Source organism: Hemicordylus capensis, chromosome 2 (assembly GCF_027244095.1).
Source record: "Hemicordylus capensis ecotype Gifberg chromosome 2, rHemCap1.1.pri, whole genome shotgun sequence".
NCBI classification, from domain to species: Eukaryota; Metazoa; Chordata; class Lepidosauria; order Squamata; family Cordylidae; genus Hemicordylus; species Hemicordylus capensis.
Window position 1 is genome coordinate 277,404,290 of NC_069658.1, and position 1,064,200 is coordinate 278,468,489.

Genomic DNA, 1,064,200 nt, shown 5'->3' on the forward strand with positions numbered 1-1,064,200 from the left:
AGGTGGTGTGGTGGCGGCGCAGCTGGGGAGATGGGGAAATGGGGCAATGTTTCCCTTCCCGGCCTGGGAAATGCGGTGCTGGGTAGTTGGACGGCGGTGGGAGGCACAGCAGAGACCGTGCACACCAGAAACGGCTGCATGGGGACCCGGGGGTTGTTATGCGCGCGCACGGGTGCACCTTAGAGGGAAGCCTGCCACCCGCTACTTCCACAGTGAGTGGAGGCCGCAGTGGTGAGGTGGATGGGTGAGCGAGCAAGTGTTCCCCATTGTCTGCTTGCCCGCTAGGGATGTGTGAACCCACTCGATTCGAACTGCAGTTTGAATCAAACAGGCCCACTGGTCCAAGGTCTAAATGGACCAGCTCCCAAAAGGGGGGTGCCAGTCCAAGTTTGAACCAGACTGGCCCCGGTTCTAAGAACTAGTTTGCCGGACAGTTCGGGGATATACTTGTAAAGGGGAATCCAGTGAAATTTCCCTTCACAAGTAAAGGGGGCATTCCCTAGCCTAAAGGCTGGAGGGGGCAAGAGAAAGGGTATTTCATACGTTAGTGGAGGCTGCTGCGGAGGCGGCGGAGATATCAGCGGTGGAGGATCCTCCAAGCCACCTTTCAGCCTCCTGAAGGACAGCCTGGACAAACCCTGGCTACAGCCGGCAGGAGGGTGGGCACTGGTGAGTGATGCGGAGCATCCTCCCCACCACCTCCACCTGACACATCTTGGGGGTGGGCAATGGGGAACATCTGCCCACTAGCCCACCCGCCCTCCTTGCTGCTGTCACCTCTTCCACCACCCACCACTTCCGCAGTGAGTGGAGGCCACAGTGGCGAGGTGGGTTGGTGAGCGGGCGAGTGTTCCCCATTGCCTGCCTGCCCACTAGGGATGTGCGAGCTGACTCAATTTGAACTACAGTTCAAATTGAGCCAGCCCAATTTGGCCAGCCCGTTTGAACCAGACTGGCCCCAGTTCTAAGAACCAGTTCACTGGCCGGTCACATGTGCCATCATTCTGCACTCAATCATACTTGTAAAGGGGGATCTGATGAGGATTCCCGTTTACAAATAAAGAAGGCATTTTCTTCTTTTCTTTTCTCTTGTCTTCCTGGTGGACAAGAGAAAGGGCCTTAGTGGAGGCCGTTGCAGTGGAGACATGGGCGGCAGTGGGGGCTCCTCCTAGCCCCAGCCTCCATATCAACCTCATCAAGAAATGGCATATCTTCCCTAAATGGCTGCCTGGAGGTGGTAATGGCCTGGATGAGGGATAACAGGCTGAAGTTGAATCAGCCAAACAAAACAAAAGTACTGTCTGTAGAGGGTTGGCATCCAAGAGATGGTTTAGATCTGCCTGTTCTGGATGGGGTTATACCTCCCCAAAAAGAACAAGTATGTAGCTTAGGAGTGCTCCTGGATCCCAAACTCTCTCTGGTTTTTCAATTTGAGGCACTGGCCAGGAGCACTTGCTAGTCAGCTATGCCCATTTCTGGAGCTAAATGACCTTAACACAGTGGTGCATATGCTGGCAACTTCCAGACTTAACTACTGTAATGCACTCTACAGGCGGCTGCCTTTGTATTTAGTCCAGAAACTACAATTAGTACAGAATGCAGCAGCCAGATTGGTCTCTGGGACTACCCAAAGGGACCATATAACACTGAATTTAAAAGTATTGCTCTGGCTGCTGCGATGTTTCTGAGCGAAATACAAAGTGCTTGGGTCCAGGGTACTTACAGTAAGAGAGCGCCTTTTTTATCATGAACTCTGCTGCCTATTAGGATCATCTGCACTTCGCAGAAGGCAGGGAAGGGGGCGGGCGGACGGACGGACATCTCCCCGCCGCCCGCCCGAGCGCTTTAGCACTCGGTCCGGGGCGAGATTTAAAGCGCTCAAATGGCTTGAGGGGGCTTTGGGGGCGGCAGGGAAGTATCCTGCCGCCCGATTTTGCAGTCAAGAAGGAGCCCCGGAGCGGCAAATGATACTGCGGCGCATTTTTTAAAGTAATTATGGCGCCGAAGCAGCAAAGCGCGGGAGGGGTGAGTAAAGCCCCCCCCGCCCTTAATGGACCCCCCCACCCTAACCCTCCCGAACTAAAACCACCCCTTGTCCGGACCGGTTCGGAGGCCAGTAGAATGGCCTCCGAACCGATCCGTGCACACTACTAATGTATTTACTAACGTTAGCTATGTAGCAATGTAACTGCAGGCATCTGCAGAGACTTGTAAATCCGGATAAGGATGTACATCCCAAAGCCTGATCCTATTCATGTTTTCTGAAAAACAAGTCCTCTTCTAAAAATTGAGTTTTGTTGTATTCTGTCCAGTAATCTTTTGCAGTGTTTGTTTGGACATTTGTCCCAGGGGGAGATCCTATAGAAAGTGTGGGAGAAGAGTCAGAAAGAAAAAGGGATAGAAAGGAGAAATAGAAAATTGAGTTGTGGCTAAATAAACCTTTAGTTAAATTTACTTAAGATTTTCTTGTGTGTATGAGGGAAGCATCTATAGGAACATAGGAAGCTGCCATATACTGAGTCAGACCATTGGTCTATCTAGCTCAGCATTGTCTTTACAGACTGGCAGTGGCTTCTCCAAGGTTGCAGGCAGGAATCGCTCTCAGCCCTATCCTGGAGAAGCCAGCGAGAGAAACCTTCTGCTCTTCCCAGAGCGGCTCCATCCCGAGGGGAATATCTTCCAGTGCTCACACATCAAGTCTCCCATTCATATGCAACCAGGGCAGACCCTGCTTAGCTAAGGGGACAAGTCATGCTTGTTAACACAAGACCAGCTCTAAAACATGAAACGATTTTGCTGCAGAGTAAGGCTGCATAGGAATGCAACCTCAAGCATGGGACTGGGCTGAACATTTTTTGTTCCAGTGGACAGTTAGGGTTGTGTGTGCATTGAGTGTATCTCCATGCTCATTTAAAAGCCCCATGAGGCACCCTCTGAAGTTGGTTTAGCAAAGGCATAGCAACACTAGGAAAAGGGGAAGGACCATGACATGGCATGTTTGGATGTTTCTGCACTGGGAGTTCTAAAGAGCAGCTTGATGGAAGAAGAGTGTTGCCGTTACTGAGTGGAATCTTACTTTCAAACGGATATCCTTGGATTTATCTGTTGCCTAAATCCTGAAATAGGATTAGATCTTGCAGAATAACAATCAATATATTGGATGATAGAACAATCTTAAGCCTAAATTCCTTCATTTCAAATTAACTTGTTGATATGGTTACTTTGGCCACATTCGCATGTAACAAGAGGAACCGCAGTTGAATATGCCTGTGGTTCTGCGGACATTACGTCCGAATGCGGGGAACTACTGTTGAGTGCGGCGATAAAATTGAGGGTTCAGGATTGGATCTCCAGTCTGAATCCTTATGTTGTAGTGAGTTTTGTTGCTGCAACCTGAAGTTCCAGACAGCCTGTGGTACATCCGTATTTGGAACAGCAGGCTGCTGGCCCTGGAACAGGAGTTGAGGGATTAAGCTCCTTCCTAAACTACAGCATGATTGGCTGTGTGGGCTGTCCTTCAGTCAAGAAGGAAGCCTGCACAGCCAGCTTCCCCTGTTCTCTTCAGTCTTGCTGACTGCAGAAAGGCAGCTCCCCTGTACATCCAAATTAGGATGAAAGAGTGGATGGAGGGGGTGCAGAGCCATGGGTCCATTGGACCCATGGTTCCACATTACATGCGAATGTAGCCTTCCTGTGTTTATATGTATAAACTGTTCTCACATTCCATCGTGTCTTTTTATTCTGGTCAGTACATGTTAATTCTGAAATTGCATGCTCATTTTCATATCTTTTGTATGAATTATTTTATAAACTCTGATTTGTTCCAGATGAATGTCATAACCAGCATTTGGGTAGTGTGCCCAGCAGTTCAAGAAATGTTGTTTATCATTAACCTTTTATTTAAGCTCAGAAACTATATGACAAATACAAATTCATTATGACCAGCAGGGCTGCATGGAGCTTTCAAAGGAAATAAATAAATAAATTTTCTGAATGCCATCTGAGCTCCTGCTGATACATGTCAAGAATAAAACAGCTATTACAGCACTGAAGCAAAGAGCATTTATGGTGGGGTTTTCTTATGGATAACAGTATTCTAATTTAGAATGAAATAAACTGAGAGCAAATTCGGCTTCACTTGATTCACAACATTATTGATCCCATTTGCTTAAATGAGAATTCTTCCAGCAAAAATGGATAAGACTGTCCTTCAGATTTCCTCACTTGGTAACATGACTGATTTGTGTTGAGGGCAGCTTATTTGTAAAACCTTTGACCTGCCAGTTGAAGAAGAACTCAGTGGAATTTAAAAGCCAGCACGCTTTTGCCAGTACCTGTTGGTCATATGTAACGGTTCCAGTAATATAGGAATTACAATGAAACATTTCCACTGAAATTAGACTATTTCAACAAGTTATGGCTACATCTCTATTTTCCCATACTGGGAGCACATCTACGCATGAATGCCCATGGAAGATTTAGCAGTAATGTTTTTTCATTGCAACATTTCAGTGTAAAAACTCATCCTTAGCTGCTCAGAGATACTTCAGCATGCTCACAGCCCCACTTCATCTCTCACTGCATTTCTTAAAAAATCACTTTTTAACAACCAACAGTTCTGAGTGGTTTATATAGCAAATCAGAAATAACATGTCCCCCAGAAGCTCATGAACTAAAAAGAGATACAAGCAAACAAACCCTGGAGAGCTGCTATGCCAAACTGTCTAGGAACAGTTGCTCTCTCCCTCCACTTTGAAAGGGACCTCTTTGTCCAATTAGCAGGGGATTCTGCAGCTTCCTTATTTTAGGGGCTCTGCTTTACCCGGCCTACATTTATGTCCCAGCACAGCACAGCCTCCCTATCCCACTCCCTATCCTTCAGCCACTAGTTTTCAGTAAACTCCAGGCTATGATGGCTTTGGGGCCTCTATTCAGCTTCCCAACCACCCATATTTCATTCTCCCCTGGAAGCATAACCAATAACCATCATCAGCAACTTTTTTCCCCCCATCCAGTTGTTGAGCTGCTATCCCTAAAATAGCTCCATCTATCGGACTGCTGACTTGGGCTGACCTTGTGAAATCTGAATGTGGCCTCTCATTCCGGAAGCCAGACAACATGTGATGCGGAAATGGAAGTACAGTGAATGGAACATGTGATGTGTTTTTATTTCCAAAAAAGCATGATGAGGGGCCCCAATTTCGATCAGGGCAGCAGTGCACAGGGCGTGACTCTAAACTTTTACCACAGTTGGGCAGAAATTATGCATATGCGTTGTCCCTTCAGTGGCCAAACAGCAGCTTTAGGAGGTGGTCTAGGAAATATATGCTAAGGGTATCAAGCAAAATTGTACAAAATTGTAATAGAAGTTTCTGAACATGTTTGGTACTCAGAAATAATAGCTGATTGATATGTCAAAAATCAGATTAAATCTGATCTCTGTGTTAATTAGCACAGCTATTTTAATTAGCTATCCAAGGAAACTTTTTATGAAAAATTTTCCCCGAATTTGACAATATAACAACAACTACTATACTACTACTACTTTGTTAGCCGCCCCATAACAAATTGTCCTCTGGGGGGGTCACAACAGAGGGTTAATACATACAATTAAAACACATAGCACATTAAATGATAACAGACAAAAATGGGTAAAAATAAAATACAAAATACAATATAAAGCAGCATTAAAAATTCAATTCTAAAAAAATTAGTTAAAAATCAGATAAAATCTAAACAGCCGAATTTTAAAAAACCCCAAATTTAAAAGGCCTGGGTGAACAGAAAGGTCTTTACCTGACATCTAAAAGAACAAAGTGATAAGTGATGAAGCCAGGTGAATCTCACTGTGGAGGCTATTCGATAAACAGGGTGCAACCACTGAACATGTCCTCTCCCTAGTAGCCCCCCCGCCTCGTGTTTGGCAAGAGCACCTGGACCAGGGCCTCTGAAGAAGATCTTAAGGTACAGGTAGGGACATATGAGGCAAGGCGCTCTCCCAAGTAACCCAGTTCCAAGCCTTTTAGGGCTTTAAAGATTAAAACCATAACTTTGAATTGAGCCTGGAAATTGACAGGGAGCCAGTGCAGCTGATGAAGTACTGGAGTAATATGATCAAAACGCCCAGTCTCAGTTCATCATCTTGCAGCCCTATTTTGTACCAGCTGCAGTTTTCAGACCGTTTTCAAAGGAAGCCCCACATACAATGCACTGCAGCAGTAATCTAAGTGAGAGGTTACCAGAGTGTGAGTAACTGTGGCCAAGCTATCTCTGTCCAGGTAAGGTCACACTTGGCATATCACCTGAAGTTGATAAAAGGCACTCCAAGCCACAGAGGCCACTTGAGCCTCTAGTGACAGTGCTGGATCTATGAGCACCCCCAAGCTGCAAACCTGTTCCTTCAGGGGGAGTGCAACCCCATCTAGAACAGGCTGAACATCATTCACACGGTCAGAGGAACCACCGGCCAACAGTACTTCTGTCTTGTCTGGATTGAGCCTCAGCTTATTTACCCTCATCCAGTCCATTACTGCATCCAAGCACCGATTCAGAACAGTCACTGCCTCATCTGTGGCTGATGAAAAAAAGTGATACAGCTGAGTGTCATCTGCATATTGATGACACCTCAAGCCAAATCTCCAGATGACCTGGGCAACGACGGGGGCAGGGGCAGCAGGGAGGAACGCTGCCGCCCCAAAAACTTCGATCTAAAATGCAGCACTGGAGGGGGAAGAGCGGCAGGAGGGGTAAGTTCTACCCCCCACACACACCCTTAAAGGTAGACCCCCACTCAGTGCCGGACCACGCCGCGTGGTTCCGTGCACACCACTAAATTCCAGCTTTGTGTTGGCCGCTGGAGACCCAGGCGTTCGTGACTGAATCTTGTTTCCTAATCAAGACCAGACAGCTGTGCCCAGCCGCATTACCTCCCTTGCACCTTTTGGGGCTCTGGACACGTGGAGTCTGGTGAGCGACCCAGGTTGCGGGGGAGGCAGTTTGAACTTGATACTTGTAGTAAATTGCTCTCTTGTGTTTCTTTGAAGACCAGAGAGGACTCCTGAACTTCCAGCGACCCTGACAGAAACCTTGACCAAGATTTGAAAACCTTGAGCAAGCTCCTGACAGTAGGGAGCCTTGCCCCACATTTTATGCAATGTAGCATGTGGTGGTGTGGATGGGGTATTTTCCCCCGTGAATGAAATAATGCTTATTTGACTGCTTCTCCCCTTGAGTGGTGGGGTAGGAAAGCAAGGGGACATGGCCATTGCTTACTGTGGGGAGGGAGAGAGGTTCCCTTCCCCTGTCTCCTTGCCAAAAAACACATTGCAAGCAAGGTGCAGTGAGGGGGCTCTGCTGGCCAGTATTGTTTGCTTTCAATCAGAGAACTTTTAATTTGGGGGTTCTTGAAGCATTGCCTTTCAATTTCATATTAATTTGCCTTAATTCGGTAATGCCACCCATTCAGTGGCACTTTTACTAAAGAAGCCCATTGAACTGAAGCATTTACTTCCATGCAATCCCATTTGCTTACCTTGATTCAATAGCATTGTGACAATTGGTTGATTTTACAGCCCCTCTCCGACCTGTCCATGAAATACCCTACTTCACTAGCCAGGGTGGCGAAGCAGCCACTGCCAGAGCAGTAGCCATGGAGAGCTTGTTCCTGCAAGGTAGCCATGGGGAGCAGAAGCGACACAGGCTGGGCTTTTCCAGTAAACAAGCTCCCCATCTGAGATGCCTCCTAGCTCGCTCTGGCATTCTCAGCAAACCAGGTTCTCCCCGCTCTCTCTTTCCCCCCCTTCCACCTCCACCTCCCCCATAAAAATCTCTTCAGCCAAAAACAATTCACTGCAAAGGATCTCCTAACACACCACACTCCCCCTCCTTCCTCATACAGTGAAGTCTCACCCCCACCCCCTGGCTGCGCAAATGGCGGTTAAAAATCCAAAGATCTCTGCTCCGTCCTCTGGCCCACTCTCCGGCATTGGATTATATTAAAAAAATATTTTTATTGTCATTACTTGCACAAGGGTGCAATTATGCAAACAAAACAAAGCTTTTTGTTTTGGAATGGTGCTTCCCCCTGCTGGCAGATATGTACAAGTCAGCCAAGAATTTTCTTTCCAAAAACTGTCATGTCACACACACACACACACACACACACACACACACACACACACCGTGATTCCATTGGCCCAAATGGAGCAGGGAGGAGGGGAAGATAAATTCATTTCAAGGAGAATATTGACAATTCCTGCCTTGAAAACACATTGCAGTGGACAGAAAATATGACTGGCCAGCAGCCTACAAGGAAGCATTGAACAGCTCTTTACTCCCGGTTTGAAAACATTGCACTATTTCGACATACTTTGCAATGCTTCAACCATCGCCAATCTCATTGTCTGGAAAACGCCCAGCAAAACTACACCAGGTTTTACTCCGGGCATCTCTCCCAATGATCCTACATCAGCCATAGTGTCCAACTCATGGTGCATACAAGTGACTTTATCCTCAAAGTGCTGTGCAAATGCATCACAGTGTACCACCAAGGGTTCTAATGTATCCCCCCCAGGGCCAGATTTCAAAAGACCCTGAACCACTCAGAAGAGCCCTGCTGGGCAACATTGAGAAGATGCATTCAAGAGGAAGCTGCATTCCCGAGAGGCAGCTGCTTGCTGGTCTTGAGGAGGGAGGAAGCAACAAGCTTGTAGCAACATTTCCACAGCAAGGATATAAAATAAATAAATAAATCACCAAGAAAACAAGAGGGGAAGGAGAAGCTAGGTCTGCTAGGGCTGGAAATCTCCTAGCAATCTCCTAGGGTTGGATTGCTGGCTGGCAGTGTTTGTGTTTTTGCCAGAGGAGAAGCCTGAGTGGAGGATCCATTCATTCCAAGCTGTGGCATGACACACAAGGAAAGAAAAAGGTGAATACTACCCAACCTTTGTAATTTTTTCAGAAGACAAAGCTAAAAACCATTAATTAGCTGTCAACTGTGCCCAGTATCTGGCTTCAAACCCCATATACTTTAAATACCCAATAAAACTAGTTATGAAGGTAGAATGCCAGCAGGGAAGGGGCTGTTTCCCAGTGTATTGCACAGAATGTTGCATGTATGACTATCTGCCTGAGGGGCAGAAGTCGTGGGTGTGTATTCGGTGCAAAGAACTCTTGGCTCTCAGGGAACAAGTTTGTTCCCTTGAAGCCAAGGTGGCTGACCTGGAGAAGCTCAGGAAGGGAGAGAGGTGTGTGGATGAGACCCTCAGGGATGTGGTAGAGGCATGCCACTCCCATGCTGACTGAGCTTCTGCTCTCATGGAGAATGAGGATCTCAGGGAAGGAGGACATCAGTCTGAGGATGAGGGAAAAGCTTGTGTTGGACAGATGTGTTGGACTTCAGAAGAGGAAACTTCTCAAAAATGAGGGGACTGGTAAGAAAGAAGTTGAAAGGGAAAGTCAGGAAGGTCAAATCACTCCAGAAAGCATAGAACTTATTTAATACCACAGTACTAGAAGCACAGTTGGAATGTATAGCAAGAAGGAGGAAAGGTACCACCAAGTTCAGGAGGATGCCAGCATGGCTAACAAGTAGAGTCAGGGAAGCTATAAAAGGGAAGAAGACTTCCTTCAGAAAATGGAAGTCTTGCCCAAATGAGGAGAACAGGAATGAACATAAACTCTGGCAAAAGAAATGCAAAGACACAATAAGGGATGCAAAGAGAGGGTTTGAGGAGCATATAGCTAGAAGTGACAAGGGAAATAAACAAAAACCTATTTAAATATATCAGAAGTAGAAAACCTGCCAAGGAGGTGGTTGGACCCTTAGATGATGAGAGTGTGAAAGGGATTATTAAGGAGGATAGGGAGATTGCAGAGAAGCTGAATGGGTTCTTTGCATCTGTCTTCACGTCAGAAGATACTGACCATATACCCTCTCCAGAACTGAGTTTTTCAGGTTTAGTGGGTGAAGAACTGGGTCAATTTGAGGTGACAAGGGAAGATGTTCTAAACTGTCTTGGAAAGCTAAAAATTAACAAATTGGCAGGGCCACATGGCATCCACCAAGAGTTCTGAAGGAACTCAAATGTGAAATTGCCGATCTCCTAGCAAAAATATGTAACTTGTCCTTACCATCAGGCTCTGTACCAGAGGACTGGAGAGTAGCCAATGTAACTCCAATTCTCAAGAAGGGATTGAGGGGGGATCCAGGAAATTACAGGCCGGTCAGCTTAACTTCGGTGCCAGCTAAAAGGATGGAAAGCATAATTAAGGACAAAATTATAAACATAGCATAGCAAAGAACAGGCCTTGTTGAAGGAGAACCAGCATGGCTTCTGCAAGGGCAAGTCTTGCCTCACTAACCTTTTGGAGTTCTTTGAGAGTGTCAAAGGTGATCTTGTTGAGATAGTATTATTGGACTTCCAAAAAGCTTTTGATAAAGTTCCCCACCAAAGGCTCTTAAGTAAACCTAGCAGTCATGGAATAAGGGGACAAGTTCATGTGTGGATTGGTAACTGGTTGAAGGACAGGAAACAGAGAGTAGGAATAAATGGACAGTTTTCACAATAAAGGGAGGTAGGAAGTGGGGTCCCCCAGGTATCGGTACTGGGACCAGTGCTCTTTAACTTGTTCATAACCCATCTAGAAATTGGGGTGACCAGCAAAGTGGCCAAATTTGCAGAGGACACTAAACTATTTAGGGTAGTGAAATCCACAATGGAGTGTGAGGAACTCCAAAAAGATCTCTCCAAACTGGGGGACTGGGCGACCCAATGGCAAATGTGGTTCCATGTAAGCAAGTATAAAGTGATGCACATTGGGGTAAAAAACACCCACTTCACATATACGCTGATGGGATCTGAGCTGTCAGTGACTGACCAGAAGAGAGATCTTGTGGTCGTGGTGGACAGCTCATTGAAAGTGTCATCTCAGTGTGCAGCAGCTGTGAAAAAAGCTAACTCCATGCTAAGAATCATTAGGAAGGAGATTGAAAATAAAACTGTTAATATTATAATGCCCTTATACAAATCTATGGTGCGGCCACATCTGGAGTACTGCATACAGCTTTGGTCACTGTATCTTAAGAAGGATATTGTAGAACTGGAAAAGGTGAAGAAAAGGGCAACCAAAATGATCAGGGGCCTGGAGCACCTTCTTTATGAGGCTAGGCTACAGCATCTGGGGCTCTTTACCTTGGAAAAGAGGCAACTAAGGGGAGACATGGTCAAAGTGCATAAAATTATGCATGGCGTGGAGAGTGTAGACAGAGAGAAATCTTTCTCCCTCTCTCACAACACTAGAACCAGGGGTCACCCCATGAAATTGAAGGTTGGGAAATTTAGGACCCACAAGTGGAAGTACTTTTTCACACCATGCATTATCTATGGAATTCCTTGCCCTGGGATGTGGTGATGGCCACCAGCTTGGATGGTTTTAAAAGGGGGTTAGACAAATTCATGGTGGACAGGTCTATCAATGGCTACTACTCTGGTGGCCATCTCTCGCCTCAGAGGCATGATGCCTTTCAATACCAGTTGCAGGGGAGCAACAGCAGGAGAGAGGGCATGCACATACCTCTTGCCTGTAGGCTCCCCAGAGGCATCTGGTGGGCCACTGTGTGAAACAGGATGCTGGACTAGATGGGCCTTGCAGGGCTGTTCTTATGATCTTATATTCTTATGCAATGGAGGATGAAAAAAAGTGTTTCTTTTGTTCCATCACTACCATAGAGTAGGTTCAATAATGAGCTTTAACCTATGCTCACTCAGACTCACCCTGTTTTCCTCCACTTATGTTCCAGCTGTCTCCCAGCTTGCTTCACCGCCCTCAGCTCAGGTGTATACCAAGGAGCTGCACAGGCTCTGCTTTGTGGGAGAGGGCACTTTGGAGCAATCATGTTGACTTCTCTAGCCACCTCTCCATTGCAGAGAGCAACTAGAGCTTTGACAGGAGTGCCTGCCATATCAGCTGGAAAACTGCCCCAGAACCCTCTGATCAGAGTCCATCAGTCTCTGGGGATGGACCATTCCTATAGGTCCCCCACCCCTGCAGAGAGCCACTAAGACTCTAAACCTCAGAATGAAGGTTTTAATAGATGTTAATAGATGTTTACAACTAGTTACTAAGGACATAAGAAAAGCCCTGCTGGATCAGGCCAAGGCCCATCTAGTCCAGCATCCTGCCTCATAAAGCGGCCAATCAGGTCCAAGAAAAAACCATTGCAAGCCCAGCCTCGGAGCACCATACCGCATTTATTGCACATAACAAACATGTTATAACTAATTATAGCTAATAAGAAGAATAGGCAATACCTTAGTCTTGTCTTAAGAGGTGTTGTTTTGTTGTGGACTGAAATCCTGACTAAAACCAGGATTTCAATCCTGACCAACAAAGTGCTGGCCCAGCAGCGTTGTGTTCCAAACTAAGGCTGCAGCAGTGCACATCATGGGGGAGGATACAGTCTCCTCTTCATTCCACAATTGCCTGTGCCACCCAAAAATATGTCCCTGGGTGACACAGGCAAGGTGCAGAAGGAAAAGGAGATAGTCTCCCCTCTCACTATGCACGTGCCACCACATTTTCAGTCTGGAACTTAGCACTGCGGCACCGGTGCATCGTTACTCAGGCTATCAGCCATTATTCTTTATTAGGAATATTTATATATTACTTTTCAACAAAAAGTTCACAAAGGAATTAAAAAACAAAGGAAAGATGATTCCTTCTCTAAAAGGGACACAGAGTCTAAAATAGAAAAGCACAAAGGAGACAACAGCACGGAAAGGGATGCTGTGCTAGGGTTGGATAGGGACAGTCAATAGTGTATCAGAGTCTTGTTCTAAGAAAGGTAATGCTTGTTCTCTTATATATTTTTTGTGAGACAATTTATCAAGCTTGCAGGTGTCGCGATGTGGGTTCTCTTCCCTCCCTCTCCTCCCCTCCCTTTCTAACTGTCAGTAGGTCAATATATAAGCAATGTGGTAAGCAGGATTGTGAAACCTCCTTCCAGGGGACAGGAAGGAGGGAGGCTATTAAGAAAAAAGTTTGGGTAAGCATATCTCCGTGTTTTGAGTTTTGATTGATTGGAAGTGGACAGTAGGTTGGACTGAGGAATCTATTCCCTGCCTTTCTATGAAAGTGGCCTTTGATCACTCTCCGAGGAGCCCTGCAGTTAAATCCTATCTTCACAGAAGTCAATGGCTAAAACTTCCACACACCTCAAGAGAGCCAAGATTTCATCCAGAGTAGAACACTTAATAACACTCAAGAGAAAATAACAAGCTGAGAAGGAACAAGAGCAAAAGAAATGCTTTGTTATTTTTTTTTAAAAGGAGATTTACAACTGGAGTGGATAGAGCAGAGAGAGTAATAATAATCCCTCATTCTTTTGGTATCAGACTGTGCGAACTCACAAAAATAATGGGGGTGGGGAGGAAACAAGCACAGTAATTATGATTGAAATGAATTGGCTGAAAACAGTATGAGTGGCACATCAATTTACAAAAGAGATGTATTATCTTTAGCAAAGGGATTTCTCTATAATGAAGCAGGAAGGGAGCACCAGTCTATTGAGAGAGATTTGCTGTAAGTCTCTCCGACACTTGGTTCCAGAAAGGTAGAGCACTCTATATTGTGAGGAGAGAGAAAATTTTATTGAATTTCTGTCAGAGACAATAGAGGACCATGGAGGTAAAAAGTGTTAAGATCTGAGCTGTGAGATCTATGGAGGAAAATGACTTCTCAGAGTATGGACCACTGATAAAATGTGACTATATCCTTTCAAAGACTTGTTAAGAAGCTACTTTTAAAATATTATAGATGACTATGAAAGGAAAGGTCGTCTAACAAAGACAAAATGAAGAGTTTTTCGAGGATAGCATAGGGATCAAAACTGCCACATGTTGATGCTAAAGGAAAGAATGATTTCTGTGATATGTGTATGTTGGAAGTCCTAGGGCTTCTGTTAAGGACCAAATTAGATCTTACACAGCAGATGCTTGAACAGTTGTCTGATGGTTGGTGTCTTTATTTACTTATTTATTTACATACTGAAAAGCAGCCTCACAGGCTCCAAGTGGGACTGGGAGATAACCTCCCTCTCTTCTGCAAGGACTGCCTTATGCTTTCACTTCCTGCTATTTAGCTGCTCAAAACTTCACCCCAATATCCTTACAAGCCACAGGAAGAAAGATATGGGGGTGCTGTTTATTTTACCCTGTAGGAGAGAAAGCAGTTTTGGAAAGCATATCCTCCAACATTTCACCTATGAGAATAGGGACATGTATCTGAATGTGTAGGGGTGTGGCCAAGCAATCTGGGAGGTGTGGCATACAATTGTGACCTCAGGTAATGCTACAAATGAAAAGCAGGTTATAAAATGCAATGCAGAGCACATTATTCCACCAAATCAGGGAAGCCAATCCCATCCTTTCCCAACCTTTCACAGATTCAAAAAGGGATACACTTGTAACAACCAATTCTCATACCAAGGATTACTGCCCAAGCCACTCACCCATTATTACACATTGCTGAAGTCTGAATTCTACCCACTATATGCTGCGCTGTGCATGGTGTCTTAACATGTGCACCTAGATGGATGCAGGTGTACTAGAGGCTCTGCGGAGGGAGCTGAATCCTGACAAATGAAGTTGCTAGAATCTTCTGGCAACTCAAATGCGGGGTGGGGGGGAGATGAACAAGGCATCCCCAAGAGCAAATAAGGATAGTTGGAGCCTATGGGAAGGGTGACTCTGAGTAGTCAAATAATGCAAGAAGAAAGAGTTAACCAGCCCATCCCCATCCCCACATACTTCCATTTAAACTGCCTGACTCTCACATGTGCATTTGGTTAAATAAAATCATTGGGAAACATTTCATGTGTGTCCTTTGTCATGTCTAGCTCTGTGCTAAATTACAATCAAGGAGAGTGGTTGGCTCCTAGTTTTTCCAGAAACTATTTTATTGTTAATATACATTTATACATTAATCCATTTTTTAAAAAAAGAAAGAAAGAAAGAAATGGCTATGGCTTCCAGAGTAAGATCTATGAACGTCAACTACTTCCAAGTGTTTTGAAGTTCACAGGTCTGGCTGGGAGTCGCAATGTGCATCCATTCAGCAAAATAGTTATACACTTTTTCCCTCATGGAAGTTATTCAACTGCCTTTAAAATACAAGTTGACATGCCTCTCTCATGTTCAGCAAAGCAATGAAGATGAGAATGCATTTCAAAATAAATCAAAATGATTAATAAAGAAATAAAATGCACTAACACAACCAAACTAAAGTGCAACTTTCCATTTATCATATGCTCCCTGCTTTGGAATATGCTTCTTGCTGATATAAGAGAATCTCCTTCTCTGTTTGTTTTCAGGAAAACCCTCAAGATGTTCCTGTTCTCTCAGGCTTTAAATTAGAATAAATTTTAATAATTTTAATAATTTGTTTTTATAACTATTTTAAGCTATTTTTATTCTGTCATGTATTTTAATCTGTGTTGACTTTTAAATATTTTAAATTTTGTACACAGCCTAGAGATGTACATATCAGGCAGTATAAAAATATGATAGATAAATATAAATAAATAATCATATAGTCAGCACAAAACAAACAGGTCAACATCTGAAAGCCTGTACAGTGACTTTGTGAGTCTAAACTAGGACTCTGGTAGAATCTCATCAGGTTCATAATTTAGCTCAAGATCAAAACTTGAACATTTTGAAGGTCAGGTGACTGATTTGGCACAATTGTTTAGCACATGATTTGGCGCATGGATAGTCTTCCTATTCTTGCTTTTGCTAGATCTTCCAGCACCACCATCTTGTAACAACCACCATGTAAAGAAAAAAGTCTCACATTAAAACCAGTTGTTCTAGTATGAACTAATTAGCCTACTTTCTTTTCACTATCCCTAGAACTGGACTAAATTTGGTTCAAATCGAGGTCCACAAGTTAGATCTCTTGCGCCTCAAATATTCATGTGTCCATCATCTTGAATCAGGGTGGATGACATCATCACAAACTATGCCATTGAGGTGTCCCTGTGTGTCAGTCACTACAACTGTACCAAATTTGATTCAAATTGGTTAGACAGTCCACAAGTTAGTGCACTTGTGCCTCAGATGTTCACATGTCTGCCATCTTGCATCAGAGTAGATGACATCATCACAAACTACACCATTAGGGTATCCCTGTGTGTCCCTATAGCTTTAACAAATTTAGTTCAAATCGGTTAGGCGGCTTACAAGTTAGCCCTCTTGCACATCAAAAATTTATGAATCCGTCATCTTGAATTGGGGTGGATGACATAATCAGAAACTACACCACTGAAGTGTCCCTGTGTGTCACTGCAACTGTACCTAATTTGGTTCAAATCGTTTAGATGTTCCACAAGTTAGCCCACTTGTGCCTCAGACATTCATGCATCTGCCATCTTGAACTGGGGTGGAATACATAATCACAAACGACGCCATTGGGGCATCCCTATGTGCCTCTACAGTGTAGCAAATTCGGTTCAAATCAGTTAGGCAGCTCACAGGTTAGCCCACTTGTGCCTCAAATATTTACGTACCCGCCATCTTGAACTGGAGTGGATGACATCATCACAAACGATGTCGTTGAGGTATCACTATGTGTCCCAACAACTGTACCCAATTTGGTTCTCATTGGTCCAGGCATTGCGAAGTTGATGGGGCGGGGACACACACACACATGGACGCACGAAATGCTGGGTGATCTTATAAGCCTACTGGAAAGTAGGCTAAAAAAGAAAGAACTAGATCTTATGTTATGTTTTGTAACAGCCATTAGCAATTTGTTGTGATGTTTTCTCTCACATGTAACATGAATGCAGGATAGGAGTAGCGGACGATGTAATCGTGGCAAATTATCTATAACCTCTGTGTAATCTTGGCATGCATACTGTCCATTGCTGACTCAAATGGAGAGTATAGCTGAAGAGTAAAAGTAAGTAGGGAAACTTTCAGGAATTCCAAAACTGAACAAAGCGTAGAAAGAAACCACATTCCTATGATCAGATTGCTATAACTGCTACAGCAGTTGGTGTAAGGTTAAGTTTGAGCAATGCCACAAGGAGCACAGTGTGAAAGTACAGAGGCTCTTAGGGTCAGGGCTGATACCAGCCTAGTCAGGCACAACAGCATGTGGCCTCAGACAGAAATGACACCCCAGTCCATATGCAAACAAGTATGTCGCTAGTTTAGCATGGCCTAGAGCAGGCCTGCACAACTCAAATGACCTGGCGGGCCGAAACCAACCGTGACTTGGTTCATGGGGGCCTAGGTCAATTCCTAGGATGCTGATTATTAGAGTAACACTTAATATCAATCAGTCAACCAATCAACTGAATTAAAGTGAAATGAATTAAAAATGAATTAAAATGAATTTAATCAATATTTAACTTTTGATGTTATGGCAGGCCAAGATTGATTTAAATTAATATGAAATAAGTTGAATTAAAATTCATTCTTATAATATAAATATTATACAATCTGTACAAAGTACATAATAAAATGCATTGTTCTTCCTTTCCACCTCGGTCAAATCATCACACAAAACATGGAACACTTTTAAGGGGGGGTGGGAAATGAGAACCTCTTCTCATAATTTTGGAAAAGAAGGGAGAAGGGGAAAGAAAGATGGAAAGGATGCAGCAGGAGGCTTGGCCTGAGAGAGAGAGAGAATGGAGCAGTCTTGGAGAGAGAGAGAGAGAGAGAGAGAGAGAGAGAGAGAGAGAGAGAGAGAATGGAGCAGTCTTGGCGAGAGAGAGAGGGAGGAAGAGAGAGAGAGAAAGAGAGAGAATGAGAGAGAGAATGGAGCAGTCTTGGGGAGAGAGAGAGAGAATGGAGCAGTCTTGGCGAGAGAGAGAGAATGGAGCAGTCTTGGAGAGAGAGAGAATGGAGCAGTCTTGGGGAGAGAGAGAGAGAGAGAGAGCGAGAGAGAGAGAGAGAGAATGGACCAGTCTTGGCGAGAGAGAGGGAGGGAGAGAGAGAGAGAAAGAGAGAGAATGAGAGAGAGAATGGAGCAGTCTTGGGGGGAGAGAGAGAGAATGGAGCAGTCTTGGAGAGAGAGAGAGAGAATGGAGCAGTCTTGGAGAGAGAGAGAATGGAGCAGTCTTGGGGAGAGAGAGAGAGAGAGGAGCAGTCTTGGTGGGGGGAGAGAGAGAGAATGGAGCAGTCTTGGTGGGTGAGAGAGGGAGAGAGAGAATGGTGCAGTCTTGGTGGGGGAGGAGAGAGAGAGAGAGAGAGAGAGAGAGAGAGAGAGAGAGAGAGAGAGAGAGAGACTTAACTGCGCAGGTGCACCTCGCAGTTGGGAAGCAACACCGGGCCAAATGGCAGACCCGAGTGTCGCTCTGGTTTCTGCCGCTGTGCGCCACTGCTGCCATGGGGGAGGGTAAGGAAGAACACCCTCAGCCATCTCCTTGGCCGTGCAGCGGCTGGAATATTTTTTTGGGGGGGGGGTTAAGCAGCAGGGGGAGGAAGAGGAAATAGCCCTGGAGGCCAGGAAAAAAGGCCTCGCGGGCCGTATCCGGTCCCCGGGCCTCATGTTGTGTAGGCCTGGCCTAGAGGATGAACATTGTGATGCAGGTATGCACTTCCATCAGCATCCTCTGTGAGTGCTGAAGCCTAGTCATGTGCAGAAATCTTCCATCCTGGATTGCAGCAATAGCATCAGCCTGTTATGTGTCTCATAAAAGATGCCCACAGTTTAAAAACCAGAACTCGTGAATTTTATAGGTGCCATAGGTCAAATATATAAAAAGGCAAAATGTGTTAAATCACCATGCAGCTCCTTAACAGATTAAATATCTCATGCCACCACTCTGACTGTAATAAAAGCATGGAAAATTCTATCCTGACATTCTACGTGAAAGAACATATTTAAGTTAAAAATTGCTTTAGGCTACCCATGGTTTCTGCTATCAGTCTGAGTTAGTAAAGGATCAGAGCATTTGTGACTTTAACCTTGTTAAAAGGTTTACCCTATAATCAGCATATGGTTTAGAAAGATTTTAATGCATAAAATCATACGTGCACTCCCCCAGAAGGAATAGGTACGCAGCTTGGGAGTGCTCTTGGATCCAGGCCTCACCCTGGTATCTCAGGTGAAGGCTCTGGCCAGCAGCACTTTCTATCAGCTTCAGCTGATTCGACAGCTGCATCCATTCCTTGAAGAGAGCGACCTCAAAACAGTGGTGAATCAGGTGGTAACCTCCAGGCTCGCCTACTGGAATGCTCTCTATGTGGTGCTGCCTTTGTACATAGTTTGGAAACTTCAGTTAGTTCAAAATGCGGCAGCCAGATTGGTCTCTGGGGTAACTCGGAGAGACCATATTATGCTTGTCTTAAAACAGCTGCCAATATGTTTCCGGGCGAAATACAAAGTGCTGGTTATTACCTTTAAAGCTCTGAATGGCTTGGGTCCGGGCTACCTTAGAGAGCACCTTCTTTGGTATGATCCCCATCGCTCATTGAGATCATCTGGAGAGGTCCGTCTCCAGTTACCACCAGTACATCTGGTGGCAACTCGGAACTGGGCCTTTTCTGTAGCTGCTCCTGGTCTATGGAATGCACTCCCGGCAGATATCTGCAATTTAGGCTTGCTGTCAGCCTTTAAGAGAGCCCTAAAAACTTATTTGTTTGGCCTGGCCTTCCAACGCTTGTAAAGTGGTGTTGTTTTTTTAAAGTATTTTAATTGGTTTTAAATGGTTTAAATTGTTTTGGAATTGTTTTTATATTGTTTTTAGCACTGTGTTTTGTGTTTTTATGTTGTTGTTTTTAAAGTTGTTGTACACAGCCCAGAGCCTCTGGATGGAGTGGTTTATAAATGTAATAAATAAATAATAAATAAATAAAAGGAAGTCCATGCTCAGAATACTTCTCTATTGTTTTGTTTTTAATATTATCACTCTATACTTCAGGAAAAGTTTATGTGTATTTTTATTCTTCTATGGAAAACCAAGGAAGATTAAAAACAAATGCCATATGAAGAACATGCTTTTATTTAAGAAACACACACAGTGAATTCATATTCTACTAAACATTCCCAAAAAAGAATGAAAGGTATAAATGAGAAGCTTGAAAAGCCAGTGGAGATTTAACATATAAAATGTAGATAATGTGTACCTAACATACCCTCTATTGTGGAAGCTACCCACTGTTTTATTCACCTATTTTAAATGCTCCTTATTTTAGATTTCCCATTTATTTTGACTGAATTTCCATATATAAAGCTTCTCAGTGAAATCTGCTTATCACCAGAGGGACTATGCAGCTTTGATTATAGTTAGCACTTCACAGTTTCAAAGATTGGTGATTTTAAACATATTCTAATTATATTTAGGCTCAATTGTCTTTGCAAGGACAACAAAGCCCTTGTCTAAACATGCAGCCAAATGAGGTAGTTGAGTGGATTGTACCACTTCAGACTGCAGGTGGTAACTGTTTCTAATGTTTCCCCACGTTCCAAACATCCTGTAAGTAAAAACAACAATAGCAACCTCAGGGAGGAAGGTTCTGTTCCATTACTTTCACTGCTGCCCAAGTCTTCAGACTGCAGAGAATGTTTTGCATTAAAATGTAACCACACCCACGCATATTCTGAAATGATATGATCCGCCTATCACCTCATTTTTCTGCGTCTGTTGTCAAAGCCCCACATTCATGGTAGAAAGAACCAGCTAGAGCCATTGAGGTCGTTCAGATAACCAGGCGGGCGGGGCAGCAAGCAGGCGGTTGAGGGGGAGGACTGGTTGAACTCACTTTCCCCCAGACAAGCACTCTGAATCCTTTTGGCATGCAAGCCGCGTGTCCACACAACCTGCGCTTCCCGGAGCAGTTCGGATCACTATCCATGCTGTTCTCAGCAGCGCGGAGCAACAGAGGCCGGGACTCATTTTCCCAGCCTCTGCATATCCCACAAGGCACCGCATGACAAATGCGATTCCTTGGGGGATTTCCCCATCAGATGGGCACTTGAGGCACCTGTCTCTGAGTCTCCTCGGCTCCGTGGAGCCAAAGAGATACATGAGCCTGTCAGACAGGTTAAGGGTGTGCTTGCTCCCTAAATTTCAGCTAAGAGCCGGCTTGGGAGTGGGGATAGGCTGGACAGGAGGACCAGGATCTGCATGGATCCCGGTTGTCCACATGAGCAGCCAAGTCCAGGCTAGGCTGCTTATGAGAACAGCCTCGTTGTGTTCATGGCAGATCCATTTCATGATGGTTCTGCTCAATATTAAGGAAGTAATGACATGACTGTCACTATGATCAGTGGGGTTTTCATGGAGAAAGAGACACCTTGCAGCCACCCATGTGGTCCTGCCCCTGTCAGTGATTGGGTCAGCATCAAGACTGAAGGGCAAGTTTTGCAACTTTGTCTGTAACTGCAACACCTTATTTTCCCCTCTGAATGTCAACTATTCATTTGAATCAGAGAAAGTAAAAGGGTGTAATTCAGGGACACCATTGGGTGGTTCTGATTTTCAGTTTTGCCCTGTCCCAGACTGAAGTCTGTTTACTTTAAAGCTGAGCTCTACTTGCCATCTAATGGTGCAGTGGGGCAGTAACTTTCCTAGAGAACAAGAGGTTGCTGGTTCAAATCCCCGCTGGTATGTTTCCCAGATTATGGAAAACACCTATATTGGGCAGCAGCGATATAAGAAGATGCTGAAAGGCATCATCTCATGCTGCCCGGGAGGAGGCAATGGTAAACCCCTCCTGTATTCGACCAAAGAAAACCTCATGGCTCTGTGGTCACCAGGAGTCGACACCAACTCGATGACACAGCTGCAAAGTTCTGCAAGTTCTGCAGTTCTCTCCTGACATCACACTTGCTCAGAACTTTTCCATTTAGGACTGTCACCCCTTCTGATCTTGATTTGCCCTGTGGTGGAACGGAGGCGGGCGGGCAGTAGGCATGTGCACAAAACTGGTTTGGCCTGTTTGGTTCACATTTGAACCCAATTTGAACCAGGGTCGGTAGGTTTGGTTTTGCTTGAACCCCCTCCCTTGGTTCAGTTTGAATTCGAACCCAACTTGAACTGGTTCTAAAACGTTCTACATAGGGTATAATAGGGACTCAAACTGACCCATTATTCCCTATGCAGATCACCTAGGGACACAAAACTTGGGTGGGTGATAGGCACCAGGGGTGGTAGGCACCCACCAAACTCCAAAGCAATCAGACACTCCTCCAATTTTTAATGATTTTTTTTGAAGATTTTTCAATATTTTGCATTTTCCCCATAGTGAATAATGGGGATTTGAGGATGCCCCAACTGCCCCACTGGGGATGCTGGGAACCAAAGTGGGTTTGGGTGCAAGGCAGGTATGGCCATAACTCCCCCAGTGAGCCCCAAGCCAGTGGGGTTCATGGTTTATTTTTTATAATTTTAAAAAACATTTTAACCTGTTTCAGTGCAATGAACATTGTGTGACCTTAATTGTTGTGAACTCTGAACTCAGATTTCACAGCAATTAAGATGACACACTATTTTACTTATGAATGGGGGATGGACTCCTATTCATTACTCACCACCCACCCCAGGTTTGCGCCCCTAGGTGCTCTGCATAGGGAATAATGGGCCTGTTCATGTCCCCATTATACCCTATGGGAAAAATGCATTTCCCCCCCCGCCAATAAATCATTAAATATCGCAGGAGTGTCCGACTGCTTTGAGGTTTGGGTGGTATTTGGCACCCATGAGTGCCTACCACCTTAACCCAGTTTTGGAGGCTCAAACCTTCAAACTGGTTAAATTAGAACCAGGCTCTGTTTGGTTCGAACTCAGACTGGCATTGCCAATTCAATGCCCTGTTTGAGTTCGATTCTTTGAACTGAACCGGTTCGAATTTGAACCAGTTTGAATTCGAATCTGTTTGCACATTCCTAGCGGGCAGTCTGTTGAACAAATTAAGAGATATCAGAATTCCGGAGGTTTTGAGGCATATTTTGTATCAGTGTTATTCAATGTACATAAAATACACACACACACACACACACACACACACACACGTATTAAACTACGCTAGATTTTTTTAAAGGCCTACTAAATGCAACATTTTTTAAAAAAAGAAATCCCCAGTGAATCCCCTGTACCAGCTGAGTAGAGGCACCGAAAATTCCTTTATGGTTTTTAAATCATATCTGTTTAAATGTTGCTGATTAAGAAATCACTAGAAGTAACTCACAGTATACACACAGATGTTCCAGGAAACTTTGTTTGGACTATTATTCATTGTGACTTATTCTTGTGCTCCTTGTCACCTAGTGGTACGCCACATGCATAGATCCTCTGATTGATAAACACTGACATTAAACAGTTGGAACTGCTGAGGTGGTGGCATTAGCTTCAGTCTGAGGTTTTTCAGGGATAAATTTTGTTCTTCAGCATCTTCCTTTGAGTATGGGAACTACTGCATCTGGGTAGGTACAGCCTTACATCAAAAGACACAGACCTGTTCACACAGCAAAGCATGCAGCAATAATAGCTTTCAGCACTTGCCCCTTCAAAAGCTTGCAAAAATTCTGAGAAATCATGGATCTTTGAAAGCAAAGCATGGAAACAAAATAGAGAAGAGATTACACAATCATTTCCTGAGAAACACATCCAAAATGTGGATATACGTTTGAACTGGCATGGAATTCTTACGATAAGGATAGGAATTGACATAGGTTGGCTTCTCCAGCATTTCTAGAGTTAGGCTATGTATATATAATAATTTTTCAGAGACTTGAAGGTAGTATTGTCGTGCTGCCATTGTCAGTGGTGCAATGTTCATTTCCATGACCCAATATGATCACAATGGCCCCGTTTCAGACGTAGCATCAAACCTCGTGTAGACTAAACTGTAATTAATCTGTGAAGCCGGGAATTATGCTGCAGATGATTGATCAACTGCAGTTTGGCAACCTCCAGCTTCTGGACAGAGGCACCCTAGTCCACCCAAGCTGCATCCCAGCAAGCTCTGTTCCGCTCACATTGCCAGACTGTGGGCAAGGCATCTGCATGTCAGTAAAGCGGCACCCATCAGCTGCGATGTTAGAGGGGGCGTACTTCATGCGGTCGTGCCTTTTCAGCATTGATCACCCGCAGGCAAAGACATTTTATCCCTTTCCTCACACCAGTTGCACCACTGGGATTGCAAGAAGTCTCAAACTACATGGTCTTGCACAAGCACAACTATTGACACACACACACACACACCCCAGATGGCAAGGGACACTTCCAGATTGTAATGGGGTCTTGTGGGAGGGATGCTGAACAGCAATAGAGAAATTGGGGTGAAGAGGCAGTGGGTTGTTGGCCGAGTGGATGGGAGAAGGGGCAATCCCGTGGAAAACGCGATGCCATGTCATTTCTGTGCAGTTAATCTCGTAGCCTAGGGCAGGTCTGATGCAAATTAAATGCAGCTGGTGTTTCTGGGAACTGTTACCTGCCTGGAAAGGTGGTGCCTGGCTAAGTCATGTGACCGCCACCTTCAGTCAGGAAGAGTGACCTGCATTTTATGAATAAAAAAGGGGGGGGGGGTGTTTCTGCATTCAGTTTGCGGCCATTGCATTTAAAAGGGCTATCATGGGTGCTCCCCTTGATAGCAATTGCAGTTCTAACCTTGCCATTCGATGGGAGCCTACAACCAGCAAGTGGATTCTCCCTAGGGGGAATCTGCTTGCTGTGTTGGGTTTAAACATCAAGAAAAATGGCTCACTTCTGGCCATGAGGATCCCTGCGTCCCCCTTGTGGGGGTACTCTTTTAATCTTCCTGGGGAAAGACAATCTGTTGTCCCCAGTTGGGGAGGAAGGGACTTGGGCCCCCCTCCCTCCCCTGGAAAGAGAAGAACTGGGCCCCTCTCTTCCCATTATTACTGGTTAACAATAGACTGCACAAGCGTTTTCTCTACTTTTCTTGAAATGTGCACAGAATGAGTTTTGCTCTGAGTGTCAGTATTTTCAAAGTGTGCGCACATGTTCTTTCCCGAACAGGATCCAAAATTAACTAAGTGGACGGGGGGGAAGCTGTTGCATGTGCACATGCACACACTGTGACAGGAACACAGTCAGTTGTTGCATTTAAGGGACAAATGCACATGCCGGGGACTCTGGGGAAGAACGTGTTGCACCTGGCAATTCTACCCCTGCCTATTGCGGACTCCCCCCCCCCCCCAAGCACCCATTTTATCTTGGATTTATAATGTGACGGGTTTCTTGGGGAAGGGAAGGGGCTGAAGGGAGTATTGTGCACACCACTCCAAATTGTGGTTATCCAATTAATGGTTGATGCTCCTTTGCAGGAATGCATTCTACTGCACCAGTCTTGGATACCTCCTAGAAAGGGGGCCAGGCTATACATTTTGAATACATTGAAATAGATTCCCACTTGCAAGTTGTGGCACCCCAAGCAGTCAATTGTTACCTGTTTAGGAGTGTTCCCTCTCAGGTGTGGGCATGTGTGCATGCCCACTGGCTTTCTGATCTGCACACAGTTAATTTTATATCTTCTTCATTGCAAATCAGGCTTGGCATGTCAAACCCCTGAGAACCCTTGCCGTTCAAATTCCAACATGAGAGGAGTACCACAAAGAGCACCTGACTTCCTAGCCTCCTACCAAATGCTAGCACACAAGGCCTGCTGTTAATGAACAGGTTCAATGGACAGAGACAGACATCGCATTTGTGGGTTTTAAAAAATTAATTAATTAATTAACCTACTTATTTGTTTATTTGTTGAATTTATATACCACCTAATACAGAAACTTCTAGGTGGAATACAGATTAACACATAATATAAAAAATGAAACATTTAAAAGTCATAAAACAGATAAAAATCACAAAAATAAAAACACATTAAAATTTAAAAATTAGATAAATAGGTACATCTTCAGGGTCCTCCTAAAAACAAACAGTGAAGGAGATACTCTTATTTCAGCAGGGAGCATATTCCAAAGCCCTGGGGCAGCCACAGAGGACCGTGTCCCGAGTTGCCACCAAACGAGTTGGTAGCAACCATAACCAGACCTCTCCAGATGATCTTAATAGACAACAGAGTTCACAATAGAGAAGGCGCTCTCTTAAGTACCCTGGACCTAAGCCATTAAGGGCTTTATAGGTAATAACCAGCACTTTGTATTTCGTTCGGAAACCTATCAGCAGCCAGTGCAGTTCTTTTAGAATTGGTGTTATATGGTCCTTTGGGGTAAACCCGGAGACCAATCTGGCTGCCGCATTCTGTACCAATTGTAGTTTGTAGTCCTGATGATATCTGCCAGCGATTTCATGTAGAGATTAAAAAGCATTGGAGACAGTATGGAGCCTTGTGGAACCCCACACTTTAGATCTCGCTTTTCAGAACAACAGTCTCCAAGTCTCCCTACATTTGTAGGGAGGAATGCTATCTCTTTAATTTGAGAAATGTGCCAGTTTGGCTAGGATATGTGTGAGCAAATTTAGATTGAGCTAACACAGGAACATAGGAAACTGCCATATACTGAGTCAGACCATTGGTCTATCTAGCTCATTGTTGTCTTCACAGACTGGTAGCGGCTTCTCCAAGGTTGCAGGCAGGAATCTCTCTCAGCCCTATCTTGGAGAAGCCAGGGAGGGAACTTGAAACCTTCTGCTCTTCCCAGAGCGGCTTCATCCCCTGAGGGGAATATCTTGCCACACTCACACATCCAGTCTCCCATTCATATGCAACCAGGGAAGCCCCTGCTTAGCTAAGGGGACAAGTCATGCTTGCTACCACAAGACCAGCTCTCCTCTCTACAAGACCAGCTCTCCTCTCCACAAGACCAGCTCTCCTCTCCGCTAACATTTGGAAAATGTATAAAATGTGATGAGCACAACCTCCGAGTAAATCTGTGCCAGGTCCATAAATGCAATTTTCTTTTCCTATCTCTTTCTGCCTAATCCCTAACTTCTTTTTAAATGCCCCAACAACCCATTTATGACGGGGGCATTCCGCTAACCTTCTTTAAGGGGAGGCAATTAAGCGGGCTAACCTCCAGGAGGTTCACACACATGGGGGAAACTGGGCTGGGCTCCCTTAGCTCGGTTTCCTCCCCGCATATGAATAGCCTCAGAATGTGGGTATATTTTGCACAGCCCCATGTTGTCTTTTAGATGATTTTATACACCAGACATTTAAGCAGTTTCCTGACAAGAGAGGAAGTCTTCATGAATAATGTTGTTTCCACCCAAATGTTGCAGAATTTGATTCTTTGTTGAACTTAGATCTTTCAAAGTGGGTGGACAGTATATCATTCTGTTGAATTACCAAGTGTTCCTACTCAGTCACTCAAATGTCACAGTAAGGTAGATAGATATAAGTTCTATTTTGAGGAGTTTTTATCGATTAGCTAAGATGACATTTTTAGCAGGAAGCTAATTTTCATTTGTAGAAAGCCAGCGATTCCAATAATAATCCAGAAAGCCTCATTAATTACAACCTATGAGAAAGAAAAAAGTGAGTCCAAAGAAGCTAAGCAGCTGGTGCAGTATACACAGAGTTAATAATTGTAACCTTCAAGGTAGGAACGATGAGAATTAACAAGGACAACGTAACTTCATTAGAGCATTTTTAATATGGCTGTTAGCCTGACTATTTCTGTTATTTGTCTTGCAAAAGGTAAATGGGGTTTTTATAATCAGTTTAGTAATGAGTTTCAGAGAATATTATTCATCTATGATATTTGTGTAAAAACTAGCCATTTTGGTGGAGTATTTCACCACCAAGTATACTTCAAAGTGTCCAATGCCATTGTTTCTTGTAGTCATCCCATATTTTTTCTGAGCTGCTGCCTCTTCCCCTTTTCTGGATTAGTTACATGAGTGATCTCATCCAAACAGGTATCACACAGTGAATAGAACCATGCCACAATGGTATATAGCTAATGGAATGTAGCTATATGGGATATCACTTGGGCAATGTAAATGAATAAGCCAACATTTTAACAGGAATTGCTGGAAAATTCTCAAAAGTGGAGACATTTTCTTGGCACTACCAAGGACGGTGAATAGTTTTTGTTCAGATCTAGTTGAAAGATTTTCCATCTTTACTTGTCATTTGAATTCAGACGACTTCCAAGTCTGAAAGCTTGGGACAGGTAGTGAGAAATGTTAAAATGTAGTGAAGGTTATTGGGTGACTTAGAGTCCGTCACATTCTCTAAGCTTAAACTACCTCACAAGGTTATACATTTCCCTAAGCTCCCCGGAAGCAGGGTAGGAGAAAATTGATCTCAACTTGATCTGAATTTAAACACACAAACACACCTGCACCTCAGGTGAAGTCACTGGTTTTGAATATTCTAAAATATTGTGGGCAAACATTTTTGTTTTTCTTGGATTTTTCTTCAGATGTGTTTATGCTGCTTCTCCATTTCAGCTGCAGACAGCCACCTTTAGCATGAACTCTTCCAGATGATGACTTTCCACATGAGTGATCATTATGGTTTAACTTGATTGTTAATGAAAATCCAAGATTCACAGTTCATATGTTTATGTCAAGATACAGTACTATATTCATGGTCAGTAGCAAATTATGTAGTTTATTTTGAGATTGCAACATTTTATTGTTGAAAAAATCATGATCAAAATTACACACACACACACACACACACACACACTTTCCACTCTTGAGCATGTTAAGATTCAAGATTCATTAACCAATATCCTGACGCTTCACTTGTGCAAGCAGGTTGTGCTAGCTGCTTATGCTAATCTGAAGCTTGTGCTCCGGAATAGTGTTGTGCTAAGCTTGCACGACCAGGGAGTGCAAGGGATTCCCCATTTTGCAGGAAACCTTCCCACAAGAGCACAGTTTTCAGCATCCCTGAGATTTTATGCAGCTACAGTACATGAGCTTCTTGCCCTTGTGAAGCTTTGTCCATTGCACAAGCATGGCATTAGCTGGGGTGTCGGCTATTGTCTTTAAATCTCCCCTTCAGAGTCCCAACCTGAAGCCAGATGAGGTAAGAAACAACTAGCGTGGGAAGAATCCCTACCTGCTCTGCTCTGCTAGATAAAGTAGCGCTCCCTGTGACCAGTGGAAGCTTTTTATTGAACAACCTCAGAGACGGATGAGCTTCTGAAAGAAAAGCACAGAAGTGGCGTTGACAACCGTGCTATGCCTTTGCAAGTGACATGACAGACAGCAGAGTAGCAGGTGGTGTTGGTGCCTGGCTGAGCCTGTTGCAGAACTGTCAGTCATGCAGCTTGCAAAGCTATGAGGGTCTGTCTGGAACAAGTAGGCTGGAGCGCAGAGAGGTGGCCTTGTGGTAGCAAGCAAGACCTGTCCCCTTAGATAAGCAAGTTCTGCCCTGGCTGCATATGAATGGGAGACTAGAAGTGTGAGCACTGCAAGATATTCCCCTCAGGGGATGGAGCCGCTCTGGGAAGAGCAGAAGGTTCCAAATTCCCTCCCTGGCTTCTCCAGGATAGGGCTGAGAGAGATTCCTGCCTGCAACCTTGGAGAAGCCACTGCAAGTCTGTGAAGACAATACTGAGCTAGATGGACCAATGGTCTGACTCAGTATATGGCAGCTTCCTATGTTCCTATGTTCTTAACCCCACAGAACTTCAGCTAGAATCCCAATGGGTGCTGTTGCTGTTGGTGGTGGTCATGCTGCTGCTCTTCCTTGAAGGGCAACAGGCTAGTTGGGCAAAGTGCTCCCTTCTTGTGTGCAAAGTGCCCTTTCTCTGTAGTTGTTCTCCCAAAGCTGCCCTTTGTGTGCTCTAAGTGTCTACAACATGGGTATATCTATCTATCTATCTATCTATCTATCTATCTATCTATCTATCTATCTATCTATCTCCATGCTGTGCACCCTATCCCACCCATCTTTGCACTCAGGGCAGCTTACAACAGATGAAATTCTAAACACACGTTACTAGCCCTATACAATGACCATTTGCTGTAGATATAAAGGCTCACTAATACAACCAATATTATATACTGCTTTTCAACAAAAGTTCTCAAAGCAGTTTACACAGAAAGAGAAATAACGAGCCCTTTCTGAGGATCAGGAGAAAGGGCTCAAAAGGGGCGAGGGGAGGAAGCCTCAAAATGCTTTCGTCCCCCACAGACAATCTCCCTGCCTTTGCTGGGCAGAGGATTGCCCACCCAAACGAATGTGGGCTACACTCAGCAGCATGGAAGTTTGGGGCCTGGGAGGTCTCCGGACCTCCATTAATGCACTGTGTGTGGTGCATTATGGAGAATGTTTTGACTCCGGCTGGAAGACTGCTGGTGTGTGGGTGCCACGTGGAATGGCACAGCACCAACACATGATCAGTTAGCCCGGGTAAAGGGCATCCTTGCACCCTTAACCATGACTAAGTGGCAGGCTCCCTAAACGGGCCCACTGCTGCACTGCCACCGGAAGCTTTGCAGCTCTTGGAAGTTTACACGTGCAGCAAAGACTGGGCTTAGCCAACCAAGCCTGGTCTTTGCTGCATGTGTGAACAGCCTCAACAAATAAGATGGTCATGTATAAGAAGGAGAGATTCTATATGTGATTTAAATGAATATGGTGTGAATTCAATGCCATCTAACAAAATCCGGTATTGTGCACTTTTGCGGCAGAAGCAAAATGAAACGTCAGTGAAAATGACTGATCGAGGTTTGCAAAATGCTCAGGGAACCTTGGACGGTTGTGCTTAGAGTGTCTGCAGAACTGGACAGGTTGACCGCTGTCAGCTGAAACAGTGCTGATTATTTGTTTGAACCAACTAGTAGGTGTCAGCCCAGCAACTACTATACATACTTACTCAGAACTAAATCTCAATTAAAGGACTTATTCTAAATAAGCGAGCACAGGATTGCAGGATTGCATCCTGAGTTCAGTTATCTGTCGTCTTCTCTCTTTGTATAAAGAACCGACCAATCTGTGGTGGGAAAGCTGAAAATGTTGATCACCTGTTTGCATTGGCAGAAGGCAGTGGGCACAGGATTTTTTCTGCCATTTTATTTACTTATTTATTTAATTTAACATATTTTTACACCGTCCAAAACTCACATCTCTGGGCCATGACAACTGCAGCTGGTGCATGAGAAAATGAAAAGCAGTACTTTTGCAGTTATGATGATCTTTCCTACATTATTTATGAACATGCTTTAGGGCCACTTCATACAATCAAAATAACCCCCTCTTACCAGCAAATCCTTGATCCTCGAGCTGTGTGTACTCCCATGGAGCATGAAATGTGAACTCAGAATTTCTTTCCAATCCCAGATCTGCACTGTAACTGACTGACATTCAACCAGAATCATTAACCTTAGACTATAACTTGACTGGTTGATCCTGGTTGAATGCTGGTCAATTATGGTGCAGATCTGGGATTGGCACAAATGTCTGGGTTCACATGTTAAACTCCACAGGAATGCACACAGCTCAGGAATCGGAGATTTGCTAGTAAGCAGAGATTCTTTTGATTGTATGGTTGGATTATATTCCAGCTGTGGCCTAGAACTGGTGTTATGTGGTCCCTTCGTGTTGTCCCTGAGACCAATCTAGCTGTAGCTTCCGGATTACATACAAAGGCAGCCCCATGTAGAATGCATGCCAGTAGTCAAGTCTGGAGGTTACCAGCATAATAGCACTGTTTTAAGGTTTACCTCTAGAAATAGATGTAGCTGACATATCAGCCAAGAGGGGGGGAAATGCAAGACCCATGAACAAAAAAACTATATAACACAAAAAATAATTAATGGATAAATAACCAGCTCTTAACACACGTGAAAATGATCAAACACATCTGTATAACAAATAACAAATTACATATAAAAATACAATGACAAAATACCAAGTGGAATTACAAAATACAATGAAAGCATGAGAAACAAAATACAATGAAAGCATGAGAAACCAGAATATACAGGTGTCCATACACAGTCCGAGATGTCTTCAAAATGAGAAATTGAAGAGTGCATATAGTACGCGTGATAAGTCCTCAAATCCAAAGGGAGAAGACAAGTGTACTCAGTAGAATGTTGTAAATGCGTGTAGTTCAAATCATAAATCCTTCATACGAAGAAAGCAAGCAACCTGCTTTGTAATGATTGATAATAATTAACGATGAGAGACAGGATACACCAGGGAAAAATCATGACAGCCACCCCGGGATAAGAAGCTGTTTGGCCAAAGGCTTCATCAGGGGCTGGCTCCCATTAGCACAGGACAACAGTAGAAAAACATTTATTATACGGTCAGTTTCCTCCAAGCATGTTAAAGCCTCAGGGTTCACTGGTGAAAGCTGATAAAAAGCACTGCTGCCCACTGCCTCACCTGAGAAACCCGGGAGAGCTTTGGGTCCAGGAGCACTCCCAAGCTACATACCTGATCTTTCAGGGGGAGTGTAGCCCCATCCAGAATAGGCAGATAGCAATAGCAATAGCAATAGCACTTACATTTATATACCGCTCTATAGCTGGAAGCTCTCTAAGCGGTTTACAATGATTTAGCATATTGCCCCCCAACATTCTGGGTACTCATTTTACTGACCTCGGAAGGATGGAAGGCTGAGTCAACCTTGAGCCCCTTGGTCAGGATCGAACTTGCAACCTCCTGGTTACAGGGCGGCAGTTTTTACCACTGTGCCACCAGATCTAAACCATCTCTCGAGTCATGACCCCCACTCCCAGTTAGTACCTCCATCTTATTTGGATCCAACTTCAGTTTGTTATCCCTCATCCAGCCCATTACCGCCTCCAGGCAGGCATCAAGGGAAAATATGCCATTTCTTGATGAGGTTGACATGGAGAAGTAGATCTGGGTGTCATCAGCATATTGATAATACTCTGCACCAAACCTTCTAATGATCTCTCCCAGCGGTTTCATGTAGATGTTAAAAGAGCATTGGAGACAGTATGGAGCCTTGTGGAACTCCACACTTCAGTTCTTGCTTTGCAGAACAACGGTCTTCAAGTAACTCCTTCTGGAATCTACCAGAGAAGAAAGAGCTGTACTAGTGTAAAACAATGCCACCCAATCTCACCTCCCTCAGGTGGTCCAGAAGGATACCATGGTCGACAGTATTGAAAGCCACAGAGAGATCCAAAAGGATTAGCAGAGTCACATTCCCTCTGTTGATAGCCAGTTGGAGATCACCCATCAGGCCCACCAAGGCAGTCTCAACCCCACAGTCCACATGAATGTCAGTTTGAAATGGGTCTAGATAATCTGCATCATCCAAACTGCCTGAAGCTGAGAGGCCACCACCCGCTCAGTCTCCTTGCCCAAACATAGAAGGTTAGAAACAGGTCTGTAATTAGCTACTCCAAGAGATCCAGTGCAGCTTTCTTCAAAAGTGATCTTAATAATAGCCTCCTTGAGACAAGGAGGCATCCTGTTCTCCCTCAGAGAAGCATTTATAATATTTACCAGACCCTTTCTGATAATATGATCATCAGATGAGATAAGCCAAATTGGGCAACAGTCAAGAAAACAGGTTGTAGGGTGGACAGTCCGAAGCAGTTTGTCTACCTCTTCAGGAGTCACAAACTCTGCAGTAACTATGGAATCCACCTTGACCCAAATATGTTATCCTTTTAAAAAGTCATTAAAAACATCACAGCAAGTGCCCGATGGTTCCAAGTTTAAATTCAAAGGGGATTAAATCCTTCCCCACCCCACATACAGTTTAGATATCATCTGAGGCTCTACTGTGGTTCCTCTGTCAGTATCCACAAGAAACAGCACCTTTTCAGTGATGACAAGCTTCTGGAATGCTCTCCCATTGGGCTATCTGAACTGCTCACTTTGCTCTTTCAGGTACCAGTTTAAAATCTGGATTTTCCAAAAGCCTTTTGGGGCTGCCTGATATTTTTCTGATAGTTTGGGACTAGCTATTGCTATTTGGCCTTTTCTGACTTTTGCTGTCCCTCTGTTCTATCTTGATTATGGCCATGTTTTTAATTAATCTGCCTTGTTTGGCATTTACAGAAAAAGCAGGTTGTTTGCATGTATGCATGTGTGTACAATAACCTTTGTGGAGTTATACGTCCTAAGTAAGCCCCCCTTGCACAATGAACAAAGTTGCACTAGTGCAAGATCGTGTAGCTGCACTAAAGCATGAGGATGTTTGGAACTGTACTCTTGCACAAATATCCATTGCAAAGCATGAGGCATGTCACAGGTTGCACACCTTGTGCAAGCACACACATTTGCACTAGTACAACAGTAGTCTGGATGGAATGCAAGCTCTGGTCTTAGTGCAAATAGCTAGTGTGACAGCCTTGCACTAGCATGATGTCCAAGTGCCTTTTTAGGATATGAGCCAGTGAGACTTCTGAGTGTTTCAACCATGTGTCTAAGCATCATCATAGTATCAGTGAGGCTTAACAAGTAAAGAAGAAAGAATCATTACAAAGATTTATTTATTCCATTCAATGAGACTCTATTAAATATCATTTAGTATATCCTCTATGCTTATGTGATTCTGTGAAATCATAACTAAAATGCCCCCCGCCGCCCACAAATCTTTTCATGCCTCTATTCCTAAAGGAGGCCAAGAAGTCACAGTTAACTCCAAAGGACTATTATTCTGCTTTGGTTTTCTGCGTAATTTATTTATCTTTTTGTTTGTTGGAATTATATGAGTTTTTCTAGACACATCTGTACGATTTATGCATTAATATCAGGCCCCAGATGGAGGAGCTTTTATCGGATAAACAATCTTGGTAGGGAGACGTGAATGTTAACATTGTGGATGAAGAGTGGAACTCTATTCACCCTTTGACTAAATCCGATTCCATTTGGATGACTTATAGGATAGAATATTTTTATTTTATTCACTGGTTCTATTACTCCCTCAATAAACTACATAAATTCAGTTTGAGGAAAAAAGAAAGGTCTATGATGGGTGGAAAATCCAATAGCGACGCACAGTAGGAACCAATGAAAATATATTTCAGTTTACCACTGTTTGGTGCTCAGATAGCTGATTGTCTTGTGTGTACTTTCAGAAGCCTGGGATCAATATTCCACAAGACTCTTAAAGCACAGCTGATATAACTTCCATTAATCCATCACAGGACAGAAATGGCTAATACCTGGGGGATCTCAGAATCTGTAGGGTTTCAATCATACCTTACCCCTTGGAAGGAGATTTATAGATAGACTGAGTGGATGGATTTTGGCTCTATGTTCAGGAGGTATTCACACCATTTTTGACATCCCAAAGTCAAGCCTGAGTTGGTATTTCCATTTATCTGGGCATGCTGAACCCAGGCTCAGCAATGCATCAACATGTGCCCTGATTGTGCTTTGGGTGTGAGATCAAGATGCACATGTTTAGGGATCTGAGTGTACACACAGCAGACTTTCGATTGCTAGAGGACATGTTACTACACAACACCACAGTTTCTGAAACTCCCTGAATTTCAGTGTGTTCCTATGACAGCTTGGTTGTAGACTTGGTTAGAAAAATGCCTCTGATGTCTAATCTATACTACAATATACTGACACCGCACTGGAGGGTGGAGAACTGCTGCTCAGGCTGACAGAGCTCCTCTGCCTGCAAAAGGTATCCTGTTCACTTTGGCAAAGGAGAAAGCTCCATAAACATGTCCCTTTATATGTGTAGCTGTCCCTTTATGGAAGGGAATCAAGTGGCCTGTACATTCAGGAATGCTTGGAATGTCCAGGATGGAAGAATTTAGCAGCAGGCTGTTACTCACCACCCATGGTTTAAGCTGGGATTATACAATAAGGTCTCATGCTCAGCCTTGGATCGAAGAGAATCTAAATGAGAGAGGCATTGTTCCCCAAGTAGGGATGGAGTCAACACTCAGTGATAGAGCATCTTCGTTGCATGCACAAGTACCCTGGTTCAATTCCTGGTATCTCCGGGTGGGACTGGGGAAGACTTCTGCCTGAAACCTGGGAGAAGCCACTACTAATCAGTGCCAACCTGTGGTACCCCAGATGTTGCTGAACTGCAACTCCCATCATCCCCAGCCACAAGACAATACTGAGCTAGATAGACCAATGGTCTGAATAAGTGTTCCTATGTAAGTGTACACACAGATTGTTCTTTCCCCCCACTGTCATCTCTTTTCGAACAGGTTCTGCAGGTTTTTAAAAGCATAGCAAACCTGCCAAACATGTTTACCAGAGGTAAAAGTGAGTTGAGAGTACACACAACAAGCAATGCTCTTTCTTTCAATCCCTAACGAATAAGAACCTGTTGCTGTCACCAGACTCCGCCCCCCCGCCCCCTGCATTATGACTTACAATTCTTGCGTTATGATGATTGCAATGGAATGCTCAACATCACTTTTCACTTTCTGGTTGCCACAGCATTTGAAAGACATTTGTGATCCATTTTCTTTGCAAGTGACCATGTTGTCAGAGCCATTTGTCACTGTCATAAGATGCATGGACTGTAAACCTTTCTCTTCTGACTGAGTGGGGTGATTGCTGTTCCCAGACATGCTCCAACCTAGGCAGCTTCATCTCTTGATTTATTTTCATCTGGTTTCCATTTGACCTGCATGCACACAGTCTGTTACTTGTTCAATAATGCTCTTATCTGTACAGATCTACGTTTTCCACCACCCCACCCCCACCCCTGTTGAGTCAGATCTGGACTTTTATCCTTTTCTCCAGCATGGATTTCACCATGGCTGAGAACTTTCCAAATTCAGTTTTCCTGAGCTCGATTTGAATGAAATGTCCTCTGGAATTATTCCATTAAGCAGGTAATTAGACAATACCTGTCACAAATAGCTCAGCAATGTATATTATTTGATTCTGAATACATTTCAAATTAAAAAAAATCACCATGGCTGACTAAATAATCCCATGTGTTAGCACAATAATTGGTTACTTCAAAGAAGATGCAAATCAGGTTGAAGGCAAAATTGTACTTTGACAATATGCACATCACAGAATGTTTATCTATCTACATTTTTAGCGTGCCAATCCTGATATTTCTGGGCATGCAGCAACAGAGAGCTTCTTTAAAATAGTGGTTCACACAATGATCCCATCTTTAAGTTATGCCACTGGACAGGACAGAATCACTAGACAGGATAGAAATAGAATCACCGAAATGCCTTGTGCCAGTAGAGCACAGTATCACAGCAGCAGAAAATGATTACATGAGTGAACAATATCCTTCTGCAGGTGGGAATGCACTGCCAGCGTTAAGTCCTAAGCCAGTGAGAATCTGCCAGTGCTAGGAGGAACAGTGAAATTCTGTGTTCACTCAGTCATCCCTACCCATAATAATAATAATGTATACAACTGTGCTGAAATGGCTGCTCTATTTGCAGATGGTGAAACTGGAGGGGCCTTTGGGCAGTTGTGAGTCCCTCTAACAGGGATTCCCAGATGTTGTTGACTACAATTCCCATAATCCCCTGCCAAAGACCATTGCAACTGGGGATGCTGGGAGTTGTAGTGAACAACACCTGGGAATTCCTGTTAGAGGGAACACTGGTGGGGAGAGTGTTGTTTTTTTATTAATGACACTTTGAGAGGCCAATGACTTCTGGCTGCAACCCTCCCCCCACCAGAATGCCTCTCCTTTGGAATAATGCTACAGGATGTAGTGTCATTCGCAGGAGGCATTTGTGTGTGGCGGGGTGGTGGTGCGGGGGTTGGTAGTCCTGAGCCACTAACTGCCAGGAGGAATTATGCTGCCACTGCAAAACTGGTGAAGGCACTGGAAAAGAAAAGAAAAGAAAAGAAAAGAAAAGGTAAGCCAGAAAAAAGAAAAGAAGCCAGTCTTGCATCTGATCCCCGAAAAATTTGAGCTGAAATTGCTCACAGGAGAATTATCTCAAGCGTTCACTCACCAATCCCTGGTGAGGACCTAGAAGCTGGTCCAATTTGTTGCAGCTGCTACACTATTTACTCCCAGGTGTCTCTTGCTTCCACACAGGCAACCAGGCACCCTTCCACACGCAGAGATGCAAGGATATTCTCCATGTCCTGTACCATGCAGACCGTAAAATGCACCACACAGCAGCACTAATCAGTGGGAAACTAGCTGTGCCTGTCTGAGGTCCCCACCTTTTTATTCTAACAAAAGTACCTTTCCAGAGCCTGTGATGGAGAGCATGGACCGGTGCAGTTCCATCAGATGCAGTGATGAGGAAATCTGCATCTCTTTCTCTGCCACTAGGCACAAGGGTCCTGCAAGAAAAGGCCAAAAGGTGCATTCCTCTGTGATGCCCTCTGAACTTGCTCCACAATGGATGCTTTTCAAATAGAGTACACAGAGTACATAAACAGAGAAAATAAAACTTGTTACAGCTGCCTCTCTGCTCTTAGTCAGAAGATAGCAAAGTTCAGCCTGCTCTGAATATCTTCATGGGAGAATGGACTCTCCACCATAACACCCCACTGAGATTGAGGTCTTGCCTCTGGAGCACCAATGGGAGGTCCAGACAGCTCAATGTCCTTCTGACACCTCCCATACCCAGTAACTCCAGCTTCTACTACTACTGTTGCTTCCATAACCTTTAGGAGTACTCATTATAGAGGCCACCACCAATGAACTGAGCATCCTCACCTCCCTTGCTCCAGATTCCTGGAAGATGGTACACCCACATTTTAATGGTAATGTTTGTTGGCTTTTGTTTTTACATTTATATCCTGCTCTTTCTCCATGGAGCCTAGAGTGATGTATATGGTTATGTTTCTCCTCACAACAAAGAGGAGAGCTTGACTAACGAAGCAAGGACACACCCAGAGGCTCCCCCACTGCTGCAGCACAAGTGCAGGGGTGAGCGGGGAGTGATTTTCACTGATCTTTCCTGCTTCCAGAAGTGCTTTGTGTCTTCTGAAAATATGTCCCCGAGGACTGTCCAACCCTACAGAGCTCTTTTGGAGGTAGGGAAGATTGGTGAAAATCACTTCTCTCATGCACTCGCTGCACTATTGGGGAAGCCTCTGGCTTCTGTAGCTTCTCAGCTCCTACTGTGTCTGCACCTCACTAGGATGCTAGCCAGTCCCTTAACTTTTCCTTTTCATTTCAATGGGACTTCTCTGAGTAAACTTAGTCAGGACAGTATCCTTTGTTTTAAAAACCTGTTCCCTGATTGATAATGTTTTAAATAGATGACAAGTGTATTTTACTTTATTAATCTACCCAATTTATGATCAGCCCAAACCTGCAGCCCTAATTCACATGAACACAGTATATAAAACATATATTATTGTAATTTGTATAGGCCAATGATTTATGGAATTTGGCGAGGGTGCAGTTGCTTCATCTTCCACATTTGGCTTAAATATAGTTGCTGCTGTGCCCTGTAGTAGTCTGGATATCTTAAAAGGTTGCAGACTATGTTTTCAAGAGCTAGAAAATCTCACTGCTTCCCCAGTGAATACAGGCAACAAGCTTGTGGGAAAAGGTCTGACAGATTGCCAGCCCCATGCTGAGGTCCTGTCATTTACGCCAAGTATGTATGTATGACAATAGAAACCTTTTAGAATGTGAAAAGAAGAAGTCTAAAGAAAGCAGTTTTACAAGCTGCCAAAGCTTGTAAAATAGGTGGTGTTTGCTACAAACAGAAAGTTTTATTAACTATTATATTCTCCCCAGTGTAACCTTCCTACAGAGTAAGGAAGTCAAACTTACTGATCACTGTTGACCCTGTGTTGGTCCCAGACCTGAAGAAAACATTGAGGAGGCCAGAAGATGTTGATATATACCACATACAAAACACCCAGTTGGCATATAATTAGGCATGAGTGATCTTGACTTGGTGTTATGTAAACATAACTAGAGCCTGTCTAGTGTAATTAGATGGTCAGTAAAATAACCAGTCTATTACTAACTGATGTTATTTGGAATATTTACCCATTTTTCTACTGGAAGGTTAAATTGATTATCTTACCTTTCAAAGAAATAAATCCTGAAGATAATAGGAATTGTATCTCTTACATATGGAGCTGTCTTGTGCTCGATTGGGCCACTGATCCATCTGGTTCAGTGCTACTTCCTCTGGTGGATGGTGGTTCTTGGATTTTTTTCCCCTAGATGTGCAACCTGATGACCTTTTATGGTGGTGTAGATGCTGGGGAATGGGCCTGGAGACATGTGCTCAGCCTTTTGGGGTGTGTGCTCAGCCACAGAGCTATACTACTCTCTCCTTCTCCACGTAACGTTTGTATACTGACCTTCTTTCAAGGAGTTCAGGATGGTCTTGTACGTGCGTGTTTCCTATTCTATCGTTTCAACAACCCTAGGGTGTCAAAGTCAGGCTTGGACTGTGGGAAGCCAGGGCAGACCCAGAGAATGCACCCTCTTGTTTAGAGTTATGAGGTCTGTAGCCTGAACTGAAGATCAGCAAGCAGAAGATATTACCCTTCTTCTGATCAGGTAAAAGACAGATGGCAGGCCCCTGATATTTATATAGGTTTCATACTATCTGTTAATCACAGGGATCAACATGTCATCCACAGTAGCTTAGGCCAAGTACAGACCCAGAGGTTCCTGGGTCTTAGAGGTTCCTGGGCATTAGAATCCCAATACATAGGCTCAGCATGCACATCAACTCTCTCTTAGTATGGCATCTGTTCAGATGATATTTTATTTATTTATTTATTTATTTAACACATTTGTATACTGCCCAAACACAACTCTGGGTGGTTAACAACAAAAAAATAAAAAGAACAATTAAAAAGGTTAAAAAATTACAATTTAAAATTTAAAACTATTTTAAACACAATTATAACAGTGAAGCTCTTCTCACGATCGGTGAAAAGAGCTTTTTTCGGGTCTGTGGAGAGAGTGAGCTTAGCCTGCTCTCCCCACAGATGATCAAAGTGCAGTCCTGGGCGGCCGTATCGGCTGCCCACATGATGCCAGCTCCATCACGGAGCTGGTGGGGGCTGTGGGGATCGGGAGCCACATGGCACCCGCAACTCCAAGGATGCCCCACATGAGCATGTGGGGCATCATGAAGAGACCCCCAAGTCTGGGAGGCTGTCTGCAGCCTCCTGGTGGGGGGTCTACTCATGTGTCGCCGCACGCCGCAGCAACACACAAGCAAAAAATGGAGGCTAAGGGAGTGCTTGTTCTGTTAACCTCATTTAAGGGGAGGGTACCTCATTAAGGGGATCTCATTTAAGGGGAGGGGGACTTAGGTGGGCTAGCCACCTTGGGAGCACCAAACTTGCCTGTGAGCCTGGTGGTTCCCACAGTTTCTGGGAAGTGGGCTAAGCTCCCTTAGCCCATTACCCAGTGATCGTGGGAATAGCCTAGTATCTAATTAAAAGCCTGGGTGAACAAATGTGTCTTGACTGCCTTTTAAAAAGTTGTAAGAGATGGGGAGGCTCAGCAGGAAGTGTGTTCCAAAGCCTCAGGGCAGCAATGGAGAAGGGCCATCCTTGAGTAACCACCAGACGAGCCCGTGGCAACTGCAGATGAACCTCTCATGATGATCTCAATGGGCGATATGGTTCATAGTGAAGAAAATATTCTCTTAAATACCCAGGGCCCAAGCTGCTTAGGACTTTATAGGTTATAATCTATAAATACTTTAATGAATACATTAAAGTATTCATGACGTGGCACCTGTAATAGATCTGCAAGTTCGATGGCTTTCAAAACATTTTTCTTTGCAGTCTCCTGAACTTTCCCTCCCAAAAGAAATTCATCCTGACACCCAGATTTACCCAGAATGACACCCAGATTTACTTTCCCATGTCAACCTCATCAGGACATGGCATATCTTCCCTAAATGCCTGCTTGGAGGCAGTAATAGGCTGGATGAGGGATAACCAACGGCAGCTGAATCTAAATAAGACGGAAGTACTGACTGTGTGGGGTCTGGAACCAAGAGATGGTTTAGATCTGCCTGTTCTGGATGGGATTACACTCCCCCTGAAAGAACTCCCCCTGGGAGTGCTCCTGGACCCAAAGCTCTCCCTGGTTTCTCAGGTTGAGGCGGTGGCCAGGAGCGCTTTTTATCAGCTTCAGCTGATTCATCAGCTACATCCATTTCTAGAGGTGAATGACCTTAAAACAGTTGTACATATGCTGGTAACCTCCAGGCTTGACTACTGTAATGAGCTGTACGTGGGGTTGACTTTGCACGTAGTCCGGAAACTACAATTGGTACAGAAGGGGCAGCCAGATTGGTCTCTGGGACAACACAAAGGGACCATATAACACAAGTTTTGAAAGAACTGCAATGGTTTCTGAGTGAAATACAAAGTGCTGGTTCTTACCTATAAAGCTCTTAATGGCTTGGGACCAGGCTATTTAAGAGAGAACCTCCTCTGTCATGAAGCTGCCCGCCTTTTACGATCTTCTGGAGAAGTCTGGTTGCGGTTGCCATCAGCTCGTCTGGTGGTGACTCAGGACTGGGCTTTCTCTGTAGCTGCCCCAGAGCTTTGGAATATGCTCCTTGCATATGCCCCTAGCATCTCCTTCTCTGTTTGTTTTAAGGAAGACCCCCCAGACTTTTCTGTTCTTGCAAGCTTTTAATTAGAATTTTAATAATTTTAATAATTTGTTTTATATTGTTTTTATTGGGTTTTATGTATTTTAACCTGTGATTTTAATGTTGGGATTTGTACACCGCCTAGAGATTTACAGATCAGGTGGTATTAAAATATGATAAATAACTAAATAAATAATAAATAAACAAATGCAAAAGTGGCACATGTGATTAAGAAGACTCTGTGCCAGGAATGTGTCCATCCTAATGTCCTCCCAACATATTCCTTTATCAGGGGGTGAGGGGGTGGGCAGTTCATCCAAACTGCCACTTTATATGCAACCCTTATATTAGTTTAAACTAATATTTGGATCACGTGTGCAGTGGAAGGATAGACAACCCTTCCTCCCCTCCACCCCACACATGATAAAGGAATGTACCAGAAGGATGCCAGGACAGCTGGGGAAAACATCAGGATGGGTGCACTCTTGGCATGTCCCCCTTCTTGAATGCATGGAGTTTGGTCTAGATAAGTGTGCCGTATTAATAATGAACAGAGGAAAAATTAAAAAAAAACCAGAAGGAATAGAACTGCCCAATGGAAACAACATCAAGAACTTGGATGAGAAAGAACATTACAAATACTTGGGCATTCTTCATGCTGATAACATTGCACACACTGAAGTTAAAAGAAAAATTGGAAGTGAATACATCAGGAGAGTTAGAAAAATTCTAAAGTCCAAACTCAATGGTGGGAACACCATACAATCCATAAACACCTTGGCTATACTCATCATTAGATACACTGCAGGAATAATAGACTGGACCCAGGCAGAGCTAGAGACACTAGATCATAAGACCAGGAAAATAATGACTATCAATCATGCTCTGCACCCCTGCAGTGATGTCGACAGTGACGTCTATACTTCCCTCACCGCTCAGGTGGAAGAGGAATGCTGCAAGTCCATCAAATGGTAGAAGAGGAGAAAAGAGGCCTTGAAGAACATATAAAGGACAGTGAAGAAGATGCACTTAAAATGGTCAATAACGAGAAACTATTCAACACCAATGAAACAAAGCAGGCCTACAAGAAAGAACATGTCAAGAACCGAGCAGAAAAATGGTAGCAGGGATGATACACTGGAACATCTGCAAAAAATACAAGCTACCTGTAGCCAAAGATTGGTGGGACCATAAAATGGAAAAAGTTGTAGAAAATGAAGATGCAAAGATATTATGGACTTCCGACTACAAACAGACAAATATCTGCCACACAATACACCAGATATAACTGTAGTTGAGAAGAAAGAAAAGCAAATTAAAATAATCGACATAGCAATACCAGGGGACAGCAGAACAGAAGAAAAAGAAATAGAAAAAAATCACAAAATACAAAGATTTACAAATTGAAATTGAAAGGCTGTGGCAGAAGAAGACCAAAATAATCCCAGTGGTAATTGGCGCCCTAGGTGCAATTCCAAAACATCTTGAAGAGCACGTCAACACGATAGGAGCCACAGAAATCACCATCAGCCAACTACAAAAAACAACTTTTCTGGGAACAGCCGACATTTTGCAGCGATACCTATAACAACAACAATATTGATAACAAAATTCTGGCATCCCAGGTCCTTGGGAAGGACTTGATGTCTGGATAAAACAAACCAGTCAATAACACCTGTCTGACTGTGTAAACAATAATAATAATAAATTAGGCCTACTGGGGAACACCAGATGGTATCTTGCTGCTCCCCTAACCTGGAGCTGGCTTAGTTATGAAGTCATCATGGTGTATGTGTGTATCTGCCCCTACTGATTATAGTGAGGAAATACATAATGTGATGATGTCATGACAGGTGGTAAGTGATGCTACATATTCTGGAGAAGAAGTCCACATAGCAAAACTGTTTTCAGGGAAGCGCTGCAATGGACACAAGATGGAATTTCACCCTCGGTCACCAGTCACGTTGTATTTTGTGCTCACAGTTCTGAAACACACCATGGGAGTTACCTTGCCCACCATTCAAAGAGCGGTGGGGTGCCCATTGTAAGTCAGAGAATGTTGTTAAGAAACATTGAAGTCAAAGTGCGGTTTTGCTGATATAGTATAACCAGCTTCACAGCCTCTACCCTTCAGAGCATAATACAGAATAATTTATAATCAGACTTCACAGAATACTTTAAATTAGATTCTAGCAGTGGCATAAGTTACTGTAAGCTGAAGGGAAACTTGTGAAGCCTGTAGGCTGGAATGTGGGGCAGTTCATCAGCTAACTAACCGAACCAAATTCAGTCTGCATCATAAAGCAAGTCAAAAACAATATGAAGAAGAAGAATGGCTATACAACAGACCTACTAATGCCCCCATAAAGCTACTAATGCACAAATGTTTCCTGTGCTTATATTGGATGAAGTGGGGAGAGAGATGAAGAAAAGGTTGTAAAACTGAGCCCCGTCGGCCATTTGGGTCATAGAGTTAAGCAAAGAGATGAATGCTGAGGTTAAAATTTTACACACAAACAAGACTCTCTTCAAAAAGGAGGCATGCCTTTATCTGTATCCCAGCCCCTCTTCCATGGAGCAATGGTTCCACGAGGCAGTTTAGGCTAAGTGAGAGTGATAACTAATGGCCTCCTCCCAAGAGTTTCATGGCTTAGCTGGGGTTTGAACCTGGTTCTTCCTAGCCAAACCAGTCCTGTTTTTATTATATCACAATGAATATTTGCTGCTATTAAAGGAAATACTCCCTACTTCCATGAGTGTTTGGTTTCCTTTGGATAAGATAACACTGGAGATCTATGTTGTTGTCATGTTTATTGTCATCAATTATTGCTTTCCAGCTACATCTCTCTCTCTGTAAGAATATAGATATTCTTGTGTCATTTTCCTGTTATCTGAGATAAAGTCCTAAAAAACAAAAAAAGTCAGCTAATCTTGTCTTATGTCAAAGAAATGTCTCTGTCTTTATGCCTCTGTGTGTTTGCTCTTCAGCATTGTACTGTCTACACAGTCCTACACCTTACACTAAAATACCCTATGAGGTCATTCACACATCAAAAACTGTGTTCTATCTGGGTTTGGGTGCGGTGTGTGCTCCCAATTTTCAGTCGTGTGGAAGCAAGGTAGGAGAAAAACCTGGGTAGCTTTTCCTCCTACCTTGCTTCCACACAATCACTTCTACCTAGTTTTTCTCTCTACTTTGCTTCCACACAACTGAAAATTGGGAGCACACACACCTCCCAAACCCAGGTAGAACACAGTTTTTGATTGTGTGAATGACCTCTATGTTTTCCAAAACATTTGGGGAGCATTTGCCTCCTGGAGTCATTCAGAGTAACAGAAAGTAAATCTCTAGGGATGGCCACTCTGGGGAACCATTCCACAGCAAATTAGAAAAACACCCCGATGGGTTTTCTAAATTTGTTGCTAGCTGGATTGCTCACCAGGTGGTCATTCTGATGCTTGGCAGAAAGTAACACCAGCAGCAGAAGACATAAGATAAGATAAGATAAGATAAGATAAGATAAGATAAGATAAGATAAGATAAGATAAGATAGAACAGGACTTTTCAGCTTTTGTGTTTGGTGCTGAAAAGGTAAAGGCAATTTTGCAGGAGAAGGAAGCTTCAGCAGATTTCCTATGGCACAGAGAGAAGGAAAAGCTTTATCTGTAGGAGCAGAACAGAGTGCTTGCACAGGGAGTCAGCCAGACTGACATGGAATTAAGAAGTCAGTCAAAAGAAGTGGTAGATAGAAATACAGTGTTTAAAATGACAGTTGATTCCCTCCAGGATCAGTTAGCAGAAAAGTCTTGCATTGAGAGAAAAACCGGAGCTGTGAAAATGGCGGACCTTTCAAGACAAGAGGAGGAAATAGTTGTTTCCTCAAAGTACTGCACTTTAGTTCAAGACTATTCCCTTCCCAAGAGTGACAAAGTTGAAAACAGAGAAATACATGATGGGAAGATAGAGAGTGATTGCCCAAGTTGTGGAAATGGTGACTATTTGGAGATGACAACAGATGAGGAAAGGAAGGAGACAGTTGTTTCTTCAGCAAATTCTGATGTTTTAGCTCAAGATCATTTTGAAAAGATTGCTTTTCTAATACTGATGGAATGGAGGAGCCTTAACAGAAATTCGTGTTAGTAGGAGAGTTGGCCAAGGGTATTGTGGGAATAGTTGTGGATCTGGAAGGAGTACATAATGATTTTCTACAGGAGAATTTTAGCTTGCTATCAAAATAAGTGTTATGATGCAATGACAAGCATGATCACCATCAGATTGTGTCTTGTGTATGGGGCAGTATAAAAATGTGTTAAATAAATAAATAATGAGCAAACTGCAGATACCTTTTCAGTTATAGGGGGACTGAGAATGAGAAAGAGGAGATAACACTGCCTAAGAAATATGGATATCCAGAGAAGCTGTTTGAGTGTTTGCCCATGGAGGCTTCAACAGCAATGGCCTTCATGTGAAATGAGTAGACAGGGTTTGAAGTGAAACAGATAGAAATAGGGAGACAAATCTTGCCTTGGGGGCATGTCTTGTCAATAGTTAGAAAATAGTTTCTGGTATAAAAACCAGGAAAGGGGGATTTGGCAAGCTGAACCAGGAGGAATTGGACAAGCAATTAAAATAGGACCTTTCCGCAACTGAGAAGGAAAAGGTTAAAAAAAAAATCTTAGGCAATTAGAAAGATTTGAATGTTTAGACTCTTGTGTCCAGATGACATTAGTCAATGAAGGAATCTTTAGTTTAGAAATCATGGCTCAGGGTCAAGTTGCATATTATTTTAAGTATATTATTGACTCTTACACACTTCACTTCCTTCCTTCCTTCCTTCCTTCCTTCCTTCCTTCTTTCCTTTTAAAAAATTAATCGCAGTGATTTGAAGTCCTATTCCATACTGAGAGCACAGTATGCAAGGCGTGGCACTTTAATCCTTTCCCAGCATATTCCTGATCAGTGTTCCTTCTAGCAGGGATTCCCAGATGTTGTTCACTCAGCATCTCCAGGTGCAATGGCCTTTGGCTGGGGATTATGGGAGTTGTAGTCCACAACATCTGGGAATTCCTGTTAGAGGGACTACTGGCCCTGTTCCAAATCAGCCACCTGCCTCATGGTTGCCTTTTGCCCTAGGCAGAGAGTTCCTATTGGCACAGATGAGATGAGCTCTCCATCCAAATAGGAGACCCCCCCCCAACACACAAGGGCTAATTGTGTGCTTAAAATGACATACTGCTGTTTGATCTAGGGAGAAAAACTGGAAGCCGGTCAATTGCACCACAAAGCTCCTTCCAACCTCAAACCAAAAAGAGAGACTAGGATAGAATGGAGGTACTGACTGAGAGATGGTTCAGATCTGCCTGTTCAGGATGGGGTTACACTCCCCCTGAAAAATCAGGTACATAGCTTGGGAGTGCTCCTGGACCCAAAGCTCTCCCTGGTTTCTCAGGTTAAGGCGGTGGCCAGGAGTGCTTTTGATCAGCTTTGGCTGATATATGAGCTACATCCATTTCTAGAGCTGAATGACCTTATAACGGTGGTACTGTGCTGGTAACTTTCAGGCTTGGCTAAAGTAATGTGCTCTTTGTGGGGCTGCCTTTGTACGCCATCCAGAAACTACAGTTGGTACAGAATGCAGCAACCAGATTGGTCTCAGGGACAACACAAAGGGACCACAAAACACTGGTTTTAAAAGAACTGCACTGGTTGCCTATATGTTTCAGTGTGAAATACAAAGTGCTGGTTATTACCTATAAAGCTCTTAATGGCTTGGGTCCAGGCTATTTAAGAGAGCACCCACCTTTGTCATGAACTCTGCCGCCTGTTACAATCTTCTGGAGAGGTCTGGTTAGGGTTGCCACCAGTTCATTTGGTAGCAACCCAGGACTGGGCTTTCTCTGTGGCTGCCCCAGGGCTTTGGAATATGATCCCGGCTGAAATCAGAGTGTCTCCTTCTCTGTTTGTTTTCAGGAAGAACCTCAAGTCTCTCCTATTTTTGCAGGATTTTAAATAGAATTAATTTTTAATAAATTTTATTCTATTTTTATTGTGTCATGTATTTTAATCTGTGACTTTTAATGTTTTAAATTTTGTATGCCACCTAGAGATGTACATATTGGGTGGTATGAAAATGTGACCAATAAATAAAAAATAAATGTCGGGATTATAGGAAGAGAGTCTTTCTCAGAAGAGTGGGGGGAGGGAGGAGAGTCACTTGCTATTGAAGAGAGAAAGAGAAAAGAGGAGGGAAATGAAGCCAGAGTGGTAAGCCTTCGTTAAATTGGCTATTTTCTTACTAAATAGGGGTTCCATAAAGAAACAGAAAAAACAAAACTTTTCTAAAACCATTTTTGTTAATAGTTGAGAAGAATCAGCACAATGTTGGGTAGAGACAATATAATTCAGGACTCTTTTGACAGGGCCAGTATGCTTGAGCTTAGTAGCATATGCTCCAAGTGGCCATTTGGGGGAGGGGGAGGGAAGAGGCAAGATTAGACCTATTGGAGTCCTGTCTTTCCAAAATGGATCAACTCTGTGTTATGCTTTGAAGTCAAAGTAAACAGGGAAGATCACAACCAGGCTGTAAAGTTATGTAAAATAAAAAGGAATAAATAAATACAGGGCAGTCTGTAGCTTGTAACAGACACCTAGAGCTGGGAAAAGACAGAGATTCTTGGGAAGATTGCATACTTTCCCTCTGTTCTAGAAAGTGTCAAATTTGTCCTATCAGTACTGTGAAATGCAACACAATGGGGGCTATTCTCATGACCAGGAGAAGTCGGGCTAAGGGAGCCTCGCCTGATTGCTCCTGGTTGTATTCTGCCATGGGAGCTGCATGGCTCCTGGCAGCAAACTACCCCTCCCCTTAAATGAGGTTAGCGGAGCGAGGTGGCTCCGCACCATGGCAACATATGAGGAGACCCCCACCACGAGGCTAAAACAAGCCTCCTAGTCTTGGGGGTCTCTCCAGGATGCCCCACGCACTCCTGTGGGGCATCCTAGAACTTCTGGGTGCCAGGTGGCCCCTGATCCCCATTCCCCACAGCCCCCACTGGCTCCGTGACAGAGCTGGTAGTCATGTGGGTGGCGGATTAGGCCGCCCAGGGCTTGGAGGCTACTCGTGTGTGGGGCTGCTCCCTGCACAAACCCTCCTGGTGCTTCACACAGGCCATGTGAAGCACCTCGATTTCTTTTTATTTTAACATGAAGCCCAATCCTATGCATGTTTACTCAGAGGTGAGAGCCACTTAATTCAATGAAGCTTACTCCCAGGTAAGTACGCACAGGCCTGCAGCTTAGCTTATTTTTCAATAGTTTAGCCATTGGTAAACAAATACTTGTATAGAGCAAGTGTTAGAAAAGGAGACTGTTCTCACGAGCAGCCAAGACCAGACTAGGGCAGCTAAGCCTGGCCGGTGATACTTCGGTGGCAGCTAAGAAGCCAGCTAAGAAGCCAGGCTGATAAATGAGATTAACCCAATTTAATAGACCATGTTTCAGCGCCAGTTGCTTTCAGCCAGTGCTGAAACACTGACGGGCGGGTGCCCATCGCTGGTGGGGTGGTCCTCACAAAGCAGACATATGGTGCCTTGTAGGATTTCCAGGAGTCAGGATGACGCACCACGACCCCTGCACCTCCGTGCTGCCTGGGGCAGCAGTGGAATGTCTGGGTGCATGATCTGCACACTCAGCAACTAGGACCTGGTCATCTGCAGGGAAGGCCAGGTTCTGCAGCCTTCCCTGCCACCCACCAACAAGCCTGCTCACATGATTATAAGAAAGGGTTCAAAAAGTCAGAAAAACGTCAGTCATTTACCACGTAAACAGCTGAAGGTGGTTTTTCAGCTGAGGAATGCAGCACACTGTCTTATACTGAGTCCGACCATTGCTCCAGCTAGTGCAGTGGCTGCTATCCCAATTAATGCTGCACTAGTGCTCTAGTTAGTTCCACTAATCTGGGAGTCTGTGTCCCCAACTTGTGTCGTGCCAGTACAACAGGGCATTCTTGTGGTACCCGTGGTACACCTGCTGCTGTGAAGCATTTCCTCAGCCCCTAGATGTCGCTGGGATTGATGCAAAGCTACCCCCTACCTTTGTCGTGCAAGCACAATGCTTGGGCAAGCAAACCAAGACCACAAGAGATTGTTCAACTTTCAGCATCCACTCAGCTATGTGACCTTTTTGCGAGTGTGCAGCATCTTTGTTGGTTGCACTAGTGCAGGGCTAGTGTGGATGTTGGTCACTGACTGGCAGCAGCTCTTCAGGGGTCTTTCCCAGCCCTGCTTGGAGAATCCAGGGGCTGGTCGATGTCTACAGGGCCAGGGCCAATAGAAACAGCTGGCAACCCTAAGTGGAAATCTCAGAGCTTGGTCGAGGCTGAACCCATCCAAGTTTCTTACTTTCTCCATGAAACCTCATTGACTGGGAATACTGAATTTGCTTCAGCTGTAGGGATGACACATGCTAAAACCCTTCTGTGGGGGAAGCATGTTTCTTCTTGCTGCAGAGAATGGGTCAACTGATTATTCATCATAGGCAGAATCTGACATTTTCCACTCTGCTGCTCAGCCCACATTGAGGGAGTTTACAGCAGCATGCAGAATTCTGTTCTGCTCACAGTGAATGAACCAGACAACCTGCTTGCCATGAGCAAGGAACTGCCACAGGTAAAAATAAGCTACTCTGCAAGCTAGGTAGCTGGGGGTACTGTTTGCTAGTCTTGACTGATTCTGTGGTTATAGCGGCTTGCCTTTTGCAATGCATTCCTGATACACTGCAGACAATCATTTGCCTTTCTGTTGGTAAGAAAGTGAGGCATCTATTTTCCTCTTTTGCACATTATGTGAGTCTGTTTCATGCAGAGTTTCTGATTGACTAACAAGCCTCTCCAGTAACAAGGTTCTCCCAACAGCACCGGAGGCAGCATCTCCAAATTGCTTGGATTTTGATCATGAACTCAAGTTAGGAGCTTCCATCAAATACAAACAGGGTACCGCTGAAATAGCAAATCTGCCGCATCGTTTGAAGGTACCTAAAGCAGCCACTTCATATTAACATCAAATATGAAGTCAATGGCTTGCCAGTGGTTTTAAGCAAGGAAAATATGTGTCGATTTCTCAGGTGCAACAGTGGGGAAGCAAAAGCTCATCATGTGCTGTGTTTTGCCCCTATTCCTGGATGGCTGGAAAAGAGTCAGGGGTGCAGCTATAATTGAACGGGCATGGGAAGGACTGTCCCTGGTGGGTGACAAATGTCCCTGGTGCCTTGAAGGAGAGGGGTCCTGCCAGCTGTGCAACAGCTTGCTATTCACTCTACAAAGAAGGAGGCAGGTGGAGCAGGCTGCACCAAACTTGATAGGAGAGGAGAGCTGGTCTTGTGGTGGCAAGCATGACTTGTCCCCTTAGCTAAGCAGGGTCTACCCTGGTTGCGTATGAGTGGGAGACTAGAAGTGTGAGCACTGCAAGATATTCCCCTCAGGGGATCGGAAAAGCAGAAGATTTCAAGTTCCCTCCCTGGCGTCTCCAAGATAGGGCTGAGAGAGATTCCTGCCTGAAACCTTGGAGAAGCCGCAGTCAGTCTGTGAAGACAATACTGAGCTTGATAGACCAGTGGTCTGACTCAGTATATGGCAGCTTCCTATGTTCCTATGATATGCTACTGCTCAAGGCATTGGGCATATCAGCAGCAAATGGGTCAAATAAACAGGATGAGATGTTATAGGGCAGGGGTTCCTGACCTGTGGTACTCCAGGTGCTTTCTCACCCAGGGACTTTACCCCAAATTTTCTCCGGAAGGGAGGGTGTTTGTTATATTATAGCTGGATTCCCACTGAGGACAGTTTGATGTCTTTGGATGCACCCCACACACAAATTGGGCTTTTTCTGCTGGATGTTGCCTCATCCCGGTTTATATCCGATTTTTTTTAGAATGCTGTTTTTCTGCAAGTTTTCCTGGAAAATCCATTGCAAGGCACTGACATCAGTCTTTACAGTTACATCACAAGAGCAAGTCACATCTATAGCTGGCTTGCCTTCAACCAAGAGGCAAGTTGAAAACCTAGTTTTGGAGTGGGGAGATCTGGGAGAAGGATTTGCAGTATTTTGCAGAAAATGAGCATTTCCTTGCATGCACTCCAAGGTGGAATGGGGCTGCAAAAGCAGAGGCAATGCTGCAGAAGGGCTGACACATGCTGTGTGTGTGTGTGTGTTGGGGTCATGTCAGGAAGGACAGAAAGCCAAGGCAGATGGCTAACAGATAGTCTGATCCAGGGGCCTAGCTAGGGAGGAGGGGCCCGTGTTCATCCCTCTCTCTGGCAGCCCCCCAGATTGAGGGAGATAATGAAGAAAATAGGGAGGGGTAGAGCTGGAGGGCCCTCAGGAGCTGGGGACCCATATTCTTTGAACCCTTTCGTGCAATTATAGCTAAACCCCTGGTCTGGTCCACAAACCAATTAAGGAGAAGTGTGTGGACTTCAACAGAGCCAGATCACACAGGGTGCTTTTAATTACTAAAAGCTTGGGGGAAAGGAAGGTGTGGCATCCCGCCTCCTCTAGGAAACCATTGGCCACAAGGAAAACATGAAAGTGAGCTGTGTTTGAACCTAAAAAAGAAAAAGAAAACTCACAGTAGAGAAGGGAGTTGCTGTTTCCCTAATGCTGCGAGTTTCATTCAAAGTGACTTCCCTCATCAGATACTCTGAGAGCTGGAAGTCCTGTGTGGGAAAGCTCCAGATGTTGTTGAACTACAACTATCACCATCCCCTGTCACAATTTACAAATGACCTCCAACCGCCCTCCCCCTCTCAGATTACAGGGGAGGGAGAGTTGCTTCATTCACTGCCTCCTCCTTCTCTTGGTCTGGCCTCCCATCGGAGGATGCAGAGCCTGCCTCAGCACTGTGCAGTGGGCCAGTAATAGACTGTTGAAGACCAACTTTTGTCATTTCTGCTTCTTTTACAACCCATTGTCTTGGTACCTTCAGTGGTAGGTGAGTGGAGTTCAGCAAACTGTTCAGTGCCACACATCCCGCCGCTACATCTTCTCACTCTCTCCAAGTGGAACCAAGCTCCAACACCTCCATTTTGAGCTGTATCCCAGTAGAAGAAATGGGAAAAGACCAGAGATGTATTGCAGATGGTTGAGTCACTGAGGCTGGGCTTACTGAAGCGGACATGTTATGATTGCTGCTGTTGTGATCCTTTTGGCTTTGTTCTGTGGTCTAAAATGCCTGCTTCTGTGAAGTCAGATGTTCTGAATGCTTTACTTGTTCCAAACACTAGCTCTGCCATTGTGGGAGGACCAGTTTCATCTGCCCTAATGCAGGAGCATAGAATTATACAGTGCCTCTGACTAGTTCTGAGATACGATCATCATCTTTCAAGGTCAAGATCACCTGGGCAAACAAAACTGAAGTTTCCAAAGAAAAACAGGGTGTTCTCCCCCATCCCAAATGGCTTAACATGGGCATGGGATAGAAACTACCCCACCATAGAAAGCCCATTCATTCCTAGGGCTGTTTTTCTCCCAGTTGATTTACAATGGGAATGCCCCATCACAGGCATTCCATTAATTTCTGGGGTAATGTTGTACTCTGTGTGATATTTCTATTAATGACATAAATATCATAACTGGTGAGGGGCTATACTTGTGTCTGGGAGTGTAGTGGTTAGCTTGTTTACGCACCTTTATGCAGCTGGAGGTGGAAATCCACCCCAAAATCTGGTTGTTAATGAGCCTTTCAGCTAGAGAAAGGCTTTGTGTGGAGTGTGCAGAGATTGCTGAGTTGTCAGGTTGGAAGGTTCAGTTCTGCTAATCCAGCTTCTTCTGTTTCTATATACTGTAAATCAATGGAATGCAACTGCTTTCACACGAGTGCCTGGCTGACATTCAGACTAAACTACTCATGAGTAGTCCCAGTGAAATTAATGGGATGAGTTTGTCATGACTAACTTGTCCCATTAACTTCAGTGCAACTACCCTTGAGTTCTGGATGTCAGCCCTTCTGGTCTGAGGATGTTGTAGAACCTTTTGATCTGCTTCACAATGTGTCTCCCAAATGTACAATTTTGAGAATGCATTATTCCCAAGAATCTTCCTCTGTGTACTTAGCAATGACAGAAAGCAGGTCATGAACAGCAGCCATGGCTCATACTACCTCAAAAAAGAGAAGAAAAAGAAATGAAAGTGGGTCATGGAATGAAATGCATTGATTTGAAGCAGACATTTACATCTGTAAATTTTCTTATTGCTTTCACCTTTGAAGAATTGATTTCAGCTAAGACAGAGAATAGCAGAACTAGATTGGCTGTATTGAATTCACATTGGCATGATTAGGAAACATGGTAGTTATGAGAAGAATACACATTTCCTTTTTTATTACATATTTTCTCTGCACCAATTTTATTGGTTTAATATAAAGTCTAAGCAAAGAGACATAACATTATTAAATATAACTGGAGAAATGGTTTAAGTAGCCTGTAGATTTTTCAGTATAATTTTATACCCAAAATATACTTTTCTACAGTATTTTTATTATGATAATAATGACATGAGTATATTTTATTATATGTACTAAAGCCATGCCTTTTAAAGGGCAGACCCATTAGGATTCTCCGGAGCATGGGTGTTCTTGAGATCTAGGCATTTGTTGAACATTTTATTTGTCTTGGGGAGAGCTGTGTTGATGGAGGAAGAAAGTCTTTTTAAGGGAGGTGAAAGTGGCTAGTAGGAGGTATCACTTCACAGCACTCCCCACCCCACCCCTTCCACGGTTGGGAGGAATGGAGAACAGAAACATAAGGCAGGACTCCTCCTACATGCACTCCTATGCTGCATGAAAGGAATAGATGTCATAGGAACATAGGAAGTTGCTTTATACCAAGTGAGATTATTGGTCCATCTAGCTCATTATTTTCTACATGAGCTGGCAGCGGCTTCTCCAAGGCTGCAGGAAGGACTCTCTCTCAGCCCTATCTTGGAGGTGCCAGGGAGGGAACTTAGAGCTTTCTCCTCTTCCCAGAGTGGCCCCATCCCCTAAAGCAGTGGTTTTCAACCTGGGAGCCTCCAGATTTGCTGAACTACAACTCCCATCATCCCCAGCTACAATTTTTTATTTTATTTTATTTTATTTTATTTTATTTATTTATTAAATTTGTATGCCGCCCCAAACTTTCATCTCTGGGTGGTTTACAATAACATAAAACCAGTTAAAAACACATACAAAAATTTAAAAACAATTTAACAATTTAAAAATAACCAGAAATTAAAACCCAAAAATATTAGGAAGCTGAGAAAGCTTGAGCGAAAAGATGGGTTTTCAGATGCTTTTTGAAAATTGCCAGAGATGGAGAGGATCGTATTTCAGCAGGGAGCGCATTCCACAATCTCAGGGCAGCGACCGAGAAGGCCTGTCTCTGTGTAGCCACTATACGAGTTGGTGGTAACTGGAGACGGACCTCCTCAGATGACCTCAATGGGCGGTGGGGCTTGTAATGAAGAAGATGCTCTCTTAAATTGTAGCTGGGGTTGATGAGAGTTGTAGTTCAGAAACATCTGGAGGCCCCCAGGTTGAGAACCACTGCTCTAAAGGAAATATCTTACAGAGCTCACTCATGTGGTCTCCTATTTAAATGCAAACCAGGGCAGATTCTGCCAGGGCTTTCCTTAGGGCAAGGCAAGCAGGGCAATTGCCCCACGCCCCACTCTTTAACCCCCATTAGAATTAATTGGAGGGGGGGACCACACTGGCTGATTTGCCCTGGGCCCTGTACCCCGCCAGGGCTCTCTAAGGACAGCCCTGGATCCTGCTTGGCAAAGGGGACAAGTCATGCTTGCTACCACAAGACTAGCTCTCCTCTCACAAAGGAGGGCCATTGCCTATGTTATATGTGAATACGGCACATACATGTTTGACACATCTAGTTTGCCCCTGAGAATGTCTTCACCGTCCATTTACCTAAAACAACGATGGCAGAGGCAGGCAGCAATCTTTCCATTAAACAGCTTTCATCTCTGAAGAACTAGACTTTCCTCAGCCACACTGAAATAGTACAAGGTTACCAAATGAGGGAAAAACACACCTCAGGAATGGATCAAAATATGTGTAATGTAACAGAACCAACCACATTTATTATATTGAAGGGTAAATGAGACTAAGAACTTGAACAATGATATCAATAAATAATTATAATGTGGCTCAACCATAAGGCCCAGGTGGATAGTTCATATGCTTGGATAGCAGTGATTAGATTGAATTTGTAACATACAAATGAATATTCATAGTTCATTTCACTGTTGCACCGAATGGAGGTCTATAAGACATGATTGCAGTTGCTGCATTAAATCTATAATTGTACCAATATTTAACAGTTTTCTTATTCTGGCATTCAACTGGACACGTATTTTAACAGCATGCCACTTTTGGCAACTGTCATAACCAGCCCTGTGAACTTAAGCTTCACTGCTGCCACCAAGTAGACTTTTATATTTTCACTGCCTGTGTCTGCTGAAACAGCCTTCCAAACTTCTGTTTCATTCAAAGCTAGGTAGTGTAGAAAGGCTCCTAAGCGTGAGGTGGGGAAAACAGTTGGAGACTACAGTTTGTTAAATGCAAAGTAAATTTCTGTTTTATTTAAATTAGTTCAATGTAAAACAGTAGTTCTTTTTGAAAATTTAGTACAATACAGCAACCATATGAGCACAAGCGACAAATAAAATATGAGGAAAAAACACATCCAGTCTAACCTGCACCTAATACTGTGCCTTAACCTATGGTCCTTACCAAGAGTTTTCTTATAAGCACCTTCAATCATCTTCTGAAGAGAGCCTGGCTTTTTTGCATTCTCAGATTCAGGTCATGTTCTTCCTTTTCGATACTGGAGATTCAATTCCAGATTGGTCCTTCAGCTGCTTTGAGGGTGATTCAGGTTTCAAGAATATTTTCAACTTAAATCTCCCAGTGATTTTTCAGCTCTAATTTCAGCAGCTCTTCTCAGCTCTTCTTTTCTGGCTCTCCCAGACTTCAACTTGAACTTCACCTTACAACTAACTCTCTGCTGCAGACAAGCCTCCTTTTAATCTCTCACCCGCTCCAAATTTCTCTAAACCAGAGAATCAGGACAACTCAAATTCCCTCCATTATTTTAAAATATATCCAATCAAATCAAACCCTCTCTTCCCTCCAAAGGTTAACCAGTAAAACCCTTTCCCCTCCCAAACCAACTGTAGAACAGGACCTGTGAACTCCTGATCTCTTGAATGAGGTTCAGGCCTCATTCCTTCATAGCAACATACTTTATTCATGATCTTTGCAGTGGCACATTAGGATGGAATCAGGGCCGGCTTTTTCTATGAAGCAAGAGATGCGTAGCATCGGAGCACCACCCACTGGAGTCTGGGAAGGTGCCAATGGAACTTGAAGAAAAGCAACAGGCTTTTCTGTCTCTTTCAGGACAGGGAATCCTCTGCAGGCAGCTAAATGGATTCCGAAGTGGATTGCAATGCAAAGACAGACAGACTCACAGAGGTGGGGGTGGGTGGGGTGGCTTCCCTTTGTTCTCCCAGCTGCCCCCTCTGGGCTCTGGCTCAGTCTGAGTCAACAAGTCATCAAGTCAAAACAAAGGGACTCTCTTTGTTTTGCAAAGGGACTCTCAAACTTGACCAGAGGCTCTCCTCCTCCCCTTGCTTGCTCTGGGCTAGGAGAAAGGAGACATGGGGAGCGAGCAAGACCACAGGCACAGTCTCATTTCAAAGAAGAAGCATCCTTTATCATTCCTATTTCAAAAACAGTAAGCAGAAATGGAGGGGGTGCTTATGGGGGATGTATGTTTTATGAAATGGGGAGATACCAGGCATGGAATCACTCTGTGTCTGTGATTCTGGGGATGGCAGAGTATTGAATGCAAAACATGCAGTGCCTGTAAAATCCAGGGCAAAAATGCAAAAAATGCAGTATGTTTTAGTTGCTTAATGCAGTATAATGTTCAATTTAATTTTCAGTATGATTATTTTGAGTTAATTGAGTAGAATTTAAAGGCATAGGTAGGGACTATTTGAGCCAGCGTGGTGTAGTGGTTAGAGTGCTGGACTAGGACTGGGGAGACCCGAGTTCAAATCCCCATTCCATCATAAAACTAGCTGGGCGACTCTGGGCCAGTCACTTCTCTCTCAGCCTAACCTACTTCACAGGGTTGTTGTGAAAGAGAAACTTAAGTATGTAGTACAGCGCTCTGGGCTCCTTGGAGGAAGAGCAGGATATAAATGTCAAAATAATCTGTAAGGGACAGAGGAGCCATGAGATTTCATAACCCCATGAGAAATGAACCTGTTCTTCTATATGCCATACATAATATAGCTTGAGAGGCAGATACTTGTCTCTTCTCAGCTGTCCTGGAGACCTTACTTCTTGTAAAGTCAGAGCCAGAGGTGAGGGGCTGGAGGTGAGATATAACGTTTTTGTGTGCCACACTGTGCATGGCACATTATTTGCGTGTAGGAACATAGGAAGATAGGAAGCTGCCATATATTGAGTCAGACCATTGGTCTATCTAGCTCAGAATTGTCTTCACAGACTGGCAGCAGCTTCTCTAAGGTTGCAGGCAGGAATCTCTCTCAGCCCTATCTTTGGAGAAGCCAGGGAGGAAACTTGAAACCTTCTGCTTTTCCCAGAGCAGCTTGATGCCCTGAGGGGAATCTCTTCCAGTGCTCACACATCAAGTGTCCCATTCATATGCAACCAGAGCAGAGCTAGCTAAGGGGACAAGTCATGCTTGCCAGCACAAAACCAGCTCTCCTCCTATAATATCAGTTTGAATCTGTAACTGACATTTCCACCAGTTCCCCCTAATTGTCCTTTCAAGTGGCAATCACTGAAGCTGATGACAAAGGTGTGCCATCCCTTTAAATGCCACAGGCCTTGGACGGTTCTGAGCCAGGCCTGCTTTCTGACAGCTGGGATGGATTCTTCAGCCTTGAATTTTTCAAACAGGCTTGGCTGCTGTTCCCTGATGGCTTGCTTGAATTCTTGCAGTCCTCAATCTGGTCTCTCTTTATTTTATTTTATTTATTTATTAGATTTATATACCACCCTTCCAAAATGGCTCAGGGTGGTTCACAACATGATAAACAATTAAACAAATTAACTATTAAAACTGAGTAGCCATTCCCCAGGTCATCAGTATCTAGCCAGCAATGACTCTCTTCCCTGGTAAACTGACTTCCTGAAAGGGAACAGGCACCTTAGCTCTTTGCCTGCCCTTCCTCCTTCAGCTCTGACTCCATCTTCAGCCTTCTTCCTAAGACTTCCGTCCCATACAGTATCTTCCACCCAATCTGCCTGAAACCCACTAGGACCTGGGAGACCCGAGTTCAAATCCCCATTCAGCCATGAGACTTGCTGGGTGACTCTGGGCCAGTCACTTCTCTCTCAGCCTAACCTACTTCACAGGGTTGTTGTGAGGAGAAACCTAAGTATGTAGTATACCTCTCTGGGCTCCTTGGACAAAGAGCGGGATATAAATGCAAAATAATACAAAAATAAAAATAATAATACATAATTATATTATATACAATATTATGTATATAATTACATAAAATCTTTGTGTATTAAATTTTGAATACACACTAATTGTATTCCAAATTTTTATTTTTCACGATAACGAAGGGCGCTCAACAGAGTGTTGCATCTGGGCGCCAGATCCCCTAGAGCCGGCCCTGGATGGAATGAACGCCATTGATCCCCTTTTTCCAGTTTAGGGTTGCAAGCTTGCAACCTGGAGATCTGTTCTGTGCCTTTAAGCAGCCAATAAGACATCGTTTGCTTCCTGACTTACTTTAAAGAGCACAACTCCAGCTGTGCTGCACAGGGTGAGGGAGTCAAAAACTGTATTGCAGGGGAGTGGGATAAGCTCCAGTGGCCTCTAGGTTGAAATCTATGTGACTTTTGGTGCTTATTTGACAGATCTTTCAGCTTATGCAACCTAAAGTTGGTAGGGGAGGAGAACTGGTCTTGTAGTAACAAGCATGAATTGTCTTCTTTGCAAAGCAAGGTCCTCCATGATTTGCATTTGGATGGGAGACTACATGTGGGAGACTAAATGTGGGATGGGAGACCATGAGGCTATTCCCATGATCGTCCCAAAGCAGGCTAAGGGAGCCTAGCCCACTTTTGGGTGATTGTGTGCTGCAACGGGAGCTGCACGGCTCCCGGCAGCTAGCCCTGTTAAATCCCCTCCCCTTAAATGAGATTAATGGAGTGATCGCCCCGTTAACCTTGTTTTTGTGCTTGTGTGTTGCCACAGAGCATGGCGACACATGAGTAGACCCCCGATCAGGAGGTGAGCTCAAGGGTATCTCCAGGATGCACCATGCATTCACGTGGAGCACCCTGGAACTTCTGGGGGCCACACGGCCCCCAATCCCAGCAGCCCCCATTGGCTCCGTGATGGATCCAGAAGCTGTGTGGGTGGCTGATCTGGCCACCCAGCTACGAGTGGCTGCTCAGCTGCAGGGAGAGCGGGCTAAGCCCACTCTCCCCACAGAACCCCGTCAGGTACTTTGCACGTGTTGTGTGAAGCATGTCTATATTTATTTCATTAAATAAATAAAATAAAATTAAATAAATAAATAAAGCAAGAAAGAGAACATGTAAGATATTCCCCTTAAGGGATGGGGCCATAGGTCAGTAGAAGAGAATTTACTTGCATGCAGAAGGTCCCAGGTTCACTCCCTGGCAGGGGCGTATCTAGGGTGAGGCAGGCAGGGCACGTGCCCCGGGTGCAACTTGAAGGGGGGAGCCATTTTGTAAAATTAATTTTTTTTAAAAAAAAATGGCTGCCAAAAATAAAATGCCACCGTGCATGCTCAAATGGCCTCTGTGAGGCCCTAGGTCATGCCAGGCCTTGCAGAGGCCATTTGAGCATGCGCAGTGGCCATTTTGTTTTCAGTGGCCTTTTTAAAAAGATTATTTTTAAAAATGGCCACCGCAAATGCTCAAATGGAAGGCCCTAGAGGCCAGAGGGGGGAGGGGGAACATTTGCAACCCCTCCACAGACTTTAGGAAGCCCCCAAAGGGGCTACAGGTTAAAAAAATTAATATAATATAAGACACTGTACACATATTCAGATTGGCACTATGTACAGAGAATCAGGGCTTGTGAATACTGAACTGAAGCGTATGATCTAGGATTGTATTCATTTGCTCTTACTTTGCTTCTTGTGATAAGTGAGTTAAATGTGATGTCTTGCTTATATGACTATTAATGGTGAGTTTGTCTTTGAATCAATGTGAAATCCTTAATATTAAGGCCCACTGGGAGTTTCTTGCTCTCTTTCTCTCATTTTAACTGTCTTTCTGAAAGACTAGAATATATTCCAAGCAGTGACACAGTTTACTCTGCATATCCTTTAATTATTTACAGAGTATCTGGGAAAAGTCAAATTCTCCATTGATTTTTAAAACTTATGTAATGGTGATGCTACAATGCATAGTAGAGAATTAGACAGGCACTTCTAGTTTTCCAAGTACACCTCTACATAGTCTTTGGGTATTTCATAAGCCCCAGCATACTAAAATTTGTAGTTTTCCAGCATTTTTTGGTCTGGCTATGTCCACTGCTAAATAGTTTTTGAAATATTAAAAGATTAACAAGCCTGACTTTTATTTTTCAGCTGATATTATGGTAAAGTTATCTGAAAGATGGGTGTCAGATGCTTCGACAGGGGGCACAATTTCAGTGCTTGCCCTAGGAGCTATTTTCCCTAGATACGCCTCTGCTCCCTGGCATTTCCAGGTAGGGCTGGAAGAGACCCCTGCCAGTAATCCTGGAGAGCCACTGCCAGTCAGTGTATAAGACAGCTTCCTATGTTCCTGGGACATGGTACTTGGAAGTTGCCACCTGTGCAGTTGACCTTTGCCCATCCTGCCTAATTTAAAACCACCTATCAAGACACAATGATGGGTGATGGAGTGATGCCTGCTGATGAATGTTTTAAAATAAATACATAAATTTCAAAAGCAATCATTGCCTCACCTCTTACTCCACTGGCAATTTAAAAGTATAGTGAAAATCTGAGTTGCAGCTTCCAGTTTGTTACTGTCCTATTACCAAAGCAATCTTCTTTTGTGTCATTTTGGACAAGAGGGACTGTCATGTCAGGCAAGTGTTTATGCTGTGAGAATTAACAACTTGGGAAGGTGGTGATCACACCTGTGGTTTACATTTTAATAGAGAACTGTCCGGGGCAGCTAAAACTCCCAGACAATAGAGGTCAGATGGAAGGACTGACCTGACCAAACCCTAATGCAGTCAACTCAAACCTTGTCCCTAATTGATTGGCTCAAGTACCCCATTTATTTTCTTTTCTTTCCAATTATTACTTGTTTAAACAGTCAGACAGGTGTTATTGACATGTTTGTTTTATCCAGACATCGAGTCCTTCCCAAGGACCTGGGATGGCTGAATTTTATTGTCAATTGTTATAGATATCATCGCAGAATATAGGCTGTTCCCAGTAAAGCTGCTTTTTGTAATTGGCTGATGGTGATTTCTGTGGCCCCTATGGTGTTGAGGTGCTCTTCAAGGTCTTTTGGAACTGCACCCAGGGCGCCAATTACCACTAGGATTATTTTGGTCTTTTTCTGCCACAGCCTTTCAATTTCAATTTGTAGATCTTTGTATTTGGTGATTTTTTCTATTTCTTTTTCTTCTATTCTGCTATCCCCTGGTATTGCCATGTCGATTATTTTGACTTGTTTTTCTTTCTTCTCGACTACAGTTATAGCTGGTGTATTGTGTGGCAGATGTTTGTCTGTTTGTAGTCGGAAGTCCCATAATATTTTTACATCTTCATTTTCGACAACTTTTTCAATTTGATGGTCCCACCAATGTTTGGCTACAGGTAGCTTGTATTTTTTGCACATGTTCCAGTGTATCGTCCCTGCTACCTTGTCATGCCTTTGTTTGTAGTCAGTCTGTGCGATCTTTTTACAACAGCTGATTAGGTGGTCCACTGTCTCATCTGCTTCTTTACAAAGGCAGCACTTGCTGTTTGTTGTGGATTTTTTGACTTTTGCTCTGATTGCATTTGTTCTTAGTGCCTGTTCTTGCGCAGCCAGCATTAAACCCTCTGTTTCTTTCTTCAAGCAACCATTCTTAAGCCATTGCCAGGTCTTGGTGATGTCTGATTTTCCCCTTATATTGTGCAAATATTGACCATGCAGGGGCTTCTTATTCCATTTTTCTGCTCGGTTCTTGACTTGTTCTTTCTTGTAGGCCTGCTTTCTTTCATTGGTGTTGAATAGATTTGCGTTATTGACCATTTGAAGTGCATCTTCTTCACTGTCCTTGATATATTCTTCAAGGCCTCTTTTCTCCTCCTCTACTGTTTGATGGACTTGCAGCATTCCTCTTCCACCTGAGCTGCGAGGGAGGTATAGCCTATCGACATCACTGCGGGGGTGCAGAGCATGTTTGATGGTCATGATTTTCCTGGTCTTACGATCCAGCGTCTCTAGCTCTGCTTGGGTCCAGTCTATTATTCCTGCAGTGTATCTGATAACAGGTATAGCCCAGGTGTTTATGTCTTGTATGGTGTTCCCACCATTGAGTTTGGATTTGAGGATTTTTCTAACTCTCCTGATGTATTCACTTCCAATTTTTCTTTTAACTTCAGTGTGTGCGATGTTATCAGCCTGGAGAATGCCCAAGTATTTGTAATGTTCTTTCTCTTCCAGGTCCTTGATCTAGCTTCCATTGGGCAGTTCTATTCCTTCTGTTTTTGTTATTTTCCCTCTGTTCATTATTAATGCAGCACACTTGTCTAGTCCAAACTCCATTGCTACTGAATAACTGAAAAACTGTCCGGGGCAGCTAAAACCCCCAGACAATAGAGGTCCGATGGAAGGACTGACCTGACCAAACCCTAATGCAGTCAACTCAAACCTTGTCCCTAATTGATTGGCTCAAGTACCCCATCTGCTATCCCCTGGTATTGCTATGTCGATGATTTTGAATTGTTTTTCTTTCTTCTTGACTATAGTTATATCTGTTATATGTTCTTTCTCTTCCAGGTTCTTGATCTTGCTTCCATTGGGCAGTTCTATTCCTTCTGTTTTTGTTATTTCCCCTCTGTTCATTATTAATGCAGCACACTTGTCTAGTCCAAACTCCATTGCTATATCGCTACTGAATATACGGACAGTGTTTAGCAGTGATTCAATTTCTGACTGGGACTTTCCATACAACTTCAGATTGTCCATGTACAGCAGATGGTTGATTTGACTTGATGTTTTAGATGTTTGGTATCCGAGGCCTGTTTTCTTTAGTATTTATGAAAGTGGGGTCATGGCGATTACAAACAACAGAGGGGATAGTGAGTCCCCTTGGGAAATGCCTCTTCTATTGCTAACCTGTCCAAGTGTCTCACCATTGATTGTTAACTGTGTACTCCACATGCTCATTGCTTTTTTAAAAATAAATATCTGAATGTTTTTGCTGACACCAGTTGTTTCTAAACATTTTAGTATCCATGTGTGTGGCAATGAATCGAAGGCTTTCTTGTAGTCAATCCATGCAACACTTAGATTGGTTTTTCTTCTCTTGCAGTTTTCTAAAATCATTTTGTCAATCAGCAGCTGGTCTTTTGTGCCTCTGATGTTAGGGGGGGCTCCTTTAGTGTGTGATTCGATCATTCAAGGTATAGAGAGATGGGTTTGTGACCCGCGTATTGACCGCACGGTGACTTGCCTGCCTGGTGCGAAGGTTGCGGACATCACGCAGCATCTAGATAGGTCTTAGGCAGTGCTGGGGAGGAGAAAGCTGTCATGATGCGCATCGGCACCAATGATGTTGGGAAATGTAGTCGGGAGGCCCTGGAAGCCAAATTTAGGCTGATAGGTAGCATATTGAAGTCCAGGACCCCCAAGGTAGCATTCTCAGAAATGCTACCTGTTCCACACGCAGGTACAGTGAGACAGGCAGAGCTGAGGGGTTTCAATGCGTGGATGAGACATTGGTGCTGGGAGGAGGGCTTTAGATTTGTTAGGCACTGGGATACATTTTGAGGCAAGCAAGGCCTGTACAAAAGGGACAGGCTGCACTTGAACCAAGATGGAACCAGACTGCTGGCACTTAAAATCAAAAAGGTTGCAGAGCAGCTTTTAAAATGATGCCTGGGGAACAGCCGACAGGAGCTGGGCAGTATCCCGTTTGGCAAAAGCCATCCTTTAACGTGAGAGGGTGCAAACGATTCAGATGAAACAGAAGGAGACAGAGCAGAACCACATAAAGAGCAGGCAGAAGGCTGTGTCAGCTGGTCAAAGAGTCCAAAGAAATATAGCATATATCAGGTTAGAGATTCAGCGTATAGGTGCTTATATGCCAATGCCAGAGGCCTCTGAGCAAAGATGGGTGAGCTGGAGTACTTGGTTGCTAACACAGAAATAGATATAGTGGGCATAACAGAAACATGGTGAAACAGTGAGAACCAGTGAGACACTGTAATCCATGGATAGAAACTCTATAGAAAGGACAGAGAGGGGCGCCTTGGAGGTGGAGTAGCACTGTACGTTAAAGAAGGGATAGAATCTAACAAGCTATAAAACCTAGGTGGACTGGAGTCCTCCACAAAAACCCTGTGGGTGACAATACAAGGCCTGAAAGGAAATGTGCTACTGGGGATGTCCTATCGTCCTTCGGATCAAAACGCTGATGGTGACTGAGAGTTGCAGCAGGAAATCAGGGAGGTGTCAAGGAGAGGCAGGGCTGTAACTATGGGTGACTTCAATTACCCACACATAGACTGGGTAAATTCACAGTCAGGTCATGACAGAGAGTTCAAATTTCTATATACGCTGAATGGCTGTGACCTAGAACAGTTGGTCTTGGAACCAACCAGAGAGAAGGTGACCTTGGACCTTATTCTGAGTGGCACCCAGGACCTGGTGCGTGATGTCAGTGTCATCGACCCTTTAGGGAACAGTAACCATAGTGTCATCAAATTCAGCATATATGCAGGGAGAGAATCACCGAGGAAGTCTAACACAGAAACATTGAATTTCAGAAGAGGAGACTTCTCCACAGAGGCGTATCCAGGGAAAATAGCACCTAGGGCAAACACTGAAATTGCGCCCCTCTGTCCAAGCATCTGACACCCATCTTTCAGATAACTTTACCATAATATCAGCGGAAAAATAAAAGTCAGGCTCGTTAATCTTTTAATATTTCAAAAACTATTTAGCAGTGGACATAGCCAGACCAAAAAATGCTGGAAAACTACAAATTTCAGTATGCTGGGGCTCATGAAATACCCAAAGGTGTACTTGGAAAACTAAACAGAAGTGTCTGTCTAATTCTCTGCTATGCATTGTAGCATCACCATTACATAAGTTTTAAAAATCAATGGAGAATTTGACTTTTCCCAGATACTCTGTAAATAATTAAAGGATATGCAGAGTAAACTGTGTCACTGCTTGGAATATATTCTAGTATTTCAAAAAGACAGTTAAAATGAGAGAAAGAGAGCAAGAAACTCCCAGTGGGCCTTAATACTAAGGATTCACACTGATTCAAAGACAAACTCACCATTAATAGCCATATTATTAAGACATCACCTTTAACTCACTTATCACAAGAAGCAAAGTAAGAGCAAATGAATACAATCCTAGCTCTTAAGCGTCAGCTCAGTATTCACAAGCCCTGATTCTCTGTACATAGTGCCAACCTGAATATGTGTACAGTGTCTTATATTATATTAATTTTTTAATTTTTTTAACCTGTAGTCCCTTTGGGGGGGGCTTCCAAAAGGCTGTGGGGGGCGGTTGCAAAGGTTCCCCCTCCCACCACTGGCCTCTAGGATCTCGCAGGTACCATTTGAGCATGTGCGGTGGCCATTTTTAAAAATAATCTTCTTTTTTTTTAAAGGCCACTGAAAACAAAATGGCCACCGTGCATGCTCAAATGGCCTCTGCAATGCCTGGCATGACCTAGGGCCTTACAGAGGCCATTTGAGCATGCACGGTGGCCATTTAGTTTTCGGCAGCCATTTTTAAATTTTCTTTTTATTTTACAAAATGGCTCCCCCCTTCTAGTGGCACCCAGGGCACTTGGCCAGCCTGCCCTACTCTAGATATGCCCCTGCTTCTCCAAAATGAGGAGTATGGTGAAAAGAAAGCTGAAAGGGAAAATCAGGAGAGTCACTTTGCTCCGGAATGCATGGAGTTTACTCAAAACCATAGTACTAGAAGCCCAGTTAGATTGTATACCCAAAAGGAGGAAAGGTATCACTAAGTCTAGGAGGATGCCAGCATGGCTAACAGGTAATGTCAAGGAAGCCATAAAAAGGAAAGAAGACTTCCTTCCAAAATTGGAGGGCCTGTCCAAATGAAGAGAACAGAAAGGAACACAAACTCTGGCAAAAGAAATGCAAGGTGACAATAAGTGAGGTGAAATGAGAGTTTGAGGAACATTTAGCTAAAAGTATCAAGGGGGAATAACAAAAACTTCTTTAAATACATCAGAAGCAGGAAAACTGCCAGGGAGGCGGTTGGACCATTAGACAATGAGGGAGTCAAAGGGATTATTAAGGGGGATATGGAGTTTGCAGAGAAGCTAAATGTGTTCTTTGCGTCCGTCTTCACAGCAGAGGATACTGAGCATGTATCTGTTCCTGAACCAGGCTCTTTAGGGATGGAGGCTAAAGAACTGAGTCAGATAGAAGTGACAAGAGATTATGTTCTAAACTGTCTGGAAAAACTGAAAACTAACAAATCACCAGGGCTGGATGGCATCCATCCAAGAGTCCTTAAAGAACTCAAATGTGAAATTGCCAAACTCCTTGCTAAAATATATAACTTATCCCTGCGATCAGGCTCTGTACCAGAGGACTGGAAAGTAGCAAATGTAACACTGATTTTCAAAAAGGGATGCAGGGGTGATTACAGGAAATTACAGGCCGGTTAGCTTAACGTCCGTTCCAGGCAAACTGATGGAAAGCATCCTCAAGGATAAAATTGGAAAGCACCTAGGAGAAAGCACTCCGTTCCAGGCAAACTGATGGAAAGCATCCTCAAGGATAAAATTGGAAAGCACCTAGAAGAACAGGCCCTGCAGGGACAGAACCAGCATGGCTTCTGCAAAGGGAAATCTTGCCTCACAAACCTTTTAGAGTTCTTTGAGAGTGTCAACAAGTGTGTGGATCAAGGTGTACCAGTATAGCTGGACTTCCAAAAAGCTGTCAACAAAGTTCCTCATCAAAGATTCCTGAGGAAACTTAGCAGTCATGGGATAAGGGGACAAGTTCATGTGTGGATTGCTAACTGGTTGAAAGACAGGAAACAGAGGGTAGGTATAAATGGCAACTGGCTAATGGCAACTGGCTAAAAAGGCTAATTCCATGCTAGGAATAATTAGGAAGGGAATTGAAAGTAAAACTGCTATAATATTATAATGCCCTTATACAAAACTATGGTGCGGCCACACCTGCATACAATTCTGGTCACTACATCTAAAAAAGGACATTGTATAACTGGAAAAGGTGCAGAAGAGGACAACCAAGATGATCAGAGGCCTAGGGCACCTTTCTTACGGGGCAAGGCTACAACACCTGGGGCTATTTAGTTTAGAAAAAAGATGACTGCGGGGAGACATGATAGAGGTCTATAAAATCATGCATGGTGTAGAGAAAGTGGACAGAGAAAAAATCACTAGAACCAGGGGTCATCCCATGAAATTGATTTCCAGGAAATCTAGGACCAGCAAACGGAAGTACTTTTTCACACAACACATAATCAATTTGTGGAATTCTCTGCCACAAGATGTGGTGACAGCCAACAACCTGGATGGCTTTAAGAAGGGCTTGGATACCTTAATGGAGGAGAGGTCTATCATCGGCTACTAGTCAGAGGGCTATAGGCCACCTTCAGCCTTAAAGTCAGGTTGCCTCTGAGTAGCAGTTGCAGGGGAGTAACAGCAGGCGGGAGGGCACGCCCTCAACTCCTGCCTGTAGGCCTCCAGCGGCATCTGGAGGGCCACTATGTGATGCAGGATGCTGGACTAGATGGGCCTTGGGCCTGATCCAGCAGGGCTGTTCTTATGTCTTCCAGGAAAGCATACCAAGTCATGACATGGCCAATAGGTGTGAGAGTTGCTTGGGTCCAGTGCTAGCGTGCAGAGCAGACAGGTGTCAAAAAGACATACTGGTTTGCCGATAGAAATAGACAGAAGTAGTCCCAGCTTTCTTGCCCCACAGCAGAAGCTGAGAACAGTCTTTCGTCTATCAGGAAGAGCTTCTGCCTTTGGCTATGCAGCCAGGCAGCAAGCTCTTAGGATGAGCAAAGGTTGCCCCAGCCATGTCCAAAAAGCTAAGTTTTTATAGTCATTTCCCCTTAGATCTGGACATGAAGTTCTTTTATAATAGCAATGTCAGTCATGCATCTAAAAAGTTTACTTGTGTCAGAAAACTTGCTCACTCATGACAATTGTTTGTCAGCACTGGGTTTCAGGAGATTAAGGGCCATGTCCTATGTGCTGCAGTCTGTTATCAGGAATGAATTGTTCCTTCTTGTGTTCTCAAGTCAATCTGCATTTCTGAACTTTGCAGATTTGTTTCTTGAAGTGCCTCTACCCCAAAGAGGTGTTAGAAAGTCAAAAATGTCAAGGGAAAAACACTAATCATATATGTGAGAAATACCAATCTAAGTAACTGGGGTGTGCGTATAAATATACTTAATGTGCATTTCTAAAAACATTTCAAAGTGATTGCATGTAAATATATGTGAAGCAAGAAATCAATGGTGACAACTGTAGCAAAACATGGCAAGCTGCATGAAAGACAGGATTACGCCTACTTCTCCCAAGGCAATTCACAGTTGTAACATACGACAGGCAATCTTGCCTGTTTCTCAAGAACTGACCAGCTCACTCAGAGTTCACCAATGCCTGGCTTCAGGGAATCTCTCAATGGAATGCTGATTTCCGACACAGGCCTGAGCCTGGCCTTTTGGGCCCTCAATTGGGGTGACCACGGCCATAACAGTGTACATCCTAAGAGAATATATTCACTACCTATGAAGTGTATTCACATGACCATAGGCGTGGTGGCCGGGCGGGGGCGGGGACTTACCTTTCCCCAAGATGATGTCCATGCTCTTCCGGCCAGTTCCTGGCCATGTGGCTCAGCTGTGCATATGAGCAGCTGACCTGGGAGAAGTGTGGCTTGCCAGAGGCCAAAACTATGCATCCTGGCTTCCCAGAATCCCACAATGTACAGTGCAATGTGTGCGGTGCTTTGGGGGCACCCATCTCAGTGACCGCTCAGGCTGTAAGTGGACATCTCTGTGACTGTGGGACCAGCGTTAAGGGCATGCTTAACCAGAGTTAAGGGCCTGGGCTTGGCTGCTCATGAGAACAGCTATATTATGTTGTTCAGTCTTAATTTTTAAAAAATTCATTCTTTGGAGAAGTCCCCACCTCCTGACTCTGTCTTCTGTGACACTCCACTATCTAGACCTATGGTCATAAAATTATTTATGCTTGTCTTGTTGATTTGGGGGAGTACCTGCTCTACTGGATGCATGGCTGACCATTTTCTTGGTCAATCAGACTTGACTGCAGAAGGGAAGGTTTTTCCCCTAGCACCCAAGAAATTATTACAGTTTCTAGAGTAATCCTCCCCAGAATGGATTTGGTATTCCTGCCCCGCACACAGTCCTGGATACACATATGTATAAAGGACACAGGTTTGAGCAAGCATGGTAATAATTCCAATTTGATGAAGTACTCACAAAACATCCTATTTCTATGCATCTTAGGTTATGAGCCCTTCAGAGATTTATTGTGGAATTAACCTTTTTAATTCCACCACGATCTGATCATAATTCTGATCATGATTGATTTGATCATGATCAGTATAATAACTGTTATCCATGCTTACAAACTCTCCATCCCTTTCCTATCACTCGTGTTCTTCCCATCCTTTACATATTTATAAATGATTAGCATATCTCCCTTGCAATGGTCTTTTCTTTAGGCAAAATATATCCAGTTCCTTTAACCTTTCCTCATGCAATTTGTGTCCTAGGCCCTTTTATCATCTTTTAGCTCTCCTGTAAAGGAGGGAAACTGGAAATGAATTTTACAACAGAACTTTTACTCTTCTGATAAATTCTCACATTATTCCCTGAAGTGATCATCTACTGTTTGAGGGAATGCACATTTTGGGAAGCCAATTGCAAATTGACACCGTTCCTATTTTCACTTCAAGGAAATGTCTTTGCTGGTTTGAGGCAAGTGTGACTGTCCTTTTCAACTCCAAATGTCACCTGAGTTTCAAAAAAGATATCACATTTGGGTAAGAAGTAGTACTATAGAATAGTTCTAGGATGCAATCTGGAAAAACCTAAGCATGCTTAATGTCATTTCATTACTTATTCCCCTAGGCTTCAGCCCTGAATCTGGTTAGGAGGATTATAGCCATAGGGAACCTCTAGGCCCCATCTATGAATTTCTAGTTTTCATTGAAAAGGGTTAAGCTCTATTCATATACTATGGTCAATGCATGTAAATCAGTATACAGTAAATACACATACAGATCTGAAAGCAAGTACAGTTTTCCCACAACTTATATTCAACTCCATCTTTGAGTGTGGACACCTGATTTTAGGTGTCCCTGTGTCTGTCCAAAATGGACTGAGATCTTCAAGTTGCCAATGGGATCATCCTTTGTCCTCTTCATGCTGCTTAGTCAAAGTGTGGTGGGAAAGACTCTGATCACAGTATGAAGGCACAATATCCCAGGCCCTGGATTTGGGGATTTTTTAGATTTAAATGAAAGGCAACTGAGGGGAGACATAACAGAGATTCATAAAATTATGGATGGTTTGGAGAATATGGATAGGGAGTCATCCCAAGAACCAAGGGTCATCCCACTGCCAGAAAATTAGGACCAACAAAAGGAAGTACTTTTTCACTTAGACAAATTTATGGAGGACAAGTCTATCAACGGCTAGTAATCCTAATGTCTATAGGCCAACTTCATGTTCACAGGCAGGATGCCCCTGAATACCAGTTGCAGGGGAGCAGAGGCATGAGAGGAGCCATGCCTTCATCTCTTGGTTGTATGGCTTCCCAAGGCATCTGGTGGGCCATAGTGTGAAACAGGGTGCTGGACTAGATAGGCCTTGGGCCTGATCCAGCAGGGCTGTTCTTCTGTTCTTATGGATACTCCTGAACATGTATAGTCTAGCAAGGGTTGCTAGCACCATGGGAGATGCAATTCTCATAATGTCTAGATGCCCAGGTGTCATGGCTCAGACTTCTGACTCAGAAGAGTCAGAGCAGGAATGGGAGGATTCACCTGCTAGTGAAGGCTCAGAGGCACAGCAACAGGATTTGGCAGGGAGACCAGACTCTGGAGCTGAGGATTCGCAACAGCTGCCAGACATGATTTCTGATGGGGAGGAGCCTGGGATTTCACCTCTCTTGAGAAGACAGCTCAAGAGGGAGGCTCAGTGGAAGTCACGCAGGTGCAGGAGATCACTAGAGAGGAAGTCGAAGTGCTGACTCAGGGAAGCCTGATTGGCTGCTGGTTCTCTTGAGCGTAATATATTTGAGAGTGCTGAAGGGGGTTGTAAATCCTGTTAGCCGAGCTAACAGATTTACGTCACCAGGACACACCATATATGAGAATATCCAAAGTACTGACCAAGCCAACAGATTATACTCACCAGTGCAAGTTTGTATACTAATATGTCCAAAGGGACCATAGAAAACTCAAATGATTAAAGATAGTAGCATATTTCCAAAAATCAGAGATGTGATTGCTTGAGGGTGTATACTAGCTGACACTCAGAGCAAGGATGCACTGATGAAGCAAGAGAACAGCCTAAGAGAACTTCCTAATTAATATTTTCCTATTTTCCTCACATATTTCCTCACATATTCCTCAAATATTTCCTATTTTCCTCACAGCCCTCAGGATCATATTTTCATGTCTCACAGAGAGTTTCCTGGGGAATGAGAGGGTGTCAAAAAATGCTGTTTCCCCACTGCATTGGTGCAGTTACTTAGAAAGTTCTGTTAGGCTGCTCTCTGTTATGTCAATCAGTGGCTGAAATACTGTACAATTATATGTTCATCTTGTAATGTTGTGTTTTCACAATCACACAAATTGTGCAACCAGAGTTGCACAATGATATGATGATTGGAAATATTGACTGTATTATTACATAATTCTGGTTGCACAATTCTTGTAGTTGCACAAATTGAGCTTGTGTGCAATTGTGCAAATGCAGCACTACAAAGTGATCATACAGTTGTATGGTATGTCATTCAATATCCCTAGGCATGCTACTGCAAATGAATCCTCTTTGGACTTTGATTCATATGTGTGGCCAAGGACACCAAACATACAGAAAGGTCACATTAGTTGCATTGGATGAGAAAGTGAATCAACCATAAGTTCCATTGCACTTCAACTGCATTTTTAAAGTGCAATATCATAGACTGCTTCCTTAGTAGAAGCGGTGACTTTCGCTTCCCTTCAGTGGAGAAACAAGTCCCAGAATTCTTCGAGCCTCTTTTGCATGGGAGTTTCTGAGGTTTAACATATTTGTGCCTATAAAACTCTTTGTGATCCTTGGACAATAAGTGCTATATTTCTCCCATTACACTGTCAGCATGGAACAGATTGTGAGGGGCTGCAATTAGGTGCACACAGGTGGCATCACCTTATGCATATTATTTATTTCAAGCTGAAGCCAAACAGCTCATGATGTTATTTTTGCACATTTTTTTTTGTAGAAATACATAAACAAAACTAAGCAAGAAGATACTTTGCCACAGCCACAATCCCTATTGTTAGGAGTCCAGAGTTGGGCCCCTGAATACCCCTTAGAGAGGCTTGCCCACCCCTAGGAGAGACTTGACTGCCCCCAGGACAGTCCAGAAGTTAGAAGGCATTCACTACTGCGGCCATAAGCAGCATGGGGAGTCTAGCTGAAGAAGGAGCACAGCTGCAGTTCCCCACTTTAGAAACCTGAACTGGCACTCTAATATCTGAAAACAGTTTTTCCCCTGTGGAAGCTTTGGTACTCCCAAGACTCCAGGGCAAGGCAGCCATGACTCTCCCTTCACCCACTCATGTAGCTGCACTCCTGACCTTGGCACTAGAATCACCAAGCCTTGCCTCTTGGATCACTGCAATCCCCAGAACCAACAAGCCATATATCCCTAAAGTCAACACTTCAGCTTCATCTAAAAAGAAAACCCCATCTTCCTGTCTCACTACCCCAAAACCCATTGGTCTCCACTGGAGTCATTCTCAGTAGCTGGCTCTCCCTCCATAGTAAAGAAGCCATTTCTCCCTGTTCTTGCCAAACTCTGAAAACCAGCTCCTCCTTTCTTTGCCCAAACACTTTTGGGTCCCTCTTCTTGCTTCTCTTGGTCCTCAGCCAGCTCTCCTAACTGGCCCTTTCTTCTTTTTCTACCTGAACTCTTTCAACCTCTGCTCTCCTTGTTCTCTGACTGGCTTCACCTTTCTCTTCACCTGAATTTGTTCCAGGTATCTTTCCTTCCCTCTTTCGATCTTCTTGCTGGGTCTCTGTCCGGCCCTGCCTTCCTTCTCTCCCAGAACTTGCTCAAGTCCTTCTCCTTGCCAAGCTCGGCCTCCTGTTGGTTCTCCTGACTGGCTCTTTCTTCCTTTTCTACCCAAGCTCTTTTGAACTCATCTCCTCTTTGTCTTCAACCCCCTACTGGTTCTCTAACCAACCTCTTTCTCTTGCCCTTTCCAATTCTCCCTGGGTCCATTTACTGGATTCGTCTACTGCACATACCACTCAGCACTGCTTCCCTTCCTCCATCCCCCTCAGTCATAGCAGAGGTAAAGCAATTAGCCCAAACACATGTACATCTTGTGTGTCTGTGTAATGTGGGAATCCCCTTGCTAACATCATAATCAAACTTCTTACTTAGTATTTGTTGGGCTTCCCCACCCTCCTCCATGAAACAGGGTTGTTTACCTGGTCAAACTGTTATGTGCCGAGAGAGGCAGGAGGCTCCGGTTGCTAGGACAACCCCAGCAATCCCCTCCCAGAAGATAGGAAGGGCTCGGAGAGGTAGACAACAGCTACTAGGGGATGGGCTGGTGCAGCCTGAGAGGCAGCAGAGTGGTGGAGACAGAATAATGATGACATCTGCCTCACAGCTGCAGCCCTGTGTGGAAATGCTAGCCAGGGGGTGGAGTTGGAGGAAAAGGCGCCTTGGGAGGCCAGAGATTGGGTGGCTAATCCAGTTGCCTGGCCAAGGAAAAAGGAGCAAGCTGGAAGGGGGTGGGGAAAGGAACATCCTAAATGTAGGGCTTTATTTAAGGCAAGGGCTGCTGAAGATGAGACAATCAGCAGGGACAGGGGTTGTTGGTCCAGTGGGCTCCCAGGGAGGAGCACATATATTTATTCCCACTGATAGGTGAAGGAGTGGAGTGAATATACTTCCCTCCTCCCCAATGTGCAATGCCCATGCCTGCAATTTAGTATGAGAAGATGTGAAGGTTAATTGGGGAATTCCTCTTCCCTAAACATGGACAGCACTCAATAAAATAGACTTTTATTTGGAATTTTAAACCTGTGGTTGTGAAACTGAAGTTTTAAACACAAGTGGTTGTGAAGTTGCTTGGGAAACTGCCTATTTTATAACTGTGCTTACAAGGTCCTGCAAGAGGATACAAATTTCCCCTCATAACACTACCAGTGTTATGTGTTAGGTATTTGTCCTTACAGTTACAGTGAATAAGCTCTTTTCCTTGAATCAGAAATATATCCCAGAATTCCTGACCTATGCAAGAGTCTGAAGATGGGAGGTTAATCAGAAATGACAAAATTAGGGAGTTTTCTCCCAAGGATGGTCCCAAGTTATTTTCTTTTAGCTTCAGCATCCATGAAAATAAATGGATTGACTAATCTTTTTTGAAAATGGGGTGCACACAACAGAATGAAATCTACTTAAGAGGGATGCACAATAAGAAAATGATGCTCTGCTTCAAGGAAGCTCACAGTCTGAAAAGAAACATAATATGCAGGAGAAACCTGCAACAGTCACTGACAGGGATACTATACTAAGCTGAATAGGGATTGTTGCTTTTCTGCTGATAAACAGAAGAGAGCCATAACTCTGAAAGGTGCCTTTTTGTCCATTTAGCAGGGGAGTGTATAGGGCTATTCACACAATTATGAAAATGAAGGTTGGAGGCATGCAGCCCAGGTTTGCAGGCTTGTGAGCACACACACAAATTCTTCCAACCCAGCTCACTCAAATGTGGGGAGCCCAGATTCTGTACCCTGTTCTTTACTGAGGTAGGACAAAAATAGGAACCATCCTACCTCTGTGTGTGGACTGTATGGGTGCATTTGTTGTTTCTAGGAGTTCTTGGGAGGACATGGCCATGTTTGTAATAGAGAGGTGTGGCTACAGGGGTTGACATCTGTAAATGTGCTGCTCTGCATACCAAAACACAGTCTATGGTCCTTTTGAAGATGCAATGAGGGTTGCCAGTCTCCTGGTAGCACAAAGCATGATGGAAAGGTTTTGCCACTCTTCTGAGGACTTTCCTCATGTCCCAGCTTCCATTTGCATGATCTCTGGGTGCTGTATTTGCAGACCCAAACAGAGGATTTGCTCATGGAAACAGGGTAGGAGTTCTTTCTCCCATCAAATCACCCCCATTTGATCATGTGCAAGGTTCTATGGGCTAGAGCTAAGCAAGTACAGGATAAAAGACGTGGGTCCAGGACAAAGTTTCCAGATAAATAGGTGCTGGTTTTATTTTGTCCCATTTGTTTGTTTCTTTGATACATATTTACTTGCGTTTCCCAAGTAAAAGGCAGCACCAAAGTAGCAAAAATGCAAACAGTATTAAAACAGCGACATGAATACTTCAATAAGACAATGTAAATGTTACATGAGATCCAACAGCCTCATCTTTCATCTGCACGGGGAAGGAGGTGAAAAAACAGCCAGAACGCCTTATTCAAAAGAGAGATCTGTGTTGGTGGAACCCCTGCAGGAAAGGGGTTCTTTGTGAAAAATTAATGAAACAAATATAAATGTATTTGTGTGGGGAGAAGATAACCTTTAATTTGAACAAATCTGTTTTTTTCACTGCAAAAATAGTCTCATGAGTAATGATTTACCATCTGTGCAGTTGTGGTCCACATAATCATAACCCACATCAGGTGAGGGGGGCACATCATTGCTGGTATGAAGAATGACTCATATTCAGCCACAGAGCACATGATCGGTTGCCCCCCCACAGTCATAGGAACATAGGAAGCTGCCATATACTGAGTCAGACCATTGGTCTATCTAGCTCAGTATTGTCTTCACAGACTGGCAGAGGCTTCTCCAAGGTGTCAGGCAGGAATCTCTCTCAGCCCTATCTTGGAGAAGCCAGGGAGGGAACTTGGAACCTTCTGCTCTTCCCAGAGTGGCTTCATCCCCTGAGGGGAATATCTTGCAGTGCTCACACATCAAGTCTCCCATTCATATGCAACCAGGGCAGCCCCTGCTTAGCTATGGGGACAAGTCATGCTTGCTACCACAAGACCAGTCATAATTGCATTTTTTCTCATGGCAAATGGGAAGATTATCTCATGGACCCAGACTGCAATTTAGTGTACTTCCATACACCTTCCAGTGTGCTAAGGAGTTCTTGAGCATGGGTGTCCAGAAAAGATCACAGTAGTGCCATTTGGCCAGCCGCAGAGTATGCTTAAGAACATAAGAGGACCCTACTGCATCAGACCAAAGGTTCATCTAGTCCAGCATTCTGTTTCCAAAACTGACAGCTCCAGGAAACCCCTTCCTGTACAGCCTCCAGGAAGCCCCCAAGCAGTCCATAAAGGCAATAGGGATGTGCACAGAACCGTGGCAGGGCGGTTCAAAGGCACAAACATGCCAGGGACTTCCGGCCATAGCCGGCCAATGAGGGAAACGGGGCGGCAGGAAGGTACACTGCCACCCCGATCAGCTTTCTTAACAAATGATGTTGGCGGGGGGAAAGTGGCGGGAGGGGTAAGTGCACCCTCCCCCACTCTTAAAGCGGCACCCAGCCACATTCAAACCGGTTTGAAGGCTCATAAAGGGCCTCCAAACTGGTTCTGTGCACATCCCTAGAAGACAACAGCCCTGCCCCATTGTTTGTTCATCAGCATCAGATATATTCATTAATGTATTGCCTCTGCATATATTAGCTACCATCAATGGATCTTTCCTCCTTTAATATGTCCAGTCCCAGGTTTCTTAAGCCATCTTTGCCAGTCGACACCACCACATGGTTTGGTAGTGAGCGCAACACATTAATTGTGGATTGTGAGAATGAATCCTGAAATTACTGCCAATCACTTTTGGGGGGTGATCTCTTTGGGTGAACCCGAGTGAGCTCAGTTCCCCACCTCCAGTTTCTGAAATGATCTAGAGATGGCAACCACAGGGATAGCCAGCAGAAATGGTCAATCAGTATTCCCATGACAGCAGTAAAGGTGACCTGGATCCCAAGTCAGAAGAGCACCGTGGGTCAGTAAGCAAGTGCAATGTGTACAAGCAAGTGTCCTTCCTTGAATAAACCAGGTGAGACATGATAGTCTGACCAATTAGTCTCACCAATCAACATAATTCCTCATTTTCCTATTAATAAGCAGATTAATATTTCTTTCTGTTAAAAAGCCAATGAGAAATACCAGACAGGTGGATCAAGCAGACTCTTTCATCCATACTAAGTCCTTCATATCCAGGGCTGTCATCTGATTAAGGAAATTAAAGAATCAAAAAATACGACAGCCCTAGACACAGGGGAATTTTAATCAATTATTGATTGTATATGAACAAAATAATGTTTTGAACAGAAAATTATACTTTGGATACCCATGTTTACATTGCAGCCACTGTTCCCTCTAAGGTGCATGCATGCATGCACGCGCACAGATCCCAAGGCTCTCGCGCAGCAGTTTCTGGCGGGCACGCAATCTCTGCTGTGCCAGCCACCGCCTCCCAACTGCCCAGCATCCTGTTTCCCCCTCTCCCTGGCCAGGCCGCCGCCACCACCTCCTTCTCCTCCTCCTCCCTCTCTCCCCTGGCCGGGCACAGTGGGCTTTGCTCCCTTTTTTTAACTCTGAAAGCCCGCCGCTGTGCAGTGTGGTGGGATGGGGGGCGGGGCAGCGAACTCCTTCCCCCTCCCTTCCTCTCAAGTGACTGCAAGGGCTCTGCTGTCTGAAGCATGTTTCTGGCTTTCCTCCACATGGAAGAGAAGCCAGAAATGGGCTGCAGACAGCAGAGCCCTTGCAATCATTTGAGAGGAAGGGAGGGGGAAGGAGCTCCCCGCCCCCCATCCCACCACACTGCACAGCGGCGGGCTTTCAGAGTTAAAAAAAGAGCGCACTCTCCCCTCCTCTCCCCCCCATCCTCCATGCAGCCAGCTTCCACCGCGCCCCATCCCGCTGCTGGCAGTGGCTACCTTTAGGGGGCAAAAGGGTGGAACATAGGAACATAGGAATCTGCCATATACTGAGTCAGACCATTGGTCTATCTAGCTCAGTATTGTCTTCACAGACTAGCAGCGGCTTCTCCAAGGTTGCAGGCAAGAATCTCTCTCAGCCCTATCTTGGAGAAGCCAGGGAGGGAACTTGAAACCTTCTGCTCTTCCCAGAGCGGCTTCATCCCCTGAGGGGAATATCTTGCAGTGCTCACACATCAAGTCTCCCGTTCAGATGCAACCAGGGCAGCCCCTGCTTAGCTATGGGGACAAGTCATGCTTGCTACTACAAGACCAGCTCTCCACTCCGCTGGGGTGGGGAAGGAGAAGGAGAAAATGGAGTTGTTGCTAAATAAACTTAGTTAAATTGATATAAGATTACTTTTTGTTTGTGAAGGAAGCAACTATAAAACAACGTTCTACTGTTTTCCCTTTCTGCTGTCTCTATTTCATGGTTGTTATTTGCTGTGACTGTTTCTTCCTTTTGCTTTTTGAACAGATCTCTAAAAAATGGCATGCATGCGCACATACACGCACATGCACACACGCACACGCTTGTACTTCTAAATCACACAAAGTCAGGGTTGGACCAGAATAGGTATTTACTATGTTTATACACACACTTTCTATCAATGAGCAATTCATGCTGCTATTATTGTCACCCTTATCAACAACAATGGTAAAGAAGGGTACAGAAATGCTTTTGGAAATGGTTAATAAAGGTTGTAGTGAATGCTCTTCTGGCTCTCCTTTTAATTAACGTTGGAGCATGCTCAGTAAGCTTTCAGAAATTTATGGGAGCTTGCACCAGTGGAAAGTAAGAGAGGGCGCTGCCCCACACCAAAAGCAGAGGAGGCCTACAGATTCTATTTCATGAGCCTGCCTTCGTTTATTTGCAGTATCTGCAATCAAGTTTGCATCTCTGCTGCCAAAGAATTTGTTACACTGGACTACAGGACTGGGGTCAAGGGGAAGAAGACTTTTGAGCAATAATACATGCTTATCTCTGTGTGTACACTGCAGTGCGTACCCTGTGGGTGTTGTAGAAGACTAAATTTTCTTAAATTACATAAGATGTGTTTAAAACTTGTTTGCTATGAAGTAATAGCAGCAAGACTGCTGATCTCTGTTGGGAATCAAGCTAACTGATTCTATGTCTTGGTTGTTATTATTACATTATTTTCATAGGTTTGGTTCAGAGGGGTTGATGCAAACACAGGTGGGAGTTTCACTGTCCAATCAAGACTGAAACCACCCACTCAAGTTGCAGTGGGTTACACATGGATTCTAAGTGATTTATAATTTTAAATAATGGTATACAATCTAATAGACATGTTGCAAAAGGAAAAAAGGAAGTGGGAGGGAAAGGGAACAATAAGTATTTGGGTAGCAGTTCTTACATAATGTTCCCCTCATTTCTTTCTATTTTCTCATTCTTTGTTCTATGCAAATGGTTTTGATATTTTGTTGTTGTTGAAAAGCAGTATATGCATATTCTTAATAATAATTCTTACCAATAATACTTAATGTTCCATAATGGTTATGTGTGGACTGACTATTGATGGAGCACAAAATAACTCAAATCTATATATCCAATATATAAAAATCAAATACCTATAACATTCTCATAATTTAATAAAGTGTATAAGAAATTGTTAATTCAAAATAAAACCGGTATCACCAGAAAGTAAAAAGTGTAAATACGTATACTCCACAGTTCCAGCAATAGCTAGTCCATGCCTAGGACATAATTATCAGTTCATTCCATAAATGATCCTTGCATGAAAAGTAACATTCCTATGCTCTGTGCAGTAGAGCATAAGAATTTTACTTTTGATACAAGGATCATTGGTGGCTTCCTTGATCTGGTGAACACAATGAAGTTAGTACTAACAAGCCTGTATTTTGAAGCAGTGCCACTGAAGAAGGTCTCGTTTTGGCTGAAATGCATCTGGCAATTCAAGACAGCAAGGGTGTTTTTTTTAGCATTTGGGCTTCTTCAACTCCAGAATTTACATCTAGGATGCACTACTGGATTCTTTATGGAATGGACTAATACCAGGATATCTGATTATGTCCTAGGCATATTGGTTGAACTGTGGAGCATATATATTTCCGCTTTTTACTTCATGGTGATCCTGGTTTTATTTTTGAATTAACAATTTCTCATACACTTTATTATATTATGGGTATGTTATAGGTACTGTAATTCTAAATAATAGATTTTTATACATTAGATATCTGATATATACATTTGGGTTCTCTTTTGTTTTGTCTTGGTATATGTGAACCTACTCACAGGTTGGTTTTTGTTTTTTGTTTTGGCTTCTGACTATTGATGGAGGCATTTCTGAGAGGGGAAGAACCAAGATATGGTTGAATCCTGGGTAGGTCCAATTCTTTGTGCACTCTCCAGTCTATATCCCCAGGTCCAGCACCATCTTGCACTAACTTTATTATCCTTCCATAACTTGATTGTTTGATTAAGTGCCGTCAAGTTGGTGTTGACTCTTAGCGACCACATAGATAGATTCTCTCCAGGATGATCTGTCTTCAGCTTGGCCTTTAAGATCTCTTATTGTGCATTCATTGCTGTCATCATCGAGTCCAACCACCTTGCTGCTGGCCGTCCTCTTCTTTCTTTTCCTTCAACTTTCCCCAGCATTATTGGCTTCTCAAGGGAGCTGGGTTTTCATATAGTATGTTTGAAGTATGATAGTTTGAGCCTGGTCATTTGTGCCTCGAGTGAAAATTCTGGATTGATTTGTTCTAGGATCCATTTGTTTGTTTTCCTGGCTGTCCATAGTATCCTCAAAAGTCTTCTCCAGCACCAGACTATCCCCTTCAATGCTTCATGACTGCAGCACAGCAATTTAAAAGTGCAAATAGGATCATGGCAGGACATACTGAGAGCAGGAGTGAAGGCACCATTTTGGCACCATGTAGCCACCAAGGTCAGCACAACTATTTGATCCTGGTATAATAAACTATATAATAAATAAACTGGCATAATGAATAAGCTATAATGAGCTTGCACCTGACCAGGAGGATAAGCATACAGTTTTGCTTTGCTCTGGATGTTTGTATAACTAGATTAATCTAAGCTGTTCTTTGATGCATGCTATGGAGACATCTCTATGGTATAAGGGTATTTGACATGCTCATACTGTCAAAGGTAGAGGACCTGTGCAGTACAGGATACTCAGTTGAGTTCCTTTTCATTTTCTGGATGGCTGCTTTTAGAGTTCTTGATAGTAAATCAGAAGAGAGGGGAGACTATTAGTAGAACACATACATAAGGTCTATAGCTCCAGTTAAAGAAGTCCTAGAGAAGTCCCTCTCTAGGCCCTGGAGAGTTCCTATCAAACAATACTAGACCAGATGGCTGAATGGTCTGACTTGGTGTAAGTCAACTTCAAAAACTCAACTGACACAAGATGATGGGTAGTTTAGATATTGCATGATTTGCAGTGCAATACTCTTTGATGTGCCATACATACAAGATACTAGTGGATACTTTTATCCAGGCTTTTGGCCAATGAGCTGTCCTTTGCTCTTTTTAAACGTTTAGCTGTATTTCTTATGCTATGTTTTTATTGGAATGTTTTTATCTTGTTGTTAACTGCCCTGGAGTCTTAGGATGAATGGTGATACAGTATATATATATGAGGCCTTTTTTATTTGAAAGGTGGGATATTTTGCGGGATTGTAATTGTAAATTAAATCTTTGCATACTAGAAGTCATTGATTTGCAATCATACATAGGCACAGAAGGTACAGAAATTACAAAGGTAATTATTTGAAAGGTGGGGTAGGAACAGTAATGGCCGAAATCCTAACTAATGAAGTGGTGGTGCTCCGTAAAATGCGCTGGTGCTGCGAATGGGATAGGCCAACTCAGTTCTAGCACTTTTTTGGGTGTGTGTATGTGTGAGAATTCCAGCTGCCTTCCCTTGTGTTTCACATTGCCCTTAAGGATATATTTTTTGATGACACTGAGGACTTCTGGAGAAAGGAGAGCTCATTGAAATTTGCCTCTGCAAACTCTGGTGCTGTGTTAGTTGGGAATTCATCTGCAGTATCAGTACAACTCACAGAGCACTCATACTTAGGATGTTGGCTAATAATAATGATGGTGCTGAAGTGCTGGGGGTGGGCTTTTTGGAAGGTAAAGGTGTTCAAACTGAAACTGAAGTTAACTTTCAAGAAGGTTTATTTCTTATAGACAACCAACAAATTATACCATGGATTTAATTAAAAACAACAGAGATAACTACTCTACTGTACAATGGAGTAATGTTTGCTGTAGAAATTGATTGCTATCCATAGAGAATGTATTCCCTCTTCTCTTTGAAGAAAACAATACAGCAGGATGATAAGGTATTGTACTTTCTTTTAATTAAAATGTGCTTAGAAAATACTGAGAACATATTTAAGAACAATTAGAAATATTAGGTAAGAACCTGAATGGATGCAAATGCACTCCATTCTGATGATGATGTGCTGAGGAATGACTGATGTATGCACATCAGTTGTAAGTATTTTATCCCCGATGCTGAAACTTTGCCAGAGGCAGTGGCTGGGTAGGGGGGAGAGAGAGAGAGAGAGAGAGAGAGAGAGAGAGAGAGAGAGAAGGAACTGCTGTTTGTCCAGTCAGAGCAATGGACAACTAAACCAGTACCAGGGGCGTAGCATGGTTGGAGTTGGCCCAGAGACAAGACTTTAAAATCTCCCCACCCACCCTCGCTCACTGAAGCTTAGCTCATGAAGTAAAGGAATCTCAAATGAGGCTGAATAGTGGTAATGAATAGTGGTAACAAAAAGCATAGTAAAATTTCTCTCTCTCTCTCTCTCTCTCTCTCTATATATATATATATATATATATGTGTGTGTGTGTGTGTGTATGTGTGTGTATGTATGTATATATATATGTGTGTATATATATATATGTGTGTGTGTGTGTGTGTGTGTGTGTGTATATATATATATATATATATATATATATATATATATATATATATATATATATAATCTCCTATGTGCCACAATAGAACATCATCCTTAACACTCACATCAGTTTTGGAGGATGAATCCAGTGTGGTTCACACAATTGCCCTGGGCGGACAGGGAGGGCTCAGGGGCAAGGCTGCTTTTACTTTATCTCCCCCCCGCAGATGATGAAGCAGGCCCTTTTCGGTGCACCTCCCGCACACGCACACAGGCAGGGGTTCTGCCACACAGGCAGAACCTGCCCCCCCACAGTTCCTGAGGGCCCCCTAGCTCCACACCTCCCTATTTTCCTATTTCTTCATTATTTCCCTCACTCCAAGGGGCCGTTGGAAAGAGGGGTGAACATAGGTCTCCTCTCCCCTAGCTATGCCCCTGCACACAGGTAGCCCTGCACCATGCAGCTCCATGAAGCACAGAGCAGGGTGGAGGGATCCGGGGCCAGAACTTGTTGTTCCAGCTTCCAGGCATCCATCAATGCAACATGCAGGACATGCATTGCATTGGGTATTCTCCGCTTAGACAGACAGTCTATGCGCCTGCTCTGTGACTCCTTGGGCTGCACACAACCCGAGGAGCTACACAGTACCCAGTAGCCAGGTTAAGGGTGCGAGACCACATTCATTAAGGAAGTTATGCGGGCAAGGAGTTAAGTGATCCATGAGGATTGCACTGCTTCTCACGACCAGCCTAAACCTGCCTAGAGCAGCCCAGGCAGTGTTAGGCTGGTCATGAGAACAAGCTCTCAGGGTGCATAGATGCCTCTGCTTAGATGCCTCTAGATCCTAGTGTGTGCCAGTGACATTTGTTTGTGGGTTGTTCAGGAGCATGTGTCCACTGGGAAGGAAGCATTCTTTCCAGCTCCCAGTATTTTGAACCCAAAACTTGGGGCACTCCGTCTGAACCTAGGTCTATCCCCTTCATGCAGAACCCCACACATGATCTCATCTATGACATCCAGAGAGCAAAATATATCTCTGTCTTTGCTATGTGCTGTGTTTTCTAGGCTACATATTCTAAAACCCAATCCCTCCAGTTATGTACATTTGTGTTGTAATTCTTTCCTAGATATGATCTGCCTCTGTGAGATTCCTCCGTGTAGAAGAAATTTTTTAATGTGTACATCACCCAAGTCCAAAAGATAGAATATTCCCAGCTGTACAAAACAGCCCCTGGCAAGTAAGTTAAGAGCTGTCAGTTGTACACATGGGGTGCCTGACAAACATATTATACATACAATTCAAGGCTGACCTTATACTGCACCGGAATTTAAATCTGTGTACAGCATTTTGCTTTATAACTCCTACCAGCAGCTTCTCCCCCCCCCCCCCCGCCGCCCACACTTTGATGATACACTATAATGGCTGATAGAAATGGGAACCAGAAGGTAGGTAGACCCATAAAATTAGTTCATTTTACAATAAAGATGCCAACTAATTGCTGGGCACATTTGGGAAACTATATCTTTTAAAAAAACAGTTTCGTACTCACAGATAACAAGACTGTCCCTGAAAATGTATCATTCGTAATTACCTAGCATTTTAAAATCTATGTTATATCACAGGAATATACAGAACTAAAAGCAGGTAACTTCAGGGCTGTGAATTTTATGGTGATGCAAATTGAATGGTACAGAAGGTACCAATAAGGAAGGTTCTATTTAAAATGATCTTGTAGCTGGGCACAAATGATTTGTATTAAGTTTAAATGCTGGTGGCAGAGAGAGAAGGGGAGACACTCATTTTTTTTTACAGCTTGGTATAACTACCAAGTTCAAATGATGTCAGAAACCAAGAAAGAACAATGCAAAAGCTGCAGTAACTGTGAATGGATCAGAAGGGCTCAAAGCATCACTGTCGTCCAACACATCTAGACCGGTCTTTCACCTCCTTATAGAATTTCCCCACATCCCACTGGTGCTCTGGCCTTTTTCTGTATTGTATACTTTGGATACCTCTCTGCTTGGCCTTTTTGTTTTGATTCTCTCTGGGAATTTGGAGCAAGATAACAAGGAAAAAAAGGTGAACAAAGGCCATTGGGCTGATCCTCAGCTGAGAGGGAATGAACTTGGACTATCAGAAGACACCTAGTTCTAGCCACTGTGCACTATCCTGCAACATTGCTCAAGGGTTTCTCTGACTCTGAAACACAATTGCCAGCTTCCTTTGGAATCCTTATATTTTTGCAAGAGTTAGGTAAAACCCAAATGGAACTAGACATAGAAATAGAGAAATACCTGAATTTAAAGACGTATTTTTACTTAGTACATATTGGGATGTGAAAGGCTTACTGTAATCTGGGCCATTTCTGAACAAGGCATGCTCATCATCATGCATGTTAAGTTTGATCCAAAATCAGTAGTGGTCTTTGGGGTGGGGGGTGGGGTCAAGTCATGTATGTATGTATGTATGTACTGTATATATAAAAGGTTATGTGCTGGTTCTCAGCCAATTAGGCCCCAAAGCAGCTCACAGACAATAACTGAAGGCAATGAGGTCATTCACACAATCAAAAACTGTGTTCTACCTGGGTTTGGGAGCTGTGTGTGCTCCCAGCTTTTGGTTGTGTGGAAGCAAGGTAAGAGGAAAACTTGGGTAGCTTTTCCTCCTACCTTGCTTCCACACTGTCACTTCTTCCCAGCTTCTCCTCCTACCTTGCTTCCACACAACCAAAAATTGGGAGCACACACAGCTCCCAAACCCAGGTAGAACCCAGTTTTTGATTGGGTGAATAACCTTAATGGCTGACATCCAGACTAGTGCTGGGCTAGTAAAAACCATGTTGCACTAGTACAAGAATGTTGTGCTAGATTGTCCTACTAAGTTGGGAGCAAGAATGTGCAAACCAGTTTGACATCGAACAGGTTCGATGTTGAACTGGTTTGGTTCAAAGGTTTGGGGTTGAGCCGGTTTGGCTCAACCTTGGACTGCACCACCACCCCCAGCCCATTTTTATAATGTTTTTTAAAACTTACCCCTTCCAGGGGGCTTCTCCAAGGTTGTGGTGGGGGCCGCGGAGCCCCCCCCGCCAGCCTTCCTATACGCAAAAAATGGCGCCGTTTGGGCATCCTTTGGCCTGTTCAGGCCTTTCCCCCAGTTCAGTGGTCATTTGGGAGTCTGCAATGCCTGCGCAATGGGCCTCTGCATGGCCTAGGTCATGATCCAGCCATGCTGGGTCCCAATTTAGGTCCTTTAGGGTCCCACACAGGGTCCTTGCATGGACTTTAGAGTCCCTGTGTGGGACTTTAGGGAACTGGGCCTGCCGGTTCTGTGCACACCCCTAGCTGGGAGCTTGCATTCCAGACTAGTGCTGTACCGATGCAACAGGGGGCGCTTGTGCAAACTGTAGTATGTGTCCTGCTGCCTACCTTCATGGCTCCCCATTGCTGCTCATCCACACCAACCATGCCTCTTGCATCGGCATAAGACCTATGAATGGGGTACAGTCCTATGAATGAGCTGCAGCCAGCACAGGGAGCAGGGAATGTGCAGGCCTTTGGTCTTTCCCTGCTGGTACCAGGGCTTTGTTTGCTGGCCAGTTATTCTTTCTCTCCCTTGCTCAGACCAAGGGAAAGAAAGAAAACACTCAGCCAGTGAACGAAGTGCTCATTGCTGAGAGTGGGTGAGGGGCTACATGTCTTGCTCCCAGATGCTGGTGAGCGCTTTGACTGCTAGCTGGATGGAGGAGAGGGGGTGCCCCCGGGGAGGGGTACCGTGGCAGATCCTGGACCCTAAGAACATTGTCCCCCTGCTACGGGCCCATCCCGAAGCATTTCCTAAAAGCAAGCAACCTCTGCTTGTGCAAATATGTAAGATCTTTTCTTTTCTTTTTTTAGTGGAGATTTTAGAGTTAATGAAATGATTTCATGAACTAGATATGTTTGCCTTAGTGTAAACAAGGTGAACATGTTGTTGATTGTGTTAGCTTTCTGAAAATAGTTACCTCCTTTGGAAAAAAAAAAGTACTTCTCAGATATGGTAAGTGAAAGGCTCTTCTCTCTGGGGATTTGCAGCTTCTGTTCATTATGAAATGGGCATAGCCTAATCAGGCATTCTCTCCTGTTTCGATATGACAGATATTCTCCAAGGAGCTAAGCTCATTTCTGCTCAGTATACTACACAACCTGTAGAAGCAAACGACCATTTATCTCCTCTGCATAGTAGTCCCCAGCTTACCACCTGAGCTAGATAACCTTAAACTGAACTTTGTTTATGGATGTTAATCTACAGCTTTGATATAACAATAAAAGTTTATATTCCTGAGTGGGCTGTGTGTGTGTTTCCCCATTTTTGCAAATTACACATAACTGAGATGTAAATGAGAAACTCTTATCCACTGAGGAGGGGGAGAGAGAGGTTGATTAGTTACACAGATTTTATTATGATCTGAATGTATTGACTTTTAATTATGTACTGTTTAACAATACAAATAGGGCTGTCATTCTCATCAAGAACTAGTTACTGTGACCCCTCCCAGTTGTGATTTACTTTTTAAAATTTCCTTTTTATTTCCTTCCTTGCAATGTTACTAGGCTGATGTGAGATGTATAAAAACATAAAAGTTTTCAGTTTGCTATGCTATTAATTTTAATTTACTGGCTGACATACTGCACAAGGGAACACCAGCCTAGTAACATTGCATAGACACAAGTTGTGCAATGATGTAACCCCATTACGTCCAATGGGTGTACTCTTCCATAACATCATTTGTGCAACTTGCATGCATGAAATGTTGCTGGGCTCACAGGCTTACCTTTGTGTGGGGTGCCAACCTCTAGATTCAGTGACCTATGGCTACCCAACTCCCTACTACTCTCTATCTGGCACAGGGAAGATCCCTATTTATTATTTCATTGATTTATTATATGAGTTTATATCCCTCTTTTTCCAACACAGCACCCCAAGATATCCAACAAATCAGTAGCACACAACAAAATACATCTAAAAATTACTATCAATCAATAAATTTTTTATTAAGGCCATTGGCCAGCCAAAAGATAAAATCCAGAACAACAAATATAACTAATATTCACAAATAGTGGCTGATAGTTACACACAATAAAACAGTATACAAGCATCCAGGATAAATTACTTTAAAAACAGTAAAACAACTCCTAACATTGAGACCTTAATCTCATAGCAATATAAAAAAATTTGGCCACCACTTTTGTGATCTCACAGCTTGTGTCCGCAAGGGAATATTGTATATAAAAAAGCTCACACCTCCCAGGAAATCTAACTAACAGGGGGCTAAAATGGTTAAAACCAACCAACAAACAAAAACACCCATTCATAATTTAGCTGATTAAAGCACACCTTTTTAAAAGACTAGGTGGAATAAGAAACTTTACAGTTTTTATTTAAAAATAGGTAGGAAGGGAGCAAGGCAAAACTCTTTGGAGAGGGAAGTCCAAAGCTGTGGTCCTGTCACCAGAAAGCCCCCAATACACATGAAGCAGATCTGACTGAGAGGTGGACCCAAAAGCAAGGTCTCCGAGGCCAAGCTCAAGGATTGGCAGCCAAGCCTTGAAATAACCCTGTTCCAGACATATTAGAGATTTAAAGGCCAAAGCCAGGACTTTAATGTGAGCCCAGAAGCAAAGTGACAGACAGTGCAATTGATGCCATATTGGTATTCTATATTCTCCTTACCTCTACCAGTTCTACCAGTTCTCTGGCAGCTGTATTCTGCACCAGCTGAAGCTTCTGGACTGTTTTCAAAGGCAGCCCCAAACAGGCAGCACCACTGAGGTGGTCTATAATGGATATAACTCATTCAGGGGTTCTCAGCATTGGTTCTAACAATATCTGGAGACCGATGGTTGAGAACCACTGAACTAGAGCACGATTCATTAAAGTCAGGTACCAAAGACAACCACAGGGCTCTCTGGTCACCAGGAGTCGACACTGACTTGATGGCACACTTTACCTTTACTTCCTTTCCATGTAGGGCTGATGTGGGTACACCAGCCTTAACTGGGCATATGCATTCCTAGCCACACCCACGTCTAGGTATCCTGGGACAATTCTGGATCCAATAGGAACTGAAAAATTTCATATTGGATCTTATTGGATCCAGGAGAACTCCCAGACTGTATGCTTTTTCTTTCAACTGGACTGCAACCCCATCCAGGACAAGTCTAACACCAGCAACCAAATCAGCGCTTTCATCTGGCAAACAGTTGTCTTTTCTGTATCTGACTGCACACACACACACACACACACGCTCTCTCTCTCTTCCTACATTCCAGTACAAATCCATCTTCCTTCATAAGGTTGTGGGAGCTTGACCTATTAGATCACTGAGTATTCACCTCTGCCTGAGCAAGATCTAAATTCCCAGGTAGGTGAATTGCTGCTTGTAGGTATTCTTTGTGTTACATGAACCATAAGCACAGCTCCCTTAGAGAGAGCATCTTTATCCATGGCTCCTTCCCAGCTTCTGCTAGAGTGCCAACCCTTCCCTAATTTCCGCTCGTGTGTATTATGATGGCAGTTGCTGAATAACAGAGCCCTTAGGTCCTCCCCAAGAATATTTTAGGAACATATGCAGCATAAATGCATAATGATGAGGTTATTCACATACAAAACCACAGGCTGAGCTTCTTACCACTTGTTTTATTTGCTAATTAATCTGTGGCATCTTCCCAGAGTTTATTTTTAAAAGTCTAATTTACACACACACACACACACACACACACACACACACACACACACACAGAGCTGAGAAGCTCTGATTGTATGGCACATGTTTACAGTGAAGGCATGGTATTACTTTCCATTAATTTCAGTGCACAAATGCAGTCTGTACAAATGCTATCTCTCTAGTGGCTGTTGCTGGTGTCTATCTTTTTAGATTGTGAGCCCTTTGGGGACAGGGAGCCATCTTTATTTTTATTTCTCTATGTCAACCATTTTGGGAACTTCTGTTGAAAAGCACATATAAATATTTGTCAGCAGCAGCAGCCTGGGCTAATGGTGCATTTGCACCCTTAACCCTGGCTAACAGCCGGGTCTCGCTTGTGGATCTGCTGCTTTGCAGCGGCCAGGAGCTGCATGGCTCCCGGTGGTTCTCATGAGCAGGCAAAACTGGGCTGGGCTTCTCTAGCTCGGTTTGGCCTACATGTGAGAACAGCCTCAGAGTCTTTTGGCAGTTATTTATTGGTTTTCAATACCAGAGGACGGAGAGAGTTAGTGCAAGCCATTCTCAGGGCTGCTGCAGCCCCCTGAGTCTGCCCAAAAGGGACATTTGGGTGTTTTTCTCCTTCTGCCCACCATCCACCTGGGGAATTGATGCTACTCCTTTGACTCTCATAACATATCTATGGTGACAGGGTACAGGGCTCCTGTTCCTTTAACAGAAAGGGGGAATTTCAGAAAGTGGAACTTTCTGACTCCTCCTGCATTAAAAGCTGCATATAAAAATCATGTATCTCTTAAAGAAAGAGTGCTCTCCTTGCATCTGGGCACCCTAAGCACATCTACCCCAGTATTCTGAACTGCATCTTGTGCATCAATAACCTGTGCTATGCTGATGACACCATTCTGATAGCTGAGAATGCGGATGATCTGCAAGCTCTAGTAATGAAAGTCAAGGAGCTCAGTGAAAAAATGAGACTACAATTCAATGTAAAGAAGACTAAACTAATGACAACGGGTACAGCAACCAGCCTCAGAATTGATAATGAAGACATTGAAGAGGTAGATAGCTTCTGCCTTTTAGTATCAACCATCAACAGTAAAGGATCCAGCAGTCAAGAAATATGCCGCAGACTAGCACTTGGTAGGATTGCAATGAAGGCCTTGGAAAGGATATTTAGATGCCGTGACGTGTCTACACCGACAAAGATTAGAATTGTTCAGACAATGGTTTTCCCCATGACACTCTACAGATGCGAAAGCTGGACTTTAAAGAAGCAAGACAGAAAAAGTATTGATGCTTTGAACTTTGGTGCTGGAGAAGACTTTTGAGGATACCATGGACAGCTAGGAAAACAAACAAATGGATCATGGAACAAATCAATCCAGAATTCTCACTCGAGGCACAAATGACACATTATACAAGAAACCAGCTCCTTGAGAAGTCCATAATGTTGGGGAAAGTTGAAGGAAACAGAAGAAGAGGACAACCAGCAGAAAGGTGGATGGACTCGATTACGACAGCAATGAATGCACCACTGAGAGAGCTTAAAGGCCAAGTTGAAGACAGATCATCCTGGAGAGAATCTATCCATACGGTCGATAAGAGTCAACACTGACTTGATGGTGCTTAATCAATCATTCAAATAGTAATAATCATTATTTATTTTACTAATATTTTCTACTAATAATAATCCCACCTTTCTTCCACCATGGAACTCATGGCAAGAACATGGGGTTTCCAAGCAGTCACCCATCCAGGCACTAACCAGGTGTAGACCTGCTTAGTTTTAGCAAGGTGGCTGTATCATGTGCCCTTAGACCAGGGTTTCTCAACGTGTGGGTCCCCAGATGTTATTGGACTTCAACTCCCATAATCCCCAGCCCCAGTGGCCTTTGGTTGGGAATTATGGGAGTTGAAGTCCAGTTACATCTGGGGACCCACACGTTGAGAATCCCTGCCTTAGACCATGCTCCAGCATTAGCATATCTATAGTACTTTGGACTTTCAAATGTCTTCATATACATTATGGATTGCAATCTTTGCTACAGCCCTGCAAGCTGGTACAGTATTATTATCTTTGTATTACAGATACATGGAGGGGTGCTGATGCTGAGAGGAAGTGGCCTGTCTAAGACAAGTTGATGGAAAAGGCAAGATTCAGGCTTGACACTTGTAGCTCAGTTGCTTCACCACTATTCTACACAAGCAGCAAATGGTAACAGTGGTTACCTGGGGTGGGGGCACTGCCAGGGTGCCGTGTTACCTGGTTGCTTGGGTGGCCCTGTGGAGTCTGGGAAAGGGTGTGGCATCCCTCCTCTGAGGCTTTTGTTCCCTTCAGGGTACAGTAGGGATGAGAGAGGCCCAGGCTGGTGGGATCCCAGTGGGGTTGAGAAGGCAAGGCAAGGAGAGCTGCAGGAAACAGCTCTAGGGAGAAAGCTAGGTTTGGTGGGGCAGAAAACAGGAAGCAAAGTCAGGAAGGGGGCAGGGCTGGAAGTAGGCTTTAAATCAGGCCTGCACAACATACGGCCCGGGGGCCGCATGCAGCCCGCGAGGCCTTTTTTCTTGGCCCCCAGGGCTACACCTCCTCCCCCAGCTACGAACCTCCTTTAACCCCCCCCATACTTTTCAGCCGCTGCGCGGCCGAGGAAATAGCTACAGGTGTGTCCTTCTACCCCCTCCCCTCCCCTCCCCTCTTCTCCCTGGCGGTGGCAGTGGCAAATAGCAGAGCGATGCTGGAGCCTGGTGTTTGGCCCCACATCACTTCCCAACTGCGTCTGCGAGCGAGGCGCGCGAGCGAGACTTAACTGCGCAGGCACGCCTCGCATTTGGGAAGTGATGCGGGGCCAAACACCAGGCTCCAGCATCGCTCTGCTATCTGCTGCTGTGTGCCGCCGCTGAGGGGTTGAGGAGAAGGACATACATGCATCCCATAGCCATCCAAATCAGCGGCGAGAAAATTGGTGCTGGTAATGAGGTGGGAGGAGGATGCGGGAGGTGGCAGCCGGTGGCCATATCCTACGAGGGAGCCTGGAGGTGGAGGGCCCTGGCAGAGGGGGCGAGCACAAATGGTAGGCAGGGAGGGAGCCCAGCAGGGAAGAGAAAGCATTTCCAGGACAGGAGGAGGACGAGGACCTCCGGAATGACGGTGAATGGACTCTCTCTCTCGCCAAGACTGCTCCATTCTCTCTCTCCCTCTCCAAGACTGCCCCATTTTGGGAGAGATGGAAAGGAAGAACAATGCATTTTATATATTTTGTACAGATTGCATTGTATTTATTTTATTAGAATTTTTAATTCAATTTATTTTATTTTAATTTGAATTAATTCTTGCCCGGCCAGAACTTCAAAAGTTAAATTTTAATTAAATTCATTTTAATTAATTTCAGTTTAATTTGATTTAATTAATTGATTGATATTGGTGTTAATTTAATAATCAGTACCCTAAAAAATGACTTTGGCCCCCATGAGCCATGTCACGGTCAGTTTCGGCCCACCAGGTCATTTGAGTTGTGCAGGCCTGCTTTAAATCCTATCAGCTCTGCACTGGGGTATTTAAAGACAAGGCAGCTGATAATGAGGGGTTGTTTGAGTATGGGAGCCAGGAGTTCTCCAGGAGATGGAACTAGCTGGATGCAGCAAGCCAGGAGGAGGACTCAGGTGACAAGCTAACCTCTTCCCCTGGCTGACCTTTTTGGGGTTGGTCTAGTCATTCTGGAATTCAAGAAGGGCTAGGAACTCACCTCGTCCCCTGGGAGTCTGACAGGCACATTGAAATCAGGGTAGGATCGTTTTGTTCAGGGCCATGGAGAGGTAAACCAAGGCAAAACAAAGCCCTGGAGTTGCAAATCCCAATGTTAGGAGCATAGGAAGCTTCCTTATACCAAATCAGGCCATTGGTTGATCTAGCTCAGTATTGACTGATACGGAATTGTTTAATCCAGGTCTACAAATAAGTATATAAGAGTTTGATTCAAAGTTTGGGCTGCTGAACAGCACAAAGGGCCACTAGGCTTGAAATAAAGAAAATGAGTCAGGAAAAGTGTTCAAACCAGGAATGTGGGGCCCCTCTCAAGAATGTGAGATAGGAGGCCAGAAATAACAAATGCCAGAACCTGCTGGGAGATAGAAAACATAGGTATGTAACTAGTTCATTAGCTAAATCCCTCACTCAAGCAAAAATAGACATCCCTGGCACCAGTTAGGGAATAAGGTTATCAGAAAGTCCAAGTAGTAACTCATCTTCCCAGGCTCTAAATAGCACCTCTGGAATGTGTATGCTTAATTATCAATGATATGTATTAATTGCTTTACTGATATACTTATTTGCTGAAACCTGTATAAACTGGCCAACTGTACAGCTTCAATGTGCAGTACCAGCCAGACTCTTACTGACTGTACTCTGCCTTTCTTGATCAAGAAATAAAAAGCTTATTTTGAGCACGCATCCTTGCTGCATTTGACTTCATTCAGTTAGGCAACAAGTATAATTGCGGGAACTCTGTCAATCCTCTTTGGTTCTGGCAAGACGCCAGAAGGTTGAACACAAGTGGCTGAATCAAACAGGAGGGCAAGGTTCCAGAGGACCTTTTCCCTGCAACAGTCTACATTGATTGGCTGCAGCTCTCCAAGGTTTCAGGCAGGAGTCTCTCCCAGCCCTACCCAGAGATGCCAGGAAGTGAACCTGGGATCTTCTGCATGCAAAGCAGATGCTCTGTCACTGAGCTATGGCCCCATCCTCAACTTCGGTCCTCCTGCAGATGTTGGCCTGCAACTCCCATAATCCCTGGCTATTCGCCACTATGGCTGTGGGTTATGGGAGTTGTTGTCCAAAAACAGCTGGCGAGGGCAAAGTTGAGCAGGCCTGCTCCACAGGGATATCTTACAGCAGACAGTGCTCACACATAGTCATCCATCCAAATACAACCAGTGCACACCCTTTTTAGCAATGCGGTCAATTCATGCTTGTGACTGCATGAGCAACTCTCCCCTAATGTTGCCAATCTCAACCAATACGTTGGGGGCCCCTCAGCTTTGTTGGGTTGCAGGGCAGCTTGTCTACCACCTCGCTGCCTTGTGCCATATCATTGAGAGGAGAGCTGGTCTTGTGGTAGCAAGCATGACTTGTCCCCATAGCTAAGCAGGGTTGGCCCTGGTTGCATCTGAATGGGAGATTTGATGTGTGAGCACTGCAAGATATTCCCCTCAGGGGTTGGAGCCGCTCTGGGAAGAGCAGAAGGTTTCAAGTTCCCTCCCTGGCTTCCCAAAGATAGGGCTGAGAGAGATTCCTGCCTGCAACCTTGGAGAAGCCACTGCCAATCTGTGAAGACAATACTGAGCTAGATAGACCAATGGTCTGACTCAGTATATGGCAGTTTCCTATGTTCCTATCATTCCTGCTTGGTATTGTTTCTCATGATCTCTCATCTAGCCCTTCAAGCTGTAGCAGGAGTGTGGACAAAGCACTTGGCCAGAAGCATCACAGCAGAACCCCCTAGACTTGTTCATCTGGACTTCGCTGATGCTTCTAATGCCAAACATAGGATAGAAGAGCATTTCCATTGCATGCCTGGGCCAGCTAAAAGCAGATTGCCTTTTGTCTTCTGGAATGTGAACAGATCTACCTATGCCAATGCTTATAATATAAAGCAATGCAACACCCTGTACACAGACACAGAAGCTGAATGAGCCAAGAGAGGGACACTGCCATTTTTCCATATTGACCTTTTAGATATTCATTTTAAGTTGCATTCTGCAATCCATGTGATCTCGTCACTGCCATCAATACAGCCATTATGCTGCTGCAAGGAGCGGAAACAAGATCAAATTAGAAGAACAACAAAGATTTCTTAATTTTCTGTATGGATTTTTTCCTCAGCTCTTTTCTGTACATTAACTCCCTCCACCTCTCTGCTCTAAGATCCATGCTTATAGTGAAACAAGCAGTCCACCCTGATTAATATCACAGACATATTCTTTGGCACTGCCAAAAGCAAAGTATTAGTTAGGGAGAAAACATAAATGCAGAATAAATAGATCTGTACAATCATTACGGAACTAAAATAGCAGTTCTGAAAGTACTTTTATTGTGAAAAATGACCCAGTTGTACTCACTGGCTATTTGTAGCAATATAATGTAAGTCAGATAAATTGGTGCCCAGGAGTATGACATTTCAAAAGCAGGAAAGCACACTGCACTCCCCCCACCCTGATAACACCATTTTTATTTTTTGGTAATTCTGCCAGCCATTTCCCTTTAGCACAAAGCAATTCCTCTATGTTTGGGCAGCTCAATTAGAACGCTGCAATTGACGTCAAAAAGGCTGAGATGTAAGTGGCCCCTAGTAGCCAGCAAAATTTAATAAATGACAGCACACACACCCCACCCCGCCACATTCTCAGGGTTCTGATCAGCTGTCTGTGAGCCAATTAACCATTTTGTTTCTTTAAAAAAATGATAATTACTCTATTTGCATCTCTTTTGGTAATGTCGCTGCAATAAAACCATGGTGCTAGAAGAAGCATGTTTCCTTGATGTAAAATGTTTTACAGAAATGCGCGTAAAAATAAAAAATATATAATAAAAGGGCTTCTTGGTCCATTAAGCAGCTCTACAGGCATTGGCAAAATGATCATATCTACTGACAAAAGTTTGCTCATTTCTGAAGACAGATAGAGGGGCATATTTGTAACGTTCTCCATGATTGCTTAGCCACTGTTACCCATAATACAGAACAATCCTGCTTATGTCAAGTGTCTAGAGGATGTTGCAAATCTTTAGAAAGGCAGTTCTCAAACTATGAAAGGCATGTGCTGATGTCAGGCTACTCTGTGACAGCAGTTAATAAAGGAGGCTAGAGAGCAAACAAGGCTGGTCGAGGGGTTATTTCCACTTCACAGCTTCTTTTGCTTGAAATCTTATACTGGTTTAATTTTAAAAAGAATGTAAAAAAGATGTATACGCTTGTATGAATAGCAAGTGCATTCTCCCCAAAAGAGCACTATATCACCAGCATAGCCTGGTACAGCAACTGGACAAAAAGAGTGTGACGCCCCACTACTCACCTCTTGGCAGCATCTAGATTACACAAACTCTAATATGCTTTTTCATGGGGCTGCCTTTGAAAACTGTTTGAAAACTACAGTCAACAGGTCTGGAATATTGCCGCAAGAGTGTTAACTGGGGAGTGCCACATGGAACATCTTGCTCCAGTTGTATGTAAGCTTCTTGGGTTTCCATTTGTTTTCAGACCAGTTCAAAGATGTTTAAAGTTGTTAATGGGAGGGTACCAGACTATAATAAGGATCTCCTCCTTCTCTTTCTCCTCCTCTTCTCTTTCTCCTCTGTGCAGCACCCTACTGATCCAAGAACCTTCTTCTAGTAGCTCTGTGATTTCAGCCACAAACCAGGAAGAGGCTCCACAGGCTCACTAATATCTCCACCCACTTTCCTCCCAGTATTAGACGTACTTTAGCAAGGCTAACATCAGGGGTTGGTATGGCTGGACAGCTGCTCAGAGCCCTCCTGCTAATCTCTGACATCAACTCAAGGCCCCTAGTCTTCATGTGATGGTGGCAGACCAACTCTTGCAGGCCCCATGCTGACAGGAGGGGCCCATGGAGAGCAGTTTGCTACAGGCTCCTTGAAATCTGTAGCCAGCCCTCAGGCAGACCCCTCCCAGTATGCTGAAGCTCATTAAAACACCCCAGATATAGGTTTCTACAGCAGAGCTTCCAAACCACTCTTAAACAGGCTAAAATACCCTTTAACACAGCTTCCATCAGGCAGAAGCTACAACTGAGCAAGGAGGCAAAATCTCCCTGGGGCCACACCAGTTTCTCCCCCTCGTGCCTGAAGACAATGGTTGGCCCATCTTCACTTTTGGTGTGTGTCCCAGGGCCTACTCCAACCTTGCTATGTCCTTGCTCCCACGGTTCTTTTGTCATCCCTCTTAGTATGCAACATGAGTCCTGCAGAGGCTGACTCGCACACAATAACAGTGCTTCTTCCTCTAGATGGCTGCTACTCAAGCTTACACATATTCTAGGCCACAATTTCCCAGCCAGGTGTTTTTCTTCTAATCCTGAATTTGATTCGGATTTGGGGGGCTTTTTACTTAAGGAAAGGCTAGCAGACAGTTAGACCAACTATAAGTTCTGGAATGAAAGAATAACTGTGCCACTCAATAAGAGGCAAGTATGATGTAGCATGAACAATGATATCCTCTGCTTCCCAGATGCCAGAGCCGTCCCATGATCCATTTCAAAATCGACTGGCACAAAGCATCAGGAACCTCACTCATGCTAGTCTAACAGCAGTTGTCTTACATCACTACATTCCGTGCTATCTGGACGAAAAGGAAAATTTGAAACTAGTGACCCTCTTATCTTTAGTTGGGGGAAAATAAGTGTCCCTATGCAACTCAGCACAGTATCCCTCCCAGTGGATGTTTGCTGGTGTCTCCCTTGTGTTTCTTTGCAGATTATGAACTTGTTTAGGGACAGGGAACCACCATCTTTGGAATGATGATGATGATAAATGGAATAACAACAACACCCAGTGAGGCACTACCTTGGTGTGGTTGTGGGGCTTGCATGCTGAAGAAGGTGAGAGCTATGCCAGAGGTCCAACCATACTGGACAGGTCTCACCAAAGGAGCCAGACGAAGAGTGCCTCTCCCAGCAACAATATGGTGAGACGTAACTTTAATAAATCTATACCGGATCGGTCGTCGCCCGGGTCAACAAGGACCGCGCCAGGTGCTGGAGTCCCTGGACATCTGGTGGCAAGTGGGCAACAGGACTCAGCATCTTCAGTTGAGCAACCAGGGCTGGAGACAGAAAGGTTACTGGAAGAAACGTCGCTTAGCCAAAAAATATATACAAAAAATGCCAACAAGGAAATAATGATCTGCTATTACAAGTCTAGTCCAACTAGAAGAGGTTATTTAAAAAGAATGTACCAAATTTGGAAAGAGAAGCATCCAGATACAGAAATAGCAGAACAAAGGCTAGCAGACCAGAGAAGATTCATAATAAGAAATAAAGTATTCACAGAAGTTGAGCTGGAAGAACTGCAAAGAGCAACACAGGCTCAAGATATGGAAGAAGAATTACCACCAACTGAAGAAGCTGCTTAAGCGCAGGTGGAGGAGGTGTTGGAAATAGAGGATGCCACTGCTGCTGAACTGTTTCAAAATCAAAACCAGGCAACCTCCCCTTGGCCTTCACCTCAAAAACCCAAATGCCATTTAACAGAAAAGCAACAAGAACTAAAGCAAAAAATAACTGAGCACATGAACCAAACAACCACCAGGGTTCGACTTCCTGCTCTAAAAACAGTTGCCAAAGAACAACTTGCTCAGGCATTAAAAGATGTCAATGCTGCACTTGAAGAAATAACAACCAATAATTTGCAAGAAACAAACCAACTAATGTACAGTGCAGCAACAATAACAACACAAGAGCTCGGATACACGATCAGTGGACCTGTCAAAAAAGAAAGTAGTACATCACCTAAATAGAAGATTAGATTAGAAAATAAAATCTCCAGGCTTAGATCAGATGCTAGTAAATTGAAAGATATGAAAGACAAGAAGCTGAAGAATGAAAACACCAAACAGTATCTGATCCAAAAATACCACCTAGATTCAAGGAGAATTAGAGAAGTCCAGGAAATAATAAAGCAGCAAATAACAGCAGTGTCAACGAAGATTAGCAGATACGAAGCCAGAATTACACAACACAGGCAGAATCTTCAATTCCCATCGAATCAGAGACGTTTCTACCAAAGCATAGAAGGAGAAATTGCAAGAAACCTAGAAACACCAAATAAAGAAGAAACAGTGCGATTCTGGGGAAAATAATGGGACAATCCAATAGATTATAATAAAAAAGCAGGCTGGATGAAAGAGGTCAAAAAATGTAACCAACAAATGCAAGATCTAATAATAACACCAGAATTAATAAGTGAAAGGACAAAGAAAATTAAAAATTGGACTGCACCAGGCGACGATGAACTGCATGACTTTCGGCTTAAACACCTAACCAGCCTTCATAAACAACTATCAAAACAGTTCAACCACATTTTGCAAGGAGGTGATATTGAACAATGGCTAATAACTGGGAAAACTCATCTCATAATGAAAGACCCAGCAAAAGGTGCAGTTCCAAGTAATTATAGATGGATAACCTGCCTACCAACCATGTTCAAATAATTAACTGGGATAATAGCAGATGAAGTCATGCAACACTTATTACCGTAACTAAGAAACAGCTTCCAGTTGAACAGAAAGGAAATTGCCCGAACACCAGAGGCACAAAAGACCAGCTGCTGATTGACAAAATGATTTTAGAAAATTGCAAGAGAAGAAAAACAAATCTAAGTGTTGCATGGATTGACTGCAAGAAGGCCTTCGATTCATTGCCTCATACATGGATACTAAAATGTTTAGAAACAACTCGTGTCAGCAAAAACATTCAGATATTTATTTTAAAAAGCAATGAGCATGTGGAGTACACAGTTAACAATCAATGGTGAAACACTTGGACGGGTTAGCATCAGAAGAGGTATTTCCCAAGACGACTCACTATCCCCTCTGTTGTTTGTAATCACCATGACTCCACTTTCACAAATACTAAACAAAACAGGCCTCGGATACCAAACATCTAAAACATCAAGTCAAATCAACCATCTGTTGTACATGGACAATCTGAAGTTGTATGGAAAGTCCCAGTCAGAAATCGAATCACTGCTAAACACTGTCCGTATATTCAGTAGCGATATAGCAATGGAGTTTGGACTAGACAATTGTGCTGCATTAATAATGAACAGAGGGAAAATAACAAAAACAGAAGGACTAGAACTGCCCAATGGAAGCAAGATCAAGAACCTGGAAGAGAAAGAACATTACAAATACTTGGGCATTCTTCATGCTGATAACATTGCACACACTGAAGTTAAAAGAAAAATTGGAAGTGAATACATCAGGAGAGTTAGAAAAAACCTAAAGTCCAAATTCAATGGCGGGAACACCATACAAGCCATAAACACCTGGGCTATACCTGTTATCAGATACAGTGCAGGAACAATAGACTGGACCCAGGCAGAGCTAGAGATGCTAGATTGTACGAGCAGGAAAATAATGACCATCAATCATGCTCTGCACCTCCGCAGTGATGTAGATAGGCTATACCTCCCTCGCAGCTCAGGTGGAAGAGGAATGCTGCAAGTCCATCAAACAGTAGAGGAGGAGAAAAGAGGCATTGCAGAATATATAAAGGACAGTGAAGAAGATGCACTTCAAATGGTCAATAACAAGAAACTATTCAACACCAATGAAACAAAGCAGGCCTACAAGAAAGAACAAGTCAAGAACCGAGCAGAAAAATGGAAAAATAAGCCACTGCATGGTCAATATTTGCACAATATAAGTGGAAAATCAGACATCACCAAGACTTGGCAATGGCTTAAGAATGGCAATTTGAAGAATCAAACAGAGGGCTTAATACTGGCTGCACAAGAACAAGCACTAAGAACAAATGCAATAAGAGCAAAAGTATAAAACTCAACAACAAACAGCAAGTGCCGCCTTTGTAAAGAAGCAGATGAAACAGTGGACCACCTAATCAGCTGTTGTAAAAAGATTGCACAGACTGACTACAAACAAAGGTATGGCAAGGTAGCAGGGATGATACACTGGAACATCTGCAAACAATGCAAGCTACCTGTAGCCAAAAATTGGTGACACCATACAACTGAAAATGTTGTAGAAAATGAAGATGCAAAAATATTATGGTATTTCTGACTACAAACAGACAAATATCTGCCACACAATACACCAGTTATAACTGTAGTCGAGAAGAAAGAAAAACAAGTTAAAATAATCGACATAGCAATACCAGGGGATAGCAGAATAGAAGAAAAAGAAATAGAGAAAATCCCAAAATACAAAGATATACAAATTGAAATTGAAAGGCTGTGGCAGAAAAAGACCAAAATAATCCCAGTGGTAATTGGCGCCCTGGGTGCCATTCCAAAAGACCTTGAAGAGCACCTGAACACCATAGGGGCCACAGAAATCACCATCAGCCAATTACAAAAAGCAACTTTACTGGGAACAGCCTATATTCTGCGACGATATCTATAACAACAGCAACAACATTGACAATAAAATTCAGCCATCCCAGGTCCTTGGGAAGGACTCGGTGTCTAGATAAAACAAACAGGTCAATGACACCTGTCTGACTATGTAAATAATAATAATTATAATTATAATTATTATTATTATTAAATTAATAATTAATGGCAACATTCCTTTAAATGTGGCTTGTAGAGACAGAGATTAAATTGGATCTTGCCCTCAACATTAGGATTGTTTTAATGAAACGCGGTATATAAATTTAAAAATAAAATACATAAACAAACAAACAAACATTACTATCAGAATAGGGGATAATGGCTGCCTCTACTAGTGCTATTCAGAGACTGTTCCTTATTTAGATGGTTCCTTTTCTCAAAATCTAAAAAGAAACACAAAGTAGACATCAGCAACGGCCACCAGAAAGACGCTGTGCTGGAGCTGAATAAGGCCAGTTGCTCTCCCACTGCTAAATATGAAGAGAATTCACTACTTTGAAAGATGCCTCTTTGCCCAGTTAGCTCGGCCTGCTGGAAATTCTATACCCTGGTCATATTTTCATTGCACGTGGCTCTCCCAGAAAATTAGATTTCCAAGACTGATAACCTAGGAAGCAATACAGCGGAATATACACAGCTGTATCTGACTTTGTCCACAATGATATACACCCCAAAGTTAGATTTCTATTTTTTTCTAAGCCTTTAATTTACATTTTCAATGTAACTCATTACACAAAAACAAAAAGTACAATGAAATTATCAACAGCAAATTTTAAAATGCCTCTTATATCAATATAAACACCTCATATTATATAATAACTTAACAAATACAAATCAAATTAAAAAATATTTTAACCTACAATTCTGTATAAATATTATAGATGAAAATTACTTCTAGTCTTTTTGGTCTAGTCCAGGCCTGCACAACATAAGGCCCGGGGGCTGGATTTGGCCCACAGGGACTATTTTACTCACCCCCAGGTATCCTGCAGCAACACAGGAGCTGGAAACTGCCTTATAGCACCATTCTGTGTATGCTTTCTCAGAAATGTGCTCCATGGTGTGCCCAGTGAGGCTTACTCCCATGTAAGCATGCCTAGGACTGCAGCTGAAAGCACTAACAATTTAGAGAGAGGAGAGGACTTGGCATTCGTTTGGGGCTGGCATGCACTCTAGGGGCCCCACTGATTGAGCAGGGACAGGACCTATTTTCTGGCCACTATCCTTGGTTGAAACTATGGGTCCATTGACAGGGGCAATAGATCCACAAGTAACTAATAATATTTTTAATTTTAATATGCTAAAAATTGACCTCAGCCCATGTACGCCAAGTTGTGGATGGTTCTGGCCCACCAGGGCATTTGAGTTGTGCAGCCCTGGTCTAGTCTAATTATTCTTACATTGATCTATATAAAGATAGATCTGAAAGTTGCTACTGACTATCAGTGCTGCAGCAGTGTTCCCTCTAACAGGGATTCCCAGATGTTGTTGACTACAACTTCCATAATCTCCAAGCAAAAGCCATTGCAGCTGGGGATTCTGGGAGTTGTAGTCAATGACATCTGAGAATCCTTGTAAATCAATTTAAAATTCATTACTTAATCTTTGGGCGTGTTTGCATGCTTTGGAATAATGTTGACATAGACCCTTTCTGTAAATTATCTAGAGTTAGTTGGGAGTGGTTTTGGGCATACCACTTTACAGTGCAAGAGAGGGAGTTCAGTTTTGAATGCTTCTCCACATCAAAATCCTCCTGCATGTTGATAAGTAACTGGCACATGACAATGAAAGGTTTGGTATGCCTCTGTCTTGGGTGTACTAAATTACTACACACAGGAAGCACTTTTACATTGTGGTGCATTCAAGAACATGAACTTCCTTTCATTAGCAGTCACTAATGATAAGATCCAGAAGTCTGAAATGTGCACATGACTGAGTAATTCATGGGTGAGTAAACTAATTGGTAGGGATGTGGATGGAACAGATTTGCATTTTGTTTCAAGCTTAAAACGAAATGCAAAATGGCCAACATGCTCCATCGAAACAGTGGTTGAGCTGGCTGTTTCAGCGGAACAACTTGAAACATTCAGAGTGCTTCGGCCATAGGAAACAATGGGGAATTTGAAACACCCCATTGTTCCCCATGGAAAGCTCTTAGGGACAGCAACGTGAGTTGGGTGGTAGGGCATGAGGAGTGCTACAGTACCTACCATCCAGCCCACAAAAGAAATGGGCAAGCGGGTGATTTTTCTTTAAAAAATCCCCCCCCCCAAAACTCCTATAGGATCCTATGGGGTTTTGAGGGAAAGGTAAAAAAATAAATGCCAATTTAAATAGCTCAGCTGCCCTAGTTATGAACCCTTGGCAGACACATGTGGAGGCCATTTGAAGATAAAGCCCAGTGTAGGGGTGTGCACGGAACCGCCGAACTGTGGTCCGGCACTGCGGTGGGGGGTTGCTTTAAGAGCGGGGGAGGGTTTACTTACCCCTCCTGCTGCTTTCTCCCTCCGTCGCCCGTAGTTCTGGTAGTAATTGGGGCAGCAGGATACCTCCCTGCCGCCCCTTCCCCGGTTTCACTTGAAAAGGCAACCAGAAGTCTTCTGCGCGCACACATCACAGAGACTCCCAGACCCAGAGGCTCCCAGACCCAGAAGTCTTCTGCGCGCACGCACATTGTGCGCGCACTTCACGTCTCTGTGAAGTGATAAGATAAGGTATCCTGCTGCCCCAATTACTTGAAAAACTACGGGTGACGTGTGTGCGCGCATGCAGAAGACTTCTGGGTCTGGGAGCCTTTTCAAGTGAAACCGGGGAAGGGGTGGCAGGGAGGTATCCTGCCGCCCCAATTGCTACCAGAACTACGGGCGACGAAGGGGGAAAGTGGCAGGAGGGGTAAGTAAACCCTCCCCCCACTCTTAAAGCAACCACCCCGAATCTCCCGAACCCCGAACTGCCCAGGTCTGGACCATTCCGGAGGCCTTTAGAATGGCCTCCGGACTGGTCTGGGCACATCACTAGCCCGGTGTTTGCACAAAAGCACCTTTGTGCAAACAAAGAAATGCTGGGCTATTCCTTCAAATGGCCTCCACATGCATGTGTCACCAGTGCCCCACCACTGCCACGTCTGCTACAGAAGTAGTACCACTCCCACCAGGAGTGGTTCAAAGGTGCCTCTGTGCCTCTTCCTTTTGGAATATGTGACTGGTGATTGAAAGGGGGATCAGAAGGATTGTTGGGTTGCTGCCTCCCTCCTGCTGCGGGCTCTGCAAAAAAGGTAATTTCAAGATGCCCCAGTACCACTTTGTTTTTAAAAACAATGATGAAAGGACTAGGAGGCCCCCTCGCTCTCCATCCCTCATCCTCCCTCAACTTAAAATATAGTTGAATAGATTCAGATTGACTCATATCAGAACCAATCTGAATAGAACCAGGTCTGTTTGTCTGTTTGGCGGGGGTGGTTTGAATTCAAGGTCAAATCAAAACCCTTGTGTTTCAATTTAACTCAGTAGAATCCCAATTTTCAATTCGTGCACATCCCTAGTTCTGCACATCCCTACTAATTGGTACTTAACTGTGGAACTGTCCATGGTAGCTACTTAATGCATTTAATGAGGGAGGGGTGTGTGTTTGTGTGTGTAGGCTTGACGGAGAGAGGGACATCTTATTTGGAAGACCAGTCAATATTTAGAACTCTTATTCATGGTTATATCTGGAATGAAATACAGTATCAGCTGATACCGAGGCTAATGCATGTAATGCATACTGCATTACTAATGTAATGCACATGTGCAAGAAATTTGCATTGCTAAGTGGATACAAAGAGTTGCACAATCTTTTGTGGTACTGAGCCTTCCGCAGAAGTCTTGTATTGTGTTAAAAGGATGGCAAATAGTTTGGCATCATTCCCTGCAACATATATGGACTGAGGAAGGGGTTTCCCTGGGTATTGCCATCCTGCCATATGTTGCCATCCCAGTGCTCTAATGGGGTTACCATGCTTATGTTGCCACCTTGAGTACATGTGCTTGTGAACACACATCTTTGTCACTTCATTTTTGGGGAGCAAAGCACATAGTACCCATCTGGCCGTCCCATCCCCTTTCTTTCCTGATTGCCAGGAGGGGGGGGGAAGCAAGGGAGAGGGTGGAAAGTGGGCATGCCCCTATGTGACTTTGCCATTTGACTGGCTGACAAGCTTGGGTTGAGATGTGGAAGTGCCCCTGTTGTCTGGCAACTGCTTTGTTGGATTGGAGAGAGGGGACAGGACGGGTGCTCAGATAGGCGGGCAGCAAGAAGCACTGCCGGCATTGAGTGGGCGTGATCCCCGGTGAGTCTGCACTGCCGTCTCTATAATTACAGTTCCAGAAACTGAATGAAAGCACGATTATGGTGCCATCCACATTCAGACATAACATTGCCACTGAAAAACCTCAAGTTACAGCAGCGAAACTCACTAAAAACCTCAGGTTGCTTTCCCCACAAAACAGTGGCACAGTTGAACACATTTGGACGTTCACAATTTCAAACCTCTGCCCTGATTAACGGCAGTTTGCATTATGTGCAAATGCAGCCTAAGTCCACTGTAGCTTGCAAGGAAAGGCCACTAAATTCACAGCCATTCCTCTAAACTCGAAAAGCCAAGCAATAAATATTAGAAGTGGCAATAGAGTTCTTAAGATAAAGTAATTCCAAAGCTAATCGTACTACCGAGAGCAGTTATTTTTATTGTTGTTATAATCACTGTTTCTGCTGCCTGTCAAAGTCCTGACAGGTGCCTCTTTATCTGTATAAAATGAAAAACAAAATGATCAGATTGCAAAACTCGTAGACTTTGATATCTGATCATGTCTAGACAGCTCATGTTCCTACGTCTTAAAGACAATCACTAAAATGCTTTGCATTGATAATTTGACATGTTGCTGGTGTGAGATTGAACATTCAAGACACCACCTTAGCTGCCCTTTCTACATTTGTCACACTCCTATACTGAGTGTTATTTGTTTTTGTTTAGCTAAATAACCAACACCTCCCCACCGCAAATATCACTTGCTCTCTATGTCTGAATTGTGTTGTCTGTTCACACATGCATGCAGATCACTTGATTTCTCATCATTTAAGTATTCAGGGCTATTTCACACCTGCATGGTTAACAACTGATGATTAAAGCATACAGTACAATAACTTGATAACATGACAAAGCTGTCACATATATAGAACCACAAACAGAATTCACAGTAATTTCACTTCAGACATAATGCCTTTAGAATCAATCCACACATTCAGCCACTAGTCATTAAGTGATATGTGTGTATGTGTGAATGACACATGAATGGCTTACAACTGGATGTCCATGAACAGAATGGCCATTGCACTAACTCTTAGAAAATGAGGTTTTGGAAATTGCTGGTTGGGTGAAATGGAATGGGTTTGAGGACTGAGTGGACAGATAAACTGGGAATTTTCCCCTGGCACAGAGTTTAATCCAAGTCAGGGGAAAAAAAAATCTAAATCCTGTTCGAACGTCACCCAGTTCAGCCATCGACATTTTTTCTATTATTAATCTTGTAGCCAAGCTGCTACAACAAGAATCCTGTTGTTTGTAAGTTCTGGCTACAATAAGACTTACAGTGTCACCAAAGAGATGTCTGAGCTCACTCTTCAGGGCCTCACTGACTGTTCTTGTAAGCAGACACAACTTAGGTTATGCTGTTTCCCCACTGTTTTCAGCTTCCCAGAAGGGTTTGCAAAAAAGCAGCAGGGACAGGGAGATGTATTTGGCAGACTGTTCAAGAAGTCATCCCTGGCTCTGCGGGCTAGGCCTTGCAGAATGATCTACACTTCGGGAGATGGCAAAAACAGTAAAGGAAGGGGAGCTTTCACATTCAAAAGCTGGACAGAAGGCAGATTTTCAAGACGGATTGGTTTTCTTACCCATACTATGCCATGACAAATAATATCTGTCAGATTTCTCTCATTTATCTTTATCCTCAGTTCCTATCTCTTAGTCTGCTTATTGGATCTCTGAATCTGCCTGTCCGAAAAACTTCATGAAAACACACTGGCTGACATCTTGAATAAGGAAGTACTGGTGCAGCAAGGGGATTACTATAAATGCACTGGTGCACTGGAGAAAAGGCAATTTTTGACAAAATCCTCTGTGCCACTCATAATTGTGTCCCTGAGGTCTGTTCGTGTTCTCTCTCTCCCTCCCTCCCTCCCTCCCTCTCTCTCTCTCTCTCTCTCTCACACACACACACACACACACACACACCTTGGTGCAGTTAATCTGGAAGTGCTGTTCTTCTAATCCTCTCACTGCATTCATTCATTCATTCATTATGTCAGGCAGTAGGTTCAACCTTGTGCTACCACTGCCTGGACTCTATTCTTCCTGTTGGGCCCATTTTTGCTCTTAGCCCGATCCAATAATTTGCCCCTGCCAAGCCTTTTGCCTGAACTTGATCTTAAAAGTACCCAGGGATTTTTACACACAACAGGCTTTACCGAAAGTTTGCTGGGAGGCTTCACTACGAACTTGAAGTTGCCCCCCAAAAACGATGCAAATAGTTGATTATCTGCCCTGGATATAAATCAGGCTACACTCTAACATGCAGTGAAAAACCCGAATTGTGTGTGAGCTGCTCCCCGATAACTCACAGGGACTTCAGGGTAAATCTGGCCAAGATGTGTGAACGCACACCCTCCATTCTAGAGGAGACGAGGATTGGGCTTTAAAAGCCCCATGTGAAAAACTTACAGGCCAGCTTCCATAAAGTTTTCCATGTGTCAGGCTAACTGTTGCTGACAATAGTATCAGTGGAAAGGGGGATTTATTTTTTCCTTTGAAAACAATATAAACGTCTGTGCAGTGCATAAATCCCACATAATCTGGCTGTCCCATTTAGGAAGATGATACCAATTTTCTTGCAGAGATGTGGAACAACCATTCAATAACAATTCCTGAAGAAACATATGAACTGATTCTAAATTTATTTAGCAGTTCTAAATAGCCTTTTCCTTCAGGTGACTGATCAGTCATATAATAATGGATAGTTGAGACAACCCAATTTCAACCTTTTCTCTTTCTCCATTCATGGAAGGAACTTTCAATGGTGGCAGTGTTTGTCTGGATGATAATCATAATATCAAATCCTTGTAATCTTCCTTCTTACTTGCAATTACTTCTGTTCATGATTGCTTGCCGGAAGATGGGGGAGTTCATATTACTTGGACTTGAAGTCGGCTTCTGCTAAATTCATGATAATATTCAAAGCAAATAATAGTATCATCACCAATCTTCTTAGCTGAACTCACTAATACTCCATACAATTCTATGAAGCTATTCTCACAATCAGCTAAAATCGGGCTAGAGGAGCCTAGCATGATTTTAGCAGACCATGAGAACCACCGGGCTCACAGGCTAAAAAGCAGCCTCCCGGCTCAGGGGTCTCTCTAGCATGCTCTGCACACTCGTGCAGGGCATGCTGGAACTTCCGGGGGCCGTGCAACCCCCAATTCCCACAGCCCCTGATTCCCACTATTATGGTGAGGAGAAGAAGAGAGCCCAGCCCACATGCTGCATTGCTCACAAGGAAAAAGAGACGCAGGCAGCCTACCCCAGTTGCTTCCCTTCCTTCCATGGAAAAAGGGAGAAAGCCAGAAAGAGACTGAGAATGAAATAGGTGGCAAGGGTGAGCAACATCCATTCATCTCAACATGCAAAGAAATAAAAAAGAGGAGAGCGATCAAATGAACATGAGGAGAGGAATCTGGAGATTTCTATTTGGGTAGTCAGACATTGAGGCAGGTCTCACGATTGGTGAGACTCACCTCCAGAGGGTTTGTGGGGAGAGCGGGCTAAGCCCTCTCCCCCGGCAAATGATCATTAAGCCCTTCCCAGGCAGCCAGATTGGCTGCCCACACGACTGCTGGCTCTGTGACGGCATGCCCTTCCTCCTCCTGTTACTCCCCTGCAACTGGTACTCAGAGGCATTCTGCCTTCAGACGCTGCTTAGCAGGGGCGTATCTAGGGTGCGGCAGGCAGGGCACATGCCCTGGGCGCCACTTGAAGGGGGGGCACCATTCTTAAAAATTAAAAAAAAATTAAAAAATGGCTGCTGAAAACAAAATGGCCACCATGCATGCTCAAATGGGCTCTGTGAGGCCCTAGGCCATGCCAGGCCTTGCAGAGGCCATTTGAGCATGTGCAGTGGCCATTTTGTTTTCAGTGGCCATTTAAAAAAAATTTAAAAAACGGCCACCGCACATACTCAAATGGTCCCTGCGAGGCCCTCGAGGCCAGCAGGGGGAGGGGGGACATTTGCAGACCCCCTACACATGGCCTTTAGGAAGCCCCCCTGAAGGGGCTGCAGGTAATTTCTTTAAAAAATATATAATATGTCACTGTACACATATTTAGTTGGGCACTAAGTACAGAGAATCAGGGCTTGTGAATACTGAGCTGAAGCTTATGAGCTAGGATTGTATTCATTTGCTCTTACTTTGCTTCTTGTGATAAGTGAGTTAAAGGTGATGTCTTAATAATATGGCTATTAATGGTGAGTTTGTCTTTGAATCAGTGTGAATCCTTAGTATTAAGGCCCACTGGGAGTTTCTTGCTCTCTTTCTCTCATTTTAACTGTCTTTCTGAAATACTAGAATATATTCCAAGCAGCGACACAGTTTACTTTAATTATTTTCAAAGTATCTGGGAAAAGTCAAATTCTCTATTTATTCTTAAAACTTATGTAATAGTGATGCTACAATGCATAGCAGAGAATTAGACAGGCACTTCTGTTTAGTTTTCCAAGTACACCTCCACAGAGTATTTGGGTATTTCATGAGCCCCAGCATACTAAAATTTGTAGTTTTCCAGCCTTTTTTGGTCTGGCTGCGTCCACTGCTAAATAGTTTTTGAAATATTAAAAGATTAACAAGCTTGACTTGTATTTTTGAGCTGATATTATAGTAAAGTTATCTGAAAGATGGGTGTCAGATGCTTGGACAGGGGGCGCAATTTCAGTGCTTGCCCTAGGCGCTATTTTCCCTAGATATGCCTCTGCTGCTTAGCAAAGGTCAGACCTGCTTAGCATGTTTGCTACTGCAAGACTAGTTCATGTCTCATAACCATACCTATATGCATAGACCGGAAGCATGGGAAACTACTAGGGTAGGTAGTTTGCTGGACAACTTGTCCAATGATGTGCTTCTCCAATGCTGAATGACTTGTCCATTATGCAGAGCTCTGAAGTTTTGTTTGTTTGTTGCAATAAAGCACCAATGAAAAATTCTTCTAAGATATTTTTTCATAGGTAAAAGAAATTATGCATTTATCTTTTCTAACTTATTTGCATGAACAATAATAACAACAACCCCGTGTAAAAATAAAAATTAAAAATCCCAGGTCAGTTCTATTTGGGTATGAGAGTCATGGGTAAAACACAGATGGCAAGTTTAGAATGTGTGTTACAGCTACTTGGCTGACTTTGCTTGAATTATCTGGGGAACGATTAGCAAATAAGCAAGATACACAATGTGTTGACAAGTGAAGCAGAAAGGTGGCCTTGATATTTGCAGAGAGCCACTTTCTAGGGTTCTCCTTGGAATAGTCCTAGAGAGATGAGCATAAGAGAAGATCCCAAATCCAGTCTTAATATTTTACTACATATTTTACATTTAAAGGCACACATTTAATATGGGCCCTTCAGATTCAAAATGAAACCAAATCAAACAGTGTTTCACTGAAATTATAATAAGAATCCCAGCCTCTGTACATATGACCTTTGGGACATCATCACTCATATTTAATTTAGATATTCAGTTCAGTGTCTCGAACTTCCTCAAGTGTAATGGAATGTTGGGAACTGGCTTGTTATATACAGGTGTGTACATTTGTGGCCCCTGCAACGTGTACAGTGGAATGAATCTCTTTGTGGGAAAGGGGTTTTAAAACTTCCTGGCCTGGAGTCTCCAGGAATCAGCATCAATCTCCAGGTGACTATTGAAAACCATTGTGATAATTATGAATGGCTTAATATCAAGCAATTAATATCAGTCACTCTATGTGAGGTGTGAAAAAATGACAGCTCTGCTTAATGGAATGACTCAGAATACTGGTGTGGACAGGAAAATGTGCAGTAAAAACAAAAAGTTAATTTCTATGTTTCAAGCAATAATTGTACAATCCTCACAGAGTGGGCTGATTCAGATGTCAGCAGAACCTTGGTTAAAGCTGGGCTACACATGACATCTGAGCCGCATTTCTCATCTAGGTTAAAATAAACTAATATTGGTTGTAATGTCCAAATTTACCAGTCTCAGTTTATTCTAGCTAACTTGCACATTCTTTACACAAAATTTTTACACAAGCCACAGTTTTAACCCAAGGTTTGAAGTAAGCTACAAACTTTTTTGAAGTAAGATGGCTAGAATAAAATGAGATCAGTGGGTTCAGACACCATCACAGATTTTGGTTTAGACCTAGATGGAAGGTAGGGACTTGTACAGGGATGGGAGGGGGAAATGAATAATCCCAAGACTCAGAGATATCACACAAAGAAGCTTTTCTCATGAACAGCAGGAACTGGACTAAGGAAGCCCAGTCTGGTTCCTGCTACTCGTGTGCACCAACGGGAGCTGCGTGACTCCCGGCGGCAGCGCAGTCGCAGGCCCTCTTACAGAGCCACCCCTTTAAATGAGATTCACAGAGTGAGTGCTCCATTAATCTTATTTTTTCAGTTGTGGGTCAGGCAGCCATGGCAGCCACACTCGGTGGGGAGGGAAGGGGCAGGGGATCTCAGGAATGCTCTGCACAGTTGCGCGGTGCATTACTGGTGCTCCAGGGGGCATGTGGCAGTGCTTCCTTTTGCCTGACCCCCGGAGCTGCCGGGTAAGGCACAGCGAGGCATGGTGAGGCATGGGAGCACCAGAGTTCTGCCACTGCTCATCTGGGTGAGTGATCTGCCCTCCCAGGGAGGGGTAAGCGATCGCCTGTGGGGAGAGTGGGTCAAAGCCACTCTCACCTCAGTACCCAGGGGCGGATTAAGCTTTTTGCTGCCCATAGGCAAAAAGGCTTTTGCCATCCTTTTACCTTAAACAAAAAAGGTTTGCCTTAAAAAAAAATAAGATAAAAAGGGATACTTTCTCCTTGCTCACTCCACCCTTGCTGCTGCAGCCACTGATGCTCACAGAAAGGGGTTGCAAAATTTGAGGAGGGGCAAAATTTGCTGCTCCTCAAATTTTTCTGCTGATGGCAAATGCCTACTCGGCCTCTCCGTTAATCCACCACTGGCAGAACCCCTTTTGGCTCTGCACACAGATAATGTGTAGAGCCTTAATGCCTAGCTTTAACCAAGGCTATGTGTGACATCTGAAGCAGTTCAAAGAGGAGCATAGGGAGCTCTTTCTCATGATCACAGAGAAATGGCTCCACACTGCAGGGGAGAAAGACTTAAAATGCTTACCTCCCCCGCAGATGACGCTGGTCTTGCTAGGCGAGTGGATCACTCACCCAGATTTTTGCCGGTTGCTGTCGGCAACTGGGAAGTTTGGGGGCTGGGAGGCCCCTGAAACTATCATAATGCACCACATGACTGCATGGTGCATTATGGGGAGCCTTCCAATGCAGGCCAGGAGCCCCGGTTGGCAGATGATCAGCCAAACAGGGATAAGAGTGCTCGCTCTGTTAACCCTGTTTAAGAGGGTGGATGGCTTGGTGGGTTTGCAGCCAAGGCACCGCCAGGATCGTGCATGATCCCGGCAGTTCACACATGTGGGCAAGACCGGGCTTGGCTTCATTAGCCCGGTTGTGCCTGTGTGTGAGAACAGCCTCAGGATGTTCATGTTCATGGTGATCATGGGATGCGGCCCTTTGAGGCCAAAAGGTTCCTCCACTGCCCTCCTTGAATCCTGACTCTGGAGGCTCCTGCATTTGTCTCAGCCTAATCACTGCTTCTTTGGCATTTTCAGTTCTTCTGGTCAGAGAAGAGCAAATCTCTGTTTTTATTGAATCCTGGTTCTTTTGCTGATCTACAAAATGCTTTGAGGCGCTTCACACAATCGGTGTGAAGCACCTGAGAGGGTTCTGCAGGGAGAGTGGGCTTAGCTCGTAGCTGGGCGGTCAGATTGGCTGCCCACATGACTGCTGGCTCCATCACGGAGCCGACGGGGCAGCAGGGATTAGGGACCATGTGGCCCCCAGAATTTCCAGGATGAGAGTGCGCTGGGCATCCTGGAGAGACCCCCAAACCTGGGAGAGACCCCCAAGCCTGCTTGCAGCCTCCCGACAGGGGTCTCCTTGTGTGTCGCTGTGGTGCAGAGCTGCACCGTGGCAGCACATGATCTGAAAACCCGGGCTAGCAGAGCATTCGCTCTGATAACCTGGGCTAAGGGAAGGGCTACTTTGACAGGCTAGCTGCCAGAGAACCACCGGGCTTGCCCGCGAGCCCCCTGGTTCTCACGATGGGGAAAGACCAGGCTGGGCTTCTTTAGCCCAGTTTTTCTCCATTGTGAGAATAATGCCATTGTATAGTTCATCAAGCATTTTTTTAAAAGTTGGTTTAAAGTGGCTGCCGTCCATAGAGTTGCTATTTTTTGTTGTTGTGGTTTTTGTTTCTTCTTGACCAGCATTGCTTTATTTTTCTAATCCCCCTATCTATCAGGCCCATTAATTACACCAGGCCTGTGTTACAATTATAGAAGCCAGTGCTTTTAAGAAGCCCCTGAAATAAAGAGAGGCTTACACTCTAAGTATCAATTACACACTAAGTATCTATTACAATGAGATTTATATTATTTTATCCTTTTGCTGTTTATAGGCAGCTGGCTATGGATTTTAGAGGAGGAAAGACACATCGCCTGGATACTGAGGCAGACCTGCCAACTCTGATATCATGAATGATCTACTTTTATATTACTTTGAGTCTTATCTGTGCCTTGCCGTATCTATTTTTGCTCTGGTTAGTTTTATCTAAAGTACTACAAGATGTTCATTTTCACAATGCACTGTTCCTCAGGCAATTCATTGGCAATTAAGATAAGCAGAGCTGTGTTTTGCAAGAGCTGAACTACTAGGCCAGACCAAAGCTCACTGCAAAAGCTTAGCTCCTCTGACAGTTAATTAGGATGAGTAAATTAGAGCTGGTGTAGTGTAGTGATTATGAGACTGAACGACAAATCAGGAATTCCCCAGTTCAAATCATGCTTCTGCAAGCCACTTTAGACCTATTCACAAGGACGTGATAGGCCTTGGGCCTGATCCAGCAGGGCTGTACTTATGTTCTTAGGTTCTCAAGACCTATGCAATGCTGGTTGACTGAGAAATGGGAGATTTGCTAGGCATACCTACTCATAATTTACGCCGCCCAGAGACATAAGTTTGGGCAGGGTATAAATTTGATAGATAGATAGATAGATAGATAGATAGATAGATAGATAGATAGATTCCAACCCAGAAATTTTCAGCGATGCTGGATTAGTACCATGCCAACCTGACATTTAACAAGGTTTGGCAACTGTAGATCAAAACCTAAATTTCCAATCTTGTTTAAAAGTTGGGTAGGCGCACTGCCAACCTGATGTCACATCACCAAAAATGTCTAAGTCCTTATGAATGGCAATTGGGAGTACACATGCCTCAGGAATATCTCATTTCTCATTCAGTCAGCCTTGTGAGAGTCATGAGAACCTGTTCCTTATGTTCCACACTCATATGAGTGTACAGTGTCCATAGGTACAGCTCTGTATCTACAGGCACAGCTATTCACACATGTTGAACCCAGGTACAGCAGGACACTTCCTATCTGAAACATGTATTAGAGGGACCTCTACCCAGGTTCACTTTTAAAATGAATGCAGGTATGATCATTCACACAAAAACATGTACAAGTGTACAGACATCTCTTCTTAACAATTGAGGCATGAAATGTTACAGCACAAAAAGGAGTATAAATCTCTCTTAAGATTCAAGCAAAACTCTGCCATGAAAGAACATTGGGCAGCTGTTATAAACACTGTAAATAATAATGATTTGGCTGGCTTCTGGTGGCTAACCCCAGCCTCTATACGCCCCAATATACACACTCCAATCTCGGATGCACAATGGGAGACCTATTTTATGGCACTTTATAATGAACCACCATCACTCCCATTGCTAGAGATTTCACTGACGTCCTTACCTCTCTGGCCCCCGGTCACAATCAATGAAATAAAACATTTAATTGCACAGCTGAAGAGAGGGAAATTGCCTGGCTATGATTATATCCCCCCTGATCTCTTGCTGTCTAATACAGACTGGTGGGCCCCTATTCTGGCAGAACAATTTACATATAGAGATCGAACGGCTCACATCCCTGAAGATTGGGGTCTTGCCATTGTTGTACCAATACCCAAAAAAGGAACGCGGGATGACCCGGGCAATTATAGACCGATAAGTTTGCTCAGCGTAATAAGTAAATTGTATGCAAAGCACTTATGTATCAAGCTGTGTGAGTGGATGGATCAGGAGGGCATTATAGAACTGGAACAGGCAGGGTTTACTGCTGGTAGGTCAGTAATGGATCACTGCATCGTATTACAACACTTAATAGAAAGATACATGAATAAGAGGGAAACACCCCTCTATGCAGCCTTCATTGACTTCCGAATGGCTTTTGACTCTATATCTAGAGGAATTCTCTGGGCCAAGTTATCTAAAACTTCAATTGACAAAAGACTATTGTTACTAATTTACAAACTATATGAGAACTCAACCCTCTGTATACGGCTTAACTCTACAGGTCAACTTTCAAGGAAGATACCCATAAATAGGGGAGTTAGACAGGGTTGCATCTTAGCTCCCTTCCTATTCAACTTTTACGTGAACAGTTTAATCCAGCAGCTGCAAGGTTCGGACATACATGCACCTAAACTGGTAGACAAACGTCTGCCTATACTCATGTATGCCGATGATGCTGTAATTTTATCACAAACTAGAATAGGTTTAAAAGAGCTTTGGGTGTTTTGGTAAGCCATTGCAAGAAGGAAAAATTAGTAATAAACTATTCTAAGACAAAAATTCTTCGTTTCAGTTCTAAACATCGGAATTTTAACTGGTCAATTGAAAATCACAAAGTAGACCAAGTAAAGCAAATCAAATACCTTGGGATAGTGTTTCAATTCAACGGCTATAAAACGAGCCATATTAGATCGGTAGTTGATACGGCCAAACGTAGTATTATAGCCATTCTGTAATTCTTCTGATCCCAGGGAGGGAACGACATTCCTGCTGCCATTAAACTTTATAAGGCCAAAGTGATTCCCCAACTCCTTTATAGGACACAACTGGGACTGTATACCAATTTTAAAGATTTGGAAAAAATTCAAACCAGTTTTTTAAGAACTATATTTGGTGTACCCAACTGCATTTCCAATTCGGTGATACGCATGGAGGTGGGCATACTGAAACTGGAAACCACAGCCTGGCTCCTAAGGATATTTTATTGGCTTAAATTTCATCTGAATCTGTTAGGGTTAATTCCAAAGCTGAGCCTCAGGCATCTTGGTCTAACAAAACGACAGATAAACTTTGCCAATGCGGCCTATCACCCATTCTATTATTAGAGAGCGGTGAGAACACAGCCCGCAGTCTAGTACGACAGAGATTGGTCGATATAGACATTCAGGAAGAGAAGGCTTGTTTACCATCTTTTTATAAACAAGTATATGCTAAGACGGCTCTTGCCCCAGCAATTTATTTATTTACGATCACTTTGAGTAAATTCAGATGGGCCTTCTCCAGGGCTAGGTTCAATGCTTTCCCATCTGCAATGCTATATGGGAAATATCTGAAGCTATTGTATGAAGAATGGAAATGCCCCTGTGGAGAGGCGACCGAAACCATGGCCCACATACTTTTAAAGTGTTCAATATACCAAAACTTGAGATCTCAATTAATCAGCCCACTGTTAAATGATATGAGGGGACAACCAGAGGATCTTGTTGTAGCATATTTATTAGCAGATAAAGATGCAGCTATTTCATATGTTGTGGCTAAATTCTGTTATGTGGTCACCAGATTAAGAACTTCAAAAGAATAGAATACAGCTTTGGGTTCCTTACTGTTAATTTTAAATTATGCCTATACACTTACGCCTTTCCAATGCTGTTACTTTTACATGCAATTATTACTAATCAAAAGCTGCTAGTCATTTATGTGTAATTGACTTTCTATTAATATTTTCCCTTTTCACTATGCAAAGATTTTTATTTCTTTTTTGGTCAAAGACCGTAAATAAAGTAAGATGATGACATCTGTATATTTGTGCAATATATAGTTTGGAAAGAGCTTCTGTCTTAGGTTTAGGCCTCCAACAACAGTATATTGGATAATACATAATGCTTACTTACCTGTTCTTGTAAGAATTATGAATTATGAATAGATAACTACCCAAGTGTTATTAAACCCTTGTCTAATGAACAAGAGGTTGCTGGTTCAAATCCCCACTGGTGTGTTTCCCAGAATATGGGCATCTCCTATATTGGGCAGCAGCAATACAGGAAGGTGCTGAAAAGCGTCATCTCTTCCTGCATGGGAGACGGCAATGGTCAACCCCTCCTGTATTCTACCAAAGAAAACCACAGGGCTCTGTGGTCGCCAGGAGTCAACTCCGACTCGACGGCACAACAGCAACTACTATATAAGGATAAGATGGTTTTACCCCAGATGGTTGCAAGTTAGTGGCTTGGGAATGCTGCCCCTTTAAGACAACAGCTTATATTTCCCACAATATAACATTGTTCCTGCCAGACCCACCTGTGCCATGTGGGGCTCTAACACATAGAGCAGCACAGCTGCACAAAAGGGCAGTACCAGTACAGCTGACTCCTGCGCAGTCGCATGTCTCACACGACTTCCATTATTCCCAATAGAAGTAGTGCACAAAGAGCAATTGTCTAAGAGTCAGCAGAACCAGCATTGCCCTCTTGCACAGCAGTGTTTGCTGTATGTGTCAGAACCCTGCAGCAGTGCAGGTGAGTCTGGACTGTCCACATCACGCTGAGGGACATGTAAGCCACAGTCACCAGCACTTTGCTATGCAGCATATCCAAAGTAGAGTCAGGTATCAAGTGCCATTTCTTTACTGTGAATAAAAATACACTCTGGGGTAGAAATATATCCCCCAAAATAGAATGGGCACATTTGTCTCCTGGTCAATGCAAGTAATTGGGGTACAAAAGCACCTTGGCTAATTTTCAATGGTTTTTGCAAACTGAAGTATCTCTGAGAGGTTAACTGCTTAAAGTTCCCTCTTGAACACTGATCACATTAGGTTGGGGAGAGGTCTTTTAATGCTGAGAGATAGTGACTGCCTGAAGGTTACCCAGTAAAGTGGCTGAACAAGTGGAACGCAGGTCTTCCTGGTCCTAGGCCAGGGGTCTATCCACGAAATCACATGAGGGAACAGGAAAATATCTGACGGGCTGCCTGCCTTTCAAGATGTGTGGATTTTGTTTGTGCAGTACCTGGGGCAGGAAATATCTACATTGGCAAGCAACAAGAAAAGGCAGCTAGGCAGGCAGGGCTTTGCCCCAGGATGCCGAACAACATGGTGCCACCTCTGCTTTGTGACATCACCCCATTCACTGCAAGGGTAGGATGGTACATGAAGTCCTTTTCCATGCAGAACTGGAAAAGGGGCGGAAGAGGGCAACCAAGACGATCCCTGATAAGACAAGGGGGTGGGCATTGATGGTGGTTGATCTCCCCCTTATCCTACCACTTGCAGCTGACAATCTATCTCATGTTTGTTTTCTGAGATCCATGGGTGATTCTGGAGAAGGAAAGATGACACACACACTCACAACTGTGAGTTTTAATGGGCTTTATTAAGGCAAATGATTACAAGTGTAGGTGATTAGCCATATAGGCAAGTAGTTATCCATTTCATTTTTCTATTATTGTAGTGCAGTGTTCAGTAACAGCTAAAAGAATTCCTAAAATCATTTTCCCCCTTTTGTCAAAATGCAGAGCTGCTAACTAGGAATCAGTTTAGCCTTACCAAAAGCAGGCAGCTTAGGAATTCAGTTCTGTGTGAGAAATATCTTATCTGTCTTGTTGCCTGGGCTACAAACCACAACAATTTTCCCCAACTCAGTTCTGACTGCAAAGCACACAGTTCAATCAGTGTTTCCCCTTTAATTTGGTCTAATAATTTCTATGACAGTTAACTCATACCACTAATAAATGCAAGGCATCTTTGACTCTTAACAGAAAAAGCACTTTTTCCTAACCCTTCTACTAAATGCTGAATAGTTTAAAACAGTTTCATTTCATTAGGAGCACGTAGCTGAAGGCCTTTTGCTATCTCCTGACTGTTCCCAAAACAATCCTAGAAGCTGTGCTGGCAGAGAGGGGGAAAAAAGCTAAAGTACAGTTTTCAAGGAGGGAGGAAGACCGACAAGAGGAATGTCCATTAAAGCAGCTTAGGAAGTGGGGAGGCGGAGGGACCGGAAGGAGGGGAGAGAGACAGATGCTGTTTCCTGCCACCTGGCAAATAATGGCTGTAGCAGGGGCTTCACTGGAGCTCAGGATAGGTAAGAGAGAAATCCAGGGACAGAGGGGCAGGGGGAGGGAAGATGTGTGAGTCAGAAGTGGCTGGTTCATGAAGGCATGGCTCTGGGCAATATTACCAGTTTCCAGGTGAGCTGGAACGAGATCTTCGCTGGCTTCTCCAGTGGGAGGGTGACTGGCTCTAAAGATGCAGGGAGGGGCTACATGGTGCCTCTTCCATGAAGAAGCCCATGCCTACCCTTCCCATGAATGGCTGTCTGCATCTTTTTATACCTTTTTGGCCACCTCTCCAAGTCAAAATAATCACCTCATCTACTCAGAGTGTCTCTTCGTTGATAAACCAATTCCAGCATGGCTCCCCAGATTCCTCTCTCCCTTCAGGGAGCAGCCAGTCAGGAGCGTGGCCTGGCTCTTTGTCCGATCAAATTCAAGATAGAGACACTTTTCTTTGTTTTATCAAGCCGGCCCTGGCTTGCATTCATTTTGGTCTTGTTGATGTTCTTCAGCCCAGAGAAATATGTTATAAGGACAGAGAATGTTACATAAACAGTGTTATATGAATATAACGTCCCCCATAATACAGCGTAGGCATTATCATCTCTATGGGGTTTCTTATAATTTCCTAAATCAGCTAGATATGATTATGCTTGACATGACAAACTAGTTCTCATGACTGGTTTTTATCAAGTCACGAGCTGCCCAAGGCTTTTTGCTAAGCAGTAAACAGCTTCAAGGCTGGGAATGATTGTAAGTGAGAATTCCCCTTATTTCCCAGACTCTCAAGAATAGCATTTCTGTTCACTGGCTTGGATTAGAGGGGGGGAAAAACCAAAGTCAGGCCAAAACGGCAATTCAGACACATGCCTCAATCTAGCCTTTTGGTTTTTGGGGGGTCTCAGAGAAGACCCTGGTTCTAAAAAGGGGTCCACCCACCTGTTCATATCATCCCCTGATGATCCCCTGACCTGGAGCACCTTTCTTATGAGGCAAGGCTACAGCATCTGGGGCTTTTTCGTTTGGATAAGAGGTGTCTATGGGGAGAGATTATAGAAATGTGTACAATTATGCATGGAGTAGAGAGAGCTGACAGAGATAATTTTTTCTCCTATGGCTGGGGCTGCCCTTCCTAGCTGACCTAATGTCAGGCAACTGCACAAGGTATCATCACCTGCCCACCCCAAGCTGTATATTCCTTTCAGATTGGTGAAGCCACAGCAGTTTAGAGAAAGCCCAAGCCAGAGTTCCCTGAGCCATAAAGCATCTAGACCAGGGATTCTCAAACTTGGGTCCTCAGGTGTTATTGGACTTCAACTCCCATAATCCCCAGCCTCAGTGGCCTTTGGTTGGGGATTATGGGAGTTGAAGTCCAATAACACCTGAGGACCCAAGTTTGAGAATCACTGATCTAGACTGGCCTGGGCTACTCTATATGCCAAACACGGGCCTAAAGTGCTAACACTATTAAATATCTTTGTCACAGTATGGGGCAAGCCTTGCTTGGTCCCCTAGACCCCTACATCATCCACCAATCACTCAGAACAGTGACCAACCGCCTTTGCAAGTCAGTCAAGTACATATCTGAAACAAGAGGGGATAAATGAACCCTGTTGCTCCTATAAAACTCGGGCTGTGAAAATGAAATGTTGGGTTGGGGGATAAATCCCCCACCCTGAGGGGACACATATCTTCCTACAACCCAATTACGTTGCTTTACGGGCCCACTCAGCTCTGCTTGGATTCAGAGCATTCCTCCAAACCCTGTGCTAAAGCAGATTGGACCAAATGGGCTGAAGCAGATTGGACCAAATTAATATAACACACAACAACCATTGAAGAATGGTCTCAAAATCATGAACCTCATTTGCGGAAATGGTGTTCCCTGCACAGTCTACCAGATCATTCTTTCCCAGTTGTAACACCAAAATATAAAGAGACTGGGGAAAGAAAGGTGGGCATAACACCTAATGGTGAAATGTGCAAATTGGGCAGAGGAAGGGGCAGAAAGCGTCCCAGCGCCCTACCCAATTTCACTTCCTTCTGAATCTTTCTATGAACAACATCCTCCATCTCCTGAACTGACTTCAAATTATGTGCTTCCACATGGACCTGGGGCAATCCACATCCACAAGGGATCCTGAACCCATGTGTAGAGCTGTGCAACAGATATTCAGTTTCATCACATAGTGGGTAATCCACCAACAAGCACTCAATAACTAATAAATTAATTAGATTGGGCCCCTTTTCCAGAAGAGGAAGAGGCAGATCTTCTGCCACCCTTCTTTGCACTGAAATGTGGTCCCTATTGTCTCCTCTAAAGCTCCCACTTCTGGGACAATTGTTGCTTGGGTGCTTAACCCTGCAGAACCAACAATTGTAGCAAAATTTGCACGGATTGCAGGTGCATCTACCTCATAGGAAACATAGGAAACTGCCATATACTGAGTCAGACCATTGGTCTATCTAGCTCAGTATTGTCTTCACAGACTAGCAGCAGCTTCTCCAAGGTTGCAGGCAGGAATCTCTCTCAGCCCTATCTTGGAGAAGCCAGGGAGGGAACTTGAAACCTTCTGCTCTTCCCAGAGCAGCTTCATCCCCTGAGGGGAATATCTTGCAGTGCTCACACATCAAGTCTCCCATTCATATGCAACCAGGGCAGACCCTGCTTAGCTATGGGGACAAATCTTGCTTGCTACCACAAGACCAGCTCTCCTGTCCTGACCAGCTCTCCTCTCCTAACCTCCACAACTGAACAATTATAATGCCCTTATACAAAACTATGCTGCTACCACACTTGGAGTACTGCGTACAATTCTGGTCACCACATCTTAAAAAGGACATTGTTGAACTGGAGAAGGTACAGAAGAGGGCAACCAAGATGATTGGGGCCTAGAGCACCTTTCTTACGAGGCAAGACTACAACACCTGCGGCTTTTTAGTTTAGAAAAAAGACGACTGCGGGGAGACATGATAGAGGTCTATAAAATCATGCATGGTGTGGAGAAAGTGGAGAGAGAGAGATTCTTTTCCCTCTCACACAACACTAGAACCAGGGGTCACTCCATGAAATTGATTGCCAGGAGGTCTAGGACCAACAAACGGAAGTACTTTTTCACACAACACGTGATCCACTTGTGGAACTCTCTGCCACAGGATGTGGTAACGGCCAACAACCTGGGTGGCTTTAAGAGGGGTTTGGATGACTTCATGGAGGAGAGGTCTATCAATGGCTACTAGTCAGAGGGCTGTGGGCCACCTCCAGCCTCAAGGGTGTGCCTCTGAGTACCAGTTGCAGGGGAGCAATGGCAGGAGAGAGGGCACGCCCTCAACTCCTGTCTGTGGCTTCCAGCGGCATCTGGTGGGCCACTGTGCGAAACAGGATGCTGGACTAGATGGGCCTTGAGCCTGATCCAGCAGGGCTGTTCTTATGTTCTTATGCCAAAAGAGGAGCTGGGGTTGAACCCACTGCAGAGAAGCCCCAACCGGTGAATTCACCCCTGGGGCCTAAGAAATCACTTTGGATAGGTAAAGACAGTGCATGATCTGGAGTGAAAGCTCCTGGTGTTGCTTGTCCCATGGGATGGAAGGGTCAAGTGCTATACACAACCTGAATGACTAGTCGTACTGCTGCCGCGCATTACTGACAAAATCCACAAAACTTCTATGGATTATGTCAAAGAATTTGACTTGGGCTGGACCCTTAGCAGGTTTCCCCTGAAGAGCTACGCCCATGTAAACTGTGAAAGCCAAGAGCCGATTTTTCCAAAGACATTCAATGGGCTTCGTTTTAGCCTTTTCCCATTCTCTTCCATGTTCACCCTTCCTGGGAATGGTTTCAGGTTCCTGAAAAAGAAGTTAGAAGATGTCAACATATTCACCTCTCCAAATATGCTCCTTTACCGCTGGGAGTAGGTGATCACTAAGGGGTAATGACACCCCACCATACAGATATGTTTGCTAGGAATATTGAAAGCAGGTCCAGGTGCCCACCCTGGCTATCTGAAGCATGTGGCTTGATAGCCCCCTTCCAAATCTCGTTACAAGCCCCATATTGTGACATATGCTGACCAGAAAAAGAAGACGACCAACCCCAATGCCCATTGGCCAGTCAAACCTACCACTAGGAACATTGGAAGGGGTGGATGGACACAAGCCACAAGGGCCAGACTACCACAGCCAAAACCCCATAGGAGATTCACCAGCCCCTGTCCCAGATGGGGTGCTGATGTCTGGCACAGGCATGAGGTGTTCAGGCACCAAAGCATCCCTATCTGGAGTCAGATCCACCGGCAAAGGACTCAGCGAGTTGCTTTCCTGCTCCAGCTGTGCCAACCTATCAGATAAGGACTACATAAGTTTTGCCCTCTTAGCACCATTGGTATCATGCTTAGGGCACTGTGGGACACCAGAAAGACCCCCCTCATCAGGGCCAGTTGGAGGAGCACATTTAGCCTTCTCCAGAGATTCTAACCTGGCAATAAGCACTTCAATTTGGCCAAAAGCATGTTCATCTTCAGAGAGCTTAGAGGTGGGGGTTGGAGTTCCTTGGTGGGCAAACCAGCTTATTCCTAGTCTTGCCCTTGGCTTTCTTAGAGGGGATATTGAAGGCCTACCCAATAGTACAGAATAAAAGGCAAACTTCAAAACCAGACCAAAGTGGACTCCACTTAGCAAAGGGAACAAATTAAGCTTGCCTTCATAGGACCATTCCTGGTAGCAAGTGGAGCCAGACTCAACCTTCAAATCACAACAGAATAAAAAGGAAGAAAAAAAGAAGGAGCAAACCAATGTGCACTGCTACCACAGACTGGCATCCTTTAAAAGGAAAAAAGTGTTTGGGGGTGAAATCGAAGTGAGCCACCAAAGCCCAGGTCCATGCTAACGGGGCCCAAGCTGACCAAGCTAGCCCCACTGGTACCCACAACCAACACCTAGACAAGGAAGGCCTGCTGGACACTTATCCAAGCATCCCCACCGGGGTGTGTGCTCCAAAATGGCTCATGCCGAACCGCCACCAAGAAAGGGCAGTGAAAAGGCCTCATTGGCAGTGAAAAGGCCTCAACACGAAGCCTGCCACCTCTGTGTGCCTCTAGCCAGGGCATGCTCCTCATGCCCCTGACATGGCTCACTACAGCAAGAAGAACTGCAGAAGAACCGTGGCAAGCGGCAGGCTTTCTACCCAAAAAGCAAAACCAGAAAATATTCAGTGCAGTTGCCACCTTGGCATTTCACACCCCAAAATGGAGTTGGACTTCGTTTCCTTCTGCACCATGGAGCAAAGCACTAGCACATTGTATAGATCTCAAAGAAATACAAAGCAACATAAAAAGAATATAAATGCAATCATTTGTGAAACTCCAAATGCAATGCAATGATTCCTAGACTTTGATCTGCCTAGCTCCATATCATTATGCTTTTGTACTGACAATCAAGATGCTTAATTCCAGGCACCAAAATGTCTGAACTATTTAGGAACTGTCCCTTAGAATCAATTTTTGGTTTTGTCTCCTATGTCTTTATAGGCATTTATTCCCTTCTAATCAATTCTATTTTTCAACTAATTGTTTAAAAGCCATGACTTCACTTCCAGATTAGGAGAATATCTGTGACACACTGAATTAACAAGAAAGAAAGAAAAAATAAAACTACTGCTAACAACAAATAAAGGTAGACAGTTTACTGAAAATCATTCCAACCATCAAAAATATTTCCAAAAAGCTAATTGTTTATGTTTGTACATCCAAAATAGCATTCCAAAAGCTGTAAGGTCTCTGGGAAGAGGAAAAAAAAATCACACTGTATCTCCCTTAACAAGAGAATCAGGCTTCATATATAATTCATGCAAGTATATTGAAGTTCTTCTTTGCCATCGAAGAAAAATGGCTTCAAAGCAATGCGGTACAATTCTCCAGTATTCTGGGCAATGACTTCCTCATATGTTACTCAGGAGATTGTTTCCATTTAGATGGCTTCATGTGCACAAGGCAATGCTTTGAAGAACAGAATCCACATCTGTTTAGATGCTATATCAATATTACAACAATTTTGTTACAAAATATGCTTAACAGGAAGGTTTTCTTAATCTGACACCATGTCCTGAATCTGATAGAACTCAGCTGCTATGCTTTAGCAGCAATTTAGTGTACATTTGGTACACATAACCTAATTAAACAGGTGAGTGTCCACTGGAAACCTGTGCTCATAGCAAAAGTACAGCACATCGTGCTCCCAAAGCCCACATTCAGCACACAGAACATCAAGATGTGCCTGTTGTGATTTGAGAAATGTACTGTTTTCCCCAGGATTGGTTTGAATTCAGCAAACATAGGCTGAAACTCCTTTCTGCAGAGCAATATATTGAGATTTTAATTGTATCTCTATATTATTTTACTCTGAAGGTCTATGAGAAATAAAATAAATAAATATTAAATTGTTGCAAGCAGCCTCAAGCCTCCCATAGGAATACAAAAACAAAGACGCAAGTAAACAAATTCCATTGACTTTGGAACATAGATATGTAGGAAGCTGCCTTCTACTGAGCCAGACCATTGGTCCATCAGCTCAGGATTGTTTCCACTGGCTGGCAGTAGCTCTCCAAGATTTCAGGAAGGCATATTTCCCAATCCTACCTAGATTTGCCTGGGATTGAAACTAGGACATTCTTCTGCATGCAGAACAGATGCTCTGCCACCGAGCTATAACCCCATCTAACACAATTGATACACACTACCTGCATGCATCCAAAAATGGTGCTCTTCACAGGAGGTGATGTGCATTGCAAAATGTTTGGCCATTGTACCACCATATCCCCATTTCCTGCAAAAGGTTCAAATTAATGGTTAGTCTACGCTAGTAACTTATTTTTGATAACAAATAATTCCAGAAGGAAACGTAGAATAGCAGCACATACTAACAAAAAACATGGCCTCTCTTGATCATGTCCATTGCCTGACAGTCTGAGTTTTATGAACTGCCTCTTCAAATAATTCTGTTCTCCCTTGAAGAACATTCCCTTTGCTCATTCTCTTTGTGAGCTGTTTACCATGAACTGTACATATGAAAGGGCTTGAGCCAATGGTACTTACCTGTCCTGCTACCACACATTACATTCACATTAAGCATTGCAGACTGAAAGTGTTCAGCCTTGGAATGACCAATGCCACCATTCTTCAGAACACTTAATTCCCAGAGAGGATGGGCTTAAGAGATGGAGTGGGAAATAGCCATTTCATTCTGACTGACTACCCAATTTTTTTTTAAAGACATATTACCAGAACAGCAGGGGAGAAGCTCCCTCCCACCTGCATTGCAAAGGTAATTTTTGCAATGGCACTATTTGCAGATGTGAAAGCTAGTGATAGTTTAAACACTATGTTAAGTCTAGTGATATTCAAAAATAGGGATGTGCAGAACCGGTGTGAGCACGAACTGGTCTGCCACGAACTGGGCCGGTTTGAATGGTTCAATTACGAACCACTTCAAACTGGTTCACTGACCGGCCCATCCAGTCAGTTCAACTAAACTGGTTTGGGGACCTGAGGTTCAGTCCAAATTCTGTTTGAATTGGGACTGAACCACAGCAAATGGTCTGTACACACCCCTACTCAAAAACTATTTTTCTTCATTAGCATTCCTGTTTTCCAGAGCTGGGACCTTGACTGAACTCTACTAAAGTCTGCATAGATTATAAACACATTGATTGACATTCTGCACAGTGTGGAATGTCAGCATTATGGACCCATCAGCGCTACAGTGCAACTTGAAAGGCAGCTCTGATGGTGTAGCTCAATGGGGCATCAGCAGAACAACTTAAAACAGCTTCTGGGCAGGCATGCAGTGCTACTTGCATTGTTTCCAATGAATATAGCACTGTGCCCAGAGGGAATTGCAATAACCTCCCCTTTCCTTTTCCTTTCCTTCTGTGACACCTGAAAATATGTCCCTGAGGGACACACAGCCCCCAGGGACATATTTTCAGGTGACACAGAGGGCCCCAGGGGAAGGTGAGCTCATCAGGATCTGCTCCCATGCAAATACCAGTGCTGGTATTAATCTGGAACTTGTTCTCAGCCCTGGTACATCTCATGTTGCACCAGCATTTTGTAGTTATGATGTCAGCCATTATTTAATATTCCTCAAGAGAGAGAGATCACTATACCCCTGCTAACTCAGAAGTACCCCTGCTAACTCAGCAAAGATACACCTTTTAAACTGGCGAGTCTCTTATATTAAGCAGGGGAAGAGAAACTGGCCCTATCCAACCCCAGCACAGCATCCCTCCAGTGGCTATTGCTGGCATCTGCCTTATGTTTCCTTTTTGTTTGTGAGCCCTTTGGGGACAGGGGATGATATTATTTATGTATTATTTATTTCTCTGTGTAAACCACTTTGAGAACTAAGAACTTTGGTTGAAGAGTGGTATATAAATATTGGTCATGGTGGCGGTGTAGTGAATAGAAGTTAGTGGTTGACATGATGTGCAGCTTTATGGCGCCACTGAGAACTCTACAGGGAATGTTGTGGCCCCATCAGGCAGCCCCAACACTGTTGAGAATGTGAAGTTTCAAAACAGTGCTGCCACAGTGAATTCTAACATGTTGAGTGGGAGTAACTGGGGCACTGCTGCTTGCACAACCATGGGTTCTCAGCAGTGTCGGCTGCCTGATGGGTCCACAACAGTCCTGATGCCATTTGCAGCTGCACCATACTGCTACGCATGATGTCAGATACTGCACTTTTAATTTTGAAGATTATTTACAACCAAGTAAAAGAGAATATATGTTGAAGGCACTATATTTCCCTTGTATTTAAGCACAGGAATTGCAGGGTATATCCCTCATGCTTGCTCTTTTACATCTGCAAATGACTCTATTGCTTTTCCCATTAAGTACTTTCTGCCATCCTTCTGTTTCCCCCCCCAAAAGCACACAGACTAAGTCTAATTCTAAGTAAATTTCTATAGCACTGCTTATACAAAGGATCTCAGAGGGCTTCACATAAAATAATATCCAGCAGCTTGAAAATTTAGCTGCATTTAAGGCTTGCAAAGACAGACTCAAAAGATAAGTTTTCAATTTTGCATTAAATGAATTCCCTGAATCTGCATTTCTGATGTCAAGTGGATATGAATTCTATGGCTGTTGTTGTGCATAGCTAGCAAAAGCCCTACAGCCATGAAAATTTAATCTGAATGTCTTTTTATTTTCTGTGCCTGTGATTATTTTGGAAAGGAGAGGGGAGAGAAAATCTATTTTTCCTTTTCACATGTGAAATTCCAGCGGAGTTTTCTGTCTTTTGTCTTGTTCTGCTTTTATTTCTGATTATTGTCCTTATATCCCCCTCCTCAAAAATCGCTTAATGAAAATGTCCTTTGGGACAATATTGTTAGCGTAATAAGTGGGCTTCACAGTGACAACTGTGATTCAAATAAACAGAATGCTTTTAAGAGGAAAAGGTTGTCTGCTCGGCTACATTCTGTTTGGAACAGACAGGCAATTAACATAAAGTGCTGAAATAACAGTATGATGAAATACATATATAATATTCTCTCAGACAGAAATAGAAGGTAAAAGAGATAAGGGCAAGGGAGACAAGAAATCAAATAAAGAGAAAATAAAATGCAAAGTAGAAAAAAAAACAAGCTCTGGTATCATTACCTCAATCACCACTTAACTGATGTTGAATGCATAAACTCCAAAGTGTTGTTCATGTCTGCCTGCCTTTCTTCTGACTTGGAATCCACGATGCAGCCACATTTGGAATACTCTGTAGAGTTCTGTCCGCCACATCCCTAAAAGGATATTGCAGAGCTGGAAAAGGTGCAGATGACCAAAATCATCAAGGGGCTGGAACACCTTCCTTATGTGGGAAGGCTACAGCATTTGGGGCTTTTTAGTCTAGAAAAATGTTGACTATGGCTGGCTTCACATGTCATGGAGAACCAGTAGCTTGGCTGAACCATCAGTTCCTGGAACGCACATGGAAGCCTGACTTCCAGTGTCAGGAAGGATATGCCAGGACTAGGTGTGTTGCCCAAACTCGCCCATGTCAGCACATTCAACCCTACTTGTGGTCCTGAAATTTGACATTTGTAACCTAGAACTGAAATAGGTTACAGAATAGTTGTTGGATTTGGAACTGCAAGCAGGGTAGAATATGCCAACATAGGTGGTTTCATATGCCCAGTACTGGTATATCCTTCCCAGCAAAGGAAATCAAGGTTCCACGTGCACTCTGGGAACCAGTGCAGGTTTTCTGTGATGTGTGATACTGGTGAGGAGGACACGATTTATTTAGTTATATCTTTATTGTTACATTTTTATACCACCTTTCATTAGAACAATCTCAAGGCAGTTTACAAAATATTTAAAACAATGTGATTGATTTATATCTGATTGATGCTTAGAAAGTTATGCATGGAAAAATTGGACAGAGAGATGCTTTTCTTATAACCAGGGATCTGGGCTGGACAAAAGGCTTTACTTCTCCAGACAGAGCATGTTCAGAAGCTCTATACCTATGAATACCACATGCTAGGGCCAAACAACCATGAGATGCTGTAACATTTTGTGGTTGTATATCCTGGTTTGTTGAGATTGCTCAAACCACAGCTTTCCTGTTCAGATATCATGGGAAACTGTGTTTTAACAAACCAAGAAGCTTTGCACTTAGGCATATAATGGAAGAAAGTGTGTGCTGGCTCATCAGCACATATACAATCCAACAAACGATGGCTTGTTGGATAATCTGAACTGGGCCAGTGACAAACATCTCTTGCAACATGTGGGCATACAGAATCCATAACTTGTAAGAAAATAACAAAAATATACATACACAGGTGCATATTTAGCTGCTTTCAAAGTATGGAGCTGACGTATAGACTATTGAAATCAATATAAATATTTCCCTTCTGTGGAAGAGTCTTGGATCTGAAGAAATGATTAGCCAACTTTGCCATCTAGAAATGAAAACAGAAGCCAAGTTCTACTTGATGTCTGCTCACACACAGCAAGCCTTATATTTTGATTTTTGCCTTTGGCAAGGCTCTTTATTAAAGACGTTATGAAATTAGAATACTCATGTTCAAAACCTGGTAATATCTTGATTTAAATTGCCCACAATTGCTTGGTTATTCGCCCCCCCCTTTGCTGAAACATAAGAGTGCCTTTTTGAAATTTTTCCTTTGAGTTATGGCAGGAATCCTTGCTCTTGTATTCTTTGAACTCCTTTATAAGCTTTAGATATATATGTATTACAGTTAATTGGCACACAAAGAAAAGTGTGTTCCAAAGAAGCAATAATCTTTGGAAGGAATTTTCTTCCAGACACTTCTGGACAGATCCTCTGTAGCATTTAGCTTTACTTTCTTGTGTAGTTCATCTGGATCCTTTTGCTTGGAAGCACCTTTCTGGAATACCTTTCCTCTATGATCCAGCAGGAAGTGGTTCATATTATGACATTTGTTAATTTGAAGGTTAGTGCATTGATTGTCCAAGCTTGGAGCAGATCATCCTTCCTACTCCAGCTGTTTTCAGACATTCCCTTCATGCACAGACTGAATGCTCTGATGTGAAAAGGATTCCTATGTGTGTACACAAATACACATGTAGACTCCTCAATGTGATTAGGAGGCCTGGGCAATTAGGACTTCTGATTACTTTGATAATAGTACACACACAATGCTCCCTGCTGAATGCATGGAGGTTAGGGATTGGGCCAGTGGGCACAATACCATTTCCCCTTCTGCTCATGAGGAAATATTTGAATGGGCCATGATTCTATGAGGTGGGTGTGCAGAGGAAGCTTAAAGTTTACAGCCCAACTAATTTTTTAGCTGAGCTGTATTAAATTCTAATTGGACTGAATGAGGAAAAATATGTGAAGTGGGGTGGGAAATGTGTGATAATTACATCCACATAAAGAAAATGGAGGTTGGAATCCAGCTAGCTCAGCACTGTAGAATCTTACTGAAGAGTTAAGCACATATTCCTGCTATTTTCAGTTCATTTCTCCCAGCCCAAATGATGCATTTCTGCAGAAATTGGCTACATTCAGACATAATGGCTAATGGCAGTTAAACGTGGCTGTGGTTCCAATTAGAAACTCCAGATCACACCACAGACCTTTGCCAAACCGTGGCCCACCAAACTCCAGGTGTGAGAGGGGGTAGCTCCTCCCTGCTGCTCAGCTTCCAAGACTGATCCCAGCCAGCTCCACAGCCCGACTGTGGACAAAGCATCACCATGTCAGTGGCCTAGTAAAGCAGTCCAGGCAGACCCCAGCGAGTTACCTCAGGCACTTGCTACTACGTAGGCTGGCAATGTCATGAGAGGGCCAGTCTACTGGGAATATAGACTGATCTTGCCTGTAAAAGGGCAAATCCCCACCTACAGATTGCGAGCTCATGACTATAGCCAACCACCAGGGAATCCAAGGGCCCCCCCGGCTTTAGTGAGGACCCACAAAATCTTTGTTAAAAATAGAAATGCTTCTCCACTACCTCCCTCCCCTCAAATCTCTCTGAAGCCTTGTACACACCCCTGAGAAATCCTGACACCTCATGTGCCTAACCACATGCACATCCGCAGAGTGTGCCAATGAGACTGTGCATTTGAACAAATTTAAAAATCCTGGGTCCGCTCCGCCTATGCACTGTATGCAGAGAGCTGGGTGTGAGAAATTGCAGGAGAGGGCACTTTCCTCTTGTCCCTCAGTCCTGGGGCAGAGGGGTCAACTGCATGGGCTGCAAGTGAGGGCACACCTGTGGACGGCCAGGCAGGGGGCTTGTTTCTGTAGCACTTTGGCTGCCATCCCCAGGATCAGGAAAGCACTCTTTGGGATACCCCACCCACTGCTTTCCAACACATAGCAGCACAGCGCAGCTCTACAGCACCCATGGCCTGACACTCTCGTGAGCAGGTGTAGTCCATGTGGTCTACAGGAAGAATTGCTCCAAAAACTGGAATGATACTTATCCCACTGGCCTTGCTCAGGGTTGTAAAATCCCCACCCCCAGGGGAAGTCGCTGGGCCCCACTTCCCCACCCTAACTTTGGAAAGAAAGAAAGAAAGAAAGAAAGAAAGAAAGAAAGAAAGAAAGAAAGAAAGAAAAGATCTCTAAACCTCCCCCACCCTCTTTCCCTCTGCAGACTTTTGTGCACTGGGATGGACCTATAACTTACTCAAAATTCCCGGGTCCTGATCTATTGTCTCACCATATGCAGATATCTCAGCATGGGGATTCCTGGGAGAGGAGGGCCCACATGCCCTGACCACCATGGGACAGTGGGGTGGCCATTCTGGGGTGCTGGAAGAGGTGCACATGTACACATGGAAGGGTACAGAAGACACAGCTTTGCAGCCACTTGCCCACAATCCCCAAGGCAAGGAAAGCATTCTCTGGGGTAGTCCTCCCTGCGGCTCACTTGCACACAGCAACCTGACTTTTTCCAAAGCCCCAGTGGCCTGACACTCTTGTGAGGGAGATGTTGTTGAGAAAGGAGGATATATTGCCCTCTCGAATCAGTTATGCTTTGTCTGGGTATTTCCTCCCCTCCCACCATAATGGTCCTTCTTGTGAGCTGTCTGGATGTGTCCCCATGGCCTTGGCCTGGGGGACCCCAGGTTGGGTGGCTGGATCCTTGAAGAAGTATTTCAGTTGACCCAAGACTGACCCTGATGACTGGCCTTGATCATGAGTAAGCCTTGAGGCACACACACACCCTCCCAGGAGAAGGGGCTCGCCGCCCCTTCCCCAACCTCTCTGTGAACTTGGCTGCTAGGGAATCCCTGCCAGGGGGCTGCCTTTCAAAGCCCACCAATAGCACCCTCAGCTGAAGCATCTGCATGGATGGGGCAGACAAGGTTCTGTGGTACAGGCCCTTAAACACGTTCAAAATTCCCTGCTCTAGCCCGGTGTGCCACTGTATGCAGATCTCCAGGCACAGTGATTCCCGGGAGCAGAGAGCCCCATTTTCCAGCTTCCCCAGGATGGCTGTGTCACATGGGGGTGCACATCTCCACATGGGCTGTGGAGATGCAGGGAGCATGTTTCTGCAGCAGCTTGGTGGCAGTATGCAAGACATGGCAAGCTCTGGGGCACCACTCCTGACAGCACACCATCAAAAGAACAACCTTGCTCTATTTAGAGCCCCAGTGGCCTGACTCTCTCATTAGAGGACTGTCCGTGGGATAAGGGGATGTTTTGCCTTCATGTGTCAGTAGAGCTTTCGCTTGGCAATTCTCATGAGTTGTCTGGGAGTGTCAGCCTGGCACTCTCTTGAGCTGTATTTCAGTTGACCCAAGACTGACCCTGATGACTGCCCTTGATCATGAGTAAGCCTTGAGGCACACAGACCCCTCCCAGGAGAAGGGGCTGGGCCCCCCCTCCCCAACCTATATGTGGAAAAGTAGAACTTTGCTGCTCCTGAATTCCTGCTTGTGGCAGCCCCTCAAAGCCCTGCTAACTGGGCAAAGAAGCACCTTTTTAACGTGGTGATTCTCTTTATTTAGCAGGGGAAGCGTAACTGGCCCTATCCACCCCCAGTGCACTACCTCCAGTGACTGTTGCTGGTGTCAATCTTATGTTTCTTTTTTTATTGTGAGCCCTTTGGGGACAGAGATCCATCTCATTTATTTGTTATTTCTCTGTGTATACTGCCCTGAGCCATTTTTGAAAGGGCGGTATAGAAATCAAATAAATAAATAAATAAATAAGGACAGGAGCAACCCACCCACCTCCCCCCCAAAATTATTCTCCAGATGGAGAGGGGATGCACTGTGCATGTTGGCTATTTCTGCCGTGAAGGGGGGCCATTAGCCCACGGAACAGAACAGAACTCACCCGTGCCCATACCCACAGCTTTCCTGCACGAAGTATCCTCTCTCGCTCCCCTTAGTTTGCCACTCTTTTGAGAGAGTGTTCCGTGGAGTGATGGGCTAGTTCTCCAGTGTTATGATGTCCAAGATGGACAGCATGAGCAAAACTTAAGGAGCAAATCTTCCTACCTGGGGTAGGGGCTGGCCGTCCCTTCCCCAACCTATATGTGCAAAAAGTAGAATTTTGCTGCTCTACGTTTTGCACCGCATCCCGGGGATCCCCCCCCCCAGGCATTTGCTCTGCTCCTGGCACTGTGATGGGATGGTGTTGCTCATGTTGCCACTTGGAGTGTTTGTGCTTGTGAGCATTGATGACTGTTGCTCCCTTCTTGGGGAGCAAAGCACTTAGTACTCATCCTGTCATCCTGTGCCCTTTCCCTACCGCTTGCCAGGTGGGGGGAGTAAGGGGCAGAGTGGGAAGAGAGAATGCCCCTGAGTGATTGTGCAGCTTGAGAGGCTGACGAGTCCAGGATGGGGTGTGGTGGCATCCCTGTAACCTGGCATCTCTATAGTTGCATAGCTGACAGGACGGGCAGGGCTGATTTTTTGAGAGGCTTCCAGTGATAATCACCAAAAACATGAAGCAGCCACCTCCTCTGACAGGTCTGCACTGCTGCCTCTATGACTGGGGTATGGAAATCGGCACCAAACTGCAGTTATAGCTGCACAAGGAGTTGGACATAACGTCTTGGCAGCAAAACCTCAGTTGTCAGCAGTGACCCTTAGAGATAATCAAAGGTTCCAACTGGAGTTTGGTGAGGCAAACCAGAGTTAACTTTCTGACTGTAACCATGGTTTCATGCATTTGTGTGTAACAGAAAACCGCAGGCAGGTTTAGCTGCAGTTATCTGTTATGTCTGAATGTGGCCATCATCTATTTGGAATTTGGGTAAGTGGCTGACATCCAGATTAACCCTGCACTGATGCACCAGGGTTTTCCATTGAACAAGGAGTGATTTTTGGTGATTTTCATTTTCCCTTTCCTCTGCAGCTGCCCTTGGTTCCTAAAACTATGTCCCTGAAGGTTTCCCAACTCTCAGTTTCAGGAGGCACAGTTGTCTGCAGAGGGAAGGAGATATTGTAAAAATTACTGTAGTTTGAAAAACTGGGTTGAGACTAACAAAATGAAATTTAATTAATGCAAAGTTCTGCACTTGGCAAAAAAGAGAGCGTCAAATATAGAGGTATAGGATTGGGGTAGTGCTGGTCAAAGACCAAAATAAAGACTTTGACTGTGATTGGGGTTACCTGGCCTGGCAGTAGTACACATGAAAAGGATATTGGGATTTCAGTTGATGACGACCTGAAAAAGTCAGTAGGGCAATGCAGCTGTGAAAAAAGGCTAGTACAATTTTAGGCTGCATTAACAGAACCTCTGGCTGCCTTCGGACATCACACCAAACTTGAGATAACCATGCCAGAGGTTCGGGTTTGTGGTTGTCCGAATGTGGCAACCCTCGGTTGTGTTAGAAAAGCAACCCGAGGTTTCCAGCCCAAAACCTGAATTGGCACTCTTGGTTCCTCCTTGGTTTCTCCACAGAAACCTCCAGCCAGAAAGTGGTGTCATGTCGTCTGAAGACTGCTGCTGTTTCTAACTGGAGTTGAGGATAGGAAGCTCATTCCTCTCCCTATCTCTGGTTGGCTGCTGCGGCTGTCCTTCATTAGAAGGAGGAAGCCCATGCAGCCAGTTCCTCCTTACTTTCAGGCTCCCAGACTCCAGATCAGGATCGTCTGGGAGTGTGGCGGGGGGAATGGGGGCAAAATGGGGGGTCTGTTGGTTTCCTGTTATTTGCAACAGCTGCTATAGTTTCCAAGATACTGAGTAGTAGTTCAAACTACTCAGACTGCAACTCAAGTACTGTGTATAATTATACCTGACTACTTTTAGCCTGGAGAAGAAAAGCATGAAATGGGACAGACTAGCACTCTGTAAATACTGGAAGGGCTGCCTCCTATAAGATGTGTTCTCTGCAGATCCAGAGGGCAGGATTAGATCTAGTGGATTGAAATTACAGGAGGTTAGATTTTGGTCAAACAATTTGGAAAGACATCTTAATATCTAAGAGAGTGCCTTCTTCTCCATGATCCCCACCACACGTTAAGGTCATCTAAGGAGGTCCATCTCCAGTTGCCACCGATTCGTCTGGTGGCGACGCAGAGGTGGGCCTTCTCTGTAGCTGCTCCTGGGCTATGGAATGCACTCCGGGCAGAAATTCGTAATTTGAGATCATTGTTGTCCTTCAAGAGAGCCCTTAAAACCTACCTATTTGGCCTGGCCTTCCAGAGTTTTAAATGACTAACTGTTTTAAACTGTTGCCCTGATTTTCAGGGCTTTTAGCTGTTTTATTGGCATTATTGTGTTTTGATAGTTTGGTTTTAATTGTTAATTTGTTTTAATTGTTTTTATCATGTTGTGAACCGCCCTGAGCCATTTTGGAAGGGCAGTATATAAATCTAATAAATAAATAGTAAGAGCAATTCAACAATACAACCAGTTACCTAGTGGGGTGGTGGGTTTGCCCTTGCTAGAGGTCTTCAAGCAGAAGCTGGACAGTAATCTGAGGATCATCTAGCTTTTGATCTTCTGCATCAAGCAGGGAGTTGGATGAATGTCCTACAAGCTCCTCTTCAATTCTATAGTTCTAACATAGATGGCAACAGGGAGAGACAGCAGAAAGGAGGGTGCAGCCATCTACAAGAGATATAAAACAATTTATATCTCTTAAGCTTAAGTGCTTCACAAAGCCAGGTAACTCTGTGAAATTACAGAAAAGCACCCCACCCCCACCCCAAGTAGCCCATAGTTAAAGACTTCCTCCAGTAAACATCAGCATTTCCCATTTTCACCATAGCAGGTGTAAGGGCACTATCACGCCTGCTGCCAAAGAAAGACTATTTGGAGACTATTTAAGAAAACCCCTCTTGTACATTCCATTCCTGGACTCTCAAGCCATCTCCTTATCACTGTCATTCCACTGGAGTCTGAGTGCATACATCACAGCAGCATAACTCCCGCAAAGCCTCTTCTTTGCCCTAGGAAACTGACACTAGGGAAGCTATTCAGTCAAGCTACCCTGAGAACAAGAGCATGGCTGGATGTGATTGACTGCTTTGAGCTACCTCTGGATGCTCTGCATTCCCAGCCAACATCAAAGCAATTTAGTGAAGCTTTGAGGCCTTTAAAGTGTTAAGTCATACAGAACAATCTCCCAGGTGTCATCAACTCACAACCATATGACAAAAGCTGCACTGTAGGCTGCTTCTCCTACAGGTTCACAACATGCCCTTTGGAAATATAAGAGAAAGCAGTGTAAAGCCAGAGATTGCATCACCAATGAAAGACTCAACCTGAGAATTAAATATGATTATTTGTGTTCATTCTGATGGGGCAAAGACTTGCCAAAGTCTGTAGACTCAAATTGTGGACATCATTACAAGTCGTAGAATCAAGTGGTAAAGCTCCCCCTGCTTTCTTTCTACAATTGCTGGTTTGAATGAATGCTCCTGTAGTGACCAGGCTCTGCTCCCTCTAAAGAGTTATCCAGAAGTGAACCCTTGTCTTTACTGACAGGCTGGTGACCAGGGGTCCACCGGGGGCCAGGACCTAGAAAGCTGTTGCTGGTAATTCTGGGAACAAGAAAGGAAGTTCTCTGCTGGAAGAGCAAAGGGACATGTGGCAATGGAGTTTGCTGCAACAGGATGACTGCAGCTCTTGGAAGATAGAACTGCAGGGTGTCAGGGTCTCGACCGGACTTGGCTGCACACTGTCGACATATAGTGACGAATGTTGTTTTTCAGCAGGGAGTAGCCGACTGACAACGTGATATATAGTGCAAGCCATGAGAGCTCCCAGCTGGCAGGGATTTTAAGGCTTATCTGCCCTCTGCAATAGGCATTTGCTTTTCCTAAGAGTCTCTAATTGATCCCTGCGTCTCGTGACACGCCGCTGTTGGGGGGTCGGCGGGGGTTGGTTACATAACTCTTCTTCCGATTGGTCTTTCACGATTTCTGCTGCCTCAGGTTGTTGTGCCTGCTCAGAGTCATTATCCACAGCTGTTTCATGAATCCTGACAGCCGGGCTCTGCCCCTCAGACACTCCTGCATCGCCTGGAAAGCTGACAGCTTCCCCTTCCTCCTCGCTGTCGGAGATCGAGGGCGTGACACAGGGGCTTGATTTTCAACAGGAGTTTGGTGAGTTCAAGGAAAGGAAGCCTGGGCTTTGGCTTCGGGAAGATTAATTTAGAGAAAAGTTTGTTTAGTCATACTTTGCGTTAGAAACTTATATTTCTCTGTGCATGAGCTTTGTATATCCCTGATACTGTTTTAGTATTGTTTACACGCAACATAATTAAAATAAGCAACACTAGCCTACACCCAACCCTACTTAGGGCATTGCAAAATACTCTATAAACATTTACACATGCCTAAGACAATCTATTTTTCTAACCTACTAAGTATTTTTGAGTGTATCTAAGAAAGCTAGAATCCTCAGATGGCAGCAGTATGTAGTAATTGAATAAAACTGCCCCCTCTTTCTTTTTACAAGCCTCTAAGAGTTGGTTTTTAACTCAGGAAAAAGGTGGGTGGGGTGAAAGAAGGAGGATTTCTCAGTGCAAAAGTGTCCTCAAGTGCTTAGCAGCTATTGGTTTTCTCATCACGTTTAAGCCTACATGTGGAAGATTTTTTTGTATTTATCCAATAGCAAAATAAAGAGTTTTCCCTGGGATTCCATCCCAAGCCCAGGGAGGTTCAAGCTCTGTTGAAAAGAAGGATGGTGGCAGCAGTATTTTAAATCTACCAGAAATATAGAAAGGTTTTAGGAGAAGCCCTCCCAGGCAGCTCAGGCCGGATGACTCAGCATTTTCTTTCCCTCACGTGAGCTAGTTCTGAGACAAAGGCTTTAATCCCCTACAGCTCCTCATGGAAAAAATCTTTTTGCACACAGAAGGATTTGATCACTGACAAGCTGTTTTTCTGGGTGCAGGGCATAAACTGGTGTTACATAGCTGAGTCTTCAGTCTTTGCAATGAGATTGCCAGGATCCTGACTTTGCACTCAACAGGCTATATATAGGATACACTAAGCTTGGTCCCAGCCACAAACCAGAAGATCAAGCCGCAGCTCCCCTGATACTTTGTCAAGGCTCCTATGTCAGTTAATCCAGTTAATTGTCAGTTAAGTCAGTCATGTAAACAAATCATAGATGGAAGGATTGGACTGTTGATCCCAGGAACACGAAAGCAATAATGGCTAAAGTGGTGGGCTTCCATGGGAAACAGAAAACTGGACCTGATACTCCTTGAACCTGATCCAGTAGGATTGATCCAGTAGGGCTGATAGTCCTCAGACCTGATCCAGTAGGGCTGTTCTTCTGTTTTTATGAATGCTGAGCAGAATGATTCACATTATGTGGTAAGCCAGCAGATCCACTGGCCTGCTGGCTCTGCAGCCACTATTGCTTTTATGCTGCTCTGCACTCAGCTTCCAGGTTTCATTATGATGCTTGTATGTGCTGTTCAAGGCCAATGAAGGAGCTACCTCTGTGATAGGGCTGTGGAAAGTACCTTTAGTACCATGAATAGATGGATCCAGATATAGGCTTCCAAGAAGCTGCCTAAGAAAAGAACAAGTAAGGAATCTGGACTAGCAGGCAAGGCATCAGGACGCCGGACAGCTCACAGAGGATGCAGGCTGGATGTAGGGTTAAAAAGGTAAAGTGTGCCGTCAAATCGATTTTGACTCCAGGCACCCACAGAGCCCTGTGGTTTTCTTTGGTAGAATACAGGAGGGGTTTACCATTGCCTCCTCCCACACAGTATGAGATGATGCCGCCTTCCAGCATCTCCCTATATCACTGCTGCCCGTGATATATAGTACCAGTGGGGATTCAAACCGGCAACCTTCTTCTTGTTAGTCAAGCATTTCCCCGCTGCACCATTAGGTGGCTCCTTGGATGTAGGGTTAAGGCCAGCAAATAGGTAGCCTTTGGTTTTGCCCTAGAATTAATTGGAAGTCTACTAAGATCTGAAATACAGCTGCAAGGAGATAGGTAGCTCAAGCCCACACCTTTGGGAAAGGTTTGTTCTGCATTAAAGTGATATCACTATAGCCCTATAGGGATGTGAGAACCAGCTCGAAGTAGGCTGATTAGATTTGGTTTGGCTCGACTTCAAGAAGAACCCCCTGGGCTGGCTCAAAGGTTCTAAAATAATAATTATTTTTTTAAGGAAACTTACCGCCTAGTTTGGCAGGGGTTGCTGCTGCAGCCGTGGGTGTGTGTCTTCAACAGTTCCCGCTCCCCTCCGTTGACCTCCCCCTGGTATTTTTAGGGCTGGTTTGGTTCATTTATGGGCCCTTTTTGGCCCTCGTATTGGCCATTTTGAAGGCTGTAGCCCATGTGCACTGGCCATTTGCTTGCCCAGGTTGGGACCAGTGGACTGGGTGGTAGGTTTTCTTTAAAAGAAGAAGAAGAAGAAGAAGAACCTGCCCTCAAGCTGGGCCCGAACTGGTTTGGCCTCAAGCTAAACTGGGGCCTGGCTCAATGTATATGGAACTGAACCAGGCCCAGTTGGGTTTGAGTCCAGTTCAATTCAAATGAACCAGGCTTCCCGGTTCCATGAACACCCCTATAGTCATGTTTTCTGGTGATTCTGATGCCTAGGTGAGTCTGTTGACACTCCTGGTATAGTGATAAAGGTGTGTTAAAGGTGAGTTATTGAGACTGTAGCAGGTTCTGGAAATGAGTATACAGTGTCTGAGAATGCCTGAAAGGAATCTGTCTTAAGGTTTGGTGATGGCCCAGTGGATTTTTGTCTTCTCTTCAACAGAGAAGGTCAGGCATGTGTTGCCTCCTGGGATAGCCCAAGTGGGGGCAGTCCTCATGACCTTCAATCCTGTGACACCTTCCTCTGAAGAGGAACTTCCCAAATCTGATCTGGGTCCCCATCTATCCATATATTTTATTTATGTATTTATGTATGCATGTATTTATTGAAACTTCTTATATACCGCCTCCTCCAAGGACTCTAGGCGGTGAAGAGAAATACCAACAACAATAATTTAAAAAAAAATTTAAAGGGCAAATGCCTGGTGAAACAGGTGGGTCTTAAGAAAGGCCTTAAAAGCAGCCCGGGAGGGGGCTGAACGAGTCTGTGGGGGAAGAGTGGTCCAAAGAAGAGGGGTGGCCACAGAGAAGGCCCTATTTTATAGTGTGACACTCATATAGTGTGACACTCACTCTACCGCCAACCATGAGGAGGTGGGCCGCTGCATTCTGGACTAGTTGAAGTTTCCAAATCGTTTTCAAAGGCAACCCTAGGTAGAGCACATTACAGTAATCCAAATGAGAGGTAAACAGAGGAATGAGTTACTGTTGCCAGGGCCTGCCGGTCGAGGAAAGGCCATAGCTGGCAAACAGCCGAAGCTTGGCAAAGGCACCCCTGACCAGAGCCTCCACCTGCTGTTCAAGCAGGAGCTGCGAGTCCAGGAGGACCCCCAGATCACAAACCATCTCTCTCAAGGGAAGCACAACCCCATCAAGAGATAAACTCACACACGGCAAAGATCGCAACCTGAACAAGAGCAACTCAGTCTTGGAAGGATTGAGCCTGAGCTTGTTTTGGCCCAACCAGGTCCTGACAGTCTCTAAGCACTGAGCCAGCACATGAATGGCTGTTTTGTCCAGGGGTAGAGATATAAAGCTAAGTATCATCAGCATATTGAAAACTTACCCCAAACTGATAGATGACCAAGCCCAGTGGCTTCATGTAGATGTTAAAGAGAATGGGAGCAAGAACCGAGCCCTGTGGAACCCCACAAGAAAGGGGCCAGGGCACAGAACACTCAACCCCAATCGACACCGACTGGAATTGCCCAGTGAGGTAGGACCGGAACCACTGAAGAACAGTGCCCCCAAGACCCAGCCCACTTAAGCACTCCAGAAGGATAGCATGCTCAATGGTATCAAAGGCCACTGAGAAATCAAGAAGAACCAAGAGAGTTGTGCTTCCCCCATCAAGGTTACGATACAGGCCATCCAACAGGGCGACCATTGCCATTTCAGTGCTGTGCCGCGGCCTAAAACCTGACTGTCAAGGATCCAGGAATTCAGTCTCCTCCAGGACTCTCATCAACTGAGCACAAACCACCTTCTCCAAAATCTTACCAAGAAAAGGAAGATTGGAGATCATAAGGTAGTTATCCAGATTGTTAGGATTGAGAGAAGGCTTCTTCAGGAGAGGGTAGACCACTGCCTCTTTAAGGGCTGATGGAACAAACGCCTCCCAAAGAGAGGAATGAACCATCTCCCCAGGACAGGAAAGGACTTCCCCCTCAAGACAGGAGGGACAAGGGTCCAGGCTAGAGGTTACTGGGCCCACATTATATATCATAATGTAATGAAACATTAAGCATTGGTGGAATACACAACTGCCAAAAGCATCAGTGAAAGTTGCAGGGCAATGGTTGAGGGAGAGGAGGGCCATAGATGTTAAGGATTTGGAAGAATAAGATTGTTTTTTTTAACAGCAGTTGAAACACGGAATAAAAGATCCCAGAAGGTTCCCCCCCCCCGCTCCAAATGTAGCTTTTGAAGGTGAATTATTCCAGTTATGTTATGAAGGTAGGTTCCATTCAGCAATCCTCTTTGCAGTTCTTCTGTTACTGGCTCTTTTACAAACTTCTGCTGCAGTACAGAAAGCAACCTCACTTGTCAGGGCTACCCACTGTTCTTGTCTGTGCATGCAGCAATGTGACACTATATACTAGATGAGCACAACACAGCCAAGCCTATACTTTCCCCTTCCTCTTGTGGTTTTTTTTGTTTTTTCTCTTTAGGACACAGCCAAAATACATATTTAATCAAAGCTGAGGCATCACAATAATGAATTCGGCCGCCCTTTCCTAGCAGGTAACGTTTCAGCAGGGAAAATTCATGGCCACCTTTACTGCCATCTTCTTTTTAAATCCCACTGTGGTCATTCACAGGAGTTCTGGGTTATTAAGTATGCCAGCTTGATGCATCCAAGCTAATAATATTTATATGGCGGAGAATTTTGCTGCCAGGAAGACAGAGGTTTGTCGTAAAATGATCCTGGACAAATGGTTATAGAGATGCACAGTGCCAGCCATTCCCCCACTCATAATTCATCATCCTTTTAGGGCCTAGGGAAGTTACTGTACTGTGTTCTTCAGTGCCTTTAGCACTGATAACTTATTTCTTTTTTTTAAAAGAAGCTCAGCACAGCTCACTTCTTACTCTTTCCTGTGAAATCTCAAAATCATGCATGCCCCTACACCAGGGCTGCACAACTTCAGTCTTTCCTGTTGTTGTTGGACTACAGCTCTCATCATCCTCAGCCACTGTGGCCAATCGTCAGGCATGATGGAAGTTGTAGTCCAACATCTGCAAGAGGGCTAAATTGTGCAGCCCTGCCCCAAACTATAGGGTGAGAGCCACCCGCTCCATTATCTGATGGCTATGTCATTATAGGCACCATCGCTGACTGAAATAAAGAGAAGAGAGATTATAGGCACGACATCACCGAATCTCGGACAGCTTTCTTTGTGTCAGTGACCTGCCATATGTGTTCTGTGTTTGTTTTCTTGCCTGACAGGCCACTTAACACTTGTAAGTGTTAAGCTGCTTGCTCTATTAGAAGAGAAGTGAAGAGACCTGATTTCTACACTTCATCTCATTAGAAGTTTCTACTGGGGATGTGCATGAAATGTTTCGGCGCCTCATTAGATGAAATTATTTGGATTGCCGCAGCCTAAACATTTTGGTGGTAGATTTAAGAAGCAGGTACACAGGTCCTTACCTGTTCCTCTGCCATTCCAGTAGGGGCACTGTGCTGCTTAAAAGGTGTGTGGCTGCTTTCCTGTTCCCTGCACATGGCATCAGCAGGTAAATGGCACCATTTGCGTGGTCAGCAACACCATACTGACTATGCAAATGGCGCTCGTGCATGTGCGAACACCATGTGCATGCTGCTGACACCGCGCATGGCCTACTGGGAAAGGGAAGCAGGCACGCGTGGCCTTTTGAGTAGCACAGAACGGCGGTGGGGCAGCAGAGGAGCAGGACCTGTGAGCCTCCCCTTAAAGCAACTGCTCTCTGCCCGCCTGCTCCCCGCCTGCCCAAAACATTTTGTGCACATCCCTCGTTCCTACATTTCTCTCATTAGAGAGGACGAGGAGTTATTGGACAGGATCCAGGGGACACTGCAACGAGGCCAACAGAAGGAAGACTGCGAAGGAGGAGGATGCAATCTGTAATGGAGAAAAACTGCATTGAAGAGAGTGACTGTCACGAGCAGAAGAATCAGTAGGCATCAGAAGCTGGTCACAAAGGTGAAAGTGCACAAAGGGGGAGAAAAGGGGGAGAGAAAGATTAAAGCAACTTAATATCTTCCCTGAAATCAGCGTTTTTCAGAGTCACACCAAGGGATGAATCTCATCAGCATGTCCAATGTTCCTCACCACAGCTATGTCCTTCATTGTGGTAGAAGCGGGTCCCCACCTTGGCTGTCCTTTGCCCTGGGGGAAATGAGGGAACTCTAAGGCTGCCTGGGCAGTCGCCTTACTCTATAGGCTCCAAACAGCAGCTATATCCTTCACTGTGGAAGAAGCCAGAGCGGGTAGGGCAGACTGCATGCCAATAGCAGTACAAAGGAAACACTGGGGTTTAAACCCACAACCAGCCCACATTGGAAAGGGGTCATCTTGCAGATGCCAGGGAGGGAACTTGGAACCTTCTGCTCTTCCCAGAGTGGCTCCATCCTCTAAGGGGATGTTTGGTCCCCAGATTGGACTCCCACAATCCCCAACCAAAGGCCAGTGGGGCTGGGGATTATGGGAGTTGAAGTCCAATAACATCTGGGGACCCAATGTTGAGAATCCCTGGTCTACACAATTGGCAGTGGCTTATCCAAGGTTGCAGGCAGGAATCTCTCTCAGCCCTATCTTGGAGAAGCCAGCGAGGGAAACCTTCTGCTCTTCCCAGAGCGGCTCCATCCCCTGAGGGAAATATCTCCCAGTGCTCAAACTTCTAGTCTCCCATTCAAATGCAAACAGAGCAGACCCTGCTTAGCTAAGGGGACAAGTCATACTTGCTACCACAAGATCAGCTCTCCTCTCTTTCTGATAGATAGATAGATAGATAGATAGATAGATAGATAGATAGATAGATAGATAGATAGATAGATGTTTGAAATTATCCATTTGAGAAGTACAGGACAATGTTTTGTAATTAAAAAAATACTTAGGAGTTTTAACTGCAAGTTTCTGTCTCTTTTAGTTGCACATTTCATTCTGAATTTGATGTATTGTGAATACTGTATATGAAACTCTCTAAATTACAGTTTCAGACACAAAATTGATGCTAACTGCTAAAACCTAAGGTTTGCTTGATTCAGAATTAGTCACCTATGTTTGATTTGCCAGTTTCAAATATATGTTTTTTTTCCTCTTTTAGCACTGAAAAGAAATTAAGAAAAACCTTAGCAGGCCTCTTGCAGCATCATATATTCATATATATAGATGCTCATATAAATCTGCTTCATATATTTGCTTTACTTCTCCTTTAGTGACAGCAAACTACCATTCACTGTATTAAGAATGCAAAACAGATGGAAGTGTGAAGACAAGTCTCTCCATATGCCACAAGAAAAGATCCAGAAAGCAATAAAGAAAGCCATGACAGGAAGGAAAAATGTCTAAAGTTATGTTACGACAAGCTAAAATATATAGTTGCAGATATGAAAGCAAACTAAAGAGAGGAAAGGCAGATAAAACACTCACTGTACGCTCCAGAGCCTTGAGCATTGGTGAAATGGTTAGGCTTTTCTATGCCAACCACCTGAGTTTGTTACTGGCATTTAAAAAAAAATCCTATGAAACATTCATGTTGCTACTGTTTGAACTTCATTATGTGGATCTCTGAAAATATGCACTAGCTTATCAGAATTTTCATGAGGAAATAACACACCTATGCACCATTCTGTCTTTCACACTCCCCTAGGTATTATTATATGGACAATACATAGATGTCACCTGTTCTTTAATCACATTCAAATACACAAGAACCATTTCACTCACTCAAGTTCGACTCGTCTTAGGCCAATTATTGTTCTGAAATGGATCATTCTGCAATTATATTTCATGTTTGTCTGTTATTTTGGTTAACATGGAGAGCTTCTCCATTAGACAGCCTTTCTGTTTTGCTTGCTGTTGACATTCTAGCAGGATTCTGGGGTGAGAGAAGCGGTGTGATAGAGTTATCTACATTTAGGAAATATGATAACGAAGTTTAGGGAAAGCGACTATGTTTTATAACAGCTTCTCGCGTAAACACAAGAGAATCTTATGTAGATTTAACTAAGACTTTATTCCAGAAACAACTCAATTTTTGCATTCTGTGTCCCCTCCCTTTTTGTTATGACTCCAACCCCCACACTGGGACGAACTTCTACACAACACAACACAACAGATTCCTAGATAGAATACCACAGACCAGCAGAGGTGCACCTAGGTAATTTTGGAGCCTGGAGCTAAAGGCTTTTGGAGCCCCCCACTTGCTGGAGCCCGCCCCCCCCCCAACTGCAAGTTAAGCATCATCTCCCTATTCCCATCCCACATATTTCTTTCCCCACTCCGCCCTCTGTCTCTAAAGCACCAGCACAGGTCACAATCACACTCGGCTGCCCGGCTCAGTGTGGGCCAGCAGTGACCACACCACCCAGGACAGTCCAAAGAAGATTTGGAGGCCCCCAGGGGATGTGGATGCCCTGGACTTTGGCCTCAAAGTCCAGGGGTAAGAGCACCATTGCAGATTAGTCCACCAATACTTTGGGGAGAAGGAAACAAAAGAGACGATGTGAGAATTCACTGGGTTTGCAAATTTTGCTTCATTGTAAGCAAGGGACTTTCATCAGCCACAAACCTTTTCAGGAATTTCAGATGGTTTTGATATGGTCCATATGATGTTTCACCTTGTTTTTTCTGCTTCCCCCCCACACCCGCAACCAGGATATACAGTATTCACAATAACCCCTTCCCTCCGCTCAGTCATTCTACAAAAGACCTGCAGAACAATCTTACAGGATGCAGTACAAGCTGGGAAGATCCACCCCTGGTGCATCTCTGGCACGTCAATTACCCTCCCACTGACACTCTTCACACTTAGGGTGTTCGTCTGAAGAGGTGAAAACCTTAAGTATGATTGCTGCCAACTGCAGAATTCGCTCCTGAACACACAGCCTCGCTCCATTGACTACAAGGTGAACACCCAATGATGCTCTTCTCACAGTCCGTGAGAAGAGCTTTTGTCAGGTCTGCGGCAAGAGCGGGCTTAGTGTGCTCTCCCCGCAGATGATTAGTGTGCTCTCCCCACCCTGGGGCGGCCGGATTGACCACCCATACGACTGTCAGCTCCATCACGGAGCCGACAGGGGCTGCAGGGACCGGGGGCTGTGTGGGGGCAGAAGTCCCAGGATGCCCCGCGCAAGTGCATGGGGCATTCTGGAGAATCCAAGCCCAGAAGGCTGGTTGCAGCCTCCCGGTTGGGGGTCTACTCATGTGTTGCTGTGCGCCACAGAGACACACAAGCAAAGTAATGAGGTTAACGGAGCGCTTGCTCTGTTAACCTCATATAAGGGGAGGGGGAATTAGGTGGGCTAGCCACCTTGGGAGCACCATGCTCACCCGTGAGCCCAGTGGTTCCATGACTGACAGAAAGCGGGCTATGCTCCCTTAGCCCACTTTCTATCAATTCTGGGAATAGCCTCTAAGTGTTATTGCTGTCATTTCAGTGACTTGACTGTAGAACTCATTCATGAGCACAGAGTCATTCCCCTTGACTACAAGGTAAACACCCTAAGTATGACTGCTGCTGTCATTGACTGTGGAACTCGCTCCTGAGCACACAGCTGCACCTCCTTGACTACAAGGTGAACACACCCTAAGTGACTTGACTGTAGAACTCACTCCCAAGCACATAGCCTCGCCCCCTTGACACAAGGCTCACCGAGCAAGCAACCTTTGCTTCACTGCATCTTCACAACGTGCAAATCACTTTCCCCTATAGAATACATTCAAATGCTCAAGTGGGGGACAGAGGTCAGAAAGGCGGACGGCTAGTTGTTTAGAGAAAGAGAGAGGATGGTGGGTAGGCTCTTGGGCCTTAACTTTCCCTTTTTGCCAGCCCTATTAAATCATCCATTTTCTGTTGGTCATGTGGCAATATGATTCTTGGAAGCCATGACACAGAGGTTAGAAGCAGTGGAGTGGGGCTGTTGCCGTATGGAAATGAGGAAGTACCTTTGAGAGATGCCCAGAAGAGAGAATTTCAGCAGGTGCAGCTTGTCATCCCCTCTTCCGTGCATCTCTCAAAGATACAGGAAACCTGTCCTCTTTTCCATATAGCAGCTGTACCCTGGCACACCTGGAGCATTTAGCTCTCCCTCAATCCTGTTGCACAGGCATGCTGGAATGTGTCACTGTTGCTTTAAGGCCAACTCCCAGAGAATCTCAGAAAAGTCACATGGGAGAAACTTAGTAGAAAATTCAGTGCAGCCTGAATCTTGATGAGACCGCGCTACCTATTAACATTGGCTGGCTAGTGGCTGCATTTCAGTTAATAAATGCAGTTTTTTCTATCTCCATTACTCTTTTCTGACCTAAACGAATGCAGTTGTATCTGTCTCCACTATGACTGGAGACTACTGTTTCCTGACCTAAGCAAATATTACGATGCAACTGATTTATATTCTCATACATTACAGTATTTCCTAGACTACCGAAAATTTTTACAAAATGACTTATGCCTGAATGTTTCTTAAATCTTCAAGTAGAGGGTTGGTGCTTCATCAATCCAAAAGTTTTGGTCGATATAGCAGTTGCATTGCACTGTATAAATGTACAATATAGCTGCAAATACTGTATGTTTTGATAAAATTGAACAATTACCATTATACGTTTTTTGTAAAAGTCACTTTATTACAAGAGCATATCTGCAACATTTACAATACATATTCAGGAAATGCTGTATACTGCAGTCATGATAAATAATGTAAACTCCTAAACAATTTAGGATCTATCTTAAATATTACATACGATTCCCAGGTCTTTCTTGTAATGGGTTTAGAAAATCTCCATAATCTTGTCACTTTGACAGCACAACTTTCCTGCCCTTTTTCATCATTCTCAATGTATTAGGAATGGAAAAAAGCAGCTAACCAAAACAGCATAAAAATTGTGTTTTCCACGATTACTGCTGTTGATGTTGTACAAGTAACAATTTATTTTATTTGGGATGAACAAAATGAATTAAGAAAGGAAAGTTCTGCAGCACAACTGAAAAGCCCCAAGAACTAGCTGTGTTGTGGTCTGCTGAATACTGCAAGGCTTAAACATATGACAGCTATTACATAAGAACATAAGAACAGCCCTGCTGGATCAGGCTCAAGGCCCATCTAGTCCAGCATCCTGTTTCGCACAGGGGCCCACCAGATGCCGCTGGAAGCCACAGGCAGGAGTTGAGGGCATGCCCTCTCTCCTGCCATTGCTCCCCTGCAACTGGTACTCAGAGGCACACCCTTGAGGCTGGAGGTAGCCCACAGCCCTCTGACTAGTAGCCATTGATAGACCTCTCCTCCATGAAGTCATCCAAACCCCTCTTAAAGCCATCCAGGTTGTTGGCTGTCACCACATCCTGTGGCAGAGAGTTCCACAAGTGGATCACGCGTTGTGTGAAAAAGTACTTCCGTTTGTTGGTCCTAGACCTCCTGGCAATCAATTTCATGGAGTGACCCCTGGTTCTAGTGTTGTGTGAGAGGGTAAAGAATCTCTCTCTCTCCACTTTCTCCACGCCATGCATGATTTTATAGACCTCTATCATGTCTCCCCGCAGTCGTCTTTTTCCTAAACTAAAAAGCCCCAGGTGTTGTAGTCTTGCCTCGTAAGAAAGGTGCTCTAGGCCCCTGATCATCTTGGTTGCCCTCTTCTGTACCTTCTCCAGTTCAACAATGTCCTTTTTAAGATGTGGTGACCAGAATTGTATGCAGTACTCCAAGTGTGGTCACACAATAGTTTTGTATAAGGGCTTTATAATGTTAGCCGTTTTATTTTCAATCCCCTTCCTAATGATCCCTAGCATGGAATTTGCCTTTTTCACAGCTGCCGCACATTGAATAGACACTTTCAACGAGCTGTCAACCACAACCCCAAGATCCCTTTCCTGTTCCGTCACCGACAGCTCAGATCCCATCAGCATATACTTGAAGTTGGGGTTTTTCGTCCCAATGTGCATCACTTTACACTTGCTAACATTGAACCGCATTTGCCATTTTGTCGCCCACTCCCCCAGTTTGGAGAGATCCTTTTGGAGCTGCTCACAATCCGTTTGGGATTTCACTACCCGGAAGAGTTTGGTATCATCTGCAAATTTGGCCACATCGCTGCTTACCCCTGCTTCTAGATCATTTATGAATAAATTAAAAAGCACCGGTCCCAGTACAGATCCCCGGGGGACCCCACTTCTTACTTCCCTCCATTGTGAAAACTCTCCATTTATACCTACCCTCTGTTTTCTGTCTTTCAACCAGTTAGCAATCCACACATGTACTTGTCCCCTTATCCCATGACAGCTAAGTTTCCTCAGGAGTCTTTGATGAGGAACTTTGTCAAAAGCTTTTTGGAAGTCCAGGTAGACTATGTCAACTGGATCACCTTTATCCACATACTTGTTGACACTCTCAAAGAACGCCAAAAGGTTGGTGAGGCAAGATAACTTTGCGGAAGCCATGCTGGCTCACTCCCAGCAGGGCCTGTTCTGCTAGGTGCTTTACAATTTTATCCTTGATGATGCTTTCCATCAATTTGCCTGGAACGGACGTTAGGCTTACCGGCCTGTAATTTCCCGGATCACCCCTGGATCCCTTTTTGAAAATCGGTGTTACATTTGCTACTCTCCAGTCCTCTGGTACAGAGCCCGATTTCAGGGATAAGTTAAATATTTTAGCAAGGAGGTCGGCAATTTCACATTTGAGTTCCTTGAGGACTCTTGGATGGATGCCATCCGGCCCTGGTAATTTGTTAGCGTTCAGTTTTTCCAGACAGTTTAGAACATCATCCCTTGTCACTTCTATCAGACTCAGCTCTCTAGCCTCCATCCCTAAAAAGCCTGGTTCAGGAACAGGTATATGCTCAGTATCCTCTGCCGTGAAGACAGACGCAAAGAACTCATTCAGTTTCTCTGCAGCCTCCATATCCTCCTTAATAATCCCTTTCACTCCCTCATTGTCTAATGGCCCAACCGCCTCCCTGGCAGGTTTCCTGCTTCTGATGTACTTAAAGAAGTTTTTGTTATTCCCCTTGATACTTTTGGCTAAATGTTCCTCAAACTCTCTTTTTGCCTCCCTTATTGTCACCTTGCATTTCTTTTGCCAGAGTTTGTGTTCCTTTCTGTTCTTTTCGTTTGGACAGGCCTTCCAATTTCGGAAGGAAGTCTTCTTCCCTTTTATGGCTTCCTTGACGGTACCCGTTAGCCATGCTGGCATCCTCCTGGACTTAGTGATACCTTTCCTCCTTTTGGGTATACAATCTAACTGGGCTTCTAGTATTGTGGTTTTGAGTAAATGCCATGCACTCTGGAGCGAAGTGACTCTCCTGATTTTCCCTTTCAGCTTTCTTTTCACCATACTCCTCATTTGGGAGAAGTTTCCTCTTTTGAAATTTAAAATGTCTGTGTTCGACATCCTTGGTGATTCTTTCCCCGCATGTATGCTGAATTTGATGGCACTGTGGTCACTGTTCCCTAAAGGGTCAATGACACTGACATCATGCACCAGGTCCTGGGTGTCACTCAGAATTAGGTCCAAGGTTGCCTTCTCTCTGGTCAGTTCCATGACCAACTGTTCTAAGGCACAGTCATTTAGCGTATCTAGAAATTTGACCTCTTTGTCCTGACTTGAATGTGAATTTACCCTGTCTATGTGTGGTTAGTTGAAATCACCCATAATTACAGCCCTGCCTCTCCTTGATGCCTCCCTGATTTCCTCCTGCAACTCCCAGTCACTGTCGGCATTTTGATCCGGAGGACGATACAAGCACCTATACACTGAATCTTTCCCCTGATGTATGCTATTCCTTTGACTCTTTGACCTGCTGGCACAGCCTCCAGTCTGCTCTTTATGCAGTTCTGCTCTGTCCCCATCTGTTTTATTTGAATTCTTTGCAGCCTCACACTTTAAAGGATGGCTTTTGCCAAACGGGATACTGCCCAGCTCCCATCAGCTGTTCCCCAGGTGTCATTTTAAAAGCTGCTCTGCAACCTTTTTGATTTTAAGCGCCAGCAGTCTGGTTCCATCTTGGTTCAAGTGCAGCCTGTCCCTTTTGTACAGGCCTTGCTTGCCCCAAAATGTGTCCCAGTGCCTAACAAATCTAAAGTCCTCCTCCCGGCACCAACGTCTCATCCACGCATTGAAACCCCTCAGCTCTGCCTGTCTCACTGTACTTGCGCGTGGAACAGGTAGCATTTCTGAGAATGCTACCTTGGGGGTCCTGGATTTCAAAATGCTACCTATCAGCCTAAATTTGGCTTCCAGGACCTCCCGACTGCATTTCCCCACATCGTTGGTGCCGACGTGCACCACGACAGCTGTCTCCTCCCCAGCACTGCCTAGGAGCCTGTCTAGACGCTGCGTAATGTCCGCAACCTTCGCACCAGGCAGGCAAGTCACCGTGCGGTCAACACGCGGGTCACAAACCCATCTCTCTATCTCCCTAATGATCGAATCACCAACTACAAGGAGGCCCCCACCCCCCAGAGGAATATCCCCTGTGCGAGAGGATATGGGCTCATCATCCACGGAAGGGTTCCCTTCTAAAGGAGCAATTCCCTCTTCCTCAGACCGATGTCCTCCTCGCCCAAGACCTTCATTCTCCCTGACAGCAGAGGAGCTACCAGCCCTGGAGTGGGATGCCTCTATCACATCCCTGAATGTCTCATCCACATGCCTCTCTGTCTCCCTGAGCTTCTCCAGATCCGCCACCTTGGTCTCGAGGGAACGGATTTGTTCCCTGAGAGCCAGGAGCTCCTTGCACTGAGCACACACCCATGACTTCTGCCCATGGGTCAAATAGTCATACACGTGGCACTCTGTGCAATACACTGGGAAGTGCCCCTTCCCCTGCTGACCTTCTATCTTCATACTGTTTTAGTTGGCTGTTTACAGTATTTAGGGAGCTTATTGTCCGTTTATTAGATAGTTTATTAGGATAGGTCTCAGCTGTAATCGTCAGCTATTTAACTGTCCAAACAGCCTTTCCCAAGAATATGAGGGATACGAGGGAGGGATATGTACTTACGTTCTCTTCTCCACCAGGCTCCTTGTGATCCTTGTGATCACGGGGGCTTGTTCCAGGCTCCCCCGCACACTTCCCACTAAACTCCTGCAAAACTCCTATGTCCTGTTTGCTATCCCTGTTCGCTATGCTCTGTTCGCTATGCTCTCGGGCCTACACCTCATATGTAGAGTTGCCTTCCAACTGTCACACTGGATGGGAGTCAAAGGAAGGAATGTGGGGCCCCTCCCAGCCCTAGCTGACTCCACCCCCACTACTAAGTAACACTGCCTTTAGGTAACCCTAAGAACTCTTAGCCCTGTTATATGTTAACCCTAACAAGTAACCCTAACAAGTAACACACACAGAGATAGAGAGACTAAGACCTACCCCTTAGAGAGAAACAGCCCCTGCTAAACTCCTCTCTTGGTTTGTTTGAAGTGAAAAAGCATAGATGTTTAGAAGGGCTTGCTCAGCCTCTCAGCTGTGTCTGCTCTTCCCAGAGTTGCCTTCCAACTGTGAGGCTCTATCTAGTCTATCTAGTCTATCTATTACCAGGCTCTATCTAGTTCCCGTGCATGTAAGCAGAGATCCAACAACTCTGGTTCAGCAGTGCTGAATGCAGTATGTAGTACATATTATGAATGCCTTTCATAATATGTACAGTAGTTAAAATGGATGTTAGATCTCAGATCTTTAAACAATAGTTGAGACATACTGTATATGAAACAAATCCTTTGTTCTCAGGGCCTTGACGTAAGCGGGCCAAGGCCAGAGCGACCAAGTCCCAACATAACTGCAAGGCCAGGCAGAGAAAATCGCTTGAATCAAGTCACTTCTTTATGACAGTACTTTTGACACTGTGGCAAAGCCTATATCATGGCTATAGATTGAGCACTGGTAGCTTTAGAAATCAGATGGGACATCAGGACCTGCTGCCACCTAGGACAGGAAGATTTGGATAATTTGATGGAGAGGTTCCAAACATCCTTTCCAATGGTTAGTGGATATAGTTTTTAAAAATTGTTTATATATATTTATTTTAAAATGTTATCAACAAGATAAGTATAACCCACTAGTATGTGATGCCCAATGTTGAGCAGGCAAAGTCATTTTGCATAGCTTATACTGCTAGGAAAGTTCAAGAAATGAAAGCCAGGAGGCCCTCTGATATTGCAGGGGTAACGTTTGTGGAAAGTGCAATATTGGAGTGCTTGACCTAAGACCCCCAATGGGGTTAGGGTTCCTTAACTAAACAATCTACTCTTGTGGTGAGAGTGGATGGGGAAGCTTGTGTTGGGAGACTGGCTGTTTAAACTTTAAATCTCCCCACATATCAGCTGAGAGGTGGGGAGAGTGGCAATTTAAACTTTAAGCTGCTGCTCATCAGCTGAGAAGTGAGGGCAGGCGTTTAAATAGCCACTCTCCCTGCTTCTCAGCTGATGTGCAGGGAGCTTTAAAGAAGCAGTGCAAGAGGCAAGAGTGGGTGGAGCAGCCTGTGCTTCTCATGCTGCTTCTTTAAAGCTCCCATGCACCTGCTGAGAAACAGGGAGATTGGCTATTGAAATGGTATTTGTTTATTATTTCTTTATATTTATATATTTATACTCCGCCCCTCCAGTACACTGCTGCTCAGGGCGGCTCACAACAATAAGATAAGCACAAGATACAATAAAAGTAATAAAATTAACTAAATTAAACAAAACAAAAAAGTTGACAGATTAAAAACCACAATCATTATTAGGTTCAAATTAAAACTGAAAATTATAAAAAGCTAAAGAACCTACCAGATACAACAAAGTAAATAAATAAATAAATAAATAAATAAATAAATAAATAAATAATGGAGCATTTAAAAGCCTCCTTAAAAAGGTGCGTTTTAAGATTTTTTTAAAAAACACTGAGGGAGAGAGCATGGCCAAGCTCTTCAGGGAGGGCATTCCAAAGCCGAGGGGCCACAACCGAAACGGCCCTGTCTCTAGTCCCCACCAACCGGATCTCTGTTAGTGGCGGGGTCGTGAGCAGGGCCTGAGATGATGAGCGGAGAGCCCTGGCAGATTCATATGGGCGAATGTAGTCCGACAGGTCTGCCAATTGGTATGCCAATTTAGTTAAGGGTGGGGTAGAAAACCACGAATTACTGAAACTACCCTGCATGATAACTACATTGGTATACAGGGAGGTGGCCCACAAATGGGCAAAACTACGATTTGAGGGTCACCTGTATATTGCATCGAATTTTTAATTAATGCGCTTGCAAAAGGCAAGTAAAAGAGCAAATTGAAATATGCAGAATTTCGATTTAAAACATTATTCATTTTATTGAACTATTACCATATATACAATTAATTTGAATCATAGTAAATCATAGTAATTTGAATCATAGTAAAGATCTGCTTCTCTTGGCCATTATGTCATTTTGGAATTAATAATCTGATTACTAAGTGTTAAAGGTCTGTTGAGAACAATAACAGTAAAATATGATGATTATATTCAGCATTTCTTCTGAAAAATATAAACACATGTTTAGATCTTTCATCCCATATATTTCAGTGTAAATTAGCTGCATTCAGCTAATTTCAGTGGCAGGATTGTGTTTGCAAAATATGGTATCTCTATAGGTCATCGGGAAGTATGAATTTATTTTGTGCAAACAGACAAATAAATTCTTCCAAATATATACTAGATCTTTGCTTAGGTTTATCTACCCAGCATAGTTCAAGAGAAGAAGTAGTTATAAAATTTATACTTTGAAGATAAAGAAGATGAATTCCAAGAGGAGATCTTAATTTAATACTCATGCCCAAGCCACCCCCACTGACATAGGGCTCCTCAAATTGGATTGAGCACAGGGGGAGTAGGGGTCAATCTCTTATCCAGTGCCAACATGGCCCTAGTACATCTAGCCCCAGAAGATGCTATTAGGTGCAGAAAGGAAACATACACCTTCAGAAACTTCACATACATAAGTTTTCCTCTCCATGAGTAATAGCAGCTCCAGAGGATAATGCAATTGATTTGCTATAGAACTCCCTCCCTCTGTGCCAAGGTTCCAATCCAAACTGGACTGTCTCCCCGACACCCTGTGGCTGTTTTTACAATAAGAAAATTAGATTGGGAATTCCCATCATGGTACTCCCACATCATATGTAGTTTGGCTATAAGACAGTAATGGGCCTATTTTTTGCTTTCCCCTGATTTGGCTCACTGCATGCGTCTTCTCGAACTGTTTGTCCTGTAAGTAGCCAACAATATTGTAGAGCAATAGCCTGACATCATGATGATGATGATGATGATGATGATATTTTGCATTTACCTGACACTATATAAATAGTGTCCAAAGTACTTCACGTGTTTATCATGGTAACCCTTGAAATGAACCTGTAAGGTGGGTTAGTATTATTATCCCCTTATGCTGGATGGGAGGGGGGGCTGAACTGAAAAAGTGGCTTATCTACAGCAGGCAACTTCATGACAGGGGAGTTTTGAACAGGGATTTCCTGGCTGATGACTCAGTCTGAAGAACGGTTGTGCAGCCTCAATAGTAACAACAACAGTTTCTTGTCACAATTCATTTCATTTCCAAAAGTCTTATTCATATTTGTGTTCAATCATTAGAATCAGGTTTGTATCATCATGAAATTCTCCTGATGTTTGCTCACTTGTCCATTCATTCACTGCTGGTTCCTATGGTGGAACCAGCTCCATTTCTGCTGCCAAAATTTTGCCATTTTAAAGCCAATTGCTAACTAATTTGAAGGCATTCTAGAACCTTTAAAGGGATCACACCTGCCAATTGTAGCAAACAGATAACACTAACAGGACCTATTTTAGAAGATATTTAAAAAGGCACACATGCTATAAGTTTTCCCAGTAGATTTCAGCTGGGGAAACAGCTCCACTTTCCCCTAACTTTGCTGTCTTCAAGTCAATTGGCATGAAGTTTTCAGGCATTTGTGGCTCTCTCCAGGAGATTGCACCTGTCAGGCATAATATGACATATAGTACCAAAGGAGCCAATTTTAGATGTAATTTTTAAAGATACACATATACATAGTCCAACCAGTATCAAAATGAATAGTAAACAGAAATAAAATTAGGAGTACATCAGCCTAACAACAACATCAATAACAATAATAATATATAATAAATAATACAAAGAGGGCCAAAAATGGAATTGTGGAACATGGTAACACTAAGAACTGTATTGCTTCAAATAAAGTTGCTTATTCATAAACATAGCTGCTTTTTTATGACAGAACTTAATTTCTTATTTCTTAAATAAAGCTGCTTAGTAAAGGAATACATCCCCAAACAGTAACTACACCACCTGCCTTACCAGGAAAGAGCAGGCCTCTCTGGCTACCAACCAACCACACAACCAAGGAAGGCAGAATCAGCCTTTGCATAATCATTCATAACAATCATTAAAAATAAAATGCAGAGAGGATAGCAAGTGGAATAATAACAATAACAACAACAACAATAATAATAGAGAAGAAAGAAAAACAAGTTAAAATAATCGACATAGCAATACCAGGGGATAGCAGAATAGAAGAAAAAGAAATAGAAAAAATCACCAAATACAAAGATCTACAAATTGAAACTGAAAGGCTGTGGCAGAAAAAGACCAAAATAATCCATGGTAATTGGCGCCCTAGGTGCCAATTAGGAGCACCTCAACACCATAGGGGCCACAGAAATCACCATCGGCCAATTACAAAAAGCAACTTTACTGGGAACAGCCTATATTTTGCGACGATATCTATAATAACAGCAACAACATTGACAATAAAATTCAGCCATCCCAGGTCCTTGGGAAGGACTCGATGTCTGGATAAAACAAACCAGTCAATAACACCTGTCTGACTGTATAAACAAGAAATAATAATAATAGACCCAATTCAAAGTGGCTTCCAGGTAGGCTGTGGGCTGGAGACTGCCTTGGTCAACCTGATGGATGATCTCCAATTGGGAATTGACAGAAGAAGTGTGACTGTTGATCTTTTTGGACCTCTCAGCGGCCTTCAGTACTATTGGCCATGTATCCTTCTGGAACATCTGCAGGGATTGGAGCGGGGAAATGCTTTGCAGTAGTTCCTCTTGGGCAGATTCAAGATGGTGTTTCTTGGAGACTGTTGTTCTTCAAAATCTAAACTTTCTCTGAGGGCTCCATATTGTCCATATTGTGTCTCTCAGGGCTCCGTATTGTCTCTGATGTTTAACATCTACATGAAGCCACTGGTAGAGATCATCAGGAGATTTGGAATGGGGTGCTATAAGTATGCTGATAATATTTGTATCTATTTCTCCATGTCAACCTCATTGGGAGAAGGCATAACCTCCCTAAATGCCTGTCTGGAGGTGGTGATGGGCTTGATGAGTGAGCTGAGGCTGAATCCAGATAAGGCAGAGGTACTTATTGTATGGGGTTAGAACCTGGAGGATGGTTTTGATTTGCCAGTTCTGGATGGGGTCACATTTCCCCAGAAGAAACAGGTACGCAGTCTGGGGTTGATACGCTTTGACTGATACGCCAGCTGCATCTGTTACTTGAGATGAACAACGTCAGCATGGTGGTACATCTGCTGATCACCTCCAGATTGGACTACTGCAATGCACTCTATGTAGCGCTGCCTTTGTATGTAGTCCAGAAACTGAATTTTATACAGAATGCAGCAGCCAGGTTGGTCTCTGGGTCATCTCGGAGAGACCATATTACTCCTGTGTTGAAAGAGCTTCACTGGCTGCTGACAATTTTCTGGGCAAAATACACGGTGCTGATTATAACTTACAAAGCCCTAAACATCTTAGGCCCTGGGTATTTAAGAGAACGTCTTCTTCACTATGATCCCCATCGCTCGTTGAGATAATCTTGATGGGTTCATCTATGGTTGCCACCAGCTCGTCTGGTGCCTACTCAGGGACGGGGTTTTTCTGTTGCTGCCCCTGGGCTTTTGCTCTCCTTGTTGAAATAAGAGCCCACCCAACCCACAAATCTCTGGCAACTTTTAAAAAGGCACTGAAGACACATTTGTTCACTCAGACTTTTAATTAGAATTATAGTTTTAATAGTTTTTAATGTTGGGTTTTGAATTATTTTAATGTTTTAATCATTTTTAATTTTGATTAATTTGTATTGTTTTTGTTGTACCAGAGATGCAGGTTCGGGGAAGCATGCATGCATGCATGCATGCATGAATATAATGCTGTACCTTTGCAAGATAAATATTTTTTCTAACTGGTTCAGAATAAGCCAAGTGCATCCCAATAAACTGAATCCTAGCCCACAGTCTCTTGGGGCTGTGTGTGTGTGTGTGTGTGTGTGTGTGTGTGTGTGTGTGTGTGTGTGATAGATAGATAGACAGATTTACTATCTGAACAAGATATTTCAAATGAACTGATCCAGCTAAACCAAAGGCAAGCCTCAAATATATTGAAACTAATGCAATCACATGTGGCAATGCATCAGCACTGGAAACCGTTTCAATTAAACAGCTTCAGCAAAAGCCAAGAAAAGCTGCCCCCAACTCAAGCAACCCAAGAAAAACACAATATCATAAACACAAAAAAAGTCAGGGCATAATGAAAACATGGTGCAGTCAGCTACAATTAAAATTAAATGATATAGCAAAGCAAATCCCAAACAAGCTCAGAGAAATATAGTGCTAGATTGTTATTTGTTTTTGCACAAAGCAGCAAAATCAAAACAACCTGAATGCGATAATCCAAATCCTTAATGGAACGAAATATATACGGATCCTGCCTCTCAATTAAGATCTTCACCAGAGGCCCTTCTCCTCATGGCTCTGCCTTGGCTATTGTAAAAAGGGCCTTTACAGTGGTAGCACCTAAATTTGGAATTCCTAGTCTAGTCATGTTTATTTGGCACCTTCTTTCCTGTCTTCCAGGTGCCAGGCATTATATATCTGGGCACTGTAATGATGCTTTAGTATTCTAGCCCCTTTTACATTGACTGGTTTCAGTTTTATCTTTGATTTTTAATTGTCATCTCATTCTTCTTTGCTTCTCTTTGATCAAGTTGTTTTATAATTTTACTTTGTTTTTATTGTACATTTTATGTGTTTGTAAGCTGATTGGAGGCAAAAGATCATATAGACATATCTAAAATAATAAACTCCATATACACCTGCCGCTCCCCTTACACCTCCAGTTCTCTTCTTTGGAGGAAGCTTACCTTATAAAAGCTGTACTGAATTTTACACTGATAAGGAAAAGGGTGAACATGAAACAATGTCTTAGATCAGGGTAATCCAGTCTGCTGTTGGACTACAGTGCCCATCATCCAGCTGCAATAAATTGCAGCCTGGACAGCCTCAGGCTGGCTTAAATCCAAAACTGTCCTCTTGCTCGAGGAAAGCTTCTTCCTCATACAGGGCTTGTTTCAAACTAAGCAGAAGAGGGTAAAGTTCTCCCGATCTACAGGTGTTCTTAGATTTGTTCAAGTGATTTTGCACAAGCCCTTTTAAAAATCTTTCAGTGGGCCATCAGAGTTATATGCCACTATTTCCTTATTCACCATGCCTCTCTTACTGTAATGCAGTGGTTCCTAAACTTTAATAGGTAGTATACTCCTCCCCAAATCTCAGACAATTGTACAACAAGAAGAAAAGGACTTGGTGCAATAATGATTTTCTGTTTTCCTTACATTTTGAGTAAGATGTATTGTCAGGGGCTATGATTTTCCACATTGATGTAGAAATTTGCCCAATTCATAACAGTGATGGAGAAACAAATCCACTTACCAAAACTAGTGATTGGCTGGAAATTTAGGACAGAAAATGAAATACTTTTCACAAAGTGTCAGCGGTGGAACTGAGGCAGGCACAGAAGGGGCAAAGTGCATTTATGGGTGGGTGAGCTGTGCTTCATGTGTTAGATTTCTGAAACAGAAATGGGGGCAAGTGGAGGGGGACTGCTTGTGTGAGAAGGCACTTGCCCCCCTGCCTCCTTCTAGAGCTACTTTTGCACAATGCATAATTGACCTATGGAATTCACTGCCACGGGATGTGGTGATGGCCACTAGCTTAGATCAGAGGTACAACTGGGTAAATTTGGACCCTGGACCTAATGAGCTTATGTCCCCACCCCCACCTCCACAAAATGAGCATCTCTCTGCATATACACATGTAACAATCAGCCTCTGATCAGCCTCTCCCCTCCCCTAAAGAGTGATCCGGAAGTGAACCCTGTCCTGACTGACAGGCTAGTGACCTCCAGCAATCAGCCAATCAACACCAGGTGGGTGGAACCTAGAGGGCCATGAGGCAAGAAGAAGGGTTTATTTGTTCAGTGGAAGCTAGGATAGGCTTACAGCAGGATGTTTAGCCATGGAGATGGCTGCAGAGAGGAGGACTGCAGGTCTTGGAAGATAAGACTGCAAGGGCTTAAATTTTCAATCCCGGAGTTTGGGGTGAGTTCAAGGGAGAAGGAAGCAGGGCTTTTGGCTTCTGGAAGTTTAGTCCAGGAAACAGTTTGTTAGTCAGTTTGTGTTAGACTTTTATTTTCATTTCATGTGCTCTGTATATCTTTGCAACTGGTCTAATACTCTGTACCTGTAACGTAACTAAGCTAAGAAACAATAGCCTGTGCCATCCATCCAGGGTGCTGCAACAGTCTCTGTAAACTTTTAAAAGATGCTTTTGTATGTTCCTACATCCCTGTTCCTTGCAACTGGGTGCTTTTTGAAGTTGTCTTTTACATGTAACTAAAAGCTGAGAGAGCATCAGATGGAAGCTGTCTGTAGTATTTTGAATAAAGTTTATTTTCCTTTTTTTGTTCTTTACAACCTCAATAAGCCTCTTGAGTGGATTTTTAACTCAGGAAAGGGGGGATGAAAAGGGGTTTACTCTGGTACAAATACGTCTCAATTTGATCATTCAGCTATCATTCAGGTTTTCTCTCCACCTGTAAGTGTGCACGTGGAAGGTTTTTGTTCTTTTCCAATAGTAAGAGAAGGAGAGTTTCCCTGGAAATTCACCCAAGCCAGTGAGGAAATAAACTCTGTTAATAGGATGTGTTGGCAGTGAATAAACTACTTAGGAAAGTTTGGGGGGAGAAGCCTTTGTTCAGAAAACTCAGGGGGGAGATGATTTAGCATTTTGCTTCCTCTCACATGGGTTTGCTCTCAGACAAAGGCTGGCTAATTCCGCTACAATACATTTCACTACAAACCCACAGGTATGGGCCAGACTGCATTTGGGGAGAAAGGACTACACAACCCTTAAAGGATCCATACACCTTCTTGATCATTCATCACAAACCCACAGATCTGCGCCAGAGTGCATGAGAAGGAGAAGGAGAAGGAGACTATGCAAGCCCCAGTGGATTCACATAGCTTCTTGACTGTTCACAAACTAACTGGGACACAACACATGTCCCTTGCTCCAAACACAAAACCAACTTGGACATATAGTGCATTTGTAAGGAAGATAAATTAAAACTACATCACATGTCCCTTGATTCACAATTCTCATGCTGACCCCTTGGACCACAAAACAATGTTAACATAGTACATTTGTTTAAATACATGTCATTTGTTTATTCAGATGTAGCAGTTCTGCTTTCATTAGGTGTGAAGTACTCTATGGATAGCGATAACTCTTTCTAGCAGCTTTACTGCAGCAGGGGAAAGTTCATTAAAAATCATAGGATTGACTGATTTCCTTGAAATAAAAATAAACAGAGTCCTGCTATCTTGGGCTACATGTGTGCCCAATTTCAGAACTCTAAGCCCAGCCATTCTGGAAATGTAAAAGCTTGGGCAAAGGCTGGGGGCATGCTGCACTTATTTATGAAGACAAAGGGCAGATTCCTTAAAATGGGGGTGGGATGATTGTCCAAGTAGGGCTTCAGTTCCAGACATTTTTGTAATTTTCTGCCATCAAACAAGCCTCTTACAGGACTTTAAAATCATTAAAAATCAATTGATTGATCGATCCATTTCAAAATCAACACACCATGTCCTGACAACCTGTCCTACATCTGAGTTCAGTTTTAAAACTCTAGGCTAAGCCATCACAGAAATATAAAAGAGATCTTCTTTTAGCAATAGCACTTACATTTATATACCGCTCTATAGCCGGAGCTCTCTAAGCGGTTTACAATGATTTAGCATATTGCCCCCAACATTCTGGGTACTATGGGAAAATCCCTATGGGATTTTCCATAGGGATTTTTTCCCTATGGGAAAATCATGGGATACTCTAGGAGAGTGGGCACATGGCCTAACGGCTAGGGATGTGCACAAAAGCGGTTTGCCTAGTTTGGAACCAAACTAGAACTGGACTGGGCGTGTTTGGTTTTATCATCCCAAATGCTCAGCTCAAATTCGAGCCAGTTCAGGCCTAGTTAGGGTGTGCTATTGGCTTTTTTAAAAAGGCAGACTTACCAAAGCTGCTGGCTTCTGTGGCCTTGGGGGTGCTGCTGCAGCCACTGGGGGAGCCTCTGGCAGTTCCCATTCCCCCTGCCGGCCTCCCCCACCCATTTTGGGCCTGTTCCAGGGCTCTGTGAGTGCATGGTGGCCATTTTGTTGGCCGCTGCGCATGTGAATGGACCATTAAAAAAAACCATCAATAGCATCCCAAACCAGGCCCGAACTGGTCTGAACTGGCCTGGGGTTGGGGGGTTGGCTCGACTTGGAGCTGAACCAGGCCCGGTTTGGTTCGAGGTTGAGCCCTCGAACTGGGCAAGTTCAATATCAAACCAGCTTGAGGTCGAGCCAGTTTGCACATCCCTACTAATGGCACCCCTGGCTTAGATTGATTTAAAGGGGAATTAGAAAAATCTTTCCAGAACAAGTCTGTCAATGACTATATGCTATATCCAGCTTCAGAAGCAGTTCGTATGAATACCAGTTGCAGGAGACGGGGTATACCTTTATTTCATGCTTGGGGTCTTCCTAAAGGCATCTGGTGGGCCACTGTCGGAAACAGGATGCTGGACTAGATAGGCCTTAGGCCTGATCCAGCAAAGCTCTTCCTATGGTCTTACGTTCTAGTGGTGGGATGCAGTGTTCTCTCTAAGGCGAACATGTGTGCATGCGCTCACACAGTTTTTAATGTCTGCTCAGTTAATTTTAGATCCCGCTCAGGTTGAATCATCAAGGTCCCACTCTGAATGCACGTGTGCACACTGCTTTGATACAGAACAAAACTCATTCTGCACACAGATGAAAAAAGTCATAGAGAACACTATTGGGATGGTAGTGTTTTTGCTATGTAACCATTTAAGCAGTTGATGTTTTATCCGAACAGTTGAGCAGCAGACAAAAGCAAGACCTGCAACAGATAGAGGCTGGCCTACAGGGAACTACAATATACCCGGTGGACCTCAAGTACTCCAGGGATACAGTTTGGGAATCACTGCTGTAATGCAACCCCTAAAACTCTGTGGCTTTGCACTGTGAGAAGCCTTCACTAGCACGTTTGCAAGAATTTGCAGAACAGCACCAAGGCATTTTCTCCTTCCACTCACTGTTTTGTGAATCCAAGCCAGTACTGAAATACGAGCAGAAGTATCAGTCCCATTGTAGTGTGAGTTGGAGAATAGCTGTCCTTTAGATCTGTAATTCTTAAACATTATAGAGAGCTAGTTAATTGAAAAATCATGCCAGAAATGACAATCTTTTTCTTGGTCTGAATCAGGCAAGAAATCTCTTTACTAACAGCCATTCCCAGGGGGATTGGGGACAAGAGTTTATAGGAGCCTGGAACTGCTCAAATATAGTCTGTTTATTTAATAAAGTGGTGAACCTGGTTATAGCTCTCTTTTAAGATTATTAATAGAAAAGGTAGGAGTGTGTTCTGAAAAACTAAAGGGAAAGAAAAGAACGTGTAAAAAGGGGGTGGAAAAAATTGGAATTAAAAAAGTCCTTCAGCTTTTAATCACATCCCTATGTTGATAAAATATTTATGAGATCGCCTTCAATTAATTAGAATAAACTATGTAACACTGCGGGAAACAAATTGAAAATTTAATAAAGTAAGTTGGCTTCTGATTTCTTTGAAGAAAGGAGCTAATTATATTTAGTTCTGTAATTATAACTTTAATTAAAATATAATGCAAAAGTATTCAGGCAAAGTGAAAACAGCTACCAAGTTCTGAAATAGATCCTTTAAAATCCGTTCACTTTTCTGATAAAAAAAAATTCAGAATAATTTCAAATAAGTATTTTAATATCCTTTTTAAAAAGTCATCTTGCAGAGCACTTTGAATTTCAATCTGTTTTACAAATGTATATAGCATTTTGCTTAAAAAAATCATATCTTTTATTCAGGTCACTTAATTATCCTGATCAGTATGTTTTACTGAGAATGCATACTTTTCTTTACACATGCATGCTGCTTCTGACACAGGCTCCCTTTCATGCTGAAGGTTATTTGCAATTTGCCAACACATCAAGGATTTCCATACAGCAACACAATCCACCTTGAGCAGCCAGGAACCAGGCTGCCTCAGGCAGAGCTGTGCGGGCGTGCAGCAATAGCAAATTTGGATACAGTAATAAAAAGAGGAATGGTAACGAAGTGACCTTCTACTGGTGTGTTCAATGAGCATTGCTCACCAGCTCTGCCTGCTAGGCAGAAAATGGATGCATATAATTATTCTCAATTAAAGGAGGCTACAAATGGTTTCTGATGCATGACTCACAAAAGCTTCAGGGACCTTCTTGGGATGTTATTGTTTACACAGTATTCATATGCCTCTCTCACCCATGTTTGAAGTCGGTCCTTGATATCTGGGGCCTCAGTTCAGCTCAGAACAGCAATTTTTAACAGATTCACAGTCCAATCCAACTAAGTGAAAGAAGCTTCCATGTGAATAGCCTTAGCTGGATGGCAGGAATATGTGCTTCAGGCAGCTTATATGATTTAGTGTAGTGGGTTATTTTATTATTTTTGTAAAAAAAATATATCTGAAGGACCATCTCTCCCCCCGTGAATTACTCCACCTGCTACAATTAATATCTCGGGCCCTGCTCTGCATCCCTCAGCCATCCAGTTAGCAGACTTGACCAGATGGTGGGGACTTTTGACAGGGACTTTTCTGTTATGGCACCCTCCCTTTGATACTCTCTGTCCTGTGAGGCCCACATGGTCCCTCTAGTAATGCTGCTGTTTGGTTTGCTGTTTTGTTTTTCCAGGCATTCAGTGTTAGCTGATTGGATTTCTTGCCCATCATGCATTTGTTTTTGGAAGCTGTTCCAGTTTATTGTTGGTGGTTGTTAATTGATTAATTTTTTCCTGTTTTAATATGATTGGTGGTTTTGTGTGTGTGTGTTTTTTTTACTTTCACAATCAGACTTCAACTGATTGTGAGGAACAATTGTGGGCTTTGTGTGGGCTGAAAGGCAGGATACAAAAACTAGATTAGATTGGACTGGATTAGATAGATGTAAGAATGACATGCAAAATATACTTAAAGAAATAATGTCAATATTGTAATGATGAGCTGGTTTTCGAATACAGGATTCAGAGACATTATGGAGCAGCTCTTTAATTCACTGAAATGGTTCTGAAAGACCTTTGTGATGCTATAGAGCTTGTACGTTCTCACCATTTGCCAATCTTATTCAGCACTTGCCCTCTCCCTCAAGCACAGTTGTTTCCTCTTTTGCATGTCGCAGTTTTAAAACTGTTTAGCCATAGATCTTAGCGTTATACAGCAACACATTCCCAAAGCTGATAAGAGATGTGTCACAAATGAATCAGGTGTGGCAAGGATGTCTCAACAAACTGAAAACTAGATATAGAACCGTTGGGAAAGAAGGTTGGATTGACATCTGGTGTTTTCCTACATGTGTCAAACGTTACCATGCATTTTAGCAGTGTAACTGGGAAGTAGGAAAATAGCTAGGGATGTTTATTTTCTGGAGTTTACATTACACAGCCTGCCATACAACTACAGCAGATCTTTGCAGTAGGAAAAGTGCTTTGCATTCCTTCAAAATGATGACATAGAGAATCTTTCCTTGTAGCTCCACTACATTTGCTAAACAATCACTTGTCGTAGTTTGCTGCATTTCTGGCACTGATGTACCTTTAAGTGGCTTGGTTTAAACTCTGAAATGTTAGCAAAATCACCATATTTGAAGTTTGCCTGCTGCATCTTACATTTCCCCCTCTAGTTAAAAGCTGAGAGGGGTAGGGTCTGAATATCATCTGGTCTTTGCCTAAGACCTTAGGGCAAACTCAAGATTCTGTGCTTCGCTGTTTGTAACAGGGTAGGGTCATCCGAGGAAAATTGGAGCAATCCTTTACATTGCCACTGCATGGTCCATGCATGGTATAAGTAGGGCAAAAGCCCAGAAACACGTTGCTTCTTGGATCAGAAGAATCCCTTAAATAGTGTCACCCCAGATGCCTGCCTTGTATGCTTGTAGAGTTGAGTCAACCCTGATCTAGTATAACTCCCCATGTCAAGAAAGCAGAATGCTCCATACATAAATAGTACCAACAAATTAATTCATGTCATTCAGGACATGATGATATGAACAGCTACCCCACATTACCATCTGTTGTGGTTTTTTTCTTTCACTGAGGGTGAATTGAAATAATTAAAGTCTCTCATGCACCATGGTGGATGGTTCCTCTTCTCTGTATTTCACATGGCTAGTTGTTGTTTTAAAAAAAACCCTCCTTGCCCACACTGAAGTATTATTTTATAGTGAAGGTCCTCTCATATGATAAATGTATTCTGGCTCTCCTGAAGACCTGCCTGATGGAATAAATATAGCACAAGCTCCTCCAGTGGAATGATTCCTCCTCCCTCCTTACCATAGACAATGCATGATGGAAGGGCTGTTTTCAGGGGACTGCTCCTTGTTTCTTGCATGAGTTAAAGCTTTAATTTTTCAGGTGTTACTACAGTGCTATTAGCTACACCTAGTGGCAAATTCTTAATGTTGCAAATATTATAATATTTAAGTAACAGCCAGAGAGGAACCAAAACAGCCATATGTTCCATTCCAAAGAGGATGCTCATTTCAATATTGCCACATATTCTGTGGCAGCAAATGTGAGTTTCCTATTGAGGGCAAGCTTGACAGGGAGGTAGAGTCACCCTGGATCTCTAAGAAGCATACGTATATGATGTGCATGACTCTAAATGCATTGACATACAAAGCTTGCCACCCAGAGCTTTTCCAGACTGTGAATATTACTGTAGTGGGCAGGGGATGGCTTAGGTTAACACGAGTTAAGTTGAGAGTATATACAACACCAGGGGCGTAACTATAATAGGGCAAGGAGAGACAGTTGTCTGGGAGCTCACTGCCTTGGGAGGGCCCCCAGAGGCAAGTCACATGACTGACTCCCCCAGCTGCGCACCCACCCGGGCTTCCTTCAGTTGTATTCATCCTCCGAAATTGATGTGAGTGTTAAGACCTGGAGCTACCAGAACAGCATGTCTTTCTCTAGTACCATTAAATGACTTGCGTCATCCACAATTTACAAAACCTTAAAAAAAATAATTTAGGATGATGTTCTATTGTGGCACATAGGTTGTATATATATATAAATTTTACTATGCTTTTTGTTACCACTATTCAGCCTCATATAAGATTTCTTTACTTCATGAGCTGAAATTCAGTGAGGGGGCACCCATTTTAAAATCTTGTCTCTTGGCCCACTCCAACCTTGCTACGCCCCTGTGCAACACCTTATGTGCATCTGTTCACATCGATGCCGCCACCCCCACTGCCTTCTGCTTCCCCCTTCCCCCTCTCACTTCCACTCCAACACCTGCCCAGCCAAGCTGGACCAAGTGGCTTCTTTTGCACACGAGCAGGAGGAGCCCCATGCAGCCTCCCCAGGAAGCCAGGCAGCAGAGTGGAGCACAGCCTCTTTCTCAAGGGAGAGGAAAGGGAATCCTTGCAATCTCCTGTCTCAGTGGCCTGCCAGCAAGTGGGGCGGAGAGCAGATCCTTTCTCTCTTGCGAAGCTCTGCCCCCAAGCTGAGAAAGCCAGAGTATCCCATGGAACTGTTTTCAAAAGTCCAACCTTTAAAAGACACACATACTGAAGTCATTCTCATGGCCAGATCTTCCCGGGCTAGTGCAGCTCTACCTGGGTAGACCCGGTTGTGAGAAGTGCCGGGATTGGTCCCAATCCTAGTGCTCCTCAACTGGGTACCAGCACCACACTTCTTGCACTGAAAGTAAATCCCCCAGTGCACCATGCTCCTTGCACGGTGCATTGTGGGATGCAGGAGGGCCGCCTTGGGATTGTTTTAATGAAAGGTGGTATATAAATTTAACCATTTAAAAAAATAATAAAATTTTCCCCGTGCCTCTCCTGGAGTGTTCATGCACCAGTCATGTAGGCATGTGGCAAAAGTATGTGGAGCCCAGGAGCAGCGTCGATTGTGTGGGGTAAGGCAGGAGCACACATACACATTTTTTAGGACTAATACACATTTTTAGGACCCCTGCTAACTTGGCAAAGAGGCACCTTTTACCGTGGTGATTCTCTTTATTGAGCAGGAGGAGAGTAACTGGCCCTATCCACCCCCAGCACAGTACCTTCAGTGACTGTTGCTGGTGTGTATCTTATGTTTCTTTTTAGATTGTGAGCCCTTTTGGAGACAGGATCCATCTTATTTATTTATTATTTCTCTGTGTAAACCGACCTGAGCCATTTTTGAAAGGGCGGTATAGAAATCGGATAAATAAACAAACAAATCTAAACTGAAGTCGTTCTCATGACCAGGTCTACCTGGGCTAGCACAGCCTGGGGAGGTCTACTGGGTAGGTAGCCAGGAGAACTGCCTGGGAGGACCCAGCCTGCATTTCTCCCTCATCCTCTCTGCTCCTAACCCAAACCCTTACCGGTCATATGGGTGTATGGCACTTGCGAGCACAGGAGCAGCACCGGTCGTGTAGGGGAAGGCAGGAAGGCTCCTGCCTTCCCCCCAGCCCTCTTTTACCCCAGGGATTTTGGTCATGTAAATGACCTTAGTGTTAAGGGCAAATACTTTTTTAAAAAGTTTTTTTTAAAATATCCCCCCCCCCAAAAAAAATAAGCTGAATAATGCCGCTGGCTTTATGAATGGCACTATATTGAAGTCACTGCAAATCCCTCCCATGTATGAATGCCACCCCCACCATCCTACGGGTAGTGAAGGAGGAGTATATCACCATTTGGAAAAGCTTCTGAAGAGCTTCAAAATAAGGAAAACATTGTAAGACCTTAATAAAATAACATATTGCATATATCAGAACATTAACAATACTTTTATGAGCCCCAAGGCCAAAGTGCTTTACTTATTAACCTGAAAAGGAACACCACATTTTAACCCTAAATAAGGAGCATTTTCTTGAAATAAGGAACACGTGGCAAGCCTACATATCACATGTTTAGGTGGACACATCTACAATCACATACACTTATATTGTAAGGTGCTTAGGCATTCTTCCTGCCATGGCAGCCACTGCTTTGTGACTGCATTTAATACACAGTTGGGAGAGCATTTAAATCACCCAATGATGTGAGTAAGGCTTATCGTGTAGTTTTTTCTATGAAAAGCTGTGTTGCTCCCAGGGATGCGGATTCTGTGGGAATGACCCCTGTGACTGGCCTCACTCACTGATGTGATGGAGTCATTGAAACATATTCCAAGCCATGCAGGAGTTGCTCATGGACAAGCAGTATTATTCAGCTGGGACAACATCGGGGAGCCATGGGCACCAAGAAAAAGGCGTTAAAATAAAGGAAGAGAAAGAAAACATGCTGCACAAAAAATAAATAAATTCCCTGCTCCTATATTATTGATTAATTACATGGTTATCATGGTATAGTTGTCTACACCCTTCTTTGGTATTATGAACTTTCTCTTTTAAATTCAGAGTGTGGGAAAAACCCTTAATATGCTTGCCTGACTTCAATGAGTCTAATAGGAGAAAAAGCAGTGAACATGTTTGTATACAGGAAGTAATGCAGAGGAGTACAGGAGTAAGACATTTGCATACTCCATAATACCTAATGTGGGTTGCCTCTGCTTAGGTGAACACACGATCAGAAGAAAATGTGGGTACACACACTGCAGGGACCAAGCTGATCATTGTCTCTAACGTGAGAGGTTATGAATTAAAGGGGAAGCAATTCACATGCATAAAGCATTTATTTATTTACATCTTACGCTTTTCTTTTGTTTGTTTGTTTGTTTGTTTGTCACATTTATATACCGCCCAAACTTTCATCATTGGGCGGTTAACATAAAACAATTAAAACACATATAAAAAGTTAAAACAATTCAACAATTTAAAATCCAACATGGATCCATACAGAGGGACCATTTGCAGGACCAATGTGCAGTGGCTAGGAAGATGGCTTCTTAGTTCAGGAGTTTCACTTATTTTTTCTTTGATTGGGAAGGTACATTCTCACTAGGATTGTACAATGACTCCAAGAATGTCTAGTGGCTCAACCTTGGAATCTGTTATCATCTAAAGTGGTAGATAGGGGAATGAAGGCCCCTATACCATCTGCTGCCAACTTCCATGATGGCTCTAGAATAGTCTCCAGGTTCACACATAGCACACAACCTGAGGTTCCCCCAGCCCCAAATATGAAGAGAATCTGAAGTTGGTGCTGCAGTAGATCATATCTCAGTTTGTTGGAAGTAGCCAAGTTGAGTCGAGGTACACTCCCTGGTCGGGCCTCTCAAAGAGGCCCTGGATGCTATCCCAGCCTGCCTTGTGTAACCCTTTGACTGGCAAGCCTTCCCTGTGTGAGCAATCTCACAACCGTTCCAATTGTGTTTTTTAAAAAAGATTTTTTATAAGTTTATTAAAATAATAAAAAGCAGAGTAAAACATAGTTACATCTCTTGAAACATAAGACAAAATAAAAACTTTAAAGCAAATCAGAGATCAAAGAGAATGAAGAAAAAAAAATTTTTTACACTCTCCATTGACCGAGGTTCAAGAATAATTACAGTAGATGTACTAAACAAACTACAAATAAAACCCTAATCTTGGATATAAATGATGACCTTGTTGAATATTAAAGTTAATAAAAGGTTCCTAAACTAGCATAAATGACTCTATAAAGGTATTATTCATATAAGCAGTGACTTTAGAAATAGAGGTATGGTCCCATAGTTTAAGAAACCAATCATCTAGAGATGGGATATTCGAAATACGGCAGTTAGTAGCATAGCGAATCCTAGCGGCAGTAATCATATATAAAGATAACTCATTAAACTTGGTAGGAATATAGGGCCTAGTCATATTTAAAAGGGAAAGTTCTAGCAGAAAGGGGGATTTAATTTCCAAAATTTGCTCCATTTTTGAATGAATTTGCTTCCCAAACAATTGGGCTTTATTGCAAGTCCACCACATATAATAAAATGTCCCCACTTGGTGGTTGCATTTCCAACATTCCTTTGGGAAACGGTTGTCAATCTTGTTAATAGTCAATGGGGTTATGTACCACCTAAAAAACATCTTATACCAGTTTTCTCATAAGTTATTAATTGTAAAGGGGCTGAGCTTGGCTGAAATGAACTAGGGGTTCAGGAAGAGTATGGGTTCGGACATAATGCACACCTCAGTGAGAGCAGCACTTAGTTTGCTAAAACAACTTTAAATCATGTTTACAGATCTTGGTTTGAGGTCCTAAGTGAACTTCAGTTTCCTGCCTTGGTATGGGTTTAGACAGTCAGTTACTTTGGCAAGTAGATTCCATGTTACATGTGAAACCGCCTAGTGTTGCAAGTGGCAACAATTAATCTAAGGGATGCTGATCATTACCCTGCCCAACTTTTGTTTAACGTCTAAAAATTGGTGACTGTAAAAAAAGTTAAATGAAAATATCAGTATTTGACATTCATCACTCTGCAAGGTTTTGTCACCTTGACAACATGAATAAAATATATTCTTCTTAGTCATTAGTCACTCACTCAGAGAAATAGAGAAAAATTGGATGTTTAAGAGCATTTTTCCTTTCTGTCATTTGTGAGTAAATGAGGCAGAATCTGTTAGTAACTTGATAATAAGTAGGAAGGGATGCCCAAACCCAGATTAATTTTAAAGAGCATTTATCAGGAATGCCACATTATCGCTACTAGTAATATAAACATTTTTGTTTTATGCTGCAGTGTCTAGTAAAAATAACAATTTTGCACTAGAGATAGAAATGATATCACTAGATTCATCACTGTGCTTGATATGAAACAGCCTAAAAGCACTTGAAATGCGCTTTTGTATTCCACCCCTCTAATCTTGCTACCAATTCATTGGGCAGGAAAAGCTTTCAAATGATCAAATGAAAGCCACAACTGTTTTTCTATTTACAAAACCCATCGTGGTAATATTATTGTGAAATTTGTGCTTAGTGGATTTTTTGCATGTGTACTTAGATTCCAATAAAACCACCACATTGTTCTTACAGCTCAGTCCTGCACAACATAAGGACCAGAGTCAGGCTGCAGGCTGCTTACTGGGGAGATGGGAACATAGCTCCGTGGCAGAGCATTTGCTTTGCATATAGAAGGTCCCAGGTTGAGTTCCCGGCATCTCCAAGTAGGGCTGTGCAAGTCAGGAGAGAGAGAGAAAGAGAGCGAGCGAGCGCTATAGCTCAGTGATAGAGCTCATGCTTTGCATGTAGAAGGTTCCATTTTTCATTCCTGGTAGGGATGTACCAAAATGTTATTCGTTGTCTGAATTGTAGGCACATCTCTTTAAAAAGGAGGGCTTACATAGCCCCTTTAAAGCAGAGGAGAGTAGGTCCATAGCAATAGCAATAGCACTTACATTTATATACCGCTCTATAGCCGAAGCTCTCTAAGCGGTTTACAATGATTTAGCATATTGCCCCCAACATTCTGGGTACTCATTTTACCGACCTCAGAAGGATGGAAGGCTGAGTCAACCTTGAGCCCCTGGTCAGGATTGAACTTGTAACCTTCTGGTTACAGGGCGGCAGTTTTACCACTGCGCCACCAGGGGCTCATACCTGCTCTTCCTTTGATCGCCACCATTGTCATAATCCTGGCACGCCCCTCAGCTATGCTGCCTCCCAGCTGCCCCTGCGTGAGGGCAATGGCAGCAATCGGAGGAGGAGCAGGTTTGGACCTCCTCTGCTTCAAAGGGGCTGTGTAAGCTCTCGTTTTTAAAGGGATGTGCCCATAATCCGGACACTGAATTGTGTTTTGAGCACATCCCTAATTCTTGGCCTCTGTCTCCAGGTAAACTGGGAAAGACCTGTAGGCTGACATTTTGACGAAGGAATTGCTTGTGCTATGTGAGAAGCAGTGGCACTCCTGATAGCTTTGACTAACTCATAAGATTGGGGGAAGGGGAGTGAGTTTTGTTGATCTCCCCTTTGCCTTGACGAGTTATGTGCCAGAGGAGCCCAAGATGGCAGCAAGTTAGCAGCTCCACTCATGAGAACCTACCCTTAATCTAGCCTTGTTCCCTTCTGGGCTGAAACTCTCAGACAAACCATGATGAACAAAGGCAAAAAAAGAGCCTCAGCAGCGACTACCATGGTGACCATCACTCAGCCAAAGCAGGGCAGCAGATAAGAATTGACTCCGATATCTCTCCCACTGAGCCAAAAGGAGACATGAGTACTGTCTCCACTATCCCCACTAAGAACAGATTTATGGTTCTGGGCAGGGAGAGCCCTCCCTCCTCCCCTAAGGAGCTTGCATTAAGGGAGTCAACATTAAATCAGTCTCCTTCCTTGGCATCCAAGAACTCTGGTCTGAGGAACCCCCCAGAACAGTGAAATGGGATCCAAAACTCCCAGACGTTACCCCCCCGATCTTCTCACTCAACACCTGAGTGGTGCATGTCTTCTTACAGCAGAAACGACGGTCCAAATTCTCGGACATTTAAATACCCCAAACACAGAAGTTTTACCCTGGCTTGATGCAGTGCCCTCCCCTCAGCTGTGCTAGAAGGCAGATACAGGAAGACTCCCCTCTCAGAACGCCTGGGCCCCTGTGACAAGTTGAAATAACAGCACATATTATCCTCCATTGCCCATTCTACAGAGACATTCACATCACCCTCATCCTCCCATTATTACTCAAGTCCCCAAGTCACTCAAGCCAATTCTATGCCTCTCTCCTGCTCTCTGACTCCAATCTTGCTACCATGCATAATGTTGCCAAGTTCTGCATGTTAGCATTCAAAATGCATCGGGTCCTGATCAACACCAAGATCTAAGCAGGAGTGCAAGTTTTACAGTCCTGCTTTAGTGTTTTCAACAGCATTTTATAATTAATGTTTTATGGTTTTTCAGCCCTACAGTTTTACAGATTTTAGGATTTGGAGATTTTAAGATTTGCTGATTTTAGGATTTGGAGATTTAAATATTTTAATCACCATTTTAATGCCATTTTAATGTATGTAATACATATGCAATTCAATGTAGTCTAATGTAACCTAATTTATGCTGGTCAAAGACCATGAAAAAGAAAAAGAGAGAGAAAGAGAGAAAGAAAAAGAAAGAAAGAAAAAGATTGAGTTCTGTGCTACATGAAAGTATATTCCTGAATGTTGTGCAGCCCTCAGATAGTTTTTTTATGGTACAGAGTGCTTCTGGAGGAAGGAGAGGTCATCAAAATTCACTTCCCCACTGAGCGCCACAGCTGCATACAATGGGAAGCATCACAGCACCTCCACTTTTCATGTAGAAACAGCAATTCCTTTGTCTGGATGCCTGCCATAGTTTTTCATCCTGGCTCAATTTATTAAAACAAGATGATTAAAAACTACAATCTCTGCCAGTTTTGAAGCCTGCAGCTATTCCTGTGTCCACAGGAAAGTTTTCCCAAGTGTCTGTGTAAAAGAAAGGTTGTGCTGTTGAGTCGGTGTCGACTCCTGGTGACCACTGAGCCATGTGGTTTTCTTGGTAGAATACAGGACGGGTTTACCATTGCCATCTCCTGTGCAGTGTGAGATGATGCCTTTTAGTACCTTTTTTATATCACTGCCGCCTGATATAGGAACTTGCCATATTCTAGGAAACACACCAGCAGGGATTCGAACCAACAGCCTCCTGCTCTCTAGGCAGGTTGCTTCCCTACTGCACCATTAGGAGGCCGGTTTCTGTGTACCTGGAAGAAAATAAGCACCATTTGTTGCTGTGAGCTGGCCACAGTGACCTACATATTCCCCAAGTCTATCAGCAAGTCTTTGTTGAAATTCTTCCGTTAGTGTGGACAGGAGTTGTTCGCTTTGGTTAGATTGCAGAACAGCATCTTTGAGATGATAACCTCTGTATCTTGTTTGTGAAACAAGCCTTAAGTATTATCAATCCTAATTGAGTGATCTCATGAATGCTTTGAACACCACAGAGTATGAGCATGCACCCCTAGTTCTCCCTGATCAAAATCATTAGATGTGCGCAAAAGAAAGAGCTCTCTCCTGAACTGAAATAAAGAAGATTGGGCTGCTTCCTTTGTTTGACAAGTGGCTCCACAGCAGCATTATGGTTTGTGTCCACTCTGAAGCTGCTGTGATTTGCATGGCAAAGCACGTGCAATTTTCTTTGGAAATACACGCTTAGGATGGGCAAACTGCATCACAGGGGTTCACTTAATAGCAAATAAACAGCCAAGCACATGCATCATATTGAATTCTTTCCCACTGACATCCATCATTTGCTTGGGAGAAAAAAAGCCTTCTGATTTTTTTCTCTCTCTATCACAAACCCTTTGTGATCATTTTTTCCTGTTGTCATATTAAGCCTCTCTGCACTTTTCAAAAAGTCAACCTTGGGAGGGAAAAAAAAACCACTTCTACAATTTCAAAATGAAAAAAGAGAGAGATAAATACAGACTAATGAAATTAAAATAGCCCTCTGTAGAGACGGTGTCTCCTGCAGCATACATTTTAGAACCAGATAGCGCTGTTCTTTATTTGTGTGGCATGTTTTTTTAAGCTCAGTTCAGTTCCAACCATTTTATCACAGCACAGTTGTCATATTGATTGACTCCTGGAAGATCCGGGATGTCTTATTAGCAGTCTCTTCAGGAAGATGGTCTGCTCTTTAGGTGCAAATTACAGTGGGGCCAGACAGCTTGAATAGCCAAAGCTGACCTTTGAACTTCAAAGGAGCTTGCAAATGCCAGCCTTCCAAATGAACCGGTGCTCCTCCTTCGCATTAATCTTCTTTTTTCTTCATAAAGTCTCCACAGTACCTGTTGGCTATGTGGCATGTTACCTCCAGAAACAATGTGCAGTGCTGTGACAATTTAATACCTGTTTTGAATTGCCAGGTAGCCAACTGATGGACAGAGCACTTTTTAACAACATTTTATTCTTCATTTCAAAACACCCTAATTCAGACAATAACAGAACAAACAATTCAAAATAAATGGCGTTATAATACTTAACATATTTTATTCAACATTTTGAATAAATATTAAACAATAGATACTGCACAGCACATTGAAATTTCCCTTTTTGTCAAAATTGGCAATATAGAATTTACTAGCTGACCCCGCACAGAGCATCTGTGCAGGTGTGCACTGAGCCGGTGGCATCCCCCCGCAGCTCTCTCACTCGCTCTCTCCTACCGCAGCTCGCTCGCTTGCTCTCTCCCCCCGCAGCTCTCTCCCCCCGCAGCTCTCCCCATTGGGCAGGCCAGGGCCAGGCCATCCTGCCACCTCCTCTCACCTCCTCCTCCCGGCTGGTAGGGCTTTGCCCGCCGTCTACCCACCTCATCACCGCCGCCATTATTTCTCCCCCCCACCTCTTCCTGGTCAGCGGGGCTTTGCTCGTCATCCACCCACCTCTTCTGGCCAGAGGGGCTTCGCCTGCTAGCCCTCCACCTCTGCATCCTGACCGCCACCATTATTTCTCTCTGCTTCAATGCTGGAACTCTTGCACGCTCTAGAGCATCTGTGCATTTTTACTTGATTGCTCCCCTCACCTCAGAGATCTCCCCACCCTCACCTGAGCTGTACTCCTGCTGCTCCTCCATCCCATTGCTTCCATCCCGCTCAGCCTTCTTGGTTGTGGCTGCAGCATTGCTGCCGCCTATTGGCCAGGCTGCAGCCCCCTATCCCCAGAGACCTCCTCACCCTCACTGGAGCACTCCTGCTCCTCCCTCCAGGAGCAGCAGCAGTGGTTGACCGGGCCGTTCCTCGCTGCTGCCACCACCATGGCTGCTCATTCCCCTCAGGCTGCTGACAGGCTCAGGCCCGTCCCTTGTCCTTCCTTCTGTCTATCTTCCCCCTCCCTTCTTTTTCTCTTTCTCTCTCCTCCACTCGCTCTTCTCCACTCTTTCTTCCCCCTCCCTTCATTTTCTCTCTCTCTCCCTTCCTCCCTGAGTTATTTAATTCACACAACGGTATCCTCCTTCTCCTGAAGGGGCTCTTTCCTCCCTCACGGCCCGTCTTTTTGCAGACCCCTGCCTGCTATCCTTTTATATAGAGAGATTCCTCTCCTCTACAATCAGCAACGTCTTCCGACCAGTAACAGTTGCATTCCAACTGACCTTAACCATCACAGGCTTCTCCTCCTTATCTGTATAGGGAATCCCCACTGCCCAATCACCGTGGTGCTTCTGCTCTCACAGGCTCCTTCCTATCTGCATATGGAATCCCCACTGCCCAATCAGGTGCTTTTGCTTGCAAACTCTGTCAGCCAATCACCTCCTTTCTACCACATCCCCACGCATGGCCCATCTTGGAGAATTAACAATATAGATATTTTAAAATACAGAGGGCAGCTTGTAGGGAAATATTTCATTTTGAACTTGAAATGACAAGCAAAATGCTCAAAATGTTTCATCAGAACAGCAGCCAAGTCGGCTGTTTTGAAGAAACAAATTCAAAACATTCCAAGTGTTTTGAGCACCATTTTGGAGGGCTTTTTCCTGGGAGAGCTGGTCTACCACTTAGGGTCAGCAGGTAGACCAGGCCTCCACTCCAGTTAGTGCATTGGCCCATCTTGAGGACTGGTCTACCTGCCATGTGAGGCAGGTAGACCAGGCCTCTGCTGCAGACCCAGCACATCAGCCTGCCTCGGAGGACCGGACTACCTGATCCTGTGCATGTTGACTCATCCTGTTCAGTGGGACTTACTCCCAGGTATCCTATAAAAAGACTTTAAAGGAAATGAAAAATTTCCTTTTTGGAGAAATAAAATAAAGCATTATTTCAAATGGATAGAACTTGCCTTTGGTCAGGGGCGGAGCTACCAATGTTCATCCATGTTCCTTGAACACAAACCACATGGAATGGGGCCATGGAGGAATCCCCAGGAGTCACCTGCCACTCTCCTTTCCTTCCCCCACTTGTCAAAGCAGCTCGTGCTGCCCCTGCTGCCCATCACTCACTAATCCCCCTTCCTCCCCCCCTTCCCCACACATCAAGTTGGGGGAGGGCTGCTGGGAAGGAGGGAGGTGCCATACATCTGTATGTTTTCTAATGACATATGAATTTTGCTGCCAAATAATATAATTTTCAGAATTTCATATTTCAGCATCTATTAACAAAACTATGGGGTCTGGTACAAAATCAGGAATTTTACAAACAATTCTATCAATCAAGTAAGTATCATTTGATGATATGTTCTAGGTTAGGTTAAGGTGAAAAATTAGTCTTCAGCACTTATGCATAGTTAAGAAGATAAGAACATAACAACAGCCCTGCTGGATCAGGCCCAAGGCCCATCTACACCAACATCCTGTTTTGCACAGTGGCCCACCAGATGCCACTGGAAGACAAAGGCAGGAGTTGAGGGCATGCCCTCCCTCCTGCTGTTACTCATCTGCAACTGGTACTCAGAGGCATCCTGCCTTTGAGGCTGGAGGTGGCCTTTAGCCCTCCAGCTAGTAGCCGTTGATAGACCTCTCCTCCATGAAGCTATTCAAACCCCTCTTAAAGCCATCCTGGTTGTTGGCTGTCAGCACATCTTGTGGCAGAGAATTCCACAAGTCGATTATGTGTTGTGTGAAAAAGTACTCCCGTTTGTTGGTCCTACATTTCCTGGCAATCAATTTCATGGGATGACCCCTGGTTCTAGTGTTGTGTGAGAGGGAGAAGAATTTCTCTCTATTCACTTTATCCACACTATGCATGATTTTATAGTCCTCTGTCATGTCTCCCCACAGTTGTCTTTTTTTCTAAACTAAAATGTCTCAGGTGTTGTAGCCTTGTCTCATGAGGAAGGTGCTCTAGGCCCCTGATCATCTTGGTTGCCCTCTTCTGCACCTTTTCCAGTTCAACAATGTCCGTTTTTAGATGTGGTGACCAAAATTGCACGCAGTACTCCAGGTGTGGCTGCACCATAGTTTTGTATAAGGGCATTATAATATTATTTATTTATTTGATTTGTATACCGCCCTTCCAAAATGGCTCAGGGTGGTTTACAATTAAAACACACCACTAAAACAGTAGAGAGCTAAAACAAATTAAAAAACAATATAACAATTAACAATTTAAAAACATTTTTAAACAACAATTAAAAAATTACAGTGATTCAAAACCCCCAAATCGGGTTTTGAATTTTAAAATAAACCAGAAATTAAAACCCCCACAATTTAGGAAGCTGAGAAAGCTTGGGTGAAAAGAAGGGTTTTCAGGTGTTTTTTGAAAATTGCCAGAGATGGGGAGGATCGTATCTCAGCAGGGAGCGCATTCCACAATCTTGGGGCAGCAACCGAGAAGGCCCATCTCTGTGTAGCCACCAAACAAGTTGGCGGCAACCAGAGACGGATCTCCTCAAGTGACCTCAACGGCTGGTGGGGCTCATAATGAAGACGCTCTCATAGGTACCCAGGGCCTAAGCCGTTTAGGGCTTTGTAAGTTATAACTAGCACTTTGTATTTTACAAAGTGAAATACAATATCAGCCATTTTATAATGATCCCTAGCATGGAATTGGCCTTTTTCACAGCTGCCGCACATCGAGTCGGCACTTTCAACAAGCTGTCCACCACGACCCCCAGATCCCTTTCCTCGTCAGTCACCGACAGCTCAGATCCCATCCGCATATACTTGAAGTCAGGTTTTTTTTGTCCCAATGTGCATCACTTTACACTTGCCAATATTGAATCAAATTTGCCACTTTGTCGCCCACTCACCCAGTTTGGAGAGATCCTTTTGGAGCTCCTCAATTTTGGATTGGACTACCCAAAAGAGTTTGGTATCATATGCAAATTTGGCCACCTCGCTGCTTACCCCTACTTCTAGATCATTTATGAATAAATTAAAAAGCACCGGTCCCAGTACAGATCCCTGTGGGACCCCACTTCTTACTTCCTTCCATTGCAAAAACTCTCCATTTATACCTACTCTCATCTGGAATCTGTGAATGTTGCATCTGGAAGCTGTGGTACAGTTAAAATTAATTAAAGTACAAATGAATCAAAGAAGGTCAGATTAGATATTACATCGAGGTTCCAAGATCAGATCTCCCCATGTTTTCATGGGGCAGGGGGAGATTTGTTTTGTCAAAAAGCAGTCATTGGTGGCAGGGGTGTGTGCAATTTGGATCAGAATTATGGAACATCAGGAAGAGATTTATAAACAAACAACACCCCCCCCAAAAAAAACCCAAAAATCTTTGCCCTCAATTTCCTAATTCAAACCACACTCCTGAAGATCCTATTAGTGCAAAGGGGAAAACATGCAGGCATAATATTATATACCTATAAGTTTTCTTCTCCCAGGCAAGAAGCTTTGGTGGGAGATTTGTATTGGGGAATCAACACAGGGGTAAAGGATTAAATTCCTCCTGTGATGTGAGGAAAATTGAGGCACTCCAAACACAAAATGTACAGATAATGGCCACCTTCAAACATGACATGGAACCACAGGTCCAATGGAGCTGCGGTTCTGCTCCCCCTTCCCCCACTCTCCCATCCGCAGTCAGACGTTCTAGAGAGTGTCCTCCATGCAGTCAGCAAGACTGCAGAGATGCGGAGGATCTGGCTGTGCGGGCTTCCTTCTTTCCTGAATGACAGTCCGCATAGCCAATAGCAACCGGTTTGAGGGAGGAGCTTCCTCCCTTAATTCCATCTGCAGAGAAAGCTAACAACAGTGCCAACAATCAGATGTAATGCTGGTGCCACAACCAGAGGTTGGGACAATAAAATCAAGAGATAATCAAAGGTGACAAATGGGGTTTGGGGAGGGAAACCATGAGGCTATTCATATGGTCCACCGAAATCGGGCTAGGGGAGCTTAGCCCAATTTCGGTGGACCATGAGAACCACTCAGCTTGCAGGCGAGCTCAGTGACCTCCAGGCGGTTAACCTGCCAAACTACCCCTCCCCTTAAACCAGGTTTGTGGAGTGAGCACTTTTTAAAAAATTTACGATTTTTTAAAATCGTAAGTTGCCATGTTGCGGCTCCATGCCGACCGGGTCTCCTCGTCTTCTTTTCTGGGTCTTTTCAGGAGGCTGAAAAGCTGCCTCCTGGCTTGGGGGTCTTTCCAGCATGTCCTGTATGCTCGCGCAGGGCATGCTGGAGCTTCTGGGGGCCGTGTGGCCTCTGAACTCCTCAGCCTCCGCCAGCTCTGTGACAGAACTGGCAGCCGTATGGGCAGCCGCTGTGGCCACCCAGAGCAGACTGACTGCTCATCTGCGGGGAAAGCGGGCTTAGTCCGCTCTCCTCACAAACCCCCTCATGGCTGTTCTCACCAATCGTGAGAAGAGCCTCCTTGTGTCCTTTCCCACCTTTAATTGTAGTTTGCTGCATTCAGATGTTCGGTTAGTGAAAACGGAGGTGAAGGGACCTCTGGTTCCGTGTTACACATTTGGGAGCTGTGAGTGCTCCTTTTTTCTGCTTGTGCATGAAATAACACGGTTGTGCTTACCAGCAGTGATCATGTGGTAAGCAGCAGCTGGGTCAGAAGGAGCACTCTGACCCAGTTGCTGCCTAGCACAGAGTCATTGCTGGTTCTCTCTCCCTCTCCCTCCCTCCCCCTCTCTCTCTTTTTGTCTTGAGCAGAAAATTGGAGTGCACACAGATCTCAAACCAGGGTTGGAGGCTTCTGCCCTTTCCATAATTGTGAGAATGACCTTAATGTCTAGCTTGGCCCTTAAACATATGATTTTGAAGTTACCTAACATCAATTTGAGACACAGTTCTGTTAATTTTAATACTATTTTTAATGGTTACCAGTTTGATACCTCGTGCTTGGCTATGTATTGTTTAAAAAAAAAATTTGTTTCTTTTTAGTTATGTTATCTATGTTGTAACTAACCGCCAACATTAGGTAAGCATGAATAACTTTCTTTAACTCTGCATAAAAGTGCAGCAGTTGAAATTAGTTATGTGTTCTGACTTTGTGTAATTCACTTAAGATCCTTATTTGAACACTATCAAAGACTGACTTCAATTAAATTGATTTTAAATATGCTAATTGTAATTCTAGCAAACTAATCAAGCTAATAGAAGAAACAGAATTTAGTTTCGTTAAGCAAACAAACTGATTTGCTGGAAATCAGAACCACTGTATTTGCAGTACATTGATGCTTTACTAATTAAAAGGAAAAAATGTTAAACCCTCAATAGCATTAGTGTTTCCTAGATTATGCTATAGTGAACCTTCCCAGAATAGTGTACTCTATAAATATATCACTCTAGAATTATTTTAAAATACATTTGCAAACATAGATTTGTAGATCTCTTTGCAAATATCTGTAAATCACCATATATGTGCATAATCCCTTAGTTCTTGCCCTTATTACCTCAGAGGGCATATTAACAATCTGGCCACAGCTACTGGTTGTTTGGTTGGTTGGTTGTGCCATTGAGTCGGCATTGACTCTTCTCGACCACAGAGCCATGTGGTTTTCTTGGTAGTATACAGGAGGGGTTTACCATTAGTACCCAATACTTACTGTATCTAAGACCTAATTCTTATTGGGAAGGTAAACCTGGACTTTTCTACTTTCTATATGCAGAAATTTGTTTTATGGAGAAGCATTCAGTCGTGTGAGCCCTTTCCTATAGTCTGAAATGTTGCAATCTAGACACAGCCCAGTAAGAATTAGAGTGGGGCATCCACTGCTCTGCTTCCTGACAGCAGACCAGCGGAGATGGAATCAGGTGACCAGAAGAAAGGCATATGAGGAAGGGCAGACACATCCTGGTGACTTTAGCTTTGGCTAAGGCAGCTCTGCTGTTTGCTGCTGACTGGGGGTGGAGATGCACATATAACCCAGAAAGGGGAACAGAGGGAAAGGAGACTATTCTGGCTACAGAGATGAGTGGTGGAAGGCAGGGCAGAGCCCGCCAGATTGGGGGTCAGGTTCATTTTGGGCAGGGGGCCAACTTCTCCCAAAACCTGCAGGGACTGTGGCCAGGCATTTAGGGCCAGGGCTGCAGATGAGGCTGAGGGAAGCAGTGGAGGGCAGAAAAGACCTCCAGGGAGTAGCAAAGGGTAGCAGGTGCTCTGCCAAAATGATTTTTCTCTCCCTCTTTCACTCCTATCCACCAGACCAGAGCTTTACAGCAGTGTTGGACACTGTAATTTAAGTATATTATGGCCCTATGGCTTGAATGGGTTATTTTTAAAGGCCTTCCTTGTTTATAGAAGCCTCATTCACTCACTCCTCTATCCCAAAACAAGCAGCAGAAGCCAGTTCAGCCAGGTAGTTGGAGACTCCTCTAGCCTCTCAGGAGCTAGGCCGTCTTAACTTCCTTCCTGGCCAGTAACTAGGCTGGAAGCGAGCATGTGCCTCATGGGGTGCAGGGTCATCTCCCCTGCAATCTGCAGCTGACCTGGTAACTGATCTCTTTCCCCACCCCAGTCTTTTCTGCCACATGATCACAGACAGGAAGAGAAAACTAACCTGGAAAGTGATTTGAAGTTTTGACCTAATCAAAGAAGATCATATTTGCTAAGAGAATCTGACCCATTTTTAAATTAGTTTGAAAATGTCAAGCAAGCTTCATTAATTAAGTAATTAAGAAGGTGAATTACCATATCTATATACGTATTTAATGTTTAGCAAAATCTTTGCTTCCCTAAATGCAGGTGAACACCAATATCTGCAGGTGTTCTATTCTGCGGGGGAACTGCGGATAACAGAACCACAGACAAAGTCAGTGGGATTGGGGGTTTTAGATTCCTGGAGGTTCCTGGAGGCATTTACTCCCTCACACTAGTTCTTTTTAGAGTTGCCCCTCATTCCTGAGGGATCTCCAGGCAAGGAGTCAGTAATGGGCTCAATAAAGAGGTGGTACTAAAGAGGTGGTTAACAAACCTTCTCACCTCTATAAAGCTTCAACTGCACCTGAGGCCCAGAGCCAGAGATGGCAGCCTGTGTTCTCCCTCTCTTTCAGCTCAGTGAGAGATTACAACTAGGCCAAAGAATCAAGCACTCCTTCTAACACAAGTCAGCAGTATCTAATCAACACTCCATCTTGCCTTTGCTGAAGAGGCCAACAATTAGCTCTTCTCCTGGAGTGCTAATGGATGGGGCTGAAGCTGTGAAAGATGGGTTTCTATGCACTCGAATTTGTATCTGAGATTCAGTTGGGTTAGGGGAAAGTGAGACATACTAAGCTTTAGTAAGCCTCATTTTCCCCTAACTCAACTGAACCTGAGATACAAATTAAAATGAATAGAAACCCATCTTTCTCGCTTCTTCCCAGGGAGAAATGTTTGAGAAATTTCAAGAGAAGCCAAGCATGTTTCTTTAAGGGAAGTGAAAATTCCCAGGGGATTTCTGCACATCCCATGGGCTGGGACTGAAATGTCAAAGAACTGAAATTGGAAGCAGATTTCAAGGGGAAGCCAAAGAAATTTCAATAAGACAAGTGAAATTTGTCTGGAGAGTGATAAATTTTATTTGTCTTTCTTTTGTCTTCCCTTGAAACTTCTCAGCTTTTTCTCCTTGGGGGGAGTCTTTGTTTCAAATTCTATTCTTTGAACTGTCTTGTGGTAGCAAGCATGACTAAGCAGGATCTGCCCTGGTCGCATATGAATGGGAGAACAGAAGTGTGAGCACTGGAAGATATTCTCCTCAGGAGATGGAGCCACTCTGGGAAAAGCATCTAGGTCCCAAGTTCCCTCCCTGGCTTCTCCAAGATAGGACAAGATTTTTATTTTATTTTATTTTTTTATCAGACAAGATTTTTTTATTGAACCAACAAACTACCAAAGCATACAGTACGTTGCCAAAGCACAATTATATACAAAATGGTTGTTTGTACATGATATATCTACAAAGATTTACACACAAGGATTTGGAAACCCACAAGGTTATGAAGTATATGCAGGTAGTACTGTAACTCAGGGGTGGGGGATTACAAGATAGGGCTGAAAGAGACTTCTGCCTGCAACCCATCGCTCGTTGAAGTCATCTGGAGAGGTCCGTCTCCACTTACCACTGGTACGTCTGGTGGCAACTTGGAACCGGGCCTTCTCTGTAGCTGCTCCTGGTCTATGGTATGCACTCCCGGCAGATATCCGCAGTTTAGGCTTGCTGTCGGCCTTTAAGAGAGCCCTGAAAACTTATTTGTTTGGCCTGGCCTTCCAAGGCTTGTAAAGTGTTTTTTTTAATTAAGTATTTTAATTGGTTTTAAATGGTTTTAATCGTTTTTGAATTGTTTTTATATGGGTTTTAGCATTGTGTTTGAATTGTGGGTTTTATGTCTTTTTAAAAAGTTGTTGTACACCACCCAGAGCCTCTGGATTATAAATGTGATAAATACATACATACAGTACATATATACATACATATATACCTTGGAAGTCAGGCTGCCATTCCTGGGCTCCATCTCTATGCCCTCAGAGTAGAGGCCTTAAAGAGGAAGTCTTCTGACCTGGAGCCTGGCACTTCTGCTGCTTTATCAGATGCCACCTAGGCTGTTGCTGGTGCTGGTGCTGTGCCAATTCTGAGGAGCACAAAAGGGTGGGCAGGGCTGGTTGCTTGGGGAGCTCAGGGTGCCATTTCTGGGGACTCCAGTTCTGGCCTGGTGCTGAGTCTAATTCTAGTCCCACCTCCTCGGAAGCAGAGTCCCACTTGTGTGGACTACATGAATATAGTCCCCTTTTCATGAAAGCCGGATGCTCATGCATTGGGAAAGGGCATGGCATGTGGGAGCATCAAAGGTGTGGCCTGCAGGTGGCCAGCTCTACTCCCCCTTCCCCACATTTACTGGTAAAGTGGTAAAGAACCCCTGACCAGAGTAGTCCCAAGACCCTCTAAAACCCAGAGGAGAACCTATTTCTCCTTGCAATTTCCCAGAGTCTTCACCAATGAATATCATAGTCTTCTGGAACAGTGCTGTCAAATTCCCAGTTCTGAGGATTTTCTCCCACTCTGTGTAGGCTTCTAAATGTTATGGAATGCGACTCTAGGCAACAAAGTATATGTACATAGAGAAGGGAAATGCAGAGATGTGGGTTGTAGTGGCACGTCACATTCCACTGTGTAGTTCTGAATTTTCCTTTGACAAAGCCCTGGCCAGCAGCATTTCTTGAGAAGGGTGCTACATACATCTCTCCTCCATGTGTGTTCACTCACCCTGGATATGTTGTAAGAAGAGGGCACATGCAGGTCTCTGCCATTCTGCATGAATACATCTGTGGAGGGCTGTGGAGTTGAAAAGGTGGTTCTGCCTTGTAGCTGGTTATTAACCTGTGGGCACTCCCTGTTCCAGGGTGCTAGATTGCAGGCTAAATTTACAATTAAACTTTCATTTTAGCCGTGCATTTGTATTAGGGCAACACCTAAAGAAGCAACAAAAAATACTGATGTATTCATTCATTCTGAGGAATGTAGCAACATCATCATTATGAGAAGGAAAGAAAATCACTGGGCCAGGTAAAACAAGGGCAGGTTAAAATCAGTGTGTCGTTTCAGAGGCAGATGTCTTGCATGCTCGTTTGAGCAGAATCAAAAGCTGTCACAAAATGCCTGGAAAGCAGCCAACTAGCCTTGCTGTACCCAAGGTATTCGGAATCTTATTCTTCAGTGCATCCTTGAACACAGAAACACAGTACCTGGTTTGAAGGTAGTTTGAAGTTGGAAGCTTTCTAAATTTGCCAGAGGCCTTTGCTATCACTTCCTTTGTTGTCAGTCAGCCTATTGTAGAGAATTTTGCTTCCTATTGGAGGTCTAAGACCTGTTAGCCATGGTCAGAGGTTAACACTGAAAAGACTCATTGTATAATCGGAGTGAGTGGAAAATTAATGGCTCGGTTGCATGTTAACCAGAAGTCCATTTAATCACAACCGGGCATCTCAGATGTAACTGATATCACCTGGACCTCATTACCTGGGCTTTTAAAAGCTGGAACTGCACTGGTTTGAAAATGGTCTTGACTTCTTCTTTTTTTGGAGTGGGGTGAAGGTTAGGAAGGCTGTAGGGTTAATATCAGAAATCTGCCCTCTTCCAAGGAAGAAATATATTGGCAATGGGGAGGCACATTCTTTATTTCTTGCACTGTTTCCTGGGGTTGTGGAAAAGGGCTTCTGAAAGTGACCAAATACAAAGAAGAGGGCATATCAACAGGTATCCTTCATATGCAGAAATTCCTTCTTCTACTCAATTATTAAAGCAAAAGGAGCCTTGTCTTCCTTTGCATCTGCTTAGCCTCCTCACCAGGTTTATTCCTTGTGTCAGACCTTACTTCCTCCTTTGGAAGATGTGGCCTGCAGAAATGGGACTAATCAAATGCAAAAATTTTTTTCCAAATTATAAAATCCAAATGAGTCAGAAGAGGCAAAAAGGGAGGATTGTGTTTATATTATTTATCTATCTGTCATATTTATATACCACCTGATATGTATATCTCTAGGTGGTATACACATTTTAAAACAAGATGTTCTGGTAAGAACCAATCTGCCTACTTACCGTCCACTCTAATCTTAATTGATAATTACCATCCTCACAAGTTAGCCCACTTCAGCCTTAGTTTACATGTCCACCATCTTGAGTTCGGGTGGATGACATCATCACAAACTATGCAGCTGAGGTGTCTTTATGTGTCACGCACTACACCTGTACCCAGTTTGGTTCAAATCTGTTAGGTGGTTCACAAGTTAGCCCACTTGCACCTCAAATGTACATGTGTCTGCCATCTTGAATTGGGGTGGATGACATCATCACAACCTACGCAGTTGAGGTGTCCCTAGGGACCTACAGCTGTAGCAAATTGGTTCAAATCGGTTAGGCAGTTCACAAGTTAGCCTACTTGCGCCTCAAATGTTTATGCATCTTGAACTGAAGTGGATGACATCATCATAAACTATGCGGTTGAGGTGTGCCTGTGTGTCATGCTCTACACCAGTACCCAGTTTGGTTCAAATCAGTTTGGTGGTTCACAAAAGTTTATGTGTCTGCCATCTTGAATTGAGGTGGATGACATCATCATCATTGAGGTATCCATAGGTGTCCCTACAGCTGAACCTAATTTGGTTCATATTGGTTCAGGCATTGCCATGTTGATCGGGGAGACTGGACACATGGATGGGGACACAGACACACACACACATTGCTGGGTGATATTATAAGCTTACTTTTCTTAAGAAAAGTATGCTAGCAAAATATCATGGAGGTGGCCAGACTGGGACATAGATCAATAGAGGCCATACTAGGACTGGCCAAAGTCATCCCTATGAGCTTCATAGCTGAGTGAGGTTTGAATGCTAGTTGAATTCACCATACCACAGTGGTTCTTAGCACTGATTCATTAGGTAGATGACTATCTGATTCCATCTAGTCACCTTATACTATGATTTTGTTTGCAGTTGTTTGATCCAGGAAAACATATAATCAAGTGATCAGGCTTGATCTTGATAAGAGTGTTAAAATATTGACGGCTTATAGGTATGCACTTAATCCCAGTAAATTATATATTTGCTTTTCCCATAGTGTTTGCTGCAATTTCACATTATATATAGATCTTGAATTGTGGCACTATTGGGACAGCATGATGATAGAAGTGAATCAGCAGTTCCATTTTCCATGAGAAGTACATCCAGCAGTGACATTAAAAAAGAGAGAGTGAGAAACCAAGAAGTTGGCCTTAAGGGAGTTATTAATAGTGCAGGCATCAGATCTTCCTTTCTGACTGTAACTGTGCCCTCTTCCATCTTTTAAGCTGCCTAGATCTCCACAGGAGCACTGCTAAGACTCTCAGTGTAACTTTACATTAGGCAGGAGTATGTGCGTCTCAATGAAAGTTGATGAAAGTGAAGAAAACAGAAGACGACAGCAACAGGTAGGGGAAGGGCAGCAAGAAGTGGAGAAGCGTTCACTATCACCAAGACAGACAAATTGCAGTAGGAGAAGATGACCTGGACCATGAAACTGGAGGCCTAGAATAGAAATGACTTTCTAAGGAACAGGTGCTAACTGAGCAAAGAGGCATATTTTTAAAGTGGCGATTCTCTTTATTTAGCAGGAGGAGAGCGACTGACCCTATTCAACCCCAGCACAGCATCCCTCCAGTGGCTGTTGCTGGCGTCAACCTTATGTTTCTTTTTAGATTGTGAGCCCTTTGGGGACAGAAACACATCTTATTTATATATTATTTATCTTTTCTATGTAAACCTGTAATTTTGAATGCCTTTGTAATTCCAAGCCTGAATATACACAAGTTGCCAATTTTTGCTCTGAGGATCCGCAAAGCAGTTGGGTAATGACATGATAGGAAAGTGCTAAAATGCAGGATTAGGTGAACTGCATTTCAGTGAAGTGTTATGCAGAAAGTGATAGATCCCATCACTTTCTTGAGGTCAATAACTCATTCTATATCATAGTCATGCAGAGATGTAGAGGTGGATTAGTAGGTTATTTTACTAGGAATTGTCTCAAGACAATAATTACAAGTATGAATTACAATTTACAAAACCCCTGCTAACTTGGCAAAGAGGAACCTTTTAACGTGGTATTCTCTTTTATTTAGCAGGGGGAGAGTAACTGGCCCTATCCACCCCCAGCAAAGTACCTCCAGTGATTGTTGCTAGTGTTCTTTTTAGATTGTGAGTCCTTTGAGGACAGGGAGTCATCTTATTTATTTATTATTTCTCTGTGTAAACTGCCATGAGCCATTTTTGGAAGGGTGGTATAGAAATTGAATAAACAAATACATAATAAATAACGAATGCTAAACCGCTATCATGTCCCCGCCCCCTTCAGTTCTAGCTTCTACTGCTATCAGTGGATATCATCACTGTCTCTGTGTTCCCTTACTAGTGTGTAGGATATTTGATTGAGTCCTTGTGGAGTGTGTTGTGGTATAGTGTTGTGTAGTGCAGTTACAAAGAGTGTCAGCTGGGACACCCTGGATTCAAATATCATCTTATCCATGAAGGCACTAGTTGGTCATAGGCAAGCTACTCTCTCTCAGCCCACCATCTGCAATATTGCTACTAAACGAAGACACAGGGGGCGGAGGGGGGGCGGGCAGACACATCCAGGTAAACCTGAGGAGACTGTCTGACCAACCTGGCCATTTTTATGTTATTTAGGTTCCAGCAGGGTTTAGGGAGCAGCCTTGGACTGATGGTTAGCTTTCACTTTGGATGACCCCAGATTTGGGACCTCCCCCACTAGGGGACAAAGTAGACTGTTCCGATGATGAGACAGGGTGGCCTGGGCAACCCTGCACCTGGGGAGCTAGGGGGCCTAGAGCCAATACCCCTCCCACTATCTGAGGATCCTGCCTTCTCTTCATCCTCAGAGGAGTCCCATGAAGATCTGCCAATCCAAGCACTGGAACAGATGCTTACAAAACTGGGCAAGATCCTTCCGAAGTGCAAAGTACAAAGCCTTTCCCAAGGAAGGAATGGGGCCAATCTACTCTACTTGGCAGCAACCATATAAATCAGCAGTCGGCTCCAAGCATTCACTGGAGCAACATCCCTCTTACCTTGTACCCCATTTCCCTCTAACAGGGATTCCCAGATGTTGTTCACTACAGCTCCCAGCATCCCCAGCTACAATGGCCTTTGGCTGGGGATTCTGGGAGTTGTGGTCAACAACATCTGGGAATAACTGTTAGCGGGAACATTGCTTGTACCCAGCTCCTGCTCAGAACTAGCTGAGGTACTGACCCCCCCCCCCCCCCTTTAGTGCCATGCTACCCTGGGAGCTATCTAAGGCCTCTGTCGCTCCCCAACCCCTATCATCATCCAGATTCCTGCCTTGACAGAGACCCTGGCTTGGCCACTGGCCCCCATCTGGAACAGGATATCACTGAAGAACTGATGGCTTTCCCATTTGTTAGATCATTGTTAGATCAAATGTATTAGTTGAGGTGAATGTAGCAGATTACACCAGGAGATACTTTGTTCCTTTAGTAATACAAGCATAAACATTTTCAGATATGTTCTTCTAGACATTAAGAAGGATCCCAGACATGAAGTCACAATCCATACTGATTATTTCCAATCATTTGAAAACCATCCGCCAAATTAGTGAAGGAGAAATGAACCAATTTGTAGCAGGACCAAGTCAGGCGAAGGGTCAATGCATCTATAACAGAATTCAGAGTGCCTTTGACTTTTCAAGACCAGAGTGCTGGCCTGGCAGTCTTGTGGGCAATCTGCTCAAATAACTGATACCGCTCAACTGTCTCTGTGAGATTGTTTATAGTGCTGTCACGGGCACAAGTTTTACCTAGTCTCCTGCTTGTACTACAAAAGCAGCAATGCAGGTGCAAACTGGGACTTTAATTTGGCTGCCATTTTAAAAATGAAAGAAAACAGTACTGAGCATGGCTTCATGTATGCGTGTTCATAAAACCCCGAAGAACATGCTTGCCAATGTTTATGCTTTTATCAGTAAAGGAATGATTCTTGCACATATCCTGGGCGCTGTACTCACTGCCTCTGTTGTTCCAAGACATAACTTCAGACAATTAGCATGCAGATATTTGAACTACATTTGTCAAGGTTCTCCTTTAGCTGAATATCAGATCTAGTTGTTTTAAGTACTGCTTCTTATTGAAATTAATCCCTGAGGAATGGCTCCAGTGGATTTAGATTTATGACCTGCCCATTTCCACCATGCATCTAAATGAACAATAAAGATTGGGGGAAAGTCCTTGAAGGTTAGGGCTGATTCCACAGCTTTTGATGCATTATTTTCCTTATTTATAAATAAATTATAGAACTCACTATAGGAAAGCTGATAAGCTAGTATAGGTTGATAGAGTGGTTAATAACAGTGACTTTATTTTTTACCAATATTACTTTATTGTGCTGTATTTTCATCTTCTCGTTCTTTGATAGTTTTTCTATATTTATTCTTAATTGCAGTTTGCCTGGGGATCTTTTCCCTCACCTCATACTTTGATAGTCTCCTTTGGCGGGGTGTTAGTGGAAGGAAGGCTTCCCATACCTTTAACAGGTACCTGCCTGGTAGAAATTCAACAGGTGCAGTGATGTTTCTCAGCATACATGGCACAAAGGACCCTGTCAGAAAGACGTTGCAGCAGCACTCTGCCTTGACTATTGTCATTGCCATTGTGTTCATCAATATAAGGTTGTGGCAAGTATCAATCTTAATTAGAAACCATTGATACTAATTAGAAACCACTGGCGCTATCTTTAGGTTTCCAGATACAACTCTGCTCTTTCTGAAGGCTGTGCAAAGTATTATTTTGTTGCATAGGAACATAGGAAGCTGCCTTATATCGAGTCAGACCATTGGTTCATTTAACCCCGTATTGTCAGTTGCCAGTGTTAAGGAACAACATTTCAGCAGCAACAGCCTCCCCCACCACAATTCATTAAATAGCATTTAAAGGTTTGGCCTGGCAGCCGCTCTCACAGGTTTCAGGCAGCGGTGTCGCCCAGCTCTACCTGGAGATGCCAGGGAGTGCACCTGCAAGCATGCAGATGCTCTCCCCTGAGCTATGGCGCCATCCCCGAAGGGGAATGTCTTACAGTGTTCGCATGTAGTCAGCCATCCAAATGCAAACCAGGGTGGACCCCGCCTGTGAAAGGGGACAATTCATACTTGCTCCTACAAGACCAGCTTTCCACTCCTGCTTGTTTTTAATAATGAAAATGCATGTTTGCATGCAGAACCAGTTTAAGGCAGTTTCCTAGGTTTATGAATAACCTCATTCTTTTAGTTATTCATTCTTATGTACTGTATTCATTTTGTAGCAAATTTGTTGTCCATTGGTTCTATCCCCAACTATTGTCAGTGCTAAGGAACCGAATGTCAGCAGTGACAGCCTCCCCCCTCCCCGCATTCATTAAATAGCATTTAAAGGTTTAAAAGAATGGCCAAGCTCCTCTTGGTCACTTTCTGCCACAATACCCCAGAAGTGGTATCATTTGGGGGCGTTGTGGGGGAAATGGTAGATACCACAAACACATGGTGGTCCCACTGGTGGCCAGGCCAACATTTTTTGCCTATTTTCCTTAAGGAAAATAAGCTTATGAGATCACATTGCATTCTGTGTATGTCGGTGCCCATGTCCATGTCCATGTGAGTATGTTCCCCACCCACAACGCCACCACATCAATTTTGAAATGCCTGGCATCATTAGTAATGATGCTATCCACCCCAATTCAAGATGGTGGATGCATGAACATTTGAGGTGCAAGTGGGCTAACTTGTGAACTTACTAACTGATTTGGACCACATTTAGTCCAGATGTAGGGATAGTGAAAGAAAAGTAGAAAGATTAGTTCTTACCATAACTACTTGTTTTCTCTCAGAATACCCTGTAATGGCACTGTGACTAGGGAATGATGCTGTTATATCTGTGGAGTAAAAATGGCAGCTAGCAGGAGGTGGCCGCCAAACAAACCTTTGCCACTCCTTTTAAACCTGAAATAGTTAAAGAAGGAAACAAGACTGCCATTGTGCTACACTACAGGTAAATCCTTTCAAAGAAAACAAATAAGTTCCTAAATGAACTAGATAATATATATGCCATTTGGCTCACTGGGGAACCTTTTTCATTCATTATAAAAAGAATGCATACCAATACGCTTTCCTCGCTATAATGATCCAATAATGAAACCAAGACATGTGTGATATTGAAAACAAAGAAGATCTTTACTGAAGCCATGGCAGCTCTGTAATTGGCTTCAATTATGACAAGATTTTGCTTTGGGGATGGAGCTTTCAACCAACGTATCCTGGAGTAGTATTACTAACTTGGGCACAATCCACCTGCACAAGCCAAATTAAAATGAACAGTAGCTGTGTAAGAACACAGTGGAGGACTGTGGCACTATGCCACGACATTCATTTTCTTTTAAACATTTACTTAGCTTCAAAACTATCCTAGGTACTGTACAAAATCCAGAAAAGGCATAGTTCCCGCTCTTTGAAATGAAAGGATTAAAATTCATTTCTTCATAAACATTTTTCACCTTGTTGCTGCTGCTACTTGATTATATTGCTAGAGTGACTTCTTGACTTGACAATGACGACTACTTGAGGTCCAGTCTCAAGGTGGTGGTGGTGGGGAAGCAAAACAGGATGTTAATTTCTTGTGACATCAGGGATACAAACTGCAGCCAAATGCTTGAGGGTGGGAGGAAGCACAAGCATTCAAGCTTTTTAAAATAAATGATGAACATGGAAGGATTTTACCTTTAACTAACTGCAGTAACCCATCAAACCATGGCTTATTAAGCTTTCTAAAATACATACACTGTTGGGGATTTATGCATTTAAAGACAGAGAGATAACAGTCCTCTTCAAATTGAATTTGAAAGAGAACGAGGAGGGATTTCATACAATAAAAATATAATTTTGCTAGTAAATGAATATTTTTATCCCTTGCATTTTCCAGAATGCCTTTGGTGTTTTGTGGAGACTGCAAAATCACCATCTGCTCAAGAAGAAACAGAATAAAGAAGCAACTTGGATGCTTTGGTGAGCCGGAAGCCCAGTTATGCTCAGAAATCTAATTTGATGCAATCTATTCAGTTATATTTTATGTCCTTCTCCATTTATTGTTTCTGTACATCCCAAGTTAAGAGCCCAGTCATAACACCTGAAATTAAGATCCATCTTCTGAGACTGAATACTTAAGGGATTCCCTATTATCTACATCCCATCATGATTCTGAATACTAAGAGAGAGAACCCATTTAAGAATATCATCCATGAATCAGATTCAAAAAACAAGAACAAATAGAAAGGTGTCTGTTGTGGCTCTATAGTTATGGACCTCTGTTCCTCTGGAGAGATATCAAGAGCAGCCTGTGTTAGCTTGTTGCCGCAAAGAACATTTATGTATGCATGTATGTACATACGTACGTATGTATGTATTTAAACTATTTATGCCCCACCCCTCCAGTACAATACTGCTTGGGGTGGCTTACAACAGTAAAAGTAACATAATGTTTAAAACAATAAAACACAGCTTAGACTAAAATCAAATGAATATAAAATAAAAGAAATAGTCCAGACATTCATCATTAAAAGATTTCAAAAACCTCTCTAAACAGATGGGGTTTGAGACCTTTTAAAAAAAATTTTAAACCCTAAGTGAGATAGCATGGCCAAATTCTTCTGGGAGGGCATAGCCGAGGGGCCACAACTGAGAAAGCCATCTCTTGTCCCTGCCAACCAAATTTCAGTCAATGGCAGGGCCACGATCAGGGTTCAAGATGATGAATGAAGAGCCCTGGTAGATTCATATGGGCAAATGTGGTCCAACAGATACCCCAGCACTAAGCTGTGTAGGGCTTTAAAGGTCAAGACCAGGGGCCAGGAAGCAAACTAGTCACTAGTGAATCTGCTGCAGAATAGGTGTGATCCTTGAGGAGTGACCACAAACATCTTTGCAGCATCATTCTGGACCAGCAGAAGCTTTCAAACTGTCTTCAAGGGCATCCCCATGAAGACCACATTCAGTATTACAATCTAGATGTTACCAGTGCAGGAGTGACTGAGGCCAGGTGCTACTTCTCCAAGTAGGGTTGCAGCTGGCATACCAGCTGTAGCTGGTAAAAGTCACTCCTGCATACTGCTATTACTTGTGCCTCCAAGGAGAGTGTTGGATCAGGAAGCTCCTCAAGGCTGTGGACTTGGTCTTTCAGGGGGAGTGTGACCCCATCCTGGAACAGGTTTGCTTCACCACTCAGATAATCAGCTTTACCAACTCAGAGCACTTCCATCTTATCTGGATTAAGTTTCAAATTTTTTGCCCCCATCCAATCCAGGACAGCCTGAAGAAACCAGTTAAGGATATCCACTGTCTCACTTTTGTTAGCTGACTTGCCCATACCTATGGATGACCTCTCCAAGTGATTTCATGTAGATGTTAAATAGCATGGGGGACAAAATAGAACCCTGCAGCACCCCATATGCCATCTCCTTAAATAGGTTATACACCAGGGTGAACAAGACAGTTTCCATCTCATATCCAGACCAGAAGCCAAACTGGAAAGGATCTAAGTAATCTGTTTCATCCAGGACTGCCTGGAGCTGAGATGCCACCATGCACTCCAATACCTTGCCCAAGAATGTAAGATTAGAAATCAGCCGGAAGTTATTTAAGATGGTTGGGTCCAAAGAAGGCTTTTTCAGGAGTGGTCTAATTACTGCCCCCTTTAACATGGAGGGCACCACCCCCTGACCCATGGACCCAGCCCCTCTCTGGCCATGAAGGGCAAGGATCAAGCATACATGTGGTAGGTCTCAGACTTCCAAGCAGCCTGTCCACTTCCTCAGGCAACACAATCTGAAAGGTATCCAATCTAATAGGACCAGATGGTACACCGGCAACTTTCAGTTCTGGTCATGCAAAAATTTTAAACACCCAAGTCAGCCCAGATACGAGAAATTTTATCTGCAAAATGTAATGCAAATTAGTCACAGTGGGCTGACGAAGGTTCAATTTGATGGTCTTTGGGGCCCTCACAGAGTAGTCCCTGTACCACTTGCAAAAGGTCTGCTGAACAACATTGAACGGACGTCATGGTGGTAGATGAGGAAGATTTCTTCTCCACCATCACGGCCACAAAATAGGGACCTGTTTTAGAGGTCTAAGATAGATTCTAGCCTATGTTTGATCATGTTTGTTCTGAGTTTTTTGCCGAATGGCACTAAACCTGTCTACTGGCCTACTTCATCACCCGTAACTCTCTTGTATACCCAGGGGCTGCTTGGGCTTGGTGGGTCAGGAGAGGGTGTCTAGTTGCAACTGCATCAATCGCCCAACTGATCTCATCATACAAAATTCCCTAGAGCCATCAGGAATAGGCCCGTGCCATCTTATTTGATTTGTTTGTTAAATGCTTCTACCCTGCCTTCTATATGAATAGACCTCCCACCCCCGACCTCCCTTCACTTGGGTGACTACCAATATAAAACTATAACTAAAACAATGAGGGGAAACCCAAACTAATAGCAAACAAATCAAGAAAAAAAACAAAAAAACATGTAAAACCTGCAGCATTTAGATAGTCAATTATCACATTATAAGGCAGTATTATATGATTAAGCCCCAAATCTTGTTGAAGGAATCAGGTCCCAATCCTGTCTATTGCTGCCCATAGAAGACTGAGTAATAAAGAAGTCAAACAAAACTTCTGAGGGAAAGCAATCTGAAGTTTAGGTGCTGTTAACCCCTGCTAACTGGGCAAAGAGGCACCTTTTTAACATGGTGATTCTCTTAGCAGGGGGAGAGTAACTGGCCCTATCCACCCCCAGCACAGTACTTCCAGTGACTGTTGCTGGCGTCTGTCTTATGTTTTTTTTTTTTAGATTGTGAGCCCTGTGGGGACAGGGAGCCATCTTATTTATTTATTATTTCTCTATGTAAACCGCTTTGGAAACTTTTGTTGAAAAGCGGTATATAAATATTTGTTGTTTGTTTTGTTTGTTTGTATGTGAGGAGAAGGCCTTGCCTTGTGTGCCCATCTGCCACAGCTCTGACAGGGGTCCTCTGACAGAGTGCCCAGGCAGGTTCATATGGAGGAAGTAGTCCTTAAGCTATCTTGGTTCCAAACCATTTAGGGCCTTAAAGGTCACATCCTTCAAGACCAATGAAGCATTAAGTGCCTAGATGTGTGTGACTGCCATTAAGAGGGCTATATGTCTACAGCCCCAGCTCTTGAGTGCACACAAATTTGGACTGGGACAATATTTATTTTAAAAAAAAACAAACCTGTTAAGTATTTTGTTGAAAATCTGACAATTTCTCCATGTTTAGAGGAGTTTTTCCTGCTGTTGCACCAAACAGGGGGGTAGCAAGGCTGGAGTGGGCCCAGAGACAAGATTTTAAAATGCCCCCCCCCCCCGACACTGAAGCTCAGCTCATGAAGCAAAGAAATCTTAATTGAGGCTGAATAGTGGTAACAAAAAGCATAGTAATATCTATATCTATTATCTATATGTCTATATATATATATATATATATATATATATATATATATATATATATATATATAACACCTATGTGCCACAACAGAACATCCTCCTAAATTATTTTTTTAAAGGCTGTGTAAATTGTGGACAATGCTGCAAGTCATTTAATGGCACTAGAGAAAGACATGGTGTTCTGGTAGCTCCAGGTCTTAACACTCACATCAATTTCGGGGGATGAATACAACTGAAGAAAGCCCGGGCAGGTGCGTGGCTGGGGGAGTCAGTCATGTGACTTACCTCTGGGGACCCCCAAAGGCAGTGGGCCCCCAGACAACTGTCTCCCCTTGCCCTATTATAGTTACGCCCCTGGCACCAAACGAACAAGGGCCTCCTACATATATATCTATTCACTTAGTTGACCACTAAGTGAATCTGTTTAGTGAATCTGTTGAAATGGCAGGAGAGGAAGATAACATTTGCCATCCTCAAAGTCAAAGCAAAATATCTCTGGGTGTTCATTTGCTTCTTAGCATGTCTGGCAGAGTTGCCTGGGAGCTTGGAAGAGTTTAAATATATAAGTTCCACTTCCATAAATAAGCAACTACTTGCATATGATATTCTGTTTGTTGGAAGGGCCTAAGAGAAGTTTATTGTCAAATATATCTGCATTATGATAAATATGTCAAAGAAAAGTGTTGTATCTTTTTATTCCTCAAAGAAGTCGAACTATCTAGGCATTGGTTGCAGCCAGAAAAGAAACTAGGTGGAATAATTTGAGCACCAATAGCTGCTCTTCCCTTCTGATGATTAGAAGCCCCTATTACACAAGCTGTCAAGCAACTGAATAAATTCCCTCACTATGTTTTCCAGAGAGCGAGAGAGTGTCATATTCCAAATCACAGGTAGAAATGAATTAGGCTTAACCTTACATTTGTGTCAAGAAGCCGAGCACTCCAGTCTCTGTTCCCAGGAGAAGTACTCCATGAATCCACAAGAGCTGTGACTCTATGACCTTATTAGAGTCTGTGAGATCCTTCACATATGTAAAAATTCAGCTCTTTATTTTCTGAGTTAATGCTAGCTCCACAGCCAGCCCAGCTGCTGTCTTGAGTGTTCAGAAGCAGTAAGTAGGAAGCCAAATGGGAGGCAGCAGGGGAAGAGACAGATATGACTAAAGAATATTAAGATGCTAAGCAGGACCTTGTGGGAAAGCTCAGGAATCTCTGGCTTGTAAATATGGATAGGCGAGAATCATGTTATTATTCACTTATATTTTTAAACATCCATTACCAATAGTACACACATTGAAAAATTAGGGGCACCACAGCTATAAGGTGCCAGCAGATGAGTTGCCTTTGTCCTTGTACATTTCAAGGTCATGACCATAGCAATGTTTGCTGGCACATGAATTCAGCTGGATGGCTGGAGCAGCTTGTAAGTAGACATTCTTTCAAAGGTTCTTGAACAGAAAAATCTCAGCCTCTAGTAACACTCCAAACCATGTTCTCTGAGTGTGTGGTGGGAAGAGCTGGATCCCACCATGTCCCCCATGCTTGCAAAGGGTGGACTTCCATATCTATAGAACTATGTGTTTACACCAGGGCTGCTCAACTTCAGCCCTCCTGCAGATGTTGGCCTACAACTCCCATAATTCCTGGCTATTGTCCTCTGTGACTGGGGATTATGGGAGTTGTAGTCCAAAAACAGCTGGGGGGCGTAAGTTGAGCAGGCCTGGTTCACACTATTCGACACAATCAGGAACCCATCTGTACAGTATTAAATACTAGTTTCACAGAATCATAGAGTTGGGGTGGGAGCCGGCTTGGGAGCCATCTATAGTCCGACTCCTACCCAGTGCAGGAAAATCTAGAGCATTCCCAGCAGATGGCTGTCCAGCCTCTGCCCGAAGCAAGGAAGAGCTCTCTCTAGGCATATAGTTAGTTGTTTTCATTGTTGAATTGTTCTTCCCACAAATAAGTTTCTCCTAAAGTTCAGTTGAAATCTGCCCTCCTGCAGCTTAAGCTCTAGCCCTGCCCTTTGGGGCTGCAGAGAACAAGGCTTTGCCCTCTTCTATGTTACAGCCCTTCAGATATATAAATAATCATATTATGTCCACCCCCCACACCCCCCACTCTTGGCTTTCTTTTCTCAAGGCTAAACATGCCTATTTCCTTCAGTCTTTCCTCATGGGATCCCCAACCATCTTCACTGCCCTCCTCTGAACTGTTTCTAGCTGGTCTCCATACTTCTGAAATGGCAGCATAGAACTGATTGGCTAGGATCCAGTTTAGTCCATTAAACCATTTGCACAGCCTATGCAATATAAATGTGTTTTGATACTCTCCTTTTCTTCTTTCAGTTCTGAATTATTCTGTAATATGGTCCCAAGTATTTTGGGACCAAATATTCCATAACTAAGAAGAATGGTGGCTCTCCCCCGCCCCCTTTAAACAATATTAACAATAACAACCACAGTTCTCTTGAGTACTTCTGATAGAAATATAGGACACAAATGCTAGTTACTAACATTGGCTGACATCCTGATGAAGTGCATGCGCTTTGAGCCAAGGGCATAGCTAGGGGAGAGGGGGCCCATGTTCATCCCTCTCTCTGGCGGCCCTCCAAAGTGAGGGAGATAATGAAGAAAATAAGGAGGGATAGATCTGGAGGGCCCTCAGGAGCTGGGGGCCCATGTTCTTTGAACCCTTTCGCTCAATTATAGCTATGCCCCTGCTTTGAGCTTCTACACAGTTCCCCAGTCCTCTTGTGCTCATGCTGTTGCACAAGAGCACTAATACTTCTGAGCACTGCCCGTGCTCCAGAAACACTGTAAGAGCAGAAACCCATCACAGAGGATCTTCCAGAGCACATGCCCACTGCCAGTGCTCAGAAATAGTAGCAATCTTGCACAACAGTGTGAGTGCAAAAGGACTGGGGGCGGGGTTTGAGGCCGCTGTGCCCCAACCAGACCCTACTAACACACACTATTCATTTGTCAGGATACCAGCCAGTGTTCTCACCTTGGTTGAGGCACCTAGAAATAATAAGGGGGAAATCCTCTAATTTAGTCTAAATGATCTGTTTTTTGCTCATTACAGAGTTGATGTGGAACAGCCTGGAAAAGTTCAAAGAGCAAGAGGCATCCTAAGGGATGTCATTTTGTAAAAAAGAAATCAGTGCAGAAAATTGTGTATATAGCTATAGCCTAGTGGAACTATTTTTGAGTCACCATATTTAAGTACCATTTATAACAGGAAACAGAACCATATGGTTTTGCAGTCTCTCACTAGCAGACAGTAGCACCAAAGCTTTGACATTAAAAAACAGCTGATGGTTAGAGACAACAATTTCTGTCATCTCCAAAACTAATTACAAGATAGAGTCAAAGTCTAGAACTGTAAAAGGGCGAAAGGAAGAAATATTACAAAAGGTAAGGTGCATAGTGCGAGTTTGATCCCCCGCTGCCCACTCTGTTTCTGTATATACAACTTCCAGATGAGATTGGGAAAACTGCTCACATTCTGTGCAGCTCCTCGCTGATCCAAGAGCAGGGCATGAGAAGTGGTTCCGTTCTACTCCAAAGCCTGTCCATGCTGCTAGCCAGCACAGAGAGGCTTTGTGGTGAACTCCATCACTGCTGCACGATACTCTCTCATTCGGAATGATGAGAAAATTGTCTCGACAGTGACGACACCATTATTACTCCCCTGCTAACTGAGCAAAGAGGTTCCATTTAAAGTGGTGGTTCACTTATATTTCGCAGGGGAAGACCAACTGACCCTACCAACCCCAGCACAGCATCCCTCCAGTAGCTGTTTCTGATGTCTACCTTATGTTTATTTTTAGAGTGTGAGCCCTTTTGGGGGAGAGAATCAATTTACTTATATATTATTTATGTCTCTGTGTAAACTGCATTGAGAACTTTTTTTTTAAAAAAAGGGATATATAAATATTTGTAGTAGTAGTAGTAGTACCAGGGAATGTCATGGAGTCTCTTGGCACTCACTAGCAGTGTGGACAGACTTTGGAGTAGAAAGGAAAGCACATGTGCCCTGCTCTTTGATCGGTAGGGAGCTGCAAAGAATGTGAGCTGTTGTTTGGACTTGCTGGCCTTCAATATGGTTTTACCAGCATCCTGGAGTTCTACTTTCACGGAGGAAATTTCAAACCCCCCACCCAATAACATTTTCCTATTAATTTCTGTTCTTTTTTTGATGTGCACAAACAGTGGCTGACATCCAAACCAAATTACTCAATGGAAGTTGTATTGAAATTAAGTAATCCTATAGAGTAACTCCTGAATAGTTACTCATTGAGTAACTTGATTTGGATATCATCCAGTAAGTTTGGATATATCTGTGTAAGATTTATCTTCCATCTTCCAGTTCAAGATAGAATTCACAAGGCAGGTTCAAAAGAAAAACAAAGAATAAAATGCAAGATAACACTTATAAAACCAGCAGAAAGCATTATAACACCTAGATCAAATAATCAAATAATAAAACCCTACAGAACTTCAACATATAACCCCCTATAAAACTTCAACAGCAGCAGTAAAAGCAACATCACTGTACAATTAAAGTTCAGGCTAAAATAATTGTGTCAGCTTGATGCCTAAAATTACACAGAGGTGTCTCCAGACAAATGTATCTGAGAATGACATTCCATAAATGTGGTGCCACCACAGAAAAGGCCTTGTCCCAGTTGGCACCCTGCTCACCTGACAGAAGCACCTGGAGAAAGGCTTCCATAAAACATTCAAGCAAGTTTCTATGGGAGCAGGTGCCAGGTGGTCTCTTAGATACCTGGGTCTCAGTCATATAGGATTTGTATGTTATGCTTATCTACCTTCGCCTAGTAATTAAATATCATAGAGTTGCCTCTTTCAGTCACAAATGCCATGAGCTGCCTTGCCCAGACAGTCTTTTAGCATTCTCTCTTCCTCAAATGAAGTGAAGCATGCATTTAGACAAGAAAGATGTTTAACTTCAAGCCACATTGGCTTATGTCTTAGAACTATCTTTCAGAATGCTGCTGTGGTGATCTGAGAAGAGTTAATGAAAATTAATTACATGTAGCATGCAAAGCACACAGCCGCATTCCCCATAGTTGACTGGTGTATTAACTAGTATCATGTTACTGTTCTTATCTAGCACAGTGCATCCATTAATTATCGTGGATCAATTATTCAATTCTTTTTAGGAATTCAGGAGGTGCCTGGACTACTGAGTTGTGAAATTAAAGCAATGCCACGGTGAACAAGGAGAAAAGCACGCTTTTACACTTGTAATGTGAAGATCAGATGTGTTGTTTGCATTGTATATGGGTGGGAAATATGAATAATGAAATAAATCCACACTTCTACCAGTACTTTTTGCACGTCATTTATTTTTTATTCTTTTAAACAACTTGGGAGGTTCCCAAGGCTAGCAAAGTCACAAAGGAAAGTATTTAAGCATGTTAATGAATTGAAGTGAGAAGTCAAAGTTCCATCCTGAGCCAGAGCCAGCACCAGGTTTCCCTGCACCTTAGGGTGAGGCTCGGCCTTCGGCCCACATAGGTGTCCTGGTGACCCCCCCTGCCCCAGGCATCCTGGCAAACTTGCCTCTCCCCAGTGGCCTACCAGATGGGTGGGCAACAGCAGCTCCAGGACCTCTCCCCACATCCTCAAAGGATGGGAACAAAGAGAACCCACTTCCAGAGCTTGTTAGTGATGACTCCTTCTCACTCCCACCAGCCAATGGGTTTTCTTGCAGCTCCTGGAATGACCCAGGGGTCTGGAAGAAAGCTCACCAGCTGGTGGGAAGGGCAGGATAAGGAGAAGTTGCTTTGTTAGTCAAGATTCATGTGGCATCTTTTTCTTTTCGGCCCTTCCCACTGGCAAATCTCCTTTTCTTGAGTCCTGTTGACCAATGGGGCTGCTCAGTGGTGAGGAGAGTTAACTTGTGCCCTGCTTCCACAAGCTGCAAAGTTGTTGGCCAGTCCTCACATGGGCATAGGTAGGCACGGGTCTTGATGAGTGGACACTCATCAAACAATTTAAAAGAAGCAGTGGCACAATTCTTAGGACCCCCATTGTATGAATAACCATCACAATTCAGTGAGAGGGATTTGTGAACAAACCTAGGTTTTATTCATTTCTGATTTCTAGATGCTAAACAAGTTGTTACTCTTTTACACCTGGATATTCTATAGACAGTCATTGCCCTTTCTTCACCGGAGTTTTTTGAGAATTTACTTTTGTGGCTTTGGTGACTTGCAACACAAGATACATGTTTGACTCAATTCCCTGAATGACTTGTAGATTGAGCTACAAACCCCAGATGTCTTCCCTCTCCTTTGTGCAAGAGATGAGCAGACTGTTGGCAACAACGGTCTCATCAAGAATGGCAGGTGCCACTGGGGAGCAGAAGATCAGATAACCACTCAATCAAACAACTGAAAGAGAGTAAAAGAAATGGGGATCCGAATAATGTATTATTTTGTGGCTATCCCAGAAGAGTGCACACATGCTCCACAGAGAGGTGAATGTTGGGTGTGCTCTATAGCAATAGTTTAAAGAAAAGAAAGGGGCCTGCACACTTAGACTTGGCATACATATTTGCCTTATACTGACAGTTGGTCCATCCAGTATTGCGTACACTGCCTGGAAGCAGAGGGTATTTCTCAGTCCTACTTAGATATGCCAGGGATTGAACCTGGGCCTTTCTTCATGCAAAGCAGATGCTCTTCTACTGAGCTGTGGTGCTTTTCCAAAGCTGTGGCCCTTCCTTCCCTCACTGCACAGGCTAGCCTGGGACCTAGGACCTCTTGTACCAAAATCATGCCCCTCCAGCATCCACAATTTGTGACCACCCACAAGCTGAAGGTAGCAACCAGGTGTGCACCACAGACTTCCAAGAGAAGGCTGTTCACACAAGCAGCACTACCCAGGCTTGCACAGCCCTATGGGTTAGGGCTGCTCATGTGAAGTGCTGGGATTGGGGATGATCCATTACTGCCCCAGTAGGTAGCCTGGATCCCCCACCATCACTGGGCTTTTATTGAGCTAAGAGGGTCCTCTTATTTCAATCCACAGTCATGTGTCTGCTTGGGCTGCAGGTGCCTAGAGCACCCAAATGTGCTGTGCTCCTTGTGCAGTGTATTGAGGGATGTGGGAGGCCACAGTCTGCTTTCCCCCCACTCCCTCGCCACTCTTTGAGCCACCGCATGCTGATCGTGTGGGTTTGCAGTGCTGCTAAGCCCAAGAGTGGATTACATTGTGCGGGGGGAGGCAGGATGGCTCCTGCCTCCCCCCACCACAGCCCTCCCCGGGCCAGGTGAGCTGCAATCATGTGAACAACCTGGAGGTCTATCAAGCCCCTTGTGGGCCTCTCAACATGACTGAACACATGCTGTTGGGCTACAATTGCCGTAGGCTGGACTTACTCCCAAAGTCATAATCACAGGCACAGGTTCTCAGGGCCTGTGATGCAGGCAACAATCTGGGGTAACAAGTTATTCTTAAAAATAAAATGCTTCTATTAGATTAGAGGGAAATTGGTTTTATTTGCTTATATACAGCATGAATAAATACAGATTTACAGGTCAATGCAATACAGATTTGCAGGCAAATGTGTCATCTTATATGACAGGATAAATCATGCATGCAGGTGGTACATCAAAGTTATGAAAGGAGCTACTAATGCAATAAAAAGTGGTATTCAAAAGTTGAACAAAAAGGGTTTGATATAAAAATGAAGCAAACATGTCCCCATTCTATAGTGTGCGGCTTATTTATTCAAGGAGGAAAACACTAAGCTGGCTGCAAAATAGACTGCACACCTGGGGTACTGCAGAGATGTGTCAAAAGAGCTTGTCTCATGCATAGGAAGCTGCTTGTATACCGATGTAGGTACAGACTTGGAACAGCATACCAGCAGCAGTGTTAATTTAATTGCTTTCCTGTCACTGAGTTTATGCCTATATTATTTAGGGAACAACAGTTTCCCTTTTTGTTTTGTTTTGTTTATGAACACCGGATGGTTTTTCAAAAGCAACATTCAGGCTATAGTTCTCAGACCACTTACTCCAGGGAACTCCTACTGAGTATTCAACAGTTCTGAATTATTTGTATTACTGGCTGACATAATGCACAGCCTACTGTGGCCCTAACTCTCTGCCCTGGGGCTGCTGCAGCCTTGTAAGCAACTCCAATGCTGCTCAGAATCCCCCTTTGCTGCAATGGGGGAAAGTGCAGTAGTGCTGTTTGTGCAGCTGCATGTGAGTTCTCAGCAGCCCTGGGGCAGAGCGTTACTGCAATGATAATGTTATCTACCACCACCATCATCACCATCACCACATCGTTTTTTAAATAGATAATAGGGTTGTTTACCGATGTAAACCCAAATGGACCTGCTGGCAGCCGATGTGCCCACACAACTGTTAGCGCCCACAACTGCACCCACAACTGTTAGGAGGGAGTATGTGTGCTCTCCTGCCTCACTTTTTGCCTGGGTACAAAACCTGGGCTACCGGTAGAATTCCAGCAGTTCTTATGACCAGTCCAACCTGGGCTAGCACTGCCCCAGGGGTGTAGCAACCGTAGAGCAATGGGGGACGGTTGTACCCAGGTTGCAAGGGTTTGGAGGAGCCACCAAAGCTCCCGTTCACCCTCAACCAGGCTGCCCCCATGCCCGCTCCCACACGCATCCAATGAACAAAGTGTTGGGAATTCTCTCTGGTAAGAGAAGCCCTTTTTAATTATAGCAGAGTGCACAGAGGCACAACACAGCGGAATTTAGTTAGGCAAGTGTGTATGCTGAGAGTAAAGTAACTTGGAGCCAGTTCATAGTTTCAAATCAATATAAGTAGTATTTATTAGAGAACTCCATTCTAGATAGGAAAGTGAGGAGATAGAATCTCTATGTCTGGGTCTGGCCAACTGCCAGGGAAGATCACGAGACAAAACGGAGCTGCTGAAACTGGATACGGCTCAGGAAGTTCGTCTTGACCAGACTTGGCTGCACACTGTCGACACAGAGGTTGACGAATGTTGCTTTTCAGCAGTGAGTAGAAGGCTGGTGACGTGATTTATAGTACAAGCCGAGATCTCCCAGCTGGCAGGAATTCAAGGCTTATCAGCCCTCTGCAAGAGGCATTAGCTTCTCCTAATAGTCTCCAGTTGAGCCCTGCGTCTCGTGACACGCCACTGTTGTGGGGTCAGTGGGGGTTGGTTGCATAGCTCCTCTTGGGATTGGTCCTGCACGATTTCTGCTGCCTCAGGTTGTTGTGCCTGCTCTGATTCACTAGCCACAGCTGTTTCATGAACACTGACAGCTGGGCTCTGCCCCTCAGACACTCCTGCATCACCTGGAAAGTTGACAGCTTCCCCTTCCTCCTCACTGTCTGAGATCGAGGGCGTGACACTCTAATCTATCTAGCTGGATGCAGATGGATTCTGCATCTCTGCACACATGGTGCAGGGGAGAGGAGTTTGCATGTTACAAGGTAGAAGGAAGGGAAGAAGAAGGGAAGAGGAAGTGGCAGGAAGGAAGGAAGGAAGTCAGTCCCTGAGATTAGCAATCTACACATCAAAGGGATAGAGCAGTAGAGAAGGGATGACCAATGTCTTGACCCTCTACCCCTCTGACTCACTAGTCTGTCCTCCTATGTCATTGAGACAAGAGACAGCGCATAATCCTTCACTTCCAACACAAAGTGCTCGCTGGCTGGGAGTCCAAAGCACATCCCTCTTCTCCCCAGCTGGGGGAAAAAGCCCAGCCAGCATTTCAATGAAATGCTGACTAGAGAGGGATGGGAGAGGGTCTGAATGGATCCTCTCCTGAGTATTGGCCCCTCCTTTCCCTGCCTCAAGGATGGAATCCCTTTCAGCGAGTCCACAAACCACTGACAGGAGAAGGGAAGTCCTGCTGGGGTTTCCAGCCCCTTCCCGGTATTGGCCCCACCCCTTGCATCTGACATCAGATGCAAGTGGTGGGGCTTGGGTGGGGGGGGTGCATGTGCTTCACATGCACAGTGATAAAACCTAGGGGGCAGGGGAGGCACAGGAGTTTTTTGTCCTCAGGACCCGGAAAAACTCCCTATGCCAGGGTTTCTTACCCTTGGGCCCCCAGATGTTGTTGAACTACAACTCCCAGAATGCCCAGACATGGCCTTTGTGGCTGAGGATTCTGGGAGTTGTAGTTCAACAACATCTGGGGGGCTAAGGTTAAGAAACCCTGCCCTATGCTACTGCATTGCCCTGAACAGGTCAGGCTGTGTAGTTTTTCTGGCTAATCCATTCCTTGATCCAGGGCAGCTCTTGAATGGTGCTTTAGTTACTATTTAGTCCAGTCCTAGACTGGAGACAGGACAGACAAGCAACAAGCAGCAAGAGCATAGAAAGCAGTCTTGACTGGCCTTTCTGTAAAACTCATTTTATTAAACTATCAATATTCTTAATTCCACTCCACTGCCTGGTCATTGTGTGCCACAACTCTTTCCTCTGGATTCTACAGGCTGGTTGTGAGAATGACCTCAATATTTATAAACCATTTTCCAACAAGAGAAGATCTTAAAGTAGTTACATAGAAGAAAGAACAAGACCCTGGTTCCCTGTCCTAAAAGGGCTCACATTGAAGAACAAAATACCAGGGAACACCAACAAAATCCATTGGGGTGGATGGTATGCTGAGTTGAATAAGGATAGTTGCTCTCCTCTGATAGGAGAACCACCACTTTCAAAAGGGCCTGTTTGTATTGTTAGCAGGGATTTCTGAGGTAAGCACTATGAGAATTCCAGGCATGAAGTCCTTTGGCTGCTCACTCATAGACACACAGAATGTGAAACATCTTGTTTCTGTTTAGGAAGATTGTAACATGTAAGGCAGATTACTTCCTGCCCTACTTTACCAGTTCTACCTTACCTCATCTTTCTCCGCCCTATTCTCCTCTAATTCTACATCCAGTGACCTATGCATCCTCCCACAGGTGCAATGCTCCCCCTTCTCCCTGCAGATTCCCACATAATACTCTTGGACCTGTCTTCCATCTGTCCATGCTGAAACATTACTTTTCAACTCAGCTCTAATTCCATAGACAGAGGAAGTGAGAAAGCAAGACCAATCGAGGGAAGGGGGTGGGGGACTAATTCTTGTGATCAGAATGCATTCACCTTTCATATGGTCAGTGGTGAGGCAAATGTATTGGTTTGTTCTGCTCGACTGCAAGCAAAGTATCCCAATGAATCTCTCATGGCCTAGGCTTCGAATTTGTCAGTGCGCTTTGAGTCAGCTGGGGCAGGTATCTGTTGCCCGTAGAACAGTACATATTGTAATCATTCAATGTGAACCTATGGGCAAGGAGGCAACTTATTACTTTTCAGACTGGGGAATTGTGTTTTCATCATATTTTTGTCACTCCAAACCCATTTTTCATGGCCCTTCTTATGTGCAAGAGACATATAGTTCCAAAGAGGACTTTACTGCACAGATTAGCTACATGAAAGCTAGAGATTTAGGAGTTAGGGGGAGGACACATGAAGGCAAGTCTGTTTCAAAACAATTACTGGAAGCAATGCCAACGATGTTGCAAATTCTATTTTATGTGCTGCTTTGCATAAGTCACTGAGGTCATTCATAGGACTTCATGTCGCTGCTCAGGAGGTCTGCGTTGAAGGCAGGAGCTGGCTTGCCTTCCTTGGCAGATAAGCAATGGCCATCTTTGCCTCGGCTGCACCATGTGCCCACCATGTGTGGTGGTGTGGTAAAGGCCAAAGCTGGGACTGGGAGGAGGAAGTCCTCTCACATCCCAGAGAGACCTGTGCCAGCAGCGCAGCAGCTGCTCTCAAAAGAGCAGCCGCTGTGCTCAGCATGGCCATTCCTTCTCCCTGGCTCACTGCCCAAAATTGCATTGGGCCAGGGGGAACCCTTTTATCCATTGGCGATCGCCCAGGTGATTGCCTGTTGAAGTAGAACAAACCCACAGTTTGTTCTACCTGGGTAAAACATCAGGTAGAAGAACAAGGCTACCTCGGCTGGAGCAGCAGGCTCCCGGCACTCCAGATGACACGAGCTACCTGGGTTAACCGAGGCAGCTCGTGTTGTGAGATCAGCCTTACTCACTGCTAGCAAACTGTGACAGCTCCTCTAACTTAAATATATATTCCTTTCATCGGTCTCTGCCCCCTTCTCTTTAACTCTGTGTCATTGGTTGGACAAACCAGGCAACCACTTGTACTCCTCATGCTTTGGAAAGCATGATACAGCCCAGGCCTTTCCAGAGGGTTTCCCCCCCGCCCCCAAAGTCTTGGAGCAAAAATAATGCATATGGTGCTTGGATTAGCTGAACTCCACATATGAAAAAAATCAAGATACTGCAGTTTTCACCACATATATTTGTCAGGCATGAATGGTAAGAAACTATTGATGACAAGCCTAGTGGGCATTCAAGTACATAAAAACAATTACCTAACTCACCCAACCTTGTTTTTTTAATAATCACACTCCCACTTTTCAAGAGACGATCACGTAGCTGAGATCAGGGGGTGGGGAGAGAGAGTGACATGTCAGCATATACTGGGTGGGGGAAGGAGGGGGTTGGGAAGGGAAAGGGTCACAAACAAGTGCAGGAGTCAGGGCTGAGGAGCAAAAACAGCTGAGCAGTGTGTGAATATAATATATGTAGACATATCTTGTGTCAGCTTCAGTCTAAGGCAGATTCTCTCTCTCTCCCTCCCTCTGCCCTTCTGGCAACCACCTGAACAACAGAGAGAGAGAGAGAGGGAGAGAGAGAGAGAGAGAGATGTGTAGAGTTATACAACTACTATTTTTATATACCACTTTTTGACAAACGTGCTCAAAGCAGTTTACATTTTTTTAAAATGGTAGTTTGCTAGAGGCACCTTTTAACGTGGTGATTCTCTTTATTTAGCAGGGGGAGAGTGACTGGCCCTATCAACCCCCAGCACAGTACTTCCAGTGACTGTTGCTGGTGTCTATCTTAGGTTTCTTTTTAGATTGTGAGCCCTTTGCGGATTGGGATCCATCTTATTTATTAGTTATTTCTCTGTGTAAATCACCCTGAACCATTTTTGGAAGGGCGGTACAGAAATCAAATGGATGGATGGATGGATGAATGAAAAGGGCACACAATCGAAAGGTGTATGAGAAGTAGGGTGGATGGGGATGCAGCCACACAGAGCTGTAACAGCAGCAGCAGAACCTAGGCTGAGGAACACTCTACCAAAAGAAGTCCATCTCTCCAGCTCACTGTTCACTTTTTAGCTTTTTCAGAAAGAGAATGTGGACCATGTAACTATATTGTTAATGCACTCCCCTGTTCCCCAAGCAGAGAGACATTTCAGGGGCAGCACTTCTCGGATTTTGCCTTCCTTGGGAGAAAAGATTGTGGGAGGCCTATGGTCTCTTTGTACTACTTAATTGTAAATGTACAACAACCGATTACATTGGTCAGCAACATGTTGCAGAAGCCTTGGAACCTGCCAACTGGCCATCTTGGTTAAAGGGACCTAGCATACCACACTTCAGAGATAAAGGACTCATTATCTAGAATCCTGCTACAAGGACTGTGTGTACCTCCTCTTTGAGTGTTTGATTGTTGACTTTCTTGTAAAGGACAGTGGAGAGTGAGGTGTTTTCTGATTGTTGCCTGAGAGCCTAAGAGCTAAAGTGAGCCCTGCCTCCCTGGCCATGGATGACAGGTTTCCATGGCAATGTCGCTGGGAGGGCCAAGGGGACAGGAGAGAGCTCTCACATTCTGTGTACATATTTATGCTACTGAATTAATTTGAATAATATTCTCTTTTGAATATTATCTGTTAGGCTAGTGAGATATCAGTTTTCTTGCCTTGTTATCACAACACTTGTACTGCTGTATGCTGAGATTCAAAACTGTGATATGGAATATCAGCACTTCCTGAAGAAAAAGGCTATGCACATGAGCAGCCCTACCTAAATTAGGGAAGCACTACCTGGGTAGAGCTGCTTGTGTAGAATGCTGGGATTGATCCTGATCCCAGCACTGCCTCCCCCGCAAGCCCGGGTTTTGTTCCCAGGCTTTTACATGGGTTAAAGGCACAAGCCTTTACCCCAGGCATGGGGTTGTATATGCTTGGGCTGCACGCTACCCAAGCATACACAGAGTTGGGTGTCTAGGGTGCCCAACTCCTGGGAGATTCACCATGCAGTGCATTGTGGGATATCCAGAGGCCGGGACACATTGTCCTGGCCTCCAGAGATCCACACTGCTCCAAGCAGTGCAGATTGTGTGGGTGTGCAGTCCACGCATCCATGGTTATTGGATCCAATAGGATTTCAAGAAGCCTTGGAGGAATTTAGTGTTGGCTCTCCTGGAGATCCTGTTGATGCCCTGGTGGAGAATTGGAAAAGCAAACTCACTGGGGGAGTAGACATGATTGCTCCTAAGCGTCCTCTCCGACCTGCTTCAAAATTGGCCCCTTGGTATACGGAAGAACTACGGGGGCTGAAGTGGTGAGGTAGACGACTGGAGCGCAAGTGGAGAAAGACTCAGCTTGAATCCGACAGATTGCAACAGAGAGCTCATTTGAAGTCCTATGCTCAGGCAATACTTGCGGCAAAGAAGCAATTTTTTTCTGCCCGTATTGCATCTGCAAGTTCACGTCTAGCGGAGTTGTTCAGGGTTGTGAGAAGGCTAGTGAGTGCCCCTCCTCCCTTGAATCAGAATCTGGAACCATCGATGTGTTTAGTGAATTCTTTGTGGAAAAAATCTCTCGTATTCAGGCCAACTTAGACTCCATCTCCACAATTACCTCAGTGTCTGATGTGGAGGTGTCCAGTGACTCCTCTTGTGTGATTAGGTTGGATCAGTTCCAGTTTGTGACTCCTGAGGATGTGGACAAGCTGATTGGAATGGTGCGGCGTACCACCTGTTCTCTTGACTCTTGTCCGACATGGCTTATATTATCTGGCAGGGGGGTTGTTGTAGAAGGCCTGGTAGAGATTATAAATGTGTCTCTGAGGGAAGGTAGGATGCCTCCTTGTCTTAAGGAGGCAATTATTAGACCGCTTCTGAAGAAGCCTACGCTGGATCCCTCGGACTTGAACAACTACAGGCCTGTCTCCAACCTTCCGTGGCTGGGCAAGGTAATTGAGAGGGTGGTGGCCTCACAGCTCCAGACAGTCTTAGATGAAACTGATTATCTTGACCCATTTCAAACTGGCTTTCAGGCTGACTATGGGGTGGAGACTGCCTTGGTCAGCCTGATGGATGACCTCCAATAGGCAATTGAGAGAGGAAGTGTGACTCTGTTGGTCCTTCTGGACCTCTCGGCGGCTTTTGATACTATCGACCATAGTATCCTTCTGGAGCATCTGAGGGGGTTGGGAATTGGAGGCACTGCTTTGCAGTGGTTCTGCTCCTACCTCTTGGGCAGGTTCCAGATGGTGTCCCTTGGAAACTGCTGTTCTTCAAAATCTGAACTTTTGTATGGTGTTCCCCAGGGCTCCATATTGTCTCCAATGTTGTTTAATATCTACATGAAACCACTGGGAGAGATCATCAGGAGATTTGGTGCAGGGTGCTAGCAGTATGCTGATGACACCCAAATCTATTTCTCCATGTCAGCCTCATTGGGAGAGGGCATAACCTCCCTAAATGCCTGCCTGGAGTCGGTGATGGGCTGGATGAGGGATAACAAACTGATTCCAGCTAGGTTTCTGGATTCAGCTAAGATGGAGGTACTCATTGTGTGGGGTTGAAACTGTCAGCAATCTGGCCACCCAGAAGGGAAGTCCAGGAAGATAGTCCACCATACAAACTGGGCTGCAGAAACGAAACACGGCTCAGAATAGTTCTTTATATCAGGCTCGGGCTTAAAGCTGTAGACACGAGGGTTGACAGATGTCTTCTAGCAGCTAACAGAAAGCTGCTGATGTGCTTTATAGTCCAAGCTGATAACTCTCAGCTGGCAGGGATTCAAGGCTTATCAGCCCTCTTCTAGAGGCATTTACTCCTCCTGATAGTTTCCAGCTGTGCTCTGTGCCTTGTGACACGCCGTTGCTGTGGAGTCAGTGGGGGTTGCCTGCACAGCTCATCTTCTAGTCTGTCCGTCGCTGTCTCTGCTGCCTCAGACTGCTGTGCCTTCTCTGACTGTTGTGCCTGCTCTGAAACATCAGCCGTACCTTCCTCAGCCGTCTCTTGGGAACTGACAGCTGGGCTCTGCCCCTTAGGCACCCCTGCATCGGCTGAAAGGCTGTCAGCTTCCCCTTCCTCCTCGTTATCTGAGATCGAGGGTGTGACAGAAACTCGAGAGATGATTTTGATCTGCCTGTTCTGGATGGAGTCACACTTCCCCAGAAGGAACAGGTACACAGTTTAGGGGTGCTTCTGGATCCGAGCCTCTCCCTGGTGTCCCAGATTGAGGCGGTGGCCAGAAATGCCTTCTATCAGCTTCGGCTGATACGCCATCTGGGTCCGTTTCTTGAGGTGAATGACCTCAAAACAGTGGTACATCTGCTGGTAACCTCCAGACTGGATTACTGTAATGCACTCTATGTGGGGCTGCCCTTGTACGTAGTCCAGAAACTACAGCTGGTCCAGAATGTGGCAGCCAGGCTGGTCTCTGGGTCATCTCGGAGAGACCATATCACTCCTCTATTGAAGGAGCTACACTGGCTGCTGATATGTTTCTGGGCAAAATACAAGGTGCTGGTTATAACCTATAAAGCCCTAAACAGTTTGGGCCCTGGGTATTTAAGAGAACGTCTTCTTTGCTATGAACCACCGCCCACTGAGATCTGCTGGAGAGGTCTGTCTGCAGCTGCTACCGGCTCGTCTGGTGGCCACTCAGGGACAGACCTTCTCTGCTGCTGCCCCGAGGCTTTGGAATGCGCTCCCTAGTGAAATAAGAGCCTCCCCATCTCTGACAGCTTTTAAAAAGTCTTTAAAAACAAATTTCTTCACCCAGGCTTTTAATTAATGTTGTTTTAATAGTTTTAATGCTATTTTAAAATTGTTGTAATGTGTCCCCCCCCCCACATTTTTGTCTTAACGAATGTTTTACTTTGTTTTTATTCTGTTGTAAACCACCCAGAGACGTAAGTTTTGGGCAGTATAAAAATGTTTTAATAATAGATAGATAGATAGATAGATAGATAGATAGATAGATAGATAGATCCCACCAATGGGACTGGATCATCTGGGGAGAAGGTAAGTTTGGCACAGCCTTCCCCCACACCCACCCATCTACCTGCCCAGCAGCCATGTGAGTAGCTTTAGTGTGTGTCAGTTCTGTAGATGAAATGGAAGTTAATATTACCACCGACAGGCAAATGCAGAGAAGCTGGTGTTCATGTAAAGCAGGCATCCCCAATCTGCGGCCCTCCAGATGTTGCTGAACTACAACTTCCAGCATACCCAGCCACAAAAATTTGTTTCTAGGGATGCTGGGAGTTGTAGTTCAGCAACATCTGGAGGGCCGCAGTTTGAGGATGCCTGATGTAAAGGCTAGTTGTCATCACTGGGTTATTATGGGCAGTCACTGAAGGGCAGGTCAAAGTGTAAAGACAGGAACAAGAGGGACCAACAGAGGACCAGGAGTGAGAGAGTCTGTCAGGAACAGGGGCCAGGAAGCAAGTAGGGCATCAGTGTTGAAGCCAAGGATCAAAGCCAAGTGGACAACCAGAACAGAAGACAAAGACAAAAGTCAGAACCAAAACCAGGGGCCAAGCTGAGCAGGAACCAGCATCAGAAAACACAACATACCAAGACCATGAAGAAACTGAATTTGAGGCAAAGCCTGGGCCCAGACTGTGCAGCCCCCGTTCCCCGCCACCCCTGCTGGCTCCATGATGGATCTGGCAGTCCTGTGGGCAGCTGATCTGGCTGCCCAGCTATGAGCCGCTGCTCGTCTGTGGGGAGAGCAGGCTAAGCCCGCTCTCCCTGCAGTTAGCCCCAAAGCTCTTCTAATTGATCGTGAGAAGAGCTTCAAAGTCTGCCAAGCTTAAGCGAACCTGAGGTTAACTCTGGTTAAGCACGGTTAACAGCCTGGGCAGAAAGTTGGGCTAGTGGGGGCAGGAGTGCTGGGATTGGGACTGATCCTGGACCTCCACACAAGCAGCCTAGCCCAGGCTGGGCTGGGCTGGGCTGGGCTGCTCATGAGGATAGCCTTAAGACTATCACGCCTTCTACCTGCTTACAGCCACATGGCATATGTCCAAATGAGCCTCTTTTCTCACCATCAGGTTGCAGATATGTATTCAGATCTGTTGCTAACCTGCCAGCCAGAGCCACCTGGCTGGGGAAAGATCAGCTGTTTTAGCAAATGGTCTCAAAACTTTGGTATTGCAATCTGCATTTTGAGAATCGGAATAGTTTAGGGAGTGAAATGTTATACGACAACAGGTCTGTGCAAGTATATGGCATCTAAATATTCTTTCTGTGTGGTAGGTGAGGTAGGGAAATATTTACAAGCGACTATTTTAAGAATGTGTGGAGTATGGCATATCACCAGACACCATGGGAGCAGCTCACTCATTTGGCTTGCTTGCTATCATAACTGTGAATCCCTTGTTCAGTCAACATGAAAAGTACACCTCTTTTTCCCATCAAATACCAAAGAGCATGATAAAGCATCCCTCCCCTTGCAGCTTTCTCTCTCTAGTTCCCAGGTACTGCTGCTTCTAAATAGTTTCCCCCAGGACAGAATATACTACTTGAAAGTGTCTGCTAGCACTTTCATATTGTTTCAACAGTGACCGAAAGCTCTCTGTGGGTGAAGGAGGACATGGCAACCAATGCTTCCAGACTGGGCCTCAGGAAAGGAAAGCAGCTAACCCTAGCCAAATGCAAAAGCCGCAGAAGAAAGCAGAACTGGCTCAACACAAGCATTTCCTTCCGTCTTAAACCCAAATCTGGTCCTTCTGGGAAATGGGAATGAGTTAAAATGTTGCTTTGGGTCCTGAAGCTGTCACCTACATGTCATGGTTTTGACAGTGATGAACACTATATCACATAGGTTTGTGGAAACACATTTTATGACATTCTTGTTCTAGGATTATTAACTCCAAGTGCATTAAAAAAAGCACCCTCAAAACAAAATATTTAACTAATCCTATTAGCAACCCAGTCCTTTGCACAAATTCCATTGTGTGCAATGGAGCTTACTGTCTGGTAAGCATGCATAGAACGGCAGCTGAAATGAATTTTTAAAAGATTACAAACTGTACCATCTCTATGCTATCACGAAGAATGAGCATTCTCTTTATTAACAGAGGGGAATCCACACTGTATATCCACACAGCTGCTGCCTCACCACCAGTGAGCATATGGCCAGCACCAGAAGAGATCGTATCACTATCACTCTCTTCTAACCATATTCTAAGCTGGGTTGGATTGCTAATCCCTTTCCAGGCTGGTGTGGCCTGACCACCATCTCTCCTAGACCTAATTCACACCAATAGTAATATGGTCATGCCCTTGTGCCTCTGAAATGAGATTATCTTTATGTATGTGGTCCATTTCATATGTTACAGGAGCAGTGTGTAACATAAAATGAACTTCAGCTCATTTTTACACAGTTGTCGTCCAGATTTTATGTTTGGGTTTGGAGCTTTATTTGGCCCGCTGGGGCTAATGAGCTGCAGGTCTCGGGGACAGGCCTTGTGCGTTTTCCCTTTAACCTATGTGCCTAGGTCCTTATCCACCCCTGCCCTGGCAGTGCAGTTGCTGGCACTGCCGAGGAGGGTGTCCTCCCCATCTAGTGGGCTTGTTAACCTCTGCTTTCCAGCTTCCTTTGGCATATCAGATGACCCTGTGGTTGATTGTAATGTCCTTCCATAAACCAGGTCAGTTTTGCATGTGCCCCTTGTCATCCATAACTGTGTCTGACTCTTCACTGTCTCTGCGCAATCAAATGTCTCCCAAATGTCAGAGGGAAACAGCAATTTTTGCATTCTCATAAGGTAAAAAAGGCATGTTATTTTTGTGGCTGACAGAGATGCAGAGTGTGTGGTTCATAGCGAACAAGATGTTCCTTTAAATACCTAGGGCCCAAGCTGTTTAGGGCTTTATAGGTTACTAGTGTTTTTAAGCCCGTTAAAATAACGGGCGCTAGAAGAGGAGACTCTCTCTACTCCATTCATAATTTCATACAGCTCTATCTATCATGTATCCCCATAGTCGCCTCTTTTCCAAACTAAAAAGCCACAGATGCTGTAGCCTTGCCTGCCTCCTATAAGGAAGATGCTCCTGGCCCCTGATTATCTTGGCCCCCCCCCAACACCCCTTAAATCCATGCCCGTGTCGTGCCGTTCTTACACACCTTTTTCTTGCCCTGTGACCGCAGTCGTCAAGCCTGATGCAGCACTGGGGGAAGGGACACCCAGGACTAAAGAGAGCCGCCAGGAGAGACCCCCAGCCCCTCTGTTAATGAAGCGGTCAGTCCCTTCAGACAGGGTCTCATTGCGCAGTAGGGTCCGACTGAGCAATGCGACTCTCGCCCCTTCCTGCTCCGTCCAGCGTGACCCTCGAGCAAGGCAAAGTGCTGCAATGGGGCGGGGGAAAGGGGAGAAGAGCAGCGCAATTCAAGGGGTGACCCTCGCTGTGAATCACTCTCCGGGGAGGGTATACAGGCAGCTACGGGCCCCTGGAGAGGGTAGCCAATGGGGGGCCTCTGTGGGTCGGGGAAGCGAAGGGGCGGCCAGGCAGGCTGCTCTGGCGATGCTGACCGAGCGGGCAGCCCGGACCGTTGCCGATCGCGGGGCGGGAGTGCCGAGGGAAGGTGGAGTGGGGCTGGAGTGGCTGAGGAAGTAAACAACTTGTCAGCGCGCAGCCGACCATTGGAGGGGAGTGGTGTGCAATAGGGAGGCATTTCAACGTCCGCCAGTTGCTTGAAGAGTTTTGTACCACAACGACACTGCTGCCTCCTGCTGCTGCTTCGCCGCCGCCGCTTCCGCTTGCCTGGCCCTGCTTCGCCGCCTGCCCGCCCGCCTGCTGGCCACACCCGCCAGCCTCGGCCCCCAGCAGGGCACACTTCCCCAGAGCTCCGGCTTCCCACGGGGCCGCCATCCTCTCTGGGCTCCCCCGCCGCCTCCTCCCGGCCGGGCCCACCGCGCCGAGGCGGCGGCTCTGCCCTCCCCGCCTCTACCCTCCTGCCTCTACCCTCCCCGCGACATGGCCAGTCCTCTTGCCGCCGCCTCTACCCTCCCCCCTGCTTGTCCGGTCACGTTGTGGCCACCAACATGGCCGCCTGGTGTCAGCGGTCGTGTCTCCCTCGGCATGTTCTGGGCATGCGCTCCGCACATGCCCAGAACAGCCAAGAGAGACACGGATGCAGACACCAGCCTTCTAAGACACGGACGCACGCCAGGGACTTTATTATAGAGGATAACCAAGACCTTGTATTTTGCCCTGAAAATTATTGGCAACCAGTGTAGATCTTTTGAGATAGGAGTGATGTGGTCCCTTCGAGGTGACCCAGAGACCAACCTGGCTGCTGCATTCTGGACCAACTTCAGTTTCTGGACTACGTACAAAGGCAGCCCCACATAGAGTGCACTGCAGAAATCTGGAGGTGAGGTGACCAGCAGATGTACTACTGTTATGAGGTCATTTATCTCAAGAAATGGATGCAGCTGGCATATCAGCTGAAGCTGATATAAGGCACCTCTGCCACTGCTTCAGCCTGGGACACCAGGGAGAAGTTTGTGTCCAGAAGCACCCCCAGACTGCGTACCTGTTCCTTCTGGGGAATCGGTACATTGATATAGCCATCAATGCACATGGCACATTAAAATAGAACATGGTAGATCCCTGCCCCCTGGGACTTACAGTCTACAATTCAGCAGAGGGAAGGTGATGGAGGAAGAGGGGGAATATGGAGGCAAGAAAAGATAGGGGAGGAATATGTATTTATTTCAGTTACATATCCTGAGGTTTGGTTACTGTAGGATAGGGATTTCCAACCCTGAGGGTCCATATGTTGGACTCTGAGGTATTCCAGAAAGAGCACACTATGCCTGTTCTTAAACAGTTGCACTGGCTGCCGATATATTTCCAGGCAAAGTACAAAGTGCTGGTTATTACCTTTAAAGCAGCTATCCGGGTTAGGTCCTGGTTAACTGAGAGAACACCTTTCTGTGCAAAATCCCCACCACTCATTAAGATCACCAGAAGGGGTCTGTCTTCGGATGCTACCCGTTCAGCTGGTCGTTCACCTAGGACCTGAGATCGGGTCCTAGAATGCGTGCCCAATGGATAGAAGAGCCTTAAAGACCCATCTTTTTAGCCTGGTTTTTAGTGATATCTAGTTTTAATTTTAATTTGAATGAGTTTTAATCTGGATTAAATGTTTCTGGGGTTTTAACTGTTTTATTATGTGTTTTTGATTTTAATGTAAACCACCCTGAGCCACTTTTGGATGGGCAGTAAATAAACCAAATCAACAAACAAATAAATATATTTTAAAAATTCTAATCAGAAAGTGGGCCTGAGTTAGAGCACTGGTCTATTGAGGTCAATACCTTTGGTCTATACTGACTGGTGGCAGCTCTTCTTCATTTCAGACGGGGTCCTTTCCAAGCTGTAACTGGAATGCCAGGGATAGAACCTGGGATCTTCTCCTTGCAAAGCATGTGCTCTACCACTAAGCTATGGTCTTTTCTTCTTCTGGAGCACAACCTTGACCTAACTGGGGTCCTCTAACATGCAATTGTCTAAGGAAGCCTCTTTATATTTGGTGTTCCCAGAGTCCATTGCTCATTTAAAATCTCTTGCAGGTTTACAGCATAGTAGCTATTCTTCCATAGGGAGAAGCAGTCACATTGTGGATGAAGCTGTAAACTGAAGCTGTAAACTATTATTCATTATGGCAGAACAAAATGACCATATTCTCTTTAGTGTGGCAGATTTCAGTTTTAAGGCTGGGGAAAGGCAACAACAATGCAGCCGTAGCTCTGTGAATGTGCAGGCAAAAGAAGAAGGCAGATGACAAATTAGAAATACTTGGATCCTCGAATTCGTCTTTAGTTTAAGGGTTGCCATGGCTTCTGATCCAATACAAGAAAGACTTCTTCAAAGAGTTACACAGCCTTGACAAACTTTGACTGAATACACAGTATTGATTTCTTTTTAAAAGTATAATTTGATAAATGGCTTCATGTATACCCTTGTTTTTGTATAGACTTTCTAAATGTGACAGAGTTAGTGACAGGAAAACAGAGCATGGCTGAAATAATTTGTTGTCTGAAGTAAGTTGCTTCATGCCACGGATAGTCGTGGCAGCAATGATTGTGGAGGTCTGTGCTGTGCTCAGCTGTAAGTGTGCTGAACTGATATGCAAAATATAAAATCCACACATCTGAAAGTATGTCAGTCTCTTCTTTAAATGCATAGGTAAATAAAAAAAGTGTTAACATTCAGGATTTTAAAATCCCTTATTGAAAACTGTTCAGTCATCTGAAAGTGCTAGACTCCAATAGGCTTTCTATATGTATAAGATTTGTAGAGAAACCTGAAGGGAATCAATGCTTATGTATTCATCACACATCACATTTGTAACCCAGCCTTCCTACACAGAGCTCAGGCTTGCATACATGGGGTTAATTCAGGCTGAGCAAAATGCTATCAAATGTTTGTGGTTATGGTAAGTTCTGGACAGTCACCAAAAAAACTTATGACTGATCTCAGTTGAGGGGCAATTCCTACAACCAAATGGAGTGAGAATATAAATTAAATAGATCTACCGCCCACTGAGATCTGTTGGAGAGGTGTGTCTGCGGCTGCCACCGGCTCGTCTGGCGGCCACTCAGGGACGGGCCTTCTCCGCTGCTGCCCCAAGGATTTGGAATGCACTCCCTAGTGAAATAAGAGCCTCCCCATCACTGACAGCTTTTAAAAAGTCTTTAAAAACACATTTCTTCACCCAGGCTTTTAATTAAAGTTGTTTTAATAGTTTTAATGCTGTTTTAAAATATATATATTTTAAATTTTTAAATTGTTGTAATGTGTGTCCCCCCCCCACATTTTTGTCTTAACAAATGTTTTACTTTGTTTTTGTTCTGTTGTAAACTGCCTAGTGACGTGGGTTTTGGGCGGTATGAAAATGTTTTGATGATGATGATGATGATAATAATAATACCCCCAGTGAGGCACTACCTTGGCGTGGTTGTGGGGTTTGTGCGCTTTGAGGAAGGTGAGAGCTATGCCAGAGGTCCAACCATACTGGACAGGTCTCACCAGAGGAGCCAGACAAAGAGTGCCTCTCCCATCAACAATACGGTGAGACGTAACTTAATAAATCTATACCGGATCGGTCATCGCCCAGGTCAACAAGGACCGCACCAGGTGCTGGAGTCCCTGGACATCTGGTGGCAAGTGGGCTACAGGACTCAGGATCTTCAGTTGAGCAACCAGGGCTGAAGACAGCAAAGTTACTGGGAGAAACGTCGCTTAACCGAAAAAAAATATACGAAAAATGCCAACAAGGAAATAATGATCTGCTATTACAAGTCTAGTCCAACTAGAAGAGGTTATTTAAAAAGAATGTACCAAATTTGGAAAGAGAAGCATCCAGACACAGAAAGAACAGAACAAAGGCTAGCAGACCAGAGAAGATTTATAATAAGAAATAAAGTATTCACAGGAGTTGAGCTGGAAGAACTGCAAAGAGCAACACAGGCTCAAGATATGGAAGAAGAATTACTACCAACTGAAGAAGTTGCTCAGGCACAGGTGGAGGAGGTGTTGGAAACAGAGGATGCCACTGTTGCTGAACTGTTTCAAAATCAAAACCAGGCAACCTCCCCTTTGCCTTCACCTCAAAAACCCAAATGCCGTTTAACAGAAAAGCAACAAGAACTAAAGCAAAAAATAACTGAGCACATGAACCAAACAACCACCAGGGTTCGACTTCCAGCTCTAAAAACAGTTGCCAAAAAACAACTTGCTCATGTCAAAGCTGTCAAAGCTGCACTTGTAGAAATTGAGATGTCAAAGATGTCAAAGCTTGAGATGTCAAAGATGTCAAAGCTGCACTTGTAGAAATGACAACCAATAATTTGCAAGAAACAAACCAACTAATGTACAGTGCAGCAACAATAACAATGCAAGAGCTTGGATGTAAGATCAATGGACCTGTAAAAAAAGAAAGTAGTACATCAAATGGAAGATTAGATTAGAAAATAAAATCTCCAGGCTTAGATCAGATGCTAGTAAATTGAAAGATATGAAAGACAAGAAGCTGAAGAATGAAAACACCAAACAGTACCTGCTCCAAAAATACCACCTAGATTCAAGGAGAATTAGAGAAGTCCTGGAAATAATAAAGCAGCAAATAACAGCAGTGTCAAAGAAGATTAGCAGATATGAAGCCAGAACTACACAACACAGGCAGAATCTCCAATTCCAGTTGAATGAGAGACGTTCTACCAAAGCATAGAAGGAGAAACTGCAAGAAACATAGAAACACCAAATAAAGAAGAAACAGTGCAATTCTGGGGGAAATTATGGGACAATCCAATAGATTATAAAAAAAAAAGCAGGCTGGATGAAAGAGGTCAAAAAATGTAACCAACAAATGCAAGATCTAATAATAATGCCAGAATTAATAAGTGAAAGGACAAAGAAAATTAAAAATTGGACTGCGCCAGGCGATTATGAACTGCATGGCTTTTGGCTTAAACACCTAACAAGCCTTCATAAACAACTATCAAAACAGTTCAATCCCATTTTGCAAGGAGGTGATATTGAACAACGTCTAACAACTGGGAAAACTCATCTCATCATGAAAGACCCAGCAAAAGGTGCAGTTCCAAGTAATTATAGACCGATAACCTGTCTGCCAACCATGTTCAAATTATTAACTGGAATAATAGCAGATGAAGTGTTGCAACACTTATTAACTAACAAACAGCTTCCAGTTGAACAGAAAGGAAATTGCCCGAACACCAGAGGCACAAAAGACCAGCTGCTGATTGACAAAATGATTTTAGAAAATTGCAAGAGAAAAAAAACAAATCTAAGTGTTGCATGGATTGACTACAAGAAAGCCTTCGATTCATTGCCTCACACATGGATACTAAAATGTTTAGAAACAACTGGTGTCAGCAAAAATATTCAGATATTTATAAAAAAGCAATGAGCATGTGGAGTACACAGTTAACAATCAATGGCGAGACACTTGGACAGGTTAGCATTAGAAAAGGCCTTTTCCAAGGGGACTCACTATCCCCTCTGTTGTTTGTAATCGCCATGACCCCACTTTCACAAATACTAAACAAAGCAGGCCTCGGATACCAAACATCTAAAACATCAAGTAAAATCAACCATCTGCTGTACATGGACGATCTGAAGTTGTATGGAAAGTCCCAGTCAGAAATCGAATCACTGCTAAACACTGTCCGTATATTCAGTAGTGATATAGCACTGGAGTTTGGACTAGACAAGTGTGCTGCATTAATAATGAACAGAGGGAAAATAAGAAAAACAGAAGAAATAGAACTGCCCAATGGAAGCAAGATCAAGAACCTGGAAGAGAAAGAACCTTACAAATACTTGGGCATTCTCCAGGCTGATAACATCGCACACACTGAAGTTAAAAGAAAAATTGGAAGTGAATACATCAGGAGAGTTAGAAAAATCCTCAAGTCCAAACTCAATGGCGGGAATACCATACAAGCCATAAACACCTGGGCTATACCTGTTATCAGATACACTGCAGGAATAATAGACTGGACCCAGGTAGAGCTAGAGACGCTAGATTGTAAAACCAGGAAAATCATGACCATCAATCATGCTCTGCACCCCCGCAGTGATGTCGATAGGCTATACCTCCCTCACAGCTCAGGTGGAAGAGGAATGCTGCAAGTCTATCAAACAGTAGAGGAGGAGAAAAGAGGCCTTGAAGAATATATCAAGGACAGTGAAGAAGATGCACTTCAAACCAGTCAATAACACCTGTCTGTGTAAATAAATAGTAATAATAATAATATTAATAATCTATTGGCATGTGATGTTGAGAACTGATTATCACTTTACCATCATAATTTAGAAGTGAAGGACCATAGTTTGGTGCTAGAGCACATGTTGCCCACACAGAAGACCCCAGGTTTAATTGGCATCACCAATGAAAGGATCAGGTGGTAAGCAATGGGAGAGAAATCTGCTTGGAGACACACAGCCAGTCAGAGCAGACAATATTGAGCCAGATGGATCAAAGGTCTGACTCAGTATAAGGTGGCTTCATGTGCATCCAGGTTGCTGGTTAACCCATATTTATATAGCCGCAATCCATGGTGTTCAGACCACACTCAGTTGCTTTGAAATAGTTTAGTTTGTAAATGCTGACTGTGTTATAAGCTGTTTTGGCACAGCTGAAACAACCACAAGATCACTTTACCTTAAGTCGAACACTGCACAAAGGGCTGAACAGGGTCTTCCACTATGGTAAGGATCTGGATGCTGGTAGGATCCTGGGGACACAGACCTCACACAGCTCTAAGAGAAAGCACAGTCAGTAAAGGGGTAGGGGCCTCAGATAGCTCCAAACAGGGATGAAAGAGAGCTAGTGGGTACAACAAGGAAAGTTGAATGAAAGCTTGGACCTGACTGCTAGGGATGTGCAAATCGTTTCAAGGTCAAGTTGATTTGACTCAAATCTGGTCAATTCAAGTAATTTGACCTCAAAACGAATCTGCCCTGGCACCCCTGGGCAAAATAGAACACAAATCATGTCATCATGTCCCCTGAGCTTCTCTGGTGGGGGACAGGTGATTTTTAAAGGGAATAATGGGGATTCAAAGCGGCCCCATTATTTATTTATTAATTAAAATTTTCTTATATACCGCCTCCTCCAAAGACTCTAGGCCATTCCCCATGAGTAGTGCCTAGTACTCCAGAATGGGTATGGGGTATGGTGATGGGTATGGTGATGTGGGTGCAAACTACCACCTAAGCTACAAGGCAGTGGCGGGTAATTTTGGGGGGAATATAACACCAGATTCTCTGGTGTTAACTAATTTTTTTCTCATAATGAATCCATATGCAGAAGTAATGTGACATCCGAGAGTCTAAACACATTAGATTCCTTGATGCTACATTGTTTCTTTATAGGGATTCATTATGAGAAAAAGTTAGCTAATGCCAGAGATCCTAAAATAGATTTTAAAAATCCCTAAAAATCACCAGGGTAACTCTGTCTTGTGGCTTGGGTTGTAGTGGGCACCCATTGTGCTCTACCTTCAACCTGCTTCTGAGCACCTAGGCATACCCATGGGAAATATCGGGGCCATTTTGAATCCGCATTATTCTCTATGGCAGAAAAATACAAAATCACTTAAAACTAAAAATTCCTTAAAAATCAACAGTTTGCCCGATTGCCTTGCAGTTTGGGTGGTAGGCATCACCCATGGTGCCCTGCCACCCAACCCACCTGCCACCCAACCCACCCAACCCACCTAACCCATTAAAATTGAATTTGAATCAATTTGAATTCAAATTGAATCAAATTTGAATCAACCCTGATTCTAGGGCAGCAGATTTGAGTTTGAATCTAATAGGCTAAATTGATTTGAACTTGAATTGAATCACAAAAATCATTTCATTCACATCCCTATAGAGTGCTATATAACTCCTATCCAGTTAGTGTGGTTTGGCCCCACCCCTTCCCTGGGGAGGTCCCTGTAGTTTTAAAGGGGACCTGCCTGATTTTGTAGGCACTTGAGCAGGCAGAGAGTTTTCCGAGTGAGAGGATGATGTCAAGGCCATGCCTTTGGGTTGTGGTGTGGATGCTGGATCTGGATTCCCCTAGTTCCCCTGGTGTGGGGTTGTCTGGAGTTTGAGTTGTAAGATCTTCCCAGCCTGCTTAATTCCCTCAACTGTCTGGCTAGTCCCTTGGCCGGGGTTCTAGATCTGGGGTCATAGCACTGTTTCACAATTAAAGTAGAAGCTGTGAAAGAACAGCCTTTCCCACTTTTCTGTAGTGTGGAAAGCTGCTCTAAGAGCCTGTTTAAAACAAAACAAAACAAGACAAGAAAAAAAAAAGCCTCCAGTAGGTTTCTGCAGGTGAAATCAGATTTTTCAGGGGGGAAATCTATGCATCTCAGCTGGCTGGCAATCACTGCAGCCCTCTCAGTGTTGCTTATGGCCACCAAATAGAGATCTACCATGCTGAGGAGTCAGGCATCTCTTCCACATTTTTCAGAACAGAATAGAATGGTCATTATAATGGGCATTATCTATCTCTGTCAAATCAATTAGCAAGAGGAAAATATATACCCAGCCCCCATGTCAGCCAGTTCTTTAAAAATTGGGGCACATGGCTTAAAGCACATTTCTGTGCAGTTCCACTGGATCAATGCCATGCATTTAAGCACTCTGACAAATGTGAACAAGGTTACTCACGTCTTTTCAGGGCTGAAATGTTTAAATGATTAATTGGTTGGATGGCTTGATTAAAACCCTTTCAATTAATTAAGGAGCTTCCCCAGACCATCTTGATCAATGAGTTTTTAAAATGAGTTTTCATACTTTTTTTTAGAGGCAGAAGGCATCATCTTAGAAGAGGCACCCCTCATTTCTCTAAAACAAGAGAATACCTCCTTTAGGGATGTGTAAACCAGCTTGACCTCGAGCCAGTTTACCAAGTCCAGCTTGAGGGCTCACCTTCATGCCAGAATGGGCCTGGTTTGGCTTGAGGTTGTTTGAGCCAATCCCTCACCCACCGTCTGGCTTGGGGCTGGTTCAGGGGTTCTACAGTTTAAAAAACCTTTTTTAAACAATTCACCGCCTCCAGGGGGTGCTGCTGCAGCCACAGGGGTGGAGGTCTCTGGCAGTTCCCCCTCCCTGCACCGGCCTCCCCACCTGCTCTATGAAGGGCCGCACGGAAATGGCCAGGGCTCATGCATAGCTGCTTCCAAAATGGCTGCCAACATATCAGAAAAGGCTGGAATGACCTGAAAAATGGGCTGAAACGGCCCTTTGGAGAGCAGGAGCAGGCTGGGGACTCCCCCGTGGTCATGGCAGCACCACCTGGAGGCAGTGAGTTGTTAAAAAAATATTTTTACTGTGGAACCCCCGAACCAGCTCGATGCTGAGCTGGTGAGTGTCTGTTTGGGGGGCAAAACTGAACACTCCCGGTTCAGTCTGAGTCCAGTTTGGACTTGAACTGGACTGTGCAAACAGGTTTTGTGTATATCCCTACCCTCCTTCCTTAATGTTAAGTATGCTCCTGAATCTTTGCACCAAACTATGCCGTGCTTTATTGTAGCTAAAGGACACTGCAAATGAAATTATATTATTGGATTACTTTATCACACTGTTGTTAAATGTTCACCAAATTAATATGTAAGGCTACTGCTATCTCAAGCCATACCATCAATATGTTTAGAACACAATAATCTTACTACATAGTCCCGGTTATCATCCAAGAAATACCTTGGTAGTTAGCAGTCAGACTGAACACATAAAACACAGTGAGCTGATAAAAGGCACAATGAAACGTGTTTATTTGGCACAGTCATATAGCTTAGCGGAACAAAATGTTCAAAGGTTCTGTCTTCATTCTGGGCCTTTTGGCCAGGTTTTCTTTCTGAGTCTTCTTGAAGCATGTCTTCTGAATACAGTCTTTGCTTTGGGATAAAGGATAGTGAGTTGTTGCCCATAAAAACCAGCAGGAAGTTCTAAGATTGCTACCTGAACAGTTTTTATTTGGTATAACTGGTTTTGCTGGGGCACAGAAGTGATTTGCTTCCCTGCCAGGATGATCTGAAACAGAGCCCAAGACAGAATAAATATCTATTACTTTTACTTACATACCACTTTTCAACAAAAAAGTTATCAAAACAGTTTGCATCATCATCATCATCAACAACAACAACAACAAGTCAAAATAATCAACATAGCAATACCAGGGGATAGCAGAATAGAAGAAAAAGAAATAGAAAAAAATCACAAAATACAAAGATCTACAAATTGAAATTGAAAGGCTGTGGCAGAAAAAGACCAAAATAATCCCAGTGGTAATTGGTGCCCTGGGTGCAGTTCCAAAAGACCTTGAAGTGCACCTCAACACCATAGGGGCCACAGAACTCACCATCGGCCAATTACAAAAAGCAACTTTACTGGGAACAGCCTATATTCTGCGACGATATCTATAATAACAGCAACAACATTGACAATAAAATTCAGCCATCCCAGGTCCTTGGGAAGGACTCAATGTCTGGATAAAACAAACCAGTCAATAACACCTGTCTGACTGTGTAAATAAATAAATAAATAAATAAATAACATAATATAATAAATATAATATATATTTCCTGCCCCAAAGGCACAGTAATATAAAAAATAATGTAAGGAAGTAGTATTAAAAAATTAAAGAAGTAATATAAGAATATAGTAATATAAGGAAGACACCAACAACATCCACAGGAAAACTCTGTGTTGGAACTGAACAGGGCCAGTTGCTCTCCTGCCTCTAAATATAAAACAATCACTGTTTTGAAAGGTGTAGCTTCTTCTTCAACACATCTCCACATTGATCTTCAGAAGTCTCTGAGATGACAGTTTTCCAAGCTGAAAGTCATCTTTTTGCTGAGATGTTAATAGATTAGATAAATACCATAGATATAGAATGCTGATTTTTGGACTGGGCAAGACCATTAGCACAGCTGCTTGGAAAGCAGTATGGTATTTCAGCTTAATCGTGTCTATGCCTTATCATAATGATGTTATATTGTTGTGAGGATAACCGCTGCTTTAATCCAACCTTTTCCAAGGGTATATTTATCATACTACTTTACCAAAAAGTCCTACAGACTGTACTATAAGGAATTTATATTACTGAGCACGCTAGATCTCTCCTTAGAATGTCAAACAAGGATGCAGAAAGTCAGTATATGTATATTATGCTCTGTGTATTCTGGATGCAGTTGACAAAATGCAGGGGATCAAAATAACTGCAGTGGCATTCCTCAAAAATGCTGCGAGAAATAAAAAGGCAACTCCCCACTTTCCAGCTGTAGAACATAACGACATGCATATGGCAAACTCCAAACATCGGCTGCAACCCACAGCCTGCTTATTTCAGAGCTGTCCTAATGAAATAGAACTACTCTGGAGTAAATGGACTGTAATGAAAAAGACAAACACCTTGGATATGAGAAATATTGAATGCCAAGCTAATTCCCCAATTCCCCAATGTATTTTGAAGATATACATTCTTATTCCGTGGAAACTGAAAAAAAAAAGAAATTAAAAAGATATAGTTGTCACCAATGGCGATTCCTTCCCAGGCAAAAAGCAGCTGTGGGGGTGTCAGATCCCCAACACCGCAGTCCCAGTCTGGAGTTGGGAGGGCATGGCTGGTATTGAGGTTAAAAACCACAACAAATTATACAATAAATATCACACTGGAGACCTATTCAGACATGTTGAAAGTGTGGACACATCTGTACACACGTACATGTTTTTGTCTGAATGACTGTACATGTGTTCATAGTCAAAGTGAATGTAGGTACAGCCCTCTCAAATGCAGGGTGCAGATAGAAAAGTGCGCGTGTTGAACATAAGATCTGTATATGCATCGTTGAGGGAGGGGAGGGTACCCTCTTGTGTGAAGGAGGCAATGGTTAGACCACTCCTTAAGAAGCCTTCCTTGGATCCCTTAGTGATGGGTAGTTACAGATCTCCCTGCTAGATAGAAGCAGCTAAGTCAAGCAAGGATCCAGAGAGCAAATGATAGGCTGCAGTGCCCCAAGCAGCTCGTCCACATCCTTAGGAATGGATCAGAAATGCATCAGGAAGAAATTCATTAGGGGCATCTCTAGGAAGTGAATGTAGGTACAGTAGGTGCAGCACCCAGTATGGAGCCTCATTTCTAAAGCCATGAACATATACCAGACAATGCAAAGTCTTTACAGCTTATATGACATGGAAGTCAAGATGGACACCTTAACGTGCCATTTCCATTCTTTTTAGGGCACGGGTAAAAATGTAAAGCATCTTAACCCAAAGGTTTTTGGATCACGGAGTATCCAGGCATTTTTAAAAGGTGCTCACATGTAGTCTCCCATTCCAGTGCATAACAGAGTGGATCCTGCTTAGCAAAGGGGACTTGCCAGCAACAAGACCAGCTCTCCTCCTGTCTCTGGGAACCTCACAAGTAGGAAACTATGGAGATGAGCACTCCCGGGTAATCTCCAGCATTTTGCAAATGGGCATGAAACGCTGAATAAGGAAGCTGCAGTTTGGGAGTTATAACTAATAGCCATCAACAGATCCACTGTAAGTATTAATATTTTAAAAAATCATAAAAGCTAGTGGCCATCACACTACTCAATCAAATGCATAAGTTAATTATTTGTTCCATGAAGAAATGCTTCCTTATGTTTATCCTGAACTTTCTGCTGGTAGATTTTAGTAGATGATCTAAAGTTCTAGGATTAATTGAGAGAGAGAGACAGAACAGCTCCATTTTATTCACATTATCTGCATCATTTCTATTCTATACACTTCCATTATATCCTCTATAAGGGTAACTCCACAGTTTACGCAGCAAACATTGTTTATTGTGTGCTCACCAGTGATGCACAAGTGTCCACACACATTGCAGATACACACACACACACACACACACACACACACACACACACCAGACACAGAGATACATTGCAGACACACACATTGGTGCTGAAACACTGATGGGTGCCCACCCATCTCTGGGGGGATCCCCACAATGGTGCAGTGCATTGTGGGGGTTTTATGGGGGCCAGGACAATGCATCCTGGCCCCCATATGCCTGCGCTGCCAGGGGCAGTGGGGGAGTGTCTGGGTTCTTGATCCACGCACCCAGCACCACCACCATCTATGGAGAAGTACAGGTGAAACTCGGAAAATTAGAATATTGTGCAAAAGTCCATTAATTTCAGTAATGCAAATTAAAAGGTGAAACTGATATATGAGACAGACGCATTACATGCAAAGCGAGATAAGTCAAGCCTTAATTTGTTATAATTGTGATGATCATGGCGTACAGCTCATGAAAACCCCAAATCCACAATCCCAGAAAATTAGAATATTACATGGAACCAAGAAGACAAGGATTGTAGAATAGAACAATATCAGACCTCTGAGAAGTATAAGCATGCATATGTATTCAGTACTTGGTTTGGGCCCCTTTTGCAGCAATTACTGCCTCAATGCGGCGTGGCATGGATGCTATCAGCCTGTGGCACTGATGAGGTGCTATGGAAGACCAGGATGCTTCATTAGCGGCCTTCAGCAATTCTGCATTGTTTGGTCTCATGTCTCTCATCCTTCTCTTGGCAATGCCCCATAGATTCTCTATGGGGTCAGGTCAGGCGAGTTTGCTGGCCAGTCAAGCACAGTACACTGTATACTTTTCAGGGCCCTAAGTCATACCAGGCCCTGCAGAGGTCATTTGAGCATGCACGGTGGCCATTTTGTTTTCAGCGGCCATTTTTTTAAAAAAGATTATTTTTATTTGCTCTTACTTTGCTTCTGGTGATAAGTGAGTTAAACGTGATATGGCTATTAATGGTGAGTTTGTCTTTGAATCAGTGTGAAATCCTTAGTATTAAGGCCAACAGGGAGTTTCTTGCTCTTTCTCTCATTTTAACTGTCCTTCTGAAAGACTAGAATATATTCTAAGCAATGACACAGTTTACTCTGCATATCCTTTAATTATTTACAGAGTATCTGGGAAAAGTACAATTCTCCATTTATTTTTAAAACTTATGTAATAGTGATGCTACAATGCATAGTAGAGAATTAGGCAGGCACTTCTGTTTAGTTTTCCAAGTACACCTCCACAGAGTATTTGGGTATTTCATGAGCCCCAGCATACTGAAATTTTAGTTTTCCAGCCTTTTTTGGTCTGGCTAAGTCCACTGATAAATAGTTTTTGAAATATTAAAAGATTAACGAGCTTGACTTGTATTTTTCAGCGGATATTATGGTAAAGTTATCTGAAAGATGGGTGTCAGATGTTTGGACAGGGGGCGCAATTTCAGTGCTTGCCCTAGGCGCTATTTTCCTTAGATACGCCTCTCACTCCATCTAGCAAAAGTAAGCTCCCAAGCTTTACAGGCTATGGAGAAAGACCCAGATTCCAAGCATAGAACAGAGTAAGACATGCACCTCGGCACTGCAAAGATTGCTCTTAAAAAAATAGACTGTTCTCTCTCCAATTCAGCTGTTACTGTTACTGAGTGGGCATGTTCCGCTTTCGTATCAGTTATTACCAGATTGGATTCAGTCTCCTCAGGTAGTTGACGGTGCCAGCCAACCAACCAAGGAAAGTGCACACAGGGATCTAAGAACTACACAGAGAAAATCTTTTGAATATTCAGTTTGCAAATCCAAACGACGATTCATGTCCAGAAAACCTGGTTCTGAATGTGGATCATTATTTGTGCATTGCAGTAATCACTGCATGCCTGTATTGTTGTGATGGAGGGTTTAAAGGGCCAGGCTGTCCCATGGCTCTTCTTGATTGTCATACGAAAATTATGGTCATGTGAAATATCCCAAGATATTTGGTATAATTGGACACCAAATAATATGGAAACATTAAATTTCAATAATATACATTAGTAGATTATTCTCCTCCCCACCTTTTTCCTAGTCATAATCTGATGAAGTACCAAGATTGTGGCATTTGCCCACCTACCAGAAGTCTATTGTTGTAGACTGGCTAATCAAAATTTCCATAAATGTTTAGTTTTCTTTAAAGTTTTTATTTGTATTTATATTTGACAAACAAGAACTTTTCTATTGGATCTAGGATTTCTGCAGAGAAAGGGTTTTGTTTTGTTCTTACATTTTATGTCAAGCTGGAAGTGTAGGAGCTGTGCATGAGTTGAAAATAGCTCTCAGGTTAACATCAATACAAATATGAACACAACAGACAAGCATTGAACAAATGTCAGTTACGGTACATTGGCCAATATTTTAAGCAATTATTTTTTCCATATTTTAACACAAAATAAAGATGCAGAATTCTGTACTCCAAACTTTGAAGGAAGAATAGCAGTTTAGGCAAGAAGAGTGTAGTTAACCAAAATAGTGGTGTAGTCAGAGTCACTCAAGAACAGAAGAACACATCCCATTAATTTCAGTTCAGCTTACATGTGTGTAATTAAATTCAGGATTGGATTCTTGAAGCCACTTTCTCCAGATGACTCCTGAACTAGTCCCATTGATTTCATTAGACTGCAGAGACAGAGGCTGAAGGATCATAGCACTGCATTTTAACCTTGTGTGCACATGTGCTAGAAAGATTTGCTGCAGCACTTGTGGTGTTTTTGGTGAACCCATTCCTTGATCCAGGCCAGCTTTTGAATGGTGCTTTAGTTAATTTTATCCTAGTGCTGGAGTAGAGGCAGGACTAACAAACAGCAGCAAAAACACTGAAGGCAGCCTGCACTAGGAATGTGCCAGGAACCAGTTCAGTGCTCCATTCCTGGAGTGCCAAACTTGTTTGGTGCAACAGTGTTCGAGGATGGGCATGGGTGGTGATGGTGGAGTTGCACGCATGTCAGCCATGAGTGTGGCAACAATTTGGGGCAGAAGCAGGAACACTACAGCCCAGCGCACCTGCTTTTTTGGAGAGTGCCAGTAGGGATAAAGCGGTGAGGCAGGGGCTCACAGGTAGGCAGTGCCTTCCCTGTCCCTTAAAGCAACCCTCCCAGGAGTGCACGAACTAGGTTGTGCACATCCCCAACCTATACTTGCCTCTCTGTAAATAATATCTGTCTCATTAACATTCCTGTTAACAGTCCGGATTCAGCTCCACTGTCTTGTCCTTGCATTCCACAACTCTTGCCTCTGGATTCTACAGCACTCATAAGGGAACCCTCATTTTCCGCTGCCTTCTCCTTTGTACTCCTGGGGCAAGAAGGCCGCTCCCATAACATGGCAGGCAATGGTGGAAGAAGAAAGAGAAGGACCCATAAAATTCCACTGCAAGTGGACATTCCTGATCAGTTGGTGTTGCTGTACACATGGAAGCCAGGCAGTGTTGTTCAAGAGTGCAGCTGTTCAAGTACTTAAAACATCACGCCCACACTTGCACAGTGCTACTTATAACACATTGGAAACAACACAAGTAGTGCTGCACAAACTGCAGGTGCACTGCAGGTGCACTATTTTAAGTTTGTTGTGCAACTGCTCTCTTGTGTAATACCATCAGGGCTGACATCCATGTGTACAGAAGTGCCAGCAGCTTGGGAACGCTGGCATTGCCTTGCACATCATGTGAGTTAGTTACCATAAGTATAAACATACCTTGATATCTGAAGACTTATCAATATTGTCAAAAATATCTGAGGTTGATTCATACAAATCAGCACCTTTGTCAGGGGCGTAACGATGGGGGGGGCAGGCAGGGCACGTGCCCTGGGCGCCACTCTGGTGGGCCATGTGGGGGGGGCGCAAAAAAGTGGCATGCCCCCCGACCCCCCCTGGATCGTGCGTCAGTGGCGCGGGTGGTGGCGGGAGTGAGCGCGGCGGTGGCGGCGGGTGGCGGTGGATTGCCGAGTGCGGCGGCGGAAGGCAGCGGCGGATTGCCGAGTGCAGCAAAGTGACGCCGATGCCTGCCGTCTGGCCCGGCGTCGCTTCCCAACTGCACAGGCACGCCTGCACAGTTCATAGAAGTTCACAGGTGCAATTTCAGGGGCAGAGCTTGCCCTGGGTGCCGTTTCCCCCCGTTATGCCTCTGTCCTTTGTTCACATGTGCAGAGAGTTGTAACAATAATAGCATCATTTTTGCTCCCTCATGGGGCCCCCTCGTCACTAGCTTTCACTGCTGTTTGAGCTCTGTAGAATCCAGAGGCAAGAGTTGTGGTTTGCAAAGACAGGTGTAGAAAGGTACAAAACCCCCATACTGGAACTCAAAGACACTCTCTCATACATACACACTCACTCTCTCTCACACACGGACGCACACTCTCTGACAGTGAAGTTGAATCAGGGATTCAACTGATTCAACTGATATTATTTACAGAGAGGCAAGTGCAGTCTGCCCCCAGTGCTCTTGCTGCTGGATTTTTTATTTTTTTTAGCTCCGCCTCTACTCCAGGACTGGAATAAAAGTAACTAAAGCCCCATTCAAAAGCTGGCCTGGATCAGTGAATGGATTCACCCAAAACACAAGTTCCACTCGCCTTTGACCATGCAATTTGTTATATTGTTGGGAGGAGTGACAACCCCATGAGCTGAAACTGAATGCCTTACTCTGGGTTCTGAATGTACCCCCCTCCCCCCCAGAATTGCAACTACTACCCACTTTCTGCCAGGTAGAGGGTGGCGAGGAATGCATCCACCTTGTTTGTACTGGCCAGTCGAGTTGTACATCCCGCCTAGGTCTCTCAGGCCAAATGGCCTGCCTCCACTTGCCATTCTCTAGGGTTTGGCACCTACCCATCCATACAGCAGGAGTGGGAGACTGCAGACTAGCTTCTGGGATCAAGCAGGATTTTCCCTCTCTATGCCTGATTGACCATGGCTACATGGTGGTGTTGGCTTTTTTGCCTTTGTGAATAGGTTGCTCACTGAAGCTATTTTGGTAGATTCCCCTCCCCCTGCCCACTACAATATTTTTCACAATATCAAGCCATTAAAATATCCCAGCTTGCTTTCAACAGTCACCAGGAGACTGATGCCTATTCCAAGAAACTCCAGGCTACTGCAGGAGGGGTTGCCAATTCTATTTGTTTAAGCCAATAGTGTCATGTCTCTTTATTACAGTGCTTGTGTCACTTATTCCTGGAACCCTGTGACAGCACAATACTTGTACATGTTCAGAAATAAATCCCAGTGTGTTAAATGGGCTTACTTCTAGGAAAATGTCCGTAGGATTGTGCCTTGAGTTATAAATCAAACCACGTAGAACGTTTCCAATGCTCTACTATTTATATATGAAAAGATTATAGAAATGCAGTGCTTGAAAATGGTTGGTTAAAATAAAGAGAGCATATACATCATGATGACGAAGCAATCTTATGAACAAATCTTAAGGTAACAGTCAAAAGGAAAAGAAGTATGGCTAGATAAAATAAGAATTGCCCTTTGAACCATGAAGACTTATTGACATCCTAACTTAATCTAACAATAATTGACAAAGGTTCTTTCTAGATTAGCAGTCTGTCAATTCTTTAGCAGTCTATTAATTTCAGATCAGTTTGGCTGAGGTAGTTTTATAGTTACCAACACATAGCTCTGTTTATGTACCCCAGACTGATTACCTTATGATTGTGTCAGAAGTAGGGAATGGGATGTGCAAAAAGCTGGTTTGCCTGGTTATGGCACCCCTGAATGAGGGGCCTGGTTTGGTTCTAATTTGAAATGGTTTGGGACCGGTTTGGGGTTGCCATCCACATTACAATTTGTTTTTAAAAAAGCTCCGATGGCCTTGGCAGCATCAGTAGGTGCTTCTGTGGCTTCAGGGGTGTCTTTAATGATTTCTCCTCCCTCACTGGCCTCCCCCCGGTCTCCTATGGGTCATGACCTGGCCACACAAATGGCCCGCATGTGCAGCAGCCTAAAAAATTGCCGTGGCGCACTCACAGAGGGCCAAAATGGCCCTGAAAAATGCCAAACTGGCCTGAAGGAGACCAGGGGAGGTTGGTGGGGGAGGGGGAACTGCCAGAGACCCACTCTGTGACCACAGCAGCACCCCCTGCAGCTGACAAAGTCCTCAGCGACAGTAGCTCCTCCTTTTATTTTTACCAATTTGAACATGGATGGCATCCCCAAACCAGTTCCAAAACAGTCTTGGCAGGGAGTGGTGTGGGTGGTTAGGCTTGACGTTGAGCCAAACTGGGCCTGGTTCAGCTCGAGACTGAGCCCTTGAACCAAGCCAGTTCAAGCCTGAACCAGCTCCAGCCCAGGCTGCCTCACACACCCCTAGTCAGAAGCAACGACTTGAGTACTTCCTGGATCTTTCTTTTAATAGATGATACCACAGATTAAAGATTTGATCATTTGAATATGGGTTCATTTTTGTTACATCTGCATCTGTAAGCACCTTTCTCTACAAGATCCCAACCACTCATTCAGCCCATTAGGTGGGGTCTTTCTTCGGGTACCACCAGTCCATATGGTGGCAGTCTGTGATCAGGCCTTCTCAGTTGCTACTCCTAGGTTGCGGAACACACTCCCTGTGCATAGAAGAGGATTATCTTCCTTGGAAGCTTTCAGGAGAGCCTTAAAGACCCATCTTTTTAGCCTGGCTTTTAATGATATCGATAGTTTTAATTTTAATTTATTATTATTTAACATATTTATATACCACCCAAAACGTATGTCTCTGGGTGGTTTACAATAAAACGATTAAATGAGTTTACAATAAAAAGATAAAATGAGTTTTCAGAGGAGGGTTCCTATATACATTTATGGTGGACTTGTAAAAAGTCTAAAGGCTATTGGAATTTAATTTATAATGAGCTCAAAAAGTGTTTAAAATGACTTTTCACAAGAGCCCAGAAACAATACTATTAGGTATTGACAACAATGCTTTGCCGAGGAAATACTGGATCCTCTTTATGTATCTGACAGCAGCAGCAAGACTGACATTTGCTCGCAAATGGAAAGAGAGTCATTGCCCGAGTAAAGAGGATTGGATACTTAAAGTATTAGAATTGGCAGAAATGGCAAAATTAACAGCATTATTAAGAAATAAACTTGAAGTATTTAAAAGGGATTGGGACCCTCTTCTTGTTTATCTAAAAACACATTATAAAATGGATTTTTATCAGGCCTTCTAGGGGTAATAACAAATGTTTAAAAAATGTCCCAGAGTTGATTTCTGTATGATTTATCGGCCGGGGGGGGGCGGGGGGTGGATGATGTAACTACAAGCAAGACCTGGGTATTGTTACTGATACTTGTTTCAATGATGAGATGGAAGTCCTTATGTGCTCTTTCTCCTTTTTCTGTTTGTATGTTTGTTCGTTTGTTTTGTGCTTTTCTTTTTGTGTTGTGGAAAAACTGAATAAAAATATTTTTTAAAAAAGATTAAATGAGTTTTAATCTGGTTTAAATGTTTTTATTTTATTTTAATGGTTTAATTATGTGTTTTTGATTTTAATGTTGTCCTGAGCCACTTTAAGAAGGGTGGGATATAAATTGAATGAATAAATATAGAAATAGACTTGTTTGTTTATTTATTTCAACTTTTGTTCTGAGGCCCATACCTTTTCTCACAGGAACAATAATATATAAAATGGTACCATAGCTTTCTTTAAAGTGGCTAATATGGGTACCCCAACCTACAAGATGAACAGTTAATGAAACAATGAGTCAAAAGCTTTTTATTAGTCAAGAGATTATTTTCCTTACTTTTAGAAGCAGTCTGATTAACAAGGCAAAGAAATCATAACACATTAAGATGGTAAATATCTCAGGATAACTGACCATACAACCAAATCATGGGAGAGAAATCTATACTGCATCATCACAAAAACTCTAGTAGGCCAATTCATATCTGAAAAGTATTCCAGCCTTGCAGATTCAAAGAATGAAGCAAAATGTGGAGATAACAGAACAGTATACTGTCTTTATAGATAGAGGTCTATATCTATAGAGGTCTGCATGACAGAGGTCTATACAATCATGCATGGTATGGAGAAAGTGGATAGAGAGAAATTCTTCTCCCTCTCACATAACATTGGAACCAGTGGTCATCCCATGAAATTGATTGTCGGGAAATTTAGGACCAGCAAATGGAAGTATTTTTTTCAAATAACACATAATCAACTTGTGGAATTCTCTGCCAAAAGATGTGGTAACAGCCAACAACCTGGATGGCTTAAGAGGGATTTGGATAACTTCATGGAGGAGAGGTCTATCATCGGCTACTAGTCAGAGGGCTATAGGCCACCTCCAGCCTCAAAGGCAGGATGCCTCTGAGTACCAGTTGCAGAGGAATAATAGCAGGAGAGAGGGCATGCCCTCAGCTCCTGCCTATATGCTTCCAGTGGCATCTGGTGGGCCACTCTGTGAAACAGGATGCTGGACTAGATGGGTCTTGTGCCTGATCCAGCAGGGCTGTTCTTATGTTCTTATTTATCGGAATCCAAGACTATGGAGTCTTAAATTCAGAGTCCTTTTCCGTTCAAGTAAATACAATATAACCAGTATTTATTCTGTATTTGTAAGCATCTTAAATTCAGAGTCATCTTCTATTTGGGTAAATATGGGTATCTTATTTAGGAATATATTGGGTAGGTTTGCATGATGAAAGGGATACACCAAGAGTGTGCCCACTGGAAAGTCCTCCATTGACATTCAAACTCTACTGCTGCATCCTCTATTCACAGAGTGGGGTGCTGTTCATCTGAATGGTCCATTTGCACACATTGTAGATACTCTTTCATGCATTCCAATATGAAAACAAATACTGAAGTTTTTCTCACAACCAGCCCTACCCAGGAAGGGCAGTGTTAGCCTGGGTAGGGCTGGTCATGAAAACTGCTCCCGATCCCAGCGCACCTCTGCCAGGTAGCCAGGGTTTGAAAACCAGGTTAAAAGGGAGGTAGGAAGATGCATACTTATCTCCTACCTCACTGCCTCCTTCCTCCCTGCATCTTCTACCTCACTACCTCACTGCCTCACTGCCTGGGGCTCTAAAAACGGCTGCCAGGAGCAGTGGCCATAGAGTCCCGACTGCAGCACAGCCATGGAGCAGACTCCTGATGCACTGCAGCAGGGTGCCTCTCCACTGCCTGTGTTGTGCACTGTGGGATGTGGGAGGACTAATCCCATGTCTGGCGACCACCACTGCACTGGTCATGTGGGTGAGCAATGGGCGGTGCCCTGAAGAGGGGAAAACTGTGAGGTGGGTGGGGGAGTAGATAAGATTCTGTCTCCTCCCCAGCCCTCCCTCACTGGGTGACCTCACTGTATCTGGAGTGCATGTAAAGGGGCCATTCAGATTAAGAGTCCCCTCCCCACATGTTAAAACGACATGCCAAAAGAACATCAGGACATCCACTGAGGAGATTGTGACAGGCATGCTGTCAGCATATCCCCTACATAATCATGTGTGCTGGGCTCTGTATTTCCTGTACCAGCCCTCTGTTGACCAATAAAGCTTAATTGGCTGTGTTTGTTTGTTCCAGCCTCCCACACATTATTTAAAATTATATGTCCCCCACCCCCAATCTCTCCCATTCCCTTTTTCTCATGGCCTATTATCCCAGACAACAATTGTGCACAAAGGCCTTGTCTTTTTCTCTCTTAACCTTTGTACAGCACCCAGTAATTGTATGGGGTTTAAAAGCAAATAATAATAATAGTAACAACAACAACAACAACAACAACTGACTACAAACAAGACTGACTACAAACAAAGGCATGACAAGGTAGCAGGGATGATACACTGGAACAACTGCAAAAAATACAAGCTACCTGTAGCCAAAAATTGGTGGGACCATAACACTGAAAAAGTTGAAGAAAATGAAGATGTAAAAATATTATGGGACTTCCGACTACAAACAGACAAACATCTGCCACACTATACACCAGATATAACTGTAGTCGAGAAGAAAGAAAAACAAGTTAAAATAATCGACATAGCAATACCAGGGGATAGCAAAACAGAAGAAAAAGAAATAGAAAAAAATCACCAAATACAAAGATCTACAAATTGAAATTGAAAGGCTGTGGCAGAAAAAGACCCAAATAATCCCAGTGGTCATTGGCACCCTGGGTGCAGTTCCAAAAGACCTTGAAGAGCACCTCAACACCATAGGGGCTACAGAAATCACCATCAGCCAGTTACAAAAAGCAACTTTACTGGGAACAGCCTATATTCTGTGACGATATCTATAACAATTCACAATAAAAATTCTGGCATCCCAGGTCCTTGGGAAGGACTCGATGTCTGGATAAAACAAACCAGTCAATAACACCTGTCTGACTGTGTAAACAAGAAATAATAATAATAATAATAATAACAACACCAACACCAAATAAAGAAGAAACAGTGCAATTCTGGGGGAAATTATGGGACAATCCAATAGATTATAATAAAAAAGCAGGCTGGATGAAAGAGGTCAAAAAATGTAACCAACAAATGCAAGCTCTAATAATAATGCCAGAATTAATAAGTGAAAGAGCAAAGAAAATTAAAAATTGGACTGCTCCAGGCGACGATGAACTGCACGGCTTTTGGCTTAAACACCTAACAAGCCTTCATGAACAACTATCAAAACAGTTCAATCACATTTTGCAAGGAGGTGATATTGAACAATGGCTAACAACTGGGAAAACTCATCTCATCATGAAAGACCCAGCAAAAGGTGAAGTTCCAAGTAATTATAGACCGATAACCTGCCTGCCAACCATGTCCAAATTATTAACTGGAATAATAGCAGATGAAGTGATGCAACACTTATTAACTAACCAACAGCTTCTAGTTGAACAGAAAGGAAATTGGCCGAACACCAGAGGCACAAAAGACCAGCTGCTGATTGACAAAATGATTTTAGAAAATTGCAAGAGAAGAAAAACAAATCTAAGTGTTGCATGGATTGACTACAAGAAAGTCTTCAATTCATTGCCTCACACATGGATACTAAAATGTTTAGAAACAACTGGTGTCAGCAAAAACATTCAGATATTTATAAAAAAGCAATGAGCATGTGGAGTACACAGTTAACAATCAATGGCGAGACACTTGGACAGGTTAGCATTAGAAGAGGCATTTTCAAAGGGGGTTCACTATTCCCTCTGTTGTTTGTAATCGCCATGACCCCACTTTCACAAATACTAAAGAAAACAGGCCTCAGATACTAAACATCTAAAACATCAAGTAAAATCAACCATCTGCTGTACATGGACAATCTGAAGTTGTATGGAAAGTCCCAGTCAGAAATCGAATCACTGCTAAACACTGTCCATCTATTCAGTAGCAATATAGCACTGGAGTTTGGACTAGACAAGTGTGCTGCATTAATAATGAACAGAGGGAAAATAAGAAAAACAGAAGGAATAGAACTGCCCAATGGAAGCAAGATCAAGAACCTGGAAGAGAAAGAACCTTACAAATACTTGGGCATTCTCCAGGCTGATAACATTGTACACACTGAAGTTAAAAGAAAAATTGGAAGTGAATACATCAGGAGAGTTAGAAAAATCCCAAAGTCCAAGCTCAATGGCGGGAACATCATACAAGCCATAAACACCTGGGCTATACCTGTTATCAGATACACTGAAGGAATAATAGGCTGGACCCAGGCAGAGCTAGAGATGCTAGATCATAAGACCAAGAAAATAATGACCATCAATCATGCTCTGCACCCCCACAGTGATGTCGATAGGCTATACCTCCCTCGCAGCTCAGGTGGAAGAGGAATGCTGCAAGTCCATCAAACAGTAGACGAGAAAAGAGGCCTTGAAGAATATATCAAGGACAGTGAAGAAGATGCACTTCAAATGGTCAATAACGCGAAACTATTCAACACCAATGAAACAAAGCAGGACTACAAGAAAGAACAAGTCAAGAACCGAGCAGAAAAATGGAAAAATAAGCCACTGCATGGTCAATATTTGCACAATATAAGTGGGAAATCAGACATCACCAAGACCTGGCAATGGCTTAAGAATGGCAACTTGAAGAAAGAAACTGAGGGTTTAATACTGGCTGCACAAGAACAGGCAATAAGAGCAAAAGTTGAAAAATCAACAACAAACAGCAAGTGCCTGCCGCCTTTGTAAAGAATCAGATGAAACCGTGGACCACCTAATCAGCTGTTGTCAAAAGATCGCACAGACTGACTACAAACAAACGCATGACAAGGTAGCAGGGATGATACACTGGAACATCTGCAAAAAATACAAGCTACCTGTAGCCAAAAATTGGTGGGACCATCAAATTGAAAAAGTTGAAGAAAATGAAGATGTAAAAATATTATAGGACTTCCGACTACAAACAAACATCTGCCACACTATACACCAGATATAACTGTAGTTGAGAAGAAAGAAAAGCAAGTCAAAATAATCGACATAGCAATACCAGGGGATAGCAGAATAGAAGAAAAAGAAATAGAAAAAATCACCAAATACAAAGATCTACAAATTGAAATTGAAAGGCTGTGGAAGAAAAAGACCAAAGTAATCCCAGTGGTAATTGACACCCTAGGTGCAATTCCAAAACAATTTGAAGAGCACCTCAACACCATAGGGGCCACAGAAATCACCATCAGCCAATTACAAAAAGCAACTTTACTGGGAACAGCCTATATTCTGCGACGATATCTATAATAACAGCAACAACATTGACAATAAAATTCAGCCATCCCAGGTCCTTGGGAAGGACTCAATGTCTGTAAAAAAACAACCAGTCAATAACACTTGTCTGACTGTGTAAATAAATAAATAAACAAATAAACAAATAAACATTTCTTTCAAAAGGTCATTCCTCAAAACTGTTAGGAAGAACCAGCAAGCTGAGTATGCCACCTTTTCGTGTGGTAATTTTTATTAGACTGAAAGTGCATTTCATTCCCCCACCCCCACCCTGTGTTTACTGGCCATTATTTCCAGGAGAGGAGGTGGGTGCCCCAAGCTGAGCTTCTGTAAGGAAACATTAACCAATCGATCATCTGGAATAACTTGTGGCTAAATTGCTTGAGAAGTTCACTTTTACATCTTTATACATTACTTTAAAAAAGCGAGTGATACAGCCAGCTTCAGCTGTCTAAGCAAGAGACTGATAAATAAAATGGAAAAGGAACATTATTCATTTTAAATGGTCTGCACTCTTCTCAATGTCTGTATAGGTAGCAAGCAGCAGTTGGACTTTCTTTCCAAAGTTTTGATCAAACAACGCCACAAATACATATTCGACACTGACAACTACTTCATGCATTCTGTATCCATATACTTTGAAATCTTTTCCTTCTGGAATTGCTTGAAAACAGTTTCCTTTATCGTTTCCCATCAAGAGATGGAAATGTTTTGGAAGTGACAACACCTTTGTCAAAGTTCTTGGCCTCAGCGCTTTAAGAGCTCTGATTCTAGACTGTATTTGTAATGCAAGGTACACTTGGTTATGATGACACTGCAATATACGAAAGGCACTGAGACAATTCTTATGTATCTTTTAATCTTGTCTAGACGAGTGTTATTTTTGCCTGCAGGGAAGGATTTAACCATCATATTAAGTACTCTACAGTATACAGTCTCAGCTGTGGTTTAATTATCAAGGATCTGTAAATGTTTCTCTGATCTGCTTTGTGATGCCCTACAAATCAAAGATATTATTTCACTGCCCCCGCTCATACCATCCAGAGAAGCATACATGGATTTCTCTCTCTTTCATGTTCTGCTTACAATAATGCTGTGAGGTAGGTCAAGCTAAGTGGTACTGACTGGTCACCAGTGAGCTTCATGCCCAATGTCCAATACTACACCATACTGGCTCCTGCCCTGTCCTGCAATGACAAACAGGCAGGGCACAGAAATCAGAGTTGCACTGATGAGCTCCAAGTGGGCAACTTACTCAAAGTCCAGAGGTGAAATGAAGTCCAGACCAACCCTTTCAGGCTGTATGCCCCTGTCTGGAGAACAGAGAGTTTTAAAGAGGCAGTCCTCTGGACAGGAATCTAGCTCTTCTCCTCTGCCCCTTCAAGTCTCTCCTGGCCTGCTACTGGCACTGTTGTGCAAGCTTGGGAGGAGTGCCAGTACTTGGTGTGTGGAAGAGGTTGGTTCATTGGGCTCAGGCTGAGTGAGTGCTGTTTGTGAGGGTTTGGGTTCTGGGGTCTCCCAGCTGGCAGGTTGAGGCTCCAGTCTGGTGTCAGGGCTTGGGACTGGAATTGGACCCTGGGCTGGCTTCTTCAGCCAGGCTCCTTCCCCCTCTTCAGAGCTGCACTCTGCACTACTGTTCAGGACAGGGATCATGGTATGACTCTTCTTTGGTCCCTGTTTATAGACTCGATGCAAATAGCAGCTTCAAGAGAGATTTTCAGTGGGAAACCTGGGAAACCAGAGAAAGGATTTCCCCCCCAATGTGCTATGGTCCCATTCTGGATCAGCGCCCCCACCCTGGCCTGCGCTCCCTGGTGACTACTTTTTGTTAAGAAAGAGACCTGGCCAATCTACTTTGCCTTGCATCCATTTATTTAGGCCAGCTGCATGGCTCCATCTTTTCCATTATAACAAAGACTGCTCAGATGTGTCCCAGGCATACATGACATCCAGTCATAATTGCCCATGGAAACTGGCACAGTCATACCAATGGAAATGTAAACAGGAGTTGGGAAACTTGCTTAAATAGATTACAGTGGTTTCTTTGTAACATTGTAGCCCGGTTGGCCTATGCACAAAACCCATTCTTTACCCCAAACATGGTCAGAACATGACACACCAACTTGCTAAAGCTATGCAGGTCTGGGTCTGGTCAATGTCTGGATGGGAGCTCTCCCAGTTACCCTATGAATGTGCCATTGAGATCCGTTATGGAAAAAAGGCAGGATTCTTCCTGGCCTATAGAAAAGAGAAATACACCATGCAATTCCACCAATGTGTATACATGAGCTAATCTGCATTTCTCTAATACCGATGCCAGAACTATGAAAGGTTCCTGTGCTTTGGACAGTTAGGGGTTGCTGTATTTTCTACAGTGTTCAAAAAAGCTCCATTTCAGCATCCTCGCTTTGTGCATGTTGTGATGTTCTTTGTGACACTGAAGCAGATGGGGGCAGCTGCTTTCTACTTGACCAGAAATCCATGTGTATTAGAAGTTCTGTATCACAGTTCTGGAGCTCCAGTCCTTTTTCATATGAGGAGTAAAGCTAGCTACTTTGTGATGATGAGATTTCTTTTTGTCTTTGGGATGGAACTGGAATTACTCTATCTGCAGTTTGTCTTCAAAAGGAGAAAATGGTATTAAAAGTGCATTTCCCAGTCTCTTTAAAAGCTCAACAAGCAACCAAGGCTCTTTAATGGCTTTTGTTCAAATCCATGCCATTGCTGTATTTCTTCTGATTAGCAATTGTCAGCCTCATTGTTTAAGAAATCCTTACATTTGTTCTGCTGGATCTTAAGAAGGCAATTTCCTCCTAGTGGCAAAAAAGAATTCCCTACACCCATTTGCTCCTCCTCTCTTCCCACTATGGTGTGGAAAGAATAAGGCCAAGCAATTTTACATTTAACCACCTAGTGACAGTTTTTTACATTTGGAAGTGTTAACAAAGGAGTCATGTGTTTTCACATGTTGAAAGCTCTGATTAAGCAAAGACATATATATATATATATATATATATATATATATATATATATACGCATGCAGAGCATGGTGCATTAGGGATACATGATTCATTATTTAACTACTGACGCTGTACTGCAAATAAAGTGGTTCCAGTGAAAATAGAAAGCTCTTTAACAACAACAACAACAACAACAACAACAACTCACTTTGAAATGGAGGAAAATTGATGAAATATTTTTATTTTCCCAGCTATTTTTATTTTGGAAGCTTTGCTGTTTATAATTGCATTTCACTTGCTTTGCAACATCCCTGTATCTGGATCTTACCCAGAAATAAGGAGGGACATACAAATATTGTGATACAATTGAATGCCATGAAATTAATTGTTTGCCAATCATATATGACTCCCACATCATCATTATACAGGTACACACAGTTATCCTTGGTGATTCCATTCTCCATCACAACTGTGGAAAACGGAAACATGGATAATGGGTTAGGTATGAAAAGAGAGACATGAAAAATAGCATTAAATGGCCCTAAATATGGGGTGGGGGTAGTGCCCTGCCATGCTCCACAGGTCTCCAGCAGTTCAGCAATGCCTCTCCAAAGTCCCAACTGTGCCAGTTTTCTGTGAATTATTTTTTATTTTTAAAAACCAAATGAGCTACAAAATGGCTCCTTTCCTCAAAATGGTGGCCAGAAATGACCTTTTATGTCATTTCCAGCCACCCTGAAACCACATATATGCAGAAATTAACTCTCTCCTGCACCATGTATACTGAGGTTGGGAACTGCGGATATTGGGGGCCATGTATAGCAAGTTCTATCTGTAATACATATACAGAACATTGCGCTGTATATCAGCTGCTTGTACTTAGATCAGAATGCTAAAGTGGCCAAGGCTACAATCCTTCCCATTGGTTGGAAATGAAATTTCTCCAAAATGAAATTCAAAAGGAATGTCAGGGTTCCTCCAAGGAGAAATCTCACTAAATCTGACTCAATTAAATCATTCCCAGGTAGGTGTCATGGGGATGAGCAGAAACTTTCTAAAAAAAATATCTGAGCTTTTCTTTTATGAGGAAACTTGACATTCTATTTCTCCCTGGGAGGAACTTAGAATTCCTCCTGGAATTCCAATGAGAAATTTCAGGGTTCTTTCCAAGGGGAAACTGAAATTTGAACAGAATTTCAGAGCTCCTCCAAGGAGAAATACCAGAGGAATTTCTTAGAAGGTTTCTCCACATCCCTGCGACACCTGCCTTGGAGTAAATTTGTTCAGTGAGATTTAAGTAAGCATGTAACTGTGTTCTACCGAGGTTTGGGATCTGTGTGTACTCCCAATTTTCTGTTGTGTGGAAGCAAGGTAAGAAGAAAACCTGGGTAGTTTTTCCTCCTACCTTACTTCCATACAATCACTTCTACCCAGGTTTTCCTCTTACCTTGCTTCCACACAGCTGAAACTTGGCAGCATACACAGCTCCCAAACCTGGGTAGAACAGAGTTTTGGATTGTGTGAATGACCTCTCTGAGGCTGCTCTCATGCACAGCCTAACCCAGGCTAGGGTTAGGCTGTCTGTTATAACAGCTGGGATCGGGCTTGATCCTGGTGGGGCAGTGCCACCTAGCCCAACCTTTAAACCCAGCTTTTAGCTGGGATTAAAGGCACGAGCACACCCTTAACCCTGGCTCCAGGGTCATGTGTTCGTTGCAGGTGCCTAGAGCGCCCATCTCTTCGGGGAATCCCCCAATGCACTGCACACATTGCATGGTGCATTGTGGGATATCCAGAGGCTGGGATGCGTGGTCCCAGCCTCTGGAGCTCCGCACTGGGTGACACAGAGCAAATAATCTGGGAGCGCAGTCAGTGCTCCCAGGACTATTTGATTGCTTATCAAGGGGGAAAGGGAGTTGGCCCAGCCTTCTCACCTGCCCACCCACCCACATGGTCATGTGAATAGCCCCACTGTTTACCATCTTCTAAATATGACAAGAGAGCTAGCCAGGTGGGCTTACTTGGGCAAAGGATTCTGTAGCTGTGGCACCACTACTGGGAATGCCTCCATCTTGTGACCACTCATCATGCCTCTGACAGGGGAGGGGGGTCATTCACAATAATGCTTCCTCAGAAGATCTTAATGTATGTATGGGAAGGAGGAACGTTCCTTCCCATTCAGTTTTCTCTCATCAAAAGGATGCAGGGTTCGTCTGAGTTTGTGCAGCATCGGATGAGCATTCTGAGACATGGCTTCAGATACACATGGATGTCTTGCTTGCTTGATTTATTTAAAATATTTATACCCCGCCCCTCCAGTCCACTATGCTCGGGACGACTCACAACAACAAAACAGAAACAATATGAACTGCAAAGTTTTAGATTAGAACTGTGAAGGATTGAATGCTACGCACTCCTTTCATGAAGGAGCAGCTTTCAGAATTACTGATTTGGATTTCAGTTTTCTTTTCGACTATTAAAGAAGAATGGAAAGAAAATCAACAATGAAAAACAAGCTTCATGTGTTGAGCAAGTGCATTAGGATCAGTACTAAATCAAAATGGAGTGGGGAGGGGCAGAGTTTCAGAACTTGCTTTCCCCTATGAAATGCACCCCACTATTTTGCTGCATGATTGGTGGGAATACAAAATCCAGAGGAAATGTTAACGGGGACACTGTGGTTATGCACACATAACTTAGGTTCAGTGCTCCCTGCTGCAGCTGCACAGCTCCTCTAGCCTTCACTTTCCCAGTACTTTAAAAAAACCTGTTTGCAGGCTCAGTTGCTTGCTGCTTCAGTACAATGCCCTCACTTCACCCTAAAAGCTTTGTCTGCCTTTAGTGACAACAGCCAAATGTTATTGGCTATGTGATGACCTCACTGGCCACATTCGTACACAACACCTGTCACCTCCTCCATCACCTCCATCCCATCACCTCCGGTTTTGCTAACCATACCTCCGAATGTGGGCAACCACAGTTTCAGCAAAAAATGGACCTGCAATTTCCTTTCCCAAGCTCTATTTATCACCTTTGGTTATCTCTAGGTTTCATGGCCTCTACCTCCGGTTTGGCAGTGCGAGCATTAGGTCCAAACACTGGCACCACTGTTAGCCTTCTCCCAAGCTGGAGCTGAGGCCTTGCTCTGGCTGCTATTGGCTGTGTGGGCTGTCCTTCATGAAATAAGGAAGCCCACACAGCCAGCTCCCACACTTGTCCCCAGCCCCCAGCCCAAGAAGACACATAGACTTATTATGGGTTAAAAAGGGCCACAACTTTATTAACTGGAACAAAAGACATGGTGGACTGGAACACCAGGTGATTAATCACCCTTAGAGAACAGTGCGGGCCACTAGGACCAGGTTAGGACTCTGAGGTCCTACCCAGCGCCTTATTGGGCGACACACCCCGGCTCAGGAAATGGGCAGGTACACCCCACCCAATTCCTTCAAAGCCAACCCCTCCTTTAGTAAGAGAGGATCTGGATACTTCAAGGTCTTCACCCACCCCGGACCGCTCAGCCCAAAGGTTGGTGAAGTCCTGAAGCAGGTTTCATGGCAATCCATTCTCCCCGTGCCGCACAGGCCACAAAGGAGTGATTGACCAATCCACCTTTTAAATATCCAAGGGTGCTCACCGATGTTCTATGCCTCAAATTACCACCCCGCCCGCACTGTTACTGCCATTGTGACCGGCCTAACTCTAACTACACACCTGGAACACAGAACGGAGTAGGCGGGAAAAAACCCAACAGTGGCCAATGTGTTGGGAGCAAAAAATTCCTACTCGGCCCCCTTGGGCAACCAATCACTAGACCCGCTCTGCACTAGGGAAGGGAGGGAGGGGAATGCCTGGCCCAGACTGAGGAGGACGGAGCGGAGATCGGCCGACCACGGCTGAAACCCCGCCCCCAGACCCAAAGGGCCAATCGGCCCGCTTCTTGGGCCTCATGCAGAGCAGGGCTGGGACAAACTCCCTCCCCTCTGCACGAGGTCAAGGGGAGGGGGATTCTCTGCAGTCTCATTGACTGCAGAGAGGATGCTCTTCAGTATGTCCAAATATGGATGGCAGAGCAGGGAGAGGGGTTACAGCCACGTTGCATCCAAAGGTGGCCTCTGTTTCTAGGAGGAGGAACTCAATTTTAAAAAAATAGTTCCAAAGCAGCAGCTAATTGGGGCTGTGAACAGCCATGAAGCTGCATGAAAAAGGAAAGTGAGGGTTTTTGAGACCCCCTCCCCACCATTTAATTATCTGTGCTGACACTGAAACCCTGAGAAAATTCAACACAGGACTATTTAGGATGTCCAAGTTAGAGATATTCTGCTCATCAAGATGTTACTGTTGTATTCTATCTAGTAATGTTTTGTATTGTGTTGTGTTGTTGAGATTTCTCCCAGTGGAGATCCTGTAGAGAGTGTGGGGGTGGAGTCAGTAGGGGGGAAGGAGAAAGAGAAAATAGCTATTTCTGAATAAACCTTTAGTTAAATCAAATAAGATTTCTTTGTGTCTATGAGGGAAGCAGCTATAAACAGTTATATATATAACATGATGAAGTGAAGAAATTTGCCCCTCTTCAAAGTTGTCCATTTTCCAGCCTTGCACCTACATCAATTTCCATATGTTATCGGTGGAAACTCTGCAGGCAAAGCAGGTCAGATGCATGCATGCTTCAGGCAAGGCAGCTTAGATGTACACTACAGATGCATCAATTTGGCACTAATTAAGAGTGAACAAGTTGTGCAAAGATGCCTTCAGTTTACACAAAACCAGAAAACGGAGAGCTGCAGATTAGGTGGACAAAAGGGTATCTGTGGCGTACACTACCAAATCAGCTACAGTGGCTTGGAAATACATGACAGCAGGATTTATCATTCCTCACACCCTTTTCTTTAATCTTTAGTTTGATGTGATTTTTGCTCTGGGCTAGTAAACCACATGCTACATTTTTGATGACAGAAGCACAGAGCAGAAGTAACAGAAATACAGTGAACTATTTGTTGCACATGATTTAACATCCCCATGATAAAAACACTGTTTCATCAGGACCAAAGCAAAAATCTTGAACTGGAGATTTCTATCACACAGGAGATTTCTATCACACAGGGAAAACCAAAGTGGGGAAAGGATCTGGTTCTTAATTCTTACACATGGCCAGATGATTTGGGAACTTAGGAACACCTTAAGAAAAAGTGTGGCTCTTTCAAATACATGGCTCAGTTCATCACGTAAATGATTGGACAAATTATGGACTCAGGACTGATATTGTACATAGTTTCCACGTGGCAAGCACACGACAAGGTGGCTGCTCTTTATGTACTTTGTCACAAGTGCTCTTATCCTGTACAAGTAGCCCAAATTCTGAGAGTAGCTAGGGAGAAAGAGGACTTTCATATTTTGCATTTTTTCCTAGCAAAGCTATCTTTTTGCTCAAGTCTTTGGCACAACTCTTACCCTACGGTAATTATGATTGTAATTTCAGATGATGCAGCACTGTAGCAAAAATTTATTTATTTATTTATTTATGTTACATTTTTTAATATCTTGCTTTTCCTCCAAGGAGCCCAGAGCGGTGTACTACATACTTAAGTTTCTCCTTACAACAACCCTGTGAAGTAGGTTAGGCTGAGAGAGAAGTGACTGGCCCAGAGTCACCCAGCAAGTATCATGGCTGAATGGGGATTTGAACTCAGTTCTTCCCAGTCCTAATCCAGCACTCTAACCACTGCACCATGCTGGCTTTCTTTAGAGAGGTCTCTATGAGAGGAAACCATGTTGTGAGAACAAATAGGAACATAGGAGGCTGCCTTATACTGAATCAGACCATTGGTCTGTCTAGCTCGATATTGTCTACATTGACCGTCAGCAACTCCCCAGGATTTCAGGCAGTCTTTCCCAGCCCTACTGGAGATGCCAGAGTCTGAACCAGGAATCTCCTGCATGCAGAGCAGATAGTTACTCCACCACACAGCTACACCCTGTTCCCCCAAAGATACATTTCTAAAATTTGAGAGGGACTTGAAAATGTACTCACCATGGGTTTTACATTCTCTTGCCATCTTTTTTACATTCTGTGGCAGAGAAGAGTGGTGGAGTTCACCATACTTTGATTCATGCTCAGTTCATAAGACCCCTGAGCATTATGAGCTAGACAAATTTGCATTATGAACCATGTAATTGGCATCATAACTGACAATCTTTTTTCTATTGCAACGTAGAGGTGAGTTCTTCTAATAAACCCTTGTCTTGACCATTGTCTTAAAATGTAAAGGTAACAAGTCTGATAGTATCCATAAACCATCTGAAGGAATTGGTGGGAAGAAAATAAAAGGTTGGTTTATTAGTGGAGTGAGGCAACTGGGGAATCCTTCTTCTCCAAATTCTTGCTACCAGCTTTACCTAAAGTGCACTTTTAGGTGAATTTGGAGAGGCCAGCTCAGAATAACAATTCTGAGGGAAGTTAAAACACATGTGTAAGATTAACGTTTCTCAGAGGGTTTAATTTTTGCACATCCCTATTCACATCTGATCAATGCCTTAAATATACTTAAACTCATTTGTTTTGGGAAATCTTGTAACTTAAAAATAAAATATTGGAGGAGGATGTTGCAATCAACTTTGATATCAAGCTGCTAAGCTCAGTGGGCATCAGTTCATTTATCTAGATTTAGATGTCTCTATTGATAGACTGCAGTGAAATGAAAGACAAAAACGACTGGTATATCATCCTCAAATGTATTAATGTGGAATCAGTGATAAAGGGGTTGCTATGGAGCTTATTCACAGGTAATAAGAGGAACAATATGTCAAGGAATAAGAACTTGCAAAGAGAATTGAGCAGAAATAAGAGCCACTTCATATGTTTTTAATGAGTGGACTGGCATTTATAGAAGAATTAATGTTTTCCTTTCTTGAGTAAATAGTCTGTAGAACCTAAAGTTTAGATGATGTCCTGAATTATTTGAATTAACCCAAATATACGACCAGAGACAAAAAATGACCATTCCTTCTCAAGGGGAAAAAGACAATGGGTTACTAAAGGCTATTTAATCTGCCATGATAAGGACATCAAAATCTAATGGCTGGAAGTTAAAACTGAGCATGGTTCAATTAACAATGAGGCACATTTTAGTGGAGAGGATTACTGCTTTCTAGAGGAGTGATGGATTGTCTTTCACTTTTAAAATTAAGACTGGACAGTTTCTTCATCAAAGTAACTTTTATCTAATTACAGTTAAATGGTATTAGTAAATAGTGTACTCAAACTTGGCAGCAATTTCAAAATAGAAAAAATAAAACAATATAGAGCCGGGATAATAGTGAAATGGGAGATCTGGTCTGTAAAGATATATGGACTTGGGCTTCATTTTACGGAATACTTCATTTCATGTTCATGAATTCAGGTGAAACACATAGAGGGCATGCACACAAGCAGCCCGACACAGGCTTTCCTGAATCTGATTATTTGCAAGTTATATAAATTGTGGAAGTGCCAACCTTAGATTGAAGCAAAGTATTTCACATCAATGCAAGTCAGCTCCTGTGCAAGCTAATTACAACAAGCATTACAGAACCTTAGCTGCTAAATCACATTAGAGCTTTTCACAACCTTGCCTCAGCCTCCTTTACAAGTTAAGGTGAACTTTGCTAAATCTGAGCTACCAGTTTTGTTGTCTTTACTTCACAACCAAGTTCCAAGCAAAAGGGATTAGAGCTTGGAAGCTTTGGTGTCACCACACAGGTATGTTGCTGAGCTCTGTGCTGGGTGCTTTAAAGGACAAGGGGGAAAAAGAGGAGGAGAAATATTAATGGCACCAATATCAACAGAGGGGCCCTTTCTCCTTTCATTGGTATATATTTCTCCTGGGAATGACATATGAACCAGAAAGGTTAGAAGTTAAGGAGAAGGCGACCATGGCAATCAATGCACTTTCTCCGAAATGTTATAGGCTCCACACCAATGCTGTATTAGGTCTCAGCAACTTTTGTTTCGAAACCAAACAAGAACAAACAAGAAGCCCATGATGAGCAAGGGATTCATACAGCTACAGCAACCTATTACACAAACTGTTCAATACACCACAATGAGGCTGTTCACACAAGCAGCCCTACCCAGGCATGGGCAACCCTACCTACCCTCCCAAGGTAGCCCAGTATTTTAACCTGACCTTTTACTCCAGTACGGGGTCATGTGTATACTCAGGTTGCATGGAGCCCAAGCAGACACAGAGCTGGGCACCTAGCTGGGTGCTCACTGCTTTTCACACAGTGCATTGTGGGATTTCCCAGCCTCCAGAATGATGCATAGCTCATGGCAGTGCCAGTTGTGTGGGCATGCAAGCCTCACAGCTGGGATCACCCTAGAATCGTCTTGGGGGAAGGTAGGTACTGGGCCGCCCTCCCTGACCCAGTAAAAGGCCGTGTGAACAACCTTAATATCTCTGTGCATGACTTTTTTTCATCATAATTTTGTAGATAGTGAGGTAAGCTGTGATGAGAGGGTTTCTTCCTTGAACACAGATGCTGAGGACAGTTTTGAGGGATCTCTAGTGCAGTTGTGCAAAGGGCATCCTTCTCTTTTTCTATATTTTGAAAGAACCATACAGCTTTGTGGACAGAATGGCATTGGTTAATCTTATAAAGACATGAGAAATTCAATTGACCTGTTAAGTCATTCCTTGGGAAGATCTCTGACCTTGGTCAAGAGATCTCTGACCTTGGATCTCTGACCTTGGAGATGTTAATCTGCTACAGACATGCTGGTAGGTGAACGAGACCGAACTAATATGTTCATTAAGTCAGAAGCACATCTCTGAACAACATATTTTCCATTTCGTAAATTTCCACTGACTGGGTTTTAACTCACTGAAATGTTGGCTGAATGTATCATGTTAATCCTATGTTCTTTTCATTATTTTTACTTTCGTTTCTTGATTGGTTGCAAACTATCAATGTGTGATCTGTTGCTTATTTGAGACTGATGTGATAAACCAGATGGCATTAATTCCATCTGTGGCCTGCTTAGGGACTTATCATTCAGTTTTGATACATGCCTTTACAAAGAACCATGCCAGAAAATACTAAACGTTATTGTGAACACAAACCTCAGCCAGGCACTTTCCCTAGCAACCACATCTTTAGCATCCAGCAGCATGAAATATTCTGAAGCTGAAGATACAGACTCTGTTCCATCCACTAAAACAGAACATCTCCTAGTTTCATCCAGCACCCTGCAAGTTCTGCCTCAAAGAGACCTAAGACCACTGTCATCAGAAACATGAGTCAAACCATGGCAATTATAGGGCAGATTCACACAATCTCGGGAATTGTGGTTAAATGCTGGCTACTCACATTAGCATGACTGTGTGAACCCATGCAACACCTGGAAACACAGTTCTGTCCCCAGGCAAAAACTAGCATTGGTCATCTTGGATGTGAAGTAGGGTGCCAAAGCTCAGGACACCCCCAACCAAGATCCACTGATCGTGTGAACCCACGCCTCTCGCCTATTCTCTCGCCTATCCTCTCACATGCCACACACCCTCACTTTGGCATCCACCATAGACATAACCGGATAGAGCAGACAACACATGCAAGCACTCTAACATCCTGACCCTACTCCATGACTCCCAAGCCCCAACACCTGGGACAGGACCAAGGTTCTTCCATTTCACGCTCTGCCTCCATGTAACTCAGTGAGGCCGTGCTGAGCACAGCGACTGCTCTAATTAGAGCAGCTGCCGTGCTCATAGCACACAACAATCTGGAATGCGGGAGGGGGAAGTCCTCCCAGCTCTATCCTTTGCTGTCCTGCCACTCGTGTTGGTGCATGGCGTGGCAGAGGAACAGACAGACAGTCACTGCTCATCTCCTGGGGAAGGCAGGAGAGCTCCTGCCTTCCCCGCAGCCCCTCCAAACAGCAACTGGAGGACGTGTGCCCAACCTCAGTGTCTTCTCTCATTGCTCCAGAGGCTGTGCATCTTCCCCTTTCACCTCCTATTCCTTCCTGCCATCACTACTACTTCCATTTTTATTTTTATTTTGCATTTTAAAATTGTATTAGTTTTTACAATATCTTAACAGTCCAATTACATTTAATTAAGTAAATATTGACTTCCCGCTTACCAGTCTGCACGGTTCATATTAGCTATACAAATCTACCATTGCTATAATAATTCAAAACACATATACTCCACATTGCAAACTCGATTTTACCTTACCCAACCTGCTGTTACTAAATTTCAAACCCTGCTGAAAGGTCCATATTGGAAAAATAGTTCTTTAAGTAAAGTAGGAATGGCTCCCAATCTTCTTTGAAACATTCCAAGTTTTCATCCCTTATGAGTGCTGTAAGTTTTGCCATCTCAGCGTATTCCAAAATTTTTATCAACCAATCTGCTTTTGAGGGCATTTTATTATCTTTCCATTTCTGCACATATACTATTCTGGCCGCCATGGTTTGCATACATAAAAAATGTTAAAAAAAATTCTGGAGAACTCTCCTTGCGTTATTCCCAGCAGGAAGGATTCTGACCTCTTAGGAAATAGCACTTAGCACTTACATTTATATACCGCTCTATAGCTGGAAGCTGGAAGCTCTCTAAGCGGTTTACAATGATTTAGCATATTGCCCCCCAACATTCTGGGTACTCATTTTACCGACCTCGGAAGGATGGAAGGCTGAGTCAACCTTGAGCCCCTGGTCAGGATCGAACTTGTAACCTTCTGGTTACAGGGCGGCAGTTTTACCACTGCGCCACCAGGGGCTCATTTAAAAAATTTAAATTTTTTTAAAAATGTCATTTAAAATTTTTTCTTCAACTCATTATATATCATATCCCAAAAGGCCTTTGCCTTCCCGCATGACCACCACATATGAAAAAAGGTTCCTTCACATTGTCCACATTTCCAACATTTGTTTGGAACATTTTTATACAGTAATGCTAATTTTTTCGGTGTCAAATACCACCTGAACATCATCTTATAATAATTTTCTTTTAAAGTATAACATGCAGTGAACTTAAAATCAGTTTTCCATAATTTTCCCCAAGCTGCCATATCTATTAGGCATGTGCCCGAAACGTTCCAGAGGCCATTGTAAAGGCCTCCAAAACGTTTCTGCACTGGGGCAGTATTCGGTGCTTCGGCACCGGTGGGGGTAGTACTTTAAGGGCGGGGGAGGGTGTACTCACCTCCCCGCCGCATTTCCCCCGCCGGTGTTCTGTAAATTTCAAGCCCTTCAGGGCAGCAGCGTTCCTCCCTGCTGCCCCATTCCCCCCGTCGGCCAGAAGTGGCTGGAAGTTGCAAGCGCGCGTGCGCCCATCGTGCGTGCACGCGCCCGTCTGCCGTGCGCACGCATGCACTACGGGCGTACACGCGCTTGCAAGTTCCGGCCACTTCCGACCGACGGGGGGAAAGGGGGCAGCAGGGAGGAACACTACTGCCCCGAGGGGTTTGAAATATACAGAGCGCCGGCGGGGGAAACGTGGCAGGGGGGTGAGTACACCCTCCCCCGCCCTTAAAGTACTACCCCTGCCGGTGCCAAAGACCATTCATGCACATCCCTAATATCTATATTATGACCCACATCTTGAGCCCATTTTATCATAGTCGTTTTAACCACTTCATCTCTTGTCTCCTCCAAAAGCAACAACTTATACATCTTAGAGACTAATTTTTCATCATTTTCACACAATCCTTCTCGAATCTTGACATTTGATCCTCAAATCCAACTTTAAGATCCTTCTTGTAAATTTTGTTTAGCTGATGATACTGAAATCAATTACTAACCAAATTTTGTACTTTGATTAGGTTTTTTAATTTACAGCCCCTCTCCTGAGAAAACATAACAAGTCCCTATAGGTACCCCATTCAGATTGCATATTTATCTCTTTACGTGCCAAAGCTTCAATCAGGGATACCCATAATGGAGTTTTAGATTCCAGTCATTTTTTATATTTTACCCAAACTCCCATTAGACTCCTTCTTACATAGTGATTGAGAAAGTCTTTATGCACTTTACTTTTATCGTACCACAGATATGAATGCCAGCCAAACCTTCTATCAAATCCTTCCAGAGCAAGTATTCTGGGATTTCTTAATGTTATCCATTCGTTTAACCACATCAAACAAGCAGCATCAAAATACAACCTTAAATCCGGCAGGGTAAGACCACCTCTTTCTTTAGCATCAGTTAAATTTTTAAATTTAATTCTTGGCCTTTACCCTTGCCAAACAAATTTGGTTATGTCCTTTTGCCATTGCTTGAAACAGGTTAACGTATTAATTATAGGAATAGTCTGGAAAAGAAACAACATTTTAGGTAGAACATTCATCTTCACAACCAAAATTCTTCCCATTAAAGATAAGTTCATTCTAGTCCATCTTTGCAAATCAATTTTTACTGTATTCCATATTTGGATATAATTATTAGAAAACAACAAAGAATTTTTGTTTGTCAGCTTCCAGCCTCCTGACTAACCTAAAAGTTGTTAGAATAAATGTAGAATAAATGTTAGAATAAATAGAAGTGGTTAAAATAAACTACCAGATGCTTATCTCATTTGGGATGCACTCACACGATTGTTGGAAAGTAAGTTGGTAGGAAGTACTGGTCCCCAGCAAATGGGTATGCCCAGCAAAAGCAGCTACTTTTGCCCATTTCCATGTCACCATCACTGGGAGAGGAGAGCTGGTCTTGTGGTAGGAAATATGACTTGTCCCCTTAGCTAAGCAGGATCCACCCTGGTTGCATTTGAATGGGAGACCACATGTGAGCACTGTAAGATATTCCCCTTAGGGGATGGGGCCACTCTGGGGAGAGCAGAAGGTTTCAAGTTCCCTCCCTGGAATGTCCAAGATAGGGCTGAGAGAGATTTCTGCCTGAATCCTTGGAGAAGATGCTGCCAGGCTGGGTAGGCAATACTGAGCTAGATCAACCAATGGTCTGACTCCAGATTCCCAGATGGTATATGGCAGATTCCCACGTTCTATATCCTGCCACCCTCTGGTTCCTGAACCACACTTCCCTCTACCACCCGACATTCACCACACAACTTCAAATGTAGATTACAAATATTGGGTTTCAGGAGAACATGTAGCTTGGGAACCAGAGGTTGGTGGGTTCATACAACATGGAAATGGGCAGATATAGCTGTTTGCTCTGGGAGCACATGGTCACGAGACCCTGGCATAGCCTGCCAACTTATTTTCCAGCCGTTGTGTAAATCCACCATCAGTGTGTCTGGCCTTGCAAAATGACTATTTTGACACAGAATGGTGGAGACCCAGTCTGTGGGTGGAGAGGCCAGTCCAGCAGTAGCGAGCAAGAATTTCCCCTTTGTGAAGCAGAGTTCACCTTGTTTGGCATTTGGATGGGTGACTACATATGAACACCGTCTGCTGTAAGATATTCCCTTTAGGGCAAGGGGCTGAAACTCAGTGGCAGAGCATCTGCTTGCATGCAGAAGGTCACAGGATCCCTCCCTGGCATCTCCAGTCCAGTTAGGGCTGAGAGAGACTCCTGCTTGAAACCATGAAGAAGCCACTGCTGGTCAGTGTAGACAATACTGAGCTAGATGGACTAATGGTCTGACTTGGTGTAAGGCCACTTCCTATGTTCCTATGGCTACTCAACTGGAATTCACAAAACATTGGTGATAGCAGAATATTATCTATCACTCATGTTTAGCAACAATCATTCAACTGGGGAGAACAAGATACAGGTGAAACTCGGAAAATTAGAATATCGTGCAAAAGTCCATTAATTTCAGTAATGCAAATTAAAAGGTGAAACTGATATATGAGACAGACGCATTACATGCAAAGCGAGATAAGTCAAGCCTTAATTTGTTATAATTGTGATGATCATGGCGTACAGCTCATGAAAACCCCAAATCCACAATGCCAGAAAATTAGAATATTACATGGAACCAAGAAGACAAGGATTGTAGAATAGAACAATATCGGACCTCTGAAAAGTATACAGTGTACTCTGCTTGACTGGCCAGCAAACTCGCCTGACCTGACCCCATAGAGAATCTATGGGGCATTGCCAAGAGAAGGATGAGAGACATGAGACCAAACAATGCAGAATTGCTGAAGGCCGCTAATGAAGCATCCTGGTCTTCCATAATACCTCATCAGTGCCACAGGCTGATAGCATCCATGCCACGCCGCATTGAGGCAGTAATTGCTGCAAAAGGGGCCCAAACCAAGTACTGAATACATATGCATGCTTATACTTTTCAGAGGTCTGATATTGTTCTATTCTACAATCCTTGTCTTCTTGGTTCCATGTAATATTCTAATTTTCTGGGATTGTGGATTTGGGGTTCTCATGAGCTGTACGCCATGATCATCACAATTATAACAAATTAAGGCTTGGCTTATCTCACTTTGCATGTAATGCGTCTGTCTCATATATCAGTTTCACCTTTTAATTTGCATTACTGAAATTAATGGACTTTTGCACGATATTCTAATTTTCCGAGTTTCACCTGTAGATTCTCTGGTAGCATATGAGATTTTCAGTGAAAAACAAGAATCCACTCTCATATGCTACCAGAGAATCTACACTCACAACACCACAGAAACAGCAGAACCCAGCACCCCATGGGTTAGCAACCCTTCCCCTGGCCAATGTGGGGTCAGTAAAGAGTGGGAAGAAGCCAAAGAGCCAATGGGGAACAAGGAGGGAATTGTCAGCAGGTCAGCCCATGATTTAGGTCACCGATCAGAAGGCTGGAAGGGTGGGAAATTCAAAGAGATGTCAAACACAAAATGGAGACTGACTCAGAGATCACCACAAAATGGAGGTCCGAAACAACAAAATGTTTTGTAGCCGAAACAGGGCCGTTTTGTTTTGTATACAAAACTTTTGGATCTGGAAAATGGGTGTTTTGTTTTGTCTACAAAACACCCGAAACAGGCTGTTTTGGGTACAAAACGTTTTGTATCCGAAACGTTTCGCACATCCCTAATAATTAGGTCAAGAGGCAGGGTCAAAATATCTACACACACACACACACAAAACTAATGTACAAAAAATGCAAGAAGACCAAATCCGTCTGTCCACGTATTTGCAGCCAGTGAGAAGGAAACACAGGTAAATTTAGAATCAACCTTCATGAGCAACAACATTCCTAGCTGTCTGAAGAAGCCTGGGACACAGGAATCTCACGGTCTATAATGCAATACAAGCAGGTGGCTTGGCACATTTCTCTTACTGTAGCACAGAACCCTCCAGAAATTTGCTAACTTAATTACAGTTTCAGTTATACTTGGAATCAATGCTGTGTCTAAGTTAATTAAACATGTAAATAACTTTTGAATAAGTAGGATAGCATCTATCCAGAGAATATCATTTGCTTGCATGTTGAAGTGTGTTTCCCCCAACCTTTTGTGGTATGCCAAGTCTTACACAGCAGTAGAAAACCAGAGAGAGATCAGATGTCTTTTTCAGCTAACTGAGGAATTTGAATGCAGTCTTTCTTCCTTGATTATCTTCCCATACCCATAACCCCTTTCCTTTCCCTCATGTTTTGTTTTTTAAAAATAATTTAGACTACTGTAGTGAAGTATATGTACAGAACTGTGGGAATTGAAAAGGTTCATAGTTATAGGAAGGGCTTCTACCACCAGAGCGTCTCTGGGAAGAAGAAACTCCTAATTGGTAGTCTGGGTGAAACCTCAAGATGGCTGTTGGGTTTCTGAAGCTCCTGATGTATTTCTTTAGTTGTTAAAACAAAACTGTCATATATCTAAGAAGAAGTAGTTGGTTATCTGTGAAGAATAGAAGGGCTGATTACAACTACAAGCCTGTTCTATGTGTTTATTTGTTTAATTAAGGGTCCACTGTACATTTAGCTCTGCCTTTAAAATGTCTTCAGATGCACATTAGTAAAATGTGGCTATGATGTTAATATAGCTCGAAGCTGCAGTAACCAAGTCCTTGCTTGCAGTAAATAACCTGCTGCTAATGTATACATGAAGTTGTCTTTAAGATATAGGGTTAGATGTGAGGGGTTCAGACAGTTTTATGTACTTTTTAGCCATACATGTGGTAGCATGTTGTATGTAATGGAGTACCCCCAAATGGTATCCCAGTAAAAATTAAACTTGAGCAGCTGGGGAGATGGATATATTCTTGGAATAACCTGCCGTTATGTTTTCAGTGTATTTGCATTTTGAATTCTGTATTAGTTTATCACTTTGCTTGCTGAGAATCACTATTTAGGCTGTCAGTTTTTTCACAGTTATTTTCACCAGTTCTGTTTGGTGAGAAGATTCTTGTATTTCATGACTGGTTAGCTTGCTTTGCAGCATTCAGATCAAAACCCAAGTTAACTTCTTCACAAAGGACCCTGGGAATTGTAGTTTTAGGAAGGTGTTTAGAAATCTCACACTAAAGTACAATTTTCTAGGTTTCCTGGCAAAGGTTTTGTTTTAATTGTAAACCGCCCTGAGCCATTTTGGAAGGGCAGTATAAAATTGAATAAATAAATAAAGTATATCCCATTTTTCAATATAAAATGTTTTAGGGTAGCTTACATGGTAAAGCAATAAAAACAGCCTGATCAGTTAAATCCTCAGTAAAACAAAACAACTTATAACAGCAGATAAAATGGCAATATAAAAACAGGCAGTTAAAAAGTCAGGTGAAAGGAACTGGTCTTTGGTTGGCACCAAAAAGACATGGACGTGGGCACCAGGGTGCTTTGCAAATGGCAACTTAAAATTGCTTCGCTACATAGAGGCTTGGTGTGCATTCGTACAATCTGAGTTTTGACATCGGCTTGCATACGGGAACAGCAAGGTGCCGTTTGTGCAGCCACAGCCTGTATGCGGATCTTGACGTTTCAGGTTTAAAGTGTTATATGTGCATGAGAAAATAGTAGTAGCTGATTTTTACAGTTTTGAGAACAGTTTTCAGGCTTGCTAGCTTTACTCAGAAGTAAATGATTTGGTTCAATGGCTTTCTCCCAAGTAAGAGTGCATAGAATTGCAGCTGTAGAAGTGTGGCTTACATAGAGTCGGACTATTTTCCACTCTGTGCCTTCTAGAGTTGTGTGGGATTTTAGAGGTGTGTGGGATTATAATGGGATCACTCTGGTCCCACTGCTGGATGTGGGAGTGGTCAGTCTTTCAATTACCCAGAAAAGCACCAGTACAGCATCCTGTTTCACACCAGATGCCTCTGGGGAACCCACAGGCAAGAGGTATGTAGGCTCCCCTTTAAATGGGCCTTAGACAGATTCATGGTAGACAGGACAGGTCTATCAGTGGCTATTAGTCTGGTGTCTGTGGGCCATTTCCAGCCTCAGAGGCACGATGCCTCTCAATATCAGTTGCAGTGGGGCAACAGCAGGAAACAGGGCATGCACACTCCTCTTGCCTGTTGGCTCCCCAGAGGCATTTTGTGGACAACTTTGTGAAACAGGATGCTGGACTAGATGGGCCTTGTGCCTGATCCAGCAGGGCAGTTCTTATGTGCATATCCTCTCTCCTGCTGTTGCTCCCTTGCAACTGGTATTGAGAGGCACCATGCCTCTGAGGCTGGAGATGGCCCACAGCCACCAAACTAGTAGCCATTGTTAGACCTGTCCCCCATAAGTCTGTCAAAGCCCCTTTTAAGAACATCCAAGCTGGTGGCCATCACCACACCCCATGGCAAAGAATTCCATAGATGTGCTGTGTGGAAAAAATACTTCCTCTTGTTGGTCCTAAATTTCCCAACCTTCAGTTTCATGGGATGACCCCTGGTTCTAGTGTTGTGTGTGAGAGAAAAATTTCTCTCTGTCCACGCTCTCCACTCCATGCATAACTTGATACATCTCTATCATGTCTCCCTTTAGTTGCCTCTTTCCCAAGGTAAAAAGCCCGATGCTGTAGCCTTGGCTCACAAGGAAGGTACTCCAGGCCCCTGATCATCTTGGTTGCCCTCTTCTACACCTTTTCTAGTTCTACAGTATTCTTCCTAAGATACCGTGACCAAAGCTGTACCCAGTACTCCAGATGTGGCCGCACCACAAATTTGTATAAGGACATTATAATATTAGCAGTTTTATTCTCAGCCCCCTTCCTAATGACTCCTAGTGTGGAATTAGCCTTTTTCACAACTGTCACGTATTGAAGAGGGAATTTCAACAGGTGCAGCTTTTCTTTCTCCTGCATGACAAACTGCACCTGCTGAAATTCCCTCTTCTGTGCATTTCTTAAAGGTACAGGAGTCCTTTCCTCTTTTCCATATTGCAGCCCTAGCCATGTATTAGTAACTAGCCAGGTCAGTAGCAAATTTGTGTAGATTGTTGCAAGTGAGGTATAAAAGGCAAGTGAGGTATAAGAGGCAGCAGGGTAGGTGGCATTAAGTGAGAATTAGAACTCAGGTCCCTTATCCTCTAGGTCAGGGATTCCCAACCTGTGGTACTCCAGATGTTGCTGAACTACAACTCCTATCATCCTTAGCTAATTAACTGTAGCTGGGAATGATGGGAGTGCACTAAAAACATTTGGACTACCACAGGTTGGGAACTCCTGCATCTAGGTGAAATTTCCATCCAGCCATCATTGTTGCCACCATATTCTCTGAAAGCATGCTATTTTTCCAGTCTACACAGCTTTAACTGCAAGACATGCTTAGATTAAACACTAATATTATTTAGCAGCTTATTAATTACTTTTCTCTCTTCATCTATATTCTGGATTTGATTTCTGTCTTTGTGCAAGCAGGTATTTCAGCATCTTCTGACAGAAAAGTATACACCAGGAAAAGGTCAGATCGGCTTCACAAGAAACATTTTGTATGTGCCTCAGGTACGGACAAATAAACAACCATAGTCATCCATAATATCACTTCATGCAACTTTCTCTAACCGCTAGTTAGGCCTTAATATACTTAGAAGGTTGCTCTTCTAATTTGAACTGTGTGAGACTTTGGCTGGAGGCTACTTCTGTGTCCCAGTGATAAAAGCAGACATAAAACAACCCCCTGCCTGATCATTCTCCCTGGCTGTCAGTGAATCATGTTTAATAGCATCTCCATTGCAGTTTGGGCCAATTTGCTTGCAATGGCATCCTTTTCCATGGGCTTACTGCTCAGCAGGCCCTGAAGCAATCTATGAATAACTTCCCAACAGATGCTGTTTATGAATTGAAGCAAATGGCTTCCCTGTTTCTCTTTTTCTCACTTCAATAATTTTCAGTTACATTACGATGAATATTTATAGTCCTATAGCAGTGCATAAAAATGGGGAACAAGCAGACCTATGCATTGTTTCATACGTGAGAGATGTTCTAATGGGCTTTTGGCTCACTGGTTTTAATAATGTTCTGTTGATGGACTGAAAGGCGGATGCAAATTGTAGATCCGTCATATTCATTCACTGTTTTAGCAGAGTAGGCATTGATGGAAGACTACATTAGTGGCATCTATAGCTGGCCTTATCTCCTGGAAATAATACACCCCATAATATAAGCACACAATACCTTTCTCCTTGGCTGTGCCTCCTTTAAGTAATCTCAAACATTTTGTTAAACAAAGGTTCTAATGCTAACACAACCACGACGTGCTGGTTTTATTGTACTTGCAATAAAACACCATGCAATTTATGAGAAAATTGCTATCTGCTGCTAGGAGTAGCCATTTAGCTAATGTAACGTGTTCTAGGAATTAAAATGTAAAAATCTAAAGAAAAGATGTTGTTTCTGATTTGTGGGCTTGATGGCTTTTCTTCAGCAGCACAGCTCCGAGTTGTATTTCTGTGTTTAAATGGCTGTTTCAGAACGCTCTTTATAATTCTGTAGCAGCTCTCTTTAAGATATTCTGCCAGGAAAAGGGTTTAGATTTACAACCCAGCATGTTTATTGAATCTTATTTCAAGGGAAGTATTCTCAGGGCTCTTCAATTCATTTTCAAATGCCTGATCCACTTGCTATTACTTTATTCCCAAGATTAATATGTAGATAAACATGGTCATATAATCCTAATGCATACATAAATATACATATGCACAAGTATATACCTACATGCCTGCATTTTTATGCATGCCTTATATGTTACTATGCAAGGTTCTTGCCAGTGCATCTATTTCCTTTGCTACATTATGGACAAGTATAATTAAAAAATGATGGATTTTCAATACTTAATAAAAGTGGTAAGTTTATGGATAATATAGATATTAGTGGTGTTCATACAGCCCTAAAGCATGTACCACTCTTGCCTGCTTCTGCTTCTATTACCCAAAGCCTTTATAAAACAGGAGCAGAAAGCATGGATTAATATAATTATGGGATTACTATAATTATGTCCATGTTCATTGTGCTTCTCTACAACTCAACAGGAAATCACTATTAGCCAAGCTAAATAACATATTCTGTGCCCACGTAAACTCAGCCTAGTATAGTTTCATCCAGTTTTGCTCTTTGTTTAAATGTGCAAAAATCCTGTTATACTACCAGTTGCTTTCGGATAATGTAATTTTGAGAAATGTACCATGTGCTTTATTCTGGGAAATTGGCTTTTGAAACTAGGTTGTGGTGAACTGGTGATTTTCCCAAACCACTCACAGCACACTTGGGTTGGAGGCAGGGAAATTGAATGATATCAAGGTATCCCTCTGGAGGGTGAGCTTACTTAGGTTTGACAGCACAGATTATTATTCAGCCAAAACTGAATACTTTTGCCAACTTTCCCTAGCAACATGTCATGATGTTTTTAACATTTTGCATTAGTGTAGATGGCTCTTACTTATATCTTAATTCTGACTTTTAAGTAGTGGTGCAGCAAGGCAGAATTAGATGCTAAGAGTGAGATTTTGAATCTAGGTGTCTCAACCGTAATTCTAACGCTCTATCCTCTGACTCACAGTCTGATTTTCAGGCTCAGTTTTGATGTGGCCAGTTACTGTGACTTTAACCCACCATATTCACATGGGAAATGTTTCTTATGAATACACGGTGTGATCTGGATTTTGACACATCCTGAAGAACTTTAGCTTTTGAATAATCTCCAGGACAATGCCAGTGAGACCCCACCCTATATTTATGCAAAATGCCCCTCCCCTTGGCCTCGTGCAGAGGGGAGGGCGATTTGTGCCAGTCACCCCTGCACGAGGCCAAAAAAGGCCCGTGATTGGCCGGGCCGGGAGAAAGGGGCGGGGCTTGAGCCGTGCTATCCGCGGTGCCCGCCCCAAGCTAACAGTTCGGGCCAGTCTTTCCCCACCCTCCCTGCCCCAGGTTCAGAGCAGGTCTAGTGACCGGTCGCTTCGGGGCCGAGTAGGAATTTTTTACCCTCAACGCATTGGCCACTGTTGGGTTTTTTTTCGCCTACTCCGTTCTGTTCTCAGGTTTGTAGATTAGTTAGGCAGGTCACGACTGGGCAGGTACAGTGTGGGTACGGGGGTAATTTCAGGTATTAATTTGGTGAGCACCTTTGAATAACTAACTGGTAGATTGGTCAATCGCTCCCTTGTGGTTTGTGCGGCCCAGGGAGATTGATTACCATGAAACCAGCTTCGGGAATTCGCCTGCCCTTGGGCTGCGCGGTCCGGGATGGGTGAAGACCTAGAAGTATTCAGGCCCCCTCAGGTGAGGGGGTTGGCTTTGAAGGTGGGAGATAGGTTGTACCTGCTTCTTGCCTGAGCCAAGGTGTGTCGCCCTTAAAGGTTTGGGGAAGGATGAGGTAATCCTAACCCAACCTTAGTTTACCTGCACTGTTAAAGCAAGGTGATTAATCACCGATCTGGTTGTCAGTCCGCTATGCTTGTTAAATAAAGTCGTGGCCCTTTATCCCAAATAAAATATGTGTCCGTCTTTTTTGGGCTGGGGTCTGGGCACAATGTTGTTATTGCTACAAGTATTTTAATACTGCTTTTCTCAAAGTGGTTCACGCAGAAAAAGAAAAGAGATGATGCCCTCTCACTGAAGGTCTCACAATCTAAAAAGGAACACAAGGTAGACACCAGCAACAGCCAGGGGAAGGATGCTGTGCAGGGACTGAATAGTAACAAACAGTTGCTCTACCCCTTCTAAAGAGTCACCACTTTAAAAGGCACCTCTTTGCTCGGTTAGCAGGGTACTTTATGCTGACAGTAATGAAAAGAAGTAAATAAGATGAAGGAGAATTTCCTTGTCAAAAATGAGTTAGGCTATGCCCTCTTTGTAACCAAAAGAAGCAAAACCTTCATGTAGTCCTTAATTCAGAGCAACACTTCAGAGATGCTCTTCCCCATGTTCATTATCACCACCAGTGCACTTTATATTCACAGTACTGATTCTGGTGGCCTTTTGAAGAAGGAATGCATGGAATCGGTGCCCACTACTACTTGTCTGGACCAGTAGAATAATGCAAACCAAGAAGTTACAATGGCCGTGGTAGTTGCATTCTTCCATGCAGCAAAGCAAGTGTGAGGCCTACAGGTTGCCCTCATCTGTTTTAGCTGTAGAAAGAAGAACCTGTTGAGTTCTTTTTGCAGATAAGAAGTGGCCGTTGTGAGCAATTGGTTCCAGTTTTCAAGAATTCCTTTATGAATCTGACCTCAATTAATCTGTATGTTGTGCATACGCATTCAAGCCCCACACAAAACCAGGTCTCCTGTAATCTCCCATACATAGAGGGGCTGATCTTATGACCCTAAATCGGGTTGGAAGAGCACCCAGCCATGCATGCTCCTGATTGTCAGTCATGTGTTTGCAAAGATCAAAGTAGAGGAAGAGAGAGTAGTCATGTGGGAGCTGGGCAGCATGGGCTCAGCTAACCCACATTCTGTCCCTAGCAATTTATTAAGGGTGGATGAGAAGCCATCTTACCCAGCTCTCACATGATCATTCTCCCCTCCTTCTACCTTGATCTTTGCAAGCACATGATCAGGAGTGTGCACAGCTCTCCTATCCTGGCTGGATGTTCCTCTGACCATGTTTAGGGTTGTGGGAACAGCTCTAGAAAGGATCAATAAATGCATAACCCAGGCACAACTCAAGGAGCTGGTACTATATTATAAAGCTCTAAATGACCTGGGTATCTCAAAGCCCAAAGAAAGTATCCCCCCTGCCCAAATCTGCCTAGCAATAAAGAAAGAGGCACTTCACATGATTGCTGTGAAGCGCTGTTAGGGTTAGTGAAGGGAGAGTGGGCTTAGCCCACTCTCCCTGTGCAGGGGCAAGGAGCTGTCCCTGGGCGGCTGGATTGGCCGCCCACACGATTGCAGCTCCATCACGGAGATGGCAGGGGCGGCAGGGATTGGGGGCCAGCTGGCCCCTGGAAGTTCCAGGATGCCCTGTGCGAGCGCGCGGTTAATTCTGGAGAGACCCCCAGGGCTGAGAGGCTTGTTTTAGCCTCCCAGTGCGGGTCTCCTTGTGTGTTGCCGCAGTGTGGAGCTGTGCCGCAGCAGCACACGATCAACTAAACGGGGTTAGAGGAGTGCTCGCTCTGCTAATCTTGTTTAAGGGGAGGGGTAATTTTGGTAGTTTGCTGCCGGGCGCTGCATGGCTCTCGTGGCAGCAGACCACCAGGAGAAATGGAGCTAGACTCTCTTAGCCCGATCTCTCCTGGTCGTGGGAATAGCTTCATAGTCAGAAGAGGGGGTTTGTGATTATTTAGCAAAGTCCAAGGAAGCTACCACCCCAGTTACAGAGTGCAGAGTTTACTTGTGGCAGCTATTTAAGAAGGATGCATGGAGATCACTTTAGAGTCTAAACTAAATTGGTTTATTGGTGAAGTACATTTGAGATAGGAAAGACCTATCCTATCTATCAGCTACATAATTAATTGGTAGGGAGAGAAAGATGTTTCCATCTTCTCTCTAGGAGGAAAGGAAGAGGGCTGACTCACTACAGTAAGTACCTGAGGAGTCAAAAGCAGGAGTCATGGAGTAGAGGCAAGCAGGTACGGAGACCCTCACTCTACTCCCAATGCCACAAGTAGCCATTAGGCTTGTTGGTGCAAAAGGTCGATACACTGGAACTCCATATCCAACACTGAGGCCTTTCTCTGGATACCTCAGCTTCATGTGCAGTGGCTGATTACTGGATGGCATCCCAGCAGTCACCCACCAAAGGGAATGCCATAACCATTTAGATGCCAAACATGTGTTATTTCTTACATTTATTTCATGGAAAGTCCTCACAATCCAAGCCAAGAAGAAGATTGAGGTGCTCTTTTTTAAAAAAAAGGACTATATTCATCAGAAGACATAAGCCAGATGTTATGAGCAACCCAGGCATTCACAGTTACAATGGGCAAAAGCAGGGAGGAAGACCCACACGATCATGGTTATGGCATTGCTCATCTGATGGGATGGTGCTGTAAGCATGGGGTGGTGCTGTAAGGTGAATTTTTGAGCTGCAACCTGGTTGGATCTAAGCTCAAGAATTTGCTATGATTACATTTAGCACACCCCTTTCAGATGAACGGTGCCCTAACAATGATCGTTGGCTTGAGGGGGTGATTGACAGCCCAGTGGTGGGACTTGCTCCCCGCTTTTGCGTGCTGTAATCATGTGCACCCGAGGCACTCATAACATCTGAAGATGTTAATAGTGTAATGCATAAGTGCTAGTTTCCTATTCCATGTCTTGATCCAAATCCAAAATGTCCAAGAGATTTTCAGCAGTCTTTCCTCTGTAGTACTTCCTCTTTCACAGTCTCATGGTTCCTTCCATAATTCCTAGAAGTCAGCAAGAGTCAGGCAGTGCTGCCTTTTTTTACCCTTCTAAGAATTTTTTTGGCTCCGCCCCACCTCCACCCGAAGCTCTTGAAACCTGTGGAAGAAATTTTGAAACTGGTAATTCAGAGAGAGACTACAATTAATGTCAGTTTTCACACATTACATTTTATCAGAACACTCATTTTTTATTATGTGACAATGATATGCTAATTTTTAACTAGCTGTGATTGCCATAATGTCAAACATATAGACAGCATTGAATAAGACATTGGGCCTTAATTTTACAAGAGGTGGGGTGTGAGTTGACAAATGTAAGCGTTCGACAGAAGAAACAGAGCATGTAGCAGCCACCTAGATGAAGAAATGCTGTTTTATCATGCAAGCTAGCCTCATTTGGGTTTAGTTTGCACAGTGGGGTGGGGAAGGATTTAAAAATAGATGTTGGGTTCAGGGTTTTCAGTGTTTTTGGTTAACCCATTCCTTGATCCAGGCCAGCTTTCGAATGGGGCTTTCGTTACTTGTATTCTAGTCCTGAATAGAGGCTAGAATAACCCTAACAAACATCCAGCAGTAGGAGCACGGAAGAGCAGTCTGCACTTGCCTCTGTGTAATAATATCTATTTCATTAAACTGTTAATATCCCTGATTCCACTCCTCTGCCTTGCCTTCTCTTTCCTCTGAATTCTACAGGGTTAAAAGGGTATATATATGTATTCAATTCTCTTAAACGTACCTGTCGCTAATCCCATGCGTGGCAGCTCTCACGAGAGAGCTGCAGATTAGTGACGGGGATGGGAGGAGAAGCGGGCATGGAGGAGAAGTGGCAGCCACCAGTCCGGCTGGCCATGCAAGGGAAACGGCGGACACCAGGACGGCAGGCAGCTGCACAGGGGAAGCAGCCACCAGAAGGCATTTGGGAAGGAGAAGTGGCCACCACCAGGCCGGCAGATGGCCAGCTGAGGAGAAGCGGCGGCTGGCTGCTGAGGAAAAACCGCCTGGCTGCCGAGGGAAAATGGGCTGTGGGTGGAGAAAGAAATGGGGCTGAAGGTGAGGGGAGAAAGAAATGAAGATGGGGTTGGAGAGACAGGGAGAACTAGGGGCGCAGATGCTCCACGCCAGGTCAGCTAGTTTTGTTTATTTCATCTTATTTCATTTAGGCAAGCTGTATTTGGGATATTTTGAATATGGATCAGCTTCATAGAGAGGGAGATATCTGAAGAAGATCTAAAATTCTATGTCATAACTGTAACTAACCCTGGGAAGGAAGGAAGGAAGGAAGGAAGTGTGAGCCCTTTCTCATGACCAGTGAGAAAAGGCAAGAGGGTTAGCGGGGAGGAAGCCTCAATATGCTTACCTCCCCACAGATGAGCAGGTCCTTCTCTCTCGGTGAGTGGATCTCCTGCGCAGACGATTACCAGATGCTGCCAGTTGTTCTGAGGGTTGGGGTGTCAGACAATTCACCCCGTGTCCCCTGGTGGGATAGGGCCAGTTGCTCTCCCCATGATAAATATAAGAGATTCGCCACTTCAAAAGGTGCCTTTTTACTTACTTAGTGGGGTAGCTGCTAGTTGAGTAAAGTTAGTTAGCTAACTGCTAACTTCTCACTGCCACATGAAGGAAGCAAGCTGCACCTGCAGGACCCACCTATCCATGCTCGTGCATCACATGGCTTTGCAATCTGTCACTGAAACAGAACCTCTGTTATGGCTTCCCCATTGAACAGATGGTCAGTGGGAAGGGGAAAGAGTCAGAGAAAGAGAAGCTACTCATGGGAGCAAAGTGTTCTGAGCAAACAAAATGTTCTAGCTGCTCCCCAGAACTTTGGAGACGTCAACATATGTGGAAAAAATGGTTTGGTCCCCAAAATAGTCTCTATTGCTCCTAATGCAAAAAAGGTAATTAGGTCCCCAAAATAGTTGCATGTCCTCTATGAAAGGCCCTAGTTGACAACCCTAGATACGAGGCTTCTCTCTGGGATTTGAAGTGGGGTAGCATGTCTGTTATGTTCTAGCATAGGCCTCTTCACTTATGCTCTGTTGTATATTTGCAAATATTACAAAAGCACTGTAAGTACTCTTACACATCTAAAGGAAACTAAAACCAGGTAGCACTCCTCTGGAACCTTTCAGGGTTGAGGGAAGTGGGGAGTGTGTAATACTGTTGACTTAATATTCCCCTATCCAAGAGAATGTGCATTAGTGAAGTCACTTAGCTATGGTATGTGTGGAAAAAAAACCCCTAGACACTCTTTAGGCTGCTGCTCCCCCCACTCCTAGAGCCTCCTTGAGGTATGCAATTACATGGTGGATGAACCATGAAACACGACATGGATTAGCTCTCAGACGTAAGTCCCAGAGCCCATGGATTAGCTCTGAGACGTAAGTTTTGGGTGGTACAAAAATTTGTTAAATAAATAAATAAAAATAAAATAAAATGTCCATGTTTGCAGTAAATCCTAACAGTGCAACCCTGCAGCCCCGTACTCAGCAAGGATCACATAGGGGGAAATGTGGTCAACTTGCCACATTTTTTACTTGGCCCTTAGTCAATTAGCAGTGTCATACCTATCTGTTCATGACAAGAGTGGCCAACCTGAGGCTCTCCAGCTGTTGGACTACCACCACCATCCCCAGCTCATTATATTGTGGCAGGGGATGATGGGAGTTGTAGTCCAAGAACACCTGGAGATCCTCAGGTTGGCCACCCCAGGCCCTGTACATACTCATTAACTTGTGTACATTCCATCATTACTGCTACAGTCTGGCACAAATGCTTTTTCTGATATTACCCTTCATATATTGAATGAAAACCATGATGGTATTCATGTTGATGGTAAAGAAGTATTCTTGATCTCCAAGAATAATCTTGAAGATGATTCTTGGAGATCTCCAAGGGCATCCTTAGATCCACTAAAGTCCAAGCCTGGGCATTTTCCTGAAGCCATCCATTATGTGAATGCAATTAAGGAGAAGTGTGGGGATGTTTCAATATGTTTTTATCTGCATTTTAATATGTTTTTATTTTATGTTTTTTTAAATGGTTGTTACCAACATTGAGCCTAGGAGTAGGATGGAAATTTAAAATAACCAAATAAATATTCATATGTTAATTGATGTTTACTGGTATATGATAATTAATGTCACAATTACTGGTGGCTTTTATTCATATAAAATCCCCATGACTACAACCTTATTCGGGACTACAGCAGTGTAATAGTGATGATATCTAGCTTTTGAACAAGTTCATCTCTCTCCACTGCTGGCTGGTATGCGGTGATGCAGGTGATCTGTACAAATGTGGTACAACAGCATTGGTAGAGACCCCCAGATCCCATCTCCTGCACCATTTCTGCTTCGATAAGAGTCTCTAGAGGGCGAGAAGAAGAATAAAAAGGCAGAAGATTGGGAGCTAGCTGGCACTGCATTGCGTCTGCTGCTTATTTTAAGGATATGTGGTTGAGTAAGGAATTGGAGAGGAACACTTCATTCATTCATTCATTCATCCATTCGATTTGTATACCGCCCTTCCAAAATGGCTCAGGGCAGTTTACAACAGAATAAAGGCAATTAAAAGCAGTTAACAATTAAAATCAAAACTATAAAAACAGAATAAAACCAATTAAACATTCAACCAGATAAAAACCCTGGAAAACCAGGGCAAACATTTAAAACAATTTAAAACAGTTTACAGCAGTTTAAAAATCCTGGAAGGCCAGGCCAAACAGAGAGGTTTTAAGGGCTCTCCTGAAAGATCCCCTGAAATAGTTCCTAATTTTCCCCTCAACATCCAGACTGAAGAAGTTGCCCCTTTCCCTGTCACACTGCCATACATCAGATTTTACTATGGTTCAGTAGTATAGTAAAAAAAATTAAAAAATACCCTGCCTTAATCTCCCAACAATCCACTACATAATGCTGCCTGCCTCCAATATCTCTGCATTCTTAAAATCTATCAGAAAACTTAGGCTGTGTCCTTTACATAAAGTCATCTATTAATCTACTTAGTAATGATGAGCTGTGATTATAAAGGATTACTTAGCCTGCATCTGGACACAATTCTGCATAGGGTTTATAATTTAAAAAGCTCAACACCTTAGAATAATGATCATTTGCAATTTTTTAATTAAAATATTATTTTTCTCCTAGTTTGAACCCAATGGCTTAGTGCTCAGCCCCTCAGCCCATCCATCGTGCATAGCCTCTGAAGTAGGGATGTGTGAACTGGCTCAAGGTCGAGCCAGTTCACCATTGAATTGGACCAGCTCAAGGGCTTGCCCTCGAGCCAGGCTGGGCCTGGTTTGGCTTTGGCTTTGACCCAGCTCCTCCACACACACACACACACACACACCCAGGCCCAGTTCGGGGTTCTAAAGGTTTTTGTTTTTTAAAATCGTATTCGTATTTTAAGCTTACCAGCCGGCAGCCTCGGGTGGGGGGGTGTGCTGCTGTGGTCGTGGGCGTGTTTGTGTCTCTTGAGGTTCGCCCTCACCCCAGTCTTCTCTGGGCCAAATTGGCCTATTTTCCAGTCATTTTGGGCCCTCGCCATGGGCATTTTGGAGGCCGCCGTGCATATGCCCTGGCCATTTGCATGGCTGGGTCAGGAGTTCCACCACTACTCCAACCTAATTTGTGAGACTATGAAGCTATTCCCATGATCCGTAGAAAGCTGGCTAGGCTCCCTTAACCCGCTTTCTACTGATTGTGGGAACCACTGGGATAGCAGGCGAGCCCGGGGGTTCCAAGGCAGCTAGCCCACCTAATTCCCTCTCCCCTTAAACGAGGTTAACAGAACTAGTGCTCCTTTAACCTCATTTTTTGCTTGTATGCTGCCGCAGCACGCAACAACACATGATTAGACCCCTGACCGGGAGGCTGCAACCAGCCTCCCAGCCTTGGGGCTCTCTCCAGAATGACCCACATGCTCGCACAGGGCATCCTGGAATTTCCGGGGGCCACACAGCCCCTGATCCCCACAGCCCCCTCCAGCTCCGTGACAGAGCTGGTAGTTGTGTGGGCTGCCTATCTGGCCGCCCAGGGCTGCAGGCAAGATCATCTATGGGGACAGCAGGCTAAGCCTGCTCTCCCTGCAGATCCGCCAGAAGCTCTTCTCACTGATCGTGAGAAGAACTTTCATGTCTGCACCTTTTGGAAGGGCAGGAAACTGAAGGAATTCTTACAGAGGGTAGATTTATACAGGTATATACATCATTAGATTGTTCATTGCTTGGTTAAGTGACATTATGATTTGCAGCTGAATATTTGAACGGTGTCCACAGGCATATACTGTGTTTGAGGTGATCCATGGTATTTAATTTGTAACAGCAGCCCAAGTCACAATTTGACAGAGCGGCAATCAAGTGATAAACATGCAAGTCTGCAAACAGGACAAAAGCAGTTTGTGAAACCAAGATCACAGCTCGATTACTGTAACACGCTCTACGTGGGGCTGCCTTTGAAGAATATCCGGAATCTGCAACTAGTGCAAAATATAGCTGCTAGGGAGCTGCCCGGTGGGAGCACATCACACCAATTTTGAAAGAGCTGCACTGGCTACCAGTTTGTTTCCGGGTCCAATTCAAGGTGCGGGTTTTTACCTTTAAAGCCCTTAACGGTTTGGGCCCGGGATATCTGAGGGACCGCCTTCTCCTAAGGGTTGCTGCCCGCTTGACAAGGTCATCTGAGGGGGCTCTGCTCCAGGTGCCAACAATGAGGGAGGCTCGCTTGTCATGCACGCAGGACAGGGCCTTCTCTGTTGCTGCCCCAAGACTCTGGAACACTCTCCCAGAGGCTATTAAGTCCTCAGTCTCCATTCACAGCTTTTAGAAAGCATGTTAAATCCTGGCTTTTTACCAAGGCTTTTATATGATTGTCTCTGCTGCTGCTCTTTGTATTTTGAACTGTTTTTATGCTTATGTTTTTAAATTTTTAATCAGATTTGTTTTTATATTTTTAGCTTATATTTTAATTGTGTCATATTTATAATCTTGTTTTAAATTCTGCTGTAAACTGCCTTGGGATTAGTTTAATGAAAGGTGGTATATAAATTTAACAATAAATAATAATAAAAAAGATGTGAAATCAAGGATGTAAAATCTTTATGGATGAAAAGAGAGAGCTAGAGAGAGCTGATGCCACTTTGCTCATGCTGGGCTGCTTCCTGGAACCTGCAACTTGGTTATACATTGACGGGCAGCCAATTTGTGATCAAGCCATGATGTACTGCTTGGTTCTGTAAATCATTCCATATTTGTTTTATGACAGCCTTAGTTAGAGGCAGAATTGCAGTGCATTTCCTCCCCATTTTTAAAGTGGGGATGATGCTGTTGTGATCCTTCAAACTGATGTGCTGTCAGGTAGTGATGTGGACCATTGGCCATATAAATAGAATTGTAAAAAAATATTCTCCAATGCATGTAATAGAATGGGTAGAATAATTCTCTGAAATATTCTCTCCCATTCTAAATAATGCAGGAGAATGAATATTCTTTTCCAAGTTTACTTATAACCACAGTCTCCCCATCTTTCTTGAAATAGTAATAATAGCGGTCCACATCCTCTGCAGCTTTACAAGGATGGAGCAAGATATCCGCCCTCACAGGGAGCCAGGACACTAGCTGTACCGCAACACTGATCTACAGCCCTGTGCGAGGAAGGGGTTTGGGAAGCCATTTTTGCTGTGTGTCCCTCCCGAATATATTCCTGGAGGGACACACAGGCTTCTGTAGGGAGCAAAAATGGCTCTCTAATCCCGCTCCCCATGTGCTCCACTGGGCCATGGAGCAGTGCTGCCGTGCAGCTAATGTCCTGACTCCCTGCACAGGTGGAGCTCTTACTCCACCCTCATAAGGCTGTGGAGAATGTGGGCTAACAATAAGAAGAAAAATAGTATGAGGTTCAAATTTATGAAGTACCTACGTGCTGCAGGTCCCTCACGGGCACAATTTCAGGAGGCATAGGCTGTTGCAAGGTGAAGGGGAGATTGGCAAAAATCACCTTCCCTTGTTAGGCAGCAGAAAATGCTGACACATTGGTGCAGCATTAGTTTGGATGGCACTGTTATCATTATTATTAGTAGTAGTCGTCGTCATGTATCACTTTTCAGAAAAATATATTCATAAAAGGAACTGGTTCCCGTCTTTGTCCCTGGGACAGAGAAAATGGTCCCCTTCCCAAAGGGACGTACTATTTAAACTGAAACACAAAGGACATACCAGCAACAGCCACTGGGAGGGATGTATTGCTGGGTTAAAATAGAAATATTTCAGAAAGGTTTGCATACCATTTTCTTTATGTAGTAGGAGGGCTTGGCTTGACAACACTTATGGACCTATTGTTCTGTCTTAACATTTCTCAAAGTGTGAGGCACATTACAAGGAAGCACAGGTAGAATCTGTTGGAGGTTCAGTTCCAGGGGTGCGACAGGTACAGTCTGCAGATAATTGGGACCAGAACTCTGAATTGGTGCACATGTCCTTTTAGCAGGAGCAATGCATTCTTTTTTTTTTAAAAAAAAGTTTGCTTAATGGCCTACATACTGTTTGCACACAATTAACTGTAAATTTAAACTCTTTACAATTCCATGGCTTCTAATGATTTGTTTATTGTTGTGGACCTTCACTATGCCTGCTTACTGGGCAGGCTATAAATAACACTCCATTGTAAATTATTAATAAAAATGGCTTCTTTTATCACTTTCTCATCTGATCCAAACTATGAAAAGCCATAAGTCTTACAATTGCTTTTTAAAGCCTCTTAATATACACAAAGTAAAAAACAAATATTTGCTTTTATGCAACAGAACTAATGCCTTTTTGTGGCTAGAATGAATTTGCTTTTTTTAAGATTGAATGCTAATACCAAAGTGCCTTCTTTAGTACGTTACAACAAAAAAAACCCTCACATGCATTCCTTTAATAAATAAGTATACAAATACAAGATTTTTTTTCTTCATTTGGGTATTGTCCTTTTCAATATCTGCCTTGTTTAGGCAGACTTTTTGGCTATTGTTCACTGTTCTTTTCATAGACACAAAAAGCCTGCTAGTACAAATGAGAAGCTTCAGATTAATGGCTTAAAATGAGTAGGATCTTAATGTTAACATTATTGTGTGTGCAGGACTTTATCAGCTGAGGATTAAAAATTAATCACCAAACATGTTTGAGAAGCAGGCTTCATTGCGAAACTTGGGAAACAAGACTTTACTTTGCTTTTCTAAAGAAGAAAGATTCTATTAACTATTAACTCTCAAATAGCCTGATCCTATGACAGCAGTCCACTATGCAATGAAATTGAAGGGTTATCATTCACATTGAGCAGGACCAGAGATTGCCTTGGGCCCATGTAATCGGCGCAAAAGAAAAACACTTGCACCACACTGTTCAGGTAGAGAGGCAACAGGAAGAAGCTGAAGATTTTAGGGAACCCTACATTGCAATATCTTCAGGGCTTCCAGTCCCATAGCAATAGCATGCATAATAGCTATGGTGCAATTTTAGAATGAGTGTGTGTTATCTTTCTCCCTGTGTCAGGATGTAATACCGGCTGTACATCTGAGATATGCACCAATTCTATATGTTGAACTATGTCGAATGTTATCCCACTATCCCTCTGAAATCCTTGGGGAGACATGTGAAAATGACCCTAGGTAGTGTTAATCTAAGGCCAGAGTTGGGAACACACCAACATACTTCTGCAGATACGTCAGTGATCCACTGAAGTTGTGGATCAGCTCAAACAACTTGTTTTCACCCTGCCTTGTGTTATTTCTAGAGTTATCCTAACATACACACACACACCCCACTTTCTGTGCCTGGCCAGCCAAAAAGGTTGAAGAGCAACTTGAGTCAGTGAAACGGCCACTTAATTAGCTTAAAGAGCTGCCATTAATCAGTGGTTCCCTCTCTGATTATTTATAGATTCAAGCTTCTCTGCACTATTCATGACTGATGTAGTTTGGCCATTATTGTGTATTGTATAGCAGTGACCAAATCTATGACCAGAGCAATGCTGGACAATCTCTAGTTTAAATCAGTTCTCCATCCTTTCAAACCTCACAATGTCCTCTACTGGGCAAAGACCCCAAATGAGACAAAATGAGTGTTTAGGTACTTTTCAGCTTGTGCTTTAGTCGCACTGAGAACAAAAGATCAGCTCAAATAATCAGTCACAAGAGTGCAAGGGGCCCACTTCAACATCCTGATCGAGAACGATACATAATGTTTAATGTAAGGGGAAAAAATCCCTTGCATCTTTTCATTTATTGTTTAGTGTATCACCTCTGCATGACAAAGTCCCTTATACACACTTTCCAAGCCATAGGCCAACACAATACCAGCCCCTTAGACCAGTGAAATGTACCAGAGCTTCCTCATAGAAAAGCAATTGCATAGTGGACATCTTTCCATATTAAAAAGCTTGCCCATCACTATCACACTTGCCCAGGTAATTCTGGGGGCATTCTAGGTCACACTTGCAGTTTGCTCACAGTCCCATGTGAACTTGTGGCTCACATGGGACCATAGTGAGGCCCAGTAAGAAGGGCTAAAAGCACCTTGCATGAACGGAGTCCTTTGCAGCACACAGGAATATTCTACAGCATCCACAAAGTTCACACAGGGTGCTAACCTTCTTGGGCCTCACCATAGTCCTATATGAATGGACACTGTGCTCCAGAATACACCTAGAAATCCTTGGGTTCCTTGGGAAATCGGAGGTGGCAAGGGCTCCCGGAAGGTAGAAAGTTTGAAAATCGCTGCCATAAGCAGAGCTGTCTTTAGACACAACAGGAAGCTCATGTTGCAGTTGCAGATGTTCTTCTGCGCTGATTGGTGGGTTATTGCTATTCTGAATGATGCTTTTATGCCAGCATACAACCACTCTGCCCGTGCAATTGCTCTCCAAATTGTGTTTCCTATTTAACAAGCAAACAGCGAGGAACAGATGCGCTGTTGACAGCGTGCTTTCTTCACCATGCCTCAAAGCCGGTTAAATGTTTTAAGAAGGTTGTTAGTCACATCTGCAGTCTTACAGTATTTAATTTTATACCTCCTCCAACCAGTCTGTCAGCTCTAATGACCACTGCGCAACAGCCCCCCAGTGGTAAGGCACATTTATGATGCAACTGTGCCAAACATAACACCATTGGCAAGACTGGCACTGTATGTTAGTTCATTTTAAGGGGTAGCTTATGGTCTCCCTGGAGAGCTCTGAATAAACTTACTCATCTTTGCACAGATGTTTCCTGAAAACCTTATCAATCAAGGCATTTTATTCTGAGATTTATATGTTTAAGCAGTTCAGTCACTTACACAATATACCGCTGCACTTAACTGCAGCACTGCTCTGCATCAGATGTTTCTCTGGCAAATATCCAGCAGCAGCAGCATTCAGATCAGGAGCAATGACTGCTTGAACCTCTTGGGAGGGAAGATGACTTCTAGTGGTGGGAAAAGCCTTGTCAAGGGGAACTCTCCTGGGAGCTAGTGTGTGATATCAGAATGTCGACGCTTCAGGCAGTTAGCAGGCAGGTAACATGGGTTCCATCAACATCATGATTTGCTGTGCTGAGGAGTTATGAGTTCTAGGAAGAGATGAAGCAGGCAGACAGAAATCCCAAGGAAGAAATTGTCTTAACACGATAGCTGAAACCATAAAATAAAGAGGGATACAAAGATTTTATTTATAAACCAGCTTCCAGCTGATTTATATCTTTAATTTATCTAAATCTCTGACCCATAGAGCTTTGACGGAAAACCTCAAATTCAGCAAAAGCTTAAATCACTGCAGCAAAAAAACCCTGAATTTCCATTAATTAGCTTCATTCTGTTGCTTCCTTATATCACATTTCTCCCAAAGTGTAGGACTGATCTTTGCCAATGTATTCCTGACTGGTGGTTTTGGCAAGAGATTTCTCTTTACACTGCAGAAATGAAACATGACTTTAGAAAGAGAAGAGTTTTAAAAAACTATTCTTTAGGGTTTTCTCTCTCTCCCCCGAAAGTGCAATGCCTTAAATTCAAAATGGCTATCTTGAGCAAAATGGTTCATCTAACTTAATTTCTTTTCAGGAAGGGGATTCTGCATCAGAATTAAAAGGAATCATCAATACTATATATTTTCATTGTTATTTTTATCCAGGAATTATGCTAAATTTCAGAATCAATTAGTTTCTAGATTATTCCAGTCATCTGTCAGAATCTTTAAGGAACAATATGTTGGGTCACATGGAAACTCTGCCCCACACCATGAATGTAAGGACTTGGTAGAACTGATGGGGCATTTATTATCTGTATCACTATGATAAGTACTTTTGTATATTGAAGGAAATAGGCTTCCTCCTGACCCCCATGTCCAGTTCCTACACAGAGATGTCTGCATTTACAGCATATGGCCTGCAGCTAGGTTATGTGACTTGGAGAAGCCTGGAATGGAGCTTCTTCAAGAATGGAGAAGCCTAGAGAGAGGAAACTTCTCTTGAGAAAGTTGTGGTGCAGCAACCACCTGTTACTATGGGGTGTGTTTCCATGATCCTGACTTCTGTAGGGCTGAAGAGCAAATGGCCTTCATCCTTCCATTGCTAGCAGATGACCCATTCATCCAATTAAAAAGGATAGACTGCTATTTACAAGGGCATCTTTGACCACTCTCAAGTATTTGATGGTCAATTAACATTATTTTACTGGTTATAAAACTGTAAAATTTTACTGGTTATAAAACTGTAAGAACTGTTTGATGGCGATCAATAAATGGCGATCATTGAATGGCAATCCAATCCTATTGATTTTTCGGTACAGTTCACCTGTGGTGGTGAGCCTTCTCAGTAGCCACGATTTGGAGCTCCTTTCCCCAAGAGACCTCATCCCTCCTGATTTTCCAGGAGCTGGTCAGGACATGTTTGCTCCATCACATGCCTAAGGCTAGGAGTTTTTAGACCAATCTGTTCTACTGTGCTTGCTTTTTGTACTTTCATTGCTGAATTTATTCTGTTATGTTGTACACTGCATGGCTTGGGTGAAAAGTGGCCTAAACATGCGATCAGTCAATAAGCAAACACCAGACTGTAGTGAAGCAAACAAGCACTTCCGGGCTATGAGGGAGGACTAGGCCTCACTAGAGCGACTGCTGGGAGGGCGGGCCTTTCCTAATAAGGTAAAAATTCCAGGAAATTCAAAGCAGAAGCATCAATCCAGAGGGCTGGGTGGGAACTATACACACAACCACCTCCTGGAGCGGAGGTGTTCTGTTCTGCTAGTCAGTCTGTCCCAGGAGGGCCCTGAGAAAGCAGCTGGATGAGCTGCTGGAGGTTTGGGAAGGCCGCAGCCTGTGAGTAGTAAGGACCAGTATAGCGAGATGCGTTAGGAAAGTTATTTTTCTTTTCTGTATTGTGTTGCCCAAGTTAAGGAACACTCTCTAATTGTTCATATTGCATACCTTTTATTGAAATCTAATAATAAACCCTTGTTTGAGTGTGCTATTTTTCATTTGGTTTTGCCTTAGTCACACGCCTCCGAAGGCCTAGGAGTGCTCAGCCCCTTTGGGGAGGGTTTTGCCATTTTACACACACACACACACACACCCAGGAACCTTATGTGGAGAGTGGGTTTCCCCACATCAGAATAAAGTGGATGGTGACAGCCTGCTTTGAACCCCTTAGCTCAAGGATTCAACCCAGTGAACTCCCCCCTCCTCCTCTGGCTTGGGGATGAGTCATGACACAGGCCTTTACTGGTACAGCACAAGCTGCTGCTGCTTCTGAATTTCTTTCTCTTCCTTGCTTCACCCCCCCACCCCTCCTAACCTGTTACTAAAACCCTCCTCCAGGCTTTGGTCATCTCTCCTATTGATGACTATAACCTCCTCCACACTGGTTTTTCCTCCTGTTATTTCTTTTCTCTCCAGTCAATTCATCATGCCTCTGTTAAAACTGTCTTTCTCTGCTACATTCTGTGTTTCAGCTCTCGGCTCTGATCCCTTCTAGGGTTTTTTTGCATTCATTTATCATAGTGCTTACCATTAAGGCAGCACTCCACTGCTTTCTTAATTATCTTACTTCTCTCCCTCACTGTGCTGAAGCTGATCTGCTACTGATCTGCACAGGGGTCATCTAATGAAATTGAAAGGTCAAGGTTCTCCTCCCTCTCAATTCCCCAAAGAAACGATTTTCTTGTAGTACATAGTAGTACATACAGTACATAGTACTATGTAGAACAGTACCAGAAAACTAACAACCAGAAGCCCTGCAGGAGAGGAAGAGACCATCTACTTCCCAGACATCTCAGGGTGAGAGCCTTCAGAGCTGTCTGTCTGCTGTTGCCTGCTGCCTGTCTCGAGAGTGACCTGTGGGAGGGACTGTGGCTGCTGCTGCTGCTTTGTAGGGAGTTTGTGCAGGACTATAGTTTGGGGTGAGTCAGCAGTTCCTAAATACCACCTGCCCAGACTAGCCAACTCTGGGCCTATATAGGAACACTGCCTGTGGCCTCAGCTTGCCAGAAGCCCTGCAGGAGAGGAAGCGACCACCTACTTCCCAGATGGCTCAGGGTGAGAGCCTGCATTGCCGTCTGCCTGCCTGCCTGCCTGCCATCTGTCTGTCTTGGGGGTGACTTGTGGGATGGTGGCTGCTGCTGCTTTGTGGGGAGTTTGTGCAGGACAGGCCCGTGGTGTGTAGGCATTGGCAGTTCCTAAATAACACCTGCCCAGACTAGCCAATTTTGGGCCTACACAGGAATGCTGCCTGTGGTGGTGGGGCCACCACCAGTGGGGGCAACCAAAAAGGGGGTTGCGAGGGTCAGTCCCCCTTGCCCAAGAATTTACATGGGTGTGTGTTCTGATTGTGTGGTAGTGGTGAGTGGGTATTTTATGTTTTGTTTTATGCTACAGTGTTATGGCTGATTTAAAAGTTGGGGCAGCTGTTTAGAAAGCTTCTGTTTTAAGTCTTAGGTGAGATTGGTTCATAATGTGTCTAGGCTTTCATTACTAGAGCTTGCAGATCATCCGCATTCTCAGCTATCAGAGTGGTGTCATCAGCGTAGTACAGGTTATTGATGTTTCTTCCACATGGATAGGCTGTTTAAGGGGAAGGGAAATCAGAAATCGACTAGCTATTTTCCCTTCCATCTTGTCTGGAAATGGGGAGAAAGGGGGCGTGTCCACTGATTATGGGGTGGCTATTCTGGTGGTTACAGGCAAAAGAAGAAGTACTGTAACATTGGCAGGTCAGCAGGCTGTTATTGATTGATTGATTGACTGATTGATTGATTAAGTGCTGTCAAGTCGGTATCAATTCCTAGCAACCACATAGATAGATTTTCTCCAGGAAGATCTGTCTTCAACTTGGCCTTTAAGGTCTGTCAGTGGTGCATTCATTGCTGTTGTAATCGAGTCCATCCACTTTACTGTTGGTCGTCCTCTTCTTCTCTTTCCTTCATCCTTTTCCAGCGTTATGGATTTCTCAAGGGTGCTGGGTTTTCGCATAATGTGTCCAAAGTATGATAGTTTGAGCCTGGTCATTTGTGGCTCAAGTGAAAATTCTGGATTGATTTGTTCTATGAGCCATTGGTTTGTTTTCCTGGCTTTCCATGGTATCCTCAAAAGTCATCTCTAGCACCAAAGTTCAAAAGCGTCAATGCTTTTTCTGTCTTGCTTATTCAAAGTCCAGCTTTCGCATCTATAGAGTGTCGTATTGACTAGCTGTTTCCCCTTCCGGCTGTCCTACCAGCTCTTTGACCTTTGGGAGCAGTGCCAATCACCTAGAGAGCCTCCCCTTGCCCCATTGTAATGACAGGTTGGTCCAGAATATATCAGAAATCATCCGTGATCTGATTATGGAAGAAAGGGCCAACATGGTATGTATCACAGAAACTTGGTTGTGGGAGGCTGGTAGTCCACTCTAGTTCCAGCTTCTCCCTCCAGGTTACTCTATTGAGGAGCAGGTGAGAGGATGTGGGTGGGGAGGTAGAGTGACTGTGGTCTATAAGAACAACATCTCCCTTGCAAGGATCTCTGTCCAAATATATGACCATATTGAATGTGTGTTCTTAAGATTGGGGACCAGAGATAGACTAGGACTTTTGTTGGTGGACCAATAACCCTGCTGTCCAACAGTGTCCCTAACTGAGCTGCGAGACTTTGTCTCAGGCTTGACATTGGAGTCTCCCAGGCTTGTGGTGGTGGGGAACTTGAGTGTTCACTTTGGGACCAATTTATCCAAGATGGATCAGAAGTTATATGGCTATGACAACTATGGGCCTATCCCTAGCAGTCTCAGAAATGATGCACTTTGCTGGTCACATGCTTGATCTGGTCTCTTACTCTGATCAGGGTGGTGTTCCGTGAGTGGGGACTCCTGTGATTTCCCCATTGTCATCTATGGACCACAATCTGGTTAAGGTTGGACTCACAACCACATCCCACCTCTGCAAGTGTGAGGAGCCTATTAGGATGGTCCACTCAAGGTTATTGGATCCAACTGGATTCCAAGAAGCCTTGGAAGGATTTAGTGTTGGCGGTACTGGTGATTCTGTTGATGCCCTGGTGGAGAACTGGAACAGCAAACTCACCAGAGCAGTAGACATTATTGTTCTTAAGCGTCCTCTCCAACCTACTTCAAAACTGGCCCCTTGCTATATGGAAGAACTACAGGAGTTGAAGCGGCAAGGTAGACAAATAGAGCTCAAGTGAAGAAAGACCCTACTTGAATTTGACAGATTACAACATAGAGTGCATTTGAAGATCTATGCTCAGGCGATATGTGCAGCAAATAAATGATTCTTTGCTGCCCATATTGCATCCGTAAGCTTATATCCAGTGGACTTGTTCAGGTTTGTGAGAGGGCTAGTACATGCCCTCCTCCCTTTGGAATTTGGAACCATCAGTTACCTGCTGTGATGTTTTAAATGAGTTTTTGTGTGTGGATAAAATATCTCGTATTTGGACTAACTTAGACTCAGATCCCACAATTACTACAGTGTCGGATGCAGAGATGTCCAGCAACTCCTCTTATGTGGTTAAGCAGGTTCAGTTTCAGTTTGTGATTCATAAAGATGTGGACAAGCTGCTTAGAATAGTGTAGCCTACCATCTGTTCTCTTGACCCTTGTCTGACATGGCTTATACTATCTGGCATGGAAGGCCTGTTATTATAACAGTTATTATAAACCTCTGAGAGAGGCAGGAGGCGTCTTCAGGAGGCAATCATTAGACTTCTTCTGAAGAAGCCTGCCTTGGATCCCTCAGAGGTTTATAATAACTATCAGGCCTTCCACAACAACCTCATGAGTCACAAACTGAAACTGATCCTGCTTAACCACATAAGAGGAGTTGCTGGACACCTCCACATTCGACACTGTAGTAATTGTGGGATCTGAGCCTAAGTTAATCAACCCAAGAATTTAGCACAACTGCAGCTGCTACACAAGCAAGGTCTAGATACCTTTAATGGGTGCCAGCTTGTGAATCACTCATCTGTCTTGTCATGTATGTTATCATCAAACCTTAAATTACTTGTGATGTCCTCAGATCATCTCAGCTGCATCATTGCATGCAGTAGGAGGACCCAGATGTTCTGCCCACAGTCCCTACAGAGCTTCGTGACTGGCATGAAACACACCAGTCAGGACTAGCAGGCTAAGATTCTCTTTCCATTCCGTTAGGTCAAGGGGCTTACACAGGAAGGAAGCTGCTATCAACTAAGTCAGACTATTAGTCCATCTAGCTCAATATTGTCTACTCACTGCCCATTGAAGACAGTGGCGGCTTTCGGACATCACGCCGAACCAGAGGCAACCATATCAGAGGTTCGGGTTTGTAGTTGTCCAAATGTGGGAACCCATGGTTTCATTCCAAAAGCAACCCAAAGTTAATGACCACAAACCTTAATTTGAACCCTCAGTTGCGTCTTGGGTTGAGCAATGAAAACTCCAGTTAGGAAGCGGCACTGTGTCATCAGAAGACTGCTGCTGCTTGGAACTGGAGTTGAGGGTAGGAAGCTCCTCCATCTCTCTATCCCTGATTGGCTGCTACTGCTGTCCTTCATGACAAGGTGGAAGCCCGCACAGCCAGTCCCCTGCTCCTCAGTCTCACATACTCCAGATCAGGTTGTCTGGGAGTGGGGCAGGGGCAAATGGGGGCAGACCCCAGGTCCATTGGGCCCATGGTTTCCTGTTATGTGCGAAGGTGGCCAGTGAGAATTACTTCTGAGCAATCCTTCCAAGGGTTGCCTTGCACATGTATTTTAGTGACTTAACAAAAGGTTCTAGAAGCAATCATTCCATTTTATTCTGCATTGGTCAGACCACACTTTAAATCCTTGTCCAGTCCTGGGCCCTGCATTTTAAGTAGGACATTGTTAAACTGGAACGGGTTCAGAGAAGGGAAGCAAAGATGGCAAGGGATCTGGAAACCAAGTCCGATGAAGAATGGTTTAATGGTTTATGTTCAGCTGGAGAAGAGAATAAGAAGGGATATGATAGCCCTCTTCAAATATCTGAAGGGCTTCCACATAGAAGAAGGAGCAGACTTGTTCTTTGTTGCTCCTGAGGGCTGGAATAGAATCAATGGGCTGAAATTAGAAGGAAGCAGATTCAGGCTAGGCATTAGGAAGAATATCCTAACTGTAAGAACTGTTTGACATTGGAACAGACTGCTTCATGCAGTGGTGATCTTCTTCACTAAGAAGAGCCCACCAAACAACAGCTGGACAGCCACTGGACAGCCATCTATTGGGGATGCCTGGACTAGAAGTCTTCCAAGGTCCCTTCCAGCTTCAAAATTCTATAATCTGTGATTATGTTTTATAGCTTCCCTCCCATATGATTTATTATTAGCATAATAATTAGCATAAGTACAGCAAAGCAACTGATGTGGAAAAAAGTGGCTAAAACCAGAGTGATAAAGTTAAAAGAATGTATTTATTATTAACAAATCAGAGACTACATGGCATTTCAACATAAAAGGAGACAAATATTTCTAAACTGTTTACAAAATCATCATGGTCTTGAGCAAGTAAAAAGAAAAGGTTCATATTTTGATAGCTGTAGGATTACATTAGATAACAATCAGTGCCCAGAGTGCCTTGGACCCACTCAGTCCATTGCATTTGCTGTGTCGAAGAGGGGTTTCCATGCAATCTGGCCTGCTTCTCCCCAATGCTTCTAGGAAATACTGAATTCTGGAGTCTTCTAGAAGACAGCTGTTGAATTAGCATAATTCCTGTGCAACAATAATAATTGTAATACAGTATACAGTGCTGGTGGTATATAATGCTGCTGGTTAATAGTTACATCTGATTATTCTCTTTGAGTTCATTGTTTCTCTAGGAATTTAAAACATACAGTATGTTTTGAATACTTGATTTAAAAAACTCTTGCAAAACAAAACAATGCCAGCCCTAGAATGTGTATAAGTCCGTTACTGGCCTCTTATATGGAATATTTGAACTGATGTTAAATGCATGGTCCTCTTCCTTCTGATGTTATCCTTGCAATATTCCTATGAGATAGCTTAGGCTAACAAATACCCTGGTTGGCTCAAAGTCACCCAATGAGCTTCAAAGCTAAGTGAAGGATTTGAACCTAGGTGTGGTCTGACACTAACCATTATTTTACACTGGCTCTCTATGTACAAATGTATGTATGGTGAGTGGGCTGAGAATACGGTTGTCTAAACTGGGGGGAATTTTCAGAAGAAAGAGAGATAAAATCAGGAAAATGGAGGCAAAAGGAAAGAGGGAGAAAAAGCCTCCTCAGGTGTGAAGAAAACTGTGGATGCTGTACGGAAGTACAGTGCCTACCAAAGTCTGCTGGCAAGCCCTATTGCCCACATTGATATGCTCCCTCACCCTGGCCCCATGCTGCCTGTGAGCCGATTCAGACGAACAGGAAAACCACAGTTAATTGGGACAGAGGTTGGAACTCCATTATGTACAAATGCATGAAACTGCAATTAAGCGTAAAAGGTTACCTCCAGTTTGCCTCGCCAAACTCCTACTGTAACCTTAGGTCACACCTAAGGTTTGCTGCCAACGACTGAGGTTTTGCCACCAAAGCGTTACGCCCGACTGCTGACTTGACACAACCACAGTTTTGTGCCTATTCCAGCAGCGACCATAGAGGTGGCACTGCGGCCACCCTTTGGAGATTCAGCCCGCCCTACTCTCCCACATTCTTCCCTCTCTTCCCTGTTCTGCTGTGAAATTTAAAGAGAAAAAACCTCCTACTAATTCCTGCTGCCAGACACTGTGAAGTGTTTTGTTTCCCAGTAAAGTAAAATCATTCTTTGTATATCCGTTGTGTTTCTTTCAATTAGAAGTGCGGAGCTCCTGCTCACTCACCTAGGCATTGCAGTGGCAGGGAGGGAGGTGAGGGTGGGGAGCGTGACCGTCTGGGCTCTCTCTCTCTCTCCCTGCCCTGCCTCTTGCTTGCTCTCTCTTGCTGCTGCTACCACTACTCAGGGAATGAGAGGAAGCACCATGTGTGTTTCCTGCACTTCATGCAGTGTTGGGGCTGTCACCCCCCACTTCTCCCCGCACCCAGACTGAGCTCCGAGGGAAGGGATGAGTGACCATGCATGGAAGTACAGAGGCACTGAGAAAAGTAATAAGAGCAAATGAGGAAAAGAGGAGAGAAGTTTACTGCCTTGCAGTAAACAAAGGGGAGAACACGAAGGGGGTGGGGGAAAGGGCAGCACTGAACAGCTCTGTCAGTGTGTGCTCTGCTGTTATCGCCTTAAAAAACAAAACCAAATAGCCAGAAGAACATGAGGAAGAGAGAGAGGAAAAGTTAACTGCTTTGCAGAGAATCAGGAGGGGACCTTGCATGTTGTGTTCATCACCACCCCCTTCCCTCTCCTCTGCACTTCATGGAGGCAGGAAAGCAACAGCCCTGGACTCGTGTGATTTGCTCCCAGCCCTGCACCCCCCTAGGGATGGCCCTGCTGGAGGATGTCCTCCTCTGCTGCCAAGCATTAGTCCTGTGATCCATTGCTCTGCAGAAAATTAATTAGGATAACATACTGTAGCTAGGAGCAGAGTGAGAAAAGGGTTAAGCTGACATCTTTCCATGGAAGCTAGCAGAGAGAGGACACGCCCCCTTCAAGATCATGGCCAATCACAGCTACTTCGCTGATGTAGTGACACTTTGCCCACAGCTGGGCAGCGGAGCTTCCTGGGACATCCTGGAACTGGAGTTTTGTGGGCCACAATTAGGTGAACTTGTGACCAGCATGGGGGTACTTGTGACCAGCATGGGGGTGGAGCTATGGAGTGCAGGACTTGCTGGCCTGCTGCTATTACACCTGCACCTAGGTACAGTCAACAAATGAAGAGGGCTATCATAGCATCCCTTTCCAAGCATATGTAAACTGGCTCTTGAAATGAATGCTTGCTGTCAGTGAAAATTTACCAAACGGTGCTACTACTTACTGAACATTTACCAAATTTAATAATTTAAAGGACTTATTTTGTCTTATTTGAAATCAGCGAGGCTCAAATTATTTTATTATTGGTTAGAGAGGCATGTTTTGAGAACCACTAGTTTAAAGGAAACGATTTAATTATGAATGTACTACAAATAAAAGAAATAATCCACTCCCGTTTCCTGAGACAGTTGCTGAGATACTTATGTGATCTGGGACCTGCTTTTTTGTTGTTGTTGCTTGTAATGACAGCGTGGATGAAGGGAAGTACTGTTAAGTGGCAAATGATATATGGTTCATAATTAAGTATCTGTGGTTAAACTGATATGCACACACACACACACACACACACACACACAAGACCAAAAAACACACACACAACCCACCAGATTTACAAGAGCAAGCTTGTGAGTTGATGTAGCAAAACTTGATTGTAATGACAGATTCATGATGTTAACAATAACTGTGATAAGCACTTGGAGACATTCCATCAATAACCAAGTAAATACAGAAAATGATCTGCAAGTGTTTGTTAAAAAACAACAACAACACTGAAGAGAGCTTATAAAATGAGCATTAGATATGCTGTTCAATCCATGATGCTGCTTTTGAACTTTAAAGCCCTACATGGCCTAGAATCTTCCTGCTTGAGAATTCTGCTCACTTTAGCCACTCCCCTTTTGACTGCCCACCAGGGGATATATGGCAGGCGGGTGCCTGAGAGAGGGCCTTTTTAATGGTGGCAACCTGGTCTGAAGAGCTTCCCAAAGAGAAGCATGCACAGCCCGTTCACTGCCTGGTTTTAGTCAGGTAGTGAAGGCAGTTTTATTTCAATGGGCCTTTTCAGAATTGTGTCATTAATCAGGATTTCTTTTGCTGCTGTTTTGATGTTTTCATCTGCACTTATAATCCATTTTTGTATTGGTATTGGCAGGCGTGGAGCCAGCCGAACAGTGGCCTGTGTCCGGCCCCACCCAGCGGCCCCTCTAGTGATGCCCTGTGCGCATGACATCATGAGCATGGGGGTGTGGCCTGGGCTCTGGAGAGCCCAAGCGAGCTCTTCCCCCATCCATTTCAACAACAACAACAACAAATACAACAACAAATATTTATATACTGCTTTTCAACAAAAGTTTCCAAAGCGGTTTACACAGAGAAATAATGAATTAATAAGATGGATCCCTGTCCCCAAAGGGCTCACAATCTAAAACAAAACAAAACACATAAGATAGACACCAGCAACAATCACTGGAGGTACTGTGCTGGGGGTGGATAGGGCCAGTTACTCTCTCACTGCTAAATAAAGAGAATCGCCATGTTAAAAAGGTGCCTCTGCCAAGTTAGCAGGGTGTTAGCTGCCAGACAGCCTTTATTTCCCTTTCTCTTCCACCAGTGAGGGAGGGGAAGAGAAAAAAATGCTGCCAGGCAACAAGCGCTGTCTGAAATGGATGGGGGAGAGCTCACTCGGGGATCTCTGGAACCTGGGCCATCACGCGCAAAGGAGAGCCGTAATATCTTTTTAAAAGGTGAATTTAATGAATAACTAAACAAATATTTTTTTAAATAACAGAAATAAAACAATGCAGGGGGGAAACTTTCTTGCACACCGTTGTTGAGACATTGGAGAGCTGCTACTGGTCAGAGTAGACAAAATGGAGCTAAATAGACCAGTGGTCTGACACAGCATAAGACACTAGCATATGTTTACACGAAAGCTATGTATTAAACAGAGGTACCTAGGCTATCAGGACAACTGAACATGTTGCTGATTATTAAATTTTCAACTCTGTATGGATAAACATGGTTATATTTTGCCCACAGAAACCTGTCTGAGGAGAATGAAGATGCAACTAAGTGTGGAGGACTCCTGCAGCTGTTGAAGCAAACGTTCTGCTCATTTGTGTCATGGAGGATTTCAGGTGTACTCTGTATACAGAACATCTTGATATGTGCAAGCTGCTGAAGGAAATCAAGAGGTTAAAATGCCTTCAGCTGTTATGGTCTGCTTTGTACCATGCTGCAAAATAGTAGTTTTAAGAGTACATGTATTTTAAATAGTAGTGGCTTACATACCGCACAGTTTGCACACCGAAGAGGGATTAGAGATGTGCAAAACATTTCAACATTGAAATGTTTCGACCGGAAACGGGCCATTTTGACTTGTTTCAAGCTTGAAACAAAACACCCTTTAAATAAAGGGCCTGTTTTGAGCATGGAACAAAATAATCCTGTTTCTATTAGAAACATTTTGATGTTTCAAGCAGTATTTTGGAAGCCTGTTTTCCCCTGGCTGATTGGTTTTCTGGCACTGGCTTCCAATACTATGGAGGTTTGGGGGAAAGGATTATAATTTGTTAAATATCACCTGCTTCCCCAGTTCTTTTGGGGGTTGGGTGGTAGGTAGCACCCATCATGCCTTACCACCTAACCTACTTCAGTTTCCCTAGGTGTTTCAAGTTTCCCCATTGTTCTCTATGGCGAAAACACTCAAAACATTTTGTGGTTCGTTTCATTGAAACAACCAGGTCGACCTCTTTTTTAACGAAACGTTTTGGCTGTCTGCATTTTGTTTTGAGCTCAAAACAAAATGCAAAATCAGTTCCGTGTACATCCCTAAGAGCGATGTGTTCTTGCTGGCTATTTAGGATTCTACAGCACATGGTGAACATTCCTACCAATGGCAGGGAAGGCTCTCATATCCTTATATCAGAGTAACTGTGTATGACTTCCATGATGGGAATTAATCACAGCTGCTCTGGCACAGTGCTAGGATGCATGGAGCCTCCCTAACTGCTGGTTGAAGTGTCCATGTGCAGGTGACTCCCATGAAGCCAGTAAGATTGCATCCCTCTTAGGTGCATGGCTAGCTGTGCAGCATGTAAGCAGTATGTGTTTGGAATGTGACAGTTTTCAGCACGTTAATAATATGTGCCTAGGTATGGGTTAAAGGTATGGATTACTGGGTTATTCTAAATGTATGAGTGGTGGTGACTTATACAGTTTTCTGACTTCTGCTAATGATACTTTTACATTACCAGTGAGATACAGATGGTTTTAAAATACTAATTTAAAGCCAGAGTAGTTAGTTATGGCTAAGCTCCACTGAAATGAAAGAGAGGTCATGCACAAGTCCCATTAAATTCAATGGGACTGATCTATCTATCTATCTATCTATCTATCTATCTATCTATCTATCTATCTATCTAACTTTTATATTGCCCCACATGTCTGAGATTTAGTCTGGATGCTGCCCATTGTTCCAGAATAGAAAGTGAGAGCTGGTCATACTTTTGCCAAAGGTAAAATCTAGATTCTAGATTCTTAGATTCAGCCTACTGTTAGTGAATTTAGCATACCCCTAGCCACTTCCTGTCTGTTGCATTATGCCGCTGAGGCCCCCACACAGTGATTTTCCCCAGCCTCACAAGAAGCTACCATTGGTTTAGATCACAGGTTCTTCAACTGGTCTGTGGAATTGCTTCCAGTCATCTGCAGAACGGTTGGAGAACAGTTGAGAATATCAGTAAACTGCCTTGCATTTGATTTGCAGAACAAAAACAAGTTTATTAAACAGCCCACTGAGATCCCAAACAAGTGGTCCATGAGGTGGGGAAATGCTTGAGACTCTCTGGTGTAGATTATAGATAGGGAAACCTACAGTGCAATATTGTTTCAAACAATGAATTCTATTTCATGATATGAAATATCATGAAATAACTCACCACCAATCCATGCCAAATGTAAAGTCAGGACTGGTCTGACATTCAGAAAAGGACTGGTTCTTTTGCAAGAAATAATCACCTGTGCACATTCACTGGAATTCAGTATATAGGTAACACTGTGGTATCTGGTTCATTGTATTAGATAAACCTCATATCATGATAGCCAAGTGAAGTTTATACTCTGAATTGGTTCATATCAGGAGTGTTGACAATCACTGATGGAGACATGCCATCAAGGCTTGTAACTACATTGTTGGCAGGACCTACTCCCATTGCTTCGCAGCCAACAGTATGTTTCATGTTCTATGATGAGTGTGCTCTTAAGCTTTAGTTTGGATACGATAAGGGTTTTTCTGAAAGCCAGGGAAGTGGAGAGAAGAGGGGCTGGGAAAAGCTTGCAGCCTCTGGTCCAAATCTCTAGGAAATACAGAGTGACACAGCTCCTGTTCTCCTTGCTGCTAAACTACTTATCCCTTTAGCAATGTGGCTGGATGGATGTGCTGTGCTGGCCTCCTTTCAGTTATATCTGCTACTATGAAGTCAATGGTGTGATGCAAACTGGAAAAGGCTTCTGGAATGGCAGCTGGTGAGTAAATAGTAGGAACATGCTGTGAACTGAACCTCATGGTGACACAATTTTAGTACCTTAAGCAAAGCATGCTCTCCTTTCCAGCAAAGTTGCATTTGATAGCTTCCCTGACTCCAGCAGAGCCTTTAACAAATTCATGTTTCCCCCCCATCGCTATCACATGGGAGTCTTCCTTGGCCCAACTCACCGACAGCATGTTTGACAAGTAAACGAAGGGCAGTGGAGGAGGCAGCATACCAGATTGTATCGAGGCACTTTACCCTATGTAAAGACAGAAGAGTAATTGGGAAGTCTGCTGCATCTTTTTGTTATAACCTTTCTTAGCTAATGTACATTGTTTTTAATTTTTGTTGGAAGTGCCAAAACACCTCCAGTTTTGGCCTTGACCATTTTTATACTTCCATATTATTTATGCTTATTAAACATCAGCAGTTATGGGTAAAAGAAGCATTTCCAGTTTGCTTTCCTGGTCCTGAGAGGTGGATTATAGAAAATCTTTATGCCAAGTTGAGTTTAAGGTGAGTATAACTGCATATCATATTTAATATTACTTTAGTAATGTGCCTCTGATCTTTTTGATCCATGTATCTTTCACTCATGGTTTCTCTGCATAATGTATGATTGTGTTTTACTAATGAGAGAATAACTATTGTCTAGTGTTCTTGTTATGTTCCTCTTAGCTCTGAGTTGAACAGGATTGAGTGTTTACTAATGCTCTCAAGCCATTCGTTTTTATTCCTCACTCAAGTTTGTGGATTGATCTCCTGGCCTATGTTTTTCCCCCCTAAGACAGTAAATTCTATACATAAACTATATCCATGGATTTATTTATTTAGCACAGTTATTTAGAATCACTCTTCAATCCAATGACTTCCATCAGGTAGGGGTGTACACAAAACTGGCTGGCCTGGTTTGGTTCAAGGCAGAAACGGACCTGAACAGGACTGGCCAGTTTGGTTTTGTTCCCCATTGAACACCCACCCCCTCCCGTGTTGAGTTTGGTTCAAGGGGCTTCGTGTCATTTTTTTAAAAAAAGTACTTACCCCCTCGGCGGGCTTCTCCAAGGCTGCAGGGGGTGTGTGTCTGCTGATGTCCCCCCTCCCCCTGCTGGCCTTCCTCATGCCAAAAAACTGTCCAGTTTGGGCATTCTTCAGGCCTTTCTGAGCCGTTCCCCCCTGGTGTTGTCTATTTTGGAGGCTGCTACACATGCACAGTGAGCCTCTGTGTGGCCTGGATCATGGCCCAGCCACGCAGTGGCCCATTGCGCATGTGCAGCAGCCTCCAAAATGACCGCCGCAATGAGGGCAAGGCCTGGAAAGGGCCAAATAACACCCAAACCAGGCAAGTTTTGACACGAGGAAGGCCAGCAGGGGGAGGGGGAACCTCAGTGGACCCCTCAACTGCCTCAGAGAAGCCCCCAGGGTGGGTAAGTACATATATATATATAATTACTTGCAAACCCCCCAAATGGCCAGGAGGGTTCAGTTGGGCTCGGACCAAACGGGGTGGTTTGGTTGAATCCAGAACTGTTGAACTGAACCAGTTTGAAATCGAACATGTTCGATGTTGAATCTGTTTGCATGTCCCTACCATCAGGGCATACAACAATAACAAGAACAATAATCAAATCAGTTCAATAATTGTTACACTTTGGAAAGCAGCCAAACATCTCAGCATCAAAAGCAACAAATCTGACTAAAAAGGTCTGCAATGATGCTGAAAAGTTAACAGTCTTCAGATAGTGCCAGAAAGCCCTGCTAGATGCCATCTAGTCTCCAGCTGGAATTGGAAGTATTCTCTAGAAGTAGCACATACAACAAAAGTGAAAATAGTTGGTATGGGTGTGTGTGTGTTTTAAAGAAAACACCATTTGTACCACATTTGCCTACACTTATTGAAACTAGCAAAGTTTGTTTGCCAGTTTTGCTTCTGCAGCTTGACATTTTTCTTTGTGAGGCTTTAGGAGTCTTTGGCTGAATGGAGTGTGTTAAGTAGTAATAGCTCATGTTTACAATCCAGTTTATTAATTTTACTTGGCTTCACATTACCCTAACACCACTCTGTTGCTTGATATATAAGGCATTTTTTGGCACAAATAAGCCTTTTCATTCAAAGTTGCTATTAACTTTTGTGACTGAAATTCTGTAAACAATTTCATAAATCTCCTAGAAAAATCCAGCAGAATTCTGAACAAATCAGCCCACACTCTGTTAAGCACTGGCTATAAATCCTTGCTTGAGCACCACAGACCGTTTACATTTGCCTCAGGGCCCAAAACATTATGAGAAGAAATGATTTTCCTGTTCCTTGGTGTCTAGCTGTCACAGAATTAAAGTGTTGCATGAATTTAATTGTAAAGATAGCAGTTTAACATTCTCCATCTTCCTCTAGGCAAATGTTGGGATGTAGGGTTGTCAACTAGGGACTTTTATAGAGGACGTGTGACTATTTGGGGGACCAAACAACTTTTGTTGCATGTGTTGTGTCCGAAGTTCTGGGAAGCAGCTAGAACATTTTGTTTGCTCAGCACACTTTGCTCTCATGAGCAGCTTCTCTTTCTCTGACTCTTTCCCCTTCCCACTGACCCATCCAGTGGGGAAGCCAGAGTGGAGGTTCTGCTTCAGTGGCAGGTTTCAGAGCCATGTGATGCAGGAGCATGGATAGGTGGGCCCAACAGGTGCAGCTTGCTTCCTTCATGTGGTGACAGTGGTGCTGGCAGCAGTGCGAAGTTAGTAGTTAGTTAACTAACTTACTCCAGTTCCAAGGAGTACACAGACACAGTAGGCTTGGGTAAAAGGGCCAAATTTTATTGACGTGGTACAATCAGCAAACTGTGTGAAGCAGATTCCACCCTCCTACATTGCGAGCCTAACCAGGTCGGTTTTGGACATTGCTGTCCTTGCCCGTGCCCCCAAAATGGGCAACAAACCCTGACTCAGGATAGAAGTGGGATAAGTCCGCTTCATCCTCCTCCTTGTCAACCCGTCAGGGTCAGGGCAACTCCTAGCGCTTCACATCCCCCAAGCCTCGCAACCTTTGAGGTATATGAAGCCCTGAAGCAGGTTTCCTGGCAAATCTATGTCCCTGAGCCGCCAAACCTCTAGGGACCGATTGTCCAATCCACTTTTTACAAACTGCCCAAGGGTGCTCACCGACCTCAAACCCCTTGTGCACCTCCACCCATCCTGCACTGTACTTGCCACAAAGGGAGGTCAGCCTAGCTTGGCCTTCCTACCCCATCTCCCTCCAAGATCGCAGCAAGCCCACTCCACAGGTTCACCAGGTAGAAATCACACCCCACCGTGCACAAATGCACCCTGTTGGGATGAAAAGGTTGAGGCAATAACTGCACAATACCCGGCTGTGGGATGTAATTGCCCCCCTGAGCGACGACATACCTGCTCATGGCTGTGTTCAACTTCTTTTGAGCCCTTTCGACACCCGCAGGGCTCAAGACCCCCCTTCAAACCCTACGTTGAAGTCAGTCAGCCCATACAATGTGCATCCTGGAGGCCCACTGGCAAATGGTTGCAAAGTTGGAGGTGGCTTGCTGAATAAAGGAGAGCCTGGTTCGCTTCCCCACGTCATTCTCACCCAATGAATCACTAAAATATCTGGAGGTGGCCTGCTAGCTAGCTCTTCCCACAGCCTCGGAAGCAGCTGGCCCCACAGCATTCCCCCCATCCCAAGCCATTGCATAGTGGCGTGCTTCCCCAAACCAAGTTGGGTGCCGATCGGCGAAGTGCAGGCTCGCTTGTGGGCCCAAAAGACCAGGGAATGGCCACAGATTCACACACACACAGGAGCTGCTGCTCTGCCAGCACCTGCCTAGAAATAACAGTACAAGTTGATTAGTGAATATACCGCAGAAAAACCTTGGACTTCCAATGACCAATGCACTTAATCTCACCTTCTTCTAGGCCCAGCTGGCAGGTGGTGGCGGCAGCACCAATCCAGAAGGAGACCAGGCTAAAAAGGTGAACTGGTTCGTCCAGGGTTCGTCCATTCCTGTTCTTTCCCTGCCTCCTCATCTTTCTGCTTTACCTCTGGTTCATGGAACAGCAACTGAAAATGTCCACATATTCATCCTTGAGGATTTTTTCCCTCATGGTGGGCAAAATGTGATCCCCCAGAGGGAGACCCATGGCCCCATAGGAAGAGTGCTGGGGAGAGGGGACCACCCCATGGGATAGCAACACCCCCCCCAAAAGCCACCCTGACACCCACTGGTGGTGCTGACCCCCTCCAGACTTATTCTGACACTCTGGGAGCTGACGGTGGTTCCCCCAGAGCACCCGGCCCCACTGCATTGGCCCACGGTTGTGTGTGCATGGCCCAATAGGGGTTGTAACCCCATCCCCCAAAAGGAGGCAACAGCCAGGGGTACATGGGCCACTGTCCATTGCCCTCCATCGCAGTCTCCAAGTCATCCTCACCTGTTGTGATAGGGGCTGGCTGTCCTGCCGGTGCAGGTTCAGCTGGAACTGGTACCACAGGCACTGGGCTACAGACCTCAGTAGGTGATGGTGCAGCAGGCCACTGGACATCGGGGCCACTGGGTGGCAAAGGAACCAGTGCTGACGCAGTCTCCCCCTTCTCCAAAGAAGCCAACCTGCCGACAAAGATTTTAATAATTCTGCCCGAGAAGCACCCCTGGTTCTCTTCCTGTGTTTAGGGGACAGACCTGACGGGCCCATCCCTTTCTGCAGTGGGGCCTTCTTAGTGCACTCCAGAGCTTCCATCCTGTGCAGCAGGGCCCTAATTTGCCCCATACCACCTTCATCCTCCGATGAGGAAGACTGCAGAGGCGATCTCCTGGGTTGCTTTGCTGGGCACCCCCCTTGTTTCCCTTGCACCTTCTTGGGGGGCATGGTGATGCGAGGGCCCCTGGGTGGACCAGGGTGGACCACCCTGGGTGGACCCTGTGTGAACCAGGGTGGAACCTGCTCAGCAAGGGACACAACTCCACCAGTGCAGACCCTACTTAGCAAAGGATACACTTCCCTCAGCCTCACCAGGCAAATGTGGCGAAATGCCCACCCTAGAGTGCCCACTCAGTGAAATGGGGGGGGCTTTGATGCAAGACTGAGGTGGCAAACTGCCTGCCAGCAAGGGCTATACCAGCCCAAACCGGTGTGTGTGTGTGTGTGTGTGTGTGTGTGTGTGTGTGTATCCAGTGGAATTTCTGCTGAAGTGGGGTAATTTGACCCAAATTGAAGGAGTGGGAGATGTTATATGGTAGTAGCTATGGGGGGGGGGGTGGATCCCAGGATGCCTATACCCAAAGTCTCCCATGGGGACCTACCGCCCTGGTCCCAGCACCAAAACTCAAAATCCTGGGGCCCTTAAAGAGAGCCCACCAAGCCCAAATTAAAGAGAGCCTGCCAAGCCCAAATGGCCAGCCACCCAGCCCAGCTGCCCCCCCTGGCATCCCCCAAACCTGTTGGCCCCCAAAGGGCCTGGCCTGTTACCTCTTCCTCCTGCCGAGCGCTCCTGCTGCAATTGCTTGCCGGGCCTATCCGGCATCCCGGCCAGCGTTTTCGGAGGCCTTAAAAGGCTCCTCCAGCAACAGGCTGCAGAGGCTGAGCTCCCCGCCAGAACCGGCCTGACCTTTCGAGGGCTTTCCAGAGGCCTTAGAAGGTTCCTCCAGCCATGGGTCTCATCTCCCCCAGCCATGGGTCACCCCCCCCGGCCAGCATTTTGGGAGGCCTTAAAAGGCTCCTCTGGACACGGGCTGTGTCAGCTCAGCTCCCTGCTGGAACCGGCCTGGCCTTTTCAGATTTCTCCAGAGGCCTTAAGAAGCTCCTCTGGCTGCCGCCCACTGCCGTGCCACCTTCCAACGGGACCGGCCTGGCCTTTCAAGGTCTCTCCAGGGGCCTTAATAGGCTCCTCCGGCTCTAGCCTGCTGCTGCGCCCCCTCCCAACAGGACTGGCTCAGCCTTTCCAGGTCTCTCCAGAGGACTTAAGAGGTTCCTCCGTCTCTAGCCTGCTGCTGTGCTGCCTCCTGCCGGGACCAGCCTGCCCAACCATTGGCCATGTGGCTTGGAGGAACCGAGTGGCGAGTGAGCTCCTTTCTCCAAGCCAGCCACGCTGGAAAGGGCAGAGGGAGCTAGGGAGCCACTCAAACAGCACACGGTCCCCACCCTCTGCCCGGCCCCAACCAATCGGAGCCCTCCTAGGGACTGAACTGGGGGGTGGGACAAAGGCCCATCCCCAGCATGAGGCTGTAGTCTGGGGTCATTCTTTTTACCATGGAGAGAGCAACTGGCCCAATCCAAACCCAGCACAGCATTCCTTCAATAGCTGATGCTGGTGTTACCTTTCATTTCCTTTTTAGTAGGGATGTGCACGGACCGGTTCGGAGGCCATTCTACTGGCCTCCGGACCAGTCCGGACACGGGGCGGTTCAATTCGGAAGGGTTGGGGTGGGGGGTTCCATTAAGGGCAGGGGGGCTTTACTTACCTCTCCCGCCGCTTTCCACCTTTGGTGCCGTATTTAGTGTAGAAATCCGGCGGCAGGTTACCTCCTTGCCGCCCGCTTCAATATTCGAATGACTCCTCCGTGGTTAACATTCGGGTGGCAGGATACCTCCCTGCTGCCCCCTTCAAGCCCCCTACTGCTCCCTTCAAGCTCTCTCCGCTTGCTCTTTAGAAATGGGCGGGAGGGCACCTCCCTGCCGCCCCTTTCCCTGCTGGGCTGCAAAAGTCTTTAAGAAGCTTGAAGGGGGCGGCAGGGAGGTATCCTGCTGCCCGAATGTTAACCACGGAGGAGTCATTCGGATATTGAACCGGGCGGCAAGGAGGTAACCTGCCGCCGGATTTCTACACTAAATACGGCACCAAAGGTGGAAAGCAGCGGGAGGGGTAAGTAAAGCCCCCCCGCCCTTAATGGAACCCCCCACCCCAGTGCCGGACCGCAGCTCCGCGGTTCCATTCACACTCCTACTTTTTAGATTGTTAGCCTTTGGGGGACAAAGTAGCATTATTTTTCTTTGAAAATCACTGTGAACCGGGGCGGATTAAGCTTTTTGCTACCCATAGGGGAAAAGGTTTTGACGCCTTTTTACCTTTAAAAAAAAAAAGTGCGGAGGAAGACCAAAAGTTGGCTGCACAGCAGACAATCACTTAGGAGGAGGGGAGCTGGAAGGAGCTTGCTGCCCCCCCCCATCCTTCCACACAGTGGCATTTTCAAAAGTAAAGGGGGGAACTCTCCCCTCCTCACCCTCCCTCCCTGCAGCCGGTGCCACGCCCCATCCCACTCCTGGCAGTGGCGTTCTTTACATGGCAAAAGGGGAAACCTTCCCCTCACCCCCCTCCCTGCAGTTACTGCTGCAGTGATGCAGCAGTGGTTTTCTTAAGGTAAAAGGGAAGACTTTCTCCTCGCCCCCTCCACTCTCACTGCAGCCTGCCCTGCCCCCAGAGACAGGTGGCAAAATCTGAGGAGCATGCAAAGAGGCTGGCTCAGTAGCTAGCTGGCTATTCTACCTTGAGCCAAGAAGTGAAGTTGCTGGCCTGGCTGGGGAGAGCAGGCTGGCCAGCCCCTGGAGGAGGAGGACGGTGTATGTAGTAAACCTAGCCAGGAGTTGAAGTTACAGTTAATAAGCAGGGACTGCACCTAGGCAGCTGACTGAGCAGACATACAGCTCACCTGGTCATAAGCTTCACAGTGGTGAAAAAAACATCACTTTTAATCAAAATATGCATATATAATACCAATGAACATATGCATATTTTATGCAAAGTGGAGACTTTTTGGAGACCTTTGTTTTGTTTTTGTCATTAAAAGCATCCTCTACTTCGTGTGTGTGTGTGTGTGTGTGTGTGTGTGTGTGTGTGAGAGAGAGAGAGAGAGAGAGAGATCAACTTTTTTTTTTACCATCTGGCTCTGGCAACCCTATTGGGATGTGGAGCCTCTTTATCATTATGAGGCCCTACAAACATACTATACAAAAGCAATGCTCTTGAAATGTGCCAATATGCAAAAATCTTAAAGGAAAACTAATCTGTACAAGATAAGTGGGATGTATAAGTGGCCTGCCGGCCATCTGTTGGCCCTCGACAAAAAAGGCTCATCTCCATCTTGATTATCACAGACAAATGCCATCTCCTAGTTGGCCTTTCCTTCTGTCAACTCAGGTCATCTTTGCTAAATGTTCTTCTCCCGTTTCCATGATCATTCTCTTTCCCCTAAGACTGCAATTCTATGCAAACTTACTTGGAAGTAAGTTCTATTGAATATGTATTTGTTTATTATATGTAATATTTTTCTATTACACCTTCAGTGGCACAGTGCGGAAATGCTTGACTAACAAGGAGAAGGTTACCAGATTGAATCCCTGCTGCTACTATATGGGGCAGCAGCGATATAGGAAGATGCTGAAAGGCATCATCTCATGCATTGCGGGGGGAGGCAATGGTAAACCCCTCCTGTATTCTACAAAAGACAATCACAGGGCTCTGTGGGCTCCAGGAGTTGAAATGGACTTGATGGCACACTTTACCTTTACACCTCCAATAGTGAGTCACATCCAGTTGCAGGGGAGTAACAGCAAGAGAGAGGGCATGCCCTCAACTCCTGCCTGTAGGCTCCCAGTGACATTTGGTGGGCCACTGTGTGAAACAGGATAGGAACACAGGAAGCTGCCATATACCAAGTTAGACCATTGATCTATCTAGCTTTGTATTGTTTTCACAGACTGGCAGTGGCTTCTCCAAGGTTGCAGGCAGAAATCTCTCTCAGTCCTATCTTGGAGAAGCCAGGGAGGGAACTTGGAACCTTCTGCTCTTCCCAGAGTGGCTCCATCACCTGAGGGGAATATCTTTTAGTGCTCACACATTAAGTCTCCCATTCATATGCAACCAGGGCAGACCCTGCTTAGCTAAGGGGACAAGTCATGCTTGCTTTGCTAGATGGGCCTTGGGTCTGATCCAGCAGGGCTGTTCTTATGTTCTGTACTTCACCTTCCCCTGCATTCTAGGCTGAGCTACAAAAATATTATAAAAACACAAGCTTCAAATGCAAGAATTAAAACATCAGTAAAGTCAGCATCTAAACCCCATAAAAGATCTGATGTGGGCAGCGGGGGTGGGGGAGACAGTCTTCACCTGGCACTAATGGTGTAGGGGTGTGCATAGACCAGTTTGTGGTCAAACCGATCCACCACAAACTGGACAGTTCAAGTGACTCAATTGCAAACCAGTTTGAGCTGGTTCGTTGGTTCGAACAGCCCAGCTGATTGGTCTGATTAACTGGTTCACGGTCCACACACAGTCCATGCTCAATATGAATACAATGAATATTTAATTTATATACCACTTTTCAACAAAAGTTTCCAAGTGGTTTACATAGATATAAATGAATCAATAAAATGGCTCCCTGTTCCCAAAGGGCTAACAATCTAAAAAAGAAATATAAGATAGACACCAGCAACAGCCACTGGAGGGATGCTGTGCTGGAGGTAGATAGGGCCATTTGCTCTCCCCTGCTAAAGAAAGAGAACCACCACTTAAAAGGTGCCTCTTTGCTCTGTTAGCAGGGGACTAACCCTATAAGGATTTCCATTCATTTCATGATAAACGGAAAAATGAATGGAATCAGGTCCCTTTCAGCCAATTCTCCCCCACCCCATCCCACAGACCAGTGTTCCCCCTAAGAGGGATTCCCAGATGTTGTTGACTACAACTCCTATAATCCCCAAGCAAAAGCCATTGCAGCTGGGGATTCTGGGAATTGTAGTCAACAACATCTGGGAATCCCTGTTAGAGGGAACACTGCCACAGACTACTAGGCTTAGTTTGAAGATTAAGTGGTTTTGTTTTTGTTAATCTTTTACATCATTGTGTCAAAATCTAGCTGAAATTTACACCTAACAGATCTTAACTACCTATATGTTGGTAATACTTGGAATAACACAAGTGTTCATTCCCATGCACTTCTGACAGACAATACTTCTTTGAACATTTGCATAGGTGTCAGAATGTTTCCTTCTTAACTTCAGTGCTTTTCAACACATTGTCTTTCTCAGCTGCCATCTGCTAACACACACTGCCACCCAAAGAAAAATGGTGAAGTGCTACATAACTCATTCTGGTTTTTAGCTTTTTGATTAGTTTTCTTTTGTCTTCTATCCCAAGACTCTGCTTTAGATTTGCTTAAGTTCTTAGCAGAAAGGGGCCATAAACAGGGACGTGTAATACCCCTCACCCTCCCTCCCAAAATACTGTGTTATAACTGTTGGACAGACGTTAAGCCTTCCTTTAAATCCTACAAATTTTTGCCCAAACAAGAACATCCACATTTGCCTCGAAATTTTGTTTTAGATGAAATTTGGTGGTATTTCTAGCTCTAAATTATTTCTGTTGTTGATTTTCACTTGGGGAAAAAATTCAGTGAAATTTTAATTCCACCTGGCCTATCTAAGGGCTGGTTTAAATGACATAGGGCCCTAAAATGAAGCATAGCATATAGTGACCATATTCTAAAAAGAAAGAGCTTGCCTCTTTAAGAGAGGGAGAATGGATACCATTGATTCAACGGGAGCAGGTCCCCAAACCCCCATCAACACTAAGATGGGGGCAGTGCCCCCTGTAGAGTTTTGTCTTTCTTGGGGCTCTTATAGGGATAGACATGGCGATGAAAAGATAAGGAGCCGGGTCTCACGCTCAGTGAGACCTGATCTGTGCAGCAGAGCGGGGAGAGCAGGCTGAGCCCGCTCTCCCCACAGATGATCAGGGAGGGAACCCTGGGTGGCCGGATCGGCCGCCCACACGATTGCTGGCTCCATGACGGAGCCAGCGGGGGCTGGGGGGAGAGGGGGCCGATTGGCCCCTGGAAGCTCCAGCATGTGCAGGGCATGCTGGCGAAACCCCCGGAGCTGGGAGGCGGCTTTTCGCCTCCCTTCCGGGGGTCTCCTTGTGTGCAGCCACGGTGCGGAGCCACGCCACGGCTACTCACAATTAAAAAAACGGGTTTGCGGAGTGCTCACTCTGCAAACCCGGTTTTAGGGGAGGGGTACTTAGGCGGGTTAACTGCCTGGAAGTCACCGGGCTCACCTACGAGCCCAGTGGCTCCCATGATGAAGTAAAACCCCCTAGCCCGATTTTGCCTGATCGTGGGAATAGCTCCAAGCACTTCTAAATACCATTTGTTTCAGTCAGAGGGGCTTCAGCAAGTGCTTAACATTCCAGTTGAAAAAGGAACTTTTTCATAACTAAATGGCTAGATGGCACCCATCTTTCAGGTTTCTAGTACTCAGCAACAAATGTTAATTTTTATTCCCCATTCATGGCAATGAGGAAACCTGAAGAATTTCTGCTTGCACTCCTTCCAATTCTTATCTGGACTGGGGTTACATTGTAACTCCACAGCAGGCTGAGGCACAGTGTTATGAAGCCATAATGCTGTGCGTCATGTGGGCCAATAAAAATTAATGACTAAGCTATTCCCATTCTTGACATTTCTCTCATTGTGAATATAGCATTATAAAGCAAAACATTTACAGCTGTGGAGGAAAGGGGGCTTCTGTTTTCTCAGGTTTGGGGGCAAAAAGAGACAAATGATACGTTCTTTTCATGATATGGAATATCCTTGCATTTTAATATTTTGATCGGCTAAGAGGATTCTTAACCCCTCAAGATGGCAGCTGTTGAGATGCAGCTACTCAAGATACTAGGTATTATTTAATGAAGTGAACTATTTTCTGAGTGATGATGGGCAACTTTCCCACCTCCATTGAAATTATATTTGGCCCACTAATTATGAGCTTTCTTTCTGAATGATTAAAAGATGCCCCCCACCCACCCAGAAGTTAGCATTGCCTTGTAAGGTGTTGGGACTTGGGCATTCTCACAATGCCACTCAGAGCTGTAGTGGACAGGACAGCAGAATGTTGGCTAAGCTCCTGTTCAACATTAGTCAAGTATTCTGACTGGCTGCTAGAACATGGAGGAGGAAGCTGCTCAATGTTGGCAGTAGCGGCTTCACCCACCAGATGGTGGACAGCTCCCATCTTACAGCAGGCACTTGTTCCAGCAGTGTGCATCCTCCATTCCCTAGTCCTCTTCTCCATGTATTGTAGCAGTGGCGCCTGATGGTGTTAAGTGATAGCATAGTCTCCTGTTAGAAAGAGAAATTATGGGAGCAAGCAGCTGGACTTGCTGATTCAAAGTCTGAAGCTGGGAAGCTCCTACCTCCCACCTCCACCCTAGGGACTAAAATGCAGCTGCCAGGAAAGAAAGAAGACAATTTCTCATTCTCAAGGAAGGGACATAAGTGATCACATACTAAGCATGCACTAACAGTGACTACTGTCCCCTTTGGCTTGGTGTGATGAATGCCCAAAATATGCTTTCATATTAATGTTGAATGGAGCAAGAGTTGCAGAATAAGGGCACCTGATTCACAATGAGTCTGGTGAGCAGTGCAAATTCATATTACAAGCCTGTTATTTGCAAACATCGTCCGCATCTTTCGTTTTCTCTGGTAGCACTTCAATTCATGAGCAAACATTTTAATTGCTGAACCATAACAAGTATGACTTGAAGTCTCAATTGATGTCTGCTCATCCCAAAACATCCTTTGAACAGCCACTTCTCATCATGGAAATTGCACACAAGGCAATATACCCATCAACTATGGCTGGCATCCACCATGCTCATGCAACTTTTATGTTGATTATATAAATTATGTGCTAATGAAATGCAAATTGGCTGTCGAAATCCAGTTCATTATGGTATGTTTCCAGTACGGCCTTCGGCAAGAACAGGCTGCCACCCTGTTTTAGAGAACCATTGAGAGGAGCATGAAGCCACGCAGAGGAGTAGACTATGCAACATCTGATTATTGAGGTCTGAAGGGCTCAGTGTGCTTTGAGTGCGGCAAATGAACAAGATTTATATCAAAGGCCAAAACACGGTTAGTGTTTTGTGCAAACCAACTGTCAGGCCCAGCCTGATATATAAAATATAGGGATCCAATTACCACAGTAAATATGGAATGATACACATTATCATTAACTCATTGAGCCTTTTGCTAGAATTTTCAGCTCAGCCTCCTGCCAATTCTGTTTCAGTACCTTGTACATATTTGGCATATGAATGAGGCCATACTGATTTGATTCTGTTTTTGTTTGGAAGCAGTTTTGCAGGGGATAATTTCAGTTAAGATAAGCATACTCTACCACAATGAGCCTATTCACAAAACACGAGTCACCTGAGGTAACCAGGCAGCTGGTGTCATCTGGAGCGCCGGGAGCCCTCTGCTTCTGGCTGCACCAGAACGTGTTAGCCCGATTTTTGTAACTGGGCATTTAGCAGAGGTTAAACAAACCTTCAGTCCATTTATCCTTGGCAGGTGATTATGAGCATGATCACCGCAAGGTTAAAAGGCTTTCCCCTGGTCTGCCGCCATTTCCGTCAGCTGGAGGGAAGGTGTGGCTAAGCCAGGAGCGGTGGCCGCCCTAATGTGAACAGCCACCATGATCATGGCACAGGGCTTTCTGGCATGAAAGAAGGGGAAGTTCTTTGCCTTTGCCATGCTGCCACTCATGTGGGTGCGTGGCAAGGCAGAGGCAAGGACAGTTGCCGAGCATCTGCTGGGGAAGGCAGCTGAACTCCTGCCTTCCCTGCAGCCCTCCTGAGCAGCAGCCAGAGGTCGTTGCATGGCCTTGTTGTTGTCAGATCTAACTCCAAGAAACCAGTGCAATATATTTACTGGTTTACTTGCCCATAGAAATATTGGTCTTATTTTTAAAAAGAGACTTGCGTTTTGGGCGGTATACAAATATGTTAAAATAAATAAAAAATATACACCTGTCTTTCTGTTTACACAAATATTTGCTTTTATTCTTGTTTCCCACCCCTCAACATCCAGTTTCTTCCCAGAAAGCTCATTTATAAGTAATATGTTCTTGCTAGGCATGGAGATGGAGTATGCCAACCTATTGTGGATAATGATGTCACATTCTCCCACTGCTTTCCCCTCTCTAAAGAAGAGTTCTGGGGAATTAAGGCCCTACTTTATTCTATTTTACTTGTATTAGTTCCAGGCAAAGAAGTCAGAAAAGCCAATACACAAGGTTTCCCCCATATTACTTGCACAATATTACAGGGAATATAATAAGAGCAAGGGAAAATAATTGAATCTGATAAAATGTGAACGGGGGGGGGGAAAGCTGTGGCTACGATCTCATTGATTTCAGTAGAAAGCATTTGCTGTGCAGAATTGCATGCTACTTGATTAAAGGCAGTTGCGATATTCTTGTATTCCAGATTGTGCAATACCTTAAGCCTTTTGCAGATATGCCCTACTTGTGTTGACTATCCGCTCCAACATCGCCAGGTTCCACTAATCTCAACCCTGATCACCATGCATTGGCTGGAAAGTCTGAAAAGTGGCACCTTAACATTTGAGATGTGCGAAATGATTTGGGTACAAAATTATTTGTACCCAAATCTGGACAATTCGGGTGATTTGTAGACAAAACAAATCTCCCCTGTCCTCAGTTGCCCAAATTCGGGTACAAAACAAATCACCCCAGATTCGGACTCTAAAAATTTGGAGATTTGGACCTCCATTTTGTGGCCAAAGTGGGTTGGGTGGTAGTGTCCAATGGGTGGAAGCTACCACCCAATTTTCAAAAAAAAAAAAAAAAAATTGGGCAAAGGGGTGATTTTTAAAGAATTCTTGAAGTTGGCGCTTCTTTAAGCTTTCCCCCATAGGGAATAATGGGGATTTTAGCAGCCTTATAGCTCCACTTGGGGGGCACTGGGGTGACCCAGAGCAGGTTTTGGTGGATGGTAGTGCCCAATGGGTGCAAGGAAGCTACCACCCAGATTTCAAAGGAATTGGTGAAAGGGGTAATTTTTAACGAATTTGTGAAGTGTGAGCATCTTTAAGCTTTTACCCCATAGGGAATAATGGGGATTTCAGCAGCCCCATAACTTCACTTGGGGGCACTAAGGTGGCCCAGAGTGAGTGGTGGTGTGGTGCACATAGGTTGCCAACCACCCCCAAGCCCACAACCCCATGGGGCACTGGGTTTTGTTGTTTCTGAGGTGTTCTGAGAGTAGATTCTCTGGTAGGAAATGAGTGGATTCAATGACAAACCACTCACCCCTCTCTTTTGCCCCTGTGACCCCTTTTTTGCCCCAAATTGATTCAGGTTCAGAAAATTCGGATACAAATAAAATCTGGGGTGATTTGTGGGGGCGGGGGACAGATTCGGACCCAAAACAAATTGGAGGTGATTCAATTTGGGTACAAATCGAAATGAAAAAATCAATTCATTCACATCCCTACTTAACATATGCAGGTCAGAGTAGGGCAGAGAGACAGGTTGATATTTGGGTTGGTCCAGTAGATGGAGTTCCACTCTCTCCTCCACACATTTAATCTGCACGTGGAAGGAATGTTTTCAAAGGCTCTACTGAATGATATATATTATATACCTGTGCTTGTGGCTGCATGTTCTCCCCATGCAAGTTTGAATCTTGGCAACTATGAAAAAGGCTTTTTGGGGAAAGACCATACCTCAGTGGAAAAGCATTTGCTTTGCATGTAAAAGGGTCCAGGTTCAACCCCTGGCATGTCTAGGTAGGGCTGGGAAACACCTATCTGGAACTCTGGATAGCCACTGTCAAATATACAAATATATATATATATATATATATATATATATATATATATATGAATTTTGTTCAGCAAATCAGTTTTTTGGGGGTTTTTTTAGATTAAACTATAGTAAATATTACTAAATATTGGGTACCAAATACTGAATTTTCTGTAACTTGTGAATTGACCCATTAAGGGCACCAAGAAACATCTCTTGGTACCATTTTTCCCAGGGCCCCTGGAATAGAATGGTCACTTTAGTTAATGTTTGTTTCTAGTTTCTGTCAGGACATGGCTGTACATCATTGCTGGCTCAATGTAAGTTATTGATGGCTTTTTGCAGTATACTCTATTTATTGTTTAAAAATAAACTTTAAGTATAAACTTCCTTGACAAATATATCAAGGATTTGTTTGTTACACTTTTTTTCTCAAGGTTCTCAAAAAAGAATAACATTTTTGTATCTGGATTATATGACTCATGGTTGGATTTTAAGTTTTTAAAAATAACGTTAAAGCTAGATCAAGGAGAAGAAGTTTTGATGCCTTTCTACCCAAACCATTCTATAGGGCTAAGAGAAAGAAAAGTTACAGCAGAAATGTGAAAGCTTTTAGTGATAGGATTTACAGTAATATGGATAAGATGCAACCCTACTGACCCGTCCCACTCCCACTTTGATTTAAGTGGGAGAGTTAAGCAGCTGTTTGAATTGGTGAGACTTAACTATAACTTGGACAGTCATTTGCACTATTTTTGTTTCTAAATGTTGTCCAAAGTTTGATAATTGTACAATCTAAGCAAGTAGTCAAAGGTAACATTTCATACAACATAGGAAGCATTTGCTGTTGAATATACAGATGTGGTGATGGTGGGATGGGATATACCTGCCTGTTCAACAATCTCCTTCAATATACCTTGGGAGAAATTTCTACCCACGTGTTTTAATGCAGAAGTTGTATCTAAAGAAGGCTGAATTATAGCAGAAAGTAAAGCTATCATTTGCTTATGTAATACTGCCTACTCAGTATCTATCTATCTATCTATCTATCTATCTATCTATCTATCTATCTATCTATCTATCTATCTAACACAGGCAGGCTTTAGAGTGGGCCATTCCACTCTTGACCACTATATGATTCTGAACTGTCTAGCATGTAAATATTCTAGTGCTGAATAGTAGTAACAAAAAGTGCACACACACACACACACACACACACACACACACACACACACACACACATAAACCTATGTGCCACAATAGAACATCATCCTAAATTATTTTTAAAAAGATTTTGTACATTGTGGACAATGCAAGTCATTTAATGGTACTAGAGAAAGACATGCTGTTCTGGTAGCTCCAGGTCTTAACACTCACATCAATTTCGGAGGATGAATACAACTGAAGGAAGCCCGGGCGGGTGCACGGCTGGGGGAGTCAGTCATGTGACTTGCCTCTGGAGGACCCCCCAAGGCAGTGGGCCCTCAGACAACTGTCTCCCCTTGCCCTTTTATAGTTACACTCCTGGCTCCCAAAGGTAGACTGTTTGCTGCTTTTATGGAGTTAAAAGCTGCGTTTGATCTTATTCCTAGGGAATTATTGTGGTCCATACTTGGGAAATCCTCGATGGACAAAAGATTGTTGTGCCTGATTATGTAGCTCCATGCCAATTCTTCCATCCAAGTCAGATATGCTCCTAATGGGGCATTAACTGTTTTAAACTGTTTAAAACTGTTGCCCTGATTTTCAGGGCTTTTAGCTGTTTTATTGGTTTTATTGTGTTTTAATAGTTTGATTTTAATTGTTAATTTGTTTTAATTGTTTTTATCATGTTCTGAACTGCCCTGAGCCATTTTGGAAGGGCGGTATATAACTCTAATAAATAAATAAATAACTGATTTAATTCCTGCCACTCATGGGGTCAGGCAGGGTTGTGTTCTGGCTCCTTCTTTGTTCAATCTCCTTATTAACGATTAGTGCAGTGTTTAGGATCGGTGGATTCGCATGCCCCCAAACTGGCCAATATTCGTGTGCCAGTGTTGCTATCTGTGGATAATGCGGTGATTTTGTCCCAGACCCATCTTGGTCTCCTTAGATTGCTGGGAGCCTTTGCCCACTATTGTAATGATAATAACTTATCTTTTATTCATTCATTCATTCATTCATTCATTCATTCATTTAATCAAATTTGTATACCGCCCCAAACTTTCGTCTCTGGGTAGTTTACAAGAACATAAAACCAGTTAAAAACAAAATCTTAAAAACAAAATCTTAAAAACAATTTAACAATTTAACAATTTAAAAACAATTTAACAATTTAAAAATAACCAGAAATTAAAACCCCAAAATATTAGGAAGCTGAGAAAGCTTGGGCAAAAAGATGGGTTTTCAGGTGTTTTTTGAAAATTGCCAGAGATGGTGAGGATCATATCTCAGCAGGGAGTGCATTCCACAATCTCGGGGCAGCGACCAAGAAGGCCCGTCTCTGTGTAGCCACCAAACGAGTTGGCAGTAACCGGAGACGGACCTCTTCAGATGACCTCAATGGGCGGTGGGGCTTGTAATGAAGAAGATGCTCTCCTAAATACCCAGGGCCTAAGCTGTTTAGGGCTTTGTAAGGTATAACTAGAACTTTGTATTTGGCCGGAAACCGATTGGCAGCCAGTGTAACTCCATCAATAAAGGAGTAACATGGTCTAGGGATGTGCGAAACATTTCGGATACAAAACGTTTTGTACCCAAAACAGCCTGTTTCGTGTGTTTTGTAGACAAAACAAAACACCCATTTTCCAGATCCAAAAGTTTTGTATACAAAACAAAACGTCCCTGTTTCGGCTACAAAACGTTTTGTTGTTTCGGACCTCCATTTTGTGGTGATCTCTGAGTCAGTTTTTGTGTTTGACATCTCTTCGAATTTCCCACGCTTCCAGCCTTCTGATCAGTGACCTAAATCATGGGCTGACCTGCTGACAATTCCCTCCTTGTTCCGCATTGGCTCTTTTGCTTCTTACCACGCTTTACTGACCCCACATTGGCCAGGGGAAGGGTTGCTAACCCATGGGGTGCTGGGTTCTGCTGTTTCTGTGGTGTTCTGGGTGTAGATTTTCTGGTAGCATATGAGAGTGGATTCTTGTTTTTCACTGAAAATCTCATATGCTACCAGAGAATCTACAATGAACACCTCAGAAACAACAAAACCCAGTACCCCACAGGCTTGTGGGTATGGGGGTGGTTGGCATCCTCTGTGCACTACACAACCCCTCACTCTGGGCAACCCCAGTGCCCCCCAAGTGGAATTATGGGGCTACTGAAACCTAAACCTCCATTATTCCCTATGGGAGAAATCTTAGACACGTAAACTTCATCAAATCACAAAAGATCAGCCCTTTGCCCAATTTCTTTGAAATAATTCTGGAAGTTTCCTTGCCCCCATTGGGCACTACCACCCACCACACTCCGCTCTGGGTCATCCCTTTCCCCTTGATTTGAAATGATACATTTTCTGGAATCTCCATTATTTCCTATGGGAAAATTCTTAAAAATGTGTAAACTTTAAAAATTCACAAAAAATCAGCCCTTTGCCTAATTCCTTTGAAATTTGGCTGCTAGCTTCAAACCATTGGACGCTACAACCACCACCCACTCTTTTTGCCCTGGGACCCTTTTTAAAAATCCAAATCGATTCGGATTCGGAAAATTTGGCTACAAAACAAAACAGGGCTGATTCGGATTCAGAAAATTTGGGTACAAAATAAAACGGGGGTGTTTCAATTCGGATACAAATCAAAACAAGAAAATTCCAAAATGCACACCCATAACATGGTCTCTCCGAGTTGACCCAGAGACCAATCTTGCTGCCGGGTTCTGAACCAACTGAAGTTTTCGGACTATGTACAGAGGCAGCCCCACATAGAGTGCATTACAAAAGTCAAGTCTGGAGGTTACCAACATATGTACTACTGTTTTGAGGTCGTTGATCTCAAGAAACGGGCTCACCTGGCGTATCAGCGGGAGCTGATAGAAAGCACCCCTGGCCATCATCTCAACCTGAGAAACCAGGGAGAGGTGTGAATCCAGAAGTACTCCCAGACTGAGAACTTGTTCCTTTTGGGGAAATGTGACCCCATCTAATTATGAGAAATCTAAGGTCCTGGTTTTTACCAAAGCTAGGAAACTTTACAAGTGGGTGGTAAACAAGGAAAATATCGAGCAGGTTTATACATTTAAATATCTTGGTATACATTTTCAATATAATCTTGATTGGAAATCTCAAAGATTGTATTCTATCTTGATTGCACGTAAAACCCTCAATGCTCTCTTGCAATTTTATTATTCCAAAGGAGACCAGTATATACCTATGGCTCTCCAGTTTTTCGAGCAACGATTGTAGCTCAGTTATTTTATGGGGTTCCACTCTGGATTCAGGGAGTAACATCTGAGATGGAAAGGGTTCAATCAATCTTACTTAGGGCTATTTTGGGGATACCCATATGTGTACCTTATTCAGCATTATGTTTAGTGTCTGGATCCCTTACTATTTCCTCTAAAGCATGGGAGCTTACCTTTATTAAATGGATCAAACTTTGCTTGGTATTTCGGGAGCCGTCCAATTTTTGGTTTTTATGGAGGGACTCTTTCTCTAGCACTTGGCTGTCATACGTCAACAATAAAATACTGCAAATGGGTCTATCTCCTTCTGAAATTCTACTTATGGGAATTGAGAAGGCAAAGGATATACTTTTACAATGTCTCCATGACACTGAGCATCAGAATCTTGTTTCTTGGGGAAACAGGATCTGTTCTTCTTTATTCTTTGGGATCGTGCCCCCTTCAGGGAATAGTGGTGCTAATAATCTAGCTTCCCTACACTTTTTAAAGTTTAGGATAGCATTTACTAGGGCCCGTATGAATGTGCTGCCCTCAGCCCTTTTGGAAAAAATATTTGATAAGGGATTGCCAGACTCTGGCTTATGCCCTTGTGGTGCAGGCCTTCCTGAAACGGTTTCGTATGTGTTGTTATATTGCTCTCTTTACTGTGATACCAGGAAAGAACTTATATTCCCTTTGTTAGAGAAATTTCCAGGAAGAGCTGACCCTTTCTATTTGAACTTCTGTCTTGAGGACCAAAATAATGAGGTCACTAAAGTGGTGGCGAAATTCTTTTATATTGCTATCAGATTAAGATCTTGTTTAAGGTCTAATTCATAGGAACCTACTATTTTATTCTGTTTTATTATGTTTACTATGTATAATATTTTGTTTTAATGCTTTTTTTGTCTTTTGTATGGCCTATGGCTGTAATAAAATTGATCGATTGAACATATTTTTATACCACCCCAAACTTGCGTCTCTGGGCGGTTTACAACAAAATAAAAACAGAAAGTAAAACATTAGTTAAAACAAAAACAAAAAGTTTAAAACAACACAACAATTAAAAAATTTCAAAACAATATTTTAAAACAGCATTAAAGCCATTAAAACAATATTAATTAAAAGCCTGGGTGAACAGATGCATCTTTAAAAACTTTTAAAGCTGTCAGAGATGGGGAGGCTCTTATTTCACTAGGGAGCGCATTCCAAAGCCTCGGGGCAGCAGCGGATAATGCCCGTCTGGCGAGTTCCTCTGCCATCTCTGGCTCATTTGTTTGTGTTTTGAAAAAGGGCCTTCTCTCTTGTGGCACCCATCCTGTAAAATTCCATTCTATCAGAGGTGAGATTACTGAAGATCCATCTTTTCCAGCTGGCATTTGCTGATTTTATCTCCAAATAAGCCTTTGTGCCCTTCGCTTTGTCTTCTTGATGCTCATAATGTTCTCGTTCTTGTTTTTCTGGTTTTAGTCCATTTTAATGAATTGCCATAAACCACTTTGGAAATGTTTTGCAGTGAAATCAAGATATCTTCCACAAAAAATGTCAGGGGTGCATCTTTGCAGTTACTTAGCTTATCCTGTCAACTGCTCCATGCAGGACACGGGCCCCTTTGCTCCCTGCCTTGGCCTCCTAGGACTCAGATGATAGCCCAGCACAGACAAATGATTATAATTTTGGCCATTAGGAATGTAGGATTTAGACTTTCTTGGATATTTTCCCCCTCCCCCTCCCAGAAACTCAGGTTACTATACTTCTCCCTGTTTTTTGTTTTGTTTTTAAGACCAGGCTAAAATCACATTTAAAATTACTACTACTATGAATATTTATATACCTCTTCAACAAAATTCTCAAAGCAGTTTACATAGACACATAAATAATACATAAATTAGATGGTCTGCTGTCCCCAAAGGGCTCACAATCTAAAAAGAAACATAAGGTAGACATCAGCAACAGCCACTGGAGGGATGTTGTGCTGGGCATGGATAGGGCCAGTTGGTCTCCCCCTGCTAAATATAAAAGAATCACCACTTTAAAAGATGTCTCTTTGCTCAGTTAGCAGGGGTTAACTGACTAACAAATTACAAATCCTTTAAAAGTTTCAAATTAAAAGTTATTAATAAAAAGCTAAAAACTGAAAACTATAAAAACTAAAGAACCTACCAAATATAAGTAAAAGCCTCTTTTAAAAGTTGTCTTTTAAATCAGTTTTTAAAAACATTGAGAGAGGGAGCATGGCAAAACTCTTTGGGGAGAGCGTTCCAAAGCTGAGGGGCCACCACTGGAAAGGCCCTGCCAACTGCATCTCTGTTAGTGGCAGGGCCATGAGCAGAGCCTGAGATGCCAGCAGAGGGCCCTGACAGGTTCATATGGGCAAATGTGCTCTGACAGGTAGCCTGGCCCCAAGCCTTGTTGAGCTTTAAAGGTCAAGACCAGCACCTTGAATCTAGCCCAGAAGCAACTTGATGACTAACGAAGCTGCCGTGAGATGAGTGTGAAATTAATGAAGTGAATTGCACTCACGAGCTTCCTTGCAGCAATGTTCTGCACTAGCTGTAGCTTCCAAACTGTCTTCAAGGGCAGCCCCACATAGAGTGCATTTGGTAGTCGAATCTGGCCATTACGAAAGCACCAGTGACTGAGGTCAGGTCTGACTTTTCCAAGTAGGGTCACAGTTGGCGTACCAGCCATAGCTGGTAAAAAGCACCTCTTCATACTTCCGCCGCTGGTACCTCCAAGGACAGCATCGGGTTCAAAAACACCCTCAAGCTGCGGACTTTGTCTTTCAGAGGGAGAGTGACCCCATCCAAGACCAGATTTACCTCACTACTCAGATGATCAGTTTTACCAATTGTAGTAATGTAGTGACATTATCAACGGTAGTGACATAGGCAGCTGGCAAGGGGCAAGGGAAAGGCAACTTTTCTGGTGATCCATTGTTTTCTGGCTGGGTTTGCAGGGCAGAGTGCACCCATCCATCAGTTGACGTCTCTCTCTCTGCTCCCAAAAATGCATTTGAGCACACATCACTGGTGGTATGTTCAGTGTCTGAATTTGATGAGTTCAGTTTTTGGAAGGAGGCTTTAGCCTTGGGTTTCCTTGTTGAAAAATATAACAGAAATGTAGGAGGCACCCTTAGCCGAGAGGGAAGCAGGAGCTACCTGTCAAACACATCCAAGCCCAAACTCTCCTTGGTGGCAAGTAGCACAAGCACACATCCCCCACATCCACCCTACCCCACGCCCTCTGGACAAGCAGCATTCCACACCACTGGTCCTGCAGGCAGTAGACTTCACCACTGGGCAGTCAGGTCTGCCTGCTGACATCTGTCAGTGGAATGTGTGGCTGCTGTCCATGCATTGTGTGCTTTGGCATGCTGTGCCATACCTTTCAGAGGAGGGAGTTTGGGTGGTGAGGCAGGTGTAGGTGGGCATTGCAGGGGTGTGTCATGTGTGTAGTTGCCAGGCAGAGTGAAGGTGGAGAGGAGAGCTGGTCTTGTGGTAGCAAGCATGACTTGTACCCATAGCTAAGCAGGGTCTGCCCTGGTAGCATCTGAATGGAAGACTTGATGTGTGAGCACTGCAAGATATTCCCCTCAGGGGATGAAGCCACTCTGGGAAGAGCAGAAGGTTCCAAGTTCCCTCCCTGGCTTCTCCAAGATAGGGCTGAGAGAGATTCCTGCCTGCAGCCTTGGAGAAGCCGCTGCCAGTCTGTGAAGACAATACGGAGCTAGATAGACCAATGGTCTGACTCAGTATATGGCAGGTTCCTATGATCATGGAGTGTGATTCGGAGGCCAGTATGTCAGTTGCCATCATCCACTCTAAACACACATTCCATGGCTGACACACAGGTGGGGCAGTGGTCCACACAAGTAACTGAGATCAGTGAGGGGCATGGGTTTTCATGATTATTGAATGTGAGTTGGGGAGCCCTGCCCTCCTCCAGCCAAGGTCACATCTTAGATTACTGACATTAGTTTGCACCCCTCAAACAATGTGGGAGTCCTGCCTTTGTGTGGGTTCTCACAATCATGCCAATGTCAGTGACCAGCAATCATGAGAACCTGGCCAATTCTAAAACTTAAAGCTGTCATGGATTGTTTTGAAGTATATGACCAGACCACTCAATCAAATAGACTTTTTGGGGTGGAGTATCTTTTGTATTTCTGTCAACCCTCTCAGTTATTTCTTGCAAACATTTAATGTGGTTGTTGTCCCCTGTCTATATCGAAACCCTATCTTCTTCCTGACTCAATTTACCTTGGAAGGTAGGGAAGTTGTTAAATCCCAAGACAATTCTTGAAAATGTTGGGAATATTTTGGGAGAGTGGTATGCAGCTGAATAGGACTGAATGTCCCAGTGGATTTCAGAAATGGCTGACATGACTATTCCCAGAGAACACTAGTGGTGTGCCGAAAACTGGGTTGCCCAGTTTGGTTCTCTGGACAACACCCCACCCCCACCCCCGCCAGCAGCCTCGGAGAAGCCCCCGGAGCAGGAGGAGGTGAGTTTTATAACTTTTAAAAATTTTTTACACGAACTCCCAAAACTGAACGTGTGTGTGTGTGTGTGTGTGTGTGTGTGTGTGTGTGTGTGTGTTCGGAGTGAGATTGGGCCAAACAGGCTGGTTCAGTTCGGGGGTGGTTCGCCATCAAACCACTGAACTGGTCATGTTAGATGTTGAAAGGGTTCAAATTCAAACCTGTTCGCTCATCCCTAGTGCACGTGCATGGCAGCATCAGTACCAACTTTATGGGCTGAGAGACAATACTTGGAAGATTGACATGTTTCCAGCAGCTCACTGCAAACACAAATACGAAGCTTATTCAGAATTAAGCTGAATGGTGTTCACCTATCATTAGAATGAAATGGCCATTTTATAGCTTTGTTGCCTTTACTGTGCCCTGTAAGCTTTAAGTCACTCACATTTTTTCAGTATTTTTCCTTCTCCCTGCTGTCCTGAGTCTGTGGCATAGATCTAAAACTAGAGAGAAACTTGCCCTGACATGCCTGCCAGCATGAAGGCAGCCTGGGGATATCCCTAGAGAACAATAGAGCCAGCTGCACTTCGATACTGAAGAAGCGTTTGACACTATCATGCAGACATACAAACACGCAGCAGGCAGCAGGGGACATGATGTGTTCTTCCCTGTTCCCTTTGGAGCCTCTGCTCAGCCTCTGCCACCTCTCTCCTCCATCCCCCAGCCCTGCTCCACTGGCCTGACTTTACTCCTGGCGTGATTCCTGAGTCTCCTTCCAGAAAGCTTTCTCTGCATTTTGGAAATCAGATAATTGTTATCCACCCCACCCTATTCAGTCTCTGTCTTGTGACAAAGGATTTGTACAGCTTGCAGCCAGTTGCACTGAAGAGATTCTCCCCTACAAATTCTTCCTTATTCTTCAAATTCATTGCAGTTTCCAGAGCCCAGAATCTGACACAAGGGCTCAATCTGCCACATACAGCCCTGCCTTTACTATTTTCAGAAACTGCTGACTACAGAAGCCAGGTGGGCAAAGGGAGCCCATCAAGGTGCTACTCTGGGCCAGTTTGCAGCTGCAGAGACACGTCAGGCATACAGCTAATGGAATCCAGGGAAGACAGAGTTTTTCCCTGCTTCGTAGTCTCCACTGGAATTTAAAATTGGTAGAAGCAACATCAAAGCAGGCGTGAGAACAAGCACTAAGGCTAGAGTACTAGCCAAGGACTCTTCTGTTCATCTCAATGAGGTCAAGAGCCAGAGCAATGAAGAGATAAAAAGCAAGCTGTTTATTAAACATTCTCTCCCCCTTACTCAAAGTGACAAGTCCTTGAGTTTCTGCAGGACTTGCATTGCACAATGGCCGCATCTGTCTAGGGTTAAAGTTAGGGATGTGCACAAATCAATTTTTTAAATCTGATTTGTGCCCAAAACAAATCACCCCTGATTTGTTTTGTATCCAAATCTACCCCCTCTAAATCACCTCAGATTCGATTTGTATTTGCTTTGCTTTGATTTGGATTCAGACCAATTTGGACCACTTAACAAGGTCCTAGGGGCACCATATTTGGGTGATGGGTAGGCCTCAATGGGTGCCACCTACCACCCAAATTCCAAGGCAGTGGGACACTTGGTTGATTTTTAATTATTTTTGTTTTAGTTTTTATGGATTTTGAACATTTCCACCATAGGAAACAATGGGGATTCAAAGTTGCCATATCGTAACCCTAACATGGACCCCCAGCTTTCTTTTTCTTTTTAAAGCTAAGCTCTAGCCCTTGTAGAAGTGGAGTTACGGAGCAAAATTTGCAGTCATTATTCTTCAAGTGTTTGGATTCTTTGGTGTCTAATAACTTTCCCTCATAATGAATCCCTATGAGGATTCATTGCACACTTTATTTCATCTGTTCATTTTGACTATCATTGGACAGTGCCAACTGTAAACTCCCATGTGTCAACTGCGCGTGCGCGCGCGCACACACACACACACACACACAGGGGTACTCAGTTTATTTTTTAAGGTATTTTTGAGGTGTTTAGATTCTTTGGGGTCTTCATTACACACCTTCATTTCTTCTGTTCATTTTGACCCCACTGCCTTGCAGGTGGTGGTGGGGAATTAGTGGCATCCCATGTTCCAACTACCCCGCAACCCACAAGCCACTGGGTACTCAGTTTATATTTTAGGAATTTTAGAGGTGTTTAGACTATTTGGTGTGTAATGAATCCTCATAGGGATTCATTATGAGGAAAGGTCATTAGACACCAAAGAGCCTAACACTTGAAAAAAATCCTAGAACATAAACTGAGTTGTAGCCCACTGCCTTGTGGGTAGGAGTGGGGTGTAGTTGGCACATGGCGGTTGACAGTCAAAATGAATTGAAGCAATGAAGGTGTGTAATCAATCTTTGTAGGGATTCATTGAGGGAAAGTTATTATACACCAAAGAATCCAAACACTTGAAAAATAGTGACCACACATTTTGCTCCATAACTCCACTTCTACAAGGGCTAGAGCTTAGCTTTTAAAAAAATGAAATCTGGGAATCTGGGGGAATTAATAGGATGGATCCAAATCTCAAATCGATTTGAATCGAATCAGGTGTGATTAGATTTGTACCCGGATCTAGCCAATGGATCACAGGGGTGATTTGTTTTGTCTCCAAATCACCCAAATCAGCTAGCTTTGGGTACAAATCGATTTGTACCCGAATCAATTTGCACATCCCTAGTTATAGTGGCATTAGCGTCATTGCATCTTGTTCAGCTGTACTTGGCTGAACAAGAGCTATGCTGCATATTGTAGGAATCTACAAGTGAGATAAATCTAGCAATGCCTACACTGCCAAAGAGTATTGGACCACCAATATTAGCCTTTTTGAGTTTTTCCACCACCACAAGCATTGCCATGTATTCCCCATCCATTAAAAATCCCTTAACAGATCCATCAAGCCTTCTCCTATAGCACCCCATTTTGCTCTCCAAAGAATGACAGCTTTTAAGTCACAACATTTGCTTAATGTTGGGGTAGGGTGTGAGAACTTTCTCATCCTGTCCTGAAACTTGTATTGGAGAAGTGCTGTCTTGGTTGCAGGTGCCAGTACAGTATATACCGGTAAAAGGTTTGAATGCAAGAATGAATGCATGGTCTACTCCCTGATGTTGAAGAAAATGGATGATGCTACTCTGAGGGTATTTAGGAGCTGGAGTTTACACAAATGCTGTTTGGCTGGAGTCGTATATGTTCACTGAATACCATGGTTGAATCTGTGGCTGTACTATTGAACTTGCATGCAGTACTGTGTGAAAGATCAGTCAGTCTTGGGGAAAAAAGACTCAACCATTTTATATATATTACACAATAAAACATAATGGTGCCAAAGGAGACATTAAGAGTCATTCAAGAGACTGCACTACATCCTCTTTATACTCTTTGTGCTAGTTGACATCTCAGAAACATAGCAAAGGAGGATACAGGCACAAAGGTAATTACTACTGTTGTGTATTTTTTGATCTGGTAAGCATAGTAAATTGTATTTTTTAACAAATACAAAGACTGCTAACATCTGCCATTCATAAACCAACTATTCTAGAATAGCTCTACTGATTAAGTAAGATTACTCCAGGGCTCTCGTTGGGATCTTAAGGAGATCCCTGCAGCAGTCTCACAGAATGGGATTCATTGAGTTAAGGAACTGCAATTCAAATAAGCATCACTAGAATTATAATGGTGTGGCCTGATCCTGTGCATGCTTATTGGGGTGATATCTTAAATGTAATGGGCCTTCTTCCATAGGATAAGATTACAGTCTTAAGGTTGCTATTTTCTGGATGGGGAGGGGATGAGTACATTGTTGTAAATAACCAGTTAAGTTGCTGGCATAAAATAAAGCCTGCAATGAATTGTCTCTTCATGTCAAGCTCTCATGGTAGTTTAGGATGTCAAGGAAGGGCAAGACAATTTATCCCTTCCTATCACTTCTTATACTTTTTTGTGAAACCTCTCCCAGTGCTGTCTTCTTTTTCTGAACAGTCTTTCATTCCAGTTTAGTGTTTGTCTTAAAGAGTCCTCATTTTGTCAGAAACATTGTAGCTACTCATCTCTCTGGAAGATAGAATATGAAATGAATGGGCTTCCATAAATTCCTTTGGGCCTATTGCTGACTTTCAACATAGGAAGCTGCCTTATCTCAAGTCAGACCACTGGTCAATCAATCATTCATTCCAGTTTTAGTATATATGCTGCCAAAGCAAGCACATTGGTTCATCTAGCTCAGTATTGGCTACACTGACTGGCTGCAGCTCTCTAAGGTTTCAGGCAGGGGGCTTTCCCAGCCCTATCTGGAAATGCCAATGATTGAACCTGAGGCCTTCTGCATGGAAAGCAGATAGTCTACCATTGAGCTATGGCCCCACCCCTAAAGGTGGCATACATGGGTCTCCCATCGAGGCACTGCCTACAGCAAGATCTGTTTAGTTTCAACAAGGAAGCTGTATCATGTGCCCTTAGACCATGCTCTGGAACCATGCTTCTGAATATTGACAATCCAAGATGACTTTTGAATTTCCAAAAACTCAAGCGACTCAGCACTCAATGCTGACAGTTACCTAAATGTGATAGTCAGCATTCACTTATGCTCATCAAGTGGCAAAATACATATCTGTTTCTGGGTATTCCCATCTGAATGCTGGAGAGGTTCGCCCTCGGTTGCCACCAACACGTCTGGCGCCTACTCGGAAATGGGCCTTCTCCCTTGCAGCCCCTGGAATTTGGAATGCGCTCCATGTTGAAATAAAAGCCTCCCCATATCTGGCAACTTTTTAAAAGGCACTGAAGACACATTTATTCACCCAGGCCTTTAATTAGATTTATAGTTTTAAATTTTAATACTGGGTTTTAAATGTTTTTAATCTTTTAAATGATTTTAATTGTTAATTGACTTAATGTTTTAAATGATTTTAATAGTAAACCACCCAGAGATGCAAGTTTGGGGCGGTATAGAAATATTAAAAAAAAAAAATGCTGGCACTCAAATTGCAGACATTCACTGTAGCAGTTATCTGGGGGCATTCACAACATTCATCTGGATCTGGGTAGCCACAACAGTCTGGGACTGACAGCATTCACATATGAAAGCCAAGAGAATATAGAAAAAACACCAGAGTATACCAATACTTTAAAATATTGATTTAGTGTTGTGTATATATGATCTTCTTAGCTTCCTTGAACATAGGAGGGGAAAGGTGGGATATACATTTTATAGAATAAATAAACAGTCAGGTTTTGGACAAGCATTGTAACAGAGATCTATTTGGGGGCTTCCATAAAATTCATCTGAGATCGTCAGCATTCCCGAGTGAATACTGGTTGTATTTTTAATACCACATTGTGTGTGTATTGTGTGTGTGTATATCATGTGTGTGTGTGTATATATATATATAGAGAGAGAGAGAGAGAGTGTGTGTGTATAAATCATCTGGCCACCCCCAGTTTCTCTGCTGACTAATTTGGTGCCTGTGCTGCTGGAAAAGTTGGCTTCCCACATTTGCCTCCAGTTGTTCCTTCCCTGCCCATTCTGAAGCCGATTCAAGAGTGCTCCCTCCTCCCCCTCCCTACCCTAGTGCGGGGAGGAGGAGGAAGAGCGCGCGAGAGCCAGGTTTACTTGCACACAGAAATGTGTTGCATCAAGGCTTAGACCTGCTGCTGGTATTTAAGAGCAGCCTCCGTTGGCTTAGGGAGACTGGGCAGGTGAGGCAATTCGGTGCTGCTTGCGAGAAGAGGGTAATGTCACTTTAAGGCATGTGATACTTTTGCCGAGCCTGGGATGTATTGAAATAGACTATCGGTACTTACAACACTGTATAGCCGATCTGTGCTTTTCTACGTACATCTGCTTTTTACTCCGCACCGAGTGCGCTGTGGAGAGGCTGGTCTGTCATTAAACATCCACTGAGCCTCCTCTTTAGGTGCCCTGGAAGCTGCACATTATCTCAAGATCACTTCAAAGGTCTCATCAAGCAGAAGGGGACGCTCAGAGATGATTTAAAGGTGAAAATGACAGGGCTCCCACCCCTCAAAGCTTGGCTACTTTTCTGACAGCCTAAGAAAAACGGAGAGCAAGAGAGAGCTTGGATGTCTTCCTTACTCTTGGAATAGGATTGTCAACGGGAGAGAAACAGACAGACAGACAGACAGAGGGGGGGAATATATACATATATATATATATTTCCATCCCAAATAAAAGAAATCCTGATAAAGAAGATTACTGGCGAAGCTGCTTTTATTTAATCCCCTATTATGGTGCAGATGGATTTTAAAAAGTGTTAAAGCTTTCCAATGAACGCTAATAGAGCACTCTGCTTTGGGTTGGATTACTCAGGTAAGGAGCTTCTTGGGGACTTGAGATGCCGAAAGCGTCATCTGATAACGACGGACGGGGATTTGCACGGTTGCATTTCTTGTTGTTCAGGGGGAGACGACGAGGCGGCGTGGTCGGAGAGCCGGGGAGTGGGCAGGCGGACAAGACCCGGTAGAAATGCTCGCCTGGCATGTTGAGCTTCTCCAAAAGTTGATTTCAAAGAATACGGCTCGGAGATGGGTGTTGGGTGTCCGAGGCTGGAAACAGGGCGCGGGGGGTGGTGGTAAAAGTCCTCTCTCCTAAAGAGAAAATCGTGCCCGGAAGCAGGAGAGCTAATGAGAGAGATCGGCACGAGCGAAGTTTCTGCTTTGGACTCCCAGTGTTTGGTTGGGGTTTTCCAAAGTCCCGGTCAAATCAAAACACGTCTCCGCTTGAGATACCTCAGTTATTTCAATTATTACCTCAGTTAAGGTATTATTATTACCTCAGGTGAGAGAGTCACCTTTCCCCCTTCTGCGCCTGGCTGATTGCATGCGAATGCCAGAAAGGAGGCGCGCGCGCACACACACACACAGGTCTCCGTTTGAAAATCTACCGGGGCTTGCATTGTGTGAGGTGCCTGAAAGGAGGGAGAGCTGCCTGGGTCATGTTTTCTTGGTGGGCTTGGGGAAACAAAAGGAGAGGGGAGGAGAGAGGGAGAGAGCAAGAAAGAGGTACACCAAAAGTAAACAGCAGGGAGAAGAACTATTTATATACTGGGTAAGTACATCAGATACACAGAGCAGGGAATTAAAGAGCATCCTGGTGACCAAAATTATGTTTTCCTATTTTGCAGTTAATTATGTCTTTCCTTTGAGTTGAAAAGTTGTGCATGATCTATATTCAGCACCCCCCCCCCACATGAGTCATTTACAAAGAGCATGCCTAAAATAAAAATGTGGCTCTTGTCTGCATTTGACACCCACTGCCATTGATCTGATAATGATGATTATTTCAAATTAACACTGACAATGGGTCACTTCGGAATTGTGGTTTTTTAAAATTAAAAAATCTCCCCCTACCCCAGATGAGTGAGTTTTTCAGTACAAGGAAGAAAAGAGGTTTATTTGAGCTTGAAAGTCTTTTCTCCCTTCCTCGGAGAAAAATGATGTACAGCTGATTGGATTATTAGATCGAAAATGCCATCCTGTCATTGGCTGACTAAAGTGTGTGCCTGAAGTTTGATTAATTTGGCAATGTGAAATGCAGCAGAAGGTGTTGTTAAAAGAACTGGACAGTGTGTGGCATAGCCAAGCCCTGGCAACCTGGCAATCCTTTGAAGGCTATGAAGAGAGCTTGTTAAACATATAAAGTGTGATGAGGAAAACAATATTGATAAGCAATTTGAACAATAATAAATACAAGAAATTTACACCTCCAGAGAGACATTATGTCATCTCCGGCAAAACAGATCTCTTGCTTTTGTAATGAGGATCCCTTTCAATTTTTGATACAATCTGCCTTCCAGAAAAAATCAGCCTCCCCCACCACCCACTTTCTCTAATACCTATGAAATTCAATCTAGTCTTGCAAGTGTACTATAAGATGAGCTTGGGTCGAAGAAAAGGAAGCTGATTTTTTTTTTAATCTGGGGGATTGGAAGAACATGATTCTGAGAAACAATTACTTTGCTTCGCAGACAACATTGCCATTAAAAATTAATGGCCTCAGAAGTTAAAAACAATGCTGTCCCTACCAAAGAGGTATTAGACTGGCTGTATTGTGAAATGAGAGTGTGTTTAAAATGCATCTTGGTGCTTAATGTCAAGTTACTATTTGCAGTGTGCTTTGTGAAGTGCTGATATTGCCCATCTATATCTGTCTCTCTGCACATGGAAGTAGGCACCTTAAGGTTGGGAGATGGGAATCCATTGAAAGCAAAGGACAAGTCACAGTCACTATGCTTGTGTTTCTGGACAGTAGAAATGGTCTGAGCTATGATGCCCACTATGCCCCATGTTGTCATGTTTTAGCATGGATTAACCTTTGAAAATAAATGTCACCCTTTAAAATGTGTGCCATATCATATCCTTATCTCCATAGCCAGTCAAGCCAAAGAAAACAAAGCTCTACCTGAAAGATAGACTTGACTACAAAGTTTCTGATTCCCACTCAAAACAGTGCACTAACAGCAAAATGGAATACAGAATTCTTCTTTTTGTATTGGGTCTTGTGCCATTTTAAAGTCTAACATGTGTATTGTGACATGAACTTTTGTAGGCTTAGACCTACTTCATTAGATGCATCTTGGTTTCTTTGGTTAATATTGGGCTTCTTTTAGCAACAGTTTCATTTGTGCCCCTGAATTATTAAAAGTCAGTCTAGAACCAGACATCTTCCATAGGTTCCTTTAGACATGCTCTTTGTCATATGACAACTGCAGTCTGAAGAAAGGGGTGAGGAGAAAAACAAACTCACAGACTTGTTCCTGTGTGGTTGAAATGTCAAAAGTAGAATGTGGACTTGCATGTTGTGGATGTTAATTGTTGTCTAAAATTTTGTTTAGAGAATGGCCATGGTCTCTGCAATGTCCTGGGTCCTGTATTTGTGGATAAGTGCCTGTGCCATGCTGCTCTGTCAGGGCTCCCTTCACCATACTTTCCAGCAGCATCACCTGCACAGACCAGGTAGGATCAACCACATGGTGGATACAGTTAGATGCAGCCGCTTTGTAACCTTGCCTATTTTGCATAGCTTATGTACATGGATGTATATAGATTCTGTTCTACATCTAAAATTCTGTGAGTTGTGTGCATGTATGACAGCACTATGAACTTAACATCTGCTGTTCTGATATGGAAATACACTGCATATTGAGGGGTTGGGGTTTTCTCAAATGACTCAGGAAGCTCACCATGGGAAACCCATTTTAGAATATAGCTTAGTGTTTCTCTTGTTGATCTCTTATGTTTGTGTGGATGCTAATGGAATGAAACTGTTCTGTGGAGAAATCATGATGTTATAAAGGTTAGGCCATTTTTATTTGCTGAACATTTACCAATTGAGGCCCAAGTTCCACACACAAAGCATAAAGGACCCCAGGCTGGGTGACTAGCGCTTGCGTTATGGGAACTGAGGAAGAAATGCAGACAACAGTATGCTTTTCGCCAGCATATTATCTATTAACATCTTTGAAGGAAAAATAAATATTCAGGATTCATTCACAAATTTGGTGAAAAGGCCCCTGTACAAAATAATAATCTGGTCTGCAATGAGGCCTTTAATCCAAACCTTTGATAGCTATTTATTAGTCTCACAGTTATTATGCTGAGCATAAACAATGATGAGATGTTGCCTGTAATTTGTCAGAAACTGCTGTTTGTAGCCATTGAAACTGATAAATGGAACAATCTTTTCAATAAGGCATACAGTATTTTCAATGATGCTCAATAGTTGAAGGCGCAAAAAAGGATTTTTGTGTCGGTAATAGAAATTGATTAAGGTAAGACTGAGTCTTCGACATTTCATTACATTGCCATTCCTCAAGTGGAAATCAACAATGTATTATTTTAGATCTTTCAATGGAATTTGCTTCATGGATTCACTATCAAGGAAGTGATCGATTTGTATATAGTGCTTTTAAAAGCGAGAGAAAGCTGCTGTGCTGGCCATTTCTTTCAGGGAAGAAGTGTTTGTGTGCTTTTTTCTTAGAGTTTCCAAACTGTAAAGCAGTGATTATACATTTTAATTTAATCTCTAAAAATATATGTTTAATAAGTGACACTGAATGGGTCAGATCATGGAACCATGCACTGAAAACTGTGAGAACACCACTCTGGTTCCAATAGGTGCAAATCCAATACATGAATCCAATAGATTCAGTCATGTCCTTATTGGATTTGATGTGGATGATGAAATGGTTCCTATTCTTCTTAGTTGTTTTCTAGGCCAGGAGCTTGAATTATAACAGCACAGCTGTTCTTGTATAGGTGTACTTATATATTTGTAATGCTAGTGAAAGAGAAGATCCCAGTGGATTGTATTCTATGTCCCATATTTTGAGTCTCCAGCCTTGATTGATTGTGTGCATCTTATTGCTTCAATAACTGTCATCTTAATTGTTAGAAGATAGAACAACTAGGTTGAATGTCTTCCTTTGGGAGTCATCAAGATAAGTTTAAAAAGTGATTATAAGGAATTGAAAGGTACTCAAATAGGTGATACGATACCAGTGACGACACAATGAATATACAAGTAACTAAATAAATAAATAGTCAAAAGGAAAATATAATCTCATTTTTGCACGATCAGTTGAAACAGGTGACATGATGAAAAAAAATGAGGGATAGACATTCTGGTACTTTGCAGCATTTGCCTAAGCTTGAAAAATCACCTCCGTTATGAAGCTAGAAGAGTACGACACAGGCCGCATACAAAGTATTGAGGAAATGGGAAATATGACAGATCTTTCTCAGGGCTGTGATACAGACAGAGTGAAGGTTTTACAGCTGCCTCATCACCTGTTTAGGAACAGCAGAGCTTTTCCTCTGGTGAGACTTTAAGAGGCAGCCAGCCTGCACCCTACATGAGTAAGATTGATGGTGTCCTGATCCTAGGCAGCCAATTTTAGTCTCTCAAGAAATAATCCACTGCATTGACAGATGAGTGGAATTTGATGGGAATGCTCACCATGATTCACGTTGTTCCACATCTGGATAGGAGAAGACACCGGGGGTCCTGTAGGAAGACACAGTTGAAATGTTTTAGATTTATTTCATCATAACATGCAAAATATGCTGTGTGTGTGTGTTCTTGAATTTGTGATCTGACTAAGAATGCAAGTGGGGGTTGCACATAAAAGTAATGAAAATGTGTTAATGATGAAAATGAACAGATTTAAATATATTCAGCTGCAGTCCCCAAGTGATTGCTGTTTTTCATATTTATATTATTAGGAATGCATCATTTACTTTGAGTTAGCCACTTTGAGTTAGCCACTGTTTAAGGAAGATTAAAACACTGTGTCAAGGAAAAAAGTGAATAGAACATTGCAGAAGATGAATCGATGCATAATTTCATCATTTACCACTGTTGTATTAGAAGGGTTTTTTCTTTATAATAAGGTAAAAATAGCTGTAATTAATAGTCTATCTGGCATACTTCCACCCCAATCATCATAATCTCCCACTCCTAGCATTTTACGGCAGTCCATAATAATTGTTGGGGTCCCTAATTTGTATGAGATAAGAGGCTTTCCAAACTATTAAAAAGCTCACTAGTGAAACTACTGGAGTGCAGGATAATTAAAGAGGACAGGTTCCACTCTGTCTTCTGCCTCCTTGACTTGACAAATGAAAGACCATCTTTAAAGACCAGCACACAGCATTTTAAATATCACATGATTTAGTGAGTTTATTGCTCTTTGATTTAACTTTAAATAGAGCTGTGTGGTGATACAATCTAATTAGCTATGCAATTAGCGTGATTTTGGAACTAAGGACCTGGCAGATATGGTAAGTCTTCAGTGTTTTTCATTAGGTTTATATGGAAAATTACATTCACACCTGCATGAACAATTGTTAGAAGATGATCTCCACTACTTTATATAAAACAACATATAAACAACACTACCTTCAATAAAACACTATGTATACAAATGAGAGTACCTAGGAAGAGACCCCATGAATTACTGGTTGTTGTTGTTTTAATATTATCTGAATTATATAGGATTTGATCGCCCATTAGGAGTTAGTGGCAAACATGGGCAAATTCATCAAAGACCATGGTAGAACTTGCTGCAGCATGTAACTGTTGAATTGGCCTAAGGATTAGGCCAATCACAGATTGTGATTTGCCAAGTTAGCTGTTGCTACTGATATTCTATTGATGACTTGTTTGATGGTATTGACTTGTTTTTGTGGAGGCAAAAAAACTTGTGGAAAGTTACTGTGACTTGAAAGTATGGTAGAATCCATAGAATCTGAAGCATTACAATATTCTAAATATGTATCCTATCAGTGGTGTCATTATTTTGTCTTATATAAAGGTCTTGGCAGCTTTTACTGTGTGGAAGATCATAAGATTTGTGTTGTTCAGGAAGGACCTATAGTTACCTTTGTTTACAGCATTTTCAAGATCTCTGGGATAGCTTGCAGTCCATATGATAACTTGAAAAAAGGCTGATAAATGTACTCAGATGTACCTATGCATGAGCAGCCATGGCACCAAGCCTTCATGCAGAAACATAAGTGAGTTGCAAATGTATGTTAATAGCCTGACTCACATGTGTGCATGTTCATAGTCAAAGAGAAGCTACGACTGCTCATGTGTTCAGGGAAGTTGACTGTGTGAAATTGCCCAAAGTGTTACCATGAACACAGAAAATAGCCACAGGAAGCTGCATTTGCATCCAGGGAAATTCTGGGTGATGAACTGCTCATTTCATCTTCATGCAGATGAAGACAACTTAGGCACACGGCTGAAGACAACCTAGACCATGTTGCATAGAAATGTTCTGAATATGTGAATTGGCCCTTATAATGAGAAACAATATGAATTGATCAAAATATTTGCAAATGAAGTTGCAATCAAATATATTTTATCATATCAAGATTTTATCATACCTTTCCCTGTCCCTGTTTTGGCTTTAGGGCAGGATCTGGGAATTCAATTTAAAATATATTGTTATCGTGAATGTCAAGTTGTCATTCTTCCTGCATGTTTCTAGAAGTGAGTAGGATGGATGCTAGACAATACTATGATGTAAAACTGCAACAGCCTGTAATGCCAAAAAAGAAAAAAGAAAGAAAAAGAAAGACCAGTGTAGCTGAACAAAGACCTCTGGATATATTAAAAAATATAGAGGCAATGGAAATGAGAATGATGTCACTGAAGATCTATGTAAAGCAACAGAACAAGCATGTAAAGCCTGCTTCAGAAAGGCAAAGTAAAATCTACAAAGGCATGACAACCACCAAGGGATGTTAGAAATAAAAGCAAGGAACATGAAGGAAAATATGAGCCTAGTACCCACTAGGATGGATAAACTGGGAGGACAAATTGATATAACATATCTGCTTTAGTCCTAAACAGAACAAGAAGACAACTTTTCAAAAACAATTGCTAAGCATCATAGTTGCTTCATTTCAGAATTCAAATTATTATACCTTTAAATCCAACTTCTACCTAAGGGTATCATCTTTGAATTTCAGCATTCCTGGTTCCTTGGCAGAGCCGGAAGGCAGAGCCAGGCCAAAATCTAGCAAATATGGGTGTGTGGAGTAATTGTCTGAGAAAATTCTCTGAACTTTCTTCTTGGAAGGAATCCTGAAACTGAATCGAAAGTATAATCTGGTAACTAGATTGGTGAAGCCTGCAAAAATCTGGATTTACTTGCTATGCATACTTAATAGTGGTTACTTAACAGAACATGTTTTTATTGGTTGCTCCAATAACATACTGACAAACCTATTTTCACCTTCAATTCTGAGTTTAGATTTTGCGTACGAGGAAAAACTGAAACTACACATCATGAGAAAGAGGTTCACAATGGTACCTTCACCAAGTGAGGCTCTACTTGGATCAGGGCCTTTTTAGTGGTGATGTAAACTCTTTGGAATTCCCTCCCCATAGAGACTAGATAGGCCTCTACTCTGAATGCATTTAGATGAGAAAGCTTTGAATGTTGATTGAACTAATTTTAGACTACTCAGCTGAATCCTGAAGCTTTGATTAAATTTGGAAGGTGTTTTTTTTTTTTTTAAATGTTGATTTCACCCCACATCTTTAAACATTTTAATATTGTGATTTTGATTTTATTGATAACTGCTTCAGAAATCAGGTAGCAGCATGTATGTTAAAAAACAAACTAAAAATAGAGCCTAGGTTTTGCTGCCCAAAGCCTGAAATAACAGAATTTATACCTCTTTGTTTTCATTCAAATTAGAATATCACAAATGCTGGAGATTTGTGCAGCTTGAAGCCATATGGGCTTTTGTTTGTCTTTTTTTAAAATCTAATGTAACAGTGCCTGAAGGGAGGCCTGCATAAATATGTGGCCCACCCAGTGAAATGCAACCCACCAGCTATGTATTCTGCCCTGCCAAGTGCTTGACAACTCCTGGTTCTTGCAGTCTCTGGCAGGAACAAAAAACCAGAAGTTGCATCAAGGTGTGTGGGCTGCCTTTGCATTGATGGCTCACAAGTTCTGTGAGCCTGCTCAGAAGAGATCAGTATGAAATGCCTGACCTGCTTTAGCATTGCCTCTCATTAGCCAAGTTAGTTGAAATCTGCAGTGGTAAACCTCTCCCACACTTACATATCAGGCCTTGCTTTGTACAAGTTAATATCTGGAAATCTGGGTGAGTCAACTAGGACCTTTTAATACTCTGAGCTGTTTGTATAATGCTGTCATAGTGCTGCAGAATGCATACTTTGATGGTTAAGGCCTTAGGAAAATTAGGCACCTACAAAATCATTTCCTAAAGGCAAGACATATATTTAGTGTCCCAGTTGTTTCCAATGCTTGCCTTGAATTATTACCAGCCTACTTAAGGATAAAGATTCATTGCATGGCAGCATGAAAGAAGTTGCTGTACACCCCTTCTTAAGATGTACATCCTCCCTTTCCTCCTCCTGCAGTCTTAGTGTTGGAGTTGTGTTGTTGTTTCATTTTTAATGTTTCCTTCCTTTTCCATTCTGTCATTAAACTGAGATCTGCTAAGAGCAAGGTTTTGCCTCCTTCTGGGATTTCACATTTCTCATCAGCTTCAGATGCTATAAACAGAGTCATTCTCTGGAGCGAAACTTTTTTTAGCATTAAAATAGTTCAGGGGATGCCTTTCTATTTTTCTCAGAACAGGTGATTGCTTGGGCTGCAGTGCACCTTTGATCAAAGTGAATTAGTCTTGGCCAAAGTGACTTGGGATAGGAAAGACAGAAAATGAAGCAGTGTTCCCTCTAACAGGGATTCCCAGATGTTGTTGCAGAGTATGGAATACCCGTTTAGGATTAACAATGCACAGGGGAATGTTCCTTCCAAAACTGAGGTGGTAATTGCTTGTGTGGACCAAATGGACTACCCAGACTCTCGTCATGGCCCAGCAGGGTCCAAGGCAAACACTGTTGTCAAAAAGGCTGGAGGTGAGGTTCTAGTCAGGGCTGATGGGTATTAAGTGAGCATGAGGCAGAGGACCTGGCCAAAGACGGGCTGGTGATCAAGGTCCAGAGTGGACAATTAACAGGGTAAAGTGAGCAAGATGAGGCATGGATATGTTTAGTTCCTTTTCCCAAGGGCAAGTTACCCAGACATGGGAGCCGAACTCAGGAGATGTCATATATAAAGTCCACAGGGACCCTGGTGGCTCCTCAATCACGTGAATCTTCTTGACTGGCTGCAGTTTCATGTCCTGCTAAGGTGGTAATTGAGGGGCTATGGATCCGCAAAACACAGGTCAGGAAGCTTTAAAGGTATCTTAGTGGCTGAAGGAGTAAGGCACTGGGTGTCTGATTGGAGTCTGCTGGCGCCTTACACCCCTACAGAAAAACTCTGGATATGTAGAAAACACACAGCTCTTAGCCTCTTTTCCTAATTTTCAACCTATTGCATCTCTACTACTACTGTTACTACTATATGAATATTTACATACCGCTTTTCAGCAAAAAGTCCCGAGTCGTTCTAAGTGTCACCTCTTTCCTCCTGCTGGCACTTCTGCTGAGAAGGAAAGGCAGCCTTGTAATGGTTTCTACTTGCTAAACTACAACTTACAAGTGCTTGTACCCCTCACTTCCTCTGTACTCTCTGCAGAGCTGCGATCTCAGCATGACTTCTAATTGCATGTAAGGGGTGATCATTTGAATTGGAGGACATGTAGAGGGGTGATTCTGATGAACACCCCTCACACACACTTAGAGGACATGCCAAGATTGCATTGACACATCTTTTAGTGATAATTGAGGTGGGTTCATTCACATTGCAGCCCCATCTTCCCCATGTGTAGAGGAGGTTGTTCATCTGAACCAGCTCAGGGAGTTGGTGCAGAAACACCTTTCTTAAATGATTTCCAAGTCTTTGGGACTGAATGAAATCTATCCTAGAGTACTAAAGGTGATGTGCTCTCAAAAGTACTCAGATAGGCCTCTGTTTGACATCTTGGAAAAACTGGAGAAAGGGAAAGTGCCGAAAGACTGGAGGTTAATGATATCTCAAACTTCAAAAAGAGAAAAATGGAAAAGCTGCAAAACTACAGACCAACAAGTCTGACATCAATACCAGGAAAGACATTAGAACAAATTATAAAGCAGTTGGTCTGCAAAAATCTTGAGGATACTTCAGTGATTAGTAGTAGAAGCTACCATGGATTTTTCAAGATTAAATTCAGCCAGAATAGTTTATCTCTTTTTGTTTTGATCAAGTTACTAGCTTATTGGACTGTGGGAATTATGTGGACATAAATTTGTATATCAGCAAATCATTGACAGAGTTGCCCATTATGTTTTGGTTAGCAAACTTATCAAATGTTGGCTATATGATAATATTGTTGGGTGAATTCGCAAATCGTTGGAAGACTACTCAGCAATGGCTTCTCATCAGTCTGAAGGGACTCTTTGAGTGGGATCCTGCAGGGCTCTGTTCTGGGCCCTTCTGATTGTCAATGAAGCAATGGAGAGGAATAGTCATCAGATCTGCAGATGACACAAAACTAGGATGGAAGACTAACACCTCAAAAGACAGGAATCAAATTCATAATTACCTTGACAGATGGCAACTGGGCTGAAAAATATTTGGATTGTGCAAGACATTCATCTCTTTAGCAACATTCTTTCCCTAGGTGGTTTCTGCTATGGCTGAATTTTTCCTCCTTGCCAGACTGATCAATTGAGTGATCTCACCAACTGAGGGGTCACACAGTTTAAAGGCAGGGATGGCTTCCCCATGAGGCAATGTCAGATTATCGCCTCAGGTGGTGAGTCTGCCATGAGGTGGCAAGTGAAGGCATCCCGTTCCCCATGCCATAGCACCAGCCCACTTATGTGCTGCTGGTACCCCATGTCTTTCTATTTCCCCCTCCTTGCTGCCCATGCCCATCCCTCCCTCCCTGGCTGTGCCTCCACATTTCTGGCATTGATGTTGCTCCTCATCCCACTCACTGGCAGCTTCACTTTCTGGGGTGCACCACTGCTTGGTGTTGCAGGCTGGCCAGGCAGTGTTCACACAGCAGCAGCTTGCCCACTGGCCTCTCCTCACTTTCTCCCACATCGACCCACTGCAGCTCAGCCTCTATCTTCTTCCCAACTGGTCCCCCCACATTCCTTTGCTGCTTTCCCTTCTACCCCACTCTTTCCTCCCAGAGCTTTCTTTCTCTCCTCTTCTGAACCAAGAGCCAATGTACTTTGTCTCCTCCATTTCAGATGCTGGAGCGGCCAGACAGCGGATGACTTTTTAATTGTTTTTTAAAATTATTTTCTGCTGGAGCACTGAAGTCCTATAGAATTCCCCCAGAAAGACAAATGCAAGAGAAAACAAAGGGCAGCAGCAAAGAGTCTGGAATCCAAAGGGAAAAAGGAAGTATCTCAAAAATATACTTGAGAAAGGAGAAGTTCATTTGAAAAATACTGTTTCCAGTGAGCTGCAGCCTTCTTCAGGGGCAAAAAGTCCCCCCAAAAAACATTTGGTTATCCACTCAAAGCATGTGATTTCACTCTCAAATTTAAGGATTGAAATTAATAGGCAGGTAAAGTGTGTGATTGTAAATGTCATGTCTAGGAGCATAGCTAGGGGAAAGGGGGCCTGTGTTTGCCCTTCTCCCTGCTGACCCCTTGGAGTGAGGGAGATAATGAAGAAAATAAGGAGGGGTGGAGTTGGGAGGCCATCAGGCTGGGATGGCCTGGGTTCTTTGGACCCATCCACTCAATTATAGCTACACCCCTGGTCATGTCTTTAGAACTAGGGATGTGCATAACGTTAAAAAGTTGGAACGTTTCACCATGCAATGGGCCATTTTGAGTGTCCCAAGCTTGGAACAGAACACCCTTCAAATGAAGGGCCTGTTCTGAGCTTGGAAAGGAACAAGCCCATTCTGACTCAGAACATTCTGAGTGTTCAGAGCACCATTTTGGGATCCAAAATGGTGCTCTTCTGGCATCTGCACATGTGCAGTCCACGCAAATGGCCACCGTGCATGCACAGAGTCCAGAAGAGTGCCATTTTGGCTGCACCATAGGTTTCTATAAGGGCATTATAATATTAGCAGTTTCATTTTCAGTCCCTTTCCTAATGATCCCTAGAATGGAATTTGCCTTTATCATAGGTGCTGTACACTGAGTTGACACTTTCAATGAGCTGTCCACCACAACCCCAAGATATCTTTCCTGGTTAGTCACTGACCGCTCAGACCCCATCAATGCATATGTGAAGTTGGGGTTTTTTGCCCCAATATGCATCACTTAACACTTGCTTACATTAAACTGCATTTGCCATTTTGTCACCCAGTGCCCCAGTTTGGAGAGATTCTTTTGGAGCTCCTCACAATCTGTTCTGGATTTCACTTCCCTAAATGCTTTAGTGTCATCCACAAATTTGGCCACTCCATTGCTTACCCCAGCTTCTATAAAATTTATGAACAAGTTAAAGAGCACTAGTCCCAGTACCGATCCCTGGGGGATCCCCTTCTTACTTGCCTCCATTTAGAGAACTGTCAATTTATTCTTACCCTCTGTTTCCTGTCATTCAACCAGTTACCAATCCACACATGAACCTGTCCCCTTATCCCATGACTGCTAAGTTTACTCAAGAGACTTTGGTGGGGAACTTTATCAAAAGCTTTTTGGAAGTCCAAGTATACTATGTCAACTGGATCACCTTTATCCACATGCCTGTTGACACTTCCAAAGAACTTCAAAATATGCAAAAGGTTAGTGAGGCAAGACTTTCCCTTGCAGAAGCCATGCTGGTTCTCCTTCAGAAACATAATCCCCAAGATTTGGGAGAGTTGGTCACATGGATGGGCACACCTAGGTAATTTTGGTGCCCGGACTTGAAGGGCTTCAGTGCCCCCCCCGAGTTAAAATTAAAACGTTATTATTATTATTATTATTATTATTATTATTATTTTAAAAAAGTTAAACCAGCATTTTTCAAACCACAGTGCCAAAAGGTCCAGGGGGTCCTCCAATGGCCCAGGGGGTCCTGCTGCTGCCATCCCACCCTGCCGCTGCCCCACAGTGCTGAACTGCAGTGCAGAAAACTTCAAGGATTCTAGTCGTGCCACGTGCGCGGCCGGGGTGTGGGGGGTGAGCTGACCAGGCCTCTCCCACCAGTGTTCTCTCTAATTTTTCTCATCTTTGTGCGAAATGAGTTTTGTTCTGGGTGGCAGGATCAAGGCAGTGTGTCTGCACATGCATTCAGAGTGGGGCCTTCCTGATCCACACCTGCGCAATTAGAATAGAGTGTCAGTGTCAGCTAACTGCACAGGCATGCTGGAGCTTCCTCGCAGTTCTCAAGGGCCACTGGGCCAAACGGTCAAGCCCAATGGCTACTCCCGCTCTGCCCACTGATGCTGACACCACCACCACCACAGGGGTGGGGGAGGCCTGCTTGGCTCACCCCACCACCACCACCCCAGCCACACACATGGTGCAGTTAGAATACTTGAAGCTTTTGGCCCTGTGGTTCAGCGCTGTGGGGCAGCGGAAGGGTGGGGTGGCAGTAGGAGGCCCTCCTGGGCCTTTGGAGGCCCCCCTGGATGTAGGAGGCCACAGACCAGGTCCCCAGGGTCCAGGGGTAGGAGCGCCTCTGGTCACATGTAAACACATTTTAGAATCCATGCATATAGCCCCACATGTTTAATCTGTAGAGCCTACACATGTATAATTGCATAGAGCCTATGCATGCGCAGGAGCCCTGCTTTTTTATGGTTTCTGATCAGGCAGAGAGAGCCCCACATGCATTCAGTTGTATGCAGACCTTCCTCTGAGTGAATGGAGGTTGGGGAACAAAGTACATATTGCCTAATAAGTCCCTGATTATTCCAATCCATACCCATTTGAAACTATGGTCAGTGTCTTCCTCCTTCCTAGTTACTTGGGCTGGTTTGGCCATCACCCAGAACCTTGGTTAAGGCAGCCTCTGTGTGATGTCCCAGAGTCTTGGGACCACATGCTCCCTACTCCCATGCCCACCTGAGCATCTACTTCTGATTTAGGTTAAAATAAACCAAGGTTGGTTGTGATGTTCAAACTGACCAGTCTTCATTCTAATCTACTTTCTTGCAGTATACTGTAATCGGTAACTCATTTCAAACCTTGGGTTCATATCACATTTATTTCAAGCACATTGGTTAGAATAAACCAAGCTCCGTTGGCTCAGTCTGTAGGTTTGTTTTAGCCTAAATCAGAAATAGATGTTTGCATGGCCACAAGAGGGGGAAAGCATGTCCTCCTGAGGTTGGGGGTGTTGAGCAGAGCCAGGCTTTAGTTGAGGTTGTATATGACCAGCTCATAGTTGGGGTATTGACATTGTTGAATGTTGAGCATTAAGAAAAGGACATAACTGGCCCTATCCTTCCTCAGCACCCCACCCCACCAGTGGCTGTTGCTGGTGTTTACCTTATGTTTATGTTTTTGAAACTGTGAACCCTTTGGGGACAAGGAACCATCTTATTTATTTTTCTATGTAAACAGCTTTGAAAACTTTGGTTAAAAAGCGGTATATAAATATGCATAGTAGTAGTACTAATATATGTAGACAGACAGACAGATAGATATAGATATAGTGCATATATAGATATAGATATCCACATGATCATCGCAGTGTTATTTAGATGTTAACCAGCTATTCTGGCAACACACACAAATACATCTCCATGTCAGGTTGGCAAATGCCAACCTGACATGGAGCTGAGATCAACAAGCCCACTTCAGATCTTAGACTGGGAATCTCGGCTCCATATTGGGTTGGAGATCACTGGAAAATGTCTATGTTCATATGACACATTCCATAGGAGCACGTGTGCTACTGGAATCTCTGTTTTTTGTCTAACTGACATTGTATTGATCATGAGAAGAGTCTTCCTTCCTTCCTTCCTCCCTCCCTCGCTCCCTCCCTCCTTCCTTCCTGGAACAATATAAAAGCAGTGATGGAAGATTTACCCCTTCTGAGTGAAACATCTTGTGCAGTAGCACATACATAGACATGGTAGCAGGCTTATCCTCCCCAAGAGATAATCAGGCAGTGTAAAGGAGGTGGATGGTTGCAGTGTCCTTTGGCGTTTGAAAAATGCTTAAAGCTTCTGTACAGATCTGGAGCAACTGCTTGGGCTATGTAATCATGTAGACAGCTATGTTCATTCTGGGTTTGTCTTCTTTGCCCTTCCTCTCAAAATTATGGACCCCCACTCCCTTGAGATTTCTGAGCACAATATTCCACTGAGGTTTTGCCTTAGTGTTCCTCCTCTGGTTGTCTCCCTCACTGTCAAAATTGATACTGTAATCTCTGGGGACAGAGGCCTGTCTTTTTTGTTTTTCTTCCTCTATAAAGCCTCATGTGCATTGATGTTGCTATAGAAATAATTATAAATAATAATCATATCTTGCAAAACTCTGGTGAGCATGATGGTGATGTCATAGTGGGAGCAGCAGATTTTTCCTCTCTGTGGGTCATGGTCCCTGGGTCCTCATAATCTGACAATTTTTGTAGTTCTTTGGCTCTGCAGATTGCTTTTTATGGCAGATTTTATGCTATTTAAAACGGGGAAGCTTGAGGGTTGTTTCCGACATTAGCTTTTCGAAATGCACACCTCAAGGCTTGTGTCTTAAGACAGATTCCTTCTATTTAACTGTCATGCTGTGTGTTCAGTAAGGCTCCAGATAACATAATCTGGAAAAGCTCTCGATAGCATACCCAATCCATTTTGTAAGCTATGGTGGGACAACACAGAAGCCACAGGAGTAATTCTTGCAATGGAATGTAAACAAGTTCTTTTTACCCACGTTCAGCAAAATAATAATTTTATTACAGTAGGACCAAGCAACATTCAGTGTGTGGAATGTGAGCTTTTCATATAATTCTGAAGAAAGATGCAGGCCAGAGCTCTGTCTAAAATAGTGGCCACGATTTATTCAGCAGAATAATAAATAGGTGTGCCCAGGGGTGTAGCTATAATTGAGCAAATGGGCTCAAAGAACCTGGGCCCCTAAGCTCCTGAGGGCCCCCCAGCTCTATTCCTCCCTATTTTCTTCATTATCTCCCTCAGGGACCTCCAGGGAGAGGGGGGAACATGGGTCCCCTCTCCCCTAGCTATGCCCCTGTGTGTGCTTAGTTAATTATAAGTGACAGTTAGATGGTTCTCAAAGCTCATGAGTAAAAATAATACCAGGAACCCTAAATCTCAACATGAACCATTCAAACATTACCGTAATTGAATCCTTACTTTAATCAGAGTTCTTGCACATGCGTCCAAATTGAATGGCAGTGTGAGGATTTCCACCCTGCTCACTGCAAACAGTTTTTAAAACCTGAGTCAGATAGTATAATCTGATAGTAATTTGTGGTGGCGGCGGCAATTATTTTCATTATTATTATTTTAATTTTTTGCCCACCTTTTAACCCAAATAGAACTCTCAGTATGGTTTACCCTAATAAAATACAGTCAGATGCCATTTAAAATCACAGTAAACATAAAAACAAATGTTATAGTTATTAGTGTTTCAATAGCATTTTTTAAATGCACATTATTTATATTATTCTTTATGACATTTTTCAGTCCCCTTATTCAGCCTCAATAACTGGACTCTTAACTCGACAACACAATAAAACCATCAAATTACAATTATGTCATCTAGCCTCACAACAACTTTGCCATTTCAGTTAGGCTATCATAAAGTGAGTTTCATAGATCAGAAGAGATTTGTCCTCTGATTATGTGAATCAGGACTTGAAGTCATGGAATGCATTTAGCGCTGCTGATGGATCTGCACTGCAAGGCAGCAGTGCTTGGCATCAGTGCTCTATGAATGCAGTTGCATAATGCAACACTTATTCGAAATAATGGGCGCCATATTGTGCAACTGCATTCACTGAGTGCTTGTTACGTTAATGCTATTGCCCTGCAGCACAGCCCCATTGATTGTGCTTACATGCACTCAGGGGCACAGTCAGTGCTCCTGTCCGTGTTCCCTAGCACAGTGTGTCAGCTGGTCATTGCATGTGCAATGTAGCATGTGTGAAATAAGGATTATGACTTGAATCCAAAGGACCATAAGTGCAAGAAAGCTCATGGAAAACAACTTCATTATCCCCTTCTTCCCACAGCAGCCCTCCATGTCTGTCACAAGCTTGTCTGTCTGCTGACTGGTCCAAGGTCTCTCTATCGGATAAGCCGGTAGCTCCGGAGTCATTCCGCGTCTGCAAAGAAGCACAAGCGAACTAATCACTGCCGAGTACCCAGTCCACACCGTCCCCCTGATACCCAGGCTGCTCACCAGATTCCAAATGTTCTGAGCTCAGAGTCCAAGGTGACTCAGAGGGAGATGTAAAGGCTGTTGATGAGTCTCCTTCAGCAGCCCATCTGTGGGGGAAGCTATCCGAAGCCTAGTTCAGGAATCAGGTTACAAGCAGGAGTGGCCGGGAACTTAGTAGTCCAATCACAAAGCTGGGGGGGGGGTCCATGTAACCAAAGGCTGGAGATGCAGCAAGCGCAAATGACGCATTGCTTCCAGCAACTTGTTCCTTGCCTGCCAGCTGATTTATAGACTAATTGCTCTCCTCCTCTGGCCAGCTGTTAGAGATTCAGTGTTTATCTTGCCTGTTAAGGAGGCTCTGACTCCTTCTGAGTTTCTGCACCTGCTGTTGGTGTTTTGCACATCTCCACTCTTGTGGGGGTTAATGGTTGATCGTCCTCCGGCTCAGAGTTTGGCTTTTCGTCCCCCGTCTCCTCTGCTCCCAATGGGCTTTCTTGTCCTGAACTTTTGCCCTGGCCCGTCTCAGCTACCTCCTGCGGCCCGACACCTGAGCTCCCCCCCTCAGCCTCTTGAACTGCTGGAGGGTTGCCAGCCTCCGACTCCTCTTCGCTATCTATGGGTGAGGGCATGACAATGTCTCCCCACTCTCCTGAGGTTTGATGGACCCTTGGGAAGGGATGGGATGGTACTGGGGCCTGAATCTAATTTTCAGAAATTCCCCCCTGCCCTTACAAACAGAAATTCCCTCCTGCCCACAAAGCTCAGAAGAGGCTTTTTTTGGAGGGAGTGCAGGGAGCAGCTGTGAGAAGGAAGAGGTGAGAAAGTTGCCTTCATAAGCGTCCTTGCTTTTGCGGCTCTGAAAACAAGCCAGTGTGTCAATATCTTGTCATAAAGCAGTTTTAGGGATGAATAGGGTAGGATATAAGATGGGCACAATCACTATCTTAGTAGATGTTGAGATAACTGAAGAATAGCTGGAGCCAAAGGATTGCAAGGACCTACTCCCAGAGGCGTATCTAGGGAAAATAGCGCCTAGGGCAAGCACTGAAATTGTGCCCCCTGTCCAAGCATCTGACACCCTTCTTTCAGATAACTTTACCATAATATCAGCTGAAAAATACAAGTCAGGCTCGTTAATCTTTTGATATTTCAAAAAATATTTAGCAGTGGACTTAGCCAGATCAAAAAATGCTGGAAAACTACAAATTTCAGTATGCTGGGGCTCATGAAATACACAAATACTATGTGGAGGTGTACTTGGAAAACTAGAAGTGCCTATCTAATTCTCTACTATGCATTGTAGCATCACTATTACATAAGTTTTAAAAATAAATGGAGAATTTGACTTTTCCCAGAGACTCTGAAAATAATTAAAGGATATGCAGAGTAAACTGTGTCACTGCTTGGAATATATTCTAGTCTTTCAGAAAGACAGTTAAAATGAGAGAAAGAGGGCAAGAAACTCCCAGTGGGCTTTAATACTAAGGATTTCATACTGATTCAAAGACAAACTCACCATTAATAGCCATATTCTTAAGACATCACATTTAACTCACTTATCACAAGAAGCAAAGTAAGAGCAAATGAATACAATCCTAGCTCATAAGCGTCAGCTCAGTATTCACAAGCCCTTATTCTCTGTACATAGTGCCAATCTGAATATGTGTACAGTGTCTTATATTATATTATTTTTTAAATTTTTTTAACCTTAGCCCCTTTGGGGGGCTTCCTAAAGTCTGGGGGGGGGTTGCAAAGGTTCCCCCTCACCCCACTGGCCTCTAGGGCCTCACAGGTACCATTTGAGCATATGCGGTGGCCAATTTTTTAAAAAATCTTTTTTTTTTAAAAAAAAAGGCCACTGAAAACAAAATGGCCACCGCGCATGCTCAAATGGCCTCTGCAAGGCCTGGCATGACCTAGGGCCTCACAGAGGCCATTTGAGCATGCATGGTGGCCATTTTGTTTTCGGCAGCCAGTTTTTAATTTTTTAAAAAAATTTACAAAATGGCGCCCCGCTTCAAGTGGCGCCCGGGGCACGTGCCCTGCTTGCCCCACCCTAGATACGCCCCTGCCTACTCCACAGAGTCCATAGCAAAAAAAAAAAAAAATGAACCCAGTCTTGAATCTCGCAAAATTCTTAATTGAAAGCTCTGATTCCCAGCAACCCAATGATACATTTCACAGGATGTGGCACTTTACACATAGCATTTGCATAGCACCTTTTGAGTTTTCAAAGCAGGGCTGGATTTGGGGCATTGAGAGGTGGAATATATGTGGGGAGGGCACCGGGCTTTGAGCAAAATGGGTGGGAGTATTTTTCAGTTTCATTTAATAATTTTTTCTCTCTGTTAACTTTTGATATATAACCTCTATGTTTTCTGTTACTTAAAGATTACTATAAATATTTCAAATGAAGTATCACTTATAACTATTAAGAAAGCACAATTAAGAAATTAACTAACTATTAACTATTATTAATTAATTATTAAGAAAGCACAATTAACTATTAAGAAGGCACCAGTAGTAGTTCTTTTATTGCAGCCATAGGCCAAACAAAAAAGCGCCAGTATAGTCCCAATTTAGCTGAACAGAGGCAAATCTTGGGTGCTAACCAAACACCCCTCAATTACCAGACCCCAGTTCTAATTTGGATCACGTTTTCTTTCTGCACAGTTGCCCTGCTTACATGGAACTCCAGTTTTAAAACTCTGAATTAGACTTTCTCTCCCTCCACGGAGTGTTTTTAAAAAATCACCTCTTCATAAAACAAAACAAAACATATTGTCAGAGAAGTTTTTTTAAAAAAAACCTCTTACCAAGTTATCCAGTTCAGGATGAGAAGAAGATAAGGGTTTCTATGCTCAGATCTAAACATAAGATGGGAATTGGGGGTGGGGTGAGGCGAACAGAAATAAAAGAGATGATTGGAATATGGAAGCAGAAAATGCAAAGGCGTTATTATCTCTTCTTGCTTCATTACACTGTAGGGTACAGTATGGAACCTTCCGTGCAAAGCCCTTGACTGCCAGATTTAGTAGGAACACTTAAAGCAGCGAATCAGAGGTGCTGACAATACTTTTGGAGGGCCTCAGCTAGTTTCATCGAGCCAAAGATAGGCTCCCAAGTGTCCGTTGCACCTCCCTCAAAGCCAGATTTCTACCCACATTGGAAGACAGCTAGTCAGAAGCGGGTGCAGGCACGGAAGCAGGAACCTTGCTCAACCGGCTTTTCGAGGTCCGCATGCCATAGGCTAGTGGCTTAGGAAAAGGTGAATCCACCCCTCCTTGCCCACTCCCTCCAAGCTTTTCAAGGAGCCAAATTCTTATTCGCAGGTGGAGGGCAGGAGCTACCTTTTGTTGGCTAAGACTCTGCTGAAGACCTGTAGGGCCAAGTAAAGGTGACAAAACTCAGTAAGCTCTAGAGACAAAGGGGTTAATTAGCTTACTAGGCACTGCAGCTTGCATAATGCCTGAAGGGGATCTGCATTTGTTGTCAGCAGCATAGCCTCAAAGAGACAACACAACACAGTTGTAAACTGGTTGGGCCACTTTCAGAACAAAACAAGAGGATTTCAGAGTGTGTGTGTGTGTGTGTGTGTGTGTGTGTGTGTGTGTGTGTGTGTGTGTGCGTGTACCTACACACACAGCACTTCTGGACAGCCAGTACCAGTTCAAATCAGTCATAGGGTGTACCAGAATTGTCCCAGTAGCCCAGTCCGGCCCTGGTTGAAAGGCAGAGGTGAGTTTCAAACCCATATCAGGAAAGTCCTGATTTCAGTTTCAATCTCTTAGCCACTACACTGTGTTCCAGGCGGTGGGACATACATTCCATAATCTATGGTCTCAGTTGTACAATTGTCTCAGACATGTAGGGTTTGGTAGAAGAATTGCAGAGTGGAAATCTTTTTTAAAAAATCATCATTTATATAAAGAACTGGGATGCTCTGAGTTCTGGAAGGGCTTGTTTTAAATTTGATATTCAGGTGCTGAGTAGAGGTCTGACTCTGGAATAATGTCGGTTACATCACACTTTCCCCTTTGTAATACTCAAGTCTCTTTAGTCAGCTCATGTGAATAGTGCTGGATTTTGGAATGTGGTTTGTCTCCCTGGTGTACTAGAAATTGCCTTCTCTTGGGTTAAAAGTCATCACTTTGTCTGAGAAATCATCCAAACAGATATTGTTCCTGTGAAGGTTTATACTATTTTCCTTGTTTCTTTTTAATTTCCAATAAACAGATAATCCTTTTTGTTCTTCCCTTCTTTTCTTCCCTTCTGTTTTCCGTTTCCAGTTGGCAGGCAGAAACATCAGTTATGGATCAAATGAAACCATTTGTCATGGATTAAGGCATTTAAATGCCTTGATGACAGCAGGAGACAAAAGTTATGTAAGAAGCGGGATGCTTATTTGGAAATAAAAGAGAAGTTAATGAATTTCAGTGATGGGAGGAAGCCTTCCACCAATCTTAGTTTTGCTATAAAGAGCAGTATCCCATGTAAGAGAGGTCCTTTAAAAAACTACTCTCTCTTTTTTCTTTAATTAAATCATACCATAATGAAGAGTGACCTCTGCTTAGGGAGGAGAGATGTTTATTTCAGCATCAGGCATTTGTCATCAGGCATCCTCTGAACTGATAAAATCTCTCTCTTCTTAGATCCCATCTGTACAGCAACAAATAGGGAGAGGTACTACATCATGACATGCTGAAGACACCATTAATAATGTTCACTCTACAAGTGCTGCTGTAGGTACATATCCCAGTTTGCCATATGTGCTTCTGTAGTCAGTTTTCGACAAATAACTTGGTAAAGATTAGGGAAGACTGCATCAAACAAAAATGGCTGCTGCGTGAAACACTTAAAACAAACAAACACCACAGCCTGATTCTCAATAGCTTCTGAGAATCCAGGGAGCCTAGAATTCTATGCTACTTCAGCTCTTCAGTTCTGCTGCTGGACTGAATTAAGAAAGATAGAATAGATTTGCATGAATCTAATCAAATTATTTTGTCCCAAGGCACGTCATGCATAGCAATATTTCTCATTGTTTTTATTACATTTGTAACTTTCACTTCCTCCAGAAAGCTTGAGGTGTGTCATATTTGTGGATATCTCCATTTATTCTCAGCAGAGAGGTGGGTTAAGCTGAGAGATTTGCCCGCAATGGCCATCCTTGAGCATACTGTAACTCGGAATCCCCTGGTCCAGGTCCAGCAGGGTACACTACATCAGCTCTCAGAGCAAGTTGTAAAATCCACATATATCTAAATGAGCATTCAATTTTTTTTAAGCCTCATATGCATTTCCTTCTGATTTATCTCCTGCCAGCTCCATTAAATCTTAAAATGCATCCAGGGAATGTCCCGACATACATTATAGAGGCTCCATACAATATGGAGGCTCAGATCATGGAGGTTGCTTGAAAGGCCTTCTTTCAATTATGCCAAATAAGGCGGCTGGCCACCTATCTGTCCCCTCCGGACTTGGCCACTGTGATCCATGCAATGGTCACTTCCAGGTTAGATTATTGCAACTCGCTTTATGTGGAGCTGCCACTGCGCTTAACTCGGAGATTGCAACTAGTGCAGAATGCAGCGGCCAGGGTCCTTACTAAGGTGCCTTGGCGAGCACCTGTGACACCTTTGCTCGTTCAGTTGCACTGGCTGCCAGTTGAGTCCTGGGTTAAGTTTAAGGTATTAACCTTAACATTTAAAGCCCTACACAGTATGGGCCCTCCATACTAGGGGTGTGCATTTTGGAATTTTCTTGTTTCGATTTGTATCCGAATTGAAACATCCCTGTTTTGTTTTGTACCCAAATTTTCCGAATCCGAATCAGCCCTGTTTTGTTTTGTAGCCAAATTTTCCGTATCCGAATCCAAATCATTTTGGATTTTTTAAAAGGGTCCCAGGGCAAAAAGAGTGGGTGGTGGTGGTAGTGTCCAATGGTTTGAAGCTAGCAGCCAAATTTCAAAGGAATTAGGCAAAGGGCTGATTTTTTTGTGTGATTTTTAAAAAAAGTTTACACATCTTTAAGAATTTTCCCATAGGGAATAATGGGGATTCCAGCAAATGTATCGCTTCAAATCAAGGGGAAAGGGATGACCCAGAGCAGAGTGTGGTGGGTGGTAGTGCCCAATGGGGGCAAGGAAACTTCCAGAATTATTTCAAAGGAATTGGGCAAAGGGCTGATCTTTTGTGATTTGTTGAAGTTTACGTGTTTTTAAGATTTCTCCCATAGGGAATAATGGAGGATTCAGCAGCCCCATAATTCAACTTGGGGGGGGGAGGGGTTGTGTAGTGCACATAGGGTGCCAACCACCCCCATACCCACAAGCCTGTGGGGTACTGGGTTTTGTTGTTTCTGAGGTGTTCATTGTAGATTCTCTGGTAGCATATGAGATTTTCAGTGAAAAACAAGAATCCACTCTCATATGCTACCAGAGAATCTACACTCAGAACACCACAGAAACACCAGAACCCAGCACCCCATGGGTTAGCAACCCTTCCCCTGGCCAATGTGGGGTCAGTAAAGAGTGGGAAGAAGCAAAAGAGCCAATGCGGAACAAGGAGGGAATTGTCAGCAGGTCAGCCCATGATTTAGGTCACCGATCAGAAGGCTGGAAGGGTGGGAAATTCAAAGAGATGTCAAACACAAAATGGAGACTGACTCAGAGATCACCACAAAATGGAGGTCCGAAACAACAAAACGTTTTGTAGCCGAAACAGGGACGTTTTGTTTTGTATACAAAACTTTTGGATCTGGAAAATGGGTGTTTTGTTTTGTCTACAAAACACCCGAAACAGGCTGTTTTGGGTACAAAACGTTTTGTATCCGAAACGTTTCGCACATCCCTACTCCATACCTCCAAGACCACCTGATTCGATATGTCCCTTGCCGGGTCCTGAGATCAGCCACAAGTAATGCCTTGGTGATCCCAGGCCCTAGGTATATTAAATTGCAATCAATGAGAGCCAGAGCCTTCTCAGTGGTGGTCCCAACTCTATGGAGTGGTCTCCCGGATAATATCAGAGCTCTCAATGATCTGTTGGCCTTTCGTAAGGCATGTAAGACTGAAATGTTCTGCCGGGTGTTTGGTCGCTGAGATAGCTGGTCAAAGAGTAATCTTGTAATCCATGGTTATTATGTCATGTGGAATTTATGAGGCTATGTAAGATATATGTTTATGATTGTAAGCCACTCTGAGTCCTATGGGAGTAAGGCGACATATGCATCTAACTAACTAACTAACTAACTAACTAAATAGTTGAGGACCTTTCCTCACATTTGAGAAGGGAGATATGCAGCTGTGAAACAGATCTGGGAAGTCCTTCCACTCTGCCTTGACTGCAGCATGACAGGGAATGTCTTTTGAAGAACTGGTCTTTGTATGTACATGGTTTTGTAAATGGTTGAAGAGGAAGAATTTGGACTCCTCAGAAATGACTATGTGAAGGAGCAAAAGCAAGCAAGTAATCTGGATGTTGGGACCAGATGCCAGTCTTCATGCTAAGCCAGAACCAGCCATTTCCTGGTGTATGCAGGGATAGGATGAACTCTAGGGGATAAGAAGACAGAAACACCATGTATCCATTTTGCCCTGGGAATAGATGCTCAGTGAATGAGCAAGATCTTTGCATGTAACATTTGGAGGAGCTGATGGAGCCAGCTGCTCAAATGCTTACTGGAGTTGGCAGAGCAAGTACATACCTCCAAAATTGTATCATCTGCATTGACTTCCTATTCATTTCCAGGCTCAGTTCAAAGTATTTGTTTTGATCTTTAAAGGCCTATATAATCTTGACCAGAATGTCTTTAGAATCACTCATATTCACATGATATTGTTGTCTGAGCCCCTTCCTGCTGTCTGAAACATGGCAGGTGGGTACAAGTACAGGGCCTTATCTGAGGTGCTACCAAGACCGTGGAACACTCTACCAGAAGAAGTCCACATGGTCCCTTTTAGCCAGCAGCCTTTTAGTGACTGGTGCTGGTTAATGTAGTATTGTTTTTGGTGTGGTTTTATGTAGATGTTATTTTATGTTTTTGTCCTTTGTTAGTTGCCTTAAGTGTTTTTTCAGGAAGGTAGGATAGAAATGCTGAAAATAAATAACTATATGGGAAAGTGCTGACTGGGTTTAATCCTCTCTAATAAAACGCTTGGTGGACGGACACCAAGCGTGCGTTCGTGCCTCGACTGTTCTGCGCGTGCGCGGAGCGCACGCTCAGAACAGTCCAAGGGAGACACGACCGCCAGCACCCGGCGGCCATCTTGGGCGGCCAGAAGTGGCCGCCCGAAGAAGATGGATAAGCGGCGGCAGGGGACACTGGCCGAGGCGGCAGCAAAGCTGCCGCCTCGGCCAGAGGACGCGGCGCGGCCAAGGCGGCGGCGGAGCCATGGCCGCGCCGCCGAAGCCGGGCTGGGGGAGGAGGCAGCGGGGGAAGCCGGCTGAGGTGGTGGCCGAGCCGCCGCCGAGGCCTGGCGCCGCCGCCGCAGCCGGGTGGCTTGGGGCCCTTGCCTGGCCGGGGAGACCGGCCGCGGCATAGAGGCTGGCGGCGGCGCCGCCACAGCCGATATCCACCTTCCCGCCCTCCCAGCTGCCCGACTTACCCTTCCCCGCACCCCCCCCAAAGGAATAAGGGCCTCCGCGGCCGCCGGAACTGCCCTCCTGCCCTCCCAGCTGCCCGAGTCCTACTCACCCGAGTCAGCCCGCAAGAGCCGGGCGAAGTGCAAGCATGTTTTCAAAAGGTCCAGAGAGGAGCTCGCAAACAGAGCTCCTCTCTGTGCTAAGTCTCTTCCCGTGTCGGGAGGGCAGGAGGGCAGTTCCGGCGGCCGCGGAGGCCCTTATTCCTTTGGGGGTGTGTGTGGGGAAGGGTAAGTCGGGCAGCTGGGAGGGCGGGAGGACGGTTATCGGCCCCTTCCCTTCCTAGCGCCCGTTATTCAACGGGCTAAATTTTACTTGTCTGCTATAAATTGGATGTGATTTCAGCTGCCCCAAACAAATGACTGTTCATCATGCAGAGGACGTTGTAGCTATGTGAAATAAAGGAATCTTATTTCCTAACTATTAGAAGTATAGGTCAATAGATCCTTCAGGTTTTTAAACGTTCATTAGAAGCAGCTTGCATGTTCTTAGTTTATTTATTGACCCCCCCCCGCCCCTACACAAGACTCAATAGGCCAATCAGATGTCACACAGAACCACAGTTAAAGACTGGTTCTGTGTAATGTCCCCAAACCCTGGAAGCACATGCTCCCTCCTCTCCTGTTCACTTTAGGCTTAGAAGAATTCTGCTTCTGATTTAACTAAGAAAACAAACAAACCAAGATTGGTCTAAACTGACCGACTTCAGTTTATTCTGGCCAACTTGTTTGAAATAAAGTGAGAGCCCAGGTGTGAAGTGGTTTTTAGATCTTGATTTATTCAAGGGAGTTAGATCAAACCGTGTTTGGTCAGTTCAGATGTCACAACTGATCTTGGTTTCTCTTTAACCTAAATTGGGAATAGAATTTGCTGACACTTACTTGGGTGGGTGGGGATCACATGCTTCCAATGATCAGGGATGTTGTGTGGTACCAGGTTTTAATGGTAGTTCTCCATGATCTTTGAAGTGACTTAATGGCCCAGTTCAGTTGTATTACAGATCTGTGAGACTGTAGAGAGGAGGGGGGAACTGGCTGCTGGCCTTCCTCCTTTGATTGATGGATGGTAGCCAATTAGGATAGAGCCACGGTAGCCAATTAGGATAGAGAGAGGGAGGAGCTTCCTTCCCTCAACTCCGGTCCCAGGGAGCCTGATTAGGGAAGGCTGCCACCATTACTGAATTCATACGTAATGGAAGCAGCCACAGACTGGAGGCCCAAGTAGCAAACCTCACTTCAACCCAAGGGTTAAAACTGGAATTTGGTGAGTGAACCCTTGGGTTGAGTTAGGTCCAAACTGTGGTTTCCTTTATTTGGACATTCAGGTTTGGGGACTTCTGGCTGTTCTGCCTCCAATTCCCCATTACGTCTAAACCTGGCAAATATTTCCCATTGTGAACATGATCATTTGGATTGTTCGACTGCTATCAGGAGCTGCTGTGTAGTAATTCAATAGCTTCGTAATAGCCCTGAATAGTTTACCAAGTAAAGAGCACATTGCATTAGGCCATATTTTCAAAGACATCAAGCAGCTGTGTTTTTTCAGTGATGTTAATAGACCCATGTTTATTGCAAAAGCCACATGCCTTTTGAAAAGACCACGGTATGCTTAGGTTAAATTAGTGCCTTGGCATATCCTGCATAATCTCACAAGCTTTAACCAGAAGGAAGTTGAAAAGAAGCCACAGGCAAGTGATCTATTCCTTTTCCATTGTGGCATTGCAGCAACTTCCATTCTTTACATTCAACTTTATTAAAAGGACAATTTAAAGCCAGTGGACGTTGCCTCTGAATTCAGTTGGAGTCCAAAATTTGGACAGAAGTGTGTGAACTCCAAACGCACTATTGCACTCTTATATTCTGGAGTGATTGACAGTAGAGTGGGGACAAATATTTTAAAAGACCTCTGCTGCTATTTAGGTAGCAAAAAGACAAATTTCAAACACAGAGAGCATCCAACAGTTCCTATTATATGTAACTGCATTTTGCAAGGTGACAGCACCTTTGGATAAATCAGAGATGAACCCCATTTGAGAATTCTTACTGTATACAAAAGTAATTATCCTTCTATCATTATTGGATTAACCTTTGCAATTATCTAGTTGTGCTTGAATAAGTATGGTCTTTCAGCATCTTTTCCACTTTGATCCTGCTGTGAGATTATAATGATGTAAGTATAACATTATTACATCCACAGAAGTAGATTTGTCCTGAGCAAGGAAGGACGATTCAGCGTTCCTTCTTCACTGCAGAACAAATATAAAGAGATGGCTGAAGAAAACACATATATTTGAATACAGGGTTTTCTTCAACATGTACTTTTAATGTAAGGACATGTGGAAATCAAGTGGTCAGTAGATGGATTCTTGCAGGCCTGCACAGTGCACAATGTTTGACCAACAAAGTCAAAGGCAACTTGTCAGCTAGGTGTGGTGGCCCAACAATCAACTTTCTGTATCTGCTGCCAAAATAGGAGGGTTTCTGTCGCTAAAATAGAAGGGTTTCTCAAGCACTTGGCAGTGACAAGACATGACTGGTGGGCAGCATTTGGCTTGTTGAATCTCAAGTTGTGCAGGCCTTGATTGGTGCTTTCTCTGGCTGGCATTCTGTGCATTGTTAGAACTGTGTAACAGGACAGGAGCATAGCAAGGGGACAGTGAGCCCATTTTCACATAGTGAACACTGGCGGCCTTCCCTCTCACAGTGGCACCTCCTGTGACTGTGCATGTGTTGCCCCCCACTCAATCCCCATTTTAAGGAGGGGATGTTGAGCTTCCCCTTCACCTAGGCCGGGGCTCCTGCTACTGTTGCCACGGGCCGCCATTAGCTGCTGATACGAGTTGCCTCCTTCGGTGGCTCGCCCAGCTCTGTACATCCTCCTTCCATCAACCAGGCTCCCAGACACAGGGCACATTGGGTTCTATGAGCCCATCCACTCTACTATAGCTCTGCCCCTATAACAGGAGCTGCATCAGTGGAAGAGAGCATTGCAGAACCTCACAGACCTCAGACCTCAGGTACATATTCCTGAAGTTAAAAAAGTCCTTCTGGAGGGAGAAGAGAGTAGGGATGTGCACGAATTGATTTTTTTCTGGTTCCAGCCCATGTAGAAGTGGAGTTATGGAGCAAAATGTGTAGTCACTATTTTTCAAGTGTTTGGATTCTTTGGTATATAATAACTTTCCCTCATAATGAATCCCTATGAGGATTCATTGCACACCTTATTTCATCTGTTCATTTTGACTATCATTGGACAGTGCCAACTGTCAACTGCCATGTGTCAGCTACACCTTCCCCCCAACACACACACACACACTGGGGTACTCTTTCTTTTTTAAAAAAAAAAAATTGTAGCTTTTAGATTCTTTGGTGTCTTTATCATACACCTTCATTTCTTCTTCTGTTCATTTTGACCCTGCTGTTTTGTGAGACAGGATGGGGTAATTAGTGGCATCCCATGTGCCAACTACCCCCTCAACCTGCAAGCCACTGGGTACTCTTGTATTCTTGCCCCTCCTTCTGTTGTTTTCATTAGTGGTTACCACTCTTCCTGTCCCTACTGTCTTCCATTCCTCTGACTGGAAAGCTAACCAAGTGCCCTGTAGCTGAGTGCCCGAACTTTCTCCAGACAGAGGTGGGAGAGGAACAGAAAAAGGCAATGCGAGCAAACAAAGGGTTCTGCTGGGAGGGGCAGGACTCCAAGGTTCCTAGGTTTTCTAGCTTGTTGGATTGTTTCTCTTCTTTTACATACAATGCCACGCCACCCCCAATTCATCCCTCTCTGTCCTTTCTATAGAGTTTGTATCCAGGAATAACCGTGTTCCACTGGTTCCTTGTTTCCATTACATCCACTATATCTATGTTTTGTGCACCCTCCCCCTCCCTTAAACCCTCACCACCTTTGAACTTCCCCCACCCAATTCCGTGCACATCCCTAGTTCCGACCACCCACAGTCAGTACCATCTTATTTGGATTCAACTTCAGTTTGTTATCCCTCATCCAGCCCATTACTGCCTTCAGGCAGGCATTTAAGGAAGATATGCCATTTCTTGATGAGGTTGACATGGATAAATAGATCTGGGTATCAGCATATTGCTAACACCCAGCACCAAACCTCCTGATAATCTCTCCCAGCGGTTTCATGTAGATGTCAAAGAGAAGGGGGGCAGCAATTGTCCCTATTGTCCCCAGCACAGTGTCCCTCCAAGTAGGTGTTGCTGGTCTCAACCTTGTGTTTCTTTCTGGATTGAGAGTCTCTTTGGGACAGGAAGCTGTCTTCTTTTTTTAAAAAAAAAAATTGCTATGTAAACTGCTTTAAAAACTTTTAATGTTGAAAAGTAAATTAATAATAATAACAATAATAATAATAAATAATAATAATAAAATAAATAAATAATGTTGCTTTCCAGTTACCAAAACATTCCTTGACTCATGCCTAGATGAAAAATATGAGTTGTGGGACCATAAATTAACCATAAAGTACCATATAATACATACAAGTATTATACACCAGTAGCTTTAAGAGAAGACCTATGAAGTAGGGGTGTGCACAAATTGATTTTTTCAATTCAATTTGTACCCAAATAGAATCACCTCCAATTTGTTTTGAATCCAAATCTGGCCAGCTAGCACAGGGGTGATTTGTTTTGTCCACAAACCTCCCCAAACAGGTAGATTCGGGTACAAATCATTTTGTCCCCAAATCGATTCGCACAGACAGCAGGTGCAGGCAATGATTCTCTCAGCAGCAAGAAGGGGGTGAAAAAATTATCTTCTCTTTTCCTCAAACAGAAAAGCAGGAACAAAAGGCAGAGAATCTACTCCAGGCAGCAGGCAGGCACAGCAAAGCTCCTTTGGCTCTCTCTCTCTCTCTCTCTTCTCCCATGAGCCCAAAAGGCAGAATGGTGGCTGCCTGCCTCCTTAAGTACATCTGAGAATCCCTCTTTCGAACTCCCTCCACACTTGTCCCTTTTTTGACCCTTCCCCTAGCCAATGTGGGGTCAGTCACCCCTGGCAACACAAGATTTGAATGGACATGAGCCAATCTGGAACCATGGGGGAATCGCCAGCCAATCGTTGCACACTGAAAGTCACCAATCTGAAGCTTGGGAGGGCAGGATTTTCAAAAAAATTTCCTGACACAAAATGGAGACAGCAAGAGAGATCACCACAAAATGGAGGTCTGAATCTACAAATATTTCAGGTCCAAAATCTGGACAATTTGTTTTGTACTCGAATCTGGCCAGCTAGCACAGGAGTTTTGTCCACAAATCGCCCCAAACAGGTAGATATGGGTACAAATCATCTTGTACCCGAATCGATCCGCACATCCCTACTGTTAACTACCATGATTCAGCAAATGTGCCACAGTTCACAGCCCTTTTATCTGCTTGCATTGTCAAGTCAAGTTTTATTTACGGTCCTAGACCAAACAACTGCTTGCATTGTCATTCAGACATGAGTGATTTGTAAGAATGCTCTCTTGTGTCTGCAAAACTGCTATGTGAAGGTGTAGCACTATTTCTGTCTTGCCCTGTCTCCATGTTGTATTCATATGATTCCACTTCTTCCCCATTTTCACATTGTCAGTTTATTCTTTGGGGGATAAAATCAGCTTTCCATATACAGAGATTGCTCCAAGGGGTGGTGAGGCGTATGTACTCCTTCCAGAATATTTTCTATATCGCATACAATTTCGCAGCTTTCAGGCACAGTATATTAAGTATATTACCACTTTGCTCCCCCAAAATAATTCTTCTGGAGTTAGTATAGCGGTTGAATTGAAAGACAGCAAAAGACTATCCAGTCCTTGCCTCTGACCCAAGACAAGATTCTACATCTATTAGCCCTACAGGTCAATCAGTGCCACAAGCAGAGGTCAGGGCCTCCTGCACACATCCTCTGCAGCTGATATAAATATGCATAACTGGTTTAAGCATGCTAACCACAGGTTACTGGAGAACAAAACAACAAGGGCCACTAGACAAAAGAGCTGTCTGTGATCTGCAGCGGATATTTAGATGTTATGAAGCTGGACCTTCTAATTCCTAGCAATGCTGCCATTTTTCATGAAAAGTTCCAACACCGGAGATGTTCTATTCCATGTAAATATACTTGGATAGCAATGTATGTAATAATGAGGTGGCATGCTGAATTTAAATGAATCCAGTCTGGTTACTTGTGGGTCATTAGGCTTACACAAACAGCCTTTATCTGGCTAATTGCTTTTTTTCTAGAGGCAAACTAGGATAAAGCCCTTGCTCCTTAGGATAAGGCCCTTTCTTTATAAGCCTGCTCTCCGCACTCTGAAGGCTGCATGATCTGCCTGTATTCCTAATCCACATATGCTTTGATAGACAGCAGAGCTGTGGTTTCTGCATAACTCAACACAGTTTAATAATGTGTCTGACTTGCAGATCTTGTTAGCAGGATGCTGTTATCTCAAATATGCTTTAAGGCTAGTTTCAGCCACTTACAATCATGTGTTATAAATTGTGACCTTTATAAATCAAGAGAGGGGAAAAAAATCAAACAATATGATTTCTTCTCTTCCTTTAAAACATTCTGCTGACTGCCTGATCTATTGCCGTTGCACTTCCAATTAGGATAAGACGATGCAGCTTCCCTGCACTGTTAGGAAATGCATATCGTCACTGGCTACAAGGGAATGACCCCCATTTTTGCAGCAGCTCCCTCTCACACTGGAATTGGTTTATGTTCTATATGTTTGTAAAAAGCAAAAATTTGCCTTGTTGGCCCAACCATCCATCAAATTGGTTGGCACCTCCTCTACCTGACTCTTCCAGATTGCATTCAGTAGGAGTGTGTGCAGAACCAATTGCAGATCAGTCTGAATTTGAATAAATTTCAGACTGGACCATGGTCCATGAACTGGTTCATCGGACTGACCAGCTCGTCCAGCCCATACGACCAAACCCACTGGAACTGGTTCACTGGTTCTAGCAGCTGTAAATGGGAATCTGGTGAGGATTTCCCTTTGCCTCTGAAGTTTAAAAAAGTTTTTGTAAAGGGTGGCAGGGGAGCGGTGAGTGTGAGTTGCCTTTAACAGTCAGACCTGCAGTGCTTCCCCACATCTTTGCAGCAGCAACAGCAATATCTGACCTCCGCCTATGCGCAAAGGCTATTTGCATGGTCGGCATTGTTTTTTTTTTTGCTTCAGAAGCAAAGAGGAATCATCACTGGATTCCCCTTTACAGCTGTTTGAACTGGCAAATTGGTCCGTGGGCAAACCAGGCTTGGTTCGATCACAGACCCCTTTTGCAAGGGCCAGTCCAGTCCGTGGTCAAACCAGTTGAATTGGCCTGGTTCATGGCAGACTGGTACAAATGCAGACTGGTTCAGCACATACAGTGCAAGGATTTAGATTATCATATCCTCACACCTACTAAAGTGGAATTAATATAAAAATACAAAAGGAGTTAAATGCTCAATATTGGGAAATTCCTTGAACTGTCAATTTAAAATATGAACAAAGTACAGTAATTTGTAAAAGTAGCTTTACAAATAACTCCCATGATATTTCTTCATTTAAAAAAATGCCTGATTAGAAAATTGGGGAACACTTGATACAGCAGCAGTAACAGCAGCAACAAAATATTTATACACCGCTTTTCAACAAAAGTTTCCAAAGTGGATTTACAGAGAGAAATACTCATCCAGTTAATAGATACTAGTTAAATGTTATTTTGGTGAAGGAACTGCAGGAGGCAATAGCGGTGTCTAGGTGATAACTAGCATTGATGTGCTGTGTGTTTGGCTTTTTGTGGTTTACAAGGCAATGCGTGGACACAGGATCCAAATGCTCATAGGATGAGGTATTGGCATTGGGATCTTACCCTAGGGATGACTGTGTGTCTGCAAATAATAATACTGATTTATTTTTTTTAAAGAACCCAAATATCCAATCTACTCCACAGTTGCATAATAATCAGATAACTTATGTAAAGGAGATAATAGATCAAACAAATGATCAGCAATCTGACTATACTAAACAAAGAAATATATTACATGCAATCATAAATACATCACAAATACTCCATTCACAAATATTCCATATAAGACCAACTTCTGAGTAGAGGTGTGCACAAAATGGATTTTGCATTTCATTTTAAGCTTGAAATGAAACGCAAAATGCTCTAATTGTTGCACTGAAATAGTGACTAAGCCTGCTGTTTGAACAAAATATTCAAAACATTTTGAGTGTTTCAAGTATCATTTTTCTGGTAAGAGGTGGACTACCAATTGGCGTAGGCGGGTAGACCAGTCTGTGCTGTCTGGAGCAGAGGCCTGGTCTACCTGCCAATTGGTAGACTAGCTGTCCCTGGAAAAATGGTGCTCAAAACACACAAAGTGATTTGAGGTTGAAATGGGGTAGTATTGTTTCAAGCTCCAAATAGGCCCTTTATTTTAAGAAAGATTCATTTCAAGCTTGAAACACTTGAAATAGCCGCTTCAAACTCAAATATTTTCAAGCTTGAACCAATTTGCAAATCTCTACTTCTGAGATCTGGTCACAATCATGAATATCAAAGCCATACATTGGAATATATGAGTAAATGAGAGTCTTTTTGTTGCAAAGTCCGAGAAGAGCCCCGAAGGATGTTTCTTATAGAATGCCATCTTTTCCAAGAGAATTCTTCCCAATCTTATAGCATAAACCAGCAAATTGATGGTCCTCACAAAGTTTGAATTACAGTAATATCATATAGTACAAGGAGATTCTTTGTAATCCTTTATTGCAAACCAGATGCATTTCGACTATGGTGTAGTCTTCATCAGTGGCATTAATCAGAAAGATCAAACTCCTTGTACTCTGACTAGGGAGACTAGCCAGTATTTTCCCTGTTCGTGCCCTGTGTTAGCCAGGGGTCTAGCAAGGTTGGGGTGGGTCCTGGGACAAGAAGTGAAGATGGATCCCTGCCCCCCGCTGCGGACCCCCCCCCCCACTTCAGACGTCACTCCCTGGGCCTTTGCTGCAAATAATTGTAAGGGCATGATAAACTACAAAACATTCTTGGCAAATAATATCACACACACAACACTGAGAAGAGCAAAGAGTGAGCTATTGCCCAACCAGCAGCACCCACTCCCTGTCAGTGGCGTGCATTCCTGCACTAAATTAAAGCAGCTGTAAGAGTGTGGAGGAGTGAAGCCATTGTTTAGCAGCAGCCAAAATGCAGTAAGTACACGGGGGATGGAAGCAAGGGAAATTACCCCTTCTAGAATTGCCAGTTCATAAAATGTAGTCAATGCCAAGTCCAATCAGGGTTGTCACCAGGAGAAGGGTCAAGTTGCTGGTTATGTGGTCTAAGGGTTCCAGAGAAAGTTACACGTTGATATCCAGGCCAAGGTCGGGGGTTGGGGGAAAACAGCACAAAGTTTCTGGGAGCTGGAAACTGAATCTGAAGGCCAGAGCGATCAGTTGAAATCAGCACAATGCAGAAGGAGTGATCTGGCTTTATAGTTCTTCAAGGTCCCACACCAGGTGAAACCAATTAAGGCCCCCACCTGCCTTTGGGCTTCAAGTTCAGACGGCACCCTTGTCAGACTTTGTAGGCAACCAGTTGCTTCTATGTTGCCCAACATGCTGCTCCTTTCTGCATTCTCTTTGGTGTTTCATGTGGCTTACCAGTCGACTGCTTGGTCCTGGCTCCTCCCTATCTGAAGAAAGCAACGGCTCCCCAGCAACCTCCTGCTTTTCTGCAGTAGGTGAGTGCTCCGTCTGAGGGGCTTCTTGCTCAGCCTCCTGCAGAGGGTCCCCTCAGGGGGCTGTGAATCAGACAATTCTTCCTCAGAGTCCTCTGAATCCGACCACTGCCTGGCACTCCCTCGGGGCTCAGGGACATTTTTGCCCCACCTTGTTCAATTATAGATATATTGTTGTGGTCCAGGCTTGATTTATATACTAAATATGCTTATTAGGGATGTGCAAGGCTCCGAACCGGTCCGGTCTGGCACGGGGGGGTTGTAGCTTTAAGGGCCCCCCACCGCTCTTCCCCGTCCGGCGCTGTGTTTTTTGATAACGTTTCTGGGGCGGCAGCGTTCCTCCCTGCTGCCCCTGGCCCCGTCGTTAGCCTGCCAGAGCCTAAGTACGTAACACGCATGTGCCCATTCCGGCGCACGTGCGCACTCGTCGCCGCCACGCGCGCACTCCGCATACGTCACACGTCGACATGTGACGCATCCGGAGCGCGTGGCGACGACGGGTGCGCACGTGCGCTGGAACGGGCGCATGCGTGTTACATACTTAGGCTCTGGCAGGCTAATGACGGGGGCAGGGGTGGCAGAGAGGAACGCTGCCGCCCCAGAAACTTTATCAAAAAACACAGCGCCGGAGGGGGAAGAGTGGCGGGGGGGGAGGACTACCCCCCGCCCTTAAAGTTACAACCCCCCTCTGTGCCGAACCTCCGGACCGGCTCAGAATCGAACCGGTTCGGAGGCCTCCAGCATGGCCTCCGAACTGGTTCAGGCACATCCCTAATGCTCATTAGCTAGCATACAAAATTAGGCCCGTCTCATAGTGTCACCAAGTGACCAAGTTCTTTTAGACCATCTAGGATCTGGGCGCAAGGAAGAAAGGAGATCAAACCAATCCTAAATGATTCAATGGGCTTTATTGAGTATAAAAGAATCAACAACATCAATCTAGCTGAGCAGAAAGCAGAACATTCTATCAATATTACTAACAGTATTTCAACCTTAGCCAGCACCAATATTCACCCAGTGTTCCTAACTAACATGTGTGTGTGTATTAAATCTTCCTAGAGCCTAAAAGAATTCATATATAGATGGAAAGGGGGGGGGGTAAGGAAGGCTGAGGGCTTGCATGGTTTGGGGAGATCAGGAATTAGTAGAGGGAAAGGGCGGGGAGGAGGAGGAGGGGAAAGGATGGAGGGATCCAAGGCTTGTGGAGGCAGCATATTACCAGGATCAGAGGCTTGAGAGCAGTAGATCTTTCAGCTGAAGGAGTGAGGCTTCTGGCTGGAGACAGGAGCTTTTGGATCAAGCATGCAGTTTGCTCAGAGCACGGCTGAGAGTCAGAGCACCATGGCTGGGGAAGTCTTGACTTCCCACTGCGCAGTGGAAGTCACAGACAGTTCCTGTCCATGGACAGAGTTCCTGCCTCTAGCCCCGCAGCTTGGGCAGCAAACTCTTGGATTACTCATGAGCAAGTCTTGCTTGTAGGCAGAAGATTGCGTGTAGGCACAAGACTGCTTGTAGGCAAAAGCCTGCTATCTCTCTGTCCAGTAAGCTTAATTCTTTATAGTTGTATTTTCCTTTGATCTCTCATAGAGTCTGTTCAAATCTCCTCATCTTTTCCTGGGTCTCCAAAAAGGTGACAACTTGCTGTTACCTTCTGGATATCATCTTTTAATTATTCAGCCAGTCCAGAGAGATCTCAATCTCATCTTCTGTTAGCTGCTATCTTGAGGAGGGGACATTGCCCAAAGCAAATCTGCATCTCTGAGTTGCAAATGGGCCCCTTTCCAAAAGGTGTTAAAAGTCAGGAGTTAGTGAAAGAATTAGTTCTATTTGTGTGAGACAGCAATTACATTATTTCTTGTGTACCTCTATCTAGTGTGTAATTATAACAAGAGAATATTTAAAGTAACATAAAAAGGGGTACATGTGTGAGATGAGTTAATCAATACATTTGACTGAGGTAGAAGCATCCTGTCAGTGAGGAAAAAGGATAATTTCAGCAGTGTGAGACTGGTAATTAAGCCTGACCCATTGAATCTCTTGTGAGTTCCACAAACACTGATAAACAATGCTAGATTCCCCTGCCTTTACAAATCATTTACCAAGCATTACCCAGGCAGATCTGGGTGTCAATTCACCCTGAGTCCAGGCATTAATTCCTGTCTTAATAAAATGGAACCAGACACAGGCCTGAATTCCACATACTTCTGGGTTGGTACCTTTAAGTCTAAGGTTGGGGTACATGTGACCGTACATGTGCACCAACATACCCCCTCTTCTTATACATTTTGCCCCAGGCAAAAATGTATAAGACAGACAATACTTAGGCCAAACTCGTAGTAATGATTGTTTTCCCTGATTGCATGTTCACAAGACAGCAGGAGACAGTCTCAATAGCTGTCCCTGCTTCTTGTCAGTAGCTGACCCAGTAGGGCTTTTCAAAAATTCACCAGCAGATGCATCTTTTTAAACCAGCTTGTGTTAAGCAGGAGCACAGTTGGAGTAACAGTTTGAAGATAAACATATCCTCAATATTGCTGTTGTGATCTAGACTAGAGTGTGGATCAGAAGGGCGTACTCCCTCTTGTCCAATTTCTTTTGAGTACATCTCCCAGTTACATTTGCTGGAGTCACACAAGCACGTGTCTGAGAGAGCATTTTATATGGCCAAATAGTTTGCCAAGCATTTGCCTTCAAATGTGGCAGAGTTTACAACCTCACAGATCCCACAGCAACAGAGGTCTGTCAATTGCTCTTTGTCCTTGGCTTTCCCAGCTCACAGGGATCCATGCAGAGTGGAGTCCTGCAATCCAAGAGGCCAAGTGTTTTAATATATTTAAATCTATATACCCTCCATCAAATATACACCCAATCAATTATACACTCCTATAAACCCCATCTAGGAACTCTAGCATGTAGGCTAAACCCATAGGTACAACATAAGTAAATATGTGCAGACAGATAGATTTTGCAATGACTGAGTGTACAACATAGGGGGCTGTGAATCAGACAATTCTTCCCCAGAGTCCTTGGAGTCGGACCACTGCCTGGCACTCCCTCGGGGCTCAGGGACATTTTTGCCCCACCATGTTCAATTATAGCTATACCCCGGTGGAAATGGTTGTAGTACACATCAGACTGAAGCTGTGGGACCTGTTTTACTTCATACAACAACAATCTCAGTCATGATTGCATCTGTAGTTTCACCTGATGCTCAGTTTGCATACAATGGTGGTTTCCTTCCAGGGCACAACTCATACTGCTGTGGATTTATTTGAAAAATATCTGTCCTGCTCTTCAACAATAAAATTACAAGTTAAATACAGGCAAAACATTGAAAACAATAACTTACATAAGAACATAAGAACAGCCCGGCTGGATCAGGCCCAAGGCCCATCTAGTCTAGCATCCTGTTTCACACAGTGGCCTACCAGATGCCGCTGGAAGCCACAGGCAGAAGTTGAGGAAATGCCCTCTCTCCTGCTGTTACTCCTCTGCTACTGGTACTCAGAATCATCCTGCCTTTGAGGCATTTAAACTTACATTTAAAACAAAAGAAAACAGTAGCAAAGAGCACCAAAACGATCATAACAATTCAAAACATATCACAACAAAACTATTAAAACAAGTCTGGAAAATAAAACAGGATTTGCCTGTCAGGATGTGTGAATCAATTCGGGTAGAAAATGATTTGTACTCAAATCTGGCTAATTTGGGTGATTTGTAGACAGAACAAATCACCTCTGTGCTCAATTGCCCAGATTCAGGTTCCAAAACAAATCACAAAACTGATTCAGACCTGAAAAAATTCAGAGATTTGGACCTCCATTTTAGGCAAAGGGGTGATTTATTATTATTATTATTTTGAAGTTGGCATGTCTTTAAGCTTTCCCCCATAGGGAATAATGGGGATTTCAACAGCCTTATAGCTCCATGTGGGGGGCACCAGGGTGACCCAGAGCGGGTTGTGGTGGGTGGTAGTGTCCAACGGGTGCGAGGAAGCTACCACCCATATTTCAAAGAAATTGGGCAAAGGGGTGATTTTTAAAATATTTTTGAAGTTCACTTCAAAACTTCAAACTACTTAAACTTCAAAAATTTAAGATTTTCCCCATAGGGAATAATGGGAATTTCATCAGCCTTAGTTATAAATTGGTGAAAGGGGTGATTTTTAATTTTTCTCTGAAGTTTGCACATCTTTAAGCTTTCCGCCCCAGGAAAAAATGGGGAATTGCAGCAGCCCCATAACTCCATGTGGGGGGCACCAGGGTGGCCCAGAGTGGGTTGTGGTGTAGTGCACATAGGGTGACAACCACCCCGCAAGCGACAAGCCCATGAGGCACTGGGTTTTGTTGTTTTCAGTGTCTGAGGTGTTCTGAGAGTAGATTCTCTGGTAGAGAATCCACTCTCATTTCCTACCACAACCCGCTCTGGGTCACACTGGTGCACCCCAAGTGGAGTTATGGGGCTACTGAAATTCCCCATTATTCACTATGGGGGGAAGCTTAAAACACGCAAACTTCAGGAAAAAAATTAAAAACCACCCCTTTCACCAATTTATTTGAAATCTGGGTGATAGCAGGCACCCATTGGGGCACTACCACCTGACCCACTCTTCTTCCCCCCAAACCCCTTATCTGCCCTGAAGCTTCCTTGCACCCATTGGGTACTACCACCCACCACAATCCGCTCTGGGCCAGCCTGGTGCCCCCCCCGGGGGTGTGTGTTATAACTAAGGCTGCTGAACTCCCCATTATTCCCTATGGGGAAAAGCTAAAAGACACGCCAACTTCAATTTTTTTTAAAAATCACCCCTTTGCCAAATTTCTTTGAGATGGTGGTAGCTTTCATTCCTTAGCCACTACCACCCACCCCACTCTTTTGGCCCCAGAACCCTTTTTTTTGCCCCAATCAATTTGGATTTGGAAAATTCAGGTACAAATCGAATCTGGGGTGTTGCCGGGGGGGGGATTCGGACCCAAATAAAATTGGGTCTGATTCAATTTGGGTACAAATTGAATAGAAAAAATTGATTTGTGCACATCCCTATTTGCCTGGCACCAAATTAGCATCAGAGGAGTCACCAAGTAAGCCTCCTTAGAGAAAGCATTTCACAGATATGGTGCTACCAGGGGGCACCTGGAGAAGGGCCTCTCAGTTCACAAGCATGTTCAAGTTAGGTTTGGTTCCTTCAGCTACTAGGAATAAAATAAGTGCAAATGGCTTCTTCCCAAGATGCTCTGTACACCTAAGGATCTTCCTGGGAGCTCAGAATGCTCTTGCAGCAATAGTGTTAGACTGGGCTGGTGATAGTAATTAACAAATAAAAATAGAATGAACAGAGCACAAGTCTTAGACCGACAAACCTAAAAGATACAGAACAAACATGCATTTTTATAAAGGTCTTTACAGCTCTGTAAAAAAACATGAGGTGTGTAATATTTTGAAAGAGTTTTTATCCTTTGGAAAAAAATCTTTTGATGTTTTCTCTCTTGCTTCAGAAGAAACAGCTGAACCATTGCATGAAAAATATAAAACAGTGTACATTATGCATTGAATTTTCTATCAATTCTTTTTGGCCTTTTTTTGAAAGTTGGAATAGTTTTCTTCACGATGACATTTTTTCGGTGTATTTAAAAGGAGGAAGAAGGGTACATGTGAGCTTTAGTAGTTCAAGTGTGAATTTCATTAACAGTGTTCAACATTTTATGCATTCCCTCTCTCTCCCCCCACTCTGCCAGGTGGTTGTCCTTTTGTACTTGTTCATTCTGAAAGCATTTACACCCCTTTTGGTAATGTGCGAAACGAGGCTCAAGTAAATAGAGGTTTGGTTTGGAGGAGAATAGATATTGTGGTATTTAGCTATCTTTACAGTCGTCTTAACATCTTCTCCAATTTAGTGAGGCAATTTCACTCTTCAAAGGAATGTAGTTACCAATGTCAGAAAACCAATATGACATGTAGAGATTCTCCTCTCATTTAGTTTGTCTGAAGTATGTAGAGTAGAATGACTCTAGCCTTATTCTCAGAACATAATAGGATTTTCATAACTCTTTCGCACTTAGGTTTACAGATGCTCAGTCAGAAGCTCTTCTCATAAGCAGCAAAAACTGGACTAGGGAAGCCCAGCCTGGTTTTCGCTGTGCATGGGAACCACCGGGAGCCACATGTCTCTCGGCAGCAGCAAGCCCTCTTAAGTAGCCCACCGCATAACCCAGGCTTTGGGTGTGAGCATGCCCCAAAACCAGGCTAAGTGATTGTGTATCTGCCACGGCTGCAGTGATTGTGTGTCTGCCACTTGGGAGGGGGGCTTGTGCAGTGCATTACTGGGGCTCCGGGGGTGGGGTGCCGCGCAGTGGCGCTTCCCTGCTCCTGACCCCCATAGCTGCCAGGCGAGCTGCAGGCGGCCCACAGGAGAGCTGCTGCTCATCTTGGTGGGCGATCCTTCTGCCCAGGGATAGGTAAGAGATCGTTTGAAGGGAGGGTTGGGAAAACCCGCTCTCCCCGCAGACCCACCCCAAGCTCTTCACACTGATCGTGTGAAGAGCTTCTCAGACTAAAACTACAACTTAAAACTGACTGATTGTTGACATAGAATGAGTTCAATTATTCAGTCATTACTGATTTCATCTTCAATAGTACCTAACTAGCCGACCCTGCACAGAGCAACTGTGTGCTCTTTGGGGCCGGCAGTTACCTCTCCCCCCACCTTCTGCCCCAGTTTCCACTTCCAGGCCCAGCCGCCTCTCCTCCCCACCGCCACTTCTGCCCCCCCCCCCACTTTCTCCCCCCACTCCTGGGCCTTGCCTCCGCAGCTGGGCTGGGCCCGCAGCTGCTTCTGGCCTCTGTGGCCAGGCCTCCTGCTGCCGTGGCGACCAATCCTCCTGGGTGCGCCTCAGCCAGTCAGGCCTGTCCGCTGCAGCTGGGCGCTGGGACGCACATTCCAAGGCACACCCAGGATAATTAATATAATAGATTGCTAGCTTCTAGCACTTATGTTATTTTATATTATATCTACAATAAAAGCCAGCAAGAGTTCAATAATTCGATTAGAACTAAAGAGAACTGAGTTTATATGGTTATGTTTATCCTCACAAAACCCTGTGAGGTAGGTTAGGCTGAGTCACCTGGCCCAGAGTCACCCAGTGAGTTTCATGGTTGAATGGGGATTTGAACTTGCGTCTCCCCGATCTTAGTACAACACTCTAACCACTATACCACACTGCCTCTAGATAGCTAGAATAGATAGCATTATTCCTTCTTGTGAAGATGTCACTTTTCTTGTCAAAGCTGGGTATCTTCATTGGAGCCCACCAGTACCAGGCAGGGAGACTGTTAGGCAGCAGCGTGGACAGCATATCTACAGAATTTCTGTTCTGATGGTTCAACACCAGGAATGCATAACCTAAATGGACCATATGCTGGAATGTAAACTTGGTAAGGAAGATAATATCCTTATGATCCACAACCATTGCAACTTTCCATCAGTTGACCTTTTTTTTGTTCCTACAAGGAACACCTGGCTGGAAGAAAGCCACTTCCAGATACAGGCCCACACTCAAGCCCTGTTCATCGTTATTTTGTATGTGTGTACAGGTGTCTGTACACATGTATATGTTTTGTGTGCATATGTTCATTTAAAAAATGAACCGGGGTACAGGCCATCTCAAATGGAGCATATAGACAAGAAGATGGGTACAAATGAGACTCTGCATCCATTTAACATAATAAGGCTGTTCACATGAGCAGCCCTACGTGGGCTTGCACAGTCCTACCCAGTTGGCTGCTCATGTGAGTGCCGGGATTGGTCCCAATCCTGGCTCTCTGCACCAGGGTAGCTCAGGTTTTGTACTCAGGCTTATAGTAAGGTAGAAGGGCACAAGCGCACCCTTCTACCCCACTCCCTAGTTGTGTGAATGCTCAGGTTGCATGTAGGAACCTGCCTCCCCGCCAACCCTCCCCAATGCGGTCATGTGAATGAACTTAATGTGTAAACAGGGCTTCAGATACAGGTGCATATGGACTTCATGGAATGGTTGCACTGGGTGAGCATCTTGGATCCTGAAACAAAGTTATACCGGGTAAAAATTAACCTGTTTTTGTTTGCTACCAAAAATTGATGTGCATAGTCAGAGGCATACCTAGGTAATAATGGAGCCTGGACCTAAAGAAGCCAGCGTCCGCCCCCCCCCCACTAATTAAGCATCATCATGCTCAGCCAGGCGACCACAGCACCCAGGACAGACTAAAGAGGATGGGGGGGGGACACCCAGGGGCTGTGGAGGCCCTGGACTTCGGTCTGGAAGTCCAGGGGTAAGAGCGCCTCTGTGCATAGTAATATAATTCAAGGAGAGAACTACTTTAGCTTTTTATTTCATTTTGAAATGGCATTTCCTATTTATTTCTGAATTGTATATATCTTGTAGAGCTTAAAAGAGTAGCACTAGGATCTTCTCTATGATTTAATGACTGAATTTAGAATAGTTTTGCCTTATTTCCGGGGGGGTGGGGGGTGGGTGGGAATTCATTACTAAAAACCACATGTTTAAGCTGCATGCTAGGCACAGTTCAGAACCGAGAGGAAACAGAGTCTCTACCCTATGGGCCTAAAATCAGAGTTGAGACAAAATTAATCCCAAATTTGCTACCCAGCTTTCAGGTGGCAAATTTCAGGGCGGGGGCAGGACCCCTTCTGCAATCATATTGAAGTGTGTAAAACTGCTTGAAACACTGAATGCAACAGGAAAGTGACTCAGAGCCTTATACAAAATTCAGTTCTGGTCCTCCTAACAGAGAATCCATCTGCCAGTATAGTTAGAACAGTCCAACAGAGAACAACAGAGACTGGCAGCAGCTTCTCCCTGGCAGTAAGCTTCAAGAAGCTGCAGCCAGTCTGTGTAGACAATACTGAGCTAGATGGACCAATGGTTTGACTCAGTATATGGCCGCTTCCTATGTTCCTATGTTCCATGCAAGGTTCTTACTTGTTTTCTTCCCACTTGTTGTAATTGTACTACCAGTTTCCCTACCCTTTACAATTGAATAGACCTTGTTCCTTCAGAGATGAAGCTAACAGAGTTTATTTAACATATTTGAGAATTAACTTATTCAGCACTGGGAGCTTCTGATATCTCAAAGTTAATACAAGAAGAACAAGGAGGTCCTTCTTCCTAATCACTGCTTGTGGTAAAAGCCCCACCTACAACTATTAACCTTTCACTTCAAAGAGGTAAATGGTATCAAATTTATGAAATTTGATAAAAAGTTTCAGGAGGCTTACCAAGATGGTGACAATGGCTGTCAAATTTAAGCTTGTTCTTCATCACCAAATACAGTGGTAGCAGCAGCAGAGCTTCTCTTGGTGGTGGTCACTCCCCACCCACCCCGAATGCCCTGGGTGTCATAACATTCTGAGGAAAGAACAGAATCTGGCAGCTGGTGGCTGGCCACTAAGAGGACTTTGTTGCCACCACTACCACTGCAGGTGGCAGTTAAAACTCATTTTTTAAAAGAAAGTAAAAGATTGCATGTAATCTTTGGGCTGTAGCAGATTCATACGTTTAATGAACATAGGACTGATTATGAATTATTACCCAAACAGAAACATCACAAAACCACTTCTACTGCCACCTAGGGATGTGCAAATTGATTCAGATACAGATTGATTTGTACTCGAATCTAGCTGATTCGGGTGATTCGGAGACAAAACAAATCACCCCTATAGTCCATTGGCTAGATTCTGGTACAAATCAAATCACGGATGATTCGATTTGAATCGATTCGGGTTTCGGATATGTCCTATTAATTCCCCCAGATTCCCAGCTTTCATTTTTAAAAAAAAGCTAAGTTCTAGCCCTGGAATTATGGAGCAAAATGTGTGGTCACTATTTTTCAAGTGTTTGGATTCTTTGGTGTATAATAACTTTCACTCAATGAATCCTTATGAGGATTCATTACACACCTTCATTTCTTCTATTCATTTTGACTGTCTTTTCGACAGCGCCAATTGTCAACTGCCATGTGCCAACTATACCCCACTCACACCCGCAAGTCAGTGGGGTACTACTCAGTTTAAGTTAAGTGCCTAATGGGTAGAGGCTTCCACCCAAATTTCAGAGGAATTGGGCAAAGGGCTGATTTTTGGTGAATTGTTGAAGTTTACATGTCTTTAAGGTTTTTCCCCATGAGGTATAATGGAGGTGTATTGCTTCACATCGGGGGGGAGGGGTGGCCTAGAGTGGTGTGGGGTTGGAAGTAGTGCCCAAGGGGGGCAAGGAAGCTACTAGAATTTTTCCAAAGGATTTGGGTACAGGGCTGATTTTTGGTGATTTGTTGAAGTTTACGCATCTTTAAGATTTTTCTCCATAGGAATCATGTAGGTTTCAGCAGCCCCATAACTGCACTTGGGGGGTGCTGGGGTGGCCCAGAGCGAGTGGTGGTGTAGTGAACAGAGGGTGCCAGCCACCCCCAAGGCTTTCTAACCCATGGAGCTCAGGGTTCTGTTGTTTCTGAAGTGTTCTGAGTGCAGATTGTCTGGTAGCAAATGAGATTTTCAATACAAACCATGAATCCACTCTCATTTGCTACCATGGAATCTACACTCAGGCCAGCTCAGAAACAACAGAACCCTGCACCCCATGAACCCATGGGAGTGGCTGGCACCCTATGTGCACTCACCATCACTTACTCTGGCCCCCCCCCAGCCCCCCCCAGTGCACTTATGGGGCTGCTGAAACCTCCATCATACCTTATAGGGAAAAACCTTAAAGATGCGTAAACTCAACAATTCACAAAAAATCAGCCCTTTGCCAAATCCCTCTGCAATTTGGGTGGTAGCCTCCACCCATTAGGCACTAACACCTCACCACACTCTTCCACCCCAGATCTCGCTTTATGCCCCAAATCTGCCCCAAAGACACTAAATCTTCAACAATTCACCCAAAATCAGCCCTTTGCTCAATTCCTCTGAAATTTGGGTGGTAGCCTCTACCCATTAGGCAGTAAACTTAAACTGAGTAGTACCCCACTGCCTTGTGGGTGGGAGTGGGGTGTAGTTGGCACATGGCAGTTGACAGTTGGCACTGTAGAAAAGACATTCAAAATGAATAGAAGAAATGAAGGTGTGTAATTAATCTTCATAAGGATTCATTGAGTGAAAGTTATTATACACCAAAGAATCCGAACACTTGAAAAACAGTGACCACACATTTTGCTCCATAACTCCACATCTATAAGGGTTAGAGCTTAACTTTTTAAAAAAGTGACAGCTGGGAATCTGGGGGAAATTATAGGACATATCTGAAACCCGAATCAATTCAAATCGAATCAGCCGCTATTCAGATCCGAATCGAATCTGGGGATATTCGGATGGATTAGATTCAGATCCAAATTGAATCAGGGCTGTTTTGATTCGGTTACAACTCAAAACACAGAAAATCCGAATTGCACACCCCTACAGTGCCACCAGCCCTGTTGAATAATTTGCTGTCCCTTAGAAAATATATCTAGCATATATTATATAAACAACTTCCTTCTGTGGTTTGTGGGCATGTCTATATGTGAAAGAGAGAATGTGCACACACTAAATACTATGCACGTTCTTTACAGTATAAGTGACTGTTGCTGTGTTTTCATATCTTACCATGTCAAATCTAAATTATGGATTCTCCACATTTTCCCTGAAAGCAAGCATTTGGGAGGTGGGGCATGATTTTGCCCAGGGATTTTCCCATAAATAACAGAGGCTGTTGCTTGATACTGTGAATCAAACCTCCATAAATGTGACAGAGTATTTAAACACACCTACATAAACAGCTCCCAAGTGTAATAAAACTATGCTGGTGATGAGACTAAAACTCTTCAAATGCTACTTTTCTTTTGGGTAGGCAGAATCTGTGTTAATGTTGTGTATTTAAGTGTGTTTTAAGATTTATTGTAAGACCTTCAATTCTGATGATGCTTATGAAATTTGCATTTGCCTTTTAACCAGACTTAATGATTGAAGTGAGGAGGAAATCAAGCATACTGTAACTATGATGGAGATGCTATATTCTGCTTAACCTGGAACGAGCCTGGTCAGCTGCAGATCCAGAATATCTAGTGCAATGGGGGCTTCCTCATACTGACCTCATCTGCAGTTGCTTTCCCTGATTCCCTCATGGGAATGTATTCTAAAGACGTGCCTGTATTCCTGGTGTGGGATTTGAGTGTTAAATTGGAAGTGTGGGAAGTAATGTCTCAAAGGAAGAAATAATGTGGTAAAGGATTTTCTGTGCTGGCTTTGCTGCCTCATCTGTATGGGATGTGCCACCCCTGAACAGCTCACAATTCATTCTGTCTGCACAGTACAAATAGTGGAGACTAACTGAGTGCTTTGGATATTTGAGGCATAATATTCAATACTTCCTGATCTCATGTTATAAAGGGATTTCAGTCAAAGTAGACTGATTCAGGTTAGGGCAGAGCTGGTATAAAGCAGTTCCGTGTCTGGGAATGCCCCAAGGTCATGCTAAGCATGTCCAAGAAAAAGGTGGACCCATGGTTGGATGGATAATGTTGATGGAAAGATGGCTTCCAGTACAATCTGGAATTGGAATGGTTCAAAAGGCACCATCTGATAACACTTTTGTTAGGACCAGCGGCAGTTACCCAGAGTCTTGAGCAGCAAGCTTCTGGGGTCTTCAGAACTGCTCTAAGAGTTCTGGAAAACTTTTTTAAAAATTGCTCATGAGTGGTGAAGACAAAAGCTTGCTCCTTGAGACTTTGTGTTATTTTGGTTGGTTCTAATAAAGGCATTGCTAGATTTTGGCTTTTAGATTTCCCCCCAATAGACCAACATGGCTTCCTATTACTTTTGTCATAGGAGAGGGGAGATAATGCTAGAATGCAAAGGAGGAAAGGGGAAAGTGTAAACTAAGGAGTAAAGTTAGATTACTTTCTGTGTTCCCATTTATCAGATGCTTTAATTCCAGTATTGGTAGTGATTGAGTATTTATGTCATGTAAGGATGGATTGTGCTAAATGAATACATCCTACCAGCCTCTAAAAGCCCCCAGAGGCATTCTTGTGTTTTCTCTGCACAAAAGGCACACACTTATATTTTCCTCCATGATGAAGACAGGAGACTACATTTGGGTCACACAATCAAACCTTTCTCTCATTTGGCAGCAGTGGATGTGTTAGTCTTTACTTACTCTTGTGAATTCAAAGTGATTAACAACATTTATTTGTAGAAAGGAGGTGAGGATTCGCCTAATAGGTTACCAATAAGTAGCAAACATTTCCTGCTAAATGACCAGCTGCTGCAGCATTGTTAAAAGAGTCACAAGCTTTATTGGGCTGTCCATAATGCTGTTAGGTCTTGATGGAAGGTGAAATGCTCAGAGTGTTGCTACTGCTAAGGATGTCTCCTCTTGTTGCACTGATTGCCACTCTGGAAAGAGGGGCTGTGTCTGTCGTGCTTGCTGACATTTGTCACATAAAGAAGTGACAGAAAATGGCCCAGGAACAGATGTCCAAAGAGGCCATGAGCTAGATTACATTTCCCTGCCTGTATGCCGCTTGATGTTAAGGATGCTGTGAACCTTCACCCCTTCTCAGGTTATTTTTGCTTTTTGTTTTGTTTTGGGGTTTTTGTTTTGTTTTGTTTGCTGTAATAGGAGATCTCATAGACCTGAGGCAGAATCTATTCTGAAACAAGGTGGTGTGCAGTGAAAACAGAATTGTCATCCATTGCTCCATGAAAGTGAAGGATATTTTGCTGATCCTATACAAAGGAAGCAGCAAGGATGGGAAAAGATTCCCTATTGCTGCTGCTCCTTCCTTGACTAAGATAGGATGGTATTGTTCTCCCATTTGCACTTTTTTTTTAGTTACTGCACATGACTAAAAGCCCATCTTTATTTTCAGCTTCTCCTGCTTCATCACAACAGGGAACCAAAAGAACAGTGGCTGACATCCTGATTAAATTACTCAATGGAAGTCCCATTGAAATTAATAGGACAAGTTAGTCATGACCATCTTGTGCTATTAATTCCAATGTGACTTCCACTGAGTAGGAACATAGGAACATAGGAAGTTGCCATATACTGAGTCAGACCATTGGTCTATCCAGCTCAGTATTGTCTTCTAGGGGTGTGCATTTTGGAATTTTCTTGTTTCGATTTGTATCCGAATTGAAACATCCCCGTTTTGTTTTGTACCCAAATTTTCCGAATCCGAATCAGCCGTGTTTTGTTTTGTAGCCAAATTTTCCGAATCCGAATCCAAATCATTTTGGATTTTTTAAAAGGGTCCCAGGGCAAAAAGAGTGGGTGGTGGTGGTAGTGTCCAATGGGTGGAAGCTACCACCCAAATTTCAAAGGAATTAGGCAAAGGGCTGATTTTTTTGTGTGATTTTTAAAAAAAGTTTACACATCCTTAAGAATTTTCCCATAGGGAATAATGGGGATTCCAGCAAATGTATCGCTTCAAATCAAGGGGAAAGGGATGACCCAGAGCAGAGTGTGGTGGGTGGTAGTACCCAATGGGGGCAAGGAAACATCCAGAATTATTTCAAAGGAATTGGGCAAAGGGCTGATCTTTTGTGATTTGTTGAAGTTTACGTGTTTTTAAGATTTCTCCCATAGGGAATAATGGAGGATTCAGCAGCCCCATAATTCCACATGGGGGGGCGAGGGGTTGTGTAGTGCACATAGGGTGCCAACCACCCCCATACCCACAAGTCTGTGGGGTACTGGGTTTTGTTGTTTCTGAGGTGTTCATTGTAGATTCTCTGGTAGCATATGAGATTTGCAGTGGAAAAAAAGAATCCACTCTCATATGCTACCAGAGAATCTACACTCACAACACCACAGAAACAGCAGAACCCAGCACCCCATGGGTTAGCAACCCTTCCCCTGGCCAATGTGGGGTCAGTAAAGAGTGGGAAGAAGCAAAAGAGCCAATGCGGAACAAGGAGGGAATTGTCAGCAGATCAGCCCATGATTTAGGTCACCGATCAGAAGGCTGGAAGGGTGGGAAATTCAAAGAAATGTCAAACAAAAAATGGAGACTGACTCAGAGATCACCACAAAATGGAGGTCCGAAACAACAAAACGTTCTGTAGCCGAAACAGCGGCGTTTTGTTTTGTATACAAAACTTTTGGATCTGGAAAATGGGTGTTTTGTTTAGTCTACAAAACACCCGAAACAGGCTGTTTTGGGTACAAAACATTTTGTATCCGAAACGTTTCGCACATCCCTATTGTCTTCACAGACTGGTAGGGGTTCTCCAAGTTTGCAGGCAGGAATCTCTCTCAGCCCTATCTTGGAGAAGCCAGGGAGGGAACTTGGAACCTTCTGCTCTTCCCAGAGTGGCTCCATCCCCTGAGGGGAATATCTTATAGAGCTCACACTTCTAGTCTCCCATTCATTTGCAACCGGGGTGGACCTTGCTTAGCTAAGGGGACAAGACATGCTTGCTACCACAAGACCAGCTCTCCTGTTTAGTAATTAGTCAGTAATTCATCAGTATGTCAGCCAGTGTGTTTGATGCTTCCCAGACAAGAAATGATGTAGTAGAAAATGTTTTCCCATTAATATCACTCTTGCAACTATCAAAGAAATTGGCCCAGCCTGTGTTGTGCCTGCTAGCAAAAAGTCACACACATCAGGGAGCAGCTTTGGTGGCCAACTGCTAAGTGCCCTGGGTCCCCACTGCCAGTCCACAAGAGCCCTCTGAGCCCCTAGGCCCTAACCTTTGTGCAGAGTGGGAGGACTGCTTCTCTCAGCCACCAAGATAAGCTCCATGATGAACCTGGGTGGGAGAGCATTAGGAGGGGGTCCATGGTGGGCAGTTTGTGTAGGGCCCGTTGAAACTGGAGTCGATGTACGGTGTAGATGGCATTGGGAAGTTAGAGCAAAGGCAATGGACAAACAAATCCCAAGAAAACTGACTATGCAGTCACAGCCTGAGATGTGAGATGTGAGACTACAATGACACCATATGACAATCTGTGCAGGTGTAGATACCATACAGAAAAGTGTATTATTCCAGTGTCCCCACTTAGCTGTGTTGGAGGGAGAGCCATTGAATCTGATATGAGGACTGTTGCTCGTGTAAAATAAGGTCCTGCTTTGTGTTGATGCAAAACAATGGTATATCTAGCCCAGTTTAGACATGGGCATTGGACAGTTATTTTCCTTAAAGAGGTAGTGATAGATCAACATTATCTATCAAGTGAAACTTTAATGAGTCTCTTGTTCTGTTTGCCCTTCTCATGCCCCTCCATAGTGTCAGCAGAAGTTGATGAACCCACTGTATCATAGGGGTGTGCATGGAACCATCTGGCCCAGTTATGTTTGAGACTGGACCGGCCTCGAATGGAACTGGGAATGTTCGGTCCGGCCCCCATCGAACACCCCGCTCCAGTCCAGTCCGGTCTGGCAGGTCCACAAACATTTTTTTTTTAATTTAAATGAAAAGTAACTACCTGTAGCCCCTTTGGGGGGCTTGCTGTAGCTGCGGGGGAGTCCACGAGGGTTCCCTCTCCACTTGCTGGCCTCCCTTATCACTGCCGCGCCCAGGTAAATGTAGTCTTATTGGCCCTTTCGGGCCTCCATAAAGGCGAGTGGCAACCATTTTGGCTGCCGCCGTGCACGCACAAATGCCTGCAGAGGGCATTTGTTCATGCAGAGCGGTGGCAAAAATGGACCTCGCTGACCCCCCCTCCCCATGGCTACAGCAAGCCCCCCGAAGGGGCTACAGGTAGTTACTTTTCATTTAAAATTTTTTAAAAAAAGTTTGCGGACCTGCCAGACAGGACCGCCAGTTCGGTTCCGGTCCGGTTCCGGTCCGGACGGGACCGGGGTGGTAGTTTGGTTCAATCACAAACCCACAACCCCCCGGACTAAACCATTGGACCGTGGACCGCCGGACTGGTTCTGCACATCCCTACTGTATCATCTGCAGGTTTCAGAGTCATCAAATTGCCTGGATTGAGTTAGATCTTGCAAACCTACATAGCATCACTGTTATAACCCTGCTAATCAAGACAAATGCACGTGCGTGTATACAAACACACACACACACAGAGAGCAGTATCGGTCATTATGGAAGACTGGATGTATACTTGGCTTGCAAACCTGCTTTTTGTGCTTCTTGTGCAAGAACCAATGGAAGAACTTACCCATCCACTCCTCAGTAAGATACCCAATAAATTCAGGCCTGGCATGAATGGCTGGTGTAGCCATTTACAAGCCTCCCAAGCTACCTACTCTGCTCTTCAGCAGCTGCTGCCTTGTTGTCCTAACAACTCCAGCCTCCTGCTACTCCAGCAAGTTGCTCACAGATCTCACAATAGTACCTGACCCAACAGCACCAGGGCCAAAGGCTCAGGCAAGTGGCACATGGGGGCAAGCTGGAACTTAGGCTGGTGATTGGGAACAGCAATATATGGCATGTTGTCATGCGAAAGATCAGGCTCAGAGACCTCACACCACCCTAAGTCCATTCTAGTTTTCCACAGCAGACTTGACCATACATAATTCTTTTGTGGTGACGAAAGGTGTTGGTCTGTTCTATCGCCCTTTCAGTCATGAGTTGCTATTCCTTTCTCTAAAAATCTCATGACATACTCAGAAAGCTTTTTGTGTTGCTTGTTCACTAAACAGCAAATGTAGTAAATAACTAGATACTTTTCTCATGGGTAGGATCAGGGCATGTACTGTGCAGACTACGTGGATGGCACCATCTTGATCCTGCACTTGTTGCCTGCTATGTGGATATGCTGAGACAGTTAGCAGACCACTGATAGTGGTTAGCAGACCTAATATAGTGGTGGCACTTGAAGATTGTGGCCAGGATTAGAGATTAATGAAGTGCTGGTGCAGCAATGTTTCATATGTGCTGGTGCTTCAGGGAAGGGACCATTTTGTAAATCTCCAATTCCCTGTGAAGCCCACCTTGACTCCTGAAAAATATATCCCTGAGGGCTGCACAATCCTTGGGGACATATATTTAGAAGTCACAGTCAGCTTCAGAGGGGAGGGGAGATGCACAAATATTGTTCTTCCCTGTAGCACCAGTACTTTATTAGTCTGGATCTTAGCTTGTGCAAGTAACATACATAGCATAGATATTTTGTTCCCTTCAGAAATTTCTGATACTTCAAACTATCAGATTCCTCCCCCACCTGGGATTGTGTGTGTGTGTACACACACATACAGTTTGGTTTTTCCCTCAAAATGAATTTTCTCCTTGTAAATTCCTCATTTTACGATGCTTTTGCATTGCTGAGCACAAATAAAGATTAAGCGGATAGTCCTCCACTTTTAGTAGGGTACTTATAATCACAAGAAATTGTGTCTAAACATATGAAAGATGGCAGGATTATAGGTGGCATTCTGTTTGCTGCTCCTGTTTTATAAACGATTCTCCTAATTGGATGATTTGGTCCTATATTTTAACTGCAAGTGCTGAACTAGAATTTAAGCAATCTATCAAAGTAAAGTGGCAAAAATAAGACCTATTCCAAAAATATTATACGGCTGCAGTGTGCTAGTTTATGGTGAAAATACTTAATTCCAATGGATGTGAAATTCCTGCTGTAAACAAAAATGATGCTTAGCTAGCAGATTGGATTTATATATGCTATATATAGCCATGTAAGCTATATGCATATTCATCAAAGGCCAAATTCTTGGTTAATTTACAGCTGCTGCAACCCTGTTAAACTAAGGGGAGGTGTGGGGTGCAAAAATGGTTGCTCACTATAGTTTGTTCTGCTGTAAAACTCGGAATGTTTTAAGTATTAGAGGAGTTGCTGAATAATTGACATCTCTAGCATGCAGGATAACCTACGAAATATACAGGAGGGAATGAAACTCATTTGTAGAGCCCATGCTTTGAATTGAGAAGGTCCCAGGTTCAATCCCCAGTCGGACTAGAAAAGTCTCTCACCTGAAACCCTGGAGAGTGGTTGTCAGTCAGCATAGACAATACTGACCTAGATTCACCAATGGTCTGATTCAATAAAAGGCAGCTTCCTATGTTCCAAACAGGCTGGAAGTTTCATTTCTTAAATAGAAATTATTACTAATTATAAACTACATCAGAATAAACTCTGCATAGATTATTTTGAAATGTTGTATTCCAATGCATGACGGAGACCAATTTCCCCCAAAGCTAATTTCCAATTGCATTCTCTTGAGTTTAAAAAATCAGCCAGTTTCACACAGTCACAATACTGCACTGTAAAACCATTCCTGCCAGGTGTTTGTGTATGTGTGTGTGTGTCCCACTAGTTGTTTGCAATGGCTGCAGTTGAAATGCTTGTAGTCAGCTCTTCATTGGAGTTGTCAGCCAATAGGTCCTGAAGTGTAATGTATCCAGTGATCTTTTCTACTGAAAGTTTTGCAGGGGTTCTGCTCGCAGCTGAAAGGCATGGTGCAACAGGCAAAGGTATGGTCCAACCAGGCAGGGTCATGGCTGGAACAAGCCAGTCTGGATCCAAGGAACTAAAGGAAGAAGCAGAGGCAAAGTCAGGGTGAGGCTGAAGTCTGAGTTGCAGAAAAGACAGGCAGCTGATAGGAGGGAAGATGAGGCAGGGGAAGATGATGCAATATGGCAAAAATGGCAGTAGCTGTTGCTGCAAGTGACACTGTACTGACCCTGATGGTCTAACTCTGAGGCCAAGGCTTGATAGGCCTAGGTGACCCAGGATTGACCTATGAGGCCTCCTGACAATGACTGTATATTAGGTGTGCTGCAACACCAGGTTTGTAGGAAGCAGAGTATTCATATTTTGTAGGAAAGTCAGACCATGGGCTCATTCTCATGACTATATTGGGGGGTAGGCTGAAGGGAAGGCATGCTCCTACCCTGTGTTTCCTCTAAGGTGTGCACGTGCAAGCATGCATACAACTGTAGCCCTCCGCGCAGCTGTTTTTAGGAAGTGCACAGTCTCCTACTCAACTCCTTCCACCTCACTCCTGTTCCCTGGAAGCCAGTGCCAAGGCAGCTCCCCTGCCATCCTTTCACCACAACCCACTCCCAACATCTCCCCCACCCCACCCCGCAGCTGCCTCTGGGACTGAAGAGGGAGGGCCGCAGACATCACAGGAAAATCAGCTCTCCCGTGTAAGCGAGAAAGCTGATTCTCCTTCTCTGGCCCTTAATGAAAATGATGACAGGTGCATGTGCACCTTGATAATGGCATCATAGTGCATGTGCATCCATCACCATTTCCAATAGGCTCTTGCCGCAGTAAAAGTGGGAGAATGGTCTTCCCTGCCTGAACCTGGTGGCAGTGAGAATGGTCAGGGAGATGGCTGTGGGGAGAAAAGCAGCTGCAGCGGGAAACAGTTGGGTGGAGAGCAGGCCTGTGGCCAGGGGGGCCTTCTCCCCCAACAGCCTGAGCCAACCTGTTCAGTGCTGTGCGCATCCCCCCCTTCAAATTGAAATGAGCGTGCACCAGCCAGCAGCCATTCAGAGCCTCTTGCGCAGAGCCCTGCTCCTTCCTCCTCAGGCCCACACCCAAATGGCAAAGACCCGGTGAGGGGCCTACACTGGCTCCTGCTCTCCCTCTCCCATTGCTTCAGTGTCCTCCCCATCCACACCACTAGTCCTTGCAAGGGAGGGAAGAGAGTATCCAAAATATAACAGACCATTCAATGGCTACTTCTGTCAAAGGTCCTTTAATGCTTTCCGATTTTTCAACCAAATTCCACATCTTCAATAGCATTTATTTCTTAGGGACATCTATTCAGCCTTTGCTTTTGTGTATGCAGATTTGGCGAGTGGTTCTAATGAAATTTTTATGTGCACACTCTCTGCAGAATATGAATTCTGAATCCCTTATGAATTTGCTTGTCTTCTAAATCATCCAGTAACACCCATTTGTGTCTCTGCCTTCAGATACCCGATTGGTGGTGAGATGGACCACCAACATGAGAGGTCCTTTTCCTGTAGTGACACCCCACTATGTGGAATTCCCTGCCACAGGAGGAGAGTCACTCCCTCCTTGCATTCTGCCAATGCCCAAAGACTTACTTACTTAGGCAGGCTTTTTGATCTTGGTATTACTCTGATGTTCTACAATTATTTAATTTGCTGCTTTTCTTTCTTAGTTGCTATTGATATTTTAATTTTATATTGTTTTGAGTGCTAGCTGCTCTGGGCATCCCAATTTTGGGTGGGGAAAGAACAGGATATAGTTCATTTTTAATGCATGGAAGTATGTATGGCCTCTGTTACTTAACGTTCAAAGACAACTCTTCCTCAAGATATCCTGAACCTATAGATATATGTCGCTTGCTATGTTGGTGTCCAGTGTTCTCTCTAAGGCGTGCACATCCGTGCATGCTCATAAGGTTTTTTGATATCTGCTCACTTAATTTTAGATCCTGCTCAGGTTGAGTAAGGAAGGCCCTACTCTGAATGCACATGTGAGCACACTGACGTGATGCTGCCACCCAGAAAAAAACTCATTCTGCACACAGATGGGGGGGGGGGGGGAAGGGAACACTGCTCCTACCTTGTGCCTCCCATGACCAGAGCTTCTTTTGGGCTCTGCAGCTCACGTGCTCACATGAACACTGCAGTGGCATGCTCCATTGCTGCAACTGGAATCTGGGGCCTCCACATATCCCACAATACATTATGGGAGCAGCAGAGAGGCAGCCCTCAGTACAGCAACAGTTTTCCTCTCCCTGGTACTACATTCCACAAAACTCTATGATAAACATGACTGCTGGTGGCCCAGAAACACCTTAAATTACACTGGTAGCACAGACAACCAAAATAAAAAGATAGGACAGCTCTTTTCTTTTCCTACTTCACTTTTAACCTGGGTAGCGGATCTGGGCTACCCAAATTTGGAACTGCTGGATTGGGAGGACTCCAGACAACCACAGATTCCTGGGTTAACCCTCCCTCATGAGAACAACCATAACGTTGTTCTTCAAAATCCAGCTACGATGTTCAGAATTCTGTGAGGCAGAATGTTTTGGGTCCGAAGCCTTAAATAACAACCACCACCTTTGTCATGAATACTGTCATGTGCACTCTTCACTCACTCACTACAGGAGAATCAGCAACACAAGGAAACAGTGTTAGTCTGTATGTTCTGTTGTTCTGCCTGCCAGCAATGGGGTGTTTAATCTTTTGCCTTTTTACAGTTTACTAAGATCAGGTGACTACTTTGCAGGAGCACAACTTTGTTTTCAATTCCACAGCTAGAATCAAACTGCCTTGCCAACTTATCTTCACTCGAGGAAAAGCAACATCTGGCTGGCTCCAGGACATCTCCACATTGCACAGAGAATAGGAAAGGCTATGATTTCAGTCTGGGAATTACTGTGGTGTCATTGGGTTATTGTGCCAATGTATTCCAAAGAGATACTTTGCTGACATATTGGTGTTTTGGGCATGCTACAGTAACAGCAAAAGATCAGTGAGTCAGATGAAGAGTCTGTCATGCCAATCCTCTGTTTCCAACTGTGGCCAGCACCAAATGTTCTAGAGGAATGAGTAAGGAGAGCCAAAGGACACTTTGTAGAGTGATGAGGATTCAAGCATGCATAACAAATGTGTACGAATATTTCTGTTCCACCAACTTTTAAAATGGCTTTATTCATGAATACGCAAAATATTGCTTCACTGAAGAAATCGGAAATGTTGTGTGATCTGCCAAGTATGATAAATGAATGCTTTTGCTGAATTCATGAAAGGTTTTGTTGTATTTGAGGATCCTATGAAACTTCAGACATGTGTTTACTCTGTCAAAATGTGGGCCAGTTCACACAATTTTTTTGCAGGCAAGAGGACTCTAGGGATATGTGAATCGATTCAAATTCAAATCGATTTGACTCAAATCTGTCTGATTTGAGCGATTAGAATTCAAATCCAACCTCTCCTAAAAGGTTAAAAAACACTGGGATATTTTTTTTTCCATTAGAACACCTTTGTTTTTGTGCAGGACAATGGCATTCTAGCAAAAAGAACACCAGGCTATCCCTTCAAATGGCCTCCCCGCGCATGCGGGGAGTGGAACAGGTCAATGGGACCACAGGAACAGGTCAATGGAGTGGTTCTCAGGAACCACTCCAAGGAACAGGTCAATGGGACCTCAGCTCCACTTGGTTTTTAAAATCAGTGGCTGGCAGGCTACAAAGGGATGGTAGGTCAGGTTGCCATCCCTCCCCCTGTGGGCTCTGCACATCAAAGATGATTTCCTGGCACCTCAGCACCTCTTTCTTTAAAAAAAAAATGCTAAAGGGGGTCTCTCCTCCTCCCTCCTTCCCCCATACAGGTTGAATTGATTCAGATTTGATTCAAGTGGAATCAAATCCAAATTGAATCGTCCTGTTTCGGGCTGATTCGATTCATGTTCAAATCAAAACAGCATGTTTGGATATGAACTCAAATTGAATCCAGCTTTTCAATTTGTGCACACCCCTAGAGTATTCCAGCCAAGATGTGATGTGAGGCATAACAGACAATCGCTATCGTGCCACTGCTCCAAAACGCAAGCCTGCCCTCATTCCACACACCTACCACCACCCCAGAAACATGATCCTGGGCCAAGTGGGGACTTTGTGCAGGCCCTGCCCCTGCCTACCTAGCCCTCCAAGGGTGTAGATGTCTTCGCAGCACCCCCTGCTCTCAGTCAGATAGGGCTTCATAACATCACTAACCCCAATCTTATTGGCCCCAAAGGCATAGTGGGCAACCACAGCAGCTCTGATAATTCTAGGATCCCTGCATGACCTTCCAGAGTGCTTCAAACTGCTAGATCACTGAGGGAGGCAGGGGAAGCATCTCAGCGAGTGGCAGGTACTATTACCCCTTCCGTGCTGCCCACTGCACAGCTGGGTCACAACCTGTCTGACCTGAGGATCACTTCAGCAGAGAGTAGGGAAAGCAGCTGGGCAGAAAGGTGCTGATCAGGACTGCACAGGCAGGTGAACTGTGCAGTCAACAAGGGGTCAGAGAAGTGGCACTCCTAAATTCCTGGATTGAAGTCATCACTGGGAGTTTAAGAGAGAGGAAAAGACCAGGAGGGGGACTAAACAAAGGAGCAATAAGAGGCTTCTGGTGCCCAGAATTGGAAAATTGCTGAGTAGAGGAAGAGGAGGTACTGGATGACAACCAACTTCTTCCCTCCCCCCTCCAGTCTGAAGCCACAAGTGATAAGCTAGCCCCCCTCCTTCTGCTTCCAGGTTTTTGGAATGTGTCTTCTGCATGGGATGTACACCTCCTCTTTTATCATGAGAGATTGCATTGATTCTTGCATTGATGAGTACACTCATAGACTTTTGTAAACTGGGTGCACATGAACACTGAATCTATACATTCAGAAATGTCCCCCCGCCCCCGAGAATGACTGATTGCATGCATTCATTTTTTAAATCAACATGGGGAGTGAGCCCCTTGACTAAGTTGAGTACAGATTGTGTGTGCCACTTCATGCACATTGAATGTAATGCGAGAAACTGCTATTTTCTTCAAGGGATATTAGTCTATATCCTGAATATGTCAAAATATTAACTACATTTGTAAAAGAGAAGTAACATGTGTGACATTAGTTCTTTTGATGTACTTTTCTGTTTGTTGTTTTACTTATCTGCATTATTAAATTGGTATGGATAGAGAAGGATGATGACTTATTTCCATGATTTGGTTTCATTTCACATCACAAATACATCAGTTACATTTTATTTGCTAGCATTCAAAATAATTTTATATAAAAATAGAAAATATATGGTTTGCTTACAGCAGAAAGATTCTTCCAACAAAAAGTTTGACATTACTCATATATTGAGGCTATAATCATGACTGACAGGGCACACAGGTGGGGAGGAATGCAGGGTTTCACCTACCTTTCCCCCCATGATCAAAAATTGATGCTGGGAGCATGGACTGTGCTCCCACATGATCAACACTGCTCCACACAGCACAGATCTCTGAAGGCTGGATCAATGTCCCCCAGGCTCCTCGTGGTATCCCACAATGCACCATGTGATGAGCATGGTACATTGGGGGATAATCCCCTGAGATGGAAGCTCTAGGCACTCATCTCTGTGTGTGCTTCGGCTGCAAGCAGTCCCGGCAGCCAGGTTAAAGGGCGTGCTCACGCCCTTAACATTGGCTAAAGGCCGGGCTTGGGAGTTGGGTTTGGTTGGGCGGGAGTGCCAGGATCCACATGGATCCCGGCACTCCACACAAGCAGCCTAGCCCTGGCTAGGCTGCCCTAACCTGAACTAGGCTGCTCATGAGAACAGGCTTATTAGCTATTTGTTTTTATGTCAAGTATTTACAAGTCACTTTTCTATAAAGAGTATTCAAAGCAGCATACAAATCAATGACAAAATAATAAGAGCAACATAAACATAAATAATTAAGATGTTCTAGGTCCAGGGTTCTCAAAACTTTTAAACAAGTGTACCCCTTCACTTGCAAACTTTTAGGTGTGGTACCCCATAGAGATTATGTGTGCACACGCGTGCATATGCATGTGCATGGGTGTAGGTACAAAGTAGCTCTTTGAACTTCAGCCATTGCATATGGCAACCACTAGCCATGTCATGGCAGCTAAGTGAGCAATTTGAAAAGCAGCATTAGTAAGTGGGAAGGAGGAACTTACTGACTCCAGCTATACTTCCCCAAACCAAACTACTTGTTATAGCCATTTTCTCTCTCTCGGTGAGAGAATTCCAGTTGCTGAGACACACTGAGGGATAAATGGCTACAAGAAGTGGTTTGGGGAATGGAGGAAGAATGGAGGAGAGGAAGGATCCACAGCTTCTTTCCTTCAAACTTCCACTTAAATTGCTCCAACCTGACCCTACCACTATTCAGCAGCAGTGTGCTGCTGAATAGGGGAGGAGAGCTGGTCTTGTGGTAGCAAGCACGAATTGTCTCTTTTGCTAAGCAGGGTCCACTCTGGTTGCATTTGAATGGAAGACTATATGCGTGAGCACTGTAAGATATTTCCCTAAGGGTTGGGGCCACTCTGGCAAGAGCACCGGCATGCTGGCATGCAGAAGGTTCCAAGTTCTCTCCCTGGCATCTTCAAGATAGGGCTGAGAGAGACCTTCCTACAACCTTGAAGAAGCTGCTGCCAGTCTGTGTAGACAATTTTGAGCTAGATGGACCTATGGTCTGACTCAGTATATGGCGGCTATGTTCCTATCAGTAGGTCCAATGCTACGGGTCTGCTTCCATGACATCTAATTTGGCCATACATAAGTTGTCTGTTCTATCATTTGAGGTGGAATAGAAAGATGTGAAGGATACGATGTAGTGCCCTAAGTGTATGGAGCAGTGGTCCTCACTAGCTTTACACCACATGGTTAAATCCAGAATTAGGTTGGGTAGTATTAAGGTTGCCTGGAGTCTATAGACGACTGCTTCACTTTGAGGTTCCAGTTATTACATTCATCTAATGAAGTAAGCTCTAGCTGGTGAAAGCTTAGGCCACATCTTTAATTTTAAACTGGATTTTGGGGTAGATTTCTACCCCCAGCTGTGTAAATCACAAGTGGACCACTGCACTCCCAGGTTGTAATACTCTTACCACTGCACTTGGGATGGTTTCTGTGCAATTCCCATATTAAGTCAATTGGGAGTTAAACCAACCCAGAAATGAATGGCCTTTCAGTAGTAGTTTATATCCCATATTAAGCCATTATGTCCTATGTTAAGCCATTCGGGACAGGAAAGAGCATCCTGCTTCTCTTTGGAAACTTCAGTTTTGTGTCTTCCTGCAAAATCAATTGATTTTGAAAGATTATAGTATCTGAAAAATAGTTTGAGGCTGCATAATTCTGTGCTCCCGAGTTAGGGGAGATAAAACCAGCCCCTCCCATAATGTCAGAGAGCGAGGCTATTCTCACGAGGGGAGGAAAACATGCTAAAGGAGCCCAGCCTGTTTTTCTCCCATCGTGAGAACCATTGGGCTTGCGGGTGAGCCCAGTGGTTCTCTGGCAGCTAGCCTGCCAAAGAAGTCTTCCCCTTAAACAGGTTTAGCAGAGAGAGCGCTCCGCTAAGCCTGTTTTCCTGATCATGAGTTGCCTAGGTGTGGCTCTGCACCGTGGCAAATCGTGAGGAGACCCCCACCGGGAGGCTAAAATGAGTCTCCTGGTGTTGGAGGTCTCCCCAGGATGCTCCGCACACTCGCAAGGGACATCCTGGGACTTCCGGGGAGCGGGCAGCCCCCGATCCCTGCAGCCCCTACCGGTTCCATGACAGAGATGGTAGTCATGTGGTGGCCAATCTGGCCACCCAGCAATGAGCGTCTGCTCGTCTGCAGGGAGAGTGGGCTAAGCCTGCGCTCCCCGCAGAACCCTCCCAGGCTCTGCACATGGATCATGTGTAGAGCCTCATAGTGTTGGGAATAGGTAAATCAAAAGGATCACAACAGCAGCAACCACAACATGTCAGCTTCAGTAAGGCTGGCATCAGTGGATCAACCAGCCACAGGACATCCCTGGTCTTTTTCCGTTTCTCCTAATGGGACATAGACTCCAAAAGGGGTTGCTGTGGCCCTGTGAGTGCAGGGCTGTTTTCATCTGAATATGCTCTCAGAGGATTGTGAGGTGATAACTATTTTCCCAGTGTACAGCTGGCAGAGGCTCTCCTGAGGAAGGAGTTGATCTATGAGACATAACAAGTCAGACCTACTCCTAGAAATGCAACTACATTCACAAAAGGGAGGAGAACGGTTCTTCTGGTAGCCAGCATGAATTGTCCCATTTGCTAAGCAGGGTCCACCCTGGTTTGTATTTGAATGGGAGACTACATGTGAGCATTGTAAGATATTCCCCTTAAGGAATGGGGCCTGTACCCTTGGAGACACTGCTGCCATTCTGTGTGCCTTTGTAGACCATGCTGAGCTATATGGACTAATGGTCTGACTCGGTATAAGGCAGCTTCCCTGGTGGCGCAGTGGTAAAACTGCTGCCCTGTAACCAGAAGGTTGCAAGTTCAATCCTGACCAAGGGCTCAAGGTTGACTCAGCCTTCCATCCTTCCGAGGTCGTTAAAATGAGTACCCAGAGTGTTGGGGGCAATATGCTAAAATCATTGTAAACTGCTTAGAGAGCTTCCAGCTATAGAGCGGTATATAAATGTAAGTGCTATTGCTATTGCTAAAGGGAACCATTGTCATCTGTGTTTGGCTTGGATGGACAGAAAACATTGGTTTGGTATGTATACAAGATATGTGTGCCCAAGAATAGCTGATGAGAGACCAAACAAAAGATGTGACAATTGTGGGAGACTGTCCTGTAGAATGCATGTGATCAGCTTCCAGATCTGAGATTTTTGCCTTTAGTTCAAGCACAGTGGGTCCTTTCAGCTGAAATGCTGAGAACTGAGATATTGAAGCATGAGTTCTCAGTAGTGTAGGGTTTAAAATGTTTGTTTTTCTTAGCTAACAATTCACATTCTCAGTGAGTTGTGCAGTCACACAGGCTGCCATGTTTGGCGTGGGGTGGGGTCACTACAGAAGTCCCCGGAAGCGATATATTAAATTATTATAGGTTCTGTGGTCTGGAAAAGTTGGGGAGCATTCCATGTAACCAATGAGACTACTTGAGATTAGGAAGTCCTACTTGTGAGTATAAAATCATGATTCAGAATGAGGGTTAAGGTACTAGAAGACTCTGTTATTTGCCTACACCTGACTCAAACGTCTGTCGAAGGTGGACAAATCATCTGAGAAAATTCTCCAACATTTCTACCTGGGAGGAACCCTGAAATGCAGAGAGAATTTCACTTTCTCCCTGGGCAATTCTGAAAACCCTGGAATTGGGAGAGAATTTCCGCTTTGGTGAATTTTCTCCACATTCTATTACACAGTAAGGCCTGGGATCAAAGTCCACAGAGTAAGCTGATTTCAAAACATCTGTGTCTTGACTTCCGCAAGACACAGATATGTCTGCCGCATGGAAGTTTCTTTTAATTTTTTATTTATTTATTTAAAAAGCTTCTTTATCACCATTCTTCCATAGGACCCAAAATGATTTACAGCCCAGATCCAGTAGGCCCTTCCTGCTATTGCACCCCATGCATGTGAAAAAATTGGTTCAAACTTTCTCTGCTAATCCTGGGGATTTATTTTCCTGGTATCTATTTTTGGTGTGGTCCTTGCTAATTAATTACTTATCTTCAGATCCTTTAATTTTTGTTTAAAAGTAATTGGTGCATATAGCTGATTGCATACTTTGTTATTTTCCCAAGAGAAACTGAAGTCATTTATGTACCACTTATCTGAATGTACAATCAGTTAAATTAAGACTAATTATCATTTCTTAGACTCTCATGTATTGTTCGCTTTGTGGATGAGGAGAATTTAAATTTTAAGAAAAGAGAGAAGATACTGTTAAATATCACATTCATCTTTGGTTATTTGATTACTAAAAACTGATACTTTACATCATACCCCCAAAAAGCAGTTTTGGTCCCCTGCCTTTATTTTTGTAATGCACCTGAAACCTGGAATTTTTTTGTTAAGTCATTTGCAACTTTTACTTTGTGAAATGCCCAGAGAACAATAGTTATGGGGCAGCTATATAAATAAAGTTGTTGCTGTTATACTGATCTTGTGATTGGGCTTGAGCTGTCTCAGTATGAATCCTGATTTCTGCCATAGTAGCTAAGGTGACAAAGGGGAGACATCAACCTCTGCTTGCCATTGGCTGGATCCAGGTAGCTGATAACACCATAGCTACTGAAAAGCTTACCATGATGGGGGGAGGGGGTTGGCTGCTTTACTGTATGTTATAGCAAGATATCACAAAGGGAATGGTGGGCAAAGGGCAATTTCCTTTCCATCCTAGAAATGATCTACCAACAAGTCCCATTGCACCTCCAGTCCCTCCTCTTGCTTCTCTTGCCAGTGGCTCCTAGGAGGGCCAACTGGTATACCTTAGGGGCTGAATCTGACCTCTACTTTGAGTAGACCTTGCTAAAGGAAGGCACCATTGTTCAGCTGGAAAGCACATGCTTTGTACTCAGAAAGTCTCTGGTTTTAATCCCTGGCATTTCAAGTTAAAGGATTTCAAGGAGCAAGTGCAGGGTCAGCCTAAGAAACGGACTCAGTGGCTTGGGTCCAGGGTACTTAAGAGAGCACCTCCTTTGTCATGAACCCTGCTGCCTATTAAGATCATCTGGAGAGGTCAGGTTACAGTTGCCGCCAGCTTGAGTGGTGGTGATTCCGGGCCGGGCCTTCTCTGAGGCTGCCCTGGGGCTCTGGAATATGACCCTGTTGAAATAATAGCATCTCCTTCTCTGTTTGCTTTTAGGAAGACCCTCCAGATGCAGCTGTTTTCTCAGACTTTTAACTGAAATTAATTTTAAAATGTTTAATTTGTGTTTATCTTATGATACTGTTTTTACTTTTTATTTTGTGAAATTTAAACTATTTTTACTCTGTTTTATATTTGTTGTGTTTTAAATTCTGTACACCACCTAGAGATGCACATATCAGGTGGTATAAAAATATAATAAATACAATACAATACAATACAATACAATACAATACAATACACAACAACTTAGAGAGCTGCCGTTGGTGGACAATACTGAGCTGGATGGATCAATGGTCTGACTCAGTATAGAGTAGTTCCATAGGATTCCTTATGGATACATGCAAAGCAGTGATGTTCTGCTTCAGCCATCTGCAGTAGTGTTCATATAGGTTTGTAGATTGTACTTAGTGTTCCTAACTATGTGAGCATGGGCATTGTAATGGGTAAGAAAAATCATATCCATTAGACTGCAATTTCCAGTAGCAGGTCTACACCACGCTTTGGCAGCAATCAGCTAGAATTTAATTAGCGCTGGGCCCCACACCCCTTCTGACAGATAAGGCCTCCAGGGTGACCTTCAAGAGAGAGAGAGAGAAACAGAGAAATCAGACACTTTTAATCTTCTAATTAGTGAGTTGGGGCTAATGGATGTATGGCGACACATCACTTCTACACAAACTATTCCAGTACTACTAGGGTTCCTCTCCAAATCCCTTTTGTGCATTGATTTTTTCTTTATCCTAAAGAACCAACCTGCAGTGTGTAACAGATCTATTTTGGCTGTGCGATCGCACCTGCTTGCTTATAATTATATAAGCAAAGTAGAGGTAGCATTACACATCTTGAGTTTATTATAACTCCCCTCTTCCATTTCAAAGACTTTTAATTCTAAAAACAAAATCTGTGTATAAGGGATGTGAAAAATAGTTGCACTCAGTAGAACTGTTCAGGTGTGTGTGGTGTTTTTGGTTAATCAATTCATTGATCCAGGCCAGCTTTTGAACGGTGCTTTAGTTACTTTTATTCCGGTCCTGGAATAGAGGCGGGGCTAACAAACAGCCAATAGCAAGAGAACTGAATGCAGACTGCACTTGCCTCTCTGTAAATAACACCTGTCTCATTAAACCATTAATATTCCTGATTCTGTTCCACTGCCTTGTCCTTGCATACCACAACTCTTTACTCTCAATTGTACTGTGTGCTTCAAATTGGGGATTGTGTACCTGGGTACAGCGTCCATTTGAGCTGGCTTGTAAGTCCCACCCCTGAGCCATTGAGCTCCTATCCTCGTGCTTTTTCTGAATACAGGATTTGTCTGAGGAGACAAACACTGTGATCAGGGAGAGATTCTCACCATGACTACAACTGTTGGGGCACCAGCATTTGCAATTATGGGGAGAATTTCACCTTGCATATAGTGTTTGTCTCTGGGGACAAAGGATATACATGTGGTGAGCAATGGGGTTTCAGCATTTCAGTGCATATCAGCATGGAAGTGTCACTTACAGCCATGCTTCTGTGAGTGCTGTATCTGGGTATAATGGCTGACATTCTGCACAGTGTCCTGCTGATCCAAGAGTGGGGCACACACGAGTGGCTACTAAGGGTTTTGTCACTACTGCAAAGTCATCACTCCCACTGTGAATAATGAGAGAATTGTCGCAGCAGTGGCGGCACAGTAGCCAAGGAGTCGCTCCAGGCTCACTAGCAGCATTGACAGGCTTTGCAGTCACATGGAACCAGCATGTATGCCCAAATCCTAGACTGATGATGAGGCATTGCACAGAATGTAATCAATGTTTACAAAAAAATATAACACCTGAAAATAAACTACTGGATAGGGCTACAGTGAAATGGGAAAACTTACGGTCTGCTTATGGCAAACTCTCTTGGTATGAGAGAGGATAATGTACTGCTTTAGTAAACAAGACACAATCTCAAACACACTTAGGTAGAATTGTTCATGTGAAGTACTGGGATCGAGGCGATCACAGTGCTGCCTCCACATATAGCCCAGGAATTTTCCCCACACTTTTACCCAGAACTGTGGCCATGTATATTTGGGATGTGTTAATTTGTGGCCAAATCAAATCTGGTTGATTTGAATGATTCAACCTCAAATCAAATAACCCTTGGGGGTACTGCCCAGATTTGAGGTCAAATCAAATCACTCTATTATTTTTGTTTACACAGTCAGACAAGTGTTATTGACTGGTTTGTTTTATCCAGACATCGAGTCCTTCCCAAGGACCTGGGATGGCTGAATTTTATTATCAATGTTGTTGCTGTTATTATTATAGATATTGTCGCAGAATATAGGCTGTTCCCAGTAAAGTTGCTTTTTGTAATTGGCTGATGGTGATTTCTGTGGCCCCTATGGTGGTGAGGTGCTCCTCAAGGTCTTTTGGAATTACACCTAGGGCACCAATTACCACTGGGATTATTTTGGTCTTCTTCTGCCACAGCCTTTCAATTTCAATTTGTAGATCTTTGTATTTTGTTATTTTTAAATTTCTTTTTCTTCTATTCTGCTGTCACCTGGTATTGCTATGTCGATTATTTTAACTTGTTTTTCTTTCTTCTCGACTACAGTTGAGAGTATTATTGATTGATTGATTTGATTTGATTTGATTTCTATACCGCCCTTCCAAAAATGGCTCAGGCTGGTTTACACAGAAAAATAACAAATAAATAAGATGGATCCCTGTCCCCAAAGGGCACACAATCTAAAAGAAATATAAGATAGACACCAGCAACAGTCACTGGAGGTACAGTGCTGGGGGTGAATAGGGCCACTTATTCTCCCCCTGCTAAATAAAGATTCGAGCTCGAATAGAAGACTCTAGATTCAAGCTCGAATCGATTCAGTGATTCAAGTAACCATTTTGTCCCTGCAATGCCAACCCTCTGAGCTTCTCTGCCATTCTGGTTGGTAGCAAATTAGAGTGGATTCATGGTGTTTCATTGAAAATCTCATTAGCTATAATAGAATCCACACGCAGAATACCTCTGAAACAACAGAACCCTGTACCCCATGGGTTAGAAACCCATGGGGGTGGTTGGCACCCTATGTGCACTACACTACCACTCGCTCTGGGCCACCCCAGCACCCCCCAAGTGCAGTTATGGGGCTGCTGAAAGCTCCATGTATACCCTATGAGGAAAAACCTTAAAGACGCGTAAACTTTAACAATTCCCCAAAAATCATCCCTCTGCCCAAATCCTTTGAAAAAATTCAGGTAGCTTCCTTGACCCTACCTGGCACTACGACCAACCCCACACTGCTCTAGGCCACCACTTTGCCCCCCGCGTGAAGCTATACATTTGCTGACACCTCAAAGCTTCTCTATGGGGAGAAACCTTAAAGACGCGTAAACTTCAACAATTCCCCAAAAATCAGCCCTTTGCCCAATTCCTCTGAAATTTGGGTGGTAGCCTCCAACCATTGGCACTACCACCCCACCCCACTAATTTGCCCCTTGGACCCGTTTTTCTTACCCGAATTGATTCAGATTCGGATTCAGATTTAATCCGAATCCGAACCGAATCAGGGGTGATTCGGGTAGCCCAGATTCGGGCACAGAACATAACTGGGGTGATTCGGTTTGGGTCCCGAACCGAATCACCAAAAATCCAAATTGCACACTCCTACTTCACACAATGCTCCTCAATCCTCATGCGGTGTTCCTCATACAGCTTCATTTTCCTGACCTCCAGAACTCAATGCTGCTCAGAGCAGCACAGATCATGTGGGTTTGCAAGCCATGTGCCACACAGAAGAGTGAAGATCATCTGAGGGAAGGTAGGTTCGACTATGCCTCCCTCCCTGCCCCAGTAATGGTTGTGTGAATGATGTTTAATTTTTATGTAAACATAAGGCTCTGTGCCTGATGAGGTACCATACTGTTGGTTCTATCCCATTAGGTGATGTATTGTTAGCATTGTATGCAGCTACAGAATTCACCCTAATCACATGTGTGGAAGTGTCAGAAATTACCAGGAGCTGTTTGGGAACAACCCTGGGATGACAGCAACCATGCTGCTATGGATAATATATTTTTATGATTATACAATTCTTATGCCCATAACTTTGTTAGGCAGATTATTAGTTAATAGCTTATAAGAGCTAGTGGTTAGGGGACAGTTGGGAGTTTAATCTGAGCCTGGACAAAGTGACTCCCTCAGGGGCAGTTCAAAGTATTGTGGTGCCTGAGGCAAGGCACCAAAAGTTGCTTTGCCCCACATCTCTGCTGCGTGCCAGCCCCCTTTCAAAAATGACCCTTGAAAGTATTGAAAGTGGCGTGGGGACAGCAAGCAGGGAAGGTTTCCACAGCCTCCTATTTTCTCCTTGTATTTCCTTGTACTCTGCAAGATGTGTGTGGAGAGGTGCTCCTTGCAAAACTTGCAAAGGTAAGATGGGTCCTGATTCAGAGCTGCACTGATGGCAGTGGTTTCCTGTCCTGCTAGTGCCTCCCCTCGCCACACCTTGCCCCATAAAAAGCAACCACCCCTGGACTCCATCTCACCCCCTGTTAAGGCAGGAACATATGTATGAACATGATTACTGTGTGTACTCTTTTTTTGGAAAAAGATGCATACATATTGATGGGATTATTATTATTATTAGTAGTAGTAGTAGTAGTAGTAGTAGTAAAAACAGTTTAGAGAATTTGGCTGTGGAGAGAGAGAGAGAGAGAGAGAGAGAGAGAGAGAGGGCTGAATATTGGGGGCACCATGGGGTGCAGGCAAAATGCCCCTCACTGAGGATCTGATGTGGGGTCTTGATTCTGTCGCCTTATAGAAAAGCATGATCTTTGCCTCCACTTATTCTCCACTTACAGGAAATACAGGAAATACAGGAAATACCAAATACAGGAAATAACATTGTGCAAACGGCCATTATTCTGTTGCTCTTCTACATCCAAAGGAAGCAAATTCAGCTAGTGTTGCCTCTTTAAGTTCTCACTGCTTAGGGGAGTGTGGAGCATGCAACCATGTAAATGAGGTCAGAGGGTAATGTTATGCTATATTCCCACCTCAGACTGCACATGGGTAATTACCTGAAATCGTCCCACGATCTTCCTTCATGTGCAGAAATTAGACATAAGTGAAAAGGTTTGAAAAGAGGTGAGAAGGCTTGAAAGGAAATCAGAGACTCCTTCTGACAGAGTAACCTGGTAGTTCTTAGAGTTCCAGTATATCAATCCTATCATGCATCTATGTTGTGGGAAAATCCTCTGGAACCTTGCCCTCCTGTTTCATCCAGCCCCTTGCAATCATCCTTCCATCAAATTGACCGAGAATGGGGCGTCTAACCGAACTAAAGAGGATTAGACTAGGTTCCTGCAATAGAGCTCGTTGCCTGACAGAGAAATTCCCTTTTTACAAGTCAACATAATGAGGATGCATGCTCAAATTAGCTTTTATTTATGATCATGAAGGCAGAGTACAAGTCAGAAGTCTGACAAGCACTGTGCCTTGGGGTACACAGTTGCCAGTTTATATAGGTTAAAAGCAAGTCAGTACATCCATCAACATATGTCATTTGTGGTTAAACATTTGTTTTCCTGTGGTGCCAATTAGAGCCTTGGACATGAGTTACTGTTTGGCCATTCTGCTGACCCTACTCCTTATCAGTATCTCCTAGTGCCAGCTGTCTCTTTCTGCTGAGTGGGGGATTTGTCTCATGACCCTGGTTACATACATTGTCTCCTGTCAGGCTCTTTTTTTTTTTTTTTTTAACTTCTTGGCCGATGAGCCTCACATCCTTGACTCGAACAATTTCATTCTGGCCTAGTGCCCTTACATTCTGTTTAGGAACCTGAACCAAACTTTTATACCCTTATTTGTGGGCCTGGATTAAACGTTTCTTTATCTACATGTTTCATTTAAGTATTAAATGTAATTATCACACAGAAGGCAGTGAGATCAAGAGTTCTTTCAGAATGAGGCAATACAATCACAATAGGAAAAATCCCTGATGCCCAGCTATGAGCCTTTCTAGTCTCTTGATCAGCAGATTTTCTCTCCCTATCATCATCATCATCATCTTGTTTATCATTTATCATATATCATATTTTATACCACCTGATATGTAAATCTCTAGCCTGATATGTACATTATAAACTCCACTCATGGATACAAATACTGTATATGTCCTTATGCTAGCAACCTATGAACAATCTCTAAATAGAGATTTAGAGTCATACATCAGTTTGGAATGTGATTGAATATAAAAATTGTCACTGGGCTAGTTCAAACAATATGGTCCTCAGCACAAGCAAACAGGTAGGGCATGTGTTGAGAGTACAGCCATTGGGATGTTCTCCACAGACATACCAATGCCCTTCCAGTGCATCGCTTTATCAATTGTGAGGGCTGTTGATCTGAATAGGCCCCTACACATGCTCCATGTATTTGTTTAAACATGTATCTGAAGTGCATGTGTAGGGGCAATTCAGATGAACAGCCTGGGAAGTGTTGTAAATCTGTTAGCTCGGCTAACCCAACAGGATTTACAACCCCCTTCAGCACTCCCTCCTGTGAGTTAACAGAAAGTAGCAGCGAAGCTACACGAAGGAAAATAAAAGGCTCACAAAGAAAATAGTAAATAAATTAAGTCCCCTGAACTGAACTAGGTACCCCCCTCTAACAATAACTAAGTAATAACTGAAAAGAAAACACAAAGCAAGGAATGAAAAGAGCGAAGGACACCAGAACCAGGAATTAACAGAACATAGCAGGAAAGCATAAACAAGGTCAAAATGGAACTTGGAAAAGTTTGGAATTCAAAATAGCACACAGTCTGCGGTCAGCGAAAGTTGCTAACAGCATCTGAGCAATTGACAGACTGCTATGGCTCAAGAGAACCAGCAGCCAATCAAGCTTCCCTGAGTCAGCACTTCTGCTTCCTCTCTTGTGATCTCCTGCACCTGTGTGACTCCCACTGAGCTTCCCTCTTGAGACATCTTCTCAAGACAGGTGAAATCCCAGCCTCTTCCACATCAGAAATCATGGCTGGCAGCTGGTGCAATCCTCAGCTCCAGATTCTGATCTCCTTGCCAAATCCTGTTGCTGTGCGTCTGAGCCCTCACTAGCAGGCAAATCCTCCCATTCCTGCTCTGACTTTTCTGAGTCAGAGGTCTGAGCCATGACAGGAAGGCAGGAGGCAAGACAAAAACGTATGCAACATAGTCAGGCCCCGGGCCCCCTTCTGGACTGCCAGGCCCTGGTAATTTGTATCGGCTTCCCCCCACCTCTTGTCAGCCCTGCCCATACCTTCCATTACTGGTTCTGAGGATCAGAGGCACAGGCTCTCAGCACAGCCCAGGGCTGCAGGGCAGGGATGGCAGAGGGTGTGCTCAGTGCTCTGGTGGGCAGAGAACACTGGCCACTCTCCCTCCAGTCCAGGGCCGGAGAGCTTCAGACTGGGGAATTGGGGAGAGCTTCAGGAAGGCCTCGGTATCTGCACTGATAGAGAGGCCTCCAGAAGTCCCACCCACCCACCCACCCACCCACCCAACAAACAAACAAACAAACAGCTGAGAGTCGGGGCAGAGAGGTTGCTGAAGCAGCATGGTTGCAGGGAGCCTTTCCATTAGCAGGCAAGCCTGTGCACAGTTCCTGCAGCTACAGGTTGATTGGTCAGTCAGTCGGCTGGGCAGAGGCGGGAAGGAAGGTAAATTTTAGAAGGCAGGCTACTCCAGCTCAGGGCCTGTCCCATTACAGGGCCTGGGGTTATCGCCCCAGTCACCCTACCCTAGGGACAGCCCTGCATGTGGGAATCCAAAGAGCTCCACCCTGACAGTGGGGGTGTTGGCGAATGGTTCTGACCTGTTGGCGGTTCCAACTGCTTTCATGATGGAACTCTTTCCAATAATGCCTGACAGAGGGAATGTTGTTCTGACACGTTGACCCAACAATGTACGGCCCTAGTAGCAACCTTGCCACTCCAATAACATAAGCACCAGCCCTAATAGTACTGGGGATGAATATGAAAAAAACTGGAGATAGGAAAACAGTTTAATCATTCTTGCATAAGGAAGGTTTAACTCCTTCCTCTAATATTATTCTTATTCAATAATTCAACAATGTGTTTAATCTCATTACATTTCCCTTCTTTTGTTGTTCTCAATAGGGATCCGAGATGTAGTACATGAAAACAAAACAAAAGATCCTGATAATAATTTATATGTAGTGAACTGGATATATACAAACAATAGAACAATAATATTGAAAACTATGAGACCACGACAGCTTGATCTATTTTCTAATTATTGATCTATTTTCAATATAATTTATATTCACATATTTAGTAGGTTTTTGTTGTTTTGGGATACATTATCAGGATCTGTTGTTTTGTTTCTATGTTCTCAATAGGGATGCCACTGAATTCCATTCCAGCTGGCATCTGGGCCAGAACCATATATGCCAGCTGGGAGTGGGGTGGGGAAAAGCTTTTAAAGAATGTAACCAAGAACTGCTACATTTGTGGTGGTCTTCAGGACTGTTCTGAAAATGAGAGTTTAGTTATCAGGCATCTTTACCTGATGAACCACCAGCATGTGAACCACCAGCGCGGCCACATTTATGGTGTGGCCACATCTGGAGTACTGCATACAGTCACCGTATCTTAAGAAGGATATTGTAGAACTGGAAAAGGTGCAGAAGAGGGCAACCAAAATGATCACGGGCCTGGAGCACCTTCCTTATGAGGCTAGGCTACAGCATCTGGGGCTCTTTACTTTGGAAATGAGGCAACTAAGGGGAGACATGATCGAAGTGTATAAAATTATACATGAGTGCAGAGGGTAGAGAGAAATTTTTCTCCCTCTCTCACAACACTAGAACCAGGAGTCACCCCATGAAACTGAAGGTTGAAAAATTTAGGGCCAACAAGCGAAAGTACTTTTTCACACAGTGCATAATTAATCTATGGAATTCCTTGCCATGGGATGTGGTGATGGCCACTAGCTTGGATGGCTTTAAAAGGGGTTTAGACAGATTCATGGAAGACAGGTCTATCAATGGCTACTAGTCAGAGGTCTATAGGCCACCTCCAGCCTCAAAGGCAGGATGTCTCTGAGTATCAGTTGCAGGGGAGTAACATCAGGAGAGAGGGCATGCCCTCAATTCCTGCCTGTAGGCTTCCAGCAGCATCTGGTGGGCCACTGTGTGAAACAGGATGCTGGACTAGATGGGTCTTGGGCCTGATCCAGCAGAGCTGTTCTTATGTTCTTATGTTCATGTAAGTCAGTATCTTAGCATGGCCCAGGGACATCCCAAGAATGTGATTTGCGATGAAACCATCCACAGTTTATTTTTTACTGTGATCTGTCATTCTGACATTACTGGTAGCCATATGACCAACATTTGATTTCAATGAAAACCACCTTAATTTGAATCAAAGAATGCGGGAACTGTTGGATCTGTCTGAGATTTGTTTACCTCAGAAATAAGGTTATTGTGTCTTAGCCTAGGAGCAATGGCTAGTTCAGATAATATGTCCAACTGGTCCACCCAAACATGCAATGAGGCACACCACCTCACTGCCACATAATTACAATTACGAATTACACAAGTAGCAGAATATCCAAACCACCTTGCCACATTAAAATATTTCTTTAAAGGAGATTTAATTCATGTGATTGGGCAGTCCAGCCATTTCCCTACCATATGATTATGTGGGGCAAATATGCTCCTCCCCTCATAATTTAGTGGGTAGGTCAGGCTGCATAATCTGAACTGGTCCTATGTAGCCTCTAAGATGACAAGAATATATGGCATCTGTGTGAAATACCTGCCAGTTCCTGTATCTCAGTTTTTTGAAGCATGTCACTGAATTAAGAAGAAACCACGTGTTGTGGTGTGTTGTTGTTTTTCCTTTAAAAAAATCTTACCTTCTGAAGTCTATATCACCTTCTCTTTATGCCTTTCATAAGGAAGAACTCTGAAAATCTGAAAGTTGGTAACTTGAGAAGAACCCTAGTCTGGGATAATGTCAAACACCAGTGATCTAAATCAGGAGTTCCCCATGTTGGGTCCCCAAATGTTGTTGTACTACAACATCCCATCATGATGGAAAATGTAGCCCAGCCACATCTGGGGACCCAAGGCTGAGAACCCTCTGGTCTGCATTATATGAGTAACAGAAATAAATGAAAGGCCAAAATCAAGCATTCATGTATAAAATGTGTGGCTGTTTATTCCCAAAGATAAGTATTTTTTAATACAGTTGCTGATATTTATTAACCTGTAGCAACTGTCAGTTTCAAACAGGAAAAAAGCCCTGTTACAAATAGAAATTATTTCCAAAGTTCAGCTGCTTCTAAATGAGATGTTGGACTCCTATGCTTAGAAATGCTTAACATAAATTATGACCTAATTAACATTTGCATGGCAATCTAGACTTCCTACAGCTTATTCTGCTAATTAACGCATGACAAATGATCGGGCATTAATATTTCATTGCGACATAACTTGTCCGGGAATGCCTATTAATGTAGTTGAGAACGTTTGCATTTCCTTATTTTTTTATATCTGAAAAGTGTTTTGTTATGATTAGAAACATTATGTAAATTTTAGTCATTAAAAGTATTTCCCATTATAAAAAAAATAGACTAATGGGCAGAAAGGCTGCAGGCATTTCAGAATGGCTTTTCTACCCCTCCCCCCTGCAGGCCTGTTTAATAATAAATTAATAAATGTCATGAAGTGATCTTCTTAGGTAATTAGAATTTGGATTCCTGGGTATCATTTAGAGTAATGGCTTACTGTGCTTTGAACAATGGAACACAGCACAGTTGCCTACAGTAGCAAGTTGACAGGGGGACAACCTATTTCTATATTGATCTTTTTTGTCTCTTGTTGGCCAGATTTAGCTTACGGCAGTAGCTCTATTTAGATGTTAGAGAAAGATCACTCTTCACAAGTAGAGCATCCAAAACGGGACCAGAAGTTCCGTCCCATCCCCGACACTCACCCCCAACAGTGAGCTGCTCGTGATTCCAGTGGTATTCGTCTGAAGAGTTGAACACTGTATCGGCAATGGTGGGCATTTCCATGATCAGGAGGCCCGCCCAACATCACAGATATAGCGTTCACCTCTTCAGACGAATGCCACTAGAACCATGAGCATCACACTGCCAGGGGTGAGTTACAGGACCGTGCTAGGACTAGGGATGAGCACAAATTGAATTTTTTATTTGATTTGGGTAAAATAGAATTATCCTGATTGGGGGGGTCCAAATCTGCCCCCTGAATCACCCCATATTCAATTTGTACCCAAATTTTCTGAATCCAAATGCAAATTGATTTGTGGTGAAAAAGGGGTTCTGAGGGCAAAAGAGTGTGATGGGTGGTAGTGCCCAATGGGTGGAAGCCACAACCCAAATTTCAATGAAATTGGGCAAAGGGATGATTTTTAAAGAATTCTTAAAGTTAGCTTTAAGCTTTTTCCCATAGGAAATAATGGAGATTTCTGTAGCCTTATAGCTCCACATAGGGAGCACCAGGGTGGCCCAGAGCAGGTTGGAGTGGGTGGTAGGGCCCAATGGGTGCAAGGAAGCTACCACCCAGCTTTCAAAGAAATTGGGCAAAGGGGTGGTGATTAAAAGAGGTGTTTTTAATTTTTTTTAATTGGCATGGCTTTGTGGCAGATTTGGGACAGAAAAGGGGTTGGGGGGCAGAAGAGTGGTTCAGGTGGTAGTGCCCCAATGGGTGCCTGCTACCATCCAGATTTCAAATAAATAGGTGAAAGGGGTGGTTTTTAATTCCCCCCCCCCTGAGGTTTGCTCATCTTTAAGCTTTTTCCCCATAGGGAATGCTGTCTTAGATAAGATGAACTGCCTCCTTTGAAGAATGTGTTTGTCCCCTGAATTTTTCATCAGTATTATTATTTCAATTTTCTTTTCACTTTTTCTTTTTTCTTTTAACAAATTATACATCTGTTGCTCAGTGAATCAGGAAGCAACCCTCAGCAATGTGTTTCCTGCTCTTGGGCAGAGCAAGACTTTTCTACTGCTTGCACAACAGCACACCTATAGAGGGAATGGGGGAATTATTAATTATTTACACAGTCAGATAGGTGTTATTGACTGGTTTGTTTTTTCATCGAGTCCTTACCAAGGACCGGGGATGGCTGAATTTTATTGTCAATGTTGTTGCTGCTGTTATAGATATCGTCGCAGAATATAGGCTGTTCCCAGTAAAATTGCTTTTTGTAATTGGCTGATGGTGATTTCTGTGGCCCCTATGGTGTTGAGGTGCTATTATTATTATTATTATTATTATTATTATTATTATTATTATTATTTTACATTTTATATCATTCTCATCCCCATCGTTCCTCTTTAGTCATGTGCTTTGGTAGTCAGGATGTCAGTCACTCTTTTTTGTTGATCAAAATGTGTTTTAATGAATTGATTAAATGTTGCAGTCTATAATCTATTGCACACCTACTTTTTCAAATTCTAATAGCTGGATTTCATATAGCATTGGGCAGTAAAGTGGGTTGAGTGTGTAAAGTAGGCATAATAGTTCAGTTGTCAAGCATTGTGTATAGCACTGATGCTTTGGTTTGGGACTGTTTTAATTGGTTTTACTTCAGTATCACTATAAAGTAAGCCACCTTGGGAGCCTTTAGGTGGAAAAGTGGGATGTAAATCTAGAAAAATAAACAACAATAGAGCGCATGTATAAGTCTCTGATTCAACTTTCAGCATCTCTGATTTCCAATAATTCTGGGATTTCCAAGCTTGGAGAGCTCTTGCCAGTCAAAGAAGGCTTCAGTGACTGAGCAGCATACTTTGAAGCTGCAATGATCAGCTTCATACTATATGCTCATAGACCTTCTTTCCTGTCGTCACTGCAGCTGCAGCCATATAACTGGGTTTTGGTTGAGTGTGAGGCAAGAGTAGTAATTTTCAGGCTTAAATTACAATTCTAGCCAGAGAAAAACGAAGAAAACCCAGGAAGAAAATGGCCTGGTTCAGGATACTTACACACTTCATGAGTGTGCCAAATTCAGACTCGAAACCAGGTCATTACAGAATTTGGCAACATCACTAGTTGACAATGGAGTGGTGAGCAGATTGAAGCAATTCTGACAGCTCTAGAAACTAGTATTATAAGCACATGACTCAGTTGGCCTCTGAAAGTGGCAGAGGAGTTATTCAAATATAATTACAGGCTTTGGTGTACTTCCGTATGAAGATAATTAACAATGGAATAATCATTAGAAGTAAACCAGGCGGCCAGGATAAGACGGTGTATATTACCGTGATCAATAAGGCACAAAGGACAGTTAAATTGCTTCTTGTGTATTGGAGCCAGCATAGTTCAATAAAAAGAAAGAAAATGAAAATATAGTATATCTAATTCACTTTCCAATAGTATGGACATGGGTAGTGTTGCCTTAAGCAGAAAGTGGAGAGTAGGGATGTGCACGGAACCAGTGGTTCCGCCGGTTTGAAGGCAGCAGGGGTGCCCCTTTAAGAGCGGGGGAAGGTGCACTTACCCCTCCCACCGCTTCCCCCCCTCCGGCATCTTTTGTTAAGAAAGCTGATCGAGGCGTCAGTGTACCTCCTGACACCCCATTGCCCCCATTGGCCAGATATGGCCGGAAGTCCCCGACACGCCTGCGCATGCTGGCACATCGGGGACTTCCGGCCATATCCGGCCAGCGGGGGCAACGGGGCAGCAGGGTGGTACGCTGATGCCCTGATCAGCTTTCTTAACAAAGGATGCCGGCAGGGGGAAAGCGGCAGCAGGGGTAAGTGCACCCTCCCCCGCTCTTAAAGCGGCACCCCTGCAGCCTTCGAACTACCCCGCCGCAGTTCCATGCACATCCCTAGTGAAGGGTTTGAATAGATAGATATGGCCTGCAAAGGTGCAGTATAAAACAAGAACGGGATTGGATAGACTGGTTCATCTGATTCCTGGTTCAGGAGAATGCCGCTCAGTAATGCTAGTATTGGCTCAAATGGCCTGTAGTTCCTTGTCCTGGTCACCAGCCCTGCTGATGACGGGAGCAGGGAACTAGTTCCCAGTGTATCCCCTTGGATGTTTGACAACACTGGTGCAGACTGTGGCAGCATATCTTTTGGCAGTCATAGTTGGGCACTGAGAGTTACATAACTGCTGCAGCACCTGCATTTGAGTAATAACGCCTTGACTAGTTTGATCTAGGATTTACCTAAAGTGCCACATTTTGGCAGCTAGGGTATTGTTGGTGAGTGGTCCATGTCATCTACCACAGCTTATATCCATAGTTCTCCAGTTGCAAAGCAAATCTCCCTGCTAAGATGCATATGTGCATGTAGAGCTTCATGACATCCCTGAATTGTGCATTCAGCTCAGTGTTGGTATTTGATGACTGAGACATGTCGAGGCTACATGCCCCTCTGATTGGTGTTGTGATGCAATAGGAGTCTTCCTTATGTGCTCCTCTTCCAATAAGATCATCAATTTTCCTTGAATAGCCTCTAAAAGAGCTGAGTTATTTCTAGATCTAGTGCATGGACAGCTTGTACAGGTGTGGGCAGGGAATGGTTCCCTTAAGGAGCAGTGGAGCAGTCCTTAACTGCTCCACTGCTGTCCCACTGCTTTTCCAGGCACGGCGCTGCTCTTGCAAAAGTTCTGGTGCTGTTCCCTGTAGACTGTGTGCAGTGTCGGCATGCACATGACTGGCGCACATGCACAGAGGCTATTTATGTGGTCAGAATGATGTTGCTAACCACACAGATGGCCTGCATGCATACGCTCAGGCCATGTGCGTGCCCATGCTGCGTGCAGCCTGAAGGGACCACTCCCCACTCCCTAACTTGCTCAGGTGCTCATAGCCGAACCTTAATTCCAACCGGCTGCACCATTCCAAGCAACTTGTCCACATCCTCAGGAGTCAGAAACTAAAAAACCGATCCAGGATCATCACATAAAAAGAACTGCTGGACACCTCGGCATCAGACTCTGTAACAATTGTAGAGTTTGAATCTAAGTTGGCCTGAGTAGCAGAGATTTTGTTCACAAAAAAACTCATTAAAAATGTCCCAGTGAGTAATTGTTCTTTCCAAGTACCAATTCAAGAGGAAAAGGTGCACATTAGCCCCTTCACGAACGTGAACAACTCTGTCGGATGTGGACTTGCAGACACGATATGGAAGGAAAAAAATAGCTTCTTTGCTGCACATATTGCCTGAGCATAGATCTTCAAATGTGCTCTATGTGTTCTATGTAATAATCTGTCAGATTTGGGGCCATTTACCAAGGGGCCAGTTTCGAAGTGGGTTGGAGCAGGTGTGGCCCGTGAATGAGCCTCCCGGGGGTGGGAGGCGGGCGTCTTCTGTAAGTGTAAACGGAACCAGTGTTCAGTGCCACCCAGCCGGCCCCGTGACAGAGAATCACCTCCGCCACTCACCTGGCTCCCATGGAGGCAAGCCCCCACCAGCAGCCAGGTGAGTGGTGGAGGCAATTCCCTACCACGGGGGCTGCTGGGCGGCATGGAGCCCCGGCTCCCTTTACAATTAAATATGCCACCCGCCACCCCCCGGAGGCGTGTTCACAGGCTGTGCCTGGGTCGGAGAGGATGCTTAGGAGCAATTGTGTCCATTGCCCTGATGATGAATTGATTATTCCAATTTTCTGTCAGAGTGTCAACAGGGTCACCAGCAGAGCCAACACTAAATCCCTCCAAGGCTTCTTGGAATCCTATTGGATCCAGTAACCTTCTCGGGTGGAAAATGCTAATGGGCCCTCTGCCCCTGCGGAGGTAGGACATCATCGTGAGTCCAAATTTAATCAGATGGTGGTCCGTCCATGACCTTGGAGAAATCACAGGAGTCCCCTCCCATGGAACACCACCCTGTTCAAAGTGAAAGACCAGATCAAGTGTGTGTCCAGCAATATGCATCAGTCCCAAGACCACCTGGGATAGGCCCATAGTTGTCATGGCCGCTATGAACTCCTGAGCCACCCCGGACAAATTGGTCCCAAAGTGAACACTGAAGTCCCCCAACACCACAAGCCCGGGAGACTCCAACGCCAAGCCCGAGACCAAGATCTGTTTTGCCTGACATGTCCTGTGGAATTCTATATTTCCCAGGTTTGCCAATTCTGTCTCACCAGGTACATCTGACAAGCCTCAGTCTTCCTGATCCTGACCTGTCACGGAAGTGCAAGATTTCATATCTTCACTTTATTTTTTTGACCTTGAAAGAAAGTTTTTCTTGGCTTTTTGTCTATCAAGATGAAGGCTAAGAATCTATGGATAATGTACTTAGTACGCTTTGTTGCTCTTGCATCTGGGTCATTATGGCTGTGAAGAGTTTCAGTTCACCTTAAACTATTCTGTGAGAACAAAATCTTCAGAATTGTTGAATCAAGCCTTTTTTTTTTTAAACTTGTACTAAGAATTTGAACTTAACAAAAAGTGAGCAAAGAAAATAGAGACTCTCCAGTTCATCCATCTATCTTTCCTCTTAATGGCAGATAATTCCAGTATAGCCTGAAAATGAACAGAACTTTAATTTATTGCAGAGTTTACTATAATCCATATCATCAATTTTAGTTTTTCTATGTAAATGTCCAAAGATAAATAAATAATTTAAATCAAATGGATTGCTTTCCCCAAGGACAAATGTGTGCATTTCTACAGAGTTGCTGCAGCCTCTGATAGGAATGAAATAAATTGCTCTCTACATTCTAAACTGTGATATGTGAAGTGGATGTGTGTGCTTACCCTGATTTTCATCTCTCTGCATATGAAGCATATTGATCTATCAATTGTGCCAATAAGAACATTGTCGCACCACTCCTGGGAACTGAAGGAGACAAGATCTGGCTGTAATTGTTGCTCTCATTTAATAATAAAACCTCCCTGTATTTTAGATCTGACAATCCTCTTATCATACAGAGTCCTTTATGCTGTGCTTTATGTCTGTCTTACTAATTTGCAGCTCTGTTCCTCACTGATTCATTGTTGCAGCCTATGGCTAGAACAAATAAATATTTGATTGACCTTCTGTAGTATGTGGGGTTTCAAACTGGAAAGAACAGCCAGGCCATTGCTCTTATCTGAGAAGTGTGACCTCCTAGGGAGGCTGTGATAGTTGCTAGGTCCAGAGAAAAGGCATCATCATCTCATGTTCCTTGCCTTATCATTGCTATATAGGAAGCTGCTGTATACTGAATCAGACCATTGGCCCATCTACAGTAGCTCAGCACTGTTGACACTAACAGGCAGTATTAGCTCTCCAAAGTTTCAGGTAGCTCATGGGCATACGAATCAGGTGAGGATTCCCCTTTACAAGTACATTCCCAGTAAATGTATTCCCAGTAAATGTGAGGTGGGGGAGGGGTGAAAGGCTTCCTTTTACCTTTAAAATACAGGTGGTGGGGTTGTCAGAGGCAGCCCTGGCAGAGACATCAGAGGAGGTGGCAGGGGCTCCTCCAACCTCCTCACCGGCCTCCCAAATGACAGCCTGGGTCAGCGGTAGGTCGGTTTGGATCTTTGCATACGGGCGGCGTTCATTTTTGTGACATTATTTGTGGTGACACAAATGGCCTGTGCATATGCACAGAGGTTACAAAAATGGCCTCCGTGTTTGCACAGAGGCCCAAACCAAGCCAGAGCCAGACCAGGCTGTCATTTGGGAGGCCAGAAGTTGTAGGCCTCCCAAATGGAGGGTTGTAGGAATTGGGGGAGTTGTAGGAGTCCCCACCACCACCTCCAATGTCTCTGCTGCTGTGGCTGCCTCCACCATTCCCACTGCCCCCAGTGCCTGCATTTTAAAGGTAAAAGGAAGCCTTTCTCCCACCCACACCCCAAATTTATTGGGAATGCCCTGTCCTTGTAAAGGGAAATCCACACCGGATTGGACCACCTAGACCAGGCCAGCTCGATAGCAAGCCCGGCTCAAAGCAAGCTGGCTTGCACATCCCTGCCAGCAGGCATTCTGTCTCTCTCTCTCTCTCTCTCTCCACTCACTGGACCAGCCAGGCAGGCAGGCATGCCCAGATCATCACCGCCAGTCTCTGCTCCCAGTGCTGCTGCCGTTTCTCTAACTGATTCTTCTATCCTGAGACCCAAAATGGCTCTCTGCCTCCAAGCAGTCCCTTAAATACATTTTGAAGACCCCTCCTTTTGGCTCCCCTCCCTCCTGCCTTGCCCCCAGCCAGTGGGGGCACAGTTGCCAATGACAACACTTGTTTTGAATGACAAAATGCCAATCCAAGAATCGAGGCGATCTCAGCCAATTGGAAGCCAGTGCAAGAAAACCAAACAGCAAATGAAAAACACGGAGACAAAATGGCGCTCAAATCACTCGAATTGATTTGAGTTCAAATAAGGGTCAATTCAATTCAACTGGAACTCAAATCAGGCCCTCTATTCTAAGCGTGATTCAATTTGAGTTTGAATCACTTGAATCATCCCAGTTTGAATTGAATCCATTTGCACGTGTCTAACAATAATCTGAAATGTATAACTGCTGTCTTAAAAGAAAAAAAATATATAAGCACATGAGAATTAGTAGTAGAGAATTACCTCTGCTGTATTTATGTTTCAGAGTGTGTAGTTTTTAAAATGCTTTTAAAAGATCTTATGTTTTATGGATTTAAAAGAAAGTCTCTCCAAAATGCAAGAAAACAATCTTAATTTTTTTAAAAGGGAGGGGGGAGAAATAATATACCAAGAAAAGAGGATGAATGCTTGGTAATTAATAATTTTTAAATAAAAATATCTATTATCAAAAAAGGATTGCAATATTTTCATAGAATAAATACAAGTTGAATATAAATGTTTGAAATCAATAGAAAGTTTTCTTGAATTCAGCCCAAAAATTATGGCAGGATGTAATCATAAAAAATGCTAAGAGCAAAATATAAAAGCTGCAATTTGTTTCATGGATTCATGCTTATATAGACATTATTTTCAATTGTCACATGATTTGTCTATAGTGAAGGGGCTAGAAAGACACATGTTTAAAATAGTTAACTTAGCCAAACTCCACTGCAGTGTTGAAGTTCATTGGTCAAGGGATTCACATAAAATAAAAATATTGGAGAATCTGCCTACTTTGAGCACAGAAGGAGGTGGGGCACAAAGGCCTACAAAGTTTCATTGAGGCCTTAAATGGAAAAGCATTCTATACAACATGAAAGCCCCCATGTTTCTGCTTTTACAAAATGTTCTACAAAAAGGCTTTATGCTAACAAGTGGTGTGAGGTGCAAAAAACCCATTTGCAAAAAGTGGTGGGGGGCACTTTTAACCATGACACCTGAGAAATACTAAGCACTGACCTGAATGAAAATGCATGCTTACAGTTTGGATGTCTCAGTGCAATTAAATGTGACTGGTTTTCTAACAACAAAATTGTTAAATTGTCAGTGTCACCACTGGGGTGAGGGTGGGGGAGGAAGACACCTCAGGTTATTGAGGGCATTGTTCATTTCCTCCTTTTAGATAAGAAATCTGTCCAATAGTCATGTGTCAGTAACTGTCAGGCAAATCAGAGATGTGCCTGGACTTCTGAGATGCAAAGTGTTTAATGCTTCAATAGCACTTTCCCCTTCTGCCCTTCTTTCCTTGAAGGCTACATTTTCCGTTAACCACAGAGTTGTTTCCTATTGTCATGGAGAATTGTCATATGGTCAGTGAAACAAGGAAGAGCAAAGATTGATTGCAATCCACATAAACTGAAGTGTTGAGAGGTTTTACACAAGCAGGGCTTGTCCTTTTTGCACTTCACTTTCCATGTAGGAACACGTCAATGTTCTTTTGGTGCTCAAGTAACTGGTGTCACAGCTGTGTTGCTCGGGTCAGCCTTGGAAGCCATCTGCAGTAAAAGCTAATCACTGTGATATTGAAGAAGTGGGCCTCTCTGAGCCTCAGGAGCTGCTTTCTGAATTTGCTGCTGTGATGTATAGCTGAAAGAAGATTTTTCACAAGTGTAGAATTTGGCTGGAGATTAAGGGTGGCATTCTTTTCCCGTGGCGGTGTATAAATGTAGAAGTAAGCAATCAAGGTCATCAGGATAGGAATGTTCTGCTCTATCCAACTCATCTATACAGGCAGTGTGGAACAGGATCAGGGGGGAAAGACTGAAATTTGTTGGGAGAATCAGGGTAATATGAATGTGTACAATTTTTTTATCACTAGCTGATAGAATCAGAATTCCCATCTGTGTCATGTCCTGTGGTTCATTTGTTTAAGTAAAGATGAACAAGCCTTCATTTCCCTATCCCCTAATCAGGGGTGTACCTCTCTGATTCTTCTTTACTTATTCTGGAACCAAATCCCTGTCTGTTTTGGACTATGTTCTTTGATGACTTGGAGATAATACAGAAGGCTGCTTTGCTTTATCGGTGCCCCAGAAAAAAAATTCCTGCTCAAAGATGTGTTTGGCCTAATAATAACAAAAACATTTCTAGTGTACCTTTGAGATTTCTTCTCCTAATTACCCTTTTGGACTAACAGCTAGTCTCCATTTTACTAACGGGTGTAGATCCTCATGTAATGTTAGCAGTTCCTCCCCATTTTACTGAATTATCCTCCCTACTAAACCTAGCAGCCACCTAATGGCACAGCAGGGAAGTAACTTGCTTAGGGAGCAAGAGGTTTCTGGTTCGAATCCACGCTGGTATGTTTCCCAGACTATGGGAAGCACCTATATCAGGCAGCAGCGATATAGGAAGATGCTGAAATGCATCATCTCATACTGTGCGGGAGATGGCAATGGTAAACCCCTCCTGTATTCTACCAAAGAAAACCACATGGCTCTGTAGTCACCAGGAGTTGACACCAACCCGACAGCACAACTTTACTACAAACACTTGATCTTAGCTGAATGACAACACAACTTTACTAAACCTAACAACTCATGTCTTCATAACCCCAAACAATTTTTAATCTCCTCAAAAGTGTCTTTCCTCCCCTCAAAATTTGTGATGAATTGCTCCTCAAGCTTTCCCTCTGTCTGCATCCCTGTCAGAACTTTAACCTAAAGCCTAGCCCCTGTGGTGGCCTTACAAACAAACACTAATTAACCTTCTATAATCAAGCACGTAGTGATAATTGAACAAGGGGAGACAAATCTTCCTGGAGCCCTTGCGGGGTGGGTACTAGGTGAGTGACAGCTTGCAGTTTGCTCCTGCCTTGTACCTTGGTGAAGAAGAACACAGGAAGCAGCGCCGATCTTCACTTTTTGTTCCAGGACTCATTCCAACCTTGCTATGCCCCTGTCTATATTAATGTCCCACAGCTCTGTGAACTTGTCTGTGTCTCCCACATCTACTCAGCTACAGGAGAAAGAAATCATGTATGAAACATACATGGGAAAGGAGGCCAGAGCCCCCTGTAGTGAATTTGAAGGAAGATGCATTGGGCAATCCCCTGATGTTTGGTGAATTTTTGGTTAAAATGGTAAAATCTGACATGTTTCAAGCCAGAAATTTACAAAAAGTTCTGTATCTGAAGTCCCTCCTTGGAATATAATTCCATCTTCATTAGGAGGGAAAAGGACATTCCTTTGATTTTATATTAATTATTTTCTTTCCCATTGCAGGAACAGGCAGACCTTTTAAAAGGATTAAAAGGACTTCACTCCTTTTAATTCCTTAATGCCTAGAAGGGAAAGCGAGAAACATTCAAAAACAGAAACTTTTACTATGTGCTTCTCCAATGGGGAACACAAAAATCAATAATAAATCAAAGGAATGTCTTTGTTTCTCCACAAAGGGGTGGAGTGTTGGCCCTAGGGAGGGCTTCAGATCCAGAACATTTTGTAAAGTTCTGGCTTGTACTTTACAAAATGTTCCATTTTGTAAAGTTCTATTTACAAAATATTCCATTTTGTAAAGTTAAATTTACAAACTCTTCCATTTTTAGTTTTTTAAAAATTCCCCAAAATCAGAGTTACCCACTGTCTTGAAAAAAAACCACTTGAAAAAAATAACACAGAGTCCTGCCCATGTGTACTTCATGTGTGACAGCTTTCATAACTGTATGTCAAGCCATACATGAGATATGGGGAGCGGGAGGCAAAGGGGACATTCCAGTAGCCCTTTCCATGAAGACAAAGGGCAGATTCCTCCAAATGCATGATGGCCCAAGGGGGATATTGAGTTTCAGATGTTTTTTGTAAAGTTCTGGCTTGAAACAAAGCCCGATTTCACAATTTTTAGCCATATTTTACAAACATATCCAAAATTCACCAAAAATCAGGGTGTTGAACAAATCTCTTCAAATTCACTACAGAGGGCCCTCACCTCCTTCTACACATATATTTATAGGCACTACCAACCAGTGATTTTTACTGATTTTCTTTCAATATCCCTATTCACATCTATAGGGGGGAATCCTATTCCATTTTGCTAATTCTGAAATTTCAGAATTTTTCTGAAATTAATTTTGATATTTCAGAATTAATTCCAACTTTACTGATCTAATTAAAAAAACACAGATTTGGATTTTACTGATTTTTATTAATTTGGGGCAATTTCAGATAAAATCTGAATGTTCAAAACTGAATTTGCACAGGACTAGAAAATACTTATGGTCAATGTTATATATGGCCAGTGGGCTAACTCTCTGTAGACAGGTTCATATCCTGCAAATGCACAGAGTTACAAGTGTATTAGAATGGGGTGAAATATTTAAATAGACTATGCCACTTGATCGAAGGAAAGATGCCATTTTTAATACTGTTGCATAAAAAGATATGTGCACATTTTCTTGTTTTTTGTTTTAAGGGCAGGGGATTACTAGCCTGATGTTACTCCCTGCTGTGCAAGTTGGGTAGTTGTTGTTTTGGTTTTTTTAAATGTACAGGAACATTTTTTTAAAAGTCTAAATTGTCAGTTGCTGAGCATGCAGGTACAACTGAAAACAAAATTCAAGAAAGAGCATCATTCCAAAATTTGATTTGAGTGGATGGAGGGTTACAAACAGACCATCCCTTATTGACATATTCAATAAATTGACACGGTATCCAGATACAGTGGTACAGGCCCTTTTAGTCTAGCCTCTACATTCTATTATATATTCTGCTGATACATTCTGCAGTATATCTCTACAGTCATTACTGTAACCAGGTACAATGTCCTTAGGAGCACACTGGCAAGCCTTCCCTCCACTACAAATGTGTTCCATACCCCTGCTTTCATGCTGTTAGTGAATACAGTATTTGTTTCTGCATAGGGATGGACCACAGCAATTTGCTGCCATTGGTGCTGTATCTGGGTACAGTATCCATTTAATGAATATGACAAAAAGGGATGGTTAGTTTGTAATCCTCCAATCAAATCAAATTTTAGAATGATGTTCTTTCTTGATCCCCCCCCCCCCCCCCCGTTGTCTCCCATCAAGTTGTATCTGCATGCATTTCATTCTCACCACATTCTGCTGGATAAGTAGACCAGGGGCTAAAAGCTGAACTAGCAGAAGTTTTTTACAGTTCAAAATCAGCTTAGAGTTCTAAACAGCTTAGGCCCTGGGTATTTATGAGAACGTCTTCTTTGCCATGAATCCCACCATCCATTGAGATAATCAGGAGAGGTTCATCTGCAGCTGCCACCAGCTCGTCTTGTGGCTACTCAAGAACAGGCCTTCTCTGTTGCTGCCCCGAAGCTTTGGAATGCGCTCCCTGCTGAAATAAGTGCCTCCCCATCTCTGACAACTTTTTAAAAAGGCAGTCAAGACACATTTGTTCATCCAGGCTTTTAATTAGATACTGTTTAAATAGTTTTAAATATTGTTTTAAATTTTAAATTATTGTAATATTCTAACCTTTTTATTTTATTGTAATTTTTATTACTAGTGGGCCCGGGCACAGAGCATCTGTGCCTCTAGATGGCCTGCTGCTGCGGCCTGGCCCGCCGCCGCCGCCTGCGCTGCGGCCGGGCCCGCCGCCTTGCCTCCGCAGCCGCCCAGCCAGGCAATTCTCCTGGGTGCGCCAGGACCAATCAGGCGCCCCCACAGCCCAGCCAATCAGCTGGGCTGCCAGGACGCATTTTTCCTGGGCACACCCAGGAGATATATATATATATATATATATATATAATTTATGTAATGCTTTTTCATGTTGATTGTCTCCTGGCATTACAACAGACATACCTGTGTCATAATAGGTCTTCGGATATGCTTTGGTATTGCAGCAGGATTGGTGATTGGAAGTGATGAAAATGATGCAGAACTACAAGACAAGAGCAAACAGAGAAGTGTGTGTGTGTGTGTGTGTGTGTGTGTGTGTGTGTGTGTGTGTATGATGTGCTTGCTTGGATCAATGATTTCTGTAGATAAGGGAGTACATGGAGGAATAGCATTCGTTTACTAGCAAAAATTGGCCTATGTTTTATTCAATAGCATAAAAATCAGCATAGGTTGTGGCATAAAATAGCATAAAAATCAGCATTTGTCCAACTAGTATTATACGAGGTCAGTTGTTCCAGTGTGTGTACATATGCATTTCCCCCCAGTACTTGGTTTAAACCTTTCTTTAAATAAAATGGATGTGAGATAAAAACAGTACCAATCCTTTCTAATCAGCAATATAGAGGCTAAGATGTGAAATGTTTGAATGCGATCCTTGTAGAATTGACAAGGATTCTATCACTAACATCCTGAATGAAAGAGGTGTTTTTTTCAACAAGATCTCCCCCCACCACCACCACAAATCCCAAGGCTACAATTTCATTCTAGGAGATGGAAGCCTTGGATGTTTTCACACACTTTAGAGTTTGGCATTTGTGGCTTTTAGAGCAGCATGAAATATTTATGTGTTGTTCAAATGGCACTGCTTAGTTACTATTGGATACCTACTGTGGTACAAGGATTGAATATGGAATTACACTCAGTCTGATTTGCAAAATACATAACCTGCTTTTGCACATATTAAAGAGGCTTGTCCTATAATCTGGTGACGTTAAGAGTTCTGTCCGTGCTTGGGTACACAAGATCAGCTTCAAGTGTGGATAGTGAATTGAGTGTGTGTGTGCGTGTGTGTGTGTGTGTGTGTGTGTGTGTGTAATATAATATTCTTAGCCTTTATTGTGATCTCATTTCCAGGCTGGGGGGCCTGAGTCTATCAATATTTTGGGGTGACTTAGCTGATGATCACATCAGGATGCCTTCAGTTCTGTGAAAGATCTAACTTTTACCAGCTATCCTTTACTTTACTTCCTTTACTGTGGTGGATTGGAAATGGAGTATTAGCATTGTGTGTGTGTCTGTGTGTCTGTGTGTGCATGCACGCGTACACGTACATGCGTAGTGTCTAACTATGTTTGTTAAAATATGAGTTGGAAATATAAGGTGGGAGACCAACATACATAATATCAGACCATTACCATTCACTAAAATGGGGTGTGTGTGTTTCTGTATATTTTTGTGCTGCTAAGTGATGCTTGTTCTGAATGAGGCAACTCCTTATTAATCCTACCATTTAGATTCCCCACCGTCCTCTGGGACTTTAATGCATGTGGCTGCCTAGAATCCTGCAGAGCCAGTCTTGCTTTGTTTCATAGCAGGGAAGCTCATTATGGCAAACTGAGAATCTCCAGGACTTCCAAATCATTTTAATAATCAAGAGTCACTGCAGGGCCTGTTTTCCATTCTGCTTGTGCAGGCATGGCTAGTGCTAGCATCCAGCAGAACTGTGCAGCGGTCAGGGCCCATAGATGGCTGAAGAGTCCTCAAGTGACTCTTAAACTTGTAAGTTAGTGACAGGCATGTAGGGAGCACCCACATCTCTAGATCTAGAGCTAAGAACCCAGAGGAGACAGAGATAGCACCCCCAAAGTGGTGACAGGCATCTGCATTGTGTTTCCACCTAGTGTCACTCCTAGAGTGCAGATGGAGGAAGCTGGCCCAGTACACAGGAACAGCAGTGGCCAGCTTACTTCTTTTGCTTTGGAAGATTAGGCTAAAGCTTCTCCTGCATCTCTTATTATTTCTTCTAGTTGTAGTTCTAATTTTATATACCGTTCTTCATCCTAAGACTCCAGGAAAGTTAACAAGATAAAAACAACCTTAAAGTTTCAATAAAAACAACCTAAAGATAAACACAGCTACAATTCAAAAAGAAGGCAGGGGGCAACCTACTGGCCAAAAGCCTGGATAAAAATGGCAGTCTTCAGTTTCCTCCTAAAGGCTGGGAGAGGGGAGCCATGAAATCTCAGCTACAAGTGAGTTCCACAGCCTGGGGGAAATCATTAGGGAGGTGCACAAATCAATTTTTTTGATTTGATTTGTGCATGAATCGAATCACCCTGATTTGTTTTGTGTCCGAATCTGTCCCCCCGAGTCACCCCAGATTCTATTTAGATTTGATCTGATCCAGATTTGGATCAATATGGACCAATTATAAAAGTCCCAGGGGCACCAAATTTGGGTGTTGGGTAGGTTGCCAGGGGTGCCAGCTACCACCCATATTTCAAGGCAGTGGACACTTGGTTGTTTTTAATGTTTTTATTTAGTTCTTACTGATTTTGTATATTTCCCCCATTGGAAATAATGGGGATTCAAAGTCACCCTATCCTAACTCTAACATGGACCCCCCAGCTTTAATTTAAAAAAAAAAAAAAAAAAGCTAAGCTCTTGTCCTTGTAAAAGTGGAGTTATGGAGCAAAATGTGCCGTCACTATTTTTCAAGTGTTTGGATTCTTTGGTGTCTAATAACCTTTCCTCATAATGAATCCGTATGAGGATACATTGCACACCTTCATTTCTTCTATTCATTTTGACTGTCATTGGACAGTGCTAACTGTCAACTCCCATATGTCAACTAGACCCTTCCCCCCTGAGTAACACTGGGGCTCATTTTAAAGGAATTTTTGAAGTGTTTAGATTCTTTGGTGTCTTCCTTCATTTCACACACCTTCATTTCTTCTGTTCATTTTGACCCCACTGCTTTGTTGGTGGGGGTGGGGAATTAGTGGCCTTTCATGTGCCCCCACCAACCTGCAAGCCACTGGATCTTCAGTGTATATTTTAGGAATTTTTGAGGTGTTTAGACTTTTTGATGTGTAATAAATCCTTGTAGGGATTCATTATGAGGTAAGATTATTAGACACCAAATAGTCAAAACACTTGAAAAAATTCCTTGAACATAAACTGAGTAGTACCCCACTGTCTTTTTGTGTGGGAGGGGGGTGTAGTTGGCACATGGCAGTTGACAGTTGGCATTTGTTCTGTCTCCAAATTGCCTGAATCAGTTAGATTTGTGTAAAAATCAATTTGAAGCTGAATCAATTTACACATCCCTAGAAATCATCAAGACATTCCTGTCCTGCGTGCTTGGCAAACGGGCCTCAGCAGGTTTAGGAGAGCTCTCCCAGCCGATCTGGCAAGCAGGGAGCAGGCAGTCCCTAAGGTATCTGGTCCCAAGCCATTTAGGGATTTAAAAGTAATAATCAGCACCTCGAATTGTACCTGAAAACAGATTGGCAGCCCAAGGGGTGCCTTCAAGATTAGAGTAATATGTGCACTGCGAGCGATCCCAGAAATCAGTCTGACCCAAGCACCTGCATTTACTTTGAGCCCAACTGCATCTATGAGCTCAACCAACTACTTTAATACAAACAAACAAACAAAAAGCCTTCCTTGTTTCCTTTTCAATAGTTTGGACACCAACAATGAGGCTAGATTAAGGGGAAAGGATTATGAAAGAGGTCCATCTTGGAAACTTGCTGGGTGGTGCCTATTCTTGGGAGGAAATGTACTGTATCTCTTGCCTAAGAGGCCAGTTGCAGTTATCACCCAGGATTTCTCTCTTCCAGATGCAGAGGAATAGTCAGACCATGGTTTTAGTGGCACTGAGATGAAGAGCAGTGGCAGTGTTGGGGTAGTATACAGCAGGGATGGAGCTACCAGTGTTCCAAAGTGTCCCTCCAATTGCACCTGATTTGGTTCATATTGGTCCCGGTGTTGCAAAGTTGATGGTGGGGGGAAACATGGACACACACACACAGAATGCCTGGTGATCTCATAAGCTTAATGGAAAGTAGGCTAAAAAACTATTGGTTGCAGGGGCGGAACCACCACTGGGCCAATGGGTTCAAAGAACCTGGGCCACCGACCAATCAGCGGCCACGTCTCGTGGCCCTGACATGCCCCCCATGTCTGATAGACGCGGGGAGGCTAGCTTAGCTCCCGAGTGGGGGCTGCATGGCCCCTTCGGGACCTAAACAAAGGCTGGTGCTGTGTTCGCAGTGCCAGCCAGGAGCGCCTCTTCCCTGCAAAGGCAGGGAAGAGCTACTCCTGGTTGCGCGCTGAGAATGCAGCGCCAGCCTAAGAAGCTCCTGAAGGGGCCGCGCAGCCCCTTCAGGAGTTAAAAGGCTGGCGCTGCGAACACAGTGCAGCCCAGGAGCAGCTCTTCCCTGCAAAAGGCAGGGAAGAGTCGCTCCTGGGCTATGCTGCGAAAGCAGCGCCAGCCTTTGTTTAGGTCCCAAAGGGGCCGTGCAGCCCCTTCGGGAGTTAAAGGGCTGGCACTGCTTTTGCAGCGCAGCCCAAGAGCAGCTCTTCTCTACAGGGAAGAGCCGCTCCTGGGCTATGCTGTGAAAGCAGCGCCAGCCTTCATTTAACTGTCGAAGGGGCCACGCGGCCCCTTCAGCAGTTAAAGGGCAACTCTCCTGTCCTGGGCCAAACGGAGCCTCAAGGCTCCATTCAGCCAGACCACACCCCCATGCCTGACATCAGATGCGGGGGCGTGGTCAGCCCCAGTGTCTGACGTCAGACGTGGGAGCAGGGTCAGTGGGGCCACCGTGGCGGCCACACACAGGCCACCGGTGGCCCTGCTGCACCATTGATGGGTTGTCAGAAAATATAAAAGCTAAGGTGGGGGTGGTATTCTGTGAGTGTGAAAATACATTCTATTCCCAGTTATTGAGGTCTGGAAGTTAATAATTAATTTATTAATCCGGAGAGGTATGGGTTGTACCTTTTATCAAATTAGGTTTAAGACACTATAGTGACACCTGCAAAAAAGTATTGATCAAAGTCGGAAAGGATATCTGCCCAATCTGCCTGATAGTTTAGAGATATCAACTAGGTGACACCATGCCTTCAGATCTGGTGTAGATCTGTGGTAAAGAGACTGTGATGCGGGCGGGAGGACACCTTAAACTTTAGAAAACAAGTGTTGGCTATTAGGGCTGTTCATTGGGAGCTCCAGTCTCGATGAATCTTCATCATCCCCTTGATGCTTCATGAGACGGCCGCTCCCATCATAGCTATCTCTGCATCTCTGCCCACTTTATCCCATTCCTGGTGCTGGGAGGGTCTTTTCGGCAGCCCCAGAGCCCATAGGGCTGACTGGGAAGGCAGTCAGAGCCATTAGGAAAGACATCTGGGAAGTGAACTTCCTCCCAGCGCTATACCCATGTTAGTGGCCGAGTGGTGCATCAACTTGTGAAGGGATGCATGGAGGTCATGAAAGACTTTGGAAAGGAACTGAAGTGGGGCACAAGGTTGCAGCAAGGTAATCGGGGCTCCTGTGAAGCTACATGAGGCAGCAGGAGTGGAGTGATGAAGGGACTTGTGAAGACATATATCCCTGTTGTAGAACACAGAGATTCTGATGTAGAACACATAGGTTCACTACCTATGAATATGAATGCTCCACTTAGCCAGCAAGGATAAGTGACATGTTCCACTTCTCTTCCCCACAGTGCCTAAACAGATTTTCCTTTTTTAAAAGACTGGAAATTAAGTCATTCAAAAACCTTCGGTTTAAGATGAGAATTAAGATGCTTTGCATTTTCATTCATGCTCTAAAAAGCACTGGAAATTCCAAGATAAGGTGGCCATTTTAACTTCCATGCTATATGAGCTGTAAAGACTTTGTACAGTCTAGTATATTATGCTGGCTTTAGAAATGAAGCTCCATGCATCCACACTTTGCTTTGGTTTTTCATCTGGACATTGGGCTACGGAGGGATGCATTCAGGCAGACACGCAACAAGTGCAGCTTCCCCAATCACTTGCTAGAGATGCCCCTGATGAATTTCTGCCTGACATCTCTTCAACACACAGTGCTTCCCTAAAATCTCACTTTTACAGCCGTAGTCCTCAAATAACCTGCACTGAATGCAGTAGGCAGTTTCAGTCCCAGAAGGTTTCCCAGGCTGACGCTAATTGCTCACACCTCAGCCAAAGCTGGTAACAACAGCTGGAGGAACTGAAGGCAGCTGGATCAAGTATGTGGATCCTTCAAGAATTTAAGAAGAATTTTATTCAAATTTGAAAAGTGATATATTAACAGCATGTCTGAAAATAGAAAAGATTGCATAGCCATTACCATTTATTATGCAAACAGATTTGTGAAACTCAATGACACTTGATACGGTAATGAAATTTAGTTTGGTTATATGCAAGAGCAAAGCAAATTGAGATGGCCTCTCTGACTACAAACTGAAGTCTAGGACAAAACATTGAGCAACTAGGGCATTCAGAGTTATGCCAAATAAAGGATGGAACAGAAGTTGCAAACTTATTAATCATCACCCCTAAAATAGATTTATTTATTTTTTGCTCTTTCAGGAGAGCAAATGTGTCAGCATGTTCTAAGGCAACCAGGCAATGTTCCCCATCTTTTGTTCTGAATTGGCATGCAGTAAAATGTCCTTAAACAGACTGCACAAAGTCAGGAAGAATCCCATTCTAGCAATTTTACTTCCCTCTCCATTCAGACCCCTGCTAATTGAGCAAAAAGGCACCTTTTAAAAAGTGATTCTCTTCTATTTAGCAGGGGGAGAGCAACTGCCCTGTCCAGCCCCAGCACAGCACCACTCCAGTGGCTATTGCTGGTGTCTACCTTACGTTTATTTTTAGATTGTGAAGGCTTTAGGGACAGGGGACAATCTCATTTATTCATTATTTATTTTTCTATGGAAACCGCTTTGGAAACTTCTGTTGAAAAGCGGTTGTTAGTAGTAGTAGTAGTAGTAGTAGTAGTAGATGATTGAGGGTCAAGCAAGCCCTTTTGCTAGCAGCAGGAAGGAAAAAGAAAGGCTTCCTGAGGGAATTATCTGTGAGACTGCTATATATCTTGAATTTCTGTCAGAACATTTACTTTAGTATATAGCATTAGGGGGAAGCACCTTGTAGAGATGCATCAGGCAGAAATTCACCAGGGACATCTCTAACAAGTGATTGGGGAAGCTAGATGCATCCCTCACTAGCCCAATGTCCAGATGAAAATCCAAGGCAAAGTGTGGGTGCATGGAGACATTTCTAAAGCCAGCATGATATACCATACTGTTCACAGTCTTTACAGTTCTAATGAGTAATCTACTGGAGTAATCTATTATACTAATATACTACTGTATATTTGTAAAGTTATTGTTGCTATATTACTGTATGGACCTGATTTTTGTGCTCCCCCCCACCACCACTTTTGCTGCTGTACTGGTCAAAGAATGTAATAAGGTTTATATATCTATCTACAGCTTATATGGTACGGAGGTAGATGGGCACCTTAACTTGGAATTTCCATTCTTTTTAGAACACGAGTGGATATGTAAAGCATCTCAACTCTCATCTTAAACCAAAGGTTTTTAAATAAAGATATGCACCCAAAGAGACAAGTCCAGAGAATGACAGTTAAAAACCATCTCAATTTTCTCTGTATATTGCTATATCATATCATGACAATGTAAGTGTATGAAGCACTCTGAACACTTCAAAGGACTATACAAATGCAAATGATTATTAATAGAATTTTATTTGGGAGAAATTTACTAATTCCTCTTGTCTAGGCCATCAGCACAGGGTGTGCTTGAATAAACATTTTCACCTTAAATGTTAAAATAATAGCTTTGCCCATTGCAGTGTTTGCTTTCCATTTCATATTTTCACTGGAACGTTGGTTAGGGAAATTTGTCTGAATATTGCTCAGTGGCATTCCTGGAGTGTTTGTTTTTGTTTTTCCAGAATTATGCAGGACCAGATAGATTCATTTTCTCCTTATGGATGGATGTAAGTGTCAGCATCATTAAAAGGAATTTGGTTTGCTCATCCAAGGGTGAAGGGACCCTAATAATGATAAACGGATGATAATGTCAGGTTTTAATGTTTAGCATACTAAATGAAGAGTTTCCTAAAAAGCTGCTCTATGCTTGTTAAATGGTGGTCATTTTAGCATTTTGTGCTGCCGGGTGCTTGAAATGTGGAGAGTGTCTCTTCACATCTGCTCTTTCAGATCCCCTGTTGTCAACCATCAAAGCCGTTATTTGGGAGAATGAAAAGCAAAGGCCATTAGTACATTTATGCAAGGTTTCCCCCCCTTATTATTATTAAAGTGAGTTATGTTTATGGCTATTACACTCTGATTGCAATTTTGGTTTAATTTACAGTTCCTGTGTGTGCAGCACAATATCAGGATGCAGAGTTTATTTCAGAGACAGAAAAGAGTAGGACTGTGCACGCATGAAATTATCTGACCCATTCCAATCTGATGCAAGTGATTATCAAATCATGCATGTAATAATTATACTAGCCCAAGTCATGTTAATGGTACAGCTCCTGGAGAATTGGCAAACACCCCTGACTACTTTTTGGGATTATGTGGGAAACTAACAAGCATGAATGGAGCAGCCCACCTCAGAATAAATTTGTGCAAAGCTTTGGTCTTGGAAAGAACTGACAGAGAGAGTATAGTTCAAAAACAGAATCAGGTTTATTTTAGGGTTTGTGGGTACAGGAAATGAAATATGACTAACAGGCAACACAATACTTAACTAGCAAAATTAACAAGACTAACAAATCAATAGGACTAAGTTATGACCCACAAAGATGCAATTTGGCTTGAGAGTCAAATTAAGTCCTCTCAAGGCTGACCAGAGAAACAGTCTTAGAGAACAGCTTTGGATTTTAGAGGGAGAGCAAGGGAGGAGAAGAGCAAGAGGTTTGGGAGTAGTTTTGGATACCTAAGTCCATCTGGTGGGATGTGTGGACCCTTGTAGCTCGACCGATTTTGAGGGACTTCTCTCCTCCAGGACAGGCAGGAAGGCAAGAGCAAGAGTGGGGACTCAAGCACCAAGCATGGATCTGGGAGCTAGGAAGAGGGAGTCTGATCTCAGGAAACCAGAATCTTGCAGCCAAGTATGCTGTGCAGGTTGGGCTTGAAAAAAGGCTGATCTGGAGGTGACAAGTGGAATGGGACAAGGCAAGATGGAGTGGCCAATGCCCAAACTTATGAACATGCAACTGGTGAATCCAAGGGAGAGACACACTGATTGATTGTGTCTTGATTAGAAATAGACAGCATCTTGCCCTGAGGAGACATGCTGACCACACTTTCTGTTGACAAAAGTGACAATAGATCTGGACAAAGGAGTTCATCCTTGTCCAGTTCAACTTCGCTGGGTGTGCTCTTCTGAGAACCTCTTGTGAAGTGGAATGAAATGGGCGCATCAGAGCTTATCTCATGTTTTCAGGAGACCTTGGGAGTGCCTAGGCATGTTTCAACAAGCTTGCTTCCCATGACCCAAGCCAGCCACTAGCATTTTGTTAGAGAAGGAGATGAGCTTGTTACCTCTTATCTATCTCTTTCTGGGGAAGGTGATAGGATTGAACTGATCCGATGTGCCAACATAGGGGGTGAGTATTTGGCTAGTTCTGTAGAAAAATAGCACTTAATTAACTCATGTCTACTCTTGCTTCCCCACTTGAAAGGCAATCAGAGAGGCGATCACAGGGATTGTCCTCCTGCAGTCATGGGTGAAATTGGACCTAGAGCCACCTTTGCCCAGGCTACGTGCCAGGTGAATACATGCCATGAGTTAGCTCATGTGAACCAAATGGTGAGCCCATGATCCCGTGAGTTCTGAAAAGGCAAATGTATAAACTACAAGCCTGTAGCTCCAAATCAAGTGTATGGGTACTCCTGAGAGCCAACAAACACGCTATTTCGGCAACAGTCAAATCATATGATGCATTGGGTTGATGCATCATCCCATAGGATACAATGACCCATAAGAAATAATGATAACACACAAGAATGTCTTTAAATATATTATTGTAAGTCAAAATGGGATAAAACTTTCAGACATGGTAGTCCTTCCTTAGAGATGATGGTGGACCATCTTAAGACTTGATACTATCACCCTTTTATGTAGAAGTGCCAGGGTTTCAGAGAAGCAGACAAACCTTCTCCTCTTCACCTTTCTACCCCTTTGCTTTGAATATATACATCCAGATGTGGTCAACAATATTCAGTTGCCAGAAGGGGTATAACTATAATTGAGCGGATGGCTTCAAAGAACCCGGTGCCTCCAGCTCCACCACGCCCTATTTTCTTCATTATCTCCCTCACTCTGAGGGGCCTCCAGGGAGAGGGGCAAACACGGGCCCCTGTTCCCCTAGCTACCCCCCTGGTTGCAACTTTCCTTGGCAAACACTGCCTTCCCAATGCACCTCTAAAGGTTCACTCACAGAAGGATGGAATTTTAAGTTTGACACACACTCTGTGGGGAGTGTGTGCAGGACTGGGGCTGGGGTGAGTGATTCAGCAGTTCCTGGTACCACCTGCCCAGCTCTGGGCCTTTATCGGAACACTGCCTGTGCCCTCAGTTTGCTGGAAGCCCAGTAGAAGAGAGGAAGAGCCTATCTGTTTCCCAGTCAGCGGTTGCGGTGAGTGACTTGGCAGTTCCTGGTACCACCTGCCCAGCTCTAGGGATGTGCATGGAACCACGGTGGGGTGGTTCGATGCCGGAGGGGGTGCCGCTTTAAGGGTGGGGGAGGGTGCGCTTACCTCTCCTGCCACTTTCCCCCTGCCGGCACCAGTAAAAACCTTTGGGGTGGCAGCATACCTCTCTGCTGCCCCTCCCCCCTCCTCGGTCAGAAGTGGCCAGAAGTACCAGGTGTGCATGAGCACATTACATGCATGCGCGTGCCCATCTGACATGCACCCATCTGACGAGCACCCATCTGACATCCCCATCTGATGTGTGCACGTGCACCTGGTACTTCTGACCACTTCTGGCTGAGGAGGGGGAAGGGGCAGCAGGGAGGTACGCTGTTGCCCCAAAGGTTTTTACTGACAATGAGCGCCGGTGGGGGGAAAGCGGTGGGAGGGGTAAGTGTACCATTCCCTGCCCTTAAAGCAGAACCCCCGCCGGTGTTGAACTTTGAACCAGCCCTGTGTTTGAACCTGTTCAGAGGCCCATAAAAGGGCCTCCGAACAGGTTCATGCACATCCCTACCCAGCTCTGAGCCTTTAGAGCAGGGCTTCTCAACCTGTGGGTCCCCAGATGTAATTAGACTTCAACTGCCATAATTCCCAACCAAAGGCCACTGGGGCTGGGGATTATGGGAGCTGAAGTCCAATAACATCTGGGGACCCACATGTTGAGAAGCCCTGCTTTATAGGAATGCTGCCTGTGGTGGCAGGCCTGCCACTGGTGGGGTCACCACCAAAGGGGTGACACCAAAAAGAGTCCCCCCTTTGGGGGAGCCATGTCAGGGGATAATGAGGGCAAGGGCTAGGCTGTCTGGCTCATGATTCTTTGTGGGTGTGTAAAGGTGGGTGGGTATTTTAATTTGGATTCTGTTTTAAATCCTGGGTGAGTTTAGTTTTAATGTGCCTGGGTCTGTCTGGAGATGGGGAGACAGGTCGTGTATCCACTGATTATGGGGCAGCTATTCGGTGGTGGTGGGGAATAAAAGAAGTAATGTTGCCAGGTCAGCAGGCTGTTGCAGGGGAACGGAAATCAGAAACCTAATTGCTGTTTCCCCTTCTGGCTGTCCTGCCAGCTATTTGACCTTGAGAAGCAGTGCCAACCACCTTGTGGGAAGCAGTGCCACAGAGCCTCACCTTGCTCCTTTATTATGCCAGGTTGGTCTGGAATAAACCTGAAATCATCCATGATCTGATTCTGGATGAAAGGGCAGATCTGGTATGTATCACAGAGGCTTGGTTGGGGGATTCTGGTGGCACAGTCTGGTCCCAGCTTCTCCTTCCTGGGTACTCTGTTGAGCAGCAGGTGAGGCGGGGAGGTGGAGTGGTTTGAACAACATCTCCCTTCCCAGATCCCTGTCGAAGTGTCTGACCATATTGAATGTGTGTAGTTTAGGGACCAGGGATAGACTGAGACTTCTGTCAGTGTACTAGTCACCCCACTGCCCAACAGAGTCCCTAACTGAGCTAACAGACTTGGTCTTTCACTTGGCGTTGAAGGCTCCCAGTCTTGTGGTGGTAGGGGACTTCAATGTTCACTTTGGGACCAGTTTGTCCAGGGTGGCTCAGGAGTTCATAGTGGCCATGACCACTATGGGCATTTCCCAAGTGGTCTCGAGACAGAACACATATTGTTGGTCACATGCTTGATCTGGTCTTTCACTCTGAACAGGTTGGTGTTCCGTGAGTGGGAACTTCTGTGATTTCCCCATTGCCATGGACAATGGTTAAGGTTGGACTCATGACCACGTCACACCTCCACAGGCGCAAGGGGCCTAGTAGGATGGTCTGCCCAGAAAGGTTATTGGATCCAATAGGATTCCAAGAAGCCTTGGAGTAATTTATTGCTGCCTCTGCTGGTGACCCTGTAAGCACTCTGGTGGAGAAGTGGAATAACCAACTCACTAGGGCAGTGGACATGATTGCTCCTACGCGTTCTCTCCGACTCACTTTGAAACTGGCCCCTTGGTATACGGAGAAACTATGGGGGCTGAAGCAGCAAGGTAGATGACTAGAGCGCAAGTGGAGAAAGACTCGACTAGAATCTGACATATTATTACACAGAGCACAGTTGAAAATCTGTGCTCAGGCAATACATGCGGTAAAGAAGTGATTCTTTTCTGCCTGTATCACATCCACAAGTTCATGTCCAGCACTGTTGTTCAGGGTTGTGAAGGGGCTAGTATGTGCCTCTTCCCCTTGAATCAGTACTTGGAACCAACAATTACTCACTGTGACAATTTTAATGAATTTTTTGTCTACAAAATCTCTCATATTCGGGCAGACTTAGATGCAAACTCCACAACTGTTACAGTGTCTGATGCCGAGGTGTCCAGCAGCTTCTCTTATGTGATGACCCTGGATCAGTTTCAGTTCGTGACTCCTGAGGATGTGGACAAGCTGCTTGGAATTGTGCGGACTACCACTTGCTCTCTTGATCCTTGCCCAACATGGCTTATACTATCTGGCAGGGAGGCTGTTGTAGAGGGCCTGTTAGAGATTATAAATGCTTCTCTGAGGGAGGGCAGGATGCCTCCTTGTCTTAAGGAGGCAATCATTAGACCACTTCTGAAGAAGCCTGCCTTGGATCACTCAGAGTTAAGCAGCTACAGGCCTGTCTCCAACCTTCCATTGCTGGGCAAGGTGATTGAGAAAGTGGTGGCCGCCCAGCTCCAGGTGGTCTTGGAGGAAAGTGATCATCTAGACCCATTTCAAACTGGCTTTGGAGCGGGCTATGTGGTGGAGACTGCTTTGGTCAGCCTGATGGATGATCTCCAATTGGGAATTGACAGAGGGACTGTGACTCTGTTGGTCCTTTTGGATCTCTCAGTGGCCTTCGATACTATTGACCATAGTATCCTTCTGGTATGTCTGCGGGGATTGCGGGTAGGAGGCACTGCTTTGCAGTGTTTCTGCTCCTACCTCACAGGCAGATTCCAGATGGTGTCTCTTGGAGACTGTTGTTCTTCCAAATCTGAACTTTCCTTTGGTATCCCTCAGGCTTTCCTTTGGTATCCCTCAATATTGTCTCCAATGTTGTTTAACATCTACATTAAACTACTGGGAGAGATCATCAGGAGATTTAGTGCAGGGTCTTAGCAATATGCTGATGACACCCAAATCTATTTCTCCATGTCAACATTATCAAAGAAATGCATAACCTCCCTAAATGCCTACCTGGAAGCAGTAATGGGCTGGAAGAGGGATAACAAACTGAGGCAGAATCCAGATTTGATAGAGGTACTTATTGTGCGAGGTTGGAACTCAGGAGACATAGGAACATAGGAAGCTGCCATATACTGAGTCAGACCATTGGTCTATCTAGCTCAGTATTGTCTTCACAGACTGGCAGACAATTTTGATCTGCCACATCTGGATGGGGTCACACTCCCCCAGAAGGAACAGATACGCAGTCTGGGGTTGTTTCTGGATCCAAACCTTTCCCTGGTGTTCCAGGTTGTGGCGGTTGCCAGGAGTGCTTTCTATCAGCTTCAGCTGATACGCCAGCTGCATCTGTTTCTTGATATGAACAACCTCAAAACGGTAGTACATATGCTGCTAACCTCCAGGGGCTGCCTTTGTACATAGTCCGGAAACTGCAGTTGGTACAGAATGTGGTGGCCAGGTTGGTCTCTGGGTTATCTTGGAGAAACCATATTACTTCTGTGTTGAAAGAGCTACACTGGCTGCTGATACGTTTCCTGGCAAAATACAAGGTGCTGGTTATTACCTATAAAGCCCTGAGCAGCTTAGGCCCTGGGTATTTAAGAGAACGCCTTCTTCACCATGAGCCTTACCGCCTGTTAAGATAATCTGGAGAGGTTTGTCTGTGATTGCCACCAACTCGTTTGGCAGCTACTCGGGAACGGGCCTTCTCCGTTGCTGCCCCTGGGCTTTGGAATGCGCTCCCTGTTGAAATAAGAGCCTCCCCATTTTTGGCTCTTATTTCTTAGTTGGCTCATCTCTGGCAATGTTTATGAAGGCACTGAAGACAGATTTATTCACCCAGGCTTTTAATTAGATGTATAGTTTTAATACTTTTAATTTTGGGTTTTAAATGATTTTAATTATTTTAATTGTTAACCACCCAGAGATGCATTTTTTGGGTGGTATAGAAATATGTTAAATATAAACAACAAACAAACAACTACATCCCTCCCCTCAAGCACTGTGATTAGAAAGGAGATGAACCAATTGCAGCAGCATGCTTAGAGCAGCTGCAAACCTGAGGCACTGAAGCAGAGATATCAATTGCATTGGTGCTCTCTTTCCCCCTTTGATGTTTTCTGCATATCACCAGATTCGATGACAAACAAGTATTGTGACATCAGCGACAGAGAAAAGCATGAAATCAGCCATCTGATCATCAGATTAAGTGTGACAGAGTCTGATATGATATGGGAATACCATATCGGGCAGTGTTGATCCTAGCAAATTTGCATTGAAACGATACGATGCAAAGTTCTGTTGATGGGGGTGTATGAAATCTGATCCAATGTTTCTGATTCAATGCACAGCCCTAGAAAAAAGAGGAAATTGTGTACCTGGGGATCTTGTATGGGAAGAGAAGAAGAATACATACCTGCACTTTCCTCTTGTTACTGAAAAAACTCATATATGAGGTGCATGCAGTCTGGGCAGTACACATGTACGTTTATATTTGCTGGTCAATGACCGAATAAACTTATAACTATGAAACTATGTACATTTATATGTGCCTTATGCCTGATGTGTGCCACATTGTTGTGATTTTCTTTGAGGGTAAAGGTTCATACAACTTAGGTATATATGTATTTTGTCTGTGTCACAAGTTACCTTGTAGAGGCAACCCCAGCCAGAAAAGTGTGCATTGGTTCATAATATCAGCATCCATGCATTTAGTACTGTGCAACTTCAGACCTGAAAGTGGAGAGATTTGTCTCATAGTCATCTGTCCTGATAATATTGCTAGAGTTATAATGCAGCAAAGAAAATGCTCTTGAAATACTTTGGCTTATGTTTTGTACAGATCCCTACCCATGTAAGAAAAAGCTGTGGGTGCTGCTTCGGAGCCACTATAAAGCAGGCATGTACTGCTTCCAAAGGTGGTGCTGCTATGTGCCTACTAAGCTTTGCAAAACTGCAGTCCTGACACAACTCTCCCTGAGAATGATGAGAGTAGCAATGGACCAGCAGTTTTGCAAAGCTTAGTAGGCATGCAGCAGCCCTGCCTTTGGAACCAGTGCAGGCCTGCTTTACAGCAGCTCAGAAGCAATGCCCACACCTCTCTTACATGGACGGAGGTCTGTGCAGAATGTAAACCACTGCTTTTTCCCCTTGCAATTTAAACATGAATATATTAATAAGCAAGGAAACACAAGGGAAATCTCGTACGTAGTCCCATGTTTTGCTACCACTTTACAGATTCCAAGTTTACTGGAAGTTAGAGAGTGAGCCCATCATCTAAATAACAGACTAGGTTATTTAAGTATTACATAGTACTTAAAGTGACTTTATATGGACATGAACATATGAAGCTGCCGTAAACTGAATGGGACTACTGGTTTGTTTACCTTATTTGTGTCTATTCTGAATAGACATATTCTGGAATAGGCAGATGTTTTGCTACAAATCAAACGTTCCCTCTATATTTTCCCCATCTACCAGTATTCCCTCTATATTTTTCCCATCTGTGTGTGGAGTGACTTTTGTGGTGGGCAGCAGTATCAAGGCAGTGTGTGCGCACATACATTCAGAGTGGGGCCTTCCTGATTCAACCTGAGTGGGACCTAAATTTACTGAGCAGTCATTAAAAAAAACCCTGTGTGCACATGTGCATGCCTTAGAAGGAACACTGCTTGCTACCTGCTGCAATCGTTTAAACTACAGATTTAATAGATTGAACCTGGACGATCTGCATGCTCTACCACTGAGCTATGGCCCCTCCACAAAAGTGGGGTTCAGCAAAGAATCCTTAACCTATAAATGCTAATAAATAAGCTGTACTTGGATCTCTCATAAAATTAGGAAGTGGAAAACATGATTGGCAACACAACCAAGTTACATTGCTTGCATTTAAATCTACAGGATTTGAGTTAAAATTAATTTCTAAAGCTTTTCTGTTAATGATATTGCTCCTGGGGGAATTGGCAAAGACCTCCTGACTACTTTTGGGCTTGTTTCTAAACCAGAAAGTTTAGATGGAACAGCTCATTTTCAAAATAAATTTGTGCAAAGCTTCGGCTGCAGAAATGACTGACAGAGAGTTTGAAGTTCAAATATAGGATCAGTTTTATTTAAGGGTTTTGGGGTACAGGAAATAAACCTTGATTAGCAAGCAACACCATATTAACTAATAAAACTAACAAGGCTTAAAACTAACAATCAATAGGACTAAATTGAAGCTCATGAAGAGGCATTTTGGCTTGAGATCTGAGTTAAATCCACTCACCGCTGATCAGAGAAATGGTCTTATTTCTCTTTAAAGCTTTGGATTTAAAGAAAGCAGAAGAAGAGGGATGCCAGAGGCTTCAGAGCAGATATTAGTATATCTAAATCAGGGATTCTCAAACTTGGGTCCTCGGGTGTTATTGGACTTCAACTCCCATAATCCCCAGCCTCAGTGGCCTTTGGTTGGGGATTATGGGAGTTGAAGTCCAATAACACCTGATGACCCAAGTTTGAGAATCACTGATCTAAATCCATCCGGTGGGGTGTGTGGACCCTTGTAGCTAGACCGATGTTGAGGGACCTCTTTCCTCCAGGACAGGCAGGAAAGCAGGAGTGGGGACCCAAGTACCTCAAGCGGGGGTCAAAGAACCAGGCAAGATCCCAAGAGGGTCTGATCTCAGGCTCCCAGTATCAGGAGGCAGCCAAGCGCACTGCACAGATTGGGCTTGGAAGCAGGGCCAATCTGGAGGCAACAAGCAGGATGGGCACAAGAGGCAAAGCAAGATGGTGTAGCTAATGCCCAAATGCATGAACACAGAGCAGTTGAATCTCAGGAAGAGACACATGGTTTAGTGGTCTCCAGGGCTGAAAAAGGCAGCATCTTGCCCTGAGGCAGAATGCTGACCACACCATTCTGTTGGAAAGGGTGGCAGTGGTGATGAACAAAATAAAAATATTACATTGTGTCCAATTCAAACTTTGCTGGGTGTGTTTCTACCAGCACAATGAGGTGAATAAATTAAGGAACCCATGTAGGGTGGAATGAAATGGGTGAATCAGAGCTTATCTTGAGGTCAGAAAGAACCCTGGGAGTGTCTAGGAATGTTTTAACAAGCTTGCTTTCTGCACCCTGAACCAGCCATTAACACTTGTGTTAGAGAAGGAGATGTGTCTCTTACCTCTTCTCTTATTCCTTCTTGCAAAGGTTCTAAGCTTGAACTGTTGCAATGTGCCAACATATGAGGAGAGCATTTGGACTTTAGAATAGTGCTTAATTAATTCATGTCTGCTCTGGCTTCCTTACCTAGATTGGAATTAGGGAGCCGAGCAGAGGGATAGACCTCCTACAGTCGTAGGTTAAACTTGATTTAGAGCTACCTTTCCCAAGCTATGTGCCAAGTGACATACCCCATGAGTTAGCTCATGTAAACCGAATGGTGAACTCACAATCCTGTGGTTCAGAGAAACAAAAGCAGAAATTACAAGCCTGTAGCTCCAAATCAGGTGTAGGGGTGCTACTGAAAGCCCCCAAACAGGCTATCTGGGCAAGAGTTTCATCAGGACTTAAAGAATGGATAGACAGATATTTATCTGGCAAATTTCTATACCGCTCCAGGTGGTTTACAATGTACAGAGATAAAGAAAAAGAAAATATCTGTAAAGAATTGGAGGAATGTGTGAGTAACACACACACACACACACACACACACACACACACACTTACATGGTTTTAACAAACAGAACACAACACAGAACTACTGAAAGACAAAAAGGCTTCATGTTAAGATAAGTAGCATGTCTTAAGCATTTTCTCATTTTTCTCACAAAAATCAAAGAGTTAAATGCAATTTACAGTTCAGTGCTTGTAAATGAAAATGATGTGTCTTTTAAGTTGCTGTAATTTTCTTGCTTAAAGAGTGCAGCTTAATACAGCACAGCTTCTCTCTGAAATGTCTCTTGTCAAAACTAAACACCTTGGAAACTTTCAAACAAATACCAGATTAATACACTGATAATTGGCAAGAGTGGATTGAATTCCAAGTATATAACCATTAAAAAGCAGTGTTTATCTTGAGGTCTTGGGGAGTGGGGCTCATTAAAAGATTTAAAAGTGGGCTGTAGCCAAGAACAAGCAGTTTGGACCCAAAGGTGCTTTCTTGTAGGTGACAGCCTGTGATAACATTACCCTTTCCCCCAGGACAGGCAGGAGGAACCCCTGGTGGCGCAGTGGTAAAACTGCTGCCCTGTAACCAGAAGGTTACAAGTTCGATCCTGACCAGGGGCTCAAGGTTGACTCAGCCTTCCATCCTTCCGAGGTCGGTAAAATGAGTACCCAGAATGTTGGGGGCAATATGCTAAAAATCATTGTAAACCGCTTAGAGAGCTCCGGCTATAGAGCGGTATATAAATGTAAGTGCTATTGCTTACTTCCTTTGACCAAGCTCTAATATAAAGCTTTCAGTCAGGAGATGCACAGCAGCCAAACAGCCTGGTGTTTCTGGGAAGGAAGTGCTATTACAACTGCTGTGGAGAAACTCAAGAGTTATACCATTGGTTTTTGCAGAAACTATAAACAGAATGGAAATAATGAAGCAAGTCTCACGATCAGTGAGACGATCAAGGCTGCAGCCCTGGGCGACTGGACTGGCTGCTCACACAACTGCTGGCTCCATCACGGAGCCTGCGGGGGCTGTGGGGATTGGGGTCTACGCGGCCCCCGAAAGTTCCAGGATGCCCCACGTGAGCACGTGGAGCATGCTGGAGAGACCCCCGAGCCCAGGAGGCTGCCTACAATACACGATCAAAAAATATTGCGCCGCAGCAATACACGATCGAAAAACCCAGGTTAGCGGAGCACTCGCTCTGCTAACCTGGGCTAAGGGGAGGGGTATTTAAGCGGGTTACCCGCTTTGGGAAAACTGGGCTCGCCTGCAAGCCCAGTGGTTCCCATGCTCCCTTAGCCCGCTTTCCACTGATCATGAGAATCGCCTCAAAGTATGCCTGTACTTATGTCTTTAAAATCCCAGGTACATGCATCATAGTAAGCTGACTATGAACTGTAATACATATAGTTCTTCCAGTATGTATGTATAACACTTTCTTTATACCTTGTATGGGTTATTTTACAATTGGCAGTGTAAACCTGCCTTATGGGATTTCTTTTCATATAAACAAAACAATTAAATGATAAATTTGCAGTTTAAAGTTTATCTTAAACAACAGAATTTGCAAAATAAGAGTGATAGAGACTAGCTCAGATTCATGTGTCCCAAACTGAGGTTTTGTTGTGATTGTTGCTGGCTTGTTTGTTTGAGAGTTCGTTCTTGTCTGTGAGGGTGAGATACCATCTGTTGTTGTGGGCCCCTCTTCTTTGAAGTCTGAAAGTAATAAATATCTATTGATTGATTAAGTCCCATCAAGTCAGTGTCGACTCTTAGTGACCACACAGATAGATTTAGGCTTAGCAAACAACCAGCCCAGTGTTGCTTTCTAGGTGGGGACCTTCTTCTACAGGGGCATTTACACAGCAGCCTTTACTGTGAGTTTACTGGGCGGCTTTAGTGCAAACTCAAAGTTGTCCCCAAAGAAGAACGCAAATAGTGGATTTTTTTAAAACCCCGGTTATAAACTGGGCTACACTCTAACGTGCAGTGAAAAACCCAAATTGTGTGTGAACTGCTCCTTGATAACTCACAGGGACTTCGGGGTAAATCTGGCCAATATGTGAAAGCACCCCCTCCATTCCAGAGGAGATGTGAGTTAAAGGGCTTTAAAAGCCCCGTGTGAAAAACCTCCGGCCTCTGGATCCTCTGAGGATTGCACCTTTTTAAACCATGTATGGTAGTCCCTATTCAACTTGCAGTCCCCTACTGGACAAGCCTATATCACCTAATGTTTTAACCCTTAAAGAGCAGGGGTTACATTTGCAGCTCTTTAAAGCTACACATATGTTACTTCCAGACCTTATGCATACATTTGCAGAAAACATTGGTATTTCTCACAGCAATTATCTATATATATATAATTCTCTAAGGCATACCCATGGTTAATCCAGTGCGTGGCAGCTCTCTCAAGTGTTTGTGAGCAGAAGCACCTAATTTGGCAGTGGGGATTCCATATGCAGATAGGGAGGTGGTTGGTTAAGTCAGAGAAAACGTGAAGAAAACAGAGAAAAGTATGTTCCACTAATGTTCTTGTCCACATAGTACCATGATGCTATTGGAATGGCCCTCTTTGATTTTGCCTATTGCTTTTGGTTAAAGCTGAACAATATATCCATAGGCATGAAAGGAGATGAGTGTTGTCTTTCATGTATATGTATTTGACTATTGGAGAATGACTGTCAGTACACACTGGTTCAGTTCAGTGGGGTTCTAGTTGAATTGCCAACCTGGTCCACCCCCGCTTTTGTGATCCCCCACCCCAAGACTTTTAGGCTGGCCTGAAAATCCCTTATGCACCAGAGGGATATGAGGCTGGAAGAGGAAGATAGAGAAAATAGAAATTGTGTGGCAACCTTGCCCCTCCCCCCCACAAAAAAGTATGCCTGAGCTGGTGTGTGCCCCAGATTTTTAAAATGAAAGTGTGCCTCAGTATGAAAAAGGTTGGGGAATCCTGCTGTAATGCACTCCTCAAGAACAGCACTAAATTATGTTTTTCCTTCCGCTTACGGTTTTTGGTCTCCAACCCTCAGGTGTTGGTACAGGCCCTCTGCTCTTGCAGAAAAATAATGTAAGCAACCCCCTCTACCCCCACATTCCAGTCACTAAATCCTAGCTAACGTATGCATAATAGCCACTTTGTGTATTTTTTATTAAGTGAACAGAATATAAATAGCTACAATCAGTAAAGTAAATATTAATGGGCTGGGTGATGATGAGGAATCAGGTAGGTTTGGGTGGTGAATGGCGAGAAAGCTAATGGGTCCTGTTAAGCCCTCATATTCCATTGGGCACAGAGGTGAACACACACCTCCAATCCAGCTATCACTGCTTGCCAGAACAAATGGGAGTGAGGTCCCCACTAACAATACTTCCAACAGCCCAAGGAAAGTCCTTCTTGACTGGTGTCACATACCCTTACTGTTCACAAGTGGCACATCATTTTCTGGAGGAACTGCAGAGCTTGATCTGGTGGGTGGCTGGTTTTGTGCTGTGAACTAGATAGCTTTTTAAAAAAAATTTCCATGTAAACTTTACACATAAGTGCTGCCAACGAGAATTCATATTTTGAAGATCAAGATTTGAGGGCCTCAGAATATGACTGACTATAGCCACCACCATCCTTCAGTTTGACCCTAGAGAGGTTTTAAATGAATGCATTCTTTGTTAATGTCTATTAATGTAGGAAAAAGAGCCACTTGCAGTAGAAAGGTAATTGTCTTTAAATTTTGTGGAGAGAACTGACAGATCATGACGGAGATTGGTTCCTCCTGTTTATTTGTATGTGAATTGCTTATATAATTGCAGTCTTTCCTACTGAACCTTTTCCTTTAGAAAAACACTCAAATGACACCCTATTCTAAACTGAGCAGGCATTATGGAGATTTCTCACAGGCTGCTGGGCCAAGCCCAGTGGCCTCTCCTGATTTGTCCGTTGACGCCGCAGCCACCACCACAGAGGTGAGGAAGGCCTGCTTGGCTCACCCCTACACACCCCACACCCCGGCCACGCACATGGCATGGCTAGAAGAACTTTTCAGTGCGGTGGTTCAGTGCTGCAGGGCAGTGGCTGGGTGGGGTGGCAGCAGGAGGCCGCCCCCCAGGGATTTTGGAGGTTCAAAAATGCAAGTTTATACACACACACACACACACACACACACACACATATACAGTAGTCCCTCGACCTACGAACTACTCGACAACCAACGTTTTCGACTTACAAACGACAAAAAAGACCGGAAGTAGTTGGCGTTTTAGATTTGGCTTCCTCGACTTACGAATTTTTAGATGCGGTTTCCTCGACTTAAGAATGTTTCCAGACCTCCGTGGGTGCGCTTTTCGACCTACGAAAATTTTGACTTACGAACGTCTGTTTGGAACAGATTAACTACGTAAGTTGAGGGACCACTGTATATAATTTTAACTCACGGGCGGGGGGGCAGGCTCTGAAGACCTTCCGGTCCAGGCACCAAAATAACCTCGGTGCGCCCATTACCAAGAGTAAGCTCCAGGATAGAGCATGCCAGAATAAAGAATTAGTTCACTGTGGAAGCTTTGATAAGCTTTAAACTGATAGTTTGAATCAGAAGCTCGCATCCGCATGGTAACATTTCAGTCTTGAGAGGATGCAAATAGCCACACTAATGCTTGCTGCCATTAATCTGTTAGGAAGCAATTAGATTTTGATTTAGCAATTAGATTTAGGAAGCAATTAGCAGTAGCACCAAACAGACTACAGGGTATGCACAGAACCTTTGGTGTATAAAAGGGCGAGTAAGGACTTGAATGCCTTGTTCTCCAAGCCAAGAGCTCCGTTCAGAGGCTGTGGTGCAATTGGCAAGAGGTTCTGCTCTGTTTGACCTGGCAAGTAGAGAAAAACAGACTCCTAGTAGGTAGACTGGCCAATTCAGACACTACATACTAGGGCGGTTCGCACAATTGGCATTAGAATAGAAGCAGTCTCTCAGACCAATTTGGGAGCTTTGCATGTTCCTGATTTTTGATTGTGTGTCAGTTACTAGGGATGTGCATGGAACCGGATTGCCTGGTTCGGTCCGAATCTGGACCAGATTCTAGCTGACCTGGGTGGTTAAGGCTTGATTGAGCTCAAGCTGCTTGACAGGCATCCTTGTGAAGGGGAATCAGGCAATGATTCCCCTGTACAAGTAAATGGCTAAAGATGGGGAGGGGGCGAGGGGAAAGCTAGAATTTGTGTAATGTACACTGCAGTACCTTCAAAATCAAGCTGCAGAGGGGATGGCGGAGGTGGCAGCAGGGGCTCCTTCCACTCCCTCCCCCTTCCGGCCTCTCAAATGACCGACCATGCTGCAGCCAATTTCGGGCCCCCGTGTATGCGTGTGAATGTTGCTTTTCAGTTGAGAAACCCCACTATGTGTGCCAGCAGAGCCGAGCAGATCCCTGCCTTGGAGTAGAAGGAAGGATGGCTGTGATCCAGGAGGAGCTTTCCCCCATCCCTGGTTTGGAGAAGCAGTTGAGCCAGGCAGGAACGACAACTGGCTAGCCACGCTGCAGCCCATTTAATCTCTTCTCTCTACTTCACAGCCCACTTCCTAAGGCAATATAGCATCTGGGTTTGCACAAGATTGAAGTAAGAATAAGGAAACAGAGTTGTAGCATTCAAAAACAGCAATGCTCCCTCTATCTGCAGTCAGAGTCAACCATTCTGCCACCTCCTTCTGCGATCTGGATAGCACAGGCCCTCTCATAGCCTCTGCTATAAGCTCCATCTCCTCTCAGTTCTGCAGGTGCCCACCCCTGCTCCAAAGTCACCCCATTCACCAAATGTCTAAGGCAATCAGGACAGGATCCCCCCCTCCCAGATCAACGACTAGCCCCCATGCCTCCCACCCTTCAAAGATGCAGATTCATTGAGCTGGCTCACGAGGCGGGGCTTGGATGGACTTGCCCCCTGGACTGGCTTGGCTCCCTTTCGAGCTGAGCTGTCTTGCACACCCCTATCAGTTACAAAACAAGGTCAGAGGCAGGGAGCTTGATCGTGAACTAAGCAGGATAAGTACGAATTCTGTCCCCTGCTTCAGAATGAGATAGGAATTAAAAGTGTGCTATCCAGCTGGGGCTTAGCTCACGATCAAGCTCCCTGCCTTCACCTCCGACCTTGTTCTTAACTGACACACGATCAAAAATTGGGAGCGTACAGAGCTCTCGAATTAGAGTTGGAGGCATCTCCTATCCTAATGTTGATTGCATTAACTGCCCTACTGTCTTCCACTCACAGGAGCTGATATCTCACATTCCTTTTTCCATCTGTTCCTAGGACATACTGTACAAGGTGTGAGTAAATTTTCCAGGAACTGGCAGCAATCTCCAGAACTCTAATCATACACTGAGGCCTTTCACACAATCATCTGGGAGTGGTTTTTTGCAGGGAGGGAAGAACTCCTACCTTGTTCCGAAAGATCAGCATACTCAGCACCCAAACAAGCACAATAGCCAGAGCCTCCATTGAAGAAATCAGGAGCTGGGTCCTCTGAGTATCAAGTCAGGCATTCCATTATGCATTGCGCTGGCTTGAAACTGGAAAACCCCAGCACTCATCAGCCATCCTCTGATTCCCCAATAAAGGGCTGGAGGCTGGCTCAACCCCACTGAAAGCATTGCCCACAAAGGACCATAAAGTGTGCTGTGCAGAGTAGCACATATACAGATAGCAGCCCCTCCAGTCACAGCTCTCTATCACAAACATGACTGTTCACTCCTGGAGACTCCTGGAAACAGCAAATAGACCCACACATTCAAAACACTGAGGTAGGACAGCTCCTCTTTCCCTCCTATCTTGGTAAAAATGAGATACAGAAGCTGGGCTACCCACACTTGAGCAAAAAGGGCTGGAGGGATTTATGTGGCTATCATGAGCGTTAGTAGGCTCCCACTTTCAAGATGGTGGTCATGTGAATATCTCCACTATGTTGTACGAGTGTACAGATGCCAGCACACCCATACATATTTTTGTATGAATGACTGGGTCTAGACCTCTCAAATGTATGGTAGAGATAGGAAGTGTGCTGCTGTACATGTGATCAACATAACATGTGAATAACTGTAGCTGTATACAGATCTGTACCTGTGCACACTGTACAGCCACAAAGGTGTTGAATATGATGTGGGAATAGGGCTTAGGTGTCTATTAAAATGAATCCTAGAGATTTTCACAGCTTGACATTTTGAAAAATACTGTTGGGGGTGTGTGGTTTCTAGGTGTGAACCACCTTCTTAAAAGGCTTGGGAACTCTTTAGGAAAGGTTTTCATTTTCAAAGACTTTCAGTCTAGTGGTTTTTATGTGTATTACAGTTTATGGAGAGGAAAGGAAGAAATAACAGCTCCTGGGTTTTCTTACAAGGCCAACTCAGGATATATAATTAGTCTTCCTCTTACACATTAAAGCAATCCTGATGGTGAAACATCTATTATGACTCTGAAGTCTTAATCTCAAAGCTGGGTAGGATCATGTATTTGGAAATTAGCATAGGCTTTCCTCCTCATTAGAGAAATGCCTAACTGCATGAATGCTGAGAAGATGTGACTTGCACAGAATCAGAACAAGTTGTTCTCCATCCTCTTAGTCTAGTGCCTCAGATATAAAATAAAGTTCAAGCTCTGATTAAAAAAACTCCCTGAGAGGACCAGTTTTTAATTGAACATGAGCTACTTTCAGTAACGGAGGGACAACTTTTCCGGCTTATATTAGCATGACAGGGTTTTTAGGGGGAAGAGTAAAATTCAATTTTCTAAAGGAAATCATACAGTATACTTCAGGGCATGCAACTGAAATCAGACAGATTTTCAAACCTCAATTTAAGCCTGTATGACTGGATCTGAGAGCCAAAAACACACTTATGCCAAGCCTATTATTGGTTTTAGTGTGTGTCTCTGTGTGTGTTTTCCTAACTAGCAGCTGCAAAAAGGCTGATTCCCCCCAAGATCTCTCTTAGGCAATTGAGGAGTTTCCTTCATTTTACTGAACTCTTTCCTAGCAAACCTAATGCCATCTCTCTCTCCCCTACCAGTGTTTTTCCTTCCCCTTCCCCCCAAATTTAAGTGAGTACTTATTCCTCAAACATTCCATCTGCTCAACCCTGGAACTGATCAGGATCAGGACCATGGTGTACAGGGGGAGCTTTACCTTTCTCCCCACTATGGATCATGCCCCTAAGTCCCCCTGAAAGGAAGCAGCTTTCACCAATGACAGTTTTTTCACCACTGACACCAATGGCAGCTTCCTTTCCAGGACAAATAGCAGCTATGTGGGGGAAGCTGTGACAGAGAGAAAGTGTTAAAGCCTCCCTGCATACTATGGTTCTAATCCAGGCCACCCCCAAGCAGGGGTGGAGCCATCAGCTTCGTGAATGTGTTCAAAGAACCCAGGCTGCCACAATTGGGGGCTGTAGCACCCCAGCCGCACCCCCTGTGTATGACGTCAGACACAGGGGGTGAGGTTTTGCTTGCAAACAGGGCTGCACACCCTGTTTCCAAGCAAATTCCGGCCAGCACTGTGTTCGCACCACGGCTAGGACTGTGTCTCCCTGCCTTTAAAGCAGGGAGAGCCACTTCTGGCCACACTGTGAATGCGGTGCTGGCTGGAATTTGCTTGCCAACGGGGTCTGCAGCCCTGTTTGAGAATGAAAGCAAACACCTGGCTGTCAGATGCAGGGAGTGTGGCTACGGGGGCTGCTGGCAGCGAGCTGAACTAGGGCAGCCACTGGCCTCCCTACTCTACTGCCCCCAAGGCTGCTATTTATGGGGGAAACGATTATGCAAGGGCCAGTAATGCTCCTGACATAACATGCACGTTGATCCTAAATCTAAACTCACTGGCCAACATCCTAAAACTGCACTTGCGTAAGGATATTGCACTTGTGTAGTTCTGTTGCACTAGCTAGTTGCACAAAGTCTAAAGTCTGCATTCCAGACTAGTTTAGTGCTAGTGTGGACATGTGCGTGCTTGCGCAGCAAGGTGTGCAACCGGTGGAATGTCTAGTATGTTTTGCAGGCAATTTTTGAGCAATAGCACAAGATTGCCATTCTAAAAGTCTCTGCTGCATCACACGGCTGAGCAATCTTCTTGCACCAATGTAACTTTGTTCATTGTGCAAGCGGAGCATTAGAATGTGAGTCAGCATTCTTAAGGAAAGGTAGGGAAAGGGAAGAGAGTATAATGCCCACCCCATGACTTCAAGTAGCTTTTTGTGTCGGAATCGGGGGCTGTTCCAAAGCCAGATTTTCCTTATGGCTAAGTTTCCTCTCTCTCTTCCTGGTCTCTTTTGGAGTTTTCCTCCAACTGTCAGATTGGTATAGACAGCTATGCAAATTCCTAGTATCGTTATTCTAGAGCTTGATTTCTACTGAAGTTGTTTTAATGAAACTGGACACTTTACCTTGAACACCTCTGTGCCTTTTGCAGGGTCCATGGAAAATCTTTCAGAGGTATTGTTAAGACCAGCTGTTTCAGCTTCTGCTTGAACTCAGAATCCCCCAGCTCCACCCCTCTCTATTTTCGTCATTATCTCTTTCACTCTTAGGGGCCGCAGGAGAGAGGGGCGGGCACAGGCCCCCTCTCCCCTAGCTACACCCCTGAAAACTTCCCATTGGGATAAGAACAGTTGGCCATCAGGTTCTGCTCCCTGAGTTAAAATCTAATTGTACATGTTCCTTGTGGTCAAATTCAAAAGTGTAGCAGACATCTAAAGGCTGCATGGGCATTGCCCCAAATAAAGTTCAGAACAAACTGATATCCCTTCTTACTACGGGTGAGCCCTAATAACAAAAACATTTCCCTCCAGACATTTTCAGCATTACTTACAACATGAAAATAAATGATATTCACTTGCATAGCCCTCACTCTCATGTGTCTTCAGTAATGTCATCATATAACCATATCTGATTAGCTGCATACGTTGGGCCTAGCCACAAATATTTATTTATTTATTAAATTTATACCCCCACCCAAACTTAAGTCTCTGGGCGGTGGATAGGAAAAGTGTTGCCTCCTGGGGTTGTGCTTGCTGCTGCTCCTCTCTGCCTGCCATTGGCCTGGAATGGTGGGGGGTGGAGGGGAATCAACCAAACTCTGATCTTCAACAAGTAGAAAGGAGAGGGAGATTTGATTATACAATGCCCTGATGGGTCATAGGTTTCCTTCCCACATACACCCTATACTCAGCTCAGAGCAGAAGCAAAACGGTGACAATGTCACCCTGCCTTCATTTAAAGCGTGAATTGGGGTCACAAAGAAAAAGCCCATTATTTAACCTGCTTTAATATCAGCAATTAAAAATGACATAATTCTCTTACTGATATAAAAAAGAATGAGAAGATCTTTTTAATACCGTAGATTCTGTACAAGGATCTTTTTAATACCGTAGATTCTGTACCAGCACATACAAAATATGTGCTGGTACAGTTATTGGTAGACTGGCATATCATCCAAATAATGAATGATTGATGCAGAAGCACCCCATGTTCCTAGCACTCTCAAATTCTCTCCATGCTTACAACTGGCATCCAAATTGAGAGGGTGGGGGGAATGGGATCTGTCAGAGCTTTTTTCAGCAGTTGTGCTGATTAATGGTTGGCTCTCTCCTCCATAAGAAACTTCTTCTTGGCTATTTAATTTGGCAGAAAAATAAAATTTTTGGATATCTGCACTTGGCAGATATCCAAGGGCATGATAAGGATTTCATTTGGTGATACCACTAATTAACAGAGCAAGATTTTGAAGCACAAATTAAAAAGGAAAGAAGAATTTCAAAGCACATCATTCAGTGCCTTTCCCCATTTGTTCATATATTTTCATTGATTTATCGTGGTGTTTGGACAGTTCAGCTGGTCTAATTAAGATTCTAATTCTCCTAAGTACTTATTAAGCACTGATTTCCTTGCTTGTGGCAGTACCCAATAATGCATTGTATTAGAATAAGGAAAACAAGTTTGAATAACGGCAAAGTGATCTGGCTTTCTTCCTCATGAAATGTCTACACTACACCCTGCCTCGATACTATTTACAATTTCAACTAACGACAGGAGCACACAAATTTTCACTGATTTTGTAGCCAATCAAAAATATGTGGTTGCCAGGACTCCTACTACTTTCCCTCTCTCCTCAGGGAGGTCTTGTCTCTGACCTCATGCTGCACCTCTAAAATGCAGCACAAGGTTATTGACAATACCCTGTTCCCATCCCGATCACCAAGCTTGGAGCATCTCAGAGCTGCAGTATGCAAAATGATAATCCTTCACCCTCCTCTATGGAGCTGGACAATCCATTTTTCCTTCCACAGCTAATAGCAGCTCTGGAGTGGGTACATTGATTGATTGATTAAGTGCCGTTGAGTTGGTGTCAACTCCTAGCGACCACATAGACAGATTCTCTCCAGGATGATCTGTCTTCAACATCTGGTCTTTAAGGTCTCTCACTGGTGCATTCACTGCTGTTGTAATTGAGCCCACCTTGCTGCTGGGTGGGCTCATATAAACTGAAGAAACATCACAAAACATCTTTCACCCAGCATCATGGTCCTGATCCAAACAGTGGGTCCTGTGGGCTGCTTATTGAAAATAATAGATATTGGAAATCCCGGTCAGGCTCTATCCTAGTCCAAATGATGCCCCAGGTGAGAAGTCTGCTCAGACACCCCCTCTCTCACCTGCTGTTTGTTTACCTTTTTAATACCTTTTGTGATGCTGCATGGTTTGCATGGATGACTATCTCTGTCACAGCATCAGATACAGTTAGATGAGTTAGAAATGACTGATGTGACACAGTGTAATACTGAAAAAGTAAAATCAAAAGTAAATTAAAAATATAAATTGATTTGTTAGCATTGGAGTTGTAATGAATATGGGCCTGTATATGTGTACATATGTATATACATATGTATAGTTTGGGTAAATATTGAATTGCTCTGCACACAGCTCTGCTTCTTATGTTCTTCAAATCCTAAAATGGATGTACCATACCTGCCAACACATCCCTTTTCCCCATTCACATGTTGGCAGGTATGGATGTACATTTCCCCTGTTCAATAGTCCGCAGTATTGCAGTGGGATTTCACTTTACTTCGCATCACTTTTATATCTCACTACAATGGCTGACTGGTGATATTTGGGGCTGCAGCCCATGCACAGCTCATCTTGCTTACATCTTGCAGTGTCAGGGGTGGGGGCTGCCAAGGCACCTCCTTGGCCTTTGCCAGGGCACCCCTTTGCCCCCTCCCACACCTAGCCAGCAAATGAAGTGCTCACTTGCTGGGAGTGTGAGGCACACCTCTCTCATCCCCAGCCAGTGTTTCATTAAAACACTGGCTGGGCTGGGGAAGTATGGAAGAGGGTATGAACAATGGGAGAGGGTATGAACAGACCCTCTCCTGGTCAATAGACATGCCCCCTGCGCCTGATGTAAGATGAAGGGGCATGGCCAATATTGCCCCTGCAGAATTTCCCCAGTCACTGGTTCATTGAATGGCTGATAGGGAGCTCCTTTCCCTGCCTCCTTTCCCTTCCATTGAACCTGGAACCTTCTGAATGCAAAGCAAATGTTCTTCCACTGAGCTACAGTCCTTCTCCTCCAAATACGTTAAGTGCAATATGTTTGTACTCAAAAACTTCAGTTAGTGGGCAGGATATAGGGGTATGCAAAAATGGTTCAAATCAAATTGGCCTGGTTTGAACTCAAACTGGACCAGCCTAAAAAAAAAGGTAGCTGATCCGAGTTCAAACTGGACCGGGCATCGTCCAAAGTGGACTGGTCTGACCTGGTTCAAGGGCTGAGTATTCCCCTTTACAAGCAAAGGGGTGGTAAAAGTCTTCTAAGGGCGGCCAGGCAGTGCCAGCAGCAGCTCCTCTAGCGCGGGCTGGTGACATACCAGTTCCCACCTCCGTGGATGCATGGAGGCCATTTGTGTGACCTCTGCACATGCACAGAGGCAGATCTGCATGTGCCGTGGTCACACAAATGGCCTCTGTGCATCTATGGAGGCTGGAAGTAGGCCACCACCAGCCCACGCTGCTGGGGGGGAGCATCAGCGGGGCTTAGGGGAGCCTCCACCACCACCACTGAAGCTGGTAAGCTGCTTTCTTGCCCTCTGCCCCCCAGCCACCTTTAGAGGACTTTTAAAGGATTCCCCCACCCCTTTTCTTGTAATCTCCTCACCAGATTTCCCCTTTACAAACATAGCCCTCGAAACAGGTCGAACTGTTCTGACCCGGATCGACCGAACGGACCGGCTTGCAAATGGAAAGAAAAGCAGACTGGCTCAACCAAACTGTCTCGTGGACCAGCAATTCAATTCGAATTTGGTTTTAATTTGAACCAAACTGCCAAACCCAGTTCTATGCACACCTAGTAGGATGTAAATATTATAAATATACATGCCAGAACTGTTCAATACCCTCTTTAGTGGTCTTGTAGACTAATATCTCTAAACCTAAAGACATTTGAATGAGATTAAAATTACAAACCACTATGTATATTGAAAAGATATTTATAAATGCTCATTAAAAAGGAGTATACTTACAAGTTCATTGAAATCAATGCTTGTTTGCCTTTAGATTAAAAAGCAAACTCTTAGGAATTGGGAATGTGCCCTCCAACAGCATTTCTGAAGCATAGACTCATTAGGTGGCCTTCAAAATTAATCATTAAATAACAGATTCCCTTGTCTCCCCTCAAGCTTTTTGTTTGCTGGAATTCACTCCTGTCTTTTTGATTAGCAGGTGTCCATTAATGTGTCAGGATGCCAGAGAAGAATAAATTATTTGGCATTTGTTTCAGTTTAGTACCTGTTTTCCATTGCAATTTTAATTGGTTCCACATTTATATTTCCGCTGAAGTGCTTCACTTTATATCAGCTAATGGCAAAGGCTTTAACAAACTACTTATTTACAAATCAGTGTAACAGATTTTCATTGCTCTGGATGGAAGGAAATGTATTATCATGTACACCTTTCCCTTTTTCTTTCTATTAATGGATATTTAATGCACCACTCTCTTTGGGGGAACTGTGGCTTTATAAGCAGTGCCTTTTTTTCTGAACAGAATTTGCAAAATACAAGCATTCTATTTGCTCAGCTGTCTAAAAGAAGGAAACAACCCCACTTGCAGATTTAACTATCTAATCTTACCAAGTCATGGCACAGTCCCTGTTTTCTGGAATCTGTCCTCGGTCATTCACTGTGCCTATTTTGTCCTGTTTTTGCCTCTTAGGGGATGCCTTATATTCCATTTTTAATGTGAGTTGGTAGAGTTGTCATTCTTCAGAATTCATCTCCCACCCCAGAGTCTCTAGAAATAAAATCTCCAAGGAGGTGGGTGGCTCTAGTGCTTCTGCATGTATGCAGTGGCTCTAGTGCTTCTGCACTAAGGCACTATGTAGTGCAAAGCATAAAGTGGGTGGAATCCAGATTTCAGAAATCTGTAATAGTGAGTGGGAAGGAGAGGGGTTTGGCTATGAAAAATGGCTGTTACTAGCATCTCCCGATTTCCATCTGCAAAATATTAGAGGGCATGTTTACAATTCTTGATGCATTTTAGGAAGCTCCACTTCTTGGAATCACGAAGATGCATGAGGGTCTCATTTCCAATATATAAAACTCTTACTGTTTGATATCTCCATTCTCTTGCTTTTCTCCAAACATCCTTTCCACTTTCATAAATATGTCCCTGAGGGCAACTCAGGAACACGTCCTTGCTTTTCCTGGCCAACACACTTGGAATGCAGTGAATCATCAGTCTATGGATTCAGTGCTGGTCCCAGAGAATTCATAGAGAACAGACAATAACAATAAATTGCTCTGACTGCTTGGTGCCTAATGGCAAGGCTACCTGAGACCCCAAATAAGCCAATCCAAGCTTTCCAAAGGAAATGAGGGATAGAAGTATATAAATGATCTGTTCTGAGTAATGTTCTGCTTAAAGAGATATATCTCACTGGAGAGATATAGAGTAATTGAAGCTCTTTAAGTGTATATATTTTATATGTGTGTATGTTTGTTTCTTTGTCAATAATCTGCTCTTTTTCTCTGTACCTCAGTACAGTTTGCTTATTGTTATTAAGCAGCCAGTCTCCCACCTAAGCAGCTAAAGGTCAGTAATTATTTCTACACAAAATGGCACATGCACTATATGATGTGAATCAGTTTTTGGGGTGCTTCTATTTTGTCGGGATGCCATGTTACCTGGTCACTTAGGTGGCCCTGGGGAGGCTGCAGAAGGGCGTGGCATCCTTTCCCTGAGGCTTTTGTTCCCTCTACGGGGTAGTGGGGATGAGGTGGACCCAGGCTGTTTGGATCCCAGTGGGGTTGAGAGGGCAAGGCAAGGAGAGCTGCAGGAAACAGCTCCAGGGAGACAGCTAGGTTGGGTGTGGCAGGAAACAGGAAGCAAGGTCAGGAAGGGGGCGGGGCTGGAAGTAGGCTTTAAGCCCTGGCAGCTCTGCACTGGGGCATTTAAAGACAAGGCAGCTGATGATGAGGGGCTGCTTCTAAGTATGGGAACCAGGAGTTCTCCAGGAGAAGGAACGGGATGAATGCAGCAAGCCAGGAGTAGGACTCAGGTGACAAGCTAATCTCTTCCCCTGGCTGTTCCTGAGGCTAACCTTTTTTGGGTTGCTCCAGTCATTCTGGAGTTCAAGAAGGGCTAGGAGCCCACCTCATCCCCTAGGAGGCTGACATATCTAAAGCCCATATAAAGGTTGTACGCACAACCATGAGAGGGGCAGGGAAGGCAGGGATGAACCTACCTTCCACCCTATATGATCACTGATATCCTCTTTGGCACACCATCGTGCACCCACATGATCCATGGTGCTCCAAGCAGTGCGGATCACTGGAGGCCAGGAAAATGAGTCCCAGCACCCACAAATCCCAAAATGAACTTATTGAGCAGCACAGTGCATTGTGGGATTCCCCCATGAGTCAGGCACTCTAGTGCCCTGACTGTGTGTTCTCCGGCTGTGTGCAGTCCGAGGACACAAAAAAACAACAAATATTTATATACTGCTTTTCAACAAAAGTTTCCAAAGCGGTTTACACAGAGAAATAATACATAAATAAGATGGCTCCCTGCCCCTAAAGGGCTCACAATCTAAGAAGAAACATAAGATAGACACCAGCAACAATCACTGTGCTGGGTGTGGATAGGGCCAGTTACTCTACCCCTGCTAAATAAAGACCTCATACCTGGAGTAAAGGGTGTGCTTGCACTCATTAACCCAGGCTAAAGTCTGGGTTAAATATTCAGGCTTGCAGGGCAGGCAGTGCTGGGATTGGCCCTGATCTCGGCACTTCACACAGGCGTCGGGCAGCTAAACCCAGGCAATGCTTCCCAAGACTGGATTTGACTGCTCATGTGAACATCCTCATTGTTTAATAAAATGTGTACAGAAACATAATGAGTGGAGCACATTTGAATAATCTTTGATGCAGCAAAGATTATCAATCATATTTGCCTAGGAATGCAGACCTTTTGCTACTTGAATGGTTATTACTTTGTTTAATAACTATTGGACAGAGTCGAGAATTGGTACATACAATACTTCAGTGCTGAAACTCTGGTTATATTTACTGCTTCACTGAGCTTCTCTACAGATCAGGAAGGCTTTTAAATAAGTTGCCTTCAGCTTAATTAATTAAATTTTGTAATTGTGCTGGCTCTCAGCTGCTGTATTAGGTAGAAACTGGTGTTTAATTTAAAAGCTTCAATAAGGTTGTGGTGGAGTGGGGGCTGGTGGTTGCTGTGCTTGGAAAGTTTGGGTTTAAGAAAAAACCCAAACACACCCATCTTTCTTATTTTCCCCAGAGTGCTCCTAGTCCTAGGTTTAATTCTTGTGGTAGCAATTATACTATTAGTATCCAACCAGAAACACAGTTGTCAGTCACTATGGTCGTTCACATGACCAGCCTTACCCGAGCTTGCACAGCTCTACCTGGCCTCAGTCCCAATCCTGGCACTGTGCATCGAGGTAGGCCCAGTTTTGTCCTGTGTCTAAGAGTGAGATGGAAGGGCGCGGGCGGGTGCACCCTTCTACTCCACTCCTGGTCATGTGGCTGCTTGGGCTACCTGCAGAGCCAGGCAGCAGGAGCGCCCAGCAGCGTGCTTCTTGCATGGTGCATTGTGGGATACTGGAGGACTTCATTCTCCGGATCCTGGCTCTGCCACTCGCCACTTGGTGCCTGTGTGGCAGAGGGATGGGAAGCAGCAGGATTATGTGCGGGGAGGCAGGTATGAGCCCAATGCCACATTTACTGATTGTGTGAATGGCCTTACTGTATTCAGTTAGCTTAACAATTTTTTGGCACACAATGAAATGGTCTGCAACAATGTTTGTGGAAAAGTTTGATGGGTGCCTGTGCTTACCTTAGCAACACCTTGCTGGGCATGCTTATTAAATAATTTACCACAGAATGCTATCCTCATAGAAGTTATACTGTAGCGTGGTCAGCCTTTTGTTGTCGCTGTTGCAGTTTTGTCTTGCAAGTTTGCAATTTTTGTGGTGGCAATAAGATTGATGTTACTCTCTAAGCAGAGATTTCAGCCTGTTATGAATCTTGGGCATACTGCACCCTCAGTTTATGCAGTACAGAAAAAGGAACAGGGAAGCAAGGTGGCACTGTGTTTACCTGTGGCAGTGGGTATATGTGTTTACCCACTGAAAATTATCCTAGGGTAATATAATTTCCTTTACCCTAGGATTTATCCCCAGAATTAAAGACAGCAGGGTCTAGTTTGGATAATACTTTGTCTGCTGGCTGCCCATACGCAATAAAGAAATGTGTGCCCCATAAATGTGAACATCCTGCTCCGCCCCAGTTTAAACTACTATTTGGGCCAGATGTAGAGGAGCAGTTTGGGTGAACTGCCCCTCCACCCCAATATGATTAAGGAAAGGTGCCCTGACATGCTGGGAGTGGGATGCATTACCAATCACGGCACTCAGATCTTAGCCCATGTTGGTGACTGGCAGATGAAGTACTGCCCGAACCAGCCCTAAACAAATGAAGACCAGAAAGATCCTATGTTTAAGTAAATGTAGTACAGCCCAGTTCACTTGTTGATCTTTCTGCATAGTAAGGGGAGAGCTAGGGGAAGAGGAAATATTCAAATACAAATGAAACTCATATCCCAGACTAGGGTGCCCAGGTCTCTCTGGGTTTCACCTGAAGTTCTAAGGTTTCAGATTTCTACTCAGGGTATCCAGGAATCACAATTTCATGGAAGGGCCAGATCAAGGTCCAATCTTGCTTGGTTAAAGATATTTTGTTATTAGCTACTACTACTATGAATATTTATGTACTGATTTCCAACAAAAGCTCTCAAAGCTTCTTACAGAATATTAATTCTGTAAACAAAACTGTTTACAGAGAAGGAAGGAGATGATTCCTTGTTCCAAAAGGGTTCACAATTTTTTTTTAAAGCAACAACCTCTGGAGAGATGCTGTGCTGGGGCTGGATAGGGATAGTTGCTCCTCCGCTACAGAACATAAGAAAATCGCCACTTTAAAAGATGTCTTTCTGCTCTGTTAGCACAGGTAACTGAGTTAGCTCCACTGCCTTGTTCATCAGGTTCTAGACCTGAGGCACTAGGCACAGTCAAGCTTTTTTCAGGTGCAGTTCTTTGCCCACTACCTCTACCTCTACCCCAGCAGACTACACCCACAACCTGTGGAGTCTTTAGCCATCACACTTTAGCCCGTTTCACTTTTGTGTCTCAGGGAATAAACCTCAGGAGACCTGGAATGTCTCTTCAGGGCATCAACCTTGTCAGTTCTCAATCTGAATGTCAATTTGAGTTCAGAATTTACCACATCCACTTCAAAAAAGCAATAGTGTTTGCCTTTAGAAATAGCTAGGACAGAGTGCTTCTCAAAAACCAGCTCGTGTTCTGTATTCTCCTTCCCCTGCCCGCCTGTAAACTGCAATTTAAGTAGGCATCTTTAGTTAACCATTATTATCTGAAGTTTCTGCTCTATTTTTGAATGTTTTAGCCTGTTTGGTACCTTACATTTTCAGTTCTTTCCGCCATGAGTTGTCAAAAATAATTTCTCTGGATTTGTAAATGTACCTTTGATTAAACAAATATAAAAGAGTGGACTCTGTTTTGTTGTATAACTCCATTTTGCAAGTGTTCCTGGCATCCATTAGTGATATATTCTCTCTAATATTTTTAATAATTATTGTTATTTTTCTAATTGCCAATTCACTCCTTTTGACCCTTTTAGCAAGAACAGCCACATTTGATGCAAGACAAGGTGAAGAAAACAAAATAATCTAATTTTAACTAGTTTTGTCACCCCCACCCGCCAAATTTTTAGTATATTTTGTATACTAAACCTATTCAGAATGTATCATGTTAATAGAGTTGTCCCTGGCCAGAGATATGAACACACATAACTCTCTTGAGCTCCCAAACTGTTCCATTCATTTCAATGGAGAGGTCCAATCCATGTGTTGCAGCAGGTTGCAGCCCAGCAAGGAAACATGGCTGGAACACTCTGGAATTCCTTGAATATGTTAGTTACGCTGAAGATGTCACAATTCCTTTAAGTAAGCTATTTCATTTTATTCCTGTGGTGTTTCTGGTTAATCCATTCATTGATCCAGGGCAGCTTTTGAATGGTGCTTTAGTTACTTGTATTCCAGTCCTGGAGTAGAGGCACTGCTAATACCTGTCTCATTAAATCATTAATATTTCTGATTCAACTCCACTCTCTTGTCATTGCCTACCACAACTCTTTCCTCTGGATTCTGCAATTCCCAATGTATAGCCCACAAATTCAATACAAATTAGTGGGGGGTGGGGTGGGTCTCATCTGAAGACACACACACACACACACACACACACACACACACACACACACACACTAATCTTGATCATTCCAAAATAAAATTTGGCATGTCTGCTCTTATGAATCACAGATGCTATAATCTGCCTAACAGTCTCTCATTTTCAGCAAATATGCTTTCCTTCAGGTGAACATAATCAAGGTCAAGCATGGTGAAGGTGCATTCCTCGTTTTGTATCTTCCATGCAATAAGGAGGCAGGTGAAGCATTCTTTTGCCAAGTCTTCTGCCTCTTTGGGAGTCATGTCACTCATTATTTGGAATACCCCTGGCATGAAGATAAAGCCACACATGCAGGTGGCACGCTGTTGATTACCACAATCCATGCAAACACATTTTGTAGCTATTCAATGCAATAGTCATGGGACAAAAACCAAAAACCATTTCATTTCAATTTACAGGGAGACCATTGTTTCACACCTAATCCTCCAGTTCATAGAGAATAGTTTACTCACACTTTTCCAGTCTTTACATTGTTTGGTTCTGCAGGAACAAAGACCCCTGTTTGGGACACAACACTTCTTGCTGGGGGGGAGATCTGGATTTTTTTTTGTCTGTTCACCAGCTAATTAATGCAGGACTAGAGCTGCTAAAGTATATCAGAATCACATATTAGCTATGCCATCAGATGGGTTGTGACCCATAAATGGGGTTTGGATAGGGTGGCCAGGTCTAGATGGCAATAAAATTTGATATCCATCACAAAAAAGTGGAAATAAGGGTTCTTTTCACACACAAAAAGTCTCCACTTCTATTTATTGGTATTATCTATATACGTATTTTGATTAAAAATATGGGTTAATTTGAGAATAAATACAGTTCACCACCACTGTGAAGCTGATAACCAGGTGAGCTATATGTCTGCTTTCTAGGTGCCGAGTTTTCAAGGGCCCTGCTTCTTAACCATAAATTCATCTCCTGGTTAGGTTCACCACATGCACAGTCCTCTGTCCTCTTCCCTTATGGGTCACCCAGTCTGCTCTCCTAGGGATGTGCACAAAACTGGTTTTGCCAATTTAGCTCAAATACAAATTGGATTTGAGCCAGCTCAGCCTGCTTTGCACCCAGTCAAGCCAGACATGGTTTGAGTTCCAAACGAGCTGGTTCAACTGGCTTGGAGCTATACTGGTAAAGGGGAATCCTGTGAGGATTCCCTTTTAACAGTACAGGGGCAGGGGGGCTGTCCTAAGTATAGAGGGGAGGGGAGGGGAGTTAATCTATACTCACAAGTACAAGCTGTGGCTGTGGCCATAGGGGAGAGGCGGGGCCAGTTCCCCTCCACCCCATTGGCTTCCCCCTTTGTACTGGCCCAGTACTTCCCTGCAACCATTACTGGGCCTTGGTACTGGCCCAGTCCCGCTTGGTACTGGCCTCTGTGCAGGTGTGGGGGCCATTTTAGTGACCTCTGCACATATACAGAGGCCATTTGTGTGACATGGTGACATATTTCTTTAATTAGGGGGTGTTAGAGGGGGGATTGCATGGACATGAGAAATTTCAAATTTTAATGAGTAAAATCTAATGTATGCCAAGATGTTTTCTGACACCTCTCCTGACTCTGTATGGCTTGAAGAAAGCTGTGGGAAAGACTCCGAATTATGAACTACGTTCCTTGAAATTATCTTTGATATAAAGCTCTTTGCAAACAATTCTGTGTTGATGTTTTATTCTTTGTCTGCATTGTATAATGCTTTACTAGAAGCTATAGAAGTAAACATGTATTTCCACAGAAACATTTTCTCTCAAGTCCTTATCTTTTAAAATTGCCAGTACAATACTCTATGTAAACTTGGACCCATATAGTGTATTCTCTGACAGGAAATTTTCACACTCTGCAAGGCCACTGAATAGTTACGACTAATCTAAATGCTGGAGGTGTGAAAATCTCTGGACAGAGGCAATCTGCGACACCTTATGTACTCATGTTCTATTGGCAGGGGAACATTCAAAGTAGGACCCCCCATCTCTAATCTGCAGTTCGGTCCTGCAGTTCACTCAACCACTTCAGCATTCTGCCACCTCATTCTGCTGCCTAACTGGCCAATGTCCAGATTAATGAAGCAAGCATGCAGCAAAAACACAGCATAGCTATGGAGCAGGGGTGATTTCTATTGACCTTCCCTTCCTTCTGTTGCTGACTATGATTACCAAAAATATGATCCTGAGGGTCAAATATATGACCCTCAGGGTCAAATATCTGAGAGTCATACTTGGCCACAGTGGGAAGGGGTAACAGACAAAAACCACCCCAACCCCCTGTAGCGGGTGCTGCAGGTTCACAAGTTGTGCTTTGTGAGTCTGGATATCTACCAATGTTAACAGCCTGACCTAGGATGGATTGCCCCAGCCGCACCATTATACAGAAGCAGAGTGAGGGAGGATGAGACAGAAAGTGAGGGGAAATGAATATAGGAGAAAAAGAAGGGGGGGGGATAGAGTGATATGTATGATCGTTTTATTTCAAAGTGCCCTGGGTGCTGTTATAGGTGGATCTAGGGTCCTGAAAATGTGGGTTTGAAAAGTGAGTTTCATGGAGCAACACATTGAAAAGAATTATGTAATATTCTTGATGATGATGATGATGATGATGATGATTAATAAATAAATATATGTCTCATGAAAAAGTAGAGAGACTTAAGCCAGTGTGAAACCAATACTCCCCAGCATGCTGATGTTGCATGACTCCATAAGAGCCCTGCTGGATCAGGCCTAAGGACCATCTACTCCAGCATCCTGTTTCACACAATGGCCCACCAGATGCCGCTGGAAGCCTACAGGCAAGAATTGAGGACATGCCCTCCATCCTGCTGGTACTCCCCTGCAACTGGTACTCAGAGGCATCCTGCCTTGTGGCTGGAGGTGGCCTATAGCCCTCCAACTTTTAGCCAATGATAGACCTCTCCTCCATGAAGTTATCCAAACCCTTCTTAAAGCCACCCAGGTTGTTAGCTGTCACCACATCTTGTGGCAGAGAATTCCACAAGTTGATTATGCGTTGTGTGAAAAAGTACTTTCATTTTTTGGTCCTAGATTGCCTGGCAATCAATTTCATGGGATGACCCATGATTCTAGTGTTATGTGAGAGGGAGAAGATTTTCTCCTTATCCACTTTCTCCACACTATGCATGATTTTATAGACCTCTATCATGTCTTCCCACAGTCATCTTTTTTCCAAACTAAATAGCCCCAGGTGTTGCAGCCTTGCCTCATAAGAAAGGTGCTCTAGGCCCCTGATCATCTTGGTTGCCCTCTTCTGTACCTTTTCCAGATCTACAATGTCCTTTTTTAGATTTGGTGGCTAGAATTGTATGCAGTACTCCAGGTGTGCCCACACCATCACATTATAATATTAGCAGTTTTATTTTCAGTCCCCTTCCTAAAGATCCCTATCATGGAATAGGGATCTTTTAGATCTTTTTAGAATAGGGAGCTTTTTCACAGCTGCCGCACATTGAGTCGACACTTTCAACGAGCTGTCCACCATTACCCCAAGATCCCTCTCCTGGTCAGTCACCGACAGCTCAGATCCCATCAGTGTATACTTGAAGTTGGGGGGTTTCATCCCAATAGGCATCACTTTACACTTACCAACATTGAACCTCATTTGCCATTTTGTCACCCACTCACCCAGTTTGGAGAGATCCTTTTGGAGCTTCTCACAATCCATTTTGGATTTCACTACCCGAAGGAGTTTGGTATCATCTGCAAATCTGGCCACCTCGCTGCTTCCCCCTGCTTCTAGATCATTTATGAATAAATTTAAAAACACCGGACCCAGTACAGATCCCTGAGGGACCCCATGTCTTACTTCTCTCCATTGTGTAAACTCTGCATTTATACCTACCCTCTGTTTCTTATCTTTCAACCAGTTAACAATCCACACATGTACTTGTCCCCTTATCCCATGACTGCTAAGTTTCCTCAGGAGTCTTTGATGAGGAACTTTGTCAAACAAAGTTTGACAAACTTTCTCATCAATAGCCATTTTGACTCCAAACAATACCCATCCCCCCCAACTTTACTTCTATGCCCCAACTTGCTTTCTGCAGCGTTTTTCAGTGGAAGACATTTTTCTTTATCTGCAGTCCTAGTTGGTAAATAGTTCCATAGGACATTTCCCACCAAGGCTCAGCAAGTACTGTAAGGCAAACTTGTTTTTATCAGCTGTTGTGTTTGGTATGATGGAATTAAACGGAGGGAGGACAACTTACATTGTATTTAGTTAACATTTTTAATACACAAATGTAAACAAGAATAATGGCTTGACATTTTTGTTCATTTACCCCCCCACAATTGGTTTCCAATGGTAGGCTGACAGTCATATCAATCCATATAATTCTAATTGCTGATACTCAAAGCTGTGAGTTAGATTCTTCTTTGTTCCCATTACTTCTCTGCTATGGTTTTATTGTCACTTACTTCTGTGCTCCATGGTAATTAATTCCAGAGTGCTATCTTGAAAGATAAATTTCCTCTGACCTCCTGCTGAATATGATTGAGGGCATTTGAAAGAGTAATTAAAAAAAAAAAAAGCAATAGCCCAGGGCGTGTACTAAAAAATCTTGGTAAAATTGAGCAAAATTAGCTAAGAATGCAATCACACGTTGCTGCCTTTCACTCTTTTTGGACTCACAGAGGTGCTAAAACTGTGCTGGCTTGGGCTGTACTATTTCAGACTGCAGTGCAGACTCATTAGATTCAATGCACCTCCAAAGTAAACCAGCATGTCAGGGAAAACACTGAGGCTATTCTGACGATCAGGTGAAATTGGGCTAGGAGAGCCTAGCCCGATTTTGCCTGACTGTGTGAGCCACTGGGCTCGCAGGCAAGCCCAGCGGCTTCCATGAGGTTAACCCGTCTAACTACCTCTCCCTTTAAACCGGGTTTGTGGAGCAAGTGCTCCGCAAACCCAGTTTTCAAAATCGTGAGTAGCCGTGCCGCGGCTCTGCGCCACGGCTACCCATGAGTAGATCCCCAGCCGGGAGGCTTAAAAGCAGCCTCCCGGCTCAGAGGTCTCTCCAGTATGCCCTGCGCGCTCACACAGGGCATACTGGAGCTTCCGTGGGCCGCACGGCCCATGATCCTCCCAGCCCCCACCAGCTCCATCACAGAGCCGGCAGTCATGTGGGCGGCCGCTGCGGCCACCCAGAGCAGACTGTCTGCTCATCTGTGATGAGAGCGAGCTTAGCCCGCTCTCTTCGCAAACCCCCTAGAGGCTCTTCTAACCGATTGTGAGAAGAGCTTCACTACCCTAGACCTGCCCCTGCCCACACCCTGGCATGCCAGTCCCCTCTGTTCAGAGACCATTTGGTAGAGGGGGAATTATATCCTGCAATCTCCTATATTGCGAAGCAGTATACACCCCAAAGTGCTATAGATTCATCCCTCACCAACCGCTAGGGTTCCATTCTGGCTAAAAAAAAAAAATCACAAAAAAACCCTGTAATATTGCCAAAAGTTACCAAAAAGAATGAGCAGATTGAAACTCTGGACATTGGTTTGAACCCCCTCAAATCACTCAACAGCGTTTCAAATTGGCAAAGGGCAGCAAATTCAGCAAAGGTTAGGAAGGGTCACCAAGAAGAACAAACAGATCAAACCTCTGAAACACCACCCCCCCAAATGTTTTTTGCTGAAAACCCTCCAAAATCACTTTTTTAAAAAACCCTCGCCAAATGCGAATACTCAGGTCACGGTTGGCAAGATTTGTCACCATTTCCGATTCACATATACTCAGAAACGCAGTTGGTAAAACCGTGGTTGGCAAGGACCTTTGTACATAATCCCTCACAACAACAATAGCCCCACAGGCCTCCTTCCATGAGGCAAAGATAATATTTTTATAGCTGCAAGGTGAGCCCATTGCTTTTTTTTCTACCCTACGGTAAACAATTGTCCTCTGTCAAGATATTTGAAAATTAATTATCTTATAATATAATGGACAGAAAATTTGAAATGAAGTCTGACTCAGTAGAATTTTACTATTTCTTACCATATCTTCCATACATTGCTTTGCGAGTGACGTTGCTTTGCACAAATCACACAGTCGATATTTAAATTGTGATCCAGCCCAGAGTTCTCAACCCAGTTACCATTTTCTGTTTAATCTTTTGGGAATACGTTCCTTATTTATTTATTTATTTATTTACACAGTCAGACAGGTGTTATTGACTGGTTTGTTTTATCCAGACATTGAGTCCTTCCCAAGGACCAGGGATGGCTGAATTTTATTGTCAATGTTGTTGCTGTTATAGATATCGTCGCAGAATATAGGCTGTTACCAGTAAAGTTGCTTTTTGTAATTGGCTGATGGTGATTTCTGTGGGCCCCTATGGTGTTTAGGTGCTCCTCAAGGTCTTTGGGGACTGCACCCAGGGCGCCAATTACCACTGAGATTATTTTGGTCTTTTTCTGCCACAGCCTTTCAATTTCAATTTGTAGATCTTTGTATATTGTGATTTTTTCTATTTCTTTTTCTTCTATTCTGCTATCCCCTGGTATTGCTATGTTGATGATTTTGACTTGTTTTTCTTTCTTCTCGACTACAGTTATATCTGGTGTATTGTGTAGCAGATGTTTGTCTGTTTGTAGTCGGAAGTCCCATAATATTTTTACATCTTCATTTTCTTCAACTTTTTCAATTTGATGGTCCCACCAATTTTTGGCTACAGGTAGCTTGTATTTTTTGCAGATGTTCCAGTATATCATCCCTGCTACCTTGTCATGCCTTTGTTTGTAGTCAGTCTGTGTGATCTTTTGACAACAGCTGATTAGGTGGTCCACGGTTTCACCTGTCTCTTTACAAAGGCAGCACTTGCTGTTTGTTTTTTACTTTTCTACTTTTGCTCCTATTGCACCTGTTCTTAGTGCCTGTTCTTGTGCAGCCAGTATTAAACCCTCAGTTTCTTTCTTGAAAAGAAGAAACTTCTTTTCTTTTTATTTTTCTTCTAAGTTGCCATTCTTAAGCCATTGCCAGGTCTTGGTGATGTCTGATTTTCCACTTATATTGTGCAAATATTGACCATGCAGTGGCTTATTTTTTCATTTTCCTGCTCGGTTCTTGACTTGTTCTTTCTTATAGGCCTGCTTTGTGTTCATTGGTGTTGAATAGTTTCGCATTATTGACCATTTGAAGTGCATCTTCTTCACTGTCCTTGATATATTCTTCAAGGCCTCTTTTCTCCTCCTCTACTGTTTGATGGACTTGCAGCGTTCCTCTTCCACCTGAGCTGTGAAGGAGGTATAGCCCATATACATCACTGCAGGGGTGCAGAGCATGATTGATGGTCATTATTTTCCTGGTCTTACGATCTAGCGTCTCTAGCTCTGCCTGGGTCCAGTCTATTATTCCTGCACTGTATCTGATAACAGGTATAGCCCAGGTGTTTATGGCTTGTATGGTGTTCCCGCCATTGAGTTTGGACATGAGGATTTTTCTAACTCTCCTGATGTATTCACTTCCAATTTTTCTTTTAACTTCAGTGTGTGCAATGTTATCAGCCTGGAGAATGCCCAAGTACTTGTAATGTTCTTTCTCTTCCAGGTTCTTGATCTTGCTTCCATTGGGCAGTTCTATTCCTTCTGTTTTTCTTATTTTCCCTCTGTTCATTATTAATGCAGCACACTTGTCTAGTCCAAACTCCATTGCTATATCGCTACTCAATATACGGAGAGTGTTTAGTAGTGATTCAATTTCTCACTGGGACTTTCCATACAACTTCAGATCGTCCATGTACAGCAGATGGTTTATTTGACTTGATGTTTTAGATGTTTGGTATCCGAGGCCTGTTTTGTTTAGTATTTGTGAAAGTGGGGTCATGGCAATTACAAACAGCAGAGGGGATAGTGAGTCCTCTTGGAAAATGCCTCTTCTAATGCTAACCTGTCCAAGTGTCTCACCATTGATTGTTAACTGTGTACTCCACATGCTCATTGCTTTTTTAAATAGAAATATCTGAATGTTTTTGCTGACACCAGTTGTTTCTAAACATTTTAGTATCCATGTGTGAGGCAATGAATCGAAGGCCTTCTTGTAGTCAATCCATGCAACACTTAGATTTGTTTTCCTTCTCTTGCAATTTTCTAAAATCATTTTGTCAATCAGCAGCTGGTCTTTTGTGCCTCTGGTGTTCGGGCAATTTCCTTTCTGTTCAACTGGAAGCTGTTTGTTAGTTAATAAGTGTTGCATGACTTCATCTGCTATTATTCCAGTTAATAATTTGAACATGGTTGGCAGGCAGGTTATTGTTCTATAATTACTTGGAACTGCACCTTTTGTTGGGTCTTTCATTATGAGATGGGTTTTCCCAGTTGTTAGCCATTGTTCAATATCACCTCCTTACAAAATGTGATTGAACTGTTTTGTTAGTTGTTTATGAAGGCTTGTTAGGTGTTTAAGCCAAAAGCCATGCAGTTCATCGTCGCCTGGTGCAATCCAATTTTTAATTTTCTTTGCTCTTTCACTTATTAATTCTGGTGTTATTATTAGATCTTGCATTTATTGGTTACATTTTTCGACCTCATTCATCCAGCCTGCTTTTTTATTATAATCTATTGGATTGTCTCATAATTTCCCCCAGAATTGCACAGTTTCTTCTTTATTTGGTGTTTCTAGTTTTCTTGCAGTTTCTCCTTCTATGCTTTGGTAGAAACATCTCTAATTCGACTGGAATTGGAGATTCTGCCTGTGTTGTGTAATTCTGGCTTCGTATCTGCTAATCTTCTTTGACACTGCTGTTATTTGCTGCTTTATTATTTCCAGGACTTCTCTCATTTTCCTTGAATCTAGTTGGTATTTTTGGATCAGATATTGTTAGGTGTTTTCATTCTGCAGCTTCTTGTCTTTCATATCTTTCAATTTACTAGCATCTGATCTAAGCCTGGCGATTTTATTTTCTAATCTAATCTTCCATTTAGGTGATGTACTACTTTCTTTTTTTACAGGTCCACTGATCTTATATCTGAGCTCTTGTGTTGTTGTTGTTGCTGCACTGTACATTAGTTGGTTTGTTTCTTGCAAATTATTGGCTGTTATTTCTGCAAGTGCAGCATTGACATCTTTTAATGCCTGAGCAAGTTGTTCTTTGGCAACTGTTTTTAGAGCTGGAAGTCGAACCCTGGTGGTTGTTTGGTTCATGTGCTCAGTTATTTTTTGCTTTAGTTCTTGTTGCTTTTCTGTTAAACGGCATTTGGGTTTTTGAGGTGAAGGCAAAGGGGAGGTTGCCTGGTTTTGATTTTGAAACAGTTCAACAACAGTGGCATCCTCTATTTCCAACACCTCCTCCACCTGTGCCTGAGCAACTTCTTCAGTTGGTGGTAATTCTTCTTCCATATCTTGAGCCTGTGTTGCTCTTTGCAGTTCTTCCAGCTCAACTCCCGTGAATACTATATTTCTTATTATGAATCTTCTCTGGTCTGCTAGCCTTTGTTCTGTTCTTTCTGTGTCTGGATGCTTCTCTTTCCAAATTTGGTACATTCTTTTTAAATAACCTCTTCTAGTTGGACTAGACTTGTAAAAGCAGATCATTATTTCCTTGTTAGCATTTTTCTTTTCTTTTTTCCGGTTAAGCGATGTTTCTTCCAGTAACTTTGCAGTCTCCAGCCCTGGCTGCTCAACTGAAGATTCTGAGTCCTGTAGCCCACTTGCCACCAGATGTCCAGGGACTCCAGCACCTGACACGGTCCTTGTTGACCCGGGCGACGACCAATCCGGTATAGATTTATTAAAGTTACATCTCACCATATTGTTGATGGGAGAGGCACTCTTTGTCTGGTTCCTCTGGTGAGACCTGTCCAGTATGGCTGGACCTCTGGCATAGCTCTCACCTTCTTCAGAGCACGCAAGCTCCACAACCACGCCAAGGTAGTGCCTCACTGGGGGATGATGATGATGATGATTACATTTATATCCCTCTCTTCCTCCAAGGAGCCCAGAGCGGTATACTACATACTTGAGTTTCTCTTTCACAACAACCCTGTTAAGTAGTATAGGCTGAGAGAGAAGTGACTGGCCCAGAGTCACCCATCTAGTTTCATGGCTGAATGGGGATTTGAACTTGGCTCTCCCTAGTCCTGGTCCAGCACTCTAACCACTACACCATGCTGGCTCATTCACGTCCTTTATTTATTTATTTATTTATTTATTTATTTATTTATTTATTTTCTGGTTATGTCATGTATTCGATTTCTCATTATGTCATTGCAGAAATCTTGTAACTGAAAAAAGAGGTTCTGGTGAGGAAAGCATACCATATCATTTTAAATTTAGGATGAAACAATTATGCAGCAGAATAACATGTTCAGTCAGGGCGTTTAAAATGTTACCTATGATGGAACCAACATTTGCAAGTCTCATTGAGCTAAGTACTGACGGTAACAAGGTGTCTTTCCCTCCCTTCTGAGACTACGTATCATTTTGAAGCAATGCACCTCCTCCTCGTATCTTTCTTCAGTATCATTCTATTCCATTCTAATTGTTTTCATTTTTTCCCCTCCGGACACCTGTCTCATTCTTTTCTGCTGGGTGGATAGCAAATGAGGCATTGGTGTGCAGCAAATGCAGCTGGGATGGAATTTTGGCTGCATGAAGACAATTCTGCAGGGTCGTTGAATTTTCAGAGTAGATGATATACAGTAATGCAGGGCATGAAAGATTGGTCTACACTTGGAATGCACAACATAAAGGCAAAACCAAATCAGCCTGCATTCTTCATTGATTCTGATGAGACCAACATAGTAAATTAGGCATGGGTGGGAAATGTAGCAGCGGCGGGGGGGGGGGGGGATAGCATTTGATAGCATACATAAATACAGTACTTAGGACTGACCTTTTTAAAAGCTATGCCTTTGCTTTATTATCACTTATACTTTGTTTTATTATCATTAACAGAGTTCCTTTGCATTGCCACCTCTAGCCGCTAGAAGAAAATGTCACCATATTTCTGATCCTTATATGTTCCATTTATTTTGTGCACTGTGCTGCAGTGATCTTTACTGTTTTTCAAGTGGGCACCACTTTTGGAAAAAAAGAAAGTTCACTATGAGAGCCATTTCCTACTGTGCTGACCTCTGCAAATTACTGCACTTTACTCAGTGCTGGGGGAGTCCTTTAAGAGAGACTAAACCCACTCTTAAGAGCTCTGTGGGGAAAGCACTAAGAAGGACTACACTTTCCAACAGTCTGCACACCTTCCAAGATGGTGCAGGGGCTCTAGAGCAAGGACTCTCAACAGGGAACCCAACGTTGAGAGTTGTAAGATCCTAGATTGCTTTAGAAAACTATTAGGCCCAGGGCTTAAACAGAATAATGACTGCATAGGCACATAATGGGAAACTAGCTTTGAAGGAGCCAGAGGTTGCTAAACCTGTATGCCCAAAAGCATGAATCCCAGGTCTGGTGCAAAAAGCAACCCGAGGTTTTCCTTGACAAACTCCAATTTGAAACCTCGGGTTGTAGTGAGTTTTGCTGCTCATACCTGAGGTTTCCAGCCACCTGCTATTTGTCCGAACGCAGAACTACAGGGTGGGCTGGCTGATTCTGGAGTTGAGGGAAGAAGCTCCTCCCTCTCTCCGGCAGTTATTGGCTTTATGAAGGAAGGAAGCCCGCATAGCCAGTTCTCCCTCCTCTCTGCAGTTTCTCTGACTGCAGTTCACCTTCTGTCCATTTCGTCTGAATGTGGACAGGTATGCATGCGGGGGAGGGGGAGCAGAGCGAACCGCGGGTCCATTGGACCCTCAGTTCTGCGTTACATGTGAATGAAGCATATGAGTTCTATTACAGTAAAACCAGTTAATGTCTGTAGTACATGCTGTTAGTTAGACTTCCTTTTTGAAAGGGTGAAATATGTTGTGGCAAAGTCTGAGAATCGCTGCCCTAGAATATTCCTGAAGTGATGGCCTCTAAACCTGATTTTTGATCTTCTGTAGCCCAATGTAGGAGGTCACAATTTAATGATAGGAAGATACTGAATGAAATGTAGAACAATATGTTGGGTCTTGAAACCTACATTAAAATTTTGAGCAGGGGAAAGTTATGAGTAAAGCTTATGGCTGTCAATATTCCTTAAACTTGAATATGTTTATTAAATATGATATGCTTAACACATGCTCCTGTCAGATTTTATTTTTGGATATGTGAAATATATGAACAGATTAGCTTCTCTCTCTCTCTCCCTCTCTCTCCTCCCTTGTTTTTCTTTAATTTCCATCGCAGTGTAATGACTCCGTTTGTTATCTACATACGTTTTGTGCTGCTTGTTAATGCAGCCTATAATTTTTGATAGTAAAGAGGTATGTTTATTTGTCAAAGAGGTAAATAGTAGCCTTGAGAGTTTAATTTGAATTGTTTTTGTGTGTTTTTTGTTAAAAATGCGACTTTATTAATCTTCCCCATATCTATGTCATAGGCTGACTGAATGCCCTCTTCCACTATCCAGCCAGGGGGTTGTAGACTACACATTTCATGCTGGCATTGAGACTACAGACCTATGCTGACTTTTTTTAAAAAAGCACTGTTGTAACCATATACTGCAGCGTAAAAAAGGTAGGAAATTCTTCCCCTGACCAGTCAGTCATCCTTGTGCCCTGACACTAATGCTTAAGTGGTGTTTGGGTGAACAGGGAAGCACCATATCTGTGATGGTGAACTCTTTTGTGATCGCAAGGCTGAATCGCCCCAGACTTGCAATCATGGAAGTGCCCACCATGATGGATAGGGTGCTTCTCTGTTCACACAAACACCACTCTAAGCATGAGCAGCTGATGACAGATGAGTGAGGGGTGGAACTTCTGACACCCTTGTGTTGCTGTACATAGTTACAGCAACACATTAAAAAAAGAGCTTTTTTAGAAACTGTGGGGAGAGCGGGCTAAGCCCGCTCTCCCCACAGACGAGTGGGCAGGGAGCCCTGGGCAGCCGGATCGGCTGCCCACACGGTTGCCGGCTCCATGACGGAACCGGTGGGGGGTGGGGGAGCAGGGGCCACACAGCCCCCACAAGCCCCAGTATGCCCTGCGTGAGCACGCAGGGCATACTAGGGAGACCCCCGGAGCTGGGAGGCAGCTTTTTGCCTCCCAGCCAGGGGTCTACTCATGAGTAGGCGCAGCACGAAGGTGCGCCGTGGCTACTCATGATTGTAAAAAGCAGGTTTGCGGAGCGCTTGCTCCACAAACCTGCTTTTTACCAGGGGTTCCAGAGCGGGTTACCTGCTCTAGAACCACCGGGCTCACAGCCACCTCTCCTTACACCTCTCCTAGCCTCATTTTTGTTAATCGTGAGAATAGCCCTTGTGTGTTTTAAGTGTTCATATTGAACCCTTTAAAACCTCTTGAGGATGTTTGGGGTGGTCAGTATGAATATTCAAAAAGCACAATATTTGTGGGTGGAGGAACCCACAATGGGATGCTCACACATCTGAACTGTAAACCACCAAATGATGACATTTGAGGGTGTTCCTCCATACTAGGGCAGTTCATATGGACATAATTAGGGTAGGAGAAGCCTCCCACCCCAGTTCAGGAGCTGTGCGTGATTCCGTTTGCTGATCACCTGCCAGTTACAACCAAGGTCAGAGAAACCCTTGTGTGCTTTCCTCCTGCCTCTTTCAGCACCTGGGAGTAGCAAGCATGAATTTCCCCCTTTGCTAAGCAGGGTCCACCCTGGTTGCATTTGAATGGGAGACTACATGTGTGGGCTTTGTAAGATATTCTCTTTAGGGGATGAGGTCATTCTGGGAAGAGCATCTGCATGCTTGCACGCAGAAGGTTCCAAGTTCCCTCCCTGGCATCTCCAAGATGGGGCTGAGAGAGACTCCTCCCTGAAACCTTGGAGACGCTGCTGCTAGTCTGTGTAGACAATACTGAGTTAGATGGACCAATGGTCTGACTCAGTATATGGCAGCTGCCTATGTTCCTATGTACAGCTGCTGGGTTGGAGGGAGCCCTCTGGCCCAGCTGCTGCTTAGAACATGAGCATGAAGGACATTGTGACCTTGATTTTAACTGACAGTTAAAATCCTCTTCCTACCCTAATCATGATCGTGTGAAATGCCCTATTATCCCAGTAAAGGTTGATCTTGCAAGGTGCCACAGAATCTACTCCTTCTTTCTGCTTTTCCCTTGTCTTCTCTTTCCTTTGTGCCTCCTGCATAGAGGCAAAGTGCTATTGTTTGGCCTAAAGAATAGAGAATCTCTTTGGAATGTCTTTAGAAATTACTAAATAATTTCTGAACAAATATGGCACAGCAAAATGAGATCCTGACTTAAGAGATTGGACATGTCTTTATCCTGGGTAAAACTGACATGAGGCAGCCAACTGTATGCAATAAATTCATTCCATTGTAACGTGTGTGTGTGTGTGTGTGTGTGTGTGTGTACATGGATGTGCATATATTTGTGTTAAACTCATCTAATCCATATAATTTGACTGCAAAAATAGTGATGTTGAACTCAGACTTGAAAAATGGCAGCAGTGAGCACACATTGCATCTTTCTCTTGCATAATCAAGACAAAGGTGCCCCTGAAGTTATAGCAAATGGGAGCCACTTACAAGCACGTTGATTGTCCTGCTATTAAAGATGATAATGGAAATGGAGAGAGAATTGAAGTTATCTTTATGGGGGTGGAGGGAGAGAATATTGACAATCTCTGTACAAATGTAAAAAATTGATTTTATTATTCACTGAGGACAGAATATTAGGATACATGAGTGTTTCTTTTAAAAACCGGGACGCTGGGCCTGTCAGTAGTGAAATATGACTGCAGGAGACTTTTCTTTTTATACACTGTGGTGAGGAACATGGCTTCCTTCCTCAGCGGTGCAGCCACAGCTGCCATCAGCTTCAGCCATCTGCATTGACAGATTTGTGTTCTGTCGTTTAGAGACTCTGCAAAGCTGGCAAAGCCTCACATCTACACGACATGTAAGAAGTTTTTGTTGAGGGCCAGCATATAGCTTCCCCACTCCTTTCCCCCTTTGATGGCTGTAGGAAGGGGCTAACTATTTTCAATCACCCTCCAACTGAATTGACAAACACAAGCCTGCATCGTGGTTCCTTCCCAAAGGATATGCAATAGCAGGGAATCCGCAGGATAGAAATTGAAACGAAAGTAAACCCTTCAGTGATCCTGTCGTTAAGGGAGAAAGGCTTAACCCTGCAATCAATAGTGGCTTAAGGCATTTTGGTGCCTGAAGCAGTAAACTGAACGCTGCCCACTCATTCCTCCCCACACATGCACACCCACACACATTCCTTTTTGCTTCACCTGGGTGCTCATTTAGGGCTGAACAACTGCTGAGCTCAAAGGATGAGCAGGCAAGGAACAGCAGCAGCTACACAGCTGCTCCTGACGCACCACTTCTGCTTTTGCCAACTGTTGCCAACAGCAGGGTCATAGGGAGCTTTGCGGTGGCTGGAAGACCAAGACTGACTGACTAGTGGAAAAGAAACTATGCCAGGACTGCAACGGCCCTGTGCTCTGCACTGGCCCCGCCCCCTTGCATCTGATGCTAGTGCCTGGGGGAAGAGGGGAGTCCTGGAGAGGAGAGGTGCATGCCTCATGTTCCCAGCCAGCAAGCACTCTGCTTCCCGGCTAGGTGTGGGAGGGGGCAAGGGGGTACCCTGGCTGTGAGCAAGCTTGGGGGCCTTGGGACAATTGTTGCCTTTGCTCAACGGTCACGACAGCCTTGACCAAAAGCCAGGACTCGAATCCTAAGGCAGAAAAGCCAAGCAAATCCTCAACACCAACACAGTTGCTGAGTTGCAAGACCCAGGCCCCAGCAGCAAAGATGCTCTGGGCAATGAGGAGCCCCAAGAACCCAACCCAGATCCTTCCCTCAGAGAGCTGAACTCATCTGAGTGTTCAGACTTGGAAGGACCAGTAACCTCTCGCCCCTCCATGCCCATTTGCCAGCACAGGGAAGATATCAGGTGAGAGGTGGCTGAGAGACAGTGGTGTGCTCAACCCCCAGGCCCCGGGGTTGCACCTTTAAGGATCCACACTCCACAACAGAGGGGTGAGCCTGAGGGAAGCAGTCAAGGCCAAGAGACACTTGGAGCTGGGACTCTTGTGTCAACATGCTCTCAGGGAGCTTTCAAGGGTCCTACAGACTGGCCTTGTCTTGCCCTGCCTCGCCTTGCCTTGCCTTCCTGGCCCCTGTGGCAGATGAGGACAGGAAAAATGGCCAGCACAAGTAAGAGTGCTGCTTTATCCAGCCGTGGAGGCCACAGGCAGCTTTTGCAACTGGCTGGTGGCATCACTTGCAGTAGTGATGGGCAGCCATTATGTACCTAGCCAGCAGAATGGTGAACAGCTACACCTCCTTCAATTCATACACTCAATTTTGAAAAGAGGAGGATAAAGAAGAAGTGGAGATGGGAACAGCAATAGGAGCACAGAATGCTGCCTATAAAATAACTTTCCTCTATGGGGCTGCTGGCCATGGAAGGAACCATTAGATAGGCAAGCAATCAGGTGAGTGGGAGGGAGGCATGGGTGCCTCCAGATCCACCACCTGCACCAGCTCTCTTCACCTTGCTGCATGGTAGAGCCAGCCCTGCCTGCAATGTGTGTGGAATTGAGGATTTCCTTAATTATTTGGTGTTTTCAACCTAATATGATGAGGGAGCACAGCATTTATGGGATTAGGATTTAACCAGTAAAGTAGACCCCTGTGGACCACCCGCCATGCCACCACTTGACCACTTCCACACACTTTATCGTATCAGTGACGTGGCAACCTGGAAATAACATCACTCAGCTGTGCTTTTCAATCACAGAGCAAACTGAACCTGGAAGTGGATGTTGAGGTGCTTGGGGGTGAGGTGGGAAGAGAGCAACAGGGGCAGGGAGAGCAACAACTTAAAAGAGGGAGAAGAAGTTGAGACAGAACAGCAGCCCTGGAGAAGAAGCCTGAGTGGCAAGCCTCTTTAAGGTCTGGGTGTGATTCCCCATTTTGTGAAGGTCTCAAGGTGAGCTGCTTGATGAGGCCTTCCTAGACATACATTGGGAGAGAAGCTGCCCAAGGAAGACTCCTGAAAGGGAGTCAAGACAGAGCATCAGACAAGGGTGGCCCAAGTCCTTTGAAGCCCTGATCTACCCCCACCCCACACACTGGGGTGCATTTTCACTGCCCTGCCCAACTCTGCCTCCCCATGAGGAGGCTTTTCTTTCTCCCCTACCCCTGTTCCACTGGGACATGCCTTGCCTGCCTCCCCTCCCCTCCCCCCTCCCCCCCAGGCCCATGTGGACATTGCCCATTAGCGATGCTGCAGCCAGCACCACTGCAGTGATGGTGCCCACAAAGAGTGCTCCAGAAGGACGGGAAGGGTGAAAAGTGAGAGGAGGAGGCTGCGGTAGAGAAGTAGATGAGTAGGCAGGCAATCCAAGGTGGGGAGGAGCACTCCCATTCATCCTGTTCCTGCCCCCTGAGGTGACCATCTCCCCACATCTCATGGAAGGATTGGCCTTGGCACCCAATAGACAGTTGTAAAATAGACTGAAATAATACACTTACTGAAGGACTGCGTCTAGTGTCCCCTGCTTTTTCTTGCAACTGATATGGAAAGAGAATGCAACATGCAACTGAAGCCAGCCCCAGCTGATGTCACAGACTCTCCTGACAAACTGGGTATCTTACTGATGTGCCTGGGTTCTGACATAACATACTATGTTATGCTTTCAGAAATAATGGTCGTTTTAATTTTTTTAGAGATCAGGTCTGTCCCTTCAGAGCATCCAGTTTCTGCAGACCATTATAAACCTATGCTGGGTTGCCTTTCCATCTGCATGGTGACCAGGAATGATAATGGAGTCAGTGTAGGTTAGGAATCTGCACAAGCTAAAATGTGATTTTGGTGCTGGATTGTACCACAGCAGATCTTCCTTCATTTTACAGAGAACTTCTTCCATGCCTCATTTTGATGCTAAATAAAGGGAGGGAAATTATTTTTTTAGGAAAGGTAGAAAAGAAACAATGTGGGAACAGAACAGAATTTGAAATCAGTTAATCAGGTATCTGTCATGTGTGTCTTGTGTATCAACACATATTTCCTTGAAAGGAATTTAGAAATGGATATGTGCACAAGAGGTTCAACACATTGGATTCTTGTGCCTGGAACAGATTACTAGATGCAAGCAGGTATACTCAAGTGCTGTCAGCCCATTTATGGGTCGGTGCAAACCATTACATAGGAATGAGATTATTTGGGTTCCTCTGAGAAATGGAGAAAGTGTGTGTGTGTGTGTGTGTGTGTGTGTGTGTGTGTGTGTGTGTGTGTGTTTCAGTGGTGCATTTGCTTTCACATCTATCTGAACCTGGAAGCCTGCAATTTGTTTCATTTATGGTGCTGCATAAGAAATGAATCTCTGCGTCTCCAGTGCTCAGAGGCAAATACAGTAATCATCTGCATGACTTGATTCCTTATTCCAGTAATATGAAAATTGTCAATTATGAATGAATTATGGGTGCCAGCGATACCTGTAATTTGGTTCTGTAGTTTTGTAAACATATGCAGCTGCATTTAATTGCATTTCGATAGTCATGTAATTCATTAACGTGCACCTGCAATCATCTACGGTACAGTGCTTAATGAATTTCTGCAAAGCTGGCTTGCATTCTTCATTCTTTTTATTGACGATTCTCACAAGTGTTAGCGTTTAATCAAAAATTGTGTGCGTCTTTCTGGGTGAGGGTGGTTAGAAAGGAAGGAAGGAAGAAGAGAAAATAATTCCCTCAAGATTCCCTCAGCCTAACAGTTCCAGTCTAAAATTCCAGTAGATGCCTGCTAAATCATTAATTTAAATAATTGCTTTGCAGTGTAAAGGACTTAGGGACTGTTATGATGGCTGAGATCAATCATTAGAAAACCAATTCCAATGTTATGAGCTGCTGAAACACACACACACACACACACACACACACACACACACACCGGCCTTCATCTTTGCTGTCCTTAAAAGCAACAAAGTCTGCTCCTCACTGCTCATCAAGTAATCACCTCACGCATGCCACTCGGCATCATGGAAAGGCTCAGACCGGAAATGTAAATTAATAGCGAGATTCCCTCTGCCTTACCACTAAGAAACAGTTTTATGTATTGGGAGATAGGTGTGGCTCTACTCTCTTCTGGAAAATGCATTTGGTAAGGGGAAGAGCCTAAGCTTTATAAAAGGGATTAGTCTGTAGAAGGGAAGAATTGCAAAAGCACAAAGTCAAGCATGAGCTCTCACATCAGCAATAGGACATGAGTGGTTTTTTGCTTTGCTATAGTTATGTTCATGACCAGTTTTCTAAACCCATAAAGCTTTTTTTCCTACAAGAAACACCATGCTGCCGTCCAGACCAATGCTGCGCTGGTGCTACAGAGGAGGGGCAATTTTCGCCAATCTTTCCTCACTCTGAAGCCCACATTGATTCCCGAAAATCTGTCCCTGGGGGTTGCATGACCTGCAGGGACATATTTTTGGGAGGCACGGTGGGCTTCAGAGAGAAGGTAAGATTGGCAAAAAATCACCTCTCCTCAGTAGCACCAGTGTACCATTAATGGTGGCGCAGTGGTAAAACTGCCGCCCTGTAACCAGAAGGTTACAAGTTCAATCCTGACCAGGGGCTCAAGGTTGACTCAGCCTTCCATCCTTCCGAGGTCGGTAAAATGAGTACCCAGAATGTTGGGGGCAATATGCTAAAAATCATTGTAAACCGCTTAGAGAGCTCCGGCTATAGAGCGGTATATAAATGTAAGTGCTATTGCTATTGCTATCTGGATGTTGGCCAACAAATCCAATTATTTAAATTTGTAATTGCTGCTTGATTTGATGTCCAGAATAACTGCAGACTATTTATCACAAGCCCTAACATGTCCATATCTGGGCTTAGAAGACAGGACAGTGAGGCCAGGGCATCAGCGCAGGACTGAACCATGGGACCTCTCTATTGGAAGCTTATCAATGGCCCATACCAGCCACTATAGGGATATAAAGTTTTGAAATCAGAAGGGTATCAGAAGGCTATATACAGCATATGATTTGCATAATTCTTCCTTTATCAACTATCCCTCTTATTCTGTTCATGTCTGTTTCGATTGCTTTGATGAAAAGAAACAGCTGTCCTTGTTATTTCCTAAGTCCATCATGGTTTGCAAAGCAGTCCATCATGGTTTGCAAAGGGGCTCTTTTTCATATAAGTTGGTTCATAAAAGTGATATTTTTCACAAAACTGGTGCACTGCTTATGATTAGGGCTATTTGTGCACTTTGCCTGCATCTAATGCTTGCCCATTTATGTGCAGGTTATATATCCTGGATGGCTGTATCATGCATGACTGCATGGATAAGGGCTGAACTCCTTCTTGCACACCATTAGTGATATTTCCTCCATCCCCTGCACTTGGTGGGGCCTGGGAAATATCTGTATGCACTGGTTTATAGGCTTCAGCTCTCCTTATTTTCCAGTGATACTCCCTCTCTATTTTCTATAATCAGTCCCTGGTAAACCACTGTCTTTCTCCTATCCCTATTGTTTCCTTTTCAAGACATCTTTTTAATTTTTTTGACGTGAGTTGTTAGAGTTTCCCAACATTTATCTTCCTCACCAAGAATCCAAGAAGTTATGACAACGGTGAGTGGATACATAACTTCTCATGCACACATGAGCACTAACAGTTTGGGACCAAGGTATTTAAAGGTCTGCCATCTCTCATGTGAACCTATCTGAATACTGAAATAATTAGGACAGTTTCTGCTCTGGGCCCCATAGAAAGGTGGTTTGCAGTGTCCCATGACATGATCTTCTTAGTCGTGGCACCCAGGTTATGGAAACACCCAGTGGCATAGGGCGACTGGTGGCGGCCCTGCTTCAGCCTGCTCCCAGCAGCCGCCCCCAACCAAGCGCTCTGCATCTGACATCAGACACAGAGTCTGACATCAAATGCAGGGTGTGTGGTTTTGCTCACAAACAGGGCCTTTCACCCCATTTGCAAGGAAATTCCAGCCGGTGCCGCATCCACAGTGCAGTCGGGAGTGGCTCTCCCTGCTTCAAAAGGCAGGGAGAAGCGATTCCGACCAGTCTGGGAAGCCGGTGCTGGCTAAGCTTCTGAAAAACAGAGCCATGGGGGGGAGCAGGAAGAGCTGCTCATGGCCATGCTGCAAATGTGGTGCTGGCTGGAATTTCCTTGCAAATGGGGCATGCAGCCCCATTTGCGAGTGAAACCACACCCGCTGCATCTGAGATCAGGCGCAGGGGGTATGGCTGGGGCACCAGGTGCGGTCCCTGAGTACGACAGCCAGGGTTCTTTGAATCCCCCTGCGCAATGGTGGCTCCGCGCCTGGAAACACCCTCACAGCAGGATATTTTGTTATATCTAGCTATTTTTTGGCACTAGCTAACGTATTCTAGGGAACTACAGTTTTGGAGACCAAACACCTTCTTGGCTTCTAAGTTGGGGCAGGACAGGCAATTGCAAACTAAATACACACAGCAGGCAGAGTAGAGCCTTCACAAAATGTAATAGGCGTGTGTGGTGTGTGTGTATGTTGGGGAGGGGGTCAGGCCGTGATCCTTAGTTTTTAAAAAATGTACTACATACTTAGGTTTCTCCTCACAACAGCCCTGTGAAGTAGGTTAGCCTGAGAGAGAAGTGACTGGCCCAGTGTCACCCAGCTATTTTCATGGCTGAATGGGGATTTGAACTAGGGTCTCCCCGTCCTATTCCAGCACTCTAGCCACTACACCACAAGACTGTCCCAATTTTCACTTGTGGGCTTTTGGAGTGGACGTGTCCTCTCCCAAAATCAGGAGCTGGCAAGGCAGCTGGGGTTGCAGGACCCTGGAAAGCTCCCAGTGAACAATTTGGTCGGATACGGGCAGAGGCGTATCTAGGGAAAATAGTGCCTAGGGCAAGCACTGAAATTGTGCCCCCTGTCCAAACATCTGACACCCATCTGATTCTCTGTACATAGCGCCAAACTGAATATGTGTACAGTGACTTATATTATATTAATTTTTTAAAAAAATTAAATTATTTTTTAAAAAATTAATTTTAAAAAATCACCTGTAGCCCCTTCGGGGGCTTCCTAAAGGCTGTGGGGGGTCTGCAAAGGTTTCCCCTCCCCTCTCTGGCCTCTAGGGCCTCTCAGGGAACATTTCAGCATGTGCGGTGGCCATTTTAAAAAAAATAAAAAATTTTAAATGGCCACTGAAAACAAAATGGCGACTGTGCATGCTCAAATGGCCTCTGCGAGGCCTGGCATGGCCTAGGGCCTCACAGAGGCTATTTGAGCATGCGCGGTGGCCATTTTGTTTTCAGCAACCATTTTAATTTTTTTTTTAATTTTAGAAAAATGACGCCCCCCTTCAAGTGGCGCCCGGGGCACGTGCCCTGCCTTCCCTACCCCTAGATACGCCCCTGGATATGGGCCAGAAGTGGAACAAGAAGCCTGGGGAGTCTTCAGGCTCCCCTTTCCAGGTTCTGCCTCCCAGGGAAATGAAATGGGTAGTACTTCCTTTCTGCTCCATGAAATCCCATTGTTATTGCTGTTGTGCAGGCTTGGGGGACAAGAGACTAATTCATTAGGTCCAATGAGTGTTGTTAATGGGGTTTCCAAGTCCATGGTCTCCCAGGTGGTAGTCAGGCCTGGTGTCAGGGTGTGTGGAAGAGAGCTGGTCTTGTGGTAGCAAGCATGACTTGTCCCCTTAGCTAAGCAGGGTCCACCCTGGTTGCTTATGAAAGGGAGACTAGAAATGTGAGCACTGTAAGATATTCCCCTCAGGGGATGGAGCCACTCTGGGAAGAGCAGAAGGTTTCAAGTTCCCTTCCTGGCTTCTCCAAGATAGGGCTGACAGACATTCTGCCTGCAACCTTGGAAAAGCCGCTGCCAGACTGTGAAGACCATAGTGAGCAAGATGGACCTATGGTCTGACATATGGCAGCTTCCTATGTGGGTCTGGCTGTTCTGGCCCAATTGCTGCCCCCACCCCTCCTCAAACCAATTCTACCACTACAGCTCAGGGCTGGATTCATGGCACTATGTAGCTGGTAGCATGGTTAAGATATAATCATTTTAATAGCCATTGGGTACAGTCTAAAGTCCTATATAATGTGCCATTGCACACATGCAGACATTAACTTTCCATGGCCAGCAATGCAGCATACTTGCTTCTATCTGGATAATTCCCACTGTATATAAAAATGCAGTGATCTGGGCTGCAGAGCATTTAATCATTTTAGATCACCCCAGGCCTAATGGAGCAAATAGCCATGTGGTTATATGTGAACAGGAAGCCACTGTTCAGTAGATGCAAGATTTGAATACACATCCTTCTGAAAGGGTGTTATTTGATGCCCAAAGACATGATGAAGTAAAGGTCAAACTTCCTTCTTTTCACTGTTTACTATGGAAAACTGTTTCTGATTTTGCTTTCACTATGGTGATCTGGTCCCAGCTCAGTTTAATAGTAGGATATTAAAGAATAACTAATGAAGAAAAATGATGGTAATTTTATGGGAACACTTTGAAATTATCCATCTTGAGCTGTTCACTGGAATATCGGTACTTCTGAAGGAAAAATGCAGGTGGCAGAGAAGCGGAGGCGGAGGAGAAATAAGTAGGAATAAAAAAACAGGAGACGGTGAGAGAATTCTATTAAACTGCTAAAGGAGCATATAATACTGTTTGTTTGTTCTGTAATTCTGAAGTTATTTTAGTAAAGCATTTCATAATAAAGCACTTCACCAGAGTGGATCTGTCAATATTTGTAGATTCTGATGACAAGTTGTCCTCAGTTAGGACATTATCCAGGGGTCCATTTTTTCATTTCAGTTTTTAAATGCTAACAGCCTACTAGCAGGGGCGAACAATATAGCTGATGGTTTTAAATCTCTGACACTCTGATTTTGGAATTTGCTGTGGAACATCTGCTGCCTCTTAGTCTCTTGTTGAAAGTGTTGGTGTTTTCTGTTTTGATGGTGTTTTGGGGAATGCTTGTAATATGCCTTGGTCAGTTTTTAAACTGAAATGTGGATGATAAGGCAAACATTGAAAAAGATATATTTTCCTTATTTTTGCAGCCATTTCTTGCTATATGACACCCTTAACAGGTGAGACTGGAACCTGTCACTATGTCCTTATGTGGGTGTGGTGCCTGCTGTGGATGGAGCATTTATGAGAGGGGCAAATAGAGGATTCCTGCCTGTGTGGAGGCCCAGGGATGTGGCCAGCAAGTATGTCAGCATGGGGAATAGCGACTAGTAAGCGTGTTCCCACTGTCCCTACCATTTCTTTGCTTTCAGCGACAGGCACAGAGCTTTTGAAATCACAGAAAAACATTTTTTTTAGGACTAGTTTATGGTGATGAACATAATAAGCATATGAGGAAAACATGTGGGAAACTATATCTGCTGTCTGGCCATATGCAGGGATCGGGACTTAGCAACCTGCAGTGTGGAAGCCATACAGATTTCTGAATGCCAAACTGCATCAGTGCAATGGGAGAGCATGAGCAAAATGTGTATAAGTGTGGCACATACTACATTGGACTAGTGGAAAACCAGGCAACCTTTTTCTAGGTCAGGAAATGGTAAGAAAACTCTTGCCACCCAAAGGTCGATTAACCACTCAATAATATTTCGGATAGCAAACAGAAATATTATATAGCAAGGTTAACTAATAGCTCAAAAACAAGATAACAGCATTTACACCATTATAGTAATGAGTTTTAGTTTAAAATCTTAACACCTCTGCAAGGGTATTTGGGTTTCTTTCCTTATTCTCTACATCAGAAACCTTACTCTGAGTGCTCTCTCTTATTTTTCATTGATTAGCTTCCCTTATAGGAACTTCCATGACTTTGATTTTATTTACTAAGCTTCAGAAGAGTTCAAATCAAGCTACTGGTAAGTCAGAGTTGGCCTCCTGCTGTACATATTGATGCTGGATATCCTAAACAATCTGAAGTAAGAACAAACCTATTATTGGACAAATTAGTAAACTGCCTTGACAAGAAGGTACTTGCATTGTTGTTGTTCTCCTGATGAGAGTTCCTTCTCAGGAAAGGAATCATTTAATTGCATGAAGAAGTGTGTACTAACCACATGCAATGCTTTCAGGGGTGGACTTTTTTTGAGGCCAGGTGAGGCAATCATCTCAGGTGACAAAGTTACTGAGATGCCGGCATGGTGGTAGCAAGATGGCCCCTGCTGCTGCCATCTGAGCAGCTTTTGTGGACTGAACTGACCCTTGAATACATGACAAGGAATGCTTCTCTTCATACGCCTTGCAAAGACTGCATGAAGCATGAGGGGAAAAGAAGAGACTGCTAGCAAGCTTTCCCCCTCCCTGCCCTCCCATGCACTTTCAACACTGGCAAGGGTTGGTTTTGAAAGGCAGCTGACCCCCCACCAGGAGCATGGGGCAAGGCAACATTTTGCACCTCACATCAGGCACTGTAACACCCACCTTGCGCCACCCCTGGATGCATTCACATCTGTATAGTTTCAAGAGATCACTGTATGGGCAAATCATCATGTAGGCCCCCTTTTCAACTTCCAATAAATGAGGCTGTTCACTTGTTTCCGCATCACACATTCAGGAAACCCTTCTAAGGATGCCCATGTATTCAATATTAGTTTGAATAGAATGTTCAGGGGTGGAGCTCCTTTGCAGTAACCTCCAATTCATGGAGATCAAGAGGCTCTGTTTGCTGAATGCATGAGTGGAAATGCATGAGCACCCCCATTATCCCATGCCAAAGCAATACTAATTAGAAGTGAAAGAATGCATAGCAATTCTTATTGCCTTATTCTTTTTTTGTTCTTCAGCAGCATCATTTTTATTTTCATCATTTTCATTGTACTTCATTGTCCCCCATCAGGGGGATAGCCCATTGTTCCTTTGCTAGAACATCGGTTTTCTAGCACAACCCCCCCCCCGCACACACAAACACACTATTCTAACTAAAAGAACACTGGGCTACTGCCTTAAAGGGCCTACCTGTGCCTGTTCAGAGGCTATTTAAAGGAGTCTTAGCCCAGCACTGGCTACAGTCAGTACTACGAGCAGCTGGCCAGGCCAGCCATAGAGCGGGACAGTGGGTCCAGTTGTTGCCTCCTTGCCACTGCTAACTCAGCATTACCACTGTCCAGTCCAGCCAGGAGTGGTTAAAAGGTGCCTCTTCTACATCAGTAGAAGTGACCAGATCAGCGACCAGCAGCTGCAGGGGAGTGGCAAGTTGGGTCACCACTCTGCAAGGAATAAAAGTAATGTTGGGTTGCCCCAGCACCTTGTTTTTAAAAGTACGTGAGGCTCTCCCCCCTCTCCTTCTCTCCTCAACCCATACATTGAAGGTAGAATTAATTTTGGATTAGATTTTTAAAAATCTAGTCCGAATTGAATCAACCTAGTTTCAAGCAGGCTAGATTCGTGTTCAAATCAAAACAGCTGGTTTGTATTTGAATATGAAACGCAACACAATTTTTGATTTGTGCCCATCTCTAATGTTAAGTAGTTCTGTAAGTGCAATAATTCATGACACTATACACAGGAAAGACAGTGAATCAAAGATTACCCTAGAAACTGAAAAACATGCCTGAAAACTATAAAATAAAGGCAAATAATATTCTGAATAGGAAAAAGAGCCAAGTACAAAATGAAAAAGATTGATGAACAGTCATCTAGGTGAGCTGCAGGTAATAGCACCCTGAAACTCATTTGGCCTAGATCTATAACCAACAAATATTCTTTTCAGGTCTAAATGTAGTATCTATTTCCTTCAAATTATGAGACAGTAGCTAGCCACTATTAAGCATCTTGACAATAAGGCCCTGATTAGTAGAAGCCAGGATGGATTTGTCAAGACTAAATCCTGCAAGATTAATCTTCTTAATTTTATTGATCAGGCTACTAGCTTAGTGGATTGTGGGAATCCTTTCAGGATAATTTAGCTTGATTATAGCAAAGCAATTGACAATGTGCAGACGCCTAAACTGGGCCCCCACCAGCTTGCGGGGGAGCACCAGCAGTGCCTTTGGGAACTGCTGCTGAGGAGCTGCCATGCCACTGGCACACTGCCACCAATAAGGTGCCCTCTCACACGCCCCCTAACCTTTCAATCCTTTTACCTTTGCTTGTAAAGGGGAATCCCTACTGGATTTCACTTTACAAGCATAGCCACCTGAAATGAGCCAAACCAGTTTGATCCAGTTTGACTGCACTGACTGAACTTCCCGCTGGTTCTAATGAACCGGTTTGTGGACCAGTGGTTTGGTTCAAATTTAGTTCTAATTTGAACGGAACCGTCCAGAACAATTCAGTGCACACCCCTAATGGAGGATACCTAATGGGGGATATCTGTAATACATGTAATACATGCGAAAATACATAGTATTCAATCACAATCTATGCATGAGTTAGCTGGCGGGGAAAGGCTAATGTAATTGTAGCCTGCTTGAACAGTGATTAAATTATTTATGTACTGCTTTTCAACATAAAGTTCACGAAGTTGTAAAAGTAAAGTTATGCTGTCGAGTCGGTGTCAACTCCTGGCGACCATAGAGCCATGTGGTTTTCTTTGGCAGAATACAGGAGGGGTTTACAATTGCCATCTCCCACGCAGTATGAGATGATGCCTTTCAGCATCTTCCTATATCGCTGCTGCCTGATATAGGTGTTTTCCATAGTCTGGGAAACAAACCAGCGGGGATTCGAACCAGCAACCTCTTGCTCCCTAGGCAAGTTACTTCCCTGCTGCACCATTAGGTGGCTAAAGTTCTTAAAGCAACATAGAAAAACAATATGAAAGAAGGAAATAGCTCCCTGCCCTCAAAGAGCTCACAGTCTTGTGTTAGCAAGCATGACTTGTCCGCCTAGCTAAGCAGGGTCCACCCTGGTTGCATTTGAATGGGAGACTACATGTGAGCACTGTAAGATATTCCCCTCAGGGGATGGAGCCACTCTGGGAAGAGCAGAAGGTTCCAAGTTCCTTCCCTGGCCTCTCCAAGATAGGGCTGAGAGAGATTCCTGCCTGCAACCTTGGAGAAGCCACTGCCAGTCTGTGTAGACAATAGTGAGCTAGATGGACCAATGGTCTGACTCAGTACATGGCAGCTTCCTATGTTCCTATGTAAACCCTGTTTTAAAAGGATGTGTCATAGGGATGTGCTAATTGATTTGGGTACAAAACGATTTGTACCCAAATCTACCTGCTTTGGGTAATTTGTGGACAAAACAAACTGCCCCTGTGCTAGCTGGCCAGATTCAGACCCAAAACAAATGGGTGTGTGTGATTCGTACACACATCCCTAGTGTGTAGTGTGCAACAGCGCAGCAGGACATCCTTTAGTGATGTCAGAACAGGTGTGTTCTCAGCATGTCCTGCCCTCATTGATCTTGTGAAGCAGCTCCATTTTTATCCTGCCTTTCTTCCATCACGGAACTCAAGGCATCATACAGGGGTTTCCCAGATGGTTATCCATCCAGGCACTGATCCATCCTGACCTAGACCTGCTTACCTTCACCAAGTAAGCTGTCTCACATATCTTCAGACCAAACCCTGGGACATAGTCATTCCATTTTTGGTTGGCAGCTGCTGCTTCACTGAGAAAGATACGTTGCTTCAGCATTATAGTAGGTTTCAATTTGTATGTAACTTTGGAGAACTGCTTTGCATTCAGAGAGACTCACAAAATTACTAAGTTCCATTGCAATTAATGAAACTTTAGTCATGACTAACATCTTCTTGATTTCAGTGGTGCTCAGTCATGACTAACTGGTCTGGATGCTGCCCCAAAATAACAGCAAAACATAAGAACATAAAATCAACATCAATAAACATTTCAACAATAATATATTGATAACATTTCAATATAAATTCATTTCAAAACATAATTCCAATGGCCCACATACCACACAGCAACCCACAGGCAGTTGCTTGCAAAAATAAAAAATAACAAGTTGTTCTAGTAAGAACTAATCTGCCTACTTTCACTACAACTGGACTAAATTTGGTTCAAATTGTGGTCCTCAGGTTAGTGCACTTGTGCCTCAAAAGTTCACAAGTCTGCCATCTTGGATCGGGGTGGATGACATCATCACAAACTACACCATTGGGGCATCCCTATGTGCCTACAACTATAGCAAATTTGGTTCAAATTGGTTAGGCAGTTCACAGGTTAGCCCACTTGCGCCTCAAAAGTTTATGTGTCCACCATCTTGAAGTGGGGTGGATGACATCATCACAAACTATGCCATTGAGGTGTCCCTGTGTGTCCCTACAACTGTACCCGATTTGGTTCATGTTGGTCTAGGAGTTGTGAAGTCACTACGGGGGGGCACAAACACACAGACACACAAAATGACAGGTGATCTCATAAGCCTACTGGAAAGTAAAGAGGCAAGGTGTGCCACTGAGTAGGTTTAGACTCCTGGCTACCACAGAGCCCTGTGGTTGTCTTTGGTGTCTTTGGTAGAATACAGGAAGGTTTTACCACTGCCATCTCACACACAGTTTGAGATGATGCCTTTCAGCATCTTCCTATATCGCTGCTGCCTAATATAGGTGTTTCCCATAATCTGGGAAACATACCAGCAGGGATTCAAACCGGCAATCTCTGCCTTGGTAGTCAAGTCATTTCCTGTAGGCTAAGAAATGACAAGAGTTGCACAAGAGCACTGTTCTGCAAATGCCTAAATGGCACAAATGCCATTGCACAGCACTACAGTCATTATTTCCAGTTGCTCATCCAATGTGTTACCTTCCATTCTCCACATGTCCTGCCTGCCAGCTCTCCTGAGGCTCAGATCCTGAGACTCAGGGCTGGTGCTTGATGGAGGCACAGATGGAGTCTGTTCTTTTTTGTTGATTTGTTTTTTAAAGCAGAGATCTCAGGTCTCTTCTTTGCAGTGATCTTCAGTGAAGGATTACCGCCCTTTCTCCCATGAATTTTCAAACAATAATTATTATGCCTATATCAGTAGTTCTCATTCACTCTCCCCCACATGTGAAAGAAGCTGAGACTGGAAGAACCTCCTAGGAAAAGGCAGTGGTTTAAAACTTTCAAATGCTAGAGAAGACTGGGCCTGACTGAGCTCTGTGGAAAACAGCTTGCTTCTGGTTTCTTTCTATGAGATTTAAGACCTTCCCCTTGAGACATGAGGCTGAAACGTCAGGTCAGTTCCTGAAAGCTGGCAATTCTTATGCACGACAAAGAAGAAAGGGTTGGTGAGTCCCAGAGCCCTTAGAGGCTGCCACCATGAAGTGGTAACAAAGGGGAAGAGGGTTTTTTCTTCCCCAGTCTCTGCTCAGCTATGGAAGCTGTAAGCACCCTAGCCTTACTCCCCTGTTCCTGTCTGCTTCTATAGGATGCATTAATCTTATGAAACAGAAAGCAGAGAAATCTTGCTATGTGCCACTGATAGCATTCAGATTTTCTAAAATACTCACAGCTAAAATAATCTGTGAGAAACAGTCTGCAGCTTTCCCCCCAATATTGAATTGATTTTTCATTTGGGCGGGGGCGTTAGCATTGTTTATTAGAGTATAGGTGGTCTGTGGGTAATGGAACTGCAGATAACAAGACCTTAAGCTAATGGCAAGGGTGGGGGAGTAGGTTCCTGGAGGGCAAAAAAAGGGCAAAAAAGCAATTAAAGGGCAGAAATTGGATAAATATTGTACTGTGCCATGCTCTGCAGGTCTCTAGCTGTCCAGCAATGCTGCCCCAAACCCCACAAATCGGCCCATGAAAAAATGAGGGATTATTATTATTTTTTATAAAAGAGCCACAAAATGGCTCCGTTTAACAGAATAGTGGCCGGAAATGACTTTGGAGGTCATTTCCAGCCACCCTGAAACTGTAGATAGGCTAATTCCTACAATTTAAAGAGCACATATACTAAGGTCAGGTCTGCATTGCCTGTCCACAGATACACGAAGCTGCGGGTGTTGGGACCGCGGGTGATGAATACTACCCATAATGATAGTTTGATGTCTGCCCCCCCCCTTCAGGTTTCATGGGACAATTTATTTCAGCCCTCATTACCATCATGTTGCAACAAACCACAAGTTGGTGTTTACCTACCCAAAGACTTCCCTGGTACCTTAAGCCCTCGCTAACGGATCTGATGCAGAGGTGAAGGGCACAACCTCCTTGTTTCAAAAATCAATACTGCTTCCCATTGCTGTTAAGCAACTCTGTCTGAAGCTGTAATATCTAGTATATTACCCTGCTGTCAAAGCCTAGAGCTTCAAAATTAATAGCTAACCAAAGTGGGGAAAATGCTGTGTCAGAAATAAAAGTGACCCTTTGCTTACCTAAATGATGAAATGGTGGCTGAGAGGCAGGTGAGTTTCCTCTGATCTGTTTTGTGATTCTCCTGGGGATTCACTCGGTCCTGCATTCTGCTCCTCTTGTTTTCTGAATTTGCATGAAGAATTTCTAAAATTATCTTAGGAATGGATGGGGCACACAAAGTTTGCTACTGTTTGCCGCACCTTTCTGTTCCTTTCATTTATGAGAGTCTTCTTTTCTGTTTAGATAAGTCATATCAGTGACCTTGTGCCTTAAAGCATGGGATGGCTGGGTGCCCCCCCCCCAGTATGTGATTTTGCTCACCAACATTCCTTTAGGTAATGAAAAAGTCCCTACTTGTTATTTCATGTTACTGAAGGCTTTACTGTGCATCCTTTCCCATTAATTCAAAGCAGCAAAGAAAACCCCTTCTCATTCTTATTGGCTCACATGCAGACTAAGGAAGCACCAGCACTTCTCACACTGCTGCCCCAGCCTCCCCATCACAGAAATGCCCGCCATCACAGAAACGGCATTTGTCTCTTCAGACGAATGCCGTTGTAACTGTGAGTGGTGTGCTGCCGGGGGTGAGTGGTGGCCTGGGGCAGAACCTGTGCCCCTGCTTTAGATGCTGTATGCAGGTACAGCATCTTTTGCAATTAAGTCTGAAGACGGCCAATGTATGCTTCATAAGTGGTAATAGGACATCCTTCTCTATATAAAGGTTTAGCTCTCTTCCAGTTAGTACTAGTGGGAAGTGACTAGTAGCATTCTTCCCCTCGTTCTCAAATGTCCTATGGAGATCTTTCCTCTACTGGTATACTGAATGTATGGAGGGTGAGTGGGATTGGCCCACTCCCTTTCCCCTTCTGATTCCACCCCCCACACTCTCTACAGGATCCCCACTAGGACAAACTTAAAAACAACAAAACATAAAATATACAGGATAGAATACAACAATACATGAATATTGAATGTGTAATCAGGGTCAGGAGTGATGGGTATGCCAATGTCAGGGTGTGGCCAGAGTGAGGGGTGGTTTTTGAAGACACCAACAGCCTTGTAGTCCTCCTCAGGCCTTTATTTCATGCTGAAAGTTCCCAAATATTTTATTCTCAGTCCTAGATCCTATCTGAAATGGCAGGGCCTAGCTCCGGAGTTCTGTAATGTAATTATGATGAGCGCCTCAGAGCATGTTCTTAGTGACTTTCTCATAATTAAGGGAAAACCTTAAAGGTAGGTGTGTGTGTGTGTGTGTGTGTGTGTAGGGGTGTGTGTGTGTGTGCTGTTGTGTCCACAAACCTCTCTTTAAAAACAAGTACTTTTCAAAAGAGAGAAATGGAATGCTGGGTTCTATCTGCTTGCCATGTGTATGCTTTTTTAAAAAAAATCCCCTATTTGGTTCAACTGAAAAATGAGTTAAGTAGGAGACAAGTAATAGTTAAGTGACACGTGCGTGTTAATGCCGTGTGGCTCATCAGGTGACAGCCTAATGCTTTGAAGCAAGAGCTGTGAGTTTGTGCCTCAGTCTGATCTTTTCTATTCTCTAAGCATGTTCACGGTTAACATTATCAATAAAAATTTAAAAGTAGCATTAATGGCTGGTGGCATACTTTCGTCATTAATTTTAATGGAAGCATTTGGAGAAAAATAGAAAACTTTGCAGCCAGAAGGATCCTGCCAAAACCTCAGAGCTTTTGCTGGCAGAGCAGTACCTTGAACAATGACCTCCAGCCTCTTGAAGCCAAGTGCAGGACTTAAATCTACCAAGGACTTTAATCTACCCAGGATTTAAATCTAGCAGGACTCAAATCTACCAAGACAAGGCAGAGAGTGCTGAGGCTAAGGCGGGGGGTGGGGGCTTAAGACAATCCTGCAAGGTAGTCCAGCTTCTTGTTATTTCTGTAATGTAGTTTGGAAAGCTGTCACTGTATCAGTACTAACGCCTGCGTAATGTGTTTGGCCTGTTATGATCATCACTCAGCAAAACTGAAAAGCACAAGAAAAGCAATAGTACCAAAGCAAATGTAGCAACCTTGGCATTGCTAAAGTGTCTGTCTGTCTTTTTGTTTGTTTATATATATATACATATTTATATACTTCCTGATCTATATCTAAGTAGTGTACATAACCTAAGTTACAACAATTAAAACACTTCCACAGAATTAAAAAACCAGAAACAATACACAGAATAAAACAAAACAGTTTCCAAGAGGAAAACAATTAAACAGTTTAAAATTGATTGACAGTAGTCAAGCCTGGAGGTTACCAATATATGTCATTTACCTCCTGAAATGGGCATAGTTGACATATCAGCCAAAGCTAATAAAAACGCTCCTGGTCACTGCCTCAACCTGAGAAACTCGAGAGGATTTGGTATCCAGGAGCACTCCTAAGCTACATACCTGTCCTTTCAGGGGGAGTGGAACCCTATTGAGAACAGGCAGATCTGAACCATCTCTCAGATCCCACCCCCCCCCCCCAGTCAGTACCTCCGTCTTATTTGGGTTCAACCTCAGTTTGTTATCCAGCCCATTACTGCCTCCATGCAGGCATTTAGGGAGTTGCAACATTCATTAGTATTGCAATGAAGTCTGCCCCTACATTAGTCATGAATGGAAAGCACCAATTAACACATGACAGTGCTTCTCCACATACACTAATGAAGATGTGATGACATCAGGAGCACCAAGATTATGTCAAAGAATCATTTTCACACCTCTCCACACACAATGCCCTGATAATTTTGAAAGCTCCACAGATGTGTGAATCACTAAGTAAAGCCAAGCATCTTTGTAGATGTATATTTGCCCAAACCCACTTTACTGTAACCCAGATCCTGGGTTCAATAACTGTCAGTCCTCCCATTGTCTTTATTATGCTCCCAGTGGTTGTCCCCCAACCTACAATCCTATGCTTCTCCTCTTTTTTCTTCTTGTCTGGCACTTAACTGCCTCAGTCTCCATCAGTCATAGATGCCCCTGTACACAGATGCACTCTGCAGAACCTCATAGCCTAAGCACTGCTGCACCAGCACATTTTTATATTTTCTCTGCAAATCCGTGGCAGTGGTTCCCACTAGAGTCAGTGGTCTGCTGATAAAACTGATTTAGCCCCTTTTACATCTGCTCAAAGTTGTGCTTTAGGTAGAAACATTCTGGCTCATGGTCCACCCTTTGGACTAGGCCAGCTCAGAGCTTGTGCATTTAATGCTGAACAATATGAGCTTGAACCACCAATATTCTTCTTCTAAAAGTGGTGCATGGCAAATGCATTCTATTTAGCTGTCATTCCTGTAACCTTGGAGTCTGATCCTGCTCCCTTAGAAGCTATTACCATTGTCTGAAATGTGAGAGGAGCTCAGCCATTTAAATACAGAGCGAAGCAACATTCATAATAGTGGACTGTGTGTTCTTGCTCCCCCCACCTTTTCTACCTAATACAGCTGAACCGTGTAACTTTTGGTTTTATTGGTATTTATCCTGCTTGACATCTTTAGCCCTCAAGGATGCTCCAAGCTCTAAAGACTCTTCATGGAAACTGCTGTGGTGGCAAAGTAGTTGGCATGTAATTGGCTGAGAGTTCACAGTGGTAAGAAGCTGAGGCAACGTCCAACTTCTGTCATTAAAAATTAACACTGTGCAGTAAGCAGTAAAATCCTGAAAGGTTCTGTTTTTAGGAAGCAAAGAATGGTGAAATATCCTATTCAGTGAAAGACTGAGGCTGGGGGATTGATTGGGTGCTACCTTCAGTGCCCCTCTATTCCTAGCCGAATTTCCAATTGGTTGTGAATGATATGTCAGGCTGAAAACATCTACTTGGATGGGATATGGAATGTTTGTGGGGTGGGCGGAAGAGTTTTGTGCATTTTGCTTGGCATGTATTGCTATTGAGAGATGGCATTTTATCTGCTCATTCCTGTCTTTTTTGAAATCATCTTCTGCACTCTCCTAACTCATCATGATTGTTCATTTCAGCAATGGCCCATTTCCCTGGAAAGTAATCACAGTGCTCCACCATTTTAAATGGATTTAAGTACTGGTTTTACCATTTCATTATTTTCTATTGTATTTCATCCTACCCTTTCCACATGGACCTCAGGGTCTGTGAGGAGTTTTCCAACTTTATCCCCTCAGCAATACTATGAGGTAGGTTAAGCTGAAAGACAATGGGGCTATTCACATGAGCGGGTGGGGGAGTGGGCAGGTGGAGGGAAGGTTGAGTGAATCTTATCTTCTCCCCAGATGATCCATTAAGTGTTGCTGGGAATGTGGACCAGGGTCCCAGACAATTTGCTGCTGCACCGGGCAGCGCAGAGCTCCAGAGGCCAGGATGATACATCCCAGATTCCAGTTATCTCACAATGCACCACAAACAGTGCATTGGGGGATTCTCTCAGGAGACAGGCACTCTAGGTGCTCATCTCTGTGTCTCCTCGAGCTGAGCGCAGCCCAAGGAGATACACGATCCCGGAGCCAGGGTTAATGTCACACCGATGCCATTAACCCAGCCTAAAAGCCAGGCTAAAAAGCTGGGCTAGGCAGCAATGTCTGATCCTGGTGGTTCTCATGCGCGGCCTAACCCAGGGTGGGCTTCCCTAGCCTGGGTTAGGCTGCACATGAGAACAGCCTCAGTAACTGGCACACTCACCCTAGAGATGGCCCGTAGAAGTGAACCCAGTTCACAGCATTTCAGGTGTCAGGCAGCAGGGTGCCAGTTAGAACCAGGCTATATAGACCAATGGCCTGACTCAGCATAAGACAGTTTAAATGGATCCTGCTATGTTCATTCAGTTAGCTCTTTGGCTAAGGCAGGGATTTGAACTCAGGTCTTCCCAATCTGCCATTGTCTTCAGGTCTTCCCAATCTGCCATCATGCCAGGTTTTGGGGCGGGGGGGGGGGGGGGGTTGGTAGGAAAAGGCTTTTCATTTGTTGGACATATAAAGTTTGCCAGAGTTGAAAAGCAAGAAATGTCTTTATGCTTTCCAAAATTATCTATATGCTATTTGTCATCTTTTTCATATTGATATCATTTCCCATGGTGAATATTTGCACGAATGACTCTGGGAGTTGTGTCATCAGTCTCATCTATCTCACACAAGCCAATGGCCACCTTTGAACATAACAAGGATCCTGAGGCAAATTCACCTCAGGTTCACCCACCACGTTGTTCAAATGATTGGAACTGCAGTTCCAATCTCGCCGCCAAGCTTCAGTTTGTAGTGAGTTTCGTTCACCCAACCAAGGGTCTCTTCGTTCCACAGATGTCCAGATTGGGATTGAACTTCCCAAATGGAGTTAAGGGAGGAAGTTCCTCCCAAGGGCTGCCACACTATTGGCTGGTGCAGGCTGTCCTTCCTTCAAAGGAAGCCCACGCAACCAGTCCTTCCCTCATTGCTGGCTCCCAGACTGGGACTGTGATCATCTGGGAGCTCATGGGCGGAGGTGTATGAAGGCTAACCATGGGTCCATTGGACCTGTGTTTTGCCTATAGATGCGAAGGAACCCAATTTTTTTTCTGCTGGCACCCTATATTCTGCATGTACCACCAAAATTCTGATTATGTATTTATTTATTTGTTGGGAATTCTATCCCGCTACATCACCAAAAAGGCCTCAGCGTGTTGAACAAAATTATAATGAGACATATCAAATACTTAAAAGCAATAAAACATCAATCTAAATACCACTGCAAGTTTTTTTTTAAGAATAAAGACAAACCATAGCCATTGGTACAAGGAGCGATAAAGAGGACATAGGCAGAGACTAATGCTCATTTATTTATTATTATTTATTTATTGCATTTATATACCGCCTAGTATAAAAATCTCAAGGCCGAGTACAGAGTTAAAACAGAATTAAACAGAATTAAACATAAAATATAATATAAAGCACTTAAAATTCATAAAAAGAACTCATAATAGATAAAAACACATTAAGATTTAAAAGTTTAGTCTCAGTGGAAGGCCTGGGAAAACAGGTACGTCTTCAGGGTCCTCCTAAAAACAAGCAGAGAAGGAGATGCTCTTATTTCAGCAGGGAGTGTGTTCCAAAGCTCTGGGGCAGCCACAGGGAAGGCCCGGTCCCGTGTTGCCACCAAATGAGTTGGCGGCAGCCATAATCGGATCTCTCCAGATGATCTTAATAGGCAACAGGGTTCAGGACAGTGAAGGCACTTTCTTAAGTACCCTGGACCTAAGCCATTAAGGGCTTTATAGTTAATAACCAGTGCTTTGTATTTCGTTCACAAACATATCGGCAGCCAGTGCAGTTCTTTTAGAATCGGTGTTATATGGTATCTTCGGGTAAACACAGAGACCAATCTGGCTGCCACATTCTGTACCAATTTTAGTTTCTGAACTACATCCAAAGGAAGCCCTACGTAGAGTGCATTACAATAGTCAAGCCCAGAGGTTACCAGCATATGTACCACTGTTTTAAGGTCATTTGTCTCCAGAAATTGACATATCTGGTGTATCAGCCAAAGCTGATAAAAAGCACTCCTGGCCACAGCCTCAAGCTGAGAAACCAGGGAGAGTATGGGGTCTAGGAGCACTCCCAGACTACAAATCTGATCTTTTAGAGAGAGTGTAACCCCATCCAGAACAGGCAGATCTAAACCATATCTCATATCCCGACCCCCTACAGATGGCACCTCCATTTTGTTTGGATTCAATCTCAGTCTGTTATTCCTCAAGTCCAATATCACCTCCAGGCAGGCACTTGTGGGTGGGTCATGTCATTTCCTGATGAAGTTGGCATGGAGAAATAGATATGGGTGTCATCAGCATATTGATAGCATGCCAGACCAAACTTCCAGGAGACAGAAAATGTTCATAGTCCTATAACTGTGCTTGTATGGCACTCCTTCAAATATGTGTGCCTCCTTGCCTGCCTGCTACGTTCTCTTTATGGAATGGAAAGAACAATGTCACTTTGAGAAAGATCCATGGGGTTTAGAGCAACTTTCCATCCCCCAAGTTAATTACTAGCATAATCACCAGATAATCTCTTTCCACGTCTATCAAGGAGAGTGGCTGAGTTTGAATTTTGGAGGACACTTGGTCTGTTTTGGACCCCAGCCATAGATTGTGCTTTCCTCACACTCCTGATGAGTGAAACGTGCTGCTGAGCACTTCTAAAGGTGGAAAAGCCCTCCAGAAACACAGCTGCAACTGAGCCACCTTTCTGCTCCTCCAGCTGAGAGCTCAAGGCCATGTTTCCAACATCTTTTCAGCAGAACCCCATGCACTGTACTCCTGGTTTCCTCCACTGGTGTCTTAGTTTGCAGTTGTTCTAATGGAGCTTCAGCATAAGAAAGTTATTTTTGTAGGCCAACTAATGTTGCTAAAAGAAGCAGCTGTGAGACATATCCACGCATGAAAGCAGTGGTTCTCAAAATGTGTGGTATAGCTCTCTCAAGGCAGGAGTGGAAGTTGTCCAACTCCCACTTAAACATTGAGGCAGTTCCCACGATCGGTGGGAGCTACCTGGAGAGGGTTTGCGGGGAGAGCGGGCTAAGCCCGCTCTCCCCGCAGACGAGCAGTCAGTCTGCTCTGGGCGTCCGCAGCGGCTGCCCACACAACTGCCGGCTCTGTCATGGAGCCAGCAGGGGCTTGGGAGTTTGGGGGCCATGCGGCCCCTGGAAGCTCCAGCATGCCCTGCTCAAGCATGCAAGGCATGCTGGAGAGACCCCCGAGCCGGGAGGCGACTTTTTTGCTCCTCGTGAGTTGCTGTGTTGCGGAGCCGTGCCGCGGCAACTCATGATCAGAAAAACCGGGTTTAACTGCCGGGCTACCTAAGCGGGTGACCCGCTTAAGAGCCACCGGGGCAGGCTCACAGCCGAGCCCAGCCCGATTTTCTCCCATTGTGTGAATAGCCTCTATGTCTTGGGTCCTTGAAGGAATGGAAACATAGCTTAACAAAAGAAGCATTCTTCCTTTGTGTTTGGAATCATTCAGATAGCATGTTTCACTGATGGTTTCCCAATTCTAGATTTATGGACTCCCATGACAAGCTACCAGAATGAAGGGCCATATCTTACTATGAGCGTTCAGGAATATCTCCGTTGAGCATGGATGGAAACTGCCCAGTCTGGATTAATTAATGGAATTCAGGTACTCCAGAATTCAGTCTGGATTAATTAATGGATTAATGGGAAAGCAGCAGTTTAAGCAAAAAGAGCTGATTTTGAATATTGAGGAAGAAGGAGCCAAGGATGCTGTAAACACAGTGCCCATGATGATACCTGTGTGCTTTTCTTCTGAGCCCCAACCACACCTATTATGCCATAACATCCCAGATTGTTACAATGTATTGAGGACACTATTCTTACAATGCATCATGCACACAACCATGAGTGTGCAGGGAGGGAGGGCGAGTGGGGGAGGCAGGGATGAACCTACTTTCCCCCCAGACAATCACTGGGTTCCTCTTTGGTATGTGACTGCATGCCCACACAATCTGCTCCCAGCAGCTAAGATCACTGGGGGTGGAGAAACGGGTCCCAGCTTCCAGGAATCCCTAAATGCACAGTGCAAGCAACACAGTGCATTGGGGGACTCCATGAGTTGGGCACTCTAGGCTCCTGACTGACGCTCTGTATGCAGCCTGAGCATACACACAACCCCAGACCATACACACAATCCCAGACCTGGGGGAAAGGGTACAATCATGCCCTTTAACCCAAGAAAAAGCCCAAGTAAAAAACCCAGGCTTATGGCTGAGGCAGTGCCGGGATTGGCCTTTATCCTGGTGGAGCACAAGAGCAGCCATACCCAGGTAGGGCTACCCGAACTTTGATAAGGCTGCTATAAGTGTGCATAGCCTCATTATGTTTAAGACTTCTGTGGAAGACTCTTTGGAAACTGTAGCTATGTTGTAATGTTGTAGCACAGCTTTTGACTGGGAGAAGGTGGGGTACGGGTTGTTCAGTCTGCATGCAGGAAGGATCTGTCCAGGCGACCAACTGAACTTGTGTAAGTCTGAGCGCAGGATCTGCCACTGGGATCGTGCTTCATCGTCTACATACGTTCTTTGTACACAGTTATATTGTGTACAATATAATACAAACAATACAAATACAATACAAACAAAACAATAGGCCAGCACGGCATAGTGGTTAGAGTGTTGGACTAGGACGTGAGTTTGAATCCCCATTCAACCATGAAACTCACTGGGTGACTCTGGGCCAGTCATGTATCTCTCAGCCTAACCTACCTCACAGGGTTGATGTGAGGATAAAAATAACCCTGTACACCACTCTGAGCAACTCGGAGGAAGAGCGGGATATAAATAAATAAATAAATAGCTTTATACAATAAAACACCCATTTTATAAAATATACAAACACAGCAAGTTTGCTAAATATTGGTATAATGAGTGCTCAGTATGGTTCTGCACCTAAGTGTGTAAGACCTTTCTAAGAGAAGAGACATTTGCTTATTAGGACACCCTCTTACTTTAAAATGCATTTTCTTGGGTTTCTAGATAGGCTTCTTTCCAAATTTGAAGGGAACACATTGCAGAAGGATTATAACTATAATCCCTGCAATACTTGAATCTGCTAAACGTGTTGGATTAAGAGCATCTTTCAGTGTTGCCTAGTTTAAATCTTTCTCGAAAGTCTCATGAGAGTTTGCTATTTTCTAATGATTTTTGATCTAAGTGCTAGGAGTGAGACAATTAAGAGATAACAATTGCAGTGTGATCCAGTGTGGTGCAGCTGATGAGCTCTTTGGGGTTAAGTTTTGGGAAATGTGGCTTCAAATCCATGCTGATATATTGACTCCTTCTGGCTTGGTACAAGCTGCTTTGTGCAAATTAGAATGAAGTTCATATTAAGGTTTATGGGAAAGTGCCATGACAGTTTGTCCTTACTAAAAAGTTCAGAGTTTTAAAATTTCAGTTTTAATAGTTTTTAATATTTTTAAAATTTCAGATACTCTGCTCTTCAAAATCATTACAATTGAATTCATGTCCCATGAAGTGTAGAAGATTTGCTTGTTTCTTCAATGAACATGACTTATAAGTTATATAAGGCATGTAGGACTGTGAGGAACCCTCCGGGAAATTTCTCTTGTCTTTTATATACTTGTTTGGCTTCCACTGAAAATTCTCAGATGTTTTGCATGGGAAGAACCCTGAAATTTACTTTCACTTTGTGTGAATATTCAGTGCCAACCCTAGGGATGTGCAGCAATCCCCTGAGAAATTTCATTTGACATACAGAAACTTTTTTTGGCTTTCCTTTAAAATTCTCAGAAGTTTCTTTTTGGATGGAAGCCTGCAATTCACTCTGAATTTCACTTTTTTTTTAAAGGTGCCAACCCTAATATAAAACAGTTCATTATAGGGCTGTGTTGAATCTTCTGTAGTAATTAGGATTGTGTGGGCATTCTAGAAGCTTATAAATGTGCTCCAGATTCCAGCATTAGTTTTGTAGAAGAGAAATTTGTAATCAAATTTTGGGAGCAAGTATTGCTTTGGTCGTTGATTGGGTAACAGAAAGAATATAACTGAGCTGAACTGTGGTGTCAGATGTTCTAACAGTCATAGTAATAAGCTAATGTGTATGTGATGCTTTAATAACCCTAAGCCTAGCCATCGAAAAAGCCTAAATTAGTGTGTTCCACTTCTGCAATATATTAATTACTGTAAATATACAAAGGTATGCAATCAGAAAAGCAAAATGAGTATTTCTAATTAGGACTGAATGGTAGTGCATTTGATCAAAGTAGGACACACAGTGCACTCCTGAGCACTGCATATATTTTAACCAATTAGTCAGAAAGGTTCTTTGATGGCTGATTACACCTCTATAAAACTGGCTCAACTCATAAACACCGAAGTCCACAAATGAACAAGTACTATATAGCACATTGCATTATTTGGTCTGTTCCTGTACTTGAGGAATAATATGTTGACAGCATGAGCCCAATCCAGCATTTAGCTGCAGGTAGCAGAAGTGTAATCCCGTGTCCATCTCTGCACCAGACTAATACATAGGAGAAGAAACCACAAGGGGTGTGTGTGTGTGCTTGCGCACATGCATTTTCTGTTTATTGTGCCAGACCACAACGCAGAAGAAACTGACTACACTGATATACTCTGGTCACCACAGATCCAATCACTGCGAGATGGAGGCGGGGGGCGGTTAGCATAATGCTATAAATGATTCCTCCCTCCCCGCCTGATAGCCCAGTAAGTAAAGGGAAACAGTAGGGACCCGCCACGTGCTCACGCACAAACACATTTCCCAAGGGGCCTCTCCCAATGTAGTAGCCTTGTTCTAGCCAGACTCTCTGCAAGGTTAGTGTGCCCAGATCAGTCAGGGCTTAATAGGAAGCTCGATTCCCTGCAACTCAACACAAGACGAGGCCTCCATTCCTGCTCCATGCCCAGTGCTGAATTATTTTTTCACATGTAGAAGCCTTGGGGCTGATTCCAGCTGTGGGCAACATGCTGAATCAGGTTCTTGAAAGGCTTCCAGGGTTGGTCACTATCCATGACAAATGTTTTTACATGGTATTGGTGTTTGAATTTTAGTGCTGTAGGGCTAGTGCCCTTCGCTCACATGTGTTTTGTTCCCCTATCACACACGTATATTTGGAGTGGTGGGGGGATGTTCATTGCTTGTAGTTCCAGGCATAGATATGGTGTCTTATCAGAAGGTTGTTTCATAGACAGATCTGGTGTCTCATTTGCTCTGAGAGAATGGGTTTAACCCAAATTAAGATGAATGGAAAGAAAATGGCCTCTGCTAACCCTGTGCAAGAGCTTCTGCAGGAGTTCACAGAGAGTTCAGTAGGTCCTCAAGCAGTTCTTATGCATTCATTTGCATGAGAGGTAACACACAAGCTCTTGTGGAAGTGGAAGAATATTATTGGATTTATTTTCACTTTTCTTATGCAATATTCTACTTCAGGGGTTCTCAAACATAGGCCCCCAGATATTGCTAGACTACAACTTCTTTCATCTCCAGTCACATGCATGATGGATGATGGGAGTTGTAGTCCAACAACATCCGGGGAACCCACATTTGAAAACCTCTATTTTAGCAGAAGGTGCAGAGCAGCCCTTCCTTAAGGGGCATGAAAGGGCCCCTATGGCATGAATCTGCCACAGTGACCCACTTCAAATCTGGTTGTCCCCCTTTATAATGCTTATGGATTTGAGAGCTCAGTTAATGGTCTGTTTTCTATTATTTATGGTGAGGGAGTGGAACTTCTATTGTTTATTGTGAGGAATTGTGTTTCAGAATAACCAGTCAAAATAACAATGTTATACTAAAAAAAAAAAGAGAACTAATAAGGATGAAGTGCTGTCTTTTTATTTTATTTGTTAAAGAAATATAATATATTGTGCAGTTATTTGACTTCTCATTCCCACTCTGGAAAGCAAAAGCAGGATGACTGTAACAATCATAAGCCAGCAATGACTTATTTCCCAACTCTTTAATCAATAAATAAAATAACCAAAGCAACGTGAATAGATACATGGTGTCTTGCTGTGATCAAAATAAGCCCCATGATGTCGTACTACTCACTTTGTCCCACTGACATGCTGAAGGGAGGGATGAGCCAAATGTTGCTATGTCTGAAGGCTACAACTCTAATTTCAAATGTGAATACGATATGTGAGTACATCCTCAGATGAATGCAGGAAATATATTCATCCCTTCAGCCAAGGAAACTGCACATTATGGCATCAGAATGCAAGAACATGAGTTCAGTTTCCAGTCCAATTGAATTCTGATGGAGGGAATAGCTTCTCAGAGCAAGCAACTGGGACATTTGGTAATGACTCAAACCGGTGTTAAAACTTATTACTGGAAATAGTATTTTGTAGAACTGGAGAGATCACAACAACCAATTGACTATCATATTCATATTCATATGTAATATCTCTGACATACTGCTTGGGACAAGGTAGGTAGTACAATAAACACCATTTTGCGAAAGCTGGGTCCAAGTGCTACTCAGTCACAGGAATCACCAGTCTTAGGCATATCACTGCCTCTTTACTTATCTTAACACAAAAAGGATAAGGGATGTGTGTGTTGTGTTGTGTGTAATATTAAATGGACAAATCCAATGGCTACATATTAGCCTCAGCTTGGTTAAAACAACAATGATGCTTATTACTGGTTTTATTGGCTTTACTGGGTTTTTTTCCATTTTAAGATTTTTTAATGTTGGTTTTCCAGGTTGTATTTTCGTTTTAGATCTGATTTTAATGGTTGAATTCTTTTGACTGTAAACCACCCCATTGTCAGTTGGGTGGTATACAAATTACATATACATACATACATACATACATACATACATACAGTGACACCAGTCCTGACTGCTGTACCCACCGGAAGCTGTTCCACCAAGACATTGGGGCCACTTGCATTACTGCCCTATGGTCCATTCTTCACAAGCTATAGTCCATTCTTTCCTTGATGTGGGTGGACATGGTAGAGGCATGAATCCTGATGTTATCTCAAGGACAGAGGTGCATGTGTCCTGAAAGGGGTGAAATGACAGTCATTTGCATCTCATGAAAGGGTGGTGGGAGAAACTGAGATGAGGGGAAAGCAGCATAAAGATGAATGCATAAAGATGAGTTCATCAAGGCTTTCAGGAATCAATCCCTGAGCATCTAATAAGCCACGGTACAGCACTACATACAAAAAAGCCTCTGTATGTCTTTCCTGGCATTTTCAATTACTTGCTTCTTTCTTAACTTATAAAGATTCATTAAATTGGGGGGAAAACCATGGAATCTAAGTTAGAAGAGCTCCTAAGGGGTCCATTAAAAAGGGAAAAATGAAGTTTCTCATTTGTATTATTGCTTTTGGAAACAGACATAGCTGAGGATTTAATGCACACTTGGAGAATTGATTGACATCTTCTGTGATGGATAAAATAAATGAAACAGAACAGCATGGATTTTTAAGAATACCATAATGATTTTGCAAGCCACAAAACAGCCTCTTCCTTTTAATCCTAACTCTCCATAGTCATCCTTTGGAACTTTGGTGCCTTTATTATTAATCTGAATGTAACTTTGCCAAACTTCTTTCCTCTAGTCATGATTACTGCTGCATTTTCTGTCCCTGTCTGGTTATTTTTGCCTTTACCACATTATAAATTATAAATGACTTTATTGTACTGGGTGATCAAAAAAAGAGCACACCTTAGAATAAACTGCAGTAAAGCAAAACACATTTCCATTTACTGTGCATATGAATTTCTTGAAAGGCTAATAGTGATATTGGCAGATTCAGATCCCAGTTTCCTACGTTTATGAGACATTCAGAGCACATAACTGACTTAGGATGCTCCCCACAAAAAGTCTAGCGACCTAAATGGCCATTCCATGTCAACCAACTCAATTGTGTAGGCAGTGCCCATTTCAAAAGACATGGACAATAATAGCACAATGCGGTTCTACACTGTCTTGCTGAAGGCAACCTCCCCTTAGGCATCTACTTACTCCTGGAAGATAGCGCCATGCATCAGATTGGGATGATAACTGGAACCAATTCAATGGCCTATCAAGACAACTTTTCATTGGATCCAATCTGACAGAACTTGATCCAGTCCGATCTGATACAAGGGTGTTGGAAGCATCCTCTCTTGAATGGATTGGATTGATAATTGTGTGAGCTCTCCTCCTTTGGGTGAAGGATGAAAGGTGCCCATCATGACATTGCTTCCTTCTCTGGAGCATTATGGGCTCCAGAGCTGCCAGGCAAGAAGGTCGGATTTTTAAAATGCTGCCTACTGAAGAAGCAGCTTTTTCAAGTATGAAGAAAAAAACAGAGTCCACTGTGTTGCCAGCAGGTAAGGCCTTTGATACATACACTTGAACCAAAAGCATGGCACACTATTGACTTCATTCGAAGCAGGCACCCCCATTGGATCAGCAAACCCGTGTATTTTACTGGAATCCATTCCAATCTGATTGCAGTCACTGAAGTGATGTGCAGCCCTACCTGAAGGGCATAAAGACCATACATCCTACCAGCCACTACCTTTTACCAGATCAGGTGAATGATTATGCCTCCCCCGTTCTGGACTCTTAATTCTGAGGCAGCAGCATTTGTGTTCCTGCCACAATTGTGGGTTTCTCAGATAGCCCTATGAGATGTCAACAGTAGTCATTCCTCATAAGTCATTCCTCATAACCCCTGCTAACTTGGCAAGAGGCACCTTTCTAACATGGTGATTCTCTTTATTTAGCAGGGGGAGAGTAACTGGCCCTATTCACCTCCAGCACAGGACCTCCAGTGACTGTTGCTGGTGTCTGTCTTATGTTTCTTTTTAGGTTGTGAGCCCTTTGGGGATGGGGATCCAGCTTATTTATTTATTATTTCTCTGTGTAAACTACCCTGAGCCATTTTTGGAAGGGCAGTATAGAAATCGAAGAACAAAGAACAAGAAGTGGCCAATATCACAATCTCATACACACGTTCTACAATACTTATATCAGTGACAGAAACATGAAATATATGTGGATTGGAACTATGGCTGTATTTTAATACAAAGACCTCAAATAAATGAACAGAGATTGTGAAGAAATATACCAAGAAAATTATTTCCACTACATGGCACTTATTTTTGGAATAGAAAAAAGGGCAATATATCAGCAATTACAATTTAAAATAGAACTCTTCTAACCTCACCTAACACTGCTGATCCATATAACACCCTCTTTCCCCATCACTCACTTTAATGGGTCTGTTTTTGGAAATGTTTTATGGAGAATGATTTTTTTCAGCCAATTATTTGTGACCATTGTAACATAGCCAATGGCGCTCTCATCTCAGCACTCATACCGTAGGAACTCTGCAATACTGGAATATTGATTACTTGAGATTTTCAAACAATTCATCCTTTTGAACTGAAATATTCTGGGAGAAGGGGAAAAAGGCATCCTACATTTACTTGCCAGCTATTATTTCTGAAAAGGCTTTCTTTCTCTTCCCCCACTCCACTGCAGAATTTCTTTGGAACAGACTTTGTGTATATTAGCTTCCATAGACTGAGCAAGGGTACTTTTTTTTTATGATGGATTGAAAATGTTTAGCACTTTTGTTTGACCTTAACTTTGATTTGTTCATATTCACCAAAGGAGGGAAATAGTGTGTTAAGGAGATTTATGATGCTCTATATTGATGGTTTTCAGGGGTAGCTACCAAGCCCTTCAAACTGGATACCAGGTAATAGACTTCATAGGCACTGAATTCTAGGCCTCTCTTTTACCCTGTGACTCTGTAAACTGCATTCTATTATCTCCTAACAATTTCAATATTTACTTCAAAGCAATGGAGGGCATTGATGATTTATATCTGTGCTGAGGGGGGAAATGTGGAGCGGGGGGAACAATGGTGTTGCTTCTCCTAGCACTTCTACTAAGACAAAGTTAGATGAAGTCTGGCAATCAATATAGTGTGGGTTTGGTGCTGCCAGAGAGTTGAAACAATAGTTTAATTTCAGCAGTATTGCTTGCTTGCTTGATTGTATATTAACATCCCAGCTTTTCTGAAACAATTCAACCCAAGGCAACTAAAAAAATCAATCTATTATGACATAAAAATGCAGATAAGAAGCAGATAAATCAAGCCTAATTTAGCTGGTGCACCACATCTTTAAAAGGCCACATGGAACAGAAAAGTAATAATGATATTGCCCATGTACCCAGTTTGAAGGGAGCTGTCTGGAATGTTTTACAGTCTGTTTTGATGTACTCTGAAAATTCGCAGAGATAGTAAGGGTTTTCAGGGTAGGGCAGACCAGCCTGGGTAAGGCTGCACATGTGAAGCACCAGGATCTGTGCAGATCCCAGCACTGCCTGCCCGCCTGGCCCAGCTTTTTACCTCAGCCTTTAGCTTAACCCTGGTGCCGTGTGTGTGCACTCAGGCTAACCCTAACCCTAGAGCACCTGTCGCATGGGGGTATAACCCAATGCACTGCGCTTTTTATGCAGTGCATTGTGGGATACATGGAGAACAAGTCCTAGCCTCCACTTATCCGTGCTGCGCAGCGCAGCATGGATAATCTGGGTATGTGACCGCGCTCCAAAGTTTCAGCATAATATAATCTGGGGTGAAGATAGGTGAAACCCTGTCTTCCCTGCACTGTGCTCCCTGTCCTGATGGGAAATAACCTTAATGAGTTCACCCTTACGTGCTTGGTCCTGTAATTAAGAAACCATTTTCATACATATAATTTCCTTGCCTTCCTAAGCAATGTCTCCCCATTTGTTTCTCTGACTAAGACTCCCTTGGTCTCTATCACTGCAGATTTTCAGCCTGCTTCCTAGTAGTACAGTACAGTTAGGAACAATTGCACTTGTTCTTCAGTCAGGTGTGTGGTTTCTGTGCATAGAGGAGGAAAGCCAGAGGAGATCAGGCATTAGAAGAGAGAAAGGCTACATATCTGTCCCTCGCAGATGTCCCAGTTCCATTTAATACTTGTAGGGAACTCTCAAGTGTTGTCAGCCATCAAGAAATATTTCCTCTTATCACAACAAGCAATTACACTGGGAGCCCAGTTGAGCCATAATAAGTCTAAAGTGAAGTGACCTCGCTGTGAGTCTTAATGTGGACTGCACATCACTCTTTCAAATACAACCTCAAAGATTTCTGGAGGGTTTAGTGGATGTATCACATACAGGCATCTCTCAAGGAGTTCATGCCTAAACAATTGATTCAGTCGTGATAATACTTAATGGTTAAGCATAGGTTTTTCATAATGGGGTAAATAGCAGTTCTGTGGAGTAAGGGTGTGATTTTCATTGGAGAAATGCTAAGTGGAGAAAGTGTCAACTCCTTTCTCCCCCAGCATTGTGATCTTGAGACAGGTCCATCCCCCGCCCAGCTGCATGTTATAAAAATGTAAATAAACAGGTGGTCTGATCATGGGCCCCCAATGTCTCATCTCAACTAGTATGACCCTGAGTAATCTGACAAACACAAAACACACAACTTAATTTGTTCTTGATCTTATTAAGAGGGATTTGGATAACTTCATGGAGGAGAGGTCTATCAATGGCTACTAGTCGGAGGGCTATAAGCCACCTCCAGCTTCAAAGTCAGGATGCCTCTGAGTACCAGTTGCAGGGGAGTAACAGCAGGAGAGAGGGCATGCCCTCGACTCCTGTCTGTGGCTTCCAGTGGCATATGGTGGGCCACTGTGTGAAACAGGATGCTGGACTAGATGGGCCTTGGGCCCGATCCAGCAGGGCTTCTTAGTGTGATTGGACTCCTTATTGCCAAATAATGGCACTTTCAGGGACAGATCAAGGTATTTGGACACCTTAGGTGTGACACAAAATGCCGCCTCTCCAAGCCACCAGGCAGGTTTTGTTCCAATATTACTATCAGAATGACATCAAGGATTTTGTTCTGATAGGGCAGCAGGGGTTTTAGTCAGAAATCCAACTATCTGGGATCGCTGCTGTTGTAACGGAAATCCTTCTGGTAGTGCCCAATAGTGGGCATATCAGTCCAATAAAATTGCACAGCCATGGTGATAGTGGGCAGAATGGACCCCAGAAGAGGGAAGAAAGAGAGGTGGTGGAAGCAGAGAGAAGGAGGTGGCAGCAGGCAGGTGGGGTGGCATCTCTGGCAAGGGTCACAATGGAATGCCCACACTTGCTGCCCCATGCACACCCACTGCTTGGGAAAGTCTTTCCATACCACTTCATTAAAGGTGTGCCTCTGGGCACTTCACATCTTAACTGGGCACCAGCCTAATCAAGATTACTGTTGTGAAACGCATAGCCATGTAAGGATAAGATCCTTCTGTTTGGATTGTAGCACAGGACTCAGATGACACACATTCAAACTCTCACTTTTTCACAAGCATAAATATGCCCTTAACTAGATAACTTAGGGCAGCTTTGTTCCTCTAGCTTCATTCACAGTTTGTGAAATAGGGTAATAGCAGTTCTCTGAGGACATATTGCATTTTGCAAAAGCAGGCTGTTAATCATCCAGAAAATGATCATAGGTGTATATCTTTGTAATGCTAGGATAGAGAGCATCCCATAAGTATTTCAAGATACATCTTGCAAGGCAGTGAACCCATATTTGCCATTGTGTGTATTAGGGGTGTGTGATCCAGCTCAGTTTGAGCAAGGCTCGACGTCAAACCAGCTTGGCTCAATGGGTTCATAGCTGAACCAGACCAGCCTTGGCCGATCTGGGTCCAAACCAAGCCCGGTTCGAAACAAGGTTCAGAACACTGCTAGTAAAGGGAAATCCAATGAGGGTTCCCCTTTACTAGTAAATGGGCTGTACTAAGGGTAGAAGGAGGGAAGTAAATAGCTACTTGCAAGTGCCAGTGGCAGTCGCGGTGTGTGTGTGTGTGTGTGTGTGTGTGTGATGGGGCGGTGGAGGCTCACACCCACCTCTGCTCATCTTCCACCTGAGTAGGCAAGGCCAGCAGTGGCCCAGTTCAGGCCTTCCTCAGTCCAGTTTGGGCCACTGAGGCCATTTTAGTGACCTCCGCATATGCGCAGTTTCCCGTTTACCAGTATTGCTCCAAGCCACTCTGGATCAGTTCATACTCGAACTGAGTCTGATTCGTTCAGGGATAAAACTGACCCCAGGCCGGGACAGCTTGAATCTGGTCCGGATTTGGGCCAAAATTGCAAAACCAGCTTTGTGCACACTCCTAGTGTGTATGTTACTGATAAATGATTTCCCCTGCTTAGTCTGAATTGGACTAAGAATTAATCAAGAAGTTTTCTTGAGGGATGGGAAATAGCTGAGTTAATTGGGACTGAGAATTGTATGACCCCAATTTCCTTTGCCACCCTTGTGAGCCCCTAATTCCTCAAACACCCTTATCTGGCTGCGAGGCTGGCACCTGTAACTTCTGCTGCAGTTTTGGTGGCAGTCAAAGTGGGAGATCTCTGTTTTCTGCCCTTATCTCCCCACTCTCTCCCCGTCTTTCTTCTCCCCCCGCTCCTTTGCCCTAGAAAAACTCTGTTTCCCAGCATCCCTTGAGGCAGTGATGCCACTGTATCAGCTTTCCAAGCACCGGGGAAGGATCCAAAGGGAAGGATTGTGGAGAAAAGCCTCTCTTCTAGCCATATCCAGTGGTACATATGCTGGTAACCTCCAGACTTGACTACTGTAATGCACTCTATGTGGGGCTGCCTTTGTACATAGTCCGGAACTTACAATTGGTACAGAATGAGGCAGCCAGATTGGTCTCTGGAACGACACGAAAGGACCACATAACACTGGTTTTGAAAGAACTGCACTGGCTGCCGATATGTTTCTGGGTGAAATACAAAGTGCTGGTTATCACCTATAAATCCCTTAATGACTTGGGTCCAGGCTATTTAAGAGAACACCTCCTTTAAGAGAACACCTCCTCTCCTTAAGAGAACACCTCCCTATTGCCAGTTACAATCTTCTGGATAGGTCCGGTTACGTTTGCCACCAGCTCATTTGGTGGTGACCCAGGACCAGGCTTTCTCTGTGGCTGCCTCAGGGCTTTGGAATATGATCCCGGCTGAAATAAGGGCATCTCCATCTCTGTTTGTTTTCAAAAAGACCCTCAAGACTTTCCTGTTCTCGCAAGCTTTTAATTAGAATTAATTTTAATAATTTTAATAATTTGTTTTAATAACTTTTATACTATTGTTTTTATTGTGTCTCGTGTGTTTTAATCTGTGTTGATTTCTAAATATTTTAAATGTTGTACACCACCTAGAGATATACATATCAGGTGGTATAAAAACATGATAGATAGATAGATAGATAGATAGATAGATAGATAGATAGATAGATAGATGAAATAACCAAATAAGTGCTGGAAAGGGTGTTGTTTTCTGGCTTGGATGCCAATCCAGCTAAACCAGAAAAGAATTGAAGAGGTGAGGAACGTCCTGGCTAGGAATACTGGTGCATTTTACAAAGGCACCAAATTCACTTCATTGAACTGCCTGCTTACTTATTCACATTTTCAAAATATGAGTAAGAGAATGAAACATTAGACACATTTCTTATAGAGCTATTGAGATGCATTTCCTTCTGTCCCTTGTGTTCTCCTTTTCAAATGGATGAAGAGAAGTGAGCTTTATACTCAACTCTGAAATAATTCTTAATGATTCCTATTGCACCTATAGAGACATTCACTCGCAGGAATAGTTGCTCAGGAATATAACATGAATCATGACTTCACAGTTCTCAGCTGCAATGCCTTTCGTGATCTGGAGGATATATTCTTTTATTCAATGGTTTATTGAACATTATCTACCTATGGGCTAGACCTTGGAAGCCTTATCTTCTTTGTAGTCAAACTGTCCTTCCTGAAACATGGAAAACAGGAGTAAATAGGAGGTTACTTTTCCAAGTGATTCCATAGCTCCTGAGCAGGGCTTTGCATCCCCTTGATCTTACTGCTCCAAATACAGTACTCTGATTCACAGGACCTTGATTTCAATTGAAGGTCTAATCAAAATCATGTAGTTTGGTGGTTGTTAATAACTAGCCTAATACATGTCACTGTTATAGTTATTGCATATGCAGGAAGACGGCAGTCACTGAGGGCCAGTGTACCTCTGTATTCTCTGCTCGTGGTGACTGTTATATAACCATGGCGTAACTGAGCATTTAGCTCAGCTTTTAACTTTTAGTGACTGCCATTAATTGCTTTTTGGATTATTTCTGTATTTATGATGTTATTGTTGTGAGCCACGCTGAGCATCAGTTATGACGGAAAAGCAGAATATATATTTGCATAATATATAAATAAATAAGGAATGACCTATAAATGTAACAGCAAGACTAGAACCAATGGTTTGAAATTACAAGGAAGCAGATGTAGACTGCTAACTGTAAGATCTGTTTGACTATGGAACAGTCTGCCTCGTGCAGTAGTGGTGGTCTCATGCAGTGGTGGTGGGTTTTCTGCTTGCACACCCCTAGTGGGCTCTCCTTCACTGGCTCTTTTCAGAGTCTGGAGAGCCATCTGGACAGGCAGCAGAAACCCAAGGAATGTACTTGGAAACATGATGGGAAAGCAAAAATATGCTGGATGAAAATCCTGCAAAGGTTTATGAGAAGGCAAGTTTAACCTAAATCAGGTTACTTTTAGCAATGCAGTGGAAACCAATAAAGAGAAGGGAATATAATAATCAAGGAGGAAGTTTGAGGAATTAGGCATCAGATAATAGTAGGACACAAAAAATCTGAGCATCAAAGACTTGTAGGACACTAGCAGATATGGGCTGATTCATATGAGAGCAGGTAGCCATTTGGGTAATCCACACCTAAGCTGTTCTTCAGCAGAACTCCAGGTGGCCTCCCAACCCATCCAGGCACTTCCCAGACCTAGACCTGCTTAGCTTCATTCATGTTGCTGCGACAGGTACCTTCTGACCATAGCTTTGAGTCTCATTTTCCTGAGTCACACCATTAGGCTAAGAATGAAGCCCCTGGTGAATAGGAATATAGGAAGCTGCCTTATACCAGGTCAGACCATTGGTCCATTTAGCTCAGTATTTTCTATACTGACTGGCAGTGGTTCTCCAAGGTTTCAAGCAGAAGTCTTTCCCAGCCCTACCTGGAGATGCCAGGGATTGAAACTTGGACCTTCTGCATGCAAGCAGATGTTCCACCACTGAGCTACAGCACCATCTCCTAAGGGGAATATCTTACAGCAGACAGTGCTCACCTATAGTTGCCCATACAAATACAAAACAAAGGTGAACTCTGGTTAGCAAAGGGGACAATTTGTGCTTGCTACTGTAAGACCAGCTTTCCATCCAGACTGTTCCTATCTTCATAGTCCTATATTTTTAGCTGCATAGCCCCATTCTAGGTTCTGTTTCCTTTTCAGCCTAGCATGGGTTGGAATATTGTGGAATGGCTGAGAAATGCTAGCCTTTTTTTAAAAAGTGACACACTGATTGAATTTAAAATGTGGCTAAGTAGCTGAGTCTTTACTCTTATTTCAGCCCTTTATATAAGACTACAGACTTGACTTTATCTCAGTTTAGAATGTGGTTTAGTGCATCATTAAATCCTCTTGTCTCCCTGTTTATTCCAAGCAATGCTGTTCAGAAAATGCGTTCCTATTTAATTTACCCTACACCCAACTTTACTTCTGTTCTTTTGCTAATATGCATCTTGCTGATGAGATGCATTAAATCTAAATCTTGGGGTGCGGTATACTGAGAGCCTAATATTTCTGAGCAATTGCACAACCCACATCTGTGCTGTTTTTCATACTCCTTGAATCCAGATTCTTTACCTGGCTTGAAGAAATTGTTAGAATTGGCCATGAGTGAGCCATCTAATCTATTGGTGCTTAAGTAGCTCGTGCTGAGAATTCTGCAAGAGATAAATGAAATTCACTGGAACTGAGAACTGCTGCTTTTATGAACTGTCCAGGTTTTACAACTACCCTTCTTACCAAACAATTGAAGGATTAGATTGATAGCACATCATGAGATGAGCAAGCCCTCTCCTTTTGTCCCAGATTAACTTGGTAGTTCTTGCCTTCCCCAAACCAGGAAAAACATGGATCATGTTTTGAGTCAATCTGAGGCTCTGAAAAATGACCCCTTAAGGTCGTTTCTACGTCCACCTCACCCAGAGGCGCTCTTACCCCTGGACTTCGGGGCCAAAGCCCAGGGCCTCCACAGCCCCTGGGGGGCCCCCAAATCCTTTTTAGTCTTTCCCAGGTGGTATGGTCACCCAGCCCAGCATGATGATGCTTAATTTGCAGTGGAGGGGGGTGGGGCTCCAAAGGCCCTTAGGTCCAGGCTCCAATTACATACCGTAGGTGCATCTCTGACCTCACCTCACTCACAGGGTTGGTGTGAAGATATAATTGGTTAAGGCCTTACATTTTGCCCTGAGCTCCTTGAAGGAAGGTGATATTAAAATGTAATAAAGAATACTATCCGAGATTTCAACAATTAAAACTTGTTCATGAATAAGTCCATAGAATGAAGTATGAGAGTTTAATAAACAAAAGGTACTATTCATGGCTACAAGGAAAGGATCATTTTAGTTTTTTCCTGTTCATTCATTCCACGTTACAACAGCATACATAAATAAGTTTGCTTTTCATTCCCAGCTACGTTAATGAATTAAAATTGGCCTCTCACTGATTAATAGACTATACTTGATTCATTAGTGTAGGATAGGTGGACAAATTTTAATTGGTTGAGGCTGAAATTGCAGTACTTTCTTAGATCCTCTATATATTCTAATTACTGTGTCATGTCTCCAATGTCTAGTACTTTCTCTCAACAGGCTTATGTTGAAACATGTTTCCTGTTACCTCCAGTTTATAGAAGAAGGTTTGTGAGTTGTTTTCACTGAGATACATACATTAATTAATATTCTAAACCAGAGGTTCCCAATCTGGGGCCCATCAGAACTTGCTGAACTACAACTCCTAGCATCCCCAGGTACAATTTATTGTGCCTGGGGATGCTATGAGTTGTAGTTCAGCAACATCTGAAGGACCCCAGGTTGGGAACTACTGCTCTAGATCAACACTTGGAATAGTGTTTTCCATGGAAGTCATACCCTCCTGGAATAACTGTGTTGTGTTATGTTATGTTATGTTATGTTATGTTATGTTATGTTATGTTATGTTATGTTATGTTATGTCCATCTTCTCACATTCTGCCCACACATTCAATCAATACAGGGTCCAGAACAGGATCATAGCCATTAAAATCATTCACATGACCAGCCCTACCCAGGAAGGGCTGGTTGTATGGAGCAATGGGATCAGTCCTAATCCTGGTGCTCTGCACTGAGGTAGCCCGGGTTTTAGACTTGGACTAATAGTAAGGTTGAATAATGCCCAGGTGCAAGTGCTCCATTCTACACACTTGGCTTGCAGTTTGAGTGTCTATAGAGCCAGGCAGCAAGAACACCCAGCAATGGGGAAATCCCCCAAAGTACCATGCTCCTTGCACAGTGCATTGTGAGATTTCTAGAGGCCAAGCCCTGTTCCCCCAGCCTCCAGATGGCTGTGCCCCTCACTGCTGCATGAGTGGTATGACTGAAGGAAAACCACAGTCGTTTGAAGCGGAGATAGGATATCTATTCCCTCTAACAGGGATTCCCAGATGTTGTTCATTACAACTCGCAGCATCCCTATCTTTGGCTGGGGATTATGAGAGTTGTAGTCAACTACATCTGGGAATCCCTGTTAGAGGGAAAACTGGATAGGACTGATCCTGCCTTCTCCCTGCCCTCCCTGGCCCCAGGACTAACAGTCATGTGAACAACCTTTATGTCTTCACCCAGATCTATGTGCAGCTGCTGGTCCTATCCCTGACATCTGCCTTTTGGGTGGAACTTAACAAAGTGCTCCACTTGTGCACAAATGTATACAGGGCCTGAATGCATGATCTAGAATCTCTGGCATGACCAGTGTCTCTGATCATAAGTACAAACTCTGTGCATGTACAACTGAATGTGAGTAGAGCCCTTTTGAAGTTAGTGATGGTCAAAGGAGTGGCTTAGGAGTTTGGGGCAGCCGAGGAGTTCATAGAGGCCATGACAACTATGGGCCTATCCCAAGTGGTCTCGGGACCGACACATATGGGAGTGATCATCAGGGGATTTGGAGCTGGGTGTTACCAGTACGCTGATGACACCCAGATCTACTTCTCCATGTCAACTTCTTCAGGAGCTGACATATCCTCCCTAAATGCCTACCTGGAAGCAGTAATGGGCTGGATGAGGGAGAATAAACTGAAGCGGAGGGACTTATTGTGTGGGGTCGGAACTCTAGAGACAATTTTGATCTCCCTCTTCTAGATGGGGTCACACTTCCCCAAAAGGAACAGATTCGCAATCTGAGAGTACTTCTGTATTCACACCTCTCCCTGGTTTCTCAGGTTGAGGCAGTGGCCAGGGGTGCTTTCTATCGGCTCCGGCTAATACGCCAGCTGCACCCGTTTCTCGAGATCAATTACCTCAAAACAGTGGTACATCTGTTGGTAACCTCCAGACTTGACTTCTGTAATGCGCTCTGTATGGGGCTGCCTTTGTATGTAGTCTGGAAACTTCAGTTGGTTCAGAATGTGGCAGCCAGATTGGTCTCTGGGTCATCTTGGAGAGACCATGTTACTTTTTTACTGATGGAGCTGCACTGGCTGCCAATAGGCTTCCGGACAAAATACGGCTTAGGCCCTGGGTATCTAAGAGATGAGGGATTACAAACTGAGGCTGAATCCAGATAAGACGGAGGTACTCATTGTATGGGGTTGGAACCCGGGAGATGATTTTGATCTGCTGGTTCTGCATGGGGTCATGCTTCCCCAGAAGGAACAGGTATGCAGTCTGGGGGTGCTTCTGGATGTGAACCTCTCCCTGGTGTCCCAAGTTGAGGCATTTGCCAAAGGTGCTTTTTATCAGTTTCAGCTGATATACCAGCTGCGTCCATTTCTTGAGATGAACAACCTCAAAATGGTGGTACATATGCTGGTAACCTCTAGGCTGGATTACTGCAATGTGCTCTGTGTGGGGCTGCCTTTTTATGTAGTCCAGAAACTACAGTTGGTCCAGAATGCAGTGGCCAGGTTGGCGGTATTTAAATTAAATGAATGAATGAATGAATGAAGGGCACTATCTTGCTTCAGTTAATGTATGAACTGGAGAGTGAGCAGAAGGTTGTTGAGAGTGATGAGATGACTCTTGTGCTTTGGACACAGGGAAGATATATTTTTCTGTCAAGAAAGGAAGAGTACAGTATAGAGAGAAGGGATGCTGTCCAGCATTGAATGAGTGACTTGGGTCTCTGAACAGTTGACTATCTTTCTGTGTCATCTGTGTATGTTGTAATAAACTAGGGAATAGATTTAGATATTCCGAAACTACTTTAAGACTATTTTGAGAATTCACTTAGAATTGGCTGTATATGAACTCTCCAGGGATTGAACATTGCTGCTAGTGAACATAACACAATAAGCTTCCCTATCCCCCACCATAACATAGGCATGCTGAGTGCTCAGTTCTCTAGATATTTGGTTCCTCATTTAAGTGTTTGCCTGAAAGTTGATATCTTAGACTTGGGAAGCTGAGTGCCTATCAATCTGCCCAGATTCTTACAATGTCTATTTACTTTTCTTCTTCTTTTTCTATCCCTTTCTTTGGTGGACTCTGCAAGTCTGTGTATCTATGACCAAATAGTAAACAAGGCAAATGTAATGCATGGTTAATGCATATTTTATTAAGAATGTAATGTTTTACATCAATATACGGTATTGATAACATAAAACAATAGCTGCACATGCAGAAAAACAATGTTTCAGCATAAATCACTATAAATGTTCAGCAAGCATGACAGCTCATATATTGTTCTCATTTATCAATCAATATGTCAAGATACCCTGTTGCACAGGATTGAATTAAAACTGTTGTCGGAGATGTCTTTAACTCCTTCAAAGCAGCATCTGTTCACTCTTATTCATTCAAGTTCACCTTTTTCCAGGACTGCTCACTGACTATCAACAATGTAAATTAGGTCAAAGGTTAACGATTCTTAATTGGGCTTCATTAAGAGATAATGCTGCATCTTGAGTCCTCTAATTATGCCCAGGTATTGAACAGCAAAGTCATAACATCAGGTGCTAATGAACTAGAAGTCATGCATTCTCATGCACCGTTGCACTTCATGACTTGTTATGGTTTTCCGTATTGTCTCAAGTGATGTATAAAATGCATTGCATAGGAACAGAATAGACTCAGGATGCAGTTTTGAAAAGTATCTTAAACACATTCCTTAAATGCCCAGTAAATGTTTTGTGAGTGATTGTATCATTTAAGGAGGAGAGATTTATTGTTCCATTTTTACCACTTACATAATTTTAGAAAACAGCTAGCAAGAAATTTTGGCTTAAACATTCAGAGTTTGAGAATTTGCCCAACAAAATGTGTTTCAACAGTTCCTGAAATATTGTAGAGCTCAGACACATTACATCAAGCATCAGTAACAATAGGCAAGATCCAGCTTAAATTAGTCATGACTAAGCCTCATTGAAATTAATATGATTCATGACTAACTTGTCTCATGGATTTCAGTGGTGTATAATCATGAATAACTAGTCTGGATGTTGCCCACAGTATATCTCATCTTTGATCATAAAGGATTTCATCATTAGATGTGTGTGTGTGTGTGTGTGTGTGTGTGTGTGTGTGTGTGTGTGTAGAGGCATAGCTAGGGGAGAGGGGACCCATGTTCACCCCTCTCTCCAGTGGCCCCTTGGAGTGAGAGAGATCATGAAGAAGATAGGGAGGGGTGGATCTGGGGGTCCCTCAGGAGCTTGGGGACTGGGTTCCTTCCCCACCTGAAAGTAATATCTGTCTGTCAGTACAATGAAACAACCTGGGAATCTTAAGAATTGTTCCTCTGTGTGCTGCAAGATTTTTCTTTATGCGGTGCTGCCACACACACCAGGAAGCAGTCGGTCCCTCTTTGTACCTTGTCCCCCATCTGGTCTAATGAAGAGAAAAGCATTCTGTGTATACTTATAATGCATTTCAAGTTGTAAAACTAGCATGTATTTAGCATATTGCAGGGTGTGTGTGTGCATGTGTGCGCGCACACAGATGCACATGCAAAGATTCCTTAGCTGATTTCATGGAGAAGTAAAGAAGAGGGTTGCTAAGTTAGGGATGTGCACGGAACCACGGAATGGCAGTTCAATTCTGGTGGGGGTGCTGCTTTAAGGGTGGGGGAGAGTGCACTTACCCCTCCCGCCACTTTCCCTCTGCCGGCACTTGTTGCCAGTAAAAACCTTCGGGGTGGCAGCGTACCTCACTGCCACCCTTTCTCTCTCCTCGACCAGAAGTGGCCAGAAGTACCGGGTGTGTGAGCGCATGTCATGTGCGCACATCGCGTGCACATCAGACGGGTGTGCGTGTGAGCGTGACGTGTGCACACACGCACAGTACTTCTGCCCACTTCTGGCTGAGGAGGGGGAAGGGGCGGCAGGGAGGTATGCTGCCACCCCGAAGGTTTTTACCGGCAACAAGTGCCAGTGGTGGGGAAGCGGTGGGAGGGGTAAGTGCACCCTCCTGCACCCTTAAAGCAGCACCCCCTGGCATTTAACTTTGAAACCACCCCCCCCCCCGGTGTTCAAACCTGTTCAGAGGCTTGTGTCTCCAAACAGGTTCGTGCACATCCCTGTTGTTAAGAAGAAAACCGGAGAGAAGAAGAGGAGGAGAAAGGAAAAATCTGAGCACTCCAATGGAGAGCAACTGAGAATGGTGCATCTATGCCCCTTTCACAGCCAGCTAATCAGTTGTGCAGCATCCTCAGAAAGGGAGAAGAGAGACTGAAAATCACTTGAGGAATAAGTGAGTGGTAGAATGATGTAATGTCCACCTCTGCTCTGCAATGCTTGGAAATGCCAAATTAAGCTAGTCATCTTACCCTCCACACCATGTAAGCAGGAAAGACTTCGTACTGTCTCATATATTATGTTGCCTTTACAAATTAAGCTCCGTGCCTTGGTATTTCAGGACAACTTTGATATGTCAGGCAGACATTTCCACAATCACTTGCTAAAGATACACCTGGTTAATTTCTCTCTGATAAATATTTCCAAGGCACAGGTACAAATACAGAAGCTATACATATTTACAAACCGCTTTTCAAGTCCCCAAAGTGGTTGATAGATAGATAGATAGATAGATAGATAGATAGATAGATAGATAGATAGATAGATAGACAGATAGATAAAATGACTCCCTGTCCCCAAAGGGCTCACGATTTAAAAAAGAAACGTAAGATTGACACCTGAAACAGCCACTGGAGAGATGCTGTGCTGGGGATGGATAGGGCCAGTTGCTCTTCCCCTGCTCAATAAAGAGAATCACCACATTAAAAGGTGCCTCTGTGCTCAGTTAGTAGGGGATCTAACTAACTGATGGATTTCTGCCTAATGCATTGTGACCTTATTCATAGCATCACCATCCCACACTTGGGCTGCTAAGAGAACATGACATCAAGAATGTGTGCACTGAGTCTGCATTCTCACAAGATGCAGTATTAATCCCCAAATAATCTGGAGTAGATTATGAGGCTGAACTGGATCTAATTTGTAAAGCCAGAATAATCTGTGAGATTGTACAAAATATTTACAGTCTACGTTGCAGGGTGATTAAGGTAGCAACATTAACCACTCTTTTTAGAGCACACATGAAAAGTGTAAGCACTTCAACTGGATAACTTAATGGAGGAGAGGTCTATCAACGGCTACTAGTTAGAAGGCTATAGACCACCTCCAGCCTCTGAGTACCAGTTGCAGGGGAGTAACGGCAGGAGAGACAGCATGCCCTCAACTCCTGCTGTAGGCCTCCAGTGGCATCTGGTGGGCCACTGTGTGAAACAAGATGTTGGACTAGATGGGCCTTGGGCCTGATCCAGCAGGGCTGTTCTTATGTTCTTATGAAGGGTTTTTAAAATATATTTTAATTTATTTCTATATCTGCATTAGATACTGAGGTTTCTTATATAAATAAATGTGTTTTAATCCACATATTTAATCCCTGTAGACGTGCCTCTGTGGGGATGCATCCTGGCAACCCAGTGGATTGGCTGGGCAGCGGAGGAGCCGGATTGGCTGGGCGGCGGGAGCCATTGGGATTGACTGAGCGAGCGGCAGGAGGCCGTTGAGTTGAGCTGCAGCTGTGGGGGGAAATGATGGCAGCCGCGGCGTGGAGGTGGCAGTAGCCACCCCAGCTGTGGTGAGGCGGTGGAGGAGGCGGCGGCCACAGCCCTAGCCCAGCCGTTGCAACCGCAGCCTGGGCTGGGAGGAGGCGGGAGGCAGCGGGACAGACTGGCCTGCAGATGCCTGCAGGGGTGAGTGGGGAACGGGTGGTGGGGCGCAGCCCCCTCACCTGTTGCAGCCTGGGGTGGGAAGGAATCGGGCGGCGGGGCTTCTCTGTTTGCCGTTGGATAGGAGGAACGGCAGTGGCGGGGCCCTTTTTGGCCGCCTGCAGCCCCGTGAGGCTCTGTGTGGAGGGAGTGGGGAGGAATGGAAGGGAGGGAGGGCAAGAGAGAGTGGGCCTGGAGGGAGGGGGGAGAGACCGGGGCAGGAGGGAGAGGGAGGGGAAAACAGCCAGCCCCAAAGTGCACAGATGCTCTGTGCGGGTCAGCTAGTATGGTTTATTTATGCTTTTTTGGGTGGGTTTTTTAAAATCAATTATAAACTGCCTTGGGGGTCCTTGCAAGGGGCCAAAGGCAGCTTCTGTATACCCAGATAGCTAAATAAATAAATAAATAAAACATCTCAGTGGGGTTTGTTTTTTGGGGGGCGGGAGGATTGTCATTAATGCTTCTGTTGATTGATTTCTGTTTTAATAAGCTGTTATAGTCTCTTTTAATATGGGTATTGGTTTAAAAGTGTGTTCATTCTTTATATTGCTCACAGGGGCTTAACTATAATTGGGCAATGGGAGACAGTTGTCTCAGGGCTTGCTGCCTCCAGGGGCCCCTCAGAGACATGTCACATGACTCCCCATTGCGTTCCCGCCCAGCCCCAAGGCACCTCAGCCGGTCCCCCTTGCCCTGTTCGCCCTCTCTCCTGCTTTTCCTGGCCGGCAATCTAAGCAGCCTGCAAGCTGCTTGAGCTCCTTCTCTCTCTGCCTCTCAGCTGATCGGGCAGGGCTTCCAGAGAGGCCTCGCTGAAGCCTGAAGCTCTCCAGACAGCAAGGAAGGAAGGAAGGGGGCAGGCAGGGTGAGGTGGGTAAGGCTGCCCTTACCCACCACAGTTCTCTGCAGACCCTCTGCCCAGCCCAGCCCAGCCAGCCCAGCCTTTGCCAGTAATGGAGGTAGAATGTGAATTCCTTTTTGTGGCTATCCCTCCCCACCCTGCATATATAGGGATCTGCTTGCCGTAGGGCTTTGATATTGGGGCGGGGGGAGACTGAGAAGTCTCTGTATATTTTATTTGAAACAGATTGGAAAATGTGCTGGCTTTTTAAAAAACAATCTAAAAAGTCCTATAAGTGGCTTGTTTCATGGCAGAAAATTACAAAAACTTCTGGAACAAACAATAATATATTTATAGTCATTTATTCATTCATTCATTTATAAATGCACTTATGTTCAAGTTGTTTTGCAGCGCAGAAGGTCTGAGTGAGAACTGTGAAGCATGTGTTGTGCTTTTATTTTATTTTATTTTTCTTTAGAAATGCCAAGCTGGTTGGACATGTCCAAAAATCTCACTCGCACTATTTACGCTGCATGTCATCAGTCAGTATGATTCTGTAATGATATGAAATGTTAAGGAGGCCCTGCACATGCTGATTCACCCCCAGCCCCGCACCCCACTAGGGACTTCCCTGCTTCTGAGCACCTGCAGAGAGTGATTTTTATCTCAGTACAGTGAGCGACCACATCCAGCCCTACTTCCACATTGGGGAGCAGGGAGAATGACTTTTAGGACAGACTAGGGTGTCACTTCAGGAGCTCCTTGAGCCCCGGCATGTCTCATCTATCTTAAATTTTAAGACAGATGCAAATTCCTTATTCTCCCCACCCAACACTCTTTTTCTCCTGGGGAATGGTGCTAATTCTTGCTCTTTTCTCTATTTCTCCCCACCTATCTTCCTTGCTTCAGTGGGACTTACTGGTCTCCTGTAGGGAGCAAAATATGCTGGGAGCACAAATTAGTTTGGTTTGGTTTACATCCCTGAGCATGTGCAATCCTATATGCACTTTCAAGGGAAGGATCTCAGACAATTGAATGCAATGGAGTTTATTGTTTATTAATGAAGTAGACATGCTTTCCTTGCTAGTAAGTCCTTTAGGTTTCAATGAAATGTACTTCCAGCTAAATGTGGTTAGATTTGCTGCCTGAGGCTGCAATTCTCTACACACTTACCTGGGACTTTTAGACACAGCAGGCTTTACTGCAAGTTTACTGGGAGGCTTTACTGAGAAATTGAAGTTGTCCCAAAGAACCAATGCAAAATAGTAGTTTTTTTTAACTCCGGATATAAATCAAGCTAAACTCTAACAAGCAGTGAAAAACCTGAATTGCGTGTGAACTGCTCCCCAATAAACCGCAGGGACTTCAGGGTAAATCTAGCCAACATGTGAATGCAGCACTTCCATTCCAGAGGAGATGTGTGTTAAAGGGTTTTAAAAGCCCTGTGTGAAAAACCTCCTGGAATCAAACTTTACTGAATTTGTTCAGAATTCTGAGAAAACATACATAGGTCACACTGCATGTGAAAGTCTCCTTTGCTAATCTGCAGCGAGGGGCCCATTTTAATAATTCATCTTTCTAGTGTGTTCTAGGCATTAAAAGTAATACAAATGTATAGTACTCAATGTATATCACTATATATTGTGACGTGTGTGTGTGTATTCAGTGAAATGTATTTGCAGGCAGCATACTTATTTTGAAAGATCAGACTTAAATCCTTGGGGGCCTGGGGTGTGCGGAGGCCCTGGACTTTGGGGGGGGGGGCATTTTAAAATCTTGTCTCTGGGCCCACTCCAACCTTGCTACGCCCCTGATTGCTCATTTTTAAAAAGTTTTGTCATTCTAAGTCTTGAATACTTTTGTGGGAAAACGGGGCATAAACCAATCAAGAATAATCATGCAAATTTGATCGTTTAAAAACTGGAACCCTTCAAGACAAATTAAAATTCATTTAGAATTTAAACTCATAAACTTTCAATTAGAAATGTTTGTACTCGTGCATTTGAATAACCATGACGTTCTTTAAAAATATGAGAGTGCAAATGCCTCCCATTCACTTCAACTCTATCAATCAGCAGTTGCTCTTAATAATAATGATTGACATACTGAGGAAAATTACTCAGTGTAGATCCACTGAAATTAAAAAGACAGATAAGGCATGCATAGGACTGTAGCTTCAAAAATATGATAAATGAAAATGTACTTTACACTGAATTATCTAGTACCATCTCACATAGCAAATATAATGTTGAACCGTAGTGGTGGTGGGGGGAGGACGATAAAGTATATTTTTTAAACATTTGTGTAATTTTGATGCTGTGTTAGGACACAGTTTTACAGCATTATTAAATGTAATTTTGTATTTTGGTAATAAAATGTATTTTAGTAATAAAACGTATTCCACATGGAAACATAATTCTGTAAAATTATTTCCAATTTTTGTTAGAATATGCAGAATCATTTCTAAGAACAATAACAGGAAGTCGTATAACAAGAAAAATATTATTGTTTAAAGCTGTGCACACAGGAGATAACAGTGAAGCAAGCTTGCAGTTTTATAAAGCAAAATGTACAACTGGAATATTACATCTCAATTACACTTCAGTTTAATTGCAACCAAAAGTTAATAAACAAAAAGCAGCATATCCAAACTGTAGCTCTGGATGGCATTTTAGAAGATACACTGGCCCTATGCCCTTTCAAGGATGTTAGCTGTAACCACAACCTGATTGTCTTGTGCTCTTTTCAGACTTCCCTGTGGCCCAGTTCAGATGTAATAGGAAGCATGATTTAGTTCCATCCCCATCTTTTCCATCTTGCATGCATCTTCCTTGAACCTTTTACTGCCTAGATTCAATTATATGTCTCATTAGCCACATTTAGACATTCAGATGGACCCATGGTGGAAAGGAAGACTATGTCTCTACATGTTCATCTGATCTCAGCAAATGTGGTTGTGTGATTAGCGAATTGCACTAGGGATGAGGAGAACTGCTCATCCATGAAACTCACTGAGTTACTTTGGGCTAGTCACTCTCTTTCACCAGGCTATTTTGATGATTAAATGGGAGTAAGGGTGGGATTAAAAAATGGCATCAATAAATCATGGTTACATAGCATAAAATCAGTAGCTGACATACCATGCAGAGATCTGTAGGTCCAAGAGAGGCGCACACATACTTCTTGCAGAGGCGGGGCTGCTCCTTGCCTATTAAACGGTGTGTCATTGTGATACTGCTCCTATTGGGAGTAAGTGATGATGACTAAATCAGGACACACTGCTTAGCAGGCATGGAGCAGCCCCTTTCCCACAAGCAGCATGGGCAGCTGCAGAAAGGTTCAAGCAGCATGGGCACTTCTCTGGGCAGATCTCTGCACAGTATGTCAGCCTGTGTAGGGAACATGGGGGAGTTAATTTGCATGAAAGAGGGGAGGGACAGGGAGAGGACATTTGACCCTCAGAGGTCAATTGTTTCTGCTTCTACATCCAAACAGTCAGACCTAACTATTTGTAAAACAAACCTTTGGGGAGTATACTCGGCAAACCTGGCACATGTGGTTGAGAGAAGGGGAAATTCTAATTTCACTAGGACGAGCATTCCAGAGTCCCGGGGCAACTCTAGAAAAGACCCTGAGTTGCTGCCAACTGAGCTGGTGGCAACCGCAACCAGACCTCCTCAGATGATTTTAATAGGCAGCAGGGTTGATGAAGAAGAAGGTGTTCTCTTAAATACCTTGGACCCAAGCCGTTCAGAGCTTTATAGATAATAACCAGCACTTTGTATTTCGCCTGGTAACTTATTGGCAGCCAGTGTAATTCTTTTAAAATGGGTGTAATATGATCTCTTCAGGCAACCCTGGAGACAAATCTGGCTGCCGCATTCTGTACCAACTGCAATTTCTGAACTACTTACAAAGGCAGCCCAACATAGAGCACATTGTGATGGTCAAGTCTGGATGTTACTACTTTAAGGTGATTTATCTCCAGAAATGGACGTAGCTGGTGAATCAGCCAAAGCTGATAGAAAGCACTCCTGACCACTGCCTCAACCTGATAAATCTGGGGAAAGTTTGGGTCCAGAAGTACTCCCAGACCATGTTCCTGCTCTTTCCAGAGGAGTGCAATCCCATCCAGAACAGGCAGATCTAACCGCTTCCTAAGTCTTGACCACCCACAATGAGTACCTCTGTTTTTGTTGGATTCAGCCTCAGCTCCCTCATCTACCCCATCACCACCTCCAGGGAGGCATTTAGGGAAGTTAGGCCATTTCCTGATGAAGCTGACATGGAGAAATAGACTTGGGTGACATCAGCATACTGATAACATCCTGCACCAGATCTCCTGATGATCTCTCCCAGTGGTTTCATGTAGATGTTAAAAAGCATTAGAGACAGTATGGAGCTTTGTGGGACTCCATACCGGAGCTCTTGCTTTGAAGAGCAACATCTCCAAGCAACACCATCGGGAACCTACCCGAGAGCTAGATGTGCAACCACTGCAAAGCTGTGCCTCCCCTTCCAAACCCCTTCCGGTGCCCCAGAAGGGTACTATGATCAATGGTGTAGAAAACTGCCAAGAGATCCAAAAGGATCGACACACTCCCCCTGTTGATTCCTAATTGGAGATCATCCAACAGACTGACCAAGGCTGTCTCAACCCTATAGCCTGACCAAAAGTCAGTTTGAAATGGGTCCAGATAATCCGCTTCCTCCAAGACAGCCTGGAGCTGAGACACCACCACCATCTTAGTCACCATGCCAAACCATTTTTTATGACACATAGCACACATGCATACAACACACTACAGATAGTTTCTGCAGTGTACAGTTAGGTAATAGGGGAAAACTGGAAAACCCGATTCAGTTTGGGTAGAACCAGAGCTGCACAAAACTGTAAAACCTGGTTCAAAACTGGAGTTCGGGTAGAATTGCACAAAACTGGAAAACCTGGTTCAGTTCAGGTAGAAACAGAATAGACTGGAACCGGTAGAGTGAACCAGTGCAAAACAGAGCCAAGGTTGGTCTGGGTTTAGTCCAAACCAGTTTGGGCCCAGCTCAGGGAGAAAAAAAAATTTAAGAACAAAAATGGTGGAAGTACTGCCATTTCCGGGCTCTTGAGGGGTGCTGTTGTGGCCATGGGTGGGTCTCCTGATGTCCCCCATCCCACACAGGCCCTCAAGTCATTTTCAGCCCATTATGGTCCACTTTCAGCTTGTTACAGGCCTATCTGCAGTGGCAGCGGCATTTTTGGAGGCTGCCACACATGCCCAATGGCCATCTGTGTGACATGGGTCATGACCCAGCCATGCAAATAGCCATTGGGCATGAGCATCGGCCTCCAAAATGGCCACGGCCATCGCAGAGAGGCATGTAACAGGCCAAAGTTGGCCCATAACAGGCTAAAAACAACCAGGGGGAGGAGGGGCATCAGGGGACACCCCCCCACAGCCACAACAGCACCCCAGAGCCCAGCAATGGTATTAAGTCCACCATTTTGTTTTTTAAAAAATAAACTGGCCCTGTACTGGCCTGGGGGACTGGCCCAAGCCGAACAGGGCCCTGTCCAGCTTGAGGGCAAGCCCTCAATCAGGGTCAGTTCAAGGTCAAGCCAGTTAGCACTTCCCAATTAGGTATGAGTCACATGTGGAGGCAGTTCCCATGATCAGTGGGAACTGCCAGATGGGGTTAGGCAGAGAGAATGGGCTTAGCCTGCTTTCCCCACAGACAAGTGCCCACAGAGCCCTGGGCGGCCGGATCGGCTTCCCACACAATTGCTGGCTCCGTCATGGAGCTGGTAGGGGCTGTGGGGATTGGGCCGCGCAGCCCCCGGAAGCTTCAGCATGCCCTGCGTGAGTGCGCAGGGCATGCTGGAGAGACCCCCAAGATGGGAGGCTGCTTTTTAGCCTCCCGGTTGGGGGTCTACTCGTGAGTTGCTGCGGTGCGGCTCTGATCTGGAAGCCCGGGAAACCCTTGAACCACCTCCGATCTGGAAACCCTTGAACCACCCTGTTTGAATTTGAACCGGTTCGAGTTCGAACTCATTTGCACATCCCTATCAGACAGTTAGGTAGGGCAGGGGATATAGAAGCAGCAAGTTAGCCCAGCCAGTCCTTTGCCAGAGGGCAGGGGCAGTCCTTTCATGAGGCAAGGTGACGCAGTTGCCTCAGGAGGCAGATTATTGGGGTGTCAGCAGGGCAACAAGATGCTCCTGCCATTGTCATTGGTAACAGTTTTAGGGACTGATCTGACTTTTCAAGGAGCACTTCTCCTCACTCTCCATGTAAAGCCTGCAAGAAGCCTGAAGAAAGGAGAGGAGGCTGCTAGCAACCTTCTCTCCTGCCTTCCCACTGTACATTTTCAAAGCCTGCAAGGGCTGGTTTTGAAAGAGGGCTGGCCAGTAAGGCAGATTTTGTGCCTCACCTCAGGTGCCTCAATAACTTGGGCCACCCCGCCGAAGGGCCTCTACCATCTCTGCCTTCTATTTCCAACCAGGTCTGTAGCTGTGAGTCTCCTCTCTCACAGCTGTTAGAAATAGACACAAATGCTAAATGTCTAAATCATTACATGGGAACACAAGGACTGTGATTCTTCAATACTGATGCCACTGACAAAGACCAACACGGTCGAAACATGTTTGGCATAAGACATTAAAGTGGACAAGCATCTCCTTGCGCTGTGTCTCACTGTGAGAGGACAAGCCGCATGAAGAACAGTTCACTCCACACTATGGACATAGAAGCTTCCAGCTTGGTAACTCCCAGGGAACCTTGGTTTCTCAGTGCTATGCCGTGTGTGTGTGTGTGTGTGTGTGTGTTCCATATGTTTATAGATTTCTGTATATTTGTTTGATGTGTTTTTACTGTGGAGAGCATATTTTGTTGTTTGCTTTTTATCTGAATGTATACAAGTTTTATTCAGGTCACTTTTAGACTATATGCTACCTATCTTTTATAAACCAATACAGATTTGTGATTTCAGATAGTTTTAATTCTTAAGATAAATATATTAACAGACATAGATAAAGATATAATATGTCTATCTGTGTTTAGGGGGGCTCTTTGTTTTTCAATATATTGTCTCTGAGACCCTCCAAGGTTTTGTATAATCACACTTCTTCTAACTGAGTCAGGGACATTTTCCAACTGTAACAGAGTCCTTTTAGAGCATGGGGAGAATACTGAAAACATGCGAGCACTTGTGCAAGAGTTCTTGTGCTTCGGAGGCATGGGAGGGTTTGCCCTGCATGTCCACTGTTGTTAGAAGCACCCATGCAGCCTCAGTCAGGATGTCAGCTGGTGTAAACAATACCAAGCTAGATTGACCAATGGTGTGATTTAGTATAAGGCTTATATGTTCCAGTTTAAACAAGAATAAAAGGTAAAGTGTGCTGTCAAGTCAGTTTCGACTCCTGGCACCCACAGAGCCCTGTGGTTGTCTTTGGTAGAATACAGGAGGGGTTTACCTTTGCCATCTCCTGCACAGTGTGAGATGATGCCTTTCCGCATCTTCCTATATCACTGCTGCCCAATATAGGTGTTTCCCATAGTCTGGGAAACATACCAGCGGGGATTCGAACCGGCAATCTCTGGCTTGATAATCAAGTCATTTCCCCACTGTGCCACTTCAGGTGACACTAGCATCTCCCAAAATCATCTCTATGTCAAAATCAAAACATAGAAATAGATAATAATGGAGCCATCCCCCCACCGCTGAAATGAAGCCTAAGAATGTATATGTGCGTCTGCTCTGAGTTGTCTCTTCCCTTCTCCGCCATCTCTCCCACTTATGAAATTAGGTTGTTAGTTTCTTGGGAACAGAGACCTGTCTATTCTGCTTATCATGCCCTGCCAAGCACCATGTATTAAAATCAGGTCCTTAAATCAAGGGTGGCTCCAGAGAGGGGGGCATTGGTTGTCAAGCACCCCCCTGAAAAATGGCTCCCCCCCCATCCATTTCTGTTTCAGAAATCTAATACAGAGGACAACACTCACCCATGCCTAAATGCACTTTGCCCCGTCTGTGCCCACCCCATTTGTTCTGGTGCTGCTGTCACTAACTTTAATTGCCCACACAAATGCATCAATCATGAAGACACAGATGTAACTGACACAGATGGGTAGCAATTTAGTGAAGCAAAAGACACAACATGCACACAATAGGATATGGGATAATCACAATGTAAGGGAAAGCAAACATTACTTTAATGAATGAATGGATATTCAAAGCTGACAAAACAAAGAAAAGCAGGACTTCATAAGCAAACCTTAATATGGCAAATGAAACATGTTATGGCAAATTAAGCATATAGATCATGTCTGAATAGTGATGAACTCATATATTCAAAAATATAGCAGTTCTTACCAATTCTGGTGAACATACTAATAAACCTATAATATCCTTGAATCTTGCTCTACTTCTAAATTACTGCTGTCCCTATATGACCTCCTGCCCTTTACTTAGGAAGTTCTAAAATTCCAAATAAAATAATAATTACCTTGATGCCAAGCTGGAGGAGAATAACCTTCTCTCCAGCAAGGAAGGAAACAATGCTGATTAAGAGAAAGCACAGTCTGTAGAGGAATATTGAAAACAATGCCTACAAAGAAAAGGATAACATTATTCAAACAGAATGACCTTATCTAGAGGGGGGGGTGGACAGAACATGCAATATAAACATAGGATTTGACTTTTACGTTAGCACTTGAATGAGAAGGCAATAAGAAAACAAAAATTGTAGGAAAGTAGAAAGTCTTAAGATTTAAAAGAGAAAGAGAGAAAAGAGACTGAAAGAGAGAAAAGGGGCGGGGGGGGAATTCCCATAGACTTAACATTCTTCAGGGACAGCGACGACACATGGGTGCAGCATCTTTCCTTGCTCTAAGGCAACAATTAATACATAGGGTTGGTTCTCACATAGCCCAGAACCTATTTGTTATCTCAGTTACCCAGTTTTCTGTACTCACATTAACCCATCCTATGACAGGAACTGCATGTTTCCTCAGGGCGGGAAACCTAGATGTGTAACTAAGAATTGAAGTTGGCTTGTCACTCCTAGTCATGCTCTATGTTAAGTTCACCCGATGTTGAACCCACACTCTTCATGAACCTCTGATTCGCCATTGGGCCCAATGGCAGCAAAGCAAATGATGTAGGAAAGACTTGCTAGTTGAAGGGCAGCACAAGACAGGCTGAGAAAGCATTCAGGGTCTCACTGGGAGGCACGGACTGGAGGCATACCTCTGACTCTACTTGGCTATTTCCAACAAACTGGCATATATGTCTGTCTGCATCTCCAATGAAATCTCCTATCTCCAAGGCTGGGGAAACTGCAGATTGCTCACTATGTTAGGGGTGTGCATGCAATTGTGCCAGAACTGAATTCAAACTCAATTCAGACTGAACTGCCAGTCTGCAAACTGGTCTGCGAACTGCCGGTCTGCGAACTGGCCCGGCAGTTTGGTTTGTGCACTTGAAGGCTCAGGAAATGAAAGAGAATTGAAAAGGGTGGGTAGGGGGGGGGACAGGCGGGAGGTCACCTTACCCGTGGCAGTGGGCCAGCAGTGGCTCCCCTAGATCCCACTGGCACTCCCCACACATCAGCGTGGGCTGGCTAGGGCCCATTTGCATTACCTTTGCACATGCACAGAGGCCATTTGCATCACCTCACAAATTGATGGGGGAGTGACGGCGGGGCATAGGGGAGTTGCCACCAGGCCACTGCCTCCAAGGATCTGCCGCCATGGGTAAGGTGGCCTCCCATCCGCCCGCCCTGCCTGGCTTTTCCAACTCTCTTTCACTTCCTAGGCATCTCCAATGCTTGCAAAGGGGAATCCTTACCAGATCTGAGCCGAACTGATTCCACACACCCCTACACTATGTGTGAACCTGCCCATAGACAAATAAAAGATTGTCTTTTAGCAGTTAACAGTCCCACATGCTCAAACATTCCCACAGGCCCAACCGTCTGCCATGACCCCCACTGCCCTTTAAGATCATCTGGATAGGTTCATCTACAGTTGCCATTGGCTCATCTGGTGGCTACTCAGGAATGGGCCTTCTCCGGTGCTGCCCTGAGGCTTTGGAATGCACTCTCTGTTGAAATAAGAGCTTCTCCATCTCTGACAACTTTTTAAAAGGCAGTTAAGACACATTTGTTTATCCAGGCTTTTAATTAGATTTTGAATGGTTTTAACATTGCATTAAATTTTAAATTGTTTTATTGTTTTAATGTTTTTAATTTTGTTTTAATGTGTACTGTTTTTATTATAAACTGCCCAGAGATATATGTTTTGGGCGGTATATAAATGTTTTAAATAAATAAATAACCTGGTTCCACTTTGGGCAGGTTTCAGATGTCATGTTTCTTCAGGGCTACTATTCACCTTACAGTAACAAAAGTTGGATAAGGCTCAGACAGGGATTTGTGGCCCAGAGTAACCATCTACACTGATAATGCAGCAGCAGCAGCAAGAATTATTACTGCATCAACAACAATAATAATAACAACAACAATAATTAACCCAGTACATTCTGAGTTGGTCTGCATATATTCCTTGCAAGCAGGCACAACGATCAATAAATATAGGAATCACTTGCCAACATATCTGTTCATCTTATTATTCAGTTTGTACCAATCAGATTTGCTTGTTTGGATACCCCATTTTCATAAGACCCTCCTCCATAAGGCCATTCCCCACAGATTGTGAAAGGCAATTAGAACTTCTATTCACTTGCAGTCATAATGTATGTGACACCATCTACAGTGAAACTGGCCAGCTAAACTGCACTCTGTAATTGCCTGTAATTGCAATAAGTGCCTCTCTTGTATTGTCACTTCTCTTAAATTAGCGCCACACAGGGAGCCCTGCTGGAATGATTAACAATGTGTTTCAGAAAATAGGCTTCAAGTCACAGACTATATTTCTTTTTATATATGCATGACACACAATCAAACTCTTATTCCAAGTAGGCCTTCTGGGCAGGACTGGTGTCAACATGGAGTCTGAGTCTTGTAGGGAATTACTGATAATTTTTCATCAGCATTTGGTCCAATTTGGGATAAGCTGGCATGAATGCCCATAGAAATCCAATTGCAAAATTATAAGAATGTAGCCTTTTAAAAATATGGGAATGGGTCGACTACAATGAAATATCCAAGTGTACATTTTAAATTGGATACAGATCAGGGCTGCACCAAATGTTCACCATTTTGATTCCTTCCTCTAAAAGCCCCTTCATGTTCACAGTTTTTCCAAGCCTGATCACTGTCTGCTTTTCCCCCTTTGTGCTTCTGCTACAGCACAATTTTCTTCAGATTTCTATATTCTTTTCTTCCTTGTTTAATAACATGGATGATCCAGGTAAGTGAGGGATCATGGAATAAATTATCCCAATGATTACATCATAGTGCTACATAGCCAAACAAATTTGGTTATGTTCACTCCATTGACCTCTTTCAAAATGTCCCCCAAAAATCACTGAGAAGGGAGGCTTTTTTGATGTGGCTGAAAATGTTCATGAAAAGCACCCCATTTTACCTCAACCATCATATAAACTGCTACTGCAGAAGTTTTCATTGATTAATTAATTAGTGCCTGCACTAACAATACAAATTTTGCAAGCTGATGTGTCTCAGACAATAAATAAATATTGGTGTGTGTGTGTGTGTGTGTGTGTGAGAGAGAGAGAGAGAGCGCGCGCGAGAGAGAGAGTGAGAGCGCATCCCTGCCCCTATTTATTCCTAATGTTAAAGACACTTTTCCAGAGCATCATATTACAGTTCCTTTTAAATTGTGAAATGTGATATGTGCAACCAGAGGCAGCGAGGGATATATAAATGTTCTATCACATTTTTAGTTGATAGATTTATGACAGTTCAATCAGTAGTACAGGACTTGCTGGTGTATTCTTTGTACCCACAGGGACAAGACAAATTTCAGGAAATGCAATGACCATTCCAAGCAACAATCACTTCTCACTGTAACAGGGTTTTCACTGGAGATATCAATGGCAACATCTAATTATAAAGCACTATCAGTGCTTTCCCTTTATGAATAGTGGTGAAGTTGCATTAAATCTAACTTTATTTGACAAGGACTGCTCAAAATTATCTCCTACAGAAATGTGCTAGCAGACAGCAGGATAATACATTTTTATCAAAGATGCAAGCAGGAGCTGCTATTAAGCAATTTAACAAACATTAGCAACATAGGAATTATGTGGGGGATACATATGCAGGAACAGCAAATAGACTTTTCCTTGCTAACAAGATCAAGTTATTAGTATTAGTATTTCTGGCTGACATAGTGCACAAAGAGTACATTAACCTAGCAATATTGCATTTTCACAGTTTGTGTCAGTTGTGTAACACAAGAGTAAACACATTCTTTCCAATGGCTTGTATAACACAATTTGCATAACGGAGCAACTTTTGCAAATGCAACATTACTAGACTGATGTACTCTTGCCGTTATTACTAAACCACTTCCAACCAAAACAACAACAACCACCTCAATGCAGTTTAAATAGGAAGGAGGAAGAGGAGGTAGTGTTGGTTCCTTGCCCCTGAAGAAAGCACATTCAAAGAAACACAAGAGAGACACCAGAAACAGCCACTGGAGAAACACTGTGCTGGAGAGTAATAGGGACTGTCCAGGCTGCACATTGCCAATGGAGCAAGACTAGGAGCTCCCAAGGTGAGGGGTGGGACACACCAACAGCATCTCACTGCAAGTACATGGCAAAAGAGCTGAAAGGGGGTGGGGTCTTCTGTGCTTACTGGCGAATGCAGAATTGGCCGGCTGGTCAACAAGAGCAGGGGGAGGGCACAGAAGTCCTTGTAAATGAGGGCTCTTGTGGGACTGGAGTACAATCTTGCAGGAAACCATGAGTTCACATGAGCAGCACTGGGCTACTAAGGATGACAGAGGGAAGGGCATGAGCAGGGTGAATGCCTTGGCTCCTGGTGAGGAGCAAGATGTGTGGGCAGCACATCCAGAGGAGAAGGGTGGATTTCCTTCCCTCACTTTCCTCCCCTCACTGAGACACTGAGGGTGGGGAACAGGAAGAAACAGGGGATTCGAGCTGCAATGTCACAGGGACAAATGTATGTACAAAGATGCTATATCTGGTTTAAAAAAATGAATTCAGACTGATTATGATTGCAACAGAGAAAAATAAACTAAATATATGTTATTCTCTTTAGAGGGAAAGTGTCGCTGGTGGGCGAGGAGGGAAAGCGCCGGCCAGCCCAGCTGGTGAGGGAAAGCAGACTGGGAAGGGGAGAAGGAACTGGGGCTGAAGGGAGTGGGGGAAGGAGAACTGGGGCTGAAGCGAGGGAGATGAAAGTAGAATGGACTGGGGCTGGAGGGAGGGGGGAAGGAGAACTGGGGCTGAAGCGAGGGAGATGAAAGTAGAATGGACTGGGGCTGGAGGGAGGGGGGAAGGAGAACTGGGGCTGAAGCGAGGGAGATGAAAGTAGAATGGACTGGGGCTGGAGGGAGGGGGGAAGGAGAACTGGGGCTGAAGCGAGGGAGATGAAAGTAGAATGGACTGGGGCTGGAGGGAGGGGGGAAGGAGAACTGGGGCTGAAGCGAGGGAGATGAAAGTAGAATGGACTGGGGCTGGAGGGAGGGGGGAAGGAGAACTGGGGCTGAAGCGAGGGAGATGAAAGGAGAATGGACTGGGGCTGAAGGGAGGGGGGAAATGAAGATGGGGAGGAGAGACAGGGAAAACCAGGGGTGCAGATAAGGCTGTCCTTAAGGCATGGCAAGCAGGGTGACCATCCCAGGCCCTGCTCTTTTAATCCCTGTTAGAATTAACTGGAAGGGGCCCCACACTGGCTGATTTGCCCTGGGCCCTGCACCCCACCAGGGCTCTCTAAGGACAGCCCTGGGCGCAGATGCTCTGCACCAGATGAGCTAGTTGAAATTAAATGCCAGAGGTGCTAGTAAGAGGAAGTCATGAGTAAATTCTTTTCAGATTTCCTTTGAGACATGACTACTACATTTCATGTCCCCCATATGTAATTCAGACTGCATTGAAGCACAACAATGTGCCTGTAAAGCAAAGAGCTTCAGGAGACTCAGGCAAGCGAACCAAGCCCTGTGTGCAGGGGATGCCATACAAGCACGTCATTCGCTCAAAGGCCCGGGGGGGGGGATCCCTTTCTGATGCCAAATACAGTGATCACTCAGGTGGTGAGCATGGGCAAAGTCCATTCACCTGTTTTTCCAAAATGAGATCATCCTGAAGTGCTAGTCCATATAACTTGACTGGGCCATTAAAGCAGTCTAAAGCACCTCATTTTGATATGCTTTAAAAATGTCAAAGTGAATAAACCACAGGCAATGGAACTGGGCACAGCAGCAATTCAGCAAGGCAGGACAATAATGAGAAAATAGTGCTGGTTGCTGGTTGTGGAAATAAAATAAAAAAATGTATCTCAACCAAGGAAAAGACTGGAAAAGTTAAAAAGGGACCACAACCATATGTGTACAAATGGGCTGCTGCAATTGATAAGACAAGCCAGAGAACACTTGAGACGAGTGGCAGAAGAACCTTTTATAAGAAAGAAAACGTAAAACTATCTTGACTTTCTCATTCAATTTAAAGGAAAATCACTGCATGGATACACAATATGCCCTGTCTTCCAAATATTCGCAATGTATTGAGGCTGTGACACTTCTTTGCTTAGAACAAGAGTATATTCATAGGTGTCAGCACAAGTTCAACTAGCTATTTGGGGGCCTGGGGAGCCGTTTTAAATCACAGAACATTACATCCCTGCAGATAACTTCATCATGCACATTAGTTCCATTGAAATGTTACCCTTGCCAGAGTTTGATGCATTCTGTTCCTGCCTGTACAAAGCCAAGTTCTACAGTCCCAATCCCTGGCTGATTTACACATGAGCAAATTCTATTACCACCAATCGGATGCATACTGTATGCACGTGTGTCTTGGGCTTAATACTGTGAGTACAATTTTATCCCCATAGCCTCAGATATAGATATAATCAGCCCAAACCTTCCCCTCCTGGGGTGAGACAAATACAGAGGGGTACTCATGTACAAAATGAATACCCAAAAAAAGGGTACCAAAAAGACCACATCATTTTTTAATTTTTTATTATTATTATTATTATTATTATTATTATTATTATTATTATTATTATTTCGATTTCTATACCGCCCTTCCAAAAATGGCTCAGGGTGGTTTACACAGTGAAATAGCAAACAAATAAGATGGAACCCTGTCCCCAAAGGCCTCACATTCTAAAGAGAAACGTAAGATAGACACCAGCAACAGTCACTGGAAGTACTGTGCGGGGGGTGAATAGGGCCAGTTAAATTCTCCCCCTGCTAAATAAAGAGAATCACCACGTTAAAAGGTGCCTCTTTGCCCAGTTATCAGGGCATTAGAACATTATGCCTGTTCTTACACAGTTGAACTAGCTGCCGATATGTTTTCGGGCAAAGTGCTGCCTATTGCCTTTAGGTCCGGGTTACCTGAGAGAGAGCCTTTCTTTACAAGATCCCCACTGCTCATTAATATCATCAGGAGGGATCCGTCATTGGATGCCACCTGTTCATCTGGTGGCAACCTGGGATTGGGCCTTCTCAGTTGTTGCCCCTAGGCTGTGGAACATGCTCCATGTGGATATAAGAAGACTGTCTTCTTTCGAGGCCTTCAGGAGAGCCTTGGACACATCTGGCTTTTAAAGATATCTAGTCTAACCTTAATTTTAATGAGATTAATCTGGTTTAAACATTTCTTGATTTCATTGTTTTATTCTGTGTTTTTTATTTTAATGTAAACCACCCTGAGCCACTTCAGGACAGGCAGTATATAAACTGAATGAATGAATGAATGAATGATCTAGTCAGATGAGATTGCAGTGTTTCATGGCAATCTTTAAGCTTAGCGAGAATGTGCCTTAGGTAACACAATTCATGTGTCAAGTTCATATAATAAGAACACATACACCCTGTTTTGATGTGATATAAACTTCATACAGTACAAATGTTGGTCAAGCCCCACCCATATGCCAGTATGCCCCTTAGCCACACCCTTGTCTCTTCTGCAGATGCAAACATGGTATCCAGTGAGAGTTTCTCTGTGATTTGGAATACTGGTGACCAGCATTCTAGATCATGGGCAGATGGAGATGTGACTAAAGAGGCATGGCTAAGGAGCACAGCAGTGTACTCATGCTTGCCACATACCTGGGACACTGTACCCAATCTGGATAATTTCCAACCAGGGCTATAGAGGGATATTCTTTGCAACTCATAACACACTTGTGAAAACCATTGCGGTAAGCAGGCTGAAAACAGAGCAGGCTGAAGAAGAAGGAAACAAAGTATATAAGTCTAAGCAGCTGCTGCCTGTTCCTACTTATAATGCTTAGCATTTGTATACCCCTTTTGTATACCCCAGTTTTTTAAAAAACTACACACCTCACAATGTACAAGGAGGGGGTCCTTCAGAAGACCTTAAAGGGGGGTCCTTCAAAAAGACCTTAAAGACCTTTTGAAATTCCAGCCACATCCAGGGGCAGGTGCCAGGCAGTTGGCTGCAGTGTTCCATAGGAGTGAAGAGGACACAGTGTCCCTGGATTTCACAGGGTTCCAAGGTAAGGGAGGGAGTCAGGGAGAAGGTGTAGGAAGGCAGGGAAAGGGAGGTGGAGTTCCAAAGGCACGTCAAAAGTCTGGTAACATTCCACCAGGACTGGAGGGATTTTAATCAGAGTTCCAGCTGCTAAGGGGTTCCTACTGTCTTGGCGGAATTCATTCCTCAAGTATCCAACATTGGGCATACAGGATCTGACATGCTTGTAAAACCAACCTCACTTCACAGCCCTAGTACTTGTCTCAGACCAATAATTTGTGAGAGAAATGGCAGGAACCAATCAGGGGACAGCAAAGTTTTCACCAATTATCTCTTCTAAATATGACTCTTGGGACAGATCCTGAACAAAGTCACCCCTGAAATATTGCAGTTCCTACAACTGCAAACTGTCAGTGGTAACTTTGTCCAGGATATATCCCAAGAATCATGTTTAGATGACAACTCCACTGCTTTTGTGGATACTTTTCATACTCAGTCTAGCCTGAGGTAGAATTCAGACATTTAGCGGCATCCTTCCAGATGAATGTCCACTTCAATGTCATGGAAGAAGTAAGATGGGAAGCAGAAATATGTACATATTGGGCGATACATGATACATTGGCCCTGCTTTGCCCATTAGTGACCCAGATAGTATGACCCATATCTATGCCCCTCCCTTCTGTATTAGCACTTATAAAAACCATCTTTTAATTTATCTAATCAATCAGCCCTCCTTGTGCCATGGAGTGAATAAGAAGTCACTTCCAGATGGAAAGGTCTGTGAGTGCTGATGCATTCAATAACCCTGAGCCATATGGGGACAGTACGAATTCCATGCTAATCACTGCTAAGACAAAGAACTAGCAGGTGAGCAAGCATTGACGCTGGTTGGATGGGGATGGGTCAGGAACTGTGGCAGAGAAGTCCCACCTCGGTAGATATATGTTCCTGGAGTGTCACTTTCTCTGCTTTAAATTGCGGCACCTGCAAGCATGGCACTGGATGCTGAGGAAGTATCTTAGTGGGAAAGAATTTAGTTTAGTTCCCTGGTTTGGTTTCCTGGTTTAAACAGCTGTTGAAATGCTGATTTTCTGGTTTAAACAGGTGCTGGAAATGCTTTCCTAAATAAGGTCCCAGCAAACTGGAAAGCAACACATTTGCAAGCAACCATGCCAAGAATCTGAATGTTTGTAAATTAGGTGCTGTTGAGGACAAATTAGTAGCCTGGGGAAATACAGGAGATGCTGCTTAAGGGAAAAAATACCTATCAAAGAAAGACACATCACAGAAATGAAATAAAACTATCCTCTTTAAAACGATTAATAACAAACTCCTTTCCATTCCAGAAAAGGAGACAATATGCAGGACAAAACACATAGAAAAGGATCAAAAACTTCAGTAATCTGACCTATATGTTATATCCTGTTAAAACATAGCTATTAGTAAGTTCTCATTTGGGGCATAAAGTCATGCTAGTTTACCAACCAAATGGTTGCATTACTCTTGTAAAGCGGAGTACATTCTTAGAAGTCCTTTTCAACTACCAGGAAACCTAATTTAGGGATGCCTAACTTCAATCCACCATGAAGCACCTGCCTTACTTCCTCCTGATTTGTTATTTCCATACTTTTCTGGGACTTTCAACTGCTGCTAGAATAATCCTAACAGAAGATATGTAGGATACTGAGAGCGCCCACTATGAATGTTGCTGGTACAGTTTCCTGAGAATTCTCAAATGTTTTGCCAGAAGAGGAATCTACATCCCCCATTTGCTTTGAATTTATTTCCATTTGACGTGTCAAGGGCAACTCTGGCTTCATCCTATTTGCTGTCAGCTCTCTTAGTTCTCGCTCTGCCCTCTCTGGACAAAATAACAATTAAAATAACATTTAAGCAGTTCAAAGCATGACAAATGCTGAGAGCACAGCCCCTGTTCCAATTTAACCCTGTATCCTAAAACACATTTGCAAACCCTGTACCCCACCAAGGTAAAGAACAGTTTTCAAGGCTTTGAAAGGATGAGTTGAAAAATTCAAGTATATCTATTTTTGTGCCGCCTTCCTTTCCCCTGTCAGTTGCCCCCGCCCATCTTTGTTTGTGAACAAAGCAGGAGAGTAACTCTTGGTGAGGTGGGCTTACAGAAAGGCATCTGTCTGACTCTGCAGATCCCAGCAGGAAACAACACCCCTACGTATCCATAGAAGTATCATTCTCAGCTTTGAGCAGCTGCCTATGAGTCCTCACATGCTCTAACCCCTAACAAATGCGCTAACAAAGATGGTGGATTTTCCTTGACAAAAGTGGGGGGACAGCAGGGAAAACCTGTCAGCGGAATGGTTTTTGGTGAACCCCCTTTTAAGACTGCCCCAAACTAAAGGGGGTTGGGGTTGTCTTAAAACAGGGTGCATCTTTTTGAGTGGGGAAGTTGGCACTTCAGTTCCCTTCCGTTCAAATTTCATCAGCATCACTATTCTCCTCATAGCAATGACTTACAGTAAGTGACAGATAGCAATAGCAATAGCAATAGCAATAGCAATAGCAATAGCAATAGCACTTACATTTATATACCGCTCTATAGCTGGAAGCTCTCTAAGCGGTTTACAATGATTTAGCATATTGCCCCCAACATTATGGGTACTCAATTTACCGACCTCGGAAGGATGGAAGGCTGAGTCAACCTGGGCTAGGGATGGGAAGAACAACTCTCCACTCTTCTCTCACTAGCCTGTTCAGCAATGAGGCTATTGCCAATGAGGCAGGTACTAAATGGAGGCCAGCAAAACTTCTCCCTAAGGGATTGTGAGTGGATGTGTGGGGTGCTGGAGAGGGGCTTCAGGGAACTGGAAGTCTGCATCTTTCCCCACCATCTCCTACCAATCAAACTTGATGGGACATTAGCTAGTACTTCTAATGAACACAGTTCTTCATATTTATATAGCACTTCTGTATACACTATTCATGTTGACGTAATTTCTGCTCTCATTTATGCTGATATTATGACATGCTGGTGATGAGAAGGTGTGGGGACATGATAGACCTGAGCCGCAATCAGATATTTAAAATTCCACGGTGCTCACAGTCACAGCGCTGGAAGTGGGTAGAAAGTCCTGCCCTGGTGCTGTCACTTACTCCCACCAATTGGCCCGCTTTATAGTTCAGTCTGGGCTGCCGATCATGGAATCACCAGCCATCATGATTCTAGCACTTCTCTCTTCACACAAATGGTGCCAGAACCATGAGTGGGTCAGTTGGAGGAAGTGAGTGACAGCAACAGGGCGGGACTTCCTACCTGCTTTCAGTGCTGTAACTGAGTGCCATGGGACTTTAAATATCTGAATAGAGCTCTGGTTTATTGCCCTTGGTGAGTCTCATGATTACATCATATCCTGTTTCCATTGCAGCCTGGCAGAGCTGTGGAACACTTGAAACAGTGGTGACATACACTTTAGAAACATGAGCTAACAAAATCATATACTTCACAAAATGTGAAGAATTGTACCAACTCGGAGGAGTTTACAGTCATCTGGTAGCTGATGTGACCTCAGCTTCATATTTGATATTAGTATCACAATCATAATGCTATACATATTTTACCCACTGGAAAAACAGATTTATGTTCCCAAACAGGCTGTTTATCAAATGAAAAACATTTGCAAAGGATACAGTAGAGAGAGTCTGAAATTGCCCTATTAAGACGGTCTTAACAGCTTCCGTAATGAAGCATTGCTGCAGTTAAAGTTGTGAGCTTTCTATGATTCAAAGTAGATGGAGCAAGTAGTACAAAAGGTAAAAACAGCTTTGTGGAAGATAATTATAATTTAAATGAGGGCCTCATTCATTCCAAGATGTGTGGAGTTTTGGCAACACAGTTCTCCTTCAGTTAACATTCAATAAATACTTGCTTCATCTCACAAGTGACTCAGCCGACAACAATATTATTTTGTTTCATAGAATCTAACTCATATTAATTGGAAGATTTACTAGGAAACGGTCATTGTTGCATGATTTTCTATTATGGTAGTAACAGCATTTGCTATGACATATCTTAAATAACAATTCCAGCCCCCCTCCATTTCCTGCGTAGAAGTATGTCACATGAAAAAATGTGCACAACAGGTTTGGTACTGTTGGATGCACAATATTTCACAGGACCATAAGCACATTGTAATCTCTAGCTTCGAAACTGCAGCATTTCCAGTTGAGTGATCAGCCTACTTACTTGAGGTCACATTTCAATTATTATGGTTGTGACTGGACTGCCTTCCTGAAGCTCATTACAGCAGCTGCGCAAACCTCAACATACTGCAGTTTCTTTATCAGTATGCTAAGCCCATGAACAATATTAACTCTTTTAATATATTCTTCTTCTGGACACGTAAAAGCATACTGTATGTGTGATCACAAAGTTCACCAACTGAGCTTCCGAATATGTGATCAAAAGATTTTCCTGATACCTTCCCCCACCCTTCTTGTTGCGGGGAAGGGAATTAATGTTTGTCTTGGCTGAAATGTTTCCACACATTAGCGATTTTTTTAAATAATCATTTTATGCTGTGTTGGTAAATAATGCAGGATGATTAAGGTGACAGGAACAAGAAGGGAATACGAAGAACATGAATGAGAGTTTTACAAGGGAGACAGAATCTCAATAAAGAGGGGAAATTCCCAAGCTTATATACCATTTTCCGAGAAGTGTTTATATTACGTTTCTTCCTGCAAAGAGATGAACAAACAAAACCTTGCTAACCAGCTCAGGGTTTTATTTGGTGCAAGTATTTTATGAAAGCTTATGACCCTTTTCTTCCTCTGGGTCTCTCAAGTCCCAAGATGCCCCGAATCTCTATGTTTTATATTCAGAACAAAACAAGTTTTGACTTGTATAGCAGTGATAGGATTACCAAAAGTCCTTTATTAGAAGAGACATCCCTTATTTCAGTCCAAAATTGTCCCTTACAGGACACCATTTGTCCCTTATTTTCAGCTAATGGGAAGAACCTATGGTTTAGATCAAATCAGTTATTTTCACTAATAATGAATTAAGGTGATGTACATGAGCTTCAGCTTCCTTCCCTTCTCCCTCCCTACCAGAGTACTCTGTGATTCTGGTGGGCTCCTAGGGTAGCCAACCATCCCATACTGGGGACATTAACATTAACAGCCATCAATGATTGGCTAACTTACCATTCTCCAGGTATCAGGATCATGAAAATCATGCAAGTGATTAGTACTAGATAGTGCTCGTGTGTGAAACTGGACATTGCTGGCTAACAACAACTCAGGCCATGGTTATAGCAATAAGCAGAGGAGAAGCAATCTAAGTTAAAACTAGTTTAAGTTGAAAGTGGTTAAAACACATACAGCACTGCTACTAAGGCCCCTGAATACCCCCCTAAATTTCCCCTCTATGTACCTTATTCCGACAATGGAATGTTGGTAACCCTAAGCAGTGAGTTGTATGCAAAGGCAACTTTGGGGAGAGCAAGGGAGCAAATCAGCACCCCAAAATGGCCTGCCCATTCTATTTAAATTATAACTGTAGAATGTGAAATTAGTGATGAGGTGAGTATTCAAAACGGGAGACCTCAGCATGTAAACTGTCCTGCTGGAATACCCTAGCCTCAGACTGAGAGAGGCCCATTCCACTTTGAGTTGGGCCTGGCTTGAATTGGGACTCACACCCTGCCTTTAGTGCACAACTTCCATGCCCTCTCTGCCAGTCACCTCCTTCCCCAAGTTTTGCCTTGTGGAAGCTGAGATGACAACATGTGGTGGAGGACTTCCTTGGACACAGGAGAGATCCCACTGTCTGCAAGTCATTCGTAGCTAAAGAGAGGCCTCCATGGAATATCTCTTCTGTCCAGAAAAGACTGTGGCATCCTCTTCTTCCTTCTGCAAAGTAAGGTGTTTTTTTGGCTTTGGGAAAGGAAGGTTAACATGGAATGCAGAGTGGTGGCTAAGCTGGGCTTTTCATAGTGAACCATAAAAATTCTTTAAAAGTGTTGGACTGGAACACTCAAAAAATCCAGTTTATTTCAGGGTGAAATAGAAGGGCTAGCATATTTCTAGAAGGGCTTGCATACTCCCATGTGAAATATAGGGTTTCCCCCCCTCTGGGAGAAGATTGCTATATAAGAGAAAGAGCTTGTTCCGAACTTCAGAATCCCTCCCCCTTTCTTTCCTGGAGCTGCCTCTGCCTGAGTGATTATATTTATGCTGCAAAACAATTAATATCATTTAATTTATTATCACGCTGAGCTGTTGCTATTTGATATGAAACCACAAGAAGTGAAGTCACACATTATAGACTAATTCATTGTGCAGAGGCAGCCAGTTGGGTAGTTCACTAGATGAAACTTCAGTGGCTGCCATGTGGCTATCCAGGGAAAAGGGACATTCCCACCCTTACCTATAGGCCCTGGAAGGCAAAGACCGAGGCTGGTGAAAGTGTAATCAGCACAGTGCAAGCACATAGTTTCTGAGTCGACACTGCTGAAGACAGTTGCCTACATTGAGATGACTATCCAGTCATGCATAGTGCTAGCTGAGGTAACCACTGCTATCCAATAGTCCTAAAAATAAGAATGGGAATTCCTCTCTCCTTTGATTACCATGCAGACCACCAAAGGTTTGCCTAGTGAACTGCCCCACTGTCTACCACGGCTGCTGTAGGATGAGGTGTCATTACTTGAGGTGTCAGATACAGAAGGAACTGGAAAACAAAATTTGCAGTGGGGGTACAAACCCTAGGTAAGAACTAAATATAGCTGAATACATCTGATTAGTGGAAGAGTATTGGTTTGTTTTTTACTCCAGCTTTTGGCATCCAAGGAGCCTTCAGGGCAGCTTACAAATTGCACATATAGCCATAAAAGCAGCCAAAACAATCATACAAAAAGATCACCAGGGTAATAAAATTTTCAAGTTCCTTCTGGGGGTGGGGTGGGAATCACATTTGATCAGGTCATCTAAAAACAAAAAGAGAAGTTGCTTAGCAGGTTACTGGCTACCAGGTTCTTCTTGTCCACAGTGAACACAATATCAAAAAGACACTGGTTGACATCCAGAGTAAATCACTCATGAGTAGTCCCATCTGTCTATCTATATAATTATAACTATCTATATAATTAATGTACCCATGGGTAATCCCATTCATGGCAGCTTTAGCGAGAGTTCACGAGCAGAAGCACCATGGTGATTGGGCAGTGAGGATTCCATATGCAGATAAGGAGGAGGAGCCTGTGGCACCATGGTGATTAGGCAGTGGGGATTCCGTATGCAGTTAGGGACGAGGAGCCTGTGATAGTTAAGGACAGTTGGAATGCAATTGTTACTGGTCGGAAGATGTTCTTGAATGTAGAGGAGAGGAATCTATATACACAAAAAGATAGTGGGCAAGGGTCTGTGAAGAGAAGGGCCCTGAGGGAGGAAAGAGCCCCTTCAGGAGAAGGAGGCTGCTGTGGTGTGAATTTGAAAGTGGCCTGAGCAGTGATAGATTTAAGGAGAGGCAAAGTATGCTCTAGGCTACGGTGGAAAAATTTGAGTGGCAAATTTTGCCGCTCCTCAAATTTTGCCGCCCCTCTCTGGGGGCAGTGGCAGCTGCAGCAAGGGTGGGGGGTGTGAGGGGAAAGTTCTCCTGTTTACCTTTAAAAGGCCACTCCACAGCAGGATGGGGCAGCAGTGGCTGCAGGTAGAGGGTGGTGATGGGACGAGGGGAAAGTTCCCCCTTTAAGCAACACCTGCTGCACAACTGGATGGGGTGACCCCATTATGGGCCCACAACAGACTGCAGACCGGAGCGTGCAGTCATTTCAGAGGGAGAAGGGGAGCTGGAAGGAGCTGTCTCTTGCTGCCCTCACTGCCCCATCCCGCTGTGCAGCGGGTGTTGCTAAAAGTAGGAACATAGGAAACTGCCATATACTGAGTCAGACCATTGGTCTATCTAGCTCAGTATTGTCTTCACAGACTGGCAGCAGCTTCTCCAAGGTTGCAGGGAGGAATCTCTCTCAGCCCTATCTTTGAGAAGCCAGAGAGGGAACTTGAAACCTTCTGCTCTTCCCAGAGCGGCTCCATCCCCTGAGGGGAATATCTTGCAGTGCTCACACTTCTAGTCTCCCATTCAGATGCAACCAGTGTTATGAACAGCCTATATTTCACCATACTTCTGAGTCTGATACCTCTCGTTCTGATACGTTATAGACTGTTCATAACATATTTCCCCCTCTTTATAGTTTTGCTTAAGGCAAAATCTATAAGATAATCATATCTTGAGTGGATTGGATTTGAGGGTGGGGAAGGAGGCGGGAGGTCAGGCGCCATGACCAGGACCACTGTGGCCTTCCTCCTTCTCCTCCACATGCAACATAGACCTATTATTAAAAACAATGAACCAAGACAAGCAATACTTAGGCCTAGCACATAGTAATGATTGTTTTTCTGATTGCATTTTGCAGGGGACAGTCTCAATAGCTGTCCCTGCTGCTTGTCAGTAGCTGACCCAGTATGGCTTTTCAAACATTCACTAGCAGAAGCAGTTGCATCTTTTAAACAAAAACAAACAAAAAGATAGTTTAAGGATAAAACATAACTTCAATATTGCTGTGGTGTAGATCAGTAGGGGGCAGACCCCCTCTTGTCCATTTTCCTTTTGAGTACATCTCACAGTCACATTTGCTGTAGTCACATAAGCACATGTCTGAGAGAGCGTTTTATATGGCCAAATAATTTGCCAAGCATTTTCCTTCAAATGTGGCAAAGTTTACAACCTCACAGAACCCAAAGCAATTGCCCTTTGTCCTTGGATGTCCCAGATCACAGGGGTCCACAGAGTGTGGTCCTGCAGTCCAGGAGGCCAAGTGCTTTTATACATTTAAATCATTGTGGCACAAACAACCCACCAAACAAATCAAAACTACCCTCCATCAATATACACCCAATCAAATATACGTTCCTATAAATCCCATCTAGGACCCCAGCACATGGACTAATCCCATAAGTACAGCATAGACAGCTAGATTTTGCAAGGTGTACAACATGAATGCATATGCCCAATACATTTTGCAAAGGACTTCAGTGTTCAGTGTTCAAATTGGGCAGAGAGTTCAATAAAAAGAGAATGGGGCAAGATACAGTGACACAGAATGAGTGCCCCAGCCCAGGCACAATGCCTAGGTCAGATGTAATCTGTCTCTGTCTGTCTCTCCCCCTCTGGGCTTCTTCTCTTGTATTAGTGGCAAGCAATAGTTCCTGCTGACATCTATTGTTCAATGTAGGTCTGTGGGGGTTTCAGGTTTCAGGAACTGGGGAGCGTTGCAATTGGGGTACGTAGTCTATCTTGGGGTTCAGTCTTTGGGGTAGGAGTAGCAAAGTGGGCAGGGTTCCTGAAAATCATAAGGATCTTCAAGCTGTGCAATTCAGGCAGAATGGGTGGCCTACCCTCCAGGGTTGGCGTGTAGGAGGATGCAGAAGGATCTCCAAGCTGTGCAATCTAGTCAGAATGGGTGGCCTACTCTTCAGGGCTGGCGTGCTGCATCCATCAGGAGGAAATCAGCATGTCTCATCAGGAACAGGTCCCATCAGGAACAGAACGTAGGGTGCTTAACAACAATTCTTCCTTCAGTCTCAGTCTTTTCTCAGCCCATTCTCTCTGTCTCTGCCGTGGCCTCTCACCAGATTGAACAAAGAGGGGAGTGGGGGGGGGGAAGCTCTAGCAAGCAGGCTGGGAATAGAGTTAGGGTTCAGGGGGAGTAACACTGAAGATAAAAGCAATGTGCAGAGATCTGAGAAATCAGTGGGGGTGGTGCCCTCTGTTTCATCAATTATCTGCCCTTTGGATGCTGGTGTCTAGATGACCTTGACTAAATGCATCCTGAGCTGGAACAGCTAGAGCTGTGCCAAGTTTTCCCCCTCTTGCTCCAAAAACAGCTGGAGCTAACATATTAGCTTGGGAATCTGCAATGCCAGGTTTCCCCCACTGGCTCCAGGGGATCATGGTTTTTGTGCTCCTAGTGTCTGTGATCTCTGGCTTTGCAAAAAAAAATGTGCCTAAATGTCCTGCAGGGGGAGCGTGTCTTACTCAACCCCTCCTGGATCAATGGGTCTTTTGTTTACACCACAATTATTTGCTCTAAAGATCTCTTGAATGGATCCTCCAGGTTTGTTTCCCTCCTCCGCTAATTTAGTGATTTCATTTCTCTGACACAGCTCTCTTGTGCAAAGTGTGGTCTGGCTAGTCACCTGCACTTTTGTACTTTTCAAACAACTGCTTCCAGGGGTGTTCAATTGAACCACTACCATTCTTCCTGTTGGAATTGCACTGGGGCCAATTGGACTTCTCCAAACTTCTGGGTTTCTGCTAGTAGGTCAGATGGGGACTCACACCCCTCACCAAACTGCTGCGCACATTCACAAGATTCGGCTAAGCTGTCTGGTTCCAATGCTGGCAACACTCTTTGTTGCAAACATTCCTCAGTGGCAGAGCCTGCCTTTGCAGAAGCCAGCCTACATTTCAAAGATTCCTCTGTTGGCAAAGCAGAAACAACTTTCTGCTGCACCAATTTTTCACTAACAGTGGCCACTCCAGCCTCTGCTTCTGTGGAAACCGACTTGGGAACCTGGCTCTTCCAGGATTCCCCCCGCTCCTGTCAAGGCAGAGACAACTGGGCTGGCGTGCCCTGTTCCTATAAATTTCTCTCTGTGTGTTGGTGTGGCGGAACTGCCATCAGTCTTGGCCACACCCTGTATCAAAGGCTCCTCTATACTAAGTCTATTCTGATCCCAAGAAATTTTCCCCCAAAGATGCCAGTTTTCTTGGCTTTGCTCAGTTTCTTCCCTGGCATCCGGGCACCCCTACAGGGCAAAGGTGGGTGGGGGAGGAAAGTATGTCTCTGTTGTCTGAGCCCCCACCTGGGGTTGCATCCTGTAGCTGACTCCAGCTACTGTGGTGAATGGGTTGGTTGCTGGCATTGGGACTGCTGGTGGGGAAGCTATCTGACTGTTAGCTAACATTTGTGGGTAGGCTGGGGCCACCTGGGCCCTCTCAGTTATGGCTGCAATTGAAGCAGCCTGTGGGGAAGCTTGCTGCGACCTCTCTAGTGCCTTCACCTTGCTTAGGATCTCATTTAGGGATGTCTTTAGGGATGTCTCTAGATTTTGGATAGACAGGTTTGAGTCACAAGGTCCAGTAGTTTCTCTAACAGCCTGCACTGCCCTTCCCTTCTCCTGATATCTTTCTGGGGGAACCCACGCCTGGTTTTGAACTGGGCGGCTAGCCAGTTCCTCAACCCGGCGTCTGAGATCTGCTGTGGCAGCCCCATTCCACCTTTCCATATCCTCTCCATAATCTCGCAGCAAAAACCAAAGCTGGGTCCTTTCAGACACTGGCTTTTGTAGGTACTTTCCCTGCTTATCGAAACCTTGGCTTTCTCTCTGTGTTGGGACAACCCCTCCCTTGTTGCTGTAGCTTACAGTCTCAGTGACTGCTGCCACTTTTTGGTGGGCAAGCTTTTCTGTTCCCTCTGGATCAAAACCATATTGGGAGGTCACTCTGTGAGCTAAGTCTAACATAGCCTCGAAAGTTGCTGGCTCATTCTCTCTTAGGAGGTCCAGTTTATCTCTATACCAAGGCAGGAGCCCCTGCAAGAGAGATTTTAAATCTCTCACATTCCACTGTGCATCAGCAAGACTAGGGACTCCGTGTGGCACGGTCAGTAAACCAGCCAAAAATCGCCCCATAGCTGCTCTGAAGAAGAAGCTGACTGGGTCCTCCCCGGGTTTTTGTCTCGCCATTATTGCATTTTCCTGTAGTGCTCCAGCTGGCAGTAATACCGAGCACATGGCCTGGCATGCACCCCATAAGTCTAAGATCTCTGCCTGGTTAACCCTTGTTACATGTATGTTGAATTTTTGTAAGAGCCTGGCTTGCAATCCTGCTGGAGCAGCAGCTCTTAGCAAAGTTCTCATTTCCTCTAGGGTCAGCCTCATGTCTGCTTGAAGCCTGACAAATCCCGCCATCCACTCTACAATGGTGTCTGCACATAGAATTGGCAAGGTTTTTGCCAATTCTTTGGCTTCCACAAGGCCCATATTGCTAATAGTGACAGATTGTCCCTGGATCAGACCATTTACGTCTCTTCGTGTAGTGATGCTAGAAGTGAGGGCGGCCACTGTCTCCCTAGCTTGCTGGGGTTCAATCTCCCTAAGACTCTGACTAGCTGGTTCATCTATGGCTGCTATTTCTTCCCAGTTAGGATCAATCTCAGTTATGCTGGTGATGTGAAGGGTTTTCTGATGCAATTCTCTTTTTAATTCTTGGATTTGAGATTGGCACGTGCAGGGCCTTTTTGTGTCTGGCCTAGGTTTCGAAAGTTCTTTAATGAGGTCCCTGTAGCCAGGGATGGCTCAATTCTTCTCCTCCAATTCAGCCAATTCTAGGGCTAAACGCTGGTTGGCCATATCTAGACTATCAATGTGACCCTTGTAGCTATATGTGGAATCTTCTAGCTGTTTTAGAGCCAGAGATTCCCTGGTTTTTGCATGGTGTATCTCTTCCTGAGCTATTTCCAGCTGTGAAGTCATGTTTTTAACTTGCTCCAAGAGCTCTTCATTTTTATCTATTAGTGTTCTAATTTTTCTATCTCTATGGTCATGGTTCTCTAACTGCTTATGCAGAAAAACTCTGAGGATAGTGATTGCTGCTGCTTTTCTGTCTTTTTTATCTGGACACTGCCTGCTGCAGTATTCCTCAAAGAGAGCCTTACAGTCTTCAAGTTCTGAAAGTTTCTGCCTAACAAAATCTAAATTTGGAAAGGGTGAAGGTCCAAATTCTTCTAAGGCTGCTTCCCACTTTCCCTTCTTGGGTCCCAGAAAGGCGCCACTAAATTCACTTCCCTCCCAGGACTCAGGTTTGGATCTGCTCTCTTTCTCTTTGCACTTCCAGAAAGCCATGGTGTCACCAATATCCCACCTCTGCCACCATTTATGTTACAGACTAGGCCTGATCTATATACTAAACATGCTCATTAGCCAGTATATAAAATAGGTCTGGATCATAATGTCACCAATGTGACCTTGTTCTTTTATATTAGTGACCATGTGTGATCTGGATTGCAAAGAAGGAAGGAGGTTGAACTAGTCCTCAAAGAGGTTCAATGGGCTTTATTGAGTATAAAAACTAACAACATAATCTAGCAAAGCAGAAAGCAGAACACTCTATCAATATTGCTAACAGTATTTAAACAGAACATCCTAACCAGTACCAATATTCACTGTGTGCCTAACTAAATTATGTGTGGGTAATTAAATCTTCCTAGATTCTAATACTTTTCAGATACAGGCAGAAAAGAGGGGGGTGGGTTTGAGAGAGGCTGGCTGGCATGGTTTGGGGGTGATTAGTGGGGGGAAAGGGGGAGGAGAAGGGAGCAGGGAAAGAGGAAGGGATGAGGGGATCCCAAGCAGCATATTTACCCAGGAACTGAGGCTGGAGAGAGAAGAATCACTTCAGTTGAAGGAGTGAGGCGCTGGCGGAGACAGGAGCTGTGCAGTTGCTTCAGATCAGGCAGCTAGGGCAGCAGAACTCAGGCATTGCTGTAGTTTCTGTTCATGAACAGAGTTCCTACTTTGCCCCACGGCTTTAGCAGCAAACTCTGGGATCTTGTGAGCAGCTTTGCTGTAGGCAAAGATTGCTGAACTTTCTGTCTCAAAAAGCCTCATTCTTATAGTGATTTTCTCTTTGATTCTTGAATAGAATCTATTCAAAGATCTCCTCTTTTCCTGGATGTCCAAAAGGTGATAACGTGCTGCTACCTTCTGAACAAAGTCTTAATTATTCAGGATATTTTCCAGTCCAGAGAGATCTCTGACTCTCATCTTCTGTAAACTGCACACTCAGGAAGGGAGGGAGGGGGACATTGCCCAAGGCAAATCTGCATCTAAGAGCCACAATGGCATCTCCCCAAAAGGTGTTAAAATTCAGAGTTAGTAATGGAATTGATCCTAATTGGTGTGAGACAGCCATTCTTACTTCTTGTGTACCTCTTATCTAGTGTGTAATTATATTTAAAGTAACATATGTGTGCGTGAGACATTCAATACCTTTAGCTAGGCAGACGCCATAGTGAGGTAAGAATTTAAAGTCCACAGGCATTTTCTCTGTATCCATTTGGCTATGCTCAATTTCTATAGACAGCAATTGAGCTAATCACTTGGGCATTGCAGGGCCATCACTGACAATGGAAGGAGGAACTCAACAGGTCGGGCAAGCCCTTCCACAGACATAGTGAGTCACATTTTTAGCATATGAAAGCTCAGGCCAAAGCCTTTGTTTCTTGCAGACCCATTTTAGCAACACAATGCTATTCCTCCTGCTCCCAGAGCAGTTGACCTGGGTGCCAGAGTTCAGGTATCATTTCATTTCTTGATATAAAATGGAGTCAGACACAGGCCTGTATTTCACCATACTTCTGAGTCTGATACCTCTAGTTCTGATACGTTATAGACTGTTCATAACACCAGGGCAGACCCTGCTTAGCTATGGGGACAAGTCATGCTTGCTACCACAAGACCAGATCTCCTCTCCTAGACCAACTCTCCTCTCCTAAAGGAACTTTCCCCTTGCTACACCACAACCCTCCCAGTTGCAGCTGCTGCTGCCCCATCCTGCCATGCAGCAGCATTTTAAAGGTTAATGGGGGAAACTTTTCCCTCACGCCCCCACCCTCGCTGCAGCCACCACTGCGGCCTTTGCTGCCCCCAGCAGTTTTCAGAAGGCAAAAGGGAGGATGTTCCCCCTGATCTCCCCTTCATCCTCGCTATGGTGACTGCCTAGAAAGGGGCAGCAAATCCTTGGCTGCCTATGGGCTGCAAAAGGCTTAATCCACCCCTGAGCCTGAGGGGAACGAGCTGCCATGACAGTGCCTATTGGCAACAAGGAAGAACCCAGTCAACCACTGCTGCTGTTTGGGGCTACCGAGGCCATTGGCAGAGGGGCCCGGGATACTGGATGGGCCCGGGCCTGTCATCAGCCTGGGGATAGTGGGCTGCAGCTTGGCAAATAGGCACCAACAATGCTGCAGCCACAACCAAGAGGGGTTAGGGGAATGGAAGCAACCAGATGGAGGAGGAGGAGCAGGAGTGAGGCTCAGGTGAGGGAGGAGAGATCTCTGAGGTGAGAGGAGCAATCAGGTAGTAGCACACAGATGCTCTGCACGGGTTAAGCTAGTTGAAATTAATGGGCTGAGTTAGTGATGTCCCATTGATTTCAATTGGACTACTCATGAGTAATTTACTCTGGATGCCAGCTAGTGCATTTTAGCCTCACTGGCTAAAATGGTATCCAGTCATGGCACCCAAAGCAAGGCCAATCAGTATGCAAGTTGGCTTGTGCAGGAGTCTTTATGTTGATATGTTGGGCTTAATGTGTTTAGGTGAATGAGAATGCACTCTTGGGCAATGTGTATAAACGTACAACAGCTGAATTGTATACACTGCTCAGAGTCAGTCTCCAAATGGTGTCACTGTATATTGACTAGGCAGCTTGTGAAATGCTCTTTTTATGTTGTCTCTTTGAGCATATTTCCCATGCCTTCATATGAATGTGCTGGTATTAAAGTATATTCTTCATTCAACCCACATAAACCGCTCTATATGCAATGCACTGAAGTTGATTTACTTTCTACAGTGAGAAACCCATTATCATTCTTGAACAAGAGTTCTTTAACAACCTGATCAGATTTGTTAATTAATTAATGTTAGATTCCTAATGTCAGAGATAGAATGCCAAAGATGACAGAAATGTTCACCCACTGGATTCTGTATATGAAACACTGTGGTTTTTTTCTTATATGGTTCCATCAATATATTTTTCTCAGAATGACAGAATAATGTTAGAATAAGTATTACATACTAGACTGAAATGACACACAAGAAGTGGAGACTGTCTTTTCTAGGCACCATTCATATTGCTAGTATTGACATTTGACATCCTAAATATCCTGGCAGGAGGGGGCTACCTGAAAAAATCCTCATCTAGTATATTCTCCCACATGGTTTAGGGTCATGTGGGAAGGCCCTGATCCCCCATTCTGTGTAATGATTGAGCGGCTGTAAAGAGCAGGCCTTCCCTAAACCTCTTTGCCAAAGGAGCATATCCGCTTACCTGGCTTCAGAGGAGATTAATTTAAATCAAGGCAATTTAAATATTTGATTTCAGTCAAGTTTCCAACTTTCACATTCCTATATTAAAAAGCACACATACTAATTGATTACTATAACAAACAAAAAAACTGCTTGCAACTAAACCAAGCTTTTACACAGCAGAACAGGGATGTGCAAATTGATTTGGGTACAACTTGATTTGTACCCGAATCTAGCTGATTCGGGTGATTTGGAGACAAAACAAATCACCCCTGTGGTCCATTGGCTAGATTCGGGTACAAATCGAATCACACCTGATTCATATCTAATCGATGTGAGATTTAGATCCCTCCTATTGATTTCCCCAGATTCCCAGCTTTTTCTTTTTCTTTTTTAAAGCTAAGCTCTAGCTACTCAGTTTATGTTCTAGGATTTTTTTCAAGTGTTTAGGCTCTTTGGTGTCTAATAACCTTTCCTCATAATGAATCCCTATGAGTCATTACACACCAAAGAGTCTAAACACCTCAAAAATTCCTAAAATATAAACTGAGTACCCAGAGGCTTGTGGGTTGGGCGGGGGAGGGAGTACTTGGAACATGGGATGCCACTAATTCCCCACCCCATCTGCAAAGAACAGAAGAAATGAAGGTGTGTAATGAAGACACCAAAGAATCTAAGCACTTCAAAAATGCCTAAAAAAATAAACTGAGTACCCCAGTGTGTGGGGGGGGTGGGGGGTGTAGTTGACACATAGCAGTTGACAGTTGGCACATCCAATGATAGTCAAAATGAAAAGAAGCAATGAAGGCATACAATGAATGCTCATATGGCATAGAGGAAAAGTTATTAGACACCAAAGAATCTAAACATTTCAATATGACTAAAAATTAAAATGAGTACCCCACTGCCCTGCAGGTGAGGTCTGTGTGTGTAGTTGGCAATGGCACTTGACAGTTGGCACTGTCCAGTGACAGTCAAAATGAATAGAAGAAATGAAGGTGTGCAATTAATCCTCATAGGGATTCATTATGAGGAAAAGTTATTATACACCAAAGAATCAAAACTCTTGAAAAACCATGACTGCACATTTTGCTCCATAACTCCACTTCTACAAGGGGTAGCACTTAGCTTTTTTAAAAAAAATGAAAGCAGGGGATCCATGTTGGGGTTAGGATATGGCAACTTCGAATCCCCATTGTTTTCTATGGCAGAAATGTTCAAAATCAGTTTTTTAGTTTATTATTATCAACGATCAAAGATCAGCAAATGCAATTTAAAACTTTACAGAAAAGTACAGATAAATCAAAAGCAGTAAAAACTAAATAAGTTCATTATAAGTCAACCGTGTCCCACTGCCTTGAAATCTGAGTAATAGGTGGCACCCATGGAGACCTACCCATCACCCAAATTTGGTGCCCCTAGGACCTTGTTAAGTGATCCGAACTGGTCCAAATTGAATCAAAGCAAATACAAATTGAATCTAGGGTGATTGGGGGGGGTAGAATTTGACACAAAACAAATCAGGGGTGATTTGTTTGGGGCACAAATTGAATCAAAAAAATCGATTTGTGTACAACCCTACGGCAGAAACATGTCCCAAACCTCTAATATAGCAGCTGAAATGACTTAACATTTTTATACTAAGGAATTTGTAACTGGTTAGCTGAACAATTGTGAAATTAAGGATTCCTGTTGGCTTTCTGTCCATACATGTAAGTATATTAAGTAAGAACACTTATTTGATTATTACATCTTTCCAGAAGCAAGGAGTGACTGGCAGAACAATTTTTCTCCATGAGATGGAAAGTAAATGTCCAGAATGTGTGGTTGACTGAGTTCCAATAGTAGTAACCTGAACAATAATAAAAGCTATATCTTCCTGTTTTTGTGGCATATTTATGTTTGACCTGAAAATGCATCTCCCCCCAAACCCTTTCCCCCCTTTTACTTATGTTTTAAAAGTCAGGATTTAACTCAAAGGTATGGAAGTATAGACTTTAATATGTTTGTATTACTCTGCTATGATTTTAAATTGTTACTTTTGAGTGATGTTTAGTAAAACTGAAATTTAAAAAATAAAAATATTTGGAAAATGTTGATTTAAAAAAACTTCTTTTTGAATCAATTTTATTCACCCTATCTTGCATGCATCCACAAACCGGTGAAGACTATTTTAATTTGCAAAGGCCTTTGGAGTGTAAAATAGTCTACAAGGATATTGCTTAAGAGTGGATGTTCAGTGAAAGTTGGTGTAGCAAAGTTACTAAGAGACCAAAATACACATCAGAAAGCCCCTGGACAAAATTTCACCTCTTCCACGAACTCACTAAGGGGCTTAAGCAAGCTCCTCCATCACAGTTTCAGCCCCCATATTCACTCACTTTGCAGAATTATTGTAATGATTTTGTAACAAGCAAATGCACTTCCAGCACTCAAAAGCACTATACAGTTCTATACAGCACTATACAGTATTGTGGTTGACAGCCTGACTCATTGAGTGCTTACACAACAAACAAAGTTGCACTTCCACAAGAAGGTTGTGGAGCTACATGAAGTTGCACAACCACTAGACCTTGGGGCTGATCACATGACCACATGAGCGTGCAGTCGGGCAGGTGGGCGGGGGGGGGAGGGCAGGGTTCAACCTACCTTCCCGTGGATGACCCTTTGCAGCCTAGGCAGCACACAAGCCGTGTGCTCAAATGACCAACGCTGCCAGGAACAGTGCAGATGACTCTCTGCAGTGCTCCCAGCTGTGCTGGTAAATAGAGGCTGGGACACATTGTCCCGGCCCCCGTGAATCCCACAGTGAATTGTATGCCAAGCACAGTGCACTGGGGGATTCCCCCCAGGGGACTGGCATTCTAGGTGCCGATCCCAGAGCTGTGTGCCTGGCTATGAGTCAGGCTGCGCCACAGCACCACCGGGTTTGGCGCTGCAGCACCACTGGGATCCATGTGGATCCTGGTGGTTCTCGAGGTCAGCCAAGCCCAGGCTTGGATGCTAAGCCTGGGCTTGGCTGCTCATGAGAACAGCCTCCTTCTCTGGAACATATACAAGGCCGCACTACAAAATGTGGCATGACTGTTGTGCAGCAGTTGTTGCACAACAGTTCATTGTGGAACTGCTTGAGCAACAATGCTTTAGAATAATCATTGCTCAATGATGTTGTAGAGCAATCTTGAGCAATGATGTTTCACGATGCAATTTGTCCGGAACACTACTCTGAAATGCAAGCTCCTGATGTAGTGGAATTCGCCTATAAAATGTCCTTATGCAAGCACAAAGTCCTTTTTCATGGGCACTGTTAGAATGTTGACCACTAAGTACTGTTGATTCTAGTTACTTCTATTGGTTTTAGAGTGTTTTAAATTAATACTTGTAAGTCCCTTTGAGAATCTACTTATAGAAAAGGCAGGCATACATTTTAAAATATATAAATGCTAGACGTTATAGAAAATAATTTTCTGCTGAAGTTCTGAGACAAGGCTTTTGCAGTAGGAAAGTATGGATTAATTCCTGAACCAACAAGACCTTGGAAATGTTTGCTCCTGTCCTGGAGGATGAAGAAGCTTATTCTTGTGGAGATTCATGTGCTCTCCATATGTAGTATGCTGTAGTCATGATTGGAGTGGTTGTTTTGTGGCATGCTTGGTGGATTCAATGGTCTAGATCAGGGATTCTCAATGTTGGGTCCCCAGTTGTTATTGGACTCCCATAATCCCCAGCCCCAGAGGCCTTTGGTTGGGGATTATGGGAGTTGAAGTCCAATAACATCTGGGGACACAACATTGAGAATCCCTGGACTAGATAGACTATTGTTCCCCTTTTGGACTAGATCGCCTTTGATCCTTTTGATAGTAGCATACTGGTGCTCTTGCATCTGTACTTGATTTAGAACTGGTTCAACATTCATGTAAATCATTTGATTTACACCTGATCACTGACAGATGAATGGATGAACTGACTTCATGGGAAAGCAATGTACTGAAGTGATATTGAAGATCAGTAGTAGTATATCTGTGGTGGTCCATTCATGTTGGCAAGTTGGTCATTACACAGTGTAATAGTTGTCAAATAATTAGAATGCATATATGACTAAGATAACTAGTAGTTGAATGTGTTTGAAACTATTGCATTCATGTGATGTGACACAATATGTAAGTTCTATCTGTGGTGTTATACCTGTTAAGAACATAGGAACATAGGCAGCTGCCATATACCGTTGGACCAGTGTTTCTCATCCACTGGTCCATGGACTGGTGCTGGTCAATGAGGCATTGGTACTGGTCCGTGAGGCATCACTAATAAAAACCACCCCCAAAAAATACAATTTTGGGCCGGCGGGGTCCACCGGGAGCTCTCCGGAGCTCATTTCCAGGCAGCCCTCGCTGCTGGATAATGTTCATTTCACTTCCTCAAAATGAACATTATCCAGCAGCAAGGGCTGCCTGGAAATGAGCTCTGGAGAGTTGCCCGAAGTTGGTTTTTTTGGGGGGGGGTGTCGGGGGGGGGATGGGGGCAAGGGGGTTGATCCCCTTACTAACTGCTGTTCTAGGAACCTGCGCATGAATAATGTACCGGTCCATGGCTCCAAAAACGTTGAGAAACACTGCATTAGACCATTAATCCATCTAGCTTAGTACTATCTATACAGACTGGCAGCGGCTTCTCCAAGGCTGCAGGCAGGAATCTTTCAGCCCTATCTTGGAGATGCCAAGGAGGGAACTTGGAACCTTCTGCATGCAAGCATAACAATGCTTTTCTCAGAGTGGCCCCATCCCCTAAGGGGAATTGCTCACATGTAGTTTCCCATCCAAATGCAACCAGGGTGGACCCTGCTTAGCAAAGGGGACAAGTCATGCTTGCTACCACAAGACCAGCTCTCCTGGTCTCGTATAGACCAAGTTGATCAATTGGTTGATGGCCTGTTCACATGCATGTCTTCACTTCCAATCATTAGGTGGGGATCAAGATGGAGTCATCAAGTGGTGAATGTGTATGTGTGCAACAGCCCTGAAATAACCTACAGATAGTCACAAGCCAAGGGGGCAGAAGGACACTACCATGGATAGTAATGCATACCTGCTAACATGTCCCTATTTTTTCCCTATTCACCTGAATGGGAAAATAGGGACATGATAGCAGGTATGGTAATCATTTGAATATTGAGTAATCCACATTAAAATACCTATTATTCACATGATTTCTATCCATGCTGGTGTACTTCTGCCTCCTTGGTTTGGGCTCAGGACTATAGAGAGGATGCTACACAACTGCTCATAAAATAGGATGTCTTTCAAGACTTGCTGGATTTTCTTCTCCAACTGGAAAGAGCTACTTAGTATTTGGCTATGTTCCTAGGCCAATAGGGTCCTGGTATTATTAGTTAACACAAGATTAACATCTTCCCTATGTTAAAGTAGTAACTCATTTTACCACCTGGCCAACCTTTATAATATCGTAAGCTTCCTTTGGAATTGCAGATGGAAAAATATCATATATCATATATAGGATATTTAGCTAAAAATAAGATGCCATTTATCATGAAACTAACTTTATCAACTTTTCCTAATCATTTTTCTCACATTGTACCATATGGTAGAATGTTATTTTAAAAATCACTTGCAGTTGTACCTTCACTAATTTAGTGCAAGAATGTAATGGTACAGTGTATTAATAGCACTTCACTGCCATGTCACATTAAACTTGTTTCAGGTTCTGGAAATAGCTTATTACTGATATGATAAAATATTATGCACACCAAAAGCCCATTCATTTCTGAAATGTTAATATGCACTATACAATTACCACATTAACTACTAAAGCATTCAGCATAGCTAATAAAAACCGTACATGACACAGTGTATCAATTGATGAATAGTGCTAATATTTTAAGATAAAGAAAAATGAGTTTACTTGTAAAGCAGGTGCTATGCTTAAGCAAACTGTACAGCGAGTTAAATATTTAATGAATGACGTATGTTGACTCAATGGCCTTCTGTGTCAACAGTATCCCTAGAAAGCAACCTGCCAGTCACATGGTTTCTCATCTTTTGTTGTTGTTGTTGTTATTTACATTTTATAACCCACTCTTTCTCCAAAGAGCCCAGAGTGGTGTACTACATACTTAGGTTTCTCTTCACAACAACCCTGTGAAGTAGGTTAGGCTGAGAGAGAAGTGACTGGCTCAGAGTCACCCAGCAAGTATCATGGCTCAATGGGGATTTGAACTCAGGTCTCTCCGGTCCTAGTCTAGCACTCTAACCACTGCACCACACTGGCTCCAGATTATCTTGTTGCCAGATTAGACCCTATAAACGGAGGTGAGATCCAGGCAATCCAAGTGCAATAGAAGTCCATAAATCAATCAAGAATCTTAGAGCCAGGAAATCAGCCTTTGGGTACAATGAAGGGTTGAGGAATGGCAGACTGAAGAAAGGAGATCTGACAAGTGGACAAGCTTTGAAATGCAGGCAATTGTCCATACAGACAAGTTGTTCAGACTACAACAGAACCTGAGTATTGCAGTAAGTGGATCATAATTGGCCACCTTCAGACATAACGTGCTATAATAATAATAATAATAATAATAATAATAATAATAATAATTATTATTATTATTATTATTATTATTATTATTAATAATAATAATAATAATAGAAGGCCAGCTCTAATTTCAACAGGCAGTGTGTTCCATAGCCCCGGAGCAACTATAGAGAAGATTCGCCTCTGAGTCACCACTAGACAAACTGGCAACACCCTCACATGAACCTCCTTTCATTATCTTACTAGGCAGCTGGGCTGGCTCATAACGAAGAGGGCACTCTCTTAAATACCCTGGGCCCAAGCCATTAAGGGCTTTATATAAGTTATTAATTTGTTTGTTTGTTTGTTTGTTTGTTTGTTTCACTTGTATACCGCCCAAACTTTTCTCTCTGGGCGGTTAACAATAACATAAAAACAATTAAAACAAATATAAAAGGTTAAAGCAGTTTAACAATTTAAAAACAGTATAAAATTAAAACAGTAAAATTAAAACAGTATAAAATTAAAACTACAGATTAAAAAAGCTGAAAGAGCTTGGGTGAAGAGATGGGTCTTCAGATTTTTTTTTTTAAATAGTCAGGGATGGGGAGGATCACATCTCAGCAGGGAGTGCATTCCACAATATTGGGGCAGCAATCGAGAAGGCCCGTCTCCGTGTGGCCACCAGATGAGCTGGTGATAACTGGAGACAGACCTCCTCAAGTGACCTCAATGGGCGGTGGGGCACATAACGAAGAAGACATTCCCTTAAATACACAGTGCCTAAGCCATTTAGGGCTTTATAAGTTATAACTAGCACTTAGTATTCTGCCTAGAAACCAATTGGCAGCCACTGTAGCTCCCTCAGCAAGGGAGTAATGTGGTCTCTCCGAGATGACCCAGAGACCAACCTGGCTGCTGCATTCTGAACCAACTGAAGTTTCTGGACTACATACAAAGGCAGCCCCACATAGAGCGCATCACAGAAGTCCAGTCTGGAGGTTACCAACAGATGTACCACTGTTTTGAGGTCACTGATCTCGAGAAACGGGCACAGCTGACGTATCAGCCGAAGCTGATAGAAAGCACCCCCTGGCCACTGCCTCAACCTGAGAAACCAGGGTGTGGATCCAGAAGTACTCCCAGACTGCGGATCTGTTCCTTTTGGGGAAGTGTGACCCCATCTAGAACAGGTAGGTCAAAATCATCTCTGGAGTTCTGACCCCGCACAATAAGTACCTCCGTCTTATCTGGATTCACCTTCAGTTTATTCTCCCTTATCCAGCCCATTACTGCCTCCAGGCAGGCATTCAGGGAAGATATGCCATCTCCTGAAGAAGTTGACATGGAGAAATAGATCTGGGTGTCATCAACATACTGATAACATCCCACTCCAAATCCCCTGATGATCTCTCCCAGCAGTTTCACGTAGATGTTGAAAAGCATTGGAGAGAGTATGGAGCCTTGAGGAACACCATACTTAAGCTCAGATTTTGAAGAACAGCATTCTCCAAGGGACACCATCTGGAACCTGCCCAAGAGATAGGAGCAGAACCACTGTAAAACAGTGCCTCTCACCCCCAACTCCCTCAGACGTTCCAGAAGGATACTATGGTCGATAGTATCGAAAGCTTCCAAAAGGACAAACAGAGTCACACTTCCTCTGTCAAGTCCCAACTGGAGATCATCCATCAGGCCGCCCACTCCATAGCCTGTCCGGAAGCCAGTTTGAAATGGGTCTAGATAATCAGTTTCCTCCAAGATCGCCTGGAGCTGAGAGGCCACCACCCTCTCAGTTACCTTGCCCAGCCATGGGAGGTTGGAGACAGGCCTATAGTTGCTCAACTCTGAGGGATCTAATTTGGCTTCTTTAAAAGAGGTCTAATGATTGCCTCTTTGAGACAAGGAGGCATCCTGCCTTCCCTCAGAGAAGCATTTATGATTTCCACCAGGCCTCCTACAACAGCCTCCCTGCTAGATAGAACAAGCCAGGTTGGACAATGGTCATGAGAACAGTGGTAGGCCTCACTGCTCCAAGCAGCTTGTCCACATCCACATTACACTTACAGAGTGTAATAACAAGCACTCTGTATTTTGTCCAGAAACCTACTGGCAGCCAGTGTAGTTTTTTCAGAACAGGAGCCATATGGACTCTTTGGGACTTAATGGAGACCAACCTGGCAGCATCATTCTGTTCCAATGGCAGTTTCTGGGCTACATACACAGGCAGCCCCATGTAGAGTCCATTGCAGTAGGCAAGCCTGCAGGTTTCCAGCATGCACACTACTGTTTTAAGGTCCCTCTCCTCCAGGAAGGGGCACAGTTGGCATCCTAGCCAAAGCTGATAAAAAACACTCCTGGCCATGGCCTCCATCTGAGGTATCAGAGAGAGTATTGGATCCAGGAGAGCTTCCAAACTCTGTATCTGTTGCTTCTTGGGGAGTGTAACCTCATCAAGAGCCAGCAGATCTATCCCATCTCCTGAATTGTGTTTCCCTACAATGAGCATCTCCATCTTGATGGATTGAGCCTCAGTTTGTTATCCCTCATTACTATCCCCTGGCAGACATTTATGGAAGTTATGCCATTTCCTGATGAAGTTGACATGAAGATATAGATTTGGGTGTCATCAGAGTACTGAAAGCACCCTGCACCAAATCTCCTGATGATCTCTCTCAGCAGTTTCATGTAGGTATTAAAAAGCACTGGAGACAAATTTGAGCACTGAGGGTTCATATATCAAAGGGCTCTGCATGTTTTCGAGAGCCCTTCAGTGTGAGCCCTCTCTGTTCTTACTTCTTTATCTATCACGTCATTGTGACTGCAAAATGACTCCTGCGACTGCAAAATGCATAATGTCACTTCAAGGCACACGTTTCTGTGTAACAAGGACTCACAGAATTCCTCAAGGGAGTAAAAGATTATGTCTTCATCCAAGCACTCAATCATTAAGAACATGATTTGGAAAAGCAAAAGAACTGCAGCATGTGTGTGGTTAATTTTCTCTCATGCCTCTGAAGACAGTTTTATTGGACATTTCTAGAAATTTCCTTAGTTGAAAACAGGGCTCTGCCAAGCCAGCTCTTTGATTCAGGGCAGCCTTGGTTCTTTGGAGGGACTCTGTATTTGGGGTGTGTATGTGTATATGTGTGTCCTGCTTCATTTCAGCCCAATTCAAAACACTGGCCAAATTTGGACATAATAGGAAACCAGAGGTCCCTTCACTCCCAGTTTCTATAGCCACACGTCCAAATGTTGGAAACTGGAGTTAAGGGTGAAAAGGGACCCATGGTTTCCCTCCCTGAACTCCAATCTGAACCTTTTGTTCAGTTTTGCCATCTTTAACTCCAGTTTTGAGACAGGCACCAGCATTGCATCCAAACGCTGGCACTGCAGTTTTGGCTCCATGGAAGCGAAGCTCCTCCCTCACTCTGGCTCAATTGGCTTTGTGGGCTGTCCTCCCATCAAGAAAGAAGCCTGCACAGCCAGCTCCCCCATCTCTTTGACAGGAGATAGAGCAGCATTTCTGCAGCCCCGGAAAAGACTACAGTTCCAAAGAAACCCTGCACCTTTTTCAGGAATGCAGGGGTGTGGGAGTATAAAAAACATTTTCTGGGGATCGTTTGCAAAATTCATTTTAATAATATTTAATTGGTTTTACATGGTTTTAAAAATGGGTTTTATGTTAATTTTTTTAACTACTTTTATTTTATGTTGTATGCTAAATTTTAAATGGTTTGAATTTTTGATGTAAACTGCCCTGAGTTATTCTGGGATGGGCAGTATACAAATGGAATGGAATAGAATGAATGAATGGAGATTAAACCATGGAAGACACTTCTACTTCACATCCAGATGTGAAGATGAAGGGAAGTTTGCCCTGTCTCCTGCCCATGCCCATGAAGTAACTAGAGGGGTCAGGGGAAGGTGGCAAGGAGGAGAGAAGGGCCAAAGCACTTCAAGCCCTTTTGCCTGATTTGACCATGGTTCCTTCGATTTGGACTCATCTGGGGTTTACCTGTTCAGATCCAGTTGAAACTTCCATGGTCAAACTTAGACAAATCTCTTCCAAAGCAAATCTGCTACTGAAGCTTGTCTCAGCTCTAGTTGTTAGTAACCATGATCTACTGATTAAAGACTGAAAAATGAGAAGTAAGGATGAGATAACGTTGTTACAATTGTATCTTTTCCTTTTTAAAAGGAAGTTTGCTATTCTATTTGCAACCACCATTTAAAAGCAATGAAGAGCCAGTTAGAAATGTCTTTAACTCCTAATTATAAATTGGTTGGCTCCTAAGTCCCTTTAAATATATAAATATATAAAACAGTAAATCAAGCAGACCGAAAAGCAAGTGAATTTCAAAAACATATTTACATAAATGAAAAGGGGGGTAAGTAGTATCTACCAGAGAAAATGAACTGTTATTGGTTCTGATTTCCGTTTCATTTTTCCTTTTAATGCCTGGTTTTTGACTCATTGGCCTCAGCTGCTGCTTCTCCTTCTCCTTCTCCTCTTCCTCCATAGTATAGCACTTAAAGCAAGTGCCATAGATTTCTGCCTTTCTTTCTCCCTTGCACTCTGTTGTTTATTTTTTAAAAAGTTGAAAAGTATATCTCTGTTTCAGTTTCCCAACTTTGAATTAGCTGATCTCAAGGAGTCCCTTTGCTCTTGCTGAAGGATTTCTAAATAATGCCACTTCATTCTTCAGTACACCATTTCTTCCCCTATCCTCCTTGAATTATTTTAAAGCAAGATGTTCTCTAAAAGGATTTATAACTTACCATTAGAAATCCTCTTCATTGCTTTTTAGCCCTGTAGGATTTCATAGGGATTACGAAGGGGATTTTTTATCACTAGGGAAATATGGCTTCGGCTATTATATCTTTAAAAAAAAAAATCTTAAGCATAGTCTGTCAACCAAGCAAGCAACACATTTATATTCCCCCCCAGATATCATTCCTTGGAAGACAGAACATATTTTAGTGAAAGATTTTAATTTTATATGTGAGCTGAGATAAAAAACCAACCAAGTATGGCCCAAGTATGACCTGTGGACAGAAGCTAGTTTGCTGTTCTGTATTTGATAGTCCAATCAACGAGACTTAAATAGGTTTCATTTGGAACTTCCTTCATATACTTTTCTATGGCATTGACATTGTCATTGTCAGGCAGATATGCACAAAAAGGTATATGCCATGTATTGTTCAGTTAGACATTTCTCCGTCTTCCTTTGCTAAGAAGAGCCCACATTTCTTGAACTTTGATCTTGCATAAAATAGTTAAATTCCTCAGCAGTATACTGAATCTTGCAATAACTTCCACTAGTCTAAAAGGCAGTTCATACGATACTTCTTTGCAATCAAGACAAGCCCTCCTAATCCTGATCTTGTTCTTTCAATTTATACACATCTACAAATCCAGCCACTGTCTTCTTGTCTTTTTTCCATGTCCAAAAAACTTTACAGTTAAGTTTTGAAAGCAAGTGATATTCCACTCTTAGCAATGGATGATATTCTGCTTACATTTTTTCTTGTATCTCAATTTCTATTATCAAGAAAATTATTGCTGTTACAGATATACCTTAACCACAGCATCCAACTGCACATAATGTCAGACATTAGATCTCATCTCAATTGTCACACTCCAGAGTGCTTGCTGCTTTTTCATTTGCTGGCCCAAGCCCCCTGTGCCCAAGGTAGTGCAATGGTGCCCCCCCCAGTACACTGCTTACAACTTTTCCTCCCCACCCAGAGCTATTGTCTCTGGACTCACCCCTGGACTTTGGGGGCAAAGTCCAGGGTCTCCACACCCCTGGGGGGGGGCCAAATCCTCTTTAGTCTATTCTAGGTAGTGTGGTTTGTTCCCTCAAGAACCTATGTGTTAAAAATGGTGCTTAACTTGCAGTGGGGAGCCCTCCAAAGGTCTTTAGGTCCAGGCTTCAAAATTACCTAGGTGCACCTCTTTCCCCACCTTACCCAGGAGGAGGAAAAGAAGCAGGTTGCAGTAACAGCTGATGTGGAAGGGGTCAGTGGAGGTGGTTGGGGAGGACCAGGGGGTGGGCAGGTAGAAGCAGAGAAAAAGGAGGCATGCCTGAGTAGCGGGGAGGTAGTGAAGAGAGGAGATGTGGAGCAGTAGATAGGCAGGTAAGCAGGTGGGCGAGTGGGCATTTAAGTGGGGTAGAGCCCTCAGTGGGTGAGGGAGCAGGCCAATAATGGTTGTCATGATTTCAGGTCCACCACTTAAGGAGATTACCACACCTTGCCTCATAGAAAGGCTAGCATACCGTATCTTCAAGGGGTCGTGCTTTCTGAGCCAACAAACATAGTTTGTATGCAAGCCAAACTGACATCACTGCAGACACAAAACACTGCAATCTTGTAAAAACAGACTACTCATGCAACAGAGTACTCTGAGTTACAGACAGTGGTAGTTCTGCATATCCTTCTGGGGTGCTGATATTTTCTTAGCAGACAACAGAAACACCTGTCAACATCCTGTCCAAGCTCCGTGTGTATGTGCTTGGGTGCATGATGCCCAGAGATATAATTCAGGGACCAAAGAACATTTCTGCCCTTGATGTGTGAGCATTCATGTTGCTGAAGTAAGACTGCAGCTGCTACATGTGTGCTTCTTGTGCAACCAAAAGAAGCACACATGGAGTGACTTTGGTTCAGCAGCACAAATGCTCACACGTGAGGGGGCATTTATCACTGACTTCCTCTTCCCTGGAATTCCACCTGAAATTATGTCTCTGAAGGTCCCCCAGCCTTCAGAGACATAATCTCAGGTGGCACAGAGTGCTTTTTGGGAAAGGGGAGATTAGTGAAAAATGAGCCTCTCACACACGAGAGTGCACTCCTGCACATGCTGAAGTGGGAGTGTGGCCACTGCACACATGCTTCATTTGTTTGCACATGTGCAGACTTATTCAGGATGTCAGTCCCTAAATATGCAGGTGGTTCAGGATTAGAATATTGAAAAAGGTTTAAGGTGAATAGCTTGGAAGATTTTTTTTTTTTTTAAGGTGCTCCAACGGAAGATATTTCACCTGTACCATGGGACAAAGAAGGAATGGTTCAGAAATAATATATTATGGAAACAACTCCCAACACTTTTCAAGGCTGGTAAATCTCTTCTTCAGGGGAAAGTCTTCATAAATCACAGCTTCTCTCTAACAAATAACAATTATTTGTTATTTCTAACAAATAACAGTCACAGAGAGAAGTGTGTATTGTGATTTATGAAGACATTCCCCTGAAGAAGAGATTTACCAGCCTCGAAACGAGTTGGGACTTGTTTCCATAATACATTATTCCAGCACCATTCTTACTTTGCCCTCCAGCCTTCATTGGTGTGGTGCCCCCACTCTTGTGCATTCACCTGTACCATGGGCCAATCTAGCATACCATTTCAATAAGCCCACTTCCACTTGTATCAGCTTATAGAAGAAGATACCAGGCTCCCTTCCTCCAGGGCCCAATATAGACAGCTGCAGAGCATTTTCAGGACTCCAAGTATCGTTCACTCTTTTGTCATCCTTGCACTCCTGTCCTACAAAGATCTGCTGGTGCTCCTACTGCCATACACTGACCTGGCACATTGACTTATAGCCTATCCAGCTTAAGCAGCAGCACCCTAGCCTTGCTGTTGGGTGACTTTTTTCCCCTTGGCATATTTCCTGAGTAGAACTAAAAGATCCAGCATTTACCGAACTATGTGTGCAGCGTTCTGGAAATTAATGGAGACAAATTTAATTAAAATATTTTAATATTCATACTTCAGAAATGGAAGCAGTTTATCCCTGAAAGCCCCTTCTATTCATTGTAGTTGAGGAAGACACTCCAGTAGCTGAAACAGACCAATTTCATCCCTCAAGATTTAGACTGATGGGTTAAGGACACATTCATGGTGTCACTCTGGACTGATTTGCACGGATAATTAATGTTATAATACAAACTATTTTAATGTTATGTTATTTGGACCTGGCGTTGTCGATCATTATTTCTTACCATGCCATCTTGTCACCTAATAACTATGCCATCTCGTCACCTAATTTAATTGTGTTTTAATAGCTTTGACTTTTTAAATTTTAATTGTTGAAATGTGTCCATCTTTTTATTGGTTATTTTTATTGTTTTGTAAACCGCCCAGAGAACTTGCGTTTTGGGCAGTATAAAAATATGCTAAATAAAAAAATAAATAAAAATAAGAGATTAAAGCTGGGACATGAGAATGAACAATCTGGATGCAGCCAATAATATACTCTCTAAACAAGAGAGTTAGACATGGGCCCAGGAAATTAATTTCAATTTATCTGGAGGAGAAAAGACAGGAGGCCCAAATTCAGAAAAGAAGAGAGAGGAGTCTGCAAAGCTGCACAAAAGATGATTTATTAGCCCACCACGTTTCAAGTCATACACTGCTCCCTCAGGGGCACCTGAACAACGACGACAACAAAAAGAAACCTGACTTCCACTCTGTAGTCCTAAGGATAATAAATCATTTTTTTGTAAATCTATGGAGGCTCCTCCCTTTTCTTTTTTCAGATCTCTCTGGAGAAAGATTCCTATTAACCTGTTTGTAAAATGGGCATATTATTAATGGCCTGTCTCTCAGTTGTGAGACTGAATGAAAGGAGAATTGTCATGTTTTGAAGACTGAACGTGATTATGGGTTTTAATAGGAGCTATGGATTCAGCTGCATTCAGAAAATGACTTGATAATAGGAACAGAAAATATTTTGCATGCGTGAGCAGTTGTACTGAGGTGGTATTTGATTACTTAATCAACTTGCATCTATGGGATTCATATTTTTTAGGATTTCATGTAAAGGTAGCTACTTTCCCCCTTCTCATTTCATTGCTTCCTGATCAGAAATCTGTTTTATAGATGCCTCTCCAACAAACAAGAAGTCTTATATAGGGGTGTGCACAAAACTGCCTGGCCCAGTTCAGTTTGTGTTCGAACTAGACCTGCACTAGACTGGACCAGTTTGGTTTTGCCCCCCGTCAAACCCTGCTGTTTGGTTTGGTTCGGTGGGGTTCGTCAAACTTAATTTTTTTTAACTTACCCTGTCCGGGTGGCTTCTCCAAGGTGGCGGGGGGCCCACAGAGGTTCCCACTCCCCATGCCTGCCTTCATTAATACAAAAATTGCCCAGTTTGGGCAGTCTTCAGCCCTTTCTCAACCTATTCCCCAGGGTGGTGGCCATTTTGGAGGCTGCTGCATATGTGCAGTGGGACCCTGTGTGACTGAGTCATGACCCAAGCCATGCAGGGCCCCACTTCGCATGTGCGGCGGCCTCCAAAATGGCCACCGCACTGGGGAATAGGCTTGGAAAGGGCCAAAGACCACTCAAACCAGACCATTTTTGCTTTAAGGAAGGCCGGCAGCGGGAGGGGGAAGCTCTGTGGATCCCTCCTCCTGACACCTTGGAGAAGCCCCCTGGAGGGGGTAAGTTTAAAAAAAGAAGTTAAAGAGCAGGGTGTTTGATCCAGGGTCAAGCTGAACCGAGGGTGGTTTGGCTCAACCCCAAACCTTCGAACCAAACTGGTTCGATATCGAACTAGTTCAGATTCAAACCTGTTTGCACACCTCTGATCTTATATAGATTTAACTAAGAGTTTATTCAGAAACAACTCCATTTTCTCCTCCTCCTTTTCCTCTCTTTTCCTTTTGGACTTCACCCCGCCCACACCACACACACATTCTCTACAGGATCCCCTTTGGGACAGACTTCTAAACAACAAAACATAAAAGTTACTGGATAGAATACAACACATCTCTCCCCTATATAACAACCAGAATCCAATTGATTTAAAATTCAATGACATAGTCTTTTAGATGGTCTCCTGTCACACACAGTTCTCCTAGTGGATTCTCTGGCACAGGACCTGTTAGTGTTCTTTCTGGTAAAGAGGATTGTCCATCACTTTCATCAGCCTCCTCTGTGAGGTCAAAACTGTAGGCAAGAGCAAAGTCATCTCCAGTTCCTCTCTCGATACATCCGTTTCTCACTTTATAAGGCAGCTGTACTTGAACAAGTTCCCATCTGTTTTGCACCCCATTTCTGGCCCACATACAATTTTTTTTTAATGCTTCTCCCTTACCTGATCATGAATCTCTGCATTATCAGAGTGTGATGGCATGGAAAGAAAGCCCTATCAGTTGTTGCCATTGTGTAAGTTTGGTGGCAGCTTTGTGTCTTCGCAGCAGTTTGGTGGTAGCTTTGTGTCTTCGCAGCAGTTTGGTGGTAGCTTTGTGTCTTCGCAGAAGTTCAAGAGGTGATTTCTTGTAGTGGAATGAGGAGTAGTTTGATAAGTAAATAGTGTTTCATTGCCTCTTCCCAGGATTGTCTCTTTCCAGGATTGTTGTTGCATAGTAGCCAGTTGTAAACTTGCTTTCACTAATCTGTTCCTTCTTTCCACTAAGCCATTCACTTGAGAATGGTACTAGGGATGTGCAAGCCAGCTCGATTCAGGTGGTCAAACTGGACTGACCCCCTAGTACAAAGAACCAGCTCAGGCTGGCATACTTCTAAAGGGGAATCTGGAGAGGTAAAGGGCATTCCCTACAGTAAATGGGGGAAGGGGAGAAGAGAAGATAGTCTTTACCTTTAAAATGCAGGCACTGGAGGCCACAGCGGAGGTAGAGACATCAGTGGTGGCAGACCTGTCAGATAAAGCACAAGCCATACAGTGCCTGATCACATCTTCAATGTGTTTGACCATACTTGGCCACCAGAAACTTTCTCTGATTCGCCTTTTAGTCAAGCTCATGCCCAAGTGACATTTGTGGGCAATTTTGATCCCTGAGTAGTGAAAAAAGCAGTGTTGACTGAGCAAAGAGGCACCTTTTTAAAGTGGCAATTCTCTTTATTTAGCAGGGGGAGAGCAACTGGCCCTATCCAACCCCAGCACTGCATCCCTCCAACTGCTGTTGCTGGTGTCTATCTTATGTTTAATAAGATATGAATTTATAGATTGTGAGCCCTTTGGGGACAGGAATCCATCTTTATTTATGTTTATTTCTCTGTGTTAACTGCTTTGGGAACTTTTGTTGAAACGTGGTATATAAATATTTGTAGTAGTAAAACAGATAGGGGTTTATGGTCTGGCTGTATAGTGAATTTTATGCCCCACAAATAAGTCCTGAAGTGCCTCACTGCCCAGAAACATGTTAGAGCTTCTTTTTCTGTGACAGACTACATCTTTTCTGATGCAGTAAGCACTCTGGAAGCATAGGCAACTGTAACTTCCCTGTCTTCTTTTTGCTGGCTCAAGACAGCACTCAAACCATATTTAGAGGTAACAATCCTGTGCCTGCTGGTGTCAAAAGAAGTGAGAGAAGGCCTTTCAGCAACGGCTGATCTGATAGTTTGAAAACTAGCCTTGCAGGATGCATTCCAGTTAAACGCTACATTCTTTTAAAAAAGAAGATGCAACGGAGCAAATTTTGAAGCAAATTCTCTAACAAATTTAGAGTAATACTCACAGAGGGCTTTCTCACAGTTGAGTGAGAGGGCTTGAGGGCGGGTGATGGGGAAGGCAGCAGAGCAGTGTGGAGTGGCTGGGCATGCAAATTATGCACCCAGACAGTCCATAGCTGCCATGGGCAGCATGGAGTTCAGGACACCCCGTCCTGGCCTGGAAATCCTACAATGCACCACCATGTGAGTGCATGGTGCATTGTGGGGCTCTCCCCAGCAACAGGTGAGTACCCATCAGTGTTTCAGCAGCGCTGACAAATGGTCAATTGGACAGGTTAAAGGAAGCAGTCACTCCCTTAATCTTATTTAAAAGCCCGGCTTTACTGCCGAGGCACTGTCGGGAGCGAGCGGCTCCCGGCAGTTCCCATGGGCTGCTCTAGGCTTTTCGTGAGAACAGTCTCACAGAGTCTTAAAAATGCCCAGTGCATCCTTGTAGTGTGGCTCTGGTGCTTCCTGAATAGCTTCCACCAAGTCTGTTTTGGAATGTACACTACTCTGAGTAGTGTACATCAAATCTAAACTGGCTTGATATCGAACCAGTTTGGTTTGAAGGTTTGGGGTCAAGCCAAACCACCACCATCCTGGTTCGGCTTGACCCCAGACTGAACACACACCCCCTGGGTTTGGGGTTTCATCAAATCATTTTTTAATACGGTCATGACCCAGACTGCACAGGATCCCACTGCACATGCGTGGCAGCCTCCAAACTAGTAGCTGTGTCGGGGAATTGGCCCAGAAAGGGCCAAAGACCACCTGAACTGGGTGATTTTTGCATAAAAGAATGCTGGTGGGGGGAGGGGAACCTCAGCAGACCCCCCACTACCACCTTAGAGAAGACCTCTGGAGTGGGTTAAAAGGGGGGGGGGTTAAAAAATGTTCCGCCCCGCTTAACTGAACCGGCAGGGGGCGTTGATAGGGGGCAAAACCAAAATGGCCCTGTCCAGTTCGGCTCTGGTTTGAACTCAAACCAAACAGGGCCAGGCGGTTTTGAGGACATCCCTAACTCTGAGATATTGTGTGCCCCAGGTACATCACTGAGTGTGCACAAAACTGACATTTCTGTGCAGAGGTAGTAAGTCCGTGTTGCTGAAGTTGTTGCAGTAGGCATCCAGTGAACAACAGAGTCCAGGATTGATGAGGAAAAAGGACCTTCAGAGGTCAGGAAGCTGGAGAAACAATCAGCAGAGCAATCGTAGAAAGCACTTCAGGAATGTAGGCCCAGTAATGCAATGAAGTTGCAGCAAATATGCAAGCTTTGCAGGCTCACACGTTTAGCTGGTTCAAAATCTTGTCGCCATATGTTGTATTGAGGTTTCTCTCACAGACACAAAGTAACCTTATACAGATGTAACTAAGGGTTTTTTCAGAAACAACTCCATTTTCTCTTCCTTCTTTCCCTCCCTTTTTCTTTCCAACCCCCACACTCTTTACAGGATCCCCACTGGGATGAACTTCTAAAGAACAAAACATAAAAGATACTGGATAGGCTACAACAAAAACCTTGCAAATTGACATGAAAATAGTCAATTGTAACTCATTTGGCTCCTTCTGCTTTTCAGCTGGTTTAAAACTATATCACCCTAACTGGGTGCAGGCAGAGGACAGGCTGCCTTACTTCCTCTTCATTCCAGAGGCAGCACACAACCAGAGGCTTCATTTTTACAGTATAGAGGTTTTCATTTTCTTTTTACTTGTCCATCTAGGTCAGGCCTGCTCAACTCTGGCCCTCCTGCAGATGTTGGCCTACAACTCCCATAATCCCTGGCTATTGGACACTGTGGCTGGGGATTATGGAGTGTAGTCCAAAAACAGTTGTTGGGGCCAAGGTTGAGCAGGCCTGATCTAGGTGCAAGAGTGGTCCAGAATCTAGTCTCAGAAGCATCTGAGCCGGGGCTGTGGAATGCGCTCCCTGCGGAAATCCATAATTTGAATTCTCTATTAGCATTCAGGAGAGCCCTTAAAACGTATTTGTTTGGCCTGGCTTCCCAGGGTTTTTAAATTCTAACCCGATTTTGGGGCTTTTAATTACTGTAAATTGTTTAATTGCTGTTTTAAAATGTTTTTAAATTGTTAATTGTTGTTATATTGTTTTTAATTTGTTTTAGCTTGTTATTGTTTTAGTGGCTTGTTTTAATTGTAAACTGCCCTGAGCCATTTTGGAAGGGCGGTATATAAATCAAATAAATAAATAAAAATAAATAAATTCAGGCATCTAGTAGGGCTGCTCTTCTTCTAGGCCTTCCTGTCAGTGTCACTGTCATGTATTTTGGGTCAAAAGTGACATTTTGGGTCATGAACAGGCCTACAACCTACCCCCTTCCCACCACCTCATACACAGTCACCCCATTCCAGTTCCTCACAAGGTTGATGTAAGGACAATGATACTGTTAAAAAATTACAGAGCATTCTGGAAATGAAAACTGCTGTGTGAGTGGTGAACAGTAGAACAGAGCCAAACTAATCAATCCTTTTCAAATTAGTTTTTACTATTTGTGAAAATCAGAGTCAATTTTTGAGGCTAGAAGTGTTTCTTCCTGCAGATTTACAATGACCTGACACTCAAATCTTTTGAAATTAATACATAATTGCACAATTAGATAGCACCTGTGTGTTCCATGATTCCTTTGGCTTGATCTCTGTGATTGACATCACATCATTTCCAATGTGCTGCATAGTATCACACACTATTATCTAAAGTCATTGCCAACTACTGCAGATTTTGTGGAGATACCCATTGTGGTAGCTCCTGGAATGGAAGCAGTGCCCAAAATAGTACTTGGACAAACAACGATTACAGCAACCCACCCACCACCTTAAACATCATTACACACACTAAAAGGTATACCAAAATATTTTGAACAAAAGCAGGCCAGCAGATCCAGTGAAAAATCCTGCTCCTTAGTATGGGGCTTATAAGGGAGAAACCCAAAATGTGTGAAAAGTAGAATCAACCTGTAGTAGTAGTCGTTGTCATCGTCAAGGTAAAATGTGCCATCAAGTTGGTGTCGACTCCTGGCACCCACAGAGCCCTGTAGTAGTCTTTGGTAGAATGCAGGAGGGGTTTACCATTGCCATCTCCCGAACAGTGTGAGATTATGCCTTTCAGCATCTTCCTATATCGCTGCTGCCCGATATAGGGATTTCCCATAGTCTGGGAAACATACCAGTGGGGATTCGAACTGGCAGCCTCTGGCTTGATAATCACGTCATTTCCCCTCTGCGCAGTAGTAATCTGCAAATAGAAGAAGGTGTAGGTTTGGTGCTGACCCCTCCATTGCAGTGAATATAAGAACGCAATATAAGAAGAACCCTCCTGGATCAGGTCAAGGACCTATCTGATGTAGCATCCTCCTTCCCACAGTGACATCCACATGCCTTTGGGACACCCACAAAAATGACACCTTATTATGTAGGACCAAACATTACTATACATATAGTGAGCAATGTAATGTCTAAAGAGTTGGCTGTATTGCTAGATTTCATGGAGGAGGTGTTGATGGAAAGTTAGGAATTTTTTGTTTGTATGGAAGTTAGCTTATTGTTCCAGTATTCAGGCAAAATCTTCCCCTCTGCCTTACTTCCCTCTAATCAGTAAGCAGTGTCTGGCCATTCAGCCACTTGACTGACACTGATTTAATTGGATAAAATGCATGACACCACAGAGGCTGATGGGTCACATCAAATCTCTTTTGGGTCTTTATTCAGCTTTTGTGTTGTATGATCCTTGTTCTTTTTAGAACAATTTACATTTGAAAAAAATCATATGGCTTTGGATGAGCCACCAAGCCTGCCTTAATGCCACATCAAACACAATTATTTAAATGATCTTTAATCCAGTGTTTTTTTCTTTAAAAGTCTGAAATGGTAGCAAATAAGAATTAAATCACACAAAAACAGTCACTAACCATGGTCTGACAATTTGCCAGGCTTGCTGGGAGCTTCTTATTTTTTTCAGAGATTCTCTTATTTAACACTTCTAAGTTTTTCTGGATCAATGCTATCAACAATTGAAGATGTTCTGCGAATGGGTGAAAACGAAAAAGGTGGTTAGCCTGCTTCATATGTATTGGTAAATGCCAACATTAGGGTGACCTAGAGGAGCAACAAGCCACCTAATGGTGCAGAGGGGAAATGTTTGACTAACAAGCAAAAGTTTGCCGGTTCAAATCCCCGCTGGTACTATATCGGGCAGCAGTGATATAGGAAGATGCTGAAAGGCATCATCTCATACTGTGTGGGAGGAGGCAATGGTAAACCCCTCCTGTATTCTACCAAAGAAAACCACAGGGCTCTGTGGGCGCCAGGAGTCAAAATTGACTTGACAGCACACTTTACCTTAGAGGAGCAACTGGCTCAGAGACAAAGTTTTTCCCCATGAAACAAATCATGGCCGCATTCACACAATGCAGAGATCCTGGTTAAAGAATTAACCAAGATCACTGAGCCCTGCAGAGCTGATTGTAAGAAGCAAGAATTTCTTGGCAATCCTAGTCAAACCACTGTGGTTAAACCCTATGTAACCAAGATTGATAACCAGGACCTGGGTTCTCCTCTGGGGTGCCCCAAGTATTTGAGGATGCCCCTTCATGTTACTGAACTCTCCCCACCAAACCCAATAACCCATATTTCCCCTCCAAAGGTCTTTCATTTAAGTGAGGAGTTGACCCTCTAGCTTTCCCTCTGTATCTCTGGGTACACTAATGTTGGCATTTGCCTGCGTGCAGACCTCACACTTGTTATGCACACTTGCAAATTTGATTTTCAAGCTAATTTTTCCAGTTTGTCCTAAAAGCATAGTTACATGCATGGATAATACACACATGTGTGAGCAAGTGTGGTAATCGAGAAGCCAGCTTCACAAATCCAGTGTGTATGAATGAGGATCCCTCTAATATAGGGCATTCAACTCATCCAAGTCTTGGCTGGCAAGGGAAAGGTTTCACTTGGCTCCGGATCCTATTCTTTCCTGGAATGTTGCATATAGTTCCAGGAGTCAAACAATAGCACATCAAAGTGTGCTATTCTGCCATGCCCCCCTCCAAAAAAAAAAGGTTAACTTCAGCTTTCGAGCATCACTATCTTAGGGTTAAGCAACAGAGAATTAAACATTCTCTTAAATCAGTTTTAAAAAGAGGGGGAAAGTTGATGAAATTTTTTGTCAGAGATTATGCTTACTTGACTGTGCTTCAATTTCACATTATCAAATACATTTATTTAAATTAGCTTTAATCCACTTCTTAAAGTTTGAAATACAGCTAATGAGAAGTAAATCTTTTAGGCACAGTACTTTTCAGCTACGACTGACTACTGCTCTATATACCACCAAGTTTCCAGTATGCAAGCATGCTTTATTACATATTTTAATTTAAGCTTACCTGTCCACTCCTTTAAGTTCTTCCTTTACTCCCTTTTCACAACACAATCATGTAGGAAGAATTGAAATATATGCAGTTGGTCTCATGTATTAAGTGACACAACCACATTGGTACCTATTGGTCGCAGAGTATGATTTGAAAGTGCATGATGCAGGAAACTTGCTGAAGCTAAGCCAGTCTGGGACTGAGTCCAGTCAGTCAGGGCCTGGATGACTACCCCATATACAGTATGCTGTTTTGTCTTTGATAGAGGAAAGGAAGAATGAATGAATGAATGAATGAATGAATTGAATGAATCAATTTATTACAGCCATAGGCCATACAGAGACCATACAAAGATTAAAACAAGATTAAAAGCAAAATATGCCAGGAAGGAAGGAAGAAAATAAAGAGCTAGGGATGTTGCAGTAATCTAGGCATGTGCATGGAATGGATCTTGCATTCTGCTCCGAGCTCAGAATGGAACACAAGATCTGGGGATCATTCATTTGGAACTATTGGTCAAGCTGGTTCTTTCAACAGAAAGACCCCATTCTGCCAGAATGTTCTGAGCGCCATTTTGGACTCCAAATTTATGCTCTTCTGGCCTCTGCATACATACAGTAGCCATTTGTGTGGTGGTGCTGACCATGCAAATGGCCGCCACACATGCACAGAGGCCAGAAAAGCGCCATTTCAGATTCCAAAATGGTGCTCAGAACTTTCTGAGTGTTCAGAGCTCAAAACAGGGTTTTTCTGTTCCACACTTGGAACCGGCCCTTCATTTGAAGGGCATTCTGTTCTGAGCTTGGAACTCTTGAAAGGGCCTGGTTTGTGGTTGGAACATTCCAACCGTGAACCATTTCACTCATCCCAATAATCCACTAGGATTTACTTCTGATGCAGACATTGTTGTTCTACTGGGAAGGACAATTATCACAAACTTTTCACATGTCCAGTTCTATCCAATATACAGGTGAAACTCGGAAAATTAGAATATCGTGCAAAAGTCCATTAATTTCAGTAATGCAAATTAAAAGGTGAAACTGATATATGAGACAGACGCATTACATGCAAAGCGAGATAAGTCAAGCCTTAATTTGTTATAATTGTGATGATCATGGCATACAGCTCATGAAAACCCCAAATCCACAATCCCAGAAAATTAGAATATTACATGGAACCAAGAAGACAAGGATTGACAAATAGAACAATATTGGACCTCTGAAAAGTATACAGTGTACTGTGCTTGATTGGCCAGCAAACTCGCCTGACCTGACCCCATAGAGAATCTATGGGGCATTGCCAAGAGAAGGATGAGAGACATGAGACCAAACAATGCAGAATTGCTGAAGGCCGCTAATGAAGCATCCTGGTCTTCCATAATACCTCATCAGTGCCACAGGCTGATAGCATCCATGCCACGCCGCATTGAGGCAGTAACTGCTGCAAAAGGGGCCCAAACCAAGTACTGAGTACATATGCATGCTTATACTTTTCAGAGGTCCGATATTGTTCTATTCTTCAATCCTTGTCTTCTTGGTTCCATGTAATATTCTAATTTTCTGAGATTGTGGATTTGGGGTTTTCATAAGCTGTGCGCCATGATCATCACAATTATAACAAATTAAGGCTTGACTTATCTCGCTTTGCATGTAATGCATCTGTCTCATATATCAGTTTCACCTTTTAATTTGCATTACTGAAATTAATGGACTTTTGCACGATATTCTAATTTTCCGAGTTTCACCTGTACTTTACATGGGGGAAACAGTCATTGGTGGCTGAATGTACAAAGTCTTGCACAAGCTAGGCAGAAAGGAAAAGAAAAGAGGCTGAATGTGCATATCAGTGCAAATTTCTGTCAGCATTGCACTGCTCTCATTCCCATCACACATGACTACAGCTGCATCAGGGCATAAAAGGGCAAAGCTTATTGTGCAACATAAAGAAACAAAAGCATTGTGTGTGGATGTGTTTGCAGATCCCACTTTGCCCTTCTCCAATTGTACATGCACTCATGCATTAAGGCTAGGCAACAAACTGAAATGGAAACTCATTCATTTATTACTGAATTTATATTCTGTCTGTCTTCCTTGGTACTCAAGGCAATGTACCAAGGTTCTCAAGAGGTTTCTAGGCCAGGCAGTGAGAAGCATGAGACTTCCTTACTTTCTGTGAGAATGCAGTCTCACATGCTTTCAAACTATGCCTTGGGAGCATGGTTTTGTGGCATACACAGTAACATTGCCCATGCATTTGCACAACACACATCCCCTAGGAACAGGAAAATAGGAAGCTGCCTTATACTCAGTCAGACCATTGGTCCATCTAGCTCAGTATTGTCTACACTGATGGCAAGGGCTTCTCCAAGGTTGCAGGCAGGAGTCTCTCTCAGCCCTATCATGGAGATGCCAGGGAGGGAACCTAGAAACTTCTGCATGCAAGCATGCAGATGCACTTCCCAGAGTGGCCCCATCCTCTAAGGGGAATATTTTACAGTGCTCACGTGTAGTCTCCCATTCAAATGCAAAAACCAGGGTGGACCCTGCTTAGAAAAGGGGACAATTCATGCTTGCTACCGCAGACAAGATCTTCTCCAGTAGGCCCACCACTATAGTGCACAACAGTTTGTAGAACACTTTTTAAAGGGGGAAATCCAAGAGCCTTTTATGTGTAGGATTTATTTTTTTAAAGAGAGGCTATTTGGTACACTCCATAAAGTTTCCACAAACATCTGAAAACAAAGTTCAAAATAAGCTTAATATGAAACATAAAGAAACAAATGCATTGTACGTGCAAAATTTGAAACTGCAGGAATAGGAGACGTTTTGCACATTCCTAATTCTATCATGGATTATGTGGACATGCTGATATGAGAGACGTGGTGCAACAATAAAGACTCTAAATGTTTGTAGCTAACAGGCCATTCTAATGATACTGAAAATAAGAAAAGCAACTTGAGTTCCTATTCCATTGTAAATAAATGTGGGGGACTGATGCGACATTAAGGAAGATGGCTGGCGTGATGCACAGCCTTCTGTCGCCACCAGGAGGGCAGCAGAAAGCTGAAGGAGCACAAGCCAGACCAGCTCTTCTTTTCCTCAGGGTACACAGGCATTAAGCAGCCCCTCTGAAGTGGAGGGCAGGATTCCCCAATAGTTCTCTCAGAAGAACTTAAGGCCTTCTGCATACAAAGCAGATGTTCTACCAATGAGCTACCTCCCCCTCCCCTAAGGGGAATAGCTTACAGCAGACAGTGCTCACATGCGGTCACCCATCCAAATGCAAAGGGGAGCCCTGCTTAGCAAAAATGACAGGTCATACTTACTACCATAAGATCAGTTCTCCACCCCATGTACATAGCGATGGGGTAGAGTTGGGGCAGAGAAGTGGAAGTGGTGGGAAATTTCTTAAAGTATACACATCCACCACTACCCACCCCTCACTCTCTCTTCTAAATATCTTCCTCCCTAAGTGGAAAAAAAAGTTGAAGTTTTGCAACTTGCGGAGCCGAGCTATGTCCTTTTGTGTCAAGCTTGTGGCCTCTAACTATGCCTAGATAGTTAGAGGCCAGAGATAACAGAATCAAGCTGGATTGAATGCTAAGACTTGTGTTCTAGTTTAATAATTGCCACTTTCACTTTGAAAACACAAATGCAGATGGGTAGAGAAATTAAGTGTTACAGGCGAGAGAGGGAAGATGCTTATGGATGAGATTTGAGAACAGATGAAGAGCTATTTAAGTGGAAGCACACAGTAAGGCTTCTCCAGATGGCTGATGCTAACTGAAAGGATGCAACCGTCAACAGATGTGGGATTTGCACATGAGATGAGAAATAGATATGAGAAGGGCAGTAGAGACCTACCCCTCTCCCTGACATAAGAGCAAACGCCTCAGTCTTCAGAACCATTTGGCAGGCACCTCACTTACATAAGTCCAACTGAAAAGTCTTAAATTGGAGGGGTTTTTATATTCTTAAAAAATCCAATGTGCGCTGGATGCCTGCTGCTGAGTGGTAAGTGTGAATTTGTCACTGGTATTCTATTTAGCTTTCTGTACTTTAAATTGAAACCTCACACCTGGTCTGTGGGAGCCACACCAATTCAGTAAATATCATTTAATGAAAATATCATTTAATGATATTTAATAAAAACAGATTGTGTTTGACCAAAATAAATAGGATTAGGTTGGTGTTTTAGAAACAGACTTATGCAGATTAATATTTTTCTGAAATTAGAATAGATTTTTCCTGTGCTGACTTTCTATGATATGAATTAATGTGGTGGTTTACCCTCTATGTGGGTAAAGAACCCTAGTCAGACCAGCCTGAAGTTAATCAGCTGCTAATGGGACCAGTCTACTTACTTACTTATTTACTTACTTATTTATTTATCATATTTTTATACCGCCTGATATGTAAATCTTGGGCAGTGTACAAAATTTAAAATATTAAAAAATCACAAATTAATATACATGAAACACAATAAAACAATAGTATAAAACAGTTATTAAAACAAATTATTAAAAATAATTAAAAGCTTGGGAGAACTGGAGAGTCTTGAGGGTATTCCTGAAAACAAACAGAGAAAGAGATGCTTTTATTTCAGCATGGAACATATTCCAAAGCCCTGGCCACAGAGAAAGCCTGGTCCTGGGTCGCCACCAGACAAGCTGGTAGCAATTGTAACATGACCTCTCCAGAAGATCATAACAGGTGGTAGGGTTCATGACAACGGAGACAATCTCTTAAATAGCCTGGATTCAAGCCATTAAGGACTTTTTATAGTTGATAACCAGCACTTTGTATCTCACCCAGAAACATACTGGAAGCCAGTGCAGTTCTTTCAAATCCGGTGTTATATGGTCCCTTTGTGTTGTCCCAGAGACCAATCTGGCTGCCACATTCTGTATCAATTTTAGTTTCTGGACTACGTGCAAAGGCAGCCCCACGTAGAGCACATTACAATAAAGTCTGGAGGTTACCAGCATATGTACCACTGTTTTAAGGTCATTTACCTCTAGAAATGAACAGAGCTGATGTCAGAGCTGAAGCAGATAAAAAGCGCTTCTGGCCACCACCTCAGCCTGAGAAACCAGGGAGAACTTTGGGTCCAGGAGCACTCCCAAGCAACATACCTGATTTTTCAGTGGGAGTGTAACCCCATCCAGAACAGGCAGATCTGAACCATCTCCTGGGTCCCAACCCACCACTGTCAGTACCTCCATCTTCTTTGGATTCAACTTCAGTTTGTTATCCCTCATGCAGCCCATTACCACCTCCAAGCAGGCATTTAGGGAAGATATGCCATTTCCTGATGAGATCGACAAGGAGAAGTAGATATGGGTGTCATCAGTATATTGATAACACCCTGCACCAAAACCTCCTGATGATTTCTCCCAGCGGTTTGATGTAGATGCCAAAGAGCATTGGAGACACTATGGAGCCTTGTGAAACCCCACACTTTAGTTCCCATTTTGCAGAGCAACAGTCTCCAAGCAACACCCTCTGGAATCTACTGTAAAACAGTGCCACGCAATACCACCTCCCTCAGGTGGTCCAGAAGGACACCATGGTTGATGATATTGAAAGCCGCAGAGAGATCCAAAAGGATCAGCAGAATCACACTCCCTCTCTCAATAGCTAGTAGGGATGTGCGAACCAGTTTGAATACGAACCGGTTCGAATTCGAACCGGGGTGGTTCAAAGGTTTGCATTCGAACTGAACCAGCCATCAGGTTCAAGCTGCAGGTTCGAATTCCAACCAAACCAGGGGGTGGTTCGATTCAAACCAGTTTGAACTGGTTCAGACCTCCAAAAGTGGGTGGGGTGGTAGCTGGCATCCATGGCTACCTACCACCCAAACCCCAAAGCAATCAGACACACTTGCCCAATTTCTTTCAAATACTTCTGATAGCTTCCTTGCCCACCTTGGGAACTACCACCCACCACACTCCACTCTAGGACACCCCTTTCTCTCTGACGTGAAGCTATACATTTGCTGCAATCCTCATTATTCTCTATGAGGAATTCCAAAATAATTTTAAAATCCACCAATAATCAGAGGAGTGTCTGATTGCCTTGGGGTTTTGTGGGTGGTAGGCACCCCTGGGTTTCTACCACCCACCCCACTTTTGTGCCGCTAGGTGCTCCACAATAAGGGATATGGGCTGGTTCGGGTCCCATTATACCCTATGAGAAAAAATAATTAAAAATATTTCAAATATTCATAAAAAATCATAGGGGTGTCCAATTGCTTTGGGGTTTACATGGTTGTTGGCACCCATGGGTGCTCCACAATAGGGAATAATGGGCTGGTTCGAGTCCCATTATACCATATGAGAAAAAAATTAAAATAATTTTCAGAAATTCATAAAAAATCATATGAGTGTCCAATTGCTTTGGGGTTGGGGTGGCAGGTACCCCTTCGTGCCAGCTACCACCCTACCCATTTTTGGATGTCCAAACCAGTTCAAAACAGTTTGAAACAGTCCGAATTCAAACCAAACCAGGGGGAGGTTCGAGCAAAACCAAAACCAAACCACGCCCTCCTGGTTTGAACCTGGTTCAAATACGAACTGAACCAGGCAAACCGGTTTTGTGCACATCCCTAATAGCTAGTTGGAGATCATCCATCAGGCTGACCAAGGCAGTCTCAACCCCATAGCCCACACGAAAGCCAGTTTGAAATGGGTCTAGATAATCTGCACCATCCAAAACTGCCTGGAGCTGAGAGGCCACCATCTGCTCAGTCATCTTGCCTAACCATGGAAGGTTAGAAACAGGTCTGTAATTAGCTAAATTGAGGGATCCAGTGCAGCCTTCTTCAAAAGTGGTCTAATAATAGCCTCCCTAAGACAAGGAGGCATCCTGCCCTCCCTCAGAGAAGCATTTATAATATTTACCAGACCCTCTCTGATAATATAATTATCAGATGAGATAAGCCAAGTTGGGCAAGGGTTAAGAGAACAGGTTGTAGGACGCACAGTCCAAAGCAGTTTGTCCACTTCCTCAGGAGTCACAAAATGAAAATGATCCAATCCAGTCCCATAAGAGGAGTTGCTGGACACCTTCATAGTAAACTCTGCAATAACTTTGGAATCCAGCTCAGCCCAAATGTGAGAGATTTTATTTGCAAAAACGTCATTCAAAACATCACAGTGAGTGACCGATGGTTCCAAGTTTAAATCTAAAGGAGGGGTACATACTAGTCCCCTCACAATGCTAGACAACTCAGCTAGACGTGCATTTGCAGAAGCAATGTGGTCAGAAAAGAACTGCTTCTTTGCTGCCTGCATGGCCAAAGCATAGATCTTCAAATGTGCTCTGTGTTGTTCCCGATCAGACTCGCACCGAGTCTTCCTTCACTTGCGCTCTAGTCGCCTACCTCGCTGCTTCAGTTCCTGCAGTTCATCCGAATACCGAATAGATAATTTAATCTATCATACGATGATAATGTCTGTTATAATGCACCTTTACCCATTCTTTTTCACTATGGCTCTTGTGCCCTCAGGAGCTTTTGTACACAGGGCTTTTAGCTCGCATCTCCTCTGGAATGGATGGTCTGCATTCACATATCGGCCAGATTTATCCCTGCAAACTCTTGGGGAGCACTTCACACACGATTTAGGTTTTTTTATTGGGCATTAGAGTGTAGCCCAATTTATATCCAGTGTTTAAAAAACCACTTTTCACGTTGATTTTTGGGACAACTTCGAACTCACAGTAAAGCTTTGTAGTAAACTCCTGGTAAAGCCTGCTGTCTGAAAATGCTCCAGGAGAGCATTTTGGTGCATTGTATACCCTGTTAAGAGGCAAACCGTTCTCTATACCGTTTTTGGAGGGTGGGTGGGGGGTGGCATCTATCTATCTATCTATCTATCTATCTATCTATCTATCTATCTATCCATCCATAACTATAGACATGTAATAGTGTTTATTTCTCAATTAATGCTTATATGTTTTCCTTTTAGCACCTGGCTATTTATAAAAAAAAACATATGAAGAGCCCTGATGGAGCAAACAGTATTGTTATTGTTATTCTTGCTGCTTAAAAAAAGAAAGAAATCAAAACTGTTTACATAGCAAAAGGTGGGGGGGGAAATGATTCGCTATCCCAAAAGGCCTCAGAAAAGAAGTACAAAGGGGACACCAGGAAGCCACTGGACACTAGGGATGTGCATGAACCTGTTTGGAGCCCCTTTTACTGGCCTCCGAACAGGTTCGAATACTGGGGGGTTCAAAGTTCGAATGCAAACAGGGGTCTCACTTTAAGGGTGGGGGAGGGTGCACTTACCCCTTCCTTTTGCTTTCCCCCCACCGACGCTTGGTATTTTTAATGTCCTATGGGACAGCAGCGTACTTCCCTGCTGCCCCGTTTGCTCCTTGACTGGAAGTGGATGCCCGGTGGGCACACACATGCCAGCTACTTCCAGCCACGGAGCAAATGGGGTGGCAGTACACATAGGGTGCCAACCCCCCCCCCCCCAAACCCATGGCCCATGGGGCTCTGGGTTTCATTGTTTCTGAGTTGTTCTGAGGGCAGATTATCTGGTTGGCACCCTATGTGCACTACACCACCACTCGCTCTGGGCCACCCTGGTGCCCCCCAAGTGGAGTTATGGGGCTGCTGAAATCCCCATTCTTCCCTATGGGGAAAAGGCTTAAGCGCAAACTTCAAAAATTCTTTAAAAATCACCCCCTTCACCAATTTATTTGAAATCTGGATGGTAGCAGGTACCCATTGGGGCACTACCACCTGACCCACTTTTCTGCCTCCCAAATCCCCTTTCTGCCCCAAATTTGTCCCAAAGACATGCCAACTTCAAAAACCATTTTAAAATCACCCCTTTGCCCAATTTCTTTGAAATCTGGGTGGTCGCTTCCTTGCACCCATTGGGCACTACTGCCCACCATAACCCGCTCTGGGCCACCCTGGTGCTCCCCTCCATGGATCTATAAGATTGCTGTAATCCCCATTATTTCCTATAGGGGAAAGCTTAAAGATGCATAAACCTCAAAAATTCATTAAAAATCACCCCTTTGCCCAATTTCTTTGAAATTTGGGTGGTAGATTCCACACATTGGGCACTACCACCCAACCCACTTTGGTCATAAAATGGAGGTCCTAATCTCCAAATTTTTCAGATCCAAATTGAGGTGATTTGATTGTAACCGAAGCTACAAACCACCCGATTCAGTCAGATTCGGCTACAAATCATTTTGTACCCAAATCATTTCATACATCCCTAATAAGTAGTTCTAGGAAAAACAGCTTTACCCAAGAGCCTCCAGGGCTATTTTTGGTTTGACATATGCAGGATGCTCGAGAGGAAAAGGAAGGAGAAGTCACATATCCTATCTATGGTGGAGGGTCACTGCCTCTGCCCCAGATATGTACATTTTGCTTAAACGGAAGAGAAAGAATTAGGTTTAGAGATGGAGGGGTGAGTAGGGGAGAGAACTTGGTGGGTGTGGGATTTCAATTTACCTTGGAAATAAGACAGGCTGGTTTTGGTTGTGTGTGTGTGTGGGGGGGTGTTGTTCAATTTATTTCTGAAACAATCCAACATGAAATGAGACTAGCTTACCCATCTTGAGTTGTGTGAAGTTCTTTATGAAAGTACTTGAAAAGCAAGAGATCAACACAACGCTGATATGACTCGAGCAGAACTCAGGCAATTTTTAAGAATCTTGAAACTGGTGTGAATATTTCCATGAAATCTCCCAAAATCTGCTTTAGTGTGTAGTTTCTACAAACGTTCCTTCTGATTTCCTTATACTCGCAACGATTTGTTGCAAGTGAAAACCAGCATGGCGCTAGTATGGCAAATGGGGGATTTCATTTTGACATTTAAGAGTAAGCATGCATCAGATTGCAGGCAAATTTAATTTGCAGGTAAATTAAAATGCATAATTAAAATGTGGGGAAATACTTTTTAAAATTCTTCATTTAAAATTTTCGGTCCTGCCTTGAAGGCAGCTTACAAGATACATTAAAATCACCAATGGAATAGACAAAAATTTCTATTAAAAATATAAACCAGTGCTCAAAGGATATTGGCAGCAGTAATTAATCAGTCATAATAAAGTATCCTGATATGTATGATGAAATAATGACAATATTTTATATTTCCTTCTTAAGAAAGAAAGAGGTGCTGGCAGGTTTTACTGGGGGTGGAAATTAGACCTTCATTGTGACAGATAAGCCATACAAACTCTCCCATTCAGGAAACACCAAAGTCTTGATTTTAAGACACATTCTGTGTGGGCATGATGACCTACTCATACAGTCTTCTTAAGAGGGCCTAGACCAGTGTTTCTCAACACTTTTGGAGTCATGGACTGGTACATTCTTTGTGCGCAGTTTCCCGGACCAGCAGTTAGTAAAGGGGTCACACACCCCTCACCCCCACCCCTAGGCACCCCCAAAACAATTCTGATTGGGGGTTGGGGCCGCTGGGAGCTCTCCAGAGTGCATTGCTAGGATAACACTCATTTAGCTTCCTTGAAATGAACGTGATCCCAGCAGTGAGGGCTGCCTGCCTAGAAAAGAGCTCCGGAGAGCTCCCAGCAGCAGTGGCCCCCACCAGCTTGAAATTGTTTTTTGGAGGGATTAATTCCTCATGGACCAGCACTCAACTCCTCATGGACTGGCCCCGGTCCACAGACCGGTGGTTGAGAAACACTGGCCTAGACCCTGCATTTATGATTATGCTGCCAGTGCAACTACATCTGTGGATCTTTGGATCAGGACATATGTCAACTGTGATGTCAGAATTTATTTAATACAGTCTAATGAATGATCCCCTTGGACCCTTTGAGGTAATTCACACAACCAGGTGGGTGGGGCAAAGTGTGGGTGGGGAGACTGATTGAACTCACCTTTCCCCCAGACAAGCTCTTAACTGTTGCTGGGAGTGCGGACCACACTCCCAGACGATCCACGCTGCATGCATGCTGGACTCCAGATACCTCACAATGCACTGCATGACATGTTCGATGCATTGGGGGATTCCCTCAGGATGCGGGAGCTTTAGGCACCCATCTCTAAGTCTGCAGGGGCTGACTGAAGCACCAGTGAACACACAATCCTGGAGCCTGGGTTAAGGGCTTGCTTGATATTATGAAATACAAAGCACTGGTTATCCTATATAATAAAAGCCTTGAGCGTGATCCCGTGTGCCTGTGTCTTTTTGGGCCGATCTGGGCATGCGTGGAGTGCATGCCCAGATCGGCCCAAAAAGATACGGCTGCACAGACACGGGCGGCCATGTTGGAGCCCGAGAAGCGGCAGCCTAGGAGAAGCGGCCGACGACGACAGGAGAAGAGTGCTGGCGAGGCGGCGGCAGAGCCGCGGCCTCGGCCAGAGGTGGCGGTGGTCACGGAGGGGCGACTGGCCCCGATGGCGGCCGCCACCGCCACGGCGAGAATGCGGGTGGCCGCGGCGGGCGACTGGCCCTGATGGCGGCGGCACAAGTGTGGGTGAGGCAGCGGCGGCCGTGGCAGGCCGACTGGCCCCCGATGGCGGCGGCGGCCGCCAAGGGAGTACGGGCGAGGCGGCGGCCGCCGCAGTGGGAGGGACAGGGAAGGACTGGGCCTGCTGGCGGCCGCACTATCGCATCCCCTCCTACCGCCAAAGAGCAAGCTGGCCAAGAGCGAGCGGGCGGGCGAGCATCAAAGCCTTTGTTTAGTGGGCTGATTTTGCCCGTGAAGCGCCGCCAGCAGTGATACGGTTGCAGATGCAGAAGGGCAGGCGCTCTCCACTCAGCCCCTGTGGCCATGCACGCCCCAACAGGCAGAGCAGCCGAGAAGTACCGGCGCTTCCTCCTCCACTATAACCCTGCCTGCCAGCAAGGCTTCCAGCCTAGGAGCGAGAAGCTCTCCATTGCCAGACTCAGTCAGTCACCCCTTTTCCAGTCCAGCCTGCCTGTGCCTCATGGTACATGTACCGTAGTAGCACCGTTAGGCAGATTCAGCTCTGCAGGCAATAGCGGCCGCTGCCGCCGCCCCCCCACCTCACTACAACCGCCGCTGCAGTGACAGGGTCCCAGCACTATGGTAAGGGTGGGACGGCCTCGCTTGGCTTAACGGGGTTGGATCGGCTTCCCTTCTACCGGACCATGAGAGGGCGTTGAGACCCAGCCAGGCAGCCCTCCTCCGCCCCAGCCCCCCTCCTCCCCCCTCCACACCCCCCACTAGAGCCCGTTATTTAAACGGGCTTAAAAATACTTGTTACCTATAAAGCCCTTAATGGCTTGGGCCCAGGGTACTTAAGGGAGTGCTTTTTTTGTCATGAACCCTGCCACCTATTACAATCTTTCTTAGAGGTCTGGTTATAGTTGGCACTGGTTCATTTGGTGGTGACTTGGGACCAGGCCTTCTCTGTGGCCGCCTCGGAGCTTTGGAATATGCTCCCTGTTGAAATAAGAGCATCTCCTTCTTTGTTTGTTTTCAGGAAGGCCCCCAAGATGCATCTGTTCTTGCAGGCTTTTAACTGGAATTAATTTTAATAATTTGTTTTAATAACTTGTTTTATGAGATTGTTTTATTGTGTATTGTGGAATCTTAATCTGTGTTTACTTTTTATATTGTTTTAAATTTCGTACACAGCTTAGAGATGTACATATCAGGGAGTATACAAATATGATAGATAGATAGATAGATCAGGATGATGCAGCAAAAGTTAATGAAAAGCCAACTTTTATGAATGAATGAATGAATGAATGAATGAATCTTTATTTCAATCACAGACCAGAGTGTGTGTGTGTGTGTGTTTGGGGTGGGGGTGGGGGTGGGATAAACTGGCTGACTTCTGGACAGCTGCAGTGATGGCATTTCAAATTGCTGCCTTTCCTTCCTTGATTTCACCCTGCACCAGGAAAGGAAGTAACACCACTATGTTGCATCCTTTTTCTGGTACATTACTGGGGGTAGGGGGTGGGAATGGTTACGTCTTGTAGCTACAGGGCATAGCTATTTCCTGCCCAGAAATGCACTAGGAAAAGGACACAATGTCATGACATTCCTTCTGTTCCTTTGGCAAGACCAGGGAAGGAAATGCAGCCATTTGAAATGCTGCTGCTGCTCCTCAGAAGGCAACTGATTTATTCAGAAAATCTGGATCTTCATTAAAAGTCTCCCCATCCTCTTATACTATTCCGTATAATACCAATACTAATCAGTATTGTGTCAAATTATCTATCAATACCAGAGACGTTTTTAATTGGAATCATTTCCAATGAAAAGTGCCCTGATAGAGCATGCATCACCTCAGATCTGATTACTGATCCAATTCGATGCACAGCCCTAATAGAATGAGTCTCTCTCTCCTTTGCATTAATAATTAGCTGTGTTCAATGCTTATATAAAACCAAAAAACACACTGGGCAAATGTCTCCATGACATCTGTTTCCCAAGAGGCTAGGCTTATGAGGCTAGGCTACAGCATCTGGGGCTCTTTACTTTGGAAAAGAGGTGACTAAGGAGATACATGATCGAGGTGTATAAAATTATGCATAGAGTAGAGAGAGTGGACAGAGAGAAATTTTTCTCCCTCTCTCACAACACTAGAACCATGGGTGATCCCATGAAACTGGGGGTTGGGAATTTTAGGTCTGACAAGAGGAAGTACTTTTTCACACAGCACATAATTAATCTATGGAATTCTTTGTCATGAGATGTGGTGATGGCCACCAGCTTTATAAAGGCTTTAAAAGGGGCTTAGACAGATTCATGGAGGACAGGTCTATTAATGGCTACTAGTCTGGTGGCTGTGGGTCAGAGGCATGATGCCTCTCAATACCAGTTGCAGGGGAGCAATAGCAGGAGAGAGGGCATGTCCTCACCTCTCACCTGCGGGCTTCCCAGAGGCATCTGGTGGGCCACTGTGTGAAACAGGATGCTGGATTCTATAGGCCTTGGGCTTGTTCCAACAGGGCTGTTCTTATATGCTTGAGACTCAGATCTGCCCCGTTCCTTCTCATCTGGTGAGTTTTCAGTCTTATTCAAAATAGGAGCACCAGATGGTTCTTCACTTCATGTAGCAGTCTCAGAATGCCTTCAGCCAGCACAGCTAGCAATGGAAAGTTGGTTGGAACAAAAATGTCTTGACTGTTTGTGGAACATTTTTTTAAAAATTGCTAATCATACAACTCATGGAAGGGTGTTTCACAACTCTAGGATAGTGATCAAGAAGGTCCTGCTTTTTATACAGGCCAATGAAGTTGTAATGTCTTGGGCCGCCCCAGCTGATTTCAAATTAGGGGACGTTCATATGGGAGTAGATGCCTTCTAGGGGTATTTAGGACCAAGTCTGTTCCTATGATTGGTGGATTTTTTCAGAGCATGTTTATACTTCTCTAGCCCTCAATCTCATTTACAACATCATTATGAAATTCTAGAGCACTACAAAAATTTAATGTAGACATCTGTATTACAGAGATTCTAATTCAAAGCATGCTTGAATTCTTCACTGAAGCAGCAAGCCTGTTTGACTGTTGTGTGATCTATTTGTCTCTAGAGAGCCATCTTTTCCCATTGTCCCTTTGAGCTTTCAGATCTGACACAATTAAAAACAGGAGGTCAGGTTACTGCTCAAAATTGAATGATTTTATGCCACTTACTAATGCAGGTTCCTTGTGGGCCAACTGAAAAGAGTGATCTCTCTTGCAGGCTTTCATGCCCCTTGCAATCATCAGATATCTAAAGCCATATTAACATAAGCATATTTTCTCCATCTCTTCCATTAATTTTAAGAGGGTGAGATCTAACCATTATTTTTCATTCTCTGGGAATAGCCTCAGCTGATGGATCTCATAGCTTGATTGCTAAAATATAATTAAAACACTTCAGTGCTTTGGTTGAGATGTTGAGAAAAGCCATATTTTAGTGACACAACAAATGATATTTTTGACATCTAAACTTGTTTAATTTTGAGATTGTTCAGGGACTACACACTTCTATAATGCTTGTAGCTCACACTGTGGGAAACTATCCAAGCCAGTGGATTCTGAGATCTCTGCTTGAAGCAATAAAGCTGGGATTCATTGGCTTCAATTTATTTTCTTATTCCAATTGGCAGTATCATTGTCACATTACCACTTTTGCATTTGGGCAAAATGCAGTGAACTTTTAAAAAACAGCTATGAATGATAGATGTGGAAGCTGCATTTGGTTTTCCAAACAGACTACATGCCCCCACATCATCATGAGATACTGGGAAAGTAAAACAACACTGTTTGTGCATGCAAAAAGTTGCTATCTGGCCATGTGGTTGCTCCTGAAGAACACTGGTGCCTTGGGTTTCATCAGGCACAAGGAACACATGCAATAAACCCTAAGGAAAGAATAGTCCTGTTCACACAATAGTTTGAATCTAGGTTTAATGTGGGTTACCAACATTACTGTGATAGTGTGAACCCATGTCAAGGTAGGAATCTCGGGCCATAAACCACCTTGGTGTGGGCAGGGCCAGCCCAAGGATTGGGGGCACCCCAGGCAAATCTTGGCTTTGGTGCTCCCCCACCCCCTTTGACTGCAGGGACAGGCAACCCCCTAGATGGGTGATCCCTATTGCCTGCCAGGCTGCCCACTTGCTCACATTGTCATGCCACTCCCGCTGTTTCTGGGCAACTGGCCGGCTTGCCGTGGCACGGCAATTTCATTGTAACACACTGGCTATGGATTCTGGATTCACTGCAGATTCTCCGTGGCTCACTATAGTTTTTTTCAGTCTTGTACTATTTTGTCTTACAAGTTAAATGGGGACAGTACAATAAATATTTACTTACAAGTCTTGGCTGATGTCCAGTGAGCTCTCTTTTTATAACCCCTCCCCTCATGTGCAGTGAATGCTTGGCAAAATGGGACTTTACCTCCTGGCCAAGCCACTGGGCACTGAAGCTCTCACTGACCTCTCCCTCGCTCGGGGCCAAACATTCAGCATTACTAGTGAGTAATGATATACATAGACAGCTGAGCAAGCAGAATAAGTATGTGTGTAGAAGAGCTCTACAAACTTACAGCTGTTTGTGTGTAGGGCTCCTTTCTCCCTAACACTGAGCATATGGCTACCAAAAGAAATGGCCAATGGAAATGATCCCACTCCTCTCTCACATGAACACTGAACATGGGTAGAGGTCATGAGAAGAGGCCTATGTATCTACAGTGAATCCAGAATCTCATTTTAGATGTAGCACAAATAAGAATCAGTGGCCCCCGGTTATTCTACTGTCTCTGGCAGTGGGAGATCTCACAACAATGTTGATCACCTCTTCCCCGTTCTTTTCTATGCCATGACTGGAAAAGCCTCTTGTCTAGCAAGGCCGTGCTACTCAGGATGCTGTCATAACAATGCCAGCTGTTGCTGGACCTGTGCTAGGTGAGTTCCCACAGGCTGGCACTGGGATCTGTATACACCTTATAAAGTCTAAGCTACTTCTCTTAACCTTTAAGTCTCTTCGTGATCCTGCTTCTTCATATCTGTCTTCATTGCTTTCTCTCTAATCTCCTGCTCAGTCCCTCGGCTCATCAAAGACCAATCTTCTTATCCCACTCCCTTGTGTTAGTTTCCTTCTCTGTGCTTTCTCTCTTCTGGCCCCTTAGGTGTGTAACTCTCTTCCTTTAAATGTGTGGGCCGACTCTTCTCTGTTTCACTTGAAGAAATTATTAAAAACTCATCTTTTTTTCTCTTGCATTTCCCTCTTGATGCACAGTTTGATTATTTTTTTCCCCTTTACTGCTCCTAGAGTAGTTATAACCAAAGAGTTATTCTACAACTCTTTTACGTTTTAGATTCTCTTCCAGCTAGTGCAACATTTTTTACTTCCTTGAAACTGTCCTCTCCTTTGTCTCATGCTTGTGAGCCTGTGGACAGATGTGAGCCTCTGGACATGGACTTAAAAAAAAATCTACACCTACTAGCTGCTTTATAATATGAGCTTTTGCTTTGTTGCATTAATCCATTGGATTGTGACATGACTGCAACTCTAAGCAGGGTATCATGGAATTAATATTGATTCAGAGAGAGAGAGAGAGAGAGAGAGAGAGAGAGAGAATTAGTAGCATCTAACTTTTTATGTTTCTTGCTTTCCCACCTGTCAGGGCTCTGGTGCACATGCCACCACAGACTCACCTGTCTCTTCAGCAGTGGTGGGGGCCCCTTCCTTTTATGGTGCTCCATTGGGGGAACTGGAAGTGGCAGCGGGGTCCAGTGGGCCTGCAGCCGAGAGCAGACCACGAATGGCCTCAATATACAGGCATGTGCTGTCACATCATTTGAGGGTGTCTGACCTCTGTGCAGGACCAGGTGTTGCAGCATGGGCAGGGCCAATGAGACCTGAAGTGCTCGGGGGGGGGGTGTCCCAGTGGCAGGGAGGCTATGATCAGTGTGTTCAGGGCTATTTAGGGAGAACAGGTCGGTGGTGATGGCAGTCCCTATGAAGGAAGGGGAGATGATTCAGGTCCCCCGGGGAGAGGCTCAACAGGGGAGGAATCGAGTAGTATAAACCCCCTCCCCAGCATACTCTGAGACATTGGAGGAAGGTAAAGGAAAGACAGAGTATCACCTCCAGGAGAATCCTCATGGGCCCCAATCAAAGCAGCATGTACATCCCTTTAATTGGTATTAATTTTTATGGCTGTCTCCTTATTTTCTGTATTTTTCAAGTTTTTTTTTAGTTGTTTTCATTGATTATTGTGCTTCTGTATTGTATTGTTTTCTAATGGTCAGCTGTCTTGAGGTTTTGGCATGAAGGCAAGATATAAATTTTGAAAATAAATAAAGTATGTTCTATTAATGAGATTCATTAATTAATGGAATTCATTTCCATGTGATCCCTGGCCAGCGCCGCATTCACAGTGTGGCTGGAGCGGGAGAGTCACTCCTGGCCACCCTGCGAACATGGCGCTGGCCAGGGATTGTGCTTACAAACAGGGCTAGGGGGCCGCGGAATAAAGACTGAACTACATGTTACATGCAAATGCATGTAACAAAACCCCAATGGCCACTTCTGTGACAGTAAAGCAGTGTCAGGAGGGGCCAATTTGGAGCAGGACTGTCAGGATTTTATTACCTGCATTCTCATAGAACATGTTTTTCTGCCCTAATTGTAGTTTGTTGGTCTTTTGCTGTACCTTCTAATTTGCCAAACTGATCCGAAAGAAAAAGCTGTGTGTCCCATTCTCAGTGATGTCAGCAGACAGCTGGGACACCATGGGAAAAAAGACATACAGCTCAACAGCTTATTTTCTGCTTGCTGCAGCTTGAATGACTCTCTTAAAAGTGGTTCTTATAATTTATACTACAGTGACCAAGCAGAAGTGCAGCTATTAACAGTGAGGTCAGGCCGATCAATCTGGTAGCTCACAGAGGACCTCAAATGAAGCAACCTAATAAAGCAAGTTCAGTCCGGAGAGAAGCTTCAATCTTGGATTTGCTAAATGTTTTCAGCGAACTTGCTATCTTTCCATCTTAGTTCCCTGTATTATGCAAATGATCCATATTAAGCTGCCTTACAGATAGTGTAAAGTTGCTTACAATAGTGTTACAGCTGTCATGTCAGCTGGTGAAGTGATGCCTGTGAGCTCTGGGATCTCATGAGTGGGTGACCCAGGAGGCTGCAGTTGGGATCATCTTGATGACATCCTGGAGCAGAAACACGTAGCAGCAATGAAAATAATAATAAAAAAATAGCACCGACATCTGTGAATTCAGTTGGTTGAACAAGAGTAACAGATAGTTTTGTAGAAAATATTTAAATCCTATACTAATCTGATTTATCAAACCAGTCTTTACTTACAGCATTGGTGTTCAGCTACTGGGCCAGTACCCATAAGTCACTCATATACTGACTTTAGTTGGGGTTTCATCAGTTACCACCACCATTGTCTTTTGGAGTTCAGGGTTGTTGTTTTTAAAGGAAAGGGAGAGAGAATTACCTGATGCCTAGGAGGACAAGAGCTCCTGGGCTGCTAACAGTAGAAGCAATTTAAGGACATAACCCTTACATGGCAGGCTCTACCTGCTGTAATTCCCTCTCTTGCACAATAGTTAGAGGTATAAGACCCTGGCCTTCTTTTGCATATGGTAATGCTAAAAATTAAAAGAAGAAAGGGTAGTGGACATATGCAGAAAAATAATTTAACCTGGGTACTTCTGCTGCATATTGGGATTAAAACTGGATCCTGGATCAGATAAGGTGGATAATTACTGCTTAATTAGCACAATACGTATTTGACTGACATACCAGATATATGACTCTTGTATTTATATTTCCTAAACGGTCCAGAGTTTTATGGTGGTATTGGAATTTATATTGGGATGTTATTAAATGCACACCCCCAATTTATTAAAATATTTCATGATAAAAGCATGAATGGTTTACAGATAGGTAAAACACAAAATCCTTGATTAAAATCAGAATCTGGTACTTAAATGCATAGCGATAAGAAATAAAATATGGAGTTGAAGGTTAGGACATGTATTCTGCTCACTAGCAGCTGTAAATCTCCATTGCAGTCCAAATATATGGGAGTGAAGCAGGTCTTATTCAAACCCTTAATCCTTTTAACAAAATTGCCAATTAAAAACACACTATTTTATATTTGGGGAAACCTAACCATCTGTTTTGCCACTTAATCCTGTAAATAAGAGAGGAAATAAAAGGATACTAATTTTGTTGAAGCTTTAACTGTAGGAAACAAAATTGCAGAGGTCCCCTGATGCTGACAAATACCTCTCCTGGCTCCTTTCAGAAACATGATTGCATTCTTGCAAAACTGTAAATTAATGAGTTAGAGAAAATCCATGCTTAAGTGAGCAAAGCTCAGGGCTCCAAGCCAGGTGTCCAAGGTCTAATCACAATACTTCCAAAAATCCCTAGGAAACATTGTCACATTCTGCCTCAGTTGCCCTGTGGGTAAAATGACGGCCAAAGAGCCAAAGGCCTGGAAGCCTTCTTCCTGCTGTGACACAAGATTACATCAAATCTCACTCAAATTAAGTGGTTTTCATCACACCAAAAGATGTTTTGAGCTCATGTCCTGTGGTGCCCAACTCTATCAGCAATCAAGAGCTCCCCTGCTTAAACTCACGTTAATTAGCCAAAGACTCAGTGAAAAGCAAACCGCTGAACGTTTGCCTCTATTCCATTCTTGTTGGCAAGGAACACAGGCCGAGCCCTTGTAGCAGTTGGTGACATTGTTCACAGTTTGTCTTGCTGGCACTGCTGATACTTCTCGGGCCTCTTGCAATCAGGCAAGGCTATAAATCTAATCTAAAATCTCAAGAACTCCATATTTGAAAAGGGTTAGATACCACTGAGGTAATAATTCAAGTCCAACTTCAAATGAAGTTAGACCATTCTTAATATGGCTGCCTACAGCCAATGGAGCTCTTCTCATGATCAGTGAGAAGAGCTCCAGGGAGGTCTGCGGGGAGAGTGGGTTTGACTCACCCTTCCTGCAGACGACCAAGCTCTCTACCCTGGTCCAGCAGATCACCCACCCAGATAACTGGCTGTGCTCCTGGAGGTTCTGGGGGTCAGGGTGCAGGGATGTGCCGCTGTGTGTCACCCTGCCCCCCCGAGCTCTGGTAATGCACCGTGTGAGTACACGATACATTACGCCCCCCCCCCCCGAGTATCCCCTGCTAACTGGACAAAGAGGCACCTTTTACTGTGGTGATTCTCTTTATTTAGCAGGGGGAGAGTAACTGGCCCTATCCACCCCCAGCACAGTACTTCCAGTGACTGTTGCTGGGGTGTGTCTTATGTTTCTTTTTAGAATGTGAGCCCTTTGGGGACAGGGAGCCATCTTATTTGTTATTTCTCTTTGTAAACCGCCCTGAGCCATTTTTGGAAGGGCGGTATAGAAATCGAATTACTATTACTATTACTATTACTATTATTATTATTATTATTATTATTATTATTATTATTATTATTATGCCAGCCATGGCTGCAAGCAGCTGCAGCTGACACACGATTACAAAAATGAGGTTAAGGGAGCACTCCCTTCCTTAACCACATTTAAGAGAGTGGAGACTTAGGCAGGTTTGCCGCTGTGTAGCCTCTGGGATCGGGCCTGATCCCTGCAGTTCATATAAGCGTGCAAAATTGGTCTGGGCTCCTTTAGCCCAGTTTTGCATGCTCGTGTGAACAGCTTCAATGTATTACCAATGTATTGTATTTTATAAGCTATTCCACATGCAGCCCTGCACAGGTTCTATATCATAGCCCAGCAACATGCTGTGAGAAGCCCAACCACAAAGTTCCGAGTCCTTCTGGTTGGCAGAAAGGAGAAAAACAGTCATCCAATGGTCTGGGGATAGTTATTTGGAGAAGTTCATGAGTCATGTTTATGGTTCATTGAGTGTTCATTTGTAAATTATTACTAATTTTTATCTAGCACTTTCTGTATTTATGGCAATTTACAGAATATTAGGGGAAAGGGTATTAGGGGAAAGTAGAAGTCTAGAAGGAGTTCAGTCTACATTTTGGCAGAGGGGGGAACAAAGAGAAAGGAAGGCAGGGTCTTTCAAACAAACTTTGTATTTTATCTGAAGAATGAAGATTTACAGAGCTCTCTCAGTCTGTGGTCTCTCCCTTCTTCAGTTATGCAGGAAGTAGGAGTTGCCTTTAACTCGTTCCTGGTTCCTCCCAGAAAAGCATAACTTAATCAGCCTGCCTCCAGTGGCTCTTTTAATATTGCTACATAGAGTAGCAATATTACAACAAGTTAGAACAGGCAGCTTTCTTGTGGGAGTCAACAGGTCCGACATTTTGCATTACAGGAAGTCTCTCAGGGAAACTCTCCACATCAGCTACTCTGCTTAGGCATCCCTGGGAATTTGCCTCAGAACATCTGCATGTTTGGAGAATATTCTGAAGCATATTCTAGACTGCACATCAATTCATGCATGACAATGGGAAAGTCTGTTGGATCCCCCTGCCAACCTTTTAGAACTGCTTCCCTCGTAAACATGAAGAAATCTTATTCTGGTTTAAAGGTAAAGTGTGCCGTCGAATCAGTGTCGGCTCCTGGCGACCACAGAGCCCTGTGGTTGTCTTTGGTAGAATACAGGAGGGGTTTACCATTGCCATCTCTCATGCAGTATGAGATTATGCCTTTCAGCATCTTCATATATTGCTGCTGCCTGATATAGGTGTTTCCCATAGTCTGAGAAGCATACCAGAGGGGATTCGAACCGGCAACCTCTGGCTTGATAATCAAGTCATATCCCCGATGCAACATTAAGTGGCTAAAACTTTATTTGGAAGCAACTCCATTTTCTTCTTCCTCCTTTTCCTCCCTTTTCTTTCTGACTCCAACCCCACACTCCCTACAGGATCCTCACTGGGACAAATGTCCAAACAATAAAACACAAAAGATTATTAGATAGAATACAACACAGCCCCTTTGAACTGATACAGCAGAGCCTAGAATATGCCTCAGAATCTTCTCCAACGTACTGTGTTTTCCACAGCCAGAAGACTACCAACTCTCCTCACCCAAGAAAGTAACCTACCACCATTATGCATCTTCCACAGGTTTAAGGCGTACCTAAGAAATTAAAGTGACTTTAATTCTTGGCTACAAGGCACTGGTTCTGAAACTGTGTAATAGCTTTCCTCTGTCCCGAAATTATTCCTTTGAATTAAAAGACAGGATGACACCCAGCTTATATCAATACAAAGTTCAGTGTAAACAGGATGTGCATAATGACTGTATAGAATAGAAATTGATAATTACAGATTAGACATGAAGGAGGAAGCATACTATGTGGAGCTTCTATAATTCTATAATATAAGCAAATTGATTAGAGCTATCCCTTGCAATAACCGGTAGTTATTCCATCATACTGCAAATTTGATATTATCAAAGCAGTCACAAAGTTTTCTCAGGCTACATCTGAAGGAAGCCATCATCACCCACTAGATATCTGCATGACCTTGTTAAAATTCCCATGATGCCTTACCCTTTATTCTGCTAGATATGGAACCAAATGCATGTGAATCTATTGAAATAGATAATTTGCTTGCTTCAGTCTCTAGCAGAATTCATGTTCCTTGCCATTGGCTGGGTCTCTCTCTCTCTCTCTCTCTCTCTCTCTCTCTCTCCACACACACACACACACACACACTGACATTAACAGGATAATCAAATCCTGGATCTGCAGGATGTTCTTCTCATTTGTGATGTAAATTTTATCACACATATCCTCATTGCTTTGTTGTTGACATAGTGTAGGTTAGCATTGCCAGGTGGCTGTTAGACACAATTAGATTTAAAAAAAAAAAAAAGAATCTTAGGTTTGACTACAACAGTCAGTCCTACTGTCTGGAAAAGCAGAAGATAATGGGAGAGAAAAGGGCAACAATGCAATAACATGAACTTTCACCTTGATATGATTATAACAATCAAAGTTTCCAAGGGCAACTGACTGCAGAGTTTTTTGTTGTTGTTTTAAAATGTGATTGTGTGTAGCAAAATATCAGTGATGTGCTGTCTGGGGGAGCTGTTACTAGTGATGAATAGTTTGGCACATTTCCCCCCTCCCATTATGACAGGCTTAGCACTGATTTTGTGGCCTGTTTCATTCATTTGCTGAACTAACCTCTCTTTAGGCATAGTCAGGAAGCATGGGCAATTGTATGTTTCTGTCATGCCTGTAAACTAATGAGGTTCTCACGACCAGCACTTTCGGGGTAAGAGGCAATAAACACACCTCCACAGGCTTGTGTGGAGCCATGGGACTGCAACCTACCCCTCTGCCCCACACCAGGGCTACTTGATTTTTCTACATTGATCTTTAACAAGGTAAGAGGAGAAAAGCCCCATTCTATCTCAGCCTCAGTTATCTGTATGATCGGGTTCTTCTCTGCAGCTCCCTGCAGCTGGGTGTTATCTCCATCAGGGAGTGCAGCGTCTAGAGCTGCCAGAAAGATGGGAGCTGCTGCACTGATGCAGGAAGCCTCTCTGCTGCCGGCACAATGCATTGTGGGATACTGGAGAACTTCTTCCTCTAGATCCCTGTTCCAGAGTGCCACCACTGTGCCGCTTATGTGGGCAAGCGAGTGGCAATGGCAGTAGCAGGCTTGGATCAACTGCATGCAGGAAGGTAGGGCTCTGCCTTTCCCCCAGTTGACCCAATATTGGCCATGTTCATGACCTTAATATATGATGCAACTGTATATGTGGGTGCTTTAGAAAGCAGAGAGACATATTTTCCAATTATTTCCATGAATGACCACATGCCATTGGTGTAGGAGAAATCATATTTCCCCACCATGTGGTAATGTAAATAAATAATCATCCTCACAAGGAGAGAGTGCTCTTAACTCATCCAATGAGGGCTCCATGCTCAGGGATATGTTTCTGGAAGGCAAAGAGCACTTATGGAGATAGGGCAGATCAGCAAAAAATGCTCCTATGCACACTCTGCATTCTGAACAATGTTCTGCAAGTCAGTCACTGTCCATTACGATTGGATTTCTGACACCATCCCTTTTGGATTCCATTCTGAAATTTTCCACTGCTTTGGGACTGGTGATGAATGAGAAGATATTGGAGCCATTCACATAGGCGGGTGGGCGAGCGGGCAGGGGGAAGGCAGGGTTAAGCCTACCTTCCCTGCAGACAATCCCGGACTTGCCCCAGTCGCGCCACACCGCCATGCACATGGTCACCACTGTGGCAACTAGTGCGGCATTCTGGAGGCCAGAGGAATCCCACAAAGCACTGTGTGATGAGAATTCTCCCAGGGGATGGGAATTCTAGGCACCCATCTCTGTGTCAGTGTGGGTTGCAAGCAGCCCACACTGAAACACAATCCTGGAGCCTGAGTTAATGGAGCACTTGCTCCTTTAACCCCGGCTAAAAGCCATGCTTGAAAGCCGGGGTTGGTACCATGTCAGAGCTGGGATCCACGTGGATCCCAGTGGTTCTCATAGGCAGTCAAACTCAGGCTTGGCTGCCTAAGCCTGGGCTTGGCTGCTCATGAGAACAGCCTCATTGTCTTCCTCCTCTTGGGATGGAACAAGAAGTTATCTCAGAGAATGCATAGTAGGGAGTGTGCATTAATTTCCGAATGAATGCCAAATTGAGCTGCATTGGGCATATTTGATCCAGTTTTCATTTCTTCTAAAATTAAAGAACAGTCCTGAATGGAACAAATGGCATGTATGTCATGTGTTCCATTCAGGACCCCCATTTGTTTTTTGAGTGGGAGGCAACTGATAAAGGCTCATGTTATAATGCAGCAAAGAGCAGGGGTTTTCCCTTTTGTGAACATTTTTCTGGGGTATTATGGGGGGAAATGGTAGCTATCAGTGGACCTGCCATGGTTTTGTAGCAGACACCACCATTTCCCCCACAATGCCCCTGGTTGAGGCAATGTTTGGGGCATTGTTGGAAGAAAAAATAGCTACCACTCTCTATCTCACCCCCCCCCGCCCTGTTCTTCCTGTGTTCTGAAAACAAATGGACAGTGGGCAACATTCAGACTAAGATAGTCCTGCATATATTCCACTGAAATTAATGTAACTTAAGTTAATCATGTCTAACTTGTCTCATTGATTTCAGTGATGCTTAGTCGTGACTAGCTAATCTGGATGTTGGCCTGTGAAAATGGGGCATTCCTTATCTATATATTTAATCCTCGTAGACACGCCCGTCCTGATGTGGGGAAAACATCCTGGCACTTAGTGGATTGTCTGGGTGGTGGAAGCGCCTGATTGGCTGGGTGGTGGAGGCTCATGGCAGTAGGACTCAGGAGGACATTGAGCTGCTGCCGGGGGAAATGATGGTAGGCAGCGGGTCAGCCGGTGGGCATTGGGACTGCCCACGGCAAGGAGGAGGAGGAGGCAGTGGGCCCTGTGCGGCTGCCAGGGTCAGGAGGTGGCTAGGCTGCCAGGAAAAGGAGGAGGCAGCGGCAGCAGTGAGCATGCCGGCAAGCCAGAAAGAAACTGTGGGCGGGGAGCATGTGGGGAGAAGCGGGCTGGGTGGGCATCAGAGACGCCCAGGGGAAGAGTTAGGGGAAAGGAGCTGAAGGGGGGGGCGGAATAGTCAGGGAGAACTAGGGGCGCAGATGCTATATACCCGGTCAGCTAGTGAGTTATAAATCATTATAATAAACACATTTAAACCAAAACAGTGAACAAAAAAATGAAACTTTTTTTTCTTGCACACCTCTGACAGATCAAAATGTGGGCTGTAGACATAGGTTTTGGGTGGAATAGAAATATGTAAAATAAATAAATAAATAAATAAATAAATAAATAAAATGGAGCTTCTATAATTTTCACTTGACTCTGGAAATCTAGAAGGTTCAACATGTTCTAGAATTTGGGCATGCTTCATGATCTGCTTAGTCTTTAACAGGTTGGGGGCTTTAAGTAAATTGGTACGTGAACTGCATGGTTTCCTCAGCCAACATTAGGGAGGCATGTTTCTAAGCATTCTGTCTACTAGCTTTTTGGAGACCTGAAAAGCTTTTCCTCTTTGACCCAGTGACCGACTTTAAGAGTTGACCCTTTGAAAATGAGCTTCATCCTAATTACACTCTGCCTCTTAGATGCTGGAGCATGAAAGCTCAAGTTACTATTTGCACTGTGCATCAGTTTGCACTGTTTGCACATGTTAATCCATACTGTTGAACTGCTACAGCTACTAAGGAATATAAGAAGGAACACAGGAATAACAAAAGGTCTGTCTGAACTAGGAGCCTATTCCTCACAATGACCAGCTGGATGCCTTTGGGAAGCCACAAGCAAGGCAAGAATACCATAGCCCTCCCCCACTGTTTCTCTCCAGCAACCATCAGTGGCTTATTCCATAGAGCCACAGTTAGAGAGTAAGCCATTAATAGTCTTATCCTCTATGCATTTGTCTAGTCTCTTAATTAATTATATGTTGTGTGAAGAAGTACCAGCTACTTCTTCTGTAAGAGAAATAGTATTTTCACTGAGCTCTTTTGTGTGGGAGAAAAGAGATGTCCCATTTGCTTTCACTTCCTGTGTTCTGGTCTTGCTTTCACCACAAAATCTCTCTTATGTATCTCCTCTGCTGAGAGATGCACAAGATCAATTTTGGATGAGATGGAAAAGGACAAAGTGCACACAAGCCCGTTTTACTAGTTCTAGCCTGCTGCTTATTGTCACCTTAGTCTCCTTTTGTGTGTGCTCTCTTTGTTTTAATTAAAGCAGACTACTGCCCTTTCTCTAATATGAATGGAATATTTGAGTGACTGAAACCTTTGCATGTCAGTACGCTGCTATGAATATGTTTCAAAGCCTTGAGAACATCTCTTGGATTTAAGCAAAATATGTCATAGTTCTCAGACTGTTGTTTGGGCTTAACGGCATTGTCCTCAGAGAAGCAGCTTATATGTCAATTTGGTGTCTGGTCTAGAGGTACTGTATATTATTATAATGTTGCCAAGACAGAACCCATGAAAATGCTAATAATAAATGACGGAATATATGAGACTCTCAAAAGGTAATTGACACTGAAGAAGCTTGCTGGAGAGCTTAGATAATAAGATATGGACCTACTGGGAATATGAAAGAATTTTATTTTTTTAAAATCTACAAGGTGCCATCACCAGCTTTCTTGCCATGTTTGTTAAATATCTTCTGGGCAATCTCTTAGGGGAACAGTATCATTTTTATGGGCGAGCGTGCCCTTAACTCAGGCTAACTGTTCCTGTGCGAGCGCCGGCTGCACCCAGTCGGTGCTGGTACTGGAGCTCTGCGGGGATCACCACAAAGCAGTGTTCATTTGCACGGTGCATTGCATGGTGCATTGTGAGATTTCTGGGGGCAAGGATGACATGTCCTGGCCCCCGTGCCTCCCCACTCCCACTGGGACAGCAGGGGACCATCTGCACACATGATGCACACACCCAGATAGTCTTCGGCAATTGTCTGTGGGGAAGACGGGCTTCTGTAGTCCTCCACACCACCCGCCCACCCACTGCCCCACCTGCCCGTTCATGAGAACAACGGCTACATCTGTGAGCTATGTACGATATTCACCTTAGGGGATGGGGGTGCTCTGGGAAGAGCACCTGCAACCTTGCATGCAGAAGGTTCCAAGTTCCCTCCATGGCATCTTCAAAATAGGGCTGAGAAAGACTCCTACCTGGCATCTTTCTGTTCCATTATCCTCTTCCTCTGATTGCCATCTTAAGCTATCACAAAAAAGACATGGGTCAAGTTCAGATGAAATAGGAAACCAAAGGGCCCTTATCCTCCAGTTTCCCATGCTGCACATCCAAACTCAGGAAACCGGAGGTAATGGTGGAAAAGGACCTGCGGTTCCCCTCGCCAAACTCCACTCTGTACCTTTGGTCAGAGTGGAGTTTTGCTGCCCCTAACTCTGGTTTTGCAGTGCCAGCATTACGTTCTAATGCTGGCACCACAGTTTGGGCCCAATGGGACAAGAGTTGAGGGAAGAAGCTTCTCCATCACTCCGGCCTGATTGGTTGTGCGGGCTGTCTTTCTTTCAAGAAGGAAGCCCACACAGCCAGTTCCCCTGCCTCTCTGCAGCCTCGCTGACTGCAGAGATGCCCCTCTCCCCAGTGTCCAAATGTGGACAGAATGGCAGGGGCAGGGGGCACAGAACCATGGGTCCATGTGATGTCTGAACCCAGCCATGATGTGGCCTCATTCCCATGTTAGCCTTTTCTAGCTGTCAGTCAAAATGCCAATTTGCTTCTAGTACTAGGGTGTCGGTGTTTGGACTGCTCTAGTGCCTCTAGACAGTAATATTGTGAAAGCAAACCAATCCCACCAATGCATTTTTTTAATGGTATTCTGTGTGTGTAGAATGATAAAAATGAAGGCTAAGCTATTTTTTGTGGACATTTTTGGCAGTTTCAAAGAGCTCCCTTTTGGTGATCGTTGAGAACCTGATTTGAGCAGGGGGCAAAAATGTATGCCCGCTGTTAGTTATTAGGCAATTAGTGATCCAGCCAAATAGTGATTGATTGAGTAATTAATTATATTCATGCATGCCCTCACTGTCAATTGCCCTCACTGTGAATTGCTTTGTTTGCCTTCAGTGAGGTCATAATCTAGCCAGATCTGATTTGTTACATGCCTTTATGTGATATCATCCTGTTCATGAAGGCCACCTTCACACATATCGGGAAATGTGCATTCTGCTGGACCTGAAGTTTGCCACCCTTCCCCCTGATGTGCTCCCATATGATCCAGATCTGAAGTCTGGGAGTGGGGGACTGGCTGCGCAGGCTTCCTCCTTCTCATGAAGGACAGCTGCAGCAGCCAACTAAAGATGGAGGGAGGGAGGAGCTTCCTACTCTCAACTCTGGTTAGAAATAGCAGCAACTTTCAGATGACACAACACCGCTTTCTAGCCAGAGATCGCTTGCGAAACCTAAGAGCAACTGAGAGTACACATTAAGGTTTGTGACCAGGAACCTTGAGTTGCTTTTTGAACAGAATCGAGGGTTCCTGCATTTGGATGACTACAAACCCCAACCTCTGGCATAGTTGCCTGCAGTTTGGCATGATGTCCGAAGGCGGACTATGTGATCCCTTAGTTACATAAGTCCTATTCAGACATTGAGGCTGTGCTCATGAGCAGCCCAACCCAGACTAGGCCATGTGTTCAGTGCCAGGTTCTAGGCTGATCCAGGCGCTGCCTCTGTCGCAAGCCCGACATTTAACCCTGGCCCTTAACTAGGGTTAGTGGGCACAAATTGACTGGGATATTACAGTAGAAATGGGCAGTGCTGAAGTGTATGGGACTCATTTTTCTATATTCGCAACTTCTGCTGGAATAACTAAAATGAGATACAAAGATTATTTGGAGATCATGGATCCCATGGAGAACAAAATTTCTGAGTCTAATATTATAGCAGGAATAAAACCTCATTAGTAAGGGAAATTATTATGAGGAATTACTCATACTTCTGCATTCCTTGTTTCTTTGTAACAGCCAAATTGGCTCTGAGTAATAGAACATTAGCGAGCACATTGCAACTTCTGTTGGTTTTGGCTGGGAGAGAATGATGGAAGTTGAATGAGGGTGGAAGTTGAATGAGGAGGACAGCCTGTCGGTACTGAACCCCAGTTAGTGTCCAAATCAGGCAATTCACATTGGTAAAGTTTTGGGAATCGCAGTTGTTGCTGATATTCCAGTCATATTATCTGACAAGTATGAAGAGCAGATAGCACTGAAAATCAATATAGAGGAGATCATTCTAGGGGGACTAGGAGTTGGAAGCTGCAGGCTGGAAGATCTACTACAAATGGATATGGAGAGATGATGTTTGAATGGTAAAGTAATAAAAATATGGCCTGCCTAGGCTTAAGCACCCTCTTCAGTGCTATGATTGAATTACTCCGAGCATTAAATACATTAGGGAAAAGCTAAGCAAACAGAAAGGCACCCTTTACCACTGTTAACCCACATTGATTTTATGAATAAAAACATGTCTGAAGATTGTCAGGGCAGAACTAATCTATGTTCACAGTGATGTGAACATCCCAAGTGGTGTAAACATATGGCTTGTAGGATTTTTAAAAGAAGCACCACAAACATCAACTGGGAAAGCTGAAATTACAAAGCAGTCTATGAATCAGCTCAGCCAATGACAGCCTTTTGGAACAAATCTACCAAGCATCATAATTCAACAACCCAAACCTGTTTCCTCTGTTGTGCTCTGTTTAATTAAAATACCATGTGTCTGCTGCTTCTTATTGAGCAATAAATGATACATAGCCATAGCTACTCTTCTCTACTTTCCCCTCATTAGTCTTCAGTGAGAGCAATGCCCTGAAATGGCCTGTGACTTACCGGAGGATGGGATTTGTGTTACGGGGTCCACGATTCAGGTGACAAGGGCTGCAGGGCCAGTGGCTGGCAGTGAAAGGGGATGAGATGGTCCAGTTTGAGGCCTGATTCGAATAAGGCCATGCCCAGTGCATTTACCTGTGGAAGAAAGCATTCACTCAGCCATTGTCTCATTTAAATACTTTTATAAAGTCCACTGGCCATTACTCATGCAGTCAGTTTCTGGCCCAGCTAAACACACTGAGCAACATCCAGACTCAGTCATTAAATCAACGGGAATTGTGAGACCTGACTAACATGTTTCATCGATTTCAGTGATGCTTAGCCATGATGTTCCCAATCTGGGTGTATGCCATGGATGGTGTGATGATGCACAGACCAGAGCACATTGTAAGAGCATTTAAATGAATGTGTCAAGACCACTGTGGAGGGCTTACTAGGGGGAGTGCTTGTCCCATTGAAACTGGGGCTAAAACCTGGTCCTTGTGTTTTTTTCACATCTTCAACACAATGTGTGTCACTTGTTCCTTGTAAGCCTTTGATTGACAATCTCTACTCTCTTCAAATGTTTATTGACTACATTTCATTGAAACAAAGGAGTTCAATGTGTTTGCTTACAACTCATTCTAAACCTTTTAGCAAACAGCCATGCTTGACTGAAAGTCAGAATTATCAATGCTCCCTTTCAACAACTGGCACAGACATCTTAATGTTCCCAGTAGGTCTTATCTTTTCTTTTTAAAAACTCATTTGCAGCAGATTAAGGACTAATCCACATAACCAAATTGGCATCATGAGAATGTAGGTTGAATGGATCTGTACAGATTTCACTCTGTGGTAAAGTTTCCTTGTGATTGTTTCATCACATGCCTGGTTCACAACTCAATCCAAAAACAGTGTTTTAAACACATGCTAATGCTGTTAAAGTTCTGGGGGTGATATTTTTATGGATGAATATTGTTGTGGCATTATGAAATCAGTAGAGTAATCTGTAGAGTGAGTCTGTTGGTCCTGAATGTACTTATTTTGTTTTGTTCCTATATCTACATATTTCAATTTGCCATTTCATTCATTCATTCATTCATTCATTCATTCATTCATTCATTCATTCATTCATATCTATGTTAAACCATCTTGGAACTTTGTTGAAAAGAGGTATATAAATATTCATCATATTTGTTTTTAATATGACACAGCTATTAAGCTCATTTCAGATGCATTAGATCTGTATAGGCTCAGTCAAAATGGGCTCCATGGTAGAGGACATGTTTTAGATGCAGAAAATGCCAGACTGAAGAGATGGAAAATATTCCTCTCTGAAACCCGGATAGCTATTGATACTATAGACAACACTGACCTAGATGAACCAACAATCTAATTCAGTATAAGGCAGCTTCATATGTTTTTCATAGATGTTGAGGTAAACAGGACCTGTTACATCATAAATGCCCATCTTAATTTATTTACTTCACTGATCTGGTTTGGCCAATGACCTACATGATTCCTACATGATGGAATAGCCTGAGGGCCACCACCGCTTATTGTCACCCTAATTCATCACTTGAGTAGACTAGATCCCCATTTACTGATGACTGAAAATGTGAAAACAACTCAGATTTGTATCCATAGGCTACAAGACTAGTAAAGTATTGCAATTTTTGGCCATTGAGCCTATTTTGCATGCACCTAAAAATAAAATAAAATAAAAACCCTGTGAATTCAGATAATATGGATGCCACCCATTATTTGAGTAATAGGGATTCGTGTGTAACATTTCCTCCCTCATCCATATCTCTACTATGGATGAGTAGTAGATATACTTATCTTCAAGATATTACTTATCTTCATTCTTCATAAATGAGTTATACATAATAATTTCTCACATAACTAGCTGGAGGGAACAGGAAGCTAAGAGTCAGATTAGATGTTGCACACAGATGAGATGCAACATAACTCTGACACGTTTTTGGAACCCAGACAAGCCACATGCAAATGGATAATTGGGATTAAGAAGGATTAAGGATTAAGAAGCAGAGGGAAGGAGGGCACTTAATCCTCTCCCTGCCTGCCATTTCCCTGCTCTTAATCAACTCCAAGCAGTGTTACCCCTGTAAGCATTAGTGCATTACCCATTTCATACAGATGCCTCTGAGAAGCCCACAAGCAAGAAGAGAGGGCATGCCCTCTCTCCTGCTGTTGTTCCCCTGAAACTGGTATTTAGAGGGATCTTGCCTCTGAGGCTGGAGGGGCCAAATTAATAGAACAGAATTGTCCTCCATGAATTTGTCTAGGCCCCATTTAAAGCCATCCAAGCTAGTGGCCATCACCACATCCCACAGAGAATTCCATAGATTAATTGTGTGAAAAAGTACTTCCTTTTGTTGGTCCTACGTTTTCTGGCCTTCAGTTTAATGGAATGCCCCCTGGTTCTAGTGTTGTGAGAGAGGGAGGAAAAATTATCTCTGTCCATATATAATTTTCTGTCCATTATCCCTGTCCATGCATAATTTTTACACCTCAATCATGTCTCCCCGTAGCCGCCTTCTTTCCAAACTAAAATGCCCCAGATGCTTTAGCCTTGCCTTGTAAAGAAGGTGCTCCAGGTCCCTGATCTTCTTAGTTGCCCTCTCCTGAACCTTTTCCAGTTCTACAATGTCCTTCTTAAGATTCAGTGACCAGGTTTTCCATTGCAGGATTCCTGCTTCTCCTCACCCAGGCCCTTCTCCAGTTTTCCTTTCAGCCCATTTCCTCCTTCAGTTTCCCCAAACTTACCAGAAAAAAAGGGGCCATAGGCAAAGAAGGCTGCTTACCCCTGATTCTCTTTCCTTTTCCTAATGAGACCTAGAGACCTTCCTAAACAATGTGCCCTGTTCCCTGCTCATTTCTGTTCCATAAAACATACCTTCCAGTAAAAACAAAGGGTGTGTGTGGGGGGGGGGATGTGACTGGAAAGACTGTTCCTCAGGTCTTCATTGAAGAGGAATTTAAAGCCCATAAACCTGGCTGACTACCATTCTCAGATATCTTTAGACTGACAGGTTCTTGTTGGTAAGGCTTTCAAGTCTAGTGAAAGGCCAAGGAGCACTCATCCTCTTCATCCCCATCACTACCCCTGGACCAGGGGTGGAATAACGCAGAGGCAGAGGAAGCATCTGCCTATGGTGGCAAAATCTGAGGAGCGGTGGTAGAGAGTGGGGGCAAGAGGAAAGTTCCCCCTTTTACTTTAATTTTTAAAAAATCCATAGCAGTGGCAGTAGCTGGGGGGGCGGCAGGGGGGATCAAGGGGAAAGTTCTCCTTTTGCCCCTAAAGATCGCTGGTGGGGAGTGTGGAGATGGCAGCGGCAGCTGCCTGCAGGGAGGGTATGGGGTGAGGAGAGGAGAGTCATAGTGCCCCCATTTTTTTAACCTCTAAGACCGCTATGTGGGCAGAGACGAGCTTCTTCCTCCTCCCCCATCCCAGGTGACTGCACAGCCGTCAGGCTCTGTTATCTGCAGCCCATTTCTGACTTTCCTGAAGACAGCAGAGCCTGATGGCCATGCAGTCATCTGGGAGGAGGAAGGAGCTCGCTTTGGTGCTGCCCGCACAACAGGCTTAGAGGTAAAAAGGGGCACTGTGACTCTCCCCTCCTCGCCCCCTCCCTGCAGCCAGCCACCGACGCCACCATCATCGCACCCCTCACCAGCGATCTTTAGGGGGCAAAAGGGGGAACTTTCCCCTCATCCGATCGCCCCCCCTCCCCGCAGCTACTGCTGCTGTGGCTTTTTAAAAAATTAAAGTAAAAGGGGGGAACTTTCCTCTCCCCGCCCTCCCCAGAGCCTTTTTGCCTATGGGCTGCAAAAAGGTTAATCTGCCCCTGTCCTGTACAGTAAGTTTTGGGGAAAGGCAGAATGCTGTGAACTGGGCCAAGCTTATTTATGAGTCAAACTGAAATGAGGAATTGTGGCCAGATAATAAAAGCTTGGTTTTTTCCTAATCTCTCTCTCTCTCTCTCTCTCTCTCTCTCTCTCTCTCTCTCTCTCTCTCTCTCTCTCTCTCTCAATATCTCTCTCTCTCTCTCCAATCCAATACTTGGCAACATCACTACTTGAAATGTAGTTTTGAGTGGTGAAATGGTTATGGTTATCTAATCCACCACTTCTTTGATCCCTTCAGAATCTGATAGCCTTTCAGAAAAGGATCCCCCCGCTTGCGTGGAATATCAGACCTACAGCCATGCTCAAGTATGCGTATTATTTCTTTAGTGTTGACACTGAACAATTAACATGAATAGATAGATAGATAGATAGATAGATAGATAGATAGATAGATAGATAGATAGATAGCATTGCCATTCCGTGTTTAGTCAAGCCCAGAGTACTGATGCCAACTTCCTTGGTGTTGGCATTTAAAAATACTATTTCTTTAAAAACAAACAAACAAACACAGAATACTATTTCATAAAAAGTAATTGGGTATATATTTTTCCGTCCCTCCTTCCCATTTTTAAACTGCTTGTCTGCCTTCACATTTGGTGCCTTTGATTTTAATCTGCAAGGCTGGGAGGTTGTAAGGTTGCTTAAAGATAAATGAATATTCTTCGTTGGCACCACTCACATTTCTCTGATATATTGTTTCCCTTTTGGCGAAGCAGCTAAGACTTAGCCGGAGTTTTTATCTCCTGTTGTAAAACCAAATTTGTTTTGACTGACAAGCAATTCATTACAGGATTCATTTAAAAAAAAGTTTTTCCTCTGCCCAGGCTATCTTTTTCCTTGGAATTGGGGCATTGTTCTGCCCAAAGTATTACATCCACTTTTCTATTTATTACACCATGTAGTTTTGGGTTTTGCTTTGGCAAGCTTCCAGCTGAATTAATTTGACATTCACAGATCAATCAAACTGTCTCATTACTACTTTCTGCCTGCCTTGTCATCATGGTCCAGTGTTGACAAGTGTAAGAAATGAGCATCCACAAGGTCACCTTCAAAAAACTCTGTTCCTTAATTGTAAGAGACCTGCTGTTAAGCCCCAGAGTTATCTACAGTTCCCCGACATTTCTCTCTTTCTTTTACACAGATAGTGAATTATATTACGCCGACTCATGCCGTTCACAGATGGGAGAGACTCTGGAAGAGTTATTTAAGAGGGCTTAATAATTACACTGTGTTAGCATAAGGAGGTTTGTCTTATTTCCAAAGCCACATGAATAATAGTTACAAATGGATGACTAAGTTGGGTGGGGGAGATATACTGAGCAAGAATGGACTAGGAAATCAATATGAAATCACTGGCTGCTGGTGGTGGTTGTTGTTGTTAATAATAATAATTCGATTTCTATACCGCCCTTCCAAAAATGGCTCAGGGTGGTTTACATAGAGAAATAACAAGCAAATAAGATGGATCCCTGTCCCCAAAGGGCTCACAATCTAAAAAGAAACATAAGACAGACACCAGCAACAGTCACTGGAAGTACTGTGCTGGGGGTCGATAGGGCCAGTTACTCTCCCCCTGCTAAATAAAGAGAATCACCATGTTAAAAGGTGCCTCTTTGTCAAGATAGCAGGAGATTATGAACCTGTCTCCAAGAATGCCAAGAGTTAGTGCACTGTATACTGAGTTTAAATTGATTATTATAACCAGGGAATAATGTGCAATGAATTAATTTGGTGAACCATACTATTGAAGATCAACAGTTTAGTCAAACTTTCAGTGCCATAGAACTGAACAATTGGACCCACTAGCAAATGAAATAGAGGAAGCAAGCTTCTGACTTAAACAGCACACTACCCTAGCATTTGGGATGCAATCTTTAATCAGTTTATCTGGCTATCAGCTGAGAGTTTAGTTGGTTAATTATGGAGAGAAAATTGGACACAATTTAATTGGTGGGGAGGAGATTACAGTACATGCTGGGGTTGCAGTCTTGCCTGGAGAGAAGGGTGAGGAGGTTCTTGCCGAGATAAACATACAGCTTTGTACCAGCCAACAGCATGGCAACAGGAGGTCCTCCCATTCTGCTGCTGTTGTGAGCTACACCTGGTTTCACACTCTGTATATGCTCAGAGGGAAAGAGGGAAAGTTAACACTGTCCAGTGGCCACAGCCTATGCAGGTGCACTTCCACTTGAAATAAAGAGGAGTAAGCTGTGCTCCTGAAGAGGCCTGGGTTGCTCACTGCCTCATAACAAGTGTAAGCTGGAAAGCTGGACATCTGTTGAGCTGGATGGGGAGGGAAGAGACACCAGACTCAAGTAGCCTACTTTTCCTGCTTTCTGTGCCCGCTCCAGACTTGCCACTCATGATGTCAGCCAGTTATGGTGCTTCAAAGTCTGCTGTTGTTTACTGGGAAACAAGGAGAAAGAGTCAGGCAAGAATGAAGAGTAGGCAAGATCATAGTCGATTCCATCTTCCACCTACCCACTGACTGCTGCTTCTTTGCTACAAATATAGAACTTTCATACCTTGCTCTTTGAAGGGAAGAGAATCATTTCACCTTTGTTTTCTGAAGCCAATTTGTCTCATTATTTGAATAGGAATAGGAAAATATGGACTTTTCTTCTAGCACGGGCAATTGCAAAGTGTCTCACATTTCATTTTAGTATCCTCAAAACGACATTAATACTGAGGTTTTGATAATATACAGATTAATTAATTATTAATTAATCAGTTAAAAGGGGAGATGAATTAATTCATTAAAACCTATCATTGGTCAACAGCCATAAAGAGAAGTAATTGTACCCCTTATAAGAAGAGCTTATATGAATCCCTTTACTGCAATATCTACATATTTCAGAAACTAACATTTAATTCAAAGTATTTGAACTACTTACTAATCCATAGAGATTCAAGACTAAATGAAACTACTGGAGAAAGGGAGAAGGAGAAAATCTTAGTGGAGTAAAGCAGTGTGATTACTGGGGAAAATTTCCACAAGAATATGTAAATTTTCTATTACTTTGAATCTTTATAGTGAGGTTACTACCAAAGATATGGTGCTGTTAAACCAGATGTTTAAGCATAAAATTATTGTTGAGAGCAGGGGCGGATATTATCTATGGGCAAAATGGGTGGTGTTCACCTTAAATTTCCATCAGCCATGTTGTCTTTGCCTCCATTTTGTGTGCCTACTTCCTCCCTCCATTGTTCCCTGCATTTCTTGCCTTCAGCCTGCTGCTGGGCTGGTTTGGAGGTTCTAAATATGGGGGGGGGATTAACTCACTTCCAGGTCTGGGTCATCCAGCGTCCTCCGGCGGGGTGCTACTGTGGTTGCGGGGGGGTCTCAGAAGGTTCCCCCTCTTCTTGCTGGTGTCCTGCCTGTCTTCTTAAGGCCCTTAAGGCCCATTTTGGGGTCTTTCCAGCCCTTTCCCAGCTCATGGTGGCCATTTTGAAGGCCATGTTTCACGTGCAATGGCCATTTGCATCCCCAGGTCATGACCTGGGCATGCAAATGGGCAGTGTGCATGTATGATGGCCTTCAAAATGGCCACTGCGAGCCAGGAGAGGGCCAGAAAGGCCCCCAAAAGACCAGTGGTAGGTCACTGGGGGGAGGGTGAACCTTCTGAGGTTCTGCAGCAGCTGTGGCAGCACCCCCCAGAGGCCTCCAGACAACCCGGGCCCAATGGTTAGTTAAAAAAAATCTTTTCATATTTAGAACCCCTGAACTAGCTCACACCTGAGTCAAGCAGGGGGGTGTTTGTGTATGTGCAAAACTGTACATGCTCGATCTGGTTTGAGTCTGATACAGACTTGAACCGAACCAGGACAACCGGTTTTGTGAACACCCCGACTGGCTGTTAGGGGTGTGCACGGAACTGACTGGTCTGGTTCGGTTCGAGTCTGGACCGGACCTCAACTAGGCCAGTTTGCTCCAGCACCCACTCGAAAACCTCCCCCCGGTTCAGTTAGGTCCAGGGGGTTAGCGAACATTTTTTTATACTTGCCCCCTTTGTGGGGAGTTGGAGGCGGTGGGAGGGGGGTCCGTGGAGGTTCCCCCTCCCCCGCCAGCATCCCTTATTGCCACCAGCAGCCATTTGGCCAGCTCTTCGGCCCATTTGGTCTCTCCCTCTCTGGCGCGGTGTCCATTTTGGAGGCTGCTACACCTGCCCAATTGGCCTCTGCATGGCCCTGCTGAATGGCCGGTGCTGGCAATAAGGGAGGCTGGCAGGGGGGGGAGGAACCACCGCGGACACCCCCCCCCCCCCGCTGCCACCTCCAACAGATCCCCCAAAGGGGGTAAGTTAAAAAATATATTTTTTAAAAAAATCTGCAGGAACCCCCCCCCCCCGAACAGTCGAACAGGGGATGGTTCATCCCCAAACAGGAGATGGTTTGGTTCGACCCTGAACGGTCAAACCAAACAGATTTAACATCGAACATGTTCGACATAGAACACGTTCGATGTCGAACCTGTTTGCACATCCCTACTGGCTGTTGGTAAGTCTGATCTTTTGCTTGCTTCTTTGTCTTTGTTTGTTTGTTGGAGGGGAGGAAAGCAAGCTCTGCTTTCTCTCCCTTGCTCTCGGATCTCATTTGTATGCAAAGTATTATGGCTCATTCCCAAAAAGCTGCGCTGTAAAACATTGGAAGAAACAGCAAACTGTAAGACTGGACTAATTAGATTAGAAACTGGCATAAGCAGCCAGAAAGTTCCTTTAGGGGATATGCATGGATTTCAAATAATTGCAGAAACAGCTTTCCATGTGGGTGTGGTGTACACTGTACAGTAGGGATGTGCAAAACGTTTCGGGTACAGAATGATCTGTACCCGAAACTGCCCATGAATCACCCTCTTGCCTTCCCGAAATGTTTTGGAGCCGAAACGAATCACCCCCATTTCGGCTACGAATAATTTGTAATTTCGGCCCTCCATTTTGTGGTCGAGAAAGTGCTTCTTCTTCCTCCTCCATTTTTAGTTCTGACGTCTATTTGAATTTCCCGCCTTTTTGCCTCCCATTGACTTCAATGCAAAAAGGTCCAATCTGACGTCTACTTGAATTTTGGGTCCCAGGGCCAAAAGAGTGGGGTGGGGTGGTAGTGCCGAATGAGTGGAGGCTACCACCCAAATTGCAGAGGAATTGGGCAAAGGGCTGTTTTTTGGTGTTGTTGAAGTTTTAGTGTCTTTGGGACAGATTTGGGGAATAAAGTGGGATCTGTGACAGAAGAGTGGGGTGAGGTGGTAGTGTCTAATGGGTGGAGGCTACCACCCAAATTGCAGAGGAATTCTCTGTAGCATATGAAAGTGGATTCATGCTTTGTATTTAAAATCTCATTTGCTACCAGAGAATCTACACTCACCTCAGAAACAACAGAACCCTGTACCCAATGGGTTAGAAACCCATGGGGGTGGTTGGCACCCTAAGTGGCACCCTATGTTGGCACCCTATGCAGTGCTTGGCACCCTATGTGGCACACTGCCACTCGCTCTGGGTCACCCCAACACACCCCAAGTGCAGTTATGGGGCTCCATTATTCCCAGGAGAAAAACCTTAAAGAGATCTGTAAACTTCAATAAATGACCAAAAATCAGCCCTCTGCCCAAATCCTTTGAAAAAATTCTGGTAGCTTCCTTGCCCCCACCCCCCAGCCGGGCACTACAACCAACCCCACACCACTCTAGGCCACCCCTTTCCCCCCATTGTGAAGTGATACACCTCCATTATACCTTATGGGGGAAAACCTTAAAGATGCCTAAACTTCAACAATTCACCAAAAATCAGCCCTTTGCCCAATCTCCACCCATTAGGCATTACCACCCCACCCCACACTTCCGCCCCAGATCCCACTTTATGCCCCAAATCTGCCCCAAAGACACTAAAACTTCAACAATTAACCAAAAATCAGCCCTTTGCCCAATCCCTCTGCAATTTGGGTGGTAGCCTCCATCCATTAAGCACTAGCACCCCACCCAACTCTTTTGGCTCTGTGACCCATTTTCTTGTTCCAAATCGATTTCGATTTGGATTAATTTGGATCCGAATTGAATCTGGGGTGATTCGGATAGGTCAGATTTGGAACCCAGTAATGAATTGGGGGTGTTTCGATTCAGATCCGAATCAAAACACCGAAAATCTGAATTGCACACCCCTAGTGTACAGACTGAATTGATTCTGTTGGAAGGAAAATATTTTTTAAAAATCCTTTTGCTATGCAGAGAGCTAACCAGGTTTTTCTCTGGATTCTGGCCAGTATCTGTAACATCAATACGTCTTCTAGTGGTTATGGTTGATTGGGCAAGAATTAAGGATGTGATCTCTGTTAAAAACATTTGCTGCTTTGCTAAGATGGACATTCTGGCTATGTAGTGGGCATCCAAGGCTGGCAGAGAGTGGCACCCAGAATGTTTAGCAGGCATGGCATAGGGAGAGGTTTCCCCCATGCATCTTTGTTTCCCATGGTGTCCTCTAAGTTACAGGAGATGGTTCATAGCTGCAGCAAGCATCAATAAAAAACCTGTGAATTTTCCATTATTTTTTAATGCATTTTTGAAATAGGCAGGCAGAGCTGCCCTTGTAACTTCAGAATGCATTTGTTCTCCACTTTTGTAGCTGGTCTCTGCTTTACCTGTGGCTTATATAGATTTATTTGTTTTCATATGTACAGCCTGTGCTTCCTCCAGGAATCCCAGAGTGGTGCACATTGTTACATTTATCCTCCCAACAGCCTTATGAGGAAGGTTATGCTGAGAGATAAATAATTATCCCAGAGTCACCGAATGAGTTTCATGGCTGAATGGGATTTGAACCTGGATTTCCCCAGTCTAGTCCTACTAGACTGTACCACTGGCGCAGAGTTTTCTCTCTCTCTCTCTCTCTCTCTCTCTCCTCCTCCTCCTCCTCTATTCATTTTTTAAATAACCAAGCAGACAGAGCTACTCTGGTGACTTCAGTATGCATTTGTTCTCCACAGAAACAGCTTTTTGTAGCTGGTCTCTGCTTTACTTGTGGCTTGTACAGTCCTTTTCCTCTGTGTGTGCTTGTGTTTTGATCCTGCCATGGTAGGTACTGATGCTTTCCATGTTTCTCTGTATCTCTGCTGATGAGCAATTGAGATTTGTGTGCTTGTGTCTGTGTTTGTATTTTGATCCCACTCATTAGTTACAAATCTGCACTTTCCCAGTTATTGCTAAAGCACCCCCCCAATCCCGGCTCCACCTCCAGAGTGGCCCACAATTGGCTCCACATCTCACTACCTGTGACTCCACACACCACCCGTCCTGCCTAGTTGCCGCCCCACCCCCAACTCTCTAGTGGTTGAGAGAATTTCTATGACTCACATTATTAATGAATAATCAGTCCTGGCTTTATAATCTAATTCTACACAAAAAGACCAATGCTAATTCACTGAAGTCTATTTTATCTGGTGATACCATCTCTTTAGATTTCCCCCCTCCACACACCATGCATCTCATCAGGCCCATTCACACATTATGTTCAGCATTCATATGAGTGTACAGTGTACACAGGTTCAGTTCTGTACAAAGGTACAGTTATTCACACTTTATGTTGAACACAGGTACAGCAGTACACTTCCTATCTGTACCATGCATTTGAGAGGCCTGTACCCAGTTTCGTTTTTAACACGAATGCAGTCATTCACACAAACAGATGTATGAACGTACAGATTTGCAGGGTAAACCATGCAGTGAACCCTTATTTTTTGAAACTTGATCTTGGTACATCTCTGCCCCATTTTGTCCCTATTTTTGCCTTTCACATGAGTTGCTAAAGTTGTCATTCTTCAGGATTCAGCTCCCTCATAGAGATTCTAGAAATTAAATCTTCAATTGAGTGTACGGATATGGTTTTGTGGCTCTAGTTCATGTGCATGTAAATGGGTGCATACAATGCAGTACACAGCTAGTAGCAAGTGGAGTCCAGTCTTCAACAACATGTAGTAGGTGGTGGAAGGATTGGGCAGTAAGCCTTGGTAGAAAGTTTGGTTGTTAGAAGGGTATCCCTCTTTGCATCTTTGAAATGTTGGAGGGTATGGACTTGGCTTGTATGCTTTGGTAGTCTGGAATAATGTCCTCTGCGTGTGTATTTTTGCCTCCTTTCCATTTGTGGCATGTTTGTAGACATCCAAATTGCTTGACTACACACACTACACATTCAGAAGTATATCCCTATTTTCACTGGTGAAATGTTGGAGGACATGTTTTCCACAGAGTACAGAAAACAAAGCCAGCAGCTCTGACTACTACATTTTCATGATGATTCAGTCTCTTGGCCCATTTTTTTTAAAAAAATTAAGAGACAGAGTCAATAATTTCTTTATTCGGGCTGCCTGGTAGGGTTTGTGGAAATTGCAGCCCTACATTGAAAGTCTCAGGTTTTCATAAACAGCTCAGAATAGTAACATGGATTGTAATGGCCTATTATAATCAGCATAGACATCTGGGCAATGTAGACATCATTGTAGAATCAACCATGCACATCTAGAATTTTTTTTAAAAAATGGATAAATATTCTAAAAGGTATTATACAGAGGTGGTATTTAAACCTCAATAATAGACCAGGAATTCCCATCTATAGATCAAAGAGAATATCAGTGATGCAGCTAGCTGGCATGATGGGCAGAAAGACTCAGAGATATGATGCCTCTCAAAACCAGTTGCAGGGGAGCAACAGCAGGGGAGAGGGCATGCACATACCTCTTGCCTGTGGGCTCCCCAGAGGCATCTGGTGGGCCACTGTGTGAAACAGGATGCTGGACTAGAAAGGCCTTGGGCCTGATTCAGCAGGGCTGTTCTTATGTTCTTATGTTAAGACATGACAAAAGAGCTAAATTTTGTAAGACGTAAGTTTGGGCAGGCCATCAGATTCTGAAAGGATCAAAGAAGTGGTGCAACACTGAACGATAACTCTTTCCCCACTCAGCATTACAGGTGGACCTTGCTATATGCAGTACCGCTATTCATGGTTCCACATATCCGCTGGTGTCTAATTGACACCCAACCACATTATCTGTGAATACAAAAGGGTTAAAACTCACATATCTGTGATTCCTAAAGGGCTGGAAATGACCTTGGAGGGCATTTCTAGATGCCATTTTGTCAATAGGAGCCATTTTGTGGCTCTTTTTAAAAAACGCATTCCCCCCCATGATTTTTCATGGGAAAATTGGGAATTTGGGACGGGGCATTCATGGACCACTGAACACCTGCAGGACAGAGTAGGACAATTTATTTGCCACCGCGCTGTGTTTTTAAAGTGTTTTTGCCCTTTTTGCCAGCTTCCAGGAACCTACCCCCCCAATCCCATTGACTTCATTGCCCTGATATCCGTGGTCCCCCCATGGAACAGAAATCCTGAGGATAATTTATTTTATTCTTTTTATTTATTTATTCGATTTCTATACCGCCCTTCCAAAAATGGCTCAGGGCAGTTTACACAGAGAAATAACAAATAAATAAGATGGATCCCTGTCCCCAAAGGGTTCACAATCTAAAAAAAACTTTGAAAGTCTAAATCTAAGAAAATCTTTTAAAAATGATGGGTTTCAGCTTGCTCTTGCCTCCCAGTTGGGGGTCTACTTGTGAGTTGCCATGGCATGGAGTCATGCCGTGGAAACTCATGATCAACTATACGGGGTTAGCGGAGCGCTTGCTCCACTAACCTCATTTAAGGGAGGCAATTAAGTGGGCTAACTGCTGGGAGCCATTATAAATGTATTATTTTAAATGTTAAGCTGGTCTAAGCACCGTAATAAATTTACTTACTTACTTACACACTTACTTATGGGGGAAACTGGGCTGGGCTCCCTTAGCCCGGTTTCCTCCACATGTGTGAATAGCCTCACAGTTCAAAAAATAACAAGCTTTTAAGATATGGCCAAAATTCTTTATTTTATTTCACCTGAAAGGAGCATCCAGATCAGTATTTCTGGTATTTCGCATATGTTCAGAGATTCAAACCTTCAATTGTCTTCCTCTCATGATTCCATATCAAATTATACCTGTATATAATGGCATACATTACATGACCTGTTCTTTCCAAAGTTAGAAAAATGATTTAATGTGCACTTCCTACTTCTCTTGGACTTTCAAAGGAACTTATTTGCCATGATTATGCACAGCATAATCAATCCAAACAGTTAAATATGCCTTGAGAGGGACTAAGCCAGTCCTGATCAGATGAATCCATGAAATCTGAATGTCTCCACGGATTGATCTTTTCTTTAATTTGTCTAAACCCCTTTTAAAGCCATCTAAGCTAGTGGCCATCACTGCATCTGGCAGCAAATGTCATAATTTAATTATGCATTGTGTGAATATGTTTCCCCTCTTTCTCTTGAATTTCCCTTTGCCACCCCAAAACTCTGAATGCACTCCCTGATGAAATAAGAGCCTCCCTATCTCTGACAACTTTTTAAAAGTTCCTGAAGAGTCATTTTTTCACCTAAGCTTTTTAATTTGACTGTGGATTTAAAATATGTTAAGGTTTTCATTTTTAATTGGTTTTATGTTGTTGTAAACTACCCAGTGGTGGAAGTTTGGGGCAGTCTACAAATTTGAGAGATAAATAAATAAGAAATCAATCAGTCAATCAATTTGATTAGATCATGCTTCATTTCATGTATGTATGTATGTATGTATGTATTATCCTGTTTTTATACTGCCTGATATGTATATCTCTAGGCAGTGTACAAAATTTAAAATATTTAAACGTCACAAATTAAAATAGATGACAATAAACACAATAGAATAAAATTAATAAAACAAGGCTTTAAAAATTATTAAAATTATTTCAAATTATATGCCTGAGAGAACAGGAGGGTCTTGAGGTTCTTCCTGAAGGAGATGCTCTTATTTCAGCAGGAAGCTTATTCCAAAGCCCTGGGGCAGCCACAGAAAAAGCCCGGTCTTTCCTTTTAATATTTTTTAGTATTTTAAGAGAGGGAGAAAAACTTATTTGTCCATATCATGCATAATTGTAAAAATCTCTAACATGATACCCCTAAGCTGTTGTTGTTTTTTCCTAATTCAAAGAGCCACAAACATTTCAGCTTTTCTTCATGGAGACAGTTCTTCAGCCTCCTGATCGTTTTATTGCCATTCTCTATACCATTTCAGCTCTACAATATATTGTTTTTAATATGGGGTGACTAGAACTTTACATGGTAGCTGACATCCTGACTAATGCTGTCTAAAGTATTTCTGAAAGGTGGTAGTCCAGCTTCTGCTGGACCTAGGAGAACATAGGAGGCTGCTTTCAGACCATTGGTCCATCTAGCTCAGTATTGTCTACACAGACTGGCAACAAGTTCTCCAAGGGTACAGGCAGGAATCTCTCTCAGCCCTGTCTTGGAGATGCCAGGGAGGGAATTTGGAAGCCACTGCCAATCTGTGTATATACTGTAGCAATCTTCTGCTCTAAGCAGAGTTCATCTAGGACCTCCAAGTTCCCTTCCAACTCTAAAATTCCATGATTCCACATTTTAAGAATATACCAGCATCAAGAGCTAGATATTTAACTCTAACATTCTGTGAGTCAGTGACCTATATTTATATGGACTTGATAGAGATGAAGATCTAAATGTGGATCTGTCACGGGAACAGAAAATGGTGACCTTAAATATTCTTGGCACTGCCAGTTGAACAAATTATAAGCTTTTTCCTATTAATATATCATGCTTTTAAAAAAACAGATAAGACATCATAAGAAGTAAAAAACATAATAACTAGCGAAGCATGCATGAAAGAGATATAATCCTAAATATAACTCTGATGGGTTGCTTCCAACCAACTTTGATGGCCAATAGGGTTGCGAGTGCTAAGAGTCTGTGCCATCAGGAGCTGCATCGCCAGCATTTTCCACAAAAGCAGACATCTGTATTCTTTAGTTTAGCTTTCTGGGAACATGTATGTAATCAGTCACTGATATCTTTTGAAACGAGGAGATTAGAGCCTACCTTAAAACCTCTCTGTTTGTCCTGGCCTTCCAGGGTTTTTAAACTGTTTTACATGTTTTAATTGTTAATGGTTTTAAACTGTTTTTAAAATTGTTGTTAAAATGACAGATTAACGGGTTTTGTTTTTTCTGCAGTACACTGCCCAGAGCCATTTGGATGGGGCGGTATATAAATGTAATAAACAAACACCTAAAGATTCTGACTCTGGTCCCTTCATTGTGGTTATATTCCATGCAACCAAAAGGCCATTTTGCACATCTTTAGAGACATTCCCGTTTATTAATGCCAGCACTGCCAGCAGGACCAGGTCTGAGCCTGTGGCTCCATTTAAAGCAAGGGTGGACAAACTTGGCCCTCCAGCTGCTGTTGAACTACAACTAAGCTGTGCTTGGGAATAATAGGAATTGCAGTTCAGCAATTTTGCCCACCCCTGCTTTAAAATGTGTGTATGTTCCCCATGGCCAACCAGGTTTGGGATACCCCCTTGCCTCTGTGTCTTCATCATAGTGTATGAGACTTAACTGAAGAGCAAGCAAATACATTGAACTCATTGTGTGATAATTTCTTAGCCAGGGCTGATCCTTTCTTGAGGCAGGGTGAGGCAGTCCCCTTCAGGGTATGGGGTGGGGGGAGGGCTGCCCCCCATCACCATGGGCACCACTGCATGGGCCTCCATGCCACTGTCCTTCCTCATACAACTGGAGCATGCCATTCATCTCCCCTTACTGAGGTGTGCCTCTTCTTCCCCCTCTTCCCCTCCCCGCTTTGCTACAAGTTAGAAACAGCCCTGCCACCACCGCCTGGCTTGGTGGCAGAGACTGAAAGTATTCATATACCACTGCTGCCGCCTTGGCAGCTTGGCCTGAGAATGCTCATCTTACAGTGGAAACTGAGGTGCTTGCACAGATTTTGCAGCAGTTTGTCTGAATTGTCAGATATAATGTAGTCTCATCAAAATAAACTTCCCATTGGTTGTAATGAGACAGTTGACCCTTATTTTTTATTGGGCAACATATTAAAGCCCAGAGTGAAAGGAACAGAAGGACTGAAGTCATACTATAAAAGATGATGAAATACTGAGATAATTAAAGGAAATCCTCTTTCAGCTAAATCTGTTAATGCTATGCACTTAAAAGCACCAATTCTGCTAGATCAGGTGGAATTGGTAAGGTCTAAAATGTTCCTTGATTCACTGTAATTTGTAATATCTATAACCTTGGGAGTAGCTGTTCAATTAACCTCCTTCAGAAGAATTCTTGCTAAGAAAGGGGCTTTTTCTTTTTCTTTAAAGATAGGAGTGGATCTGTTGTGGAAAACTGTGAAATTATAAAAGGACAATCTTGTCTCTATTTGAGAACCAAGGGCAAATTTGGAGTTGTAGAAAATGAAAAAAAAATTCTTTCCGATTTTTAATTTTATTTTCTGAGTTGTGAAAGTGAAAAATCATGGTGAAACATATATTAACATTTAGGCACCTATTATCCAACTTATTCTGAACTGCACTTGGCTTATTAAGATTTCGGGCTGCACTGAACATATTGATATTAGATTTTTTTCCCCTCAAGTGGACATTTGGGGCTTTGATGAGATATAATAAAATTGGACTTGCAAAAAGCACTGGGAAGGTGTGCAGTTTGCCCATTAGTTGATGTATTTGTCGGTGTCAGTATAGATTTTTCTCTGTAATGCTACCTTATATTAATAAGCAATGTACAGCCATAACAATATGTTCGTAAGGCTTTCTTCTACCACTACCACCTCTTTTTCTTTGCTGGAAATTCTAAGTGCTCACAATTTATTCTTATTTAAAGCAGAACTATTTTGTATGGGCCTCCCCTGAGAGAACTTTGATCAAGTTCCTCTTGCAAATTGGAGGGAAGCCTGGGATGATTTCCATGCTTCTGATGGAGTTCAGCCTCTTTCTGGATACTGTTAAATCATCCCTATCAGAGATTACCTCTCCCTGGAGCTCAAAGAAATACTCCAGTGAGAACAATTTTTGCCTTTAGGATGGATTAGATTGCATTAAATAGAAGGGGTGAGGGGGGAGAGAGAGAGACTCTTGATTCTTCTGCACAGCCTTCCTCTCTACTGCAAATTAACAAACTGAACTGTATACTCCACCACTACCTAACAATAGCTCCAATTTCATAACAAAATAAAACATTTTCTGACCAGGAACTTCTCAATATAAATTATCTTGGTTTATTTCTTGTATTGCATGTAAATAGAATTTGTTTTTATTTCTCTTAACCCCCGCCCCAGCAAATTACATTTGGAGCTGTTTCAGGCACAACAGGGCCAGGGGGTCATTCCCATATCTGCAGCCAAACCATTCAATTGCTTGCAATTGTGGGAAGGAATCTCTTGCATTACCCCCTTGCAAGAGATTGTGTGAAAATGAAGTCTGCCCAGCCTACAAGCCCTGTTATGTTTTCCTCTTCTCCTTGCCTTTCGCTTCAGTAAAGTTGTCAGGTCCAGATCATGAAAAGGCTCCTGTACTTTTAATATTTGCTTAGAAGCAAGGATGACTTCAAAGGGGAAGGAAGGGTTAGTGGGCACTCCCCCCAAAAATATTCCCTACTTCCCCTTTCACTCCATCATCTATCAGACTGGAACATTAAAGCAAAGTGTCAGATAATATAGTCAGAGTACAAAGGTGCACCCAGGTCATTTTGGAGCCTGAACCTAAAGGCCTTTCGAGCCCCCCCCCCTTGCAAGTTAAGCATCATTTTTTTAACATGTAGGTTCTTGAGGGCACAAACCACACCACCCAGGACAGGCTAGAGGGGATTTGGAGGCCCCCAGAGGGTGTGAAGGCCCTGGACCTTCGCCCTGAAGTCCAGGGGTAAGAACACCTCTGTCAGAGTACATTGTGGTTCTGTAGCTTGAATTATTTTTAAAGACCTCCATTGTTTAAAGAAGCTTCATTCACTCACCACTCTACACCAGCAGAAGCCCGTGAAGCCAGGTAGGTAGGAAGGAGACTCCTCCAGTTTCCCCGGAGCCAGGCCCTTCACTCCCTTCCCTTCACTCCCTTCCTTATCAGGAAGTGGGCTGGGTGAGGTGTGTCTGCAGTGGGATGCAGGGTCATTTCCTCTGCACATTTCAGCAGGCCTGGTACTGACCTCTTTCCACATCCCAATCATATATTCTTGGATAGGGAGAGAAAACTAGCCTATAAAGCAGAATGAAAGATTTGGTCTAATCCAAAAAAGACAGAATTTTCTTTAAAGAATATGATTCATTTTCTGAATAAGTTGACAAATGTCAAGCAAGCTTCATTAATAATATAAATAAACTAACATTATTTACCTTCCCTCTAGAAGTGTTCAGTGTAGGACAAAATCCTCGCTCCCCTCATAACATTCTTTGCCATCCCTAAACTCTCCCAAACTAGTTGTCCTAGAGTTGCTCCTGCTTAGAAGGGGAAAAACCAACAAACCCTCACTTCTATGAAGCTCTGAATGGTATATGCATACCCATGAAATTGCCACAACTTCACAATGATTAGTGGAAGAAAGAGGCCCAGCATATCAGAAACAACACACTTTTCTGCTGAGTTTGGTCATAAATTCAGGGAAGCCCATAAGACAGGCTTCTGTCTTATTTGCACCCCAGTGGTCCTGATTAACAACACAGAAATCCAAGGTACTCTGCCTTCCTTGACATGTTGTTAACTGAGATTCAAACAATAATGGGAACACAACCTTTATAACTGTCCAGAGGATTGCTTTGAGCCTTGCTTCCCTAGTTCCACACTGCCAATCTTTCTCCCTTGCCTTACTTTATAAGCCCTATTAATTGACACATTGGGATGACTGGGAGTTTATTCATTCCTCCTGGCAAGGCAGCTAGAAAGGATGAGTTGCCTTTCTGAAGTTCCCAGAAGATCAGAGAAAAATCTATTAAGCTTAAGTAGGCTGATAGACTTCAGAAATACTTCTTCCAATTCCCTCCTAACCTATACTGTTGGTTTGCAAGGCCACCAGTTGATTGGGCATTTCTAAGAATTGCCCAGCACTGAAAGATAACACCTTGCATCATTAAGGAAGAGACAGCAGTTCTCTGAATGGATTGCCTCCTTCATAATCTAAGTAATGTTGTTGTTGTTGTTGTTGTTGTTGTTACATTTATATCCTGCTCTTCCTCCAAGGAGCCCTGAGCAGTGTACTACATACTTGAGTTTCTCTTTCACAACAACCCTGTGAAGTAGGTTAGGCTGAGAGCGAAGTGACTGGCCCAGAGTCACCCAGCTAGTTGCATGGCTGAATGGGGATTTGAACTCGGGGCTCCCCGGTCCTAGTCCAGCACTCTAACCACTATACAACGCTGGCTCTCATGTTGCCTTGCATGCACTACTGCAAAGATTAAACATGTGTCTGCCTTAAGCCAGGGGTTCTCAAACCTTTTGGTAACCCCCTAAAGTAATATATAATGCTATGTGACCCCCAGCCTCATTCTTAAAGCTACTAGCTGACATCATGACTAATGACACATGTTGCTGAGGGTCAAGCAATGTGTTTTCAGTCAAGCAGAGTGCTCCCAGAGCACAGGGAAGCACCAGAAAGTATTTTTGCTATTTCACAAAAATGGAAGTGTGTTCATGCTTTGGCAGCATGGCAGACCAGTGCAGGGGCTAGTGCTCCATTGATGTTAGGAGCACACACACTTTGTTAGGCAGCGTGTTGATTATGTAGAGATCAGATAATAAAGCACTTTGCCTTTTAAATGAGGATGGGCTCGCTCACTCCCACTTAGTTTTTCAAACCTGCATTTTATGCTTGAGACTGCCCATCTAATGTTGGGCTCCAAGTTATTTTCACAAGGCATTTGCTCATTATAGCGGCAGCCATTGAAAACTTGGATTCACGCAAATAGGAATCAAGCAAAGGGAGTCAATATTTTCATGGCTTTCTCACATTATTCTTTGTACTAGGCTTGAATCCTAATCCAAACTTCAGGAAGAGACACTGTGGAGAATAGAAAGAGCAGAGCTGATCCAGCTTCTCCAAGGCATAGGGAAGCAGACAGGAGGGTGCTGAAAACCACCTGGATCCTCCACTGCTCACAAAGCCAAGGGCAGCACAGTAGTGGCTCTTCCTTGGCCACTCACTAGAATTCTCCCCTGGCTGACTTCTGTCTCTATCTGCCTCCCATTGTCCCTGACCATCTCCATGACTTGGACATGTCCAATAAGGCCCCCTGTCAACCTAACCACTCCCTCCTGAATTCTTTGGGAACCCCTTTTAAGTTGTTTGGGACCCACTCATCCCCATTTGAGAATTCCCTGCCTTAAGCATTTCTTTGTCTCATTTCAAACTCATTTGAAAATGTAGTAACACAAGTATTCAGTAGATAGCATTCTGGTGCAATCAAAGTTTTTAGATAATGCTGTAAAGAACAACCAGCCAAAGTGATTTGATGCAGGAACATTCCTGATAGACTCATATAAAGAGTCTTAGCTCCTATTGTGGGTGGCAGTCCAGAGTTAATTTTGTTCCTGCTTAGCATGAGAAAATCCTGGTTTGCAGCAACTAGGGCTATTGATGAGCATATTTCATGATTGTGTTAATGCTGTCACTTCTTAATATTGACTCTGAAGTAAGGCTACTGAACCAAAGTTCCATATTCTAATCCATTAAAACACAGAAATAATAGCATTCCTTGTAACAAGGCTTCTTCCTGAAAATTAGGATTTCTTTGTGCAGCAAGATGTTTTCTGGAAGAGAATGCAGAGAACATGATATGTTGCTGAGAGATCGGTAGCACTAGTAGATCTGAAAAGAAACGACAATTATCAGTGGCAAAGAGAACTCCACAATGACTGCTTTCCCCTCCTCAGAAAGACAATGCTGAAAATATACATTTGCCATTGGAAGATTAAAAAAATGAGTGAAGATGGGGCGTAAGTCTGAATCGCATATGGTAGCACTCCAGCTTGCTATTGCTAATTACACAGCACTGTGAGCAGCAATTCATACTGAGGTCATACAGTCAGGTTAACCAAAGGCAAATCCATTGTGGTCATCACACCTCACAGCTTTTCCCCCATTGTGATATTGCAATGTAATGAAATATTAGTATACCATATTGTAATTCTGTTAAATAGTAGGGGATGTTATAATAGAGAGAAAACAATCCAGTGTTTTCACACACTACAGATTAAAACTAAAGATTAACACATGAAAAATATAATCCATGAACTCATCTCTACTACAGGTTTTACAGTCTAAAGCTAGAAGAATCACAGAGTCAGTAAATGGTAGAAGAGAGGTATCAGGACATAATACAGTACTGAGAAAATGTAGTTAAAGAATGACTGATGTATTTCTAGTGTTGTGAGCAGAAATGGGATTGGGGTGGAATTTGAGAAGGAGATTCGAGGCATGCCCCTTAAAGACTTCACAAAAAAGAAAGTAACATAAAATTTCAGAAACATTGGCTAAACATAAGAGATTATTTTCCTGCTCTTATTGAGCCTGCAAAGATTCCCAACTTTATCCTACATTTGATTCGTTCACATTCTATGTAAATTTATGTGAATGAATCAAAAGATGAGATATGTAGAGTTGCTGACACATCTATAGAAAGCTCAATAATAATTATTAACTGGACAACTAAATTGTAACTACTCATCTCAAGTGTTATTGGTGTACGATAACCTGAGTATGTAAGAGATAGAAATCAATGAACACTCTTGAAAGGAATTTCAGTGCATTTCAGTGCAAATTAATTATGTGAACTCTACGGGGACCATTTGTGTCGAATGTCAAAAACCAGTATTGGCTCGCAAAAGGGATTAGTAGTGGCTGAAGAAAACTCAGGGCCAAACTAGACATGTCTTTAAGCACAGCATTGCCCTTCTTTTTGATTAGTAGCTTCTGAAGGGTCCTGACTGGGATTGTACTGAGGGGAAGAGTTTCACCTCCCCCGACAAGCTATGCTCACCTACTAACTGGGCAAAGAGGCAGCATTCAAAGTGGTGAATTCTCCTTATATTTAGCAGGGGGAGAACAAGTGGCCCAATTCAGCCTCACCTCCCTACAGTGGCTGTTGCTGCTGTCTACCTTTCTGTGTTTTTCTTTTTTATTGAGGATTGAGGAATTTTTATATTGAGGACTGAGGAATTCATCAGGACCACGATTTATGTCTAGTTACCTTAAGTGGCGCAGCGGGGAAATGCTTGACTAACAAGCAGAAGGTTGCCAGTTCAAATCCCTCACTGGTACTATATTGGGCAGCAGCAATATAGGAAGATGCTGAAAGGCATCATTTCATACTGTGCAGGGGGAGGCAATGGTAAACCTCTCCTGTATTCTGCCAAAAAAACCCCACAGGGCTCTGTGGGTACCAGGAGTCAAAATTGACTTGATGGGACACTTTACCTTTACTTTGGCTTTTAGGAGCTATGGGCTTGACCAGAGAAACGTTGCACAGAAATATGATAAAATATGGAAGTCCCCAACCATATGAAATTGCTAAAGAATCCAGCAGAAAACCAAAAGAACTGACAGATGGACTTGCTTCCACTTCACCTGCCATTTTTGTTGGAGATCCAGCTCCAGATGGCATCGACCTTTTGCACCAGTAATCCTAATGACCAGTAGGGGCATTGGGAATAGAGATAGTCAGTTAGGGTCTCCTTCTCTTTCCAGTTTACCTCTGCCTCTATGATCTCTCAATTGATAGAGTGTACTCAGGAACTTCCTGGGAGTAACTTCTTCTTCTTCCTAGCTCTCTCTCTGAGCACCATGTTTCTATAGGTCTCTCTCTGACCCCATATAGCCAGCAGTTAGATATAGGTCTTTTCTATCATCTAAATAAAGTTGTTGCCCCTGAGACCCTGTTAACTTCTGCTAATGGGAGTGAGTTAGCTCCTGGGATACTCTGCTATACAAGTAATAACCCCCAACAGTTTTAGGCATAGGATGTGCCTAAGTAAGTACTGGAAGCTTGTGTTAGATCTCATTTCTCTTGATAGGAGAATAATTAAAAGTTAACTGTAGCAGCACTGATTGTACAACTGCTCATTCTCAACAGTGTTGAGGCTGCCTTACACGCCCATAGCAGCCCCAACACAGTTTGCAACGTTGCTGAGACATTGGGCATCATGTCGGCCAATGCCACATCATAATGTTGCATTATCTCCCTGTGTATTGACGAGTGCTGGCTACTGGGAAAAACAGCACTGCTTAAAGTGGTGCTGGTGTCACTGCCTAAAACAATGCAGGATTTTCTGTAAAGAAAACAATGAATGTAAGCCCCTCACCCCAAAATATTAATGTTGGTTTCATGGGATTCACCATGAAAACTACCAAAAAACCCTCCAATATTCGGTCTGTGTGTATGTATGTGTGCAGTGAATATGGGGTGGTTTCAGGGCAGTACTAGTGGAGATATGGACAAGTGTTAGGCATGTTCTCTCAGAACCTGAGACACAAAAGAGATGTCCAATAATCCTAATGCAGGTTGCACATGAGCTGAGGGACATCCTACATCTTGTCCTGGAATCCCCTGCAAGATATGTGTACTGAAGGCCCAACTCCATTACATTAAATGCATATTTTGGTCCTTGTGCACTTGGTTGCTCTTTAAGTAGATCTTTAGTTTGAGCCAGCAGGGCTCGTCTTATATTTTTCTTATATTGTAAATATCAGACATGGGGAAGTCTGATCCAGTTTGCCACCAAAGTGGAGAGAAAAAGCCTCTCCACTTCCACCTCCATCATGGCAAAATATTGACACAATCTGAATGTTCTCTTCATGGGAGTTTTTCTTAGGTTGGATGGCATATTTGTAAGACAATGAACATTAAAGAAATGAGAAATTCACATGACTGGAGATCATAGTAGTTCTGCACGGGGACAGTACCAATAAAAATGAAAACAGTTCTGTTACATTCAGCTAACCCTAAGTGATAGCAAGGTTTGCTGACATGGCTGCTTGTCTCATTTTACTGCTCCTCGGTAGACACCCATAGGCATATTAGTAGAAGCAACGCAGTCAATTGGGTAATGATGGTAATTAAAAAAGATGTAAACTTTCAAAGTAGCTGACACTTACTCATTACACTGAGCTGTCATGCTTGACTGAGCTAACGTTAATTTCGATATCCCATTATATCTAGCTGATATGAGCTTAAGAGATGTCTGCTGTTTCTCTTTAGAAGCTGGCATCTGCAGCTATAGCAGTATTATTGATTGTAGTGCTACGTTGACAGATGTGGAAAGTGTTCTAAGGAGACTCGTGGTGAAGACATTCCTCTACACAAACCGCTTGGCATGTTTTGTCATGGTATCTAACAAGGATGAAAAAAGGAGCTCAAGTAGACATTGTCTTGCCGTTCGGATTTAGTCTCTCTTGCATAGATGGAAATTCTCCCCACTCAATGGATATCAAAATATCCTTCTGTTGTTGGGTTTGCTCATGCAACAGAATTAGGTGTTTAAATCCTGAGAGAGTAGAGTGGACTAAACCACTTCAGGATGCAAGTGAGGGTGCCATTTTTGAATGCTTCTCAAGTAAAAAGCAAGCATGTCAGAGAAAAAGATAATCCACTCCCTGATATGTCTTGCATAGGAACACAGCAAGCAGCCTTATACTGAGCAGACTGTTGGTCCATCTAGCTCAGTATTGTCTACTCTGACTGGAAGAGCTCTCCAAGGTTTCAGGCAGCAGTCTTTCTCAGCCATACTTGGAGATGCCAGTGATTGAACCTGGGACCTTCTGAGTGCAAAGCAGATGCAGAGCAGCTAACAGCTATTGTAAGATGCTAATATCTGTGCCCAAGTCACCACTCTAGGATGAGTGGAAACCATCTGTAAGTCCTGCTAACTGGGCAAAGAGGCGGTTTTAAAGTCATGGTTCCCTTATATTTAGCAGAAGATAGCAACTTCCCTATTCAGCTGAACACAGTGGTTGACAACTTCACTAAATTTAGATAAGGCAGTCCCAATTAAAAATACAGGTTATAATGTATCTCTTGAGTTTCTTTTCGATTGTGAGATCCTTAGGACAGGGAACCAATTTCAGTGCTTTTGCTATGTAAACTGCTTTGAAGGGTTTTTTTTTAACTGAAAAGTGCTATATGTATATTCATGATGATCATGATGATGATCACGATCATGATGATGATCATGATAATTGATGATGATGACATGATGGATGACAACAATGACAATGAATATTTATATTAAATATTTAAAATATAAGCTTTCAATGTGTTTTAATGTGTTTTAATCTATAATTTTTATCTTTTTATGAATTTTAAATGTGTTATATTGTATGTTTTAATTCTGTAAACGGCCTAGAGATTTTTATACTATGTGGTATATAAATTCAATTAATAATAATAATAATAATAATAATAATAATAATAAAAAATAATACTTGGACATTCTCCAGGCTGATAACATTGCACACACTGAAGTTAAAAGAAACATTGGAAGTGAATACATCAGGAGAGTTCGAAAAATCCTAAAGTCTAAACTCAATGGCGGGAACACCATACACTCCATAAACACCTGGGCTATACCTGTTATCAGATACACTGCAGGAATAATAGACTGGACCCAGGCAGAGCTAGAGACGCTAGATCGTAAGACCAGGAAAATCATGACCATCCATCATGCTCTGCACTCCCACAGTGATGTAGATAGGCTATACCTCCCTCGCAGCTCAGGTGGAAGAGGAATGCTGCAAGTCCATCAAACAGTAGAGGAGGAGAAAAGAGGTCTTGAAGAATATATCAAGGACAGTGAAGAAGATGCACTTAAAATGGTCAATAACGTGAAACTATTCAACACCAATGAAACAAAGCAGGCCTACAAGAAAGAACAAGTCAAGAACCGAGCAGAAAAATGGAAAAATAAGCCACTGCATGCTCAATATTTGCACAATATAAGTGGAAAATCAGACATCACCAAGACCTGGCAATGGCTTAAGAATGGCAACTTGAAGAAAGAAACAAAGGGTTTAATACTGGCTGCACAAGAACAGGCACTTAGAACAAATGCAATAAGAGCAAAAGTCGAAAAGTCAACAACAAACAGCAAGTGCCGCCTTTGTAAAGAAGCAGATGAAACAGTGGGCCACCTAATCAGCTGTTGTAAAAAGATCGCACAGACTGTCTACAAACAAAGGCATGACAAGGTAGCAGGGATGATACACTGGAACATCGGCAAAAAATACAAGCTACCTGTAGCTAAAAATTGGTGGGACCATAAAATTGAAAAAGTGGTAGAAAATGAAGATGTAAAAATATGATGGGACTTCCGACTACAAACAGACAAACATCTGCCACACAATACACCACATATAACTGTAGTCGAGAAGAAAGAAAAACAAGTCAAAATAATCGACATAGCAATACCAGGGGATAGCAGAATAGAAGAAAAAGAAATAGAAAAAATCACAAAATACAAAGATCCACAAATTGAAATTGAAAGGCTGTGGCAGAAAAAGACCCAAATAATCCCAGTGGTAATTGGCACCCTAGGTGTAATTCCAAAACAACTTGAAGAGCACCTCAACACCATAGGGGCCACAGAAATCACCATCAGCCAATTACAAAAAGCAACTTTACTGGGAACAGCCTATATTTTGCGATGATATCTATAATAACCAACAGTATTGATGATAAAATTCTGGCATCCCAGGTCCCTGGGAAGGACTTGATGTCTGGATAAAACAAACCAGTCAATAACACCTGTCTGACTGTGTAAACAAGAAATAATAAACAATCATCATATACCGCTTTTCAACAAAAGTTCCCAAAGCGATTTACATAGAAAAACAAAAATAAATAAAGATGGCTCCCAGTCCCCAAAGAGCTCACAATCTAAGAAGAAACTGCTCCCGAAACATTGTCGCATTCACTGTTACATTGCCCACTTTATACTGATGAAAGAGATTTATTTTTATCTCAGTATCTGAAAGATCTCCACAGCCAATCAGTGGAGACAATTCTTATGTGCTTATTAGAAGACAGGGACCCAACAATATCCCTGGCGGTTGCTAAATTTTGTTATACATTGACCAAACTAAGAGAAGCTAGAGCACAGCAATCGGTTACTGTCAAAGATTCCTGATTTTATATATTTGATGACATTTTAGACTTTGTTTCCATTATTGTTTTCTCTTTTTACTGTGTATATTCTGTGTATATTGATGTTTGATCTAAGATCGTAAATAAACAACTAAACTAAACATAAGATAGACACCAGCAACAGCCACTGGAGAGATGCTGTGCAGGGGCTGGATAGGGCCAGTTACTCTCTTCCTGCTCATTAAAGAGAACCACCACTTTTCTTTGCTCAGTTAGCAGGGGAAGCAATTCCTGCTCAGCTCCATCTCAGTCTTTGTTACACCACTACCACTCCCCAGCCAGAGGAGCATATTGGATTTCACTGCACATATGTGGGCACTTTAAAGAGTAGTACTATTTGGATATGTGATGAAACTTTACTGCACCTACCCTATAATGCACCATTTCCCAGTTGTTGTTTTGATCAGTTTAGCTCAGCACAGGCTCAAGCACTGTACAGGTTCAAAATGATGAAAGAGTACACCCAACCTCACCCAATCTATTTGGATGTGCCCCTCTTTTGAACTAATGGCAGTGATGTCTTTTAATGGGCAGTTAATGACCTAGTGCTTTGGCAAATACATCTGAATTGCTTGTTAGATAGACATATACTTTATCCAGAATGGATATCATTGTCATATGTTTACAGAATGTCAAGACTGATATAGCCAGCATAAACTCTGTTCCCAAAACAGACAGTTCCAGCTAAAGAAGCATTACATGACTTTATCTTGTAGAAGGTTTCCCTTGCAAGCTGTGAACTCTATGGAAGTCATAAGAGGTCTTGCAAAAATAGTACTACTTTTTAGCAGAAAGTAGAAGGGTCTCAAGATTACTTTCCAATTAAAACCATCTTTCTTTTCTTTCATCATCTATTTCTTGTATTATCACATAGAGCATGGCCAGGTAGCACTGAATGTATACATGCATTTTTGGTGCTAACACCAGGGAATGAAATGTTTTCCAACCCATCCAAAGTTTACTTGTTTTGCAACTTGTTGCATGCTACTTTCTCAGCTTCTGCTTTGGTGCTATTAAAAAAAAAAAGCTAACTAACTAAGGATATTGTAGAACTGGAAAAGGTGCAGAAGAGGGCAACCAAAATGATCAGGGCCTGGAACACCTTCCTTTTGAGGCTAGGCTACAGCATCTGGAGCTCTTTACCTTGGAAAAGAGGCAACTAAGGGGAGACATGATCCAAGTGTATAAAAATATGCATGGAGTGGAGAGGGTAGACAGAGATAAATTTTTCTGCCTCTCTCATAACACTAGAACCAGGGGTCACCCCATGAAACTGAAGGCTGGGAAATTTAGGAGCAACAAGCAGAAGTACTTTTTCACACCGCATAATTAATCTATGGAATTCCTTGCCATGGGATGTGGTGATGGCCACCAGCTTGGAAGGCTTAAAAAGGGGTTTAGACAGATTCATGGAGGACAGGTCTATCAATGGCTGCTAGTCTGATGTCTGTGGGCCATCTGCAGCCTCAGAGGCACGATGCCTCTCAATACCAGTTGCAGGGGAGCAACAGCAGGAGAGAGGTAATGCACATACCTCTTGCCTGTGGGCTCCCCAGAGGCATCTGGTGGGCCACTGTGTGAAACAGGATGCTGGACTAGATGGGCCTTGGGCCTGATCCAGCAGGGCTGTTGTAACTAAAACAGGGTCTTCTTTTGATCCCAGCTAATCAGCTGTTTCCAAAGCTTTTCTCAATGTACTGATGGGCAAAGCATCACCTATTGATTTCTCTCTCTTAACCAGCTCTGAAAGGGCTGGTGGTTCTGTCCAGAAAGAAGATGGTAATCCATCCTTGCCTGTTCACGTGACCAAAGGACATGATGGTTAGCAATACCATTTTAGGTTTGGAGATGGAGTGAAAGAGATTTAAATAACAATTGCAAAAAAATAACATGGAATGTTATGATGGGACAACTATTTGAATAAAACAGGCACTAATTGTAAAGGAGGCAAGGTGTGTGTCTGTGTGCCTGTGTCTGTGTGTTTTCTTCTTCTGAATGAGATGAGGTGCCAGTTCTGAAGGAAAGAACCAGCATTCACCCCCTGTACAGAGATCTGAAAGTAGCTGCTAGAAGGATCAATGTTACGGCTTACAGCGTGGCTTGCAAAAAAATCGTTTCTCAGCTAATATCCTCAAGGACAAGATAGAGTCTGATTTGGTTCTTCCAGAAGTTATTCTTGATTGCTTCGGAAACCAATATTTTAAAATGGGAGGGGGACCTTCTGAGTACTACCTTAAAAGACCAAATAAACTGCAACATTAGTCAGCCACAGAAACTTTTAAGTATTTATACAGTACTGGTTCCTGCCCCGCCCCTCACACCCCCGCCTTGTACTCAACAGGTCTCCTAGGCTCTTTCTAACTGGGAATTGTTTCAATTAGATAAATTTGTTCAAACCTTGTTTGAAGTATAGTTTTTAGCACTTTCATTTTCAACTAGATTGCACTGGTGTGGCAGGATCTTTAAGTATAAACATTCCAGATTGTTTTGTGCAAGCAGTTCTAATCCAAATTCCATGGAGCTGAGAGTATACAGCATTGCTGAGATTTCTACACATACTATCCAACATTTGATAGATTAAAATCTGATGTACTTATAAGACTCCTATTCTCACTGCCTGAGGCAGCGTCCTTCCTCTAGACATTGCTGAAGGCTCTTCTCCACTTGTGTGTTAAATTGACCATAACAGCATACTTCTAGAAAAGAAAAACTTAAGGATACTTAACAGAGTATTAATCCCAATGGATCCTGTTATACTTATTATAAAACAGGTTAGACTGAAACACATTCAGCAATATTAAGTATGATGTCCTGATCCCCTATTGTAACTAAGCCTAAGTATCTATAAACTGAAATAATCCCATATTCTTCCCCACTTTACCCTGCCTCCATTTCTGTCCCCTTCCTCTATTGTCAATATCGGGACTGTAAGCTCCTCAAGGCAGGAACCTGTCCATTCATTCTTGGTAAAGTGCCATGTACATGAATGATACAATATTGCTCAAGGAATAATATTAGAACAGGTAGCTACGTGCAGATGGAAGGGAAGCAATGCAATGATGTGTAGTTCCTATGTCCATGCATTTATATATATGTCCATCCACTACACTCAAGATATATCTATAGGGAAGTCAGCTGGTCTTGTGGTAGCAAGCATGACTTGTCCCCTTAGCTAAGCAAGATCCACTCTGGTTGCATATGAAAGGGAGACTAGAAGTGTAAGATATTCCCCTTACGGGATGGAGCCACTCTGGGAAGAGTATCTAGGTTCCAAGTTCCTTTCCTGGTATCTCCAAGACAGGGCTGAGAGAGATTCCTGCCTGCAACCTTGGAGAAGCCACTGCCAGTCTGTGCAGACAATACTGAGCTAGATGGACCTATGGTCTGACTCAGTATAAGGCTACTTCCTATGTTCCTTCCTATGTTCCTATGTACCCCATCCCACCATGCAAAACTTTAGCTTTTAGAAATCAAATACCTCCTTAAAAGACACCCATTTAAAAATGATAGCTCTGATATTTAGAAGGGGAATAGTAACTGTCTGTATTTAATCCATATGTAATCCATATGTATTTATTAGTGTTTCTCCGATGGCTGTTTCTGATGCCTGTTTTATAGGTTGTGTGAGCCCCTTTGGGACTAGTTTTCTAATTTTATAACTATTTCCCCTCTCATTTTTCATTCTTCCTGCTCCATAAATCACTTTGTGAACTTATATATTCTTAATAATAATAATAATGATAAACGATAAAATGGTTTTACTGGGGGCAAGTTCTAAAATGCCAGCACTGCCCCAGTAAATAGGTATAACTGGAACACATATTATAAGGTGTGGGAAAAGCATCCATGTGGCCATTTAGATTTCACTTGCTCAAGTGCTGCAAATGGCAACACTGGTCTCAGTGGCTTTTTCTTTTTAAAGGTTCAAATTGACATTGCAAATGAAAGTGGCAAAGAAATGCTAATGCTAAATGTGCTAATGCTACATTTATTTCAAGAGGGCAAAGGCTTTCAGCTTGCATCCCACAGGTTTGCTAATAAGATTTGTGTGCAGAGCTCCCACGTAATGCTTAAAATCCCCCTGGTGTGCAAATATGTGCACTATATATCTGGTTTTCAAATGAGGGAACCTAACGGAGCTAATTTTCATTGAGTTGTTTTATGATTGGTCCTATTTTCTACAAAATGTGCTCTATGACACAGCAAAAATCAGTGTTCTATACCTTGTTGTATATTATAAATATGCTAATATACTCTAATAAACTTCTTTACGTTAAAGGGCTATCTCATAAGTAAGAAAAGCCCTGTCGGATCATTTCAAAGCCTGCGCTAGTTCAACATACGGTACTGTTGTTCAGTTGTGTAGATGTTTTTGAGAAGGCCAAAAGCAGAATGCGAACTGCCTGTATCATTTGCCCCACCACCACCACTATCAACTGGTAGTCAATGGTATGCATATGCAGAGGAGAAGGAGGAGGAGGAGGAGGAGGAACCAGAGTGGGCCCAGCCCAATCACCCAAATTCCTGGAAATGTCTTGGTGCCCAGTACTCTTGTTATCAGCTCAGGTAACAAGTATTTACTCTGGTAACAAAAGTTCAGACACTAGATCAGTGGAAGATCATGCATCTCCATGTAGGGCTGGAAAATACTGATCTGAAACTCTGGAGAGCCACTGCCAGTCAGCATAGCTGTCCTATGGGGGCAGTGAATCAGGGCAATCATCCTGAGCCCCACACCAAACTGAGCCCTGCAGATGGTGCAGAGATTCCTGTCTGGAATGTCTCTGTCCCTACTGCTGCTGGTGCTTGAGTGCAGCTTCAATCCAGCTGGGCGCCACAATGCTCTTTGCTTACTTGCACACAGTGATGGCTCCAGCTGAGCTGTACTCCTCTTGAGTACTGTGGGTCCACCTGGGTCACAGTGCAGGTGCTCTGGTGGGAGCCATGCTCTCGAGTTGGCAGCGGTGGGGACACATTGTAGGCAGGAGTCTCCATACGAGCGCCCAGCACCCCTCCCTTTGTCTTCAGTCCTGCACTCCTCTAGGGGCAGTCTGCCAGTCAGTGGAAACAATACTGAGCTAGAGGGAGCAATGGCCTGGCTTGGTATAAGACAGCTTCCCAGGTACTCTCAGGTTATCCTGTAACCTGGCAGAAATGTGTGCACATCTGACAGATTAATATTAATTTATGTTTATCCTTCCATTCAACTGGATTGTTCTACAACGCTCACATCTCATCATTTAAGATAACCAAGACTAAATAACTGTCTGTTTATTTGTCTGAAAATACTAAAAACCGAGTACAGGAAAAAATGCATCAAAAAGGAAAGAGTAAGAACAACATAAATTCAGCTGATATCACACATGCTATTAAAAGCTGTGCAAGAAGAACCCTGAGTACCTAATATTAGCAAATTATGAATAGGTACAAATAATGAGTTTATAGTTTGGGTCATTGCAAATAAGTAGAGGTGTGCACAGAACCGGTTTGGCTGGTTTGGTTCTGTAGTAGATTACCAAGCCTTTGTCTCAGAGCAAGCCCATGTGAGGGGAAGAAAAATGCTGAATCATCCCCTCCATGCTTTCCAAACAAAGGCTTCTCCCAAAGCGTTCCTTGATTTTTGGTAGTTCAAGGTTGCTGCTGCCACCACCCAATTATCAACAGAGTTTCACACACACACACACACACACACACACACACACACACACACACAGGCTTGGGTGGAATCCCAGGGAAACTCTCCCGTCTGCTATTGGAAAAGTACAAAAAGTTGTTCTAGTAAGAACTAATCAGCCTACTTTCCTTTCACTGTCTCTACAACTGGACTAAATTTGGTTCAGATCGAGGTTCACAAGTTAGATCTCTTGCACCTCAAATGTTCATGCATCCACCTTCTTGGATCAGGGTGAATGACATTATTACAAACTATACCATTGAGGTGTCCCTGTGTGTCACTCACTACAACTGTATCAAATTTGGTTCAAATGGGTTAAACAGTCCTCAAGTTAGTGCACTTGTGCATTCACACATCCACATTCACACATCCACCATCTTGGATCAAGGTGGATGACATCATCAAAAACTACACCATTGGGATATCTCTATGTGTCCATACAGCTGTAGCAAATTTGGTTCAAATCAGTTAGACTGTCCACAAGTTAGTGCACCTGCACCTCAAAAGTTTATATTTCCGCCACCTTGAATTGGGTTGGGTGATGTTGTCACAATCTATGCCGTTAAGATGTACCTATGTGTCCCTATAGCTGTAGCAAATTTGGTTCAGATCGGGTAAGCGGTTCACAAGTTAGCTCACTTGCACCTCCAAAGTTTATGCATCCACCATCTTGAATCAGGGTGGATGACATCATCCCAAACTACACCATTGAGGTGTCCCTGTGTGTCACTCACTGCAACTATATCCAATTTGGTTCAAATGGGTTAGACAGTCTAGAAATTAGCCCACTTGTGGCTCAGATGGTCACGTGGCTGCCATCTTGAATTAGAGTGGATGGCATCATCACACACCACACCATTAGGGCATCCCTATGTGTCTCTGCAGCTGCAGCAAATTTGGTTCAAATCAATTAAGCGGTTCACAAGTTAGCCCACTTGTGCCTCAAAAGTTTACGCATACGTCATCTTGGACTGGAGTGGATGACATCATCACAAACTATGCTGTTGAGGAGTCCCTGTGTGTCACTCACTGCGACTGTATGCAATTTGGCTTAAATCGGTTAGACAATCCACAAATTAGCCTGCTTGTGCCTCAGATGTTCACATGGCCACCATCTTGAATTGGAGTGGATGGCATCATCACACACCACACACTTTGGACATCCCTAATTGTCCCTATAGCAGTAGAAAATTTGGTTCAAATCGGTTAACCGGTTCACAAGTTAGCCCACCTGCGCCTCAAAAGTTTACGTGTCCGCCATCTTAGATCAGGGTGGATGACATCATCACAAACTATGCCTTTGAGGTGTCCCTATGTGTCCCTACAACTGTACCCAATTTGATTCATATTGGTCCAAGCGTTGCAAAGTTGATAGTGGGTGACACACGGACACACACACAGAATGCTGGATGATCTCATAAGCCTACTGGAAAGTAGGCTAAAAACCATCCATGTGCAAGCTTACACATGGTGAGAAAACTGGCAGGATTGCTGAACATAATGAGGCATGTTGCACCAGAGAAAACCCTTTCAAGCCCCCTTTCCTGAGTTAAAAATCCACTCAAAGAGGCTTGTTAAAATTGCAAAGGGAAAAGGGGGGGGGGCTTTGTTCAGAATACTACAGCCTCTGACTGAGGCTCTCTCAGCTTTTAGTTATAGGTAAAAGAAATACTCAGTGGTTACAAGAATACTTCAAAAAACATCCCAATTGCAAGGAACAGGGATGTAGGAAAATACAAAAACAACTTTAGAAGTTTACAGATTCTTTTGCAATGCCCTAGCTGGATGGGCGCAGGCTCAGCTTTTCTTAGCTTACTTGCATTACAGGTAAACAGGCTTATTTATAATTATCTATTTATCATATTTTTATACTGCCTGATATGTATATCTCTAGGTGGTATACAAAATTTAAAATATTTAAAAATAACAAATTAAAATACATGACTATAAAACAATAGAATAAAACTATTAAAACAAGTTTTTAAAATTATTAAAATTAATTCTAATTAAAAGCCTGAGAGAACAGGAGGGTCTTGAGGTTCTTCCAAAAAACAAACAGAGAAGGAGATGCTCTTATTTCAGCAGGTAGCTTATTCCAAAGCCCTGGGGCAGCCACAGAGAAAGACCGGTCCTGGGTCGCCACCAAATGAGCTGGTGGCAACTGTAACTGGATCCCTCCAGAGGATCGTAACAGGCATCAGGGATTATGACAAAGAGTCACTCTCTCAAATAGCCTGGACCCAAGCCATTAAGGGCTTTATAGGTAATAACCAGCACTTCGTATTTCACACAGAAATATATTAGCAACCAGTGCAGTTCTTTTAGAACCAGTGTTATATGGTCCCTTCGTGTTGTCCCAGAGACCAAACTGGCTGCCTCATTCTGTACCAATTATAGTTTCCAGACTACATACAAAGGCAACCCCACATAGAGCGCATTACTGTAGTCAAGTCTGGAGGTTACCAGCATATGTACCACTGTTCTAAGGTCATTCATCTCTAGAAATGGACGTAGCTGACATATCAGCTGAAGCTGATAAAAAGCACTCCTGGCCACCACTTCAACTTGAGAAACCAGGGAGAGCTTTGGGTCCAGGTGCACTCCCAAGAGGTTCAGGGATATACAGAGCACACAAAAGAAATATAAGTTTCTAACACAAAATCCGACTAACAAACTGTTTCCTAGGCTGGATCCCCCTTTCCTTGAAAACTCACCCATCACCTGATGAGAATCAAGCTTCCTGCAATCCTGTCTCTCAAGGATCTGCAGTTCTCTCCGCAGCCATCCTCCATGGCATAAGTCCTGCTCTCAACCCCAGCCTACTTCCTTCTAACAAAGAGACCTTCTCTTCTTCCTCATGGCTATCTAGGTCCCAGCCACCTGGTGTGCTGGTTGGCAGATCTCTGGAGTTTACCAGCTTGTCAGTCAGGACAGGGGTCACCCTTTCGGGGAGAGGAGGGGCTGGTCAGTGGATGTTCGTTACAGGTTCAAATCTGGACCAGATTCAAACAGACCTGGTCTGGTTGCTGGTACAGCCAAACTGGATCTGGTTCAGTCATCAAACTGGGCCGAACCAATTCACAGGCCGGTTTGGGGATATACTTATAAAGGTAAATCCACCAGCGAGGGGAATCACACGTGGAGGCCTGAACAGGCCCACAACCGGCCTGGGCTGGGCTGTACTTCAGGAGGCTGGCAGGGGGCTTGGAGAAGTTGCTTCCGATGTCTCTGGAGACTCTCCACTGCCACTGTAGCCTGGAAATAGAGTACACTTTTGCTTCTCTCCCTCCATAATGCCAGGGCCTTATGATAGAGAATCCCTCGCCGGATTCCCCTTTACAAGTATAGCTCTGAACAAGTTCAGACTGGTTCTTTTAGAATCAGGTCTGGTCCAGTTCGAACTCAGACTGGAACTTCCTTGGTGGGTGGGTGGGGGCTGGTCTGGTTCGAACTCAGACCAGCCGAACTGGGCTGGTTCGATTCAAACCATGGTTCAAATCGAACCAGCTCACACTTCCCTACAGAGAAGGCCTGATGATGAAATACATATATGGATTAATATATGTTAGATTAGTACAATATATGGTTATTACATATAGAGATTAGTATATGGTTAGTACTTGGATCAAAGAATTCCACTGGGTATTTCCAGTAGGAAAAAAGGTAAACAGGAACAGCCTGTGTCGACAGCAAAGATTTTGATTAAGGAGTTTCTCCTTAGAAAGGAAAGCTAGGGACAGGATTGGTCCAGCTGTTTTGCTTTTGCTCCTATTGTGTCAGCTCAAGTGAATCAGGATTTGCATTTGCCCTGTGAAGAACAACTACCAGTCAAAGCCAGGCCTTGTGTGGTGGTGGAGAAGAACACCAAAGCTCTTATAAGTCCAGAGGCAGCAAAAGCTCTGTCCCAGTTTCTTCAGCAGCTGTCTCTTGTCTCATCACTCTGTCAGCCTTGTCCAATAACTCTTGCTTGCTTTAGTTGGATTGCTCACAGATTTAAAAAACAACAAGAAGGAATTGAGATCAGTCACAGCTCTGGAAATAAAAGCAGAATGCAGCATGGATCTCCTTTATCAGTTTTCCCAAATAACTACCTGTCTAAACACACACAGAAGGGACAAAATGCTTAGAGCTTTGACTACATTTGAAAAATGTGTTTTTACAACACATTTGAGAGTGGGGAGTTCTTTGCTAAAATTTATTATCTTGTATTAAGAGCAGAATCTCTAGGTTATAAAATTGATTTGGTAAAATGAGAAAAAGATTTACTAAGAGTTATCCCATATGAAATATGGGAATTTATTTTTTTTACAGGGTTAGGGTTATTTGAAAACTCTTGATAAACAAAAATGTAATCTAAATTTGAGATGCCTACAAAATGACAATGTAATGCTATCTTATGCTATCCTGTATACAGTATATAAACAGAACATGAGAAACTGCCATATGACTGGAATATGACTTTTACACATGCATAGAAATATATGAGAACTAATACATTTGGGATCTGCGGGCAAGCTCCTTCAGAGTTTACATTTCCCACTAATAAATATTAGATCATTCTGATTTATTATTAGATCATTCTGATTTAATTCATTAGGTCCATTCCCACATTAGTAGTAGGGATGTGCACAAATCGATTTTTTGCTATTCAATTTGAGGTCAAATCGAATCAGCCAGATTTGACTTGAACTTGAATCTGCAAACTTGAATCTGATCAGATTCAATTTGAATTGGATTCAATTTGATTCAGCTCTGGATCAAATTGGCCCACTTCTAAAGGTCCTAGGGGTACCAAATCTGGGTAGTGGATAGGTCTCCATGGGTGCCACCTACCATCCAAATTTGAAGGCAGCGAGGCATTTGGTTGATTTTAATGACTTTTTTCATTTTTACTGATTTTGTATATTTCCACCATAGGAAATAATGGGGATTCAAAATTGCCCTATCCCTGATGTGGATCCCCAACTTTCATTCAAACAAACAAACAAACAAAAAGCTAAAGTCTAGGCTTTGTAGAAGTGGAGTTATGGAGCAAAATGTGTGGTAATGTAGTGTAATGTAGTGTTTGGATTCTTTGGTATATTATAACTTTTCCTCATAATGAATCACTAAGAGGATTCATTGCACACCTTCATTTCTTCTGTTCATTTTGACTGTCACTGGACAGTGCCAAGTGCCATGTGCCAACTTACCCCCCACACCGCCTGCAAGGCAGTGGGGTACTCAGTTTATTTTTCAAGGAATATTGAACTATTTGACTCTTTGGTGTCTAATAACCTTTCCTCATAATGAATTCCTATGAGGATTCATTATATAGCAATAGCAATAGCACTTACATTTATATACTGCTCTATAGCCGGAGCTCTCTAAGCGGTTTACAATGATTTAGCATATTGCCCCCAACATTCTGGGTACTCATTTTACCGACCTCGGAAGGATGGAAGGCTGAGTCAACCTTGAGCCCCTGGTCAGGATCAAACTTGTAACCTTCTGGTTACAGGGCGGCAGTTTTACCACTGCGCCACCAGGGGCTCTTCATTTGGCTTCATTTCATATCCCTTCATTTCTTCTGTTCATTTTTACTGTCATTCAACAGTACCAACTGCCACGTTCCATGTGTCAACTGCTACACACACACACACACACACACTGGAGTACTCAGTTTATTTTTTAGGAATTTTTGAAGGGTTTAGATCCTTTATTGTCTTCATTACACACCATTACGCCACTTTGAGAACTTTGGTGAAAAGTGGTATATAAATATCATCATCAGCAGCAGTAGTAAAGAAAATAGTTATACTAAGTTATTTCCGATCCTAAACTGAAATGAGCTAGTAGGACATTGCCCATCTCAGCGTGGTGTAGTGCTGAGAGTGCTGGACTAGGACCGGGGAGACCCGAGTCAAATTCCCATTTGGCCATGATACTTGCTGGGTGACTCTGGGCCAGTCACTTCTCTCTCAGCCTAACCTACTTCACAGGATTGTTGTGAGTAGAAACCTAAGTATGTAGTACACCACTCTGGGCTCCTTGGAGGAAGAGCGGGAAATAAAATGTAAATACATACATACATACATAAATCTCTAGTACTGATTGAGGTAACCCTGCCCTCACCACTACCTTCTGGGTCTTAAAAGTAAAAACAGCAATTACTCCCCCTCCTCCAGTTCAATATGCAGAAGCTACCAGTGATTTCATCTACTAAACCATCCAGCTACTTGCTGAAGTGGTTTGTTATTGAGCTAAAGATCATCTAGTTCAGTCTTAGATGTTGAGAGAGGTTTTTCTGTAGCTGTATAATGGGCATTATCTACATTACAAAATGCCACAAGAAGAGAGCAGGAGGGCAGTTTATTGCCTTAGCTGTGCATGTATGGTTGTGAAATCTCTAAGTGGTGCCTGTGTTGGGAAATGCATAACTGAAGCAGTGCTCAGAGGTCCACGTAGGTAATTTTGCAGCCTGGGCCTAAAGGCCTTTGGAGCTCCCCCCCCCCCCCGCAACTCAAATTAAGCATCATCATGCTCTGCCAGGCAACCACACCACCCAGGGCAGACTAAAGAGGATTTGGGGGGGCCCAGGGGCTGTGGAGGCCCAGGACTTTGGCCCAGAAATCCAGGGGTAAGAGCACCTCTGGCAGTGCTGAGCTAATGATGGGAGACATTTAGAATGCGGTATGATGAAGTTTGATGACTGTGAATCTATAGATCAGATGGCCAGTTGAAGATGGTTCATGCCTGCTCCCTCACTCCCAAACTTTGCAAGTGGTGCACAAGTGTCTGGACAAATATTCTACCCTCATTGCTGATATCAGCCCAATTTGTTTATGATAGGGCCAAACTTTTACAGTAGATTCACATACCGTGCAATTGTCCTCTATAAATCCAAAGTCGCAGCTTCCAGTTTCTAAAGTCCAGTGCTCAAGGAAAGAGAGAAAATATTACTTTAATATAACCCAGTCATTTGATGAAAAGGGGGAAAAAACCCTTCCATCAGCTAGTTAGATGCACAGATATATATCCTCAGTGACCTTTGTAATGCCAGTAGAGAGCTGCTGGCAGCTGTAATTGTCTCTCACTCTTTAGGATGATCACTACTGCACTTTGCTAAAGCCCACTCTTTTTATAATATTGATTGGAGAAACAACTCCTGCTGAGAATCACACAATGGGAATTACAACTGATAAATCATAAGGAGTTTTGAGTGGCCAGGAAGCTTTCAACCAAGGACAATGTTCTTCATTAATTTATAGACCAGATCAGAGTTTCCCAAATGTTTTATTTGAGGGAGGAGGGGAGTAGCAGCCGAACAAGGGGAAATGCCTGAACTGCTTGGACAATGGACAAGATATAACGGCGATCAACACAAACAAGTGTTGCGCTCTTGCCTACAGGGCAGCACTTTCGGTGTTGGCAGTGTAGAATATCTGGAGCACACTTTCATTGGGAGCAGTCTGAATAACTGTTCTGCCCATCAAGAGCATTACTGGCCTGCCAAGCTCCTTGGAAACCTCTGAAAAAGAAGTGCCTGCAACACAACACTCCAATCTTAAATCCATCTTGGGAAGCAGTTCCTCTAGATTTCAATGGGAGTGAGTAACTTCTACACTGAATGGGTTTTGGATTGAGGTTGTGAGTGCTGATGAAACCTGACTGCTCCTATTATGTAGCTGCAACAGGAAGCACACACTCTACCCCGTGCTTCAGTCATCATCCAGTAACAATGAATACCTAATCAAGGAGCTTTGTATTTAAAAGCCAGTGGGTTTGTCCGTGACCTTTTTTCTTTCTCTCTCTCTCTCTCTTTGCACTCCCATTGTGCAGCCTTGGAGAGGTAAACTGCATTTTGGGGCTAAACTTGCAGTACATGTAAATCACAGTAAGTGGCAAAGTGACTTTCTCCCCCCCCCCTTTGATTTGACACAGATCATTAAATACTGTGCCTTTGTTCCTAACATGGCTGAATATAAGAATTGGCTAACTATACATACTGTGAAAGAGATCGCCTCACGCTGCTCAAACCTAAGGAGGTTTTTATTGGACTTTCATGCTAAATAACTTTAGAGGTGTCTCCAGCTGTTTTTATATAAATTTTAAATGTTTTAAAAATACATTCAAAAATATGCTTTAATAGCTCGCTTTCGTAGCATATAGCCTCACACTAGGTAAGTGTTCCATTAGGGCTATTTATCCCTCTCTCCTCCCACTCCAAAGAGAGACAGCTGTTTATTGGGCTTTTGTAAAAGACACCTTTTGCTAAAGGGGGCCAGAAATACAGTGCCAGGACGTACTGGGGTTCTATCTGGCACCATATCAAGAAATTTGGCTGCAGCCCTTCCACCCACCCCTTCAAATCCTCACACCCCAGATCCCCTATTTGGTTTTACAGTCTGAATCACCAATAAGGGCACATCCCAGAAGGAACCTTTTGGATTTTGGTGAGGGGAAGGGGAGATTCTGGGATTGGGAATACGCTCCTAACAACATTTTATTTATTTATTTAAAATATGCCTATCCTGCCCCTCCAGTACAGTACTGCTTGGGGCATTAACAAACTTCAAAGGCCTACACCTGGATACGTTCAATATTACATTGTAAAATGGTTCCAGTCCAGCACTAGTTAATCATGAATACATTCCCCACTGACAGCAGTGGAACTTAAATTAGTAATGACTAACTTCTTTTGTGGGTTTCAGCAGGATTTGGTGAAGACTAACTTTAGCTAGATTCAGTTTAGTAGATTTGGCTGTTGTGGTAACATCTTTAAGCCCTATAATCACTATAGTAAAGTTAACAACACATATTAAAGGTAAAGTGTGCCATTGAGTCGGTGTCGAATCCTGGCGATCACAGAGCTCTGTAGTTGTCTTTGGTAGAATACAAGATGGGTTTACCATTGCCTCCTCCTGTGCAGTATGAGATTATTCCTTTCAGCATCTTCCTATATCACTTCTGCCCAATATTGGTGTTTCCCATATTCTGGGAAACATAGCAGCAGGGATTCGAACCGGCAACCTCTGGCTTGATAGTCAAGTCATTTCCCTGCTGTGCCATTAGGTGGCTAAGAACACATATTAGTAATCCCCCTTTTAAAAACAGAGGGATGTAAGCATTTGATATGCATAGCTAAAGTAGAAGTCAATTTAATTGTTTGTAAACATTAGTATTAGCTGCTTTTCCACTGAAATGTTTCTGCTTCACACCATCTCTTCATAAGAAACCTTTATTTTGGCTGATTGTGATCAGACAGCATTTTTTACTGTTTACAGCTTTTTACTGTTATGCCCCAACATTGAGCAACAGCTAGGACTCAAATCTGGAGGAGTAAGAGCAGAGCAAATTCTTATCACCAGAACCAGTTGCCAGGTGTAGGCCTCAGGCTCCAGTTGGTGCAGAGTCCCAGGAATCCCAACCAGACCCACAGAGATGGTCCCCCCCAGCTAAGATGCACAAGAGGGATTGGAACCAAACATATTAGAGACCCACTTGTCCTTCAGTGCCTGTTCATCAGCACAGGGAGCACATAAGGTGAGAGGTGACTGAGAGATCGTGGTTTGCTCCTCTAAGATTCCACATTCTTTAAGAAAAGGCTAGAAGAAGCTGATCAAGGGACTCAGGGCCAAGAAGCATAAAAGGGCTTGGTTGGAGCTCAGACCCTGCTGGATCAACCTACTCATAAGAACAGCCCTGCTGGATCAGGCCCAAGGCCCTCTAGTCCAGCATCCTGTTTCACACAGTGGCCTGGCAATCAATTTCATTGTTCTATTCTTCAATCCTTGTCTTATTGGTTCCATGTAATATTCTAATTTTCTGAGATTGTGGATTTGGGGTTTTCATGAGCTGTGCGCCATGATCATCACAATTATAACAAATTAAGGCTTGACTTATCTCGCTTTGCATGTAATGCGTCTGTCTCATATATCAGTTTCACCTTTTAATTTGCATTACTGAAATTAATGGACTTTTGCACGATATTCTAATTTTCCGAGTTTCACCTGTATGTGAGAGGGAGAAGAACTTCTCTCTATCCACTTTCTCCACACCATGCATGATTTTATAGACCTCTATCATGTCCCCCCGCAGTCGTCTTTTTTCTAAACTCAAAAGCCCCAGGTGTTGTAGCCTTGCCTCATAAGAAAGGTGCTCTAGGTTTCTGATCATCTTGGTTGCCCTCTTCTGCACCTTTTCCAGTACTACAATGTCGTTTTTTAGATGTGGTGACCAAAATTGTACACAGTACTCCAGGTGTGGCCGCACCATCATTTTGTATAAGGGCATTATAATATTAGCAGTTTTATTTTCAACCCCTTCCCTAATGATTCCTAGCATGGAATTGGCCTTTTTCACAGCTGCTGCACATTGAGTTGACACTTTAAACTCAAACTCCCTAAAACAAAGCTCTCAGAGGTCCTTCAGACTAGTCATGCCTGGCTTTGACTTGATTTGCCTGGTCTTACTACTCTGGAGTATTCCCAAATTGGGAGCACTCTTGGATGACGTGTAGACAGGGAGACTACATGGGATGAATGGAGTATGTGTTTACTTTCCACAATCGTGCTGTCAGGTTCTAGGCAGGGGTACTGGTAACAGGATACCCATATCATCTGTTTTTCCCACACAGCCCCACTGTTTAAATGTTACAAGAAAAATAACATTTCTCGCTTCTAGTCTCCCAAAGGCTCAATACAGACCCCCTTCTATATTGCAGTTGCTGAAAATTTGATATAAGGAAGATGAAAACCAGTATCATTGCTAGAGTAGGGACACATTTTCTTAGCACAGAAGAGCAAAGAGGTGTGGAGATATGTGATGGAAATGCCTTGCTCTTTCATTCACTAAACACAATTGTGATCCTGTCAACAGATGTAACATGTCATTCTCAGAAGGTGTTTTATTCCAGGCGGCAATTTTTAGACAATAAAGCATATATATTTTGTTACTCAGGGATACGTTTGTTCATTCACAATCAATGATCCCATAAGTTAAGCTTTATAAAATAAGCTTTGTAGAAATAACTGTTATTTTGAATGACAGGCCCATGTGGATTGACTGTTAAGGCACCTCCTTGCTAAATTTACAGCATTGTCTTATATGTTTAGTCCGTTAGCAATAAAAAAAATAAATCACTGACTCTGCCTGATTGTATGTAGTGAGGCAAGAATCTGCTTCAAAGCCTTGGGCTAGAACTAATCCCAGACACTAAGAGGGAAAACATGAATTTTAAAAAAGCATTGGCACAAAACATAAAAATAAAATCGTGCTACCTCTCAGAACATGATGGACAGGAATGTAAGAAGAGTATACAGAACGAGAATAGGCCAGGCCTTGCAACAAGTTATGAGCTTCTGTGTAGGATCTGGAGTAAACATGGTTGGTGACATCTATCATATAATGACAGAGGCATCAAATTAGTTGAGAGGGTCATAACTCAGTGATCAAGCACATGCATTGCATGCAGATGCTCCCAGGTTCAATCCCTGTCAACTCTAGATAGGGCTTCAGATTTGTCTGAAACTAGGGTTGTGCGTTTTTTTCCCCCTGTTTTTTTTTTTGGCCCAAATCCGAAATACCCCCATTTTGTTCGTTGTTTGAAACTAGCCAATCCGAAACACGCCAATTTTGTTCTTTGTTCGAAATTGCAAAATCCGAATACAAAATGTTTTGGATTTTAAAAAATGGCCCCAGGGAAAAACTAGTGGGTGGGGGTGGTAGGGCCCAATGGGTGGAAACTACTACCCAAATTTCAGAGGAATTGGGCAAAGGGCTGGGTTTTGGTGAATTTTTGAAGTATAGGATTTTTCCCTTAGGGAAGAATTGAGGTTTTAGCAAACGTATAGCTTCATGTTGCAGGGGGGAGGGAGGGGTGGCCCAGAGCAGGGTAGGGTGGGTGGTAGTGCCCAGTGGGGGCAAGGAAGCTGCCAGAATGATTTCAAAGGAATTGGGCAGAAGGCTGATTTTTAAAGATGTAATGGAGTTTGCATGTCTGTAAAGTTCTTCCCCATAGGGAATGATGGACCTCCATAATTCCTGCCCCATAACTGCACTTGGGGGGCACCAGGGTGGCCCAGAGCAAGTAGACCACAAAGGGTGTAGGCCACAAAGGGTGCCAACCACCCCCATGGTTTGCTAACCCATGGGGTACTGGGTTCTGTTGTTTCTGAGATGTTTTGAGTGTAGATTCAGATTCTCTGGTAGCATATGAGAGTGGATTCATGGTTTGTCATTGAAAATCTCATATGCTACCAAAGAATCTACACTCAGAACACCTCAGAAACAACAGAACCCAGCACCCCATGGGTTAGTAACCCATGGGGGCGATTGGCACCCTATGTGCACTACACCACCACTCACTCCCGGCCACCCCAGTGCCTCCCAGGTGGAGTTATGAGTCTGCTGAAACCTCCATTATTCCCGGGGGAGGGGAACCTTAAAGAAGCATAAACTTCCAACAATTCCTAAGAAATCAGCCCTTTGCCCTATTCCTTTGGAATCTGGGTTGTGGCAGGCACCCCTTGGGGCACTGCCACCCAACCCACTGTTTTGCCCCTCAGGCCCCCTTTCTGCCCCGAATCTGCCCCAAAGACATTTCAACTTCAGAAATTCTTTAAAAATCAGTCCTTTTCCCAATTCCTTTGGAATCTGGGTGGCAGCAGGCACCCATTGGGGTACTACCACCTGAACCACTCTTCTGCCCCTAAAGCCCGCTTTCTGCCCCCAATCCACCCCAAATAACATTAACATCACACATCAGCAGAGCTTTGGAAAAAAATCAGGCAGATTGCCAAAGGTCATGCACATGGACATCCCCCCCCCCGCCCGAAATGCAATTGATCTACACACAACAGTGTGAAAAAACAACAATGAAATGCACACTGCCCCACTGGCCAATGAGGGTAAAATTTACCCTTAAATTTGCTTAAAAGGAATAAGGAGGCAATTGCCAGCAGATCAGCCCATGCTTTCGCTGGCCAATCTGCGGCCATTTTGTATCCGAAACAGGGATGTTTTGTTTTGGCTACCAAATTTTCTGTTTTGAGCCCTGGGTGTTTTGTTTTGGCTACAAAACAGCCGAAATGGCCTGTATTGTTCACAAAACATTTTGTATCCGAAATGAAACGCACATGCCTATCTGAAACCCTAAAAAACAACTACCAATCATTGTTGACAACACTGACCTAGATGGACCAGATGAATCAGTATTAGGTAACATCATATGCTCATCCACTGGTTGTTTTGCTGTTCCATGAGTCTAGGACACACCCAAAAGACAGCCAAGATGTACATTGTGGAGATAGAAGAACCAATGCAGGAAGTAAAGAGTACCTTATAACAAGGAATAGGGAGCAGGGGTCAGCAATCCAACATTATAGCCACAACACAGTTGCAGAACCCTTTCTTCTTTCCTCCTAAAAATCTTCCTTCAAGTTCCTTTACATTTGTTAAGCTATAAAAAGAAAGAGGGTAACTAGAACTTGCCAGTAAATGAGGTCAGGGCCTGGGCTCCAAAGACCATCCATGGGTCCAGGTATACTCAGATCTTCAGGAGGCTTTCATAGTGGGGGTTCACACTTGGTGCTGGACCAGCAGTTCAGCAGAGCTGCCGGAGCCCTGGGTGTATGCCCTACTTCTGGTCTTGGGAAAGATATGCCAAAATTGGGTGTGTCATGTGAACCTACCAATCTTAGCATATCCTGTCCTACCTGTGGCATGGAACCTGACACCTGTAACTTAGATTTGAAGTGAGGTACAGATGTCAGGTTTCATGCTGCAAATAGGGCAGGATATGTCAAGATGGGTGGGTTTGCATGACACGCTCAATCTCAGCATACAGTATCATTATTGGAAGTAGGGTTTGCAAATTCTGGCAGCTCCTTTGACTCTCCAGTTCAGCACTGTGTCTGAACCCTCCCATAGAGTTAATCTATATAAAGAGCTTAAACAAAAATTACAAACAGAGATTCATTCTTCAGCAAAAAAAATTTTTTAAAGTGGAAACAGATGCCTAGAAAGAGAAGCCTAAAATGAATTAGCAGTGGGATATGGGGCAGAAATACTAGTGGAGAAAATAGATTTGTAAAAGGAATGAGAGAGATATGTAATATCAGCTCTGGAAGGATTGTGACGCCTTCATGGGTGGGCATCCTGTTGCAGGCATTGCGTGATGCTCTACAGTGGGGTTAAACTGGTGTGGCAAAAGTTGAAATCTGCTGTATGTGCAGTATAGCCCTGAGTGCTGCTGCACCTGGAATCCTATTCTAGCTTTTAGTGCTTGCCTGCCTGGAAGGAGAGCTAGTCTTGTGGTAGCAAGCATGCCTTGTCCCCTTTGCTAAGCAGGGTCTACCTTGGTTATATATGAATGGGAGACCACATGCCTGAGCATTGCAAGATATTCCCCTCAAGGGATGGAGCAGCTCTGGGAAGAGCATCTGCATGCTTGCCTGCAGAAGGTTCCAAGTTCCCTCCCTGACATCTCCAAGATAGTGCTGAGAGAGACTCCTGCCTGCAACCTTGCAGAAGCCGCTGCCAGTCTGTGTAGACAATACTGAGCTGGATGGACCAATGGTCTGGCTCAGTATATGGTAGCTTCCTATGTTCCTATTCCTCTTTGGGGAAAGCACATCAGTGAAAGGGAATGTGGGTCATTCATAAGAACAGCCCTGCTGGATCAGGCCTAAGTCCTTTCTAGTCCAGCATCCTGTTTCCCACAGAGACCCACCAGATGCCTCTGAGAAGCCCGCACTGCTTTGCTCCTCAGCACACGGGCAAGGCAAAAAGGAATAGCCACCATTTAATCTCCCATTGAATTGATAGTGCAAATGCAAACATTATACAAGTGAAGTACTTTACTACTGGAGGAAACCACCACCATTTGCAGGTAGTTGCAAATGTGCCCAGTTTTAATAACGAATCCCATAAATATTTCTACCCGCTTCTATCTGCTATTTATGAACGGCCCAAAACTGTTTTTCATCTGCCCTTTCTCAAGGGCAGCTCCCTGGTGCCGTAATAATTGAAAATTATGAATTTCATCTCATAATTAAATTCTACCCTTTGAACCTCTTGTAGACTACAGCTGCATATTAATAGCAGCTTACTTGGATCACTGGTGGTAAAAAGGATACTGCACAGCAACTGCTAAGGAGATAACATAACAAGCTTTGACAGTCCTCTAATTACTAGACAACCCCATAGTAAGAAACACTTTAATACAGTAGCAAGGAACTTCCTTGCACATAAGTCAAAAGGTATAACTAATTTGCTCTTTAATTGATATCTATATTGCTGCTACTACCAAAAAAAGGTATGATATACTTCACCAGTTTTCCCCATTCATTCATTTTCAGTTATCTGCATGTGTGACATAATTAGAATGGCCAACCCTTTCAAAAGCATCTGCTTTATTCTGGGTTTAACTTTGTTTTGTTACCCAGGCTAGTTGATTCTTATGGGATTCCTTATGGGAATCTGACAAGTAGAGATTCCCTAGCAGGAGCTTCACAGCCCTGCTAGTGTCATGATGATGACATGCTTCTTCAATGTCATGATGATGACTGTCCCAACTGTCCCAGAAGGACACTACTAGTGCTGGGGTATGAGCATCCCACTGCACAGAGATGTTATATATTTCAATACTATTGACCATCGTATCCTTCTGGAGTGTCTGAGGGGGTTGGGAGTGGGAGGCACTGTTTTGCAGTGGTTCTGCTCCTACCTCTTGGGCAGGTTCCAGATGGTGTCCCTTGGAAACTGCTGTTCTTCACAATCTGAACTCTTGTATGGTGTGTCTCAGGGCTCCATATTGTCTCCGATGTTGTTTAACATCTACATGAAACAGCTGGAATAGATCATCAGGAGATTTGGTGCAAGGTGTTATCAGTATGCTGATGACACCCAAATCTATTTCTCCATGTCAGCATCATCAGGAGAAGGCATGCCTGGAGGCAGTGATGGGCTGGGTGAGGGATAACAAACTGAGACTTAATCCAGATAAGACGGAGGTACTCAATGTGTGGGGACAGAACTCGAGCGACAATTTTGATCTGCCTGTTCTGGATGGGGTCACACTTCCCCAGAAGGAACAGGTACGCAGTCTGGGGGTGCTTCTGGATCCGAGCCTCTCCCTGGTGTCCCAGGTTGAGGTGATGGCCAGAAGTGCCTTCTATCAGCTTTGGCTGATACACCAGCTGGTAACCTCCAGACTGGATTACTACAATGCACTCTTTGTGGGGCTGCCCTTGTATGTAATCTGGAAACAACAGTTTCTCCAGAATGTGGCAGCCAGGTTGGTCTCTGGGTCATCTCGGAGAGACCATATAACTCCTGTATTGAAGGAGCGACACAGGCTACCAATTTGTTTCTGGGCAAAATACAACGTGTTGGTTATCCTCTATAATAAAGAGCCAGGGTGTGCGCCCGTGTCTCTGCCCGTGTCTCTGCCTGTGTCTCTGCGCCCATGTCTTTCTCGGCCATTCTGGGCATGTGCAGAGCACATGCCCAGAACGTCCGAGAAAGATACGGCCGCAGGCACCAGGTGGCCATGTTGGCTCCCAGTCCGGGAGAAGGAGAAGAGGGGACCGGGGAGCAGATGCGGCACCGACGGGTCCAGCCCAGCCGCAGGGATAGGAGAGGCGGCGGCGTGTCTGGCCTGCCCGCCAAAAAGAACAGGGGCAGCAGTGGCCGCAGGGAAGGGAAAGACGCTGGGGGCGGGAGGCCATGAGAAGTGCAGCTGGAGCCAGGAAAAGAAGGCAGCCTGAACAAAAAAGGAGTGAACAGGGGGGGCGGGAAGGAGCAGAGAGGCAAGGCAGGGAAGTGAAGCGTGCGCTGCGCCTCCTCCTCAGAGCCTGAAGAAAAAGAGTTGGGGGGGAATTGGCGGAGCACCTCCTGCCCAGGACCGCACATCGGCTCTCCTGCGCCGATCACTTCCCTAGAGTCGGTCACGGAGGTGCTGTAGACCGTGAGGCTGGCCATGGTGCTGGGTTCGTAGCCGCTCCCTCTCTGCTCTGGCTGTGCTGGATGGGAGGGAGGGAGGGAAGGGGTGGGGAGGAATCTGCTTCCTTGCCAGCCCCGCCCAGCATGTGATCGCTGAGATCAATGGGTCCGGCAACAGCGGGCATGCAGGCGAGCTTGCACTGGAACAGCCCGACCCTGTTTGTGGGCGGAGGCGGCAGTGGTGGAACTTTACAATACATAAACATTAACACTTAAAAAGTCAAACTATAAAAGATGTAACGGAGACACAGCTCTAACAGACATATCTACACAACCCAACTAGCGCCTGTTATTTTAATGGGCTTAAAAATACTAGTAACCTATAAAGCCATAAACAGCTTGGGACCTGGGTATTTAAGAGAATGTCTTCTTTGCTATGAACCCCACTGCTCACTGAGATAATCTGGAGAGGTCCGTCTGCATTTGCCACCTGCTCGTCTGGTGGCTACTCAGGGACGGGCCTTCTCTGTTGCTGCCCCGAGGCTTTGGAATGTGCTCCTTAGTGAAATAAGAGCCTCCCCATCACTGACAACTTTTTAAAAAGTCTTTAAAGACATATCTGTTCACCCAGGCTTTGAATTAATATAGTTTTAATGGTTTTAATGCTGTTTTAAAATACTGTTTTAAGAGTTTTAAATTGTTGTAATGTTTTAAATGTTTTGTTTCTGTTATAACTAATTTTTTCCTTTCTGTTTTTATTTTGTTGTAAACCGCCCAGAGACGTAAGTTTTGGGTGGTATAAAAATATGTTGAATGAATGAATAAAATAACCTACTTCCCCTTAGGGAGAAGGTGGAAGCTAAGCAGCCAACCTAGAGAAACTAACTTCCACTAGGCTACATAATGCTCCCCAGCAATCCCCGCTCCTGGAGGCCTGTCCAGAAAAGAGAAATAGAAGTCAGCAGCATAGAAGGGGGAAGAGGCATCTGCACTGAAATGAGTCCGTCCAGATCTTGTGTGAGAGAGACTTGGGTGTCACTTGATGTCCTCTGAGGATCTGGATTGATGCTCCTCATCACATCTCTATTTTTTATTATCTACATTTATATCCTGCTCTTCCTCCAAGGAGCTCAGAGCAGTGTACATGGTTATTTTTATCCTCACAACAACCCTGTGAGGTAGGTTAGGCTGAGAGATACGTGACTGGCCCAGAGTCACCCAGTGGTTTTATGGTTGAATGGGGATTTGAACTCAGGTCTGCCTGGTCCTAGTCCAACACTCTAACCACTATGCTATCCTGGCTCCTCATTCACAACCTAATGTCTAAAACTAAATGAAGCTGTTCTCACAAGCTGCCAAGAGCAGGCTAAGGCAGCCAAGCCCATTCTTGGCTGCTCATGAGAAGCAACAGGAGACAAGTGGCTATGGACACCACAGCAGCGGCAAACCCATCTGTGGAGCCCACAGCTTAAACATGGTTAAGAGAGCAAGCGTTCTCTTAGCCCCATTTTTTAGATCATCTGCCAGGCCTGGCTGCTTGCAGCCGGGGCTTCCGGACTGTGGAGCTCCCGGCTGGTGCTGGGCTATACTCACACGGTCCATTATGGGAGTTCTCCATAGACACATGGTAGGGGAAACAATCTCAGGTCCCTGGTATGATACACATATCTAGAAACATGGCATTGCTGTTTGCATATATTACAATTTTACTTATGTCTACAATAACAGACTGGGTGAGGTGGTGCTCTGTTAAGACACTCAAGTCCACAACAGATCTTGACCTTCTTAACTGAAGTTAACTGAGCATCACTGCTCAGAGGCAAAAACTGCAGGGAGATCAGCTACAGCAATGAGGAAGTCTCTTACCCCAGTTGGCCAAAGCAGATCAGGTGGTGCTTCTGGAACCCTATTAAATCTGTTCTCTAATCTGGGCAACTGATGCAGTGGTTCCCCTTGTCTTGCTCTCAGTTTAACAGGAGGCGCGTCTGCTTCATAAGGGATGGCCAATCTGAGGCTATCCAGCTGTTGTTAGACTGCATCTCCCATCATCCCCCGCCACAAATGTCCAATAGCCAGGGGTGATGGTTGTCCAACAACAGCTGGAGAGCCTCATGTTGGCCTCCCTTGTGCTATGTTTATTTCTTTATCATATGTTTTACCTTGTTTTTATTTTGTTGTAAACCACCCAGAGACGTATGTTTTGGGTGGTATAAAAATTTGTTAATAAATAAATAAATAAATAAATAAATAAATAAATAAATAAATAAATAAATAATATGTATATACCGCCTGACGTGTGTGTCCCTAGGTGGCGTAGAGAGTTAAAATACAAAGTAAAAAACAGACAAAATGATTAAAACAATTTTATGATATAAAACAGACCATTTAAAATTAATTATTTAAAAGCCTGAGAAAACAAGTGTGTCTTAAGGGTCTTTTTAAAAACAGCCAGAAATGGAGAGGCTCTGATTTTGACAGGAAGCGCATTCCAGAGCTTCGGTGCAGCCACAGAGAAGGATTATATATGATGTGGGTTGCTTCATAGGCAAAGGTTGTAGTTCAGCAATTGCACAGCTCCTTACACTCATTTCTTTGTTCTAAGTAGGGCTGGGATCGAATAGTCAAAATTTGCCAAAATGCATTATGTTACTAATTGGTGGATTCCTGGAAGGAAAATAGAGCTGGCCAAGCAACAAAGCTGATGTTTAACACCACTTCTACTGCCTTAGCATTGTGGAAGGAAGGAAGGAAGGAAGGAAGGAAGGAAGGAAGGAAGGAAGGAAGGAAGGAAGGAAGGAATTATTTATTTATTTATCTATTTATCTATTTATCTATTTATCTATTTATTTATCTATTTATTTATTTATTTAACATATTTTTATGCTGCCCAAAATTTACATCTCTGGGCAGTTTTCAACCAGGTAGATAACTTTTTTTTAAGGTAGATAACTGATTAATTGATTGATTGATTGATTAAGTGCTGTCAAGTCGCTGTTGACTCTTAGTGACCACATAGATAGATTACTACCCCACTCCAAATTCCCCACTGTGGAATTTCAGAGGACTTTCCTGGGTCCACCATGACACTTCCAAATCCTTCCCCCATGTTGGCCCCCATGAAAGTAACAGCAAAAATGGGGATCACAGCAACTATGGCTGCAGAGATCTGGGTTCAAATCCGAAGTCACTCATGAATCTCACTGAACTTGGAATGACATATGCTCTTAGGCTATCTTATCTCACATGGCTGTTTTGAGGATAAGAACAAGGGCCATATTCACTGTCCTGAGCTCATGTGCTGGAGGGAGGAAAGAAAGAAGGATTGTGCTGTCGAGGCAGTGTTGACTCCTGGTGACCACAGAGGCATGTGGTTTTCTTGGTAGAATACAAGAATGGTTTACCATTGCCTTCTCCTGTGCAGTATGAGATGATAGCTTTCAGCACCTTCCTATATTGCTGCTGCCCAATATAGGAGTGTGGTCAAGGACAATATTTTAAAATGTAATAAACTCTTGCAGTGTATCAGTGTGTGATATTCTGCATGATAATCTACCCAATGAGATTTTGGTTGGAAATAATCCTTTCTTGAAGATACACTTGGTTTTTTCTGGATATCCACCTCTCTGTAACCCTGTTCACACATTATTTTCAACACATATGAAGCACATGAATATACAGTGTACGCAGAGCCTCCAAGGCTGGACCCCCAGCCACGAATACTACAGTGGCTACAAAGCCCAGGACCTCCCGTCTCTGGTGAAGAGGCTCAACTTTCTCCTGACCTATGGGCAAGATGACCGGCTCAAGGCTGTGTGCAGCAAATACTCCCACCGGGTCTTTTTTGAGGTGGCCAAGATGGAGCCCATGGACATGCTGAAGCTGGAGGAAGCTTTGCAGAGCTAATGCTGGCCATGCAGGGTGGGACGGGGTAGAGCAGCCGGAGTGTAAATTGCCTGTAAATAGATGAGAGCCCACAAGGCTTGTACATATTTTCATTTTTAAAAAAAAAAGTGGGGGGGCAGGGATGTGGGGAAAATTTAAAAAAAAATTAGGAGAGGAGAGCTGGTCTTGTGGAAGCAAGCATGACTTGTCCCCATAGCTAAGCAGGGTCTGCCCTGGTGGCATATGAATGGGAGACCTGATGTGTGAGCACTGCAAGATATTCCCCTTAGGGGATGGAGCTGCTCTGGGAAGAGCAGAAGGTTCCAAGTTCCCTCCCTGGCTTCTCCAAGACAGGGCTGAGAGAGATTCCTGCCTGCAACCTTGGAGAAGCCACTGCCATTCTGTGAAGACAATACTGAGCTAGATGGACCAATGGTCTGACTCAGTATATGGCAGTTTCCTATGTTCCTATGTTCCTAGATTCAGATCTATACACGTGCAGTTATTCACACACTAGGGCCTTTCACATGACCATATGGGGATGAATTGGAGAGTTAGAGAGTTCCCAGTGGGAACTTCCCACCCCAGTAGAATAGATGTTCCAGTGGTCAACAAACTCTGGAAACACATGATTAAGCCAGGTGAGGTGGCCATTGTTGAAACTAAGAGCTAGAAAAATTGTAAGTTTTCTTAAGGCCTTGCAGGTCTTCTCAGTATGCTTTGCACTGGGGTGTACACAAAACCACCTTGCCCTGTTCGGTTCAAGTTTGAACCAGACCAGACTCAGCCAGTTTGGTTTTGCCCCTCCACCCCACCGCCGCATCAAACCTCCCTGTTCGGTTTGGGGTTTTTTGGGGGGGTGCATTGAATTTTTTTTAAAAAACCCAATTCCCTCCCTGACCCCGCCATGAAGGGTCCCACTGCGCAGGCACGGCGGCCTCAAAAATGACCACCATACCAGGGAATAGGCCCTGAAAGGGCCGAAGATGCCTGAACCGGGCAATTTTTACAAAAAGGAAGGCCAGTGGGGGAGGGGGAACCTCTGCAGACAACCCCCCCCAGCCACCTCAGAGAAGCCCCCCAGAGGGGATAAGTTAAAAAACAAAAGAGAAATTTTAAAAAAAGTCTCGATGGACCCCCAAACTGGGTCTCTGTGTGTTTGGTCCAGGGTCAAACTGGTTGTCATGGCTCAGACCTCTGACTCAGAAGAGTCAGAAGAGGAATGGGAGGACTCAGTTGGTAGTGAGGGCTCAGAGGCACAGCAACAGGATTTGGCAGGGAGATCAGACTCTGGAGCTGAGGAATCAGAACAGCAGCCAGACATGAGGGCTGAGGAGGAGGCTGATCAGGAGGAAGCTGGGATTTCACCTGTCTTGAGAAGACGTCTCAAGAGGAAGGCTCAGTGGGAGACACACAGGCTCAGGATAACACAGGAGAAGAAGTAGAAGTGCTGACTCAGGGAAGCCTGATTGGCTGCCGGTTCTCTTGAGCCATATATTAAGCAATCTGTGACTTGCACAGATGCTGTTAGCAACTTTCGCTTACCACAGACTGTGTTCCTATTTAGAATTCCTCAACTTTTCGAGTTCCAGTTTGCCCTTGTTCTGTTCTTTCCTGCTCTGTCTTTCTTGTTCTGTTAATTCCTTGCTCTGGTGTCCTTTGTTCTATTCATTCCTTGCTCTGTTGTTTTCTTTTCGGTTATTACTCAGTTATTGTAGAGGGGGGTACCTAGTTTAGTTCAGGGGACTTGATTCATTTACTACTATTTTTCTTTGTGAGTCTTTCATTTTCCTTCATGCAGCTTTGCTGCTACTTTCTGTTTAACTCACAGGGGGAGAGCTGAAGGGGTTGTAAATCCTGTTGGGTTAGCCGAGCTAACAGATTTACGACATTGAACCAGGAATGGTTCAGCTCGACCCCAAACCTTCAAACTGAACTGATTCAATATTGAACCAGTTCAGATCCGAACCTCTTTGCACACCCCTACTTTGCACTGCCAGTAGACTAGACAGCCTCATTACATCAGCAGTTGCCCTCTGATTGGCCACAAAGGGGAAGGAGGTGGGTCCAGCCCTTCTGAAGCTTCTGCGGCTACAGGATTATAGCATGTGCTTTGCAGAGTGGCACATTCATGGATGGCAAGCCCTGCAGCCATAGCTCTTTATTGTTTTCAGAACTGCTACATCCCAGTGGCTGCTAGAAAAGGTAAGTGGATGATCACAGTCAGAAAAGCAAGATAGGAGACCTCTCCTCCTACCTTGGTTAAGAACAGTGTTCAAAAATTGGACTACCGTGCTTTGAGCAAGACAGCTGAATACAATGTCTGTACAGGGCTTGTGTTTATATATTATGCTGCCGCTGAAGTGCTTTCTTGAAATACAGCAGGCAATCAAAATAGGCAAAGCGACCACTAAGAAGGCATCCCTTAGACACACTTCTTAAGTTATGAAGCTAATTATCAGAAAGCAATGAGATAATTTCAGCAATATGTAAGACAGGTTTTGGTCAATAAACAAATGAACATTCCATAGTTCTCCCCTATTCTTTTATCAAATAAGCTGCATAATTAGTGGGAAATGTTACATGCATAGTGGTAATACACATACATCAGGCCAAGTCCTTTTTATTTAATTATGTTATCACCTTTTGTCACTCAGTACAGGATACTATAGGCAAAAATAATTTGGTTATTTTATGGAAGTAATTGAGAAATATATGAATTGTATCTATGTTAGTTATCTAGTATGGTTCTTTAATCTTTCCTGTAATAAATTGCCCATGCTGATAAAAAAATCAAAAGGCCATTTCCCTCTACACCTCTATCATTATCTGTTTCATCATCACTCTAGTAGTCTGCAGAGCTGAACATAGTGGAGTCAGGAGGCTGGAGAAAGGTCTGTGATACTGAGATTGGACTGAATAATTTTGTCTCAGGAGCTTTGTTCTTGGACCATGTGCGCACTTTCAAAGACTGACAGGAGTTGGGACAGAATTTTCTTCCAGGGCATCTAATGTCCCTATCAGATTAGATAATCTACATGCCACATTCTTGCCAGACATACTCACTTAAAAGAGAACCACATTTTCATGCAAGCTTTAGTCCTAGATTTCATAAATTCTTCAGCCTTTGGGCTCTGAAGAAAATTCATGAAAACTCAGATTTTCCATGATCAACCAAGCTGCTCTCTTGAGCAGAACAAACGGCATACTGTAAGCCTCCATGTTTCTGTTCATTGTTTAAGGTACATCTAAAAGTAAAGGTGTAGCAAGGCATAATATTGCAAATGGCTACATGACAGACAATTTTTTTCAAGCTGAGCTCAGCACAAGCTATGCATGTGGAACATCCCCTGCCCTTAAAGCTAACTTGGAACTGTTTCTCACATTACATTTTAAAGATCAGTTTGAGTGGTTCACTTCTATGCCTGCATGCAACTGTCTTGTATACATGAATAAAGCATGTGACTGATTTGCCAACCAAGTCATGAGCTAAAAAATAAATAAATCTTGCAGTTCACAAATCTGTCTGGGATTGTTAGTTGTTAATAGGATTTATTCAGAAAAATATGTGTGCACTTTGCAGTCATCTAATGCCTTTTAAAAGACTATATGAGAAATAGCCATCTCACAGCATGTACTGATTTCTTCTCAAAAGAAACATAATCTACAGGTGAAACTCGGAAAATTAGAATATTGTGCAAAAGTCCATTTATTTCAGTAATGCAAATTAAAAGGTGAAACTGATATATGAGACAGACGCATTACATGCAAAGCGAGATAAGTCAAGCCTTAATTTGTTATAATTGTGATGATCATGGCGTTCAGCTCATGAAAACCCCAAATCCACAATCTCAGAAAATTAGAATATTACATGGAACCAAGAAGACAAGGATTGAAGAATAGAACAATATCGGACCTCTGAAAAGTATAAGCATGCATATGTATTCAGTACTTGGTTTGGGCCCCTTTTGCAGCAATTACTGTCTCAATGCGGCGTGGCATGGATGCTATCAGCCTGTGGCACTGATGAGGTATTATGGAAGACCAGGATGCTTCATTAGCGGCCTTCAGCAATTCTGCATTGTTTGGTCTCATGTCTCTCATCCTTCTCTTGGCAATGCCCCATAGATTCTCTATGGGGTCAGGTCAGGCGAGTTTGCTGGCCAATCAAGCACAGTACACTGTATACTTTTCAGAGGTCCGATATTGTTTTATTCTTCAATCCTTGTCTTCTTGGGTCCATGTAATATTCTAATTTTCTGAGATTGTGGATTTGGGGTTTTCATGAGCTGTACGCCATGATCATCACAATTATAACAAATTAAGGCTTGACTTATCTCGTTTTGCATGTAATGCGTCTGTCTCATATATCAGTTTCACCTTTTAATTTGCATTACGGAAATAAATGGACTTTTGCACGATATTCTAATTTTCCGAGTTTCACCTGTATATGATCAGTACGTCTTTTCTACATGTTGCAGTAAGTGATCTATTTTCCTACACTATTTTTGGTGTGTGTATGTGTATATATATGTGTGTGTGTGTGTGTGTGTGTGTGTGTGTGTATAATCTCCCCTATAATGCATATTTATCTGGAGCCTTAATAGTTTAGTAACATTTGTTGCATTGTATTGATACATAATTAAGCTATTCTCACGATCGGCAAAAATCGGGCTAGGGAAAGCTAGCCTGATTTCTCCCAGTCATGGGAAGCTGCATGGCTCCTGGCGACAAGCCCGCTTAAATGCCCAAAGAGTGCATTTGCTCCACTAACCCTGCCTTTCAGATCATGTGTCGGTGCAGCTCTGCGCCACTGAGACTCATGATTAGCCTCCCAACTACAACAAGCCTCCTGGCATAAGGAGGCTCCTTAGAATGCCCCACACACTCGCAGGGGCCAGGAGGTTCCCAAACTCTGCTGCCCCAACTGGCTCTGTGATGGAGCCAATAATCATCTGGGCAGCCAATCCGGCCACCCAGGGAGGGCTAGGCAGTTGTCTGGTGAGAGTGGGTCAAGCCTTCTCTCCCCACAAAACCCGTTTTAGTGCTTCATACTGCTCATGTGAAGCACCTCGTTTTCTACATTTTTATGGAGCAATAATGGAATTGTATTATGTGACTTTGGGGAACAAAAACCATTCTATCTCTTGCTGCCTCTTACCAATTTTTTTTTAATATAGCAGAGGTTCCACCTTTTAGCATTTGCAAGTGGTCAGAATCTCCTGCCTGATTCAAAGCTATACACATATAACAACCCACCCATTGCAGTTTCCTTAACTCCAGTAGAAATTAATACACTAAGGCTGCCTTCACATGTAATGCAGAACCTTGGGTCCCAAAGTTCCACATACACCCTCCCCCCACTCTCCCATCTGTGTTCAGACTTTGGGGAGAGCTGCCTCTCTGCAGTCAGTGAGACTGCAGAGAGGTAGGGGAGCTGGTTGTGTGGGATTCCTTCTTGACAGAAGGACAGTCCACACAGCCAATCAAGCCAGAGTGAGGGAAGAGCTTCATCCCTCAACTCTGGATCCATGGGGTCCAATCTGTGGTGCCAGCATATGGACATAACACCAGCACTGTAGAACCAGAGGTAAAGGCAGTGAAACTCCACTCTAACCGAAGGTTCAGAGTAGAGTTTGGGAAAGGAAACTGTAGGTTCCTTCTCTCCCTTAACTCCATTTTTATCAATTTGAACATGTAGTTTGGGAAACCAGAGATGAAGGGACCTCTAGTTTTCTAGTACATCCAAATTGTAGTACACAGAGAGATCTGTTTTGTTAACTGTTGTTTAATTCTTGCTAGAATTGAGTGGGTTGTTTTTTAGGGATGTGCAAATTGATTCAGATACAAATTGATTTGTACCCAAATCTAGCTGGATCTGGCTAGATCTGGGTACAAATCGAATCGCGGCTGATTCGATTCGAATCAATTTGGGTTTCGGACCTGTCCTATTAATTTCCCCAGATTCCTAGCTTTCAATTTTTTAAAAAAGCTAAGCTCTAGCCCTTAATGAAGTGGAGTTATGGAGCAAAATGTGTGGTCACTATTTTTCAAGTGTTTGGATTCTTTGGTGTATAATAACTTTCACTCAATGAATCCTTATGAGGATTCATTATACACCTTCATTTCTTCTATTCATTTTGACTGTCTTTTCTACAGCGCCAAGTGCCAAATGCCATGTGCCAACTACACCCCACTCCCACCTGCAAGGCAGTGGGGTACTACTCAGTTTAAGTTAAATGCCTAATGGGTTGAGGCCACCACCCAAATTGCAAAGGGATTGGGCAAAGGGCTGATTTTTGGTGAATTGTTGAAATTTACACATCTTTAAGGTTTCCCCCCATAAGGTATAATTGAGGTGTATCGCTTCATGTCAGGGGGAAAGGGGTGGCCTAGAGTGGTGTGGGGTTGGTGGTAGTGCCCAAGGGGGGCAAGGAAGCTACCAGAATTTTTTTAAAGAGTTTGGCTAGAGGGCTGATTTTTGGTTATTTGTTGAAGTTTATGCATCTTTAAAGTTTTTCTCCATAGGGAATCATGTAGGTTTCAGCAGCCCCATAACTGCACTTGGGGAGCGCTGGGATGGCCCAGAATGAGTGGTGGTGTAGTGAACAGAGGGTGCCATCCACCCCCATGGGTTTCTAACCCATGGGGTTCAGAGTTCTGTTTTTTCTGAGGTGTTCTGAGTGTAGATTCTCTGGTAGCAAATGAGATTTTCAATACAAACCATGAATCCACTCTTTTTTAAAATAGCAAGTGCACATGTTTCAACCAAACATGATATTATTATTTATTCTATCTGCAAATATAGTAATTACAGTGTATGCCATTGTGTATAGCTTCTAGCATAACTTGTACCAACGATGTTACAGCAGTACAGGCACTGTGGCTCACTGTTTATTCTGGGTCAGTGTTTCTTTTCTGGGCTGCTCTGGGAAGAGCAGAAGGTTTCAAGTTCCCTCCCTGGCTTCTCCAATATAGGGTTGAGAGAGATTCTTGCCTGCAACCTTGGGGAAGCTGTTGCCAGTCTGTGTAGATAATACTCAGCAAGATAGGCCAATGGTCTGACTCTGTATTGGCAGCTTCATATGTTCCTAGCCTTCCCCCCAAACCTCCATAGGATCTTATGGGTATTTTGAGGAAAGGTTAAAATTGCCCACTTACCCATTTCTTTTGTGGGTTGTTTGGTAGGTAGCACCCATCATGCCCCACCACACAACCCGCTTTGGTGTCCCTAGGAGCTACCCATGGGGAACAATTGGGTGTTTTTAGTTTCCCCATTGTTCCCTCTGACCAAAGCACTCAAAAAATTTTGTGTTTGTTCCATTAAAACAGCTGGTTCAACCTCTGTTTTGATTAAACATTTCAGCCATCTGTATTTTGTTTCAAACTCGAAACAAAATGGAAAATCGGTTTCATGCACATTTTAACCAATGAACCACTGTCTTGAATGTTTAAAGGACCATGAAATACAGAAGCTGAACATTCCTTGTTTAAATCAATTAATCCTCTATGTTTTGTTTAATAATATACTTTGGAAAGTAAAGCAACAGCTAAACAACAAATTGCTTTTACTGTGGTTTAGAGCTCTTAATGCCTCACTGTTTACTCAGGCAACTTGCACAAATTATAAGATTTTTTTTTTTTAGGAGAAGCAATTATTATTTTAAATTATTTTATTTAACCATCTCTGGATCCCATTACCTATGAAATGTAGTGTCTGCAGTTTAAAGCCTAAGGCAAAAATATGTGATGTACACTGCTTGGTTAACAAAAACATGCATTTCTGTAGTGGAGGAATAAAATGAGAGATAATTCTTGGGTATATATAGGACAAAACAAGATTTCCAAATGATTTTAGCTAAGCTTTGATATTTTGGTACATAACAAAATGGAGTTGCCTTCAAAGCACTTTGAAGTGTAATATCACATGATCTGAGGAATAATACATTATAGCAGCAAATGCGGGGGAGGGGGACTTCCTGATCCCTTTTCATAAAAGAATGTGACATGAAGAGTCCAAATCTATGACCTGCTACTGGTAGAATTATGAGTAGAATGACGTGCACAAACTGCAAGGAAGAGCCACCATTACCAGTTGCTTCTTGCTTAAAAGCACAACATTGTGCATGGCGCACCAAGAAATACATCCAGAACAGGAGTCCTTATTAGTTTTATTCAGTTGCTCTTTTAAGAATAACTGGAAAGACTTTTACTGAAAAAGCATGAATTTTGTAGGTGAATACTGGGTTGGCACCAAAATTTCATACAAAGTAAAACTTGAAGCAAATTCCAAGGTTCCTTCAAAGGAGAAACATCTCATCATCCTCAAGGGAAACCAAGTGAAATTTCTCAGTGGGGTTTTGCACATCCCTATTGATGATCTACTTCATCAGATGCTAGAATGGAACTAAAACCTGTAAAAAGTGTTTGGTCATCACCAAGTCATCGTGTTGCAAAGCTGTGTATTTGGCACATTGCAGTAGGAGTTTCTAACTTGATAAGATCATAACAGCCCTGCTGGATCAGGCCCAAGGCCTACCTAGTCCAGCATCCCGTTTCACACAGTGTGGCCCACCAGATGCCTCTAAGGAGCCCACAGGCAAGAGATGAGGGCATGCACTCTCTCCTACTGCTGCTGCCCTGCATCTCTTCCTGTTGTTCCTCAGCAACTGGCATCTTGCCCCTGAGGCTTGAGGTGTCCTATAGCCACCAAACTAGTTGATAGAATTTGTCTCTAGAGATGAGTTACCTCCATGAATTTGTCTAAGCCACTTTTAAAGCCACCCAAGCTAGTGGCCATCATCACATCACATGGCAGATATTAATTATGTGCTGTGTGAAAAAGTACTTCCTTTTGTTGGTCCTAAATTTCCTGACTTTCCGTTTCATGGGATGATCTCCTGTTCTAGTGTTGTGAGAGAGGGAGAAAAATTTATCTGTCCACTATCTCTACTCCATGCATAATTGTATACACCTTGATCATGTCTCTGAGTAGTTGCCTCTTTTCCAAATTAAAAAGCCCCAGATGCCATAGCTTTGCCTCATAAGGAAAAACTCCTCCAAATTCCCCCTCCCCTTAGCCGAGGTGAGCGGAGCAAGCACTCCATGAACCCGGGTTTTGTGGTTGTTCATTGCTGCGCCGTGGCTTTGCACCATGGCAACGCATCAGGAGACCCCTGGTCGGGAGGTTGCAAGCAGCCTCCCGGGCTCAGGGGTCTCTCCAGCACACCTCGTACACTTGTGCTGGGCATCCTCGAACTTCCAGGGGTCGTGCAACCCCCAATCCTTGCAGCTCCTACTGGCTCCGTGATGGATCAGGAAGTCGTGTGGGCGACTTATCCGGCCACCCAGGGCTGTAGCAGCACTCGTCTGCAGGTAGAGCAGGCTGAGCTCGCTTTCCCCACAAACCTTGTTTTGGTGAGGCTCACTGATCATTAGATTTGCCTCAGTGACCAGAACTGTACGGAGTATTCTATATGTTGCCACACCATAGCTTTGTATAAGGGTGTTATAATATCAGCAGTTTCATTTTCATTCCCCTTCCGAATGATCCCTAGCATGGAATTTGCCTTTTTCACTGAGTTGACACATTCGATGAGCTGTCCATCATGACCCCCAGATCTCTCTTTTGGGCAGTCACTGACTGCTCAGACCTCATCAGTGTATATGTGAAGTTGAGATTGTTTGCCCCAATATTCATCACTTTACATTTCCTTACAGTGAACTGCCATTTTGTCGCCTACTCATCCAGTTTGGAGAGATCCTTTTGGAGCTCCTCACAATCTGTACTGGATTTCACTAACCTGAAGAGTTTAGGATCATCTGCAATTTTGGCCACTTCACTGCTTACCCCAACTTCTAGATCACTGATATCCACAATTATAGTTAAACTTTTTTTCTGCTGCAAAAAAGGTTATTTTTGCATGGTTTTTAAGTGAAGAGAGTTAGAATAGATCTCTTCCCCAAGAAAATTACCATCTAACATTTTGAGCCATTCTCAACACGAGCTGTTTGGGTTGGAGAGAGTTAACCTAAGTAGCTCACATTGTCTGGGCCACCCAGGTCTCCTGGTAGGGTCCTTCTGATTCCCCTCTCCTTCTGATCCCATTGTGAGAGTCTGCCACTGCTCCAGTCATGTGGGTGCATGAGCCGCAGAGCCCCTAAGAGGCACAATCATCTTGGGGAAGTTGGGTAGGATCCTGCTCTCCACCCAGCACAGCTCTCTTTGGTGATGTGAATGACCTTACTCTCTGCCTTTTGCTTTAAATGCAGGAATGATTAGTGCTGAATGTTATTATTCCCTCTAACCAATAAATGAATTAACCGGGCCCTAATTATCATTTTCAGTGTTTTCCAAGAAAACTATTTCTAGTCAAAGAAAGTGTGTGTGTGGGGGGGGGGGACTAGGAGTGTTCTTTGCTAATCTTTATGTAAAAATCTGTAATCCACAGGCCTTTGACATATTCTATTTAGATTTACAGCAAATAGTGAATACAGCCAATAGTGAATGTTCACATAAGGCGACAAGTATAACACTCACATCCTCATAAGAGGCTTTCATTCTCATAGATGAATCAACTTTTAGAACTGGAAGGAATATTGGAGGTCTTCTAGCCCAATCCCCCTGCTGAGTGCAGGAAACTGCTACAGCATCTTTGACAGATGGCAGTCCCATCTCTGTTTGAAAACCTCCAGTGAAGGAGAGCTGGCCACTGCACAACTGTTGAGCAGCTCCTCCTATCTATCTTAAATCTGCTTTCTTGTTATTTCTACCCATTGGTTCTAGGGATGTGCCTGAAAGTACTTTGGCGCTGACGGAGGTGGTTCTTTAAGGGTGGGGGAGGGTGCATTCACCTCTCCTGCTGCATTTCTCCTGCCAGCGCTCTGTTATTTTCAATCCCCTCGGGGCAGCCTCCCTGCCACCCTGTTGCCCTCATTGGCCAGAAGTGGATGAAAGTATCGATTGTGTGTGCACCCATTGTGACTGCCTGTCACGGCAGATGGGTGAGCATGCACACAACTGGCGCATGTGCGACCGGTACTTCCGGCCACTTCCGGCCAATGAGGGCAACGAGGCGGCAGGAGGGAACGCTGCTGGCCCGAGGGGATTGAAAATAACAGAGCATTGGCAGGGGAAATGCAGCGGGAGGGGTGAGTGCACCCTTCCCCACCCTTAAAGAACCACTCCCGCTGGCACTGAAACAGCCCCCGGAGCTGAAACATTTCAGAGGCCTTTATCATGGCCTCCAAAATGTTTCAGGCTCAAGCCTAATTGGTTCTAGTCCTGCCCACAGGAGCAATAGAGAACAAGTTTGCTCCCTCTTCTAAATAACAATTCTTCCGTTATTTGAAGGAAGGAATGTGGCTATTGTATCTCCCCTTAAATTTCTCTTCCCCAGGCTAAACATACCCTGCGCTTTCAACTGTCTTATAATGTGATACATTTCTCACTGAAGCCAATTGTTCCATGTTCTGGACACATCTCATGTACCCAAAACTCACATAACCAGGGTTAATGCCCATGTTCTTTCCCCTTAACAATGAAATTGTTAATGTTTGTGTAAGTGATTGTGTCTAATATATAGTATGGGAACAATAATTTATAAGCATCAACTTCCCAATGTATATATCAGGAGTGAAAATGACAGTTCATTGGTAAACCATTCCCATGACACATTATGTATGCTTTCAGTGATCTGGATCTTAATACGTGTGTTAGGGACAGAAAAAAATGGCCTTCAGACATCTTGTGCATGCCTGCTGATAGAGGACCTGGATCTCTGCAGGTTTAACCTGGGGCTGTCCAACTCCTGTGCTTTAAAGGCAGAAATCTAAACAGCTCAAGGCCTTTGATCATATCCCTCTGTCCCGATTGGCTGGCATTACTCATTCCCTGTTGCAGATCAAGGCTTTCGGAATGTGAATGGAATCCCTGGTGTATGGCAGGTGAACCATCAAAAGAATGTAGAGACAAGCAGAAACCTCCCCAAGACTGTGATCTGATGCTTCTCATGAAGGGTATTTCATATCCTATTACTCTGTGCTTGTGCATTTTCGAGAGAGAATGTAGCCAATATAATAATGCAGAAACACAAAGTGTCTTCCATTGCTAACTTCTGTCTTGGTTGATTTACATTTTACAATCAACTTTGCACATTTTATTTGGTTCTTCCAGCTCATTTGTTGATCATAAAAATGTGTTTTTCATAAATTTATTAACCTAATGATTTTTATGTACTCCCAAAAGCGTGAGCATTTCATCCTCATTATTTGGCACCAACTTATATGAAATTTGATTTAAAGTTTGTAGGGAAATGGTCAACATATAAGATCCATTATACAACAACCAAAGGTGAAAAATAAGTCTAGCATGACAACAGCAACATTATACTCTCTGTTTGGCATTTCTCAAACATATACAAAATGCCACTCCTTCATATCCTTACACTTCTTCCAGCATTCATTAATTAGTTACTTCTACCCAGTTGTGGGTCAGAAACCAGCCAAAGGTAAAAGTGGTGTGTCAGTGATTTAATTGGAAAAAGTTAAGCATGCTAACATAGCTAAAAGGTTGACTTAGCAAGGGATGGAAATGCAGCTGTCATGGCACATATATTTCTGTCTGTTTGAAATATGGCTGCCATATATTCCAGCCATCAAGATCTCATAGTGGCCTGCAAGAAAATAGGGCCAGCACACTCACTAGGCATAACTTAGGGCACTAGGCATAGCCTAGGGCACCAAATGAGGAGGGGCACTAATGGCCCAGATCATGCGTAGCCCCATGGGTTGAGGTGGCCAAGCAGGCGATAGACTGAGCGGCACTCCCCGTCCCTATCACCCATTCCTTGCTCTCCTCCCCTTGGCAGGACACCCTCTCCTGCCACAGCACATGTTGCCACTGCCCAGTGTGAGGCAACCATCACATGGGTTAAGGGGCACAGCACGGGAGCACAGGGCACACACTTCTCCATGGGCACTCCCAACCCTTGGGCCAACCCTGCAAGAAAAACATTATGTTTGTATTCCATGAGTTTTTATTATTTAAATGCTCATTTGTCTCGTTATTTAAAGTCACATTCAGTTTGGCACTTATTCTGTGATACATTTCTTCTATAACCTCCGTACTTTTTTTGTCTCTAGTTGCTTTCAGTGTGAGACCAGGGCAAGAGCCTCCACTGTGAAGGGTAGACTTTCACTCTCTGATAGCCATTTTCTTGGGTGCATATTGTGTAAATTGCTCATTGACTCTAATGGAGTAAAACTGCACCCACCTATGGGGACACTTTTAACTCAAGGGTCTCCTGCAGGTGGCTTTTGTTCCTCAGCAGTTTTTTTTTAGTAGGATCCAGGGTGTTAACATTGCCCACATGCTCAGATCAAATGGTTTTCCTCTGTAAGAACAGCCCTGCTAGATCTGGCCCAAGGCCTATCGAGTCCAGCATCCTGTTTCACACAGTGGTCCTCCATGAATTTGTCTAAGGCCCCTTTAAAGCCATCCAAACTAGTGGTCATCACCACATAACATGGCAGATAATTTAATAGATTAATTATGCACTCTGTGAAAAAGTACTTCCTTTTGTCAGTCCTACATTTCCTGGACATCAGTTTAATGGGACGACCCCTCGTTCTTGTGGTGTGAGAGGGGGAGAAAAATTTCTCTGTCCACTCTCTGTACTCCATGCATAATTTTATATACTTCTATCATGTCTCCACATAGTTGCCTCTTCTCCAAACCAAAAGGTCCCAGATGCTGTAGCCTTGCCTCATAAGGAAGGTGCTCCAGTTCCTGCTCTGATTGTCAATTGTGTGATTGAGGTTGTCCTCTTCTGCACTTTTTCCAGTTCTACAATAGGGATGTGCACAAAATGCTTCATGCATATCTCAGGGGGCAGGGAGGGGTACCTTTAAAGGAGGCACCACACCAACCCATTGCAGCGCTGTTGTTCTTTAAATCTAATTTGAAAGCAGTAGCCAGCTGCTACCCCCTTTAAATTGCCACACTGATGGGATGCTGCTTCCAGCAGTCTACATGCGGCATCAGCATGCAAATGGCATCAGAATTTGTTGTGGATTTCATTACCCTAAATAATTTAGCATCATCTGCAAATTTGGCCACTTCACTGCTTACCCCAACTTCTATATCATTTTTGAACAAGTTAGAGAGCATTGGTCCCAGTACAGATCCAAGATTCCTCCCCTTGGTCTCCTGTCCTTCATCCAATCCACACATGAACCTGTCACCTTATCCCGTGACTTATAGGTTTACTCAGGCACCTTTGGTGGGGGATTTTGTCAAAAGCGTTTTGGAAGTCCAACTATACTATGTCAACTGGATCACCTTTATCTACATGCCTGTTGAGACTCTCAAAGAACTCCAAAAGGTTAGTGAGGCAAGACTTGCCCTTGCAGAAGCCATGCTGGTTCTTCTATTTGTTTGACAATATTTTCCTTACGTATGCTTTCCATCAATTTACCCTGCACAGAAGTTAAGCTAAACAGCCTGTAGTTTCCCGAATCCCCCCGGATCCTGTTTCGAAAATCGGAGCTACATTAGTTGCTTTCCAGTCCTATGCAACAGAGCCTGATTGTAGGGACATATTTTACATATTTTTGCTAAGGGATCAGCAATTTCACATTTGAGTTGCTTCAGAACTCTTGAGTGGATGCCATCTGGCCCGGGTGATTTGCTAATTTTTAGGTTTTTCAAGACAATTTAGAACAGCCACTCTCGTCACCTCAAATTGGCCCAGTTTTTTAGCCTCCAACCCTGAGAAGCTCAGTTCCAGAGGGGGTATATGGTCAGTATCCTCTGCTGTGAAGACAGATGCAAAGAACTCATTCAGCTTCTCTGCAATCTCCTTATCCTCCTTAATAATCTCTGTCACTCCCTCATCATCTAAGTGTCCCACTACCTCTCTGGGAGGTTTGCCACTTCTGATATATTTAAAGAAGTTTGTTATTCCCCTTGACACCATCTCATCCATGCACTGAGACCACTCATCTCCACTGGTTTCGCTGGCCCTGTGTGTGGAACAGGTAGCACTTCAGAAAATGTTGCTGTGAGGGTCGTGGACTTCAAAAAGCTTCCTAGCAGCCTAAATTTGGCTTCTAGGATCTCCTGACTGCATTCCCCAACATCATTGGTGTTGACATACACTACGACTACTGACTCCACCCTGGCACTGCCTTACAGCCTATCCAGATGCTGTGTGCTTTCTGTACATCAGCATAAAGCAGACAAGTCACTGTGCAGTGATGTGGGTCACAAACCCATCTCTCTATGGTCCTAACGATCAAATCACCCACTACTAGGAGGCTCCCAACCCCCGCAGAAGTATCCTGTGAGAGGATGTGGGTGCATCACCCAAGGAAGTGGTCCCTTCTAAGGCAGCATTCTCTTCTTCCTCACTGTTGTCCTCCTTCCCGAAACCTTCATTCTCCATGACATTAGAGGAACTGTCCACCTGGGAGGGGGATGCCTCTATCAAATTCCTAATTGTCTCATCCACATGCCTCTCTGTCTCCCTGAGCTTCTCCAGGTCAGCCACCTTGGCTTTGAGGTAACAAACATGTTGCCTGGGAGGCAGGAGTTCTTTGCATGGAGCGCACACCCACAACTTTTGCCCCTCAGGCAGATAGCCATACATGCAACACTCTGTGCAATACACTGGGAAGTACCCCCGCACTCCTGCTGACATTCTACCTTCATAACTGGTTTTATTGGCTATTTAGAATATTTATTTATTACATTTCTATAGCAATAGCAATAGCACTTACATTTATATACCGCTCTATAGCTGGAAGCTCTCTATGCGTTTACAATGATTTAGCATATTGCCCCCCAACATTCTGGGTACTCATTTTACCGACCTCAGAAGGATGGAAGGCTGAGTCAACCTTGAGACCCTGGTCAGTATCGAACTTGTAACCTTCTGGTTACAGGAAGGCAATTTTACCACTGCGCCACCAGGAGCTCTATACCACCCCATCCAAAGGATCTGTTTACTTAAGGAGCTTGTTTACTTGAAAGCTAGTCCTTAGCTGCAGCTGTCAGCTAATTAAAGGTTTTAAGCTCTGTCACCCAAGAAACATACACTTTCTCCTCATGCTGGGTGTCTCCTTTGTGATAAAAGGAAACTACTTGTGCACCTGCCTGCACACTCCACGCAAAGCTAATTTGATATTTTACCAAACTCCTGTTCATAAAGCTTCAGGTAGCAAAACTCCCCTTGTCAGAGCTTTGTCTTCTGAAGAGCTGCTTCCAAACTGAGCCACCTCAGGAATCTGGACCCTCCCACAAGCTGTGTGACTCAATTACAGCTAATCCCCACCCACAGTCTCTCTAGGCACAACTGAAACTGAAAACGCCCTGTCAAAAACAAACCCCTAGCCAGCCAGAAATCAAACCTTAGAAAAGACTAGCCCTAATAAATTTACTGAGGTGGTTCTTATGACTGCCAAAAAGTGGGCTAAGGGAGCCTAGCCCGCTTTTTGGTGGTAGTGTGCTGCCACGGGAGCAGAGTGGCTCCCAGCAGCAAAACGCCCTAAGTACCCTTCCCCTTAGCCCAGGTTAGCAGAGCGAGCGCTCCGCTAACCGGGGTTAACTGACCCTGCTAAGAAGCAGCCTCCCGCCTCTGGAGTCTCTCCAGCATGCTCTGCACGCTCACGCAGAGCATGCTGGAACTTCTGGGGGCCGCGTGGCCCCCGAACTCCCAAGCCCCTGCCGGCCCCGTAACGGAGCTGATGCGGCCACCCAGGGCACACTGGAGGATCGTCTGCAGGGAGAGCCGGCTAAGCCCACTCTCCCCGCATAACCCTATCAGGCGGTTCCCACTTATCATGGGAACGGCCTCACTATGTCCTTTCCCCCTTGTTTCTCTCCCCCACCCCCATTGATTCATTGATTGACTTGTTTGCTTGTTTGGAGAAAGAAAACAAAGGTTTTCTGTGTCTCCTGGTCAGGGCTCCTGTGAGACAGTTGATTTATACTGAGTGTATATTTTTTAGTCTGGGCACTAGAGATAGATTAGGGATTCTGTTGGTGTACCACCCACCCCGCTGCCTAACTGACTCCCTAACTGAGCTGACGGAGTTGGTCTTGGTGTTGGAGTCACCCAGACGTTTAGTGCTGCGGGACTTCAATATTCACTTTGAGACTGACTTGTCTGGTGTGTCTCAGGAGTTCATAGCAGCCATGACAACTATGGGACTATCCCAGTTAGTTTCAGGACCAACCCATGTTGCTGGTCACACACTTGATTTGGCCATTTGTTCGGATCTGGGGGGTGTTCACAACAAATTGAGGCTTAATCCAAGCAAGACGTAGGTGCTCATTGTGGGGAATTGGAATCTGAGGAGTGAGTTAGATCATCCTGTGCTGTATGGGGTTACACTCCCCCAGAAGGAACAGGTATGCAGTTCGGGAGTGCTCTTGGATCCAGGCCTCACCAGGTGGAGGGTATGGCCGGGAGTGCTTTTCATCAACTTGAACTGTTGATGAAAAGCATCATCAACTTGAAATGTTGATGAAATGTTGATGCGACAACTGCATCCATTCTTTGAAGAGAATGACAGCAAAACAGTGGAGCATGAGCTGGTAACCTCCGGGCTTGACTACTGCAATGCGCTCTACGAGGGGCTGCCTTTGTATGTAGTTCGGAAACTTCAATTAGTTCAAAATGCAGCAGCCAGACTGGTTTCTGGGGCGATCTGGAGAGACCATATTATGCCTGTTCTTAAACAGTTGCATTGGCTGCTGATGTTTCTGGGCAACATACAAAGTGCTGGTTATTACCTTTAAAGCCCTGAACTGCTTAGGTCTGGGTTACCTTATAGAGCACCTTCTTCTGTATGATCCCCATCGCACACTGAGGTCATCCGGAGAGGTCCGTCTCCAGTTACCACCATCACGTCTGGTCATGACTCAGAAACAGGCCTTCTCTGTAACTGCTCCTGGCTTGTGGAATGCACTCCCAGCAGATATCCATAGTTTGGGCTCTGAATACCAGTTGCAGAGGAGCAACAACAGGAGAAAGAGGGGATGTCCTCATCTCTTTACTGTGGGCTTCCCAGAGGCATCTGGTGGGCCACTGTGTGAAACAAGATGCTGGACTAGATGAACCTTGGGCCTGATCAAGCAGGGCTGTTCTTATGGTCTCATTGTTGGCCTTCAAGAGAGCCCTAAAGACTTATTTGTTTGGCCGGGCTTTCTAAGGTTTTAAAATTGTTTTTAAGTATTTTAATTTGTTTTGAATGGTTTTTAATTTGTTTTTACATTGTTTTAAATGGTGTTTGGTTTTGCTTTTTACTTGTTGTGTACCACACAGAGCCTTTGGATGGGGCAGTACAGAAATTTAACAAACAAACAATATGCTCCAATCCTCCACAGTCCAAATAAATAATGATGAGGTTATGAAAGAATAGCCCATTTGTCATTTGTTCAGAGCTCTGGTCATTTGTTTCATAGTGAATGAAAAATTGACTGAGTAGATTGTGAGCCTATTCACATGACACAAACTGTCTGGGTTATCCCAGGCAGCTTCTGTCACCTGGAGGACCAGGAGTCTTCTGGTCCCAACTGTTCCAGACTTGCGGAGCCCAGCTCTAGGGATGTGCACAAAACCGGTTTGGCTGGTTCGGTTCAAATTCGAACGGGGTTCGAACCATGAGGGGGTGGTTTGGTTTTGGTTTTGCTTGAACCCCCCAGTTCAGTTTGAATTTGAACCATTTTTAACCGGTCCAAATTGGTTTGGACCTCCAAAAGTGGGTGGGGTGGTAGCTGGCACCCATGGGTACCTGCCACCCAAACCCAAAAGCAATTGGACACTTGTACGATTTATTATGAATTTTTGAAATTTATTTTTTCCCTCATAGGGTATAATGGGACTCGAACCAGCCCATTATCCCCTATTGTGAAGCACCCATGGATGCCAACAATCACCCAAACCCCGAAGCAATCGGACACCTCTATGAAATACTTTCAATTATTTTCTTGTAGGGTATAATGGGACACGCACCAGCCCATATCCCCTATTGTGGAGCACCTAGGGGCACAAAAGTAGGGTGGGTGGTAGGCACCCAGGCAGGCACCCAGGGATAGCAAGGAAGCTATCAGAATTATTTGAAAGGAATTGGGCAAAGGGCTGATTTTTAAGTGATTTTTGAAGTTTATGTGTCTTTAAGGTTAGCAATGAGATGGATTCATGGTTTGTCATTGAAAATCTTATATGCTACCAAAGAATCTACACTCAGAACACTTCAGAAACAACAAAACCCAGTACTCCATGGGTTAGCAACCCATGGGTGTGGTTGGCACCCTCACTCTGGGCCACCCTAGCACCCCCCAAGTGCAGTTATGGGGCTGTTGAAACCTCCATTCTTCCCTATGGATAAAAACCTTAAAGCCACTTGTGGGGTGCTGGGGTGGCCCAGAGTGAGTGGTGGTGTAGTGCACAGAGGGTGCTAACCACCCCCATGGGGTACTGGGTTTTGTTGTTTCTGAAGTGTTCTGAGTGTAGATTCTTTGGTAGCATATAAGATTTTCAATAACAAACCATGAGTCCACTCTCATTGCTAACCTTAAAGTTACATAAACTTCAAACATCACTTAAAAATCAGCCCTTTGCCCAATTCCTTTCAAATAATTCTGATAGCTTCCTTGCCCCCCTTGAGCACTACTACCCACCACACCCTGCTCTAGGCCACCCCTTTGCCCCCAACGTGAAGCTATACATTTGCTGCAATCTTCATTATTCCCTATGAGGAATTCCAAAATAGTTTTAAAATTCACCAATAATCAGAGGAGTGTACGATTGCTTTGGGGTTTTGTGGGTGGTAGGCATCACTGGGTGCCTACCACCCACACCACTTTTGTGCCCCTAAGTGCTCCACAATAGTGTATATGGGCTGGTTCGGGTCCCATTATACCCTACAAGAAAATAATTGAAAATATTTCAAATAGTCATTAAAAATCGTAGGAGTGTCCGATTGCTTTGGGGTTTGGGTGGTTGTTGGCACCCAAGGGTGCTCTACAATAGGAGATAATGGGCTGGTTTGAGTCCCATTATACCCTATGAGAGAAAAATAAAAATAAATTTCAAAAATTCATTAAAAAATCATATGAGTGTCCAATTGCTTTGGGGTTTGGATGGTAGGTACCCATGGGTGCCAGCTACCACCCCACCCATCTTTGAAGGTTTGAACCAGTTCTAACTGGTTCAAATCAAACCACCCCCAGTTTGGTTCGAATTTGAACCTACAGCTTGAACTTGATGGCTGGTTTGATTTGAAGTTGAACCATCGAACCACCCTGGTTTGAATTCGAACCAGTTTGAGTTTGAACCAGTTCGCACATCCCTACCCACCTCCACTACCCAGCTCTTTAGAGGTAGAACGAACTGCCAGTTCATTCTAGTTTGGTATTTATTTATTTAACGTATTTTTATACCACCCAAAATGCAAGTCTCTGGGCGGTTTACAACAAAACAATAAACACAAGTAAAAAGGTTAGCACATTATTACAATTTAAAACTTAAAACAATGTTAACCCTATTAAAGATCATAAAACTATTAAAACAGGATCTAATTAAAAGCCTGGGTGAACAAATGTGTCTCGACTGCCTTTTTAAAAGTTGCCAGCAATGGGTAAGCTCTTGTTTCAGCAGGGAGTGCGTTCCAAAGCCTCGGGGCAGCAATGACGATCATGTGAATGATTGCCCAAGGTAGAGGTGCTCCGGAGAGGCCGATCAGCATCGCCATTTTAGGCAGTGAGCTGGGCAGAAGGCGCAACTGTGCAGAGAAAAGTGGCTGCTATACTGAGCACAGCTGCTCCAATTTGCATGCGCGGTATTCTGGGTCCATGGAGGAGAATTTGACTCATTGTTACTTAGTTCTGAAACAAATGCACACCCTTACCTTCTGACTTCAGTAATGTTAATACTCGTAAATATTAAGTAATTAAATTATACAAATTCAGTACCAAGTAAAGTAATGGCAAGGTGGTCAGATGCTTTCCAGCACCACACACCAAATTCAGCCCAAGTTGGATTTTCATAGATTACTATAAGGATTTTTTAAATGTTTCCAATGATGTGCAAAAGAGGCAGACCATCAAGGCTGTCTTTAACATATTGGGCTCTAATTGGGTCTGACTCATTTTGCTTAACAAACAAGGAAAAGCCATACCCTTCTTTATAAAAGAAAAGCTTCTGGGGCCAGAGTTAGGAAGTTCATGAGTCAGGTGGATTTACACTAATCCAAAAGCATTTTAGTTACATTTTCAGTTAAACAAAAACTTTAAAACTAGTCATTGTGAATAACAAAGGTTGGTTTTCCAGTATGGGTCAGTTTACACTTAGTAGAGAGTTTCTGGAAGAAATATTTGCCTAAGAGAACTGGACAGATCTGAATTCTATACAGTGACTGACATCCTGATTAAATTACTCAGTAGTAACCCAAGAGTTACTTGAAAAATCTACTGGTTTACATGATGTGCAGCCCTCTGTTGCTGGGAGGGCTGCAGGTCCTCAAGAAGCATTCAGCATCACTGCTTTGTTTCTTCTTTGTGCAGTACTCCAGATGCAGAGGAGGGAGTGTTTTTCATGTCTTTCCCCTCCCTTCAAAAGCTCTTTCCCATTGTATAAATCTGTTCCCAAGGGTCACACATACATTTACAGATAGGTAATATTGCTTTTACAACCTAGTATCCCATGAACCTCTTCAATGAAGACTGACAAAAATAATACTTTTTGAGTAAGAGGACTGTTTTTTCCCCTTAATACTCAAAGACTAAGTTTATCCAAGATCATTCTACATGTTGTTGTTTACATCTTAAAAGAAATACAGGCTATGACACAGATCAAGATACTATACACAATGTGTGATACTACCAAAGAAACACTCAAGGGTGATCTGGACCACCTTTCTTTTCGGTACTGCTTTCAAAATAATATGCTTGATAAAAGAGCAGGTCCCTGAAAAAAGATCAGTGTAGCCAGCGTGATTTTATGACCTCAAACCTAATGCATATCTGAAAATATATAGCATGATGGGTGTCCAGAGAAAGCTACAGGGGTAGAGAAAATGGTTAATTCCCTGAGCCATGGCATAAATAACTAGTGATATGAAGCTTACCATCCCATCTCACTTTGGCAACCATTTGAGCTCTTTGAGTGTTCCCTTGGAATGCTTGAAAAACCTTGAGGGGGTTTCGGTTGTTGGAAAGGAATACTGAACAAAAAAACAAATGGGCCTGGTGCCATTTAGTATGTCCCATGGAAAAATCATTTCTGGCAATCATAGGCACAACTTAATTGCATGGTACCACTATAAATTTCTACCCATAGATCTTTAAATTACGGCTGAGCCTGAAACGTAGTATACCTAATAATGCTCCTTGATGACTGGCTTCCAGGGAATGATCCATCCCCCTTAAAAAGTGAATATGTCACCAATTCAAGTCAGTAAGAAGTTTCTTTATAAAGCAAAGGCTGGTCTGCTGATTAATATTGCAACCTTCTGCTTGAGCAGAAGGGATTAAGGAATGTGCTTCCTACAGAAGAGCTTTGGGCATTGCTGCTCTGCCTCAGCGCTACTGTATCTTCACATTGAGGATAATTGCCTTGCTTTGCTCCTCTCTTGTATTGCTGAAAAACTGGAGTTTGAGCATGGAAACCCCTCAGAATGCAATGTGGTTTAATTAAATAACGTTTTTATTTTCCTGTTGAGTCTTTCTGCTTCAGCCACTATATGATGTGTTTCTTTTTTGTTCCTGTTATCTAGTTAAATTATTGATGGAGGGATTCATTTGATAAATGAACATTGCTGTAGTCTCCAAGTCATTTTAGGTCTTTGATTATCCATCATCAACAAGGGAAAATGCATCAGGAAAGGCGGTGGCTATTAAAAGAAAATTATACTCTCAGATATTTGGAAACCAGAAAGTAGACTTGTCATATTGTTTGAAAGCTGGAGACAAATACTTTTCAAATGTGGTCAAGGGCATGGAAGGAGGTTGCCGCAAAGCAATTTAGTAGATAAGAGCCAGCAAGGGTGCACAAGTCATTGCAGGCCTGCTCATATATTTGTTTCTAAGCTGATTTGTGATGGAGTTTGAGATTACATTAAGGCACGTTGCAGTCATTCACTAACACGAACATCCACTGTTCTCTCAAGGTCCTTTGTTCACTATCCTCTGGCAGAGGATATGTCTTCTTATATTTTGCTGTTATCTTTTAGGGATTACCTTATTGTGTGCCCATGAATGTTTGTAGTTTCTCTCTAGAAGAGCCCCTTACATGACTAACTTATTTTTTGTTGTCCTTTTAAATATTTGTTTTTAGGAGTACATAGTTTCCCAGTCTGAACATGTGGTACTTCTTGTTAATATAAGAATTGTGAGGATCACTTGACAGTGTCACTGTAGAGGCAGGTTGTTGTATTCTATCTAGTAAACTTTTGTGTTTTGTTGTTTGGCCCTATCCAACACCAGCACAGTATCCCTCCAGTGGCTGTGGCTGGTGTCTACCTTGTGTTTCTTTTTAGATTGTAAGCCTTTTGGGGACAAGAGACCATTTTATTTATGTATTATTTATTTTTCTATGTAAATCGCTTTGAGAATTTTGTTGAATAGCGGTATATAAATATTCGTCGTCATCGTAGTAGTAGTAGTAGTAGTATGGACATTTGACCAGTGGGGATCCTGTAGAGTAGTGGTTCCCAGCCAGGGTTACTCTAGCTGTTGCTGAACTACAGCTCCCATCATGACAAAATTTTGGTTTGTGAGGGAAGCAGCTATAAAATATAAAGCGATAAGATTTTGAACCAGCTAAGCATGGGGGCCTTCAAAGTTTGTGAATGTTCCTGCAACCTCATTTCTTTGCATTACTGGGTCTACATTCCTGAATTGCTCTCTACTATTGCTGCTGCCAATTGTTTCTCCAGCTTCCTAGCTTGCACAGCCCCTGAAGGTACTTTTTCCTTCTCAATCCTGGACTCTCTTGTTTACTAGATGCCCACTGCAGCATGGCTCAGATCCCACCAATACCTTTTCCTTGTCTACCCAGAATAACCTGCTCTTTCTGGGAAACAATGGCGGTCCTATTACCTCCTCACTATAGAGACCCCTGATTTTATTCCAGCAAAGCAGGCGACTATATTGCTTCATTGCCTGGGCCAAAGACCAAAGAATATACTCATTTGCCCTTTCCTACCAACTTGGAAGAGGATGCCAACCATTATGAAGCTGCTCTTCAAGCCTTAGATGATCATTTCAACCCTACTCTGAATGTGATTGCTGAATGTTACAAATTCTATTCTAGATCCCAACTGCCTGGCGAATCTATTGATCAATATGTCACAGTATTGTGTGCCTTAAGTGAAACCTGTGAGTTTGCCCGCTTTACTGATATGATCAGGGATAAGAATGTTATGAAAATACAATGTTCAAAACTGCGTGAAAAACTGCTACTGGAGGAGAAACTTACATCAGGTAAAGTTACAGAGATGGCTAGGAGAGTATAAAACACTCTTCACTGTGCCAAGTCACTCTCTTTGGTACCCCAAAACCACCTCCTGAAATCCTGGCTGTTCCATTAAAATCCTTCTAAGCCCAATCTTCTCATATGGCACTGCCCTAGAAAGTGGCAGCACAGGAAAGGAAGAGCTACCAAGGCTACTGATGCAGAGACTCTGCCCACAATGCTGATTTTGCTCACTGTCCTACATGGAGGGTCACTTGCAACAGGTGCCAGAAAAGGGAATATTTTGCTAAGGTTTTTAAGTCTGCTGCCCACTCCATTACTGATTCATCATATGATAAGGACGAGGCAGATGAACCGCTTCTTGATCACGTTTTAAGTGTGACAGAATCAGAGCCTGCTTCCCCACATTGTCAAGTTAAACTCAATGGCCCTGAAATGTGGATGCAGATTGATTCTGGTTCTCCTTACACTATCATTTCCCATCTACCTTACAAGAAACTCCTTACTGCATCAGATATGCACTTGCAGCCTTCAGACATCCACCCATGGTGATATGGAGGTTCCCCTATTGCCATACACAGATACTTCACTGCTCTCCTAGAATACAAAGAATGTGCTGCAGAAGGGAAATTGTACATGCAATAAAAAGGAGTCTCAATATTGGGCTGGAAACACCAGAAAGATCTATGGGTAGTATTATACCCAAATGGAACGGAACCCATATTGCATATGATGGAGCATCCATATGCTGATATGATTGCTGCTTTCTCAGATGTTTTTGCTGGTACTCCTGGCACTGCCATACATTTCAAACATAAAACTCAGATGAATGCAAATGCAATACTCCTGTACAACACAAAGTGAGGAACATACCCATAGCATTGTGCCAGTCCATTTAAAGAGGAGCTCTTATGACTAAAGCATGCTGACATCATAGAACTTGTTGATTCATCAGAATAGGTCTCTCCCATTGTACAGAAGTCAAATGGTACACTTTGAATATGTGCAGATTTAAAAGATGTGAACTCAAACATAGTAATAGTGGATTCTCATCCATTATCCAATATCAATGAAATGCTGCTTCCTCGGAAAGAGGCCTCAGCATTCACAACTTTGGATTTGTCTTCGACCTATCATCAAATTCCCCTGCTCAAACATTTTTGCAAATACACAGCCTTCATTACCCCAGAGGGTTTTGTGTTTGTTCAATTCACAAGACTGCCCTTTGGATTAACTTCCGCAGCTTCTGTATTCCAGAGGATGATTCATCCCTTACTTTTCAAGATGACATTTTAGTGTACTGCAAAACCATTGAGGAGCAGCATGATGCTAAACTGACAGAAGTCTTAAGGAAACTCCGACAACATGGGCTTACTATCCCTGCAGAGAAATGTCAGTTTTGCACACATTTGGTGATGCACTTGTGACACAGTTTACTTCCTTTACTTGAATAGCCATGGGATAAAACACAAGTCTATTTCCTTGTACCATCCTTGAGGAAATGGCTTAATGGAAAGAATGAATACATTAGTGAAGGAAAGTTTACAACTGGCTACTACACAACAAAAACCCTGGAGAGAGGCAATCCATGAAACTCTATTTGCTTATCAAACTATTCCTCATTCTACTACACGAAAATCACTTTTTGAACTGCTGAGAGGACGTCAAATTATTACCAAACTTATCCAATGGCAGCAACTGATAGGGCTTTCCATGCCATCTCATCCGGTGGATGCAGAGATTTGTGACTGGGTAAGGAAAAAGCAACAAAAATATAAATTGTATGTAGATCAGAAACAGGGTGTGAAACAATGAACATTTCAGGTGGGGGGCTTTGTTCAAGTATGGTTGCCTTCTAAAGTGAAAGAGGAATGTTCCTAATATTCTGGACTAAAATAAATGATTGAAATCCAAGGACATTCTGTTGTATTGGATGATGGAAAGTAGGGATGTGCAAATCAATTCAGTACAAAACAATTTGTACCCAAATCTACCTGTTTTTGAGCGATTTGTGGACAAAACAAACCACCCCTGTGCTAGCTGGCCAGATTCAGGTCCAAAAGAAATAGCCCAGATTTCAGACCTGAACAATCTGTAGATTCAGATCACCAATTTGTGGTGGGCTGTCTTATTGTCTCCATTTTGTGTCAGGAAAATCTTTTGAAAATCCCATCCTCCTAAGCTTCAGATTGGTGACCTACAGCGTGCAATTGATTGGCTGGTGATTTCCTCCTGGTTCCAGATTGGCTCATTTCCATTCAAATCTTGTGTTGCCAGGGGTAACTGACCCCGCATTGGCTAGGGGTAGGGTTAAAGAAGGGTCAAAGGTGGGGGAGTTTGAAGGAGGGATTTTAAAGTTTATTTAAGGAGGCAGGAAGCCACCATTCTGCCTTTCTACCTCGTGGGAGAGAGAGAGAGAGAGAAAGAGAAAGAGAGAGAGAGCACACCAGAGGAGCTTTGCCTTGCCTTGCCTACCTGCTGCCTGGAGTGGCTTTCTGCCTTTTGTTCCTGCTTTCCTCATTAAGGAAAAGAGAATAGAATTTTTTTCCCACCCCCTGAGAGAATCACGGCCTGTGCCTGCTGACTGTGCAAATCGATTTGGGTACAAAACGATTTGTACCCAAATCTACCTGTTTTAGGAGATTTGTGGACAAAACAAATGGCCACTGTGCTAGCTGGCCAGATTTGGATCCAAAACAAATCAGGGGCGATTTGAGTTGGGTACAAATCAAATAGAAATAATTGATTTGTGCACATCCCTAATGGAAAGAAATGAAACAGTTCAAGACTTTCCATTATGCATACTATGAGACAATGGGGAAAGGAGTCTGAGCTCAGGAGATGAACAGGAGAGGAGTTTGATCTTGCTTCCAATTTTGACCTCACAGATAAGACTGATGAAAGAGATGGACAATCCTCGGCACTGGAGGAAAAATCACAAACAGCTCCTGTGCCACAGAACAACACTGTGGTTCTCCTGTGCCACAGAACAACACTGTGCATGACAGGAAATCACCTAAAAGACTTCAGGATTTTGTCACTAAATTTTAAATCAATTCAATTTTAGTTGTTTTAAGGTGGGGGGCTGCTGTGCACTGCCCAGAGCCATTTGTATTGGGCAGTATATAAATGTAATAAATAAATAAGCATATGCTCCGAGATGACCCACGAGCTGGCTTGGATGGCTCAATGGATGGACCAGACCCATTTCACCCAAGCTCAGATCGGGCTGAGTCAGTTTGGAACCAGTCCGGATTTGAACCGAGGCAGCCGAACAGCCAGAACCCCTAATGTGCATCACTTCATTTCTCTATGCTTAATGACTGTAAATTATTACTAGCTGCTTAAGATGTGAACTGACTCTACTGAAATAAATAATAACAGTCTTTATCTGTTAGCCACTCTATAACAAAGTTTTCTCTGGGCGGCTCACAACACGGGATTAAAACATAATTGGCTGACATTTAGAGTAACAAGGCACACTTGGGAGGGAAAATTTTAGTCAATTTCACCTTCTCTCTGAAGCTGGTTCTCAGGGACATATTTCAGGGGTCCCAATCGATTCAGAGGGAAGGGGAGATCAACAAAAATGATCTCTCTCCTGGAGTGCCCACTGCATGTTAGCTCCACCTGCACTTCAGTAGTCAGGACATCAGTGTCTGAGGGAATGTGAAAGGTTCTCTCTGTAGTAGTGCATCTGAGATGGCTCATTCACACATGCAAGTCTACTTGATTTTGTACTCATTAGGAAGTGACAATGCATGAGCAAGACAGCCCTAGTAATAAAAATCCAAAATGGATCCAAGGATTCATGCACATACATCATTTATAACTGCAACATCGTGACAACATGCATGTGTGGATGCAAGTGTTATCACAGAGAGAATTTTCATACCTCTTCAAACCGCTCTAAACATAATTCTTTTCAGTGAGACCAGGCCAAAAACTATTTAGCAGTGGACTTAGCCAGACCAAAAAATGCTGGAAAACTACAAATTTCAGTATGCAGAGACTCATGAAATACCCAAATACTATGTGGAGGTGTACTTGGAAAACTAAACAGAAGTGCCTGTCTAATTCTCTACTATGCATTGTAGCATCACCATTACATAAGTTTTAAAAATAAATGGAGAATTTGACTTTTCCCAGATACTCTGTAAATAATTAAAGGATATGCAGATTAAACTGTGTCACTGCTTAGAATATATTCTAGTATTTCAGAAAGACAGTTAAAATGAGAGAAAGAGAGCAAGAAACTCCCAGTGGGCCTTAATATTAAGGATTTCACACAGATTCAAAGACAAACACACCATTAATAGCTGGGGGTGCTGGGGTGGCCCAGAGTGAGTGGTAGTGTAGTGCACATAGGGTGCCAACCACCCCCATGGGTTTCTAACCCATGGGGTACAGGGTTCTGTTGTTTCAGAGGTATTCTGTGTGTGGATTCTATAATAGCTAATGAGAATAGCTAATGAGATTCTATAATAGCTAATGAGAAATAATAGCTAATGAGAAAATAGAATCCACACTCAGAATACCTCTGAAACAACAGAACCCTGTACCCCATGGGTTAGAAACCCATGGGGGTGGTTGGCACCCTATGTGCACTACACTACCACTCGCTCTGGGTCACCCCAGCACCCCCCAAGTGCACTTATGGGGCTGCTGACACCTCAATGCTTCTCTATGGGGAAAAACCTTAAAGACGCGTAAACTTTAACAATTCCCCAAAAATCAGCCCTCTGCCCAAATCCTTTGAAAAAATTCAGGTAGCTTCCTTGACCCTACCTGGCACTATCACCAACCCCACAGTGCTCTAGGCCACCCCTTTGCCCCCCACGTGAAGCTATTCATTTGCTGACACCTCAATGCTTCTCTATGGGGGAAAACCTTACAGATGCGTAAACTTCAACAATTCCCCAAAAATCAGTCCTCTGCCCCATCACTCTTAAATTGGGGTGGTAGCCTCCACCCATTAGGCACTACCACCCCACCCCACTCTTTTTGCCCAGATCCCACTCTATGCCCCCAAACTGCCCCAAAGACCTAAAACTTCAAAAATTCCCCAAATATAAGCCCTTTGCCCAATTCCCCTGAAATTTTGGTGGTAGCCTCCAATCATTGGGCACTACCACCCCACCCCACTATTTTGCCCCTGGGACCCATTTCTCCTTCCCGAATTGATTCGGATTTAATCCGAATCCAAACCGAATCAGGGGTGATTCGGGTGGCCCAGATTCAGGCACAGAACAGATCGGGGGTGATATGGTTCGGGTTCCGAACCGAATCACCGAAAACCCAAATTGCACACCCCTAGAAGAAAGGTTTTCATTATCTGTGGATATGAAAGGAATATAAAATCCCCAGTTCCTAGAGGTCTGGAAGTGACCGTGTAGGTCACTTCTAGCCACCATTTTTTATGAAGGAACCTATGATTTTTCACAGTTTGTGGGGACATTTTTCAGATTTGAGGGGGCATTCCTGGGCATATGTAGACCCCGTGAAGTATGGTACAGTAAATAATTTCAGTGATTTTTGCCATTTTCATGGGTTGGTGTATTTTTTTGTTTGGTTTTTTTAGTATTTAAACCCTTTTTGTCCATTCTGGAAACTAATGCCTCATTTTTCATAGGCATAATGCCTCGTTAGTCACAGTAGTAGGTGAGGAATGGAACTCCAACGAGTAACAAGTAAGTAACATGCAATAACCTTGGGACCAGCTGGCACAGTGTGAGTTCATGCATTAACCTAAGCATTTCCATCCAAAATACTTGCATTACTAGGCATATGCAAAAATGTGAAAACTATTAGCAGGTGCTGCTGAGCATCTCCAGCAAATACCCTGTGAGATTCAATATATACGAAGAAGCCTATGCGAAGAGAGAAATACCACTGATACAAAATTGTTTTTTAAAAATCTGGATTTTTCTTACCTTCTTTCCACCACATCTTTATCACAAAGAGAAAGAGAACATAGTGGCAAAATAACTTTAACCCTCTTTTATAGTTCAGTTGAAGTTTGCATATGCATTTCATAATTTGCCTCCTGCAGATGAGGGAATACTGAACACCTGGTTCTGAAGGAAGCCCAGTTGAAAGAGACGGCAACACACTGCCCTGTAGGTGAGGAAGCAGGTGTCTATTTCCTTTTACTAATTCAAACAAGGAACAGCTGATCACTTCTCAGAAAAGAGCTGTTCATATGTTTGCTCACAGCTGGGATTTCTTTGGCTATTTCTCCATAACATTCATATCATCCATTCCATAATGCTGCTTGCACTGATGATACCAACTTTTCTGCTGTCACACAGTCAGTTGCTCTTCATTTATTTATTGGATTTATATACCACCTAATATAGAAATCTCTAGGCAGTGTACAGAATTAAAACATAGCATAAAATATAAAACGTTTAAGATTCATAAAGAGATTAAAAATCATAATAGATAAAAGCACATTAAAAATTTTAAAAATTGGTCTCAGTCGAAGGCCTGGGAAAATAGGTACATCTTCAGGGTCCTCCTAAAAAACAGAGAAGGAAATGCTCTTATTTCAGCAGGGAGCACATTCCAAAGCCCTGGGGCAGCCACAGAGAAGGCCCAGTCCCGGGTTGCCACCAAATGAGTTGGCGGTAGCCATAATCGGATCTCTCCAGATGATCTTAATAGACAACAGAGTTCACGGCAGTGAAGATGCTCTCTTAAGCACCCTGGACCGAAGCCATTAAGGGCTTTATAGGTAATAAAAAGTACTTTGTATTTTGTTCAGAAACATATCAGCAACCAGTGCAGTTCTTTTAGATTTGGTGTTGTATGGTCCCTTTGGGTAAACCCAGATACCAATCTGGCTGCCATATTCTATACCAGTTGTAGTTTCCGAACTACATACAAAGGCAGCCCCATGTAGAGTGCATTACAGTAGTCAAGCCTAGAGGTTACCAGCATATGCAACATCATTTTAAGGTCATTTGTCTCCAAAAATGGACATATCAGCCAAAGCTGATAAAAAGCACTCCTGGCCACACCCTCAAGCTGAGAAACCAGGAAGAGTTTGGGATCCAGGAGCACTCCCAGACCACAAACCTGATCTTTTAGGGGGAGTGTAACCTCATCCAGAACAGGCAGGTCTAAACCATCTCTTGGATCCCGACTCCCTACAGACAGTACCTCCATCTTGTTTGGATTCAACTTCAGCCTGTTATCACTCATCCAGCCCAATATTGCCTCCAGGCAGGCACTTAGGGGGGTCATGTCATTTCCTGATGAAGTTGGTATGGAGAAATAGATCTGAGTGTCATCAGCATATTGATAGCATCCCAGAGCAAACTTCCTGATGATATCTCCCAGTGGTTTCCTGTAGATGTTAAAAAGCATTGGAGACAGTATGGAGCCTTAAGGAACACCACACTTTAGCTTTCGCTTTTCAGAGCAACAGTCTCCAAGCGACACCATTGGGAATCTGCCAGAGAGGTAGGAATGGAACCACTGTAAAACAGTGCCACCCAATCCCACCTCCTTCAAGCAACCCAGCAGGATGACATGGTCAATGTTATCGAAAGCTGCTGAGAGATCCAAAAGGGTCAGCAGAGTCACACTTCTTCTGTTGATTGCCAATTGGAGAGCATCCATGGGGCCAACCAAGGCAGTCTCAACTCCATAGCCCACCCAAAAGCCAGTCTGGAAAGGATCTAAATAATCTGTGTCATTCACAACTGCCTGGAGCTAAGAAGCAACCACTCACTCAATCACCTTGCCCAACCAAGAAAGATTAGAGACAGGTCTGTAATTAGCTAACTCTGAGGGATCCAATGCCAGTTTCTTCAAAGAAGGTCTAAATAATAGCCTCCTTAAGACAAGGAGGCATCCTGCTCTCCCTCAGAGACACTCTTAACACTGGATCAGCACTTTGCAGATACAAATCTAACTTATTAGTAGCCTGAAAGTAGCAATGCCTACTTTCACTTCTGAAGGCAATGCGATATAAGCAAACTTTGGGGGCTTTAGAAGTTAGTCCATGTCTAACCTCAAGTTGGGAGAACATTGTCAATATCTCTACTCCCAACATTTCTATTATTATTTTAAAGCAGGTGTTCCTTCCCAAGCTGTGGTACTCCAGATGTTACTGAGCAACAACTCCCATCATACCCAGATACAATTAATTGACTGGGGATGATGGAAGTTGTAGTTCAGCAATGTCTGGAGTACCACAGGTTGTGAACCCTCGCTTTAAACTACTTGGGGTTGGTTTGGATGATATTCTGTCTGTCCAGTGCACCAAATGCCACGAGGAATATATGTACAATGAACATGCATGTCTTAGAGCAACCACAGCCTCATAGTGTGTGGTGGGCCAGATGGGCAAAGTATCATCCAAACTGGTCCTTTGATAGGAACAGGGATGCTGAGGGAAGAGGGATTAATGCTTTCCTCACACTGTTTTCCTGATTTTGTCACATGCCTTAGAGAAAGTCACAGAATACGTATATGATGAATATTTATATATCGCTTTTCAACAAATGTTCCTAAAGCGGTTTACATTGATATAAATAAATAAAACAAAATGGCTCCCTGTCCCCAAAGGGCTCACAATCTAAAAAAGAAATATAAGATAGACACCAGCAACAAACACTGGAGGGATGCTGTGCTGGAGATGCTCTTTCCATCTCCAGGTTGGATAGAGGATATGTCTGTCAGTGGCTATTAATCATGATGTCTAGAGGCTACATCCAGGTTCAAAGGCAGGATCCCTCTGAATACCAGTTACAGGGGAGTCGCATCAGGAGAGAGGGCATGCCCTCATCTCCCAGTTGTGGGCTTCCCAGAAGTATCTGGTGGGCCACTGTGGGAAACAGGTTACTCAACTAGACAGGCGTTGGGCCTTATCCAGCAAGGCTTTGCTGATGAATGTGCATTTTTATCTCAAACTCCAGAAGCTTCTGTTAACCAGACTGGAGGGGGAAATATAGGTACCTCTCCTAGTTCTGATCAAAGTCAGAGTCCCTGGCAGCTACATTAAAAATAGTTAGCAGCCTTGTGAAGCATTGTGCTTAAAAGAAAGTGTATACATTTATTATACCCTCATCATACTTTCCCTCCTCCACCTCAATCCATCCCCCTAGCATCCACCAATCCATAGAAGAGGCTTCCATGAGAAAGAGAGTGCAGATACATGCCCTTACAGGAACTTCTTTCTACATGCAGTACTCAGCAACCAACCCTAGGGGATAGTAATAAAATAAACAAATGTGGTTACACATAACTGAAATTCAGTTACAGTTGGAATCATTCATCAGCATCAGCACAGAAGTGCAAGTGGGTGTCATTACACAAGAACTAGGTCCCATCTTTTTCTCCACAGCTAGGAGAGCACTAAAGGTAAAGTTGTGCCTTCGAATTGGTGTCAACTCCTGGTGCCCACAGAGCCCTGTGGTTGTCTTTGGTAGAATAAAGGAGGGGTTTACCATTGCCTCCTTCCATGCAGTATGAGATGATGCCTTTCAGCATCTTCCTATATCGCTGCTGCCCGATATAGGTGTTTCCCATAGCCTGAGAAACACACCAGCAAGGATTCAAACCAGCAACCTCTTCCTTCCGAGGCAAGTTACTTCTCCGCTGCACCATTGGAGAGCACTGCTCATTTACCATCCCATGTAGGTAATGGAATCTTCTCCCATGGGGAAAAACGGCAGCTGTGGATGCCTTTTTAGTGATTTTTAGCACGGAAATGGTGCAACCAGAGCAAGACTGGTTTAAGTACCATGCTACCTGCATTCCCTGCCTGCCCAGGTCTTCTGCTTTAGTTTGTAGCCTCTACAAACACATTTTGTGAAACAAAAAAGTCATTTTAAACCTTCCAGTTGAAACCACTAGCTATTTGTCACTGACTCACAAATACCTCAATTTGTAGGTATGCTGGAGCAGAACTTCTCACAACCAAACTCAAGAGCTTTCTGCTTAAAAAAAGAAGGTGGACTCCTATGTAAATCTAAAGGTAAAGTGTGCCATCAAGTTGATTTCAGCTCCTGGCACCCACAGAGCCCTTTGGTAGAATACAGGAGGGGTTTACCATTGCCTCCTCCCTTCCAGCATCTTCCTATATTTCTGCTGTCCAGTATAGTAGCAGCAGGGATTCGAACCAGCAACATTCTGCTTGTTAGTCAAGCATTTCCCTGCTATGCCACTTAAGGTGACTCTATGTGTAAATCCACTCACAGGCAGGTCCCATAGGCTCTTGTTTTAGTTTTAATCCAGATATCACAAGGAACCTAGTAACACTGACTTCTGTGTCACAAAAAGTGAAATGAGGCCCTGATTACAAACACCACTTCTGATGAGGTTTACATGAACCCAATCTGCACATTATGACTATCCTTGCAGGCTTTGCTACAGCTGCCTCCACTGCCAGCAAGTAATGGGTGGCTGTTTGCCAGACAGTGTTTCCGGTGGGCCTTTCCAATAGTTATACACAGGTATGGAATCCCTCCCAATGGAACTTCACCTTTCCTTGTGATTTATAGATAAGACTGGCATGGGCAGGATTGCTTCGGAGGCTCTCTGTCATAATCTAGCTGTTGGTTTTTCTATGATACTCTGCTAATTTATCTGTTGATCTTAATTTTTATGGATTTTTAACTGCTGTGGTTTTGATTGTATCTGATTATTGTTATATTATTTTGCTATGGATTTTAATTGTTGTAAAGCTCCCTTGGGGACATGCTTGCTGAATCATAGGTGGGATATAAATGCTTCAAGAAATGCATGCATAAATAAATGATATATAATTAGCTACATCATCTGTTCATGCATCAGCTGACATTCGATGATCATTTTTAAATCATTTATTCAGCTATATATCTGCTCCTTGACATCAGAAAGCTGGTGTCATCCTAATTTATCTTATTTATATTATCTTATTGATAATAGCCAACAGTAAGGTCATTCACACGACCCAAATCCCTGGTGGCTGGGGAGGGCTGAGGGGAAGACAGGAATATACCAACCTTCCCCCACATAAGCAAGTGCTCACCTGCACTCTGCCACAATGCGGAGATGCCAGGGATCTGGAGGAGGAAGTCCTCCAGGATCCCACAATGTGTTGCACAGGCATCAGAGCTTCCTGGCTGCTTTAGAGGCAGCACTCTATGGTGAAGAGCCAGTCGAGCTGCCAGGAGCTGCTGCAAACTGCCCTGATCGCACTCACGACCAGGGCTGTGAGGTAAGACGGGGCTTTGCCCTTTGGTTAAGGTAAGTTAAAGAATAGGGTAGACCTGCTCTGGAGCAGCAGGTAGGAGTGGGTCCTGTGGGTCCCTACCTGGGCATTCTCATGCCATGCTGAATGTGGGATCACATTCAAGACTGATCAAGCCAAGCAATGACAACATTCCCAGGGATGGGGAAGACAGGAAAGAAGAAATGTGCCCTAGTGGAGCAAGGAGGGGGAAATGGACAGTATGTCCCAGTGGGGTGAGGAAGGGCTTTGGCAGCAGGCAGCAAGGAGGCCTGTGGGGTGAGAGCACCTATGAATGAATGCATGTGAATGCACTCACAGGTGGTCTGTGAATGAGTACATGATAAACATTTCTAACATTTCCCATCATAACCTTCCCCGCTTGCTGCCTCCTGCATCCCACCTCACACCTGCACTTGAGGTGACTGGCTTCTCCTGCCTCATGGAAGGGCCATACCTGATTGCTAAGACTTTATAAGTACCATGGGGAGTTGGGTTTTCAAAATGGCTTCCCTGAAAATATGACCTTGTGTGACCCTTATGCTTTTTGTAGTCAAGTTGTGCAAAGTATATATCCTTCCCTCCTCCCTACACTTAGCTATATATGTGATGGTCTCTCTTTTGGCATTCTGATTTTGCTCAGATGGTGTGAGGAATCCATGTGTGTAATTCTAAAAATCTGATCTACCGCAGCATTGGTATCATACTCTGTGACTGTTACATATGAGAACTTGCAGCTCTCCTGGAATCTGACAAATCGAATCATTCTAATGAACCACAGCAAACAGCTCATGTTGAAACAGCTGTAAGCACAAAATGCAAATCATGTTTGTTGATAGCTTATGCTCCAGAGAAATAATCTTTCTAGGACTGCTTTATTATTTACAGTAGTTTCAAAAATTTCATTTTTGTCAACATTGACAGATGCCATCCATGGGTAATACTTGTGCTTGCAATATATGTGGAAAATGCTAAACATTTGCAGAGAGATCTCGTGTTTGTGAGCGGATAATGTGGTTGACAAATGGGTTTAACAATATCCAGTCATTTTGGAGCAGTCAGCTGAAATTCACCTGAGGTCTGTGGTATCAGAGTGAAGAGGAAGGTCAGAGGAATATGAATGAAGAAGAAATAAAGGGGATTGGCTCCAGAGGGTAGTGGTGTATAATAAAGGCATGACAACAGATGATTAATTATATTTTAGACAGATAATTCCCTGTGAATGAGTGCATGATAAACGTTTCTAACCTTTCCCGTCATAATTAAATGAGAGATATTGTAATTGTTGCAGAGCAAAGACAATTTTATTCCTAAAACAGTGCTAATGCACATATTTAAAAATGGGTTATTTAAAATAAGCAGTGCCCTTCCGCAGAAACAGCGTTGGCAGTGAGGAATGCAAATGACAAGAAGGAAAAGAAGAGTGAAAGTGCTGAATAAAGAGAACAAGGCTCCTGACTGGCAGGCAAACTCTAAGGAATAGGAAAAAGAGTTTTGCACGTGCACCCATCAGCATTCCCAGTCGACTCTTTCCGGCAAGAGGGATGCCATGTTCCTGACCTGAAGTGATTGTTTGGGGCCTGCTGTACTGTGTTAACTTGCCCACAACTTTAGATCTCTGAAAACACTTTGAGCCAACTTAGTCATTTTACAGGTACAGATTAGGTAATGGCCACTTGGTGATCTCTTTGTTTGACAGATCACTGGCTAAAAGTCCAGAAGGCAAAAGGATATTCTGAATGTGCTATTAATGGTCCTAAAGTACCTGATGGGGGAAGCTATCAGAGCCTTGTAAGATGACAAGTACTCACTTCCACCTGGGTTGGTGCAAGAGTAAAGTGATTTATCCTTTTCCCCTCCCAAGTGTGTGTTAAGAAGCAGCAACTTGAACAACAGAGAGGCTGGTGTGAGACAAAGGAAGACAGACTGGGAAAGACTGGAATGTAGAAAATTGGGCAGACAACTGAAGCACCTTGGGGTGCAGGGTTTGCTCTCTAGGAACTGATGCCAACTTGTAGGACTGCTGAGCTTTTTCAACTCCATCTAATAATTGGTAAATAAACCAAATATTACACAGATACCATACTTTTTGATACTGGTCTGATGCTTTTTGATACTGACCAATACTGGATACTTTTTGATACTTTTCCAACTCCATCTAATAATTGGTAAATAAACCAAATATTACACAGATACCCTAAGTCCCAGGCATCTCTCCTCGAAAGGAATCTAGAATCCAAATAGCAGTGTACCTCTGGGAGCTCTCACCATTTAGGGAAGTGGAGAGCAGATGTAACAATACGCCCTTGTTGAGAAAGTGAAGCCAACACCCCCTTCATTTTGAAATTGCACTTCTGTCCTTTGAAGGCTGCTGCAGATTGGTGGGAGGTGGTTAAAACTACGTGTGTGTGTGTGTGTGTGTGTGTGTGTGTGTGTGTGTTTCATGATAATATCCATAAACTATCTTATTTTATTTAGATGTGAATGATACTTTTGTTGTGAAACAAGCCTGATTTGTTTATTAGGTATGCTCCAGAGCTAGCTCTGGAAATCAGGCTTGTTTCACCAGTGTCACCCAGTGACCAGTTCTTTATATGGTGACCATGTATGTTCTGGGCTCAAAGGTAGAAAGAAGACCCAATACTATCACATAATTCAATGGTCTTTATTGAGTATAAAAGATTGTCAGAGCAATGGCATCATTCTAACTGAGCAGGAAATAAAAACAATCAATCATAGCTGCTAGTAATAACAAAGCAGTATTCCTAACTATCATATGTGTGTGGATGCATGTACAGTCAGTATTAAATCTTTCTAAAACCTAACACAAATCAGAGATAGACAGAAAGAGGAAGGGTAAGGTAGGGACAGCATTCAGAAACTGGATGGCTGGGAGTCAGGAGATATTAGAGGGAGGAGGGAGGGGAAGGGGAGCGGGGACCTAGGCTGTAGAAGCAGCATATTTACCAGGTCCTGGTGTGGAACAACAAGTGTGCGTAGCTGGGTCTGATGCTTGGGAGCAGAGTTCAGGCAGGCCTCAGGCACTCATGCTGGATATTGCTGGAGGTAGACAGAAATTACTCTGATCTCTAGCCAGTAGGATCACCAGTAGTTTCTTGTCTAGGAAGAACTTTTGCGTCAGCCTTGCGGTTTTAGCAACAAGTTCAGGAATGAGCAGCTCTGCTTATTGGACAAAGCTTACTGACTGACTGTGTCTGAGATGACTTCTTTTATATAGGCTGGGCCTTTTGATCTGGCATAGAGTTCATTTAAGATGTCATGAATCTCAATAGTGTCAGTTGCTGTTATCTCTAGATCAGGGTTATAATCCCTGGCTGTTGACCAAAGTGGCTGGGGATTATGGGAGTTGTAGTCCAAAAACAGCTGGGGGGCGCTAAGTTGAGCAGGCCTGCTCTAGATCCTGTCTCATGTCAATTATTGATCAGTTCAGGATATCAGGTCAATCCAGGATAACATGATCTGAATTCCATCTCCTATTGTCATTAGTTGTTACCAGGAAGGAGCTGTTCTATTGACATTCCCAAAACAAATCTGCATCTCTGAAATTGGCAGATTTGTGGCTTTTGTGTAACCAGACATGGGGGAGCCTCTGGCTTCAGGGATTGTTAGGGAATCAAGAGAAAGTGCTAAATCCTATATGTGAGAGACATCTGCTTACTTGCATATGTGTGTTCAAATTTGCAACATCCTAAAGTGATTGTCTGACAGTAGATAAAAAGATTCGCAGATCAAGTGTCCCAAAATGCAAAAAGGTTGTGAAGAGAGGAAGAAATGCAAGCTTATCTCAAGCATTCTTTAGAGTTGTAAAGCCTCAGAACAAATAACACAGGCCAAGAAGAACATTGTAGGTACTGATGCAGTGGAAATGCGAGCTTATCCCTTGTGTCTTGCAAGGCTGTAAAACTTTGAACAGAGGACAAGCCATTCTTGCCTGTGTCTCATATGATAGTTTAGTTCACTCAGAGTTCAGGCATCAATTGATTTATTAATAAAGTAGAATCAGACACAGACCTTGATTTCACATAATTCTGGATTGGTAACTCCAGGTCCAATGTGGTAGCCAGGGTGGTCACAACACTTTTAAGTGAAATATCTTTTAAGGAATTTCTGTAAGAAATATTTGGTGCAGTTTCTTTATTGTCAAACACTTATGTACATTCTTTCTATTATAGTATCCTTCAAAAACAAAGGAAGCCATTACAGTCTGTGATTAAGACAAGCAATCCTTTGTTTAACAGTAACTAATCTGTTGTTATTGTTTAATTTCATTGATTTGGTGAAAGGTGCCCTTAATTATTCATTCCTTTTTAAGTGCTTGGGCTATGACAAATTATTTTTCATTGGGCAACGTGGTTGATTATTAGGAACCCTAATTGGTTTCAGAAATAAAGAATGCTGAAAATCGCTTTAGCTCATTCTTCATCTCCACCACTGACCATTGTCTCTGGGAGGATAAAAAGATATATCCATGTGGACAAAAACATGTTACAAAGATGTCAGTGACAGTGTGGAAGCAAAGGTTAGTAATTCAAATGCAAACACACTGGAATGACTTCTTGGCGATAGAGACAAATTATTGTGTAGTTTCATCCCACCCATTTTGGTCCATCCACTGAGTATTTTACACCAAAATATTCCTTTTTTGGCTGCTTTAAAGTGCTGTGAAATAATCAACCATATCTTGGGCAACTTCTGGTGACCACCAGCAGGTCCAAAAGAAGGGAACCAGTAAAATGTCAGGATGCAAGAGAGAGTGCTCTGGTGGGTGGTGACAGCTGAACCTATGCAGGAAATGTAGTAAATCTATATTTGAAGTTGGTTAGATAATGTAGGGAATCCAGCACAAATACTGGACTTGCATCGGATTCCAAACATTCATCCGATGCTCTCCACCCAACTCTGAATGTAGATTAACTACGTTTATTGGGCATGTTCAGACACCATGGCTGCCAGGAGCATGTACAATCACATCCTGACATTGTACTCACATGTTCATCACTTACAAATTTATCAGCTGTTGTGAGAAGCTGCCCTCTGAAATGCGGATGGGGAGCAAATGCATTACAGAGTTTGGAGTAGGGGTGTGCACAAAACCGGTCTGCCCAGTTCTGTTAGAATCTGAACTAGACTTGAATTGAACCAGGCATGTTTGATTTTGTGCCCCCTGAACAGACCCCTGGCTCAGCTTGAATTCGTGCTGGTTCAGGGGTTCTAACTCTGGTGGTGTTGGCCATTTTGGAGGCCGCTGCACACACTCCCTGACCATTTGCATGGCTTGGGTTATGGTCAGGGCACATGGGCGGCAGCCTCCAAAATGGACACCGCCACCAGAGAAAGGGCCGGAACGACCCCCAAACAGACCAAAATGGCCCTTGGGATGGGGGGGGGGAGAGTGGGGGGGGATGGCAGAGCCTCCCCGCCGCAGCACCCCCAGAAAGTAGTGTATTTGGTTTAGTACAAAAATAGCATAGAAAACAGGATCACAGGTCATATTTTAATATCTCAATGGAAGTTTATGTTAATTTCTAGAAAAATAGAAACAGGAATTAACATAAATAAGATAATTATCAAAAGCAATCACTACAACATCCAGTCAAGGTGTAACTGTTGATTAGTAATTAGGTACAAAAGGAAAAAAACACACACAGTACATAGTGGCTAACACACAGATTAATATTGTACTAGCACCATTAACAACGTTGTGCACAAACAAAAAGGTTGCATGTAGATGCTCACAACTGCACAATCTCTTGCACTTTTGGTCAGCTTGAGCAAATGTTGTAGTTGCACAACAAGATAACAGAACATGATGTGGGCATCTACTTTTGTGCCTTGTTGTGCAAGTGTGACATTAGTCTGGAATGCAAACTCCCAATGTGTGCAATTACCAGTGCAACAGCCCTGCACTAGTGCAACATGTTTGCACAAGTGTGACCTTAGTCTGGATGGCAGCTACTGCTTTTAAGTAATTCTGGTTCCCAGTGGTCCTGAATATGGCCCACCATATGGGCCCACCATTGGTCCCACCCCAATGCAGTTCTGGAACTCTGTAGAATCAGTGCTCCCAGGTCACACACTTGCGTCAGAAAAACCTCTTTTAATGTTCTAGCACCAAACTATCCTATTCAGACTTGATCTCATATGCCATGTCTCATTATGATTAATGGGATTTATATGAGGGTGTGCAGCATAGCTCAAAAACAATATCAAGATGTCTCAGTGCTTGGCTGCTGAAAGGTGCATTGTCTTTACTATACTATCAGGTGCTAGGCATCTTGCTTTCCAGGTAAACAGAAAGCACATTTTCACCTAAAAGCTGTGACCAGCATGGGAAGGAACACCCATCCTGCAAGCCAGAAAGTGGTCCAGTCTCTGTGGCATGGTTTTCTCATGAAACGAAGATGATGGTAGGCAAGAACAGCCTATATGGCTGGCATCCACTAATTATGTTTTCCATACAGATAGTGTTACAAGTTTCTGGCAGTATGTTGCACATGAAGTAAAATAGCATGTGTTGTGGTCTTTGTCTGACTGTCAATGAAGTTTGATATACACAGCATTGTAGTGACAGTCTATGAGCTGTCCTTGTCTATGGCTGCAAACCTGTATCCTTCCCACACCATGGATTCCCGAGGTGCTTTCATATCTCCAGTATTATTAAGAAACCACTGAATTGTGGGGTTTGCTCCTTTCCAAACATGGTAATAGCTTGGGAACCACCAGCTGCTCAGCAGTGTTGTTCCACATTCTTGATGCCAGTAATGGGATGATGATCTGTTGCAAATTCCAAATGTCTTTTTATACTTTGCTGCAGTCTTAGCCCTTTTCAATAAGTTATATCTGAAAGCTCACTGAATACTGAAGGAATGTCATGTAGTGGTTTGATAAAAAGCAATGTCATCAAAGATCATTACACCATACTTTGAAAATTGTCAACAAGGTCACCTTTTTTCTCTTCAGAAGAAAATTAAGAGATTGTTTGCTGTGGGATTTGCTACAGTATCACCAGGAACTATGAAACTACTTTCAAAAATTGGGACAAGATTTTCCTCCAGTAAGGTTTCCTACTGTGGCCTACAATAAACTTTGGCAAAGTAATTCTGGACCCCAGTGCTATTTCCAATTTCATCCAATAATCAAGCTGTATATTTGTGTAAATAAACCAAATATTATAGACACTGTAAGTCTGCAGTGACTCTGCTTTCAAGAGAAACAGAATCCATTCCAAGGTACACTGCAACCACTTCCCACCACTTAGGGGAGTAACTGACACAGCGTAACAGTACAGACAATATTTTATTTTAAAATCATGATGACGACTGCATATGTTTTTTGTAGGAAAATAGTATATTTGGCTTAGTACAAAAAGAGCATACAAAAAACAGGATCACAGGTCATATTTGAATGTCTCAATGGAAGTTTATGTTAATTTCCAGAAAAATAGAAACAAGAATTAACAGAAATAGGGTAATTATCAAAAGCAATCACTACAACATCCAGTGTATATTTGCAGAAATTTTGTTTTTGTTTTGAGTTGATTTCTGGATGCTTTCAGGGTATATCTTTTGATGTGAAAGGAAGTAATAGAGAGCAATTGCTGGTTCAAGAAGTACATCAGTGTAATTTTACTTTTCTGTTTAGCACAAGTAAATCATTTGCAATTGCACTTGTACAAGTACCTGAATTTAAACAAACAGGATCATACTGAGGATCACTGAAAGGACTGATCATGTTTTCAGTCATGGAAAAAGCTGCATTATGCATTATTCCTTATCTTTCTGAATTCATATGTTGTCAAGGCCTTTCTTCTTACATTCAGTTAGAGCCATACCCGCCATCTCCTCATTCGAACATGTCTCAGGCAGGGGTCTTTCCTACCTGGAGATGCCAAGATTGAAGCTGGCACTTCCTGCATGCAAAACATGTGTTCTGCTACTGATCTATAGCGCCTCTTCAAACTACATTTTGGTCCTAATCTTTGCTGCAGGTGTGTTTTCAATAGCTCTGTCACACATAGGCTCAATTCAGACATCACAGCAAATCTCAGGTAAATGTAGCCATTTCTGACTGTCTGGATGTATGAAGCTGCAGTTCTGTCACCCAACTTTTCACTCGTATAGGTGGGGAAAGAGGGGCCCAATCCTCTCTTCCCAGGGGAGGGAGGAGGCCCCAAGTCCCTTCCTTCCCAAATGGGGAAGACAAGGGAAATTAAAACAGGACCCCCAAAATGGGTATGCAGGGATCCTTGTGACAAGCTATTTTTCTGATTGTTTTACCTGAGTCTGTCAAACCATCCAGATTGCAACCCTATGTGCAGCAATCCTGCAAGTGGCTTCCCCCTAGGGAGATGCCACATGCTGGCTTAGGCTCCTTTCCAAAGCCCCCCTGCTCTTTAAATTAGGGTGCATTGAATCCAAATTAATCTTCCTGATCAAAAGCGGTGCTCACCTGGCTTTGCCAGGCACTGCCTTCCCAGCCAGGTAACAGGTCCCAGAACCACCCCCAACCATTACTATGCATGAGATCGACCTTAGATGCTGGTAGCTGCTGTGCAGCTATGTCGTGGCATAAACGCTACTGAACTGTCCCTTCTCTCACCCCCAACTCACTATCCCCTCATTTCCATTTCTCAGTGAGTCTTCTGTATTTCTTCCACAAGATCCCCTTCCCATATTGAAGAGTCCCTCGCCATACTGGGGTATCACTAATTGTGCATATGCATGGTTGTGTAGGTTAGGAATTCTGGGAAAGGCACTGCTATATTGAGTGGCAGGTAGGAGTTAATATGTCTTTTCCCTGCCAAGGGTGGGCAATTGATGCTGAGAAGACACAATCGCACAGAGCACACCCCACCTCACCCCCACATCATGGCCAATAGTTGCTGGGTGACTGACCAGTTTGGCAATGTGAGCAGAAGGGAGATTGCTGGGATGGAACCTCAGTGGACTAGGAAGAAGAAGGGGTTATTCTGGCCAGCAGCCAGAGTTGCTAAATTGTTCAACAAAACTGGAGTTGCTCAGTTGTCTGTAGCATGATTCTTGGGTTCAGAAATTAACCACATTTGTTTAACTGAGGTTTGGTGCTATGTCTTATGGAATTCTCTGCCACAAGATGTGGTGACAGCCAACAACCTGGATGGCTTTAAGAAGGGTTTGGATAACTTCATGGAGGAGAGGTCTATCAACGGCTACTAGTCGGAGGGCTGTGTGGGCCACCTCCAGCCTCAAAGGCAGGATGCCTCTGAGTACCAGTTGCAGGGGAGTAACAGCAGGAGAGAGGGCATGCCCTCAACTCCTGCCTGTGGCTTCCAGTGGCATCTGGTGGGCCACTGTGTGAAACAGGATGCTGGACTAGATGGGCCTTGGGCCTGATCCAGCAGGGCTGTTCTTATGTTCTTATGTCTGAATGGGGCCATAGTTATAGAAATTCTGAATCCTATTTCACTTTCTACTATCTTCAGAAACGGAGTTATTTGTAGCATTCTTAATTTGATACTGACAGGCTCACAATTTCCACTCAATATGATGAGAGATAGCTGATACAGCATTTTCTCTCCTAACAGAAGAACCATGGCATCATGTAACATATAGCTGAAAGATTCAAACCTCAGTCAGGCACATACATTGCACTGACAAAAGGCATAAGGATTTTTAATCATTTTGATAGAAAAGCACTATGCAGCAAGAGTTTGATTGTTTCTCATAAGAGATTATTTGTATTCCATATTTGGCAGATCTGAAAAAATGGTAACAAGACAATGCCTTCTGAATCTTTTTATGATGACTGCAAGGCAATTTTGGTTCCAGGTTTCTTGGGGGGAGGCCTCAACAAGATAACCTCTGGTGGTTCCCCCACTAGATGCCATGATAATGTATTTATTTTCCCTATCTGCTGCATAGTCAGAAAACACAGGCACCAACAGTTGCTGCTGACCATTATCGTGGCTTACTCCCCCACCTGTTAGGCAAGCGGGCAAGCAAGTAGCAATGGTGGCTTGGAGTGGCAGCCTCTACTGCTCGACAGAGGGACTACAGGCAGCTGTAGCTCTCTTAGTCACCATTATGGGAAGCAGTAAGTGAGATCAAGGAGCAGTAATCATGACTGCCCCCTGTCTCTGTGTGACAGACTGCTGTTACTTCTGTAGGCAGCATTGTGGCATCAAGGAGAAGGGCATCAGAGGGAGCTCAGTCCTCCCAAGGGCCCAGTCTCACTGTCATAAGAGCTGTCTGTTGCAGAGAAAATTAAAGGTAAAGGTAAAGTGTGCTGTCAAGTCAGGTTCTACTCCTGGTGCCCACAGAGCCCTGTGGTTGTCTTTGGTAGAATACAGGAGGGGTTTACCATTGCCTCCTCCTGCGCAATATGAGATGAGGCCTTTCAACATCTTCCTATATCACTGCTGCCCGATATAGGTGTTTCCCATTGTCTGGGAAACATACCAGCGGGGATTCAAGCTGGCAATCTCTCGCTTGATAATCAAGTCATTTCCCCACTGCCCCATTTGAACAGGAAACCAATTTTAACTGAGAAACAAGAGCTTGATATTTATAAATTACTAAACATAAGCTAAGAAAACAACAAATAGACAAACAATCTCTTATACACAGAGAGGGAGAACCTCTCAGTTTGAATTCAAGGCAACATGTAAGGAGCACACCAAAAAACTCAACAACCTGTGACTCCACCCCCAAGCCAGTACATAGAGACATTCACATAGAGAAGCATGCCCCTTATTAGGGATGTGCACAGAACCAGTTCAGAGCTCTTTTTCTAGAGTGCCGAACTGGTTCGAAGGTCCTGCGTTCAAGCCAGTTTGGAGGGCGGGGTGTGTGTGTCATGGTTTGGAGGTACATGCACATCAGCCATGAGTATGGTGATGCTGAACAGGGCTGCAAGCAGGAATGCTGTAGCCCCACACCCACACTGTTTAGGAGAGTGCCAGCACAGGGAAAACAGTGGGGCAGGAATGGGCAGTTAGGAAGCAACTTCCCTGTCCCTTAAGGTGATCCCCCCTCCCCCCTCTCCCGGGAGTGCAGGGACTGGATCCATGCATATTCCTACCCCTTGAACTGAATCAATCTATATGGCAAAATCCCAAGGTTCCCCTTCTCATTGTCTTGTTCTTGAATTCTAAGTCCCATGTTCTGTTTTATGGTGTGATGCAATCTTTTCTTTTCCTGATTGCATCAATTTATCTGCCTCTGAATCTGGCATGCCTTCAATTTTCCCATCTCTTACAACTTTTAAAAAGGCAGTCAAGACACATTTGTTCATGCAGGCTTTTAATTAGATACTGTTTTAATGGTTCAATTTTTAATAGTTTTAACCTTTTAAGTTTTAGATTGTTGTAATGTTTTAACCTTTTTATTTGTTTTTGTTTATTTATTGTTTTGTTTTAAACCGCTCAGAGACATGCGTTTTGGGCAGTAGATACATATGTTAAATAAACGGATGGATGGATGGATAGACAGACAGACAGACAGATAGATGATAGATAAATAAATAAATAAATTTTCATGCCAATCTGTAGGCTCTGGCATTTCTTGCCTAAAACTCTTTGTTAAGTCACAACTTACTGCTTCACAACTTTGCCCATAACCCAATGTTTCAGAGAAATTACTTATCCTTTATAAGTAACTGAACAGGTAGCCAACTTTTACCGAGAAACATGAGTTTGATATATATTACTTACTAAACATAGGCTAAGAAAACAATAAACAAGGTAATGGTCTCTTATGGAAAGAGGGGGAGAACTTCTCAGTTTGAATTCAAGGCAACAAGTGAGAAGCACGCACACACACACAGACATACACTACTCCACTCTCAAGCCTGTACACAGAGACATTGACATAGAAAAGCATGTACCACACAAAGAACTGAGACACTGTCTATGGCAAAATCCCAACACTGTCAATCATCACACCCGTCTCTGATGGGGAGTAAAGGGACAGTAGCAGGGCTTCCCGGGTCCTGAGGCCTCAGCAGCTGCCTGAGGGGATCAATCCCTCATTCCAGCCTTGTCTTAGGACACTAATCTAATTTGACCACTGTAATAAGTTCAAGAAAACTTACATTTCTGGCCAGCAACTTATATTGCTGGCCATTCAAAATGCCATTCACTGATCTTGGAAAATTGCTTTTGACTCATTCACAGTATTACAAAGTCCAACATCTTTGTCCAGCTTCCTTTCCTTGAGGGGTAGTCACATTCTGCATGGGCCTAACCCTTAGCAGAGTCTGCAGCAGCATCTCCTAGAGGTTTAAGCCTCCTTACTGAGCAACACAGTGATACTGTGCAAGCCAAAGATAGACAATGATTAAATTCATATCACTGCCTTGCAGCCAAAGGAAGCCATTTCCAGTGTGTGATGTGGAAGAGCATGTCAGAAGCTTTGAACTCTAATAGAAGGTTAGCTTCAAGAATCAAGGGATTTCCGAGACTCTAATTTCCAGCTCAGCCAGATTGTGCCTCCAAAATACACAGTTCTGTTTGAAAGAAGGAAAGGGGCTCTCTGTCTATTCCTTCTTGATAGATAAGCCTCATGCAGACCTTCATTCAGCTGGAAGGAATAACTCCTACACCTTGTAAGTGAATTAGAGAGGGCCAGAAAATCAGAACTGGGTGGAAACTATAGGACACTGTCAGTACAGCCTCCGGCAGAGCCACAAATATGGATTCCCAATCTGGATTCCAGGAAAGCCCTGACTAATCTCGGCTCTTCTGAGAGATTATATTCAATTTCTACTTGGTCACAGACAGCTAATCCAGAGAAATTCTTATGCCAAGCGTTACGTAGAGGCTGTACTTCTTACTCAATAGAAAAGTATAGGAAATGATGTTAAATTAATATTTTCCAAGCTTTAAAGAGAGGAATCCTCTTGTCACTTATCATTTTTATCTTGGAGAATTATGCTTCTCCCCTCCCCAAGCCGTATACCTTTAATGTCCGGGGCTTGATCAGCAGATTTAAAATCAAAGCAGCTCCTGTGGCGTCTTAGATTAAAGTTGAAAAATGCAGTTCAGCTGTTTATGTACAAAAACATGCCACATTTATAGTTGGAAATAAAAATTCCCAGAATACCATGGTAACTATAGTAACCTGTCTTTATAAGACTTTTTGTATTTAGCAAGGTTAACTTATGTGACAGAGATAGTAAGTTTTCATTATTATAACTGACAATTGAAAAGATCTCTCGCCAAAGTAATAAAGAAGCCCCAACTTTTTCACTCATTGGGAAAATGTGAATTCAAAATATAATGTGGTAATTTGTTTTAATTCCCTTTGGCTCACTTTCAAATACAGCCATTGGTATTAAAGGACTGATAAAGTCAGGAGGAAATGCACATGTGTGTACAACCCAGTATGTGTGTGTATATATATGTGTGAATAGCTCATGCTATGCTTTATTGTCCTATTTTTTTTCCTTTATTCTAGAGGGATCTGCATATCTGCTCACATTTGCATTTTTCCTTCTACAGTTATCAGCTTCTGGCAATAAATTAATGATTGGTTATAGCTTTCTCTTAAATATTTTGTGACGTGTATATATACACCTATCTGTTTGCCCTGGTTTTTCAGGGTTTTGAAAATGTTTGAATGTTTAATTGGTTTTATTCTCTTTTTATAGTTTTGATTTTAATTGTTAACTGGTTTTAATTGTTTTTATTTTGTTGTAAACTGCCCTGAGCCATTTTTGGAAGGGCAGTATATAAACTGAATGAATGAATGAATGGTGTGTGTGTGTGTGTGTGTGTGTGTGTGTGTGTAGTACATCTCCCTTCTTGCTCCTAGTGTTTGATAGATTCATTTTTATAGCATAACATTTTGAAATTAAGCATAGCCTAGTCGTCTGGTCAGAGGAGCATTTTTCTGGAGTACTGATTTCTATGTAAAGGTAAAGTGTGCCGTCAAGTCAATTTCGACTCCTGGCACCCTCAGAGCTCTGTGGTTTTCTTTGGTAGAATACAGGAGAGGTTTATCATTGCCTCCTCTTGTGCAGTATGAGATGATGCCTTTCAGCATCTTCCTATATCGCTGCTGCCCGATATAGGTGTTTCCCATAGTCTGGGAAACATACCAGTGGGGATTTGAACTGGCAACCTTCTGCTTGTTAGTCAAGCACTTCCCCACTGGGCCACTTAAGGTCCTGATTTCTATGTACTGTGAGTTAAACTTTTCAAAATTGTCTATGGCAGTAATTTTCAAAGACTGGAATGAGAAAAACAACCTTAAAAAGTCTGTCTACATTCATGTGTCATCCTAACCTTCAGTATCAAGTCATGCCTATCTTTGAAAGGATTCATATGGTAGTTGCTCTGTGATACCTACTTCATGCATGTAAGCTATCAGCTGGTGAAAATGTATGGGCAAACTCACCTGCTTCGAGGTTCCTACTACTAGGCTTTTGTATAGGCTCCAAACTATCAGCTTTTCAATAGTTATTGCATGTTTGTTATATATTTTGTCTACTATAGTAGGCAAAAGGATAATCCTATTGTAGTGCTCTTTATAGTTGGCTGAAAGAGTTTTCCTCAGCAGTTCATGAGATATTCTCCAAAGGGTATGAAAAATTAGTGGTGGAGAAAGGACAGGGTGAGTGTATTATGGGTACTACGTAGACGTTTTATTGGGAAATTGTAGGAAAACACTTCCCAGCATTCCCTGAACCCAGACATTGCTGGTTCAGATAGTCAGAACTGAATATTTGTACAGACTGGTTAGCTACTCATTCTGAAAAGGCATATGGTAAGACAGAAACACCTAGGCGGCCTGTTAACTTTGGACCCCTGCCTGTTCCACCGGACCCACAGTTTACCTCTGTCATGATACTGGTCTCTCCACAGCTGTTCTCTTATTTACTTCTTCTTCTCACCTCCCCCAGGCAGGGCTTCAGAGTTTTTGAGGGGAGGGGGTTTGGTTCACCTGAGTCCTCCTCCTCCAGGTTCCTCAGGGTCAGTGTGGCAGTCTCTCTCCGGAGGCCTCCACCACCCGCCCTCCAACTGCCCCTCATCGCTGGCCGAGCCTGCCTTAAATCCCTCCTGACAACTGATGCATCCCATGCCTCCACTAATTGGACCTCCACCCTGCCATATCAGGCTGCTCTCACCCTTATCCCCCTCAGCTGTGCCTCTATCTGCTGCTGCCTCCTCCCTCACTCACCCCTGCCCTTCCCCTGGCCCCTCAAGCCTGGTTCCTTGGTCTCAGCTGGCTGCTTATCGGACTGCTCTGCCCAGCCAGCTGCCCTGCCTGGGGCCTCTCTGGCCTTAGTTGCCAAGGGAACTTCGAAGCTGGTAAAGCCGGTGGGGGCCTCCGTCGGACAATCTCTCAGTCCCCCGGCATGCTCCCAGATGATCAAAATCTGCAGTCTGGGGAACTGTAAAGGGGGCGGAACTGGCTGTGTGGGCTTCCTCCAACCCTTGAAGGAAAGCCGTTCCAGCCTATGGAATTTAAGGGGCAGGAGGAGCTTCCTCCCTTAACTCTGTTTTAGGCAAGTTGCCCAAACTGGACAACACATTAGAGCCTCCAGACCCTTGGTTTGGTAAGTGCACCTTACTACAAACCAAGGGTTCATTTGGAAGCTTGGGGGAGGAATCAGAAAAACAATTGGGTCCACGAACCACATTTCCAATTATTTGTACATACCAGAGGGCCAACCTGAGGTGGATTTAAAAGATTCTTATCCTTACCCATTTCAAAGCCCTCCGTGGTCTTGCTGCCACCTTTCATAACCTGATGCCCCTGTGCCTGTGATGTTCACTCCTCCAGCTCCTTCACTCTCCACCATCGGAAGGTCTCCTATTCCTTCAGATATCCCTGCCCTTTGCTGCCCTTTATGCCTGGAACTGAGAAGGCCTGCATGTTGCCTCTTCTCTTCTTTCCTTCCAGTTCCTTCCTAAAGCTACCTTTACCATGAAGGCTTTGCACAACACTTTAGTCCCCAAGTAGCAGTGAAAGAAAGCACTATTTAATGCCTAAGTAAATTAACATCTAGGTGATAAAGTCTGCAACTCATCTCATTCACCACATGTAAAAATGGTGCAATCCATCCCTCTATATACCAATAAAATAGAATAGCTAAAGAGAAGGAGTTTGGGGGAAAGCTACATTCCCACACATGCCTTCCAAGTTTCATTAGAATGTAACTCCCATCAGGTTTGAGCATATCAGTCCTGGAAGTAAAAATGTAAAAAAATTCTTCAGATAGAAGACTTGCCAACTTAAAAATACAGTGTTGATGCAGTCAGGAAATCATAGACATAAGAACATGTTCATAACAAAGAACATAAGTAAAAACTTGTCTTTTAAATCAATAACAGATAATAAGTAATACTACATTTCAGTCAAATTGTGTTTGGTATTTCTCTTTTAAATGCAGTAACTGCAGGTTACCATGGCTACAGAGAATTGTAGAATTCTCTTGGTATACTGCTGAATATTGGTATACAAACCACTGAAATGCATCTTTCACGCTCACTCTGGTGTTTCTCTATAATTTCTCATACTAAGCTGGGGCTGGCGTGCCATAGTTTAAGGTGAAGTTTCTTCAGTGAACACTCAGACTGGACAGAAAAGTGATTATAACAATGGATCCAAATTAGAGATGAGTGAATTTTCACTCTTTTGGCAATAGCTTGACTTATTTTGAACCCCAAAGACTTAAACTGGACCTAGAAATGTCAGCAACCTCTAGCTCAGCTGGTGGTGAACTCCAGTTTCACCTCCCTTCCTCCCACCTACCTATGTGAGTCTGCCTCTTGCCCGTCAGCTACCAACATTATTTCCCCCTTTCTCTCCTTCCTGCTGAATTTGTGGCTGCTGCTGCTGCTACAGCAATACTGGTGGCAAGGAAGAAAGGAGATAGGCTTCTTCCCTCCAGGGCTGCCACTGTTACAGCAGCAAGCCAGATGCCTCTGAAGAGTATCAAAAGGGCCTCTCTCCAATCTTCCCTCCCACTGGAATGAGAGCCAAAACCACAGCCAGGTGGGTGGGAAGAAGGTGGTATGTAGACTTACAACTCTGTAGAGTTAGAACCAAAATACCTCCAAAGTGAAATGTGAAGTGGAATATCAAGGTTCCTCCTAAGGAGACATATCAGAGAATTTTTCCCCCCAGACAAGTTTCTAGGGATGTGCGAAACGTTTCGGATACAAAACGTTTTGTACCCAAAACAGCCTGTTTCAGGTGTTTTGTAGACAAGACAAAACACCCATTTTCCAGATCCAAAAGTTTTGTATACAAAACCAAACGTCCCTGTTTCGGCTAAAAAACATTTTGTTGTTTCGGACCTCCATTTTGTAGTGATCTCTGAGTCAGTCTCCATTTTGTGTTTGACATCTCTTTGAATTTCCCACCCTTCCAGCCTTCTGATCGGTGACCTAAATCATGGGCTGACCTGCTGACAATTCCCTCCTTGTTCCCCATTGGCTCTTTTGCTTCTTGCCACTCTTTACTGACCCCACATTGGCCAGGGGAAGGGTTGCTAACCCATGGGGTGCTGGGTTCTGTTGTTTCTGTGGTGTTCTGAGTGTAGATTCTCTGGTAGCATATGAGAGTGGATTCTTGTTTTTCACTGAAAATCTCATATGCTACCAGAGAATCTATAATGAACACCTCAGAAACACAAAACCCAGTACCCCAAGAGCTTGTGGGTATGGAAGTGGTTGGCACCCTATATGCACTACACAACCCCTTGCTCTGGGAAACCCCAGTGCCCCCCAAGTGGAATTATGGAGCTGCTGAAACCTCCATTATTCCCTATGGGAGAAATCTTAAAAGGCACGTAAACTTCAACAATTCACAAAAGATCAGCCCTTTGCCCAATGGAGAGGAGAACTGGTCTTGTGGCTGAGCATGACTTGTCTCCATAGCTAAGCAGGATCTGCCCTGGTTGCATATGAATGGGAGACTTGATGTGTGAGCACTGCAAGATATTCCCCTCAGGGGATGAAGCCGCTCTGGGAAGAGCAGAAGGTTTCAAGTTCCCTCCCTGGCTTCTCCAAGATAGGGCTGAGAGAGATTCCTGCCTGCAACCTTGGAGAAGCTGCTGCCAGTCTGTGAAGACAATACGGAGCTAGATAGACCAATGGTCTGACTCAGTATATGGCAGTTTCCTATCTTCCTAATTCTTTTGAGATAATTCTGGAAGTTTCCTTGCCCTCATTGGGCACTACCACCCACCACACTCTGCTCTGGGTCATCCCTTTCCCCTTGATTTGAAGTGATACATTTGCTGGAATCCCCATTATTCCCTATGGGAAAATTCTTAAAGATGTGTAAACTTTTAAAAATTCACAAAAAATCAGCCCTTTGCCTAATTCCTTTGAAATTTGTGTGGTAGCTTCCACCCATTGGACACTACTGCCACCACCCACTCTTTTTGCCCTGGGACCCTTTTTAAAAATCCAAATCGATTCGGATTCGGAAAATTTGGCTACAAAACAAAACAGGGCTGATTCAGATTCAGAAAATTTGGATTTGGATTCAGAAAATTTGGCTACAAAACAAAACGGGGGTGTTTCAATTTGGATACAAATTGAAACAAGAAAATTCCAAAATGCACACCCCTACAAGTTTCTCCACATTCAGCTCATAAGCAGATGGAAGGAATTGGCTGAGGCAGCAAGCATGTAGGTGGGAATGGAGGAAGAAGTTAAGTTCTTCCACAGGTCCATTGAGTACTGGAGTAGAACTATCTTATTGGGAATGTAATTCCTAAGGCTGCATTGCCCAGCATTAAAATGTGCAAGTTCCCAATGCAAGGACACGTGGCAAGAGAAGCAAAATTTTTATTCTAGACATAATCCAGAAGCACAATGAAAGGCAGTCAGTGCCAGCTCCAGGGTTGTATTTTTTAAATGAGTTCTAGAAGAACAGACTATGACTCTTTTGCTCTGCTTCATTGGTATGACCTCTTCCTCCTTTAGCCAAACCCTTCTGTCTTTTACACTTCCCCTTTGATCGCCAGCTCACGACAAGCATGACTCTTACAATTTCTGACAATGCTGTGTTAAATAGGGAGCATTGCACTCTCATTAGACCATCTCAGCTAAAATAAAATGTTTTGTAGCCGAGCCCGGTGGTTCTGGAGTGGCTAACCTGCTCCTGTAGCCTGCCCCTTAGCCTGGGTTTGCGGAGTGGTAAAACTGTGTTCTACCTAGGTTTGGGGTAGGTTTCTACCTAGGTTTCTCCCAATTTTCAGTTTTGTGGAAGCAAGCTTAGAGGAAAACCTGAGTAGAAGTGATTGTGAGGAAACAAGGTAGGAGGACAAGCTACCCAGATTTTTCTCCTACCTTGCTTCTACACAGCCGAAAATTGGGAGCACACACAGTTCTCAAACATGGGCAGAAAACAGTTTTTTATTGTGTGAATGACTGACTCCACAGTGTAAAATAAAAACAAACCTTTGAACATCACCAGTTGCCTTTTATAATATTCTTTAAAAAATATAACCAAACAAGCCAAACTAATTCTTTATCAGACTCAAACAAGTGGACAGACATGCCTTCCTGAAAAAGAACATAACAAATATCTTGTTTATCTAGAGAGGAAAAACATGGTAACTGCAAACCATCTAGTCAAAATACAGATTTACCACCAATCTGATTTCAAGCCAGAAAAATGGCATATGTGGATATATCCTGCTTTGTCTTAAAAGAACCCAGAGAGATAGGTGAAGACAAGCAGTAATGAATGAGGTTACACAATGCGCTCCAGACCATAGCTTAGCCAGCACTGAGTGGTGGTTTAAAAAACAAAAACTGGTCTCCAAGATGTTCAGCACACTATCCACTATATCCTTTGGGTAGCTTTCCTCCCAGTATTATTTGCATACCAGTCTTGTGGCTCAGATGTAAATGAATACAGCATAAAACATCAGAAATCTATACGGGGCTGGGTTGGGGGGCAGTGTTTGAATCAGCCTCTGATCCTTAGCATGAAAAGGTGCATTTTCCCTTTTGCCTCACCAAGAAAGTGCCTGAGATCAGATATAGACCTGTTCTTTCAATTTCCAGTGCTGCCTGAAGATGGTGGCTGACATGATGAGGAAAATTACTCAAAATTAGCTTAACCCGCCCAGAGCATCTGCACGCTAGTACTTGATTGCTCCCCTCACCCCCTGCCACAGCCCCCATCACCTCAGAGATCTCTCCACCCTCACCTGAGCCGCACTCCTGATCCTCCATCCCTTTACTCCATCCCCCTCACCCCTCTTGGTCATGGCTGCAGCACTGCTGGTGCCTATTGGCCAAGCTGCAGCCCCCTATCCTCAGAGACCTCCCCACCCTCACCCGAGCCCCACCCCTGCTCCTCCTCACAGGAACAGCAGCAGCAGCGGCTGACCAGACCCTTCCTCGCTGTCACCACTGCCATGGCTGCTTGTTCCCCTCAGGCTGCTGACAGGCCAGGGACTGTGCCTTCCCTGCCTGCTTCCCTCTGCTAATGCCCTCGGTAATCTCAAACGGCAGCAGTGGTTGACTGGGCCCTTTCTTGCAGCTGCTGCCATCATAGCTGCTTGTTCCCCTCAGGCCGCTGACAGGCTAGGGACCATCCCTCATCTTTCCTTCTTTCTCTCTTCCCCTCCTTTCTTTTTCTCTCTTTCTCTCTCTTCCACTCGCTCTTCCCCTCTGTCTTTCTTCCCCTCCCGTCTTTTTTTCTCCTCCCCTCTCCCTTCCTGAGTTAACAGATTTTGTTCATCTTGTTTCCTCATCCAATTCACACAATGGCAGCCTCCTTCTCCTGAAGGGGCTCTTTCCTCCCTCACGACCCCTCTCTTCACAGACCCCTGCCCACTATCCTTTACAATCAAGAACATCTTCCAACCAGTAACAGTTGCTTTCTAACTTATCTTAAACTTCACAGGCTTGAGGCTTCTCCTCCCTATCTGCATATGGAATCCCCACTGCCCAATCACCATGGTGCCACAGGCTCCTCCTCCCTATCTGCATATGGAATCCTCACTGCCCAATCACCATGATGCTTCTGCTTTCACGGGCTCCTCCTCCCTATCTGCATATGGAATCCCCACTGCCCAGTCATTTGTTTCTGCTCACAAACTATCACAAGAGCTGCCACGTGTGGGATTAGACACAGGTATGCCTTAGAGAATTAGAGAGAGAGAGAGAGTCCAACTGAAATTAAAAGGACAAGTTAGGCAAAACATCTAACCGCTTTGGAAGCTTTTGTTGAAAAGTGGTACATAAATATTTGTCGTTGTAGCTGCAGAAATTGTAGTAATTTATCTTTTAAATTTCAACAGGATTACTCTGAGTAATTTTCCTAGGTATTTCTCTGTAGCCCCTTTTATTAAATGAACTGGCCAGGTGGTTCTGCCCCCTCTATGTAGCCTTTTGCTCATGATATTTAATAAAAGGTGTAACAAACTTGTCCCTATTTCCAGCAGTGAAATATTGGAAGATATGTTATTATCATTTACACCAGCAGGTATGGTGATAACACCATTTTCACAAGACATTCACAGCATTACTGCTGTTCTGAATGGTCATTGACTCTTCAAAAAGGATAGTGGGAGGGCAGGAAGGGATTCAATAAGGATGATCATAATTAATCTTATACATTTTTCATGGAGTCATCTGCCTCTCTCAACATGAGTTACCACACAGGTCTGGCTTGAAGGTAAAAATGAGGCACTGCTATATTCACTACCAGAGCAAATTTTAGCACAAAAATAATAGCACTTGATATGAAAAAGCCAATGCAGATTTTTTTCTTCCTAAAAAGGATGTTTAACTAAAAATCTAGCAGCAAATTTCTTAACATAAGCCCCATTTTCAGAAAAGAAACTATTTACTTGATTTCAGCAAGGCTTGAGGCTCTTCACCGGTATCAAGGAAGAAAGCTGAATCATTCTAATTTGCAGAAGTTAACACATGGTACGTGTATGCAATAACAGTGAGGCCGAAAACTCATACACTATGAGGGCTATGTGGGGAAAGCAGCAATTAGCCACTCCTCAGACAATCAGACCAAGCTATTTTAAACCCACTTAGGTGGCAGTGATTTATCAAAGTAAACTTTTAAGCAATTATTATTGTAATTACAAAATAACTGTATCTTGGGGCTTTGCTAAATAGGTCTCAGTTCCTTGACTCTAGGCTGAGGGAGGGGGACACTTATTCAAGAAAAAAGAGCTAGGGACCAGTAAGTAAGTAAGTAATAATTGAGCTCTGGAATGGAGCTTCTCGAGCTTGGAGACTGAAGAACTGGGCCAATTTGAGGTGATAAGAGAGGATGTTCTAAACTGTCTTGACAAACCAAAAATTAACAGAGCACCAGGGCCAGGTGGCATCCACCCAAGAGGGAGTTGTAGTCCAAAAACAGGTGGAGGGCCAAAGTTGAACAGCCCTGCCTTAGGGGATGGAGCTGCTCTGGGAAGAGCAGTTGCACACTTGCAGGCAGAAGGATCCAAGTACCTCCCGAGCATCTCCAAGATAGGGCTGGAGTGATTCCTGCCTGCAACCTTGGAAAAGCTGCTGCCAGTCTGTGTAGACGCTACTGAGCTAGATGGACCAATGGTCTGACTCTGTATATGGCAGCTTCCTATGTTCCTGTGAAATTGCTGATCTCCTAGCAAAAATATGTAACTTGTTCCTATAATCAGGCTCTGTCCCAGAGGACTGGAAAGTAGCTAATGTAACTCCGATTTTCAAAAAGGGATCCAGGGAGAATGTGGGAAACTACAGGCAGGTTAGTTTAACTTCTATACTGGGTAAATTGATGGAAAGCATACTTAAGGACAGAACTGTTAAACATATAGGAAAACTGTTGGGATTTCTCCATAGACATTGTCTCAGATACTTATATGTGGCATGCTTCTCTATTTGAATGTAGCTGTGTGCTGGCTTAGGGGTGGAGTTACAGTGTTTGTTTGTCTGTTCTTCACCTGCTCTCCTGAACTCAGACTGAGAGGTTCTCCCTCTCCCTGCATAAGAGACTGTTACAGGCTGTTCTCACGAGCAGCCAAACCCAGACTTAAGCAGATAAGCCTGGACTTGGCTGCCTGTGAGAACGGCCAGGATCCGTATGGATCCCAGTGGTGCTGCAGCGCCAAAAACAGCACCGCAGTTCAGTTCTTAGCTGAAGTTAAGGGCACAAATGCAGGATTGTGTGTCATCGCCTAGAGCTGTGCACTATGGTGTGCACTCAGTGGTGTACTGTGGGTTTCAGCAACCCCTGGCCTCTTATTAACCAGTACAGCTGGGAGCAGCACGGAGAATCTATAGGCCACCTCTAGCCTCAGAGGCAAGATGACTCATGCCTCAACTCCTGCCTATGGGCTTCCCAGAGGCATCTGGTGGACCACTGTGTGAAACAGGATGCTGGACTAGATAAGCCTTGGGCCTGATCCAGCAGGGCTGTTCTTATGTTCTTAACTATATATTATTGAAAGGACGGAGGGCTATGTAATTATTATTTTTAAATGTATGTCGGGGATTCCCCAACAGGCCACAGGCCGCTACAAGAGATCAGGCCAGCACTTGGGAGCCTACCCTCCAAGTGTGGCTGGAGTTGGTCCCTCCCGGCTATGCAGCCCTGGAGGTGGCTGCTTGCCCCTGCCAGGGAGCGTCTGCCTGGCGCTCACAGGACAGCAGTGCATCGTCACTTGAAGATGGTGAGTCATCTCAGGATCAGGGGCAACTCACGTGAGATCTCGGCCTGAGTTCTCACGAGATTTGTCCCACCTGCCAAGGGTTATATAAACTAGAGCTGGGCAGTGATGAGGGGCCAGTCCAGAAGGAGAGCTGCCAGAAGAAGGAGCTCTGTGACTCCCTTGGAGAGCTGGAGGCAGCAGCTCCCTGGGACAGTCTGTGCAAGGAACAGATTGCCAGAAGGTAGAATAGCACTCCCCCAGAGGCCATAATTCTGAGACCATCTGGAACCCTCTACACAGGAGGAAGTGGAATCTTACAATGTAAAATATTATTTTAAATGTAAAATATGGTCATTCTTTATTGGTGATACAATGAGCCTGGGCCATGCAGAGGCCATGTGTGCAGGCGCACGGCCTCCATAATGGCCACCAGGTGAAGGCCCAAAACTGTCCAAAGAGCAGCTGAACCGGCCAAGGGGGGCATGAGGAAGGCCAGCAGGGGGAGAGGGAACCTCCATGGACCCCCTGCTGCCTCCAGGAATTCCCCCAAGGGGAGTAAAGGTTAATTTTTTTTAAAAAAATGTGAAGTTAGCAAAACTCCCAGACCGGACTGGGGGGTGGTTTCAAGGGGGTGCTGGACCAAACTGGCCTGGTTGGGTTTGAGGGTGGTCTGGCCTCGAACTGAACTGCGCCAGCCAGTTCCGTGTACATCCCTAATACATGCACATGTGTTTGTGTGAACGTCTGTGCATTCATTTTAAATATGAGTACAGGCCCCTCAAATTCATGGTAGAGATAAGAAGTTTACTGCTGTACCTGCACTCATCTTGACATGTAAATATGTACACAGAATGTACACATGTTGAACAGCATGTGTGAATGAAACTGAATTCTTGAATTAGAGTGGGCTGCCACAAGATGGGGCACTAAGGATATGGACATGGGACTGAAACTGCCTTGGTCGCCCTGTTGGATGACCTACCCCGGGAGATAGACAGAGGGAGTGTGATTCTGTTGATCCTCCTGGACCTCTTGGCTGCTTTCAGTACCATCAACCATGGTATCCTTCTGGGACGTCTCTCTGGGTTGGGGCTTGGGGGCATGGTTATACGGTGGCTCCATTCCTACCTAGGGGGTTTGTACTCAGAAGGTGGTGCTGGGGGGATGCCTGCTCCACCTCTTGGCCTTTGGCCTATGGGGTGCCACAAGGATCTATTCTGTTCCCCATGCTGTTTAACATTTACATTAAGCCCCTGGGAGAGGTCATCTGTATGTGTGGGCTGCGGTGCCATCAATATGCTGATGACACCCAGCTCTACCTATCTTTTAAGAGAGCAGACACCAGGGAGGCAGTGGATGCTCTGAACTGGGGCTTGGAGGCTGTTCTGGACTGGATGGGGGCAAACAAGCTGAAACTCAATCCAGATAAGACAGAAGTGCTCTGGGTTGGTAGAACTGATCATCCGAGTAAAGAGGTAAATCTGGTCTTGGAAGGAGTCACGCTTCCCTGTAAGTAAAAGTCCACAGCCTGGGGGTGCTTCTGGACCCAACGCTGTCCTTGGAGGTGCAGGTGGTGGCGGTGTGAAGAAGTGCCTTTTACCAACTATGGCTGGTATGCCAGCTGCGACCCTGCTTGGAGAAGTCAGACCTGACCTCAGTCACTCATGCATTGGTAACATCCAGATTGGACTACTGCAATGCGCTCTACATGGGTCTGCTCTTGAAGACTGTTTGGATGCTTCAGCTGGTTCAGAATGCTGCATTGCTTGTGGGTATGAGTCGCTTCACGGGTATTACACCCATCCTGCGTCAGCTTCATTGGCTACCGGTCCACTTCCGGGCTAGATTCAAGGTGCTGGTATTGACCTTTAAAGCCCTACATGGCTTGGGGCCGGGGTACCTGTCAGACCGCATTTGCCCATATCCATTCACTCCAATCATCATCTCATGCCCTGCTCATGACCCCACCACTAACAGAGATCTGGTTGGCAGGGACTAGAGACGGGGCCTTTTCGGTTGTGGCCCCTTGGCTTTGGAACACCCTCCCTGAAGAGCTTCACAATGCTCCCTCCCTCAGTGTTTTTAAAAAACATCTTAAAACACACTTTTAAAAAGAGGCTTTTTAATATCACTATTATTTTGTTATATCTGGTAGATTCTTTAGCTTCTTTAGCTTTTTATAATTTTCCATTTTAATTTGAACCTAATAATTGTTTTTAATCTGACTTTTAAAATAATAATAATAATAATAATAATTTTACTTGCATCTGTGTCTGTCTTATTGTTGTAAGCCGCCCCGAGCAGTATTACACTAGAGGGGTGGGGTATAAATATTTTCAATACATAAATAATAAATAAGGAGAGTGCCACCTGTCAACCAGGCTACCTTCCTGACAACATTCCCTTCATCTCCTCTGGTGGTGTGTGTGTATGTGACACAGCCTTGACAGGCAAGTGGGTAGATGGGCAATTGGCCAAGACAGGTACTGACAGCCAACACCTGTACAGCAGGCATTAAGGCAAGCAGCATAGTGGGGGCACAGCAAAAGCTCTCTGTTCCGCTGACCACTCTCTTGACAATGGAGCTCCTGATCTCCGTGTGCGGTGCCTCTTCCTCCCCTTACAGGCCAAATTAGGAAGAGTTGGAGATGTCCATGCTGAACTTCACATGGCGAAGGAAGTGAGCGCAGGAACATGAAACAGTGACATGGAGGTGGGCAGCAGCTGCCTGTAGATGCTACTTTGTGGTGTCAGGCCTGCTACCAGGGTTGCCAACTCTGAATGAAGCTACTCCTGAAGACCCCCCACCCCCTTATTTTCCACAATATCCAGCCATTAAAATCTCCAGGATTGCTCCCAATGGTGACCTGGAGATTAATGCCCATTCCTGGGGACTACAGGTCAAACTTGGAGGGTAGGCACCCTTATTTGCTAAAAGCAGCAACCCAAGAAGCATGAGTGGCCCCATTTGCCTATCTTCCCATGTCATGTTTAGATGAAATGCCTATATATGTCACATATTATCTCAGGAGCTTGGTTTATTATTATCATTGTCTATTTCTGGTTTGGATATTAGTTTAGTTTGAGATCGTGTAGAAATTCAGTATGTCTATTTTTTCCTTCAACAGCTTTGTTCTAAAAACACAAGAAAAGTGGCTCCTGAAAGGCAGTGTCTGCCCTCCAGACCCATTCTGAACATCATTAGGCCTAAATGACCACTTGGTTAGTTTTCTAATCACTTAGAATTTTTCTGTCAAACCAGATTAGCCTTTACTCGAGTCCAATTAGATTTCAGTTTCCTTTGCTTGGAATATATTTAAGGCTACTGCCTTTTCTTCAACTGTTTTACTTATCTCCTCCCAGCTGATCAATATTCTGCTCATTACAGCCCTGTGTTCCTCTATTTAAGCACAGTTAGCCAAGCGCATGCTACTTCATATGTACAAGTGCAGCTGGGGGATCCATTAGTGGTTTCCAGAGATGCTTTAAATGGATGTTCTACTTTTCTGTTGGCCAGAGATCTATACCAGTTACTTGTCTTGGATGTGCATGGGAAAGTGTCAGAGAACAGCCCTTGAGCCATGGGTAGGCTGGCAGGAAACTTAAGGAGCCATCCTCACCACTGAGTGCAAGTGATTTCAAGGTCCATTAATCTCCTTCCTAATCCCACCAAGCCCAGATAAAGAACATTAATCACACAGGCTGGCACATAGTGGCTCCATTCCTCTATAATTGCAGGACAGCAATATTAATTTTGTAACTGTATGCTGCCCAGGCTCACATCTTGATTGTTCCTGCTTTGACTAGAAGCGGCTCTCTCTTTGTTCCTGACTTCTCACTGTACCTAGCTTTATTTGGGCCATTTCATCATTGAGATCTACTAGTCTTTATTGTATAGGGGTATGTTGCATACCATGATTTCCTGTCTTTTTTTTTTACCACCTGCTGATATAACTTCCTTGTTCTATAGTGGATACTTTGCCAAACTTGATTTTCCTTGCTGTGTATAGTTTAGTTTGGCTTGGTTTGATTGACTAAATCATTGGGAGTTATTGCTTTGCACAACTTTCTGTCATGATGGCAACCAGCATTCATGGCCTTCAAAAATTATGAGGTGACTACTAGCAGGTTGGCTCTATCACTGGCTATTACCAATAGGAGTCAAAAGTGAAGATAGTTGGGTTCTACCATTAGGCACGATGCTGCGATAAATAAGCAGATTCAGTTAAGGATGGCTGAGCTCCCCTGGGCTTGATTCAGAATCAATTTGGATTTGATCTGAGCTGGGTTCAAGTTAACTCATTTAAGCTCCGGTCTTATTTGGAACTGGGCTCAGGAGAGTTCACCTTCACTGGTGGGGAGATCCCTACCACCAACCTATGCCACCACTGCTGCTGCTACTGCTCCTTTCCCAAACTTCCCTCATGAAGAGTGGTAGGAAAGCTCAGGTATGTCCTCTCAAATATGTCCATACATTCCAGTATATCTTCCTATGTAATGTTCAGATAAGACACCTATACATTTCATCCATTATATACTCCAGCAAATCCTTACATGATATCTATTCCTCATATCAATGGAGACTCTTGGAAGCACTATTCTCTTTGGCATCAGTGTTCACTCCTGTGCATGCTTGCCTTGCCCCTGAAGCTTTTGTTGTCACGAGTCCCCCTACTAGGGGTGTGCAATTCGGATTTCCTGTGTTTTGATTTGTAACTGAATCAAAACAGCCCTGATTCGATTTGGATCCAAATCTGACCCATCCGAATCACCCCAAATTCGATTTGGATCCGAATTGCGGCTGATCCAAATCGATTCGGGTTTTGGATCTGTCCTATTAATTTCCCCAGATTCCCAGCTTTCATTTTTTTTAAAAAAAGCTAAGCTCTAGCCCTTATAGAAGTGGAGTTATGGAACAAAATGTGTGGTCACTGTTTTTTAAGTGTTTGGATTCTTTGGTGTATAATAACTTTCACTCAATGAATCCTTATGAGGATTCATTACACATCTTCATTTCTTCTATTCATTTTGACTGTCTTTTAGACAGTGCCAATAGTCAACTGCCAAGTGCCAACCAATCCCACCCACAAGGCAGTGAGGTACTACTCAGTTTAAGTTAAGTGCCTAATGGGTGGAGGCTACCACCTAAATTGCAGAGGAATTGGACAATGGAAGGATTTTTGGTGAATAGTTGAAGGTTTAGTGTCTTTGAGGCAGATTTGGGGCATAAAGTGGGATCTGGGGAGGAAGAGTGTGGTGAGGTGTTAGTGCCTAATGGGTGGAGGCTACCACCCAAATTAATTTTTTTATTATTTCTTGTTTAACTATTTCTTGTTTAACAGGTGTTATTGACTAGGTATGTGCAATTCGGATATTCCGTGTTTCGGTTCGGACCTGAACTGAAACACCCCTGTTCTGTTCTGTGCCAGAATTTTGCCCACCCGAATCACCCCTGATTCGGTTCGGATTCGGATTAACCCAAATCTGAATCGATTTGGGTAAAAAGAACGGGTTCTGGGGCCAAAAGAGTGGGGTGGGGTGGTAGTGCCCAATGGGTGGAGGCTACCACCCAAATTTCAGGGGGATTGGGCAAAGGGCTGATTTTTGGTGAATTTTTGAACTTTTAGTGTCTTTGGGGCAGATTGGGGGCAGAAAGTGGGATCTGGGCAAAAAGAGTGGGGTGGGGTGGTAGAGCCTAATGGGTGGAGGCTACCACCCCAATTGCAGAGTGATTGGGCAGAGGGCTGATTTTTGGTGAATTTCTGAAGTTTACACGTTTTTAAGGTTTCCCCCCATTAGGTAGAATGGAGGGTGTATCGCTTCACGGCAGGGGGAAAGGGGTGGCCTAGAGTGGTGTGGGGTTGGTGGTAGTGCCGGGTAGGGGCAAGGAAGCTACCTGAATTTTTTCAAAGGATTTGGGCAGAGGGCTGATTTTTGGTTAATTGTTGAAGTTCACATGTCTTTAAGGTTTAGATTCTATGATAGCAGATGAGAGTGGATTCATGGTGTGTCATTGAAAATCTCATTTGCTATCACAGAATTCACACACAGAACACCTCAGAAGCAACAAAACTCCAACAAAAAAAATCACAAAAAATCAGCCCTCTGCCTAAATCCTTTGAAAAAATTCAGGTAGCTTTCTTGCCCCTACCCCGCACCACCACCAAGCCCACCCCACTCTAGGCCACGCCATTCCCCCCGACATGAAGCGATTATACCTAAAGGGGGGAAACCTTAAAAACGCTTAAACTTCAGAAATTCACCAAAAATCAGCCCTCTGCCCAATCCCCCTGGAATTCGGGTGGTAGCCTCCACCCATTGGGCACTACCACCCCACCCCACTCTTCTGCCCCAGATCCCACTTTCTGCCCCAATCTGCCCCATAGACACTAAAACTCTCAAAAAATCACCAAAAATCAGCCCTCTGCCCAATCACTCTGTAATTGGGGTGGTAGCCTCCACCCATTTGGCACTACCACCCCACCCCACTCTTTTGGCCCCAGGACCTTTTCAATTAAAGTGAAAGGAAAGCAATTTCTGCATTGAAATCAATGGAGGCAAAAAGGCGGGAAATTCAAAGAGACGTCAAACTGAAAACGGAGGGGGAAGACGAAGACAAGGCTGGCACTTTTCTGGGGCACAAAAAGGAGACCCGAAACACCCGAAAAATTCGGACCCAAAACAGGGGTGATTCGTTTCGGGTCCAATATATTTCGGGTATCGTGGGGGGTGATTCAGTTCGGCTCCGAATCAACTGAAATTGGTCGTTTCGGGCACAGATCGTACTGTGCCCGGAACATTTTGCACATCCCTATTATTGACTGGTTTGTTTTATCCAGACATCGAGTCCTTCCCAAGGACCTGGGATGCAAGAATTTTATTCTCAATTGTTATAGATATCGTCGCAGAATATAGGCTGTTCCCAGTAAAGCTGCTTTTTGTAATTGGCTGATGGTGATTTCTGTGGCCCCTATGGTGTTCAGGTGCTCTTCAAGGTCTTTTGGAACTGCACCCAGGGCGCCAACGACCACTGGGATTATTTTGGTCTTTTTCTGCCACAGCCTTTCAATTTCAGTTTGTAGATCTTTGTATTTGGTGATTTTTTCTATTTCTTTTTTTTCTATTCTGCTATCCCCTGGTATTGCTATGTCGATTATTTTCACTTGTTTTTCTTTCTTCTTGACTACATTTATATCTGGTGTATTGTGTGGCAGATGTTTGTCTGTTTGTAGTCGGAAGTCCCATAATATTTTTACATCTTCATTTTCTACAACTTTTTCAATTTTATGGTCTCACCAATTTTTGCCTACAGGTAGCTTGTATTTTTTGCAGATGTTCCAGTGTATCATCCCTGCTACCTCGTCATGCCTTTGTTTGTAGTCAGTCTGCGCGATATTTTTACAACAGCTGATTAGGTGGTCCATGGTTTCATCTGCTTCTTTACAAAGGCGGCACTTGCTGTTTGTTGTGGATTTTTCCACTTTTGCTCTTATTGCATTTGTTCTTAGTTCCTGTTCTTGCGCAGCCAGTATTAAACCCTCTGTTTCTTTCTTCAGGTAACCATTCTTAAGCCATTGCCAGGTCTTGGTGATGTCTGATTTTCCACTTATATTGTGCAAATATTGAGCATGCAGTGGCTTATTTTTCAATTTTTCTGCTCGGTTCTTGACTTGTTCTTTCTTGTAGGCCTGCTTTGTTTCATTGGTGTTGAATAGTTTTGCGTTATTGACCATTTTAAGTGCATCTTCTTCACTGTCCTTGATATATTCTTCAAGGCCTCTTTTCTCCTCCTCTACTGTTTGATGGACTTGCAGCATTCCTCTTCCACCTGAGCTGCGAGGGAGGTATAGCCTATCGACATCACTGCGGGGGTGCAGAGCATGATTGATGGTCATTATTTTCCTTGTCTTACGATCCAGCGTCTCTAGCTCTGCCTGGGTCCAGTCTATTATTCCTGCAGTGTATCTGATAACAGGTATAGCCCAGGTTTTTATGGCTTGTATGGTGTTCCAGCCATTGAGTTTGGACTTGAGGATTTTTCTAACTCTCCTGATGTATTCACTTCCCATTTTTCTTTTAACTCCAGTGTGTGCAATGTTATCAGCCTGGAGAATGCCCAAGTATTTGTAATGTTCTTTCTGTTCCAGGTTCTTGATGTTGCTTCCATTGGGCAGTTCTATTCCTTCTGTTTTTGTTATTTTTCCTCTGTTCATTATTAATGCAGCACACTTGTCTAGTCCAAACTCCACTGCTATATCGCTACTGAATATACGGACAGTGTTTTGCAGTGATTCGATTTCTGACTGGGACTTTGCATACAACTTCAGATCGTCCATGTACAGCAGGTGGTTGATTTTACTTGATGTTTTAGATGTTTGGTATCCGAGGGCTGTTTTGTTTAGTATTTGTGAAAGTGGGGTCATGGTGATTACAAACAACAAAGGGGACAGTGAGTCCACTTGGAAAATGCCTCTTCTAATGTTAACCTGTCCAAGTGTCTCGCCACTGATTGTTAACTGTGTACTCCACATGCTCATTGCTTTTTTAATAAATATCTGAATGTTTTTGCTGACACCAGTTGTTTCTAAACATTTTAGTATCCATGTGTGAGGCAATGAATCAAAGGCTTTCTTGTAGTCAATCCATGCAACACTTAGATTGGTTTTTCTTCTCTTGCAATTTTCTAAAATCATTTTGTCAATCAGCAGCTGGTCTTTTGTGCCTCTGGTGTTCTGGCAATTTCCTTTCTGTTCAACTGGAAGCTGTTTGTTAGTTAATAAGTGTTGCATCACTTCATCTGCTATTATTCCAGTTAATAATTTGAACATGGTTGGCAGGCAGGTGATCGGTCTATAATTACTTGGAACTGCACCTTTTGCTGTGTCTTTCATGATGAGATGAGTTTTCCCAGTTGTTAGCCATTGTTTAATATCACCTCCTTGCAAAATGTGATTGAACTGTTTTTATAGTTGTTTATGAAGGCTTGTTAGGTGTTTAAGCCAAAAGCCATGCAGTTCATCGTCGCCTGGCGCAATCCAATTTTTAATTTTCTTTGATCTTTCACTTATTAATTCTGGTGTTATTATTAGATCTTGCATTTGTTGGTTACATTTTTTGACCTCTTTCACCCAGCCTGCTTTTTTATTATAATCTATTGGATTGTCCCATAATTTCCCCCAGAATCACACTGTTTCTTCTTTGTCTGGTGTTTCTAGGTTTCTTGCAGTTTCTCCTTCTATGCTTTGGTAGAAACGTCTCTGATTCGACTGGAATTGGAGATTCTGCCTATGTTGTGTAATTCTGGCTTCATACCTGCTAATCTTCTTTGACACTGCTGTTATTTGCTGCTTTATTATTTCCAGGACTTCTCTAATTTTCCTTGAATCTAGGTGGTATTTTTGGATCAGATACTGTTTGGTTTTTTCATTCCTCTGCTTCTTGTCTTTCATATCTTTCAATTTATTAGCATCTGATCTAAACCTGGAGATTTTATTTTCTAATCTAATCTTCCATTTAGGTGATATACTGCTTTCTTTTTATACAGGTCCACTGATCTTATATCCGAGCTCTTGTGTTGTTGCTGCTGCTGCTGCTGCACTGTACATTAGTTGGTTTGTTTCTTGCAAATTCTTGGTTGTTGTTTCTGCAAGTGCAGCTTTGACATTTTAATGCCTGAGCAAGCTGTTTTTTAGCAACTGTTTTTAAAGCTGGAAGTCGAACCCTGGTGGTTGTTTGGTTCATGTGCTCAGTTATTGTTTGCTTTAGTTCTTGTTGCTTTTCTGTTAAACGGCATTTGGGTTTTTGAGGTGAAGGCAAAGGGGAGGTTGCCTGGTTTTGATTTTGAAACAGTTCAGTAACAGTGGCATCCTCGATTTCCAACACCTCCTCCACCTGTGCCTGAGCAACTTCTTCAGTTGGTGGTAATTCTTCTTCCATATCTTGAGCCTGTGTTGCTCTTTGCAGTTCTTCCAGCTCAACTCCTGTGAATACTTTATTTCTTATTATGTATCTTCTCTGGTCTGCTAGCCTTTGTTCTGTTATTTCTGTATCTGGATGCTTCTCTTTACAAATTTGGTACATTCATTTTAAATAACCTCTTCTAGTTGGACTAGACTTGTAATAGCAGATCATTATTTCCTTGTTGGCATTTTTTGTATATTTTTTTCGGTTAAGCGACGTTTCTTCCAGTAACTTTGCTGTCTCCAGCCCTGGTTGCTCAACTGAAGATCCTGAGTCCTGTTGCCCACTTGCCACCAGATGTCCAGGGACTCCAGCACCTGACACGGTCCTTGTTGACCCGGGTGATGACCGATCCGGTATAGATTTATTAAAGTTACGTCTCACCATATTGTTGATGGGATTATTATTATTATTATTATTATTATTATTATTATTATTACTATTACTATTACTATTATTACATTTATATCCTGCTCTTCCTCCAAGGAGCCCAGAGCGGTGTACTACATACTTGAGTTTCCCTTTCACAACAACCCTGTGAAGTAGGTTAGGCTGAGAGAGAAGTGACTGGCCCAGAGTCACCCAGCTAGTTTCATGGCTGAATGGCGATTTGAACTCGGGTCTCCCCGTTCCTAGTCCAGCACTCTAACCACTACACCATGCTGGCACTCTAATTGCAGAGGGATTGGGCAAAGGGCTAGTTTTTGGTGAATAGTTGGAGGTTTAGTGTCTTTGAGGCAGATTTGGGGCACAACATGGGATCTGTGGTAGAAGAGTGTGGTGTGGTGGTAGTGCCTAATGGGTGGAGGCTACCACCCAAATTGCAGAGGGATTGAGCAAAGGGCTAGTTTTTGGTGAATAGTTGAAGGTTTAGTGTCTTTGAGGCAGATTTGGGGCAAAAGGTGGGATCTGGGGTGGAAGAGCGTAGTGAGGTGGTAGTGCCTAATGGGTGGAGGCTACCACCCAAATTGCAGAGGGATTGGGCAACGGGCTGGTTTTTGGTGAATAGTTGAATTTTACTCATCTTTAAGGTTTTTCCCTATAAGGTATAATGGAGGTTTCAGCAGCCCCATAAGTGCACTTGGAGGGCACTGGGGTGGCCCAGAGTGAGTGGTAGTGTAGTGCACATAGGGTGCCAGCCACTCCCATGGGGTTGCTAACCCATGGGGTACAGGGTTCTGTTGTTTCTGAGGTGATCTGAGTGTAGATTCTATGGTAGCAAATGAGAGTGGATTCATGGTTTGTATTGAAAATCTCATTTGCTACCAGAGAATCTACACTCAGAACACCTCAGAAAAAAACAGAACCCTGAACCCCATGGGCTAGAAACCCATGGGGGTGGCTGGCACCCTCTGTTCACTACACCACCACTCACTCTGGGCCACCCCAGCACCCCCCAAGTGCACTTATGGGGCTGCTGAAACCTACATGATTTCCTATGGAAAACTTCAACAATTCACCAAAAACCAGCCCTTTGCCAAATCCCTCTGCAATTTGGGTGGTAGCCTCTACCCATTAGGCACTTAACTTAAACTGAGTAGTACCTCACTGCCTTGCGGGTGGGAGTGGGGTGTAGTTGGCACATGGCAGTTGACAATTGGCACTGTCTAAAAGACAGTCAAAATGAATAGAAGAAATGAAGATGTGTAATGAATCCTCATAAGGATTCATTGAGTGAAAGTTATTATACACCAAAGAATCTGAACACTTGAAAAATAGTGACCACACATTTTGCTCCATAACTCTACTTCTATAAGGGCTAGAGCTTAGCTTTTTTTTTAAAAAAAAAAAAATGAAAGCTGGGAATCTGGGGAAATTAATAGGACAGATCCCAAACCCGAATGTATTCGAATTGAATCAGCCGTGATTCGATTTGTACCCGAATCTAGCCAATGGACCACAGGGGTTATTTGTTTTGTCTCCGAATCACCCGAATCAGCTAGATTCGGGTACAAATTGATTTGTATCTGAATCATTTCGCACATCCCTACCCCCTACAACCTCCCATAAGAATATAGGACCAAATCAGAAGCTACTGGGAAGCAGTGTATGGAGGGGAAATCTTTCCCTGCTGTTGTTCCCCTCCACCATCAACTGGAATTTTGAGGTATGCTGCCTTTTAACATGGAAGTTCCATGTAGCCATCATGACTAATAGCCAAATCCTTTGCAGGGGGAAAGGGAAGATTGGCAACAGGGAGGGCTGTGTGGTGGGGGTGATTGGTACCAAATCAGGACTCAGCTTTGGGAGAGTCTGGGTTCAATGTGGAAAGAGCTCAGGTGGAACTATTGAGTTTGCCAGTATGGCTCTACTGGCTTGGCACTGTTGCAAGATCCATTATGGCATTTCATATGGTATATTTGCAGTTTTTTCTCTGCTAGTGGCATGATAAAATCTGGGCTGTATAGGCTAATTGGAAGGGCAACATTGATATTGATCTGGTGGACTTGTATCTCTACCATCTCCATGGCTGTATAGTTCTCATGCTTGTGATGTTCAGTTGCATAAGTCCTCACTTCCAGCCATGATCCTGCAAATACTTTTCTTGTCCTAGTTTTTGAGATACTGCTAGGTTTGTACTGCTTGTGCCTCATCTCCATAAAAAAGCAAGCATAAAACACTGATTTCTTTTTGGTGTTTTCCTGCAGTATTCCTAGTCATCCCATATATTTTTCACTAGAGCCAATAGTCCTTTTAAAAATCTTGTTACATTTCCTTTGCTGGCAACCTTAGGACCTTTTATAATTATTTCTATTACATTTGCAAAGTGAACTGCCAGGCTTGATTACATGTATCTTAATATTTGGAACAGGGAGGGAAGTGCTACAGAAGGAAGAACCTAAAATAAATCATTTAGAATTCTACATGAGTTCAATGTTCTGAAAGCCAATGAAACGCTTTGCTGTCTTTTGGTATTAAGGCAGAAATAAATTCCTTCAGAGGGATGTGGGTGGGAAAGATCTTCCACCCCAGTGCCTAACCAAAAGTGGCAAAATGACATCTTCATCCAAGATCTCCCATGCCCAACAGAATGACAACATCTGGGGAATCTCTTGTCTTTCAGATCCAAGCTGTCATAGATTAGATTTGGTAGTTTGCTGCATCCCTAGGCTATAAATAAATTAAATTTCTTGTATTCTCTGAAGAAGGAGATAGTCTTGTTTTTACCTGACAAAATATCTTGCTGAAAACAAGTTGTATTAGTGCTAAAAACAGACATAAGAACGGCCCTGCTGTATCAGGCTCCAGGCCTATCTAGTCCAGCATCTTGTTTCACACAGTGGCCCACCAGATGCCTCTGGGAAGCCCAGGAAAGAGGTGAGGGCATGCCCCATTTCTTGCATTTCTCCCCTGCAACTGGTATTTAGAGGCATCTTGCCTCTGAGGCTGGAGGTGCTCTATAGCCAGCAGACTTGTAGCCATTGACAGACCTGTCTTCCATGAATTTGTCAAAAGCCCCTTTTAAAGCCGTCCAAGCTAGTGGGCATTAGGGGTGTGCAAGCCAGCTCAAGGTCAAGCTGATCTGCCATGGAACTGGGCCAGCTTGAGGGTTTGCCCTTGAATTGGACTGGGCCTCATTTCGAAAAAGGCCAATTCCATGATAGGGATCATTAGGAAGGGGGCTGAAAATAAAACTTCTAATATTATAATGCCCTTATACAAAACTATGATGCGGCCACACTTAGAGTACTGCGTACAATTCTGGCCACAACATCTAAAGAAGGACATTGTAGAAATGGGAAAAGGTGCAGAAGAGGACATCCAAGATGATCAGGGGCCTAGAGCAGCTTGCTTAAGAGGCAAGACTACAACACCTGGGACTTGTTTGTTTAGAAAAAAGATGACTGCGGGGAGACATGATGGAGGTGTATAAAATCATGCATGGTGTGGAGAAAGTGGATAGAAATCTTTCTCCCTCTACCATAACACTAGAACCAGGGGTCATCCCATGAAATTGATTGCCAGGAAATCTAGGACCAACAAGCAGAAGTACTTTTTCACACAACACATAATCTACTTGTGGAATTCTTTGCCACAAGATGTGGTGACAGCCAACAACCTGGATGGCTTTAAGAGGGGTTTGGATAACTTCATGGAGGAGAGGTCTATCAATGGTTACTAGTCTGTGGGCTATAGGCCACCTCCAGCCTCATAGGCAGGATGCCTCTGAATACCAGTTGCAGGGGAGTAACAGCAGGAGAGAGGGCATGCCCTCAATGCCTGCCTGTAGGCTTCCAATGGCATCTGGTGGGCCAATGTGTGGAACAGGATGCTGGACTAGATGGACCTTAGACCTGATCCAACAGGGCTGTTCTTTTGATGGGAAGAAGAGTGCTGGTGCTTCCTTCCCCCACACTTCCTCCTCCCAGTCAACCACCCCTCGCTGCTGCTCTGCCCCCTGGCCGCCATGCATGAGCCATCGTAGGAGGGGCTGCCCGACCCTGATTCCCCGCCACCCCTCATGGAGGATAGTGATCTCCTTGTCTCAACGCCTGGCCCAGCTCAGTGTCATTGAGTCGGCACTGCTGCTGGCCATGGTGGCGGCCACCCTCCTGAAAGGCTCACCAAACGGTGAGTTCAAGAAATGGGGAGGGGAAGGCTTGCGAGGGATTAGGTTGCCCCGCCCCCTTGTGCCTGACATCAGATGCAGGGAATGTGGCTGGGGCTCTGGGGTGCACATGTGATGGAGGCCCCCTGGCTAAACTTTGTCCCCCGGCCGCCTGGAACCTCGCTATGCTCCTGCTTCCATACAACCATAATCAATTTGCCCCAGATAATGAAACTGAGAGAGAGAGAGAGAGAGAGAGAGAGAGAGAGAGAGAGGGAGGGAGGGAGAGTGTGTTATGAGAACAGGTATGTTTTCTATATACACATTTTCCTGAATTGGTTAAGCCATAAAACATTAAGGATGAAATAAACTCAATTTACACGCTTGAAACTCTTATTTCAAATAAATCTTTTCCCCCAAGTTTTTCTCCATCTCATAATACTAGATCATCAAATAGAAGATAATGACTGAGGACAGAGAGGGGACAGTGCCCCCTCCCACACATATATACACCATGTGTATGAGGATGCCACAGGGTGTGAAGATGTCCATGAGTTAAAATGATGTAAAAAGGAGGTTAGACAAATAGATGCAGTATAATTTTATCCATGGCTACTAGTCATGACGATGACTATGTGGAAGTTCCATCATCAGAGGCAGTTAATGAATGGGCAACAGTGGTAAATTGCTACTGCTTTCCGGCCTTGTTTTTGTGCTTCCCAGAGGCATATGGGTTGCCACTAAGGGAAACAGAATGCTGCATGTGATGGAGCTTTAGTCTCACGCAGCAGGGCTCTGCTTATGTTCAAAAGAGGACTCCTATGTGGCTTACAAAGCAATAGATATAAATAAGAGATGCTTCCTAAATTATGGATTTTTCAGGACCTAACTCTTGTTTCTAGCATATCTGTATGTGAACCTAATAATTCAAAAGAAGGAAGAGGTCTGAACATCACTGTAGGGGCTGGAGGCCCCATGAAATGGGGGCTGTTGCAGTAGAACATATGTTTCAAACTGCTCTGCAGGACATTGGGCTTCTTTGGAAGGGATTCCTCCAGAAGCCGATCAGACATGGTGGTCAGAGTTCCCAGAAAAACAGGTTTGCCTATTCTTAAGAATTGTATCTGAGTCGGATGTATTACTGGGTGCATGCGCAGTGCACTCAGCGGAATCATAAAGCCCAACAGACCAAGTCAGTAACTTCACATGAGCTGTGTGCACTTCCAAACTGTGCACTTGGAAATATGTTCCAGAAACCTGGCTGAACCTTGTGCAGCTAATTATGTGAAGAACCCCCTCCTCCCGCCTTGTCTCAAAAGCTTCTGGGCCTCCAAGTGCTTCCTCCTCAGAATGCTTGAAAAACTCTGAGGAAGTCTTTGAGCATTCAGAATGAAGACACAAAAAACCCCAAATTATTTTTCGTAGAACTTGACTCCCCTGTCTGTCCCCACACCTTTTGCTGGCTAAAAACTCTTACCTTCTTGATGATGGAAAGATAGGCCAGGGTGGGGCGGGCTCACAGTCAAACTCCCCCTCCCCACTTTCACAAAGGTAAGGGCTTTTTATTGAGGAACAACAAAGGTGGGAGAGGGCTAGTAGTGACAGGGGTGGTGGGTGAACCCCATTTAGAGTCAGACCCCGATTTAAAGGGGCCTGGGGTTAGTTAGAAATGGGGTGCACCTTTTCAAGTGGGAGGGTTTCCCATATGCACAACTCCTTACCCCTGTAATCAGCTGGAGAGACCCTTCAGTGGAGAGACCCCTTCATCACCAGCTGAGGTACAGTTAGTGAAAACAAGGGGAAAAAGCTTTCTCCATGACAGCACTCACTGTTGATTCTTCCTGATCTTGGAGACCATGACTCGGAGATCAGGTTTTGTGATATCTGAATTGAGCTGAAGCCTAAATCAAATTTAAACCCCAAATTGCTTTCCTCTTCATTTTAAAAATATAAAATCTTGCTGAAAATAAGATTCCCATGTCTTAATTGTAATACAGAAAGGTGTCTTATTATTTCTCTTCGTAAGAGAGAAAAGTAATTTCCAAAGGATTATGATTGTCTCAGACATTCATGTCTCAAATATTTAATCTGAAGGAAAAATTCCCAGTGTACTTCTCTCATCATTTCTTAGTTCTGTAGAGTGAAAGCTTCAACTGTATATGATCTGATATTACTTCCATTATTGGAATTATGCTGTAGGCAAATATCCTTCAAGCACTGAAATCCATTTCCCTAGTGTTCAGCTATTTAAGCATCACAAAGGTCCAATCTGCACTTTACTCTGTGTGCTGAGGATTCTGTGTAATCTGCTGAGAATTTTAGAAAACAATAATGATACCTCATATTGTCTGGGGCCTGTAAGGCATAAAATAAGAATTATTCTGAAAGTTCAAGTATCTTTTACTTGATGAGAATGTAAGAAGCTAATTTGCCTATGAACTGGAAGCTGTTATGAGAAACATTGTAGTGTATATGAGCTGCAGAGATTTGTTTTGATACCTTTGTTCCTCCCTTGGTGCTGCATAAATTTCCAGGTGGTCTTCCATCTGGGAACTTACAGCCCCAAAAAGGTACTTCATGTGCTTTTTGGCCAGTGGCTAGGAGGTAGTCATTGGTAGAATAAAAAAAAGTACCCAGGATAAATAAAATCACATATTAGCAGTGTTTCTGTTCTGGCAAGAAATCTCCATTTATTGGGTCTCAAGCAGATGTGTTTCCCCTCACTTCCTACGTGTTTCTTCTAAAGCAAGACTGTGCAACTTCAGCCCTCTAGCTGTTTTTGGAATCACCTCCAGCCTGAGTGGCCAGTAGTCGGGGATTATGGGAGTTGTAGTCAGGTGGGAGGAGGGCTGAAGCTGTGCAACCCTCTTCCAAAGATTCTAGGGATTGAACCTGGGATCCTCCGCATGCAACGCATGTGTGCACCACCACAGAGCTGTGGCATCGTCCCCATATATGTAATAATCTGTGCAGTGGCCATAGATATTTCATCATAAGCTACCTGAAGTTTAGAGATCATTAATTCAAGAATATATTTACTGACAGTTGGTTTCAGAATTATTTATGTATTACTTTCCCCGACCTTTCTTCCATCATGGAATTTGGCAATGTACACAGTATTCTCTAGTAGTCCCCAATTCAGACACTGACTCAGACTAGACCTCCATAGTTTCAGCAAGGTTTGTGCGTTCAAACCATGCCCTACGCCTATTTATTTATTTATTTGATATTCATTAATATTCCCCAAATAGCTGAAAAGCTGGAAATATCTTGCCAGTGTCAAATTCTGAGCTTTCCAAATTTCCTCCTCTTTCTTTTTCAGTTCTGAGAATCTCATATTCTCTTTCCTTAAATACATAGGTAGATAATATCCTTTATCTCCTCTTCTGTGCTCTGCTGAGTGAATATAATGCAGACTATTGTGGCACAAAATCTATAACAACAATTCCTGTTTAGTGGTTTAAAAATGGGTTTCTTATGCTTTAATGGAAAAGGAGGGTATTTTCACAATCACTGGAAAGCATGCTAAGGGAGCTTAGCCTGCTTTTCAGTCATCATGAGAGCCAGCGGGCTTGCAGGCAAGCCCGGTGGTTCCCTGGCGGCTATCCCGCCAAAGTAGCCCTCCCCTTAGCCCAGGATAGCAAAGCGAGTGCTCCGCTAACCCGGGCTTCCTGATCGTGTATTGCTGCGGCATGGCTTTGCGCCCCGGCAACACACGAGGAGACCCCTCTGGCCAGGAGGCTGAAAGCAGCTTCCCAGGCTCAGGGGTGTTTCCAGCATGCCCCGTGTGCTCACACGGGGCATACAGGAACCTCCAGGGGCCACGTGGCTCCCAATCCCCGCAGCCCCAGCCAGCTCTGTGATGGAGCTGGCACTCATGTGGGCAGCCAATCCGGCCACCCAGGCTGCTGCCTTGATTGTTTGTGGGGAGAGAGGGCCCTGAAGAACCCCCTCCAGTGGATCTCACTGATCGTGAGACTTGCCTCAAGGTGTTTCTAAAGTGAGTATGAAGACAAGAACAAACTTCTATAAAAATTATCTATCTATCTATCTTTCGCCGTTGCTTTCCGAAGCTTTCCACACTGTCACAGTTCCAAGAGAGTTCTTTATAAAGGCATAATTTATGATCATCTTTTAAATATTCCAGAAGATTTAGACACACAGCAGGATACTAATCTGCAAAAAGAAACATCAGAAGGCTAAACAGAAATGGGAGAGGTGTGATAGTCACCTTACTTGTACTTTATTTGACCCCTTGTACCTTATTTCACCAGTTTTTGATTGTTGGATTAAACCAATTGATTTCCCACTTTATTTTTATTAGTTTTCTGCATATCAATGTGACTTCCAGTTCATCTTTCAACATAGTTATACTACAACATTCATATTTGCTCTCATGTAAATATTTTCTTCGTATTTATATATCTAGTTCTTATGTCCTAGTCCTTGTTTTCATCACCATAGAAATCTATTAGTTTCATTACTATAACAAATTTCCAAACTGTTATTTTTACATTTCAACCCCCATTAATAAATCCAAATTCACATTGTTTTTCATATACCACGAAAAGGGTTTCCAATCTTCTACAAAGTTTTCTAAATGACTATCTCTTACTAATACAGTAAGTTTTGCCATTTCTGCATATTCAGATGCCTTCATCAATCATTCTTCTCTTGTTGGAATTTCCGCAGAGCTCCATTTCTGAGCAAGAACCATTCTAGCCACTGTCGTAAGATATAGAAATAAATTTCTATATTCTTTCAAGATTTCTCCATTAATTATGCCCAACAGAAAGGATTCAGGTCTCTTATGAAATACACATTTAAAAATCTTTTTAAGTTCATCATAAATCATATCCCCAAACCTCTTTACCTCTCTGCAGGACCACCACATGTGGTAAAAGGACCCCTCGCTATTGGATTAAACCAATTGATTTCAATGGTATTGGATTAGTCCATATACTGCTCAGTGCCTTCTTTGCCCTACTTCTCTCTTCCTCTTTAACCACATGGGTGACTATGCATCTAGTGCTTTGCCAGACTTCATGATGTTCTATATAATATTTAATGTGAAAATCCCATTTTTCCAGCAATGTCCTATGTTCCCTTTTAAAGCATTTAATTTTTTCCATCAAAAATGTGTGCTTTTGGTATTACATGATATGTGATTTAGGGATGAGGCCATAGCTCAGTGAAAGAGCATCTGCCTTGCATGCAAAGGGTCCCACATCCAATCCCTGACATTTCCAGGTAGGGCCAGGAATGATTCCTGCCTGAAACTCTGGAGAGGTGCTTTCAGTCAGAGCACACAGTACTGAACTAAATCGACCAAGGGTTTGTCCCAGTATAAGGCAGCTTCCTAGTTCCTATACCATTTAGTGATTATCAGTCATCACCCTCTCAATCATCTTACCCAACCATGGGAGGTTGGAGACTGGCTTATAATTATCCATCTCCAGGGGATCCCAAGCAGGCTTCTTAGGAAGGTGTCTAACCACTGTCCTTCAAACAAGGTGGCATCCTGCCCTCCCTCAATGAGGTTTTAATGATATCAACAAGGCCAGCTCCAACAACCTCCCTGCAAGATGAAATCAGTCATGTTGAGCAAGGATCCAGAGAACAGGTGGTAGGCCCAAATGACTGTGGGTACCCTGTTTTAATGATTTTATATGCTGTTTTATATGCTATTGTGAATACATGGCAGCTTACAACACATTTTAAAACACAAAGCATTTTAAAATGTGTTGTAAGCTGCCATGTATTCACAATGTGAAGAATGGTGACATATAAATCTAAAAAAGAGACAAAGTCTGAGAGAAAGAATCATGGAATGGGTGTTAAACAATTGCTGGAATGGCACAAAATAAGAGGAATGGGGGAAGGGACCATGACAGAGGTAAGAGGGGAATTAAGGAAAAGGAAAAGGAGAGAGACATAGGTTGGAAGATGGTGATTATAGACACCCAAAGCAGCAAATGGGCAATTTGCTAAAGAATTTATTATATTAATCCCAGAACCCTTGTACACCTTAACTGCAGGCTAATATAGAAATTTGGTCTGCTGAGAAAGCAGGGAATTTGAGGGATAAAATGTTGCCTTTGCAAGGAAAAGGGGTCCCTGTGGTGCCAGCCTGATCAGTAACAAGGCAGAAGGGCATAACTGAAATGGGTATATTCAAAGATTTAATGTATTAATACTCATGTGGGCTTCAAATTCCATTGTGATGCCAGGACTTACTGCTGTGGAGTGCTAACCATTACATTAGAGAACACACCTCCCCAAAAGGCATTCAACATCCCTCCAATTGTGTTTCAGAGAGAGAGAGAGAGAGAGAGATCCAAAGAACTTACCTTTCCCACAGACTACTGAAGGATTGTTGGTGGGAGCACACTCCACACTCCCACATGTGTAGCCCTGCTCCATGAAGTACAGAGCAAGGTGGAGGGATCCAGGCCCTGGAGATCCCACAACGTACAGTACGAGTGCAGGATGCATTGTGAGGATCCCCCCAGTGATGGGTGGGCTCCCATCCGTGTTTCAAGGCCGGCTGAAAGCAGCCAGCACTGGCACATGATCAGGTAAACAGGGTTTAAGGGAATGCTTGCTCGCCTAACCTTGTTTAAGAGGTGGGCTCCCTTGGTGGGTTTGCCACTGATGCCCTGCTGGGAGCCACTCGGCTCCTATCAATTCTCACGGGTGGCCAAGTCCAGGCTTGGCTGCTCATGAGAACGACCTCATTGAGTTCATCTGGGCTTAATGTTTTTATAACTACCTTGTCGGATGCACAGTCAGGGAGTGATCCTTGTTATGGGGAACTCCTTTATTATACCGGAGCTTTAATCAATACTTTATTCATGGCAATGCTTTTCTCACTGGTGAGCCTGGATATCCAGAAGCCGTGACCAGCTAAGCTGGAAACCTACCTTAGCATATTTCTGTTTCAGAGATCCCAAAGGTCTAATTCCTGTCCTTATATTCTTGAGAGGTTGCAAAGACAGAGGTCATTCACATACAGGGAAAATGGGATACGGGGGAGGTTTGTATAGGTACATGTGGACAACTTCCAGTATGCAAAACAACTCTTTGATCTGATAAATAAGCAAGATCAATTGCAGCCATTTAATCAATTATCAGTTCTTGCCTTTCTTGCCCCACGTCACGTCAGTTTGTATCAGAGGATATGGGATAGGGTGATATCATACAATCATGACACCCAAATCTATTTCTTCATGTGAGCCTCATCAGGCAATGGCATAACTTCCCTAAATGCCTACCTTGAGGCAATAATGGGCTGGATGAGGGAGAAGAGAACAAACTGAGACTGAATCCAAACAAGACGGAGGTGCTCACTGTAGGAAGCTGCAGTTTGGGAAATGGATCGATCTGCTGGTTCTGGACGGGGTTACACTCCCCCAGAAGGAACAGGTCCGCAGCTTAAGAGTACTTCTGGACCCAGCCCTCTCTCTGATAGCTCAGGTGGAGGCAGTGGCCAGGAGTACATTTTATCAGCTTCATCTGGTTCACCAACTGCTCCCTTTCCTGGAAGTGAGTGACCTTAAGAAGTGGTACACATACTGGTAACCTCCGGGCTTGACTAGTGCTATGCACTCTACATGGGCTGTCTTTGTACATAGTCCAGAAACTGCAATTGGTGCAGAATGCTGCTGCCAGATTGGTCTCCAGGACGTCCCAAAGAGACCATATCACTCCAGTTTTAAAAGAACTATACTGACTACCAATAGGTTTCCAGGCAAAATACAAAGTGCTGATTGTTATCTAAAAAGCCCTTAATGGCTTGGCCCCAGGGTATTTAAGGGAATGCCTTCTTCATTATGAATCCCGCCACATATTAAGATCTTCTGGGAAAGTTCATCTGAGGGTGCCACCGGCTCATCAGGAGATGACTCAGAGGCGAGACTTCTCTGTATTTGTCCCAGAGCTGTAGAATGCACTTCCTGCTGAGATTAGAGCTGCTCCATCCCTGATGGCTTTTAGGAAACAACTGATGACATATCTCTTCAGTGAAGCTTTTAAGCTATTTGGTAGTTTTATGTGTATTTTAATTTGGGTATTTAAATTTATTGGTTTATTTTATTGCTGTAAACCACCTAGAAACTTCAGTAGAGGGTGGTATACAAAAATGTTAAATAAATAAATAAATAAATAATAGGTTTCTCTCTGCATGTGTGTGTTTATGGCAAACCTTTCATATACAAATATATTCAACCAGGCTGAACCATGAGCAAGGAGTAAGCACCTTAGAGAATGAGGGAAAGAGTAGCATAATTCCTTAAAGCATAAGCAAAAAGACATATATGTGCTCTAAAGAGCTTGGAATGTAAATTTCAACTGCAGGAGAGACAAAGGCAAGAGTAAAAGGGGAGGAGTATGCACAAATGCCATTGCACTTGCTTAAACTTGCTTTCTGCTAACACACACACACGCACAAATTCATGAAATTCACCACTAAGCCCAATGTTACTGAATATTATAAGATGGCTGAATCTGCCAAGCTTGTTATATCAGGTGTGGAGAAGTTTCATAGAATCATTTATCTCAATTTATCTCTTCAGCCTTAATTTATCTCACCTGAAAAACCTAGCGCCGTAATTCTCAAACGTAAGCAGGGGAAAGATGCAGGCATGAATAGCCCAGATTTAGGATCTGTCTTTCTTTTAATTCTGACTTTCCAACAGAGAGTAAAAGTTTGTTGTTGTTTTTAAAGTCTTTCTCAGCTCTCTCATTGTGAAACGAGCCTCCCCTATAACATATAAATCAATGCCCTGCTGCCCTGTTAAGCCATCCATGCAGAAAACTGTCTTCAGCCAGACAAACAATGGCTTATTTAGAGGAAATTTACTGAAGGCAAAAGCAACAGAGATGGATGCTGGGAGCAGTAGCACTGGAGAGCAGCCCTGTCCTTAGCAAGCACCATTCAGCAAGATGACATCCGGCTTTTTACTAGCCAGGAAGAAAAGCAGATGACCTCTAAAAGCTATGGGAAATTTGTAGCTGGAGAAGCAATGGACCTGAAACGAAGGGGGTGGCGGGGTAAATACACCAAGGTTCTTGTAAAATGTTGATTTTGTAAACGTAACGTGCTATGAATCACATTATAGCCTGGGCCTGCACATGCAGCAGAATGAGGTAGAAATGAAGTGGCTGAACCCTCCCCTCACCACCGCCGCCCAAATTTATATACTGCCTGACTCCAAAGGCTCAAGGCGGTTTACAAAAACAAGCACGATAAAAACAGAATAAAACCAACTATTAAACAATTAGAATGTAAAACATTCAAAGATCACCACAATTAAAAAATTTAAACAGCAATTAAAAATGTAAAACGTTCAGAGATTATTAAAAGCCTGGCTTAAAAAGTGTGTCTTAAGGGTTCTTTTAAAGGCTGTGCAGCGGGGAAATGACTTGCCTAGCAAGCATGAGGTTGCCGGTTAGAATCACCGAGGGAATGTTTCCCAGATGATGGGAAACACCTATATCGGGCAGCAGCGATATAGGAAGATGGTGAAAGGCATCATTTCATACTGCGCGGGAGGAGGCAATGGTAACCCCCTCCTGTATTCTACCAAAAGAAACCCACAGGGCTCTGTGGTCACCAGGAGTCAACATCGACTCAACAGCAAACTTTACCTAAAGGTGTTAAGCCATGAATGTCTACCGGGAGTGCATTCCACAGCCCAGGAGTGACTATAAAGGCCCACTCCCGAGTCATTGCCAGATGAGCTAGCAGGATAAAGAGACAGACCTCTCTTGATAATCTTAATGTGCGTTGGGGGAGGATTGGGGTGGATATACCAGGTGGAGGATTGGGGTCTTTATCAACTTCATGTTCCCTCCCTGGCATCTCCAAGGATGCCGGTCCATCCAGCTCAGTATTGTCTGCACAGACTGATAGTGGCTTTTCAAGGTTGTAGGCAGGAGTCTCTCTCAGCCCTGTCTTGGAGATGCAGGTGCTCTTCACAACCCCTACCCACTGAATTCTACCAATTTTAGCCAAAGCATGCCTCCCATCAGCTTTATAAAAACAGTTGTTATGGGGGAAAGCAAAGGGGATCAGATCTTTCTGGCCTCCCTGAAATTCAAGTGCTGGAGCACATGGTTTGCATGCAGAAGGTTCAGGATCAGTCCCTGGTATGTAAAGGATTAGGTAGTAGATTGAGGGAGAGACATTCACTGGACAGGTAGCTGCTAGTCAGAATATTGATTGATTGATTGATTGATTGATTGATTGATTGATTGTTCCATTTTATATCCCGTTCTTCCTCCAAGGAGCCCAGAGCGGTGTACTACATACTTAAGTTTCTCCCCACAACAACCCTGTGAAGTAGGTTAGGCTGAGAGAGAAGTGACTGGCCCAGAGTCACCCAGCTAGTTTCATGGCTGAATGGGGATTACAATACTGGACAAATCGACCAATGGACAAATCAACCAAATACAGCCTCAGTACAAGGCTGCTTCATCAGTGGTACAACAGACTGGCTCTAAGGGCATGCGCATTACCTTAGCTGCTGGCAGTTCTCATGGCCAGCCCTACCAGGGCTAGTGCTGCCATATCCGGGTAGGGCTGCTTGTGAGAACGACCTCACACTGTCACATTTCGGATAGCAGATGTGGGGATCACATTTTCTAAAGATTTCCAAAAATCTCCTTGCGAAGAGAAATCTCCTTGCGAAGAGATTTCCAAAAATCTCCTTGCGAAGAGAAAACTAGACAACCATGGCTAAAAGTTCAAGCCCAGCCATTTGCTTGCTGTACTTCATTGTTTGTTTATTTGAAAATGTATCTCCTGCTTTATTTTCCCAAATGGGAATTCAAAGTGGCTATCAACACCATTAAGACACCAAGAGCCTAGCCCGATTTCGCCTGACCGTGTGAGCCACCAGGCTCGCAGGCAAGCCCGGAGGCTTCCAGGCAGTTAACCCGCCTAACTATGCCTCCCCTTAAACTGGGTTTGCAAAGCGAGCGCTCTGCAAACCCGGTTTTCAAAATCGTGAGTAGCTGTGGCTACTCACAAGTAGACCCCCAGCTGGGAGGCGTAAAAGCAGCCTCCTGGCTCAGGGGGCTCTCCAGGATGCCCTGCACCCTTGCGCAGGGCATACTGGAGCTTCCGGAGGCCACACGGCCCCCAATCCTCCCAGCCCCAGCCAGCTCCATCATGGAGCTGGCAGTTGTGTGGGCAAACCCTACACATTTGTGGCCGCAAACTCCCTAGAGGCTCTTCTCACCAATAATGAGAAGAGCCTCCGAGGCTGTTCTCATGCACAGCCTAACCCAGGCTAGGTTTGCCCAGCCTAGGTTAGGCTGTCCATAAGAACTACTGGAATTGGCCCCAATCCAAGCAGTGCCTTGTCAGCAAACCCGCCAAAGAAGCCCACCAGTTAGCCAAGGTTAGGACACGCTTGCACCCTTAACTGCCATCTAATTGCTCCTGTGTCAGCACCGGCAGCTTGTAGCCGGGGCTAAAACACTGCGGGGCTCCCAGCCAGTGCTGGGGAGATCCCCAAAATGTACTGCTCGACTCGTGTGGTGCATTATGGAATTTCTGGGGCCAGTATGATGTGTCCCTGCCCCCGACTCTCCACACTACTGGGGGCAGCTGGTGTCCGTCCAGGTACGCAATGCATGTGCCCAGCATGGACCCAACAACCATCAGCGGGGGAGATAGGTTTCAGCAGTCTCCCTCCCCACGTTTCCAGTAGGCCTTCTTACTGATCATGAAAAAGGGCCCGCCATGTTCCATTCAAAAGTAATAAAAGCAGCACTTTGATTTTCTGGTTGTGTGAATCCAGTCGCCTCTTCTATGCAGCCACTGGGACCCAGCATGCCCTCCCTCGCATGGAAACAATAGAACTGTGGCTATGCCTGTAGAGTCTGTGAAGCACACGCTATAATCCTGAAGCTGGAGCGGCTTCAGCAGGGCTCGGTCTGCCTCTTGCTCCTTTGTGTCCCATCAGAGAGGAACAGCAGATGTCATGAGGCCTTCCAGTCTGCTGGCAGCACAAAGCATGCTAGGAAGGCCTGGTCGGCCTTCAGAAGACTTTCAACTTTCAATTTCAACACTGGACATGCCTGGCTCAATTCTGTGTTACCTTGGTTTCCTAGGTGACCCAAACAGAGGTTCTGGTCTTGTGCTGCTAATGGGGTAGTAGGAGCTCTCCAACCCACCCCCAAATGGTCATGTGAACAGGCCTAATATCAGACCCTCCCAGAGGGTTGGCAAATATTTTAAAATGCACATGTAACCAAAAGAGTTTTGTTTGCAGCCTGTGCTTAGATACGGACAGGGAGAGTGCCAGCCGCATCTCCAGAGGAAGGGTGTTCCACAGAGAGAGAGAGAGAGAGAGAGAGAGAGAGAGAGAGAAGCTCTCTCCGGCATGTTCTTGCATTGTCAATAATCTCACCTCTTGTGGAGGAGGACTGTGAAGAACAGCTTCCCTAAAAGACCTTATGGGCCAGGCAAATCGAAGTGGGGTAAGGTAGTTCTTCAAATATCTTGTTCCCAAGCCATTCAGGGCTTTAAAGGTAATAATTACCACCTTGATTTGCACCCAGAAGTCTAGTGGTAACCAATGCAGCTGGCATAGCAAAGGTATAATAAGGTATTTGCACTTAGTGCTTGTTCTGCACTAGTTGTAGCTTCCTAAGGGTCTTCAAGTGCAGGCCCATTTATTTATTTATTTATTTATTTATTTATTTATTTATTTATTTATACATTTCTATACTGCCTTTCGTTAAAAGAAAACCCCAAGGCGGTTTGCAAAAATTAAAACATACAATAAAAGCAATAAAAACACCAGGCAATAAAAACATCAAGCTAAAAACATATAAAACAAGCATAAAAACAAGACAACAGATAAAAACACCCAGAAGCAGCAGTAAAAATGATTATGTAAAAGCTTGGGTAAAAAGCCAAGTCTTTACAAGCTTTCTAAAAGCCGTGAGGAGTCTGAGGAACGAATGGTCACTGGGAGAGCATTCCAGAGTCTAGGAGCAGCAACAGAGAAGGCCCTGTCCCGAGTGCACGACAGCCGGGCCTCCCTCATTGTCGGCACCCGGAGCAGGGCCCCTTCAGATGTCCTCGTCAAGCGGGCAGCAACCCTTGGGAGCAGGCAGTCCCTCAAATACCCCGGGCCCAAACCGTTAAGGGCTTTAAAGGTCAAAACCAGCACCTTGAATTGGACCCGGAAACGAACCGGCAGCCAGTGCAGCTCTTTCAAAATAGGGGTGATATGTTCCCAACGGGCAGCTCCGGATAAACCCCTCGCTGCTGCGTTTTGCACTAGCTGCAGTTTCCGGATAGTCTTCAAGGGCAGCCCCACGTTGAGCACGTTACAGTAATCCAGCCGCGACGTGACTAAGGCGTGGGTAACCGTGGCCAGATCTGCCTTCTCGAGAAAGGGACGCAGCTGGCGCACCAGCCGAAGCCGTGCAAAGGCACCCCTGGCCACCGCCCCCACCTGAGCTTCCAAAAGCAGAGCCGGGTCCAGTAGTACCCCCAAGCTGTGTACTTGCTCCTTCAAGGGGAGTGCAACCCCATCCAGAACCGGTAAAATCTCCTCATCCCGATTGGCTCTCCTACTGACCAACAGTACCTCTGTCTTATCCGGATTCAATCTCAGTTTGTTAGCCCACATCCAACCCATCACGGCCTCCAGCCCCCGATTCAGGACATCCACCGCCTCCCTAGGATCAGATGACAAGGAGAGATAGAGCGTGTCATCCGCATTTTGCTGACAACTCAGTCCAAATCCTCGGATGACCTCTCCCAGCGGCTTCATGTAGATATTAAACAGCATGGGGGACAAGACCGATCCCTGCGGGACCCCACAGGCCAACGGCCACGGGGCCGAGCAGTAGTCCCCCAGCACCACCTTCTGGACCCTCCCCTCAAGAAAGGACCAGAACCTCTTCAACACAGTGCCTCTGATTCCCATACTCGAGAGGCGGCCCAGAAGGATACCGTGGTCGATGGTATCGAACGCCGCCGAGAGGTCCAGCAGAACCAACAGGGACGCATTCCCCCTGTCTAGTTCCCGGCGTAGGTCATCCACTAGAGCGACCAAGGCAGTCTCAGTCCCATACCCAGGGCGGAAGCCAGATTGAAAAGGGTCCAGATAATCCGTATCATCCAAGACCCTCTGCAGCTGGGACGCCACCACACGCTCCATCACCTTGCCCAAAAAGGGAAGGTTGGACACAGGTCTATAGTTGTCCAGGTTGGCGGGATCAAGGGAGGGCTTTTTTAATAGAGGTCTTACCACCGCCTCCTTGAGGCACGATGGCATCCTGCCCTCCCTTAATGAAGCATTAACGATCACCTCCAACCATCTGCCCATCCCCTCCCTGGCAGCTTTTATTAGCCATGAAGGGCAAGGGTCAAGAGCGCACGAAGTCGCCCGCACACTGCCCAGGATCTTGTCCACATCCTCAGACCGCACCAACTGAAAAGAATCCAGCACAACGGGACCAGATGGTACCAAAGGCACGTCTGCCGGAACTGCCAAAACTCTGGAGTTCAGATCAGCACGGATGCAAGCGACTTTATCTGCAAAGCGACAGGCAAACCAATCACAAAGAGCTGTAGATGACTCCTCCCCCATATAGAGTGTGTTACAGTAATATAACTGATTGCTGACAAGACTAGGTCACCATGGCAGGTCCACCTGAGCCAGAAACAGGCTGGTTGACAAACCAGCTGAAAATGAACAAATGCCTGCCCCATGTATTTCTATTTTCAGGGAGTTTTTAATGCAGGAAAAAATTCAATCATTATTTATTGTTCTATCCATGTGCCGGGCGCTTTACAAAGAATGAGAGCGCAGGTCCCCACGCAAGGAACTCACAAGACATAGACGCAAAGCAGGCAATAGAAGAAGAGGAGAAATGTAGGGGGATACAGGGGAAGAATATGCAGTTATTTGACGTACTTCAGCTTAGTTACAGTAACTGTTTTGTTATAGAGAATATACATAGGTAACCCAGGATATTTGAATGCAATCATTGCCAAAATGTCCTTATAATTAACCTTAGTGAGATCTAGTAACCTGTTTGTGCTGCCTGCAGGATTTGGTCTCAAGTATGAGGCAATATTTCTGCTAAAAGGAAGTGAGGAACTTGCTCCACTGGAAGTTTTCCTTTCAAAGTCATGCATGTGTGTGTACAAAGGAGGTGGAGAAGAAACAGCATTTCTTTAGTCTACCTGTATTTTTTACTTGCCATCCATCATACAAAAATGTAGATGTATGTCCTACCTTAATGAGTTCACACTGTGTGACTATTTATTGGTTCAATAAACTTTAGCTATAACACATCCATATTGCATCATTTTGTTCGCTGTAACAGTGATTTCCAGATGTCATAAACTACAACACCCATAATCCCCAGCCAAAGGCCATTCCAGCTGGAGATACTGGGAGTTGTAGTCAGCAACATCTGGGAATACCTGTTACATCCAAGGGTGGATTCAAGGTGGATGGTGGGAACACTTCCCACCCTCCACCCTTGCTGCCTTGTCTTGGTCCCCACTTTGTCCATTCTACAACACCAGCAAATGGGGAGGGGCCATTTTTGTCCACCTCTCCTTCCTTCTAAAGTTGACTGTGACTCCTGAAAATAAGTCCCTTTGGGTCATGCAGTCCCCCTTAGCACCAGCACTTCATTAGTCTGGATGGCTGCCATCAACTGGAAAGTGGATGCCTCACTTCAGATTCCAGTTCAAAGACTTTGCATGCACCAGTAGGCTGAGCATGGGGATTTGCAAGCCCTCCTAGAGAATAAAATGGTTTGTATTGTCAGCTTTGAAGCTTACCTTCAGTTTACACAAGGATAGGTTGTAACCATATTAAGTGCTCTTGTGAATGCCCATTGGAAAACAATGCCCCAGAGGATTCTGTTCAAATGGTAGAAGATGCCACCTCAGCTTTAGAAGTTGGCTTCAGCCTTGTGACTTTGTTCCAGCTGTAATAAGTGACACGTCTCATCCATTAGACTTTCCTAGCAGTCGTTCCGTCACTGCTAATGCAAGACTTCCTTCAATAACAAGATCCCAGCTTCAGCTGTCACCCAGTAAATACCCATAGTCAAAGAGGGGGTCTGTGGATAGAAAGAAAAGGGCACAACCATCTCATTAGCTACTCAGCAGGGTTGTCACTTAATACAATATTTATCACAACAGCTCACTCAGTATGCTGAAATTTGTCAAATTTATATTGCTAATATTGTTGTAGTTATTCACTTGAAATACAGTCCATACAAATAAATATGACACATGCCACTATTTAAATTCACAGCTTGGCATCATGCTAAGACACAAAGATGTTTAGAAACTCTGATTTATATGGAAATTCTAGCATTTTATGCTGAACAGGAAATCATTGTACTGTACATTAGCATGTTGACTACAAAAAGGCAAGAAGGAAAAAAGTTTTATTATCTTCTAATGAAAACAGCAATTTATTAACCATGGTTACTATTTGTAAGGCTTTGAACAATATCTTCAAACGCTTTTAAATCAAGAATACAAAGTTCATAAGAAATCACAGTATAATGGCATTCATCTTTTTTGTTGTTGCATGGCATATAATAGCATCCATTTTATCATTTTGCCAATAAAGAATATAAAGTCTGTCATTTAAAATGATTTTAGCTAAGCTGATTGACACTAATGTAGTCAAACTACCAATTGACTAACAGCATGATACTATAAGTTGCTGTGCTGACACAGAGGCTCAGAGGATTGGGAGGCAGAGTCCCAGCACCAGCATAATTGGTGGTCTGTCCTCTTGTTCAAGTCTCAGATTGGTGGTGATTACTACCTCAGCGATTGCTGAGGTAACAATCGCCATTGGTCATTCACCACAGACCTCTCCATCGCCTCTGTATGTAGGTCAGAGAGGAAGCACAGTAGAAGTGGAGGACCACTACAGGGAGCAGCCAATAATAGCTCCTGGGGTGGGCGGGATCAAAATCCAAAGTAGGGCAATGCTTTTATTAAGACCAACTAAAATGTCACAAAGTGAGCAAGCTTCAGAACACTTCTTTAGTTTGGATGTTAAGTAACACCTATCTGTTTGGCCTGGCCTGCCAGGATTTTTAAATAGTTGTAAATGGTTTTAATATTGTAACCTGGTTTTTCAGGGTTTTTAAATTGTTCTGATTGTTTAATTGTTGTTTTATGATGTTTTAATTGTTAATTGTTGTTGTTTTACGCTGTTTTATAATTTCTGTTTTAATTGTTAACTGATTTTAATGGTTTTGTTTTAATTGTAAACTGCCCTGAGCCATTCTGGAAGGGCGGTATAAAAATTGAAAGAATGAACAGATAGATAGATAGATAATGCTGGGAAAGCTCCCACTTATGCGTTTTGTAACATTTTCAAGATGTTGCCATTTTTTATATCCAGTTATTCATTTGAGTAGAAATTGACCTATTTGCCTATGTAGAGAGCAAAATGTTGCCCTGTTGGCAGGTGAGAGCATATTTCACAGTGGAGGCGGAGCTGCTGAATGGCACCCTGGTTGTTTGGCTGATGTTATTGACTCCCGGAATAGTACTGCCTGAGTAGATATGAGGACAGAGGAGGCAACAGGGTTTGTTGCAGGCCTGGTTCCTGTGCTGTTGTCTCTGTTACGCAGTCTTTTGTTGCTGGTGGGTAAGGTATGGGAACTCTTCCTAAGCAAGGACCGGCCTGCCACCCAAGGCCTGTGAGAGTGAAGTGGCATTGTCCAGGATCCTAAACAATATGGATTTCATAGGGATTACTCACTTTTCCTTTGATATGCCTGTCAGTTGTTTGAGGTATTTGGTGGGGATGTGCCCAAACCATGGTTTGAAGCACATTCCAAGCACTTTAAAAGAAATTAGAAAAGGAACTTTAAGACAAAGGAGAGCAGGTGTTTACCTGTGCTCTGCCACCCCTTCCAGCTTCCTGCTGGGGTGGTGCGTGTCCCCAAAAGCCCCACACTGCATCATCATGCACATGGTGCATGCACAGGCACCATGTGTGTGCTGACAGCATGTGGGGCTTTTGGGGAAATGTGCCACCCCAGCTGGAAGCTGGAAGGGTTAGCAGAGAGTAGGTAAGCACCTGCCCTCCTTTGTCTTAAAGTTCCTTTTCTAATTTCCTTTATAGTGCTCAAACCACACTTCAAACCGCGCTTTGGGCACATCCCTAGTGTTTGTCAATATGTCAAATGAACATCTTGAAGAAAATTACAGTGTATATTAGGATAGGGACAGCTCTGACCACTTTATAATATGCTGATTAGGACACAATTAGCATTAATTTGTTCAATTAGGTTTTTAAGTAAGTTTTTAAAATGTAGGGTAAAGTGCATAAAAATATTTGTAGCAGAAATCACAAGATATATGGGAAGTAGCCAGGTTCTGCTAGGTAGTATAGATGCCTGAAACCACAAGTGATGAGAGAACAGGGACAGTTGGCATGACAACTGGCTGGGACAGGAAGAAAAGGGAAGTAACAATATAGAGCACTGAGGGAGTAATGGCTAACAAAACCAGAGTCTTGATCTGAGAAAGCAGAAGGAGGATAATTGGGAGCTGGTTTTGAAATCTAAGTATTAGAAGATGGTAGGACATTTGTATTCAGAGAAAAAGAGAAGAAGGGATAGTGAACTGTGTTAACTTCCCAAAGGTTTGAAGTAAACAAGAATAGAATAAAGCCCCTGGTACGGGGGCATAAGGAGTTTGGCGGGGGCTGGGGGACAAATTCTAACTGGCAGCTCCCCCACCCCCTGGGTTTTCCTTTGTGTGCATGAAGCATGTGCATGCCCCAAGCCGTGCCCCCTGCGTCTGACATAAATTTCTAGGGGGTGGGGACAGTGCTGAGAATGAGGCTTTCACAGTCCTGAGTTGCATTTCCCCTGTCAGCAGTTGGTGGAATCACTGAAAGGGAGCTCCTTTCCCTGGAAAAGGAAGGGGAGAAGCCAATGCCCAGGACAAGAGTCCATCCCTCCCCAGCCAGCATTTCATTGAAAAGCTGCCTGGAGAGCAGACGGGCCGTGCCTTGCACTCCCAGCTGATGAGCACTTTGCTTGCTGGCTAGCACAGGAGTGGATAAGGGGCTCCCTGGCCGAGGGTGGGGGGAACTTGGGGGGGGGGGGAACCCAGACCCTTGGGGCCTTGGAACAATTGTCACCCCTTGTTCTATAGTCACTACTCTCCTGACCTCGTCAGCTGTCAATAAGAGTTTGCGAGTTCAATCTCATTGACTGATAAAAAAGCTGACCCAAACCTAAAAGCTCTTGATGGCTAATCAGTGTTTGAGGGTTTGCCTTATTAGACATCCTAGCTGGGAGAGAGTAGTTTAAATTACATTTTAGTCTGTGTGCATTAACCTGCTGCTTTGTCATTTATTTAATGAAGCTTTTGAATCTCTGATTGAAGTCAGCTCATTGAATAATCTCCACTCCTGTTACGGTCCTTTGTTTGAGACAGGTGATGTTGGCCTAGACCTCCTCTTAAACATCAAAATATTGGAAATAACAACTGTATCCAACAACCTCTTGCCCAAACAGTAACCCTTCCTTCCTTTATTGTAACTCATCGGCCAGACTATTGGAAACCTCCTCTCCAGACATCTTTTCAAACAGTTTGGAATGTATCTGCTAAATCTGGTGTTATCAATGCTTTTTGAAAAATCTTTGATGTGCTGCTTACGTTCTTTCAGAGTAGTTTTGTTTTACAAGTTTGTCTAAGGATCCAGGTCTATAAAGATATATCTCTGTAGGCATTCATTCAGAAGTTTGTTCAGTCTGTGTGAAAAGTCCTGGATCACATAGTGTATATGCATGTGTGAACCAGCATCAGTCTAGGGATGGGCCCGGACCGGTCCGGAGGCCATTCTAAAGGCCTCTGGACTGGTCCGGACCAGTCCAGACCTGGCCAGTTCGGTTAGGGTGTGGGGGGGGGGTTCCTTTAAGGGTGGGGGAAGGTTTAATTACCCCTCCTGCCTCTTTCCCCACTCCAGCGTGCATATTCTATGTAGTAATTGGGGCGGCAGGATACCTCCTTGCCACCCCTTCTCCTGCTTGAGTGCAAAAGGCTGCACTGAGCCTTTTGCGCACATGCACGTCGCACGCGCGCTTCATGTCTCTGCGACATGGGTGCGTGCGTGTGGGCGGGAGGGGTAAGTAAACCCTCCTCCGCCCTTAAAGGAACCCCACACACAGTGCCGGACCACAGCTCTGCGGTTCTGTGCACACCCCTACATCAGTCCAAATTGCACAGGCCCATCCTTTGGGTGGCGTGACTAGGGCAATCTCCCTCAGCCCCGCAGCCACATCCAAACACTCACACATTTCCTGTCAGTTGCTGCTCCTCACCCTCTCTCCCCATTCAATATCCAACATGTGCAGCACTAAGGAATTCAATCGCCTCCCTCATTCTTGTGATGAGAGCAGCAACTGAACTTCCCAGTGTGGTGCAAACTGGATACTAAATGAGAGTCATGCATGTGCCCTGTTTAAGAATCAGGGCACACATGTCCCTCTCATTTGATATCTGGTTCATGCAGTGCTTGGAAGTTTGCCTCTTGCATCGTTTGAGTGAGGAAAGAGGCAACCAAATTTTAGCATCCATGGGAGCTGGAGACTAGATGAGAGGTGAGCACTGGGAAATACAGTCGCCTCTCTCTTCATTCTAATGAGGAAAGAGGCAAACATTCCAGCATCACGTGAACTGGATACTAAATGAGAACTGTGTGCATGCCTTTATTTAGTATCCAACTTGTGCAGTGCTAGTCACCTCTCTCAAGAGGGATACCAAATGAGAGGTGCATGTGTGCCCTGATTAGGCCTTAGAGTACACGTTTGCCTCTCATTTAGTATCCACTCTCCAGCTTGTGCAGCACACGGAAGTTCGGTCTCCACTCTCATCACTGGAACAAGGGAGGCAATTGAAGTCCTTAGTGCTGCGAGTTCTAGATACCCAGCAGGAAGGGGGGCAGGACTACCAGCAGCAGTGGAGTGCTACTGAAGGGGGTTGTTGCTCACCCCCAACTCCGCACCCTCCAAGGGATGGCCCTGACTACTATGAACACCAAGCCAGGGGATATTTGAAAGCCTCCCAAGGAACGAAATAGGACAGCCGTTAGGAAATCCTCAGAAAGCTGCAGCATAGGTGGGGGCCATAATCTCTGTACAGCCTTAATTCTTTAATTAAACCAGTCGTGTTTGTTTTGTATCTCTTCATGGCTGGAATAAACACAATACAGACTACTATTCAGACTAAAAAAAATTTATGTTGCTTATTTAAACAGAGAGATTCAGAAGGCGGGAGGAACACTAATGGACAGGTAGTCATTTCTGAAAGGGTTGACGGGGGAGTTTTGTTTTTTTAACCCTGCAATAGTTTATGGAAATAGGAATGACATCTCCTATCTTGTGGGGGGAAATCTGCAAGGGTAGTAACATTTTAACTCTTCTCCATTTTCTCTTTTATGACTGGCATCAGGAATCAAGCAGTGTTGTTGAAAGGCATTGACATACCCCTTCCTGACATCCAATACCTTGTAGGCATAGATGGTATTCAGCAAAAGAGGCTTGCCGTGAATAAAGCTTCCTCCACAAGAAAACCCCATGTCAAGTATTCACACTCTGCCACTTCAGATATAATACACAGCCCTTCTAACAATGGCCTGAATTTCAAGCATTCCTGAACTATTGCTGTGGCGAAGATTAAATGTGCAAATCTTCCTAGCGGTAGAAATAAAATTTATTTTTTAAAAAACCTGGGATGTATGCTGAATGGTGCTTAACAATATTGCAAGTGTAGCAGTTTGTAAATTACACCATGATATATAGGGTTTCCTGTACAATTTACTGCAATATTATGTAACTCATGACACCAACAAAGAAAAACTACATGGACGACAACAATGCCGCCCCCCCCCCCACAAAGCCCCTCCTGCCTAAGAGGTAAAATGCTTCTAAATACCAGTTTCAGGGGAGCAACAACAGGAGAGCGGCCATGCCCTCACCTCTTGCCTGTGGGCTTCTCAGAGGTTTCTGGTGGGCCACTGTGTGAAACAAATTGCTGAACTAGATAATCCTCTGGCCTGATCCAGCAGGGCTGTTCTTATATTCTTGAATGTATTTGACATTCATTACTGAGCCATCTCTTCTTTCATAGATGACATCGAGTCAGGATTTTTAGCAAACCTGGGCACAACCCAACAACATAGTTAATCATTCAACAATTATCCATTTCACAGCAAAAAGTTTCTACATGTTGATTTCCAAATTATATCCTGCTAACATTAATAAAAGGGGATATTTCTCCCCAAAAGTCTGACTGCTCTCTGCCTTACCTAACATATGTATTCTGTCCATTATCACATTCCAGCTAATCGCCATTCTTTCAACAAAGGAGCTGAAGTGTGCCATTTTTGGCAACCCAAATTTTTGCTACTGGTAGCAAATACCAAACTAATTCATGATGAGAAAAAGTTAACAGTGTAATCCTGTTTATTTGGACGTAAATCTCATTTACTTCAATAGGATTTCCTTCCTTGTGGCTTTCTCTATCTGCCTTCAGACTGACTAGGATAAATATTTCATTGAATTGTGATACAAAAACAAAATCTTGGACAGCATAAATGACTGCTTCCAGAAACAACTAGTTCTAGACACCACATGGAGAGATGCAATAACTGATTTATTCATCACTGGAGAGAAGATGTTTCAAAGGAAACTGATAGAGTTGAATCTAATCTATCCAGGGGCGTATCTAGGGGTAGGGCAGGCAGGGCACGTGCCCCGGGCACCACTTGAAGGGGGTGCCATTTTTAAAAATTAATTTTAAAAAAAAAAGGCCACTGAAAACAAAATGGCCATTGTGCATGCTCAAATGGCCTCTGTGAGGCCCCTATGCCAGGCCTTGCAGAGGCCATTTGAGCATGTGTGACAGCCATTTTGTTTTCAGCGGAGATATATATATATATATATATATATATATATATATAGCCACCACACATGCTCAAATGGTCCCTGCAAAGCCCTAGAGGCCAGCGAGGGGAGCAGGAACCTTTGCAGACCCACCCCACAGCCTTTAGGGGCTACAGGTTTTTTGTGGGTTTTTTTAAATTAATATAATATAAGTCACTGTACACATATTCAGTTTGGCACTATGTACAGAGAATCAGGGCTTGTGAATAATGAGCTGAAGCTTATGAGCTAGGATTGTATTCATTTGCTCTTTGCTTCTTGTTATAAGTGAGTTAAATGTGATGTCTTAATAATATGGCTATTAATGGTGAGTTTGTCTTTCAATCAGTGTGAAATTAGTATTAATTAGCTTTAGTATTAAGGCCCACTGGGAGTTTCTTGCTCTCTTTCTCTCATTTTAACTGTCTTTCTGAAATACTAGAATATATTCCAAGCAGTGACACTTTTTACTCTGCATATCTTTTAATTATTTTCAGAGTAAATAGGGAAAAGTCAAATTCTCCATTTCTTTTAAAAACTTATGTAATAGTGATGCTACAATGCATAGTACAGAATTAGACATTAGTTTTCCAAGTATACCTCCACATAGTATTTGGGTATTTCATGAGCCCCAGCATACTGAAATTTGTAGTTTTCTAAATTGTTTTTGAAAAATTAAAAGATTAACGAGCTTGACTTGTATTTTTCAGCTAAGTTATCTGAAAGATGGGTGTTGGATGTTTGGACAAGGGGCGCAATTTCAGTGCTTGCCCTAGGTGCTATTTTCCCTAGATACGCCTCTGAATCTATCAGCTGTATAATTACAATGCATACAGCTTCAAAGTACACAGGACCTTCTCCAGAGTACAGCATCTCATAATTGTATCAAACATAATTATATGCACCATCTTTGGACATTCTTTGTCAGCTTCCCTATGACATGCATTTTCAAAATCTCAGTAGGGAAATATAACATTGGAAGTAGCCCTTAGAAGCCCACTGAGCGGTGATGTCCATTAATTGCTAGTCAGCCAAACAGTAACAGAGAGGTGATGGAGCACTTGACAGAAAACATCACATTGGCAAACTAGATAACTAGGCAGATGGGACCAAAGCATTGTGATTATCACTCCATCATGGTAACACCCAGAACATCTGAAATAACTCAGAGCCACAATTAGAGGACTGTTTATTGGGAGGTGGGCTGTGAACAGCAGCAGTTGGGAGCTTGTTTGCTGAAGGCAATGATTGGTGCACATTTTACATCATCGTAAATATCAACTTTCCCAAGCAGTCACATTAATTTATTTCGGGTGGAAAACCTCCAACACAAACAAGACTTAAACTAGGGAGAACAAACTAAGACAGCAGGCTTTGTACCATTTCTTTTGTTTGTATAATTAATGTTCAACATCAAGCCTTCATTCGGCAGATACAGCCCTAGTCCTGGGCAGCAAATTAATTCAAATGCAAACAATTCCTGTTGTATTGTTTTGGGGACTATACAGTACATTTGTTCAGTTCCCCAGTAAGACTTTAAAAACTAATTACCACTGAAATGCAAACAAATGTGTATGCAAATGTTCATCCAGAAGTGCCAGTTGGTTGTCTCAGTTTTTGGTGTGAATGGAATCACATAACCAGGGGTGTGTTTCTCAAGTGACTGCCACAATAAGCCTTTGAAAGTGTGTAGCCTGATGCCATTCCCTTCAGTAGTTCTCTTTATCTAACCTGCTGGCAAAGAATTGTATTCATTGTTCTGTTCCTTCAGAAAAATTCCACACAATGCAAACAAGGAAGTCTGCAGCTTTGTCAGCACTATAGCCGGAACATAAGAACAGCCCTGCTGGATCAGGCCCAAGGCCTATCTAGTCCAGCATGCTATTTCACACAGTGGCCCACCAGATGACTCTGAAAGGCCCACAGGCAAGAGGTGAGGCAACAGAGGCCTGCATGTAAGAGCACATTCTTTGTATGAACAAACTCCAAAGTATTTCCAAATGGGGATGGGGAAGACCCCTGTCTGGAGAGCCACTGCCAGTCAGTGGAAAAAAAAAACCTGGGATAGATACTGTAGAACCAATATAAGGACCAAGATGGACAATAATGCCCCAACCTAAAGTATAAGACTGTTTCATAAATTCAGCTCTGTGATTGCTATTATTCCATTTGTTCATATAGATATCAGGGACTCCATCCCAGACCTGAACTGGGAGCTTCAGGGTCTGCATCTGTACCCTAGTCTTGTGAGGTCCCACTGATTAAGCCTCAGAATGTTCTTGAGGTGGAGAAAGGTATAGGGAGAAAGATATAGGGATGCAGCAACATCCACTGCAATTGGCAGGCCGTCTGAATCCTCTGGCTAGGCTTAGTAGAAGTATGATGGGCTACTGTGACATCATACAAAGTCACATGGATCACAGATATTCAGATTAAATGGTAGTGAGGGCAAATGAAGCTGAAGACATGGTTGACATCCAGACTAACATTCCATCAGTGGGATGTTACTTCTGCTACATTGTGCTAGCACAAGGACCCTTTCTTCTTCCACTTTCCCATATTTGCCTGACACTTGTTTCCCTTTCCTCCCTCTAACAAGGTGAATTTGGAGAAGTGACCAGAGAAGAGAAACGAAGTGGCAAAAAGTTGCTAAGTGAGCTAATTATTCACTAAGAGAAACTGAGACAAATTTTCAAAGAGTGGTAGGTGAGGGTGAGCTTACCTCATAATTGCCAAGGGTTTTCCCAAATTGGGACAATTCATTTCTGAACTCTCCCGATTGTGAAATTTCTACTAAATTTGAAGCAAATAAAACAATTAGTGAATATTTGGCCCATCTCTTGTTTGTGTCAGTAACTATTAGCTGTAATCCACCCTGATCTGACTATGGTGGCATACAAATGGATATTATTTAGCAGTAACAAAACTGATTTTATATAAAGTTATTATCAGAGGAAATGAGGGACATTGCTAGTTACCTTAGCTGTTCACAGATGGTTGGGCTTTGTCACAGGAATGCTCTGGTTCACATTTACAAGACATTAACCAGATCAATAAGAAAATTGTCTAACAGTAACAACACATTTTTCAAACAATGTCTTCCTTAAAGGTATTCATGTTGTTACATTATTTGTTCCCTCCAGAGGAAAGCCTTTCCTGGCTGTAATGTTAGCTTCTATCTTGATTATTGTCATCTGTGTAGTTAAAGGTAAAACTGTAGCATCCATTTTAGGGAGAAAAAGTAGTCTAGTAAAAATGTCTGCAATATACTTGCTGCCAGAAATGGAGCCACGTGGTCTCCATCAAACATTTTCAGCATGAAAAAGAGGGCTCAAAGCTCTGCAAAAGCGTTTTTCATGATAGTTGGGTGGTGGATCAAGAGTTGTTTTCTAAAAATGTTGCATTGATTATTGATACTCATGTGCCTTATTATTTGTGTATCCTTATGGGATGACTTGAAAAAACAGTCAGGACTTTCCCCTTGAATCTGGATTTTCCAACAATGCATTCCAAAAAAGACCTTGACACCCTATTTCTAGACTTCCTCTCGAATGGAATGGGCTTACCCCACAGTGTCTGATTCTCTGAATGCTATTGCCTTGTGGACTCTTGCTACTCTGGCTTTCCATCCAGCTTTGGCTGGCAGTCTTCATGTAGAGATTGTGAATAGGGATGTGCCAAAACACAATTCGGTATCCGAATTGCCAGCACAATCCCTTTAAAAACAAAGGCTTCCACAGCTCCTTTAACAAGGAAGAGAGCAGGTCCATACCTGCTCCTCTTCCTATTCACCACCACTTCCATTATCCCAGTGCTCTTCCCATATATCTTTGTGCACTGGTGGGGCATCTACCAGCTCCCCCTGCACTTGACTCCAGCGTACACATGGTCTCTGCACATGCATGGTTGCCATTTGTGTGGCCAGCATGGTTGCTGAATCGCTTTCTGGCACATCCCTAATTGCAAGGGGACCCATATCCTAAGGGTTCAGTCTATGGGATCTATTATAATTGATCCTTAGTTGTTTTATATGCCTGAAGGTCCCGAAAAACCAGCAAGCACATGCTGAATAAATTATTTCATTCATTCCCAGAAGCTACTGATGGATAATTGCTAGTCATTTACCTGAGAACACCCCCGATGGGTCCCATAAACTTTCTTCAAACCAATAAACAAACAGTTAGGAATTGCCATTCTACTTGATTAAATCTTTAGCTGAAAAATTACATACTAAAAAAAATGTGGATCCAGTTTGCATAATTAACAAAGTATTTGCACCATTAAATAGACTTTGTTCACCTTCACCAGCAATAGCTTCTCATAATAACTATGTATGTATGTATGTATGTATGTATGTATGTATGTATGTATGTATGTATGTATGTGTTAGATTTTTATACCACCTTTCATTAAAATCTCAAGGTGGTTTAACATAAAAATAATCAACAAGCTTATTCATCCTTATAGCAACGTTTATAGTAAGCTATTACTATGTACATTTTACAAAAGGGAAATTAAGACCAGGAAACTTGCCCAGGAGCTTTTTCACACAGGGCTTTTAGTTTGCATCTCCTCTGGAAAGGAGGGTGTGTGTTCACATATTCCAGATTTACCCCGAAGTCCCTGTGAGCTATCAGGGAGCACTTCACACACGATTTGGGGTTTTCATTACACATTAGAGTGCAGCCCAATTTATATTCAGGGGAGGAGGAATTCATTTTTTGTGTTGGTTTATTATTATTATTATTTTTAAAAAATTATTTATTTATTTAATTGTTGAATTTATATATCGCCTTTCTTTAAAAACAATCTCAAAGCAGTTTACAAAAGTTAAAAAACATACAATAAAATGACAATAAGAATATTTAAGCTAAAAATATAAAAACAGACCAAATTTAAAAACTATAAAATACAAGCATAAAAACTATATACAGGTAAAAACACACAGAAGCATCAATAAAAACAATCATGTAAAACCCTGGATAAAAAGCCAAGATTTAACAAGCTTTCTAAAAACTGTGATGGAGTCTGAGGAGTGAATGGCCATTCGGAGAGAATTCCAGAGTCTGGGGGCAGCAACAGAGAAGGCCCTGTTCCGAGTGCACAACAGCCAAGCCTCCCTCATTGTCGGCACCTGGAGCAGAGCCCCCTCAGATGACCTCGTTGAGCGGGCAGCAACCCTTGGGAGCAGGCAGTCCCTCAGATACCCCAGGCCCAAACCGTTAAGGGCTTTAAAGGTCAAAACCAGCACCTTGAATTGGACCCGGAAATGAACTGGCAGCCAGTGCAACTCTTTCAGAATGGGTGTGATGTGCTCCCATCGGGCAGCTCTGGATAAAACCCTGGCTGCCGCATTTTGCACTAGCTGCAGTTTCCAGATATTCTTCAAGGGCAGCCCCACGTAGAGCGTGTTACAGTAATCCAGCTGTAATTACTGATTTAGGAGGGAGGGCAGTAAAGCCTCACAATAAACATGTGGTAAAGCCTGCTGTCTGAAAATGTTCCAAGTAGCTGTATGACTAACCCAGGTTTTTACCCTGGATCTACTGAATGCAAGTCTAATATTATTTCACTGGAACACACCTCCCCGTTGATCAACAACATGTTATCTCCCATAACTCCAGAGTAGTAGTAAATAAGAAACAATCTACTCTATGAATAATAATGACAAACTAGAAAAAAACATAACAGGCTGGTTTGGATGACAACCTCTGCCAGCCCCGCCGAATCATGTTGTGAGAGGAGTGAGCACACTGTGCCATTGTCATTGTCTTATTAATGACATGTGCTTTTTATTTGTTAACTTTATAACATGTTGTAAATACACTTTTTGAAATCTCTGTAGCCAATCCTAGAATGTGATTAAACCACTCAGCAAGACTAGCAACCTATCAGATACAACGTTCAACAAACTAGCCCATTGATTCAATTTTCTTGTCTCTCTTTGATGTATTGACCAAGGACTTTCAGTCTCAGTACTCTTTTGTTATTTTATTTATTAACATTCTTTGGAAGATTAATGTCAACTTGTGCACTAGTAGTAAGTCTTTATATCAGTCTGACTTCAGTAGCTCTACATTTGTGGCCTCACTGTCAGTGTGCATTCTTTATGGACTACATTATTTTTACTAGCCTTATCTGAGTGCTTTATAACAAAAAACAAAACGTGCAAGTATAAAGTGGTAGAGGAAATATTCCCCTAAACCTTGTTAGTTTTTTGCAAGCCGCTCAAAGACTTTTCATAGGCTAATTGCTTTGCAGAACAATCTTATCACAGGATGTGTTTATCTCTTGGCAATCTCATCAAGAAACAATCTGCATATTATAATAATATTGTGCTTCTCTGCCTCTTCACAAAAGAAGATACTTCTCTTAGGATTTTGACACTTTAGTATTATCATTATGAACCTGGGGTGGGGGGGACTTGCCTTCCTCGCTTCTTAAAACTGGATATTAAGAAATTCCCCTTTGTGGTTGCCTTTTGTTGTTTTTATTACTTGAAAAATTAAACTTGTTAAGTCATCAATAATAAACTTGTTATTCCATCAATAATTTAGGGCCAATTCACTTTTTTTTCCATCACAAATTGATAAGGGACAGATATTTTATGGTAGAGATATCTATTGAACCTTGTGAATGGCTCAATTATAGATCCCACTCCTGTCTGTGGGGGTTCCTTGGCATATGAGCACCAAGGGCTCACTGGTTTGTGGGGTGGAATTTTTACCTGTGGCATAAATTCTTTCTCTCCATCAGCAAAAGGTGGAAATGCCGCCTCTACCACCACCTCCTCCTCCTCCTCCTCCTCCTCTTATCCTTTGAGAACGGAAGGAGGAGCTGCTGCTACAGTGTCCTCTCCATTTACTGATGGAAAGAGTGGGATGAAGATCTGCTCCCACTGAGTCCCACAGTAGTGGCAACTCTTCCTTCCACTCTCCCCATCCGTGACCTTCATCTTTTTGCCCTTGAAGTGTTCGAGAAGGAGATGCCACCATTGCTCTCCCCATTTGCCAGTGAGAGGAAAAGCCATTACATCCCTCAGACATGGCAGTGCCTCCTTCCTCTCCCCTTTCCACCAGTGAATGGGTTCCCTCCTAAATGTCAGAGATCTCTGGAAAGAAGCCCATTTGCCAATGGGAGGATGGGAGAAAGCAGTAGCAGTGGAACATTTTTGATTCAAGAGTCCCCCTACCATAGACATCACATTGGTGCCGAAAGGGTTGGTCTTGGCCCTCTAATGTTCTTAAGTCCCTTGAACAGCATCTGAGCTGTCCAACCCTTGACATTGGGCCTTACTACATTGTTGGCTCTATGGAAAGGCAAAACAACAGATTGCTGACCATAGGTTGTGGTCAATTTCTAGATTCTGAGATTCAAGCCATTTCAAGTCAAGTCAAGATTCAAGTCATTCTCTTGTGACCTAATATATCTATCCCCACCCTATACAGTATATCATATACTGGGTCTGGAAATAGTTACTTAATAGTGAAGGAAATGTATTCTGCATATTCATCCTGATATGAATATAGGCACTAAATAGCTCTGCTTAAATCTTGGCCATATGGCATCAGGTACTTGAGCAAAAGCACCAGAACAGTTACAAATAGTGGGTACCATTTCTCAAATAAGAAGGATTACTTTGAACACTGATGGCTTAGCTATCTTATTGGATATCTTTGAGAATTTTTCATTAACTTCCATTCTTATTATTAACCTTGTATGAGTTGCAAAAATTGCACTTGCTCGGAAAAAAAGTTATCCTGACAATTAAGGAATCATTAATCAACCCTCTTGAGATGAGATGAAGAAAGTAAGATATACGAGTCACATAGAAGCAATCGTTTCAATTGACTTGTAGGATCTGGAGAAAATTTTATTCTAGAAGACTTTTGTAAACTATATACAATCAAAAGGATTTCCCCCTAATTCTATCTCATTCACATAAAAATTGAAAATCAATTATTTTGAGCAATGGTTGAAGGAAATGGGCATGTTTAAACTGGAAAAGAGAAGACGAAGAGGAGATATGATAGCCATCTTCAAATGTCTGAAAGGCTGTCATACCAAATGAGTGGGCTGGTATTTTGTTGCTCTTGAAGGTAGGATTTGAACAAATAGATTGAAATTGCAAGAAAGATTATGGCTAGAATTAGGAAGCATGTCTTAACTGTAAGTGTGAGAGTTTGCCTTGTGCTATGGCAACTCTTCTTCACTGGAGGCTTCTGGTTGGATGGCCAGGTGTTAGGGATCCTACAGCAGTGTCCTGTGCTGAGTAACTCATTCATTCGTTCATTCATTCCTCATTGTCTTTGCTGCTCACCTCTGAAACCATTCCATTTTATCAATGTCTTTCTTAAAATATGGTTCCCAGAATTGGACACAGTATTCCAAGAAACTATTCTCGCAAGTGAGCAAAACTGGGCTAAGGGAGCCCAGCCCACTTTTCCATGCTCATGAGAGCCAGCGGGCTCGTGTACAAGCCCAGTGGCTCCATGGCGGCAAGCCCGCTTAAATGAGGTTAATGGAGTGCTCCGGTGACCCCATTTTTACGAGCGTCTGTCTGCCACAGCTGCTTGCAGTCAAGGCAGGCACACATGGGGAGAGGGAGGGGGGAGGGGGTCGCAGGAATGCACCACACACTCACACAGTGCATTACTGGGGCTCCAGGGGGTGGGTCACCTCATGCCGGCGCTTCCCTTCACCTGACCCCCAGAGCTGCCAGGTGGGGGGTGGCGGGGTGCAGGCGGCCCACAGGAGAACCACGGTTTATCTGGGTGGGTGATCTGCCCACCCAGTGACAGGTAAGTGATCATCTGTGTGGGGAGCGAGTCAAAGCCACTGTCCCCGCAAACCTACTCTTGGTGCTTCACACTGCCTGTGTGAGGTGCCTCCATGTGAGGTCTGACCAGCAGATAATAGTGGGTCACTATTACTTCTCTATACCACACTTTGAAGGGGTTTATAAGTTCATTGAAGCACCGAAGGCATGCCTGGGGTTTGCTAGATTTCTGATTGCCTTCGTTGAAACATACGTGTGTATTTTTCTGGCGTAGCAAGGTTGGTATGCTAATACTACCCATTAAATTCACTTTCAACATTCCCTGTGGGGAAATGGTAATGAAACTTACACTGTGTCTCTGAGGTGCATCCACAGGTGTCTGTGTGAAGATAAACGTCTTAGCTTTAATAATTTCAGCCAACTCACACTCAATAAGCTATAGTTCCTTATGCACAGCCCTGCTCTAAGCATACATCAGAGCATATCAAAATGAGGGGATGGTCTCCCTTCAAACTGGGTGATTGTTATGTTTTGATTCATTTAATTAGTATGTGCATTTGAGTTTAATGGATTATATTTAATATTACATTCCAAAAATTATGTGCATTTGGCAATGAAAGCTAACACATAAATTGAAATTGAACTGAATTGAACAGAATGGAAGCAGAGGTCAGTAGACACATACATATTTCCTGTTCTCTTTCCAAAGCTGATTGACATTTATAGGAACACAGGCAGCTGCCATATACTGATTTTGTCCATTGATCCATCTAGCTCAGTATTGTGTACACAGACTGGCAGCGGCTTCTCCAAGGTTGCAGGCAGGAATCTCTCTCAGCCCTATCTTGGAGATGCCAGGGAGATGCCAGGGAGGGAATTTGGAACCTCCTGCTCTTTCCAGAGCAGCTCCATCCCCTAAGGGGAATATCTTACAGTGCTCACATGTCATCTCCCGTTCAAATGCAACTAGGGCAGACCCTGCTTAGCAAACGGGGGCAATTCATGCTTGCTCACAAGACGAGCTGTACAGTTTACCCCCTCGCTCCACAGCACACTAGAAGCCCAAAAACGAATCTTGCTGTAGCAGATTACTGAACTGAGCAGGGGGTTGGACTAGAATATCTTCAAGAAATCCTTTCCCGTGCTAAAATTCTAAGGTTCTAGATAGATGCCAGTGATTAATTACACAAAACTCAACCCGGAAAGAGAAGCTCTTTGTTTCAATCCACATAGATTGCAAAAAAGGGTGCCCCTGGTGGTCACTGCACACCAAATCACCCTTCCAGCCCTCCGAAATTTTTCTGAGCCGAAATGAATCACCCCCATTTCGGCTCCGAAATATCTGTAGTTTAGGCCCTCCATTTTGTGGCCAATAAATGCCTTCTTCTTCCCCCTCCATTTTGAGCTATGTTGTCTATTTGAATTTCCCACCTTTTTGCCTCCCATTGACTACAATGCAAAAAGGTCTGATGTGATGTCTACTCGAATTTCGGGTCCCAGGGGCAAAAAAGTGGGGTGGGGTGGTAGTGCCTAATGGATGGAGGCTACCACTCCAATTGCAGAGTGATTGGGCAAAGGGCTGATTTTTGGTGAATTGTTGAAATTTACGCGTCTTTGTTTCCCCCCATTAGGTATAATGGAGGGTGTATCACTTCACGTCAGGGGGAAAGGGGTGGCCTAGAGCAGTATGGGGTTGGTGGTAGTGCCAGGTAGGGGCAAGGAAGCTACCTGAATTTTTTCAAAGGATTTGGGCAGAGGGCTGATTTTTGGGGAATTGTTAAAGTTTATGCGTCTTTAAGGTTTTTCCTCATAGGGTATACATGGAGCTTTCAGCAGCCCCATAACTGCACTTGGGGGTGCTGGGGTGGCCCAGAGCGAGTGGTAGTGTAGTGCACATAGGGAGCCAACCACCCCCATGGGTTTCTAACCCATGGGGTACAGGGTTCTGTTGTTTCAGAGGTATTCTGAGTGTGGATTATATGATAGCTAATGAGATTTTCAATGAAACACCATGAATCCACTCTAATTTGCTATCATAGAATCCACACTCAATACCTCAGAAACAAGAGAACCCTGTACCCCATGGGTTAGAAACCCATGGAGGTGGTTGGCACCCTATGTGCACTACACTACCACTCGCTCTGGGCCACCCCAGCACCCCCAAAGTGCAGTTATGGGGTTGCTAAAAGCTCCATGTATACTCCGTGAAGCTATACATTTGCTGACACCTCAATGCTTCTCTATGGGGAAAAACCTTAAAGACGCATAAACTTCAACAATTCCCAAAAATCAGCCCTCTGCCCAATCACTCTGAAATTGGGGTGGTAGCCTCCACCCATTAGGAACTACGACCCCACCCCACTCTTTTTGCTCAGATCCCACGCTATGCCCCAGAACTGCCCCAAAGACACTAAAACTTCAGAAATTCCCCAAAAATCAGCCCTTTGCCCATTTCCCCTGAAATTTGGGTGGTAGCCTCCAACCATTGGGCACTACCACCCCACTATTTTGCCCCTGGAATCCGTTTTTCTTACCCAAATCGATTCCGATTCGGATTTAATCCGAATCCGAACCGTATCAGGGGTGATTCGGGTAGCCCAGATTCGGTCACAGAACAGAATGGGGGTGATTCGGTTCGGGTCCTGAACCGAATCATCGAAAACCCGAATTGCACACCCCTATTCTGAGTGTAGATTCTATGATAGCAAATGAGAGTGGATTCATGGTGTCTCATTGAAAATCTCATTTGCTATCATAGAATCCACTCTTTTGGCCCCAGGACCCGTTTTTTAAAATCTGAATCGATTCGGATTTGGATTTGGATTAATTCGGATCCGAATCGAATTGGGGGTGATTCGGAAGGGCCAGATTCGGATACAGAACTAATCAGAGGCGTTTCGAATTGCACACCCCTACTGAAAAGTCCTCAGTGCATCCAGCAGTACCCCTGGAGTACTCTTCCCCACCCATTGAGGAACCCCACTTTTCCAAGGCTCCTAAATCTCTGGACAAAAGTGCTCTGCATATACAGCAGTATGTGTGGAGTATTTTGCAACAGTAATGTGGACATGCAAGCTCTGTGATGGACTCGGCTGCTGTCACCCTCTGCACATTATTGTCTGTGCAGTTGAATGTGAACCATCTTTAAAGGGCATGTATGGAGTTTGCCTTTGTGTGCCTCTTGTCTTCTAGACTGTCATGGCCAATTGTGGCTCTTGTAGCTTGCTGTGGTTTTTGGTGACCTTTTTCAAGCCAAAAATCTGTTTTGTTTATACCTGCCTACTGGATGATACATTTCCAAATTATGCTCTTACAATTCTAAGGTGATATTCACATTTCTCATGAGATCCATTTGTAAGATGCACCAATACAAAGGCCTATTCTTTCGTGTCTATATTGATTTGCCATAGGAATTCTCTCTTCCAGTCCTAGTTCCACCCACATTTAATATACAAACATACCTTAGTTTTATTTTCTGAGTTCTGGGGAAATTAATCCATGTAATCATTAGTTTATACACACACACAAGCACAATGTACTGTTAGTAACTGTATACAAACCAACTTATGGGCCTGGGAATCAATTAAATAATGAAAATTACAATGTGAAAACAAAAATCAGGGATGAGGGTAGAAAACAGTAGGGATGTGCAAAACATTGCGACATTGAAACGTTTCAACTTGAAATGGGCCATTTTGAATGTTTCGAGCTCAAAACAAAATGGTCTCTAAATAAAGGGCCGGTTTAAAGTTTGGAACAAAACAACCCAATTTCAATCAAAACGTTTCGATATTTTGAGCTCCATTTTGGAGGCCTATTTTTCCCTTGCTGAACGGTTTTCTGGCACTGGCTTCCGATTAGCTTGCGATCTCCCTGCTTCTTGGTTGGCTTGTTATCATACAAATCAAGAGTTGTCATGGGAAACTGTGCCCCCATTGGTCGGGGGAGGGGAGGGAGGGGGAACACAAAAGGAGGGGATTTCAAAATGTATTAAAAGGGCCAGGGAGGCAGAGAGAGCCCTTATGCCTCACTTGAAGAGGATACACAGGAGAGGGGGAAAGAAGGTTTGATTTTGTGGTTTCCTTTTCTCAGCACTGAGTATAACATGCTGTGCTATGGCTGTCTGGTTTTGTTGGATCTCTGATTGACAAATGCAGAACTTGAGTGCCTGCCTGTCTTGAGTTGTAGCTTGTTTTGTTTATGAGATAGTGTTATGGTGAAAAATGGAGAGTGGGAGCTAGCGCTCTCTCTCTCTCTCTCTCTCTCTCTCTCTCTCTCTCTCTCTCTCTCTCTCTCTCTCTCATTTCTTGGTGCTTGATGTGATAATCCCCATGTCTGGCCTTGGGACTAACTTGTGTTTCACTCACTGCTGTAGCTGGCAGTAGAGGCCTCATTCCAAATTTGGACCTAATTCAAACCGACCGCTGGTCTGTAAACTGGTCTGGCTGAACCAGCCGGCCAGTCTGGTCAGTTTGACCAAGCTGATTTGACAGTTCGAGGGGCTATGCTTGGAAAGGGGAATCTGGTAGGGGTGTGCAATTCGGGGTTTTGGGTGATTTGGCTCGGACCCGAACCAAATCACCCCTGTTCTGTTTTGTGCCCGAATCTGGGTCACCCGAATCACCCTTGATTCGGTTCAGATTCGGATTTAATCCAAATCTGAATCTGAATCGATTTGGGGGTAAAAAGGGGACCAGGGGCAAAATTTTGGGGTGGGGTGGTAGTGCCCAATGGGTAGAGTCTACCACCCCAATTTCAGGGGGATTGGGCAAAGTCCTGATTTTTGGTGAATTTTTAAAGTTTTAATGATTTTGGGGCAGTTCAGGGGCATAGCATGGGATCTGGGCAAAAGGAGTGGGGTGGGGTGGTAGTGCCTAATGGGTGCAGGTTACCACCCCAATTTCAGGGGGATTGGGCAAAGGGCTGATTTTTGGTAAATTTCTGAAATTTTCATGTCTTTGGGGCAGATTGGGGCATATTGGGGCAGAAAGTGGGGCCTGGGGCAGAATAGTGGGGTGGGGTGGTAGTGCCTAATGGGTGGAGGCTACCACCCTAATTTCAGGGGGTTTGGACAAAGGGGTGATTTTTTGAGAATTTTTGAAGTTTTAGTGACTTTGGGGCAGTTTGGGGGCAGAAAGTGGATCTGCCCCAAAATAGTAGGGTGGGGTGGTAGTGCCTAATGGGTGGAGGCTACCACCCCTATTTCACGGGGATTGGGCAGAGGGCTGGTTTTTTGAGAATTTTTGAAGTTTGGGTGTCTTTGGGGCAGATTGGGGGCAGAAAGTGGATCTGCCCCAAAGGAGTGGGGTGGGCTGGTAGATAGTGTCTAATGGGTGGAGGCTACCACCCATCCCCAATTTAAGAGTGATTGGGCAGAGGGGTGAATTTTGGTGAATTTATTTTTACGAGGTTTGTCTTCATAAGGTGAAGTGTGCTAAATTGATTACTTCCTCATATTATTCATAGTAAAGGAAAGTGTGAAAAAGTGAAAGTGGGGTCATGAGAGTTGTTTAATTGAAAAAAATCTCATTTGCTATGATAGAATGAGAATTCACACCTAACTTCTGAGGTGTGAATTCTCATTCTATCAGAGCAAATGAGATTTTTTTCAATTAAACAACTCTCATGACCCCACTTTCACTTTTTCACACTTTCCTTTACTATGAATAATATGAGGAAGTAATCAATTTAGCACACTTCACCTTATGAAGACAAACCTCATACAAATAAATTCACCAAAATTCACCCCTCTGCCCAATCACTCTTAAATTGGGGATGGGTGGTAGCCTCCACCCATTAGACACTATCTACCAGCCCAGCCCACTCCTCTGGGGCAGATCCACTTTCTGCCCCCAATCTGCCCCAAAGACACCCAAACTTCAAAAATTCTCAAAAAATCAGCCCTCTGCCCAATCCCCCTGAAATTGGGGTGGTAGCCTCCACCCATTAGGCACTACCACCCCACCCCACTATTCTGCCCCAGGCCCCACTTTCTGCCCCAATATGCCCCAATCTGCCCCAAAGACATGAAAATTTCAGAAATTTACCAAAAATCAGCCCATTGCCCAATCCCCCTGAAATTGGGGTGGTAGTCTGCACCCATTAGGCACTACCACCCCACCCCACTCCTTTTGCCCAGATCCCATGCTATGCCCCTGAACTGCCCCAAAGTCACTCAAACTTTAAAAAATCACCAAAAATCAACCATGAACCAAATCACCCGAATTTTTCAGGTCCGAAATTCGGGTGATTCGGCTCGTGCCCGAAAAATATCGGGGGACATTGGGGGTGATTCGGTTTGGCCCCGAATCATCCGAAATTGTTCTTTTCGGGCACAGATCGTTCTGTGCCCGAAATTTTTTGCACATCCCTAGAATCTGGTGAAGATTTACCTTTTCAAGCAAAGGGGTGGGGGAATCTTTGAAAAGTCTTTTAAAGGGTGGCCAGAGGGAGGTAGCGGCAGCATGAAGGCACTTCTATAAGTAGATTAAGGTTCTTACTGGTTTGGCAGCAGTGGCAGCCACTCCTCAAAGCTTCCCTGGCATAGGCCAATTGTGCAAAGCTCCTTCAAGCAACAGTGCATTGGTGCTGCAGTTCCAGTCTCTGTGAATGTGCGGAGGCTGGAACCATGCACCACTGTGCGGGTAAGTTACTGGAGGGAGTCCTGCACACTTGAGCTGTGCCAGGGGGGGCTTCAAGGAGTGGCTGCCACTGCTGCCAACCCAATAAGAACCTTAAAATACTTTTAAAGATGCCCTCTTGCTGCTGCTCCGCCAGCTGCCATTTAGAAGAATTTTCAAGGATTCCCCCACTGCTTTGCTTTTTAAGGGGAATTATCCCTGGATTCCCCTTTACAAGCATAGCCCCTTGAACTGCTGGACTGTTTCTCCATGGACTGGGCTTGGTTTGGTTTGATTGCGGGCTGGATAACTTCTGGTCTGGTTTGTGATTGAGCCATTGAACTGGCTCGGTTCAAGGTGAACCGGTTCAGGATCAAATGGTTCATGCACACCCCTAGCTGGTAATGGATTCTGGGTCAGTTATTCTTTTTCTGGCCATTATTGGACTGTGTTTGAAATGTGTGTTCTGTGTTGGGATGGACAGATTCCCTTTTACTGTGTGCTTCTGCAGTGTTTTTCAAGGCAGGGTTGCAAAATGCATTGCAAATAGCAATGCAAATCTTGTGTGTGCACTCTGTGAGTGCAGCTTTCCAGCCATAAGGAACAATGTGGTAACTTGAAACACCCTATTGTTCCCCATGGATAGCTCTTAGGGACACCAAAGTGAGTTCTGTGGTAGGGCATGACGGGTGCTACCTACCACCCAACCCACAAAAGAAATGGGCAAGTGGGTGATTTTAAACAAACGTTTAGCCTTTCCTCCAAACCCCCATAGGATCCTATGGCATTTTGTTTTGAGCTCAAGACACTCAAAAAGTCCTGTTTTGAGTCAAAGGAAGGAGGAGTGTGGATATAGCAGATGTATCAGATCTCTGATGGAATTTCACAATGAGAGCAGGAAGCCATTCCTCCTGACAGTTCTGATTATTGGAGGCTCCCTGCTGTCATGGTGAAACTTTCTCTATCCATCAACTCCCATCAAAAATCCACCCGTCGATTTTTAATGACTTTTCTTACTCATGCCTAAATTGGACTAACATCAGAGAATCCTGGCAGAAAAGTGTGTACAAACATCTAAGAATCACAATGAAAGTGATGTCACATCAAAGAATCTACCACTTTCTTTTTAAATAGGTAACTATCTTGCAGGGGCAGGCAGATGCCAGGTGACATATTCCCCCAATATGTCCAATATTTCCGATAGTTTTTTTGATATTTCTGAGAGCAATTCTGATAATTCCAATACAATATTTATTTATTATTTATTCACTATTTATTTATTTATTTATTTATTACATTTATATACCACCCCATACAAAAACGTACCTGGGTGGTTCACAATATAAAACCAATTAAAATATTAACTTAATTCAAACAATTTAAAATACAATAAAAACTCTAAAACTGACACTTTAAAACTATAACCTAAACACATGATTAAACAGGTATGTTTTCAGGTCCTTATTAAAATCTCATTCAGAGAAGAGGAAACTCTAATTTCATTAAGAAGCATCTTCCAGAGTGCTGGGGCAACTCTAGAAAAGTCCCAGTTTCGAGTCTCCACCAACCAAGCCGGTGGCAACCGCAACTGGACTTTCCCAGAAGATCTTAACAGACAGTGGAGTTGATGAAGAAGAAAGTGCTCTCTTCAATACCTCAGACCCAAGCCATTTAGGGTTTTATAGGTAATAACCAGCACTTTGTATTTTGCCAGGAAACGTATTGGCGACCAGTGTAGTTCTTTTAAAACTGGTGTAATATTACCTCTTTGGGCAACCCCAGAGAACCACCTGGCTGCTGCATTCTGTACTAACTGCAGTTTTTGAACTACATATAAAGGCAGCCCAACATAGAGCACAGTAGTTGAGTCTGGATGTTCCTAGCATATTATGCACCACTCTTTTAAAGTCATTTATCTCCAGAAATGGACGTAGCTGGTGAATCAGCCAAAGCTGATAGAAAGCACTCCTGGCCACTGCCTCAAGCTGAGAAATCAGGAAGAATTTTTATTCCGGAAGTACTCCCAGATGATGTACCTGCTCATTCGAGGGAGTGCAACACGGTCAAGAACCAGCAGATCTAAACCACTTCCTTAGTCTTGACCTTCCAAAATGAGTAACTCAGAGGTCATTCACACAATCGAAAACTGTGTTCTACCCAGGTTTGGAAACTGTGTGTACTCCCAATTTTTGGTTGAGTGGACGCAAGGTTAGAGGAAAACCTGGATAGAAGTGATTGTGTGGAAGCAAGGTAGGAGAAAAAGCTACCCAGGTTTTCCTCTAACCTTGCGTCCACACAACCAAAAATTGGGAGTACACACAGTTCCCAAACCCGGGTAGAACACAGTTTTCGATTGTGTGAATGACCTCTCTGTCTTGCTTGGATTCAGCCTCAGTTTGTTCTCCCTCATCCAGCCCATTACCACCTCCAGGCAGGCATTTAGGGAAGATAGGCCATTTCCTGATGAAGTTGGCATGGAGAAATAGATTTTGGTGTCATCAGCATACTGATAACACCCTGCGCCAAATCCCCATATGATCTCTCTCAGCGGTTTCATGTGGATGTTAAAAAGCATTGGAGCCTTACTGGGGCCCTACCGGAGCTCTTGTTTTGAAGAGCAACAGTCTCCAAGTGACACCATCTGGAACCTACCCAATAGGTAGCAGTGAAACCACTGCAAAGTTGTGCCTTCCACTCCCCACCCCTTCAGGCACCCCGATATAGACTTCACACATGCATTCACTCAGTACTTCCCACTTAAGATATCCTGACCTTTCCAGCTTCACTGATCCTTCCATTATCTAGCTGTAACAGTGGCAGAGTGAGGGGTAGATTGATCCCTCCCACTATTCCTGACACTTGAAAGACTGCCATATCAACAACCAAAATGCAACCGATGAAAGGAGGCACTTATCTGCCACTTCTGTCTCTTTGTCCACAACAGTCAGAGCCACTGAGGTGAGCTTAGGGTATGGGTGCTCCCTTACTCTCTTTTACCTGACCATGTGCAGTGCTGGCTGCTTTCAGCTGGCGCTATAACACTGACGGGTAATTGTCCATTGCTGGGGTGGGGGATCCCAACAATGCACTGTACACTGGCACAGTGCATTGTGGGATTCCTGGGGGCCAGGGTAACGCATCCTAACCCCTGCGCCTCCATGCTGCCAGGGGCAACAGTGGAGCATCTGGGCATGCATTCCATGCACCCAGCAACGTCCTGGTGATCGTCTGCAGGTAAGGTAAGGGTATGCAGCCTTCCTCCTGCCCTCCCAAACAGTCATGTGAATGGGCCCATTGTATCATTGATATGAGGAGACCTCTTGTGCAAGCAGTTACTTGTGTAAAACAAAACTGATTCATAATGTCTAGATTGGCTTTTAAACAACATAATGGCACTGATTGTGGGTGGCAGTGCCAGAAAGTATGGGCTAGCAAGGAACCCCACGTGATCCCTTTAATCCAAAGTAGTGCAAACACCCAGGCAAGCAAAATAAGGACAGATAAGAACATAAGAACAGCCCTGCTGGATCACGCCCAAGGCCCATCTAGTCCAGCATCCTGTTTCATACAGTGGCCCACCAGATGCCGCTGGAATAGTAGTGTTCAAGCCAATAGTATAGTATAGTATAGTATAGTATAGTATAGTATAGTATAGTATAGTATAGTATAGTATCAACCCAATAGATAGTAGTGTTCAAGCCAATTCTAGCTGCAAATCCACCTCAGGGGAACACATCCATGTGTTAATTAGCTTGCTTTTATACCCATCATTTCTAGCGCCACTATATTTTGCCAGGAGCAAGTTGTTGTTTTATATACACAATAAAGTAAGCAAAAGATAGATGCACTCTCTCCGTGCATGTTTTGCTTTGGCTCACCATAACTCCATATCCCTCCCCCAAAACTGTCTCCTTTTGATGTTTTGTTTTTTAAACTTATGGTAGTCAAATAGGTTTATCATTATAGAAGGAGGAGGGCAGCTATCTAGAGATCACAATCATTCCACTTTATGACTGAGAAAATAATTTTCTACTGCTAAAGTTAATGACCTGTAGCAAAAGACATTTGAACAGCAGCACTGTGCATAATTCCTCTATGGATGAAACAGATAATTTTTTTCTTCATATAATGAACAACACACATATAATTGTGTTATTAATTTAAAAAAAGTAAATATGTGTGTTACAAATAGCCAAACAATGTGCTGTGATCTGCTGGGTAAATCATTTTCTTTCTAGAATGTCTGGATTGAAAAACATTCGTTCTTACACTACAAATCCCCAATTCACCATAAATTGTCATGTTACCTTTGTTGTCATCAAAGTAGAATGTTTTATATAAACTGGATTAAGTTTTCAGACTAAGGCTGAGCCCTTAGATGAGATGTGCTGTATAACTATTTAATCCTACAAGCTGCTGCATCCATGCAGAAGTTTATATTTACTTACCTATTTCTACAATGTTTATACCCCACCTACTGACCAATGGCTCTTGAGGAAGCTTATAAAACAAAAACCCCACACATTGCAATGTGTTGTTTTACTAGAACGTGTTTATTTACTAGAATAAAACAGAAACCAACTCACCAACAGATTAAGGAAGGGGGAATGGAAATTAATCACTTTGGATCCCACCAAGAGCTGAGGAAAGCAACATTTTCAGTGTTGAAAATGCATCAGAGACCACATTTGCTCAGATGTGTGGTTATCATACTCTTTGAGGTCATTCACACAATCAAAAACTGTGTTCTACCTGGGTTCAAGAGCTCTGTGTGCTCCCAATTTTTGGTTGTGTGGAAGCAAGGTAGGAAGAAAACCTGGGAAGAAGTGATCGTGTGGAAGCAAGGTAGGAAAAGCTATCCAGGTGTGTGTGTCCCCCACCCCCATGCTTCCACACAATCACGTCTAACCAGGTTTTCCTCCCACCTTGTTTCCACCCAACTGAAAATTGGGAGCGCACACAGCTCTGAAGCCCAGGTAGAACACAGTTTTTGATTGTGTGAATGACCTCTATGACCATGCTTTTGGTTTATCTGGGAAATTAGCTCAAATTAGTGCAAATGTGTATACAGCAATGTGTTTTATAAGGTACCTGGAAAGCTGGTAAAAATAAAGGCAGGGTCAGCATTGAAGTACACAAAATGAAGCAATGGCGTTTCTTGGAAAACAAGAGTCACATTTATTAAATAACAGAAGCACATAATATTACAGCCATAAGTGGCAACTTCTCAGGGAGCCAATCAGAAGCGGATAACTCCAAGATGCTGGATCTTAAACATAACATCTAGTTTCTAACTAATGCAAGTTTGAGAGCATTATTTTACTCATCCTATTCTGGATGGGGTTAGGCTCCCCCTAAAAGATCAATTACGTAGCTTGGGAATGCTCCTGGACCCAAAGCTCTCCCTGGTTTCTCAGGTTGAGGCAGTGGCCAGGAGTGCTTTTTATCAGCTTTGGCTGATACATCAGCTACGCCATTTCTAGAAGTGAATGGCCTTAAAACAGTGGTACATATGCTGGTAACCTCCAGGCTTGACTACAGTAATGCGCTCTATGTGGGGCTGCCTTTGTATGTAGTCCGGAAACTACAATTGGTACAGAATGCGGCAGCCAGATTGGTCTCTGGGACAACACAAAGGGACCACATAACACCAGTACTAAAAGAACTGAACTGGCTGCCAATATGTTTCCGGGTGAAATACAAAGAGACGGTTATTACCTATAAAGCCCTTAATGGCTTGGGTCCAGGCTATTTGAGAGAGCGCCTCTTTTGTCATAATCCCTGATGCCTGCTACAACCTTATGGAGATGTCTGCTTATGGTTGTCACTGGCTCGTTTGGTGGTGACCCAGGACTGGGCTTTTTCTGTGGCTGCCCCAGGGCTCTGGAATCAGCTTCCTGTTGAAATAGGAGCATCTCCTTCTCTGTTTGTTTTTCGGAAGACCCTCAAGAACCTCCTGTTCTCTCAGGCTTTTAATTAGAATTAATTTTAATAATTTTATAAATAATTTTTTAAATAATTTTAAAAACGTGTTTTAATAATTTTATTCTATTGTTTTTATTGTCATGTATTTTAATTTGTGATTTATAAATATTTTAAATTTTGTACACCGCCTAGAGATATACATATCAGGCAGTATAAAAATATGATAAATATATAAATATATAAATAAAACTCATGCTGACCCACTTCAGAAGAGCCTCAGCTCATCAACCTCAGGAAGTTGCAGGGAATGGGCTGCATCAGCAAGGGTTCTGGTGCAGTGGAGCTTAAGGCTACTGGTCTCCCAGTCGTAAACCAGAGCCTGCTAAACTCAGGGTGTATGAAGGTGCCCAAGTGGATCAGCACACATTATGCAGGCTGGTAAACACATGAGAATCATGCACACTTGGGGAGGAAAGGGGGGTCTTTCTTATAGAGTTTGCTTCCCCTTAAAAAAGGGTTAGGCTTATATCCCTGCTGGAAATCTTAATGAAATCTTCATTCATTAATCTGAATGTTAAAGGCAGATTATCTTAATCTTAATCTTAATCTTAAAGGCAGTAACATCAATTATAATAAACATAGGCTGAATCCAGGCAAGACAGAGGTACTCATTGTTGGGGATTGTAATCTGCAAGACAGGATAGAACTTCCTGTTCTGAACAAGGTTATACTCTACAAAGAAGAACAGGTTCGTAGCTTGGGAGTAGTCTTGGACCCGAGTCTCACCTTGGTGCTTCAGGTTGAGGCTGTAGCCAGGAGTGCCTTTTACCAGTTGCAACTGCTATTTGATCTTTGATCGAAATAGAGTTTGATTTAACTGATTGATTTGACAACTCCGCCCGTTTCTTGAAGAGAATGACCTGTAAACAGTGGTGCAACAGCTGGTAACCGCCAGGTTGGGCTACTGCAATGTGCTCTATGTAGGGCTGCTTTTGTATGTAGTTTGGAAACTTCAGTTAGTTCAAAATGCAGCAGCCAGCAAAAACCACATTATGCCTATCAAACAGTTGCACTGGCTGCCAAAATGTTTCAGGGCAAAGTACAAAGTGCTGGTTTTTACCTTTAAAGCCCTGAATGGTTTAGGTCCAGAGTACCTGAGACAGCAACTTTTTCCACAGGATACCTGCTGCTCATTGAGAACATCAGGAGGGATGCCACTGGTTCATCTGGTGACAACCTGGAATAGGGCCTTCTCTGTTGTCACCCCTAAGTTGTGGAACATGCTCTCTGTGGATATAGAAGGATTGTCTTTCTTGGAGGCCTTCAGGAGAGCCATAAAGACCCATCTTTTTAGCCTGGCTTTTAATGATATTTAGTTTTAATGTTACCTAGTTAATTTTAATTTGCTTTTAACTGGTTTTTTATTTTAATTGTTAATTGTTTTTAATTGTAATGTAAACTGCCCTGAGCCACCTTTGGAAGGGTGTTATATAAATCAAATCAATCAATCAATCAATCAATCAAGGCTTGATTACATCAAGGATCATGAGATTCCTTGCTCCTATTCAGTTGCTCCTGAAGGACAACAGGTTTACAGCTCTTGTACTTCATATTTTCTTCTGTGTTTGCGAACAGTGATTCTCACACAATGTTCAAGGGATATGTTTTTAATTCTTGTGAAAGGAAGGTGTCTGAATTGACCTTGAGTCGTCTCCCAACAATTCTCATTGTGCCAATCTCAGAAAACTCCTCCAGGTTGGAAAGCAAAGTCAGAACTGATATGCATATCAATGTATATCAACTTTCAGCCTTGTTATACAGCTGGCTGTGCTGGTGTGGTCCTTCCTGACCCACTCAGATATTTTTGTTATATGTCAGGAATGCTGTATCAACTATACTGGGGCCTTTCTCACACTCAAGTGTGAGGGCAGCTGGGCAGGTGGCAAGGAAGACTTGGAAAGCTTACCTCCGCTGCAGACAATCATCATGTTGGTGCTGGGCATGTGGATCACAGGTCTAGATACTCTGCCACTGCCCCTGGCAGCATGGAGGCGCAGGGGCTGGGATGCATTGTCCTAGAAATTCCACAATGCTCCATGCCATGGGGATCCCCCCAGTGATGGGTGGGAATTCATCAGTGTTTCAGTGCTGGCTGAAAGCAGCCGGCGTTGACACATGGTCAAGTAAATGGGCTAAAGGGAGCACTTGCTCCTTTAACCTCGTTTAAGAGGTGAGCTGCCGACGTGCTACTGGGAGCCGATTGGCTCCCGCCAATTCCTACGAGCAGCCAAGCTGGGATTAGCTGCCCTGGCCTGGTCTTGGCTGCTCATGAGAACAGCCTCACTGATTGCTTTCTTGCATCTGGGAACCCAGTTATAGACACAATGGAGCTGTCATGAGAGAAGAGAAATAAGGAAGAGAAATATGGAAAGAGAAATATTGGAGAAGAGAAATATGCCATTGCAATGTCCGTTCTCTTTGGTCCACTGCAGTTTCATCTTTCCTATGTGGCTTTCATTCAATTAACCCTTCCTCAACCTTAGATGTGCTATTCCATTGTCTGGCCCTGTCCTCTTTATTTACTTTGTCCTGTCTGTGTTGCACTGATTTTTTAGCCTCATTTCATTCTGTCATTTTAACGTGCTTCTGCATTGTGCACAGTTCCTAATACTTTTTTTGTGCCTGGCTATCTATATATTTAATCCCCGTAGACGTGCCTCAGCCTCTGTGGGGATGCGTCCCGGCAACCCAGCTGATTGGCTGGGCAGCGGAGCAGAGGGACGCACCTGATTGGCTGAGGTGCGTCTGTGGTGGAGGACAGAGGCGGGCCTTGCCGGGCCATGGAGGCCAGGGCGGCGGAGACCCTGGCCCGGCCGGGGAGGCCGGCGGTGGTGGGGGTCCTGGCCCAGCCACGGAGGCCGGCAGCAGGCCTGGCCTGAACGTGGAGGCCGGCGGTGGCCCGGCTGGAGACTGGGGTGGGGGGGAGAGAGGTAGCCGGCCCCAAAAAACGCACAGATGCTCTGTGCAGGGGTCAGCTTGTTGTTAATAAATACTCATACAATCATTTTTTCTTTTGCTGGTCAATGACCGAATAAACTTATAACTAACTCATTTTTTCATTTCATATATGCAAGGAAAGAGCCAGCATATGCAGCTGATTGCAGCTGATCCATTTTGATGATGCCCACTACACACATGCATGAATCCATATTAGCACTTGCACATGAGTTGAGGAAAGCAAGATCCTGCTGTTAAATAATCAGTAGAATTTGATATTTCCTTGTACATTGTCAAAATGTCTGTCTCAGCATTGCTTTGCCTTGTTCTCTCATCTTCTCCAAAGGGCATGAGATCAGCAGATGTCTGTAAAACTGCATTATTGCATATTACCTCCTTCACACACATGCCAAACATGTCTTTAACAGGATAAAGTGCTGTCTATGTTACTGTCATGCTGTATGAACATACACTTGAAGTCTGACGCACACTAATCTTTGTGGAGGTGTCAGTGGTGTTTTATGAACATCGCTGTATTTATAATACATAAAGTACTCGTCAAAATAACATCTTTGCAGTTAATAAGGTAGATGAGTGTGACATAGCTGAAGCATCGTTTCTTTAATAGCTTAAAGGAATAAAAGGATAGAAGGCAAAATTTCTCACAGAAAAGGTCAGGAAGTAGATATTGGGAGGGAATTTTGAAGGCACAAATCAATTTTATACAATCCACATAGGCTGAAATTTATGGGGGGAGGGCAGAATAGGAAATTAAGGTAATCTAGGACTATGGACTAGAATGGAGTCCCATTTTGCAAGTATTCTGCTGGTTTGCTCATCAGATTTTCCAAAAAGCATCACTGTTATTCAAGGTCACTTATACATTACATACAAACTACTGGGCACGGGCACAGAGCTTCTGTGCCTCTAGTTGGGCCCAGCCAGCCTTCCTGCCCACCACCCACCATGCCAGCATGCCTGGCTTTCTGGCTGGCCGACTGGCCGCTCCCCACCCCCCGCCGTCCCCCTGGGCCAGGCTGTCCCACTGCTGCTGGGCAGGCTATGATGGGCAGGCTAGGCTGGCCCGCCGCCCCTTCCTCCATGCAGCCGGGACAGGGCCCGCTGCTGCTGCTGTCTCACCCTGGCAGGCCAGGGCCAGGCTGTCCCGCTGCCGCCTCCCGCCTCCTTCTCCCAACCGGAGGGGCTTTGCCTGACGCCCGCCGGCCATCTGCCCACCTCCTCGCTGATGCCATTATTTCTCCCTGCCGCCACTTCCCGCCTCTTCCTCCTGGCCAGTGGGGCTTCGCCCGCCGCCTCTTCTGGCCGGCGGGGCTTTGGTCACCATCCCTTCGCCTCCTGGCTGCCGCCATTATTTCTCTCCACTTCAATGCCGGAACTCTCATGCACTCTAGAGCATATGTGCGCTAGTACTTGATTGCTCCCTTCACCTCCAGCCACAGCCCCCCTCACCACAGAGATCTCCCACCCTCACCTGAGCTGCACTCCTGCTCCTCCTCCTCCATCCCGTTGCTTCCATCCCCCTCATCCCTCTTGGTCACTCCTCCATCCCTTTACTCCATTCCCCTCATCCCTCTTGGTCACAGCTGCAGCACTGCTGCCACCTATTGGCCAAGCTGTAGCCCCCTATCTCCAGAGACCTCCCCACCCTCACCTGAGCCCTGCTCTTGCTCCTCCACACAGGAGTACCACCAGCAGTGGTTGACCGGACCGTTCCTCGCTGCTGCCACTACCATGGCCACTCATTCCCCTCAGGCTGCTGACAGGCTCGGGCCCATCCCTTGCCCTTCCTTCTGTCTCTCTTCCCCTCCCATCTTTTTCTCTCTTTCTCTCTCCTCCACTCACTCTTCCCCACTCTTTCTCCCCCTCCATTCATGTTTTTTCTCTCTCTCCCTCCCTGAGTTAACAGATCTTGTTCATCTTGTTTCCTCATCTAATTCACACAACAGCAGCCTCCTTCTCCTGAAGGGGCTCTTTCCTCCCTCACGAACCCTCTCTTCACAGACCCCAGCCTGCTATCCTTTTATATATAGATAGATTCCTCTCCTCTACAATCAAGAACATCTTTTGACCAGTAACAGTTGCATTCCAACTGACCTTAACCATGACAGGCTCCTCCTCCTTATCTGCATATGGAATCTCCACTGCCCAATTACCATGGTGCTTCTGCTCTCATAGGCTCCTTCTCCCTATCTGCATGTGGAATCCCCACTGCCCAATCACCATGGTGCTTCTGCTCTCACAGGCCCCTTCTCTCTATCTGCATGTGGAATCTCCACCGCCCAATCAGGTGCTTCTGCTTGTGAACTCTGTCAGCCAAAGGCTTCCTCCCACTCTATCAGCCAATCACCTCCTTTCTGCCACATCCCCACATATCCCGTCTTGGAGAATTAATTTTATTTACACACACACACACACACACACACACACACACACACGTGCGGAAATGTGGGCTATTTCTTGCTTTAGTCTTAAGAGGCATCACCACCTTTTCACTGCAACTCCCCTCCCACGGGGCCCCAGAGGAGTAAAAAACCCCAAAACATTAGTCTGTATACCGTGGCAGGGGGGAAGGTGCTTAGGCAGGGAAAGTTACACTGAAAAGCTGTGGGCAGGGAAAGGGGTGGGCACCCTCTCCCCCTGCTTCTTCTCTGCTGAAAATGGGCCTCAAACCACCTTTCCCTTTAAAAAGTAGCTATCAGTTTGTAACTGTATTTGCTTATAAGCCAGGTTTTGATAGGCCCCCAAGCAAAGTCCTGTGCAGGCTCCCATAATGGTCCACTGCCCCTGTGCTCCCTTAATGGTGTGCATGAATGATAAATCTACCCTAAAGGTGTCTACTGGAGTAATCTCCCTTCTTGCTGCCACTTATTGATTTATTATTTATTTATTATTTATTTTTTATTTAATTATTCGATTTTTATACCACCCTTCCGAAAAGGCTCAGGGCGGTTTACAATTAAAAACAGAAACCATTAAAACCAATAACAATTAAAACAGAGATATAAATATTAACACCAATTAAAAAATATCTTTAAAACAATTAAACTAGCATAATAATTAAAACCCTGAAAATCAGGTTGGCATTAAAACAATTAAAACTAAACCCTGAAAGGCCAGGCCAAACAGATAGGTTTTTAGGGCTCTCTTGAAGGTCAGTAAGGAATTAAGATTACGAATTCCTGCTGGGAGTGCATTCCACAGTCTGGGAGCAGCCACAGAGAAGGCCCGCCTCTGAGTCGCCACCAAACGAACCAGTGGTAACTGGAGACGGACCTCCTCAGATGACCTGAACATGCGGTGCGGATCATGTAAAAGAAGCCGCTCTCTAAGATATCTCGGACCCAAGCCGTTTGAGGCTTTAAAGGTAATAACCAGCACTTTGTATTTCGCCCAGAAACATGGCTGCTGCCGAGTAGACAGACCCTGTTTGAAGCCCTGGAGGGCCACTTCCACTCAATGTAGATGATACTGAGTGAAATTTGTTTAAAATAAATGTTCTATTAATATGAATGGAAAACGCTACTAAGCCTGTGCATGATTGCAACAGTCATGATCGGGTCATGGTCTGCTCTCATCTAACCTCCAAAATGTTGGTTCAGGACCTTTTGGACACTTTTCATATTTGGAGTCAAAATCAGAGTTGGGACCACCAAGGTCAGGATTGGGGTCAAACAAAACATTTAAAAAGATTTAAAAGTAACCGGGCTTGCGACACTCTATTCTAACTGTGCAGGCATGCCGGAGTTTCTTCGCAGTTCTCAAGAGCCACTGGACCAAACAGTCAGGCTCAGCAGCCACTTCTGCTCTGCCAGCCGACACCAGCAGCAGCAGCAGCACCACCACCACCACCACCACCACGGGGATTGGGGAGACATGCTCAGCTCACCCCACACACACCCCACATCCCGGTCACGCATGTGGCGGCTTACATTCTTGAAGTGTTCGGCGCTGCGGTTCAGCACTGCAGGGCAGGGTGGGGTGGTGGCAGGAGACCCCCCTTAACTTTTTAATTTTAACTCATGGCGGGGTGGGGCCTCCAAAGCCCTTCAAGACCAGGCACCAAAATTATCTAGGTGTGCCCCTGAACCAAACTATTCTCCGGGGAGGGAGGGAAGGATGCCTCACAAACACTGACTGGAGAGAACTCTGTTGGCTCTCTGGCTCTGCCCACTCAAACCCTCAACCAATTAAATAACCCCACCAGCCTCATGCGTTATCAAGGACTGGTTGGGGCAAAATCACTGCACCCAGCAGATACTGGGTGGGCAGTGTCATTCCCCTTTGTTTCCAAATGGAACAAATTTTCAGTATTTTCTGGCAAAGTAATCAATTTTCTTGAGATATTTGATTTTTCTGGTATTCTTGGTCACTGGGTGAGGTCTGGAATCTTCCTGTGAAAATGACATGTTTTTTAGGGATGTGAATGAATTGTTTAGTAGTAGTAGCAGTAGTAGTAGTAGTAGTACCTAAATCAAATCACCCCAGATTTGTTTTGGTTCTGAATCTCTCTCTCTCTCTCTCTTTCACACACACACACACACACACACACACACACACACACACACACACACACACACGAATCACCCCAGATTCGATTTGTACCCAAATTTTCCAAATCTGAATCCAAATTGATTCAGAGCAAAAAGAAAAGAAAGGGGGGGGGGGTTTCTGGGGGCAAAAGAGTGGGGTGGGTGGTAGTTCCCAATGGGTGGAAGCTACTACCCAAATTTCAAAGAAATTGGGCAAAGATGCACCAACTTCAAAAATTCTTTAAAAATCACCCCTTTGCCCAATTTCTTTGAAATTTGGGTGGTGGCTTCCACCCATTGGGTACTACCACCCAACCCACTTTGGCCACAAAACGGAGGTCCAAATCTCCAAATTTTGGGGGTCTGAATCTGGGGTGATTTGTTTCATACCCAAATCTGGGCAATTGAGGACAGGGGTGATTTCTTTTGTCTACAAATCACCCAAATCAGCCAGATTCGGGTACAAATCATTTTGTACTTGAGTCATTTCACACATCCCTAGTGTTTTTATCTTTCGTGGTTTGGTCTGAGAGTTCATGTCAGTCAATGAGTGAGGCTCAAGCAGCTTTACATAAATAGATATGGAATATCATAAATATAAATATAATAATGCTAGAAATATATATTAATTCATAAATGAGTCCATTCACTCAAATCTATTTAAATGTAAAAATCAACACTATCCTCTACTAAGTATAAATATAAACTAAAAGCACTACATATACAATAAACTAATATATGTATGTATTTGTTTATTTTGGCCCAAGGCCAGCATATATAAACTAATATAAACTAAAAGCACTACAAATTCAGTTAGATACTGAACTAGAATGAGCCCATGGTATGACTCTGCATAAGGCAACGTGCCCTTTTCATTCAGTTCACGTTCTTAGACCTCAGTGGAATGCATCACCCCATGAGGAAGAGGCACCAGTTCATCTACTGTAGCAGGTGTGTCTTCCTCCCATCGTTTTTGAGCCCACTGAGGACCCTGTGCCAAGTGATCAGGCAATGGACACTAAGCCTCCTTTACAGCCTTTTATGAGAAGGTTCTAATCTTCACTCACTGCATATTCATATGTACCACATCCACATCGGAGAGGAGAGCTGGTCTCCTGGTAGCAAGCATGACTTGTCCCCTTAGCTAAGCAGGGTCTGCCCTGGTTGCATATGAATTGGAGACTAGAAGTGTAAGCAATGTAAGATATTCCCCATATGGGATGGAACTGCTCCTCTTTACTCAGACAATCAATATCTTTCCATTTGTATGCAAATGTCAATCTTGCTGCTGCTGTCAAATACATAAAAAGGATCCAGTATTTCCTAGGCAGTGAGCTATTATCGATGCCTAGTAATATTGTTTCTGGGCTCTTAGGGAAAGTCATTTTAAACACTTTCTTAAGCTCATTGTATATTAAATCCCAATAACCTTTAGACTTATTACAAGTCCACCATAAATGTATATAGGAACCCTCCTCTTTTTTACACTTCCAACAATTGTTTGACATGTTCTTGTACATTAAAGCCAACTTCTTAGGAGTTAGATGCCATCTGTACATCATCTTAAGATTATTTTCCTTTAAATAAGAACAGACAGTATATTTCATGTCTTCTATCCATAGTTTTCCCCATTTCTATATTATAACCAAAATCCTGAGCCCATTTAATCATTGAAGTTTTCACTACTTCCATTCTTGTATCTTCCAATAATAACAGATCATACATCCTAGAAACTAGTTTGTCTTCCTTGTCACACAACGGTTGTTCACATTCTGACTTTGATTGATTCAGACCCTTTTTGCAATCTTGCTTGAATAAGGCGTTAATCTGATGATACTGAAACCAAGAAATATTCCAATCCTTACCTATCATAAAATAGACATGCATGCCAACCAGATTTATATCGAATCCTTCCAAATTTAACAATCTTGGATTTTTTAATGTAATCCATTCTTTCATCCATCTTAGTCATATTGCTTCAAGATATAACTTAAAATTCAGTAACGCAAACCCTCCTCTTTTAAAAAAAAGTTTTAAAAATTTATTCTTGTTTTTTTGCCCTGCCAAATAAAGTTCTTTACATCTTTATGCCACTGATCAAAAAATGACATTGTATTTATTATTGGTATTGCCTGGAAGAAATATAGCATTTTAGGAAGAACGTTCATTTTGATAACAGAAATTCTTCCACTTAACGATAAATTCAATCTATTCCATCTACATAAGTCTGTCTTTATTTCCTTCCAGATTTTAATATAATTATTTTGAAACAACAAGGCATTATTTGTTGTAAGCGTAACTCCTAGGTATTTTACCTTTCCCCCCACATTGAAACTAGATCTCAAGACAAATTTTTCAACATCTTCTTTGTTCATATTTTTAATTAATACTTTTGTCTTATCCTTATTTATATAGAACCCTGCCAAATTCCCATATGATTCTAATATTTCCAATAATGTATCGATTGACTCTAAGGGATCTTGTAAAAACAACACTATATCGCCTGCAAAAGCTCTTAATTTGTATCTTTGTGTCATTGTATACATTCCTTGTATTTTGGTCTCTTCCCTTATCATCCTGCACATAATTTACAAGACCAATATAAATAGTAATGGAGACAGGGGACAACCTTGTCTAGTACCCTTTTGAATACTAAAATAATCTGTAAATTCTCCATTAACCTTAATGTTTGCTTTTTGTTCAGAATATATAGACCCAAATGCCCTTATATAATTAGCTCCAAACTCTACAATTTCCAGGGTTTTCAACATAATTTGCCAGGAGATGTTATTGAAAGCCTTCTCTGCATCAAAAAATAACATAGCCAGTTGTTTATCATTATGCTTCTCATAATATTCTAATACATTCAAAACAGTTTGCACATTGTCCTTTATTTGCCTTTTTGGTAGAAATCCAGCCTCGTCTCCGAAGTTTTGACCCTGCATAATAAGTACCTCCATCTTATCTGGATTCAATCTCAGTTTGTTATCCCTCATCCAGCCCATTACTGCCTCCAGGCAGGCATTTAGGAAGGTTATGCCTTCTCCTGATGATGTTGTCATGAAATAGATTTGAGTGTCATCTGCATATTGATAACACCCTGCACCAAATCCCCTGATGATCTCTCGCAGCAGTTTCATGTAGATGTTAAACAACATCAGAGACAATACGGAGCCCTAAGAGACACCATACGAAGGTTCGGATTTTGAAGAACAACTGTCTCCAAGAGACATCATCTGGAATCTGCCCGAGGGGTAGAAGCGGAACCACTGCAAAGTCGTGCCTCCCACCCCCAATCCCCTCAGAAGTTCCAGAAGGATACTATGGTCACTAGTATTGAGAGCCACTGAGAGATCCAAAAGGACCAACAGAGTCACACTCCCTCTGTCAATTCCCAATTGGAGATCATCCATCAGGCTGACCAAGGCAGTCTCCATCCCATAGCCTGTCCGAAAACTAGTTTGAAATGGGTCTAGATAGTCAGTTTCCTCCAAGACCGCCTGGAGCTGGGAGGCCACCACCCTCTCAATCACCTTGCCCAACCAGGGGAAGTTGGAGACAGGCCTGTAGCTACTAAACTCAGAGGGGTTCAAGACAGGCTTCTTCAGAAGTGGTCTAATGACTGCCTCCTTAAGACAAGGAGACATCCTGCCCTCCCTCAGAGAAGCATTTATAATCTCTACCAGGCCCTCTACCACAGCCTCCCTGCCAGATAGTATAAGCCATGTTGGGCAAAGATCAAGAGGGCAGGTGGTAGGCCACACCATTCCAAGCAACTTGTCCACATCCTCAGGAGTCACAAGCTGAAACTGATCCAGGATCATCACATAAGAGGAGCTGCTGGACACACCAGACTCTGGCATCAGACTCTGTAAGAATTGTGGAGTTTGAATCCAAATTGGCCCTAATATGAGAGATTTTGTCCACAAAGAACTTATTAAAAACATCACAGTGAGTAATTGTTGGTTCTAAATACTGATTCAAGGGGGAAGAGGTGCACATTAGCCCCTTCACGACCCTGAACGACTCTGCCGGATGTGAACTTGTGGGCACAATACGGGAGGAAAAGTATAGCCTCTTTGCCACACCTATCTCCTGAGCATAGATCTTCAAATGCTCTCTATGTAATAATCTGCTCTTTATGTAATAATAATAATAATACCTTCTACCCAAGTCTGAGTTAAGCTACAGTTACAGGGTTTCTCCTTCTCCTTCTCCTTCTCCTTCTTCTCCTTCTCCTTCTCCGAGTGTCTATGTGCAACCAATTTAAGCTAAGACATAGGTGCTATTCTTCCTGCTAATAGCATTAGGCTGAATAATTTTTCATGTGATAAAATTTATTGAAGCAAATGAGAGTGAGGGTTATAACTGTATCGATGAGCCTCCAAAAGAAAGTGATTGTATCTGCAAAACAACCAAAGATACTTCCACTGGCTGCTGGTTTCCTCTTGCATTCTAACTCTCACACATATGCATTCATTATGACCGACCTGCCCTAGGAAGGTCCATTAAGTAGAACTCTTTTCAAGCACAGATGGTCCTGAATAGCTTAATGGCTGCCTGGTGGCCAGAATAAGTGAATTCTTGATGGCCTTAGACTTCTGATCATGCAGCCAAGGAAAGGAAAAGAAAGGAAAACTTGTTTATCATTTTGATAAACAACCTCTCTCATTGCTGCAGGAGACTCTATGTAACTAAGCAGAGTCAAATACTATTAAATTGCCATCACTGTCACAAAAGGAACGCATACGTTTTTCTACCTGAGTTATAGTTAAAGACTTCCACAGTGTGTCACCCAAATCAGGGCTTTTAAAAAAGTTTGTTTACTGTCAAGTTTTGGCTCTGTTATTATACTCGGATGTTATAATCCTGAAGTGCAAAATATGCTTTCATTATTACCTCTCAACCGGAGACATTAAAAATGGATCTGGCTAAGAAATGGCTTTTGGCTTCTGCTAGGCATGCGCTCCGCACCTTCAGCTGATTAGATATTTTATATCACAGCTGCACACAGAAGGCTCTCATTTAGTGCGAAAATATTTCACTCTGTGGTGGGGCGTTATAATAGAGACATAATTGTGCTCAATTTCAGGTGTTCTGTCTTTGCCTCCAATTAAGAGGAAATCATTGTTAGGAAATGGTCCTTCCTTTGGTGTCAGACTCATGAGTGTAAACCTCTTAATTTCCAGGTTTGAACATTTGGAGCACATACAGTCGGAAGAAGGATAAATGCATACTGGAATGAGTCCAAAAAAGAGAAATTCAAGCCATCAAATGAAGAGGAAACCTATTTTGTTGGATGGAATTGCAAGAGCTGAGCCTATTTGTACTAGCACAGGGGTTCCCAACAGGGTTTTCTTGTACCCCAGAGGTACTGGAAAGGCTCCCAGGGGGTATTCAGAGCCCTCCTGCCTCTTTTGCTACAGCCGCACAATTTGTTCCACATCTGAGGACCACCAGCTCGAAGCCAGTGCATCCACAATGATGTGTCCACTGCAGAAAAGGAGGGAGGAGGGCAAAGAACCTCCTCCTTTGCTCCCGATTGGCTGAATATGTGCAGAAGCTCTCTCTTCAATCTGAATGACAGGCTTCAGAAAATTAGCACGGAGTGCTTCCATTAAAATTAATGGGGAAAGTAAACTGTAGCCTGTATTCCTAATTATGTCATTTAATTTTATGTTTTTAATGTATATATGTGTACACACACACACTCTTAAAAGTTACAGTTATGAGATGGGCTACTCCAGTCACTGGCTTACCTCCAGATTAAGTTACTCATAAGCAGTCTTACTGAATGTTATGAGACAAGTTGTTGGATTAATTTCAATGGGAATACTCATGAGTAAGAAGACTGGTTGTAAGCCAGTGACTGGAATAGCCCATCTCATAACTGAAACATTTAAATTTGTGTGTGTACACACAAACTATTACTACTACTATAACTGCTACAACTATGACCTGAGCTGAAGGTTTGCCACAGAAAGGGTGCACATTAAAAAAAGGTTGGGAATCCCTGTAGTAGCAGAAAGAAAGCTGAGGGGACTATTATTGTACGTATGCTAATTTCCAATAGGGATTGCTTAATGCAGCAAAAAAGGCAGAGAACCTTACTTTTTCAAAGAAATAATGGTCATCATCCAGACTGCATCTAGATTCTGTGATCAGAGAGTTGGTCTAGAACAGGGTTTCTTAACCTTGTGCCCCCAGATGTTGTTGGACTGCAACTCCCAACATCCCCAGACATGGCCTTTGTGGCTGAGGGTGATGGGAGTTGTAGTCCAACAAAATCTGGGGGCTCAAGGTTAAGAAACTCTGATCTAGAAGACTGTCAAGTTTCCCTCCAACTGTATGATTCTATGTTTTCATTGGAATAATGGGCAGCATCCTTGCACAAGCAGGGTATGCACCCGCTGGCAGGGGCAGGGGAAGGCTGCGTGGAACTTACCTTCCCCCCAGATTATCCTCCATCAGCAGTGGGAACAGATCGCTTGGAGCAGCATGGACCTCCAGAGGCCAGGACCATGCTTCCCAGCCTCTGGATATCCCACAATACACCACATGATGAGAGTGGTGCATTCGGGGAATCCTCCAGGAACTGGATGCTCTAGGTGCCCAACTCTGTGCATGCTCGAGTGGCATGCAGCTCGAGCATCCATACAACCCCAGCACCGAGCATCCATACAACCCCAGTGCACTCGCACTCTTAATTAACAGTGTTCTCTCTAACAGGGATTCCCAGATGTTGTTCACTACAACTCCCAGCATCCCCAGGTGAAATGGCCTTTGGCTGGGGATGCTGGGAGTTGTAATGCACAACATCTGGGAATTCCTGTTATAGGGAACATTGGCCCTTAATCCAGGCTAAAGGCTAGGATTGGAAGCAGGGTTAAGCGAGCAGACAGCACTGAGATTGGCCCCAATCCCAGCACTTCACACGAGCAGCCTAGCCCAGGCTGCGCTGTCTTAGCCTGAGTTAGGCTGTTCATGTGAATAGCCTTAGGGTGTGTGTGTGTGTGTGTGTGTGTGTGTGTGTGTGTGTGTGTAATATTTACTGATCCCCTGTGTCTGCAGCCTCTGGTGTCTGCTAAAAATATGTCTCCAAAAGTTCTTCAGGGACATATTTTTAGAAGGGCTGCAAAGGGAGGGGGGATCAATCACCCCTCCCTTCCATGTGTGAGTGAAGCATTCCTCTTGTGCAAGTCTTACTCTGCAGGCTGCCCAGTATTGCCAGTTCTAAATTTATTACCGGGAGGATCCAACAGCACTCTTGTACATGCCTTCATATAGTCATACATATTATTTCTCTTGCATAACTGTGCATGTAGTTGCATTCATTTATGCATGTCAGAAACAGATGCCGAGGACAAGCCAAGAATGGGCATCACCTTCTTGCCCTACTTAAAAGGTTCTTGAAGACATCAACAGGCCAGTGTTGGACCTTTGCTCTGGTCCGTCTTCAGCTCTCATGTTCTCGTGTTTTGTTTTGATTGTTTGTTTAGCAGGTTTAAATACCACCTCAAACTCATGTCTCTGGGTGGTTTACAATAAAATAACACAAATTAAAACAAACATTAAAACATTTAAACTATTTAAAACATGGTAGATTCTATAAATCTATTTAAAAACCTAGATGAATAAATGCAGCTTAACAGCCCTTTAAACACCTGTCAGAGATGGGGAGGGTTTTATTTCTGCAGGGAGTGCATTGCAAAGCCTCGGGGCAGTAGCTACAGATGGATCTCTCTGGATGATCTCAGTAGGTAGTGGGGCTCATAATGGATAAGGTATTCTCTTAAATACTCTGGGCCTAAGCTGTTCAGGGCTTTATAGGTCATAACCAGCATTTTGTATTTTGCCCAGAAATATATTGGTAGCCAGTGTAGTTCTTTTAATATATGTGTGATGTGTTCGCTTTGAGATGACACAGAGACCAACCTGGCTGCTGCATTTTGCACCAACTGCAGTTTCCAGACTATGTACAAAGGCAGCCTCACACAGAGCACATTGCAGTAGTTAAGTCTGGAGGTTACCAGCATAAGCACTACTATTGTGAGGTCATTTATCTTAAGAAATGGATGCAGCTGGCATTTCAGCCAAAGATGATAGAAACCACTTCTGCCCACTGCCTCAACCTGAGACACCAGAGAGAGGTTTGGATCCAGAAGCATCCCCAGACTGCATACCTATTACTTCTGGGGGAATGCAACCCCACCCAGGACAAATCAAAGTTCGCAGATCAAAGTTGTATCCTGAGTTCCTACCCCACACAATAAGTACTGTACCTCTGTTTTATTTGGATTCAGTCTCAGTCTGTTATCCCTCACCCGGTCCATTTCTGCTTCCAGGCAGACATTTAGGGAGATGACGTTGACATGCAGAAATAGTTCTAGGTATCATCAACATACTGATAACACCCTTCCCCAATCTCTTGAAGATCTCTCCCAGCAGTTTCATGTAGATGTTAAAAAGCATTGGAGACAGTATGGAGCCTTGTGGGACTCCAGACAGAAGTTCTAATTCTGAAGAAAAGGAGTCTCCAAGCAACATCATCTGGAATCTGCTCAAGAGGTAGGAGCAGAACCATGGCAAAGAAGTGCTTCCCACCCCCAACTACCTCAGACAATCCAGAAAGATACCAATTCTATCAATTCAATGGTATCAAAAGCCACCAAGAGATCCAGAAGGACCAATCAAGTCACACTCCCTCCATGCATTTCCAGTTGGAGATAATTCATCAGACTAACCAAGGCAGTCTCTACCCCATAGACTGCCCGAGAACCAGTTTGAAATGGGTCTGGATAGTCAGTTTCATTCAAACCTGCCTGGAGCTGAGGCCACCACCAATGTTCACTTTTCATTCCTAAATAACAACTGGTTGCTTGGTGTATAAGCAGACAGATCATTACAGAGAATGACAGGGAGGGAGCATTCCTTGTTTCCTGGTCTGCTTTCAGTTCCAGCAGGAAACCCCACATTAAACTAGGTGCTCCCATACTCTCTTAGAACCCATAATAAACTTGATCAATTCCACCAAGGCCAAATAAAAAGCCATGTGGGAGACAAACCACTTAAAGGCATAAGGAAAGTGTTGAGGAATTGAAGGAAACGTGGACTTACCCTTGGTTGTTTTGGTTTTTCTTGCACCTTCTACATCTCTCTCTTGGGATGTGTGATGGCTATACTTCAAGGCAAAGCACAACTAATGAAATAAAAATGGCAGATGTCTCCTCAGTAATATTGACTTATGCCCTTGAGTGTTTTGCACAGAGAACATTTTATTAGGACTTTTGCATAATCTTTAGCGTTTTATGCTGAGTAATTGCCTCAGAATAGCTACCATCTGTGCCCACATTAAGCAGGATGTAAGCTATCGTTACCTCCTGGCAGACTTACCTCTCATGAATTTTCTCATCCCACAGCTTGAATGCAGCAGCTACTCCTAGGTACACCAACCCAGGGGTGCAATGTCATGAGTATCCAAGCTCCTGTTAAAGTTATTACACGTTTCAACTTCAGATGAATCTCTAGTGAGGACCAATCTATTGTTTCTTTCCCCCAAAGTCAATGGAAAGTCTCTAACTTACAAACACAGCCAGAAGCCGTACTGGCTCAGCAGACCATAAAATGTTAAAAGGCGCCTTCCCTGTCTTTTGTGACAATGATTTAAACTTTGGGTATGGTTACAACCTATGAGGTCAATAATGCACATTTTTATACAAGTCCCTAAATATGCATTTATGACAGAGACAATAATAGCTCTTTGAAGCTGTTACAGAGTTGAGTCAATAATCCATTTTTTAAAAGTCTATAAACTTGAATGTACATTTATAAAACCTTTATGTTGCCCCTTCATCCGTGTCAGTGCTCCTGTTCTTTTACAAGCGGTTTTGTATGCCGTCACTGTTAAATCAACTAATATGTTTGTATTAAGACCAGAGGCATTTGAAAGGAAATTAAATAATTGTATTTAAGCAACATTGGTTATAAACCATACACACTGGCATGCTCATTCTGAATTCAGCATGGAAACCCTGGCGGATTGCCTCCTTTTCCATACACATACCCTGTGTTTGTGTGTCACTTAGGTAGTGACCACAGCTACTTATGTTAATGGTGTAACTTATGTTATTCATTAGGACTAAACAAGTTTAAATGGAAGCTATGGTTATGTCACGAGCTCACTCGACAGAAGACACTGGCCAGAAATATATGGCACAAAAGCCAGTAGCTCAAGTTTCAGTTTTACTGCTAAATAGTCAGGTTTAACAGTCTCACCAGGAATACAGAAGTGAGGAGTGAGAAGCCCAAATTCCAATGTCACAATCTCTCCGACAAAAGCTCCAGGTTGCTTTGACGTGTTGTTTCCAGCAGTTTGTTCAAGGCACAAGCTGCCCGATTTATAGTCAGCAGCCACGTGCACTTAATCAACACGCCACCCCCACCTGCTGCCATAGATTCAATCCGGCTTTTGTCTTCTCTCCAGCCGACTACTCCTTTGTAATTCCCTCACCTGCTGCTGACATTTTTCCCGTCTGCGATCTCAAGGAGATAGTGGCCATGCAAACTCTGGCTTAGATCCTGACCCTTCTCTCCAAAGATCACTCCTCCTGCGCCAAACACTCACCCTGGCCTGTCTCGATTACACTACCGGCCAGCTCCTCCTCAGGCGCCTTCCCCCTTTCTTGTAAGTCGCCTGCCTCTCACTCCTCTCCAATGTCCTCAGGTGAGGGCATGACAGGTTACACGTTTGCACAGGCACTCTCTGGGGATTGTTTTTTACTCCATGATATTCCACACTAAGCAGAAGGGAGCAAGTGAAAACAGGATGAGGCTGTTCACATGAGCAGCCCTACCCAGGCGTGGGCAACCCTACCGTGTGAAGTGTTGGGACTGAGACCAATCCCGGCACTGACTCCCTAGGTAGCCTGGGAATTTTCCCCGGGCTTATACCTGGGTTAAAGGGCATGAGTATTCCCTTTTACCCAGATCCCTTGTAATGTGACTGTATACACAGAGCTATACAGTCTAGAGTGCATGTTTCATGTGGGAATCCCTTGATGCACCACACTTGTTGTGCAGTGCATTGTAGGATAGCTGGAGGCCAGGTTACCTCATCTTCTTCCAATCCAGCTTCTCTCAGTATATGTTCAGCATATAAATTGAATAAATAAGGAGAAAGTATACAGCCTTATCTTACTCGTTTGCTGATCTGGAACCAGTCTGTTTCACCATGTTCCATCCCGACTGTGGCTTCCTGTCTTTTGTATAGGTTTCTCATGAGAACAATGAGACATTCTGGGAAGCCCATTTTTCTAAGGCTATTCCATAACTTGATATGATCAATGCAATCAAAGGCTTTTCTTAATCAATAAAGTACATATTGATTTCTTTTTGGTATTTGGCTTTCTCAATTGTCCAGTATGCATTAGCAATAATGTTTCTTATTACTCGGCCTTTTCTGAAACCATCTTGAACATTCAGCATTTCCCTTTCTACATAGGGCTCTAATCTGCATTGGATGATCCTGAGCATTATTTTGCTAGCATGTGAAATTTAGGGTATTGTGGTGCGATGGTATGCACAATTAATTAAGTCTCCTTTCTTTGGTATGGGTATGTAGACTGACCTCTTCCAATCTGTTGGCCACTGTGTTCTCCAAATTTGTTGGCATAGTTTAGTTAGAGCCTTGACTGATTCTTCTTCTGTTGCCTGCCATATTTCTGTAACGATTCCATCAATTACTGTAACCTTCTGACTTGGTAATGACTAGAGTGCTGATCTAACTTTTTCCTGTACTAGAGGTTCTTGCAAGTCTTGCAAGTCAAATCTTCTAGAGCAGGGATTCTCAATGTTGGGTCCCCAGATGTTCTTGGACTTCAACTCCCATAATCCCCAGCCCCAGTGGCCTTTGGTTGGGGATTATGGGAGTTGAAGTCCAAGAACATCTGAGGACCCAACGTTGAGAATCCCTGTTCTAGAGTATCTTGGATTTGATGTCCATGATGTACAGATTTTCAGTATACTCCTTCCATCTCTGATTGATCTTCTCTGAATCAGTTACTATCTGTCCTTTGGCATCCCTTAACATACCAATTCAAGGTTGGAACCTCCCTCTGAGTTCAGAGATCTTTTGGAAAACTTGCCTTGTTTTTCCGTGTCTATTTCCATCCTTGAGGTCTTTACAGATGTCCTTGTAGTACTGCTCCCTGTCCTTAAAACCGCTGTTGTAAACATGTTGTTAAAAGCCATTGTACATTCCACGTATAATGCAAGGAATTGCCATGCAGATACTTTGTTTACACACCCAAATGCCCTAAGTAGTTTTTGTAGCTGCTTTCCTCACAGAAACAAATCTTATCTAGATTAGCTAAGAGTTTATTCAGCAACAACTCCATTTTTCCTTCTCCTTCCCTTCCCTTTTTCTCTCTGACTCCACCTCCCATAGTCTCTACAGGATCTGCGGCGACACACACGAGCAACCAAATGAGAGGTTAAGGGAGCACTTCGTCCATTAACCTCATTTAAGGGAGAAGGAATTAGGCGGGCCAGCCGCCTTGGGAGCATCGGGCTTGCCTGCTAGCCCAGCGGTTCCCACGATCCCTGGAAGCTCCCTTAGCTCTAAGCTCCCTTAGCCCGCTTTCCAGTGATCGTGGGAATAGCCTCACTGGATAGAATACAACGGTAGTTTTCAAGGATGTGGCCTTTTATTTCTGCATAACAAAGACGGTATTACCCAATGCTGAAAGTGGTCTTAGTGGCTTTAGTGATGCTGCCATGCAGTAACTGTTTTCAGAACAATGTCCATTCTTGAGGCACTGTAGCTCTGTGTTCAGTATTCAAAGTATATGTCCATATTTGAACTTGTGATTCATTTGCCAGCCTTGCCCTGGTAGCCTTGTCTTGTGGTGCAGTAATTGACATGGGGACCACGGATTGCAGCAGATATACTCATAATGTAAGAGGAGCCTTGCTGAATCAGATGATGGTTTATCAAGTCCAGCATCCTGTGAGCCACTATTCACAGCCAGATGCTTCCAGAAAAGTCACAAACAGAACATAAAGGGAATCACCTTTTCCTGTTTTTGCTCCCCAGTCACTAATATTCAGAAGCATACTGCCTCTAAACCTGGAGACTCTATCTAGCCATCATGGCTAATACTTCGTTACGCCCGACCTCTATGAATTTGTGTAATCTTCTTTAAAAACTGTATAAGCTCTTGGCCACCACAGCCCATTATCACTCATAGCCATTTTCAGGCCAGCCTCAAGAGACCTGCATTTTGGATTGCCCTATACAGGTTCATCTCTTGTTTTAATGGACCTGAGTTAAGTTTGTATTAAGGTTCATTGAGATTTGATATGTGTTATTCTGGCACTGGATAGCAGGTTGTTTTCCTTAGCTCTTTGTTCTCTCTTGGTTCATTAGAAACGGTTCACAAGGATGCCTACGAAGTATGAATGTGAGATAGCACTTCGCTTCAATGTTTAAGAACATTTGGCCATCCGGGAAAAGGGTCATTGGAGAATGATCTTGCTTGTTACAAACATTGTAAATTTCCTAACAGGAGAAGGGGGAGAGAAATTGGGTTATAAAAATGTTTGACTGGAAGCCTAGAGAAGTTTTTTCACCTCAGGGTTTCTGTGATCTTATGAGGGGAGTGTTTGGGAGAATTGATTGTATTTTAATAACTCTGTAAAGAGAGCTTCCCTTTTTCATCTATTTGGAAAGAAGATATTTTTCTAAATAGTAAATCTCCTTCCTAGAGCCTCTTAATTTTTCTATCATTGCAGTCGTTCTGATCAGATTGGTTGGCAACTCCTTGGATATGGTTTGGACCAGGGAAACCTAGCCACGCCAAAAGCTTACAGCAATCTTAAATTCGAATCTTCAGCAGCTGGCCGCCAAAGGACTAAAGTGATCATCTCAGAGCAGTGAATTCCATCAATCAATTATACATTGTTTTAAGAAACATTTTCCTATTGTATATACTCCTGGAGGTTAATCGGTAGAGAGTATGGCCTTTTTAACAGGAGTAGAAAATTATTCCATGGAATTCAATGTTCTGGTCATTAAACATCCTTTAAAAATTGAGTATTTTCAGATTCTGGGAATAATATAACCACTAATAAAGACAATCAAAATGGGATGCTTCCTTCCATAACTGCTCTTAAAAGACGTTATCATTGCTCTTTTTAAATAGCACATCTGAGCCACTGCACTAGTATTCAACATACCAAACAGTTTAAAAGTAAGATAATAGGCTGGTTCAGATCATACACCTGCTGGCTCTCTCAAAGGCATGTATGCCCCCCACATCTTTTGGTGCAGCATCCTGTTGTTACCTAATCGCTGTACTTGAAAGTAAAATTCCATCTGCTGGTGAGGAGCAGTTAGGACCCATCAGCACCATGTTTCCCATGTGATTAGGCAGTGGCAGAATGGCCTGCTAGATGAGAAGAGATCCTCCCCACTCATTTAAGATGTCTGAATGCCATATTGTCTGAAGCAGCCAATTATGTTGCATTTTAGAATGACTGGACACTTGGAGCAAGCTTTTGAGACCTATCTATTTGGGCTGGTTTTTAGGGGTCAGAATGAAGTTAGAAAACAAATGCAAGGAAATATTTCATCATTTGATTACATTGTATTCTGTTTTGTAGGGTCTTTTGTTGGGTTGTAGGGGTGTCGGCGTTTTTTTAGCTTCTTTTACTTACAGTGATTATTTGGCCATCCATAGTTATCATTACAGAGCTTAAATACTGGGACATACCTGTGCTTTTTTGTTTTTGTGGAAGTGCACATCTGCTACTGTTGCAGCTGTTCACACATTACACACACAGACACACACACACAAAAACATCTCTATATGCATTAGCATTAATTTTAAAAGTCAACACTGGACCCTTCAAAAATATAGGATACAGATCATGTGTACATGTGGGTACACATGTTGAACATAGCATGTAAATAATTGTGCACACATACAGATAAAAAGTTATGTGTACACTGTTCATAGATTGTAAGCATGTTGAAGCATGTTTACATTTATATCCCACTCTTACTCCAAGGAGCCCAGAGCCATGTACATGCTTATGCTTATCCCCACAACAAACCCTGTGAGGTAGGCTGGGCTGAGAGATAATGATTGGCCCAGAATTACCCTGTGAGTTTCATAACTGAATGGAGATTTGAATTTGGGTCTCCCTTGGTCCTAGTCCAGCACTCTAACTGCTACACTATGCTGGCTCTCCAGTAGTTGTGATGGGATTAACATTGGGCTATTGATGTACATGTCCATTGCATTTTTTTCATTGTCCATTTGCTATTTTGCTTCCTACTTCATGATGTTTGGCATTGTACCTACATGCTTCAAATACACATGGCAGTTCCCAGTGTTCGCCAGTTATGTGTCTGAGATCCTGAGGCTATGCACACAATCCGTGTTTAGAGCCTAACCGGGTTTAGCCCTCTCTCCCTGAAGATGAGCAGAGAGCTCACCCTGGGCAGCCGGATCAGCTGCCCACATGATTACCAACTCTGTCACAGAGCCAGTAGGGGCAACAGGAATCGGGGGCCACCTGGCCCCCAGAAGTCCCCGAACACCCCGTGCAAGTGCATGAGGCATTCTGGGGAGACCCCCAAGGCTGGAAGGCTTGCTGTAACCTCCCAGTTAGGGTCTCTTCATGAGTCGTTATACTGCGGAGCCGTGCCACAGCATCTTATGATCGGGAAAACTGGGTTAGGAGAGTGCTTGCTCCACTAAAGTCGTTTAATGGGAGGGGGATTAATGAGGTTAGCTGCCAGGAGCCACGCAGCTCCTGTTGCAGTACACTACTGCAGGAAAGCAGGCTGGGCTCCCTTAGCCCACTTTCCCGCGGTCATGAAAACAGCTTCCCTGTTTGCTTATTCCTGAGTTATTCCTCATCTTCTGTCTTCTACCCTACAAGTCTTAGGGGATACGGGTGGGGAAAGTAACACACAAAAGGGATTTAGGAGACTTCTGACTGCAGATAAGGTTCTGAGCCTAAAAGGTTCAGAAGCAAATAAAAAGGAATGCAAAATAATGCTATTTATCATCTCACTGGTTCTATGGTGGGATGAGTGTGCCTTTTGTTAAAATTTTCAGCAAAGGTCTAAGTCCAAAACCCTGGAGATAGGATTCTTTCGTGTTCCCTTCCTGTTATGAGAGAAGTGAATGGCGTGCTAGGGCAAAACGATAATGGCCTTTTGTCTTGCTCTCTGCATTTTTGCCTCAGAAAAGAGCTGTGTCAGGGACAAGTAAATATTTTTCTGCATCATACAGGAAACAGCTCTTCTTGATGAGGGGGATTAAATATTAACCAAGGGGTCCATCTTGCCTTCAGCTTGCAAGCTCATCAATACCAAGCCCCATGAGTGCATGACCTAAGGTCTTTTGCCTTAACAGACATTAACCAGCTTTGATTGACTCATCCCTGAAAGCTGAAGGTTTGAATATTTAAAATTACAAAAAGCTTTCCCACACATCCAGGGGTCACTCTTAACTGGGAGTCTCAGTGCATGACATTGAAACAGCTGAAATGGCTTGAAGGTTTTTGCAGAACAAAGGCTAGTTTGTCAACAGAATATTGCACCAACATGGAGACTAGGTGAGACGGGTAGCACTAAGGAGATACCAAGTTATCATTGGACCTTCCAACAGATACAGATCTTCTGAAGAGCTGAAGTCCATGCTCTATAGCTCCTCAGCCTCCAGGTCTTGGCCACCCACCAGTCAGCTGATGGTGGTTTTTATTTATTTATTTTTCAAAAATTATATATATACCACATATACAACTCTCTAGGTGGTTTACAAAACTGAGAGTGTAGAGCCAGCCCTGTGGTAGTGAGCATGAACTGCCCTCTTTGCTAAGCAGGGTTTACTTTGCTTTGCATGTTGATGGGTAGCTACATGTGAGTGCTGCCCGCTGTAAGATAGTCTCCTTAGGGGATGGGGCCACAGCTCAGTGGTAAGCATCTGCTTTGCACGCAGAAAATACCAGGTTCAGTCCCCAAGGCTATTCCCATGATCACTGGAAAGCAAGCTAAGGGAGCGTAGCCTGCTTTCCAGGGATCATGGGAACCACCAGACTTGCGGGTGAGCCGGGTGTCTCCAAGGCAGCAAGCCCACCTAAAACACCCTCCCCTTAAACGAGGTTAACGGAGCAGACGCTAGCCATCATGTTGGCCACTGTTTCTTGAAGTGTAAACTTCCTTGTACAATCTTGTAGATTTTAAGAGTTGTGTAGTTAAAGAAAGTGTAGCTTTTCAAAACCCCGCAGCACTGTAAGGAATACCTGCTGAGATTCTTTCTTTTACACAATTGGTAAAAACCCAGGAGCTGTAATTTGGCCATTCCAGTGCTAGGTGCATCATATTTCATCCTCTTCTGGAAATGTCCTTTCCTTCGGAACATAGGAAGCTGCCATATACTGAGTCAGACCATAGGTCCATCTAGCTCAGTATTGTCCTTAAGACCAGCAAGTAATTGTTTCAGTAGGGAGTGTGTTCCAAAGCACAGGGTCAGCTGTAGAGAAGATCTCAAACCTGAGCTGCTGTCAGGTTGAACAAAAGGTAAAGTAGAGTTGAGAGGGGCGGGGGGAGGGACGTTTGCCAACACTATTAGAATCAAGAAACTGATGGCTCTCCTCTTGGCCTCTGTAGACAATACTGGCTAATGTGTTGTGAAAGGCAACACCAGTGTTTCAGACTCACTGGACCTGCTGCACATGTGGAAGACAGCTCTGGTGGTATCAGGCAAGCACACATGTGTATAACTGCTTAAAGCAGCATGCAGGCACTTGCATAGTGCTATTTCAATTGTAGCTGGGACTGCCTTTCACATGCACATCAGCCTCAGCAACATGTCAGCCAGTGTCTTTTAATTCTGCTGTCCTTCAGAACTGGCACTATAATATTGTGCACAGGGCGAATGAAAATGTTTTAAGTCGTTACTGGATCACATCTGATTATTACTATGATTTTCTTGGCTCAGAGTCACTGTTCTAAACTGTCATGAAATACTAAAAATTAACAAATTGCCCAGGCCCATAGGGAGGCCAGAGGTGACCCGTGTTCACCCGCCGCTGCAGTCCCCCTGCCCCACCCCCTGCACCTGATGTTAGATGCAGGGGGTGGGGTTTTTCTCAGAAATGGGGCTGCACCACATTTCCGTGCAAATTCCCAGCCAGTGCCACGTTCCAAGCGTGGCCGGAAGCGACTCTCCCTGCTTTAAAAGGCAGGGAGACACGTTCCCAGCCAAGCTGGAAAGCCGGCACTCAGCTAAGTGGCTCAAAATGGAGCTGCGTTCTGAAGAAAAAAATATGTAACTTGTCCCTACAATTAGGCTCTGTACTGGAGGAATGGAAAGTAGCCCATGTGACTCCAATATTCAAAAAGGGATCTGGGGGGGGATCCGGGAAATTACAGGCCAATCAGCTTAACTTCAGTGCTGGGTAAATTGATGGAAAGCATACTTAAGGACAATATTGTTGAACATATAGAAGCAAAGGCCTAGCTGAAGGAGAACCAGCATGGCTTCTACAAGGGCAAGTCTTGCCTCACTAACGTTTTGGAGTTCTTTGAGAGTGACAACAGGCATGTGGATGAAGGTGATCCAGTTGACATAGTATACTTGGACCTCCAAAAAGCTTTTGACAAAGTTCACCACCAAAGGCACTTGAGTAAACTTAGCAGTCATGGGATAAAGGGACAGGTCCATATGTGTATTGGTTGAAGGACAGGAAACAGAGAGTGGGAATAAATGGACAGTTTTCATAATGGAGTTAGTAGGAAGTGGGGTACCCCAGGGATGAGGACTGGGACCAGTGCTCTTTAGCTTGTTCATAAATGAGCTAGATTTTGGGGGTAAGCAGCAAAGTGGCCAAATTTGCAGATGACACTAAACTATTTATGGTAGTGAAATCCAAAACAGATTGTGGAAGCTGTAAAAATATATCTCCAAACTGGGGGAGTGGGCGACAAAATGGCAAATGTGGTTCAATGTAAGCAAGTGTAAAGTGATGCATATTGGGGCAACCTCCCCCCGCCACCGAATTCACACATATGCAGATGGGATCTGAGTAGGAGAGAAATCTTGGGGTCATGGTGGACAGCTCATTGAAAGTGTCGACTAGGTGCGTGGCAACTGTGAAAAAAGGCTAGTTCCATGCTAGCGAGCATTATGAAGGGGATTGAAAATAAAAATGCTAATATTATAATGCCCTCATACAAATCTATGGTGCGGCCATATCTGGAGTACTGCGTACCATTCTGTTCACCACATCTAAAAAAGGACATTGTAGAGCTGGAAAAGGTGCAGAAGAGTGCAACCAAGATGATCAGGAGCCTAGAGCACCTTTCTTATGAGGCAAGGCTACAACACCTGGGGCTATTTAGTTTAGAAAAAAGACGACTACGGGGAGACATGATAGAGGTCTATAAAATCATGCATGGTGTGGAGAAAGTGGGTAGAGAGAAATTCTTCTCCCTCTCCCATAACGCTAGAATCAGGGGTCACCCCATGAAACTGAAGGCTGGGAAATTTAGGACTGACAAGGGAAAGTACTTTTCCACCCAGCACATACTTAATCTATGGAATTATTTGCCATGGGATGTGGTGATGGCCACCAGTTGGATGGCTTTAAAAGGGACTTAGACAAATTCATGGTGGAAAGGTCTGTCAATGGCTGCTAGTCTGGTGGCCATCTGCAGCCTCAGATGCTTCTCAATACCAGTTGCAGGGGAGCAACAGCAGGAGAGAGGGCATGCACATACCTCTTGCCTGTGGGCTCCCCAGAGACATCTGGTGGGCCACTGTGTGGAATAGGATGTTTGACTAGATGGGCCTTGGGCCTGATCCAGCAGAGCTGTTCATATTTTCTTATGAATCTTCACTAGGACATGAATACTGCTACAACCCTGTTGTCATAATTACCCTGTTGTTATAATTACATGGAATTCTAAGCCATTCTAAAATCCTAAAACTGGGCACATAATGGGTATTCACATGTGTAGCCCAACTCAGGCTAGGGCAGCCCAGCCGGAGTTAGGCTGCGCATGTGAAGTGCTGAGATCAAAGTCACTCTCAGCACTGCACCTGCACCAAATCCCACTTACAAACCTGGCATTTAGCTAAGCAAATCTGTGTTCATTTAACCTCGGCCGGTGGTTGTCTGGGCAGTCTGGGTGGTCACTGCTGGGTTAAATGGCTTCCTGCCAGCCCACCACCATTTTGAGCAGTGAGCTGGTGGGGGCGGGGGGGAAGAGTGGCCGTGCCAAACGCAGTGGCTGCCCTAATGCTTGGGCTCTGGGACACGGGAGGGAGGAAGTCTTCCCACTCGTGCATCTCACTCCTCTGCATCACTGCTTGTGTGTGACGGAGTGGAGGACAGTGGCTGCTCATCTGCAGGAGAAGGCCGTTGAGCTCCTGCCTTCTCTGCAGCCCTCACCAGCAGGGCCGTGTGAAAGACCACATAATCTTTTCAGGGTTCCATGGCACACCTCATATATGTAGAGTGGCTGAGCAGTAATAGAATATGATGTTGGTGACAAGATATAGCATCCATTGTGTGCCAATCTGTCTAGTGTATCCAGCAGAATATGCAATAGGCATAGGATTTCCTTTTGGAACCTAAAATAATAAATTCATTTTGACTGCAAAACTAAGTGGCTTTGTGTATATATGTCATGCTCTCTTACACGCTGTAGATAAAATGATGGCTGCAAATTAATGATGTGGGCAAATACTTGCAAGGGAGCATATTTGGACTTCTAATCACCTAGCAATTATACACTTAATACAATCTGAACTTAGGTCTCAAGAAATGTATGGGCAGTGCACTGACCCAGCGACATGCCTAATCTTCCCATTCTTCATGTACTAGTGTGTGGGACTAAAAACTTGTTATGTGTGCAAAGTAAAGATTTCATAGAAATATGCTGTGCCTTTGGCTTGTAGGATCAGTGGTAGCCATGAGAACAACATAGTTGAAATGAAGGGGAACTGCAGGTTTTCTGGGAAGCCAAGTGGTCAGTTGCAGAAGTATAAATCACTACATGTGCTGCTGCATTTTCTCTCTCTTTCTTTAACTCTTTCTTTCTTTCTTTATTTCTTTCTAATCTTGTGTTGGTCCTTCATGAGATTTATGTATTTATTGTTAGATTTTTATACTGCCTTGCATTAAAACAACTTCAAAGTGGTTTACAAAACATTTAAAACAATATCAAACTATAAAATTTACACAATGAAAATATTAAATTGGAATATAAAAATAAAAATCTAATTAAAAGTTTTTTAAAAACATACACAATGATACCATTAAAAAGCCTGTTTTCCCGGGCTTTTAACGGAAAGTTTAAATTTTAATGTGGGTTTTTATCTACTGTGATTTTTATCTGTTTGTATGAATTTTAAATGTCTTTATATTATGTTTTAATTTGTACACCGCCTAGAGATTTCTATACTAGGCGATATAGAAATACAATAAATAAAAATAATAAATACATAAAATACAGAGCAGCTGCAGTAGCAAAAACAAAACTCATATAAAAGCCTTGGTAAAAGGCAAGATTTCACTTGCTTTCTAAAAACTGTGAGAGAGACTGAGGAGTGGATGCCCTCCGGCAGAGCATTCCAACGTCTGGGGGACAATAACTAAGAAGGCCCTGTCCTGTGTGCATGACAGCCTAGCTTCCCTCATTGTCGGCACACAAAGCAGATCAACCTCTGATTACTTTGTTAAGTGGGCAGGTGGTCCGTCACATATCCAGGGCTCAAAGATGCTGAGGATAAGTTCCCATCTAACACAGGGCTGGCACCAGCAGGGAAGATGAATTTCAACAACCTCCACTCCCCCCTGGAAGCCCTCTGTGTTTGCTACAAGACCCTCGGGGACATATTTTCAGTGACACAGAGGGCATCCAGGGGAAGGGGAGGTTGTTGAAATCCTACCTCCACCTCCACGAGTGTTGATAGTTAGTTGATTGCATTTGCAGCACCACAGTTCATTAGTCATTAGTTCATTTGTGCATCTGCACAAAGCATCACGGTTCATTAGTCAGGACATCAGCCATGAAGGTAAACCACATTAATGAGGTATTAAAATCACTAGATAGATAGATAGATAGATAGATAGATAGATAGATAGATAGATAGATAGATAGATATTTTTGGGTTTTTTGAGCTGTGCTTTGCTGCTGATTTATCAAGACCTCTAGCATATACAATGAATGAAATCTAAGGAAGTAGAAAAGCCCTAGATTTAATTCTGACCATAGTGACTATAAGAAAATCCCACATTTTGCCAATTCACTCTCTTAGATATAGAGTTTTAGATGAACACATATCATAAGACTGGGTGCGAGCAGAGACAAATAGCAATTCTTGACTTCACCCAAGTAACATTCTTGGGTGTGTTTGCTATCCAGAGCAATTATTCCTAATCAGAATGTCAATATTCTCTCTTTGTTGCCAGAAGGAGGAACGTGTGAAGTTATAGCAGCACACAGATGTTGTAATAAGAATCGGATTGAAGAGAGATCGCAAACAGTAAAATGCTCCTGTCTACCTGGGAAAGTGGCTGGGACAACGCGGAACAGACCATCTTGTGTTGACGGCAAGTAGCTCTCAGCATACGTCTTGTGGATACATGCAAACATTTCCCATACAGCCTCATTTATTCAAATGGCTTGAGACACATGTAAAGTTTTTGGGAAACCAGAAGCTTAGATAAACATATTAACAGAGCTGCCATCCCATATGACTATCAACATGATTTAAATGTATTATAAGCCATCATATTGAACAATGAGGCGTTCTGGATGAATAAGGAAAAGGTTGTGAAAAATGTTAAACCATCAAGCTGCAACCTCAAGTAGCTGGTAGTCAGTTGGTAGTCAATGGGATAAGTATGGTTAGGATCAGACCTTTACACCTAATATAAATACAATAGCCGACATGATATTCAATGTACTATTGCCGATAGGATCCCTATTGATGAAGATTCATAGGCAGCCCTGATGCAGCTGAGAATGAGCAGTTGCATAAGCAGTGCTTCTGCAGTTATTCCTGTTCACCACAATGGGAATAACCATGATAGCACTACTGGTGCAACCACTCATTTGCAAGAACCTTGGGGCTGCTTACAAGTCTGCAGAAGCCCCAACAGAGATCATACTGGCAATGGTATGCTGCATGACATGTCAGCCATTGTTATGAATCTTTACTATAGTGTATTGTCCTTATAATGTGGAAGGATAGCACACTGTGGAGAACATCCATACTAGCATTGTCAGACATTCTGACTAAATTTATTAGAGGAAGTCCTATTGGAATTTAGTCCTTTGGAGTAACTCCTTAGTACAATCAGCCACTGGCTGACATCCAGTGGAGCATTACGTATCCATTATGCTGCACCCTTCTAAGGCAGCATCAGGGCTGCACAAAATAGGCAGTTGTTGAAGTAGTGCTTCCAGAGGCACTTGGGGCTAAGGGGAAACCTGTGGAAGTACCACTTGAACAATCAACTGTTTTGCGTAGCCCTGATGCTGCCTTTGTTGGACAAGTAGCCCAGCAGCATAGTATTATGAATACATAATGGATGTCAGCCACTGCATTTTTATTGAATGCAAAGGCCTGTGGCTATACAGTCACAGGCCTTTGTAGAGAGAATAAACATGACTTTACTAATAACACCATGAGTATTAATACCAGTTGTTGAATGCTGCAAGTAGAGATCACACACATTCATAATCTGGTGGTTTTCAAAATTTGCCACTTTGTTCATTGCAGTTTTATTTCTTTAAAAGCACAGTGCACAAGCTATTGGTTTATTTTGTTGATGATGTTTGTTAGCTGCCTAAAGCATCTCTTAAGAAAGGAAAGGAAGGATATTCATGTTTTTAAAAAATACATTTCTGGCTGTTCTTCTGAAAATAAATAGTAATACAACAGGAGGAAAGGTGTTGTATATATCAAAGGGAGGGTGTTTTATATATCACTCCCTGTAGTGGAAAGTGGAGATGAAGAAGTTATGAGTGAATTAAGTTCATTATATAACACAGATAACTAATTCATTATTTGGAAGGCTGTTTTATTTATTTGTTTATTATAATGATTAATATTCTGCTGAATTGGAAGGGAAAAACCCAAAGCACCATGCAGGAAAAAATGTACAAAAATCATTTAAAAAGAACAAAACAGTTTTTGTGTGTGAACTGATCTCTGGCAGTTCCTTGCAGACATAGGCACAGAATGAATAGATTTTCTGTGTAAGCCAGGGCTTCCAACGGTGCTTCAAGGTCAGACATAGAACAATAGCTGCTTGGGGTGGTGTGGCCTACCACTTCTTCTCTGGATCCTTGCCCGACTTGGCTGCTTCTATCTAGCAGGGAAATTGTTGAAGATGGCCTAGTTAATATTGATAACTCATAGCTAAGGGAGCGTATTATGCCTCCTTGTTTGAAGGAGGCAACGATTTGACCACTTCTTAAGAAGCCTTCAGTAGATCCCTCAGTGATGGATAGTTATAGGCCAGTCTCCAATCTCCCATGGTTGGGCAAGGTGATTGAGAGAGTGGTGGCTAACCAGCTCCAGGCAGTTTTGGAGGAAACTGATTATCTAGACCCATTTCAAACTGGCTTTAGAGCAGGCTGTGGGGCTGAGTCTGCCTTGGTTGGACTGATGGATGACCTTTACCAGGGAATCGACAGAGGGAGTGTGACTCTGTTGGTTCATTTGGATTTCTCAGCGGCATTTGATACCATCGACCATGGTATCCTTCTGGAATGCCTGGGGGGATTGGGAATAGGAGGCACTGCTTTGGAGTGGCTTTGCTCCTATCTCACAGGCAAATTTCAGATTGTGGAGCTTGCTGACAGTTCCTCTTCAAAATGAGAGCTATTATATGGAGTCCTTCGGGTTCCATTCTGTCGCCAATGCTTTTTAACATCTACATGAAACCGCTGGGAGAGGTCATCAGGAGATTTGGTGCAGGGTGTTGTCAGTATGTTGATGAAATCCAAATCTATTTCTCCTGATCATCATCATCATCATCATCATCATCATCAGGAAATGGCATTCACTCCCTAAATAAACAGGCAGTAATGGGCTGGAATGAGGGATAACAAATTGAAGCTCAACCCAAGCAAGACGGAGGTGCTCATTGTGGGGGATCAGTATTTGAGGGATGAGTTAGATCTTCCTGTGCTGGGTGGGATTACACTCCCCCAGAAAGAACAGGTACGCAGCTTGGAACGACTCTTGGATTCAGGCCTCACCCTGGTATCTCAGGTGGAGGCTATGGCCAGGAGTGCTTTCTATCAACTTCGGTTGATTTGACAGCTGTGTTCGTTCCTTGAAGAGAACGATCTCAAAACAGTGGTGTATCAGCTGGTAACCTCCAGGCTCAACTACTGCAATATGCTCTACATGAAGCTGCCTTTGAACGTAGTTCGGAAACTTCAGTTAGTTCAAAATGGGGCAGCCAGACTGGTCTCTGTGGTAACCTGGAGAGACCATATTATGCCTATCATAAAACAGTTGTACAGGCTGCCGAAATGTTTTCTGACAAAACACAAAATGCTGGTTATTACCGTTAAAGCCCTGAATGGCTTGGGTCCGGGTTACCTTAGAGAGCGCCTTCTTTGGTATGATCCGTGTCGCTCAGTGAGGTCATGTGGAGAGCTCTGTCTCCACTTACCACTGGTACGTCTGGTGGCGACTCGGAACTGGGCCTTCTCTGTAGCTGCTCCTGGTCTATGGAATGCACTCCCGGCAGATATCCGCAGTTTAGGCTCACTGTTGGCCTTTAAGAGAGCCCTAAATACTTACTTGTTTGGCCTGGCCTTCCAAGGTCTTTAAATTGTTTTTTAAAGCATTTTAATTAGTTTTAGATGGTTTTTAATTGTTTAATTTAATTGAGTCTTAAATGGTGTGTGCTTTTTAAAAAAATTGTTGTACACCGCCCAGAGCCTTTGGACGGGGTGGTTTATAAATGTAATAAATAAATAAATAAATAAATAATACCACCACCCCCAGTGAGGCACTACCTTGGCTTGGTTGAGGGGCTTGCATGCTCTGATGAAGGTGAGAGCTATGCCAGAGGTCCAACCATACTGGACAGGTCTCACCAGAGGAGCCAGACAAAGAGTGCCTCTCCCATCAACAATATGGTGAGACGTAACTTTAATAAATCTATACCAGATCAGTCGTCACCCAGGTCAACAAGGACTGCGCCAGGTGCTGGAGTCCCTGGACATCTGGTAGCAAGTGGGCTACAGGACTCAGGATATTCAGTTGAGCAACCAGGGCTGGGGACTGCAGGGTTACTGGAAGAAACATCGCTTAACTAGAAAAAATATACAAAAAATGCCAACAAGGAAATAATGATTTGCTATTACAAATCTAGTCTAGTAGATAGTCTAGTCCAACTAGCAGAGGTTATTCAAAAAGAATGTACCAAATTTGGAAAGAGAAATAACAGAACAAAGGCTAGCAGACCAGAGAAGATCCATAATAAGAAATAAAATATTCACAGGAGTTGAGCTGGAAGAACTGCAAAGAGCAACACAGGCTCAAGATATGGAAGAAGAATTACCACCAACTGAAGAAGTTGCTCAGGCGCAGGTGGAGGAGTTGTCGGAAACAGAGGATGGCACTGTTGCTGAACTGTTTCAAAATCAAAACCAGGCAACCTCCCCTTTGCCTCCACCTCAAAAACCTGAATGCCGTTTAACAGAAAAGCAACAAGAACTAAAGCAAAAAATAATTGAGCACATGAACCAAAAAAACCACAAGGCTTCGACTTCCAGCTCTAAAAACAGTTGACGAAAAACAACTTGCTCAGGCATTAAAAGATGTCAATGCTGCACTTGCAGAAATAACAACTAATAATTTGCAAGAAACAAACTAACTAATGTACAGTGCAGCAACAATAACAACACAAGAGCTCGAATATAAGATCTGTGGACCTGTAAAAAAAAGGGAGTAGCACATCACATAAATGGAAGTTTAGATTAGAAAATAAAATCACACAAAAGACCAGCTGCTGATTGAGAAAATGATTTTAGAAAATTTCAAGAGAAGAAAAACAAATCTAAGTGTTGCATGGATTGACTACAAGAAGGCCTTCGACTCATTGCCTCATACATGTATACTAAAATGTTTAGAAACAACTGGTGTCAGCAAAAACATTCAGATATTTATACAAAAAAACGCAATGAGCATGTGGAGTACAGAGTTAACAATCAATGGTGAGACACTTGGACAGGTTAGCATCAGAAGAGGTATTTTCCAAGGTATTTTCCAAGGTATTTTCCAAACAACTATCCCCTCTGTTGTTTGTAATCACCATGACCCCACTTTCACAAATACTAAACAAAACAGGTCTCGGATACCAAACATCTAAAACATCAAGTAAAATCAACCATCTGCTGTACATGGATGATTTGAAGTTGTATGGAAAGTCCCAGTCAGAAATTGAATCACTGCTAAACACTGTCCGTATATTCAGTAGCGATATAGCAATGGAGTTTGGACTAGACAAGTGTGCTGCAGTAAAAATGAACAGAGGAAAAATAAGAAAAACAGAAGGAATAGAACTGCCCAGTGGAAGCAAGATCAAGAACCTGGAAGAGAAAGACCATTACAAATACTTGGGCATTCTCCAGGCTGATAACATTGCACACACTGAAGTTAAAAGAAACGTTGGAAGTGAATACATCAGGAGAGTTAGTAAATTCCTAAAGTCCAAACTCAATGGCGGGAACACCATACAGGTAATAAACGCCTGGGCTATACCTATTATCAGATAAACTGCAGGAATCATAGACTGGACCCAGGCAGAGCTAGAGACGCTAGATTGTAAGACCAGGAAAATAATGACCATCAATCATGCTCTGCACCCTCACAGTGATGTCGATAGGCTATACCTCCCTCGCAGCTCAGGTGGAAGAGGAATGCTGCATCAAACAGTAGAGGAGGAGAAAAGAGGTCTTGAAGAATATATCAAGGACAGTGAAGAAGATGCATTTCAAATGGTCAATAATGAGAAACTATTCAACACCAATGAAACAAAGCAGGCCTACAGGAAACAAGAAGTCAAGAACTGAGCAGAAAAATGGAAAAATAAGCCACTGCATGGTCAATATTTGCACAATAGAAGTGGAAAATCAGACATCACCAAGACCTGGCAATGGATTAAGAATGGCAACTTGAAGAAATAAACAGAGGGTTTAATATTGGCTGCACAAGAACAAGCACTAAGAACAAATGCAATAAGAGCAAAAGTCAAAAAATCAACAACAAACAGCAAATTCCGCCTTTGTAAAGAAGCAGATGAAACAGTGGACCACCTAATCAGCTGTTGTAAAAAGATAACATCTGCAAAAAATACAAGCTACCTGTAGCCAATATTTGGTGGGACCATAAAATTGAAAACGTTGTAGAAAATGAAGATGCAAAAATATTTTGAGACTTCCGACTACAAACAGACCAACATCTGCCACACAATACACCAGATATAACTGTAGTCGAGAAGAAAGAAAAACAAGTCAAAATAATCGACAAAGCTATACCATGTGATAGCAGAACAGAAGAAAAAGAAATAGAAAAAATCACCAAATACAAAGATCTACAAATTGACATTGAAAGGCTGTGGCAGAAAAAGACCAAAATAATCCCAGTGGTAATTGGTGCCCTAGGTGCAATTCCAAAACAACTTGAAGAGCACCTCAGCACCACAGGGGCCACAGAAATCACCACCAACCAATTACAAAAAGCAACTTTACTGGGAACAGCCTGTATTTTGCAATGATATCTATAATAACAACAACAATAGTGATAATAAAATTCAGCCATCCCAGGTCCTTGGGAAGGTCTCGATGTCTGGATAAAACAAACCATTCAATAACACCTGTCTGACTGTGTAAACAAGAAACAATAATAATTAATAATATCAACTTTCCTACTGTGTGCCTGGAGCTGTCCTTCCATATTTCCTGAATGAAGAGGGATCTCTACAACAATGCCATCAGTTCTGATCATTCTTCCAGGTTGGATGGCTCGAATTATATATGTAATAAGTGATTAGTGAACTAATTAGTTAATTACCAAGGTTAATTGGGCTGACAAATTCCATCCTGGCTTTTTATTCTCTGTTTGCCTGATCAATAATAATAAACTTAAAAACCCTGTTCCAATATATCTGCTACTTGCTGACCCATGTAGACTCTGCCACTTCTACCCTGAAGGTATAGCATTTCTTCCCTCCATGGTTCCATTATTAAAATTGGTTCTTCTTTTGAATGGATGTACAGTGAACCAGTATCCTACAAGACTCATGCACAAATTAATCATAATTTGGAGCTTGGATATATGTGTAGATCTCCAAGCATACAGAAGTTCTTTATTCTCTTGGGTGAGTAAAGGATCCACACATGCACAGAGTTTGCAACATGCATAAAGTATTTCTTAATACAAGGGAGGACAAGGAAACTCCAGCATGCATGGAGAGTAAATACACACTGAATTCACCTAGAACTTTGGGTCACCTCCATTATGTTTTCTACGGTATTTCCTTTTGAGTAAATTAATTTGAAACCACTCTAATTGCCATGTGTCCCAGTCCCCCCAGTTAGATCAAACAATAAAGGAGCTGCTTACTGAGAAAACTCTACAGAGCTACCAGCTAGACCTAACTTCAAAGGGTCCCACTCATGCCCCCCTGGCAACCTACAAAACCCTAGTTCACAAGCTACAAAAGCACCTAATCTGTAGGGCACATCCCACGTCAATGTTTCCTATGCATCCATCCAAACCATGGTTTGACAAGGACTGTGTTGACGTCAGAAAAGCTCTTGTTTCCACCTACCAGATCCACAAATCCAGTTCAGGAACCAATGCCACAATGGTCCTCCCAAACCTCTTCAACCTTAAGAGGCAATATAAATGCCTATTGGCATGCAAGAAAAGAGAGGCAATGAAGGCCACTTGGTCATGACTCATCCAGGCGGTCAGAGCAAAGGACTCAGCTATGTTCTGGCACATCACGGCCAATTCCACCAGCAATGGTTTGGCTCAGCTAGGCACCCATATCCCATCAGAGATCCGGGAAATTCACTTTCAGAAGCTGTATGAAGACCTCACTGTGGAAGATGCCCCCCCCGCCAGATGTAGAGGACTTGCCCAGGTGGCCACCAGTCTCAGTGGCTGAGACTGAGTCTCTCATTTCCCAAACCAGAGTGGGGAAGACCCCCTGGGAAGACCTTATCCCCCCGGAGCTTATAAAAAATAATAATATAGAGTGATGGACTCCGATCTTGGCCTCACTTGTTATCTACATTGACTCTCATGGCCATATTCCCAAAGACTGCGGGCTGGCAATTAGCGTCCCCATATTCAAAAAGGTAAGAAAGGATCACCCCGCCAACTATAAGCCCATCAGCACGCTCTGTGCTAGATATCTACATGGGAAGCTTAAGGACTGGCTAGACCAAGAAAATCTGCTTGCAGAGAAGCCGGCTTTAGAGAGAGTATATCCACAACTGATCAATGCCTGGTGCTTCAGCACCTCATTGAAAAATATTCTTCCAGCAACTCAGCCTCCCTTTACACTGCCTTCATTGATCTTAAGGCCACTTTTGATTCTATCTCCCGAGTCAAGCTATGGAAGAAGTTGGAAGCCTTCTCAATCAATTGTCATCTGCTCTATCTGCTCCACATTCTTCATGCAGATATGACACTCAAGGTAAAGTGCAACCCACAAGGGCACCTCATGAACCCTGTCCCGACACAGAAGGGAGTCAAACAAGGATGCATCCTGGCTGTGCTCCTTTTCAACTTTTACAACAATGACATGGTGAGACACATTAATAGCCCAGATGTTCACCCTCCCAAACTGGTGGATAGATGCATTTCCTCCCTGCTCTAGGCCAATGATGCTGCAATCCTTTCTAGTACTCTTATAGGTCTCAGAAGAGCGCTGACAGCTCTAGCTCAGTACTGCAAGAATGATCAACTAGAATTTAACTATCAAAAAACTAAAGTTATGGCTTTCCCCAGAAGACCCAAGACCCATCCTTGGAGTATAAATGTTCACAAGGTTGAACAGGTCACTTGTTTAAAATATCTGGGATTGGTCCTACATGCCAGTTCAAGAAAGATCCACTATGACCATGTCACCCTCACTGCTCAGAGGAGCTCCACCACCATTCTAAAATTCCCACGGACTAGAGGGGGCCATTACAGCGCTCAAATTATTTGAGGCCAAGACATTGATGCAACTCCTCTATGGTGCCCAATCGGGGGTGGGGGGCCTCCAATCTTACCCCCTTGCAGCTGGTCCAGTCCAAATGTCTAAGAGTGGCCCCCCAAGTGCCTCGCTGTGTCTCAAATGCTGCGCGACGCTTGGAAACGGGCATGATAAAGGTTGAGGCCAGAGTGTGGGTGTCCATTCTTAACCTTTGGTTTAAATTATCCCTCAACCCTCAAGACTTGGCCCGTCTGACCCTACAGAACAATTTTCAATCTTCCTGGAAAAGGGCCATGTGGACTAAATTGTCATTCCTGGGCTTTGCCCCCCACCCCTTGCTATGAACTGTGACCAAGTGAAAACAGTAATCAAACAGAGGATAATGGACACTGAATGCCAGGCTTACCTAGGCAGGGTTCCATCCTTCCTGTCCTTGGAAAGGTTCAGATACTCTGCCTCCCTGGCTACGTACCTGTCACAGCTAGAAATCCCAAGCCACAGAAGAGCTTGTACCCTCGCCCATTGTCATGCCTTTCCCTCTGCTGTGCTGGAAGGCAAATACAGAAAGATCCCAATTGCAGAGAGACTTTGTCCTTGTGACACTGGGGAGGTAGAAACCACAGAACATGTACTCCTCTTTTGCCCCTTTTACCCAGATATTCGGGCCAAGGTTGTATTTCCGCTACTTCGCAAGTACCCTGGTCACTCAGTCATGTCTACACCCACTTGCTGCTTTCAGATGAAGACCCAGCCTTCACAATTAACACTGCCAAGTTCTGCATGGCAGCGAGTAGGATCTGTCGGGTCGTGACTGCCCGGCCATTGCCTTGCATAGTTTTAAACCTCTGACTATGTTATCTTTGTTTAGTGTTCCTATTTAGATGCCTTACATTATATATGTTTATAATTCTTTTAAAATACAGCTGTTTAATAAACTCATAGCTACCCTCTTTTCTAAGGATAACAGCTTTATAGTATTATATAGCTTTTTACTATTAGAGTAGTAATTTTATATAGTTTTATGGTTCCATAATTTGCTTTTACTATTTTGAATCATGCTCTACTTATGCTGGTCTTGGACCATAATAAAGATGATTGATTGATTGCCATGTGTCCCATGATATGGGATAAGTCTGTGGTAGACCAAGTTTTGCTTGGTTATTTTGAGTAGTTTCTCTAATCACTGGTTAGAAATAGGCTTGTTACTATTTCGTGGTAAACACAGCATTTGCATTGTAAGACAGTCACCAAAGGGTCAAGTAATATGTGTGCAAGCAATGCAGAGTTCCTTTTTTAATTTCAGAATTGTCCCTTTGTGCCTCCACTTGTCTAATTTGTGTTGATACATTAATAATTCAAGTGGTTGTAGTGGTTGAGAGTTAATTAATGTTTTTGAAAGTCAGCAGTGAACCAGTTCAGCAATCTGACTCTATAATGAATATAGTGCAAATACTTGAATAACAGGAGGAAAGGGTTGCTTTCTGTTTAGAGCTCATACAGTACTTACAAATTCTCACATAGTTTTCTGATATTCGATTTTTCCAGGATCGTGCCTTTCAACAATCACTTAAAAATAAATAAATCTGGGTTTAGACATGAATTTATAGGTAAACATGAATGGGACAGTTCAGCTATCCTACCTGACCAGCCCACCCAAAGGTGGAATTAGTTGTGCATATGTACATGGCATGCATGTTGTTGTCTCCCAAATCACATGATGGTGGAATACCTGAACTACCAAAAACCCCTCAGATTACATTTTACTAATTTAAGTAATTTAAAATACTTAAAGTACCTTTAAACCACTTCTGAGAGAGGCTTGGGCATTCCACCTCATATGATTATGTAGCAACAGGGTGGCATCATACAGGCAGGCAGTACATATGTGCACATATATCTCTTTATGTGTTTGGCTGATCAGGCAGTATTGTCTGAGCCAACCCAAAGTGATCTCAGTAGACCGTTGGGGGCCCTCTATGAAAAAGAAGCAGAGAATTTAATACACTTTCATTGAATAAGGACTCTGCTTCCTTTGTAGCTCATATAACTAATTAACTTAAGTATCTTTAAAATCACAGTAAAGCACCATCTCTGCCACAGAATTCCTAACCCAAGCTTGGCCTTACAATATTTTAAAATGTGCCTTCTCTTTCAATTAGAAAAATCTTTTAAAGACTCTCAAATAGCAAGATATCATTATTTGAAAAATCAACATCTTTCTGTACCATCCTTGGTACCATGGAATACTCTTTCTGAAATGACTGCCAATGAAGTTAACAGTCAGAGGAGGGTTAACAATAAGAGTAATTCAATTAAACCAAGCGGAGCAGTCCTTTTTCCTTCTCCCCCTCCCGCAGCAGCAATGGAGTGGGAGCAGGGGTGACACTGCACCCGTCCGTTTGGGCCAGCATCTTTAAGCAACTATGAGGTGCACCTGCACAACTGAGAAATCATTGCAAGCCCATGACATCACGGGCTTGCGACAATCTCCTCTGCACAGTTGCACTTCTCATTTGCTTAAAGACACTAGCCCAAATGGATGGGCGCAGCATTTTTCCTGCTCCCACCCCACCACTGCTGGGCAGGAAGGGGGAATGGAGCAGGGCTATTTCGCTCCCCTGGCCCTCAGCTACTTTGGCCATGGTAAGAGGTTTTTTTAAAAAGCAGAGCTTTGGCAGGGCAGGCGCAGAATGGCTGCCGGAGGCCCCAGGCCCCGGCTATTTGGAGGCTCCCCCAGACCTTGGAGGACTGGACCAGGTCCCCAAGGTCTGGGGGTTAGTGCACCTCTGAGCACACGGCAGCAGGGGGATCTCCCAATGGTGCAGTGCATTGTGGGAAGCCAGAGGGCTTCCTCCTCTGGCTCCCGGGTCTGCTGCTGCTCACTGTGGCACCACTCATTTGCTGCGCAAGCAGCAGAACTCTCAGTGAAATTGTGATGATCATATGTGAGGTGGTAGGTAGGCGCCTGCCTCCCTGCCAGCCCTCCCTGACCCCCGGGTAAGTTGCTTGTGAGAATGACCTTATTGTATTGGACTATAAAATTATGAATGGGGATTCATGTTTCTAATGCTTAAGAAGAATTTGGTAACATTTGCCTCTGAGCATATGGTGGGTGCTGTTACGTCAGCAGCCCCCACCCTACACAGGTAGTGGATTGGAGCATGGAGGATCTAGCTAAATTGTATTTCCATGGTTATGATTTTGTAGGCTAGAATTGTTTGTCTGTTACTTTTATATACCGCCCCATCCAAACTGTTCTGGGCAGTGCAAAACAACAAATCAATCCTATTAAAAACAATAATAATTACAAAGCAATTTTAAAACAGCATAAAACCATTAACAATTAAAACATTTAAAATGGTTTAAAAACCCTGGAAAGCCAGGCCAAACAGATAGGTTTTAAGGATTCTCCTGAAAGCCAACAATGAACTCAAACTACAGATTTCTGCCGGGAATGCATTCCATAGCTCAGGAGCAGCTACAGAGAAGGCCTGCCTTTGGGTTGCCACCAGACTACCAGTTGTAAATGGAGACGGGCCTCCTCAGATGACCTTAACATGTGGTGGGGATCATGCAGAAGAAGGCAATCTCTAAGGTAACCTGGACCTAAGCCATTCAGGGCTTTAAAGGTAATAACCAGCACTTTGTATTTTACCCAGAAACATATTGGCAGCCAGTGCAACTGTTTTAAAACAGGCATAATATGGTCTCTCCAGGTTACCCTAGAGACCAGTCTGGCTGCCGCATTTTGAACTAACTGAAGTTTCCAAACTGCATATGAAGGCAGTCCCACATAGAGCACTTTGCAATAGTCAAGACTGGAGGTTACCAGCTGATGCACCACTGTTTTGAGGTTGTCCTCTCCAAGGAGTGGATGTAGCCATTAAATCAGCTGAAGTTGGTAGGAAGCACTCCTGGCCATAGCCTTCACCTGAGATACCAGTGTGTGGCCTGGGTCCAGGAGTATCTCAAGCTGTGTATCTGTTCCTTCTGGGGGAGTGTAAACCTGTCCAGCACAGGAAGATCCAAATCATCCCTCAGATTCTGAGCCCCTACAATTGGCACCTGCATCTTGCTTGGATTCATTTTCAATTTGCTATCCCTCATCCAGCCCAATGCTGCCTGTTGGCAAGCATTTAGAGAATGAGTGCCATTTCCTGATGATACAGATGAAAAGGAGAAGTCGATTTGGATATCATCAGCATACTGATAACTAGGGATGTGCATGAATTATGTTTTTGTTTTGATTTGTACCCAAATTACATCACCCTTGATTTGTTTGGGGTCCAAATCTGCCCCCCCAAAATCATCCCAGATTCTATTTGTACCCAAATTTTTCAAATCCATATTGATTCAGGGCAAAAAAGGGGTCCCGGGGACAAATTAGTGGGGTGGGTGGTAGTGCCCAATGGCTGGAAGCTACCACCCAAATTTCAAAGAAATTGGGCAAATGAGTGAAGTTGGTGCATCTTTAAGCTTTTCCCCATAGGGAATAATGGGGATTTCAGCAGCCTTATAACTCCACGTGGGGGCACCAGGGTGGCTCAGAACGGGTTATGGTGGGTGGTAATGCCCAATGGGTGCAAGAAAGCTACCACCCAGATTTCAAAGGAATTGGGTGAAGGGGTGATTTTTAAATAATTTTTGAAGTTGGCATGTCTTTGGGGCAGATTCAGCACAGAAAAGGGGGTTCAGGGGCAGAAGATTGGGTCAGGTGGTAGTGCCCTCATGGGTGCCTGATACCACCCAAATTACAAAGACCTTGATGAAAGGGGTGATTTTTAAAGAATTTCTGAATTTTGTGTGTCTTTAAGCTTTTCTCCCATAGGGAATAATGGGGAATATCAGCAGCCCCATAACTCCACTTGGGGGGCATCAGGGTGGCCCAGAATGGGGTATGGTGTAGTGCACACAGGGTGCCAACCACTCCCAAAATGACAAGCCCACGAGGCACTGGTTTTTGTTGTTTCTGAGGTGTTTTTCTGAGAGTAGATTCTATGGTAGAAATGAGTGGATTCAATGTTTGTCATGCCAAGTTCAAAAATTCCTTAAAAAATCATTTCTTTGCCCAATGGGTCGTAGCTTGGGTTGTAGCTTCCACCCATTGGGCACTACCAACCAACCGACTTTGGCCACAAAATGAAGGTCCAAATCTCCAAATTATTTGGGTCCAAATCTGGAGTTATTTGTTTTGTACCCGAATCTGGTCAATTGAGAACATGGGTTATTTGTTTTGTCTATAAATCACCCAAATCATCCAGATTCGGGTACAAATCATTTTGTACCCAAATTGTTTCACACATCCCAAATGATAACACCCTGCACTGAATCTCCTGATGACTTCACCCAGCAGTTTAATGTAGATATTAAAAAGCATTGGTGACAGAATGGAGCCCAAGGGACTCCATATAACAGCTTCTGTTTTGAGAAGCAACTGTCACCAAGCTCCACCATCTGGAATCTACCTGACAGATAGGAGTGGAACTACTGCAAAGCAGTGCCCCCTACCCCCAACTCCCCCAGGCAATCCAGAAAGTTACCATGGTTGGTGGTATCGAATGCCGCTGAGAGATCCAAAAGAACCAGCAGAGTCACACTCCTTCTGTCGATTCCCCAGTAAAGGTCATCCATCAGGCTTTCCAAGGCTGTCTCAACCCCACAGCCAGCTCTAAAGCTGGTTTGAAATGGATCTAGATAATCAGTTTCCTCCAAAACTGCCTGGAGCTGGTTGGCCACCACTCTCTCAGTCACCTTGCCCAACCAAGGGAGATTTGAGACTGGCCTGTAACTACCCATCACTAAGGGATCCAGGGAAGGCTTCTTAAGAAGCGGTCTAACCATTGCCTCCTCGGTTCTCAGACTGAGGAGATAGCTCAGACATCAGATCCCATGCCCTCATGGTGTGAAATCATGGGTAATTGAAAAACTATTTTCTTAATTTGTAGAAATGCAAAACATGTTTATTTTGACAAACCTATGAAAGGTTCTTGTACAGAGGACAGACTATTGAAACAGACAGACTATGGGCTTCACTATTAGTTAGCAACTTTCCAATTGTAAATATAGGCAAGCGGAGAGAGAGAGATCTGCCCATGGTATTGTGTTTCATGTGTGCTTTTCAACTTCTTCTCCTCATAGCCAGGCCGATTTCCACACAGATTAATTTTAAAAAACAAAAAACTTATGCCACTTGTTCAGCTGAGCTTTAACACATGAATATACAAGCACCTGTATGTGACTGCACCATCATGGCATTTTAAGGCATGTCACAATCTGAAACATTTGCAACATGAATAGTAGAATTAGTGGTATGGATTCCACTGGACAAAGGAAGTATGTGTGATGTATGACTGAAAGTGTGTAGGCCTCAGAATATGATTTAGACTTTATGGTGCCTCTGCTTCTGAGTTCTGAGATTGGTTTTCTACATCTGTGTTATGCTCTGCAAATGCACTATAGCAGGAATCCTCTGTTGCTGGCCTTTCAAACTAAAGAAACATGTTGCAAACTGTAGTTGTAATAATTGTGAACAATTCCTTATTGATAGATGTATGTTTCTATTTATGGCTCCAGACTCTGCAGGAATGGTGGGAAGCCCTTGCATGGTGACATCAAGGAAGCATATTAGATCCAGATTTCCTACAGGGAGTGGTGTCATCTTGTCTAAAATGGTGTCCCTCTAATGTAGCTATTCTACAAAGTGTGAGACACAATGTGTGCACCTTCTGCCATTTTGGAAGCATTTCCTTCCTGCTGGTTGAGGAGGGTGGATGGATGGACAGATGAGTCTGATTGGAGGAAGGAGAACGGCGTGGTTTAGTCTTTTGTTCTCAGGCAGTGGCAAAGCTATCAACAATGCTGGTGGCATGTACCTGCTATTGGTCACTAAGGAGGCAGCTTGTTTTTGCTGGTTACCTTCCAACCCACTTATTAGAGCTTGTTATTTTACATAATGTAAAACAACTATGCCTAATTTTTTCCTGAAATGTGTTGGACTGTACTGTGTTTAGTTAGGCACTTTATTCAAAGCTCACTGCAACAAATGGCAAGGTGTGTGCCAGCTCCAGTGGGCTTTGAATACTTCCTTAGTAAATACTTTGTATTACGTACGGTGCTCCTCTATATCAGCACTTGAATCAAGTGAAAATTGTTCACAGTCAAAAAGCCAATAGTTTTCTATTTATCTAATATGTACTTTAGATGGTATCAAAGAACAGTTTTCTCTCTCTCTCTCTCTCTCTCTCTCTAAACTCCTTAAAAGTACTTTCAATCAATTCTTATTTCTGCAGGAAGAAGGAAAAATGTTATTTTAAATCCAAAGAGTCAGCTTCTCATCCCTCTAGCTGTGCTCCGGCCTAGATAAGGAGAGATCTCAGGGTCCCATATTATTAATGTGCTGTCTGTATGAATAACGAGCAGACTGGGTGAATTATTTTTCACTCCTGGGAAAATCTATAGCCCTGTCCTTCCACAGCACCACTGGAAACCGAGCAGGAGATCCGTATTTTTTCGATTTGGTGAATTCAGAATGACTTCATTTGTAAAAAGGAGGGGTGGAAAAGGGGACAGAAGAGCGGCATTCCCACTGAGGTCCATTTAGCACACCCAGACAGAGAGATATAGCACATGATACTCAGCGCTTCAGAAGGAAAAAAAATGTTCATCCATTCAGAGATAGAGAGATGATTCAAGACTTTCTGTTTGCTGGAAATGCTGGCCGACATGTCTTCTGGTGATGGAAGGAGGTCTGTGGAGGGCTATGAGCTCGCAAGATGCCTGGAAGGCTTCTTTGCCCAAAGGACCAGGCACAGAGGGAGAGAGAGGAGTGATTGTTGCATCTCTCCCCTCCCTCCAAAAGTCCTTTACACTTGTATAAATATGATCCTGAGGGTTGCACATGCCTCAGGAACGTATTGACACAAGCGTAAAGGGCTTCTGGAGGGAGAGGAGAAACATGAAAAATGTTCCTCCCTCCATACCCAGTCTGCTGTGCAAAAAAGCCATCAGTTCGGCACAGCATTACTGAACTCTTCTTGCAGACCCACAGCCCTCTGCAGCCCTCCTTCCATTGCTGGAGGGCTGCAGATCAGGCTGGCCATTGGCATGTCGGTATATTTGCTCACCTATACCGGCCCAAAGTTGGGATGATATTATTTATTATTAACTATATTATTTTGCTATTTACACAGTCTACTAGATGTTGTTGGCTGGATTTGGTACTTTAATTATTGGGCCCTTTCCAAGGGTCTAGGACAACCAAAGAAAAATTAAAGATAACGTCGTAGTATTCATGGTGTCCTGAGTAGTGTGGCCTTTTGTAGCTGATGTGTCATGAGTTTATCGATGCCCAAGGTATCAAGATGGTGTTCGAGTTATTTTGGTATTGGCACCACTATTGTTTTCTTTTTTCAGAGCCACTCAATTACAATCTGAAGTTCTTGTATTTAGTTATTTTCTCCAATTGTTTTTCATTGTCTCGTCTATCCACTGAGATTGCAATATCAATTATCAGAACCCGATTCTTCTCGATGACTGGCAGATCAGGCATATTGTGCGCTAAATGCCTATCAGTTTGTATTCAAAAATCCCAAAGGATTTTTGCCTCTTCATTTTCTGTGACTTCTTATTACTACTACTACTACTACTACTACTATTAATGCTTCTCAACAAAGAAGCCCTCAAAGTGGCTTACACAGAACAAGAGGTCATGTACCCTATTTAAAGGTAAGATAAGGGGCAGGATTCAGACTAAGAGGCTGTTCACACAAAGCTGGACGCCTGGGCTTGGCTACTCGTGTGAAGCACTGGGGCTGATTCTGATCAAGCCTGCAAATTTACCCCAGGCTTAAACCTGGGTTGAAGGGCGTGCGTGTGCCTTTAACCCCAGGCTCAGGGTCGTGTTTGTGCAGGCAGCCCGCGCACATACAGAAGCGCACAAACAGAGCCAGGTGGCAATACACCATGATCCTGGCACAGTGCATTTATGGACCTCCTCCAGCTCCCTGCTCTGCTGCTCGCTGCTGTACAGTTCATGTGCCATGCGAGCAGCAAAGCATGTGGGGGGGAAACACTTTTGTGCAGGGAGGCAGGCAGGAGCCTAATGCTAGTGATTACTAACTTATCTCATTTATTTCAGTGGTACTTAGTCATGAGTAACATAGTGTCCTTCTGGCCCTAGGTGAGATTTCTGAAAAATTCAATTTGATTATTCCTAAATGTATGTCAAATACGGACATCTGGATATGCCATAGTGCCATGGTTTAGGGCCAAAATAGTATTTGGAATTGTTTTGGTTCTGCTCTTTAAGTTTGCAAAATGTGGTTTGCTAATCTTAATTAATGAGACTTGTGCTAATTATGTTAATTAGAATGCAGAGAAGCAAAGCTTTTACAGAGATCTTTTGTCCCAGGATGGGTGCCAACCAACATAGGAGCAGGTGAGCAATTCCTACTGCCCTCGCTGCCTCCCGTTTCCCACTTGATATTCAGTGGAAGTCACCGAGATTGATTAAATTGCTTTTTGCTGTGTTTACTTTCTGAGCTGCCTAAATCCCAGGACTCGGGCCAGAAATTAGGTGTAACTGGGAAGATGTGGCTACCTCCAAACCCAGCCGTCCTGCATCTCCTCCTCTTCCTCCTGCTGCAACATGTAGTAAAACAAAGAGTATGCTGCAATGTTGTTGTGTTTCAGTGCTCAAATAATGGGAGAAAGATAGAAGGCCCTTAAAACGATCCATGAGTTCTGTCCCATGACTCTCACCAATTTTTAACAAATCATGAATGATTAGCTTCTTGAATGATTAGCTAAGGGGCCTGGTCACAAAAGGTACAGGGGTCAGGCCCCGCTACCCCTTGTAATGTGGACACTGCTGAGTTTCCTTGCTGCTGCACCATCTCATTGGCTGCCACTTGCAGAGTGAAGAAACTCAGAGAATGATGAGATCACAATACATCTCATGTTGTACCACATGTTACCAGAAAGGAAGGAAGAGGAGAGATGTGGCTAGAATTTTGGTAGCAGCCTCCTGGATCCCATAAATCTAGATCTGGCCTAAAGACAGACAACAACCTCATAAAGCCAGTCATACCAACCAACATCTTGAAGATGAAAAGAGGGATATGCTTGTATCGGCCACTTCTCATCATATCAAAGATTACTGCCCAAACCCTCCACCTTTTCCTACACACTCCTGAAGACTAAATGGCACCTGCTGGATGCTGTGCACTGCATAGTGCCAGTCTACTACAGCTCTCATCATCCCCAGCCACAACAGCTGAAGGTTTGGGGTGATGGGAGTTGTAATCCCAAACCAGCAAGTTACCCAGAATTGCATAGTTTCCTAATGCACAACACATGCAGGTACACTGGAGACATGATGCCTCCACCTGCCCACCTGAAGCTTTAGAGACCCTGGAGAGGGAGTTGAATCCCAAAGAATGACAACTCGCTTAAAAAAAAAAAAAAGCACAAGCTATCCTGAGAGGCAAAAACAGGGACAAGAAGGGGACAGTGATTTACCATGGACAGATTCTAGAAAATAGCTACAGTTGGAGCCCATGACTGGTTAGTCAAATAGTGGTATTCTTCTGAGGTTCTGCCACTAACACCCCACATGAAGATGGCACTCTAGGGATCTGCTCTAAGGTCAGCATTCAACAGAGGAAACAGAAGCGGTGTTCACATGTTATGAACAGCAACAGAGGCTTTGGCAGAGTCCATCCCAGGTGCTCACTCCCATTTTGGCTCATGTAGCATAGTAAGTGTTAGAAGTGTAAAATAGCTGCTTCTTTTACATGGGGATGGAAGAGTTAAAGACCCTTTACCCGTGTAAAGCTAGGGCCTGATTTAAGACCAAATTAGATGCGATGTTTCCTGCTTCCCCCAGAAGCTGCTCTTTGTGCTAACTTATCATGGCTAATGGCAGCTATAAGAGCAATTCAACTTGGCACAGGAGCAAAGGTGCTTCCAAAAGTCCCTTGTACAGGTATATAATCTGTGTACAATGGACACACATACAGATCTATGTGCATGTACAGTTACTCTCTCTCACACACACACTCTCTCTCTCACACACACACATTATTTTTGTTTTAATCTGTTTTATATTTTTAGATTGCCTACATTGTTTTAAGGTTTTTGTGTATGTTTTAACTTTTATGTTATTGTTAACCACCCAGAGATGAAAGTTTGGGGCGGTGTACAAATTTGGTGTACAAATATTGTTCTATTCTTCAATCCTTGTCTTCTTGGTTCCATGTAATATTCTAATTTTCTGAGATTGTGGATTTGGGGTTTTCATAAGCTGTGCGCCATGATCATCACAATTATAACAAATTAAGGCTTGACTTATCTCGCTTTGCATGTAATGCGTCTGTCTCATATATCAGTTTCACCTTTTAATTTGCATTACTGAAATTAATGGACTTTTGCGCGATATTCTAATTTTCCGAGTTTCACCTGTACAATAGCTCTTGCCTTGAAGTGCAACAGTCTTCATCTGGGATCTGCCTGAGAGGTAGGAGGAGCAGAACCACTGTAAAACAGTGGCACCTAATCCCAGATCCCTAAGGAGTACCAGCAACCTAGCAAGATGGTTGATGGTATCAAAAGCCACCAAAACAGCCAAGAGGACCAAGAGAGTCACATTCCCTCCGTCAATACCTAATTGGAGATCATGCATCAGGCTGACCAAGGCAGTCTCAACCTCATAGCCCGCCTGAAGGCCTAATTTGAAATGGATCTAGATAATTAGTTTCCTCCAAGACTGTCTGGAGCTGAGGGGCCACCACCCTCTCAATCACCTTGCCCAACCATGGGAGACTAGAGGTGGGCCTATAGTTGCCTAACTCTAGAGGTGGGCCTATAGTTGCCTAAAGGCTATCATTAGACTATGGTCTAATGATAGCCTTGTTAAGGTAAGAAGGCATCCTACCCTCCCTCAGAGAAGCATTTATGATGTTTACCACATCCTCTCTAATAATCTGACTTATAGATAAAATAAGCCAAGTTGGGCAAGGGTCTAGAGAACAGGTGATAGGACCCACAGTCTGAAACAGCTTGTCCACTTCCTCAGGAGTCACAAGCTGGAAGTGATCCAGTCTGATCCTATGAAAGGAGTTGCCAGAAACCTCTGTAAAAGACTTTCCCCTAATTGTAGAATCCAGTTTGCCCAGCATTATGTTCAGTGCACGTCCTATCTGTTCCCTGCATTTGAAGGGCCTGTACGGAGATTCACTTTTAAAATAAATACATGTACAGACATTCACACAAGGACACGTACATGTGTACAGATACCTGTACACACATACAACATAATGTATGAATAGGGCAAAGGAAATTCATAAAACGGCTGTCGGGCTATTGAGAAGTTTGTCCCTTCTCATAACATACACTCTGCTATACAGACTTCCCTTCCCAAAACATTAACCTTCTTATAGATAGGTACAGAAATCAGCAGCCCCTCCCTTTCTTTTCCAGATCTGAAAAATAGTTCTGGTCTTTTTTTATCCTGTTCCCTTCAATGAAAATGAGGGAAGAGGCAACAGAGAGGAATACTTTGACTTTGCATGCCTCCAGTAGTAGACCACTGTTGTCCTTGACTTCACTGAGGTCACTGCACTCTTTGACAGTGGCAGTCCAAGTCCTCTTTGTGCCTGAGTCAGGATGCAAATGTTGCTCCTTCCCATTTTTAAAATGGCAGCAAAAACAATCCCTGTTCAATCTTATGTGCCCAGATCCATGCACACACACACTGCCGTCTCATCTGTGGTGGCAATAGCCAATGTACAGTGTGCTAAATTTGTACATTGCTACCTCCTCTGCTTCCTCTCTCATTTGCCACTGGCCTGATAATAACAAGGGTGAGGAAGTGGAAGAGGAAACGAAGAAAGGTCATTAAAGTACTGGAAACATCCTATAGAGCATCTCTAATGCCCTTTCCTCATGTCCACTTCGGCATCCTCCCCCTTTTCATTATTAAGTCAGCCGCAAACAAAGGAGGAGGCAGTGGTAGTAAAGAGGAAGAGGGGGAGCAGCAGCAGCTTTTTGCCCTTTGGGAATGAACTGCTTGACTGGCAGTGGCCAACAGAGGAAGGCAGGTGAAACAGCAACAGGGGCATCCTGCCACCCACTGATGCCCCACTAATGCACTGTTTGAAGTGACGTCTTATGGAATAGTGCCCCTGCTCCTTGACTTAATTCATTAATTCTAGATTGCTGAGTGGAAAAACCTGCTTGGCAACCCATGCAAAATGACTCATTTATTTCAGTGAGAAGTTAAGCATGTGCTCAGCACTACCGTTCTGTTGAAAACAATGAGATTGAGAGCAGTCAACTTTGGCCAGGTTACTGCCTTATTATATTTCTTGGTCTGGATTTTTTTTTTTTATACTTGTGTACAATGTAAGATTAACACAGTGTAAGTTTTGAAAAAATAAGTCGCAGCTATTCACTTTTTTTTAATTGTTTATATTAAGTTTATTTTACACCTTCAGACACACCTTGTCATTGTTCACTAATAGTATACTTAGTTTTTTATGAAACAAAATGAATAGTATGAAGTATTTGTAATTAAGATTCCACCACACTCAACTGCCAGGTAGCCTGCATAGGCTCATTGGTAAATCTAACCTTTCTATGTGAAGAGCTTATTTATTTACGAAAAGGCTTCACTGCACATAAGTAAAAGGTTTTGAACTTAAACATTGCCATTCTTTTTTCATGCAGATGTTTCTGTAGACACTGTAGAAAGAAAAGCAGGCACTTGGCTAGATGAAGATATTAGAGATGATTTTGTTATGAGGAAATGAAATTGAAGGTCATGAAATTCAGGACCAACACGAGGAAGTACTTTTTCATACAGTGCATAATCAATCTGTGGAATTCTTTGCCATGGGATGTTGTGATGGCCACCAGCTTGGACAGCTTTAAAAGGGCTTAGACAAATTCATGGAGGACAGGCCTATCAGTGGCTATTAGTCTGGTGGCTGTGGGCCACCTCCAACCTCAGAGGCACGATGCCTCTCAATACCAGTTGCAGGGGAGCAAGAGCAAGCGAGAGGGCATCTGATGGGCCACTGTATGAAACAGGATGCTCAACTAGATAGGCCTTGGGCCTGATCCAGCAGGGCTGTTCTTAGGTTCTTAGTGAATCTTTTATATTAATTCTCCTGGGTGTGCCTTGGAATGTGCGTCCCAGCGCCCAGCTGATTGGCTGGGTGGCAGATGCGCCTGATTGGCTGCAGCGCACCCAGGAGGACTGGTTGCTGTGGCGGCAGCCCGGCCGTGGAGGCCAGGGAGTGGGCTCGGCCTGGCCGTGGAGGCAAGGCCCAGGAGGGGGGAAAGAAAGTGGGGGGGGAGAAGTGGCGGTGGGGAGGAGAGGCAGCTGGGCCTGGAAGCAGAGACTGGGGCAGAAGGGGGGGAGGAGAGGTAACCGCCAGCCCCAAAGAGCGCACAGATGCTCTGTGCGCAGTCAGCTAGTTCTTTTTAAAAGTTCTTGAAGGAAATGTAGCAGCAGTGCCTTGTGACGAAGATTGGCCCTGCCTCTTACCCTGACTTGGGCAATAATGTCGGCTCAGTCCACTGACTCACCCCCCCCCCAAAAGCAGGAGCCAGATTTAAGCCTCATACTACAATATTCCATGCAGCCACCATCGTGTTTACAATGGGCTATCAGACTCTTATGGATGTTTTTGCACATCAGCAGGGCACATTCCTGGGCCACCAATCTCTGACATGCAAAAGGCAAAGCAACCTGGTTTAGACAAGATGTCAATGATGGAAAGATGTCAGCATAATTATGACGGCTGCTTCTGTGATCAGCTGGCACGGGCGCCCGCACCACCTGATCATGGATGCACCCACCATCATGGATGCAGCGTTCACTTGGAAGAGATGAGTGACGGGGCCAGGGCAGGACATCTGGCCACATTTGAGACACTGTACCTGCGTACAGCATCTCTTTCCAATTATATCTGCATTAGTCTGATGTCTTTTTCATTTTCAAAATGCAGCCATGGCACAAGCCTCATTGGGATTGGGGCCATGATGCAGCAGGAAGGGTCTTTGCTCCTGTGCCAACTTACCAAATTCAGTTGCTCTTGTAGCTGCTATTAGCCATGATACGTTAGGGCTAAGAACAGCATCAGGGGCAAGCTGGACAAGTCACATCTAATTTGACCTAAAATCAGGCCTGAGAACATTGGCCTATCCAGTGTAAAAAGCAGCAGAGGAGTTGGCAGAACTCACTCATTTTTTCTCCTTTTAATCTGTCTTTTCTCACTCTCTCTTTTAAAAGAAGAAGAAGAAAAATAAGTATTTTACCACTGTCTGATGTGACAGTTCAACTGCTCTTTGTACCTACTCATTGTAGCATCATTCTGAAGCATGCTGCAGGGGGAAGATGATTATCACATCACCCCCTTCCCCAACAGCTGCTATTTTTTTAAATGATGGCTTCCATCTTTTCCTAGATTGACCTGGAATGACATTATGACTGGTGCATTTTTTGTGAGGGGGGGGGGTTGGGGTTGGGAGAATAGCTACCAGTCAATGACTGCTGACTCCAAGAAGATTTATGCTACTGCTGTCGCCATAGACAGTACAGTAAAGGTAGCTTTTTTTAAAGAGAAAAGAGCAGGGGTGTATCTAGGGTAGGGCAGGCAGGGCACGTGCCCCAGGCGCCACTTGAAGGGGGGCGCAATTTTTTTAAATTATAAAAAATTTTAAAATGGCCACTGTGCTTGCTCAAATGGCCTCTGTGAGGCCCTAGGCTACAGGATATTTTTTTAAAAATTAATATAATATAAGTCACTGTACACATAGTCAGTTTGGCATTATGTACAGAGAATCAGGATTGTGAATACTGAGCTGAAGCTTATAAGCTAGGATTGTATTCATTTGCTCTTACTTTGCTTCTTGTGATAAGTTTTTAGATTGTGCGCCCTTTGGGGACAGGGATGCATCTTATTTATTTATTTATTTATTTATTTATTTATTTATTTATTTCTCTGTGTAAACCGCCCTGAGCCATTTTTGGAAGGGTGGTATAGAAATTGAATGAATGAATGAAGTGAGTTAAATGTGATGTCTTAATAATATGGCTATTAATGGTGAGTTTGTCTTTGAATCAGTGTGAAATCCTTAGTATTAAGGGCCACTGGGAGTTTCTTGCTCTCTTTCTCTCATTTTAACTGTCTTTCTGAAATACTAGAATATATTCCAAGCAGTGACACAGTTTACTCTGCATATCCTTTAATTATTTTCGAGTATCTGGGAAAAGTCAAATTCTCCATTTATTTTTAAAACTTATGTATCAGTGATGCTACAATGCATAGTAGAGAATTAGGCACTTCTGTTTAGTTTTCCAACACCTCCACACAGGATTTGGGTATTTCATGAGCCCCAGCATACAGAAATTTGTAGTTTTCCAGCATTTTTTGGTCTGGCTATGTCCACTGCTAAATAGTTTTTGAAATATTAAAAGATTAATGAGCTTGACTTGTATTTTTGAGCTGATATGATGGTAAAGTTATCTGAAAGATGAGTGTCAGATGCTTGGACAGAGGGCGCAATTTCAGTGCTTGCCCTAGGCGCTATTTTCCCTAGATACGCCTCTGGAAAAGAGAGAACTGCTACTGCTGTCACCACTTGTATTAGTCCCCCGAACCTCTCTCCAAATTTTATTACCCTTTCTGATCATTTTTCCAAATTTTCTACTTGCATGTGGAGAGCAAATTAGGGGGCCATTTCATCTCAGCCATTTCATCTCATCCTGTGACCTAGGATGCTCTTGTGAGGGCTCACCCCAGCAAAGCAATCCATGCAGTTGAAAGCACACTCCTGACCCCTGGCAGCTTGCTGCGGTTGAACTACTACTTTCTTGAGAGGGTCTGTCTACTGGGGATGATATCGGGCTATGAAAGCTTTTGTCTTCCATTGGACTGCGTGCTCATGAGTTGAGTTAACACAACAAAGTTAGCACAATTAACCAGTCTCTCTGATTAATCACAGAACCTTTGCACTGCAACCCCCTCCTCTCCTAGGAAGTCTTACACAGACTCCAAGGGGATTATGATGCTCCATGTATCAGAACCTAGCTGTATGTGCAGACAGGGGAAACGCCAGGTGCAGGGATGGATCTTAAATGCTACAGAGTTCCAACCTCTGCCCTGTGTAACTCTGGTTTTACTTTATGTCCAAATTGAGCACCTCACCCTCTCCCTCTCTCCCCAACACTACTTCTAACTTAATGTCATAGTTCCAGAGCATAATGTAGACCTTCAAAAACAACCATCACAATTGTCAAACTGCATCATCGCTTGTATTGTCTTCAACCTTTCAGCAATAACAAAACAGAATTTGAAAACATATCATTCCCCAAGTGAGAAGCACTCCCTATCTTTCATAATTTATGTATCTAACACAGCATACATCTCTCCTGATTTAAAATCCGTACAATATGTTCTGACTATTGGATTCGTGTTTTCACTAAATCTATGGCTTAAACCAAATCCCTTGAGACTGATTTGATTCCCAAACGTAAAGAAACACTACAGTGGTTGTGCATGTAAATTAGCTGGGGAAAGTACAGTGACTTAAGAATTCTCATAGCTTTGGTAAAATTTAGGACTTCAAGTTCTAATTATAGAGCTAGGCATAGTTAATATCTAACAAGAGATAGAGTTACCAATACTCAGACCTGCTTAGAAGCTATATCCTTTAGTCCAGAGGGCCTTCCCTCATTCTCAGATGAACAGGGCCAATGAGGAGAAGGTCCACTGAACATGCACCTTTGTTATCAAATGTCCTACCAAGCCTTTTCTTTCTCTATGGCATTTAAAATTTGCAATCAGTTCTCTAAAATCCCAGGTTGGTTACTACCACTCATCCACTACATGTTTGCCCAGTGAATTTCAGTAAATCACCATAATTAATATTTTTAGTGTTAAATTGGATTTGTATGTCTCTAATTTTAGGACCCAGTTCAGAATTTGCACACTCAAGTGCCGTGCTTTTATTAATGTGTAGAAATAAAATGTGGTTTATTTCCACTTTGTAGGTTAACATCTATTAATGAGGGCAGCGGTTTATGGAAGTATGATATGGGAGGGTTAGATTTGTTTTCCTTTGTTTCGGTGGTGCTCCCCACAGCTACCATCACATGTGCAGAGGCCGTGTGCATGCCACTGTCATGCAAGGGCAGTTGGGGGGGAGCACTGCCATAACAGGAAGTGGTGGCAAGCAGTAGAGGAGCAGATATGGACATGTTCTCCTCCCTGTTAAAGGTAGTGGGGCTATGCCATGAATCGCTGTTTGAATCGCAATTCGTGCACATCCCAATTTTCTTCAGTCTCGGCCATGCTTACTTGTGAGTAAGTAAACCACACCAAATTGAGTGTGATTTACTTCCCAGTAAATAGTCATAAGACTGGGCTGTATGGTCACAAATATGTCCCATTGAACAATATTAGAATCACTTGTGGTCAGAGTAAGATAGAAGACTTATACATTATTCAATGCATTGCCCATTATATGATACCTTAGAATTATATTTCATTCTAAGTTGTAGGAGGCCTTTTCTGACTTCTTGGATTCTGTAAAGATTTGCTTTCTTCTGTCAGACCAAGATAAATATGTCACCTTCAGAGCAGTTTTATTTGCAGTTGCAGATTACAACATTCAACATATATTTGTCCCTTCAATTTTTATTTTTATTTTTTGCTTTAAGCTAGCTGGTAGATAGTAGATAGATACTAGTTGATTGCTCCATGTTTATAACCAAGTGGCTCTGCATTTTATTCCTGTGTTTTATTTTCACTTTTTAATGCAGTGCTTCAATCACCTTCGGTTTATATTGTAAATTTTACCTTGTGATGACCTCTGGTTATAAACAATAAAGTTGACTTGCTGTGAAAAGTATGCATAGTGATCATATATAGATTTGATTATTTGACATTATTGATTCTGAGCTCAGAATCTGATGTGTGTGTTTGCGCGCGCGTGTGTGTGTGTGTGTGTGTGTGTGCATATGCATGCAGAATGAAGACAGTCCTGGCAGTACTCTCTTCTGGGATGACTAGCAGCTAGTTGTCTCACAAGAGTAGGTTCATTCATCTCAATGCCACAGTTATTATACTGGCTTCAGGGCTGTTTATAACTAAATTCCTAGGCGGCCAGACATGACTTTGTTCTTCAGAGCGATTTCCTTGCTACCTCAGAGCAAGCCCTTTGGCTCTGACTTTCACTTCCGAAGACCAATCTTTTGACCTTTTCTTCATTACCTAGGATTTCTTTTTGAAAGATTTCCCTGCCACTTGGAATTCTCTCTGCCAGCCCTTCAGATACAATTTCCGATGGGAAGAGCTTCAATAAGCATAACAGAGAATTTAGTTTATCTGTTGTTGCTGGTACAACAGTTGCTAGAGGCCCTGTTTTGTGTGGATTTAAAGCTGGGCTGCAGGTGGGTCCAGGCAGGAGAATGGTGATGAAAGAGGAGTGTATTCTACCTCCAGTTCTCTCACAGTCCTTGTTACCATCCCAGTAAATATGACTGCATGAAGCAGTTACAAGTTGCTACAATGCCACTGACTACAGTGGCACCCATGGGCTGCCCTTTCATGAGGTATGGTGAGGCGGTTGTCCTAGGCAGCAGATTGTTGGAGGGCAGCAAGATGCTCTTTGCTGCCATCATCAGAGCAGTTCTTTGAGAGTAATTTGACTTTTGCGAGAAGCACCTGTCCTCACACTCCTTGCAAAGTGTGCAGGAAACATGAAGCGAGAAGGCTGCTGGCAACCTTAGGAACATAGGAATCTGCCATATACTGAGTCAGACCATTGGCCTATAGAGCTCAGTATTGTCTACACAGACCGGCAGCAGCTTCTCCAAGGTTGCAGGCAGGAATCTCTCTCAGCCCTATCTTGGAGAAGCTAGGGAGGGAACTTGAAACCTTCTCCTCTTCCCAGAGTGGCTCCATCCCCTGAGGGGAATATCTTACAGTGCTCACATGTGGTCTCCCATTCAAATGCAACCAGGGTGGACCCTGCTTAGCTAATTGGACAAGTCATGCTTGCTACCATAAGACCAACTCTCCTCTCCTCCTCATCCCCTGCACCACTTTCAAAGCTTGCAAAGGTCTGCTTTGAAAGGAATCAGAATTCCTTTCTTATGGTCCAAGACCAAACAGCACATACAATGATAACAGTTCCAGGAGTACCAACTTGAAATGTCCAAATAATAATTTTGCTATACTCTACTAATCCAGCACCACAATAACCTATGCCTTACATACTGATAGGAACATTAACTGATTGCTTTCTGATAATACAGGGCATGTCACAAAATTTGGCCACACAAGAATTTGGCCACACAATAGGTAATCTCAGCCTCGACGTCTGAGAGAAGAAGATTCGCATTAAAATCACGTGGTCTGCCTGGATACTATAACAGAATTGGATCTATAAAAGAGGAGCATATAACTTTATAAAATAGACAGGCACAACAAAGCAAACCATCCAAGGCATCTGAGTAAATTGCATAAACAGCACAAAACTTTTTAAATTCAATTGCAACCCTAAACCTCCCTCCAAACAGAAAAAAACACACAAGAATACAGAATTCCAGAGGGAGAGGGGTGTGTGTGTGTGTGTGTGTGTGTGTGTGTGTGTAAATGTGGGGTACACTCACTCAGTCTAGGGCTTGACTGACGTTGTGTGTCCAGTTGTCCACTTCTGTGGTCTGGTCTCTGAGTCTACTCTTCAATCTTCTTCTCAGTCTTCAGGTTTGAGGGAGGCTGGGGCAAAAGCCTTGAAAATTATGGGGGTGGCCAGTGGCCACAAGGGCTGGGGCTGGTGTCACTGGTGGCTGGCACAAACAGACACAGCAGACACAGGCAGGCAGCGATTCTCTCAAGGGGGTGAAAAAAATTCTTCTGGAACAAAAAAGCAATGCAGCAAATAAATCCATTCCCAGGCTGGCATGCAGTAGCCATAGCAGGCTGGTAGGCTGGGCTCAGGCTGGCAACAAGGCAGGCATAGGCAATGGCATGGCATCATGGCAACTTGAGGCATGTAATGGAAACTAGTTCTCTCTCTCTCTCTCTCTCTCCCTCTCTCCCTCTCCCTTCAATGAGGCAGAAAGGCAGAATGGCAACTAAGTAACTAACTTGTTGAATGAATTGAAAACCCTGCCTTGATTTTCCCCCACCCTTGCCCCTTCTTCGACCCTTCCCCTGGCCAAGTAAAGAGTGGCAAAAGGCAAAAGAGCCAATGGGGAACAAGGAGGGAATAATCAGCAGGTCAGCCCATACTTTAGGTCACCAATCGGAAGGGTAGAAGGGTGGGAAATTCAAATATACATCAAAGATACAATGGAGACTGACTCAGAGATCTCCACAAAATGGAGATCCAAAACAACAAAACATTTTGTACCCGAAACAGGGACGTTTCGTTTTGTAAACAAAACTTTCAAAAGTTGCAATCAGACATTTCATTTTGGCTACAAAACACCCAAAATGGCTCATTTCAGGTACAAAATGTTTTGTATCTGAAAGGTTTCACACATCCCTATTGTCTGATTCAATCATGCCTAAATAACATGGACAAAGTTGTTGAGAGTGTAGCATATGGTGTAATCTTCCCTCCAAAAGTGCCAAATGTAGTACAATTAGTTGGGGCAGAGTAAAGGCACAATGAAGCTTAGGAAGGGTACAATTATAAAGATAATTAGCCAGAGAGAGGATCTGTCTAAGGTTCCCCACCGACATGAAGTGCATGATTTGGGATCTATCATTTTGGAGCACAACAATACACACCGACAAATTAATTATTTGGCCTTCAAAAGGCCTATACGGACCAGATATGAGATTGGAAAACCATAGCTCCAAAGTTTCTCTTCCACACTAAAAGGTGATGAAGACAAACCCATTTATGATTCCATTGAGATTCTTTAGTGCTCTTTTCATTCATGTATTCATGAATTAAAATTGAGCCAAATGAGCCCTGCTTGGTACAATATTTCATTTGTCCTGAAATGAATGCACACGCCGTCACTTAGATTAGCACTCCTGATTTTGCCAAGGGTTTCTCCCCCCACCCACTCTGCCCAGCCATCTGGGTGCTCTGTTGAACAAATAAACAAACCAGTGACTGATATGAGTCAAAAGTCCCATGTGGACAACTGATATTATTAAATATCAATGCTGTTGTGAGCCACCAGGAGCGGTAACCACTGGACTTACCCCAGGAGTTAGATGTGCCCATCCGCAGCCACACACATGCCTCCCAATGTCCTGGACTGGTGACATCACAGAATACATAGTGGACACAGTGGGCAGATGCTCCCTGAGCCAGCCCCGGGAGAAGGGGTGAGGGCAGGGCTTGTGGTTGGTACAGTGCTCAACTCCACAGGGACTGAGATCACTTCCAGTGGAAGACCCTTCCCATGTCCAATGTGCATCAGTCCATTTAAGGGCTACTCAAATGATGATAAGGGCTGGCAGCAGAGGAGGGCATCAGAGCCTCCAGGACAGAGCTGGAGGCTGCCCTGTAACTCTGATGGCGAAGAGGGCAATAAGGTGCCATCAACTTTTCCTCTCCTGCAGACAAACTCTCAGGCCATCTGGGAACCCCAAACAGTGCAACAGGAAGCTGGAAGGCTTCACAAATGCATGACAGGGTGGGGGGAGTGGGAACATGGCAGGCATTCCCCCAACCACCTATACAAAGTCACTAGACTGTGTATACAGTCCCTATACATGTGTGAAGTATACATACGCAAGCTTATCTGTGGGAATGGGAACCTTGTGCACAGTCGAGATGTGTGAATCAATTTGGGTACAAAATGATTTGTACCCAAATCTACCTTTTTCGGGCAATTTGTGGACAGAACAAATCACCCCTGTGCTAGCTGGCCAGATTTGGGTCCAAAACAAATTGCCCAGATTTTGGACCTGAAAAATTCGTAGATTCAGACCTCCATTTTATGGCAATCTCTCTTGCCATCTCCATTTTGTGTTAGGAATTTTTTTAAAAAAAATCCTGCCCTCCGAAGCTTCAGATTGTGACTTACAGTGTACAGTGATTGGCTAGCGATTTCCCCCTGGTTCCAGATTGGCTTGTTTCCATTCAAGTCTTGTGTTGCCAGGAGTGACTGACCCCACATTGGCTAGGGGACAGGTCAAAGAAAGGACAAGGGTGGGTGGCGTTCAAAGGAGTGATTTTCAAATGTACTTAAGGAGGCAGCCGTCACCATTCTGCCTTTCTGCCTCGTGGGAGGAGAGAGAGAGAGAGCCAGAGGAGCTTTGCTTTTCCTTGCCTGCCTTCTGGCTGGAATGGATTCTCGGCTTTTTGTTCCTGTTTTCATGACTGAGGAAAAGAGAAGATAAATCTTCACACACACACACCCGCGTTCCCTCTGCTGAGAAAATCACTGCCTGTGTTTGCTGTGTGAATCAATTTGGGTACAAAATTATTTTTACAAAATTGAATCTACAAAACAAATCACCCCTTTGCTAGCTGGCCAGATTCAGACACACACAAAAATTGAGGGTGATTCAATTGGGGTACAAATCAAACTTAAAGAAATTGATTCATGCGCATCCCTAGTGCACAGGGATTGTACACACCATCAACTGTGAGTGGGGCCTGCTACTGCCCTCTTGCTCCCCATCCTCCATCATGGCTGTTCACTCTACAGGTTGTTATTTATCCTAAGTCCTAAGACAAAGTCAGCTGAAAGTTCAGGTTTACCGAAGTGCCAAGTGAAAAAGAAATGTTTTGCTCTTAGCCATTGGATTTGTCACCACAGCAGGCAATCCAATTTTTAATTATAGTATATCCCTCTTCTTCCTTACTTTTTTCACTGTCTAGAATAATAATTATTATATTTTCAGTAGAAGGAGCTTTGGAGGAACTGAAAAATTGTGAGAATAGATTGTTATCCAGGGCAATGAATTGATTAGGGGACACAGTAAATTAACAGAAGCAGAATGCCATTAAAGTTTAAACTTAATTGTCTTCTACTTTTAATTGCTATTGGCGATAATCAATAGGTGCCTGAGGAAAGTTAAAGGAGTTATTTAGCAGGCATCTGGTTCCTGGAGCATAGCAGAAATCTACTGTTTTATCATCCAGTTGATACAAATAATTTAAAGCTCAAGTATGGCCACTTAAACGTTTTGTCAGAAAACTCACTTTGATTCTTCTTTTTCTTCAGTTCCTTGGTGGTTATTTTTCTGATGACACAGAAAAGTAAGATTTACTTGGGTAATTTCTTGAGGAACTGATTTATTTTTCTTTTTGTACTTTTACTCTGAACACAAGCACAGATCAAAATTCCTATAAAACCAATGACCCATGTTCAACAGTAGTGCCTGTACTACTACTACTACTACCAGCTCCTCCTCCTCCTCCTCCTCCTTCTTCAATTACTGAATATCAGTCACAACTGGCCCAAGGCACTTTAACCGGACATATATGTTTGTTTTGGGTGTGCCACCGAGAGAACAATTGTTATGGGGCCACCATACAAATCAAGTTGTTTGTTTATCATTCTTGTTGTTTTGTTGTTGCTATTATTTATTAGTACAACTGAAATAAAATATTATAGTTTCAATAATTCTGCCAATGTATAGGATTGTAATAGAAGGGACATCATTTAATTATTAGAAACTTCATTTCTCCCCAGCAGTGGCCTGCTTCAGATGAACAGTCTTCTCTGCATGCGAGGAGGACAGGGCCAAGGCAAGAATACACCCATCCTGACATCACTAAATGGTGTGCTGGCATGATTGTGGCATGTCCTTTAATCACATGTGACAGGTGTTCATTCAAATTAGCCCTCTACACGTGCTTCAAAACCTTCTTTGAACAGGGTTTTGTGGTGCATGTAGAGGGCCATTTCAATGAACAACCCACATACACCCTTAAAAGTAATGGTGAGATTGTGACAGCACATTCTTCAATGACATTGGCATGAGTGTGTTCTCACTAGGGATGTGCAAACAGGTTCTGACAATGAACCAGTTCAGTTTCACATTTCAGGGTCAAACTGAACCACCTCCTGTTCGGACCACCCCACCCCACCCACCCACCCACCCACAGGGCCGTCAGTGGGGGTGCAAACATTTTATTTTTTAAAAATAAACTTTTTTCCTTAAAAAAAAAAAATTTACTCCCTCCAGGGGGTTCTCCGGGGTGGCGGGAGGGGGCCCCAAAGAGGTTCCCCCTCATCCTGCTGGCCTCCCTTCCTTCCAAAACTGACCTGTTTGGCTGTTCTTCAGCCTGTTTGGGCCTTTCCCTCCAGACATTTTGGAGGCCACTATGCCTGCTCAATGGGCTTCTTTGTGGCCTGGCATGACCCAGGTTGGGATGAAGAACAGCCAAATGGGCTGGTGTTGGAAGGAAGAGAGGCTGGTGGGGGAGGGGGAACCTCAACAGACACACACACCCTGCTCCTCGGAGAACACCCCCAGAGGGGGTAAGTTTAAATATTTTTAAAAATTTAAAAAAGGTTCACGAGCCTCCCTGGACCCAAGTGGGGGGTTCAATGGCATGCTGGAATGCACTGGCCCGGTCTGGGTTGGGTTCAGTTAAGACTCAAACCGGACTGGACCAACTGCTTCCATGCATACCCCTAGTTCTCACCATGGTTTTGTCCTCTTCAAGTGTAGAGGAGGCTGTTAATTCTGAACAGGAACATTTTTTCCACCTACGGACAGGGACAAAAACTCTGTTTTTGGAACAAACATCAAGTGTTTGTTCTAAAATTAGTTATAATTCTTCTCCTTCAGTTCTAGTATTTATTGTTATAGATAATGAACAAAATTAATAAACTATGCATATGAAAAATAGACTTGTGTTAGGCACGGATCCTTTGTTTGCTTTCATTTTCACTTTTTGTTTTATTTATGAAGTTTGTGATGTAATCATTAGATTCCATTTGATTTAAGTCTGTTTTAATGGTAGCTAATAAAAACAGAAAGATGAAACAATGAAGTGGGTGTTCTCCATATGTGCAGGGAGGGGCACATAGTGTGAAAGGAAAGTTCTCCCCCCCCCATTTTTTAAAAGCACAATCTCCACCCAAAGCTGTTAAAATGATCTGGACCAAAGCTGTTGTATATGCACTGCCCTCATGTTGTTTGAGAAGCCACCTATGAATTGTGACTCAGTAGTAAAGTAGTTCATGCTTTGAATGCAGAGTCTCAGACTCAGTCACTCAGTCCCTGACCCCTCCGGTTTGGACTGGTAAAGGGATGTTCAGCTGTTTTGGCTGACATGATTTTGCACTTTACTCAGTAGTTAAACAGCATTACTCATATAATATCAGGGGTTTTTTAAAATTAAGATGCCTACACTTACAGAGTTCCATGTGTGCACTGGATTGTCTGTAGAGCTCTTAGCTGGAGTTTGGGGGATTTGTTTTGTTTTTTAGCCTACTTTCCAAATAGGCTTGTGAGATCGCCTGGCATTTTTTGTGTGTGTCCGCGCATGTGTGTCCATCCGTGTGTGTGGGTGTGTGTGTCCCTATTAACTTCGCAGCACCTGAACCAATATGAACCAAATCGCTTACAGTGGTAGGGACACACAGGGACACCTCAACAGCATAGTTTGTGATGCTGTCATCCACCCTGATCCAAGAGGGCGGACGCGTAAGCTTTTGAGGCACAAGTGGGCTGATCTGTGAACCGCCTAACCGATTTGATCCAAATTTGCTACAGCTGTAGGGTCTCATAGGGTTGCCCAAATGGTGTGGTGTGTGATGATGTCATCCATTCCAATACAAGATGGCAGCCACATAAATGCCTGAGGCACTAGCAGGCTAATCTGTGGACTGTCTAACCCATTTGAACCAAATTGGGTGCAGTTGCAGTGAGAGACACACAGGGACACCTCAATGGCATAGTATGTGATGATGTCATTTACACTGATTCAAGATGGTGGATGCATAAACCTTTGAGGAGCAGGTCGGCTAACTTGTAAACCACTTAACCGATTTACTTACTTACTGCTACTTACTATGAATATTTATATACCGCTCTTCAACAAAATTCTCAAAGCAGTTTACATACATCATTTGATTTGAACCAAAATTGCTGCAGCTGTAGAGACACATAGGCACACCTCAATGGCTTAGTTTGCGATGATGTCTGGCAGTGGCTTCTCCATGGTTGCAGGCAAGAATCTCTCTCAGCTCTATCTTGGAAAAGCCAGGGAGGGAACTTCAAACCTTCTGCTCTTCCCAGAGTGGTTCCAGCCTCTAGAGGGAATATCTTACAGTGCTCACACTTCTAGTTTCCCATTTATATGCAACCAGCAGGGGCGTATCTAGGGTAGGGCAGGCAGGGCATGTGCCCTGGGCACCACTTGAAGGGGGCGCCATTTTGTAAAATTTAATAAATGGCCACCAAAAACAAAATGGCCACCACACATGCTAAAATGGCCCCTGTGAGGCCCTAGGCCATGGCAGGCCTTGCAGAGGCCATTTGAGCATGTGTGGTGACCATTTTGTGTTTGGTGGCCATTTTTAAAAAAATTAAAAATGGCCACTGCACATGCTCAAATAGTCCCTGTGAGGGCCTAGAGGCCAGCTGGGAGCAAGGGAACCTTTGCAGACCCCCTCCAGCCTTTAGGAAGCCCCCCCGAAGGGGCTACAGGTAAAAAATTTAATATATGTGTATTAACTGTACACATGTGTATTAACTGTACACATATTCAGTTCAGCACTATGTACAGAGAATCAGGGCTTGTGAATACTGAGCTGAAACTTATGAGCTAGGATTGTATTCATTTGCTCTTACTTTGCTTCTTGTGATAAGTGAGTTAAATGTGATGTCTTAATAATATGGCTATTAATGGTGAGTTTGTCTTTGAATCAGTATGAGATCCTTAGGATTAAGGCCCACTGGGAGTTTCTTCCTCTCCTTCTCTCATTTTCTCTCATGTCTTTCTGAAATACTAGAATATAATCCAAGCAGTGACACAGTTTACTCTGCATATCCTTTAATTATTTTCAGAGTATCTGGGAAAAGTCCAATCCTCCATCTATTTTAAAAACATATGTAACAGTGATGCTACAATGCATAGTAGAGAATTAGACAGGCACTTCTGTTTAGTTTTCCAAGTACACCTCCACATAGTATTTGGGTATGTCATGAGCCCCAGCATCCTGAAATTAGTAGTTTTCCAGCATTTTTTGGTCTGGCTACATCCACTGCTAAATAGTTTTTGAAATATTAAAAGATTATTAACGAGTTTGACTTGTATTTTTGAGCTGATATTATGGTAAAATTATCTGAAAGATGGGTGTCAGATGTTTGGACAGGGGGCACAATTTCAGTGCTTGCCCTAGGCGCTATTTTCCCTAGATATGCCTCTGGCAACCAGGGCAGACCTTGCTGAGCTAGGGAACAAGTCATGCTTGCTACCACAAGTTGTGATGATGTCATCCACCCCAATCCAAGATGGTGGATGTGTGAATGTTTGAGGCACAAGTGCACTAACTTGAGGACTGTCTAACCAATTTGAACCAAATTTGGTACAGTTGTCGTGAGTGACACACGGGGACACCTCAATGGTGTAGTTAGTAATGATGTCATCCACCCCAGTCCTAGATGGTGGATGCATGAACATTTGAGGTGCAAGAGATCTAACTTGCAGACCTTGGTTTGAACCAAAATTAGTCCAGTTGTAGAGACAGTGAAAAGAAAGTAGGCTGATTATTTTTTACTAGAACAAATTTTTGTAAATTACAAGGGTGGATATCAGCAGTGGATAGTTGCCCCTTGATCACTGCCCAAGAATGACAGCTCCATTCCATCCTCACACCATCCCTGAACTAAACAGGTTCTAGGGTTAGTATTAATTTGCAATGATAATAATGAGAAGGAGAAGGAGAAGGAGAAGAAGCCCCCAGTGAGGCACTACCTTGGTGTGGTTGTGGAGCTTGCGTGCTCTGAGCAAGGTGAGAGCTTTGCCAGAGGTCCAGCCATACTGGACAGGTCTCACCAGAGGAGCCAGACAAAGAGTGCCTCTCCAATCAACAATATGGTGAGACGTAACCTTAATAAATCTATACCGGATTGGTCATCGGCCAGGTCAACAAGAACCGCGCCAGGTGCTGGAGTCCCTGGACATCTGGTGGCAAGTGGGCAACAGGACTCGGGATCTTCAGTTGAGCAACCAGGGCTGGAGACTGCAAGGTTACTGGAAGAAACGTCACTTAACTGGGGGGGAAATATGAAAAACGCCAACAAGGAAATAATGATCTGCTATTACAAGTCTAGTCCAACTAGAAGAGGTTATTTAAAAAGAATGTACCAAATTTGGAAAGAGAAGCATCCAGATACAGAAATAACAGAACAAAGGCTAGCAGACCAGAGAAGATTCAAAATAAGAAATAAAGTATTCACAGGAGTTGAGCTGGAAGAACTGCAAAGAGCAACACAGGCTTGAGATATGGAATAATTACCACCAACTGAAGAAGTTGCGCAGGCGCAGGTGGAGGAGGTGTTGGAAACAGAGGATGCCACTGTTGCTGAACTGTTTCAAAATCAAAACCAGGCAACCTCCCCTTTTCCTCAACCTCAAAAACCCGAATGCCGTTTAACAGAAAAGCAACAAGAACTAAAGCAAAAAATAACTGAGCACATGAACCAAACAACCACCAGGGTTCGACTTCCTGCTCTAAAAACAGTTGCCAAAAAACAACTTGCTCAGGCATTAAAAGATGTCAATGCTGCACTTGCAGAAATAACAACCAAGAATTTGCAAGAAACAAACTAACTAATGTACAGTACAGCAAAAACAACAACACAAGAGCTCGGATAAAAGCTCAGTGGACCTGTAAAAAAAGAAAGTAGTACATCACCTAAATGGAAGATTAGATTAGAAAATAAAATCTCCAGGCTTAGATCAGATGCTAGTAAATTGAAAGATATGAAAGACAAGAAGCTGAAGAATGAAAACACCAAACAGTATCTGATCCAAAAATACCACCTAGATTCAAGGAACTCCCAACTCCCAACCCCCTCAGACGCTCCAGAAGGATACTATGGTCGATAGTATCGAAAGCCGCCGAGAGGTCCAGAAGGACCAACAGAATCACACTTCCTCTGTCAACTGCCAATTGGAGATCATCCATCAGGCTGACCAAGGCAGTCTCCACCCCATAGCCAGCCCGTAAGCCAGTTTGAAATGGGTCAAGATAATCAGTTTCATCCAAGACTGTCTGGAGCTGTGAGGCCACCACCCTCTCAATTTCCTTGCCCAGCCACAGAAGGTTGGAGACAGGTCCATAGTTATTCAAGTCCGAGGGATCCAGGGTAAGCTTCTTCAGAAGCGGTCTAATAATTGCCTCCTTAAGACAAGGAGGCATCCTACCTTCCCTCAGAGACGCATTTATAATCTCTACCAGGCCTTCTACAACAACCCCCCTGCCAGATAATATAAGCCATGTCGGGCAAGGGTCAAGAGAACAGGTGGCGGGCCGCACCATTCCGATCAGCTTGTCCACATCCTCAGGAGTCACAAACTATAATTGATCCAACCTAATCACACAAGAGGAGTCACTGGACACCTCCACATCAGACACTGAGGTAATTGTGGAGACAGAGTCTAAGTCAGCCCGCATATGAGAGATTTTTTCCACAAAGAATTCATTAAACACATCACAGAGGGTAATTGATTGTTCCACATTCTGATTCAAGGGAGGAGGGGCACATACTAGTCCTCTCACAACCCTGAACAACTCCGCCGGACGTGAACTTGCAGATGCAATATGGGCAGAAAAAAATCACTTCTTTGCTGCAGGTATCGCCTGAGCATAGGTCTTCAAATGAGCTCTACGTTGCAATCTGTCGGATTCAAGCTGAGTCTTTCTCCACTTGCCCTCCAGTCGTCTACCTCACCGCTTCAGCCCCCGTAGTTCTTCCATATACCAAGGGGCCAGTTTTGAAGCAGGTCGCTGAGAACGCTTAGGAGCAATCACGTCTACTGCCCCAGTGAGTTTGCTGTTCCATTTCTCCACCAGGGCATCAACAGGATCACCAGCAGAGCCCTCCAAGGCTTCTTGAAATCCTATTGGATCCAATAACCTTCTCGGGCGGATCATCCTAATAGGTCCCTCGCCCCTGTGAAGGTGGGAAGTGATTGTGAGTCCAACCTTAACTAGATGGTGGTCCGTCCATTGCAATGGGGAAATCACAGGATTCCCCACCCACGGAACACCACCCTGATCAGAGTGAAAGACCAAATCAAGCATGTGACCAGTAACGTGCGTCGGTCCCGAGAGCACCTGAGATAGGCCCATAGTCATCATGGCTGCTATGAACTCCTGAGCTGCCCCGGACAAATTGATCCCAAAATGAACATTGAAGTCCCCCAGCACCACAAGCCTGGGGGAGTCCAACACCAAGTCCGTCAGCTCAGTTAGGGACTCTGTTGAGCAGCAGGGCGATCGGTACACCAACAGAACTCCCAGTCTATCCCTGGTCCCCAGACTTAAGTACACACATTCGATATGGTCCGACAACCTAACAGGGATCCTGGTAAGGGAAAGGTTATTCTTATAGACCACAGCCACTCCACCTCCCTGCCCACGGTCCCTCACCCGCTCCTCAACAGAGTAGCCTGGAGGAAGAAGCCGGGACCACACTGGGCCCCCAGCCTCCCCCATACAGGTCTTTGTAATACATAACAGGTCGGCACCTTCACCCAGAATCAAATCATGGATGGTTTCTGATTTATTCTGGACCGACCTGGCATTACAGAGGAGCAAGGTGAGGTTCCAAAGATGATCAGCACTGCTCCCCAAGGTCAAAGAGCTGGCAGGACAGCTGGAAGGGGAAACAGCTATTAGATTTCCAAGTCCCCTTCCCCTGTAACGGCCTGCTGACCTGCAAACATTCCTTCTTCTGTTCCCCACCACAACCAGAATGGCCACCCCACAGTCAGTGGACACGCCCCCTGTCTCCCCATCTCCAGTTAAGCCCATAAACATTCTAAGAATGTCTCACCTAGGACAAATTAAAACAGACACTCCACTATTAAATGCCCCCCCCCTATATAAATACCTAGGCCAAGAGACCTGGCCCTTGCCCTCGCTGTACCCCAAAGTGGCTCCCCCAAAGGGGCAACCCTCCTTTGGTGTCAGGCCTTCGGTGGCAACCCTGCTGGTTGTGGGCCCGCTGCTACTGGCAGAAGCCTATATAGCCCTGAACAGGCAGCTCTAGGCAGCTGGAATGCAGGAAACTGCCAAGTCACCCTCCTTCCCGGCCCCAATACTGCAAGGCCTCACCTCAGCACAGCAACCAATCCTGGGGGGCAGATAACAGAGAGGGGGGCAGCAGGACAAGCAGGACAAGCAAACAGTTATTGCTATGGAGTATGGACTAGACAAGTGTGCTGCATTGATAATGAACAGAGGAAAAATAACAAAAACAGAAGGAATAGAACTGCCCAATGGAAGCAAGATCAAGAACCTGGAAGAGAAAGAACCTTACAAATACTTGGGCATTCTCCAGGCTGATAACATTGCACACACTGAAGTTAAAAGAAAAATTGGAAGTGAATACATCAGGAGAGTCAGAAAAATCCTCAAGTCCAAACTCAATGGCGGGAACACCATACAAGCCATAAACACCTGGGCTATACCTGTTATCAGATACAGTGCAGGAATAATAGACTGGACCTAGGCAGAGCTAGAGATGCTAGATCGTAAGACCAGGGAAATAATGACCATTAATCATGCTCTTCACCCCCGCAGTGATGTTGATAGGCTATACCTCCCTTGCAGATCAGGTAGAAGAGGGATGCTGCAAGTTCATCAAACAGTAGAGGAGGAGAAAAGAGGCCTTGAAGAATATATCAAGAACAGTGAAGAAGATGCACTTCAAATGGTCAATAATGAGAAACTATTAAATACCAATGAAACAAAGCAGGCCTACAAAGAACAAGTCAAAAAATGAGCAGAAAAATGGAAAAATAAGCCACTGCATGGTCAATATTTGCATAATATAAGTGGAAAATCAGACATCACCAAGACCTGGCAATGGCTTAAGAATGGCAACTTGAAGAAAGAAACAGAGGGTTTAATACTGGCTGCACAAGAACAGGCGCTAAGAACAAATGCAATAAGAGCAAAAGTAGAAAAGTCAACAACAAACAGCAAGTGCCACCTTTGTAAAGAAGCAGATGAAACCGTGGACCACCTAATCAGCTGTTATAAAAAGATCGCACAGATTGACTACAAACAAAGGCATGACAAGGTAGCAGGGATGATACACTGGAACATCTGCAAAAAATACAAGCTACCTGTAGCCAAAGATTGGTGGGACCATACAATTGAAAAAGTTGTAGAAAATGAAGATGCAAAAATATTATGGGACTTCCGACTACAAACAGACAAACATCTGCCACACAATACACCAGATATAACTGTAGTCGAGAAGAAAGAAAAACAAGTTAAAATAATCGACATAGCAATACCAGGGGAAAGCAGAATAGACGAAAAAGAAATAGAAAAAATCACAAAATACAAAGATCTACAAATTGAAATTGAAAAGCCGTGGCAGAAAAAGACCCAAATAATCCCAGTGGTAATTGGCACCCTAGGTGCAATTCCAAAACAACTTGAAGAGCACCTCAACACCATAGGGGCCACAGAAATCACCATCAGTCAATTACAAAAAGCAAGTTTAGTGGGAACAGCCTATATTTTACGACAATATCTATAATAACCAACAGTATTGATGATAAAATTCAGCCATCCCAGGTCCTTGGGAAGGACTCAATGTCTGGATAAAACAAACCAGTCAATAACACCTGTCTGACTGTGTAAACAAGAAAGAAGAAGAAGAAGAAGAAGAAGAAGTTAAGTACAGTTGAGATTGGATTAAAATAATGTGATTTTTAGATGGATTGGAAATATACATTTTTAATCTTCAGATCATTTTCGTTGAACCTGAAATGTTCCTACTTTCTAATCAAGGAATATTACAGATCCAAATCAATTTGTTATGTCTTGCAGAAATCATGATGACACTTCATTTAACAAACAAGGCATAATAGGTACAATTATGGGCACAGGAAACATTTCTTAGCAAAGCCCAATTAAATTGAAATGGGAGTTGCCCTTGAGCACAATTGTCCTACAAAGGAGCTCTTCAAAATAAATTATGCCCTATGACAATACCTTGGGCTGCAAGCAAGCCCAGTACATTGGCATTTGAATAAGTGGAGTGCATAGGAGAGAGGAGATGGATCCTTGCTCTATCTTTATCTTTTTTGCCAATCTTGAGAAGAAAAAATCTATGGATCCCTGAAATGTTTCTTTGCCAGACCTCAAGAAAATCAGCTTGCAAAACCATTGGAATCAGTTATATACTGCTTCTAATTAAAAACCGCCTCCAGATTTGGCCTAAAGTAAAACTCAAAAGTTCCTGCTTAAGGAAAAACATGCAAAGAATGTTGAGGATAGCAGATCAAGTTTTGATATGGGTAATATTTTGGAGGAGGGGTCATAGCTCAGTTTAAGAGCATATGGTCCCATGTTCAATCCTTGGTATGTTCTAGTAGCTCTGAGAAAGACCCCTGTCAGAAATCCTGGTGAGACTCTTCCAATCAGTGTCTGGTAACAAAAGATTGTCTGGCTGTAATGGCAATATCCCTGCTTCGGAAGTACAGGTGTTGTTCACATGGGGGGGGGGTAGCATTTTCACCAATCTCCCTTTCCCCCAGAAACATGATCCTGAGGGACTACCTTCCAGGTTCTGCTTCATGGACACAGTGTCAGGATGTTGGCCAGTAAACTTTTCCCTAGTACTTATGATTACCTACCTTTATAACAACTCCCTTGGAAATTAAGTATATACCCTATTTCCCCGAAAGTAAGACCTACCCCGAAAGTAAGACCTAGCAGTAATTTCTGATGTACCGCTAATTACCCTAGTGCATTTTGGGGGGCTAAAATTAATATAAGACACTGTCTTATTTTCGGGAAAACACGGTATATGAGACAACATTCAGTCACCGGCTTTCATACACAGGGCTCATCTTTATGTAGTGCATGTCTACTGCAAAGTGGCCCATAGTGAGGTCAGATGTATCCTGATCCAGCAAGACAGACCTGATTTAGTGTCAGTATGGGTTTGAATGTGCATCTGGATGCACATTCTAGTTTGTATCATGATATTTACAACTACTAATATTTATATACCGCTTTTCAACAAAAGTTTCCAAAATGGTTTACACAGAGAAATAATAAACAAACCAACAAATAAAGTGGATCCCTGTCCCAAAGGGCTCTCGATCTAAAAAGAAACATAAGATAGACACCAGCAACAGTCACTGGTGGTACTGTGCTGGGAATGGATAGGGCCAGTTGCTCTCCCCTGCTAAATAAAGAGAATCACCACATTTAAAAAGTGCCTCTTTGCCCAGTTAGCAGGGTCTTTTAACATTGAAATGACTGAATGCCATTGTTCCACAAGGCTCCATACTGTCTCCAATGCTCTTTAACATCTACATGAAACTGCTGGGAGAGATCATCAAGAGGTTTGGTGCAGGGTGTTATCAGCCAGATCTATTTTCCATGGAGGCAGTAATGTGCTGGATGAGGGATAACAGAATGAGGCTGAATCTGAACAAGACGGAGGTACTGACTCTTAGGGGTCGGGACCCAAGAGATGCTTTAGATCTACCTGATCTGGATGGGGTTACACTCCCCCTGAAAAATCAGGTACATAGCTTAGGAGTGCTCCTGGACCCAAAGCTCTCCCTGGTCTCTCAGGTTGAGGCAGTGGCCAGGAATGTTTCTTATCAGCTTCAGCTGATACGTCAGCTACGTCTATTTCTAGAGGTGAATGACCTTAAAACAGTGGTACATATGCTGGTAACCTCCAGGCTCTTTAATGCACTCTATGTAGGGCTGTAATGCACTCTATGTAGGGCTGCCTTTGTATGTAGCCCGGAAACTATAATTGGTACAGAATGCGGCAGCCAGATTGGTCTCTGGGAGAACATAAAGAAACCACATGACACCAATTTTAAAAGAACTGCATTGGCTGCTACTATGTTTCCAGGCGAAATACAAAGTGTTGATTATCACCTATAAAGCCCTTAATGGCTTGGGCCCAGAGTTTTTAAGAGAGCGCTTTCTTTGTCATGTACCCTGCCGCCTATTAAGGTCTTCTGGAAAGGTCTGGTTACGGTTGCCACCGGCTCGTCTGGTGACGACCTGGGACCAGGCTTTTTATGTGGCTGCCCTAGAGCTTTGGAATATGCTCTCTGCTGAAATAAGAGCACCTTCTTTGTTTGTTTTCAGGAAGACCCTCAAGACTCACCTATTCTCCCAAGCTTTTAATTAGAATTAATTTAAAGAATTTGTTTTGATAACTGTTTCATGCTATTGTTTTAATTGTGTTCTGTGGGTTTTAATTTGTGACTTTTAAAAAAAATAATTGTATACCTCCTAGAGATGTATGTATTAAGCAGTATACGTATATGATAGATAGATAAATAAATAAATAAGTAGTCCAGAGTGGTGTACATGGCTATGTTTATCCTCACAACAACCCTGTGGCATAGGTCAGGCCAAGAGAGAAGTGACTAGCCCAGGGTCACCTGAGTTTCATGGCTGAACAGGGATTTGAACTGTTCATATCATATGAGAACCTTTCCCATCAATATGTGGAGATGTTTCCTTGCCGTAATCCCTAGAGTACTGTGGTTCTCAGAACTCTGCACAGTGTTAAAGAAAGTCTACCTTATCTATAATCTACCATTTGACCTATCATGAAGACTGCAAGGCAGTTTACATTTAAAACAAGACTATTAAATACACAGTTGCATAAACTCCCATAAAGTTACTAAAATAAAATTGCAGCATCAATAACACTACATTTAACTTCCAAACAGATGCTTGGAATTGTCATAAACTGGCAGATTATGCTGTTCCATATGCCTCCATGCTTTCTTCTGTAGTCCTTTTATTTGTATTATGCTGCTAACCGTAATGTAATGTCCAAAGACTGCAGGAGATGATAGTTGGTTATAAAAGTACTGAGACTGTGTTTACCATTTCCCTTCCTCATTCTTTTCCTTTTGAAAATAAGAAAGCAATCTGTATCTTTGTTGTAGTTCTAGCTGACAGCATTAGTAATGTCTCAACATTTGTATCAATGTTGCGTATTAACGTTTGAAATAGCATATGCATACAAGTAAAAAGAACTTATTGTAGGATTTAACTTGAACTAGGCATTGGGCATATATGTGTCATTAATCTTACATGCAGAGCCAGGCTCCTCATATTTCAAAATCTTTGGAAAAGCAGCTTTTTAATCTATATTTGGTTCTCCTCCTTCCCCCTCTGAGATTGATTCCTCTTTGCATGTAATCCTATAGCAGTTTCAATTTAAAGAGAAATCAGAAATAAAGGAGATGAATATAAAAGCTTAGCAGGGGAAGAGAATTACCTTTTTATAAGAAGTAAAAATGTTGGAAATTATACAACCACACTAGACACCTGCAAATTTTTACCTGTAGTTTCAAAATTTCTTTAGTGGAAACATAAATGCATAAATCCAATTATTGGGTATAGCACCATGGATATCTAGCTTAATTTCCAATCTCCTTGGGGTAGGGTTGTGTGAATAATGTGGGAAAATTGGCCTGTACTTTGAATAGATAACTTATAACTGACATATTTATCATAGGTAACATATACAGGTGAAACTCGGAAAATTAGAATATCGTGCAAAAGTCCATTAATTTCAGTAATGCAAATTAATAATAATTAATAATAAGACAAGGATTGAAGAATAGAACAATATCGGACCTCTGAAAAGTATACAGTGTACTGTGCTTGATTGGCCAGCAAACTCGCCTGACCTGACCCCATAGAGAATCTATGGGGCATTGCCAAGAGAAGGATGAGAGACATGAGACCAAACAATGCAGAAGAGCTGGAGGCCGCTAATGAAGCATCCTGGTCTTCCATAATACCTCATCAGTGCCACAGGCTGATAGCATCCATGCCACGCCGCATTGAGGCAGTAATTGCTGCAAAAGGGGCCCAAACCAAGTACTGAATACATATGCATGCTTATACTTTTCAGAGGTCCGATATTGTTCTATTCTTCAATCCTTGTCTTCTTGGTTCCATGTAATATTCTAATTTTCTGAGATTGTGGATTTGGGGTTTTCATGAGCTGTACGCCATGATCATCACAATTATAACAAATTAAGGCTTGACTTATCTCACTTTGCATGTAATGCGTCTGTCTCATATATCAGTTTCACCTTTTAATTTGCATTACTGAAATTAATGGACTTTTGCACGATATTCTAATTTTCCGAGTTTCACCTGTATAACATGTGCCACACTGACTGTATCCATTAAAGATATCAAGGCACCAAAAGGCATGATGTAATTAGTTTTTTAATGTTGTCCCAATGCCACAGAGTTATAGATGCAGACACGTCCCCCCGCCCTCCCCAAAGTAGCTTAGGTCTATTGAATGCAAAGTGGCTTAGGTCAATTTATTGCCTTAAAGGAGCAATAAATTTTGTAGGAACTAGGCGCATATCCAAACCTCATTCTTCAATGTGTGAACTCAGGTTACTAAGTAATAAATAGTAATAAACAAACCAAGGCTACAATCATAAGCATGCTTACTTTGGAATAGGGCCCACTGAAATCACAGGACCTTCCTTCAGAATAAACAGGATTGGGTTCAGGCTGGAATAATCCTTTTTTCCTACAATATTACACATGTTGTACGGTATAAAATGTCTCCTTTTTGGATCTTGTAGCCATGTCATACATTTTGCTATCATCAAGGAAGTGTTGTGGCAAACTACCTTCCTATCCTTGTGCTTGATGACAGTGATGAAGCCCACCCTGTTCCTAAGGTCACATAGGAGGTCTCCTTGTTTACACTAGAATGTTCCATCCTGACACAGTCTGTGAACTGCATAACAACAAACCAGGACTGCTCAGCTACTTTTCTTCCCATGACAACAATCACTGACAACTTGGGAGAAGGTCATATAAACTTTGGCCATGGCGACTTATCTTTTATTCATGTGTTCTATCTGCACTATCAAGCCTGTCTTCAGGCTCCCCTGCAAATTATAATCTTTTTGTGAATATAAACTGTTTATTAAAACTGCCACATTAATCTTTTAAATTATAATATAAATAATTGAGAAGTCCATGCACAAGGCACAGTCGTCATAAATTAACAGATCCTACCTTTTATTGCATTTGAAAGTGGAATGCCAAACTTTAAAGATGAGTTTTCTGCTGAAGGCTCTTTCAGGAGGGGAGAGGGTTGTTACATGCTATCCCCAAGTCCATGAGAAGAAATAAGATTCTCTTCATGCTATGCTAAAAGAGGAATCCAAGAATGTGTGGAACTTGTATGTCTGAGCTCCAGCTGAGTCAAACTTTGAAATCTGCCAACATTTCAAATTCAAAACATCAGGATTTGCATTTGAAATTTGGGTTGATCCTTCTTCCCTCCATCTCCCTGTCTGTCTCTCAGGCATACACATATTCCAACGGTCTCTGAGGTCATTCACTCAATCAATCAAAAGCTATATTCTACCCAGATTTGGGAGCTGTGTGTGCTCCCAATTTTTGGTCGCGAGGAAGCAAGTTAGGAGGAAAACCTGGGTAGAAATGATTGTGTGGAAGCAAGGTAGAAGGAAAGGCTACCCAGGTTTTCCTCCTACCTTACTTCCACACAACAAAAAATTGGGAGCACACACAGCTCCCAAACCTGGGTAGAAAACAGTGAGGAGGTTCTCATGATCCACCAAAAGCGGGCAAAGGGAGCCTAGCCTGCTTTTGGTGGATTGTATGCTGCCATGGGAGCCGAGTGGCTCCCGGCAGCAAACCCTCCAAATTCCCCCTCCCCTTAGCCGAGGTTAGTGGAGCGAGTGCTCCGCTAACCCCATCTTTTGGATTGTGTGTTGCCGCAGCTCCTCTCCACACCATGGCAACACACAAAGAGACCCCCACCGGAAGGCTGAAATAAACTCCCGACCCTGGGGGTCTCTCCAAGATGCCCCGCCTGCTCGTGTGGGGCATCCTGGAACTTCTGGGGGCCACGTGGCCCCCGATCCCCACAGTCCCCACCGGCTCAGTGACGGAGCCGGCAGTCATGTGGATGGCCAATCCAGCCACCCAGGGCTGCTTTCCTGCTCATCTGTGGGGAGAGCAGGCTAAGCCCCCTCTCCCCACAAATCCCCTAGAGGCGAGTGTCTCTGATCATGAGACTCGCCTCAGCGAATTATCTCTATTTGTTTCAATGGAAGACCAGTATGTGCCTCCCTTCCCTTCCCTTCCTATGACCATGGTGAAAAAGTTAATCATGCTTTGAACGGCACTATAATGCAGATTCAGCTGAAGAGGAGGAGAGGGGAGCAAGTTAGGTTTATGGGTGGTGTGCACAGCAAAACCATTAAAAGTAATAATAATATAAAATACAATAACACCCCCACTGGAAATCAGCCAATATATATTAGGTACTGATTAAATGATTCAGTGATTCATTTATTGATTCATTCCCTCATTCATTTATAGGTAATGATGATCAGTACTGAGTTGCCAAATGTACTATTTTGCATGCCATTTTTCTATAAAATTAACAGTAGCCATAACTGGGAATACTCTGGGGAAAATGAAATGAATGTATTGTTGCATGCTCTCCAAGAAGTTCCAGGATAGGAAAGCAATGGAAACTTCGGTGGGTTGGGGCGGATATTTTCTTTGTTTACAAATATAAACCAAGTCACATTAGTGGAAGTAAACAGAAGGCACTCCAATAATGCAGCAGATCTGGTACCCCACATCAGCTCCCCAGAGAGAGAGGTCATGCAACCTCCCAAGGTGCCTTCAACTGTTTGTGTCTGCCTGACTCTATCTCTTCTCAACTTCTGTTTCTTCACTCCCCACCCCCGCTTTAACAGGAGGGCACCTTTTCTAACTTAGGCTTAGTCCTTCAAAACATCCAAGAGAATTTCAGCAGTCAGGAGCTTTCCCAGACAGCAGGCGTGATTGTGGGATTAAGAGGGGCAAAGTACTGTGAGTTATGGATATTATGAATTTGCCCAAAAACCCAATCCAAAAAAGTGATTTTTTTTTTTAACCCCAGACATAAATCAGGCCAAGCTCCAATGCACAATGAAAAACCTGAATTTTGTATGGAGTGCTCCCCTTGCAGTTAAATTGTAAATCTGGATTATATATGAAAGCACACCTGCCCTTCCAAAGTAAAATCGCCATCTGAGAAAGCTCCAGGAGCCCAACAAGTATCTCCTTTATAGAGATGACAACCAACCACTCCAAAGAAGCAATCTCAGAGCAAAGAAATGGTTGGCCAGTCATAAGATCACTTTCAACTTTTAAAATTAAATTCAAGCTGAGGTGATTTGCTTGAGAATTTTCTCCCTCAAATTATTTAAGTTCTAGCTTTTAAAGGATCCCAGAAGTTCTGTCATATGCAAAGAGTATTAAATTGGTCACATGATAGTGCTTGATCTGATAATAAGGACTTATGTTTTGTACAGAAATATATGGTTTTCAGTCATATTAGATACTTGTGAGCTCTACCTGATGAGAAATGTTTCAGCAGCTGGTTCAAATTCAGCTTAGAGCAGGGCTATTGCTTATATGGATCCCTTACGAATATTCTAGCCCCTTCCTGAATGTTTAGCTTCCATTTAAAAAGTAAGCCTCTAGCCCATTTACTTGTAGAGATATAAGAAAAGGTGTGTAGGTATCATTCTATTGATTTTCTGACTTGAGGAATTAATGCAATTGAATAATTTTAAAGGTATTCAACTCCCCATGTTGTGGCTGATCTGCAATCATTTCCCATCATATCCCCTCATCACTGTAATACCGAACGTGGTTTAGAATGAAAAGAACGATTTGCGTATCTGGAGTCACTTAGCCTTTTGAGACAGAGTGGTACAAAGTCTTTTGGAATGAAGCTGCAGACCTTGAGGAAATACTACAAATGACTGATGGAGATCTTCTGACAGTGTGAAGATTGCAGCACTGTAAATGAGAATGTGCAGAGCACCAATCCTACAATTTTAATGGCAGGTTAACCAATCGGTTGAAAAGAGAATTCTTATGGGCGTAGGAAGTAGGAGGAAAGGTTCACAAAGTCATAGATATGAATGACAGTGTGTTAGACAAGCAGAAATTCTCTGTGCCTCAAATGTTCTGCAGGAGTGAGTCAGATTTCCTAGGTGCACCACAACCATATATGAATGAAATGCTCCTATACAGACATTGGCTTGCTTCCCTTCAATCTCTAATGATGCTTAGTATAGGTGAGACAGTGAGTTAGCCTGAATAAAAATTGATTTTGCCTAGGTTTTGGGTTTCTTTGCTGCACTTCTAGTGCTAATACAGCTCTTTCTAAATAGAGCCATACTGGAGCCAGACACATGTTCAAGTATTCCACCCCTTCCTGCTGATGATTGGTTATGTCAAAACTATTTTATTTTATTTTAAACCATTAATTCTCACCTTTCTTGTTAAGAGTAACTCGAGGCAGTTTACAATAAGGAAGTAATCACAGAGCAATGCAAAGTCGAGTCTCACTCACTCCCTGATGCCCACTTTAGTCACAGTTTGATCTATGTGACAGAGGGGCGGAGCCGCCATCAGACAAATGGGTTCAAAGAACCCAGGCTGCCACCAATCAGGGGCCACTAGTGCGGTCCCAGACACACACCCCGCGTCTGACGTCAGACATGGGAGCGTTATTTTGATCCAAAATGGGGCCTCACAGCCCGTTTGGAACTGAAATCAGCCTACATGGCCCCGTTTAGGAGACAGATTGAACTGCACTGCAGTGGCAGCGTGGCTGGAATGGCTCTCCTTGCCTTTAAGGCAGGGAGAGTCGCTGCACCCCACGCTGCCCAACACAGTGTGGGCTGATCTCCGTTCCAAATGGGGCCATGTGGTCCCATTTGGGAGGGAGACCACACCCCCACATCTGATGTCAGGTGCGGGGGCGTGGCTAGCCAGGCCGCTGCAGCTGATGTCAGACGTGGGGGCAGGGCCAGCGCGCCATGGCGGCATGACCATGGCCATGGCGGCAGCCTCACACAAACCGCCGCCACCCTCCCTACAGTCCTGATGTGACATGTGGCCCTGAATGAGAATATCTTCATGATGCACATCTGTCAAGTTCAGTGAAGACAAGATGAACATCATGATGCTTATCCACAGCTAGATGCACATATGTACACATATGCACATATGAATCAGACCCATGTATTGGACTGGAGTGAATATGTAAGAAGAGCCAAGAGAATAATCTAATTTTTGTTCAGATTTCAAACTAAACTCTTATAGTCTTTTTCTCCTTCGGACACTACATCTCCTGTTTTCACATGATGCCACAGTAAATGTTGTAGAATCAGCTGATTGGACAGTTGTTTGGGCAAAGGAATCTTGAACTAGTTCAGGTACAATACATAAAATCTTGATTTTAATAATAGACTGGTTCGTTTGAAGCAAAATGGGAGGACAGTCAGTACTCTTGTCCTAATTCGGGCTCACAGAGGCAGAGCAGGCTTTTGTAGGCTAAAATGTGTGAGACTTTTAAGCTGTGAGACAAAGCTATCAGTTTCCCTCTCAGACGACAGGAATCACTGGCTGCTTTTGATTTACATTAGTTATATTTAGCATGGTTCAATCTTTCAACTAAGGCTTACTATGATGCAGCCTGAAAACTCTTGGAATAGATGACTTTCACTTCCTGTCCACCCCTATTATTCCCTGGCTTCAGGAAGACCCTGCTACTGAGAGTTTATACTGCCTATAAATGAAAACTATTGATCTATGTGCTTTTTAAAAAGAAAAAAAACCCCTAATCAGTTATTACTTCCATGCCATTAGTAACTGCAGTTGCATTCAGTGTTGAAATCCTCATTAGCTAAGTAATTAGCAAGACAGTGTAGTCACATCCATTGATTTGCTGGCATGCAAATCCGGGGGAATGCTTCCACTAAAATGCTGGCATGCAAATCCACAGAAATGTTTCCACTAAAATCACAGCAAATGACAGTGTTTTCGACCAAGGGATCCTGCCCCCATCATCGCTACCTCATAGCAATCTAGCAAAAGGCAATAACAGGAGAAATGTAGTGGATATTGTTTAGTCTTTCATTGACTAGCTACAAACAAATAATGTCCAAAGTGGAAAAGTGCAGGTGCGGGTATGGAAAGACCCGGCAGAGCATTACTACACAGAGTTGTTTCTAGGGAATGGGAACAAATTCCCATTAACTGCGCCACTCTGAGGTTGTTCTCACAACCAGCCCTACCTGGGTAGGACAGTGCTACCCATGCTAGTCAGGGTAGGGCTGATTGTGGGAAGCACTGGGATCTCTCCTTTTCTCAACGCTCCTCCACCCGATAGCCCGGGTTTGAAATGCAGGCTAAAAGTGATGTAGGGGGACATATGTGTGCACCTCCTACCTCACTGCCCAGTTGTGTGGGGTGCAGAATCTGCTGGCCGCTATTTTCAGGCTGCCAGCAGCCATCAAGATCATAGAGTTGGGGGGGAAGGAATGACCTGGCAGCAAAGGTTCTCAATGCACCGCTCTACTCTCATGGTGCATTGTGGGATTCATGGAGGCCAAGCATCCTTGCCCTGGAGCCCTGGATCACCTCCCCATTGTCCAGCTGCTTCAGCCCAGGAGCTGCAGCGGTTGTGTGTGTGGTGGGGAGGCAGATAGGCTCCTGCCTCCCCGCAGCGCACCCCAGCTCCAGTCCCTACAGTCATGTGAATGACCTTCCTGTATCACTAAGCCATTTTAATAGAAAAATTTCTTGAACAGCTATAAGACTGACTCACATTTATTTGTTATAACTATAACCTATAACAGAAGTACAGGGTGGCTTCTTTCAGGAAGTCTCCCATCAGGCATTAACCAGGCTGGTACAGGCTTAGCTTTAACAAACAGGGGCATATCTAGGGTAGGGCAGGCAGGGCACGTGACCCGGGCACCACTTGAAGGGAGCGCCATTTTTTAAAATTAATTTTTTTCAATGGCCACCAAAAACAAAATGGCCACCACACATGCTCAAATGGGCTCTGTGAGGCCTGAGGCCATGCCAGGCCTCACAGAGGCCATTTGAGCATGTGTGGTAGCCATTTTGTTTTCAGCAGCCATTTTTAAAAACAAAATTTGTTTTAAAAAATAACCACCGCACATGCTCAAATGGTCCTTGCGAGGCGCTAGAGGCCAGCAGGGGGGAGGCGAACCTTTGCAGACACCCCCCCCAAAGGCCTTAGGGAAGCCTCCCGAAGGGGCTACAGGTATAAAAAAATAAATAATAATAATATAATATAAGTCACTGTACACATATTTAGTTTGGCACTATGTACAGAGAATCAGTTCTCGTGAATACTGAGCTGAAGCTTATGAGCTAGGATTGTATTCATTTGCTCTTACTTTGCTTCTTGTGATAAGTGAGTTAAATGTGATGTCTTAATAATATGGCTATTAATGGTGAGTTTGTCTTTGAATCAGTGTGAAATCCTTAGTATTAAGGGCCACTGGGAGTTTCTTGCTCTCTTTATCTCATTTTAACTGTCTTTTTGAAATACTGGAATATATTCCAAGCAGTGACACAGTTTACTCTGCATATCCTTTAATTATTTTCAGAGTATCTGGGAAAATCAAATTCTCCATTTATTTTTAAAACTTATGTAATAGTGATGCTACAATGCATAGTAGAGAATTAGACAAGCACTTCTGTTTAGTTTTCCAAGTATACCTCCACACAGTATTTTGGTATTTCATGAGCCCCAGCATACTGAAATTTGTAGTTTTCTAGCATTTTTTGGTCTGGCTATGTCCACTGCTAAATAGTTTTTGAAATATTAAAAGATTAATGAGCTTGACTTGTATTTTTCAGCTGATATTATGGTAAAGTTATCTGAAAGATGGGTGGCAGATGTTTGGACAGGGGGCACAATTTCAGTGCTTGCCCTAGGCGCTATTTTCCCTAGATACGCCTCTGTTAACAAAGTGACAGCATCGTGTGCCCAGACTGAGAAAAGGAGCCATAGTCCCAAGTTCAAACTCTGCCATGCCCAACGAGGAGGAACCCAGTCAGGAGTGCTGGAAAAGTGATCTGCCCGAGATTCTGATGAGATATTGCTATAGCAGTAGACAATACTGAGCTAAGTGGGCCAATGGCCTGACTCAGGATAAGGAAACCTCTCAGAGAATACTAATCAGTATTCTCAGATTAAATAGAACTGAAAGCAGGCACATGGAGTTCAACACTGCCCTTGGCTGTGGAGCAATGAAACTCTGAGTGTCCACTAAGAGTGGTTTTCAGCATATTTGAGAGAGAAATAAACACTACGAGTATGTATAGTAAAAGAGAGAAAAATATTTCAAAGGAAGACTGGTCATTAGGTCAATTTTAAAAACCCCACTATTTAAATGCATGCTGTTTAAAAGCTTTGCAGAGCATCATAAATATTTAATTTACATTCATTTCTAGATCTCTAGACATATTAAGGGATCCCAGTCCTGATACTCTGCAGACTGTATACTTCACTGTAATTATCCCTCCCTCTCACTGTACCTATTTTTATTATGACATTGCTCTGAAATATGTCAGAATCTGTTCTGCCAATATCATTGCATTAGAAACCATCTCCTTCCTTATGTCCTGTTGAAATTATTGTGGTCGACTGAAAGCAGCCTTTTAGCAGTACAACAGGAAGTGCAAAAGGAGGCATTCTTACCAGTTGTATCTTCTTCCAGTGGCCTAACAAAAGCAGACTTGAGTATCTTCCAGGAGCGAGACATCAACCGCCCAGAGATGAAAGTTGGGGCAGTGTACAAATTTGATAGATAAACAAACAAACAAACAAACAAATAAATTTACTACTACTGTAGTATTACTCTTATGAATACTACTACTAGCTGGCCATACATGAGCAGCAGTACTAATTCTCAGGATTTGTTTAACACTTTTAAAGTGTTTAAACTGCTTCATATGGATTCATTGGATTCATGCTTGAATCCAAGCAAGACAGAGGTGCCCATTGTAGGGGCACAGAATTTGAGGGATGAGTTAGAACTTCCTGTGCTGGATGGGGTTACACTCTCCCAGAAGGAGCAGGTGTTCAGCTTGGAAGTACTCCTGGACCCAGGCCTCACTCTGGTATCTCAGATGGAGGCCATGGCCAGGAGTATTTTCTATCCGCTGCAGATGATTTGACAGCTGTGCCCATTCCTTGAAGAGGATGACCTCAATACAGTGTTGCATCAGCTAGTATCCTCCAGGCTCACCTATTGCAATGTGCTCTATGTGGGGCTGCCTTTGTATGTAGTTTGAAAACTTCAGTTAGTTCAGAATGGGGCAGCCAGATTGGTCTGTGGGGCAACCCGGAGAGACTATTTTATGCTTGTTTTAAAACAGTTGCACTGTCTGCCGATATGTTTCTGGGCAAAATACAAAGTGATGGTTATTATCTGAAAAGCCCTAAATGGCTTAGGTCCGGGTTATCTTAGAGAGTAGGGATGTGCACAAAACCAGTTCGCCCGGTTCGATTCAGATTCAAACCGGGATCGAACCAGGAGGGGGTGGTTCGGTTTTGGTTTTGTTCGAACCACCCCCTGGTTCGGTTTGAATTTGAACCGGTTTGGACTGGTTCCGACTGGTTAGGACTGGTTTGGACACCCAAAAATTGGTGCGATGGTAGCTGGCACCCAGGGGTACTTGTCACCCAAATCCCAAAGCAATCGGACACTCTTACAATTTTTTATGAATTTTTGAAAATTATTTTTATTTTTCTCATAGAGTATAATGGGACACGAACCAGGCCATATCCCCTATTGTGGAGCACCTAGGGGCACAAAATCAGGGTGGGTGGTAGACAGACAGGGGTGCCTACCACCCACACAACCCCAAGGCAATTGGACACTCTTCTGATTATTGGTGAATTGTGAAAGTATTTTTGAATTCCTCATAGAGAATAATGAGGATTGCAGCAAATGTATAGCTTCACGTCGGGGGGGAAAGGGGTATCATAGAGTGGAGTGTGGTGGGTGGTAGTTCCTAGGGTGGGCAAGGAAGCTATCAGAATTATTTGAAAGGAATTGGGCAGAGGGATGATTTTTAAGTGATTTTTGAAGTTTACGCGTCTTTAAGGTTTTTCTCCATAAAGAAGCATGGAGGTGTCAGCAAATGTATAGCTTCACATTGGGGGCAAAGGGGTGGCCTAGAGCAGTGTGGGGTTGGTGGTAGTGCCAAGTAGGGGCAAGGAAGCTACCTGAATTTTTTCAAAGGATTTGGGCAGAGGGCTGATTTTTGGTGAATTGTTGAAGTTTACGCATCTTTAAGGTTCCCCCCATTAGATATAATGGAGCTTTCAGCAGCCCCATAAGTGCACTTGGGGGGTGCTGGGGTGGCCCAGAGCGAGTGGTGGTGTAGTGCACATAGGGTGCCAACCACCCCCATGGGTTTCTAACCCATGGGGTACAGGGTTCTGTTGTTTCTGAGGTATTCTGAGTGTGGATTCTATGATAGCAAATTAGAGTGGATTCATGGTGTCTCATTGAAAATCTCAAATTTTTAATTTGTTGTAAATTGTTTTTAACTGCTTTAAGCGTTTGTCCTGGTTCTCCAGAGTTTTTAACTGTTTAAATGTTTTAACCGTTAATGTCTGTTATGCTGTTTTTATAGTTTCAATTTTAATTGTTAGTTGATTTTAACTGTTATTATTTTGATGTAAACCACCCTGAGCCTTTTTGGGAAGGGCGGTATATAAATCAAATAAATAAATAAATACTATATTCTTGTAATCCTTACAATAGCCCTGTAAGGTAAATGTTCAGATGTTTTTGTTCTGACCAATGTTAAGTGACTCAAGCTAAACAGAGAACTTTTCAGAGGGCAGCATCCATACTAGTTTTGCACTAGCATAAAATACTGATGCACTAGCACACTAGCTGACTGTTTCATGGCATGTGGCATTACCTCTTTCACAGGTTCTTCTGCCTCTAATGATTCTTTTTTCATTAGTGGTTGCACAACGTTGTGGAGTACCACCACCACCACTAAAGCTCCTTTTGCAAATTTCACTGTGGATGTCACCCATTTTACACACACACAGACACACACTTCAATTATTTTCAAATGCAGCCCATTCAGTATGGAGCACCAAAAAGCCAGAGTAGTAAGCAGATGCCTTTTCTCCTCACAACAGGGGATGGAATAGGTGCGTAGCATGCATTCATGGCTGTTCCCAATCTTCGAAGTGCATGCCTGAGTGCATGAGGAGAAGTGAAGGAAAGTTCTGATTCCCTCCATCTCCCAACAAGTAGCAGCCTTATACAGTGTAGGCTAGCTCTTCTCAGTTCGTTTAGGTGGATTGGCGGCTGCTCCCTTTCTCTGGCAGTTTCACTGGTGAGTGGGATAGGAAAGCCAGGTAAAGGTAAAGTGTGCCATTAAGTCGATTTCGACTCCTGGAGCCCTATGGTTTTCTTGGCGGGGGGTTACCATTGCCCCCTCCCATGCAGTGTGAGTTGATAACTTTCAGCATCTTCCTATATAGCTGCTGCCCAATATAGTACCAGCGGGGATTTGAACCGGCAACCTTCTGCTTGTTAGTCAAGCATTTCCCCACTGTGCCACTTAAGGCGACTGTGGGAAAGCCAGAGGATTACTTTAACAGAGGGAGAAGCAGGAGGGAGAAGAGAGCAGAACAGGCAGGAATCCTACATGCTTTTACACTACGTGAGGCATGAGGGGCAGCTGGTATATTATCTGAGGTCATTCACTGCCTGAGGTGAGGAGAGGAAATTGCCGAGAAACACAGCTGCTGTGCTCCTCCATGGCATTTTATTGAGCTGAAATGGCTTGTGGTACCACTGACTTTTCTGTTGTGATAGGTTGTCAGTTCTGATCATCTCAGCCAAAACTTGGAATGGGAGGAGGGAGGCTGTTCTTGATAATCTGGCAGCACTGGCTGAAAGTCAGATTTTAAAACTCTGTCTTCTGCTGAGACACAGCACTGGGCCATCTAGCCCAATACTCTTAGCTATGCCTTGACATGGCTCTCTGAGGTATCAGGTCTTCTACCTTTTTCTTGGCAAAAGTGAGAATAAAACCTGGGACCTTCTGCATATAAAGTAAGTGTTCTATAGTTACGTTCTTTACTTGACTGATATGTGCTCTATTAAAAAATAAGGATATGAAAGCTTGGATATAAATGTCTATCAGCCACCCATGTACTTCCTTATGATACTAGGGAATATGCTGGACATTGCTTAGCAACTGCCCATGTTATTTCACAGTTCTACCCTTCTTCTCATTGGGAGCCCAGCTGGCCAGAAGGTTTTTATTTATCAGCCATTTAAGAGATGGGTGATTGGCTCTGTTGGAGGTAAACTTGAGCCTGCTTATTTATCGAAGAGCCTGAGTCACCCAACCAGTGTCTGCTTCCTGTGAAAGCATTTTTTTGTATAAGAGTTTAAGTTAGCCAACTATAAACTAGCTTGTTAAAAATGTCTTGTTATGGATAATACTGTCTGTGAATAAATGAAGCACACCATGTAATTTCCTGCCGTAGCTCCAGTGAGATTTTAATGGGATTATTGGAAGGGCAACTTCAACTCAGTATGTGATAATACAAAAGGCCGGACCTTGTATAAATGCTGCTTCTAAAAATGTATGCTCTTCTATTTTCCTAATACATTTTATTATGCAACTCAACACTGTATTTCTGAGAAATAACAGTAGTTCAGGAACGTATTGTGCGGGAAGAGATCAATAGCATAATCACTTCAGCTTCCTTAGAAGGGCCATGATCAAGCAGAAAGCCAGCCAGGTAAAGATAATGTGAAACACCTGGGCTTGTTGAGGCTCCTCCCCATATCAGCAAGGTTGGCTCCAGAGTAGGCACAAGGGAGCAAGTGCTCCCTCAGACAAGTAGTTTGCCCCACTCCCATTTCTGCTGCAGAAATCTAGCTTGTAGGAGACAGCTTGCCCACCCACAAATTCACTTTGCCCCTTCTGTTCCCCGCTCAATATTTTCTAGTACCACCACTGCTGCAGAACAGTTCCTCCCAGAAAGTGAGACAAAAACATGGGGAGGAGTGTCAAGATAGGTTCCCCTAGGTGGTTTGGCACTTATTTCAGTAAACAAGCATAATGTGAGAAGGGGTCCTATTATTACATTTTAAAACTCAACAGATTGGGAGTCTTTAGCTGTAGGCTCCTGGGATAACATATCCTAGATATAGATCATTATGTCATGATAATTTTCAGTATCAAAAGAGAGATGGTGTGTAAATGCCCCTGTGATCAAGCCTGGTCTTTTCCAAACAAAATGGTGATACATGGCAGTTTTGGAGCCACTCACCAAACTAGAGTGGTTTGTGATTGGTTGCCTTCAGCAAAGTGCTACCATAGTTGAAATACCTCTAAGCAATTGGAACCCACAAATTTTCACACACGCATATTGGCAAGCCTCCTGCTTGCCCACAAACTAGTACTTCATTTTGTTAGTAAATGATTATCATTAATGAAAAATTAACATAATATGTAGGCATTTTCATCCTTTGTTTGCACTCCTTTTGTATCAGCTTTCACCTAAAACAGATCTGTATATATTTATAAGCAGTTTCTATTGCCAGAAATATACAATTATGCTGTATTTCTCTGCCATATCATTACATGTAAAAGAGCACGAGTGAGAGCATTTGCTATGTAACCATAGTGCTATTCAAACAGGACACATTCCATTCATACATACTCAGCTATGCTAAATCTGTTTTCAGGTTGCCCTCATGGAAGCCATTTTCAGAAGTGACATTTAAAATGGGTTTCATTTTATTTTTATTTTTCCACGTTTGTAATTCAAATGAAAAACCTGCATTATCTAGGTTGTACAGCTGAGCTTGAAATGGTTTTAAAGTTTCATAAGAAAAGTTTTGCAAAAGTTGAAAAATGGTCAGGAATTTACAATAATAATATTTCTTGGGTGCTTCATTACTATTATGGCTTCTTATCCAATGAATTTAGGTCTGGGTTGTGAAGAACTATTACTGTTACTCTTTTATATGTAATTAAGTGGAAGAGAAATACAGCATTACTGTTTGTGATTTGGATCCAGTACAATACAATGCATGTAGTGGAGAAATTTGCTGTCCTAATTCAAGTATGCTTATATTTTCTTGGGGAAGGATCATGGGAGTCCATTGATTGCCAAGACAGTTTGTTGAAAGTGTCAACTCAGTGCATGGAAGCTGTGAAAAAGACAAATTCCATGCTAGAGATTATTAGGAATGGGATTGAAAATAAAAATGCTAATATTTTTATGCCTTCTTTCAAATATGTAGCCACATTTGAAGTACTGCATACAGTTCCGATCACCATATATTAAGAAAGACAGTGTAGAACTGGAAAAAGGACAGAAGAGGACAACCAAGATGATCAGGGGTCTGGAGTACCTTTCTTATGATCCAAGGGTACCACATCTGGGGCTTTTTAGTTTGGAAAAGGGATGACTATGAGGAGACAGGATAGAGGTGTATAATATTATGTATGGGGTAGAGAGAGTGGACAGGGAGAAATTTTTCTCCCTCTCTCACAACAATAGAGACAGGAGTTATCCCATGAAATTGATGACCAGGAAATTTAGGACCGACAAAAGGAAGTACTTTTTCACACAGTGCATAATTAATCTATGGAATTCTCTGCTATGGGATGTGGTGATGGACACCAGCTTGGATGGCTTTAAAAGGGGCTTAGACGAATTCATGGAGGATCTATCAATGGCTACTAGTCTGGTGGCTATAGGCCACCTCCAGCATCAGAGGCAAGATGCCTCTCAATATCAGTTGCAGGGGAGCAACAGCGAGAGAGGGCATGCTCTCAGCACTTGCCTGTGGGCTTCTCAGAGGCATCTGGTGGGCCACTGTGTGAAACAGAATGCTGGACTAGATAGGCCCTTGGGTCTGATCCAGCAGGGCTGCTCTCATATTCTTATGTTCTTAAGGCTACTAAAGGAAAGGAAAAGAAAAGCTAGAAAATCTCCAGTTCATTCTCCCATTTATAAAAATTTGATGTATTAGCTAACAGCAGGACTATATGTACTTAAAAGGCCTCTGAGTACTATAAGGTCTGTGTGAGTAATGTATTATGGGAGTTCCTCTCCTCTTTTTTTTTCATTTCTTGCATCCAACCTCATTGCTAACATTTTTTAACACATTGATACATCCTAATGCAGCAAAATAGATCTGCATATGCAAGCAGGCATCAGAATGCATAGTACTTTGCTGGTTCAAAAATGGCATGTATTCAGATACACATCGGAATGTGTACCTAGTTGGGCAGTTAAGACATCACTGCTTAACTGGCCCAACATCACTTCTTAACTGGACCTATAATGGTCAGTCAGTTTAGAATGTTTTGTGTGACATCCCAAACTGACTGACCAACTCTCTTGAAATAAATAGATCTGAAAACCATTTAAAACTTTGGGTTCCAATTTAAGGTTTATTGTTGGGAAGTTGGTTAGACTAAACAAAGATCTGGCCATTCAGATGCCGATTTTAGTTTGTTTTGAGTTAGAACAAAACTTTCAGTTCGAAGTTGAATTCTGCTGAGGCTCACACAGGCAGGGAAGGAGAGGAGAAAGCACAGAATCTCAAGTTTCAGGAGCATCACACAGACCCATGATTCCATGTAATACCTGAACCAACTCAATGTGAATGTGTCTATCCATGATGTCTACAATGCAGTAGGATATGCATGCACTTTCCCACCCACATTCTTATGAAACTAACACATAAGGCTCATTCACATGACTGTTAGGGAGTTGGTTGAAAGCCATGAGAACTCCTATCCAGCAGTAGCACAGAAGCAGCACCTCCGTTTGTGAATGCAAACCAAGGAAACAGACAATCATAACTGTTGTTGGGTTCATTGTTGAACTTGGAAACTGCAAGACCTGCCCCTCTATGGGAAGTTCTCCAGGGGTGGTGTGTATGCCTTCCCAACGTACTTTGCACTGTGAGCAGAGGGGAAAAGCTTCATGACATCAGGATCTGCCCTCCCATTGACCATGAAGGAGCAGCCCTGTCAAAGCTAATCCTGCTTTAGGATCATAGAGTGTGCTTTGTGGGCTAGAATGTGCCTTGATGGCCCAAAGTCACAGGGATGCTTGAGATTGTAGTACTGAGCTATTGCACAACAATTCCCTGCAAAACATATAAGCTATGCCAGAGTTTACACATCTTGTTTTGCAAATGCAAATATATTTGTGCTAGTACAACACTAGTCATACATAGGGACATAGGAAGCTGCCATATACTGAGTCAGACAATTGGTCAATCTAGCTCAATATTGCCTTCACAGACTGGCAGTGGCTTCTCCAAAGTTGCAGACAGGAATCTCTCTCAGCCCTATCTTGGAGATGCCAAAGAGGGAACTTGGGACCCAGATGCTCTTCCCAGAGTGGCTCCATCCCCTGAGGGGAAGATCTTCCAGTGCTCATGCATCAAGTCTCCCATTCATATGCAACCAGGGTGAACTCTGCTTAGCTAAGGGGACAAGTCATGCTTGCTACCACAAGACCAGCTCTCCTCTCCATGTGGAGGAACACAAACTCCAGACTTTGTGCAACTAGTTAGCGCAACAGCCTTGCACTAACACAACATGTTTGCACAAGCACTTTGTTAGTCTGGATGTCATTCAGTGAGAGTAAATGTCCCTCTAGTCCTCATTGTCTAACAAGTGACTATGAGGTGCTGTATATCTTTCACCTTGGAAGGGAGAACATAACAACCCAATGTGTTCTATGGCATAGAACAAATGGTCAAACTAACAATTATTTGCATATTTATATCTTGTTATAAAATACAGGTTTTCTACTTATTACTGTAGAACCAGGGACTGGAGATAGTTGAAAGATGATTGTGAATCACGACACAGACACAGATATGCCCTAGGCACTTGTATTGTAGCTGTGCGGCGTGTATACATTCCAAAATATTGCAATACAGAGGTAACCCTATCTCAAAAGAAAATGCTACAATCAGTTGGCCTAAATGTTGGAAACTGATTCTAAACCAGTATGTAATATTGTAAACTGAGAAATGTAGTGTAAAGCGCAAAAAAAATGGCATCAACCACACCATTCCCAATAGTCATTACTCCTTCCCCCTCCAGCTCCTCGCTTCCCGGAAATCCAATTTTTAATTCTGGCTTTTAAGAAGCAATGTTATTTCGATTATAGGCAAAGAGATTGTGTACTCTAGAATTCAGTTTTATTTGTCTGTGAGACAGCTCTGTTTTTACTGCTTAGGGGATGGTGAGAGGTGGTTTTCCAGAGGCACTAAGGCCATCGGTACCTGGCTGCCTGCCGCCTGGAGTTGAGCTCTGCTGTACAACTTGGAAATGTGATTTGTAAAAGTAGCAATTTCTAAAACCAAGGAGGAAATTGTTTTTGAGATTGGAGCTTGGTTTTGATCCAATTTCAAAGCTCGATTCATGTTACAATTTTAAAGGGGTCTTTTGTTTCGGTATTGGCCATTGCCCCCAAAGGTAAGCACACCAATCAGGAAGGTGTGCATGTCAGCTAGCTAGTTCTATTTAATATAGCAGAGAGGCTGCAATCTGTAGCAGAGTTCTGCAGGACCCTGAAAATAATTTTTAAATCATTCTGCTCCTGCACCCCACCTTTTTACTTTTCTTATCTTTTGTCGTTCTGTATGAACCAACATGCATTTTTCATTGCTGTTCTAAAACACAGCCCAGGAATATTGCCCTAAAGTTGATACCCACCAACAGAAAATGTGTTTGGCACAGCTAGAAGGTTCCATTCATCCTATACCTACCCATCATTTAATGTCGATCAATATAAGCGTCACTGGAAGTGGCAGGAAAATAATGGCAAATCCATTCCTTACCCACTAAAGTGGCAGCTTACGTTCCTGAGTTGAATAAGATACAGCAAGTCTTTAGAAATAAGAAAAATGGATAGCATGGTCCAAAAATCACTTAAGCCAGTGTATTTACACTTAAAACAATACAGTCTGCTTAAGTATGGGCATGGTGATTTATCTAGCTTGTGGACAGCACCATCAGTCAAGGTCTATTCAGCCTGTGCTTGCTATGCTTTTGGGGACAACAGGGCCCAGTCATAAATGATGTTCTTCAATGCACTTCTAGTTTTCCTGAAAGTGTACCTTTATTCAAGGCACATATTGGCATTACCCTTGAGGCCCTAAATGATTTGGAACCCAGGTGCTTTAAGGACCACCTTATCCTCATACATGCTTGCCCATACACTCCATTCAGTCAGGCACATAGATGGCCATACTCAGGCCTACTCACTCTAGATGCCCTTTCCATCGGAGGTGTGGTGATCATCTATCAGAAGGAGGACCTTTTCAGTGATTGCATGAAATACTCTCCCACTGGAGATTTGTGTGGCTCCCATGCTGATTTTGTGAGCTGGCATGTGCAAGAGCTCATGTAGAGCAATGCTTAGGAGACTGAGCTATGCATCAGAGCTCTCCATTTCAAATCTTGCCTCTTCCATAAACTCACTTGGTGTCCTCCTTCAAGTCACTCCCTCTCAGCCTCAGCCTCCCAGCTGGAATAGAGGGATAATAACACTTACTTACCTTACAGGGCTGTTCTTAGGATTGTAACAAGATTTGATTGATTGATTGATTGATTGATTGATTAAGTGCCGTCAAGTTGGTGTCGACTCTTAGCAACCACATAGATAGATTCTCTCCAGGATGATCTGTCTTCAACTTGGCCTTTAAAGTCTCTCAGTGGTGATTTCATTGCTATCATAATTGAGTCCATCCACCTTGCTGCTGGGCATCTTCTTCTCTTTCCTTCAACTTTCCCCAGCATTATGGACTTCTCAAGGGAGCTTGGTCTTCGCATAATGTGTCCAAAGAATTATAGTTTGAGCCTGGTCATAATGAATGTGAAATGTTTTGAACACTTGAAAGCACATAACCAATGCTAAGCATTTTTATTAATCCTGTTCTTACCAAACTGTTCAGCAGCATGTTTTTATATTCTATACAAGAAATCTGAAACCATTTTCTTACTACTATTCTCAGCATCCTATTATCACATTTTGCCCAGTGTTGTGCTGCATGAGCACTGAACTGATGCTTCTCAAATGGAATCTGGTTAAATTAAACTGGAGAGGTTGGTGGACTCCCCAGTTAGTAACGTCTCCTTTTTCTTTAAAGTAGATTTTCTTCACCTGAATTCTTTTTGTTTTCTACTTCTTTATTCTTTTATGTTATCAGGCTTTATAGTTCCCAGAGCAAATTATATCTCCGTCCGTCTGTGAAATGCATAATACTTGAATACTGCTATATACTTTCATTCTAGTCTTTCGTTCTTCCGTCTAAAATTTCCAAGCTCCCAGTACTGCAATTCACTGTGCACCCCATGGCATTGTAATAAAAATAAGAGAAACAGTATGTCTCAGTCAATTCTCTAAAACCTTGTTTTTTAAGGAATAGGTGAGTCTTGGGTTACAGACATCCCTATACTAGTTTGTATCAATTTTTATAGATCTGAAGTTGCCTTCCAAATGGCTTTAGCTACTTCTGTTCTATTTTCCTTGTATAAAGTCTCCATCAGTTCTGAGAATCTCTCACTGGGAGTTTGGCTTTTCCTTTAATCTAATCCATTTAGAAAATGAGTCACAATTTATTGAATGAAGAGGAGAAAATTGATAGCTTTTCATTAGGCTGACAAAGTCTTTTTCACTGTTGGCATCTAAAATGTGTTCTCTATTTAAATTTTATTTATTTCAATCTTCTCTAGTGGGAACCAAATTAAAATAGAATGCCTTGCACTAAATGCTACAACTTTTTTCATTACTGCAGAAACTGCCATACTGGTTTTCCCAAACAGCTCTCCACTGGCCTTTACTGCTTCTTAAAGTTGCAAAAAGAAATCATAATGGGTCAGATTTTAATATTTTGTGTCTTACATGGGGTGAAAGCAGAGATTATCTACTGGTCAAGGAACAAAATTCCTCCAGATTATTATTATTATTATTGTTGTTATTATTATTAATTCAAAATAGTGTAAGAATGTCTTGCAGAATCCCACAAGTATCAAAATGAGAATATTACTGCAAAAGCAAACATTTTTTTAAATTGTTAACTGCCATGCTAGCCTTCTAGGGATGTGCATGGAACAGTATTTGCATTCCATTCCAAGCTTGGAATGGAATGCAAATACCTGTAATGTTCCACTGGAACAACCAGTTGAGCCAGTTGTTCTGAGGAATGACCCCGTTCCGAGTTGGAATGTTACAAGCACCAGTATGGGCTCTAAAATGCACAGCAGCTATTTGCATGGTGGTGCTGACCACACAAATGGCTGCTGTGCATGCACAGAGGCCAGAAGAGCACCATTGGAGTCCAAATTCTTTGGAGGAGGTGGGATATATGAAAATTTTAATAGATAGATAGATAGATAGATGCTCAGAATGCTGTGACTCAGTACGAGGTCTCCGTTCTGAGCTCAGAACACTCAAAACGGCCCATTTTGAGTCGGAACGTTCTGCCGACAGAACGTTCTGCACATCCCTAGTGCCCGATTGGCAGAACTAGAAGGAGTTGCTGGACCATCTGTGAGGAGGCAGGTAGGAGCCTGCCGCTCCCCTCCATCACTATCAAGCTTCACAGTTTGGTTGTGTGAATGACCTTACTAAATGTCAGATGCCATATCTGAATTTTCAGAGAATTTCAGAAGTTTGAAAAGTGATATTTTGATTGACTGCTATATTTTACTGTAGATGTCATCCAGTGGTGTAGCGACATTGAGGGAAGCCTGGGGCAAGATCTGGTGCACCCACTTGGGCAAGATCTGGTTCACGCACCACTCGCATGCCCCTTGTCTGTCACTTGCCACTTCCTTGCTGCTCACATGCTGCCCTGCTGCCCACACATGCCTGCCTCCTTTTGCTGGGCTGCATTGAATAGTGGTATAATGATGCCAGCATGAACCAGTGCAGTGACATTACTAGAATATGACACAGCAGGCAAAGGAAGGCAGACTAGCAGAAGCAGCTGGTGGGTGACTAGACTGCTGATAAGGGCCATGAAGACAAGTGGGCCCCATGTATGATGGCAGCAGTAACCACGGCACAACTCAGCAACATCAGGCTCCCCGTGTCCAGGCACCCTAAGAGACAGAACATGGGGGGAGGCATCGATGGCCCATGAACTCATGACTTCAGTAGTCAAGCTAGACTTCAGTAGGCAATCTTGACCCTAGACATTTTATTTCAAATATCCAATTTTGATTGGCTGGTAGAAATGCACTCTACCTGTTACCAGTTTTAGGGCTAGCTGGCCAGGTGTATAAGATATTTCACTTCAGCCATCAAATCCCAATCCCCAAATCAGTCTTTAAATTATAAAAGGGAGATCTGACCTCAGAGCAGTTTATTTCAAATATCCGATGGCAGAAAATGGGTGTGATGATGTATTTTGAATCCAGCCAGTATTGGCTGAGTATTGCCTTTAAGATATGTTTGCACTTGTTCAAGCAGTCAAAACCAAATAATGATCACCCTCCAGCCATCTGCTTGACTTTTCACTTTGAATGAAAAGTGAACAAACAGACATGACCGATATATTCTGGCGAAAAATCCTCCATATATTCTATAGAGGCCCTTAGATCTTCATAGCAGGTCTTACTTCTGTTGCAGTTTTTTCCCAGACTCAAAAGCAATATTTCCAAAGGCCCAGTGTTTAAACTGTGACATTTTACCACAATGAACAGCACTAGCCAGTAAATTATATCATCTCTTGCACTGCATCTGTCTCAGTTTTCTATATGCCATGCAGTGATTGCGAGGAGAAGCATTGGTCTAGAAGTGCTAAAGAGGTTTCTTTTTATTTATTTGTTTGTTTATCTATTTATTTTATTGTTGGATTTATATACCGCCTTTCATTAAAAACAATCTCAAGGTGGTTCTTGCAGCACCCTTTAGGCAGGGCATGAGTTCCTCTGGCAGGATGACCCCATTTGTTGTTCCAAAAGCCTAGGTTCATGCTTCTTAAACCTTTTTCTCACAACACATCTGGAGTGAGTGGACACACATAGAGGGAAGATCAGGTTCACAGCAGCATGCTCCACAGCCTGATCTATGCATGTTCACTTGAATGTCTGCAAGCACGGGGCTCTTTCAAAAACAGGGTTCTCCTTCACAGATAAAAGCCCCCAATGCCTGTTGTTGTACTTGTGTAGACTCCATGCTGACGGTCAAGTCATACATCTCCTCTCTGTGCAAGTCAATTTAGCCTGGATACATTATGAGAACGAGAATGAGCACTGAAACATCAAATAGGTAGGCAGACTCAAAATGTGTCGTATTCCCAAGGTTCAGTTTGGTTTTATCCCTTCTGATAACATCAACATTTGCTGGCCTTGCTGGTTCCCAGAAGTATTATTTGGACTTACTGAACCTTTTATTAAAGACATCCTCCATACTGATGGCCTTGCAATGGCATCCTTTGTCTACCACAAATGAGTAATTATGTTAAAAGGTTACATGCAAGCTGGAGGTTGATGAGGTGGTTCAGTATTTATTTGCTTTTTCATTCGAGGTCAGTGATAACAGGATCTGGTTACATCCAGGGACAGCCACCATAAATAGGAAGAAAGCACTCTAGTGAGTTATCTTCCCTCCACTTGAAGACATAAAGTTTGAAATATTCTTGTTGGGTCTTTTCAAGATGTACCACTTATAGACAATAGGTCTCATAATTTTCCATTCTTGATGCATCCAGGTACATTAATTGGTAATTTTTATTGTATTTTATTAGGATGAAGAATCCAGCCTTTTGAGACCTATCACAAAGGCATTGCCTTAGCTGCTTTCCAATCATTCTTTTTTTTTAGCCAGATTGCTAGTTAATAGTTCAAGGTGGTTAGCTGATGATTCATCAATAGGATCTAACACTTAGGAGATAGCCTTCTGATATTTTGAAACTTCTCAGAGAGACAGACAGACAGACAGGGAAGTTAATGTTTCAGAAAAGACAGAGGAGAGATAGCGGACACATTCTAACTGGAGTGAAACTGAAGGCTACCCAAATGGCTTTTTCTGATTATTTTCTGCCTTGATTATTTTCTGCCTTTTTCTGATTATTTTCTGCCCAGTTTGCCCCTACTTATGTTGTGTTTTTGCTTGTATATTTGTAAGTAAAACAAATATTAATACTCCTTACATCTCATCCAAAGGAAACTAACAAACACAAACATTAACAATGCCCTGGAACTTCTCAGGCATCAGGAAAGTGGGCAGTATATAATGATACCTTTATCTTTTCTTCTCTTTGCTGTGTGCAGCATTATGCTTCAGTAATTCAGCTCCAAGGTTTACACAAAGCACTGCATTAAGAGAGACTTCCTCTCTTTATATGAGTATTATAGAAAACACGATACATTGGACACCAAAATCAATGGCCCATTTCTTGTCAATCAGAGTTTAATGCACACACCAGCGCCTAATGAAGCAGCAGATAATACACTACAAACATAGTTGAAGCTGATTCAGATAAGGACAGTTGTATAAATAAGGACAGTTGATAATTTTGCTATGACATGTTTGCTGCAAAAAAAACCAAAAAAACCCACCATCAGAGCAGGGCCAACCAGGACAGCAGGTCTGACCACGCGTGAAGCTGGATGAAGTGAGCCACTTCAGGCAACAGATTGCAGGCCACTTCTGAGGAACAACACAACAGCTGACTCAGCAGCATGTTAGGAATGTGCGAACCGGTTTAAACCAGGGTGGTTTGAAGGTTCGAATTCGAACCGAACCAGCCATCAGGTTCGAGCTGCAGGTTCGAATTTGAACTGAACCAGGGGGTGGTTTTGTTTGAACCAGTTCAAACTGGATATAACCAGTTCTGACATCCAAAAATTGGTAGAATGGTAGCTGGAACCCAGGGGTACCTGCCACCCAAACCCCAAAGCAATCGGACACTCGTACGATTTTTTATGCATTTTTGAAAATTATTTTTATTTTTTCCTCATAGGGTATAATGGGACTCCAACCAGGACATTATACCTTATTGTGGATCTCCCATGGGTGCCAACAACCACCCAAACCCTGAAGCGATCAGACAGTACTACGGTTTTTTATGAATATTTGAAATATTTTCAATTATTTCTCTCATAGAGTATAATGGGACATGAACCAGTCCATATCCCCTATTGTGGAGGACCTAGGGGCACAAAAGCAGGGTGGGTGTTAGACAGACAGGGGTGCCTACCACCCCCCAAACCCCAAGGAAATTGGACACTCCTCTGATTATTGGTGAATTGTTAAAGTATTTTTGAATTCCTCATAGGGAATAATTAGGATTGCAGCAAATGTATAGCTTCACGTCGGGGGGAAAGGGGTGTCGTAGAGTGGAGTGTGGTGGGTGGTAGTTCTTAGGGTGGTCAAGGTAGCTATCAGAATTATTTGAATGGAGTTGGGCAAAGGGCAGATTTTTAAGTGATTTTTGAAGTTTATGCGTCTTTAAGGTGTTTCTCCATAAAGAAGTATGGAGGTGTCAGCAAATGTATAGCTTCACATCGGGGGCAAAGGGGTGGCCTAGAGCAGAGTGTGGTGGGGGTAGTGCCCAAGGGGGGCTAGGAAGCTATCAGAATTATTTGAAAGGGATTGGGCAAAGGGCTGATTTTTAAGTGATTTTTGAAGTTTGTGTGCTTTAAGGATAGCAATGAGAGTGGATTCGTAGTTTGTCATTGAAAATCTTATATGCTATCAAAGAATATACACTCAGAACACTTCAGAAACAACAAAACCCAGTACCCCATGGGTTAGCAACCCATGGGTTAGCAACCCATGGGGGTGGTTGGCACCCTCTTTCCACTAGACCACCATTCACTCTGGGCCACCCCAGCACCCCACAAGTGGCTTTAAGGTTTTTCTCCATAGGGAAGAATGGAGGTTTCAGCAGCCCCATAACTGCACTTGGGGGGTGCTGGGGCAGCCCAGACCAAGGGTGCCAACCACCTCCATGGGTTGCTAACCCATGGGGTACTGGGTAGGGGTGTGCAATTCGGATTTTCTGTGTTTCGATTTGTAACTGAATCGAAACAGCCCTGATTCAATTTGGATCCGAATCTGACCCATCCGAATCACCCCAAATTTGATTCGGATCCGAATCGCGGCTGATACGAATTGAATCAATTCAGGTTTCGGATCTGTCCTATTAATTTCCCAAGATTCCCAGGTTTCATTAAATTAAAAAATGCTAAGCTCTAGCCCTTATAGAGGTGGAGTTATGGAGCAAAATGTGTGGTCACTATTTTTAACTGTTTGGATTTTTTTGGTGTATAATAACTTTTACTCAACGAATCTTGTTCGGTCAAGTTTGAACTGTTCAAGTTCGGTCACATTGGATGGTAGGTGTTGGTGGACTGCTATCTTCAAATCTCTCCACAGATTTTCTATGGGATTTAGGTCTGGGCTCTGACTGGGCCAAATGAGGACGTTCACTTTTTTCTCCTTCAGCCACTGTGTGGTCAATTTTGCTGTGTGCTTCGGATCGTTGTCATGTTGAAAGGTGAATCTTCTGCCCATCCTCAACTGTCTGGCAGAGGGTAGCAGGTTTTCTTCCAGAATCTGACGGTATTTTGCCCCATCCATTTTTCCTTCTACCCTGACAAGAGCCCCAGTCCCTGAGGCAGAGAAACACCCCCAAAACAGGATGCTGCCACCTCCATGCTTCACTGTAGGTATGGTGTGTTGTGGATGGTGAGCTGCGTTGGATTTACGCCAGGTGTACTGTTTGGTGTTCAGGCCAAATAGTTCAATCTTGGTCTCATCTGACCATAAGAGCTTTTTCCATTTGGCATCAGAATCTTCAAGGTGCCTTCTGGCAAAGCTCAAACAAGCTTTAATGTGGCCTTTCTTGAGAAGTGGCTTTCTCCTTGCGACCCTCCCGAACAAGCCACATTTGTGGAGCGCTCGTGAAATTGTTGTCACATGCACAGAACAACCACTCTTTGCCATGAAGTCCTTTAACTCCTTCAGAGTGGCCATTGGCCTCTTGGTAACCTCTCTTACCAGTTTCCTCCTTGCTCTTCTATCCAGTTTGGAGGGCCGACCGGATCCAGGGAGGATAGCAGTCCACCAACACCTGCTGTACCATCCAATGTGACCGAACTTGAACAGTTCTGTATGGAGGAGTGGGCAAATATTGCTCCGTCTGGATGTGCAAGGTTGATAGAGAAGTATCCCAACAGACTCAAGGCTGTTATTAAAGCAAAAGGTGGTTCAACAAAATATTGACATTGGGGGGGTGGGTGGTTGATCCTTTTTCAATCTCAGTAATTCTTGTTTTTTATTTCTGACACTTTTTCTGGACTGTAATTGTGATGTTTTTCAGTTGGATGTTATAGGTTGCATTGGATAAGTACAGCTGGTGAAGGGAATTTTCTTTGTGTTTTCATTTCAGGATGTAAGGGAACCAGAATTTAAGGTCTATCAAAGGGGGTGATTCTTTCCTATACCCACTGTATATACTGCCCTTCCAAAATGGCTCAGGGCAGTTTACAACATGGTAAAAACAATTAAAACAAGTTAACAGTTAAAATCAAACTATAAAAACAGAATAAAACCAATTAAACAATTCAAACAGCTAAAAAAAACCCCTGGAAAATCAAGGCAGCAATTTAAAACAGTTCGTCAATCATTTCAAAACCCTGGAAGGCCAGGCCAAGCAGATAGGTTTTAAGGGCTCTCCGGAAGGACAGTAATGATCTCAGATTATGGATTTCTGCCGGGAGTGCATTCCCCAGCCCAGGAGCAGCTACAGAGAAGGCCCACCTCTGAGTCGCCACCAGATGAACCGGTGGCAACTGGAGACGGACCTCCTCAGATGACCTTAACGTGCGATGGGGATCATGCAGAACCTAAGCCATTCAGGGCTTTAAAGGTAATAACCAGCACTTTTGTTTTTGTGTTTTGCCCAGAAACATATCGGCAGCCAGTGTAAGTGTTTCAAAACAGGCATCATATGGTCTCTCCAGGTTACCCCAGAGACCAGTCTGGCTGCTGCATTCTGAACTAACAGAAGTTTCCGGACTACGTACAAAGGCAGCCCCACGTAGAGCGCATTGCAGTAGTTGAGCCGGGAGGTTACCAGTTGATGCACCACTGTATTGAGGTCATCTTCTTCAAGGAATGGGCGCAGCTGTCAAAGCAGCTGAAGCTGATAGAAAGCACTCCTGGCCATGGCCTCCATCCATTACCATAGATAACATTAACCCTCTGTAGTTAAAAACTCAGTTTTGAGATTTTTATTTTATTTTTTACAGAAACAAGCTTGAACTTTGAGGGAAGAACTTCCTGATTTGATTTTGAATACTCTAAGGAGTTTCAGTGTGGCAAAAATATAACCATCCATCAATTTTGTGTCCTGTTTAGCTTTGAAGGCATTCATGTGTATATGTATAACAGAGACTTGGATTGGCAAAGTAAAGAAGCATTCATAAGAAGAGGGAATTAGGTTGGTGGCTATCATAAGAATGCAGAATTACTGCAGGCTAGCCCTCTTGGCAGTCGTCCATTTTTAATGTATCTCATTGGGAAACCAGTGACAAAAAAAAAAAAGAGCAGTAAAATTGGAGTGACATTGGGGGAAAGGCAGTCTCTCCCTTGGAGATAATATTGGAGGGTTTCCATTCCAAGTGATTTAGAATGTGTGCAGCAATACAGGGAATATTATGTGGCCTTGGAGGCAGAATGCACCACCATAACAAATATATCAATGTGGTGGGTACTTCTTTGTTTTACTTGTGGATGGATTTCAATGCATTTGAGCTGAATAATCCTGGTATAAGAGACAAGGCATCAGGCCACCTCTTATGCAAGCCACTTTAAAATGATTTTATTTTAATTTAAAATATTTGTATGTCACCTCTCCACAGCTTGAGGTGGTTTACAATATTCATTAAGACAAGAAAAGCAATAACAGCAACATAGCTGTAATCAAATAAACTGGAAAGACAGTAGCAATAATAACACTTTCTTGGAAATCAGCAGCCAATGGCTTTCTGGAACAAAAAAGCATTAGAGCCCTTATTGAAAGAATAACTTCCTTCAAGTTCAAAGGGAAAAATATCTTCCTCCATCTTTGGAAAGCCATTCCAGAGCCTTGGGGTAACTGCTCTTTATATAAAGGTAAAGGAAAAGTTGTTCCATCGAGTTGGTGTCAACTCCTGGTGACCGCAGAGCCCTGTGGTTGTCTTTGGTAGAATACAGGAGGGGTTTACCATTGCCATCTCCTGTGCAGTATGAGATGATGCCTTTCAGCATCTTCTTACATTGCTGCTGCCCGATATTGGTGTTTCCCATAGTCTGGGAAACATACCAGCAGGGATTCGAACCAGCAACCTAGGCAAGTTACTTCCCTGCTTCACCATTAGGTGGCTCACTGCTCTTTATATAGCTGCCCTCAGTTTACCTAGTGAAGGCATGCAGGGTCCTACCAACAGGACACAGGTGGCAGAGACCATATAAGAGCATATAAATGGGTCTTTGTGCCAGGGAAGGACACACTCTGTCCTTCATTTCAGTTAGGGATGAACAAACTGTCACATGGATTGCCTCTCATTAGTTCATCCCCCCACCCCTGCAGATTTTTCTCAGTGAACTCTGTGTGTATGTTTGTGGGGGTGGGGTTGGGGGGGGGCTTTCAAAGACCAGTTCCAAATATCCCAATTCCAGAATTCACCACCATCACCATCATCCATTTCAGTGCAGCTTGTATAGTAGATGTTCCTGAAGAATTCCCCTGCACATGTGCACATTCACACACATAGGAACATAGGAAGCTGCCATATACTGAGTCAGACCATTGGTCTATCTAGTTCAGTTTTGTCTTCACAGACTGGCAGTGCCTTCTCCAAGGTTGCAGGCAAGAATCTCTCTCAGCCCTGTCTTGGAGAAGCCAGGGAGGGAACTTGAAACCTTCTGCTCTTCCCAGAGCAGCTCCATCCCCTGAGGGGAATATCTTACAGTGCTCACACTTCTAGTCTCCCATTCATATGCGACCAGAGTGGACCCTGCTAAGCTAAGGTGATAGGTCATGCTTGCTACCACAAGACCAGCTCTCCTCTTTAAAGGAGGAGACACACACACACTCTCACACACACCAAATGCATTATATGTACTGGAGTCCATACACTTTCCCCCAGTATAGATGAATGTATTATAATTCCAACATTATCGGGGTAGATTAACAACAGGGTCAGCACAGACATCTGGCCAAAACAGCCTCCTGGTCAAAAGGAAGCTCACCCACACTTTTCCATTTCCCAGTAATGTTCTTATCAATGTTGAGCTATTTAAAATGCAAGTGGCTGACATCCTCACTAGCAATGGGGAGGTGGTGCGTTCAATGCGACTCTGGATTACATTGTGTCCTCAGCACCTCTGCACTGTTAGTGAGGCCAAGCATTTTTAACTGCAGAATAGGGTGGATAGTAAAAACTGGCTGGATGTTGGGGTTCAAACCCTAAAGAATAGGTATTATTATTATTTCTTGTTTACACAGTCAGACAGGTGTTATTGACTGGTTTGCTTTATCCAGACATCGAGTCCTTCCCAAGGACCTGGGATGCCAGAATTTTATTGTCAATTGTTATAGATATTGTCACAGAATATAGGCTGTTCCCAGTAAAGCTGCTTTTTGTAACTGGCTGATGGTGATTTCTGTGGCCCCTATGGTGTTGAGGTGCTCTTCAAGGTCATTTATATCCTGCTCTTCCTCCAAGGAGCCCAGAGCAGTGTACTACATACTTGAGTTTCTCCTCACAACAACCCTGTGAAGTAGTTAGCAGATTCACTGGGGATAGGGAGGAGGAGGGAGTTATCAGTGAGCACTGTTGGGCATGTTTGAGTAAGTGGGAAGTGGTCAATCAATCCTTAGTGGCTGGGCAGCATAGGGATTGAGACTTCTCTCTGCTTGGCAGCACCATCCACCTCAAAGGCTGAACAGCTTGTGGTGGTGTTGCGGGGGGGTGAAACTTCTGAAATTATCTTGACCCTCTAGGACATGGCAAGAAGGACCAGAGATTTGAGGGTGCAGGGATACAGGGTGTGATGGCCCAGTTGGGCTTGGGAAAAAGGAGCTAGTGCCTATCCCCCTGCATGTGGAGAGCAGACATGCTGCAGCTGTTTAAGTGACCATGTTATTTCAATGAAGTTGTGGCCCTTTCGCTCACCCTTAGTCCTCCACATTGTTATTACTTTGTGTCTTCATTGGTGTGGGGGCAATGAACTTTTCCCTACAGTGCAGCCAGAGACATTCACAAAAGATTTGTCTGCTCTCTTTTAGCATCGATAGTCATTGGGAAATGGTGGTGTGAGATGGAGCCCTGCCTAGAGGGTGAGGAATGCAAGACGTTACCTGACAATTCAGGCTGGATGTGTGCAACTGGCAATAAAGTCAAGACCACCAGAGTAAGTCTTTTTTTTTTTTTTTTTTGCTTTCCTCTTGTTGCCTCTTCAGTTTCTGGGAACATATTCCCCCCCCACCCCATGAACTCTTCCATCCTTGAGCCTCTGGACAAAGCTAACAAGCTGCTTGTTTGTTTCCTTGCTTAGTAACCGGTTGCCCTTACCTGCTGCCTGAATGAGTCAGAGGTGAGTCCTCAGCTGAACTCTAAGAGCAGCGTTAGTTGCACTGAATCGCTTTCTCCAAGCAATTTCCTCCCCATGGAATAAAATAACAACCTGTCAGCAGGGCCACTCCTGATTGTTAAAAAGCTACCCTTACTGCATTCCTTACCATCAGATATTAAAGTGGTAGTTTAAACCAGTGCAGTTTCAGTCCGTGCAATGCTTTCAACTGACCACAATAATATCTGGTAGGAAATGGAAGCTCCTGGTGATTCTCTGAAGATATTCTCTGCCTCCAGTTTTTCCAGCCACTCATATATATAGTCAGGTATGTGGCTGGGATTGGAATGATCTCTGAAGAGCATCTCGGCACAAGGCCAAAATGCTACCCCTGCCTCTGCCAATTTCTACAGCTTTGCTTGCAGGCTATTGGTTGATTTGTGGGGGACCTAAGAGGGTGGAAAGGCATCCTTACTAACGGCAGCAGAATTCTCTCCAGAACTCTCTCTAGAACTCTCTCCTCTCTATGACAGGAGCAATGCTTGCACAGCTGCAAACAGGCAGCAAAAACAGCACTGTAGGTCAGTTTTATTCATCCCCTTCCAGCCCCGAAGCCCCACTGAAATTCAAGATGAAATTCCTCACACGAGTACTTTCAGTCCCAGATCCATGCCAAAATGTCCCAGATTTATTTTTATTTTTTTAAAAAAATGTAAAAATGTCCCAGATAGCCCCTGAGCACATATCATTCAGGAAAGAAAAGGGGGCACACAGAAATTCAAGACAACTTTTATCATGAGAAATGTTTCAGTTCAGCCCCTGATTTCTTCCAAAAGATCTTGAGGAGCGGTCTTGAGGATATGTTTAGGTAAGATTTGAAATTGTCTAAAGTAGGTCACTTCAGGAGAAAAGGAGACACAAATATATCCTATCTACAGCACAGATTCTCTGTGCTGCACTTCATTGTATTTTGTACTTGAAATGCATCTCTAGGGCTCTTTTCATAAGTTTTACAGTTTGTCTCCTTCACACAGCATCCTAAATACCAGCTGTGAGTTAATATTCAGTGTCTAGAAATTGTTTGTTAGGCACTTAGAAGCTTCATTAATATTCAGATATATGACTGAATAATCTATTCTGAATGGATTATTGTATTTCATTTCATGTAAATACCCATGGATGTGAATGTTCAGAAATGAACATGTTTAGATCCTCTCCACCTTATTTCCCTATCTGTTCCCTACAGGAATTATTTTAATTAGCTCATGTGGGGTACCTCACTCCTGTAAAAAAATTGTTTTGTTACTTGAAAACATTATGGAGTGCAACTGATGAAGGTAAATTGGGCAGATGAGCTTCATAGTTGTCTCTTTAATTGTCTATGCAGAATCTATGCACAGGGATTGGTTCTGTTGAAACTTTGCAAGCAGTTTTTTAAGCACCTAGAAAACAGTACACTGAAGGGAGGAAGAAAAAGCTGTCACACTACACAACCATGATTTTAATTTATTTTAGGTTTTATTAAGAGAAAAGAAACATAATTATGGGACACGCCTGCAAATTACATTTGGCACATTTCATATGTTTTGTCTCTATTTACCAGAAACACGAGTGTCTCTATTTTCATCCATAACGTATGGAGGATATGTCTGTCATTGCTGTGTTGGTCCTGGAGAACAGAAGAAAACAAAAATAAATTCAGGCCCAGTTCATCTTATGGACAAGTGAGGCATTTGTCCTGAGCAGCACCACTCATGGATTCTTAACAGGCAGAAGTAGGGTACTTTTGAGGCTGCAACCATGCATCTTTCCACCAAGCAACAATCTCCTTCATTCCATTTTTTTTTTTTTGTCTGCTAAAAAGGGAGAAGCCACCTAATGGTGCAGTGGGGAAGTAACTTGCCTAGAAAGCAAGAGGTTGCTGGTTTGAAACCCTGCTGGTATGCTTCCCAGACTATGATAAACACCTATATCGGGTAGCAGCAATATAGGAAGATGCTGGAAGGCATCATCTTATACTGTGCGGGAGATGGCAATGGTAACCCCCTCCTGTATTTTACCAAAGAAAATCACACGGCTCTGTGGTCGCCGGGAGTCAACACTGACTTGAAGGCATAACTTTACCTTTACTTTAAAAAGGGTGAAGTGTGGAGTTGTAGTCTATCTAGAAATCTTTTGTGTTTTGTTGTTTGGAAGTTTGTCCCAGTGGGGATCCTGTAGAGAGTGTGGGGGGTGCAGTCAGAAGGAAGAGGGATGGAAAGGATAAGGAGAGAATGAAGTTGTTTCCAAAATAAAGTCTAAGTTAAAGCCACATAAGATTGTTTTGTGTTTACAAGGTAAGCAGTTATAAAACATGTGGTTGTCAATGCTAGGTAACTGCAATCCCAGTAGGTTCCTCTACAACTGGCAAGATACATTATAGCTCTTAGATAGTTCCTACTAGAGATGTGAGAATCAATTTGGCAGTGATTCAATTAGACTCAAATCTAGCTGTTTCGAGTGCTTCTCCCTCAAAATGACTAACCCTCTAAAGCGGTGATTAGATTCTAGGTTGAATTGAATCAGTCAGATTTGGATCGAATCTAGCCGAATTGATTCAGCTTTCAATGTATGGGGTGAGGGAAGGGAAGGAGAGTCTCACCAGTGTTGTTAAACCCCAGTGTTCTAGCTAAAATAGCACTGGGCTATCCCATTAAATGGCCTGCCTGTGCCTGCACAGAGGCCATTTTATTCATTCATTCATTCATTCATCACATTTATATACCACCCAGACTTTCGTCTCTGGGCGGTTAATATAAAACAATTTAAAACACATATAAAAAGTTAAAACAATTCAACAATTTAAAATCAATCACAAAATTAAAACCAACAAATTTTAAAAGGCTGAGAAAGCTTGGTTAAAAAGATGAGTTTTTAGATGTTTTTTTAAAAATTGCCAGAGATGGGGAGGATCGTATCTTAGTGGGGAGTGCATTCCACAGTCTCGGGGCAGCAACCAAGAAGGCCTGTCTCTGTGTAGCCATCAGACAAGTGGGTGGTAACTGGAGACAGACCTCCTCAGATGACCTCAATGGGCGGTGGGGCTCATAGTGATGGGCGGTGGGGCTTATTTAAAGGAGGCTTAGCACAGCACTAAGTTTAGTAAATGCAAGCGACTGGCCGCGGGAAGAGATGGCAGTATGATTGCCACCTCCCCACTGCTGCCAGCTCTGCATTAGTAAATGGCTGGCCCCCACAGGGAGGGATGGCAAGTCCAATTGCTGCCTTCCCACTGCTGCCAGCTCTGAATTACCAATGCCTCCCCTCCTGCAAAAGGAGCAATTAAAAGACTCCTCTGCACATCTCTTCTTCCTCACAGGAGTGGCTGGTGGCCGCAGGGGGGTGGTGGCGGGTCAGATCTCTGCTGCAGGCTCTGCAGTGAATAAAGGTATTTAATTTCAAGGTGCCTCAGTGCCATTTTGTTTTTAAAGTAGGCGATGCTCCCCCCACAAAAAAAAACCAGCACAAGTCAAATTGATTTGGATTTGATTAGAAAAATCGTCCAAATTGACCTGGTTTCAAGCAGGCTAGATTTGTGATCAAATCTACTGCTGATTTGGATTCAACCACAAAATGAATTACAATTTTTGGTTCATACCCATCCCCAGTTGCTTCAAAAGTAACCAGTTTGGATCCTGATAGGACTGCTATGGAGGGTTGAGGAAAGCTGTACTTTTGTAGGAATGGGCCATAGCTTAGCCATAGAGGACATTCTCCATGCAGAACGTCACAAGTTCAGATCTCAGAGTGCCACTGTATTCTCTTCCACACACTTCCACTTCCCCTCCATTCATTCCTCTCGGCCTTTTTAACAGGGGTGCAAAGAGGGGTAATTTCTCCTAAGCACTTGAGGAGTTATCCCCTTCATTTCCTCCTCACCAAACTTAGTAACTGCCATCTTCAATTGTGATGACTTAGTTTTTCCTTGCAAGGGAAATATTACCCACAAATTCAGTGAAGTTTTCATTTAAGTAAAATATTTTCATTTGGTTGCTGTTTAATGTGAAAAAATATAAAAATCTATTAGTACTGAAGGGGAAATTATCTTTGTTAAGCAACAAAGTAAGTCTACAGGCTGTATGAAAATTCTTTGAGCCATGATCATTGACATCAGAAATCATCACTTCTTTTATTACTTAAAGTGCATTGGCATTTTAATAAATAACATTATCCAAACTATCCATTCAAATGAGACTGACACAATTCTTTCTCCAACCACCCAACACTGGCCACCTTTGGACATCACACCAAACTGGAGGCAACCATGCCAGAGGTTTGGGTTTGTGGTTGTCTCAATGTGGGAAACCTTGGTTTCATTAGAAAAGCAACCCAAGATCTCTGGCCACAAACCTGAATTTTCACCCTTGGTTCCTCTTTGGTTTCACTGCTGAAACCTCCAGTCTGAAAGTGGTGGCATGTTGTCTGAAGGCTGTCTGAAGTTGTAAATGTAATTGAGGTTAGGAAGCTCCTCCCTTTCTCCATCTTCGATTGGCTGCCATGGCTGTCCTTCATGAGGAGGAGGAAGCCCATGCAGCCAGTTCCTCCCCACTTTCAGGCTCCTAGATTCCATATTGGGATCTCCTGGGGCACGGTGGAGGTGGGGGTGGGTGGGAGCAAACCACAGGTCCATTTGCCACTATGTGCAAAAGCAGCCACCTTCTTTCCCCTCTCAGTCCCAGGACAACTTATTTGCTACCTGTTGGGGTCTAAAGTAGTTATCAAACGGGTGGCTGGAAGACTGCTTTGCTGTTCTTCCACTCAGCTTTGCTTGGAGATGGAGGAAGGGCCAGAACCAGAACAGCCTGAAGGAGAAGGACTTTGGCAGGGCCTAAACCAAGGTTGGGGAGAGGAAGAGGAGGAGGAGGGGGGGGATGGGGATACTTGATCAGAGCCAGGGAGCCTAGCCTTCTAGCCTGGAATCTTGGCACTTGGTTAGCACTGTTCAGGCATTCAAACAACAAACGGCAATCCAGGCTCTCAGTCATGGAAGCATTTGCCATCATGATTAAAGCATTCCCCTCTTCACACAAATGCTACTGTTTCTATGAGCAGCTAGAAGAGGGAGATAATTGATGTGCTGGGGCAGGACTACCCCTCCTTCCGACACTTGTACAGTGTTCGCTGTTTGAACGTCTGAAAAGGGCTTTGGCCTCCCCATTATATCTCACTGGGCCAAGCGTGGGCCGTGAACGCGCCTCCGGTGGGGGGGGGGGCAGGCAGCTTCTTTAAGTATAAATGGAGCCAGTGCTCCGTGCTGCCCAGCAGCCCCCGTGGTGGGGAATCGCCTCCGCCACTCACCTGGCCACTGGCTCCATGGGAGCCAGGTGAGTGGCGGAGGCGATTCCCTGCCGTGGGGGCTGCTGGGCGGCATGGAGCACTGGCTCCATTTACACTTAAAGAAGCCGCCTGCGGCCCACCCCCGGCGGCACGTTCACGGCCTGCTCCTGCACTGGGCATGGTGTCTGGTGAAACACGAAGGGTTGAATGACAGAGATGCTCAGCCAGCTTACAGGCTGGAGTCACTGGAGGTACAGTTTGGGGGTCTCTGGCTCTAGGGTTTTCTAGCTCAAAGAGTGCTTAGCTGCTGAACTCAAACTTGGTGTCAGAGCACCAGTCCAGGTCTCTGCCATCCTTGCTTCTGACGGCCAGTGTCACTTCCTCTCTGAGTTAGTGTCTAGGTGGTCCAGATCATGACAGGAATGATAAATCGAAGTTGGCCTTTAAGAAGACCCCTACTCATTTTCTCACAACTCAACTCCCGCTCAGAGCTATTGGCGGGGGGGCTGCTGGTCTCATTTAATAACATTTGATTCTGATTTCCTCATCCACCTCCATCATCAGGAGTATTCATACAGTGGTTAAATAAACTTTACCTTGCTTCATGGGCCTAATGAGAAGCTACACTGGAGCCATTCTGGCTGGTGCCCTCAATAAGCCTCCGAGCAAGCTAATGAGGTCTTTCTCATGACCAGCCCTACCCGGGTAGGACAGGGATCGTTTGGGTAGGGCTGGTCATGAGAAATACTGGGTTTGTTCCTGTTCCCACAACTCTGGCTGCTGGCAGCTCCTCCCAGGCTGCCGGCAGCCATCTTAGCTATAGAGTTGTGGGGAAGGAACAGTCAAAAACAACAACTTATATACTGCTTTTCAACAAAAGTTTCCAAAGCAGTTTACACAGAGAAATAATACATAAATAAGTTGGTATCCCTGGGATATCCTGGGAGGTATCCCAGTACTCCGCACTTCTTGCGCAGTGCATTGAGGGATACCCAGCAGCCTGGCTTCCTTACCCTCTGCTCCATACCATCACCAGGATCACCGCAGCACAGATCCTGCAGGGGAAAGTAGGTAGGCTCCTGCCTTCTCCCCAGACCTCGCCTGCTGCTGTGCCAATGGTCATGTGAACAACCTTAATAGCTAGGTTTTCACCTTGAAAACATGTTTAACTAGTCCATACAGAAAATAAACCATTAACATCTTATCTGATCTTTGATACCCATTTGTGGCCTTTGCTCAGGTCATGCTCAAGACACAACCTTTGTAAAGCAAAATGGCAGGAAGCAGATGGCAGAAATCACATTGCGAGGACCCTGTCCAGGAAACCAGCTCTGTTAACCTATTTCTCCCCCCCCGCCCCCCAAAAAGAAGAGCTATTTGGAGCTCGTTCTCAGCATTAAAAGCTGGATCAATAAAAAGCATCACCTCACCTACTTAAAGTATTTCATGAGAACAAGGTGTTCTTCAAGCTTTTATGCTTGGAAGTAGGGAGCTGAAATGAACGACCATTTTCTCTGCCTCCAGTCAACATGCTCTTTCACCATCCTCCAGCACAACGAAATCTCTGCAGTTGTTCTCCTGTTCACCTTCACCACAGACTACCTGTTTACTGGAGGAGGGAGTCAAGTTAACCAGAGGCAAGCTCTCACTAAGGTTCTGATTACCCAGCATTCCTCTTGGAACAGAGACTCCTAGATGACATTCGAAAGAGAAGTGGAAGTGGTTTGGGTACACAGTAAATCCATTTTGACAAGGAATTATTTTGAATTTCTCCTCACCCAATCCCCACTTACACACTGCAGTCCTGAGTCAGATCAGGGCAGAGGCGTAACTAGGGAAACCGGTGCCCGGGGCAAGCACTGAAATGGCACCCCCCCCACCGTGCCCCCCGTCCCCCCCCCACATACTACATTATACTTAGGTTTTTCCTCACAAGTGCCCGTCGCCGCCGCCAAGCCAGGCCACCGACTGGCTGCCAGGTGCCAGCAAAGCAATGGGGGGGGCGCAGGCGGCGTGGAAGGGACCACTCATGGGGAAGGGGGCACCGACGCGCTCCCTTGACTGCTGCAGCGCTGCTGCACTGAGCAGGAAACATTTGAATTAACACAAAATTAAAAATTAAAAAAAATTGGTCATGGCGGCGCCCCCCACGTGACCAGAAAAGATGGCGCCCGGGGCACATCCCCCCCCTGCCCCCCCTATAGTTACACCTCTGGATCAGGGGCCTCCCCACAGCTGCTCTTTTACATCAAAGGGACAGCTTGTTTCTGGTATCATGACCATCAGTTAGTGACTGCGTAATGTGAAGTTTGGCCCTCCATCAACTTATAATTCTTTTTCCTGCATTTTGTCATTACAGATTCACCCGAGAGCCTAAGAGTCTTCTGACAGCAGCCAGTGAAGGATCCCCTGACACAGAGGACATAAATCTTGAAAGTTTAAACCATCTCCAGCTTTTCCAAGCCAAATGGGATTTTTTTTTTTTAAATTTGCACTTTAACTCTGTACCAGAGGAAACTACAGAGGAAACTACAGTAGCTTTACTTGTGTGGAGTCAAATGCCCTAGGAAAATAATGGACCAGATTTGGCAACAGAGAAGAGCAACAAACAAGGAAAGAAAGCAGTGCTTCAGACTCTCATGATTCTGAAATATGAACAAAAGTTCTATAAGTGTGGATCTACAATTTTCTTTGTACTCTTTAAAGGTATATAATTAAATAAGATATTTTGAAATAAAGCCTGAGCAGAACCACACTTGAATGCAACTGCTTTGGAACCTTTTTTTAGTGGCAAAGAAGATTCGATCAAGGAGACACTGGATAGGGATTACAAACAAGGATGACTACTGACAAAGGAACTGGAATGTTGTTTCTCTTTTATGGTTATTATTTCAACTGGACATTCAGGGGGATTCCATTATTCCATTTTCTTGTGTTCTGGAGTCTTTTTCTTTACCCCCCCCCCTCCTCCTCGTGCAACACTAGCATGCTGGCTTTGCTTACATTAACCATACTTTATACATAATTGATATGTAATCCCAGTTCTACCCTCCTCCAAGAACATCTTTTGGGGACAATTAGCTGTCCCACAATGAAGAGAAAGATGACTCTCAGCATTTAAAAGACACAGGCTATGCTCAGAAGTTTCTTTGGCAGACTTTTGGTAGACTGCGGGCAACCTCCTTATTAAAGACATCCTGTACAGATAATTGTCTACAGACTTTGTATAGCTGGTATAGGCAACCCTAGTAAAAAACAAACAAAACTGATTGCTAACTCCCATGGTTTGTGTTGTTTGCCCAACCACTCCTGAGGTCAATTGTGTCTGATAAGGATTGATTGAATTTGGAATCGGTTTTGAGTATTCCTGCTGTTTTCTAGTTGCAGTGATTGTCATAGCAATAAAAGCTTCAAGTCTAGGGCAGGCAAATAAGGAACACCATGTCAGGTTTCAACAGGAGGAGCAAGGAGAATTTGGGGTGAAGGGCAAAATTCACAGCAACTACTTCTCTTAAATATTTTCATGATAAAATTGCCAAAAAGCAGCGCATTTCATTTTTTTGATATCTCTTAATGAATAGAAATGCAAGTGCCCCTGAGCAATTATTATGCATTCTGAAATATTTATTTATTTATTTATTGGATTTATATACCATCTAATATAGGAATCTCTAGGCATGGGAATTCCCCCATTCCTTGCCTAAAAGACACCCTAATGCTTACTGTCCTGTTAGTGAGCGTATGCTGTTTCCATCGACTTGAGTAGTAATGCTTGTATGGCAATATTATATTACTAATAATTATTATTAATTATTACTAATAATAACTATTATTATTATACCATCTGACTCCAAAGGCTCTAGGCAGTGAATGAGCCCAATGCAGAGACCTTAAGGCGTGAGGAACAAGGGGGCAGCAGGGGGGGGAACCTGCAAGGACCAAAGGACTGGAGTTCCAGTCCCTCCTATGCAACCAGTTCTGGAAAGAACCAAGCTGCTCATGCAGTTTGCAGTAGAATTTTTACCAGAGAGGTTTTTTAATGGGAAAATGTAACTGGTGCACATGTACAGTTTTTCTCTGTCTCTCCCCTCCTACAATTCTTATGCCAAATCCTGCAGACTATTTTTGAACTGGGATATGGATTAACAGAAAACTTTAGGTGTTCTGTAGGACCAAGTTCTGAAAGGAAACTGCAAAAATTCAGGAAGGTGTTCAAAACATGAATGCATGCTACTTGAGCCACACACTTTTTGATGTTCTATTCAGAGGGATGGGAACTACTCAAACGTGGCTTCCACATCATGGAAGGAAACTTCAAAAAGTGATCTCTGGGTGTATGAAATCATGCTATGGACGTATACTCAAGGAAGATCATTCTTCCTTACCTCCACTTTCCTAAGTGATCCTGTATCCAGCCCCCCAGAATTACAGAGGGAAGTGTAAAATCTTTATATTTTTAATCCATATGTCTTGCCTCTGAAGTTCTCCGCCCCCGCCCCCCCCACCTCATGCCAGCCAAACTGATCAGGATGATACTCTTCAGGGTAAGAGCTGAATTTGCTGACTCAAGCTTGGTTGGATAGTACTGCCATCCATCTCCAAGGCAACAGCTTCAGCACCTTGATATTCCAAGAAATAAGAAATTTGTCACTCTCATTACACTGTATATTAGCCAATGATACTAAGTATTGTATCACATTCTCCGGAGACTTCCACAGTTAAACCACAAGTGCAGATCTTTAAAGTCAAACACAGCAGCAGGAAAAGGATGTGTTATTCCACACAATGCTGAGTGCGCTTCTTTCTAAAGCTACTATGGTTTTTCATAATAATCCATTATCAGCGACATTATATCTTGTTCTAATGATTTCTACCTTTCTTTAGCAATTTTCATGGAATGTGGCCCTTTAACTTTCATAACTTCTAACATGAACTTTGAGGAGAGAGTCACCTTATATTCAGTGTGAGTGAATGCATGCTATGCAGAAGATAATGGGATCACAATGCCAGAGTCCATCCCCAAGTCTATAAGAAGAACCTGGCTGGATCAGAACAAAGACCTTAGTCCAGCATCCTGTTTCTCACAGTGACCAATTAGATTCTCTGTGGGAAGCACACAAGCTGGAGAAGAAGGCATATGCCTTATCCTACCATTGTTGCCCTGCAATTGGCATTTAGAGGCATACTACCTCTGAACCTTGAGGCAGCATGTAGCCATCAAGGCTACTAGCGATTGATGGACTTTTCCTCCTTGAACTTGTCTAACTGCCTTTTAGTGTATAATCTAGTGGCCATCATCACATCTTGTAGCAGCAACCAATTCCATAGTTTAATTATGCACTGTGTGGAAAAAGTTCCCTTTGTTCAACCTAAACTTGTCAATGAGTTTCATTGGATGACTTTTGGTTCTAGTCTCGTGAGGAGAGAGAAACTTCTCTCCAGCGTACATAATTTTACGATCCTCAGTAATGTCACCCCCTCTTCACTTAGTCAACTTTTTTTCTTAACTAAAAAGCCCTAAACACTGTAGCCTTTCCTCATAAGAGAGGTGTTCTTCTCCCCTGATCATTTTGGTTGCCATTTTCTGCATCTTTCCCAGCTCTACAATATCCTTTCCAAGATTTGCAAATAGAAATGCAATTTTACCACAGATTTGTGTAGGGCATTCTAATGATATAAGCAGTTTTCAATGTCAATTTTCAGTCTGTTTCCTCAAAATCCCTACCACAGAATTTCTCTTTTCACACATGCCACATTCTGGTTATATATAGGGAATTTTTGTCCCAATATGCATCACTTAACACTTACACTGAATCACATTTGTCGTTTTGTTGCCCATTCACCCAGCCTAGAAAGATTCTTTTGGAACCATTCACAATCTGTTTTAATTTTCACCACCCTGAATAGTTTGGCACCATCTGCAAACTTGGCAGACCCTTTGCTTAGCCCTAACTCATGGTCATTTATGAATAAGTTCAAAAGCACCAGTCCCAATACTGATTCTTAGGGGACCTAATTTCTTACTTCCCTCCACTGTGAAAATGGTTCATTTATTTTTCACACTCATTCAGTTGAATAGCTACATGGCATTGAGATACGTACACTGCACATGCATAGGTCTTCTCCAGAGACTTTTAAAGAAATTTTGACTTGTGGGAGGGCAACATGGTAGGTGGCCCATTCATCACAGACCATAGGGACTTAATCATGAATCCACAATTAAACTTAACTATGCATGATGGATAAACAGTATGAATATACAGTACGTATCACAGCTACTGTTTATATTTTGCAATGCAGTATAAATAATTAACTGAAGTTAGATGACTGAACTATAAAGCAAAAGTTAACTTCATTTTCAGAAATAGACATGTTTATTCTTCATGCTCAAAATACAAATAGTACACTGATTACTTGCAACTGAAAAACTTTCATGTTAACATTATTTTATCTTGGCATGCAGGGGCCCAAAGGCCTTCACGGGAGGGAGTGATAACTGGGGGACCATGCTCCCTTACCATAATGTTTAAAGAGACATTGGCTCTCTTCACATGATTGGGAGTCTAGGAAAAGCAAAGTGCCAGTTACAAGGATACAAATATGTGTACAGCATTGATTTCAAGATCTCTCCTGTATACGCGTTCAATCACCCTACATATGTAATGAAAATAGGGGGGCCTTCTCTCTCTCTCTCTCTCTCTCACACACACACACACACATACACACACACACACACACACACACACACTGCATAGAGGGGAATTGGGGCCATGCTTGTCAACAACCACACAGTCACCAGTCTCACTGCAACATTTGCACATTTCACAGGATCTGAGAGAGGACAGCCTGAGTGTGTACAGTTGTGCCAACGTAGGCTCCCTTTTCTACATCCCACTGAACATATGAAAGTTGGAGGAGGGCTGAGGTAATTACATGAACATCAGGGAAGGGTCCTTGGGAATGGCTGTGCTCTACCCATCACACAATGGGATGTATACACGGAAGGGTTAGTTTAAGGTTCTTGTGGTAATTTTCCCAATTTTAGAATCGTCGTGTGAACAGAACCATCTCAGAATCATTGTGTGAATTAAATGTAACTAGCTGGGCCAGAAGCAGAGCATCTGCGCCTCCACCGCCCTGCTTCCCCCGCGCAGTTTCTGGCTGGCAGACCACTTCCTCCCGCCTTCCCATTCCCGGTGGCTGGCCCGGCCCGCCACCACTGGTTGCTCCCGGAGGCTGGCCCAGCACACTGCTGCCGCCACCTGTTGCTCCCGGCAGCCTGCCTGGCCTGCTGCTGTCTGTTACTCCCAGCGGCCAGCCCGGCCCACCACCACCTGTTGCTTCCTGCAGCCGGCCCGGCCCTCCACTGCCACCTGTTGCTCTCAGCCGCTGGTCCAGCCTGCCACCACCTGCTCCCACTGGCCAGCTGTCCACTGGCAGGAGAAGCCACTTCTTCACCCGCCTGCATATTTTGGATGGTCAGCCGGCTGGAAAACCGGCCCGCCGCCACCTCCTCCCGTCCGCCCACCTGCTCCTGGCGGCTGGCCCGCCAGTGGTCGCATCCCTATTTTCTCCCCTGTCCCGCCGCTAATCAGCAGCTGCTCGCAAACTCTTGTGAGAGCTGCCATGCATGGGATTAGCAATGGGTACGCCTAGGAGAAATAAATATATAGAAGATAGTGCTTTGGTGACCAAACAGTATGTCATAGGTCATTCAGAGCCACGAAGCTCTTGCCCCAGGGTAATGGATTCTATGAGCATTTAGATTCCTAAGCCACCATCCCTCATTTGCTCTGTAGGTACCTTGTAATGCATTGCCATTAGGCTGACTGTGGGCAGCAAATATATGGGTGTCCTATCTTGGACAATTTTTTAAAGCTTTTTAATGTTTTCCCCCCCCCCACTCAGTTGCATCCAGATATCCAGAGCAACTGAGCATGGGTGTTAGGAAGATGTGTCAGTGCTGTGGAGAGCTTTCCTAGCTGAACAGCATTGAGCACTTTGTGTGTGTTTGGGGGTGGGATTCCCATGCCTTCCTCTGACTCCAACAGTCCTTGCAGGACTCAGGGACATATTTTGGGCTGACATAGGGCACTTTTAGAGCCAGAGCAACGTGTCAAAAATCACACACCCCTGCTGTGTGCACGGACACAGTGGTAGTGGGGGGAAATATTTCTAGAGCACAGACACATCTTCCTGGTGTGTCTTCTCTGTTGCTCCGGATGTCAGCCAATGACTCCCAACAACTAATGTTTTTATGTGTCTAAAGAAGCTAAAGAGGAATTGAATGACTACCACCATTTTAACTGATGTGTTAGGAATCTGACCTCAATTACCTTGGAAACGTGGGAATCTTTGAGACATTGTGAGCAACTAAGGTCGATCAGTCCAAGATTTTCCTGGAGACAAAAGTGAAATGTAATTCAAATAATTCAAATAATGGCATTGGCTGACATGCCGTGGAAGGTTATGCTCATGATGGAACATGATGTTTGCACGATTGTGCAAGAGTGCTGTTGCACAAAAATTGTGCAAATGGAGATACACATTTCAATTCAAAAATTGTGCAAATGTAGATACACAATAAGTGTGGTCATTATATACACGGCCACATTGTTGTGCAAATCTGTTTGCACTATTTCCCCACTTGCACAACAGTACTCCTCCACAGCTATGCAAATCTTACATTCCATCGCATGCTAATATTGAGCAGAATGCCAGCTATTGTTTTGGGAGATTTTCTAGAAATGTTTTATTAAATCCAGCAAAAATGAAAAACCAAGTTAAGATCCTTGTCCACACTTATTGTTAAAAGTGTTGATCAGGTCACAGCAATGTATATTTTATTCCTTTATGCCATACAAGTTATGCGCACATGTCTGTGTTACTTTTAAAATGTATTTTGGGTCATGAATGAAGAGAAGAATGACAAAACATGTAACTATGGAATCAACATATGACAGAACTGCAGCCTTCAAATACATCCAGGTGAGTGATGTCCATGCATATAATAAGTAAAAGTGGTGATTGTGGACAGACCATCTCACCTTCAACTTTACCTTCACCAGCCAATGTCTGGTGGCTATAGGCCACCTCCAGCCTCAGTGGCAAGATGCCTCTAAATGCCAGTTGCAGGGGAGCAACATCAGGGCATGACCTCACCTCATGATTGTGTGCTTCTCTGAGGCATCTGTTGGACCACTGTGTGAAACAGGATGCTGGACTGGCTAGGCCTTGGTCCTGATCCAGCAGGGCTGTTCTTATGTTCTTAATTTCAACAAGAGAGCAATTACTTCCTAAACGTCCCACCACTGCTTAACACCTGGAAGACAGGTAACCAGTAAGGCTGGAAATAGGTTGAGCTATCTTTGGCGTATCTTCATGCAAGGGTGAGTCTGAGGTGAGTTAGCTGTAACAGAACACTGACCCCATCAAAAATGTCTGCTTCTTTAATTGCATAAATCGGATATATTTCTCAGTATGTTTCCTTGCCTAAATGAATGTCCACTTTTTTGTTTATTTATTATTTTTATCTCAGTTTTATGTTAAAAGTACACAAAGCAGCTTACAACATTTATCAAAAACATACAATAAGACTGCAATGCAGCAATAAAATACAAGCTACAGCAATAAAATCAACCATAAATAAATAAAATAGCAGGTGGGAACTTTAACATGGCAGCAAATATTCAACTATAAAGTAAAAGGTCACTGAAACAAGTATTTAAAAGTTCTAAACATGTCTTTGGGTCTACAAATCCCAGCAAAAAAGAGAATATGTCAGTTTGGGCTACTACGCAGACAGAGGAAATCTTTGATCAGCCTAGCAAAACATCTAGCAGATTCTGTACTAATGAGGAATACGAAAAGTATCTGTGCATCCTCATTCAGGCAGCATACAGAACTACATTACCTATTGATATTAGATAGTTAGGAAGAAGGATGAACAAGGACTGGACAATTGACATATTAGCTGACATAATAACTACACGAAGGAGAAAATTCCATTATTTTGCACACCCAAACACCTGAGGCCATCCACCAAATCAATTTGATATTTTTAGGATTAATTTTTGCAGAATACAGAACAAATCTAATTCTCTCTCTTCAGACTGAAAATGTTCAAAATGATCTGCCTCTAAGATCTGGCATACATATGAAGGCACCTTTCCTTTCTGGCCACTTGTATTTGCTAGGTTTTTTCAAGTGTGGCATGCTGTTAAACATACACCCAGTGAATATTTGGGGGTGGGAGTGGGGAAACTGTGTTTGATCTTCAGATATGAAAATAATCATATATTGAGATATGGATAAATCAAATTATCACTGATAAATTAACATGAAATGTGTAGCTAAGCTGAGCCTGGAAGCCCTTCTCCTCAATTCCAGGTATCTAAGGATTCAACTGTTAGCTGAAAGGCTGAACTCATGTTTCTCTTGTTATCACTCTAAGGAGAATCCATCCATGAGTGTATTCACAGTAGCGATATGCACAAACAGGTTCGATGCCTCCTTAGGGAAGCGCTGAACCAGCTCAGATGCCCTCAGCTGAACCAGTTTGGCAGGGCAGGGAGTGGTTCCATTAAGAAGCAGGTAAGCAGACCCTTACCTGCTCCCTGCTGCTTTTCTGGGCATGTGCTCACTCCACCAAAGGCCATGCGTGGCTGCGGTGCTGTTCCATGCAGCCTGTATGCTGCATCAGCACTCACATGGCCGCCACACATGAACCGGTTTGTGCATATCCCTTGTAGAACTCCCTACAACCCCAAGTAGGGTCACAAGGAAGCTGGTCACTGCAAGCCTCTGAGACCTACTTTCAGGGCACAGGGAGCACTCCTGGGAGTAGGAGAGATCAGCAGAAATGCCCCTGCCTGCGCATGCACTGCGTTAATCCAGAACGCAGCAGCATATCCTGTGCAGCAACATTCAGTGGTGTAGGGAGGCCAGCGGTGACCCCAGTTCAGTCCGCCACCAGCAGCCCCCCTAGCCACGCCCCTTGCATCTGATATCAATATCTGACATCAGATGCCGGGGGCGTGGTTTCGCTTGCAAATAGGACTGTGAGCAAATTCTGACCTGTGCTGCATTTGCAGCACAGCTGGGAGCAGCTCTCCCTGCTTTAAAAGGCAGGGAGCCACACAGCTCCATTTTTCAGAAGTTTAGCCAGCACCAGCTTCCCAGCCTGGCTGGGAACACATCTCTCTGCCTTTTAAAGCAGGGAGAACCGCTCCCGGCCGTGCTGTGAATGTGGCACTGGTCCAAATTTGCTCCCAAATGGGGCACTCAGCCCTGTTTGCAAGTAAAAGCACACCACCTGAGGCTGATGTCAGATGCAGGGGGCATGGCTGGGGCATGAGGCGCAGCCCCTGAGCATGGTGGCCCGGGTTCTTTGAACCTGTTTGTGTAATGGTGGCTCCACCCCTGGTACCACTGCATGTTTCATTGGAAGCGCTGGTAGTTTCTTAATCAGGAAGTCAGCCAGCATGTTCAGTCAGAAAGTCTCTCAAAAAAGAAAAAGAAATTGGAGTGGGGGAGGTGGGGAATGTGGTGTGGGGGAGGTGGGGAATGTGTAATTGGAGTGGGGGAGGTGGGGAATGTGTAAGCTATCTGTCATCCTTCCCTCCCACTGTTCTCTCTTCTTCTGTCAGAAAGTAACCTCAGTGTCAGAACCTGTCTTTTTAAATGTTCTTCTCTTGGTAAAACACAAAAGTTGTTCACAAGGCCAAAATCCTTGGTGGCTATGGAGTTCTGGGGGGAAGGCAGGAATATACCGACCTTCCCCAGACAATCAGAGGGCATGCCCTTACCTCTTGCCTGTGGGCTTCTCATAGGCATGTGGTGGGCCACTGTGTGAAGCAGGATGCTAGACTAGATAGGCCTTGGGCCGGATCCAACATTGCTGTTCTTATGTTCTTATCTTGATGCCATCGCTGCACCATGCCACTGCACACACAATCACCGCTGCAGCAAGTGGCGTGGCATTCTAGAGGTTGGGGAAATGTTGCCTGGCCTCCAGAAATCCCACAGTGCACTGAGCAAGGAGCACAGTGAATTGGGGAATTCCCCCATGAATCAGGTGCTCTAGGCGCCCAGCTCTGAGTTATTCACACAACCATTTACCTGGGTAGAGGAACGCACTCGCTCCCTTCTACCCAGGTAAACAGTCCTTCTCACCAGGAGGCAGTGGTGGAACCACCATTGCGTGAATGGGTTCGAAGAACCCAAGCCGCTGCACTTCAGGGGCCATGCCTCACACCCCAGCCATGCCCCTGTCTCTGACATCAGATGCAGGGGTGTTATTTTGCTCACAAATGGCCCCATTTGCAAGCTAAGCTATGCCCCTTGCATCTTATTTCAGATCAAAGGGGTGTGGCTTAACCATGTGACCTGTGTCTGACACCAGACATTCACGTCTGAAGCAGGGTGTGAGGCTAGAGCCACGGTGGTGGGCTGAACCCAGGCCGCCGCTGGTCTCCCTCCACTCCTGCCAGGAGGCCAGCACTGGAATCAAGGCCAATTCCAGTGCTTCACAGATGCAGCCCTACCCAGGTAGGGCTACCCAAGCCTGGATAGGGTTGCTCATGTGAACAGCCTTACAGGGTACCCTTTTGGCATAATCATCACTATCATCACCCTTGGTTTTCAACTGATTATTGTTAGTACTTTTATGTTTTCTCCATGGAAGAATTTTTAGAGGCAGAAAGGCAGTATAAAAATATTTTTAAAAACCACACAATAAGAATGAGGCAGTGGCGAAAATAACATGGGGTCAGGCTACGGTGTGTTAAGATTGAAGGTGGATAATGGAAAAGTAACTGAAGTCAATATGGCCACTTTCTGTGACTTAACTCTCAGCAAATTCAGTGGTACAGTTGTGTGAATATGTGTGGAGGTGGTGGGAGGGCACCCTTCTGAAGCTGTTTATTTGCATTGTGAGGAAAAGCAAAAAACGTGTTTGTCTCTTTGGGGGAGGACTGATTTCAACTGAGAAAATGCCTGCAAAGGAAGGATGCCTTCCCCTTCCCAACAAGGCCACAATTCCAATCCCATAGCATTTCCCAGAGATGCAGAGACATATCTCACCTAATTTGGCCTTCATCCAGCCAATTAAGAGAAGGCTGCTGAAGCCCCTATCATCATCATCATCATCAATCATTAGTATCAAGCTGGGCAGTGGGGCTCCTGTTCAGAAACTCAAAGTGGATGGAGTTGGGTTGATTGTGTCTTGCCAGCAGTGGCATATACCTTAGAGCCATTCCATCCATTCCTTAGTGGAAATGTAAATCCTTTTTGAACTAGTGCCATCTTTGTTCTGGCTGTGGTGCGATGTCAGTCATGAGAACAGAAGATGTGCCTCTCAGTTCAGACAAAGGGCCGCCCACCTCACTCAGCTTCCTCTTTCAGTGTCAAGAGGCTGAAGCTTTGCCAACTTCATTTGAAGATCATACCGTGCACTTATTTGTTCAAAATAGGGCCCTAATTAATTTGGACATGGTGTAAATGATTAGAATTTCACAGCATTTAGTAGATTTTTGCCTCTCGTTCTTAAGGTATATATATTGGGTGAGATGTACTAATTGCTTGGTTTTGCAAATCCAGAGAGGTTTTCAGTGAAGCACTTCTTCATGGCTGGCGGTTTGGGAGCAGGGGCAGAGTCAGACATTTTTCTCATTCTTTCTCCGTTTCTTTGCAGGCAGGGTTCGGAGGGAAATATCTTCAAAGGCATTTAAGAGGAGTGTTTGAGCCATGGTGCTTTTCAGTTTTTCATTCATGCGGCTTCCTTTTCATTTAATACTTTATTCAGCTTGGCCTCCAGGCACTTCAAGACGTGTGAAAACTAAGTAGCTGCTGCTGGTAGAGCTGAAAAGTGTTGCGACCTGAACATGTGCCTCGAACAGCCTCAGAGCCTCTCTTTTATGTTATTTATTTAATTATCATTTCCTAGCTTGACAGCTTCAGAGCAACACTGACCAATGCCAGAGCAGAAACCCTATCATTGTCCTTCACTTGCATGATGACAAGAAGACCTATTCCATTCTTTATGGAACCAAAGAAAGGTTAAGGAGAGGCAAAAAGGAGGGGGAAAGGATGCTCTCTCATTTTTAGAAACGGAAATCAGGGGTGTTTTTCCACTGCCATGCTTTTCTGGGTTGTCATAAAAGTCCAAACTTTAACTGGCCATCAGTAAGTCATATGAGTAAAGGTTGAAGGAACTAGGTTTGTCTAACCTTGTGACAAGGCTGACAATTTGAATATAGCTATAAGGTTCTCAAAGAACTGAGAGACCAGTTGGTAACTCAGTCAGTTCAATCATCTTTATTATGGTCAAAGACCAGTAACTTAGAATGAAAAGAACAAATTGGTCCAATTTAGCAAGGGCTGGAAACGCTGTTGGAAGAAGTTTCCCATCACACATATTGCCTTAATAGATGCAACCTTCTGACCATGTTAGTTGTCCACGTCTTAACATTCTCGGCTCTTTGGTAATCCTCCCAAGATAAGATGATCATGAATGTACACAGTGACTGGCATCCTGGCTTACCAAACAAGGATACAGTAGGAGCTGCCTCTTTGCAGTAGAGATGTATAAGGCAGCTCGATTAGAAACATGGATCAAATTGAACCAGCCTGGTTCAACCAGTCCAAGTTTGGACTGGACCGGCTCTGGTTCTAAAAGACCCAGTCCAAACTGGTTCAGGGATATACTTGTAAAGGGGAATCCAGTGAGGATTCCGCTTTACAAGTATAGGGGCATTCCCTATAGTAAGGTGGGGAAGCAAGAGAAAGGGTACTTAGTACCTTGATTTTTCCAGTAGGGGACAGCGGAGGCAGCCACAGAGATGGTGAAGACAGCGGCGATGGGGCTTCTCCAGATCCCACACCGGCTTCCCGAACTGGGTAGCAGCCAGCCCAGGATGCTCTTCAGGAGGAAGAGGGGTTGGAGGAGCCAATATACAGTAAGGCCCAGGAAAAGTAAATATAAGGCTCTTCTCATTTAGTACTGTAGTTCTGTTGCTACATTACACTGAATTGTGGGAAAATTCAGAGGCTGCAGTGTAAAGAGCCACCAAGAATGGTGTGGTCCTCCCAAGAACTGGAAGACAAAGCAGCTTCCGCTCATCTCAGTTTTTGCCCCTAAAGCATCTGAATACACACACTGAGGCTGTGCTCACAAGCACCCAAATCCAATCTAGAGCAGCCCAGACTGAGTTGGACTGCCTGTGTGCACCACCACTGGGATCCCAGTCTAGGGCCGCCCAATCCTGGCCCTGCCCTCGCGGGTAGCCCGACATTTTACCCCAACCGTTAGCCAGGGTTTAAGGGCACAAGCACACCCTTAACCCCTTACTCCATCACCAGGATCCTGTGTATGCTTGGTCTGCATCACCTAGAGCGCCCAATTCCTGGGGGAATCCCCCAGTGCTCATCCCAGCCTCCACTGATCCATGCTGCTGGGAGTGGTGCAGATTGTTTGGGCATGTGGCAGCACACCAAAAAATTCAGCCACCATCATCTGGGGGGAAGGTAGGTTCATCCCTGCCCGCCTGCCCAGTCGTGTGAATTGTCTTAAACAGTGGGCTGGTTCGGGTGGCCAGCAAACTATAGTGAACTGGCTCTGAGTGCAGATTGTGTATCTCCCCCACTATGCCTTACACTTATCAATTTTATTATTAATAGCCAGTTAAAAGCATGCTCTTTACCAGACTCAGATCCATGGGTGAAACAAGGGGTAAAGGTAAAGTGTGCCATCAAGTCAATTTCGACTCCTGGCACCCACAGAGCCCTGTGGTTTTCTTTGGTAGACTACAGGAGGGGTTTCCTCCTCTTGTGCAATATGAGATGATGCCTTTCGGCATCTTCCTATATCGCTGCTGCTCGATATAGTACCCGCGGGGATTCGAACCAGCAACCTTCTGCTTGTTAGTTGAGCATTTCCCCACTGCATCACTTAAGGTGATGAAACAAGGAGTAGTGACAACATAAATAAGAATCAGAAACTGGCTCTTTCCCAGGTTTCTCATGTGCAAAGGGTTTTGGTTTTTTTAGATTTTTAATGGCAAGCCACATCACAAGGCCACATTCCAGAATCCCCTCTCATCCTCTCCATACTTCCCATGTGTGCTATGTTGTGGTGCTTGGGAGTTTCCTGCTGATGACTGCTTTCCTACCAGCTACCTCCCATAAGCAGAGAATATGCTTATGGACAACTGCAAGTGTGGAATAGACCAATCACATCCAGCCTAGATAGTATACTTCCCAGTCATTTTAAAATGTAGCACAGCAGGAAATTATTTGTAATGTTTGGTTTTGGCTTGGTATGCAGCAGCCTTTCTCCTTTTCTCCCGCTAGGTTTCAGAGCCATTCAGGTCTCTCATAATGAAGCTCCAATAGATATTATTTTTAAGTTCAATGAAGGGCATCTTAATGGGCAGAAATACCCAGAGGGAGTTCATTAGTTTTGTTAAGAATTGTCAGTGTTTACTTATTATTAATAGTACTACACGCTACCTTCAGGCTTCTATATTCTCTCTCTGCCCCCACCCCACCCCCATCTTCTTGCAAGCTATAAGGCACACATTTTTAAAAGAGAGAGAGAGAGAGAGAAATCCCCTTTAAAACACAATTGACTTGCAAATTAATAGAGCATAGAGATTGCAATTCAGACTTTAGCAATACCACCTAGACTTACATAAATGTAGGATTAGTAGCTAATATACCAGACTCATACAGAGACAAGTTCACGATTTACAAGAAGGTTTCTGGCACTTGAGCTCCTCAAAGCAAGATTGAATGACCTGGAGACAGTTTGGCAAAGTGAATATTGGCCTGGCTTATCCAGAACTATAGTCAACCATGTCCATGTGTACATAAAACCTCAATTCATCCAGATGTCTTGGGGCAACCCTGACAGATAGGCACAGAGGCGTAACTAGGGAAAACGGCGCCCAGGGCAAGCACTGAAATTGCACCCCGCCCCCCGCCCATACATCTGACACGCACCTTTCCAAAAACTTTTATTTTACCATAATATTACCTCCAAAATTACAAAATTTACCAAAATTACCAAAAATTACAAAAATTACCTGTGGGGTGCACTCCCAGCAAAAATTCATAGTTTGGACTCGTTGTTGGCCTTCAAGAGAGCTCTAAAAACCTATTTGTTCAGTCTGACCTTCCTAGATTTTTAAATTCTTCTTAAATGTTTTAAACTTGTAAATCTGTTTTTATATTGTTTAAACTGATGGTTTTAAGTGGTTGTTTGTTTGTTTTGTTTGTTGGCCCAGAAAAAGATAATACAAAAAGGGAAATCAGTAAACTTGGTAGAGTCATTTCCCCCCTTGCAGCCATGTTTGTTAACAATTCAGAACTCTATTAAAACATTTACTAATTGTACTAATTACGTTCCTTTCTAACCAGTTTGTCCCAGGAACTAATTGGTACATTTATGTTATTTGCAATTACATCAAATAAATAAAACATACAATTGTGATTAGCAAAGTTATATTTATAACAAATAAGGGATGAAATATAAATTATGAATAAGTGTCAAATCTGACACCACCACCCTTTAGATTTTTATGTGGCAGAGGTCCAAATGCCAATCCTGGTGAATCAACATGTTTGTAGATGGTGTTCCAAGACAAGGCCTGAAAGAGATGTAGCTCCACTGAAAGCTCTAATTTGGATGAAGCCCATAATTGGGAAAAGTGCAATGGTATTATCTTATTTCAAGACATCTTTGCTATTTTAAATTAAATTAAAAATTAAAACATGGCTTCTCTGATTAGTTTTTGGAGGCTGATTTTGTTAGAAAAAATTGCTTTCTGAGCCAATGGTCATTTAGCTTTTTGTTTATGACTTTGTATGTGTGGGCATTATGTTTTGCTTTGTTTCTGTCTAGGTGTGTGTGTTTTTAGGATTCTGTATACTGTACCTTATTTTTATAAGCCTTCTTGGTTTGCTTCTACAAAAAAGTGGAGTATTTTTTTTAAGACTTTGCCCTCTGCCTATATTCTTCTGATTATCTATCCAAAGTCTGTCTTTGGTAACCAATTCAGAAGAGGACTTAATATAGAACAGCAGAATTGTGTTTTTCTAGATCAGCATGAACTCATATGCTTTGAGTTTTAATAGCATAGTCCTACAACAAGCACTTACCAGCTGCCTCCAGTGTTATTTTGCTTTTACTTAAATGCATTTCATTTGGTATGTCATTTCCATTGCCCCCTCCTCTCACCTTTGTAATGGATGCGCAACGAGCATGATCCGGGGTGAGCCGCGCGCGAGAGTGATCCTGTCTCCACCTCCTCCTGTCCTGAGTTCTACGCAGAGAAAACCCCGCCTGCTCTTCCTCCTCCAGCGCCATCGCCAGCAGCGGGGACCCGATTCTGCCCCGCGACCCCTGGGGCCGCCTCAGAATTGAAGCCGCTCGGCGGCGATGGTGGGAGCTCTGCATTTAAGGTGGACCAGGAGAAATTCCTCCTCCCTTTTCGCCCTCCCTGCTATTTCTTTTCTTCACCAACGTGTGCTCACACACGCCCGCTCCTTCCCCAACTCCCCCCCCACTCGACTTCTCCATTGGAAAACCTGCGCGCGCTTTAGCTGGAGGAAGGACCGGAACTGGCTCGCGAAAGTTGTTGGGACCCCCTTAAGAGATCCTGATTTTACGGTGGCGCTAAAGGGTCAAAAAGAGGGGGGAAAGAAACCTGGGGATGTGTGTGTACGCAATCAAAAAGGAACACGCTCAAATATTTGGAAGAAAACCAATTAGTTTGGTTGCTATATAAAAGTTCATAGTGGCAACAGGTTGCTTTTTGGGGAGTGTTAGGAAGACCTGATTCAGGACTGTTGAGTGGGTGGGGGCAATTCAGATATATCATTCTTGGGGAAGGACAAAATAGTTTCCAAAATATTCTCAGCATTAATATGAAATGCTAAAAAGCTGGAGAAGGAACATTGCAGGGGGAAGGGGAAACTGGGAAAGACAGCAAGAAAAGATTTACCGTTTCTTCAGGCCGATTCTATATACGTGGCTACTCGGAAGTAAGTCGCAGTTCAATGGGGCTTACTTCCAAGTAAATGCGCATAGGATTGCAGGCTAACAGCCCGATCCTATCCATATTTACTAGAATGTAAGCCTTTCAATGAGATGTAGTTTTCAGTAAGTAAGTGTGCATGGATTGTAACCGTGGATTGGATTCCTATCCTATGCAGAACCATCCCCCTTAAATCAATGGACTTCGTTGCTAGTCGCTACTTAGGTGTAAGTCCGAGATGCGGAGGGGAGGAGGAGCGGGGGGAAGACACTGAGGGACGAGGGACCCGGCTGAGCGCTGCGTGAACCGACAAGCCGAGGTGGGGGAGGGGGATGCGCGAGAGCGCGTGCATACAGCAGCTTCCAAGCTTGGGAAGCTTCCCTTCCCAACCCTTCCATGTGCCATGGAGGAGCATGTGGGGGGGTGGTGGTGCCCTTCTTTTTGCCTCCTCCCGCCACCCCCACATACTAGTTGGCCCCTTCCTTCTGGAGCGCCGGGGCAACCGGGGAAGAGAGAGGCAGCCGGCCAGGCTTTGCTGCTGCTGCCTGCCTGTCCCTGCCAGGGGGAATTATTCACGACACCCCCCTACCCCCCGCCCTTCAAGGGGATAATTACCAATGCCTGGCTCCTGAAATGAAATGACCGCTGGCAGAAGGGGGGAGACGGCGCGGAAGGCGAACCTGCTGCCTTTGCCATGCTGGGCGGGAGGACTGGAGTGGAGGCAGACAAGACGAGAGAGGAGCATCGGGGCAGCCGGGGGAGGGCTAGATTAAGGCAACTAAGACACCCTCCACGACACGAGAGAGACAGAGAAGAGAAGAACACACACACCTCGAGTGCAGTGCACGCTTTAATAATGCCGCCGCTGAATCCTTTCTTAAAGTTTTCTCTTGCTGTCCGTGTGCCGCTGCCTACGCCAGCGCCTGCAGCCCCAGCCCCACACTCATCGCTCGCTCGGCTCTCCTCTCCGTGCACCACGTGCAGAAGGAGAGCCGAGCTGGGAGGAGGAGGACGCACGCACGCATGTGCAGCGTGATGTGCCGTGCGTGACTAGACCCTCCCTCTGGCCTGATAAGTTCACAACACAAGCAGTGAACTAGGCGCCCGCCGAGGCGCCAAGCCGAAGCCAGACCAGCAGCAGCAAACATAGCATGCAATGGGGGGGGGGCCCGCTGGCGCGGAAGGGACCACTCATGGGGGAGGGGGCACCGACGCGCTCCCTTGAGTGCTGTAATTTTTATTTTAAAAACTTTTTTAAAAAAATTGGATCAGTGACGGGACTCGTGGCGGCACCCCCCACGTGACCAGCAAAGATGGCGCCCGGGGCACATGCCCCCCCTGCCCCCCTTATCGTTACGCCTCTGGATAGGCAGACTTGAACCATCATCTGCCAACACAGGACAAAGGCTAGTGGTGTGTATAATTTGACTTTTATGGTTTCACTTGTTTACACAGTTTTCAGTTAGGACTTGTGGAAGGATTTCTAGTTAGATCTAGAACTACCAGGCATACATGTCCTCCCCTCCCCACCTGATCTCCCCATTAAGAGAATGTATGGTGTTCAAGGACAGTGAACTAACTGTACATTGTCAACTTCTCTTCAACTAGAAGAAACCCTGCTGTAGGCCTGCATTACAATTGCTGCTAGAAAGTTGTACAGAACCCATAAACCTGTTACCATCACTTGACTGGCACCTGAATCCCGTGGTCAAAGTTCAGCAGACAACAGAGATGATAAGTACTAATGAAATGAGGGATTTAGGATTTTGCTAATCCCATATTTTCTAACCTGCCTAATATACAGCAACACTGCAGCTCTCAATAGGTTCTAACACAAATCCACAGTGACCATAGATCCAAGACTGCATCATCCAGACCAGGGCGGTATCAAGAGTGGCATCATGGGGTGGCTGCTAGGCAGGTCCTCAGAAGCAGAGCCATTGGGACAACTGTGATGGGTTTTGAGGCTATGGCAGGATCACTGCTGCCCTGATGTCTCTACTGCACCCCTGCAACAGGCACTCCACTGGCTGGGATCCAGGCGTGGCTGGGATCCAGGCAATCCCAGCTCCATTGAGTCCACCTCTACGTGACATGATCAGGGCGAGCAGTAGCAAAGAAAAAGGCGGGCAGGCAGACTGGTGGTGGTGGCAGCAAAGAAGGCGAACCAACAGGCAGGTGGACAGTGGCAGCAAAGGCTGATGGCCAGCTGGCCAGCCAGTGGTGACAAAAGCAGGCCGGCAGGTGGGCAGGTGCAGATAAACAAGGGAAAGGGCTCCGCCATCCTTCATCTTGCCCAAAGGACACTTTCAGCCTTGCTATACCCCTGGTCAGAAGGCCCATTGCTGATCCTCAGAAGGCCCAATGCCTTTGTGTGATAATGATGGAATGACTCTCCCAGGACTCGCCCAGGAAGGAGGGAGCCCCTGGAGGATAGTTTGCCAAGCATACCCTGAAACTGGCATTGATCCAGGAAACACTACTGCATCCCAATGTACAATCTAGCTGCCAGACTTCATTAAGGACTCCAGAAAATGGACAACGTATGTCTAGATGAAGCACATCCTTTTCTTCCAGATTTAGAGAAGCAAGCAACTTTAGTTTTCTAGGTTTCATGGTTGCTTGATCTCACTACAGTAAACAGCTCCATATTTTTCTCCTTTTCATGTTTTATCCTGAAGCAACAGAGCATTACATTAATTGACTTGTCTTATTAATTCAATAAGCTGCTTCCAAGATGAAATGCTTAGCTATGCCTGCTTGTTTTTGGCACTTTTTTGGTTGTTGCAGGAAAGGCTTGAAGGCTTGAATTGCTCTGATGTTTTCCACAGTTCACTGAATAATTTTATGCACTACTGAAGATTTGCCACATTTGGAATTACTACAAACTGCAGCTTTTTCATCATATTATAATTTAATTCACACTTTATAGCATGATAAGGAAACATTTAGCACTGTGCATATTGTAGAAGGATATTTCAAATGCCAGAAAGATGTGGCCAAGTGCTCATTAAATGTCACAATTTCCCAGAACTTCGAATTTGGATAGGAAAGGTTACTCAGAGGCAGAAAATGTCTTCCTCCTCCCCCCAAAAATGCCTCCATCTAAGTAAATTATGTCTAATGAAATTAGAAAATAAAACAGAATCTTCCTGTATGTACTTGGCAAGCGCGGGGGGGGCGGGAATACAGCAGGAGGAAACACATGCAAAAAAGGATGCTTTGCATATATTTCCTCAAGCAGAAAAGCCCAGTCCAGATCAGAATCCCAGTCAAAATATCAGCACATAATAATGGCAGTCATCTGTTAAGAGGGGCGAGAGAGCTGAATGCAGACTTCTCCCTCCCTCCTGCCCTCAGAACAATGTTGGATATTGTTACAGAGATCAGGGTCGGCTCCATGTTTTAGGCAGTGAATTGGTCACACACCGGGGCTCTTCTCACAACTATTAATTGGGTAGGAGAAGCATCCGACCCAAGTTCAGAAGCTGTGCGCACTCCTGTTTTCTGCTCATGTTTGTTAAGAACCAGAACGGAGGTGCCAAAAATGACCATATCGTTAGCAGCAGCTGGGGTGGAGGTTTTCTCCATCTAAAACATCTGGGGAAAGTTGCTAGGTAGAAGGGAGCCCACACGCTTCTGGTGTGAAGCACTGAGGGATGCCAGAGGACTTCCTCCTCCAGTTCCATCTTCTGATGCTCACCACAGCATCATTTATGTGACGCAGCGAGTGGCAGAGCAAATGGGGGAGGGAGATCGTGTGCTGGGAGGCAGGCTCCTGCCTACCTCCCCACGCACCCCGCCCTGCCCAGAGGTGAATTGGGTCATGTGTATGACCTCATAATGTTAAAGATCCATAGACAGAAGTTCCTGCATATCACATTTTATTTAAAATTAATAGCAGCAGGGAGGCTCAAATCAGGGCTGCAAGGTTTACCTAGCCCCACGCCCCATTTCCCAATTAGTTCCACCTGAAGCTGCTGTTAGCCCTGTGGAGGATAATGTACAAGTACCCTGAGAACAACTGGCTGACATACAGACTAACCTGATGCCAATAAACCAGGATACAACATCATGCAGGCAGGTGGAGAGCTGTAATCATCTGCAGCCAGCTGTGCCTCCCAAAACTATCTCCACTGAAACTCCCCTATAAATAGCAGGTGAGCTGTTCAACATGTGCCTGGAATGTACCACTTCAAGTGCCCAACCATGCTGGGGACCCAGAAATACATGATGGGAAATGCCCACATTAATACACATAAACTTACAGAAAATACATGGCATGTCAGACAGAAGGCTAAGTTAGAACCCTGATACCCAGTTTTCTATGTGCAGGGAATTTTTTGTATGGGAATGTATGCACTCAATATGAATAATCATCTGCAGTCTGAAGTGGTCCAGCCCATACTCACATTCATCACTTCATTGACTGTTTGTGAGAGAGCTAGTCTTTCTGCAACTTCTATCAGCACAGTCTCTTACCTGTATGTCTTCATTATGTGTCCCCAACCTCTTTACGTTTTAAAATTATTGTACTATGCAATGCTCAATGAACTATTTAAACAGGGAATGAACATCTGGTGAGCTGAAACTACTGAGACTCCACGGACTGATAAAGTTGTAATATTTTTCCTCTGCAAATGGAAATGCATCATAAATTAAATCTACCAACCACTTGGAAAGACACAGGTCAGGCAACAGGTGCAAAAATGCCATCCGATTGCCAAGGTCAAATTTTATGTGGGAACACATCCATGAGCAAATCTGACTCACTTAAAAAGTAGCTATAATGGTGAAAATAAACTGATACAGGTGCCCAAGTTTGTTAAATTTGAGGGCTGCTTTTTATTTGTACTTGAGCATTGATCTGCAAGTACAAAATCCATGCATACCTTTCAAGAAAAAGGTTCTTAAAGCAGCTTACATAACAAAGAGGATGAGAGGACAATTCACTGTCCTAAAAGGGCTCGCAAGCTAAGAATGTATTGATGTAATTTATTTTAATATTTACCAATGATTTATATACAATATTGCATGCATCCCACCATTCCTCCAAGGAGCTCAGAATGGCACACATGATCCTCTCTACTGCCGGGAGCCATGTGGCTCTTGGTGGCACACACACACAACCAAACCTGGGCTGGGCTTCCGTAGCACAGTTTTGGTTGTGCGTGAATAGCTTCAAAGTCTCATTTTGGCTTCACAACAACAATTGTTTTGGCCCCCTTCAACCCCCCTCCTTTGTTTGATTTGGTTCGGGGGTGGGGGTCAACGAACATTAAAAAAAAATTTTTTAAACTTACCCCGTCCTGGGGGCTTCTCCAAGGTAGGAGGGTTCATGGAGGTCCCCCCCCCCACTGGCCTCTCTTTTCCTAAAGATCACCCGGTTCAGGTGTCTTCAGCCCAAATTCTGGGTCTATTCCCTGGCACGGAACCCATTTTGGAGGCCACCGCACCTGCATAGTGGGACCCTGCGATTTCAGTCAGCTACAGTGCAGCTGCCTTAGAGTCATGATGCATGCTTCTTTGCCCTTGGAGCTTTAGTTTCTAGAGACTAAAAGGTAGGAGCAAAATCCTGAAGAATGACCATTCTAGCAACTCCCAAGAGACAGTGATTTAACCCGGACAGATTCCAGAAAATGGGGGCTGTTCCAGTTGTATCTAGGAGCAGCTGGAGCTTATGAATTTATACCTGTACATTTCCCCCTCCGCTTTAATAGCAGTGTTCTGGGTGATTTGGATCAGGGCTGCAGCACAGCTGCAAATGATTAGACACCCCCGCCCCTGCTTGTGCCATAGTTCTGATCCAAATTGCCTCCTTTCCTGCAGCTGCTTTTTCAGATAGAAAAATGTGGACAATCTCAGGCACAGAATCTCATATAATGTATAGTTTGGCCTTCAAACTAGCTTAGGATTTAGAAGACTGTCTAGCACTCTTGCTTTGGAAGACAAGGGGGTGCATGCACTGGAGAATGTTGATGTTCTTGTGTCAACTGTTTGAATTACAAGTACATGCACAGAGCAAAGCAGATGCAGATAGGCTTCTACAGAGGCAGCAAAACTGCTGAGCTTTCATCAGATTCCCAGAGAGCAATAGTGGGAATCTCAGCAGTCCCCCAGGCTATTTCCAGTTCAACTAAACTCACAGGTTTCTCTGCCAGGCTTTGTCTGTTCTCCTCCAAATTCATGTCTTCTTTTCTCACACACAAACACTCTGCCAAATACTAGTCTCAGACCCCTGCAAGTAAAACACCTATTCAAGAAAAAAAAGGGGGGGAGCATATCTTAAGATTAGTTCACTTCCCATGGAGGAAATAATAGATGATCATGTCTGACCATTAGTAAGCAATCAGCTTTACAAAGAAGCCAGAATACCATTTCCCCTGCTATAACAGGGCTTACTCCCAAGTTAGAATGCATAGTTTTGAGCCTTGGGTATTACAAGTTAATATTCCAGAACTGCATTGCTAAATCAAAACATTTATACACAGAAAATAATATTTCAAAGTTATATTTCAAAGTGTTTGAGTTCTCTTTTACATCTTGATTTATGAAATATTGCAGCATATTCATATTATATTTTTCTGAATATTTCTAAAACTAATGAGGACTACAAACCTTTTAATCAGGAATCAGTACTGGTGAATTTTAAGACAGTTTTTCACAGCCATTCACCAAGACCTTTGCAAAGGTGTCTTTTGAGTTTTGATGAAGTAAGATAAGGCAAAATATTTTTACCATAATGGCTTTATCTTCAGAGAATTTATCAGGCAAGTATGGTTTAATCAGAAACAATTGCTTGCTCTCTTAGTTTTAATCAGCACTGCTTACATAAGGACATCCCCCAGATTTGGGGCTACAACAAAACCAGCAGTGATTTTCTCTCTTCTCCAGTCCACTAAACCTAGGGTGCCCAGATGTGGACTTTTATCCTGGATTTACAATTATTTTAAACTCCCTGCAACTATTTCTGTGCTGGAGGGGGTTTCCAGAGTTCCAACAATCCTGCTGCAAGTGCAGAGTGGCTCAGATCACTCAGCAGCTGTTACCCATGAGTAGGTCCATAGAAACAATGGGCTTACTCATGTGTAACTTTTGCTGTGTGGCAACAGGAGGAGCTCATTTGTATGCTGCTGCTGTGCTGGCAATTCCCATTCCATTTCCCCAGCCAAGTGTTTTTTTGCCGCAGCCTGCCACCTCAGTTTCTCAGTGACTCACTGTGACTGGCCCAGTGGCCCCAAGGAGGGACTTTTTCTTCTGACTATGTGGTGTGTCTCTTCTGCTCTACAGCTGCGTGAGCAGCCAGCAAGTTCCCCCCAAGTCAAGTTCCCCCCAAGTCAAGTTCCCCCCAATTTTCTGCAATAAAACAAAGCAATTATGGCACTTCGAAAACCTTTTTGATGTTTCTTTAAAAAATAATGATGATAAACTTGTGGAAACATATGCTTCTCCTATATGTACCACTGTTGAAGGAAGGCTAGTGTGGAACTAGCCTTCCTTCAACAGTGGAAGGGTTGCATCCCCCGCTCAATCAAATTAATATGCCCCATTTGCCCCATGGGATTCTGTGATCCAGAGGTTACTGGTGTTTGAACTGTGTGGAAAGGGTTCTGTGGTGGTTTCCCTCCCTCTTGAAAATGAAAAGAAAATACACCATTTGTTGCATAGGATTCTGTGATCCAGTAAGAGGAAGGCCAGTGTTTGAACTGTGTGGGGAAAGGGGTGTGTGAGGTGTATTTTTTTCTCAAATTGTCCTGTTTTTAGCAAAGTATGCATATATTTCCTATATCGGGCAGCAGCAGTATAGGAAGGTGCTGAAAGGCATAATCTCATACTGCATGGGAGAAGGCAATGGTAAACCAAGTCAACGGCACAACCTTTCCTATGCATATATTATACTAATTAGCATATGTAAACTTTATGCAACTTTTAAGTGCAAAATGGAGAGTTTTTTGAGACTTTTTTTGGTGAACAGCACCAACTATTTCCACTTTTTTGGTGACAGATTTTGACTATTTTCACCACCTGGACCTGGCAACCCTAACTAAACCACACCAGTTCACACCAGGACTGCATGAACCTTAAGGACATATTCCAGGCAGTGGAGAGGGATTCTGCAGAGAGGGGAGGGAAGTGAAAAATTGTGTCCCATCCCCCTTCCTGTCCTATGTGCTGGCCTGCAGAGCAATGCTGCAATGCACCTAGTGTCCCGGCTCCCTGGTCTGCCCTCATAAAACTGCAGATAATGTAGGCCTATGTGAAGAATGTGAAAAGGGTTTCTGGTGGGTGGGGAGGGGGAGAGAGAGAGAGAGAGAGAGAGAGGAGTAGTTTTTTCTTTTGTCTTTCTCACTCCTCATCTTGTTTCTGCTTACATGTCTGTAATTTTCTGCAATAAAACAAAGCAGTTATGGCACTTCGAAAACCTTTTTGATGTTTCTTTAAAAAATGATGATGATAAACTTGTGGACCAATCTCCTCTAAACTCCACACACTTGACACTATCATCATGTAGTCGCAGCATGAGACTTTTAAGGACTTTCTACCCAACCATTCATGGGTTATAACATGAGTTATTACTCCCCAGAATGGAGGAGTACTCCTTTCATAAGAAAACAAGGAGTATTTCCTCCAAACATTGCCTGCATAATGTTCAGAATGGGGGCTTCAATTCCTATTTGTTTTGTAACATTCTGCCATAAAACAAAGCAGTTTTGTCACTTTTAAAGATCATTTTAAAAGTAGTTTTTAAAAGTGGGCTGTATCCTTCAAATGCTACACACTTAATACTATCACAATGTACTAACCACCATGAAAAGTTTGAGAACTTTCTGCCAAGTCACTCTGTAGTTGCTAATTTTATTTTTCACATTGATCCCTATGGGAAATCTGATTTAAGTCAGTTATTTCCAACTAAAATCTGACATGATTGGACAATCTAATAGTCTGGGAGTGTGCATAATACTGAATGCGAAAATTTTCGTCTCAGATCAGATTATTTCAGATCAGATTGAACTTTTTCTCCCATGCACAGGCCTAATGGTTACCGATTGGCAAATTCAATTTTGAATCTTCACCGTTTTCTCAGCAAGCATTTGAGAAAAAAGCTCATATTTTCTGAGAGTGCTCATCTGGTACACAATGTTGCTGCTTTTACATAAAGCTGGCGCATTATGTTGGTGCTGTGCACATGTGCCTTGTATTACCCCTTGAGAACGGTAGTTCCCAGAATCAGTAAATCCCAGGAACCAGAGTGGATTTTAGATGAGACTGTGACAAAGTGCTCACTCCCACCCCTACCTTTCGCTATTCCATTCACAGAAAGAAAATGTAAGTAGAGAATTTCTGGAATGCTCATAGGTGCAGAAGGAATGAGGATGAAAAAGAAGAGCTTACCAGTTGCACTCCTGCTAAAGTTAGATGGGGTGGATTGTGTCCCACAACAAATGATTTCTCAAGTACTATATGTTTAAGTTGCCCATATAGTCTTGTTGATCGATCTGCTCTAGAGTGCTGGCTAGGCACTCTAACTATGCTTTTGGGCTAATGTGGGGAATAATGTGGGTGGCTGGGCAGTTCTCCTCACAGGGTGAAGGTAGCAGAAAGTCAGGAAAGAAATGGGGCAAATAGCACAGAGCCATCATTTACAAGCTTGAGAACCAGTATGCTGTAAATCTAGGCAGACCACTGTCCAGGTCCCGATGCAGGTTCCATTATAGATTCCAGATTCTGAGCACATGTGTTTGGATCTGAGGTACAAGTAGGCAAATTCATGCCCTGGGCCCATGCCCAAGTCACTCATACTTGTTGGATGGGCTGAAACTTAGGGCTGAAAAAATAAATTCATGTTTGCATGACTTGATCAACTTGGGTGTAAACCCGCTGAACAAAAGGCTGAAATGGCTTGGGTGAAGTGCAGGTTAAATGGCTTACCTTAATGCTTTATCTGAACAGGAGATGGTTCTCCAGGTGCAAGATAAATTCCCTGAGTTTTAAAGTTTACGTCCTTCTAGTTGTTTGCCAGTTCATTAGCTGTTGACAGTGTGGTGGGGATTCGTTGCGCTTATCTTGAGTTACTGTGAAGAAAATTCTTCTCTTGTACCATTGAGTTGGTGTTGACTCCTGATGATCACAGAGCTCTGTGGTTGTCTTTGATAGAGTACAGGAGGGGTTTACCATTGCCATCTCCCATGCAGTATGAGATGATGCCTTTCAGAATCTTCCTATATTGCTTCTGCCCAATATAGGTGTTTCCCATAGTCTGGGGAGGATATCAGCGGGGATTCAAACCAGCAACCTCGTGCTCCCTAGGCAAGTTACTTCCCTATTGTGCCATTAGGTGGCTCACAAAGAAGATTATCTTATGCTATTTCTCTTGAGAAAGGGAGTTTGTTCCTGCCCTAGAAAGAGTTTTGACTTGGGGGTCTACCTTTGCCAGATCCCTTCTCTTTGATAGAGAGACAAAGAAAGGTTTCTGGGAATGATTCCTTTTCAATCTTAATTGTTATAATGACCCCAGGGTAGCACTGCCCCATGTGCTAAGCAACCAGTTGCAAGTCTTGCCAAAAATGGGCATATGCAGAGTTCATGATCGCACAAACTGAAGTATCCAAAATGGAAGCTGTGATCCCACTGTTCCAAGCATTTGGTGGGGTGCTGTCTGCTACCTCAAAATAAAGCTGTTTTAGTCTGGAGGCATAACACAAACACTGTTGGCTATTGCCGGTAGATGCATATGGAAGTTTGCAAATCCACTGGGAGACACACTCTCCTATGTACACAGTGGCCTGTAGGGGATGCGTTTCAAAATGGCTTCACAGTGTTATTGAGAATCCCTCAGTCGCCTTTACAGCTGAGATGCTATAAATGTCCCTCTCCTCAACCTCTCCACGTGACCCCAAAAGTTTTTCTTCTTCTGAATTTGGCTTACAGAAAGGATTTTTAATGCCATTTATGTGTCAAAAGACCCTAAAGGTAATACCACCTAGCAGTCATACTGTACAGTAACATGGTACTTTTTAGATGCCTTACACACATGTATATACACACTGACCACCATCAAATAATATCAAATTCAGTAAACCAATAATATTCTGTTCAAGATGAGAGTTTACTAGAAATAGGAGCATATACTTCCATAGTAGGGATGTGCAAAACGTTTCATCATCAAAACATTTTGACTTGAAACGGGCCACTTTGAGTGTTCTGAGCTCAGAACAAAACAACCCAGTTTTGATTGAAATGTTTCAAGCACCAATTTGGAGGCCTGTTTTCCCCTTGCTGGTTAGTTTTCTAGCATTGGTTTCCAATCAGCTTGAGATCCCCTTCCTTTTTGGTTGGCTTGTTATCATACAAATAATAAAGTACAGTCATGGGCTTGGGGGAGGAAGGGGGTAGGGATGTGCACGGAACCACCTGCACGGTTTGGTTTGAGGCCGGACCGGCCTTAAACCCAACCAGGCCAGTTCGGTCCGGCAACCCCTCAAACCCTCCCCCCGCCGGTAGAGTTAGGTCTGAGGAGGGGTTCGTGAGCTTAAATTTGTAAAAATAAAAATAAAATGCATTTTTTAACCTTTACTCCCCTCAGGGGAGTTCTTGGAGGTGGCGGCGGGGGGGGGGGTGTCCTTGGAGGTTCCCCCTCCCCAACCTCATGCCCCCACTCACCCATTCGGGTTCTCTTCGGCCGGTTTTCAGCCTTCACCCGGCAGCCCGGTGGCCTTTATGGAGGCCACACGCCTGCTCACATGGCCTATGCATGGCCTGGGCAGACCCTGCTTAGCTAAGGGGACAAGTTATGCTTGCTACCACTAGACCAGCTCTCCTCCCTCGAAACATTTCAAGTTTGTTTGGTTGAAACAACCAGTTCAACTACTGTTTCAATTAAACGTTTGCCCATCTGCGTTTTGTTTCAAGCTCGAAAGAAAATGCAAAATCCGTTTTGTGCATATCCCCATTCCATAAGCATACCTACCCATCTAATGATGGCACTGTTAAAAGTTACAACCTTGACCATTTCTTGCATGTTGAATGTGCAATCTCAATCCACAAGCTAAAAGATCGAAGGATCCAGCAAATGCCAACCATACACATCACACCCATTTGCATTCATGATTCTTCATCAGTCTAGGCAAGGGGTCAATGTGTGGAAATTTATTCAATCATAGCTTCACTGGATCAGATGGTTCTGATTAGTACTGTCCAGTGTTCAGAATTAGAACTACAAATTGCACAGAAATACAAATAGTCTACATGCTTTCTGGAAAATTAAATGCTTTGCACATTTTCTGGAATGTGGCATATCTTTCTCCACAGATGAATAAAGGAGCTTCTTCTCACTGCCCTTTATAAGATCATTTTAATTATACCACAGTGTTGGTTAAGGAAATATTCCACCACCACTACCACCACAAAAAATATATATTCTTTTGGCCCAAGATCTCAGTTTACAGTGGCTGACATGCCGATTACCAACGTGTACATGTAAAGGAGAATTGCAGGGATGTGGCTGGTACCGTCACACAACTCCCTCAATCCTTCTGTAAACACCTGCTGTTGTGCAAGTGGGGAAATATCCCTATGCTGCCTGTGCAAGTGCTCTGGGAGAGAAGAAACCCAACACATCCCTCTTCATACATGTACTTCGGTAGTCAGGATGTCAGCCATTGACACTAGACAGATGGAGTGAAACATTGCAATAATAAAATGACAAATTGATTTAGACATATTCTGCTAGAATGACTATGACAAAGAGCTGGTAGGTGATGGGATCCAGCAAATTCAGCTTTTTTAAAAAAACTGATTCTTTCTCTTATTATTCTTCATGCCACATTTGCAGTTTTAAAATGCTGATCATGCTGACAGGGTTTGCAGTGTAATGAAGAAGGTTGATATTGTAATTTTCTTTTTCACCCCCACCAAGTTCTCCTAGTTCAAACACACACAAAAGATGCCAAGGAAATACTTAAAAAAGAAAACAGTACAAAGTAGGGGCTGGGACTTTTGGATGATTTCCCCTCATTAACAAGACATCCATGAACGAACAAAAAGGACCACAGCGAGACTATCTCAGAGGAGGTGAGGTGCTGGGAACTGCTGGTATTATTACAATGATGCATTACTATTTATGACTTGCAGGAGGTGTCTGTGGAAAATGAATGCATTTTAATCTTTAGAAAGTAAGTGTGCTTTAAACTATCAGAGAAGTACTATAAGTTAACTTTAGCACCAGCAAGCCAAAGGAAGCCAGTTCTGAAAGGAATCTGAATCTGAAGCAGGCAGGAGATTACGCAACATTTTAGGGTGTGTCAAGGTCAGCTGCAGTGACTGGAGGGATGCTGTGTTGGAGATGGAAAGGGCCAGATGCTTTCCCTCTGCTAAATAAAGGGAATCGCTACTTTTAAAAGGTATCTCTTTCCTCAGTAAGCAGGGGACAGATCTGTGTACAGTACACTCATTGTTGAACATGATTTGTGAATAGGGCTAATGTCATTGCGAAAGTCTATCAGTAGGCTGTAGTGCCCAGATGCTATAAAGGTCCCTCTCTTTAACCTCCCCAAGTGGCCACTAAAAATGCTCAAAAGGTTTTTTCTTTCAAATTTGGCTTACAGGATAGAATTTATATCATCATTGTGCCAAAAAGATCCCTAAGTTATAAAATCATGGCAAAACAGAAAGCATGGGAAACCATTATTTTATAGACGATAATGGAAGGCGGAAGGGAGTAAAGCTTTGTATAGCAGAAAGAAAGACAGACAGAGTGTCACTGATCTAAGCAAATATCAAATATATTTGCTACTGCTGGAAGCCAAATTTAGTCAAGAGTTTGATTCCACACCTGATCTGGCAAGTATAGAGCTCAGGTTCTAAAGATTTTACAAGACTAACTCTTGATTCTGCAAGAAGAAACCCTTGATTTACAAGTAAAGGTAAATACTGGAAAAAGATATACAGAAGCTAAACTGGGTGAGAGATTTCCATGCTGGCACTGAGATGTATTTGTAATAGTGAAATGAGCCATGAGTAGTAAGTACTCTCATGCTGGCACTACACTGTACAATTCAGCTCATCATGTAAGGATGACACTCCTTACATTCCAGCTAAGGAGTGAGTTTGAACCAGAATTCTAATTATCTGAATTCTCCTAGTTTTAATAAGACAAAAGCTCTTCCCTTTATATACACACAAGCTGAAGCAAACACACACAAAAAGTAGGGGGAGCAGCACCTAGGCAGCAGGCTCTGCCCCTGATCTACATATAATTCATGTCAACATCTGAAGTGACCCTATTATATTTATATGTGTCACTTGTATATAAAGTATGTGCATACAACCTCAAAGTGTATAGAGCATATGGAAAGGGACAGAGAAGTCTGGTGTCAGAACTAACCAAGTCATTTCCCCCAAAATGGAAGAACAGGATTTCCGGCGCCGCATTCTGCTCCAGGTACTCCCGCAGCATTGGCAGCAGCTGTGCTCTTTGCATTCCCCTCCGCCCGAGCCACTCGAGGTTGGCCAATCGACCCAGGCCCAGCTGTGTTCCTGGATCCGTGCCCTGTGCCCACTTGAGAGCCCAGAATATAAAGAGTGGCCCAGGACAAGGACCCTGGCCCCCTTTGCCAGAGGCTTCGCCCCTGCGCAGGAAAGCAAACACGTGTGAGATGGGAGGCATGGGGGCGGGGACAGCTGGCATGGGGGGGCAGCTGGCGAGGGGGGAGGGGACTTAGCACACGTATCTGCGGTAGACCGCAGACCGCCAACAGCCCAATCTCTGGATTGCGGAGCCCGGGTAACCAAGGCCCGCTGCCACTGAGGCCGCCCCAATTCTGAAAGAGTGTGATGACAAGTGGTGTGTAGAAACCCCAGCCACATGAAAGGCCCTCCTCATCACAGCCCAAAATTGGTACTGTGACAGGTGGGTGCCATCGGCGTGCCTAAATAGGCACCCCTCAGCTACACCCCTGGCCGCCATGTAGGCTGCCCGAGCCCACACCAGGCACATACGGTGATTGTACGCCCTATGCAGTGTAATCAGCTGCCCCTTTCCCCGCTGGTCTGTTTTAGAGAAGCGGAGTCTGATCGATACCACAGCTGAGTCCATGGTTAGGTCATGCTTCTGCATGACCCTTCCTGCCCTGCCTCATGTCCCCCTGGGAAACAGCTTCCTGGCCCTAAAGGCCCCGTAGAAGGCCACCAACGCCGCCACTCGGAACAAGGCCTTCTCATAGGGGGAAGAGCATACTTCACCCAGTCTCTGCACAGCACTCTGCAGCGCATCATGTGTAATGGGCCGGCGCTGGTCCGTCTGGGCAGGCGTCTCCCTGGCCCAGCCCTCCAGCATGTGCCGGACTCTGAAATCACCCGAGTGGTCAGGCAACCCTCTGGCCTTTGCATAAAAGGCCAGTGCTGCCAAGTGCCCGGCCATGGTGCTCACCACAAGCCCTCCCGCCTGGAGGTGCACCAAGTACTGCATCAGGTGCTCAGGGGGGCCAGACCAAGCCTGGCTAATCCCTGTCAGCAGCCTGAAGTGTTGGACGGCTGCCACCCTCCTACTATAGGCCACCCGTGTCCTAGATGCTATGGAGGCCTCGATTGCCCTGAGCGCCTCTACACTCCAAGGCTCCATAGCCCAACAGGCATCTTCTCGGGCCTTGGGGAGGAGTCGGGAGCCAGCTGCCCAAAGCGCTGCATCTGAAAACGAGACAGAGCGTCTGTGATATCATTTTGCACACCCGGCACATGTTGCGCTGTAAACAATATGTTGTCACGCAGGCAAGCCAGTACCAATGCCCTTACCAGGCCCATGACCCTCGGGGATTTGGAAGTCTGTCAACTGACAACCTGCACTGTCGCCAGATTGTCACACCAGAAGCGCACCGCCGAGTTGCGAAACTGGTCCACCCAAATGTGAACAGCGACCACTATGGGGAAAAGCTCAAGGAAAGTGAGATCCCTTGTGATCCCCCGCTCCGCCCAGCCACATGGCCATTGCTCCGCACACCACCTTCCCCTCAAATACAGGCCAAATCCAAGGCCAACCACTGCATCTGACTGCACCTGGAAGTCTGCTTCAAGGAGCTGTGTCACCTGCCAGAAGGAAACTCCGTTGAAGGAGTCCAGGAAGCACAACCACAGCCTCATGTCCTCCCTCATAGCCGTGGTTACCCTGATCCAGAAATGCGGTAGCCTGCACCCAGCTGCAGCGTCACAGAGATGCCGCAGGAACGGGCGGCCAGGTGCTACCACTCGACAGGCAAAATTGAGATGCCCAACCAGCGATTGCAGCTGGCGCAGCATCACCTTTTTGGCCCGTTCACATGTCCTCAAAAGTACCTTCAAAGCTTCCAGCTTATCCCTGGGGAACCGTGACAGCTGCCCCGGGGTGTCTAACTCTATACCCAAGAATGTAAGCCTGGTGGCCGGCCCCTCAGTCTTATCCCTGGCTAGGGGCACGCCAAGCTCCTGGCAGAGGGCCACGAATGTGCCCAATAGCGTGTAGCATTGATCGGAGTCCTCTCAGCCTCCAAAAAGATAATCATTTAGGCAATGAGCTGTGGAATTAAGCTGCGCTCTCTTCCGTAGCGCCCATTCCAGCATCGTGCTGAAGGCCTCAAAGGCCGTGCACGACACAGAGCAGCCCATGGGGAGAGCCCTGTCGATATAGTATTTTCCCTCAAATGCAAATCCCAACAGATCGAAGTCATTGGGATGGTCTGGCAACAGCCGGAAGGCTGATTCTATGTCACACTTGGCTAGCCGTGCCCCAGGCCCATAGGCCTGGACCATTGCTGTCGCCTCATTGAATGAAGTGTAGTGGACTGAGCATAGCTCGGCCGGTATTCTGTCGTTGACCGAACCACCTCTGGGGTATGACAGATGGTGAATTAGCCTATACACGCCAGGAGCCTTCTTGGGCATAACCCCCAGGGGGAATATCCTCAGAGTACTGGGAGGGGCTCACTAAAAGGGCCTAGTACGTGGCCTAATGCAACCTCCTTGTTAATCTTCCTAACCACCACCTGCTCCATGCCTTTGACTGATCTAAGGTTGCTAGCTACACTAAATTCACGTGGGAGCTGACACGGAATCCTAAAGCCTTCTGAGAAGCCAGCTTCCAAGTACCGTGCGCACTCCCTGTCCGGGTAGTCACGCAGCAGCCTCCACAACACCTGGATCCTAATTCGGGTGGGGCCCCTTTCCAGGGCCACCCCCCTGGGAGATGGAGGGCCCTTTGCCCCCGCCCGCATGGGGGACCCAGCCTCCTGCTCTAAAACTCTTTGTCCGCTGGCAGTTGAGCCCAGGGTGCTGGCCCCCGCAAAACCCACATTCGTGCCTGAATTTGTAGGGGGACCGAGCACACTTCCCGCTCCTGTTGTATTCCCAGCACACCAGGGGACTTTGAACCCCCTGGGCGCCGGCGGATGAAGCCGCTGACGCCGCTGGGGTCCTGGAAATTAGGTGGCCACTTTTGGTGCGCTCTCCAGTAAGGGGCCTGGATGGTGTCATAATCCTGAGCCAAAGCTCGGAATGCTGTTTCTCCCACGAAATCCCCAGGTAGTTAGATGCCCATTCTCTAAACGCTTGGTCATAGGCCTCCCATGAGTTGCCTGCAAAATCCATGAAAGCCCTATGAATGCTGTTGAAGTACTTGATAAGGGCGGGGCCCTTCTCCAGGTACTTCTCAGTGATCACCCCCACCCCCATGTATATAGTGAAACCAGAAACCCAGTTTTTCCAGTTACGCTCAATGGGTTTCCTCTTGGTTCTTTCCTTATCCCTCTCCTGGTCCCCCTCCTTGCCCACAGGCTCAGGTTCTTTAAACAGCAGTTGGAAGACATCAATATACTCTCCCTTCCAAAAGCGCTCTTTTACGTGTGGAAGCAGGTGATTGCCCAGGGGGACTGGTCCGCCATCTAGGCCTCTGCCGCTGCTGGTCGTGGGCGCCTGTGCCGGGGTGGCACAGGACCCTGACTGCCCAGCTCCACCTTGCCAAACCCGGTTACATGTTGCATGTGGGGAAGCCCAATTTATCAGCCCGGGGAACCACCCGAAGGGCCCTCTTGGAGGACTCCAAGGCAAGCCCCACGGCCAGACCCCCTGTGGGGACTCACCACCCTGTCTGGCCGGGTCTTCGGAGGCTCCACCTGACTCGGGTCTTGTCGCTGCTGGTCCTTCCGTAGACCTGTTGCCACATAGAGCCAGCCCTGATGCAGTGGCTGCCTCAAGCGCCGCTAAACGATCAGTAAAGCCCTTCATCAGTTTCACAGCCCTAGTCATCTTGCGCAGATACACAGGTGGGGAAGGCCCCCCTCCCTGGGAGTCCCGTCCTCCGATGGACCCCCACCATCTCTGTGCAATGCCTCCCAACCCCCAGCTATGGCCGCCAGCCAAGCGATGAGAGCCTTGATAGCCCCTAACTCCATATCTCGCTCGTCCTCCGAAGAGGAATCCGGTTGGGCTGAGGGTCCCCTGGGTGCTGGGGTAGGCCTTTTTCCTTTCCCTTTTCCTGATGGCACCTTCTTAGGACCCATGGTACAGGCGGGGGTGTGCGTGTGTGGCAGAATACAACAGCTGCGTGACAACAAGCGCTCCGCACCCTGAGATGAGACGAACTAGGCCGCCAAAAAGCTACAGCCTGCGGGGCCCCTCCCCTAGCCACCCCCTGCCCAAATGACTGGCCTTGTGAGGGAGAAATCCCAGTTCCCAGGGGCCACACCCACAGACTTTATCCCAGCCTGCCCAACCCCCTGAAACACTTCCCCCAAACCTGAGCCGGGCCTGGCCTGGCTTGCCGCTCTGTCACTGTGACCGCAGTCCCACGCGCTGATCTGTCTGGAGCTGGGGGGGTTGGGGAGTGCAGTCACATCGATCGCTGGTTACCGGCCCCCACTTTTCACCCAGGGCTGTTGTGGTGGAGGGGGGAGGGGCCCCCGACGTAAGCTGGCACCAAAGGCCGGCCCTCAGCTAGGCCCTAAAGGTGGGCATTATTACAGCCCCGGGCAGGGGAGAAAAGCCCAGATCTGCGGGCGGGCGATGAAGCCCGACTCTCCACCGGTGGGCCCTCCCCAGTGGAGCAGGGGCAGGCGAGGGGGCCGCCCAGGATGACCAAGAGCCAGGTAGGCCAGCCACTGCTGCCGTGCGTGAGCCCTGAGGCGCCGCTGATCTGGGCTGCACAGGGTGGCCGGGGGAAGCCGGATAGGCCGGCTGCCGCTGCTGCCACCCAAGACACTGCTAATCCGGGCCGTGTGGGCCTGCAAAATGGTGCCCGGCACCTGGGGTTGGCCCCGGCTTCGCCCGCACTTGCTAGCGCTGGGCGAAGTCACCAGTGGGCGGGCCTCCGGCCCAACACCCAGCAAATGCCCCCCTTGCCAGACTCTCCCTTGAGCCAGGCCATGTGCCTCATGGCCCAGCCGTTCGGCACATCCGTCCTCTCCAAGATTGAGAGGTGGACTGAGCCGATGCAGGCACGCTGCCGGCTCTGCACTTCCGGTCCACCCCCGGAAGTGGCTCTGGGCCAATCGCGAGCTGCTCCCAGCCCCGCATGCTCCTGGGTAAGGGGCTGGGACAAACCAGCTGCGCCGCCAAGGAGGCGGCGCACGGCTCTCTCTTATATATCTTTTATATACAACATCAGAATGAAGCACTCGATCAGGAGAACACATTTATGTTAAAATAAGGATTTGTTTTGCTTTACTGTACAAGGTTACAGCATCCCAGGTGCCATTAGCAAGCATCTATAAGATCTATTCTTTCTTGAGATCAGGAAGGTTGCTTTCTCTTCCAGCAACCTGGGTGTGTGTGTAACAGCAGCTGTTACGGACTGTCAGGTGTAAGGCAGCTAACAGTTTGTCAACCTCTGCTTATCCAAAACATCCCCAAACATGTCAGATACGATGACAATCAACACAAACTTCCTAACAAACAGGTCAATAGGAAGCTGCAGTCTCTGATTCAGATGCTGGAACAGTCATCCCTAGTGCCATAGAAACAACCATTAGTCCAAAAGCTTCAGGTGCAGAAAGACAACAAACAACGGTAAACACTGTTGAGGGTGCACGTGATTTAGGGCAATGATGATCAGTTGCTTCCAAATGACATCTTGATAAAATTGATAACATGATTTCTTTTGATGGCCTGTCTTTTTTCTTCACAGGGAGATACAAGCATCTGATGTTCAAATTCATATTCTGTTTGTTTGTTTTATATAGCTGAAAAATAATATTGTAAGTGAAAATTCATTTGGCAGGCCTGCTATATATTATCCAATCTGGGGCTATGAAATAAAGGACTAGACCAGATTAAGGGCCCTATTGTTCAAAAGTCCTGAATAATACCATGAGCAAATGAGGGTAGACTCACTGCCCCTTGAAGGATCAAGCCCTCAAGAAAATGAATGGATATCATTTCAAAAGAGGTGCTACTGATATAATAGGCCATGCTAGTCTGTGGCAGTCTAATCCAAATGTATGGGTCATGTAGCACTTTGGAGACACTTCTTGTACTTGAAGAGCGCACAAGTATTTGAGGAATCCAATCTACTAGAATGCTAGCACTTGGGTGGCGGGGGGAGTACTGAGCAGTGGGCTTTCCTTTGTAACTTGACTTGTGGGGTGAAACTAACAAAAGCTGAGAGCATCTGCTTGAGGATGGCCCTGAAGGAATGGTGCAGGAATATTATAGCTCTGAATACCAGTTGCTGTATGTGGAGAATATGTTATTGTTTGAGTTAAGGACTTATTCTTGGTTTGGCTGCTGTACTGTTACATGGAGCCTAACCTAATCACTGTTGTTAAAGGAGTCACTCGTGGGGAGGGGCTTTAACTGTGCTGGTGAGGTCAGGGCTGGATTAAGGCTTTGGGTGGGCCTGGGGTACTTCAGACAGGGGGTTCCTTGTGGTCTTGTCCACATGACCACATATCATTTCAATCAAAAACCATATTGATTAAAATGTGTTTCGAGCATCTTTCTGGCCCTACCTGGAGATGCCAGGGATTGAACCCAGGAACTTCTGCAAACAAAGCAGATGCTCTTCCACAGCACTATGGCCCTATCTAGTGTGACTTCTCTAAGACTTCCCAGTATACTAGCCAAAATATGTAAACCCAGGCAAGGCTCCTAGGTGAGGGTTCAACATTCCCAACTGGACACTACAAAATATCATTGCTAAGGAACTAATTGGGTTGGAGATGCCCATAGCTGCCAGCTGTGTTTTCCTGTATCTGGTTACATTTTCAAGTTCTCTCTCATTCCAATCTTCACTTCCTTCAACTGTGCCAGGCACAGATGAGGCACAGTGTGGCTCATCTTCCTTCAGGTCTCTTCTAAAGTGGCCGCAGACTTGCTGTTATCCACTTCCTCATGCCAGTTACATGCCTAGAGCAGGATTTAGGAAACTTCATTCCCACTTAAAAGACAGCTTGATCTTATAGCTGTACTTGATCTCTTACTTTAACATGTAAAACTGATCTCACATTGGCCAAGATCAAAATGTTCTGACTGCCAATTTCATGCTAAGTGTGCAGAAGTTTAGCCTAGCCCTTCCTCCCTGAAATATCTGGACAGTCCAAAAATGTGTCCTCCTTCTCATTCCACAGTTAGGGAAGCTCTTGGAGCGGGGGGGAGTGTAGCACTGTATATTAAAGAAGGGATAGAAACCTAGGAAACCTAGGAGGACCAGAGTCCTCCACAGAATCATTATGGGTGACAATGCAAGGACTGATGGGAAATGTGTTACTAGGAACATGCGATCACCTTCTGGATCAAAACGCTGGGAGTGGCCTGGAGTTAGAGAAGCAAATCAGAAAGGCATCAAAGAGAGAAAGAGAGAGCTGTTAGAATGAGTGACTGATCCAGCAGGACTGTTCTTATATTCTTATTAGTAGAAGCTTTCTGAGGTGAGAGACTGACACCCTGCTGATACAGGGCAGTATAAGATGTTACAGTTTAGCTTCCTGCTGTCAGAAAAGAGAAAAGTAACCAACTATGGCCGGATTTGCACATAATGTGGAACTGCAGCTGAGACTGGGGTCCAGCGGGGCGACATACCCGAGGTTTGATTTTATGCCTACAGTCTGAACCCTTGGGTTGTAGTGAGTTTCATCACCGCAACCTGAGCTTTGATGCAGCTTGTGCTTCGTCTGAATTCGGAACTGTAGGCTGCGTCCCCTGGAACCAGAATTGAGGGAGGAAGCTCCTTCCATAACTCTGGCTGTGACTGGCTGTGCAAGCTGTCCATGGAAGAAGGAAGTCTACACAATCAGTTCTCCCTCCTATCTGCAGTCTCGCTTACTGCAGAGAGGGAGCTCTCCGTTACGTCCAAATTTGGACAGGAGAGCAGGAGAAGGGGGAAGCAGAACCAGCTTGCATCCTTAACCTCAACTAAAGACCAGGCTTCGAAGTGGATTTCTGGGTGTGGGGGGGGGGGAGTGCCTAACCCAATCTGGGCTGCCCTAGCCTGGGTTAGGCTGCTCATGAGAACAGACTTAAAGAGTTGTTAAGAAAGGAATTTCAGATGAGAAGGGAACATTGACAGTTGGACCATAACAAGGGAAGTGACAGGATTAACTGAAGCCAGAGCCTTAACACCTTTACCAGGAAGACACATGGAACAAGGTGTGAAGCCACCAGTGTCCCAACACATCCCCAAAATATGCCCCCCGCCCACTCCCTGGAAGCTCTGCAACCTACCACCTGCTGTGGAGCAGAGCTAGGAGCCTCGAGCGCTACCATGGGCAGAGGCAAGTCCAACAGCAAGGAAAATGCAGAGATGGAAAAGGCACAAAAGGTGCAGCCTCTGACTGCACACCACCTTGGAGCCTGTACCTGGAGCACCTGGTAGATGGGCAGCAGTGCAGGCACAGTAGAGGCACTGCTAATTGCTCCGCAGGAGTGGAGAGGGAATTAGGGGAGGGCAGGCTCCAAGGCTGCCTGAGCAATACAGCAAATGGGGTGGGGGACACATAAATTTATTCATATTTTTCAGCAACTAAGGAAAAAGAAAAATTCCACATTCTATTTTGTTGAAATACAAGTTATACCTTTCACTTTTAAAGAGGAGTGGCATTTTTTGTGGTTCTGTCTCATGCCAAAGTCCATACCAGCCACTGAGGAAGGAACTGGGGTGTAGCCATCTCTGGGTAAGAGGAAGCCACCATGGCACCCCCTTGCCCTCCTCCTACACCCAGCTGACAAATGCAGTGCTCACTGGCTGGGAGTGCAACACATGGTCCCTCATCCAGTGGCTGATTAACATATTTCAACAATTAAAATTTAAGAAGTTAAAACTATTAAAACACAATTAAAACACAATTTAAGCAATATCTAATTAAAAGCCTGGGTGAACAAATGCATCTTGACTGCCCTTTTAAATGTTGTAAGATATGGGGAGGCTCTTATTTCAGCAGGAAGTGTGTTCCAAAGCTTCGAGGAAGCAATGGAGAAGGCCCGTCCCCAAGTAGCCACCAGACGAGCCGGTGGCAACTGCAGACGGACCTCTCCAGATGATCTCAATGGGTGGTGCAGGTCATAGCGAAGAAGATGTTGTCTTAAATACCCAGGGCCCAAGCTGTTCAGGGCTTTATAGTTTATAACCAAAACCTTGTACTTTGCTGGAAACTTATCAGCAGCCAGTGTAGCTCCTTCAATACAGGAGTCATATGGTCTCTCTGAGATGACCCATAGACCAACCTGGCTGTGGCATTCTGGACTAACTGCAGTTTCCAGACTATGTACAAAGGCAGCCCCACATGGAGCACATTGCAGTAGTCAAGTCTGGAGGTGACCAGCAGATGTACTACTCTTCTGAGGTCATTTATCTCAAGAAATGGACGCAGCTGGCGTATCAGCCAAAGCTGATAGAAGGCACCTCTGGCCACTAGGCATGTGCACGGACCGGTTCGGAGGCCATTCTAAAGGCCTCCAGACCGGTCCGGACACGCGTGGTTTTGGTTCGGGTGGGAGGTTCTAACAAAGTACGGGGGGGGCTTTACTTACCCCCCAAAGAACGTCACCGAATTCTTTTGAGTAAGCGGGCGGCATATCTCCCTGCCGCCCGCTTCATTCCCCCTCTGGCGCGGCTCTGTCTGTCTCCTTTAAATTCTCCATCGGGCGGCAGGGTATCTTCCAGTCCCTGCCGCCCGGCTCTTCAATGTCCCCGATCGGCTGGCGGCCGCCCCCTGTGCAGCCTCAAGACCCCTGCCGCCAGGCGCGTAACAATGATAGGGCAAGGGGAGACAGTTGTCTGGGGGCCCCACTGCCTGGAGGGGCACCCCAGAGGCACCTCACGTGACTCCCCATTGCCCCCTGCCCAGCCCCATAGCCTCTCAGCCACTTGCCCTCTTTGCCGTCTCTCCTGCTTGTTCTGCTGGCCGGCAATCGAAGCAGCAGGCAAGCTGCAAAGAGCTCCTTTTCTCCCGCCTCTCAGCTGATCGGCGGGTGGGCGGGGCTTCCACGGAGGCCTCCGTGTAGGCCGCAGTGAAGCCTGAACTCGAGTAGGGCCCAAGCAAGCCAGGAAGGAGGAGGCAGCCAGAGTGTTCTCTGCAGCAGAAGACCCCCTGCTGCCCTGCTGAACCCAGCATTTGCCTGGTAGAGTGTGAACTCCTTTTTGTGGTTACCTTTCCCGCCCCCACCCCCCCCCCCCCATATATAGGGATCTGCTTGCCATAGGCCTTGGATATGGGGGGGGGGGGAGGGACCGAGAAGTCTCTGGATATTTATTTTGAAACAGCTTGGAAAATTTGCTGACTTAAAAAAAACTATCTAAAAAGTCCTATAAGTGGCTTGTTTCATGGCCGAAAATTGCAAAAACTTCTGGAACAGTATTTTATTAATTTTATTCATTCATTCATTCATTTATAAATGCACTTATGTTCAAGTTGTTTTGCAACCCAGAAGGTCTGAGTGAGAACTGTGAAGCATGTGTGGTGCTTTTATTTTATTTTTCTTGTGTGTGAACTGCTCCCCAATAACTTGCAGGGACTTCAGGGTAAATCTGGCCAACATGTGAATGCAGCACCTCTATTCCAGAGGAGATGTGTCTTAAAGGGCTTTAAAAGCCTCCTGTGAAAAACCTCCTGCAATCAAACTTGACTGAATTTGTTCAGAATTCTGAGAAAACAAACATAGGCTCACCCTGCATGGTTGAAAGTCTCCTTTGCTAATCTGCAGCGAGGGGCCCATTTTAATCATTCATCTTTCTAGTGTGTTCTAGGCATTAAAAGTAATACAAATGTATAGTACTCAATGTATATCACTATATATTGTGACGTGTGTGTGTGTATTCAGTGAAATGTATTTGCAGGCAGCATACTTATTTTGGAATATCAGACTTAAATCCTTGGGGGCCTGGGGTGTGCGGAGGCCCTGGACTTTGGTGGGGGGGCCCATTTTAAAATCTTGTCTCTGGGCCCACTCCAACCTTGCTACGCCCCTGCCTGCCGCCCCTTCCCTTCCCATTTCAAGGGGTCGGCAGGAGAACTCCCCTGCCGACCGCGTCCCCTTCCCCGGCTGCACTGCAAATGGCTTCTAGGAAGCCTTTTGTGCGCCTGCGCAAAAGGCTTCCTAGAAGCCATTTGCAGCGCAGCCGGGGAAGCGAGCGGACGGCAGGGAGTTCTCCCGCCACCCGCTCGCTAAAGTTTACACTTGTGTAAACTTTAAAGTTTACACTTTAGTGTAAAGTTTACACTTGTAAAGTGTAAACTTTAGCGAGCGGGCGGCGGGAGAACTCCCTGCCGTCCGCTCGCTTCCCCGGCTGCGCTGCAAATGGCTTCTAGGAAGCCTTTTGTGCAGGCGCACAAAAGGCTTCCTAGAAGCCATTTGCAGTGCAGCCAGGGAAGGGGACGCGGTCGGCAGGGGAGTTCTCCTGCCGACCCCTTGAAATGGGAAGGGAAGGGGCGGCAGGGGTCTTGAGGCTGCACAGGGGGCGGCCGCCAGCCGATCGGGGACATTGAAGAGCCGGGCGGCAGGGACTGGAAGATACCCTGCCGCCCGATGGAGAATTTAAAGGAGAAGAGCCGCGCCAGAGGGGGAATGAAGCGGGCGGCAGGGAGGTATGCCGCCCGCTTAATCAAAAGAATACGGTGACGTTCTTTGGGGGGTAAGTAAAGCCCCCCCCCCGTACTTTGTTAGAACCTCCCACCCCAGTGCCGGACTGCAGCTCCGCAGTTCCGTGCACACCTCTACTGGCCACTGCCTCAGCCTGGGACACCAGGGAGTTTTGCATCCAGAAGCACCCGCAGACTGCGTACCTGTTCCTTCTGGGGAAGTGTAACCCCATCCAAAATAGGCAGATCAAAATCATCTCCCAAGTTCCGACCCTGCACAATAAGTACTTCCGTCTTATCTGGATTCAGTCTCAGTTTGTAACTTCTCATCCAGCCCATCACTGTCTCCAGGCAGGCAATTAGGGAGGTTACGCCTTCTCCTGATGATGTTGACATGGAGAAATAGATTTGGGTGTCATCAGCATACTGATAACACCCTGCACCAAATCTCCTGATTATCTCTCCCAGTGGTTTCATGTAGATGTTAAACAACATCGGAGACAATATGGAGCCCCGAGGGACACCATACCTGAGTTCACCATACACTTGAATGGGACTTTGAACCTAAAATATTAATTTACATTTTTAAAGGGGGGCATAAACCCCTTAGAATGCAAACAAGATCATCTCTTTGATCTCATGTCAATTCATTGCGTTTGTGGAGATCCAGGCAAACATAAGCCCTATTCACTTCAATGGGAGAATTCAGCAAGCCTTTCAATGTCTCACATTGAAACAATCAGTACATGGTAAAGTTTTACTTTGGTTCAATCATAGTCAAAAATAGCCTGAACCTGGGATGATTTTATTGAAATTATGCCTTCTATCTGTGGACTGTGCCCTCTTGCTTCCTACTTGGGTGAAGTTTCTATGTAGTTCAATGGACCAGGTGCTGGACTTGGACGTATGAAGCACAGGTTCAACCTTGATGTGTCATGAATTCCAGTTGGATGGCATTTGGCTACTTGCTATTTTTCAGCCTAAACGCACAGGGTTGTGAGGATTAAAATGAGAATAGCCCTCAATTTAGGGGGAAACGTGGGAGACATAAATATAGTATTTTTAAAAACAGCAACAACAAAAGAGAAATTTTGTCATTACTTGTACTACATTTTGTGCTTAATGAAATTTTAAAGTGCCAAAGTGCTAATTTCCTGTAAATCTGGGTGTTCTGGAAATGCTGACAGACCCTTAACTACAATTGTGCTGCAGTTCTTTATAAATAATGCAGGTTTTGTGCTACTCTGACTTGTTCTTTCATACAATAGTTTGAATAGGTGGGAAAGCATCATTTTTCACCACTGTAATTTGCCTTTCCTACATATGCATTAAAGAGCCAGGAAATAAGAACAGATGCCACAATTAGAGGGGTCCAGGAGAAAAGATTTCCTTTACAACAAACCAGCATTTTCAGTATAACTTTGTATTCCTGAAATCTCATTACAGAGCACATTTCAGCAACCTGTAAAACTTGGGGGAGGGCAATTTCTCAGTGGCACATTACACAATCAGGTTGAATCACCTCAGCATGGAGGCTCAGTCATGGCACAGTTCACCTGGTAATCAAGTCCACTGAGATCCAAACTACATGTTGCCATGAACATCTGGGCCCTACAAACCCATGTCTCTTCTCACATCTCTCCAGAAATGCTCAGTTAAGTAAGATGGGTAGCATGGCATTATCACACCCAGCAAATTCCCATCATGCACAACTTCGGCAGCCATAGGGAAACACATGACACGATGATGCTCTTTCATGTGTTTTCTTTAAGTGATTGTTAACCTGGCATACATGGAAATTCTGCAATAGCCATGCATTCATGATAATGTATAGTTTGCACCTGAAAAGTGCAGAACCCATACAAAACCTAAGACATTTCCTTCCTGCCATGTTGTTCTTTGGTTCATGTGCAAGGACCTTGTATGTATGCAAGTATTGTTCATAACATTGTGGCAATATAAACTCGCTTCTGGGTCACAGGGAGTGCTTCCAAGGGTGGGGCAGATGGGCGAAAATCATCCATATGCAATAGTGCACACACTGCCTTGGTCTGGAAGGTGGCAGCAGCAGCACACACTAAACACCAGTACTTCATTAGAAGCAATACTGCTTCATTCGTGTAGGTCTTTTGAAACTACGTTTAGTCTAACTTGGGGGGAAACACAGGTTAAGTAGTTTGGTTGACTTCAGTTAGGCTTACTTGCTCCAAGTAAGTGAAAGAGTGGCTTGTCTCCCAAGTGATTTGCCAACTTCTATCTGAAATATGCAGCTAGTCACCAGAAGTGAAATATCTTGCTCCTGATGCTAAGATACTGGGGAAAATAAATCACATTTTCCCAGCAGCTCAGTATTATAGTTTTAATGCTAAGAAAATGTTATTTCAGCAATGAAAGCAAGAGCTGAATAAAGAGGTGCCTCACTAATGAGGTGAGGTAAGGCAGTCATTTCAGGTGTGGACCCTCAAGCGGCTGCCTCTGCAGACATGCTGCCACTTTTGGCTGCTTCACTCCACCTGGACCTGCCACTGCTCTTTCCTCCTCCTCCCTCCTCCTCCTTCCCTGTTATGTCAGGCTGTCTGACAACAGCAGAGGGCAGGCAGATTGGAGGGGCGGGAAATAATGGCACACACTTCCTGCTGTTCCAATTTCCCTCCCTTTGCTTTTTGAACAGGAGGGTGAGGAAGAGGAGCAGGAGTGGTAGATTCTGCCACCACAATCACCAGGTCAGAGAAAGGCTTTGGAAGTCTGGTTTGTTTTCAAGGCTTTGCAAAGGTCAGACCAGGGCCACCTGGTCTGATTCTTGCAATGCCTTTGCAAGGACTTTTCACAAGAAGGGAAGCTGCTGGCAACCTTTCCTCCTTGTGCATAGACTTGTGATAGCTCTACATAGACAGGAAGTCTGGAAGCAACCTTCCTTGCTGTAGTGCACCACTCAGAAGTTTGTGGAATATAGGCCTGGAATATAGGCCTGTGTCTGATTTCATTTTTATATTAAGAGATGAAATCACACCTGAACTCTGGGTGAAATGCCTGCTCGACCTCTGGGTGAGACATTCCAGCATTGCATTGTGAAACTGGATACTTAAGATAACACAAAGGCTGGGCTTGAGCTAATCAATATGCTAAAATGTAACTCACTATCAGATAATGTCTGTGGAAGAAATCTATGCTAATCATTGTCAATGATTGGCTCTGCCATGCCCCAAGGGGGATTACTCAGTTGCTGTCTATAGAAATTCCATCCTGGGAGAACACCTGTAGATTTAGTCTTTCCACTAACACTTGCTTCGCCCCCCCTCCCTTCCTGAGTGCACAGATTTCAGAAGATGAGATTCAGAATTCTCTGAACTGGCCAATATCCTGAGTGATTAAAAGACATTGTCCAGAAAGTAACAGCTTTGTCACCCCTTCTGGGGAACCCAGGAAAAGATGAGATTTGTATAGATCAAAGAGAAAATCACTATGAGGCTTTTTGAGACAGAGAGTCAGCAATCTTTGCCTACAGCAATGCTGCTCACACGCTTGCCCAGGGTTAGTTGCCCAGCCGTGGGGCTAAGCAGGAACTCTGCCTGTGCTCAGAGGCTATGACTCTCACTGCGCAGTGAGAAGTCAAGGCTCCCCAGCCATGGAGCTCTCAGCTATGACCTGAAGCAACTGCACAACTCCTCTCTCCACCAGCACCTCACTGCTTCAGCTGAAGTGATTCATCTCTCTCCAGCCTCGGATCCTGGTAATATGCTACAAGCCTTGGGAATTCCCTTCATCTTTTTCCCCACTCCCTTCTCTTGCCCCCCTTTCCTCTACTAATTACCCCAAAACCATGTCAGCCCCCAGCCTTCCTTCTCCTTCCCCGTCTTTTCTGCCTGTATCTAAAACTGTACTAGGCTCTAGGAAGATTTAAGTGCACACACATATTTAGTTAGGAACACTGGGTGGAATATTGGTGATGGCTAGAATGTTCCATTTAAATACTGTTGCTAATATTAATAGAGTATTCTGCTTTCTGCTTTGCTAGATTGTTGCTAAGCCTTTTATATTCAATAAAGCCCATTGAATCCTGTTTGAGTGGTTTGCATCTCCTTTCTTCCTTGCGCCCAGATCCAACATGGGTCACCATATAAAAGAACTTGAAGCCAGACCTGATTTTGTATACTAGCTAATGAGCATATTTGGTATAGGCCTGGTCTGTAACATTGCCCCCCACACCATCTTGCAAGGGCTTTGAAAAAGGAGGGAGAATGCTGGCAACCTTCCCTCCTTGCAAGGTCTTGCAAAGATTGGGCTGGATGCTCCTGTTCTGATCCTTGCAAGGCTTTGTTAAGGAGAAGAGGCTACTTGCTGGCAGGTTTATCTTGTTGCCCAGCCTCCTTGCTAAAGGAGGAGAGGTCTATCAACGGCTACTAGTCGGAGGGCTATAGGCTACCTCCAGCCTTAGAGGCAGGATGCCTCTGAGTACCAGTTGCAGGGGAGTAACAGCAGGAGGGAGGGCATGTCCTCAACTCCTACCTGTGGCTTCCAGCAGCATCTGGTTGGCCACTGTATGAAACAGAATGCTGGACTAGATGGGCCTTGGGCCTGATCCAGCAGGGCTATTCTTATGCTCTAAAGGTGGCCAAGGAGACAAGTTAAGCAACTTCCTCTTCTCATAGCAACTGTTTTTCACTTTGCTTCAGGCACCCAAGGTACCTGGAATCGCTACTGGATAAAGGTCTACCAGGCCAGCCCGGTTTTGCCAGCACGTGTGGCGCAGTGGCAAACCCACTTAGGGAGCCTGCTGCTAAGCCTGGATTTGGGGTGTGCAGATGCCCTTAAGCCTGGCTTAGTGTTCATGTGTCAGTACCACACGCCTCTGCCCAGAGGAGCCCTCGATTGTCTGATGGGGAGGAAAGCATTTTAAGACTTCCTCCCCAGCAGATCAGAGCCCTTTCTCACTGATCGCGAGAAAGGGTTCAATGTTTCATTGGTTCAAACCCAAGTTATGGCATCATTTCCCATTTCAGGTGCTAGTATATGGCTTCCATCTTTGCTGCCTAAAATCTACTACAATATAAAGTGGCAGTACTAGCTTCCTCACTCAGAGGTTTTGGAAAGGTATCACATTCCCGGCACGGAAAGCTTTCTTATTCCAGTTTCATTGGATGGGGCACATGAACTAATGGAGTTCTATATCAACAGAGTGTGCAACTTTATTCTGGAGAAAAGACATACTCTCAGATTATGCATGATGTTGCAATGTGTAAGGTCATTGCATTAAAAAAAACAACCCTTTAGATGGAGAAGCTCATACCATCAGATGTATTTGTGTTTGAGGATTAGTGTGTGCAGTCTCCACAGGCTATGTTAGAGACATATCCAGTATGTTTTACAATATATTGAATATGTTTTAAAACACTGACATCTGCACATAGGCTCCTAATAAATGCAAACTCTATCACTTGAAGACTGGACTTGTGTCTCAGAAAGGAAGTCACAAAACCTAAAGATTTGGGTACAGTCACTGTCAGCATTTCTCTCTAGCAATGGGGTATATGAGTTTATTTCACAGAGGTGAAGGGAGCAATAATGTGATTCAGCTATTCTAAATACAGAAAACAAAATGCCATTAGATTTAACATAATTCCATCCACTTGCTTATTGCTATTATAATCATCAATTATTAGCATCCACATATTTGTATGAAACTATCAACTCATGAGCTTATCTCGGAAGGCAAATAGAAAATGTTGCCCATTTTCTTTTAAAGCCCAGAAGTGTGTAATGTTCTGCACATCCTTGTTATATTGGCATTAAAATGCAGCACGGGCAAATTATTCAGTGCTTGCATCAGCCTTGTAGAGAATGACCCACTTAGTCTTTTCTCGTTTGAGTATTCAACGATCTATCTGCTCCATTTTTCAAAGTATTAAGTGTGATGAGCTTGTGCAAAGATCTCTGCTGAAGAGCAGCAATGATGAAATGCCTTCTTGTTTCCAAAATGTCACAACTACCCTACAACGAATGCACAGAGTTACATATCCAGAACAGTTTCACAGGGTGGCATTCTTGAGCAACTGATAGTTTCTGAACTATGTACAAAGGCAGCCCCATGTAGAGTGTGTTGCAGTAGTCAACCTAGAGGTTACCAGCATTAGTACCACCGTTTTAAGGTCATTTGTCTCCAGAAATGGATGTATCTGGAGTATCAGCTGAAGCTGATAAAATACAATGATGGTTTGGGAAATGAGGCTTCATGCACCCACACCTTGCCTTAATCAGAGATACATCAGGCAGAAATTCATCAGGGGTATCTCTAGGAAGTGATTAGGGAAGCTCTACCTGTTAAATGCCTGGATGTATCCCTCCCCAGCCCAATATCTAACTGAAAGACTAAGACAAAGGGGCGCTTCTCACAGTCAGCAAAAATCGGGCTAGCAGAGGCTAGCCTGATTTTTGGTGGCCGTAAGAACCACCGGGCTCGCAGCCGAGCCCGGTGGTTCTTGAGCGGGTAACCCGCTTGAGAACCCCTGCTAAAAAGCAGGTTTGCAGAGCGAGCGTTCCTGCAAACCTGCTTTTTGCAATCGTGAGTAGCCACGGCGCGAGCAATCGTGAGTAGCCACTCCCCCACTACCTCATATAGCTTGTAAGGACCCATGTTACCTTGTCACCAGCTTGTGATTCCTCATAAGCATTCACTCTGGACTGATTTCTCTTCCACAACCCGTTGCCACCTCCTTGCATTCCCGAGCAAGTTCATACACCACTCTGCTGCAGCCATGGAAATAGTGCTGGTAGGAAGTGCACCTCCCAGATATCCCCAATGTCCCTGGGTGAATTCCCAGCCCCATGGGCTCTGCTTGCTGCAGAAGGGGCCCTCCCAGCACCGGGAATGTAATGAACTGCCCCAGAGATGGTCACAGTGGAAGCCGCACTGGGAGGATTCATTGAGGTTGCAGTGTCCAATGAACAGCCCTAGTAGCCAACACTTGTTTTCTAAAGTTTAAGGGTCAATTTTCAAACTGCTGCGTCTTAGCCATTTTCTGAAGGGGTGGTGTGTGTTCCCTAGTTGATGCCTGCAAACTTTCAGGCAGATTGGGCAGACAATTTAGTTTTTATCACCAAGAGAATATTCAGGGCTTATAATTAGGCATGTGCCCAAAAAGTTTCGGAGGCCATTGTAAAGGCCTCCGAAACGTTTTGGGCTAGGGGCCGCTTCGGCGTTCCGGCGCCAGCGGGAGTAGAGCTTTAAGGGCGGGGGAGGGTGTACTCACCCCTCCCACTGCATTTCCCCCACCGGCACGCTGTCGGTTTTAAGCCCCTCGGGGCGGCAGCGTTCCTCCCTGCCCCTCCGTTTCTGCCCTCGGCCGGAAGTGGCCGGAAGTGGCGAGCACGCGCACTCGCGACTTCCGGCCACTTCTGGCTGAGGGCAGAAACGGGGAGGCAGGGAGGAACGCTGCCGCCCCGAGGGGCTTAAAACCGACAGCGCGCCGGCAGGGGAAATGTGGCGGGAGGGGTGAGTACACCCTCCCCCACCCTTAAAGCTCTACCCCCGCCGGCGCCGAAGATCGTCGTGCACATCCCTACTTATAATGTTTGAATGCTGAAACAACTTCCCCAACTTAATTATATTAACAACAGCGGCGGCGGCAGCAACAAATATTTATATATTTGTTGTTAATTATATTAACAGAACTGTGACTTAAGGAAAGTTCTTTGGTGGAGAGAACTCCTACCATAGAAGCTCCCTCTGCATCTGGACGATACATTTTCCTTTCTATTGAAAAACTGCAGATTTTTATTAGTATTCTTTGGAGGGTACTGTAGTATCTTGAGCCTTGTTTGACAGATGTTACTACCCAAACCCCTCCAGACTAATACTATTATAGGTCTCAATAACTGGACTGGGCACATAACTGATCTTCAAAATCACAGAATGCCACCCCCACTTTAGTAGCACAGATCTGTTTTTTCTTTTCTTTTTTTCTTTTTTGACAACACATAGTTATTAAGGGATATTTTAAGGCTGCCCACTTGGCAACACCCCACTCAACCAACAGAACAATTAGGATCCTAACTGTAAAGTTTTCAAAGTTCTGTTTTGACTAAACTTCTATAAATGTGTGCTCAAACCACAAGGTAGAATTTCCTGATGTTGAACACCAACAACTTTGTAACACCTTCAGCTAAGATAAAGTCACACTCCCTTCCCCACCCCCCAAAAACACAATTAAATGAAATAAGTAGATTCAATAATAGCGGCAGTGTGATCTTACCACACGATTACCGTAATTTGGGGCAGAAGCACCGCATCGGCATAAACGCCACACTGAGAGGGAGGGCTGGGTTTTTTCAAAAACCTGTCAGAAACACCGCATCGCTGTAAACACCGCAGCTAAACCAATTAAATACGGCCATGAAAAGGTGGGGGAGGAACTCTGTTGCTTGGAGGCCCTCTCCTCAGCGTGGAGCCTCTCATCAGTAGGTGGGTGCTGATGTGCCACCGCCACAGCTGCTTCTCAGTGGCGTAGGCTGGGCTGGCTCATTTGCTGCTGCTGCCGCCCCGTCCCCCTCCCCAGCTTGCTCCTCTTCCACCCCTCCTCCTCCATGACCTGTGGTGCCACCTTAAAACAGACTGCTGAGTCCACCTTAAAATGGACTGCTGAGCTTGGCCTCGCTGATGTCATGGCGCCCATTGTCCGCCTCCACGGCCACTGCCTCCTCTTCCTGAGCAGCCTCCTTTGCCTCTATTTGCAAGTAAACACCGCATCCAGGGTAAACACTGCAGGTTCCCTTAAACAATTTTTAAAACGTTCCCACGGTGGTGTTTCTACCAAAAATCAACAAGAAGCAGGTAATTTGTGTTCACTTTAAATATGTACTTCATGTTTTCTTTTTCGTAAAGCACACACAAACAACAACAATAATTAAAAATAACAAATGGTTTAACAACTGTGTCCAAAGCTACAGATTATCTTCCCAGAAATTTCCCATAAACCTCACAGTTGTCCTGCTTGATTTAATTTCCTTCAGAATGGTGTTACCAGCAAAATAGAGGTAGGCCTTAAGCCAATCATCATTGGCCTTAAGCCAATACCCAAACAGAATTTTTTCAGGGATTGTTTAACTGTTTCCTCATTATTTGGAAGCAAGTCCCACTGAGTTTAATGGTATTTAATTCTAGGTATGCACATAGAATTTCAGCTTAAGTTATCAAAATGCTGCTGGAAAAGGACTCTAGCACATCATCCACTTTCTCACAGTGCTCAGCTACATGCTTCAAGATAGCTCCAAAGAAGTGCAATAGGGAGATCCCAGGAAAGACTTCCACCCAGTGCCAAACTATTATTGTGGTGTAGACTGCCCTTGAACAAGAGGCAAAGCACCTGTGAATATGGAGGCTTCATGTATTAAGTATGGTCAAGTGAAGCTTCCATATTCACTGGCAGTTTGGCTCCCATGTAGAACCTCCATGTTCAAAAGCAGTCTACACCAGAATGATGGTTTCTTGGTGCTGGGTGAGAATGTTTTTTAGGATTTCCTTGAGGTCCCTTCTTCAGAACCTCCTAGCATGGGGTCCTTGGTGTTGGAAATTCTCTGTGGTGAGAGAATCCCTTTCTCATTATAGCAGAGTGCACAGAGGCACAACACAGTGGATTTAGTTAGGCATGCATATATGCTGAGAGTAAAGTAACTTGGAGCCAATTCATAGTTTCAAATCAATATATAAGGCATTTATTAAGGAACTCCATTCTAGATAGGAAAGTGAGGAGTTAGGATCTCTAATCTATCTATCTAGCTGGATGCAGATGGATTCTGCATCTTCTCTGCACACATAGTACAGGGAGAGAGGCTTGCCATGTTGCAAGGTAGAAGGGCAGGTAGGGAAGAGAGGGAGAGGAAGGAAGTTAGTCCCTGAGATTAGCAATCTACATTTCAAAGGGATAGTGTCAGAGCAGTAGAGAAGGGATGACCAATGTCTTGACCCTCTAGCCCTCTGACCTACTAGTCTGTCCTCCACTGTCTGAGACGAGACAGCGCAAAGTCCTTAACTTCCAACACTTGGTCCCAATACTATAGGTTTGTTTTTTTCACTAAGAAGTAACACCCAGATAAATAAATGGGGTTCCCCTGTCAGAAGGGCTCCTCCTTCTATGCTTTGCTGATGGTCTGGGGGGAAGGTGAGGAGAGAGCGAGAACTCACAGTCTTGCTTAGCATCTTTGCTGGTCCTGATCCCTATATGTGTTTACTCAGAAGTAAGCTCTGGTGGAATCAATGGACTTACTTTCTGATGATTTATTCCATGCTTTGCTGAGGGGCTTTGCTTCCCTGCTTTGGTGAGAGTGAGAGAAAGGAGGCAGAGAGAACAGGAGCAAATGCCCATGATAGAAAAGGGAGGGGGAGGTATGGTTGTTGGTCTGCCACAAGTGCCAGACTGCTCATAGACTGTCCTTATCAGGCACCTATGCTCAGAACAAGGAAGTAGCTTGCTAGAAATTAACAAGATTTGCCCCTCCCAACAGAATTCAGGCTTCAGAATTCTGAGTGGGCAGACTCAGTTATCCTCTAAGCTAAAGTCACCTTCATTATTTTCCCTGTTATTGTGGGGCTTTCAAACAATAATTACGGGGGGGGGGGTGTCACTAGATTGATGTTTTTCAAACCAGCAAAAGCAGCAGTCCAGTATGGATCTGAATTTTGGGGGAATGCTGAAAATACTTTAAATAAATAAATAAATTGAAAAATGTACATTATGAGCCGGGTCTCATGATCAGTGAGACCCGGTTTTGGAGGGTGCATGGGGAGAGCGGGCTTAGCCCGCTCTCCCCGCACATGAGCAGGGAGGGAGCCCTGGGCAACCGGATTGGCTGCCCACACGATTGCCGGCTCCGTGACAGAGCTGGTGGAGGCTGGGGAACTCGGGGGCCGCGTGGCAAGTGCGCAGGGCATAATGGGGAAAACCCCGGAGCCGGGAGGGTGCTTTTTGCCCTCCGGGGGTCTCCTCGTGAGTAACCATGGCGCAGAGCCACACCGTGGCTACTCACGATCTTTAAAACCAGGTTTGCGGAGCACTCGCTCCGCAAACCTGGTTTTAGGGCAGGGGTAGTTAGGCGGGTTACCCACCTAGGAACCACCGGGCTCTCAGCCAAGCCCAGTGGGTCACACGATGGGGCGAAATCGGGCTAGCCTCCACTAGGCCGATTTCACCCCATCATGTGAATAGCCTCTATATGTGGTGAAAAGGGGTTAAAAACTTAAACTGTTGTATCACAGCCATTTTGCAACTGATTTGCACCGAATTCAGAGGAGTGATGTCTCTTTTCCCCTAGTTGATGTGTGCAAAATATCCATGAGGATTAGATAGATACTTTTGATTTTATAAGCAATAGAACGTTCAGGGCTTATAATAGAGGCTTGTTGAAAACACTCCTCACCTTAACCATACTGGCATGACTGTGCCGTTATAATTTATTAATCCAGGCAAGCCACAAGGAGCAAGAGTAAAACCTGTCAAGTGTTACTTCTGACAAAGCAAAAGTTTTGAAGACTCTGCAAATGTTTTGCTTAAATGATTATTTGTAAAAATAAAAGGCCTGCTAAATTTGAAAATATGTAAAGGTGTCCTGTATATTAATCTGCATTTATCACCCTTAAATGGTGATAGATTGTGAGGCATCTGAAGTAGCCATTAAAATTCACTGCAACAGGACTACATTATTACAGTGCTGAAACTTCACATTTTAGAAAGGTGCTGTTGCTAGCAAATGTTGCTTAGACTAGTTATTCTCAGCTCATGCTGCTGACATTTAAAAGTGACCTCCTATATGAAAAAGAAGAAGAAGATGATGATGACAATGGCACGGGAAAGGCTTAACACAAAGTATTGATGAAAGAGTAAACATCCTGTTGTGTCTTCATACTTACAAAGTACAAATTACTACCTTACAGAATTGCAAGGGTTATGAAATTATCCAGTTTGGTTAGCTCAATGATTATTTTTCTATAAAACAGTGGTTCTCAACCTTTTTTAACAAGTGCACACTCGTTAAAAACACTTTTAACAAGTGTTTTTAGGCCAAAGCTTCAGCTCAGGTACCCCATATAAGCAGCCAAGAATTATGACCTCCCCCTCAGAAGTAAACCTTGCCAAATTGGTGGGAAATCAAATACAAGCTCGGTGGATCTACCTTGGAATCAGGCAAACAACAAGCAAACCCAAATACTATGCTGTGGCTTCCTTCCTCCTCCCATCCTCTGGAGCCTCATGGCTAGGCTCGGCAGCAAGGGCAAGGGCAATGCTGAGCATCAGCCAGCATTTCCTTGCTGCCAAGTCTGTCAATCAGACTGAGGAAGGGGTGGGCTGAGCCTGAACACATAGCCATCCAGTCATGTAGAGAGAAGCTGCCAGCCAGTCACATAGAGAGGAGGAGGGAAGGATGCTGCCTGACACTCCTCCCCCTCCCCTCCTAGAAAAGGACGCTAAAAGATGTAAGGACACATCATTTAATTACCTAGTTTCAAAGAGTCCTTGTTCAGGTCTTGGGTTATTGTTGAACTAGAGCAATTGTGTCATTTTATGGGCATCAAGACTAGCAAGGAAGAAGGAGAACTCCAGCCTGCACTTTGATAGAGGAAATAGTCAGATTGGGCAGAAGGTATCCATGTATACACATTCAGAACACAGATTGATCAGTAACTTAAGAGGCAGGCTTGTAAAATAGATCCAGGAGGCTTATGCATTTCTACTGTACACACTTATGAAGGTTAACATGAACTAAACAGTCCCAAGTATTGAATGATGAAATGGAAGCAACAAGTGGTGGCTACTTTACCCTCTCTCTGTAGTAGTCTAACGGGAATTAGGAAATTGCCCTAGGGCCTTTACAGGACACTCAAGATTGGCCAACAACTGACTAAACAGGGAAAGGGCAGTAGCAGGAGAAGGAGGAACTAGCTTGTTGGCTAGATGATAGTCAAGACCACCTGACTCCAAAACCGGAGGCTGAGCAAATTAAAAAAAAATAAAATAAAAATACTGAGTCCTCTTTAGCTATCAGAGTTAATGTAAGTCATGTTCATCCCAAACCTCACCCCTCTGGGTAGCCAGGTTACACAATGAAATCTGCATGACATAAGAGTAAGAGAGAATATGCCCAAGCTTATGAACTTGCTTATAAGATAGTGAGACCATTCTCACGACCATTTGGGGGGTGGGCTGGTGGGGAAGAATGCTCAAACTCCATTCCTCCCATATGACCCAAGCCCCTGGTTGGGTTTACTTACCCAACCCCCACACGGTCGTGCTGCTGTATGTTCCATGAGCAAAGAAAAACCTGAGCAGGGTCAGTGCCAGTATCCCACAAGGCATTGATTGAGCAAGTAGTGGAGAAACCGCCCTCAATAGTTCAGCTCTATAGCCCCGCAAGCCACAGGACCTTATGGTAAATATGGCTGCCAGCTGCCCAAGAGCAGTTTAAAATGGCACATCAGCACAGACAACCAAGGAAAGGGAAATGGAACAGGCTCCATTTTCATTCTATGTCACTTTTAACCTGGGTAGCAGATCGGGGCTAACCAGGTTCAGAACTGCTGGCTCAGGGGGCCTCCTGGTTCTCCAGATGACCAAGGATTCCTAGGTTAACCCCATGCTACCACGAATCTGTGGTCATGAGAAGAGGCTCAGTGTGGAATATCTCTATCTAAAATGTTCAGGGAGAAAAAAACATATGCTACAGCCCTTCTGGGCCTAGACGCTAAGTTAGAACCCTTTCTCCAATGTCTTTGTGTGTCGCTACACACACAATGTGCTGATCTGACCCTAGGCGAGACACAGAATCCACTGAGGCTGAAAACAAGGGTGAAAACAAACTCATGTAGTTATTTGTAAATTTTATGCCATACTCACACTTCCCCCCAGCCTTATTCAGTTTTTCAGCTACCCTAACATTCATGCGATGGTCTCAATAGACCTCATGTGGAGGTCTGAATAAAATCCATGAGCATATAAACTGTATACACATATGCTTTCCCAGTGAGACTGGGGGCTTATAGGGTTTCAGTCGCACATAGTGAGGTCATTCTCATGATGGGGCAGATGGGGCAGAGGCTGGGAAGCTGGCCTCTAGGCCCAGAAGTCCACCTTCCCCACAGACAATCTCCAAAGACTGTCTGGATGGGTGGATCATGCACCCAGATAGCCTGTCACTGCCCCAGGGAGCACGGAGGCCGGGATGCATCGTCCCGGCCCCCAGAAATCCCACAATGCACCACACAAGTGCACAGTGCATTGTGGGGACCTCCCCTCCCCAGCAACAGGTGAGTGCCCATCAGTGCTTCAGCGCAGGCTGAAGCACTTGCTCCCTTGACCTCATTTACAAGGCAGGCCCCCAGACGGGTTTGCTGCCAAGGTGCCGCCAGCAGCCGCCTGCCTCTCATTGGTTCTTACAGGCAGCCAAGCCCAGGCTTGTCTTCCTTAGCCTGGTCTTGGCTGCTTGTGAGAACAGCTCCAAAGAGTCAGTACACATATAGCTTGTACACAGGTAGGCTCTGTTCAGGTCTATGGAGGTATGGAACTGAGACAGCAGATTCCATTTCATTTCCTGCTCCACTCTTTCCCACTCCATAACTTGAAAATAAATGGATTTCTAACAAATGGAACTCCGTGGGAGACAGCAATGGTAAACCCCTCCTGTATTCTACCAAAGACAACCCCATGGCTCTGTGGTTGCCAGGAGTCAACACTGACTCGACGACACTTTACCTTTACCTTTTTTTATTGCTGTTTCCCTCATATGCACAAAGAAATCTTATGCAGATTCTAGAGGCTTCTTCAGCAATAACTCCATTTTCTCCTTCTCCTTTCTCTCCCTTTTTCGTTTCTGACTCCTCCCCAACACTCTCTACAGGATCCCCACTGGGCAAAATATCCCAACAATTAAATACAAAAGATTACTGGATAGAATACAACACCTACTTTTCTCAGGTATCTGAAGTGGGTATCAGTAACAACCTCTCTCCTGATTTTTTGCAGATGTTTAAAGATCAGCCTATGTGTTTTCACCAGAATGGTGACTCTCCTGTGATCATAGCCCTATTGCATTGGTTTCTCAGTGGCTGCTTTGTTTAGAGAGTTTGTATTGTTTTAATTTCATTGGTGTATTTATTTTTGTTTAATGATGCTTTTAAGCTTTTGTACACTGTTCTGGGGCAGAGTTGCCAGAACCTAAGGGGTATACTCATGGGTCAAATGGGCCGTAAGCCAGAATTTGGCTTTTTAAAAGCCAAATCTGGCCACCTAGTTCTGGGGTCCTAGGATGAAGACCTAGGATCCCTTATAAGCATAAATAAATAAATTTAATTGCTGGAGTTTTTCTGTTAAGATGTATGAACCATTAGAACATCAACAGGACAATGCTGACTGTGTGTATATTTAAATGTTAACATCTAGAATGACTAAACTCCGAAGCACATAGCAAAAGCATTGGAGGATCCAACTATATACAATCTTCATATCAAGAAATGTGCTACATAGGTGGGGAAAAATGTGTTCTACACTCAGAGTTTATGATATGGCCTCCATCTGAAGTTGCTGTTTTCCAGTTAAGAGGTTCAAAATAATGAAAACTATCTCAAAAGATCACATAAGATATTTTTGCCCCTTATGATTTCTTACCTAAAGGGGGGCGGGTGGATTCCTTTATGTGAGAAGTTCTGACCTTGTCAGTTCTGACCTTGTCATTGCAGCCCAGCAACAAGCAATAAACTCCCTCATGATTTGTAAAACAACTTTTCAACTGTATTACACTATTTATATTATTTTTAGTAAGTTGAAGGATACATGAAGCTACATGTAAATGCACTTATGACTCTACAGTAAAGAAAAGTAATAGTCCAAGGCTACTGGCTTCCCTGCACACCAATGCCCCATAACTGGAATATCATTTTCTCAGCTTTAAAAAATGATTTTTATTGAACAGAACATAGTCCTCAACTCAAGCATTTGAGGTAATCATTTGCCTGTGCAGGGGATCTGCTGGTCTGCTGGACACATCACCAACTTGGAAATGCTGGACTCCATCTTGGAATGAATATGCAGTTGGTTCCCAAAGGCTGTTCCCATTACTCTTCCTTGTACATTGTCCTAAATGCAGAGATTCTCAAACTTGGGTCCCCAACGAGGTGCTGTTGGACTACAACATCATCCCAAGCCAAGCCTTTAATCAACGCCCCTGCCAAACCCTTAATTAGTATTTATTAATACCTAATCTCTTAGTATCACTTTGGTCTCATTATTTTCTGGGGCCAACAATAGAGTTTTGGTCCTTCTCCTTCTCTGAGGATATCTCATGGATCCTGCCATGTATAACTCTAAAATATTGTTTACTGAGTGGGGAAAGCAAACAAAAATAGTAGTCTGTAAAGCTGCAAGAATTACTGGAGTAGTGTGTTGGACCCAGGCAGAGAAGATCTGGATTCATTTCCAATGAAGCTGTGCAAGCAACTCTTTTCCAGAAGCTTCTGCAATCTGATGGCAACAATAATATTATCCAGGGCCTAGGTGTATTTATATTTCTAATATTAAAAATATTCATTAATGCAGCAATCCTGCACACAGTTATTCATGTCAGTGGGGCTTACCCATGCATAACTGACAGCAGAATTGAATCCTAATTTCACAGCTACTGCTAAATAAAATTAGATCCAGATTATAAAATACCTCACATATTATACTGTAGAAATGAGAAATACTACCGCCATTAATACAACCAATAAAAACTGTGGTATTTGTTTGTGGTTTTACAGTGAAATCATCACCCTCTGAGAAGCAGAGTTAAATGATAAATGAATAAAACAAAGTAATCTTCATAACTGAAAATATGCATCTTTAATAAATATCAGCCCAGGTTCCCAAGAGGACCTTAGTATATTGCTGCTTTCATTGATTCATATATTAATATCATTTTGCATTCAGCTAATACAAAATTGATGATATAAAAGTGTTTTTCTATTACAGCTCCTTCTCTGGATAATATAACCCACTTTTCACATTTTCTGTGTGAAATTTAGGAAGTCCATAGATACATTATATACTGAGATGAGCAAATTAACTATTGAAAAGCATACTACATCACTGAGAAATAAATATGGAGTGTCTCACAGGAGCTGAAAGAACCATAGTAAGTGGGGATTTTATGTAATATTAGGATCGTGATTATATGAGTTGGGATGGGCTTTATAGATAGACCATTAAGTCCAGCCCTCTGTCAGAAAGTTATTCATCCGCATTGATGGACACCCTGGGAAAGACAGTCAAAGTGACTCATGATATCTTTTGGTCAACTCCTCTGCCTCAGTGACTGAAGCTATCTTAACTTATCCAACCAAATGCTTTTCCTTTCTGGTCTAATGCCTTCTAATGCAGATGCCACTATGGCATTAGTTAAGTTGGAAACCAGTTCCAGAGCTGCATCACACTTAAGGGTGGAGATAGACACAATGGCCAAATTCGGACATAAAACAGAACTGAGGGTCCAATGGACCCATGATTCCACTCCCCCCCCCCCCACACACACACGCTTACCTGTCTGAATTCAGCTGTAAGCGCTATCCTCCTCTCTGCAATCTGCAGGACTGCAGATAGAAGGGGGAACTGGCTGCCGGGATTCCTCCTTTGATTGATGGACAGCCTGACTGGCAGCCAATCAGGATAGACAGAGGGAGGAGCTTTCTTCCCTCAACTCCAGTCCCAAGGAAAGCCGCCTCCATTACTGAATTAGGACATAATGGACACAGCCCCAAACCTCACTTCAACCCAAGGGTTCAAATGGGAGTTTGGTGAGTGAACCCTCGGGCTGAGTTAGGGTCCAAACTGCGGTTTCCCGCATTCAGGCGTTCAGGTTTGGAGGCCTCTGGCTGCTCTGCCTCAGGTTCCCCGTTATGTCCAAATCTGGCCAATATAAAAACAGAGTTCATAGTGAATTCTTCTACCATGACGTGAATCTGCTATGAATTGCTGGTTAAGCCATCAGTCTTGCCTCACAGCTCCCCCATACTTTATATCACTGCATGAACACTCATTCATTTATCCATTGATTCATCACCTGGGTTGGTTGGTTGGTTTTTTTTTTTAAAAAAAACCATTGTGCAAAACCCATTTAGAGCAGTAGGTATCATAAAATAACAGAGTTGGAGGCAGTCTTGGAGGCCCCCTAGACCAATGCATACACTCGCTCGATGAATGAAATCCAGAACTAGATCCAGCACTACAAATACAGTAGTTGGCTGTCCAGCTCTTCTTGAAGACCCAAGCAAGGGAGAATCTAGCAGCATCCCCCTGGGTAATTGTTCCATTGTCAAACTGCCATTAGGCGCTTTCTACTAAGGCTCAATCCAAATCTACCCAGCTGTAACTTAAGGCCATTAGATGTAGTCCTGGCTTCTGGGGCAACAGAGAACTCAACTTTGCCCTACAGCCCTTCAGGTATTTGAAGAGTGCTTTCATGTCTCCCTTGACTTTTCTTTTCTCCATCCTAAACATATCCAGTTCCCTCTACCTTTTCTAATAGGCTCTGTATCCAAACCTTGATCATCTTGGTTGCCCTGCTCTGAACCTGCTCCAATTTGTCTACATCCTTTTAAAAGTGTAGCATGCACTTTAACCCACCCAGTAACCCAGTATGAGGTCTGATTAGTGCACTATAAGGTGAAACTATTACTTATCATTGCTTCACAACTATTAATGTAGTCTAAAACATCTATTAATGTACATCTATTAAAGTAGCCTAAAACTGCATTAACCTTTTTCTTGATGACATTCTGGGAGACAGTCAATCTGGGAAGTTTGACTCAATCATTGGAGAGTTTGACTCATGGAGGACTGACCCTCAAGTAATGAGATTTCTTGCATGTTTTAATGGGGATCTTGGCAGCAAGGCTGATTGTAAATTTTTATTCTAGAAATCTGTGGTTTTATATCCATGTTACTTATGCGCTTTTACTATTTTACACATACAGTCCACATTAATGTGCAATAAGAGAGTGTTTATTAAATGTTTTTCTATATTATTTTTCCATCCCATAGTTTTTAGAGATATGCATATTCCCACTATTTATAACTTCAATAGCTTTTTAACCTCCCACACATACATTTTTAATACTTAAGTATCCAGGTTATTAGATGGTGATGGGTTCTTTTGGGTTGTCTTAGTCAAGGGCTCTTCAACTTTGTCCCTCCTGCAGACGTTGGCCTACAGTGCCCATAATCCCTCACTATTGGTCACTGTGGCTCAGGATTATGGGATTTGTAGTTCAAAAACAGCTGGGTGGGGGCTACGTTGAACAGGCCTGTTTTAGACAGTCAATCAGCACCATGCTCAGTTGGCTGGCTGGGTTTTTGTTTTGTTTTGTGAACTAGCAGAGCTTTTATTTGTTTTCCCCACAGCTCAGTCCTGAAAAGCAATAGGTACCTTTGAATCAGGGTTGCAGATCCCCCCCCGCAACACACTAAGCATTTGATGAGTCCCGCCCCCCTGCATTTTACTGTACTCCTTCCTGCCAAACCTGAAGCCCCAGAACTAGGGATGTGCGAAACGTTTCGGATACAAAACGTTTTGTACCCAATACAGCCTGTTTCGGGTGTTTTGTAGACAAAACAAAACACCCATTTTCCAGATCCCAAAGTTTTGTATACAAAACAAAATGTCCCTGTTTCGGCTACAAAACGTTTTGTTGTTTCGGACCTCCATTTTGTGGTGATCTCTGAGTCAGTCTCCATTTTATGTTTGACATCTCTTTGAATTTTCCACCCTTCCAGCCTTCTGACCTAAATCATGGGCTGACCTGCTGACAATTCCCTCCTTGTTCCCCATTGGCTCTTTTGCTTCTTGCCACTCTTTACTGACCCCACATTGGCCAGGGGAAGGGTTGCTAACCCATGGGGTGCTGGGTTCTGTTGTTTCTGTGGTGTTCTGAGTGTAGATTCTCTGGTAGCATATGAGAGTGGATTCTTGTTTTTCACTGAAAATCTCATATGCTACCAGAGAATCTACAATGAACACCTCAGAAACAACAAAACCCAGTACTCCACAGGCTTGTGGGTATGGGGGTGGTTGGCACCCTATGTGCACTACACAACCCCTTGCCCCCCCAAGTGGAATTATGGGGCTGCTGAAACCTCCATTATTCCCTATGGGAGAAATCTTAAAGACACATAAACTTCAACAAATCACAAAAGATCAGCCCTTTGCCCAATTCCTTTGAAATAATTCTGGAAGTTTCCTTGCCCCCATTGGGCACTACCACCCACCACACTCTGCTCTGGGTCATCCCTTTCCCCTTGATTTGAAGCGATACATTTGCTGGAATCCCCATTATTCCCTATGGGAAAATTCTTAAAGATGTGTAAACTTTTTAAAAAAAAACAAAAAAAAAATCAGCCCTTTGCCTAATTCCTTTGAAATTTGGGTGGTAGCTTCCACCCATTGGACACTACCACCACCACCCACTCTTTTTGCCCTGGGACCCTTTTTAAAAATCCAAATTGATTCAGATTCAGATTCGGAAAATTTGGCTACAAAACAAAACAGGGCTGATTCGGATTCAGAAAATTTGGGTACAAAACAAAACGGGGATGTTTCGATTCAGATACAAATCGAAACAAGAAAATTCCAAAATGCACACCCCTACCCAGAACCCTTTCCCCAAAAGTGTCTTTCCTCCCTTGCAAAAATTTTTCAAGTGTGGAGTTTCTCCTCAAGCTTTCCCTCTGTCTGCACCCTTGATTTTGACTGGCAGTTGCTTCTAGTGTTAAGTTTATCTTCACCCTTATATCTTTCTAGTTGGCATTTGGGCCCACTAGATATATGTTTCTTCTTTGATATATTAAAAATGTAGATAATGGGGCTATTCATATATGCAGGCAAAACCAGGCTAAGGAAGCCCAGCCTGGTTTTCCAAGAGCGTGTGAACTACTGGCAAACCTGCTTAGGGAGCCCGCCACTTTGCCTAGGTTTGGGGCGCAAGGGAGCCTTTAACAAGGGCTTAGTGCTCATGTGTTGGTGCCCTGTGGCTCCGCACAGCACCTACACATGAGTAGCCTCCCTTGCCAGTGCCAGGAGGATCCCTAAAGTGCACCGCGCTCTTGCGCACTGCATTATAGGAATTCTGCGGGCTGGGAAGATGTATCCCAACCCCCAACTCTTCATACTGCTAGCAGTAGCTGGCAGTCATCTGGGTGGGCAATCCAGCTACCCAGGAAGGAGCCCTCAATCATCTGCCAAGAAGGTAAGCATTGTAAGGCTTCCTCCCCTGCAGATTAGAGCCCTTTCTCACTGATTGTGAGAGACGGCTCAATCACTAGTCAGAAATGTCACTTCTTTCTGGAGGGGAAGTCAAAGAAGCGAGCACGCGGGAACTGCTTTTCCACTCCATGGTCTGTAGAGGCATCGCAGGGTTCCATCTTCTTGTTCGTCCTACTTAACATCTACCCAAAACTGTTGGGTGTTAGGGTATCATTGTTATCTCTCATTTCCATCATCAGATCTTGGGTGTAAGTTCTCAACTGATATTTGGTAGCGGTTTTGGAGAGGATTCAGATGAATAAACTGAAGATTAAACCAGATAAGTTGGAAGTACTTTTGGTTGGAGGAACTGATGTTCTGGGAAGAGGTGAGAAGCATTTTCTGGGTGGGGTGCACTCCCCCTGAAGCATTTTAAAAATCTGACTCCTTTTATTGTATTTTAGCCTACTACTACATTTAAATCATGCTTTGTTTATGTTATGCTACTTGATTATTGATTATGTTATTTTTAATGTTTATAAGCTACCCTGAGTATATTTTAATATAGTAAATGGGATATAAATAATAGAATAAATAAAATAAGATCTCTTGAGACACAAATACAGGCCACTAGTTTCCACAATATGCATAGTCTATGTTAATTGGGGAGTTACTTTAGTGTACACTCTTAAGAAAAACAAAAAAATTATAAATGAGCATTCAAATCATGGAAATGTTCTTTAGCAATCTCCCCAGTGGTGGGGAGTAAACAGCATGCAGAGCACTGAATCGCCATTGCCATAGCATTAGGACATATCCTGCCTTCTACCTTCAAACACGGAGATGTGTACATGCAAGATAGTAGGGATGTGCAAAATGTTTTAACAAAATGACTGGAACGGGCCATTTCAAACGTCTTGAGCTCAAAACAAAATGGCCTTTAAGGGGCCTGTTTTGTGCTCAGAACAAAACAACCCCATTCTGTTTCAAAACATTTTGATGTTTCGAGCGCCATTTTGGATGCCTATTTTTCCCTTGCTAATTGGTTTTCTGGCATGGACTTCTGATTTGCTTGCGATCCTATGGAGGGTTTGGGGACAGAGTTAAAAAACTGTTTAAAATTGCCTGCTTGCCCATTTCTTTTGTGGGTTGGGTGGTAGGTAGCACCCTTCGTGTCCTACCACACAACATGAGGAGCACCCCATGGGGAACAATGGGGTGTTTTGAGCTTCTCCATTGTTCCCTATGGCTGAAACACTTGAATCATCTCAGGTTTTGTTCCCTCAAAACAACCAGGTCAACCACTGTTTCAATGAAACATTGTGGTCATCTGTGTTTTGTTTTGAGCTTGAAACAAAACACAAAAACTGTTTCATGCAGATCCCTACAACACATCCTTGGTTCTTCTGTTGCTCCTTTCTGTTGCTCTAGTGCCTCAAAGTGGTGGCTGAAGGCAGTGCATAAAGCACAGAAAGATCAGGGGGCTGAGAGGCATGATGACATGCAAATTAGATGATTCAGAGGTGAAGATTTCCTTCTCCATACATCCCACACAGCTACATAAGATGAGTAGGATGTTCACTGAGTTGGTGCAAAAGAAGAGGAGGCAGAAGAGAAGAGCAGATATGAGAAATAGTGATATGTGATTAATAGAAGCCAGAGGAAGCTGCAGCTTGGAGGGACAATATGAACTGTGAATACAGGAAGCTGCCTTATGTGTAGTTAGATCAATGGTCCATTTAGCTCAGTATTGCCTACAGTGGCTAACATTCCCACTAAGCATGCCCCTGTGAAAAGGGAAGTAGCAGCTGCCCAGGGGACTTCTTTAGCTCTGCAGAGCTGATTGGAAAGGGTGGGGCATTTTCACCAAGTTCTCATCCCCGTCCTGCCCAACCCAAAAATATGCAGCTGAAGGCTGCACAGCTCTTAGGCACATGCTTGTGGTAGGGATGTGCACAAAACAGATTTTGCATTTCATTTCAAGTTTAAAACAGAACACGGAATGCTCAAAATATTTCATCAAAACAGCAGCCAAGTTGGTGTTTAGATGAAACAAACTTGAAAGGTTTCAAGTGTTTTGGCCATATAGAACAATGGGGAATTCGAAACACCCCTTTGTTCCTCGTGGGTAGCGTCTAGGGACATCAATGTGGATTGTATGGTAGGACATGATGGGTGCTATCTACCACCCACCAACCAAAAAAAAAAAAAATCAGGGGGACTAAGCAGGCGATTTTAAACAATTTTTTAACCTTTTCTCCAAACCTCTATTGGATCCTATGGGGGTTTGGGGGAAAGCTTAAAATTTTGTTTAAAATCACCCATTTGCCCACTTTTTGTGTGCTTTGGGTGGTAGTTAGCACCCATCATGCCCTACCACACAATCCACATTGGTGTCCCTAGGAGCTACGCTTGGTGAACAATGGGGTATTTTGAGTTCCCCATTGTTCCCTATGGCTGAAACAGAGTGCACAAGAGAATTTTTGCATTGCAAATAAATAAATATCACTTTCTGACAACAAAATTCTCAAAGTGGTTTACATAGCAACATGTATGAGAAAATGGCTCCCTGTCCCAGAAGAGCTCATGATCTAACACATACACACCCATGCCACCAGCAACAACTACTGGAGGGATGCTGTGCTGGGGATGGATAGGGACAGTTGCTCTCCCACTGCTAAATATGTCATTTTTTTAAAAAATGTACTTCATCCCAAGTTAGAAGACTTTAGGGTTAGATGTTAGGAATCTTCCTTGGTGAAGAGAAAGGACTGTTCCCCTCTTTCTAGCATACTAAATCTGCAGATCTAGTTGTTAGTATCACTCTTATGATCTGTTTGTCAAGTCTTCAAGGAAACTTGGAGGCAATTCACACATTATACTTTTAGTGAGAGAATGCAAAGAACCAACCCAGTAGCTGTTGCTACTGTCATCACCTCCTATCTCAAGTGCTAGAAAAAGGCTATAAAATAGGAACAAGGAGGCTCAGCACTCATTTCATAGCACAGGAAGAAGTCAAGACCCCCAAACCAAAGAATGCAACCACACACAAGATACCTAAACGTGGCAGCTAGGGACTGGTCCTAACTGGTCATTTACTTGCTTCACCAGCAGGAGGAGCTGAGAGCTCAAAGTGAACCCCAGCCGTCACTACTTGTTTTGCCTAGTAGAAGGCAAGCAAATTGCCAATAGTGGCAGCAGCAGAGGGCATTAGTTCTTCACTCTTAATCAGCAATTGTTTTTTTAAGGTGGGCCATATTTTGAGCATATGGCTTGAAAATCCAGGAACTTTGGCTCTACCCTGTTAAGACACAGGCAAAAATGTCATAAATCCCCTTCTCTCCAGTGTGAATGGAGACCCTGGCAAAGCCCTCTTCTTATTATGTACTAAAGAGGCATACCCCTCAAGAGAGAACCAACCAATATTTCTTCATCCAAACTTTCCACATATGATACAAGTTTTGGGCAGTATAGAAACATACATACATAGATACATAGATACATGCAAACATTTAACATATAGCAGCCTTCTAGTGAACCAGATCTCTGATCCATCTAGGTCAATATTGTCTACCCTGGCCGACAGTGGCTCTCCAGGATTTCAGACTGTCTTGACCAGGCCTTCTGGGAGATGCCACGGATTGGATTCAGGGTGGTATACAAAGCATTTGTTCTGTTAGTGAGCTAAGCTATGGCCTTCAACATAACAAATGAATGAGACTGTGCATGTGGTCAATGCATTTAAAGGTCTGGCCATGCATGGGTGAAAGGTTTACATGGTTAAGGGCCTGAGGGCCACTATCCCTGGGACCCACATCTTGTATAAAGTACACTGGAGATGCATAAGAGAGAGAGAAAAGATACTATTGTCATTGCTGTTAATAGTGTCATCCATGTGAATGATGAGGCTTTACAAAACACAGGAGGTCCCTGCCTTGAGGCGCTAACAATCTTAAATTCAGCTCAGGGGAGACAACAGAGAAAGGAGGGGACATGAAGGCAGCGACTACGGTGGGTGAGAATATCCATTTGTTTCAAAGGGTTGGATACTTTAGCACTGGGGTTGGGCCATAGGCTCATGATAGTGTTTTATAGCTGCTTCCCCTATATATACAAAGAAATCTTATGTACATTTAACTAAAGGTTTATTCAGCAACAACTCCATTTTCTCTTTCTCCTTTTTCTCCATTTTCCTTTCTGACTCCTTCCACACACACTCTGCAGGATCCTCACTGGGACAGACATCCAAATAACTAAATACAAAATATTACTGGATAGAATGCAACAGATAGTTTCATCAGTTCACTGAAAATTCTGACAAGAGGATCTGTTACTAGAAGTATTAGAAGGTTTTATCCTCTACATCATAAGAAGCTGCAGAAGTATCTTATCTATCTATTTATCTATCTAACATATTTCTATATCACCTGATATAGACATCTCTAGGTGGTATACAAAGTTAAAACAGCAAATGTAAAACAATATAAAGCAGTCAAAATTCACAAAAAAGTAAAAAACAAACTCAAAAGATAAAAACATATTAAAAGTTTTAGAATTTCAGTTAAAAGCCTAGTTAAACAAATACATTCTTCCTAAAAGTAAGCAGAGAAAGAGATGCTCTTATTTCAACAGGGAGCATATTTCAGAGCCCTGGGGCAGCCACAGAGAAGGCCCAGTCACAAGTCACCACCAAATGAGCCAGTGGCAACTATAACTGGACCTGTCTAGATGACCTTAATAGGTGACAGGGTTCATGACAGAGAAGGCGCTCTCTTAAGTACCCTGGGCCCAAGTCATTAAGGGCTTTATAAATAATAACCAGCACTTTGTATTTCACCCAGAAACATATTGGCAGCCAGTGCAATTCTTTTAAAGCAGGTGTTATATGGTCTCTTCAGGTTGTTCCAGACACCAATCTGGCTGCTGCATTCTGTACCAGTTGTAGTTTCTGGACTATGTACAAAGGCAGGCCCACGTAGAGTGCATTGCAGTAGTCAAGCTTAGAGGTTACCAGCATATGTACCAGTGTTTTTTTTAAATATACTTTTTATTCAAGTTTCACAACACAAAAGGACAAACACAACTTATATAAACATTCATGAAGACATACGATGAAGACTTCCGTCTCAATCATTGGAACAAGTGTTATTGACAATAACCATTTCTTGCCTGTAGATTAAACATTCTCTCCCCAAGAAATCATATAAACTTAAGAATATTTTTGACACATTTGTTAATAGCCCTCAAAGGCCTGAGAAAAATCCATTTTATGGTGTATTTTTAAATAGACAAGAAGAGGGTCCCATTCTTTTTTAAAATCTTCAAATTTATTTCTTAGTAGTGATGTTAATTTCGCCATTTCTGCCAATTCTAGTATTTTAAGGATCCAATCCCCTTTAGATGGGCATTGACTATCTTTCCATTTGCGTGCAAATATCAGTCTTGCTGCCGCTGTTAGGTACATGAAGACGGTCCAATATTTCCTCGGGAGAGCATTGTTATCAATACCTAATAGTATTGATTCTGGACTCTTAGGAAAGGTCATTTTGAAAAATTTTTAAAGTTCGTTATATATTAAGTCCCAATAACCTCTCACTTTATTGCATGTCCACCATAAATGAAAATAAGAACCCTCTTCTTTCTTACACTTCCAACATTTATTTGGCATATTCTTGTAAATTATGTACCAGTTTTAAGGTCATTTACCTCAAGAAATGGACATAACTTGCATATCAGCCAAAGCTAATAAAAGGCACTCCTCGCCACTGCCTCAACATGAAAAACTGGAGAGAGTTTGGGATCCAGGAGAAGCACTCCCAGACTATGTACTTGATCTTTCAGGGGAAGTGTAACCCCATCCAGAAAAGGCAGATCTATCTCTTGTGTCCCAACCCCCTACAGTCATTGCCTTCATCTTATTTGGATTCAACTTCTGTTTGTTATACCTCAACCAGCCCATTATCGCCTCCAGGCAAGCATTTAAGGTTATACCATTTCCTGATGAAGTTTATGGAGAAATGGATCTGGGAGTCATCCACATATTGATAATACCTTTCATCAAACCTCCTGACGATCTCTCCCAGTTGTTTCATGTAGATATTAAAAAGCATTGGAGACAGTATGGAGACTTGTGGAACTCACTTTGCAGAGTGATAGTCTCCAAGTGACACCATCTGAAATCTGCCAGAGAGGAACCACTGTAAAACAATGCCACCCAGTCCCACCTTCCTCAAGTGACCCAGAAGTATACCATGGTTGATGGTATCGAAAGCTGCAGAGAGATCCAAAAGGATCAGCAGAGTCACACTCCCTCTGTCGATAGCCAATTGGAAATCATCCATCAGGCCAACCAACCCCAAAGCCCACTCAAAAGCCAGTTTTGAATGAGTCTAGTGTCAACCAAAATTGCCTGGAGCTGAGAGGCCACCACTTGCTCAATCACCTTGAGCTCTAACATCTAACCATGGAAGATTAGAAATCGGTCTGTAATTAGCCAACAATAAGGGGTCCAATGAAAGGGAATGCTGGGATTGCAGCTATGCTAGAGGCCAGACAGGAAGCTTTTGAGGGCTGGGTTGAGCACTCCCATTACCAATTGCTGACATCTATTCCACACATTTTCACATTAAGAGGGCAGCATGTGAGCTAAGCTTCCAGCTCCTTGGTCTGTAATGTGCTTTTGATGGAACAAGGGCATTTAGACTTTCCAACCGCTTTTGAAAGGAGAATGTTTGCCCCAGTTGCTTCATCACTCCCTATCCACCTTCTTGTCATTAATGTGCATCCAGCACTCGGAGGAAGAGTGTATTAAAGATTCATATCTCTCAGGAGCAGGTTCTGCATGCATAGTTCTAACAGTCCATACTGTAAGTTATATCATTTCCATCAATTCCCTCTCTTCTCCCCCCGACCATGCTCCCTCGGTATAATTTATGGCAGTCACAAAACACAAGTTAATGCATCTTTTTCATTACACCCTTGCCAGAAATTTATTATATATTTGAGCTAGTTGGACGAAGAGCAGAGACATCTAGTATGTTTCTGAGTTATATACTGCATTTCAATAAAGTATGATTGTGAGCTACAATTCTCAGATGCCTTTGATATTTTCAGCCTCTATTCTTTAAAATGCTTCTCCTTCTGCAATGACATCAACATCAACATTCCCATTAGTTTGAGTAATGAAAGATTGCGGCCTGAATGACGTGTTTGCTTCTCTCTCTGACTCTCTCAAACATATAAATATTTGTTTCTTAAGCTTCACGCTGCAGACCACTTAGTCCACTCTAGGTTCATTGAAATCAATGGGGCTACTCGGAAAACAGTGGTTTGTTGATCTCTGCCTGTTACTTATTAAAGCTCCCCTTTATCACTGTTGCAGCACAAGCCTATGCATGATTACTCAGAAGTAAGTTCCATTGAGATCAATGAGTTGTACTCTCATGCAAGCTTGCAAAGGATTGCAGCCGTAGTCCCTTTTAGAGCAACAGCTGTTAATGGAAGCGCTCCACGGTTATTGGTGAACACCCCTAAATGTGTTCAGGCTTTGTGTAGGAAATTAGCAAGCTGGGATGGAGCAGTTCCACATCAGAGTAAATTTGTGCAAAGTTCTGGTCCCGGGAAAATGAACTGACAGAGATGTTGAAGTTCAAAATAAAGGAAGGTTTTATTCGAGGGTATGGGAGTACAGCGGAATAAGAGAGTTGATTAAAGCAATATCACTACTAAAAATACATTACAGAGATTAACCAGATGAGGCAATTGAGCTTGGCGTCAGAATGAAATGGATTCCAGGCTGGCTAGAGAAAAGAAGGCTGTAGAGAAACAGGTTTTTGGATTTAAGAAAGAGCAAGGATAGGAAGAGCCCAGAGGGGTGCAGTGATTATCATACAACTTCGTCCTTCCGTTAAGGGGCGATTGGGCCCTCGTAGCTCAGTCACAGCAGAAAGACTTCTCTCCTCAGGGACAGACTGGGAACCAGGAGGTAGTAGCGGAGGACCAAAAGCAGCTCAGGGGTTAGGCAGCAGGGGTAAATCCACAGGGTGTCTGTTCTCATGTAGCCAGCTTATTGTAGTAGCGAGGTGAGCTGGGTAGATCAGGCCAGCAAGGAAGGCCTGCACAGCTGGCTGAAAACTGAGAGTGGGAATGGCGCAAAGACACGGCCTGGTGTTATGGCCAGTGTCAGGTCAGTTGCCCATACTCCAAGCTATAGAGACCAAATGAAGCACACTGGTTCATGAAACCAGGGCCAGATTGCCCAAAATAGGCCCTGAGGTGAAATACCGGCTGCTCCTTCTTCCTGAGGAGGGAGATTCTGGTGGATCTCAAAAGGATCCATTATCTTTGTTTGCTCTGCTTGAGGATAACACAATGGTATGCCAGGCCAAGAACAACCTGCATGTAAATGGACTGAACAGATGTGCAAAGATGGTATCTGTCAGGTCAGAAGGATGATCCTGTGAGGCTCCTGAGCATGTTAAAAGTGGGAACTACAAGCCTGTAGTCCCAAACATAAGCAGAGAGGCTTCTGGGAGCCCTCAGAATGGCAGTGCTAGCAACACAGCATACAGATACAAAAAACAGCCATTCCCAACCTGCAGTACTTCAGTTGTTGCTCAACTACAACACACCATCCCTAGCTACAATACATTGTAGCTGAGGATGATGGGAGTTGTAATCCAGCAATAGCTGGAGAACCACAGGTTAAGAACTCCTGACATAGAACATACAAACATGTAGAGACCCTTCCCATTCACACACAGAATTCAGACATACAGGGAAACTGGAGGTCTTTCACCTTCAGTTTCCCAAACTGCATATCTGAATTTGGGAAACCAGAGTTAAGGGCAAAAAGGGACCCGCAGTTTCCCTTCCCAAACTCCACTCTGAACCTTTGGTCAGAGTGGAGTTTCAGCGCTCTTACCTTCAGTTCTGCAGCACCATCATTACATCCAAATGCTGTCACCACAGTTTGGGCCCCACGGAACCACAGCTGAAGGAGCAAGCACAACTCAATTGGCTGTGTGGGCTGTTCTGTCAAGAAGGAAGCCCACACAGCCAGCGTCCACACCTCTCTGCAGTCTTACTGACTGTGGAGAGGCCGCTCTCCCCAACATCCAAACGCAGGTGGGAAAGCAGGGGAGGGGGGCATAGAAACATGGGTCCATTGGACCTGCGGTTCCATGTTACGTCTGAATTGGGCCATAGACTCACTGCCTCATTTCCATACACAGACAGGGGCCAGGAATAGTCACCACTACTACTTAGGGAAGGAAGGGGACTCATGAGAGTATGAGAGAGATCCATCCCATCCCATCCCATCCCACCCCTTAGAAAGGGGGAAACATTACCAAAGCAAGAGAGGCAGGAATAAAAGATTGAGACAGACTGGCCATCCTCCCACAAGTCTCTCCTGATTCTCCCCCCTACCCCTACCCCACATACCCCTTACCATCTCCAATTCAATTACAGGCAGAGCAGATGCAAGTTTCAAACACAAAATATGCCATTTTAAGGATCCTAAAATGCACCCTGGATGTCTTGTCCTCTTTCCAGCCAGTCAGTTGCAGCAGATTTCCTATCCCCATTCTGCCATCTATAAAGAGAATATTGAGGGCAGCAGAATCTGTCAGCTATGGTGACAAGGTAGAGGGCAGGAAGAGGCATGATAACAACATGCTTACTTTCAAGTCACAATCCTTTTGGGGTGTCTAGGTGCCTCTGTCCTTGTGAGGCAGTGACTGGATGAAGTGGCTGCTTCTCTGAAACAGGATCAGCTATGGGCATTATGGAAAATGCCTTATAAAACTAAACTCCTCTTCCTAATTAGCTTTTGGGCATGTAGTTAACCAATTACAATATAACCTTGAGGGCTATAGGTCACCTCTAGCCTCAGAGGCAAGATGCCTCTAAATACCAGTTGCAAAGGAATCTGGTGGGCCACAATGTGAAACAGGATGCTGGACTAGATAGGCCTTGGGCCTGATCCAGCAGGGCTGTTTGTATGTATGTATGTATGTATTAAACTTCTATACCACCCAAACTTTCGTCTCTGGCTGGTTAACATTAAAATATATATATATAAGTTAAAACAATGCAACAATTTAAAATTTAAAATTAGACATTAGAAACTAATTAGAGTGCAGAGCAGTGGCAGAGCCTGACTGCCAGTGGCCTGTGTGTGGCGGTGGCGGTGGCACTGCTCACCCTGCCCCCTGCATCTGATGTCAGACGTGGGGGTTAGCCATGCCCCCGCATCTGACATCAGATGCAGGAGGCATGGCCTGGCTCCCAAATGGAGCCCCACAGCTCCATTCAAGAGTGAGTCAGACTGGTGCAGGGCTGGCCGTTTAACTCTTGAAGGGGCCACGCGACCCCTTAGGAAGTTAGACTCGGGCTGGCACTGCATTCGCAGCGCGGCCCAGAGTGGCTCTTCCCTGCAGGGAATAGACGCTCCTGGCCATGCTGCAAACGCGGTGGCCCTTTAACTCCCGAACGGGGGCCGCACAGTCCCCACTCGGGAGGTAAACCAGCACCCCTGCATCTGACATCAGATGTGGGGGGCATGTCGGGGCCGCAAAGTGGGGCCCCTGATTGGGTGCGGCCCAGGTTCTTTGAACCTGTTGGCCCAATGGTGGCCCCACACCTGGTGCAGAGCACTGCAGAAAGACACCCTGCCTGAAACAGCTTTACACTGGGAAAAAGCAAATATGTTGGTTGGTTGGTTGGTTGGTTGGTTGGTTGGTTGGTTGGTTGGTTTACTAGAGAGGTGATAGTAAACTCCCGGTCTCCCATAGCCTGGTTGATGGAACATAGTACAAGTGTCCACCACTTCAGCAAAGCAAGCAGGTTCAGCAAACATTTCTTTAGGGAGGAGTTACTCTTGTCATGGCTTCTACAACCCGCTCCTTCCTCATTCTTCCTCATTCTGTCCTGCCCCTTCCCTCACCTGTGATAGAAAGCAGGACTCCAGCTGAGTTGCACAGAATTGGGGACATGGGCAACGGGACCCAAGAGGAAATGGGGAGGAGAGGAGCTGCCTTTTCTCCTGCTGCAGTGGTAGAGGAGGGAATTAAAGGGAAAATAATAGTCCACACCCAGCAGCCTTACTATCTCCTTCTTTTTGGATTGTGTGAACTCTGCAGGAGCAGGAATCATTGTGGCGACATCACCAATGTTTCACCAATTATAGGGTTTAATTGTCAGTGAGACAGTAGCAATAAACCAGCATTGGAAACAGCCTGGAGCATGGCCAGCTTTGTCATTTCCTAAATTAAAAAATTACATTTCCACCATATCCAGGTATTTAAAGGTATATGGACATTCTCCAAATTGTCACCTAGCAACTCTAGTTTTAGTTTTAAATTTCTTTGGCTGATTATTTACTTAATACTTGGCTTGGCAGTGCTTCTGGGTACTTTTTGGAGCTGAAACATTTCAATTTGCAAATCAGATTCAGCTGTTTGTTTTCACAGAGAAATCCTTGAATATATTGCATGCTCATACATCAAAGCTATCAAAATGAATGTTGGTAAAAAAATATTTATCGTGGTGTCATTCATGCAACTAGGAGCCCAATACTTTTGGAAGATCTATCATTCAAGCATTTCTGTGAGGTTGCAATTTGACCACCTCTACCTTTGATGCAGGTGTGAGGGGATTAGCTGAAACCTGTATAATCTGGTCATATAATTGTCAACCTCCTCACCAAACTTTACCATGGTTCTGTGCACAAATCACTAGACACACACTGAATTGTTATTTCAAAGCTCTTCTGGTGTTGGCATATTCCACTGTCGTCACCTGCAGGCACACCTAACTATGCAAAGACATGGACAGATTAAGGAAAGGAACGTAATAAGCCCAAGATTAGGATCATGTCTAGAAGAACCATCATAATTAAACAGAACAAAGTTGAAACAGAATTCAGAATGAATTTTCAGAATGGAAATAAACTCTTCCATATTGCATAGATGTTTTCCTAGGTACATGCGAACACCAAATGAAACAGGGCAGAAATAGAGCAGATTAGTTCTTAGTATAAAAACAGCACAAATAACTACTAAGTACTCAGATCAGATCTGAAAGGACAAGCTGAAAATTGTACACAACTAGCTTATCTGTTCAAGGATAATATATGTGTGAGTCATGAGTATCAGAAAGAGAGAGAGAGAGAGAGAGAGAGACTAGTTGTGTTCTTGAATACATTTTGGTTTTTTGTTAATAAAAAGACCATCTGTAGGACTAGTTACACAGACATATAAAATAAAAATGTCCATACCCGGTAAGAACATTCTATCAGAACAGTGATGGAAAGGTCATAAAACCAGAATAGGACAAGGTTTTTAAAGGTCCTTAATGGTCACCCTCAAGAGAAATGGCATACCACTTTGCCATTAGCAGGCTGAATAGCATCTGAACATACTGCATCCTGGAAGGTCATTATAAGAAACTACCATTATGAAATTGCTATGTATTTACATTACTAGAGTTGTAGAAAAATCTTCCACATGTTTTACAAAAATGTGATTTGTAAGCATAAGATTCAAATGTCTCTTATATTTCATGTCCAAAGTGGGCTTTGGAGCAAGAGAAAGAAAAATGTTTTTCTGTTATCAGGCAGAAACAATTATGCAACCAAACTGAATCATGCATCATCATCATCATCAGACTGTGTTGATAAAAATATGGTGGTTTGCCATGGTAATAATTATGTATATTGATTACTTGTTCCCTGGAAAGAAGAGACATTAAGGTGCTTCCATGGTGGACAAAAGAAAAATGAAAAATCAGTCCCAAAAATATGAATCCATACTCAAAAAAGTACAAGGGGTTTTTACCTTGCAAGCTTATCTAGAACCAATGCTCAGAAACTGGGCCCTTATTTTTCCCTTTTTAGTATTATACCAGCAAAAATAAATAATTACATTCCTTTCAAATAATAACTGTTCACTAAGTGATTATTAGTCCAATAGAAATAAAATTGATCTTATTCAGCACATAACTAATATTGACATTTCTTGTGTGTAATACTGAAGTTCATCATATCCTCCTTGATTATTCTGATTCAGATTCCCTGCATCAGATCATCTGTGTGATAGCATACAACAGGTCAGAATTTGAATTTAGATTACATTTGTTTTGTTCATCTGCTCAGTTTTTACTATTCAGATAGCATTTACTTCAAATATTTCATTTGGCAAATTTTCATGAGAACCTTTCTTGGAACATTTCAAAATCTGAGTATTATGTCTTTTAAGATGTGAGCAGGGAAGCAGGGAAATAAATTGACAGACTACACAAGTTTTAATGAGATCAGAGTAATAAGATGTGCATCTGATACATGGAACTTGCAAGAACAATAAAGGAGTCTTGGAGCACCTAGAAAACGTAGAGTGGCATGAGCTTATCTGGGGAACTAGCCTTTGATGAAGCAGACTAAAGCCTACAAAAACTAAAGCAAAAGTAAATGTGGAAGGGTTTAAAGTGCTACAGGCAGCAGTGGGAAGCTAGGAAGAGGTTGTTGGTGCTGATCACAGTGCCGTTGCAATGAGAAGTTAAGCCAACAGTTAGACTAGTCTTGGAACAACAGTGCAGGATGTTGCTATCAGTGCCCGTGCTGGGTGCTTCTAGTCAGTCAGCGGCTGCACATGCATGGTGCTAACTCCAGCCATCTCTGCCTCCCTTCACTATATGTCTACCACCAGTCAGCTCTCTTCCACCCCCACCCCCGCCCCCCGATCACCACTCAGCTGCAGATAGCCTCTTCCTGCCTTTTATTTCCCAAATACAACCTCACCAGGGGTGTAGCTATAATTGAGTGAGTGGGTTTAAGGAACCTGGGGCCCCCAGCTCCACCCTTCCCTATTGTCTTCATTATCTCCCTCACTCCAAGGGGCCTCCAGAGAAAGAGGCGAACATGGACCCCCTCACCCCTAGCTATGCCCCTGAACCTCAAGAGCACAATTTTGTGTGAGGTTTGCTGGAGCAGTCTAATATGGAAATTGCAGTGTTGCTGAAATAGGTCTGCAGTGCTGTTGTCAACGGTTAACATTATTGGGCAGCTGACAAGGGAGTAGGGCCCTCAAAAGCACCTAGTGTTGGTCCTTGAGGCTATCTCTGTGCTCGTAGTGTTACTCTCTCAGGTCCCATTGAGGTAGGACGGAGCTGCATGGAGAGCACGTAATCATCCAAGGACCCCCTGAAATCTGGAACCAGCCCTGCAGACCTGACCATTCTGTCATTGCAAAGGCCTGCATCTGCCACCATTTTGTCTTGCTTCCCACTTTACATCTATTAAAATCTAAAAAGCAGCCCTGTCGATTTCATATTCTCTTGAGTATTCATTTTAAATGCACAAAGCAGCTTACAGCCATTAAAAGGACAGTATAAGACAAATAAGAAGCAACAGTAAATAACAAAACAGGCACAAAATAAAACCCAAGGGTGATATGCACTTCAGAAATCCAAACTCAGTGCTTAGGAACATTGTGGGAAAGACTAGGGCCAATTTACCCATCCATTCAACTTGTGTTGCCTGAGGGAGATGAATAGGGTGGGGGCGGTCATCTGTGCTGTTCCAGCATGAGGCAAACCAGCTGTCTGATGATCAGCATGAAGGACTGAAGACATCACCAACCAGGCTTGAGCACTCAGTTACAAATGCACATGTTCACGCAGTTCTGATCAAGTGCCAGATCCAACCCATGCCGACTTCAGCACATGGTGTGCCAGGCTTTATGGGCAGAGACTGGTTTTTTCCCCACCCCATAGCTGACAGTCATTGAGCAGTCACGTACAAAGGCTCTCAGTCCACATCTAATTATTTGAAGTCTAAACCACTGGTTGCCTTACAGGAATTTAAGCCTCAGATATAAATATCAAAGTCTTTCTAAATTAACTAGGACAAAAATACAACAAATCCCCACACGCACCCTCTGGATTTAATCAAACCAAATGCCTGTTGTTATCCAGTGAGAGTAACAGGCTTGGCTATTAGAGAGGCCTGGGCTGAATGGATTAATATTTCTCTTTATACTATCAAGAGAATTTCATCTACAAATAAATCCAGACTGATCTCTGTATATAAAAGACTAGATTATTCCAACTAGCCTCCGGGATTTTTTTTGTACTGGAACTGACTGGTGAACTGGGGCGGAAGGAAGCTGACACTTTTTAATAGGCATATGCAGACATAGGGTGTCCTGACTTCTTTATGAATTAGTCTTTAATAGTAAAAGCATGACATGCCTTTGCCTGCCAGAGCCATACAGACAAATACATTGATTTGTGCACTGAGTAGCTTAACCTAGCTGGACTCACATATTTAACAGCTGCAAATGAACAGCAAAGAAGTTTCCAAGCAGCCAGCCTTGGTTTCTCCAGAGTCACTAAAGAGTATATTCCCTCTTGACTTTTCTAGGCCGGAAGTACCTACCCAGAGTAAGACAGGATGTGCTGTCATGCAGTTATTTTATGCAGTTTTATCATTTCTGTTTTAATTGTTAATTGATTTTAATGGTGTTTTAATGTAAACCGCCCTCAGCCTTTTGGAAGGGCGGTATAAATTTTTTAATAATAAATAAATAAATAAATAAATGTCAGCGGTTCACTGCCATGAATAGCCACCTCAAAAGATCTTTGGTGGGAGGCAGTGGGTTCATTTCACACACCTTATGAAAATGGCTCTTGTCTATGTTATTGGTGACTATGATAAACAAACTTCTGGATTGCCAGAATTACTATGGCTGAATTCAGACATGCAGCGGAACCACAGGTCCTGTGGACGCACGGTTCCACACCCACCCACCCTGCTCCAGTCTGGGTTCGGACCTACTGCAGTCATAAGAACATAAGAACAGCCCTGCTGGCTCAGGCCCAAGGTGCATCTAGTCCAGCATCCTGTTTCGCACAGTGGCCCACCAGATGCCGCTGGAAGCCTACAGGCAGGAGTTGAGGGCATGCCCTCTCTCCTCCTGTTACTCCCCCGCAACTGGTACTCAGAGGCATCCTGCCTTTGAGCCTGGAGGTGGCCTGTAGCCCTCCGACTAGTAGCCATTGATAGACCTCTCCTCCATGAAGTTATCCAAACCCCTCTTAAAGCCATCCAGGTTGTTGGCTGTCAACACATCTTGTGGCAGAGAGTTCCACAAGTGGATCACGCATTGTGTGAAACAATACTTCCGTTTGTTGGTCCTAGACCTCCTGGCAATCAATTTCATGGAGTGACCCCAGGTTCTAGTGTTGTGTGAGAGGGAGAAAAATTTCTCTCTATTCACTTTCTTCACACCATGCATGATTTTATAGACCTCTATCATGTCTCCCCGCAGTCGTCTTTTTTCTAAACTAAAAAGCCCCAGGTGTTGTAGGCTTGCCTCATAAGAAAGGTGCTCTAGGCCCCTGATCATCTTGGTTGCCCTCTTCTGCACCTTTTCCAGTTCTACAATGTCCTTTTTAAGATGTGGTGACCAGAATTGTACGCAGTACTCCAAGTGTGTTCACACCATAGTTTTGTATAAGGGTATTATAATATTAGCAGTTTTATTTTCAATTCCCTTCCTAATGACCTCTAGAATGGAATTGGCCTTTTTCACAGCTGCTGCACATTGCGTCAACACTTTCAACGAGCTGTCCACCACGACCCCAAGATCCCTCACTGGGTCAGTCACGAACAGCTCACATCCCATCAGCGTATACTTGAAGTTGGGTTTTTTTGTCCCAATGTGCATCACCTTACACTTGCTAACATTGAACCGCATTTGCCATTTTGTCACCTATTCCTGCAGTCTGGAGAGATCCTTTTGGAGCTCTTCACAAACCGTTTTGGATTTCACTACCTGGAAGAGTTTGGTGTCATCTGCAAATTTGGCCACCTTGCTGCTTACCCCTGTGTCTACCTCATTTATGAATAAATTAAAAAGCACCGGTCCCAGTACAGGTACCTGTGGACCCCACTTCTTACTTCCCTCCATTGTGAAAACTCTCCATTTATACCTACCCTCTGTTTCCTGTCTTTCAACCAGTTAGCAGTCCACACATGTACTTGTCCTCTTATCCCATGACCGCTAAGTTTCCTCAGGAGTCTTTGATGAGGAACTTTGTCAAAAGCTTTTTGGAAGTCCAGGTACACTATGTCAACTGGATCACCTTGATCCACACACTTGTTGACACTCTCAAAAAACTCCAAAAGCTTTGTGAGGCAAGATTTGCCTTTGCGGAAGCCATGCTGGCTCACTCCCAGCAGGGCCTGTTCTTCTAGGTGCTTTACAATTTTATCCTTGAGGATGCTTTCCATCAATTTGCCTGGAATGGACGTTAGGCTTACCGGCCTGTAATTTCCCGGATTGCCCATGGATGCCTTCTTGAAAATCGGTGTTACATTTGCTACTCTCCAGTCCTCTGGTACAAAGCCCGATTTCAGGGATAAGTTATATATTTTAGCAAGGAGGTCAGCAATTTCACATCTGAGTTTTTTGAGGACTCTTGGATGGATGCCATCCGGCCCTGGTGATTTGTTAGTTTTCAGTTTTTCCAGACAGTTTAGAACATAATCTCTTGCCACTTGTATCTGACTCAGTTCTCTAGCTTCCATCCCTAAGGAGCCTGGTTCAGGAATAGGTATATACTCAGTATCCTCTGCCATGAAGACAGATGCAAAGAACTCATTCAGCTTCTCTGCAACCTCCATATGTTCCTTAATAATCCCTTTCACTCCCCCATTGTCTAATGGTCCAACCGCCTCCCTGGGAGGTTTCCTGCTTATGATGTATTTAAAGAAGTTTTTGTTATTCCTCTTGATACTTTTGGCTAAATGTTCCTCAAACTCTCCTTTTGCTTCCCTAATTGTCACCTTGCATTTCTTTTGCCAGGGTTTGTGTTCCTTTCTGTTCTCTTCATTTGGACAGGCCGTCCAATTTTGGATGGAAGTCTTCTTCCCTTTTATGGCTTCCTTGATGGTACCCATTAGCCATGCTGGCATCCTCCTGGACTTAGTGGTACCTTTACTCCTTTTGGGTATACAATCTAACTGGGCTTCTAGTATTGTGGTTTTGAGTAAACTCCATGCACTCTGGAGTGAAGTGACTCTCCTGATTTTCCCCCTCAGCTTTCTTTTCACCATACTCCTCATTTTGGAGAAGTTTCCTCTTCTGAAATTCAAGACATCCTTTGTGATTCTCTCCCCGCATGTATGCTGAATTTGATAGCACTATGGTCACTGTTCCCTAAAGGGTTGATGACACTGACATCATGCACCAGGTCCTGGGTGTCATTCAGAATTAGGTCCAAGGTCGCCTTCTCTCTGGTTGGTTCCAAGACCAACTGCTCTAGGGCACAGTCATTTAGCGTATCTAGAAATTTGACCTCTTTGTCCTGACCTGACTGTGAATTGACCCAGTCTATGTGTGGGTAATTGAAGTCACCCATAATTACAGCCCTGCCTCTCCTTAACACTTCCCTGATTTCCTCCTGCAATTCCCAGTCACTGTCAGCATTTTGATCTGGAGGGCGATAGCACGTCCCCAGTAGTACATTCCCTTTCAGGCCTTGTATTGTCACCCACAGGGTTTCTGTGGAGGACTCCAGTCCACCTAGGTTTTCTAGCTTGTTAGATTCTATCCCTTCTTTAACATACAGTCTCACTGACAGTTAGCGAGACTGCAGAGAGGTGGGGGAGCTGGCTGTATGGGCTTACTTCTTTCCTGAAGGACAGCCTGTGCAGCCAACGGGAGCCGGATCAAGGGAGGAACTTCCTCCAGTTTGAGGCAAAGGATAAATTCAGCTCCCAGTTTGGATGTACTTCAGGTGCCACAGGAATACAGTTTAAGGCAGTGAAACCAACTTAAAACCAAAGTTGACAACTGAACTTAGGGGAGGGAAACCCAGGGTTTATTTTTCTTGTTTAACCTGAATTGCATGGATTCCTATGTTCAAGTTTGGGAACCGGAGGTTGGGAGACCTCCAGTTTCACTGGACGTCTGAACTGGCCCATAGAAAGTAGGGATGTGCAAAATGTTTCGGGCACAGATCGATCTGTGCCCGAAACGAGCAATTTTGGGTGATTCAGGGCCGAACCGAATCACCCCCGATGCCACCCGATATTTTTCAGGCCCGAGCCGAATCACCCTGATTCATGCCCCCAAAATTTGGGTGATTCGGGATGACGTCTCTTTGAATTTCCCACCTTTTTGCCTCCATTGATTTCAGTGCAAAAAGGTCTGGTGTGATGTCTGCTCGAATTTTGGGTCCCAGGGGGAAAATAGTGGGGTGGGGTGGTAGCTCCTAATGGGTGGAGGCTACCACCCAAATTTCAGGAGAATTGGGCAAAGGGCTGGTTTTGGGGAAAATTTTGAAGTTTTAGTGTCTTTGGGGCAGATCGGGGGCATAGCGTGGGATCTAGGCAAAAATAGTGGGGTGGGGTGGTAGTGCCTAATGGGTGGAGGCTACCACCCCAATTGCAGAGTTATTGGGCAGAGGGCTGATTTTTGGGGAATTGTTGAAGTTTATGCGTCTTTAAGGTTTTTCTCCATAAAGAAGCATGGAGGTGTCAGCAGATGTATAGCTTCACGTGGGGGGCAAAGGGGTGGCCTAGAGCAGTGTGGGGTTGGTGGTTGTTCCAGGTAGGGGCAAGGAAGCTACCTGAATTTTTTCAAAGGATTTGGGCAGAGGGCTGATTTTTGGTAAATTGTTGAAGATTACGCGTCTTTAAGCTTTTTCCTCATAGGGTATACATGGAGCTTTCAGCAGCCCCATAAGTGCACTTGAGGGGTGCGGGGTGGCCCAGAGCGAGTGGTGGTGTACTACCTGGCACAACCACCAACCCCACACTGCTCTAGGCCACCCCTTTGCCCCCCACGAAGCTATACATCTGCTGACACCTCCATGCTTCTTTATGGAGAAAAACCTTAAAGACACGTAAACGTCAACAATTCCCCCAAAATCATCCCTCTGCCCAATCACTCTGAAATTGGTGTGGTAGCCTCCACCCATTAGACACTACCACCCCACCCCACTCTTTTGGCCCAGATCCCACGCTATGCACCCAATCTGCCCCAAAGACACTAAAACCTCAAAAAATTCCCCCAAAATCAGCCCTTTGCCCAATTCCCCTGAAACTTGGGTGGTAGCCTCCACCCATTGGGAACTACCACCCTACCACACTATTTTGCTCCTGGGACCCATTTTTCCTACCCAAATCGATTCAGATTCGGATTCAGATTTAATCCAAATCCAAACCGAATCAGGGGTGATTTGGGAAGCCCATATTCTGGCACAGAACAGAATGGGGGTGATTCGGTTCAGGTCCCAAACCGAATCACCGAAAACCCGAATTGCACACCCCTAATAGAAAGCCTCACAGGCAGGGTCAGTGTTTGAGTATGGGGAGAAGGTGTCTGATAAAAGGCTATCCCATGAAATAATTCCATGCCCATCAAAAAGTAGCAAAGCAGGCAGAAAGACCAGACCTGTCACACAAACAGAACTCTTTGTTGCATGCTGGTTTTTGATAAGAGTTTTTTTTAGGAACATCCAACTGCAATGGCTTCTATATTTTGAAGTGATGCAGACTAGGAACAATTTTACCACCTCATTTGCTGTTTGTGTGAACTAGGCCAGGTTTTCGTACACAGCTAGTTTTTCTGCTTGACAAACTGCCCTCCACCTCTCTTTCTTCAGCTATGAGCTACAGCTGAAATTAAGCTGCAGGCTTATTCACATTTGTTTGTAACCTTTTCTTTCAATAAATCCTTGTAGTTCTTCAGTACTAAAGAACTGTCTCAAGATGTCTTGCTTTGCTGCTTTCTCACCAAAATGCTTTTGCTTTGCTATTTGGAGACTGAACTGCCATTCTTTCCCTACAAGTCTGGGAGGAGCTATATTACATGCCAATTCTGCAACAGTGGGTCATTTCCTACATGAGTACTTTTCTGGAATTTGTGATTATCCCTGTATCCTCAACTGTGCTAGCACTGCTCAGATAATGTGCTTCCTCTTCCTCCAAAATTTCTGCTGTGTATCTCAACAAACAGCCTGAAATTGTAAAAAGAAATTCCTGTGCAGTTTTTACCTGGATACGTCTTAGATTTAATGTGTGTATTAGTTCTTCCATCATCCTGTCTGTTACTTCCTTGGAAGCTGTAAACACTTCTGCTTGACTGCTTTATGGAGCCGAATATAAGCCTGCAAATGACAGCTACCCACCTAAAAAACAGCTTCTTCTCTCCAACAACAATAGAGAGAACAAAGAAAAATATTTTGCTTTTCCTTAAGCTGTGAAATGTGATCTTCGACCTATTTTTCCCCAGCTTTGAGCCTCCTCTGCCCCAATGGTTCTGCTCTTACATTTAAAAGCATTTTTGCAGATATCCAGCAAGTTTAAATGTCAGAAGGGTTTTTTACCTTTAATACCCCCTGGAGAACGGATCTGTATGGAGAACGGATCTTTACATCTCTTGCTGCCTTTGTCCAATTGAATGTATTCTTAATACTTTCCCAAATGTTTGATATGCTTACCCCTTTGGCCTACCTGCCCTCATAGCCTATGAATCTCTGTATTGCAGGGTATCTTGGTTAAAATTTGCACATTACATACACCACATCTTCTCTCTACAATCTACTCTATGGCAAGCCCTCATATCTTGTTGTTTCTATTTACAAAAACTTTGTTGGATTACACTAGGAAGATGGGCTGTTCAATAAATACATGGGCAGGATTTCCTTGTCTCTTGGCCTCCTCAACTGGCAGTGCAACAACAGACTAAGGACGGTATTGCTTCTATCTTTCACTATGGGTGTCTTACTGCAGTTGGGACCACTGTTTCCTCAGTTTGCCATCATGCGAAAAGGTCTAGTGGAACAGCAGGGTCCTAGATCAATGTTTGTGATATATGAACCCCTCCTTTTGTAGAGGAGAGCTGGTCTTGTGGGAGCAAGCATGACTTGTCCCCTTGGCTAGGCAGGGTCCACCCTGGTTGCATATGAATGGGAGACTTGATTTTTGAGCACTGCAAGATCTTCCCCTCAGGGGATGGAGCCGCTCTCGGAAGAGCATCTAGGTCCCAAGTTCCCTCTTTGGCATCTCCAAGATAGGGCTGAGAGAGATTCCTGCCTGCAACCTTGGAGAAGCTGCTGCCAGTCTGTGAAGATAATACTGAGCTAGATGGACCATTGCTCTGACTGGCAGCTTCCTATGTTCTTTTTTGCCAGTATCATCATCAGGCTTCCTCACCTCTCATCTTGAGTGCCTCTGTTCTGTTACAGGTGTTATATGAATGAAGAACCACTTTGTTAATAAGCCAAAATCAACCATGAATAACAGGACTATTAAAAAATGATTTCTCTAATTACTATAATGTACATTATAGAATTTTAGGTTATCAAAAAACACATAAACAGTGCTGTGCATTCTGGATTCTAGCAAGATACAAACATTCATGAAACATTATATATCCCCCCCCCCCCCCTTTAATATACTTTATTGTAGTATTTTCACATTTTTTAATGCGACATTTATTTATTTATTTATTTATTCATTTATTTTTGAAATGTTTGAACTCTTTAGTATTTTGGGCCTATTACCATAATACATTTTGATGATGAACACATTATATGAAAACTAGTATTTTTAAGCCCGTTAAAATAACGGGTGCTAGTAGACCTTTGGGCCAGATATCTCCGCCTCGGCCGCAACGCGTCCTCCTCCACCCGGCCGGGCCCACCGCCTCCTCTGGCCGAGAGTGGGGGCCCTTTTCTGGGAGTACTGCCCCACTCTCCCTCCCCCCTTCTGCCCCACACTCTTGCCTCTCTTTCCCTCCCTCCCACCCCACTCTCTTGCCCTCCCTCCCCCTCCCCTCTCTCTCACCCTCCCCTTCCTGTCAGCCTCCTGCCCCAGTCCCTTCTGCCCTCCCCACTCCCTCTTGCCCTTCCCCTCCCCCTCCCCCTCTCACCCTTTCCCCTCCTCCTGCCCCACTCCCTCTTGCCCTTTCCCCTCCCCCCTGCCCCACTCCCTCTTGCCCCACTCCCTCTTGCCCTCTCCCCTCCCCCTGCCCCACCCCCTCTTGCCCTTCCCCCTCCCCCCTGCCCCACTCCCTCTTGCCCTTCCCCCTCTCCCCTGCCCAGCAGAGTTGTGCGCTCCAGGCCCCACCGCCACCATTCCCCCTTCCACGGCTGCAACAAAGGGAAACAACATCCGCAACAACTCCCTGCCCCACTCCCTCCTGAACTTCCCCCTCCCTCCTGCCCCACTCTCTCTTGCCCCTCCCTCCTGCCCCATACCCTCTTGCCCCCCCTTCCCTCATGTCCCACTCCCTTTTGCCCTCCCCCTCCCCCCAGCCCCACTCTCTTTTGCCCTTCCCCCTGCCCCCTCCCCCACTCATTCTTGCCCTTACCCCTCCCCCTGCCCCACTCCCTCTTGCCCTTCCCCTCCCCCCTGACCCACTCCCTCTTGCCCTTCCCCCTCCCCCTGCCCCACTCCATCTTGCCCTTCCCCTCCCCCACTCCTTCTTGCCCTCCGCCCTCCCCCCTGCCACACTCCCTCTTGTCCTTCCCCCTCACCACTACCCCCCTCCCCTTGCCCCCCTCCCCCTGCATTTTAAAATTTTCTTCTTACCAGCCCGCCACTCCTCGTCCTGGGCGGCAAACAGTTAAGTTCCGCCGCCCGGTTCCGTCGCACCCCAGTCTCCCACGGGCTCCTCCTGGCCTCCATGGCCTGTTCCGCCGGCGGGCCCGCCATGCCACGCAGCCTGCCGTGGCCGCTGCCGCCGCTTGTCAGTCGTTGCGGCCGGCTGCAGGATAGCCACCGCTCCCCCCATTCCCACCTTTTGCCCCGGTATTGGGGCCCACTGCGGGCTGCCCGTCTGCTGCCGGGCTGGCCCTGCAACCACCACGTCGCCCCGCCGCGGCCGCCACCACCATGGGCCTCAGTCGCCGCCGCCATCGCCCCTCCGTTGCGCCGCCACCATCGGGCCCTGTTGCCCCGCCGCGGCCGGCATTGGCCCCAGTCACCGCCGCCTCCTGCTGCTGCTTTGCCGCCGCTTCCAACGCTCCCAACATGGCCACCTGGTGCCTGCGGCCGTGTCTCCCTCAGCCGTTCTGGGCATGCACTCCGCGCATGCCCAGAACGGCCGAGGGAGACACGGCCGCAGACAACAGAGGACACGGGCGCACACCCAAGGACTTTATTACAGAGGATAACAAATCAACAAAACAAGGATAAACTAAACATTCTTTAGTTATGCCCTCTGGCTTATGTATTTATCACTAGCACAGTGAACCATGGTGATGGACAGTTGCAAGAATACGGAGGATGGAGACAATTCTCAGAAAAGTGACATCTGCTATATAAGTGCAACAGAGTGTGAAATAACCATTTAAAAGACAAAAGTGTAAACAATGCCCTCTAAGTCAAGACCAAGGGGCATTATGTAGTCTGTATATCTCTGATATCTATCTTGCTTCTAGTGCCCCATGATTGGATGGTTTATCTACTGGAAGTATTTCCAAGTGGGGACAAATTTTTGGTCATCTAAATAAAAATATGTGGCAAAGAGTTACGTAAGCTTTTTGCTGTGAGTGCTGACCTGTGATTTGTGACAAGGGCACAAATATCGGCAGTTGTTTCCCCCCAAATACTGCAAATGGCCTCAAAGCTTCTTGCATTCTATAACAAATTCCATTGCTGGACTTGTGAGTGATACTCTATTTAATGTAAAAGGTTTTGCCAGTCACCTTTCTTTTGAAGATGACAACTTCCTTAAGATAAGCACCAATGATACAATGATCGGTAGGGATGATCACAAAACCAGTTTGCTTAGTCCATTTTGAATCTCAACTGGATTCGAACCAGACTGGGCATGTTCAGTTTTGGCACCCCTCAAACAGGGGTCTGGTTCAGTTCAAACTAGAACTGGTTCAGACCCAGAACAAGGGTGGGTGGGGTGTTCAATTTTCAGTTTTTATAAAATGACTTACCACCTGGTGAGGGCACTGGTGGCCTTTGGGGGGTGCTGCCACAGCCGCAGCCGCAGCAAGGAGGTCTCCCGTATCCACTCCTCCCTCTGCCAGCCTCCCGCTGGCCCATTTCGGCCCTCTGTGAGTACACAATGGCCTCAGAAATGGCCATGGTGTGCTCAGAGAGGACCAAAACAGCCCAGACATGGGCCAGACTGGCCCATAGGAGTCCAGCAGGCTGGTGGGGGGGAAGGGAGATGCTGGAGTGGCCCCGTGGCCACCACAGCACCCCCCAAAGACCACCACTGCCCTCACTGGCTGGTAAATCTTTTTTTAAAAAACTAAAAATTGGACACACCCCTGCCCTCAAACTGAGAGGTTCAGTCCTACCTCAGACCGTAATGGGTCCGGTTTGCTTTGAGATCGAACCACTCAAACCAAGCTGTTTCTAATTAGAACCAATTCGCACATCCCTAATGATGGGATCACAATGATGCCATCCAAAACTGATGCCATGCAATCTTATTACCATTCTCATAAGTAATTTGCATCAGTCTGGCAGAAAAGAAAGTTTACTGATTTCAATTGTGAATTGGCTATGACTGAGGGTTTGCTTTGGTTAATAGTAAAGAAATAGGAGGTGCTGGATTAAAGTCTGTCACAAAAGAAATACAATAAGGGTATTCACATGCACAGCCGAACCCAGGCTAGGGCAGCCCAGACTGGGTTCCGCTGTCCATGTGAAGCACTGGGAGTGAGGCAGGCCCCAGTTCTTAACCAGATGTTTCGCTGAGGTTAAGCAAAACTGTGGTTCGCTTCACCTTGGCTGGAGATCGTCTGGGCAATCACTCACCACCAGGTTAAAAGGTTAAAAGGCTCCCCATCCTGACCTGCTGCCATTCCCAGCAGTGAGTCAGTGGGAAGCAGCAGCCACAATCATGCCCTGGGGCACCCTGGGATGCAGGGGGGATCCTCCCACTCCCAGAATTTACCTTCACTGCACTACCGCTCATATTGGCATATGGCACAGCAGAGGGGAGGACAGCGGCCCTTCATCTGCCAGGGAAGACCGGCGAACTATGCCTTTCCCACAGCCCACCCACCCTCCCCAGGAAGAGTGTGTGAACAACCTCAGAGTTAAACTCTTCCAAACCTTTGCTGATGCCTGGTGGGTATTACACGTCATGGCACAAGAAAGATATCCTTTGTGGATATGGTGGTCTTTATACAAACTGTTCCACACCTCAAACTTAATCGCCATTCTTATTGCAGATGTATCTAATTCTGAGGTCCACCTTGTAAGGCAGTGGCACTGAATGCAAACACATCTCATTTTCGAATCCACACAAGGCAACTTCATATGCTCATATGCAATTGAAAGCATTACATGAGGAGAGCTGGTCTGAGGGGAGAGCTGGTCTTGTGGTAGCAAGCGTGACTTGTCCCCTTAGCTGAACAGGGTCCACCCTGGTTGCATATGAACGGGAGACTTGATTTGTGAGCACTGTAAGATGCTCCCCTTAGGGGATGGAGTCACTCTGGGAAGAGCAGAAGGTCCCAAGTTCCCTCTTTGGCAGCTCCAAGATAGGGCTGAGAGAGATTCCTGCCTGCAACCTTGGAGAAGCCACTGCAAGTCTGTGAAGACAATACTGAGCTAGATGGACCATTGGTCTGACTCAGTATATGGCAGCATTCTATGTTCCTATGTACATAAAACAAAATAATAAAGACAGAAGTGCAGACAGGAAAAATATATTTAAAGCATCACTTGTGAATATCTGCATTGTCAAAAGAGACATTAATCTTGTGTTGCCATCACAGATTCTGGGAACCATTCAACACAACAAACTTAACTTTTGTTTTCTATTTATCATATAAATGCCATATGATTCATCAACTTACTATTCATAGAGGCACAGAAACAGATCTCAACATGCTGCGAGGTGCTGCTGGAGCGATTGTGAATGCGAGGTTAGCAACGAGTCACATAAAACATAGAGCAGCCCACATCCATCTCTGACACAAAAGTGTGGTTGGTGTGAAGAGCTCCCCAAGGTGGCTTTGACAAAAACACCAACATAAACTTCAAAAATAAAACCATGAAAACATGCAACAACAGATTTGCAAGAAGGTGTGATGAATTGTGATTCATGAGAGAACTCATTTGATTGATTGATTGATTGATTGATTGATTTACTTGGGTAAACAAAATAATTGAACAAACTGAAAACTCAATTTATGGCAAGCTGGAGACACAGTTAGAATACTCCCATTGCTAGAATACTCCTGCTAGGTTCTTTGCAACATTTTTAGAGAGAATGGACGTCTTGAGTCCATTGGTGCCTTTAGAGTTAGGCTGACAAATTAATATGCTATTTTGAAAGTGCTCCTAGTGAATGGCTGTCCTGCATCCCTGTGCCAATAATTAGGCAAGATAATAGGGATAGTAATATATTGTTTGTGATATTCAGAAATTTAAAAAGCAACAACCCAGAAACTTTGAGATCTGTGCCATGTTAAAACATTTCAATCAATGTTCTTATATCGACTCACATCTGTAGCTATTACAGATTCACACAATCATTTTTTATTTTAAAAAATGGTTGTGCCATCCTAGGGCATGAGTCTAAGGCAGGCCTTCTCAACCTAGGCCCCCCAGCTGTTTTTGAACTACAACTCCCATAATCCCCAGCCACAGTGGCCAATAGCCAGGGATTATGGGAATTGTAGGCCAACATCTGCAGGAGGGCCGAAGTTGAGCAGCCCTGGTCTAAGGGTACACAATGCAACATGTTGAAACTGAGTTTCTCTGCAACAATGACTGGGTGGGTGCTGCTTGGGAATCATATACTGTATGTGCCATCTATTAATTAATTAATTAATTAATTAATTAATTAATTAAGACGATGGAGTCAGGGGCATAGCTAGGGAAGAGGGGGGCCATGTTTACCCCTCTCCCTTGCAACCCTTGGAGTGAGGGAGATAATGAAGAAAATCTGGAGGGGTGGAGCTGGGGGTCCCTCCGGAGCTAGGGGCCCAGGTTCTTTGAACTCATCTGTTCAATTATAGCTACACCCCTGGATGGGGTAACCATGATCTAATGAGGGGAGCCCTTCTTCAGAAAAGTGAAATGCACCACAGTGCTGGTCCAGACACACTCTGAGCAACCACCACAATGCAAATAATTATTTGAGTCCTCCATCCTTCACCACCTAATGACAAAACAGTTGTTTATTTGGCACTCTCCTGTAACTTTAATGCCATATCCCATGCTTGTAGTCTACTATTCAAAGCCCAAACTGCTTTCCCAAAAGAGTTCTCAAATAAACAGCATTCTGAAACTCTGAAGGAATAATTAAATAATACAGTTCCTTAACAAGAATTTCTCTGGGGAAGGGCAGTCTTGTATTCAAGTGTCATGTTATGACAAGCATGACAGACCTGATTGCAATCTATTCCAATTCATGACATTGTTTAAATTAAGCCAGACAGAGAATCTGTGTAGGCTTTCCAAGAACAATTCCCAGGAGTATGAGCACTTACTCTTCCTGTTCTTTTATTTCTACTTTTTGTTAATAATAGAATTGAGATTCCCCCCACTTCTATGTAAACATGACATATAATATATGTCACACAAGACTCAGAAGTAAGAAAACCACTCTTTAACATATCTTACAGAAAAATATAGCCTTTGACATGCATGTCTTGGAGGAGGTGGATATTTATACATTGATTCTCCCATTTTACTGAATCGCTTAACTGACCTAGTGCCTTGAATTTCATCTTCCAGGCCGGCTGTTCAAAGAACAGTGTATACGTTCTTTGCACATTCATGCTCCTTTGCAAATTACAAACCATAGTCTGGAATCTGTATTTCAGACGAATTCGGAACTGGGACTTCATTCAGTCATGACTAACTTATTTCAAAGGTGCTTAGTCTAGGCTAACTGTGCAACCCTCAAGAACATATTCCTGCAAGTGAAAGGGGCTTTTGGAGGGAGGGGACAGAAGCGGTTTTCTAGGCCTTGAGGCAGTATGGAAAGCATGGATACTGTACCAGCCCACAAAAGCATGGCAGCACGCCCCACTCCCATGGCAACACACTTTATAGCCCTATCTCCACCCTCCACTGTCCATGAGGGCAATGTATAAATGTTCTACTTGGGGATTGATCTTCCTCATAATTAAGAATATTGGCAGGGATGTTTGACCCCCTCTGACCCCCTCTTCTCCAGGCATCCCTTTCATGTCCCCAAATCAGCAGTTGCTGCTCCATGTGTCCAGGCAGTACTGGGTAGGCAGACTAGGGGAACACTGGGCCCGGGGATCGGTCTATAATCGCATTCAAATTTCCCAGGTTTTGACTGGCATTGCGGAGTATGCAGATTGGCCGCCATAAGGAATTATGGGAGAGGGGAGCCTCGATTATCAGCAATCCCAAGAGAGTAGGGTTGCAGGGGCATAAGTAGGGTGGGACAGGCAGGGCACGTGCCCCGGGTCCAACTTGAAGGGGGGCGCCATTTTTAAAAATAAAAAAATAAAAAATGGCCACCAAAAATAGCCACCATGCATGCTCAAATGGCCTCTGTGATGCCCTAGGCCATGCCAGGCCTCACAGAGGCCATTTGAGCATGCATGGTGGCCATTTTGTTTTCAGCAGCCATTAAAAAAAAAATTTAAAAAATGGCAACTGCACATGCTCATATGGTCCCTGCAAGGCCCTGGGGGGCAGAAGGGGGAGTGGGAACCTTGGCAGACACCCCCCATGGACTTTACGAAGCCCCCGAAAGGGGCTACAGGTAATTTTTTAAAGTTAATATAATATAAGTCACTGTAAACATATTCAGATTGGCACTATGTACAGAGAATCAGGGCTTGTGAATACTGAGCTGAAGCTTATGAGCTAGGATTGCATTCATTTGCTCTTGTTTCCTGTGATAAGTGAGTTAAATGTGATGTCTTAATAATATGGCTATTAATGGTGAGTTTGTCTTTGAATCAGTGTGAAATCCATAGGATTAAGGGCCACTGGGAGTTTCTTGCTCTCTTTCTCTCATTTTAACTGTCTTTCTGAAATACTAGAATATATTCCAAGCAGTGACACAGTTTACTCTGTATATCCTTTAATTTCATTCAGAGTATCTGGGAAAAGTCAAATTCTCCATTTATTTTTAAAACTTATGTAATAGTGATGCTAAAATGCATAGTAGAGAATAAGACAGGCACTTCTGTTTAGTTTTCCAAGTACACCTCCACATAGTATTTGGGTATTTCATGAGTCCCAGCATACTGAAATTTGTAGTTTTCCAGCATTTTTTGGTCTGGCTATGTCCACTGCTAAATAGTTTTTGAAATATTAAAAGATTAATGAGCTTGACTTTATTTTTGAGCTGATATGATGGTAAAGTTATCTGAAAGATGGGTATCAGATGTCTGGACAGGAGGTGCAATTTCAGTGCTTGCCCTAGGTGCTATTTTCCCTAGGTACACCTCTGTAGGGTTGCCATGATGGTCAAAAACAAGCATGGTTATGTTCAAATGGATGAATGGACAGGCAGAGGGACTGTTTGGACTAGGGATGTGCGAAACATTTTGGGTACAGAACGATCTGTACCCGAAACAGCCAATTTCGGGTGATTCGGATCAGAACTGAATCACCCTTCTGGCCCTCTGAAATTTTTCGTAGCCAAACCGAATCACCTCCGTTTCGGCTCCGAATATTCGAATTTTCGGATGTTGACGTCTCTTTGAATTTCCCAACTTTTTGCTCCCATTGACGTCAATGCAAAAAGGTCTGAAATTCTTCTACTCAAATTTTGGGTCCCAGGGGCAAAATAGTGGGGTGGGGTGGTAGTGCCTAATGGGTGGAGGCTCCAGAGGGATTGGGCAAAGGGCTGATTTTTGGTGAATTTTTGAAGTTTTAGTGTCTTTGGGGCAGATTGGAGGCATAACGTGGGATCTGGGCCAAAAGAGTGGGGTGGGGTGGTAGTGCCTAATGGGTGGAGGCTACCACCCCAATTGCAGAGTGATTGGGCAAAGGGCTGATATTTGGTGAATTGTTGAGGTTTATGTGTCTTTTAGGTTTTCCCCCACTAGGTATATTGGGGGGTGTATTGCTTCACTTCGGGGGGAAAGGGGTGGCCTAGAGCGGTGTGGGGTTGGTGGTAGTGCCGGGTAGGGGCAAGGATGCTACCTGAATTTTTTCAAAGGATTTGTGCAGAGGGCTGATTCTTGGTGAATTGTTGAAGTTTACGCATCTTTAAGGTTTTTCCTCATAAGTTATAATATAATGGAGCTTTCAGCAACCCCGTAAGTGCACTTGGGGGGTGCTGGGGTGGCCCAGAGTGAGTGGTGGTGTAGTGCACATAGGGTGCCAACCACCCCCATGGGTTTCTAACCCATGGCGTACTTGGTTCTGTTGTTTCTGAGGTGTTCTGAGTGTGGATTCTATGATAGCAAATAAGAGTGGATTCATGGTGTCTCATTGAAAATCTCATTTGCTATCATGGAATCCACACTCAGAATACCTCAGAAACAACAGAATCCCCCACCCCACTCTTTTTGCCCAGATCCCATGTTATGCCCCCGATCTGCCCCAAAGACACTAAAACTTCAAAAATTCACCAAAAATCAGCCCTTTGCCCAATCCCCCTGAAACTTGGGTGGTAGCCTCCACCCACTGGGCACTACCACCCCACCCCACTATTTTGCCCCTGGGACGCATTTTTTAATCCGAATCGATTCTGATTCGGATTAATTCGGATCCGAATCGAATCAGGGGTGATTTGGATGGGCCATATTTGGATACAGAACAGAACAGGGGTGTTTCGGTTCGGATCTGAATCGAAACACCGAAAATCCGAATTGCACACCCCTACTTCTGGACTACTTCTTCATAGCCATCACCAAGAGGGAGAGGTGTTGCCAGGTACCCATGTATGTCTTCATGGCCTTTCACTCACATGAGAGAGCAGTCCTTGAAAGAATGACTATCATCGCACAATATTAGCGATTCTGCACCATCCCCATATGGTTTTTCTCATGAGACTCTCCATGGCTTTCTACTCTCATGAGAATGCGGTCTTCTTTGGGGCAACATCCATCATCATCACATAAGAGGAATCTCTCCTGTCACCAGAGGCAATGCTGCTCCTGCTGGATGTCTGGGTCCCCCTTCTCCAACTTTATTGTGCCATTAGAGGCACAATAAAGGGATGGACCCCAGGTATCACTACCTTGCCATATGTTATTTCTGTAGCAAGGTACTTCATCAGGTAGCCCAGTTTATGGTGTCACCATAATTGCTTGTGCTTGTGAACATACTTATTCATCAGTGCTGAACCCACAGACAGTGTCTCAAATGAGGCCAGAAGTGTCTGTGATGAGAGGCACTTTCGTGATCCTTATGTGCCTGAACCTCCCATACATGGAAGCACCTGCCATCATGGTGCCCTCACACCCTTACCCCAGCTACTGGGTATTGTGTGTCTCCTCAGGCTGAATTAAGCCTGAGGAGACCCAGAGACAGCAGCATAGAGTGCCCAATTGATGGGGGAATCCCCAATGCAACATGCATTGCATTGTGGGATGCCTGGAGACTGGAACAATACCTCCACTCTGCTCCATGCAGTTCTAAGCAGGGCTGCCTGTGTGGGCCTAGGGGAGGTGAGGACGTCCGGCTTGGTCATCTGCAGGGAGGTAAGTGCAAGCAGTGATTGTGAGAAAGGGCTCATTGTGTGGAAGCAAGGTAGAAGGAAAACCTGGGTAGCTTTTCCTCCTACCACACAGTCATTTCTCCCTCCTCCAATGTAGTTGTTTGTACCCACACAACCAAAAACTGGGAGCACAAACAGCTCCCAAACCTGGATTGAACACAGTTTCCACTTGGGTGCATGACCTTGTAGTTTAATATCTGCAGGAGCACTGAAGTTGTGCAGCCCTGGCTTAGGAATACTAAGTTCCAGTTTGCTCTGTGGAGCAATTAATCCAAACTAGCTGGGTCTGGCATTGTCAGTGCCCCTTAAGGTGTTGCTTTTAAGCCATTGTCAATATTTCTGTGGGCTGTGCACACACACACACACACACACACACACACTCCCAGAAAAGGTAAAATTGAAATTAAAAACTATCCATATAGTCTTTTCCATGTCTCCAACACAGGGGCTCTGGAGTAACATGACTAGAAAATCCAAAGAAGGAGAGCAGTGTCTGGAGGATTTTGCTTTGCCATGTTGACCTCCCCACCCCCACCTGCTGTATTCACTGTTCTAATGCTGCTGAAAGATTGGATTTTTAAAGGGCTTTTTATTATCTTAAGAGATTCGTATTTTGGTTTTGATGTCTGTATACTGCTTTGAATGCACTGGCAGAAAAATGAGGTGAAAAATGGACCAAAATAAATCAACAAACAAAGTATTTTGTGAAATCTTCTCGCTTAAGGCTGTTGTGGTGCTGGTTCATTGCAGAGAGAATTACACTGCTCTTTGCCAACCATGAAATAGGGAAGCCGAGCTTCTAAACATGGGCTCAGAGAGAAGAAAAATGTCCCATATGACACCTGAGGGATTGTGAATGGATGGCGAGCAACACTCTTTGTGCCAAAAGAGCTGTCAACAGCACACAAAACTTCCCTTATAATTTCCCATCTGCATGTCTGAAAAACACACACACAAATCAATATCAGGTAATTTTTGTTTTTCTGCACTATTGATGAATGAGTCCCAGGCTCTCACAGTAAATAATCTGAGGTGGAGAATGGTATGAAATAGGTTCCCCCAGAGACTTAGCTATAGAAAGGAAAGGGAAGACTAATTTCACTTCAGCTCTTTGCCACATCAGAACTCGGCGTACTCTCTGTGGGACTCCACTTCTGCTGCCCTTGCAGGCAACATCTATGAGGTGGCCCATGTGGGAAAGGGTCCTGTGAGAAAAGGTCTGCAGCCAAGGACACAGTTTAACCTGACCGTGTTATGTTCCTTAAACCAGAAGACATCTTATTTATGTGGCCATGCCTCTTTAAATGGCCTTTCAATCAGGGTAAATAAGGCAGAGGTGGGAGTCCTAATAAAGTGTTACCCTACTGTGTGTTCTGAATTTTTCTTCTCAATGGACCTATGATATTGAGGCTCTTCTCACGATCGGTGAGAAGAGCCATGAGGGAGGGGTTGCGAGGAGAGCGGGCTAAGCCCACTCTCCCCGCAGATGAGCAGTCAGTCTGCTCTAGGTGGCTGCAGTGGCCACCCACACAACTGCCGGCTCCATCACAGAGCCAGCGGGGGCTGGGGAGTTCGGGTGCCTCGTGGCCCCCAGAAGCTCCAGCATGCACTGCGTGAGCGTGCAAAGCATGCTGGAGAGACCCCCAAGCCAGAGGCTGCTTTTCAGCCTCCCGGTCAGGGGTCTCCTCATGAGTAGTCATGGTGCGCAGCGACTCACAATCAGAAGAACCGGGTTTGCAGAGCGCTCGCTCCACAAACCCAGTTTAACTGCCGGGCTACTTAAGCTGGTGACCCGATTAAGAACCACCCGGCTCGCAGCTGAGCCTGGCGGTTCTCAGGATGGGAGGAAATCGGGCTAGCTTCGCTAGCCCGATTTCCTCCCATCGTGTGAATAGCCTCATTGTGTTTTTGAGAATACTGCTATTAGCTGCTCAAAAATGTATCTCTTATCTAGCCATTACAGTCAGTTTCATTTCTTTGTTATTTTCTAGTTCTCTGCCTGGAAGAAACCTGTGAGTTTTGTTTATGTGCTGGAGACTGAACTGAGTAACTTCCAGACTTTATATTTCCCAAATATGAGAGTATAGCCATATTTCGCTTCCTTTGTTCAAGCAGCCCCTCATGTGTATCAAAACTGCCTCATACTATTCAGAAGCTGATCCAAGTCTGCATAAAGCCTCATTACCACCATCTTGAGATTCTATACTGGGGTGTCTCAAAGGTGTTCCCTTCCACCCACACCATATATTATAAATAAATAAATATTCTTTTACTTACATTCTAGATTGCGGGAGAGTTCTGTTGCACTAAAAAGCTTGCTGTTTAATACTTCATGCCTCTTTAGCTGGTCCTAATTAAAGTATTATACTACTCTGGATTGTAAAATTATCTTTTAAATGGATCAACATGGTCCTTTCAAGTTATTCAACAGAAGATAAATGGCCTGGTGATATAGTTTTGGAGAATAGAGGAAGTTATTACCTACCAAGGTGTGCATAGATATTTCTTTTGTCCCACTGGCACTTGTAGGCAAACAGGGTTTTGACACAACACAACTGTAAAACATTGAGGCTATTCACACGCTGGGATGCCCCATTCTGTGAACCACCAGGCTCGGCTGTGAACCCTATGGTTCCTAGGCAGGTAACCCGCCTAAGTACTACTCCCTTAAAACCAGGTTTGCTGAGCGAGCAGTTGCAGAGAAGCAAAAGCCAGAGAGAGGGTGTTGTTGAAAATGGAGTACCAGTGCATCAACCTTTTGCACCAACAATCCTAATGACCACTAGAGGCATTGGGAGTAGAATTAGTTATTGACGGTCTCCTTACCTGTCCCTGCTTTGCCTCTACTCTATGGCCCCTGCCTTGATTCATCAGGCCCTTCCTGTAGAGAGTCGGTCCTCTTCCTTTTCTCTTAGAGAGTACATATTAGAACATAGGAACCTGCTGCACATTGAGTCAACACTGTCAATGAGCTGTCCACCATGACCCAAAGATCCCTCTCCAGGTCAGTCACCGACAGCTCAGATCCCATCAGTGTATACTTGAAGTTGGGGTTTTTCATACCAATGTGCATCACTTTACACTTTCCAGCACTGAACCGCATTTGCCATTTTATCCCCCACTCACCCAGTTTGGAGAGATCCTTTTGGAGGTCCTCACAATCCATTTCCTACTCTCCAGTCCTCTGGTACAAAGCCCGATTGCAGAGATAAGTTATATATTTTAGCAAGGAGGTCGGTAATTTCACATTTGAGTTCTTTGAGGACTCTTGGATGGATGCCATCCAGCCCTGGCAATTTGCTAGTTTTCAGTTTATTCAGACAGTTTAGAACATCATCTCTTGCCACTTGTATCTGACTCAGTTCTTTAGCCTCCATCCCCGAAAAGCCTGGTACAGGAACAGGTATATGCTCAGTATCCTCTGCCATGAAGACGGATGAAAAGAATTCATTTAGCTTCTTTGCAACCTCCATATCCTCCTTAATAATCCCTTTCATTCCCTCATTGTCTAATGGTCCAACTGCCTCCCTGGCAGGTTTCCTGCTTCTGATGTATTTAAAGAAGTTTTTGTTATTCCCCTTGATGCTTTTAGCTAAATGTTCCTCAAACTTTCTTTTTGCCTCCCGTATTGCCACTTTGCATTCCTTTTGCCAGAGTTTGTGTTCCTTTCTGTTCTCTTCATTTGGACAGGCCTTTCAATTTCGGAAGGAAGTATTCTTACCTTTTATGGCTTCCTTGACATTACCTGTTAGCCATGCTGGCATCCTCCTGGACTTAGTGGTACCTTTCCTCCTTTTGGATATACAATTTAACTGGGCTTCCAGTGTTGTGGTTTTGAGTAAACTCCATGCATTCTGGAGTGAAGTGACTTTCCTGATTTTCCCTTTCAGCTTTCTTTTCACCATTCTCCTCATTATGGAAAACTTTCCTCTTCTGATATTCAAAATGTCTGTATTAGACTTCCTTGGTGGTTCTATCCCCACATGTATGCTGAATATGATCGCACTATGGTCACTGTTCCCTAAAGGGTCGACGATACTGACATCACACACCAGGTCCTGGGTGCCACTCAGGATTAAGTCCAAGGTCGCTTTCACTCTGGTTGGTTCCAAGACCAACTTTTCTAGGGCACAGTCATTCAGCGTCTCTAGAAATTTGACCTCTCTGTCATTACCTCACTGTGAATTGACCCAGTCTATGTGTGGGTAATTGAAGTCACCCATTATTACAGCCCTGCCTTTCCTTGACACCTCCCTGATTTCCTTCTGCAATTCCCAGTCACTGTCAGCATTTTGATCTGGAGGACGATAGCACGTCCCCAGTTGCACGTTCCCTTTCAGGCCTTGTATTGTCACCCACAGGGTTTCTGTGGAGGACTCTGGTCCACCTAGGTTTTCTAGCTTGTTAGATTATATCCCTTCTTTAATATACAGTGCTACTGCACCTCCAAGGTGCCCCTCCCTGTCCTTTCTATAGATTTTATATCCAGAGATAATAGTGTCCCACTGGTTCTCACTGTTCCACCATGTTTCTGTTATAGCCACTATATCTATTTTTGTGCATTCCAGCCCACCCATCTTGGCTCTGAGGCTTCTGGCATTGGCATATAAGCACCTATATGCTCAATCTCTCACCTGGTGTATGCTACCTTTCTTTTGACTCTTTGACCAGCTGGCACAGCCTTCTATCTGCTCTTTATGTGGTTCTGCTCTGTCCCCTTCTGTTTTATCTGAGTCTTTTGCACCCTCAGAGGAGAGCTGGTCTTGTGGTAGCAAGCATGACTTGTCCCCTTAGCTAAGCAGGGTCTGCCATGGTTGCATATGAATAGAAGACTAGAAGTGTGAGTGCTGTAAGATATTCCCCTCAGGGGATAGAGCCACTTTGGTAAGAGCATCTATGTCCCAAGTGCCCTCCCTGGCATCTCCAAGATAGGGCTGAGAGAGATTCCTGCCTGCAACCTTGGAAAAGCCACTGCCAGTCTGTGAAGACAATATTGAGCTAGATAGGCCAATGGTCTGACTCACTGTATGGCAGCTTGCTGAACCAGATATTGCCCAGCTCCTGACAGCTGTTCCCCAGGCGTCATTTTAAAAGCTGCTCTGGAAGATGGAAACATATCTCTTTCCCTACCTATCCATTATGTAGTTAATAGATAGGACTAGGTCTTTCCTATCCAATATGTACTACACCAATAAACCTATTTAGTTTAGATTGTACAACAATCTCCATGCATATTTCTCAAATAACTGCAACAAATAAACTCTGCATTTTACTATGTAACTGGAGTGGGTAGTTTCCTTTTGGCGTTTTGCTAAATCATTACAAATCCCAACAGAGTAACATCAGAGATGGAAATGGTTCAGTCATTATTTCTTAGGGCTATCTTTGGGGTACCCAGATGTGTACCTTATTTAGCATTATGTTTGGGATCTGGATCCCTTACTATTTTTTTTTATTTTTTTTAAGCATGGGAACTTACTTTCACCAGATGGATTAAACTTTGCTTGGATATTCTGGAGCCCTCCTATTTTTTGTTTCTATGGAGAGACTCCTTTCCTAGCCCTTGGCTGTCATATGTCAACAACAAAATATTGCAAATGGGTCTATCTCCTTCTGAAATTTTACTCATGGGAAATGAGAAGGCGAAGGTTACACTTATACAACGCCTTCATGACACTGAGCACCAGAATCTTGTTTCTAGGGGAAATAGGACCTGCTCTCCTCTATTTTTTGGTATCATGCCCCCTTCGGGGAATAGAGGTGCTAAATATTTAGCTTCCCTACACTTTTTAAAGTTTAGGATAGCTTTCACTAGGGCCCGTATGAATGTGCTGCCTTCAGCCCTTTTGGAAAAAAGATTTAATAAGGGATCGTCAGATTTTGGCCTATGCCCTTGTGGTGCAGGCCTCCCTGAAACAGTTTCTCATGTGCTGTTATATTGCTCCCTGTACTCTGATACTAGGAAAGAACTCATATTCCCTCTGTTAGAGCAATTCCCAGGAAGAGCTGACTCCTTTTATTTGAATTTTTGTCTTGAGGATCAAGATAATGAGATTACTAAGGTGGTGGCAAAATTCTTTTATGTCGCTATTAGACTGAGAACCTGTTTTAGATCTAATTCTTAGGAGCCATTGTTTTGTCTTGATAATTAGGTATTATATTACTGCTGGCATATTTTGCTTTTTATTTTGTTTTAATCTTTATATGTTCTCTGTATGGCCTATGGCTATAATAAATTGATTCATACAAATCCCAACAGTTGTGCCCTCACCTCTTGCCTGTGGGCTTCTCAGAGTCATTTGGTTGGCCACTGTGTGAAACAGGATGCTGGACTAGACAGGCTTTGGGCCTAATCCAGCATGGCTATTCTCATGTTCTTAGATTTCTGCACACTTGCACATGTGTTTGTGTGAATGACTGTACCTGTGTTCATTTTAAAAGTGAACCTGGATACATGCCCTTCAAGGGCAGGGTACAGATAGGAATAGTACTTGTGTACCTGTGTTCAACATAACAAATAAATGACTATATTTATATAGTCCCTGTAAAACTGCCACCCTGTAACCAGAAGGTTACAAGTTCGATCCTGACCAGGGGCTCAAGGTTGACTCAGCCTTCCATCCTTCCGAGGTCTGTAAAATGAGTACCCAGAATGTTGGGGGCAATATGCTAAATCATTGTAAACCGCTTAGAGAGCTCCGGCTATAGAGCGGTATATAAATGTAAGTGCTATTGCTGTTGCTATTGCTATATCTGTGTTTAGATCCGTACCTTTGTACAGTGTACATTCATTGTACAAGTGCTGAACATAATGTGTGAATGGGCCTATAGTTGTGGTAGTATGAAGATAGGAAGGTGGAAATGTTGATATACAGGTGGGCCTCGATATCCACGGATTCAATATCCATGGTTTAGCGTATGTGCGGTCAGGTGAAAGACACCCGACTTTGGCATATGTGTATGTGTGTGTGGGGAGACACATTGACTTCATGTATCTGTGGGTTGGAGTGGCCGGAAATGACTGTTGAGGTCATTTTATGTTTTGCCGTTGTTTTTTGGAGCCTCAAAATGGCTCCATTTAAGAAGAAGAAGAATTATAAACCAACAATTTTTGGCTGATTTTTTGCCAATTTGGGGGCATTCCAGGGCACAGTATGACTCAGGGAGAGCAGCTAAATAAAGAAGGCAGCTTCCCTTTGTGTTTCCCCTGCAAAAAGCAATGTTTTCCAGAGTTTTTCCCTGACCAGGATCCTAACCCCCAATTCCCCATTGCCACAATGCCGCAATATTTGCAGTTTCCTTATCCGTGGAACAACCACAGAACAGAACCCACATGAAAATTGAGGCCCTCCTGTATTCAATTACTTACAGTGGGATGTGCATTTTGTTGAACATCCCCATCTGCAATCTGAAGCAACTAGCCAGATGTTATATGACATTAAATCTAAATCAGGGCAAACGTCCTGTCTGCTAGGTTAAAATCTGACATGTAAGCCTTAAATGTGGTATGGGTTTGAGAGTGTGGTCTAGATCGGGGTGGGGGGGGGGGAGAGGCAGTGTTGTAGTTAAGAAGAGGATCAAGTGTCTGATTCAGGTCTCCACCAATAATCAAGTGATCAAAAGTCAAGGATTGCTCCCAAAGGTTGCTGCCCGCTTGACGAGGACATCTGAGGGGGCCCTGCTCTGGGTACCGACAATGAGAGAGGCCCGGCTGTCGTGTACTCGGGACAGGGCCTTCTCTGTTGCTGCTTCCAGACATGGAATGCTCAGTGGCCATTCACTCCTCAGACTCCATCGTGGCTTTTAGAAAGCTTGTTAAAACTTGGCTTTTTACCCAGGCTTTTACATAATCATTTTTACTGCTGCTTCTGTGTGTTTTTACTTGTTGTATTGTTTTTATGCCTGTTTTTTATATGTTTTTATATTTTTTAGCTTGATGTTTTTATTGCCTTTTTATTGTATGTTTTAACTTTTGTAAACCTCCTTGGGGTTGTCTTTTAACGAAAGGCGGTATATAAATGCATCAATTAAAAATAAATAAATAAATACATAAATAAATGAGTGTAAATAGGCAAAACAACTGTGTATTAGTTCTGGAGAATCTATAACTGACTGACTAAGTGCCGTCAAGTCGGTGTTGACTCTTAGCGACCACATAGATTCTCTTCATGATCCGTCTTCAACTTGGCCTTTAAGGTCTCTCAATGGTGCATTCATTGCTGTTGTAATCGAGTCCATCCACCTTGCTGCTGGTCATCCTCTTCTCTTTCCTTCAGCTTTTCCCAGCATTATGGATTTCTCAAGGGAGCTGGGTTTTCACATAACGTGTCCGAAGTATGATAGCTTGAGCCTGGTCATTTGTGCCTTGAGTGACAATTCTGGATTGATTTGTTCTATGATCAATTTGTTTGTTTTCCTGGCTGTCCATGGTATCCGTCAATGCTTTTTCTATCTTGCTTCTTCAAGGTCCAGCTTTCGCTTCCATACAGTGTCATGGGAAAAACCATTGTCCTAACAATTCTAAACTTTGTAGGTGCAGACACATCATGGCATCTAAATATCCTTTCCAAGGCCTTCATTGCACCCGTACCAAGTGCTTGTCTGCGGTGTATTTCTTGACTGCTGGATTCTTTACTGTTGACTGTCAATCCTAAAAGGCAGAAGCTATCTACTACTTCAGTGTCTCCATTGTCAGTTCTGAGGCTGGTTGCTGTACCCATTTTCATTAGTTTAGTCTTCTTTACATTTAGTTGTAGTCCAGTTTTTTCACTGTGCTCCTTGACTTTCATTACTAAAACTTGCAGATCATCCTCATCCCCTGCTATCAGAGTGGTGTCATCAGTGTAGCGCAGGTTCTTGGTGTTTCTTCCTCCAACTTTAAAACCACGCTCGTGTTCTTCCCATCCAGCTTTTCTCAGTATATGTTCAGCATATAAGTTGAATAAATAAGGAGAAAGTATACAGCCTTATCTTACTCCTTTGCCGATCTAAAACCAGTCTGTTTCGCCATGTTCCATCTGGACTGTGACTTCCTGTCTTGTGTATAGGTTTCTCAAAAGAAAAATGAGATGTCCTGGGACGCCCATTTTCCTAAGGATATTCCACAACTTGACATGGTTGTCACTCAACTTGACACTCAAAGGCTTTTCTGTAGTCAATAAAGCACATATTGACTTCTTTCTGGTATTCTTTGGCTTTCTCAATTATCCAACATGCATCAGCAATGATGTCTATTGTTCCTCGGCCTTTTCTGAATCCAGCTTGAAAATCTGGCATTTCCCTTTCCACGTAGTGCTCTAATCTGTGTTGGTTGATCCTGAGCATTATTTTGCTAGCATATAAAATTAAGGATATTGTGCGATGGTTTGCACAATCTGTTAAGTCTTGTTTCTTTGGTATGGGTATATAGGCTGACCTCTTTCAATCTGTTGGCTACTGTGTTGTTTGCTGGCATAGTTTGGTTAGAGCCTTGACTGATTCTTCTTCTGTTGCCTGCCATATTTCTGTAGCTATTCCATCAATTCCTGTAGCCTTCCGACTTGGTAATGACCGGAGTGCTGATCTAACTTCATCTTCCCGTACTAGAGGTTCTTGCAAGTAGGGAATATCTTCTAGAGTATCTTGGATGTTGACGTCCCTGCTGTACAGATTTTCAGTATACTCCTTCTACCTCTGTTTGATCTTCCCTGAATCAGTTACTATCTGTCCTTTGGCATCCCTTAAGATATCAGTTTGAGGTTGGAACCTCCCTCTGATTTCAGAGATCTTTTGGAAAACTTGCCTTGTTTTTCTGTGTCTATTTCCATCCTCAAGGTCTTTACAGATGTCTTTGTAGTACTGCTCCTTGTCTCTTCTAGCAGCTTTCTGAAATTCCCTATTAAGTTCCTTCCTTTTTCTTTCTTGACTTTGGCTTCTCTCCTCTTCTTGGCAATTCCACCGTCTGTTCTGACATCCATTTTGCTTTCTTCTGTTTCTTGGTCTTTGGCAGTGTCTTTTCACATTTTCCCTTAACAACTTCTTTGATTTCATTCCACAGTTGCATTGATTCCCTATCAATGAGGTTCAGAACTTCAAAGTGGTTCCTAATGTTCTTTAAAATGGTGGATACATTCTCAAGATCATATCATGGAAGCTGGACAGCTTTGCTTTTCCACTTTAGCTTGACTTGGAACTTGTACATGAGCAGTTCATAATCTGAGATGCCTTCACACTTTGGGTGAACCTACTGGGAGTATACCTCCTGGCATACTCTGCTCATCCCTCCCAGGAACACACACACACACACTTGCCACCATGATAGCAGGCAGCATAGCAGGACTTGGGGGGTATCCATAACTGGACAATACACATTCATTAATGGCAAGCGTTGACCACCCATGCTAGCAATAAGTATAAGAAAATGACCTTCACCATCTATTATTTCCTGTTTAAAAATTAGTTTAGAGGCTTTATGAATTAAAATGGCCACACCCCTCATCCTTGTAGAATTGTCACTTACATAGACTTTTCCCACCCAAGACCACTGAAAAAGGGATTTCTCAACTGACAAAATATGGGTTTCTTGTAAAAAGGCAATCACAGTAGCCATTTTTCCTAACTTGGCCAACAACGTATGACTTTTCTGAGACTGGCGCTATCTTTGGACATTCCATGTTCAATTGTTAAAAAACAAAAAACAAAATCCAAAACAGCAGAAACAAACAGCTTGAACTGGCGCATATGAAAAAATGAATATGTGTAAATATTTATTTATTTATTTGAGATCATTGCTGTCCTTCAAGAGAGCCCTTAAAACCTACCTATTTGGCCTGGCCTTCCAGAGTTTTAAATGATTAACTGTTTTAAACTGTTTTAAACTGTTGCCCTGATTTTCAGGGCTTTTAGCTGTTTTATTGGTTTAATTGTGTTTTAATAGTTTGATTTTAATTGTTAATTTGTTTTTATTGTTTTTATCATGTTGTGAACCACCCTGAGCCATTTCAGAAGGGCGGTATATAAATCTAATAAATAAATAAATCCAGGGTGCAGACCCTGGCTTGCAGGCTCTTATTGAGTGCCTGTAATGTGCCCAAAGTGGAATCAACAGAAGGGGTTTTGTCTTCTGAGAGATTCTGCTCTCCACCACCCCCAATCTGGCATTTATGGTATCAACAGAGGCTTGAAGGGAAGCAATCGAACCTGTGAGATTTTTTAGATCAGATTTTAAGTCAGCAGACATAGTTTTAAGAAATGTAATAATGTTGCCTCCTTCCTATGAAGACTTTTATGGCGGAGAGGAAGATGGGAAGAGGGAGACTGAACTTTTTTCCTTCCTTCCTTTGAGACCATTATAAATCCACCAGTGGGACTCCACCAACAGAAAAAGAAAAAAAATCACCTGTTTAATGAGGAAGTCTCTGCTGTTATGGAAAAACTAAGCAGTTCAGGATAAGAAAATTAAACAGGAGGCTCCAGAGCGCACTGAAGTGTGACTGATCATATAGCCATCTTGACCATCTTTATGGGATAGATAGGAAGTGTACTTCTTTACCTGTGTTCAACATAACATGTGAATGACTGTGCCTGTGTATAGATCTGTACCTGTGTACACTGTACACTTATTGTACATGTTGAACATTATGTGTGAACGGGTCTATAGTTGTGACAGTATGCCGAGAGGAAGGTGGAAATGTTGATATACTCAGTCACTTCCAGTGGGATGTGCATTTTGTTGAACATCCCCATCTGCAATCTGAAGCAACTAGTCAGATGACATTAGATCTAAATCAGGGCGAACATCCTGGACAGGCATCTAATGAAACCCATCACAGTGCAGCAAAACAGGGAACATTGTCTCGTTGTCTGTGCAATGGAGATGCCTAATCTCTTATGCCCTCCTTCCCCAATTCAAATTAGGGCAGTGCAAGGATTTTCTCTTCCTTCAGTGGTGTAATTGCTTAGCCACATCCGATTGGTTATGTAGTACCATAAAGTTACCATGTTCTCTGTGTGATCTCTGGTTATCTGGGATCAGATTCTGAAGAAGTCTTTTCATGTTTAAAAAAAGTGCTGCCAGAGCAACAGCATATCGGGGACAATTGCTGCAAATTGACATTAAAAGGTGTCAAAGAGTGGAAGATAAGTTTTTCCCCCCATAAAGTATTACATCCCCCACGAAATGGCAAAACTCACATTGAAAATGAAGCATCATGATAATTAAGCAGAGCACCAGCACACATAACAAGAGCGCCCCGCCCTCCTTTCAACTGCCTTCAACTCTGAAAGGTTGTCTTTTCCCCAGGTTTTTTGCATTTGGTTTTTCCCAGATTGTCTGTCTCCCAGCTAAATTTAGCTTCTTAAAGATTCAGGTATTTATAGCTTATGGTAAATGTTAATCATTTTCATAAACATTCCATTTAGGTTTGCAGCATGTGTGTGCCAAATTACCCTATAAAGCTGCACCAAAAATCCAATCAAGAGCATAATGGGGAAGAACCTTTCCCAATCCTGATCTAAAGATATTACATGTGTCATATCTAAACCAGGGGAAAGTACCAATCAAATTCAAATAAATGATGGTGGGTGTGGCATACACAGAAGTAAGGAGCTCTATCCAGGCCCAGTTCCAACATCAGCAATTGCCTTTAGATATCATTCACAAAATTGATGAGACTCTCATCCAGCATTTGGCATCATAAAAAAGGCCAAGGGAATGGGATGGAATTCACAGCTATCCATTTCTTTTGGCACATGTTTTTTCAAAGATTCATCTTACATTAAAAATATCATTACAAAAATACATTCCAGATTAAAAGTAGGTTCTGAACTATGTCCATCTGTGGTGGTTTACTTAAAAAGAAAATAATTTGGTCATAAAGATTAACTTGTGAGCTTTCATGGACTACAGTCCTCTTCATCAGATAATGAAACGTGAAGGCAGTTGTCTGGATCTTAAAAGGAATCTCTCTTGCAGAATCTGTGATACAAACTTATTTGTTACACAAGGAGGTCATTCACACAATCAAAAACTGTGTTCTACCCAGAACACAGCTGTGGGAGCTGTGTGCACTTCCAATTTTCAACATTTGAAAATGCTTTTCCTCCTGCCTTGCTACCACACAATCACTTCTACCACTCAGCTCCAAACCAGGGTAGAAAACAGTTTTTGATTGTGTGAATGTCCTAACTAGATAAGCTTTAGGACTGATCTAGCAAGGCTCTTATTATTTATTTATTTATTATTATTTATTTATTCGATTTTTATACCGCCCTTCCGAAATGGCTCAGGGCGGTTTACAATTAAAACAGAAATCATTAAAAACAATTAAAACAGAAATCATTAAAAACAATTAAAACAGAAATACAAATATAAACACCAATTTTAAAAACATCTTAAAAAACAATTAAACTATCAGAACAATTAAAACCCTGAAAACCAGGTTAACATTAAAACAATTAAAATTAATTAAAAACCCTGAAAGGCCAGGCCAAACAGATGGGTTTTAACGGCTCTCTTCCAGTAAGGAATTAAGATTATGAATTTCTGCTGGGAGTGCATTCCACAGCCCAGAAGCAGCTACAGAGAAGGCCCACCTCTGAGTCGCCACCAAACGAACCGGTGGTAACTGGAGACGGACCTCCCCAGATGACCTTAGCGTGCGGTGTGGATCATGTAAAAGAAGGCGCTCTCTAAGATATCTCGGACCCAAGCCGTTCAGGGCTTTAAAGGTAATAACCAGCACTTTGTATTTTGCCCGGAAACATATCGGCAGCCAGTGTAAGTGTTTCAAAACAGGCATCATATGGTCTCTCTGGGTTGCCCCAGAGACCAATCTGGCTGCCGCATTCTGAACTAACTGAAGTTTCTGGACTACGTACAAAGGCAGCCCCACGTAGAACGCATTGCAATAGTCAAGCCAGGAGGTTACTAGCTGATGCACCACTGTTTTGAGGTCATCCTCTTCAAGGGATGGGCGCAGCTGTCGAATCAGCCGAAGCAGATAGAAAGCACTTCTGGCCATGGGCTCCACCTGAGATACCAGGGTGAGGCCTGGGTCCAGGAGTACTCCCAAGCTGCACACCTTCTCCTTCTGGGGGAGTGTAGCCCCATCCAGCACAGGAAGATCTAACTCACCCCTCAGATTCTTAGCCCCCACTTATTGTGTTCTTAAGTTTTCATCTGTTGATGGACCTCTGTGGTAACTTTGTTTCAGAAATATAACATGTGGGGCAAAGGTCATACCCTCACCCCAGAACTGCACGTTGTTCCTACAGTGCCCAGTCTCCCTCTCCCGGCTCATGACAGAACAAGAACCAATACAAACATGTAACAATATGAATCAAGGCCTCAGCAGGAATTTTCCTCTGTTATTATTAGACTTGCCCTCCATGAATTTGTTTAAGCCCCACATAATAATCCATACTGTTGGGCATCACCACGTTGGATGGCAGGGAATTCCATAGATTATGATGAGCTGTGTGAAAAAGTACTTCCTTTCATTAGTTCTAAATTCCTTTGGAGTAGTTTCATAGGATGCTCCTGGTTCTCATGTTTTGAGAGAGACAGAAATTCTCCACACCTTGCATAATTTTATAAACCTGCATCATGTCTCCCCTTAGCTGCGTCCCCTTAGCTGTCTTTAGTTTAGTTTTCTACACTAAAAATACCCAAATGTATTTACCTCATAAGGATGGTGCTCTAGGCCCCTGATCATCTTGGTTGCCCTCTTCTGCACCTTTTCCAGTTGTACAATATCCTTTTTGAGATATGGTGACCAGAACTGTGCACAGGATTCCAAATGTAGCCACATTATAGATTTATATCAAGGCATTATAATATTAGCAGTTTAATTTGAATTCCCTTCCTGATAATCTCTACCATGGAATTTGCCTTTTTCACAGCTGCTGCACACTGAGTTGACATTTCCAGTGAACTCCAAGATCTCTCCAAGATCCTTCTCCTAGTAAGTCGTTCAGATCCCATCAGTATATATATGAAGTTGAGGGATTTTTTTGCCCCAATGTTCATCACTTTACACTTACACAGAACATGTACCATGAACAATCTAGAGTACAAAAGCTGTTCTAGATACAAGTTTAGTTTAGGATTGTCTCTCAGGTGTGTGTTTGGAGCTTCATATGAAGATGGTGTACATGATGAGGTAGAGACTCATATGACTACAACTACGAGTATTTATATACTACTTTTCAACAAAAGTTGAAATCTTTATATCCGTTTTTGTTGTTTTGTTGTGAACCGCCCAGATACTTGCTTTTGGGGTGGTATATAAATGTTTTAAATGAATAAATAATAAAAGTTCCCAATGCAGTTTACATAGAAAAATAAAAATAAATAAGAATGGATCCCTGTCACCAAAGGGCTCACAGTCTAAAAAGAAACTTCAGACAGCCACCAACAGCCACCGGAGAGATGCTGTGCTGGGGTTGGATAGGGCCAGTTGCTCTCCCCCTGCTCAATAAAGAGAAGCACCACATTAAAAAAGGTGTCTCTCTGCTCAGTTAGCAGGGGTCCATAGTCCAAATCTGTGTTCTTTCAGTCAAAGGCATTGGAAGAAAATGACACTTACAGGTAGAACGATAAACCGGATGATAACATTTTCTTCATAATGGTTGAGAGTGGAGTTGGATAGCTTGATAATGTTTCCAGGGTTAATTTGGTTGTTTCAGTGGAATCAAAATCAACCCTGGTTCTCATTTGTAGAAAAACAAATATGGCAAACAAACATAAACCCATAGGTTGGGATATAGCAGTTACAGCTGGAATTTATCAGTAGAGGGAAACAACACAAATGGTTCAGAATCTTCCATTTCAGGAACAGATGTTGGAACTGATATTCAGTTGCAAAAAGAAGACACATTTCTGTCGATGAGCCCCATTAAGAAAAGCTTTGGAAATTACTTTTACAACCCATATGGTTGTGAAGGGCACTTTGAACATGTACACTGGGGGTTGAGCAAAGTGAATGAGTAGACAATATACCCTTATGAACTTCCAGGTGGCCTTACAGTAGCTGCGGGTAGGAAGGGAGTGTTCATAGCTCTACATAGCTCTTTGCCATTCAGTATGACCAGCCAAGGAAGGAAGGATCTGCAAAATGTTAGGCACAGTCAATTAACTGTGCACTGTCCCTTTATGCACAATCCACAATCCTCACCCTCTGCTTGAAGAAGAAGAAACCCAACTGTTGGCCTGTATTAAAAACTCTGCTAAGGAACGAAAAAACCCTATTGATTAAAAAAAAAGTTAAATTACTCACACCTATGTAGACAGAGGTGCACCTAGGTAATCTTGGAGCCTGGATGTAAAGGCCTTCAGAGCCCACCTCCCCCCACTGCAAGTTAAGCATCATACACACACACACACACACACACACACACACACACACACACACACAGCATGACACATGCAGTATTTTAAACATATGGGTTCCTGAGGGCACAAACAGCTAGGGATGTGCACAAAACCAGCTTGGCCTGTTTGGTTCGAATTTGAACCAGCTTTGAACCAGGATGGGTAGGTTCAGTTTTGGATTTGCTCACACCACCCTGGTTCAGTTTGAATTCGAACCCAATTCAAACTGGTTCTAAATAGGGTATAATGGGGATTCAAACTGGTCCATTAATCCCTATGTGAAGCACCTAGGGGCACAATACTGGGGTGCATGGTAGGCCTACCACCCACCAAATCCCAAAGCAATCAGTCACCCCTGTGACAATTAATGATTTTTTGAAGTTTTTTTTTTCAATTTTTGCATTTCTCCCATAGGGAATAATGGGGATTTGAGGCAGCCCCAAACCCTCTAAAGTGGGTTTGGGAGCATGGCAGGTTATGCCACTGCCACAACTCCCCCCAGGCAGCAGCCCCATGTTTGTAGCATTTATGGTATGTCCCCAAACCCAATTTGGAGGGGGGGGATGGGGCTGCCTGAAATCCCCATTATTCCCTATGGGAGAAATGCAAAAAATGGGAATTTTTTTTTTAAAAAAAAATCTAAAATTACAGGAGTGTCCAATTGTTTTGGGGTTTGGTGGGTGTAGGTACCCCTGGGTGCCTACCACCCACCCCATGTTTGTGCCCCTAGGTGTTCCACATAGTGAATAATGGGCCAGTTCAAGTCCCCATTATACTCTATGGGGGAAATCCAAAACATTTTTTCAAACAACAACAACAACAACAAAAACAACACCCATTAAAAATCTCATTTAAAAAACCCCATTAAAAACCCCATTAAAAGGGGGGGTGTCTGATTGCTTTGGGGTTTGGGTGGCAGTTGGCACCCATAGGTGCCTACCGTTCAACCCAGTTTGGGAGGCTTGAACCTGTTTGAAGAGAACCAGGTGCTGTTTGGTTTGAACTCAGACCAGCATTGCCAGTTCAATGCCCTGTTTGGTTTGAGTTTGTGCCTTCAAACTGAACTGGTTCGAATTCGAACCTGTTTGTACTTCCCTACAAATAGCAACTGAACTCACAAGAAAGTAAGAATATAAAATGATTTTATTTATGCAAATATGCATTAGCAGAAACATTTCAACATGCAACTTAATATATTCCCATCCCACATATTTCTTTTTCCCACTCCCCTCTCTGTCTCTAAAGCTGCCAGCACATGCTACAATCACACTCGGCTGCCCGGCTCAGTGAGGGCCAGCAGCACAGCAACCACACCACCCAGGACAGACTAAAGAGGATTTGGAAACCTCGAGGAGGTGTGGAGGCCCTGGACTTCGGCCCCAAAGTCCAGGGGTAAGAGTGCCTCTGTATGTATAGCCTGAATTGCATAGTCAAGTTTCAATGGACAACAAATGTTCATCTATATCGGTCATAGAATTTTGCTTTTCTTGATACCAAATATGATCTGCCCCATTCAGAATCTTCTTCCTCCCCCCATAATGCAGAGTAGATTCAGGCCTGCTAATTCTGCAGCTTATTTTAAGTCCCACATATCAGAACCATAAAGCACTTTTGATCTGCTATCATTCACCAAGATCCTCAAAGACAAAGGCAACCATATCAACACAGGCCATCTGACAGTGCATTCCACTCTATCATGTGCCTGGTCCTTTAAGTCTTTTGGTGGTCCAACTAGTACTCTAAGTTTTACTGCATCTTAAAAGAGCTATGGTCCCTTTGCTTTGTGCCCAAAAAATATGTGCTGAGCTTCAGACTACTCTGAAAAAGACAAATGAAGAAGAAAAGGAAGACGCATTGGAAAAATCTTGGATAATTATACTACTAGATGAGTAATATACTCATTTTAGTTGGGCTCTAGATCATACAGTAATTACCATAATGGCTAAACAAGCACTGTTCAAGCACAATGTTTCCAGAATCAGAGCCCCAAAATTCACATTTGAATTAATAACATGTCTAAAGTGATTTCAAGTGCATGTACTTGGTACTGGAATAAGTGTGTGTGTGTGTGTGTGTGTGTGTGTGTGTGTGTATGCACACACCTCACATTTTAATATTTGTTGTACAAATATTTGAGAGGAAGTAATTTCTCCAGTGCCCACATAGATGCATGAAGTTTGTCTGCTGTTGACTTGTCTTGAGAGAGTTGTCTCTATACACAAACTCTTTTCCAAATATAAATTACCAAGATCCCCAAACCTCAAGAGCAAACTCCTTCAGCTAAGCAGAAACACTGAAACAGGTGTTATATAAAATGTGATTTACATTACTTTCAGAACAGAGATTGTAATTCCTGCCAACTGTATCAGTTGACAGAAGAGTAGCAGCTTAATTCTCCTGACTTCCACAGTGTCATATGTGACATTAAAGTAAATTGGCCTAGCAGCTTTCAGGTAACTTTGAGGGCAGGTGTTGTCCATGGACTCGTCCAGAAGTCAGAGCTCTGTTAAGAAATCCCTGCTTGCTTAGTGAAATAAAACCTAAGTAACTTAAGTTCTTGTTTTATCCACCAAAGATCCACAGAGATTCAAAATGCCCTACCTATTATCTTTAGCACAGCTTAGTTCCAAGCAAATGTTCTTAGATTCCTGGAGTATCATATATTCAAAGGAAAGACCTCTGAGCTTCAGCACTAGGACTGCTCATACCTTTTTTATATCAAAAGAGAAATCAGAATAGGTGCAGAATCACAACTGCTAGACTCAGCAATCACTTCTGTCGTGAAGGCCCCAATTATATAGCTCATCTTTTTTTAGTCCCACAATATTGTTGCTGTTTTTAAAAGATAGGTACTTATTGACTGCTGAGAGTAAAAGTTGAAAGAACTGAAGCATCAGGAAGAAGCTGCTTCACAACTATGCAAATAGCTTTGATTATTCAGTGGGTGTAGCTGCTGAACAGTTAAAGCCAAACAACTTCTATTAAAAGTGGATGTAGACTTTCATTAAAGGAGATCACAGTGGCAGCCTATAGACCCTGTTGTCCTCAGAACCAGGAATGATCCTTTCATGAGTGAGGTGTGGCAGCTACCTCAGGTGGCGAATGATTGGAGCACCGAGAGGACAGCAAAATGTTCCCAACTTCTGCCAGTGAAGCAGCTCTTCAGAATGTTCTGATTCCTGCAAGCTTTGCACTCCCTGGAAAGCAGGGAAAAAGCTTGAGGACCTGCGAGGAGGCTGCTGGCAAGCTTCCCCACTCCCTGCCTCCCACACCACTTCCAAAGTTTGCAAAGGTCCATTTTGAAAGAGTCCTCTTTACAGGGATTTTTCTTTTATGATATTTCGTGGCAACCTCAATGAAGGATCATTCCTTCCTGTCCCCACACCATAAGAACATAAGAAAAGCCCTGCTGGATCAAGCCCAAGGCCTATCTAGTTCAGCATCCTGTTTTACACAGTGGCCCACCAGGTGCTTTTGGGAAGCCCACGGGCGAGAACCAATGCCATGCCCTCTCTCCTGCTGTTGCTCCTATGCAACTGGTATTTAGAGGCATCTTGCCTATGAGGCTGGAAGTGGCTTATAGCCCTCAGAGTAGTAGCCATTGATAGACCTGTCCTACATGAATTTATCTAAGCCCCTTTTAAAGTTACCCAGACTGTTGGCTGTCACCACATCTTGTGGCAGAGAATTTCATAGGTTGATTATACATTGTGTGAAAGTACTCCCTTTTGTTGTTCCTAAATTTCTTGGCAATCAGATTCATGGGATGACCCCTGGTTCTGGTGTTATGCAAGAGGGAGAAAAATTTATCTCCCACAATCACAAACCTCTGTGCTGTGTGAGCTGACTCATTTTTCTGGAGATATTTGTCCCAGACATCATGGCTTGGACTATGTAGGACCTTGGTAGTTGGTAGTATGTTGCAACATGTCGATAGATGTTGGGATACTTTCACTTCTATGATTCTAGCAATGCGATCCAATGCAGTTAGGCACATCTAAGCCTACTGGGAGAAATGGGCTTAGGTGCACCCAACCTGCATAGAACTGGGGGTGTTAGGTGGCAGTCTTATGCCACTTTGTTTTTGGGTTTTTGTTTTGTTTGTTTTGCAAGGGGGAATATGTAACAAGAGGAATTACTTCAGAACAAATGTACAAGGATCAGGCAGTTAGCAAGTCAATAACTTTCCTTTCCCGTTAAAACAGTTTTTTTCTGGGTACAACTAGGGAAAATATTGTAAGATACCACTAAAGTCCTATTCACACATTACATTCAATGCATGTGCAATTTGTTTACAGTGTATGCACCTGCCAACCTCTACACACTGTACTTTCCGCACATTATGTCCAACTCACATACTGTAGTACACTTCCGATCTGTACTCTGCAACTGAAGGAGCTATACCCAAGTTCGCTTCTAAAATGAATGCCTCTACAATCATTCACACAAAGCATGTACCTGTGCACAGACACACACATGCAGTGTAATGTCTGAACATGGCTTGAATGAATAGAGAGTGGCACTGATAAGAATGTTGCAGAAGCCCTGTAGTCAAAAAAACACCCATTGAAGAAGCTGCTTTGGATGTGATTGGTGGAACTCTATTGTCAATGTACAGGCAAATGTTTAAAGTCATCTATATTTTACAACAATGCATTTTCCTCTTAACCTATCCCAGAGGCTATAAATTTTTTCTCCTGCTGACAGCAAGAGTAATTGCAATGTACAAAGAATAATTGATTGGCTTAAAATGTTCAGCCTGCTATTTCCCATCTCCTTTTTTCAGCTGGTGGCACACATTGCACTAGGTCTCTTGTTTTGTTTGGTTTTGTTTTGTTTTGTTTTGTTTTGTTTAAACCTTCTAGAGATCTGAAGGTATGCAATGCAGAGAAACAGTTGTTGCTATATATGGCCATAAAGACACTAAGAGATCTAAGTCTGCAATCCTAGACACATTTGCTGTTAAGTCCCAGTGAGGTGTATTTCCCAGCAGCAAACATGCAAAAAACTGGAATGATAAAAGTACTGCTCTCAGGTGAGTACCTGATCATGCCATGAAATTTAGCAAAGGGGCAGATTGTCCTCAGCCTACTAATGATATGAATCTGTACACAAACTTTGGACTGCAAAAGAGGTCCACATTCCACAAAAGTGTGACTGGTGGATGTTCTGGGAAAGGCCTTCTTAGTAGTAGCGCCTAGGCTGTGAAATGCTTTGTCTTGGGAGGGCCAGTGGTTTCCCTAGTATCAAAGTCTTTGACATATTTTGCAAGATTGCATCAGCATTAATAACCTTAATAAAATTAATAAATTTTATTTATTTATTTATCAAATTTATACCCCGCCCAAACTTACGTCTCTGGGTGGCTAGTAGGGTTACTCTTGTGTTACACAAGAGTAACCCTATTATTTCCAATGGGCTTTACTCTTGTAAGATGCTATTTTTAAAAAACAAATACTCTTGTACAGTATGTAAGCCATTGAATTTTAGAGTTGGGAGTGACCGTGCAGATGTTCTAGTCTAACACAGCCAGTAGGCCTGTGCACAAATATGAAAGTCAGGATTGGGTCTAACCTGATCCAGTCCAACCCTGCGAATGTTAGTTTGGAGTTCTTTGTTAGTTTGGACTCTTCTGAATTTCAGGATAGGGATTGGAGTCAGAACTGGGGTTGGGGTCAGACAAACCTTAGAAAAGTTTAAAAAGTAACTGTGGATACTCACTGAACCAGGAAGAAAAGTGCAGAGTAAGTGATATAACATCAGGGGAAGGTATCTCACACCAAAGAATTACATGAGAAACCCAGAAATAGGCTGGTGTGTGTGTGTGTGTGTGTGTGTGTGTGTGTGTGTGTGTGTGTGTGTAAAATGGAATAATTTTTTAAAAGTAAGAAAAATGAGATATGCATGGGCAGAAACTGGGGTTTATTCCCAGCCGTGATTGCTTAAAAACATAAGAATGGACTCTCAACTCCATTTGGAACTTCGGAAATGGCCAGTTAGGGTGGCAAGGAGACCGGTGGGGGAGGGAGAACCCCCATGGACCCCTGGCACCTAGAGGAAGTCCCCCAGAAGGGGTAAGTGATTTTAAAAATATTGGGGGGGACATCTGCGACTCCCCCTGGACTGGACCAAACTGGGGGTGGGGTTCGAGGGGGTGCCAGACCGAACTGGCCCAGTCGGGTTTGGACTCAAACCAAACCGGACCATCTGGTTCCGTGCACACCCCTACCCAGGATGAAGAGTTCATGACCCCTGAGCTGGACACCAGGGGCTCTTGAGGTGAAGTGGTTGTGACCCCTAAGCCTGACTCTGGCCGAGAGGACTGACAGAACAAGGTAAGCTTTGAGGGGTCCTCACAGCCACCAATGGAAATGCCAGTACTTGCTGACCCCCTCAACACACACTTGCCTGCGTCCTCTGAGTTAGGGGATGAACCAGAAGCACCCCAATCCCCACCAGCAGCCAACCACCTCTTAAGAAATAGGGTGCAGTTCCTTCAAGACATCCCAGGTTCATGTACTAGCTCTTTATTTAAGGCCTCAGCTTGCTTCCACCATTTGTGCAACTTTGTCATGGACATAGTTTCCTTGATTCTGCTCCTGCTCCTGCTTCCTGCTCTTGGCTTCTTGACCCTTTACTTGTTTTTGGACTTCAACCCTGCTTGTTCCTAGGGGATTGATCTTTGGCTCCTGAACTCCTGCTAGTTTGACTTCCCCTTGCCTGCTCAAACAGTGTGCTTCCTGCCACACCTGGCCCACCCAGGTATGACAGGTAGCATCCTTGAGCTTCCATTTTTGAAGATGGAAGTGTGGGTTATAAATATTTTAATTAATAAATATTAATGTATTATCCAAGAAATTCAGTTCAGAACATCTGCAGATGGTGGAGAAGGAAATATAGCCTATGTAGCCAGAGCACCCTTTTGCACAGGAGGACGCCGACGTAGCATAGGGAGGACACCGATGGCCCCTGTTCAGCCTGCCGCCGACAGCCCCCTCCATCCAAGCCACACCCACTGCATCTTATGTCAGATGCCACTGCGTGGCCAGGATGGCTTCTCCCTGCTTGCAAAGACATGGAGAAGCATTCCCAGCACCAACTGAAACTTCTCAAAAATGGAGCCATGCACCATCAGACGCAAGGATGTGGCTGGGGCATGAGGCACAGCCCCTGAGGTGCAGCAGCCCAGGTACTTTGAACCACCCCACGCATTGGTGGTTCCCCCCTTTGCTCCATTTTAGTATACATTGGGCTCTGGACTGGGGTGAAACACCACATGTACAATCCTTGGAAAATGGAGTGTGTTGTGACTCAGGACCTCTTGCAGTACTGAAAAGAAATGCCTTTGAAACAACTTCTTACAGAATGTATTCCTGGCTGTTACATTTCAAGCTAATTATCTTTCTGGGGATGCAAGAAAAATGGCATTTTTCTGTTTTTGAAGTTCATGCCATCAAATTAGGCAGCAACCTAATTCTCACTGTCTACAAACCCTGCCTCTAAGCAATTACTTTAAAAAAATTACTCTGCGTTTCTTTTTGAGAAACTCCACTATTTCCTTAGAGGTTTCTATTTGCCATAACTTGTGAGGAAAGCAGTTTGCAGCCTCACAAGCTCTCAAGCTCCGTTTTATAGCCCTCAGATGGAAAACAAAACTTTGCCACCTGTATTTCATTTTTATGGGACATGCGGGTGGTAAAGTTACCATTCTAACCTAGAAAAGGAAAGCACCCTAATCCTCCCCAAACTCCAGTTCACATCCTTTCACACACAGAAGGGGGGTGGAATTAAGCAAAGCAGGTTCCCATGGCACCGTAATTTTTTCATTAATTAACAGCAGGTGGGGTGATGATTGTTAGGGCATGAAAATGTTAGCTGCAGCACATTTTCATAATACATAATGTATGCTTGCTCATACTTGGTATTATAAAGCTTCAGTGGAAATCTTACATTGCAGCAAATATAGAGGGAGCAGGTGGCTTACAGATTAGCAGCATTAGCCATCCTTCACTGATGCTTCATACTATATTAAAAGTCATAATGGACACTGGAAACAACCTTCAATAGCAATGGTATTGATTAAGAGGCATTCAGACCTTGAGAGTTTTGCTTGTGGCTCTTGATACCTCTTCATGACTCTTATCAAATGAAGCCTGCATTATACCCTTAAACCATCCACACAGTCCCTTTCAAGAATTTCAGGAGAAACTACAGTAAACTGCTAGTGATGGGCAAACCCACCCACTCCCAGATCAAATTGGAAATGCTAACCTATTTCCCCAAAAAGAAGTTCACTCAGGAACAGTTCTCCTGCCACACAGATTTGCCCTTTGAATACTGATCTCTTGGCTTTGTTATTCTATTTATTTGTTTGCTTATTTATTCACTATATTTCTATACTGCTCACTCAAAATACTTCTAGGCAGTTCACAAAAATGTTAAAATCAACAGTTAAAAACAAAACTAAAACAGTCAAAACAATTAAAACAATCCAGCACCAAATGCCTAACTTACACAACATCCTGGTTATCTATATATTTAATTCTCTAAGGCATACCCGTGGCTAATCCCATGTGTGGCACCTCTCGTGAGAGTTTGGAGGGCTACTGGATAGGGTAGCTATGGGACGGGTGGGAGAGAGAAATGGCAGCAGTGGTAGTGGCCAGCCAGCTGGCTGGCGGGGGGGAGAGTAACGGTGCTGAGAAAACAACTGCAGCTGGCAGAAGGAGGCAGCAGGGAAAGAAAGAGACAGCAACGGGCGGGCAGGTGGGCAGGGGAAGAAGGAGGCAGCAGCAGGTGGGTGGGGGAAGGAGGCAACTGCAACGGGCGGGCAACAAAAGGGTGACAGTGGGAGGAGCCACAGCAACAGGCAACAAACTAGAGGAGCAGACGCTCTGCGCCCAGCCTAGCTAGTTATTTATAAAGCCCTTGACAGCTTGAGTCCAGGGTACTTAAGACAATGCCTCCTTTGCCATGAACTACACTGCCTATTAAAATAATCTGGAGAGGTCTGGTTATGGAGCCTGCAGCCTTGGGAGAGACCACTTGCTTCCCAGACAACCTCCCAGGGTGAGAGACTGGTGTGGGCTGTCTTGCTGTTGCTGCTGCATTGAACATCTGCCTGCAGGAGAGGGAGAAGGCGGGTCCACTTGCCGGTCCCCTGCCTGACCTGTAGAACTGTGGCCTTTGGCAGTGGCTGCTTTTCAGGATCGGGGCCAGGAGTGAGTCAGCAGTTCCTGCCTGGCAGCTGACCAGAGGGGCTCTCTCTGGCCCTATAGAGGAATGCTGCCTCCTGCCTCAGCCTGTTAGAAGCCTTGCAGCCTTGGGAGAGACCACCTGCTCCCCAGACAACCCCCCAGGGTGAGAGACTGGTGTGGGCTGTTGCTGTTGCATTGAACATCTGCCTGCAGGAGAAGGAGAGGGAGAAGGTGAGTCCCCTGCCTGACCTGTAGAACTGTGGCCTTTGGCAGTGGCTGCTTTGCAGGATTGGGGCCAGGAGTGAGTCAGCAGTTCCTGCCTGTCAGCTGACCAGAGGGGCTCTCTCTGGCCCTATACAGGAACGCTGCCTGTGGCGGTGGGGTTGCTACCAAAGGGGCGACACCGAAGGGGGTCACCCCTTTGGAGGAGCCACTTCAGGGGATGGCAAGGGCTAGGCCTCCTGGCTCGGGTATTTATATGTGGGAGGCATTTAATAAAGGGGCTTCTGTTTTAACTAGTCCTGGGTGAGGATTTTTTAGAATGTGCCTGGGCTTACCTGGAGATGGGGAGACAGGGAACGTGTCCACTGATTGTGGGGCAGCCATCCCGGTGGTGGTGGGGAACAGAAGAAGTAACGCTGGCAGGTCAGCAGGCCATTACAGGGAAAGGGAATATAGAAATTTACTAGCTGTTTCCCTTTCCAGCTGTCCTGCCACTCTTTGACCTTGGGGAGCAGTGCCCATCATCCATGGAACCTCACCTTGCTCCTCTGTAATGCCAGGTCGGTCCAGAACAAATCAGAAACCATCCATGATTTGATTCTGGATGAAGGTGCCAACCTGGTATGTATTACAGAGACCTGGTTGGGGGAGGCTGGGGGCCCAGTGTGGTCCCAACTTCTCCCTCCAGGGTACCCTGTTGAGGAGCGGGTGAGGGACCACGGGCGGGGAGTGGAGTGGCTGTGGTCTAGAAGAATAATATCACCCTTACCAGGATCCCTGTTAGAGTGTCAGACCATTTCTAATGTGTGTACTTACGTTTGGGGACCAGGGATAGACTGGGACTTCTGTTGATGTACCAGTCGCCCCACTGCTCAACAGAGTCGCTAACTGAGCTGACGGACTTGGTCTCGGACTTGGTGTTGGAGTAACCCAGGCTTGTGTTGCTGGGTGACTTCAATGTTCATTTTGGGACCAATTTGTCCGGGGCAGCTCAGGAGTTCATAGCGGCCATGACAACTATGGGCCTATCTCAGGTGCTCTCAGGACCGACACACATTGCAGGTCACATGCTTGATTGGGTCTTTCACTCTGATCAAGGTGGTGTTCCTTGGGTGGGGACTCCTGTGATTTCCCCTTTGTCATGGATGGACCACCATCTGGTTAAGGTTGGACTCACAATCACACCCCACCTTCACAGGAGTGAGGGACCTATTAGGATGATCCGCCCAAGAAGGTTATTGGATTCAATAGGATTTCAAGAAGCCTTAGAGGGATTTAGTGTTGGCTCTGCTGGTGATCCTGTTGATGCCCTGGTGGAGAATTGGAACAGCAAACTCACTGGGGCAGTAGACATGATTGCTCCTAAGTGTCCTCTCCGACCTGCTTCAAAACTGGCCCCTTGGTATACGGAAGAACTATGGGGGCTGAAGCAGCAAGGTAGATGACTGGAGCGCAGGTGGAGAAAGACTCAGCTTGAATCCGACAGATTGCAATATAGAGCTCATTTGAAGACCTATGCTCAGGCGATACCTGCAGGAAAGAAGCGATTTTTTTCTGCCCGTATTGCATCTGCAAGTTCACGTCCGGCGGAGTTGTTCAGGGTTGTGAGAGGACTAGTATGTGCCCCTTCTCCCTTGAATCAGAATTTGGAACCATCAATTACCCGCTGTGATGTGTTTAATGAATTCTTTGTGGGGGAAATATCTCGTATTCGGGCCGACGTGGATTTCGTCTCCACACTTACTTCAGTATCTCATCCAGAGACTCCTCTTATGTGTTTAGGTTGGATCAGTTCCAGTTTGTGACTCCTGAGGATGTGGACAAGCTGATTGGAATGGTGCAGCCCACCACCAGTCTTCTTGACCCTTGCCCGACATGACTTATACTATCTAGAGGGGGGGTTGTTGTAGAAGGCCATAAATGCGCCTCTGAGGGAAGGTAGGATGCCAACTTGTCTTAAGGAGGCAATTATTATACCGCTTCTAAAGAAGCCTGCCTTGGATCCCTCAGAGCTGAGCAACTACAGGCCTGTCTACAACCTTCCATGGCTGGGCAAGGTAATTGAGAGGGTGGTGGCCTCCCAGCTCCAGGCAGTCTTGGAGGAAATGGATTGTCTAGACCCATTTCAAACTGGCTTCCGGGCTGGCTATGGGGTGGAGACTGCCTTGGTCAGCCTGATGGATGATCTCCAACTGGGAATTGACAAAGGAAGTGTGATTCTGTTGGTCCTTTTGGACCTCTTGGTGGCTTTCGATACTATCGACCATAGTATCCCTCTGGAGCGTCTGAGGGGATTGGGGGTGGGAGGCACTGCTTTGCAGTGGTTCCACTCCTAGCTCTTGGGCAGCTTCCAGATGGTGTTCCTTGGAGACTGTTGTTCTTCAAAATCTAAACTTTTGTATGGTGTCCCTCAAGGCTCCGTATTGTCTCCGATGTTGTTTAACATCTACATGAAACCACTGTGAGAGATCATCAGGAGATTTGGTGCAGGGTGCTATCAGTATGCTGATGACACCCAAATCTATTTCTCCATGTCAGCATCATTGGGAGAGGGCATAACCTCCCTAAATGCCTGCCTGGAGGCAGTAATGGGCTGGATGAGCGATAACAAACTGAGACTGAATCCGGCTAAGACGGAAGTACTCATTGTGCGGGGTCAGAACTTGAGAGACGATTTTGATCTGCCTGTTCTGGATGGGGTCACACTTCCCCAGAAGGAATAGGTACGCAGTCTAGGGGTGCTTCTGGATCCAGGTCTCTCCTTGGTGTCCCAGGTTGAGGCAGTGGCCAGAAGTGCCTTCTATCAGCTTCTGCTGATACACCAGCTGTGTATGTTTCTTGTGATAGATGACCTCAAAACAGTGGTACATCTGCTGGTAACCTCCAGACTGGATTACTGTAATGCGCTCTATGTGGGGCTGCCCTTGTACGTAGTCCAGAAACTACAGTTGGTCCAGAATGCGGCAGCCAGGCTGGTCTCTGGATTATCTAGGAGAGACCATATTACTCCCGTATTGAAGGAGTTACACTGGCTGCTGATATGTTTCTGGGCAAAATACAAGGTGTTGGTCATAACCTATAAAGCCCTAAACAGCTTGGGCCCTGGGTATTTAAGAGAACATCTTTTTCATTATGAACCCCACAGCCCATTGAGATCATCAGGAGAGGTCCATCTGCATTTGCCACCGGCTCATCTGGTGGCTACTCAGGGATGGGCCTTCTCCGTTGCTGCCCCAAGGCTTTGGAATGCGCTCACTAGTAAAATAAGAGCCTCCCCATCTCTGACAACTTTTTAAAAGTCTTTAAAGACACATCTGTTCACTCAGGCTTTTAACTGATATTGTTTTGATATTTTTAGAATATTGTTTAAAAAATTTTTAAATTGTGTTTTGAATTTCTTGCCTTTAAATTTTTTTGTTTTTGTTTTAATTAATGTTTTCCTTTTTAATCTTGTTGTAAACTGCCCAGAGATGTAAGTTTTGGGCGGTATAAAAATATGTTAAATAAATAAATAAATATGGTTGCCACTGGCTCATTTGGTGGTGACTCGGGACTGGGCCTTCTCTGTGGCTGCCCCAGGGATTTGGAATATGCTCCCTGTTGAAATAAGAGCTTATCCATCTTTGATTGCTTTTAAAAAGACCCTCAAGACACACCTGTTTTCTCAGGCTTTTAATTAAAATTAATTTTAAAATGTATTTATTATGTCAAAGTGTTTTAATTGTTTTTATTCTGTGAAATTGTGTTTATTGTTTTTATTCTGTTTTATATTTGTCTTGCTTTGGATTGTGTACCTAGAGATACACATATTAGGTGATAGATAGATAGATTTAAAGGTATGTTTCAAGGTCCTTTTAAAAATTGTCAGAAAAGTCAAATCCTTGCAATCTGCAAGGCAGGATAGAACTTCCTGTTCTGGAGTCTGAACGAGGTTACACACCTCCAGAAATAACAGGTTTGTAGCTCAGGAGTGCTCTTAGACCCAGGTATCACCCTGGTGTCTCAGGCTGAGTCTGTGGCCAGTAGTGCTTTTTACCAGAGACAACTGAAATTACAACTCTGCCCATTCCTTGAGGAGAAAGACCTGAAAACAGTGGTACACACGCTGGTAATCTCCCAATTAGACTACTGCAATGCACTCTATGTAGGGCTGCCTCTGTGTGTAGTTTGGAAACTTCAGTTGGTTCAAAATGCGGCAGCAAGATTGGATAGTAGAGGACTATCTTCCTTGCAGGTAGGGGTGTGCCGAACCAGTTCGCCTCGAACCAGGGGCCAAACTGGTTCTGAACAATATGGGGGCTGGGTGGGAGAGCCGAGCAAGTAAGTAAGCTGCCGTTCACCGCTGTTTGCCCTCCTGGTGCCCCCAAGCAGCGTGTTCCCCGCTCTTTTGCTGAGCTACCAGCTTGACAGAGCCTCAGCCAGCTCAGCAGCAGCTCAGTTCTGGCCTGAGGAGTAGATTGTATATGGGGGTTCTTTTCTGAATCAGCATCAAATAGGAGCCAGGGAGTGCTCTTGCACATTCGTTTGCCTCTCAAACTGTTCCACATGAGGTAGGGTTTCCCCCTTCTCTGTCTGTGTTTCAGCAGAAGCAAAAGGCTTTGCTATTTCCGTGCATCATTTCTAACCTCCAATAACTGCTGGGTTTTCTCTTCCTTGCCATCTCTTTCTCCATGTCTTTCTAACGGAGAGTGTTTTTGCTGCAGGTTGTTGTTTTCATTGATGCTTTGTCTTTTAACATTTTGCTGTAAGTGGCTTTGAGTCCTTTTGAGAAAAGCAAGGTAGAGTTTTTAAAATAATAAATAAAATTTTAGAACATGAGTTTTTACACCAGCATTCCTGAACTGTCAAAGTGGCTTATAAACAACAGAAGAAAGTCGAGGGGGGATTTTCCTCCCCCCTTTACATTCCAAACTATTTCTTCTTGTTGTCTATAAATGTCATTCCTATATATTAGAAAATCGGGCTAGCCTCTGCTAGCCCAGTTTTCTACAATCGTGAGAACTACCGGGCTCGGCTGTGAGCCCGGTGGTTCTTAAACGGGTCACCCGCTTAAGTAGCGCGGTGCTTAAACTGAGTTTGCGGAGCGAGCGCTCTGCAAACCCAGTTTAAGCAATTGTGAGTTGCTGCAGCGCGGCTCTGCGCCGCAGCAATTCATGAGGAGACCTCCGGAGGGGAAGCAAAAAGCCACCTCCCAGCTCTGGGTGTCTCTCCAGCAAGCCCTGCACATTCACGCAGGGCATGCTGGAGCTTCCGGGGGCCAATTGGCCCCCACTCCCCCAGCACCCACCGGCTCCGTAACGGAGCTGGCTGTCTTGTGGGCGGCCGCTTCGGCCACCCAGAGCAGACTGTCTGCTCATGTGTGGGTAGAGCGGGCTAAGCCTGCTCTCCCCGCTCACCCTTCTGAGGCGGGTCTCTGTGATCATGAGACTCGCCTCTATGCATCATAGCTTCGATGCTTCACAATTATTTATTTATTTACTAACTAACTTACTGCCCTTCCAAAATGGCTCAGGGCGGTTCTGCTCCTACCTACCTCCCTTTATTTCCCTTTATTCCACTCCTCCCTCCCTCATGTATTTAGCTTTAGTAAAGCTAAATACAGCTTTAGTTCTGGAGTCCCAAAGCACCTTTGCCTGGATAGGATTTAAGAACCATCAGTGAAATCCATGCTCTCTTATCTGCACACATGAATTTATCTAAGAGATTTTGTTCTTCACAGAGGCCGATGTCCTGACCAATGCAGCACATGTGTATTCCAGATCAAAGGAGTCCAGGCACTCCTGCAAGAGGGTTATTTTCATCAATCTCTCCTTCCCTCTGAAGTGCTCTGTGCCACCCACAAGCATGTTCCTGATGGCCATGCAGCCCTCAGGACATATTTTCAGGAGTCACTGAGCACTTCAGTAGGAAGGGGAGATTGGTGAAGATCCACACCCAGCGGAATGCCTGGAATGCAGCAGCTGCACGTGTGCTTCTTTTGCTGCACACATGCAACATTAATCAAGATGTTGGCCAGTGCCACTGTGTTTTGGGAGTTATGTAAACAGGTATAGTTTGGAAATAAAAGAAAAGTTTGGGAAGATCAACATTTTAACAACATGATTCTGGTTAGCTATTAAAGGCTCAATGTGTTCCAGTCCTTAACACTTTTTTAACATGGGGGGATATGGTTTGTCACAATTTTTCTTAATAACTCCACTTGGGTTATATGTCATGTGAACTCCTAGATGCTTGCAAGTGTTTTCCATATGTATTTTCATTTTTTATTGGAAATGGGGTTGTGTCCAGATAAGATTTTTAGTAAGAATGTTAAATGGCAATATTCGAGATTCATTTATTGAAAAGCCTGATGTTTTTCTATATTGCTGCTATATATTTTATATATATAGGGATTTTGCACAGTAGATAGAAAAGTTTTTGTTTCAGTTAAATATAGAGCTGTGTTGTCTGCAAAGAGACTGACCTTGTGATGTACATTATAAATTTGAATTCCTTTTATCTTCACATTAGTCCTGATGGCTCAAATTGAGAAAGCAAAGAAAGTGGTTGGACCAATAGATCACAGATTTTTTTAAAAATAAAACTCAGCAGGGAATCATCCTTGCCAGGAGTTTTATTATTTTTTTAGCCTCTTGATCATGTCTTGGACCTCTCTAGGTGCAACATCTTGTTCAAGAAAGGCAATATGCTCTGATGAGACAGTATTAGGTAAATTAGTTTGCAAAAACTCTATAATGTCAGCAGTTGCTGGCCTCTTGGAAATATACAAGGTTGCATGGTAATTAGAAAATGCCTTAACTATTTCTGAGGATTTGATCAGGTAAGTATCCTTTGAGCTTTAATTATAGGAATCAGCCTCATGTTGATCTTCTGAAAAAGGCTTTTAAAGAGGAAGCTAATCAGCTCTGTCTCCCATTTTCATGATAGTGCTGATTTCTTTTAAGAGCTTTTGGTGTTTAGTCCATTTACAATAACTCCAATTTATTTTATGTCTTGAAAGCAATGAGAAATCCTACACACACTTACTATTGAATAAGCCCCATTGCACACAGTGGGACTTACTTCTAAATAACAAACCATGCATGGGATTGCTAGATAAAATAAAGTTGGGGAGAATAGCTCTCAGCTTAGAAAACAGAATCAAGATTCAAACCGACTTAGACAGGTTTAAATATTGGGCTAAAACCAAGAAGATGAAGTTCAGCAGAGACAAATGTAAAGTATTGCATGTAAAGTATTATGGCAGCAGTACATGTAAAAAGGATCCGGGTGTCTTAGGGGGCCATAAGTTAAGCATGAGCCAGTAGTGTGACACAACTGCTGAAAATGCTGATGCAGTTTTGGGCTGCATTGACCACATCAGGGGCAGAGGGAGGCCAGCGGAGGCCCGGGTTCTGCCGCCACTGCAGCCCCTCTAGCCCCACCCCCTGCATCTGACATCAGATGCAGGGGCATGGTTTAGCTCCCATACGGGGCCACATGGCTCCGTTTGGGGGCTAAATTACACCCCCCACATCTGATGTCACATGCAGGGGGCATGTCTGGGGTGACAGGCACAGCCCCTGAAGGGTGGTGGCCCGGATTCTTTGGACCCATCCATTCAATGGTGGCTCTGCCCCTGGACCACACAGTGGTCCACAATATGCAGCATTATGCCTCTGTAATGCTGCCCTGGGGCGACTGCAGCCTCCTTAGCAGCCTTGATGATGCTCTGAATGAGTGTTTATACAAGCAGTGCTGCCACAGTTTTCCCCATGTGCAACATGTTGTGGTTTTGTGATTATTTAGCAAAACACCAAGGAAGCTACCACTCCAGTTACAGTGTGCAAAGTTTTGCTGTTGCAGCTATTTAAGTAACACCAGAGGTGTACCTAGGTAATTTTGGAGCCTGGACCTAAAGGCCTTTGGAGCCCCCCACCCTGCAAATTAAGCATCATCATGCTCTGCCGGGCATCCACACCAACCAAGACAGACTAAAGAGAATTTGGAGGTCCCCGGGGTCTGTGGAGGCCCTGAACTTCAGCCCTGAAGTCCAGGGGTAAGAGCGCCTCTGAGTCACACACATGGAGATCACTATAGAGTCTAAATACTTAACTAATTTATTGGTGGAATACATTTGAGATAGGAAAGACCTATCCTATCCATCAGCTACATAATGAATAGGGAGGGAGGGAGAGAGATGTTTCCATCTTCTCTCTAAGAAAGAAAGGAAGAGGACTGACTCACTACAGGAAGTAACTCAGGAGTCAAGGCAGGGGTCATAGAGTAGAGGCAAGTAGGGACAGGTAAGGAGACCCTCACTAACTACCTCTACTCCCAATGCCCCTAGTGGTCAGTAGGATAGTTGGTGCAAAAGATTGATGCACTGGAACTCCATCTCCAACACAACAATGGGGAATAGGGCCATAGCTCATTGGTAGAACATCTACTTTGAAGGCATCTACAGATAGGGCTGAGAGAAATTCTTGCCTGAAACCTTGGAGAGCTGTTGCCAGTCAGTGTAGACAATACTGAGCTAGATGGACTGATGGTCTGACTCAGGAGAAGACAGCTTCCTATGTTCCGATGACAATTCAGGAAATGGCAGTTAGGGATGTGCACAAATCGAGGTTCATGCACTGGTTTGGTGCCGAACCAGTTCTGACAAGGTATAAACCAGTTCAGTGACACAAGGAGGGGAGCAAGGAGCAGGATCTGTAAAGAAGAGGCAAGCAAGTCCTTACCTACTCTCTGCCACTGCATGCAGCTTCCTGCTGTGGTGGTGCTCATCCCAAGAACCCATGTGTGACACCAGCACACACATGGCACCGGAGCATGTATGGACACCATGTGCATCCCAACACATGCAGGTTCTCCAGCAGGAAGCTGCATGTGGTGGCAGAGAGCAGTTGAGGACCTGCTCCCTTTGTAAAAAAAAAAAGATCCTGTTCCCCTCCCCACAGTACCAAACCAGTCCACTAGCCTCAGTTTGTGAACATCCCTAATAGCTGTAGTGCTGCTTGGAAAGAGCAGCTACTATAGCTGTAGCGCTGCTTGGAAAAAGCAGTACTATTCAGAGTAGCATGGGGTTGTTTGAGAGATGGCAGCAGTCCTGGGTGCAGTGTTACAGAGATGTAATGCTGCACATCATATGGGCTAGCGTCCAGCACATGAGAAGTCATGGTTCCACTCTTCTGCACTGGTCAGCAGAAATATTGTGTCCAACTCTTGAAATATTGCGTCCAGTTCTGGGCAGCACATTGTACGAAGGGCATTGATTAAATTGGAAGAGTTTCAGAGGTGGACAACAAAGATGAAAACATCTTCTGTGAGGAGCAGTTAAAAGACGGGTATGTTTGGTCTGGAGAAGAGAAAACTAAGGGGAGATATGATAGCCAATGTCAAGTGTCACATTATAGGGGCGGATTTGTTCTCTCTTGCTCATAAGGGCAGAACTAAAACCAATGGGTTGAAATCACAAAGGAGGAAATTTAGACTAGACATTAGGAAGAATCTCTTAAATGCAAGAGCTGTCAGGGGCGGCTGATGTGGGTGATGCTGGGGGCGGGTGGCAGGCACCTTTAACTGTAAATTACTAGATGCTTAGCTCTCGTCCTGCTGCACCTGAAAGCTATTTGGAGCAGTGGCACGCTGCCCAGCATCCGCTGCAGCGGAGGATCGGCTCTGATACTCAGCTGGCCTCTGCCAATGCATGGAGGCCATTTGCCGGCCATGCAAATGGCCTCTGCCAGCTGAGTGGCGGAGCCGATGCGCTGCCCAGGATCCGCTGTGGAGGAGGATCGGGTCCACCGCTCAGCTGGCGGAGGCCATTTGTGTGGCCAGCAAATGGCCTCCACGCATTTGCAGAGGCCAGCTGAATGGCACACCGCTGTTCCAAACAGCTTTCAGGTGCAGCGGGAAGAGAGAGATAAGCATCTAGTGATTTACAGTTAGAGGTGCCTCCTGCTGTCCCCACTGGCAGAGCCCGCACCAGCTGCCGCTGAGAGCTGTCCAAATGTCTGCCTCATGCAGGTGTGCTCTAGAGGTTTTCAAACATAGGCTGGACAGCCATCTGTTAGAGTTGCTGTAGCAGTTTCCTGCTCTGAGCCTGCGGGCCGGACTAGCGGACTTCCAAGGTCCCTGCTGAGTCTGGTATTCTATAGTCTTTTGCCTCCCCCCGCCCCTTTTTCTTTTTGCTTCTGTTTCGTTTCTAGGGTCTTTACATTGTGGATACTTGCTACTGTCCAATCTGGCCCTTACGTATTAAGCCTGTTGAGTTACCAGTCTTTAGCATTTGTTCCTCTAGGGACAATCATGCAAGAGACCATAAGTGACTGAACTCTATTTTTCTCCTAACGCTGTATGCTGGATTTGATCTGCCAGAGGCAAAGGTATAGCTAGAAGGAAATCAATACAGGAATGAGTTCCATGAATATGGGGAAAGGAAGTATAATCTTTAATCTTGTGGCTATATGAAGAAAAATACATCCTCAGGATTATAGCTCTTAAATAGCTTGCTCAAGGGAGACTCCCCATGGGTTCTTTTCGGAGCCTTTGGTATCTTATTCTTTAGTTGTGTTATTAATCAGTCACTGCACTGATTTATAATAGAATTAAAACCTTCACTTATTAGCAAAGTGTCATCAACAACGGTTTCAAGTTTTTGCAAGCCCTGTGAACGAATGTACATTGATTAGAGTTTGGGATGTATAACGAGCAAATAGTTAACAAAGAGCTGCTGAAAGAGCCTTTAGTGAAAATAAATCTGCCCTTAGTATCTATTTCAGTGGCCATAATTTTAAAAGGGAAATCTTGAGAAAGAAGAATAGCTATCCCTCTCACGTTTAAGGAGCCATTTGCAGCATACTAACAGACCATTGAGATTTAGGAATAAGGATATTCCCCCCCCACCAAAATACTTCTCCTGTAAGAGAAAAATATGGACCTTTACAGTTAGTACGCTTGCAGTGCCAGTGCTGTTACATCCTATATTTAAATGAGTAATGGCCGATTCATTCCCACTTCAGCACTGTGGGCACTCACATATGAGGAAGGCAATTTTCACCTATCTCCCCTCCCCACAGAGGTGCTCTGTGGAAGCAGCATGTCTTTGAGGGCTGTGTGATCCTCAGGGACATATTTACAGATCGCATAGAGCAATTCCAGGGCAGCTGAGATAGGTGAAAATAGCCCTCTCCACACATGAGCACCCACACTGCTGAAGCGAGAACACATCCACTACTCACATGCTTCTTTTGACTGCACATGCACAACATGAAATTGAATCCGGATAAGACGGAGGTACTGTTGGTCAGTAGGAGAGCCAATCAGGATGAGGAGATTTTACCGGTTCTGGATGGGGTTGCACTCCCCTTGAAGGAGCAAGTACGCAGCTTGGGGGTACTACTGGACCCGGCTCTGCTTTTGGAAGCTCAGGTGGAGGCGGTGGCTAGGGGTGCCTTTGCACGGCTTCGGCTGGTGCGCCAGCTGCGTCCCTTTCTCGAGAAGGCAGATCTGGCCACGGTTACCCACGCCTTAGTCACGTCGCGGCTGGATTACTGTAACGCGCTCTACGTGGGGCTGCCCTTGAAGAATATCCGGAAACTGCAGCTAGTGCAAAACGCGGCAGCGAGGGTTTTATCCGGAGCTGCCCGTTGGGAACATATCACCCCCATTTTGAAAGAGCTGCACTGGCTGCCGGTTCGTTTCCGGGTCCAATTCAAGGTGCTGGTTTTGACCTTTAAAGCCCTAAACGGTTTGGGCCCGGGGTATTTGAGGGACCGCCTGCTCCCAAGGGTTGCTGCCCGCTTGACAAGGACATCTGAGGGGGCCCTGCTCCGGGTGCCGACAATGAGGGAGGCCTGGCTGTCGTGCATTCGGGACAGGGCCTTCTCTGTTGCTGCCCCCAGACTCTGCAATGCTCTCCCAGTGGCCATTCATTCCTCGGACTCCATCACAGCTTTTAGAAAGCTTTTAAAGACTTGGCTTTTTACCCAGGCTTTTACATGATCGTTTTCTACTGAGGCTTCTCTGTGTTTTTATTTGTTGTATTTGTTGTATTGTTTTTATATGTTTTTATACTTTTAACATGATGGTTTTTATTGTCTTTTTATTGTATGTTTTTAACTTTTGTAAACCGCCTTGGGGTTATCTTTTTAACGAAAGGCGGTATATAAATGCAAAAATAAATAAATAAAAATAAAATGAATCAGGATGCCAGGCACTAATAGCCAGCTAGCTTGGCAAAGAGGCACCTTTTAATGTGGTGATTCTCTTTATTTAGCAGGGGGAGTGTAACTGGCCCTATCCACCCCCAGCACAGCATCCCTCCAGTGACTGGTGGTGGTGTCCATCTTATGTTTCTTTTTAGATTGTGAGCCCTTTGGGGACAGGGATCCATCTTATTTATTTATTATTTCTCTGTGTAAACCACCCTGAGCCATTTTTGGAAGAGCAGTATAGATATCAAATCAAATCAAATCAATCAATAATTGTTAAAACAGCAGCTAAAGTATCTCCCCCCTCCCCCAACTAACATTTGATAGCCAAAAAAACACCAAACATTTAATACAAGCTACAGTGTCCAGTCCAGAAAACAATTTGCTTCAAAGGATTGATTTGCTGTACTGAAGTTTAATGTGGTTAAAAGATAGGTGTCTGACTTTTCAAAAAGTCAAGGTTTTTTGCAATTAGAAAAGTCCCTCAAAAACTTTAAATGGGAAATTCCATAGCATATACTTACTGCCCTTAAAACTTCAGTAATTGGCTCAGTTTGAACCTACTCTGAGAAGAGCAGAAGTGGATTCAGGAGTTAAGCAAGCTTTTCTAAACAAAACAGCAAGCCTTTTTTCTTCAAACTAACAGGAGGAGGGGAGATTCTGAGGGGCTGGTTTCTCTTCAAGGGAGAAGTCCTATTGTGTGTATCTGTGTTTGTTTCTTGCCAGGGCTAGCAGTTGCTGGGGCTAGCACTGGGGGCTCTGTGGTATTAAGTTGTTGTTTCTTCCTGCCTGGAGGTGGACAGAGGGAGGAGTCAGCTAGGGCTGTCGTGAGTCACACCTGGTGGGAGGGCCACATTCCTGCAAGCCACATTCCTGTGTCTCAGTTTGAAGCCTACTCTCTATATTATTTATTTATTTACACAGTCAGACAGGTGTTATTGACTGGTTTGTTTTATCCAGACATTGAGTCCTTCCCAAGGACCTGGGATGCCAGAATTTTATTGTCAATGGTTATAGATATCGTCGCAGAATATAGGCTGTTCCCAGTAAAGCTGCTTTTTGTAATTGGCTGATGGTGATTTCTGTGGCCCCTATGGTGTTGAGGTGCTCTTCAAGGTCTTTGGGAACTGCACCCAGGGCGCCAATTACCACTGGGATTATTTGGGTCTTTTTCTGCTACAGCCTTTCAATTTCAATTTGTAGATCTTTGTATTTTGTAATTTTTTCTATTTCTTTTTCTTCTATTCTGCTATCCCCTGGTATTGCTATGTCGATTATTTTGACTTGTTTTTCTTTCTTCTCGACTACAGTTATATCTGGTGTATTGTGCGGCAGATGTTTGTCTGTTTGTAGTCGGAAGTCCCATATTATTTTTGCATCTTCATTTTCTACCACTTTTTCAATTTTATGGTCCCACCAATTTTTGGCTACAGGTAGCTTGTATTTTTTGCAGATGTTCCAGTGTATCATCCCTGCTACCTTGTCATGCCTTTGCTTGACATTGTCATACCTTTGCAGTGTGAATCAGTGTAGTCAGTCTGTGCGATCTTTTTACAACAGCTGATTAGGTGGTCCACTGTTTCATTGGCTTCTTTACAAAGGTGACACTTGCTGTTTGTTGTTGGATTTTTCTACTTTTGCTCTTATTGCATTTGTTCTTAGTGCCTGTTCTTGTGCAGCCAGTATTAAACCCTCAGTTTCTTTCTTCAAGTTGCCATTCTTAAGCCATTGCCAGATCTTGGTGATGTCTGATTTTCCACTTATTTTGTGCAAATATTGACCATGCAGTGCCTTCTTTTTCCATTTCCTGCTCGGTTCTTGACTTGTTCGTTCTTGTAGGCCTGCTTTGTTTCATTGGTGTTGAATAGTTTCTTGTTCTTGATCATTTGAAGTGCATCTTCTTCACTGTCTTTTATGTATTCTTCAAGGCCTCTTTTCTCTTCCTCTACTGTTTGATGGACTTGCAGCATTCCTCTTCCACCTGAGCTGTGAGGGAGGTATAGCCTATACATCACTGCGGGGGTGCAGAGCATGATTGATGGCCATTATTTTCCTGCTCTTACGATCTAGCGTCTCTAGCTCTGCCTGGGTCCAGTCTATTATTCCTGCAGTGTATCTGATAACAGGTATAGCCCAGGTGTTTATGGCTTGTATGGTGTTCCCGCCATTGAGTTTGGACTTGAGGATTTTTCTAACTCTCCTGATGTATTCACTTCCCATTTTTCTTTTAACTTCAGTGTGTGCAATGTTATCAGCCTGGAGAATGCCCAAGTATTTGTAATGTTCTTTCTCTTCCAGGTTCTTGATCTTGCTTCCACTGGGCAGTTCTATTCCTTCTTTTTTTCTTTTTTCCCTCTGTTCATTATTAATGCAGCACACTTGTCTAGTTCAAACTCCATTGCTATATCGCTACTGAATATACGGACAGTGTTTAGTAGTGATTCGATTTCTGACTGGGACTTTCCATACAACTTCAGATCGTCCATGTAGAGCAGATGGTTTATTTGACTTGATGTTTTAGATGTTTGGTATCCGAGGCCTGTTTTGTTTAGTATTTGTGAAAGTGGGGTCATGGCGATTACAAACAACAGAGGGGATAGTGAGTCCCCTTGGAAGATGCCCCTTCTAATGCTAACCTGTGCAAGAGTCTCGCCATTGATTGTTAACTGTGTACTCCACATGCTCATTCCGTTTTTTATAAATATCTGAATGTTTTTGCTGACACCAGTTGTTTCTAAACATTTTTGTATCCATGTGTGAGGCAATGAATCAAAGGCTTTCTTGTAGTCAATCCATGCAACACTTAGATTTGTTTGTCTTCTCTTGCAATTTTCTAAAATAATTTTGTCAATGAGTAGCTGGTCTTTTGTGCCTCTGGTGTTTGGGCAATTTCCTTTCTGTTCAACTCAGTGGCGTATCTATGGTGAGGCACGCAGGGCATGCGCCCTGGGAGCCACTTGAGGGGGGGCACCATTTTTTAAAAAAATTTTTAAAGGCTGTCAAAAACAAAATGGCCACCCTATATGTTCAAATGGTCTCTGTGAGATGCTAGGCCATGCCAGGCCTCGCAGAGGCCATTTGAGCATTCACGGTGGCCATTTTGTTTTCAGCAGCCATTTTTAAAAAACAAAATTATTTTTTAAAATGGCCACTGCACATGCTCAAATGGTCCCTGCAGGGCCCTAGAGGCCAGCGGGGGAGGGGGAACCTTTGCAGACCCCACACACATGGCCTATAAGAAGCCCTGCCAAGGGGCTACAGGTTTTTAAAAAATTGAAAATATTAATATAATATAAGTAACTGTACACATATTCAGTTTTGCACTGTGTACAGAGAATAAGGGCTTGTGAATACTGAGCTGAAGCTTATGAGCTAGGATTGTATTCATTTGCTCTTAGTTTGCTTCTTGTGATAAGTGAGTTAAATGTGATGTCTTAATAATATGGCTATTAATGGTGAGTTTGTCTTTGAATCAGTGTGAAATCCTTAGTATTAAGGCCCACTGGGAGTTTCTTGCTCTCCTTCTCTCATTTTAACTGTCTTTCTGAAATACTAGAATATATCCCAAGCAGTGAAACAGTTTACTCTGCATATCCTTTAATTATTTTCAGAGTATCTGGTAAAAGTCAAATTCTCCATTGATTTTTAAAACTTATGTAATAGTGATGCTAGTAGATGCATAGTAGAGATTTAGACAGGCACTTCTGTTTAGTTTTCCACGTACACCTCCACATAGTATTTGGGTATTTCATGAGTCCCAGCATACTGAAATTTGTAGTTTTTCCAGGATTTTTAGTCTGGCTACATCCACTGCTAAATAGTTTTTGAAATATTAAAAGATTAACAAGCTTGACTTCTATTTTTGAGCTGATATTATGGTAAAGTTGTCTGAAAGATGGATGTCAGATGTTTGGACAGGGGGTGCAATTTCAGTGCTTGCCCTAGGCGCTATTTTCCCTAGATACGCCTCTGGTTCAACTGGAAGCTGTTTGTTAGTTAATAAGTGTTGCATTACGTCATTTGCTATTATTCCAGTTAATAATTTGAACATGGTTGGCAGGCAGGTTATCAGTCTATAATTACTTGGAACTGCACCTTTTGCTGGGTCTTTCATTATGAGATGAGTTTTCCCAGTTGTTAGCCATTGTTCAATATCACCTCCTTGCAAAATGTGGTTGAACTGTTTTGATAGTTCTTTATGAAGGCTTGTTAGGTGTTTAAGCCAAAATTCATGCCATTCATTGTCGCCTGGTGCAGTCCAATTTTTAATTTTCTTGGCTCTTTCACTTATTAATTCTGGTGTTATTATTAGATCTTGCATTTGTTGGTTACATTTTTGACCTCTTTTACCTAGCCTGCTTTTTTTTATTATAATCTATTGGATTTTCCCATAATTTCCCCCAGAATTGCACTGTTTATTTGTTGTTTCTATGTTTCTTGCAGTTTCTCCTTCTATGTTTTGGTAGAAATGTCTCTGATTTGACTGGAATTGGAGATTCTGCATGTGTTGTGTAATTCTGGCTTTGTATCTACTAATCTTCTTTGACACTGCTGTTATTTGCTGCTTTATTATTTCCAGGACTTCTCTAATTTTCCTTGAATCTAGGTGGTATTTTTGGATCAGATACTGTTTGGTATTTTCATTCTTCAGCTTCTTGTCTTTCATATCTTTCAATTTATCATCTGATCTAAGCCTGGAGATTTATTTTCTAATCTAATCTTCCATTTAGGTGATGTACTACTTTTTTTTTTTTTTTAAAGGTCCACTGATCTTATATCCGAGCTCTTGTGTTGTTATTGTTGCTGCACGGTACATTAGTTGGTTTGTTTCTTGCAAATTATTGGTTGTTATTTCTGCAAGTTGTTGTTGTTGATCTATCTACTTATTTAGCACATTTATATACCACCCCAAATGCAAGTCTCTGAGAGGTTTACAACAAAACAATATATAAGAGGTGAAGGCCTGAGAGCTTAGCCAACAGAGCTTAGCCAATAGGGATAGCAAACAGGGCACTGGAGTTTTGCATGGAGTTTAGTAAGTAAGTGTGTGGGGTTTTCTTGATCACTTGGAGCCCCGTGGGAAGAGAAGGTAAGTTCTACTCCCTCCTTCATATTCTTGAGAAAGGAAGTTTGAATAGTTAAATACCTGACCAATACACCTAAGACCTAACTTTCAAATAAATAAATCTCTACATACTGTAAACAGCCAACAAAACCAGTTATGAAGCTTGAAAGCCAGAAGGAGAGGGGGCACTTCTCAGTGTATTGCACAGAGTGTCACATGTATGACTATTTACAAATCAAATCAAATCAAATAAATAAATAAATAATATTTGCTCCATGGGCAGAAGTCATGGGTGTGTACTCGGTGCAAGGAGCTCCTGGCTCTCAGGGAACATGTTCGTTCCCTCAAGACCAATGTGGTGGATCTGGAGAACCTCAGAGAGACAGAGAGAAATGTGGATGAGACCTTCAGGGATGTGATAGAGCTCATCCACTGTCAGGGAGAATGAAAGTCTTGGGGAAGAAGGACATCAGTCTGAGGAAGAGGGAAATGCTCCTTTAGAATGGACCCCTTCTGTGGATAAGCCCATATCCTCTTGCACAGGGGATACTCCTGGGTGGGGGGCTCCTTGTACTACTACTACTACTACTATTACAAATATTTATATACCACTCTTCAACCAAAGTTCTCAAAGTGGTTTACATAGAAAAATAAATAATACATAAATAAGATGTAGTGGGCGATTCAATCATTAGCGGTATAGAGAGATGGGTTTGTGACCCATGTGTTGACCGCACAGTTACTTGCCTGCCTGGTGCAAAGGTTGTGGACATCACAGATCATCTAGATAGGCTGTTAGGCAGTGTTGGGAGGAGACAGCAGTCGTAGTGCACGTCAGCACCAATAATGTGGGGAAATGTAGTCAGGAGATCCTGGGAGCCAAATTTATGCTGATAGGTAGCATATTGAAGTCCAGGACCCTCAAGGTAGCATTCTCAGAAATGCTACCTTTTCCAAGTGCAGAGCTGAAGGGTCTCAATGCATGGATGAGACATTGGTGCTGGGAGGAGGGCTATAAATTTGTTAGGCACTGGGATACATTTTGGGGCAAGCAAAGCCTGTACAAAAGGGACGGGCTGCTCTTGAACCAAGATGGAACCAGACTGCTGGTGATAAAAATAAAAATGGTCACAGAGCACCTTTTAAAATGATGCCTGGGGGATAGCCAACATGAGCTGGACAAAATCCAGTTTGGCAATTTCTATAGCTCAAGGGGTGAGGGTGTAAAAGATTCAGATAAAACAGAAAGGGACACAGCAGAACCACATAAAGAACAGACAGAAGGCTGTGCTAGCTGATCAAGGATCCAAAAGAAAAATAGTATACACTAGATAAGAGATTTAGAGTATAGGTGCTTATATGCCATTGCCAGAAGCCTCCAAACCAAGATGGGCAAGCTGGGGTGCTTGGTTACTAATGAAAAAATAGATATAGTGGGCATAACAGAAACATGGTGGAACAGTGAGAACCATTGAGACACTGAGGCTCTTCACACTATCAGTGTGAAGAGCCATAAGGGAGTTTGTGGGGAGAGCAGGCTTAGCCCGCTCTCCCTGCAGACGATTCAAAGTCAGCCCTGGGTGGCTAGATTGGCCATCCACATGACTGCCAGCTCCGTCATGGAGCTGGTGGGAGCTGCAGGGATCGAGGACCACGTGACTCCCAGAAGTTCCAGGATGCCCCGCGTGCATGCTAGGGGCATCCTACCCACACGCCCAGGAAGCTGCTTGCAGCCTCCCAGTCGGGGATCTACTCGTGTGTTGCCATGCACCATGGCAACACACGAGCAAAAGGAGGAGGTTAACAGAGTGCTCACTCTGTTAACCTCATCTAAGGGTTAAGGGTTACTCAGTGAGGTTTACTGCTGGGAGCCACACAGCTCCTTTTGCCCACTTTTAGGCGATCGTGAGAATAGCCTCACAGTTATCACTGGATATAAACTCTATAGAAAGGACAGGGAGGGGCACCTAGGAGGTGCAGTAGCACTGTATGTTAAAGAAGGGATTGAATCTAACAAGCTAGAAAACCTAGGTGGACCAGAGTCCTCCACAGTAATCCTGTGGGTGACAATACAAGACCTGAAAGGAAATATGCTACTGGGCACATGCTATCACACTCCAGATCAAAACTGGGAGTTGCAGGAGGAAATCAGGGAGGTGTCAAGGAGAGGCAGGGCAGTAGTAATTGATGACTTCAATTACCCACACATAGACTGGGTAAATTCACAGGCAGGTAATGACAGAGAGGTTAAATTTCTAGATACGCTGAATGCCTGTGCCCTAGAACAGTTGGTCATGGAACCAACCACAGAGAAGGCAACCTTGGACTTAATCCTAAGTGGCATCCAGGACCTAGTACGTAATGTCAGTGTCATCGACCCCTTAGGGAACACTGACCATATTGTGATCCAATTCAGCATACATGCAGGGAGAGAAGCACCAAAGAAGTCTAACACATAAAATTTGAATTTCAGAAGAGGAAACTTCTCCAAAATGAGCAGTATGGTGAAAAGAAAACTATAAGGGAAAATCAGGAGAGTCACTTTGCTCCAGAAAGCATGGATTTTAGTCAAAACCACAATACTAGAAATCCCATTAGAATTTTAACTGGATTTTAGAAAAGTAGGATAGGTACCACTAAGTCCAAGAGGATGCCAGCATGGTTAACAGGTACTGTCAAGGAAGCCATAAAAAGGGAAGAAGACTTCCTTCCAAAATTGGAAGGCCTGCCCAAATGAGGAGAACAGAAAGGAACATAAACTCTGGCAAAAGAAATGCAAGGTGACAATAAGGGAGGCAAAAAGAAAGTCTGAGGAACATTTAGCTGAAAGCATCAAGGGGAATAAAAAAAATCTTTAAATACATCAGATGCAGGAAACCTGCCATGGAGGCAGTTGGACCGTTAAACAATGGGGAAGTGAAAGGGATTACCAAGGAGGATATGGAGGTTGCAGAGAAGCTAAAAAGAGTTCTTTGCTTCCGTCTTCATGGCAGAGGATACTGAGAATATACCTGTTCCTGAAACAGGCTTTTTGGGGATGGAGGCTAAAGATCGAGTCAGATAGAAGTCACAAGATGATGATCCAAACTGTATGGAAAAATTAAACACTAGGAAATTGCCAGGGCCAGATGACATCCATCCAAGAGTCCTTAAAGAAATCAAATCTGCAATTTGAGCCGACCTCCATGCAAAAATATGTAACTTATCCCTACAATCAGGCTCTGTACCAGAAGACTGGAAGGTAGCAAATGTAACACGGATTTTCAAAAAGGGGTACAGGGGTGATCTGGGAAATTACAGGCCAGTTAGCTTAACGTCTGTTCCAGGGAAATTGATGGAAAGCATTTTCAAGGATAAAATTGTAAAGCACATAGAAGAACAGGCCCTGCTGGGGGAGAAACAGCATGGCTTCTGCAAAAGTAAATCTTGTCTCACAAACCTTTTGTAGTTCTTTGAGAGTGTTAACAGGTGTGTGGATAAAGGTGATCCAGTTGGCATAGTATACCTGGACTTCCAGAAGGCTTTCAACAAAGTTACTCATCAAAGATTCTTGAGAAAACCTAGCAATCATGGGATAAGGGGACAACTACATATGTGGATTGCTAACTGATTGAAGGACAGGAAAAAGGGTAGGTATAAATGGAGAGTTTTCACAATGGAGGGAAATAAGTAGTAGGGTCCCACAGGGATCTGTGATGGGACCAGTGCTTTTTAATTTATTCATAAATGATCTAGAAGCAGGAGTAAGCAGTGTGGTGACCAAATTTGCAGATGATACCAAACTCTTTCGGGTTGTGAAATCCCAAACGGATTGTGAGGAGCTCCAAAAGTATCTCTCCAAATTGGGAGTGTGGGCAACAAAGTGGCAAATGCGGTTCAATGTTGGGAAGTGTAAAGTGATGCACGTTGGGACAAAAAAACCCAGCTTCATGTATATGTTGATGGGATCTGAGCTGTCAGTGACTGACAAGGTGAGGGATCTTGGGGTCATGGTGGACAGCTCATTGAAAGTGTCGACACAATGTGCGGCAGCTGTGAAAAAGGCCAGTTTCCATGCTAGGGATCATTAGGACTGAATATAAAACTGCTAATATTATAATGTCCTTAAACAAAACTATGGTGCGGCCACACCTGGAGTACTGCATACAATTCTGGTCACCATATCTAAAGGACATTGTAGAACTGGAAAAGGTGCAGAAGAGGGCAACCAAGTTGATCAGGGACTAAGAGCACCTTTCTTATGAGGCAAGACAACAACACCTGGGGCTTTTTAGTTTAGAAAAGAGATAACTGCAGGGAGACATGATATAGGTCTATAAAATCATGCATCATGTGGAAAAAGTGGATAGAGAGAAACCTTTCTCCCTCTCACATAACACTAGAACCAGGGGTCATCCAATGAAATTGATTGCCAGGAAATCTAGGACCAACAAACAGAATTACTTTTTCACACAACACATAATCAACTTGTGGAATTCTCTGCCACAAGATGTGGTGACAGCCTGGATGGCTTTAAGAGGGATTTGGATAACTTCATGGAGGAGAGGTCTTTCAATGGCTACTAGTCTGAGGGCTATAGGCCACCTCTAGCCTCCAAACCAGGATGCCTCTGGATATCAGTTGCAGGGGAGTAACAGCAGGAGAGAGGGCATGCCCTGTAGGCTTCCAGCGGCATCTGGTGGGTCACTGTGTGAAACTGGATTCTGGACTAGATGGGCCATGGGCCTGATCCAGCAGGTCTGTTCTTGTGTTCTTATTCTGAAATAGCTGAATGGACAAATTATGAAAAACTTGGTTCTTCTGGCTCTTATCTCTATATGTATTCTTCCTTGTAGTAATAGTCTAATTAAAATCTTGAGTCATGGTCCCACATCATCTGTAAGAGGGCCAGTTCTATGAGGCTGTTGCACATGAAACCATGCTCCACCTCAAGCTTCCGTTTGGGATGGGACCATAACTCAATGGTAGAGCACCTGGTTTGCATGTTGAAGATCTCAATTTCAATCTATGGCATCACTAGAAAGGGCTAAAAGAACCCTCTCTGAAATCCTGGAGAGCCAGTGCCAGTTAGTATGGACAGAACTGGGCTAGAGAGACCACCAGTCAGGCTCCGTATAAGGCAACTTATTATAGGCTCATTTTAAAAAAGTGTTTGCAATAGTTTTACAAATTTTCCTTTGATTCAGCTTCAACAAAATATGAAGAGAAAAGGTGAGATAACAAAGGGGATGAAGAGGAAGTAAAAGCAGGAATGAAGGGGGAGATCCAAGCGATAGAAATGGTATGATGGGAGACTTACCTTCATAGGTTGTGTTCAGTCCAGAGCAAGTTTGATTAACCGAGATAGCCATCAGACTATGCATTTCAGGGACAAATTTCATTTTCTCTGGAACTTCACAGAATCTTAAGTTATTATGATGTGATTTATTTTCCAGATCTTCCAGCTTCATGGCCTCTATAAGAAGTGTGTGGCCTTAAAAACAAACAAACTTGGTTACACTCAGTTCTATAGTTGATTCTGCAGTTGATATAGTCTTTTTGAATATGTTTCCAATATCATGAATTTGCTGTCACATTGTGTTGCTAAGCTCTTCAGCCTTGGAAGCTGATTTTGATGTTACTTGATCTCTTCCATCAGATTGCATAGATTTTCTTTGATGCTGACATTGTTAGACAGGCTGCTGTTCTTGTGGCATCTCTATAATTTGTCTCTTTCAATTCCGTCTGAATCAACCAATGGGGGACGACCGCTTTGCGGGCCATCTGAATGAGCTAATGGGAACTAACTGTTTGTCCTTAGACTCGCCTGATTTGTCCATCTTTGTCAGCTTAAAATAGCTTGGGTGGGGGGGAAATCAGAAAAAGCACAAGTCTCAGGCATCTGCAGCTGTTTGCTGATGTCACTTCCAATCTGTTGCTTTACTAGTATTTACTAGTATCTACTTGTTTTAACTTGCCTGGAAATGTTGCTACTCCACAAAATTTTACTTGCCCAAACACACATTTGCTCATCTTTCTGGTATATTATTAATGGCCTGAAAGGAACTGGGGAGAACCAGATTTCTTCCAAAGTATACAGTTTCTTTACCTGGAACAGATTATTTTACCAAGCTATCTAGTGACAAATTTAGTGGCAACTACATGCCAAACATTAAAGAGAACTAAGGATGACCCACTAAGAGGTTATCTTAGTCCAGAGAGCTTAGAGCAGTGGTTCCCAACCAAAGTTCCTTTAGATGTTGATGAGCTACAACTCCCATCATCCCCAGCTACAATTTATTGTGGCTAGGGATGCTGGGAGTTGTAGTTCAGCAACATCTGGAGGGACCCTGGTTGGGAACCACTGGCTTAGAGGTTGGTTGGTTGGTTGATATACCACCTTTCATAAAATTATCTGAAGGCTGTTTACAATGTTGATACAATAATATTCCATAAAATCACATTAAAATATTAAAATCAATTAAAACCATGAAATCACAACACACCAAAAATAGCCATAAAAACAAAACAGAGCAGCCAGAAAGGAAAGACCGGCAACACTAAGGGGTAAAAGCTTGAACAAATAAAAACATTTTCAGTTATTTTTTAAAAATAGCCACAGACACCAGAGAATGGACAACCACCAGGAGACCATTCCAGAGCCTAGGGTCAACAACAGAGAAGGCCCTGTCCCGCATGTATGATAGTTGAGTCTCCCTCAAGGTTGGCAGATTGACAAATGTGGTAGATAATCAGTTACAGAAGAGCAGGAAGTCTGAGACTCAAGTAGACTAGGAAATTCTTGACTGAAGAAATTGTTCTTGAAAAGAGGCCTCAAGGAGACTAGTTAGATAAAGAGAGCAGGGGGCCATTAAAATGTTTTCACCAGCAATCCATTTTATTGTACCTGCAACCCTATTAAACATTTGTCTACATCCAGATTGGCTTTTGGCAATTTCCAAGCAAGCACCAATGGTGTATACCCAAGGAATGGTCTCCTTGGAGTATTCCCCCTTTTACACTTTGGGAGCATCAGCTAGCTGTCAGCATTTATTTTATCTGCTGCTGTTAGGCTGCACCTGTATTTGAGTCTCATGAGACTGTCAAAGTAATAATCCACCTGACATCTTCTCTGTCTGTTGCAGATTTTATGGTTTTTATAGCATACTCCTCTATAGAGTCATTGTAAGCATACATTTTATGCAGGGTGACCTTGAGGGGGAAACCCATGGTCATGTAACCAACTCCATAAATCCAGAAATACCACTTTATTTCTCTCCTTCCCTTTTTCTTCTCTATACAATAAGCCAAATGAGCAAAACTACAACTCTTCTACCACAAATGCTGTATCTGAACTATGCAATGCTATCATGACCTACATAATTTTATTTATTTGTGTGTTTGTTTATCTATCATATTTATAAACAGCCTGAGATATCTCTCTCTCTCTCTCTCTCTCTCTCTCTCTCTCTCTCTCTCTCTCTCTCTCTCTCTCGCTGGTAATGCTATTGTTTGAGGGATGTAGCAGCATTTATTTTTAAAGATTGCCTGCGCTGGTCATTCCACAGAAAGGAAGAATGGTAAAGAGAGAGATGACACCCCCTCCACCACAGGCTTATATACTGCCGTGAGCCACACACTCAAGAAGGATGTGGGCTTCCTGCATCCATGGGACTTGCCAACCTGCTGCCACCCATAGAACCAAGAAAGGAAACGGGGTCCATGGAATGGAGAAGCAAGAACAATGGCAAGAAACCCGTGGACAAAAGAAATAATGAATGCAATAAGGAATAAATATATGTGTATGATGAAGAAATGAAAACCCAGCTATATACACACATAACAGCAGACAGCCACATCGGTAACACACATGTGAACATGGATAAACATAAGGCCATATAAAATTACAAAATGCAGTAACAAAATACACAAAACCATATGTGCAGGTGTCCAAATGGAGTGGTGTATTTTCAGGCTTTAACATGCCTTGATAAATCAGTCTGCACAGCCATGGGTTTTTTTACTTTTCTCTTTATTTATGGAAAATTGCCTCTGATGAAGCCTTTCGGTGAAACAGCTATTATCCCGGGACGGCTGTCGTTTGGCCATTCTCCTGGCATCACTCGGCTTCTATCATCCGCTGTTATCAGCCACCTCAGCACATGTTGCCTGTTGCGTTTGAAAGTATGCATCATCAGCTGAACTTCAGGCATTTATGACATCTTCCTAAGCACATCGGTCCTTTCCTCTGGATTTGAGCTTTTACTATTTGTTTTGTATGTACTCTTTACATTTCCACATTCGAAGACATTTTGGGCTCCATTTGGACACCTGCACATATGGTTTTGCATATTTTGTTACTGCATTTTGTAATTTTATATGGCCTTATGTTTATCCATGTTCATATGTGTGTTACCGATGTGGCTGTCTGCTGTTATGTGTGTATATAGCTGGGTTTTCATTTCTTCATCATACACATATATTTATTCCTTATTGCATTCATTATTTCTTTTGTCCACTGGTTTCTTGCCATTGTTCTTGCCACCCGTAGAACAGCTGTGTCTGACTCCCAGCATTCCCAATGAGAGTTGGGCACAGCGGCTCTGAGGCAGAGTGTTGCTGGCATGGAGCTTCCCCCACCTGCACTTGGAGTGGCAAGTAGCATTCCCTCTAATGGGGAATTCCAGATGTTGTTGACTACAACTCCCAGCATCCCCAGCTGTGATGGCCTTTGGCTAGGAATTATGGGAGTTGTCAACAACATCTGGAATTCCCTGTTAGAGAGAACACTGGTGGTTTCTTTTTAGATTGTGAGCCCTTTGAGGGCAGAGATCCATCTTATTTATAATTTCTCTGTGTAAACTGCCCTGCGCCATTTTTGGAAGGGCGGTATAGAAATCAAATAAATAAATAATAAGTGCTGTGCAAGCAGCAAGCCCGCATCCCTCCTGGGATATATACTGCTCACTGCACAGTATATAAGTCAGTCACACACATATGCAAATGCTGGAAGCATACAAGTACCATGTAGGGTCATAAACAGCAGAATTATGTGTGAAAGTGTTTCCTGGACACCATCATCGTCATTTCAGGCTGCAGGTGAGGAGTTGCATGTTGGATGTTTTTTCATCCCCCAACATCTCATGGCACCATTATGGAAATTAGCATAACAACAATGCTAGTTTTCTATGTGCTGGGAGTTTTGCTTTCTATGTGTGGGGAGCATTCAAAATATTAGCTTCCCTCCTACCCAACCTGTGATCTGCAGTTGCAGAGTCCAGAAAAAAAGCTTTAACAACTTTTGATGATGCCGATTATATAAAATGACCCTCAGCTGAGTTGGATTTTGGTGTACCAAAATTGCCATGGTCCATAGTCCTCTTCAGACATCCCCCCCCCAAACCACCCACACTTACAGCTTCGAAAGCTGGTAGGGAGTCCCGCCCCAGAGCTGTCACTCACTCCCTCTCTACTGTAACCATGAAGTAAGGCACTTCCATGATCGGCAGCCTGGGGCTTTTATACACAGTAGGTTTTACTACAAGTTTACAGGGAGGCTTTACTGCAAACCCGATGATGTCCCCCCAAAATGACACAAATAGTGGGGAGGGTTTTTTACCCCAGATATAAATTGGGTTGCACTCTAATGCACAGTGAAAAACTCGAGTTGCATGTGAACTGCTCCCTTATAACTCACAGGGACTTCAGGGTAAATCTAGCCGATATGTGAATGTACCTCCTCCATTCCAGAGGAGATGTGAGTTAAAAGGCTTCAAAAGCCCCATGTGAAAAGCTTCCTAGGGAGGTCCAGGCCACCCAGCACAGAAACACCTTTCCTCACAATTACAGTGGATCCCTCTGCAGACATCTACTGCTGAAACTATGAGTGGCTGGCAATAGGGGTGAGTGACAATTCTGGGACAGAACTTCCTACCCACTTTCAGAGCTGTAAAAAACAAATGGTTGGTGGGAAGGAATGTCTGAATGAGGCTCATGCCTTTAAAAATATTAGCTTCTTAATTAGATTTTGTATATAAAAGTGTTTAGCACAACAGTTGATCCCTATTCTCTCTACTGCTCTCTGTACCTCCAAATAATCTGCTCCTGAGGATCCCCAACCTACTGGGACATTACCAGGGGGCATATAGGGGTGGTCAGGGAAGGGTGAATTGGCAGAAATTGCTCTCCCTGGCCTCAGTCGAATGGACTTACACAAGCAGAAGACGAATCTGGATGTTGCTCGACTTCTTTATTTAAAATGTTGTACTAAACAACTTTACACCAGCATCATGGTGAAAACAACCTGACCCATGAGGTAATTTTCTGCATACAAATAGCTCACCATGTGGCAGCAGCCACAACATGGAGCAATTTCAGGCAGATTCCACACACAGCAGCCATAACTGTAAATGGACATGCAGTGGCTGACGCTAAGTGGTATGCACCACACCAGGCTCAAGGGGGACCTAGGACTTTTTGTGCCTAAACCAATAAGTCAGGGACATCAAAATGTTGTACTTGAAAAATAAATCACAATTTTTTAAAAAAACCTATACTCTGGTGCTAACTGAGCAGTCCCCAACTAACTGAACAAAGAGGCACCTTTTAGGTGAGCAAAGAGGCACAGTATACGCTGATGGGATCTGAGCTCTCAGTGATTGACCAGGAGAGGGATCTTGGGGTCGTGGTGGACAGCTCGTTGAAAGCGTCGACTCAATGTGCGGCAGCTGTGAAAAAGGAAGGGGACTGAAAATAAAACTGCTAATATTATAATGCCCTTATGCAAAACTATAGTGTGGCCACACCTAGAGTACTGCGTACAATTCTGGTCACCACATCTGAACAAGGACATTGTAGAACTGGAAAAGGTGCAGAAGAGGGCAACCAAGATTATTAGGGGCCAAGAGCACCTTTCTTATGAGGCAAGGCTACAACACCTGGGGCTTTTTAGTTCAGAAAAAAAGACGACATGATAGAGGTCTATAAAATCATGCACGGTGTGGAGAAAGTGGATAAGGAGAAATTCTTCTCCCTCTCACATAACACTAGAACCAGGGGCCATCTCATGAAATTGATTGCCAGGAAATCTAGGACCAACAAACGGAAGTTCTTTTTCACACAACACACAAACAACTTGTGGAATTCTCTGCCATGAGATGTGGTGACAGCCAACAACCTGTATGGTTTTAAGAGGGGTTTGGATAACTTCATGGAGGAGAAGTCTATCATTGGCTACTAGTTGGAGGGCTATAGGCCACCTCCAGCCTCAATGGCAGGATGCCTCTGAGTACCAGTTGCTGGAGTAACAGCAGGAGGCGGGCATGCCCTCAACTCCTCCCTATAGGCTTCCAGTGGCATCTGGTGGGCCACTGTGTGGAGCATGATGCTGGACTAGATGGGCTTTGGGCCTGATACAGCAGGGCTGTTCTTATGTTCTTTTAAAAGTGGCGATTTACTTTATTTAGCAGATGGATAGCAACTGGCCCTATCCAGCCCCAGCACAGCATCCCTCCAGTGGCTGTTGCTGGTGTCTAATCTTATGTTTCTTTTTTCGATTGGGAGCCCTTTGAGTACAGGGAGCCATTGTATGTATGTATGTATGTATGTATGTATGTATGTATGTATGTATGTATGGAACTTTTGTTGAAAAGTGGTATATAAATATTCTTCGTTGTCATAGTAAACTCTCTATTTAAACAAATTATGCAAAATCTTTTCTTTGCAAAGTAGGAAGCATTGTGCATTAGTGCTGCTGAATTATCCAAGCATTGCAATGTCTTTCTTGTCTTCTGGTCTGCTGCTGATTCAAAAACTAATGTTGGTAAATCAAGATTAATGAAGAGATCAAGAGTTAAGTGTATGTGATCATAAATCTATTTCTGTTAGTCCACTTTGACAAGGTTAATCTGTTTTATATCAGATACAACTCAAGCACTCTGGTCAAAATACACTCCTAAGAAAGATTCCCTTCCCATCTCAACAGCCAGTCTTTTGCTTTAGGCTATACTTGATGTAGACAAGTCATTACCCATAAAAATGGAATAGTTGTAAGAATCATACATTGCTTTATCTCTGTGTGTGAGCCCCATTTATAAAATACAAGTATACTTCTGAGACACTTGATATGGGAAGTTTGTCTAAATCCTAAGCACAATTTCCTAGGAGAAAATGCCATTGAACACAGTGGGATTTACTTCAGGGTAAACATATATAGGATTGCTCTGTAAGAATGGGTTCATCAATGAATGTTCATCTCACAGCAACCTCCATTGATCACTAATATGTGTAAATCTGCCATCACATATCTGTAGGGGAAGAATGGCATTTCAGTCCCCAAATAGCAGAGCAAAACCAGTTTGGTGAGAAAGCAGCAAAGCAAGAGGGTTCATTAGTCTTGAAGAACTTCAAGGGTTTATTTAAAGAAAAGGCTACAAACAAATGTGAAAAGCCTGCAGCTTAATTTCAGCTGTAGATCATGGCTGAAGAGAGAGACAAAAACAAACAGCCATCTCTGGAGAGACAAAATGGAGACTAACGCTGAAAGAACAAAGAGTCCATAAACCCCTTCAGTTTTCTACCAAAGACAACCACAGGGCTCGGTGGTTGCCAGGAGTCAAAACCGACTCGATAGCACACTTTTTACTTTACTAACCCCCACCCCCATTGGTCACTATGAGACACTGCAGCTGAGAGCTGATACTGCCGGGGTCTTAGATCCCAGTATCAACCCCCACCGAGTGTTACTATTGCCTTAAAATGATAATAGTTATTACTGATTGACATCCTGACTAGCAAAGTGCTTACATAATGAGCAACGCTGTACTAGTGCAAAAAGATTAAATGGTTGTGCTAAAAAATCAGATATGCGAAATTGCACTATATTGTACTACAGTGCTCCTGTGCAAACATTCCCTTTGAACCCAATAAGGCATGCTGCAGGTTGTGCAACACAAGTCTGGAGCACAACCAGCTAGCACATTGGTGTTTTTTATAGCTCAACATGTGAACAGTCAGTCACTTTGTGAACATGTGAACTGACAAGTCACTTTGCTGATCCCTCACCCTCCTCAATATGAGCCTCCCCGCAGGCCACCTAGGTGCGCAGTAGGGTTTAAGATGGTATTTTAGAATGCCTGGTCCCATTTGTTATGCAGCTTTTCTCCCACTATCCTCCCCCTCCAGCAACAGAAAGCCACTGGGAGTGCATGCAATGACATTTTCCAGCGATCATCGAGTCATTAACAGGTAATGATTTACTTGCTGCACGGTACCTACTTCTGAAGCCCATCCACTCTGCTCACTTGAAGTACTGTCAGGGCTCTTCATAAGCCTACTCCATTCATCATTAGTGGGATTTACACTGTAAACAGGACGGCCGCATTACCAAGTCTAATTACAAGCTGCAAAGACAAAGCACCCTGTGTCCCCACATCACGTTGGAATTAGGAGTCAAGGCAAAAGAGAAGACTTTTAATTAAGCAATGACAGCTCCCTTTCACAGACAGCCTACGGTTTAATTTAAACATTCTCACGGCAAGAGCATCCGGGTCAGGCCTCTTCCCTGATCTTGTAAACTTCAGGACTGGCGATTGCACACATCACACCTTCATTTCCACTCAACCGCACAGTATTTTGTTGTTGTTTCAGCTCAGAGACTGAGCGTCCATTTCTTTAATTAGATTTTTTTTTTAAGTGGCGGCGACTTCAGAGTGTGTCGGTTTTAATTTGGGCACAATACATCACCCTGCTGAACACATGTGCTGAAGGTTTCCATAAACGATTATAGAGTGCACCTGCTGAGGAAAAAATACTATCATTGTTGCTTCTGCAGTGATAAGAGACTTACATTATGCCGTACCCAGCTCATTTATGATTTATAAATAAAACCTCTGGAATTAAAAACAGAACAGTGAAACGGGTTCATTTCAATTGCCTGTGAAGTTACCCCATTTACACTGTTGATAGAACTAAGTAAGCTGTTTGCTGTAATGGAAAACCACGACCACAGCTCTGGTTACTCAGCATCAACAGAAAAAAACTAAAATTTCTCACCATTTCTCGATGCTATCCACTAATGATTTTCATAGCAACAAGCTAATTATAAAACCCAAGTACTGCAGCAATATCAAATTATAGCTATAATGCTTTGTATAATTGCTTCATATTTAATTAAATGAGATTTGTGCTTTTCAAGGGGATGATAGCTCTCCTGTGGAACAAGCCTCCAAAGCCATTTATGGAAAACATAATGTCTCTGCTATACGTGCTTCATGTAGGCCCACTTCGTACTTTGCACAGACTGCATGGTTGCCGCCCTCCACTGTTTCTGTATGAAAGGAAATCCATACTGCCGTTGCAATGTATGTAAGTGGCTCAAAGATCTCATTCACATGTAGAGATTCCTCCATGTGAACAGGGATGCTTTACAAACATTTGAACTAATATACATAAATTGAGGGTAGAGCATATTGGCCCCAAATGATACACATTCATCAGTACCCATGGAATACACAGCATCCTTAAAGCACATTCATCAGTACCCATGGAATACACCTTAAAACACAGAAACTCCAAGTCACCCAATGACAGAGTAGTAAGGGGAAGAGAAGTCCAGAAATATAAAATACAGAGATGATGGGTGCTGTCTTCATTCTGCCGGGTAGAGTTTGAGATTGGTTCTTTGTAAGCTGCATTTTAATTCCACCACCCTGTTCCTCTGAGTCTGTTTAGTCTTTACAGATCTATGCTTATTGCAAAAAATAAGACTTCATTTTCATTTCGGGTGGATCATTTTAATCCCTTCTACCGTTGTTTCTCTGAATCTGTTTCAGTTTGAGCATTTCATTGTTATTTGATGTTCTCCTGATGATCTCCCCACCTCATGTAATTCTGGTCTTGTAAGGTTGTAATTTGGAGAGGTCCTTCGGAGGGCTTGCCTTGGCTTTTGCTGCAGTAATTTATTAGAAACTGAGCTTTTACTCAAGAATCCTAAAATTATTTTATTTTTCCCAGCATGCCGTTGAGGGCTTATTTATGAGTGTCATTGCTTTAGCTGCATCAGTGCAGTTGAATTTGAAATCTGTGTTTCACTGAGGCACCATCCTGGTCCAAATCTTCCCAGCTTACCAAACATATTGAGAGAGTATGTACTTTACTGTTTGTGCTTGCCTTGGAGCTAGTGAATAATACCACCCACTCAAAAAAGTAATATTTCAATCTATTACTTTCTCCCATATATCTGAGGGCTACCTGGGGTTTTTTATATTTACTATTGGCTTAGTCAGCAGTTAGGCTGTGTCTGTATGTCCCATGTAGCATCCTCTAAAATAAGACCCCTTGGTGACAACTGTCTGAGCTTAGGCAGGCGTGATCTTTTGGTGGAGTCCTTGGATGCTTGAAAAATTTCATACAGATTGGCAGAGAAGCTGCAAAGTTATAGGCAAGAGAAAGTAATAGCCCAATGGGAATAAAACCAGACAAATCAACAAACATAAAGAGATGGTTGTTTGTTTGTTTTTACATCATGAATACTACCCTTATTAATGGGCACAGAACAATATCTTTAAACAAGTAAGAAAACCACATATAAGCTGAGATTGATGGTTTTTCTTCCACACCTCTAGAGCCTAGCAACTGATGCATCAGATGGGTCTTTACTTGTCTGCTTTAAGTGTTTAGTTAGAGCTTGTCATCATGTATGTATGGTGACAAGCAGTCACCATACATACTGCTTAGTGCTTATGACTATTTTAAACTACCATTAACCTATCTGATTGTTCCTGGTACACTGCAGTCTGTCCACTAACCAGCAGTTGTACATATTTTACAACACTGAAAGCAGTTTCATGCTTGAGATCTGCTGAATAGGAGTGTCTTTCAACCAGGCAGCTATTGTTTCTCTTGCTCTTTCCATCCTGTAAATCTATAAGCTAGAAGAGAGGCAATTCTTATGAGTGCTAGGAGTGGGCTGGGAGGTGTTGGGGAGGGAGGGAAGGCTGCTCTTAATCTACCTTCTCCCAGATGACCAAGCCGCCTGCCTTTGGTGCACCTCCCACATGCCCACATGGACAGCCCTGCTCCATGCAGCTCCATGAAGCACAGAGCAGGCCAGAGGGAGCCAGGGACAGAACTTGTTGTTCAGGCCTCCAGATATCCCACTAAGCAATTTGTGATACACACATTGCATTGGTGATTCCCTGGTCAGTCAGGTGCTCTATGCACTCGTCTCTGTGTCTCTTTGGGCTGAATACATGATACCCGGTAGCTGGGATAAGGGTGCAAACACTTAACTCTTCTTAAGAGGGTTAGGCAGGTGGGAGCAGTGGGATCCATGAGGATCAGTGACCAGTCTAACCCCGGCTGGGCTGTCCCAGGCTGGGTTGGGCTGGTTGTGAGAACAGCCTTAGAGGGTTGAACTCCAGTGGCATCTGGCAAGAGTATTTGCAGCTCTGAGCTGCCATAGAGCAATGAGAATGTAATTGTTTAATCAAACAGCTAGATATACTTGAAATATATAAAGCAGTGACAAGTGTTAATAGGGTAGCTCGTCTGCTTCAAGTAATTCTATTAGCACATTACATTGCAGCTGAGGGTAATTATTTCCAGTGGAAATGGTCCCTGTGACGATGACCCATGATATGATCTCACAGTGGTGATTAAATTCTCATGTTACCAATATACATAAAGATGTTTAGTGATGCTTAAGAGCTAGTTAAGAGTAGCAGCTGCCCAAATGGACATTACCAAGCAACAGTTAAAGAAAGGAAAGCATCCATACCTTCAGGGACAGCCTTACCATCAAGCAACATGGCTTCATTTACCTGCTTTCAACCAATATGGGGAAAAAATAAAGTGTTGTACTTTTTGCTTCTGATGTGAGGATGACTAGGGCCACTCCAGCATACTCTACGTCTCGGGTCATCTTTAGGGTCAAAGTACATGTTGCGTGAACGTTTGTATCACGAAAGCTCAATGTTGATTCCTTTTTAATGAAAAACAGTTTTAGAAGGTTGCCATTTTGTACAGAGGGATCCCCTGTGTTCATGCACTTAACTCTTTATGTATTCAAAATTGCATACTCCATCTGCTGTGTCCTTGCAGGATTCAAAATTCATATTTTTCTTACAGAAGGAAAAGGATTTGAGCATGAATGAGTGAGATTTTGAGCCGGGTGGGGGAGGGAATGGCTGTCAGAAAAAACTAAAGCTCCCTGCTCCTCCACTCCTTCCCTATCACACCTCTGCTCAAAACTGCCTCCTCTTGAGGCTGTTAATTAAAAACAAAAAAACAAAACACACAAAAAACCCCCAAGAGAACCAAGAGTCTGTGTCAAGGAAGCATGTGTGACGAAGTAAAGCTAGCCAACACTTTCTCCATTGCCCTTCCCAATTGTTCATGTCTTTCCAACATAGATGCCATTTAAAGGGTTGGGATGGGACTCTGTTGGCTCCCTATTGCTCCTCCCATCAGAGCAGCACATTATGCAACACACCTAATGGAGGCAGCAGCACTGTAATTCCAAAAGCAGTTTCTGTACCAAGCAGGGCTGCAGACAGGTCCTCATAGCATTGCCATAGGGTGTGGAGCTCTGTCCGAAAACAGGCATTATGGCCATTGCCATGGGTTTTATGAGGTTCTGCTTGCAGTGGATGAGCTCTCCCAAGCTCCCCTTGGATTCACTCTTCCAAAAGAAATGGTAGCAATTCCAAAAAAGAATCAACTCAGAAATGATCTATCTTCCCTCAAAGCCAAGTCTACCCTCCCTCCCTCATTCAATTGAGCTCTGTTGCTTCATTGGGGTCAAATTCAAATTCTTCAGTGGCAAACACTAAGGGCAGGAGAAGGATCTAACCTCTCCATTCCCACACCCTCTGTTTCTGTCTCTGCAGCATCTCAATTAACTCCCTATTTAATGGAATCACAAAGCTCTGTTACATGAAATAAGAAGTAAGAGCAGCTGGAACTTCTTTTCTGGTTCAGATTTTAACTACATGCTACTGCAATTCTAGCCTTTCAATAATTTTCCAACTTCAATAATATGCTGTCAGTGGCGATGGTTTTGATAAGTGGGGAAGGCAGTTAATCTTCTAGTCTTGAGATCTGGCAACAGTTGCAGAAATGGGGAATATACATAGAGTGGGTCAAACCCATAACCACTTTACTGCATTGCCAATGCCCACAGCTGTTGCCATATCCCTGTTCATTCCATAGGAACAAAAGAACATAAGAACAGCTCTGCTGGATTAGGCCCAAGGCCCATCTAGTCCAGTGTCCTGTTTCACACAGTGGCCCACCAGATGCCACCAAGAAGCCCACAGGCAAGAGGTGAGGGCATGCCCTCTCTCCTGCTGCTACTCTCCTGAAACTGTTACACCATCTCCTGCTCTCCTGTTCCTCTCTCCTGCTATTATTCTCCTGCAACTGGTATTCAGAGGCATCCTTCCTCTGAGGCTGGAGGTGACCTATAACCCCCAGACTAGTAGCCACTGTAGATCTGCCCTTCATGAATTTATCTAAACCTCTCTTAATGCCATCCAGGTTGCTGGCAGTCATCACATCCTGTAGCAGAGAATTCCACAATTTGATTATGTGTTGTGTGAAAAAGTACATCCTTTTTTTGGTGGTCCTACATTTCTTGGTGATTAGTTTCATCAGATGACCTCTAGTTCTAGTGGGAAGGAGAAAATCTCCTCTTTCTCCACACCATGCAAAGTTTGCAGACTTATATCATGTCTCCCCTCAGTCACTTTTTTTCTAAACTAAAAAGGCCCAGGTGTTGTAGCATTGTGAAAATGTACTTCCTTTTGTTGGTCCTAAATTTTGTGGCAATCAGTTTCCTGTATCATGTATATACAAGTCCCTATATCTTTAAGCTTTTGTTTAAAGCTTTTGTCTATAAATGTTCGAGTGCAGGGTGGATCTGTTCAGCTTCCTTCCATCTGAGGTTGCATTGCTAAGGGTGGTTAAATGATGCTTACTGAGAGCAAACATTTTCTGGTGTTCACTATACATAAGTTTTGCATGCACACAGTATTGCAGCAATCAGATGCTATGATAAAATAAGATGGCAAGTTAAATTAGGAAGCTTCAGTAGACATTCTGTGGGCCAGAGTTGGCCTTCAGAGTCCATTTTCTGGGCATTTAGGATACATTAATAATCTGGCAAAAGAAATGAGATGAGATGTAGAAACACAGTTAAACTGAAGCGGATCATCTATGTGAAATCTTTATTCAACATCTGCCTGGTTGTGAATGGCTGTCTATAGTAGGCATACTTCTCATAAATTCAACTAATGAATCACATTGATTAGTAAAAGCAGGTTCCAGCATATTTTTGAAAATGGCTCAGGAATACACCAGAGTAGTGTTCAAAGCCTTTTCGTTTCCTAGATCTTCACTTTCTTGATCAGTTAAGCTAAGTGGATTCTGCTGTATTTAGCGACCATTGGGGAAAAGCTGTGAGGCCATTCATGCCCAGCTTATGACTTCGAAGAGATATGGGGGGAATAAATTACAAAAGCAAAGCCCATGAAGTCAGGACAAACCAGCTGGACACTGAGGACCATGCTACATTTTTCTGTGCTTTTATTTGAAACATCTATTAACAAAGGCACTGTGCGTGAAGCGGTATAGTTCTGAACTGAGGGATATTTGTCATATTTATCATATTTTTACACCGGCTGATATGCACATCTCTAGGTGGATATGAGAATGCATTCCCAAAGTTGGGAGGAACTTTTGGGGAAAAATTAGGGGGGAGAAGCAAAACTAGCAGCCAAGTTACTGTAATGATTAAGTGTCACTACACAGCCAACTAGTGAGAGCAATGCTTCCTGCCCTCTCTCTAGGGAACCCTGGGAAGGAAAAATGGTGGCCAGCAGCCATCAAAGCTTTGGGGAGCATTTTCCTCACTGCCCCCAGGACCTTGAAACATGCAGAAGCATCTGTGAAAAAGATAAAATGGGAAGGGTTTTAGGGAAGCTTTCAACCTGTGGAAGCCCCCAGATTTCAGCTGAAAGTTCTTTAACTGAGTCCTAATATTATTTTATTTTTGCCATTTTGATCCTTTGCTGCTTTAGTTTTCTCACACCCATTATGGGGGTCCTTAATCCATACTAGTCTGACCCTCTCTGCTATAAAATACAGTTGAATCATGAAAGGTATAAAGGAAAGTCTGCTATTTATTTTTCTGTTTAATTGTTTGAAAGCCAAAGTAAGTGCCCTGAATAGAGTCCAGAGATTCTGATAAAGCTCTCAATGTGAGCAAGATAATGTCTGTACACTTCAATATCAGGGAATATTCCCTGCATTCAATCCCTTGTTCATTTTTAGTATATATACACAAATCATATATGGATAAAATTAGCCTTAAATTCAGCACACTGCTGCACAAGATAGCTGATTTGCATTTCTAATGTGGTCCAAACATTAGAGCTGCACCAGATTTAATACAACATGGAGGGGGAAGGAAGCAGAACCGACTCAACTTTTGGAAGCGTTAACATCCAAATCATCCAAAAACCTGCCATGCCGACCACTCAAATGGCTGAGCAGTGGGGGCAGGGCAGCCCTGCAGGATGCTGGGTAAAGGTCAAATCTTAATGTAAAACATTTCAACTTCTGGAGGGACCATAGATCAGTGGTGAGCCCATGCTTTGCCTTCAGAAGTCCCAGGTTCAATCCCTGGCATCTCTGGGAGGGACTGGAAGAGATTTTCTGTCTGAAACCCTGAAGGGCTGCTGTCAGTCAGAATAGACAGGCCTGGTTCACATGATTAGCAGAATGTCCAATAACAGTTTAATCCTAGATTAACAGGGTGCACACCCTCCCAATTTCCAGCCCAGAAATTCTTGGCAATATCAGGTTGGTACTGTGCCAACCCAACATGGAGCAAACATCAATAATCTACGGCTTTCAGTGTCGAGTACATGTCGGCTAAGTGCATCGCCAACCCCACATCACCAAGAATATTTGGGTTCCAATGACTAAAAGCTGGAAGTCCATGTTCCGCACGAATCTAGGATTTAGTTATTAGTTATTACAGGACATTCTACTAATCATGTGAACTGGCCCACAGTTTGGGACAAGACAGATCAATGATCTGATTTAGTACAAGGTAGTTTCATATATGTTCACTTTTAAAATTGTTTCTAAGAGTCGTATAATGAGAAGCAGTAGCAGCTGGTGCAGCCTGAGAAGCACCTTTAAGCATAAATTAGAAGGTGCTTACCTCCACTCCAAACTGCAAACTGCTCCATGCTGCAACACACCACCCAGCACTCCCTATGATGGTGGTGGTGTGTCAGCTCTGCTTCCATAGAGCCAATCCCCCGCCGGCAGCCAGGTGAGTGCTGGAGCTGATCCCCCACCACAGGGAGTGCTGGCATGGACCGGCCACTACTGATTCGAAGACAGGTAGCAACCACAGCTCCTTAGCCTCTTTCTGTAGCCAGTAGCAAAGGTCCTTGTCCATCCTTCCTCCCACCTACCTCCCGCTATCCAGAGAGGGAAAGGAGGTGCTAATCCATTGTGTGAGCAAGAAGCAGCTGCCACCAACTGCTCTTTTTCCTTGTATACTGGCAGGGTAAGTAGAGGGGAGGCCTGCAGCAGGAGTATCTAGAGAGGGCTCACTGGAGGGCACTCTGCCAAGGACCCCCCAAAAATCTAGGAACATAGGAGGCTGCCTTCTACTGAATTCAGGCCATTGGTCCATCCAGCTCAGTATTATCCATACTGACTAGCAGCAGTTCCCCAAGGTCTCAGGCAGGAGTCTCTCCCAGCCCCACCTAGAGATGCCAGGGATCAAACATGGAACCTTCTGCATGAAAGGCAGAGGCTCTACCATTAAGCTGCAGCCCCATCCTCAGACCTACCACAAGCCCTGCAGAAGCAACTTGTGAGAGTCCATAGTTATCATAGAAAAACACAGCCACCATCTTGTTATCAACTTGACAGAAGTTATCAATGCTGATAATACCTATTTTTTAAAAAATGGGTACTCCATAATGGGAACCCTTCGCTTGTAATTTTCATTAAAACATACAGCCAGGCATTATGAAGTAGCCTGCTTTGTGTTGCCTACTTGCAAACCATCAATTATTAACCTCAGTCTTTTGTTAAGAGTTCCTGTTTACAAGGTTATGCTGTAAGTCAATATGTTTGTTTCCCTTCCAGCTTCCATTGGAAAGCATCTGTAGGTAGATCTGCATGATGAAGTTGACAGTGCTGCATTCTGACAGTACATCTGTCATCTTTGCATTCTATGTCAAGAGATCAGATAAACATTTGCTGCCTGTCAGGTGGGGTCTTTCATACTTAGAGGGATGGAATATCCTTTGACACAGACAGTCTTTAATTTCATACATGAAACAGACTTTTCCATTTTGCTGGCCACAAAGTATCATTAATTATAAACATCATGATTTGTATTTTTCTTCCCAGTGATGCAAATACTACATTATTATATACATTCTCTTCAGGTGTAGCTATATTTAAAAGGGGCAGTACCTACTTGTCACTAAGAGCACCAGTTTCTGCTGTGTACTGAATTTGTACCAGAACAACCTGTTCTGGTGGATTTGTCTGTCCTATCTGAGAGCTGAGTCTCTGAAGTTTAATTGTAATGACTCACTTTTTAAAATCTGAAACTTTGCAGTGGCTACCTTTGGCAAGATATTAGGCAATAAAAACATTGGCTGTCATAGCTTGCAATTTTATGTTCATTTCTAATGTTGCATTTGTGCACTTGTGCAAGAGTGCAATTTGCACAATCACACCAATTGTGCAATCGGAACTCTGCAATCACACCAATTGTGCAATCGGATACAGCCTTAGAAAGAGTAACATAAAGTTGAGGGGATGTCAGCCATGAAACCTTAGAGCTTCTGGAGAGGGAAATGTATTGTCTGGTAAGAGGAAAATACATGTGTATTTTGATGTTAACATTCCCAAGTTTTCCTGGCAGGAGATACTACCACCAACCCATGGCAGAGGCTTGCTAGGGAACCATTCAGAGATGTGGCAGGAATGTAAATACAGCCCTAGCCAAACTGCAGGTCCAAACATCCCTACATAATCATAGATTGGCACGTATGAATCAACTCTTATTTGGCTCACTCAGTAAAATAAAATGACTTTCTTGTTTACGTAACGTTAAAACAACAACAATACAACTTTGCCTATTTTCTCTGTCAAATGTTGGACAGTATACTATGCATTTAAAAAACCTAATTATAATCCGCTATAGATTGGCAGGCTGATCTACAGACCTGCTGTGCAAAAACATGACCTTAGTTGTAGAAAATTCAATCGCACTGGAACTGGCTTTAATCTGAGTACTCCATCTTAACTCTTTGTAGACAAAAGTAACAAGTTAGCCCATTAGAAGAATGTTGTTTACAAGCATGTGTCACTAGGCCTGATTTTTCCTGCCTTTATAGTCAGATTTTAGATTTTGTTCAAAGGTCTTCCCTTTCTATAAGGTTCTCTCACCCCAACCTAAATTACTGGCATTCCATAGTATACAGTTATCCCTTGGCAACCGCTAAGGTTCCATTCTAGCAAAACCTCACGATTGGAAAATTTGTGGTTGGCAAGGCATCAAAGTCTATGGGGAAAGTCATGGTTAGAGGAACCATGACCACAAAAAAACCAAAAAATAAGGGGGGGTTTTAAAAAAAAATTGCTAAATCTCTCTCTCTCTCTCTCTCTCTCTCTCTCTCTCTCTCTCTCTCTCTCTCTCTCTCACACACACACACACACACACACACACACACACACACACACATCCTGTAATATCGCCAAGAGTCACCAAGAAGAATGAGTAGACTGAACCTCTGGACATTTTTTGAAACCCCCCCCCTCCAATCACTCAAAGGCAATTTAAATTGGCAAGGGACAGCAAGTTCAGCAAGGGTTAGCAATGGTCACCGAGAGGAATGAGCACTTTGAACCTCTGAAACCCCCCCCCCCCAAATTGCGGACACCCCTCCAAAAATACTTTTAAAAACCTCGCCAGATGTGGATATTCAGATCACAATGGGCAAGACCTGTCACAATTTCCCATTCTCATATACTCACAACCACAGTTGGTAAAACCGTGTTTGGCAAGGGATGACTACATAATGTATATCAGAGATATTGTAAGACCATAGCAACTTTAGAGAGATAATAGATGCCCCACAAGCCATTCTCAATGATGGGGACTGATTTACTGAAATGCCCATGTTTGTATACTCTCTTCTAAATTTACCATGTTTTCTTTAGTTATCTATTTTCTAAAGGTGGCTTCTTAGGATGCCGTTGCTCAATATAATATGATTTATGGTGGGCGGGTTCTCATGAACCCCATGATGCCTGAGAATTGGGAAATAATATATTTGTAAGCTGTGCACACTCTCCATTTCCTATCGTAAGAATCAAGACATTTTCACAAAAGTTGGGTTGGCATCATACCAACCTGTCATTTAATGGAGATTGACAACCCTAGAGTGAATCCTAGAGTACCAATCTCCAACCTGGCATTGGCAAACATTACTGGGCTCATAAATTTAATACGCAGTTAAATTTGATTGGGATTCAATAATCTCTGATAATTAGCCACTATGGCTAGGGATTATGGGAGTTATCATATAAAAACATTTGGAGGGCCAAAGTTCTGCAGCCCTGCCCTAGTCCTTATTATCAACTGTACCATCACTTCCAGAATGCTTCGACATCACAAAATAATAATCCCACAAAACCTACCTATGATAACAAGTTACATGGACAGGCATGTGTGCGGGCATGTGTGCATACACACACACATGCACAGCAAATAATGTATCCCCGCCCCCCGGCAACCTTAATTAACCCTTTAAACACCGACAGCAGGCTTAGTAGCTGTTCCAACATCAGTTGTTTGCATTTCCTAAATCTGTCAAATTAGCAGGGACCCAGTGCACACTAACCCTTCCTGTTAAAGAAGTACACAAACCATAAATAGAAATAATGGCATCCATTATTCCATTATTGGCACCCTAATGACTTCAGTGAATCAACAGGTGTTGAAAGGAACAAGCCACCCTTATGAGCCTTTTTACACAATGTGTGCGCAAGTTCATCCAAATATTCCTTTAAAATTTGTTAATGCTCTCTGATCATTGGGGGCATGTCAACGAGACCAATCATCTTGCCTTCTGTCTGTCCTTTGTCAACTCATTATTATTAAATATTTACACAGTCAGACAGATGTTATTGACTGGTTTGTTTTATCCAGACATCGAGTCCTTCCCAAGGACCTGGGATGGCTGAATTTTATTATCAATGTTGTTGCTGTTATTATAGATGTTGTCACAGAATATGAGACCAATCATCTTGCCTTCTGTCTGTCCTTTGTCAACTTATTATTTATTTATTTATTTATTTACACAGTCAGACAGGTGTTATTGACTGGTTTGTTTTATCCAGACATCGAGTCCTTCCCAAGGACCTGGGATGGCTGAATGTTATTATCAGTGTTGTTGCTGTTATTATAGATATTGTTGCAGAATATAGGCTGTTCATATAGTTGCTTTTTGTAATTGGCTGGTGGTGATTTCTGTGGCCCCTATGGTGTTGAGGTGCTCTTCAAGTTGTTTAAAAATTACACCTGGGGCACCAATTACCACTGCAATTATTTTGGTCTTCTTCTGCCACAGCCTTTCAATTTCAATTTGTAGATATTTGTATTTTGTGATTTTTTTTCTATTTCTTTTTCTTCTATTCTGCTATCCCCTGGTATTGCTATGTCGATTATTTTGACTTGTTTTTCTTTCTTCTCGACTACAGTGATATCTGGTGTATTGTGTGGCAGATGTTTGTCTGCTTGTAGTCGAAAGTCCCATAATATTTTTGCATCTTCATTTTCAACAACTTTTTCAATTTTATGGTCCTACCAATCTTTGGCTACAGGTAGCATGTACTTTTTGCAGATCTTCCAGTGTATCATCCCTGCTACCTTGTCATGCCTTTGTTTGTAGTTAGTCTGTGCGATCTTTTTACAGCAGCTGATTAGGTGGTCCACTGTTTCATTGGCTTCTTTACAAAGGCGGCACTTGCTGTTTGTTGTTGACTTTTCTACTTTTGCTCTTATTGCATTTGTTCTTAGTGCCTGTTCTTGTGCAGCCAATATTAGAACCTCTGTTTCTTTCTTCAGGTTGCCATTCTTAAGCCATTGCCCGGTCTTGGTGATGTCTGATTTTCCACATATTTTGTGCAAATATTGACCATGCAGTGGCTTCTTTTTCCATTTCCTGCTCGGTTCTTGGC

At 43.8% G+C, this 1,064,200-nt stretch overlaps 1 protein-coding gene and 5 long non-coding RNA genes across 10 annotated transcripts; 4 read left to right on the forward strand and 2 right to left on the reverse strand.

The window, feature by feature from the left end:
• The first annotated feature begins 185,491 nt into the window (after positions 1 to 185,491).
• Positions 185,492 to 208,087, forward strand: LOC128347291 (uncharacterized). The gene is made up of 3 exons (XR_008317485.1): positions 185,492 to 185,571; positions 199,192 to 199,274; positions 207,920 to 208,087. It is a non-coding gene; the product is annotated as an uncharacterized LOC128347291 (long non-coding RNA).
• Positions 208,088 to 284,159: 76,072 nt separating this feature from the next.
• On the reverse strand, positions 284,160 to 290,017 carry LOC128342198 (uncharacterized). Of its 2 annotated transcripts, none has more exons than XR_008314831.1 (2): positions 289,589 to 290,017; positions 284,160 to 287,219 (listed from the first exon to the last, which is right to left on the reverse strand). It is a non-coding gene; the product is annotated as an uncharacterized LOC128342198 (long non-coding RNA). The 2 variants fall into 2 exon arrangements; XR_008314832.1 differs by lacking the exon at positions 289,589 to 290,017 and adding an exon at positions 288,377 to 288,991.
• Positions 288,677 to 305,290, forward strand: LOC128342199 (uncharacterized). The gene is made up of 4 exons (XR_008314833.1): positions 288,677 to 288,900; positions 298,806 to 298,960; positions 301,728 to 301,813; positions 305,216 to 305,290. It is a non-coding gene; the product is annotated as an uncharacterized LOC128342199 (long non-coding RNA).
• Positions 305,291 to 328,325: 23,035 nt separating this feature from the next.
• Positions 328,326 to 899,190, forward strand: TAFA1 (TAFA chemokine like family member 1). 4 transcript variants are annotated; one of them, XM_053294680.1, is made up of 5 exons: positions 328,326 to 331,500; positions 334,656 to 334,776; positions 813,120 to 813,260; positions 890,322 to 890,446; positions 898,281 to 899,190. In XM_053294680.1, the coding sequence occupies exons 2-5, from the start codon at positions 334,659 to 334,661 to the stop codon at positions 898,296 to 898,298; spliced, it is 402 nt and encodes a 133-aa protein (XP_053150655.1). In that variant the 5' UTR covers positions 328,326 to 331,500; positions 334,656 to 334,658; the 3' UTR covers positions 898,299 to 899,190. The 4 variants fall into 4 exon arrangements, with proteins under 4 accessions (XP_053150655.1, XP_053150654.1, XP_053150653.1 ...); XM_053294679.1 differs by having other exon boundaries at positions 330,417 to 332,131; XM_053294678.1 differs by lacking the exon at positions 328,326 to 331,500 and adding an exon at positions 332,736 to 332,869 and having other exon boundaries at positions 813,123 to 813,260.
• On the forward strand, positions 492,814 to 504,277 carry LOC128344491 (uncharacterized). Its single transcript, XR_008315882.1, has 3 exons — positions 492,814 to 493,068; positions 499,827 to 499,948; positions 501,772 to 504,277. It is a non-coding gene; the product is annotated as an uncharacterized LOC128344491 (long non-coding RNA).
• LOC128344490 (uncharacterized) lies at positions 892,102 to 939,015 on the reverse strand. Its single transcript, XR_008315881.1, has 4 exons — positions 938,944 to 939,015; positions 921,105 to 921,211; positions 897,352 to 897,530; positions 892,102 to 892,274 (listed from the first exon to the last, which is right to left on the reverse strand). It is a non-coding gene; the product is annotated as an uncharacterized LOC128344490 (long non-coding RNA).
• Between the last annotated feature and the right edge of the window lie 125,185 nt (positions 939,016 to 1,064,200).

Excerpts from the sequence above, each read along its gene's own strand:
- TAFA1 (XM_053294680.1), top strand. The coding sequence starts at position 334,659 with ATGGCCATGGTCTCTGCAATGTCCTGGGTCCTGTATTTGTGGATAAGT. Across the intron at positions 334,777-813,119 it reads GCATCACCTGCACAGACCAG|AAGGAGGAACGTGTGAAGTT; the intron begins GTAGGATCAACC and ends CTTTGTTGCCAG. Across the intron at positions 813,261-890,321 it reads CAGACCATCTTGTGTTGACG|CATCGATAGTCATTGGGAAA; the intron begins GCAAGTAGCTCT and ends GCTCTCTTTTAG.